Source organism: Phascolarctos cinereus, unplaced genomic scaffold (genome assembly GCF_003287225.1).
Source record: "Phascolarctos cinereus isolate Bilbo 61053 unplaced genomic scaffold, phaCin_HiC Scaffold_5;HRSCAF=322, whole genome shotgun sequence".
NCBI classification, from domain to species: Eukaryota; Metazoa; Chordata; class Mammalia; order Diprotodontia; family Phascolarctidae; genus Phascolarctos; species Phascolarctos cinereus.
The window spans coordinates 83,777,038-84,930,470 of record NW_027555958.1 but is presented as its reverse complement, the minus strand read 5'-3'; the positions used below and the strand labels follow the sequence as shown (position 1 = coordinate 84,930,470).

General features: G+C 37.9%; 8 protein-coding genes, 3 long non-coding RNA genes and 1 pseudogene across 32 annotated transcripts; 5 read left to right on the top strand and 7 right to left on the bottom strand.

The window, feature by feature from the left end:
- Positions 1-125,996: 125,996 nt before the first annotated feature.
- PRR18 (proline rich 18) lies at positions 125,997-128,893 on the bottom strand. Its single transcript, XM_020970443.2, has one exon. The coding sequence runs from the start codon at positions 128,428-128,430 to the stop codon at positions 127,381-127,383; it is 1,050 nt and encodes a 349-aa protein (XP_020826102.1). The 5' UTR covers positions 128,431-128,893; the 3' UTR covers positions 125,997-127,380.
- Positions 128,894-149,087: 20,194 nt separating this feature from the next.
- SFT2D1 (SFT2 domain containing 1) lies at positions 149,088-184,789 on the bottom strand. Its single transcript, XM_020970409.2, has 8 exons — positions 184,393-184,789; positions 164,980-165,066; positions 163,714-163,796; positions 162,270-162,351; positions 160,906-160,941; positions 158,761-158,819; positions 151,106-151,135; positions 149,088-149,608 (listed from the first exon to the last, which is right to left on the bottom strand). Exons 1-8 carry the CDS (start codon positions 184,453-184,455, stop codon positions 149,569-149,571), a joined length of 480 nt encoding a protein of 159 aa, XP_020826068.1. The 5' UTR covers positions 184,456-184,789; the 3' UTR covers positions 149,088-149,568.
- On the top strand, positions 176,873-187,134 carry LOC144457535 (uncharacterized). Its single transcript, XR_013486907.1, has 2 exons — positions 176,873-176,952; positions 186,547-187,134. It is a non-coding gene; the product is annotated as an uncharacterized LOC144457535 (long non-coding RNA).
- Positions 187,135-218,532: 31,398 nt separating this feature from the next.
- MPC1 (mitochondrial pyruvate carrier 1) lies at positions 218,533-239,088 on the bottom strand. 2 transcript variants are annotated; one of them, XM_078155051.1, is made up of 5 exons: positions 238,923-239,088; positions 233,455-233,458; positions 221,189-221,285; positions 219,433-219,565; positions 218,533-219,076 (listed from the first exon to the last, which is right to left on the bottom strand). In XM_078155051.1, exons 1-5 carry the CDS (start codon positions 238,991-238,993, stop codon positions 219,052-219,054), a joined length of 330 nt encoding a protein of 109 aa, XP_078011177.1. In that variant the 5' UTR covers positions 238,994-239,088; the 3' UTR covers positions 218,533-219,051. The 2 variants fall into 2 exon arrangements, with proteins under 2 accessions (XP_078011177.1, XP_020826076.1); XM_020970417.2 differs by lacking the exons at positions 233,455-233,458; positions 238,923-239,088 and adding an exon at positions 224,063-224,134.
- A 1,470-nt stretch (positions 239,089-240,558) lies between these two features.
- Positions 240,559-250,269, top strand: LOC110196928 (uncharacterized). The gene is made up of 3 exons (XR_002321356.2): positions 240,559-240,737; positions 242,877-243,006; positions 247,738-250,269. It is a non-coding gene; the product is annotated as an uncharacterized LOC110196928 (long non-coding RNA).
- Positions 250,270-286,343: 36,074 nt separating this feature from the next.
- Positions 286,344-833,818, bottom strand: RPS6KA2 (ribosomal protein S6 kinase A2). Of its 6 annotated transcripts, none has more exons than XM_078155047.1 (22): positions 833,339-833,818; positions 829,485-829,544; positions 447,041-447,157; positions 436,181-436,262; positions 411,810-411,890; positions 410,072-410,151; positions 405,423-405,529; positions 401,633-401,670; positions 400,430-400,572; positions 387,161-387,231; positions 381,585-381,673; positions 356,823-356,887; positions 341,737-341,839; positions 334,232-334,362; positions 330,801-330,926; positions 309,790-309,879; positions 305,472-305,630; positions 303,368-303,529; positions 300,527-300,603; positions 298,336-298,453; positions 294,676-294,813; positions 286,344-290,349 (listed from the first exon to the last, which is right to left on the bottom strand). In XM_078155047.1, the coding sequence occupies exons 1-22, from the start codon at positions 833,399-833,401 to the stop codon at positions 290,224-290,226; spliced, it is 2,226 nt and encodes a 741-aa protein (XP_078011173.1). In that variant the 5' UTR covers positions 833,402-833,818; the 3' UTR covers positions 286,344-290,223. The 6 variants fall into 6 exon arrangements, with proteins under 6 accessions (XP_078011173.1, XP_078011174.1, XP_078011175.1 ...); XM_078155048.1 differs by lacking the exons at positions 829,485-829,544; positions 833,339-833,818 and adding exons at positions 754,179-754,229; positions 754,327-754,416; XM_078155049.1 differs by lacking the exons at positions 829,485-829,544; positions 833,339-833,818 and adding an exon at positions 738,756-739,190.
- LOC110196927 (cytochrome b-c1 complex subunit 7 pseudogene) lies at positions 412,477-412,916 on the top strand (annotated as a pseudogene).
- Positions 833,819-886,298: 52,480 nt separating the features above from the next.
- RNASET2 (ribonuclease T2) lies at positions 886,299-931,810 on the bottom strand. Of its 3 annotated transcripts, none has more exons than XM_020970404.2 (10): positions 931,683-931,810; positions 929,733-929,832; positions 927,089-927,149; positions 920,833-920,888; positions 911,591-911,648; positions 909,368-909,438; positions 901,067-901,180; positions 895,626-895,671; positions 891,725-891,799; positions 886,299-887,626 (listed from the first exon to the last, which is right to left on the bottom strand). In XM_020970404.2, exons 2-10 carry the CDS (start codon positions 929,819-929,821, stop codon positions 887,426-887,428), a joined length of 771 nt encoding a protein of 256 aa, XP_020826063.1. In that variant the 5' UTR covers positions 929,822-929,832; positions 931,683-931,810; the 3' UTR covers positions 886,299-887,425. The 3 variants fall into 3 exon arrangements, with proteins under 3 accessions (XP_020826063.1, XP_020826062.1, XP_020826061.1); XM_020970403.2 differs by having other exon boundaries at positions 931,679-931,808; XM_020970402.2 differs by lacking the exon at positions 931,683-931,810 and adding an exon at positions 931,363-931,565.
- A 12,482-nt stretch (positions 931,811-944,292) lies between these two features.
- On the bottom strand, positions 944,293-958,855 carry LOC144457534 (uncharacterized). Its single transcript, XR_013486906.1, has 2 exons — positions 958,767-958,855; positions 944,293-944,693 (listed from the first exon to the last, which is right to left on the bottom strand). It is a non-coding gene; the product is annotated as an uncharacterized LOC144457534 (long non-coding RNA).
- A 39-nt stretch (positions 958,856-958,894) lies between these two features.
- On the top strand, positions 958,895-1,026,408 carry CEP43 (centrosomal protein 43). 12 transcript variants are annotated; one of them, XM_020970390.2, is made up of 14 exons: positions 958,927-959,159; positions 960,538-960,591; positions 962,171-962,225; positions 962,759-962,847; positions 971,546-971,683; positions 982,042-982,125; positions 984,879-984,938; positions 996,538-996,755; positions 998,163-998,246; positions 998,474-998,586; positions 1,000,672-1,000,740; positions 1,004,770-1,004,809; positions 1,006,444-1,006,543; positions 1,026,157-1,026,408. In XM_020970390.2, the coding sequence occupies exons 1-14, from the start codon at positions 959,037-959,039 to the stop codon at positions 1,026,397-1,026,399; spliced, it is 1,470 nt and encodes a 489-aa protein (XP_020826049.1). In that variant the 5' UTR covers positions 958,927-959,036; the 3' UTR covers positions 1,026,400-1,026,408. The 12 variants fall into 12 exon arrangements, 11 of the variants coding, with proteins under 11 accessions (XP_020826052.1, XP_020826049.1, XP_020826060.1 ...); XM_020970401.2 differs by having other exon boundaries at positions 996,535-996,755; XM_020970395.2 differs by lacking the exon at positions 1,026,157-1,026,408 and adding an exon at positions 1,014,510-1,014,598 and having other exon boundaries at positions 996,535-996,755.
- Positions 1,026,409-1,067,792: 41,384 nt separating this feature from the next.
- GPR31 (G protein-coupled receptor 31) lies at positions 1,067,793-1,153,222 on the bottom strand. The gene is given in 6 exon segments (XM_020970413.2): positions 1,067,793-1,067,977; positions 1,127,066-1,127,160; positions 1,128,684-1,128,763; positions 1,149,395-1,149,479; positions 1,149,988-1,152,152; positions 1,152,154-1,153,222. Coding segments are annotated over 2 exon segments (966 nt in total). The 5' UTR covers positions 1,152,988-1,153,222; the 3' UTR covers positions 1,067,793-1,067,977; positions 1,127,066-1,127,160; positions 1,128,684-1,128,763; positions 1,149,395-1,149,479; positions 1,149,988-1,152,020.
- Positions 1,081,487-1,113,191, top strand: CCR6 (C-C motif chemokine receptor 6). Of its 3 annotated transcripts, XM_020970412.2 has the most exons (4): positions 1,081,487-1,081,711; positions 1,100,993-1,101,070; positions 1,110,660-1,110,771; positions 1,110,868-1,113,191. In XM_020970412.2, the coding sequence occupies exons 3-4, from the start codon at positions 1,110,763-1,110,765 to the stop codon at positions 1,111,975-1,111,977; spliced, it is 1,119 nt and encodes a 372-aa protein (XP_020826071.1). In that variant the 5' UTR covers positions 1,081,487-1,081,711; positions 1,100,993-1,101,070; positions 1,110,660-1,110,762; the 3' UTR covers positions 1,111,978-1,113,191. The 3 variants fall into 3 exon arrangements, with proteins under 3 accessions (XP_020826071.1, XP_020826070.1, XP_078011169.1); XM_020970411.2 differs by lacking the exon at positions 1,081,487-1,081,711 and having other exon boundaries at positions 1,100,917-1,101,070; XM_078155043.1 differs by lacking the exons at positions 1,081,487-1,081,711; positions 1,100,993-1,101,070 and adding an exon at positions 1,107,109-1,107,527.
- Positions 1,153,223-1,153,433: the final 211 nt, after the last annotated feature.

Below are 1,153,433 nucleotides of genomic sequence, written 5' to 3'. Positions count from 1 at the left end.
TATTTTAATTGGACAATTCTTAGCAGGTGTTTCAGTGGGAAAGGGGCATATATAACAGCCAAAGTGAATTCCCTACAGTCTCTTGTTTTGTCTATTGCTGTCCTCAAGTCTGCCTTTTCAAATGTGGGAGGTAATTAAAATACATTGAATTCAAACTTTGTTTTATGTATATACCCTGAAAACTGGATTTCTTCACGGGATACTAGCCTTCCACGACTTGCAATTTATTAACTCAGCAACTCAATTCAATGAGCATTTAAGCATCTACTACATGCTAGATGCTAGGGATACAAAAAAAATTGAAATAATTCTTACTGTGCAAGAGCTTACATTTTACATTGGATTGAGCTAAAAATCATATTATTAATATTTGAATTTAGTACATTTTAATATAGATTTATATAAATTGATTTTTTAAAAAACTTCTGAACCCATTTTTAATAATCCTAGAGCTAACTTCCAACAACTATAAAAAGATATGCCATGCTAACACCAATCCTTCTTCGGATTCATGGAGAGTGGGGTAATTGTTTTACTATTTCCTCTTTTCTTTTTACTGTCAATGTTTGATATCTCTTTTAGGGAAGGAACTAAAACTATCCAGTTTGAATCCTTCCCCCACAACATGATCATTACTTCAATGTCCTCAGTGTGTCTACTATGTTTCTTTATCCTGATGCCTCAGGCCATACTTGTTTTCATAAATGCTTACACCATTTACCTCTATCTAAAACTGAGCTCCTATCTCTTCCACTTATTGAAGTCATTAAAGGTTTGGATTCATACAGTTAAGAGGTCTAAGAATTCCCCTAATCTTCTTCATCTCTATATAAATGAAATCACAGGGCTTTTTTGCTTTCGGTCCTTTGCTAATACCAAAAAATGTTTTTGTAAAGACTTTTATGCATATACTCTCCTTTCTATCTTTGACCTGCTTGGAGTATATGCCTAGCAGTGGAGTTTCTTGGTCATAGGTTCTGGTGAATCCACTGTTCTTTCCCCTACAAACTACCTCATGTGCTTAATGCAAGCAGCTACTATGGAGCTCTGGTATTGTTGCCTGGTGTAACACATAACAACACCTAGGTGGTGTGATGGATAAAACCTACAGAACTGGAGTCAAGAAGACCTGAGTTCAAATCTGGCCTCAAACACTTTCTATCTTATAACCCCAAGCAAGTCACTTAACCCTGTTTGCCTCAGTTTCTTCATCTGTAAAAATGAGCTGGAGAAAGAAATGGCAAGCCACTCCGGTATCTTTGCCAAGAAAACCTCAAATAGGGTCATGAACAGTCAGAAACAACTGAAAAATGACTGAACAACAACAAATCTATTATACATAAAAAGAAAAAAAATCCCAACACACACAGAAGGGAGTTTTTATTGTTCCTGTTGTTTAAGAAGGAAATTATCAGGCACAGGAGAAATTCCTGGGGCTTTATATGGGGATACTTTTTGTGGGAAGATATAAGTTGGATTCTAGTCTCAAGAAATGCTACAAAAGACTTTTTTGGTATGGATTTTCTCTCCAAGAAACCCTAAATGATGTTATATTGCAATGCTCAGCTTACTCCAGAACCACCAATTGATCAATATCTTTTTCAAATCTATACATTTCCCATTGGAACCTGAAAAAAAGTGTGTGCATTTATTTGTTTGTTTATACACACACTATAGTTAACAAGAGTTAACTTGTTAAGCAATTTAATCCAATAAATATTTATTAAGCACCTGTTACAAGACAGCCATGAGATACTCAATTGAGAGAGATCAATGCAATCTAGGTAAAGAGAGCAGAATAAGCATCAATAAGATGCTGCAATAAGAGTCAAAAGACCTGGGTTCATCTCCCCTGTTCTGCTACTGCGGAACCTCACCCAAGTCACTTCATCTGGGTGAGGGACCTCAGTTTTTCTATATGTAAAGTGAAAGGGTGGAACTAGTTGACCTGTAAGATCCCTTTTAGTTCTAAATTCATGATCCAATGAACCTATGACAGAATCTTTGCCTTCAGGGAGTTTAAAATCTAGGAAGGACTCAACTTGTGTTCTTTCATTCAATAAATATCCATTAAGAGCCTACTTTGCATAATTGACTGTGCCATATACTAAATTTGTTGATTTTGAAATATATAACCTACTTAAATGTGGGATTATTTTTCATGATGCAAAATTTCAATATGTATAGAAATAGATTCATGGCTTGTCAAGACCAAAGAATTTATTACCTACTATCTGTAGACTTTTCAGCTCAGTAGGATACATCAGAGCTTGTTCAACCACTGGCATAGCCTTGGAAGAACCAAGGTCCCTTCCATATCCCAGAGAAGTATCAGGGAAGGACTTTTATGGAGGCAACAATAAATAATGCACCAAAAAAGGTCTCTTCATAGTAATAACATAGTATTGAAATTTGTTCTTAAGTTCATGGCTGTCAAAGTGCTTTCACGTATACAATTTTGTCTGTTTAATAGAGAGCTATAGAAAAGGGGGGAAATATTAAGCATTCATATTTTTTTTTCTAAAAAATCTTTGGTAAACCTAAATGGAAAAAAATGAAACTGAAAGGGGAAAACCTAAGAATCAATATGACCTACTTCTCCCTTGAGCTATTGTGCAGACTTAAAGTTATTTTTACTTATGAACCTTAAAACTAAAACTTAATATATAGCAGCTGGTAGTTGGCTGAAGGAACAGTATTATTCTGTTTTACTTTTAAAAATAGAGAGAGTAGTGTGAATAAAGCATAGGATTTGTAGTCAGGAAGAATTAAGTTCAAATTCTGCCTTGGACATAAACTTAGTAGCTGCATGACTAGGGGCAAATCACCTAATTTCTGTCAAAATAATCTTTTGCTTGTTGCATAGAAATGGCTCGTGCCACCCACACTTAGTCTCTTCCCGCTGTGTATAGACCATTCTACTTAGTCAAATGAGATAATAGATTTCAATTATTTAAACAAACCCCAAATCCAACCACCCAGTTATCTGTAGTAGATCTTCACTTAGGCCTCAAATACTCTTCCCATCAGAAACATCTACTATATTTCAATTGATTATACACTTGGGGGAATTGGAGTGCCCCTAGACCAAGATCACACAAATTAACTGATAATAGAAATGAAAGATACTTCCATTAACATCAAAATGTGTCGAACACATTCACCACATAAATCTTCATTTGTCATCTCAGCTCCTATGAAACTATTCTATCCTTTGTATTAAGGGAGTCTTTCACTTGGGATATTTGGCAATTTTGTGATCATGCAAGTTTAAAATCTGTAGTCCACTAAACTGCATGAGCTGGAAGAATGAATTAAAATCATACCTATCCAACAGTTTCAAAGTTGTGCAAGATTAAATTTTACACTGTCCAAGTTTTACAAAAATAGGATTTTGAACCAGGGAAGGCACACTGGAAAATGCTAGAGAAAAGAAGAATGAGATCTGGTGACTTTTATTTCTAAATTAAAGCTCTGATCATGCCAGGTCCTGTGCAATATTACTCTAAAACTAGTTAAAGGCAAATGTGACATTGCATACCCTGTAGACCAGTTCCCCGGGAAGATGCCTCCCTGACTAGGCCTGAAACCAGCTCTTCCTAAAATAATAATGCTCTGCAACTTAACTAGCATCTTTCATCTCAGAGTCTTGATGCATTTCACAAACAAATCTTAGCGTCTTTCTTTTATGGATGAGAAAAAGCAAGTGGCCCAGATGTTAACAGCTGCTTAGAAAAGACGAAAAAAAGAAAAAGTGCATTGTCTTTGCATTTTTCTCTCCTAAGATACTGACGTGTGTGAAACATATTATCCGCCCTGATTTTGAATCATTTGCTAATCTGATTCACTCTAGGAAAGGTTAGGCAAGTGGGGATTAGGAGGGAGAATAGAATTTAAGATACTAGTCTCACTTTTTTGATTTTATGATCCTAGCAAAGCTCCTGTTCTTTCCATGTAATCAAGTATTTGAATTTACGTTTACATTTAACAATTAATTACATTTAACATCTTTACTGTGATATTCCCAAAGTTTATTTGCTATTTACATTGATTGCTGTAGATAGAATCTAAGTACTTTAAATGAATTAATGAGTAAAAGATATAAATATAACAAAATAGTTGGAGTGGTTTAAAAATCCAAAGTTACAATTTCAAAGTATACAAATATTTCCATACTTCCATAACCTCATTGAAGTGGACATTCCTTCCAACAGTGTAGATCACAATATATCCATACTTTTTCATCCTGGGTTACTCTTGTATATATCTTCCCATAAATCTTCTACAGGAACTCCACCTGCAATGTTGAGAACCTTCAGATCTTTTGATACCTTTGGACTATGTGAGTTATCTACAAGCTATCATTGCTCTGAGTTCCTGACCAGCCTGCTACCTTTTCTGTTCTTGTCTCTCTCTCCATGATGACATCCTTTTTGCATCCTCTTCTGAATGCAATCCCTAACTGCTCAAAAGAATTTGCCCAGTCATAATGGGGAGACAATGAGTTGGGTCCAGAACAGGAGGAAAAGAGTGGACTCTCCTCACAAGAAAAACTGAGTAGATGGAAAATACCTTTTGCTAGACAGGTTGGACTAATCATATGGTTGATCTATCAGTACATATATCATGAACAGACACAATGAATGGACCATTAAATTGGGCCCAAATATGAAGAAAAAGAGAACAATGAGATGGATTGCCTTTGAAAAATCAATTAGTGCCTTTATTGACCTCAAATTTCTCCCTGAGACAAATGCCCATATTTTTTAACATCAATATTATTCCAGTGAAGCTATATTGCTGTGAGTCATGGAAAACCAGTCTCCAAAGACTTAAAACTATGTGTACCCCAAAGGGACAATGGAGAGGTGTGTGGTGGGTATGAGTAGGCTGTGTTTTATTATCAACAAAGAATACAATCATATTTCTTGTTTTTAAAATAAATATAATTTGTTGAGTCCCAAATCACTAAATTTCTTTAATGGATATTCTGGAAGAATTCTCCTCTAATGCTTTACTCTAGAAACTTAAACAGTGGAGTATAGGTTCTGAGCAGTCCCTTACCTCTAAATAATGTGTTTTTCCTTGGGAAAGATTAAGCTTGTTTCCTGAGGACCCACCAACATCAGTATAGACAGGCTCACAAGTTAAAAGTTGACCAGTAAATGATACATGTTATAACCCAAATGCCCAATGAAACAGATAAGTTTTTAAATCTACTTTTAAAAACAGAATCCACAAATATTTACTGAATCCTAAATAAAATTTTTATTAATTTATTAATATTAATTAATAGTTGTTTTATTTAATTAATAATTGTTAATAAACATAATAATAAAATATTAATATAAAATATATTTGTAACTATATAATATAAATAAAATTAAAATGAATATTATAATAAAATGACTAATAATAAATTTATTAGTATAAATTTATCAAATTTTAGATCTGAACATACAAAATATAAAAAAAATTAATCCAAAAAATTCTCAGTGTTAGAAATATCCTATGTACAAATGAGAACCAGTATTCTCTAAAGACATAGCTACTAAATACTGCCATTTTAACTTTATAATTTTGTGTCTTATCTGAGGCAGCTTGATGTTGTACAGAGATGTCAAACATTCCACACCCATTTCTATTTGAGTTTGTCACCGCTGGTGTAGTGAATAGAGAGTTGGTTTTTACATCCAGGCCTTCCTCTGGTAACGTGACCCTCCAGCAAGCCACCTACCCTCTTGGTACTGCAGACAACTGTCTGAGAGTATAAATGATCAGGTGCTAAAGGGAGAAGTTTCTTCACTGGGAGTTCACAATGCCAACGAGATCACAGGTAGGATTTAAAAAAGGAGAAAATCTAATCTAATCACCAAATAAACTGGTCAACTCCTATGGAACAATTATCCTTTTTTAAAAAATATATATTTCTTATATCTCTATAAGACTCTGGCACAGGGCCTTGTATGATAAATAGATACTCAACAAATATTTGTTATTGTTGGTGGTTATGATGATCATAACAACTTCTGAGTTGATTCTTGCTATATTACCAACTTCGCCTCTTTGAGTTACAAGTACACTTATATAATTTCGTAGCTTCTAAAGCATTTTGCTTACATGCGTCCTCAAGAACCAGCCAACAAGTTTAAATCACTAGGCCCAGATGAACTATATCCCAGGGTACTGAAAGCATAGATAAATGTGACCTTTGAAAGATCCTAAAGAATGGTTAGTGTTGTAGGACCAGAGATGAGCAATTATTGTCCTAATTTTTAAAAACAGGAAAGAGAACTGAACAAAGTCAAAGCCAAGTCAATTACGCATTTTTAGAGGGGTGGTTTGTGAATATGTAAAAAGGGAAGCTCTGATCTCTAAGAGACAGAATAGCTCATGTCTGAATAACTTAAGGGACTTTTAATACATTTACTGGACTGGTAGATCCAGAGGGTACTGTTGGCATAGTTTATCTAGATTTCAGCAAAGCATTTGACAAAGTCTGTCATGCTACCCTTATGGACCTGAGAGAGATGTATACTAAGCAGTAGCACAATATGGTGGATTTAGATTTGGTTGAATGACCCAAAATTTATTGTTCATTATCCTCTTAAAAGGAAGTCCCTAGGAAAGAGCACCAGGGACTCAGTTCTTGGACCTGTTTTATTTAACATTTTAATTAATGATTTTGATGAAGGTATAGATGGCACATTTATCAAATTTACAAATGACAAAAATCTAGCAGGAATAACTAACATGTATGATGATAGAATCAGAGCCAAAAATAATCATGAAGGCTAAAATGACAGGTCAAATTTAATAAGATGAAATTTAATAGGGATAAATATAAAATCCTGTTTGTTTTTGTTGTTCAGTTGTGTCTAACTTTTTGCGGCCCCATTTGCATTTTCTTGGCAAAGATCCTGGAGTAGTTGACCTTTTCCTTCTTCAGCTTGTTTTATAGATGAGGAAACTGAGGCAAACAGAGTTAAATGATTTGCCCAGCATCACATAGCTAGAAAGTATCTGAGGCTGAATTTGAACTCAGTTCTTCCTGACTCCAGGCCAGGCACTCTATCCACTGCACCGCCTAGCTACCCTGTTTAGAGTCCTGTACTTAGGCTCAAAAAATCACCTTCACAAGTGGATGATGAGGAAGCATAGTTAGAGAACAATTTGTGAGGACTGTATCTGGGGGTTTTATAAACACTTAGTATGAATCAAAAGCATTATATGGCAGCAGCCAAAAAAAAAAACATCTTAGGCTGCATTAAGAAAAATCAACATTGGGGCAGCTAGGTGGTGCAGTGGATATAGAGCACCAGCCCTGAAGTCAGGAGCACCTGAGTTCGAATCCTGCCTCAGACCAAACACTTGACACTTACTAGCTGTGTGACACTGTGCAAGCCACTGAACCCCAATTGCCAAAAACAAAAAAACAACATTAAGAAACATAAAACCTAGCATTTGGCTTGGTGGTGGGTGGTGGTGGATGGCAGACCACCATACCCTTCCATGGATAGACCACATCTGGAGTTCTGAGTTCTGGCTGCTACATTTTAGGAAGCATACTGACAAACCGGAAAATGTCCAGAGAAAGGTGATCAGACAAAAGAGCCTCAAAACTATGTAATACAAAGACTTGTTGAAGAAACTATAGCTAACTGGACCAAATGACATGCATTGCTAGATCCACCTATACCCAAAAGAGCAAAGAACAAAGAAAAGGTCCTTCACGTAAAAACACATTTATAGCAGCCCATTTTGTGGTGGCCAAAAAAGACAGTAACTGGAGACTAAGAGGATGTTCAACGGCTGAGTAATGGATGAATAAGATGTGGTGTGTGAAGGTGACGGAGTGCCATTGTGCTGGAGGAAACAAGGAAACAAATGATGTCAAAACGTTCGGAGGCAATCCCATGAGCAGAACCAGAAGAATAATTAAACTCTGACATCAAAATTACAGAAATGAATAACTGAGGACTTTTATACAATGATGAGCACCTCCACTAGATTTTGACTTTTTTTGAGGTCAGGGATTATCTGTAGCCTTTCTTTGTATCCTTAGCACGGTGCCTGGTGCATAGTAGATCCTTAATAAATACTAATTGACAGACTGACAAATGAGGAATGAAATGAGCAGATTAAAAACAAGTTTTACAAGGACAGCAACACTGTTAGAAAAAAAAAACAAGTTTGATAGTTGTAAGAATGATGATCAACACAATGACCATTAATGATTCCAGAGGACTTCTCAATGAAACGTGTTGTCCATTTCAGAGATATGACAGATTTAGGGTACAGAATGAGATATACGTGTTTTTATATGAAGCCAGAATTTGTTTTGTTTGACTATGCATTTTTGTTATAAGAAATTTGTTTTATCTTTTTTTCTAATATGGTGGGGAGATGGGTGGAAGAGAAAATAAATTTTCTGTTAAATTTTTAAAAATATGGAGGAGGAGGTACTATAGATGTGAAATGTTGCATACACTTTTAAGATGAGATCACTATATTATTAGTTTTACTTAACAGTTTTACTTTGTTACAAGAGACCTCTCATGAAGTTGGTAATGTTTATAAACGTTTGTAATATTAAAAACAAAACACATCAATAAACCTTTTTTTAAGAAGCACCATTGTGACTTAAGAAGAAGATGGGGGCAGGTAGATGGCACAGTGGATAGGATGCCAGGTCTGGAGTCAGGAATATTTCTCTTCTTGAGTTCAAATCTGACCTCAGATACTTACTAGCTGTGTAAACCCAAGCATGTCACTTAATCCTGTTTGCCTCAGTTTCCTCATCTGTAAAATGAGCTGGAGAAGGAAATGGCAAACCACTCCAGTATTTTTACCAAATAAATTCCAAATAGGGTCATGAAGATTTGGACACAACTGGAAAGACTGAACAACAACAACAGCAAAGAGGGACATGATAGCTGTCTTCAAGTATGTGAAGGGTTATTGTGTGAAAGAGAGATGAGTCATTTGGCTGGCTCTACATGGAAAAACAGGGAGCCATAAATGGTTCCCTGACATTCTAGACAGGTAGATTTTGGCTTAAGGCAAGCAAAAAGGGTCCAATGACTAGAGCTATCCAAAAGTGGGATATGCTTGGTTTCCTCCTTAACGGGAGAAAAAGAAGAATAGGTGGACCACTACTCATTACTAATACTGTAGAGAATTCTCTAAAGGATTTATATGTATACATACACACACACACACACACACACACACACACACACATATAGTACTCAGCCTTTGAAGTTTCTTTCAGCACAGAGATTCTAAGAATCCACTATTTTGTGATCTATGAACCTTGTAAGATATTATAATATTATCTCTGCTTACATGTAAACTTCAATCACAAAGAGATTAAGTTATTTGTCCACAGTCAACATGGCTAGGGAGATGCTGACTCCATATCCCAAAGGTTTAGTGAACTTTTACAACAGAGATAAAAATATTTCCAGCAAATGCCACTCACAGGGAGTGTCCCTCTCACAGTAATACATGTAACTTGACAGTAACAACACAAGTATGCTTCACTATATACAATGATTTATTTCAGAAATGCTAGGTGGAAATCAAATGATATTTTAAAATCAGTAGGTGAGGAGGCTGTTTCAAGGAACCATGGTGGATCACTTCGCAAAGAGAATGATCAGCACCTTTCTAATTCTGGCCTTTGAAAGTAGAAATCTGAATACATTTGGTTTTCTTAAACTGAAGCATGGTTGAATGTAAAATATTCCAAATTTTTCCATCATAAGTGAAATAAATGCATTTTGAAAGGTTTACAGAAAAGCATAATTCTGTTTCTTATATTTTCTAACTAAAAAAATTTACATGCTCAACTCATGGTAAAATGTAGTTAAGAAATGAACACATGATCTGAATGCTAAAGGCCACAATGGAAACAAAATAGAAGACAACCAGCTCAGGTCCCTTTCACAGATATGGCTAGGAGAAGATATCTCAATCAAATTGGTTATAGAAGTGATTATGAAAGATAAAGTAAATAAATTTAACTACATAAAACTGAAGAGCTTTTCCACACACAAAAAAAATCTATTTTAATTAGGATGAGAAGAGAAACTATTGATTGGGAGAAAAAAATCTTTGCATTACATATTTCTGATAAAGGTCTCAAAAATAAGATATATAGGAAACAAATATAAATATATAAAATCAACAGCTATTTCCCAACTGATAAGTGGGTCCTAAGTACAGAATTCTCAAAAGAATTTTCAACTAGTAACAATCCTATGAAAGATTGCTACAAATCACTAATAATAAGATAAATGCAAATCAAAACACTGAGGTTTCACCCCATATCCAGAAAGTTGGCAAAACTGAGGTTTTCTCATATCCAGAAAGTTGGGAAAGATGAAAAAATAAGAAGAGTCAATAGTGGAAGGACGCAGGAAGATCATCACATGACGTGCATTATTGGAAGAGCTCTGAGTTTATTGATCCAACCCTCCTGGAAAGCAGTTTGCAATTATGATAACAATAGCTGACATTTCTGTAATGCTTTAAAGTTTGCAGAGAACTTTCTATATAGTGTCTCATTTGATCCTCATAATAACACAGGTAAGTCAGAAGGCGCAATTCAAACTCAGGTCTTCCTGACTCCAAGTCTAGCACTCTAACAACTATGCCACATGCAAAGGAAATGACTAAAATGCCCACATTCTTCGACCCAGAGATATCAGGCATATACACCTAATGAGTTAAAAAAAATAAGAAAACCTTGTATACGCTAAAACATTTATAGTAGTGCCTTTTGTACTATTAAGATCCACAAAAAAAAAATTAACATTGGAAATGGCTGTACAAATCATAGAATATGAAGGTAATGCAATGTCACAGCCCTGTAAGATACAATGTACAGGAAGAATAGAAAGAAGAAACCAAAAATATATATGCACTGACACAGAATAAATAAAAAAAAAAGCTGAAACTGAAAGCAATGTATATGCAACCCAGCTTCCACCCAAGGTGTGCTGTAGGGGCAAGGGTTATGTGCTAGTGTATATGCAGACATGGCTTCCAGCAAGAGTACTTCCCCTCAGTAAGATCATTTTCTTTCTCGTGGTTTGAGTCCAGAGTTCATCTTAATTGCAGCTGAAGAGTTCACTTACTCTTGTGTTTTTCCCGGTGTAGTCTAATCTATAGAAATTCTCTGTTTGCTATTTTTCTTGGATACATGGGTTTATTTATTATCTACTCTTTGTCATATACTATGATACCACTATTTGTGATTATACACTTTTACCTAACTAGTATTTGGTGGAGATAAGCTAACTACAGTAACCTAAAGACTGTCATCTTCAAAAGAATGATAAGGGAAATACTTTTCCTTTTGAAACTAGACTGATATCCCCAGACCACAGATGGATATAATTTTAGCCAGATACCCTGTTTGGAGGCTCAAAGAAAGATTGCCTAGCCACAGGAGTCATAGATTTTGCCTCTGTCTCCTCTCACTCTAGCAAGAGTACGGGATGAAGGCATAGCCCTTTTCCTACGCTCCAATGGTTGAATGAGACTTGAGATGATATCTACCTATACCATCTATACATTTAGGCAATTGACTTGCATCTTGCTTGTGGGAGCATCTTACATCTAACCGTGACAGCATCTTACACAGAGCATACTGACAACAATATAAATATAAAAGAATGACACCAACAATAAATCTTAATGCTGTGTAACTGTAATAACCAAGCTGGGCCCTAAAGAGAGGAGAAAATGGGCTTCTCTCCCTTTGCAGAGGTAAGGGACTATGGGTATGGATCACAGCAGATACTGTCACTCATTTGCTATGTTGCTTAGTTTTTTTGAACTTTTTTTTCTCCTTTTCTTATTTATTCTTTAATATGGGTTAAGGGAAGTGGAAAAGATATATTTGGAAATGGAATGGAATGGCAATGGAAAAACAAACTATCAATAATTTTTAAAAATTCTGTAAAGATCCTATAAATCGCCAAACATCCTGTTGTGAGAAGTCATCCTTAAATATAGCATAGGATTAAGAATTAGGAGGAACCACAAAGATTATCTAGACTCCTCACTTTACAGTTGAGGAAATAGGTTCAGAAGGGTTAAGTGGTTTACCTGAGATACCAAATACAGAGATATTGTGATAGCATGGATAAAGGTCTAGCCTTGGAGTCAAAAAGACCTAGATTCAAGGCCTACTTTTAACATAGTGTCTATGTGACCAAGGGCAAATCAGTTAACCAATTAATGCCCTGGACAACTCTTCAGGACTATAACTTGCAAAGAAATTGCTCATTTGCCATGGTGGCCTGAGGTTTCACACTTTACTAAGCCATATGTTCCCTATACTCATAAAATCACATGTCTAGACAAAAACAATAAAATCATGTGGCTAATAGCAGAACTGAAATCTGCTATTATGAAATCTCCTTTATGCCACACATGGGCACAAACTTTTGCAATTACAAATGATGGTTTGGCAATCAAGTACAATGATTTTCCCAGGGTGGCAGAAATTAGGCTTAGACCAATACTTCTACCACAATCCACAATACATTCTAAATGGATATATGACTTTAATATTAAAGATCAGATTTAAAAAAATTAGAAGGGAAGCAGATTATATACATCTCATATGTATGGGTTGGAGATATATTCTTAACCAAACAAGAGATAGGGGCAATTATTGTTCAGTTGATTCAGTTGTGTCTGACTTGTCATGACTCTATTTATGGTTTTCTTGGCAAAGATACTGGAGTGGTTTGCCATTTCCATCTCCAGCTCATTTTACAATGGAGGGAACTGAGGCGAACAGGGTGAAGTGACTTGCCTAGGGTCACACAGCTAGTAAATATTAGATTTGAACTGGAGTCTTCTTGACTCTAGACATTCTATCTGCTGTGCCACCTAGCTAGGTATAGAGGCAATTACAGAAAGTAAAATGGATTATTTTGTTTACATGAAACTGAAAAACTTCTGCACAAAATTAATGCAACTATGATAAGAAGAAAAGTGGTTGAAATAGAAAAAAAATCTTTGTATCAAATCTCTCTGAAAGATTCCATACCCAAGATATGTAAATGATAAATACTTTTATGACTATAGCCATCCCCCAATAGACAAATGGTCAAAGAATATGAACAAACAATTCACAAAAGAAAAATAGCAAAGTATTCACAGCCACATGAAAGAATGCTCCAAATCACCAATAGCAAGAGAAATGGATGTAAGAGCAACTCTGAGGTTTTACCTCACATCCTGCAAATCAGCCAATGATAAAAAAAAAAAAAGGCGATAGTGAATGTTGGAGGGTTTGTGGAATAACCGGCACACTCACATTGTTGGTGGAGCTGTGAAATGGTACAACCATTTTGGAAAGCAATTTGGAATTGTGCAAATAAGGTACATAAGATGTCCATATCCTTTGAATCAGTGACTCCATTGGTGGGTTTATACTCCAAGATAGCTATCAATAAGAAAGTTCCCATACACATCAAAGTATTTATAGCAGCACTTTCTGTGATAGCAAAGAATTGGAAACAAGGTGGATGCCTGTCAAATAGTGGTGGTGGTCCATGAGGTCATGAAAAGTCAGACACAGCTGAATGACTGAAAAACAACACATGAATATAATGGAATATTATTTTTCTGTAAGAAATGATGAATGTGATAAATACCAAGAAGCATGGAAAGATCTATATGAACTGATGCAGAATGAAATAAGCAGAGCTAAGAAAAAAATACACATGAAACTGCAACAGTGTAAATGAAAGGAAAAACCATACACCAAAAAATCAAGTAAATGTAACCAAATTATAAAGACCAAGCATGACTCAAATGAAGAGATATGAGAAGACATCCCTAACCCACTCATTCATGGAGGGTGGAGGTCCACAGGTGTTGCACATTGCACATGTTTTTGGACTTTTTCAATATATTATTCAGTTGAATTGATTTTTTTTCTTTAAAAAATACTATTTGTTATTTGGAATGGCTCTCTTGGAGGAAGACAGAGAAGAGAGAGAAGAATATTGGGGTTCATAATGGTATCAGAAACAAAAGGCATCAGTAAAAACTTATTTTAAAAAAGTATAATGGCTTTCCAAATGGAGCACTATTAACAGAATGTAATAATATCATGTTCCTACTGCTATACCATAGAAACTCATGTAAACCTCTATTGCCAATTCACTTTTATCCTATCAGTTAATCATGGTACAGGGAAGAGTACTGCTTGGCTCTGGAGTTCAAATCCTGTGCCTGGTGCTTCCTACCTATGTGATCTTGTTTGTCACTTAACCCCCTTTGGCCTTAACCACTTTGAAATGAGGAGATCAGACTAGCTGGCATATGAACCCCCTTACAGCTTTAGACCCATGACCCTTCAAACTAAAAGAACATGAACCACAAGTTTGCCAAAAAAGTCCACCTTTTCTGAATATCTATACTGCTTAGTTCCTACTTTGCTTATACAATACCACTTAATAGGTTCAACCGTTTTAATGATACGTTTCTGTTTGTTTGTCTTAGTTTTCCTATTATATTAAGTTTCCTAAGTCTAGGGACCATAACTTACTCATCTTTATATCTCCAACACCGCCTAGCACAATGTCTCACAACTAATAGGGCTCCGATAAACATTTGTTGGGTGGTTGGATGGATGGATGGATGAATGAATGAATACACAAAGATCTCAAAGATCTTTAGAGATTCAAATTTGTTATTTCTGTAGTACCTCCAGAAGGTACTTAATAAACAGCAGAAAGATCAATGCATTTCAAGTCAGAGTACTTAGGGTTTATTCTTGCTTTTGTCACTAACCAGCTGTATGCCATTGAACAAAACATATTATCTCACTTGGCCTCAGTTTCTTCATTTGTAAGATGAGAGGTTTGCACTTGATCATCTCTAAGAATTCCTCTAAAATTTTATGAAGCACCATATGATCAGAGTGTAAGATAGGACTCATTCAATTAAATCAACCCCAGGAAATAGGACGATTGCCATGCTGAAGATTGAGTTCCTACACATAAGTATTAAAAAAAAAAACTACCTGCCAATAACAATGGCTAAAAATTAACAGAAAAATAACATTGTCTAAAATATTTGTTTTGGAAGTTGATGGTTTTCCTATTTGTACTTTTGGTGTTGGTTTTCATGCTTTCTGGACTTTGTCAATGGCGTAACAATGCTTTGGGTGACAAATACAGTATTTAATGTCAGTTATCAGATCTATTTTTCACTAGGTCTCAAAACCAAGTAATTAAACTCAAACTTTAAGTCTCCTTAAATGAAATCATCCTGAACTCTAAGTGGTTCTAGCTAACCATTTCACTCTATTTCAACAGAGAAACATAGACAAATTTATATTAATTTCCTACAAATTTCTTTAAGCTGTTTTCAAGAGACTCAAGTAACAGCCGTATTAGAGCAGGCAAGAAAATCAACTATTGCCTCTAATTTTGGAGTAACTTTCAGGATTCAAGCAGGGAATAAGGGGCAATTGTCCTGCTAAGTATGGAGAGAAGTTTCTTTTAAAAGAGGAAATTCCTTAAGGAAGCTGTTTTAAGACAAATACACGTTCAGGATGAAACCAGCAAAAGGTGTGAAGGATTTCCCTTTGATTTCTCAGTTTGTGTATTTGGGCTCAGACACAGACAACATTTTATGCACATACGAATAGAATGCTAATAAGTCTCCTGAGACTACAGTGGTATTTGACACTAAGTATTGTAAACAGAAAGGTTTTTTTTGGTAGGGGGGTTTTCCTTTCCATCAAGTCGGGGTGGAAGTACCTGGGGAAAAAAGTCTTAGGATTAGCTTTTTACCTTTTAAAGAGCTCAACGTTAAATGCTGGAAGGGATTACATATTCATTTCTACATCAAAATTATTTTAATGTTTTTATGGCATAGTTATCTAATTTAAGGTCTTTTAAAGAATAAATTATTTTAGCTTCGTTACTAATAGAACTACATTATGGTATGGAAAATTGGCCAATGGCACTGAGGCACATTACCATAACTATTCTTGGGATAAGGGTCTCCAAGAAAATATACAACCATGAAAAGAAGATGGCATATCGACTTATCAAGTTGTTTTAGGGAGCATGTTAAAAAGGAAGTAATCTCCTGTAAGTTCTGAATGTCACACACTGGAAAGAATTATTTCCTTTTTAAGCCCTGAGGACATAAACATTTGATTGTTTTCTCATTTCTCATACAATGCTCCATTGTAGACAGGAAAAGAAATGATTTAATTAGCATGTTTGTAACTGGTTAATTTAGAGCTGCTTACAATAAGTTATAGCAGTTACAACTAATTTTCCCTACTTTTTATGATTCTCTTAATTTAGACAAGCATTTTTAGTTTTCAAGAGCAATCAACCTAAATAGATCCCCTTGAAATTGCAATTCTATCCATAGAATCAACTGTCAGATTCATAAGAGAAATTTACAACATATGATAAAGAGACCTGATCTTTCCCTGATGAATGAGGGAGCTGGTGATTAACCTTACCATGCAACTCTTTTCCCTTACCATGCAAATCTCAGAGGTTGCCACATCACTGGACTAAATAGTATCTCTTTTTTTCTTGCATAAGTTATAAACAACTTTTAAAATTCCTGCATTTGTTTAATACTATTGTAAACCTCAGGCTGCATCATTGCCTGGAGGGCAGGGGTCCTAATCTGAATTGCTTTGTACATGCTTAGCATCTTGTCACTGAAAAAAAGGCACTTTAAATTTTGGTTTTGTTGATTGAGAAAATAGCACAATTCTCTTGCAATATGATGCTTTTGCACGTTCTTCAGAAGGTGAAATCTAATGCCCTTTCATGTAAATATTAACATTTTTATAGAAACTTCAGGCACCAAATAATCCATCAAGTAAAAATTTAACATAGCTACCTTCTGGGAATAATTAAAGGAAATGAAATTGTGTAAAATACAGATTTATAAATTAGGGTACATTTTAAATGGTGGATTTTGTAACTCCACGAAGTCAAACACCTATAATGCAAAACTGTTGGAGTAATTTGGAATTGTAGACAGTCTTTCCCCCTCCCCCTTTTATCTCTATCTTTTCCATAACTCTTTTTTAAAAAAATCTAAAGGTCTTTTTAACTGAATATTTTAAAGAGGCCCTTCAGATTAAAGTACATTCAAACTCGGGAAGTTAGTTCCACCTATTTCTAAGCATACTCAAACAACGACAAAAGAATGACTCGGTTCAAATCCTAGATTGATCAACACTACCAGTTTAATTTTGTGTAAGTCATTCAACCTTTCTGAGCCTCAGTTTCCTCTTCTGTAAAATGAGAGGATTGGATTAGATGACTTGAAAGGTCCCTCCCAGCACTAAATCCAAGATCCTCTGAGCCCAAACAAAGACTCAGTAAGGTAATAGAGGCAGCTCTCCAATAAAAATGTAGAATAATTTTTTTTTACTTCAAAAGCATTTGTCCAGCCACCACCTGTCTCCAGCAGAGAGACAAAGACAGAGACAGAGACAGACAGAGAGACAGAGAGAGAGAGTGAGCCCTGTGTTCTCTGGGGGTCTTAGTCCTTAATGCCACACCAATAGCCAGCAATTGGTTCATTTGAAAACAATGCCCATGGAATTCCACATTCCTCGGGAGGGGACAGATGGCCAAGAGTAATTTATAGATGTAATCCTCACTGGACAGGTGGCTTGGCAGGAGGAGGAAACTCTCTATAAGACTGTGACCTTCCCCACCCTCTCAATTAGAAGACTCATTTGAGCAGTTGCTATCATCTTCAGCTCCCATCAGCTGCAGTGCCCATTTCTGCTATTGAAATTCAAATATCCCTGAGCAAATTTTGAAGTGGGAGTTGTGTGTATACTTTATAGTAAAGCTTCTCTCATCTCCTCTCCCTTCTAGATGACAGGTTACAATAGCGCTACATGCTTTGTATATGTTCTGTCAGTGCTTAGCAAGTTATGAGAGCATACACGATATGGTGACTGGTGAGCCAGAACCCATACAAGAAAGTTGGCTCAAATACCAATTCTTGCTACTGCTTATTTAAAGTTTCACATAATAGTCTGTAGCTTAGTTTACATCGTAAGTCCCTAGCCAAAACTCCGAGAGCACCCCTAAAACTGCAGTCCTCAACAATGTTCCTAACGTGCGACTTGAGGGATGAGGTGTGCTGGTTGGGGGAGAGGGAGTGCTGAGTGGCAAACACTACAGGGATTGTTTTGGCAATTGTAAATGCATAATGTTAGTGTCCAATGGACCAAAGTGGAGTTAGGGCTGACCTTACCTATAATGAAGTAGGAAACCACTTACTGTGCTGATTTTTAAAAACTGAAATATCCTCTTGCTCTTTTAAATACCTACCTCAGAAATCTTGCAATTTTTCACTTTCTCACACTGCCTGAAATTCTACCAATTAGACATTCATCTGAGTTAACAAACTCCTCTTTTAAAATTCAAATGCCCTTTGGGAGGTTTATGAGTCATTCACACCATGGAGTGAATTGGCTTAATTGGTACTGGGTACCTAGAGAACATGAAAGAGGGAAAAGGGAGGGCACAGAAAACAAGTATCAACTACTTCAAAAATTTTCCTAGAATGGGTCCACCTTAGGTCTATAGTCTCTCACATGGGATGAGAGGTAAGGATGACTTAGAATTGGGTTGGGGAGCCTGCGGCCTCGAGGCCACAAGTGGCCCTCTAGGTCCTCAAGTGCAGTCCTCTGATTGAATCCAGACTTCACAGAACAAATCCCCAAAAAGAAATCCCCAAAAGGATTTGTTCTGTGAAATTTGGATTCAGTCAAAGGTCAAGCACTTGAGGACCTAGAGGGCCACCTGTGGCCTTCCCCACTCCTGGTTCAGCTGATTCTGCTTATTCTGAGGAAGAACAGACAGTTAGTCGTAGGCTCTCAAGAGCCATAGTAAATCATAAACACAGTGTACACAAACAAGAACTGAGTGGTGATGGGGCCACAGTGACTGGACTAACATATCACTAAAGTCAGCTTACATTTCATATTTCATACAAATGTTATATGCTGCCAACCCCTATTCTTAATCATTACTGTATACTTTCCCAAACAGAGCAGTGATGTAGATATTGGGAATTATGACACTCTCTTAATTTCCAGTTCAACATGTTGTGTTGACATGGTCCAAAGTGTTTATTCAGTATAATAGGATTCTCAGTACTTTATATTCACTTTTTTTCTTTTTAATGAAAGACTAAAATGGAGAAATCACTTCTCTAAGATATGAAAAATACCAACCATTCCTTCTTTTTCCTGTGAAAATCCTTGAAATTAGACTTCTGTCAAAGATGAACAAAATTCTACCTATCATTTATTGAACTTTAGATAAGCCTATTTTCCAGAACTTGGGAAAATAGAAGGACCTTGGAGATGGACTCTAGCCCATGCTCTTAATTTTACAGATGAGTAAACTGAGACCCAAAGAGGTGAACTGACTTGCTCAATATGATTTATTATTACTATTGCTGTTACTATTACTAAATTTGAGACTGGCTCTCTCAAAGTTGCCCAGGCTAAAAGTGCAATGGAGTAAGCTTTTACCAGCTCCATTTCCAACCCAGGCTGGTTCATTCCTCCTTGTAGAACTTGCTTTCTTCTCCTCCTCTAACCATATTGATATTGGACTTAGTATAAGAAACCCCAATTGATTTTAGCCCTGATGTAGCTCCGAGCTCCCAGACTAAAGCAGTCCACCAATCTCAGTCTCCCCAGTAGCAGAGACTACAAATTGTATCACCACACTTGGCTCAAAATGATTAAAAAAAAAAGTAGACTCCATACAAAAAGTTAATTAAACTGAGGTGCTATCTGTTAAATGGCCATGAAGACATAAACAGCATTCTTATTAAATTTATAAATGATTTTAAGCTAGGAAGAACAGCTAGTATGTTGAATCAATCAATTAATCAATCAATAAATATTAAGTTCTTACTATGTGCCAAGCACTGTGGTAAGCCCTAGGGATACAAAAAGAGGCAAAAGCTCCTGAAGGAGCTTACAACCTAATAAGGAAACAACATTGCAAATTGCAAACAAATATATACAAACCAAAACCATATAAAGATAAAGGAAATAACTAACAGATGGAAGGCATTAGAATTAAGAGGGTTTGAGAAGGGCTTCTTGTAAAAGATGGGATTTAACTATAGAGCCAGGAACTCTAAAACATCTTGATAAGCTAAAATAATATAAAAAAAACCACTTCTAATAACTTGAAATTAGGGATAAATATAAATTTCCTATACCTGAATTCTAAAAATTATACAAAGGCAGGATGGGGGAGGCATAGCTAAACAACAATTTTTATTTTAAAAAGATCTGTAGATTTGGGGCAAAAATTAGTCAACTGTGTAGTATGGTACCTCAAAAAAGTTATTACAATATTGGGCAGAATTTAATAGGGGTATTCTCCAGAATGAAAGAGATGTAGTTCTTTTGTACAGTGCCCTGGCTTCCAGAATAATGTATTCCGTTTGGGGTACCACATTTTTGGAAAGGAATTGGTAAGCTGGAAGATGTCTGGAGGAAGGTGACTATGATGGAGAGTGAACCAAAAACCAAACTATGGATGATAGAATTGGAGATATTTAGCAGGGACAAGAAAAGACTAAGGGTGACCCGATAACTTGTCTTCAAGTATTAGAAGGGATATCATGTGGAAGAAGGATTAAGAGTCATTTGATTAGTCCCAGAGAACATCTAGAGCAATGGGTTGGAGTAGAGAAAGAGAAATGGCCACTCAATTTGTGGAAGAATTTTGTAACAATTAGAACAATCCAAATGTAGAATAGGATACCTTGGAGGTTACAAGTCATTCCCAAAGGTCTTCATGCATAAGCCAGATGGTCATGTGTTGGGAATACTATAGAGGAGATGCTTTTTCAGATATTTTTTGAACCAGATGGCCTCTAAGGTCCCTTACAACTGTGACATTTGGTGAAATATCAGACTTGTGAATCTTACATGAAGAATGCATGTTAAACTATGAAAAAAAAATAGATTAATAAGCCCTCCCAAGAAATAACAAAATGCCATTTTTTCCCTTTTAAAACAGTTCTTTAGGATGTTAAAATTTTCAGTTGTGCATTTGGATTTTCATTCACTTTTTTAAAGTAATATGTCTTAATCTGTACATATTTCAGTTGCTTTCAAAATGAGACTAAAAGAAAATATCCCATAAATTGTACATCTCCTTTGACCCAGCAATATTACTGCTAGGCCTATACCCAAGATCAAAGACCTCAGAGAAAGGGTCCTATATGTGCAAAAATATGTATAGCTGCTCTTATTTGTGGTGATGAAGATGTGTAAACTAATGGCAGAGTCAATCATAGAGGTTTATGAGGAATAATAATAAATCCTACAACTATATATTTTTAAAATGAAATTAAGTGGAAGTAAAGCAGGGATGAGATAGGGAGTAGTAACTGCTTTGTTACTCTTGGCTGGTTTGTTTATCTCAACTCTGCTATAACTGGAGCTATTATGCTAGATAAAAACATAGTCACACACCTCCCTCTTGGTCCACTTAGGTAAAGGTCTTAAGGAAGGGAACTAAGGCTATGGCAGACACTGGCTGCTGCCATGAGACAACCACCACTTCTCCTCCCTCTTTCCTCCTCCTTAAGAGCTCCTCAAACTCTGCCGTAGTTTATAAGTGAAAGCCTCTACCATCCTGAGAGCAGATCTCATGTTAGTTACCCTGCTCTTCCCCAAACTGTGAAGAATTTTGGCATTTTGGGGGTTGGCTTTTTTATTTTTCTTGGACAGTCAGTCCCTTGTCAGTGGCTTCCCACCACATATATCTTGTTTGCACATAGTTGTTTAGATGTTATTCCCCATGTTAGAATGTAAGCTTCTTGAAGGCAGGATCTGTTTGGTTTTCTGCCTTTCTTTGTGTTCTCTGAACTTACCACAGTGCCTGGCACATAGCAGTGGCTTAATAAATAAAGCTTTTGGCTGAATGCTAAATAATTTAAAAAATTAATTAAAAAAGAAAATATCCCATTAAAGAAGTATTTGTTATTAAACTTCTCAGTCACCTTGCCTTAGACTGAAAAGTCACATGGCATGATTATAAATATAATGAGACAGGTATGAAAGCTAGTTATTATTTTATAGTCATGTTATGACAACCAGAATAAATTAGTTTAGCACAAACTCAATTATGACTGAGAATTTAGAATAGCATTTTCCATTCTAAAGATAAATCTTTTAAATTCTGGGAAAGTAAGGGTGGAAGTGGGGTGGGAATGGGGGCGGAGAGGATAGATATGATCAGATCTTTGTTCTCAGGATATGAAAGTACGGTATGGTGAATAGAGCATGGGATTTGAAGTTAAAAAGAATTAGGTTCAAATATCACTTTTTTGAATCTCTATATCCTCATCTATAAAAATAAGGATTGACCTAGATGGCATCTAAGGTCCTTTTCAGCTCTAAATCTTTGTTTCTGTGACTTCTTCTATAATTGACACCTCACTAAGTGGGAAAAATAGATTTAAAGGTTGAAGAAACTTCCAGGTCCCAAAACTCAGCTCTTTTTATAGTGAATAAAATCAATTACCAGTGTTTATCCAAGAATTCTCTAGCCAATTTTAATTCATGTCTTGCTTTAGGTTATAAAAGCTTTTGATCAGTTTCAAGGCTGTGGAGTATGATTGCTTTTTAAATAATATTGAATAAGGGGTAAAACAGGGGAAAATATGTTACACCCTAAGCTTTAGATTCTTTTTGCTTTATTATTCATTTTGCTCTTCTTTCTTTCAGGATTAATTGTAATTAATGAGTACCCTTCCCTTAGACAAATGAGAATGACTTGGTGAAAGATTTGCATGTAAGTACTGTTCTTGTGAATCAGAGTAAGGATTCTCACTGTCTAGTTATCAGCAAGCTAAAATTAATGGAGTTTTATATAACTCATTGATATTGTTTTCTGAAACTTGAAGATTATTGCTAAAGAGTTGGGGTCATAGCTTCCTACTGATGAAGATTAAGGACAAATGTTATATTTAGCAGTACCTTGATACAGGATCAATAGCGAATTATTTTAATACTGAAACTTTAATAAGTTGAAATATCACCAGGTAAAGAAGTAGTGTCCCATAGTGGATAGAAAGCCAGCCTTGGCATTGGGAGGACCTGAGTTTTAGATCTACCTAAGACACACAATAACTATGTGACCTTCAGTAAGTTACTAAATCTTTCACTGCACCAGACAATTCTAAGAACATAAATACAGATCTTCATTGATAGAGAGAAGGGAAGAAGGAATTAAGAATTTATGTAGCATTTTCTAAGTCTCAGACACTGTGCTAAGGACTTTCGTGAATATTATTTCATACCTTGTGAAGTAGGAACTATTATCACAATTTTACAGTCAGGGAAACTGAGGAAAACAGCAAGTTCCCTATACCAATGAAATCATAACTTTGGACAAATCACCAAGTGATTTTATCTATTACTTAAATTACGCTTTTGAAATAAAGCCATCCTGATACCAAACTACCCACAAAGATGCGATGCCTCAGAATCCATGACTTTCTCTTGTCCTAGAGAGATCTTTAAAAATGTTTACAGCTGGCTCAGAATCACACAGAGTCCAATAGTTCCTTTTTTGCCAGATTAGCTGCATCAGAAAGAAAACAACCACAAAATGGGCTCTTCTCTCTCTTATAACTGTACAGCGAGGGAGATGATCAGAGATTCAAACATGTTTTTTGGGAGGAAAGCCCAGGAGAAAAAAAAATGTTCTCCATTTAACTTGAAAAGATAATAAAAATGACTTTAAATCCAATCAGGGAAAGAGCATAGTAAGTAATAAAAATGTATGAGATGGAAATGAAATTGCATTGGGATGCTCTTCCAATCCTACTTCTCAGACTTCATTTTTATAACAGGAGACTGAGGATGCCTGACACACCCATGTTTGGGGATTGCTTTTGGTAAGATGCTATAAGTAGATTTTGTGATATTGGTGGTGGTGATGGTGGTAGTGCTTTAAGATTTGACTCTGTGAATGGTTTCTAACACAGAGTTGAAAGACAGACAGACAGAGAGAGACAGAAAGAGAGAGAGAGACAGAGACAGAGAGAGACAGAGAGAGAGACAGAGAGAGACAGAGAGAGAAGTAGGGGGATAGAATTTTAGACCTGGGAATGACCTTGGAGATCACTTGGTCCAAACCCCATCATTTTAGAGATGAGAGTATGTTCCCACTCTCTAACAAGAAAAACCTTCTAGAGATTCTAGAGGCAAGGAAGCACATACAAAAGGCTCAAAAGGAAGGAGAAAATGTATAGAGCATGTATCATCTTTGCAACAGTATGAAGCAATATGACCATGAGAAAAGACTAGAACACTTTAACACTTGAAGAATTAGCCATGTCAATTGACACAATTATTTCTATAGATAATTTTTATAATTTTACTATAATTTCTCTTATCTGTACAAATGTATTTTAAATGCAAATAATTACAAGCAAATATTATCATTGTACTTTGAAACAAAAATTTTCATCCTGCTATCTCTAGTATGTGTGAAATATAACTCTGTCAATTGGGGCAAACTGGTCCTTTGAGATGTTCTTAAATTCAAAATTGAACTGGATACGATAACAGTGATGATAATGATTTGACATTTATATAGTGCTTTATGACAAAAGGTATACATCAGAAGAATGCTGGTCCCGTAACCCAGAGGTCTATTGAGCAAAATCATCTTCAGCTAAGTATTTAAGGCAGCTAGGTAGCATAGTGGATAGAGTGCTGGGCCTGAAGTCAGGAAGACCTATATTCAAATATACCTCCAACATTTACTAGTTGTATAACCTTGGGCACTTAACCTATATTTGTCTCAGTTTCTTCAACTGTAAAATAGTGATGATAATAGCATCTACCTCCTAGGGTTGTTGTGAGGATAAATAAGATAATATTTGTAAAATTCTTAACACAGTGCCTGGTACATATTTAGTGCTATTTAAATGCTACCTGTTATTATTGCTGGCTGTTGAATGTTATGAAATGTGGATAAAGAATCAAATTTCAAGAACCTAGAGGCTCCTTGTTCTCCATCACAAGATAGAAATATGATAAATTGTTTTGGTAATGGTTAGGAAGTTAAATGTTCTAGTAAATCAGATGTTCTGTTTAATAGAGAGTCATCATGTATGAAATGAGTATGTTAACACTTTTCAAAGGATCAGAACACAATCTAGCACTAAATTTATACAGAACCTGTTTTGATCGTCAGTGATTTAGAAGGACTATCCAGATCATCATTATATGCATGAGTTATCATTACAAAATAGCAGGTATTAGAAATAGGGAGGTGTGTACTAACCCTAGGAGAAATCCAGTTGAGTGTTTTTAAAAATATTGCTTTGTTTACTAATGACTTGTTTCTATTATGTAAAAGTCAAGGGCAGAAAGTACACCCAGAAAACTGACTTCTTGGATATTATGGTCCCTTCCATCCCTAAGTCCTGTGATGCTTCAGTGGATCCATGAGTTCATCTCTCTGGGCTTTCTTGTGCTAATGTCAATCACAACCCAACTACCATCTTTCATTCTAGCCAATTTCTGCCCATATCCTTCAATAAATCCTCCATGGAGGTTCTACTTAACATGTTAGCAGCCTTGTTTCAGGTACAACAAAATACAATAAACATTTATTAAGCTATGTGTCAAGTACTGTGTTAAGTGCTGCCAGTTCCTGGCCTCAAAGGACTTTCAATCTATTGGGGGAATGCAACATTTTAAAGGAAACTGAAAGTTGCATTTTTTTCTGATCATAATGCAATAAAAATTATATTCAATATAAGGCATTTGAAACATAAATCAAAAATTGATTGGAAAGTAAATGACCTAATCCTAAAGAATGGATGCGTTAAAGAACAAATTGCAGAAACAATGAATAACTTCATTAAAGATAATAACAGCAAAGAGACAACAGACAAAAATTTGTGGGATGCAGCCAAAGCAATACCCAGTTAACTGAGAAACTGGACAATTTCTATCTCTAAATGCCTACACCAATAAAAGTGATAAAGAACAGCTCAAAGAATTGGGCATGCAACTAAAAAAACGTAGAAAACCAACAAATTAAAAACCCTTAACTAAATACTGAAATTGCAATCCTGAAAACCAAAGGAGAGATTAAGAGAACTGAAAATTAAAAAGTCATTGAAATAATAGAAAATAGATGTCACTGGATATTTTTATTTTTAAAAAAGAAAGAAGAAAATCAAATTACCAGTACAAAAAATGAAAAAGGTGAATTCACAACCAAGGAAGAAGAAATAAAAGCCACTTTGTCAAACTATATACCAATAAAACTGATCATTTCGATGAAATGGATGAATATTTACTAAACTATAAACTGCCTGTTTATAAACAGAATAATTAAATAATGCTATAGGAAAAAAATTGAACAAGCTACAAATGAACTCCTGAAGGAAAAAAAAACCCAGGACCAAATGAAATTTACCAGTGAATTCCACTAAACATCTAAAACACAATTACAATGCTACATCTTTAAAAGCACGAAATGGCTATGCCATAAGTAAAAATTCATAAAATATGGAAGAAATTACCTGACATATCTGTGGATAGGGGTAGAGTCAGTAACCAAATAAGAGGTGGAGAGATTCATAGGAGATAAAGTGGATAATTTTAGTTACATAAAATTAAACAGTTTTTGCACAAAATCAATGCAGCTGAAATTAGAAGAAAAGCAAGAAACTGGGAAATAATCTTTGGAGCAAGTTTTCCTGACAAAGGTCTAATTTCTAAAATACATAAGGAGCTGAGTCAAATTTACAAGAATAAGAACCAGTCCCCAATTGATAAATGGTCAAATGATATGAAATTTTTTAGAGGAAGAAATCCAAGCTTTCAATAGTCACAATTTTTAAAGGTGCTCTAAATCATAAGCAATTAGATAAATACAAATTAGAAATATTCTAAAGTATCACTTTATACCCATCAAATTTGCTAACATGACAAAAAAAATTAAATTCTGGATGGGATGTGGGATGTGCTCTGCTGTTGATAGAGCCGTGAATTAGCCTGATCATCCTGGAAGCAATTTGGAACCATGTCCAAAAAGCTATTAAACTGTACCCTTTGTCCTACTACTAATAGATTTATATCCCAAAGTGATCAAAGAAAGAGAAAAAGGACCCACATGTACAAAAACATTTGCAGCATCTTTTTGTTGGTGGTAAAGAATTGAAAACTGAGAATATGTCCAACAACTGGAGAATGGCAGAACAAGTTTGGTATATGAATGTGATGGAATATCACTGTGTTGTAAGAAATGATGTAGGAGTTGGTTCCAGAAAAAAAAAATGGGAAGACTTAGATGAAGTTATGTAGGGTGAAATAAGCAGAACCAGGAGAACAATTTATAAAGTTAACAGCAATATTGTAAAGATAATCAGCTTCAAAAGACTAGTAACGCTGACAAAATAACTATAATTTCAAAGGACTCATGATGAAACATGGTATACACCTTCAGATAGACTGATGATGGACTCAGAATGTATATTAAAGTATATTTTCTTCTCTTGTTTTCTTCTTTTCCTTTTTTGGACATGGCTAATGAAGGAATGTTTCACATGACTATATATATACATATATATACATATATATATATATATATGTATGTATTGAGTTTTGTCTTTTTTGCTTTCTCAAATGATGGGGGTGGAAGGGAATTCAGAAACAAAAAAATTGAACTCAATGTTTAAAAAGAAATACAGTTCTCAATTTTTTGAAAAGTTTACATATTCCACACCTCATTTAGTAAATGCTAAATTTTAATTCTATCTTTGCTCTTCTTCCTTCCATTTGTCTCCTCTGTAACCTCTTCTTTTTAGTTATCTGATTTTCTTCATTACAATTAAATTTAACAAGCATTTATTAAAAGCCTGTTATACATAGGCATTAGGAATACAAAGACAAACAAAACAACGAAATTAGTCCCTGCCCTCAAAGAACTCACATTTTAAAGGGGCAGAAGGGAAGGTGGTAATTCGACATTTAAATAGATAAGTAAGAATGAGATAATTCCATGTGGGAGAGAAGCCTAGCACAGAGGGGAAGCAGGAAAGGTGTTCTATTTCTAGGAGCACCTGAATTGAGCCTTGACGGAAGTTAAGGTAAAGGTGAGGAGAATGCATTCTAGGAAATGGGCCAAACTGTGCAAAGACACAGGAATTGGGATGACCATTTGGAAGAACAAGTAGGTTTCTTCTCCTTAGTCTACCTCAGTTCCTCTCCTCTTTCTTTATCTTCCTTAAGCAACTAACTGGAACTGATCACACTAGCAAATCTGGAGCATGAATGGCAAGAGATTGGCCTGACCCCAGCAAGTATCCCATCTGATTCATCATTAGAACTTGGTTCTCCTCAACTCTTCTCAGTGTTGTGTGGGAGTGGCTCCAACCAATTGCCACATTGGAACCTTGTCTCTTTCCAGCCCCAGCTTCCCTCTCAAGCCTTCTGTGCTTCTCTGATTTCTTATCTGTCAAATGAAGATCAAATTTTTGTATATAGAAATGTTAGGTGCTGCTGCTGTTATTAGTGGGTGAAACCCATCAAGAAGGATTTTCAGTTGCTGTAACACAGGACACAAATCAGTTTTTACCATCCGAGCTATACTGCCAGAGATCATGGTGCCAGTAAAATTAAAATAGGTGACTTGTACATGTGAAATATTTAATGCACTGTGTGCTATGTGCTCGTTTCCTGGAGTCCTAGAGGATTACTGGAAGATACCCAGTGTGACTGGAGATGTAACATATGCAAATAAAAACCATGGGGGCATTGTAGTTGCTGGCCCCAAAGTGTCAGCATATGTTAGTTTTGTGAGCCAAAAACAACCTGCCAAAAATGAACCTACTAAAGAATGTGGTTGCACACTGAAATTCAACTTTTTTGCTTATTTTTACTCCTTTTTTCCTATTTTTTCAAGCCAGCACAGTATCTGATATCAAAATATATCTACTGGTGGCTCCTTAATGGTTGATTTTTTTTGTAATTAATTTCCTTTCTCAGTTAACCAGATTCCAATTTTCTGAACAACTTCCAGAAGCCCTTTAGAGATCACATACTACCTTCTGCTTAAATAAAAATATTCAGCTATTGCTACAAAATAAAGACAGCATCTCGGGTTTGCGGAGTTGTAAACCGCTTCACTGGATATTATCAGCAGTATCATCTCATGACCACCCAAAGATCTTCAAAATCATTAAGGAAATCTGTATGAACTGGTTTTTGATTGACTGCCAAATCCACCAAAGTCCCATGCTGCCTCCTATCTCATCTCAGTCCACATAGAGCCCCAGGACTTAGGGAGACCTCTCATCTGCAGCTGTATTCATGCCTCTATCAGTGCGGTTGTCAGTCTCATATGGGTCCTCAGGGCTCACCTTGGGAAGTTCCTGGGAATTTCCACCTCCTGGTTGGTTTGCTCTGTATTTTGAATTCAATTTCTTTTACATCCAAGCAGCTTTCCAGATACATAAACACAGGTGGATTGGATAGAGTACTGAACTTAGAGCCAGGAAGACCTAGATTTGTTTCCCACCTCAGATACTTACTAGTCATTTAACACCTCTCATCCTGTTTTTCCCTCTGTAAAATGGGGATAATAACAGCACCTGCTTTATAGGGCTGTTGTCAAGATCAAAGGAGATAAAGTATGCAAAGCTCTTTACCAACTTTAGCCTTTTATAAATAGGAGCTGGTGCTGCTGGTCGCTAAGTTAAGTATTTTACTGGGTCATTTTGAGGTAGAATATTTTTGTGGCTATGTCTTACAATTTTTATTTTGAGGATCTCAGGCACAAAGTTAGAAAACCTAAACCAAATGAAACCACCACTTAAGGATGTATGAAGTACACATGCAAAAAAAAAAAAAAGCAAGCTTTAGCCCCCAGGGATTACTGAATCAATCACATGCTGATTTGCCAGCAATCTGGCAGAAAGAACACTAGAGCAGTTGCAAAGATGATGCCAAGATAACATGATTAAGTCTCCTCCCACTGCAGTCAGTGGGCATCCTACTGCTACTGTTTTTATGTAGCAGGTACAAAGGAATTCTCTACAAACAAAGCCTGGTTGTGGCTTCTACCTAGGATTTCCCTCAAAGTGGGCAACGGGGTTCTCTCTCACAAAGATGCTCAATATTCATATGGATATCACATACAGGACAGCTTTTGATTTCCTTCACCACAGAAAGTACATAATCTGGAAAGGACTAAAATGCATGAATGAGCTAAGATAGGAAACAAGGTGCTCAAATATTCCATTTCATTTCTCTTTGTGGGACTGCTGAACAAATATTTCTCATTCACCTCAGACCCACACTCACAGTAATATCTTGCAGAGTTGGGGAAGGGAATGAGCAATGATATAGCACCTACTATGTGCCAGGCACTGTGCTAAGTGCTTTTTACAAATATCATCCCATTTGATCCTCACAACACATACTGAGGGATAAGTAGAATTATTATCCCCATTTTACAGTTGAGGAAACTGAGGCAGGCAGAGGTTAAGTGACTTGCCCAGGGTCACATAGCTAGGAAGTGCCTGAAGCCATATTTGAACTCAGCTCTTCCTGACAGCACTCTAGCCACTATGCCACCTAGTTGCCTCTGTTTGGTAATGTTCAGGTCTCCATTCATTGCATGACTAGTTCTCCAGTTTCAGGGTGACCCTGTTGCACTTCTCTTTTCCAAGAAGCATCCTGTGAATGAAATATTCTCACTCTCAGCGGCTAGGACCTGACTCAGGAACTCTCCAACTCACAATTACTGATGATGTTAACAACAGGCTGGAAATATCCATATTTCAAGATTGTTAGTCAATGACTTGTGATGTGGAAAGGAAAATGAAACCACCTGAAATTGGTGGCTCGTTTGAGAAGCTCGTCTCCTATCATATACATTTGCTGTAAGTCACCATTGCTATCTATTCACTCTCGGGAGCAATAAAATCTTATTCCCTCTAAGATCAAATATAGACTCCTCTATTTTTCAAAGTCCTTCATGACCTAGCTCCCATCTACCCTTCCAGTCTTATTAATCCCTTTCACACACCCTACCATCTAGTTAAACTGTTTCATTTTGGTTTTGTTTGCTTTATTGTTTCTTACATACAACATTCCATCTCCCATCTCGATGGCTTTACCCAGGCCTGGGATACATTTCCTCCTTACTTCTACCACTTAGAATCCCATTTCTTTCAAATCATACTCTGTGGGCCAGTTCCTACATCTCTCACAGCTGCTAATGTTTCTCTTCTAAAATTACCTTGAATTTACTTTGTATTTATTTTGTATATACTCACAACCACAAGCTAATTCCCAGTCATTATCTAAATGTCACGTGCACATATTCTACTTTTCTACATATGTTATTATTTACTAGGGATTCCCTTCCTTTGGTTCATGTAGCCTATTTCCAGAGACCTGTCATGCTCTTCCTGTCCTGTCCCAAGCTCCTCCTGGATTCCTACTTCCTTTGAGGTACCTTGCATGAGACCATTCTGGAAAATACAAGGAAGCCACTGCTAATATTTTTCCATCCAGCCTTACTTTGGGATATAAAACTTCCTCTGCCCCAAAAGACTCAGTCACTTAGGAAGGAAACACATTTTTACATGTCTATTATGTGCCAGGCACTGTGCTAAGCTCTTTACAAATATTATCTCCTTTGATCCTCATAATAACCCCAGGAGGTAGGTGCTATTATTACCCTTATTTTATAACTGAGGAGACTGAGGCAAACAGAGGTTATGACTGGCCCAGGGCCACACAGCTAGTAAGCATCTGAGGCTGCTCAATGATCTATCCATGATGCCACCTAACTACAGCAGTCAGTGTATGCATGGTGCATCCATCCTGACCATTATTCATGCATTTCCCAGTTGTTTTATTAGCAAAGCTCACCATGTCACCAATAATTGGAAATCTAAATCCCAGTGTATTGATTTTTGGCTAATTGGGAGCTTAGGGCCAATGTTTGAGACATATTATTTTAAGAAAAGAAATTATTATAGAGGAACATGAATTTTAAAGTGGTGCTTTGAAAACACCACCTTTGGGTAATTCTGTTTCCTCACTGCCTATTCTAATTCTAATTCCTTCAATTTCTTTTTCTTGATTCTTATTCTTATAGCTAGCATTATATATTATGTTTATAATATATTATACACTAGCAATAGTACACTATTGAATCCTTAATTCACCCCGATCTTGTTGGCAAGGCTTTTAGTTTACCCCCATTACAGATAATGCTTGCTAATGGTTTTACCTTTGGGTAATTCTGAAGGCAGAGAAAGGCTGGTGTTTAGGTCTCTCTATACCCCCATGTCTACAAAAAGGCCTAGTCCAAGCTATATAGGCTCAATATGGAAACCCCTCATACTCTGCTACTTTCCACTTGAACCATTCTGAGTTGGCTGCAATCTAAAGTAACAAAATCAAAATACCCTTTTATCCTGCTCCTTAACCTGAAAAGGTAAATAAGACCAGTATTATTTTGTTGCAAAGAAACATCAAAGATCAGAGAATCACAAAATCGTAGAGCTAGATGGGACCTCTAAGACCCCTAGGATTAAAGACCTGCGAAGGATTTCATAGGTCATCTAGGCAAACTCCTTCATTTTATAGATGAAGAAACTGTTCATGGTTAGACAGACAGCATATGGATTTAAAAATAAGTCCCCTGAATTAAGATGCTGTGCAGTATAAATGCAGTAGTACAAATGTTGAATCACTGTCCAAAGGTACAAAAGTGGCAAAAGTGGATTTGAACCAAAGCTGTCCAATCTTCTTTACTGAGACTTTCAAGAAAAGTGTAGATAGCTCTCTTCTCCCAAATGAGGCAGGATGGATGCGATCATTTCTCACTGCCCTAGTTTCTTGCTCTAAGAACTATTATCTGAGACTTTCTAAAGTATTGGCTAATCGTTTCACAGTGGACCAATTGTTCAGTAAAGAATAGCCAGTAATGATTTTTAGAGGGGATTCATGCTTCAGGTTGGTACTGAAGTACATAGTCTCCAAGGGCCCTATCAGCATTTTGATTCTATTTGCCTATGGGAAACAAGAAGAGAACAATTCTATTCAACCTTGTGTCCCTACACTCTGAGAGATGAGAGGCAGGGAAAAAGACATAGGGACTACTTATAGGAGTAGCCTAACAGAACTAGAGGTGGTTAGTATGGAAAAGAGAGGCCTTTTACGGTAGTGGTGGGGATTGACAGCTATATTCAAGTATTTGAAGGGCCATCATATAAAAGGATTAAATCTGTTGTGCCAGACCCAGGAGGCCACTGAGAGGCAGATTTTGGCTCAGTATAAGGGAAAACTTCCTAATAATACAACCTGTTCAGAAGTTAACAGGCTGCCTATATAGATATATATATATATAGATAGATATGTATAGATATAGATATAGATATCTATCTATCTATCTATATCTATATATATACATACACACACATATATATACATACACATATATACACACACACACACACACATATATATATACATATATATATATACACACACACACACACACATATATATACATATATATATACACACACACACACACACACACACATATATATATATATATATATATTGTAATGCAAAACATTATTTTACCATTTAGGTAGTAGGGCCCTTTAAGTCATGGAAAGCAGAAATTACTGCTTAATCTTGCCCCAGACCTCTTTTCTCCTAAATCTAAACAATAGTGAAATGTACTCTCGCATAGCTCAGCATAGCCCGTACCTCCAACGCAAATGGATAAGAAAGCTTGCAATATAATTGCATTAGATAATTATGTTTATAACAGAGACCAGGACACCTGGTCTAGTTTGTATGATCTCTGACCTGTAATGATGGGGTGCTCGGGTGCTTGTGCTTGTACTTGTGCCCCAATTTCTCCCTAGTCTCAGAAACACTGTCTCTGACAACCACTCCCCAGCCCAAGGACACTGTGCCTAGCAGTTATTCATACATGGGCCTCAGCATGACCCTTATCTCTCTCCCTGGTACAGCTACACAGAGCTGGCTGCTCAGGCCCCAGCCCTCAGATCATGTCTCTGGAAGCCTCCCAATTCCTTAGTAAGTTCCTGTGTTGTGAGAAAGCTTTCCCTTATTGCAGAGCATTCTCTCATCAAGACAGAGGGAGAGGGGTGTCCTTGGGCAGCCCAAGGACTGTTCCTCCTGCCGGACTCCAAAGATCCATCCTCCTCCCTGTCCGGTATACTCCCTGTACTTTCCCATCCATAGCCCCCAAAGATACCTGCATCTTTGGATTACCTCATCAGTGTTCCTTTCCCATGCTCTTTTCCATATAAACCCTAGCTCGACCCCTGATCGGGGCTGCTTGATTTGGATGTGCATACCCCTTTGCAGCTGCGCGCTAATAAATCCACATTTTAAATTACGTCTGGGTCTCGCTCGCTGATTTCTCAGTACAACAATATATACTTTATTTTTAATTTATGGGATAAAACAAGCATTTCCAAAACACAGTATAATTTTTTTAAAAAAAAAAAGGATTGCACATGAAACTGCAAATCTATTATGTACAACTTGCTATTTCTTTTAAATATATAACACTATCATGTAAATTTCTTTTTTTTCTTCCCTTCCCTTCTTCCTGCCCTAGAGATGCCTACCATTAGACATAAATATGTATCTGTGCATAAAACCATTGTATACATACTTCTATTTATCAGTCCTTTTTCTTGATGCAGATAGTGTCTTCTTTCACATGTCCTTTATAGCTTATGAACTACTTTGGGTGTTTATAAACACCCAAATATCCCCTTAATAAAAGGATTTGTTCTGAAAAACTTGGGCTCAGTCAAAAGACCACATCCAAGGCCCTAGAAGTCCACATGTGGCCTCGAGGCTGCATGTACCCCATTCCTGGACTAGATGAATCCTGAGGTCTCTGCTCTGGAAGACTGATTCTCTTTCTCTGATTCCCTTTTCATTTCTACACAGGACAGGATTCATTTGTCAGTCTCTATTTCCTCTAACCACCAAAAAACAGTACCATATACTAGCTCCGAGGAGATATCCCACACACTAAACCCTGGTTCATACATATTACTTTGTAGTCTTCAAATCCTAAAAACATCTTCAGGACTAATGTCATTTTTAAACTTAGAGAATGGTTCCCCATCTTTCTGCCATGTCCCTGGCAATGGTCCGTCAGGCAGTCACACAAATACGTGGTGTGACTGCAAAGAATGAGGCTGATTTTCATGCCTGGCTTATGCAAACGACTCTTACTCTGCACTGATATACCACTATCCTTGAGACTGAATGTTCAAAACAAAGTCCTGTTGAATAGGAACTTCATTTTAGTTATCCCCAAATGCCCTCTCTAGTAGAATGAATTAACAATGAATAGGGCCAATCTGCTTTTTACACAGTTAACTTTGCTGACCTTCCAATATTGATTAAAAATGCGGTGGTTGGTAGATGTGCATGCTGAGAACTTACCCAACAGATGGAGCTGTTGTCTGTTGTCCAACCTTATATGCAAAGTAGATGTATTCAAAGGACACATGCCCTTTTTATTGCAAAAGAGAGTCCAAATCCTCCTCTCTGGTATCCAAACTTACCCATGCTGAAGGTAATAAGGATGATTCCAAATCCACCTCAATACCCTCTAAAATTACCCAAAAAGTTAGAATTTCCCCTGAGGTTGTTAATCAGTCAGTCGATTAGAGTATTTATTAACTGCTTACCACATGTCAAGCTCTGTGCTAGAAGCTTGGGATACAAATACAATGATGGAAACAATTCTTGCTCTCAAGAATCTTACGTTCAATCAGGAGAGATAAGGGCATATATCAATATATGCAAAATAAATATAAAGAGAAATACAGAAAAAATAGAAGGTAGTTAAATACAAGGCAAATAGGAAAGATGGGCACTAGTAATGGGCAGGGGGAGGGGAGAACACCAAGAAAGACTTTGTGCAGAAGGTGGTGAGCTGCATCTTTCTATATAACAAATAAGTTTTGTCAGAAAAAATATTTTTAAAGTTATTTTTTCTCCTAAGATTTTTTTCTGCTTTCAGCTTTATTGATGTGTTTGGGTTTTATTTCACATTTATAGATTACTCCCACTTCATGAAGGGTCTCTTGTAACACAATGAAAGAGTTAAATAAAAATAATAATACAGTGACCTCATATGAAAATGCGTGTGACATTTTATATCTGTAGCACCACCAACTCTCTTTGGCCTCTCTATTAAAAAAAAAAAAATGAACAGAAATCTATTTTCTCTACTTTCCAATCCCACTACCCACTGCAAAAAGAAAAAAATATTATTTCTTTTAACAAATATGTTTAGTCAAGCAAAACAAATTCCCCCAATGATGGTACACACACAAACACATGCATATATATGTATGTATATGTATTTATACATACATGTATATATAAATACGTTTATTATATATTATGTAGGTACTATGTATTGTAAAGATAGATTTACATTATATATTGTATGTACTTTATATATAGATATCTATATCTATGCTTCATTCTACTCCCCAAAACAAGGCTCTAACAGGTAGCATGTTTCATTATCAGTCCTCTGGAATCAAGAATGCTCATTATATTGATCATAGTTCGTATAGCTTTTAAAGTTGTTTGTTTTTACAATGTTGTTTATATAAATAATTTTACTGGTTTTGCTCATTTCATTCTTCATAAGCTTATAAAAATTCTCAAATTGTTCATTTTTATAATATTGCTATTAAAGTATAAATTATTCTGGTTCTGCTCACTTCAGTCTACATCAGTTCATTTGTCTATTTGAAATCATCTACTTTGTTTCTTCATTTCTTATTGCACAATAATATTCCATCACATTCAAAATCACTTATTCAGCCATTCCTCAATTGCTGGACATCCTCTTAGTTCCTAGGTTTTTTGCCACAACACACAAAAAAGAGCTGTTATGAATATTTTTGTAGTTAAAAGACTTTTTCCTCTCTTTTTAATCTCTTTTGGGTAAAGGCCTAGCAGTGATATAGCTAGGTCAATGGACACACACTACTTGGTTATTTGTCTGTATAATTCCAAATGCTTTCTAGAATAGTTATGCTCATTTATAGGTCCATTAACAGTGTATCAATGTGCCTATTTCCATACATTCCTTCCAACATTTATCATTTTTCCTTTTTTGTTATCTTTCCCACTCTGATGGGTATGAGGTAGAATTGCAGTATTACTTTAATTTGAATTTCTCTAATTAGTAATGATTTCAAGCATTTTTTACTTGTTTATAGATAGCCTGGGTTTCTTCCTTCTAGAGCTATCTGTTCATATCTTTAGATTATATATAAAATGGAGAATGTCTCTTTTTTTTTATAAATTTGAATTAATTACATATATATCTTAAAAATGTGACCTTTATCAGAGAAATTTGCTGCAAAGTATTTTTCCCCAATTATTTATTTCTGTTTTATTCTTAGCCTTATTAGACTTGTTTGCACAAAACCATTTTAATTTTATATAATCAAAATTATCCATTTGTCTTCTATGATCTTATTTCTTGTTTGGTCATAAACTTTTCTCCTATACATAGAGCTGAGGTAGTTTTTGCATTGTTTCTGCAATTTATGATGTAACCTTCCATATCTAGCTCATGTATCCTTTTGGAGCTTATCTTTTTAGAAGGCAGTGTTGATCTAAATCTATTTTCTTCTATACCGTTCTTCAATTTTCCTACAGCTTTGTAAACTGTGAGTCCTTAGCCCTATAGCTAGGGTCTTTGTGTTGACTGACTCCTTGGTTATTAGATACATTTGCTTCTGTGTGATGTGTACCTAATCTGTTCCACTAATTGATCTCTCTGTTTCTTAAACAGTATCACATTGTTTTTAATAATTACTGATTTGAAAATGATCATATGAAAAAATGCTCTAAATCATTATTGATTAGAAAAATGCAAGTTAAAACAACTTTGAGATGTCTCACACTTATCAGATTGGCTAAAATGATAGAAAGGGAAAGTGACAAATGTTGGAGGGGATGTGACAAAACTGAGACACTAACACACTGTTGGTGGAACTACAAACTGATCCACCCATTTAGGAGGGCACTATGGAATTAAGCTCAAAGAGTTATAAGACTGTGTATACCCTTTGACCAAGCAGTACCACTGTTAGGTCTATTTCTCAAGGTGATCACGGAAAAAGGAAAGGAAACTATATGTTCTAAAATATTTATGGCAGCTCTCTTTGTGGTGGCAAAGAACTGGAAACTGAGGAGATGCCCATCAATTGGGGAATGGCTAAACAAGTTATGGTATATGATTGTGATAGAATACTACTATGCTATAAGAAATGATGAGCTGGTTGATTTTAGAAAAATATGGAAAGACTTGCATAAAATAATGAAGAATGAAATGAGCAAAACCAAGAAAATGATATATATATACTAATAGCAATATTGTTAGAAGAATAATTGTGAAAAATCAAGTTGTTTTGAGTATTACAAATACTCAAATCAACTACAAAGGATGAAGGAAGATGCTATTCACCTCCAGAGTAAGAACTAATATATAGAAGTATGCATAGTATGGTTTTACATATGTTTATGTCTGCATTCAGTGGTGGCCTTCTCTAGCGTCAGGTGGGAGGGAGGAGAGAGAGAAACAATTTAGAACTTAAAATGTAACAAAAAATAAATAAAATTAATTTTTTAAATTACTGATTTGTTTGTGATCTGACAGCTATAAACAACTGTATAGAGAAGTAAAACAGACCAAAAATTAATTGGAAAAATATTAATGGCTCACGGTCAGGACCAGTCAAAGTATTTAAAATGACAATACTATCTAAATTAATTTACTTTTTCAATTCCATATCAAACTTCCAAAGGATCATTTTATAGAACTAGAAAAAATAATGCCAAAATCTATATGGAAGGAAAAATGGTCCAGAAGACCTAGATTCAAGTCCTACCTCTCTCAGTGTTCCTAACAACTCTTTAAAATGATAAATTACAGGGGCAGCTAGGTGGTGCAGTGGATAGCGCACCGGCCCTGGATTAGGAAGAACTGAGTTCGAATCGGGCCGCAGACACATAACTCTTAGTACCTATGTGACCCTGGGCAAGTCACTTAACCCCACTGCCTAGCCAAAAAAAAAAAAAGTAAAATGATAAATTACAGATGAGCTACCAATTTGCATCATTTGGAAGGAGTTTGCACATTAGGAATCTCTAGCCAATGAAATCACAGATTGGGGTGTACAGGGTGTTGGGCAATGGAGCCAAGATGGAGCAGAAAAGTTAGGACTTTCCTGAACCCTCTTAAATTCCACTTCAAACAACTTTAAATAACACCTCAAAACAAATTCTGGAGAGGCAGAATCCACAAAATGATGAGGTGAAACAATTTTCCAGCCCAAGACAATTTAGAAGGTCCAGAAGAAAGGTTTGTCACACTGGGGTGAGAATAGGGTGTAGTCCAGCATAGGCCGTGCCAGCAGAGCAAGCCCATTCCCAGCAAACCAGCAGGAAGTCTTCGGGGCAATTGAATTAGCTATGGGAGCAGTTGCTTTCCAGAATTCTCAGTCCCCAGATGGCAAAGGGTCAGACAGCTGGTCAGAAGGAGATTACAGGGGTTTTTTTGCTGATGCTGGATGCAGGACTCTGTTGTACTGCCCATACCTGGATCCCAGTCACAGTCCTAGGTCTCAGTCTCAGGGTGAGGAGGAGAACTAGAACACCAGAGCTTGCAACCAGAGTAGAGTGAGGAACTTGGTAACATTCCAGGACAGAAAAGCACGCTTGTGGTCACTCACAGATCACAGCAGAGGCCAGGAAAATAGTAAACAGACCTTCCCTTAGATCATACCACCTTGAAAGAACTGAAAATTTACAAACCTCCAGAACTAGCTTTGAAAACACCTGCACAAAAATCATAAGGGATTAATAAGGTTAAATAAGGAAAGTGCCTCCTCCAACCTGAAAGCAGAGCCCAATTTAATATAAAGTTAGAAGTCAAGAAATGGACTAGGAAAATGAGCAAACAATAGCAACAACAACAACAACAACAAAAAAAGATCATGACCATAGAAAGTTACTATTGTGACAGGGAAGATCAGAGCACAAACTCAGAAGAAGACAACAAAATCAAAACTGTCCAAAGCCTCAAAGAAAAATATGACTTGCTCTCAGGCCCAAAATGAATTCTGGGAGAGCTCAAAAAGGATTTCAAAAAATCAAATAAGAAAGGTAGAGAGAAAATAAATGAGAGTGATGCAAGAAAAGCATGAAACAAGAGTCAATAGCTTGATAAAGGAGGCACAAAAGAAAAATACTGGAGAAACTGACACCTTAAAAGACAGAATAGGCCAAATGGTAAAAGAGGCATAAAAAATCCAATGAGGAGACGAACTCCTCAAAAAAAGGAGAATTGTTGTCCAAAACTGAAAAAGATGTACAAAAATTCACTGAAGAGAACTACCTCAAAAAGCAAAATTGGTCAAATGGGAAAAAAGGTAAAAAAAGCTCAATGAAGAAAAATAATTCCTTAAAAACTGGAATTGAGCAAGCGGAAGCTAATAACTCCATTAGACACCAAGAAGCAATAAAATAAAAATCAAAAGAATGAAAAAATAGAGTAAAATGTGAAATCTTTCTTTAGAAAAATAAGTGACCTGGAAATAGATTGAGGAGAGATAATTTAAGAATTATTAGACTACCTGAAAACCATGATTTTAAAAAAAGGAGCTTAAACATCATCTTTCAAGAAATTATGAAGGAAAACTGATCTGATATTCTAGAACCAGGTGGTAAAATAGAAATTGAAAGAATTCACCTATCATCTCCTAAAATAGTTCTCAAAATGAAAACTCCCAGGAATATTATAACCAAGTTCTAGAGCTCCTTGGTCAAGGGGAAAATACTGCAAGCAGCCGAAAAGAACCAATTCAGATATTGTGGAGCCATAGTCAGGATAACACAAGATTTAGTAGCTTCTACATTAAAGGATCAGAGGGCTTGGAATCTGGAGGGCAAAAGAGCTAGGATTACAACCAAGAATCACCTACTCAGCAAAACTGAGTATAATCCTTCAGGGGGAAACGGATATTCAATGAAATAGAGGACTTTAAAGCATTCCTGATGAAAGGACCAGAACTGAATAGAAAATTTGACTTTCAGATACAAGACTCAAGAAGAGCATAAACAAGTAAATAGGAAAAAGAAATCATAAGGGACTAATAAGCTTAAACTATTTTCATTACTACATGGGAATGATACTTGTAACTCATAAGAATTTTCTCATTATTAGGGAAGTTAGAAGGAACATACATAGATGGAGGTCACAGGTGTGAGTTGACTATGATGGGATGACATCTAAAAAAAATTAAGGATGGATGCATTGGGAGAAAGGGGAAGGCAGAAGTAGAATGGGGGAAATTATCTCACATAAAAGAGGTGTTAAAGGAAGAGCTTATACAGTGGAGGGAGAAATTGTTAGGGGGAGGCAATGCTTGAACCTCATAACTAAATTGGTTCAAAAAGTGAATAACATACACAATCAGTTGGGTATAAAAATCTATCTTACTCTATAGGAAAATAAGAGAGAAAGTGGATAAGAGAAGAGGTGTGTGCTGATAGAAGGGAAGATGGATTAGGAAAGGCAGTAGTAAGAAGCAAAACACTTTGGAGGATGGATAGGATGAAAGGAGAAAGAATAGGATAAACAGGGGGAAATAGGATGGAGGGAAATACAGTCAGTAATAATAACTGTGAACAAGATTTTACAGCAAGTTTCTCTGACAAAGGTCTCATTTCTCAAGCATATAGAGAACTGAGTCAAATAAGAGCTATTCCTCAATGATAAATGGTCAAAGGATATGAACAGGTAGTTTTTATATAAAGTAATCAAAACTATCTATAGTCATATGAAAAAGTGCTCTAATTCACTATTTATTAGAGAAATGTAGATTAAAACAGCTCTGAGGTACCACCCCACACCTATCAGATTGGCTAATATAATAGAAAAGGAAAATGATAAATGTTGGATGGGATGGCAGTAAATTGGGGCACTAACATACCGTTACTGGAATTGTGAACTGATCTAACCATTCTGGACAGCAAGTTGGAACTATGCCCGAAGGGCTATGAAACCATGCATACCTTTTGACCTAGCAATACTACTGCTAGGTCTGTATCCCAAAGAGATTAAAAAACAGAGATTAAAAAACAGAAGGCAAAGGACCTATATGTACAAAAATATTTATAGCAGCTCTTGTAGTGGTGGCAAAGAATTAGAAATTGGAAATTGGAGAAATGGCTGAACAAGTCGTGGTACGTGATTGTGAGGAATGCTATTGTGCTATAAAAAATGACAAGCAGAATGCTCTCAGAAAAACCTGGAAAGACTTAAATGAACCAAAGCAAAGTGAAATGAGCAGAACCAGGAGAACATTGTATACAGTAACAATAGTATGATGATCAACTGTGAATGACTTAACTATTCTCAGCAATACAATGATCCAAAACAATTCCAAAGGACTTATGATGAAAAATGCTATCCATCTCCAGAAAAAGAACTGATGGAGTCTGAATGCGGATCAAAGCATACTATTTTTTACTTTCTTTCTTTTTTTCTTTTTTTTTGGGGGGGTCCTGTTTTTTTATTCACAACATAACTAATACAGAAATGTTTTGTATGACTGCACATGTATAACATATCAAATTGCTTGCCTTCTCAATGAGGGAGGAGGGGAGGGAAAGAATTTGGAACTCAAAATTTTCAAAAAACAAGTGTTAAAAATGTTTTTACATGAAAAATGAAACATTTTTAAAATTTTAATTTTTTAAAACACAGATATTTACCATTTCCCCCTATAAAAATCTCAGAAACCCATAATAAAAAACCCCTCCTAATTACTTCACTTAAAACTCTCCCCAAAATTCCTGTAAAAAACTGCACAAGATAAAATGTATTCATATAAACAATGTCTTCCTTTTAAAAGTTTGTAATTATACACTTAGTAACTTTTGAAGAGGACTTTCTCCATCTTTCCAGAAAAGCAGGATTTTGGCAGAGAGGTTTACAACTACAATAAAGTACATTCACAGCAGAGAGGACCAGCTTATTTCTTTTGTTGTATAAACAACCCTGTGAGTAGACTATGCAATGAAAGCATCAGAAAGAGAAATACGAAAATGATACCTCAAGTTTAGGTTGTGAGCAATGATGCAAAGATTAAAATACCTACTCTAGTTGGGACCATGTGATTACCCATGGTCAGTGCTTCTTGATAACTGAAGTTTTGTTACTGATTTTTTTTGTAATCCATCCTGGCTATCATTTCTGAAACGTTATCCTGAATAGCCAAAAAAGGGGAGGGGGGAAGAAAAAAGAGAAAGACACTAAATGATGTGTCATCTTACTAATGGTGAAAATTATGTTTCCACTTTAGATACTGATATATTTTTCCTTTATTTGGTTTATCAAAATATATCTTCTAACTTTTAATCAAGAATCAATCATCAGAAGAGTTTTTATTGATATCTTTTCTTCCTCAGTAGTTCTCCCACCCCCTCTCCTCCCCTGACCACGCAGACACACAAACACTCTCCTTAATGGCAGGCAAATTAGAAAATTCATTATTCCAATAACTAGAACCAATAGATTATTCATATTCCCCAACATGTCATTTTCGGAAAATACTTAAGCTTTATCCTCTGGCAAGAGAAATGAAGTATTTTAATAGCACAGGTGGCACAGCAGATAGAGTACTGGCCTTGGAGTCAGGAAGATACGGGTTCTGCCTCTGACAAATACTGGCTGTGTGACCCTGGAAAAGTCACTTAACCTCCAAATAACCCAAAAATTCTCTCAGGTCATAAGTTGTGGGGGGAAATGTCAATCAGCTATGATAGTCAAGTAAATAAGCATTTATTAAGCACCTGTGCTGTGCCAGGCACTGTGCTAAGTGCTGGGGATACAAAGAAAGGCAAAAACAGTCCTTGTCCTCGAGGCATTCACAGTCTAACAGAGGATACAGCATGCAAACAACTACATACAAACAAAATATATGTAGACACAGACATAGATAGATATGGATATGGATATGGATATAGGTGTAGATATAGATATAGATATAGATATAGATATAGATATAGATATAGATATAGATATAGATATAGATATAGATATAGATATAGATACAGATACAGATACAGATACAGATATAGATATAGATATAGATATAGATATAGATATAGATATAGATGTAGATGTAGATGTAGATATAGATATAGACATAGATATAGACGTAGATGTAGATGTAGATAAAGATGTACATGTACATGTACATGTGGATGTGGATGTGGATGTGGATGTGGATGTGGATGTGGATGTGGATGTGGATGTGGATGTGGATGTGGATGTGGATGTGGATGTGGATGTGGATGTGAGATAATTAGAGAAGTAGAGAAAATTTCCTCATGAGGTGCTCCCTACCTGACTGTAAAGACAGGTCTGGACAAAAATAAAGGGAGGCATGGAAGCAGCATTTGTTGCTGTTGGTGGTGTTGGTGGTGTTGATCGATCATTCTCAGTTATGTCCAACTCTTCATGACCCCCTTTTCTGGAGGGAGTGGTTTGCCATTTCCTCCTCCAGCTCATTTTACAGATGAGTGAGGAAACTGAGGTAAACAGGGTTAAGTGACTTGCCCAAAGTCACACAGCTAGTATCTGAGGTCATATTTGAACTCAGGTCTTCCTGACTCCAGGCCTGGCACTCTAGCGTCCATGGAAGCAGCCTATTACAGTGGAAATAGGATTGGCTGGAGAGTCAGAGAACCTAGGTTCAAATCTCACTTCTGACATTCACTATTGTGTGACTTTAGACAAATTACTTAACTGAGTTGCAGTTTCCTTAACTGTACAAGCAGTTTAGAGTAGATAACTTCTGATGTCACTTCCAGCTCTTAATCTATGATTCTTAAACACAAAAACTAGCACAGGTAGACAGGGATTATTGTATTTGTACAGCCAGACTGAGCTTTGCATTAGAATGAGCAGAGGGAGAAAATGGGCAAGACCACACAAGGCCGTTGATGGGAATATATCATCCCCACAACAGCATGGCACCAGGACAACGAAATTCCTAACAAAATGGAGGGTTTAATCAAGCAGAAAATAGGCTGATGGTTCCTGGGCGACAGAAATTCTCCACATATTTTCCCTCCACCACCAGAGAAGTTGTTTCCAAGCCCAAGGAAAAACTACTCCACTCTGTATTCCCCCCACCCCCACCTCACCCCACTTCTTTCTTGGAACAGCTTTCCAGCTAGCAGTAACCTGGCAACTCATATTGGAGGGGCTGCATGTGGGGGAGGGCTAGAAGGAAATACGTCTTGCCATTCAGAGAGAGATAATTTCTCCAAATGCCCCGCATGAGTATAACTGAATGATGGAGGGCTATTCAGGAGTTCCACCCAGGGCAGCTCCCCCTAAAGGCTTTCTGGGGGCAGAGGAGACAGAAATTAGAATCCCACCTGGTGAAGCTCAGAGGAAAGTAGACTTTTTAAGGAGCTTCCCTCTTTGCCTCCGTGTCCTTTCTCTTACCGGCACTTCTATAAATGCCATCCAAGTTGGTGTTTCTGACAGCAACACACAATATTTGCTAGTCTTACGTCAGGAAAGTGAGTCCTTCCCCTGAGCACAATCACCCATATTTCTCACATTTCTCAGACGATTGGGAAGGAGTGGGCAGCGAGGTGGCACAGTGGGTAAGCGCACTGGACTTGGGGTCAAAAACACCTGTATTCAAACCTCACTCCAGACACTTACTAGCTGTGTGACCCTAAGCTAATCACCTCTCTTTGCCTCTGTTTCCTCAACTATTAATCAGGATAATAATAGCATCTACCTCACAGGGTTGTTGTAAGGGTCAAATAAGATTATATTTGTAAAGCTTGTCACATAATAAGCACTTGATAAATGCTTATTTCCTTCCCTAACCCTCTTTCAGACTAGTCTCTTCATCTGCAAAATGAGGATAATAATAGCATCTACCTCATAGGGTTGTTGTGAAGATCAAATGAGATGACATATTACAGTACTGTCCTTTGCAACCAAAGCTAGTTATTATCATCATTATCATTTTTATTATCTGGAATATTTTCATCCGTGTAGTTTTCAAACTTCTCCTGCATTATCTCATCATGAAGGAGAGTGGAGGTGACCTCTCCATTCTTCAAGGCTATGGAATATGAATTCTGACAGCTCTTAGAAGGTCTTCATCACAATTCTAGAAGTGGACTTTATGTCTGTCATCTCAAGACCAGCCGGCCTACATATGGAGATACCTATCACCAGAAGGATGGCCACCTTCTATAGGAAGCCTTCCCCAGTCTCCATAGGTGGCATAGTGGATGGAGCACTGAACCTGGAATCAGGAAGACCTGGGTTCAAATCCAACCTCAAACTCTCCCTAGTTGTATGACACTGAGAAGTCACTTAACTGCTCTTTGCCTCAGTTTCCTCAACTGTAAAATGGGGATAATAATAGCACCTTACCTCCCAGGGTTGTTATGAGAATCGAATGAGATAATAATGTAAAGTTCTTAGCACAATGCCTGACATATAGTAAGTGCTATATAAATGTTAGCTATCATTATTAGTAGTAGTAGTAATAGTACCTTCCCTCTGTTGAGTATTTCATATTTATCTTATTTCTCATTTGTACATAGTTGTTTGTATACCATCTCCCACATTAGACTGTGACCTCCTTGACAGCAAAGGATTGACTTTTGTCTTTTTTTTTTTATCCTAAGCACTTAGCACGTAGAAGACACTCAATAAATACTTATCAACTGACTGGGTAGCTAACACATATTTTTGGCTAAAGACAATAGTCTAGGAAGACAGAGGTAGAGAGGGAGGAAGCAAAATTGTGACCTCCCTCAGTGGAAAGATTAGTGACAGTTTTCACAGAGGTCTGAAAAAATTAATTTTCATCAATACTCATTATGTGTGAAATTTCTCTTGCCTCTATAAGTTTGCCAATTTTCTGTGTATGGATTCTTAAGACTTGTTCCATGTGTGTTTCATTCCTTTCCCAAGGAAGTGGGTTTAGTAAGATTATAAGTTCTTTGTGGGATATGACATTATCTACCATCTTCTTTGCATCTCACAGCACCTGGTAGGATTCCTTGCACACAGTTGGTGCTCAAGGCTTGCTTTGACCATGTCCCTGCCTCATCATCACTAGCGTTTAGCTCTGGATCAGGCATTTAACTCAGTATGACCCTCAAGGCCTCCCAGCCTAAAAGAAATTAGGCTAGGCCTATATGAAATCTGGAGAAAAATTAGAGGTTTTTTTTTATGAAAACTGCATGATTTTGAGGCTCACTGTCATCAGAAGTCACAAAGCTATTATCCTTAAAAGTATAAGAAAGAGTAGTGGAACATTTGTGAGCAGCCAAAAGTTATGATGATTCAAAGACAAACTTTAAGACTAGCTCCCTGAGGCCAGCCGCTGTTGACATTCTTGTCTTAATACCATGAAATACTTCACATACATTAAGTATAAGTACTTGATTAATCAATCAATAATCATTTTATGTGAGTAGCAGTGCTAAATGTTGAGAATGAAAAGAAAAAAATGAAATATGCCTTGCCCACAAAGAGCTTTTTGAATTGAATTACTTCAAAGCAGATATATGGCAGAAGGAATTCAATATTCATTAATTACCTATTAACCATATTAAGGAGTACTAAAATGAATAAGATGGCACTCTTATTTGAAAGAACATTACATTTTAGTAGTGATGTGAGTTTTAGGCACAAACGAGTATAATTCAAAATAGAATACTAGGGCATAAGAAAGGTACCCTAAAGGTGGGCATAAAAGGCCCACAAAAAATAATTTATTACTTTGGACTAAGGGGATCAACTTCATGGAGAATGTGACACTGGAGTGAGGCCTTGAAAAATGGGAGAGAGGGACAAAAGGTGTGGCCATTTAGACATTGGGTTTGGCATGAGGTAGGAAATATGGGGATGTATTCCAGAATGGTGAGTTATTTCTCTCTTTTCTAATTGTCATTAGGAGTTGTGTTTAGGGAAATTCTGTATAAAAATATTTTTGAGTTTCAAAAAGAAACAATAAAGATGATTCTCTAACATTTTAACTTTATTATCTATATGTTTTTAAGTTGGTCCTCCAGAATACTTAGGATCCCAGCAAATCTCTTCCTAACAACTCTTCAACTTTTCCATGGTAACAGAATCAGGGAGATTTTGAAAAAGAAAATTTGAGACCAAAAGCAGAAGGGAAATGTCACACTTGTTAAAAAGAAAATACACGAATACTCTATTTAAGGTACAATGATGCATAAAATGGAGTCACAGGCAGCTAAAAACTAATCATCACATTTAGCCAAAATGTTTCTTTCAAAACATGACATCAAAACACAATGGCGTAAAGGGCTAGTAAAAGCACACAGCACTGAATCATCATTTAAAGTCATTGTCCGGGGTCATCATAGCCCTCAGAAAGCCTACTGCTAACAAAGGTATTCATCTTCCAAACTGGAGCATAGCATTCATTCAAATGGAAAGTCACACTCGAATCACAGTTTCAGAAGCAGATTCTCTTTTCAGAGAGGATCACCCACTTCTGCACCCACATGTACAAGGGAACAATGGAGACTTTTTTTCAATTTTCATTTTTAGGACATTACTTTGAAAATATGAGCATAAATTGGGTCAAATTCTGCCTTCAGCAACTGTACACTCTAAATATTCCTTAACTAAAGGATGTGCTATGCAGAATGTTCAAATATAAGTATGGTTCTCAATCATGTCCTTCCAAACCAGAAGTTCAATTTGTTCAACCTGTTGAAAAATTCAGTTCAACTCATCATATCTAACTTTTTGCTGATCTGAAAATACAGATCCATATCTGAAATTCCCTTTGATAAGGAAACATAAATCAAAAGTTCTTAGCCTGGAGTATAGGTAAACTTTTAAAATATTTGTATAACTATATTTCAATATAATTAGTTTCCTTTGTAATCCTGTGTATTTTATTGTATACATTTAAAATCATTATTTTTAGCAGAGGTTCGTATAGTGCACTGGATTGCCAAAGAAGTCCATGACACACGCAAAAAGGTTAAAAAGATTTGCCATTGATAGTTTTTCTCTTTCTTTCCTTTTTTCTTTCTGTCTTTCTTCCTTTCTTCCTTCTTTCCTTTCTTTCCTTCTTTTTCTTCTCTCTGTCTCTGTGTGTCTCTCTATGTCTGTCTGTCTGTCTGCCTCTCTCCCTCTCTCTCTCTCTCTTAACTAGGTACCCCTATCTTGCACAGGCCATTCACAGGTCCAATCCCACTACTGATCAGCATGAAATCTTTGTCTTGCTCCATTTCCATCCTGTGACAGTTTGCCCCTACCTATATAGCCTCGTGGTCCCAAGGTCCTTGGAGCTCACTATATTGGTACTAATGTTAAGACATCTTTATCTCTACTGATCATCTTTACCTCTACTGAGGCTTAGTAGTTGAGCTCAAGGAATCTACTAGCTTTGAAGCTCTCCCAGTAGCAGGGATTACAGGCATACATCACTATCTTTATAGATTATTTTAAAGAGAGTGCTCAAGCAATTCAGCTCCATTTCTTTCCTGTAGTTCCTGAAAATCTAGGAAGAAACTTGAAAATCATCATGCTGGATCTATCCAACCCAGTATTCCATCTTTGACAATGGCAACAAAATGATAGCTTGTGGAAGAACATAGTTGTCCTTTACAATGTCAATCTCCAAATGAACACCTTCCAAAACCACACTACTGCTTTCCCCTGACTGCATTATGACTTATCATCCATAAAGTTATTGACTCTCCCCTCTCTTTAATGCTATTTATATTTTTCTTTCTGTACCACTGATTGGAGGAATTAGCAAAGTTCACTATCTGCAAAGTAAATTAGTACATCCCATTATTGGTCCTACCTACTTCTTCTTTAACGAGTGTCCACTTGCCCTTCTGCCTCCCACCCCTAGCTGTGGTATGTCAAGAGGTGGTGAATTTAGTCCAAGTTCACCCTATCCATTTACTTCATGGTAGGTCTGTCAGATAGATACACAGTTGGTTAACTAACCATATCCCAAAAGTGTTGATTAATGGCCTCATGTCAACCTGGTGAAGAGCTCACTCATAGAGCATGATAGTTTTGTCCTATCCTACTCTACATTTTTAATCAATGTCTTGAAGACAGAGATTACAACAGAAAATTACTAAGGTGTATTTTTCACAGAATTTTGCCAAAATAAGACCCAGAGTACTGAAGTGATTTGCCCAAGGTCTTAAATCATTAATAACAGGGATGGGATTAGAAGCCAGGTTTCTTAACTCCCAGAGCAATGTTCTTTCCACTCCACAGAAAAGGTCCACTTATCAAAATAGCACATGGCAAAGTCAGGGAGGAGAGACACCAGAAACCAAATATATAATGATCTGAATAGCTTGGAATTCTGAGCTAAGACCAGTGAGATAAAATGAAGGACAAATATAATACATTGAATTTAGATTAAAAAACTCAATTGTACAATTATACTATGGGTGAGAAAATAGATGTTGGTAGAAATTCACCTGAAAAAAACTTTGGGATGAGCACACACACATACACACAAAGGAAGGTAATATTGGATGCATTAACTCTCTAAGCTGCAAAATGCCTGCTAATCTGGTATAGGGCATTTCCTCACAAAGAATTCCCTACACAGAAAATCACAGGCCAGGTCTAAAAATCAAGAGAAGTATACTGCTCAACAATAATTATCCCACTGTACTCTGTACAGTTCAGATTTATCTGGGGTATTGTGTTCATTTGTGTTTCATATATTAAGAAGGGCACTGAAAAACTGGACTGATCCCAAAAGAAACTAACCATGAAGTTGAAGACTCTATAAACCATATCAAAAGAGTAAGAGTTGAAAATGGATAAATCTAAGGGTCTGAGTCAGAAGCAGAAAAGTCAGGGATGGGAGTTGAAAATTGTTAAGAGCTCCTTTAGCTGTCTATACAAATTGCTCAGGGAACCACATTAATGGCTTCAACAAATCCTACTCAGTCAGCATTAAGTCACTAGTTCTTCTGGCACTCAGAGGTCAGATTAATTCTTCACCTCCAGAAATGTATTCTTATTATTTAACCTAAAGGAAATAATATTAAGGGGAAGATGCAATATTCATATTCAGGTATTTAAAGAACTAGAAGGTAGAAGAGTTAATAGAGATTTGTTCCATGGCAGAACTACAATCAATAAGTGGAAGTTAAACAAATTTGGATTTCATCTCAACATAAGAAGAAACATTTAAACAAAGAGATGTCCAAAAATGGAACATGATGCCTCAATGAGTGAGTTTCCAATCACTGAAAATATTCCAGCAGAGGTTTGGGTGACCATCTTTTAGAGATGATCCATAAGAGATTTCTGAATTGGACGAAAGCTGAATTCTAAAGTCCTTTCCAACTCTAATATCTTGATTTCATTGACTTTCATTTCAGCCTCCATCATTTTACACTAAAGAGTCATAATCTTTTTAGTCTACTTTAGTCTTCTTTTCCCTTACACTTTAGCTGTCCTTCTCTGGACCTTTTTTGGTCCCATTATAGATTTCTTGATGTTGTGGTGACCATAAATACCCACATTAAGTATAAACACGTAATATGATAACAATTTCTGAGGTAAGATACAGGAAGATTCTGAGATATGCCCAAGAGTAACAAATTAGGCTCATCTTATTTCCCATTTTTTTAACCTTTGAAAAAAGCATTCCTATAATCACGGACCATTTTTTCTCCTTGTTCCACAGCTCCCAAATCCTAAATCCTAACAGTTTTCCTAATATCTTGCCTCTAATCTCATTTTGGAAGAAATTCCGTTGACTATAAAATACTCAATGAGCATCCCTTTCTGGCTCTTGTTCCAACACTACTAGCTACCCATATGCTTCAATATGTAAACAGTTGCTTCTATTTACCCTAATTTCTAAATACCTGGTAATGTTTGGTCATAAAGAAGTATATTACTACAGTAATCAATAAAAAGTAGTTAAAACAACTTCATGTGGCACCCTAAATGAGTGACTTAGATCCTGAGCATAATCTAGGTCAAAGTAGAATCACAAGATTGTAAAATATTAGAGCCAGAAGACACCTTAGTTATCAGGTAATCTAACAGAGTAAAGAAGGAGTAGAAACACTTGGGTATTGGGGTTGGACTAAATACAAGATAGTTACAAGTGCAGGATTAACTGGTTATTCCATTTTTCTGATGTGATGGCCCTGATATTAAGTGAATGTTTAGGAGAAGCATTGATCATTGATATGCTTCTCTCCCCAATCCTTAAATAACAAGTCAGTTCTAGAGGGCTGGGTCTTGATTGGAACAGCCCAGGGAAGGTCTAGTCCCAAGGAAGTCTTTCTTGAGATAACACAGTATTGCTGATTAGAAAATCATATTCAAGTGTTTTGTGCTTCTGTTCTATCATCCAGCTACTATAGTATTCAGAATTCTGGAGCAGTTGTATAACTTAGAGATTTTGAATATATTAATATGATGGTATAGTTAAAAGAGCAATAGGCTAGACATCAGGAGACCAGAGTTAATTATGCTACTTCAACAAAATCTCAAACTCTCTGGGCCTCAAAATGGGAAACTAGGTGACTCCTATGGTCCTTTCTAGCCTTTAGACTCTTTGACTTAATGATGCTACTGATTTACCATTAGTAGAAAAATAGAAAATAGAGTTACTTTCCAATTCATCAAATATAAATTATAAATCTGAGTTCCCTCAATTTGTAAATGGCAAGATTTTGTGTTATTCCTAAAATATGACTTGTTATTGCTCCTGGATAAATAGATAGCATTCTAAAGCCTAACTACCTAATTGAAAGACCAACCCATCCTCAATGGTAAGGGGAGTTGGAGGAGACAGCAAACTAAGAGAATGATAGGATGATGTACATCAAGGATTTTCTGTGCTACAGAATCTGTGAGGGCTGGGAAGGAACCTTGAAATGTAACTCAATTGGACTGTTGATGTCCATGATTGGGATAGCACCCTGGCCCATATAATATAATAGTGAAGAGGGGGAAAGAAGAAAAAGGAAGGGAATAACTATTTATATAAAACTCTCTTTGTACCAGGCGCTGTACTAAGCACTTTTATAAATATTATCTCATTTGATCCTCGTAACAACCCTGGGAGGCAGGTGTTACCATTATCTCCATTTTTTTAATAGTTCAAGAAATTGACGTAAACAGAGGTTAAATGATTTGCCCAGGATCACACAGCTAGTAAGTGTCTGAGGCTGGATTTGACTCAGGTCTTCCTGACTCCAGGTCCATCACCCTATCTACTTCACCACAAGCTGTAATTGTTCTTATGGTTCTAATAAGACACAAGGAGGGGGTAGATAGGGTATTGAAAGCTGACCCCACACAAAACAATCATGATAATCAGCTAGACAGAGAGTATAGCTGAAGGAGCAGCACTCCTTTGCATATCAGAACATATCAACCACACCAATACTCTACCTGCCAGAAATTCTTTGATGCCAGAAAGGCTGCTGTTAACAGTATCCTCAGCTCCAAGTTACACACCAATGTATTGTCAATAAAGGCAGGGTAATCGTAAGATAACTTCAATTCCTAAATTCAAAGTAGATGAAGTAAGACCAGAATTTGAGGAGCTACTTAAATCTTTAGAGGGGAAAGCTGAAAAACCTGAAGGCAGTGAAATGTACCCTTAAAACACTAGCTGCACTTTCATTCATTCAAGTGAAGGAGCTGGAATACTCCTTGCTCTCACTATTGTCAGTTCTCGGCTCTCCTATCACTATCACTCAGTAACCCCCTTCCTTTGAGGTTCACCCAACCCATACTGATCACTCAATCAGAATTCTTCTAAGATTAAAATATCCTTTTTGCTCCTTCCATGAGGTCAATGCTGGGCTCACAGTCTTTCTTTCCTTACCAATTCCTGCCATCATATTAGGAGAATTCAGCATATATATATATATATATACTCCTTCAAACATCCTCAACTTCCACTTCTGCAACTTACTCATTTCCCATGACTTACTTCTTAACCCACTCCCCCATCCAGAGATGGCCATACCCTTGATCTTTCCATCACCCACAAGAATATCACTTCCATGTTCTTGAACTCTAAAATTCCCTTATTAGATCACAATCTGTTATCATTCTACCTCTGCCTCTCTTTCAGAACCCCAAACTATATTTTTTGTCCTCCCCATGCCCTCCAAATCCTAAATCCCTCAGTTCTTTGCTAGACCATCACCCTTGCACTAGCAATACTGTCCTCCCTTGCCCATCTTGACCCCTTGCTGAAGCAGTTCCACACTATACTCTTCTTTCAAAATTCCTCGCCCCTCCTATCGCCAATCTTGCCAAGCCGTAGCCTTAGATTACTCCTATCATCTGCTGTTTTTGCCAAGGTGGCATTTTATACCTCTTGTTGGAAGTATCCCTATGTAGTTCTACCTTGCCACCTACTTGTGGCATTCTCCTATAATACTTGGCTACAATTAAAAAAATTCAGGAACTGCCCGGGCAAATATCGTTTACTATAGTTGTGACAGATAACAGCTTTATTGCAGACCTGTAGAAAGATACTGTAATATTATAATACCATACAAAGAGTTTTCCAGTAGAGAACCTGAACAACTTATCAATAATGATAAAAAAAAATCTGGAATGGAGCCTGGAAAACAAAGGGTGTCAAAAATTCTTGATAGCCTTCATCAACAATTAAAAATGAAAGCCAAAAATGTGAAGGCAATACAAAAAAATCAAAGTGGCACAGAGGAAAAAAAAATCCGCATTAATTCAAAACTATACCAAATAGACTTGAGAAACATCAGTGGGGAAAAAGAACACCCTAGAAGAAGGAGGTTGTGGGAAATGTTTTGGTTGCCTCTATAGTAGAAAGAAGTCTAACACAGCAAAAAGTTCAGGTTGAGTCATGTGTGAAACACAAAGCTTGTGTACCATTAATTATAACCTGAGCCCCAAAGCCCATTAGTATGGGACTCTCACCTTGTTTGTGGAAATCAATGTCCCACACCAGTATAAGGGTCGGGGTAAAAGTGTTGAGTGTAAGAGAGAGAAGAGTTATTTTTCCTTCCTGATTCTTCAAGCTTCCAGGAGTTCTGGCTTTGAGCTTTGAGAGAAAAGAACTTCTATGCCAGCCTCTTTTTGGGTTGCTGAAAGGAGAGAAAGACTCTGGGAAAAAGTCAACATGAGAGAAGCTGGCAGTCTCCATCAGGTCCCTATCCTCAGGCTGCTATACTAGAGACTTCAGAGAATTTTTCCCTTAAGTGAGATCTGAGACTCTCTTGGTTGGGATGATATCGCATTCCCACTGAGAGAAAACTCTTTCAATCTGTACTGTCTGGTATATATTCTTATATGTATACTTTCTTTGATTTGTTTTGCTTTTGACATAAATGGATTTCTTTTTTTTTTTTGACATAAACAGATTTCTTCGTTAATTTGCATTCACTGTGAAATATTTGGAGGGAAGTCAAGCCTTGAACATAAAGCATGGGGTCCTCCTTTCCCTATTAAGAAATAGTGATAAGGATTCTATTAGCTTCAACCTTAAATTTACTTCCCCTAGGCTAACAATATTTTTAAAAAATCAGATAGAATTCTAACCTAGTGTTTCCTCTCTCTGAGGGAAGCAGAGTGGCCAACCTCTGGCCCCAACCTCCTGCCTTCCTTCCTGATCTTAGGAAAGGAATGGTAGGGTGAGGAGATGCTAGAAGTGTCTATTCTTGCCGCCCTGTAAATCACATCTCAACAAACATCCTACATGATGAATGACAGAATGGTTATTTTAAGGGAAGTGACAATCTCTAGTTTCTCTACAAAAGTGGAAAACAGTAATTCCAGGTAAGATACATAATTATTGACTCAAATGCTTCACAGTAGCACATAAATTTCTAGAAAAATGCATCACTAGTCTGATTCCATTTTTCTTAACAGCAGGAGTTATTTATTATCAAAGAATGGGAATCCCAGTAACCCATCCAAATATAGGCCAATTACATGTTCTCTATTAATATATGCCACCAATTAAATAAAACAATTGGCAAAGATGACACAAGATGGCAACAGTCAATGTTAAGGGAAGATAGGCATACTAGTACATTGTTGGTGGAGCTATCAATCGGTATAACCATTTTGGGAAAAAATTGTAATTATGCACATAAAGTAACTAAAATGTCCATACCCTTTGACCCAAAGTTTCTATTACTAGGCTTATACCTCAAGGAGGTCATCGATAAGAAGAAAGTTCCCCTACATAGCAAAATATTTATAGAAACATTTCTTGTGATAGTAAATAATTAGAAACAATAGATGTTCATTGATTGGTGAATTGCTAAACAAATTGTGGTACATGAAGGCAATGGAATATTATTGTTCTGCAAGAAATGATATGTGGGAATACAAAAGTATAGAAAGATCTACATGAATTTATGTAGTGTGAAGTAAGCCAAGAAAACAATACAGACGACTGTGCTAATACAAAGGGAGAGAACACACACACACACACACACACACACACACACACATACACACAAAGTGATTATTGCAAAATTATTCTTTTTTAAATAAGATGTCTTGAAAGAAGAGATAGGAGAAGAAACTCCAATCCATCCCTTTACCAAGGTGGAAGATTCACAAGTGTTGCATATTGCAAGTATTTTCAGACTTTTTCAGTGTATTAATCAGTTATGCTGATTTTTCCTCTTCTTTTTCTTTTCTTTTTTTTGTCTTTAAAAACTACACTTTATTATTGCAGGATGGGACTCTAAGAGGGAAGGGGAGGAATATTTGGAAAAACCATGGTGATAACAAAGAAACCTAAAATACATCAAAAAAAAACTTGCTTTAAAAATCTAATACATGGCAATATTATTTTCAGGCTGCACTTTGAAGTGTTCAGCTATATATATTTTCAGTCTGTTTTGCTGTCAGCATTGAACTCTCCCCTTGTATGAGGACAGCAGCAATATGCAGCTGTAAATTCCCTAAAGGTTTCCATCATAGTCAAAGGCATTGGTTCCTAGAGCCAATTCTGTATCGGGGAGAAATCTTGCTCTCTACCATCGCTGGAAAAGAATGCCAGAGAACTTGGTATTTTATGAGTTACAAAAGCCATGCCTTTCTCACAGCAAAGGAAAGAGGAATACTATTTCCAGTGGGGAGAATCCCCAGGAGCTGAAGTCATTTCTAACAAGTAGCCGCCTTGCTACTAAGGGTAAGAAATCCTCCAAGAAACTGTGCACAAATACACTGTTGAAGTCTGGGGTTGGGGTTGAAGGGGAACTGACTGATTCTTGGAGGAGGCTAAGGTAGAGAGGGGAAGGACAGAGGGGGAGGGACAGCAAGACTATTAGAAAAAAGAAGAGGGGAAAACAGGAGAAGGAAGGGAAATGGAAAAGATGGGAAGGGAGGGAGGGAGGAAAGGAATGGGGGGAGGGGAAGAGTGCAAAAAAGGGTACAAGCCATTTACTTCCAAACAAATTTCTGCTTTAGCATTTCCTGTTGCTACAGGAATTTGTGTTTCGTTTTGTTTTGTTTTTCAATTTTCCATCTGTCCTTAACATTACAGGGGATACAAAATTTAAATTTGCAATTTGGCTGGTGATCATTCCTCAGAATTTCCTCTTGATTACCTTTTGGATAGATGCCATTGTGCTATTTTAATTTCCAAAACATGGCAGGGAGAGAATAGTAGTAGAAAACAAAAAAGTGCTGACTGGTTCTATGACCTTCATAAAGAAAGCTCTTTTTGCTTGCCTTATCTGTAAAATGGGGTCAATGATTACTCACATTTGTAGAGCTCTTTGTAGTTAACAAAGCATTTTTCCATAAACAACCCTGTGAGATAAGTGGGTTAATATTATCATCCTCACTTTACAGATTAGGAACCTGAAGCTCATTAAAGCTAAATGAATTGGCAAAGGTTAAAGAGCTAGGAACTGGCTGAAATCAGTACTTGAACCAGCATCTTCCAAATCTAAGGATGATAACCTTTAGATTTAACCACATTGCTTCCTTCATAATTAAGATAATGTTAGAATGAAAGATGACCTATATAAAGAAGAGGTAATCTTCAGAAAAACCTGGGAAGACTTGTATGGTCTGATGCTGAGTAAAGTGAGCAGAACCAGGAGAATGTTGTACACAATAACAGCCACGATGTGCGATGATTGATATTGATAAACTCAACCCTTCCCAGCAATACAAGGATCTAAGATATCTCCAGAGGCCTCGTGATGGAAAATGCTATCCACATCCAAAGAAAGAACTATGAAAGTTGAATTGCAATTTTTTTTTCTCTTCTGTTGAGTTTTGTTTCCTCTTACTGATGGTTCCCTTCTATTGGTTTTAATTTTTACTTATGACACCACTAACGTGACAATATGTTTAATAGGAATGTGAATGTATAGCCCATATCAGATTGTGCACCGTCTTGGGGAGGGTAGTGGGGAGGAAGAGGAGAGAAATTTTAAACTCAAAAGCGTATGGAAGTGATTATTGATAAATCAAAATAAATTAATAAAATTAAAAAATAAATAAATAATTGGAGAAATTTTTTTAAAAAGAAGAGGTAATCTTAATTGCTACTCCTGGAGAAGCCCAGTAACAGGAATAGGTAGAGAGTTGGCCTTGGCACCAGGAAGACCCAAGTTCAAGTCCCTACCTCTGACTTACTTGCCATGTGGCTCTGTCATTGCTCAGTTGTTTTTCAGTTGCATCCAACTCACCATTTAGGGTTTTGTTGGCAAAGATACTGGAACGGTTTGCCATTTCCTTCTTCAGCTCATTTTACAGATAAAGAAACTGAGGCAAACAGAGTTAAGTGACTTGCCCAGGGTCACACAGCTAGTAAGTGTCTGAGGCCAGATTTGAACTTAGGAAGATGAGTCTGCATCCACAGCTCTGTTGAAATTCACCAAAGATATCCTAATCACCAAATCCAATCACTGTTTTTAGCCTCCATCTTCTCTAACCATATGGCAGATTTTAGCACTGTAGACCAGCCTCTCCTCTTACATACTCTGCCTTTTTTTTTTTTGGCTAGGCAGTTGGGTTAAGTGACTTGCTCAGGGTCACACAGCTAGTAAGTGTTATGTGTCTGAGGTCCGATTTGAACTCAGGTCCTCCTGAATCCAGGGCCGGTGCTCTATCCACTGCATCACCTAGCTGCCCCTATACACTCTTCCACTGGGTAGTCTCACTCATTCTCATGACTTCAACTTCTACCCTAGGAGAATAACTCCCAAATCCATATCTCCTACCCTGATTCTCAACTGCTTTCCAGACCCACATCTCCAACTACCTATAGCACATCTCCTCCAGATGTATCCCCTCAAAACAAACGTGTACAAAAGTAATTTCTTGTTTTTTCCTTCCCTGATTTCCCTTATGCCTTCACCATTCACTATTTGATGTTACAATATCCCACCTTCAAATATTGGGGATTATTTTTGATTCTTCCCTCTCCTTTACTTCCCATATCCAATCAGTTCGGAAGTCCTGTTCATTCCTCATTACTACTATCTCTTGTATCAGCACTTTCTTTTCTCTTCCTTCTGTTACCGTTCTAATAAAGGACATCATTAAAACTAGCTTGGACTATTGCAATAGATTCCTAACAGAAAGTCACATGTGGTGGATTCTTTCCTTCCCTTAATCCATCCTTAACACCATTTCTAGAATATTTCCTTAGCATACATAGATTTGTCACTCTTTTGCTCAAAAATTTTCAGTAGCTCCCTAGTGCTTACCAAGTTAGAACTCCATTACCCAGTATTCCAGGCCCTCCCTAATCTAGTAAACTCTACTGTTCCACTCTTAAGTCATACTATTCCCCTCCACGTACTCTATGCTCTAGCGGCATAATAAAATCCTTTTATTAAGGTGATTTGTTCTGTGAACTTTGGATTCAGTCTAAGGGCCACAAGTGAAGACCTAGAGGGCCACATGTGACCTTGAAGCTGAAGGTTCCCCACCCCTGCTCCCAAACTGCACCATTCTATGAACATCCCAACATGCCTTTCAGTTTCTGACCTCTATACCTTCACTACAGCTGTTATCAATGCTTAGAACTGTCTCCTCCTTGCCCTCACTGCCTATCAAATTTCTGGCTATTCTCAAAAACCCTACTCAATTACCTATTCCATAAAGATTTACCTGGCCCCTTGAACCTCACACAGCTCTTAGTTTTACTCACTATTAATGCACTTATCTAATACTCATCTGTATTACAGTTATTTGTGCTTAGAAATTCACCATAATGACTATAAACTCCATGAGACAAGGGCCATTACAAATCTAAAATTTCCATTTCCTGCAGCACCTGTATATAGAATGAACCAAAATTAATTTTTTTGAAAGGATTTGTTTTCCAAAAGGCACTAAATAAAACATAAAAGGCATTACTCATAGTATAGTCATTTTCTATATCACTACCAATTCTATCATTCTCTTGATCTTGTCCCAAATTCATTTGCATTCTCATTTAACCACTGCTCCTTTGTAAATACTGTTATTTCTTTCTCTAAAATCTCTTCCAAATCAGTACTCTTCCTAGCTGCCAGGAAACCTGTCCAATTACCAGCTGTAACCTTCTGTTTACTAGCCTACTTCCAATCTAACCCAAATGTCAAAGTCAATATTACTTTCTCCTCCTACTACACTCCCAGAATCCCAATCCCTCTTCTTCTACACAAAACTGAAATACTGGGGAATCTTCATATAATGCCCAGGATCCAGAAAAAAGGCCTACCATATAGATAGACAAGATCACTGTATAACATAACAAAATAAAAAGCAATGCAATGTATCATAACATAGTATGACATGATATTATTAGGGAAGGGCAGTGTGGTGTGATGGGTAGACTTAAAAATATCAAAACTCAAGTCTTGCCTCTGATACATACTAGCTCATGACCAAGTCATACTAGCTCTGTGCCCCAGATAACTCTATAAGACTATAAAATACCTACAAATTACTGATTTGTATTCAGGAGAGAGTTTCAACACTGGCAGCTCCCTACACTGATGAAATCATAGGCCCAGAGTAATAGTATTAAAACAATATAATGAATCTCTTTTGGCATTTGTTTCTTTTTTTTTCTTCCCTCTCCACCCCACCCCCACCCTACAGACGGCTACCAAGTGGCACAAATAGGTGTGTGTGTGTGTGTGTGTGTGTGTGTGTGTGTGTGTGTGTATATATATATATATATATGTATATATATATATAATATGTAAAATTATTCTATACATCTATTTTTCAGTTCTTTCTCTGGATGCAAATAGTGTCTTCCTTCTTATGTCCTTTATTTTTAATTTGTATATTTATAATAGTCAAAATGACTTAGTCACTCAAAGTCATTCTTAAAATAATACTGCTATTACTGTATCTCGGTTCTGCTCACTTTGCTCCTCATCATTTTGTACAGGTGTTTCCATGCCTTTCTAAGACCATTGAGCTCATCATTTCTTATAGCACAGTAGTATTCTATCACAACCGTACACCATGACTTGTTCAGCTGTTCCCCAATTGATGGGGATCTCTGCTATTTCCAGTTCTTTGCCACCACAAGGAGAGCTGCTATAAACATCCCATTCACATTCAAAGTTATAATTGCTATTTGTGAATTTTCCTCCATCTTATTTTTACTCACTACTTTCTTTCTCAGCCTCTCTTTTTACCCTATCCCTGCTATGTTATCTTTTCCCTGCACCTCCATATGCCCCACTTAACTTACCCTTCCAAGAGTCCTGCATCCTTTCCCTCACTCTGCCAAATCCCAATCCACACACCCCTCTGAAAGTCTCTACCCCACTCTGCTTCCCACCCCTGTTTTCTCATCTTCCTACATGATCAGAAGACTTCTACACCCTTCCAGATAGACACATTTTTTCTTCTTCAACCCAGATGACAGTAAGTTTCCAACATTACCACCCCTCTGCTCCAACCTGCTTCCTCTGTATTAGTTTTTCTTTTCATATCCCCTCTTTATAATACAATTGCTCCCTTTTATCTTTTCCTACCCAATTTTGTTTTTTCAGAATCACCCTATCACATACAGCTCTGCTCCAACCTTTCTTTCATACTACCTTAGTAATGATGACAATTTTAAGAATACAGATAACATTTTCATATATATATATATATACATATATATACATATATAATAAGTAAACAGTTTAACTTTAATGAGTATCTTATAATTTGTTTTTAATGTTTTCCTTATATTTCTTCTGGATCTTTTATATTGAATTTTCCATTGAGTTCTGGTATTTTTGTTACATATACCCAAAAGTTTTTCAGTTCTTCAAATGACCTTTTTTTTTTTCATTCAGGATTATACTCAATTTTGCTGGGTAAGTTATTATTGGACACAACCCCAGCTCTTTTGTTCTTCAAAATACAATGTTCCATGACCTATGATCTTTTAGAATAGAAGCTGCTAGGTCTTGTGAAATCCTGACTGTATTTCCACAATATTTAAATTAATTTTTCCCTTGTTGCTTCCAATATTTTCTTATGTACTCCTGCCTCTAGCCATGGTCCAAGGTGGAGAACTGAATTTGATAAAAGGCAGCTTGAAGTGGAGGGACCTAAGTTATTACCATGGACTATGATATTTTGTGTAAGTTACTGATCTGAATTACTTTAAGAATGAAATAAATATTTCTGATACTGAGAAAAGGAAAACAGGGGAAAGGGGAAGGGAGAGGAGGAAAGGGTGGAAAAAAGAGGAGAGGAGAGGTGAAGAGAAGAAGGGAATGGCTGGGCACCAAATACAGTGAGTTGGTCACCTGCACTTCAATGATGATGAAAGTAAGCTCAAAGGAGAGGAAAAGGGAAGGGAAAGGAAAGTGAGGAAAAGAGGAGGGAAAGAAGCAGGTAGGAAGGACAGGGAAGGGCAGACAGGAGGCAAGAGCTTTACCACATTTAGGTTAGCTCTCTGAAGGTGTGATATAAAGTCCTGTGTTACTATACTGAATCAATAGGTTATGTCCAAACAATCCAAAACTCTGTTAAATATTTATCATTATGATACTTTATAATTCAACAGGGCTTTTAGGTGGACTGAATTTTTTTTTAAAAAGGTAGAACAGGCACAATGTTTCACCACTCTAGAAAAGATGAATAAAATAGAGCTAATTACCCTCTAATAATCAAAGATTTGCCATACTTTTGATTTACAGTGAGAGGCACAAAGGTGAAGTCTAACTACTTTTAATTACAGCAAAATCAGGCTCTCTGTGTGTGTGTGTGTGTGTGTGGTAACTCAGCATTCCATAATAAATATAGCCATTCACTGCTGGTTACCATGGCTGCACTGTTTGTCAGCGCTCTTGTCATCATACCTGCATTTAGAGGATCTCGTCATTTCCCTGTATCTTCACGACTTATTTGAGTACAGGCCATGCTGTGAATCATTCTGAACATCAGACAGGGGTCTGTTTCCTAATCTCCTGACAATCTTTGATAATGGGCAAATCTGCAGGGCTCTAGAGTACACAGCACACAGAAATGCCCCCAAGTCTGCAGCAGGAATTGGCGAATCAAATCCTTGTCCTAAATTACTTCTGAAGAAGGGAATTTGTCCTGATTAACATGCAAAACTCAGCCTTCATTTTCTTTTCATTATATGGGAGGGTTGTTTAGAAAGCTGAATTAGTCAAAAAGAGAGACAACTTCTTGGTTCCCTTGGTGACAACCTAAGCATTCATTTCAGAATGGCAGGCACCAAACACAGTGAATTGGTCTCCTGCACCTCAATGATGATGAAAGCAATAACACTGTAAGTCACAATAGAGGATTATCTCAAAATTGGGCAGGTGCAGGATAAAGGCAGAAAGCAGTGGGTGTTTTTGGCATGGAAAAGAACCCTCAATTACAACTAGAAGATATTTATACTACTATATTCTCTCTTTTATGAAAGATATGAAAATTGTTAATTTTTGACTTGTTGGTTTTTCATTATTTAATATACCCCAATAAATAAATCTGTCTTCTGCATCACTGATTCTCTCTGGAGAATCAAAATTGATTGGGGGAATGGGGAGAGAGGAGAAAGAAAAAGTGCCTAAGGGGGAAAAGTATCCTTGTCTCTAAAATAAATTAGACTAGATGATCTCTAAGGGATAACTAGCTTCCAACTTTAATATTCTGTGGTTCTAAGAAATTATTCAAGAGAACCACTTCCTTTGACTTTGTCAGTACCAGCCAAGAGCCTTCCAACTATATGTACATATGCATACATTTGTCCACATATTATTTATCTTCCTTTCATATGGCTTGTCAATATGGCGAACAAGGAAAGAAGGGAAAATCTGGGGTCAACTAATACAATGTGCAGTGTGTATATAACCCCAGCTTTAGATATGTTCAAATATTTTTATAATACACATTACATACGTTTATTATGTAATATGTAACATATTACATATGTTTACATGTGTATGAATCATTGCAATGAATCTACAACCTTAGCAGCATTCCCCTCTGACAAGAAGTGTCTTGAAAGGGCAGTCCCAGCCTCACCTACTTCAAGGCAATATGATAAAGTGGGGGTGTTCCAAATCAAAGCTTAGAATGGTATTCAAAATTGCTGCCAGATCTCAACAATGGCTCTCTAGGCCTGTAGCTTAGGTGCTGACCCCACAAATAAAGTAAGAGAATGAGAACTTGCAATGACATTCTGGTTCTCAGGAAAGGTGTCCCCAGATGGCCTAAAGTCTAATTCTCAGTCTCCTAGATACTAGCTTTAAAATACCCAGAAAGTAAACAAAGAAACTGCCTCTCCACCTGCCTTCCTGGCCTGGATTCAAGAGATCTCGTAGGGTGAGGATTCCGAGCCAACCACTAGCTTATGCAGGGAAGCCACGGAGCCCCTTTAAGACAGATATGCTATTTACGCGATAGCAAAAAAAAATGTACTTTAATAAAAACATACTTTAAATACAATAAAATACATTATGATGTGGCATTCTCTTAAGGAGAAAGTGGCATTCTCTTAAAGAAATACTGCAAAGGCCAGAATGATTTAATATTAAAAACATTTAATATAAAAACATGGTGGTGAAGGGTTGGCGTGGAGATCATGACCCGGACCTATTTCTAGGGTCCTGTGGAAGCTGACAGCAGGAAGGCCTCGGGGGCAGATATAAGAGGGTGGTCCCTGGTCTCCCGTGATCAGCGTCTGACCATTCAAGATACTCTTCTCGTATGGGCATTTCCAGCTTCTCTTCACTCCACTCCCCCTCGTGCATAGACTGGTCCATACTCCAAGCTCAGTGTTCCCTCTCTTACCTCCATGTATTTGCTCAAACTGTCCTGATAGATGGAAAGCAACTCTTTTTTTTTTTAATTCCTGCCTCTTAAAATCCTTGTCTTCTGTTAAGACTCAGTTTTCATTTACCCAATGCAAGGTGAAGGGAAAGTGATAAACATTTAGTAAGTACCTACTATGTTCCAGGTACCACACTAAGTCCCTTTACAAACATCTTATTTGCTCCTTACACCAACCCTGAGAGGTATTCCCACTTTATAGTTAAAAAAAAAAACTGAGGTGGTAGTAGTAATAATAGTAATAATAATAATAACAATAACATTTATATAGCATTTACTATGTGCCAGGCATTGTGCTAAGCTCTTTTCAATTATTAACTCATTTGATCCCCACCACAACCCTGAAAGGTAGGCCCTATTATTATCCCCATTTTATAGTAAAGGAAACTGAGGTAACAACAACAACAACAATAATAATAACATTTATATAGCATTTACTACTATGTGTCAGGAACTATGCTAAGCTCTTTTCAATCATTAACTCATTTGATCCCCACAACAACTCTGTGAGGTAGGTCCTATTATCATCCTTATTTCACAGATGAAGAAACTGAGGTAACAACAATAATAATAACAATAACATTTATAGAGCATTTACTGTGTGTCAGGAATTGTGCTAAGCTCTTTTCAAAATCATTTGATTCCCACAACAACCCTGGGAGGTGGGTACTATTATTATCCTCATAGATGAGGAAACTAAGGCAGACAAAAGTTAAGTGACTTGCCTATAAGTTACACAGCTAAGAGGTGTCTGAGGCCAGGTTTGAACTCAGGTCTTCCTGACTCCAGGTCCAGCACGCTATCTGTAATGGAGTCTATATTTAATATGTCACAGGAAGAACGATAACAAGCATCTTTGAAAGCTGTGTAATCATAAAGATCAAGCTTGGCTCTTATGGATAATATTATAAGAAAATGGACTTTCCTCTTTCTTTGCAGAGCTGGAGAACTCTAAGAAACTGAGCAAGGGAAAGTAACAAACATTTACAGAGAGTCTGCTAAATGTCAGGCACCACTCTAAGTACTTTACAAACACGATCTCATTTGATCCTCGTAACAGATCTTCAAGATAGGGACTGTTATCATCCCCATTGTACAGCTGAAGAAACTGAAATAAATGGAGGCTAAGTGACTTGCCCAGGGTCACACAGCTAATAAGTGTCTGAGGCTGGATTTGAACTCCTATCTTCCAGACTCCAAGACTAGAATTCTATCTACTGTGTCACCTAGCTGGCCCTCAGGGAGAACTGAGTTCAAATCCAGTCTTAAGATACTTAGTGTGTGTGAATCTGGACAAGTCACTAATAAACATGTCAGATAACAGCCTCTTATATTTAAATATCTGATATTTTTTTAATGCTCCCCAGAGCCAAGAACAGTACCTGGCACATAGCATAATGGCTAACTGATATTTCCAGACAATGGAAACATATTTAATACATTTGATCAGAAATAAACATGTGCCTAAGAATTTGTTATAGAACAGTGGTCTCAGATCAAATTCCAATGGAGTTCAAATATAGAACTTAGAAGTAATTGTTGTTGTTCGCTCTTTTCAGTCATGTCTGACTCTTCATGACGCCATCTGGGGTTTTCTTGGCAAAGACACTGGAATGGTTTGTCATTTCCTTTTCTAGCTCAGTTTACAGAGGAAGAAACTGAAGCAAACAGGATTAAGTGACTTGCCCAGGGCCACATAGCTAGTAAGTGTCGGAGGTCACGTTTGAACTCAGGTTTTCTTGACTCCAAACTTGGTGCTCTATCCACTAAATGACCTAGTTGCCCCAGAAGTAAGTAACAAAGTCATATAAAGCTTGGAGGTAGTGGTTAAAGCACGTAACATAAGATACAATTTTATTTATCATACACTGATTCTAAATAAAATTTAATTTCTTAAACCAAAGTATAGGCAAAACAAAAGCATATTTTGATATTTTAGACTGATTTGTTTAAAATGTTTGTATTTAGTTTAAAACATAAAAATAGTAAAATGAAAAGAATACAAGTCTAGATAAAAAATATGCATGGTTTGAAGATGAAAACTTAATTCCTTAGGTTGCCTAGAAATTTGACATTTTTATTGAGAGCCTTCTTATCCTCAGAAAGAAATCGCTGCTACCACCTTCAGTGCTGCTTTTAAGCAGTCTCCTTTGGGTCTCTTTCAATTTATTGTGCTTTATTTTCAAAAAGAATTGTTCACACATATAAGCAATGCCAAATGGAGTTATTATTCTCAATCCAAGAGGGAGAAAATGCTATCAGTACATAGATATATTTAGGTAGGACTGTATGGCATAGAATTCTGCCACGGAAAGCAGCCCCAGGAAGATGGAAAGTGCCAAGAAACACGTTCCAAAGGCACATTAATAGTGGGTTCCTAAAAGAAAGTCAAGAAACTGATAAGGATAGGCAAGGAATTCACTGACCAATTTCAATTTTTAAAAGATGTGTATATATATATATATATATATATATATATATATATATATATATATATATATATACACACACATGCACACATATATACACAAAATATGTACACACACATACATATATGTGGATATGTGTGTATATATGCATGTGTGTATACATGTGTATGTATATGTATACATATATATATACACACAGACAGACAGACACAGAGAGAGAGAGCGAGCAGGTAACTAGGACTGGATAGAAGAGAGGCATAGTCCAGTAATAATAACTGCCTAAGCATGTTACCTAATCTCATTTGATTCCTTGGTGATAATGCAATAACTCTAGTTTCAATACCCTCCCACAGAGATTACAGGTACTGTCCCTGTATCTTTAAAAGGGAAGAGAATATTAGAGAGTTTAACTATGATGTGGAAAGAGTTAAGTGTCATGTCTGGGCAAATCTGTGTCAGACACAGAAAAAGGACCAAGATAACTTCTTTTCAGAGAGACTTAAGTTAACTGTCAATGGAATGGTCTGAGTTAACTTGTCAGGAAGGAAGAATCTGAAAAAACATTTTGAGGGAACTGACTTTAACTCCATAAATTAACTCTGATCCCATGAAGAGGAGATGCTATGGAGAATCTATCCTGAAATGAATCCTTGAAAGAGTTTAAATAAACCTCTTGAAAGAACAGGGTTTGTAGAGGAGGCTACAGTCACAGGTGATGGTTATGATCCTCTGGCTGTGATCTTTCTTAGAGCTGATGTATAGACTGTTGATAATAAAATATGCTTTTGTTTGTTATGCTGTAATAAATTTTACAGACAGAAAAGATATTGCCTTTGAGAACAGGGGGTTTGAGAATGGCGTGATTGGGTGTTGAGGAATGAAATCTCATAGAAGAAGTTTCTCCAGTTTTTTTATAAACTGGGATAGGAATCTCAAAGTTAACTGATTAATGAGAGTGTGTGTGTTTCTATTTGGGTCTAAGGTTTCAAGTGAAAAGGAGTTCAGGTTTACCTGAGAGGGGTGAGGATGGGATGGGGGGAAAGGCAGGAATCCTGGAAGAATCATTCAGTTCCTAGTAAGAACTGATCAACAGAGCAGAGGCAGGAAAAAGGAAGGGAGGAAGGAAACATTTATTAAGCACCTACCATATGCCAGCATTGTGCTAAATGCTTTACAAATATTATCTCATTTCATAGGAAAGGCAAAGGGTTTGCTGAAGCCTGTTTCTATTTCACTCTCAGAAAGCCAGCTTGCAGCTGGGCAGCAGGTGGGATGGGGTGGAGAGAGGGGAAGGTTCCTGGCTCTCCACATCAGTCACAAGGGCGAGGCTTGGGGTGGTTATCGATTTCAAATTATAAGACCCAGAAGATCTACTTTCCCGAGTTACTAAAAGAACCATAAGATGTGGCTCTTAAGGCAGTCAATGAGTGATCTTTGAAGAATTATGGAGGCAGAGCCAAGATGGTGGAGTGAAAGCAGTGATTTGCTTGAGCTCTCCCCCAAACCCCTCCAAATACCTGCAAAAAAATGGCTCTAAACAAATTCTAAAGCAGCAGAACCCACAAAAAGACAGAGTAAAACAAATTTCCAGCCCAAGACAGCCTGCATGGTTGATCGGAAAGGCACATCTCTCTGGGCGGGGAGAGGAGCACAGTTTAGCATGGGTGCGCAGGCGGCAGTGAACCTGGAGCAGGCCTCAGAGGACTGAATCTTGGGCTGATGTGGTGGCTTCCAGACTCCCCAATCCATGAACGCCAAAGACAACTTAGAAGGTCAGTGGGAAAAGTCTGTTTTTTCAGTGAGAGAAGAGCTAGGTTAGAGCCAGTTCCAGAGCATAGAGTGCAGAGCGCAGGTGCCAGGGCAGTGGCCATGTCCTGAGCTTCCGTCCCACAGACTGAGGGGGAATCAAGTGGCTGATCAGAGGGGGATTGCAGGGATCTCTTTACTGGTGCTCAGGCAGGAATCTCTTGATTTGCCCGTGCTTGGATCTGGGTCACAGTTCTGGGTGGTGGTCCTGGGATGAGGAAGAGGGCTGGCATCGTGGAGCTTGTAGTGGCTGTGGACAGGAAACCCTCCTCACAGTTCCAAGAGAGAAAAGACTGCTTGTGGTCAAAGACCAGAGTACAGGCCAGGAAAAGAGTAAACACCTCGACCCTTATCATACCACCTTCCAAGAACTGAAAATTTACAGATCCCTAGAAGTATCTCTGAAAACAGCTACACAAACCCCTGAAGCTTGGGACAGTACATTCTCTACATTGGAAGCAGACTTTTACCTTAACAAAGAGTTTAAAACTCAAGTAGTTGGCTGGGATCATGAGCAAACCTCACAAAAAAGTCAGACTATATTATCTTACTTTGGTGACAAAGAAGATCAAAACATACAACCAGAAGAAGACAACAAAGACAAAGCTCCCACATCCAAAGCCTCCAAGAAAAATATGAATCCATTCCAGGCCTTGGAAGAGCTCAAAAGGGATTTTGAGAAGCAAGTAAGAGAAGTAGAGGAAAAACTGGGAAGAGAAATGAAAGTGATGCAAGAAAATCATGAAAAACAAGTCAACAGCTTGCTAAAGGAGGCCCAAAAAAACCTGAAGACAATAACACCTTAAAAAATAGCCTAACCCAAATGGCAAAAGAGTTCCAAAAAGCCAATGAGGAGAAGAATGCCCTAAAAAGCAAAATTGGCCAAATGGAAAAGGAAGTAATAATATTCCAGAGAGCAAAGGAGATAGGATTACAACCAAGAATCACCTACCCAGCAAAACTGAGTATAATTCTTCAGGGGAAAAAATGGTCATTCAGTGAAATAGAGGACTTTCAAGCATTCTTGATGAAAAGACCAGAGCTGAATAGAAAATTTGACTTTCAAATACAAGACTCAAGTGGAACATGAAGAGGTAAACAGGAAAGAAAAATCATAAGAGACTTATGAAGGCTGAACTGTTTACATTCCTGCATGGAAAGATGATATTTATAACTAATGAGACCTTTGTCAGTATTAGGGTAGTTGGAAGAAAAAAACTATATGTATGTATATAGATAGATAGATAGATAGATAGATAGATAGATAGATAGATAGATAGATAGATAGATAGATAGAGGGCACAGGGTGAGTTGAAGATTAAGGGGTCATATTTGGAGAATAAAATTAAGGGGTGAGAGAGGATTATACTAGGAGAAGGAGAAAGGGAGAGGTAGAATGGGGTACATTATTTCGCAGAAAACAGACAAGAAAAGGTTCTTACAGTGGAGGGGGAATGGGAAGGTGAGAGGAATTGAGAGAATCTTATTCTCATAGGATTTGGCTTAAGAAGGAAATAACATAGACACTCAATTGGGTATGGAAATCTGTCTTACCCTACAGGAAAATAGGGGAGGAAGGGGACAAGAGAGCAGAGGGATGATAGAGAGGGCAATCAGAAGGAAGTACTTCTGAGGAGGGACAGGGTCAAAAGAAAGAATAGAATAAATGGGGGGGGCAGGATAGGATGAAGGGAAATACAGTTAGTTTTTCACAACATGTCTACTATGGAAGTGTTTTGCATAACTGCACATGTATGGCCTGTATTGACTTGCCTGCCTTTTCAGTGAGGGTGGGTAGGGTGGGAGGAAGGGAGAAAATTTGGAACTCAAAGTTTTAAAAACACATGTTTAAAAAAAATGTTTCCACATGCAACTGGGAAATAAGAAATACAGGATGAGGTACAGAAATCTATCCTGCCCTACAGGAAAATAGAAGGGCAAGGGGATAAGAGAAGGGTGGGCAGAGAGATAGAAGGAGGGCAGACTTGAGGAAGGGGTATTCAGAATGCATGCCATCTTGGGATGGGGGGAGGGACAAGACGGGGTGAAAATTTGGAATTCAAAATCTTGTGGAAGTAAATCTTGAAAACTAAAAATAAATAAATTTATATAAAAAAAGAATTATGGAGAAGAGAAATATTTCAGGTTTAAAGCACTACCCATATGCGTATTTTCCTATTTTTATAAAATCTTTAGGAGAATAATCTACAAATGTATTGAAGGCATCCTTGATGAAGGTATGAGAAGGGAATTACCAGACTTTTACAAGCAATATTCTACATAAATCCACACCTTTAAAATCACACAATTAACTGTATAGAGAGAATAAAAGATCCCAATGTACTCATCACTTTTTGATATTTGTTTTAGTTTAGTCATAATATCATTGATGTAGGAAACTATAGGTATGAAAACTACCTACACTGAAGTATAGAAGCTTATTTATAATAGAGTCTTACAGAGCTTCCTGAAGCATGTTAAATGATATGCCCATGTTCACACAGTCACTATAACAACATTCTGTGCTTAAATTCATATCATTGGTAAAAATGTTAAAAAGCACAGAACCATGCACAAATCCCAAGGACACTCCAGTGGAGACTACCTTCCAAGTTGACATTGTGCATAAATGACTTCTCTCTAAGTCTTATCATTTAGCCAGTTCTGAAATCATTTGATTCTACTGTCATCTAGGCTACCTCTCTCCATCTTTTCCACAAGACCAGAACCGGATACTTTATCAAAAGCTCAGCTAAAACCTAGGTCAACTGTGACATTCCCCTGATCTAACAAATTCCTACCCCTGTCAAAAACAAAATGGGGGGAGGGGCAACTGGACAAGTCTGGATTGACCAGTTCTTGATGAAGTCACACCGGCTCTTTGTGAGCATCCCTTTCTTTTCTAGATATTCACTTACCATAAAGTTAATAATCCATTCTAGAATTTTATCAGGAATCAAATTCAAGTTTACTAGCCTGTAGCATGCATACCCTATTCTCTTACATTTTGGGAAATTTTTAAGAAAAATTTACCCTTTTCTTAGCCTAAAGTACAAATAGTGTAAGTCTATGGTTCTATGTACAATGTTTATTTTCCTTTTTTTTTTGCATATTTTAGTGTTTGTGTTGAGAGTTGCCAAATTTGTAATAAATCTTTTTATTTTTTTAAAAAGAAATAAAGTATTAGTACCTGAGTTAAACAAGGCACTAATATCTGATTGTTTCTTTCTCTTTCTCACGTCCTATGATTTCTATTTCTCCCTAATGTAACTTTGAGAGAATCCACATTAGATCCAAGTAAAATGCAGCAGTTGAGTATATGCCCTCCCCGTCTCTGATGAAGTACATCCCTGGGGAAAGTCAGAAAAAGAGAAAGTCAGATCAGAGATAAAATGAAATTAAATGATGGTGTGTTGTGTAGCTATGGGAATAACACTAACGAGTCTAAACTTGTTGTGTATGAGTACACTAGACCCACTAGTCATAATCCCAGAAAAAATGAAGCAGCCCCATTTAAATCAATATTGAACATGGACAATTTTTTAAAAGCCTAAGCAAAGTAGGAAAGTGTGTTGTAATCATGAAGATGAAGGAAAAATGTGAAGAGAAAGGCACAGGACAATGGATATTGTGCAAGCCTGAGTTAAGCTAATCCTTTACAAATGTCAGTGATTGCTATCAAGGAGAAATTGATTCAGAAGCTTCATACATAAAAACCCTCTAGAAACAAACAAGCTCATTTTCCTTATGCAAAATCATTTGGAACTCAGGAAGTGAAAGGTTATTAAAAGTGCATTCAGTTTTAGTGTTTGAGTTTAAAAACAATGAGCCAAAACTAATCAGATAAAAATTTTAAATTCCTACCTTTGAGTTTTAAAACATCAATTACAAAATAAGGGAAGTAGGGCTAGACATTAATGAAAAAGATGGCTTGGGGTTTTCATGGATTGGAAATTCCATAGGCATCAAGAACAAGACACAGCAGGTAAAAAAGCTAATGTGATATTAGGTAAAATTGAGATGGACATACTGTCCAGAACACAAGAAGTAAGAGTCCTATTCACTTCATCCAAATCAGTCTACATGTAGGTTATTGTGTTCAGCTCCAGCAGCCTTATTTTTTTTTAAGATATTGATGTAACCTAGGTTTCAAGCCTGAGGCATTTTGAAGATGCTGCTTAAGTGTAATTTTGGATTGGTGGGAAGAAAGATGATTCCATGCTGTGTGATTGAGTAAAAGACACAGTGCCAGAACTTTCAAGAGGAGGGACATCCTCCATTCCCACTTTAAGAGAGAGAGAGACTAAGTGCTAGAGTCTCTTCAAGAAAAGACCTGTGAAGACAGAGGAAAATGTGAAGTTCCAGAAATGCTGGCAGAAAAGCCATCTTCTTAATATTTTCCTGATTTTCAGCTTGGCAGCTTGTCTACCTAGAGATTTGGGGGAATTTACTCTTTGGTGAGATTGGGGCTACTTGGATGACCTGAGATAACCCTCTCCTAATGAGAGAGCTCATTTATTCACTGTATATTTTCTGATATGTTCTAATCTGTGTAGTTTCTCTGATTCTTGTTTGCTACCAGCTTGGATAAAGAGTTTACTCACTATTCATTATTTACCATTATTTACCAATTTGGTTGGGAGGGAGTCAAGCCTACAAGTATAAATTTGGGGTTATCTCTTCCCTTTAAAAGACTCAGGGAGTAGCTAGGTGGCACAATGGATAGAACACCACTGGATAGAACTCAGGGGGACCTGAGTTTGAATCCAGCTTCAGACACTTGACACTTAGCTAGCTGTGTGACCCTGGGCAAGTCACTTAACTTCATTGTCTAGCTAAAAAAAAAGAAAAGAAAAGAAAACACTCAAGGAATCAACATGAACCTTAAAAAAATCGTACCCCTAGACCAGCAATATTTAAGGAGACAGAGAGATATAATTCTAACCCTGTCCCTCCTATTTCAAAAGAGAAGAGAGTGGCCAGCCTTGTTGCCTCTTTTCTTGCTTCTTTCCAGTAAGGAATCAGTCTCTCTTGGAGAGGGATGGGATAGACTTCAGAAATATCTATCCATGTGTCTGTTCAAGTCCCATTTTGAAAATTAATGTGGACATACCCTTAATCAACATGTGAAGGGGAAAGAAGAAGGGAATAAGCTATATACCAAATGCTGCGCTAAGTACTTTTAAAATATCCCCATTCAGTCAACATCCATGTGAGTTAGGTTCTATTGCTCCCATTTTGTACATGAGAAAATTGAGTCAGACAGAAGTTAAGCAGCTTGCCCAGAATCACACAGTTAGTAAGTGTCTGACACGGGATTTGAACTCGAGTCTTCCTGACTCCAGATCTAGCACTCTAACCACTGATCCACCCACTAGTGGCCAAGGGAAGCACTCATTTTACAATGATAAGCTAGAGAGCATTCAGAGAAAGAAAGCCAGGATAGTGAAGGGACTGGAGACCATGATGTAGAAGAATTAGTTAAAGGAAGTAGAAAAGTTCCTTCTTGGAGAAGGAAAGACTAAATTATAATTATTTTCAAGTATTCAAAGGGCCTTCATGTGGAAAAGGCATTACACTTGTTCTGCTTGGCTCCAAGAGCATACATACTGTACAATCAATTGGTGAAAGTTGCAGTGAAACAGATTTAGATTTAGATATAAGGAAAAGCTTCCCAACAATTAGAATTATAACAAAGTGAAATGGGCTGCTTCAAAAGTTGAGTTCCCCTCATTCTCTCCACTCCATCCCTCCACCCCTGCCAAGTAATAAGTACATTTTTTTTATCCTTTTTTCCCTCTACTATCCCTTCCATTAGTAATTTTCTAATTGAAAAATAAATCCTTCAATATATATCTACAAAGACCAGAAAAACAAATTCCCACATTGGCCATGAATGAAAATGCATGTCTTTCCTGCATTTTAAGTTCACTTCTGTGGCCGGAGGTGACAAGGTTTGTTTCATCTTCAGTTTTTTGGACTCATGGTTTATCATTACATTGATCAGAGTGCTAAACTCTTTCAGAGTTGTTTTTCTCCAGTGTCTTCACTGTATGAATTGTTCTCCTAGTTCTGATCACTTTGCTCTTCATTTACTCATAAAAGCCTTCCCAGTTTCCTCTGAAATTGTTCATTTTATCATTTCTTACAGCACAGTACTATTCTATTATATTTGCATATAGCAATTTGTTTGAGTCATTTCCAGTTCTTAGTTATAATGAAAAGAGCTGCTATAATATTTTTGTGCATATAGATCCTTTTCCTCTGTCTCTGGCTTCTTTAGGGGTATAAGCATACTAATGGTATAGTTGTTTTTCTGGGAAGAGTTCCAAATTGCTTTCCAGAATGACTGAACCAATCCACAGCTCCATGAACAGTGCTCTAGCATGCCTGTTTTCCCACAGCAACTCCAACATTTCTCATTTTCTTCTTTTGTCATCTTTGCCAGTTAATAAATATGAGATGGTATTTCAAAGTTGCTTTAGTTTGCGTTTCTCTAATTATTAGTGATTTAGAGAATTTGATAGCTTTGATTTCTTCCTTTGAAAACTACCCTTTCACTTCCTTTTGACCATTTATCTATTAGGAAATGGCCCTTAGTCTTACAAATTTGAACAAGCTCTTTATATATCTTGGAAATTTTTTATCAAAGAAACCCATTACAGATATTTTCCCCATGTACTTCTTTCCCTTCTAATTTTCATTACATTAGATCTGTACAAAAACTCAATTTTATGTAATCAATATTGTCCATTTTATCTTCTAAGATCCTCTTTGTTTAGTCTCAAACTCTTCCCCTATCCATAGATCTGAGAGCTAATTCCTTCCTTGCTCCTCTAATTTTTTTTGTATGACCTTTTATATTTAGGTCATTTATCTATTAGAAGCTTAAATCTATGATGTGAGGTATTGGTCTAAACCTAATTTCTGCCAGACTGCAGTGCAGTTTTCCCAGCGGTTTTTGTCAAATAGTGAGTCCCACCCCCACTAATTTGAGTCTTTAGGTTTACCAAACGCTACACTATGTTGCGTATCTAAACTGTTCCACCGATCTATCTCTTTTTTTTTTAACTAGTATCAAACAATTTTAGTGACTACTGCTTTGTAGTACAGTTTGAGATCTGGTACTGGTAGAACCCCTTCCTTCCCACCCTTTTTTTCATTATGACATGTGAGATTCTAGTCATTCTGGCCATTTGTTCCTCCATATGAATATCATTATTTTTTCTAGCTCTATAAAATATTCTTTTGGGGTTTTGACAAGCACAGCATGGAATAAATAAATTCATTTAGGTAGTATTGTCATTTTTATTATATTGGCTTGACCTACCCATGAGCATATAATGTTTCTACAATTTCTTAAAGCTATCTTTATTTATGCAAAGAATGTTTTACTATTGCATTCGTATAGTTCTTGAGTCAATGTTAGTAGATATATTCCCAAATATTTTATAGCCCCTATAGTTATTTTGAATGGAATTTCACTTTCTAGTTCTTCTTACTGAGTTTCGTTGGTTTTATATATATGTGTATATATATACACACACACACACACACACACATATATACACCTACATATACATATATTCATACACATATATTATGTATGTATGTGTATATATACATAAATATGAATGCCAATAATTTATATAGAGTTATCTTACATCCTAGAACTTTGCTAAAGTTATTTCAACTAATTTTTAGTTGACTCTCTAGGGTTCTTTAAGTATCCCCTTCATTTCCAAGCAAAGAATAGATGATGATTTATTGAGGATTTTACAAAGGAGATTCCTCTATAGATGCAGATTTAATTAGAGGCCCGTCCAGTTCTGACATTCCATAATTTTGTCAAATACTCTCTAAGTATAGCATCCCTTTGGGATGTATGATAGAGCTGCTCTTCCCCTCCTCCAACTTCAGAGCATGTGCAACTATCCTTTGACTGCTTCCTGTCGGCCATGATTATACTTTGATTGGCTCATCAGCTAGAAGTCCCTGGATACACTAAAGGGGCAATCCCTGCCTCTCAGGCTTTTCTTCTAGGTGGACTTTAGGTCTCTCTGAGTTCCAAAGGGTTGGTACAGAGAGGACTTAACCCCACTAGACCCAACTCGGTGTGAACATGTAGCCCCCTAGGCAAACCTATCTCTTGGATGAGGCTGATGTATTTTTAAATATTTTTTATAATTATTCTTCAACCTAATTGGTTTCAACCTGTGCAACCCTAGGTATTTTATTTTATTCTTTTAAAATTCAGCATTCTGAGAAGGGTCTGTAGACTTCACCAGACTGCCAAAAAGACACACTCTACATCTTTTAGTCATGTCCGTCCTGATAGAGAATTCCAGTCCTGTACACCAAACCCTGAGACAGGTTAAAGAACAAAGAAATGTTACATGAAATCTCTGAAATGATCAGAAACAGGTTTAATGAAAAAAAGGGATGGGACAAATCTAGTGTCCACATTCAGAAATAAATGCCCACATCCCTATATACTAGTTAATTTGTTCCCCAAATAGATTTTTCAGTCATATCCAACTCTTTGTAACCTCATTTGGGGTTTTCTTGGCAAAGATACTGGAGTGATTTGCCATTTCCTTCTCCAGATCATTTTATAGGTGAGGAAACTGAGGCAAACAGGGTGAAGCGATTTGCCCAGGTAAATTTAGCTTATTTACACATATGTAAACCCTGGCATTAGAGGGTACAGCATTGCCTGCAAATGTTTCCTGCTTCCTAGAAGCAACCTTGTTTCCAATAGCCACAGGAAAAAAAAAAAAGAAAACTTTGGGTTGCTGCTAATGGAAAAGGAGAGGAGGTGAGGCTACTCCAGAAACAGGGTGAGCAATCAGTTATAACAATAATGATTCCTCATCCATTAATGACTGATGGTTTCACAGGAACTTAGATTTAGAGCTGGATGGGAACTTAAAAGTCATTTAATTCAACTACTTCATTCTTCAGATAAGGAAACTGAGGCTCAGGGAGTTTAAGTGGACTGGAATTAGAACCAGCAGTGAGATTTGAGCCAAGGCCCTCTGAATCCAAACGCAGAGTCCATCCCATTGGACGATGCTCCCTGGAAACTCACTCAATCAGTTTATATTCATCTGTGGTCTTAGATGCCTGAGGGCAAGGTTGAGGGACCTGTGCATGGTCACCCAGCTGGCAAGTGTCAGTGGTAGCATTTGAACCAACTCTTTCTGACTCCGAATCCAACACTACATTAACTATGCTTTTTCTCTGCTGCCTCTCAAATACTAAAGAGCCTTTAATTTAAATCACTAAGACTTTTGCAGTCGTGTCCAACTCTTCATGATCCCATTTGGGGTTTTCTTAGCAAAGACGTTGGAATGGCTTGCCATTTGCTTCTCCAGTTCATTTTGCAGATGAGGAAATGGAGGCAAACACGGTTAAGTGACTTGCCCAGGATCATACTGCTAGTAAGTGTCTGAGGCCAGATATGCACTCAGGGAGATGAGTCTTCCTGATTCTAGGGCCAGTCTGGCACCGTATGCGCTATGGTGCCACCTAGCCGACCCCACTAAGACTTAGTGCCCTAGACAAAAAGCAGGCCTCAGCATCAAGAAGATACAGGTATGATTTCTACCTGTGATACCTACAGGGCGTGCAGTCATTTCTCAGGGCACACAGTCATTTTCAAAGACATTAAGTCAGAATAGGCCATTTGCTGACCTGTGCTAATAAAAGTAGTTTCCTAACCAGGAATTTCCTTATGGGAATAAAATCACAGGTCCAGACATAAATTAAAAATAAAAATGATACTTTTCATTCCTTCCAAGAAAAATAATCCTTTCCTTTCCTGCCACTCAGAAAAATTAGAGCTACATGGAATTTGACAATCTGTTACTTTGAGACACCCAGGAGCCCTCAGACACCTCCCTAGTATTCCATAAATATCAATGAATCATTTGCAGGGTTTTTAGTGGTATAAAAAGAATTGGAATTATTCTTTTCCTCCCTGAAGCACATAACTCTCTCCCACCCCCAGCAAGTTCTACTAAACCAGAGCCTGAGCTTCATGCCATGTGCTGTGAGCAAAGTCTCCCAAAGTCTTTGGTGGTGGTTGAGAGCTGCTAAGAAAACTGGGCCAACGCAGGATGAACTTCTTGGGCCTCCTTTGGATATTACCACCATCTCAATACCCCACTCTCACCCTTACTCTGTCAACAAGACAGAGAGAAATAAGGGGATTTCTTAAAAGAGGCAGAAAGACAATATGCCATTCTGGATGAATTATTCTATTCCCTTCATTCCCATGCAGTAACACCTGGAGGGCACAATGAATCTCATATATATTCTGCAGCTCTCAGTTTAAATGGCTTACAACTATTTAACTTCATAGATTAAAAATGGAAAGGTTGGAATTTAAAACTGATAGGATAATAAAAATGTTAGCAAACAAGCCACCAGAAAAGAAAAAGGCATTTCCTGTTATGGTCGATCATTTCTAAGGAAGTGGTATTTGTTGAAATGAAATAAAATTAAAAAGGAACTTACTCAGGTCATACAAGGCCTAACAAATATTAGCTCCCTATAACATTCGTCTTAGCTAAAAACTTCATGTTCATTAAACAATGTAATTGTCAAACCCCCTCCAAAAGGTAAGCTAAGGCTCTAATTCATTTGCAAGAAGCAGTTCATTGGAGTGGGCACTTCTTCCACCAAGGCAAATCATTATCCATCTGTTCATTGACTACATGATACAATGGAAAATGAGGCAGAAGACCAAGGTTCAAATCTTCGCTCTTCCACTGACTAGCTCAGTGACCTTGGCAATAATCCTTCAATCCTCTCTGAGCCTCAATTTTCTCATCTGTAAAATGAGGGGTAATAACAACAACTAGCATCTGTATTTTGCTGTTGGTCAGTTGTTTCAGTCGTGTCTGATTCTTTGTGATACCATTTGGGCTTTTCTTGGCAAAGATACCGGAGTGGTTTGCCATTTCCTTCTCCAGCTAATTTTACAGATGAGGAAACTGAAGCAAATAGGCTTAAGTGACTTGCCCAAGGTCACACAGCTAGTAAGTGTCTGGCTTCAGTCATGTGTGATTCTTCATGACCCCATTTGGAGTTTTCTTGGCAAAGATATTGGAGTGGTTTGCCATTTCCTTCTCTAGCTCATTTTACAGGTAAGAAAACTGAGGCAAACAGAGTTAAGCGACTTGCCCAGGGTCACACAGCTAGTAAGTGTCTGAGGCCAGATTTAAACTCACAGCAACCCTGGGAGGTAGATACCATTATTATCTTCATTTTACAGATGAGGAAACTGCCAGGCCCAGGGTTCTAGTAGACTTGATAAGTTCCAAGGTCTTTTCCAGTTACAGATCTATGATCCTATGTCTTAGAAGATAATTTCAATCATTTTTGTGGCTGAAAAAAATTAATTGCTTATTGGCCAAATTGCAGTTGAAAAGACTCTTTAAACTTAACTAGCATAGTTCTCAAGCATCTGTCACTGAGAATCTGCTTGGCAGGAACTGCCAGTACTTGTGATGCACTGGCATAGTATTCAAGAATTCAAGCTCACCACACCAAGGGAAGTCAGTAGAGTAAGACTTTAGTGAAAGAAGGTTCAGATTTATCATTATCATTATTATATTCATTATTAATGATTAATTATACTGATTATAATTATTATTTTATAGTTAGTATATAATTAGTATAATTATAATTATATACAAATAATGATTATTAACAATAGGTCTGTAATAACATGGCTGACATTTGTAAAATGCACAAGGCACTTTCCTCACAAAAACCAGAGTTCAAATCATGCTTCTAACACTATCTGTGGGACCTTGGGCAAATTATTTAACCTCTTTGGGCTCAATTTTCTCATCTATAAAATGAGTAAGTTGGATTTGATGACCTCTAAGGTCCTTTATAACTCTAAATCTCCGATCCTTTGATTCTATGATTGCTGTTTTTTTTTTATTATCATTCCCATTCAAGAGATCAGAAAACTGAAGTTCTAAGGAGTCAAGTGATTTGCCCTAGATGAGCCTGATATTGAGCATCAAACCGATCTGATGGCCTCTTCTCTTGTCTTTTTTCCCTGAGTACAGGTAAGGAAACGATGATCGTTAAGAGGTGAGTTTTGGAGGGCAACGGCTAACTCAGGCATTTGAGAGTCAGAGGGTTCCTCAGTCAAAGCCGACCAGAGGCAAGACGAGTGCGTTTAGGGGAGTGTGGGTGGGTGGGTGGAAACTTTTTTGTTGCTGTTCTGTTTCATTTTTGGCAACTCCACCCTGTTTGGAGAAGAAAACCACCAACAGAAGGATGAGCCCAATCCAATCTCTGACTCGCCAGAAGATATGGACATAGACAATGCAGATCTTAAGTGAAGGCGAAATGACCATTCGGCAATGGCCCTGAGTGCTTCAAGTCTCAGTGTTTTATATGTCAGCCACTAGGAAGACCATACTAAGAGTTATAGATTATTGTTTCATGTTTTGTCTTTGTCAATGTATGTATACATGTCTTTTACACTTTTATGTTTTAAGCACTTTTTTGTGTAGAATAAATAGCTCTCCTCTGTATGTTTTGTATTATACACTGTGTACCTTTCTAATCCCTTTAAGGGAGACACTGGACGTAACCCAAATCTAAACCTTGTTTAAAAGACTGTCTTCTATGCTGTGAAGATATAATGAACTGGAACTTGACATATGGGAGAAAGGAGGGATTTTTTGGTGATCCTTTTCTTAGTATGCCATCTTAGTAAATGCCTTTTCCTTGAGCTGTGCCTTCTGACTGTTATGGATAAGCCTACTGATGGGAGTTCATAAGCTAGAGTTTTAGGAGAAAGGATCCAGGGAGCACAATGAATCCTAGAAGCAGATCTCTGAGGATCCAGCCAATATGCTGCAAATGCCGAGTGAGGAAGGTGGCCCAGGGGGCCATACGTAAATTTACATAAAAGATTTAACTTCTAGAATAATGTTTCAAAATTATATTCAATAAACAGGGCCAGCAGAAGCAGGTAGAACTAATGGTGTTCTGCAAGGCAGCAAACCAACTTATGGAAACCCAATGCAAACCAAGATCAAAATAGCAATGGCTCAAAATCCTAATTTAAGCATTATCTTTTTAATAGTATAAATAAAAGTATACATTATATAATTAAGGACACCAATATACCTAGAAGTTAACGTATTCACGTACAGCAATCACAGTAGAAACTCACTCAAGGATAAGATATTCAGTCAATTAATTAACAAATATTTACTAAGTGTCTACTATGTGTCCAGTACTGTGCTAGGTACTGGGTAGGCAGAAAAATGGAGAAGATACAGAACCATATGATGGAATCATATAGAGAGGTAGCTAGTAGCCCTATGGATAGAGTGCTGGGCCTGGAGTCAGGAAGACCTGAGTTCAAATATGGCCTCAGACACTTAGTAGCTGTGTGACTCTGAGCAAATCACTGAACCTTTATTTGCCTCAGTTTCCTCATCTGTAAAATGGGGATTATAACAGTACCCACCCTCTACTGCTGCTGTGAGGATCAAATGAGATAATATTTGTAAAGCACTTAGCACAGCAATGGCACATAATATGCAGTATATAAGTGTTTATTGCCTTCCTTTCCCTTCCCATAGTCCCTACCCTTAAGAACTTTACAATCTAGTTGGTAAGACTGATAAATACGAAGCAATTTCAACCCCCTGACTGAAAAATCTGTCTCTTTTCATTGATGTTTTCAGGTTATTATTTTTTTAATAAACTCATTTCCTTTGCTTTTAAGAATAACATATTCTAGTAATTTCTTTCATTTATTATGCTTGATGTTTGGGTTGTTTTAACCTGGTATGTGAATGGGGCTTCTCCTGGTTACTCAAAAGATGAATTGCTTAATGTCAAAGTTCTACAACTTGGACAGAAAATGTCTAGGTTAATTGAACCTGGGGTTTTTTCTCTGCCCATGTCTACTGATTCTACTATTCTATATTTTGCTCTCTAATTCTAATACTTCTGGGCAATTTTCTCTATATTTTAAAATATTCAATCTATTGGTCTCTTCTTACAAATGTTCACAGCTTTAAAGATATTTTCTACAATTTGTTTTAAATTATTTTAATTTCTTAATTGAAATTCATCTTTGAGAACTTTAATTTTGGTCCTAATTTCTGAACTTAATTTTTTAAATGATATTCTAAACTCTGGAGGTTTTAATTATTGCTTCATTATATTTGGGGGTGGAGAGATTTTTATGTTTTATTACAGTTTTGTCACTCTTTGAAGGTTTTGTATCACATTCTTTAGTACCATAACTAAATGTCAGCTGTACTGGGGCCTCTTTTGATTGCTTGTTCCTTTTTTCCCATCTTTCTGATTTTTCTGTGAGGTTTTTTTATGTTGGATTGCTTGTTCCTTTTTCCCCATCTTTCTGATTTTTTGTGATGGTTTTTTTTTTATGTTGAAGTCTATTATTTCCTTTCTGGGTTTTGTTTGTTTGTTTGTTTGTTTTGCTGACACTCTTTTCTTGCTTTGGGATAGAATAATATGAACTTGGCATTAATGATGTTCTAATTAGGGCAGGGGTGGAGGTTGACTCTTGGATTTCTTAGATTTCATTTTCCTTCTGCCACGTATGGCCTGACAACCACATTCAACACTGTGGCATTATCCCTGGTTATAAATCTTCCTTATCTTCCTCACCTCATTTTGAGGGTATCAAATGCTATCCTCATTTGGGTGGGTGGTTGGAGGTACTGCCCCAAATCTTTTCTTTGTTGCCACTGTCTTCTCCAATATGCTTCCACCATTGGGGGTTTCAAATTACGCCACCTCCCATTTCCTTGAATGACTTAAAACATACCAAGTATAGAACTGTTGCTTTCAGCATGGAAGTGCTGGTCTAATTCTTACACAAAGGCCCCAGTGTGTCACAGAACCATGGCATTGGACTGGGACCACTTCTAAGACCCCCTCCAGCGATGGCATTCATCAGTTCTACAATCAGAGAAGATTTTATGGAAAAGATAGGACATTAACAATCTATTGGTATAGTCAGAACCGGAACCCAAGATTATGAAATATGGCTAGGATATGGGCAAATGCAATGGTAATGAACCACATTCCAGTTTAGGCAAAAGAACCTGAACCAAAGAGCAAGGAGAAGAGAATAAACTCTCCAAAAAAAGTAGGAGGAAATCAAGCCTCACTGAAGTGAAGGGTATATTTCACAGAGTGACTAAAAATAAAATAGAACTAGATTATAGAGATTCTTAAAAGCTAAGTAGAGAAGTTTAGATTTAAATCAGTAGGAAATTGGGAGCCTCTAAAGGATTCTTTTTTTTAAGCAAAGTATAATAGTGCCTTACATACGTGTGTGTGTGTGTGTGTGTATGTGTGTGTAATGTTTTATGGTTTTCAAAGCCCTTTCACATAATCTAACAAAGTACTTTTAATTTTAACATCATATACTATTTCTAACAATTGATATTTCCTATTTAAGTGGGAGGAATAGTGTATCAAAAGAGGCTGATTGTATTTCACATAGGAACCAATTAGTCCTGAGCCATTTGGAATGCTTGACATAGAACTAACTCCTGGGGACCTCTACTGACAGTGACAAATGAAAAAGTGAGTAAGTTCTTACAGATTTCCACCTCCACCCTACCTCAATATATCTCAAATGTACAAATGCTCCCATCTGTGCTGGATATATACTAGGTTATTTCTTTTTAAAAAAAAATATTTTTAATTAATTAATTTATTTTTAGTTTTTAACAATCACTTCCAATGTGAGTTTTTAATTTTAAGTTTTACATTTTCTCCTCCTTCCTCCCCACTTCCCTCCCCAAGATGGTGTGCAATCTGATGTAAGTTCTACATATACATTCCTATTAAACATTTTCACATTAGTCATGTAATAAAGAATTAGAACCAATAGGAGGAACCACAAGAAAGAAGAAACAAAACAAAACAGAAGAAAAAAGAGCAAATAGTGTGCTTCAATCTGCATTCAAATTCCATAGTTCTTTCTCTGAATGTGAATAGCATTTTCCATCATAAGACTTTTTTGGAGATGTCTTAGATTCTTGCATTGCTGAGAAGAGCTAAGTCTGTCAAAGTTAGTAATCGTACAACATGGCTGTCACTGCTTACAACATTCTCCTAATTCTGCTCACTTCACTCAACATCAGTCCATACAAGTCTTTCCAGGTTTTTTCTGAAGCCTGATTGCTCATCATTTCTTATAGCACAATAGTATTCCATTACATTCATATACCACAACTTGTTCAGCCATTCCCCAATTGATGGGCATCCCCTCGATTTCCAATTCTGTGCCACCAGAGAAAGAGCTTCTGTAAATATTTTTGTACATGTGGGTCCTTTTTCCCATTTTTATGATCTCTTTGGGATACAGCCCTAGAAGTACTATTGCTGGGTCAAAGGGTTTGCACATTTTTATAGCCCTTTGGGCATATATACTAGAATATTTCAGAGATAGTTTGATAGGAGTATAGAGGTTTGTGTTTGGTTTGTATGGTTTGTGTCAATGAATTTTTTTGGAAGGTTTGGAGCTTTTAGAAGGCCTTCCCACAGCCTTCCCAAAGGTTTTGGCAGCCTAGAACTTGAATGTGGTTAGGAGAAATTTGAAAGAACTTGAGAAAAAACCGAAGGAGAACAACTCAAGCTGAAGGAGAAAAAAGACTTCATTCTGAAGGACACAATCTGAAGTCAAGTTATATGAAGGAGAAAAAAGACTGCAGAAGGATCTGAGAAGGGAGAAAAGAAATAGAAAAAGAAGATGGCAAGTAAGGCACAATAAGAAAAGGTAAGACCAGTTGGTAAGACAGGTTAATAAGAGAAAGGAAAGGAAGTTAGGTGTGGCTTAAAGTTGTTCAGAGGCAATAAAAAGGTGAGTGAAAAGGTATTAACGAGAGCTAATGAGCTGAGTCTCAATCATTCCTAGAAGTTTTCAATACTAGGATTGAGGATCTCACTATCAAAAAGAATGAAGAGCAAGAACTTTTGTAGTGATTTGCATTGAGTGTGTAGTGTTTGCATCTGCACTGTGGCCAAATGACTGCTCTATATTTTCATTGTGCCAACAGACTTCTCTCCCTCCGTGAAGAGAAAGCAGAAGGGACTTGAGGAAGGCCTCACAAAACTCAAGGTTAGTAGAAATGATGAAGTGTTCCTTAGTGGGGAAAAAAGAAACCAGGAGCTTCAGTGAGGAAAAATAAGTAGAAAGGGATATAAGTAGGCATAAGAGAAATCCACCAGAAGGCTGGAGAGCAAGAGAACACTATATAGAGGAAGAAGGTAAGATGTAGTACTGTGAGCTTGAAGAGGAAAAACAGCATTTGAGGCTCTTCTTGAAGAGGAGGAAGGGAGCAGAGCTAGATACTCTGAGGAAGAAGTTAACAGCTTGTCCTCTAAGAAATGAAAAAGTCTTGAGTATGAAATCAAATGCCAGACAGAGAAGGGAGAAGGAAAAGAAAGGGAAGGGAGGGAATAATAATATTTATATAGTACCTACCATGTGCCAGGAACTGTGTTATGCACAAATATCTCATTTGGTCCTCATAACAGCTCTGTCAGGTAGCATTTTTTTTGTAATAGTTGAGGAAAATGAGGCAGATAGAGTTTAAGTGATTTATCCAAAGTCACATAGCTAGTAACTGTCTGAGGCCAGATTTGAACTCATTTCTTCCTAACTCCAAGACCAAAACTCTATCCACTGGACCACCTAGCTGCTATCCAGTTGTTGTCCACTGAAGGTAAGAGAGACAAAAGAGAACTAAACATCTGATTAAGAAGAGAGTGTGCTTGAATGCATTTTGGATTTCTGGATCATGGCTTAAATAGAAAAATGACAGGCTTCTGACAGGGATGGAATGTACTTAACATAGGCTGGTAAGAATGTATTTTATTCAGTATCTTACAAATGTTATCAAAAGAGCTTTTTACACAGAGAAGGAAGAAAACTACCTATATTCAGCAAGCTACATGTCATTGAAAGTCATTACAATGTGGGAAGAAGGATGACAGTTGAAACATACAGAAACTCACAGGAGTTAAAATGTAAAAATAGATGATAGTATTAAAAGTCATGGCCTCAAATGTCTATCTATATGAATAAGGAAGAAGCCAAATAAACTAAAGATCCTAATACAAGCAGGTGAATTTTACCTCACAGCTATCACTGAGATTTAGTGGAATAGGACCTATAACTAGACTATAGCTTTGGATAGCTATGCTTTATTTAAAAAAAAAAACCAACAAGCTTGATTAAAAGAGAGTGGGGTAGCATTACCTATCAAGAAAATATACTCAAAGAAATCTCAGAATCAGAGCAGGGAAAACATGGTAGAGTGTATTTGGGTGAAGATCTATGAGGTAAGAGATCCAAAAGATTCTGTCATCAGAGTACATTACAGACCACCTAGACAGAAAGAGAACATAGGTGAGTTTGGCAGTTAGATCACAATCCCATTCGGGAGACTTCAGTTATCCAGATATCTGCTAGAGTTCTCTCTCTGCCAAAAACAAAGCAACTAAAAATGTCTTGACTTGTCTTAATGGTAACTTCATCCTTTAAATATTGAAGGACTGATATAAATTCTATTCTGGATCTGATTCTTATTATTAGGAAGGAACTGGTTGGTAGGGTAGGACTGTTTTTGTACTTTTTTTCTTCTTTATCAAGGATCAAAAGTGTTTTCCAGAACTAATGAACACTGAACAAGTCTAATGATTTAGGATGTATTGTCCAATAGTACAGTACTACAAAAGCTCTAGTCTTCATTTCTTTCTCACTCTGACCTCCAACTCAGGTCTGACTGAGTCCCATCATGGACAGCAATCCCAGGCTCCAACAAGTAAAAATCAGTAAAATTTGTGTTCCCCTTCCTCTTCTCCTCTATTCCCAAATTATCCACATTGCCTCTACTAAACAGATTCCAGCTACAGCAAATGAGATTGAGATTAAGTCTCAGTAATGGAAGCATGTGAAAATTATACAAAGGCACACAATGGGGAAAAGAAAGGGAAGGCTAGTCTAAGAATCATAAAGCATCAAAGACTTTTTGTTTTGGAGGGAACACGCTGTGCATTAAAAAAAAAAGAAGTGGAAGATTGACCCAACAATACAATTTTTGTATTGACATTTGTGTTCTAAATAATACATCAAATGCTTACTTTCCTTAGAACACTGCAACCAGGATTGAAGCAGGAATGAGGTCACACACTGCCAAAAATTTCCTATGGGAACCAGAAGTTGGTGATGAAAGAGATAGACATGTTGACTTCTTGATTTACAAGCAGTGAGTTTTTTCAAGGCAGAGGTGAAAAATGGATGGTGCTTTGGTAATTGTGGGGATGGGCAGGCAATTCCAGCTGAACTTCCAACCCACTAGAGGATTCCTAAGCTCCAGGACTGGATGAAAACTGATGATCTTGGTTCAGGTCTATAAGAATGCTCAGGCTGGGATTTTACATTGTTACGGCCTTGAAGGAGAGAAGTGACCACTACCTCCTAGAGTTTGTGACAGAGGAGAGCAAAGCTGTACATAATTTGGCATGTGCCCTAGATTTAGGGAAAGCATATTTCCAATGGTTCAGAGGCTCCCATAGACTAAAATTCTATAGAAGGAAACCCAATGTGGATCGTGGTGGGGGTGGGGTGCCAGAGGAAACAATCAACTCAAAAGAATGAAATTCTGAAGACAGAATGAAAAGCAATTCTGATGAAGAAGAAAAATGGGAGTTGTCTAAAAAAAACTATAGGAATAATAAAGGACTTATGCACTTAGATTTCTTAAAATTAAGTCCAAAAGTTAGAAGGACATGGAACAGAAGATAAATGCAAAAATACAGTGCAGTTCTTTAAGGGTTAGTATCAGGAGTTCTAAAGCTCAGAGTGGCAGGTTCATGTGGAAAGCTAAAAACAACAAAAGGACTTTTTAAAGCTATATTGGAGAAAGAGAAAGATTGAAGAAGGGCTCCAATTGCTGCTAGGTATGAGTGGGCATTGCTGACAGAGAGAAGGCATTGCTGCTTAATTTTTTGTTTGTTTCTATTGTCTAGACCAGGGAAGGGGAACCTTTGGCCTTGAGGCCACATGTGGCCTTCTAGGTCTTCGGGTGAGGCTTTTTGACTGAGTCCAAATTTCACAGAACAAATCCTTTTATTAAGTGAATTTGTTCTGCTTAATAAAAGGAGACGATAGAAACAAAACAAAAATTAAGCAGCAATGCCTTCTCTCTGTCATCAGTTCCCTTCCCACTCATACCCCCTGGGCTAGTCCAATGTGTCAGTGCTGTCATTCAAAACCTTAAAACTAAAGCAAGTGAAAAAAGATGAATCTAAACTTTCAAGGAGGTACGGATAGTAAAGCATTCAGAGGCATCTTAGTGCTTTTCTAAATAAATACATAATGCATATAAAATATTCTGCTGACTATGTGTTTTTAATCCAGGCTTTGTAGCTTTCACAGAATTGGAGCTGAGATAAGAGGTCATTTAGAACATCCTCCACACTATATAAATGAGAAAACTGTAAGTGATTCACCCAACAAGACCACATAGAACCCAGATCAAACTCGGGCATCAGCCTGGAGATGCAGCATTCTTTGCACCACCAGATTTGCTACCTCATTACCCTAGGACTGGACACTATCTCCCTAAGCCTCCGGGTTTTTCCTTCATCTGTATGTTGAGGCCACGGGGACGATGTACTAGAAAACCTCTCAGGTCCTGTCCAGCTCTAAATCATATTATCTTTCCTCCCTTTCCTCCTCCAAGTGTAGGAGCAGTGCGTCCCCTTTACAAGACAGACCCTCCCAACTTAAGCAGTATCTATTTCCCCAACGAAAGGAGTTTTCTTCACTTTGGCTAAACCACACACACACCCCTAGACATTTCCTGGGCCCCTTTTCCTGGGCAACCTCAGGTACTAAGGCTATCGCTGGTCCAAAGATATGGACAGGCTCCTCTGGAGAGACAACGTAGAGCTCCCCTGCGCTTCCAAGCTAGAGCCAAATTAGCAGCTGCGAGCTACTGAAGCCCCACGCCCCTTCCAGAGGCCCTGACCTTGCGAAGCAGCTGCAGCCGCCCCGGCCTTTCTGATTGCAGCTGCCTCCCATCGCAAAACGCTGGGACAAGAAGCGCCCAGACCTTTCTTAGTCAGGACGTTAAACAGACCGTTTTATTGATGAGCTATTAGAATAACATGCACCGAAGAGGAACAACTGTAGGTTATTTTTGTTGTTTGTTTTTTTTTTTTAATTCATGCACAATTCTTGGTAGGATTTTAAATGCTACGTAGTTTATTCCATGGGTTGCCTGCACTGGTAACCAAGAAATGTGAGAGAGGAAAAAAAAAAAAAAGGAAGACATGGGTAGCTCTAAGGACTACAGATATCTCTTCTATTGTGGGTGTAAGACACACGCAAGAACTATACAAGGAGGGGTCCCGGCTACAGCCACATCAGTCAGATCGGAAATGCAATTAAACGCTGAAGGACAATCATAAGTGTGTGGTTTGTCCCATGGTTCGGTTCCCTGCAAGAAACGGTAACAGGATAGGGCACAGGTCAGAGCCCGAAAGCTCAACTCTCTTTCAGGCACTCACTAGCTGTGGGAATCTAAGGAAAACATTTGACCTCTTCATGCCTCAGTTTTCTAGAACTTAAGTTGGAATTGATGGCTTCTAAGTGACTTCTGGCTCTAAATATGTGGTCCTATAACTGAATCCATTTATTAAGCATTTATTAAACAAATATAAGCATTTATTAAACCCCAAATGTAGGGAAGGAACTTGCTAGGTGCTGGGATTACAAAGCTGTACATAATAGATTTGCAGTTTCATGTACAATCATTTTTTATTATACTATTTGTGGAAATACATGTTTTCTCCCATAAGTTAACATAAATGAAAATTTTTTTAAATATATAATTTGATGATTCTACTTTGAAGGGGCTTCATAGTTCAAGTGGATGGGTGGGGCTGGGAAGAGAGGATGAGGTGCATGTATCCAACCCTAAATTTAGCCAATGTGCCAAATATAGCAGAACTCAGTTTACATCTTCTTGAAAATAGGGCAGAACTTAGTTCAATGATGATTTAGATCATTTATACACCAGATTGCATGCTGTTTTTAATCTGCTGCACATGAAATGAAACAATCCTAATCATTTCATGTGGAAAGAGACAATGGCTTTTGCAGAAACATTCCTGAAATGCCTTCATGTTTGTATCTGGAAAACTTCAGACACAAAAGGAAAAGAGGCAATAAAATCATAAGGACAGAAAAATAGGGTCCCAATAAAATGGCAGCTATTGAGTTCAATTAACAATTTGCACAGATTTAAGATAGACTTTTTTCTAGCTGAGTAACACAGACAGCTAGAAATATCACTTCTTACTAAACAGGGCATGAAAGGTATATCTGTACAGATTTATATCTAATTTATTAAAAAAAAAGTCTGTTCTACCCTTTCTTCCAACATACTCAGCCATTCATGCATCCTGAGAAGTTTCTTAGGGTCCTTAAGCCATCTCCATCGTTCTTCATGTTTCTTAAAATGTCTGTGTTTCTGTCCTCTATCCCTTAAACTCATGGGTCACACATTTTACTTAAGTGGGTATTTCCCTTTGTACAACCCTATGCAGAGGAGTCAAGTGACTTACCTAAGTCACGCAGATGTTGTTCATGATGTCTTGACTTGCTTGTGAACTGGATTTAAGTGAGGCAAGGTCACACAAAGTTGTCAGCCTCACTCTCTTTCAGAGTCATCAAAGTGTGGTGGCAGGACAAAAGTCAGGATTATTGCCTATGCCCCAGTATATAGTGATAACCTTGGCACGTCTGACCAGACTCTAAGTGCTTCACAGGCCCCACTTCAGCCACCTTTGTGGCCATTGGAACAAATTGTTGTCATCCAACCATTTCACCAGGGTAAGTTTTCATATAGTTGGGGTAGACATCCTTCTAAGTCACCGATGGGTTTGAGGCTTGTCAGTTATCCTCATTGCTTTTTCTACTACATCTCTTACATATATCCCCTACTGTCCACTTACACCTGAGTTTAAGCCCTCACCTCTGCTCATCTGAACTATTATAATAACCTTGTAATTGGTCTCCCTGACTCAAATCTATCCCTAATCCAATTCATCCTCCATTCATTTGCCAAAGTGATTTACTTAAAGTGTAGGTTTTCCCATGTCACTCCCTGCCAAATAAACTCCAATAACTCCCTATTTTCTCCAGAATCAACTACACAATCCTTTGGTACTTAAAGCTCCTCACAAACTATTCAGTTCCTACCTTTCTAAACAACATTCGACTCCTCTTCATACACTCTATAATCCAGTCACGCCTATTTGCTATCCCTCGCTTATTACTCTCCATTTCCAGTTCCCCTGCCTTGGCATTGGCTGTTTCTCATGCCTGGAATGCTCTTGCTCCCAGCCTCTGCCTTTTAACTTGCCTGGCTTCCTTTAAGACTCACCTCTAACACTACCTCCTCTATGGACCCTTTCCTGATCCCTTTAGCTTCTGCCATCCCTTCATGCTACCTTGTCTCTACTCTGAATCTATTTTGTATGTTTTGATCTCTATACATTTTCTCCCCCATTAGAATGTAAGATCCTTAGGGGCAGTGACTATTTTTGCCTTTTCTTTATATCAGGAGTGCCTGGCACATAGTAAGCATTTAATAAATATGTGTTGATTGATTGATTGAGACTGACTTGCTCTTGCTTATGGAGAGAAAAAGATCCATCTCTGACGTCACTTGTCAGCAAGACCCAGGTTATGATCAGCCTAGATGATTTAGGAGTAAGTTGGTTAGAGTATATGTGACTGAGCTTATGAACAGTCTTTTCCTAATTCATGATTGGTTTCTAAGACAATTGAGCCTTGGTGCCTCGGGTATAGGTGGCTATCTTCAGAGAAAACTATGATGGGCAGGTTCTCATAATTAGTCTAAAGGTAACACAACCCACTGTTTTTGGGAGATGACAGTTGATCTTCAGGTAGATACTCTGATGAATTCAAGTAATAATAATAATTATTATTATAATACCCAAACTAACTGTAAAAGACATATGAAAAAAGACACTATGTGCATCCAGAGAAAGAACTGATAAATAGATGTATAGAATAATTTTACATATGTATGTATATATACATATGTGTGTGTACATACACACACATATATACATATATATATCCCTCCACTTGTGTCTAATGGTAGCCATCTCTAGAGTGGGGGTGGTAGTAGAGGGGAATAAAGAAAAAAACGAAATTTATATGATAACTTCATTATATATTTAAAAGGAATAGCAAGTTGGACAGAACAGATTTGCGATTTCATGTGCAACCATCTTTTTTATTATACTGTGTTATGGAAATGCTTATTTTATTCCATAAATTAAAAATAAAATAAATTGCTTTTAAATAGTTATTATTATAATAAGTATTTCTAGTACTTGATGTTAGGAAGGATGTTAACTAATTTGAATGTTAGGATGATGTTAGTAAAAGCTACTGCCATTTTTAAGCCTACTCAGCTTCTTATAAAGGTTGCCAAGAAAGTTTTATAAAAAAGTGAATGCACACTACGAAGCTAGCAGCTGTGTTTCAAAAAAAAGATTATAATAAATCATATTACTTCTGCTTAGGAAAGAAATCTCCCAAAGTTTGGCTGGCTTTCCAGTACAATAAGCAATAAATGCAAGAACATAGTCCATCACTTACCTTCACCTCTACAGATAGAAATTCATAGCTCAGGAGAGCTTCTCTCTATGAGGTAGATTATGGTACCTCTAATTGTGAGGTGAATCACAGCATTCACACTGACCAAGAGAAAGGCCACTCAGAACAAATGGAAAAATTTCATAGAAATACCTTACCCTGAAAATAACAATTAACCTCAGGATATATAAAGAAGTCGTAAAAGATCCATGCCTGAAAGAGAAGCATATTGATTCTAGCATTCATAACTATCAGAATTTTAATGCTATAAAAAAAAGAGGAGAATTAAGAGTTCCCTGTCACTCTCTAGTCTATCCCATATGAATATTGAAACCTACAGCCCATTGAAAAGAGTGCTGAATCAGAGAACCTGGGTTTGAATCCCAACTCTGTCACTATCTACGTGACCTCGGGTAAGCCACTTGACCTATATAGGCCTCAGTTTTTCTATCTATAAAATGAACACAGCTGGGTAAGATGACCTCCAGAGTACCTTTCATTTCTCATTCTAAGATGGTAACAACCATGCTTATTGTAAGGCAGGGATTATAAGGTAAGGATGTTACCTTCTCTGAGGGCTGCTAGGTCATGCAGTGGATAGAGCATTGGGCCTGCAGTGAAAAAGACTTACCTTTGTGAGTTCAAATCTGGTCTCAGATACTTACTGGTTGTGTGACCCTGGGCAAGTCACTTAACCGTGTTTGCCTCAGTTTCCTCATCTATAAAATGAGCTGGAGAAGGAAATGGCAAACCATTCCAGTATCTCTGCCAAGAAAACCCCAAATGAAGTCACAAAGAGTTATTCACAACTGAACAACAATAAAGGAGTTGGAGAAGGAAATGGCAAACCAAACCCCAAGTAGGGTCACGAAGAGTCAAACACGACAGAAAACAACCTTGTCTGCCTTTGTTGGGTTGCTATTTGCATCTAGCCACAAAGTGGTCTCTGAGTTCCCACACCCTTCCTGTTGCCTTGGAAAAGGAATACCAACTCTCCAGTGATCTTCAGATCATTGTCTTCTTTGGCCAGGTAGCACTTTGAGTCAGTAAGATTGTATGCACATGGTAATGGAAAAGTAAACATAGCAGACTATATTGTGAATTATAATGCTGAGGTCTAACTATGGTCACTAAACCCATCCTATCAGGATTTAAAATTCTAACGGGACCAGCGGTGCAATTTGAACCAGTAAACAGAGCAGGACTGCCAGGAAACCAGCTCTGCTCATTCACATTATGTCTTTAGATTCGTCATTCTGCTAGCTTTAAACATCAATTTCCTTATTCTACAAACATGGAGAAGGTAAAATTGATGTGTACCAGTCTCTAGAGCAGGGACCTGAGGTCCACGTTCAAAAAAAATTTATAACTGTATTTCAATATGTATTTCATTTTATGCATTTTAAGACATTATTGTGAGGAGTTTATGGGACTCACTAAACTGTCCAAGAGGTGTGTGTGTGTGTGTGTGTGTGTGTGTGTGTGTGTGTGTGTGTATGTATATGTATAGGTGTGTGTAGATATGTAGATATATAATGTGTGTTTGTACACACATGTTTATGTATGTATGTATACATGTGTACATATATACATATGGGTTTTTTTATTAAGAATCCCTAATTTAGAGACTGAGGGAACTTGGAGATTATCCCAAATCTCTAATTTTACTGTAATAATGCAATAAGTGACTTGCACAAGATCACATAAAAAGAAAGTAAATGTCTAGGGTGGGCTCTGAATTCAGTTATTCCTGACTCTAGGCCCAGAATTCTATCCACTGTACCACCTAGCTGACCTTATGAGGAAACTGAAAAATAAAGTTGTTGTTTTTTTTCTCTAAGTACTATTAGATGAGTCAGAGCCAAGTTTTGGATTCAGGTCTTCTGCCACCAGATCTAGGGCTTTCCTGAATATCACTGTTGTGCAGGATCAATAAGAAGGGAATAGGTTCTTTACATTTTAGAAGTATGGTAACTCTTTAGGGTACTGGAAAGACTTATTTATTTTGGAGCAGTTAGGTGGCGCAATGGATAGAGCACCAGCCCTGGATTCAGAAGGACCTGAGTTCAAATCCAGCCTCAGACACATAACACTTACTAGCTGTGTGACCCTGGGCAAGTCACTTAACCCCTTGCCTAGCCAAAAAGCAAACAAAAAGGACTCATTTTTTTCACCAATCACTTGGCTCTTATATCTTCCCTTTTAATTCAGATGGTGAATAAGCATTTATTAAGTGCCTACTATGTGGCAGGCACTATGCTAAGTGCTGGAGATACAAAGAAAGGCAAGATAAGGTCCCTACTTTCAAGAAATCTAATGAAGGAGACAACATGAAAACAGCTGATGCTGGGTAGAGTGGGCTCAAACTTAAAACACAAAGGGAAGCAAGCACATTTGTAGAGAAACATGATACCCCATGACCTCCATAATCCTTTTCTCCCATCATAGAGCCCCAATTAGGAGGTTTCCCATCATCACAAAGTACTAACCCTGAGTCATCATGACTGAAGCTGGCTCTTAAAGTTCCACTCTTTGGATCCAGAGCATATAGATAAAATGCTTCAAGCACTGGGCCCTCACTGGCCATAAGCACTAGCCCACTTACTTACATAAGATATGTCAACTGATGATTCTTCATGAGAAAAATACAGGCCTGTAAATGAAGAGAAAGGTAGGTTATTCAACAAAAAATTCACCATGTAGCTAATTTTGTTAGAATACGTTTGCTTTGTTAAGTAAGAAATCTCTATAATAGATGAGCAAAATAATCAACGCATGTTTAGTGGAGACCTCATCGAAGGAATTTATTCAAGTGAAATCGGGACTCAGTTTATAGCACTGAAATAATTTTCTATCTCAACAATAAAAAATATGTATGTATATATGTACACACACACGTACATATATATATACATATACAAGATAAATTGGAGATGATCAATAAAGGAAAATCACGAGTATTAAGAAGGATCAGAAAAGACTTCTTGTGGAAGGGTAGAGTTTAGTTGGTACTTGAAGGCAGCCAGGGAGACCAGGAGGGAGAGATGATGAGGAAGAGAGTTCCCAGTACAGGAGATAGTGAAAATGCATGGAACTAGGAGATGTAATATCACATTCAAAGAATAGAAAGAGGCCAATGTCACTGCACAGAGTACATTGAAGGGAGGGAGAATAAAGTGTAAAAAGACTAGAAAAGGAGTAGGTTGTAAAGGACTTTGAATGTCAGAGGATTTTATACTTGATCCTAGAAGTGACAGGGAGCCACTGAAGTTTAATAAATTGGGGCATAACATGGTCAGACCTGTGCTTTGGGAAGATCAGTTTGACAGCTAAATGAAGATGGACTGGAGTGGAGAGAGAGGTAGGGAGGCCAACCAATAGGCTATTGCATAAGAGGTGATAAGGGCCTGCGTGAGGATCATAGCAGTATCAGAGGAGAGAAGCTGGCACATACCAGAGATATCATGAAGGTAAAAATGGCAGTCTTTGACACCATATTGAATATTAATACACTGGAGCTAATGAGATCATCAAGTGAAACAGTATAGGGGAAGAAGAAAAGAAGTCTCAAGACACAGTCTATTATTAGCAGGCATGACCTGGGAAAAGATCCAGCAATGGAAACTGAGGAGAAAGGTAGACGAGCCAGGATGGAATTGTGTCACAGAAACCTAGAGAGAAGAGATGATCAAGGAGAAGAAAGGGATCAGTAGGGTCAGAGGTTACAGAGAGCTCAAGAAGGATGAAGATTGAAAAAAAAGACTATTAGTTTGGGCAAATTAAGAGATCATTGGCAGCTTTTGAAAAAGTAGTTTTGGTTGAATGTTGAAATTGGAAGTCAGACTATAAAGAGTTAGAAAAGAAGTGAAGATTGTAGATGACCTTCTCAAGGAATTTAACCACAAAATGGAAGAGAGATGTGAGACGATAGCTAATGGGTTTTTGAGGATGGAGGGAAACATGGGTATATTAAGAAATAGCCAATAGATGGCAAGAGACCAAATGTGAGTGAAAGAGTAGAGATGATGGAAGGGGCAATCTCCTGGAGAAGATGGAACAGAATGAGATCACTTCTGCATGTAGAGGGATTAGCCTTGACAAGGAGAAGGGCCACCTTTTCATGTGACATGGAGTGAAGGAGGAGACAGTGAGAGAAGACATCTGGGTTATGTGAGATGAGAAGGGGAGAAGAGGGAGATTTCAGCGAATGTCCTCAATTTTTCAGCGCAATGTGGGGCAAGGCTCTCATCTGAGAGGTGGAGACAAGAGGAGTCCTGGGAGGCTTGAGGAAGAATGAAAAGTTTTGCAAAGGCTGCTGTGGTGATTTGGACAGTCAGTTAATTAAGGAGGAATAAAAGGATTGCCTTGTTACAATGAGGACTCAATTGAGATTATGTAACATAAATTTGTAGTAGAGCCTGTCAGCATAGTTCCATGATTTTCTCCAGCTTCATTCAACTGGAAGTGACTAGGAAAAAAGGCAAAAGATGGTAGGAATGATCTAAAGCTTAGGCTTGGCAGGGCAGGATGAGTTATAGGCCAAGGGGGCAAAGAACTCAAGAGAAGAAAACAGTATAGAGTTGATCTGGTTCATTAAGCAGTCAAAACAGGAAAGGGAGAAGAATACAGCCAGTGCAGGGGTGTTGGCCTGGGAAGAAAACTGTGGGGTTGAGAACTGGAGGTTCTAGTGAGGACAAAGAACAGCGTCTGGGGTTGTAATACAGAGGCAGAGGTTGAATGGCAACAGATTGTGATCAGATAGGGGAATCGCAGAGTTAATGAACATAAAAACAGTATGCTTATGGATAATGGCAAGATCAAAAGTGGGACCATCTTTATTTGTAGCTGAGATGGTGTGGAATAGAAGGTCATGTAAAATGAGTGAGTTGAGGAACTAGGAGGTTGGGGTGTTTGAGAATGAATACATAAGTTGAAGTCCCCTAGTATGAAGGCAGGAGTTAGAGAGGAGAGAAAGACTGTGAGCCAGGCACTACACTCATTGGGAAAAAAGGCAAGTATCCAGGAGTTCAGTAAACAGCTACCAGAATTTTGGTTGGGTGGGAGATATGAATTAAGTGAACCTCAAAGGCAGAGAAGTTACTAAATAACGGTGACAGAGGGAGAGCCTGGGATGGCAATGGAAAGGAAGGAATGTTCTAACTCCCCCACTTAAACCATTGATCAGGGGAGAATGAGTGAAATTGCAATCAGTGCTCGAAAAGGTGGACAGAGAGGCTGTGCCATTGAGAAGGAGCTAGGTCTTAGTGAGAGCCAAAGGCGGAAAGGAATGGGAAAGGAAAAGATTTAAGATGAAAGCAAGTCTATAATCTATAGAACAGGCATTCCAAAGAGCACAGTGGAAGGGGTGGGTAGAGGAGGGGAGGGGAAGGAGAATAGCAGTGAGTGACAAGACAGTGAAGAAGGAAGAAAGGAGCTTGAATGATGACAGCACAGGAATCAGAATCACTGGGTTAGTGAAGATATGATCTTGTGGGAGTTTGTTCATTATAAAGGAATGAGTTCAGGTAAGTCATCAATGCCTCTGGGAGTTTGGCCTCAGGGTGGAGTATTCTCAGAGTCTTAAGCAACTCAGATGAGAGGACCAGAGATGGAGAGCTGATGGAATGGCATTTCTCTTCTGCTAATGGCAGGAGATCTGGCATGATAGAATTGTGTTTCTTCTCTTGTCCAAAAGAAAGAGTCCGAGCAGGAGACCTGGCCCGATTGTGTCTTTCCTTCCCCAGAAGGCAGAAGACTGGTGTGCAATGGAATGTTTCTCCTTTTTCCCCAAAGGAGGAGATCTGGCACAACGGAATGGCTCTTCTTTCCTTATTCCAAAGACAGAATGTGTGCACAATGGAATCTCCTCTTCCTCTAAAAGGCAAGAAGCCAGGCAGAAGACCTTCACTCCTATTCACCTGCTACAAGTGTCTTCAACTAGATTATAAATGCCATTATGGCCACATGCCCCTTGAGGGAAGCAACAAATCTTGGCCTAGTTGCCTTGCATATAGCAACTAACTAATCAATATTTGTGGATTCTCACCTTTCTCTTTAAATTCCTTCACTACGGCAATACTTGAAACAAACAAAAATACAAAATAGACCCTGAGTTTATGTAGAAACCTTGCAGTTCTACCTTGATGGTGGCAGAATGTCAAAAAAGGGGAAAGCTGGTGTTAAGAATACCACAATTTTTAGATTATTTACAAAAGATGTGGTGGTGTTACTCTACAGGTGAAATTCTTGTTCAGTGATCAACATATGAACATAGCACTTGAGTGCCTGGATCATAACAGTCTTGGAAATCTTGCTATAAAAGGAACCAGCTGAAAGAAGGTGAGGATGGTGAGAGATGTATTAGAAAGCATGGGTTAAACATAAGGGAATAAGGTGGTGCAAAGATTTGTAGACTGCACAGAAGTCTCACACCTCTATGTTACTGGGTTTGAGACAGGAATGAGTATAAGATGGCTGCCTGAATGAGCAGCAGACTACCCAGAGGCTTCCACATACCTACTCCAGCAAAACCATAAAGTTTGCACCAGACCCAAGAAATCCAATGATAAGGGACTTTGTCCACCCCACAACTGCTTAAGAGGTGACTCAGAAGCCCAAAGGGAACAGGAAAGGGGGCCACTGGCACAGGGTGGTTTCTTAGTTCAATCTGAAATGTGCCAAGGACCCATGTAACCTTAAAATTCATATGGTTCAGGTCAGTTCTAAAAGAAACATGTAAAATACATTGTATACCTTTTTATAAAAAAATTTTAAAAAGCAGACATTACAAAATGGAGACTTATAGTTACCTAGAGCCCTCTTTTTGTGTTCTGCTGTGTGTACAGAAATGTCCTTTCTTGTGTTTAAGTTCAGAATTTTTTTAAAAAGCCATAGGAAAGAAAACAATGGACATAGTAGGTACTGAATACTGACAGTGATTATATTTAACAGAGAGGAAGTGATTCATTACTAATGTGGAGTCATTCATGAATCAAATACCTGTATAGTTAGCCTACCACCTTATTATGCAACCATTCAATAGTTTTTCAGTTGTGTTCAACTCTCCATTTGGGGTTTTGTTGGCAAAGATGCTGGAGTGGTTTGCCATTTCCTTCTCCAGCTCATTTTATAGATGAAGAACTGAGGCCAACAGGGTTAAGTGCCTTGCCCCAGGTCACATAGCTAACAAGTGTCTGAGGCCAGATTTGAACTCATGAAGATGCCTTCCTGGCTCCAGGCCTGGCATTCTATTCACTATGCCAGATTAAAATGAATACAAAGCTAGAAGAAAGGAGAAAAAAATACAACATGCAGTTGAAAGAACTCGATCCTGAGCTATTTTTAAAAATACTGATAATGAAAAATGAGTAATAGATGGAAGAAGCACATCAATGGTGATTATAATTTCATACACAAGTGTAACCAATGCAAATCAACTGCTGTAATGGGGAGATCATGGTAATCTAAAAAGCACTTGGGTCAGTAAACCCTTGGCTTACTAGGAAATCAATCATCAGTAAGCATTTATTAAGTGCACTTAGTGTCTTCAATTCTAAACTGGGAGAGCACTTTGTTGTATCCAGGCCTCACAAGGTATAATCAAATTGCCTCAACCACTTGGAACAGACCACCTGCTGCACCAAGTTGAAATGTCTTTGATTGATTCAAGGAGGTGCCCAGGCCTTGTTCACAACAAGCTCATTGAATGGTCGATTGAGTCAATACAGGAGTGTTCTCACTGAACAAAAGTAATTATTTTTAAGTAGGGTAGGGTAATCAATGGACCTTTTACATGGGCATACCCAAAACACAAAGTTGATACAAGGCAATCTTGTCAGAAAAGATGATGCTAATGGCTAGAGGACCAGACTCTTTAGGAGGTGGTACTTAAGCTAAGTCCTGAAGGAGACCATAGATTCCAAGTGGGAGAGCTAAGAAGTGAGGTCATTCCGAGGACAGAGAACAGCTAGTGCAAAGGCAGAGAAAGAAACAATGGAGTACTGTGTGGGGAGCAGCAGTAAAACAAGAACAGGGAGAGGAATAATGTAGAGGCCAGGTTGCGAAGAGCTTTAAATGCCAAGCCACCATTTATATTTGATGCTAGTATTAGGAAGACAGTATAGTTTATTGAGAAAGGGAGTGATATGATCAAACATAAAAATATGAATTGAATTGAAGATGAATTATCACATGGATGGTAACATAAAGGCACAGGGTAAATGTGAGCTGTCTATGATATCTAACAACCTAGGTGGCACAGTGGATAGAATGCCAGGCCTGGAGTCAGGAAAAAATCATCTTTGTGAGTTCAAATCCAGTCTTACATACTAGCTGTGTGAGTAAGTCACTTAATCCTGTTGGCCTCAGTTTCCTCATCTATAAAATAAACTGGAGAAGAAAATGCCAAACCATTCCATTATCTTTGCCAAGAAAACCCCAAATGGGGTCAAGAAGAGTCAGAAAAGACCGAAAAACAATTGAACAAAAAAACCCACCACTTCCAAGAACAGAAATAAAAATTGTCATCAGGGAAATGTGTGATGAAAAAAAAACAGACGGCCTAGTCACATGGCCTGAGTTCTCCAGTCATAATTTCGCAATATCCCAAGAAAGCAAGGAAGGCCTCCAGAATCTTATGTAGATCCTTTGTGACAAACTTGGATAAGAGTTACATAAGGCAACTATAGATGGGTCCCAATCAGTATCATCAGAGAGAACATTGAAATAGTTGAGATCACAGATTCATTTGAGCATGTTTTGAGGCATACTATAAACAATAAAAACTGAGTGACTTCATATCTTAAATGGAGGGGGCCGGGGAGACAAAGGGAAGAGAAAGCCATTAACTGAATCTTTCCACATTTTAAAAAAGCAGTGGAATTACATTTGATCCACAATATCTCATTCTTGGAATTAAATACCATTTAAATTTGATCATTAAACATCAGTTTTCAAGTTTGATTTGACGTGTCATCCCAAGCATGAAATACTCCCTATTTAGATATCATTACTCGCTTGAAGAAGTTAAAAAAAAAAAAGGGAAAAGTCATCCATAATTATGCCATGATAAATTGACCACTGATATAGGTATGAAGTCCTTTCCTATTTTTAAATAAATATTTTCATTTTAAAATTTGTTTTCAAAACCTTTAAAAAAAAACTTTGGGAGCCATTTTTGTATGTATTAGACACTGTTTAATAATAATAAATTATTCCTTTACAGACTTTGTCAAGACATAAAAACATTTAAGACAGCAAAATTTGCTAAATGACCAAAATATTGACTTTGAAGCCAAACTGCAAAGAAAATGGGTTTTTTAACGAAGTCAGAGAGATACTGTTGCATATATTTTGAGGAATACCATCTGTGATTTCTTTATTATACTTACAGTTTTCCTGTGAGGTTTTTTTTTTTTGGTGGTGAGTTAAAACAAGAAAATACATTTTGTACCCTGCTTCAGGTTGGTTTCTCCCAGTCATTTATTATTTTAAAATACTGAGAAGAAAAGGTAGATTCTGATCTTGGAATAATTTTTAATTAATTTAAAGAGAACATGTAAATTATCTGGCCAAAATATTTTTCCATTTGATTTTATTATGCTTTGATGGACACTTTATTCCTCTAAAACAAACAGCTTCATTCTCTCACCATATAAGGTTGAGGCAACCTATTATTAGGCATGTGAAGAAATTTTTTTAAGCCCTCACAGTGAGTGGGAGGAAGGGTGAAAAAGAAAAGTATGGCTAGGCAGAACAAAGATCTGAGGGTTTTAGTAGGTCCCAAGCTCATTGTGAGTCAACAATGTGTTTTAACAGCCAAAAAAACCCTACTGCTGTCTTGGGCTGCATTAACAGAGATATTTGTTGTTCAGTGGTTTCAGTCATGTCCAACTCTTCATGACCCCATTTGGCATTTTCTTGGCAAAGACACTGGAGTGGTTTGCCTTTTCCTTCTCCAGCTTATTTTACAAATAAAGAAACTGAGGCAGAGAGGGTTAAGTGACTTGCCCAGGGTCACACAGCCAGATTTGAACTCAAGAAGATGAGTCTTCCTGACTCTAGGGCCAGCACTCTATCCACCGTGCTTTCAGAATTAAGAAGGTAATAATCCTGTTGCACTCTGCCCTGGTAGATCACATCTGGAGCATTGTATTTATTTCTCAGTGACACATTTTAGGAGGCACATGGACAAACTGGAGAGTGTCTAGAATAGGGCAAACAAGGTAGTGCAAAGTCTCAAGTTCATGCCATTTCGGGATTGGTTGAAGGAACTGCATATGATAATCTAGGAAAGAAAAGGGGGGAAGGGGAGAAGGAACATGAGAGCCATCTTCAAGGAGAGATTAGACATGTAATGCAAAGAGATTAATTAAGTCTGAATCTTAAAGAAAACCTATTTTTAAACAATTATCAAAAAGTACCACGAGATGCCAGTAAGAAGGGGACAGGGCTCAGGGAGCAGCTGAATGTTACCACACTAAAGGACATCTCTGGCTGGAAGATCTCCTCATTTTTCAGACAAGGTAACTGAATGGGAAGGAAATAACTTACCCTGGATCACACAGAGAATAAATGGCAGAGCTACAAACTGGCAGATGGAAATAGGGTGCTGAACTGGGAGAAAACCTGCCTCCTCCAAGGTTTTCCAAAGGTTCTCCTGTTGTAGCAGCCTAAGCCTAGATTTTTGCTTCTCTCCTGGATGTCCGCCCTCCAGGCTGGCTTAGGCCTGGAAGCAGGGGAGAATCTGAGTCTCTGCAAGTGTATTTCCTCACCATCCCCATCTCTGACCTTCCTTTGTTCACTGAGGAAAAACTAACCCCATCCCACCCCTACAGGTGATTTAGCATGCTGAATGAATGAATGAAAGCCTCTCTGACCCTGGACATTCCTTCCCTAGCCTTACAAAAGTCAAGAATATCTTCTTGAGTGCTCCACTGGTCCTCACTGCAAGCCTTACTCTTTGCTCTCTAAAGAATAATTAACCACCTGGCCATGGGCCAACGGAACAAAGACTCATTTGTGACATCAGTTTGGATTATGGGTGCCTATTTAAATACTGACTTCTTTGATGCCATTGGCAAGTGTATTTTTCTAAAGAGAAAACAAATAAATCTTTTAACAAATTCAAAGCAGAAAGCTTCAAAGCAACAAACTGGGCCACTGAGTTTTATATATCAATTTATCTTGGATTTTAAAATTACTCAGGCATACCTTAGTAGCAAAGCAAGAGAATGGAAAATGAGTTTGACATTTGAAAAGCAGAGTGTTAAAGGGTAAAAATGTGATGGATGTGGAGTCACATGACCTGATTTAAATCTTGGCATGGGCAAGCAATTTTAACCTCTTGGTTCTCAGTTTCCTTATCTAGAAAATGAAGGGCTTGGTCAAGATCAGATATGTCAAACATATGCTAGCCTGACACTCAGCTCAACACACATGATGAGTGATATGAACCAGATTAATATGCAATTGGGAAATATTTAACAAAATAAATAAAAATACAATAAAACAATTGTTATTGTTGTTCAGTTGTGTCCAATTCTTTGTGATACCATTTAGTGTTTTCTTGGCAAAGATACTGGAGTGGTTTGCCATTTCCTTCTCCAGCTCATTTTACAGATGAGGAAACTGAGGCAAATAAAGTTAAGTGACTTGCTGGGGGTCACACAGCTAGTAAGTGTCTGAGGCCAGATTTGAACTCATGAAGGGGAGTCTTCTTTATTCCAAGCACCACCTAGCTGCACACAATAAAACACAGATAATGTTTTTATGTATTAATTTTTATAAATGTACCCAAACAGGTCAAGCTGGTCTCAGGATTCTTTCTTTCCTTTGGGTGAAAAGCAAGCCAGTAGCCACTGATATTTGATAAAGGGTAATGGACACTTTTGAGTCATATTGTCCTCCCAATTGTTTTCTCTCAAGCTCAGGCAGTGTACTTTCTCATGGGGCATATTGAGGACAATAACTAGGGAGCAGATCTGGCCCAGTGGGAGAAAAAAAAATGGAGTATCAGGGAAAGTGCAGCCTGCCCATATTTCAAGGGAGGGGCAGACCAAAAGAGAGTAGAATGTTTTACTTTCTTTCACTCTATATAGCCAACCGTGCAAGTCAGTACAAAGATTACTTATGGAAAGTACTTTGCAAACTTTAAAGCACTTTATAAAATCAGTGTCAGTTACCATCAGTATCATTGTCATTGCTACAGTCCAAAAATCATGTGGGATTAGGTTCTGGGACCCCTTAGGCACATCAACATATAAATCATTAAAAAAATATTCAAAAGAATGGATGAATGAGGGGCAGCTAGGTAGCACAATGGATAGAACATCAGCCCTAGAGTCAGGAGGACTTGAGTTCTTATCTAGCCCCTAACACTTACTAGCTGTGTCACCCTGGGCAAGTCACTTAACTGTGATTGCTTTGCCAAAAAAAAAAAAAAAGAATGGATGAATGAATATGATCAATTTTTTTTCAGGTAGATTCTACTTTCACATATTCCAGGACACAGGCAGCACTTCCTCATTTCATGCCACATTTCTACCCTCCAATGAATTGTAGAGATTTGGCAGTAACACAGAGTAATTCAGGTCATTTAAAAAGTCTCCTGAGAGTAGTCCACAAAACAAACCCTATTTAACAGTCATTATTTAGGTGCTGAAGAAAACTGGAAGGTTGATGTATGACTTGTCAGAGATACTAATCACTTTGCAATCTGGCTTAACTATTGAATTGCTTCACAATTAAAAAAATATTGACAACATATAATAGAGGACCTTAATGTTTTTAACACAATGAGAGGCACTTCAGTAATGCCTATTTCCTAACTGACAATCAGTCAATAAACATTTATTAAGTCCCTTTCCTGTAAGTGTCTGAGGCCGGATTGGAATTCAGGTCCTCCTGACTCCAGGCCCAGCGCTCTATGCCACTATGTTAATGAGTAACCAATACCTTAAAAGGCAACTTTTGGCACAATGTACAAGTCCACGTGGAAGACAGAGTGATAATCTTTAAGGCTCACAAATACTTTCCTCATAACACTATTATGTAGAGAATATAAACAAGATTACCCTTATTTTATAGCTGAAGAAACTGAAGCTTAAAGAGGCTTGTGGTGATTATAGCTAGCAGATGTCAGAACTGGGACTCCAACCTATGTCTCCTTATTCCAACTTCAATACTTTTTCCACTGTACTTAATTAATCTAATTATGGTAGGCATCTCAAGATAGTGGACCTCGAGCTGGACTTGGTATTAGGAATTTAGGTTTCAATCTTGCCTCAGACGCTTACTAGCTTTGTTATCCTGGGTAAGCCATTTAAACTGGGTCAGCCTCAGTTTCCTTACCTTTGAAATGGGAATAAAAAAAGTACCACCCTCAGAGTTATTGAGAGGATCAAATAATATAATATATGTAAAACACTTTAAAAAACATTAGAGACTTAAGTTAGCTATTAGTAATTACCCTTAGTAAATAATATTATTAATAATTACCCCATAATTAAGTTATAACAGTAGAAAAATTCATTTCACTCAATACTTATTGCTATCAATGTTAAACTGCAATGGGCAATATCTTACTTAGTTTTTTGCTTTAAGGATCTGTGATGTTATTTCAACAGAAGCATTGTGATTAGAAAGAATGCTGAATGGTCAATCATAAGGATTGGGTTCAAATGCCAGTTTAATGTGTTCCTTTCAGAGATTACTCACCCACTTTCTTCATTTCCAGAACAGGCTAGTGATACTCGTGTTAGGCATATGATAGGATTTCTGTGAGGAAAGAACGTTGTAATCTTACTACTACTAATAGTAACTTATTAAATGCATTCATACTCTCTTATCTGACACAGATTAAAACTCTATTCACACTTTGATAGTCTTAATTAGAGCCTGTGCTATGGCCGAGAAAAATTCTGGCAGCGAATGAATCTAAACTTAGTCAGGCTGGCCTTCCTATGGACATGAAGTCTTTTGTTAGGCCTGTAATAGAGCCTTTCCAGTTTTGTGAACCCTACCAGAGCTCGTGGAAGGAAACAATTCTTGGAACTACGGTTAGGGAGAGATCTGTGAACCAAGCAAGACATAGCAGTGATTATTAAAGCTAAACAATTTCTATCACATAAAATTAAAAAGCTTTTACTCAAAAGCAAGGAAGCTCAAATAAAAAGATAAATCATCTATTGGGGGAAAATAGCTGCATCAAATATATCTGCTAAAAGCAGTCTCTAACTTTTATAGAGAATTAACACAAACAAAGATCAGGTGTCATTCTCCAGTAGATAAGTGGTCAAAGGATGCTAACAGATTTCAAAAGAAGCATTTCAAACCATCAACAATTGTGTGAAAAAATGCTTTAAAAATCATCAATTATAATTAAACATACATTAAAATAACTCTGAAACCTTACCTCATTCCCATCAAATTGGAAAACAGTAAAAGATGGAGATAGTCAACGTTGGAGGGGCTCTGGGAAGACACGCATACTAATTCACCATTGATGGGATGATTAATTGGTACAACTGTTCTGGGAAAAAAAATTGAATTTTGTCAGAAAAATCACTAAATGGTTAATGCCCTTTGATCTAGCAATTCCTATGCTGGGCACATACCCCAAGGACAGATTGAAAGGCCCCCTGTGTGTAATAGAACCGTTTGTAGTAGCAAAAAATCTGGAAACAAAGTAGGTACTGTTAAATTGTGAGTGGCTAAACAAATTATGGTATGCCAACGTAATGTAATATTATGCCACCGTAAGAAATAATGGAGAGGCATCTTGATAGTGAATTGAGAGCCAGCCTTGGAGTCTGGAAGACCTGGGTTCAAGTTCCACTTCTGACACATGAGGAATTCAAAGATAAATGGAAAGGCTTGTATGAACTGATGAGTTCAAAAAAGAGCAGACCCAGAAGAACAATAGTCATGATGACTAAAGCAATGTACATAAAATGTACATGATGTCAGTTAATGTCAGTTAAACTCAGATTAATTTGATTGACCAATCTTTGTCCCAAAGAACACATCTCTCTTCTCTGTGGAGAACTAGGAGACAAGGGGCAGCTAGGTGGCGCAGTGGATAGAGCACCAGCCCTGAAGTCAGGAGTAACTGAGTTCAAATCCGGCCTCAGACCAAACGCTTGACACACTTACTAGCTGTGTGACCCTGGGCAAGTCACTTAATCCCAATTGCCTAAAAAAAAAAAGTTTAAAAAAAAAAAGAAGTAGGAGACAAGTGAAGAATGTTGTATACATTGTCAAATACCGTTGCTTGGTTTTGCTTAGCTGTTTGATTTGTTATTATTTAATAAGGGAGGGTTTGATTAGGGAAGGAAGCATGCTATATTGAGAAATGGTCATGATATAAAAACAAAAGGAGTCAACAAAACTTTTTTTAGTGTCATGCAAGAAGTGACATATTTGGAACACAAATCCCATTCTTCTGATGCCAAGTCCATCAGTCTTTCCTCTACACTGCATTAATCATTATTATTCTTCAACTTATCCTTTTCATTACTTTCCACATTCTTCTCCTTTTCCATTTCCCAGATTCCAGAAAAATATGGAATTAGGTTTTAATTGTTTCATTTTAACAGATAGATGAATAAATGTAATCAGTTATAGAAGTGATCCTCTCTTGTATGTAAGCTCAACTCTTTCTATGAATAACAATACTAAATGCAAATGAGTCAAGTCACAGAAAAGTGATTGTTTCTGAAATCTTTAACTCAATTGTTCAGCCCTTCACTATAATGCTATGATGTTCTCAATGTTCTCATTCAGCCGGCTGGATCATGTGATTAGGAACCTCATCTGTGTTTTTATAGGATGGCAAAGGAAGGCACCCATTTATGGTTATCAGCAGGGCACTGATTTCGAGCCAAAGGCCATTTAATCCAACCCATCTGTGCTATCTTAGTTTCCTTCTTCTTAGAAGTGTAGATGAAAGAGATCTCAGAGTTCCTCTTGTCCAACCATCTCATTTTATAGATGAGGAAAATGAGTGCCAGAGAGGGAACCTAACTTGCCAAAGGTCACACTCCATCTCCTTTAATGATTTATCTTCCTCTTCCTGAACCCTTCAGAGGGTGATCCCTGAGGTTCTGTCTTTGGTCCCCCTCTGTTTCTTTCTATATTCTTCCTTGGTCATATCATTCTGTCTTGTGATTTCACCAACTTTCTCAATACAGACACATCATAGATCGATCATTTCAACCTTGACCTCTTTTCTGAGTTCTGCACCCAAGGTCTATTGCCTCTAGGACGTGTTCTTCTGGATGAGCTACTGTCACCTTGAAGTCTACAAGTTCATTATCTTCAACTTCATTATTTCTTTCTGTGGCACCACTTTGACCCAATCTCTCATGTTTAAAAGTTCGATGCTATTACTGATTCTTTCCTCTCCATCACCTCTCATATCTAATCTGTCACCATTTTTTGTTGATCCTACCTTCATAAAACATCTTGTTGCTACCACCTTAATACAAATAGGTCCTAATTACCACCAGCCTGGAGTATTTCTATACTAATAACTAATAATAACAACAGCTAGCATTTATGTAGTGCCTACTATATGTCAGGCACTGTGCTAGGCATTTTACAAATATTCTCATTTGATTCTCACAACAACCCTGGGAGGTAGGTGCTATTATTATCCCCATTTTATAGTTGAGGAAACTGAGACAAACAGATGTTAAGTGACCATCTTTGAGGCTGTATTAGAACTCATGTCTTCTTGACTCCAGGTCCAGTGTTCCATCCACTGTGCCACCTGCTTGCCAATTAGACTACAATGCTCTATACTGCTGCCAGATATATGTGTTTCCTTATATATCCAGTCATATTTAGTGGTCTTCAGTAGGCTCCTAATGCCCACCCAGTAAGGTTCAAATTTATCTACCTGGGATTTAAGGTTTTTCCACAATCTAGCACCACCCACTCCGCCCTATCTCTTATTATTCTCTTCCATATAATTTCTGCTTCAGACAAATTGGACTATTCTTTGTCCCCTAAACATGTTCACTTTGCTGCCTCCGTACCTGAGTTCACCTGTTCCCTTTAATTAGAATATTATTTCTCCACCATCTCTACCGGCTGAATTTCTACTCTTCTTTAAAAAAATCTGCCTTATTTATCCCGTGTCTTAATGATTCGACTTGCATGCTATCTGATGTTTTAAATAATATAAGTGCTGGTAAGTTGGATCTAGGATAATAGATGTGTATATCTGCTTTCTGGACCTTGTATATTTCTCTGTAGGAATTTTTTAATGTGATAATTATTTGACAGACTGTACGATTTCTGGCAGAAGAAAATCCATTGAAACAAGATAAAAAAAAATAAAGTAAGCAGGTGCACATTATGAATAATAAAAAGCCTGCCTTATATGGCATCTCCTTCATGAAACCTTCTTATATCTCTGATTAGTAACCATTTTCCACCTTCAGACCTTCATCAAGTCACTTATAGCTGGATTGTCCACCACCACAATCTGTCCTTCCTTATTTCTTGTTCTTTCTGGGTGCTTCCCTGTCCTTTCAGGGTCTCAGTTTCCTTGCCTGCAAAATAAGAGGGTGAGACTAGATGGTCTTTGCACACTGACAGAACCGTTGATTTTAGAGCCATAGGATTTCAGTTCAAAACCTGCCTCTTCAGGTTCTGATCCTTAAGTCACAAAATATTGCCATAACTTCAAAATGTGTAAAAACCTGAGTCCAGTTGAGGTTGAGATATATGCCAATGGTGGCACATGATGATTTTAAGTTGAATGATCATGGCCTGTCCTAGGAAAGATATAAAAGCAATGAAATTTATCCTTAATCACACCACTTTCCTCCATTCTGGACCCCTGTTGCTCTTCTACCTACCCCTCTAACCCTGACCCTTCATGTCCATTCTGTCCCAACCTTGTTTTCAGTTAGGTATAAAAACAATCCTTGCTTCCCAAGAAAAGTCAAAGACAGAAAGGTCCCATATTCACCAAAATATCCATGGCAGCACCTTTTATGCTAGTAATGAGCTATACCCAAAGTAGATGTCCATTGACTGGGCAATGACTAAACTAATCATTTTACTGGGCTATAGGAAAAGTCTTATCACCAAAGCCCTTGTCACTTGTTCAGCATCAGAAACTGATATGATTTTTATCAGCGGACATGACATTAAAGCAGGGTATTAACACCTGCTTTGCTGCTGGATCTAAGAACTATAAGTGCTGTACCATCTGACTTGCAGCTGACACCTTCCAAGTGTGCTGTGTCCCCCATTAGAATGGGAGCTCCTTAAAAGCAGGGACAATCTTATTCCTCTATTTGTAACCCCTCGCACATAGTAAGTGCTTAATAAATGCTTCATTCATTCATAAGAAATAGCAAATATGAAGAAGCGCATTGTTGTTTAGTCTTTCTTCAATCTTATCTGACTCTTTGTGATCTTATTTGGGGTTTTCTTGGCAAAGATACTGAAGTGGTTTGTCATTTCCTTCTCCAGCTCATTTTACAGATGAGAAAACTGAGGCAAACAGGGGTAAGTGACTTGCCCAGGGTCATATAGCTAGTAAGTGTCTGAGTCCAAATTTGAACTTGGGAAAAGGAGTCTTTCTGAATCCAGGCACTGCACTCTATCTATTATGCTACCTAGCTACCCAAAGAAGCCTATAAATACTTAAATGAACTGATGTAAAGTAAGCAGAAACAAGAAAATATACACAATAGCAAGGTAAATAGAAAGAGAAAAACAACAAAAAAACCTGTGAACATTGTGCATTTATAATGACTAGAATTACTTCTTTAAAAAAAGATTTGAAAATGTACCTCCAGATCTTTGCCCAGATGAGAGACTACTTATGTGGAACATTGTATTCACTGTTTGACACAATTGGTACGGTTGATTTTGCTGAGCTGCTTTTTACTTCCTCTTCTTTTTCTGTTATAAGAGATGGCTCCTGGGTTTGGGGTTGGAGGGTGGACTATACCTTGCCACTTTTAACTAGATTCCAGTGCTATTAGTTCAAATTTAGGGCTCCCATGAACCCTTGTCCCTTCCCTTATTTTGAGGCCCCTTATTATCCAAAGGGGATAATAATGCTTCAGAGGTAGATGTATCTTTATTAAAAATAAATAAAAGGATAGAGCACCGGCCCTGGATTCAGGAAGACCTGAATTTAAATCAGACACTTGACACTAGCTGTGTGACCTTAGGCAAGTCACTTCACCTCATTGCTCACCAAATAAATAAATAAAAGATCTACAATATACTCAGAAGCAAACATGATTTAAAAATGAGATATCAACAAAATATTTTACATAACATTAATTCATCTTAAAGTATTACCTGATAACTGGCTTAATGATATTTGTAAAAGTCATAGCACAGTGCCTGGCACATAACAGGTTCTGTAGAAATGCTTATTCTCTTCTCTCTTCTCCCTTCCCTCTTCCCCATCAATCTCTAGACCCAAAGGAATAAGGCTAAAATGGTAGTCAAGGGTAAAAGGGTTGATAATTTGGAGATACAGAGCCACTATTTACTGTAGAGGCTGGCCCTAATTCTAGTGACAGGCTCTTGGAAGAGAGGTACAAATATGGGAGGGGTAAATGTTAGACCTCTGTCTTCCTCCTTCCTCTTACCTGTATATAGTTCTCCTACCCATGTCTCAAGACAGTACTCCCAAGGGTGCCTTCAAATGCTCTTCTGCTGATGGACTCAAACAGGTTGCTTCATTCCACAGTGTCTTATCTAGGTGACTTATGGCTGACTGTCCATGACAGCATCCTTCAAAACTGTTCCTCCTCGATTTGGAAGAGTGAAAAAATAAATAATGTATCATTCCACCATCAAAAAGCTAGCCAACCTTAATTTAGACCTTACTAATTTTATGTGTATTCCAGTGGTACAAATCCAAATTCTGGATTCCCATGACCCCATACCCCTCATTTTAAGGCTCTTAATTATCCTGGGAGGTAGTTATGTGAATACCTCAATATCATCCTGGGGAGATATTGGAGGGCTGACTATCTAAAGATGCTGAGGTCATCTATATCATCCCAGGTCCTTAGGGATCTAGACAGTTAAATTAGAAGCCTATATGGGTATTCTTTCATTGATAATGACAACTATTTGTTTAAAAACCTTGTACGTGCTAATCCCTACAGGGGACATATCTAAAACCATGCCTTATGATCATGTAATTTATACTTAACAGTGTTAGGCAAGGTTGCTGAACATATTTTCTACTGATCATTGCCTCTCTATCTAATTTTTTTGCCAAACTGAATTGTAGATTCCAACATATTCTTTCACACTGATGGAAAGCTTCCAGCTAACCAAAGTGATAAGTGCTAGCCAAAACAGCTTATGTGCCCAGACTCTCAGTCTTCACAATTGCCAGCGATAACTTCTTTCATCTTCCCCATTTCTGTCATCTGTCTGACATCCCCTCACATTGATCACCCTCGACAAGCTAGTGTGCCTAGCACAGTACTCTGAGACACAAAGAAAAAGGCTGAATAAATGGGGAGAGAAAGCTGAAGGCCTCAAAGGGTTTGCTGGCCACAAATATCTCTGAATTCTAAGAACATATCTAGACAAAGGAAAGAAAATAATTTAGCCTGCTGAGCAAAAATGTGTTAGAATTGAGAAATTTGGGGATTTGGGATCCTGAGAGATCTTGGCAGTTTGTTAGAAAATGTTGTGGAGATTTTTTTCAGTCATGTCTTACTCTTCTTAACTCCATTTCAGATTTTCTTGGCAAAGATACTGAAGTTGTCTGCCATTTCCTTTTTTGGTTCATTTCACAGATGAGGAAACTGAGGCAAACAGGGTTATGTGACTTGCCCAGGATCACACAGCTAGTAAGTGTCTGAGGCTGGATTTGAACTCAAGAAGATGAGTCTTCCCAAGTCCAGGCCTCGCACTCTATGTGCCACCTAGGCACAGATAACAGAAAAGAAAACAAGACCCAAATATACAAGGGAGCTAAGGGAATTGAAAACTAGGAAAGGAAGGAGAAAGTCGATAACAAACAGCATAAAAAAGACCAATGAATGCCAAAGGAATTCTAAATTATGGCAAATAGTAGAGAGTGGGAAAGAGAAACTTCACAGCTCTGAGATAAAAGCAAAGGAAGGATCAGAACAACACATTGGCCAAAAAAAAAAGACCCAAAACAATCACAAAGATGGTGAATGAAGCCAAATAAAAAGAATACCTGGGGGGGCGGGGGAAGGTAAATCAAGAGAATAATTGAGAAGAGAAAATAAAGCAGAAACGTAGGTATCATACAGCCTAAAAATGAAAGAAAGATGAAAAAAACTAGTACAAGGTCCCTCCCATTCACAGTAAGTCATAAGGCAACATAGATTCATAGGACAAGTACCATCTGGCCCAAGCCTTGTATCTTCTAGGTAAGAAAACTGTAGCCAGGAGAGGTGAACTTACTTGCTGGAAGTCACATGGCTAGTAAGCAGCACCCCAGATTTGATCCCAGATTCCAGAACCAGTACACTTTACTTTCAGACCATGGATGTTTTTTGTAAGTCACTGTCATGGTCTTCTCCCTTATATGTCCTTAATTAATGACTTTACTTTCCTCGAAGAGACCACATCTTGAGACCACTGGTCAGTTTTAGTATCTGAGGTTTACAACCTTCTAAAATTCAGGGCTTACATAGGGCACATCTGACCTTGGGGACTGATTCAAGAAGATAACTGTTTCTCTTTGGCTCATTGACCCCATGTCAAGTTTACCCTAGGGAAATTTCCAAAGATAGCTTTTGTCTAGGTTCTCCAAATTGTGAGTAACAAAGTCCCCAATTCCCATGTAAGCATTCAAGTTAGCAAGGTCCTTCTTCCCGGTACCTAAAATTCCCAACTCTGTTGTCTCATCCTGGAACTTCCTTAAGTGTCTGAGAACATCTAACTAATCCTGCAGCCTTTTCAACATGAAACATCCCTCTGTAAGGGCCCACCCTCTTCTCCCATTGGTGCATTCCATCTAGAGCCCCTATTTGGTAGAGAGAGGCCAGATTGTCTTCATTCTTTGATTCTCTTCTCTGCCTAGTTCCTAGTTTCTGGACTTCCAAACCATACCTCCTCATGTAAACTTCATCCCTTTCTTCCCACCCCCACCCCCACTTTTTCAACTCCTTTTCACGTATTGTTTGGTCTTTGAGGCAGGGGCCATTTTTCTTTTTGCTTGTATTTGTATCCCTAACACTTAACCCATAGAAAACATTTAATAAATGCTTGTTTCCTTCCTTCCTTCTTTCCAGATGATTTAATATCAAGAAACTAGCCCTTGTTTTACCCCACAGAAAATGCAGAAGATGAAAAGGATGAGAGTCCATAAAGATAGAAAACACATAAGGAATTCATAATTCCCCATAAGCTCCCCTTTGAAGGGAACTGAGATTGGGACTGCCATTGGACAATCCTTTGACATGAGTAGATCCCTAGTTTTCCAAGGTCCTACATAGTATACCTCCAAATTTACAGTATCCTCAGTGGTTTGGACTTCCTCTAGAAGGCAAATACATTGAGGCTGCTAGATAAGCAACCCTCTCTCCCATCAGACCTACACTGCCCACATCACTCATTGTAATACCAAAGGGCAAGGAGTCCATTTTGTTGTGGCTTTGCTTTCCAGACATATGAGCCACATGGCACAGTGGATAGAGCACTGTCCCTGAAGTCAGAAGGACCTGAGTTCAAATCCAGCCTCAGATCAAACACTTGACATTTACTAGTTGTGTGACCCTAGGCAAGTCACTTAACCCCAAAATAAAAATTAAAAAAACTTCATCACATGAATGAATTCCTCCTTTTTCCATGAGGCAATGCTGCTCAGGAACTCCCCTTCTCTCTCTAGAAGAGTCAATCCTTATGCTTTCAAACTTGGGAACTCTCAAACGTATGATTTACCCTTGAGATGACCCTCAAGGTTGGTGCTACCCATTAATGGTCCATTCTTTGGCTAGAAAACTAGATTCTCAGATCATAAAACAGGAAAATGAAATCTCCCTGCTCTGCATAGGACAAAAATATTCATTGACAGAACTATATTGATAATGTATGAAGAGTTAGACTTAGAACAATTATAAATGGAACAGAGTGAGAAAAATGAGAGCATGTTGATGATGTTGTAAGAAAAAAAAAGTTGGAGCTGGAGTTAGGAAAGCTGAGATCAAATCCTATCTCTGACACTCCCTAGCTATGTGAACAGGGGCAAAGCATAGCTTCCCCACGGCACAGTTTCCTCATCTGCAAAATGAGGATTATATCTACAATCCACAGGGTCATTGTAAGCATCAAATGAGATGATACATAAAGCATTTTAAAAACCTTAAAACACAGTATAAATGTCAAGTATCACTACTAGGTCTTTATCCCAAAGATATCATAAAAAAGGGGAAAGGATCCACATGTACAAAAATATTTATAGCAGCTCTTTTTGTGGTGGCAAAAGCCCATCAACTGGAGAATGGCTGAACAAGTTGTGGTATGTGATTGTGATGGAATACCATTCTGCCATAAGAAATGATGAGCAGGATGCTCTCAGAAAAACCTGGAGGGGCAGCTATGTGGCTCAGTGGATAGAGCACCAGCCCTGGATTCAGGAAGACCTGAGCTCAAATCTGGCCTCAGACACATAACACTTTCTAGCTATGTGACCTTGGGCAAGTCACTTAACCCCACTGCCTAGCAGAAAGAAAGAAGAAAGAAAGAAAGAAAGAAAGAAAGAAAGGAAGGAAGGAAGGAAGGAAGGAAGGAAGGAAGGAAGGAAGGAAGGAAGGAAGGAAGAAGGAAGGAAGGAAGGAAGGAAAAGAAAAACCTGGAAAGACTTATATGGACTGATGCGAAATGAAATGAACAGAACCAAGAGAACATTGTACACAATAACAGAAATACTGTACAATGATCAACTGTGAAAGACTTAACTACTCTCAGCAAACACAGTGATCCAAAACAATTACAAAGGACCCGTGATGGAAAATGCTATCCTTCTCTAGATAAAGAACTGATGATGGAGTCACACTATTTTCACTTCATTTTTTTTCAGCTTTTTTCTTTTGGTCTGTTTCTTCTTTCACAACTGTGACTAATATGGAAATATGTTTTACATAGTTGCACATATATAACCTGTATCAAATTACTTACCATTTTAGGAAGAGGAAAGGGAAAGGAGAGAGAAAAACCTGGAACTCAAAATTTTGTAAAAATGAATGCTAAAAATTGTCTTTGCATAAAAGTTAAATTTAATTTAAAAAATAAAAAAATCAATGTCAAGTATCATTAAAATATGAGATGAGAAATGTCAATGGCAAAACACCACACAGACAAACCAGTTGCTTTTGATAGTATCAAGGGCTAATATTTGGTGTTTTTAGTGATATTTCAATCACACACAGTGCTCTGTCAAGCTTAATGAAGGAATACCTGGTTAGGTCTAGGTTATGGCCAACACCTCACAAGTAGATCTGAGACTCATCCCTGGTGATCTACGGATCAGATTTCATTCCTTTTCACTGTTGTACACTGGGTTTGATTCTCAGTCAAAAAATACAGTTTCTAACCCTTTGAAAAACTCCATGTGGATCTACATTAATTTTTTTTCCTTTAATATTGCCAAACTTTTTAAATGAAAAGATTTTTTTCATTATTTTATTAAAAACTTTAAGCCATTTTAATTTGCATGTAAAAATTAAAATTATAAATGTCAATTCAATAAACATTTATTAAATACTTACTATGTGCAAGGTCTTGGTAACACAGAGACACAAACAAAAAAGTCCTTGCCTTCCAGCGACTAAAAAAGTCCCTCCTCCAAAGGCCTCATGATGGAAAATGCTATCCACATCCAAAGAAAGAGACATTGGGTTTGAATGCAGATCGAAGCATACTATTTGCTATTTTCTCTTCTGTTGTGTTTTGTTTCCTCTTTCTGGTGGTTCCTCCTATTGGTTCTAATTCTTACTTACAACATCACTAATGTGAAAATATGTTTAATAGGAATGTATATGTATAGTCTATATCAGATTGTCCACTGTCTTGGGGACGGAGGTGGGGAGGGAGGGGGAGAAAAATTTAAAACTCAAAAGCTTATGGAAGTGATTGTTGATAAATCAAAATAAATTAATAAAGATTAAAAGAAAAAGTCCCTGCCTTCCAGGTACTTACATTCTACTGGGATGACAGGACACATTCACAAATAAGTAGCAGAAGGAAAACTGAGGCAGGATGTAGAATTAATATTAGCATGCAGCGGGAGGAAGAATCAGGAGAAGGTGAGGACATCACACCTGACTTGAGCCTTAAAGGAAAATGAGGATTCTACGATAAAGATTATGAGATTCTGTCTTTCTCTTTGCAAGTGAATAGAGACAGGAGATGGAGTATGAATGAAGTTTGGAGAACAGCATAGTAATTCAGTTGAGTCTGTGAAGAATGATAAAAAATAAAGCTGGAAAAATAGATGGGAGCCAAGTTGTAGAGGGCTAAGGAGCTTGCATTTTATTCTACAAGCAATGGGGAAGTACATGGTCAGAGCTGTGTGCAAGATTTTTTTGGAAGCTCTATGGAGAAAGGATTATGCTGGCAGCTGTGTGAAGGACTGATTAGAGAGGGCAGACACCAAGAAGGGTCCTTTTCTTGTAGTCTGTAATGGTTTTTTTTTAAAATTCTAAGGATTCATACTAAACGTTTGTCCTAATCTTGCAAAACCTTTTCAAAATGCAAAAAGTTTCTCATTCTTTTATTTTTATTGATGTTAAATATGAAATATAATTAGTTATTTGATTTCTAGAACATATAAGATCTATAAAGATCCCCCCAGGCTTACTGGAATGAAGAAGGAAGAGCATGCTGAGTCAGTCCCATACTGAGGAAATCCAATTTTCCAACAAAATTGTAAGCAACTTGAGAGCAAGGACCACGTCTTATTCTGTGTTTTCCATACCTAGCACAGGTCTGAGCATTAGAGAGTTCGATAAATACTTGCTGATTGATTGGGGAACTTGGGGGGTACTTATTTCAACACTTTGATGAATCTATAGATCTATGATCTCACTGAAGGGAATCCTTATTAATGATGCAGAGTTTGCAACTTACCCATATCTTCTCATTTTGTGCAGTTCTTGTGAATGATTTTCCATAAATCTTTTGCAGAGGATTGAACCAATGTGCTCTCCATACTCTAAGATTTCCAGGTTACCTGTGTGGTCCTCAGGTTTCCCATATGGAATCCCTTGGTTTTGCTTTGCAGCTGACCCAATTCTTTTTCTGATCATACATTTCACTGATAATCTTTAGATTTTTTTTTATTTTTTTATTTTTTTTGCTGAGACATTCAGGGTTATGTGACTTGCTCAGGGTCACACAGCTAGTAAGTGATAATCTTTTATATGATTTTTTGTATACAAGTCATTATTGATTAATATGCTTCAGACTACTCTTTCCCAGCACACATCTCTTCACTCTTTTTGTCTCACTTACAACTCTGATTCTTTAGAGACTGTGGTGCTCTATGATTCACAAACTTATGATACTAACAGATTACTAAACTTGAGTATGGCTGGCCAGTTGCTGTTTTTGCCCTTTGAGTTTTGCTATATTTGTCCTTCATTAGATGAAAACATTCACAAGGGCAAGAACATATCTACTACTACTATGACACTGTCTCCAGTATCCACTGCAATGTTTATTCAGTAATGCAGATGCTAATTTTTTTGGAAGAGGGTTGGTAGCCTTAGGAAGAAAATGATGGAGAAATATACTCTTAAACGGCATTAAAAAGGGGGGGCTTTTATTTTTAACCATTATCTCCCTGGTTTATGCCTTAAAGTCATCTTTAGAAGACTATAAATTAAAGTTGTTGATCTGCACCAGTGGAGGATGTCTCCACACTAGGAGTTCTCTACTCTGACGAAATCACAAATATAGACCAAAACTCTCAACAATATCCTAGGGTACCTTTTAGCCCATTGAAAACAGATGGGAGTCTGAGCTCATCTTGAAATCTTAAAGGTCAAAGAAACTAACCTTCCTTTCTTTGAAATGGAAGCCAAAGAAATTCAGTCTTTTAAAGTCCTTCTGCTGGCTTCAGTTTGTGCTACAAAACGCCTAGGGCCAGACAAGAGGGTTGTATTTAAATTTTTGAGGCTGCAAAGTCATATATAACAATCATAAGAAATATACTTCTCATGAAAATTAGAGCATATTACATGTGTTCATTTTAATGGGAAAATAATCCCTGTTTACGATAAAAGCCAATATCATATTCAAAGACTTTGGAGGCAGAGCCATGGTTAGGCATTGAAGTAGTCAACGTGAGACACTAAAAGAATCCTATAACTGCCCTGACCACACAACATGGCTGAAACTGAATCTGCAATGTTAAGTGTAGCTTTGAGGGTAGGAAAGAGTGGCATAGCAGCCAATTTGCTAGCTTTTGCACATCTAGTTTTCTATTAATGACTTTACAGGGAAGAGAGATCCCATTATGATATACCTTGTCCCATCTTGGATTCAGTTATACTCTAGGTGAAACCATACTTCCCACGTATATGGTATACATGCACACATAGTAGGCATGTAATAAATGTTTATCGACTATGACTGTCACCTTTTTAAATTGTACTAATAACTGATTTTGCTATCCATTTTAAGGTTTACAAAACACTTTACATTACCCCATTTGATAATGATAATCACACCTGAGGTGGATACTACAAATATAATTTTCTCAATTTCATTTACCTTCCAGTAGCCAGTTAGGTGGCATAATGGGCAGCTGGGTGGTGAAGAGGATGGAGCACCGAGCCAGGAGTCAGGAAGACTCATCTTTGTGAGTTCAAATCCGGTCTCAGACACTTTAGTAGATGTGTGGCCCTGAGCAAGTTACTTGACCCTGTTTGCTCAGTTTCCTCGTCTGTAAAAATGACAAAACCACTCCAGTATCTTTGCCAAGAAAACCACAAATGGAGTCATAAAGAGTGAGACGTCACTGAAACAACTGAACAACAAGAAGTGGTATAATGTACAGAGTGCTGGATTTAGAGTCAGGAAGACCTATGTTTGAATCCTGCCTCATTTATTAGCTGTGTGACCCTGGACAAGTCACTTAACTTCTCTTGGGCTCAATTTCCTCATCTATAAAATGGGGATAATAGCACAGATCTCCCAGGGTTATAATATATGTAAAGTGCTTTGCAATACTTAAAGCAGTATATAAATGCTAACCGTCAGTAGCTTTCAGTAGTCAGTTAACCTGTGTGTATTAAGGGAAAGGGAATGGAATAAGTATTTAGGTGCCTACTATGTGCCAGGCATCACGCTAAGTGTTTTACAACTATTATCTCATTTGACCCTCACAACTACCCTGTGAGGTTCATGCTATTATTATTCCCATTTCACAGATGAGGAAACTGAGGCAGACCTAGGTAAGTGATTTGCTCAGCTTCACAGAGGTAGCAAGTGTCTAAGGCCAGATTTAAACTCAAGTGTTCCTGATTTTAAATCTAATGCTCTATTTATTTCACCACCTTAGTACCTCTAAGTGTCTTTATTAAGCACAAACTATATTCTAGGCACTGTAATAATAATAATAATAATACCGAACAAATAGATAAAGTTTACTAGGTGCCCTGTACTGTGCTAAGTGCTTTACAATCATTTCCTCAATTGATCCTCACAACAATCCTGGCAGGTGGGCAATATTATTGTCTACATTTTACAGTTGAGGAAACTGAGGTTAAATGATTTGCCCAGGGTCACACTGCTAATAAGTGTCTGAAGCAGGATTTGAACTCAGTTTTTCCTGACTCTGGGGCCAGCACTCTATCCACTGCACCACCTGGCTACTTCTAAGTTCTTTATTAAGTGCCTTCTCTATGCTAGGCTCTGTGCTATGTGCTGAGGATACAAAGAAAGGGGAAAAAAACAAACAAAAAAAACCTATCCCTTATTTTCAGGAACTCATTTAATGGGGGGAAAACAACATGCAAGCAACTCTGTACAAACAAGATATAGACATGATAAATTGAGGGCTGTATCCGTTTTACAGATGGTGAAACAGTGTGCTGCAGGGTAAATAACACTGAATTCGGCATCAAAGGACTTGGGTGAAAATCTCAGCTCTACCACCTGACCTTTGTCAAGTTCCTTCTCCAGACCTCAGTCTCCTCATCTGTAAAATGAAGAGCTTGGATAAAACAAGAGGTTCCTCTCTTCTCTGGATCTATATATGATCTTAGGCTTTCATGGTAAGTGCTTTATCCATGACAGCCAGGCATTATCGAAGGTAGGATTCAAACCTGGGTCTTCTTGGTTCCAAATACAACAAACACTCATCCCTACACTGTACTCTTTCTTTAATACAGAAAACAGGTAGTATAAATGTAGGTGCTATTCGCATCCTAGAAAAGAGGTCCTGTAAAATAACATTATCATTTTGGACATAGAAAATGTCCATCACAGAATAATTCAAAGCACCTTAGAAATATCCCTTCCCCGAATTTTTGACATTTTTTGGAAGGTAACCTAGAAATTTTTATTTACAAATGAACCTATGGTTCAGAAGGAGGGACCTAAAAGTATCTCAGGAGTCCAGGGATGTCTAGAAGTAGACTCTATTAGTGATACAGATCTTTGTTTTTGTTGTTGTTTTCTGTTGGGACCCACTGAACTACAAAGGGTAAAAATAGATACAAAAAGGTCTTCTGGTCTAGTCCAAATAACTCAGTTTGCCAATGAGGAGACTCTCCCAAAGTTACACATTCAGTTACAACACTAGGAGCCAAGTCTCCTGAATCCCAGAATGCCAAAAATTCTTTGTATACCACATTATTTCTAAAGGATCACTTAAGTAAAAAGTAATCTGATTTAGTTAGTTTGCTGTTGTCTTTTTCAAAAGAGAGAACTATAATATAAAACTTTCTAAATATCTGCTTCTAAAAACAAAAATGGGAAAAACCAAGATCATTGGATTGAAAAGCAGGAAACATAGGCTTGAGTCTCAGGTCCTCAACTTTTTAGCTGTATAACCATGGATAAAATTAATCTCCCTGATTCTCATTTTCCACAACTGTAAAATGGGAATGGTGTAAAATTTTCACTTTCTACCTCAGTAGGTTGTAAAGAATAAATGAGATAATGTAAACAAAGGCTTTGTAACTGTTTTGCTATACAGATGTATATTATTGTTATTATTCAATAAACAGAATATATGCACATATTTTAATATGATATCTTGAAGTGTTCAGGGAGTGAGAGAAAAGAAAAGGGGAAATTACGTATAGGGGGAAAACAGAAAGAGAAAGAAACAGAAAAAACACCAAGACAAGCAAAAATACATACGGAGGAAAATACAGAAACAAACTCAGAGAGACACAAGAGATAAAGAGACACAGGCTTTCACAGAAAATCAACCTCATTTTAAAGCAAGTCAGGATATTGCTGTTTGGATTTTTTACTATTACATTTTTACGACTACAAGGCATAAATGGAACGTTACCCATTGACACCTGCTAAACTATTTATATAAAATTAAGGTGATCCTGGATCTGACTCACAGTGTAGAGGTTTTGCATCCCCAAATTACATGATCAACTTTTTTTTTTTTTGCTTCTTGGCTAGGCAATGGGATTAAGTGACTTGCCCAGGGTCACACAGCTAGTATGTGTCAAGTGTTTGAGGTCACATCTGAACTCAAGTCCTCCTGACTCTAAGGCCTGAGCTCTATCCACTGTGCCACCTACCTGTCCAGTGATCAACTCATTCTTAATATGGCCCTTTGGTTCTAGACTGTTTTCCTCCACAAGCACAGTAGCTGTGAAAAGGTTTGTTTGTTTTGTCTACAGTCGCATTTAGGAGTTAAAGATCTTGATCTGAACGCTGAATTTGTCCCAGGGCTATTGAAACAGACATTTTAGGAAAGGAACTTTGTGTCTTCTCTTACCCAAACTAGATATACTTCACATTGTATTTGCAAAATAACCTGAAATTGTCCAGTTGAGAAAGGTTTTATTTTCAAGAGGCTTGGACCTCATTTTCACAGGCAATGGATCTATATAACTTAGCAGGTGGTTGATTCACTGTTCACTAATTCAGTGTTAATTCAATATTTCATGTCTCATGTCTAAAACTATTTTGAGCTGATCCTTTATCTTGAAAGACCAAAGCAAAGATTCCTACAGTAATTTTTTTAAGTTATAAAAAAAGGCTTACAACATTATTTTTAAAAGGATATGAAACTTGTTACTGTTAAAGTTTTGGAAACGAGTCAGATGTTGAAGAAAAACATTCTATTGGTCTTATATTATTCAGGCCTTATGTAAGTATCCACAGTTTATTGCCTATTTTAAAGTGAAGTGTATTAAAATGCTAAAAAAAATGTATATACATAGCTATATATTAGACATTAACCTCCAATTGGGAACTGAGAATGTATAGCCATTGAAACACAAAGCTATTTAACCATTTATTCAAATAATAAATAGAAATGTTCTTTTTGAATGTTATATACAAATGTACAAAGCCACTATGATATTTACACAGCGATTAAAAATACTAAAAACACATCCACAATGCTTCCTCCCCTCCCACCCCTAAGTCATTCTCCAAATAAATTCCTCCACCAGACCAGAACATTTTGTCCTGTGTCCTGGTACAGCTGAGTGCATTTTTTCCTTCCCCATTTGGTTACCCTTTCCCCCCTAGTACAAAAGATATTTTGTGAGCACTTCTAATAAAGACTATGGTCTTAACAAAAGCTGACCCCTCTTCCCCCTCCCTCCTGAGTCCAGTGCTTGAAAACAATTCCAGTAACTGTGTTTCAGGAAAGACATGTGTGTGTGCACAGCATACAAAAAGGACAGCTAAGAGGAGAGAACAAAGCAGATGATGAATCACCTGTTGTATATCAACAAAGTAACATATCCGTTAAAGCATTCATTTACCATAGTCTATTATTTCCGGGGGTGGAGGGTGGGGATGGGGGGTTATATCCCGGTTCTCATCAGAGGTGGATTTGCCTTTGAATTTCAAGGATCTCCAATGCCTCCCCACCCCCATCTTTCCAGTTTCTGGTGAAAAACGAAATCTAGATGGATCAGATGTAAAGAGATTCAGCACCAGCTAGCCTACTAACCCAAGCCCAGCAACAGGCTTCTCGGAAGAGGAAGAAATAAAAATGTCATTCAGAGCCAGCTTCCAGTTACCTAAGTATCTCTCAGATGCACACTGCTCCCGGATCTCTCCCAGAAACTAGACTCTTAAAATCTGGCTGCAACACAGGGCTTCAAATGCTCTACAAGAATGCTTCATCTACGGTGATACATAAAGTAGAATCACAAACCGAACTCCAAGGGTTAGTTAGAGAAGAGGTTGCCTGTTTCTTTTCAATCCTTCTAGTTTATGGTCACTAAGCAAGAAGCAGTGGGATGGATAAATGAACCTTTGTGGTGGGGTTTCAAGGCATTTTGGGGAACCTGCTGATTTTTAACCCCAGGAACAGCAAAAATAAACAGTGGGCTCCACAGGGCAGGAAGACTGGTGCAGAATGCTGACGCCAAGGGCAGATATTCAAAAGATGAAGGAAAGCAAATAAATCTGTCAGGAGAAATAAGCAGGCAGAGTATTGCTACCGCTGCCACCTTGGGCTGGGGAAAATGTGTGCGTGGTGTATGAATAGTAAGCAGTCTGGTAATGGGGAACATACTTAGGGACAACACTGAGATATAGAAGTTTCAGTCCTAGTGAGGCATACCTGTGGGCTTTAACCATCAAATCCCACACTTATTCAAAACAGGCAAATAAGGGTAGGGTGGAGCATCTATCTCCCGTTATTGCCTCAGAGGGTGCCCAGGTGGGGCAGGGTCTCCAACTTCTCAGCCCTGTCTCTGGTGGCTGCAGCATTCTCCACACCCCGTAACCATTCAGTACACTTTCTCACCAGGCCCTCATCCACTGCCTCAGCTTCCTCCTCATATTCTACATCATCATACTTATGATGCTCATTCAGGAGAGAGATCTTCAGCAAGGTTCGTAAGTCTCCACTCCCCAGGTGCCCTCCTCTGGAGGTGGTGGTTAGGGGTTGCACGGCACCAGAAAGAAGTTGGGGTTGGGACTGTGTGGGGCGGCGGCTAGTGCTCCCAAAGCCACCAACTGGGGAGCTACCAGCACCGCTAATGGCAATGCCCTTACGTTGACCGGAGGTGGTACCCACGGCTCCAGCTTTGCTCCGGGGGCAAGAGGATAAGAGGCGTTTGGTGTCTGCAGCTGGCGAAGGGAAGGGTCTGCGTTGCCGTGCTAGTAGCTGCTTCTCCAGGTTGCGCCTCTGGATCACCAAAATTGCCTCTGGGGTCAGGCTCAAAGAGAATCTCACAGCCTCCTCCTCCCCACTGCTAGTGCCAGTCCCTGGCCCTGGCACAGAGGACCCACCAGCTGCCAGGCTCTCACAGGAGTGGGCCAGCCCAGGCACAGCGCAGGTGGCAGGAAGCAGCGGGCGGGTTGGTGGGGAGGTGGTCGCAGTGGCAGGAGCTAAGGGTTGCTGAGTGGGGCGCAGTGGGGGCTGTGGCTGAGTCCTGCTGGCTGCTGGGCCTGGGGTTCTCCTAGCCAATTGTCTCTTCAGTGTTGCCGATGGCCAGGAGCTAGAGAGGAGCATCTCTGGCTTTTCAGAGGGCCGTTTCTTCTTCTCACCTCCAGCTGTTGGTGCCATGGAACCTGGGACCGGAGGGGCATGCACAGCGGTCTTCCTCTGGGTTGCAGGCTTCTTTGGCAGCTCCCGGGGAGCCGTAGCACTGACAGTGGGAGGTGTCGGAACCCCGGGGACCTGCTGTTGCTGCTGCTGTTGCTGTTGTTGCTGGTGCTGCTGCTGCGGCTGAATCGGTGGAAAAGGCATATTTGCTGATGGGGTACTGCAATATGAAAAGCAGGGGTCCCTTTCTTAGTCAGTAGTGCAAAAGAGGAAGAAAGGTCTCTCCAGCCGGATTCCTGTAGTGCTTTGCTGTCCTCTCCATCTGTTGCTGAGACTCTTCTTGGCTCTGTCCTTCCTTCCCCTCCCTCCCTCCCTGCACGCTCCCTCTCTGTCCAACAGCAGCAAGATCACAGCTCTTTAGATCCTCAGTTACCCAGGGGCGAGCCCAGGTACTGCAAGCAAGAGGTGGAGCAGCCCTCCTAGTCAAATCCGTTGTTCCGGAACCTCAGTAGGTGGCGGAGGCTTCAATTCCCGTGGGAAAGCTCAGCCAAGGCACCCGACAGGCAGTGAGAAAGTGTCGCCTCTCTGCCTCGCTCAGGCTGAATGAGCCGCGCTGGGATGGGCTGGGAAGAAGAGGAGAAGGGAGGAGGGAGGAGGGAGGAGGAAGAGGAAGGGAGAAGAGGAGGAGGGAGTAGGAAAGAGAGGGGAGGAGAGCGGGAGAGGAGGGAGGGGAAAAGGGGGGCGGGGAAGGAGAAGAGGAGGGGAGGGGAAGGGGAAGGAGGAGGAGCCCCGAATACGAGTGTTCGTGAAAGGACTAAGCACCCAGAAGTCCTGGTGTTGTATTTGGCCGCTCATATGAAGCGAACTGTTGAATGAATATCTGCTACCGGGGATGGTGGGAGAAGAGGTGGTTGAGTGGGATAAAATACAAGTCACAAACCCCAAGGGGAAAATACTGGCAGACGGGCAACCCAAGCTAATGACCGAAGCAATGATAAAGCAGGGTGGGAGGGGCCCTTAGGAAGGCCGGGCTCCGTTCCTGGGTTCCCTGATAAGTCCTTGCGTGTTTTGGAAAAAGTCCTCCTTAATTACCCAAGATCTTGAAAAAGGTGGGAGGAGAGGTACTGTCAGATAAGCTGTTATTGCATCAGGGTATGGTGTCATTGGGGAAAAAAATAAGTTTTTTTTAATGGTTTGCGATTTATTGGAGTAATAACGTGGGAGGAAATATTCAATCTGAGTAATTAACCTTTTGATTCCACTTTTATATTCAAATAATTTCATTACTTAAATGCATCAGCATCAATGCATGGCAAAAAAAAAGTCTAGTTCTGTTGCTGTGTGGTGTAGATAAAGATAAAGCATTTATTAATCACTGTGTCCCCAGGCTGAGGGGAAAGCACTGATAGGGGGTCAGAGAACCTAGGTTCAAATACGGGCTCTGCCACTTGCTATCTATGTCACCTCAGAGATTAGCACAGTGCTTGGCACACAGTAGGTCATTTATAAATGTTGACTCATTGATGGACCTTGTGGAAGTGGCTTATCCTGCCGGAGCTTGTTTCTTCATCTGTAAGATGAGGCGACTGGACTTGATGACCTCTAAGGTACCTTGCAGCCCTCAGCCTGAAATCCTACTATCACATACTCTTATCTATCTGATTGTTCAGTATCCTGGTTTTATTGAGTACCTATTTTGTGCAATGAAGTAGACTAAATAGTGAAGGCAATAGAGCCCACAAAATCACTCTATGGAAAGCAGTTTATGCAAATGAGTTGTTCACTCTTCCCTTCTCTCCGTACAGAGGTCAGAGATTATGGGTACAGAACGTTGCATATGTGGGCAACAGAATGTCCAATGGTTTGGTTTTATTATTTCTCTTTGTTACAAAGAAGAATTTAGTTCAATGTTGGGGGGGGGAGGGATGCACCTATAAGGAAATGACTGACAAAAGGGAAAAGGTATTACTGAGGCTTGGTTTTTCGTTTTTAAGTGACTTATTTTAGGTGGCCTGACTGTGATTTCACCAGTTCAGGTGGTTTCTCAATATGGAAATTCCCTCCACCAACACAGATGAACAACTCCTATGTGACTTAAAATCTTCAAGGGTTGGATTCAGTGTCTGGAGGGAGCACTGAGAGGTTAAGTGCTTTGCCCCGATCATGTGACTAATAAGAACTAGATGTAGAATTTTAACCTAGGCCTCCCCATTGCCAAAGCTATCTCTGTCTATCCTCTACAGTCTACACCATGCTACCTCTCATCATTATTATTTCATGAGATAAAATCTTGCTTGGAGTTTGCATTGAAGGTGTAGGGACACAATCTATGTGAGAAAACAGATGAACAATTACTCAGCAGTGCATTACCAACTTCCAAATGATAGACAAGGTGAAACCCATGTAATTAGGCTGTGGGTTAGAAGGCAACCATTGGAGAGAACTAGGAGACAGAAATCTATATATGAAGTGCAGCCGTGCCTTGTATTAAAGACGTGGAAGGTGTGGCTATAACTGGCCCAGTGCCTGGCACATAAGAAGGTCTCAATATTTGTTGAACAAATAGCATGTAGCTGATATTGGGTGAGGGGAGATATTATTGAGAGAAGCTGGCAATTTTTAGGAGTCAAAGACAAGTCATCCAGAAGCATGTTGAAGTCACACAGGATGGTATGGGAAAGAGGCACAATGTTTCATTCATGTATTTGTATCCCTCATTCTGTACCTAGAACAGCACCTGGCACATAGTAAGAGTTTAATAAATCATTTTTTTGATTGATGAACCAGATAGTTTAAAGCATTTCAGTATGCATAGCACCAAGCACTGTGCTAGGTGCTGGGAACAGAGAGACAAAAATGAGAGTCCCAGCTTTCAAGGGGTTTATAGAGGAGGAAATATATATGTGTGTGTATGTGTATGTATGTGTGTGTGTGTATGTATTGTGTATACATGTGTGCGTGTATATATACACATATACATGCATATACACATAGGTGTATATACACATCTGTTTTCATATGTATACATACACACACATACATACGAGATACATACAAAGTCAATACAAGGTTATCTGAGATGGTAAGGCACTAGGCAGCAGAGGAGGACCCGGACCTACTTTTTTGCATAAGCAGGAGCTTCAGGTGGATCTCGATGGAAACTAGGCAAGTAAGGCATGACAGAGAGCTAGAGCAAGCCCAGATGAAGCATTCTGTGTAACAGGAAATGAATCTCTGGGCAAGAATGTAATAACAATAGCTAACATTTATATAGTGCTATGTACCAGACACTGTGCTAAGCGCTTCACAATTATTATCTCATTTGATCCCCACAATAACCCTGTGAGGTAGGTGCTATTATCATCCCCATTTTACAGATGGGGAGACCCAGGGTCACACAGCTAGCAAGTGTCTGAGGCCAAGTTTGAACTTGGGTCTTCCTGACTCCAAGTGAGTGCTCTATCCACTGCACCACCTAGCTGCCCAATAACCCACAGTGAGAGTGATTAAGATAGAAGTAAATAAATGATCAAGACTTCAAATGAGAAGAAGCTGAGAATGGTGGCTTGATGGACTGAAAGTGACAGTGAAGAGAGAGAATCAGGGGCACCACCTCCACTGCCACCCCCTCCCTTCCCAAGTGGGGTGGCAGGAGTTACCTTCCGGATGGGGGGAAGGACAGCATGGTGGTGGTTTCTGTTGGAGCTAGCAGGCAGAGAGAAGAATTTAGAAATAAGTTTAGGACAAAGGAAAGTTTGCTCTTAATGAAATGGGGTAGGGGTCAATAGAGAGGAAGGGTGGGAAATCATTAAAGAGATAGTATAGAGGCAGAACAAGAGAGAACTGAGAAGTCTGAGAAGATCCAGCATCATACTGGCCACATTAACAGATGCACATGTGTGCATGAGCACACACATAATATATACTAAATATATATACACATAATACACTAAAAAAGTAAATTGCAAACTATGTAAGTACAGAAGTCATGTTCCCATACTTAGTATTCTTTTTTTCTGGGGGGGGGCTAGGCAGTGGGGGTAAGTGACTTGCCCAGGATCACACAGCTAGTAAGTGTTATGTGTCTGAGGCCGGATTTGAACTCAGGTCCTCTTGAATCCAGGGTCGGTGCTCTATCCACTGCGCCACCTAGCTGCCCCACTTACTATTCTTTCTGAATAAGAAAGGCCTGAAAAATTAGGGGCAGGGAAAGTCCTTACAATGGGAAATACATTCCCTCCCACCAGGATATTTTCTTCCTGCATTTTACATCTCTTTGTAGAGTTGGGCAACTATGAGGGTTCAGGTGGGGGCAGCAGTAGTGGGTTATAAAGAAGACTAAAACAGAGTAGGAGGCAGAAGGAAGTAAGAGTAGGGTCTCTGAGGAGCTATCATGGTCTGCTGAGATGTAAAGGAAAGTCAACTCAGTAACCCCCCACCCATCTCCTCATCCCCCAGCAGACACCAGAACCTGAAAGAATCCCTCCTTCCTCTTGCACTCAGAAAAGAGACAGCCACTACTGAAGCATTCTAGCATCTCTAGCTGTATCTCTAGGGTGTAGGAGCCCAAGCAGAGGTGACAATGGGTCTCCTCAGTGGCCTGTCTGTGCAAAAGGCTTCCTAGAGGTGGCAGTATAAGCCCCTGACCACTGGTGCTGATACTCAGAGCCCTTCATGCATAGGAAGCGCTGTTGGAAGAAAAGACAAAAAGACCAGGGTTGAAAGTTAGAAGCAAATCACTGGAGTTGAGTTTCTTCCTCGCTGTAACTGCATTTGAATGCAACATGGGATAGGCCCCATTACAGAGACTCACCAGAAGAATGTTCAGATAATAAAATTTACTTCTTGCACAGGCTAAGAGGAGAATATAAATGAACTGGAAACAAGAAAGATGGCTGAATTTGACTATTATTCTTACAGGATTGTGTAGCAGAGCCAATACTAAATCCAAGAAGCTAAATCCAGAGAAGTGGTAACCATTTCTTTCATTGAAAGGGAGGAAGTAAACAGCTGATACTAGATTACTTTATAATTCGCCTGAGTTTTAGAGCCACATTTCTGGTGGAACTGCTTAGGACAAGAACTGACTTAAAATATGCTATTTCTTTTCATCCTGAGATCACGAAATTAAGTATCTAAGTAAAGGATTTGGTTTTTGTCCAGACTTACCATTCTTTTCAGGAAAATCCCAATGTGGAAATTCCACCTAACGAATATACCTGAAATTCTTCTGTAATTTATAATCTTACAGAGTAGCCTAGGGGCACCAACAGGACTGTAAGCAATTTGCCCACAGTCAGACGACCAATAATTTCAGTGGCAGGACTTGAATTCACCTCTTCATAACTCCAAGTTCTACCCATCTATCCATTACACTACACTCCCTCTCATCCAAAAGGTATCACTTGAACAATAAATTTATTTTTCATTTTGCCCTCAAACGTTTCTTTGACATTCTACAGTTTTCAAATTTTTCCTCCTGTAATAGGAAAACTTTAAAAAATCACTACAAGTTATTCAGAGATAAGGTTGCATTCTATCACAAATTAAGTCAAGTTTATAATGATAATAGTTACTGATAATAGCTAACATTAGTATAGCACTTACTATGTGCCAGGCACTGTGCTAAGTGCTTTACAATTATTATCTCATTTGATCTTCCCAACAACCACGGGAGACAGAAGTGTGTCTATCTCCTGGGCCACCTCTGTGTACCCGTTGTTCATCCTTCATTTTTGAAGAAGGTCTTGACTTACTTCTGAATTGGATCTAAGTGAGGCAGAGTTGCATAAAGTCATCAGCCTCTCTCTTTCTTCCAGAGTCATCGATGTCCAATATGGCAAGACAAAAGTCAGGATGACTGGTGATGGCCTGGGATGCAGTGGATGACCTTGGTGTCTTTGATGTCTGACCAAACTCTAAGCACTCCACAGAGCCACGGGAACAAACTGTTCTCATCTGCCCATTCTTCTGGGGGCAGTCTTCACATACTTAGGGTAGACATCTCCTAACTCACCGACAGGTTTGAGACCTGTCAGTTGCCTTTAAGCTGGTTTAGCACGTCTGCCAAAATTGTTTACTGGGGTGTGTCTGCTGCACATACTACAGCTTGGAACAAATTACTCTCATCTGCCCATTCCACCAGGGATAGACTTCTCATGCTTGGGGTGGATATCCCCGTAACTCATTGATAGGTTTGAATTGCCGCTACAATAATGCTAAAGTAAGTTTATAAATAAAGGGTTTTTAAAAAGATTTTCCAGAAGAATTCTAATATAAAAAGATAATTACATATAGAAAGCATTTCACTCTCCAATAACAGAGCACACTAAAGATTTGGAATTCAGGTAAACTATCTCCCTATTCAACTGAAACCAAAGAAGAACACAGTGAGTATAAATGGTAATTGCTAGAATTACAAGCTATTCAAGCTTCTAGAACAATGATCCTATTTTTTTTTCTCAGAAAGGGCTGTGTTAAGGTGCCTGAATTTTTATTACCTATCACGCAAAATAAAACTGATGCTGAAGGAAACAATTTTGTTGTTCAATCTGTCATTACTGAAGTTCCATGGAGTCCTGGCCATAGCTTCTAGCAGCCACAAGGGTATGACAGGGGAGTTCCCAGCTTAAGTAAAGAAGATCAGAGACCAAGCTAAAGACAGAGCCAAGTAAGAAGGAAAAGAGACACAAATCTTCTACCCCTAGATCTGGGCTTGGTCCCCATTTTGTGTCATGGACTCCTCATCAGCAGCCTGGTGAAGTCTATGGACCCCTTCTCAGAATATTGATTTCTGAATGCACAAAATAAAGTATAGAGAAAGTACAAAAGAAACTAGTTACACAAACATTGTTATCATAATTTTTTAAAAAGTTCACGGACTCCCGGTTAAACTTCACCCTAGCCTAGACCTCTATAGGCCACCCAACTCATGGAGCTCATGAAGAGAAAGATTAGTTTGCTCCTGTACATTACAATCCTGTTCCTCATTAAAGGTCAAATCCAAGGAAGAAGTTCAGGGGTGAGCTTAAGGAGATATCATCACTGTAAGAAAAGAGCCCTCAGAAATGGCCTATTGGGGCTTTCTGAGTAGAGAATTTCACACTTGGGCCCACAGAAATAGCTCTGTGCAACCTCTTTATTACACAATTCCCATTTCATGATTTGGAACGATATAGCTAGGTGGCACAACAGAAAAGAGCACCGAGCCTGGAATCGGAAATATTCATCCTCATGAGTTCAAATCTGACCTCAGACATTTACTAGCTAAGTGACCCTAGGTGAGTCACTAAAGCCTGTTTGCCTCAGTTTCTCATCTATAAAATGAGCTGGAGAAGGACATGGCAAACTACTTTAGTATCTTTGCCAAGAAAACCACAAATGGGGTCATGGAAAGACAGGAATTACGGAAATGACTCAACAACAAGCTTACCTAAAAATATATGAAATTTATTATGGGAGGCAATGTAGTTTTATGGAAAGAATGCACTGCTATTTTTACCTGTGTGACTGAGTATGTCAAGTTATAAGGGCTCTTGGGTCTTGTTTTCTGTAAAACAAGAAATATGTGAGTAGGTGATCTCTAAGGCTCCTTCCAGGTCCATGGATCCCAAATTAAAATAAACAATTTTCTGGATGTCCTGGGTTAAACAATTTTATACGTTGTTTAGATCTGTGAAGCTCAGAATTTAATTAATTAATTAATTAAAAGGTCAAACTTTTCTCTGTGAACCATGAATTTGGACAGACTTGACCAAAAATCTTGACTTTATAGGTGAATCATCTTTAAAGTTGTCTAGAAAAAAAGAGAATTGGTTATGCAGTGTAGCAGAGAAAGAGTACATATTTTATTAAAAATAACTATGCCTACTATTTATTCTAAATTTTTATTAATACTTTTTGTTTTTACATGTTCCAATATAATCCTTTCTCTTATATATCCCAATATAATCCTTTTCCCTCCTCCTCCCTGAGTGACTATAATAATAAAAATAATTAACATTTACATAACACCTACAGTGTGCTAGGCACTGTGCTAAGCTCTTTAGAAATATCACAAAAATTACAAATATTATCTCATTTGGTCTTCACGACACCCCTGGCAGGTAGGTGCTGTTATGCCCATTTTATAGTTGAGGAAACAGAGGCAAACAGTGGTTAAATGACTTACAGCTAGTCAAGTGTCTAAAGCTGGATATGAAGTCAGGTCTAATCTGACTCCAAGGCCAGCATTCTGTCTAGCTGCCTAATGACGATCAGGTAAGGTCTCTCATTGGTTGTTTTCATCCACCTAGTCCTTGGAGAGGCAGTTAGGTAGTTCAGTGGATAGAGTTCTGGGCCAGGAGTCAGGAAGACCCAAGTTCAAATCTAGCCTCAGACACTATGTGATCCCGGGCAAATCACTTAACCACTGTTTACCTTAATCCACTGCAGGAGGAAATGGCAAACCGCTCCAGTTTCTTTGCCAAGAAAACCCCGTGGATAGTATGATCCGTGAAAACAGGAAGAGCTGGACACAACTGAATAACAACTCCATAAAGAATTAAATGATACCATAACATTTTATAGTTCCAAGGTACCTTGTTGTTGATCAGTCATTTTCAGTTATGTCTGACTCTTGCTGACCCCATTTAGGGTTTTCTTAGCAGAGACAGTGGAGTGCTTAGCCATCTCCTTCTCCAACTCATTTTACAGATGAGGAAACAGAGGCAAATAGGGTTAAGTAACTTGTCTAGGGCCACACAGCTAGTCAGTATCTGAGGCTGGATTTGAACTCAGGAAGATGAGTCTTCCTGACTCCAGGTCCAACTCCTTTACAGATGGGGAAACAGAGGCCTAGAGAAATTAAATGACTGTTTGCCCAAGTCACACAAGTATTAAGCAACAAAAACAATTACAGTCCAGGCCTTCCAACCCAATTCTAGAGTCACACTGTAGGGATTTAGCACTAATTCAATTTAGTAAATATTTATAACTTTTAATTCAACAAACACTTGGAGAATTTAGCAATAATAAGTAATTAATAATTGCTTGTGCTGTAATAACTGCTGTAAACAGTTGATTTTTCACTTTTTAAGCAGGACATATTTTAAATGTCTTTGCAAATGCTGCTTACCTTGCTTGCCTACACACACACACACACACACACACACTCACACACACCTTTGATTGATTAATGACAGCTGAAGAGCCTGACAACAGAGATTTTAAGCTTTAGAAAATAAGAGGGAGAACTCACATTTAGAGAGTGCTTTACGGTTTACAAAGCGCCTTCCTTACAAACCAGTGAGGCTCATGTTGAAAGATTATCGCCTTGTGCAGTTGAGGAAACAGGTTCAGAGAGTGGTGACTTGCCCCCAATCACAAGGCTAGTGGCAGAATCAGGGTATGAATACAGGTGTTTTCATCCAATGCTACCTCTTAAATTCTTATACTTAACGCTCATTATTCTGTTGTCATTGTTCAGTCGTGCTGGACTCTTTGTGACCCCATTTGGGATTTTCTTGGCAAAGATACTGGAGAGGTTTGCTATTTCCTTCTCTAGCTCCTTTTATGGGGCAGGAAATTGAGGCAAACAGGGTTAAATGACTCGCCCAGGGACACACAGCTAGTAAGTGTCTGAGGCCAGATTTGAGTTCAGCTCTTCCTGACTTCAGGCCCAGCACTTTATCCACTGCACCACCTAGATGTCCTTGTTATTTTTAGTTATCTGCATTTCTATGACTGTATTTCTGTGAGCAATGTGAAAAACTATCACCCAGGCATAATATTTTAGTTTCCTAAGAGTCCGGACTGTCACTTAGCACTCCTTTTGGGTTAATATTTGTTGGCATTCATAGGGTACTCATGTTCTTTGCAGGAATAAATGCTCTACTTTTACCTACTTGAAGAGAGCCCTAATTCCACTGGCACATGGATCTGTAACCATAAAAACTATTTTCATTATACTCTGGGAAAACAACAATGTCTCAGGGGAAAAGACTTCAATTGGTCAAACGCCTCATGGCTCTTCGGACTTCAGGCTATCTGAACTGATTTGATTTAGGCAGATTCCCAACCCTTCCTGAACCTCTGACTGGTGAACAAACCCTTCTGCCCAAATCCTCATAACCATCTACTTCAACCTTACCCTGACAGTATCCCACTTCATATCTGCCCAACCCTTCCACTATGCCTTCTGAAACTCCTATTCCATAATTAACAAGCTTCCTTTCATTTTAGACCTCTACCACCTGGCACTCACTGAGACATGGTTTTTTCCAGGGACACTGCATCCCTGTCTACTGTTTTAGGAACTGGTTGCACTTTTTCTCATACCCCACTACTCGCTGGTCCTAGTTGGGGAGCTATAATATTCCATACTCCCCATTGCAATTTCTAGACCCTTTCTCTACTATTATCACTTAGCAATCTTTCCTCCTTTGAAGTCCACTCTATCTAAACCAGATTCTGGTTGCAACTCTTTCTATTCCAATTCCTTCCCTCGTATTAGTGACAAATCAGTAACATGCTAAGTGGAATGAAAGGATTTACCTTTGTATATGCTAATAATAAGGACTTCGACATACATGTTGAGATTCCCTCAAATGCCTTAACTTCCCACTTCCTCAATCTATTCAATTCCCATGAGAGATTCCTTCATTCTACCTCAGTCAAACTTAGGAATGGCCACACCCTTGATCTTGACATTACCGACAGGGGTTCTCATCTCATGTTCAAGAACTTCAAAATTCTTGTTTTCCAATCATATTTTATCATTCCACCTTTCACTTCACTTTACTAACTCTATTCTTTGTCTTCACCATGATGCCAGTCTCTCTGCTTCTCAATACCTTCCTAGGATATCACCTCTGCTCTGGTTACACCCACTCCATCCTTGATTCTCAACTTCCACTCCTTGGTGAACCAAATCAAGTCTGCTTTACCCTCTATCTTAAATCACTTGTCCTTTTGTCCTCTCCAATCACGCCTTGACAAATTCCAACCCTGGCTTATTAACACTTTCTACCTCTTCTACCTCTACTCACATGCTGCCGTAGCAAGCTGGAGTAAGTCATGGAACTGTGTTTACTGGGTTTGCAACAAATGTATGTTAAATAATTGTAACTGGGCTGTCACTGCAGCAAAGCAATTCTCCATAAAGCACCTGCCCTGGATTCAGGAGGACCTGAGTTCAAATCTGGCCTCAGATATATAATTAATAGCTGTGTGACCCCGGGCAAGTCGCTTAACCCCATTGCCTAGACCAAAAAAAAAAAAAAAGGCAATTCTCTTACTCCTTATTCAGTTCTCTATCACACTCACCACAGAGGTTGTTACAAACCTCTTCTCTCAAGACTCCCATAGCAATCTCTAACCCTCATCTTCTTAGCTGAGGACTTCACCCCATATTTCATAAAAAAAAAAAACACCATTCTCTGAGATCTCCCTCTTCTCCTCTTTGCATCTCTGAATTATCCCCCACATAGTGTGCATTTAATAAATGCTCATTCATTCAATCATCTCTATCTACTGGTTCAGGCCCTACAAATACAAACATGCCTAAGTGTCCCCTTTCTTTTTCTTTCACTAGAACCAACCAATTCTTTTGTTTTATATCCCCCCCTTTCTCAACCAACTCTACAATTCATGCCTCCACTTCTAAACTGTCTGCAATCTGGCTTCTGACCTCATAATTCAACTTAAATTGTTTTCTCCAAAGTTACCCATGATTCCTTCATTGCCAAATTTAAGACCCTTTTTACAAATCCTCATTCTTCCTGACTTCTCTGGAGCATTTGACACTTTGAACCAACTTCTGAAATCTCTCTCTCTCTCTCTTTTGTGACACTGGGTTTTTGTATTTTGGGGTTTTTTTCCTTTTACTTAACTTTTGCTTCTCAGTGTCTTTTCCTGGGAGATGCTATGCCCACTAACTGTGAGTTTCACCTAAGGCTCTGTCCAAGACCCTTCTCTTTTTTTTTTTTCTCAACTCTCTCACTTGAGCTTGTCAGCTACCATGGGGTTCAATTATTGTCACTACACAGAGGAATTCCAGATTTATATAGCTATCCCTAGTTTCTCTCCTGAAATCCAGTAACAACTGTCTATTGGATATTTTGAACTGGATGTTTTGTAGGCATCCCAAAATCAACATGCGAAAAGCAGAAATCACTGTTTCCCCCAAAACTCACCCCTCTTTTGAACTTCACTATTATTATCAAGGTCACAGCCATATCCAGTCAACTGCCAAATACAGTATCTCTTCCATATCCCCTTCTCTGTTCCCATAGCCACCATCACAGGTCAGAACCTCATCACCTCTCACCTGGATTACTGAAATAACTCCTAGCCACAAGTCTCTCCTCACTCCAATCCATTTCCCACACACTCACTCAAGTCATTTTCCTAAATTAGTGCAGGTCTGACCATGTCATTCCCTACTCAATAAATTCCAGTGGCTCCCAACTAGCTCTAAAGTCAAATATAAACTCCAGCATAGAAAGCTTTTCACAACCTGGTTCTTTCCTACATTTTCAGTCTTCTTACACAAAACTCTCTTCCATGTACTCTATAGGCCAGCCATAGTGATTTACTTGCTGCTCTTCACACTCAACGCTCCATCTCCTAACTCCCTGACTTTGTACTGGCTGTCCTTCATGCTTTGAATGTTCTCCTTCATAAACATCTGTCTCAGCATTCCTGGCTTCTTTAAGAAGCAACCCAAATGCTACCATCACTAGGAGGCCTTTCCTGGTCTACAACACCACACATACCCCCACCAGCTGCTAATGCCTTCTCCTCTAAGGTCACCTTCCACATGCTGCATATATCATGTATATGCTTATTTTTTAACGTGTCATCTCTGCCATTAGAAAGTAAGGGATTGTTGTTTTTCTTTGTATCTCCAGAGCTTAGCACAATGCCTTGTACAAAATGTTTCATAAATGCATGTTAATTAATAGGCAAGGAGTTAAGAAGAGAGATCAAATTTCCAAATTATGGAACATACCTACAGTCATACTCATCTAGTTTTAAAGATGCCCATTCATTCTTCTTGTTTGGGAAACCTGCCATCACTGAATATCCTTCACTTTGTCTCCAAAATCGGTCTCCCCCCACTCCCTCATTCTCAGTCTCTGAAATACTTTTGTGGTCTACTTGGTTTTTCTAATTGCTTCAAGGAATAGGGATAGAGAAAGAACCTGTGACTTCATTGACACAGGGAACTTCTGGATGAGGAAACCCCCTCTATGATCAAGCTCACACCAGCTTTGATTGTTATATTTTCAGTGTAAGCATTTCCACCTCAGCAAAGCTACAAATCAGCATTTGTCTACTGTTTTATTGACAGTCTAGACCAGGGGTGGGTAACCTGTGGCCTTGAGGCCACATGTGGCCCTCTAGGTCCTCAAGTGCAGCCCTTTGAATCCAAACTTCATAGGTTCTCCACCCCTGGTCTAGACTTAAGAAAGTAATGGGGAAAATGTTAATGATATAGATTAAACTTTAAATGCTTCGTGATTTGGGGGAGCCATGTCTTAAACATTTACCAGCCTACCCCTGAAGACAATTCAGTATCTTCTCTGAAAATTATAGTCTTGGAGAGTTGCCTAAAGCAACTAGAGGTTAAGTGACTTGCCAAGGCACCACAGCCAGTATATGCCTGAGAGAGGACTAGAGCTCAGGGCTTCCTGCCTCTGAGGCTAGGCTAGCCCTATATCCACTACCCTGGTGGCTCCCATTTAGTGGTTCACAAATTCCTTAAGGGTTCATTATGATGGTCCAAAGGATTTGAGCTAAAAATTGTTAATGGTGTAGTAAATAAAAAAAAATTATGGAGAATATTATGAGTAGTATATTAGATTACCCTGGGGATTCACAATCCATTTTGTTATTGTTGAAAGGGGCTGGGGGAATACAACCATACTGGCAATGACCATACTATACCATGAAGCCTCTTTGCTTTGATGACAGCTCCAAATGGGACTCCACATCTGGCCTATGAATATAGAGAATCAGAAAGCTAGAAGGAAATTTGAGAGTACAAACTCTGTCCTTCTCATTCTAGGGACAAGGAAACTAAAGATTTATAGAAATGAAGCAACTTGGGGGCAGCTATGTGGTGCAGTAGATAAAGCACCGGCCCTGGAGTCAGGAGGACCTGAGTTCCAATCAGGTCTCAGACCAGACACTTGGCACTTATTAGCTGTGTGACCCTGGGCAAGTCACTTAACCCCCAATTGCCCGGCAAAAAAAAAAAGAAATGAAGTAACTTGCCCAAACTCATATAGCAAGTTAGCATCAGAACTAGGAGTAAAGCCCAGCTAACCCATGAGTATATGCAAAGGCAGATTCTTCTATTCCATCGTACAGGTTCTTGACCAATCAGCATAAAGAGAATGGAGTATTGCCTAGTCCAAAGGAGCGATTTTTTTCATTCTATCCTCAGGAATGAGCTCTACCCACCAGTAACATTTCCACAAATCCAGGGTCAAAGTGACTATGAGAGATAATAAGTACCTCTCAGTGGCTGCCAACTAGAGCACGAAACATGATGACTGACTACATTTAACCTTTTGCAGTACCTGTCTAGCCTTTTGGTTTTGGGAGCAGAAGGGGCCCAGAGGCTACTGAAAGTGGTGTAACATTTGCCTTACTTCCTTCAACATTTTAAAAACATTGTGTAAAATGGGCAGCCTGAATGGGGTGGTGGAATCTATGTCACAGATTGCTAGGTTTCCCCAATTTCCTCTGAAAAATGTTCTCAGAGGATCCTTCTAGAGAAGCATATTAATATGTTAACTATATATTATTGCTTATATACTATAATTATATAATACATGAACATATAATTATATGTAAATTACATTACAATTTATACTTGTACAGAGGTCTTTATAATTATGAAATTCTTTTAACAAGCATGAGTACTTATTAAACTTTTATTAGATACAAAGCCCTGTGCTGTAGGCTGGGGAAACAAATATGAAAAACAAAATAGCTCTTTGTCCTCCAGGAGCTACTCTGGTTCTTGACCTGAGATCAGTGAACTTTTAAAAATATACGTTTTAAATAGCTAGTATTTACATAGCACTTTAAGGTCTACAAATATTATTTCATTTGATCCTCACAAGCAGCAGGGGAGGGAGGTACTATTATTCACATTTTATACATGAGGAAACTGAATCAGAGGTTAAGTGACTTGCCCATAGTCACACAGCTAGTGTCCGAGGCCATATTTGACCTTGGGTTTTTTTGACTACAAGTTCAACATTCTAATGTTTCACTTAGTTGCCTACGATGTCGTTTGCTTTATGCATTCAAAAATATTTTTGTAAGACAGGGTCTATAAGCTTTCCTGGAATTGCCCAATACACATAGACACACACTCTATTAAGAATTCCTATTTGGTAGGAAAGATGAGACCATATTTATCCACTAGGGGGTGAGGCTAACCAAGGCCATAGCCCTATTTAATAAGAGGCCAAATGCTGTTAGCACCCACCCCAGAAGTTACTGAGCTTCAGCCAACAGCAGAGGGCCACTCTGAAGGACATGCCAACTGATCTCAGGTCTGGCTACCTTTTCCCCCTTGCTCTGCCCTTATGGCCCATTGGCAACATTGCTGATCTCATTAGTCTATCAGTCAGAAGTTTTCAAAATTTTTGATCTCGGGACCCCTTTGCACTTTTAAAAATTGAGAACGCCTAAGAGCTTGTGTTTGTAGGGGTTAATTTATCAATATTTACTATATTACAAATGGAAAATGTCTTAACGTTATTATGAAAATAATTTTAACTTTGCTGACCTCCTTAAAGGGGTCTCAGGAACCCATACCACATGTTGAGAACTGCTAATCTAAGAGTCAAGGTATTTGTGAATATATACAATTAGACTCTGGCCCAGCCCCCATCTACTAATGAAAAAACCCTCCTCTTTTTTCCTATTCCTGCTATGCCTCAATGGAGCTTAATCATATAAGAATTCTATCTATCTATATACATATACACCAGATATTGTGTGTGTGTGTGTGTGTGTGTGTGCGCGTGCGCATCAGAAAGACCGATCTTTATCACAATAGGAAAAGAAATAATATCACATACACTAAACACAGTGAGGACTGAGCGGCCACGGCTTCTTCTGAGACCAGGCAGTCTAAACTCTTTTTTGGGTCTGCAGGTAATTAAAACCAAAGCAAACAACAAAACAGCGACCACCAGGAATAAGTACCAGCAGCACAACTTGGGCGCTCAGATTCAAGCCTCCTGCAAGCCAAAATACAAGGATACAAATGCACAAAGCTCAGATGTTCACAAGATGTTCAGATTCAAACCTTCTTGAAGTAGCTCAGGTCCAGGCCCAGTGGTGATCTGAATCAGACAGTAATTCCTTCTCTGGGAGATCCTATCGGACAGCAGCCTGTCAAAGCTACTCTGCTGTGGCTTTGCCTCCAGTTTCCCACTGCTGCATACGTGCACTAGAGAACAGAGTCTCACTATCAAAGGCTTATCAAAGGCAAGCAGCTGCAGAGTTGGCTTGAAGAAGGCGTCCTACTGATGGGTCATTTTTGTCTCTTCCTAGCTTTCTTCTGACGCTGATACAAATTGGCTCAGCCACTCTGGAAAGCAATTTAGAACTATGCCCAAATCAAGAAAATCAACAAGTATTTATTAAGCACCTACTATGTGAAAGGCACTATGCTAAGCACTGGAGTTACAAAGTAGGCAAAACAAACAAAACACCAGACCCTGCTCTTAAGGAGCTCACTATTTAATGGAAGAGACCCCTTGTAAATAACTACATACAAACAAAATACATATAGGGTAATAAATTGGAGATAGTCATAGAGGGAAGGCACTAGCATTAACCAATATCAATCAATAAACATTTATTAAGTGGCTACTATGTGCCAGGCACTGTGCTAAGAGCTGGGGATACGAAACAGGCAAGACAGTCCCCTATCCTCAAGGAGCTTACAATCTAATGGGAGAGACAACATGCATACAAATACATAAGAAGCAGCTATATAAAGAATAAAGCTTCTTGCAAAAGGTGGGATTTTGGCTGAGACTTGAAAGAACACAGGCAAGTGAGAAAAACTGAATAAACTGCGCATGCCTTTTGACTCAGAGATAGGTCTATACCCTAAAGAGATCAAAGAAACAGGAGGACTGATATGTAAAAAAAAAAATATTTATAACAGTTCTTTCGGTGGTGACAAAGAACTGGAACCCATGAAGGTACTCATCAACTGGGGGAATGGCTGATCAGATCATGGCATATGAAAATACTGGAATACTACTGTGCTGTCAGAAAAAATAAAGAGCAGTTTCAGAAAATACCAGCAAGACTTATGAAATGAGAATGAAATCAGCAGAACCAGGGCAATTGATACTATAACATTGTAAAAACAACTTTGAAAGACATAAGAACGGCAATCGATGAAATGACTAACCACGATTCCAAGAAGATGAAGAATGCTACCCATCTCCAGCCAATCTTCATCCCAATAATTCTTTGGCTCTTTCTTAGAGGGTGGGGTTGTCAGGAAGAGATTTGTAAATTCACTTCTTCTTCCCATACTCCCATCCTCCCTGGTTCCCCCTCCTTGCTTTGCCTTAGGCCATAGAAGGGATGTCAGGAACTGTGATGTAAGTATGCAAATATGCTGTTCACTGACAAGAGAAAAATTTGTTCTACAAATCTTCCAGCTCTTTTCCCATTTTTCATCTGTTTATAGTCTTCCAGTTTCTTCCTTAAAAGCTCTGGGATGGTTTGGTTTAACTGGGAGTCATGCTAAGCTTTCTACAAACTCATTTTCCTCACCATTACTCCTCAATGTTTTGATAGTATAGACCATATTCTTTCCCTATATTCCCTCACTGGTGTTGCCCTCTGCTATTTTTCTACTTAGCAAGGGAGCCATTAGCTCAAGTAATTTCAAGGCCTTTTGGTCTTCTTGTTGTGGTGATTGCTTTATGTCAGCTAAGTTTCTGGTGACAGCCCAAGAGAGCTATTCTTTTATCCATTTTTCAACTGAGGGTTTCAATGACAAGTTTAAATAAAACAGATTGGAGATGTTTTTATTATACTCCATCTTTTCATTTTAATTCTTTCAATTAATTTGATATCTTTGATCTTTGCTTTAACAAGTTGATAGTGTACCCATACAGATAACCTGGAAAAGCTTCCCACATCGCTAACTAGTAATTTCTTGACTATTATAGTCATTTTCTCATCCTTGTGATATTCAGTGTTTGTCACACCTAGAAACCTCCAATTCTCTTCTTGAAAAGATCATTCATAAATAGATTTAAGGATTCTTTTGATGCAATCAAGTCTTTGGCTTTGTTTATTTCTTGATCTGGAGGCATACATTTTTAACACATTTTTTGTCTTTCTCTAGACTTGCCTTTGCATTGATGTCATCCACTATTAAATGTATGTTGATTTATTTAGAGGGTCTTATTGAGCTCAATGAATTTCTCTACCTACTCTTCCTCCAAAACAGATGTTGGCACACAAGCTGTATTTATATTCAGAATGGTCTTTTGGCTTATTTTCATTAGGAGTACTACAAGATAATCCCATGAAATTGTTTTTGTTGCATTTATATACATGACCAAATTAACTCCACTAACTTCTTTATTTGAATCTCTGGGCAAAATCTATGAGTTATTCTTTCACTTAACTGCAGCTTTTGTTTTCTGGTTTCATTTATAAGACTGTCAATACTGATAGATCCAGTTCCTCCAATCAACTCATTTGTTGGTGGACAAGTTTCAAATTTAGAATACCAATGTTTTTATATAGTCTTAAAACTGATTTTTAGTATCCTCTGGTCTTTCAGGATTAAAGGTTCATAGATACAAAACCAGTAGGGCCCTTAGAGGTCTGAGTCTAATCCCCTATTTTGTAGATGAGGAGACCGAGATTGTGACTTGACTACTCAAACAGCAAGAATTTGAGGCTAGTTTCAAACTTAGTTTTTTCCCCTCCCTCCAAGCCCAGAATTCTATCCACAACATTGTGCTGACTCTTAAGACAGTTGATCTTCATCATCATCACTGAAATCAATTGAGAAGCAGCTCTACAATAAGAGTGCCCCAGGGTTTTGCAATGTGCCTTTGCCAACATTTTTATCAGTAACTTGGATAAAGAATAGATGACATGCTCACTAAATCTGGAGACAACACAACGCTACATGGCATAGCTAACATACTGTATGACAAAGTCAGGATTCAAAAAGATCTTAACAGGCTACTATCTTGGGCCAAAACTAATAAAATGAAACTGAATAAGGATAAGTGTAAACTCTTACTTTGGTTTAAAAAAATTAAATTTTACAAGTGCATGCTAGAGGAGGAATAGATAGAGTTTGCCTAAGAAAAGATTTGGGGATTTTAGTGGAAGGCATACTCAATATGAATTGAAAGGATGTTGTGGTAGCCTAGACAGCTAAGGCTACATTAAGAGGGACATAACTTTGAGGAAAAAGGAAGTGATGGTCCTGCTGTATGTTGTTTTGGTCAAAAAAACCTCTGCAGTATTGTGTTCTGTTCTAAGCACCCCATTATAGGCAGAGGTCTGCAGGAAGAAAATCAGGTTAGTGAAGGGCCTCCAGTTCATGCCATTTGAAAGACCTGGGGCAGGGAAGAGACATGCTAACTTTCTTCAAGTATTGATTAGGGGTTGTTCTATGAAAAGGCTTGTTTTGCTTGGCGCTAGAAAACAGAAGGGGCAATGGGTGAGATTTGCAAATCTGGGCTTGAGGGAAGGAACAACTTCCTAACAAGTAGAGTAATCCCAAAATTGAATGGCCTGCCTTGCTGGTTTCCTTCTGGTTTCCTTCCCCTCACTAAGGCAAGGCTGAATGACCACTTGTCAGGTATGCAGATTAGATGCCATTATTTTTCACGTGTGGACTGGACTAGATGGACTGATACCCCCTGAAACTCTGAAATCTGGTGATTCATGAAATATAATAATGATTTTTAATCGTAATGAATGGTATCTTATTCAGATCCAAAGAAAGCCTGGGGGGTTTTAGTCAGCTACATCTCATTTTTAAATTAAAAGTTTTTATGTTGTTTCTGGCACATGGTAGGCACTTTGTAAGTGCTTACAGTTGTATTCCTGGTAGAACATAATCTCCTGGAAAACAGGGACTATTTCATCATTCTCTCTGTATCTCTAATACCTAGCATGGTGCCTGTCATCTAGTAGGAGCTTAATAAATGCTTGCTGATCAACTGGATCATGTAAACAAGATGTTCTTAACTGAGGTCTGTGAATTTGTTTTTAAAAACATTTTGATAACTATTTCAATATAATTGTTTTTCCTTTTTAAGTCTACGTATTTTATGCACTTAAAAACATTATCCCAAGAACGGGCCCAGAGGATTTACCAGACTGCCAAAGAGGTGCACGTACAAAAAAATGGTTAAGAGCTAACCTAATCTAGCGGCTGTTAGGAGTGAAATTAACACAGAGAGAAGAAAGAGCAAATAAAAGAAGTGCAATGTCTATTCAGAGAAATGTAATGTAATGTAATGTCATTTCCAGAGAAAGAAAAGTAAAGACCTAGGAGTGTTTAGGAGCAGGGGAGGCAGTCTCCAGAAAGTCATAGGCAGATGTGAAAAACACTTCACCCCGCTTCCTCTGATACTGCACTTTCTCAATAACCTCTTTTCAATTTCTTTTCTCAAATCAGTAGAAAAAATGAGATTACAGGGAAGGCAAAACTGCTCACACAACCAAAACACTTTTTTGGGGGGTTGGGGTGGAGCATAAATAGAGGAGTATAGGTGGGGAACTGGCTGGCTGTTAGTAGTGTCTACTACCAATCATCTCTCCTTCAATAAATTGTATACAGAAAATCTTTTTTCAAATTTTTGTTTTATTTCAAAATTATGATTTATATATTAATTTGTTTACTATACATAATATGCACTCAATCTAAAGAAAACTGCTTCACATTTCAAATAAAAACAATGATGTCTTAGAAAAATTATACAGGACTGTATATATCTTGCTGTAGATTTACAATAAGCTCTCTCCAAACAAGTACAAATCTCAAAGCAGTCTAAAAAAAGCTACATAAGTGATTTATAAAATAATCTAAGCTCTATGATTAAAATTTCCTGTTCTTTGGATAACCACAATAATGGCACGTTGTAAATTTAAGACAAAAATATTTAACAGTTTAATTAAACATAAAAAGTTTTTTACTCAGTATACAAAAAAAGTTAGATTATTGCAACATGTTTTTGGAGTGAAAATTAATTTTGAAGAAGTATGCTTCACCAAGAAAACTGGACATCAATATAAAAATTTCCTCTTCAAAAAAGTTTCTTAGTTTTAACTTATTAGAGAGGAACAGCATTTCTTCACTGCATCCCTAGGGAGAAGGAAGGAGGGTGAAAATGGTCAGAATGTAATAACCTTCCCACAAACACACCTGCTGAAAACTTTTTCTTACCAAGAAGTCTTGTACAGATGCTAAAGGTCAAATGCCATTAAAGTAATCTTAAATGTAATATCTTGACCTAATACAATTTGTGGGCTTGATAGTACCTGAAATATGTGTTATTACTAGATCTTGGGAATCTTTTTGAAATGGCACTTATTCCAATAAGATTTTAACTGCATATAAGCGATTTTACATATCAAAATAATTTAGCTACCAAAAAAAAAATGACACCAACAAGAGATAAGAGCTCCAATTACTTTTCAAATGCAAAATTTAGAGACAAGCTACAAATTTTTAAAAAATGAATGAAACCTATATTAACTTGTCACATTGAATACATTTTGGCAGATAATTATTCCTATTTTGGATTATCATTTCATATTAAAATTCAAACAAGTTAAAAATTTCTGGCATAGTGTTAGAATCAAGTCACTAATGATGCTTTATCATGGAGAAATCTTGAATGCTGCTCTGTATAGGTAAAAGTACCTGTTACTTCCAGGAAGCGTTAAGATCACTAGGGGTGAATGGGCAAAACGGTTGGGGCAAGAAATGTTTTAATAACAAAGTCCATAGGAGGCTACCACCAGTCCTCTTTCTCCACCAAGAACCTCATAAAAATTTGGAAGTTAAGGGTGGGGAGAGGGAGTGGAATGGAAATGGAAACAGAGATCTACTGAGGCTTCAAGATACACTAGTGGATCCCAATATACTGGTACAACACTTCCATTTGCATCTGTGGATGACTTGTAATTTTTTCTCTTTCAAATTTTGTATCCCATTTATGATGGAATAAAAGACTGAACTAATTTTCTGCATTATTAAAAAGCATGAGTTGTTTTTCCCTGGTTCCTTTCATATGTTACATCTCATAGGTTGGAAAAGAGGAATGGATCTCATTTTTCCTCTGAAGTTAAACTGCATAAATCTCTTTGCCATATGGAATAAAGATATTCCAGCAATACTGGCTTTAAACTAAAATGCCAACAGACTCCATTCTCTACATCCCCACTAACTTTCATTTTTAAGTAAGATATACGTTCCAGAAGCTTGCACTCTTGTTGCAAAGTGTTTCTCTTTTCCTCTTCTACTGGGTATGCCTTCTCTGACTTTTAGATCCAATAATGAAACCATAATTAACACAGAAAACAATTTTACTCAAAACTTTATAACTATAAAGACATATAGGTGAAATACATATAATTCATTTTCTCCACCCAATTCTGTAATGCCAAAATGTATAACAAAGGATACTTGTCACTTCTCTTTATTTTTTCAAGTAATTCACTTCTTATATTGGAGAGAACAATCTGAGAGTCACCTCCAAAAGCTATTTTCAAAAGATCTTGTCAAGTTTGGCATTCCACTTTGGTAGTATAGAACTAGCTATGCAGTAACAAGGGAAAGAGATTAAAATAAACTTACCTTGCATATGGGATATATGATAAACTGTACCTGTAAGAGACAGACAAAATGATTGAGATTTCCAACTATATAGATGTTTTTAAACAAACTAATTTTTATTATTCCAAAAAAGAAAAGCAACTGGTTATAATAAGTAAAATCACCCTCTTGTGTCACATACTCTTAAAAAATAAAAGAGCTCTGCAAGAACTAAATGTACTGCTAAGATATTCTGAATGTTTAAGGAATTAGTTACCTATTAACCACAAATACTGGCCAAGGAAAAATATAAAGATATGAGATACCAATTTCAATTCTCAAGGGAGCCAATTTAACTTCTTCACACATCACAAGTTCAAGCACTAATGCTGGTACAGTCCACTGAAGACCTCCTTCCAATGGGCGCTATAAATTACTAGTGGGAGTCTGGCCACTCAGAGAGTTCTGAATCTACCTAATTATGTTATCTCTTCTAGCTCACATCTTTCCAATTTTCCCACAAGAAAAATCATAAGATTCTGTGAAGGGCATGTTAAAACCTAGGTAAACTATAGCTAAATGGACTACAAATAACTGAGTATTTCCTGATGTCAGTCTAGTTACTTTCTCAAAGAAGAAAATAATTTACTTTGCCATGATGGGCCTGGAATCAGGAGGACCCAAATTCAAATCCAACCTCTGATACTTCCTAGCTGTGTGACCCTGGGCAAATCACTAACTTCCTGTTGTTGTGAGGATCAAACATGATAATATTTGTAAAAAGCTTACCACAGGGCCTAGAACTTAGCAGAAGCTATATAAAAATTTTTATCATGTACTCAAATTTTGCCAGGAAGGTCTAATTCATCAACCTATAGTTTGTAGGATGCAATTTCTTCCCTTTTTTGAAAATGGGGATATTTGTCCTTCAACAGCACAGTACTTCTCACGTTCACCATGCTCTTTTAAAGATTGCTTTGAAAGTGAAGCTTGAATGTGGAAGACAGCAGTTTAGCAATAACATGTCTACAAGTATCCTGAGGTGTAGTTCATTTGAGTTTGATGCCTTAAACGGCAGGCAGCTAGCTGTTCTCTTCTATGATCTTCTTCCCAAACTCTATTATTAGCCTCTTTTGCTGTGTCTTTTTTACTCTCAAAGCCACTCTCCTTAGCAAAGAGTTTCGCAGCTCAGCTTTACTCCCATCATCTGTTATCACAGTTATCCCTTCCACCTTCAGCGGTCATCCTATTCCTCCTCTGATCCTTTTCTGCTTCTCAATATAGCTACACCTCAGGGCAGAAGTTTTGTTTCTGTTTCCTTTCTTCAGTGTTGTCTTCTGAAAATTAACAAGCTTCTCTACTACTGTTCTCTTTATGCTGTCGTCATTTGTCTTTCCTTTGCAGATTAAATGCTTTTTCCTGAGAAACATTTTATCTATCCCTGTTAGGTGGACTCCATCCCTGGCAAAAAGCCGAAATTCAAATCCCATTCTTAAACAATTCTTCCTATCTAGCAATAAACTGGATTTTTTTCCTTAAAAAAAAAGGCAGCTCTTCATGTTTCTTGCTCACTAGGAGACTGAAGAGGCATTTCTCAAACTATTACCTTCTCTTCTAGGATAGAATTCAGACAACATTCTGAGCTAGGCTGCTTGTCCATGGCAGAAAGACAAACACTATGTACTTTATGTGGGATACTACAAAATTCTCCTTGTCCTTTGTACTTGTGAGAAGAAACAGTTTTAGGCCTTCTTTTTGGTGGCTATTGTGCCCACAGCCTCTGCATGGCCAACTGCCCATTATGCTTCCAGGGAGCTAGTGAGGAAAACTTAATTGTTTATGGCAGTCTTCCTAGCTTTTGTCTTGAGATAAGGCTAGCTTGTTCAACTGCCTTTGACTGGCCATCAGTGGTTTCCTGAGAAAGGCCCACAGTACCTTGAAAATGTTGGCATTCAATGTTTTGTTGACTTGAACTTAATCATGCTACTTTGAAATTGAGGAGAAGTCTCTCAAGGAAAAGACACTCAGAATTCCCACTCAGAGACACAACATAAATGAAATTTTTAAAGTACCAAATTCAGACAGTTCACTTTTAGCTTCCGTAATTAAATGGAAAACTTACAGTTTGCTACTTCTGACAAATTAAGTGCCTTTCAAATAGGGTTATACATAATCAAGCTGGATGGTGCAGTGCAAAGAACAGAGGCTTCAGAGTCTGGACACTTGGACTCTTGTCCCAGCTCTGCTACTAATTAGCTCTGCAACTTTAGGCAAGTTACTCAATTACTGTGGCGCTCAATTAACTATGAAACGAGGAGGCTCAACTATATCATCCCATGGATCTAGGACTGTCTTAGACGATGTAATCCCATCTAATTTTAGAAGATAACAAATTTATACATCTCTATTACTATATTCATTAAGGTTTTCTACCACCTTTACTGTAAAACAGCAATTACTAACGAGTGTTTTTGAACATAAAAGTGACAACTTTGGTATCTGTCATCTAAGGATTGAAAAAAAAATAACATATAGATTTAATCTATTAGAACTCCTACTATTAGTAAACCAAGAACTAGCTTTATCATTTTCCTGTAATTATACAGAAATTGTTGACACTGGTTCACATCAGAAATTTTGCAATTAAAAAATCATTATGAATGATTAGAGCCTTAGCTCTAAATTTCTAATTAATGGAGACATAATTACTTTAATTTGGAAAAAAATAATGCAACAGTTGGTCTTCTATTCACCACTTAGACTATTAAGTCACTTCCTTTTAGCAAATAATTATTAAAATAATAAAAAAGACTTGGTTGGATTTAACATTCATCAAGTCATAAGAACATTTTCCCCCTAAATTTCAAACAACAGGAATTCTTTTGTTCCTTCCCAGGTTAAAAATATAAATAGTATATAGCCCTTAAATTAAATCCTTTTAAAAAGCCAAGAGACTAATAGGAATAGAGAAAACAAGAACTATTACTATTAAGAATATCATAAAACTTGAAGAAAATAAAAAAGAATATTCTACTTGCTCACACAATTTTTTTCAGCTGAGGAATGTATCCAAAACATAACAGTGAAGATTCTCCCAAGACTTATCAGAATGGAAGACAACTATCCATTTCTGGTGATTCACATAGGCACAAATTATAGTGATAAAAGGAACCTAGGAGAAACACTGTCAAAGTTTACAAAGTCTTGGGCAAGAAATCAAAGGTCTTAGGTGAACAGGAATTCTTTCCATTATTCAGTCAAAGAAGGCAAGGGATCTGGATAAAAAGAAAAGCAGATTTGGGAAGTGAATAGCTGGTTAAGAAGATGGTACATAAGGGCAGGATTTGGGTTTCTAGACTACAGCTTATAATACAGGAATGGCAAGGCACGCACTACATCTAACAAGGACTAGGAAAAAAAAGTACTTTCAGGCAGATAAGTGGTGCAACGGATAGAATACAGGCCTGGAGTGAGGAAAACCTGAGTTCAAATTTGACTTCAGATACTTACTAGCTGTATGACCCTGGACAAGCCACAAATCTCCTTTCTGCCTCAGTCTCTTTAACTATAAAATGTGGACAGTAGTAGCACCTAACTCCCAAGATTGTTTTAAGGACCAAAGGAGGTAATATTGATAAAGCATTTAGCACAGGGCCTGGCACATAGCAGACAATTAATAAATGCTTGTTTCTTTCCTTCTTATTGGCCTGGAGTCTTGTAAGTCTAGTCCAAAGGGTTTTCAGAAGCATCCTGGAGGCAAAGAGGGCTATGTGATTCTAAGCAAGTCACTAAATTTCTGTTTCCTTCAGTCTCCTCATCTGTAAAATGGGGATGATGACAATAGGATCTACTTTCCATGGCTGTTATGAGGATCAAATGAGACAATATATATAAAGTGCTTAGCACAGTGCCTGACACAGGGAGTGCTTAATAAATGCTTGTTTCATTCCTTCCTTTAAACTAAAAAGAAAGAGGGAAAAACAGCCACCAACCTACATACCATACAGAATAAATATAAAGTAGGAAGAAAGATAATAGTTGATGTACAAAAGTGCTCACAAGACGAAAAATCCAAGACAAGGAGCAAGTAGTAAAATTCATAGCCTCTAATATCTATACACAAATGCAGAAAGAATGGTCAACAAACATGATGAATTAGAGAGCCTAACACAAGAATGCAAATATGAGATTCATAAGTATCATATAGCTTTAGACAGGTGTCTTCATTCAAAAGAAACAAGACAGGTAAAAGGGGGAAGAAGCTAGCATTATGTATTAAGAAGATACAGACATATAGGTGGGAGCCAGGAGAGGGAGGTGGGGGTGGGGCACATTTGAGTGAAGATCAATGCCAGCAGAAACAGAAGCAATTTTCTCATGAAAATACACTGCAGTACCTAGGACCTCTTCCCCCTCCCCCCCAAAAAAAGGGAAGATGAGAAGTCTGGGAAACAGATTGTAAGCCTAAAACAGAGGCATAATATAATGATGATGATATTCAGTCATTTCAGTCTGTCTGACTCTTTGTGAGCCTATTTATTTTTCTTGGCAAAGATAACGGAGTGGTTTGCCATTTCCTTCTCCAGCTCATTTCACAGATAAGGAAACTGAGGCAAACAGGGTTAAGTGATTTGCCCAGGGTAACACAGCTAGTGTCTGAGGCCAGATGTGAATTCACAAAGATGAGTCCTCCTGACTCCAGGGCCAGTACTCTATTCACTGGGCCAGAAATGGGCATAAGCTAGAGCTCTGTTCTGCCAAAAACAGCAGCTCATTATTTCTTAACTTACTTTAAAGGTAATTTTATCTTTGAAAGGGTGGAGGAACCAATTCATTTCCAGATCATATTCTAACCAACAAAACTGCTTACTGAGGAAATACTCACTTCCTCTCAGAGTCTATAAAAAGAGAAGAGGAAAACAAGCCAAGATCCCTCATGAACTCTAGATTTTGGAAGAATGGATTTCAAAGACCTCAAAGGCAGAATAGGTTGGATGTCATGAACTAAAATTCAAGAGGGGAGGTCAGCTCTTGTGATATGACAATAGCAAATAATTTTGATGAGGAAGAAAAAGGGAGAGAAAAGGCATATTTAGTTCCAGAGGTATGGTAGAAGCAGTGTCCTAAATCCTGTCCCCTACTCAGGTTAGGCTAGTTTTTCTTAAAGGTACTTTGAGATTTGATTAGCTCAGAGGATTAAAAGGCTTGAGTGGTTGATGTCACTTCCTCATTGTATGAGTACAAAACAGCCCTGAGGAGCTCCAACCCCTTTAATGACTGCCAGACCACAATGGGCAAACAAAGACAGGGAGAGCTTCACTCAATCAACTCATGGTGGGCTCAGAGACCAGCCTTCCTTCACTACGGCCAAATGCATCTGCTTTTGTTAACCACTGAATGTCCTACAGGTGTCTCCTTTCACTGTTTGGGAGTGAAAGCTGAAGCTGTCTCTTTTTAAACCTCTGAAACTGGTACAGCACCAACAGGCTTCAACAAATCAACTGGGGTGGTGACTGGCACATTGGTTCTCAGTTCCAAAAAAGTCTCTAGGCTCCTGGGGAAAATCATTACAATTTTTTCTTAAATGCCTCTCAACAAAGTCTATGTGGCATAGGTCCCAATGGCCTCTCACTTGCCCTATAAAAATGTCACAAGCAGTTCCTTCAGCAGTTTTTTAGACTGTCCCAAAATTACAGCTGAGCTGGGCTAGAGCTATGCCTACCAGCTGGTGGGCCTGAAGACCAATACCATCCCCAAGTACAAGAAGTTGTCCAAATTCAACCACCATTAGTTTGATATAGTTATCTTCAGGATATCATTCTTTTTCTTTTTTTTTCATATATTTTTATTAGTTTATTCTGAATTATCAACAATCACTTCCATAAGCTTTTGAGTTTTAAATTTTTTCTCCCCTTCCCTCCCCACCTCCCTCCCCTAGTACAATCTGATATAGGCTATACATAACACATTCCTATTAAACATATTTTCACATTAGTGATGTTGTAAGTAAGAATTAGAACCAATAGGGGGAACCACCAGAAAGAGGAAACAAAACACAACAGAAGGAAAAAAAAAACAGCAAATAGTATGCTTTGACCTGCATTCAAACTCCACAGTTCTTTCTTCTTTGCGGATACCATTTTCTATCACGAGGCCTTTGGAGATGTCTTAGATCCAGGATATCATTCTTAATGCACAGAGCATGTTCATGTCAGTATCTCCTTGCTGAATGATCAGAAAGTGAACTCTCTAATTTCTCAGGGTTGAGGGTAAGTCACAGTAAGGTGAAGCCATCACCATTTCTAGCAACCTCACAAAAACATGGAGGCCAATCTGGGCTCACCTTTCTTTGAACTGCCCATCCCCCAAGTCAGCTCTCTGTTTTGTTCTATTCCTACCTTCTACAATAACTGCTCTGGGCTAGATGTGGCTCAGGCCAGTTTTCTGGTCGGAAAAAAAAAAAAACGTACTCAGCCAGACCAGAGGAAGGACATCACCCAGGATACCCACCAAGGACACTACCAGTTGATCCACCTGACTAAAACTCCCCTGCCTTTGAATCATCATTTGTGATCTGCCAGTCAAACCTCGGAAAAAGGCTGAAGCTCCATGTGACTGTTTTATCCTCAAGCAATTAGGAAGTGATGTCAGCCATCCCAGATTGGTCCCCTAGGCCAATCAAATCTCACGGACAGATTCAATATCTAATTAAGTAAAAACTAGCTTACATGGAAACAAAAGATTAGGATACTGCTCTCAACACAAGAAGGAACTCAAAAACAAACTTCAATTTTGAAAAGTTGTGAAAAAGATAAAAGGGTCAGCAGTAAAGGAAAAATATAAAAGCGTGATTTAGTACTGCAAGAATGTGCTAGGATTGATAAGGAAAGATACAAACAACAAAGAGGGCTTTTTCTACAGTGGGTTTTTGGTAGCTCTACTGGAAAGAGTATCAAAGAAAGGATGGCTACAGATAAAAATTAATGAGAGAAGGTAAAGTAGTTCAATTTTTACTTTGCTTTTTTCTGCCAAGGATGACCATGGACCTAAAGGACTGAATGAATGGGGCTAACAGGTAGTGAGTATCTAAGGTAAAGAGATAATGAAAAAAAGCTAGCTGCCTTTGATGAATTTAATTCTCCAGGTCAAATAAACTGTATCTTCATATACTAAAAGAATTGGTGGATATGAATGCTGACCTATTGTGAATAATACCTCAAAATCATGATGAACAAGCCAGTTTTTAAGCAGCAAGGTAAATGACCCCTGGGCATCTTCGTTGAGGTCTGGGCTAAACTACATAGCCACTGTGAAATCCCTCTCAACTCTGAAATTTGACAAGGTGATAATTTAAATGTATTCAATAATAGCCTATAAGTACAATATCTAAACTATTTATTGTGAAAATATATTCCAATTGTTCAAAATGTCAGTGGCTTTAAAAAATATATCCAGTTACAACCTGCACTAGAGCTATTCACTGTGATGCTATGAGCTCAGAAATCCTCTCTTAAAGATGAGCTACACGGTTCTGCTTAAGACATGACAGTAGAAAGCCTGCTGTTTTAAAATCTACTTTGCTTTCCTCAGATCAGATGATGGGACGGTATCTTTTAAATATTTCTGAAATTCAAGAGGAAGTGATTAACAGCTCCTAGGTGATAAGATGCTTTAAAATGAGTAAAAGAAGAACTTACCAACTCATTGCCAAAAACTGCAATATGCAGAACAGCAGAGCCAATCCTTTTTTATGCCACTAATAGAAAAATGAAAAATACTAATCAGTAGGAACATTTTACAACGTATTTTCAACATAATGTCCAATTCATGACTGTGACCCACTTTTAAACACCTGGAGTAGTTGTCTTGCCTCCATATTAGATGTGGAATTTAATTGAACTGAAATTCTTTTAACTGTTTATAAAGTGTTTTCCACATCCTAGGCTTCACTTTACTCATTAACTATTTCTCTGCAATATTCAACAGTTTAAAACAAAAAAAGCTTCTAAAGTCATTGCTTTTAGAGCAAGAACACAAACTCTTCAATGTATTGAACTTTTCAGAATAATTGTATTTTTTCCCCATATCTGGCACTAAAATCTCAGCTGCCAAAACTCCACACTTTAGTAATTCAATCATTGCTGTGATCCCTCTCATTTTTAGCAGATAGTCTTCAACAGTTGCTTGAAGGGTCCCCAACGCTGTAAGTTTCACTTCCTTCCATTTGCAACTTTTGAGTTTTTCTGTGTTTGGTGGGTAGTCTTCATTTTATTTTGATCTTTTAAACATTATTTTAAATGATCAATTTTTACACTTTGGGTTCAATCTTTGAGATTTAAGCTATTTTTCCCCCTCAAACCAGAGGTATCACCTCATCCACAAATTAGCAAAAACCAGAAAATTTATTATCAGGAGGGCTGTAGGAATGGTCAATCAGTGAATTGGTTCAATTGTTCCGGAAAATAAGGATTATGCAAGAAAAATTTCTTAACTATTTACATCCTTTGACCTAACAATCCCGAAAATAGGATTACATCCCAAGGAGGCTATGGACATCAAGAAAAGACCTATATATGCAAAAATATTCATAGCAGCATTACTGGTTATAACAAAAAGCTATAAACTAAACACATGACCAAAACTGGAGAATGGTTGAACAAATTAAGGTATATGAGTGTCAGTGGAATAAATAATGATGAAAATGAAGAATTAAGAGGAATATGAGAAGACTAATATCAAGAGATGTAGAATCAAAATGCAAAGCCAAAATAATCCCTCACACACACATTGTAAATCATGAAAAGTCAGAGGTTAACAAAAGCCAAATCAAATTCAAAAGACAATGTTGGTGCCATAATATCAAAATTAAAGCACATATCCTATCACTCCTTTTTATTAATAACTCATAAACCACAAAAAGTGGAAAGTAACAAAGTTTCAATCACTGTCATGCTATTTTCCACTATTTTCCACAACAGTCTAATGTACTTTTTGGGGAAGGTTTGTTTGGGAATATGTTGTGGTACCATAACAATTTTTTAATTGTTTCTCAGCTACAAGACAGACAGACAGACATACAAACCCATTCTGAAATTACAAATATGTGCATTTAAAGACAATGGGATAGTAACCCCTAATTCTTATGCAATGAGCTATTACTCATAAGTAAATTTCCTTATGAAGGGAAACTTATGCCTTTTAGATAGCATTTTAAAAAATTTCACCAATTTCTGGGGAAGTCTTATCTGAAACTAAAATGCATTATGCAAGGTTTTGTTTTCTTAAGTATAATTAACCATTTTCTCAATTATTTTAATTCATTAGTGCATTTTATTAATATTAATTATGAACTGCTCTTCTCTAAATGATAGTGCTCTGTACTGAAATGTGTGCAGTCTTGACCTTGAGGATTTCGGGGCCTTTTTGTAGTTTTTTCTGCCTCCCATCAGGTTTTAGCTGCCATTTTTTGTTACTGTTCCCATGTTCTTCCTCTTACATCCTCTTTACTTGCTACAAAGTATGCCAGACTAATTAGAATTCTACGTCAAATAAAAAGTAAGAGGCTGGGAAATGAACTTTCCACAAAGCAGAAGGGTCTTTAATATTAAGCTAGTTAAGGTTATTTTCCTTCACTCATTTCCTAATTCTAGGCTGTGCCAGTGACATTATTACAATGAATTTTATAACTACCTTTTATTCTTTGATGAACTCAAGGGGAACTTGAAGCAAAGCTACTCTTCAGTTCCTTGAATTTTACCCCAAGCACTGCTCCAGTTTGCTGAGCTCAGTAGTAATATACTTAAAAGCATTTAACAGAAAACTAGACAGATGCTAACACTTACCCAAAGAGCAGCACACAGAGTTAACACCAAACAAAGCTAAGTAAAAAAAAAAAAGACAGCATTTTTTTCATGGATAGTAATGTGACATGAGTTAAACTGTTTAAAAATATGCACTTATTTACAAATAAGTCCCATTCAAGAGTTGGCAAATGCCCCTGAAAATATTTTCTTATTAACATACTAAAAATCATCTCTAAAAATAGATACCAATGTCTGCATGGGACCAAATATTCTACTGACATTTTGTTTCCTTAATTACCTTCTTAAAACATGTTTAATACCTTGCCCAAAGCCTTGTCTGCAATATTGCTTTGCACAAACATCTGTTGATTGACTAGAACTGATGATACTGAACCTACAAGTTTAAGACTGAAAAGATTCCGGAAAGACAATTAGCACCAATTTATGAAAATGTTAAAAAATTAAGTGTTTACAGAACATAATTTTATTTTATTCATGTATATGCTGAGCCTAAAGCAAGTTTCCTTATACATGGAAAAAATGATTGCCATCTTTGATAAACTAAGGATAAACGTGAATGATATGAGAATATGATGCTACCAGGTGACAATTTACTTTTGGATCACTTAAAAGGTCAGTGGCACAGGAAGAATTAAAAGGAACTGAAATTAAAAGACAGTGAGAGAGAGACACTATAATTAGTTTTAGTCTCAACTCTGCCTCTGCATATTTTAAGCAATCAGTGAAGACAATATAAAATTTTAAGTCTATAACTGGTGTCACTTTTTTGTCCAGTATATGACATTTCTGAAGCTTTTCAATAGTTTAAAACAAGTAGATGAAGGCACTAGAAAAGTTTGACAGAAAAACACCTTAAGTACAAAGATAACTACACTGAATTATTTTTGTTTGTTGAATTGAATTCTTAAATATAAACTTTTAGTAAGCAAGCATAGGCCTAGTTATCAGAGACCTAGATTAAGTAATCCCATAAAAGCTGAATTTAATTGAATTTGATATATCTAATAGGATGCACATTTTTTTCTTGCAAAAAGGCTTAATGGGGGGGCAAGTAGGTGGCGCAGTGGAATATAGAGAGCACTGGCCCTGGAATCAGGAGAACATGAGTTCAAATACAGCCTCAGACACATAACACATACTTGCTGTGTGACCCTGGGCAAGTCACTTAATCCCAACTGCCTCACCAAAAAAAACAAAAAAGGCTTAATGCAGGCACCATATATACTCTATGTTCTTCAAGAAAGATTTTATGGGTAAAACTGTTCAATAAAAACAGAGTACTAGCATATGCATAATACAAGTATTTTCGTTATAATACATACAATTTAAACACTGTGCAAAATATGCTTTAAAGTCTTCAAAAATAATAAAGTGTTATTTACCAACATGATAACTGTAGCAAACAACCTTGTTGATTCAAACATTTTTTTCAGTTGTTTCACAGGACCCATTAAGAAGCAAGTACTATTTGAAAAAAGTCAAAAGAAAAAAGAATTGAGAAATATTCAACCAAATCTTTGCTAATTAAAAAATGGAATAAATTGTTAATAAGAATCAGATAAGTACTAGTTTGAATAAAATTCATATCATGTTTAGATGCATGCATGCAATTTGTGTTTTTTGCATATATTGTTACAGCTACTGTTGTCTAAATGGAGATAATGTGTCTCTTAAATAAATTTCTCTCATCCCAAATCCTAAAAAGTAAATTTAAATATTTCAATTATCAGAGACACAATAGTCTGATTTACAAAATTACTGAAATTGCTAATTTATAGTGTTGACAATTTATCTTGCATTTCTAAGGTAATTTTTTTTCCATTTATGGAGTACCCAATTTGACTATTTACTTTTCCTTATGTTTACTGTATTTGATAATAATGAAAATTCTATGACTAAAAGACTAAAAATACAACTTAACTGAAGTGAACAAGTAATAAATTTATAAATACACTGCTTCTCTCTATTGTGAAGTTAAAATTAACCCTAAGCTTTAATTATGGGTCAATACACTGGATCATTGACTAAACATAGCTCCCTACTACAAAATCTTAAGGTGTAGGAAACACATAACACTCTGATAACAATTCAAACATAACAATGATTCATAGGCAAATGAAAGCTTCAGTGAGAGAAAAAGTCTCACTTAAAAACATGATTTCTATGAACAATAATGAAACTCTTAAGTTAATGAATTTGCTAATTTTTTTTGCCTTTATAGGCTTTAGGAACAGTCAGCAAATATTAGATTCCATTTATACTAGTAATTCAATATTAATTTAATTTTAAGCATTTGCTTAATGTCTACTTTGTGTAAGGCACTACAGAACATACACAGATAAATAAAGACAAGGTACTTCTCAGGTCCTCAGTGAATTATACCTTTTAGCATTTCATAAGTTTTGAATGTTTTGTATCAAGAAGCAATATTTGCCACATAGTTTTACCTGAACTTTTAATAACCTTTCAGTTTGAGTTTCTTCATCCATAAAATATGGCTAATGCTTTCACTACTTACATCACAGGGCTATTAAGAGGACTAAGATGGAAAAATTGTAAACACTGTTATAAAGAACTATAGATATATAAGGTGATATTAAAATTTGAAACTTTAGAAAACAGAAGTGTAATAAATGAAGTTTAAGAATTCACTAACTTATTTGCTTTGGATATTAGCAAAAACTGCGCAGTTACTATTTTTATGATGTAAGCCAATAAGATTAATATTTCTAGTAAAAGAAAAACCAAAATGTTCTAGCTAATATAATTTTAAAAGGTAAATATTTAACAGCAATATAAAAGGGAATATATTTAACATACACTTACCTGGCTAATGCAGAAATATTTCCCAAAGTGTAGAAAACTGCAAAAAGTTTCATCCCTCCTGGAAGCCATAGCAATGATGTTCCCTGTATAATATTTTAGAGTTAATCCAATATGCTTCTAAACCAAAAAAAACACTAATCACCTACTACTAAACATAATTTCAAAAAATAAGTCAATATTAAAGATGTTACATAGCTCATTTGTAGGGAAACATCTATAAATAAATTCACTATTTTTTTCAGGCCTAGTTCCAAGTAACAACTAGCACTAAATAGATTTCTTTGTGACATTTGCTGTTTAAATTGAGCTCAATGGACCAGGGGTTAAGAGACCCAAATTCTAGTCATTCCTTTACCACTAATGAGCTGCAAACCTTTAGCAAAAAGCTTTGCCCCTCTGAGCCTAGATGATAAAATGAAGCGGCTGAATTAAATAAACTCTAAACTCCCTTGCAACTCTTAACATTCTATGAAATACTCTTTTTCAATGACAGGCTCAAACAAACAAACAAACAATAAATCTAAATTACTCAAGCTTTCCCCATACACAAATTGCTTCCTCTGGATAAACTTGGTGATTGTTCTTCTTTTAAAAAACAAACAAAAGTTACTGTTTTTTAAACTTCTTTCATATGTAGTACTATTCTAATGTTACAAAAAAAAAAACACAGACCATATCTCAAAAATAAACTATTTGGGAAAAATACATATATAGGAAAATTACCACATTTTTATCTTAAATTAACTAAAGATATAATTTATTTTTTTCACTCTTCTTTGTTTTTGTTATTTGTTTGTTCTCTTCTCAACTGTTCCACAGAATGTTAGTTTCACTACCATCCACTGAATTTGGAAAGCAGAATTTTTGGAATCCAGAAAAGAGAGATGCAATAGATTCAGGAATTGTTTTAAAGAGTTAAAATCCAGCAGATTTGAATACGGCTGCATGGCAGATGCCAACATACCTACTGGCATGGTGGTATCTCCACTCACCAAAAGTCCATCATAGCATTGCCTAAAACTAAAAGCTTGGATCGTGGGCTGAATTCAGGCTTAATACAAGATAGATTTAAGGGGTTAAAAAAAAAACTATATCAAGGGAAAGTTATATTCCTGGGCTCAACACCATATTTCAAGGGATATCCTCAAACCTAAGAAAACTACGATACCTGTGGACTTTAAGCACTTATACTGATATGGTTGTAAATATTGGTGGCTATTAGTCTTATTTATATTAAATATTTTTAAAAATAAGGTTTTGACTTACAATAAGAGAACATAAAATGCCACATACGAAACATATGGCAAACCACTTCAATCTAGTATTCCAAGAAAGTGTTGAGGCATCCAGGACCTTAAAGAGGAGAGGAAAAAAAATGTTTGAAAACCACATTTAAATTGCCACTCCAATCCTTACATTTTTTCCACAAGAAATTAAGGCAATGGTCTGATTCTCTGAGAAATATTTTAATTTCACATATGATTATATGACTTAAGTACCGAAAGATTTTATTTTTAAAAAAGGCTCAAGGTCATCATGAACTTACAATAACCAAAATACATTAAACTAAAAATGTTTTCAATTGACAATTTATTGCATAAGCAAACCCCTACATATTAGGTAAACCCTTAACAAATTATGTGAATTAATATGACTTACACAGCACTGAGTAAGCCACCACATTCAAATACTAAGTACCACAATTAAATATGATTTACCACCAAAGTTGGAACAGATCTGTTAACAGCTAATTGAAGAAATTAAACATGTAAAATTAGGAATAATTTCCTCCTCAAAATGTGAATGTATAATGTATAAGTGCATTTCAAGGTAAGATAGCATGTTTTAAGAATAATATAATAAAATTAGAACTTTAAAAAAGTATTCCCCAGTTAAAAATCCTATGGTCATATTCCTTACCTGATCAAATCCATCTTGAATCCTTAGGCAGCATGAAAAGTAGATAAGAATAACTAAATAAAGACATTTGTCAATTAACCAGAGTCAATTTTAATTTTTAATGCTCACTTTGTTTTAATTTTTCACCTACCTTATTTCATATGAAAAGTTTTTTACATAGATGCAATAATAGTAATGACAGATTTGGGAAGAAAGTAACTAACCACTGCGAATCTCCTTGTTACTCCCAGAACAAATTCTCTTTGGCCATGGTCTCCCCAACCTCCTCACCAGGAGTCAATGCCGTGGGGGACCAATTCTCCAGATTAGCTGACTACCTCTCCAGGCACACCAATTCAGGAAAGTCTCAGCCATGCATTATTTCTCCCCTTGCTCTCTGACCATCTCCTCCATAACTTCCTCACTCCAACTCCAACCACTTCCTCTGATAATTCTCCTAACTTACTTGAAATGCTTTCCATAGCATACCCTTTCCTTTTCCCCTCCTCTCTCTGTTTTCTAGTTCTGAACTCATGAGCCAACATCAAATCAAACTGGCTATATAATTCTCTGATGAAAGGGTTTGTTAATCTATTCCCCAAAAGCCCAATTTACCATCCCAGGAATTTGCAGACCAACATGTCACTCCCTAGCTACCATTAGGAAGTAAACACCTTTAAACGCAGGGGCTATATTTCCGAACACCTGAAAATTTGAAATGGGAAATGGACAACAAAAATTACACTGATGCCGATTATACTTTTACCCGTAAGTTTAAGCAATGTAAATCAAAAGTTGTTTGTTCTTCGTTTAGAAGAGGACCAATGACTTCATGGGGTGATATCTTGAGTCATGTGTGAATTGGATTTAAGTAACGCAGAATTGCACAAAGTAATCAGCTTCATTCTCTCTTTCAGAGTCATCCAAGTCCAGTAGCAAGACAAAAGTCAGGGTGACTGGTGATGGCCTGGGATGCAATGGATGACCTTAGTGTCTTTGATGTATGACCAGTCTCTAAGCACTCCACTTTCATGGCAATTGGAACAAATTGTTTTTATCAGCCCGTTTTCACCAGAGAAAAGTCTTCACACAATTAAAAGGTTAGTTAAAAATGGATTCATGATGAAGAATCTTTCCAAAGAAGTAGAAAACAAAAAAATGAAAAAAAAGCTAATTTATTCATTACAATTATAGGCCACAAAAAGTGAGAATGCAAAGACCGAAGCACACAAGTATCTAGAAACAAGCAAAAGAAGAAGCACAAACCTTAAGCTGATCTGCTGAGGGGGGGAGGGGGTGATGATTAACAAATCATAAATGAAATGCCACAGGAAAAAGAGCTAATTCTAATGGATTTACCAGTGATTCCTAACATTTAAAGAAGTCATTCAACAAAATCACTCTTAAAAATATAGCATTCATTCTACCTAACTACTTCTAAGTTACAAATATCCTGATAACCCAAACCAGGGAAACAGCAAAATAACAATAAACCATATTTTCTAATGAATATAAATGCAAAAACAAAGGTACAATTCTTGCAATATAGCCAAAAACTGATTTACTAAAACCAAATTGGAGCTATACCAGGAACTAAGGATAGATCAATATGGAGAAAAAAATGATCATATTTAACAAGAAAAAAAAAACTGATTATTTCAATGAATACTGAGAAAGTTATACAGAGTACTCATTTATATTAAAAGCCCTAAAAATCATAGGCATGGAAGGGCCTTTCTTTAATATTATTAAAAACATATATATAAAACCAAAAGCTATCATGTGCAACGGGAAAAAATTATTAGAAACTTTCCCAATATGAACAGGGACAAAGCATGGTGGTCCCCTAACCAAGCTACTGTTGAGCATAATTCTAGAAACGCTAGCTATAGCAATAGATAAATGTAGACTAAAAAGAGATGTTGGAGAAGACTTAATCCTTTTTATAAAGTATCACTGATAAAAGTTTGATATCTAGGCCAGAGATGTGTGTGTGTGTGTGTGTGTGTGTGTGTGTGTGTGTGTGTGTGTGTGTGTGTAACTGGTAACACTTTTTAAGAGCAAGGCATTTCCCCAAAGTAGTCAAAGGCATATGAGGTTATCTATATAAGAATTACGCTCTATAAATGACCACATATGTTCTAGACCACTAAAAACAGAAATACAAATTTAAACAACTGAGGTTTTACCTTATACTCTGCAAAACAGCCAAAATTAGGAAAGAAGGGGAGGGGAGAGGAAAGGGGAAATGGGAACCAACCAAGAAAGTAAGTAGGCATTGTCAGGGGGCCTAACTAGGGAAATGACAGCAGCACGCAGAGGCAGAGTGCTGAATGCATTATTAAAAAGTTTACTGCATTTGGTATTTTTGCTTAACATTTTTTCTTTGTTACAAAAGATGTTTCAATTTTGAGGTGAGGGAAGACTTTAAAGTGGAGATATTTCCAGAAATGACTTTTTAACAGTTATGTCTTTTGCTCTGACATTAAGTTTTGGAAAAAAGAAAATGACCAAATAATTGGGAACTGGCATAGCTACGAATTTGTTCAACCACTCTAGAAAATAACTTTTGAATTATGCAAGAAAAGTTACAGAAAGTTGCAAAAAGTTTATATCCTTTGACCCATGAATGCAATTATACCTCCACTAAATTTAGTGCCAGTAAAAGATCCATAAGTACAAAAATATTCATAACAACACTTATTATGATAGCAGAACTGAAAACAAAATATAAGTCCATGGCTAAAAGAGACTAAGATATGAATGTAGCAAGATATTACTGAATTATAAGGAATGACAAATAGAATATTTTGTAAATGAAAACACTCATATGAAGTATACTGAGTGGAAAAAGCAGAACCAAAAGAACAAATACAATGACTATATAAAGTCAATCCTCAAAATTTACATGTTCGACTTTTGCAACTTTAAGCATTTGTGATTTTATTATTAACCTCATTTCTACTTCTGCATAGCCATGTGCAGTAAAAACAAAAGTGAGAGATGTCATATATCCACAAAAAGGAGGAAAGTATTCATAAAAGTGTTTAGAATCAGCTCTACCTCTCAAGTGTGTGATGAGGGAATGGTGAAGTTTGTGGGCAAATGAGATGGTGGTCACTTCAGCCCTCTCACCTCCAGTGACTGACCAACATCCTGCCTGTGCCTCTGGACTTCTGAGTAGTATGGACCAACGAGGACAACGGAATCTGCCCAGGAAGAAGTTCTGAGTTTTGACCATGCTGAGGACACACCCTGAGGCATATGTTTTTCATCACGGAATAGTTCAACAATGAAACCCAAAAGGAGATTAGAGATGGCAGGTTACCCTTTTCCCTTTTTTTACCTTGGACTTCTGACATCACCCCTCCCCATCCCTCCTCTCCCCTTCATTGTAAGGGTTATTTCGTGGTTACTGGGTTAGAAAAAGTGCATATTATCAGAATTACTGTTTTATTATGAATAATTATATATAGAAAAGTATATTTTCAGCAATCTCTATGGAAAGATTAGTTTGTAGTGGTCATAGGAACCTAACTCCTTATTTCCCATAGGTTCAACTGAAACTGCTCTTTCTAAAGTTATCAGTGATCTCTTAATTACTAAATCTAATGGTCTTTTCTCATCCTTCCTCCTTGTACACTTCTCTACAGCATTTGACACAATTGATCACCCTTTCCTCCTGGATACTCTCAAGGTTTTCAAAGCACTATTCTTTCCTGGTTCTTTTACCTGTCAGACCACACCTCAGTTTCTTTTGTGGATCCTCATTAGGTCACTCCCAGTAACCACAGGTGTTTCCCAAGGTTCTATCCTGGGCCTTTATTTCTTCTCCTTCTAAACTACAATGATCTCATCAACTCCAAAGGGTTCAATTTCATCTCTATGAAGATGATTCCCAGATTTGTATATCCAACCTAATTCTCCCTCCTGAACTACAGTCATGCATCTCCAAATGCCTCTTATAGATTTTGAATCAAATGTTCTACTGCTACTTTAAACTCAGCAGGTCAAAACAGAACTCATGTTTTCGCCCCAATCCTTCCCTCTTTTCAATTTTCCTAGTACTATTGGGAAACCACCATTTTCCCACCCACCCATGCTCACAGCCTGTGTTATCTTGGACTCCTCTCATACTCACTCCTCACATTCATATTGTAGCCAAGTGTTGTCATTTCCACCTTCATATCTCTTGTATATTTCCTTTGCTCCACTATAAAACCACCACCCTTATAAATGTCTTTTTTTATCACGTCTTACCTAGACTAGTAGAACATTCTAATTCATCTCATTAATAATACTAATAGCTAGCATTTATAGTCCAGTAACGTTTGCAAAATACATTACATATGTTAACTCTCTCTATCCCAATCTATCCTCCACTCAGATGCCAAAATGTAGGTCTGACCGTGTTATCTCAATGCTCAATAATTACCTTCAGGATCAAATTAGAAATCCTACTAGATATTAAAGCCCTTGATATCCTGGACCTTTCCTACCTTTACAATCTTCTTTTTTCTTCCTCCACTCATTTTATGATCCAACTACACTGGCTGTCTTGCTTTTTTTCCCATAGGACATTCCATCCAAAAGACTGTGTTTTTTCATTAGTCATCCTCCCATGCCTGGACACCACCACCTTCTCATCTCCCCATATCCAATCTGTTGGCAAGGCCTGTTAATTTCACTTCTGCAACATCTCTTTAACACATCTCCTTTTCTCCTCCGAGACTGCTACCACTCTAGTGCAGGTCCTTACTCCAGTCTATCCACCATTTGGCCACTACAGTGATTTTCCTAAAGCACAGTTCCGACCATGTCACCCCACTACTCAATAAATTCCAGTGAATCCCTACTGCCTCTAGAAACAAAAACAAAATCTTCTGTTTGACATTCAAAGCCCTTCAAAACCTCACCCTACCTATGACCTCTTGAGTGTACTTCCACTGTGTTCTAACACCTTATTCCCTGTCACATACTCTCTGATCCAAGAACAACGGCCTCCAGGCTGCTGAACCACCAAGATATTCTATCTCTTGACTCCAGGAATTTTCTCTGGATGTTCCCCTGCTTGTCCACTCTGACTACTGACCTCCCCAGCTTCCATTAAGTCTCAACCAAAACCCCATTTCAACAGGAAGCCTTCCCCAACCCCCCTTAATTCTAATGCCTTTCTTCTATTAATTATCTCCTATTTCTCCTGTATATAGCTTGCTTTGAATATATGTATGCATGTATATATGTTTGTATATATATAAACAAATATAATATATATAAACAAATACAAAACATATATAAACAAACACATACATACATATATATGTGTTTGCAAGTTGTCTCCCTGATTTGATTATAAGCTCCTTGAGCGCAGGGACTGTCTTTTTGCACCTCTAGTGGTTGGCACAGTGCCTGGCACACAGTAGGCCCTTAATGTTTGCTGACTGACTGCCTGCTCTCCTTCCTCACTTCTACCTCCTAGCTTCCCTGGCTTATTTTAAGACTCAGCTCAAACCCTATGTTCTACAGAAGACTTTACTGACTCTCTTCTGCTAGTCCCTTCTCTCTGAGATCACTTTCCATTTACACTGTGTGTGTGTGTGTGTGTGTGTGTGTGTGTGTGTGTATCTATACATATCTTGTATGTACATAATTATTTACATGTTATCTCCCCCATTAAAATGTGAGCTCCTTGAAGACAGGGACCCTATTTCTGCCTTTCTTTGTGTCTGGAACATAGTAAGTGCTTAATAAATGCCTGTTGATTGACTTGTTGACTGACTTATTATTTCTCTGGGCTAGTGGTTTCAATAGAACAATATAATAGCAAACTTTTTCATAAGGCTTTGAGGATACTGAATGAAGCATCACTGTGTTTGGAATTAGCGTAACTTCCTAGATGACAAGGAGTTTTACTACTCTGAATGCCCCTGTTGTGCCAGAATCTCTTCTGAAAGTTGAGACATTACTTCTGCAATAGGAACTTACTTTATATATGGCTTTATTATTTAATAATCACACAACATCCCCATCCAGGAGTAAACTATTCAACATGGAGTTCTACAGCAAGTCAAATTTGATTGGGACTTAACATAAGTAACAAAACAGCCAAATGACTCCCCTTACTCATCTCCTTAAATGAAAATAACTTCATACTCTGTCAAAAATAGTAATTCCCCATCTCAGATGGCAGTGAACCTTGAGTTAAGTTGAAAAACACTGAAACCAGTTGGTTTTTTTTTCATTCTTCATAAACACTGAGTGTGACTTCTGGGATGGAAGCATCTCAGTTAATGGTAGACAATCATCTCAATTAATACTTTACTATAAGAAAACCTCTACAGATTATCTTTTTAACTACCTAATTTGAGTTGTCCTAGGGTATCCTATCATGGGCAGTTTTCTCCATAGCTACTTGTGGTAACAATATAATTTATCATTACTACTATTAATATCTTATATTTGTAGAGAATATTTACAATTTTTAAAAAGTTTCCACATCATTATTTCATTTGATTCTCATGTAATAGGTTGAGGCAGAAAAGGGCTACATTTCCCAAGATAAGAAAATTCTATTTCTCATGAGGCCATGTGCATAAAGAACAGGGAATTTGTACAGAGAGACCTCTAAGAAGATGGAGGAATGAGGGAGATCACTGCCAGATTCATCACTACAAAAAGTAATGGGAACTTATGAGAATGAGAAACAGTAATAGCAGGTTTATGCTGTTGGATTCTACACTGTGAATATGGCCTGGTATAGAATCAAAGAAATGAGACACTCTGAATGGAGAAATACTAGAGAATGGGAACCTCAACCTGAAGCAACAAGTAGTACTTGAAGCAAGCCTAGGAAATGACTCAGTGCTTCATTAAATTCTTAAGCCACCGGACTCAACAAAAAGTATAAAGGTTTCTGACTTTGCTCATGCCTTCCCTAACAGATCCACAAGTTCTGGAAGAGGATCAAATTAAATGAAGTAACTTATCTAAGGTGATAACTTTTAGCTATAAGCTAGGATCAATACCCAATTCGACCTTTGACAGAGAAAAAAAAAGAGGGGCAAAGGTGGAGAGCAGGAGGGTAGCAGGCCTAACATTGGTATCTGGAAAATCTAAGTTCAAGTCCTCACTTCGCCACAAATTAGCTGTGAGACCTTGGCCAAGTCACTTATGTTTTTTTACCCTTAGTTTTCTTGGCAGTACCTCGGGTGCAAAAATGCCTACCTGTTTGCAAATACAAACAAAAATTGTAATATTGTATTTGCCTGGAGTTTTGCAAATATAATCAAAAGGACATTAAACTAAAAGGGGAGAGGGGAAGGAAGAGAAAAATGACTGTATATTCACCAAGCTAGATACTATGTAGAGTAGCCACAACACAGGAAGAATAATAGTAGAGACACCCAAACAGCAAAAAAGACAAAAATCTAAAAAAAGAATCATACTAAAACCCTTGGTCTCAGATGTCTATAAACAAATGTAAAAAATGTAGATGATGACCAAAATAAAATAGAGGTTCTGATGTAAAGAGTCAAATTTGACCTTCTAGGAATCACTGATACTTGGAGGGATGAATCCCAGGACTGAAATAAGGTATAACCATATCATGATCCCAATAAAGAGGACAGGTAAAAGGAAGGGGAGAAACAGCATTGCATATTAAAATATATTTGCATGAAGCCCAGGAATCGGAGAGAAGCAGCATAGGAGGAGAACATATGTTGGTGAATCTCAGTAGCCACAGAAGTGACTAAACCTAAAGAGGAAATGGCTGAGAAGTTCAGAAGTTATGGAGGATTTCAATTATATATCCATCTCCTGGAACTCTTTCCCTGACAACAAAAGAAAAACTAATAATCTTATGACTTGCCATAAGAATATCCTTCAGAAACTGGAGGAATTCTATTCTGAATCTAATATTCATCAATGAAGAGGAACAGATTGCTTGAGTAAAAGTAATAACTACTTGGGGGGTAAGGGCTCATGCCCTTTCATAGTCTGTGATAAAGTAAGTAGGCCCTCAAGATTTTGGGAAGGCATATTTAAAAAGGTTCATAAGAAAGATCCTATGGATAAAAATTCTACACAAAAAGTCATCCCTGCAGGTACAGGATGAGGAACGACTACACTGAGGGAAAAGGGGAACTTTCTTAAGAAAAGGATGTGGATGCACAGGGAACTCACCAACCACCTTCAATTTTAAAGTGACATGTACAGAAGATGCAAGAGCAAGTAACACAGGAGAAACACAAAAACATGACGTGGTATTGTAAGAACAGTGTTATGAGTGCTAAAAGAACATGTTGAAGTGAGACTGGTAAGGAAAGCTAAAGAAGGGAAGGGAATATGCATTTATTAAGCACCCACTATGTGCCAGACACTATGCAAAGTAGTTTGCAAATAATCATTTGATCCTTACAAAAATTCTAGAAGGTAGGTGCTTTCATCCCCGTTTTCAGGTTGAGGAAACTGAGGCAAACAGAGGCTAAGTGACTTGCTCATGTCCAGGGTTATATATGAACTTAGATGTTCCTGACTCTAGGCCCAGAATCTTATTTAGAGGCGGCCAGCTGGTAGGTGCCTCTTACAAAGAGAAGGTAGAATAGCTCAATGCTTGGTTTTTTTAATTTGTTTGTTTGTTCTCTGCAAAAAGGAAAATGATCATCTTCAGGCTAGAAAGGACAAAACAAAGATGAACAGAGAGCTGATGCCAAATAAACGGGGGAGATAGTAAGAGATCACCTAAATGCCTTTGATGACTTCAAGTGTCCCTGCACAGATGAACTATAACTTCAGATACTGAAAAAAACTAACAGATAAATGATGACTGAGCTACTACCATTTTCCAATTGGCAAATTTCCCAATTTTCAAAATGGGAAGGTAACGGATTGTACAGACTATATGCCTGAGAGCCTGACAAATTCCTGGTAAAATTTTCGATCACAGTAGATAATGCTAATGAACATCAAGAAAAAGAGGCCCTCCATACATATAAATATGTTCATAGCTACATTGTTCGTCATAACAAAAAGTTGGAAACTATATGCACAACAATTGGGGAGTACAAATAAATGAAGAAACAAAAATATAATGGATCACTATGACATAAAATCAGTAAGAAATAAGAAAAACTTTATAAGACTTGTATCAAGTAATTGATGAAGGAAAGCAGAATCAAAAGAACAAAACAAGACTGCAACAATGTAACAAGGATTGGTAATGCAAATCTAACTAATTATAAGACAATAAACAGTCAATAAGAGTTTATTATAATGGGGCAGCTAGGTGACACAGTGGATAGAACTCCAGCCTTGGAGTCAGGAGGACATGGGTTCAAATCTGGCCTGAGACACTCAACACTTACTAATTGTGTGACCCTGGGCAAGTCCCTTAACCTCGACTGCCTCACCAAAAAGAAAAAAAAGTTTACTATGTGCCAAGCACTGTGCCAAGCATAAAAGATACAAAGAAAGGCATAAAACAAGCACCTGCCCCCAAGGAACATACATTCTAAATGGGAGACTATGTCAATAACTAGGTACATACATACAAGACACACACACACACACACACACACACACACACACACACACACACACAGAGTAGATGGAATGTAACCTAAGAGAAGGAGGCATAAGCAGCTGGAGGGGCCAGGAAAAGCCTCCTGCAGAAGGTAGCCTTTAGGGTGATTCCAGATGTATGCCAGAGAAACTAAGAGGGGGAAATGAAGAGGCCAAGCACTTTAAGGACGGAGCGCATTGCTCCTGCAAAAGCACAGACAGGGGAGACAGAATGCTGTGTTCAAGGAACTGCAAGGAGACAATTTATTAAACACTAGCTGTGACTGGGCAAGTCACTTAACTCTGTTTGCCTCAGTTTCTTCATCTATATAATGAGCTGGAGAAAGAAATGACAAATCACTCCACTATCTTTGCCAAGAAAACCCCAAATGGGGTCATGAAGAATCAGACATGATGACATCATCATCATCATCATCAAAAACGAGTGGATGGAGGAAGAAAAGATGTAAGACTGGGAAGGTAGGAAAGGTCCAGATCATAAAGCCCTTCAAATGTCAAATAGAGGTCTTCAGATATGATCCTGGAGATGATGGGAATCCACTGAAGCCTACTGAGCACGGTGGGTCACATGGTCAGATCCACACTTTAGAAAAATCACTAACAACTGAATAGAGGATGTATCAAAGTAAAGACAGATTTGAGCAAGGGACAAGCTATTGCAATCATCTAGGAGTGAGGTAATGATGACCTGAACTTGGATTGTAGCTGTATGAGTAGAGAGAAAAGGATGTATACAAGAGATGTTGTAAAAGCAGAAACCTCAGCAAGGATATGTGGGGTGCATGAGTGAGGAGTCAAGTATGATAACAAAGATATAGACCTGGATGACAAGTAGAATGGTGGTACCCTTGAAAGTTGGGAAGAAAGGAAGGTTTTTGGGGAAAAGATAATGAGTTCTGTTGCCAAGTTTGAGATGTCTACAAATAGCCATTTCAAGATGTCCAGAACAGCTGGAGATGCATGAATGCAGCTCAACAGAGAGAATAGAACTGGATATGTAAACGTGACAATCCTCTGCATGGAGATGATAACTGAACACATAGGAGCTGACAAAATGAGATACTATAGAGGAAGAGGGGAAAAGGGACCTAGAACAGAATTTTGGAGAAACTCAAGTTCTCCAAGGCAGGGAGGAGAGAAAGGAGGATATGACGGGGGACTCACAACCTACTGAGAGTGACCTGGATAAAGATTCAACATAGGAAAATGAGAAGGAGCAGTCAGGTAGGAGGAGAGAACCAGGAGAAAGTAGTGCCATGAAGGTGATCAACAGAATCATATGCTGAAGAGCGGTCAACAAGGATCAAGAATTGAGCACAGGTCATTAGACTTCGCACTTAAGAGATCATTGGTAACTTTAGAAAGGGCAGTTTCAGTTAAATGATAAGGTTAGAAGCTAAACTGAATAGTACTTAAAAAAGAGTTAAGAAGAAAGGAAATGGAGGCAGGGATCGTGGACAGCTTTCTCAAAGAGATTAATCATAAAGAAGAGAAAAGATATAGCTATCAGGAATGTTAGGATCTTTTTTTGTTTGTTTTTAAGGATGGGAGAGACACAACCAGGTTAAGAGGCAGCAGGCAAAAAACCAACAGAAAGGACGTGATTGAAGATAAGAGAGAATGGGTATGAGAATGGATAGTTGGAATGATACACTATTATGATCAGATAAAGGAGTTTCGGAGTTCTTGAACAAGGAAATGGGGCATTTGTGGGTGATGACAAGGTCAAGAGGATGACCATCTTTCCGTGTAGGCAAGGTAAGAGTGGAAAAGTAAGTCATGGGAACTCAAAAGATTGACAAATTGGGAAGCTAGGATACTTGAATGGGTATCGATATGTGTGTATGGGACTAAGTCTCCCAGTATAAGGGTAGAAGATGGAGAAGGGAGAAAAACTTAATTAAGCCAGGGACTGGACTCATTGAGGAAGGAAGGAAAACGTCCCAGGAGTCTAAAAACAATAGCTAGCAAGATATATAGAAGGTGATAAATTTGCATAGCATGAACCTCAAAGAAAGAGGGGTTAGTCATTGATATACCAAAAATATAAAGTACACATCCATTTTTTTTGTCAATATTCAATATTCAAAGTTTTCTGAGGGAATGTTACTTTGTAAAAGGATTTGTATGATGTTCATGAGAAAAAAACTGTTGTATTAAAACAATGTATCAACAATCTATCCCCCCCTTTTTTAAAAGAAATGAAGCAGTTATCATAAAAAAAAAGTCATTTTTCATCAAGAATGTCTCATGACAGTAACCTTTTTTTTTTAACGAGATTACTAGACTGGTAGATAAAGGGAATGCTATAGTTTATAAACCTCAACCCAATTTTAACAAATATGACCTTATCTTTCATATTTTCTCCTAACCAAGATAGAGATCTTTTTCCTTTATTCAATTAGCATTTTTTAAATAGACATACAACTGTTACTTCCACATGATAATTCACCTAAGAACTAACTTTCTGAATAAATGAGTAGCAACAATAGATTATAGGTAACACAAATTTTAAATCCATAAAGATATATATTAAAATCAATATTTGTCTCTAATAAGAATAAAAATATAACAATCCTTTGCGAGGAAAACCATTGGTAACTTTTCAAATTAAGATAATAAAAATAATAAAAGGGACTCATCGTTTTTAATTTATATTCATCTGTACATTGTATCTTGAGAAGAGGTCATTAGTAATAAGCTAAAGGTATGGATCTACCCCACCTGATCAAGTTAACATTCTTTCATAAGATTTGTACACCTCACTCTAAATTTCCGCCTCGACAGTACAGTCTTTTGCCAGCCTCAACTCCCAATATCCAAACTATCACCATGTCACTATATGCTCCATAGCTTTCCTGGGCCAGAAGTCCGTACACTACTTGATAGTTCTCAATTTTGCCAGCTCTGGCTGATTAGAAAGCCAAGTATCTGGTCTCAAAACACACAGTAACATCAACTATAGTGGCAGTAAGGTTCTCATAATTGAGAATTACTAGCTTTGGTCAAAGCACCTCTTCCAACACTGAACAGTCAGATTCACCTCATCTTTGGTGGTTTCTGGCATTCTGGTGGCCTACACTAATCTACTTAGAATGGCATCATGATGTCTCTCCAGTGACAGCCCTGCTAAAATGAGGATTGTAATGGCAAAGGACCCCGGAAGCCGTTTCATTTAGTACCTATGACAGCACTTACCTTCAGGCCAAATCTCCTGGCCCCATTCAAGGGGGCCTCAGGTCTAACCTGGCTCTTCAGATCTAATATCACCAATTCTTAAGGTGAAAATGAAGAAATGACAATACAGTTATGTAGGTTTATATGTTGAAATTTTATTGCATTAGTACCTTGACCACTTCCCCATCCCTCTAGTTAGTATGGTAAGCTAGTTTACACACAGCTGGTATAAGTTAATAATAGCAGGAAATAATATTGCAAAGGTGGAACTAGAAGTCACTTACAAACTGTCCTATAAATTAAGTTAGCATAACAGTTACTTGCAAAGTGTCTCATAAATTAGGGGAGCATAAATAAGTAACCACCAGCAACTGCTTCAAAAATTAACTAAGGCCACATCCTGAAACTATGTAAATTAGGAGAAGTCAGCTAGGACTTAAGTTCTGGTAATTGCCCTTGGTCTGTAAACTTCAGATAAGCTCCAGACATGAGCAAAATACCAGCAAAAAATATTATGCTAATATTATGCCTAGGTATTGCTGATAACTTTGAGATGATGTGGATATGTTAATGAACTAGGCCTAAATTGGCAAGGATAAGTCCAATATCAAAGTCCTATCCCCTGTCCCTCAGCACTCCTCCACCTGCTACCTGTCCACACTGCCTAAGTGCTCCAAAACTCCAGGGTTCCATAAGTGACTCTCTGTGGACCTCCCCTTCCACCACACCATCCCTTGTCCCATAAATTAACATATCAATTCCGTTTGGAACTATTTGAATGGCTGGATTCAAAACGTATTCATTAGCAACTCAATCTGAAATTGAAACTAATTCCCTACTTTATCAGACCTGGAAAAAAGAACAGATGTAATATTTATCAAAACAGCAGAAGAGGGACGGCTAGGTGACTCAGTAGATAGAGAGAGCTTTGGCCTTGGAGTCAGGAGGATCTAAGTTCAAAGGCGGCCTCAGACACTTAACACTTACTAGCTGTGTGACCTTGAGCATTGCCTAGCAAAAAAAAAAAATACATGGGGACATAAAGTGAAGGAGAAAGGCAGAGTATAATGTAGAGCCTTGAAGGAATTGTGCAAGGAACTTTTTGGGGCAGCTAGGTGGCACAGTGGATAGAGCACCGACCCTGAAATCAAATCCCGCCTCAGACCAAACACTTGACACTAGGGGTGTGACCTTGGGTGAGTCACTTAACCTCAACTGCCTAAAAAAAAAAACAGCAGCAGCAGCAGCAGCGGATACAAAGCTGAGAGGGATAACTAGCACACTGATTATCAGTCAAGATTCAAAATTAAAAAAAAAAAAATCCTGACTGTCTACAACCTTAGCCTGAATTAAGTATGATGAAATTCAGTAGGGATAAATGGATTAAAATAATAATGCCTTCACATAAGTATAATATGAGAGAACCATGACTAGAAATTAGTTAATCTAAAAGGACCTGGAGGCTTTAGCAAACCTGCAAGCTTAACATACACAAGAGTAATATGGAAACAAAAAAAAAATTAACGTATTCTTAGGTTACAAGGAGAAGCACAATATCAAGGACTAAGAAGGGGATAGTACCATACTACTCTGCCTTGGTCAGATTACATTCGGGGTCTGGCATATTCAGTTCTACACATCATATTTTAAGGACATTTATTAGCTGGAGCATATAAAAAAGACTAAACAGGATAGCAAACGAACTTGTGATTTTGAAACATGATGACTAGTTGAGGAACCTAGGGATGTTTAACCTGAAAAAGAGAAAACTGTGGGTGTGGGGAAGGGAAGAATGCATCTAAAAGGTTATCACATGGAAAAGGGATTAAACTTCCTTTGGCTGATACCCAAGGACAGAACTTAGAGGAACAGATAGATACAAGTTGCAGAAAAGTGGTTTTAAGGTTCATGTAAAGAAAGACCTTCTACTGAATAAAGTAGAATGGGCTGTTATCTCAGGCAGGTTTTCTCTCAGGGCAGATCTTCAAACAAGTACTTGATGGCCATTTGTAAGGTATGTTACAGAGAGGATTCTTGTTTAGGAATGGGGTAAAATAAATAGCCTCTAAGATTCTTTCTAATCCTGAGATTTTGTGATCTTTTCTCTTGTTCCTGTCTATGCAAGTCATCTTATAAAGGAGCTACATGATTGTGCTAAAAATGAGTTACTGCAGGGTTTTTTTTTCTTTCAGTCATAAAGCAGTAGTAACCTCTCAACTTACTGATCGACCTCAAATATAACAAGTACCATTATCAGAAGGAATCTATTTGACAAAATTTTCAAATTAAAAATACATTTAGGAGTTAAGAGTGGGAAAGGATTGGGGGCATAGATATGTATACACATACCTCCTCTTTCCCCAGGTATCAGTTGAAACTCAGTGCACAGTCTTAATTTCTGCTCTAGTCCATGTAACTAGAAATGACATTTTAGCAGGGTACTCACAACAAATTTAAACTTAAAAAAGGGCACTGAACAACAACTATCACAGGTTCTAGTTTTCAGGATTTTTTTTGTTTTGTTTGCCACTTAGGAACTGTATGACTTTGGGCAAAACACAAATTTGCTGTCTCAGTTTCACCTGTACTGTTAATTTCATTCCTGTTCTATCACTGGGGTTGGGGTGGGGTAGGGTAGGGAGAACTTGCTCCATCCAAAATTCCCTCTATCTTTCATCTTTAAACTCAGGGTCTATAAATGCTCAAATCACCCTTATCCTGAAAGACAAAGGAACAAACAAAACCCTTTCTTTAAACTCCACTACCTTCTAAAGCTATCATATTTATATTCTCTCTCTCTGTCTTTCTCGATCTTGGCCTCCTTCCCTTCCTCCCTCTCCCTCCCCTAGTCACTCAGTTTGGAAACCTCAAAGTCATCCCCAACCTCTCACTTAACAAATCCATTTACTTTTCCACTTCTGTTGATTTATCCTGCACAAAAGCTTTTGCATCTCTCATTCCTCTTCCTTTCACTCTCATAGCTGCCATGCTGCTGCTACTTTAGGTCCTCACCACCTCTCTTCTAACCTATGGCAACAGCATCTCTAATTGTTCTCCCTACATCCAGCCTCTCCTTGCTCCAATATCTATTGCCACACAGCTGCCAAAGCGATACTCTTAAAGCATAGGTCTGACTTTGTTGTAAACCTGGTCAAAAGGCTACAGTGGTTCTTTATAAATAAAAACTCTTCTGGTTTGGCATTTAAAGTCCTTCACAATCTCGGTCCAGCCAACTTTTCCAAAAATTGGCCTACCTGCTGCTCTTCATGAAACCTCATCCCCTTTTATTTATTCCCGAAACACACTTCTCTCCTCACCTCAGCCTCACAGACTCCCTAGTTTCCTTCAAGGCCCAGCTCAAATGTCATCCCTCATAAGAGGTGTTTCCTAAATCCTCCCAGTTGCTAGTGTTTCCCCTGCCAATCACCTTATATATATCTTGAATTTATTAATATGTGTACATTGTTTCCCCAAAAGTGTGCAAGATTTTTGAGGGCAGACACTGTCTGGTCTTTGTCTCTGTGCGCCTGGCACACAGCACCAGATACAATTAATAAACTCTTGATTGATGATTTTGCATCACCTTACAAGGCCCTTCGTTCATTCCCACGATCAATCCAATTCTCCTCATCTGTTGGACCCCATTCTCTTCCCTTTCCAAACCACACAAGTTCACAATGATTTTTCTCTCTCTCCTCATACTGTTTACACCGCTCATTCAGCAATGAGCTATTCAATTTAAATAGTGATTGAGCATCTGTTGCATATGAGGCACTAGGCTAGGAGCATACAAAGATAAGAAAACCTAAGTCCTGGACTACAAGCAGCTTACAATCTTATCTACAACTTAAGACACCCACATAAAATATAACATGAAGCAAAACCTAAGTACTATGGGGCTGCAAAGGAAGAAACATTAGAGTCCTGGTCAGAGAATCCAGAAAGTAGGTCTAAGGGAATACTGAGAGAAAAGTTGGACTAGCAGGCTGGAGCAGAACTCTGGAGGAACATGAATACAGCCAGGCTTAAGAGCCTGGATCTTATTCAGCTGGCAATGCAAAGTCATCCAAAGGCTATTTTACTTTAAAAATAATTTTTTAAATCAGTTCCAGGGTGTAGAACAAAATACAAAATCTTAGAGAAGATAAAAAGTTTAAATAAAAATTGACCCCTTTCCGTGTTGCACTTGAGAACCTAAGGGATATCTTTTTCCTGCACTATACTCAGCTTGTCTCAGCTACTTAGTAAGTTCCTGGAAGACAGCAAGTGTCAGCTTTTGATTTCTCCAATGGATGTTCTTTAACACCACTTCGAGCTGCATTTAAAATATGATGTAATGTACTAAACCAAGAGGTATCAGCATTCAAAACACACAGTCTGTCACAACTTCCAACTTTAATTCTCTCACAAAAAGAAATGGGCTTTATCAGGTATCCTCCATCTTCCTACCTCTAATTTATCTTTTCCCCTCAAAATGCCCCAGTTTCCTAGATTAGCCACACTTACTCTCTTATAACAAAGGTTCTTAACCTTTTTTTATGTCATGGATTCCTTTGGAAGTCCAGTGAAGCTTATGGACTCCTTTTTAGAATAATGTTTTTAAATAATTGAAGGCAATGCTAGATTTCGGCTAGAAGTTGATGAAAATAAATATATATGCATATATAATAACAGTTAATCTTTATATAGTGCCTACTGTGTGTCAGGCACTGGGCTCAGTGCTTTACAATTATTGTGTCATCTGATCCTCACAACAATCCTGGGAGGTAGATGCTATTACGACCCCCATTTTACAGATGAAAAACTGAGGCAAACAGGGTTAAGTGTCATATTCGGAGTCACACAGGTAGTAAATGTTGAGGCCAGATTTGAACTCAGGCAGATGAGTTTTCCTGACTCCAGGCCCAGTGTTCTGTCCACTGGGCCACCTAGCTGCCCCATGTATATACATAAATAATATTCAACATATTGTAACATATAATGTAAATATATATTATATTGCATATATTAGTGTGTGTGTTCTAAATAGTATATGCATATATTATTGTCTATGTATACAGAATATGTGCGTTTTATATACTTATAAATGCACATATTTATAAATGTGGCATCTATATAACCTATATTAAAATTATATAAAGTATATGTAAATACATTGTATATATATATATATATATTTTCTTGCAGTTTGTGATCTTTATCAAAAGAGCTCAGAACTCCACGAAATGTTACATTTTCTTACTTTAGAGCATGAGTTCTTCATCTAGGGACCCTAACCCCTGAGGGCAGTATCTGTAAACTTGGATGGGAAAACACATATCTGTGGGAGTGGGCAAAGAGTTGGGGGCCCCAAATTAAGAATTCATGCTTTAAAGCAAGGAAATGTAACATTATGTAGAGTTCTGAGCTCTTCTGATACAGATCACAAGGTGCTAGAAAAAAATATCCTTGCTAGTCATAGCAGCACCCGTGCCAAAACAAACTTCCCAGACTAGTTCTATACCTCCTACAGACAATACTTTTTTGGGGGGTGGACGGGGTGGGGAGGACTAAAAGTCGGAAGAGGCTTCAGAGGCTAAGTCCACCCCACTCCCCTCATTTTATGAATGAAGAATAAGGGACCCAGAAGAGTTATGGCCCAGTGGGAGGATTTAAAAAGGGGGAAGGTAAGGGTCATTTCTCCCTCTACAGAGCTTAGTTCCCCCATCTGTAAAAGGAGGAGATTGTCCTAAATGGCCTCTACGGGCTCTTCTGGCTCGGAATCATGTGAAGGAGCAGGGAGAGACCGAAGCAGAAGCGCCGTAACGGGAACCACTGGACAGAACAGGGTGGGGGTGGGGTGGAGTGAACCGAAGGTCCCCGTGCCATAAGGCCGGCCCGGGACGGAGAGGCCGGAGGGCGGAGCTTCCATCTCGGCCAATCAGATGTGCTCCCAAATAACTCCTCGAAGACCGGGAGCCGAGGAGAACCGCGGCAGAAAGGGGTGTGTCTTACGCCAGGGTCGAGGCAGGTGCTTATTACCTGTGAAGTCAGCCCCTGTTCTTCGTCGTCCTGGCCGCTCAGGACCCGCCGCAGCTTTTCCATGACCCCTCGCAGCAGCGGCCGCAACGGCCCCACTGAGCACTCCTCGCGGCCACCGGGAAACGGAGCAAACCGCGACCTCACGGGAGCACCGGAAGCCGGGGACTCGCGCGCCGCGAGGGCTACAGATCCGGCACCTCGCCCTGGCTTCAGTCGCTCTGACCCGAGGCGCGGGCGCTATTAGGCATGCGCTTCGTTCCCCTCCGCCTCCTGCCGCCTCCCAAGTTCCTTCTTCGGATCGACCAGCCCCGCCCATTCCTGAAACTCGGCCAATCCGCGAGCCTCCGGAGACTGGAAGCCACGCCCCCTTCCCAGCTATGGGGATTTTTGCAAAAAGTAAGGAGCAGGGTTGTTCTCGTGGGGCTCCGCAGGAAGAGTGGGCCACCAGAAATTTATTTTTGTGGTTGTTAAAGCTAAGAAAAAGGGCAACAAGAACAGGTGCTTCCTTCTTTATTTCTCATAAGTTAGAGTAAAAAATCCCCTTTGAGCCTTTAATTTATAAACATACTTTTTTTTTAATCCTTCAGTGTTCACTACGTATACAGACACCAATTAATCCTTCAAGAACAGGGACAAAGTTTGGTATAAATAGCTCCAGGGGCAGCTAGGTGGCACAGTGGGTAGAGCTCCGGCCTTGGAGTCAGAAGGACCTGAGTTCAAATGTGCCTCAGACACTTGAGGCTTACTAGCTGCGTGACCCCGGGCAAGTCATAGCAAAAAAAAAAAAAAAAAAAAAAAGCTCCAGAGTTGAACTTGAAAAAAGGCAGCATGCGGTGCAATGGAGTCTATTTTGGACTCAGAATTTTAATACAAAATCATGACTTTGCTCCTGAGTACTTGTAAGTCACAGCTTCACTGTTCCTCAGTTTCCTCAAATGTGAAAGAGGGCCACACCAGCTGACTTCTGAAGTCCCTTCCAGCACCAGATTGATTCATGAAAAGAATTCATTGCCGTTCAATTTGGGGGCATTGATAGGAAGAACTGAGTTTATCTGAGCTCAACATTTCTCCACCAGGGTTTTTAACATGTTTTGGATGAAAGTTACCGCAACTTAAGTTTGGGTACTTTAAGCAGCATAATATATAAAATCAACAGAAATGCCACTGAGAAATAAAGAGGAAAGAAATGAAGGATAAGGAAGATGAATTATATTGAAGATAATGATAACTGACTTTTTTCTGGTCCAATGGCTCCTGGATCAAAGCCTTCACAACCTGGCTCCTTCCTACCACTCCAGTCTTCCTGCATTTAATCCCCTCCATATACTCAAATTATCCAACTATCATTGCTTTGCTTTGCTGTTCCTTAAGAACTGAACTCTTCATCTCCCTACTCTGTGCTTTTTCAAATTGTGTATCTTTTCCTCATGCCAGGAATGTTTTTCCTCCTTACCTCCAGGCATCTTTGTTTTCTTTCAGAACTCAGTTGAACAACTTTGATAGACTTAGCTCTTTTCAGCAATACAATGATCTAAGACAATTCCAAAAGATGGAAAATACTATATACATATCTACAGAAAGAACTATGAAGTCTGAATGCAAATCGGAGCATTTTCTTTTTTTTTTCTTGTGGTTTTCCCCTTTTGTTCTGATCTTCTTTTACAATATAACTAATGTGGAAATATGTTTAATATGATTGTACATATATGGCCTATATCAGATTACTTGGTATCTTGAGGGGGGGACTGGGAGGAAGGGAGAAAAAAAATTTTGGAACTCAAAATCTTATAAAACAATGTTGAAAACTATCTTTATATTTAATTGGAAAAAATAAAATACTATTAAGTTGGGGGGGAAATACTATACCTGACAAAAGAAAAAGAAAGTTTAAATTCCATTTCCTGCAAGAGGCCACACCTACCTCCCCACCCCCGCAGCTAGTGTCTCTTCTCCCCTGGGATTACCTCCTTTCTGTAGATATGTCTTGTATGTCTGTAGTTACTCACCTGTTGTCTCCCAGATAAGAATGAGTTGTTTGAGGACCAGTACTGTTTTTGCTTTTCAGTCCCCAGCATTTAGCATATAGTAAACTCTATATAGATGTTAGTTATTATTATTATTTAAATGCCAAAGCAGCCTTTTTTTTTTTTGTAGAGCCAACAGGGAGTCTCAAGAGCTTCCAAGCCAAGCTAGTTAAAGCAGCAAGGCAAGCAGGGAGAGGCAGGAGGTAGCATGTGCCACCAGACAAGTCAACCACCACCACCACCACCACCACTGTGGACACCATCTCCTTATAGACTCCAGTGGACACAGCCCAGGGCCCTGAACCCAAAATCCTTTGGAGCAGAACTACTTACAGCCCTGCATCTTCAGCTAGCATTCCGGGAAGCAGCCCCTATGGAGAAGCAGCCTGGCCATTGCTACAGCCATAGCTACTGAAGGCCCAGGAAAGAAAGTTCTTGCCACCAAAGTCTTAGGCGCTGACAGACATCAGAAACAAACTTATTTTATCTGTGGAGATGACGTTAAAGAAGAGGCTGTACCATCTGCTTTGCTTTTGCCCTAAGAACCATGAGATATTTCCCATTTTATTTGTAGCTGAACCCTTCCATATGTATTGTTTCCCCCATTACAATGTGAGCTCCTTGAGAGCAGAAGCTGTTTTATTTTTCTATTTGTATGCCCAGCACATAGCACAATGCTTTACATATATACTAAGTGCTCAATAAATGCTTTTCCTGATATCTTTGAATACATGAAATATATGTATGTATATGTGTATATATGGGTACATATACATATATGTGTATGTATCTATATACACACATATGCCTGGATAGGCTACATTTTCTTCCTCCCCTGGGAAAAGCTGAGACTATCCTGACCTCTGAGGGAAGAGAGGAATTCTCTCAAGCCATCAGTTTTTATTTGGGACTTTGACAGTAGCAGGAGAATTCGCTACAGCAGTGAGTGCTTCAACTACAATAGTAGTTGGGGAAGGAGATAGAAGCCCCTGAAAGTGGTTTGTCATGTGAGTTCAGAGACTAGAGTCTCGGCATTGCAGGCTTCATTCCAGTGGTCAGGCCTCCACTCACTGGAATAAAGAACACTGATGCATGGCTCTGGCTAGAATGGACTGAATTTATGATTTTATGATTAGAAGAGAAAAGCCAGTTGAATTCTTTATAATTTCTGCATGGTTCAGAGGTAGCTAGTGGATGGAGTGCCGGACCTGGAGTCAGGAAGCCCTAATTTCAAATCTTAACTCAGAAACTTAGTAGCAGTATGACCCTGAGCAAGTAAGTCACTTAACTTGTCTGTCTCAGTTTCCTCATCTGTTAAATGGGGATAATAACAACACTTAGCTCTCAGGGCTGTATGGGGATAAAGTGTTTTGCAAATCTTAAAGTGCTATATGAATGCTAGCTATATAATTATAATAATAATGTTATCATTATTGTGCAGTTTATCTGGCTATGGCTGATCATACCAGTACAAACTCAGAAGGCTCATGGTTACAGTTAAGGGAAAATTATAATAAAGCATCTTCATTGCAAATAATTTAATGAAGTTGACCTATGTAGGAATGAAATTATAAAATAATGCTTTCAGAAGAAATTTTAAACATTTGTCATACAGGTACTATAATCTAGTTCAAGGCTAGAGTTACTCAAAGAAAGATTGTTGGAGATGGGAAAAGACATTGCTTTGGACTTGATTTCTTTTGGCTGTCTTGTAATATTGTGCTTTTGTCCACTGCTACAGCGCAGTAATCTTTAACCTGGGATTTAAAAGATTAGCTCCATTTGAAAACCAGTGAAAAATGGTTAATCTAATCTACATAGAAGTGCAATATCTAACAAGTGGAAAGGAAACGTGGCTTTTTGGATAGAAACTGGCCTTTAGAATCCTGAAAACCTTGAGTTACGATAAATACTGCTTGTGTGACCATGGGAAAGTCACTTAACCTCCCCATGCTCTGAGGCAGGGGTGGGGAACTTGCTCTAAGGTAACTCTCTAAGACAGTGATCTCCAGAGTGAGGACTAGAGACCCTTGGGGAGGGCTGTAGTGTCATCCTCAGGGGACAATGACCTGACTCCAAGAATGCATTTCATTAACAAGAGTTGAAAAACAGTTTCTATCCCACCCTGGCTGCCAATTTCTAACACAAACATATCCACCCTTATTGCCCAACACTCTCTCACTCTGTTGTTGTTGTTCAGTCATTTCTGTCGTGTCTGATTCTTTGTAACCCCATCTGGGGTTTTCTTGAAAAAGACTGGAGTGGTTTGTCAGTTCCTTCTCCAGCTCATCTTACAGATGAGAAAACTGAGGCAAATAGGGTTAAATGACTTGCCCAGGTTCACACAGCTAGTGTCTGAGGCCAGATTTGAACTCAAGAAGATGAGTCTTCCTGACTCCAGGCCCAACACTCCATCTAGCTGTCCAAAGAAAGTAGCCCTTACTTTTCTGTACAAGCTCCCAATCTACCCCACTTCTGAACTGTTGTGGGCCCTTTGGGGGCACTTGTAATCCAAAATAATTGCTACTCTCAGCACTGGAAAATTCTGTCCTGAACCTCCTGCTCCTCAGAGCACTTCATCACTGAGGCAGGCACCCTTCAAATAAACTATGGTTATGCTCTTGGTAGCAGTGACTAATAACATGAATGAGTATTACATTTTTTCATTTTGGAGCAGTATAAAATGAGCTAGAATGGATGGATTGTGATCTAAGTGGAAGATATCATTACATTATCTCCCCCACCAATCTATCCATTGTCCACACCTTCCTGTGACTATCCAGGGTACCCTCCAAGATACCCAGGGTATCCCTCCAGTCACCTAAGTTTTCACAACCATGGTGTCTTCAATTGCTAACTCTCCTCAGCCCCATGTGTCCAATCAGTTACCAAATCTTGTTGACTTTGCCTCTCCATCTCTCTTTTATGTTCTTTCTACTGACACAATTACCATCCTAGTTCAAGCCCTTATCACCTCTGATTTAGACTATTGTAATAGCTTTTTAATTATTCCTGCCATTGTCCCTATCTATCCTCTCCAATTCATCCTCTCCACAGATGCCAAAATTATGTTCTTAAGGTTCAGATCTGATCCTATTACCCCTCTATTCAAAAAATGGCTCTCTGTTGCCTCTAGGATCAAATACTACTTAATCTTTAATCCTTTTTTAGTTTCTACTTTTTTGTGCAAATTTTGTAATATAAATAATCATGAATATATGTTAGCATACATAATTTACAAATGAGCAAATGTGTGTGTGTGAAGTGTTGTAGTTTGGAGAAGAACCAAGAAAGTAGTGTTATCAAAGCTATTAGAGAGTATTAAGAGGAAGGGGGTGGTCAACAGTGTCAAAAACCTCAGATGCATCAAATTTAAATGAGGACTGAGAAAAAGCTGTTAAATTTAGCAGTAAAGAAATCAAGGATGACCTTGAAGAAAGAAGTTTCAGTTGAGTGCTAGGAATGGAAACTAGCAAGAGATTTAGAAGTGAACAGAAGGTGAAGGAATGGAGCCAATGAGTAGAGACTGCCATTTCTGAGAAAGGGAGAAGAGGTTGACAAATTGAGAGGAATGGAAATGTCAAACGAAAGCATTTTTGGTTGTTTTTTTAGGATGGTGGACACCTGGGCATGTTTGTGGACGTTGGAATAGGTGCCAGGGGATAAGAAAATATTGAGATAAGAGAAATAAAGGCAAAGATCAAGAGGGCAAATTCTTGGAGGAGTGGGAAGAAGTGTGATCAAAAGCACAAGTGGAAAGTTTAGATTTGGCAAGTACAAGGTCCACAATTGCATCAGAGACTGAACAAAGGAGGAAGGAACTGGGGGTAGTGAAAAGGGGTTTTGAGGTCTGGGATATGGGAGAAGATAGAACTGCCAACGAATAGCCTCTGTTTTCTCAGTACAGTAGGAATCCAGGTCATCGGAAGGGGAGAGTTGGTGTTAGATATTAGAGAGATGAAAAGATTTTGTATAGTCATTGTGGAGAGTATGATAGTCAACAAGTTCTTACAATGTGCTAAACTCTTGGGATACACATACAAAAGTGTGTCAGTCCTTTTCCTCAAGGAGTTTATATTCTATTGGGGGAAAAGAATGCAATGTGTCCAAAGATAATAAACATAGTATAAGTAAATACATGCAAAATAAAAACACAGAGATTTGGGATGGGGACCACTAATAACTGTGGTAATCAGGAAATTTTTCTTGAAAGGAAGTGGCACAAATTGAGAATTGAAAGGAACTAGGGTTTCCAGAGGTAGAGGAGAAGAGAGACTATTCCTGGAATTCTAGACAGCTTGTGCCAAGGTACAGAGGCAGAATTGCTGCATAAAAAGAACAGTAATTAGATCACTCTGACAAGAGTCTACCGTGTGTGAGGAAAGTAAGATACAATTAGCTTGGGAAGATATAGGCCAGTTTTAAAAGGGCTTTAAATGCCAAACGGGAGTTCATACTTTTTCCTAAGGCCAAAAGGGAGACATGGGATCTTCTTGAGCAGGGGACCACCATGCTCAGAGCTGTGCTTTTGGAATATCAGTTTGGCAGCTGTGTGGAGGGTTGGAATGGAGAAGCCAGAAACTGGATACCAGAAGGCCAATTAGGAGGCTATCGTATCAGTGTAAGGAGGGAGATGTTTTGGCCTTTGGTGCTAGAGTAATTGTGATATGAATATGGTGGAAAGGAATGATTATGGGGGAAACTGAGCAAGAAAGTCAAACATGGAAGAATAAATTTCAGAGCAACAACGAGGGCATATTGAGATCAGATAATATAATTTGGCAGTGAACCCATTGCCACAGTTGCATGACTTTCTATGTGAATTCAGTAGCATGTGAGTAGGGAATGGAGAAGTTGAATGATGCAGGCCAGGGTTGGGGGATCTGTGTCCTCAAGGCCACATGTGGCCCTCTAGGTCCTCAAGTGCAGTCCTTTGACTGAATCCAAACTTCACAGAACAAATCCCCTTAATAAAAGGATTTATTCTTCGAAGTTTGGATTCAGTCAAAGGGCCTCACAAATCATAACAAATCATAAGTTTTTGTGGCAAATTGTTTCATCTCTAGACATTAGGTCTGACATAGCCATTAACTTGATAAACATAAAACTAATAACACAGAATAATGTAATAATTTATTTTGATTAACTTTAATACTTCTGACCTGCCCCAGTATAAAATCCAAAAATGCTTAATAAAAGGATTATTAAGATATTATTTTAAGCAAGTACTCCTATATCCTTTGCCCAGCCATTTACTGGACATCTGGTCATCCACACTGTCAGGATTTCTCTTTCTTCCTAGTCACACTTGGTCAGGTTACCTTATTTACCATCATTTTAAAATGAGTGAAGCATTCTCTCAGTCTTTGAGCTGGCAGCATTCTGATAATCCAGTTGTAACCTGTGGATTACAGAACTGTAAGGGCTCTCATGGACTTCATTTAGTCTTAAAGGCTTCTTAATTATAACTCTGTGGTTAGTTTTGCTTCTTTATAAATCTCCCTGGGAACACATGAATTTGTCCCATGTCAAACTCTCTTCTGTGTGGATTTCCTGCATGCATATCACTAGCAAAGAATGGAAATGGTATGGGTTTATTAAAACTTGTATTAAGAAGAGAAGAGGCTAGTATCAGAGACCTGGTTAGCATTGGAATAGGTACACCCACCTTGGAAGGGAGGTGACATTCCTTTCTACTCCCTCACTCCCAGGGGTTCAGCTGCATAGCCCCCACAAAACTCATGCATTGCCATCCAAGTCAAGGACCAGTCCAGAGCTAGTTACCCTCCTCTTCTCTGCAATCTCCTTGCTCCCTCCTCTGATGCCTTTTTCTCTGCTCCTGCCTACGATTTATCCATCAACAAGCATTTATTAAGTGCTTACTATGTGCCAGGCACTGTGCTAAGCTCTGAGAATACAAAAAGAAAAAGAGTTACTACCTTTAAGGACCTACCATTCTAATACAAGGCATAAAAGGAAGCTGAAAGGGGGTTGGAGTGGGAGGAAAGTACTCAGCATGATGGAGGAGTCCAGGTTGCAGCCTGGCGAGATATGAAGAGATGATTGGCCTGGGAACCTTCTTCAAATAAAAGTTCTGGGAGAAGTCATCTAATCAGAGGGAGGGGCCACTGGGTGCATTGGAGCTGAGAATTCCAGAAATAATCTTCTTGGGTGAAAAGCTTTCTGTGTATGATGGAGGAATCTAGATCTCAGTCTGGAAAGAATGAATTAACACTCTTTGCCATAGTTGCCATCCTTTATTTGGATTCTGTAACTTCCAGCTTGACTCAGGAACTTCTTACTGCTCATCTAGTAGCTGGCTCATCTATAGATACTGGTGAATTAACTTAATAGAATTTACATATAACTGCAATTTACAACCTGGGGGGGGTGTTTTTTTTTTATCCACTTTGTTTTCCTGTGTTAATAGTTAGTCACTTTTTGTGACTATAGATTACATAGAGAAACTTTGCAATGTTTTCATGCTCTAAGAAATTTGCACATCATTTGTGGGGAAAAGAGGGTATGAAGCAATTTTCCACTGAATGGAATTTGTCTTTCCCTTCAAAGATACCCCTCTCCTAAAATTCCCTTTTTTGTTAAATGTACCACCATTCTTCCAGTTACCTAAGTTTTCAACCTCAGAGCCATCCTTGACTCTTCATCGCTTTTGCCAGACCCATATCAGGGCAATTTCCTACTTTTGTCACACATCTATTCCTTTCTAATCTACTCACACAATCACCACTCTGATTCAGGTTCTTATCACCTCTTACCTAGACTGTTACAATTGCTTCCTTGGGGATCTTCTTTCTTCAAGTGTTTCTCTTTCCTAAGCTGCCTTCTACACGGCTGCCAAACTAATCTTCTTGAGGAATAGGTCTGACCATTTTACTTCCATTCGTTAATCTTCTCTCGATGGCCTCTTCAGGCCAGAATTTAAAGCCCTCAACTATATGGTTCTCACCTACATTATGAGACATTTCAAATTATTCCCCCATCATAGACTCTGTGTTCCATGAAAACTATCTAATAGCTATTCCCCAGACTGCTGCGATATTTTCCATCTCAGGGGCTTTGTACAAAATGGCTCCCATGCCTGAAATGTGCACCCTCCTTACCTCTACTTCTTAGAAACAATTCTCAGCCTCCTTCAAAGCACAGATCAAGTGCTGTCTCTTCAATGGAGTCTTTCCTGATTTTCTCCAATTGTTAGTATTCTCTTCCTCTGCTTCAGACCAAATCCTACCTTCTTCAAGGGGCCTCTCCCAGTTGCTCCCATTGCTAATGCCTTCCCTCTGAGGTTACCTTCCATTTACATGGCATATATGTGTGTGTGAGTTTGTGAATGTGTGTATATGTATATGTGTATATATGTATCTGCATATATATGCATACATGTATGTATTATGATATGTGTGTATATACATGCATATATATGTATATACTTAGTTGTTTGCATGTGGTCTCTGCCATTAGACATGTGAATTCCTTGAGGACTCTTTTGGCCTCTCCCTCCACCCAGATCTTAGCATAGTTCCTGACACATAGTAAGTCCTTAATAAATGCTTGTTAATGATAATAATGATGATCCTTACTGGAATCACTTTGTATTTGCTTCTTCATGTATGTCATGAATGTAGTAGAATGTCAGCCTTTGAGGTCGGGGACAGATATTTTTTTCCTTTTTTTATCCCTGGCAACTAGTATAGTATATTACATAGAGTAAGTCCCTAATACACGCTGAATTATTGAATCCCTATTATATTTGGTCTTTACAGGCCTTCTCCATGACATTTTAGATAAAGTATATATCTTTTTTTATGCTTTATTGTTGAACAAAGTTATCTCCATGGACTCCTCTGCCATAGAATTTCGTATGATATTAACATTTATATATGTGAGACATTTGTTTGATGTAAACTTTTAAAACTGCTTTTTGTTTTCTACTGAGCCAAATACTTTTTTTAAGTCAACAAGTAAACATGCCTATTTGCACCTCTCAATTGGTAGCCTTTTATAGATAATTGTTCTTAAAAGTGCCTTCCTCTCTTCTCATGTTCTCACTATGAATACCCTCTGCATACACAGACCATTCTTACAAAGATTTTATAAAGATCAGGAAATAGGCATATGAGTTGGTAAGTGCCAATAAATTCTTGGTCACCTTTTTTGGTAAAAATATTGTTTATGATCTTTTCCATTTTGTGGAATCTTCTCCTATTTCAGGTACCTTGCACACTAGATACTGAGTGATTTTTGAATGGTTTCAATTACAGCATGGATTTATGATCAAACAAAAAATACAACAAACATGTATTAAATGCCTCTTGTGTGCAAAGCATTTTGCTATGCATTGAATTTCTACTGTATTTATTTGGTCAGACCCAGGCAGTGTCCTGACTTCAATCTCCTTAAGTTCATAACCACTTCTTCACCTAGCATATCAGGGACAACAACGTAAGGATAAATATGTAGCAATTACACCATTTTCGTTAGTGAGACGTTATCACCATAGAAATGCTGGCAAATTTATTCCATTTTGTGGTTCTCTTAATTTCATCTGTAAATACTATAAGGATGAACTGGTTTAGATAGGTCTCATATTGATTCATATTATTTCCTAGATTTAGAAGTGGATGTCAAGTTCCTTGCAGGCTCGTTTTCTCTCCTCCTCTTTTTCTGTTTTAGCAGTTTATATGTCTCATAGTGATCAACCATTTTCTGTGGTTGTTTTGTAATTAGCCATGTTGTCCTTCACTGTTGAGTGTCTCTCTTTGTCAAGGAACTTACTGTCTTCTGGCTGGAGTAGTTTCTTAGCTCTTTTAGCCTCTTCATTATAGTGATTGCTTTGCATCAGTTAAACTTCTCCAGGTAATAGTGATAGGGTCAATATCTTTAGTTTTGTCCTTTTCCCGTTTTTTTTCTTTTTCTTTTTTTGGCTAGGCAATGGGGTTAAGTGACTTGCCCAGGGTCACACAGCTAGTAAGTGTTATGTGTCTGAGGTCACATTTGAACTCAGGTCCTCCTGAATCCAGGGCCCGTGCTCTCTCCACTACGCCACCTAGCTGCCCCCCCATTTTTTTTCAAAACTCAGACATTATTTAAATCAGCATTTAATCCTTACAACAGCTTTTGGAAGAACATTTTTAAAATTAAATCCTTTGCAAGAAGTTAATCAAACCTCCTCATTTTGTAAATGAGGAAATTGAGCCCCAGGTACATTACTTTTTGGTTACACACTTTCCATGGCAAAAGGAAGAGGAGGGAGGAGAAGGGATTAGGATTTAGTTAAATTTGCGAAAGGTTTATTAAGTTGCATTGTGAACACCCATTACATCCTTTACCATAGTCCTGCTCTGATGCTTCATCAAAGCAAGGAGTTGACTTTGAGTTATCAAAGACTACACCAGGGGAGTACGTACTCTGACACATGGTACCAGGTTTGTACTGGTCTGGCTATGGGCTAGTGAGACCTTGTGTTTTCAGGCTGAGACTATCCTAGCTAAATGAGGTTAGGAATTATCACCACAAGGTGCTCATTTATTTCAGCTTTAGTATATGAAAACTTGCTACTAAGGCTTAGAGCAGTTGTGATCTTTATCAAAACCAGAGGGAGTGAAGAGAGTACCTTGGCCAATAAAATCATGGCTATTCTGAAGCATTAAGGGTATTGCAGAGATCTGTGCTAAGCACTGGAGGAGGAAGAAGGCAAGGGAATACAAAAATAAGTAAAATCAATTATAGGTTATTAGGCAAGATAAGATAAAAAGACTTGGAATAAAGTAGCAGGGACTACACCTGCTATACCTATTCCCAGATTGTGGCGATTCTGGGAATGACTGACTTCCTCTGCGCATTCCCCTATTTTGAAGGTTTCTCCTTAGAGAAAGACTCAGGGAAATTTTCATAACCATGCCCAGTTGGGGGTGGAGGAAGAGCAAGGGATAACTGGGAGGAAATTGGGGTGTTTTGTCAGGCTTTTAGAAACCACGTGAAGTTCTGGGCTCAGCAGGAAACACCCCGTGCAGGAACTGGGGAAGAGGATATCAGATTGTGAATCACATTGACTCAACGGGATGTCAATGATAGAGATCTGTTCAAAGAGAAGAGAGTGTCTGTGATCCTGACTGCTGGACAAACATCTGTGTGAGGCCATGGGTCTGTGCAATCTGTGTAAGAAGCTTCTGAGGAGCAGATGCTTGGACAGTTCCATAATATTAGAGTATGAAATGTCCCTCTCAATGCCAGTGGGTCAGGCATGCAAAAGATGAGAGGCTTCTCTGGGGAAAGAGCTAGTGCTTCCACCTGTTGGAATTGTGGAGAACTGCAGATAGAACTACTTGAAAGGAATTATTCAGCTAAATTATCACCAGAAGTGACAACTTGTGGAAGGTGCTGAGCTAATCATCAGACCAAACAAATCTCCCAGCTCCAAGCATTTCCACTGACTATCCCTCATGCCTAGAATTGTCTTCCTCATCTCTGCCTCCTGGCTTCCTTGCCTCCCTTCCAATCTCATCTAAAAACCCTACCTTCTGCAAGAAATCTTTCCTGATCCTCCTTAATGCTAGTTCCTTCCCCCCTGAGATTATCTCCAATTTAGTTTTGTGTTGTAGATAGTTTTTACATGCTGTCTGCTCCATTAGACCATGAGCTTCTTGAGAGCAGGGACCGTTTTAGACTTTATTTTCCCAGTTCTTACTTAGCATGATGGCAGGCACATAGTAGGTGTTTAATAAAATGCTGCATGACTTGACTTCAGAGAATTACTGGAATTATGACCCATACCTGCTGTGAGGTGTGAAGACCTGCAGTAGGTGCCCACACACTGAGAATCTACAAAAGGTAAAACCAATTGAAAATTCTCCCTAGTACCTGAATATTAACTGATGGAAATCTCTGGGGAGGGTTTGCTCATAGTCAGTGTCCGGTATGTTTGTTTTGTAAATCTCTGAGCTCTGATAAAAGCTCTATTTCTTTTCTTTGACTGGCAAATAACCCATTTTTCTCCTTGGAGCTTTATGTACTCTGTACTTGGAAGGGTAGTTGGTGTCAATACATTGGCTGCTGTGATACATTAAAATTTCTGTATAGTCTGTGTGGTGGCAATGAGTCAAAGATGTGAGAAATTCCTTAAAGTGTACCTAAGCTTTTGGTGACATGAGAACCTCTGACACAAATATTTTAAATAAAAATAATGGCTAATGTTTATATAATACCTTAAGGTTTTAAAGTTTTTATATATATATATATGTATATATGTACGTATATACACACATATATGTATATATACATATATACATATATACATATATACACATATATACACATATACATAGACATGTATATGTGTATATACACATAAATATACATATATACGCATATATACGTATACATATGTTTTCCATTTGAGCTCACAAAATCTCTGTGGAGTGATATTGTTAACCCCATTTGCAGATGAGGAAAATGAGGCTGAGATTCCTTCACTTAACTAGGGTTACAAAACTAGAAAATGACTGAGGAGGGATTCAAAATCAAGTCTTCTTGACTTTGTCATACATTGCAAACCTGAACATAATAAAGGCCTTGTATACTAAGATTTTATGCTTCAGGTTGCCTCAGAAGAAGAAATTGTGTAAAACTCAGAGGAGTTTTGCAAAACCATCAAGGAAGTTACAAACAAACAGAAATAGTTCCTTTTTCTCTGAGTTTGCATTGTAAAAGGTATTTATTTACTCATTTTCTTTTAATTCAATGTAATTCAAAATACATTTAGTAAGCATAAAATTACATTCAAGTTAGTATGCTAGTAACTACAAAATGAAAAATAATAATATCTATGCATTTTAAGAACGGGGGACAAGATATATACGTAAATAAGTTAGAATAACAACAATTAATAACACATTTAGGTGTAACAGGAACCTAGGTGGAACAGTAGATAAGAGTACTGCTGGACCTGGAGTCTTTCTGACCCTGAGTTCAAATCCTGCCTGAGACACTTACTACTTGTGTGATTCTGGCAAATCACTTAATCCCTCAGCTTCAGTTTCCTCATCTGTAAAATAAGGATGATAATAGCACCTACCTCACAGGTTGTTGGGAAAATCAAACAAAATAACGTATGTAATCTAGACTGCTGTTATTCATAATGGAGGAAGCAATTCTAGGTAAAAGGATAGAGGAAGGCCTCATGGAGAAAACAGCTCCAGATATGAGCATTTAAGGAAAAGAAGGTTTTAACATATGGCTGAAGATATTTTAGGCAAGTGGGACAAGTGGAATTGTCAATCTACTTCTTTTTTTTCCTGAGTGAATTGTTTGAACAATGAGTTATTTTGAGTCTTCATAGATCTCATGAAAGACACTATGTTAGTCCAGGAGTACATACAGTTAATAAAATATCTTTTGCAAATAGGTACATCTGGAGAACCCCAACATCTTTAGGTAATCTCTCTTCTATTCAGACCCTGTACAAAGAAGGCTTCATGACAGTGGAGTTGCCCTTAGGTTCTCGAGGGCTATTCCAATAGAATACAAACTCTAGTACATTTTTCCAAGCTGGGAATATTTGGAGAATGGGGCCAATGAAGGATTGTGTGTGTGTTGTCTCAGAACCACCCATTTAACTTTAGAGAGACTCATTGCCAGAAGACTGGACACTAAGGAATGGATTTTTTTTTGGCTGTAGTAATTCTTAAGTGGTTTCCAATTGCAACAGTACTGGGAGTACCCCAACTCTCTCTCTCTCTCTCTCTCTCTCTCTCTCTCTCTCTCTCTCTCTCTCTCTCTCTCTCTCACACACACACACACACACACATACACACACACACACACACACACATACACACACACACACACACACACACACACTCTGTTAAAAATGATTTCTCTTGCTCATCTGTATCTTGGAGACTCAGAGTTTCCCCCCTGTCAGCCTTCTGACCAAAGTTCTTCAGAAGGATGTCTCTGATAATGAGATTGCATTGAATCTTCTTATTTTGGTCAAACTCCAGCCCAGGCCTGAACTGATTTTATCCTATCCAGTTTTGGGTGGAGACAGACTTCCCAGCCTGGGAGTGGTATTTCCTTTGATGGCAGGTGATATTCACCCCTGTGGACTGTGATCTAAAGCACTACTCAAGACCTCATTTTAATATGACCTACCTCCTAATATATTGACCAATCATGGTTGATTGGCACCCCTTGGGAACACATACTCTTCGAAGGGCATATAACACTGTACCCCAAGATCACAAACCAAGTCAGTTATGAACTGGCCCCCTTGGGGGGCCCAGTTTTGGGCTGAACTCTCATGCAATGCATGTCAAGCTGGGGGTGGCAATGAGTCAAAGATGTGAGAAATCCCCTAAAGTGTACCCAAGCTTTTGGTGACATGAGAACCTCTGACACAAATATTTTAAATAAAAATAATGGCTAATATTTATATAATACCTTAAGGTCTTAAAGTACTTTGAGAAATTAAACTGTGCACACATGTACACCAATTCCATTTATCTCTTTCTTAGAGCAGACTCTGTTTCAATGGGGTTCATGGGGTTCATGGGGTTCAGGGTTCACAACACTCACAAGTGAAATGACGGCTCTTTTACGTTGTTCAAAGTAAAAAAAAATCAGTAGACCTCTGATAGCAAGTGTTTTACATTTATTTTTCCAATCCCTATAATTTTATAGATACTTGTAGAGGGTGCGGGTTGAATAAGTTGAGCTCCCTTAAATGATATATTTAAAGATAAGCTAAAGGTAAGGAATTACACAAGAACTTGGCTGTCACCTTGTACAATATGCAATACAAAAATACAGAAGAATTGGTTTAGCATGAATTAGAGAATTTTCAACCCCTGTCCTGAACAGTTATTTCTAGGTGCAAGATTGTCCAAATTGCTTTGTTGGACATGATTATAAATCTTGATACAAGAGTAAACAACGATTACCCTGACTTCAGTCCTATCTGCCCCAGATAGGCTCCTGAGTGAACAAAGTCAGAGGGCCATTAGTGGGTCTGTTGCCATAGTTACCAGACAGCTACCTTGGGAATAAGAGAAATGGGCTGGGGAGAGGTGATAGAGACTGGTTAGTAAGGTGAGGAAGAAGAAATTATGGATGCCTGCTCTGATAAAATTGGAGACAAAGACCATTAATTTTGGAAACCCACAACCAGCCCCCTGATTGGAATCACTGCTATGCCAACATCATCAAAATCCACTCTACTTTTTTGCAGCATTTAAAAGGCTTCTTTTATGGAAGTTATTTTATGGATGGTTACCATAGGAACACAGTGAGGCACAATAGCAAGTCTTAGAGCAGTTTCCAAGGTGGTGTGGGATGGAAGTGCGGGAGGGTCCAGTGACAACAAGCATGAGCTATTATTATTATTATAGAAGCCTTTCATTTGAGAATTTCAGGGCACTGCACATTCTCTTATGCTCACCCCATTTCACTTACAGGGACCCTAAGATGTAGCTTTTCTCCATTTTCACATAGGGCCAATTGCAAAGGCGGGATTAAAATGAGGCCTTCTGAGGCCCGCTTCTTTTTTCATTACTACTTGACAGACCCACAGAATTTGTTAGCTAGGGTGAAGGGGAAACACGATTTTTAAATGAGCAAACAAGCACAATCTATTATTTCATAGCTTGAAGGGACCTGAAAAACCATCTATTCTAACTGTCTGATTTTAAAGATAAGGAAACTAAGACACCTAGTGAATGAGTGACTTGTCTGAGGTTGTGCAGATGGTTAGTAATAGAGTCAGGACTAGCCCCAGGGATTCTTGGGGCTCAATCCAGCCCTCTTGCCTACCATTACTTCCTCTGAAGGGAATACAGTACAGCAGTGTTAACTGAGGGTGGAAAGTAAGGCAAAGGTCATCAACTCTAGCAGCTCCACCTGGTCCTTTTCAGTTTTGCTGGAGAGTTTATATTCCTGGCAATCCGGGGCATTATTTAGGGTGGAGTGGTGTTGGAAGGGACCCCAGTTCCATGCAGCGTCTTAACAGTGTTGTTAAGTGGAATCCCTTGGGTGATTTCAAAGAAACCCGGGATAGGAGAGGAACTAAAAGGAACTTCAGACCGTAATTCAGATAATAGTTTTATCTAAGGGACCCCCAACAGCTGCAAAAGGAAAGGAGCTCAAAAGACAGGCTTTAAAACGTCTAAGGGTTTCTCTAGCTACCTGGAGAGGTGTAGCTGGCAAGAGTTTGTATCATGAATGGATCAAAAAAATGGCCATTGTGCCTATCACTGCAATGATGTTGTGGTTTCATGGGGTGTTATGGAGTCATCTCCAAATTCACAGACTTTGGCATGGAAGCCAAAGACTAGAAGATGTCAGTAGAAAGTACAAAAAAAAAAAAAAGGAAGTACCAGCAGCAGAAATTCCTAGGAATGTGACCAGGAAAACAGAGTAAAAGAGAAGTCCAGCCACCCAGAGAAAGCAGCTTCTCTGAGGACAGCACCAGAGGACACTGGACAGTTTTGCAGTGTCAGAAGCATGTGTAGCTGTACTGGGGATGGAGGGGAAATTGCAATAGACCTCTATGTGTTGTCTGACCAGACATGTCTGTAGACATGTGTGTCCTGCCATGTGTTTTTGCTGTCCTCACACATTCCCTAATTGCGTGTTTCTCCAAGCATATTCTTTAGCAATATATTTAACCATATCTAGCCATAGCTAGAATTTATTCGTCTCCTTTCCCCTCCTAGTGGTGTTAATCTGAAGGAGCATGTGCTTCTGGGTCTTTGAGCAGTAGAGGTGGGGATAGGTGTCTTACTGTTAATTATCTTAATAAGCTATTTAATTAATTTTGTCTTGAACTAATGTGTGCTACAGTTGGTTGGTAAAAGACATCCACCAGTAGGAACTCAGGGACTCTGGTTTTGAATTGACATTGACCCATACTCACAGCATACTTCAGACTTGGTGTAGCTATCAAGGGGACTCCTGTATGCAGGAGGTGGAAAAAAAGGAGCTACACCTCTGCATTTTTTTTTTCAGCCAAAGACAAGGTTTATTAAAGATGAACCATATAGTCCAGACTCTTGAGGAATCTGAACATTTGTGACACTCGTAAGGACGAGTGGGCATGAGGAAGTCTCAGCCCCTAAATGGTGTTCAGGATGGATGTTATATACAGAAAGACTATGGGAGGGATCTAGGAGTAGCCAAGTAGTTTGGGGTGACTGGAGGAGGAGTCTGGGAGAAGGGGTATGCCAGTAAGCTGGGGTGACTGGAGAAGGGTCTAGGGAAGTTCTGGATGGGAGTGACTAGGAGGTTGAATAGGATCTAGATAGGATCAAGGATAGGAAGTAGCCAGGAGCATCTGGCAGAAATAGACAATGGGGGGGCAGCTAGGTGGTACAGTGGATAGAACACCGGCCCTGGATTCAGGAGGACCTGAGTTCAAATCTGACCTCAGACATATAACACTTACTAGCTGTGTGACCCTGGGCAAGTCACATAACCCCCATTGCTGAAACAAAACAAAACAAAAAAACAAACCAAAAACAGAAATAGACAATGGAGGGTTAGGCTTAATTAGAGTAACAAAGAATTGGGAGATTGGGTGTAGGTGATAAGGAAAGGCCTACCTCTGTATTTTTATATGCTCTTTCAGAATCAGCACAGAAACCATCACATCTATTATCTGAATTTACCACTGGGAGGAGAGGAGAGAGGAGGAAGGGGAGAGAAGGTGTATTCTTTATGAGCTCTTTTAAAAATTTCTCTAGAGTAGAAACTCTACTTCCTAATTTCTTGATAAATCCCTCTTCCATAGCAAACTAGTCTGAAATACCCCTATCCTTTTTCTACAAGAGAAGAGATAACAATGAGTGGATTAAGGACCAAGCTATGTTATCAAATGATGGACCATGATTGCTCCTCTCATGTCAGCTTCTTCCCAGTGTCTTTTCTGCCAACCAACTGAAGTGGGATTGGCATCTTCCATCTTCTCTCTCAAAGCTGGAAGCACCTGAAGTCGAAGGAGACTCGGCAACTTGAAGAAAACTTGATGACAACTGAAAAGACTGGAAAGACTGGAGCTCTTCTGTTCTCATCAATTTCCTTGTGCCCCGCGCCACCCCCTCCCCCCCAGTCTGTGCAGCATTGATCTCCGTCAATAAGGAAAGGGTACCATACCAATGGATTTGGGACTATGGTTACACATATATGCTAGTACAAGGATAAGAAAAAAAATAATTAACCCTTTCACCTGATCACAGATTTAGAGCCAGAAAGGACCTTTACGATATCTAGTTCAACCCTAATTTTATAGATGAAGAAACTGAGCTCCACAGAGGGAAAGTGATTTTCTCAGGGTCACACAGACGGTAAGTGGCAGAGCTTGAGATTCAAACCCAGGTCGTATGACTCCAAAACCAGAGTTGTATCATACTGCCTCACAAAACGATGTTTTTAAGGATCACCATAGCAGGTACTAAGAAATTACAAATTATTGATTTTGCTTTGATGACTTTCCTCCCTTCTTGTCAGTCTTCTTGCAGGACACTCATATGTCCATGAGTAGCACTAGAGCAAATAATTACAATCCAAGGAGTCCATCCTTTTCTTTTGAAAAAGTGATAAAGTGTAGCAACTATAAAAAGAAGCACAACCTTTTAGGCTGTTTGGGAAGAATTTGACCCCTTCTCTATTCCTCTGAAGCAGTGCAGTGTGGTCTCTGAAAGCAAGCTCTAGAGAAACTTAGCATTCCTTCTACTGGGCATAGACAGTTGTCTTGTAGGATTTGATGGATGGATTCCTTGCCTTTGGCCCATGTTTTTGTCTGTATCTTCCTTCGTGAGCCAGCCCCTTGGGTTCTGCTCCAGACTGAGACTGATTTGGCTCGTCATGCCTCCAAGACAATGGGATTTATAGGTGGGGTTCTACTTGTTTGTTAAGTGTATTTGTGCAGGACTGCAGGAATTCCCCAAGGCAGGTCCGAAGGAAGTTGGCAGATGCTAAAATAGAGTGGCCCTTACCCCTGTCTGTAGGATAGTGTATGACACTGTGTTGGGGATTCATTTGTGTCCAGCACTAGAGGGAGAAGTGGTAGAAGATCAATCCACATACATTTATTAATTGCCCACTGTGTGCCTGGTATAGGATATAGTACTTTCACAATCTGATGTTTGGAAATTCAAGTTGGTTCATGAAAATCTGGCTTCATTTACATAAACTCTTTCCTTCCCTATCCCCACACTGGCTATTCTGTGCTAGGAAATTCTCCCCCTGATTCTCACAGCTCGTAGAGTCTGAAGGAGGGATAGGACTTGCAAAGTGTTCCTCAGGTGCAAAGGAAAATAAAGAAGCCAAGACACTCTCACTCTACCAGGGAATGAGGCAAGATTCATTATAGGTTGCAGCTTTGGCCTGGATAACACGGGGGATTGTACTGTTTTTTTCTCCTTTCAGCTCACTCCAAAACAGTCCTGCAGGCTCTCTTCCTCTTGCCCTATTGGTGTTGTCCCCAAAAGTGCTATAAATGACAACCGTCCTCCTTTTGTGGGTCCCAGAATCTGCTCCAACATGCTCCTCACTCTGAATTTCCTGGGCTCTTGGGAGATTCCAGAAAAGGCAAACTCCCCATGGGTTACACAAGAATCGAAAACAAATATTCACCTAGACTCCACTTGGAGAGATCTAGTGACAAAGAACGGAATATCTCCAATGATGGAGACCTCACTGATTCTGGAGGCAGCTCCATTCAATTTCTGAATAGTGCTAATTGTTAGCAGGATTTTTTAAAAAATCAAAATCTGCCTCTCTCTCACTTTCACTCATTGGTCCTAGTTCTGCCCTTTTAGGGTTGCTAATGATGATGATGATGACGTGGATGATGTTGATAATGATGATAGCAAACATTTACATAGTGCCTAGCATTTGCCAGGTGCTATCTCATTTGAGACTCATAGTAACCTATTCTTATCACTATTTTACCGATGGAAGAAATGGAGGCAGATGTTAAGTGACTTGTGCAAGGTCATATAGCTACTAAATTTCTGAGGCCTGATTTGAACGTAGGTCTTCCTGACTTCAAGTCTGTCACATCTACCTGCATACTTCCATATAGATATCCCTTTAGGTATTTGTTCTTCTTCTTCTTCTTCTTCTCTTTTTTTTTGTGATGAGGCAATTGAGGTTAAGTGACTTGCCCAGGGTCACACAGCTAGTGAGTGTCATGTGTCTGAGGCCAGATTTAAACTCAGGTCCTCCTGACTCCAGGGCTGGTGCTCTATCCCCTGCACCACCTCATTGCCCCTCCTTTAGGTATTTGAAAGCAGCCATTATATCCTCCCCTAACTCTTCTTCTTCAAGATAAACATCTCCAGCTCCTTCAGCAAATCCTAGCAGGAAATGGTTTTGATTGTCCTTACTATCCTAATCATCTTCCTCTGCAAGCATTCCACCTTGTGTTGAGACTGCCCTGAGGTACCATGGTATATTGTGAATGGGGCACTGTACTTGACCTGGGGAAGACGTGGGTCTCAATCCCAGCTCAGATTCTTACTAGATATGTGACCCTGGGCAAGTCACTTAATTCCACTGTCTCTGAGGTCCCATTCAGCTCTCATTTTGTCAATCCTGTGATCAAGACGCCTGTGCTACCTTTTGAAACATGAAACATACTTTTTTATGGATAGATTATTTTATGTACATATATGTTTATGTATGTGTGTGCATGTATGTATGTACATATGTATGTACATGTATGTACATATTCCCTGAAAGAATGGTGAAATCAGAAAGTACCCTAGTAAATCTTTAACACTAGCTCCCTGGAAAAACAAACACTTTAAAATTTAATCTGCATTATTAACATTTTCTCTATTATTTTCTTACATCTAGACAATCAGTGACACATTAAAACAAGTTCTGGCTTGTCATGTTTGCTGATTTCTGAGATGTAAATGGTCTAATTGAAAATTTATCAGTCAGGCTCTCTTGGACTGGTAGGAGCAGGTTCCAGCATACCTCTAGCTAAAATCCTAATTTATGGATTAGCTGTAGTTTTATAAGTTTTTTTTTTAACCAGAAAGGAGTTGGGTTATCTTGGCTGATCATGAATATCTAGCTGTAAATCAAGTTTGATATAAATCTGCACCCCTGCAGTCTCAATACTCTTTTACATTTTGCCACATAAATCACCTGCTGTCTCTTCTCCAGAACAATTTTAACATCAGTAAACACTCTAGCAGCAGCAGATACATTCTACATTCTAATGTAGGACACATTGAACACAAGTCACAATTATTAAGCCTTTTTTTTTTCATTTCCAGGGAAATGAGTGCTATTTTCAAAGTACTTGACAAGAACCTTTCCTATGTTCCGTTATATAGGATGAATTCTAGGCAAATACATTAAGAGAAATTGATGGGAATGAACATTTTTGAAGAGTCATTTAGTAAACTATCTTGGCTAAGTGAAGATGCACATTTTCTATTTACTTTAGCTCTACAAGAAATGGAATAATTTATTATTTTGCATCTTGTTACAGAAATGAGAGTTATCCAAGACTGGCTACAATTATTTTCTAAGTTTTTATTTTTTAAAAAATCCTATAACAATAATATAATAATGCAAGGAACACAAAGGACTTTGAATGAGATCAGCTTTTTTTTTGTTTTTTATTTCTGAACTTCACTAGTATTCTGTTGAGGATTTGCTTACAATGATTGAATGTACTTATTTATGCCTTCCGAAGAAAGACAAACAATACAACAAAGAATCCCTTTCTTCAAAAACAAACAAAAAACACTCCTAGAAAAAAGCACTGCAGTTGGCTCCATAACCAGCATCTAAATAAATTAAAGCTACATAGAAAAAAATGTCCTATAACAACTTAGCATATTGATTTTTAAAGAAAGTCTCATCTTTCTAAATTTCAGGGAATACTGTCCACATTTAAGTGAAAATAGTGAACACAGATCACAAAATATTAGAATCAGAAAGGCCTTTAGAGTTCAAAGAATCCAGATTCCCCACTTTACAAATGAGAAAACCAGGGCCAGGGGTAAGTGGGCCACAGTTTCCTCAACTATAAAATGAGAGGCTTAGACCAGATGATCTCTGACACCCGTTCCAGCTCTCAAGCTCTGACCTCACAACTTGTGCAAGATTCTTGTGTTTAATTCTTGGAGTGAGGACTTAAACTCAGGCACTCTGATTCTATGTCCTGGATTCTTTCTACTATTCCATGTTCAATTGGAAACGCAAAATAATAGAATCAGAGGAGCATAGATTCAGAGCTGGAAAGAATGTCAGAGGCCATCTGGTTCAACTCATTCATTTGTAGTTGAAGAGGATTATTACCTGGGGAAATTAAGTGACTTGCCAAAGGCCACATAGGCAGTAAGCATCAGCGGCAGGATTTGAACCCAGGTCCTCTGACCTCAGAACCAGTGCATATTCTCTTATACCATATTGTCTCTCCCATGAAACATCTGAGTTGGAAAAAACCCCCAAAACTTTAGAAATCTTATAAGGCAACCTCCTATCCAGTGCAGGAATCCCCTCTACAGCTTCCCTAACAGGTGGTCATCCAGTGTCTACTTAAACACTTTCAGTGACAAGGAACTCACTAGAAATTTTGGTGACTAGGGCAAGCTTCAGAAGTAGCCTATAATCTGTTAGGACAGCTCAAGTTGTTAGAAAGTTCTCCCTTGTGTTGAGCTAACATCTGCTTCCCTGTAACATCTACTAGTCCTAGTTTAGATACACATACACACACATACACACACACACACATGTCTAATTGACAGCCTGTTTAAAAATTTGCTATTGTGTTTTCTTCAAGTCTCCCTTTTTCCAAGTATAACATTCCAAGTTTCTTTAGCCTTCATATAACATGGTTTCTAGAGCCCTCATCATCTTTATCTTTGCGGTTCTATTTGTATTGGGGGAGTGGTTTGTTTTTTTTAACAGTGTCATCTTCTCTTCTCCCTCTTCTTCTCCAATCACCCTATGACATGGGAGATTTATTTTTACCTTTATGATTGTGGCTATTATCTTCTTGTTAAATCCTTGATAGTAAAAAGCCCTCAGAAAAACAACAAAAAGGTGGACAATCCCCAATTTGTCTATTTTTTTTTTACAGCCCGGTACTGGAAATTCAATATAATACCCCAGGTGTTACCTGTGCACTGAATAATACTGCAACACTATTACTCGTTTCAGTATGAATTGTACTTGCATTAGGCTTTGAGCCAACGCTAGCAATTTTGGGGCCCATCACAAAATATAACTTCTCAGGAACTTTTAAAAATAAATTCATTTGGGAGAGAGGCAAGAGACCCTGCGACAGAAGGCCCTGTGAGAGCAATAGACTTTGGGTCACCTAGAGACAGCTTGGTGAGAGGCCACTTAGGTGGGTGGAGCAGATGGACTGGACTAGGGTGAGCTCACCTAGAATGTGGTCATGAACGGTACAGGAAAGAAGTATCAGCTGGTAACTTCCTATTTTAACTAATTAATTGTTAATTCAGTACTAGGCTCATTTGCAGCAGAAGGAGCTAAGTGCTGTCAGAATATATCAATCAATCACTAAATAACAAGCATTTATTAAGTGCCTACTATATGCCAGGCACTGTTCTAGGAACTGGGAATACAAATACAATGAATGAAACAATCCCTGTTCAAAAGGAGTCTATGTTCTTTGAGGGAAAGGTCGCCTAAATTTTGGTGCCCTAGAACCAAAGTTCCCCTGCCCTACTCATATCTATTATTTCTCCTTAGCCACATCACATTTGACTCATTGAGTCTGTAGTCAGCTTGAAGTTCACAACAAATCCTACTGTGCACATGTAGGAAATTCTACTGTAGAAATTGTTAACAAATTCCAAAACATAAAAAAGGAAGGATTCTCTACTCACATGTGGGGACTCTATTAGATTTCATCTTAGTTTGTGGCCAGCATATCATTCAGCGCATTAGCCATCCCTCTGACTTTTGTCCTCCACTGATATAGTTTGAATCTAATACTGTAGACCATATTTTGACATTATAATAATGTTTAGTTATACTTGTCCTAGAACCTCAACTTAGACTTAATTGAACAACTACTGATTAATTACTACTATGTGCAAGGCAGTGTGCTTCATCTGAGGATACAAAGATGGAGATATGTGGACTACTCATGATTTCATAAACTCCAGTGGTTCCGTATTGCCTCTGGGATCAAATGCAAAATCCTCTGGTATTCAAAGATCTTTATAATCTAGCCCTACCCCAAGTTTCCAGTCTTCTTACACCTTACTTCCCACTATGGGCTCTTCCATCCATGATACTGGCCTCCTGGCTGTTCCATGAACAAGATACTCTATCTCTTAGCTCTGGGCATCATCTCTGGTTGCTCTGCCAGGGCTGGAATGTTTTCCCCTTTAATCTCTAGATTTTGGCTTCCTGTACAGCCCAACTAAAATTCTATGTTCTACAGGAAGCCTTTCCCAACCCGCCTCTTAATTATTTTCCTTCCCTCTCTTAATTATTTTCTATTTATCTTGTATATAGCTTATTTGTACTTGTTTGTTTGCTTTTTTCTCCCCCATTAGATCGTGAGCACCTTAAGGGCAGGGAGTCTTTTGATTCTTTTTGTAACCCCAGCTCTTAGCACAGTGCCTGGCACATAGTAGATGTTAAATATTTATTGACTGATGATTGATTGATAGATAATATGCTGAATGACAGAGTAAGGATTCAAAAATATTTTACCAATCTAGGATATTGGGATAAATCTAATTAGAGATGAATTTAAATAAGGGTAAATGTAAAGTTTTACACTTGAGATAAAAAAAAGTCAATTTTACAAGCACATGACGTGGTGAGGGAGCAGGCTGTGTACATGCAGTTCTTTTGAATAAAGATTTATGGGTTTTAGTGAACTTCAAGCTCAATGAGATTTAGCTGGCAAGCTCTGAATATGTGCTCCTAAATTTCATTAATCACAGCACAGCTGGGAATGATATATTTTCTACAACCAGCAGATGAGAGAATTGTCTTGGTTGACTGATCACGTAAGTCATAACTGCCTTCTTTCAATTGTTCCTTTCTGACGTAACTAATTGAGTAGAGAATCCTTCCTTTTTTATGTTTTGGAATTTGTTAAAAATTTCTACAGTAGAATTTCCCAAAATAAATGCTAGCAGAAAAAACTCAGTTGTACCCTGCTTTCTGTAACATTCCAATGTGTGCTATAGCATCCCCTGGATGAAAGGAAGGGAAATATACTAAGTGACATGAAAGACTGTGCTTTGGAAAGACTTTCAAGTTCTTCTGACTTCAATACATTATGATTTATAAATTGTGATTCTCCTCCTTGTAGGTCACAGCCTGCCCATAAATCCACAAGGTGGCATTATTTCCCCACAAACTAGGCCATAAGAGTTGTAGCAAGGAGTAAAATCCAAGCCTGCATTAAGTTCATAGCCAACAAACATGTGCTGATCTGCAGTAAAGATTAGAAAAGGAGTTGTGAGTCTCGGGGGATAAAACAAATATAAACAACACAAAGATGTTCAGATTCATAAATGAACTCCCATGTTCTTCACCCCTGGATTTTAACCAGGCTGGTTGGCCGATGGATAAATACCATCACTATTGCTTCATGTCACTGTTGCTGAATACTACTAAGGAAGTAGCTATGTGGCCTGGAGGCCCCATGTGGCCTTCTAGGTCCTTGGGTTCAGCCTTTTGACTGAGTCCAAGTTTTATAAAACAAATCCTTTTATTAAGGGGATTTGTTCTGTGAAGTTTGGATTTAGTCAAAAGGCTGCACTTGAGGACCTAGAGGGCCACATTTCATCTTGAGGCTGCAGGTTCCCCACCCCTGACCTACAGTGTAGTAGATAGAAAGTTGGTCTTAGATCTAGGAGGAGCTGGGTTCAAGTCTTGCCTCTGACATATACTGGTTGTGTCATCTTGGGCAACTCTTAAGTTATGAAAACTAATAGTTCTCCCCACGGGTGAAATCATGGGTCTGATTTTCCTCCCTTCACATCCTAACTCCCAGGAGTGTGTCCAAACTAGGTCAAACATCTCATTAAATTTTCAGTAGGAACATTTACACCTTTGAAATCAACATATGTTACAAATTAGGGCTTGATGTATTATTCTGTTGATTGTCTAGACTTAAAAAAGTAATAGAGAAAAAATAATGCAGATTAAACTTAAAAGTATACCCTATGAACAGATTTTTTCCTGAAGAGCTGGTGATTAAACATTTATTAGAACACCCTTGCTCTATCCTCTCCCCACCTACCCTGCCCCCCAAAAAAGTTAGCAGAGATACTTTTTTTTTTTTGCTGGGCAATGGGGTTAAGTGACTTGCCCAGAGTCACACAGCTAGTAAGTGTTATGTGTCTGAGGCCGCATTTGAACTCAGATCTTCCTGCCTCCAAGGCCAGTGCTCTGTCCACTGCTCCACCTAGCTGCCTAGGTTGGTTTGGTTTTTTTTTTTGCTTAGGCGACTGGGGTTAAGTGACTTGCCCAGGGTCACACAGCTAGTAAGTGTTGTGTTTGAGGCTGGATTTGAATTCAGGTCCTCTTGACTCCAAGGTCAGAGCTCTATTTACTGTGCCACCTAGCTACCCCTAGCAGAGATTCTTATATCCCATATATGTCAGAAGCAGAATGCCCCAAATATTACTGGGAAGAACCTGGAAGCAGTCATTGAACCACATTCATTGAGTGCTCTTGTTGTACTTTTTGGGGGTCTAGACCTATGATTTAATTAATGTAGAGATTTACCAATGCTGAAACTCCGTCTACCTCTACATCCCCCTATAACTTAAAGTCAAAGCTGGGGCTCTGAAAAGTTACATGACTTATAGTTTGGTTACATGGTCACACAGCTAGTATGTGTCAGAAAAGGGACCTGAACCTAGGTCTTCTTGACTCCAAGACAGGTCTTTCATCATCAGATTGGCTGCCTCTTATGTACATTAGCTATATGTTCAGAAAATTTCTTTCCAGAATCAAGGATCAAAATTCAAAAGTCCTAAAACATCATAATGCTTCTAGCCATACTCGGGCTTTGAGTCACTCTAAATTGCCATCATCTTCAAAAATCTTTTACTAAGGCTAAGCACTTATATGTATATGGCACAGAGTTAAACTAGCAGGTCTGGTTTTCCACAGGCTTATAATAATCTAAGACAGCAACAGCATTCACAAGAATACACATGCTAACTAACCCTTTTCCAGGTTTGCCTCATTCTACTCCTTAAGGCAAAGGAATTTAGTCAAACTCACTTAACATCTATTGATTAAGCACTTACTATGGCTAAGTCATTGTGCAGGGTGATGGAAACATCTGTTATATTAATCTAAATTATAAAATTTTTCCTTCTGTGTTGAAGTACTTTCTGGAATTCTTTAAAAAAATAGATTCTAAAAGTCAGTCCTGGTTTTTGTTTTTAAATTTCAGTCTTTTTATTTATGTGATCAGGTTTTAAACCTTGGCCTTGCTCCAGATATTGCTTAAGGGTCATTTTACTTAAGTTCATGGACCCTAAATTATTACTGAATTGATTTCTGCCCTACTGGCTTCAAATCAAAAATCACAATAAAGAGATTTAAGTGAAAAAAAAAAAACCTTGGAATCTTTTGTAACCCTGGATTAGAAGGCCTATCAGGAAGGAGAAAGTAAAAATTGGTTTTGTTCAAATCAAAGGAAATCTAGTGTGGACTGGCAGCTGAGGATAACATGATGTCTTCCATGATTCTATTTGTTTATTAAACAACAACCGTGCCAGACACAGTTAGGAAGGCACTCACTATGCCCAGGAGGAATGTTACCGGATGCTTTTTTTGTGTATTCTACCAAGTTTAGCGCAGCCATTGCTGCCTTCTGAGACAGGCCCCACAGTGGGGGCCCAATGCTGCACACTTCTGAATTCTAGTGTTATCTTTTTAACTTTCCTTTCTGGCCAGAATCAGGGATCAGTGATGCCTTAAGGAAGATGGTAGTCTGGGGTACTGACAAATTTGAATTTTCTCTTTTCTTCATAGCTATCATCTGCTTTTCCACCTGTTGCCTTTAGACTACTAAGTCCACCTAAAACTGGTCTTTTGAAAAGAATTACCACTCTCATTTTTTAAAAAACGAACACATTTCAATAACCATGTAAGTTGTCCAGGACCACAGAGATAATGGAGAAAACACACAGGATGTCTATTACTCTTGCATTATAGTGGATGCTTCAAGTCTCCATGAGAATTCTTTATTTTCAAAAAGGAAAAGTTATCACTGACTATCATACTACCAACTAGTTTCCTTTTTAAATTTTTTTCTCAATTACGTGTAAAAAAATTTAACATGTTTTTTAAAATTTTGAGTTCCAAATTCTTTCCCTCACTCCCCTCCCTCCTCCTTGAAAAGACAAACAATTTCATATAAATTATACATGTTCATTCACATAAAACATTTCCATATCAGCCATATAATTTAAAAAAAAAGATTAAAAGAAGGCAAATAAAGAGAGTAAAAAAATATGCTTCAATCTGCATTCAGACTCCATCAGTTCTTTCTCCAGAGGCAGATAGAAACTTTCATCATATATCCTTCAGAATTGTCTTGCTACCAACTAGTTTCTAAGAATTTTAATACAATCTTTAGAATGTCATGGCTTTGGGGCAGCTAGGTGGCACAGTGGATAGAGCACCAGCCCTGGATTCAGGAGGACCTGAGTTCAAATCCTGCCTCAGACACATAACACTTACTAGCTGTGTGACCCTGGGCAAGTCATTTAACCCCACTGCCTAGCCAAAAACAAAAAACAAAAACAAAACAAAACAAAAAAAAGAATGTCATGGCTTTTAGATTTTTCACCAATTCTCAGTTTACTTCCTATAAATTCTTCATATAAAATATTCAAGTCTAAGAAGTCCAGAGAAATCTGCAAGGTAGCACCTAGAACCTGTGCTTTGCACATACTAGGAATTAAAAAAAGAATTGTTTTATTGAATTAAAAAGCAAATAACATCACCAATTTGAAGATTAAGCAAGATAGATTGCCTTATTAGGGTCAGGTGGGAAATGTGCCAGAAGGAGGCAGTCTGTTACCATGGAAAGAACACTAACTCTGAAGCCAGAGGACCAGGGTTCAAATTCTGACTCTGATACTTACTACCTGTATAACCTTAGGCAATTAACTCAGGTCTCTCTGGGCTTCACTTTTCTCATTTGTTAAAAATGAAAAAGTTGGCTCAGCATGGTAGAGCACCACTGTAACCCCCTGCTACTGGAGAGCCTGAGGCTGGGTAATCATTTGAGCTAGAAAGTTTTGAGCTACAGGAGGGTTAAAGTTGATGGGGATGACCATACTAAGTTGGGCCTCAATATAGTGCACCTCAGGGAGCAGAGGGCCATGCATAAGGAGGGCTGAACTGGCTGGGATCGGAAATGGAGCAAGTTCAGAGCTTCTATGCCAATCAGTTGCTGCCTCTGCAGCCTGGGCCAGATAAGGAGACCCAATCTTAATCCCCTTCCCCCTAAACAAAACAAAAAACAAAACGTGAAGGTTGTAATAGATGACCTGTAAAGGTTTGTTTCCCTACACCAGCTCTAAAGTTAAGATTATCTGAACCTAATCCAATAAGATAAAAGGCTGGACAAAAGTCAACCAAAGCTGATCTAACCAGAGGAAGATGACAAAGAAGTTCATTCATTTCACAACTCTTTGCTCAATTCTGGCTATGCAGGAAGCCTGGGGCCTTGGAGCCAAAGCTCAGAGATCTAGGCAGGAGTGCTTTTTAGCTGTGTAGAAAGTTGTACACAATTGGCACCAATTTCACACAGAACTCTTTTATGGATATTGTTACATTACAGTGAAAGGAAGCTACCTGTATAGATGATATCAAACGCCAGTACTGAATGATTATCATACATCTTATTTTGGAAATCACTAAGAACTTGCCTTATTATTTTTTTTTCAGTTTTGTGGATTTTTTTTAAATGTGCAGGGTTTTTTTTTAATTGAAAGAAAAGTACTAAGGCAGCTTTTCTAAATTCAAGGGAAAATACTTAATTCTAGCTAGAGAAGATGTATATATGTAGTTAGTAATTAGCAAATTTGGACATACAGTAATGGCAGTATTTTAAAAGTATATTTAAAAATTAATTTTGCACCAATCTATTCTTACTCTGACGTCTTAGTAATGGGTTTGAAAGCATGCACTCTGGCTCACAGTACATATAATTGTTATTATCGGCGCTCTTTACTGGGCTTTATTGGGCACCAGAGCAGTTACAGTCTGAGAATATACTGGAAAAACTTGTTCAAGATACTGATCCATAGTTTAGGGTAGACTCAATCTCTGGCTTTTGAAGGAGCTCTAGAATTGGAAGGGACCTCAGAAGTTGTCTTGTTCAATCTACTTATTTTACAGGGCCACCCAACTAGGAAGTGCCAGAAGAGGGGTCTGATCCTAGACATTGACCTGCAAAGTACTTCTGAGACCACCATTTTACAGATTAGGAAACTGAGGCCCAAAAAAGTTTAAGGGAGTTGCCCTAGGTTATACAAGCAGTAAGTGTTGGAGGGAGGATTAGTACTCTCCTGTGTTCTCTCATGCTTCTTGGCTTATGATATACATGGAAATGTCTCCACTGATTGAAGTATAATGTTCTTGGGTAGCTATACAAAGCCTTGACACATGGATGGATGTAAGGTTTCTTTTACAATGTAATGTGTTGGAATCATAAGTCCAATAACGTGCGAGATGTCATTTGTAGGATCCTCTGGCTGATTTTGAGCTCCACATACCTGGCTAAGAGTGGCAAAGCCCCTGAGCTGAAAATATGAATAATCTTTGATGTTTCTGGTTATCTCCAACATAGGACAGCGATATCTTTAGTTAGAGTTAAAGGCTCTAGTAGGAGAAAAAGGGAGTAAGCATTTATATGGCATTTAATATTCGCCAGGCATTGTGCTAAGCACTTTTTCCAAATTATCTCATTTGTTCCTTACAACAATCCTAGAAGGTAGGTCTATTATTACCCCTATTTTACATTGAGGAAACTGAGGGAAACAGAGGTTAAGTGACTTGCCCGGGGTCACACTGCTAGCAAGTGTCTAAGGCTGGATTTGAACTCACAAAGATGAGTCTTCCTGACTCATGACCTGGCACTGGAGCCATCAGCTGCCCTATTGACTGCCTAATTCTTGTCAATGAACAAGAACAGGAGAATTCTCCCAATTACTTCAGTTTTTTGTCTCTTAGCATTTCTTTCGTGTAGAAAAAATAAATTCCTGTTTCATACCAGATACATACTATCCACTGTCTTCTACTCACCTTTTGGGAGAAGACATGAGCCAAAACTTAAACTTTAAAACATTTTCCAGCATAGTGGAACCAATGGATGTGAGTTGGGCTCCATCAGGTCCATGGATCCCCCTGAGCAGAGGGGCCTTTTAGTGAAGAAAGGAGAGGGCCAGTACTTCATTCATCAGGGCCAGGCAGCAGCTCTTTGTTACATAAAATTGAACATCTTTTCCACAGGAAAACATTTTAGCCAAAGCCAAGTCAAAAGCGTGTTGTTAAAAAGGACCAGGTTTGGTATCGGAGGAGCTGGGTTCCAATTCTACTTCTGCCTGGCCATTTCTTTGTTAAGTGATGAGGTTGAACAAGATCATCTCTCAGGTCCTTTTTGGTTGTAAATCACAGCCCACAGAGCTGGCTGAGAACTCAGATTACCCGACTGCTAGGCTAGATAGAGCCTCTCTCCATTACGGTAACTCATTACTTGGCTCTAGAGGAATAAGCTTCTACAACTGTATCTTCTCAAACTTTGTCTCCGAAAGACTTTTGACGCATAAAAATATTATGAGGGCAGCTTTCACTGATCACAAATCTTAGCGCTAACTTAGATCTATTTCTAGAAAGGATGTGATTTGTTCTTGAATAACCCTTTTCCCAAAGTCTCTACTCCATGGCTTGTTCTCGTCAAATTCTACCATTGGAGAATCACTTCTTTGTGCTAACACTTTCTCTATAAGTAGCCTGTGGAAGTTTCTCTTTATGCACACATTCAATTAAAAAACCCCACTACATTTATTAAGTACAAGATGCTAGGGCCACGTAAAATGTAGGGTGAAAGGTGGAGAATGATATGAATACAGGTAATTATAAGGTAGGGTGTGTAGGAGATGAGAGACAAAAGACAGAGATACACGAATAGCGCTCTAGGAAAATTTGAGAGATTATTTTTAACCATAAGGGGATGGGACAGGAGGCAGCAATACTGAGCTGAGCCTTGATGAAAAAGAATTTTGAAAGGATGAAGTAGTACATTTCAGGAATGGGGGACAGTTTGTGACATGCACAAGGGTAGAAGAGAATAGATTGAAATTGGAGGAATAGCTAGTAGTCCAGTTTTCTGGAACATAAGTGCATGTAAAAGACAATGAAGTGAAATAAAGCTGGAAAGGTAGGTTGGAATCTGATTTTGGACAGTCTTAAGTGCCAGACTGAAGAATTTACATTTTATTCTAACAGCAATAGGGAGCCCCTGAAGATTTCAGAGCAGGAGAGGGATATGATCAAATGTGAGCTTTGTGAAAGGTTTTTTTGACAGCTGTGTGATGGATTGAAAATGGGTGAGAGGCAGGAGAGACCAATCTGGAAGCAATCCCATTAGTATAGGTTGGAGGTAAGGAGGGCCTGAACATAAGTGGTGGCACCATGACTGGAGAGAAAGACAGAAGTTACAGAAGCAGAGGTAATGGGACTGTGCAGGCCAGATCAAATGTGGCTTCCTCCTCAAGGAGGCCTCCTGACTAGGACTACCTTCCATTTCCTCAGTTCTATATTTTGTTAGGTTTGTGTGTACTCCTTAAGGGGAAGGGCTGTTTTTGCTTTTTGTTCACACATCTTCTGTTCTAGCAAAAATGGAGCCCATTCTCCCCATCTTCCTGGGCCTTCCTTCTCCCACTTCTGTGCATGCACATGGACTGTCTCCCATTTCTGGAATGAACTACATTATACCTACCTTTCTGAATATTTTCTCCCAAGACTTAGCTCCAGTACTATACCATTCAATGGTGCTGAATGTTCCAAAAAACTCAAGGAGAATGAGAACAGAGAAATTAATAAGGAAGTTTAACATTTCAGTGATTTATTGCAATTAAGTTGCAGCATTTTGATCGTACACACTGCATGGAAGTACACAGATAACTGGTTCAAATAATTACTTCATTGGAAATAAATTTTGTGTCAACTACCACTAGTTGACTTGTTACTATTACAGAACAAACCAAATATTCTGCGTACCAAAGTGCTCGAAGTTACAGGCTTTGTTCTCTTCAGTTTTTCATTAAGATAAATTCCATGACCAAGAGCTAATATACATATTATTTCAGATTAAAACCATCATTAAGACCATTAAATTAGTTCCATAATTTGAACTACTCTTTAAAAAGAGAAAATATGTTAAGTATTTGTAAGGCAGCAAAGAGTTATTTTAGGTACTCTCAGCTCTTTCTAAAGAAATAAGTCTGGCTAATGAAAAGATGCTGTTGTCTTCCTTAGCAAGACCATGTGTGATGGAATCTATGTCTCAGCAGCTGTGCTGGAAATGCTGTCCCTGCAGCAGGTACAACCCCTCCTCCCACTACTAAGCAGAAGCTTTTTTACTCATCCTGTAAAGAAAAAGAAAAAGAAAATCAGTGAGTATCAAGATCACATGGCATTCATCTAAACTTCAGACCCAAACAAGAATGATACTTCTAAACCAATATTCATTAAAATTTCCAATTTTATAAAAATATAGGATGGCCGGGGTGTTTGAAAAAACGACTTTACAAAGTTAATGCATCATAAAAAAACTGGCTGCATCGTTTGCCAAACTTTAAATGAAACTCTCTCAGCACTTGGGTAGGCCCTGTCTTCTGCCTGTGCTAAGGGCCCTATTGCATCTGGCAAATATCTAACCATGCCTGCCGCAGGAGGTTCAGGGTTCAGATTCTTTCTTCTCCCTCCTAAACCAATGACTTACTCGTGTTTGATGAGGCGTCCTCCCTGGATGAGCTGGGCTACTTCATTTGTGGCATGGCATGCAAAGAGGAGCCAGTTCCGAGGCTGCACCTTGTAGGCAAATCTCATGAACGTCAAAGAATAACAACAAAGGGCTGTGCAAAAAAAAACAGCACAAGAGAACCTGTGAGTTGGGCAGATGGCAGAGAACAACCCACTGAGCACCTCCCAAAGAGGGTCATTAGCTCTCAGCTTACATACCTCCAGTGATGGGCAGGTAACTACCTATAGAAGCAAGCAGACCACTGCTTCCAACAGACTAGTTTACTTCTCAATAATACTTAGAAAAATGTGGTGGTGAGCACAATTAGTCCTATTAGTGATCACTATAAATGCATGGAGAACAAAGTTTTCTTAGATAGTATGTATGTATGTATGTACACACACACACACACACACACACACACACACATACGCACACTCTCTCTCTCTCTCTCTCTCTCTCATATCTGGAAGCTTATGCTGACATTCTGTATTTACCAGCTACGTGGTCTTGGGCAAGTCACTCAACCCCTCTGGGTTTCAGTTTCTTCAACAATAAAATAAGTTAGAGTAGAGGACACTTATGGCCCCTCCACATTCAAAGCAGTAGTTCTTCATGTGGTAAAGAAGACAGAGTGCCAGGACTGGAGTCAGGAAGACTCATCTTCCTGAGTTCAAATCTGGCCTCAGATAGCTATGTGACCCTGGGCAAGTCACTTAAGCTTGTCTGTCTCAGTTTCTTCATCTGTAAAATAAGCTGGACAAGGAAATGGCAAACCATTCCAGTATCTTTGCCAAGAAAAACCCAAATGAAAGTCTGAAACAACTACACAATAAACTCCCTTCCTACCCTGATAGTCTACGGAAGCTCATGGACCCCTTCTCGGAATGATATTTTTAGAAATATAAAATATACAAAATTACAAAGGAAATCAATTATACTGAAATAAGGCCATCAAACTATTTCAAAAAACCAAGTTCACAGACCCCAGGTTTAGAACTTCTGTTCTAATGTTATTATTCTATGAAAATGGGGTTAACGGTTAGTGTGTTACAGTGGAAAGAACACTGAAGTTGTCTTCAGAACCAAAAACTTCCACTTAATGGTTGTGTGACTGTGGGTAAGTCACTTAACCTTTGAGTCTCAGACTGTGTTGGACTCCGTGGCCTTTAAAATCTCTTCCAACTCAAGATCAGATCCGTGACCAGGGTCTGAAATAATTTTAAATTAATTGTAATATTTTCAAGTTTTATGGCAAAGATGAAGCCTATAACATATGATAAAAGGCAGTAGGAGTATAATAAAGACCCCTTCATCATTTCAATATATTGGATGTTCAAGCCACTTTAGTTCTTAAAAGCACATCATGGGAGGAAAATATAATTAAAATGTTTCAAATAGGAGTAAAATGTTTTCCCTGTGTCAAGTACTATCGCTGTGCCATTTTCTACTCTAATAATGACTTCAATGTTAGACTTTACAAAATACTACAAAGTAAACTAAATAGCAACATACACTGTTTGAAAGATGTTAAAATAAATTTTAAAAGACTGATAAATTTTTAGTTAATATTCTTTTTTTCTTCTTTTTACACACCACAATCTCCTTCTTCCTGAACAGAAAAGAAACATACAACAAATTGCATTTCTAACTTGATACACTATAGCATAAAACAGGCTGGAAACCCTTAATAAAGCATGTCAATTTTCTAATTATTCAAACGTCACATTCTTACCAAATGTCATTCTTCCACTAATGATCTCTGGAGATTTCTTCATATCATTGATGGCTGCAATGGGGAGCCCCCAGTTGGCTACTGGTCCCCAAAAGTGCTATAAAACAATGAAGAAAACAAAAAGAATCAAGTTAAAACTATGACATGTTAAATTATTTCCTACTTTCAAAAGTAACATTAGTATTAAAATGTCTCTTTACATCTGTCTTCCTTCATTACTAGCATCACTTCAATTACGTTAAAAATTTAGACATTTAGTTGCTAAAGTACATAAATATGGGCTTTAAGTTTTTATATTCTTAATCTACAGCTAGAAGAAGCTTTGTGAACTCATATCCAATCTTTAGACAGACCATCACTAAACCAACCTTAAACATCCCATTTAAAAATTGGGAAGGAATGAAGATTTGTCAACCTCTTAACTAACACATTCAATCTCATCTGTTGGAAAAATTTAACATAACCCTTTAACCTAGCCTTATGGGGTTTCACTCACATATATATCCTGATAACTACTTAAATGTAGAGACCAAAGTGAACATATTTTCTTAAGTAGTAGCCTGAACAAGAAAAGAAATTATTTTCTAGCCCTGATGTGATATTCCTATGAGATTCCAAGAACTTAAAGTATTACCTCCAATACCTCCAGTTGTGAACTATGCAAAAAAAAAATTTAATTATGTTTAAAATAACAAAAATAATTTGTTTAAATTATTACTATTTAGACCAATGATTTTTTTTTTCAACTTGAAGCTACAAAGTTCTTTAGGAGCTTTTCAGAGATTTGGTCAAAGTAATGGCGTATATTTTACTTTCAGTTAGCATAATTTTTGATCCTATTTTACCAATACTTGCAAATTTAAGGGAAAAAAGCAACCTTAAAAGACCCAAACATCTAAAAACCTAATTTTAAGACCACTACTTATGATGGTGAAAAGAATCCGTGAAAAGACACATTTGGTTTAAAAATAACCATTTGTCATAAAACCTGTGATGGAAGGGAGCCTGACAGGTCACCTGGTCACACTCTTTGTGTGGCAGGATGTTACTGTCTTGTGAGACTTACTGCTAAAATTTTTTATATTTGCATGAGCATCTTCTGATCATCTTTTCTTTTCTCCTCCTTCCACCCTCCTCCCCACCTCCCAACCAATCTGCCCAGGTTTTCTCCCTTTCCAACTCATTTTCCCCCTACTTTTTTTGGTCTTTCTTTTTTCCCACTCTCTCATTTTGTCTTCCTTTTTTGTCATCATACCTTCCTAAACCTGGGTTATTTTATTTCCTCTTTTTTCTGCTGCATCTCTCTTCCTCTGCTACATTCTTTACTGACTCTCCAAGTGGCCACTTTGTTGAGGAATTCAGGGATACTGGAAGACCTAGTGAGCCTGCCTAGGGGGGATGCTGCCAGCATTGCTGGCCTTCCCTGGGGTGTGGTGCTGATTCGCTTCTTGCTGAGACAGAAAAGGCCTGTGGCATGTGGCTCTACACCTTGGTCTCCCTTGAGATAGCTGAAGTCAGGGGCTGTTGAAGGCTTTGGAAATAGCTGCATTACATTGTGCTGGAGGTTCTGGTGGCATGGGGCAGAGATGGCCCAAGATTTTTTTTTTAAGCTAATGTTTCCAAGATTTATGGTTGATAAAATAGCTACAATGGAGGAGAAAAAAAGTCTGTAAAATTTACTGTTAATTTGAACTTCTCTGCCTATTCTTACTATATAAAACAATTACTGTTCCAAATTACACAAATGTAGATAAATAACAGCTGGCATTATCTTCTACCTACAGATGAGCATGGGGGAAAAACTACACGGGATTTCTACAATTCATTTTATTTATATTTACAATTCATTTTACAAAATTGCTCAGTGTATAAGTTTTCTTGGGGCTAAGGCTGATCATCTGAAGTTTAATTTCTGGAAACCTACTTTGCAAATACTTTTTATATTTATGCACATATGCATAAACATATTCACATACATACACACATATATAATTTAATGGGGGGAGAAGGCAGCAAAAGAATTTAATTTCTATATGTTAAAAATAAAAGGCACTTAGCCTCAAAATTGCTCTATTTGTGACTTATGTCACAAAGTGACTTTATTTTGTAACTTATTTCAGTTTAATATCTAGTCCAAATCACTCTCTAGATGTTTCCATTCTGAGGAATAGCAGTAGATAACAGCTACACTTTACCTAAATCAGTGAAAACTAGATAGATGCATGGAGATTTTATTTATATGTTGTGTGTGTGTGTGTGTGTGTGTGTGTGTGTGTGTGTATAGATCGATATAGACACATATTTTTTTTACCAGTAAACTAAATTAAAGGTAAAAGCAATCTCATTTCTGGACCCCTAAATCATCTAACCTTTTAGTTTTACTATGCATGGTTTTTTCCTAGCAAAATACTGTATCTGAATTCTTTTCTTATGATATGTAAGATCTATGCTCAGTCAGAAAAACATTCAGTTACCAGATTTTCTGGAAAAATAAGGAATTTTATGATTAGCATTTCAGAACAGAAACAGATATTTTAAGATCAAAAAACCTTATGTAATCATAGCTCTGGAACAGTTATCTGTGTTAAAAGTGTTGATGCTGTAATATATGACATAATGTTTTGGATAATGGTTCTCAAGTATAGTCATGGCAACACCTCTGTGGAGAAAGAAGTACCTTCTACTTTTGCCTGACCTTACTGGTTGGGGAGTTCAATTAACTGGTAAAAATGTAAACTACTGTAAGCTCTCTGTACATAAACAGGAATGGGGGGAAAGCTACTCCATGGAAATCACTTCTCCTTAGAAGTCAGGACAGAATGGACTAAAAAAGAAAAGAGGTAAAACTGGGGGCACATTTAATCCATAACTCACCAGTCAAGGTGGTTAGATATGCTATCTCAGGCAAAGAGAGTCAGGTCAGGTGTCCATAACTTTGAACATGAAGTAAATCTGTAAGTCCCTGAAATGAAGTACAAACAGGTTTCTTACCGTACTATTTGATGAGTGGCCATTGAGGTTCAAACAGGGAAACATGGAAAAAAAGGAAACCAAAACCAAGATCAGTTGCTTTCACGAAAAATACTGGAGCTATGAGTTAATTCTAACCTCATACATGTATCAGTACCATTGTTCTAAGTCATTTGGCTTTAAATATGTCAGGCATCCTTTTACTTTTTTGGAAGGTGCTTTAAAAAGATCTCACTGATATTCTCCAGAGGTGGCAACTGTTAAAATATTACTATTTTATATATGCAGAATGCTTACTATGAAAAGCTATCCCAAAAAAGAGATTCTGATAGTCTTATAATCATATTAATTGCATTTCAGAGTTCTATAGCAACAAATCAACCTAATGCCAGCTAATTTAGTAACAAGATGATGGAAACACCTGAAGCTCAACATTTAGAACAAATTTTAAATTTTACACTAAACTGATTTCTATTTTTGTAGTAACTGCTTGTTGCAAATCTGTATCTTCCCCCCCTCCACAGACATTTCTGTGGTTACAGCAAAGACATAAAAACAAATAAAATGAAATTGATACTTAGAGAATATTCTCAGTAATGCATTCCCAACCCATTCAATTTTAACTTTGGTTTATCAGAAGTATTAGATATCAACAGTTATAAATTCTCACACAAAACATGTTCATTGACTGCACTGGTAGCATTTAAAAGCACATTTCAAACAAGGTTCACATTTTCAGAAGACCATAGAGCTAGAAGGGAAAGGTCATCCAGGAAAGCTCCTTTATTTTGCACATGAAAGAACTGAGGCCCAGAAAAGTAAAGAAATGACTTGTCCAAAGTCATCCAGCAAAAGACAGAACTAGGATTTGAATTCTCATCCAGTAACTCCATGGCTGGGATCTTTCCACTAAGCCATTCTGATGCTGGTGCACCAGAACAGTAGGTGAGCCACACAATTTGGGGAGACAGAATGAATTGAAATTACAAACATTCTGTTTCCCAACAAATTCAAAGGTAACAAACATGCTGTCCTGCAGGTGAGACAGAGCCAGTCAGAGTCTAAGATCCCATAAGGTGATCTAATCAGAGCTCCTTCTTGTTGTTTAGTCATTCCTCAGTGACGTCTGATTGTTGGTGACTCCATTTGGGGTTTTCTTGGCAAAGACACTGGAGTGATTTGGCATTTCCTTCTCCAGACTATTTTACAGATGAGGAAACTGAGGGAAACAGGGTTAAGTAACTTGCCCAGGGTCACACAGCTAGTTAAGTGCCTAAGGCTGGACTTGAACTCACAAAGATGAGTCTAGGCCTGGAACTGTCCACTGTACCACCTAGCTGCCTGTCTAGCCAGAAGAGTTAACCATTATAACACAACAATCCAAATATCCTTGTTCAGGATCTAAAATCATGCTTTCCTTCCACATAGCTATATAATATGGGGCAGGGGGGAAGGTGTTGGGGATGGGGGAAGGACAAGCTGTGTATTTCACCGCTACATGGAAAGCACACTTTTATACATAGAAACTGAAAAAGTGTATTACAGTGGTGGACCATCCTGGCTCAACTCCCTCGTTGGGGCTACTGTAATCAATCCCTTCTGAGCTGCAGGATAACATGCTAATAAATTTGCGCTTGCTCTGAAGCAGAATTTTTGTAACTTCAAATTTGCAACCTTTAAGAACTTTGGTAACCGCAACTTCAAGAAGCACAGTAAAGACGCCCACGGTTCCCTGGACTCAGCATCTGAAGACTTGGGCGCCAGTCTCTATTTTGCCACCAATAGGCTGTTTGACTTTGAACTAGAGACTTTAATTTTAATTTTAAGCTATGAAGAGACTAATATTTGTCCTACCAATCTTAGAGGGTTGTTGCAAATATCAAGTTAATATGAATCATACATACATGCATATTTTTACACATACACGAGCTTTGAAAATTGCAAGTTTTCAAAGAGCTATATAAATCCAAAAAAACAAGTACTTGCTAAGCATTTGGCACATACAAAACGCTGTCTAGTCTTCAGAATTATATCCCAGGAACAGCGGACTTTAAAACAAGAACGAAACAGTCTCTGACCTCGATTAGCTTATATTCTATTTTTGGGGTGGTGGTAGTAGAATACAGCATGTATATAAATAAGCAAATTTTGAGGAGGGGGAGAATATACTGACTGATGCATATAAGTATATGTATGAAAATTACTATACAAATACATGTGACCCTGAGTCATTTAAATAGAAACAACAAAACAAAAATGTTTGCAAGTAGATAGGAATCTGGAAAATTTGAATATATTCCTTTTGTACCACTACTATTCTGCTAATCCTTAATAATCAACTGGGGAAGAGAAAGCGACTCACAGCAAAGATCAGAATCACTGCATGAAAAATGGTAAGTGGTATTTTATAGGGTCAGTATGAAGAATTAAAATCGTGTTTATTTGTCATGATCATTTAATATCTGCATATGAATCATCTTAGAGAAGTGCCTCCAATTTTTTTCTCTTGGGCTCTAATTTCTCTCTCTCAAAGAGAACTAAAATAAATACTATTAGTTTTTAGAAAACAGTGTAATCTGTATATTGTGATGATTAAAACAGTACAAAAACATCCTTTTAACTCTTATGATTGTATATCATCTCAGTACGGGGAGTTCCAGGCCACTTACTCAACTCAGAGGACAGTACACTGCCCACTTATTCTACCCTGAGATCCCAGGAAGGATGTAAACATCTTTTTTTTTGGACCTAGCAAGTGACTATGTTCATCTTCTAGGTATTGTTACCACTAGAAGCTACTAATACTTGCTGCTGTGTCAGGGACCTATTTCTAGAGAAAGGCAATGTGATATAGTGGAAAGAACATTACACTAGGGTTCTACTAATTGCTATCCTTGCTACTAATTAGCAGTGTGACTTTTGGCTGAAACCACTTTTGGGGTCTTCAGACTCCATTTTCCTCCCCTCTGTAAAATTAGGGGTATAGGAGGGAGTGAGTGAGTGTGTGTGTGTGTGTGTGTGTGTGTAAACTAAGGTGTTTTTTTTCCAGCTTAGATATCCTGATTCCTTCTGACCACACCCACACAGAGTCACATAAGTACACACATGCACACACATGCCTACTCTCCTGTGTTTGAACAGAAAATTAGGTAACATGAATTTTTCTAAAAATCAAAATCTGTAGGTCTTTAGTAACTGTATTTTGGACAGCAAGATGAAGCTGAGGATGTGTTAGAACTTTAGGAATGTGGAGTAAGTTCAGAATATTCTAAGAACTTGGGAGTTTGGGGTTTCAAAAAAGATTCTTGAACAGTAAATGATAACAGTGGTTTAATATTTAGCTTCTTTCCTAGAAATAGTTTTTATATTTTACCAAAGAAGCAATTTATAAAATGACTATTCTATGTACAAGATTAGGCTAGAAACTAGGATAAATAGTTTAGATGACATATAGACCTCGTCCTTAACAAATTTACAGTCTAGGATGGAAATATACTACATACACAAGTTAAGTACGAAACTCAATCCTCAACTTCCACAGGGGTTATGCTCCCAGAAAATAGTGTAAAAGTAAAATACAATGTTGATATATTGAACTTATAGGAAACAGAGGGTTAGGTTCCCACAACCACCCAAAAATGTAATCCTTTGCCAATGATTGCTGAAAATACACTTTTCTGAATGATTCTTTATAATAAAACATTAATTCTGGTAATATGAAATTTTCCTAACACAGTAAACATGAAATAACCTATAAAATGCAGGGGAGAGAAGAGGCAATACTAGGGTCCAGAGGGGGTAGGAGGAGGAGCTACAGTGTCAGAAGAACCCTGAAGTAAAAAAGGTAAAGGGGGAACCAGCCATCTCTAATCTCCCTTTCACCTCTATGCTTGAACTATGTGTCATCCAATGAAAAGCACATCTCTTGGGGTAAGTCCCAGGTCCTCACTTGGGCAGGGGCAGTGGGGAGGAGGCATGATGTTTGGCAATGAAAAAATGAAAACAAGGTTAATGATAAAATCACACCAATGGTTGAAGTTGCTAAAGTTAAATGCAGGAATGTTGCAGATTGACTGTATATACAGACAACCAAAACATAAAATTGTACACAAGGGCATAAAAAGTACTAAGCTCTATGGGAGGGGGGGAGGGTGAAGGTTATCACTGACGGGGAAAAAAAAAATCACAGAAAGCTCCATGGAAGAGACAGATTTCAAATTGGTCTTTAAAGGATGGTAGGGGGCAGCTAGGTGGCCCAGTGGATAAAACACTGGCCCTGAAGTCAGGAAGATCTGAGTTCAAATCCTGTCTCAGATCAGACACTTGACACTTACTAGCTGTATGACCCTGGGCAAGTCACTTAACCCCAATTGCCTAAAAACAAAAAACAAACAAAAAAAGGATGGCAGGAATTCAATATGCAAAAAAAGCAGGGCAGGGGAAGAAGAAAAAGAGTGAGAAGAAAACAACATGAGTAAATGGGAAAGTGCATATACAAGAGAATGGTGAGTAGAACAATTTGGCTGGAGCATACAGTACATGGTAGGAGAAGTATGAAACAGCCAGGAAAAGTAGTGGCAGAGACAGACTGTAGAGGTCATTAAGCAGTAGGTTAAGGAGTGAAGACAATTCTACTTGTAAGCAACAAGGATCACTGAAAGGTTTTAAGAAAAGGCATGCCATGACCAATCTGTGCATAAAAAAAGACTAGTTTGGCTGTGGCATGAAGATTGGACTGGAGTCAGGAAGAAGGGAAGAACAAGAAAAATTGTTAAGATGCTTTTTCAATATTCTGACAGGTGCAGAGAGGCCTGGCCTGGGGTGGTAGTAGAGAGGCTTAAGAGAAAGAAACGGATCCAAGAGATACTGCAATAGTAAAATCAACAAAAAGTTGATAACTTATTAGATATTAGAAGGGAGGGGGTATATTTCACTCTGGTTAGGCTTCAGCTCTCCAACAGTGAATTTTATCTGTGGTCCCAGCAATCCGAAAGTTCCCACAATGAGCCAGATTGTAATCTATCAACCTCTCATGACCAGCCCACCTTTTCTTCCAATTCCAAGGGAATCTGAATTTCTGTACCTGCTTCAAAAGACAAGTTTCAAATTCTCAGCTCTTCATGGTAAAACGTAAAGCATGAGAATGCAAGAGACAGGATCTGTATAAGGGAAGGGACAGAAGAAATGATGAGGGAAAGGTGAAGGAAGTATATGGTATTTGGATTTTTGTTCCTTTAGGCAAATAGGTAGCTTAGTTACAGGATGTTTTATGGTTTGCAAATAGTTTTCCTCACAGGATTCCAACTAAGGCTCAGAGAGAAATTACTTGTCTATATTCATTTAGCTCGAGGCAGCTGGGTGGCAAAGTTGATAGAATGCCAGACCTGGAGTCACGAAGACCATCTTCCTGAGTTAAAAAATTTGGCCTCAGACACTTCTAGCTGTGTGACTCTGGGCAAGTCACTTAACTCTGTCTCAGTTTCCTCATTGGTAAAATGAGTTCGAGAAGGAAATGGCAAACCATTCCAATAGCTTTGTCAAGAAAATCCCAAATAGGGTCATGAAGAGTCAGACACAACTGAACAATAAAAATTCACATAACTAGTAAGTTTTGAAGCCAGGACTCAAACCTGGACCTTCTGACTACAAGTTGATTATTTCTTTTCACTATCTGCCTCTTTCATGTTACTTCTTTTGTACATTGTATATCCTTTGAATCCTTAATGGCCTTGCTGATACTAGAAAGGTCTCAGAACCTCCCTTAGCTCTCATTATCATTCTATCCTGACCTCCAGTATAGAGCACAGAAATATGTTCTTGAGGATACTGTGGAAACTTGGCAGCTAAAATTAGCACCGCTCATTAACTTGAAATCATCAACTACATTCACTTCAGATTTATTCATAGGTATATGACACAAAGGATTAATTGAGCTATAAGTACATATCATATGATTTGGGCCCCACCAGAAAAAGCCTGTCTCTAGAACCTCACTGCATATTTAGGGTTGAAATTTTCATTTTGGAATTCCAAAGTACCAAAACCAGGGTACTTACAATAAGTGAGTAAACAAATCTAGAATCACTAACCTCACAGAACGTGAGCAATTTAAGCATGGAAATAACTACCTCAATTTCTCTTCATCCTTATTCTCATTTCTTAATCAAAAACAGAATAGGAAAAGGGAATGACTGTTCTTTTCTCTTCTCTTAATAGGTATAGGCAGTGTGTGAAAAGGAATGTTCAAAGGTGGGAAAAAAAAGACAAACAGATCAGCAACCCAGAATGAATCTACTTAATTTAGGTTCTTCAAAATTATGGGCTAGAAGAAAGTGGGGGGAAAGGAGAGAGTCAGAAAATATAAAGGATAGAACCCTAAGAAACCCAAGAAAATAAAAATGCTGTGTTCTAAAAGCCCTGTCCATCATGTGCCATTGTTGTTCAGTCATGTCCCACTCTTGGTGACCCTGTGGACCATAGCATGCCAATACTGTTCATGAGGTTTTCTTGGCAAATATACTGCAGTAGTTTGCCATTTCCTTTGCCAGTAGATTAAGGGGAACAGAGGTTAAGTGACTTACCCAGGGTCACACAGCTATTAAGTGTCTAAGGTTGGATTTGAACTCAGGTCTTCCAGACTCCAAGCCCAGCACTCTATTCACTGAGCCATCTAGCTACCTCTTAATCTCTCATACATTCAGAAAATTAACAGCAGCTGGCCTTTCCTTAGATCTTTACCCAAAACAATTCTATATGGAAGACAGTACCAGTACTATCATTTCCAAGAAACCAAAAGATCAAGTGATTTGCCCTTATTCACAGTTAACAGATGTCAAAGTTAGAATTCCAAACCAGTTCTTTCCCTTTTTCTTCTATACTATGCTGAATCTTGCAATGTAAACTTCAGTTTCTTTACTAATACACATCAACTCCAAGGATTTTAGCATTCAATTCAACAAACATGTATTCAACTCCTACTACGTGCAAGACACTGTGGGAAAATGACTTGGTACACAGAAGCCCTGGGTTCAAATACTACCTCTGAGACTTACTAGCTATCCATGTCTGCACATGTTACTTAATTTCTCAATTTCAGTTTCCTCATCTGTAAAATGACAAAAACAGTAGCATTTACTTTATAGGGTTGTGAATATAAAATAATGTACTTAAAGTCTTTGCAAATCCCAAAGAACTATATTCCATCTGTTATTAATGGCTGCTAGTATCTGCTCTGAAGGAGTTCCATTCTACTGGGGAAATGCAACCAGTGCATAAAGTAAAAGTACAAAGTAACTTCAAGAGGTAGTAGTTCTCAAATAAGGGAGATCAAGAAAGGCCCCATGTTGGAAGTAGCCCCTGAGCTGTTTTGAAAGAAGCTAGGGACTAGAAGGGGCTGTGATGAGGTCAAAGTACATCCTGGGGGGAAGGGGAAGCAGGAATTGTACAATGGCATGGAAATGAGAGATGCTAGTGCACCCTTCCCCATTATGTCCCACCTGTATTACGCTAATAGTTTGCTTATAAGCTTTTTGAGGGCAGGGGCCATTTAATTTCTTTCTTTGTATCCATAGTGCCTAGCACATAAAAGGAACTAAATATTCATTTGATATGGCATCTTGAATTCAAGAACTGGTAGTAACCCAATTCTGGGCTGGAATGTAGAACACATGAAACAAAGAATTATGAACTATATCTTGAAAGTTAGGTGGGAACCATAACAAGGAAAGCTTCACACATCAGAACGTCCGTATTTCATCAGAGACAACAGAAACCACTAAAGATTCTTTACTGGGGGAGTGCCATGGTTAGACCTGTTTTAGGAAAATTATTTTGGCAGCTAGTGGAAGACAGATTATAGAGGGCAAGACAAGAGGTATGGAAACCAGATAGTAAGTTTAGTTTTTATTTTTCATTTTTCTTTTTTGGTAAGGCAATTGGGGTTAAGTGACCTGCCCAGAGTCACACAGCTACTGAGTGTTATGGGTCTGAGATCACATTTGAACTCAGGGCCTCCTGACTCCAGGGCCAGTGCTCTGTCCACTGCACCACCTAGCTACCCCCAAATAGTATGGTTAGCAACAATCCAGGTGAGAGGTGATGAGGGCCAGAACTTCATTCTTCCATCTAGCCACCCCATCGGGACACAAGGCCTAGCAGTGTGGACATCTTGCCAACTGCCATGCTGCTGCATGCATTTCCCTCTCTCGACTTCCACCCAGAACTAGGCCCAATCTCCCTTTCTTGGCTACCATCTCCCACGCCCTCACACCTATTTATGTCAACCTTACCCAGCTCTAATCTCCCTTTCCAGGGAGCAGGCCTGTCTTTTTTGGCTGGTTGCATAAGATTCCCTCTTTTATGCACTCTATGCTTCAGCCAAACAAGCCTCCTTACTGTTCCACATCTTGCTTCTTCACAGGCTATGTCCCACGGCAGGAAAGGTGTCCATCACCAGCTCCCCTCTTCAATCCTTAGTTTCTTCCTGCTTCCTCCAGGTATTAGTGCTCCCTTACCCCACCCCTACCCCTCTAAGCACATTACATTTGTCTTGGTTTGGTTTAGAGAGAGGGAGGATGCACACCTCTTGTTTATTTATTAGTAAATATGTTGAGTCCCCCTAGTAGAACATAAGCTTCTTGAGGGCAGAAACTGTCTCAGTTTTATATTTATATCCCCAGTGTCTACCACACATTAGGCACTAAGAATGAGGTAGGGGCAAAGGGAATGTTAACTTGAGTAACCAGAAGGATAATAATGTTGTCAAAATAGGGACATTTGGAGGAAAGAGGGGAAAACAATAAATTCCACTGGGATATCTAGAGTTTGTGATACCAGTGGGGTCACTGAGATGCCAAGATGTCCAACAGGTAGATGATATTGCAGAACCAGAGTTGAGGAAAGAAATCAGAGCTGGACATATAGACTTAGGAGTCCTTTTCACAAAAGTAACTGAACCCAAGAGAGTGGCATAAAAAGAAGACTGGGAATAGACGCTCTTGTGGGGCCAAAGAGATATCCATTTAACAAACATCATGTTATTTTTAAAATATACACTTTTTAAAATTTCTCTGGCGTAGGCTGGGATATTAGTTATGTAAATTCCTGTAGAACACTAAAAATTATAGGAGAACCTAGCTGAGCCTCAGTTTCTTAATCTGCAAATGGAAGACGAAAACATTTATGGTACCTAACCTGACACAACTGTTGATAAGACTCAATTGAGAATATCCATAAAGCACTGATATTATTGTCTGATATTACTCAAGTCAAACATTTATTATCTATGTCCAAGATACTGTGCTTATGTTGTGATCTTTTCCTCAGCTGACCAAATCTAAAGGAAACCTGATTCTTCTTACTATGAGATCAGCCCAGGCACAATAACCTACCTGGAAGAAATTCATCATCTTTATAGGAATAGCAGCTGGAAGGAGTCTTAGAAACCCAAATGAATAATACAGCGAAGTCACAGCATAGAGAGCAACAGAGGTTTCAATTAAAGTACTGTTTCTCAAAGTATGGGCCACCAAAAAAAGTTGACAGTAGAAGCACCTGATGCTATATGCCCCGAAGCAGTCTGGGACAGAGACTAGGGTACTGCTACCCGTGGTATGAAGGCCCCAGGCTTATCCTATCATTTCTCCCAGGAGGAAAGTTTTACTTGCAAGAGTTCGGCAGAAGCTATGGGAGTCAACAGAGCAATGAATCCTCAGGGCTGTGATCTAAGGGAGCCACAAAGCTGAAACTTCCTCTGCTTTGAATTTTCATAGCCTGGAGGAACTCTCCAAGGACCTTCTTTTACAAGGCCAACTTAATTTTGTAGAGCTTCCAGAGGGAGTATGCTCTTTGTCCCTTTTTAGGTAGAACACCAGGTCTTGTAAAGATAAAGTGCTGCTAGAAGATGAGAATCTGCAAGGGAGGGTAATGAGTGGCACAGTGGATATAGTGCTGGGCTTGGCATCAGGAAGACCTGAGTTTAAATTCAGCTGCAGAAACTTTCTAGCTGTGTGACCTTTGGCAAGTCACTTAACCTCTGTTTGCCACTGGAAAAGGAAATGGCAAACCATTCCAGTATCTTTGCCAAGAAAACCTCATAAACAGAGTTCCATAAAGTCACAAAGGAAATGCTCTTCAAAACTATCTAGAGTTATAGCTATTGGGTCTGGATAGTCCTGTTGAGATTGGTGAGACAAGAGAAGTCTTTTCAGGAGTGAGTTTCTATTAGAAAAAAAAAATAGATCTAGGAAAAGAAGAGGGGAAACACCAATCAGCTAAGTCTTTTCTAGTCATCCTGAAGCGCCCTGATGGCACACAAGCATAGGCTGGGCCAAAAATGAAGTCATACTCTGTCAAGATATGAAGAAAATTGATGACTTTTCTTTTGCTACTTTGTGGTGATAAATAAGCTATACATCCTGATAAATTCATCTTATATGCCTTGTGAATGAAAAATAGACATACGGCAACTGTTCCTTTTGCAAATTCTAAGATTGAGACTCCTATCTCTGTGGATAGCCCTAAACTGTTCTCCAGAACTGTAGATCTGGTTGCCCCAGTATGGGAAGGCCTCCAGATACTTTCAGGGAATTCTTTTTCAGGTATGGGTTGGATCAGATAGCTATTGAGGTTCTTTTCAATTCTTAAACTATTACTCTGTGAAAACATCTCCATTCTTGACATCACCACATCATCTGTATGTTTCTACAACACACATTTGACACTTTAAACCAATTGATTTTATATTTCAGACTCAGATTTCTCATTCTTCTTCCTAAAAATTATAAAACTAGAAATCTTCCTCTCTTCACAACAATCTTCACAATAACATGATTATTTTCAACAGTAACTCTCTTCCTGAAAATCTGTTAGGAAAAAAGTGGGGAAAATGTTACAAAAGGTGAATTATTTGAAAAAAATTCATCTAAGAATAAGATATATTTCTTATGATGTCTGGATGACATTGGGCAAGTCACTTACCCCCTCTAGGTATCAATTTCCTCATATGAAAAATGAGAGGAAAATAGACTAAATGACCTCCAAGATATCTTCCAGCTCTAAAGTTATTAGTTTTAGTTAAAGCATTCAATAGAATGCTAGTAGTAGAAACAGGCAGATACTAACAACAGCTAGGTGGTATAGCAGATAGTACTGGGCATGGAGTCAGGAAGACTCATACTACTGAGTTAAAATAAAGCCTCAAGACACTTACTAGCTGTGTGACCCTGAGCAACTCACCTAACCCTGTTTGCCTCAGTTTCCTCATCTGTAAAATGACTGGGAGACCACTCCAGTATCTTTGCTAAGAAAATCCCAAATAGGGTCACAAAGTGGTAGATGTGTCTGAACAAAGGAATGGAAAATATTTTCATTTAAATGATATCTAACAAACTTCTTTCAATATTTTAAAAAAAACTTGTTAGGTCACCTTTTCAATATACTTCATAAGTGCCTATCAAATTATAAAGTAGGCCTCATTTTACTAGCAGAAAAAACTATGGCAGTAAACAGCTAAAGTAGCACTCAAGGCTGTAAGTTATTTCAATAGCAGACATCTGTCTGTTTTACTGCTTCCTTCCTTCCTTCCTTCCATTACTTTAGGCTGCTTCTTCCAAAAGGACTACTGATTTTTTTGAAATTTAAAACAAAATAAAACCTCCCACCACCCAAACCATTTTTGGATAATTTTTTTGTTACTTCTCATCTGAGGATATGGAAGTATTGACAGTCAATAGCTTTTGTTCCCTAGCTCACTGCTCCACAAGAGAGGATGCATTAAGTTTCTTAGAGAGCTGCTAGTATTTCACATTGATATTATAGTATTTTCCAATGAAATACAGAATTACAAAGTTAACGTTTACTGAATTGTACAAATACATCACATCTGTAAAATGCCCTTGAAACTGAGATCAATGGCAAAGCAGAGTCCTCTAAAGTTCTCTCACCAATTAGCATGATTTTGTATTAAAAATCAGCTAACTAAAGAGAGCCTGCTCTTACTTAGTTTTTCAGCCAAATTTCTATATATTTGTTATGCTCCTAAATGACATATCTTTTAAAGCACTAATTTCAAAATTAGTTGTGCTAGATATGCTAAAAGGAAAAGCCTACAAATGAAAATTAAATGGGTGCTGAAAATAGACCAGGTCAAATGGAGCTTTTCCCCTTGAGTGTCCTTTCACTGTGACTTAAAAGAAAACATGTAAAAGAAGGATAAAAAGAGTTAAAGAGCTATGTGTAGAGCTCTTTTAAATCACACCATAGACAAATGCTCAGTCTGTAGTATAAAAACCATTTGGCTATTTAACATAAAATAAAGCCCCACCATTTTAATGTAAAGTTCTTCTATTAAATAAAGAGTACACTTGTAAAACAATCACCATGTTTAGTCTTATTTTACTATAAGGGACTAGTTGGTGTATTTGCCTGCAGCTCTCAAATCCCTAATCAGCTGGTACCTGATAGCAGAAGGAAGAGGAGGCTGAGGTCAAAAACAAGGTCAAAAAATGGTGACTTTTCTTGTGACATTTTAGAGTACTAAAAAGACCAGCCATATGTCTTGATGTAGTCACCTGTATGCCAGGTGAATGAAGAATGTATAACTGGCAGCTGGCCAGTGCTGTAAACTCTGAGATAAAGTTCCTTCCATCTCCATGGACAGCCTCCAACCACCTCCCTAGAGCTGTAGGCCTGGTTGTTCCAGAATGGGAAACCTAACCTCCCAAAATACAAAAGGACCCAGTATCCGAAGAACATGCAATTCAATCCAATAAGTATTCCATAAGCATCTATGGTGTGTGAGCTTCAGGTATAAAAAGACCTCTCCCTTCACCCCCAACAACAACAACAACAACAACAAGAAGCAGGACTTTTACTGAGGAGATACAACTTGTACACCAAAAAGTAAATGCAAAGTATATACAAAATGAATACAAAGTAAGATGACAAGGGAAATACCACCCACTCCCGGAAAAGAGATGAAAGTCCTCAAATAGGAGCCCACCACAACCCTAAAAGTATTGGGCTTCCAATCCTGGTTCATAACAAGCCAGCAACCTAGTATTAAGTTAATTTACATTTCAGGACCTCAGTTGTAAAATGGACAGAGAATTTCACAGGGCTGTTGTAAGGCCAACATGACATAACATACAAAATATAACCTCTTGTTACAAGTAAATTGCAAATCAGTTAACAAGCACTCATAAATGTAAATATACATCTTAATTTTTTCCCTCAGTAAGTGCTTTTCTTAGCAAAAATAAAGCTTAGGACAACATGGCCTTAAGTCCAGGACACACAAGTTTTCCTTCCCAACTTCTAAAAGACAAACAGGTTCAAAAGCCATTTTAGTTAGGAGGCATGGTGGTAGGCTGGGCAGACCTCCAGCAGGCCATGCAATACCTCACTAATAGGGACCTACTAGACATCAATCACCCTTGCCCCAGGCCCCTGAACTGCCTGAAAAGTTGTTCAGTCAAAGGCCTAAAGCTAACCAGCCACAACTAAACACCATGACCTGATCTGCCCCAGCCTGAATCCTTTCAGTCTGGGCAGGCAGAGGCAAGGAAGAGGAGGATTGATTGAGCAACTTTAAAATGAACAATCAGCACCCAGATCTTCACCCTTCTCCTTCCCCAAACTGGGAGAGTCACTCCTGACATTCATCGTATATTAGAGGAAGAGTGCACTGCGACTTGGGTCAGGAAGAACTGGGTTCAAATCCTGCCTCAGATGCTAGCTGCTGTGGGTCGGTGCAAGTCACTTAACCCTATCCATACCTCAGTTTCCTTTTGTGTAAAATGAGCAGGTTGTACTCATGCCCTCTAAAGTACTTTCCAGGATCAAATCTCGCCTCAAACACGCAGTAGTGATGTGACTAAGGACACGTCACTTAACCTCTCTGTGCCTCAGTTTCCTTTTCTGTAAAATGAGCCGGTTGGACTCAAGGGTTCTAAAGTACTTTCTATACCACATCCTAGTCTATCCAGGTTCAAATCACACTCGGACACTTAACCTCTTGATGCCTCAGTTTCCTTTTCTGTAAAAGGATCATGTTGGACTCATGGGTTCTGAAGTACTTCCCAAGTCAATATCCAGGATCAAATCCCTCCTCTGGCTCTTACTAGTGGTGTTTCCCTGTGAGCGCGGGTAAGTTACTTAAGCCCTCAGTGTCTCAGTTTCCTCATCTGTAAAACAAGAGGGTTGGACTCATACCCTCTGGAGTCCATTCCAACTCTAAAAACATGACCCTAGTATTCAAGCCGCAGCCGCTTCAACAGCTGGAAAAGGGGATCCGAGCCAGGCCCCGGGGCTCGCCCCGAGGCACAGCCCAGAAATACCCCCCGCAGGGAAAGGCACCCCACCCCCTCCGCCAGCACAGGGAGGGTGCGTGGCTCCGCCCCCGCGTCCCCCCACCCGCCCGCCGGGGAAGCCGCGCTGGAGCTCCAGTCCTGGCTCTGACTGACTCTTCCTAGCGTAGGCGGTCCAGGGCGGCTGGAGCCTTTGGGCCTCAGTTTCCTCATCTATAAAATTAGCGAGAGCGAGGATACTGGACCCCAGCCGCAAACCTCACGGCGCCGGGCTGGGACCAGAGGAAAACGCTCGAGTAACCCTGGCGGGAGAGGCCACTCGCCTCCCGACAGTCAGCCCTAGCGGAACCCAGCACGGGCAGGTGCAGCCGCCGCGCAGGTGTCCCGCCCAGGACGGACCACGGCTAGGAGGGGACAGGTGGTTTCCTCTCCCCCTCCCGCGGACCCTCCGTCGTCACCTCATCAAATAGTCCCGGAAATCCTTGCTCCGGACATAGTCGGCCGCTTTCCGCACCAGCGCCCCTGCCATGGCTGCTGCTGCCGCCGCTACCGCCGCTGCCGCCTCGGCTCTACCCCAATGACAACCCAGCCGACCCAGCCCGGACGGGCAGGAAACTCCACTCCGCTGCCCCCCCCCAACAGTAGCAGCCTCACCACAGCACCGCCCGCATTTTACGGCATCCTCCCCTCTCTCCCTCCCTCTCCGTCTGAGGGGCGATTAGCTCCAGGGGACAGGAGCGGGCCACTGATTGGTTTCTCGCATGCTACACACCCCTTTCCCACCCCTCCGTTGGTGGGTGAGGGGAGGGGGCCGTAAAGCACCGCCGAACCCATTTGCTAAGGAATGGCAGTTCCCCCACCCGGAGGAGAGGAGGAAGGGGGCGGGGCGAGAGCCTCTGAGGGCTCCTCGGGATTGGCTGAACGAGTGGGTCCCCACCCATTGGCCGACCGCGGCGTGGTCTGCTCCCCAATTAGCGGCCTGCTAGGTGGCTCGCTGTCCCGCCCCGCTATCGTTCCGTTTGTCTTCCCTCAAGGGCGCCCTTGGGGAGGTGCTGTATCTGAGCAGGCTCCTCGCGCTTGTGCTGCTCCCCTTCCTCCTTCCCGCCCCCATCTGAGTCTCCCGACGTCGGGTGTCCAAGTGGGCTGCTCCTCTCACGCGGGGTCCCCTGAGAACCCTCCACCCTCCGCTCCTAAAAGCCGAATACACTGGCTGCTAGTCACCCCCGCTTGGCCCGCGGCTGAGCAGAGGTCAATAGTTCCCGGAAAAATGCTTGGGAGGGTGGGGGAGTGGGAGAAGGGGGGAGTTCTAAGCTTCAACATTAATTGCGAACAAGTGATTTGGCTTTCAGACATTTTAAAAGCGGGTTTATGACAAACTACAAAAGCTACCCTGAAGTATGATTATTGAGATATAAAAGGACAGCTTATCAAACATAATAATAACTAACGTTTATATAAAACGCTTACTTTATGCCAGGCACTGTGCATATTTATTTCATTTGATCCTCAGAACGACCCTGTTTGGGAGGTGCTACTATTACCCCCATTTTACAGATGGGGAAACTGAGGCAAACAGGTTAAGTAACTTGCCCTGGGTCAGGGCCCACAGCTAGGAATCTTATGTATCTAATCTAAGTGTTTCAGGCCTTATTTGAAGTCTTCCTGACTCCAGGCCTAGCGCTTTAATCCACAGATATTGGTGCCAAAGGTTTTCACTACTACCACTCCAATGGAAAAATTCCAGAAAGCATATTCAAACCCAGCATGTAACCTACTGAACTACTTTAACCCCGAAGTTATTAATTCACTTAACAAACATTTGGTAAACAACAATTACATGCAATGTCCTTTGAGGCCCTGGGGGAGATAGAAAATATTAGTACATCTTGGTCAATACTCAAGCTATTCCTTACTGGCTAATACTGTAGCTGATCCAGCCACCTTGAAATATAAGGATGTCATTCTATCAGGATGGAAATATCAATAAACAAGCCGAATTGTTTTGGGTGAAACAAAACACAGTAAGTAATGGATTTGGTTAAGTTTTTTTTTTTAAATCTCTGTTGGCCTTTAATTTTTGATTATTAGGTGAAAGTGTCTTAATCTCCTGAGACAAGATTGTATAAGTGCCTAGTTGTGGTTCATCTATGAGTCCTGGTTGTACAACGCTCACCTCAATATCTTCTGTGAGTGGATATTCAGCCTTTATGTGATGATGTTTAGTGAAGAGAAATGCAATGCCACCAGGGTCACCCCATTCTACATCTGGATTGGTAAGTTTTTCATAACCTCAAGCTAAAGCTTTGCAAAGCAAATAGCCTGGCACATAGTAGGCATTTAATAAATACTTGTTGACTTATCTTGAAATTTTTCACTCATTGCCCCTAGTTCTTTTTTCTGGGGTCAAGCACAGCAAGTATAAGCTTCTTCCACTAATAGCCCTTCACTTACTTAAAGACAAATATTAAGCACTCCACCACCTCCTGAGTTCAAAGCCAGCCTCAGACCCTTTACTAGCCATATGACCCTGAGTAAGTCACTTAACCTCTGCCTCAATTACCTCAACTGTAAAATGGGGTTCATAACAGCACCTGCCTGCCCAGAAACCTAGCTAATCCATTGGCCTGAATGGGAGCTTGCTGTTTGTCCCACAGAGAAGACTCACCATCATAGGAAAAACAGAGTTGTCGTGAAGATCAAATTAGATAATATTTGTAAAGCATTTAGTAAAGTGCCTGGCACAAAGTGGGCACTTAGCAAATGGTTGTTTCCTTCCTTTAGGTATGAAATCTTTGCAAGGCTATAATTTCTCAGCTCTAAGAAAAAAGTGGCCATATCACTTATTATGGTTGCCCTCTTGTAAAGGTTTTTCATTATATGAATATTAAATCAGAAAAAGCAAACAAATATATAGATGTTTCTCTTTAAAAACTGATTATGGTTAATTTTTCAATCTTGATATTAGCAATGTTGGCACAGACCCAGTAATCTCAGGGCTTGCCATCTGATGAATATTTTCAGCCCCAGCAACTCCAAAAGATGTTCTATTAAAGTTTGAAGGGCTTGTGGTCTTCACTGATGGAGAAAATGCTCTCATGTCTGAAATCATAGATTTTCAAAGCATTTATCTTTAGTCTAATTCATTTTAAATTATGTTTTTTTGCCATCGTAATAATGACCGACATTTATATAGCATTTTAAGGTTTGTAAAGCATTTTATTCACAATAGATCTGGAAGTATACTGTACATATTTCATTATCTTGTTTCATTAACTCTCTTTGTGAAAACTCTCAAGGACTTGAGATGGGTCAGCTATGCCAGCATCAGATCAAACTCCTTAGGGCTTTTTGCTGGTAACCTCCCCCCCTCCAAAAAAAACCCTCAAAAAACAGTCCTCTACCTGGAATCTTAACAGCAATGGCTTATAATACTTAGCCCAACATACTTTGAGCTAACATAATAACAATTACGAAACTAAATTGATAAAGCTGTGTATGTATTTCCTAGTACTGTTCATGAAAAATTAAGTGCATGCTTGTATTGTGAAACTTGGTAAAAGGAAGCAAGTTCCACCTAAATTTATTCTATTATATTAAAGCCATGTGCAGTTTTCTATGTAAGGTAACTTAGAAATGCATTCAACTGAATTGAGGTTGCCTTACTGGTAATGGATTTTGTTTCAAGTTTCAAATTCATAATATTATTTATGATATTATACAGATATGCTGTCAGGAATGCAATTCTCTTCCAATTCGTATGTTGCTAGGTTATGAATGAACTGTTAAAAGAAAGGCAAATGTTTGAAAATTGTTAACATTCTGAAGTACTGTAATTTAAGAAGCTGGAAACTTCCAAGTTTGCCTAGAATAAAGAAGAAGTTTTGTCTGAAATTAGTTATCACTCATAAAAGTTTTGCAGCTCTGTGAAAGAATTTCTGTGTTGTTCAACTAAGAAAACTGAATTCCTCTCCCCTATTGCAAATATTTCGGGGGGGGTGGTAAGTAGGAATTTGTTTATAATATAGGATATTATGAATTATGAAGTTATATCTGGAATAGTCTGTACTAACATAACATCTTTAACCAATCTAAATGGACTACAGTCTTAGGAATATATTTTTGCTTTAAAGGCTTAGTAGCTTTATTAAATTCTAATAGCTGCCTTATTGCATCAGATTGAATTTTAAGCTGTATTTGGGAAAGGGAGATATTAGAAGAAAAGAATATTACACAAAATCTTTTATATGATTTTTTTTTCAGAAGGCCTGCTAACTTTTTATTTGCTGGCTAATTTATTGCAAGTTTGCTGGTGTTGATAACAATTGTATCCAACCCCACTGTGATTAGTGAGATTACTGTCTGAGGTGAAAGCTTTTGGGGCTGTGAATTTTCTTTTTGAACTTCATTTTCAGAGTTTTTTTGGTGTCCTTGAGCCAAATGTTTCACTGCTTCAGGGGAAATGCTAGCAGCTGAATGGGAGTTAAGTCAGTGGGATATCTGTCCCTGTGAAAAAAGTTGGAAGGGTGATCTTGGGAAGCTAAGGTAAGACCCTTTTGACTCAGATTCCCATACAAAAAATCTTCTCACCTGGTTAATTCTGAGCCTGGCTTTGGTATCCTATCATACACTTGGCTGCTTATGCCATTCTCAACTGAAATCAGTTGGAATTAAGGAAGCTTCAGTTGTTTTGTGCCCTTGGGCTTCGGTCTGAAGGCTGCTATTTTGGTCCTAATCTGTTTCTTCCTCTCATAGCAAAATCTCTACAACCAGGGCAAGTCCTTCCTCATATAATTGCTGTTGTAATACTTTAGTACCTCCTGCTGTTTTCAATTTGAGATTCCATACTCTGAACAATTAAGTAAGTATTTGGCCTTGTCATCTGCCTGTTTATAGTTATATATTCATGTATGGTATAAGGTCCTTACATTTTTCAAAATGCTATGGGAATGATTGGACAGTAGTGTAAGAATTTGTGGGATCAGAATATGTGCGTGTGTGTGTATACACATATATTTATATAAATTAAATGCAAAATATCTTCAGTTTTGTTTTAAAGAAAAGTATTAACCTTAAAGGAGAATAACTTATGGAATATCCTGTGCTACCTCAAAGGGAAATCCAATTTTTTACTTAAATTTATTATTTAACGTGGGATTAACGCTTGTGTTTTGAGCATGCTCTGAAATGCAAGCAAATTGCACAAGGATTTCAAGAGGATTTGAGAGCAGTGATCTACATGGGTGTAATATCCAGTTCATTTGAGCTTAGTAACTGAACATGTTTTACTATAGACAACTCATTTGATATGATCTGGAATTTTTTACTTACTCTATTCAGATGCTCAACCACAGCCCTTTGTTAAAAAAAAAAGGCATCTTTTGAGTGGATTCATTTGTGTGACCATTAAACTTAGGCAGAGAAGTCACCTACTTAAAAAAGATGTTGTTGTTAGAGCCTTAGCAGTATCTTTTCCTCCTGAGGGAGTCAATGAGTTATCCTATTTTTTCCTGTAAGCTTTACAGGCATTTTGAGTTTTCATGCTCTTGGAATCAAAATATTTTGATGGCTCCCTGTGTTTATTTGATAGTCTTTCATCCATATGTGCTTGAGCAAGCACTTTGGTAAAAAAAAATGTCTTTTATCAAAACAAAAATTTAAAGTAATAAGTGCAGAGGAGAATTACAAATTAAATATCTTGGGTTCTGTTTAGAATGGCAGAAAAGCGTGTGTAGGGAGATTGTTTTATTTCATAATAGGATATTCAACTAGAATTTGTTTCATTACTATCTAGTGTTTTCATTTTAAAGCATATTTATACTATTCTAACCTTTTTCCTTCCATTAATGATTTCTGTTTCATTGCCTAGTTTACAAACTTTGGTTACCTGTGTTCTGTTTTTAGCTTTTGTATGTGTATGTCTATATAGCTTAATATCTCTCTGCTTTTTAATGTTATCTTAACTATGTCACTATTATGGTATTTTTAGACAAACTGCCTTTTCGTACCAAGTATAACTTATGTCAGATCCAATTTTAATGAGCTACTTTCTATCTTTATTTTTTCTTTCCTCTCTGAAAGGTAATTAAGTGCCTCTAAGTCTACTCCAATACTGAAATACTTATAAGCAGCCCTGGTAGTATATATACCTGCTCAAGAAATTTCTGATGATTACTTTTACAATTAATTTCTAATGAAAATGTAAAAAGATGCTGCTAAAAGCATATTGTATATTTAATTAAATCAAGATTGTTAATCAGATTAACTTTCACCACTATTCTATGTAGCGATTTGAAATGATTTTTGCTGTTGTTGTTCGGTTGTGTCCAAGTCTTCCTGACCCCATTTGGGGTTTTCTTGGCAAAGAGTGGTTTGCCATTTCCTTCTTTGGTTCATTTCATAGATGAGGAGCTGAGGCAAACAGGGTTAAGTGACTTGCCTAGGGTCACACAGCTAATAAATGTCTGAGGCCAGATTTGGACTCAGGAAGAAAAGTCTTCCAGACTCCAGGCCTGATAGTCTATCCACTGTGCTATCTACCTACCCAATGATTTAAATGCCATCAAAACATTTCAATGGGTATTAAAACTTTAATTAAGCCAGTAATGCTACTGCCTATTGATATTGAAGAACAGTAAGTTCTTCACTGAGTGCCTTGCAATAATTTAAAATCAAGCAAATTAAGGTACTGTTAGACAGTGGAGTTCAATTTTTCATACATATATAAGAGCAAAAACCTAGTCATCTTCCTTTTGAGAATTTGGTTGTAGATTTACCACCCTGAGAAATTATTTGTACATTTTGCTGCTATTCATTGTCACATAAATGAGACAAGATGCTTTTTAATTAAGTTTATATGACAGTAACAGTGTTGCCAAATCATTCAGATATTTTCGTGGAAAAATAAAATGCCAAATGCCAGACAGAGCCCACATATTCTTATTCTTTCCAAGATACTGTGACCATGTACAGTAGAATTTTAATTTCCTAAAAGAGAGATCTCCCAGATATCACCTAATCTCCCTGTGGCTTGTACAGGAAGGGAGCTCGGCTAGTGGGAAGAACAAGGAAATTCGTGACTTGAGGTTTATATCTCTAGGTTATATCTCCACCACCCTGGAGCTAGTGGCTGCAGATCCCTGAGTCTCTGGCCTTCTAACCTTCTAACCTCTAACCTTCTCCTTATGTTACCCTCTGCCTTTGGGACAAAGGTTCATCAGTACTAACTCCTCAAAGTTTCCCCTGGTTATGGAGGAATTCCATCAGGACCAAAACTGGGTAATGTTGAATGCAGGTGATATCAGAGCAATGAATTACCTGAGGGCAACTGAAACCAGTAGAAAAAGGATTATCAAAACCAGTTAAAAAAAAAGAAAAGACAGGGGGCAGCTAGGTGGTGCAGTGAGTAGAGCCCTGGCCCTGAAGTCAGGAGTTCCTCAGACCAAACACTTGACACTTACTAGCTGTGTGACCCTGGGCAACTCACTTAACCCGGATTGCCTTAAAAAAAATAAAGACAGGTTAAGAAGGAAGCCTGCCATTACCACTCCTGAGCCTTCCTGGCCTTCTCCCTTTCAGTTCCTATGCAAAACAACTTACATTATGGCTTCCTGAGGCTGTGTCTCCCTTGAAACTCCCTCCCTTTTGAAAAGTATTTAATCCTGCCTCTTTCTGCCACTCTTCAGCACTCCAGGACTTGTGTACTGCATGGTGTCCTGAATTGCAATTCCCTTGCCTGAATTAAAGATCCTAGTTTTTGCTACTTTGATAGTCTTCTTTATTTCAGGTTGAAAACAGCTAGTATTTGTTAAAGCCCAGATTCAAACCGAGACTTCTGACTCTATAACATATTGCATTTATTCTAGTGTTTATATGAGTCCATCCTTGAACATCTAGTGTAATTTGTCCAAAAAAAGCATGTTCATCATGAACCAATTAATTTAAATTCATATGCTTTAAGATGAGAAGACATTTTTCACAGTTCATTCATTCAATGAATACTTATTCAGTCCCTGCTGTGTACGAGGTAAAGAGCTGTACTTATTTACAGCAGCCTTGCATGTAAACACACATCTCATCTCTTACTGATGGGTTTAGGGGTTCAGGGGTCCTGGGACCCCAAAATCACAACACACAGGCCCTATCTGAAAAAATTCAACCCAAGCCTTCTTTCAGCCAAAGACAAGGTTTATTAGAACATCCATCATATTGGGCAGACTCTTAAGGAGTCTGAATATTAGTAAGTTATTAGCTTATTGGCTAAATTATAAGAATCTAAGCAGTGGCTAAATTTTAGGAATCTGAGCATTGGCTAGATTATAAGAATCCTGGCATCTTAATGGAGACAAGATGGACCTTATATACAGAAAAACTGTGGGAGGGATCTAGGGGTGGTCAAGTAGTCTGTGAGGTAATAGAATTCCAGAGAAAATGGAGCCTTAGATAGGACCAAGGGTGGGAAGTAGCCTGGGGCCATAGGGAGGCAAGACAATGGAGGGCCAGGCTAGGTCAAGGATAATAGAATTGGGGGATTGGGTACAGCCAAAAAGAAGGGCCAGTTGACTGAGTTATGGCCTCAGGGGAATGACAGAGATCTCCTTGATCAAGCGGGAGAATTCAAGGACAGTCCAAGGGTTTTCTAGGGCCCATAGACAAATGGGACCCAAATTGGGACAAAGGTCTCACTTTGGGCCCATACCCCATCATTACCAAGATTGTATTAGCTCAGATAATGATGAAGATTTCAACCCATCCATGCCTGCCTATCCTGTGCAACTTTTCCAGAGTCTCATAAATTCACCATAGGATGTCCACCCCAACTCCTGGAATCCCTTTTTGATTACTGCCGACTGTGTGAGGACATCAAGAGGGCACCAGTTATCTCCTCCTATCCCCATGTGACCAAACAGTTTTATTTTTCACTCTATAAATGTCTTTGATTACATTCTTTATGCTAATTATTCTTCACAGATCCTTATCAATTATGTTTTGTAACCTATTCACACCTGACAAGGTATGAGCCCAAGCTAAGACCTTTGCGCCTTACCCCAAAAAGAATTCTTGAATTCTCCCACTTGATCAAGGAAGTCTGTGGCATTTGCCTGAGGCTATAATCCTATCAACTGGCCTTTCATTATCTCATTATTGTTTTGCCCAGTCTCCCAATTCTCGGTTATCCTTAACCTAACCTAGCCTTCCATTGTCTTACCTCCCTAAGGCACTGCCCCCCCCCCTTTAATCCTATGTTGACTGCATTCTCCATTCTCCCTCACCCAGGTGGTCCAGGTCCTGGTTTGGTTCACCTCAGCCTACTGGCCACTCCCATGAAGATCCTCCCTAGATCCCTGCCACAGTCTTTCTGTATGTAAAGTCCATTCTTATCTCCATTAAGGTGCTCAGATTCCTTAAGAAACTAGCCAATGCTCAGATTCATGAAGAGTCTAGCCAAGGGCTTGGATTCTTAAAATCTGGCCCCCTTGCATTAGCATACAAATGCTTAGAGTCTGGCTTTAATAAACCTTGTCTTTGGTTGAAAGAAGAGCTGGGTCAGAATCATTTGGGCAGGATCCGCATGTCATGATTTTGGGGTCCCAGAACCCCTAAACTTCAACACACTCACCAAATGCCTCTCCATTGCCCTCTGCATGATGCTGATTTTTAATTCTTTGGGGATTACGTGGTGTTCTATGACTCAGCCTGGCTCCGGTTGCTAGGGCCGTCCTGTTCTTGTATGGTGAATTCTGTCTGTGGGACCAAACGGCTCCAGGCAATCATTGAAGCAGATGAATTTAGCTAAGCAGGTGCTGGAGCCGGCTTCTGGGGAGTGTAAAGAAAGGACAAGGCCGACATTTCCTGGATGTTGTTGATTGTGCTGCAGAAGGTGGATTGCCAACATAGTCGGACTGAGAGTAAACTGGGCTATGGAACTCAGCATGTAAGAGATGAACTCTCAGAAGTGAAGCCTCCTCAAAGGTCAATAATTCTTGATTATTGCTTTCAAAATCCTCCCTCGCTCAGACCCTTTTTTAAGCATGTAACAGAAAGAATAAGTCCTGCCCCCAACTGTTTGCCTTTAGCTTCCTGCCTTTCTCTTGTCTCTGGGATAAGGGAGAAGGGGGTTGGGGAGAGGAGATTGCAGTGGATTTCAGTTTCCTAGGAATTACCTAACTCATGGGAATTCGGCCTTAAACCCCTACTGATCATCACACCACTGCTAGTCAGCATTAAGTTTACTAAATAAGGACATGTGTGTTTGGATTGGCTATACCCTGTTTCCTTGGCTTTGAATTTTCACACCTAGAATGTAAGCCCGCTTCCCCAGCCAATGGGAGTAAGGGATAGTGGTGGGTGAAGGTTTTTGCTTTAGGGTATGTAATCTCATTTTGCTTTCTGTGCCTCTCCTCTCTCCTCCTGGAAGTATGGGGGGGAGGGAGCAGATGCCCCTTCTCCCGAGATAGTAATGAAAGTAACTTTTGCTTTCCACCTTGAGAAGTCTCTAGGTTTAATTTGGGTTAGGGTTGCTGTCCCACACAAGCAGCTAGAGACAGAGCTCTTGGGCTTTTAGGAATTGTGCAGTGAAAGCAGAGGGAGTCTTAATAGTAGTTGTGACAGTGAAGAAATCCCTCCTGTTAGGAATAGATACTGAGGGGCCCCGGTCAGGAGCCCACTCAGAATGGTGGTCATGGTTCTCTGACCTAGAAGTCCTGTTTCCTCCAGAGAGAGAAGCCAGGAAATTGAAGGAGAGAAGCCTTAGACAGAGACTAGGAAACTCCTAGTAGTGGTATGAAGGCTGCAGGCTTATCCTGTCACTTCTCCCTGGAGGAAGGTTTTACTTGTGAGAAAGTTCCACAGAAACTTGAGGAGTCATCAGAGCAATGAATCCTCAGGGCTGTGGTCTAATGGAGCCACAAACCTGGAACATTCTCTGCTTTGAATTTCCATAGCCTGGAGGAACTGTCTTCTTTTACCAGGCCAACTAATTTGGTAGAGCTTCCAGAGGGAGTATGTTCTTTGTCCCTTTTTAGGTGGCTTAGATGAGAGCTATCAGTACCTGGTCTTGTAAAGATGAAGTCCAGCTTGAAGATGGGAATCTACAAGGGAGGGCACTGGGTAGCACAGTGGATAGAGTGCTGGACTTGGCATCAGGAGGACCTGAGTTTTGAATGGGATGTCCCAGTGAAGACTTCTCAGTGTAATTAAGGTAATGAGTTCAGAAGGTAGTGTGAGAAATGAACTCTCAGAAGTGAAGGTTCCTCAAAGGGTCAAATAATTCTTGATTACTACTTTCAAAATCCTCCCCCACTCAGACCCTGTTTTTAAGCACTTAACAGAAAGAATAAGCCCTGCCCCACCCCCAACCTGAGCCTTTTGTCCTTGGCTTTGAATTTCGAGCCTGGAATGTAAGCCCCACCTCCCGGTTAAGGGGATAGGAAGGAAACTTTCAAGCTTAGAATGTAAGCCCACCCCCAGTTAAGGGGGTAAGGGATAGTGGTGGGTGGAGACTTGTTTTCATGGTGGGCAGAGATTTGCTTTTATAAGGTGGCCCCTGTTAGGTGGTCTCTCTCTCTCTCCACATGTATCTGAGGAGCAGACAGCCATCTCCCGAGATTGTAATAAAGGTAACCTTTGCTTTCCACTTTGAGAAGTCTCTGAGTTTAATTTGGGTTGGGGTCACTATCCCACACAGTTTAAATCCAGCCTCAGAAACTTTCTAGCTGTGTGACTTTTGGCAAGTCACTTAACCTCTGTTTGCCACTGGAAAAGGAAATGGCAAACCAATCCAGTATCTTTGCCAAGAAAACCCCATAGACAGAGTACCACACAGTTGTGACTGAACAACAACAATTTTTTTTGTTTGTTTTTGTTTTTTTGGTTTTGCTAGGCAATGGGGTTAAGTGACTTGCCCAGGGTCATTCAGCTAGTAAGTGTCAAGTGGATTTGAACTCAGGTCCTCCTGACTTCAGGGCCAGTGCACTATCCAATGCGCCACCTAGCTGCTCCCCAACAACAAAATTTTTGAAGGAAATGGGTTTGACAAATTGAATTTCTATCCGTATACCCCTCCTGGCTAGCCAGTCTCAGGGGCAATTAGATCATTCATGCCTTCTGCATGGAGCTGCACTTGAATGGCTTTAGAGTTTAGATATTGGTTGCCCACACAATACAATGCAATACAATTTGGTAAATGTTTATTAAACACCAGGGATACAAATAATAAGAAAGATAGTCCCTGTTCTGAAGGGGCTTACAGTCTAATGGAGGAAGACAACGCACAAAAGGAAGTTGGAAGGTGGTGATAGTAGCGCTGGCTGCATGGTGGGGTGGGTATGACGTTCTGGAGTCCACACCAAGCCGAGCTGCTACTGGAAAATGGAAAGGTGTGTGCTGATCGTTTGTTGGAATCTGAGCAGGAGGCTGGGACACATTCTGTTATACCAACAGGGACTCCAGAGCCTATGACAGCCTGCTAAGAGTGGTCAGAGAGGGAGACGCTATTGCTCATCCTTCATTCTTGAAGAGGACCAATCAGGAGGGTGTTGTCTGAATTTGCAAGTAAATTGGATTTAAGTGAGGCAGGGTTTTGCAAAGTCACAGCGATTGTCTATGGCCTTGGATGCAGGGGGAGACCTTGGCATTTCTAAGCAAAGGTCTTTCCTAGGTCTGTTTGTTGGAAGCAACACCCATTCAGTGATGAAAGGCTAGGTAAGAATTGAGGCAAAAGATGACCTGGTTTTGCCTTCTCAAAATAATGAATCTGGAAGGGGAAGACCCTTAGAGTTTCTGGCCGGAACAGAAATAATTGCTATTTCCACTCTGAGCCACCAAAACCCAAAGAATGAGCAAGTGAGGCGTGGGCTGGGACCTATTATTGGCCGATCCGGGAGAGCTAAAGTAATGTAGGCATGGTCAAGTAGTGCCATTTGAATCCCAATGGGCTTTATCAAAGCCTGGTTTTTCTGAGCTATATTTCAAGAAATCATGACTGAAAACTGCATGAAACAAAAGAGTTAATTGTCCCAGTTTAAAAAAATGATAGAGTAAATAAATAGGGAAGGAAAAGAAATCTAGCCCCCAAACCTCAAGATATTTTGCAAAAATAGTGATCAAAATTTATATACCTTTAGATAGAGTACCCACATGTAAGGGTATGACTTGGGCATGAGAACTGAGACTGAGGAGTACAAAGGCAGAGAAAAGAGACTGGGGTCCTGGGAGGCTTCAGGCCTAGAGAGGCCTGAGGGATCAGGATGGTGGTGGGGGGGGGCCCTGATGCGAGGGTCTAGGAGGTTTGGGGGACTGGGAGGGGAGTGGAGAGGAGACACTGAATGAAGGGGGGTGGCCTTGGGGGACTGGGAGGCACAGGAGAGAGCAGACACTGAAGCCCAGGATGGGGGGCCCCCTCGTGAGTTCCCTGCCACTGATTATGATGAGGTAGATCTTGTCCAGGCTGAAATAAGTGATGATGGAGACCAGCTCCTTCTCTGCCAGGAACTTCACCTCAACTGAGTTGATGGGCCCAACCCAGGGTCATTGTGGTGGCCCCTTGTTCTAGGAGAGGGAGATACTATCTTTAGAAAGGAGTTTTGAGTGAGGCCCCTGAAAGTAGGCTCCAGTGACCCTTCAGCTCCACCCAAGCTGGAGGCTTTCCCCAAGTCCCAAACCCCATTAGATCGCTCAGGGAAGGTTACAGAGGGCAGCCTCTGAAAGAAGGGATGCTATGGGCTTAGTTTTTGCACATCCTTTCAGCAATCTCTAGGCATGTTCCAAATGGAAACCCTCGAGGCCACATGTGCCCCTCTAGGTCCTCAAGCGTGGCCCTTTGAATCCAAACTTTACAGAATAAATCCCCTTAATAAAAAGATTTGTTCTGTAAAACGTGGACTCAGTCAAAAGGCTGCACCCAAGGACCACCCTAGACTACTTAATATTCCTTTCATTATTGTACCTGGCCCATCCCAGGCTACTTACCACTCCTTAATCCCATCCAGATCCTTCAATTGTCCTTTTTGTATATAAGCATCAGTCTCACCTCCATTAAGTGGCAGATTCCCTAAGAATCTCAGCACTATTGATGTTACAATAAATCTTGTCATTTGACTGGAAGAAGGTTTGAGTGCATGCATTCTTTCCAGGTGGATACCACCCCGTACCCTGACATTTCAGGGTTCCCAGCAACCCTAAACCACATCAGACAGTAAGTGTCTTGCTCAATTTTACAGTAGTACCAAAGGCCATGACTCAGGTCTTCTCACTCTGAATATAATGGAAGCTAGTCTTTGAGAGAAATTAATATTATATTAGCAACTAATTGTTAATTTGTAATCCACCATTTCCCACCTATTTCTGTTAAGGCTCAGCTCCTGAAAAGGTCAGTTGATCTCTGAAGGGCCTGGCTGAGTGATAGACTACTTCTAGCCCCCAAGGCACATGCTCCTTAACTAGGTTGGGGAAGGCCTCACTGACTGGGAACCCTAATTTTTGTTTAGAGTATAAACAGAATCCATTCTGGGCGAGACTCTTGCCTGGAGAAGGAACCTCTGTTCTTGATCCCAACCATTAGGGTTTAGGGTGACCAGGAGCAGCCAGGTGGCACAGTAGATAGAGCACCAGCCCTAGAGTCAAGAGGATCTGAGGTCAAATCTGGCCTCAGATATGTTCTAGCTGTGTGACCCTGGGTAAGTAACTTAACCCTGATTGCTCTTCCCCCCCAAAGAAAAAGAGTTTAGAGTGACCCAGCTTATGAAAGAGGAAAACTAGCCAGAGAATCCAGATGGAAATGGCTGAAGACTTTTAGCTCCCCTGCTTATTAAATATCTGCTGATCAGAGTTGTTGAGTTTCACTTGTCAGGGGAGTTCTCTGTCAGAAGGTACACATCTGATTTAAGGTATTTCTGAGTCTTCCTTGGCATCTTTGATTAATGAGAGTAACCACTGACCGTCAATTTATTGATTAGTAGCTAGCCTAATTAATAAATTGATTATTGATTATCTGGAAATTCTGTCTCTTGGGGGTTTTCATGAGTAACATCTTATAGGTAGTTAGACTATCCACATGCTGCCCACAGGGCAAAAACATTTCTCTCATTTGCTTTCCACGTTGATTGAAATTCTACCATTAGAGATTCATTTCTTTTTTCTCCCCTTTTTAAAAAAAATTTTATTAATTTATTTTGATTTATCAACAATCACTTCCATATGCTTTTGAGTTTAAAATTTTTCTCCCCCTTCCTCCCCACCACCTTTCCCAAGATGGCGCACAATCTGATATAGGCTATACATTTACATTCCTATTAAACATATTTTCACATTAGTGATGTTGTAAGGAAGAATTAGAACCAATAGGAGGAACCATCAGAAAGAGAAAACAAAACTCAACAGAAGAGAAAAAAAAATGATAGTGATTCAACTTCCATAGTTCTTTCTTTGGATGTGGGTAGTGTTTTCCATCATGAGGCCTCTGGGGATGTCTTAGATCCTTGTATTGCTGAGAAGGGTTCAGTTTATCATTATTAGTCATCACACAACGTGGCTGTTATTGTGTACAACGTTTTCTTGGTTCTGCTCACTTCACTCAGCATCAGACCATACAAGTCTTTCCAGGTAGAGATTCATTTCTTTAGGTTACTGTAGATTCTTTCCCTGCATCATTTTGGGCCTGTGACTGTGATTTCCTCTGTGTAAGGAGATGTGCAGTGAGAAAATTCATTCTGACAATGCAGACTAGCAACTGTTGAGTAAAACAGAATGCATGAAAAGCATTTATTAAGCACTTATTATGTGCCAAAGAAATCCTAGAGAGTGGCTTAGACGCTAAATGATTTACTCAGTCAGTATGATGAGTTGGCAGTGGTACTTTGTCTTAGTATAATTTGAGGGAGGTTGGAGGTTCCAGGGTACAGTACAAAGAAGGGCATAGCACCATAACACAGAACAATACAAGAGGGTAATCATGGGAGAGTAAAGCAAGGCAGCTTCACTAAGGTGGTATGCTTATAGTCAGAGGGGCAGTCATGGAAGATGGAAACAAGTCAGATCCTACCAGGGTCCCAGGTGGAAGGCACCCCCCCCAAACTGATAAATCTCAGTGGGTTTTATAGGGTTCTTATCTAGGTCAAGACAAGCATTTGGGGGAAGAAGCAGGGAGCTTTGACTTGGGATGCAAGATTGATTCATGCTGGGGGAAGGGGCATGAGAAATACCTGAAGAACTGCAGGCTAATTAATACTCAGATTCCTCAGTGATGGAAAACCTTATGCTCTTATAGGCCTTACTTTGGCAGGGTAACTTAGGGGGTTTGAGCTTCATTTAGCAGGGTATTTAGCAGGATAGGGAGGCTTATCAGGTCCTTATGTACTTGAATCTGGGTTATCTTGACCCTGAGATCAGCTCTCTATTCATTAAGTCACAATGCTTCTGTATGTATGTATATTGATAGTCATTTAAGATCAATTGAGTCCCAATAAGGGCCAAAAACCTGAATTAATCTTTTCTGAGTGAACTAAAAATGCCCCTTCCTGTGTCAGCAACTCCAGGACCAGATGGAACTGACCAGCATTTTTCTTGTTTGTGATCACTAAGGACAGGATACCTGGGACCAGACACTCTCTTGAATAGTGGGACTTTTCTTATCTTTGTATCCTATGGACATATGTTATGTAGAGGAAACACAGATATCCTGGATCTATAATTTTGATTGATCCTTTGACGTTCTTCTATTGTATTTACAATCTATTCAATTAAGAAACTTCCTTTTTTTATGCTGTATGCTAAGAAACATATGGAGGCTATACCTTTATTTTTTTTTGGAACACACATCCTGAGTCTGATCATTCTAAACTGTATAAGACCTTTCTCATTTTACTTAATCTCTGGAGTCAGAATCACGTTCTGGCTTCCATGTATACATGATTTGCTAGCTAAAAGGGAATAAACTATATAATCATGTATCACCTAACTTGTTTGCCTTCTTTAACCAAACTTTCAGGTTGACAATATGTACCCATAAATAGACTCTCTCTCTCTCTCCCTCTCCCTCTCCCTCTCCCTCTCCCTCTCCCTCTCCCTCTCCCTCTCCACAGAGAAAGAGAATAATGCAGAGATTTAAAGAACAACAGCTCCAGGAAGTAGTACATTGTAGGTGGGCTCGGGCTTAGCCAATAAAAAGTAAGTTGATGGTTCCAAAAAGACCCCAAAATCAAGATAAGGGTCAAGACAGCTCAGACCAGTTAGGGTCAACCTGAGGACACCTGAAAAATGTTAGTTCGCCCCCTTAATGAACTTCATTACTATTATCTGACACACCCTGCATAAAATTAGAGCCTCATTAATGAGTCATGGGACATATGACCAAGGAAGGGGGATCATACTTGAGCATATCAAGGGGAAACATGGAAGGAAAAGGTGTAACCTGGGAAGGGATGGACCAATCCAGGCCTGGGAAGTTTCTCTCTGAATTTAACTGTCCAAAAGTATTTGCACCTTAACACTCAGGGCCCACCCCTCCTGAAGAGGGGTGGAGCCCGCTTCTGGCCAGAAATGTCTACATCCTCTGGACTTTCTCTGTAATAAATTTTCTTGATACTAAGTTTTTGGTGTCAAGTGTATTTGTAACACACACACACACACACACACACCTCACGTATATCACACACACACAACTGTCCCATACCCATACTCACCAAATGCTATGGGGCTTCATTCTCTAAAAGTAAAACATTCTCTAAAGCTCAAGCACTCACTAGTATATTTATCTTGTATCTAGTTATTCAGAGGGCACAATTAGCTCAAAACAAAGGCATTTGCTGAAATGTCATGGTAAGAACAACAGCAATATAACATCTCCCCATAAACCTCGGGTTCACCCACCCACAAACATAGGCAGTATCAGTGGGAAGAATGGACACAGATGGAGTGCAAAAATAGAATGGCCTGCATACATGTTGGGAGCATATGTGGCCATGGTATATGTGAGGAAGCAGGAATGCCAAACAGCTGAGGTCTTCGCATTGCTCATATTAACTTTGGTCTCAGTTTGCATCGGAAGCTGCTTCATTGCTTGGTTATAGTCTCTATCATCTCCAGCTTCTAGCTCTGCTGAAATTCTGGTCTTGTCTACTATTTTGCCCTTACTCAAAAAGAACAGAACCTTACTCTACGATGTGTAGAAGCCTGCTGGTTTTGCCCCCTCAAAATCTCAGCTTTAAGGTCTGCTATCTCCTAAGCAGCAGGGTCCCAACCCTCAGAACCAAGCTTTTTCTCTCACAGTTAACCCAACTTGTCAACACCACTAAACTGCCCCACTGGATACTGCCGTGATCATAGGGGAGAAAGAGAAGATAAAAATCCTGTCCCTTGTTGCCAACATTCTGCCAGAAGCACTCCTCAGAGCTGGCTGTCTCAATTCTTTCTGCAATTCGATTGGTCATCTGTTCTGCTTTTAAGCTGTTCTAATTCACCCAAGTGAGGAAATGGGCAGAAAAAAAAGGTGCTAGATCAGGTCCATTTTCTGTGCTAATCCTCAAATGGGCCACTCAAGGTCTGGTGCCCTTTACAACGTATGAATGGGCCACTTGAAAGTCTAAAGCCCTGAAACCATGCAAAAGAGCCACTTAACATTTGAAAGGGACATGCACTCTTGCAAAATTAAAGAATTCTGAGTGTGCTCTCATTGTCTTTGTTGCCAGCCTCTTACATACTGTAATTTCAACAAGTTGATTGGTGACGGGGGAATGTGATTGTTCAAGAGTCTACTAGTCAATGCCTTGCTATACAAATATGTCCATCCATAATTCATGTCCGTATATCTATACACATACATAATGTATTGTCAAGCTTAACCAGAGGTTTGGTCTGAAGAAACAAACGGAATCAGATTGTACACAGAGAATCATGCATGCAGGCATGGGAGGTCAGACTAGTTCTGAGCTCTAGGAAATCCAGTTGAAGGAGACTTTATTCTCTTCGAGCAATCCCCACTCCCTTACTGGCTCAGGATGCCTGTGCCAGCCAGAATCATAGTCTCCATATATGTTAACCATAAAATGGGAAAGGCATTTTTTTTTAATAATTTTCTTTTATTTTTTTTTTTTTAGTGAGGCAGTTGGGGTTAAGTGACTTGCCCAGAGTCACACAGCTAGGAAGTATTATGTGTCTGAGGCTGGATTTGAACTCAGGTCCTCCTGACTCCAGGGCCAGTGCTGTATCCACTGTGCCACCTAGCTGCCCCTAGAAAGGCATTTCTTAATAGGATAGGTTCATAAAACAATAAGAAAGCAGAAGTTCCAAAGTGCCAACTGAAATTATAGTTCCAGGATGTCTGTGTTTCTTCTATCATTAACATAACATAACAACATAACAGTACTCATAAACACAGGAAAGAGGGGTGCCATTACTCAAAATAGTGACTAACAAGGGAGAGTAATAAAACAATAAGATAAGGGAAATGTCCTGTGGGCCAGGTCCTTGGCAGAAGAATGTTCTAGTCAGTAAAATCCAGCAGAAGAGTTTGGGTTCACTCAGAGAGCAAAACATGTGTTATGCCAACCAGGGTGCCTTTTCTGATTGGTTAGTCCAGGGTTGGGGCTTTTTCAGGTAATGGGACTCAAGCTGGTCTACAGTATATACCAATAATTATATATTTTGTATACATACATATATATATATATATATATATATAAATCTATATCTATGTCACTTTAAAATAAAAAATAATCACCACTTGGCATTAGATACTGCACATATTATTAGCCTTCTTTTAGAGATGAGGAAATTCAGATTCAGAGAAGTTGTGTCTCATCTAGTTCACATGTTTTTTAAGTGGTAGTGTCAAAATTTGAACGAAAGTCTTTTGACCCCAAGTTCTGGGGTCTTTGCAATACATCACAGCTGCTTTTCATTATCAGTCATTGATCACAGAATCATATATTTAGATCTGGAAGGGATTCTAGATGTCATCCAGCCTAACACCCTCTTTTTGCAGATAAGGAAACTATATCCCAGAGAAGTAAAATGAGCTTCCCTGGGTCATCACATACCTGGTGAATGTCTGAGATGGGATTTGAATATAGTTCTTTTTGAGTCTAGTGGTGTTACAGTGCAAATTCATCAGATCACATTTCTCTGTGATAACTAGTTTGGAACTGAGGATGGAGAAGGCAAAATTTTGATTTGGGCTAAGAAGGGAGGGGTAATAATCTTAAGGAAATGGCACTAGAGGTCAAGTCTTTGGATAGGGAGTGCGGGGCATAAGAGCTCTAGGCACCTGAAGGAGGATTATTAGGAGGAGGAAGAGGATACAGAAAGGATTTTAAGACAAAATATGGGGGCAGCTAGGTGGTGCAGTGGATAGAGCACTGGCCCTGAAGTCAGGAGGACCTGAGTTCAAATCTAGCCTTAGACCAAACACTTGACACTAGCTGCGTGACCCTGGGCAAGTCACTTTACCCCAGTTGCCTTAAATAAATAAATAACAAAATATACCTAAATTTTGCTGAGGACCATCCAAGACCATCATGGAATGGGCCAAACTTTTTGCCTTGACTCAGGCATTGATAATCATTTAAGATCAATTGAGCCCCAATAAGGGCCAAAAACCTGAATTAATCTTTTTCTCTCTGAGTAAACTAAAAACACCCCTTCCTGTGTCAGCAAATTCCAGGACCAGATGGAACTGACCAGCATTCTTCCTGTTCATTATCACTAAGCCCAGGATGTCTGGGACCAGACGCTTTCTTGAATAATGGGACTCTTCTTATCTTGGTCTATAATTTCAATTGACACTTTTATATTCTATTTTATTGTATTTACAACCTATTCAATTAAGAAAATTCCTTTCCCATGCTATATGTTAAAAAAAAACATAGGGAGGCTGCATTTTTTGTAACACAGACATCCTGAGTCTGATCACTCTAAACTGTATAAAACCTCTCTCATTTTGCTTAATCTTGGAGTCAGAGTCACATTTCACATTCTGGCTTCCGTGTACATGACTCACTAGCTAAAAGGGAATAAACTATGTAATCATGTATCACCTAACTTGTTTTCCTTCTTTAACCAAACTTTCAGGCCAACAGCATCCTACAAATTTGTATATGTTAACTAGAATTCTAAAAGATAACTTGAAGATTTATTCAACTGATGAAGGGTACTTCATTTCATCAGGCTTTTCTGAACTAAGTATCTTAGATCTAATTTCCCTCCTGGTAATGTTTAGCTGTCTGGTAAATGTTTAACTGGCTCTGGGGGAAAATGTTAATATGACACGCTTCAAAGTTTCATATCCATTAGTGATATTTTCTATCATTTTCTTAAGTTTAGACCGTCAACAAAACAGTAAGTCAAGCCCTGATATAATATGTAGCATTCACCTTTCTGAGGTATAAACGTTCACAGAAAACTCTTCAGTTCTTTTGGGCTGACTCCAACCTACCCATCCTGACTAGGTTATCCCAATTGTATTATAGTTCACAAGTCGCTTCAAACCCTGCTTAGATACATTTTAGACCCACTCATTTAATATAATGGAAGTTTTAAGGAGTAGAAAATGTATGATCTGGATATGTGATGCTGGTACAGTACATTTTCTATAAATATAAAGGTTTTATTTTCCTGTAAATAAATATCACACTTAAAAGCTCTTCTTTTTTTCTTCTGTTTGCATAAGAAACAGGCACAGCCAGTTTTTAGCTTCCTTAAGGTGCATTATTTTCCCCAATGAGTCATCAAAGGTTCCTACTTGGCTGTGGGAGATGTTAATATTTTGCCCTTGCTCAGTCTTAACAATCATCAATGTCAAACTCAAATAGCAATGGGGGCTACTATCCATACATGAAGATCCTTGCAGGATGCATATTCACTTAGTTTTAAAATGCAATATTATCTATGTTTTGTTGTATTTTTTATTTATTTTGTTAAATATTTTCCAATTACATTTTAATCTGATTTGTGCCCACTGTGGGCGTGTTATAGGCCACATGTAACCCACAGGCCATGTGATTGATATTTCTGGCCTAAATAACAATTAGAATTTGCTTCTAATCTTTTATAATTTTCTCTATTTACATGAAAGAGATATAGAAGTTGGGAATTTCAAATTTATAGGGACTCTACCTATTCATATATTAAAGGCTGAGGTTAGACTACTGAGGCAGATTTTTTTTTAAAATAAACCTTCAGTGAATCATAGGTTGTATACTGCTTGCCAGTATACAGCCCAAAACTCAGTAGGAGACTGACAGATTTCTTAGCCTTGAGTTTTCAGAATCTTGTTTACCTAAGAAATGTAAATGAGTTAAAAATAGTTTACTTGACCTCAGAAAAAAGTGTCATAGTTCTATGGCTGAGAGATAAATCGTGATTCTAATCCCCAAGGAACATCTGACTTAAGTTAATATTTGAGTGACCCACAGCCAGAACCTTTGTCCTCCTTCTGACACACACAGAAAAGAGAATGTGCACATTTCCAAAATACTAAAATGATAAACTTTAGTGTCCTTGTATGATTAACCTGGAATTACCTTTGATGATAATTCCAGAAAAAGTTACCCAAATTAGACATTAGGCTTTGCCTGACTTTTGGTGTAGTGATTGAGCTTTTTTTGTAAAATGAACCATGTCAGGTTGTTGTCCTTCCCTTTTTAAAAAAAAATAATCATTCATCTGTTTAATGGTTTAATTTTTTTTTTTTTTGATGAGACAACTGGGGTTAAGTGATGTTGTCCTTCCTTTTGAAGAAGACCAATGGTGTAACTGAATGATGTCTTGACTTGCTCATGAATTGGATTAAAGTGAGGAAGAGCTGCACAAAGTAACCAGCCTCACTCTCTCTTCCAGAGTCATGCAAGTTCAGTGGCAGGACAAAAGTCAAGGTGACTAATCTATTATCAATTTACCATGCCTGCTTCATCCACCTTCATGGCCATTGGAACAAATTGCTCTCATCCACCCATTCCACTGAAGGAAGTCTTCACATTCTTGGGGGTAGACATCCCCCAACTCACTGACAGGTTTGAGGCCGGTAGGTTATCCTCAATCTAGTTTAGCCCATCTGTTGAGAAGGCTTATCTGGTGTGGCTGTGAGTGTCACAGCTTTTTGGAGCCACAGGTGACAATTTGGTGACAGGTGGACACCAAAGGGAGATAAGCACCCTGAAAAGGGGTTGGCAAGCCCTCTCACCAGAGGTGCTAGTCTTCCCTGAACACCCCATATGCCCTATGTCAGGTAAATACAGATATAAAGAAGACATAGTGTATGCCTCAAAAACTTCAGATTCTATTGGGGACATTAAGATGTGTTCACAGATAAATTCTTTTGGAGCTAGAAGAACATGGAATCAGCAGAATTTTAGAGTTGGGAAGGACCTCAGAGGCCATCTAGCATAACATCTATAAGTAAATAGGAATCCTTATACAACATGTTCAATGAGGACCTCTGGCTAGGGAGAACACACTATCTTCCCAGCCAGTCCATTTCACTTTTGGATACCTTTATTTTAATTTAAAAATAGTTTTAATTGTCAAAAATTTATTTTTATTTTTTCTCTCTATTCCCTCCCTCTACCCACAAAAGAAGAAAAAAGGAAAGAAGGAAGAAAGAAAGAACTCTTTTATTGTATAAGCATGGTTAAGCAAAACAAATTCCTATTTTGGCCACATCCGAATGTGTTTTTTTATTCTGCATATTAATCCATCATCTCTGTCGTGAAGTGGTTAGCATTTTTTTTTGTTAGAGCTCTGTGTGGAAGCATATATGAAAACTCATTTATAATAAACCTGAACATATTAAGAAATAATATATTTTTTCTCTATTTTCTAGATTCCTGGGAAAAGCCATTTGAAGATTTGATATATCAAAAGGAAAAGGAAAGGCTGTTGGTGGTGGTGGTTGTTCAGTCATATCTGACTCTTTGTGACCCCATATGTAGTTTTCTTGGCAAAATATACTGGAGTGGTTTTCCATTTCCTTCTCCAGTAGATTAAGAGAGGTTAAGTGACTTGTCCACAGTCACATAGCTAGAGTACCAGGCCTGGCATTAGGAAGACTCATCCTCCTGAGTTCAAATCTGACCTCAGATACTTATTAGCTGTAAGTCACTTAACTCTGTTTGCCTCAGTTTCCTTATCTGTAAAATGAGCTGGAGAAGGAAATGATGGCAAGCCATCCCAGTATCTTTGCCAAGAAAACCTCAAATGGGGTCATGAAGAATTGGACATGACTGAAAAATTACTGAACTAAAACAACATTGTCTAGATAAGAACATTGTTTTTCTCTGCCCCAGTACATTGACTAGAATATCTATTTATTTAAGAGCACTCATCTAAGGGCATCTACTCCCTCCATTCACAGAAGGACTTAGTCTAGGGTCCACCCCATAAGAAATTCCGTTGTCTGGAGGAACTCAAACCACCTCCTATTCAATTTTGATTTTCTAGATAGATCTTTGTGAGGGACCTCATTGCTTTCTTGGAGTTGTCTAGGAGGAAGGAGATAGAGATATGATTGTTGAATTTTGCAATGTTAACTCAGGCTGCATTTTAAGATATTTATTCCTTGTTCAAGATTCCTATAAATGTTAGCTGAAATCTCCTGGGGGCAAAGAATTATATAAGTGGGTGTGGGGTGGTTGTTGTTCCGTTTGCCATCTACCTGTCCTGGTCACTATGCCAGTTTGGGTATCTCACCAAGCTAAAAATGGTTTGGATATATATTTATGTTAAATTAGATAAAACTGTTTCTGATAGACTGTTATCTAAGCACAGAGTGCTGTAGTAGTATTATTATTTTTTCTTTGACGTCTGGAATCATGATTATTTAGTTAATCAGAGTTCTCAAGTTTCTGAGAATTGCTGATTTTTACAATTGATATTAATGTATAAATTGTTCTGGTTCTATTCACTTTACTCTATCAGTTTATACAAATCTTTCTAGTCTCTTTGAAACCTTTTTTTTTCATTTCTTACAACACAGCGGTATTGTATAATACTCATATGCCATAATGTGTTCATCCTGAAAGAAATGATTATTTCTCTCTTATATTAATAACTGCTATTGAGGAGATCCCAGATTTTAACCTTCTTATTTCCTCATTCAGAAATCAGCCCTATTATTCAGCCAGCATCTGAAGGACATTGCTGATAATGAGATTGGAATTAATTTTTTTTCTTTTTTCTTTTCTTTTTTTTGGTGAGGCATTCAGGGTTAAGTGACTCATCCAGGGTCACACAGCTAGTAATTGTCAAGTGTCTGAGGCTGGATTTGAACTCAGGTCCTATTGGCTCCAAGTTTGGAGCTCTAGCCACTGTGGCACCTAGCTGCCCCGGAATTAATTTTCTCATCAATCTTGTTCAGGCTTTTCCAAGTGGGGAAGTCCATTGTGTTCTATTCAGGTGGGGTGGAGGATAGATCTTTTGTCTCAATTGCTGGGGGCTAAGGGAGATCTGGCAGTAAAAGAGATATAATCAAAGTCATTGTCAGACCCTCATTAGAACAGGCCCACCTCTCACTATAATAGTCATTATTCTCATTAATTGTTAAGCAATCAGAGTTGATTGCCACCTGTTGGGAACAACCTCTCTTTCAAGAGCACATAAGAGTCAAGAAGCCTCCATGATCTGTCATTGGTTTACAAGCTGGCCAAATGACCTTTTTATTAATTATTTGCCATAATTAATACAATCATTACTTACCCAGAAATCATATCTCTTGAACTTTTTTTTATCTGTCATAAACCATTCCCTAGCTGATGGGAACCCTGTTTCAGTTTCTAGTTCTTTGATACCACAAAAAATACTACAATTTTTTTTTATACATATAGAACCCATTTCAAAAATCTTTCTTTTCCTTCCTTCCTTCCTTCCTTCCTTCCTTCCTTCCTTCCTTCCTTCCTTCCTTCCTTCCTTCCTTCCTTCCTTCCTTTCTTTCTTTCTTTCTTTCTTTCTTTCTTTCTTTCTTTCTTTCTTTCTTTCTAGTATAGGTCTAATTGTAGTATTACTGGGTCAAAAGACATGTTAACTTTCAGGGTACAATTCCAAATTGTTTTCCAGAATGAGAGGACCAATTCACACCTTTAGCAACTGTGCATAAATAAATATGCCTGTTTTCTCACAGCCTCCCCACCCCCTACATTTTTCTTTTTATTTTCATCTTTGCCAATCTGATAGATATGAAGTAGAACTTCAGAACTGCTGCAACTTAAAAATTTTTTTAGTTATTAAACACTTCTGGAGCATTTTTTCTTATGGATGTAGAGGGTGAGGGTTTCTTTAAGAACTGCTTGCTCGTATACTTAGACTACATAACAATTGGGGAATGGCTCTTACTGTTATAAATTTGAATCAGTTTCTTACAGATCTTGGAAGTGAGATCTTTATCAACTAGCTATCAAGATTTTCCCCTGTTGACTGTTTCCTTCTTTAATTTTAGATATATTGGATTTGCTTGTGCAGAAGCCTTTCAATTTTGTAGAATCAAAATTGTCCATTTTATTTTCTTTGATCCTCTCTATCTTTTGTCTGATCATGAACTCTTTACCTATCCATAGCTGTGAAAGGTAATTTCTTCTTTGTTCCTCTAATTTATTTATGAAGTATTTATTTATATCAGGGTCACATATCTATTTGGAACTTGTCTTGGTATAAAATATGAAGTACAGGTCTAAACGATAATTTCTGCCATCTTGTTGCTCAGTTTTCCCAGCAATTTTTATCAAATAGTGAGTTCTTACTCCAGTAGTGAGGTTTTTGGATTCATCAAACACTAGGCTTCTAGTTGTGTTTGCTTCTGTATATGGTGCTCCTTACCTGTTTCACTGCTTGAGCTCTTCATTTTTTTTTAACCAGCACCAAATTATTTTTGAGAATTACTGGCTTATAGTATAGTTTGAGATTAGGTTTTGCTTGACCATCTTTCCCATTGTTTTTTATTATTTCCCTTGATATTCTTGAATGTGATGCCATCTCAGGAGGGTCAACCTTGGACTTAGATGTGGGTTAAAGAAAAAGTCTCCCCACTTCCATACCTTAAGAGAGGGCCTCAACTAAGTCTAACCCCAGAGAAGGGATGGCCTTGTGCTCAGACATAAAATAAACAATGTCTCCTCTACCTCTCTTTTCTTCTTCAAGCCTCAGCTAAGGACTGTCCCCATAGGAAGGGAGAACTTTGGTGTCTGGGTGAAGGAAAGGTCCTAGCTGGAGAAAAAGGTCTCAACTTAGTCTGATCCTGGGAGGAAGGGAGAATCCAAACAAATGTGAAGGAAATAGCCCTGGGATGAAGGGAAGAATCTCAAGTTAGTCTGTTCTACCCTAAACTTTGATTTAGTCCCTAAAGCAAAGGAAAGGCTCCCAGGTAAAGGAAAAGGCCTCAGAGAGATTGATCAGCCCCTAGGAGATGAGGGTGACCAGATATAGAACCAGAAATAAGTACATTTTTTAAAAAAATAAACTTTTATGATAAGGTTGTCCAAAACACAAACAGAAAAGGAGATAACTCAAAAACACCTACAAGTAAAACTTCAGAGAAAAACAGTTTGCCCAAATGATCAAGAAGAAATGATACAAAAGTTTAGAAGAGTTAAAAATGATATTGTAAGTGAAATGGTAGCAATGGAAAAGAGACCTGGAAAGAAAATAAACAGTTTAACACAAGAAATACAAAATCTTCCCTGAGTAACAGACTCTCTAAAATTAGAATGAACCAAATATAAATTATTGACTCTAGGATATAACCAGGAATATTAAAACAAAGTAAAAAGAAAACAACAAAATGATGACAACAAAACACAGGACTCACTGGATTCAGAAATGAATTCTATCAAACATTCAAAACATAATTCATTTGAACATTTCCCAAACTGCAAATGTAGTAAAAGAATGGATTCTACCACATTCCTTCAATGACACAAATACAGTCTTCATGCCTGAATAAAGAGGAGTCCAAAGTGAGAAAGAAAACCAGAGACCAACACCTATATCCCTAATGCATATGTATTGGTAAAATGTTAGAATGGTGGTAGAAACACACCCATGTTATACCACTTTAGGCATCCTTTAATCTTTTACACTGTCTTGTTGAAGACCTTGTTGACAATTGACACTCAACACAATAACAACCATTTGAGTTCTCACAATACAATAAGAATAATCCCTACTTTCTCACTAAAATTTGTTTTGGGAAACCTCATTGAAAGCAAAATCAGGCCAGATATATTAGTTTATCTATTTTTCTAGAGCAACCAATCAATCAATTAGCAAGTATTTTTTAAGTACCTACTGTTCAAGGCTCTGGGGACAAAAGAACAAAGAATGTCAATCCTGAAATACAAGGAATTTATATTCTAACAGGGAAGTCAAATGGGGTGTGTGATATACATGTACATGTCACATGTATATATATGTAAGCATGGACTAGTACATATATGACTATATACTGAACAAATAAGTGAACAGATAGAAATATATACAAAGTTAAATACAAGGTATTTGGCAGGAAGGGTAATTACAATTGGAATGATCATATCAGGAAAAACTCCATGCAGAAGATGCTGTTTGAATGAAGGAGTATATATTTTATCCTAGATACAATAGGAAGCCACTGGTCATTGAATAGGGCAGTTGTATGGTCAGATGGGTACTTAGGGAAAATTACTTTGATAGAAGTATATAAGATAGGCATGAGAGACGAGTCCGGGAACGGATCTACACACATTCATGTATATATGTGTATATACATAAATGTATATCTATAGATATGTAGTATGCACATTTGTACGTAGATACACACACACACACACACACACACACACATCGAATATATACAAATACAAGATAATTTTTTGGGGGAAGGCCTTTTTAGTTGGGGCAGAGGTAGTCAGAAAGATTTCATGTAGAAGGTAGACCTTGAGCTGAATTTGGAAGGAAACAAGGTTTTCAAAGAGGTAAAGGTATGAGGGAGTATAGTCCAGTCCTAGGGGACAGCAATTGCAAAAGCACAGGAAGGGGAGATGGCATGGCACATGGGAGAAATAGCAAGAGAGCCAATTTAGGTGGAACATAAAGTGTAAGAAGGTGAATAATACATAAGCTGGAAAGGTAGTTTGGGCCAGATTGTCAGGGCCTTTAATGCCAAAGGAGTTTTTTTTAATCCTAAAGGCAGTATACCAGTAAAATGGTATTGACTGGAGAACAATAAGGTAAGACCATTCATTCATTCAAAATCACTTTGGCTGCTGTGTCAAAATGGATTGGAAAGGGAAGCTATTTAAGGCAAAGGAAACCAATAAGGAAGATACTGTAAAAGCGCAGGTGAGAGATGATGAGAGACTGAACTAATGTAGTGGTAGCACAAGAGGAGAAAATGTATATGTGAGAGAGAAATGATGTGATCTGGCAGCTGATTGAATATGTAAGGTGGGGGAGAGTGAAGAACCAAGGTTGACTCTGAAGTTGAAAATCTGGGTGACTGGAAGGACAGAGGAACCCTTGACTTTGGTTTGTTTTATTCCTTTTTTAAAAAAAATTATTTATTTATTTTTAGTTTTCAACATTCACTTCCACAAGATTTTGAGTTCCAGATTTTCTCCCCATCTCATCCCTCCCTCCACCCCAAGATAGTGTGCATTCTGAAGACCCCTTCCCCTAATCTGCCCTCACTTCTATCTCCCCCACCTTCTCTTATCCCCTTCCCCTTCTGTATTCCTGTAGGGCAGGATAGATTTCTATATCCCATTGCCTGTATATCTTATTTCCTAGGTGCATGTGAAAACAATTTTTAACATTTGTTTTTAAAATTTTGAGTTCCAAATTTTCTCCCTTCCTCCCACCCTACTCACCCTCATTGAGAAGGCAAGCAACTTGATACAGGTTATACATGTGTAGTCATGCAAAATGCTTCCATAGTAGTCATGTTGTGAAAAACTAACTGTATTTCCCTTCATCCTATCACAACCCCCCAACCCTGTTTATTCTATTCTCTCTTTTGACCCTGTCCCTCCTCAGAAGTGTTTGCTTCTGATTACCCCTCCCCAATCTGCTCCCCTATCATCTCCTGCTCTCTGTCCCTTCCCCCTATTTTCCTGTAGGGTAAGATAGATTTCCATACCCAATTGAGTGTGTACGTTATTCCCTCTGTAAGCCAAATCCAATGAGTGCAAGATTCACTCATTCCCTCTCACCTTCCCGTTTCACCTCCACTGTAAAACCCTTTTCTTGTCTATTTTACGTGAGATGATTTACCTCATTCTACCTCTCCCTTTCTCCTTCTTCCAGTATAATCCTCTCTCACCCCTTAATTTTATTCTCCACATATCACCCCTTCATCTTCAACTCACCCTGTACCATCTATCTATCTACTATCTATCATCATATAATTTTTTTCCCTCCAACTACCTAATACTGACAAAGGTCTCATGAGTTACAAATATCATCTTTCCATGCAGGAATGTAAACAGTTCAACCTTAATAAAGTCCTTATGATTTCTCTTTCCTGTTTACCTCTTCATGCTTCTCTTGAGTCTTGTATTTGCAAGTCAAATTTTCTATTCAGCTCTGGTCTTTTCATCAAGAATGCTTGAAAGTCCTCTATTTCACTGAATGTCCATTTTTCCCCTGAAGGATTATACTCAGTTTTGCTGGATAGGTGATTCTTGGTTGTAATCCTATCTCCTTTGACCTCCGGAATATTATATTCCAAGCCCTGCAGTCCCTTAATGTAGAAGCTGCTAAATCTTGTGTTATCCTGATTGCATTTCCATCATACTTGAATTGTTTCTTTCTGACTGCTTGCAATATTTTCTCCTTCACCTGGAAACTCTGGAATTTGGCTACAATATTCCTAGGAGTTTTCCTTTGGGATCTCTTTCAGGAGGTGATCAGTGTATTCTTTCCATTTCTATTTTACCCTCTGGTTCTAGAATATCAGGGCAGTTTTCCTTGATAATTTCTTGAAAGATGATGTCTAGGCTCTTTTTTTTGATCATGGCTTTCAGATAGTCCAATAATTTTTAAATTATCTCTCCTGGATCTATTTTCCAGGTCAGTTGTTTTTCCAATGAGATATTTCACATTGTCTTTTTTTTTTTCATTCTTTTGGTTTTGTTTTACAATGTCTTGATTTCTCATAAAGTCACTAGCTTCCATTTGCTCCATTCTAATTTTTAAGGAAGTATTTTCTTCAGTGAGCTTTTGGACTTCCTTTTCCATTTGGCCAATTCTGCTTTTTAAGGCATTCTTCTCCTCATTGGCTTTTTGGACCTCTTTTGCCATTTGGGTTAGGCTATTTTTTAAGGTGTTATTTTCTTCAGTATTTTTTTTGGTCTCCTTTAGCAAGCTGTTGACTTGTTTTTCATGATTTTCTTGTACCACTCTCATTTCTCTTCCCAGTTTTTCTTCTACTTCTCTTACTTGCTTCTCAAAATCCTTTTTGAGGTCTTCCATGGTCTGGGACCAATTCATATTTTTTTGGAGGCTTTGGATGTAGGAGCTTTGACTGTGTTGTATTCTTCTGGTTGTATGTTTTGATCTTCTTTGTTACCAAAGAAAGATTCTATGGTCTGATTCTTTTTGTGTAGTTTGCTCATGATCCCAGCCAATTACTGAGTTACAAACTCGTTGTTAAGGTAGGAGTCTGATTCCAGTGTGGAGAATGTACTGTCCCAAGCTTTGGGGGTTTTGTGCAGCTGTTTTCAGAGATACTTCTAGGGATCTGTAAATTTTCAGTTTTTCCAAGGTGGTATGATTAAAGGCGAGGTGTTTACTCCTTTCCTGGCTTGTGCTCTGGTCTGTGAGTGACCACAAGTGCTCTCTTCTGCCTTGGAACTGTGAGGAGGATTCTCTCTTCACTATCACTACAAGCTCCACCACACCAGCTCTCCTTTTCGCCCAGGACTGCCACCCAGAACTGTGATCCAGATCCAAGCACAGGCAAAGCAAGAGAATCTTGCCTCAGCACCAGCAAAGAAATCCCTGCAATCCCCCTCAGATCAGCCTGTGGGCCAGAGCTCTGGAAGCAGCCGCTGCCCCAGGGCAGCACTGGGACCGGGGCTGCCTGGTACTGAGCTTCTCTCTGACTGAGGTCACAGACTTTTCTTACTGACCTTCTAAGTTGCCTTTGGCATTTGTGGGTTGAGTAGTCTGGAAACTTCCACAGTGGCCTATGATTCAGTCCTGTGAGGCCTGCTCCAGATTTGTTGAGGCCTGGTCTTTGCTTGTGTGCCCACGATGAAGTGCATTCTTCTCCCACCCTGGTGCCATAGACCTTTCCAATCAACCGTCCAGGTTGTCTTGGGCTGGAAATTTGTTTCACTCTGTCTTTTTGTGGGTTCTGCTGCTCTAGAATTTGTTTAGAACCATTTTTACAGGTATTTGGAGGGGTTTGGGGGAGAGCTCAAGCAAGTCACTGCTTTTACTCTGCCCTCCCAAAATAGGGAGGTTTGAAAGAGGGGTTGGGGAAAAGATAATGAGTTTTGTGTTGGACATGCTTGTTTTAGACGCCTATTTCACATATCCTGTTCCAAAAGTCTAGTAGGCAGTTTGTGACGTGGGTCCAGAGCTGAGGTGAGAGACTAGATCTGGAAATTTCTACATAGAAATGATAATTAAACTCATATGAGCTAATGAGGTCACCACTTGAAAATAGAGAGAAAAGAGAAGAGGATCTAAGACAGAGCATAGGGAGGGGCAGGAGAAACTTACAGTTACGTATCAAGATCTAACAAAAGACACTGAGGAGTAATCAGATAGGAATGAGGAAAACCAAGAGAAGAAGTATTATTAAAAACCAGAAAAAGAACATACAGGAGAAGGTGGTAAACAAACCGTGTCATATGCTGCTTGAGGTCAAGATTTTCATGTCTCGTAAGGGTCTTTCCAAGTTTTAAAAATTGGTATGCATTTGATAAAGAATCATTTATCTCATCTTTTATCTTTAAATGTTAATACAGAAACTGTTTCTCCTTCCCTCTCCCCCCCCCTCTTTTAGGACACCAGATAATAAACTAAATGGATAATAAACATAATAATAAAAATAATAAAAATGAATAGAATAATACAATAACTAAATAATAACTAACATAATAAATTAGTACAATAATAAAATCTGAAATGGAATTAGACTACTTTTCTGAATTTCCTTACAAATACTTGTAGTTTTTATTATTTCAGTTTACTTAAGAACTGATACAGCTGAAAATAACCAAAAAACCTTCATTAACTTTACTAGCCAGGTCCAGAGAAAATAGCAGACCTACTATTAAATAAACAAATCCCAAAGAAGCTTTGAGAATCAGTGAGCTTTCAATCTGACAGGAAGTCTCCACTTAGAGGAGTCTAGGAAAATCATTAGTTGTTTCTATCAGGTAAAGATTTGTACTTCTACTATCAGCATCAATAAGATTGGAGAGTTGAAGAGCCGTTGAGGTAGGAGAGATTTACATAAATCCCACTCATTTTTACAGAAATGTGTAACTTAGACATTTTGAAAGGTTATCTGAAGAATTCTCTATCTTCTCTGTTGGGACAGCAAATACTAAAAACATGAAGGCAAACATTTAAAGTTCAGCAGTTCTTAGTGACTTAGCTGGGAACTTTTGAGAACTGAGACATTTAGATGAGCATTTTCATGAAGTTGAATACTGGTGTGTTCCTTCTCACTGGATGTATTCAAGTAAAGCCTGGATGTCCATTTATTGGGCACATTGTTTAGGAAATTAATTTTTTTTTAATTAATTTCCAATTATAGGTCGCACTAGATGATCTCAGACTCTTTTCACCTCTGAGAATCTCTGGTTGTGTAGGTTCTTTGAGTATAACCTCTTAACAAACCTTACCAGTAATTTGGGAGAGAGGGTTTACTTTTGGTGCTGTCCTAGAAATTTTGGCATAAAGTTTATGTTTTTGAAAACTATAAAGGATCATGGATTTCTAAGCTGGAAAGAGAGCATTTCTTTCTCCCTCTTTCCTTTTTTTTTTTTGTCAAACACTTATTTGTTGACAGCTTATTCATGTATATGTGGTCCACATAAAACCTTTTTATTTCACTATTTTATAGTGGAATACATACATACATATATATGTGTATATGTATGTGTGTGTGTGTATATATATATTAATAAAATATATAGTCAGTTGTTTTATGGACTCTACCCAGAGATAAGCCACCTTTAGTTACATTAGTTTTTAAATTTAAATTTTTTCCAGTGAACAAAAACCACATTTTATCTCCCTCCCAACTCTTCCTTCCTTTACAAAAAGAAAATTCTTGAGATGCTTTTGCATAATCAAGTAAAACAGATTACCACAATGATCATCTTCAAAATTATATATGTCTCAATCTGTGCCACAAGTTCATTACCTCTAGGTCAAAGGGTAGGTAGCATTTTTAATCATGGGCTCTCTGGAATCATGGTTGTTTATTGGGTTGATCAGAGTTCTGAAGTCTTTTAAATTTGTTTGTTTTTACAATGGTGTTGTTGTTGTATATTTTTCCCCTTGTTCTGTTAATTTTCCTCTGTGTAAGTTAATACAAGTTTTTCTAGGTTTCTTTGTCACCACAAAGAGAGGTTTTTTTGGTACATGTAGGCCCTTTTCCTCTTTTTTGATCTGTTTAAGGAATAGGTCTATATGGTGTATTCTTAAGTCAAAGGACATGCATAACTTAGTAACTCTTTGTTCATAGTTCCAAGTTATTTTCTGGAATAGATGGAACAATTCGTAGGTCGAATAGTTCATCAATATACGTGTTTTCTCACATCAACTCTAACATTTGTAATTCTTTAAAAAATTAGCTTTGCCAGTCTTATGAATATGAGGTAGAACCTCAGGGTTGTTATAATTTTCATGTCTCTAATTGTTGGTGGCCAAACATTCTTTTAAATGTGGCTATTGATTACTTGGGTTTCTTCCTTTGAAAGCTGCCTATTCATATCCTATGATCACTTGCCATTTGGGGAATGGTTCTTATTCTTATGAATTTGAATCAATTCCTGATACATCTTGAACATAAGACCATCATCAGAGAAATTTGCTGCAAACTTCTCCCCAGTTAACTTCATCTTTTCTAATTTAAGCTGTATTGGATTTGTTCGTGCAAAAACTTTTAAATTTTATGAAATGAAAATTGGGCATTTTAATTTTTATGATATCTATTCATTCTTTAGTCATGAATTATTCCCTATCCATAGATTTGAAGTGTAATTTCTTCCTTTTTCCTCTAATTTGTTTATGATGTTATCCTTTATGACTAAGTCACATGCCTATTTGGATGGAGCTCATTCATAACTTGTATCCCCCACCCCCCAACAAAACACAAAACCAAAATAAAACAAAAAATAAAAATGCCAGGAAACAGTGTATCTACTGAGGAGCAAAAAGAGTATGCCAAAAAGTTCCAGGAGGTATAAAGGGAAACATTAACAATTTTGACAATTATTAAACAAGTTGCCTAAAAAGTACGAGAACATTATCGATTATCAAAAAGACTTTGTTTCAATTCTGTATTCATTGCTTACTTAGTTGCTACATCATATACATATATGTATATACACATATATGTAAAATAGGCCCAAGTATAATAAGAACACTAGAGTAGTTGATGTCCACGTGGAAAACTGTTCTCTAAAGCACATGCACCAGTATAATAATGTTAGGAACAATTGCTATAAAACATTTCATCTTCCAGGGTGATAGTTTAAGCTGCTTATGGTTCTGCCTAGCCTTCAAATTGACATCATTTCCCTTAAAAGGACCTGAGTGTCGCTTCCAAATTAAAGAAAGAGTTGCATGTAAACATTTTACTATTCCCTTGGCATACAGGGATGACCTCAAGTTGTATGTCAAGATGCTATTAGGAGATACCCTGTTTTCCAGAGCTAAGGCCCAGGAAGCAAGCACAACAATAACTTCACTTGTAACTGTCAAGTGAACTGAACCAGGTGCCCTGCTGCTGCTCCTGGCCATACTAACCCTGATTCTGTGCGCTCTGAACAATCACAAGGCTTGACGACCCTAACGACTTGGAAACTGTTTGTTGTGGTCCAGCCATGGACTGTTTACTCAAGCCCCAGGAATGCCTGTGTTGTGGTTCAGCTGTTTGTGATTTTCACACTTAAAAACCCCACTCCTGCCATAAGCAGTCCTTCTTAGGAAGGAGGACTTCGCTTGCAAGCCGTTTCCCTTACTTTGAAATAAAACTTATGTTGGGTTCCTGACTTTCCTGTCTCTACCCTGCTTTGTTTGGCTCCCTTCATCCACAGGTTCTAATAGAGGCCAGTTTGGTCCAGTTGACATGTGTTTAATGTGAAAAACACATTAAACAACATTTTTGTCTTGTGAAATCTTTCTCCAATGATATCAGATGTCATTTGGACTTGATAAGTGTAAATTCTTAAAGTATATCAAGGAAAGATAGAGACTGAAGGCTTCAGGTTTGAATCTGGAGGTCACATTGAGCTAGAGAAGGACATAGTTACAAATACATTGGTATTCTCCTTGGCAAGACACACCAAGCATAAAGCCATCAAGGAGAAAACTGTGGTAGTGTATATCAATTTACTTTGGGACATCCAGAAACTAAAGCTTTCCTAAGTTTCCCTCAGATAAATGCATATTTAAAGCAAGCAATTGGCAATTATACAATACCATTATTAACATTTACTTTAGATACTGTAAAATAGATCTTAACAAATTTTGAAGTTATTCTAACCCCCTATAATAAGGAAATGTAGGGCCCAATACCCTAAGGCGCTTTTGAAAAGATTAACACTTCCTTTTTGAAAAGAGAAAGAGGATTGATAAATGTTTTGAAAGCATGTGATAATAAGGTTAAAAACTTACACAATCTTTATACTTTCGGACATCTTTTCATTGGGCAGAAGTAAAGGCTAACAATATATGCTATTAGATTTGTTGAATATAAACCAGAAGTAGCTTACCTAAAGATGGATGGAGCCTGTGAAACTGCTAAGGTCTAAGAGCAGAGTCACAAGGTCCTCAAAAAGTGACACTCACATGATGTAAACCAACAATAGCTTGACAAAGTGTCCAAGAAGTAGCTGATTCATGTATATTTGTTTATGGAAATGTATGGCAATCCAAGAGTAGGTCATCACCCCCCAGAAATTAGCAGCACTTTTTCTCAAAGGAGATCATACTTACTGATGAAAGCAGATTGATTGTATAAGGAAATGGTAAAACCTGTGCAGTGCATCAGTGATGGTTACAAAAATTTAATGCCTGCCAAATAACTAGCATGAAATCCAAGTGACCTGGCAGTTAGGACTGCCTATGAGAAGCTTGCTATTAATAGTTCATAAACTAATAGTTGACAGACAACCATACTATAATAAAGTCTTGAAAATAGCCTTGTGAATTCAACAAACACACTGCACTGGAACCAGATCATTGTGACAAACAGAACTGTTGTTCAGAATCATTTAGACTAAATGTTGATTAATTGAAAAATTAAAAATGCTTTTAATAAAAATTATAAATGCTTTTAATAGATGTCATTAAAGCGAATACAGTATTCACCATCTCCAAGTTAAAAGGAAAGAAAAGCTTTCAAAATATACTCCTATAAGAAAAAAATCAAAATCATATGGAAGTGAGATAAGGTACATATCACCCCCATTATTCTGTTTTCTATTGGATTATTCCAAAGATGTCCTGAAGACGTTTTCAGCAAGTGTACAGAAGATAAACTTACATTCTAACGCTTTTATTCAAACACAATTTTATCAACCTATGTAACAGTCTTTAGGACATTAAACATAAAAGACCAATGGTTGGATATTAACTTATCTGGAGATTACTATATGAATTCTATCAAATAAGATAAGAAGGGAGACATAGCAACAACAGTGATAGTAACTTGATTATGGTGACTTGGGAATTAAGGTTTACATAGCACAATGCTGGAAGTAGGTAGTTCAAGTGTAATTATCCCGTTTGCTGAAGGTGAGGCTCAGAAAGATTAAGTGAATTGCTCATGGTCACAACTAATAAGTATCAGAGCTGGGACCTGAAGCCATCTTCAGACTGCATGTCCAATGGAATAGAGTCTAAGTAGCCTGTTATTAAATCATTTAATAAGAAAGTTTGAAGGAGAAGTGGACTGGCCAGTGGGTAGATGAGAGCTTGTGATGGAATTATGTGTATATGTATGTTATGGGGATTTATTATGTGGTTAGATGGTCAACATTCATCAATGACATGCAACTGGCTAAACTTCTCATTCAAGAATTATTGATAACCCTACTCTTCCTCCACTTACTCATACAGGGATCATGAGATGGCATCTGGTGCCCAGGTAATGAGACCTTCATGGCCAATTGTTCTCTGCTGCTGTCAATGGCAGCTGCTTGTTGGATGCTGTCCTTTGAGTATAGAACCAGTTCTTTTGATGGTTGACGCTGCCCTAGAGTCTTTCTCTTTAATCAACGCCTAAACTCACTGATGTTTGGATGGCTTATAAAAGGGATTCTCTGTGTGTGTGTGTGTGTGTGTGTGTGTGTGTGTGTGTGTGTAACACACAGAGAGAGAGACAGAGAGAGAGAGAGAGATCTTCTGATAATCTGGTGAAGCCTCATGAACACCTTCTCAGAATAAGAATGTTTTTAAATGTATTAAATAAAACACATGGGAACGTATAGGAAACTAAAGATTAGTGTAAATAAAGATATAATTTTGTTCTCCTCCATGTTCATAGACTCCTAAAAGTCTATCCATGGATGCCAGGCAAAGAAGGCCTGGATTCTTACTCTTTCTGCAGAACCTGTGGAGAGCTAGCGGTTCAGGTCTACAGTTCTTGATGAGCCCTGTAGTGGCAGACACAACGTCTCAAAATTCTTTCAGTACATTTATTCAAAATCCTCTAGAATTTGCTGAAAGGAAGCAAGCTTGTGGAATAAGGCATATTTCAATGATATTTTTTCCACAACAACTCTGTGATGTTTGTAGTACAAGCATTATTGCCCCCATTTTATAGATGAGGGAATTGAGGCTGAGAAGACTTAAGTAATTTGACCACAGTCACATGGAGGGGGGCGGGATGGGCAGCTAGATGGCACAGTGGGTAGAGCACTGGGCCTAGAGTCAGGAAGACTCATCTTCCTGAGTACAAATCCAGCCTCAGACACTTATGTAGCTGTGTGACCCTGGGCAAGTCGCTTGACTCCTGTTTATCTCAGTTTCCTCACCTGCAAAATGAGCTGGAGAAGGAAATGGCAAACCACTCCAGTATCTTTTGCAAGAAAACCCCAAGGGAAGTCATGAAGAGTTGGACATGACTGAACAACAACAAATAGGGAGAAGGGGAATTCAAGAAGCATTTATTAAGTACCTACTATGTGCCAGGTGTTGTGCTAAGTGTTTCACACAAAGTATTTCCTTATTGATCTCAGAGAAATCCTGGGAGGTGGGTACTATTTTATTCACATTTCACAATTGGGGAAATTGAGACAGGCAGAAGCTAAGTGACTTAATTTCACATGGCTGGTAAGTGTCTGAAGCCAAGTTTGAACTCAGGTCTTCCTGACTGCAGGCCTTGTACTCTATCTGCTATGCCACCCAGCTGCTGCACAGCTGGTAAGCATGAGAGTTAGGATTAGAACCATCAACTAGACCACACCGGCCTCTAACCTGTGGATGGCCAAAGCAGAACAGAGCAGGCGAGAGACAGGAGAATCAGGACTCAAACAGAAGTTTAATCTGAAAGTGAGGGAAACGGCTTGCAAGCAAGGAGAGGATCTAGACACGTGTGCTGGGGCCTCCCCCCCCCTTTAGTGTGGACAGACCTCAATACTTAACAGCAATGGCTGTGCAGTGACTTGTAGCCCTGCCAGTGAGGAATAACAGCAGCAATGAGATTCACAGCAGGATTTCATGCCCAGAACATGGGCGCTGTGGGTGCTTGGCCAAGCTCCCAAAACTCCTGGGGCTGGTCAAAGCAAAGACAATAATAATGTAATTTTGCCAGAGGGTAAGATCATCCAGAGGGTGAGGGCAAAGGATTGTTGTTATGCCAAGCTCAGGGCACAGCTTGCTTGCTGGGCCTTAGCTCTGGAAAACAGGGTGTCCCCTAATATTCTGGGAGAACTCAGGTTTCCTCACTTCCAGTCCAGCACTCTCTTCACTGCATTATACCACATACACAGCATCAGTCTTCTAAATTCCCCTCCTGTTGTTCCTGGATAGAGGCTGTTGTTCGGTCATTTGGGTCATGTCTAACACTTTGTGACCCCATTTGCGGTTTTTGCAACAAAGATGCTGGAGTGGTTTGCCATTTCCTTCTCTAATTTATTTGACAGATGAGGAAACTGAGGCAAAGAGGATTAAATGACCACTAGGGGAGAAGAGCGGGAAGGGGGGAGTCACACAGCTGGTAAGTGTCTAAAGTCAAATTTGAACTCAAGTCTTCCCGACCAGAGGCCCTGTGTTCTATCCACCACCTAGCTTCCCATATGGGTAGGGTAGCAGAGCACTATTATGCTCCTAAAAGGAATACAGTCAATGCTGAACATAGGCTTTCTCTGAATATAGAAAGGACCTTAAAATAAGGTATCTTTGAAAGGCTAACACACACACACACACACACACACACACACACACACACACATCTGTGTGTGCAAAATGCAGAATAAGATATACATATTTTAATGTAGCCGATGTAAGAATTTGCTTTTCATAACTATCCATAGTTAATATGAAGGCTTAGTTTTTCTTTTCCCCAGTGGTGGATGTGGACAAGAGGGGATGTGGTAGCTTAAAAAAGGAAGGAAGAAGGAAGGAAGAAAAGAAGAAAGGAAGGAAGAAAAAAAGAAAGAAAAGAGGGTGATCAAAGCATCTTTTTAAAAAAAACATAGAGAAAACACAAGGGAAAACCACAAAGAAACACAGACAAGTTGGACAGGCTTGAAAGCTACAGATTGAATTTATTATGTATTTAAAGAGACAAGCAAACTCTATATTATATAGATTTTTAGTTTCATGTACAATTCTCTTTTTCTCTTTTACTATGTATATGGAAACACCCATTTTATTTGATGTTTGCTAAGTTTATAATAGAAAGAAAAATAAATGAGTTAAATTTGATCAATAAGACTCCAATTTATTTGGAACTGTTAACTCCCTATATGGCCATTAATAATCTTGAGTAGCCATATAAATATGTGTATGTGAAATGAAATAGTTTCATAATTTAAATCTCTGAAATGTTTTTTTCCAGTTTTTTAAAAAAGCATTTCAGCCTCCATTAACCTCCATTTCCAATGCCACAAATAGCTTGTCATTGAGCAGGAAGACAATATAAGATTATGCTGTTGTTAGACAAAGCTTACAGAAACAAAGTGGATGGGGATGTTCAGTTCAGTGGGAGATGTGGGGTTTTTTTGGCTACTGATTAAATTTTGGACTAGATTAAATCTATTCTTTCATTATGCTTCTCAGCATCCTTCATTTATTCCTTCATAAAGCAACCTCAAATTAAAATGAAAAAAATCAATGAAAATAATTTATGGTTATTTCACAAGTCTAGATTAAGATTCCTACAACTAACTCTCTCACTCATGTTTTCTTTTTATAGGGTGCTTATACTATAAACATAGACTAATGAGCAATGTCACTTTGGGAAGCAATGCAATACTCCTATAATTTAGTATTACAAAAGAAATTATTTTTCAGTAATCATAGACATAAAACAACCATTCTTAGAGAACTAAATATACTCCTACCATTTCTGTACTCATCGTGATTAGACCTCACTTCTATTCATTTTAGAAAGAGGGTGTATTTATCCATGTGTGGGGATTTTGAGAAAGAATGCAAATTGAAAAATGTCAGAATGAATCATAGCAACCAGTAAGGAGTAAACAAGGTAACTGATACATGTTAAGCCTTTGACTCTTTCAAACTTCATTTCTTAAGGCTTAGCTGAGGGTTCTGAATGTAACAGAGGCTTAATAAATGTTTGTTAAATTTAATTAGGATCTTAGGGATTTGATATATAATATGATGTTATTTTGTTACAGTGACAAGCCTTTTTTTTTCCCCAAACAGAAAATGGTTCTATTTTGATACCTGTCTTGGAGTTATCCATCAAGAACCTCTTAGGATTTTTACATGTCTAGTGATGAGCTTAAAAAAAAAGTCATTTACACATGTATTCCAACTGATATTAACCAAAATTGATCATTGACGTTAGTGGACATGAAAATCATAGAATCATAGAATTTTAAAGTTGGTAGGAACCTTTGATGTCATCTTCTCAAAATCCTGTTTCCAGATGCCAAATCCCTGCTAGAATTTGTCTACTCTCAGCTGTCACAAACAGCTTCTTGCCAGGGATGGGAAACCTGCAGCCTCGAGGCCACATTTGGCCTAGGTCCTTGGGTATAGCCTTTTGACTGAATCCAAGTTTTACAGAACAAATCTTTTTATTAAGGGGATTTGTTCTGTGAAGTTTGGATTAAGTCAAAGGGCCGCACTTGAGGACCGAGAGGGCCACATGCAGCCTTGAGGCTGCACATTCCCCACCCCTGTGAGACAGTGTCATTCTTCCCTATTCAATCAATTGAATCAACCAATAAGCATTTAAGTGCCCAGTATGGGCCAGACATTGTATTAGCTGTTGAAGGTACAAAGGGGGGAAAAATGGAAACCCATGCTCCCAAGCTTCTGCTGTATTTCACTCTTTGAAGTTTTTGAGGAGGAAAGGTAAACTCCTCCAAGGCAGGAATTTTTTTTATGCCTTCATATCCCTAGAACCTAGTACAATGCCTTGTGTATTATAACTTTAATATTTTTGAGTTGACTTGGATTTTTGCTGAGACTTGGGACAAAAGTAGAAGCTGAGCTGATCTTGGGCAAAATTATAAGGTAGGAAGTTTGTCTTCATGGTGTGGCATTTAAAAAGTTTGAGAGACATAATTTCTGGGTAATTTGTCATTTTATTGGTAATGTCAGCATTTTCAATAAAAGGTCAGTGGCACTCTTGAATGCCAAAGACCCTCATGGCAGCAGACTCAAGATTTATATGCCCTTGGAAAAGCAGGTATTCCTGAGGGTGGCAATAAACTCTGATTGGTTAACAATTAGTGAGAGGATGAATATTATAATGAGGGGCTGGATGCAGGCCACAAGAATCCTTTTGTATGGATTAGTAACCTTGGTTTTTGTTTAAGTTTGATGCCACTGTTTTAGATTCTCACATAACTTTTTTCTTTTCCCTATTCTTTGTGTGTGTGTGTGTGTGTGTGTGTGTGTGTGTGTGTGTGTGTGTGAGAGAGAGAGAGAGAGAGAGAGAGAGAGAGAGAGAGAGAGAGAAAGAGAGAGAGAGAGAGAGGCAATTGGGGTTAAGTGACTTGCCTAGGGTCACACAGCTAGTATGTGTTAAGGGTCTGAGGCAGATTTGAACTTAGGTATCCTGACTTCAGGGCCGGTGCACTATCCACTGTGCCACTTAGCTGCCCCCACTCCCATGATGGCTATTATCAAGTATTTGAAGTATATTCTATGGAATGGGTTTAAACTTGCCTTTCTTGACCCCCCAGATAGCAGAAATACGGAAAACTGGTGGAAATGGTAGAGAAATAGATTTTAACTCAACCAAGAAAAAACCTAAAAGTTGAAGCTGCACAAAAGAAGAATTATTTAGCTTGCTAGGTAATGAATTTTTCATCACTGAAGCTCTTCAGGTAGGATATCCCTCTACAACAACCCTGACATGTGGTCACCCAATCTCCACTTGAGGAACTCCAGTATGCAAAATTCATCATCTATCAAGGTTAATCATGTTTTTCCTAAGTTTTCTCTTCTTCAGTCCCTCCCAACTTACCATCCCATAACACTTACATGCTTTCTGTAAGTGGGCCATTACCTCAAGGTCCTGCTGTTCATCTAGGAGGAAACTAATTTAAGCTGTTGTTAATGCTCGGTAATGACAATGTTATTTTCCTCAATCATATTTCTGTTTGAAATCACTTTCAGTTTCCCTAGCTAGAAGTGGTTTCCCTCTCTTGAATTTTCATAGTAATTTATTATGTTTTCTCGTTTTACCTTATATAATAGTTACTTGTATATGTGTCCCATCTTTCCTTCTAGATTGTAAAGTTATGATAGCAGAAATCTTGTCTTATTTCTGTTTGTATCTCACATAATGCCTTGAATATAGTGGACACAGTTCATGCTGTTGAATTAAATGTTAGAGAAGTAAGTTGTGTAAATTTCATGGGGCATGTAATTGCCAATAGGGGGAAGATGTTTTGGGCAAGGAGAAGTTAGTGCTTTTCTAATTATACCTTATTAGAGGACAACTCTGAATGTAGACTGATATGGTGACATATGAAATAGAGTACAATAGCTTAACGTACACTTGACATGCCAACTGAAAGGGTAATAAGGAATGGGTTTCTCACATCCCGTAGATCATTTGTGGTCTTTAGTATCAGAACCTTTTGGAAGGTAATGGTCAGCTTGAATTACATGCTGCTATTTGGAATGAGAGGGAAGACCCCAGGGAATGGGAGCAGCAGGCAGGGAGGTGTGCATGCAGTGTAGGACTATTGCAGGGCTTTGGGCAATGCAGGAATTCTTGTAAGGGAAATTCAGAGATTTCATGAAAATGGTCAAGACTAGGAAACGGGCAAATTAACACTGTGGGGATCCCAATAACATGGAAGTTATCTTTGTGAAATGCTGTATCAAAAAGCTTCCCTACTGACTGACTGGTTTCCAGGAGAATTTATGCTGTTCTTTTAAGGGATCTGAGTATAATAGCCACTCCAATAATGTCTCCTATAGACACTAGAGAAATGGTTACTGTCACTTTAAGAAGCGTTGAAATCTTGAAGAGTGGCTGTTTACCTTACATTTCCCAAAGAATCAATGGGGAAGAGGGAAAATTTTAGCTTTGTTCCATGAAGAATCTGTGAGGAAATGGAGAGTATTAACTGCTATTTGCAAAACGATTGGGTTTTAACTGTCATCTATGAGGAGACTGTTTTCCTGTTATGTCTAGAGAGACTGTGAGAGGACAGAAAAAAGAGATCACTTAATGGAAGGATTGAATTCAGTCTTTTTGTTGTGAACAAAGAAAATAGTTGAGTGACTTTGGATGTTATTCAGTGGAATTTCATAGTAGGACTGTGTTTCAGAAGTGATTCTTCTCAAAGTCAAAATACTGTAAATAATTTTTATGCTTGTGGTATTTACTACTTTGTTAATAAATTGTATATCCAATAATGTTGGTGTTTCCTTAAGCCTAGGAGGTTAGGGGATTTTGATGTGTGTGTGTGTGTATCTGTACATATATATATATATATATATATATATATATATATATATATATATATATATATATTATATATGTGCACACATACACACATACAACTGCTTATGGGAAAAATGGTTTCTCTAGTTTTTTAATAGATTAGGAGGAAGGTTCAGATCTGATTAATTAGAAAAAGATTGCAATTTTAGGAATTAAAAAATTGCCAAATATGCCTTAGAACTAAGGATGATGAGAATGAACATGGTAACAAGTCAAGTAGCAGACCACCCCATAGCATATGTGTGTGTGTGAGTATGTAGTTGATTACTGTCATATGAGTACATGATAGAGAATACCTGCTTGGAAAGTCTACCTCTATGTTACTGCATTCCTCAGTTTTCCCTCACATTCTTGTTTCCTAGGGCATTTCAAAGCTTCCTGGGACATTGATGAGTAAGGATGGTATTGCTGTTTTTTTCTTCTTTACTGCCTTCACATCATCCTACAGATCCTAGGACAAAGTATGTGCAGGGGAGCTTTGGATCACATGCCACAGAACATGCCTGAGGATTTGCCTATGGGGCTATAATAGAGTTGAACTTACACTCTGGTCACTTCTGGTGGACTTTCTGGAGTACTTCTTATGGAGTACTGAGCTTCTACCCTGGCCACTTGAGTATAATGGAAAGAACACTGAATTTGGAGAGGAGTCTGGGTTCAAATCCCAGTTCTACCATTTACTATGTGACCTTGAGCAAATAATTTCCCCTCTCTGGGCCTCACTTTTCCTGTCTTTAAAATGAAGAGATCTTTGAGCCCCCTTTTTAACACTAAATTCCATGACATCTATTAAGACAATATAATCAGGTTTTTAATAGCCTGGGAGGTTCTAGTCATAGTGATCCCAAGATCCTCAGGGCTTGCCTGATTCAGAACCAATCTTCTGGGAATAATTTTCTGGACTTGGATCACTGGTTGACAGTCTTTTAAATATTGTACCAACCTTTTCCTGGGTACTTGATTTGGACATCTTAATGAAATAACTTTTTAGATACTAGAGAAAACTATATTTTGTTCTAAGCTCCATAACTAGAGTGGGATATGGAGCTCCTGAAAATAACTTAGAAAAGAATGTAAAAGATTTTGGAAAAAAAAATATCTGGAATGAATTGATTTGAAGCAGGAAAGACTAAACTGTGAAATCATGGTTTTCAACTATATGGAGAATGTCATACGGAATAAATTTCCCCATTTTCACTTTGGAAAGGTCAGAAGGATCTAGAAAGCATTTTTTAGGGATCTTAATATGAAAATTTTGTTGATATGGCTGAAAATACTAGAACAAATTCTGTAAAGGAGTAGTATCTCTTTCTATAGACATCTTTTAAAGTAAGGTCCCTCTTTAAATTTACCTGTTTGAGGACAGCTTAGTTTCCTTGTAGCCTTAAGATTTCATTTATCACGTTGGATTCAAGGCAGTTTGCTCTTCATTTGAACCTCAAAGTGAAGATCTCCACAAGCCCTTGTTGTTTTATGCCATTGTGTAAATGACTATCAGTGACAAGTAACTAAAGTGGGAAGAGAAGAAAGAATTCTTTTCTAATCTGAAGGGAGGGTACATGTATATATATGTCCAACTCTTCATGACCCCATTTGGGTTTTTTTTTTTTTTGGCAAAGATACTACAATGGTTTGCTATTTCCTTTTCCAGATCATTTTACAGATGAGGAACAGAGGCAAAAAGAGTTAGGTGACTTGAACAGGGTCATACAGCTAGTAAGTGCCTGAAGCCAGTTTTGAACTCAGGAAGATGAGTCTTCCTGACTATAGTCCTGGCCCTCTATCCACTAGGCCTAGTTGCCCCATAAAGGGTAAATATGTATATGATATAACATAGTTAGAATTACATGAAGAGTTAGACATATCTTAAAACAACTGAACAATATACCCTTTGAGTATGCATATCATAAAAACATCAGCCTTGAGATACATATATATTGCACATATATATACATTGTTTGAATATGTATATGTGTATATATATTACATATATTCACATAAACACACACACATATATGGGTGTATAGGCCTGTGTATGGAGATCTTGATTACATATTTAAACAATTAAGATCACAGTATTTCTTCCTTTCTGGACTTCAAAGAGACTTGTCTTGAGTCAAAATCAACTTCAGCTTATGAGATAAGTATTAATATAAGTTAATATCTACAGAATATCCCTTGGGTATCTCTATTAGACACTGTTTCTTTTATGTTTTATGGGCTCCCTAAAGGACCCTACACCTGGGTCCTGAGAGATCTGAGGATAGAGCTCAGAGGACTTGTGAACATGGATAGGAAAAAAATGCATCTTTATTTTCCCTAACTTCTAAATAAAATTGATCATTTCCTTCAATGATTTAAAAACCTTCTCCTGAGAAGATATGCACAGGTTTCACCAGATTCCTATAAGAAATAAGATCCTTTGCTCTAGAAGCTCTCCCTGGTAATGCCCAACTCTTACTCTGCTACAGAGTGGGCAAAACCCAAGGTGGCGTGTGTTTTAAGCAAGTTTGTTAACACAAATTGGTTACACATTTGCCAAGTGAAAAATGAATGCAGATAGCCCAAAACAAACAGCATAGAATTTTGTTTTATTTCTTTATAAAGAAGGGATGTGCATGCCAAGCCAAAATGGCAGAGTACAGAAGAAGGATACAATGAGGATTCTCCCCAGCAGCCTGCCCCTGTGAGCTCTTGCCCCACTGTACAGTCAGACTGTTCATCTTATTCTACCAGTGTCCTTCATCATGCAACCCGCATACACACATACACACAGAGAGTTCTTAGTTCAGACGGTTTCACAATACAGTACCATCTACCCCTTGAGGATGCTACATCACAGCAGCTGACACCAGCAGCAGCACTGAAAACAGTGCGAGGAGAAAAGGTGGCAAGAAGCTTATCCACAGACCATTGTTGGGAGCAATATAGAAAGTCCAAAGGTTGTTATGCTATAAAAATATTACACTTCATAAAACCCATGTTTATTCAAAAAAAATCTATTCAGAAAACTCTGGAAAGCGTAATAAATATCTGTACAGTGACTGCTCATTTCAAACAAAATAGAAAGCGTGAACATAAAAATGATTTGTAAACATAGATACTGAACCTGTAAACAAAGTGCTGGGTCATGATATCTAAGTAGAAAAGCTGTTAAATACTAATTAACACACACATACATGTCCAGAGATTTCATTGTTCAACCTACTAGTTAGAAGTGAGCCTAAAAGCATTGATTGCCATCTGATTCCTGGCCTTCTGAAATGTTACATTTTGTCACCTTCTTGTTCTTTCTGAGACTTTTTATTACACTGAGAGGTGAGAGGCAGGGAGAACATAGAACCATCTCAGAAATAGAGTGGCGTGCAAATGAAGTCCTTATGATGTGCAACAAGAATCAACAAAACAGAAGGCAAAATCCCTTTGTGTAATTTTAAGGATAATACCATTTAATTAACAATACTGGCTTAACCTTAAGTACTATCATTCACGTAAAATCAACACATGCATAAAGGTAGGAAAAAAACATGTTAAGCATCAGACTTAAGGATAAGAAAATTTCTGTTTTTGTTTGTTTTTGGGCTATCTTGATTTGGAGCTGATACTGTCTGCATGGGCTAGTTTTGCTGGAATTAAATGAAATAGTTGTTTGGATATTTAAAAAAATGGGCATACTAAGGGTGAAAGAAAACACTACTCTAGTACAAGAAGGGCAGTACTGCATCTGTGCTTGTAAATGAACTTAGTTATTCACCCTTTTCTGCCTTTAAAGCATTCACTGTGCAAATGTAGCACATCTTAGCTGAGTTGTGGGATGCCCATTGCTAAGGGGAAAAGAAAATCTTTTCTGACTTTCTGTCAAATGAGCTTAAGTACTCATTTATTTTGGATAAGAGTTTCAAAAACTGGGTGTGCTTTCTAGCCATCCAACTGGATTTGGTTATAACAGAATCAAACACCTACTTAGCAGCTGGTGTAATAGGGTGTTTCCTTCTGTTAATACACATTATGCAATGTGGTGTATGCTAATTCATGAAGTAGTATTAAGCAGGTTCTTCTATGCTATAGCAGTAGCAGACAATATCAATGCCTCTGGGATCATTTCAGTTCAGTGTATAAAGACACACGAATCTGTATGAATTAAAAAAAAACACCCAAAGTTTTTAGCTGGTAAAGTTATATGGAACATGCTTTCACCACATGTGAATGGTACTATATCATTCATTTCTTCCTGCCTCAACTTTTTGAAACCCCCAAAAGAAGTGACAAAAATCACTTGGTTTAACAGCCAAGGAATCTTAAAAATCCTCAATAACAAAAGAAACAGACATCAATTTTAAGACCAACACAGAGAAAGACATTGGAGGCTGAGGTCTACTACCTTCATTTTTTTTTTTTGAAGCAGGGGGAAAATCATCAAGCAATACCCAAGCTTCTCTGTCTAGTAGCCCATTGAAGAAACAATGAAAAACACCTTATGAGAATAATAGAAGACATGGGAACAATAAGAAAGACTTGAATGTTTTTGTTTGTGATCTACAAACAATGAAATCTAACATAATAATCAAAGGTTATTTATTAAGTAAGTTTATTTTTCAAGTTCAGAAAGTAACTGGCAGGAGTTAGCATTTTTCTGAACTTGGCACATACCTTAATCATGGAGTTAGATGGGCGTGGATGTAAGTGGGGGTGGTGGTAAGAAATGAAACAAATGGTGTCATTTAGATGAAATTACATTGACATCGACAATTAAGCTCAGAAGAAAGGTTGCATTCACTACCAACTTGGATCTTCTCATAGTTACCATCAAACAAGTTGTCTGGCTTCAGTAAATGTACAGAAAATAAAAAGGCAAGATGAAGAAACAGGTAAAGTACTTTTTTTTTTCTCTTGCAACTCTGCTGAACTGAGTTACTGGACTGAGAACACACTGGACTAAGTGGGGCCCACAGGGATCCTTAGGGACAGGAAATAACACTTAGGTCTACTTTCCCAACAACTGCCTGTTTGTGCTGGGTCTTTTGCCTGGTGACTTTCATTTCACAGCATTGTTTGATTTGGCAAAGGTCAGCACATCGAAGCTCTTATTCCAACCCTTCCCCCCACCCTTAGCTGCCACCCCCCCCATGTGCACAGCACATTAAGTCAAACATTTAAATAGCATTTAAATTATTAAAATGTCAAACAGTGATTTAAAAATAGACCTACCCAACAGAAACATAACATTCAACACAAAAACACAATTCCTAAAAAGTGCATCACTACTGTTAATGCATCCTCTTGTTCTGTCTCCCTTTTCCTCCCCCCCTGCTTCTTTAGGGCAAGGGAGTGGAAGGCCTTAATGGTATACCTCCTGATTCCAGTTGGACTTAAGAGAGGCATTGACTCAGCCAACAGAATCTGGGGCAGGGATATCAGAGCTCAATTTTCTCAATAGTCACAGTTTTTTTCTTAGAGCTGAAAATGAAAGCAAACAGCAAATAGACTGCTTTTTTTTTTAAAGCACAGGGAGCGGAAAATTATCTCATAGGGAAACAAAAACCCAAAGCTCTCTCTAAATCCTTAATTGGCCTTTTTGTCTACCAAGAGCTAAGGGTTGTAGAAATAAGAAAATTGAGAGGGAACATAGGTTTTTTCCTACGCCTCTTTCTAAGGAGTTTATTTTCTTCATTTTAGTGAAATTGGTACATGAAGGCCAAATATTATCTTCTTGGTGGCCTCATTTATGCCTTAGGTAGGCTTTTTTCTCCCCTTTTAATTTGGAAAGAGAAAGAGGGACATTATAAACCACCTCAATCAAAATGGGAGGAGAGCAGACAGAAAAGTAATACCTTGGGTTTCTATGAATGCAAATAGGTATCTATCCCTAGATGCCAAAATGCACATGGCATTATCCAGCCAATTGGAAATCTGAAAGGGATACTTTAGTAGCCTTTTCCCTTTTGGAAATGAACATCAGTGGATTATTGATTAATGTATTTGGACAATGTTTTTTTTTTTTAATTCTATGCATATTAGCTGGTAAGGCAGTAAATTGTGGGCTCAGATCATTGGCCTTTCAATCAAAAAGTGTCTCTTTAAAACACTTTTAAAAATTATTTTGATGAAAAGAATAAGACTAATATAGGCATTTACAGGTTCTCATAGAATCCTGAAGAGCTCTAGAATGATTCTGAGGAAATGAATTCATTTGGTTTTACTTGGGAATAAGGAAGCAGAGCAGTTGGTAATGTTGGCACAGCACAGCTTTGAGAAGTCAGTAAGTCAGAGTCCTGTTCAGGGCTGGAAAAGGAAATGAAAGGAGGCAAGGGAGAGTGCTGCCTTATGTTGGACTTCTGGTCATTCCAGCAATGCTCACGTGCGCTACCCAAGAGTCCAGGAGCTGAGTGACAAAGACGGACCTCTCTGGGGAGGAGCTGTCGGGTTTGTGAGTAGGTGCTCTTGATCGCCTGCTACAACCTTGTTGATGTAAGTCTCTTCATGCCCCTGTGCTGAGCCAGGTTGGAGGATAATACAGGCTCCAATCTTGGTGCCTGAGGGGTTCGGTTTAAAGCCAAGTACGTGGCAGCCATCGCACCCTGTAAGACAATATAGAAAGAGAAGGGATGAAGGACCTAGGAAAAACTCACCAACATTCCTCTATCATTCCATTTCTCCTTCGCTTGGTTGTCATGAGGGACAGGGAGGGCAATGCTATAGACCCATGCATCATGCACCAACAAACGTGCATACTGATTGATGATTATCTGGGCTTTGAATTTCGGAAGGCTGACCAGTTCTGTACTAGTGGGTGAGTTTGGGGTGAAGTTCTGTTTGTTGAACTGACTTAAACTGAGCTAGCTTTTGAGTAATCACTAGCTCAGAGAAAGTAGTTATCAGAAACCACTGTATTTTGCTGACTTTGTAAGTTGTTGCTTTGAGTGGTTCTGTGCTATTTTAGAGATCTGACCAGTCCTTGGTATGGCTTTGGAACTGGCTTTTCCATTGGATGGCTAGAGGGTGCTGGATTTTCTAGGAAAATACTTAAAAAAACCCCACATTCCTGAGGCTATGACAGGAGACAGCTGTTCGGGTCAGTGTGTAAGGCAAACCATCATTTTTCTTGTTGAGTTATTCTTAGATAATTACGGGTTTTGTAGAAAGAACACTAGACTTATATTCAGAAAAATTTTGAAATTCTGGGTCTATTTATTAGTTATGTGATTAGCAAGTAAAGTACCAAATCTCACTTATAATTCTATAATGGAGATGTCACAGAACCTCACAGTAGGCAAAAGTCATGAAGTTTGAAGTCATTATATTTGATTTAGAAACCTCTTTGCAACATCCTTGACAAGAAGTCACTCACCTTCTATTTGAAGATCTCCAGGGAGGAGAATCCTCTATGTACTGAGGCACCCTAATCTACTCTTAGAGTTCTGACTATTAGTTAGGTGGCTCAGTTGATAGATAGAATGTTGGACCTAGAGACAGAGAGTCCTGAGTTAAAATTTGATCTCAGACTCTTTCTAGCTTTGGGTGCCTGAGCAAGTCACATAACCATTAACTACCTCAGTTTCTTTATCTGTAAAATGGAGATAAATAATAGGACCTATCTCACAGGGTTGTTGTGAGGATCAAATGAGATAATATTTGTAAAGAACCTTAAAACTCTATATGAATATTAGCTATTACTAGCTAGGATTAGTTTTTCCTTATACCAAGCCAATATCTGTTTACACATTTCTGCTGGTTGTGCCGTGTTGGGGCAAAGAGAACAAGTCATTCTTCTTCTACATGGTACCCCTTCAAATGCTTTAAACCAGACATTGTGTCTTTACCTACCTCACAGGGTTGTTGTTAGGAAAGTGTTCTGTAAATTTTGAAACACTAACTAAATGTGAGTTATTAGTACCAAGGCGATAATTTAGACTAGAATAACATAAACTTTTTGTGTATATGTGAGAAGATGCCACTTTGCATTGTCAAAGAAGTCTTGGGATTGCTGAAAATGAGGTGAGAATGTGGATGCTAACAGTGAGGTCCCTGTGAGTACAAAAGGGAGTCAGGGTTTTCTCCTTCAATCCCCTCAGTCTTACAATGGAAAGGGCATTGAATCTGGCATCAGAAGACTCAGCTTTGAATACTAGTTATATTACTTATTACCTAGATGACCACTGGAAAGCTATGATCTCTCTGGATCTCAGTTTTCTCTATAAGGAGACAGGGTTGGAATAAATGATCTTTAATTGTCTACTCTAGCTACATGTTCCATGATCTTTTATGTTATAGTCAGGCTCTTTTCAAATGAAGCTTTCCAAATGTGGCCTTGCTTTACAAGGTATACTAATCTCAGAATACATGGCCTTTGTCAGTATATTTTGTAAGGGAAGGTAACACAAAGAATCATGTAAAGAAAACTTGTACAGTGTTTTATGTTTTCCCTACCTAAAAGGAAATAGCTGTCGGATTATAATGTCTTACTATATACCAGTCACTGAGCTAAGCGCTGGGTATACAAGAAAGGCAACACAGTGTGCTCTCAAGGAGAGCACATTAATGGAGGAGGCAAGATGCAAATAAATAAGTCTATTGTTCAGTTATTTTGTCAGTCATGTCCAACTCTTTGTGACCCCATTTGGGGGTTTCTTGGCAGAAATACTGGAATGGCTTGCCATTTCCTTCTACAGTTCATTTTACAGATGAAGAACTGAGGCAAACAGGGTTAAGTGACTTGCCCAGGGTCACACAGCTAGTGTCTGAGGCCATATTTGAACTCAGGAAGATGAGTCTTCCTGATTTCAGGTCCTGCACTCTATCCACTTCACCACTTAGCTGCCCAAATAGGTACATACAAGATCCACACAGAGTAGATGGCAGTAATCTTAGAAGGGAAGGACCAGGAAAGACCTCCTGAAGAAGGTAACCTTTGTGGTGTATCCACAAGGAAACCAGGAATACTGAGAAGTGCAAGTGTGGAGGGACAGCATTCCAGGGATGGGAGGCAGGGAATGTAAAAGCATGAGACAGATAGGATTGAATAGTAGGGAAATATAAAACTACAGTTATATTGATAAGACCATAAATGGAATCACATGGGAAAATCTACTAGGAGAGAAATTTTCAAGAGGTTTAAAAAATTTGTTTATTTTTTTTTTACTCTGTTCCTCATTACACTGCTCATTATTACTGCTTCAAAGCAGCAGGGCTGTTACTAGCAATATAAAACTCTGACATTCACTTGCTCACTAGATATTAGCTGAGCAGCACATTTTTAATGGCACTCTCAGGAGCAAATATTCTCTAACCAAAGAGTCCCTCTCAAGAGGGTTTTTTTTTGTTCCTATTAGTTTCATCATTAGTGGGCAAAATTAATAGGCTGAAGGCAATGCCTGGGTCCTCCATTTTCACTCTCTGGGAAGATGACATTGTTGCTGAGAAAAGGCATGGTAGATTTGTCAGTGTGGATTCTAGCTCTTTTTCTTTTTTTTATATTCACATATATACATCTTTAAAATGCCTTGGGTTTTTTCAGCATTTATACTAGTATCCATAATATCTTGCTTAAAAAGGAAAGGTAGGGGGAAGTGGAATAATCCTATTAAAGAGGAAGGTTACTTCTCAATAGCCTGCACTACCTTCATGTGACACTAATTTTGATAGGGATGTTGAGTGCCTAGATAATGGCCTAGAACTGTAGGGTTTGGGACTCTGAATGGTACCCTACTATAAAATGTTAATAGATGCCAGAACTGATTCATATGCAGTGCCTTCTGTTTCTGTTTTTATGATATATGTGTCTACATTTCATTTTAATTTTTATTGTCTTGATTATTTGAAGAGCAGGAGTTACCAGGACAATATTTCTCTGTGCTTCCCAAGACCACTCCTATTTCTGCCCCTCTTCCAACCTTACTTTCCAGACTTATTTCTCCTATGCCCCTTCACACAGTCTATATTCTAGACAAAGCAGACTACCTTATTCTAGAACTTGGTTGTCTATTTCTTGTGCTTTGTATGAGCTATTCCTCATACCTGGAATGCACTCTATCCTTACCCCTACTCATACTCTTTATTTTCCTTCAAGACACAGTTGAGATATTGAAGCTTGTCTTGATCCCTTCCAGTTATTAATGCTTTCCCATTTCTCAAAACACATCGTATTTACTAATCATTGTGCATATTGCATCTCATTCTCTGTAGCATATAAGCTACTTGAGAGTAGGGACTGTCTTCTTCCCTCCCTCCTTCCTCCTTCCTTCTTTCCCTCCTTCCCTCCCTCCCTCCATTCCTTCTTCCTTTCCTTTCTTCCTCCCTCTCTTCTCTCCTTCCTTTCTTTCTCTTCCTTCCTTCCCCTTCCTCCTTTCCTTCCTTCCTTTCTCCCTTCTTCCCTTCCTTCCCTGTTCCTTAATACCTAGCACAGTTTCTTGTATAGTATTTTTTTTTTGGTGGGGGAAGAAGGGAACCTGGGTCTGGGAACTACTGGTATGGAAGCTTCCTCCACCTAGCCAATCAATATCTCTTCTTTAGTTTTAAAGAGTTGCCTGGTGGCACTGAGAGGTTAATTGATTCACCCATGGCTACCCAGCTAACATTTTAAAGTCAGGTCCCAGGTTTTCCTGACTCTAAGGCCAGCTACTACATCACATTGACTTTTGCCTCATGTACAGCAGATAATAAATACTCATAGAATTGAACTGAACATCCTATACCCTGAGAGAAGTTTAGTTAACAAAGCACTGGACTTGGAATCAGCTGACTTGCCCTATATTACCAGCTTTGCTACTAAATAGCTATGACCCTGGATGAGTAATTTCATTTCCTTGGGGTCAGTCTCCTTTTTTGTAAAATGAGAAGAGGTTGGACTGGAAGACATTCCTAAGGTCTTTGACCAGCTCTGATATTCTTTGATTCTAAAACTCTACCTTCACCAAGTGGACGTCCTGTCGGCTGAGCTGGTTTTGAGATAAGTAGTCCCTGTTTACGATCCATGGATGTCTCAGTACTTGGGCTGCAGTTAGGCGCTGATGGGGGTCCACATGAAGCATCTTGGATACAACATCCTGTGATGAAAAAAGAAAAGGAAACAATGAGAAAAGAAAAGGAGTTGGGTTCAAGAAGCTGTACTAATTGCCTTTCTCTCTTGTGGGTCATCTCACCACGTATATGAGTTTGATACAAACTCTTTAGTATTCAGAAATGTATGTATGATAAAAAAAAATCTTCAGTCGACTCAACCACTATGCTGATATTTTATAAAGCAATTAAGACCATAAAGCTGATACATAAAACAATTCTTGTAAATTGCTCAAATATTATAGAAATACAAACCTGTTTGGTCCACAGATCCAAGCCTGAAATAGTAAATATCAGCACGGATACAAATCAGCACCTTCCACAGTTAAAGAAATATGTAACAATTCATGTAAACCAAGTATATTCATGCTTTTAAAGCACCATGATTCATCAATGATTATAATGATTGCCAACAAATATCAAGTATGCTAATGATAGCAGATCTATGTTGCAGATCCAATATGTCTAAATTCAATGCTTTTTCTTCTTTTAGTTCTTAAATAACAAACAACGAATCCTCAATACTTATTTAAACAGAGATCTGCCTTTAATAACTAATCAAGGAGATTTGCAAGAATTCCCACCAAATGGGAATTGTGAATGACAAACTTAAAAGTTAAATAAAATGTATAAGGCCACTTTAATAATATCCTTAAATAATTTGTAAATGAATATACTTTGTACAGTGAACTAGTACATAATGAACAATATAACAACACTTCTCATTTCCACATCTTTCTTCCAAAGAATTCAAAATTCTTTTTTGTTTCTTAGAGTCTAAATTTCTGACAATATCTTGAAGAAGATAGCTAAAAGGAACATTCTTATTCCCATTTTACTGATGGGGAAATTGCTAACATGGAACGCAGATGTCTTGTTCAAGATCGCAGAAGTTGGGGAGCATTAGAAATCCCTTGACTCCTAAGTCTAGTGTTTCTACCATGAGATACAGTAACAGAGCCTCAGAATTGGAAAGGGCTTCAGAGACTTGTCATCTAAAGACCCGTGGTTGAGTCTCAGCAACCTTGGGCAAGTCACTTAGCTTCTTGTCTTACTTATCTCAAAGGGTGATTATGAGGATCAAATGAGGTAACACTTGAAAGCTTTCCCCCTGTAAAATGTTAGGGCAACTCGGTGGCACAATGGATAGAGTGCTGGGCCTGGAATCAAGCAGACCTGAATTCTAATCAGGTCTCAGAAACTTCTAGCTGTGGGACCCTATTCAAGTCACCTAAACTTGTGTGCCTCAGTTTCCTCATCTGTAAAATGAGCTGGAGAAGGAAATGGCAAACCATTCTAGTATCTTTGCCAAGAAAACCCCAAATGGGGTCACAAAGAGTTGGACACAACAGAAAACAACTGAACAACAAAAATATTATACAAATGCTCTACATTCAAACAGTGAAACCACACAAATTATCTTCATCCAGCCAAACTTACTCATCCCTTTAAAGCCCAACCCAGGTTCTACTTCTTACATTATAAGTCCCTCTAATGGCAGAGATAGCTTACATCATCATCATCATCATCATCATAGCTAACATTCATAAAGCAGTATAAAGTTTGCAAAGATTTATGTATATATATATATATATATATATATATATATATATATATATATCTCATCATTTATCTCATTTATGTAAATTACCTCATTTGATCCTGTTGACATCCCTGTCAGGTAGGTACTATTATTATCCTCATTTTGTGGATAAGGAAATTGAGACCTTTAGAATTTGATTATGGTCACACGGCTAGTAAGATCTGAGGTAGGATTCAAATTCAGGTGTTCCTGACCCCACATCCAATGCTCTACCCACCCTTCCACATAACTGCAATATACTGTATCAGGGACTTTTTGATTGGATATGAACTGACTGAAATCAATTAACATAGCCCTCAATTCTGAAGTCTGGAAAAAATGAGACTGGGCCCAAAAGAAATTAGGCAGGTAACAGTCAAGAAAGGATTTATTGCCATTTAAAAATACTGTATCTGAACAAAGTAAAAAGTGTACAGCAGAGAACAAAAGAAAACCTACAAGGAAGCAAAGAAAAGATGGACAGTTTTCAACATAATGCACAGCATTTAATATACAGGCTTTCTTTAAATGAAAAGTTATTGCTATATATTTTGAATCCTCTCCTATGTTTCATTATGCATGTGACATTTTTTTTTACTTTCTTATTTTATATTTAAGTTTATAATGTTTCTTTATCTTTTCTTATTACGTGTTTAAGTTTTAGCACTTGTCTAAAATGAAAAAATTTAAAAAGATACTCTATCACATCCTAATGCCCTGAGTAATTAGGCACTTATTCTATTCATGTGCATAATATGCATATGTATGTATGTATGTACATATCTATATATCTATATAGCCTTGCACACTTACTAGCTGGGTGACCCTGGGCAAGTCATTTAACTTCTGTCTGCCTCAATTTCCTCATCAGTAAAATGGGGATAATAATAGCACCTACCGTCCAGTAAATGAGATAATAATTGTAAAGCCCTTAGCACTGTACCTGACAAACAGTGAATGCTATATAAATGTTAGCTATTATTATTATTATTATTATTATTATTATTATCATCATCATCATCATAAAGGAACTTGTTATTGAAGCATGTGCGGGTAGGTTTGCAAATGAAGTTTTTACTTACTTTTTAAAAAATTTATATTATCAATTTATTTTGATTTATCAACAATCACTTCCATATGCTTTTGAGTTTAAAATTTTTCTCCCCCTTCCTCCCCACCACCCTTCCCAAGATGGCACACAATCTGATATAGGCTATACATTTACATTCCTATTAAGCATATTATCACATTAGTGAAGTTGTAAGTAAAAATTAAAACCAATAGGAGGAACCATCAGAAAGAGGAAACAAAACTCAATAGAAGAGAAAAAAGAAAGATAGTGATTCAACTTCCATAGTTCTTTCTTTGGATGTGGATAGCATTTTCCATCACTAGGCTTCTGCAGCTGTCTTAGATTCTTGTATTGCTGAGAAGGGTTAAGTTTATCAATATTAGTCATCGCACAACATGGCTGTTATTGTGTACAACATTCTCTTGGTTCTGCTCACTTCATTCAGCATCAGATCATACAAGTCTTTCCAAGTTTTTCTGAAGTCAGCCTGTTCATCATTTCTTATAGCACAATAATATTCCATTACATTCATATACCACAACTTGCTCAGCCATTCCCCAATGGATGGGCATCCTTTCAATTTCCAATTCTTTGCCACCACAAAAAGAGCTGCTGTGAATATTTTTGTACATGTGGGTCCTTTTCCCATTTGTATGATCTCTTTGGGATATAGCCCTAGCAGTGCTATTGCTGGGTCAAAGGGTATGCACATTTTTATAGCTCTTTGGGTATAGTTCCAAATTATTCTCCAAAATGGTTGGATCATTTCACAACTCCACCAACAATGCATTAGTGCTCCAATTTTCCCACATCTTCTCCAACATTTATCATTTTCCTGTTTTAATTTTTACTTACTTTTGCAGCATCAGATACAGAATCCCAATTTCCTCCTGAAAGTGCATATTTCCCACTACCGATCCTTGCCAAGATTTCTTCAGGAGTGTCATCTGGTCCATTTGCAAAAGGAGTGAACCTGTGACGTGAATGAAACTTAGGGTAACAAAGTTCCTTTCCAGAGTTTAAGATGTTTATTCTTGAAGAACAGTACCCTGTGTTACAAGAATAATCATTTTTAAAGGACCTCAGGTACAGGCCTTTCTTGAGTTATTTCTCCAGCTTCCTTTCTGGCAGATCAGGTTACTACTTGCATCCATATAAAGTCATCCTGATTTTCCTTGATGTACCTTATTTCAGTGTGATGTTGAATATTTCCGTTTTATAAAAAAAACAGTGAAGATGAGAGAAGAGGTTATGTTATATGCTGAGGATCCTTTTGGTAAGAAGTCAGGCAGAAAACCCACATTTTCTGCCATTCAATGCACTAGTCTAATCTAGGGATTTTAAAAGTATGACTCTAGGATCCATGCTTTGGTTTATATGATTTATTCAATTAATGGTTTATTAGGCGGCTACTTTGTGAGAGGTTCTTCACTAGGTGCTGGGGCTTGTTGTTCAGTCCTTTTTTAGTTGTGTATGATTTTTCATGACTTCATTTGGGGTTTTCTTGGCAAAGATATTAGAGTGGTTTGCTATTTCCTTCTCCAACTCATTTTACAGATGAGGAAACTGAGGCAAATAGGGCTAAGTGACTTGCCCAGGGTCACACAGCTTTTAGTAAGTATCTGAAGCCAGATTTGAACTCAGGAAGATGAGTCTTCCTGACTCTAGTTCTGGCGCTCTGCCCACTGTGCCACCTATATAGGCTTTATAGACAGTTCCTGTCTCCAAAGAACTTATATTCCACTGTGTGCCTACTTCATTAATTAGACACAAACAAGCAAGGTACAAGGAAAATTTAGATGAAAGAGACCACTAGAAGACAAAGCTTGTACTTTTATTTGGAGGATGAATTCATTTCTTTCTTCTGCCCTGTTGAGATATTTTTGCACATTTGTGACATAGGAGTGGGTAGTCCAAATGCTTTGTTCATTGGATGTTTTGTTTGATTCACGTACTCCACAGATTGAAAAAAAAGTAAGAGAAAAAGTGACAGGTCATGGAACTTTAAAGCTGGAAAGGGAAATCAAGGATTATTTAACTGAACCCTCAAAGGAGAAAAATGATGCTCTAAAGTGAGCTGACAGCAAAGTTAGATTGGTGTCCTGATACCCAGACTGACATTAAAAGGCTTTCAGGAGAGACTACAGTTGCTCCTTGGGCACTAGGTGGCGCCATAGTGCATAGGGTACTGTGCCTGGAGTCAGGAGGACTTACCTTTATAAGTTTGAATCTGACCTCAGACACTAACTAGCTGTGTGACCCCCAAGGAAATCACTTAACCCTGTTTGCCTCAGTTTTCCCATCTGTAAAAATGAGTTGGAGAAGGAAACGGCAAACCACTCTAGTATCTTTGTCAAGAAAACCCCAAATGGGGTCACGGAGAGTCAGACATGCCTGATAAACAACTGAACAACAACAATAATTGTTACTCTACTTGTGTGACCTTGGGCAAGTCACTGTACATTTTTGGTTCTCAGTTTCCTCATATGTATACTGACTGGGTTGAACTAGATCAGAAATTTTTAACTTTTTTGTCTATGTCATGGAGTCCTTTGGCAATCTGGCAGACCTCTTCTCAGAATAATGTTTTCAAATGCACAAAAAATACAAACATTTATATTAAAATGTAGTTATGAAAAACATTACAGAAAATTCATGGACCTCAGGTGAAGAACCCCTGGCTAGGTGATCTCTAAGTTTCCTCTCAGGTCTAAATCCTATAATCTCTCTTATTGGCACAAAATAAGACAGGAAAGCTTCCAAAGGTAAGAGCCCAATGTTTTTTATCCTTCTATTGTGGTAGTGGTGGGTTGGCTAGGGTACAGGAGGGAAGAACGAAAGGGGGTGGGATTCCATCTAAAAAGGCCTTGAGCGTTTATGGGCATGTGTTGTCTCTGAGGAGAGGAGAGAGGTAAGAGATGGAAAGGGGTGTGTAGATGTTGGTTTTGCAGTAGTTTCAAGCACATGAGCTAAAAATCAGCCCACACACCCTCCTGCCAGGCATATCCCAACTTGCTACTTCTTGCCAAAGAAGGTGTCTACTTACCCTGCAAGCATTGTATATAAAAGGATCCCTAAGCTCCAGATATCGCAAGCTGCATCATAGCCCTGCCGTTTCAAGACCTACGTGGAGGAAAACAAAGGATAATTAATTAATATTCAAGTCTTTTACTGGAAAAATCTAATTTGTAGCATTTTTCTTGAATGAGGTCAATAAGCAGAATGCGATGAGGAGGCACGGTGTAGGGAGAGGCTTTGAAATCTCTATGTCATTTTACAAAACCATTCACATGGTAGAAGGATATTGATGATTCACAATACTGAACAATTTATAGTGCTACAGTCCCCTTTTATATTCTTATAGCTACACAAACAAGAAGAAAAGGCTATGAGTTGACCGAAGCTTCATATCCATGTGAGAGTCTTGTAGTCAAGTTCATTTGAGTAAGATTGCAGAAAATGTCACTAAAGTAGGCTCCTTGGATAACCTCATTCTTAGCTCTAGCCAGTCTATTAGCCTTCTCATTTCCCTACCTACTTAACTCTGATGCTGGGAAACAGCTCAATTTCCCCATTAGGTGGCAGGCATGCTATTTTTTCCTGATAGCCATTTGCCATCTCTTCTACTGGTGCCATAGTAACGAGTGTTTCAAAAATGAATAGCTGGACTTAACAAAGAAACCACGTGAAAACGAATATATGAGAGGAAGAGCAAATAACCAAGAGGAATGTTTGCTTTTCATTGGCATTAATCACCTAAAACACAAGCATTTCAAAATATCCTCGTTATTGCCTAAATAGGCAGTATTTGTGGTTTCTATTGTATGGTTGATAACATTTTGTTCACACTTCTGAGTGTTTTGACTTGTTTTAATTTGACTATTATTGATGTCCCCTCCACATCTCCAGCCCACCCCCTCCTTTTTGTATTTTCGTTCAAGGCAGCTAGGTGCCATAGGGTTAGCAGTCTGGAACTTAAATTCAGGGAGACTCGAGTTCAAATTCTGTCACAGACACTTGGCAGCTAGGTAACTCTGAGCAAGTAGTTTAACCTCCCTCAGCCTGTTTCCTCATCTATAAAATGGGAATATTAATAGCACCTACTTCATAGGATTATTGTGAGGATCAAATGAGATAATACACTTGCAAATCTTGAACCATTATATACATGCTAGCTGACATTTTTAGTTATTAGCTTTCATTCATTTATTTGTGACTTAAGCCTCTACCTAACCATTTTGTCTCTCTCTGATTCTCTCATGCTTGGCTGTATAGCTGTAACTAGGGTGAGGCCATCTATGTCTTACCTCATGGTGAAAAATTTTGAGGGGCTCCATAGCATTGTTTTGGAGTGTGTTTTTCTTCCCTGACTCTTCCCTACCATACCTTCTCTTTCACATACTCAACATGTTGATAATTTTGACCTGAGGAATGCTTTCTCCCTTTTCAGAAGCAACCTTGAGATATACCAGGGCATATTCATTCTTCCCATTCCCAGTCCTATCTCTATCCCAATTCCTCTTAATTGTTCAGGCACAATAATAGCTAGTTATGACTCTGCTTAGCTGCATTCCTAAAGACACTGATTAATCTACATGGGCCACATTACTAACATTACAAAGTAGTTGAAAGGGTTGAAAGAGAGCTTGAAAAGGAAGGAAAAAACATAAAGTTCTTACTGAAGCCTATAACCTGAAGGTATGGAAAACTCTTAGAAAATAGCCCTCAGGATTCATTTTCAGGTTTTACTGGCAACCCAGCCATTCTGAGGTTTTCATGAATCTTTAATGTTATTAATTTTAGTGTCTGTTCTCTGCCTTTCCTATGATAGTCAGCAATCTCAAGTAGGAATTAGGATACAAATTATGTCCAATAAATATCTAACACTCAGTAAATATCGATATTATGCTGTCATAGCTATGTTACTAACTGCTTTCTCATCTTTCTCTCCCCCACCCTGAATTCTCCTATTCTGTCTCCTTCTCTCTTATCACATTTCAACCTTGTGTCATATTTATTCACGTATATATGATATTTTCCATTAAACTAAATGCTACAAGGGCAAGAATTATATAGTTTTTCATCTTTGTAGTCTCATTGCTTAAGGCATTGCATTTAAGAAATATTTATTAAATTGATCTCTAGACAAGACACTACATTCCATTGTAAGGAAAAGGAGGATATTATATGTGTATATAAACATACACATATACGTGCATATACATACATATATGTATGTACACATACACATACAGATTTATGTATGTACATATACACATACATACATATATGTAGTCCAAATTAGTTGCTTATAGTTAATCCTAAATCAAGTCAATCACCATCCAAACTCTCTGCCAGCATCATGCTAACCAGAAACAAGCAAGAGATCATTTTCATATTTCACAAATAGGAAAATAAAATGTGAAGTGCTGGGTGTAAGGTCATTGAGAGATTCGTAGGGATTGAATTAGGAGAAAAATCCCTGATCACTGATCCCAATTCCACTGTGGCATAGGTAAAAGAGCATAGGGTTTCACAACAAAGGATTAGGGTTCCAATCTCAACTCCACTAATTACTACCTTACATGACCCTGGGCAAGTTACTTGTCCTCTCCAGGTCTCAGCTTCTTCATCTATAAAATGAGAGGCTTGGACTAACCAATATCTAAGGTCCCTCCTGGGCTTAGGTCTTTTGATTCAAACTGCCACTGACATGAAAGGGAAAAATGATTTTATCATTTTTGTTTATAAATGTATTTTGGGTGAATCTTTATTAATAAAAAAAAATAAACTGAAGGCTTTTTTTTTTTTGAGAAGGTGTGAAAAAGTTGGTGGCTTTCTTAAGGATGACTGGGGTATATTTTTCTAATGGTTTGTGAGCTCTGACCTCAGGGGCCACGAAATTAGCGGTGTAGCATGGCGTCATGAGCAGTCCATTCTCTGCCCTCAGTTGCTTGGCAAATCCAAAATCACAGATCCTGATGGAATCTGGATTTCCAGACTCATCCATGTATAGGATATTACTGGGCTTCAGATCTCGGTGAACAACCTGGAGAGACATAAAACACTCTTAACCATTCAGGGGCTGGCACAAGGCAAACAGGAGAAAAGATTGAATAAAGCCAGAAGGGATGGATTTATGTAGAACATGTATATTCTGAACTGATATCTCGACAGGAAGCAGAGCAATTATAACCAATAGGCCATTGTCTTATTTGAAGAGTTTATCTATCATCTTTCTTCTCACTCTCTTTCTTTTTCTCATCCTCCTCTCCCATTCTGATCTGTCACTCAGATTCAGAAATCTAGCATCAGGAGCCCTGACTAATAGTGAATTTGAATTTTGAATTTGAAATTTTAATTTGAAATTTGAATAGTGAATTTGAGAGATAAGTAAATACATTCCTACCAGAAAGAGAAGGTAGGACATCATGAGTTATTTTGTTAAAAGGAAGTATGTGGGCTGGGTTAACCTAAATAATATCATCTACCTTTTAAAAATCATATATGGATATGTCAAAGCAAGGCAGGTATTTAGGTGGAAAAGTCATTTCTCTTGAAGGGGAGCAAAGAGGATTACTATAATAATGTGCTGTGATCCCTACGTAGGCTAGGGCTGTGAACATCTCAAATCTCCTATTAAAAAAATCAAGGGAGAGAATCCAAGCAGTAAAGAGGAATAGAAGGGACTTAGGAATCAGACTCAGTACAGCTAGGCCCCAAGAGAAAGATGATGAAATGGTTTTTTTTTTTAACTTCCACTATCTCTTTTTATTAATCATAAGAAAACCTGAAAACCAAACCAAACCAAGCCATTATTACAAGTGCTAGCTCTGGAGTTGGGCCATACTGGGGGAAAACAAGTGTTTTCTTCTTCTATCCTCCCAGATAGTTATACAGCTAAAAAGCATTGTGTGGTCTTGAAGTCATCAACTTGTTTTAGTGAATAAATAAGAAGGACACATAGCCTAACTACACAGCATTAGAGGTTTCACAGGAATGACGGGAAAATAGGTAATTACCACTGTCAATGATGTAATCATCATTCCCATGGCTAAGTAGTGCCATTCCCTAGAATATCCCCCATCTTCCCTTATTTAGTTAGGTATAAAAGTATCAAGTTAAGGAAAATACTAATACAGTTCCATTGGGGGATCATCTCACTGTACAGTATGAATTTGCCAGGACATATCCCCAAATCTTCAGCTTTAATTCAATTCATTTACTTTTCTTTCTTTCCACTAGAGTTGTCCTTCTGTCACGGAAGTGACCCTTAGTTTTTGAAAATGATGACAGTGGGGCACAAGCTATGGTAAATCTTACCAAGTTGCAAAGGCTTCAAGTAAAGTTTGGATCTTCAAAGATCCATCAATGAAATCATGGATTCATTCAACATTTGACATACCTTTATTAAGCACCTAGTATGTGAGAGGGAGGGTGGTGTAGTAGATTGAGAGTTGGCCTTAGAGTCAGGAAGACATGGGTTTAGGTATCTTCTCTGACACATATTGATTGCCTTTATGACCCTGGGCAAGTCACTTAACTACTTAGTAACCTAGGAAACTTTTTAAGACTGTATATTGCAGAGAAAATACTGAATTGCATGCATAGAGGAAGTTTTCTCATAGTGAACTAATTTTTACTAATGAAAATCATGGATCCGGTTCCCCTCCACTCAAAACAAACAAATAAACAAACCCCAAAAACGTTAGGCCCTACCTTCAACTAGCTTACTTTCCACTGGATCCCTGAAGCACTGAAACTACTTTCTCCCTAAACTACCTACGTGTGAATGCTTTGGCATTTGTACACAGGCGTATTTAATGGAAGAATAATTTAATTTCTATAAAGTTTTGATTCAACAGGAATTAAAGCAATATTTTAATTCCAACTTCATAAATTCATAACTCATTTTATTGTTCCTATTTTTATTATTAAAATGATGATATTCATGATCATAACTATCATGCAGGAGAAAGCTAGAAACTTACTCCTTGGGAATGGAGGTAGTCCATAGTCTTAGTAATGGTACAGAGCACAGCACTGGCCTCCCTTTCTGAGAAATATTTCTGTCGGAGGATGCGGTCTAAAAGCTCCCCGCCTCTCATCAGCTCCATCACAAGGTAAACATACTTTCCATCATCGTAGACCTAGGGGATCAGAGAAAGGTAGAAGTTAAAGGACTTCATAATCCTGCTGAATTAGGAAATGCCTGTGGTTCTATAATAATCCAGGATCATTACTGTGAAGCATTGTAGCACCTCTTAGAGAAAATCAAATGGTGCTTGAAGAAACCATAGAAGAAACAGAACAGAATATTAGTTGATAGTGTCTGGAGTGTTGACGGGGGAGCCAAAAAAAAAAAATCCTTCCTGGGAAACAAGTGAACAGTTATTCTAATCTACATCAGAAGTAGCTCTCTCTCTCTGCTGTCATCACCTCCATGAAAATTCAGTTTTAAGAATAAACTACAAAATTCAATGTTAATAAGCTATATCATTAGGGCTGCCAAAACTTTATACCTATGTGTACCTCAAGCAAATTTTCTTCATAATTTCACTTAACCTGTGAGGTTACTAGGTGTGGTGGATAGAGTGCCAGACCTGGAATCAGGAAGACCATCTTCCTGAATTCAAATGAGACCTCAAACATGTACTAGCTGTGTGACCTTGGGCAAGTCACTTAATCCGGTTTGCCTCAGTTTCCTCAACTGTAAAATGAGCTGGAGAAGGAAATGGCAAACCACTTCAGTGTGTTTGCCAAGAAAACCCCAAATGGGGTCATGAAGAGTCAGACATGGCTGAAAATGACTGAACAACAACAAAATCATTCACTCCTTTATATAATCTCTATTTTTCACTCTTTTGTGATCAAAATTGCCAACAAATGTGTTACTTAAGATTAGGTCAGGTAAGTTTCTCTGGGGGAATTCATCTATCAGAATATGAAGGCAGAAGCAAATATGACCAGTTTGCTATATAGTCAGAAAAATGTGGAAGTAGCATTTTATAGAGGTAGGAGAAATGGTCAAAGTATAGTCTTTGTTCAGGTTGCATTATGACATCAGTCTCATAGTCTTAGTGATACTCTGGTCCATCTGTCATGTTATTAATGTGTTAAGTCCCAGTGTAATTTAATCAGAACACTGAATTAGGAGTCAAAAGAACTGAGTATGCCTGCTTTCTAGCTCTGTGGTTTAAATTAAGTTAATGTGTGATTTCAATTAATTAATTAGATTAATTTAATCTAACTCAGCCTTGTTTTTCTCATTTGATAAAAGAGAACTACCTACCTCATAAGACTGTGAGGCTTAAATGAGGAAAAGACATGTAAAGAACATTGTCATATATATATGAATTTGTAAATTAAACTATTACTAGTATTATGAAGGTCTATTTGGGAAACTAAAACATGTTGAGAAGTCGATCTTCAAACTGGTAGAGGATCTTCCAGAATATAGAATAAAACTTCAAGTAGAGTTAAATCAACTTGATAAAGAGAATTTTTCCCAAGGGTCATCCTTAGCAGGAAACATCACTCAAGTGGTCTCCTCTTACTGGAAAAGCAACTTCAGATTTGCTGATTTCCATGTAGATAGTGTATTGAAGTGGAAAAAGCACTGTATTTTTAGGTTTGGAGTCCTGACTTTGCTCCTGTGTGGCCTTGGGCAAGTCCACAAGCTTTTCTTCGTCTCCTTTTCTTCAACTGTAAAATGATGAAGTTGGACTATATGATCTCTTAGGTTCTTTCCAGCTCTAAATCCTATTAATATCTTTGTTATGACCTGTGTCAAAACATTGTATTGCCTTGAAGCTAACCAGACCAACAGAGGTGCAGTTCTGAAAGCCTTTATTAGTGCAGAGGATTCCCCATCTACTCTAGCCCCAAGATTTATGCTGCTCAGTAGAACATTCTATACCAGCTCTCCAAGATCACACATATAAAATATCCTATGCCTCCCTCCCTGTCTGTTGTGGCTTTCCCTGGGCTCTTTCCTTTTTCTCTCCTCCCCTGTTGTAAGTTCTTGCAGTTGCTCTAGGCTCTTAATTCTCTCCCCCAGAACTACCTCCCTTGCAGAATGAGCTTAAAACATGTGCAAAGTGGAAGGATGAGAAAGAGGTATTCTGGGGCAAGAGCCTCAAGGGCCAAAATAACTTAAGGGCAAAGGTATTTCTTTAAAGGAAAAAGTTCTGACAATTGGCCTAGTGTCTTCCTCTGATAGCACCCTCTGAAGCAACAAGCTTTCCTAAGGGTGTGGTTTCTCCAAGAAGGCCTCCTTAGACCTAAGACAATTCTCATTTACACTTATACCCTATCCACTTACAGTTATTTCTTCACAGCCAGTTTAATCCATTGTTCGTAATTTCAAGTCAGTTAAAATGCAATGGACTTTCAAATAACTGTTACTAAAGTAATGTTCTAAAAATTAACTTAATTGCTTTTATCTCACTGTCAATTCAACCCATAGCTAAAATAAAATAAAATACAAAAATTGTAATTTCTCTGTTTCTGAAATTATCCTAGAACTTTATAGAAGTAATGTGGAATACCTGGAAGCTTGTAGGATTGGTTTCTGTATTTGGTCAGCAACACATGAATAAGGGACAGTGGGCTGGTGGATAAAGACCTCACCGAGAATTCAGTCTCAAACGCATGTGTTATGTGACCCAAGGCGAACCACTCTGAGCCTCAGTTTCCTCATCTGTAAAATGGGGTTAATACCACCTATCTCATAGAGTTGTTGTGAGGTACAAATGAAAATAGATATAAAGTACTTTTCAAACCTTAAGTATCTCTATAAATTTGAGATATTAATAAGAATAACAATAATTACAATAAATTAGATAATGAGAAGATTATGAAATTGAGGCATTACTTTAATCTAAAGCTACATTTAATTTAATAGTTTATTGCTGTGGAATACTGTGAGAGATGATCTCTCAGAAGTGAAGCTGCCTCAAAGGGTCAGTAGCTCTTGTTAATAGCTCTTGATTGTTGCTCTCAACACTCCCCACCCCCCACCCCAGCTCAGACCCTGTTTTTAAGCACTTAGCAGAAAGAATAGCCCTGCCCCCAGCCTGAACTGCTCGCCCTTGCAAAACTTCCCGCCTTTTCTTGTCTCTGGGAAAACTTGTGTAACTCTCTGTTGCTGGGGAAGATCTGTGAATAGATTGTGCCTCTTGAAAGCCCAGCCAGCGGGATAAGGGGAAGGGGGTTAGGAAGGAGGAACTCTCGTTAGGGAATAAATAAGAATTCGTACTCTCCTACCCAGCAATGGTGACTAGGGGTGGTTGGTACCTTTTCTCATGAGAAAGCAATAAACTCCTTTCTGCTTTCAAAGTATCTAGTGGTCTCTGTCCCACACAATACTACCATGGAAGTCTTTCCATGCCAGGAGCTATACAGGAATAGAGTGGAACTTTGCAGGAAACAACTCATTTCATAAACACACAGATGGACTGCCTCAGGAGGTGGTGAGGGTCCCTTCCCTGGAAGTCTTCAGGCAAAAGCTATTTATTCCCTTGCAAGGTATCTTGTGTTAAGGATGCTTTTTTGGATACAGATTCTACTTGATGGATTCTGGATCCACTCCAACTCTGAAATTCTATGACACTTTTAAACTCTAGATTTAAGGATTCCTAAAGGCACTCTGGAGTTCAAGAGGAGGTATACTGTCCCTCTTGCCTCTCAGATTTCTTTTACCATAGGAACATGACAATCCTGTGGGAGTGCTGAGTGGACCAATCAGTGACTGCTCCCTGGGCCACATGCAGCAAAGAAAAATAGCCACTGAGCACCTTGAGAGAAATACCAACGATTTCTAGGAAGTAACCAAGTATGAACCTCTTTTACAGATAAAGAAATAGAAATAGAACCGGGCTTAATAGTGAAAGAATTAAGAAATAAAACCCAGATATCTTGTTTTTTGATACAGTTCCTAGTCAATTACTTCTACGTTTTCAAGCCACAATTATAAATTAGGAGGATAAGAAAATTACATCTGATTGACAATTCACAAAAGAGATAGTTTTATCCTTTATATACAAATTACAGGATGGGAAGAGGGATAGTGATCAAAATAGCGATGTAAGCATATGGTCCAGCTACTCTATGGAGTTCAGTTAATTGGGTATACATGATATTGTAGGGTAGATGATGCGGAAGGTGAAGCTTAGCCTATTAGGGGGAGCTGTGCATTATAACTCCTTTAAGTTATGCAGAAACACAAAACGACTTCCTTTCCACTGATGAAACAGAGAATAGCAGTAGAAAGAATAGCAACATCTTGTTTGTGGTGAGGCTACTTACATCCTTCAGGGTGATGATATTTGGATGCTGTCCATATCGTAAGAGAATCTCAATTTCTTCTGAGGGATCTCTTTTACTCTTGTCAATTATCTGGAACAAATGGAGCAAAGAGACAATAAGCAATCTGTTTATACAAATCAATTTAAAAAAAGATATCTTCTTGTTTCAACTCCTCTATCACTAACTATCGTCTGCTAGGAATAATTCCTTAAATTGACTTGAAATCTTTCCTTTCCCCAAACCCATATAAGCTAGTGTTCCTATTAATCAAATAACACTTCAAATTGCCTCCAAATTTTCCTCTCATTTCCTTTGTCCCAATTTCTCACAAAATGAATGAAAAAATTAGGACCTAATTTTGAGATAATACCAAAGAAACGAGTGGTCACAGAAGGCTTGAGGAAGCTGATCTGGGGATGTCTGCTCCAAATGATGGGTTAATGCGTGTCAAAACCATTAAGTAACAGTATCTACATTTTATATACTACAAAAAGAATACTTTTTTGAGTTCTAACAGCCTTTTTACCAACTTATTGAGTTCATAAAAAAAAAGATAGCCCTAAACCAAAGACATCCTAAGAGCTTTTCAAGGGAAGCAAAATTTGAAATCTATTATTGTAGGGATCACAAATTAAGATACAAGAAAGCAGACTATGGCTGTATATTTCTGTTAGGTCACTGAAGCACCTGAACTTTGGGTTGCCTTGGTACTTAGAACAAACTATCACATGTGCAGCAGGTTTTATTTCACATAGTGAGTTGCATACATTTGCAAGATTCTCTTTAAGAGATGGCAGGTATAAAGAAAACACTACCTGCTGCTGTTTCTCAGATACCTTTTAGAGATTGTTTTGCACCAATGTTTATACCTGACATTTTTCACATAATAAGGAAGATGCTGTGGTACCAGATCCTGCCTTTATTAGGAGGAATGATTATTCTGAAATTATTTACTATGGGTTCTAATACTTTTCCTAACTATAGATCTAGATTCTAGAATAAATCCTTCCTAAGGGATGGTGGTAAGGTAGAATAAAGACTTAGCACGCTGAATACAGTGAGATGGAAAGAAGCAGCAGAAGGGCCAGGAGAAGGTATGTGTTGGTTAGCAGCACCAGGCTGTTCTATTTTAAGAGAGCCAGCAAATTGTAGGATAGCGAACAATGAAATTGGAGTCAAAGGAACTTTTACCATTAAGAGGAGGATTAACTCCCAGCTATCAAATTTGTTTCAGGTTGAATATCGGAACAGAGAAGGTAGAAAAGAGCAAGCTTCAAAGCTAGGGTCTTTGGAATCTCCAAGAGGTTTCAGCATATAACCATCACCATCAAAACAAGGTCAAAGTCTAGAGCGGGTTTTCTTGGCAAGCATACTGGAATGGTTTGCTATCTCCTTCTGCAGCTTATTTTATTTTATTTTATTTTATTTTTGGTTAGGCAATGGAGTTAAGTGACTTGCCCAGAGTCACACAGCTGTTATGTGTCTGAGGTCGGATTTGAACTAAGGTCCTCCTGAATCCAGGGCCGCTGCTCTATCCACTGTGCCATCTAGCTGCCCTTCCAGCTCATTTTACAGATGAGGAACTGAGGTAAACAAGGTTAAATGACTTGCCCAGGATCACACAGCTAGTAAGTATCTGAGGTTAGATTTGAACTCAGGTCTTCCTGAGCCAGGCAGGGTACTCTATCCACTGCACGATCTAGCTGCCCCTTAAAAATAGACAACACAGAATAATGACTAGTAAAATGGCCTCAGAATCAGGAAGGCCTGGCTGTTATGACCCCAGCAAATCATTTAACCTGCCCATGCTCTAAACATGCTCTCCAAGGCTATAAAATGGAGAGCAGGTGCTCACTTGAATTTTCTTCCTAGGGAGTTCCTATACCAATGAAATCCCAAATCTAGTACCCCCTAAATCCAAAATGAAAGACCCATGGAAAACGGTAAAAGGTTGGATTCTGTTTTCAGGGAGTAGGAAATGGCCTGCATCGTTCTCAGCAGAGAACAACAAGGATAATGAGGATTTTAAGTTCAAGGGTATGATTGTGGAGAGGGGCAGACGGTGCTTCTTTAGTGCCTCAGATGGCTTGTTCCACAGCCTAACAAGAAACAGAAGATTTCTAATACAAAGGGAAGCACGACTAAAGTCCTCCAAGGCTTACTCTGATTTCAGAATTGCAATTTAGGGCCAGCCACCCCACAGCTGCCAACTCGCAATGGGCCATCTGCTGGCACAAGTCGACTATTGTGCCTAATGTTTGAGTATGGAAGTGTGCGCAAAAAGGCACTGGTGGAGGCATCTTAACTATGGCCCTGCTTTTGTGGGGCGGGACATATGTGTGTAATCCAAAGATCACAACCTGATGCCGGCATTCAAAAGTGAGGAGGCAGAGCAGTTCAACTCTAAATACTACCTCAATGAAGCCACCTACCATACCATTCCCTATGAGCTCTATTTAACTAGAAAGTCCACGCAGCACTCTTAAAATGAAAATTTGTTTAGTGTTAATAATATGACATTTGTCATTGAGTTTCTCAAATCACCTTAAACACTGGAAACTGCAGTGAATAGCATTTAATCTGGATTCTTGAACGAAAGGTTCAGCTGGCATTTGAACCCGTAGCCCAGGAAGGTGTTTAAGGCCTAATTCTTAGTTGGTACAGTTGTGTTGGCTTTAAGGTCCCTTAAACAATCCTCTCCCCCACCCCTTCTCCACCCCCGACTCCACAAGGTTTAAGAGATGAAGAGCTTAATCCCTATTTAAATACCTGGAGTTTACTGTCAAACTCTGACAGCTTATGCATGCTGTGATTGAATGAGTCCACAACGACATATAAACCTCCAAACAATGAAAATGAGCCTCTGTTTTACTAACACAAGATGTGTGTGTGTGTGTGTGTGTGTGCGAGCGCCAATTTCCACTTCATGTGGTTGCCTGCTGAATGGAAGGAGGGAGTCAGGAGATACAAGTTCAAATCTTGGCCCTCACACCAGTGAATGACCAGGGACAAATCACTTAAGTTTTCTGAGCCTTTGCTTCCTCATCTTGTGAAATGAGGATAATGATACACATGTGATAGTTACATGTTATAGATGTTTGCTCTGTATTATTGTTATAGACTAACAATCTGTAGGCCAAAAAATTCTACATAAATGTAAGTTATTGTTATTTTAGTGAAGACGCTGAGTCTTTTCATAATAATTCAATAACTTCTAAGACAATGTGTTACTCTAAAAAAGAGAAAGGATTGAAAGCTTACTTTTTCATTATCTCATGAGGTTAGATTGTTAGACAGCCTGTTCCTAGGCACTATTGTGTGATAAATTAACTTCATTCATATTTATTGTGCCAGTAAAAAAACTAAAATTGAAAACTAATGAAAAGACTATCTGATTACAACATACAAATGATAGTTTCTCTATTTTTTTTTTTGTACTAGGGTTAGGGTTAGTACATTGGGATAGGGAATTTTCTAAGAGGAAATTCCTTCTGGAAGTGCTGTTTAGTATCTGTTCTGCAACTAGAGAGTTGCTTAGGGGCACCACGAGATTAAATGACTTGCCCACAGTCCCACAGCCAATATGTGTCAGAAAGAGGATTTGAAGCTAGATCTTCCTGCGAGGATGGCTCTTTATCCACATGCTGCCTCTCATGGTCCCCTATGGACCTGAGTTCAAATCCAGCCTCAGAGACTTATTACCTGTGTAAGACCCTGGGCAAGTCACTTAACCTTTGTTTGCCTCAGTTTCTTCAGCTGTACAGTGGGGATACCACCAACTCCTAGGGTTGTTGTGAGCATCAAATGAAATAATGATTGTAAAGTGCTTAGTATAGTGCATGGCACAGAGTAAGCACTATAGAAATGCTAGCTATTGTTTTTATTGTTGTTATTGTTACCCAGGTCTTCCTGACTCTGAGGCTGGCTCTTTATCCACTAATGATCTGCTGGCGAAAATGGAAGTTAGCAATTTTGGTATTATCTTCTACCCTATACTATTTAGTACAGAGAACAACCCAGCCAAGCCTTCTCAATGATTCTCCTTCACAGAGAGGGATTTCCCAATGTGCTAATGACCTTCCTGTAGGTCTCCTGAAATTATGTTGCTAAGAATGTAGCAAAAAGGCACTTTATCTCTGAGTTCTCTGGTATTCTATTGCAGAAGTTCTGAAAATATGACCTGGAGACCCCTGGGGATCTCTGGTTCACTGTTAGGTAAGCTCGTGAGGTCAGAACTATTTTTATAACAATACTAAGATGTTTTCATTTCTAATATAGTAAATAATGATAGCTATAGCCCACATAAACACTTTGGGGAGTCCTAAAAACTTTGGGGAGTTCTCAATAATTTTTAAGGGTGTAAAGAGCAAAACATTTGAGAACCACTGGTCTAGTGGTTAGGATTCACTGCTCTTACCACCATGGCCTTGATTTAGTTTCTAGCCAGGGAAGGTATTTGAGAGGTAACTTGGTGTAGGGGCAAAGAAAGATAGCCTTGCAGCCAAGAAGAACTGGTTTCAAACCCACTTATGTCCCACACTGGCTATGTAACTCTAGGCAGTCATTTCTTTGTGACCTGGGCACTTCTCTAATGTGATGAAGGCCATGACCTCCTCAACTGGGAATGGCCTATACAAATAAAATCCCAGTAGACCTGAATCCTGAGATACAAACATTCCTCATCGACCTCACTGGTTAAGGTCAAAAGCAACACAAAGCTATATTTTTGAGTATCAGGCAGAGGAGAGGGACTGAAACTGGGATTTCAATGGTAGGGTGAACTCTCAAGTCAAGAATTCTCCCAACCAATGCAGGTTAGCACTTCCACTGCAATTTATAGTCTTGGAGAGCTGACCAGAACACTTGGTCGGGGTCACATGGCCAGTATGTATCTGAGGCAAGACACAAGCCCAGGTATTTCTGGCTTCCAGGCCAGTTTTTATGCCTAATGTCACAATGCTTTTCATTTTCAACATTATTATTAAATATTGCCAACAAAAAGGCATGAAATCTAAATAACAAAGATTAATTGGGGGAAAAAAGAACATGATTAAAAAGTGCTATGGGGGTGATCTGAAATACATTTCAACCCAGTAGAAACTCAGTTGCTATATATACTGTGATCTATATGCCCCAAGGGCAGCTAGGTGGTACAGTGGTTAGAGCGCTGGACCTAGAGTCAGGAAGATTCATCTTCCCCAGTCCAAATCTGGCCTCAGACACTAGCTGTGTGATCCTGGGCAAGTCACTTAACCCTATTTGCCTCAGTTTGTTCATCTGTCAAATGAGCTGGAGAAGGAAATGGCAGGCCACTCCAGTATCTTTGCCAAGAAAATCCCAAATGGGGTCACAAAGACATGGACACAACTGAAACAACTAAATATATGTCCCAAGTCGTTTAGAGATTAAATTGTCTTCATGGTTCTTTCCCTAAACATCTGCCTTTAGTTATAATTGGAAGGCAACAGATGTCCAAGAGGGAATATGACTTGCCCAAGGTCACACAGCCAGTGAAGAGCAGAGCCTGAATTAGAACTCAAGTGGTATGTTTGGCCATATTATTTCCTCTCTGAAAGTAGAATGCTCATCTCCATCAGTGCAAGACCTGAAAAGAAAGTGTTAACAGGAATCTTAAAACTGCATTTTGCCTCTCTAGGCTTAGTTTTCAAAGTCTGCCTGACTCCTCACAGAGGGGAAATACAGGCTCTTTTTAGTGACTAGAGAACTAAGCTATAAGATAGGACCTGGCTTTGGCCTTTGAACAAATCCCTTCATTTCATGGGGATTTAGTTTCTCTGTGGTTGTAGCTTGCATCAGAGAGCAGGGATCAAGCAAGCTTCTTGCTTGCCACTGTTTGAAGGCCCTGGAATCCCAGACTCAATATACGCTATTGGAGGTGGAAGGAATCTTAGAGGTTCTCTAGTCCACTGAAATTCATAGAAATTAAATGACTGGTTGGCAGAAGATCGAAGACTGGAGCCAAGCACTGCTGGCTTCCAGGACAGTGCTCTTCTTTCTACACCACGCTGCCTCCTCAGAGTACCAAATGACATTCACGTACCCCCACATTTCACCTTCGGAATTTGTGCCAGGATTACCATGATCTTTGGATTGATGCTGGGGCAGGTTGTGGCAGGCTAGAGGCAGAGAGGAGGAAGTCTGTCCCCAAACCATCCCGCCTTCCTTGCATCAGACTCTGATTACATTGAAAATAAAAGTGATCTGGGTAAGATTATAATGAAAATCTTATAATCCACAGGTTCCTAATCCAGGAAGGACTTCAGAGATCATCATGTCCAAATACTTCATTATTGTATAGATTATTAAAGTGAGGCCTAGATAAAAGAAGCAATTTGCCCAAGGTCCCAAAGTCACACTTAACTTCAATACAGACACACATACTGACAGCGCCTAATATAGATTTTTTCTAATTTTTGTCCCTAATGTGTATACTTGAATTGTGTCAGGAAGTGCCAGTTGTGTCTTCAGGGCTATTTTCTTTCAGATACTATTTTTTTTAAAAGATACCCTATCAAGAAAGTCAAGGTGGAAGAGAGAGTTGGTAAAGAGGGATGAATACCTTTCCTGGTTACTGAATGAAGATTTCTGCAGTTACTGAATGAAGATTTCTGCAGTGTTAGTGTGCTGCTAAGCCCATAAGCAGGGTCTTAACCTATGTTATTTTGGGAAAGCAAGGAAGGGAGCCACAAGATTCATTATAAAAAGATTTGTTCTCTCTGGGCTCAATTTCCTGGAACTGCTGCTGTATTCCATTCAAGGTGAAGTAAGCTGTAAGGAAGGTGGGTTTCTGATTCTCTGAGTATTGCAGGTTTCATATGCTTTATTGAATAACAAACTCCAAGGAGGCATTTTCAGAGGAGACAGCATGGATATTCCATGATTAAGCTCTCCTTTTCCCTCCATTAATATAAACAATAGACATTGCCAATCAATAAGGTGATCGATTACCTGCCTTTCCTTTTTGGGGCTATTATTGGCTTTGTAGAAACAGGGCTCAGAAGGGGCATCACCCATCAATCGCTCGCTCCCTAAGACAGCTGATATATGTGTGTGTGTGTGTGTGTGTGTGTGTGTGTGTGTGTGTGTTTAATGTCTGTCCTGAGTGTAGTTTCTATTTATAGTTGGCATTTATTCTCTTTCTTGTAAGATATTAATGAATGATATTGGAACATGGGTACAATAGTATCATCCCTTAAGAGTTACAAGTAGCAACTGTTTTGCACAAATAGGCTAAAACTCAGAGCTGTGTGCTCAAAATTTCTTAGAATTTTAAGTGGACACCTTGATGAGCACAGAAGAGAGCCACTTATAATAAGATTTCCCTTTTTCTGGTTACTATGGGGAATGAATGACTGATTGAATGAATACAAAACATTTATTAAATGTTTCCTATCTTCAAAGCACACTCATAAGCATTGGTGTAGAAATGTAAAAGCAAAGCAATCTTTGCTTCCAAGGAACTCTCATTCTAATAGGGGAAGTCAACCTGTATAGAACATTTCACCTTCAAGTCAGATGGAAAGTGCAGTGGTCCTTAGGTTGCAGTGGCAAATCAGATCATAATGCATCTTCATTAATTTTATTTATACTGATAAGCCATATCTGTTTCTGATTTGAACTATTTGGTAATTTCAAGGACTTTGGTGGCAAGAGCTTTCTTTGCTAGGTCTTCAGTAGCTGTGGCTGGTAGAGGCAAGAGCTGCAGAAGCAGCAGAAGCAATAGGTAGGTTGACATTTCCACAGGAAGTTTCCTCTAATGGTGAATGTGGGGGCCAGACTGGAAGCAAGGCTTGGAGTCTGGGGGACATTGTTGTTCTTGGAACTATGAACCCAGTGTCCGGGGCTGTCTCCATTGAGGTCTGAGGAGAGGTGGTGGCCAAGATGATGATAGCAGTGGTTTGAATCACCACCTACATGATGTTTCCTGTCTCTCTCAGGGAACACTCATTGCTTTAGCTAGGCTGGGTGGGGTGGAAGTCTACTGGTATTTGGTAGGGATAAAAGGCCCCTTCTCCATGGGGGTTACCCTCTGGGATGATGGTGATAAGAACTGGGTTGGAAGCAAGGCTAGATTCTTGGAGGTGGCTATTCCAAGAGCTCTTGGGCTTATCTCCCCATTGATGGATGTTTGTCAATGGTCTTTTGTTGATAGTGAGAATGGCAGATCACAGGGGTTGCTTCCTCCAGTGATGGCTACTGAGGGCAGGCAGAATACTGAGGGTCAGTATTCTGCGGGATACTGCAAGTGCCAGGGCTCTTGAGTTCAGAGTCCTGGGCTATCTCCATTATGACTTGATCATAAGTAGTGGTTGATGTGCTGCCAGTGGTTTGACTCACTTGGCCCATATCACCTTTTAGAAATGATCTCTTAATAAGAATATCTGATTTCGTTGTATCATCTCAAGAAGCTGATTGATTTCTGTGAAGTTCTTTTGGGATGTTATGTTAGTTTACTGTGCCATTGAATTGTCTAATGTACTTTGTGGTTAGCTAGTAAGGCTCAACTATCTGCCCTCATAGGTCATTACAATCACTTTCTCATTCACTGTCTGCACGACTTGAATTGGTCTTACATTTTAAAAAACTTACATACAAAATAAGAAAGGAAAAAAAACAAGCTTAAATATTAAAATTTAAATACAAAATAAGGAAAGAAAAAAATGGTCTTACACTTAAATGTAGTAGGCAGCCACTTTTAGAAGTTCCAGGGAGGCCCACTGAATCACAAATACCTTCCTTACCCATTCATTGTATACCGCCTGAAATTTCCATCATCAGAGATTTACCCTCATTAGTTGAAGACTTTGACCCCTAATGAAACGCAAATTTTCCTGGGAGGATTAATGCTTTTAGCTGTTATCAGTTAATTGCCCCTTAGAACTCTAAATCCTTTCTGATACCAGGTCCTGATGAGGGTAGGAGAAGAAATGGGGAGAAATCCTAAGAAAGACAGCTATCTGACAGGAAGGGGAAAGTTTTGTTACTAAGGATAGGAAAGGGACTAAGAGAGGGAAGCCTGCAGATACCTTTGGTATGGCTGCACCTTCCTACCCTTCCTGCATTGTTCTATTTATGGGGTTTGAGGGGCTTAAAAACGGAGAGATAGAATCAATTCCATGATGCATTCATAATCATTCATAATTTTTAAGTACTTACTCACATCAGGTCTAAGCAAGATGCTGCTTCTTACTTGACAAAAGGAATAATACCATATTTGAAAAAAGAAGTATAGCAATGATTTAAAAAAATTGAACAAACACCTTCGGTGAAATTAATTTAAACAAATGACACAGAGAAAGAACTTCAGAGCTCTGCCCTGCTGGAAAAAGTTAGGTTTCCATTCCAGTTGTTTTTCCTTCTAAAAATAAGTCCTATTCATGTGAAGCATCTCCCTTAATTTCATTCCTTTTTGGGGGAGGAGATTGGCAAAACAGCATGAAAATGAATGTAGAGATGGCAACATTATTTAAAATGATATTGTATGAATGTAAATTTGAGCTCCTTCTAGGGAAAGCTCATTTCAGATTAAATCATAGGAATGCACTGGACAAATTTATCACTATAATTAAGAATTGTGTGAAAAATCCTGCTCTTATTTAACACTTATAACCTCCTTTTATTTACTTGCGAACCTAGAATTGAAACTAGATTAAAACATTTCCAATCACCCCATGAAAATATGCTATTGAAAAGGAAGTCCAGAAGTAGGCTGAGGGATTCTGGAAGTGGACTTCCTTATAGAAAGAGCGTATCTTCACATTTGATTTATCCCTTGAAAACTTATACCTTTTTTTTTATATAAAAACAAGAGGAACAAAAAAAATTGTAATGATTAATACAAAGTCCAGTGGGAAAATAGGATCAATTGTGTCAGCAGAAGAGCCTGGGAAAATTATAAATTTTTCTCAATGTAGGTCATCTCTTGGGTTCATGGTCAGTGAACTAACAATTACTGAGTGCTTACTTTTTACAGGGTGTTATGCTAAATGTTGAGAGAAATACAAAGAAATATGAGCCATGGTCTGTTCCCCTAAGGAGCTTATTGTCTATTCATTTATCGAACACAGATTTATTAAGTGTCTGCTCTGTGCAAGGCCCTATGCTACATGCTGGGGATACAAAAATAAAAGGAAAATAGTTCTCACTGTCAAGAAACTTATATTCTATTGGTAAGAACAAATAATTCCAGATTAATTTAGTTTCCTTCTTTTTTGGATATTACTTGATAGAAAGAATTTGTAGCCATGATATTTCATTATAGGAATTAAGAAAGTTTCTGAGGATACCTTTGTGGATAGGATAGAAAAATGTGGATTGGGTAATAGTATAATTAGTTGGATTTGGAATCAAATTAATGACCTGAACCAAAGCGTGTGAAACCACAAATCAATACCAATGTGGATGAACATCTCTAGTACCACAGGGCTCTGTCCTTGATCTTATTTTGTTTCACTCATAAGATTAGATGAGATGATGACAGAACTGGAATTCGAAAAGATTTTGCCAGGATGGAAAAACCTATGTGAATTTAATAAAATGTAATTTGAAAGGACAAATGAATAGTCCCACACTTGGGTTCAGAAAATCAGCTTTATAGTTATAGGATGGTAGGAAACACATTTTGTAAAAAAAAAAAAAAGGACATGGAGATTTTATGGAAGCTACCTCAGTAGGAGTCACCATAAATGGAGGCTACACCAATGGGAACAGAATCCTGCTGTAGTCTGTGCTGAACAAGCAATCAAAATGCCTACTAAGTGTTAGGCATTGCTTGGTCAAACCACTCTGGAGTACTATGTTAAGTTCTGAGTGTTATATTTTAGGAAAGACATTGAAAAACTGGAGAGTGTCTAGTGGAGGATGACCATGATGGTGAAGTCAAAGGAACTAGAGAGGGGAAGACATTAAGTGGCGGGGAATGCTATCTTTAATTATTGGAAATGTTATGATGTAGAAGAGAGATTTGACTTGCAAGACAGAACTAGTACCAATGAAAGAAGTTATAAGGGGAAAGTATTGGCTGGATGTAAAGAATAACTTTTTAATAATTAGAGCAATTAAAAAGAGGAATGAACTTTTTTGGGAGGTAGTAGGTTCCTCTTTATTGAAGGTCTTCAAGGAAAAGATGGATAAATACTAGTCAGATATTGTAGATAGGATTCCTGCTTCTGGGATGGGTTAGACTTGACCTGTGAGTTCCCTTTCTTTTTATTTTTTAAACTTCTTTTTAAATTAAATTTCTTTTTAATTTATGAAATAAATTAATTTATGAGACAAAACAAACATTTCCATATGAAATAAATTAATTTATGACACAAAACAAACATTTCCATAATATAGTAGAATAAAAAAACATAATTGCACATGAAACTACAAAGCTATTATGTACAACTTGCTATTCCTTTTAAGATTCCACATACTTATATACATGTTTGAGTGTGAGCGTATAAAAATATGGGCATTAGCTCTCATATACTGTAATAATAATAATAATAATAACAGGGAGTACATTTGTCAAATGAGAGGTACACACAATAAACACTTCGTTTATAAATTACATATAGATATAACACATAAAAAGAACAGAGCGTAAGTGAAGACACAGAAATATTTCTGGTTTGAAAGAACAAGTTCCCCTAACCTTGCTTTAAATTACTTTTCTTAGCTCCTCAATATACTTACATACATGAAGGTAAGAAGTTATCCTCATTGATTTTTTTCAGACAAATAACTTTCAATTTTTTAATGCTGAGCGTCTGCCCCAAGGAAAAAATTAGCTATGACATTTTTTCTCCCACAAAATTTATAACCAAGGCTAAATTAATTTGTAGTTGTAGGTCACCAAAAAGGAAATTGCCTAGGATAAAGTATCAGCGGGCTCACTATCTGATAATGAGTCAAAAGGAAGTTAACTTCCTTACTGGCTTCTTTAAGAACTTTAAATACCCACTAAACTTGCGTGCCTTCCTAAGAGCAGGTATTTGGCAATGCAACTTAACAATTAATGTTTCAGGAGAATCATCCATGTTCTAATTCATTTCATTCAATGCTCTTTTATTTTGTAGAACTTGGAAGTATTCAGATGAACAAGATTCACTGCTTTGTCACAAGGGATTAATAACTATACTTTTCCTGTCTTCTCTGACTTTTCTTTCACTATATGTAGAAAAGTTTGCTTCCATACCCCTTTCCTGAGGAGTCTGCACCACATTCAAAATCCCTGCCAGAATACTTCCATGCATTTTAGCTTACATTTGCTCCTTTTTGTAAAAAAAAAAAATCTTGAAGCCATTGCTCCTTGTCCTGTCTTCAGAGGCTGTGAATAATTCCCTGTATTTGTACTGAGAGTGTGAAGGTATTTTTAGTCTGTGATCATGTCTCCGGCTGATTCTGTTACTCTCCAGATTGTTAATTTAGCTTCCTCTACATATCTACCTCCCAATCTTCACATCCTTTTTTCTCTTTGCTTAGCATTTTCCCTGTGCTTAAAAATATCTTATTTTTCGATTCTTAAAACACTGATAGCAGAACAGCACATGATGTCAGACCTGGCCACTGCTGAATCTAATCAAGTAGTAGTACAAGGCTGCCTCTCGAATTTGAATTACACTAGCCCGGTTAAAAACACATGTGATGCTAAAGTCTCATGTTGGGAAGATCACATCTCTAGCTCAGTGGCTTAAATCCAGCTTTCAGGGTAAAGTAATTGGAGTCTCCCTGAATTCAATTTCATAGAAGTCTCCATCAATCTAATGGAGCTCATTTGACTTGGGCATTTGTTCCAATGGAATTTTCAGGAGGCTACTTCTAAAATGTAACCTCTAGCCTTGCTTTTGGATTTGCTTTTTTTTTTTTTAAGTTGGGTTTTGCTCTGATAACCTTGAAACAAATAACTATGAAAATAGTTTTACTTTTACCTTTGAAAGTAAAACATACATTTTAATATATTTTATTAAAATATCTATTTTTACATAGTAAAACAAAACAGAGTCTCAAATTTTATTCCTTTGAGTTTAGGCTAACAAATGGTTTATGCTTCTTCTTAATGGCCACATGATATTATGCTCTAGAAGTCTGGATTTAGAGCTTTGCCTTGATTTTCTCTCTTTTTTTTTTTAAGGCAGTTGGGGTTAAGTGACTTGCCCAGGGTCACACAGTTAGTAAGTTTTGCCTTGATTTTCTGTCTGCTCTGTGTGACCCTATGATTGCTGTAAAATCTAATCAGCAGATGAGGCATTAAAAGTTTAATTATACTTAATTATACTTAAAGTGGGATGCTTGTTCTCATCTCCACAGGTTGCTAGGTACATTACTTGTTTTGCCTTTGCTACTTCAAGTGTATTGAGATAGTGAGATGGCACAATGGGTAGAGCACTGGGTCTGGACCCTGGAAGACTTGAGTTCAAATATGGTCTCAGAGACCTGCTAGCTTTGTGACCCTAGGCAAGTCACTTAACCTCTGTTCACCTTAGTTTCTTGAATTATAAAATGGAAATAATAGCTTCACTTACCTCACAGGGTTGTTCTGAGGATTGAATGAGTTAATATTTGTTTTTTGTTTTTTGGCTAGGCAATGGGGTTAAGTGACTTGCCCAGGGTCACACAGCTAGTAAGTGTTATGTGTCTGAGGCCGGATTTGAACTCAGATGCTCCTGAATTCAGGGCCGGTGCTCTATCCGCTGTGCCACCTAGCTGCCCCTTGAGTTAATATTTGTAAAAAGTGCTTCGCACAACTCCTAGCACATAGTAGGTGCCAGATAAATGCTTATTCTCTTTCCCCTTCCATACTGTTGTATAGGGACAGTGGGTTATAAGTGAGTTCCTTTGATAAATTAACTAGAAGTATTAGCATGGCATTAAATAATAATTTTGCAGATTTTTGTCAAAGACTCTCTTCCCCCTAGTTTCCAATTAGAGACTATTTGAGAGAAGCTGGAAAGCCCACACTGAACTTTGGCTATAGTAGATCAGCTACCACTCACCAAGGAACTGTGTTTTTCCATTTAGTGCCAAGAGCCCATTCATATAAAATGGAACTGCCTAAAAAATGCAGTTGGCCGGTTAGTCCCAGATACTTCAGAGAATCCCCCAACAGTAAAATACTGTACAAGAGAGCTTGCTATACCTTCAAGGAGGTAACAACTTTACCCTTTGGTTTTCTGCAATTTGGTCTCCTCCCCCTTTTTCATCAAAATCAATTCTTGTCATTTTCAGATCTCAAGAATTAACTTCATTCTAGCCTTATTTTACATGACTGACATTATTGCTTATTATTTTTAGTCTATAGAGTAATGTGCCATGCTATTTTTTTGTATTAGACTAATGCGCTGTTCTATCTCAATGAAACTGCTCCTGGCCCTAGAGTAGGATTGTTGTGGTTGAGTTATTTCAGTCACACCAAACTCTGTGTGACCCTATTTGGGGTTTTCTTGGCAAAGATGATGGGAGTGGTTTGCCACTTCCTTCTCCAGCTCCTTTTACAGATGAGGAAACCGAGGCAAACAAGGTTAAGTGATTTCCCCGGGGTCGCACAGCTAGTGTCTCAGCACAGATCTGAACTCAGGAAGATGACTCTTCCTGACTCCAGGCCTGCCACTTTATTCACTACACCACCTAGCTGCCCCTAGAGTAGGATGCATCTGTTCAAATAATATATATCTGACAATGGATAACAGCAGATTTTAAAAGAAAATAAGATTTCTTTCACTTATTCTTTACATTTTTTTAGGCTATATGGAAGAGATTAATCATTTAGCGCCAAACTTGGAATTAGGACAGGGAAGGCAATGAGGATTGGGTGAAGGGCAATTTCACTGTGACCCTCTTAAGTCCAATCTGATTTTCAAAGAGCAGTTTGGGGGGGATTCATTGTGGTTTGGGGGCCATCCTAAGGGACATTGGCTAAGCAGGGGTGGGGAACCCTGTGGCCTCTAGATCCTCAAGTGCAGCCCTTTGACTGAATCCAAACTTCACAGAACAAATCCCCTTAATAAAAGGATTTGTTCTGTAAAACTTGGAGTCAGTCAAAAGGCCGCACCCAAGGACCCAGAAGGCTGAGGCTGCAGGTTCCCCACCTCTGCTTGGCATTACCATTCCAAAGTTGGTCTCATTTATTTTAGGACCTCTGTATGATAATATAATACACAACCTATTTAAAACCAGTTAACTACATCATTTGGGAATGTGTTTTTGATGTGTTAAAAATGTTACCATAAGTATCTAGGGGATCTAGCCAGTATAGCTGAAAAGCTCTGTGCTGTTTTTGATAGAATGTTCCTGTTTTTCACCTTTGAATTATGTGCCAAGACTTATCTAGAAATGTCCATTTTTCCATAACTCATGTGTCACAGTATTTGATTCTCCTCTCATGATTGTTTGATTTCTACTGATCAATTTCCTCACCTTCCAAATGGATTGGTTTCTTTCAGCTGACTTCTGTTGCTTATTATATATGAAGACTGTGCTCACATCTTGTGCTACCTAGCTGAGGGTCATTTTTCCCAAGTGGACTTATGCGTCTCAGGGTTGGTGAAAGTATTGACAACATACTTAACCACTACATATTCCATGATATAGGAGACCTGGAGCCCAGGAGAGACTTAATGGTTAAATAGAACATGCTTCTGTATGAATCCTATGCTTAAACAAATAGCCTGGTATAATCTGTTAGCAGTTAGTGTACTGGTATATTTCTTGGCTCACCTCTAATACCTGAAGGACATACTGATCAGACTGGCATGGCAGCCCTTAGTATATGGGGTATGCCACAAATTCATACTGGTCCTCTTTGACAAGGCATTTGATACTCCATCAAATTTCCCATGTTCTAAACCTTTTCTAATCATAATCATAATCAATACTACTTCTACTACCATGCTTTTTAAAAAATGTTGTCTAGATTTATAATATCTTTCACCTCTCATTTGTTGTTGAGTTGTTTTAGTTGTGTCTGACTCTCTGCAACCCTATTTGGGATTTTTTTGGCAAAAATACTAGAGCAGTTTGCCATTTCCTTCTCCAGTTCATTTTACAGATGAGAAAACTGAGGCAACCAGGGATAAATGACTTGCCCAGGCTCACACAGCTTGTAAGTATGTGAGGCCAGATTTGAACTCAGGAAGAGGAGTCTTCCTGACTCCAGGCCTGGTGCTTTATGCACTATGGCACCACCTATTTGCCTTTCACCTCTCATTTTCCCCAGATAACTCTTTAAGTGTCTAAATTCAAGAACAATTGTAGATTTTCCTTTGGTAGAGGTACCATTTTAGGTGGAGATGTTTAGCAGGAATTGGAAGGAGAAGTTTAAAGCTATTTCTTCAGTGAAAGAACCCTACCCCAGTGCATGTATATTTTATACATATAAAATATGTGTATTATGTATTATACTTAAAATATTTGTATTTGCTTCATGTAATTTCTAGCACTTAGCACAGTGCTAGGCACATAGTAAGTACTTAACACATTTTTATTTGGTTGATTATGTCATCTTGGAAAGCAATTTAACTCTATTCTTCTACTTACCATCCATCAAAAAAGCAAAAATATTGGCTATTCACCAAGTTGGCTCCCGCAGATGTTGCAAGGGTTAATCACCCAATAATCACAAATATTCATTGCTTTAGAAATATTAGATGCTAAAAAGAATCATGGTCTTTAGTCTACTGATTCAATTTACATAACTAAGAAACTCATCCTGAATAATGAGCACTTGGCCATAGCACTCCTGGCAGCTATTGCATCTTTAAGAGAAGCCCAAACAAAATGCATCAACCCTCAGATAAATGAGGCACCAAATTCAGTGTCATTCATTCCAATATCCTCAGCTTTCTGCTTGCTTTGTAAGGTGCCTCTGAAATAGCTTTAGGTTAGAAAGGGAATGTTGTGCAATGACCTGTATCTTCCTGAACAATCTCTGGTCTTTGAACATAGGTCTACTTCATTAATTCAAGAATCGTGCAGATGGTGACTTATGATCCATTGTGATTTCTGAAAGGCAGTGGCTAGTCACTGCCCAGCCCCGCTAACTCATTTTTGCCTAGTAATCTACAAGGCTTTGAATAAAGAAATGGAAGTGGGATGGGGAGGTGAAGGGACTAGATGTTCTTTTACCACTGCTAACTGAAGTAAAATTAATTACCAAGTTTCTAGATCTCAATTTAGAAATCCTTTCTAAATCCTGTCTCTTTCATACCCAGAAATCAGAATTATGGAAGTTGATCCCAGCTAGGTCTTTGGGAACCTATGAAATCAAAACTCTACTGGATTCAGGTGGTATCTTCATTTGGTAGTGACCCATAAGTACACGTGTGAAAAACAGAGGGCATAATACCTTCACCAGTAGGGACTTTGTTTTGGAAACAAGCAGCATTAGTTGATCAGCCTAATAGTAGTAGTATTAGTCAGTAAATCAATCAACATTTATTAAGCTACTATATGCAGGTTACTATGTTAGGCACTAAAGATACAAGGACAAAAGGGAAAGTTCTTTTGCCCTCAAGGAGCTTATATTCCAATAGGTGAGATTTGCAAAAATGCAATATAGACAGAGACTATATACCCTGTAGTAACAAATCTCTATATCCTATAAGTATATACTGTTCATATGCAAAATGAATAAAAAATGAGTTTTGGGAGGAAAGATATTAATACCTGGGGCAGGGGGAAATTGGGAAACACCTCATGGTGAAGATGTCTAGGGTTCTGTTTTAAATGCCAGACATCTGTTTTGGGATGTAAAACCTGGTTAAAAAAAAGGTAATTTCTGCTTAAGTAACAAGAACACCCTCAGAGGACTCAGGGAAAATAGGGAGCCTCAGCTTTAGGTATCTCCTGCACATTCCAGAGGAGCCGGGTGCCAAACTGCTGCATTCTATTTTCTAACTCCTTATTCTAATCACCCCAGACTTGTCACACTCACTCCCTTACCTGCCTTATGTTAATGCTGAATAGGCAGTTATTTAATAACTTGACCTGCTTTTCCTTTGCTGGGAACCCTCCTGGTGAATGTCCTGACACTGCAGTAACACTTACAGTCACTGTAAAGAAACCAATTTGCTCCGGTCCCTTAAATCACTGTACATCTCCCTCCTTTAACCTTTCCTAATATGTTCAAGATTTCAGACAGGCATTACTTATAAATCCAGCAGCTGAACTCACAAATTTATATTTTCCTCCATTTAAACACATTCTTTATTGATTGAGCAAATCAAGATAAATGGGGCAAGAAGCCATAAATTCCTGGTCCAAATTAAATCAACAGGGTTTATGTCTCTGGCTTGTGTCTTTCCTGACATAGCTGCGTGTTTCAATAGTGTGAGGAATGCAGGGTGGGTGTCTCAAATGATCTTGCTTACTGCTTTAGAATTTGCCTTCTTAACGAAGGTATTATACATCTTTCTCTTCAATAAATGACTATGAGATTTAGTTCTGAGGTCCCTGAACTGGGAACGATTTTTCAGCAGTTATCATTTGCATGGTTTTTTTTTAAAAGACATAATCAATGATAGAAAGAATATACTCTTCTTCTGTTATTGCTACTATTACTATTTATTGGAAAGGTAGCACTTTCTCCCAAAAAATTATTTGCAGAAACCAACACAGTGTCAAGTGATATACAAATGTATAGCAAAGCTTCAGAAGACTTACATGACAGATGTGGTCTTGCCTTTCATTACCCAAGCATTTTAAATTACTGTCTAATGAATTAGAGATTAATGATAAAGAATTGGTTTTAAGCTACTCACCAAGACTACTGCATCTCACAACTAGCCAGGATATACTTTTATATATTTAACTTATATTGAGAGCTGAAAAACACCTTTTCTTTTTTTTGGGGGGGAAGGAGGGGAAAGGGAGATTTAAACTTCAATATATATAAACAATAATCCATCTGTATACGGCAAAACAAGTATTATCTTGGATTTTGCCAAAGAATAAAATCTGAAATGAGTATCTCAGACATCCAAACAACATTTCTTCAATTTAGTAACTTTTACTAAGGCTAATACCAAGTAGCATGAATCCATTGCCAACACAATTGAATTTATCAGTGAGGGTTTAAAAAAAAATCCTTGGTTTTTTGGAGTATGAGGAGGTGTAGTCAGCTTCTGGATTGTCTGGGCTTTTGTAGACAATGTTGATGTAGAATGTCATGTATCTACTAGTCTTAGGAGGGCGATTAGAGAGGATTTTTAGGGAAGGACATTAATTAGGCAGCATTAATTAGAGTTTGGGGTTAGTAAATATGATTTGTTTCCTCCAAAATCCTGTATCACAAAGTTTTTGCTCTCTGTGTAGATGGGATTATATATTTTGGCCCAGATCTATGATCTCATTGGCTTAAGGAATTTCTGGTGAGGAGATTTCTTATACCAATGCGAAAATGGCTTCATCTCTGCAACTTACTGTCATAGAGAACTGCATGGTTGCCCTGAGAGATTAAGTGACTGACCTTGGGTCACAGATGAAGTATGTGTCAAAGGCAGGGTTCAAACTCAGGTCTCCCTGGCTCCTCAGCTGTCTATAGGTATGTGCGTATGTATTCAATGTGTGTGGGTTTTTTTTTTTTTTGGTCCATACCTGTGATTTCATTGGTGTGGAGAGTTCTATCAACCAAAAGATAGTGGTAACTTTTAAAAAAATAATTAATTAATTTTTAGTTTTCAACATTCACTTCCATAAGATTTTGAGTTGCAAATTTTCTCCCCATCTCACCCCTCCCCCCACCCCGAGATGGCGTGCAATTTGATACAGGCTCTGTTACGAAACTTTTAGTCTTAAAAAGTTACTTGAGGCACTGAGTGATTAATTGATTTGTACATGGCAATATACAACAGGTATGTCTTAGAATTAGGATTTGAACCCAGGTCTTCCTGACTTTAAGGCTTTAATCTACAATGCCATGTCATCTTTCATCCTTGTGCATATATCAATTATATATACATATACGTATGTAAAACACCTTATGTACTTTAAATTTTATTTATCTTTGTACACATTGATTCCTCTCCATAGAAAGATGTAGAGTTTCATAGGTTCAGACCTGGAATGGAGCTCAGATTATTTTGTCAATCCCCATTTTGCAGATAAGGAAACTGAGACCAGTGAAATGAAATAATTTGCCTAAAGGGAGAAAGTGGAAGAGCTAAGACTTAAATCCGGCCTTCTGGATCCAAATGCCAAACCTAGCTAGATGGCATAGAGTATAAGAGAATTAGACCTGGAGTAAGGAAGACCTGAATTCAAATCCAGCCTCAGATACTTACTAGCCATGTGACCCTTAGCAAGACATTTAATCTCCCTTCCTCAGCTATTAAAAGAAGATGATAATAATAAAGTCTATCTCACAGGGCGATTGTGAGAATCAAATGAGATTATGTTTGTAAAATGCTTAGCACAGTGCCCAGCAAAATGTAGGTGTTTGATAAATGGTTATCTCCTTTCCTTCCCCTTCCACCCTCCCCTTCCCACTGTACCAGCTCCATCAATATACAGTTCAACAACCATATATTAATATAAAATGTTTGAGTTCCAAATTCTCTCCTTCCCTCCCTCCCCTGCCCCTCTCATTGAGAAAGCAAGCAATTTAACATATGTTTGCACATTGATATATATGAGGCCACTGATGGTGAGCACTGCTTGTATGTGTGAGTATGACTAAAAAGTCTAATAAATGGCTAACAAACAGCAGGAGCAGTAGACCACACATTTCACAATAACCTAAATTGGAGTGAGTTGATCTGTATAAAAATGGGGTTTGGCATTTCTGGGTATAACAAAAATAATAGATCACATTACATCCGCACAGCATGTTATAGGTTCCAAAATGCTCTCCTGACAACAACCCTGTGAGGCTGGTAGGGTAAGAGTAAATGCAAACAAATCTAAGTTCATTTTTCAAATGTGTCAGTAGGAGATGCTGATACACAGAAGAGTAGTTGACATGTGCATTTTTGCTCAATCCCAACATCGCAGGTGGGAGAGTTTCTTACCTTCACAGCATACTCGGTATCAGTAGCTTTATGCACACACCTCTTGCACACCGAATATGAGCCTACTCCTATGTCCTCCTTGATCTCATAGCCATCTGTAAAGTGAATATTGTTCCCGTGTAACTGCTGTGGAACAAGAACAATAAAAGAGAGAAGTGTTAGGATTCACTTTAATGAAACTAAAGTGGAAATTCTAGATTCACTGAATAAGAAAGGACTTAAGTTTTACAATGATGTTTCTTCATGGAAATGGATTATTTAAAGGTCTGGCAATGGAGCATAAGCTATGGTAGGTCTTTTTGTACTAGAAAAGCAATGATTATAGGCCTGGGATAGAATATGGGTCTGTTGTCTGAGGACCAGCCAAAGTTATATAAAGGTAATCACAACATTGGCTATTAGCCATCTCTTCACACCCCACAGCAATCCATTAAATGACCCAAAACAGAAAATGGTCTGCGTGGGTCCCATTCTGACACTATACTGAAAATGACAGAATCCCAGAAAAGGGATCAGAGAATCGCACAAGTTAACTACCAAGTGATGATTTTTTTTTTTTTTTGTCCATAACAACTTAAGACTGTTACCGGTGTTCATCTTTCTTTCTTGAAGGGCACTAATGACATCATAAGGGTGATGTCTTGATTTGCCCATGAATTGGATTTAAGTGAGGCAGAGCTGTACAAAGTCATCAGCCTCACTCTCTCCTCTAGAGTTAAGTCCAGTGGCAAGACAAGAGTCAAGATGACTGGTGAAGGCCCAGGATGCAGTGGGTGACCTTGGCCTTTTAAAATTAAGTTCTTTAACTTAAAAAAAAAACCAACCTATGTATAAAGGAGAAGAAAGCTTGCTGACTGAGTTTGTGGGCAAAATAGTCAACAATTCAAGGATTAGTGGCAAAGACTCAGGCCTCTTGACTCCCAGCTTAATGTCCTTTCTATTATGCCACGGTTCCTCTAGTGGTCACATTCCCCTCAAAAGGCTGAGATAATAAGAACACGAAAAAGGAACATATATATATGTATATATATATATATATATATATATATGTATACATACCCTTAGGTGGTTCAATGGATAGAGCAATGAAACTGGAGTTTGGAAGAGCTGAATTCAAATCCAGCTTCAAACACTAGCTATATGACTCCAGGCAAGTCACTTAACCTCTGTTTGGCTTAATTTCCTCATCTATAAAATGAGGATAATAATAGCACTTACTTTCTCAGAGTTGCTGTAAAGGTGAAATGAAATATTTGTAAAGTTCTTTGCAAACTTTAAGATACTATATAAATGTTAGCTATCATCATCACTGTTGCTGTCATTATCATCATCACCATTATTAGACAGTGGGGAATCTATGATACTGATGCTTAAAGTTAGCATTTGATTAAAAATACCTGAATGGAAACCAGACTCCACTTCCAAGTCACATTTTATTGTGCCATTGTATAAAATAAAGTGTGTAAAGTCAAATATTCAAATATATCAACTGGACGTTTTACATAAATAGAATATGATTTCAAGGGACTCTGAGCTCTTGATACAGAGCTCTCTTCTCTAGTGCAAACACTCTTTGAAGACATCTTTAATTTGGTTTCTAACTATTCATAACTTTATTTTGTTATGATATGGTTACACCTATGATGTGGAAAACTACTTATAAAAATTGAATCTTAATTTCCAGAAAAGCATATTCAAGGCCATCTCTGCACTATATGATAGAACAGTTGGCCCATAGGGTGCTTTCCTGGGTTGCAAAGACTGCCTCCCAGGTTGGGGTCCTGGTAAAGCAGAAATATGGTTAGGCTGGGCTATCACCTCACAGCATAGCCCGAATCTCAGGACTAGTGACCCTTAGACTTGGAGCAGTTCATAGGAAAAAGAGAACTTTTTATCTTCTCCCCTCCCCTCCCCCTGTAAACTAACATGGCCCACTCTGGACCCAGATCTAGTTATCTGAGCCTTGGGGGACTGGTCGCCATAGTGTTCTCCACAATGAGGAATGATTCCAACAACAGTTTGCTTTTCTGTGAGGCCTCTTGTTTCTCACTACTTTTGGGGAAAGCCAACTCTGCCTGGGTTGATTTAGACAGGTATCAGAACTGCCTCAACAGGGTGAGCTCTTTTGAATTTTGTAGTCCCTTTCCTGGGCTTATCTGACTGTGTCTTTAGAAAGCCAAGAGCTGTGATGTATATACATACATACATACATACATATATATACATATATATATATATACATATATATATATATATGTGTGTGTGTGTGTGTGTGTGTGTATATATATATATATATACATATATATATACATATATATATACATATATATATACATATATATATATACACACATAAATTATATATTTTAAAGAAATCTATCAGTTAGTTTCAGTGACTGTCAAACAGACTATTCTGCAGTATGATTTCAAGTTGATGAAAAAAAACAAATCAAAACCCTGAAGCCCTCCTGTTCTTTGTCTTACCCAGTGGTACATATGCTGTGTGGTTCCCTTCCCCTCATCTCCTGCTGAGTATTTAGCCTCTAAGCCCCTCAAGGATGGGTACCATCATGTCTGACTCATGCCTGAGTGGGCTCTGTGGCTGCAGAAGTGAGGCTGTCAAAATGCTGGGCCTTGCGGATTCTCACATCCCTGCAATCTGTCTGTCCCCTGTTCTCCCTTGAGAGACCTTTCCTAGTGAAGAGGAAAAGTGAAACTTGGGATGTTTCCTTCAATGGAAAGCAATGCTCTTATGACATGGAAGAATTTGATCTATTTGTGGACCCTAGACTTTTGCTAAGAATGAATCTCTTTTTATTTATTAGTGTTTTTTAGGGGTTAGGGAAGGCTGGGGAAAAGGGTATATCCCATTTAAAATGGAAAGGGAAGCCACTGTATCTATTTTCCTGAGGAATTTTATTTCCTGGAGTCAGTAGGCAAAAATTTTCTTGTGTGATGCTAGCTAAGAAGTGTGATCCTGAGGTTTGGTGCTACTAAGACTGTAAACAGGGTATTTTTGCTTCTTTGCTGTGTTTGAAAGGCCATTAATTCTACCTCATAAACTGAATCCTCCCAAAATGAGTTTAACTCCTCACATAGCCCAGGGAACTTCAAGGCAACATAGACCCTTTGTTAAATTGATTTGAACTGAATTCTCCTTTCTTCATGTAAATGATGGAAATCTAGGTAAAATGGTGCTACTTTGGGAGGTCCAAATGTCTTATTCTAGCTGGTCTTGAATATTTGCCTATTCATCCACACTTAACGTGAACACCATTGAGGACCTCGTTCACTGGGTCTCATTGAACACAAATAGAGACAGTCATAATGGATACTACCTTCACAAATAGATAATGTGAACTGGATCACTGAGGGCCTCATTCACTGAGATTCATTGAACACAAACGAAGCATAGTCATGAGGGATGTTACCTGCACAATTGGGTGGACTGTGACTTTGTGTAGATCTTGTTGAGCTGGTTCTTGGACCAGGCTGGATGCCACAAAACTAAATCCTCTAAAAAGATGGTGAGCATTGGCACTTGGAGGAACACCAGGGGAATCTGCAAGTGAACCAACTTATGATAAATGAGATTAGATAAGAGAAAAATTTTTATGATAATCATGGTATAAAGACAGGGGCAGGAAGTGAAGTGGGAGAGAGGTGGGGTTTATAAAATGCAACCCCTTGCCCCCAAATCCAATAACTTCAAATGTGCTTAGCAGCCACATGCCTTGGATTGATTGGATCTTTTAAATCTTAGATGAGAGGGGCAGCTAGGAGGTGCAGTGGATAGAGCACTAGCCCTGGAGTCAGGAGGACCTGAGTTCAAATCCGGCCTCAGACACATAACACTCACTAGCTGTGTGACTCTGGGCAAAGTCACTTAACCTCAATTGCCTCACCAAAAAAAAAAAACAACCCATGAGGTGAGTGATGTATGTAAATTAGGAAAATGGAGGACAAATCTTGCATAATGTACTTCAGTCTGTTGTCTTTCTATTCATTTTATTTATTTATTTATTTTTAGTTTTCAACATTCACTTCCATAAGATTTTAAGTTCCAAATTTTCTGCCCATCTCTCCCCTCCCCCCCAAGACGGCGTGCAATTTGATATAGGCTCTACATATACATTCATATTAAATCTATTTTCATATTAGTCATGTTGTAAAGAAGAATTAGAACCAATGGGAGGAACCACGAGAAAGAAGGAACAAATAAGCAAACAAAAGAAGAGAGAGCCAATAATACGCTTTGATCTGCATTCAGACTCCATAGTTCTTTTTCTGCATGTGGGCAGCATTTTCCATTGTGAGTCTTTTGGAGTTGTCTTAGATCCTTGCATTGCTAAGAAGAGATAAGTCTATCAAAGGTAGTCATCACACAATGTGGCTGTTACTGTGTACAATGTTCTGGTTCTGCTCACTTCACTCAGCATCAGTTCATATAAGTTCTTCCAGGTTTTTCTGAAGTCTGCCTGCTTGTCATTTCTTATAGTACGATAGTATTCCATTACATTCATATATCACAATTTGTTTAGCCATTCCCCAACTGATGGGCATACCCTTAACTTCCAATTATTTGCCACCACATAAAGGGCTGCTATAAATATTTTTGTATGGGTGGGTCTTGTCTATTTCTAAGCTCAAATGTGGTTAATGCTGCATCTCCACAGTTCCTTTCAAGTAGAAAAATTTAAAGCTTCAACGTAAGCTGTTTTATCTGTTTCAGAGAAGGCTAGCACGTCCAGTAAGGATTTCTTTCCTTGTTTCCTCTTCACCCTTCTATGCTTCACTTACCGTGGTGCTCAAGAAGCTAAGAATTACCTCCTGACATTGTTTTCAACCCCAAACAATCTCAATTCAAGGACTATGTTTCCCCATAGGCCTCTCTGGTACAGACTGCTTTTCTCTCTTTGTCTCAAAATGTATCATTTGAAGGATGAAAATGTGATTTCCACTGTGGGTTCATTATTCTTACTTCATTAAAAAGAGGAATGTGGACACTGGGGAGTGTTTGCACATCCTGAAGCCATCAGCCTTCAATTTGTGTGTCACTCGATAATCTCCCCTGATGAAGATATGGATATCACCAGAAATTATGCATGTAAAAAGAGGATCTGGTGCCACATGATGGCTAAGACGTAGGACAAATGATTAAACAACCCCGTTCTTTTTATCAGTTGAATGTCATGTACAATTTGTGTTGAAGAATGCACGAAAGCAGTGGTATGCTGGAGCTGGCTCCAATTGCTGACTGTTAAATTTTCATTGTGAGCATTTCCAACAGAGAAACAGGCAAATGCTATTAATCAGAGTTCAATTTATCACTTTATTGATTGTCTAGACCTAATGAAGTGATGGAGAAAATGGTAATAATGCAGATTAAACTTAAAAGTGTGTCATGTGAACATTTTCCCACCCCCTGGAGAGCTAGTTGTTAAACATTTATCAGCACCTTCCTTTATGGAAGCTATTCACACTGTCAATGTGATAAAATCGAGTGAGATAACATATGTAAGTGGGCAGCTAAGTGGCAGTGGATGATAGAGCGCTGAGCCTGGAGTCGGAAAGGCTCGTCAAATCCAGCCTCAGACACTTACCAGTTGTGTGACCCTGGGCAAGTCACTGAACTCTGCCTCAGTTTCCTCATCTATAAAATGAACTGGAGGAGGAAATGGCAAACCACTCTAGTATCTTTGCCAAGAAAACCCCCAGTGGGGTCACGAAGAGTCAGACATGACTGAAAAATAACTAAACAACAAAAACACATATAAAGCATTTTGCAAATTCTGAAGTGCTATATAAATACTATCATTATTATTAATATAAAGATCATTAGATGATTTTATATACTAGATGATTATATCTAGCTATTTTTGTTGTTCAACCATTTTAGTTATGCCTAACTCTTTACAACGTCATTTGGGGCTTTTCTTGGCAAAGATACTAGAGTGATTTGCCATTTCCTTCTCTAGCTTATTTTACAGATGAGGAAACTGAGGCAAACAGGTTTAAATGACTTGTCCAGGATCACACAGCTAGTAAGTGTCTGAAGCCAGATTTGGATTTTGGAGGATGAGTCTTTCTGACTCCAGACATGGCACTCTATCCATTGCATCAACTAGCTACCCTATATCTAGCTCTGCATTATCATTATTGCATTTGTTATTATTGTGTATCATTTAAAGAAAATTTCACAATAAGCATTTTAAAGCATTTTTCCTGCCTATTATTGTTTAATTTGCATAAAGTAATTTGAAGTTTAACAGTCTTATGCTCTCTACAATATTTTAGGAATTATAATTTTAGTTAGAATATATAGTGTTTTAATTTTTGCAAAGTTCTTTGTATATTTTATGCTATTTGATCCTCACAACATCCCTCTGAAGTACTACAAATAGTGTTATGCCCAATTTGTAGGTGAGGGAAGGCTTAGAGCAATTAAGTGATATTAGCATTAATAACACTATTAATAAAGATAATAAAATATGTGGATTCAGCAATGAACTTTCTATTTATATATATAAAGAATTAATCTTGGGGGTTGTTAAAGAATGCTTACAGACTGCAATGTGGCAAAACCTACTATTCTTTTTTTAGAGTTTATTTTTTCTAGTTTCTCTCCCTTTGCCTGGATACCTTCCTTAATTAGTATAAGGAACTCTAGCAATTGTTATATATTTATGTAATGCTTTTATGAGAGGCAGCCTGGTACAGAACATAACACAATGACCACGGAGTCAGAAAGATATGAATTCAGGTCATCCCTTCAATGTATGTTGGTTAAATGAATTTAGGAAAGTAACTTAATCTCTCTGAGCTCCTAGGCTGAGGAGGATTTTATTTTGAATCTATTTCTGTATAGGAGGGTGGAGAGAATGGGCTGTAGGAATCATCTTTTAAGTTCTTACTTTTACTTAAATTAAAATAATTTTAAAAATCTGTTGCAAGAGATTTCTCCTGAAAGAAAACCAACTGATTTATGAACAATAATGAGTTGCTAATGTCACAAAAATATTTTCAGGAAGAAATATTTTCTGGAAAAAAATGATGATGATGAATGTTGTCTTGCACCTTTCATTTGCTTAGATATAGAAACATGAATGTTGTAGTATAATGTGATCAATTCTTTCAGAGCATGAGTGATCATATCACACAGAAAGAATAACTACATTTCTCTTGGAAGATTCTGTATATTTTTGTTCATCTTCAATGTCTTGTGCCAATGAAGAGATTTTTAAATTCTAACATCACAAAGGCAATGTGTGCCAAAGGGAAGTCTTAATTCTTTCCCAATTATTACAAAGTTACCATCATCACTTAGTCCTTGTTTTCGTGAATGTCCAGTTGTTGACACCAATGTGATGGCTGAATTAATATAATCAGAGTTGACAGTGTTTGGGAATAAACTCCCAAACTGCCAGACTATGGAAGCTTAATTAAAAAACAGAAGGCATGGCTGAGTAGTTTTTGGAATCTGAAAATTATTCAGTGCAAGACACATGAGACAACAAACACGTTTTTTTGAAACATTGCTCTGCTTTTCCTGCTTGCATACGAGCTTCTCTGGATGGATGGGTTTCCATTTCATTTAGTCTGTTTGTATCCATCTTTCTTTTCAGTTCACCCTATTACTTGCTGCCTCTTCAAAATTCCCCAAGCTGTCTTGTACTTCATTGAAAAGTGCACCCACTGGAAAAAAAAGTACAAGTGGATACATCATTGCTTTCAGCTACTTCAAATGACAGGCATTAATTTCCTCCCTGAGGTTTCTAGATTTAAGAGCCTGATTCTATTGAAGGGAATACTATTATGGATTTCACAGGTCATAGAAATGTTAAGGTCTGAGTACATACCTGGGTGGTCAGTGGTTCCTTTTATAATATTACGAGAAAGGAAAGAATTGCTATAAAGTTGTATACTTTCATTAACACTAAGAGAATGGAAATATAAGAGGAGCAATTTCTTCCTCCATACACATGAACTACTATACTAGGACTTTTAGTTCACTATGTTTACATCAGGGGAAATTGTTGAAGGAATGATGGCACAGAGAAACTTTTAGGAAAGGTTGCAAGAATTAAAATGTGAATAGTCTTTAAATGATGACTACACAGTGGGTGATGTGATTAGATTTGATAAAGATCCGTGGGAGAATAATTCTTTAGCATGACACTTAAGGTGGAACACAAGAGGAAAAAATATAAAATGAATACATGAAAAATTAACACTGAATACAGTCAAACCTTGATTATCCACTTGACTATAATCTGTTTTATAGATGAACCTGATGAAATTTTAATCTTGAGTTGGCTTCCCTTTGCCACTCAACATGATCTAGAGTCACCTCTCCTCCTAGTAATAGATATGTCTCAGGGAATATAAAATAACTGCAGCATTAGCTTAAGCCAAATAAAAACAAGATAACTTATTACAAGAAAATCACATTATACATCCTAAAGTCAAATACAACTGATTCCGTGTATTATATGCTTTTTAAAAAGAACAGTGCTGCTGCTACCTTTAACCTACTCCCTCCCTCCTGCCCAAGTCTAGCCCTGGACCATCCAAACACAAACTTATAAAAATATCCCAATTTCTAAAAGCAGAGATATTTGTGTCCCTAGTATCGCAAAATCCCATCTCCCTCATAGGTAAATTCTATGATGTAATAAATAATCCATGAAGGATCTTTGAGAGCCTCTAGGGAAAAAAAAGACGACATCATATAAGATAGGTAAGTCAACAATTAATCAATGATACTGGAAAATCAATCACAGTTTAAAAAAATTAAAATACTAGAGAGTCAATCAATTCACCCAGAAGCATTTATTTAGTACTACTATATAAAGCATTGTGCTAAGTGCTAGGGATACAAAGAAACTGTTGAAACAAACAATCCCTGCCTTCAGTATTCTAATGGCGGAAACAACACATACCTACTGTATTAGAGGCAGAATATGTACAGAGAATATGTACATGGTGGTTCGGGGAACATAGGTCTTGGTAGCTGGTTAGGGGGGTGGGTGCGTAGGAGACCAGGAAAGACTTTATGAAGGACGTTATACTTGAGAGCTTAGTCATGAAGGAAACCAGAGCTTCCAAGAGGCAGAGTTAAGGAGAGAGTACGTTCTTGGTGTGGGGGACAGTCAGCCTAAAGCCATGGAGATTGGACTGGGAATACAGTGTGTGGACTGGAGAGTAGGTCACTGCCAAAATTTTTTTTGTGAAGTAACAGATTCCCTTTTAATTTTCCCCCTATAAGTATACTAATACTAATATTCCTACAGTATACTAATATTTAATAATCTACTATTAAAATAAGTTTGAACTCCCGGATAATATTAAAAGGTCTATGGGGTGAGGCAGTAGTACTCAGTAGGTAGGTAGATTACAGAGACAGGCCAATATTAGCATTAAGAAAACAGCAACCAGAAATGCTTAGCTACTGACTTTTAATATTTCAAATACAGGTTGAAGGTCTGATATTTATGCAGATTAATAGTTAATGTCCCTCTATTTTAAGAACTGCCATTATATTCATTTGACAGATGGATAAATCAGAATGGAAGTAAAATTACTTACTAAAGCCCAATGATTGAGTCAAGATGAAACCTCTAAACCTCATCTTCTTTCATCTTCTTCCACAATGACTAGATCTTGTGCTAATCTCATATATGCATTAGGACAGAATCTTACACACAGATAAATATCTTTCAAACCAGTAAAGCATCCTGCTGTTAACTCTTCCCCACCCCTCATTTGAAGTGGGTTTCCTTGTCATTGGAAGCTTCCAATGATCACCATACTGAAGGCAGTCATTACTATATAGACCTCTTAGATCCTAATACCAATGACAGGCTGGATTTTATCTGGGGTCTCCTGTAAGACCCCCAATGAATTAGTTAACAATAAACTGAATCAAATGAACTTAGGTTTCTTCTATATAGCTTTTGGTGCTAAGCCAGAGCAGTGTTCCTTTGCTTAAAGCATCTTGCCTGAGAGCACAGTAAGACAAAGCTGTAACCATTCTACATCCCTGTCAAGCCTTACATTAAATTCATTTCTCATCATCCATGGTAATGGGAATCTGGGACAGTGCAAGGAGTTGAAACTCACAGATAGTCCCTCAACATCACTGATAGGACTAGGGAAGCCTCTGCTTCAGGTTAACTACATGCCCTGTGTATCTGTCTGCTCATTTCACAACTTTCTTCAAATTTTTTTAAAAATAAATTTTTATTGATATATTTTGTTTTTACATTGCCTAAAATTTCCCTCTGTATCCCAAGGCCCATTCTTCCCTTCCAGAGAGCCATCCCATATCACAGAGAATATTTTTTATTCTTATTCTGTAACTTTCCAAGGAGTTGACAGGTATCTATATACACACGGTTTGATTTTCGTGTGCTTAATAAAAGCTTGTTGACTTGACTTTTTGGACTAGTCTGCAATCTTTAAATAAAATGGTGCTAACAGTGTTTTCAAATGAGAATATTATTTGTTTTCAGACTGGATGAGTTCACAGACCTTTAGTCTTGCCAACAGTTTCAGCTTTCTCCTAACTAAACTTTGGTGCAACATTACTGAGAGGTAGCAAAATTGATTTAAGTTTCTATTACTTTCCCCCTGTGTGGAGGAGAGAGTGCCAAAGAGTAAAACAGGCAAAACACAAGAAATAGGAAGGAGAAAAATCCATGCAACCTGGACAATATCCAAAATGCATAACCAGCTGTATCACTTACATCAATAGCTTTAAATCTAGCTAAGAAGGAAAGACAACAAACAATGATGACAGTTTTCTATTAAACATAGTTTATTCATGTGGTTCTCTGGCTCCTAGATGTCTGCCCCCTAGCTGCTCGGCAATATTGGAAAAATATGTCATTGGCGGTAACGGCTGATTCTTCCCTTTTGTGCTGCCCACACTAACCTGTAGGGGTCCTGGATGTGAACTCAGGATCAAAATGAAATGTATCTTCAGGTCTGCCCACTGCTGGTTTAAAAGGTGGCTTGATCTCTTTTCTGTACAGCTTCTAGAAGGAGAGCAATACAACACACTGAAAAAATCCAGACCCAGAAGGGAGGCAAGTTTACACTGGCTTTCTGAAAAATCAAAGTTGCTTCTCTTTTCAGGCCATCTGAACTTCCAAAAGAATCACTAAAGTGCTGGAAATAAAATAGGTTCAGTATGGTGGGTAAGGACTGAGTACAGTCCTAGTAAGGCTGAATTTTCTTGACTAAAGAATGCAGGGACTGAACTAGATCACATGAATAACATATGCAAAATCATTTTGTAAACCATAGAACGCTTCACAAGCATCAGCTATTATTGTTAGTATGGTGACATTTTATGTGGGCTCTCCCTTGGGTGCATACCCCTGGGTACTACTTGGGTATATCCATACCTTTGTCATCAATCAGTCAGTGAGCATTTATTAATCATGAGGCATTACAGTGGGCACAGGGGATAGAAAAATGAAACCATCTCTGCCCTTAAGAGGCTTAACATTCTAATGTGGAGACAACACGTACATTAATGCTTACATATGAAATATGTTCAGGATAATTATGAGGTAAATTTGTTGGGGGAGATCCCTAGAAGTTAGGAACCTCAGGAAAGGCTTCAAGTAAATGGTTGTGTGTGGGGGTTTTGAGAATAGCTTTCTTTTATGGTTTCTAAGTTGGTTCTGAAAGCAATTCCAAAAGAGGAGTTTCTAAAATGGAACAATAGTAGCATTTTGAAATCATTCTTTTTAACCTCCCACAGTGCCACTTAGGAGTAAATGACACTCATTTGGAGGTAAAAAGTCACATTAGGGTTTTTTAAAAATAGTGTTTTACATTATAATGACACAGATAGAAATGGGATAGCATTTTCTATCCATGACTCTGCCCATGGGACCTGGCTCATCTTGTGTTTTGTATATTGCTTGTGGGTTAGCAGAAATAACTGGCTAGGCTTGATATCTTGAAAGAGCTTCATGAGCTAAGAGCTCATTGTTTTAACCTCAGATATCCTCGTTTATGCATGTGTTGTTACATTAAAATAGAATTAGTGACTCCATTTTGCCCTTATCTACCATTTTGTGAAGTTAAGTTTCAACTTCTTGGAAGTCACCTGATTCAGGAAAGTCACAAGACTGCTCTGCCCCCTTCCCCTTATCTCAATGTCTCCTGATCTCCTCTACCAATAAGAAACCATGTGTCTCAATTCCTACAATCCTGTTTTTCTACTTCCTTCAATTATATGATAACTGTAGAAACCAATGGTCAGGGTCCTTGTGTGGACCAAGAGCCTTGGACCTGATCTGTTTCTGCAATTGCACGCGTTGCTAAATAAATCATTGTCTGAATGTAACTGCTTAGTTTCTTTATTCCACCCTAACAGTGTGAATATGTGTTAGGTGCCCATGGTGTTGCAGTAACAGGTATCTGGGACATGATAGAGACTGTCCAGAGACTTATCAATCCTAGCTACCACTGTCCACTTTTGATACAAAATTTTTGGGTACAAAATTATACCATGGAAACCATCATTAAGCAATATGAAATATTCATTAAAACTAGAGGTAGGGGTTTAGAAGAGAAAATACCTTTGGAAAGTGAATAGTTGCTAAGAAGATGGTGTATGGGAATGGAATTTATGTATCTGAGCCACAACTTAAAACATTAAAACAATGGGCTGCTGGCCAGTGATGGAGTGTACATAACAAGAGTCAATTAAAAATACATTTCTCAGGAGACTTATGAACCTGAGAGGACTTTAAGCTGTAAAGGAGGGAGAGGGAGAAACCTAATAGCACAGATCTACCAGCACCATAAGGAGTAGACAAATAACAGAGGCAAGGACCCAGGAAAGCAGAAAAACAAAAACAAGCCATGGCCTGATAGGTATATATACAAATACAATGTACAAGTGAAAAACAGGGTAAACTAGAGATTCCAATACTAGGGGCAATTTTGACCTCAAAGACTTGGTAGGATGAAATTCATGACTCCAAATGGCTCTGGCACAGTATACCTTATTCAAAAAGAATGGAAGAGTAGTGCTGTCTATTGTGTAGACTGAGATATGTAGAAATTCAGGAACCTAAGTGTGGAAAACATAGTGGAGGACATCTGAATGTGGATCAATGAAGGGAAAGCCATGAATGACATTGACATGGGGTAGAGGATGTGACAAAGGGAAATAATATTCTGGTCCTAAGTTTGACAAATAAGGAGAGCCCAGCTACTGAAATAGAAACCCTAGGATTAAGTGATCACTTCATCATAGAGTTTGTGCTAGAGGAGAAGAAAGTTAGGCATAGGGTGACATCTGCCTAATATTCTGGGAGATTTCAAAGGGGAGTAAAGGGTAGGCTGGATCTTGTGGACTAATATTTTACTGAGGATATTAGGCTAAAAAGAATACAAAGATCTTTGAAATTTGATATCCTGTTTATGATGATCATAACTGCCTCCACATATGTTTGTTTGCATGCTGTCTCCCTCGTTACACTGTAAGTTTCTCGAGTTAGGAACACCTCTTGCTTCTTTTTGTATACTTAGCACTTAGCACAAGCTCCCACTGTTGTTCAGTTGTTTTAGTTGTGTCTGGCTCTTCATAACCCCATCTGAGGTTTTGGTGGCAAAGATGCTGGAGTAGTTTGCCATTTCCTTCTCCAGTTCATTTTACAGATGAGGAAACTGAGGCAGACAGGGTTAAGTGACTTGTCCAGGGTCACACAGCTAGTTAGTGTCTGAGGCCAGATTTGAATTCATGAAGATAAGTCTTCCTGATTCCAAGCCCAGTGCTCTGGTCCAATGTGCCACCTAGCACACAGTAGACACTCAATATATGTTTATTGATTGATTGATATAAGCAGAAATAATTGAGCAAAAGAAAAGTGAGCCTTGGAGAGACCTGTTTGGCTAAAGAGGGAACTCATGGGGTGGAGCCAAGATGGTGGAGAAGAGAAAGCACTGCAGCTGAGCTCATGCAACATTCCCCTTTAAACAACTTTAAAATAAAGCATCAAATTGAGTTCTGGAGTGGCAGAGCCAATGAAAGATCAAAGGGAGGCACTTTCTAGCCCCCAAGAACTCATGAGGGGAAGGTCTGAACCAGTTGTGGTGTATGATTGTGATGGAATACTATTGTGCTATAAAAATGGTGAGGGGATCATTTCAGAAAAAACCTGGGAAGACTTCTATGAACTGAAGCAAAGTGAGGTGAGCAGAGTCGTGAGAACATTGTACATGGTAACAGAAATATTGTAACACTGATCAACAGCAAACAACTACTCAGATCAAGATGATGATCCAAGACAATTCCAAAGGACACGTGATGAAAAATGCTATCCACTTCCAGAGAGAGAAAACTGATGAACTCTGAGTGCAGATTGAAACATATATTTTCATTTTTTTTGCCTTTTCTTTTTTTCACATGGCTAGTATGGAAATATGTTTTATGTGACTTCATATGTATGACTGATATGTTGCTTGCTTTCTCAATGCATTGGGAAGGAAGGAGAGGGAGGGAGAGAATTTGGAACTCAAAATGTTAAAAAAAAAGAATGTTAAAATAAATAAAGAAGGAAAGAGGGAATGTGTGATCTAACTCAGATATTTAAAAAAATTATGGAAGATGGCTGTACAGGGACAAAAAAGAAGGGCAGGACTTTGCAAAACTAAGCAAACTAAGGCACTCAGAATAAAAACACTCTTACTACCACTGAGTCCACTACATTTAAGAAAACAAGTCAGGAATCAAGGCTGCAAATGTAAGGCTAGGAGAAATAGTGGTGGGATGCAGAACAACAGTTATTTATAGGGAGCTATATCTTAGGAGGGTCATATATTGAATGTTGCTGTGTTAGTTTAGTGACCAGAAGGTGTTCCAGAATGCATAGATAATAGCTTTACATATTCATTTGGGAATATCAAAAGGGGAATAATTATTCGACTCATGTAAGATCTGGTCATTTCCTGCCATTAGTGAGTTTCTAGAATTGAGTTAGCACTTAAACTCTTTCCAGAAATAGAAATATACTGCTCTCTTTAGTGACGCACTTGTATAAACTTCCCTGATACATACACTTGTTGGAAAAAAATCTAATAAGCAGAAGAAAGCTCTGGGCCATCATTGAAATGTTGGCCCTTAAAGGCAAGACTGATAACAAAATAATACTGTTAGACATAGAATGTTTGTGCCTGTTTTGAAAACCTCTATAAGTCACCTTCTGTGATACGTGAATTGAATTATTAAATAAATATTTGTCCTTAAGTAAAACTCACATCCTTTTCTTTCTCCAAATGTCTGCTTCCTCATGCTGCTATCCTACAGAGAGGGCTTGTTTTTATGGTCAGGACTTCTTCCTTCTAATATGGAAAAATAAACTATCATAGGAATCATAGGATTTAGAACTGGGAAGGATGTTCTCATTCACTTCCCTTCTTTATAAATAAGGAAGCTGAGCCTAAGAGCCCAATGTGTGAAGAAGCCTAAATGGCTTGGTTAAGGTCATGCTGGTAATAAGTAGCAGAGCCAGAATTTGAACTTGGGTCCACTGATTGCAACTCTACTGTTTTTTCTACCCTACCACACACAGGTAACTTCAGAATACTTTCTTTCTCCTTCTGTGTCACTGTGTCTCTCTCTCTGTGGTTCTGTGTGTGGAGCTCTGTCTTTGTCTTTGTGACTTGTCTGTGTCTATTTTGTTTCTAATACAAACTGTGTCTGGCAGGCAAAATCAAAGTCTAAGTACCTTTAATTCAGTGCCCTCTTATGTCAACTTCTCATTGTGTGTGTGCATACATGTACATATACATATGGATACATTTCATCTGTATAGGAAGGAAGCTCCTTCTGCCAATATAGATTGGCACCTGTTTTAAAACTTGGAGTCTAAGAAAGTTGCTTGGGGCCCTGGGAGCTTATGCACTTGCTCAAATTCATATAGGTAATAAGTATCAGAAGCAGGTTTGAGCTCAGGTCCTCCAGACTCTAAGGCTAGCTCTTTATTCATTAAACAATACCATTTCTCACAAGATAAACTGCCATACGTAGATATTTGTATATGTTTACATACATATACTACTCCCAGAAACAAAAGACCATCTTTTTTTTTTTTTGTAAACACCATTACAGCAGCGTTATATGGCAGCACAGCTTGGAACACAAGAATCTCTACAGAATTAAACATGAGTACTAGTATACTTTATTAACAAGGAATTATGATGAAGAACCAAAGTAAAGGATGCTATTACATATCTATTATAAAAAAATAAAATAGATTATTCATATGGCAAGAGTAAAGGATAGCTGGTGGATCTCCTATGTGCTATAATGATATCCTCAAATTGTTAGGAGCAAGCACGCAACATGTTGAACGCCTCCCCGCCCCCATGCTTAGCTTAAGGGAGGATATGGATAAGAACTTCACAAGATGGGCAAATGCAGATGGCTTGCAACCTGCATTGTGGGAAAGAATATCCAACTCAATCCATGGTTCTGTTTGACTATATGTGCTCACTCTTATTTCCTCTTAAGGGACAAAGAGAAGCAAATAATTTCATGACTATTGGATGTAAAGATTATATGAAATTGATAGAGAAATATAATACAGTGGAGATAGAAACAGGGTCTCAAAATACATTTATGAGAAAAAATGAGGAGTCTAAGAAGATGAAATTCATGAGAACTGAAATCCTATAATCAGGCTAAAAAAGAATTAACTGCCTATGTATAGGACAGCAGAAATAACTGAACAGCCATTTGTGTGAAAAGGATTTGGGCATTTCAAGTGGCCTGCAACTCAATACAAATCAACAGTGTGACATGGTAGACAATAAAAGCGTACATAATCTTGGGTTATATTAATAGATTGTGTCTATCGTGAAAGAAGTGATAGTCCCTTTAGGTAAGATCATATTAAGGGCATGACATTCACTTGTGGGAATTACGTTTTAGGATATGCTCCAATATATTAATGTGCTTCCTAACTATGTTTCCTAACACTGGACACCATGCCATTTGAGGTTTGGCTGAAGTTACTAGCAATGTTTAGCTTGGAGAAGAGAAGGCTTAGGGGGGTGTGACAACTGACCTCAAGTAGTTGACTGGATGCCACAATGAAGTGGAATTAGACTTATTCTATTAGGCTTTCCAACCCAAACCCAGCCTCAGACACTTATTAGCTCTGTGACCCTGGGCAAGTCATTTAATTCTGATTGCCTCAGTTCCCTCATCTATAAAATGAGCTGGAGAAAGAAATGGCACACCACTGCAGTATCTTGCCAAAAAAAAAAATCCAAATGGGGTCACAAAGAGTTGGGTATGACTGAAAATGATTCAACAATAACAACAACAGGAATTGAATGGATGCCATACTGAAGTAGAATTAGACTGATTCTATTGGGCCTTCCTACCCAAATTACCTTTGATCTATTTTTATATCCTTATGTATATGCATGATGTTTCCTTTAGCTAAGTTGTAAACTGAGGGTAACTCAACCTGAGGGTAAATACTTTATTTTTATATTTGAGTGCCTAGCATAGTTCCTGGCACACAGTAGGTATTGAATACTGGCCTACTGATTGATACAAGAGGGCAGAACCAGGAACCAGGAGGAAGCTGCTAAATTGGATTACAGTTTTATAGAAGCAAAAACTTCTAAATGATTAGAGCTGTCCCAAACGAGGATGGACTGTCTTGGAAGGCAGCAGGTTTCTTGTCACAAGAAGCTTTCAAGTAATGTTGTAGATAGGATTCTGTTTAGATTTGGGTTGGATTAGATTATCTTAAATCCCTTATATTTCTGACAGTCTATAACCTCTTTTATTACATGAGTAGATGGAGGGACGAATACTCATAGTAAGGAACTGTGAACATATTAAAAGATGAAGCTGAAGCAGGAGGCTCCCACTTTCTACAGAAGTCTAACTTGCTCAAGGAGAAACCAATTATCTTTAGGTACAAGGTGGTGAAAATTAGCCCCTTCCAAAGAAAATTTCAATGCTTAATCCTCAGTTTTACTGGACAGGAAAGGCAGACCCTTCTCAATGTGAAATATTACATCTTTTCTTTGTATTACTAAGATTAAATGATTTACCAAAATCATAGTAGAAGTCAAACATTTTTTCCCTGAATTCTTAGCTCTATAATCTGAATTATTGCCAAAAAAAAACCCAACTGGTCTACTTGATGTTCCTTGTACATAGCGTTCTATCTCCCCAATCTGTGTGCCTTTGTACTAGCTAGCTTCCATGCCTATAAGGTTTTCTGTCTTCTGGAATCTGGAGCTCCTTCTAAGACTCAGCTGTGGGCATGGTTCCTAAACCAGGCCTTTCCTGATCTTTCCCAATTGTTTGTGCTATCTTTACTGCATCCTTGCTCTAGAATCGCTTTGTATACATTTTGCATTTATTTATATATTTACATGTTCTCCCCACTCCCAACCCAGTAGACTTTAAGTGCCTTGAGGGCAGGGTCTGTTTCATTTTTTTTTTTTTGTATATTCAGCATCTAGGACAGAGCCTAGGTAAATAATACATTCTTGCTAGCTGAGCTGAATATGAAGGACAAATTAAATTACTTTGTCCAAAAGTCTGTAACATGAATTATTGCACTTCAAAATTAAGCTGACATGAAAACGGAGGTTGCATTTCATTTAAGATTTTTAACTTTGCAAGATGCACATTAACAATTCTGACCTACATTTTCAGTCTAGGACACTGCAGAATGATTCACACATGAATGAAAATGGGATTTATTTGATAGAATGTCCTGGGCACTATTTTAAAATCACCTCATTTTAAAAAAAGGTCTCATGACACAGGTCTCACAACATTGAAAGAATGAGATTCACATGATAGAAGCAATAGGATAGAAAACTCTGAATAGCTATAGTAGTGATTTTTTTATACCTAAAAAAATCAGTCTCAAATGAGAGAGGGAACAAAAAGCTACAGGTGGGGTGTCATGAATGTGCACCAGAGCCTGCCTTAATGGAATCAGAAACAAATTCTAGGGTGGAGTTATAATGTCTGCCTCCCACAATCAATCTCAGTTCCAAACTAATAAGTCTAATAAGTCTCAGCAGAGTAAAGGGCATTCTTACAGGCTGAACAGGAAATGAGACTGCATGAATATGCAGGTGTAGAAGAATGACAGCGTGCACAGGAAAGACTAATGGAGAAGTTGAATATATGCTCTCATGTGTTCTGTTGTCTTTAGTCTTTAGTATGGATAGCCACTTTTCCTTGGTTTGCCTCATTTTAAGGAAACCTCATATAAAAATCTGAATTTACAAAACTGATAAATCATGGGGCTAATAATAATTTTTAATTGCTTTAAGAAGGATTCACTGCTAGCTTCCTTGAAAAAGAAAAGCTTCTCTGGTGTACTAGGAATATTAGTCATAGAAAACATAATAAGAAAAGAATTCATGAATTGATTTTTTTTAACATGTCTTTTAACGTGTGGCAAATGCAAGTACTAGCCTCTGTTCTAATGAATAGCTCCTCCATAGTCAGGAGAGCCAAGATTCTTAATGCGAGGAAGGCCAAGGATGGATTGGAAACCTTCCAAGCACTTGATTATGTAGGTTGAAATGCCTGACTTTCCTTAAATCTTTGGAAGGTACTCTTCTTCTGTATATATGCTAATTTGGTGTTCATGGCATGAGCTTCAAAATGAAAAAAAAAAGACAACAACAATAAAGGTTGTATTGGCCACTATCACATAACTCACAGAGGTGCTTCATCTATAATTAACTTGTTAGTTTTTCACTTTGCTAGTCAGATGGAGAAAGCTCTAAAAGAGAAGTTCTCCAGAACTGAAAACTCATTTGTGGGTCTTTGAAACCAATTGAAAAGGCAGCTAGGATCAATCTGGAACACCTGTCAGCATTTCTATTTATGGCTGGTTGAGTCAGTTCTTGCTAGGGATGCTCGTGACCCAAAGATTCCACGGGACAGCTGCTTTGTGACAGATGTTTGCCTCAAAGAAACAAGGGCACCTTTTGCTGGCAGCTTTGGGCCACAGGATAAAGCAGAGCAGAGACTGATTTATCCTTGTGTTCTTTGATTTGAATTCCCCAGGTAAGTACTTGGATTCATCACCCAGGCAGGAGGCCAACTGTCAGCAAAGGGTCTGAAAAGAAAGGATTTCAGGATTCCTGAACAGTGATGACAGCCTTCTTGCAAAGCAGACTTGATATAATTTAAATGTCTTATTCCATTATGTTTTCATTTGTCCATATAGCTAAGAAACAGAATAAATGCATTCTGGCCAAATACATCTTTCTCTAAATTTGCTCATTAGATTCCTCTAAACTTTTTCCTGTTACCACTGCAAGGTGCATTTGAAGACCAGGAAGCATACTTGTCTGACTCATCTGGTATTTGCACTTGGAGGGCTAGGGTAAGTGAGACAGATGCAAGTTAGAGTAAGCCAACTTGGGGTGGCAGAAGGGAAAAGTGAGCTGAGGTGGATAAGGATACTCATACAGAGAAAACAGACCTTGGATTAAGACTGGACAATGAGAAGCAACACAGGGGAGGGAGAAGGGCATCAATGAGATATATAATATTCTTCTTATGCAGCAGATTCTTATTGCCAGAAGATTCTGCTCTTTTTGGAATGAGGGTATCTCTAACCTTTGGGAGGCAACAATACATAAGACCACAATTTTAAAAGCTTGCCTGAAGCACATGAGTGCCTGGTTACAACTCTGGGAAAGCAATTATGTCAGCCAGTCTAAAGGTTTGCTGCTTTTCTTCATGGGGGTATATTAGATAAAAACTGTAATAGTTTCAAATAACACTATATTCTCTTCTTGTCCAACCTTTTATCAATTCATTTAGATTTAATACAGATGTGATACTTCATGGTTCTTTAGCTACTTTTTAGGCCTTCATCTTTCAGAAAATGAATGACAAAAAAACCCCATTTATTTAGCACTCATGTCAAATGGGGCAGCTAGGTAGTGCAATGGATAGAGCACTGGGCCTGGAGTCAGGAAGATGTGAGTTCAAATCTGGGCTCATCCAATTATGAGCAGTGTGACCCAGGGCAAATTACTTAAACCCTATTTGTCTAAATCCCTCATCTGTAAGACAGGGACATACTGGAGAAGGAAAGAGCAAACCACTGCAGTATCTTTGCCAAGAAAACTCCATGGACAAAGTCTGTGGGGTCACATGGAGCTGGGAACAAGAAAACCACCACCACCAACCACTACCCAGCACCACCAATGACAATTTACTTTTCCAAGGACACAAATACAAAAATGTGATAGCGTCTGCCTTTGAGGAGCCTGCATTCTAATAGGGAAATGGGAGGGATGTTTTGGTTTGAAAATCAGAGAGATGGTGAATAGGGTCATAAGAGAATTCATTGATATACTCTTTCTAGTAGCAATGGAGTTATCAGTTTCCTTGTGGTTCCTGGTGGAAAGGGTGAAGGGAGATAAAGGTAATATACACATAAGGTCAAGAAGATGGTTGGGGTGGAATGTAGATTTTGGATAGCTCTGGCCAGGTATAGAGGCCTTTCAACTATGTGATTTTGTATTCACGCTGGTCAATCATGACAGTGCCAGCCCCAGGGTGGGCATTCCAGTAAGCTGTTCTACTGGTCATGGTGTCTGGAAGTCCAGTGGTCTAGAGACTAGGATTGCAGGGTAGAAGGAAATAAGATGGCAAGGGTGAAATGTGGGGTGTTTCTGGAGCTTGCTAACTATAGAAGGCCATCTGACCATGTGCATAGAAATCCACGTAAGATATGTTTTCCCTCTAGATTTTGCCCTTTTTTCCTTTGACAGATTAATGATGATAAATAAGTTAAAAATGATTAGGCCCTCCTTAAAATGCACAAATGAATCTGAGACAGTCCTGTACCGCAAAGATCTGTCTATATTCTACTTTCTGCATCCATAAAAAACCCTCAAATCCTGAAACAACCCCTCTTCCTCAAATCGGTGTTAATTATCTAGCACATTAGTATTGATGCTGGCTGATTGCATGCAAACTAATGCAAAATACCATGTACTTGCTGCAGGAACACAATTACCATCTTTGCAATAACAGGGACCTTTCCCCTTAACAATAAAAAGATCAATGCTAAACATTTGCACGAGACCAATGCTTATTTTCCTATCCAAATCTACTTCCACCCTTGAGGGGTCTGCTGACAGCTTGGCTGTTATCATAAAGGCATGGTAGAAAGAAGTCAGCCTTAGCACAAAGCACACACTGACTTGGAAGTTCTGGAATGCATACTAACCCAGCTTTTCCTATAGCTTTCAAAAGTTTAGGCTGGAAAAAATAGTCTAATTGTTTTTGCAAAGTTTGCCTTCCTTAATTCCACCCACACTTGCTCATTCTGTCTTGGGCCCCATCTTTGTCCTCTCTCCTTTCTTCTGTTGCTCCCCACTTCAACGGGAAAAGAAAGCAGAAGCTCCAGTCTGCAATAATATTATATTTGAGAGCTCCCCAAAAGCACATAGTGCCTGGAAATTCAAGTGATAGGATATTTTAAAGAGGTAGAACATATTTATTCAATGTCTTTCAGGAATTTCATCTGGTTTCTTTTGAGCCTGTACTAATTATGGGGTTTGAGTTTTAGCTTCTTTGCTACTCACTATCTACTGTATGTGACACTGGAGAAGTTATTTGTTTGCTTATCTGCTAAATGGGAATAATGCTCCTCGTATTACCAACTGCACAGGGTTGTGTTGTTTTGAGGGTCAAATAAGATATTTGCAGTCACTATTTGTTTCCTTTACGGTGTTGTAAGAAGTCTTTCCTGGTCCATCTTTCTCCTTCCCCCACCCACCTCCAGCTTGCTAGTGCCTTTCCTCTGAGATTCCTCCCATCTCCTCTCTCTATATCTTGTTGGCACATTATTGTTTTCATGTTGTCTCCTCCATTAGAGTGTAAACTCCTTTATTCCCAGTTATTACCACAGTGCCTGGCATAATATGAGTGCTTAAATATTTCTTGACTAACTGACTGATGTATTTCTCATCTCTTATTACCTCTCCCTTTTCTGAGTCAAATTATATTTTTAATAATATTTTATTTTCCACCAATTACACATTAAAACAATTTTTAAGCATTTTTTTTAAGTTTTGAGTTTCAAATTCTATCCTTTCCTCCTCTCTCCCATTCCTGAGATGGTAAACAATTGGATATAGGTTATACATGTAGAATCATGTAAAACATTTCCATATTTGTTTGAGACAAATTTTAAATTGATAGAGCATGAGTTTAGGGTTTTTTGTAAGGTTTTAGTTTTAAGAAGTATTTATAGGTTCCTTAACTAAGGAGATATATTTCAAACATAATTTTATGGCAAACATCAAAATTGATATAACTGATCCAGGAAAATAATAACTCACATTTATTCAGATTGTCCCAAATGCCTTACTGCAGTTTTAAACCTTAATAGCTTAAAACTGTACTGAGACTTTTGGGACACCCTGTATTTCTTCTTCTTTTTTTCCCCTTGTCTAGGCAATGGGATTAAATGACTTGCCCAGGGTCACGCAGCTAGTAAGTGTTATGTGTCTGGGGCCGGATTTGACCTCAGGTCCTCTTGAATCCAGGGCCAGTGCTCTATCCACTGCACCACCTAACTGCCCCTAGGGATACCCTGTATTATACTTTAAGGAAATGTGTTCGTTCTCTCATTCTCTCTCTCTCTCTCTCTCTCTCTCTCTCTCTCTCTCTCTCTCTCTCTCTCTCTCTCTCTCTCTCTCTCTCTCTCACACACACACACACACACACACACACACACACACACACACACACACACACACACACAGTCTGAAGGACACAGAATGAATATGCTCTTCCCATTTAAAAATTTCATGTCACTGTTGTCTTCCATAGAAATTATGTATGTGGCTTATCATACTGCTCTCCAAAAAAATATTTTTTCAAATTCATCTTCTTGAGAAAATGGATTGTAAACTGCACTTAAAACTAAGGCTTTACAAAGAACCTCTCATACTCTTTCAATTTAAGTCCTACTATTTAGCTCAGAAAAGGGAAAAGTAAGGTGAAAAACAAATTGTAAATAAAAAAGATGGTGGCTGCAGTCATAGATGTTAATTTCAGGGCTAGCATTTTCCTGAAATGTTGAAAAATCTTACAATATTAGAGCTTGAAGGTAACTTACAGATTATTTAGTACATCCCCTTCATTTTCCAGATGAGGAAGATAACCTCAGAAAGATGAAATGATTCGCTCCAGACCACATGGCTAGTAGTGGAGTTGAAATGAGAACCTAGATTTCTTAGATCTATCAGTCCATCAGCAAGCATTTGTCAACTGTCTCTGTGTGCCAGGCACAGTTCTAAGTACCAGGTATACAAATACAAAAGTGAAACTGGACCTTGCTTTTGAGGAGCTAAGGAGTCAAACTTGGAGACACAGTATGTGGCCATATGGGTATACGCTCAATAGAAACAAGGTAACTTTAGAAGGAAATGACTGGAAATTGGGAGAATCAGAAAAGTTTCATGTAGAAAGTGGCACGTGAGTTGAGCCTTACAGGAAGCTAGGAATTCTGAGAGCCAGAAGTAAGGAAAAAGTGCATTTCAGGTAAAGGAAAGAGGCCATGTAAATGGCATGGAGGTAGGACATGTATATAAGAATTGCTTCCTCTAGCAAAGCTGCCACCTTTTAAGGATGAAGATTGACTTCTTTCAGGTCCTGAATCGGATGCTAATCTAGACCATACTATTTTTCATGGTTAAAGAACAACAACAAATCCTCTGTTTGCTCCTGCTGCTTCCTTTCCCCTTTTCATCCATCACTGCCTATTCACATCCTGCCTGTCTTTCAAGGCTCAGTTCATCGAGATAAACTTCCCCTAATCCCTCCAGCCAGAGGTCATCACTAGTTGAAGAGGCAACAAGTGGGGAGCTACCGCTACTTTGCTACATAGAGTATGTGAAATGATAGGATTTTTACTTTTACAGCGGTTCTACTTCATTCTGGTCAAACACAGCTTTCTATACTCATTTCTGTCACTTACAGAAGAGAATTCAAATACTATTGAAATGAACCTCATTATACCAAATGAAAACACACTGTAAAATCTGAGAATGTTATGACTCATATTACCAAAAAAAAGGTTACTATGCAGTCTCTTTTATTTGGTTCCCACTAAAGAATTCTGAGGTTTTGGAATCATTTGGCTGTACAAGCTTTATCTGTACACAAGGAAATCTCTCTACTTGCCTTCATCAGGACAGAGTATCTTCCTTCATGTATAGACTCATAAAATCTCAGAGCCGGAAGGACCTTAGAGGATGTCTCAGAGGACAACACATGGGATGGTCTTGGGTAAAATTGTGAAATAGACAATTGTCAATAGGTTTTCATGTCTGTCCTTCATTCTCATCTTTTAGGTACCAAAAATTGCCGTGGTCTTATCCCCGAGATACAATCAAAGTCTTCTCTCAAGAAAAGACATATTGGCCATCTATGCTTTAGCACAAATGAGTATGTGTCAATGTGTCCCCTTTTCCCAGTGTTATGTTCATTTTGGAGCTCTACTGTAACTGTAGAATGCCCTTCCATTAAAGGAATTTCTCTTTCCTGAGCAAGTGCACAAAATAGAGGGTGCACCCAATAAAGGGTGCACAAAAGGCCATTCCCAGTACTTCTGAAATAATTTCTACTCCATTTTCCTGTATGTCTGCCACATCCAAGCAGAAAGTAAGTCCCGAAACATGTTCCAGGATTATCTGACTTTTTGACAGGCCCATCCTCACTTAATGTCATTAATTGGATCCACAAAACTTCATAACAGAATGTCAGAGATTTCCAGTGGGGGTTTGCCTATAAGGTTATTTGCATGTTGGAATTGGTTGGGGTAACCTTATGTGTAATACACATGTGCTGGCACTGTGTCTGGTCCCAGTTAGTCTGAATATAGTAATCTTTTAGTTTCCATTTGCCTGTCATATTCATCTAATATTAGTGTAGTCTCAGGAATGTTCAATAATACAACTTACGTTCCAATCGATGGTAACAAAGAAGGGATGGCGCTTAATTTCTTCTACTCCGTCAAGGCCAGCACCTGCCAACAATAAAGCAAAAATTGAGTGCTGCAGTAAAAACAGAATGGTGCTTCCTTTCTGATAGCTGGTAATGTAGCAATCACACTGTTGGTAAAAGTATGTGTTGTACATAAGATGTTCGTTCTCATATAATTAGGTTCTTGCTCCCGCTGCACATCTTTATCAATTCTGTGTTTTGCGTCTGAGAAAATATGAACAGATGGGTGAAAAGAGCTGGGCTTGGATGCCCAGTCATTCTGAAGAGTTTTGCGTTTTTAATTTTTGCAAGAGAATCTCAAAATGAGGGAAAAAACTGCTAATGAAAATATAACAAAAGCTGAGGAAATGTTACATTGAAAACTGTATCATCATGTGCATCACTATATGTTGTACCGTGGAAAGGGATATTTTGTTGTTGTCGTCATTCAGTCATGTCCAACTCTTTGTGACCTCATTTGGGGTTATCTTAGTAAAGACACTGGAGTGGTTTGCCATTTCCTTCTCCAGCTCATTTTATCAATGAGGAACTGAGGGAAAGAAGGTTAAGTGACTTATCCAGGGTCACACAGCTAGTAAGTGTCTGAGGCCAGATTTGAGCTCAGGAAGATGAGTCTTCCTGACTCCAAGTCCAACACTCTATTTATTGTATCAACTAGCCACTCCATAATGGGATATAAAATGGCCAAGTCCTCACTTTCAAAAAACCCTCATTCTATGCCAGAAACCAGCAACATGGAGCAGACAATGCTGATATAGTGAAGGAGAAGTCCTCTGCAGAGGTAAATGTGTGAGATTCTGACTCTGGCCCTTCCTATATGTCTAACTTTCAACAAGACACAACCTCTCTGGACTTCAGGCTTTCTCATAATAAAATGAGGGTTCTAGGTTAGGTGACTTTTAAACAATCGGTATAATACGAGCCCTTTGAGGGCAAATACTTTATGTTCTACAGGGTTCTGGCCTGGGCCTCTTCTCTTCTCTCTCTTGATCATGTGATGATCTAATAAACTCTCACGGATTTAATTACCATCTCTATATTGATGATTCGCAAACGTATCTATACTGCCCCCAAATCTCTGCTGACCTCTAATCTTGCGTCTCTAAACTGCCTTTCAGACATATCTCAAACTTGACATCCAGCAGACATTTTGAACTCAACAGGTTCCAGGATTATCTGACTTTTTGACAGGCCCATCCTCACTTAATGTCATTAATTGGATCCATGAAACTTTATAACAGAATGTCAGAGATTTCCAGTGGGGTTTGCCTATAAGGTTATTTGCAAACTTGTTATCTTTTTCCCTAAACCTTCTCTCTTCCCCCTCCTACCTTGTCTATTACTGTAAAGGGCAGGATCATCTTCCCAGACCTTCAGGCTTATAACCTTGGTGTCATCCTTGACTCCTCACTATCTCTCACCACCTGCCCCCATCCAATCTGTTGTGAAAGTCTGTCAACTAATGAGTTTTTGCTCCAAAAGCTTGGATTCTTTGGGTGTATCATATACTAAATTATTATGGTCATTTACTATAATATAATTTGTACCTAATTTATTCCACTGATCCACCACTCTATTTCTTAGCCAGTACCAGATTTTTACCTCTTCAGTCTTCTTATATCTTACTCCCTGCCATATACTTTTTGATTCAATGACTCTGCCTTCTTGCAGTTCCCCCCCACAAAAAATAAAAACCTCTTCATCTCTCACTTTTGAGCATTTTCTCTGACTGTCCCCTATGCTGGTTTCTCCTCATCTCTACCTACTGGCTTCCTTGGCTGCCTTTAAGTCTCAACTAAAATCTCATCTTTTACAGAAAGCCTTTTCCAAACCCTTCTAAATCTACTGCCTTCCCTCTTTTATTTACTTCCTATTTATCTTCTATATAGTTTGTATATATTTGCTTATTTGTTTCCCTATTAGATTATAAGCTCCTTGAGGGCAGGTACTAACTTTTGACTCTTTTTGTATACTTGGTACTTAACATAATACTTGGTACATAGTAGGCTCTCTTAATAAATGTTTATTGACTGACAGGGACTGTGTTTTTACCTTTATTGTATTCCCCAGCCCTTAGAACAGTTTCTTATAGATAGCAAGTGCTTAATAAATGTTTATTGACTGACCAAACCTGCAATTCTGTTACTCTATCTTGTAAATTAAGGTTTATGAAAAACACTTTTTTCCACATGTCACATATGTAGTAAAAGTTTTATTATTCCCATTTTACAAATTAAGAAATATAGGATGACAGTTTAAGTGGCTTGACAATGATCACAAGCTAGTGTTAGAGTTAGGATTTGAACCCAGTACTTTTGATTCCAAGTCTGGTGATCTTTATACTATAGTGGCATAATTTAAGAGAGGCAACCATAGTGTATTACTGTGGTGAGAGAGGTGACCCTGTGAGTCAGGAAGAACTGAGTTCAAGTTCTATTTCTAACATATACTAACTGTGTAACTTTGGGCAGTGATTTAATTTTTATTTTATTTTGGCTGGGCAATGAGGTTAAGTGACTTGCCCAGGATCACACGGCTAGTAAGTGTTATGTGTCTGAGGCCGCATTTGAACTCAGGTCCTCCTGAATCCAGGGCCGGTGCTCTATCCATTGCACACCTAGCTGCCCCTAGTGATTTCATTTTTTAAAGCTTCAGGTAACTAAGATTATAAGTTGTAAAGCAGGTCATGATTTCTTTGCATAAGGCATTTACTTACCAGAATTTCCCTCTATTTTTACCAATAAAATCACAAATTTAATTCTCCCCTCCTGGCAAATAAAAGGCTTCCTTTTTCCTAATGATGTGCCAATAGTGCCTGAAAAGCTAGCACTGGAAATACAGTCCCTCAGATTAATTATCGTCCTTCCCTTATTGTCAGTCAACAGCTCAAAAAGAATTTATTAAGTGATTACTATATGACAAGCACTCTGATGAGTGCTGAGGAGACAAAGAAAAATTAAACACAAACACACACACACACACACACACACATCCCCAGCCTCAACACTGTTATATATGAATAGAGGGAACAACATGAACATAAATATGTGTGTATATACATACATACACATATATAAAACATACATACTTCAACACATGCATGTATGACATATACAGAATAGATGGAAAGTAATCTTAAAGATGAAATCACTAGAAGCAGGGGGCCAGGAAAACTCTCCTGCAGCAAGTGGAGTTTGAGCCATGTTTTGAAATAAGGCAGAGAGTTTAAAAGGTAGATGTGAGGAAGGAAAACATAAGAGATAGCCAGTGCACATATCAAGTGATAAGCTATTGCTTATAATACTATATTTTATTGCTTCAAAATCCTCCTAGTTGAACATAAACATATCAGAAAAGAGCTGAGGCAGCTAGGTGGTACAGAGAATAAATCAATGGGCCTGGAGTTAGGAAGACCTGAGTTCAGACACTGACCTCAGACACTTAGTAGCTATGTGACCTGGGGCAAGTCACTGGGCAAAACAAAACAAAAACCAACCTCTGTTTACCTCAGTTTCCTCAACTGTAAAATGAGGAAAATAGTTATACCATCCTCGCCAGGGTTGTTGTGAGGATCAAAGAGATGGCATTTGTAAAATATTTAGGACAGTGCTTGGCACATAGCAGGTGCTTAATAAATGCTCGTTCCCTTTCTTCCTCAATCCAGTGACACTGGACTTCCTTTCTGTGTCTTTGAACAAGACATCTCACATCTTGGCTGTGAACATTTTTTTCTAGCTGTTCTCCCTGCCTAGAATGTTCTTTTTCTTCATCTCTACCTCCTGGCTTCTTTTATTTTAAGTTCCAGCTAAAATCCCACCTACTACAAGATGTCTTTCCCAATCCCTCATACTTCAAGTGTCTTTCTAATTGTTTGCATATTGTCTCCTCTGTTGCATTGTGAGCAAATGTAGGGCAAGAACTACCTGTCTTTGTATCCCACTGTGCTTAGCACAGTGCCTGGCACACAGTAGGTCCATAATAAATGCTTACGAATTGTCAGAACAGAGTCAGAGACCTCAAAAATGAGTTGAAATAGCTCAACTCATGCTTACTAACTCTATGACATCCCTGAAAAGTAGTCATTGAGCCTCTGACTGAAGGTCTCCAGTGAGAACAAACTCTCATCGGTAGCCCATTCTATTCTGAAATAGCTCAATTGTTAGTTTTTCTCCCATTATAGAGAGCCAACATCTTCTTCTCTAAAACTACTACCCATTGTTCCAAGTTCTATCCACTAGGATAAAGCAGAACAAGATCAGTGCCACATTTCAAATGCCCTTTAAATGCTTGGAGACACAAAGTCTTTTCATTAGGCTAAATATTCCTAGTACCTTCGACTAAATCCTATATGACATTTCCTAAATATTTTCTAAAATATGACTCCCAGAACTAAACATAATATTCTATATGTGGCATAACCAGGGCAGATTATAATGATACTTTCACCTTCCTAGTACTAGACATGATGCAGCCAAAGACTGATTGCATTAACTTTTCTGGCACCATATAATACTGTTGATTCATATTAAGTTTTAAGTGCCGTGAAAAGCCAGATTTTTCTTAAAGAGATGAGTTACTGATTGATCCTGCCTCCACTATCTTGTATTTGTACAGCTATTTTTTTGAATCCCTAAGTATTAGTGCTTTCCCTTCTAAGACTATATTCCATCTAATATGTATGCATCTTCTATTTACCCATGTGAGCACATGTTGTCTTCTCCATTATAACGTGAGCTCCTTCGACAGTTCCCAGGCATCGTTCTTTGTATTTCTAGTGCTTGGCATGGTGCCTGGCACATAGTAAATGCTTAGTACATTTTTTCAATTTATTGATTGAACCATTCATTTTTTAAAATCTTATCTATTAGATATGGCTTACTATTTTACACTTGTTGAGATTTCTTTGGATCCTGACTAATATGTCAGTTATGCCTCCCCACTTCATGTCTATAGCAAATTTAATACTGTGTACATCTTCATATAAGTCATCAATAAAAACATTCAAAGAACAGGACCACGGACAGATCCCAGGAACATCACTAGAAATCTGCTTTGAAGTTGACACCAAGCCATTAATCACCACTGCTTGGGTCTAATTAACCAACCAGTTCTAAACCCAGCTAACTACACTATCACTGTGTACCCACATCCCTCCATCCTTTCCATGAGGTTATCATGAAACAATTGATCAAATGCTTTGCCAAAATCCTGGTATACTATATCTATGACATGCTGCTGGTCTTCCAGTTTAATAACTTTGCCAGGAAAGGAAATGAGGATAATCTGGCATACTCTGTTCTCGATTAATCCTCTTAGAGATCATTGGTTTTCTTTCCAAAAACTCACAACTTATCCTTTTGATAATTTTTTAAAAATAATTTTGTCAGGATAGAAGTCCAGTTCACCAGTTTATGGTCTGAAGAATTTGCTCTTTAATTTTTAAAAAATTGGAATATTTGCCCATTTCTGGTCTTATAGAACCTCTAATTTTCACCATGAGTTTTCAGTGATCATCAATATGGATTCATATATAACTTGCACCATTTTTTTCAGTACCTTAGAATATTTTTCACACAGGACTAGTGCTTTGAACTCATTGCTTCTAAGTGCTTTCACCCTTTCCTCACTTATCCTAAGTGTGGACTCCCTGTTAACCAATTGTGGTCTGCTACTACTAATGAGCTAAATAGTCCACTGTCTGTTAGCATGTTCCACCTATCTTGAGTGACAGCCATATCTGTTTATTAATTTCTCCCTTCACTTTCTGTTAAAAGCTCTGGATTTGCAAGTTTCCAAATAAAGTTATCAGACTTCGTTCAATCTGGTTTGAGAAATCTAGGGAGGTTCTTTGTCATATCCTGGATTAATGCCTTTGGAAAATATCTTATATACAGAACTGATGGACTAAGAGTGCAAACTAAAACATTTTTTCCTCTTTTTCTTTTTTTTTCAGAACATGGCTAATATAGAAATTTGTTTTGCATGACTTTCTATTTGTAATGGGTTTTCTATCTCTTGCCTTCTCAATGTCTAGGGGAGGGGATAGGGAGGGAGAGAATTTAGAACTAAAAATAAAATAAAACTGAACTTAAAAATAACCTTATATTTCTATTTTTGTCAAGTCAAGAAAGCACCACCTTGATACATGTGAATAGCAAGTAGCCAGTAGCTATGACTCATTTCTTCTTCTTTCGACCTCTAAGAGATGACCTGTCTTCTGGCTCCTTCCTCATTACCATTCCTTAGACTATGAGAAGGTTCTTCTCCTACACAGTCCAGCTCTATGTGCTATGGGTAGAGCCTCAGACCATTTCCCCTTTTGATTTTTCAAAGATTACCAATACTGGCTTGGCAATTATAGCTGTCAGTTCTTTTAGTACCTTGGGATTCAAACCTAGAAACCTGAACTTATTGATAGAACTGTCATTGTGAATCTCATTTTATTACACATTTGCTTCACTGAACTAATTTATGTTGTGATCTCATTAGGCAGCAATTATTAATAATTTTATACTCATTTCTTGATAAAAGATTATACTCTCAAGATGGATATTCTCTCAAGATGGATATTCTATCCTAAGGTATAGATGGAAACCCATCAATGCGTGACTCTTATCCATGTCCTCCTACAAGTTCACTGGGAGCCCTTCCAATGTGCTGAAGGAATACATTGCTTTCTCTCAACATCAGGAGGATGCCAGTGGAGCACATGGGTTGTATATCGGTTATCCCCTGCTACTGCCACATGACTGGCCTATTCTCTTTTTCAGTAACATATTTCTTGGGTGAAATTCTTTACCCTAGTTGTCTTTCATAGTTCCTTGCACCCTGCTTACACCTATCTGTGCTTCCACATTGCTCTTTTAATGATACTCATTTTTAGTTCTTCAGAGACTATAGTCAAGCTATTCCTTAAAGACATATAGAACTGTAGAATACTGGCATTAAAAGATTGATCTCTGTTTCAGGGATAAATTTGAGGTCATTAAATGAACTTCACAGTTTCCCAAAGCCAATTCAATTGAGAGCCTGTTGCACTCCTTTTTAGTTCTGGGCCCAATTCATTATCTGCAGTGTCTGTGCCTTTCAAAGTTCACAAGTTCATTACCTAGTCCTTGGTCTGGAAGAGGTTTCAGAAGCCATCTGGTTCAACTCCTTCATTTTATAGCAAAGGAAACCAAGGCTCAGGGAGATAAAGAATCCCTTTTCAATTTGGACTATGTGTTAGATCTCCTCCATGATATTAGTGAATATTTTTGATGTATATGCATTTCCTTGTTTTATGGCTTGCCTAAATTAATAATCAAGGTATTGTCAAGCAAAGTTATCACTGTTATATCTTTTAAAGTATCATGTATAATTACATACACTTGCATCCATCTGTCTATCCATCCATCCATCCATCCATCCATCCATGCATTTATCTATCTGAAAGGTAGTGTGGCACAATGTATAGAAAGCTGATTTTGGGTTCAGGAAGACTTAAGTTCTATTTTGACTTCTGAAATATACTGGTAGTATGACTCAGGGTAAGGTACTTAATCTCTTAGTTCCCCCAGCCAAATTTCTAAGATTTTAAGTTGTAGAGCAGGTACTGGTCATCATTCATAGAGGGAGTTTACTCACTGAGAATTCCTAATGCCAATGAAATAACTGATCTAGCACCTCACCCCCACAAAAGGAGCCATCTTAGTGGACATATGTCTTTAAGATGTTAATAATAATGATATCCAACATTATATAGCACTTACTATGTGCCAGGCACCGTGCTAAGTGCTTTACAATTATTATTTCATTTGATCCTCACAACAACCCTGGGGGGTGGTAGGTGGCATTTATTTGCTTTTTATGGATGAAGAAAATGAAGAAAATGGAGGTTAAGTGACTTGCCCAAGGTCACACAGCTAGTCTGTGCCTGAGGCTGGATTTGAACTCCAGTCTTCTTGATTCTGGGGCTGGCATTCTATCCATTGCACCATTTAGCTTTACTTCACCAAATCAATTTTTTATAATCAACAAGCAATAAACACAATGAGATCTTCCAGTCAATTGTGTGATCATAAAGATATGTGGTTTATGATGGAATATCACTTGTTAAGTATACCTGTTCTTTACTAATTTCCTAATCAAAGGTGTCCTCAATCCATGTATATATAATATATAATACATTATAAAGAAGAAAAACACAAAATGACCTTTAGGACTATGGATTTCTTCACTTACAGTGTTAGAGTATTGGAAAAGGGGTTAGAAGTTACTAAGAATCACTGTTTTTAGACCATTTCTAATTTTTAACTGAGCTATTGTTACTATAAATGTGAGATCCTTGTCTAACAATGAGTGGACATACTACCGAAAGAATAGAAGTAAATGAATCTTCATATTCTCATTATATACCAAAAGTTGAAAAAAGCTGTGGTTTGATGGAAATGTGGCACACAGGTTCTCTTAGGAGGGGCAAATAAAGAAATTGAGAGAATTGTTTTTATTTGGTCATCTCACTTTAAAAGGTCCATGTTAAGTACTTGAAAAAAACCAACATGAAAATGATGGCAGATTATGATCCATCATGGGTTACAGAAGAGAAAAAGGTAGATTTCAAAGGTGGAAATAATGAAAATGTATTGGAAAATATGGATAATGAATAAGTAATCAGAGAGGAAAAGACTTAAAGACAGCACAGAAGCCCCACATCTATATACCATGAATGCTTTCTCCAAAAATGGAATAAAAAGGCATTAGATCTACTTAGTACTTGGAAATGAAACTCAAATTTTAGCATACATAAAACAACTCGTTATTGATGTGGGAGTTATTTCTGCATTGGCTATCTTTGTACAGTTAGTCCATTGATTTGTAAGAAAAACATATAGCATGGAATTAAAAGAGCTTTGTGTACTCGTTAAATTCCCATTTATCCAGAATTACAACTAGACATTCAGATAATCAAGACTGCTTTGTAATATTCTGGGATGACTATTAATGCACATGACTGGTAGCCTGGGGGTACTGCAAAATTCTGAAATGCCTTCTGAATTATCATAGGTTAAATTAGGTTCAGTATTATTTTAATGCTAAGCTTATTTTAATTCCTAGAAAATTAATAATCTCAACTTTGCAGCTCCCAACCAACCAAAATAAGCTTGCTGTACTGTTGTTCAACACATACCATAATAGTAACTGTTGGAATCAATGTTTTCTGTTTTCAGTTGTAAACTTGTAAAGTTCAGAGAACTTAACTTGCAGTGTATAGGATCCTAAAATAGTGCAATCTTCAATAATGATAATGATATGTTTTCAAATGTAAAATGAGTATCATATTGTTTACCTTCCCAAAGGGTGGGGAAGGGGCTGGAAGGAGAGAAAGGGAAGAAGGAGAGGAGAGAGGGGGGAGGGAGAGAGAAGGGGGAGAAAGAGAAAGAAAGAGAGAACTTAGAACTCAAAATTTAAAAAAAAGAATGCTAAAAATAAACAAATAAAAAGGAAAACGAATAATGATTGATAATTTTGGTTTTAAAAATCTTTACTAATATAATTAACCCTCTTTTAAATTTAATATATTTTTATATAATTATAATGTTATATATATGTATATATGTATATATATACATATATATGTGTATATATGTATATATACACATATATATGTGTATATATATATACATACATATATATATAATATTTAAAAGCCCTCTTTTAGCTTTGCTGTAGTTCTCTGCCTTTGCAAACTTTGTATTTGAAGCTTCTGATTATGACTCAGTTGGCATACTATCAAATCTGCTCCAGCTCAGGACACGAAGCACTCAAATTTTACCAACGGCAGCACTCAGTAAATGAATAATATAATACATCTCAATACCAAAGATTATAGGCATAGGATAAAAGTTGGTATGCAAAGGACAACATTCTTCTATATTCTCTTCTCCTTCCATTCTTACTAGTTTTTGGACTGTTTTTTTTTCCTTTTCTTTTTTTGTTGAGGCCCCAGGAAACACTGAATTAACAATGCAGTAACATCTATTTAGCAGATCTGTAGGTGCCAAAGAAATAAGTGGAAAAAAAATGAAAACTATTTTACATAATACAAATCAGCCATTGTGGGAAAGCCCAGTTGTTTTTTTTTTGGGGGGGGAAGGGTCACAATTATGTAGTTTTTTAATAACACTTTGTGGCATTCTATTTTACTTTGTTTTTTAATTAGTTTTATTGATGACTTCTGTTTTTACAGAACAGGCACTTCTGAATACTTCTCTTCCCCTACCCTCAGGAATTGAACACTTCCTTATAAAGAAAGAAAGAAAAATAATTAAGGAAAAACACCTGATAAATGTCTGACAATGTGTACAACGTTTTGCCTTCCTATCCCTGCCTTTATACCAAGAGGAGGGAAAGATGTTACATTAAATTATCTGGAACCATTATTGATTTTTCAATTAGTTGCCTTCCTTTTAGTGATCTCATTTACATAATTGTAGTAATTTTGTATATAGCTTTTCCAATTTTGCTGATTTTTTTGCATCTGATTATATATACCTTCCATTTCTCTGAATTCCTCACATTTACCATTTCTATTATATTAATATATCATGCTATTATGGTATTGTATTACTGTATCATAGCTTTTTTAGCCATTCTCCAGTTGATGGGCACCCCCTTATTTCTAGTTCTTTGCTACAACAAAAGATGCCACTATGAATATTTTGGTATATGTTGGACCTTTCTTTTTGTTTTTGATCTCCTGGGGTATAGCCTAGCAGTGAGATTACTGCATCAAAGGTTATTGTGAGTACTAATACATACTGCCAAGACCAAAGAGGCTGACTAAGCCACAAAGGATTAGTGACTCAAGACATACGTGTAGTCCTTAGTCATGGAAACCCAGATTAATAATAATAGTATTTATAAAGCACTTTAATGTTTACAAAGCACTTTGCATATGTTAAGTCATTTGATCTTTACAACAGCCTTGTGAGGTAGGCTCTATTTTTATCCCCGTTTTATAGATGAGGAAACTGTGCCACTGAGAGGTCAAGTGATTTGTTAGTAAGTGTCTAAGGTAGGATTCTAGCTCAGATCTTCCAGCCTCCAGGTCCTGGGTTCTATTCACTGAATTAACTAGTTCCCGCCAGAACAAGGAAGTAGGTAGCACTATAATAGGGGATTATTCTTTAGTTGATTGGCTAAATATACTAAGGCTTCCTTTCCCCAGTAATTTTTTTTTCTCTTCAATTCTTTCTTAGAGATTCTAGCTCTGCTTATCTTCGAACAAAACAATTTGTGATAATGGTCTTTTTTACATAGCTATATTTAACAAGTCAGCTTAACATGTCTAATCAGTGGCAATGAACAGAGTTCTAGGCTAAAAGAGGACATCAAATAATGGGCATGCTTGTCTCAGGACCGATATTGATTTGCTATATGATCATAATCAGATATTATTACATCATTGAGGCAATCGATCTTGGTTAACCCAAAGTGGATATTATTTCTTTTGGGGGCTATCTCCAGTCATCCTGATCTATATCTTGCCACTGGACCCAAATGGCTACAGAGGAGAAAGTGAAGCTGGTAACTTGGCAGAGCCTTCCCTCACTTAAAACTAATTCATTTACAAGTCATGGCATCACCTTCCTAATGTCATGATTGTTTTCATGAGCAAAAGACAAAAATAAAACCAGTATTACCTGCAATCGACCTATATTACACAGAAGCTACAGGAATAACAGCTGAGATCGAAGGAAAAAATTGGCACACAAAACAATGCTTTCACCTTATCATTTGCCACCTGCATCTACAGATATTTAATTTGGGGGGGGGAACTGGGATAATGTGCTAATTTAGAGACTCTAAGGGCAGGAAGTAGATTTGTGATTTAATTGCTATAGGGGCTCCCTGGATTAGGAAAACTCTCTTTTCAAATGTAGGTTGATACCTTCTTTCCAATTTATGACTTTAAAGAGTTGCCTAGAGCACCGATAAGTTAAATGATTTGCCCAGGGTCACACAATTAGCATTCATTAGAAAAAGGACTTGAATTCAGGCTCCAAGGCCAGCTCGCCATCCATTACACCATTGTGTCCTTCAAAAAAGTCTAAAGAGCCTCACAGGTAGGTGTGGATTCTTATTTCAGTTTATCATCATTAAAGTTTTATCACTTTCACTTCAATCCCTTGTGCTATATTCATTCTTTCCTTTAAAGTCACATTTTAAAGTCACAACATAAAAATTATGACATAACTGAACATAAATTAGCCAGAACTCTACTTTTGTTTCACTTTTTATCTTTTATTAAATGCCATGATGGTTCTTTGGGGAAATCTTCAAATAAATTATTTCAGCAAGCATGTCATAAAGTTTTAATTTCTATTGCCCTGATGATGCATATATGGGATTAAAAATATGGTACTATTACTCTATCCCCACGTACTGAGTAAGTTGTTTCCCAAAGTCTCTTGATAGCATCCTATGATAAAATATTCATTGTCTCTTCTTCATGTCTGTGCCTGGCTTTGAGAGGTGTTTTGTCCATGTCTTTGGAAGCTTCTAATGAGGATATTTTTATTTTTAAAACCAGACTTCTTTTCTAATTACATTAATGTCATGTTTGGTTGTTTTTTATTATGAACACTCAATATTTCTAAATTTAGTTTCCTATTATGATAACAAATTTCACTTGGTAGGGATAATTTTCAGGTGGTTGTTCACATGTAATGTGGGAAATGAGTTTATTTTATAATTGCATCTAGTAACTGTATAAATGATTTAAAAAATTTTAGAGCCCCCTTTGCTCTCTATTCTTTCTTTCATGTGTATTCTATATATATTGCATCTGTTTAAGAGTCAAGACTTTATAGTATTCAGGTGCCAAGTATAATTCTACATTCATCCATTTGCTCAGTGTGTATGAAATACTTACTATATGCAATATACTGTGTTAGGCATTGAGTCTCTGACTTTACAGTTTACAGAAACATGGTCTCTGACTTTACAGAGTTTACACTGTAGATAAATCATGCAGAGGACAAATATAAACCCTTATTTCTGTACAGGGTAGATCCAAGTACTCTGGACTTTATTAGATCCTCGTGTTTACTTTGGGGTGAGATGGCCTTTTTGTGAGTCATATCTCATGAAGTAAACCCTCTGAACCATTTTTGCTTTAAAACACTATTTCCAGGCCTGATCTGGTATCATGGGCAGCGTGGCTGTTCTTTACCTATTAGCCCAAAGCTGTCTCCTACTTAAGTACATGACTAGTGTTAATTTATACCAGGTCAAGATATTTTGGGATCATTCTATTTTAATCCCTTAACTAAAATGAAGGTTGAAAAGGTCGACTTTGGAAAGGAAAATACATGTACATGCATACGTATACACATATACATACATACATACACCCCCTCTGCTAATGGTGGGGGCTGCACTCACACAGGTGCTTTCTAAATGACAATTTGATTCAGTTATTTAAAGGGAGCTTGTTTAACTGCAGTATTTTTTGTGTCCATCAGCACATCTAACCTTTGCCTCAAATTCTCCAGGGACACTTTCAATCCCCCAGGAGTATCTGCTTCCATGATTCTAAAAAAAGCAACAGAGGCTCATTAGCAATTAACAAAAGTTGCTAGATTTTAATAAAAGCTTAATAAAAGAGGGTGGGTTTCTTATTTTTTAATTGCACTCCTTTTTTGTGGGAAACAAAAGGCAAAAAAAAGATGGATTTGTTACCAATTGTTATAAATATTGCTGCTTAAGTCCATATAAGGCACAATTTGTAATATTTTTTTTCTTTTTAAAACTAACAGACATTTTGTAGAAAGGGCACAGACTTGTGCTATTTCATGTAATCTCTTAGATTTGCCAGGCACAGACTACTCTTTGCAATAAATTTGTTGTTTGTTTTCATCTGATTATTTTGTTCAATTAGCAATCTCTCAGTCCTGTCTAGTATGACTGAGTCATAGTATATTTTTAGACCCAACTATTCCTTCATGAAAAAAATGTAGCTGTGATACTTTATGGGGAATATTTGCTGTTGGAATAAAAGGAGAAAGGAAGGAAATAAGCATTAATAAGTGTCTGCTATGTGCCAGGCCCTGTGCTATGTTTTACAAACATTTCATTTGATCCTCACAACAATTTTGGGAGGTAGGTGCTGTTACTATCCCCATTTTTCAGTTGAGGAAACAGACAGAGAGGTTGTGACCTGCCTAGAACTGCACAGCTAGTAAGTCTGTGAAACTGGATTTGAACTCGGGTTTTTCTGACTGTAGGCCCAGCACTACATCTATTGCCACCTAGCTGCTTCTACTAGGCCCTTTGGTCCTTTGATTTCACCCTGGTACAAACAAGGAGACAACCTCTGCAAAGAACAAGTAGACTGTTACCTATGGGGCTGTGAGATCCACCAACAGTTAGGCAGCAAGCATTTGTGAAGTACTTGCTGTTCCAGGAACTTCGTTACGTGCAAGTTATACAAAGAAAGGTAAAACCCAGTCCCTGCTCTAAAGGTGCATTATAAATGGAAGGCAACCTCTGAGGAAAGGCAAAAGCAGTCACGGGTAGTATGTAGAGGGGCAGGGAAAGGCTTCTTGTAAAAGATGAGATTTATGCTGAGTTTTGAAGGAGGCCAGGAAGGGTGGGAAGCACAAGTAGGGAGAGAGATTTTATGTATGACAGCCAGTGAAAAGCCATGGAACCAGGAAATAGAGCTGTTATATTTGAGGGAGAGAAAGTAGACAAGTATAGCTGGATTACTGGTAGAATATGTGGAGGGGACAGTAAGGATTGGAAGGGTAGGAAGGGATCATGTTGTAAAATCTATCTAAATGCCAGATAGAGCATTTTATAGTATTTGAAACTGTAGGTTGTAACTCAATGGTTCATTGAGTGGTGGAGGTGGGGTGACATGGTCAGACCTATGCATTCGGAAAATCACTTTGGAAGCTGAATGGAGGATTGATTGAAGTGAGGAAAGCCTTTAGGCAGAGACAAATAAGAAAGCTATTAAAATAGTCTAAGTGGGAGGAGACAAAGGCCTGTACAAGGGTGGTATCTCTGTGGATGGATGAAACTTGGCAGCAGATTGGGTAAATGTAGTTGGTGTGAGAGAGGAGTCTGGGATGATACTGAGGTTGTGAGCCTGGGTGATGGGGAGGATGGTGGTTTCTCAACAGTAATAGGGAATTTGAGAAGAGGGGATAGTTTTGGAGGAAAAATAATAAATTTGGTTTTAGACATGTTGAGTTTGAGATACCTCCAGGATATCCAATTGAAGATGTGCAGATGGCATTTAGTAATGAGGACTAGAGCTCAGGGGAGAGATCAGGGCTGGATATGTCAATCTGAGAATCATCCACATAGAAGTGACAAATGAACCCATGGGAGCCAATGAAATCATGAAAATAGTATGGAGGGAGAAGAGATGAAAGCCCAGGACAGAGCCATTCAGGATACTCATGCTTAATGGGCATGTCATGGATGGACATCCAGCAAAGGAGACTATGAATGAGTGGTCCAACAGGTAGGAGGAGAATCAGGAGAGATCCAGAGAGGAGAGAGGATCTAGGAAGAGGAGAGAGGATGATCAACAGTGTTGAATGCTATAGAAAACAGGTCAAGAAGGATGAGAATTTAGAAAAGGACATTTAATTTCGCAATTAAGAGATCATCAGTAACTTTGGAGAGAGCAATTTCAATTGAAAGATGAGGTTAGAAGCCAGATTTCAGTTGCTATAGAGGGAATTAGAAATGGTCTTCTGCCAAAAAACATCTCAACTGGCTTTCTGTAGCTCTTTAAATTCCACTATTAGAGGTTCATTCCTTTGGGTTATGACTCTGCAACTCTTGGAGAGAATAGTGGAAAGAACACAAGATTAGGAATTTTGGAGAGAGAATTCCAATTCAATTCTGCCACTGCTAAAGATAGCGCATACACGTATAAGAAATTGTGTTTTACAAAGCTACTTACAATTCAATTCTGCCACTGCTAAAGATAGCGCATACACATATAAGAAATTGTGTTTTACAAAGCTACTTAAGTACATTTGATCCTCACAACAATTACCTCTGGGGTAATTCAGATATAATTATTTTACAGATGAAGAAACTGAGAAGTAGAGAGGCCAAGTGATTTGTGCAAAGTCACATAGCTAATAAACAAGGCTTTGAATTCAAGTTCCATCATTCCAAATCCAATGTGATTTTTCACCGTATTATAGCAACCTCTTGCCCTGTTCCCTCCCCAATCATCACAGCCACCAAGTTAATTTAAGAAGGATTTTTTTTTTGGGGGGGCAATATCTACATGAGCCATCCTTATAGTTCAGCCACAGGGCTGTGAGATTCCTAAGTGAACAAATAATCAACTGAGAATAGGTAACAACCTATACTTTTCCCAGGAGTAGCCACTGACTGATGAGCTAACCAGTACATCAAAGTAGCAAAGAAGAGCAAATATTGGTTTCAAATATATTCAGTGTAGGATTTTGGAAACACCAATCAACATATAATTGATTCACTACTTATATTGAATTTTGTATGCAAATCTCTTAACATCCTTTGCTAAGTAATAGTTTATTAGTCAGATTCTATCTACTTTAGGTATTTGAACGTGAGAAAATTTCATTTCTTTAAAAAAAGGTTTATAATTTTGCCAGCTGCCCCCAGTTTATTTAAATTAGTGAGATTTATTGTATTTCAATCTCCTGGATTCTCAGTGGAATAATCTGGTCAATTGCAGAAATTTGTTTCTGCTCATTTATCTTATTTCCTTTGGGAATTTGTTAACCTCCAAAGCATGCGGATATACATGTATCATGAAGAAAAGATGAATAAACAAGAAACTGTACAGATTTCCTCCCCCTTACACATTGTCCACTGAATTGCTTCCTTTGCATTTATCATTTATATATAATCCAATTTGTACTTCATACAGTCTCTTGAGATAGTGAACAATAATTTCAACGTTTGAATATCAGCAACTTTTCAGTCTTGCTAAGTATCTGGTTCAGGAAGTCATTGTCCCTATTAAGCAATGATGGGGAAAACTACCTTCAGAAGGGAAAGGATGTCAGAACCAAGGCTGATGAGTGAGCCATAAGATTCCCAAGCTACTCTACACAAAAGGTCAAGAGTGTGACTAAGTGCAGAAGAATCACAGAAAGAAAAGATAGCTTTCTTGTCTGTTCCTTTTCTTCTGGTTCACTCATTTCTTTAGAGGAGAGGGTTTTCTCTTAAACCAAAGAGGGACAATGAAGAGATCAGAGCACATTGATTTTTCTTAATAAAAAATATGAACTGAAATTTTTTCTTCAACCATTAGCTAGTTTGAAAAGCAAAGCTGAATTCTGGGTAGCTTGCATAAGGGGCTCCCTGAGGAAGGCTGAATCAGGATGGTTTGTCTTCTCTAGCAGATTAGAGTAAGGATTCATTTCTTTCTTTTCTTCTTTCCTTCCTTCCTTTTTGTCAAGGCTATATAGCTTTGTCTCTTATCATCATCAGATTTCCAGCACAATCTTCAGTGTTCTGGTAGTCTGCCCTTATAGACTTCTGTCAGGGATGAGGATATTTATGATGCTAAGGTAAACAGGACCTTTTCCATTATTCCTCCTCCTCATAATTATCTCAGTAGAGGGGATACAAAGGTTTAAGAATGCCTGTTTAATATCCCTCAAAACGGTGAGGCTTTCATTACAGGAATAAGGGCTTGCTAGTAACTATGTCCATTGTCATCTTCCTCTGCTTCCTATTTTACTACCAAACAGCAGAAAAAGTGATGTGTATCCACTTTCAGAAAACATAGAGGCTGAACTGGAGAGCAAGGAAGAAATTTCTATTATTATAATCCTAGGAATGTTCACATAGAGAACTACTCTCTTATATTTCCCAGTGAAGAGATTTCCATATATCTAAGTGAGAGTGGAAGGGAACGGAACTGGGAGGATTAGGAGACATACAGATAATAAAGGCAAATACCATTTTAATTTTGCATTTATCCGCACTGCTTAGCAGAGTGTCTGGCACATCACAGGTTCTTAATAAATATTCACTGATTGACAATTACTACTTAGATTTTTCATTCTCTTAAGATTCTTCCCCTCTTTTTCACCCTATAGCTAATCAGCATGTCTGGTGAAAAAGGGTCGGTAACACAACGTGAATAGTAGGCTGAACAGCAAATCTTTTCTTAAAGAAAAAGCATGCCATAAAGTAAGTTGCTACAGTGGATAGAGTGCTGGGCCTGGAGTCAGAAGACTCGTCTTCCTGAGTTCAAATCTGACCTGGGATACTTTCTAGCTGTGTTACCCTGGGCAGATCACTTCACCCTGTTTGCCTCTGTTTCCTCATCTATAAAATGAATTGGAAAAGGAAAGGGCAAACCACTCCAGTATCTTTGCTAAGAAAACCTCAAATGGGGTCACAAAGAGTCAGACACAACTGAATAACAACAGTGACAATAGCAAGTTTCACAGAGAAATTTAGAAGTATAGTCTCATTTTGTGAAAATGCAGATTAGTTTTTCATGGGAATCAAATTAAATAATGATTCTGTCTACCACCTCTACCAGAGAGAAAAAGAAATCTTTAAATAATAATTCAATCTCATGGTTTTTAGCTCATAGGATCACAGATATAATGCTAGAAGGGACCTAGTGGTCATCTAATCCAATCTACTAATTTTATACGTGAGGAAACTGAGGCTCAGCTGTCATGTAGAGTGTAAGCTGCAAAGCTGGCATTTGAACCCACAATTTAGTTTGTTTTCACCCAGCTGAGAATAATATTATATAGCTTAAAGACTAAGATTACATATATTTCATCTTCTTTCTTGAGGTATTTAAAATCCTAACACTCTCCATTTTTATTACAATATGAAAGATTTGCTGACATCTCTAAAGAGTAGTGAGACCATGATAGCAGAAAGATAGCAGAAGCCAGCTAGTTAAAAGATCTATAGAGTAAAAGTCTGGTACAATCTCTGTAGGTTGGAGGAAGATTTGTATTATAAACTTCACACTAAAGATTAAAAAATCAAGCTTCAACTTCATGACATTTCATTTTTCAAGCTCCCCAACTTAAATAAGGGCAAATAAAAGTGCTTTAGTCATCAAAAACACAAAAATAGCTTCTGGGAAATTTCACAGGCAGGATGAAGCAGTTGTTAGAGAAGCCCTTGAAGCATCATATTTCAATTCCTGACTGAATCTGAGAAAAGCTGAATGTTGGGGTTTATGGGTTCAAAGACTGGAATAAAACTAAGCGTGTAGCTTTAATATATGCCTTTGAATCAAGGTTCTTATGCCTGACATCTTACCCTAAAGATGAAGATTAATGTCCCTTTTGAAACCACAGTGACAGGTTTAAAAAAATTTTGTAAGACTATGAGCATTTGGCTTGAATTCTTTTAATAGAGTTATCAAAAGAAATTACATATACACTTGTCTCTATTTAAAATGTGTATGTGTCTGCGCATGTGAACACTAGTTTTAAATCTCTAGTGCTTTCCTTTTTAATCTGTTTTTAGAAACTACCATCAGCAGTTTCAAGTAGAAAATTCTACATTATTGAGTCTTTCCCAGTCCAGAGGCAAAGATGCTCCAACCAGTTAAGAGAGAAGATCTTGAAATCCAGTCTTATGGTAGCTTCTAGGGTTAAGTCCTATAGCTACAATCCAGAGGCCTCAGAGCTCACAACATTAGAGACAGTATGGAGCCATTGGCTGAATTTTAGGATAGGCTTGCCAGATAGTTTAGAAGGCTTCTATTGTTAGTGGAAAGATGGGGAGGGAAGATAGACTCCAATTCTTTTGGCTCAAGCCATGGAAAAGGCTTCTGTTATTGGAGCTGAAAGGAAAATCAAAAGAAGATAAACTGGAAAGTGTTTTCCTGAATCCTTGGAAATGGACTGATCAATTGACAGTGACATAACCAATAATCTACGATGGAGCTATTCCTAAATACAGTCTTTTTTCTTTGGGATTCTGATCCCTCACTGGGTCATTCTGCCTATATGTATAGTTGGAAATTTCTCTTCCCTGAGAAACATAAATCTTCATTCTTTTCACTGACAAAAGTGAAGATGGTACTCTATAATGATAATAATAATAATAATAATAATAATAAAAATGTAATAAAAATATTTATATAACACTTACTATGTGCCAGGTACTATACTAAGCATTTTACAATGATTATCTCCTTAGATCCTCACAACAACCCTGGGAGGTAGGTGTTATTATTATCCCCATTTTACAGATAAGAAAACTGAGGCAAACAGAAGTTGACAGACTTATCCAGGGTCACACAGGGCTATTAGATACCCGAGGCCATTTTTTCCCCTTCCCCCCACTTAATAGTATTTTATTTTTTCCAAGTACATGTAAAGATAGTTTTCAACATTCACTTTCATAAGATTTTGAGTTCCAAATTTTCTTCTCCTTCCCCTCCTCCCCAAAATGGCAAGCAATCTGATATAGGCTATACATATAAAATCGTATTAAACATACTTCCACATTAGTCATGTTATGAAAGAAGAATCAGAACAAAAGGGAAAAACCATGAGAAAGAAAAAAAAAGAGAAAATAGTATGCTTTGATCTGCATTCAGGCTCTATAATTCTTTCTTTGGATACGGACAACGTTTTCCATCATGAGTCTTTTGGAATTGCTGAGACCATATTTGAACTCAGGTCTTCCTGATTCCAGGTCCAGAGTTCTATCCATCGTGCCCTATTTTAAATTTAACTTTAATTTTTTATCATTTCATACTCAAAGAAGATGGAGCCGTTAATGTCAGTTTCCCAAATCTGCCAGGTTAATCTGATCACAAAGTCTCTAATGCTCTTTATTTTTAAACTAATATTGCTCTGTGTTTATATCAGCTTCATTTCCAAATATTTCACTCCCCCCTCTCCATACAAGCCTTATAACAAATATTTTAAAAAACAATTCAGTGAAACTCACCAAGCCACCAACTGAGTCAAAGTATATACAATTTTCCACACCATAGTCCTCCATCACCATATAGTCAACTTTCATTGTTTTTTTTGGCCACACTAGGTAGCAGAGCTGATATTCAAATCCATATCCTCTGACTCCATTGGCAGTACCCTATGCATTGAATCACTTTTTTTGGGGGGTAGGCAATTGGGGTTAAGTGATTTGCCCAGGGTCACAGAGCTAGTAAATGTTTGAGGCTGGATTTGAACTCAGATCCTCCTGACTTCAGAGCTGGCACTCTATCCACTGTGCCACCTAGCTGCCCCTGAATCACTACTTCTAATAGTCATAGTAAATGACTATTACAATAGATGGTTAACATGGCAGGTACACTGTGGTGACTAGTAGATAGAAAGACTTTTAATCTAACAGATTTGTATTTAAACCTCAACTCTAACACTTCATCAAATCCCATGGTTCTTAGGTATAAAGATGGAAAGACACTCAGAAGCAATCTTGTACAATTCCATTTTAGAGATGAAGAAACTGAGGACCAGAGAGGTTGGATGATTAAATTCAAGGCCCTATAAGAGGTGAGATTTAAACCTAGTCTGACTCCAGTCAATGCTCTGGACTACATAACCGTACAATCATTGGCAAGGCACTTAACCCCTATATGGCTCCATTTCCTCAATCCCCTTAAATGGGGATACTTTTTTTGTGCTGTCATAAGGTTGTTATGAGGATTAAATTAAATAATGTACACAAAGAATTTTGGCAACCATATGTTGCTAAATAAATGTCAGCTGTTGATATTAGAAGAGAGTGTACCATAGTGAACTCCAAGTTAGGAAAGCCTGGGGTTTGAATTCTGCATCTGTTACTTATTAGCTATGTGATCACAGGCAAATCACTTAACCTCTCTGATTTTAGGTTTTCTCATTTGTAAACTGGGGAAAACAATATGTAAGTATACCTACCTAAATCAGTAGGTATAGGGGCTGGTCCTGGATATCATTAATATAGGCAACTTCCAGGTTAGGAATTGCCCTCTACCAATGCGTGTTGGCACTGTCTTTGCAACTTAGAGTCTTAGGGAATTACCTAGAGCTCTGGAGGTGGGGTGAAGGGTGGTTAAATGATTAGCTTGGGTCATAAGCCCATTTGCATCAGGACTGGAACCCAGGTCTTTGAGGCCAGCTCTCCATCCACTAAGCTAGGTTACCCCTCTGTTTAAAGAACTTTATAATCTTTAAGCATAAAACAAATACCAGCTGTTATTACTTTTCACTGCCTTTGTTTTTTTTGCCTTCCCATGTCCTGCCAACCCTTAATGATAGGACACTGGAAAATCCATATATTTTTGGAAATACATGGGAAAAGAAAAGAAGACTTAGCTGATCTCTAACTGAAAGGATTCAATGTTTTCTTCTGGACTTCGAAGGAAGGAGAGGCCCCCAGTTTTTAAAAGAACCAAGCACCTGAAGTGCTAAATTTTAATGTTTACAAGATCCTAGGTTTTGTGGCTATTTTTTCCAAAGCAAAATAGTAGAAAAATAAAAAAATTGAGTTTCCTCAAAGCAGCATGGAATGACCAGTATGATGCTTCTCATTCTATGAATAGATAATTCACAATTTGGGAAGCTTGGACATGATTGTATCTTGAGAAAGGGAAAACGTGTAAGAATTGAAGTCAGGATATCCCACACATAGACAATCAAATTATTGTTCTTCTCTTTAAAATCCAGTTACTTAAGGAACGGAGGGAAATGAAAGTTAATCCTTAAATACGTAGGGTATCAGCCTAAATCCTGACATCCCTGAAAAATCCAATGTGCAAATAGAAAATAATGAACAAAACCATCACAGGGATGCCATGAGGATCAAATATGAAAGTCCTTTGAAAAGTACAAAGTACTCCACAAATGCAAAGTATTAATATGAAATATTAATACTTTCTGGTTTTGCAAATACTAGGTGTGTTGCAATGATTATAGGTAGCCTTTTTATTCATTAGTGCCTTATGTGACTGTGGTGACCCATCTCATGATGCAAGTTGCTACTGATGTATGAATTTTTATGTGTATAAATAAGTTTAAGTAAAAGACTCAGTCCCTGGGTAGGATTAGATCCATTTATCACTTAAAGTATATTGAAGTTGTGAAACATAGATGGAACTTGGGGGTCTGATAATCTTTACGCCCTGTTTCTCTTGTTTTCTGCCTTTTTTAAGCAGAAAAAAATGAATTTTGAAGAGGATCACTGAAGAGGCTTAATTTTATTTTACAGCATTTAGAAATACATAGAAAAATAGAACTTAGAGGTAGAAGGATTCTCAGTGATCCTCTAGGGCCATAGAAATCAGTATTTTAGAGATGATGAAACAGACCTTGAAAGATTAAATGACTTGCCAAGGTCAGAGAATGGTTATATATCTGTGGGGGTAATAAATAAGTGGTGTTACCTATAACTATATACGAGCACAGCCATCTCAGCTGAAGGGGAGTGGAGGGCTTTCCATAAAATACCTGACCTTGTTCAGTTTCTCTGATTTAAGCACAGTGAATATAAGGATTGTATGAATCTCAAGGCAGAGGGTAGGAACACTCCTTTAAGGGCAACGTGCCCATATTATATTCATTACCAGGACCTCTTACCCAAGGGCCACTGGACATTTACTATTACTTTGGAGGTTGCTGCTGTGCCATGCCATGAAAGTTCCTCTCTGATGTTGTCCACTTAGGTCAATTGCTTAGCATATTAATGATTAATAAAGGAAAAGAAGACTAGGCAGGATTATTGGTGATCTACATTAGGAGAGGGTGTTTTCACTTTGGGAGTTTCTTGTACCAATGAAGTCACACCAGACCCAACACAAAATCTTTTAAGTATGTTAGAAAAGTTTGCTATTTTAAGAAATCCTTAGTAAATTATTTGTGCGGAGATTTGTAAGGAAAAAAAATCACCCCATAATTGACTTTTCTTTTCTTTCTTTTTGGTAAACCAAGTTCTTCATAATGCTGGGTTTGCATCAAGTGGGGGAAAACCCACATTTAAAGGAACTTGCAATTAAAAATCCTATTTTCAGTTTTACAATAGATTTTTTAAGCAGAAATATTGGTTTATGGAATGTCTACCAATCTGTACTGTTTGTACAGTTTATGGTCCTTGAGAGTTCCCTGGGCACTGAGAAGATGAATCACTTTCCCAACATCACACAGCTAGTATCTAACGAAGTCAAACCTTGAACCCATAACTTCCTGACTGAGGCTAGTTCTCTATCAATAACCACATGATACCACAACCCATAATGCCTTTTTTTGAGGTTGGAAACTAGTTAGAAACTTGCTCTAAAAGTAATGAAAATAAGTTGTGTGGATTTTTTTTTTTATTAATTCTTACCATAATTTTACAGAACCCCCCCCCCCAAATACATTGCATCCTGGAAATTAGATCCAGCTGCCTCTCCAGAAACTAGATGCTTTATCTTTTTGCATTTTTCCCACATGAAGGAATGGCTTATGTATATGATTGTAACAGAGATTTGCCACTTGCAGTTCTCAGAGAAACTGATCATGGGTGCAGCTTATGCTCTGGGGGGCCAATGCTGTATGCATCAGCTTTTCTGCTCTTCCTTGGGAACTCTTCTGTTACTACTGAGTTCTCAATCTCAGTAGGAATAGCCCTAGATAATGTTTAGGGGGAGGGAAGAACAAATGGTCACATCTACATTATCAGTCAGAATTGCATGGGGACGCACAGGAATGACACACGTTCACTCATACCTAGTCTGTTGGAAGGGTTCCTTTTGAAGAGTGCTCGCAGCAAACTCTGGGCTTCAATGCTTAGGAACTGAGGCATCCCGAGCTTGGCTCTGAAAAATATAAGAGAGTTTTGTCATATATGTAAATATGTAAAACAGAGGAAGGGAGCCCCTTCTGAAGACTGTCTGAAACACTGACTAGTCAGTGCCGGCATCTGAAGTCCAGGGACCCAGATCCTCCTCTGTGTCAGCCAGGAGCACACCTGTCTCATTGAAGCATTAGCAGTCTTTCTGTGATTCTGCCACTCAGATTCATCGATGTTCTTGGCTAAAAGCAAGATCTGAATGTATCCAAGGTGCCCCCAAAGTCTTAGTTCAGTCTTGAGCTTTAATATTCAAAACTGCACTAAGACTTCTGGGGACACCCTGCATTTCTAGCAAGTGACAGGACTTCTCATTTGCTTCAGAGATTTCACTAACTTCAGAAATGGATAGATATACTTTATATCCACTTACCCTTTGAATGAAGTTCATTACCTAATTCAGCCTTAGCATCTATATAATAACTTCAACTAAAGCTTCAAGGGCATAATAATAATAGCTTATATTTCTATAGCATTCTAATGTCTGCAAAGTGCTCTATATGTTTGGGGGTTGTTGTTATCCCTATTTTACAGATGAGGAAACTGAGGCTAAGAGAGTTCAGTGATTTGCTCAGGGTCATACAGCTAGTAAATGTCTGAGGTAGGATTCAAAGTCAGGTTGTCCCAAGTCCCAGTCTAGCACTGTAAGCACTGTGCCAGCTGTGAAAGGAAACCAGGTCACAAAGTTGAATTTTCCATGTTGCCAAGTTAGGTGAGTCATATTAGAGGGATAACTTGAGCTTCCTTATTCTATTGCTAGAATACCAGTCTGCTGGAACACCAGTTCTCAAAATATGGAGCAATGCATTTAGAGAAGAAGGTGACAGAGGAAGGGGAGGAGAGGAATAAGAAGGAGAAGAAGTGGGGAGGGAAAAAGGGGGAGAGAAGTAGTAGAGGAAGAAGTGGAGAAGAGGAAAAGGAGGAGGAGAAGCAGAAAGAGAAGGAGGAGAAGAAAGAAGGGGAGGAAAAAGGAGAGGAAGAACAAGAAGGAGAAGGAGGAGGAAGAGAAGGAAGGGGAGAGGTGAGGGAGGAGGGGAGGAGGAGAAGGAGGAGAAGAAGACATCTTGTATTTTTGGCAAGATGGGCATAATCTTTCTATTACATCAAAAGAATCACTTTTAGGCTTTTCTTTCATAGAGAACTATTTCTATTCCTTCTGTTCCAATGAAATTTTGAGTATGGCTCATCTCATAAAGAAGCAAATAATTCACCAAAAAGCATTGAAAATGCCTACATTGTTCCAGGCACTGTGCTAGGGTTTAGGGATAGGAAGACAGAGAAAGAAACAATCTCTATTCTCTAGGAGCTGATGAAGTCACAGCTCCAAATAAATTAGGGAATGGTATGCTCTATTTTAAAGTACAAATATATAAATATTCAGATTTTTTTTTAAAGTAGAAAATTAGGATGGGATGCTGGTAGGTGGCAGCAGCAGGATTATTTGTTTTCCAAAAGGATTCACAATAGGGTTCCTTTAAATTGCTTCCCTCTTTCATTTAAAATAAGATTTAATTTACAAAAATTTTAGCTTATGTTCCACTTTTCAGGAAGCTCTCTGTTGTACAAAATGGCAAGTGTATGCACCGTCAGCAGGGCTGGGGGTGGAGGGTGGCTAAGCAGACTAGCTCTTGGATTCTTCTGCTGGCTGTAATTTTATTCTCTTAATTGTGAGTTTGTAGATGCCTTTCCAGAATGCACTGTCTCCTCCCTCCCTCCTCTCATTCGTTTTCCCATGCCTATCTTCCCTCTTTCTTTTTTGACTTTTGCATTTCCTGAAACTATGAGGGAGATAAGGATATGCTTAAATGGTAGATACACTGCCATGTTCAGGTTTCTTTATCCCCCAAACCAAGTCTAAGTGTAAAAAAAAATTCTTGACAGTAATTAGGATAATGAGCTAAACTAAGTTATTATAATTATTATTTTTTGCCAAGAACAATTTGCAAATAAAGGATAAAAAATGTAATCAGGGACTTCCAATGAATGAACTAGGGAATGGTAAGGAGACTCAGCCAGCAAATGGATGCCTTTAGATTTGATTTTAATGCTTAGAAAAGGTGGCACATTAATTATAAAGGTAGACAGGTTCCTCTAACAGCTATTAATTAGGATCGTCCAGGTAGAAATAGTTTAAGTTTTCCACAATCACCCCATCATATTCCAGGAAAGTTGTCTAAGAAGAGGGAATCTGTCCTTTGCCTTGCTTAATGCTTGATTTCTCAATGGAGGCTGTATTCTCACATTAGAGTGAATGCTAGGGCCAGGACTGGTTTTATCAAGACTGTTAAGAAGGCAAAGTGGTTTTGGGGAACCCCCTCAAATGCTGCCCTTTTCAAAAATCTCACTCTTCCAAGGACCCGGTATCAGAGTCTTTGGCTCTGTCTTAGAGGGAAGGAAGTTATCTGGTTAAAGTGTTAGTACAGGTAATACTTGTGTTGAAAGGTAGTGTGGGTACTGGATAAGGAGTTGGGTTTGGAGGCAGGAAGACCATTTTTCAAGTCTTACCCTTGGCACATTCTAGCTGTGTGACCATGGGCAAGTTGCTTGGTTCCAGGGAACTCTCTAAAAACTATTACTAGCTGATCTGCCTCACTGGAAGGAATTTTCATTAGTGTGGGGAATTCCCTAAGTGGATGAAAGTATAGATCAAGATCAAAATCTGAGCTTATTTACATTTTCAAAGACTATAAGGGCAATGACTTAAAGGAATGAATATTTAATTTTGGTAATTTATTTTTGTACTAAAGCAACTGAATAAGAATATATTTGGGGACGAGGACACCTGTCTAGTGCCCCTGAAATCACCTTGAATTTATTGGGAGTTCTACTAAGGACATCTAGAACTTTAAGTAGAAAGCACAATAATGACTCAGAGCAGGGGTTCTTAATTTGGGGTTTGTAAACTTTTTTTTTTGATAACTGCATTTCACTACAATTGATTTCCTTCATTTGTATTTTATTTTATGCATTTCTGTTTTTTACTTTAGGATGAGTTTGCAGGTTTCATCAGACTGACAAAGGGACCTAATCAACCACAATAACAAACAAACAAACAAAACTAAGAATCCTTGATGTGGAGGTTAGGCTAGATCTAGAGAAGTCTGGGAATGTGAACCTAGACTAGAGAGTGCCTGGTTGGCAAAAAGCTGTCAAGGATATATGTTTATTCCTGAGATAGCTTAGGATTGTATCTGTGTTGAACCTGGGTAATACTATAAATATAGTCCCTCAGAGGCAACTTAAGCTATGCACCCCGCCTCCTTCTTATGGATCACCAGATGAAATCAATTTCCGATGCAGAGCAGGTTTTTGCAATGATGAGCAAGGCATGTGTTGTGAAATTGATAGGACAGAACATCTCTATCTACAGAGCTAGTATGAGGGATAAAGAGAAAAAATTAAACTTGATTTCAGGCATGGATTCAGGAGTCTTGACCAATCATTATTGATTGCCTACAGTCTGCTATTGAGAAGTTTCTGGATTACCTAGAGCAAGGAGGAAGATGGCTGTATTTCTTTCTATTCCAGCAATTGCAAAATGATGCTAATCACCATCAGCATCTGGCAGAGAGACAGTGACCCACCCAAGGTCAATCAGAGCAAGCCAGATGCAGAGAGGAATGAGAAGAGAATCTTTTTCCCAATCAGTTGGTCAACACTCTTCTCTTGCTTTCCTGAATCCACTAAATCACACTGGCTCTTGGCTTTTGTGGTGGCCAAAGCAAATGACTCAGTTCAGAACCCTTGCTGTTAACATAATTAACTTTTACTTGGGGTTTTTACTAACAAGTCACTAAGGTTAGAGTAACTGATCTTTCAGGGGTCCCCCTTCACTTTCTAGGTGGCAAGGTGGATAGAGTGATGGCCTTGGAGTCAGGAGGACCCAAGTTCAAATCCAGCCTCAGACACTTACTAGCTGTATGACCCTGGGCAAGTCACTTAACCTTATTTGCCTCAGTTTCCTCACATGTAAAATGAGCTGAAGAAGGAAAGGGCAAACCGCTCCAGTGTCTTTGTCAAGAAAATACCCAAAATGACTAAAGCAACTCAACAACAATAACAACCAACTCTAGGATAATAATAGTTATAATAATAACAACTATTATCATGTGATATAGCATTTTATGATTTGTGTTGTTGTTGGGGGTTTAGTCATTTAGTCATATCTGATGCTTCATGACCCTGTGGCTCATAATGTCCATGGGGCATTCTTGGCAAAGATGTTGGGGTGGCTAGCCAAAGGTTGGCAAAACTCCTTACAAATATGCCATTTTATCCTCATAACAATTTTGGCAGGTAAGTGTTGTGGGATTCTGATGGCAAACATCAATTCTTGGTTAGAGAGTTCACCAGAATCTTTCAGTATGATTTCCCACACCCAGACATTTATTTCATGCATAGATGGAAGTTAAGTTGATATTCTGCAACTAAATATATTGCTAATAGTCTATTGTTATTTCCAACCACCTACTTAAGATTTGTACTCTTAGAAGCAAATGTAGAGCTTGACATCATACAGTACTATTAAGAACTGCACCGGACTAACATTTCTCTAATCACACAGGCTGTTTCTGCCCCAGCCAAGCTCCTACCTTCTTCCTGGTAACCCCTCCCTTCTGTCCTCTCTCTTTTTTGAAATCCATTTTTGTAATCCTCTGTTGGTTTGCAAACTTCCAAATTAGGAATTTCCAGCTTCCTAGATAATTGGCAACTCTCTGTTTGTGAATTAGGAAAACAGACCATAGCCATCTGAGCAGAAGGGGTGTGTGGGGTGGGGGAGCTTCTGTAAAATACCTGGTCTTGTTTAGTTTCTGAGTTGCCATGATGGAACCAGGAACATTGCCTTTTGAGGGTTCAGGGTAAATATGCAAAGGGTTTTGGGGGTATGTTGTGGCAATACCATAATAAAGTATGACTTTGTACAATGTTATCAGGTCCGTCATGCCCAAGGCTCCTGGGTGATATCATTGATTATATTCCTTCATGTTCTGCCTTAGTGGTGTTCGCCCTAGTTCCAGGGTACGGAGCGAGTAGGTTAGTCAAGTTTGGAGATGGCAGCTACAGTCTCTGTTTGGGTGATGAATCCTGATGTCTTAGCACCTTTGCCCTGTGGGTCCTGCTTCCCCCACAGTGCTCCCTTGGTTGTCTCCAGTTAAGCCTTTAAAGCAGAGGTTATTACCAATTTGTTTCATGGACCTCTTTGGCACTCTGGTGAAGCCTATGGACCCTTTCTCAATTAGATATTTTTAAATGCATAAAAACAAATAACATTACCAAAAAATTACACTTAATTATGAAAAAAAATTAAAAGTTCTCAGATCTCATATTAACCCCTGCTAAATCAATAACCTTTTGCATTGTCTGAATCATCTGATTCTCCTGAGAAACTCTCCTTACTCCTAGCAATCAGCCATAATAATGAGAATGTGCTCAAATGATGAGTTTTATTACTTACTTGAGGATGAGGGCCATGGTCTCCTTTCTGTCCTTTCCTTGGAATGGTAGTGACCCTGTCAGCATCTCAAACTGCAGAATAACAAATAAAATGATGAATCCCATGGCCATATACTCACAAACTATAGCTATATAAACTTAGTGACTTGGTGACCCAGGCAGCAGAAAACACAAATCAGTCTTGTATAGGTTAGAAAATCAACTCCTTTAAAAGCAAATGCTTTGGAAAGTAGACAGTGACATCAACTATATTTGCTATATTTATATAGTTATAAAATAATTTTCTCATTTGACCTTTACTATAAAGTATATAAGTATTATCCTTATTTCCATTTTACATATGGGGAAACAGTCTCAGAGAAGTTAACTAATTTGCTTTAGTAAGTAGAAAATGGCAGAACTGGGGTTCAAGCCCAGATCTTTTGATTGTAAATGCAAGACTCTTCCTAACACACCATGGATATAAGAGATGCCAAATACGCTGGATGGAGTTTTATGCTGTCGGGTGATAGACCTGAAATGGAAATAGAAAATCACAATACATGTGCCCTTACCACTCCAGGTAGAGAAGAGTACTAAATGGATAGCTGCTAGGCTGGAATCTCTAATGAAAAGCAAGTTTTGAGGCTTGCCTTTTTCCAAACAATAAATTTCTTTCAAGTGCTCATTTCCCGTAGCCCACAAAGCTTTAAATTAGATGTAAGCTGGCAGTAGTGGAGCATTTACATGGTCTTATCACAGTAGTACTAACATCTGGCTAGTTCTGATTTATAAGCTACAGCTCCTACTCCCCCTCCTCCCTCCCCAAAAGACCAGCCCTTGATAAGATCCCTATTCTAATTGAAGGGAGCCAAGTATCATTCTCTCCATGGTTCTTTGGCAGTCTAAGTTACAAGGGAGGGCAGTCACGGAGCAGATGTTTATGTGATCTTGTTAAATTTGTACCATGCTTAATTGCTTAGGCTAACGTGGTGGCATATTTCTCCATCTCATTTTTATTGCCACCCCCTTGAAATTCAGGCCCCACTTCTGAAAAGCTATTTTCAGATCTCTGCCTGTTTGGGTGGTTGGAGACAGCTCGACAATAATCAAATGTGCTGTCCTTTGCATACGAGGATGGCGATCACAAGAGCGTGACATTCACACAGGGGTTTAAAATTTGCCAAGTATTTTGCGTACAGTCTCATGTGGACCTCACCACAACTCTCCGAAGTAGGGCACTACAGATGGTTTCCTTCCAAACTCAGGTCAACAACCATCTATTTCATGAGACCTTTCCCGATTGCACCCGGCTGCTAGTGCCTCTCCCTCCCCCACTGCCTAGTATTGATTCTGTATGTGGAAGGATAGGGAGGGGGGAGGGGGAGAGAGGAAGAAAGAGAAGGAGGAGAAGGGAGAACATAATGAATTTATAGCTTCAAAATTAGGGAGACCTGGATTTAAATCTTGCCTTTGACACACACATGCTGTGTGACCCTGAACAAGTTACTTAAATTATAGTGCTCCAGAGGCTACTCTCCAAGAGAAATCTGCTTCGGTAAAGGGAGTTTCCCCAATACTAATCACAGATCCAATCTCGCTCTCACTTCTCCTCCCCTGCCGGCTACAAATCACGGCTTGATTTCTTTTATTTTTGATTTCTTGATTGTTTAGATTTAAGAAAGGAATGGAGAAAACGCTGATAATGCAGATTAAATCTAAAAGTGTGTCTCACATGTATATCTCCCCTTCCTCTCCAGAGCTGGTTATTAAACATTTACCATCACAACCTCGCTTTTATGTGTTGTCTTCCTCTATTAGAATAGAAGCTCGTTGAGGATAGGAAAGATAGTTTTGCTTATTATTTGCATTTTTTTTTTGCTTATTTTTGCTTATATTTGCATTCCTAGTACTTAGCACAGAGCTTGGCATGCAGTAAGTGCTTAAAAATGCTTTATCTATTAGGATAAGGAGGTACAAAATTAGCTAGTTGTGATGGTCTAAAAAAAAGTTATGATGCACAGTAAAAAAGGGGAGGGGAGGGGAGTATCATCTTAGGCACAAGGCCCCAAATAAGAAAGGTTTATTCTCTGCTGTGATCTGACATATATAGACTACATCTGTGGGGCCTTCTACATTTTGAAAGGCATTAGCAAGCTTGAAGCTCATTTACAGTAGATCAAACAGGATTGTGAAAAGCCTGAAGCCTGTGGCACATGAGGACATATTGAAGCACTGGGAAGGTTTCCCAGAGAGGAAAGACCCAGGATGGGCAAGATGGTGTTGATCAATTACTTGAAGGGTGGGCCATATGGAAGAGGAATCAAACTTTATTTTTAGTTTGGACCTAGAAAGCAGAACTAGAAACAATGGGTAGAAGTTGTAGGGAGACTGATTTGGCTTGATAAAATAAGGGGGAAAAAATCTTTAACAATTCATAGGGCATCTAAGCAGTCTGGTGGATTGAGTGCTGAGCCTGGAGACAAAAAGACAGGCATTCAAATGTGGCTTCTGACACTTAACCAGCTGTGTGACCCTAGGCAAGTCATTTAACCCTGTTTGTCTCAGTCTCTCATCTGTAAATGAGTAATTATCTTTTCTTTTTTTCTATTTTACTATGTTATGGAAATGCTTGTTTTATTAAGTTCAGAATAAAATAAATAAAAAAGTATTTGCATATTGAAAAAAATAAGCTGGAGAAGGAAATGGCAAATCACTCCAGCATCTCTGCCAAGAAAACCCCAAATGGGGTCACGGAGAGTCAGCTATGACTAAAAAATGACATAACAATTCAAAAATGTCCAACAGTGGAGTAGATGTCTCAAGTTAAATCATAAGCTTTCCTTTATCTAAGTTAAAATGTGCTGAATAAAACACATTGCTATTAATAAAATATTTATACTACTGATATTCAATAGCCTATTTTTTTCTTTGAAGACTTCTAAGTCCCACAATAGGCTGGGACAGCAACAAGATGCTAGCCATACAATAGGCACTCAATGATACTTGTGGGCCCGATTTATATAGCACTCAGTGCTATCTCTGGGTCCATGCTGCTGCTTAACATGTGCTTCTTAGTGAGGATCGTGGTCATACTTGGTATATTTTTTTTTTAAGCTGTCATCAATCTACTGACATTTCATCTCTATTTCCTCAACAGCCCCTCACAAATCCAGAGAAGGAGATCATTTCATTATGACTGCCAAGAATAGAGTCACTCAGGAGTTGTTTGAAGGCATTTTATCATTCCATTTAATCAGGAACTGATTTATATGAATCCCTGGAACATTATGCATATTAAGCCTTTTGGCTCGGGTAGACCACATTGCCGTACTGACCAAGTTATCCAACGCACATTGAAAAAAGACAGCTCACCTTTGAGACCCAGGCTATAGCAGAATGTGCTTAACAAGAGCTCCTGGAGAATCATTTACAAATTACCACCTGTTAAGGCCAGACCCTGATGTTCTGCTGAGTGGGTTTTACATGGAGCCCTGCCCCCATTTGGGCCATAGATTCAGTATCTACCCAGTCATCAGGATGGGCTTCACAGCTGCTGCTGTCTTCTGTTGTGCCTCTGACTAGAAAGCAAGAAATAGGACAGTAGCAGAGAGATCCCTAAGTGGACACTTCCTTTACTACCAAAAGACTGAATCCTGGATATAACTATGGCTCAAGCAGCCCTGTAGGGGAAAGTCTTCAGGGCCCAGCGAAGGTGGGACCCTTCATGGTTCATGAAGTGGGTCTTTCTGGGGAGTGAGGGGCTAAAAGTCAGACATTTTACTTGGTGGCCCAGACTTTAAATTTATGTCACTGATGGAAATCCTCAAAGTAAATTAAAGGTGCTATTTTAATCCTAAAGGTTATACAATATATATTCACAGTTCATTTGAACAAATATTGATATATACATGGTAGGTGTTAGATGAAATGCAAAGTGGGACATTCATGTCTGTGTATATGTACATACAGTAGAATGGTCATGCAAATTACCTGTTTATTCTTCTATAGCTGTCTTGTATTGGGGACTGACTACATATCTTTTTTTTTTTTTGGCTAGGCAATAGGGTTAAGTGACTTGCTCAGGGTCACACAGTTAGTAAGTATCAAGTGTCTGATTCTGGATTTGAACTCAGGTCTTCCTGATTCCAGGGCTGGTGCTCTGTCATATCTTTTATTTAGATATCTTTGTATGTATAAATACCTGTCATACCATAAGGAATTCTTTGAGAAAAACCAGCCTAAATAATGTGAAAGTAACCCTTTGTCAGTAAAAATGCTTCTACCTACAAAATTCTGCAAGGAAGGGACACAAAAAGACCAATGTAAGATGATCCTATAAATAAGATGTTTTCTGGAGGCTGTGTGATACTAATACCATTGACCTGGAGACTTGGACCCTAGTTCTGGTTCTGCCACTAATTAGTGGTATGAGTTTGGGAAAGTTTGGATTTCTTTTTCCTCATCTGTAATCTGAAGGGACTAGAATATTGTTGCTGCTAAATCATTTTTCAGTCACGTCTGAGTCTTTGTGATCCCATTTGGGTTTTCTTGGCAAAGATATTAAAATGGTTACAATTTCCTTCTCCAGCTCATTTTACAGATGAGAAAACTGAAGCAAATAGGGTTAAGTGACCTGCCCAGGCTCACACAGCTAATAAGTGCCTGAGGCCAGATTTGAACTCAGGAAGACGTCTTTCTGACTCCTGTCCCAGAACGCTATGCACTATGGCGCCACCTAGCTGCCCTGATGGGACAGAACTAGATAATTACTAAAATCCTTTCCAGTTCTTGGATTTTGAGTTTATGAAATAAAAAAAAATCTCTCAATGCCTAGGAAACTCTCTAAGACTATAACGAACAGGAATTGCCGGTCAGCATGAGTGGAGGGTATTTCCACACTAGGAGTTCCCCATATCAAGTAAATAATAGGTTGGGACAGAAAAAGAAAAAAGAAAAAAAGTCCACAAGAATTAATCAAAACATCTACGTGGAAAGCAATTTCCAGCCTGATGTAGCAGTATGCTAATAATTTCCTAAGGACGTAAATATGAATACTATTTTAAAAAATGTTTTTATCAAGTCACAAGTTTCCAACAGAGGAAACTCAGTCCTTCTCAAGGAGATTCACGTAGAGTAGCAATACAGTCTTTTTACAGTTCTGTGAAAGGAAGGATGGAAGGAAGGAAGGGAAGAAAGGAAGGAAGGAAGGAAAAAAGAAGGAAAGGAAGAAAGGAAGGAAGGAAGGAAGAAAGGAAGGAAGGAAGGAAGAAAGGAAGGAAGGAAGGGAAGGAAGAAATGCAACTATAGTTTTTTTACAGGCTTCCATCTTCGGTGAAGTGAACCAGTGACTATGTGGGAGACCAAACAATCTCCTTGGTGTATGAATTTAATGGCTTTTAACTTTCCTTAGCAAAGCAAACAGAAGGTGCCTCATGAACCAAGTGAATTTTATGAGCTGGTCTCTTCATGAGCTAAGGCTATTATTCACACACTACATTTCCCCCTATTCCCTCCCAATGGACCGTTGTATGGAGAATGTACCAGACACAGCCAGAAGACCTGGAGGTAAATCTCAGCTCTTGTTGTTTGGCCATAGGCAAATCATTTCACCTCTGTGCACCTTGGCATACCCTTCTGTACAGTGGGGATATGAATATTTGAATTAATTAATAGGATTGTTGTCAAGAATTTTGTAAAATGTAGTGCTATATCAATCTGGGTTGTTATTATTTTTATTACTGGAGGAAAAGAGAATTCACATTAGGGAGGCAGCATGATACAGAAAAGAGTACTAGTTCTGGAGTCAGAGGTCCTGAGTTCAAATCATACCTCTTTCATTTACTACTAGTGAGACATTAGGTAAATCATTTGATCTGTCTGGTTAAATTTTCCTTCTTCTTCCTCATCTCTAAAATTAGGGGACTGGACTGGATGACGTCTGTGGGTCCCTTTCAGTTCTAATGAAGCAGTGTGGTGGCATAGTAGATAAAAAGGCCAATGGAATCGGGAAGACCTGAGTTTGAATTATCCTCAGATAATTACATACATAACATTAATAGTTATGTGACCCTGTCACTTAATCTCTGCCTATCTTAGTTTCTTCATCTGTGGAATGGAGATAATAAAATAACATCTAACTAACAAGGTTGTTATAAAGCTCAAATAAGAGAATGCATGTATGACGCTTTACAACCTTAAAATGCTATATAAATGCAAGTATTATTATTATTATTATCATTATCATTATCATTATGACCCCATGACCTTCTTGGCCTTCACAATCCTTTAACCATGCTGAGTATGTGCTTTCAACAAAACAGATTGTTTGGTGATTTACCAATGGGAAGCTGGATAGTGGTAAGAGAGACCTTTTCTCTCTGCTGCTCATTACAATAAGGAATTCCATCAGGATCTCTACAATTAGCAAATAAAATGAACAGAGGCATGGTTTCAAATCCTGTCTGTTACTTATTACTCATGTAACCTCTGAGAGATCGCTTAAGCCTTTCCAGGCTTCTAGTTTCCTCATCTATAACATGAAGCAGCTGGACCCAAGAACTTCTAAGGCCCCTTCCAGATTGAAACTGATGATACTATGATCCCACAAACTGTCACTGAGGCATGTTTTGGGTGAGGACTAGGCGCAGTGCTGGCCAATGCTGGGAGGCTGATGACAGCGGCTTTTCTGCAGAACCAGACTTGTTATTTAAGTGGCATGCCTCTGCACATCCCAATGGAAAGCCAAAAGATGTGATACAAAGCAACATATAGTATAACATGGAAGAAGAGGTGAATGGATTGACATCCATAACATCTTAATATTTTGGAGGATTTGTGTGCTGCAGAGAAAGATTAATACGAAGAATTCAAGGCAGTGTTGAAAGACCCCTATGAAGTGATGTAAAATAAGTCAGCAGAGCCCCAAATATATATCAGCTGACCATTTAGAAATCTATAACACAGTTTTAAAAAAATTAACAATAAAGATGTTTTAGGGAGTTTTGTGGCACTGATATATACACATATCTATAACATATATGTATGTAGATAATCATGCACAAATGTATATACTTCTCCATATGCACACATTTCTTCTGTTTATCCATCTATCTATCTAATTATCTATCATATTTTTCTTTAGACTGGATTCTTAATTCACTGTATTGTTAATGATTGTATGTGGAATTTCCTGGTGAGGCTCTACTACTGTTATTACAAATTGGTACCTGCTCTGGTACCTAAATTGGTACCTAGAATCTGAAATAGTTATCTGGGACACTAAGTGGTCACACAGTATGTGTCAGAGGCAACCTGAGTACAGCTCTCCCTATCTTTATTCATCTGTGGGTCTCTGTCTTTCTCTGCTTATCCTCTCTGTCTCTGTCTCTCTCCTTTTCTCTGTCTCTCTGTCTGTGTGTGTGTGTCTCTCTCTCCCCTCTTTACTCCTGCCCATGTGTCCTCAAAGTCTTAGTAGTGTTTTAAGCTTTAACAGCTATATATATATGTATGTATGTATGTGTATATCCAGATAAAGAATTGTATTGGTGTATGGAATTTCTTTGTGAATAAAATTTCCCAACCAATGAAGTTATTGAGCAGTTTACACGCATAGAGAGTTGACTAGGGACGATGTTCTAGGCCATATATCTAGGAGCAATTAGAGTTCGGACTTGAACTGGGTCTTCCTGATTCTGGGGTCAGCTTTTCTCACACAACCTGCCTTAGTTTTTATTTTCTCTCTTCCCTAACTCCTTCTCTCCCCTTTTCCTTTTCCTTGTCCCTGCCAACAAAAATATAGAAAATACTTTTCGGTGGGGTTGTTGTCTATTAATTAGGCTAATTCTACCATGGGCTGCTAGGTGATGCAGTAGATAGAGCTTGGAATCTGGAATCTGGAAGACTCCTCTTTCATGAGGTCAAATCCAGCCTCAGACATTTATTAGCAGACCCTGGGCTAGTCACTTAACCCTATTTGCTTCAGTTTCCTCATCTGTAAAAATCCTGGGGAAGGAAATGGCAAACTATTCCAGTATCTTGGCCAAGAAAACCCCAAATGGGGTCACAAAAAGTTGAAGATGACTGAAATAACTCTGTTAAATGCTGAGAATTTACATTTTATGTTAGACCTTATTCCTTATTATATGTGTTTAGTTGGCTTGTTAGTCTTTATTAATGGTTATTTGAGTTTATGATAATTAAAAAAAAAACCAAGAACTGCAAGAGGAGGGCTTAGAATTGTGCTTTTTTGGGTATTAAGCACATCATATCAAGCACATCAGAGACTCAAATGGAGGTGAAAACAAAGAGACAATCACTACTCTCCTCTGATTTTCCATTCTCTGACAAAGTAGTAGCACACAGAAGGACTTGGTACTAAACCTTACCTATGACACTGAGGCAGCCATACATCAGAGAGAAGGCTCACAACGTATTTACACTTTATAGGGGAAAAGCGGTGTACTAGAAAGTGACAAAATCTGGTCTCAGTTGCTGTGAGACAATTGCTTCCTAAACCTTAAAAGCTGCATATAAAGATGAATCATTTCTTGAATTGAATTAAAAATTTAAAACATTTAATAAAATTTTATTAAAAATTTCTTGAATTGAATGAATTAATAATTTCTTATTTATAAAGAGTGTGGCATGGTGGATAGAGAACTTGCCCTGAATCCAGAAAGACTTGGGATCAAGTCACATAACCTTTCATTGCTCTAAACAATTCTGTAAGACTCTAAGTCACAGAGAAGGGCCTGTCTGCCCTGGTAGAAGGAGTTTCCTAACCCAAGAATTCCTTACATTGATGAAATCACAGGTCCAGTCCCTACATTTATTCTTCATTACCATAAATAGCTATTTCCTAGCCATCTAGGAAAGGCTGCAGATGACCAGTCATACCTGGAATGGGCCATGGGTCATTAGGCTGACATATACTGGACTATCATACGAAGAGCATCTATGGAAGGAACACAGAGCTAGCAGTCAGGAGAGAGGGTCCAGTAAATGGCTTGGCTACAAACTACTTGAGTTACTTTGAACAAATGGTCTAACTCTCTGGGCTTGTTTTCTTTTTTTGCCACCAAGGTGGATTTTTTTTTAATCAAATGACTCTGTGTAAAGCACACTCAGAAAATATTGAGCAGTATACAAGGCAAAGTATCATGACAATGGTATCATGCCCTCTTTTATGCTTTGGATGAAATGATAAAGCCCTTTCTAGTCTAGCTCTACTTTCCTGTTCCAGCTTTATTCCACATTACTTCCCTTCCTGTATACTATGTTCCAGTCAAACTTGACTAGTAGCCTTACATGGCTACATGAAGAATTCCATTCAAGAGTCCATCTACTACCTCTATGTCTACAATATGTGGTCCTCATGCCTGAAATGCATATCTGCTCCACTTTTGCCTCATGGAATTCCTAGCTTCCTTCAAGGATTGGCATAAGCATTACCTCCAAATGATCTCCCAAGTTGTAATGCTCTCTTCCTCCCCAAATTACTTTTTTTTTCCTTTCTAAAATTACATTCAGCTGAATGTAAGCTCCTTGAAGGTAGGCACTGTTTCACTGTTTCTTTTGTTTTTATTCTGTCTAATGATTAGATGCTTTTTTTCTTTAGATAGTATTTTATTTTTCTCCCAATTATATATTAAGAAAAATATTTAGAATTCATTTTTACAAGATTTTGAGTTTCAATTTTTCTCCCTCCCTTCTTCCCTCTCTCCATTCTCCTCTTCTGAAAGTGGTAGGCAGTTTGATATGGTTTATACATGTGCTATTGTATTTCACAGTTTTCTATCTCCAGCACAGTGCCTTACACAAATAAGCTTAATCAATGTTAGTTGAATTGAATTTGTGGCATACCCCAAATGTGATGAGAACCCTGGTGTGGGGAACGGCTTTGTCTGGATGGCTTACTAGTTACTTACCACTTTGGTACTTTTCAAACAGCTGACTAGTCAATGCAATGAAACAGCTAGTCACTGTAGTGAAAGTTATTCAGTCCCAGTATAAGAATTGTTGACAGTTACTGGTATGGGAGCCAGTGCTAAACTGGAACCATGGTTAGGCCCCTGGAATGGCACAACTGGCAGGAAGAATTAGGCAGGTGCCAAGTTAGATGTCAGTAACATGTGGGGCAGGTAAAATTAAGTGACCTCAGGGAGTTCCTAAGGTGAGCTTAGAGCAGGTGTGGGGAATATTATCCCCACTGGACATCTGAGACTAAGAGAGATTAAGTGATTTTCCCATAGTTACACAGTGCCTAATGCAGGATTTTAATGTGGGTTTTCCTGTCTCCAAGTCCAGTGCTCTACCCACTATGCCACCTAACTGCCCCAAGTTATTGGGGGGGTTATGACATATTAACTTATAGGACATTAATGAGTTATAACTCTGTTTGTGCCTATGGTTCTGAACATTCCGTAAGTGGCACTATCTTAAAAGTCATAAGTGGTATTATCTTAAAAACGACTCTCCTTGGCATGAGTAGTTTTTGTGAGATGAGATTTTCTGTGAACGTCTCTCTAAGGAATTCTTTTTCTCTAGGCTAAGGAGTTTGGCCTTTATTGGTAAGCAAGGGGGAACCAGTAAAGGCATAGGAGTAGTGAAGTACTAGAATTAGGAATGTTTGAAGATTAATTAATTAACAAAGATTAATCTGGCAGTGTGAAGGATGTAAGATTAGAGGGGGAAGAGGCTGAAGGGGGATGAGGTAGACAACTGCTGTAATAATCCAAATGATTAATGAATGAGAATCTGAATAGTGGGGAGTGGAAAGGGGGGACCGGATATGAGAATGATGGTGAACATATAATTAGTCAACATGACTTTTGATTAACTGGGTTGGTGGTGGGAGATAGAGAAAGAAGTAAGAATTAAATCTGATTCTGAGGATTTAAGCCTGAGTGACTAGAAGGATGGCAATGGCATTAAAACAAATGGGGAATTCAAAAAGAAGGAAAGGTTTTTTGAGGAAAGATAATTAGGTCAGTTTTGTAAAAACACTGAATTTGAGATGCCAATGGCTCATCCAGGTAGAAATGTTCTACAGACAGCAGGAAATGCTGGTCTGTTTCTCTGCCTTAATTTGCCTTAATTTTCACTTGTCATATTGATTAAATAGATTTCCTCATCTCTGTTTTTCATTTATAAAGCTGATGTGTCAATTGTTTTCTATTTCTCTTTCCCTCCTAACTCCTTCTCCTTCAAACTAAATTCTGTTTATTTTAACTTATTTGGTCCATTCCACTTACTACATATATGACCTTGGGGAAGTAACTTTACCACTCTGGGCCTCAGTTCCTCATCTTAAAAATGAGGGGGTTGGAGTAGGTAACCTCTAAAGTCCCTTCGGCTCCGAATCTATGATTCAGTGATCCTATGATTGCTAGGTGATAGAACTTTGTTGCTGCAGTTCATAAGAAATGGTTATAGAAATCATTTAAGAGCTTGGTTTCTTTTTCTTCTCTGTCATCTTTTCAGGATTTTAGGGCTTGCTTTAATGGGAAAGGGTAACAGAGACAAATATCATCACAACAGAATGCTACTGAACATCATACAAGGAAGAGAAAGAGGGAGAAAAAAAAAGATAAATTTTAAAGTAAAGAGCCACTGATTGTAATATGCTCTCTCTGGAATCTTGGAAGGTCAGACATTTCCTATCACTATAGTATCTCAGAGGAATTTGGAATCCCCAGGAGTCCAGGGGCCTAAAAACCAAATTATCAACTTGGTCCCAGAGCTAGTTACTGGTTTTTCTTAAAGCTGGCACATTTAGCTCATTTTTATGGAAGGCAAGATGATACCTTCTGGTCAAAAATTGTAGCAGAAGTTACAGAGATAGAAGACAACTGGTGAGATCAGTCTGAACACTCTACTCAGGCTCTGGAGAACTGGGTTATCTTTGTGGCTTTGCTACTAGATAATCTGTGTGATTCTGGGAAGTCATTGAGCCTCCCTTGGGTATGTTAGGTGAGGAGATAGGACTAGATTATTTTTAAAAGTTTTTTCCAATTCTAAAATTCTGCGATTCTATGAGTGTCCAAATGTCATTTTCCATGCCTACGATGAAGAAAAAGGAACACACCTAATGCTTATTTATTGCTATTTATTTTAGTATTTATCTTAGTACTTTTTAAATATAGGATTCCTCCCTTTTTTATTTGTTTTGTTTTTGCTAGGCAAGAGAGTTAAGTGACTTGCCCAACGTCACACAGCTGGTGAGTGTTATGTGTCTGAGGCCAGATTTGAGCTCAGGTCCTCCTGACTCCAGGGCCGGTGCTCTATCCACTGTGCTACCTAGCTGTCCCTGTTCCTCCCATTTTTAGACAATGTTTGGAAAACATGCTCCTTGTTCAGCACAGTATAATTGGAAAAGCACTGAACTCAAAGTCAAAAGGCCCAGGTTTAAGTCCTGGATGCTACTCTCTAGCTGTTTATTTGATACACAAGATACACAAACACTCACAGATAGATTGTTGTTGTTCAGTTGTTTTTCAGTCATATCCAACTCTCTGTGACCCCATTTGGGATTTTCTTGGCAAAGATATTGGAGTGGTTTGTCATTTCTTTCTCTAGCTCATTTTACAGATGAGGAAACTGAGGCAAATAGGATTTAGTGACTTGCCCACAGTCACATAAATGTCTGAGGCTAGATTTGAGCTCAGGGAGATAGATAGATAGATAGATACATATGGTTTTTGCTCTTCATTGTTAAATTAGTATACTTAATCTTTGCATTTCATTTACTTATTATAAACAAAGGCACCAATGAAATGTATTTTTAAAGAAAGAATGAAGTATTTCAATGTTTTCAGCTTAGATGTGTAGAAATTGAAAAGAAACAGATTTAGCTTTGTGGAATAAAAAAAATCCCAACAATTAAACTTATTAAAAATTATATGTGTTGTGCCATGACACAGTGGGTTCCCTCTGACTACAAGTCTTTAAGCAAAGGATTGGTGATCACTTGTTATTTATGTTGTGGAGATTTTGTTTTCCACTGCAGTTGGACTAGATGGGCTCTGAGGTTTTCTTTAGCTCTGAGATTCTATGACTCATATCTTGGAGGAAGGGAAGGGACCCAGCAGACTAAGACAGGCACAGGCTTATAGGATGAGAGACCACTGACTAGTTCTTTCTGATGTGTTAAATTACTGAGTACATTTCTTCTCTGAGGAAGTCCAGGAGCAATGAAAAAAAAGGGGATTGGGAAGGGGCAATGCACATTTTTTTCCTGAATGATTAAAAGATCACTACAACAAGCAGGATGACCAGAATGGGGCATTACCATGAGCACACCAAAGGACCACCAGTCTGCACTCTGCGTGTGTCCTCGTCGATTCACCACCTCCGGAGCCATATATTCTATTGTCCCACAGAAAGAATAAGCTCGCTTATCATGGTCGATAGCCTCCTTGCTCAGGCCAAAATCTAAACATGGAAAAAAAATACATCTTAAATATAACAGTGGTTATCATAACCCCTTCCCATGTGTCTCATCAAAGCCAGTATCTCAAAAGAGTGAGGTCATGTTCAATCACATTTTCCAGACACATTGGTTCTGATTGGCTAAGTCTCGTGGTGACCCACTTTTTCCAAATGCATTTCTAAATGCATTCTTATAGCCTTTTCAAAATGCATGTTTGTCTATGGACAAATACCCTTGAATAGCTCCGAGCTCCCAAATGATGAATCCCAGAAAGTACTGCCATTTGGTAGCAGTGATAATTCTGTACTTTTTGGGTAATTTAAACTACAACTTCAGGCAGAGCATCATCACAGACGCCTAAGGCTCCACAAAATATCACATTTACCTTTAATTGCCACCTCAGTCAAACTTTTGGAAGGTGTCTATTACAGTTCAATTACTCAGCTTGTTAAGTGTTAACTCCTCCCATGGCCTTGGTCTGAGGGCAGCAGACAAAGCTGAAGCCAGAGAAGGCAGAGAGCCCTCACTGGCTAACTTTGTGCCCATTTGACAGGTACAATAGCTGTCCAATCCTGTAAGCAGGGTGAAGTTCTATCAACAAGTATTAGGGAAATTTCGTTTGGGTTCCTCAAATTCGTTGCCACACCCCACTGCTTTTAAGCTTATGAGAAAAGTAGACAAATACCCAAGTGCAAGAAGGCTTCTAAAATATGATCTAAATATAGAGGTTCTTGACCAAAGCATCATTCTACTGCTGAGAGCAGTTTAATGGCATTAAGAAGTATAAATGGGCCTCAACTGGAGGATGTAAGATGACAGAACAGGAAAGAAAAGGGAGATAAAAAAAAATGGAGGGACTTAAAAAAATCACAATTTAATAGAGTTTAAAGTATAGCAGAGAATGGATCATAACCTACCAGATCACCAAAAATATTTATGAAAATCAATTGAAAAGGTACTTGCAAACAAATGGAAGTTGTACTAGTGCATCTTTTCATTTTCAAATAACATATAAGTTTACAAAGGCTGAGATGAAGTCTTAGTAAGAGCTGTCTTACAAACCTGTAATCTTAATGTGACCCTCTTCATCTAGCAGGATGCTAAAATTAAAGGAAAGAAAATAGGACTTTAGAAAAAGACCCAGCATATTAAACCACAAGAGACAGTGGAAAGAACGATTTTCATTAGCATGGGAGAAAAAAAAAATGAGCCAACGGAATGGACCATGGGCCAATGGGATGTTTGTCTATGTAGTTTTGGGTTTGGAGACGATATACTTTCTACTCAAACTGTTTCCTCTTGGTGGTTAGAGGAATGGTTATTAATAACCAATGATTTGGGGAGATCCAGAGTTTTCTTTTTTTTTGTAGTATTCATTTCAAGGTTCAATCTCTTGAAGGATATTACTGATAATGAGATTGAATTAACTCTCCTCAATCTTAGTCTGATCCCACCTAATTTTAGAGGAATTTAATCTCATTAAAACTCAGGTTTGGGTGGGGATAAATTCTTTGATTAGTTTGCTCAAGGTGGGGGTGGGGGGGTGGAACGGTGGGGGGAGTAGTAATTTAGAAGTAATGATACAATCTAAGTTCATTAGAATAAGTCTAGCCCTTCATTGTAATATTCATTATCTCTCATTACTCATTAACCAATCAGAGTTGATTGCCACCACCCTCTGGAACACCCACTTTTCCAAGGCCACGTAAGCCTTGAGCCTGCTGCCAGGAGAGTCTTTGGCATTTGAGAGTGCCATTGACTTCTTTTTATTAATAACACACTAGGGCTTATTAATAAAATGGTTAAGTTACCCAGAAACTATGTCTCTCAAACTTTTTAAACATCACAGTGGAGTCAAATATAAGATATATAATTGAATTAGGGAAGGCACCTTTGGCCCTCTGGTGTATGTTCAATCTGCCAAAAATCAACAAGTGTCTTTCAATCATATCTCAGGATTCAGACACTTCTGGACTGCTCTGCCAAGTTGTTTTGGCAATTTCCCAAAATCTATCTTTTCTTGAGGAAAAAGACAGAATTTAGGAAAGTTCAGAAACTACTCTGGCTGATGGCTACTCCACTTCAGAAGCACTTAAAAGTACTTTCTTTGAAACCAGGATGGTCTCAGAAATCCTAGGGTGAGTGGGTGGTAGGAACGGATGCTTCCCAGGGGTTCAGGTCAGCTCTCCAGGAATGACTGGAATGTGTTTCTAGTATGCCTGAATTTTGCAGCAATTAAGAAGGGATGCATGTGTATAGAAAACATTGCCACGTGCCCACAGTATGAAGGATCTGGGCCAGGAGGAAAAAAAACGGATGAGTGTAAAGATGAATAAATGATATCTTTTGATTTCCCTATTCCTTTTAACACATGATTTTGGTGGTAATTTTTGTTTGAGGTGAAAATATGTTCCTTTTGGCTACATTTTCCAAATTAATTTACCCACAGTATACTTTAAGATTTAAAGTATATTGAAAACAATCTATAAATACTGATCTGGGAATCTTAAGGCGATAGAATACTCATGGGCTAAGGAGAAATTGAGGAAATTTTGGCAGAAAATAAAGGAATTTAAACTTATTTTTATGACCAAGCTGGTTGAACATGAATGCTTTATGCATAATTTAATATTTAGTATTTTAGAAGAAAAATGTCTGTTAGCATCGCAATGTTTCTCACAAAAGTGTTATTCATGTCATACAGAACATGAATTTTCTTTGGAACCAAATTGGAAAACATTTTATTCTGTTATTTTTTCTTTTCTCACCAATACATACACATACAAACACACAGAGTTAGACAAATGAGTTTGGGAAGGTAGAAATACTTTACACATTATCTCATTTTATCATCTGTTATCATACATAAATGCATTCTGTATCGAAAATCCATTAGAAAAATATTTATACAGTTTTTGTGAATGTGTTAAAAAAAAAACTAAAAGAAAAAAGTATGTTCCAAAGAATTATAAGGCCCTTTTTTAGCTGATGAAGCAAATTTGTTTGTCTTACTCACAATTCATACCTAGAAATGAACAGCTCTCAAGAATGGTAATCTAATAACTTTGAGATAAACAACACATTTTTTTTAAAGTGATGCAATTAAATGTTACTGTTTTTAAACTCTAAAAGATCACTTTAACATTTAAAGGAGAATGGAATCAGCTGCCATTGTCTCAATATGTATGCATATATTCCTTCTCTCACACATGAATGTCTGTTTACCCTCTACATCTATGGGAGGTAAAGCAGGTATAAAGTCATATATTTTTATAATACAACATCCAAGAAATGAAAGATAAGCTTGTTTTAGAGCTTATTTTCAGTGATACCTTTTGTAACTACCAAAGATGACAGAAAAGACTCAAGTATTATCTTATACTTAAAACTAACCAAAAGGTCAGTAGCTGAAAGATTAAAGCATTTATCTAAGAATCAGAGACAGAAATTAAAAATATTTCCTTTTTGCATCAGCTTTTCAATAAGACAGTCTATTTAATAAAATATTCTACTTTTCTATGTCAAGATTCAAGCTAGAGCTTTCAAAAATAGTTCAAATGCAATTTAATAAGACATGCCAAAAAAAAAGTCCTTGTTTATGTGGGCTGTCATGCCCACAATCTCACATAAACAATGAATTCCTTCCCTCACAATGATGAAGTTTAGCATGCAAACTTTGTTTATGAATATGCAGATATTTCAAACAAAAAAAGCTGAAACACATTTAGTGAAGCTTGCCTCAGAGAAGAATTTTTACTTTATACTGGCCAATTAGAACTGAAAAAAAATATCATGCATTAAATCTAGTTGTCTCTGAGTGGCTATCTTGTCTATATTAGCACTATAGATGAAAGAGAAAGAGAAAAGGTATTTTGAAAAAGCTGCTTTCATTCTTAGTATGGATTAAACACAGAGTGCTTAGCATAGTGCCTTTTACATAGTAAGTGCTTAATAAATGTTAGTTGACTGATATTGTAGCAATAAAATCACTGGCTGATTATAAGGAGTATTAAGGGAAAACTGACCTTCTACTATATGAGAAGGTGTCTTTGAAAGCCAATTGGCTCAAAAGTATACTGGTGCAGCTAGGAGGTACGGTGGTTAGAGTGCTGACCTTGAAGTCAGGAAGACCTGAATTCAAATCTGGACTCAGATACTAGGTGCCTGACCCTAGGCAAGTCAATTAAGCCTCTTTGCCTCAGTTTCATCATCTGTAAAATGAGCTGGAGAAGGAAATGGCAAACCACTTCAGGATCTTTGCCAAGAAAACTCCAAATGGGGTCATGAAGAGTTGGACACAACTAAACAACAACTATATATATATATATATAAACAAATATATGTAGAAATATATATACATATACATATATACATATGTGTGTGTGTGTGTATGTGTGTATATATATGTTGAGTGGCTTATATTGAGAAAAGCTTGAAGTTCATTTTCCTTGAGTCTGATCAAACATCTGAAAGAACTATGTATAGTCGAGAGGAGGAAAGAAGGATAAAACTCAGTGCTAGTTGAAAAATGATGGAGCTAGCACCTTACTTTAGGAAATATTTCTCCCAGTATTCAGGAGGGTCTGAATATGTCTCAAAAGGCAGCAGGTTGGTGGCTTTTCCAGGGACAGGGAGAGAAGAGCATTCATTAGCCTGTAATCTGTCTAGGAACTTGACAGCATGAAGATTTTCCCAGTCTGCTTTGCAGAGATTTTCTAACCCTGGTCTGCAACACCAAGACTTTTAGGGAAGGAAGAGTGGATATGGGTGAAGGCTTCAGTGTTACTAACACTTGTCACAAATGTGTATTCCAGGAATTCTCATTTCTCTTTGCATTTTTCCCCTTACTTACTTCTCAGGCTTTAGATCCCTGTAAATGATTCCTAGACCATGGAGGTGGTCTAAAGCCAAGGCTAGCTCAGCTAAGTAGAACTTCACATCCTCTTCAGTAAACATTACCTAGTAAGAGAGAAAAGAAGAAATCCGTTTACTTTCTTGTATGGCTGATTTGTTCTAGAGAGCTCTGCCAGCAAGAGTGACTCATTTCTCCTAAAAAGTATACAATTTAGTTCAATTTGTTCTGTGAGAAAACCATGGGCTCCCACTACCTAGTCATTTTTGGCTCTTCTGATGGAAAAAAAAGTTCGTAGTTTCAAGATAAGGAAAGTAAAAGCAAAAATGAAATGTGGAGACATCTTTCAACCATTGAGGTGACTATGTTGGAGCAGAGTAGCTGATAATTCTCCCAATCCCTGGTTACTTTACCTTAGGCTGTAATTTTGTACTTATACATAAGTATAGGTATTTCTTTTCTGGATAATCATAACATTTCAATAAAAAATGGAGCCATATTGAAAACCCAACAAGAAAAATTAGCAAGTATATCCAGATTTTCTACCCTGTTCAACTCCTTCTTTAACTCAGAATAAGGAAAAGAAGGCTTTATTCCTAGATCTTCTGCAAAATTACTGAATCTAGAGGTTTGCACTCCTTCTTTGGGGAGAGAAAGAAAGAAGAGAGAGCAGAAAGAAGTAGTGTCAGTTTCAAAAGGCTTCCCTAATGGGCTTGAGTAAGGCTTTGTGGACAGTCTCCATGTTCAAGGTAGGATCATTGATCTTGGGCTGGAAGGTACTTTGAAGGTGCTCTAATCAAGCCCCTTCATATTACAGATGATGAAATTGAAGCCCAGAAAAGTGAAGTGATTTGCTCAAGGTCATATTGGTAATAAATGGTAGAGTCAAGATTGAAATTAGTCCTTTGACTCTAAATCCACCACTCTTCCACCGTTAGCTGATTTGGGGAATTTTGAAAAAAGATTTATTATTGGAATAGCTGGTGTTGGGGTAACTGGCCCACGAATAATGAAAAGTTAGCTATATATTCATGATACCAAATCTTTAATGCATAGTACTGTAATTGTAATGGATAAGATCTGGCTTTAGAGCCAGGAAGACCTAGATTCAAATCCCACATCTCACATGGACTAGCAGTGTGATCTGGGCAAGTCACTTAACTTTAGCTACATAGCATAGTGGATACAGTGCTGGGCCAGGAGTCATGAAGACCTGAGTTCAACTCCAACCTCAGACGCTTACTAGCTGTGTGACTCTAGGCAAGTTGCTTAACCTTCGTTGGTCTCAGTTTCTTCAACCTTAAAATGAGGATGATAATAGCACCCACCTTCCAGGATTGTTGTGAAGATCAAGTGAAATATTTGTAAAGCACTTAGCACAGGGCCTGGTACATACTAGACACTTAATTAAACACTTGTTTCCTCCTTCCCTTCCTTTCCTTCTCTTTCTTCCTACTTTTCTTCCTTCATTTTTTCTTCCTTCCTCCCTCCCTCCCTCCCTCTTTCTTTCTCCCTACTTTTCTTCCTTCCTTCCTTTCTTCCTTCTTTCCTCCCTTCATTCCTCCCTCCTTTCTTCCTTCCCTCTCTCCTTCCTTTACAATGTTCTAAGCAACTTTCTAAGAGTATAAGTTGTAGAGAAGGTGTGGAACTGTACTGATAGAGGAAGTTCCTCTCTGGGAGCTGCTTTGCACCAAAGAGCCAATCCTCTCTTATCCCTCACCAGAAATCTTTATGGTCTGTCCACCTTTGATGTACCAACACAACATAGCAAGTCATACTTTCCTGGAACTTTATGCATGATTTGAGGAAAAGAATAATGTAAAAATTCTGCTAAGTTAAATCAAGAACATGACTGTGGAACAAACACTGGGTTCTAGAGTGAGAATACCTGGGTGAAACTCCTACTTTTGGTTGTTTACTTCCTGTATGGCCTTGGGCAAATCACATAACTATGCTCAAACTCAGTTTACTCATCTGAAAAATGATGAGGTAGGACAAAAGGCCTCTAAGGTCCGTTTTATCTCTCTGTATATGATTGTATAACTGTTGCTTACTACTTTCCCCATCACTGTTGTACATGTAATTTCACCAACACAGGCAGTTTCCTTATTCACTTTGCTATTTTATCAGTCAGGTACTTAGCTATTATTCAAGAGCCTGTGGACATATGGCATCACAGAAAGGGATCATACAAAAAAAAAATAACTCAAGATTGGCCACCCACAGTAATATTCAGTGATCCATGGATAGAAATAGACACAAAACAGGTCAAATGATACCTTGTTAACAGCTGGCATGTACAAAGGACAAAGTTTCATTTAGTGGAACACAGATTGAACATAAAATACTTGGGTAGATCCAGTCATTTGATGTACAATGTGGAAGTACTTGGATGGAAAATAAAGATCTCATACCTATAGTCCAGTAAGTAGAATTATGGTTAGACAACATCAGAAACCCAAACTGTACTCAATGTATTTTGTTAAAATGTTGATTCTTGACCAGTGTCTTCTTTAATGGGGATACTACACATTTATGTATTTTAACCTCAATTGGGCCCCTACTGATGTAAGACAGTCCTATTACTTCTCCCTAATTGATTCCTTATCCCACTCCCCTTAGAATATATTCCAAACTTTTCTCTTCAAGCCGTCCTTCAAAGCCTCTGCCTTTTCCCATGGATAAGCTGAGGACCTTTTCTCTTATTTATAGAGGAAATCAGGGCCTCTTGACATGACCTCCTTTTTCCTCTTCTTTTCTTCAACTCAAAACCCCATTCCAACATTCCCCACTCTCTACTTTCTTCTAATCTTTGCTGATAAGGTGACTCTTCTTGCCAAAGCCAATCCTTCAGTCATTTTCTTTGGCTTATAATGCATATCATGCCTCAACTTCGAATGTACCCTGAAGCTCTAACTTGTGTCCTCTTCATCTCTATACTTTCTCTTGGTGTTAATATCAGCTTCTATGGATTTAATTATCATCTTTATGCATGTGACTCACAGACATATATTCAGCCTCTGTTTGTCCCCTGAACAACAGCTCTGTGTTAATCAACTGCCTATTGGGCATTTCCAACTGGATATTTCAGACACATCTCAAATTAATAGGTCCAAAACTGAACTCATTATCTTACCCCTCTTGAATTTCCCAATTTCTGTCACTTTAACCTCAACTTCCTTCATACTGCACATGGAATTGGTTGCCTCAGTAAGCTCCTTGAGAATAAAGGTTGTTTAACTGTTTGTCTTGTATGTGTCTTGCACAATGCATAGCAAATACTTATTACTGTTCAGTCATTTTTCAGTAGTGTCCAACTCTTTGTGACCCCATTTGGGGTTTTCTTGGCAAAGATACTGTAGTGGTTTGCCATTTCCTTCTCCAAGTCATTTTACAGATGAGAAAACTAAGGCAAACAGGGTTAAGTGACTTGCCCAGGGTTACACAGCTAGTAAGTCTCTGAGGCTAGATTTGAACTCAGGAAGATGAATCTTTCTGACTCTAGGTCAAGTGCTCTATCTATGTGTCAACTAGCTGCCCCATATAGAGAACAGTAGGTATTTAATAAATGCTGGTTGACGAATGTATGCATTAGTGTTGTCATTATTGCCGGTAGAATTCTGTGATTTTTCTGAACTTTAATATGCAGCATGTCTTTCAAGAAGCTAGATTAATTAGGGAAGAGAAGGATCATATAGCCATAGATTTATATCTGCAAGAGTATAATAAGGTCATCTACTCCAACCCTTTGTTTAATAGATGAGAAATTAATTCCTAGATCGATTAAATGACTTGTCCAGGGTCACACAGGTAGTGAGTGACAGTGCTGGGATTCAAATGCAGGTCCTCTGACTACAAATCCAGTGTTCATCCCACTGTAGCAAAATATTCCATTTAAGGTGACTGAAGGTTGGACATTATCTGAGCCTGGAGTCAGGAAGACCTGAGTTCAAATCCAGCCTCAAACACGTACTAGCTGTGTGACCCTAGGAAAGTCACTTGACCTCCGTCTGCCTCAGTTTCTTCCACTGTAAAATGGAGATAATAATATCACCTATCTCTCAGGGTTGTTGTGAGGATCAAATGAGATAATAATTATAAAGTGCTTAGCACAGCACCAGGCACATAGTAAGTTAGCTATGGTAAGTGAGCAATCTATAGAAATGTTAGTTACTGTTATTCTTATCATTGTTATTGTATTGAGGATTACTAATGAACACAAAAGCCATCCATCTCCACTGTGGAGCACTTGAATAGATGTCCCTGAAAATAAACTGTGATTAAAGACTTTCACCCAGTGTGGGTAGTAAAGCTTTGTTCCCAAAGCATCCTTCCAATAAGGACTACAAAGCAATCTGGAAACTCCTTCAGATTGCAATCAGAATAACAAGCTCATATTTCTCTATAAAGGGAAGTACAGGAAGTCTAATTATCGTCACTCTCACCATACAGAGCCATACAAGAGTTATTTGCCTTATGGTCTCTCAGCAATGCCTTATGGTCTCATGGCTCTTTTGCATTGCCCCATGACATTCTCCTTATAAAACAAATTCACGTCATCAAATCTCTCTTGCATCCTTAATAGCTCTAACCTGAATTCAAGAAGGAAAGCTATAGCAACTCACATGTCTTTCAGCTTACAAGCTTACCTCTTTGGAGAGTCTGGTGAAAAGATCTCCTCCTCGTAGGAAATCTAATATTAGATACAGTTTTCCTTCTGTCTGAAAAGCTATATTGGGAAAGAAGGTAGGATAGGTCATCAGTGATGAAGGTTCTCCTTGGATTGGACATTACTCATTCATTCTGATTCGTCTCTTTGTACTTAAAAGTTTCTCTTTGGTCAACATAATAACATCCATTTATAAAACTGAGTCATTCCAGAAAAGATACAGGAACTCAGGTGGGAGAACAGATACCTGGATAGAGAAAATAAATAAAATGGCCTAAAATTAATAGCTCTACTGTCTTTTTTTTTTTTAAATCTAGGGTTTTGGTATTTCCTACTCCTTTTTTCTTTTTGTCACAAAGGAATCTGTCTTACTATTGAAGTTGAGTAGGGTACGGGCAGGAATAAAGGGAATATGGAATATAACTAGTTGATTCAAGTTTAATAATAAACCTTTATTTCAATATTATTGATAAATATGTAATATATTCTGATACATTAGATAAGTACAATAAATGGCAAAGGCTTTGAAGATTATAGGACTGCAACAGCTTAAAGCTGAGGCACCATAAATAACATCATAAGTCTGAGCGAGTTAGAGAATACTATGTTTTCCCCTATAGCTTCAATAAGACTGTATTCTTTATAATTGATGTCACTGTGTTACTTCTTTTATGGAAGCATCTGGGACTGGTTAGCAAAGCTGGTTATGGCAACATGCTAATGAAACTAAGTGTATGTGTTAGAATGCTTTGTGTAGTGAGTTATTTTTGCTGTGTTCCAGGTAGCAGACAGTACAACCAGCTGTGGTCAACTGTCTTGCAAATGCATTCCTTTGGTGACCCAGGGACTAGGTGAGAGTCTGTGGAGGGATCAGCCTCCCTGGTAGCTATGATTACAGGCAGGCACCACTGTTCTTGGATTTATAAGAATTTCTAAATAAATGCATTCAGCTTCTTTTTATTCTGATCAATTTAAGAATAAATTATTAGGCAGTATTGTGAGCTGAAAGATAACTCCATTTTTTCTCCCTAAAGTCATTTGTTTCTGTTTTACATTTATATTTTAGTTTCACTAATAATCTCCCAATATTTTTATTCCCTTACAAGTTTTTGTCTTTCTGTTCTATCTTGTAGCATTGCAGGCCCTAAATCACTGCCAAGCTCTTAAAATAAAGGAGAATCCTTAAGGCTCAAGTAAAAACGTAACCAGAATTTCATCACTTGTGTCTCTTGGCAGATCAGTTTTTTTTTTTTTGCAACTTCTCTCTGCAACCGTAAAAATCTCCCACTCAAGAGAAGATAAAATGGCAAAGAAAAATGCAAAAATTCTTTTATGAGATTATTGGGTCTTGGTTCATCTGCCCATTATGATTTTCTCTCTGGCATTTTATTTGTTTATGAAAACAGGAACAAATGTTGAAATCACCCAATCTGGGACACATAAGAACTTTACAGTCAGACTAGTTAAGAATTGATTTACTAATTCTGAGTTGTTCCCATTTAAAGAAATATCTTTTAATAGGTGCTGTAATAAATAGGTCATTGTGTTTTTAAAGGGGAAGCAACTAGATGCAGAGAGCTAGGCAGAAGGACCAATCTATCAGACAGAGCTTAACTAATTAGAACGTTCTTCTTTCTACCTTTTGATGGCTCTTTTATCTGGAATAACTTGCCCCAAGTCCTTACAACCATTTGTCAATTTTTAAAAATTGTATTTACCGTAATGAAGCTTGACGATGAAAGGGTGATTCACTTCCGCCAAAATATCTCTCTCCATTTTTGATCTTACCCGATCTCTAACTGTAAAGCACAATAACAAAGACTTTCAGAAGGCAAGAAGTAGATTTTTCATGTAAAGGAAAGGTATAAACTTAGATGCAACCAGTTTTAAAAGCATAAATATCCCTACCAGCCCCACTTCCCCAAATAAGGACAATTTAGAGGTTTACATAAATCCACAGTCAAGGGTATAATCAAACCACATATTCAAATGTTCTCTTAGACTTTGATATAGTAGAATCATTCCCTTATGCATGGCATATGTGATCATCATTGGGCCATATGCAAAGTACCCAATCCCTCTTACCTCTTAAATAAAGTCTAACTACTTTAATTTAGCATTCAAGACCTTCCATAATCCATAATGACCCTACTTCCCAAGTCTGAGAGCTCATTCTTCTAATCTCTCTAGTTGAAATAACAGAATTATACTTTTCAAAACTGATTGTGCAGTTGAATTCACTTATTTTGCTGATGAGAAAATTAAGACCAAAGAGCCTGTATGACTTGACCAAAGTAACACAGTTAATTATTGAGAAGTCCTGGGACTAGAACTCAGGTGTCCTGTTTCCTTCCTATAATATTCTATTCAGCTCTGCAGATCAAGATGGCGACACGAGTGTCTACTGTAGCATCAAGACGGTGGCTCCAGAGTCTTTGGAAGTGGTATTACAATGCTGCAGGACTCAACAAACTTGGGTTAATGCGTGATGACACACTTTATGAAGATGAAGATGTTAAAGAGGCCATAAGGAGGCTTCCAGAGAATCTGTATAATGATCGGATGTTTCGTATCAAGAGAGCTCTGGATCTGACCATGAGGCAGCAGATACTGCCTAAAAACCAGTGGACAAAATATGAAGAGGACAAATTACACCTTCAACCATATCTGAAGGAGGTTATATGTGAAAGAAAAGAGAGAGAAGAATGGGATAAGAAGTAATCACGTCAAAAGAATCTATCAAGACATTAATTTTCAAAACATTTTTAATAAGCATGTTTGTGCAAAAGATGAGGTTAGCTAACCATCTGTAACTGCTGCACATTTATTTAATTTAAATAAATAACTATTATAGGAAAAAAATTCTATTCATAATATCCTGGATGTAAGGACAATGCATCATTTACACTAAGGTACTGTAACAGCTAGGGGAGAGGTAGTCTGTAGAGCCTGAATCCGCAGATGACAAATGCTTTGAGGGAGATAAAAGAAAAACAAAGGCAATTTAGGTTGGGAAGAATTTAATGAAGCAAGGGTTATGAATGGAAACTATTACCCAAAATAATTACAGACTGAGCCCTGGGTTTGGAAGTGAAAATGCTTGCTGAGCATTGTATTTACAATACAACTTCAAATCACTGGCAGTGTTTTTGTCTCTAGAGTAATGATCCTTGAGTTTAGAGATCATTTTTCTCTTCATTATCATAGTAACCGTGTTTCAAAATCTACTCAATAGGCTAGAGAATAGAGTCTGGTCTTACAATCTTTTCTTACTTATTGGTTGTATTGAAAAATCCACATACATCTCGAAACCCTCTTTGAGTTAACTACTGAATTATGATCAATGTTCATTCACTTTTAGAAGCATCTTAATTGCTGAATAAGCAATAAGATGTTGAGATTGATGGGAATGTAGGTAGAAGGGCAAGAGGCTGCTGATAGGGTAGGAGGCTGGGGGAGGACAAACTCCAGGGACAGGGGATGGACCAAGATCCTGCCCCTCCCAAAGTACTCTTTTCTAAAATGGATCATAGAGCTTATAAGTTAATGGAATGTTAATGGTTGGGAGGAACATTGGAGATCATCTAGTCCAACTCCTTTATTTCATAGTGGTTAAAAAGTGAGCTAAAAGCATGGAACCCAGACATTTTGGGTTCACTTTGTCATTCCCACAATTGTTTAGGTTTCCCTTGCAAAAATAGAATAATACTTACTTGTATATGCATTATATTCCCAACTAGACTGTAAGTGGCAGTGCATTGACCGCCATGACTACATGACTATGTCTTATCTAAATTTTGTATCTCACCTACCTTCAAGTAGTGTTCTCAATGTAGTAGATGCTAAATGAAATGTTTGTTTACTGTAATGGTTGTTATAAAATAATAACAAGAGCAATAATAGCAGCTAACATTTACATAGCGCTTAAACATTTGTAAAGTACTTTAGTACATTATTTCTTTTAAAGTGATCTATATCATTAAGCTATATCATACTGTATAAAGTGAAAGAAAAAAGCAAGATAGGGCTGAGGTTTGCTATAATCAGAAAAGAGGTGTATCCCTATAGAAAAATTGCCTAACTCACAGTACTACGAGAAAAGTGTCATTATCCTCGTCCTCATCCTCATCCTCATTGAGAAATGCAGCTTGGCACAGTGGATAGAAAGTTGGTTTCAGACCCAGGATATCCTGGGTTCAACTAAGATGATAAATTGTAGGGTGTCAACCTGTATTGTTCCATCGTATACTCAATATCTATAAAAATTTTCCTATGCTACTGGTCTGTCTGACCATGTTACTCTCCTGCTCAAAAGTAATCAGCAGCTGTCTATTATACATCACATAAAATATACTGTGATCCCAAAGCTTGGTATTTAAAACTCTTGATGATCTGACTCAAACCTACCTTTCCTCCTTGCTTCATGTTAATGCCTTTTATGTATGTTTACAGCTAAATTAGATTAATAGCTGATCTTCAAACACACTCTGCCTTTCCCTCTTACTGTCATTCATAAAAGACAGTCCATATTCCTATAATGCATTTTTACTTATCTCCATCTGCTGAAATCTTTCTTTTCCTTCAGGATACATTTCAGCTGCCACTCCTGAATGAGTCTTTCCCTTATCCACCTAGTTGAAAATAATCTCTCTTCTCTTAAAAATTGCTAGAATATTTTGTATGGATCCCCTTTTTACATTCTATGTTGTCTTTTGCTGACTTTCATAGACAGTGCAGTGGAGATCTACATGGTGAGTAGGGCTACAACACATTGCTAATAAGGAGTTTTGTAGGAGAAACAGTATAAATAATGTCATCATGCTGGGGCTGGTGGTGCCTGCTTGTAATCCCCACTACTGGGGAGTCACTTGAACTCAGGACTTCTGAGAAACAGTGGACTAAGTTGATTGGGTGTCTGCATTAAGTTTGGTACCAGTATGCTGATTCACTGGAAGTAGGGGCCCCCCAGGATACCTAAGGAGGGGCAAACTGGCCCAGGATGGAAATGGGACATGTGAAGGGTCCTCTTCTTATCAGTAGTGTGATTGGGACCATGAGTAGCCCTTATACTTTCAGCCTGTGTAAAATATGGAGACTCAGACTCCAAGGAAAAAAATTCATCAAAGAAGTATATTGCAGAAAAAAGATGAGCTAGTCACTTAGCAAAAGTGAGGGACGATAAATGATGGGAAGGCCATAGGATCCACTGGCAGCCATACAATATCAAGAGAATTTGAGGAAGGTCCTTCACATATTGGGTGGACCTTTTGTGGTGAGCTTATGGGACGACAGGAATGCAAGTTGCATACGATAGTAGGCATGGATGGTGGTGATTTTTATCATTGAGGGAATAGCCCCACCAGTGAGACTACAGATCTTTAGGAGGTTGTCTTTATCATATCTGCCCACTAGACACAAGCTACTTGACATCAAGGACTGTATCATTATTCATCTCATGACATATTGAAGAATAAATTAGAGTTATGAAGACTGGATTTAAATCCTGTCTCTCCCACTTACTAAGTGTAACCTCATTTTCCTCATTTGCAAAATCATGAGATTGGATTCAATGATTTCCAAGGTCCCTTCCAGCTCTAAATCTTTGATCCTACAATTTTTATATCCTTCACACTTAGTACAGTACCTTGCAAATTTTTTATCTGGACCTGTGATATCATTGGCATACGGAATTACTTCCATCAATTCAGATGGGCAACTGTTCTACAACTTACATGGTCCTAAAATTGCCTGGGTAAACTGAGAGATTAAATGACTTCCCCAAGGTCATACAACCAATGCAAATGAGGGGCAGGGCTTGATCCCAGGTCTTGCTGACTTTGAGCCTGGCTATCTATTCATTGCAATGCACCGCCATTCCTATACATACTAGACTTTAATGTTAGATTGAATGGTTAATCTATGGATATATGACTTCTAAATGCTCAAAGTTTATTATTAACTTTACATTTATATTAAAATGCAAATGTGCTTTTTGATTTAGAAAATATTTTTACCATTTCATCTTCTAAGTAAAATTAATGCAGCTCATTAACAGGAATAAGCAAGTATGTTTATCCAAGAACAAAGCCTCATATCAATATCCTAGTTTGTCCATTAGACTAGATTTCTCCATCAAGCTACCTCCCCATATGAGTTGAAATATTATAAATACCCAAACTCAGCATCATAGGATCATGGTTCTAAAACTGGAAGGAATCTCAGAAGCCACTTAGTCTATGTGCTTTGTATTTGATTGTATGGCTCTGTAACCTAGAAGAACAGGCAAAGATACTACCATACTCCTCCACTCCCCACAATCCACACACCTACCACATGGCAGAAGCAATCACAAAGTACCTATACATTATACCTACTATGATGGATTATAGATGGTAATAGCAACAGTTAACGTGAACAACTACGAAGACATCTTCAGAAGCAGAGACTGACAATCATGATGTAGCCTGTTCATTTCACAAAAGAGAAAAAAGGTCTCATCTAGATAAAGCCCTTGATAAAAACAGTGGCATCAGGAAGGATCTCTCCACATAAAAACTAATGAAAAATTGGAGACAAATAGATAAGAAATATGGATAAGCTTTATACTAGGAAGGGGAAAATTTATATCATCCCTGTGATCAAGTATCTCTTCCTTCTTAGTATAGCTCAGGCTTGATGTAGATCCCCATCCTTTCTTTCTGAGCTGACTCCATCACCTAACCTATACTCATCAACATGTCTGTGGTTCCCCAAATGCTGCATTAATATAACTGCAAGTCTCTTAGGGTCCTGGAGGAACCCTGGTGTGGGAGTATATATTTTTATCACTTGCTACTGTAGCTCCTGAGATCCATAACCATGTGAGCCCCAAACCAGTCACTATGATACTATTAACTCTTAAATATTAAAAAAAAACCTCAATGGTAAGACAAAAGTAATAATGATTATAACATTTACACAATAGAAAAGAAAAGCAAGAATAATCAGATAACATATTTACATAAGAAAAGACAAAATCAGGAATAATCAGAACATCACAGTCTGTGGATAAACCTGAGTGAAACTCTTCTACCAATGAACACAGTGTCTGTAAGGAAGAGTGAGCATAGACTGAAAGAAACCTATTAGGAAGGGACAAATAGAGAATTCCATGTTCACATGGCAACTCAAAATTCTGGATTGTAGAACTTCAAGGACCTTGGTCCCTTTAGGCACATTCTGCACCATAAGAAGCTACTTCTCTACCAGGTGATCCCCTTCTAGATCTCACTGCTCTCCTGTTGGGCAAAGATTTTTCTCTTCTGCTCTCCAGGTGATGAATCATGGCAAGCTCTTTTAGTTCACAGACACTCTTAACAGGATGATGAGAAAGGATTACACTCTTTAAGCAAAAAACAAAATATCACCATAACAGTTGCTCAGTGACAAGTAGTTCCCTTAAGTTGCAGAACTATATAGCTCATCAAGTTAGCTGTCTACATGATGGAGATAATCCCAGCTAGCTTTTTATTCAACAGGATTCTAATTTCTCCAATCAACATCTAATGAAATAGAGCCTCTTCTCCAATAAGTATAGCTCTGAACAAAAGCAATGTTGAGCCTCTTTCCTCCTCTCAAACTGTAGAGGGGAGTAGAGAACAAACAGGAGCCCCTGAGAAGTTCCTCCTCTATCAAACTGTAAATGACATTAGAAGGTAATTAGCTAGACAGCTTTGTACCCAGCAGCGGGACTTCAGCTCTCCTCCAATTAGCACAATAGCTAAACCCCACTCTTTTTTCCAGCTGATGAGTAAATCAATGCCTCTCTTCCAATCAGCAGGCTCCCAGCAAAACATTTGAAGTGTCAGCTGTCTCAGCAGGGAAGCAGCTTCTCTCATCACTATGTCTTCTGTCCCTGGCTTCTTGTGATTACTTCTGTGTCCTGCTTACTTGCCTACTTCTTTTGCCTTTCTCTTCCTCTAGCTTCTTTTCTCCTGCTGGCCTATAGTTTCTTCTCTGGTTTCTCATATCTTTTTTTTTCTTCTAGCTTCTTATATTTCCAGTGCTTCAAATCAGAATCTCCTTGTGGATAGTAACTCAATGCTACCTTAGGAGGTAAAACTCCAGAAATCCAACTTGCTGTCAGACATGAGCTCCATAATCCTAATCTAATTGTTCCGTAGTTCCTAGTTACTTTATTTATAATTCCTCAGTTATAAACCTAAAAGTTCTTAAAACAGTCACATGAAGATGAGCTAGTAGACTACAATGCCTTCCAGCCTTTGTTACTTCAATCTTTGCTCTTCCTTTAAACAGGTCCTCTCATTACATTCGTTTGAGGGGCAGTTCTCTATGTGGTCTTGAAGATAGTCTATGTTTCTCCTCAATATTTTATTTGGAAGTTTATGGTTCTTTTTGTTGACTTTATCAGGTTTTCTTTTGCAAATGTGCTTTCCTTGCCCCTTCCAGTAACCAAGATATCTACATGCAAAAAACCCTAGTATCTTATATAAGAATATTCAATAAAAAGTCACTCTGGGCAACTTGCTGACATAGAATCCAGTTAAAATTAAATAAAGAATATTATTCCCTTTCAGACAACTAGACATCTGAGTAGCTGTCCTGAATAAATAGTTCTTTAGTGATTCAGGCAGCTTTTCCTTATGGTGGAAATCATGTCAGAAATACCTATTTGTCAGGAAGTCTGTCTCTTCTTCAACAGTTTTGTTTCTTTTTTCTAATTACAGCAAATTGATACTATGAAGATATTATATGCATGCCCTGCAGTGAAGTCTCTTTCCACCTCTAACTTAAGAGGCTAGAATGGGCCAAATGAAAGGTAACTTTCTAGGATAACTGCAACCCTTGTAAGTAGATGTTGACATTTTAACCTCATTTAAATGACACCTGAAAACTTTGTTTTTGTGTCACATTTTCAGCTCTTAATATTAGGATGATTCAAGTACATTCTAAAAATAATGGTGATCACATAGACTGAGTTTAGTTTGGGTTCAGGAATGATGAAAACCAGGTCAAAATATTACTGTTGATAGTTCTAGTATATGAATATGTCAAGGATCTATGATTTTCTTCTTTGGGGAAAATTAGCTAAGACATCCCTACTAATCCAGTGTGTATGCATAGATATGTAAGTTCTAGGGTTGTAGTTACGAAAAAAAATTATAGTCCTCACAATCAAGGAGCCTACAATCTAATGGGAGGGGGAATATGGCATGTATATATTCCAATCCACTAATGAATCTATGACTCCACTAATATTCATACATTTTATGTTATTGACATACACACATGGTGAAGTGGATGGAGTTGGATGGTAGTTAGAGTTAAGAAGACTTAGGTTTGAATTTTCTCTCAGACTCTCAGAAGCTGTGTGGCTCTGAGCAAGTCAATTAGCCTCTTTTAGTCTCATTTTCCTCATTTATAAAGTGGGGATAAGAGTACTTATCTAACAGGGTTGTTGTGAGATTCAACTGAGATAATATTTATAAAATTCTTTGAGAAATTTAAAAGGCTATTATTATTATTGTTATTATTATTAGTGCTAGAAGTTAAGTAAGGCATGCAGAGATTAAGTGATGTTCAGGATTTGAACCTAAATCTTCTGGACTTTACTTGTATACCCACTGCCTGGAACACTAGCACTTAGTGGATGCTTAAAAAAATAATGGCTTTATTGATTGGTTCAAGTCCACCCCAGAATATATCTACTATGTCCTCCCCCCAATTATGATACTGATGATAAAAACAAATAGACATGATAAGGATATAGTTTAAAATGAAAAAAATACACCTTGGGTTCAGGTATCCAAAGGCAGATGCTACATTTACGAACAGCAAAAAAAAAAAAATCAAATAAATGAGTCTTGTCATTTGAATGGAACATTGATAAAGACATCACACCAAAGGGGAATCTTTTATGAAATGATACTCTCAGATCCATAAGGGTAGCTACATATATGCACACTAGTTGTAGCAAATACATCCATGACATGTATGGCTCAGATGAGAAGCTAGCTCTTCTGAAATTGCTCATCAAAAAGACCCGCATGTCGCCTATTACAGCTTTGTTGGGGGAAGAGCTGCAAAACTTATATTCTCAATATGCAGATTTTGTGTTATGCTTGACTTCCAGTGAAACATCCAGGTACAGAATAAGATGGCTAAGACCTGCCATTTGAATTATAATGTCATGTAGACACAATTCCATTCAGAATGAAGTATAGAAAGTGTATATTTTATTTTCTATTATGTAGGAAGAGAATAATTGATGCTTAATTTGTATAAACAACTCACCTCGACAGCTGAGTTCCATTGTATTTTTCCTTGATTCTAAGCACACAAACCAAGGTATTATTAGGCAACTTGAGAACCAATTTCCTACCCCAAAGTCTTTCCTGATCCCCTCCATTGTACTACTAATTCCTCAAATTATCTTGTATACACATAATATGTGTCCATATAATGGAATATGAGCTTCATGAGGGCAGGAGATATGTAATTTTTGTACTCTCAGACCTTGACATAGAACTGTGTACACAGTAGGTGCTTTTTGAATATTTATTACAATGAAGTTAATGAAGATATTTTCCTTCTTTTCCCATTATAATTGAATCAGAGTGAATGATGAAATATAGGAATTATGATATTCCATTTTTTATTTCTTGAGATCTGTGGATAGCTGAGGTAGAGATTTATCAAAACAGACCTAAATGGAAATTTTGGCAATGTGTATTCTGTTGAAAGGTTTTAAAAGGAAAGCACTGGGCTCAGTGAACCCTAAAGCTCCATCCAGTTCTAAAATTCTAGGAATCTAAGAAATTCTTCAATCCCTGGCCTTCATCCAGTATGTTTCTTTTCTGTTATTTGACAAGTTAAGGTTACAATATAATGGGGTGTTCTGTTAGAAAAGTGAAAAGAGAAAAATTCCAGTCAATTTTGAGCTTCTCTTCTAATAGCAGACCTTAAATATGTGGATGAAAGAGCTTAATTTGAGCTAACACTATACCAGTCTCCAGCCCAAGATGTACAGGATTAGGGTGATATGATTTTCACGGTTTACTTTGTGCAATAAGGCAAGCTGCTACCTTCTGCACCAGCTGTAACTTTCATCTAACCTTCAGCACAGGTCCCAGATATAATGCGCATTGCAGTGGTCCTCAGTGGATGTGACAAATATAGAGGTAACTATGAGCTTCATTCCAGTGTGAAGGGCACAATTTTTTTTTGCTAGCGAAACATGGAGGCATGTTGGCAACTCATTTTAGTAAGTATGATGAATCATGTAAATTTAGCTACTAATCACTTTTTTTCTTTTGAAAAGAGAATGTTCCCTCACTACTAAGACTTCAAGTGTTGTGGGCCACTTTCCTGAATACCTCTCATTGCACCTGTCATCATTATCCCAGTATTTTTAGGTCTAGTCTGATTTTCAGTCATTAAATTTTTTTTCCCTGCAGCCAATATCCATTAATCATTAGGAAGGCTGCTAAGTTGCTGATTCACATTCAGCTTATTATTCACTCTGACCCCTTGATTTTTTCTTTTCTATGAAACCAGACATATCAAACAGAATGTGAATCACCAACATAGTTGTCTGATTAAAAAAAAAAAAGCAAGTATAATATTGCTTGAAACTGGTTACTGGCCACAAATTCTGTAAATCAGCAAGACAGATCTGGCAATGTAGTGTGTGGGTCACTACTGTCATGTAAACTTTGTTCTACAGCTGGCACATAGTAGGTATTTAATAAATGCTTGTTGTTTGAGGAGGTTGTGACCCTACATCATTTTTACATTGAGAATAGCTTGAAGGTCATATAGTTAAATGATGGACTCCTGCTCATTGCCAATAAGGCTTTAGAGTTTCTGGAAAGGTTGTGTGGCTATGTACTTCATCTAGGACCTCTTTAAATAATGTCATGGCAAAATCACAGTTCTGATGAAGCATTTATTTTTCAAGACTTCCTTTCAAAGCACAGAAAAAGGTACTAGAGGTAAAATTGCATCCTATTCAAGATTAACTTTTAGGTTTTTGAATGAAAATTCATCTTTAAAATTATTTTTCAGCTTTGAGAAATTTAAGTCTCAACAAAAGAATGGATGAATGGTGCTATTGTTCAACATCCGAGAACCAAGGCTATATTTAGTTGCTATTCAGTATTCAAAGTAAACAAAAAGAAGTAAAGCAACATTTAATCAACAAAATATTAATCTCATTTACCATCCTAGCAGAAATAACCATTAGGAAATTTCTCTTTTCTTTCTCTACAATAAATAATATTAAAAAGTCTGAATGTTATTTAGTTGAAACACTTTAAACTTTAGTAGAATGTAAATTCTCCGAGGGTAAGTAATCAATCAGACACTTACTAAGTACCTACTATTTGCCAAGCACTGTGAGAGGCACTTGGGATACTAGAGATAAAAATCAAATAGTTCTGCTCTTAAAGAGCCTACATACTATTCATAGGCAAAAAAGGAAACAGTGTCTGCCTTCAAGAAACTTACATTCAATCAGGGACATAACTATACACATAGTTAAGAATATGTGTTAAATAAATTCAAGGTAATTTGAGGAAGAGGACATTTGGAGCTGAGGGGATCAAGAGCTGCTTCATGTAGAAAGTGATATTTGAGCTGAGTCTTGAAAGAAATAGATTCTAAAATATAGAGATGAGAAAAGAATACATTCTAAGCATAATGGACAGCTTGGTCAAAAGCAGAGAGAGAGGGGATGACATGTTTGAGAGAAAAGCAAAAGGCCAGTTTGGCTGAATTGCAGAGTGCGGTAAGAGTGGTAATGTATAATAAGATTGGAAAAATAAGTTGGGACTAGGTTAGGAAGGAATTTATATTCCAAATACAGGAGTTTATATTTTGTCCTAGTGGCAATGAAGAGCCTCTAGAATGTCTTCTACAGTGGGGGGAAATGACACGGGCAGATTTAGCAAAGTTAGTTTGTCAGTGATGAGAAAGATAATTTAGAGAGGGGGATAGATTTGAGGCAGAAAGACCAATTAAGAGACTATTGCAATTATGGGCAAGAGGAGATGAGGATCTGAACTAGGGTGTTGGCTGTGTTGAATGGAGAGAAGAGGACTGGTGTGAGATGGTGTGGAGTTTGCAAATCTGGGTGATTGGAAGGATGATGGAATCCTTGAAAGAAACAGGGAAGTTCTATAGAGGGGTAGGTTTTGGGGAAAAAATAATGAGTTCAGTATGAGATGTCTATGGGACATCCAATTAGAAATATCCACTAGGGAGTTGGTGATAGGTGACTGGATCTCAGGAACACAACTAGGGTTTGAATAGATTAGATCTGTGAATTATCTGCAAAGAGATAATTAAGAGTATCTGAACTGATGAGGTCACTGAGAAAGAAGTACAGTTAGACGAGATAAAACCATAGGACAGAGCCTTGTGGTACACCCACAAAGACAGTGACATGGTATAGATGATGATCCAGCAAAGGAGACTGAAATGGAGCAGTTAGAATGGTAGGAAGAGAGCCAAGTGTAAGCAACGTGAAAAAAAAGAACCCACCACAACCCAAAGCAAACAGAGAGGAGAGAGTATTCAGCAGGAAAGGATGATCAGCAACGTCATGAACTTCAAGGTCAAGAAGGAGGAGGATTGAACAAAGGCCATTAGATTTAGCAAGTAAGAGATCACTTTAGGAGGAACAGCTTCAGCTGAGTTACGGAACTGGAAGCCAGACTGTGTGAAAGGGATTGAGATGAAGGCAATAAATGCAGACAGCTTTTTCACGTAGTTTGGCTAAGAAAGAAAGGATGGAGACAACAATCGCTTGTGGGGATGGAAGGATCTAATGAGGATTTCTAAGTAAGGAGGAGCTGGGCATGTTTGAAGGCAGCAGGAAAAGAACATTAGGTAGGGAGATATTGATGATTATTGCAAAGGGGAGATGAGAGTAGGGCAATCTTCTGGAGAAGGTGAGAGGGGATGAGATTGAAGCTACATGGCTGCCCTTGGCAAGGAAAAGGTCCACCTATTTATCAGAGTTTGGGGTAAAAGAAGAGAAAATAGGGGATGATGTCAAGGAGTCTTGAAAAGAGGAAGGAAGAAGAGGGAACTCAGAGTGAATGGCCCCTATTTATTTAGTAAATTATGAGATGAGGTCTTTAGCTAACTCATTATTCCCAAACTTATCTTTCTTTTAAACCTACTTAAAATTTTATACATACTATGTCTTAGCATGAAAGTTTTACAAATTCACTGTCTATAGTGGCCAACTACTTTCCTTAAGCTTACAGATGAGGACAAGTAGTACAAAATCTTTATTGAGAACCATACATACATATATACATAAATACACACACACACACACACACACTATATAAACAGGCATAATTAGTGCTTCTAGCTTACACAAAAAGGTACAAATAACTGGTACTTATAGATGGATCTTATTCTTATTTCTAAGAGCTTGAGACTTATCCAAATATGAACTTATGCCACAGATAGGTTAGATTAGAGGGTCTTTGAAGTTTCATACAATTCTGAGATTCTATATGAGATGAAAGGGCTAACAAAATACATAGTTAAGATGGCTTGCCACAAACTAATGGAATAATTTAATATTGGTTTTTAAGTGAATTGTCTTTCATAAGCAATCTTAGTATAAAAGGTAGATAGAGACAAATATAGTAATACGTGATATGATAAACTGAGGCTTGAGACCAAATGGGCCTGTGTAAACATTGTGCTATTCTGGCATGACTATGTAATCGATATACGCACACTACTTACATTCCTATAATATCACCATATAAGCTTTGACATTCTCAAGTGGATTTGCTGACGGAGAATAGGAGCTGAGCTTTACTTAGCAAAAGGGTATAGTTTTCTGGGGAAAAGAGTTTCTATTGATTTAGTAAGGACTTCATGTTTACCTAATGCACTTCCACAGTTTCTCCCCAGCTACAATAATCAATAAACATTTGTGACTTGACTTTTAACTGTCCAGTAGTAACTCAGACTGAAGAGGAGGCAGAAGTTTTGCCAGAGCAATTTCCATCCCCTGCCATTTTGCTCAGCACAAACTAGCTGTCATATTGCAGCTGTAAAGTTGTCAGCATGGTACAGTGGAAAATTAGCTGGAGTTGGAGTTAGAGGACTGGCGTTCAAAATCATCACTGCCATTTAGTTCCTGTGTGACTTCAGGCAAGTCAATTTACCTCAGTGGGCCTTGTTAAATGACACCCAGGTCCTTTTGAGCTCTAAGAAATTTGTGACTCCGAGAAAAAAAATGTTAGAATTAAAGATAATTGAGAATGAAAATAATATAAATAAAACCCTATTATAATGAATACTAATACAAATGATATAGCATTTTCCTGTCGAAATGGATGTCCCATAGAAATAAATCTTCACTGATTTGATTATAGGAAACTTCATACATGTAGTAATCCTGTAAAATAAATATTTTCTCTAAGCCCTCTCCATGAAGGAGTATACTTCTTTTATCTTGCTTTGCTTCAATTCAATTTAGGATTTATTGAGTATCTAATATGTGCCTGGTACTATGTAAAGTGAGGCAACCAGGTGGCTCAGTAGATAGAGCACTGGTTCCAGAGTCAGGAAGACCGAGTTCAAACCCAGCTTCAGATACTTATTAGCTATGTAACTCTGGGCAAGTTACTTAACCTCTGTTTGCTTTAATCCACTGGAGAAGGAAATGGCAAACCACTCCAGCATCTTTGCCAAGACAACCTTATATATGAGGTTCTGTGGGATCATGAAGAGTCATACGTGATCAAAACAATAACAACATACGAAGTACATACACAGGTGAGAAATGATGATTTCTGCCTTCAAGAAGGTGTAATCTACCCAGAGAGGGAAAAAATGAGATGTAAACAGAAAAAGTCAGGGAGAATGTGAAGGGCGGTGGAGTGTCAGGAAATCTGGTTGGAAGAAGTCACTTTCACCTGGAGGTGAGGTTGAGAAAAGCCTGAATGGCATCTGAGCTGTGCTTTGAAAGAAGGGACTTCAACAGATGGAGAGGGCATACAAACCAGAAAGGGAAGGATGAGAATGGAGGGCCATGAATAACCCAGTTTACCTCAAATTTAGAACACATGAAGGAAAGTAGGCAGAGAGGTGAGGCTGGAGCCAGATTGTGTAGGGCCTTGACTATGGGTAGCAGCAGCAAGCCACAAAGACTTGTGGAATAGAGGAATGACATGATGAAGATGATACATTAAGAAGATCACTTGGACAACAGCACAGTATATAGAATGAAAAGAGAGAGTATGGATTCAGGAAGACCAGCATTAGTAGGCTGTCTATGGAAGTGCTTGTGAGACACTGATGGAAGAAATACTAATGGCTCTGGGTGGATATATTAGAGCAGTGGGAAAGACTGTACAAGAGGCATAACACAGGGGGTAGCAGGTGTTTTCTTTCCTTGAAGGGGTAGCCTTCATTTGTTTGACCATAGACTTGACTACTGTATCCCTCAAATACAACAACGCTTATGCATGAGCACATACGGCATGAATCCACAATTCTGGAACCAAACTTTACCTAGAAAGAATAGGATTAAAACAAACTAAGCACAGAAACACTAGGCAAAGTCAACCTGTAATCATGTGACTGAAAACTTGGAAGAGTGAATCCACAGGTGTTCACTTTCTCCCTCTCCTCACCCCCCCATGCCTCATTTACATAGTAAGTTAAGCTGATGATTTAAAAAGGTACCTAAGTGTTCTACAATGCTCTTTTGTGTGACCATCTATTATATCGACAGGCAGAAGAAATAAATGATTACAATGACAGGCAGATTAAAAGAGAAAGGCTAGAACATATATCTTAACAATGGAGAATGAAGTCATGATAGTGATATCTACATTTTCTTCAGTTTGAAAGATGTGTTTATACTGAAGAGTACAGTTATCCCTTCCATATCATGGGGGTTAGGGGCACAGCACCCCTGTGATCTGGAAAATCCATGTAAAATTTTTTGGCCCTCCTTTTCTACCAGAGAAGAAGTCTGAATTATTATGGTATTAAAAGATAAAATATGTTGATATTATACAACACTGTGCATATGTTTTATGTATTTCTAAGTTTGTAAACTTTTTTCTGTGTCATCAGTGGCTTCTGCAAAACTCCCTCAAAATTCCCATTTAATTTCTTATGCTGACCCACTATATATCCAAACCACAATGGGGAAAGTCAAGATGTGGAAAGGATAATTGTAGATTTCTCTGCCTCCCCCCACTTTCTTTTCTCTTGCTTTCTCTTCCTGAAGCCTTACACTGTGGAAAGGGCCATTTTTGTTTGTTTTTCTCTACCATGGAGAGGGCCTCAGAGGACCTATGACCTACCTCCCTTCTGAGGGCAAAGAGGCTCAAAAGCTCTTTAGCTTTTTTTTTTTTTTGCCTAAATAGGTGCTCCAAAGCACCCCAGAAAACCACTCCATTTCTTTGCCATACCTTAGGATCATATTTGTAATTAAAAGGATGAAAAGAAAAGTGATATCAGTATGCTGAGAATCATAATTAGAGAGTTAAAAGGTACCTTGGACTATCTTGTCCAAGCTCTTCATTTTACAAACGAGAAAACTGAAGCCCAATGACATTAAGCTGCTTGCCCAAAGTCACATGTGTACTTAGCTTCTGAGGTGGAATTAGAACCCAGGATTGCTGAATCCACAGGTCTTTTTATTGCAAGCTGCATCCTCTACTGCTCACCTCAATAAGTAGTGCATGTCTTCTCCCAATGATAAATTCTAGCCCTTCATTTCATTTCCCTTCTGGGTATCCATCTTCTCTGTCTGATTGTGATGTACGTGTGTGATTGTCTGTGTGTGATTCAACATTAGAAACTGTTACAGCTGACTAACGCAGTGTAGCTATCTGATTGGGCTAGTTCTCACTTGGATGAATAATGATTTGCAGATTTGTCTTGTAATAAAGATTTCTTCAATATGAATATTTTAAAATTATGCATGCTTATTAAATTTACAATCCTGTTTTCAAAGAAAGACCTGTGAGATTGTAAATTACTAGGTAAAATCTGTCAAGATACATTACAGAGACAGGAGATTCCAAGTTCATGATACTTACTCAGTATATGTAAAAGAAGCATATTTCTGGGAGGGGAGTCTTTCTTACACTAGTTGGAAGCTATTATGAGTCTAGACAAGAGGTGAAGAACTAGGGTAGTGGAAATGGGAGCGGATGGATAGGAGAGATGTGAGACATTTTTAGAGGCAGAATCAATAGGACTTGTCAGTTGACAATATGACAGGTGTGAGAGAAAAAAATTAAAGATGACTGTGGTTTCCAGCTTGGGTGGTTGAAAGTTTTGTGGTACCATTGTTGAAAAAAGGAAAGTTTGAAGGAGTGGCAGTTTGAAGGAGTGGCAGGTTGGGGAGTGGAGCTGATGAGTTTCGTTTTGGGTGTTTATCTGGAAGCAATGGCAGAACTATCAGATAAGAGATGTCCAAGAGGTAGAGATGTCACATGGGGGCTTAGCTGAGATAAGGAGGAGCAGTGTTTCAGAGCAGAAAGGTTTCTGAATCTGAAGTCAAGGGATGTGGGTTTGAATCATGGTCCCATTACTTAATGAGTGAATTTGGACAAGTCACTTCTCTGGGCCTCAGTTTCCTATCTGTAAAATGAGGGGGTTAGATGGTCTCCAAGGTAAGTTCCTAGCTCAAAAACTATGATCTTAGAACATATATTAAGACTGGATCAGTAGATTTGGCAGTCATCTGCAGAGAGGTGATACATGAGCCATGGGAGTAGATGAAATTGCTTGAAAAAGAGTAGAGAGGGAGGAAAAATGGCTGAAGGTTAAAGGTAAAGCATTAGGGTCACTTAGAGAATAGTGAATCAGTGGAGCTGAAAAAGTATAGTCAGAAAATAGGAGAAGCAGGAAAGAGAAGTGTCAAACAAATGGAGAGATGAGAGTGTCAAGAAAAATGAAAGAGGCAACAGAATTAGAGCTGTAGAAAAGTCAAAGGAAATCAGTGAATTGTTTTTTTTTTAAAAGAGATAGATCATTATTGACCTGGAAAGAGGAATTTCAGCATAGTAATGCTTCCAATGACAATACACCACCAGGAACTTCGGACTGAATGTGGGTAAGAAATTAAGGTGGAGACCATATGTATAATTTCTAGAAGTTCTGTAGTAAAGGAAGGGTAGAGAAATGACTATAACTTGAGGGAAAAGGTTTTGTTTTGTTTTGAGGCCAGAAAAACCTAAGCATCTTTGTATCAACAAGAAAAAAAAGGAAGATATTGATGTCGGTGTTTCCGCATAAAGATGAACCTATCTCCCAGGTGGTGACTTTTGCTTATATGATTATAGGAGGAGAGAGGAGGCTAAGATTTTGTCACTTACTCCATGTCTTATCTTGGGCAAATCACTCATTTTCTTTGGGCCTCAGTTTCCTCATCTGTAAAATGGGGCAACTGGGCTAGACTGCCTTCATCTTCATTTCTATCATCCTCTGAACTTATATGGTGGCCCGGAGAATGAGGGTGAAGAAGTCCCTACCAATTTATTCTTTCCCAGAGTGTTCTCATTCAGATAATTTTTTAAGGTAGTGATTATCCTATCAATTCCCTCTCCCTTACTATCTAAAAATCCACTTAAACTCACAAATTTTCCACAAAAGCTAGATAAGCTTTGAGAGATAAGGGTTTAGAGGTGAAGTGTGTTTATGACATCTCCATCGTTCTCCTGTTGCATTCAAAGTTCTTTCTCCTTGCTAATTAACTACAGAGAGGCTAGATCTTAGTTCATATCATCTGGCTCCTATTACAGGAGAATAGGTTTTCTGGCAACTTATTCATCCTAATGAAATTACAACATAACAATCATATTCCATCATAACATAGCAATTATATTCTATTACAATATAACAATCTGGGTCCTGTGGAATCCATTACAAAGTCATTTTTACCTCTTATAATTCAATACTGAGTAATGAAAACATGGACTTTACAATCTCAGGGAAGTTGGACAATTTAAAAAAATTCCTCAAGGAACTGAGTAATAGGCAAAGTCACTTTATTGGCAAGTGGGAGAATGTTAGGGGAAAGAGAGGAGGGGGGGCGCTATCCACGAGTGCCCCACTTGCAGCTGTCCTCAAGCATTTGACATTTCCTTTAGGAATGATTTGCCATCCATTTGAAAAGGAGGGGACAGGAAAGTAACAATTCTAAACTCATTTAAAGATAAAATAGAGCTGTCACAAACTATGATCCTTTGTGCCAGAAGTTCTATGGAGTCCCACTGACAACAATTTTCACTTCGGCACACATGATAATCATCAATGTTTTTAGAGAAACAATCTGGAGTTTTAAAATTAAGTCTTTAAGAAGCTGCTTTTTTATTTGACTTTCCAAAAATAACCTTTCTGTTTAAATTCCCCATATTTCCTCTTTTGATGTCTTTATTTCTAGTTTTTCAAACTGTTTTAAAGCAGAATAGCAGCACATGATCTTCAATCTTTTTCCAAGTCCTCATATGACAGAGAAACAGCATGGTATGGAAAAAGACGAATTGGAGTCACTGGACTTAAGTTCAGAATCTGTCTCCGCTATGTACTAACTGTGTTACCCTGAGCAAGTGACTTGCCTCTTCGGCCTTTGTTACTTCATCACCTCTTAATAATAATAGTTAACATTTATATAGTGCTTTGAAATTTGTAAAGCATTTAATCTTTTTAACCTCACAACAACTCTGGGAGGGTGATGCTATTATCACTCCCACTTTACAGATGAGGAAACTGAGGCAAACAGAGGTTAAGTGACTTGCCCAGGGTCACACAGCTAGTGTCTGAGGCTGGATTTGAACTCAGGTCTTCCTAATTCCAGGATCAGTGTTCTATCCAATATGCCACCTAATTGTCTTTGAATTTTTTTAAACATTTACTTATTTAGTTTTAGTTTTCAACATTCACTTTTATAAGATTTTATATTATATAGTATACATGATATATATATTATAGGATTTTAAGTTTTAAATTTCGCCAACCTTCCTTCCCTGCCCTCCTCCCCAAGATAGCACGCAATCTGATATAGGCTATACATGTACAATCATATTGAACATATGTCTACGTTAGTCACATTGTAAAGAAGAATTAGAACCAAAGGGAAAAAACATGAGGAACAAAAAAAAGAAATAAGAGAGAGAAAAGAGTATGCTTCGATCTGCCTTCAGACTCCCTAGTTCTTTCTCTGGATGTAGATAGCATCTTCCTATCATGAGTCTTTTGGAATTATCTTAGTGCATTGCGTTGCTGAGAAAAACCAAGTCTATCAAAGTTGATCATTGTACAATGCTGCTGTTACTGTGTACGATGTTTTCCTGGTTCTGCTCACCTCATTCAGCATCAGTTCATGCAAGTCTTTCCAGGTTTTTCTGAAGTCTGCCTACTCATCATTTCTTACGGAACGATAGTATTCCATTACATTCATATACTACAACTCGTTCAGCCATTCAGGCATCCCCTCAATTTCCAATTCTTGGCTACCACCTAATTGTCTGTTAAATGTGATCTAGTGTTCACGATATCATGATGATTATGAAGGGCAACACAGTCACTTCCTACCATCCAGACAGATTGACTGGCTTAGACTATTTAAATAATTTAGTTTCAAAGAATTTTAAATTAGGTGTTATCTGTTTCAACCACCTAATGCTATAGAGATTAAAATGAGGCTTTGAGACAAGTCCACATAACTATTTGGTAACTGAGCCCAAAGTTGAAGCCAAGTGTGTTGACTCCTAATGCATTTCTACTCAACTCTGTGTTGTAATTGGAATTAGATCAGACTAAATTAGAGTTAATATTCTTTGTATTCAGTCATCAGTAAATACATATCTTTAAATATTATTAATAAAATACCACCATGCCCACTAATATTATAACTCCAAACTTTTCTCTCAAACCCATTAAAATGTACCACTGAAGAGCCACTTATATTTTCTTCTTCCATTTATATGGAGACACCAATCCTAATCTACAATTAAAACAGAGGACGTTGCCTGTGCTTCTTAAACTTGAGTGAACTTTCACCTGCCATTACTTTTAGTCTTTTAGGAGCAATAGAGTTTCAAGATTTGGGGAAAGATGGCTAACGGAGATGAATAGAGTTAGCTCCCAAAGTTTGATGGAGTGTATATAAATATCAAAACTCACATAAAATTGTCTTAAGAGAAACACGTTGTGCAGCCACTTTGACGTGTTTTGAATAATTCATTCCTACATCCAAGCTTCACCGAAAACACCCATACCTTACCTTGTTAAAGTTTCCATAAATATTTCATCTTAATATAGGGTTAACTCAATATTCTAAATTCAAATTAGATGTAAAAACAAACAAAAAAAACTTCTCACTCTTCCTTCACAGCAAGCCAATTAAAAAAAACAAACCACAAGATGAAAATAAAATGCAAATATGTAATTTACTTCTGAGCTTAACTTTTAAAGAAGCATAATTCAATTAACCTGGGAATTGAAATTTTATTTCTATTCTTTGTCAGACAGTTCCTGTAGAGTTATAATAACTAATTCATAAAGTCTGAGCACATTGTTCACAGAATTATGTGATAAGACCAAGTCCTAAGTAAAGAATTGTCATGGACTACTAGAGTATGAGGAATCTAAGGCTGAATTCTCAGCATACATGATAAAGTCAGAACTTTTGGTCCTCAAAAGTATTATCCTTGGTGGAATAAAAGGCTTGGGAAGAGATGAGAGCAAGGTGAAATAACTTTCCAATTACTTTGGGGAGGGCTTTGCTTTTATGCCACTTTTCTGGAGCATGTGAAAACAATTTCAGAATTAGAATCACAGATTTCTTCTGAAATAAGGCCCTCTTTATTAAGAAGAATCAGATCTAGAGGAGCCACTTCCTTCATTTCCTTCATCATTTAATGAATGAAATTATTGCCAAGGAAAAGCAATAGTTCTTAAGGTAGGTTTTTTTTTTTTTAGCAGAAACAACTTCAGAAGTTTAGATAGCTAAAATTTCCTATTACTGCCATATATCATTCATGAATGTCAGATTTATGATCTGAATTCATCATCCATTTTCTCCTTCTGGATTGGTACTCTGTAACTACTATCATAATACAGAGTGTCTCAAAAGTCTTCATGCAGTTTTAAGCTTTAATTTTACTAAATGTAATTTTATTAAAACTTTTAAGTTTAATAGCTTAAAACTACACGAAGATTTTTGGGACACCTTGTATATCTCCTGTTTCTCCATCCACTAATCTTCACTCAAAGGTTCTTTGCCATGTTTCCCATTCTGATTTGTTGTTCTACTCACAGCAGCTTTATCTATTATATAAGATATTACTCAGGATCACTTTTAAAAAATCTAATCTGTTCCTTTTGAAAAAAAATAGAATGACTTATCTTTCATATTATGGTCAAGAATCTCATTTCGCCAAAACTCAGTAATAGTTATGAGGTTGAATTTACCTCTTTGTAACATGGTGAGATTTCTAATTCACTTTATGAATTAATTGCACATTTGCATAAAGCCAAGTGAGGTCACAAATATTAGTACTGTCTTTCTCTTTTTGGTTAGCATGTTCTGTGAATTACTGCACCTCTCTTCTGATTTCTTCCTATGTTGTCATTATTATCACATAACTTTTGTTCCTCAATGGATAAATGGTCAAAGGTTGTGAACAGGCAGTTTTTTGATGGAGAAATAAAAAACTATATATAGTCACATGAAAAAATGTTCTAAATCATTATTGATTAGAGAAATACAAATTAAAACAACATTGAAATATCATCATACCTATCAGATTGGCTAAAATGACAGAAGAGAAAATGATGAATGTTGGAAGGGATGTGGAAAAATTGGGACAATAATACACTGTTGATGGAACTGTGAACTGATCTAACAATTTTGGAGGTCACTCTCAAATTACGCCCAAAGAGTTCTGAAACTGTGTATACTCTTTCACCTAGCAATACCACTATTAGGTCGGGTTTCCCAAGGTGAACAAGGAAAAAGGAAAAGAACCTATCTACATGTTCTAAATATTTATAGCGGTTCGCTTTGTGATGGCAAAGAACTGGAAACTGAAGGGATGCCCCTCAACTGGGGCATGGTTAAACAAGTTGTGGTATATGATTGTGATAGAATACAACTGTGCTGTAAGAAATGAAGAGCTGGTTGATTTCAGAAAAACATGGAAAGATTTGCATGAAATAATAAAAAAAACAAAATGAGAGCCAAGAAAATGTTGTTTATGGTAACATCAATATTGCTGTGAATGACCAAGTTATTCTGAGTATTACCAATACTTAACTACAAAGGACCTATGAAGGAAGATGCTATTCACTTCTAGAGAAAGAAATGATAAATAGAAGTATGCACTATATGGTTTTACATATATTTATATATCTGTGTCTAATGGTAGCCTTCTGTAGTGTGGGGAGGGAGGAAAGGGGATAGTTTAGAACTTGAAATGTAACAAGAAATTAAATTAAATTAAAAAATAACATTTGGTTTAGTGCATATATGTGGGAAGTTTATTCTCTCTTCATTTTCATTTAAAAACCTCTTGATTTGGTCTATAAATCTTTAGGCAAATATTTTTTTTTTTTGGCGAGGCAATGGGGTTAAGTGACTTGCCCAGGGTCACACAGAAAATATTTTCTTATTAGATGTAATCTATTCCTGGACAAGAGCCTCTTATTCCTATATATTAAGCCAAGGTACAGAAATCCAAGTGCAATTCTTTGACAAAATCTTCTTAGCAAGGTATTCACCTGATGGTTAACACGGTAAATTGGATAAAGCGTTAGACTTACATCTAGAGAACCTGGTTCTCATCCTGCCTCAGATATCGACTAGCCCTGTGTTTGTGGACACAATAGTAAACCTCTGAGAGCCTGGAAGGACCATTTTCCAGGATATATTTGATTTGCAATCAGTAGATTCCTGTCAATGCCTTAATGTAAAAAGTGTCATCTGATAAAAATCTTCAGAAAAACAATTTCCTCTAGAGGCAATATTGAAACATGCCATCCTTCATTAGGCAGAAGACTAAAAACTACAAATGTTGAATGTCGCATTTTCCCTGAGATGTGAATACCTCGGTAGCTGGTTTTCCTCAATTGTTTTTCTTCATTACAAGAGAGTTCTATGGAGTTCTAGGGTATACTGGGAAATGACCATTGTATAAAAGACAAAAGGAATAAAATAACCTGGAGGAATAAAAAGAAATACAACTTTCAGAAACTTCTTTCCTTTTCCCTCTTCTCCTCTCTTCTTACTACGTCTCTGAAATTAGAGGTTGTCTACTTGCATCTTGCTTCTTCCCTGTGGAACCATTCCCTGTTCTGCTCCACTGACTAAGGCATGTTTTTATGGTGGACTTTCTCTATTGGGGAAGTGTCCTCAATTTGGGGGCACAGAACAAATTGTATTCTGCTTTGGACATCTCACAGGCCTAACAGTGTCTTGAACATTGCAGATGTTTAGTGAATGTCTGGGGATAGGTAAACAGCAAGATTTTAGCTAATAAAATATTTTTGTTTTTTTTTCCTCCTGAATGCTCATACATTCACAGAAAGAGGGAATAAATCTGAATTAAAAGTTGTTAAGTTACATTTCCAGAACACAGAAACAGGCATTAGAAAGGAGAATAAGAGAACCGATGAAACCTATTTCGTTGTACAACGAGTAAGCCACTGATGTGTGATGGTTAGGTTGATTTATGGTACCTCATATAATCACAACTTGCCTTTCCCCCACCCCCGCTGAGTTTTGCTCATTTCTAAAGATGCTACTTTACAGCTGAACATAAAGGGACAAGATGGGGATGCTCCATACAAAATGTTTTCTGAAAATGGCTGAAATGACTAGAAAATCTTCTCAATACCCAACAACTTGTTTTTAATACTATTTACTCCCAGTCAGGGGCAGCATGCCAGAAGTGTATATATTGCTTTAGTAATTGTGGCTGGAAGTTTCCAAGACTTAATACACTGTATACTTCCCACAGACAACAAGCAAAGTAGAATTCACAGCAGTAAACAATTGAATATATCATTTTATTTTCAGAATTGTTACCTTTTAATGTAGCTTTCTTAAGAACCTTCATGGCATAAAGCTGTCCAGCATCTGAACCCTTGATCTTCCTTACAAGAAACACCTAAGGAAAGAAAACATCTGTAGTCATTGGACAGACAATTCAATAAACAAGGTCTATATCTGCTGGAAAGGATAGGCTGAAAAACAAGCATCTCCAGTCTAACAAGAAAGAAAGGATTGAATTTATTAGAAAATTACTAAGGATTAATGAGAAAAATAATGAATCACAGATTTCCTTAAATCTTACTCTAATTTATATCATTGTTTTAAATACAGTTACTCATAATGCCACTTACTGCTTATACTTTGTGGTTTTAACAAAGAATTTAATTTCTTTCGATTTTTTAATTTAAAAATGGATATTGGGTCAGTCAGTCAACAGGCACTTATTAAGTGTCCACAGTGTGTTAAACACTGTGTTGAGCACTAAAAATAAAAGGAAAGCAAAAAAAAAAAACCATCCCCCAAAATAACAATAGTTCCTGCTCTCACAGAGTCCACAGTCTAACAGAAGACAGCATGCAAACAACCATGTACAGACAAGATGGATATGGGTTAAATTGGAGATAAGAAGCAATGAGAAGGCATTAGGATTAAGAGGGATTGAGAAAGACTTCCTAGAAAAGGAGGAATTTTAGCTGGGAATTGAAATAATCCAGGGACAGAGATAAGGAAGGAGAGAATTCCAGGCATGGGAGACATCCAATGAAAATGCCCAGAGTCTGAAGATGGAATGTCTTATGCATAGTGGAAAACGAATGCTTCTGGTATGACAAAAATCACCTGGAGCCGGAATCTGAGGGTTAGAAGGGACCTTAATGGCCAATTAGTCCCTAGAAAGAATCCCTACCACAACATTCTCAACAAGTGGTCATCCAACCCTTTCTTGAAGACTTCTCATGAAAGGGAGCCCACCACGAGGCAGCCCATTCCACTTTGGGGCAGCTGTTATTGGTAGGAAGTTTTTTCCTATCATTAACTCTGAATTTGTCTCTTTGGAACTTTTGCTCCTTGTTCTGCTCTGTGGGACCCAGTAGCACAAATCTAATCTCTTTTCTATTTTAGCACCCTTCAAATACTTGAAGACAGCTATCATGTCATCCCTGAGTTTTCTCTTCACTACAGTCAAGATCTCCAGGTCCTTCAATAGATAATTATATGATGTGGATTCAAGGCCCTTCTCCATATAGGTTGTTCTTCTTTGAATATTTTCTAATTTATAAATGTCCTTCTTAAATTTTGGTGCCCATCATTGGATTCAGTGCTCTTTATGTGGTCTAAGGATCACTTCCATTTGTATTGTCTTAGGAAGAGTCTGAAGATTAGATGCCAAGATAAGGTACTGGACACTGAAGTCCTCTCACCAGCTGAACTGCCAAGCGTTCAAACTCTCTTGCGGAGAGATTATCATCTGTTTATTCCTCGATGCAATGCTTTTGTTATTGTTACCCAAGATCACATTAACTTTTGTGGGCTATCATACTCCTGACACCTATTTGAGCTTAGAGTCCACCAAAACCCCAAGATATTTTTCGTACAAACTATATTTTAGATTAAAACCTGTACTTTGTCATTCACACCATGTAGCATCAAGGCACAACCACTTATCTTGGTGCTCTTTACCCTAATTACATGATTACAGGGGACTGATGAAGAATGGTATCCACCTCTTGAGAGAGATGATATGCAGAAAGACTTTGGACATAGATAATGTGGGAATTTGTCTTTCTTAACTATACATATGTTACAAGGCCTTTCTTTTTCTTTTCTTTTGTTTTAGTGGGTGGGAGAGAAAATAAAAGGTCATTAATGAAAAAACCATGAGAGTGATGGTGAGACAATAAATAAAGAAAGAAAATCATATCAATGAATGTTGGAGAAAACATAGAGAAGAGGGCATAAAAAAGTTCAGAAAGAGACACTGACAGTCAGGTCAGTGTTGGTGCTATCATGTTAAATTTATTATGTCATTAAACTGTGCAATCTCCTTTTTTCTCTTATACAGTATCCTTTTTATCTCTACCTTGTGTACGAAAACGTTCAGATTTGTTTATGTTTTTATAGTTAATAATAAAAAACAGACATTCTTATTAAAACAAGTGGGGCCTTCCTTGAAAAACTCAAAAAGCATGAAAGGGCAATAAAAACCACAATCCCACAAATGGAGTTGAAAGTGATAATATTCTTCCACATTATCAGACCTATGGCATATCACCACCCATTTGTGTTACATATTGGATTTCTATCTCCTCTTGCCTCCTCTCTCCTATTTGTATAATTTTGAAATAAAACCATGGGTAGTGAAAACTGTTTTGAAATAACACTGGGCAATTTTAGTAAAAAGAGCCATTCAATCCTTAGCACCTAATAAAGGCAACTTTTGATAGGCTTCCACATTTCATTATTAGAACTGTCATTTCAGTAACTCAGAATGGCACACTGCAGGGGAATTAGGCAATTAATGCAATGTACAATATTAAGCAGTGTAGGCTGTATGCCATATTATCTTTAAGTGCACCATACACTAATATGTACAATTAAAATAAGCAAAATTACCAACCACAATATTACCCAACTCTAGCTACTCTTCAGCTATTTCTCAGTAATGGAAGATTGCTGTTGATCTGCTGTCTCCTCCAAAGCCAGTAAGTCTACTGGGCATTCTGTGTTGTTTCAGAGGATACTAACTAATTACCATCTCCTCTAAAAAAGATTAGCTTAAAGAAAGTGAACCTTCATATTGCACTAATTAAGCAGAATAAGGAAACTGTGATCTGCGTTCTGCCCCCCCCCCCACTGAACAGAAAATATTTCCTACACATATGTGTTATTTGAAGGGCACTAAAAGATTACCCGGCCCCCAAATATTCCTCAACTGAAATGCTACCATTAAAAGTCATTCTCATAGGAATACAATTTAATTTCCCAATTGGTTGACATTTAAAGGATATGAAAAGGCAATATTTAGATAAAGAAATCAAAACCATTTTTAGTCATATGAAAAAATGTTCTAAATCATTATTGATTAGAGAAATGCAAATTAAAACAACCCTGAGATACCATTTTATACCTATCGGATTGGTTAAAATCATTGAAGGGGAAAGTGACAAATGTTGAAGGGGATGTAGAAAAATTGGGACACTAATTCATTGTTGGTGGAATTGTGAGCTGATTCAACCATTTTAGAGAGCAATCTGGAATTATACCCAAAGAGTTATTAAATTGATTATACCCTTTGACTCAGCAATACCACTAGGTTTTTTCCAAAGATGACTATGGAAAAAGGAAAAGAACCTATATATTCTAAAATAGTTATAGCAGCTCTCTTTGTGGTGGCAAGGAACTGGAAATTGAGGGGATGCCCATCAATTGGGGAATGGCTGAACAAGCTGGGGTATATGAGTGTGATGGAATATTGCAGTGGTACAAGAAATGATGAGCTGGTTGATTTTAGAAAAACATGGATAGACTTGCATGAAATAATGAAGAGTGAAATGAGCAGAACCAAAAGAATACCGTATACAGTAACAGTAATATTGTTTTAAGAATAACTTTGAGTGGATAAGTAATTTTGATTATTATAAATACCCAAATTAACTACAAAGGGCATATGAAGGAAAACACTATCTGCATCTAGAGAAAGAACTGATAAATAGATGTATAGAATTATTTTACATATATATGTATGTATACACACATATTTGTGTCTAATGATAACCATCTCTAGCGTGGGAGGAGAAGGGAAGAAAAAAAGGAAAAGAAAAAAAAGAAATTTACATGATAATCTTATTTTATGTTTTAAAGGAATAGCAAGTTGTACATAATAGATTTTCAGTTTCATGTGCAATCATATTTTTAAAAATTATACTATGCTATGGAAATACTTGTTTTACCCCATAAACTAAAAATAAAATAAATGACAATTTAAAAAAGTTATCCTCTTTATTAAAATATGAGTTGTTCCCTGCATCCTTGTTTAAGAACAAATATGTAGGGGGAAAGGACAATGGAGATGGGAGAGGGACATCTTCATGGATTATTCTAGATCACCTGATCCCTCTGTCCTCTAAACTCCCACAAAACTTATTCTTTGGACTATTCATTTTGATATTAAATCACATAATGCCTTATATACTAGGGTGCAATAGGACCAATGGATTTGACATTGATCCCCCCAGAACTCCTAGATTCAAACATCAACTTTACCTCTTGCTATCTGTGTAGCTTAACATAAATGGCCTAACTTTTTGAGCCCTAGTTCTATTTTCTATAAAATGGGGTTATTAAAGGTTACACTATCTGCTCAATACAGGTACTGTCAAAAAAGTGATTTGTAAATTTTAAACTACCCTAGAAATCACTTTATCATTATTGCTTTTTAAAAGTTTCATTTATGTATGTTTTGTTGTTTTAACTAGGTTAGTTCTTTGAGGACAGAGACTTCTCTTTTAATCCCCAGAGTGTCTACCATGGTTCTGAGCACATAATAGACCCTTTCTATAAATGTCTGTTGAATTAACTATGTTTAGTTCCTTATCTGACCATGCATAGCTATGAATGTTCTACCTCCTTAAGTCTTCATCAACTCATTTCCTATTTCTTTCTAACTTGGACTCCAGAGATTAGCAAGAGAGTGTAAATGCTGAAGACAAAAAGAAAGTCATTGATTTGGGCCAAAGTAGTTAAAAAATACAGCTTTCAGAGAATTGAGACATAGAGTGATAAAAATAAAATAGGAAAAATCCAGAAAGGATACAACTGTAACCCAAAGAATGCAGTAGTAACAAAAATAACAGCTCTTGTCTGCATAGGGCAACTGGGTGGCACAGTGGGTAGGGTGCTGGACTTGGAGGCAAGAAAACCTGACTGCAAATCTGGCTTCAGGTGCTTACTAGCTGTGTGACCCTAGACAAGTCACTTAACCCTGTTTGCCTCAGTTTCCACATCTGTCAAATGAGCTGGAGAAGGAAATGGCAAATCACTCCAGTATCTTTGACAAGAAAACCCCAAATGGGGTCACGAAGAGTTGGACATGACTGAAAAGATTACAGCACTTATGTAGTACTTTACGGTTTGCAAAGCATTTTACATGCCTTATTTCATCTAACCTCATAACAACCCTGGGAGCTAGGTGCTATTATTTTCCCTATTTTACAGATAACTTACTTAGGATTCTGTATCTGAAACAGGATTTGAACTCAGGTCTTTGTGTATCACACAGGATTAAAATTGCAAGTGTGTATCAGCTTACACAAGAGTTATATTTAGTCATATACAATACATATATTTAGAATTGAAACTACTATCATTATCATTATTATTATGGTTCAGACCTGTGATTTCATCAATGTAGGGAGCTTCTTGCCTATAAATGCCCCCAAATGTTACAGATAAGCAGCTTGGGGTTTTTTTTTGGGGGGGGGGCAAGTCAATTGGGGTTAAATGACTTGACCAGAGTCACATAGTTAAGTGTTATGTGTCCAAGGCTGGATTTCAACTCAAGTCCTCCTGACTGCAGGGCCGATGCTCTATCTACCATCCCTCTTAGCTGAGCCTAAGTAGCTCTTTTGCGATGTGTAACCTAGACTAGAGAATTGCTTCAGGCACAGAAATGTACAGTGATTTGCCATGGTTACATAGCTAGAGTATATCAGAGGTAAGACTTGAACTCAAGTTTTCCTGACTCCAGGCAGTTTATTTGTGGACTAGCTATGTTGCTTCTCAAAATGAACTATCTCTTTCCGTAATCTCTATTTGCTTTAATCCACTGGAGAAGGAAATGGCAAACCATTCCAGTATCTTTGCCAAGAAAACCCCATGGACAGTATAGTCCACAGGGCCATGAAGAGTCGGACATGATTGAATGACAAGAGGTTCCAAAAGGAGAACGTGAGGAGAAAGAGAATAAGAGAAAGTGGGACAGATTATGCAAAGACATGGAAGCAAGAGTTGGAATGTTATGTAGAGAACAAAAAATATGTCAGTTTGGCTGGAGCCTGCGCATTGTGAAAGGAGGAATGTGTAGGTAGAAACCACATTGTGAAGGGTTTTAAATGCCAACAGACATGTGTTTATATTTGATCCTAGATTCTTGAGCAGAAGAATTTACTGGTGAGACCTGTGCTTTATGGATATGTTTTTGACAGCTTTGTGGAGCATGGATTGAAAGGGAGAGAGGCTAGAGGGCAGGCAAGTGGTGACCAGAGCCTGAATTAAGTTGATGGCCACGTGATCAAAGAGAAAGGAATAGATGTTAGTGATGTTGTGGAAGTAGGAGAACTCACTTAAGACAACCTGAATTTGGTTTTTGGAAAATAATTTTTTTCTTGATATAACAATCATCAATAATTTAATACATTTTGGATTTTTATATGTTGATTTTCTTAAAATAATAAGCATATACTTAAGAACATATACTGTTCTTCAGTTTAGTGCTATCAACTTGTGTGCTACTCTACTTAACCATAGACCTCCACTAGAACATGTTATCATTCCACTAGGGTTTAATGAAATATCATTACTATACTTTCCTTATATAGTCTGTTTAAAAAAACCTACAAAGATATATACATATGTGTATATGTATAATATGTGATACTGTTATAATTTAAATATATGTGTATGCATATGTATGTATGTCTGTGTGTATACATACATGTAAATTATCAAGCATTTAGTGTCCCTCCATTTCTCACCCTGGGGGAAAAAATCAAAGCCCTCATAACAAAACATGCACAGTCAAACAAAACAAATTCTTGCATTGGCCATGTTCAAAAATAGATGTCTCTTTCTGCCTCTTGAGTCTAACATGTTTCTGTTGGGTGGTGGGTAGTCTTCTTCACTACTGGTCCCCTGGAATCCTGGTTACTTATCATGTTGACCGGGGTTTTAAGTCTTTTATAAGCCTTCAATTTTTTTTTTACAATGTTGCAGCCATTGCTATTAAAAAAACAACAACAAAAGAATTACCTTTAAGAGTGAAACTGCACTTTATGCTGAGGAATAGGTAGGAAGAGAATGGGAGTATCCTTTTCTCTCCCTCATTCTTACTGTCCTAGCTACCTAGGCAGCAATAGTTTCAAGGGCATTTTTTATTCAATCAAGTGGAAATTATCCTCTGGAGACTTAGTCCTATATTTACTCTTTGCACAGAAAGCATCTCTGCAATCTCTTCTTACGTCAGACACTAAATAGGATTCAACCTTGAGATAAAGGCAACATCTCAAATAGTACAAGGATCATTCAGTTACTAGGCTAATAGAACCAAACCTATCAAAACATTTCATTGTCCTTATTCATAAGATATTCTGTAGACATTTAGACCATTGAGTGCTGATTGATCAATTGATAAAATGCCTGAGCATATTTAGTGGGTTGAGTTTTCAATTTTTTCTTTTCAACCATTTCAAAGTGTCATTTTCCTTTCAACCACTAGGCCAAGGGAGGTACCATGGTAAGGTGTAACATAATGTACACTGAAGGGCAAAGTACAAGCTCTTACTCACCCCAACAACTCCATACTATTTAATTTATCGTTCTTAGAAAAAAAAGCATTTTTCCTGTTTCACGGCATCATTTGGGAATGGCAGTGTAAGCTGTAGTCAGTTTGTGGTACTGCCTCAACTGTGGTAAGCCTTCTATTCTCCTAGAAAGGGCTGTTTGCCGGAGTGCAGGATCATTTTAAAAGACTATTTTCATTTCCTCATTTCCATAAATACAGCTCTACATAAATAAACATCCCACACTCCACCAGAAAAAAAGATTTCTCCTTCACTCCTTTTGACCCTGTTGATGAGTTATTCCTTACACTTCCCAGATTAGCCATTTTTTATTCTCCAGACTTTGCCACCATGCACCCATGAATGTACTTTTGACCCCCTTTTGATCTGCCTTTTATGTGTTATCTTTCCCCATTAAAATGTAAGCTCCTAGAGGGTAAGGAATGTCTTTCTTTTTGCTTGTATTTGTATCCTTGGCATTTATTTAGCACACAGTACCTGGAATATAGTAAGTATTTAACAGATGTTTGTTGTTGTCATGGGTAATGAAAAACACATGCCACTGAGTAAAAGTGCCAGAAAATATAACTATGTTGCTGAAAAGAGATTAGACATAATATTAACATAACCCCCATCCTACACTCAAACAACAGGGGCCAGCTCTGGTTTTATCACATCAAAGTTCAATGAACACACATGTTTAAGAATAGCAACTTTGCAAAGTCAATAGCCTCACTATACTTGAGATAGTTAGCCCTAAGATATATAGTTTATTTAAGGTCCATATGTCCCAGAAATCCATTCATTGCCAGCTGTCAGTCTGACAGAAGGCTACAAAGGGTATGTACCCAGGATATGCACAGAGCAACATGACACATAAATAGATCTCTAGGGACATTTTAGATGTTTCATGGTGCCACCTGTCACATAATTGAAAAGCATTTACTAAGAGTCTACTGAGTATGGACATGGCACTATTCTAGACACCTGTTGTTGTTGTTGTTTTTTTCTCAGTTCCTGACAGGAAATAACCTTCACAGCTGCAGAGTATAAGGCTGCCTCAACTCTAGAATGCTGCTTCATCAAGAAAGTCCTGTAAACACTTGAGGCCCCACTGGCTCTCCCAAGGAAACTGGTTCATCTCACCAATATGTATTTCTAATAAGACAGAACCCTGGGAGCAAGTGCCAGAGGACAAAAACCCTAGCATATATGTACCCTACACCAATAATGAGTGATGAAGAAAAAGGAATGCTTTTAGACCATCCATCTAGAGTTTAGTACTTAGAAATAGAAGTGATTCTACCTCTAACTCCAAAGGATTCCCTAGGCTATAATTTCAGGAAAATAATTTAAGGATATCTCAATCAAGATAAATCACAATGGTAATTCTGTCTGTTGTATTCTGGAGAATGGCTGATAACACAACTGAGGAACACACAGTATTACTGACTTCAGAGTAGTTCAGAATCATATGGTTCCAATATTTAAATCTCACCATCAAATGGCACTTTTTCTCTAGTATTGGTCACTTTAGATGTACATTTGAAAAGGTTTTACATTAAGTCCATTTTTAATAAATGGCTAAAGAATCCCCCTTCCCTCACAAAAATCAACACCCACTGACGTACATTTTTCTTGTCTTTGTAAATGATAAAATGGCTGGAGGTGATGCCATATCTGTACAAATACCCTCTCCTCTCCCTTGTTATCAACTACATTACTGGTCACTCTATAAATAAACTAGTCACCGTAATAGGTATTCTTGGTGTATAGCTTCGGGACCCTGGCCAACTCACAGGCTTATCCTGGGGATCTAGTTGGTTATCACAGTGGACCAAAGAAAATGGTATGGCCTTTGTTCCACCCAGGTCATCTATTTGGGGAAGTTTTATAGGAGGGGATGATATCCAGATAGATAGGGAAGGTCTAAAGGCTTGCTAGGGGTTCTGATTAGTCACAAGCAATTTCTAGGTAAGTTAGGTTGAACCAGTAATCAGATATGGCCAGTTTATAACAGACAGAAAATTCTCTTGATTCCAGGGGATTCAAGAAAGTTTACAGGAGTTGTGGGCCACTGCTTGTTTTTCCTCTCCTGTTCTTCCAAAGTATAGAAGATGAGAGCAGGGATAAGGGACATAGAATAAGCAAGTGAAGGAAGGTAACCACTATGGCAAAGGACCTCAAGTTCATGCCAGCTGAGAATTGTTTAAATGAACTGCGTATGTTTAACTTGAGAAGTGAAAACTTCAGGAAATCATGATAACTATCTCTAAACATTTGAAGAGCTATCGCGTTGAAATGAGATTACACAGTTCTGCTTGATTCTGAAGGCAAATGTAGGTGCAATGAGAACAACGAATCTGGAGTCAGAGGACATAGGTTCTGGTGCTTACCTGTGTGACTTAGGGCACATTACTTAACTTTCCTAGGCCTTAGTTTTTTCATTTATAAAAAGGATAAAATTGGACTAGATAGTCTCAGACATTCCTTGAAACTCTAACCTAAAGAGGTAAATTTAGGCTTGAGTCAAGTCTAAATTCCTAAGGAATTGCTTCCTAACAATTAGAGCTATACAAATTTGGAATGGGCTTACTCTGGGAATGATGGATACATTCTTGCTGGCAGTCTTCCAGCAAAGGCTGGATGATCATTTGTGTATGTTTTATTTGGGATTCTTTTTCAGGTATGGACCGGATTGGAAAGCCACTGATGTTCCTTTCACATAAAAAATCCTATGATTCTATAGGAAAAAAAAATTATATCCTTGACTCAACTTCTTGTTTTTATAACTCAGTTTGAAAACTTTGGGAACAAATTGAAACCTCTGACCAGAAATAGAGAAGAAAAAGAAAAAAAGCATCTCTGTAAGACAGTGGATGTCTACTAAAGGTGTCATCAGCACAGGTAATGGAAAAGAGAAATCATGAGTTTTTCAGGAATAAAAATGGTCTAAGGAAAAGCAATGATTTTGTGAATTCCTCCCTGTTTTTTTCATCATCTTATCCTGAATTTAAGAATCCCAACAAATCCTGAAATGAAACATGTGTTACATGGAACAAGATTCTCTTTCAAAAGTTTCTTTCTCATTAATATCAGTTAGAAGAACACAATAATAAGGAACCCTTTTGAGGGGATTATAAAACCCTTAGACAAATCAAAACAAAACAACAACCCTTAACCATCACTTTATGTGTGTAGACTCCCAATAATATCAATTTAACATGTGTTTACTAACAGTAGCAACAATAAGAACCACATGACATTTCCATTATGTCCCTGTGGAACCTTGTCAGCTTTATAGAAAATCTCTCCAACATCTAAGACTTTTTTAACTTACCTTTCCATAGGAACCTTGCCCTAAAACTTTCAGAAGCTCAAATTGGGAGGGGTCTGCCTTTTCAAATCCTTCTTTTACATGATGACTGATGTCGATTTCCTTTACAATGCCTTCTTCCTACGAGAGAGGGAGGGACACATATTATAAATAAAACAAACTAGTTTTATTATCATTTTAGTGCAACATGTTACATTCAAGAGGAAGTAAGGAAAAACAATTTCTTTCTTATCTAAGAAACAGAATTTGCTGGTAGGAAAAGACAATGAATTTTAACCTTAAAACACAGAAGCAAATTATTACTGATATGAATTGATCACCTCAGTTTTTATCAGACACACTGTCTCTTAAATTTCTTATATGCATATATCCATGCCACCCCCACCTGTATATTTTCCCCCCACATTATGGCTGCTAATATATTCTAAAACTTTCTTCTTTGTCACTTTAAAAACTTCCATCATCAATGCTCTGCTTGATAGAGAAAACACCCAATCACTTCATGAACTATACACCTTTCAAACTTTCCTTCCTAAAAATCCTTTTATTAAAAAAAAAAAACATTTATTGAGCCTCTTCTGTGTGGGCAGCACCCACTGGTAGGCATCGAAAGTAACAAGAACAGCAACACTCTTAAGTGATACCTAAAATGCTTTGGAAAATACAATATTTTTACTTACTTCATTCATTTCCTTTTTTAAAGAAAATACAAGCATACACACCTGTCTATCTCTCCATCTATCTATCTATCTAAACAGAATGGCCCCTTTATATAGATGGGGACCACCAGATGCCTTCCTTTTTCATAGTAACAGTGGTACAGTAAGTAGTAGAAAAGAGACAGATGGTACTAAGAACCACCCAGTTTTTAAATTGTCTATAAGCATTAATTTAACTTTTTATGCTCTAAAAATGACCACTGCTGAATAACTATTGAATTTATATACTATTGAAGTTACTGAGTCGCATCAGTACCAACATTCTTATGAAAAATTAAACAAAAATATAAAGAAATTGGAGTTAAATGGGAGGATGATGGCTCGCAAGTTCTGCTCTGAAAGGAGTTAGTATAATTTGTTCCACTATGCTCTCAGTCACAATAAAGCACAGATTCACGGGCCAGTTGGTCATTTCACTTTGTAGTACTCCTGATGAATGCAAGTAAAAAGACCACCATGGAGATAATTGCAGCTTATGTGGCAACATCTGTCACAGACTGAAGTGAGAAACAATGAAAAATTTGATAATATTCTCCAAATTAAATTAACATAGCTCTTGATATTCTTTGCCTTTAATTTTAGCACAGTGCCTGATACATAGTAAATGCTTAATAAATACTGGTTTCTTTCCTCATTCCTTTAGTGGTAAGGTGGGAAGAAAGGAGAATAGCAAAAAAAAAGTGTATATTTGAAAATATCATTTAGGAATAAGAGATGAAAGGGTCCAAAGGTCTGCAAATTAACCATCACAAAAGCATATTATGTATCCAGTATACCATACATGTTTTTCAAGAAGAACATTTCTCAGAATTTCTTAAGAGCAATGGAGAGATCCACGGTGAGAACAGGAGACTGCAACATATTGTTATTGTTTGGTCATTTCAGTAATGCCTGACTCTTCATGATCTCATTTGGGATTTTCCTGGCTTAGATACTAGAGTGGTTTGCCATTTCCTTCTCCAACTCATTTTATGGATGAGGCAAACAGAGTTAAGTGACTTGTCCAGGGTCACAAAGTAAGTGTCTGAAGGTAGATTTGAACTCTGGTCTCCCTGCCTCCAGGCCCAGCACTCTGTCCACTGCATCATCTACCTGTCCTTGCCACACATTACCAATGGTAGTTTGCACACAAGAAATAATGTAAAGCATCAAGGAAATAGGTGATTGGAAAAAGAGGTTGCCCAGCCAAGAAATGAAAGTGAGGGGATAAGGGATGACTACTCAGGTTGTTATTCACAAAATATAAAGAGACCTAGAAGAAGGCCTCCAGAATGTTGAATAGATCCTCTGTGGAGAATGTATGGCAGATCACAGACAGGGATTACACAAAAAGACAAAGTATATATGAGTTGCAAGTCACATTAGTAAAAGAGAACTATGCACATTGATGAAGTCAGACACAGAATCTAGGGATCATAAAGGACTTTGAAGAACAAAATCCTGAGGTGTCAACTATGTAGCCAACCTGCAACACTTCCCAGTAAACCCCTTGTAGATTAAAATGTTATAGAGAAATATTTAATAAAATACATAAAATAATAAAAATTATTTTACATTAAATTATTTAATGATTAAATAATTAAATTTATTAAATTTTAATAAATAAAATAGAACATAAACAATATTAATATGTAATTTTCTAAGTCAATATGTGGCCTGCAGGGGACCTTATGTATGGTAGTCTTCATTTCTATTTCATTTTGACACTATGGATCTAGTCTACCTGAGCAAAAATCCTCCGTGGCAGCAGCTGACTTTAATCTACTTCTTGACAATTTCCAAAGTACATTGCTTACATCTCATTTGATGCTTTATACAACATTCCTAACAAGTAGTTAAAAGTTTCTACTTGAAGACCTCTAGTGAAAAGAAACCTTCTCAAGAGAGACCATTACAGGTTTGGACAGCTCTCACTATTAGGAAGCATTTTCCTTACACAGAACTGAAATCTGCCTCTCTTTAGTGTCTACACATGGATCCTTCTTTCTTCTGGGGCTAAACAAAAAGTCTAATCTTACTTTACCAAGAAAGTTTTCTCCAAGTATCTGAAGACAATTATTATGTCTCCTTTTAACCTCTGCTCCTCCAAGGCTCCTCCTTTAACCAATCCCTGTTATCATTTTTTTTCTAGTTTATGCACCATGCTGGTGGACTTTTTTTTGGCATACTCATGTTTGTTAATTGTTTTTTAAAAATATGTTACCCAGAATTGCACATAGTGCTCCAGATGTGTTCCTAACAGAGCAGAGTACAGTGGGATCATTACCTCCGTAGTTCTAAATACTTTGTTATTTCAACCAAAGTATATTAACTCTCCCAAATGGGGAATGAGGCAGGTTTTGTGTGTATGCTATCTATAATGCGGTCACAAAGGAAACTCAATTAAATCAGAAAAAGATGCTTGCACTCTGAAACTTTGCTTTCCTAATCGAAAAGCTTTTACCACTGTTAAAGATGAAAAAAAATCAATATCATGATGGGATGAATCCCCAATTCAGTAACTTCTGAGAATTCATTTTTCTTTTCCACTCATCCTTACTTCTTAACTACTAGAATAAAATTTCTGCTATCTAAAGCAATAAAAATAATAACTCTGCCAAAGCACACTATAGACTCATAATGAGATGATAGCCAACTAAAACTCCCAGGTCTTTTTCACAGTAACCGAAGTCTAGTCATGCCTCTTTCATCCTATAAATTAGTAGTTTATTTCTTACAGCACAGGTACTGTAGGACTTGAGAGTTATCCCTATTATTTGTATTTTCTTTGATTGCCTGTTGAGGGTTTAACATTTTTTTATACTTATTAGATAATAAAAAAATATTCTTGGAGCCGCCTGAGGCAAATTCCAAATAACATACGTGTTCTGGTTTGGGACTATCTCCTACAAATAATAGCATAGCTAGAAGTATGAGGCCCCCCTCCCCCCCAAAAGGATTCAAAAATATTTTTTTTTTCAGTATCAATGAAATATAGCCAGGGGGCTATTTTGATGAAGTTTGTGACTAATTTTGAGTGAGATTGTGGGGGGTGGAAGAAGCTAGTTGCCTAAAATTTCTCCTTTTCCCTAACTCTTACTTGCTCTACATTGATATTCATAGAAAAGTTCCAAAAACAATCTCATGAATAATCTTTCCTCAACAAGCTGTGGTTGATTGTTGGTGGGGAAAAAAAAGATACTTCAAAAAAGGTTAAGAAGTTTTGCTAAAGAAGCACTATGAAGAAGGGTATTTGATTTGTATAGAATGTTTAAATTTGTAAATAACATTTTTTGGGGGGTAATAAAATAAGCAAGGCTAAATGAAAGACAACTTGCAGTCATTCACCAACTTCAGCTAAGTAGCTTGACTGAAATCTACTGAAAGTTCTGACATCGCTCCCACAGACATATTGATTGGCATAACAAATACAAGCTTCGCTTGAGTCAGTGAGGGAAGCAATGCCTAGAATACAGCAAGACTTACTGAGCAAGGGACCTAACCTCCTATGAAAGCTAAGAAGGGTTGTTCTAGGCAAAAGTCCAGTAGAGAGGCTAACCTTTATATCCATGAAATATCAGAGAAATGATAGAAAAACAGGACAAAAACCTCCTTGTTGGTCTCCCTTCCTGCCTCTCATTTCCTCTCTCTCTGGTCCATCCTCCACACACCTGCCAAACTGATACTGCCAAAGCATAGATCTGACCATATATGCCTTTATTACACTTAAGAAACTTCAGTAGGTCCCAGTTCTATCTAGATTAAATAACAAACTCCTCTATTTGTCAGTTAGAGCCATTTACAATCTGGCTCCCACCTACCTTTCCAGACTGACTTTACATTATGCCTCTCCACACACTACAGTTAACCCTTCCATGTCACAGGGGATAGGGGTGCAAGTGCCCCTGCAATCTGGAAAATCTTATAAAATTTTTTGGCCCTCCCTTCATACCAGAAAAGAAGTCTGAATTTTTTCTTTTTCTTTTATGGGGTGTTTACAGTACCTTATTGTAAAATTTGGATTAAGTATTTGGTCATAGTTAAACTTTAAAATAGAAATTGTGCATATATCCTTGGTATTAAAAGATAAAATATGTTATTATACAATACTGTCCATATATTTTATGCATTTCTGAATTTCTAAACTTTTCTGTGTCATCTGTGGCTTCAGCCAAACTCCTCCAAAAGTCCCATTTAATTTCTTATGCCAACCTACAATATATCAAACCTGCCATGGGGAAAGTCATGATATGGAAGGGATAACTTTATGTTCCAACCAGACTATCTTATTTGCTGTTCCCCATGAATGCTGCCCTTCCTCCTCACTTTTACTTCTTGGAATCCACAGCTCTAACCAAAGTTTAGCCCAAGTATCGCCTCCTGCCAGAGACCTTAGTGATTCCCTTCCTTAGCTCTTGGCTCCCCCCCACCAATCACTTGATATTTACTTATCTGTATATCCATTGTTTTGCCTTCAGTAGGATATCTGCATCTTGAGGTTAGGGATTAGTTCCTTTTTTTTGCCTATATTGTCCAGTGCCTACAAGTGTTAACTACATAGTAGTTCCTTCAGAAAGTAATTATTTAATTGATCATAAGGTATAGCAGTGGCTTATAATAAGGAATGAAATGTAAGTTTCTTTTCAGTTTTAAAAGTCACAAGTTATATTTTCCTGCCTCAAAGTACATAACAGAACCATAGAATTGATGGGGTATGGGCCCAAAGTGAGACCTTTGTCCCAATTTGGGCTCCACTTGTCCATGGGCCCTAGAAAAGGTTTGAATTCACCCACTTGATCAAGGAGATCTCTGGTGAGGCCACGATTCAGTCGTTTTGGCTACACCCAATCCTCCAATTCTGTTATCCTTGACCTAGCCTGACTCTCCATTGTCTAGCCTCCCTATGGCCCCAGGCCACTTCCCACCCTTGGTCCTATCTAGGCTCTATTTCTCTGGAATTCTATTACCTCATAGACTACTTGACCACTCCTAGATCCCTCCCACAGTCTTTCCGTATATAAGGTCCATCTTGTCTCCATTAAGATGCGCAGATTTTCACATCTAGCCAATAACCCACAGATGCTCAGATTCCTTAAGAGTCTAGCTAATATGGCAAATCTTCAAAAAACCTTGTCTTTGGCTGAAAGAAGGCGTGGGTCGAATTCTTTTGGGCAGGATCCACCTGTCGTGATTTTGGGATTCTAGGACCCTTAACCTCTAGACCTCATCAGAACCACCATAATAATGAAACTTGTTGCTTTTATGTTTGGAAAAGGAAATAAATGACTAGATAGAAGTTTTGCTATTTTGTTTCTTTTTTTCATGAAAATTATTGGAATTTAGAAAAGTCTAAGAAGTAAATGTGAAGACAATTAATAGATAAAAATTTCTTATGCATCACATAGATTTTTGTAATACATATTTTACCATGCTTATGATAGAATGATACATTCCCACATTTTTAAGGCTTTCTTCTCCTCAGGCTTTCTGAATTTACTTGAACATTCATTTCTTACCCCTAGGGGTATTTACATCTGATTGTCAGTCTTAGTTTCCCAATGGGGTGTGAGGCCATCAAACAGACTCTCTAAAGTGTGGCCTACAAAGGAAACTTGACTAAATCAGTCTCCAAGTTGTTTAGAAGCAGAAGATGCTGCTTGAAGAACCTAGCTTTCCTACTGGAAAAGCTTATTCCAGTGCTAAAGCTAAAAAAAAAAATCAGTATCATAATGGGATAAATCTTCAATTTAACAAATTGTGCTATATCATTTTTTTTCTTTCCACTCATCCTTGCTTCTTCATATTGGAGCCTCTGTTATTTAAATCTCTGCTATTAGAAAAGAAAACAAAACAATAATACAAAATGCCTTTTCTTTGCTAATGCAATAACATACTTCAATAGACTCATTAACATACTCTATTCATGGTATTTCATGCAGAATGTAGAGTTTCTTCCATGAAAAAGCTTCAGGGATGCAGTTGTATAGAAAATGGAATTGTTCATCAAAATGACAATAATTTGAATTTATTCACATATTGCTGAAAACGTCCAAGTTTGATGAATTCATTACACCTGAATCAATTCCTGGTAGCAATACTGGGAGTAATTTGGGGAGGGGAGGTGGCATGGGAGGGAAGAATCAAAGGTCCCCTTTAAGGGGAACTTCTCCCCACTAAGGTCCCTTCCAACTCTAAAGTTCCATGATTTCATGATTCTGCAACAATCACAGAAGCACCAAGAGAAGTACAAGTTAGCAGGGGAAGCAGCTAGATGGAACAACGAACAGACTGCCCCGGCTGGAATGAGGAAAACCTGATTTCAGATATGGCCTCATATACTTCCTGGGCAAGTCACTTAACTTCAGGTTCCCCATCTGTAAAGTGGAGATAACATTGCTCACTCCTTCCTTCCTTCCTTCCTTCCTTCCTTCCTTCCTTCCTTCCTTCCTTCCTTCCTTCCTTCCTTCCTTCCTTCCTTCCCACAGTTGTGGCATGAGTGCATTTTGCTTTACAGAACCACAGAAGAGTATCAGAAAATGACAACACACTATTTAGTCCCTGGGCCTCTGTTTAAATGTAGGACTCAGCTCTTGATTATTGAGACCTCCACAAATGTTTCACATGTTACTTTGCTGCTCCAAAAAGCACAAATTTTAGCTTGACCTCACCCTCTTCTATGGGAAAGAATGTAGGCATCCATGTTAGTATTCCACTGACAGGGATCTCCCTCTACCCTCAAATTCTTAGGTGTATTCAAAGACACTCAAGCTGTGCCCTTACAAATTTTAATTATAGGTTAGGCACAAAGCTTTCATCACTGTTCACATTCTAAGTCTGGTGCATATTCTTGCCTTTAAGGTACTCAGTTTAAGGAATGTAACCTGTGTCCCAAGGCCCATTGGGAGCAGATTCTGTCCTTATTGGCAGCCAATGAATGTCTTGCCCTGCTTGAGGGACAGGGCTGAGTTGGTGAGGGCAGGAGAGTTCCAGCTTTCTTCAGGCTTTTTCAAGCTTTGTTGCTTTGGGTGCTTCTGGCTTCTAGCTTCGAGAGGGAAGATGGAAGAGGCCAAACCCTCCTCAAATTGCTGAAGAAAAAGACTTTGAAAAGACAGGAGAGGAGCTGGAAATGTCTATTATGTCCCCGTCCCTAGCTTGCTACACTAGAGACTTGGAGTGTCTCACCTTGGATGGGATCAAGGACACTTTCTCTTGGTTGAGCTAACTTATCTCACTCCAAATGGTAATGAAATAACTTCATCTTCTGGTATATTTGATATATTCTCCTATGTATACCTTCTCTGATTTCTATTTTGCTACCGATTCGGATAAATGGGTTTTCTTTGCTATTTGCTATGTGTGTTCATTGTGGAATTGGTATATGGTGGGAAAGAGGTCAAACGATGGATATAAAACTTGGGGACCCCTTTCCTCCTATAATGACAAAGCAACCAGAAGTTAGATTGAACCTGACCATATCACCTAGATAAACAATACTTGGCACCCTCTCTCTCTGAGGGAAGCAGAGTGACTTCTGACTCCAACTTTCTACTTCTCCTCCTGACAGTAATGAAAGCCTCCCTCGGACAAGCATCAGGGGAGAAGAGGCTAGAGATGTCTATTCTGCTTCCCTTCAATCCATACAAAAATACCCTCCTGCTCCTGGCATGAAGGGCAGCCCTCACCACACACAGGCCCTTTGCAACACATGTGCCCACTATTATTACAAAAATATATCAAAATCTCACTGCTAATATAATTTCTTAAAATATCATAAAAATCTGTTACCCCTTTGGCATAGCAGAATACTATTAACTTCTCTTTTATAATAAAGGAAACATTTAATTTCAAAGAGTTTTAGTTAGCAATACAACAAAAGAACATGAATGGGAACCATTCAAAGTACAATGTTCAGTGTAACAGTTTCATTTTAGCTTAAATCAGCTTTTGGGTAGTTGTACAGTCCTTCTTTGAAATTGACCCTTGTTGTTTGTCCTTGATTTTCAAAGGACCAATGTCACATCATGATGGGTCAGGGTACGGTGTGTTCGGCTGTGACTGATCAGTTCAGTATGAGTTCAGAAGGTTCTACCGCAGGTCAGGTACTTTATAGGACCAGTGAAAAGCACTGGCCTACAAGTCAGGATTTTAGTCTCAGTTCTGCAACCTGCCTGACCCTGGTGCTTTCTTCTTCTGGGCCTTACTTTCCCCAGCTGTAAAAAGAGGTGGCTGGATTGGGTGATTTCTGAAGTCCCTTCTAGCTCTAAAATAGGCTTTATATCTACTTTGGGAAATACTCAGAATTGGTAAAGCTAGAGATTCCACTATGTACTCACTCAGATGAGAAGAATAAACAACCAAAAAAGGAAAGAGGTCCTGCCCAGGTATTTTCTTTCTTACCAAAGGATTCCCCATTCTTTAGCATGATTGGTGGATTTCTATCTATAAGGAGTAATTAACATTCAAATATCCTTACAAAGCCTTGTTCTAGACTAGAGCAACCTTCTTGGGAAGGTTTATTCTACTTCCTATTGATGATGAGACCTTGAACAAGTTATTCAAACATGCTTCACCTCATTTCCCTCATCTCTTAAATAAGCGATTGGATGAAACAAACTGGAAAATCCTCGCCCCATCTCCCATCTATGCTTAGTTCTACTCTAGCATAGCAAATTGAGCCCTATCTCAAAGTCAGAATGGCCTAGGCCCACCTCTGACACCCACAGGCTATGTGAGCCTGTTTTTTAACCCCTTGGTGTCCCAGGACACTCTCTAAGACTACAAATCTCTCTTTTCGGAGTTCTAGCCTAATCACCACCTGCCTGTTAGATATTTCCAAATGGTTTTTACGAATACATGAGAAAGAGGAGTAGCTCTGGGAGTCAGAAAATTTGGATTAAAAATCCTGCTTCTGATGTAGACTTCCTCAGCCTTGGAAAAGTCACTCATGCTCTCGAGGCCTCATTTTCCTTGTCTATAAAATCAAGCATCTAGATTACATGGCCTATGAGGTCCTTTCTAGGTCTACATCTATAATCCTATATCTATAAACTTATCTTTACCCCAAACCCAAATCTTTTCTTAAGTTTTCTGTTTTTGTCATGAGCACCACCATCCATCTAGTCACCTAGGTTTACAACCTTACAATATCCCTTAACATTTGTCTCCTGTTCATTCCTATGACCACCTCCTAATTCATACCTTCAGCACCTTTTGCTTGTACTATTACAGTCTCTTCCTGATTGGTCTCTTTGTTTCTAGTGTCTTCACTTTCCAATCCACACTCCCCAGTGGCCAAATAATATCTCCAAAGTAGGTGCATGACCCTATCCCTCACTTACTTGAGAAGCTGCCTAATGCTAACAACAGCCCTGGGAGGTATCATCCCCATTTTATCATTGAGGAAACTGAGGTTAAGTGACTTGCCCAGGGTCACACAGCCTCCTAGGATAAAATACAAATTTCTCTGTTTGTAATTGAAAGCCATTACATACTATATTCCATCTTTTACTGTGCCCTTGTATAGGCTGTCCCCCTATGTCTGGAAAGCACTTCTTCCTCATCTCTTCCTCTTAGACTTCTTAGGTTCCTCTAAAACTCAGCCTAAATGCCACTTCCTACAGGAAGCCTCTTCTGATTTCCCCTTCTGAAAATGGATGACATTAGAATTGACTACCACATGATTTTTCTAGGACAAGTCAATAAAGTAAGTATATATCCCTAGGTGAACATCCACTCTGAATATTACTTAAGACAGAGTTTTCAAAATTTTTTAAATGTATAAATCTACCATTGTATAAGTAAGTATAATATATTCCAAAATAATTATTTGAACATTTACTTTAAAATTTCCTACTGACTTATTCTGAGTACTTCAGAAATGCTGCGCACCTGTAACACTTTGCTTTACTAATTTTTCAGTTACTGCAATTGGAAAACCCTGGATCAAACATTCCTGAGATTATTGGATAAAAGATCTGAGTAGTAGTCTACTTTCTCACTCTTCTTCTCATTCCATAATGAACTCAGGTTGTGGAAGACTTACTATCTTATTAAATTATTACAACATTCCACTTCATTAGCAGTATGATCTTTTTGGTAATTGAGTGTCCCCTTAAGTTTGTGGAATCTATCTATCTATCTATCTATCTATCTATCTATCTATCTATCTATCTATCTATCTACCTACCTATGTATCTATCTATGTATCTATCTATGTATGTATGTATCTATCTATTTTCCTTGTGATAGCCTATACGGGACATACGTCTAATTTTCCCTGGTTGAACCATCATGTACTATATAGAAGTCATCTCTCTTGCCTCCACTTCTTTTACTTTTGTGAAATAGAGAGGTGCACATTCAGCAACTTTTTGTCTGCAACCTCCAGAGATAGGAAAACAGACTCACTATCTGACCTTTAGACATGAACCCACTGGGGAAAAATATATACATACAACAACCCAAAACATTTCCTAGAGATTACAGGAACCATCTGTTAGCACCAAATACTTATTGCTTGCAGTCTAGTGCACCACATTAGTACTAAGATAGCATAAAGTGAATTCAACTCTTCTCCCCATGGTATTTCAGTGCTTAAATAAAGAGTAGGACAGGATATCTGAAGGTGTGCCTCCTGTATGAGTTCTGGAATTAAATACTTTTGAGCTTTGGGGAGAGACTTGGGTCCAAAAGATTTTAGCATCTTCCCTGTTTCCTGGGCTGCCCCTTAGAGATATTTGGGGAAAATTCTGCTTCAGTCACTGTGGGTGAATGGGAAATAAAATGAAAGGACCAGCTGCACTTGTTAGGATCAGTTTCTTGAGGATAGCATTTCTGAAAGCATTGTCCTATCCATGTCTCAAGGGCTAACAGAAACAAGGCTGTTTAATATTGCAGATGGAAGCAATCAAGTTGACTACAACGATGCTTGATGGATTAGCCTGGAGAAGAAAACAGCATACTAAACTTGAGAGTTGGAGATAGAGGGAGAGGGAGGAGAAATATTGAGGGTGAAGGAAAGGACTATTTGGACACAGCTTGGATAAGAGGTCAAGCTAACAATATTTGGAAATCTCAGAAGTGTAATTCGATATATTTGTGATGGGGGGGAGTACCTACTCAGCTATTTAAGATGTCTGCCATGCCTGGTAATTTTCAATTCTTGAGCCAAGGAGCATCTGTTTGACATGCTATTCAACTGAACACAGTAGTAATTACTAGAGAAATTGAAACGTAACACACAACTACCAGGCACACTCATCTTGAAACATTTTTTCTTCTGGGAAAAATGCCTTAGAAATACAATTAGCAGCCACTGGAGTAGCATTTTGTACTATTGTAATAGTACTAGGTGGTGGTTATATAGTTTTCGAGGGTATCAAGGAGAATAGGGAACTTCTTTGTTCTCTCTACAGAAACTCTACTTCAGTCACCTCCTGAAGCCCCTGTTAGATTTTAAGTTGTCCTATATTTAAGATTTTTTTGTAACAAGCACAATGGCTTGATGAGGACAGCAAAGAGAATGAGGGAAGAAAAGATAGAAAGAGCTATAGTAAAAGAGTTAAAAATAGACATGCTTATTTTTCCTCTTTCTCCTTTGTCCATTCCTCCAACCCTTCTCCAAATCCCTCAGCATCTTCTTTTTCCCTATTTAAGTCTCCACATTAAGGCAAGATTGATCCCCCTATTAATTTCCCAACCTCTTTTACCCAATGCATTTATTTTAGGGCTCTTTTCATTGTCTCACTTTTTTTTCTCTCCCTCCCATTCCCCTCCAATTCCTTTCTCTGCCATCATTCTGAAAGCTTCTTAGTCTCCTGGTATTTTTACAAAGCATGGCCTATGCAAATTGGACCCTCTAGAAACTGTGATTACAAACCGTGACTGACAGATGGAACTACTTTCTGCAAGTGCCTACTTCACACATGGAGGAGCTGCAAAGAACTGAGAGTTAGAACAGAGGAAGGAAACAGAGAATCCCAGTCCCAAAGTGTTGAAAAGCTAGCTTTCTCTTGAAGAAGGGGACAGGAAATAGAGGGGACTAATTTTCAAAAGTCCCTTCAGTCCTGATGAACCCTTAGCATATTATAATATGAAACAGTAAAATCACAATGAAAGAAAGGTCCAGTGAATTGGTTACCCTACTATTATGCCTATAAATAAGAGGGGTAGGTGGGGTAGATAAAGAGTTGGCCTCAAAGCCTATGAAGTCCTACTGACACATACAGGATGTGTAACCCTAAGCAAATCATTTACTCTTTCAGGGCTCTGGGGAACTTTCTAAAACTATGAGTTGCAGACAAAGTGCCATTTGATTGAGCGAATTTTCTCAACTGAGAGCTTTCTGTGTCAATGAAATCACAGGTTCAGTCTCTAGCCCTAGATATACAAATTAGACACCTAAACTTTCATTTTTATTTAATGGAAAGATTGCCAACTTGTCTTTTGAAATACTTTAGGTCAGAGCAGTTGCACCAAATGGTGGTAAAAGCATAGGGAGTTCAATAGCTAACTGTTAAAACATATCAATAAGTGTCCAAGACTTGATCCCACCTATAGTAAAATTCTGACATTAATCTTGAATGAAATTATCCAACTCCTTTCTAAAACACATAAACAATGATTACAAATAGCCACTGTATATCCATAAGAAGGAGTCCACAGGAGTCTCAGATTACAGCCACAGGGGAGCAGATTGGTAAGATTTACTTCCATACCTAACAAATTGGTAAAAATATGATAAAGGGCAGATCACCAGACACTTAGACAAAGACAACTAATGTGGTCAAAGGCAAAGTGGTTCAAGCAAAGAAAAATATTGCCTGACTAATTTACTAGAGTTCTGTGTGGGACTGAGTATGCAGACACAGGAGAATTAGGGCATTCATGCATTAAAGATTTTTTTTTAAAGGCCTGTGACTGGGTTTCACAATAAAGGTTACTTAAAACACTGATTAACTTGAAATTGGAGAGAATGCCTTGTCATGAATAGCAACTTGTTTAATGATAGGATAAGAAAGGACTCTGGAAACTAAGCAGAAGACCCTCTTTAACCATCATCTTCACCTAGAACGTTGCATGCAATTTAGGGTGCTCGTGCTGAAGATTAACTCATAGAGATGAAGAAAATCTAGTGAGGAGTAACTAAAACGATCAAGAGGATTGGAAGGGTTCTGTGTGAGAGTAGAATAAAAAAAATAGGAATCCAGCCTATAAAGTAAATTGTAATTGTCTTGAAAATAATACAGAATAAACTTGGACTTGATCACTCAATCTTAAGATGCTAGAACCAGAGATCATAAAGTAAGCTTGGAAGAGGTACTATGGTTCAAATGAAAAGACTACTAGTTTCAACAGAAAACAAATATAATCTCTACCAAAGTCCTCAGAGCTGCAATGCATAATTTTAGTCCCTGGGAAAAGCAGCATGAGACAGTATCCAGGTCAAGGTAGCACTTAACATGTCATCAAATCAAGCATGGGGGAAAGACCTTTGATATTGGCCTGTGGGCAAGACCCCAGGATACCCCCTTATTGTGGGAAGACAGAAATCTTGGTATGTCATAAAGCTGATGCTTTGAAAGGAGCTCTCCTGTTGTGTAGTCACGGTGGTAAGAAAAGAAGACAAGCATGCTATTTATCTTTATCGTTGACTAATTATTCTTTCTAATTAGTTTCCATTCTTCTGAAGGGATAAAAGTACTATCAAAATGAAACTAACAAATTTGAAAGGTGTTCAATCTTTTAAACTATAAATTTCTATGCTCTAGTTAAAAGCCTTGCACTTAATTCACTCTACTTACGGCTCTGAATATTACTTTGATGCTTTACTTACTATGGAGAAGTGAAAGCTCTGGTAGGCTCTATCAAGTTAGAAAGCTTTGAATATGGACGCAGTAGTAGATGATATATCTGTTGTCTGAAAACTAGCCTCAGTTCAAAGGGCTTGTCACCAAATGCGTGATGGGGTGATAGATTTTCTTTAGCAACCATTCATTTCAAAAGGATTACAATCTGCATTGATATATAAAATCCTGGTGAAATCAGAGATCCTGGAATTGTTGACACATAAGTAAAAATAAATTAAAAATAACGAAACCACCCTTGGAGATGGTTTAGGCTGGAAATATAAATAGGTTCAAGAAGGGTTTAAAATAGATAAAATCATAAATTATAGTTGTATGACACAGATTAATAGGTATAAGATCTTGGGTGATCTGAGATGCATGCTAAAAATCCAAGGTATTAGTGAGGATGTATCTATATGTTTTAGCCAAGCGCCATTATTAAGGTAAAAATTCTGGGTGGACCACTGATCTGACCCAGTATAAGATTAATATTCAAAAAATAAAACTAAGAAGGAATTTTTCAACAAGTGTGAGGAGGTCATTTAGCTTTTTAAAAAGAGGCCAGGTATGAGCTTATAGCATCTAAATATATTCAGGAAAAATATCAAGATGATGTCTAGAATATATGAAAATTTGATTAGTTCTCAACTCTCATGCTCCTGTAATGTCTAGCTGTACTGAGCTGTAAGAGTGCTCAGTGAAAATTTACTAAAGTTTCTGGAATATGAACCAAAGAGAATAATTAGTTTTAAGGAAAAAAAGCCATGAGAAAAAGGTCTGAATATAATCTTTGGAAGTTAAGAACAAGGCTTCCATTTGTTGAAAAAAATAAGAAAGGAATTTCGATTTTTGAAGTATTAGAATTTTTACTTTTTGATGTGCAAAATCCATCTTGCAGATTAACACAGAATTCCTAATTAGGGTACAGATGGCAAACATGAAGATGTTCAGTGAGTGAGAAACACTCAAACTTTCCATCACATTGATTGCCAGTAAGTTAATATCAGTGAAGGAAAGCACATTTAAGTGGGAACTGTCTAGTAACTGCAGAAGCAAACAACATTAAAAAATGAAATTGGGTGCCACTGTCTGCTAGCTAATACATCTAATGAGCTAGATGTGACAACACATCACACCCCTTTAAAGTGTACCTTTAACTGCAGAAACAATAGGTTTAAAAATGAAATTAATTACCATTATTTGCTAATAAACTCAATGAGTTAGGTATGATTACATGTCACGCCCTTTTTAAAATTAAACACAGATAAGTAAATGGCGTTTTGTTTTGGTCTAACTTAATAGTAGTAAGTGGTGAATCTTTTGCCCAAGTTATACTCTGATGGCTCACCCAGGCAATTTAGTCTAGCTAACACTTTCAAGTCTTTTCACAAGCGAAAGTCTCTAAGTGTAGTTATGGTGATTGTGTGTTTGTCACTTGAGGACTAGCCTAAATACCCAGATTCTCACTACCGAAAGGATCCACTAAGTGATTTTTTTTTTTTTGCCACAGCAGCTATAAAGACCATTTATAAGGTATGAAAGGGTTGGTGGCAGTTTGTCATAGCGGAAGGAGTACCGAGACCAATGAAATTGTTACAAATTTAACTGATCAATAGAAGAGTTGAGCCTCACTCAACTGAAGGCTAACATGTAGAGTACACACATTTATGTCCCACCTGTTCACTTTAAAATGCTACCTCTTACTCACTGTTTTTGATTTCTTCCTCTCAAAGAGTGTTTCATCCTCCCTATTACCCCCAGAAACAAAATATCAAGATGGTAAATCAGCCTCAGGAGCATGCTCAGTATTTAGTTAACCCACTATATACAGTCTTATATCTTATTCCTTTCTTATACAATAAAAATATAATCCAGGCAAATAATTTTGCTTTTTTGCTACAAATTCTAAGTTCATCTGAAATGATTTCTTAAATACAACAACTTTAACATATCCTCAAGTTGACCTTCCTTCAGGTTGGTAAATGATTGCATGAAAACAAAATTTTGCTTCATCTTACTCAAAGATCATCTTTCACCCAACTCATTTCCTTTAAAATTTTAGAGATCTTTGAAATCTGTTAGAAGCAAAAATGAAAATCAGGACAAGTTCTAGGTTTTTAAAGGAATTTTCCCCTCCTTCTTAGTCATACTATGCTTAACTGTATTCCAGAGCCAGCAGCTTTGTGTACATGATGCAGGCAATTGCGTGAATGAGATCTGTAGCACAGTAGGAAAACTTAGTCTAAATTGAATAACTCAAGTTAATTAAACAATGCTAAAAATAATGCTATCAGCCATTAAAAAAATAAGCCCATGCTCTTTTACTCTAGGAAAAAAGGCTTGTCATTTAGTTGCCCAGCCTTCCAACAGGATTTAACTTGAACCCATTGCTAGGTGACTGATAGAGAAACAGCCTCTATGGTCTACTGTCCTTTCAGATGGACTCTCACTACACAGCTCATTTCCATCAGTGTTTCTATTGTTGCTAGCAAACACCACAGGATTCAAAATCGAAAGATTCACTCTATTGACCACGAAAGCGAGTGGCTTCCAAGCAAAAGCTCACTCCAGAGCAGATGGGTTTCATCTATCTATAAAGTGATGAAATATAGACTGTTTTCTTTTGTTCCTTTCTCTGTGCCACGGAAATTTAGCGATGTTTGCTTTTGCCTTCCCCAGGGAATGTATGAACTAGATTTTCCATTGAATTTCTTCACAGTTCCTTATTACTCAATGGCCTGCAATGTTGACCAAGTGACAAACCATTCAGAAGAAATCAGATAATATGTATATCTTTTATAAACTGTTAGACATATTCAGGTTCAGCAAATTGCTTAATTTATTACAAACCATATATAAATTACAAGGCCATTCTTTATAGAACTGCTAGAACTTGACTCTTTATCTTCTGTTTCTTTGGATAACATGCACAGATTCATTCTAATTTATTTTCAGGGTTCTAAAACCTTCAAAATGTCTCTTATTGAAAACTTTTTTTTTACTAAAGCAAATTACAAGAGAATTTTAGAAAACATATAAGTCATGTAAATAAAAGATTTTTCTAAACCATTATGTATCATCTTCTAATTGGAAGAAAAAAAAACAAAGCTCAATGCCCATTCCAAAATCCCTAATGCCTAATGAGGTGAAATATATTTAAATCAACTATCTCAACTTAATAAAGCTTCTTTACACTAAGTGTTCACTAACTTTACTATTATTTCATTTTCTTAGTTCTTCAGATAATTCTGAGTGCCAAAGAGAAACGATTTTCTTCCTTGGCATGTAAAAGTAATTTTTTTTTTCCAGAGAAAAGCACTTCAGAACAAAGCTCCCCTCTACAACTTCATTATAACATAGAACTGACAATGGATTCTCAGAGACTATGTTTAGTGCAATACAAACTCTGACAGACTTTGTCAACTAAAAGACTTCTGACATTTAAGATAAGGGAGAAGAAGATCATCACCAAAAGGTTGCCTAGAGGTGGTGAATGTTTTGGGTACTAAAACTCATGAAATCAGCTAATAAGGCATGGGAGGGTTATCATCTGCATCAGAAAATGATCTGTTCATAATGAGAAACTCACAGATCTTTTGATATAACTGAAGTAATAACTTTAGCATACTCAAGAAACTTAATTTATACTTTATGTAACCCTAAAGTTCATAGTTCCTACCACCCAATGGGTGCAATTTTGACCAAGTAATGATCACTTAAAGTGCCAAACCCACTCAGGAGAAATTAGAAATTTACACACACACACACACACACACACACACACACACACACACACACACACAGAGTAAACTAATGGATATCTTTCTGGTTTGTTTACAATTTTACTTGACTTATTTATTTAGAATAGCTTATGAATTACAATATCATCCTTTCAAGACAGATTAGGATCAGAACTCTTAGGGTCATTCACTTTGTTAATACCATGGGTACTCAAAATTAGGAGATTGTCCCTTAATGGCTCTGGGGCAGAGTAAGACTCTAAGAATGTAGTGAAGGAATCACTGTTTTGGGACAGCACAAAGAAGTAGGGAACTGAATCTAAGGATAGTGACAAAGGTGACAATACAGAGGTGTGATCATGTGGGTATAGCAAAGGATAGCACAGATGCTACAAGAGGAGGGAGCAGCAAGATGCTACATCATCACAGAGATTAAGTTGCTCTCATGGGAGTGACCTAGCAGTTCGTAAGGATTCAAATATGAGAAAATTTTCTATGTTGGAAGTGTAAGTGACATTGGGAAAAACTCAGTGTGAGTCTTCATGACACTTGGAACTATAGCTTACTAGTGGAGTATATATGGGTTGATTTTTTTTCTAAAAATTTTTAGTAATAATTTCTTTTGACATTTTACGGCCATCATTTTTTCAAATGTTTGGTGTTGGCTTGCTAGGCTTTATGGTAGAATAATTAGCTTTAATTTCTGCGTAGGGTTTCAAACAAAAAAAACCCAATACAATACTCCCAAAACTAACTTGAGCTCTTTGTGTCCTGCCCAAAGGGATATACCTTGTTTTCTTCATATTTATGTGAATATTTATGCATTGACACATGGATATAATCCATATTTCATAATCTCCCCAAGCAAATCAATGTTATAGTTGTTCATTACCAGCAGGATCAAGGTGGTGGTGGTTGCCCCCAATCAGGGAAAGAAGAGAGGGCAAGTAAGAAGACAACAGACCACCACAGCATCACTCATCAGCGGCAGAAGCCACAAAGGGGGCCACTATGTTGTCTACCAAGAAAGTCTTCTTTCTCTGAGAGGCAATACTATCAGTATTTCTTTATGGAAGATAACTCCTCAAACTCTCAAATTTGGTATTACTCATGAGACAAAGCCCAAGGGTAGAGGTGGAGGTAATCTTCCTTTTTTGTCTAGTAGGTGAGGTTATAAAATAGAACCTAAGAATGGAAATTGCCATTCCACTGCTCTGGAGATTAAATTTTAGGAACATTGCTAATTGAATGAAAGAACAGCAGCTAAGAGAATTAATTACATCTGAAGAGAAAAACCATACCCGAGACTCATAAGCTGCAGTGATAAACTTATATTATTGAAGGTTGTCAACTCATTCTAGGTGTTGAATTGTGAGTAGTTTCAGTTAGCATATGGCATGTTGTGGAATGAGGATGTGACTGAGATTTAAGCGGAGTACATCTGTTGCTGCCCCAGCTCTTATGCTAGATGTAACCAGCTTCCAGGTCAAGGGAATCCTTAGGAAGATGACCAACCTGGAATTGAATTATATAGAATGAAGCAGGCAGATACCTGATTATGCTATACCATACCCTAACCTCCCAATACCTGATAAACAGAAATTTGGTGAAGCAGTAGCCTAGTGTAAGGCTGGCATATGCCATTTCTCAGCAGCCAAACAGTTTAATAGGGAAGACAACAAGTACATCTGTAAGTATACACAGAATTAATATAAAGAGAATAAATACAAAGATACGGGTATAGTTATAAATAGTTTAAATGTTAACATGAAATCTGCAGAAATAATATCTGTAGAAGATGTTGCTTGAGCTTCGTCTTGAAAGAAGAGAGGGAGTGGATGAGGCAAAAGTGAGAAAGGATCTCATTCCAGGCATGGGGAATGGCCAATGTGAAGACACTAAGCCAGGAGGTGGGAGGATATGAGAAATTGAGAAAAAGCCAGCTTGACTGAATCACAGAGTGTAGGAGAGGGAATAATGTAGGCAATACAGGCAATGAGCTAGTGAGAAGAAGAATCTAAGCTATGTTCCTTGACTTCATGGAGTTTATAATATAATAGGGAAGATAAGATTTGTACATGAATAACTATATTACAGAATATAATAAGAGAGTTCAATAAAGGAAGCATACAAAGTTTTAAGTTAGCTGACCTGTTGGTTTCAAGGGTAATCCCTTAAAAAAGATAAGACTATCTGCTCCTTCAGTTTTGCAGTCAACAGCACTATAAACCAGTGTCCATTGCAGCTTCCAAGATTTCACTGAAGCTCCTAAGAAAGGTTAGATGGCCAGCGTGGCCTGGTATGTAGTTTTGGACCTGAAGTCAAGAAGACTTGTATTCAAAATTCCACCTCTTACACTTGTTAGCTTCATGGCCACAAGCAGGTCATCTCACCTATTTGAGCCTCAATATCCTTATCTGTAAAATGGGAATAAAAATCCCCAGGGTTATTCTCTCATAAGGGAAGCTAGATGGGACAGTGGATAGAGCGCATGGAGACAGGAAGACTCATCTTCCTGAGTTCAGTACCTAGTGTGTAACCCTGGGCAAATCGCCTAACCCTGTTTGCCTCTGTTTCCTCATCTGTCAAATGAGCTGAAGAAGGAAATGGCAAAACCACTCCAGTATCTTTGCCAAGAAAACCCCAAACAGGGTCAGGAAGAGTCAGACATGACTGAAAAATGACTGAACATCATTCTCTCATAGAGTGAGGTTCAAATGTATAGTGTTTAAAGTGCTATATAAACATCAACCATTATTCTTAGGTTGGAAGAAGAAGAGATTACCTTTTCTTTGGGATATTCAGTGAAGCCTAAATAAAGAATTGAGAGAAACTTGATAGGCATAATTGAGTAGAGAACATCATAAAAACACACCAATCTTGGTTCCTTGAGACCTAAACTCTTATTGACTTTCATCTCAGTAGCCTATTCTCCCTTCTTGTGACCGGCTTATGCAAGGAGCACCAAACATAGGGATGCTGCCACTTTTTTGGAGATTCTTGCCAGTGAGGACTGATGACCACCGACCATATGGAAGAAAATGAATAGGTCCAGATAGAAAATACTTCAGAGCTAAAGATCCATCAGAGTAGTAAATATGACAATGTTAGGAGTATTGTTGATAAAACAAACAAAGAAAAAACAAAATAGACGATCTAGTAGAAATGGTTTTGTTTCTGATAGGGAAAACAAAAATATTGATATGTTATTTGCTGAGATGATGTTTTAACTGCTATGATCCAAATAATAGTAGGGTTTCATAACATTGTATTTATAGAATTGGAAGAGTCCTCGGAGGTCATGGAAACTGAGGCCCTGGGGAGGTTGTGACTTGCCCAAGGTCATACAAGGTAGTAAGCAGAAGATGAAACTCGGATAAAATGCTGAACAAGGGAGCCAATTCTTATCAAATGCCAATTTTTAAAATATTTTAACTTTTTTTCTCTGAAATACACCAACCATACTCAATTTTAAAATTTCTGAGCATTTTAAATAAAGCTGCTTGTGAGTTCCACTATAAGGTATGAATCCTCAGCAGTTGCCAAAAATTGGTATGTAAATAGATTTTCACACCTCCTGGACTCTGCGGGAGTGATAGGCCTGCCTTGTGCTCACAAAGTAATATTTTGGGTAGCATGTTGGGTTTGTTTGTTTTATCTCATACCTCTAAGATGGTAAAGATTCCCCCTTGCCCCCAAGAAACCAAGAAAATAAATTCTACACTGGGATACGAAAGTTTAACAACAAGTAATGCCAGCATGTCTGAATCTGCTTTTCACAACCAAATTCTTTTTGTTTTATCATGAAGTCTCTTGTTGCTCGTCCTGCCCTCACCCCCAAACACAGGATGCATATCCTGCACAAAATTAACAGAAATTCCTATGGGATTTTTATTCATTGAGCATTCCTTAATTCAGTGGCTAATTCTTGTTTGTAGCTAGTTTTCACAAGCCAAAGGAGCAAGGTTAGGTCTTGTAATAAGGCTTAATAAAACTGGATTGGAAATTTAGGGGTGTATTAGTCATTAAGAGCTCAAAAAGACTAGAGTGCACTTGCTGATTCTATTAGGAAATGGGCGTTTCACATTTGTGTGTCCATACATAATAATTCTCTATTGACCTTACAAAAATTCTGGTGCTTCACCCTTTATTGTAGCATCATAGCTCTCTTGTTACTTCAGGGCATGGTGATGTTTAGCAGAATCATGAATTTGAAAACTAGAAACACAACAATAAGATGTCACGATGAGAAGGCATTGCTGAATTTATGAACTTTGCTGCTTCTGGGGATGGCATCTTAAGCACTTGTATTAAATAACTTTCCTAGAGATAGCTAGTGGATAAAGTGCTGGACCTGGAATCAGGAAGACCTAGGTTCAAATGTCAGATATTTACTATCAATGAGACTCTGGGCAAGTCACTTAACCCTGTTGCTTCAGTTTCCTCATCTGTAAAATGCAGCTTGTAATAGCACCTACCTCATAGGATTGTTTTCAGGATAAACAAGATACGGCTTGTTAAGTGCTTTGTAAACCTTGAAGTACGACATAAGTATTAGCTCTTATTGTTATTTCTGGGGCTCAGAAATATAACAGTTTTCAGAAATGCTGAATATGACTACAGTAAGGGTAATAGTCTGCTGTCAATCCAGAACCTATTCATGGCTCATTTATAATTAACAAAGAGAGGAGTTTGGATAACTAATAGGAGAAAAGAGGGAAAGAAGGACCTCAAGAATTTGGATCTTTAGTTTCTTTGGATTTTCAACAATATTTTAAAGTAGTTGGTCATTCTTGGAAAGTGAAGAAAGGATCTAGAGGTGAGGTAACAATTTAAAATTGCCTAAAGAAAAAAAAAAGAAAATTGCCTAAAGAAGAACCAAGTGCTTTCCCCCATCTTTTCCCTAACCCTCCACCCTAGTCCCCACTGGATGCGCGTGTGCACACACACGCACACACGCACACGCACACACGCACACGCACACACACACACACACACACACACACTTCAAGCAATGACTATAAAACACTTATCCATAGCTTAACACTGTACTAGAAGAAATGTGTTAATATCACTGTTTACTCATTTCAGTCATATCCAACTCTTTGTGAACCTATTCAGGGTTTCCTTGGCAAAGATACTGGAATGGTTTGCCATTTCCTTCTCTACCTCGTTTTACAGATGAGGAAACTTGAGGCAAACAGGGTTAAGTGACTTGCCCAGGGTCACAAGGCTAGTAAGTGTCTGAGACCAGATTTAAACTCAGGAAGATGAGTCTTAATGACTTCAGGCCTGGCTCTCCATCCACTGAGCCACCTAGCTCCCTATATTTGTTAATACGCTCAACTAAATATCCCTGATGTCTGTGAACAAAGGCACAGACGTTACCCTGCCATAATAACTTTTAAACCTGCTTGTATATGAAGTTCAGTGATAGTATATGATGGTATATAACCCATAGCAGTTATATGATCCAAAGGGCAGTAGTGTTCCTATTAATTAATGATCTGAGGGAGAAGAGCTGGACTCTACAGAGCTACAAATAAATTCATACTCAATATGCTCAGCAATATTGGCATTTTCAAAACCAACTCTTAAAACAAAACATTTTTTTCCAATGCAGATAGTTAAAATGTTCTCATGCAATAAGAATAGCTGAAGGCATTTCCTCTTTATTATATATTTGTCACAGGCAAACTTGGGTGTTGTATGGAATTCTTGGGAATTATATTCAGTGCTGTGAAAGGTCTGGCAAAGTGCTAGCCTTGGACAGTGAAGCTTATATTACATGCTTTAACTGATAGATAAAATGAAGATTCACATAGCTGGAAGAGAGCTCAGAGGTCAATTAGTCTAGACCCTATCCAAATGATGACATTCCTTGCAAATGATTATTCTGCTTCCTCATCAGCTCCTTAACAACCTCCATCAATTTCCTTAGAAAAGACAATACCAAACAAGGCAGTTCATTCTATTTGGGGATTAAATTATATTTAACTGTTAGGAAGTTTTTCTTATGTTGTACATAGAATTATGGAACCACAGAAAATAAGGAAGTTCCTTATTTTATGGAAATTGTAAAAAAGCTAAAGTGGCTCACCTCTGGTCACAAACTTGTTAGTAGAAAGTTTGAGACTAGAATCCAGGTCTTCTGACTGCCCCTCTTTCTCACAATTTCTACTACTCAGGAGAAATTCTGTAAAGTGCTAATGATGGCTTAGGCAGGAAGAAAGCTCAATCTTATCTTATATGTTACAAATATTGTAATTAGTTGTCCACTATACTTCCATGACCAAACTAGATCTACCTGCATATTGGTCCTCAGTCTCATGATTTCTATGAATCTACCATGATTCTGTATTGGCTTTTTTTGAATAGCCAAATTTCAAAATACTGATTTCTAAAATCTCCTAAAATGATTAAGCAGTCTCAAATAGTCTATTCAATAAAAAAATTTAAATTATTCTACTAATAACATATAAATAAATATCTGGATAAGTATAGATTAAGAGGCAAAATGGTATAGGATTAGAGAGCCAGCCTTGGGATCAGGAAGACACATGGAAAAACCCATGGAGCTATGTAACACATCTCTAAACCATGGGCCTTGATATCATTGGTGGATTCAGGCACAGGTATACCATACCAAGCTTCTCTCATAACTGGTCTTCTAGTGGTTATCACTTTCCTGCTGTGCAAATCCTCTTCTACTCTTGTTTTGATGAAGCAATAACAAGTCCCTTTAACTCATAATCACCATTTCTAAAAAGTGTTAAGAGTGTTATGCTATTATGTCAGCAAGAAATTTCTTTAAGCCAGAGCTTTGCAACATTCATCAGGTTATCTCTCTCTCTCTCTGGACAACACAGACAAGCCCAGATAACTCACCTCCACTCCCTGAGATTTTGCATCTTGTAATTAGCTGTCATCCAGTTGGTGATGCATGATAGAAGGTCAAGAAAGGGACTGGAGCTAAGAGTCATTGGCATAGAGATGATGATTGAACCCATGTGAGTTGATGATATCACTAAAAGAGACAATGTGGCTAGGGAAGAAAAGAGGAAACAGGATAGACCCTTTGGATCCACTCATAGTTAAGGAATATTATCTGAATGATGATCTAGCAAAGAAGATTGAGAATGGTCAGTGAGACAGGTAGGAGAATCAAGAGATAGCAATATACGAAAATCCAGAGAGGAGGGAGTATTCAAAAGGAGAGAGTGATCAATAGGGTTTTATATGCTGCAGAGAAGTCAGGAAAGAAGGAAAATTAAGAAAAGGTGTTAGATTTGGTGATTAAGAGGTCATTGTCAACTTCAGAGAGAACAGTTTCAGTTAATAAAGTTCCTGCAGAATAGATATATGCTTATTCAGCTGTCCCTATTCATTCAATTGATTATATTCATATGCACTATCCTTTTGAGTAAAAGAAATGACTTTACAAAAAATGAAGGTCCAGATGTGACTATGCTTGTCAAGAGGCACTTATAAGTAGAAATGTGGTGACAACAGAGTATTCCAATAACAACTGATGAAAAAAGAATGGAGACAGTGAAAATCATCTTTGGGATATGAAGCTTTACAGCAAATGTTGTTGTTCATCCTTGGTTTTTGAAGACAACCAATGACATTATAAAGTGATGTCAACTTGTGTATGAATATAAGTGTATGGATTTAAATGAAGCAGAATTGTGTAAAGTTGTCATGAGGCTCTCTCTTCCAGAGTCATTGAAGTCCAGTGGCAAGATAGAAGTCAGGATGATTGGAGCTAGTCTGGGGTGCAGTGGGTAGCCTTGGCATCTTCAATGTCTGATGGAGTATTAAGCACTCCACAGTGCCTGCTTCATCCACCTTCATGGTCATTGGAACAAATTGTTCTCATCTGCCCATTCTTCACCTTCTTCCCTCTAACTCATAGGTGGGTTTGAGACCTGCAGGTTCCCCTCAACCTGGTTTAGCTCATCTGCTGATTAGGTTTACTGGAGTGCGGCCACTGAACATGCTACAGCTTCTTGGAGCCATAGGTGAGAATATATGACACTCTACAACTAATAAAGAATGGAGAGGGAACAACTTGAAAAGTCTAGGGAATCAGAGACAGATGCCCTTTTTTCCATAAAAACCACAACTAAAGTGTTAAACAGCATCTAATGACCGACACTATTATTCCTTGCAAGTTATAGCATGGTACCATGCAGTTTCTCCATCATTTCCTTTTTAACATTAGAATTCTTTTCCAGATTGATCCTTGGGAAGTAATGACAAATTAAACAAAAGTCCATGGAGAGGAATGCTGTACTTTCTTCCATATGCTCTAAATAGTGCTTCTTAGGAAATCCCATCTATGGAATAGGTTTGGTATTTCCAATGCAACTGCAAATGATCACTGGCTTGGTCACATTTCTAAGCCTCCTGAAGAGTTTTTCAACTGCTTTAATTTAGTATGTATACTGTGCTAGGTACACTTTCCATAGTCTTTTAAGAAGTTCTGTGGCGGAAAAATAGTCTGGGATACTCTTCAAGATAAGTAATTTTTTCTAATAAGCTATTTTATTTATTTATTATTCTATTTTATCAACTGATAATTTCCCACCTCATTTGGAGCCTTGGAATGATATACATGGTCTTAGGCATGGAAGTAGTGAAATCAGAAAGTCATTAAATTTGGTGTCAGAGAATGGATTTGAATATCAGCTCTTAATGACTTGTGTAATAATGGTCAAGTCATTTAAAATCTCTCTCCTTAGTTTGTGCGTCTGTAAAGTGATTTCTGTGTGTCTGTTGAGCTCTAAATCTTGTGAAATTAACCTGGGACTAATTTGGGCTATCTCATATCCACTTCCAGGTTATTCAATTAAGCAAACACCATGAATGAGTCCTTGTGGTATAGTGGATAGGGCTGGGTTCAAGATCAACCATAGACACATACTGGTCGGGTGACCTTGGGAAAATCACTTAACTTCTCAGTATTCTGGGCAGCTATTTAAGACTCTAAGCTACAGAGAAGGTGTCCTTCTGCAATGGTAGTATTTGAAAAGCTAACACACGGAAGAAGGATGAGACCTTCTGCTTGACTTTAAGCATAGAACTAGAATAATAATCACAAAGAGGCAAATTTGGACTCCAGGTAAGGCAAAGAAGCAGCTGGATAATCACTTGTCAGGGACTTTGTTGAGAATATGTTTTTCCAGGGTCATGTTGGACTGGATGAGCTTAGAAATCTCTTTCCATTCTGACTCCTTGATGGACCCAAATGTCCACTTTCCAGCTTACTAATAAAAAGCAGAACAATTACAAATATGGGCTGCACAAGTTCTAAAGAATAAACTCTTAAGAAGGTCAGATAATTATAATAAGAGGCAGTTGTCACTTCAGAGAACTTTCTTCCAACTGAAATAGAAAGGGGTCGTGTGGAGTGTTCCAAGAGGACTAGTACCTCTGATGCGAGGGCTTGCTGAGCCCTTTTAAGGGCTGCTCATCCACTTTTCACCCAGTTCTCACTTGTGACTCCAAGAAGCTATAGCATGTGCAATGGCCACACCCTGGTAAAAACCATTTTGACAGATGGGCTAAACCAGGTTGAGGGTAACTGACGGGCCTCAAACCCATTGGTTAATGAGTTAGGGGAATATCTACCCCAAGCATGTGAAGACTTCCCCAGCAGAATGTGCCGATAAAAGCAGTTTGCTCCAATTTGTTGCAAAAGCCATGAAGGCAGCTGAAGCAGGCACCGTGGAGTGCTTAGAACTTGGTCAGACATTGAAGATACCAATGCCACCCAGTGCATCTCTGGCCATTGCCAGTTGTCCTGAGTTTTGTCTTCCCACTGGACTCTGATGACTCTGGAAGAGAGGGTGAGGCTGATTTTGCACAGCTCTGCCTCACTTAAATGCAGTTCATGCAAAATCAAGACATCACCCCATGATGTCATTGGTCTTCTCTAAAAACAAAGGATGAATAACAGCACCAGCGTGTCATGAAGTTCTTAGTGAAGTCTGGATCTTTAACACTTAAAGCTATGCTAAGACTTTCATGAAACTTTGAATAAATTTTTTGCTGGAAGTATGTTAAATAAATATAGGCTTGTGAACTACGTATCTATGTGCCCTTTTGATGCAATATCTTCAGGCAGCCCTTTTGATTTCATAAATGCATTGTTCTCAAGAGAAATAAGCATGCAGGGCTGTAGCCCATTGACTTCAAGATTTGCTGGTGAATAACCAGGAAAAAAAAGTGATTGAAGTTTTCATAGTGCCTTCTTTATACTGGGTCACAATGAGATAAGCCCTTATCTATTTGAACTGCATAAGAAAGAAGGAGCCTGTATATGTGTGTGTGTGTGTGTGTGTGTATGTGTGTGTGTGTGTGTGTGTGTGAGAAAGAGAGAGAGAGAGAGAGAGAGAGAGAGAGAGAGAGAAGAGAGAGAGAGAGAGAGAGAGAGAGAATGCCATTGTAGAAGATAACTAATAATGAAGATGAAGTTTGAAGGACTACTGAAAGGAGAAAGTACACCCCAGATGCTGGCTACCTTTACCATTCACACCTTGAGGTAAAGTCCCTTGTACTGCTCTTATTGTGGTTCTGAATGGAAGTAAGAACAACATAGAAAAACTAGCCTTTTCTTTCTTTAAAGTAATCATACACATAAAGTACAAATAATTTCCTTTCGATGTCTGTTTTCCTTAAACCAGCCTAAGAAACTAAGAGGCAAGGCACACATGCACACACACACACACAAATCCAGTGCATGATTGTCATGATTTGAAATTGAGTTATAAAAACTGGCAGAACAATGCCTCTCTATGCCAACTATTGTAAAAATGCATCACCATTGTTTATGCTAGAAAATATAACTCTTCCTCAAAAGAATGAGAACAGACAATGACTCCACTACCTCCCAAGATATGACTAAGAGGTTAATATTATCAGAGTTTCTTGTAGAAAGTTTATACACACACACACACACACGTACATATATATATATTTCAACTACAGTGTTTTAAAGCTGTTGCTTTTTTACAACAGTAGTCTGCTGAGTGGGAGTATTATAAAGAAACAAGAATCTTGAATTTCTTCTCCAAAAATGGGGTAAGAGGTCACTTGTAAGAAGAAAGCAGGACATTTCTGAGATGAAGGAAGCTTGGGAATAAAAATGCCATATGACATATGCTGACATTTCACCTAAAAACGTTTTTCCAAACAGCAGCAACACAAGTACACTACCACCACATGTTAAAACTATCAAAAATTTTGGTTTAGAACACTGTGGTCAGTAAATTACATATGTGACATATCTATATGCAATAAGGAATAGTTGGTATAATGAAAATAGAAAACTGTTTCAAAAGTTACAAGTTAATGGTTATATTAACTTTCCCAAACAACCCACCCCATGCCATTTCTACTTGGATCATCACCCCATTCCCTTCCTCCTGCTCCTCATTAATAACTCACATTCTTCCCCTGAACCCTTTGGTTCAGATGGGTGGCTCAGCTTTCCCCCCTATCTTGTTGGAGCCTAGGGTTCCATTTCCTGGTCCTTTCAACACTATGTAGCGATGAAGTTATATTTCTCTACTTTTTCTATTTCCCCTATATGTGTTGCCTTTCCTTTCTAGAATGTAAGATCCTCAAGGGCAAGGAAGGTCTTGCTTGCTTGTATTTGTATATCTCAGGCGTAGCACTATTCATATAGATGATTTGTGCCTGACTTGTGGTAGAACCTCCTGAGCTCCTTTTGATCTGATCAGCCACAGTTAGACACACTGTACCTTGACTCCACTATAGTGATGTCATTTTGGTCCTCTTCAAGCACCTGTCATATAGGAAGCACTTAACTGCTTTCTCTCTGTCTGTCTATCCAACCATCTATCTCTTCTCTGAATTATATTTGTGTAAAGGATATTTAGATTTGTTCTTCCTTGTCCAAACTATTCTTCAGTACTAGTAGACTGAAACAGAGAGACTCATGTTATTTAATCTACTTTTTCAACTCCTGAGAATGTAGTATGAAAATGAATACTAGAATATGTTTCAAGTCCTCTGGGAATCTTTCATTTTTTTAAACTATGAAAATAATCAAAAGTCCTCCAGATAGTCAGTCATCCATGGAGCTGAGGACTGTTGAATAAAGGCAAGGAACTTCTTTTCAGGGGAAATTCTGGATTAGAGATTGATACTACAAGTAAAGTCCAAGGTCATTTCCATACAAACCCTTACAAATAGCCCAAAGGTAATTACTGTTGATGCAGAATGTAAATTTTAGTACTCATTTAACATTTTCCAAAAATGTAGGGTGTATAGGATTTAGACCTGTAAAAGATCTGGTCCCTATCCCTCTAATTTAAGACTTAGCAAGGTTAAGTGACTTGTCCAAGTTCACACCCATAAGTATTAGAGCTAGGATTCTAATACAGATGTGATCATTCTAAATATGGTCTTTTCTCCCATATCATGTTTCCTCCAAATCTAAAAACCAAGCTGGTAAAAGAGGCTGGTGTGAATCTTGAACAAGACAGTATGGTGTCAATACCTGAAACTAACTGTGTTCCTACTGACCAATAGTGTTATCAAGTCTCCTCTTGCCCCCGAAATGGTTCTCCCTATTTCATCCAGCATAGAAGTACAATGGTCATTCATGGCCTGAATTGACCTGCTCCAATTCTAATCTGTGCCAGTTTGCCCCTTGTTAGATAACTTGGTCCCTCTCCCCTCCACTCCTAGCTCCTGGGGGCTCACTACATTGTTCAGATACCTGACGGCTTTAGCTCTGCTAAAGCTCAGAATTCCTGAACTCAAGAGGTCCACTAGCTTAAGCCTCCCCACTAGCATGGATTACAGGTGTGTGCCACAGTACCTAGTACTATCTAGTCTCCTATATGATTGTAAGATTAGTAGCTTTTATAGCCATCAGTCACATGGAGCACTCAGGATGTTCAAGATTTCATCAGTAAGCCATATCTAGCATCCAATGATGAGCATCATAAGAGGTGGAGAGTAGGGAAGAACTAGTGAATCATAACTAAAGGGATTCTTAATGTTTTCTTTTTTCAGTTTCTCTGGTTCAAAGATATTGACGTTGGTTTATTTTCTTAAGAGGGCTAGAAGATCTAAACATCTTTATTATCAGCCATTTTCCATTTCATTTTAGAAATAGTTACCTGACTTTTCTGAAATGGTGCTATAAAAATGTTTTCTTATGAGACTACATTATTCATTTTTCATGACATCAATGTTCAACTTTTACCACTCATAATACTTTTACCACAAGCAATAACTTTGTAGTGCTTGCCCCCAAAAGAAAATCTACATTGATCACAGGACCATATATAGCTGGAAGAGACTTTAAAGGATATATACTCCAATCTCCTTTCATACAATAGATGAGGATACAGCCCTGAAGATATTAACTGACTTGCCCAAGGTCACAGATAGCACACATCAGATAGCAAGTGGCAGAGTCAGTATTTGAACTAAGGTCTTCTGACCTTCAATCCAGTGCTCTTTTCACTAGACCATATGGTCTCCAATATACTAGCAGTATGTGCCACCGTATTTCAAAGGAACTAAAAAAATCCTCCCATGGAGAACCATAACAATTCCCATGGAAACTTAAAAAAGCTTTGAGACTCCTATGTGTGTTTCCCCCAAAAAATCCCATCCCCTGATCAGGCCAGGTTTATATGAAACAGCCATGAGACAGAAAGAGAAGGTGATATCCCATCTTTTCCATCTTCAGTGGCACATAATTTTCACCTACAAAATCCATCAAACATTACCATAGTGTCCATGGATTCATGGGAAAGTTCAGCATGTCCTTGAATACTGTTCATGACAAAACATTCTTCAAAGAAAAATGTCTCAACAATTTCTTTTTAGTTCCTTATAAATACTTTACAATACAATAAATAATAGGCAAACATACAAAAGGAAACAAGATTATAAATTATCATTCCAATGAGAAAACTTAGTATTGCTTTCCTTAAAGTAATGCCTACCCTAAGACATCATGCCTTCTGGCAGCACAGGGAACAATAATGCCTTTGATAAATATCTGTTGAATTATGTCATCAAAATTCAACTGGTAAATCACAGTCCTTACTGACTTGGGGAGTATTGGTGTAAGGAAAAACACAAAATGAATTTCTATTGTGATAGGGAAAAGAGTAGCAAATGAAAAAAGAAATGAAGCATTCACCAAAAATCACATTCCCATTTTGAAAAGTAAGTATGTGGGTCAGAGTCCCAGGTGGTCCTGCCTTGGTATCAGGTACTGTATGTGAAGATGTGCTTTCTTTAACAAAGACCTTGTAGAATGAGGCAAGGACTAGTCTCCCAGCAAGGTCTACTCCATTCTGCTTGGATTATCTTCTTTTATTTCCCTTCTTTCTTAACTGAGTCAAGTCTTTCTCATTCACCCAGTGAATGCAAAAGAGATTACAAGGGCAAATCACACACTTTCTTGATCTCAGTTTTCTTATCTGAAAAATTAACATGTTTGATTAAATACCCTCTACCTTTTGACAAAATTTAGACTTCTGGCTCTTAATCTATAGTCCTACTCTCCTACATGAACTTGAGTACTTAGAATTTTAGAAAAAACTGGAATATTCTGTGTTTCTACATTCTTATCTTGCCATCTTTGGTTTCTTTTCTCATACCCCTTTCCTACCCTCCTTTATTTGGAAGAGTTCCCTCCCCTCATTTCCATCTGTCTCTGCCTTCTGAGAAAGGCAGTGCAGTATAGCGGAAAGAGGCTCAGGCTTGGATAGACCTGGGTTTAAACATCACCTTTGATTCTTACCAGTTTTACTACTATAAGCTATCCAGTTAACTTCCTTGAGTCTTGGTTTCCTCACCTGTGGCTTGAAGATAATGATACACATAGTACCTATCTCATAGGTTGACTATGAGAATTTTTTTTTTACAAAACTCTGCTATTTAAATATCTATCATAATCATCATCATTACCATTATTCTTTCAAGGCTCATCTCAAGTGCCACTTCCTCCAGTTTGTCCCTGACCTTATGAAGGGAAAGCAATCTCTACTTAAATTTTTCACAAGTTCTGTCTGTATCTCTCCTTTTAGCCTATTCCTCCTATCTTGGCTATTTGTGAACCTTTACCTGCTCAGGTTAGATTATGAACTCCTTGAGAGGAAGGTCTAGATCCTATCTTTCTATCCCCAATGCTTCACACAGACTTATGCAAAGGAGATGCCTAATAAATATTTGCTGAATGGAATTAAACAAATCACTTGCGATGAGCTTATTTACCATCTGAACCTAAACATTAAGGCTATAGTGAGTTTGAAAGGAGTTACAATCCTACACTCTAAATAAATTAAATATTTACTATGTTTGAACCACTAATCTGCTTTGCAAATCCTTCCTGGAAAAAAATAGCTAGTGCAAAAGTAAACCTCTTTTTAGTATGTTCGAATTATAAAAGGTTCCAAGTTAGTACAAGAGAAGGACAGTCCAATGTAAAAAGTGAGCTCTGGACTGGGAATGAATTCTGGCCCAGTTTTGTCACTCAGATTATGAATTTAGATGAACATGCAGGAACATACCATCCTCATGTACATATGATGTTCTAGTCACCACACATTGCAAGAAAGGGGAATTATGGAGGCAAAGGTTATTTGAGAAGTCCTGGTGAGGAAAAAGATAGGGAATTCAAATAATTTAAGATATACTGGAAAACAGAAAGAAAAACCACTTTCCCTTTTCCTAATAAGAACAATATAATTTATTTTATCCATACAAACCCTTAGATACAAAGTATCTTTCCTTGATGGAATGAGACCAATGTTTACTAAAGCAGGATACTTGCTGAGAATAACTAAGTGTGCTTTAACTCCACATTAGGCCTTGATTCCTAAATGAACTAGTCTACTTAACAGCATGTCTTTGAAATTATTCAGTCATTTTGCATTGCCCCTTTCATTCTCCTGGCAATCCAAATCATTCTACCAGGTTTTAAAACCAAAGATTAGATCCAATTAGAATTTATTACATAGCCTTGTATTTGCCTAATTATAATCATAGCCCACTATCACCACCACATGTTTTTTATGTAATACCTCTGATCAACAGGAAAATGGAATACATGAAATCAAAGAATCTCAGTGTTGGAAGGAAGTTCAGAGGTTATCTAATAAAAAACCTGTGTCTGAACAGAATTTCATTTCGAATAACATTTAGTCTTTGATTGAAGACTGTAGTGATGGATAACTTCTTATCTTCCTAACCTAGCCCATTGCACTTTTTTCCCTCACAATGGTTGAGGAGTTTTTTTTTTTATGTTAAGCTAAACTCTTACTCTCTGAAACTCTAGTTCGTTGTTCCTAGTTCTTCTCACTGGAGACAATTAGAAAAACTGATGCCACTTTTCTTAGGACAGGATTTTTGAGGATAGGTATTCTGTTTTTGTGCCCCATCCCTTCCAAGTTTTCTTTTCTTCAGGTGAAATATTTTCAGTTCCTTTGACCTATTTGTCCATGTCAGTTTCTAGGCACCTCACCATCCTGGTTGCCACTCTGTTCCCAAGCTTCAAGGGTCTATTTTTTTTTTTATAGACTGAAACCCCTTAGTATGTAGATATTCATGGTTAGTGATGGCCAAATACTTCACATGTTGGTGATAAGCCTTCCCCCACTTAGGCTGGTTTTCAGATGAAAGATTCCAAACCCATTACTGGGTCCATACCCTGAAACTTTCCAGTTTTGCAAAGAACTTGTGCTCTTTGAGGATCCAAGGCTGCCTCCATACCTATGAGGAATCATCTCGCACCTTAACAGAGGTTCAATATTGCAAAGATCTGTGTTTTTTTTTAATGTAATAGAGGTTTAAATGTTATTTTTAACCATAAAAGGTAGCATTTATATAGTACTTTAAAGTTTATGAAGTACTTTACATATGTTAACTCATTTGATCCTCACAACAATCCTGTGAGAAGGGTGCTATTCTTATCTCCATTTTACAGATAAAGAAACTGAGGCCCAGAGAGATTTAAGTCAACCAGCTGGGTCACCCAGCTAGGGAATGAGTAAGGCAGGATTTGAAATCAGGCCTTCCTGACTCTAAGTCCTGCTCTACATCTACTACACCACTTACTTGCCTATGTACTATCCCTACCCCCAAATCGGTAACATTTAACTCCACATTTAATGATATGTCCTAAATACAAATTAGGTAGGGCCAAATAGAAACTTTGAGATTAGTTCCACATGTGTTCCTCTTTTTCCTTTCTCCCACCACCAATTTTAAGATTTCTCAGGAAAAACAAGTGTTTAAAAGATCAACAGGTATCTAAATACATTTTCTCTTCTGATAGCTTCACATGATTTCTTATGCCTTTCTCTTATATGTTGGGTAATATGAAGTGTTAGGATATGGCACTCTATTAAGGGAATTTTATTGTAATCATGCAAAAGTAATCACAGTTGAGGTAGGGTGGCTTCTTTGGAGCAAAGGGCTCTATAGATTTTTGCAAAGAGACAGTAAGTTGGAAATAATTATCAAAGCTACAAATAAAAGGACAAGTATCACACACTTGTAATGTGAAGAGAGAACTTTGGGGCCACCCACGAGTATTTTCAGTCCTACTGATATACACAAAAATGCCTCTATTGGTAACATCATATTGGAGTATGAAACATGACAACCCAAAGATACAATGCCTGAACTGAAGAACTTGAAATACACACACATTATATATTCAGTGGTAGAAGTTTGAAATAAACTAACAAATAACTGTTTGGAGAAGGGAAATAGCCTTGAATTATTTACACATTTACTCATGTTTGGTACTCTGTTGCTGTCATGATTGCCACCTTTCTCTTTATTCTCACTGCCACTAGGACTATAGCATTAGACTACTAATATGTTTTGAGTTTTCACATGATACCTATGACTCCTGCTCCAGTTCCTTACCTCAGCCAGAAAGATCTGCATTTTGGTCACACCTCTCTTTTTGCTCAAAAATCTTCAGTGGCTACCAAATATAATTCAACCTCCTTTACCTAGCATTCAAGGCTCTCTACAATCTGGCATTGTATTTAGCCTATTTAAAGTATTCTTTGTCCCTAGAGGCAGCTCCCACTTTCCTACTGCCATGCCTTTGCTCCTGCCTTTATTTATACTAAAATGTCCTTCCAAGTCCTCTTTCCTTGTGTATTCTAATTGTCTTTGTACCTTATTCTATTATACATTTTTGAAAGTAGCAATTGTATGTAATCTATCTTCTCACCTATATCACCTAGCATAAGATTCTACATACAGTGGATACTTAATGATATTTAATTGAATTGAATTAACTTCATCATAAAAGAATGAATCTTGCTCAATGTCAATAATTTTTCTAATGTCAAGACATGGGTAATTCCAAATCTACTACATTTTCACCATCTAAACTTGCCAATTGTTTAAGGTTTTACAAAAGCCTGTACTTGGCCTTTTTAACTTGAGTTGATTAGATTTCTTTCAGTGTTAGGATAAATTAGTTCCTTTGTAAACCTGCCTTTGTTGTTTTAAGCAGTTTTGTACTGTAGAATTTATAATCCAGATTTTCAGTAAGACAGGGTGGAGGGCAGCTTTTCTCACTGTACTCTTAATGGTAATGATTTACTTAAGGAACCTCAGAAAGGAAATAAAAACATTTCCATTGTTGTGTAAGAGGCAGTTTCTATTCATTAAAGTCACATAATGCTAGAAATAATGAAAAATGAAGGAAGTGATAGTCACCTCAAATGAACTGTAGACTCTAGTAGATGAAAATGATGAAATATTGAAAAAATTTAGCTGTCTCTGAGTTTCTCTGCTCTGACTTCCATTCCCTTACTCTGCCCCCTCAATAAGCAACTAAATGAGTCAAAGCATTCATAGAACTGGAGAACTAGATCACTCAGTCCAACCCCCTCATTCTGCAGAGGAGGAAACTTGGCAAGTAACATAACTTGCTTGAGGTCAAATAAGCAATAAATGGAAGAGCTTGAACTAGAAAGAACTCAGCGCTTTCCCTACCAACTAAATGGTGTTTCTATTTTGCATTCAATTTATGCTGTATATATCTCTCTTTGTACATAGTTATTTGCATGTTGCCTCCCTCTGCCTCTCATTAGATTGTGAATTTCTTGAGAGCAGAGATAGTTGTTTGGGTTTTTTTGCCTTTCTTTGTATCCTCAGAACTTAGCATAGGGCCTGACACACAGTAGGTCCTTAATAAATACTTTTTTAACTTGATTTTTATTATATTCATTAGCCACAATGAAAACCTTCTCATTCCACCCCCACTTTAGACCAAGCCTTGCTCTGGGAACAGTAATCAAATCAATAGGAGCATTGATGCTGGAAAGAAAATGCCATTTGACTATCCTATGTCTCCACATGATTCCTCAACTAAAAGTCCCTTTGGGGTTCCCTATTCTCCTGTATGTATTGTCTTACCCTATTACAATATTGGCTCTTTGAAGGCAAGGCTTACTTCACTTTGAATTTCTATCTGCCTCACTTAACCCAGTGTCTAGCATATAATAACAGCTTAACAAATACTTTTTTCAGTCATTCATTCATGACTTTTAAGAAATGCAGACAGATGAAGAGAGTTATCACAGAATCTGGAGTTTTTCATATGAGTTATGCAGGGCATTCCAAAAGTCTGAGTTCAGTTTTAGGCTTTAATAGCTTAAAACTGTACTAAGACTTTTGAGCTGCCCTATACTTTGTTAAACCCCAGTGCTGGGCATTCAAGACCCTAAGGTCAAAATGTAAGGGAAGGGGACTTTATAGAATTAGTGGGAGTTTATAACATTCCTGGATGAACATTATTATTCAGAATTAATTATAATGGGTCTTCTGAAACCTGTGGCAAGGAGTTCACCTGCCCTTGACATAATCAATATTCTGTCTTTAAATGACAGTAAGTCCCTGAAACTTGGTTGTACACCAATGTTTATTGAGCTCCCATTTTGTACAAATTGCTACAGAAGGACAGAAAAAATAGCAGACATGCTTTCTGAGGACATAAAATATTCACCTAGATAACGAATTGAGAACTAAAGCAACATAAAAGTGCAAAAAACCACACAAATTCAGAAGATGGACAATATGCAGTCACTGGAATGAAACAATATGCTGCCATTTAGGGATAAGTTCCTCACTAAATCTGTAAATAGATTCTATCTGTATATCATCTGCCACATTGATCCCCTTTTTTTCTACTCTGAATGACCACCTAGTTCTGGCCTTCATCAAACCATCTGGGCTCCTATAATAGTCTATCTATCGTTTCAAAAATGTTTTCCTCTCCAATCAATGAACACACACTTATTAAGGATTTAAGATGTGCCAGGCACCATGTTAGGCCTATCAGTTATTCCTAATTCTTTTCATATGACCAACCCAAATACAAAACTATATTCTGCCCCCATATGAAATCATGGTATGTCTGTCCCAGGAGGGGCACTGTGTAATTCTGGTCAGTGTGACATAAGAGAACTAGAGAAGATTTGGAGAAAGGTCAAGGAAGAACTTTCAAATGGGGATAGATTTTAAAAATAGGAAATTACCCTAGATAAAATCTAGAAAGATTATATTTGAGGTTTTAATTTTTTTAAGTGAGCATTCTTCAAATCCTATAATACAAGATTCATCAAATTTTAGAACTACTAGAATCTTTAGAGACCACAGAGTTTAAATTCTTCCTATTATAGATGAAGAAGCTGAGGCCTGGAGAGGCTTGGAGATCCATTCAAGTTTATATAATTAGTAGTAGAGACGAGAATAAACCTATGTTTCCTCATTCCCAGCATTGTGTATATTCAACTACACCAAGCTGCCTACAACTAGTAGGAGGAGGGAGAAAGTATGTGAAATTTGAAAGAAAATGATAAAGAATAATAATGATATAATAACAATTAATAATAATAATAATGGGGCAGGAAGGTGGCACAGTAGATAGAGTGCTGAGCCTTGAGTCAGGAAGACTCATCATCCTGAAGACTCAATCTGACCTCAGATACTTACTAGCTGTGTAACCCTGGGCAAATTACTTAACCCTGTTTTCCTCAGTTTCCTCATCTGTAAAATGAGCTGGAGAAATGGCAAACTACTCCAGTATCTTTGCCAAGAAAACCCCAAATAGGGTCACAAAGAGTCAGACAAGATTGAAAAATGACTCAGTAACAACAATAATAAATAATAATAATGATGATGATAGAGGAAAAAAAAACTTGGTGTACTTACAGATTTTTTTAATCCCACAGGGAGATAAAACTGGAAACAAAAGTGGGTACTTGAAAGTTTAGATAAATTCATGGATAATTAATGCACAGTATGCTTTTAAATGAATTTAGAGATTAGGGGGGTATATCTCAAATAAAATAGAAATCATCAATCATAGTCTCTCAAAGCACAGCAAGTCACTACCATCCTTAGAGACAGAACACTAGGTTTAGTGGACCAGTGATATCACTTAGTGTGACAAATCTAATGACTTTAAGATGTGTTTTTCAAAATAGAATTCCTTGAAACTGGCCTACATATATACCTATTGAATGAAAGGAATAGGTTGGATTGCATTTGAGAAGTTATGTAGCATTTTCAACAATTCCAAGTTACACTGATAGAAAAACTCATCATTTCATCACTAAGTTTCTCCTGGTGTGACTCAGCATCTCCTGTCTTTCTTTGTCACTATGGAAGCGAAAGAGTGCCCCATAACACAGAAGTGCATTTTGTATTTTCCTTTGATCAAGGGTTGCCATGGCCAAAAATTCAACCTATAGAGCTACTCTGTCCATACTTACATCTTGGACAAACCTTGTAGATTGACAGTGAGCTGGGCCCATATTTGAATCGGATGAGGAGAGTGGGTGGTATCACATTTGGGAAATCCCCGATGTCTACACTGATAACAAATTTCTCCCTGAAACAAAGGCACATCTTTTTAACATTATTAACATTCTTCTGGTGATGTTCATGGCTGCAGGTTAAGGAATATCACCACTGTAGGTTCCAAAAGAGAGCCACATGGTGGATATTGTCATTGAGAAATTCATAAGAGAAGTACCATAAAAGATGTCATTAGGGGTGTGTGACTATGCATCCACTAACATCTTCAGGGCCTGCTGCTACTGTTTATTATCTCTGGAAGCACAATGGCTAGACAGCCTCTTCCTAATTGGGAGAGCTACAGTTCTTTTAATGTACAAAGGCTTTAAGCACCACAGTGTAGCCAATAAAAGCCAGTGGAATACCTTGTTGTTCTTAAATGCCCACATCTGGTGCTAATTTTAAGTCTATGGGCCCAGACAACTCTCTGACTTACAGTAGGGTGAGGAAATTCTTTTGAAAGTCCTGTTATATTCCTAACTGGGATCCTGCATCATCAAAGCCCATTTTATGTACTCTGCTTAAAAACATTCATAGAGGGGCAGTTAGGTGGCTCAGTGGATAGAGCTCTGGCCTTGGAATCAGGAGAAGCTGAGTTCAAATCCAGTCTCGGACACATGACACTTACTAGCTGTGTGACCCTGGGCAAGTCACTTAAACCCGATTGCCTCACAAAACAAACAAACAAACAAAACTAAACAAACAAAAAAAAATTCACAGGATCTATGTGGAAACTGGGGTACTGAGGTCAGCCTTTCTCCCAAGATTCTATTCATTGTTAAAAGAAATAATATGAGGGGCCAGAAGAAAAAGTAGGTGAAGCACCCATATCTGCATTCCTGCCTTGCTTTTTCATGTTTTAGTAACATAATTTTACTATGTTTTTTTTTGTTTGCCTCAGCACCAAAGGTATTCTTTATTTGCATACATTCTTCCCTCTACCCATTCTCCTTGTGCTCTCTCTCTCCCTTGGCTTGAGTATACTCTGATTAAACATCTTGCACACAGTACACTTGTCCTCAGAGGTCTGACAGTAAGACAAACAAACAAATTTCCAGAAGGTTCATACCTCCTATTAAGAGAATAAAATGGAAAATCTTCAAGCTACAGTTAGAAATGAAGAAGAGCCCTAAGTGGAGAAGGGGAAAGTATTTCTGTAAGTCTTTGCCCATTTCACAGGGCTGGCATATTTAATAGAAGATGAACAGACCAATCATTTGACACCTCTGGCTCTCTAAGAAAAGAGTCAGCTTTTAGGAAGCTCTCTCAAAACAAAGAGCAGTGGCTAGGCAGTTTATTTTAGCTTGTAATCTTCTGGGCAATGTATTTTGCCACTGAGACAAGCCTGGGTTAAAAATATAGTTACAAAAGAGCCATCACACAGTACAAGCTCACCACCCACTCGGAAATGGAACATCTATTTAGGGTAAACCCACAGTGCTTCAATGGATTATGGATAGTTTCTCTTCTAGCAGCAGTATACAAGAGGCTCCATTTCTCTCAAGAAACACGGTAAACTTAAACTTCCCATGGGCCTCTTACAAGCAAGAATAGTATGCAGAGAAAATCACTTTTTTATTTCTAATTTGGGATCAATTCATTTAGGCGAAGAGTCCCCTTCAGAGATTGTCCCTATATAAGCACACCACCTGGGCAACACTAGTTCAGTGAACATTAATTAAGTCCCTGCTATATACAAAGCACGGCAGCAGGTTCTTAAGGACACGCAAAGTTCAGATAATATGCAGTGCATAAAAGAAGTGCTATGTGACCTCTAAGGGAGAAGGTCATCAACCATGAAGAAAACCTACATCCATCATTTTCAGACTGGCCACCTGAACAATGCTTATAATAGCATTCTGTACACACAGTAGGCACTCAATAGATACTTAACTAATTTAAGAGAGGTAAAGTGTTCAGTTAATAGTAGCTCAGTCACCTGCTTGGAAGATACTTATTTCTTCCTGCTGAGTCCTGACTGGGGATGCCATTTTGTGAAGGGTCCCAACAATACTGACTTTGCTTCCAAGACTATTCACTCTCTGAACTGCTTTACTTCCTGACTGGAAGCTTTAACTTACTGCTGGTACCTTCCTCCCAGCCTCCACCCAGCTCCTTTTTATGTTTTGTCTTCTCCTTTTAGACTGTAAAGTCCCTGAGAGAAAATACTATCTTGTTTCCTTGCATTTGTTTTACCATTATTTAGTATGTTATCTGGAGCATAATAAGTGCTTAATAAATGCCTTTGAATTGAAAATAAAATCAATTTAAATAAATGCTTTTATCTTTTTTTTTCTATACATCCATTCACAATCAAATTCCCTAAAAGGACAATGAATTTCCTTAGAGGTTAACAGAGTTTATATCAGTAAATAAGAGAGTCACTTACAATAACGTCATACTCTCAGTAACTTTGGATGTATTCAAACTGTATTTTTAAATGATTATTTTAATATACCTAAAAGTTTTCCTAATAGTAACACTTCAATGATCAATGATCTCATCAGTTTGTACGTCTCCCTCATGATTCAAATCATGGTATCTCTGTGAATCTCATGAGTTGTGCTAATCAAAAAATCTCACCATTTGGTGGTCAATACTGTGGAAGTGAGCCTCCCTTAACTTGACTAGGCATGAAATTCCTTGAAGGGAGAAGACTACCATATTACTATTAAATTCTGGGTCCAAATCTGTTCATTGGTACTGTCTTCAAGATTCTGTCTTTCTCTGTCTCTGACTCTGTATCTCTCTGTCTCCCTCTCTTTTTTTCCCACCCTCCTGATGGCTGAGCTCTATAGATCACCCCTTTCACTACATGACATAATCTAAATGATAGACATTCTTTCTCCTTTGAGGTTATCCTGTGTGGGTAATTAGGCCAAATTATTTTGAGTGGTTGTGGCTGTCTTCCAGGAATCTGCAATATCACACTATCATCTGCAAGAGGAGCATCTGGAAGTCTTCACCTTCCATAGGGAATCCCTCTTCAGCTTGGATTCTGAGCTAGATCTCCTCTTAGACAACAAAGAATAGCCCAGGTGAGCATATATCTTCCAAATTTATGCCCTTTCCTATTTATGATCTTGTCAAATGAGTTCCTATTTGTTTTGACATCTTTTGAGGCCTTGCAAATAATTCTGATATATGGATGGGAGTCACTTTATTGGAAGAGAGCCTTTAAAGGTAACGTTTGGCTCCACTGAATCAAATGTTTCAAAAAATAATTAACTAACAATTACCACAGTGGGATCTCATATTCTTATTCCTAAAGTTACTAGATGTCTTGGAAATACCAAGTCATTATATCCACCCAATTCTTAGCAGTGTCTAAATACAGGCAGAGAGTATTTCACCCAAATATACAAAGGCGTCAATCAAAGTGGTATCTTTTTTCTTTCCTCTTTGCAAGATGAGAAGTAGTTATTTTTGACAGCTGGTGAGCAGTTCCAGTTTTTTTTAAATAAACCTAACAGTTGAAAACTCTTCTTAATTTTTGTTTTACTGGTTTTGTAATAAATTGTGCTAGAAAAACTATAGGTTTAGCCAGTCAAGCTTTTCCAAACTGGGAAACAAAGAATGTGTATGCTAGGTTTTTTTTTTTTTTTATCTATTTGCTTTTATTTCTAAAATCATCCAGACTGAACCTTAGGCAAGGGTCACTTACCTTAAGGTCACCTAGAGGACATAGGTCATTCATGTCAAGTAACCTTTCCCTTAGCCCTAACTGGACAAATGTAAGCATCACAAAACTCCAAAAGTACTACTTTAAAGAATTCCTAAAATAATCTCTAAATAACATTTTATATGAAAACATAATCTACATAAAACAATAAAAAGAGTAGATTATTTTCTACCTCATCTACTCATAACAGTTTACATTTATATATGTCACTTTACAGTTTGTAAAATACTTATAATACCCAGGTATTATACACATTTTTTGGTTTGTAGAATAACCCTGTGAGGTTGTTAGTGCTACATTATTATCCACATTTTCTATAGGAGGAAACTGAAGCCGGGAGAAGTTAAGCAATTTGCTTAAGGCCACACAGTGATGAGTGAAGGTCTTTCTCATAATTGGTGAAATGTGGTTGATTAACTTCCTTGCATAAGTGACTCCTGTACATTTTTCATGGTAAATTCCCCTTGCAACCTCCATTTTGACGAAAGGCCCAGGTCAGCCATTGTGCTTTACTCTCCTAGCTCTCCTGGATCTCCAGGATTCACCACCATTGCTCAGATGCCTTCCCACTCTAGAAATTCCTTCATCCCTTGTGGCCTTTTGGAAAATCCCTTGAGCCCTGAAGCCCCCTTCTCCTACTGCTGAGTTCTTTCCAAACCCCCCTTTTGAGGAAGGGCCCAAGTCTGCCATCCCACATTTCTCTTCTGTCTCTGCTTCTGATTCATCACCCTCCCACATCCTCTTTATGGGTTGTCTTCCTTCATTAGAATATAAGCTACCCTAGAAGAGAGGAACCATCTTTCTTTTTGCTTTACTTGTATCTCCTATGGTTAGCACAGTGCCTGGCACATAATAAGAACTGAAAGAATGCTCCTTGGCTGGACATAGCATGACTCTTTTGTGGTCTACCTCTCTAATGCACTTATTTATTATTGCATTAGGTGGATTATCCTCTACCACATTTTAAGTGCCATGGCATTTTAAACTTTGGGTCCTCCTAATTTCCTGGTAGAGTCAGTTAGGTGCTGCAGTAGCTAGAGCACTGGGCCTGGAGTCAGAAAGACCTGAGTTCAAATCTGCCTTCAGACACTAACTCGCTGTATGATCCTAGACAAGTCACCTCGCCTCTGTTTGCCTTAATCCACTGGAGAAGGAAATGGCAAACTACTCCCGTATCTTTGCCAAGAAAGCCCCAAATGGGGTCCTGAAGAGTTGGCCATGACTGAACAACTCAACGCAAACAATTTCCTGGTATAACAGGTGGCAAAACCAATATTAGAACTCAGGTATGTAACTGGCACAGTAGATAGAGGGCTGAATCTTAGATCCAAAAAACCTGAATTTGAATCCTACCTCAAACATTTACTGGGTGTGTCTCCATTCCCTCCCCCACCCCCACCCCCAAGTCCTTTAACACCTTTAATCCCCAGTTAGGTCCCCATCTACTAAATCTAGTAATGACATCATGTACTTCACAGGATTGTTTTAGGATCAGATGAGAAGTCAGATGTAAAGTGCTTCACAAAGTACTACATAAATGTAAGTTATCAAAGTGCTTATTTCCCCATAACACCCAGGGGTGTGTTTATAGCACAAGCCACATCTTAAGTCGTCTGTGTGAGCATTTGCTTCAGAAATTGTCAACTGCTACAAATCAGGGCTTGATTTATTATTTTGTTGTTTGCCTAAACTTAAGAAACTAAAGGAGTAAATATTAGTTATACCCGTTAAACAACAAAAAAAGTGTTACACCTTTTTTTTGAGAGTCAACTGTTAAACATTTCCTAGCACACTCCTGACTAAGCCATAGTATCTCTAGGATTCATGGCAGCAGAGAACCTTAAGAATTAGAAGGCTTTAAAGTGCTCTGACCATCCTGGTCATCTTCCTTTGGACTTGCTCCAATTTGTCACTGCCTTTGCCAAAATGAAACACCCAGATCCCACTTCTGACATTTACTTCCTTCGTGACTTTGAAAAAGTCATTTAACCTCTTTAAGCCTCAGTTTCCTCAGCTGTAAAACAAAAAGATTGAAGTAGATGACTTTCAGGGACCTATCTAGTTCTGCATCTATGATCTTATGATTCTGTGAACTCCATACAATATTCCTGATGGGGTCTGAACTGCAGAAAATAGAGTATCCAGTCATTAGGCAGTGAGTACATCTTCCATGAAGGATTTCTATGATCTAGCATTTCTATGGTCACATTTTTGTGATGTAGGATTCCTAAGGATTGTGTATGATCTTATGATTCTATGAACTCAATATAATAACCCATATATGGTCTGAACAACAGAAAATAGAATTCCTGGTCTTCTGGCATTAGGTAAATCTTCTATGAAAGATTTTTGGAAACAATGAGGATCACACAAGCTAAGAAGGCATGGATGAGTTGTGATTTGCACCATTGGAGGAAATTATCCACACTGATGAGAAAAACCATTGAAAAACTGACACTGAAGAATAATAATAAAATTGACCAACTCCCAGAAATAATTAATGACTAACTTCAAATGTGAAGTAAAACATTTTTATTTTCCTTAATAAATGGAAATAATAATAGGGTAGCTCAAAATCCAAAGCTTGGGTAAGTGTTCTCTAATAGTAGAACAAAAGTAAGTAACATATCAAAGAAGCTTTTGTAATATGTTCCTTAGGCTGCACTATCCAGACTGGGAATGAACATTTCTTTGATAATATCAGACACTGTACAATTTCAGTTAGTCACTTGAGTTTATAGGAAGTACACCCCTTACTAAATGAATTATCAGTGTTATTCTGTGTCTAGTTTATTTTGGAAATGATTCACTGTGAACTCCATGTTACATATAGAATTAAAGTGTGGTACTTTGCAGCTCTCAGGGAAGGTAGATGATTCCTAATTTAATAGAGTCTCAAGGTTTACAGGGTCCAGTCTTCTGGATCCTTAGATTCCTTGAGAGCAGGGGCTGTCTTTTGCTTCTCTTTGTATAGCTAGCACTTAGCACAATCCTTGTAACATAGTAGGTGCTTAGTAAATATTTAAAGACTGATTCTTTTTCATATGGCAGAGTCTGCATACCCTAAGTATAAATGATGCTCTTTCTTTAAAAGAACTGAATGATGTTGCAACCAAGAATAGAATTCAGTGATGAGGTGATCTTAGGTTCATTTCTATAGAAGGTACTATACCTTTAATTTTAAATTTAGCATTGCTGGAGTACTATGTATTTATAAACAGTCCTGGGCATCTTAAAGGACCATATGGAATTTATCATCTTAGAGTTGTGTGACTGCTGACTGTTTTCCAGTGTAACTGTTTGCTATTGAAATCACAACTGTCACTGTAAATATTAGAACCTTCCTTTGGAGAGCTCTATTGGTGAGAATCTGTCCAATAACGTTTAACTGGGACAGCTGGATTGGGCTAGAATGTAGCTTTAGGAAGACAGCCAAAGAAAAAGACAAATGAAAATTTCAGAAACATAATTTTAATACAGAATGTTTTCTCTGTAACAACAACATAATTTTTTAAATCTGTTTATAAAAGAACTACTCTAGATTTTACAAATACAATGCCAAATGGGATTTTTACTGCATGCAAAAATGAGTGGTGAATATAATTTCCATTTTAGTCTTTTCACCAGTTCTGTTATAGTGAATGAAATCCACATACAAATGTTTTAAATGTAATTCCAGTATGTGCATAATGGTAATAAGATCTGCAGTTCATTATAATAACAGTTCATCTATTCAGGATAATTGCAGGGAATGGCCTTTTAAAAATTAGTAATAATATGAATTTTTACAAGGAACAATAAGGTTATTTTAAAATTCTAATCAGGTTAACAAAAGGCTTATTAGATTTAAAAGAGATACCTAGATAATGTGCTAGGACAGGAAATAAGAATTGCATCTATCAATTCCAACTCCTATATGAAGCAAGAATTCCATCTTCTAATAAAACATCTTCAGTGATTAAATGGTGACTAATAGATGTGGAAACAGAGACTCTGAGATGTTAAGTGACCTTCTGAGGTCAGGCAAGTAGGTGGAATTTTGTACGTAGTGCTCAAGCATCCTTTGAGGAAGGGTATTGACAAACTGGAGCCTATCCTGAGAAGGTGGGGGGAAAGAAAACCATGGCATACCATAGCATGGGCATTAGGTAAAAGAAGAGAAGATTTAGAAAGGACATGGTAGTGGTTTTCAAATATTTAAAGGGTTGTTACATGGAAAAGATAATCTATTTGGCCCCAAGGGCCAGAACTAGAATCAAGGGATGGATGTTACAGGGAGGCATATTTCATATCAGTGCAAGGTTATCAAAAATGGAATGGGTATTTCAAGACGTTTCCCATCCCTGATGATGATCTAGGTATTTCTGTGCTTTTTAACAGCACTTTGTTAATCTGATTGGAATCTTAAAATAATATCCAATAATAATAGCTAACATTTATATAGCATTTACTATGTGCCATATGCTGAGAGCTTTATGATTATTATCTCATCTGATCTTCACAACTCTGGAAGGCAGGTGCAATCACCCCCACTTTATAGAAGAGGAAACTGAGGCAAACAGGGTCAAGTGACTTGCCCAGGGTCACACAACTAGTAAGTGTCTGAGGCCATATTTGAACTCTTGTATTCCTGATTCCAAGCCTGGTGCTCTATCCTCTGAGCCCCTTTTTAAAAATTCATATTATTATTATTATTAGTTAAGGGACAAGTTAAAAATTGTAGTGTGATCATAAGAAAGTAGAAAGCAGTCTTTTTGCCAACAAGCCATGATCGTTACAAAAGTTCTTGACACCCCACTCCTTCCTTAAGGGCTCCCTTTCAGCACATTAGAGCATATTTACGTACTGTATATACAAATGTAAACATTTTATCCCCTGGAATGTAAGTTCCTTGAAGCTAGAGGATAGAAGATAATGGACAGAGTGCTGGCCCTGGAGTCAGGAAGACCTGAGTTCAAATGTCACCTCAGACACCTATTAGTTGTGTGACTCTGGACAAGTCATTTAACCTCTGTTTGCCTCAGTTTCCTCAACTATAAAATGAGGATAATAACAGCACCTGTGCCTACCTACTTCACAAAGTAGTTCTGAGGATCAAAGGAAATAACATTTGTAAAGCACTTAGGACAGAGTCTGACACACAGTATTTGCCATATAAAAGGTTATTTCCTCCTCTCCCTCCCTCTCTTAAAGAAAAAAAAATTCCCCCAGGATTTAGCACACAAAGTAGGAACATGATAAATGTTTGTTGAGATGAATTGAAAGGAAGTATCTCTTAGCTGGAGATGTCCAGGCTACTGTCTTTTTCTCTTTGTTTCCTTTCAAGCTGTGGCTGTAGCTAGGGAAGTCCTGTTTGCCTTGTGTATGGGCAGCTGCAGAGATAGCCAGCACAAGTATTCAGGCCAGACTTTGGTGAAGTTCAATAATGACAACATGCATGTCTGCAGTCTCTGTGACCTATTTCTCTTTTGTAAGAAATTTACTGAGGCCCCCTCTCCTTTCTTCAAGGTCACCCTGTCTGCTTTAGAGGCCTTATCCCTTAACCCTATAAAGAAGAAAAGGCTTTGGGATTATAAGGCTTCATAAGCCATGTTTCCTTCTGGAAAGGGCGTGTTGGTTCTTTCCTGGCTCTATAACTATAAAGAATACGATTAAGAATTTAATGACTCATTCGCTGAACAAACATTTATTAAAGCACCTCTTATGGGCAATGTAAGAGGCAGCCTGAGCATAGTGAATAGAGCTGAAAATGAGTCAGGAAAAACAGAGTTTAAGCCCTGTCTCTGACACAAACTGACCAGGGTGACCTTGCATGATGCCCTTAGCATCTCAGCTCTTTAAAAACAAAGTAAGTTGCAGAACATTTGCTGATCAGGGAGACTGGAGTTCAAATCCTGATTCAAACTAGCTGTGTGACTCTGGGCAAGTCACTTAATTTTTCTGTGCCTCAGTTTCCTCATCTGTAAAATAGGAATAAGAAGAGTATTTATCTCACAGGACTGTTGTAAGAGTAAAATGAGGTAATACATATCTCCTTGAAAACCTTGATGTGCTATATAAATGCCAGCTATTATTATTAGCACATATCATTGATTGACATTGGTTTCTCCATAAGGAGTTTCATCATAAGGAGCTCTCTAGAAAAATGAAGCCATGGGGCCCAATTGGCTTGCTTTCTCCTCCAATAAAAATAAAAGAAAAAGGAGAAGAATTACAATGGGGAAGATAGAGCTAAATAAGATAGAGTCATTTCCATCAGACTGCTATAGAATGAGAAGTAGGTAGGACAAATTACTTGACTTTTTTCCTAATCTCTTCAGATCCTTCATTTACTCCTTTAACTTTTTAGAAAATCAGAACAACATTGATCCTTCTCCAGTCCTGTGGTACTTCTGCCATTATCCACAAGTTTTCAAAGATCAGTGATTTGGATCAATAATCCCATCTATCTTTTCTGGACATACTTTAGTATGTAGGCTCAAGGGAAGGGAATAAATACTTACATAGCACTTAATATAAGCCGTGCACTGTGCTAATTGTTTTTACAAATATTATCTCATTTGAGATTCATGAAACTCTGCATGGTAAGTGCTATTATTATCCCCATTTTAAAATTGAGAAAACTGAGGCAAATAGAGGTTAAGTGACTTGCTCAGAACCACACAAGTGTCTAAGGCTGGATTTGAACTCAGATCTTCCTGACTCCAAGCCCAGAGCCACTATGTAGTTCATCTAAGTCTAATGCCTTGAACTTATCAAGGACAGTTAGGCACTCTCTTCTATTTCTCTATGTATCTTGTGCCAGTGAACCCAATTCCACTTCATAAAAATCACCACCTAAATTATGAGATTTAGAACTGGAAGAAATAAAGATATCAGCTAGTTAATCCTTTCATTTTACAATTAGAATTAGAATAAGGTGACATATGGCAGATCACTGATAGTAGTTCATTTGGAGTATCCTGTTGAAATGTTAGAGCCCAAGGTACAGCTTTTATCTGAACCATAGAAATGAGAGATCATAGGTACCTTAGGGGTCACCTAGTTAAATCACCATATTTTACAGATCAGTAAAGAAAATGAAGCCTGGAAAATTTAAGTGACTTGTACAAGGTTTCACAGTAATCAATAACACAGCCTGGCTTCAAATCCATGTTTTCTGCCTCTATGTCCACTCTATGTACACTACTCACCTGAGCTTATACACCATTAAAGAATAGCTTTCATAGCCCTCTTTTTACCTCAAAGTTTCTTGTGTTGCAAGGCCACAATCATTTCTAAGTGCTTACAAACTCTCTTTAGGGGCAGTGAGGTGGCACAGTGGATAGAGCTCCGGACTTGGAATCAGGAGGACTGGAGTTCAAATACGGCCTCAGACATTTGACATTTACTAGCTGTGTGACCCCTGGGCAAGTTGTTTAATCCCGACTGACTCACCAAAAAAAAAAAAAATTCCAAATCAAACTCTTTTTAATGACCTATTCTAAAATTCTCCTAGAGTCAATACGAAGCTCTTGGGACTATGGTTGGAAGGAGCTCGTTGAGGGAAGCAAATGTCATGCTTTTGACTTTTATTCCCAGTACTTAACACTGACTTGTATCTAGTAGTTGCTTAATAAATGTTGGTTGAATTAAATTTTCCATAAATGATATATAGCCCATGCTCTAAAGCTACTATTCTGATCTCCATTCTCTTGGATGAGTCTGGTCTCCAGATGATATTTACCCTGTCCCCTCGGGACTTTAGGGATAGCCCTGAGGGCATGGGGATCATTTTTCTAGTGCTCACAAGCATGCTTCTTGCCATGGCTACTGGTTGGTATCAATTCATCATCCTGAGGCTTTTCTCTCCAGATAAATGATTCTTTTTCAGAGGCTTAGCTAGAAGGCTCACTTCTCCCCATTCTCAAAAATATCCTGGGTTCTGAACTCGGTCCCTGGTTATATATAAGTCCCACAAGCTATTGCCTTGTTCATCATCCAATCAGAGCAGACTTCCAGTGCAACATCACTACAATTCATCCAATGACTCTTTAGACTTTTTGTACTTAATCTAAAGTCTCTGATTGAGACATGTTCTCATTAGACAAATGTATCAGGCATAAATTGAGTAGTGTAATTTTTAACTAATCCTTTAAAAATAACATTTATTTACCTGTTCCAACCATCCCTGGACCTAGCCTTTTGCAAAGAATAGTCCAATGCATGCAAATATTCTTTCTATACACAGACTCTATCATTCAGTGGGACACAGTCCCCAAACTAAAGTCTTACTTTGCTTATTCTGCTTTGGTAAAGGTAACTCCAGATCTCAAAGATTACAAGAGCAGAACACAACTTTTGGCATGTCTTACCAAGCTGAAAAGTTTTCAGGATAAGCCCAAGATGACAATAATCAAAGGATCAGCCTACTAACTTCAGATAGGTTTATCATCAAGTTGGTTGCAGGGTAAGGAATTTGGGAGATACAACAGCTCTGGGAGACTGTCTACTATGTCATAAAGGGATTGAGAGCCACAGTGAAAGAGTGAGTTTCCATTCTGACTGCCAACACGTCTTAAAGTACTAAAGTATATAGACAGGACCAGTGCAGAAAGTAATTTAGATTTTAGATGGATGCCTATTTGCAAATGGGTTGAAGATAAAAATCCAAGCTGGAAGTGACCCCTAGAGGTCAGAGAATCACAAGATCACAGATAGAGAGCTGAAATCTCTCAGAATCTTCCAGCTCTCTATCTATGATCTTGTGATTGATTCTCTCACCTCTGGGATCACTCGGATTTTATCATCAACCCATTGAGAGCAAGTCCTTCATTTTCCAGATGAGGAAACTGAAGCCTATAAAGAAGTGATATGACTTGCCCAGAGCTATACAATTAATGAATAGCAGAGGCAAGATTCAAACCCAGGTCTCTGATTTCAAATCTAGTGGTCTTTCCACCGCTTCATGCTGGTTTTTTGCAGATGAGAAACAGATCTATAGATAAAGTGACCATTTAAAACCTCACAGCAAATGACTGGCAGACTTTGTCCTAGAGCTCACATCTCCTGGCTCCTAGTTCAGTGCTTTTCACTTTTTTTTCATGATAGACTAATAGAATTAGGGAAAATGTTTCTTTCTGTACTCAGAGCCATGTTTAGCACCATTTAAAGCCATTAGAATTGTTGGCTCTGCCTAAGAATGGGAAGGATAAATGAATTCCTGAACAAATGGGAAAGAGTCTGCCCTCTCATTGTTTTTATAACCTATTAAAGTCAAGTTCTCAAAACTCAGGAATGTTTCACAAGTACCATCTTATGGGTTCCATTGGCACATGCTTATCATAAGTGCTGATCACCTTACATTTCTATTAGTCATAACCTTCTTTTAAAAGAATGTTGATACTTCATTTTTTAAAATATAGTATTTAATGTTAATCGTATTTGAAAGGGACAATCACATTGGTTGGGAAGGCATGCATGCTATTGATTTATATATGTGTATGAGTATGTATGTTTTCTAGCATTATATACAGTCCTCTGATTTATTGGAAAAAAGGAAGAAATACTGTTTGTTTTGAGTTGTAGGAGTGAATAATACATACTTCCAGAGGCTTTAGTAATAGGAATACTTTAATTATTTACAAATATGCACTATAAATGCTCTAAGGAATCACTCTTGAGTAATAGCCCAATTAAAAAAAAATGAAAGCACAAAGATTCTTGACCACCAGCCTTTTAATAGATGAGATTAACAACCTGTGTCACTGTGACATTGGCTTATTCTGCATCCTTTCATTAGAGAGTTATATAAAATTGTAGAAAGTGAACCAAGCTGAAACTAGGGTTTGAGTAGTTCAACTGTCATGCTGGAATTTGAAAACATTAATTGCACTGATAATACTGCCAAATTCAAAGATTTGATATACTCTTCATTTTCTCCATCATTCAGTATCACAGAATGTAATTTCCATACCTTTGAGAAGGCTACAGAGGCGGTCTGTATTTATAGAAATATGTGTTGGTTGCTGTTTTTGAAGAATTTAATACAAGCACTTAAAAATTGATAGGTGTTTCTTTAATATTGTGACAAGGAGAATGGTTTGATATATTATACATAACAGGAATACCTCCTTCAAGTCAGAGATTGTTTCATTTTTGTCTGTATCCCCAAGGATTCATGGTTACCATGCATATAGGATGCATTCACATATATTTGTTGAATTAAAACCGAGATTCATAATCATCAAATAACATCATCATGCTCCTTTTTATTTTTATCTTTTCTATATCATATTCATTTCCAAACACATCCCTCCCTTATCACCTACCAGAGTCATTTCCTGTGACAGAGTAAGAGAGCTTAAAAAAAAGCAATTCAATGAAACTAACCAATACATCAACCATGTCTGACAGTATATGCAATGTTCCACACCCACTGTCTCCCACCTTTGCAAAGAAGAAGGTGAGACTGATTTCCTTATATAGTTTCCAAGACCAAGTCAGGCATTCAAATTACACAGTGACCAGGTTTTGTTACTGTTTGTTGCTCTTTCCCTTTACATTGTTGTACTTAATTGTGTACTTATTGTTTTCTTGGTTCTCCTTGATTCATATTGTATCAGTTTATATGTCTTCCCATTCTTCTCTGTATTAGTCATTCATTTTTCCTTATAGCAAAGTAACATTACATTAAATTTACTTACGATAGTTTTTTAGCCATTCTTTAATCAATATGTTTTATATTGTTTTCAGTTTTTTGCTACCACAAAAAGCCTGTTAAGAATATTTGAACGTATATGGGTTCTTTCTTTGTATTACTGACTTCCTTTGGGTATGACTAAGCTATGGGCAGTTTGGCTACTTCTCCTACTTCTAACTTATTTTTCAGATGTATTGGATCATTTCACAGCTCGCCAACAGCCTTTCTGTCCACAACTCCTCCAACATTGACTATTCCCATATTTTCTCATCTGCTCATTTGCTGGCTGTGAGATAAAACCTCAGAATTGCTTTGATTTGTCTTTCTCAATATTAGTTATTTGGAATAATCTTTCATATGGTTGTTGGTACTCTGAAATTGTAAGCACCTACTACATGCTATACTATGCTAAGTTCTAGAAATATAAAGAAAGACAAAAAACAGTCTCTGCTGTCATGGAGGTCCAAGTCTACTGGGGGAGACAAAACACAAACAACTACGTACAAACAAGCTGTATACAGGATAAATTAGAAACACAATATCATATATTCTTTGAGTGTTTTTTTTTCTAGTACTGGTCATGGGTTGTGATGAATTCTCTATAAACTCTCTCAGCTCCATTCCTGCCTGTGGCCAATGGCCTTCATTTAGAAGACTAGCATACTTCCTGGCAAAGAGATCAAAATATAAATGGAGTAATGACATTTCCTTTCAAACTAAGGATATCACATCTAACAGGTACTCATTGAAAATTAAAGCTATAAGTGACCTGAGAAATTACCATTTTACTGCTAAGAAAACTCAGGATCAGAAATGTTAAATGCCAATAGCCACATACCACTTAGGGTATGGTTCAGATTAGAAACCCAGTTTCTTAATTCCTGGGCCTATGTTTCTTTAAAAAAAAAAAACAACCAGTCTTCTTGGAATGGTAAAATATCAGTCATTTAATATTGTTGTGATGTTAAATACAAATAGCTGTTTGTGGCCTGACCTTATTAGTTATCATAGAAAATAAATTCATTAAAAATAGATTATGGTTAATGACACATACAATGTAGAACTATAGAACAAGATATTTTTAAAGGCTTCTCAGGCCTTTTTGAAGAAGATATAGGAATATATTTTATTCTGGAAAACTGAACAGATATTTTTCCTTTCAAAGAAAAACTATCAAAGAAATATAAGGTATTTTAAAAGTTTCACTATTAGGAATATTGAGCCAGATTTTTATTATAATTGAAAATTCCATTAAATTCTGGTTGAGTTTTTCCTGCTCCTGGATACTATATAAGATTTATTTGAAAATTTTTTAGGGGGGATCATTAAATCTTTGATGAAAAGAACAAACTAGAACCCAGTACTATAATAAAGTATTTTATAATTTTTTATTTTAAATGAACAAATGTAGATAATGGATTTAGGTGTCACACAAAAACTATCTGCCATATTTATGTGTATATGTTTATGCACTTACATGTGCATATATACATATGTCTACAATTATCATTCACTCCCTGAGCAACCTTGGGCTGGTCACTTAACTTTACTAAGCCTTAACTTCCTTATCTATACAATGAGGGAGTTGGGCAAAATAATTTTTAATGTGCCTTACAGCTTTATAGTTGTGATTTTATTCTATTATCTATTGCTATAATTGATAGAGGTCAGTTATAACTTCACCTTTTAAAAATATTTAGTATTAAAAATTTTGTGGAAAAAAATTACTGGAATAAAGAGTTTGGAATCAAAGCATATGCAAAATTTTTATGAAAATCTGGAAATGAACAGTAAAAAAAGCTATTTCTAATTAAGTAAGGCTTAATGGGCTCTTGATTTATTCTAATTCAGCTTGGGTTTTTTTTAAGTATTACTTGGAATGTTATTAGTTCACAGAAATGACCTAAATGTTTCTAAGCGAGCTAAAAAAGAACACTTAAATTGCATTAATTTAGTAAGTACACATATTTTATGCATATAGTAGTGTTTGGGTCTCACATTTATGTGAGGGGCAGCTAGGCCTAATGAATAGAAAGGTTGGCCTTGGAGTTAAGAAAACCTGGGTTCAGTTCCTGTCCCTGAAACATACCATTACACCATGCATGTGGCCATGGATAAGTCACTTAATTGCCCCATAAACCAGGAAACTCTTAAGGCTGAAAATTACAGATAAATTGACAATTTCCTTGGAGGTGGGCCATAAATAACAAAATGGCACTCGTGCCAAAATAATTCACACATATATACACACATATATCACATTGAGAAAAAAAAACTTGTTTTAATTCATCAATAGTTACTTAATAGTAGGTGTGACTAGAGATTTTTCATGAAGACTGTATCTCTGATGATCTAGGTTTCAAATATCAAATTTGGAGAATCCAGATAATTCAAAAGGCCCAATGAAATCATTCATAGATATAGACCTCTGAAATACCTCTCATAAATAGGACTCAGGTTTTATTTTGTGTTTGTTGGGCTTTACTTTGGTATTTCCTGGCCTGTTTGAGTTTAGATAGTTGTATATTCATCATTGAAGTTCAAAATTGGCCTATGGTAGCCATAGAAATTATGATGATCATATAATCAGTAATAATAATGAGTTTGATTTTAGTGCCCTCAAAAGAGAAAGAAGCTAATGCTAGTATGTTGTTAAATAACCATTTTTTTAATGGCATTGGGGCAGTTAGGTGGCACAGTAGAGAGAATGCCAGGCCTGAAGGCAAGAAGACTCATCTCTGAGTTCAAATCTGGTCTCAAATATTTACTAACTATGTGTTGCCAAAACAACCCTAAATGGGATCACAAAGAGCTGGACACAACTGAAAAACAAATGGACAACAATATATTACTACTGAATTTTTCAGAATGCTTTTTCACAATAAACCTGTGAAGTACTAGGGCTGCTGTTGTTATTCTCACTTTGTTCATTCTTTCAGCTAACAAACGTTAATTGAACACCTACAGTAGAACATCGTAGGACATATGCAGAGATGAATGAGACATTGGCCCTCAAAAAGCTTATAGTTCAATAGAAGAGAAAAGATATGGACACTAATAACTGAAATGCAGATTAGACTGTGAAAGAGACAATGGTCTGTGAGAGTACAGAGGAAAAGGAAATCATTCTCAGTTGTGTGAGTGGTTCTTCATGGAGATGGTGACATTTGCTCTGAGCCCTGAAGGATAAGAATTTTATAGGAAGAGTATTCCATATAGATGAAATAACATAAACAAAGAAAGACAGGAGATGGGAAAGACAGGGGCCTGGTTAGGAAATGATAACTAGTTCTGTTTTTCAGGAGAAGAAGCTGAGAAACAGGGTGGTTTCATGACTTTCTCTCCACTAGACAACTAGGCAATAATAGATATGACATTAGAACCTCAGCCTCCCTCTTTTTAGCCAAATGCTCTTTCTGAAAGACTATACTTCTTAGAAAACATGCTCAGTGGGCCTCTTGTTTTTATTTACAAATTTTCAGAACAAGCCTGTGGACTTTACGTTAAAGAGAAAAATTATGGGATTTTTCAATAGTTAATCAGTCTTCCCTGAATTGTGGTGGCAAGCACTTTGCTGAAACAATCACAGAGCTAAACATCTGGCTACACATTTCTCAGAATCATTTGTTCTGACCACAAGGTCATTTTGTCTACCTCATTGCCCAAAACTATAGATAGCACCTGGAATAAGCACACGCAGTAAGCTGAGGGAAGAAGGAAAGTCAGTTTAAACCGTTCCATCTCAAATACATTTAGGTTAGTTTAGTTTGGATGAGAATAAACGGAAAAACCAAGATTTCACGTAGCCAATGCCCAACATTAGAAATTCAGGGAAGTTAGAGTCAATATATCTGAAGACTAGTGCATCCCAAGAACTAGCAGAACGGATGAGTGCAGTGAAGAAAGAGCTTCCAAGAGAACCAGTAGGAAGCCAGTTCTCCTATTTGTGTGCATATATTTAGGGACAGAACTGAGATTACATGATGTGTTTTTAAAAAGCTTGAGCTAAAAGTACTTCAGACCCTAAAGTTAAAATTAAATTAAAATGAAATATTGATGTACTAGTCTGATAAATTCTATTATGGTCATTAAAAATGTTCCCCATTTCTTGCACTCTCTTTAACTTTGTACCACTCTTATCTTTATATCTTATTTTATGATCATTGTGGTTCGACCCTGGTTTCGTAATCTTACAAATGCCTTTTCCAAAAAGCAGTAAAACTCTGACTGAACAACAGAATAGACATCTCTGGGTGGAGAAAGTTAGTTGATGGAGCCTTTATTTAAGGTCTATAACTTCCTACATGGAACTATGTCAGTCTGGAAATTCTGAGACTGAAGCTATTTTGAGATTTAGAGGCAACATTACACCCTGTTGCCATAATAATGTTGTTGTTGTTCAGTAATTTCAATCATGTCTGACTCTTCATGACCCCCCTGCCCCATTTGGGGATTTCTTGGCAAAGATACTGGAGTAGTTTGCCATTTCCTTCTCCAGCTCATTTTACAGATGAGAAAACTGAGGCAAACAGGGTTAAGTGACTTGTCCAGGGTCACACAGTTAGTAAATATCTGAAGCCAGATTTGAACTCAGTAAAATGAGTCTTTCTGACATCAGGCCTGGATCTCTATCCACTGTGCCACCTACTTCTCTGCCATGATACTACTACTACTTCTTCTTCTTCTTCAGCAATTGGGGTTAAATGACTTGCCCAAGGTCACACAGCTAGTAAGTATCAAGCGTTTGGTCTGAGGCTGGATTTGAACTCAGGTCCTTCTGACTTCAGGGCCAGTGCTCTATCCACTATACCACCTAGCTGCCCCCATGATAGTTCTTATGAATTTATCAGATTAGACTGGTGTCAGTGACAGATAGAAATATAGACATTGGCTGAATGTGTTATCATCTATGAGTGAGATTAAACTATCTTTGTTTTTTAAAAAAACTTTTATTTAGTAAATACTTTAGTATTAAAAAGTCAAATGAGTAGTGAAGTAATCAAATTATTTATTTATTTATTTTTAACATTCTTTTCTTTTTAAATTTTATGTTCCAGATTCTCTCCTTCCCTCCTGCTGCTCCCAAACCCACTGAAAAGGCAAACAATATCATATGAATTGTACATATGAAATCATGCAAAACATATTTCCATATTAGCCATATTGCGAAACAAGGCAAAAAAAGTGAGAAAATTATACTTCAATTTGCACTGAGTTCATCAGTTTTCTCTTTCTCTCTCTGGAGGTGAACAGCAATTTTTTCATCATGAGTCCTTTGCAGTTGTCTTAGATCACTGAATTAAACCAGAATTGCCAAGTCTTTCACAGTTGATCATCATTACAGCATGGCTGTTGCTATGCACAACGATCTGGTTTTTCTCACTTCACCTTATGTCAGTTTATATAAATCTTGCCATGTTTTTCTGACTCCACCTCCCTCATCATTTCTTATAGCACAATAGTTCTCTATCATAATCATATGCCTCACCTTGTTCAGCCATGCCCTGATTGATGAGCACCCCCTCAATTTCCAGTTCTTTGCTAGCATAAAAAGAACAATTACAAATATTTTTGTTCATATGTGTCCATTTCCTTTTCTCTGATCTCTTTTGGGGTACAGACCTAGTAGTGGTATTGCTGGATAAAAAGGTATACAAAGTTTTATAGACTTTTGGGTATGGTTCCAGATTGTTTTCCAGAATAGTTGGACTAGTTCACGTTACTCCACCAACAGTTCATCAACATACTTATTTTCCCACATCCCCTCCAATATTTATCATTTTTGATAAGTGTGAGGTGGTACCTAAAAGTTGTTTGTTTTAATTTGTTTAATTTAATTGTTTAATTTAATTTAAACTACAGACAGCTGTGATTTGCTCTTCTGAAAATTGTCTGTTCATATCCTTTGTTGTTCAGTCATTTTTCAGTCATGTCTGATTCTCTGTGACCCCATTTTTGGGTTTTCTTGCCAAAGTGGATTCTTCCAATTTCTATTTTATCCTCTGCATCTAAGATATTGAGATAGTTTTTTCCTTTAAAATTTCTTGAAATATGATGTATAGGCTCTTTTACAGATCATGGCTTTCAGGTAGTCCAATAGTATTAAAATTGTCTCTCCTTGATCTATTTTCCAGGTCATTTTTTCCAATGAGATATCTCACATTTTCTTTTTTTCCATTCTTTTGACTTTGTTTTATTGTCTTTCTTTGTTTATTGTTTTATGAAGTCGTTAGCTTCCAGTTGTCCAATTCTAATTTTTAAAGAATTATTTTCTTCATTGAGCTTTGTACCTCTTTTTTCATTCGGCCGATTCTGCTTTTAAAAAAGTTCTACTCTTCAGTGAATTTTTGTGCCTCTTTTTTTTTTTTTAACCATTAGGCCATTTTTAAAATAGTGTTATTTTCTTTAGCACTTTTTGTGCCTCTTTTTACCAAGCTGTTAATTCTCTTTTCATAATTTTCTTGCATTGCTCTTATTTCTTTCCCCAATTTTTCCTCTACCATTCTTATCTCTTTCTTTAACTCTTCCAGGAATTCTTGCTGACCTGGGGTCCAATTAACATTTCTCTTTGAGGCTTTACTTGTAGCTGTTTTCACATTGTTGTCTTCTTCTAAGTTTATATCTTGGTCTTTTCTGCCACCTTAGTAGCTTTTTATGGTCAAGTTCTTTTTTTAAATGTTTGCTCATTTTCCCAGCCTATTTCTTCACTTTAAGCTTTATGTTAAAGTTGGGCCCTGCTCACCTGGGGGTGGGGAAACACTATACCAAGCTTCAGGATATTTTGTGCTGCTGTTTTCAAAGTTAGTTGTGGAAGTCTGCTAGTTCTCAGTGCTTTCAAGGTGTAGTCACTGTTCTCCGATCTGTGCTCTGGTCTTTACACAGGAACAACCACTGTTCTCCTGCAGCAACAAGTACTAGTGCTCTTCTTGGCCGTGGAACCAAGCCCCCTGGCTCCCTTGTGACCAATCGAAAATGCTCCTCTCTGCCCCAGAACTGCTTGTGGGCAGTAGGGCTGCCAATCAGTGCCAGCAAAGGGTCCCCTGTAAACTCTTTCTGACCAGTTGTCTGACCCCTTTATCATCACTAGGCCAAGAGTTCCTGAAGCTGCTGCCGTTGCTGCTGCTGCTGCTGTCACAGTAGCCTCCAAGTCCCACCCCTGGTGCTCCTGAGCTCAGGGCCTGTGCCCACCCCAATGTCACAGGCCTCCTAAATTGTCTTAGGCTGGATAAATGTCTCCCTCTGACCTTTTGTTTGCTCTGCTGCTCCAAAATTTGATGTGAGGTGTTATTCCAAAGTTGTTTAGAGGGCAATGTTGGCAGAATTCAGCTGGGTCCTGGCCCATACTCTGCCATCTTGACTCTGCCTCCCTCAAAAGTCAATTTTTTTTTTCCACAAGCACCAAAGCATAATGAATGCTCAATTCCTATATATGTTTCCTTTTGCAAAACTGGAAAATTGCGCTTGTTTTTTATGAACCCAAGAATATTATTAGACACAAAACTCCATCTTCTTTAACAACAAAAACAACATTTTTCCCAGGGATGCCATATGGTTAGAAATCTTAGAAAACAACAATCTCTGAAGAATCAGACTTGTGAATGATAGCACCATCATATTCCAAGTCACCCATGTTCCTACTGCAATCTCTACTCCCTCCAATCAATTCTCCAAATGTTCACAAAATAGTCTTCTTAAGGTACAAATCTAACCAGATCCCTCTTGATTTCATAAACTTTCACAGGTTCCTTCTTTCCTCTAGGATTAAACAAAACTCTTTTGCACAGCATTTAAAGACCTCCACCATCTGTCTCCAACTCAGCTCTTAACTTTCTAGCCTTATTTCATATTATTCTCTTTCATGTATTTTACATTTCATTTAAACTGGATTTATAACTATTTTCCTGATTCAATGTTCCATCTCCTGCCTCTGGGAATTTGAACAAGTTATCTTTCATACCTGGAAAGAATTTCCTCCTCAACTCTATATTTTAGAAGATTCATCCTTCAAGGCTCAGCTTAAATACAACTTCTGCTGATCCCTACCCTACTTCCAGGTGGTCGTGCTCTCTTGAATCTAGGATCACCTACTCCTACATACATTTACCTGTGTATTTCCTCTTCCCCACCCCACTCCCACCCCCAGTAGTTAAAAGTTCTTTGAGAACAAGGGCTGTTTCCTACTTTTCTGCTCATCCCCAAAAGCTAGCATGACACCTTTGCCTTTCTCACAACAGGTACTAAATAGGGATCACTTAGCCCAACCCATTCATTTTAAAGATAAGGAAACAGAACCTCAGACAGGTCAAGTGCCCTTCTCCAAGGTCACAAAGCTTCTTAGCAGCAGATTTTCACCATACCATGTTAACTCCCATTACGCTCTTTGAAGCTTATATAAGTGAACAATACTTTATTTACTACACATCTTACTAAATTCTACTTTATTCAATTCTTATTAAATTCTACTTTAAATCTAGACAGATTAGTAGATGGGTTATGTACACAATGATTTTTTCCCTTTGGCTCAGAACAGGAGAAAGGTCCGCTCTGGTTTAACTGCTATTTATTTGCACACTAGACTTTTTTTTTTTTTGCTCCAGAGACTTCACAAAAAGAGACATTCCTGAGAAACATTTTCTTATAATATTGTCTCATTATTACAAATAAAACCTATAAGTTAAACTTACCTAATTCTGTTGATGATGCTTATTACAACCACATTAGCCAAAAGAGATGACAAAGTTTGAAAATCCCATGACTCCTTCCTCTAAGCTGACAATAGAAGTTTTCTCACAGCTTATTTCCATTCTAGCTGTACTATGCTGCCAAAGAATTAAGCCATTATAAAAGACCCTCAGTTAGCTCTTTCTGAGATACTCTAGAGCTTTCCTCCTTTCTTATATGTCCTAGGGGCTTTATTATTTAATGGCAACATAGCTCTCAGCAGAATCCAGGCAGTAAATATTTTATTTACAGTAATTTTATGAATTTACCCAGTGGTGACAGTGAAAATCTCATTAAGAGCCAGAGAAAAAAATACATCTTGAAATATATTTTACAGCTTCAGTGGGATAATGTTACCAAGTGAAAAAATGCCAAGATGAAATATACATCTTTATTTTAAAGACTGTCATTATTTAAATGGCCTGAAATGTGTATCTGAACAAGATGGCTTATGCTTGGGCCCATGGTTCCAGGACTCTTCACTTCCCTGCTCTATTTTCCTGACCAAGTAGCCCAGTTAAAAACATCAAAATCATTATCTTGTCATAACCCCTGTACCATAATATAATAGGCATTCACATATATATCATTACAATACAATTATTCCTTCATTAGTTTTAATTTCAGTTGAGCTAGCCAAAATATAGTAAATGAAACCCTAGTAAGAAGATAATCAAAAAGGGTAATTGAAAGAACATTGTATTTGGATTGAAATAGATTTTTTTTCACTTTCTTTTGCTTGCCTTTTTTTCCCCCCAACATAGCTAATATGGAAATATGTTTTGCAAGACTTTGTATGCATAATAGGTATCATATTGCTTGCCTTTTCAATGGGTAGGGGAGGGCTGGATAGAGGGAGAACTCAAACATTTTTAAATGAAGGTTAAAAAAACCAAACCAAACCCTGCATTGTATTTAGAGGCAGCCAAGTGGCACACTGGATAGCATGCTGGACCTGGAATTAAGGACTGAACTGAATTCAAATCCACCCTCAGATATTTACTAGCTATGTGACCCTGAGCAAATCTCTTAACCTCTCTCTTCTCCAGTTTCTTTATCTGTATAATTTAGGATTGTTCCCTCCCGGGGCTATTGTGAAGATAAAATGAAGTAGTATTTATTTTTAAAAAATGGTTAGCACAGTGCCTGGTTTATAGTAGGTGCTATATGAATGCTTATTTCCTTTCTCTGCCTCCAGCTCTGCAACTTAATATTACCTGTGTGACTTTGGTCAAGTCAATTAAACATTCTGGGCCTCAGTTTCTTCAACTACAAAAAGAAGGAGTTGGATTAGGTAATCTCTATGGACTCTTCCATCTCTAAATAATATAACCCCATGAGCTCAAGGTTCAGAATGACTTGGTCTGGACATTGAAATCTGAGCAACTTCATTATCATTGTAGGTAGTAACATACTAAAATACTATCCATGGAGGTCACAAATCCAGCACAGTGACTGATGTAAGAAAAAGTTATGAAATTGTACTGTTGCCATCTGTTAGTCTATGATTCCTAGAACAAATACATGCACATAAAACAGGTGCACAGGAACCATGAAATAAGCAGGTACCCTGTATACAGTTACAAAGAAAGAACAGAGATACAACTCCTAACATTTTCTAGTAACTAGACGAGGGCTTTGAGAAACTCATCATTTCTCCAGTCCTCTACTTTCCTTATCTTTAAAATGAGAAAGGTGGTTAGATTATTAAGGATTTTTGGGCAAGAGAAATAGACAAGGAATCTATAATTTCTTTAAGTTATAAAAACATATATTATAAATGTATCATACAATAGCGAGTTTAATACACGGCAAGGGAACAGTGGGGTGAAATGTTGAGTCTATGATCCATATTGTATAAAACATCTCTACATTATAGAAAGAGGTAAAAATAATAGCTATGTGTGGAAAAAGCTGAATGTAGCACTGGCTTGTCATAATTAGGACATCTGAAGATTAGGGCTAGATCTTGAGTCTCACAACTTCCAGCCTCAATACTTTCCTTTGCCTAATTATAGATTTTATTCTAGAGAATGGGGGGCCAGGAGGGATAGTCAGGATTGTTTATATGTCTGTATTGATTAATGACAATGTTCCATCCAGTACAGTAGTCAGTTTAATTATAGAATCTAATTTTGTGGTTTATTTATATCCCTACAAATGTCCATGCAATTGCTTCTCCATGAAAGCTTTTCAATGTTAAAGAGTAAGGACAAACCAAAATGATATAGCCTGATCTCATTCATGAGGTCTAACAAAATGCTATCTATTTTAAAAATTAAAAAGTTACAAATTTATTATATGGCTTCCTGTTATTTAAATAAGTAAATATAAAGCCAATTATCATGATTTCCCACTCAGCAAAGTCAAAAGACCCTGGGAAATTATATAGGATTAGAGCATTATATGATACTCATAGAGTTTTTATTCTTTTAAAAACTTACAAAATGTGTATGGATATAACTAAAACCAGAATACCATGAAAGAGCAGAGAATTGCACCTAAAGAATGAATAAGAGAAAATCTGGGGGTGAGTAGAAGAGGAGGGATTTTTTAAAGCACATTGAAGGGACAATCATCACTTGGTATAAGCCAATGTGCTAGGAACTGGGGATATGAAGAAGAAATAAACATGGTTCTTGCCCTCAAAGAACTGGTAGTCTAATACTCAAATATTGGTTGATTTGATAGCTAATCTAGGCTCTTATTTTGCAAGAGTTCTGAGGACCTCCATTGTTCTACTTTTACACACCCCTTGTGATGAAACGAAAATGCTGTAAAGATGATCTCACCCTAAGTTGTGTCTTCTCTGTCTGTGACCCTTCCTTCCTTCCTTCCCTCCCTCCCTTCCTTCCTTCCCTCCCTCCCTCCCTCCTTCCTCCTTCTTTCCCTCTTCCTTCCTTCCCCTCTTCTCACTCTCCTTCCTCTTTCATCAAAAGTGTGTGAGGAATCTTATCAGAATGAATAAAAATAAGATTCTAGATTGGGCACTAGATTTTACATTTACATCCTAGGCTAAGGATAAAATTACTTTAAGAACTTTAAAATATCAAGTAGAAAGTTAAAATAAGCAAATAATTTTTCCTAAGATGGAAAACTGGAAGTAGAGTACTTCCCAGCGCCACTAGCCTTAATCTGATCATTTAGGGATACTAACAGATTAGAGATACTAATTCGATCCCTCACTTCAGGGATACTAACAATAAGTGAGGGGGGCACTCCAGAGGTTTACCCTCACTTTGATGTAAGGAAGTAGAATTAAAGTAACCAACCGAGGAAATCAGAGCACAGCTTTTCCTTATGTATATTCTTCCCCCCTCCCCCCAATTCGGTTAAACACACCTCAACCTTGAAATCAAACAATATTTATGGATAATAGAGTTATAGATTTCAAGCTGGAAAGGGACCTCAGACACCATCTAGTCTATTTCCATCATTTTACAGATGAGGAAACTGACCCCCTAAAATGTGCCTAGGCTTTGGAAAACAAAGAATGATTTTGTACAGTTGAGGCTCTCTGAAGCCTCAATGCTGCTGGCCTTGTCATACGTGAAAAAATTGCTTTAAAGATGCATTCCAGCGCAAATCTTAGGACACTGTGAGGAAAGTGCTTTATAAATATTTAAATGCCATAGAAATCATAGTTATCATCACCATTATTATGAAACATTCCTCCCGTGACTTCCCTACACTACCCTGGTTGGTAGACCTTGGATACATGACAAAAGGCACAGCTCCATCAAGGGGACCCTTGTACTCTATATAAACACTATGGCATGTGGCAGAGGAGGGAGAGTTTAGGTCAGTAAGATGCTTCCTAACTCTCTCCCTCCTACCAAGATCAACAACATTGAGCAGTTAAGTGTTTTTTCATCTGGTTGATTTAAAAATAAAGCAGTCTTTTGGTTACTGTGTATATATAATACATACAGTTACAGAAAAACGACTCAACTTGGAAGGCAATGTTGCTGCTCTAGGCCTTAATTTCCAGCACTTGTCTCTGTTTGCTCCAGGGAGCTGGAAATGCCTCTCCTCGACGCAGAATTTTCTTCAATGTTGCCTTGAGGACTGGATAACAAGATCTTTCCAAGAAACAGACTATAAAATAGAACTGGTCAGCCAACAATCCCAGGAACAAAGCTAAGCGTGCAGAGTTAAGAGACAGTATTTTTGTCCATTATCAACACAGTGACTCTTTCTGAGTCGGCTATAGGTGGTACATATAGATGTTGGTGACATGAGGCTAAACAGTTGTTTAATTCTCATTGACATGGCACTTTCACGGTTAACCAAATGTTTCAGCTAGAAGAGTTTATAATGACTTCTTTGCTGTCTTTATCTATGCCACTTTCGTATTTGAAGGTGTAGAATATAGGGGGAGGAATATGAGATAGAAGTAGGGAAGTCATTTGCCTAAAGGTAGAAGAAAAAAGATTTGAGCTTTTTAAGAATAAAGACAATATTTTCTAAGGACATATAGATCTTCGAAAATGAACGCCACAAAATAATATTTATATGGATCTTAAAGTTTGCAGATTTCTTTACATACATTATCTCATACATACAAAACCCCTGTGAGGTAAGTACCCATTTTACAGATGAAGAAGTTGAGGCTCAAAGAGGTAAGTGACTTGTACATTTTCACACATAGTGAGTGTCAGGGATGGGATTTGAACCCAAATCTTTCTGACTCCAAATCTGACAATCAGTGCCCGGTGCATAGTAGGAGCTGTAAAAAATGTTTATTCCCCCACTCCACACTGCTACAAAGCATCATATATCTTATGAAGGACAAAGATAGGGATTAGATGTGATTTCATTGGTATAGGGAAATCCCAATGGAGAAACTCTCATGCAAGTTGGCACCTTCTGTGCAACTTATAGTCTTAAGAGAATAGCCTAGAGCATGGACAGGTTAAGTGACATGTTCAGGGTCTTATTGCCAGTATATGTCAGAGGCAAGACTTGAACCCAAGGCTTCTTGGCTTCAAGGCTGACTCTCTTCTCACCATACCATGCTGACTTATATTCTCTGAAAGCATCACTATTAGGCCAATCTCCTCCCATCACAAAGGAAAAAAGCAAAAATGAATTTATACTCAAATTTCTTAGAAATAGAGGAAAAGTCACTTAATACTATTAAGAAATATTACCCTATTACAGGGTTTTTGTCCTCAATTTATGTCTTCTCTTTAGAGGAAGTAGAAAGGAAAGGCCTTAGACTGCTGAACCACTTGGTTAATAAATTCTAGTCAATTGACTACATTCTCAAATATCTCACTGGTTAATAGTTCCTGAAATTAAAAAAAAAATCATCTAGCTCAATTCATTTCTATAGCAATCTCAACATTAGTTATGTAAGATATTCCCTAGAATAAAGATTTTAAAATTTAGGGCACAAATAATTTATAACTCCCACTATTTTTCCTGATGTTTAATATATAGTTGCCTTAATAATGTTACCATAGATCTAAATGTTTTTTTTCCTGTATCATTATTATTTAATTGCAAAAGATCATTACCTACAGAAGAACAGGAGAATGGGGTCTCTCGATTTCTAAACCTTTAAAAGAGAATCTGACTTTTAGTAGGAACAGGTTCAAGTCAAAAAGTCTCCAGACCTTTAGGAACTCTACCTAAAAATAAAGACTTCATTAGGGAAATTACACTGTCATTTTTTTTGTTTTGTTTTGGACCAGATGTTGATTTCATTAGTGTAGACAAGTCTCAGGGAGGTAAATCTCTCTGACGGGGCAGATTTGTACTTGAACTGCAATTTATAGTCTGAGGTGCCTGGGACACTCTAGGGTTAAAGGACTTGTCCAAGGGCACACAGTCTATTTGTGTCAGAGGCAGGACTTCCTAGTTCTGAGGCCAGCTCGTTATCTAGCACACTATACTGTCAATCATCAGTCTTACTGATAGTTACTATATGACTTTTTTGCTTTTAACTATGAACTACACCTCAAAGGTTTGCCAGCTACCTGGTATGTAAGTTCTGAAAGTTTTCCTAGGGGACCAGGTGTAGGACCTTCAAGGTGAAGGTTGGAGGTTCAAAAACTCCTTTTGGCTAGAAAAGGTTTTTTTGGTTTTGTTTTTTGGTGAGGTAATTGGGGTTAAGTGACTTGCCCAGAGTCACACAGCTAGTGAGTGTTATGTGTCTGAGGCCGAATTTGAACTCAGGTCCTGCTAACTCCAGGGCCAGTGCTCTAACCACTGAGCAACCTAGCTGCCCCTGAAAAGTTTTGACTAGCCAGTGACCACATAACTTTCTTCATGGATTTATTCACTCAATATATATTGAATACCTATTAAGTATTAAGAAACTGTAGGGGTTATGATGAAGCATAATACAAATCTCTGCCTCAAGATGCTTATTGGCTTATGGCAAAACAAAACAAAATAAAAAAAAACCCTATGCATATACAACAGAAGCAAGTTATCATTCAGTATGATTATATACTAACTGTATTGTCCTGAAAATTAATGTCATAGGAGGATCAGGGAGGGCTGGTGTGATCAGGAGGGCTTCATGGAGGAGGCAAATTTAATTGGAACCTTGAAGCATGGTTAAAATCTTCACAGGCAGACAGAACCTAGGAGGCAAGAGGTAGGGGACAGGGGAGACAGTTTGGACTTGGGGGAGGGATAGGAATGATGTGGCACAGGCATTAAGGAATGCACAATAAATTTGGGGATGTACTGAGTTAGTTCATCTGATTGGAGTAAAGGTTTTTCATTAGGAAATAATGGCCAATAATGCTGTAAAAGTAGGGTATTGTTCTCCATAATAATAGAGAATAAAAATATCAACCAATAATGGAGTCAGAATCAGGATTTAGCAGATGTAACATTCACAATACTACAACCCCAAGCTTAGTTGTAAAGTAACATAGCTTACCCTTGTTGTCACATACACCCCCTGCCTCCGCCTCCTTTGTAAGTAAAGGCTGGGCATCTTTGCTGACATAGGATTCAGTACATAAGGTATGGCTTACAACGGGGCAGGTGTAGCAGGAAAGTCTATCATTAGAGTAAGAGAGGATCATTTTGTTCCATATACAGGAAAAGATTTATTGACTCTTAGAAGTTAAAGGAACCTCTGTGGTCATCTAGTTCAATCACCACCAAGTGCAATACTTCTATTCTATCCTACTTCTATTTCTATTCTTAAAAATAATCTCGAAATGTCATGTACTTACCTTTTCTAGGATAGAAATAGGACCTTGTTTTGAGAATGCTTTAATCAATTCTACTTGTTCTTTTCCAAGACAAAAAGGGATGAAAAGGGGGTTCCAGAAACAACATGGAATAAGAGTGTTCAAAACCAGGATTCAGGACACTTGGGTTCTCAGTCCTGCCTATTCCACATATTAAATGTATCTCTTTGCACAAGCTACTCAACCTCTCTGGGTTTCAGTGTCTCCATTTGTAAAATGAAGGGACTGAAACTGAAGGTCCTTTCTATTTTAATTCTAACATTCTATCATTTTGTATCTCAGAACAAAACATCTTAGGAAAATTTGGGGCAACTGAAACTACTCTCAGCTAAAGTATTCCTTTGAGAAGCATCTTATAGGAGGAGGGCATCAATCAACACTTCCATCATCAGGTCTAAACTGAATTATTCGTTCAAAACTCCTGGGTAGTTCTTGTAAAAGTGCTTAGGTAGGGTAATGTGTCATGTTAATAGCACCATCTATTCTGCTGTTGTTCTGCAGCTATTACACAGCATTAACCTCTGAAAAAAGTTCTTCTATACAGAAACTTACTGACCTAATCATGCACGTAAGACTATCTCTCCAAGAAGAGGCGTTATTTTTAGAAAAACAAACAAATTGAACAGAACTTTTAAATACTGCTTTTGTTTGGAGGAATCTGTTACCATGTGACCAAATACCTGATGGAGATAGAAGGGAAGGGTATGACAAAGGTTGTCAGAGAAACTATGTAAGATTGGAGCTCTCTGGAGGGAAAGTACCTGTTGTCTAGTAGCATCAAAATAAATGGATGAGTATCCATCATCTATATGATTGACAAAGCTAAGTATTACAATATTTCTTAACGTGCTTGACATCTTTGCAGCCTTTGAAACTGTCAGTCATGTCCTCTTCTTGATACCTTCCTTTGTCTAGGATTCCATGACACTTACCTACCCATTGAACTCCATTTCCTTTACTCCAGGTCATGCCTTCTAAAGATGGGGGTCCCCAAGGGGCCTCATCTCTTCTCCCTTCGTACCATTTCACTTGGTGATCTCATGAGCTCCCCTGTATTCAATTATCATGTCTATCCTGATGATTCTCAGATTGACTTTTCTACGTATAACCTCTCTCCTAATTCCCAGACTGACATCTCCAGCTGCGTACAAAATATCTCAAACTAGATGTCCTGTAAAGATCTTAAACTCAAAATGCCCCCAACTGAACTCATTACCTTCTACCCCCTCCCCAAATCCTTCCCCTTTCCAAACTTCATTATTACTATTGAGGGCACCATCATCCTCCCAATTACCCACGTTTGCAACCCAGGTATCATCCTCTATCTACTGTCTTTGGCTTCCTCCTCCCCACCCCATCCAATCTGTTGACAACTCTTGTCTCTTTGTCACATCTCCAGGATACGCCCTCTCTTCTCCTCTGAAGCTGCCACTATTCTGCTACAGACTCTTATGACCTCATGTCTGGACTATTTCAATAAGCTGATAGCTATTCTCTCTGTCTTAAGTCTATTCCCACTCCAACCTATCTTCCACTGAGCTGTCAAATTAAACTTCCTAAAAAAGCAGATCCAATCATATCAGCCCCGCCCATCTACTAAATTCAATCGGTTCCCTATCATCTCCAGGATTAAATATAACATCTTTGGCTGATATTCAAAGCTCTTCATAATCCCTCCCCTCTCCAAATTTCTGGTTTTCTTATACCTTACACCTCCCAACATATTCTTCAGTTCAGCAGGACAAGCCTCTTTCCTTTTTATGTGCACAAAACACTCTATCTCCGGACTCTGGGCATTTTCACTGACTATCCTCTATGCCTGGAATGTTCTCCCTTTTCCTTGCTGTCTCCTGGCTTCATTCAAGTCCTATTTAAAATCTCACCTTCTATGACGAGGTGTTCTGCTTCCCCTTAATGCTAGCGCGTTTGCTCTTTTGATTAGCTCCAATTTATCTTGTATATATCTTGTTTGTGAACTTATGTCTTAGGACTGGATAGAGTGTCAGAAAAGCAAAAAAAAAAAAATAGGACAATAAAAGAGTCATGGAATTTGCAATTCAAGATTAATGCTGTAAAAAGACCAAGGAGAATTGGGAATAAGGAAAGGATATTGAATTCAGTGATAAGGAAGTCACTGGTGAGTTCTGAGAGTACAATTTCAGTACAAAAGGAGAAAAGATATTAGATTTCATAGGGCTAGGGATGTAATGTGTGGTTGGTAAGTGGCAGATCACTTGACAAAGAAAAGAGAAAGAAAAAAGACAGTATAGCTCATGGAATCATTAGTGCTAAATGAACACTTCCCCCCTCCCCAAGATGGAAAAATGGGCACATCTAAAGGCAGAAGAGAAATAACCAATAAAATGGAGGACTTAACTGTCTGTGAGAGAGATGGCCTACAATGGAGACAGAACCAGAGGGAAGGACCTGTTTGGAAAAGAGGAAGAATAGATCTTTCTTTTACATAAAAGGCATATATAGGATGCATATAAAGACAGAAATCAACCTTAGAGACAAAACTAAAATATTCGTTCTGGTTGATTAGTTGAAAAGCAGGAAAATAAATTATCAAATTCACCCAACTTTCTTTAGGGCTTACGAAAAAAATCTGAATGGCCCTTTCCAAATGAGGAAATACAAAATGAGAAATCCAAGTATGTATGACATCATAGGATCAGATGAGAAGCAGATTTCCACAGCAGGTTAGTTTAAAATGTGCTATGGATTTAAATATTCTCTTCTCTACAATTTGCCAGCGCTGACTGTGCAGGGGTGTGTGTGTGTGTGTGTGTGTGTGTGTGTGTGTGTGTGTGTGTGTATGTGACCCAGCTCCTCCTGGTTTATTACGAGTACTTGTCCTGCCAAATAGAGTACTCTAATCATGTAAGTGACAGGGCTTTTGTGTAAATGGTATTCTTCTTTCTCTATTAAAAAAGGTTCCACTCTCTTCCCATCTAAATGAGTTCTGAAGAACTCCTAGAGACATTTCCAATAGCAGTGGGGCAGAGTTTGCTGTTATATGGGCTGTAACAACTATAATTGTTGCTATTATTTGCACCTCACTGTTCACCTTTTAGCAGAAAGTAAACAAAATGCTTCAGAGAAAGGATGGAAGCAAAAAGGGTAGCTGTAGAGCCAAGCTGGACCAGACAAACCTTATTTGTTGAACCACTGTAGTTTTCACTGATGTTTTACCTTCCTGGTGTTGGGGGTAATGTTCTGCCCCCTCTCCCACTAGATATTTAAAGAGCCTCCTCTATGGGTTGACTTGAATAAAAATAGGTTTCCTTTCTTTTTTTAAATAGGTCTTTATTTTCTTCTAGAAAAAATTATCAAACTTCAAGATGGATGAATAAGTACACTGAAATAGGATTGGATTTTCCTCAGTGTTCACTTTCATAAGCAGAAAAGAAAAATACCGCAATGTCCAAGGAAACTGGATTCCAACCCAATTTTTTAAGCCAGGTTTATACTAAGTAAATTGGAATAAACTGACCCTTTGAACTTCAAGATATTTATTTAAACAACCTGGAACTGAGCTTTTGAGGTTTGCTCATCACAAACTAAAGCATGGGTGGTTCATGTGGGTAAAATCTTTAAACATTTTGGTTCTAAATTTCTCTGTTTATAAAACATTCTTTCCAACTGCGTCAGAAAAGGAAGCAACAGCTTGTTTTCTTTGGGAGAATGGAAGTGGGGAGAGAAAAGTGATTGTGTCACGTTTCTGTTGGAATAGTAGTCTAGAAGTTAAAGTTGCCTCAGTATCTCAGCATCCACCTTCTTTCATAGCATTCAGAGCTGGAAGAGTGGCTAGAGATGACTTAGTATGTACAATCTTCCTATTAGAGAGATTAGAAAACTGAGTTCCAGGGAAGTCAGGATTCAAACTCAGGTCCTCTGAATCCAGAGCTGATGCTATTTCTACCCTACCACGATGTGTTGTTCAACAGCTTTAGCCAACTCCTGTCTCATTTGTTTACCAAATCTAGCCTCTTCAACTGTGAGTAGCATCCAGTTGTGTTCTATGACAGATGTTTTCTCTGGTTCTTTGCAATGGTTGTATGTGATAAATCCAAAATAATTAAGTGTTCTAGGTTTCACTACCAAGCATTGCCTCCTTCCTTTATACAATCCCCTCTTAGATAATTTACTTGCCATTTTGCTACTTAAGGCTCATTCTCATCAGAAATGGGTCTTCTGCCAGGTCTCAAATTAGGGGCTTACCAAATAAACAATTCAGAATCATTTATGACTGACCATTCATTCATTTAATCAGCTGAGGAGGGGAGGTTGGTTGGAGCAGTGGATATTTAGAGAGAAAAACAAAGCGTTGCAATTACCTACTGCAAATTGGAATCTATAGCAACAATGTCCGTCCAACACCTTGATATTCCACTGGGAGCAGCTCAAAGTCAAAAATGTTAAAAGTTTGTAAGTCTCTTTCTGAGGTGATGAATCTGCATTACTTAAATGCTTAGCACTATTGGAATCCACCAATTAACTTGGAGGTATTTCTTAAGTATTTGCTAAGATATGATCCTTGTCCCTAAGAACTGTCCCTAAGGAAGAAGAAATTTAATTCAACAAGTATTTGTTACATGCTCATTGCAGACGGAATCCTGCAGTAGGAATTGGGTGGGAGTTTAGATGATTAGTTCCTGGGTTCATGGAATTTACCATATGTTAGGAGACTTGACACATAATTGTAAAAAATAAATGAAATACAAAATAATGCATTAAAATGCATAAAAGGTCAGCCTCAGCGTCCTGATTCTTTTTGACCTCTCTGCAGCCTCTGACATTGTTAATAACTGTCCTCCTTGACAATCTCATCTCTCTAGGTTTTCAGAGCACCACTCTCTCCTGGTTTTCCTCCTAACTATCTGATCATTTCTACTAGGGTCTCCTTTTTCTGTATCCTTCTCCAGATCACATCCTCTAACTGTAGGTATCCTCCCAGGGTTCTGTCCTGGGTCATCTTCTTTTCTTTCTGGATTTACTTACCAGTTTTATGCTGATGATTCTCAAATCTACGTTTCCTGACCCAATCTCTCAGCAAACCTCCAATCTTGGATATCATACTGCCTTTCAGACTTCTCAAACTGGGTATATCCAGGAGACTCTTAAATAATATGTCCAAAACAGAACTCATTAAATTTCTCCCTAAAACTCGCACCCTACCTTCCCTATTTCTGTAGAGGGCAACACCATCCTCCAGTCCCTCAGGCTTATGACTTAGGATTCCTATTGCACTGCTCAGTATCTCTTATCTTCCAAGCTATCCAAGCCATTGCCAAAGCCTGTCAATTTTACCTTTGCAAAATCTCCTGAACAGGTGCATTTTCTCTCCTCTAACACTGTCATCACTGTGGTGCGGGCTCTCATCACCTCATGCCTGGTTTATTGCAATAGTCTACAGGTGTGTCTGCCTCCTCAAGTCTCTCCCCACTCCAATTCATCCTTCATTTAACCACTAAAGTGATTTTCCTAAAACACAGATCTGACCACACCACCCTTTCCTACTCAATAAACTCCAGTGACTCCCTATCACCTCCAGGATCAGATACAAAATTCTCTGTTTGGCATTCAAAGCCCTTCACAATCTAGCCCCCTCCTACCTCTCCAGTCCTCTTACACCTTCCTCCCTAACACTTACACTTCAATCCAGTGACACTGGCCTCTTGGCTGTTCCACAAATAAAATATTCCTTCTCTCAGCTCCTGGCATTCTCTCTGGCTGTCTCCCATGTTGGCTTAGGGAAGCCATGGTGCCCCAGTTACGGCAGTGGCCAGGATAAACCAGGGAGCTGCAGGAATAAGAGCCATCAGGAAAGGTAAGAGTAGCAGAGGACTTCCTGGACGAGAGGGAGCCAGAGCTGAAGAGCAGCAAGAGATACAGCCTTTACGTAGAGGAGCAAACATAAGACCTTGCTTTCTACTAGGGCTAGTGAGTTACATGAATTGTGCGTATCAAGGGGGTCGGGGATCAACTCTAGCAATCCTTAGTGCTTTTCCTTTTTGAAAGATCACCAATCAGGATAGTACTATATGTCTGAGGACTGTATGGGATCATGGGGCTCAGGACTGGAAATTAATATCTAGTCCAACAGCCATCATTTTGAAAAGGAGAAAAGATGGGATTAGAAAAAAGGAAGTGAAAGACCACATAGGTAATAAGTAGCAGAAGTAGGGTCTGAATACAGCTCGTCCAACTCCAGGTCCAGCACACTGTCCACTATACTATCCTGCCTTACAGAGTTGGGACTGGCCATGGGGAAGGATTCTTTGACTCTCTAGCACCTATGAGCAGGTTTTTTTTTTTACCATGTGGTAGGGCAATTCTCAAGTAGGATAGTATGGCCAAGTGTGGACGTGACTATCTAGGACCCTGGAAAGGTAGGATTCAAAGCAGGCAGAAAAGATGGCTCTCTGGTGAGTCCAACTTCATTCCCATTGCATAGAGGCCCTCAACTCTACCATAATCCCTGAGAAGGTGAAGGTCCATTGAAGAAAAAAAGAGAATTTTCTGTTTATGGGCTTAGGTGAAAATCTCTTGTATTTTGCATTTTCTATAGGTGAAACAAAGCCTGTCTCTTATACAAAATATCAGCCTGGAGTGTTTGCCTAGGATCTGGGAACTTTTAATTTACAGAGACCAGACATGCAAATTCTGAATTTGTGAATTAAGCTGATTGGGTTAGCTTAAAAAGTCAGACCAATGCTTCTTTACACCAAATGCAGAAGCAATCACAATATATGGATTTTAATTTAGACTACGAGAGGGATGGAAATACAGGAATCCAGGCTAGAGAGAATGGCATGACTGAATATGGTCCTCTACCTAGAAAGGATGACATGACTGAAGGGTAAGACATATCATATAGAAGTGAATAAAGATGACAGGCTAACAGGTCCTAGTAATTAGCTACATTACTGGGCTGTTGTAAGGACTAAATATAAAAATATGTGTAAAGCATTTAAGAAATTCTAAGATGCTATATAAATGACAGCTAACAACAACATGAGTAATAATAATTACAGCAAGGAAGCAGAAATGAGCTTGGCATTTTCATGAATGAAAGTACATGCTGGGATAGTGGAAGCAATATGTTTGGATATTATAGACGCCCCAGGGGGGTGATGTTTAGACTTAATACAGAAGAAAATATAGAACCACTTAAGGTGTAAGGGCAGAGGACATGATATAATAAACAGCATAGCAGCTGAAAGTAGGATGGATCAAGAAGAGCAGATAATGGTATCAAAGAACCAGCTAAGAAGGCTTTGTGATAACCCAGGCACGGAATTTTGAAAACCAGTGATATTCTAAAACATGGAATGGGCTTGGCAGAAGGCAAATGGAAAAAAAGGGATGAATAAACTTTTTCTGAAAGAAGTGACAAGGCTCAGTTAGAGAAACTAAAGGAGAGGAATGATTCAATGATAATCCTGAGATGTGAAGTCTAGGTAACTCAGAGAATAGACAGCTACTAACATTTTTTGTAGGATAGGTGACTCAGGGGAGATGAGCTCTGTCTTGGACATGTTGAGTTAGAGGTAGTAAAATGAAATTGAAACATTATGAAATCATTGGAAAATTCAAGAAAACTCATTTATTCTTCAATTTGAATAGAGACAAGCTAGTAGAATACTCATAAAGCCTAAAATGTCCAACAAAATAACTGTAAATTTAACTTTGAACTCAGTCATTTTTATTATGCTAATCATATTGAAGCCAATTTTGCCTTCAGCTAGTGGACACCATGCAATTATTAAACTACCTTTGAGATTCAGCTTTGTTTTCTTTTGTTTTCCGTAAAAATGAAAAGTCTCTTGATTATAACTCAAAATATCGGGGAAGTATAAAAAAGAGGATTAATCCACCTCAGAAACTGACCAATGGTTTGATTTAATTAATATTTATTGCTTACCTCCTCCTGCCCAGGATGGCATTATTAGGTGCTATGTGGAGGTAATGAAATACCAGGCTATATCACCCTTGCCTTGTTCTTATTTAGTTATTACAGTCATGTCTGACTCTTTGTGACCCCTTTGGGATTTTCTTGGCAAAGATACTGGAATGGTTTGCCATTTCCTTCTCTAACTCATTTGACAGATCAGGAAACAGGCAAACAGGGTTAAGCAACTTGCCTAGGGTCACACAGTTAGTGTCTGAGGCTGGATTTGAACTCAGGTCTTCCTGACTCCAAACCCAATGTTCTATCCACTGTGCCACCTAGTTGCCTCTAGGTAGATATACAGAGTATTAAAAACAGATATTTAGTTATCTTTAAGTCCATATCATATGTAGATCATAATCAATTATACAGGATAAGAAATGAATTAAGCTGATTGGATTAGGTTAAAAAGCCAGACCAACGTTTCTTTTCACCAAATGTGGATACGATCACACAATACAGAGAGAATGACAATGACTGAGAGTGGTCATCTATCCAGAAAGAAGAACATGACTTAAAGGCAAGACAAATAATAAAGAAACAAATAAAGATAATAGACTAGCAGTTCCTGGAAAGAAGCTATACTGGCTGAAATGATGGGATTATGGAAGATAAGGGATTCATTCACTAAGGCTATAGTTAGCTCTACCAACAGAGCCAGAGCTGAACACTATGAAAACTTTCCAACTCCAACTGTAAAGACTTATTAGAAGTCTCTTCAGGAAAACAGCATCAGCCTCCAAAACCCTGGCCCACAATGCCCATCGGGACTTTGTATAATGTATGTCCTATTCAGCACGGAGCACATTGTTGGCACTTCATGTTTAATATAAACACAATTATCTTGCATTAGCGAACATTAGTGTGCTTTCCAGAACATGACAGCATGACTAAATGAGTTTTCTCCAACACCAATTCCTATCTTCCTCTCGACTTTTATGGAACTCTTTCATATACTCAAAGCCTGGCTATTAAATACAGTGTCAGTTACATTGGTCTCAGACAAAGGGCAGTACTGAAAAAAAAATGCTATATGGAAGATGAGAATCCAGTTTAATAACTAAAGTGATGAGAAAAGGCACAAAAGTAACTCTCCAATGGTTCTTACTCTGTACAATAGACGTGTTTTTGAAAAGTTGTACAAAAATCAAATTGTGGTATGTAAAATTATAGTTAAAGGTACTAAGAAGCTTACTATTTAGAGGAATGTTGGAGGAAATTATTTTGTAAAAGGAAAATCCTTTGGCAAATTGAATAACAAATCATAATATATGTTTTATAAACTGAAATGTCAATAAAAGCAAGATTCACCTGTAGAGCACCACAGTCGTGACTTATCTCTTGTCCCTCCAATCCATCCTTCACACAACCACCAAACTGGTATTCCTCAAGCACAATTCTGATATGTCACTCAACAACTCAAATCCCTTTCTGAATGATAAGGCTTCAAGTACTTGAAGACAGCTATCCTCTAAAATGTTCTGGTGAAGGAATCGAAAGCCCTGGCCGGGCTTCAAATCTGACTTCTGCTCTATGCAGGCTGGTGACTTTGCACAGCTCTGCCTCACTTAAATCCAATTCACTTGCAAGTCAAGGCACCACCCTCCTGAAGTCATTGGTCCTCTTTGAGAATGAAGGACTCACCACAACAACAATAATGGAATCCTGGGCAAGCCAGTTAATCTCTACAGAATTCCATTTCCTCATGGGTGAAATGAGGGTTGGACCAGATGACCACAGTGGTTTCTTTCAGCTCTAAACCTCTACTCCTATGTTCCCCTCTACCCCCACACACAACCTTCTCTTCTTCAAATGAAACATTCCCAGTTCCTTCAAATGATCATTTTTGGGGTGGGCCATGGATTTGAATCCTCTCTCTATTCTGGTCTTTAGTCATGCCCCACTTTGTCACTGTGCCTTCTAAACATGCAGTCAAGCTATGGAGCGGTATGATCAGTGTGGAGCACAGCAGGACTATCACCTTGTTTTGACTCTATGCTTCTCTCAGAGCAGTCTAAGATCACATTGGCTTTCTTTTGGTGGGGAAGGGTTTGAAGGTGGAAGGAGGCTGCTAAAAATTTTTATTGACTCTTACTGAGCTGAAAACCTCACATCATTTTTATGCCAATTTCTTTCTAAAGTCCTATGGAGGATTAGCACATATTCCTATTGTAATTATTTTGTTCCTGATCTTTTATTTCATTGGGGTAGGGATCTCCTGGTGTGGTCATTTCTTCTAGCAATACAGGTGGACAATTTCCTGTGGAAGTGAGAGGTTAAGTGTCCTGACCACAGTTAAATGGCCTTGGCATGAATCTAGTATGGGCCAGATACTTTACTTGGTCCCAAGTCTTCCTGCCTCTGAGGCCATCTCTCTATTAACTACGCTATACTACCTAATAAAATACTTTTATTAGATTCAGCCCATCATTCCAGCCTGTTGAAATTTTGGGTCCTGACTCTCTCATCAACATGTTACCTCACTCTCCTTGCTTAGAATGTTCTCCCTGCCCCTTATTAAACCACTTTCAAGAATCAGCCCTAATAACATTATAGCTCTCACAGATCTACTTTGATTAATTCAAAAAGCCTAGATGCATATTTTTTCGTAGTTGCAGTGGCTGGAGACATTGAGAACAAAAGCTTACCAATTCCAGAAATGACCATTTTGTTCTCACTATTTCTATTTCTGTCCCCCCAACTAGATGTCTCATTCCATTAATTTTCATCGTTCTTAAAGATTTATTTACATGTTACATGTGGTCCTTTATTCCATAATTATTTATCTTTCTAATTAGAATGCAAGTTTCACAAGGTTAAAAATTATATCATATACTTCTTTTGTATTTTCTTATAGAACCACAATACACAGAGTAGGTGCACAATAATTACTTGCTAGCTGTTTTACAGGTGGTGTTAAGTAAGTGACAATTTAAGAAGAAAGACTAATTTGCTGATCAAAAACTTTGACTCTATTGCTTAGTTTTCTAGGCTATGGCAATTAATTAGAATATCAGACTAATAGTGAGTAGTTATTTAGAAGATATACATAGTTAAAGTTAAAAATAAAATTCCTTCTCTCTAAGAGCTCAAAATTTTACGTTAAAAACAAGTTAGAAAATCTAAGTGGCACAGTGAATGACACATCAGGCCTGGAGTCAGGAAGACCTGAGTTCAAATCTGGCCTCAGACATTTGCTAACTGTTATAATCCTGGGCAAATCACTTAACCCTGTTTGCCTCAGTTTCCTCATCTTCTCCACATCTGGAGAAGGAAATGGAAAACCACTCTTGTATCTTTGCCAAGAAAACCCCAAATGGGGTCGTGAAGAGTCAGACATGCCTGAAATGACTGAATAACAAAAAGTCAGAAAAGAAAGACATACTCATGCCAAAATGTGACGGGATTGAAAATAGGGCTTTAGATATATACAAACACATTCATGTGATTTACACATTTAACTTCAGAGATATGACCAAAATAATGTTTAAAAAAAGTCACGATTCAAGTATTTTCTCCTTATTATAAATCAGAAAGCCACTGTTATAACAGTGCTGTGATAAGTTGTTTCTGGAAATACAATAAGGATGCCTATGTGAGATAACAGAAAAGAAAGTCTTTTACCTTTCAGTCTTTGACAGGAATTCAGCACAGGGCAGTAAATCACCACGTGTTAACAGCTCATTGGCTCCTATGTAATGATTTCATAGTATCATGGGATTTAGAGGTAGAAGGATTCTTAGAGGCCATCTGGACAAAGCCCTCATTTTACAGCTGAGGAACCTGGAGCCTAGAGAAGCCAAATGTTTTGTTCAAGGTCATGAAACTATTCAATGTCAGGGTCAGGTTCAAAACCAGGTCCTCTAATTCAAATCCAAGGCTCTTTCTCTGCTAGACCACACTGGTGCTAGTTCAGATGTGTGCATGAGAGCCTATATGAAGTCACTTCCTGAGGATGCATGTAATGAAGAGCTGACCTACATAAAGTCCATTAAGACCTTTTAATAGGCACAGCTTGTGGTTGTGTTTCCAATAATGTTAACAGTAAAACTGTTAACATTTATGAAGCATCTGTTCCCCAGAAGGTGCTGGAGAAAACTAGTCAGGCCTAAGCACTCAACTTTAAAGTAATAAAGTGGAGAATAAAAGAGAATCATTTGGCACATTCTCACAAAAACATAATGGTATTTCCAGCACGAGGATATCTGAACAACTTACATTCTAGCCACCTGAATATGATTTATTTTGATTCTGTTGGACTTGAGTATTTGCTGGAGTACAAATCTTAGCTTCATTTGAACAGGTTTACCAGAACATGAGGGAGCAAGAGGAATGGGAGACCCCAAACTTACACTCCCTTGTTTGCTCTCTCTGTGCATAGCAAATATATAAACACATACATGTGTGTTATAGACATGTATATATTTATAGGTGTACACACAATATAGACATATACATGTATTTATCATGCATATACAATACACACATATAATAGGTTGCAATAAATATAATAATATTTTAAACACAGACCTGGTGCTACATGTCTATATTCATCTGTGTATGGACACAAATTTATGTGTATATACACACATGTGTGCATTAAATATATATTTACATACATAATTTAAGCCTATAGATAATGTATATGTATATATACATATCTGCACATAAAATAATATACACATTTAATGCATAATGTATATACTGTATGTTAGGTATGCACACAATGTAATCTATATATGCACATATACTTATAGCTTATGTACACATACATACAGATGTATATAGACAAATGGCATCCAGTTTGTCTTCCAACTATGATACTAAGAAATTGATCCAGAATTCTTCGTCACACTAAAAAATTGGAAGCCCCAAATCACACGTCATTTAATGTCCTTCCTAGCTCTTTAATCTAAGAAACATACTGTTAGTCAGCATTAACTGGATTCTTCTTTTAGGTTCAACATAGGAAGACACACAAAGAGCTTTAAGAAGATTTGTACCTGGTTGGCAACATGGGGAAAAAAAGAGTAAGCACATTTATAAAGCACCATACAAGTAAGTGCTTATCAGATTACAATAGTATGGTGAAAACAGAATACATCCACCTTGAAGTCATAACAGATGTCTTTGCTGTATATATTATATTGTACAATTAAGAGAAATTAATAGTTTTTTCTCACATCTGTGCTATTGATGATGGGCCAAGACACAAGGTTAAATTTGGAATATTTCACAAAGACTCTTAAAACACATCAGTTCAGTGTAGTTGATACCAACATTCCATGGGACATCTGTTTAATGACAATGTGTGAGAAAAAAAAGAACATGAAAGGATGTAGTCCCATATGGCACCATGATTCTCAGCTGAAGTCTTTATGTAAAAAGTTAGCTTACAGTTTAGGAATTGGATAACTTTATATGTGAGGTGTGTGACAATGGGTATCTCTTTATCTGTGCTGATGACACTAGGCAAAGTGTTTATGGTTTCTAGGGGAAAGGAGAAGTATTTTCAAAAATATCAGTGCTCCTTTATATAGAACATTAAGGTTAACAAAGAACTTTCCTCAACAATCCTGTGAGTTGAATATTATAAGTATTATTTCTGCTTATAAATGAAGAAACTGAAGCTCAAGAAATGACTTGCCCAAGGCCATACAGCATAAATTAAATGTCACAGTTGAGGTTTGAACCTAGGTTTTCCCTGTCAAGTCACCAAGTTATAAGCAGCTGATCTTCCACCTAACAACTCAATAACTAACAATCTTCCATTTAACAACACTTTTTTCCCATTAGAGAAGTTTCCTACCCCTTCCCCTCTACTTTCTAAATGATTCTGAAAAATTTGAGATTCAAGATTATTTCATTATTTAAGAAAAATTATAAATAAACTGTGAGCTCTCAGGAAAAAAAAATAGGTCTCTGAATAGTTAAGTCCATCTACACAATAGTTATTAAAACAAAAAAGCTCTAGATTCCACATATATAGAGAATAAATGAACAATTAGTGAAAATTTATGCAAGCTTCTTTCCTAAGACATTCATAAATTCTAGACGATTTTCACTCTAATTTTATGTTGCTGTTTGAATTCCTAAAGAGTAGATCAGAATTTCTCACTAAACTAGAGGTTGGCTTCTCAACATCTGTGTACCACAGACTCATTACTGTTTTTCTTAGACCTTTTTTTTTTTATTGTTGATAGTACAGTGAATTCCTGTTTATCCAAAATCCAAACAGCCAGAAAACTTAGGGGGGGAAAAGTGTTTTGTTTTGTTTTTTGGTCTCTGTACTTTTAAGAGAAAGACAGAAATGATAAGAAAGCAAGCTGAAATAAGAGATTAAAAAAAAACCTTCCAAAATAAGCCATGTGGTTAGTAAAAAATCTTCTTCACTCCTACCAACATTCTAGTCTGATAATTTGTAAGAGGGAAAAATACAGAAAACAAAATGAGAACCAACGGACAGAATTTACAAGGTCTATGGAAGATTCTAGTCCATAGACTTGATCATAGCTGTCCAATGATAGAATTGGACCATGAGAGACATTCACTTCTTCATCCTGGAGGGAATTAAGCAAGGGCTGACTGACCATAAATCAGGAGGGCTGAAGAAGGACTCCAAGGTCACTTCCAACTCTTAATACTACAAATCTATTGTCTTATACCTAAGTCTCCAGTACTGTATAGTGGTAATAATTATTCATAATGATGACCAGGAGGTACTGTAATAATGGTAGTAATAAATGCTTACAAGTGCTTTATGTTTATAAAGCATTAAGTGAGCTTATTTCATCCTCACAACAACCTTGTGAGGTAGGTAGCACAAGCATTACTACTCCCGTTTCATCGATGTGGAAATTGATGTTCAGACTAGTTACGCCATTTGTCCCAAGTCGCAAAGCTAGAAATAACACAGCTGGGACTAGACCTCAGGTCTTCTAAGTTTAGCACTCATTCTGCTATACCATACTGCAAGACAAAGTATTTTCCAAAATAATATAAAAGAAAAAAATCTACTGTATACAATTTAACAAGATGGATTGTAATTCTTTGAAGGTTAGTTAATTCATGAATAATTCATAGGATAGACTCTCAGTTAACCAGAACATTAAACTAATCCGAATCATCTATTACCCAATTGTTCTGGCAAAACCACATTGGTTCATTCTCCCTTTTTGTCCTTACAATCCTCATTAGAACAATCCTCATTGATCTTATTTGTAATTTCTTTTACTTCTTTCAGCGCCCTCCCAATTCTCTTCTATTTTTCTTTGTATTCATTCTTTTCCTAAGCCACAGCTAGTTATTATCAACAATATTTCCATGAGGATATTTTAGGAAGGTTTGTTCTAAAATGTTTGTGGAAGGACAGACTGTATGTTATACACTACATCCTTGAGCATTAAGGAATTATCATGGAGAGCAGTGGAAAACAGGTTTGGTTGCTCCATTGATAATAAAAAGGTTACATTGCCAGCATAGAAAGTGGCAGGCAAAAAACCAGGAAATTAACATGATACACCAGATGCTGAAAGAATTAGCTTCCCACCGTTAGGGATACACATCAAGGCAGCAATTCAAAATAAGGGATGGGGGACAAGAAAATGATGGCTAAAAGAGATAAAATTCTATGAAATTCTGTAAGATGATTCATGACCCCAAGCAGATAAATAAGCATATAATTTAAAATCTGATTCTGTAGGGGTTAGAAATACCTTCAGAATATATAAGGACATTGGTAGCTAGCATCCCCAAGGGATTTTTGTATTTTATATTAGGCGGATTTCAGCACATCAATTTCCTCTCCCATTAATTTATCAAGGTCTAAGCATTACTGTTTTCCTAAAAATCTGTGCTGTCAGAAATTTGTCACGTGGGACAGGTGCTGATAATAAGGTTATTTTATTTGTTTATTTTTAATTTGAAGTAAGACTGATCATTTAAAGATGAAGATTTTTTTAAAAAGCCTGATGCTCTGAAAGCATTTTTGATCATACAGTAATTTTACAAGAGCAATTATCAGAAAAATGGCAATTCAAAGCACATTTAAGAGCTAGGTAACTAAAAGCCTTCTAAAATGAATTTCTATTTACAGTCTACTATGCTCAGCAGATGACCATTTAAATCTGGATTTTTGAGAGAAAAGAGAATGTGAATAGGAAAACATAGAAAAACTTACTAAATTCTTTGTGTGAGACTAGAAGTAACATTATAGTAGAAAAGAGTGCTAGATTTATGTCTTGCACTCCAATAAAGCAATGGGTCTTTTGTTATGATACAACAAAGTAGCGCAGGGGGGAAATGTCAAGGGAAACTTAGTGAATTAGATAGTCCTCAGGCAATGGCAGGAAAAAGAAGGGGATCAGCAATGTTCCCACTCACCCCCAGACAGAAACACAGATTAAATCCTGACCTGTGACCCTGGGGCAGTTGCTCTATCTCTCTGAGACTTTTCCTTAATTGTAGAAAATTGATAATATTTATTGATAGCACAATAGATAGAGCATCAGAGTTGGGGTTAGGAAGACCTGAGTAAAAATCTTGCCACAAACACTAACTAGCAGTGTGATCCTGGAAAAGTCACTTAACCAATACCAGCCTCAGTTTCATCACCTATAAAATACCTACATAATAACAGCACTTACCTCATAGGGGTATTCTGAGGATCAGATGAGAAAACAGATATAAAGTACTTTGCAAATTTTAAAGCACTATATAAATGATATTATTTTTATTACTATTGTTGTTATTAGCACAACAAATCTCATAAGGCTGTAGTGAGGAAAGAACTTCCCAAATTGTAAATACTTGCTTCAACACTTGAAGTACCTGTCATTCCAAAGATGTGCACATTCTTTCAACTATCACAGCCTGCACCCCCTCTAAAACTGAGTAGATTATCTATCTTCCCAAGTGACTCTGGGTAGAAAATCTTAGTACCCTACTTATCTAGACTAGATTCTAAAAGACACATACGTCCTATCTCCACATTAAAAAAAATGTAAAAATACCCAATATGTGAATATTTAATATTTAAATATCTATATCGACTATATAGATATCTAAATATCTGACACATTGAGCAGCTAGTGCAGAATGCTGGGCCTGGAGTCAAGAAGACCTGAGTTCAAATCCACTCATTAGTTGTGTGATCCTGGGGATGTCACTTAACCCTGTTTGCCTCAATTTCCTCATCTGTAAAATGAGCTGGAGAAGAAAATGGCAAACTACTCCAGTATCTTTGCCAAGGGAATACCAAATGGGGTCAGGAAGAGTTGGACATGACTGAAAAACAACCAAACAACAACAAAATATATTTACAGCCTACAAAAAATATTTCCAGCACAGTAGAACCTGCCAGAACTTATATTCTTCAGGCATAGCCTTGGAAAGCCCAGGTATGAAGAGGCATCTTCAGTCTATAAAGTAATATTATAATAACTAACATTTATATAGTGTTTTCAGGTTTGCAGATTGTTTTGTATATGTTATCTAATTTATAGTTGTAAATGCACAAAACATCACATTTTATTTTTAAAAGTGCCAAGAACAAATGTTTAATGTGAATCTTCTTACTTGCTACCTCTTTTGGCAAAAATAATAAGAAAACTTCTACATTTTGTGTCTAGGAAAACAAATATGGGAAGAGCCTAACATTTCACAGTTATTTTGTCTCATATGCATGCATTATTAATTTTACCTGTATTCTTTATATACACATTTAATGATTCTTTTGACATTTCTAACATATATTATCACATCAGTTTATTTTAATGCACAAAAAAACTAAATGAAATGCATAATGTGGATCCTTCTCCTTTTTAGTGAAAACCGAAAGCAAGACTACCAAATCAAAGTGCCTGTGGCAACATGTCCAGTGTTACATATTGGAGCACTAATCAATCATCATGCTTTTCTAGATAAGTAGTCCTTGTCTTTGACATTGTAACAGAATGTAAGCAAAAGAACAGACTGAAACAGTTTCTAATAAAATGTCCCTTCTGAATCTGAAGTTTTGCTTTTTTCTAATGACTTTATATAATCAGTTTTTTTTAAAGAAAGCTATTACTTTCGTTCACCACTGGGAAAGGCAATTATGAGATTGAAGTTTTGTTTTAAAATTAATTTATAACTAATGATCATGTCCCTTATGGAAACCCATAAATTTCAGAGCTGGAAGAGACCACAGAGATCATCATTTAACAAATGAAGTCACTGAGGATCAGAATGTTTAAATGCCTAGGGTCCTTCAGTGCAATAAACATTTATCTAGGCTCATAAAGCTTGCCAGTGTTTATACTATCACATCACAGTATAGGCTTTAGCTTCTTCTACCATCTTGATTCTACATTATTTCTAAAACTACCACCAAGCTAGGTGGTACGGTGGATAGAGGACTGAGCTGGGAGTAAGGAAGACTTATCTTTGTGAGTTCAAATTTGGCCACAGGCACTTACTAGCCCTGTGACTCTGGGCAAGTCATTTAACCCTGTTTGCCTCAGTTTCCTCATCTGTAAAATGCTCTGAAGAAGGAGATGGCAAACTACTTCAGTATATTTGCCAAGAAAACCCCAAATAGGGTTGCAAAGAGTCAGACATGACTGAAAATGACTGAACAACAACAATCATCTTGATGTTACATTATTTCTAGAACCATCACCAAATCCTCTTAAAATGCACTTTTATTCTCTTTTGATGTCTTTCTCTATTGGTTGGTGTTTCCTCCTGACCTTTGGCCTTCCTTTGTCTTTCTTTTGTTTCCCTTCCCCTCTACCACCACGATTCTTTCCTTCATCTCCAAGATGTCTCCTTGACTCTCCATCCCTTATTTACTGTGTTGAATAGCTACAGGCCTAAACATAAAGCTGAGACTAGCAGCCAGCTCTTCTGACTTCCACTTTCAATCTCTTTCTAATATACCATGCATGTTGCTTTGACCTGCCTTGTCAATTTGTATGCTAATCATATGGGAATTGGTGACATTTGATGCAAGCAACAACAGCCTTTTGTACTGTTATCATTTCTTCCTTTGTTCCTGAGAGAAAGGCTCCTAATTTCTGGATCAATTCAATGAACTTTATAAACATTTATTAATAGTGACCTAATAAGTGGTAGGTATGTCGTGTTAGAGGATGAGGGAGACATGTGGTTAAATAAGAAAGTAATCTCCACCCTTAGGAATACCACAATCTCATTTGGCCCAAGGCTTTGTACCCTTATACTTCCCAGGCTAGGCACACTCTTGCATGAGGTTGCCCAGGGCTAAGAAATGTTTCTTAAATCTGCTACTGGCTACCTGCTGTAACTTCTCCACCTACCTTCCTCCACCTGCCCAAGTGCAGATTTCAGTATCATTCCAGAATGTGTCGCTCTAATGTAGGCTTTCTATCTTCTGTTCATATCAAATCTTTCTTAAAACCACTTTTTGGATTTACTATCCTTTGCTAGATTCTATTATAATAAGCACCAAAATAGCCAATATTTTCCTTTCTTTCTGAAAATATGTATTTTTTTCTCTACTGGATCTACTCATGTGTATTCATGAAAGAAAATCACCTGATTCCAAAAGAAAGAGGAAATACCCTGTTCCCCAATATATTGAAATCTGTTTATAGAACTGAAGATCCCTAATAGCTTCGCATGATATATGCCCACTTTCTGTATACCAGGCAGTTAGAGCCTGCTACAAAGCAGTGAGTTTATTGAAATAATGTAAAAAAAAATTAGCAAAAAAAAAAAAAAGCAAAAGCCACTTAATATGGTTCCAGGCTGAAGGCAATGAGGCTCCAGAGCTAGAGCATTTTCTGTGATTAATAACTCATTAAACTTCTTTTTGGACGTTAGATATTCTAACATGTGCTTTTTCACTGGACACCATGGGTTGAAATCTTACATAGAGTACTGGATAGTCCATAGAAATGGTAGGTTTAGTTTTATATAGCTAAAGTCTATTTGCGTGGGCCTGCAGCACTGATCAGCCATTCAACAGAGTAATTAAGGGACAGGAAGTCAAGAAGACAGATTGGAGGGGGAGGGAAATGAGAGACAGGAAGGAGAGAGGTGAGAAGGAAGATGGGGGAAAAAGAAATACAGATCATTGGAGAGAGACACCAAAACAGACCAAATGAGGTCTATAGGGGGAAAAAAAGAAGTGTACACAGAGAAGATTTGGTGTTAGGTCTAGATATAAAGCAATATCAAGATGGTAAAAGAGCTCAAAACTTTTATTTTCATGTGATAATTTAAACATTTGCAAGCTCAATGCATATAATAAAGGAATGAACTGAGTAATAATAATAATAATAATAATAATAATGATAATGTACCATATACTATAGAGACTACAGAGTTATACCTAGGCCCTGCTCAAAGGGTTGCTAACTTAAATTAGACAAACAAGACTAGATCCACAGAGAGAAAAACAGGAACATGTATTCAGGGAAGAAATGGAAGGGAAAAAGATGCAGAGAGCTGATGTTCAGCATATTCAGTTCTTTCTGTATGATTTGTGGGCTGATAATGAAAGAAAGAGAGAATGGGTTATGGGAGTGAGAACAAGGGAGAATTCAGTATTTCTACAGTAGCAGAGATGTAACATTATTGTCCCTACAAGACTTAAGGGGAGAATTCATTTTTCCCCTCAAAAGATGTCACTATGGATTCAGAATTACAACTAGTTTGTTTACTAGGAAGATGAAATGAGTGCTAGTAGTTAACCAAGATGCCAGATGGAGCACATATACTGTCTGGATACTGCCTGAGGTCACTGTGAGATTCACCACACTTTTCAGATTACGTGGAGCATAAAAATGGGCATGACCCAAGCAGCAGAGGAGCCAACCCTTGAAGTGTAGAGGGAGCTATGTCCTCCAGATTTGACCAAGCTTTTCCAAGGAATGATACTCCTTTACATTTAAGTAACACTTACAGGTTTAAAATCCTTTTAGCTAAGTAGTAGAAATAGCATTATTCCCCTTTAGCAAATGAGAAAACTAAGGCTCAGAGAGGTTCAATTATTTTTTCCAGGTTTTCATAGTTAGTATGAGAACCAAGATTCAAACTCAGGCTTTTTGACTTCAAGACCAATGAGTTCACTGCATAGCATCAATATGAGTATCTCTGTGACCTGAACGAAGTCATTTATTTTGTTCCTATTCTGATTTCCCCACCTGAAATTCTTGAAGTGGGTGTCTAGAGCAGTGGTGTTCAAAGTGATGGGGCATGGAATAACTCCAAAGGAGCAGTGTGTTGACTCCAAAGGGTATGTGATCAGCCAGAGAGCAGAAAGTTGGATCAGAATCCCTCTCTTCACAAACTGCACTTCTCAGCCAGTCCTGGGGGGCTTCTTTCTAACACATTACTCCTACTCTCTTCAATATTCTCCCTACTCTCAACTCTGTCAGGTTGTCCCAGCCATGGAGCCCTCAAGAAAGGTATAACCTAATCCACCCCAGGCACCCATAACAGCTGGGCAGGCAAAAATTTGTTGTCTTTTCTCTATTTTCCCAGAATCCCATGCCCTCTCTCCTAATCACCACTGTGGATGGCTCTGTGCTACAGGGCAGCAGGTGTTCAATAAGATACGAAACCCCTCTTCTCATTTATAGTTGGACATAGTAGTAGTATAGCATGAGTAGACACAAATAAGTTTTAATTATTAATTTCCTCCCAAATCCACCCTTATTCTGAATTTCTCTATTTTCGTTGAGAACATCCCTTCTGTCTCCAGGTTCTCCTCATTGTGCTTGACTCCTCATTCAACTGAAATTGCTCTCGTCAAGGTTACCAGTGATCTCTTAATTACTAGATCTGAAGACTTTCTCAGTCTATATTCCTTTTGACCTCTTTACCACATGTGCAACACTGCCAAATACCCTCTCCTCCTGAATACTTAGTAACTCTTCTTTGGGTAGTTCATTCTCATTCTCTGTCTCTCTGTCTGTCTGTCTGTCTGTCTGTCTCTCCTCCTACCTTTTTGACTATTCCATCTCAGTCTCTTTTGCTGGATCATCATCCTTACCATGACCCCTTACTGTTTGTTGTACCTTAAGGCTTCTGTCCAGGGCCCTCTCCTCTTCACTCTTCATAGAAGACTCATAGATCACATACCTAATCTTTCTCCTAGGCTCTAGTCCTTCATCACCAATTGCCTAATGAACAACATTTCAAACTCAATTTTCTTGAGGCATCTCAAATTGAACATGTTCCAAATAGGATTCATTACTCTTTACTCCAATTCCTACTCTCTTCTAAACTTCTGTCTTTCTATCAAGGGCACTTATCATCATTCTAACTACCCAGGTTTGCAAACTTATTGCTATCTTTGATGACCCAATTTCTTTAATCCCACATATATAATCAATTATTTGATGTTTTAGTTTTTATCTCCATAATCTCTCTCATATCCATCCCCTTATCTCTACTCACTTAACCACCATACTATTTTTGGTCTTCATCATCTTTACTCCAGACTATTGCAATATCTTCCTAATTGGTCTTCTTTCCTCTAGTCTCTCCCCTATGCAAGCTTCCACTTAGCTGCCAAAATCATTTTTCTATAGCACAGGGCTGACCAGGTCACTCTTCTACTAAGCATAATGTATGTATATGGGTATATGTTCAAATTTATTTTTACTGAAAAGGATGTATAATCAAAAAAAGTTGGAGACTATTGGTTAGAATATTAATAATAAGTTAAATCAAAAGACATTGTAAAAGATATTCACAAGAAATAATAAATTTGTATACCCTAGATTAACTTTCTTTTTTTTAGCTCTAATTACGGAAATCTGGAAGTACAGAGAAAAATGAATAGAGATGGTTTATTCAAACAATTCACTATTAACTTGGGAAATACTTGATGACTTTATACCACATTATCATAATAGTTTATTAAGTAAATGGATGCATGACCTCAGGCAAATTACGTAATTGCTCTCTGCCCAGTTCCAGGAGGGCTAAGGTGGTTTGCTGGAGAGCCTGTGATGCTGTATGCTATGTACTCAGAAGGAAACATGATTCCTGATTCACTGAGGGACCTCTAAGCCCATGTGTGGTAAGACTTTGGAGAGACAATGAAAGAAAAGCAAAAAAAAAAATAGTTTTTTGCTCACCATCTGTTATTGTCTTAAGCTATCCAAGAGCAAGCTAACTGTTGCCCTCACATTTGGAATGACCAGGGAAAGTATTTTGTTTTGTTTTGCCTAATTCTCCTCCCTCCTACAAAAAGCATCATACCCCTAGCCTGAAAATATCTGATACATAGTCAGTAGATATCATTCTAGTCCACTACCTTTCCTGGAGATAGGGGAATGAAGTAGTAAATGCCCAGCTATGGCTCTCCTTCTGTGCCACAAAAAAGTAGAAATTGAAGTCTCCCCAGAGACAAGTGGGACAGATGCCAGATCCTATCTATCTAAATATGTTACTGCAACACAAGCCACCCCAGATCCCAATGGTCTAAGACTTCTATGTTAAATGATGTTCTGTTAGACGATGGTTTTAATCTGTTTCATACAAGTCCCCTATCTTTGATTGCCAATGGGTACTTGATTACTTGGTTTTCCACGGCCTTCCTATGCTGCTTGGTCTATATGATATGTTGATATTGTTAATATACTACATATGGGTAAACTGTTCTCTGTGACATGAACCAATCTATGTCAGACATATCACATGGGTTAGAGAAAATAGTTTTGAAAAGTTAAAGTATAGAAAAGTCACTACCAAAATACAGAATAAATCTCTCAGGAACATTACTGTATCTGGATTATCTGAGAATCCACGACGAATGCTGTCACTAAACAGCATGTTAGATTCTCAAATTACAGTTGCTGAGATTTTATTTTTTCATAGAACTCTTAACAATAGATAACATTCTAAAAACCCTTTGGAATATAGTGTCACTAGTGGCAGCTCAGTCTTGTACTTGAAAAGGTGTAGCTGAGTATAATTACTATTCAAGTGCATTTTATGTCTCCAGTTACTGAAACAATTATAAATATGTCACACTGACAGAACTACATTCGCTGTACAAAGTATGGAAGAACAACTAAGAAATGTTTCAGTACAATAATTTTTCCAGCCAACTATTCTTGTGTATCTTATGGCTATGAAAATAAAGGAACGAAGCCACAAGTAATAATAATAGAGAGGGTTTATATAATGCTTTAAGGTTTACAAAGTGCTTAACAAATATTATTTCATTTTATCCTCATGACAACCCCTCATTTCCCTCATTTTCTTCCAATGGAACTTGCTTTCCTTCAAGATCCTGGATTCAAAATAATTAAATAAAACCATTATTCAATTTTTAAATTTCATTTTATGTTCATTACTACTTACCATAGTATGTTAGGAAACTCAATCTGACTGAAATGTGTTTTGTTTTATATGGTTAATAAGATGAACACCAAAGATGATTCTATAGTAGTGTTTCCTCCTTTCTTTTCCCCAGTTGAAAATATTGTATATGGCATTTCAGTTACACAAAAGGTTAAATGGCTTTGAGTGAACTAGCCTAGAAATATAAGAATGATTTATAATGTTTGCTTTTAGAGGAAAATGAATTGAGTCCTAAATAATCCACTCACTACCTTAGAACACAATCCTTCTCTAATCCGATGATTATCTCATTTTCTTATGACAATAACAATTACTCCCATTGGTATAACATTCTTCTCCTAGTCATCCTATCTGTAAGCATTATCTTCATTGTGACATATGAAGGGGGAAATTAATGCAGAAAGATATTAACATAACTTTCCTGAAGTCACACACCTCTTAAGGGCAGAATGAGGATTTGAACCCAGGTCTCCTGATTTCAATTTCAGCTACCCCACAGCATCTTCTCTTATTGATATCCTGCTTTGTAATGACATCCTTGTTATTTCCCTTCTGCTTTTTCCCTATTAAATTTGACTATTGGAAAGGAGGAGCCTATCATTTCCTTTTGTACCCTTGTAAGTGCCCAATTCTGGTGCCATGTTGACAGAACACAATCAAGAAGTGCTCATTGAATGGATATGTCTCAAGGTATCAAAATATTTAGAAAATACTATACTGAAGGCATCAACATGGAGAAGAAAGGTTATAATTAACTCTCCCTTGGAGGGGAATGGGTACTACATTTGGAGTCTGAAGACTTGGGTTCAAATTCTAGCCCAGCCACTTGGGCAAATTCTTTTATTTCTCTAAGCCTCATTTTTCCCATTTATAAAATGGGATTTAGGGAGACTAGATGATTTCTAAGATCCTAAATAAATCTATGATCCTAAAACCCACATTTGTTCATGGACACAAAACTAGAGAGCAAATGTAATGGAATACTGTTGTGCTCCAAGAAATGAGGAAATAGATAATTTCAAAGACGTGGAAAGGCTTGTTTCAATGGATGCAGAGTGAAGTGAGCAGAAACAATAGAACAATTTTATATTAGAATGTCAAGATTATAAAACAAAGGGGATAATTTGAAGACATACAAACTGATGAAGAGTGAAATGAGCAGAACCAGAACAATATGTACAATGAAACTATGAAAATAAATTTGGAAAGCTATAAAACTCAAATTAATGTGAAGACCACTCATGATGCCAGAGGACTGATGATGAAGCATGCTACCCACCTCCTGACAGAGAAGAGAAGGATTCAGGAAGGTGGATGAGAAATATTTTTTGAAAGTGTTCAATGAGGGAATTTTTTTTCCCTTGACCCTTCATGTTTGTTACAAGGAGTTTGTTGGTTTTATTCCCCTAGTAAGGTAGAGGATTGGAGGGAGAGAAAATGAGGTGGAAGAGGAATCCTCATCTAGAAAACAAGGAAAATCAAGGAAGACAAGGAAATCAATGCTGACGCATCTTTAGTAATCCTTTCAGTATCATGTTAGACTAAAAGTCTATGTATAGTTTTGATTATTTCATTTTTAAGAGATTGAGATTAAGGTAGAGTGGATTCAAAGAAAAATGAGAGAGATATAGGGACCAAAATAAATTATCCAAGGAAAGGCCAAAGAAGTAGTGGTTAGTCCAGATAAAACAATCATAATAAATAACAACAATAATGATACTTTATATAGCACTTAATATCTGCCAGGCACTGTGCTAAGAGCTTTACAATTATTATTTCATTCAAAGGATATCTTAAATGGCCTTTCTCCAATGTGTAGATTCAATAAACAATTTAAAAATTGGCAAGTTTTCTGAAAACCTAGTGAGACATAAATAGATGCTTGTTAGGAAGGTAGTATCAGAAAATACTATTGATTTATTGTGGGGAGGGGCTTAAGTTTGCAAAAGCAAATGTGAAATTCTAGCATTTAGAAGCTTTGAGTGCTAGAGTTATAAGGGACTTTAGAGATGACTTAGTCTAACCTTAATTTTGGAGAGCTTACGATGCGCCAAGCTAGCTAGGGTCAGGGTAGACATAACCCACCTGGGTGTCACCTAGGTGTCCTGAGTTCTTCTTCCTACTACTTTCTCTTCCTACATTCCCTATCACTGTTGAAGGTATGACCATCCTCCCAGTCACTCAAGTTGGTAACCTATGTGTTATCCTCTACTGCTAACTGTCTGGCACCCTTCCAGCCCCACATCTAATAGGTCATCAAACCTTGTCATTGCTATCTTAGTAACATGTCTTCTATGTACTTCACAGAACATATTGCCTTGTCTTTCAGAATGTTAACTTTGGAAGAGACTTTAGAAACCATTTAATCCAATCCATGTTTGGGTTTTTGTTTATTTTTTGTTTTTTTTCTTGTTCCAGATGAAGAAACTGATATCCCTCCAGCATGGGTTAATTCCATGATTGCTTCATTCCTAGTCCAGTATCCTCTGATCTAAAACCTATTGCCTCCTTCTGAGCATTAGCCTTCTTATAAGGCCCATCTCAAATGGAATTCCTTGATGAAGTCTTCTGTGACCACTCTAGTCCATTCTGACCTTTCTTCTTTTACTATTCACCAGAGCACTCATGCCCTGTACTGTACAAGTTAGTGCTGAATGGTTCTGTTTCATTTCGCTTAGTTTGGTCTTCATAAGTACTCTGTAAGTTCTTTGAGACCATTTCTAACTACCTATTAGATATCTGGAATATATATATGTGCACATTCGCATGTATGCATGTATGTACATATGCGCGCACACATAAGTACATGCAATACATATACATGCATGTGGATGTGTGTATTTGTGTATATACATACGTATGTGTGTGTATGTATGTATGTATGTATGTATATATGTATGTATGTATGTATATATGAAAAGTAATCTTTCTCCCAAATCCTTCCCTCCTTCTTCCTTTGTCAGGGATACCACCATCTACCCAGGACTGCAAATTAGGCATTATCCTCAACTCCTCACTCTTTCTCACTCCCCCTTATCTCTAATCAGCTGTCAAAGCCTGTCATTTTTTTTTATCTTCAACACATCTCTCATATATGCCCTCTTCTGTTCCTCTGCCACCATCTTGATGCAAGAACTCATCACCCCACACCTGGACTATTTCAGTAACCTGCTGGTTGGTCTCCTTGTTATAAATCTCTCTCTACTCCAAGCCATCCCCTGCTCAGTTGTCAAAGTCATCTTCCTACAACACAGATCTGACAATGTCAACCCTCTTTTCAATAAATTCCAGAGGCCCTCAGTTGCCTCTAGCATCAAATAGAAAATTCTTTGGCATTCAAAGTCTCTTATAATCTGCCCCCCTACTACTGTTCCAGGCTTCTGCATTCCAGTTACACTGGGCTCCTTGCCGATCCTTGCACATGAAACTCCATCTCCTCACATCTTAATTCCAAGCATTTTCTGACTGTCCCCAATTCTTGGAAGGCTCTCTCTCCTCATCTTCATTTCCTAGCTTCCCTGGTTTCCTTCAAGTCTCAATTAAACACTCACTTTCTATAAGAAGACCTTTCCAGTCCTTTTATTCTTAGCCCCTTCCCTCTCAGATTACCCCCCAATTTATCCTGTATAAATCTTGTTTGTACACAGTTATTTGCACGTTGTCTCCCCCAACAGAGTGTTATCACCTTGTGCATAGCTGGTGCTTAATAAATGCTAATTGACTGACTGAGAAGAACATTCAATTAATTATACCTATTCCCCATCCTTTATAAATGTGAAAATGTCATTCAGAGAATCTCTGTAATTCAACCTTCTTTTGTTCATTTCTATATTTATCTGCCATGTCATGTCCCTATGGAGACATAGCATGTCCAAAAGGCAAGGCTGTGAGGTGTGGGAGGGGAGGAAGGAGACAGTAAAACAGAAGCTAAAGTGAATGGGAAGAGCAAGCCCTATGCATTCATCATCCAGTGTGTGAACTTTAGATCAATTTGACACAAGCTCCAACATGCTTTATCAGGTGGACACTTCTTATTCACTCTTTTGCTGAGCCTGATCCTATATAGCAATGCTCAAATCACACAGCACAACACCTGTGTGCCCTTTGGCTAAAATATAAAAGCAACACTCAACATACTATTTCTCCATGCTCACACCTGTTCCTTTCTATGAACTGATTACAAACTGAGTAGAATTCAAGAAGTTTAAGGATATCAGCTCCACTCTGCATATCACATTTCACATGCGAATGTTCTATAATGACCGATCATCATTGGTACCTTTTGTGATTGTTTTTCCTACCTCTTCTTTGTTCTCAATGTTGAACAAACAGGGCTACTTTAGCAATATCACAAGGCACTCTCTTTTTAGCAAATCACATGGTAACCATCTTAAGCACAGTAACATGTCTAAAATATGATCTGGCTCTTCCTGTGTACATGTATGCATTTCTATCCTACTTTGCAGAAGAATTCTTCCCATTTCTGCATTCAGAAACCAACAGAACTCCATTCTGCTTCTAACTTCATAACTTATCTGGAAGATTGCATTGTAACAGATCTTTGCCTTAGAATGGGAATTTCAGAAGCAGCAGAAATGGCTAGTAATCATAGGTTATAAAATAGGATTAATTAGACAAAAGTTTTGTGTGGTCACTGTTTTTGAAACTTTTTTTTTCTCCTTAAGCTCTTTTTCTGAAAATGAACATTTTATTGTGTCTCTGGAAGCTATAAAGAAGAATAGAGGAGAAGGAATGGACATATGGTATCACAGGTGTAGGCATCTTACAGGTGAACAATTTCCCTCTATTATTCAGGTCAACACCTCTGCAAGGTATAGGCTTAGAGAGTCAGAACACTGTAAACTTATTTGTAGAGAGTAAATAAATGTTGGAAGCAAGATCTGAATCCAAGTCTTCCTGGCTAAGAGGCCAGCTCTCTATTCACACTATACCATGTTAGTTCTCAAAGAGAATAATAAGTCTAGAAAATACAGCATTATAGAATGTTATTTCTTATATCTACATATTAGAAAATAGTATTGTTTTGCTGTAATGTTGACCATTACACCTGATCTCAAGCTATTTGCATAAACTATTAAGAATATGCTTTCCACTCCAAGTTTAGCAGCTAGTAACTCCAAGCTAAAACTTAAAAAAACCCCAATAATCCAAGAAAGATTAAATCTGGAATTAAAAAAAAAACAACATGAATTCTAAAATCTTTCAAGTAGTTTATTTGTATGCATGTGCAAGTATGTGATAAAAAACAATGATCTCTCACCACTTTTTAACAGCTTGAAAATTTCTGGCTATTTCATAGATTTATTTCTAAAAAGTCTCCTAGCCAGTTTTCTAGTCACTTAAGTACTTTTGCAATGATAATGGCCATGGGATGATGGATTTCTCATATGTAATGGGGGCCTGGCCAATGGCATTCCATTCCCAGTGCACAGGCAGCATGCTCTGCCTGCTGTCAGTCCGTACTGAAAAGGCTGAGAAGCCTGTTTCCAGAAAACTATAATGATGTGTAATGGAAAGGTCTCAATTTAGAGCATGCACAGAGCTGGTTCTGGTTTGCTAGACATCGGTGGTGAGAGTCATACTGTTTGTTGGTTGGATGCTGAAATGGGATGCATTCAAAAGGACAAAGGGAGCCTCTTGCTCTTTTTCTTTTTTCCTGCCCAATCAACATTCAAGTTTGTGAAGGCAAGCAATGCTCTATGGGAGAGAAAGCCCTCAGACTTCTATCTCCCCATCCTGGCGGCCTCTATGTGGCCCATGAATACACGGCCCGGCCATTGCTTCTGTCTCTGTTGTGTTTCCTCTTCCTAATTTTTTTTAGGTGAAGGAATATTGAAATGGCTACATGAGCTTTGAAAAGTTGGATTAGCTAGTACCAGAAGTCTGAGAGTTGGAATCCATGTGAGAGAAATGATTATTAATAACCAATGACTGGGGAGATTCAGATTTCCCCTTTTTCCTTTCATCCTCATTTCCAGATCTCAGCCTCTGAAGGTTGAGCTCACCTTCTCTATCCAGATCCCACCCAGGTGGAGAAGCCATTGTGTTCTACTCAGGTTTGGGTGGGGATAATTTTTTTTAATATTGTCCAAGGCTAAGGGTACTTTAGAAGTAAATGACAATCAAAGTTCAGGTCTAACCCCTCATAATAATATTCATTCTCTCATTAATTGTTAACCAATCAGAGTTGATTGCCACCATTGGGAACACCCCTCTTCCAGTGGATATATAAGCCATTAACCTGCTGCAGCCATGATTGTCTTCGGTCTAAGAAACAGCTGGCCAAATGGCCATCCTTTTATTAAAATGTTGGCATTATTAACAAAATGATTAAATTACCCAGAAATTATTTCTCTTGAACCTTTTTAAATGTCACACATGCCAAGATTTGTATTCACCCAGTGACTACCACATTTAGAAGTGAGGTGAATACATTGCAGAAATTTAAGGTTAGGCTCATACTCCCTAGAGACACCAAAGTGGTATAGGTGAAAGTATGTCCACAGATTTTTTTTGGGGGGGGATGGATATTTATAACTTTGTTCTTTTTGTTTATTTACAGTAAATATCCCTTTGTAAAAAGCTAAATTTGTTAAGAAACTGCAATAATAATCAGTGGTGATTAACACTGAGTAAAACCTAATAGCAGTACAGAAGAATCACCCAAACCCCTCAGCCATATCCTTAGAATCCTGAAGCGGAGATGCAGCCAACCTCACTCTGAGTGAGTCTGGTTACACATACAAACACAGTGTCCTTAGGCTGGAGTCCTTCCCTTATATTTCTCCTGAATCATTCATCTCCATTTTCTATACACCTCCTATCAGTCATATAAACTGAATTGAACTGAACTAATCAAATTGAATTTGAAGGTTTGCAATAGTCTGACTAAAAGCATCAAAGTTCTGGGCAGTGAAAGCATTTCCAACATTAACATCTATATAAGCAAAAAAATTTTTTTCCTCCAAATACAGTCCCACCAACTTCTTCTTTTATACCCTAGTAAATAACAATAATAATAGCCAACATTTTTGAAACACTTAAAGGTGTGCAAATCAATTTACATATATCATCTTTTGAATAGCTCTGGGGGATAGATGCTATTTCACCATTTGGCCTTATGGGAAAGAAAAGAAGTGACTGTGATAGTATTCTGCAAACACAGTATTACAGCCTATGGTTTAGGCAGTCCAGAAGAAAATATAACTTTCTTGGTATTCTGCCTTGCTGCTGTTTTTCCTGAGGATGTCCTAGTGCCTATAGTTTCTACATACTCTTACCTCTGATCTCTCCACATCTAACTTTCAATCCACATTACAAATGAGATCTGGCACTGAGATAGAAGTAAACATACTTTTATGTTGTGAGTATTTTTTTCAGCTAGCCCATGAATTATGATGAAAAGCACATAAGTGCATTGAAAGCAAGATAAACCTAGGAGTCTGAGAAATCTTAAGGGCAATTAAACCTAGGATTCTCTGTCTTTATTATGATAACATGCAAACAAATATGGAAGCACAAAGGGAAGTGAAAAGGGTAGGGGGAAGAGAAAGGGAAGATAATCTATCATGTATATGTATGTGCATATGTGTGTATGTATGTCTACACATGCCATTTTTCCAACAGCATGTGCTCACATCATGTCTCCGTGTCACATTTTTGATAACTCTCCCAATATTTTAAAGTTCTTCTTTAGTATATATCTGTTATGGTAATCTGTGACCAGTGATCTTTGATGTTACTATTGTAATTGTTTTGGGGAGCCATGAACCATGCCCATATAAGACAGCAAACTTAATAAATATCGTGTGTGTTCTGACTGCTCCACCAACTGTCCATTTCTCCATCTTTTTCCTTCTCCTTGGACCTCCCTATTCCCTGAGACACAACAATACTCAAGAATATTACATAAACTTAGGTGATAAAGCAGTGGTAGGATTTGAGACAATTGACTCAAATTTTGAAAGAAATTCTACTGTGGGTGAAAAGCCATCAAACAGTATCACATGCTACAGAGAAATCTTTTGTGAAAGGAAGTCAGGTGATGTGGCAAACTTCATTGTTGTCTTATTTTAATAAATTGCCATTAAAGAATGTTTTTACACGTAATTGGGGGAAAATAAATATTAAATATATTAATTTTTTTAAAATTGCCACAGCCACCCCAACCTTCATCAGCCACCACCTTGATCAGTCAGCAGCCACCAACATTGAGATAGGACCCTCCACCAGCTTGCTGAAAGTTCAGATGATAGTTAGCACTTTCTTTTTTTAGCAATAAAGTATTTTTTTTAGGCAATTGGGGTTAAGTGACTTGCCCAGGGTCGCACAGCTAGTAAGTGTCAAGCGTTTGGTCTGACGCTAAATCTGAACTCAGGTCCTCCTCACTTCAGGGCCAGTGCTCTATCCACTGTGCCACCTAGCTGCCTGCAATAAAGTATTTTTAAATTAAGGTGTATACATTACTTTTTTAGACATACTACCATTATAAACTTAATAGACTACAGTATAGTATAAACATAACTTTCATATGTACTGGGAAACCAAAAATATCACGTGACTTACATTATCACAATATTTGCTTTATTATGGTTGTCTGGAACCAAATTCATAATAGCTCCAAGTTGTGTGTCTTTTAAGTGAGCGTCTTCCCATGGATACTTTGATGGTCACTTAGCACACTATTCTTTTGGTTCTGTTTATTTTGCACAGCGTCTGTGCCCTCACCACCTCTCAGAGGCAAGAGGAAGAATTTGAAGATCATGAAGTCTCTGGAAAGAGCTGGGTTCCACTGAGGGCTGTGGTGAGGGAGAAGAAGCAAAGCACTCTTGGTGACTGGGACTCCATTTGTATTGGGGAAATTGGTTGTGACAAGAACCCTATGCTAGGTACAAAAGGCTGCAGAAGAAAGATCCTACCTAGCAGCAAATGTATTACAATCTTGGGTGCCGAGAGAATTTTTACCTTTTAGGAGGTTTCTATTAGAACTCAGCGAGGAATATGGTTCTCAAGAGTAGACACGGAAAGAGAACTCAAGGAAGGCAGTCTCCCCATCTGCTCCTCCCTAGAAGGATCTTAAGAGTGATGTCAGAAGCTTCAACAGAAGCAAATTATCATGTAACAATAGGTACACACCTAGGGTGGTTAAAAACACTGGCTCTTGCCTTGAGTAATAACAAATCACAGGTATGTGGTTATGGCACATTTACCTCACACACCCTAGTGTGGGGGATTTTTTTTTATGTTTAATTATAGCACTGCCACAATTATATCTCCTTAGCTAGCTAGTCAGCATGAAAGACTTCCCACACAGCTGCAAAGCAGATATGATTAACAGTATTTTACATGAAATCCCCCCTATTTGCGCTGGACCCATTTGCTTGATTAAATCACACGAAGGCTTAACAGTCTGTTGGTATTTCCACCACTGGGCTGTTTACTGATCATTTTAGTTTCATTTAAAAAAAACATCTTTTCTTGTTAAAATAAATAACAAGTTTAGAGAATTAGGAAATTGAGGGGGAGGGAGGTTGAGACCCAAACCACTTAAATCAGGAATGAAATATATTGCTTTATGGAAATGTGTCATAAATAAGGAGAATCTTACTAGCTTATTTCCTTTGTGACTGATCATAAAGCTTAGTATAGTGGTGTTTTGGATCGAGCAACACAGAGTATTTCTAGCTATGCTACTGCCTGCCTCCTTCAATTTTGCCAAATTGCAGTCTCTGTGTCTGGCTTCCCCCACCTAGAAAATAGAGGCAAAAACCACTAGAAAATGTTCAGTGTAGTAAAAGGCCAGTATTATAAAGCTATTAGGACAATTACAAAATTGCATCATATGAGTAAGGGTTGAAGGGATAGGGGAAGAAAAGACTTTAGGGGCTCTGCTGGTGGCCTACAAGTATGTGAAGGGTAATCATGTGTCATGTGTAGTTCTGGAGGACAAAAAAGATGGCGATTACAGGAACACAGATGTAAGTGCAATATAAAGACCTTTCTATCAGTAAGAGCTAACCAGTGACAGAAAGGGCTGCCTCAGGGTAATGGGTGAGTGATATGCATATAAAGAGGGGAAAAACAATTTCTGGCTTCTTTTTATACCACAAATCTTGTATGTATGTGACTGAGCATTATTATTTTAGAGTTTTTGACTGACTATGAAGGCATATTACTCCAATAAGTGCTACAACATTAAAAACTACTACCACCACCACCAAAATAATTATAATTCTAATAATAACATTGTTACTGTATAGTATATATTGTATTATTGCTATTATTGCAGTTATTGCATAGCACTTGACCATTTGCTTTATAAATATTATCTCATTTTATTCTCATAAAAACCCTGGAGGTAGGTACCATTATTTTCATTTTACAGGTGAGGAAATGAAGGGCGACCCAACACTCCATCATCCACTGCACCACCTAGCTGCCTTAAAAATAAAATTTGGAGTCTTACAAAAAACCTTAGAGAAACAAAACAGTCCTAACATATAAAAGTATTGCCCCCAAACCACGCAATAACTAAATAAACCAAAAACCACAAACCAAAAACCTGCACTTGCTGTCATGCATTCTTCACTGTGGTCTTATTTGACTGGAAGTTGTCAGCTCAATAAGATTGGGATTATCCTGCTGGAATTTCTTTAGGTGATTTTATCAGCAGTACCTGAAAACCACTTTAATTAGAAATGGTTTTCCTGGAAGCTGCCCAATATTTGGAAGAAGAACTTACCTATCAAGAACTGAGGATAAGCCTTATGTTTAACTTTCCAGGAAGTTTTTTTTTTCCATTACTGAAGCCAAAATACCTCATGATATTTACTGAAAGTTCTTCATTGTTTGCTTTAATAGACCAATTTTCACCTTAAACACACACACACACACACATACTAATGGGCTCATGTACACTGACAACTAACTCTCAATATCTATGATCACAGGCAACAAGGGCAGATGGATAACTGAAATCCTCAAACAATCTAAAATCAGATTCTTTTTTAGATGTTTCAATTTTCTTTGCTCAACCTTTCTGAGCCAAAAACAAACAGCATTGTTGAGTTGTTTCCATTGCATCTTCCTTATATTATCTATTTTCTGGTGAAGTACTAGTGACATGGCCAAAGGGCAAAGCTTTCTGGGAGAACTCTATGGCCCTGGGCATCCACCAACTGGACAGTCATTCTCTAGTAAATCAAGTTGACTTAATGAATAGCAAACAGATACCAGACCATTTGCTGAGAACACCATGGTCATATTGAACAGCCTATATCTCCACTCCAGTGGGGAATGTATTAAACTGTGAAGAGAAAATTAGCTCATAGATTTTTCTTTTACATAATAATAATAAGATGCATTCTCCAGCACTGCAATAAAGCAGAGGAAATTAGCACTTCTCATTATTGCTGGATTTGGTGTCTCAAGCACCGCAGTTTAGACTCCAGCTCTGCAATTTGCTTTTTTTTCTATATGACCTTAGGTGACTCACTTTGTTTCTCTGGATCTCAGTTTCCTCATCTGTAAAATGAGGAACTACAATGACCTCTAAGATTCCTTCTAGCTCTGAGCCTAGGGTCCTATTCACAAAGCACTTCAGATACATTATCTCATTTGAGCCTCACAAAAATCTGTGAATTGTTATCATTCCATTTCATAGATGAGGAAAATGAGGCTCTGGGAAGTTAACTGGTCCATGGTCACACAGTCAGTAAATGTTGAAGGCAGGATCAAATGTTGGTTTTCCTAATGCCAAGTCTAGCACTCTTTCCACTACCCTCATTGTGCTTCTCTACTTTGTTTAGGGCAGAAAAGATACTGAATTTCAAGTTAGAGAACCTGGATTCAAGCTCTATCTTTTACTAGTTGTATGACATTGAGCAAATCACTGAGTCCTTCTGCCCTTTAGGTCTTCACCTACAAAATAGTGGGAATAATATTTACCCTAATCTGTCTTACAGGGTTTGGTGAGGAAAAGTGCTTTGTAAGCCTTAAAACTCTAATGTGATAGATTATTCTAAATAATGATTAATATTAATAAGGCATACACATGCCAACTTATATGCACATAAATTAGTATAGCTGTTTTGGGTATTAATTAAGCTAAGCAGTAGAAAAAAAAACAGATAATCTCTCATTTCTCTTCATTACAGTGAGTTGGAATATGAATTTGGGTGCTGTAGAGGTGTGTAGCAGCTAACATTCCCTACAGCTGCACTGAACTAGGATTATCAAGTAAACCCCTAGGGTGTTGGGGTGAGAGATTCATCTCCCTCTCACCTAGTAGTTCTTCAGTCTGTCTGGGTTGGAGATGTGGTAAAGGGAAACCCAAGTGGTAGTCAATCAATCAAAAAGCATAGAAGTACCCAACATGCACCATTCACACTGCCTTATGTACTAGAGATACAAAGACAAAAGTGTCCTGGAGGAGATTACAATCTATTGAGGGAAACAGCACTTACAAAATAAAAAGGAGCATGAAAAAGCCAAAGAGGACCAAGAAAGGACTTGAGCTGAGCCTTGAAAGGTGTGAGTTAGTACAGTACAGACATAAAGCACAGGCTATGCAAAGTTAGAGGAGAGGGATGAAATGCCAGGTGCTGAGGAACAGTACTGAGGCCAGTTTGACTGGAGCCTATGTGTGTGAGGGGTAGTATCGTGTAATCAATTACAAAGGTAAGCTGGAGTCAGACTATGAAGAACCTTAAATGCCGCGTGGAGGAATCTGAATACCTAAAGCTTCTCAAGAAGAGGAGTGACACAGCCTTTTTTGTACGTAGTTGTTTGCCTGTTTTCTCCTCCATTATATTATGAATCCTTCAAGATCAGAAATCACCTTTTGCTTTTCTTTTTATCACCAATGCTTAGCACACACAGTGTCTGGCACATAATAAATGCTTATTGATTGATTGGAGAGGGGAGAAAGAAGGCAAAGAGAATAATTAGGATGTGGTTTCAAATAGTCTAGGATAGCCCCAACTAGGATATTAGCTATGTAGGTGGACAGAAGGGGATAGATGTGAGAGATGCTGTGCAGATAAACACTGATTGATATGCGGGGTCAAGTAGACTGAAGAGTAGAAGATACCAAAATACCAGCAGTATTCTTGACAGAAATAGGGAAGTTAGAAAAAGAGTGGGTTTGGGGCAGTGGGAATAAAGGGTTCTATTTCAGGCATGTTAATTTGAGCTGCATAAGGGACATCATATGGGAAATGTTCAATGGACAAGGATATGGAAGCTCAGGAGAGAGACTAGGGCTAGAATCACAGTTTTGAGAGTCATCTTCAAAGGGATAGTAAATGAATCCACAGGAGCTGACAACAGAGATAAAAGGGAGAAAGAAGGACTCAGGGCAAAGTCTTAGAGGGCAGGACATGATGATGATCCAACAGGAAGCCTTTTAAATAGGAGTATAAGAGAAGAACCAAGAGACGACAATGGCATGAAAACACAGAGAAGAGAAACATCCAGGAGAAGAGAGCAGTCAACACAGTTAAATGCTACAGACATCAATGAAGATGAGCACTAGGAAGAGGCCATTGGATTAGGCAATTGAGAGACAGACCATAAGTAACTTTGAAGAGAGAAGTGGAGGTGAAATCATAATGTGTGATGCCAGGTTTTAAGGGGACATTTCCTTCAAGATTTCAAGACAGCAGTTCCTTTTAGCCAGTATCCCCTTCAGTTAAATGGATGAAAGCCACAATAAGAAGAAACTATTCAAGGAATGATGGATGGAAAACTAATGAAGCAGATAATACACACACACACATACACACACACACACACACATATGCAGAGTTTAGTTAGACAGTCTTGTCTGGAGCACATAAGGTGATAGTTGGTCACTGTCCTATTTTTCCCATTGCCTCTGAATTTAAGGGTAAAATGGATTCATGTAGCTCATTACCATACTCGCAATTAACAATTTGACTATATGAACACACCCTCATGTCTCCAGGTTACTAAAGAGATGTCAACATCTGAAGGTAGTAGGGGCCACACAAGGTAAAACTTAATAATTTATTGCATGCTTTCCAGAAATCCATCTTGAGAAAAATACTATAGTGAAAATAAGCAAAACACAAGCATAATGAGGGGATATAGATCAGGGCAAGAACACAAAATATGACCTGATCGGATTTAGAAGTAGAAGAGTCTTGAGTGATCTTTCTTCTAAGTCCAATTCCCAGCTAAGCAGAGAACTTGCTTGCTCAAGGTCACAATGGAGGCAAGGAAAAGGATTCAAAGCCTAAGTCTAGTGTTTTTTCCTCTATAAAACAAACTCTAGCTCCCAGAGATTCTTACAAGCCCCTATAAACTCTAACTTCCACAGAATTTTCCAGAATCCCATTAAAGTTGAAGAGTCCATTTCATTATGTGCCATATAGATGCCTGCCTATGGCTTAATTGATAAACCCAATGGAGCCACAAAGAGCTTAGGTGATTTGTTGGTGGTCTGGCAAAAATAAGTGTCAGGAGATACTAGGTCTTCCTGATTTTAAGCCCAATATGCTATCCATGTCTCTACATGTACCATATACCATTTTTCACAGGAAATAAAAAATCTTGTAACATAGTATAAGTGGTATAATTTGGTATTATCATATGAAGTTTAAGTTTCCAGGTTGAGGTTATATTACAATTTTTTTAGAGTCATGGGATTACTTTACTTTAAATGAATTGTGGTTTTCCCCCTCCCAACATAATTCACAGACAATTGGACAGTTAGCTGAAAAATATTCTGTGACAGAAAAGCATGTTACCATTTTGCTGTCAAAACTTCTTAGAAGTTAGCCTAAGGTGTGTACTTATAAGGAAATGTGGTAAATTCAAAGAGTATCATACCTGGAAGTTGGTTTGTGGGCTTGAATAGAAGCTCTGACATTTAGTAAGTTATGAGACCATGAGAAAATTTCTTAAATTCTCTGAATTATAGTTTCCTTGTCTATAAAATAGGGACTGTGGTTTGTCCTTTATTCTCAAAGAGGACCATGACATCAGAAAGATGATGTGATAATTTGTAAGTGAATTGGATTTAAGTAAGGAGGGCTGTGCAAAGTCATCAGCCTCACTTTCTCTTCCGGAGTCATCTGGGTCCAGTGGTCAGATCTACATCAGGACAACTGGAGATAGCCCAGCAAAACAGGAATTATAATATATATTCACCTACCTATTTCACAGTGCTATAGTGAGAAAATGCATCAAGGATCTCTATCTCATTGCTATAACTACTCTCTTCAATGGTATGAGTTGCAATCCATCTATAGAGTCTCGTCCAAGGCAATGCTTATCTCTACCCTCCTTAAGTTCTCCATAGGGTGTTTGCCCTCCTCTTGGGGGCAATTCCTCCAAATTTTTTAATGTCATATGAGTAATATAGTATGTGGGCTGTCCTTGCTACATGACCAGAACACTTTATTAACCTTGTATTATATAGAGATAAGTTATTTTATTATTGAAGAATGGCAGCAAGTATAGAGAGGGTTGGAGCTGATGGGAATTATGAGATTGTTAGAAGGTAATCTTAAAACACTGTCATATATGGTGCCAGAAATTTGCTATTCTCCTTTGACTCTAGATTAGTTTACTTTTCTGATACATTGTGAGCCCTAATCAATATATGTAGCTAAGAAAGGCTTAAATCTGGAATAAGGATTCAATTGATTCTACTTGGTCCCAGAGGACAGAACTAAAGACAATGGCTCTAAGGTGCAGAGAGGTATATTTAAGCTAATTCAGCTTTGATATGAAGAAAACTTTTTTTTTTTTTGGCAACTGGGGTTACGTGATTTGCCCAGGGTCATACAGGTAGTAAATGTCAAGTGTTTGGTCTGAGGCCGGATTTGAACTCAGGTCCTCCTGACTTCAGGGCCAGTCCTCTACTCACTGCTCTACCTAGCTGCCCAAAAAACTTCTTTAAAATTAGAGCTATCCACAGCTAGAATTGGATTTCTTGGCAAGTAATTGGACTCCCCTTAGTGGCTGTCTTTAAGCAAAAACTTGATAACCACTAAATGAGTGGGCTGTGAAGGAGATTCTCAGACTAAATAGCCTGAGTGGACCCATCCATCCCTTACCTTCTGTGATTATAGAATTACGTTAGTCAGGTGCCTTCTTTGGTGCCTTCAGGGCCTAGAGAATATTTTTTCCCCAATAGCATAGTAGGAAAAGTTGGTTCAAGGCACTTATGTGCCCTACTCAGGCTTTGTACTACCCTCCTTCAGAATGTTTCCACGTGTGAAAATTTGTCCTCCTGGGAACTGGAAGTCTTTATTGTAATACATATGACACCTTCTAACAAAATAAATACTGATGTGCCATGGGGAGTAGAATTAAAAAAATGTGTTTTTATACTGTAGAAAGGTAATAAGAAAATACCTCTCTCATAATGTATCTTTTTTTGTGGTGTACTTTCAGACAGTTGACTATCTCTCTGAGCCCCCTCTGTTCAAGCAAAGGCAAGCCTCTGGCTGCCAAATGCTCTGCTAGCAGAGCTTTTGTCAGGAAGGGGTCAAACAAGATCTGAACTCTAACTTTTAGAAAGAAGCAAGGATCCTAAGATCCCACAAGTTAGATATAAACCCATAAAAATGAGAAGGGACCTAAAGCTAAGGCACCCACAGGAATCAGGAAAAATAATTCTTTTCCTCTTTTGTTTACCATCCCCTCCTCCCTAAATTGTGTCCTGGAGAATCTGAGAAAAGCAACCCAGGTATTACAGAAGTGTTTACATTTTTTTTATAAGTTAAAATTTATAAAATCACATCTGCCCTCAAATCTGAGAGTTGAGGCAGTAGAAATCAAAGGAAGCTATATTTAAAGTCATGGTATTGGCAAACCAGGACAGGAAGGTAGATGAATAGTTTGGGTTTTTTCTTCCTTTCTTTTATTCCTGCTAGCAATGGTATTTCATCCTATTCTATGGTACTCAAATATTATAAGACACCAGACTTTGGGGTTAATTCAAACTACCATATTTTGGAACAAATTTAACAACTAAAAATGGTTGTTTTATGTTTCTAAGCCAAATTACCTTTGGTTTACTTCTTGGTCACTGGGGACTTTTTCTCATTTGGTATACTGAACCAACCCAGGGCAAACACCCATCTGTTTGAGATAATTACTGGATGTTTTGACTTCTAAATTCCAAGCTACTGGCAGGGGGCTCCTGCCTTTTACATTTTGTTGATTAGCACTCCTTGGGCTGCAATCAGTTGTGAATGTGTAGATGTAAAAATGGTGAGGCTTCTCTCAGAAAATACTGTGGTTTTCCTCAATCAGTTTGGACATTTATAGGTACTAAAATATTTTATGATTTCACTTTTCAATAATGGAACAGGTTTTTATTGGTCATGAGTTCTAAAAGAAAAAAGTCTTCCTTACACATTATTTGAAAATAGGTCTAGAAATAATATTAGATATAATAAAGGCTGGAGTGGGGTAGGGATGAGGACTGCAAAGTTGTGATATGAGCCCTCAACTCTGACAAATTTCAAAAAGGGCTCCTGGCACTGTCTTTTCCGCACTAGGGCTGGTGCTTTGGGAGAAAAAAAATTAGTAACATAATCCTCTCCACATTGAAAAAGACAATGGATTTAAAAGGAGAAGATGTAAATAATTAAAAACACTTAAAACATTGCTCTAGAATTCTGTTATCCACTCTATAATTTTTTAAAAATCCTTGTATTCTTCCAAAATTTCAACTGCAATTTTAAATGTATATATTTTTTTCTGGTCATCAATAGGCCTTCCCAACTGGGAGACCTCCCAGTACCCCTCAATCAATGGTTCTTGTAAATATATGCTTTTCTCTCCCAGAAAACAGGCACAGTAAGGTTCAGCCTAGCAATTTCAACTCTTGATGCAGCAATAACACAAGATAAACTTTGTAATTAAATAATTCCAAGCTTCCTTTAAATCCAAAGCTGATCAGATCAGCGACTTAAGCCATCTGTAATAGGGTACAATACAGAGCCATCAGTGACAAAGGAAACAAGATTGAAACCAAAAAAAGGCAACTGATTCAAATGAGGTAACATAAAGAATAAACACAAAAATCCTACTGCACTCACTGCGTGAGGGCCAAGGACAACACCAAAAGAAATCTGTAGAAATCTCTCCTTATATCTCTTTCCAGGAGGTCTCCACTTCACTGAAAATGTGCCTTACCTTTCTATTATGTTGGAAATTAAACTGATTTGGATTTTGGGGGCGGTGTTCAAAAGTTCTCACCTACTGCTATAAGCCTACTTTAAAATTGTTTGGAAAGCAACTCTACAAACATTCAAAGCCATAGAGTGAATGAAGTGGGGGGGGGGAGGCATCATTTTCAGGATCTTCCAGGTTTTCAGGACCATTCTAAATTGACCCCAAAGCTGCAAGAGCCTAATATATCAGTGCTCTATTAAAGGAAAGCTGCCTTTATAGAATGCCCTAGCCAGCTAAGTAGATGGTACTGTGGGTGGGGTGGGGAACTAATTCTGTGCCCATTTAAAATATTCTAATCTTCTAAATAAGAAAATAACATTTATGTTCCTTTAAGTTAAATACCTTAGTGCACACCTGAAAAATCAATAATCAACAAGAGCAGAATCATGGGAGATGATGGGAATTTGGATGAAACTACTGAAGGCACACCCTCTACTTCTCTACCACCTTTTGGGATGCCTCTAAATATCATGTGGCATTTCTGGATGCAATCCAGAACTGCATTCAGATACACATTAACACCAAGAACTAGCTAGGTAAATAAGGAAAATGTTTATTGTTGACAAATTCTTAGCAGCAGCTGCATCTTATTTTTAAATTAAGGAAACTTCAACAGGACAAAGCTGAGTGTTGACTGACAGTCACAGGGGCAGTCTAGTTCAATAAGTCACATCAATAATATTTTGAGCGTTGCTGGTTTAGACTTAGGTGAATCAGCCATGGTCTAAAAGAAGTTTCCCTAACTCCCAAGCATGGGTCTTTACGCATCAGGGCTACACTAGTTAAATTCATCGGACGGGTTAAAATGTGCCCAGCAGAAGACAAACTGCTCAGCTATTGCCCAAAGAGAGAGGAGGAGGCGGCGGCGGCGGCGGCGGCGGCGGCGCAGCGGCAGCATCAGGGCACGAGCGAACGGACATCCCCAACCTCTAGAACACAGCCTTTCCCAACTCATCATTCATTCAGCAACTGCAGATACTCCCCGATTCATACGTTTTCCCCTGGATGCCACCCCAGTCATTTGGGCCATGCGATTTACCTCAAATCTACTTAAACTCGAACTCTTCGAACGGGATTTCTTGCGGAGATACACCGAGAAGAATCTACGCACTGTGAACTTCCTCATGCTCGTTTCCATTGCCCCGTTTGAACTAGCATGCAGGGCTGGGAGCTGCAGGCTGGGGGGAGCTAGTGCATCCCCACCGTCCCTATTGTTAAAATCCATGGAAGAGACATGAACAGCCTTCACAGCACGGGCTTTCCATCCACGCCACCGAGGCTGCCGGAGCTAGGTGAACAAAAGGCTGGCTACACGAGCCATTGCAGATTTCCGGGGGCTGCTCAATCGAGAGAGCACCCCAAGCTTTTACTCTCGATCCCTTTCTTTCCACTGTTTACATTTGAGTGCTGCAAGACTCTCTTTCCCCTCCTCTCCCCTCCCTTCCTTTGCCTTCAGTGCTACTACAGCCAATCGCCTTGAGTTTCTGCTGCATGTATAATTAACCCAAGCAAATGACAGCTTCCCACTCCCAGGCACAGAGGATTTCAGATAAATATTACATGCGGCTATTGTGTGTACCCCTAGTTGGTTCCTTTTTTTCTTCTCTAGTGATTTTTGTTTTTCTTTCCTTTTTCTTTTTTTGCTTTGGAAGCTCATTTCTTGACATACGTACACACACATACACACACACACACACACACACACACACACACACACACACACACACACACACACACACACCCTGAAATACAAAACCAGAGGACCTGATTTTATTCTGCAGAGGATAAAACTTTCATTTTAAATTGTCAGTTGTTTGTTTTTTTTTTTAAAGAACACGGTGCTCTGAATAGACCTAACTTTCCAGGTCTGCATTTTCCTTCCTCTTTCACTGGGTATGTGCAGAATGCTAGTTATCACCATATCCAGGCAATAGCCTGTAAAGTGGTCAGAAAAGTTGTCTTTGGAAACAATTCCCCACAGTTTTCTTCTGCAAAGGGGGTACTTTCTTTACTGCTAGGGATGTAACAGATTTTGTAAGCCACTCAAGGAGCACTGGCTTCTAGCCTTGGGATACCCTCCCTCCTTTTTCAGCATGTGAAGAACAAAGATGTGCATCTTGCTTCATGACCCTCACTCCATATAGTGAAAATTACTCAAACAGATGACTTATTGATGCCTGAATTGAGCATACCCTGAGAGAGGAGTGACCCAGGTCCCTGGGGAAGGCTTCTCAAAGGCTGCCTGGCAGCATGACTATACATGATCTGCCTTAAAGGGAAACACATGGCTTTTCTAGTAGGCTTCATCCTAACCACTGTCAGAAATCAGTAATCTCATTAATCTTCATAGCTTCTCTATTAACTTGCCCCTGTTCTCTATCCATGTGCTAACTTTATGCACACAGATATAAAAAGAGCTTCATTTTTTAAAAATGACTCACAAGAATTGTGAGGATTTCTGAGCTTTTGGTAGATTGATCTGATTCCTTTTCATGGAAAATGAATAATCTATTAAACTCAACAAGAAATGTATATATATATATATATATACACATATATACACATATATACATATATACATATATACATATATGTGTACATATATATACATATATACACATATATACATATATATGCATTTATAGTAAATATAGATAGAAATAGATATAGATGATATAGATATATTGATAGAGATATAGAAAATACATAGTAATTTCAGATGGAGAACATTAACAACTGAGAAGATTGGGAAAAGCTTCTAGGAGGAAGTGGCATTTGAAATGATTGTGGAGGAGAACTGGGGATTCCATCTATGTATAACTTGATCTCTTTCTCTCTTATGTATTTGGGATCAAACATTGTAAGACTGCTCACCTTGGATTACAGTTGCTGTGAGATGCAAAGTGTATGTAAACTTATGCCATATTTGGGAAATTCTGGGTTTGCATATGCCCCTGTATTGAGGGATATCCATGATTTTTAATAGAATCTTATATCATAAAAGAAAGAGGAACATAGGTGATCAAAGGGAAACTGTGCATTTCTAGTCTTCATTTCAGAAGTTAAATCAACAAGCATTTATTAAATACCTACTGTGCACCAAGCAATGTGCTAAGCCCTGGAAGTGCCAAAAAAGGGAGGGGGAACAGTCCCTGTTTTCAAGGAGCCCATAGTCTAATGGAGGAGACAACATGCAAACAATTATGTACAAGCAAAAGGCAGGTTTTTAGCTGTGACTTGAAGGAAGCCAGGAGGTGAAGATAAGGAGGGAAAGAATTCTAGGCACTGTGAATATCCATTGAAAATGAACAGATTGGGAAGATGGAGTGTATTCTAGACTTGTTTTCTAAGAACATTCTGGCTTGATAAAACAGAATTGGAAAACGAAAGTCAAAGGATTATCCTCAATTCTGTCTCATCTTGAGTTCAAGGGAACAAGTTTATTTTAGAATATGGTAACCTCAAATACACACAAAGTTCTATTTTGTTTAGGGAGTTAATACTAGAATGACAACAGTATGTTTAATTTTTGAACTTCCCAAATAAAACAAGTAATTTAAAGTACATAGGCATTGTTTCAGATAATTCACACCTACTACCACAAAAGAAAAAGAAATAATTAAGCTCCATACATTAGTCTTAAGAAGGGAAGGATGAATACAGACAATGACTCTGAAGGCCTTGGTCCAATCTTCCTGCACTACAGTCCAAAATGCAGACTCAAATCTGTTTAGCTCTACCACCATGATTTCCCCATTACCCTAAAAAAGAGTATATGTCTGTTACTTCGCCTATGAGATCATCTCTTATGGCCAATGGGATTATCATATCCTCTAGGACAAGGGCTTTATTGTCTGAGTTGTCACTTCAGGGGTAGATGAGAGTGCCCCTGCACTGTGTGGGCAGAGCATGCTAAAAAGTTACTGTGAGGCATTGAGGGAACAGGCAGCCCCATGACCATTGCAATGTAGGCTAAACTGCCATGGAATTCCCATTCCAACCCACTGATAACTCACTCCTCTATGTCTACTGAATTTTAGGGTGGCTATTTTGGCAATGATTGTTGTCTACTGCCTCTCAGCAACCTTACAGCATAGCTTACATCCTAGTGACTTCAGTTAGACCCCCACCTTGGCAAGAGGTCAATTATTAAAACCATTTCCCTTGCTCTCCCTGGCTTCAGATATCACTGTCAGAACACATCCTGGCCCACTACATATGTCTTCTCTGTGCCTCATAAGTATCCACAGTTCTTGGGAAAATGCCACATACCCGAGAATAATTCAGTAGTAGTTGATGATTATGAATAAGGAAGGAGATATGATTTCTAATTAGCCAACTGCACTCAAACACCTGGTGCTGTCCAAATATTTCTGACCTGTATTGCAGCTTGTGAAAACCTTGTATCACAAAGGAGGATTAGCAAGTTAATTGAACCCATGATAGGCTAATTTACAGCTCAAATAAAATTAGCAATAGTAAACCTCTATGTACCATAAAGGGAGAAAACTGATTTTATCTTGGGATTTAAGTTTGGAACAGATGAGTGAGGACTGAAATCACAGAGAAATACACTTAAGTAATCAGGCTGGGCAGAGGACAGCGTGAGTAATCTTATCATTCCTCATCTGGTGAGACAGAGCAACCATACTAGCAAGTCCAGCAATAATTTTCCCAATGAACAAAAGAGGAAGTGGTTTCACCAGGAGGACTGTGTACACACATGTACACAAACTTGAAACCACCAGTTTCCTTGTTCTTTGAAGTTCTTTAAATAGATTTAAATTGTTCTTTACAGATGGTGAGGGCTGTCCTTGAGCAAAGGTAGTGTGGGTGGTGTCCTATGTAGTATGATTTGAGGGGTACCCAAAGCTTGTCTGGTCATAATTCTCTCTCCAACTTGCCTGCCCTGTCACTCTAGTGGGAGCCTTCTGGAGACAGGTACATTTTAATGCATCTTAGCATTAACCTATGCAGGGTGTATTTGAAATAACATTTGATTGGGAATTGAGATAATTGATTACATGACTTCTCTGGGTTTTTAGTTCATCACTTACCATTTTTAAGTAACTGCAAAGTGCTTTTTCTACTCTCCAATCCATCCTTCATGAAACTGCTAAAATATTTTTTCTAATGTTCATATCTATGAAATAACATGGTAGAATACATATCCATAATGCAAAGAATACATGATAAATGTGTGAGAAGGTACAAATCAAGAGCTATTCGAGCATTACTTCCAGCTATGACATTTCATGATTCTCTCTTTTGAACTGGTTGTCTGGTAAGCTTTATTAGGTAAAACCTTAAGTCAGCAGATCCTACAAGCATATGTATTTTTATAGGGGATTAAAAGACAAATCTTCAGGACCCTAAAGAAAGAATCTATATTGATAAAAATCTATATTGGTAAAATTGAAAAATAAAAGGAAGTGAGAGTTGATGCTTTGGAATAAGGGACCCTTTCACATTCCCATACATTTTTATAGGTGGACTCCTTCTAAGGCCAACTCTGTCCAAGGATAAAAAGGCAAAGTACTGTGGACCGTAGGATGGTGGTAGAGACCATAGGGTACTAGATTTAGAATAGGAAAGGACTTTAGAAGTTGTCCAATCCAATCCACTTATATTTCATATGAAGAAGATGAAGCCCAGAAAGGTAAGGTAACTTACAGGGGTAGAAAATGGTACAGCCAGGATTTGAATTCATGTTCTCTGGCTTCAAATCTGGTCATCTTTCCACTATATTACCACATTTTACTCCTTAAACTTTACCCTCTGTTGGTATTGTAAATCAGTCAGATTAACTGATTTTAGATTCACGCTGTCCAGGAAATTACAAGACATTAGATCTATTCTTAGGCATGATGCAAAGTTAATACACTTCTTAGGACTAGTTTACCAGTCTTTTTTGTCTGATTTGGTCCATGGATGATAATAATAATAACTGGCATTTACGTAGTATTTTTATAGTATTTTATTACCAAGTATTTTGCATATCCAGAATGATCCTCACAACCAAGTTTGTGGGATAGATACCATTTTATAGATGAAAAGAAAAAACCAAAGAGGTTGAACAACCTGTCCATCATCCCACAGATAGCAGGTGCTTGAGACAATGTTTGAACACCCCTCTCTGGTCTAAATCCATTGTCCTTTCCATCATATTCTTAATACGGTAGGATTTAGAGTTGGAAGTGACCTCTTAGGCAATCTAGTCCAATTGCTTCATTTTAACTGATGAAGAACTGAGGTTTAGAGAGGCTAAGTTACATGCCCAAGGTCTCCCAGATAGTAACTAGTAGAACTGTGATTCAAATCCAGGTCTTTTGATTCCAAATCCAATGTCCTTGTACAACATAACCTCTTGGCTGAAGACAATTACAAAATGACATTTTCAAATTAGAAGAGATATCAGTGGCCATCTAATCTAACACATATCAGAAAAGTCATCCACATTACTCCAAACCCAGCAAGGAGGAATCCAATCTCTGCTTAAGGTGTCCAAGAAGGGGACAATAAATTACCTCCTGAGGTGGCTCATTCCACTTTCAGACAATGCTAATTGCTCAGTAAGTTCTTCCTGACACCAAGCTTAAGTTTGCCTCTCTATGGCTTCCACCCATTGGTTGGTCTTCTGGGGCCAAATGGAGAAAGTTAATCCCTCTTCTACATGAAAGCTTTTCAAATAGTTGAATAGTCCCCTCCAGGACTCTCTTCTCCAGGTTAAACATTCCTAGTTCTTTCAACCTATCCTCATATGGCATAAACTCAAAGCTCTTGCCCTTTCTCCTTGCCTTCTTCTGGAAACTCTCCAGCTTTATCAGTATCCTTCCCAAACTGTGGCATATGGAATTGAACATAATACTCCAGATGTGATATGATGAAGGCAGAGGACAGAGGAACTAGCATCATCTTAATTCTGGTACCCATGCCCTTCTTCATGTAGTCCAAGGTCATATCCACTTTTTTTTTTTGGCAGCTATATCACACTATTGGCTCATACTTAGCTCAGAGTATATACAATCCCCAGATCTCTTTTAGGTAAATTGCTGTTTATTAATGCTTTTGCCATATTACACTTAAAAGTTCATTTTTTGATGTGTAAGATTTTAAATTTGTCATTAGAAAAAAAATTTTTTTTAGATTTAAGTCACTGTTCTCATCTGTCAGGATCTTCTGGGAACCTGATGCTATCATCTAATATCTTAGCTGACCCTCCCAGCTTTGAGTCATCCACAAATTTGTTAAGGTTGCCTTCTCCAGAAAGGCTTGCAGTACCAATTTTTGATAGCTCTTTTTTGTTGCTTGACACCTAAACACCCAAGTGGTTACAGACTTTATTGCTTATTGGAAAGATTTTCTGTCCCAGAAATTGAAAGACATAGAGAAAATGGTGGAATTATAATGTGAAAGGAAAAGTAGAGCAAGATACGGCAGAGAAAAACAATATGGTCAACAAACACTGTCTGGACCTCTGTTTCTCTGAATTACAGGAGCATTCCCTCACCTTCACCATCATTTAAGTACAAATATACTCATCCTCTTCAAGTACAGATTCTTGAAAAGGAGCAAAATAAGCCTGGAGATTTACTGAGCTTGGGAAGAAAGGCATATAGGAATAAATAGTTATGCTGAAAGGGAAAGGCTTCCGGAAGGAGACAAATTAAAAGAGCAAAGACAGAAGATAAAGAGGGTGAATTAATGAAGAGTGTCAGTTAGATCCAGAGGTACAGGACAGAGAAAGCTGCAGATGGACAGAAAGGTACTAAGAAGGAGATGAATACAAAGAAATAGAGTGATAAGAATGGAGAGCTTGTGTCCAAGTAATGGATGCAAAGAAAAAGAAAAGGGACAGAGACTGTTACAGACACAAAGAGAAAGAACTCAAGGAACCAGGAGCCGACGGATGGTAAAAGAGTTAAGTACACAGAGAGGCATGAGATGTGTGTGCCTCTGACATTCTTCTGAGAAGGACAGAAATTGAAGAGGATTGTACCTACCATGAGGACACTAAGGATATATTAGCACTATGAAAGCTGAACACAAGAAAGATTTGTGCCTCAAGAGGGTACAGAGAAAGGGACTTAAGGAAGCTTTTATACTTTCCGTGTTTATAGGCATAGAAAAAGGCTAAGAAATGTGACCTTGGCTGACATATGGTTTTTAAAAAATGGTCTGGGAGGAAAGGGGAAGCAAAGAGAGCAGTAATCAGATACATTTCCTTCTCCCAAGAAAGTCCGAGCCATATCTCATAGCAACAGTTCAGTCTTTCACTACTATAGGAATATCAGATAAATGTGGTTCATGGTGGGGTTTAGGGTACAAAAATACTCTGGGAGCTTTCAAAGAGCTACATGATCCCTTGTGAGAATCTCTTTTTATAAGGATTTAAGAATGAATAGCAACTTAAAAAAAGCCCAAAACAAAGAAATGCCACACTCAAGGATGCAAGATGATAGCTTGTCTCATGGCATGAGTTATTCAGCAACTCTTTCTTAGTAGACTCATCAATAAAATGGAGATAAGTCCAACTTTTCTTTCAAGTTATTTTAATAACCCAGTGGTGGACTTTATAGTCAGAAAGCACAATGTAATTATAATTGTAGAGTTTATACAATTTCTTTTAGAGTAAGATCATAAAAGAAGTTAGCAAATGCTAAGAAATTGGATGATATCTTTGAACTCAAAGGTCAAGTAGAATTGAAGTTAGCTTTCCTGTGAATTTTAACAGGTGACTCAACTTCCAAATTTCTCACAGGGTCCTTCCTGGTTGCCACACCACTGCTGGTCATTTCCCAGTGCTCAACATATGGAGGAGCTACAGACAAAGAGAACCACAGTATCTGAGAGTTTCACAGGGTCTCAGTGGCCATCCAGTGAAACCCATACACATAAGGAGTCCCACTATAACATACTCAACACATGATCATCTACTTAAAGACCTATTACTCTCTTCTTTTCTACAGTATTTCTTCAAATATGTTATGAACTTGGAAATGAAATTGCCAAGAGAAATACAATTATCCATCCTAAACCCTATTTAAGGCATGTAGATGAGATGGCTCAGTGGATAAAGCTCTGGGCCTGGAGTCAGGAAGACCTGACAAACACTTACTGTGTGACCCTGGGCAAGTCACTTAATCTCTGTCTTGGAGTCAGCTAGGTGGCTCAATGGATAGAGAGCTGGACTTGGAGTCAGGAAGACCTGAGTTCAAATATGGCCTCAGACACTCACTAGCTGTGTGACCTTAGGCAAATCACTTAATCTCCATTTACCTTAATCTATTAGAGAAGGAAACAGCAAACCCCTCCAGTATCTTTACCAAGAAAACCCCATATGGGGTCATGAAGGATTGGATATAATTAAACAACAACAAACCCAAAGCCCTATTTACTAGCAGCCTCAACCCTAAAATAAGCAGCTGCAAAAGGCCCTAAGGATTCATCCCATAGGCCAGCTTCTCTGAAGAAGATCACATTAAGAAGGCCCTCTAGTGTTTATGGACTTAATATAATCAGCACAATGTCATCCACGAGCAGAAACATCTGGATACTTTTGCTGTGAACACAGACTCTCTTTTCTAATTGACTGTGTGCAGAATACCCACCATGACAATAGCCAACACATGTTTCATCTACATATATTGTAAGGATGATCTGCTTTAGCTAAGACTCACGCCAAGCTCTCTGAGGATCTGGGATTTTTCCTCCGCTGCTTTTCAACTGTTTGTGAGATGATTTTGTTCATATCCTTCAGTTATCTGCTCTTTGGCCATCTTCTTATAATGCCATGGTCCTCCAGCCTCCAGCCCTCACTGTCTTGATTAGTGAGAATTCATTATGTCTAGCTAGCCTGGACCCAGCATGCTATTGTCCAATCATTTTCATGCTTAACACTGGCCCAGGTGCCTTCACTCTTCTTCTTTCCTATCTGAAGCTCTGGGGAATTGTGATCAAATCAACATTAGCATTCCTGGAAAGGCCCTGCTCAACAATTGTTCTGTGACTTCCCTCGCCATTCCTGTGATTTTCCATATCAAAACACCCTTCTCTGGTCGCCCTCCCCACCCCCATCATCTTTCCCTATTAGAATATATACTCCTTAAAGGCAGAGAATGTCTTGTTTCGTATTCACATCTACAACACTTAGCACAGTTCTGGAACCTAATAAGTGCTTAATAAAATGCTTTTTCATCCATTCATTCATCATATATACATTATTAGGATTATTGGACACATATGCCCAATGCATTATGATCAGAGCAGTATGCTTATTAATGCTATTAAAGAACTCACATTCCATGAATTAAAAAACCATTATTAGTCAATGTCAATGAGAAAACAAACAGGAAACAAAGGAAAAAAGATTCTATTTAAGTTTACGATTGAAGTCAGGGTAGCTGACTTCAGGGTGGATTAAAGTTATTAGCCTTGGAATCAGGAAGAATTGTGTACAGGCTCAATCTCTGAGCTGACACATACTAGCAGTGTGGCCACGGACAATTCTGTGTTCTATGCAACTGTCTTGGATTATAAGGTAGAGGGGTTTCTCATTCATATTGGTAGAAGTTATTTCTACAGTAAGGTTCATATAAAAATCCCCTCAAACCCCTCCCCACAAAATGCATCAATTCAACAAGTATCTGTGATTTTGTTGGGGTGGGAATTTTACCCGTCAATGCAAATTCCAAATCTTTTATAACTTAGTAGACAAAGTGTAGAATATTCCAGAGACTCAGAGAAATTAGGTGAGAGAGAGTAATAATAATAATAATAATGATAATGATAATAGCTAGCATTTTATATAGGAATTTACAAAAATTTTATCTTAATTCCAAGAGGCAGGTGATCTCATTTCCATTTTACAGATGGAGAAACTGAGGCAGGTGGAAGCTAAATGACTTGTCCAGATCTTCCTGACACCAGGCCCAGCATTCTCTCTGCTGTGCCATCTAGATAACTCTTCAGAGGTAGAAATCAAGTATGTAGGATTAGAAAATAAAACCCACTTTTAGGCAAAGGTCCTTAACCTAGGGTTCATGAAATTGTTTTGGTTTTTTTTTAAACATTTTGTCAGCTACATTTCAATATAGGGCAGCTAGGTAACTCAGTGGATAGAGTGTAAGGCTTGAAATCAGGCAGACCTGAGTTCAAATGTGCCCTTAGAAACTTACTAGCTGTGTCACCTTGGGCACATCACTTAACCCTGTTTGTTTTAGTTTCCTCATCTATAAAATGAATTGGAGAAAGAAATGGTAAGCCATTCCAGTATCTCTGCCAAGAAAACCCCAAATGAAGTCATGAAGAAGACACAGCTAAAACAACTGAAAAACAACAAAAAAATTTCAACATAGCTGGTTGACGACTGAAAAACAACAAAATTTCAATATGGCTGGTTTCTGCAGTAATTCTATGCACTTTATCTTGTACATTTAAAAATATTATTTTGAGAAAGGATCCATAAGCTTCACCAAACAGCTAAAGAGATCCATATCACAGCAAAGGTTAAGAATGTCAGCTTTAGGGAATGTATTTTGTATTTGTGAATTTATATATATTATCAGCTTGTAAAACAGAGATGCTCCAACCACAATGACCCAGAAACTGCTAATATTTCTGAAATGACTAATAGAAGTAAACAATACAGAAAAGTGTCATTAAAAATCCCAACAGAATAAGAGAAATCTGTCATAAACCTGTGTCAATTATATTTCTACAGACTAATGTATTGCAATGTGAAAATTTAATTGTTTAGAAATTCATGACAGTGATTTACTATTTTTCCATCTGCTGTCTGAAGCTTCCCCCTCCCATTTATTTTGGATATAAGAATTAAGAGAACTGATACCCCTGAGCAGTCTCCCTTCTCCCTCCCACTCCTCTATTTCCCCCAAAAGACTAGAATGTGAAAGGTTAGATCTATGAACTATCATAGAAATCAGCTGCTGTCAACAAAAGTAGATCTAATCACAACCAAAAATAATGGCTCCTTCCATGCTGAGGAATAGAAATGTACATTAGTAAATATGCACTGGATATTGAGACAATATTATCCATCAAAAAAGACTTTATAGTGTCTCATGGCAATGTGATGAGAATATTTCAGCTTTCAAAGCAATAAGACATAGATGGGAATAAACACATCCTGGAAGCTCACATTAACAAATTAATGATAGAGCTGGGACTATAGCCTCTGTCTAAAGCCTGCATCTGGATGCCCTATTTCATTAAACTGCCCAGATTTAAGGAAATAAAGCATTTTAAAAGCAGTGATGACAGGAGGGGATTCAAACAAGATGTGCATGCCAATCCATCAACAAATATTTATTGAACACTCATTGTGTAACCAGCATTGTAGCAGGTGCTCTGAGAATCAAAGGAAAAGATGCTGGTTCCTGTTAAGCCCGTTAAGAGCTTACAAACTAGTAAGTGAGACAGGCCCGGCATACATGAAACAAATAGAGAACGATAAAAATTCTATCACTGGTGTCACATAGAAAACTGTGCGCTTGCATGCTATTTGTTCAGGGGGGGGAGAGAGAGAGAGAGAGAGAGTGAGAGAGAGAAGAGAGAGAGAAAGAGAGAGAGAGAGAGAGAGAGAGAGCGTTCTTTGAAATGTGGGCAGGATTGTCTTATCAGAGAAGGGTGTGTGTGTGGTCTATAGGGGGACAGCTTTCTAGGGAGGGGGAAAACAATAATCAAAGGCATAGAGGCAGGAACAAGCATGGATGTGGAAAGGCAAGGGAAGTGTTTGGCTTGATTGGAGTGACAGATTCATATTATAAAAGAAGAATGGAAAAAAAATGGACAGGCAGGGTAGACCCAGGTGCCCTTGAAAGTGAGGCAGAAGAAATAAATAATTTAGCAATTACTATAGGCTCTTCAGGATGCAGCCAAATGGGTTAGCGGATAGAATGCTGGCCTTGGGTCAGGAAGACCTGAGTTTAAAATCTGGTCTCAGACAGTATCTGTGCAACCCTGGGCAAGTCACTTAACCTCTGTTTGCCTTGAGCCACAGGAGAAGGAAATGGTGAACCACTCAAGTCTTTGCCAAGAAAACTCCATGGACAGTATGGTCCATGGTGTCATGAAGAGTCAGACATGACCAAATAAGTTCTTGAGCAGAAAAATAAAACAATAAAAGTGCTATTTTCAAAGATTAATCTCATGGTTATATTCAGACTAGATCAGAGGCTGGAGATAAGTCAAGGGGATTGGCTAGGAGGCTGTTACAGTGATCCAGGTATGAGGTGATAAGAGTCTACATTAGGGTAGGACAGCAGAAATTGAAAGGGGGATATATTTCACAGGAAGAACCTACAGAGGATAAAGGAGAAGAAAGGAAGAGACTGAGATGGATGACTACAAGATTTCTAATGTGGACAGGAAGAATGGTGATACCACTGGCAGAGACAGGGAAGTTAGACAGTGGGGCAATATGTATGTATTAGTTTTTGTACATGCTAAGTTGGAGAAGTCAAGTCATGATATCTTGTAGGTAGATAGAAATATAAAACAAGAGAAGAAGTGAGAGGTTAGGGCTAGGAAGTATGGAGGAGTAGCAGAAGGAGAACAGAGCCTTAGAAGATACCCAAGGTTACAGAGTCGGTGCCAAAAAGAAGTAGGAAAAAAAGGATATGTAGGAGTGGAGAAGACAATACTATTGATTCACAAGGGCCATCTCAAATGCCACCGCCATCTCTATGAAGCCTTCCTTGACCACTTCAACACAAAATGATCTCTCCCAACTCGAAATTCCTACTACTTATCTATACCTTTATTCATCACTTCATTTAATTCAATACATCAAACTTGCAAGGGCAATACTATACTTATGTTTAAGCTTCTATTCTGTGTTAATCATTAAAGATAGAAGGATGAAAAATTATACTGATTGTTCTTAAGAAGCTTATAAACTCATAAGGGGGTGCAACACATACTCAGGAACTACAAATGCACCAGTAGAATGTGACAAAGGCAAATGGGTGAATCAGAATGCTCTAAGAAAAACTGAGGCAGGTCAGATCACCTTCAGCTAGGCAAGGAAAGCCTTCATGAAAGAAGTGGTACCTGATGGGTTTTGAAGGAGGAAAGAGGATTTAAAAAAAATTTTTTTAGGCAGTTGGGGTTAAGTGACTTGCCCAGGGTTACCCAGCTAGAAAGTGTTTGGTCTGAGGCCAGATTTGAACTCAGGTCTGAGTTCAGGTCCACTGCGCCACCTAGCTGCTCCAGAAAGAGGATTTTAATAAGCAGAGATTAGAGAAAATGAATTCTAGGCATGGGGTACAGCCTGAGTAAACACATATAAATATAAAGGAAATCAGGAACAGTCATTCAATTTATCTAGAAAAGCAGATTGTGAATAGCAGTATGAAATGACTAGAAAGAAAGCTTAGAGTCAGATCGGCCTTAAATGCCGGCAAAAGTAGTTAGCATTTTATACTATATACAATAAGAAGCCATTGAACAGTTGTTTGTTGGTTGGTTTTTAATCAGGGGAAAGGAATTGCAGCATCTCTTCCATTGTTCTGTGTTACCGTTAAATTTTTCACTTTCAACTTGTCTATATTTATATTGTGCACTTTTTAAAGGCTAGGATAATGTATCACGCTTCTTTGTTTCTCCTACCATACCAGCACAACATTAGAATTTAAAACATATTTGTGGAGTGAATTAATAACTGAGGAGTTGCAGTTAGGGGAAAAACCTGGATAGTTTAGAATCATAAAAATCAAGGGAGTTTTAAGGAGAGGGACCTCAATTGTATAGAGGTTATAACAAGGAGGATGGAGAAAAGTCCAGCAGATTTGGCAACAAGAAGGAAGTTATTGGTGACAAAAGACAGGCACAATGATACACACACACACACACACACACACACACACACACACACACACACGCATGCACGCACACACACACACACACACACTGATTTGAGTAGAGCAAAGTGAACAAAAACCAGATTGCAAGGGGTTAAGAAAGGAATGCCTGAATAGGAAGAGGAAGCAGCTGGTATAGACCACATGGACATGGAATTTGGCAATGGGAGGAAAAGAGGAGATGAAAGAGCAGCCAGCCAGGGTAACACTCAGCTGATTTTTTTTAAAGATAGGATAAATCTGTGAATGTTTGAAGGCAGAAAGGAAGGAGTTCATGGATGAGAAGAGACTGAAGAACTGAAGACAGAAATTGTAGAAATCAGTGCTCCAGAGAGGAAATGATGAGATTCAGAAGGACAAATGGAGGATCTGGCTTTAAAGAAACACTTCATCCTCTTGTGACATAAAAGGGAAGGATGATAATTATCTATAACCCAACTGTAGGGTAACATCAGGCTGTCTGAACTTTCTCAAACACAATTCAAGATTAGCTTTTCCTTCAGAAAAGATGTTAGATACTTTGCAAACCTTAAAGTGCTATACAAGTGTTAGCTATTATTACCATCAATGTAAAATAAAGATCACTACCCTTTGTTTTAGAAAACGTTACTTTGATAGAGGTATCAGAGTCTATTTAAAAATGCCCATGAAAGATACTGACCAGTTGGAAGTTTCTTAAGTAAATAAAAAAAATTAAGCACTCATTACGTGCCAGTTATTATAGACATGAAGAATAAAATGAAATGATCTGTCCTCTCAGGAGACTAATACTCTATAAGAGAGAATATATGAGTAGTTTATGCATGAAGTTTCCTGGGTAAACCCTGAGTAAGGAAATCCCTACATCCTTGGTTAAATTTTTACCAAAGAGAAAGGAATCTCTTAGTGAGGCAATAAATCAATATTTGTGGTGGGATGGGGAGCATTCCAATCACATAAGCCAAAGATCTTGGGAAGTGAGTTAGAATTTTCACATGGAGAGCTAAATTGAGCTCCAGACACATTAACAATTTGGCCAGATCTATAGCCTAACTAGCAGAGACAGAAATTGTAGCTGGAACTTAGGAAGGAAGGAAAGAAGGAATTTAACAGGAAAGAGGAAACAGGCTTAGACTATAACAGGAAGGCTATAGATACTATTAAAGGAAAAATATTCTGACAATGATAAAATACAAGGTTCTTCATATTCATTAATTCATTGGATACTTATGACAACTGTGAGATAGGTTCCATAACAATGGTTCCCTCCCACTTTATAGACAATGAAAATGAGGCTCAGAAAAGTTACACATACATGCACATAGACAGTAAATGAGAGAACTGGGCTTATAGCCCAGTTCTCTTGATAATAAATTCGGTGTACTTTCTACTTATTTCATGTCACCTCTCTGTTAGAACAGGTTATTTAGGCCCTGGAAGGGGTACCAAAGTGAATGTGGAATCTTTTCTTTGGATTGCAAGAAGAAATGTGTAAAATTTAATAAGCATTGATTAATCATTTCACATAGAATAGGCCCTGGGGCTGAGGGTTATGACATCACAGTCTCTGATTTAAAAGGGCCTATAATATAATTTGGCACCAGACAATCACTGAAATTAGTACCTGGAAAATGCAAGCATTTAAAGACAACATAGTACAAATTATTTTAACTGGGATGCCATCTTCCTCAATAAGAGCCAATAAACTGGCAATTTCTCTGGTTCTGTGATTTAAAAAAAATCTGTTTCATGCATCTGGCAGACATATGTCTCTGTGTGTGTTGCCCAGATACCTGAAGTAGAGGCCTTTCTGCTTCAAATTAATCTTTCTACACATTTTCTTGTCGCCTCCTGACCATTTCAATTCTCAACATTATGACCTATGGCTCTACAAAGGTTTATAGTAATATTACCTTGATTCCCAAATCTTGCGTGTGCACACACACACACACACACACACACACACACACAGAGCAAAAGAATCAGATTACATTTGCTTCTGTACCCTTGACTTATTCTTCTTGGTTGTTAAGCAGATATTAATTAATTATGCCTTTAGGAATGCCACCTAAATGCAGGAAAAATATAATGAAGACATTATGCTTTTTTATGAAGTATTTATAACTTAATTACAATGTAACACAAAATTATAATTTGTAAATTATAACAACATAAAACTTGCCTTTCTGTATGAGAAAAGCAGTGTGGTATAATGGAAAGGTGTCAGTCAGAAGACTTTGATTCCTGCCTAGTGATAATTAACTACTTCAGTGACCTTCAGAGCAAATCACTTTAGTGCTCTGAATCTCAGTACCATAAATGCAAAATGTAGTACAGTTATCCCTTCCACATCTTGGAGGTTAGGGGCATGGTGCTTCCCACCTCCACCCCTTCCCTGCGATCTGGAAAATCTGTGTAAAATTTTTTGGCTCTCTCTTCATACCAGAGAAATCTGAATTACTATTATGTATTAAAAGATACAATATGTTGATATTATACAATACTATACATATATGTTATGCTTTTCTGAGTTTTTTAAATATTTTCTGTGTTGTCTGCTCCCCCTCATGTGTCGTCGGTGGCTTCTACGAAACTGCTCCCAAATTCTCACTTAATTTCTTATGCCCATCCAGGACATATTGAAACCACAAGGGGGAAAGTTGCAATGTGGAAGGGATAACTGTGTATTTGTATTATTTTTCTTTTCCAATTATTTATCTGATTCCACTGAAAAGAAACATTGGGCAGAGAGTGCTAGATTTGATGCTAGGAAAACCTGAGTTCAAATCCTGCCTTAAAAACTTCCTAGTATGACTACAGACAAATTGCTTAGCTCGTCTATGAATTGGGTAATTCCCTAATACTGGAAATTATAAGATGATTAGCAACCTATGTCGATGGAAAGAGCTCCCATACAGAGGAAATAGAGGTGTTTGACCACACTACTATCATTTCACTGCAAGCTTCTTAAAGTTAGCAGTACTGTCACTGCTAAAAAAAGATCTCTAAGGGCTAAGGGTAGACAAACCACCTAGGTACCTGCTGCTGTTTTGTTGCAACACAATGCACTTAGTGACCTGAGACAGAAGTATACAATGAGACTAAACTCCAGAAGATCAGCTCGACTTATTTTTCTAAAGTCAACTGTGGCTCAGTGCTGGGGCACCTGGGGTAATTAAGGGGATTTGCCTGTAACCTGACATTGTATGTCTAGGTTCATGAAGGGCATTTAATCAGCTACTGTAAAAGCCACCTGAATCCCCAGGAGGGAACAGATGTTGTATTCACAATGGTGTATCCTGAGTTTTTCCTATCATTTCAGAAAGCTTACATCAGTGAGCCAATATGCAACCAATTAAGTGTGACCATTTCTCTCAGGCTGTTACATCACTGTTTCCAGTTATTAATGTGTTTGGACTTCCTTCCCTTGCTGACTAGCTGGGGATTTTGATGACTTCCCAATGAGCAATAGAGACTCAGATCCTGTGTCACTTCATTATGTAGTAACTGCTACAATGCCCCCCATGCTGTCAATGAAAAATTAGACTTTTCTGAAAACAGGAAAGTAAATTCGAGCACTTTCAAGTTCACTGGTCATTTTGACTTATGAAATGAAAATCTGGGGAAATGAAACAGGATAATCCTTAAGAACACAAACCCTGAAAATTGATAATTTACTTGAAGATGTCACGTTATGCTTAGAGGCAGTGTGGGGTAACAGAAATAGTGCTGGAGTCAAGAAAACAGGGGTGGAATCCCAAATTTGGCACTTAACTATGTCAAGTCATTTTTTCTTCTCAGACATAGTTTCCTCATTTGTTAAAAAGGGATAATAGTACTTATAATACCTACCTCAATGGTTCATTATATGAACTCTAGAAATCTTACAGTGGTATGTGAGTTGTTATTATTATCATTATAGAATATACCTACATATCCATTATATTAAACCATAATTGTATTTACAATTTTATAAAATGGTATTTTATAAGGAAATGAATGTCAAATGAGTCTACTTAATACCTTACAAGATAGACTGTTGTTGTTCACTTGTCTTCAGTAGTGTTTGACTCTTTGTGACCCCCATTTGGGATTTTCTTGGCAAAGATATTGGAGTGGTTTACCATTTCCTTCTCCAGCGGTTTATAGAGAAAGAAACTGAGGCAAACATGGATTAAATGACTTGTCCAGGGTGACACAGCTAGTAAGTGTCTGAGGCCACATTTGAACTCAGGTCTTCCTGACTCCAGGCCCAGAGCTCTATCCACTGTGCCATTTGGATGCCCTTATATGATAGATAGCCAGTTTAATTTTGCAGATTGGCCAAGTGATAGCTGACAAACCCAAGTCAACAAAACAAAATCCTAAATAGGGCTGGGGTTAAAACTTCAAATATGCTAGGTCTATAGATGAGAGTTTAAAAAATCTGTAGAATATTCAAGGCCCTATGGAGTGAAAAGTGGGGTTGGCAACTGTTTAAACTATTCCTTTTTTAAACAGTATTCCTTCTACAAGTCAATGTTTATTAGACACCTTAGCTACCTTCCTCAAAGGCACTGTAAGACATATGTAGAAGAACTATGTGCATCATGGTCTCTGCTTTCAAAGAATTCATGATTTAGTTCAGAAAATGTACACACATGAAGACAAATAGCTGAAGCTTGCTTAAGACAAATGTAGTTAATTTTGTCTGTCCCTTGGACATCACAATAAATCAATCCACAATCATTTAAGTGCCTTCCTATCTGCAGGGAACCACATTATGCTAATTCCTAAAGACATAATACAAAAGCAGAACAACTTGCTCTCAAGAAGATTACATTCTACTTCACAAGCACTCCCAGCTGCTCACTTGTTTACTCTGTCTCTTCTTCATGTGGACACATCCATATTTCATATAGGAATATTCAACTTTCACTATGCGATCTTTGTGAGATAGTAACTGTGCATAAGACATCTTGCAAATTGTTGTTCATCCATAATTACATCCGTTCAGAACTAAAAGAGACTTTAAGAGGTCAGTTAATTTGAGTCCCTTACCCCCAAATATCTCAATATCCGTAGTGCCTTTGATTTTAGTCCACAGATCCAAATGTTTGACAGAATCCCACAATCCTCTACCTACCCCCTCAAAAAACAATTCTAGATTCAATAAATATTCTCAGTAACCCACATTCTGCATCAGGTTCACACATTCAAGCAACATCCTGTTTATTAAAACTGGTTCTCTCTTAATATTCAGTTGGAGGCAACATGCTAAAGTATAAAGCATAATGAGTATGGAGTCATGTCTCTGACACTTACTATGTGTAAATCACTGTCTCTGAATGCCAGTTCCCTCATCTTTAAAACAGGGATTATGGTGCCTACTTTATGGGATATTTTGAGGCTCAAAAGAGAGATAAGATTTTGCAGCTCTTTAGTGGTTCAACTCCAGACACTTCATGTCTCTGCCATGCCCCCAGCCCCTCCAGAAACTTCATCCTGGAAGTTTACTTTGGCCTTGAAATTCACACATTGGAAGTACCCTCCACCCCTCTCCTTTTGACTAGATAGCTCCTCCCAGAACTCTCATTTCAGGAGGGTGTCCAGGCAAACCATGTCTTTGTTCCTTTCTAGACTTCACTCTGGACTTTCCCAACCATTTCCTGCCCCCTTTCAGCTTTTTAAAAAAATATGTTATCTTCCTCCATTAGAATGTAAGTTCCTTGGATGGAAGGGATTTTCTTTCTTTCTCCTCATAGTTGCACTCCCAAAGCTTAGCACAACATCTGGCATATAGTAAGCACTATATACCCACAAGCATCCTTGCTTGTTGATTGTCTAGCCCAGTCTTGGCAACTTCCATGAAAGTTCCCTGAATTTCTTCCAGTAGAATTAAACACTAAGCATCATATCTTAGTTAATATTCTAGATTGTAAACCTCCTTGAACTAGATTGTAAATTCTTAAAGGGAAGGAACTGTGTCCTTCACTTGACTTTGAACATCTAAATATATCATCATTAGTTAACATATCCATTTGATTAGATGTTTCCCCCAATTGTGGCTGTCACAAGAAATATTAATGCTACATTATGTGGAAATTTTCTATTCTGTAGTCTGTATTTTGAATATCCGGTGATTTACCAGGACTCACTGATTTTGAGACTATAACCTGTCATCAAATATGTGTACCACTAAACCAGTGCTAGGGAGTAGTAGTAGGTATATTTAATCTAAATTGCCATACAAAGAATGATTTACAACAATGGTTCTCTAAGTGTGGTCTGGAGACCCTGGGGCCCTCAGGACCTTTTAGGGGCTCAAACTATCAAACTAAGGTCAAAACCATTTTCCTAGTAATATTAAGATACTTTAATTTCTAGTACAGGAAATACCGATATAGATATATATGTGTGCATATTTTTCCTCTGAACAAAAGCTCTTTGGGGAGTCCTCAATAATTTTTCAAATATAAAGGGGTCCTGACACCAAAAAGTTTGAGAACCTCTGATTTACATAGTTTTGCAGGGGATTTTTCTCTCAGGTTGAGAAGCATAGTCACTGGAACTTTGAACACTCAAATGTTCACAGGAAATATCAACACAGGAAACACCAATTGGATGAGGAATACCTTTACTGAGATTATTATGTGATGATGGCTGGACATCCCATAAAGCTGGTCCATCAGTACATATATCTAAGATAGATACTGTATTTGGGCAGTGAACTAGGAGGACATAGAGGAGAGCAGGCTGGATGGTCATTGGGAAAAGGTGCATTTCCTTTAGTGATCTACAGCTCCATGAAACAAAGACCAATCTTATTCATCCCAATAGTCTTCCAGAGATGATACATAGCCACAAGTCATGGAAAACCAGAGTTTTCAGAGAAATGGTGTGTAGGACAACCAGAAAGATAATGAGGGATTCCATGTTGGGTATCCAAACATGAAATAGCAGAGAAATAGTCTAGGATATCATTAGAGTGATATATGATTAGAAAAAAAAATGATGGGTTGATCACATAGTGAGAACAAGGGATAACTGGCAAATGGCCTATATATTCCTTTAGTATCAATGTAATATTCATTCCTTGTGTTTAATTGGTTAAAATATATAGATGGATGGGCATGGAAGTGTTGCAGTTTGCATCTTTAGAGGGACTGCTCTCAATGACGAGAACACAGATCCATTGGAGAATGTTTCCTCAATCTTGAGAACTAAGTATTGAATAAAAGCATGTTCCAAACATGTATTTGCTAGGTAGCTGGCTGAAAGAAATACAACTGAGTCAAAAAATCTTAGAACTAAGACAGATTTTAGAGCTCATCTAATCCAATGCCCTCATTTTACAGTAAGAAAATTTGAGAGCCAGAAAGGTATAATGAGTTGAAGGTTAGCAACTGGCAAATCCGGGACGAGCACCCAAATTTCCCAACTGACAATACAGTATTCTTTCTACTACACCAAATAGCTTCTCTTATGTTTAAAAATAATTCACATGTTGATAATCCAGAGTTAATTGGATATTTTACTTTCATTATCCCTTCTAGATATCTCTTTCCCTGCATTATTTGTCTCTGCAAATAATTATCTTGTATTCCAATTAAAATTAAAGAGCACTGAGATTATCAGCATAAAAATATCTTTTAATAACTGTAACCACTGACATTTACAAGTCAAAGCACTTTACATACATTATCTCATTTGAGCTTCACAACAACCCTATGTGCTACAGGCAGGGCTGTTCTGGATTCAACTTGAGAGTCTACTGTTAAATTTTCAGTGTGAATATTTATGCCTCAGAAATGAGGATTTGATTCTTTTGTTGATTGTCTAGACTTAAGAAAGAGTTAATAATACAGATTAAATTTAAAATTGTGTGGGTGCATACATTTCCTCCCAATCCTCTACATCATTGTTGTTAAACATTTCCTGGCACAATCCTGGGTACATGTATTATTATCCCTCTTTGACAGATGGGACACTGACACCGAGTTTAAGTGACTTGCCTATGGTAACTCTACTAATTGTCTAAGTTGAGATCTGAACCATAGTCTTCCTGATTCCAGGTCTAGCACTCTGTCCTTTATGCTATACTATTTCTCTCCTTTAAAAAATCAAGCCCTTGTGTGGAAGTGTATATGACTAATATATTTCTGAAAGCTTTAAAAACTATACTTAAAATATTTAACATTACTTATAGCAATAAATCAACAAGCATTTATGCTTTGCTTGTTATGTCTCAGACACTGTGCTAAGAGCTGAAGATACAAAGGCAAAGATAGTTCTTGCCCTCAAGGAATTTACAATCCAGAGAAGGAGATGGGATACATATGAAAAGGAACACACAAGCTACACTGGATTAGCAGAGGGCAACCTTAGAGTAGAAGGTTCTAGGAGAACCAGCAAGGTTAGAAGGTGAAAAGGTTAGAAGGTGGCATTTTAGCTATTTCTTGAAGGGAGCCAGGGATTCTAACAAATACTATGACAGTATTCTAGGCAGGAGGGACACCTAAAGTGAGGGCATAGAGACTGGAGATGGATTGTCTTGTGTGAGAAGCTGCAAGTAGGTCAATATGGCTGGATCCTAGAGCATGCAGATAAGAACAAAGTGAAAGAAAAGACTGGAAAGGCAAGAAGGGGAAAGGATCTAAAGGTGATAGGGAGCCGCTAGAATTTATTGCATAATGGAATGATGTGGTCACACCTACACTTAGGAAAATCACATGAATTGGAGTGGGAAGAGACTTGAGGCAGAGGTATCAATTTGAAAGCTATTTCAAGGTTCATTTTAGGGTTGAGGTAGGCCTGAATTAGGGTAGTGGCTTTTTGAGTGGAGAGAAGGGAACATACATAAGTAATCTTGTGTAGGTAGAAGCAACAATGGTAACAGGATGGATATGTGGGGTAAGTGAATATGACACTGATGTTGCTAACCTTAGTGATTGGGGGATGGGTTGTAATGGTACCACCAATAGTATTTTTTTTTGACATGTTCATTTTAAAATGCCTATAGTACACCCAGTTGGAAAAGTCAAAAAAAGTAATTGGTGACAGAGGACTAGGGCTCAGAAGAGAAACTAGAGCTAGATATATAGATCTGTGAAGTCATCTGCATAGAGATGATAATTAAACCCATGGGAGGAGATAAAGTCACCAAGTGAGAAAATTCACAGAGAGAAGAGGTTGCTAGGCAGAGCATTTGGGGGCATAATAAGGATGGTGATCCAGGAAAGAAACCTAAGAAGAAAGAGTCAAACAGGAAGGAGAGCCAAGAAAGACTGGCACCCTGAAAATTCAGAGAGGGCAGAGGATTCAGAAAGAGAAGATGATCAGCAGTGTCAAATGCTGAGGGTGGCAAAAGAAGGACTTATTAAGAAAAGACTATTAGACTTTGGCAAATAAGAGAGCATTGGTAACACTGAAGAGAGCTATTTTAGTTGAATAATAAGGTAGGAAGCTAATTTACAGGGAGTTTAGAAGAGAATGAAAAGAGAGGGTAGGAAAGGAAAAAAAACTTTTCAGAGGGTCTAGCTGAGAAAGGGAGGAGAAATACAGGATCATGGGAATAAAGTAGGGTAGGACCAAGTAGGAGTTTTTACGAAGGGGGGACAAATAAGTGTGTCTATAGGCAGCAGAGAAGTCAATAGACCCATATATTGAAGATCAGAGACAGAATGAGGGTTTATAGTACAGACAATATGCTGGAGGAGAGGGGAGGATATGGGATCAAGGATACCTGTGGCGGAGGAGATGGCTTTAGCAAAGAGAAGGGCCAGCTTTTCACCAGAGACTGGAGTGAAGAAGAACAAAGTTGAGGATGACAACAGAGAAAAGTGAGATGAAAAGAAAAGTGAATGTCCACAATTTTTTTTTTAATGAAGTGAGGTTGTCACTTGAGAAGGTGCCATGGGAGGTTTGAGGAGGAACAAAAAGCTTTGGTGTAGCTGGTAAGTGGGATATAGAATTATTTAGGGAGGATTAGAAGGACTGCCTTGCTACAGTGAGAGCCCAGTTAAGATTAGATTAACCTAATTTGGTGGTGGGGCCAATGAGTATAGTTCAGGACTTCCTCCAGTTTTCCTCAGCAGCAGGTGAGGGGTAAGGGATCAGGCAGATGACAGGAGTAATCCAGTTTACCCAAATGAAATTTGCCCAACTATGATCATTGATGGGAAAAGGGGGAAAGGGATTTGAGAGGCCAATATCAAGCTGAACTTGTTCCCTAAGGGGTCAAGACTGGGAAAGGAGAAGAGTAGCGGTAATGGCTGAGGAAACTATTTAGAACTTTCATCACAGTATCTGACAATCTCAAATCACCTTAGAATTTAATTCAATAAATTCTGGTCAACAAATACCTACTTAATATCTACATAGGCAAATCACTGTGCTAGGGGCTGAGAAAGATAAGGAAGTCAACAAAACATATCCTTGTTCTCATGGATCTTACACTTTAGTAGAAGAAATAAGACATTAAATGTCTATAATACAAAGCCAGTGCATTAGAGAGAAAGAGGAGGTCATAAAGTATCTTACAAAGTTGAGTCAAGTCAATAAACAATACATGTCTATTATGTGTTAGGCACTGTACTAGTGCTAGTATTGTAAATTATTGGCCAGGCACTCATTTTTCACAGTGTATTTGCTGCCTTTCCCAATACTGGGTCTGGAATTATCTTAATTTCATCCATGAAGCCTATTGGCCTGCTCCTCCTCCCTACAGAACCTATCCAACATAGAGAAAATATACTTGTCCACCATTCAGTTCATTTAACAAAATGAAGAGTATTTTCCAGACATGGTAGCACTAGGCTTGAGATATATTCATGAATTTCCTTTCAAACACATTTAGAAAATAGTGTCTGTAAAGATAAAAACTGGATGGTCTCATGATATTATCAGCAGGATTTTACTTCTTCGCTATTCATGCAAGTAAGGAATCTATACCCAATTCAAATTCCAAAACCTGGATGTATCAAGGCCAGCTAGACTTTAAAGTTTCCTTAAAAGAAGTGAAAAAAAATCCCCTTTTAATAGAAAAGTAGTTACAGGGATCAAGAAATCACAATCAATTATATATATTTATATAATGTATATATGTGTATGTATATATATATATATACATATATATATATATATATGTATGTATGTATGTATTTTTTTTGCTAGATAGCACCAGCTACTACATGGATTCAGTCCCAGGTCAAGGAAAAGAAAATTTTAAAGGTAGAGATTGTGGACTTGATTGCAGCAACTTTATACAGTGTTACCTCATCTGTGTTAAAGTAAGAGATTGCTGCCAGGACCCCCTCTGGCCAAAATCACTGGCTCTGTCTCAGGGGCCCTTCTTTCTTCTTTCTTGGATGTCCTTTGTCCTAGTTACCTCATCTTCCCACTTCCAACATCCTTAGCCCTCTTTTTTTTTTTTCAGTGTTTGAGGGTTTACCTAACCCTAATAGTACTATGTGCTCTGATGTATTCTTATTTTCTAGTCTACGCTGCTCAAAACTTGCTTCTGCAGTGTCTCAGTCCCACAGGGCCATGCATGACAATTCAGCATAAGGTAAAGGTATACTTATATTTAGGTCACATATTTGCATTTTAACAGTGTCTTTCTTTATGAAGCCAATGCCTTAACTTAACAGAGAGATTCCCATAGTGGGCATTCCAGATGTCATGGTAGGATGTTAGGGAAAGAAATTTATGGCTTAGGGAGCCTTTCAATACAACATATAGGCAGCTGCCCATATGTCTGTGCACAGGACAGAAAGAAAATGAGCAGAATGTAGAGTGATTATGTGTGCTAAAAATCGTCAGTAGCCTCCTTTTAACTTTTATTTCTTGGAGGGGTTGAGGGGGTGGCAGTTAATCCCATCTGTGTTTCCTCAGGGGGAAAGTGTAAGCTTGGAACCTCATGTCAGACAATTGCTTAACTGGAATTGGATCAACTTGGAAAAAGAAGAGGAGAAAATCTTTAATGTTTTGAAAAGAGATGACTTTGAAGATGTCCCAGTGAACCAGCCCTTACACTCATCTTGTTTCTTCTTATTTTTCTTTTTTTCCTCTCTACTTTACCATAATAAAGGACTTCAGATAGGGTAGCAGAGAAGAGAGGCCTGGGGCTCAGTGAGTTACTCCATGCTCTACTTCTTTAAAAACCTGGAAATCTATTTTTATGAGAAAGATTCTCTTAAGCAGCAGGCTCCTTTTTCTCCCCCCAGGAATTCCTAAGACGGCACAATTAACTCATACCACATGCTGTAGAACAAGATTCCCATTCTACTTCTGTGGCAATGAGATGAGACAGAGAAAACAGCCTGGATTTGGCATCCAATCAATTCCTACTGGGGTCCTATTCTAAGAACCTCTTCAGGGAATTCTTGTTCAGTTATTTACATTTGATGAAAATGTGATAGCATTCAATATTGCAGACTTTCCCCTATATTGGCTTTATACTACCAAGGGAAAGGGAGAATTCCCAGGACAGGTACATCTCATTCATGATCACTCTCTTTGAACAAGAAAATAACATTCCTCCCCAAAAGACTATGGCCCAGCTGCACAATGATACCTGACCCTAGATGTAGGGGTATGGTAGTGATACAAATCCTTTTACAGTACCAAACCATTGAGAAACGAGGCCAATTGTGAGTGTAACTGGCACCTCTGGGTCCAGAGAAATCACCTTGGCCATCTCAGACTTAAGAACTCCAAAATATTTAAATGAATAAATTGTTTTTGCTAAAAATGTGAAAGAACTTTGGCTTCCAGAACTCCGTACAAAGAGTTTAAGGAATTTTCCTCCTAGGTGTGCATTAAGGATGCAAATAAGTCTTCAGGGACATTTTTTTAAAGCTCTGTGTACACTCTCATATGTAATATAGATATGATTTAAACAGACTAATGAATATTTTTATTTAAGCCTACCAGATTCTTCTAACACCCATTGGGGCAAGGTAGCTCAGTTGTTAAGAGCACAATGCTAATGAGGCCTAATGTTAAGGTTTGAGACATAGCTTGGAAGTGAGCAAAGCTCTTTTCTCTGCCACTGCCTTAGACAGCTGTCACCTAAATCTATGCCCTTATTTACCAGGGGTGACTGGGTGAGAGGGCAAGGATGGTTCAATGTAAATCTATTCCCATTTTTGGAAAAAAATAAGTCAAATTTGAAGGATATATTCTTCACAGAGAGAGGTAATATGGTATAATGAACAGCCACCTTTGAAGTCAGGAAGACCTGTGTAATAGTCCTTTCCATGACACATCCTACTGGTATGACTCATGGTCAAGTCCCATAACCTATTAATGGATCAGGTAACTTTCCAAAACACTAAGTTATTAGTGAGTTACCAATCTGCATCAGTGGAGAGTTTCCACACACCTAAAGTTCCCCGAACCAGTGAAATCACAAGCTTGAACCCCCCAAAAGAAATAAGAGAAACATAAGATGTTATAGCTAACAAGATGCTATTTGTCAAAGCTCTTCATTTTACAAACGAGGAACTGAAATCAGAAAAGTAGGAGACTTGTTCAAGGTCATTCAGTTAGTTAGTGACAATGTTAAGACTAAAAATGAGGTCACCTCTCCACTTCTCTGGGCAGTGAATTATCTTGATGATAAGAGTAGCAAGTACCCTAGGTTTCCAACAAACCATCTACACCCATGTGTATAATTCAGGAAGTTTGGGATGTGCTCTATAATGTGGGCAGCATTTCAATGATTCTTTTTCTAGACTATGTAATTGTTTAGATCAGGCCTGCACAAACATCCTCTACATTTTTTGCGGGCAACTCGAAATCCTTTGGCAGGTTGTACAGACCTGGTCTAGATGAACAATGTTTTGTAACTGTACCTGAAAAAAGGAATAAAATTAGAATTTCTATTCAAGTTACTTCTAATACAGGCCTCAAAATTATAGTGGACTGGTGAGTTAAACTAGGTTAATGACCGCCTAACTGATTACTGCATGCATAAAGAAACAATTAATATTGGAAAAGACTTGAGGTAAATAAACACACAGCTCAATGTTCAATAAACAGAAGAACACAAGAACACCAACTACTAGGAGAAGCAATCCCCATGTGATGAGAACTCCTGAGGCAAATGAAAAGCAATATGGCAAAAAGAAATTTAGATCAATATTTATAACACACTTCATAACGATCTTTGAATGAGCTTTACATCTCATTCAGTTCCCTTCAAGACTAAGGGGAAGAATTCATATCCAAAATAAAGGAGAGAGAAAATTGCAAAAGGCAAAACAAACTATTTGAATGTATAAAATTTTAAAACATCTTTATGAACAAAATCAGTATAATTAAAATAAGAAAAGATGCTGAGTAGGGGAAAATGTTAATATTAAACACCTCTGACATAATTCTGATATCCAAGATACATAGAGAATTGACAAAATCATGTAAGATAAAGAGCCATTCCTCAATAGCTGACTAAAATATATAAATAGTTTTCAAAAGAAGAAATGTAAACTGGCAATATTCTTATGAAAAATGTTCCAAATTATGAATTATAAGAAATGCAGATTAAAATGATTCTGAGGTCCTACCTGCTATATTGGGCAGCTAGGTGGCACAGTATAGGCTTGGAGTCAGGAAAACCTGAGTTCAAATCTGTCCTCAGACACTTACTAGCTGTGTGACCAAGGGAAAGTCACTTAACCTTGTTTGCCTCAGTTTATGCATATGTAAAATGATCTGGAGAAGGAAATTTAGTATCTTTGCCAAGAAAGCCCCAAATAGGGTCGTGAAGAATCAGACCCAATTGAAACAGCTGAACAATAATCTGCTAAATTGGCAAAGATGGAAAAAGAAATAGCCAATGCAGGAGGTATGAGGAAACAGAGACATAGTAGTTCTGTGGAAAATTTTGGAATTATGCAAAAAATACTACTAAAATCTTTATGTTCTTTGATCTAGTGATTCTGTTCCTGAGCATATATCCCAAGAAAGGCAAAGTCATAAAGAAAAGTTGATAGATATAGATATAGATGTATGTATATATGTATATATGCATATATATATATATATATATATATATGTGTGTGTGTGTGTGTGTGTGTGTGTGTGTGTGTGTGTGTGTATGTGTGTATGTATATACCAAAACATTCATAGCAACACTTTTTATGGTACCAGAAAACTATATACATCCATTGGAAAATGATTGAAAAGTTTGTGGTGTATAAAAATACAGGTATATTATGACATGGTTCATGTTATTATTCCATAAAAATTACAAATATCAGGAATTCAGAAACATGGAAGCAATGAAAAGAAACCAGAATGTACATGCTATCTATAGTAAGGTAGTAAAAAGTAAATCATACCAAAAGGCCCCTGAATTTCAGTTAAATGCAATAGCCAATTTTGGACAGATGAAGATAAAAAACAAAAAAAGCCCTTCCACATCACAAGCATTCCCAGGCCTCCATTTTTTATGGGGAGGGGCCAAAGCTGGCCAAACTTCCTGTCCTCACTATGCTTTTGGCTTCCCAGATTTTGCTACTATGCTTCAGCTGCCAATTACCATCTCACCTGGGAACTGCCCTCCTTTGCGTTGGCCCCCTTCTCCCATTTCTTAGTTCCTCCCATGTCCTCCATTTTGGGGAGGGTCCCAAGCCCACCACTTTCATTCTCCACCCGACTCTGCTTCTGACTTTGCCGACATCATGCATGTATATAGGCTATCCTCCCCACCCCCAATTTACAGCTTCCTTGTGTGTGTGATCTTTCCCCAACAGAATTCAAGTTCCTTGAGAGTGTCTTTTTCTTGCTTGTATTTCTATTCCCACTGCTAAGCATAGTGCCTAGCATATTATTTAATAAATTCTTGTTGCCTTGCCTTATATTGGTAAAAAAAACCACAAAATGGTATACCTAATGAAATACTATAGGCATTATGTATTTTATTAATAAGAAAAGAAAAGAAAAGATGAAATTTAAAAAAAAACATGCCTATTGGTATTTATATCTTACCCAATAAAAATAATTATGCTTTTAACTGTGTACAACTATTAGACCTATAGACCTTTTTTTTTTTTATCAAGATAAAATAAGCGGCCTCATATTTCATTTCTGATTCTTGAACTTGGAATGATACAAAAGTACTAGAAGTAACTGCCTCCTTTCTCAATTATGCCCCAGAATTTTTCTCTTTCTACAAGACCAAACTCGGATTCAGATCCTGTCTCTTCCTTGAAGCCCATCCTGCCCTCCTCACCTTTCCTCCTCATTTGTCAGTAATCTATCCTGTCTCAAATCATCTTCTGTTTACTTAATATTTACACACTATATATCAACCCTCTTTCCTCCTCCCAGAAGATTGTAAGCTTCTTGAGAGCAGGAACTGGGTTTTTTCTTTTCTTTTCTTTTTCTGGGGAGAGGTTGGCTTTTGTATACTAAAGTTTGAGTGCAATATCTTTTACATAATACGCACTTAGCAAATTTGTTGAATCATTCATAGAGCAATTCTTGGTTTTGCTTTCAAAGGCAACTTTCCTATGTTCATTAGCTTAGTGACAGTTACCACAGTCCCAAGGTGGAATAGATATTTCCCTATGGAACAACTGAAGCAGTCTGAAGAGAACTCAGCAAGTTAACCCAGTATGTGCAGGCTTGAATATGAATGAATGGTTATTCCACACCTACTCTTGTCCAGTTCTCAAAACCATTTTCTCATTGTTCAGAGCACAGTAACATCTCATTTACAGCTTTTTCCAATTAAACAATTGTTTGCCTCAGAACTGTTGAAGAAAAAAAGTGTTAGAGCTTAATTAAGCACAAGAATGCAACCACTGATGACATTAAAGTATTCTGGAAATCAACTATCTCTCTGCAAGTACTTTTATTTATATTGGCATTGCTTTATGTTAAGAACATTCGAAAGATTTTCAGGTTGAATATTGCTTATAAAACAAATAACACACAGTCTTTACAGTTAAAATAAAATAACATCACATCTATGCATTCATTTTACTCATTATTGCAAACCTAATTTCTTCAGGAAGAAATACAAGTAATGCAAAGAAGTTTGAGTGTTCAAATTATTTCTGATCGCAAGGGAAGAGGTAGATTGGGTGTGTTGAAAAAAAAAAGACCTTTCCTCATCTACTTTTAGGATCTAGCTCCTCTATCTGCAGTGTGATATCAATCTCTCTATAAATGTGCCATGTTTTCTTTTTTTCTGAGTAGCTGGTTCCGAACAGGTTTTTGAAGTATCTCAAGCTTGAGAGAGAGAGAGAGAGAGAGAGGAAGAGAAAGAGAGAGTCTCCTTTTGTTCTCATTATTCTGTGATTTTCTGATCCCAACCAAGCTGAAGAACACAAAGAAATAGAACCACTCAGTGCGTGTTTATGAAGGGTGAGTGAAGCTTTGGAATAGAAAGACAACAAATCAAAGAATTTCCCAGAATCTCTGGAAGGTTTTTTTAAAAAGTCTTTCCTTTCCTTCTTTTCCCTTTCTTCTTCCCCTTCCTTAATCTTCCTTTTCCCCTCCCTTCCTTCTTTCCTCCTTTCTTTCCTTCCTTCTTTTCTCCCTCCCTTCCTCTCTCCTCTTTCTCTTTCTTCCTTCTTTCCTTCTCTCCTTTCCTTGCTTCCTTCCTCCTTCCCTTCCTTCTTTCCTTTTCTTCCCCCTCAACCTCTCTCCCCCTTCTTTTTTCACTTTCTCCCTTTCTTCCTTCTTTCCTTCTCTTCCTTCCTTTCTTCCCTTCCTTCCTCTTCCTTCCTCCTTCCTTCCTTCCTTCCTTCCTTCCTTCCTTCCTTCCTTCCTTCCTTCCTTCCTTCCTTCCTTCCTTCTTCCTTCTTTTTTACCTTTCTCCTTCCTTTTCAATGGAAAAATACTGGCAAAGCAAAAATATCTGAGGTCTATGCTTTCTATAAGTGTTCATGCCAAAAGTCCAATTTAGACACAAAGACATGCTCTCAGTACATAGGGCAAGTTATGCCCATTAGCAGATATTGCTTCATCATTGTGTAGCACTGGCAGCAACTACTGAGTCACCACCAGCAGGAAGCATTTTTAGTTTCTTTTTCAGCAGAGATGAGATTTGCTGAACCATCCACACTTTCATTTCAGGCCCTTCCTATTACCCTCCTTGGCAAATGTCTATCAATCAAAGAACATGGAAATAGATATATCTTAGTTCCATTCTAGCTCTATGAAGCTAACTTCATTATAGCTCTATAAGGATAAAATATGTTCCTTGGCCTCATTAATACCAAGGTCAAACAAATTAATTTCATATGCCTGCTCTGCCTTGGATTCTAGTTCAATATAGACTGACTATCCTCAGTTTATTCTTTAAGCAAGCATGTATTAAGTACCTATCTTGGGTATGGCAATACATTAAGCCTTGGTGGATTTCAATGATAAAAAATTACACAGACACTTTCCTCAAGGGGCTTAAAGCCTAAGAAAACTTTTATAATCCAGACAAATAAGTATTATACAAAATAGATAGTAATAGGTGCAGAGAGATGGAGAGAGAGGGAGGGAGGGAGAGAGAGAGAGAGAGAGAGAGAGAGAGAGAGAGAGAGAGAGAGAGAGAGAGAGAGAGAGAGAGAGAGAGAGAAGGAAAGAGAGACAAAGTACTCAAAAAATTTTCAAAGTAAAAAATGGCTTTCAGATTTGGCATTATGGAAGAGGTGCTATCTGATCTGGATCTTAAAGAAAGAGAAGGATTTCAACAAATGGAGATGAGAAAGGAGTATATTCAAGGCACAAGGTAGTCTGTGAGAATACACAGATGGAGTAGAACCATGGATTGGAGATGGCAGAGACTGAAAACACAGAGACCAGTTAAAATGCTATAGCAATATTCAAAGTAACCTTATAAGGCCCTGAACTAGGGTGGTAGGAAAAATGGGACAAAAGTAAAAGTAAAATCACTAAGACTTGGCAACTGATTGAATAGGGTGAGGGGTAGAGAGGAAGAGTTGGGACCATGAGAGAGGAAAGAATTAGTTGGGAAAGGTTTCGATCCTGGGTGACTAAGATGATGCTGGTCTTATCAACAGAAATGAGAAAATTGGTAGGAGGGGTAAGTTTAGAGGGAAGATGAGGAGTTGTTTTGAACATGGATAAAACCACGAGATCACAGGTTTAGAAAGGAAGCACCCTTTGAGGTCATCTGGTCCAACATCTCATTTTACAAATCAGGAAATTGAGACCCAAAGAAAATAAGTGACTTACCCAAGATCATACAGGCATTAAGTTGCAGAGCTAGGACTTAAAACCAAGTCTTCTGACTACAAAGTTGGCTCTCTTTCCACCAGACCACATCACCTCTAAGGGTGACTTACAGGCACAGGAAGAGCACCGAAGTATAGATGTCTGGAAGGTACCTGTTGTAGGACTGTAATTCTGGAGAAAAATACTGGCTCAATGAATCAGGGTCCTATATGTATAGAGTGATAATAGAAGTTACCAAGATAGAAGAGATTGCTAAGGGAGAGAACACATGGAGAGAAGAGCAAATAGCTGAGGACATAACATTGGAGGATACTCACACTTAGGGAGAAGAGTAGGGTGATGAACTTGTCTAAGAGACTTAGAAGGAGTAACAGAACAGATACTACCAGGGTTTTGCAATGTCTTAATGTAGGGGAGAGTATTCATAAGTGTGGTTAAAAATGCCAGAAGTTGCAGAAATGTAGGTGCCCTTCTGGCTCTAGAATTCTGATACTATTTATCCCAAAAAAAAGAATTTACCAAGTGCTTGTACAATGCCTCCTCCTGTATTAGGTACTGGGGAGGAATATGAGAGAACTATATGATGGAGTCCCTGCCATCAAATTCTATATGTTCTATTCTATTCTGTTCTGTTCTGTTCTGTTCTGTTCTGTTCTGTCCTGTCCTGTCCTGTCCTGTCCTGTCCTGTCCTGTCCTGTCCTGTCCTATTCTATTCTATTCTATTCTATTCTATTCTATTCTATTCTATTCTATTCTATTCTATTCTATTCTATTCTATTCTATTCTATTCTATTCTATTCTATTCTATACATCTTCTTGAGTTCAAATCTGGCCTCAGATACCTACTAGCTGTGTGACCCTGGGCAAGTCACTTAACCCTGTTTGCCTCAGTTCCTCATCTGCAGAATGAGCTGGAGAAGGAAATGGCAAACCATTCTGGTGTCTTTGCCAAGAAAACACTGGACAGGGTCATGAAGAGTCAGACACATCCAAAAAAATGACTCAATAACAAAATAAGACAGAATATAATTAAGTACTGAAATATGTGCTACAAATATATTTCCTTCTCTGCCCCTTCTGAGTCTTCCTACTAATGAATATCTAGTTTAGGTCTCTGCAAGATCCTGCTTTATGTAAAACCTATATTCACAGAAGCAATCTGATGATCACTATGATAATGTTGCTTAGAGATATGTGAAACACTAAGCCCCAGGATGATGGTATAATTTCTAGATTCAAAATAGGTTGTATTTGGTTATAGGTGAGGTTGGAAAACAATTAGATTAAGTGCCTGGGTACTACAAACTTCCCAAATATCTGATAACTGCTGCTGCTACTACTGCTACTGGTGGTGGTAGTGATTTTCTGAAAACATTTAGAAAGGCTTACAAACAATGATTTCTACAGAAAATGGCTTCTTAGCAATAAAGAAAATATATTAAACTCACCAACAGATGGCATGAATGGGATTGAAATATGCATGACAATAATACACCACAGTTTTGGAAAAGAAAAGCCGACCTTTTGTTACCTGCATCTAATAGCATAAAACTGTTTATTAAACTATACAAAGGATTAATTAAGGAAAGCTGTTTGTTTCTTTTCTTTTTTGTTTTTTAGCTTAGGGTGTTGCTAGGAGGCTTCGCCTACCATTTAGCAAATAGACAAAAGGTCAAGGGCTGAAAACATAGCTGTATGGTGAAGTTTCACACAGAAGGAAATTGTGTAAATGATGGCAGAAAGGGGGTGGAGAAGAGATTAAAATGAAAGAACAGCTGTTGGTACAACTACCTCATAAGTAAACTCAATTCTCTGTTTTTGAAGTTTGTTAGTCTCCCAAGTGGTGCAGTGGATAAAGTGCTGTGCCTGGAGTCAGGAGGACCTGAGTTCAAATTCGGCCTCAGACACTAGCTATGTGACCGTGGGCAAGTCACTTAACCCTGTTGGCTTCAGTTTCCTCATCTGTAAAATGAGCTGGAGAAAGTAGTGGTAAATTGCTCCAGTATCTTTGCCAAGAAAACCTCAAATGGGGTCATGAAGAGTTGGACATGACTGAATGACTTAAACAACAACAAAAAGTCTCCCAAGAGGACAGCAGCCTGTTGTTTATCAGATTAGCGCTATTTGACAGTTATGTGGCATGCACAAAGATAACAATAACAACAACAACTGAATATATCACTTAAGTTTCAAAATGTTTCATGTACGTTATTTCATTTGAGCATGAATAACTGGGCGAGTCTACCTTTTTGGCTGTATTGTTTAGCTACAACTTATTGATTGAACCTAAAAAACTGGACCCTTCCAATTCTAGGATTCTAGGCATTTTCCATCTCTGGCCTTTAGTTTTCTCATCTGTAAAATAAAGAGGATGTAGTGGCTTCCTCTTCCAGATTCTAAGACCCTGAGGCTTTGCCCATATCTACGTGCTATAGAAATTTCTGGGAAAACTGGTATATACTCAAACGAATATAAGCCCGGCAATAGGCAAGAAAGACAAGCTCAATCATATTATTCAATGAAATATCTGGGTAGACTGCTGTTTCAAGTAAACACCAAGTGCTAGAGTTAAAAGAGGTCTGAAAAATCAACTAGTCTAATCCCTTTGTTGTATGGATGAAGAAACTGAAACCAAGGGAGGTAAAGTGTTTGGCCTAAGGTCCTACAGTGGATATTTGGCACAGCAGGATCTAAAACCAGGTCTTTGGAAAGGTCCAATGGTAAGAATCCTAGATTTGGACTCAGAGGATCAAGAGAAAAGGAGAAGGGCCTACATTACATTGAGTGAATACTCTGTGGTAAACTTATGGCATAGAAAGACATGAAAAAAGAGTCACATAGGATGGAGAGGCATGGATCAAGATCTACATCACTGGAAGGAACACCGACATTAATGATATCACAGATATGAATATTTCCTCCCAAAGCAGAGCACACTGCTCTTTCTGTATATCCTGGGCATCTAACAAATGCTTGCTGTCTCTGGTTGTTTCTTTTGTTTTTAGTCTAGCTTTTAAAAAAAAAGACTTTTTACAAGGCTTAACTTGTCAAACTATTCTAACAGGTCCGTGGTATTCTTCTGTTCTCCCTCTGGTCTTGTATTGGTTCTATCTTTATTCCCATTTTTAGCACATATCTTTTTTTTTTTTAATCATCTACAAGTCTCCTATGCTGCCTCCTCCTCCTCTACTTTTATTTTGTCCATGTGCTCAGTTTCAATGCTCTATGGGGGAAAGTAAGAAAAAAATATATAAATTTTGTGCTAAGACCTATTACAAAGAAAAAGGCAGGGAAGAAGAAGGGATCAGTAGGAATAATATCAATAGTAACACCAGACTTGTCTGAATTCTATATCTATTTTCTTCATTTACTCCTTTCCTTTCTGCTCCTATTTTATATCATTTATTTTTTTTTATCTTATATTCTTGCCGGTTCCCTGCCACTTTCTGCCCTCCCCCTACTTTCAGAAAGTTCAAGTATTTAACTTGAAAACTACTGGAAAAGCTGATTGGTACTAGACACTTATTTCTTTAACCTCTTGAAACCATCTGTTCTCCGGGGTTCTTGAGGCATGCAACCTGTCCATTCCTGTCATTCAAAATCATTCCAGAAGAACCTCGACTAAATTTTCCACTTGGAGATCATTACTGAGGGGCATCCAAATGGATAAAACACTGGGAAGGCTACAGCCTAGGAGATGCACTGATGCTATAGATTCTGGGAAGAAAAGATGGCTAGGACCAGAGGATGCAAATCAATCACAAAGCTCACTCATGCAAGCCGGCTGTTTGTCTCTCATTCTATATCATTATTTGACATTTATAAAATTGTAAAAGTCTAAGTGAGTTACAAAAACACTTCTGATCCAAGAGTGCAATCCCCTTGGAAACACATTTGCTTTGTGTAGGCATGCCCTTACAATTCAGACGTTTGGTTTGGTTCATTGGTTGGAACACTGATTCATTGAAGATGTCTGCATTTTTTTTCTTAACTAGAATGTGTGTATCCTAGAAAAAAGGTGGGTGTTTTAATCACAGTAGACATGGTCTTCCAGCAAATAATTTCTACCCTTGGTGAGCCTTTCACTATGGGGAGTGCCATGACACTCATTTATCTTTCCTCTTCCTTTCCAAACGCAAGAAATACAAAATTTCATTTATCAAAGTCTTTCCTATGCAACTTCAGAGGAGGCTGAAAAGTCATGGGCTGAGTAAATAAACAGGACAGATGTCCAACCTCGAACGTAAATGAGGTAGGAGGAAAAACAAGCTAAGTGTACTGAAGATATTAAGACAAAAGGTGCCATTTCCCAATTCCAGGCTTATTAATTAAAACTAAAATTAAAATTATGTAGGATCACTCATTAAGCCTTTAATTTAAGCACAGACTGACAAAACTAATTGTACTAAAAATCTCCCACAGCTGTTCCCTGCTGGCCTCTGCAATATGCTGGAATAAGTCCCAATGGATCTGCCAAATGAGTGTATGTTGTCTACAGTAGTGACAACTTATCTCCATTCTATGGTTTCCTTCTGAAAGATTGGTTTGAAGTGATGAGAGGCACGCATTCTTTTCTTTACTCCTCTAGAGAGTAATGACTAGTTCCTGGGTTTTATGGTAGAGTGCATACAGTGACTGGAATAAGGAACACCAGACTTCAAATCTGGCTTTAGATATGTATCAGAAACCTTAGATTAAATCACCAAATCTCTGCCTACCTCAGTTTCCTCAGCTGCAAAATGGGGATAATAATAAGCACCTATCTCCTAGGATTATTACAAGGATCAAATCAGATAATATTTTGTACAATGTCTAAAATATAGTAGACACCATATAAGTACTGAATAAATAAACAGGGCAGATACTCAAGTTGTAACATTAATGAGGAAAACTTTCCTTCTTTTCAAATGTGTTTTGCAATTGTTACATGATAAGATTTAAACATGGAAGAGATCTTATAGATTAGATAGTCTAATCCATAGACTAATTTTACAGATGAGTAAGCTAAGGCACAGAGAAACTGAGTTTCCTAATGTCACACAAGAAATAGGATAACTTGGAGTGAAACTAAGTTCTTTGACTCTCTTGACAGTCAGTGTGGTACAGGAGGAAGAACAGTGGATCTGGAGTCAGAAGTTGTGTCTGACCTCATTTGTCTACGGGGTTTTATTGGCAAACATACTGGAATGGTTTGCCATTTTCTTCTCCAGTACGTCCACATTTTACAGATGAGGAACTGAGGCAAATAGGGCTTCAGTGATTTTTCCCAGCATCACACAGCTAAGTAAGTATCTGAGGCTAGATTTGAATTCAGATCTTCCTGACTCCAGACTGAGTGCTCTATGTACTAAAACACCTTGCTCTCCCTTTCCCATCCCCCTCCCCAAATATTTGTTACTTGGCAGCCATGCTCAATGGTTCAAATTTCACTTGGGCCACTTAAATCCTATGTTATCCAGGACAAATCACTTCACCTATCTAGCCTTCAATTTCACCATTTGTAAAATGAAAGGATTAGATTAGATGTCATCCCTTTAAACTCTTTGTCTATGATCTATGGTCCAACATTTTATTTTCTATCTGCCCACATTTCTTAATATAGGATATTACCTCTGGTATTCAACTAATAAGATTTTGTAGGATGAATGATAGTAATTCATCACTGAGATTTAATTGAGTGTTTACTATGTACAGAACACTGCATATTATAAATATTTTTTAGGAGGAGGAGAACTTCTGGCTTAAGGGATTTTCCTTTCCATAGACCTTCTAGAGAAACAGCATTCTGGAGTCAAGTACTTACATCCAGGTATTACCAATGAGGAAATCTGAAATTTCTGTCATAGTCACTAATTTGCTGAGAAATTTGAGCTTATAATTCAATATTTTGCCTTTGTTTCTATTTTTTTCGAGTTGACAGATACTTTTCTGTATCTCACTAGATACAACTGGTTTTTCTTCCCACAAAAAGTGGGATGATCCTTTACACAAAAATGTCTTGAAAGTTTTTAGCTATAGGAATAATCTTAGTGTGCTGGGTTTTTCCCCTTTACCTTTTCTGGTCTGATAGAATTTGAGGGCAAGAGAGGAAATGCCAGTATTTTACTAGATACTGAGAACTGTGTGCTATGTGTTAAATATTCTTTTCTAGTCTGCTTCACTGTTCCTTTTAAAAAAAATGTTAGGCTTTAAAAAATACTTTAAGAATTGATAGAGAAACTATTGTTATTGATAAAATCTTAATGCCAATGTACATATGTGTTTATTTTCTATGGAAGTGGTTTTGGTCATTAGATATTCTGCAGACTGATGAGACTCAGAATACTTAGGGCTCGATGCATTGAATATGCATTATTAATTTTTTGATTAATAGGTATCACTTGCAAGATACCAAACACAGACTTAAGTGGCCTCTGAGAATATGACTGACTATCCATTTGTTTATAATGTTTTCATGGGAAGAAAGAAGGAAAAATGAACTTATGCATTCCTATGGTTTCAGCTATTAAGATAACTTTGACATCTACCCTTCTGTCATTTTCATTTCTAACTACCTACATAGTATGTCAAGGGCAGCTAGTGGATAGAGCACTGAGCTTGGAATTGAAAAGACATCTTCCTGAATTCAAATTTGGCCTAAGCACTTACTAGCTGTATGATCTTGGGCAAGTCACTTAACCGAATTGCCTCAGTTTCCTCATCTGTAAAACAAGCTGGAGAAGGAAATGGCAAAACCACTCCAGCATCTTTGCCAAGAAAACTGCAAATGGGGTTACAAAGAGTCAGACAACTGAAATGACTGAACAACAAATATAGAATGTCGCCATTTGGACTTCTGTCTGCCATCATTTCAGACTCAATATGTGTAAAACTGAAATCACCATCATGAACAAATCTACTTCCCCTTCCAAAATCAGAAATAGTTAAGTCATATTTGACACTTCTCATTCTCTTCCTCTTTCTTCCTCTATATGTTACTAGGACCTCTCTCTGATAATCATTGCTTGTTCACAGCTAATAAACAGCAGATATGGAGCTCAAACTAAAGTTTTCTAAATCTAACATTCTTTCTATTGTAGCCTGCTGAAGTAAGTGCCCAAGTACAAGGAAAGGCAGGGGTGAAGCTAGGATTCTCCAGTCCTGAGGAAGTCCCATCCATATCTATGGAGATCAGAACCATAGCAAGACTAGGGCCAGAGAAAAAAGTGCTGAAAGCCTTTCCCAAAACCAAGGGTTGGGGCTAGAACATTCTTAGATCAATCAATTAGTAACTATTTATTATCAGTTGCCCACTATAGTGTAATGGATAGACAGTTGCCTTTGGGGCCAGGAAAACCTGAACTCAATTCCTGGCTCTTATACATACTCACTGTATGACTTTGCACAAATCACCTGCCCTCTCAGTGCTACAAGTTGCAGAGAAGGTGTCTATCTACCTTTATGGTAGAATGAATTCTACCTGAGTGAATTCACAAGTCCAGTACTTCTCCCTTTAGGAGTAGGTAGTCCAGAGGGAAAATGAAATGTGGATTTTGATATTAAAGTAGCTATCTATGGAAGTAAAGGCAGGCCTAAATAATTTGAAAAATATCAATTGCTCATGGATAGGATGAGTCAATATAATAAAAATAACAATACTGTACTACTTTAATTATATTACCTTTTTCAATTATAAGAGTGAAGGGTACTACTCTGGCCTATTTTCAAATTTCCCTACTTTAAAGAGCCCTAGATTTATATTGTTACATATTCAGGGATTTGTTAATACACCAGGCTCTTGACTCATAGCTGTATTACTAATGGCTGGCTCTTCCTGACTCTTGTCCACCCACCAATCTACTGCTGCCAAATTAATCTCCCTACAACAACTGTTTTCATCATGTCTCTCCAGTGTTAAAGAGTCTACAGAGATTCTCTACTTCCTTCATGTCAATTTCAAATAGAAATCTCTCTTTCTCATTTGTAGTCATGTATATATTCTTTTGTTATGCTGATTGATCAACATCATAGGCAGAGAGGTGGCTCAGTGGACAGAGTGTAGGATTTGGAGTTAGGAATATGAGTTTGAATTTTCTCCCAGATGCTAGCTGCAAGACTTTGGACAAGTCACTTAACATATGTCTGCCTCAGTTTCTTCATGTATAAAATGCAGATAACAATAGCCCTTATCTGCCAGGGTTGTTGTGTAAATAAAATGATATTTGAAAAGCCCTTTGCAAACTTTAAAGAGCTATGTAAATGCTCACCACTACTACTATTATTATTGTTATTACCAATAAATTGGGAAGCAGTATCTTAGAAATGAAATGGCCAACCACTAACCTTACCCAAGAAAACAGCATGAATATTGTTGGGAGGCTGTGATCCATGGGGTCACAAAGAGTCAAAACAACTGAACAACTGAAAAATAACAACAACAACATCTTGGAATTTAAAAAAAAACCTGGCTGAGAAACCTAGCTCTGCTATTAATTACCTGTGTGACCTTGGGCAAATCACTTAAATTCTCTGGGACAATGGTTCCCATCTGTAAAAAGGAGGAGACTCCATATGGGGTCGAGACCCACAGATTAGGAAGTGCTGAAGCACGTGGAAAAAGTTTGAGAAGCCCTGGACTAGACAACCTCTAAGGTCTTTTCCCAGCTTCAAATCTATTACCCTATGATCCTCCAATCTTCCAATATAGACTCAATACAACATAAGCTAGTATCAGTTCTATGTATAAAGATAAGCTATAGAAATTTTGATCCCCTGAATGAAAGTGGAAAGATAAGGTTGACTTCTTAAACATACAACAGGTAAGTTAACAGTTTCAATAGAATCAGCAGCTTTTAAAAAGAGAATCACCCTCATATTCCTAGCTCACTGTGCTCCATGGATGTGGAAACCACCTAAAAAAAACCAGCCTAAAGTAATATATCAGTGCTCAAAAACCTGTGATTTTGTCATTGTAGGGACTCTCTCCATTTATGTAGATCATAAATCATCTATAAATCAGTCTTGGAGACATTCCCAAAGCTTAGAGAGAATAAATTACTTGCCCATGGGCACAAAGCAGGGAACTGTCAGTGGTAAGGTTTGAACCCAGGTCTTCCTGAATCTAAATTCCGAATTCCATCTATTTTTGTGACACTGTATCCATGATGCCATGATATAGTAATATTGGATATAATTATACAAAGGGATGAAACGAGAAGAGAAGTAAATACATTTGCCTCATATGGGTACCACCGGGAATGTAAATTGGCTAGCACATCCCCTAGACAACATAGACTACTGACCCTAGCCCTGGAATGATGCAGACAATAAATTCTCACTCATCTATTCATTTTTATTCTGATAGACAGCAAACTACATGGGCTACTTTTCTTTCTCTCTTTTGCAGAATTACACATCCACTTTGATTTAATTTTCCTTATTTTGTTCAATTTCCCAGACCATGATGAACCTCCTGATGTGATTTCTATTTTCAATTCCATTTTCCCTGGCCTTGATGTGTCTTGGCAACAAAAATGCTATTGCCTCTTTCTCCATTAAGCTAGATGAACCCATCACTTCAACCTAGATTCTAATCAACTGAACAGGACCAAACAAAAACAATTGGTATTTCGTATAAAAGCAAAACAAGAATCAGTGGTGACAAATGCTTGAACTATCCATTCGAGAATCAAGTATTGCTAAAAAATAAAAAGTACCTACTGGGCACAACACGGTCAATCAACAAACATTTGTTAAGCACTTACTATGTGCTAGACATTGTGCTAAGCACTGGCAATACAAATATTGCCCTCACGTATCTTACATTCCAAGGGGTAACATAATATATAAAAGGAAGCTGGAAAGGGGAGTGGAAAAACAAAGCGTGCATAGCCTGGAGAGAAGTGAGCCATGGCTGGTCTAGCTGCCTCCCTTAAATGGAGGTTCTGAGGTTCCTTAAATGGGAAAAGCCAATCCAATCAGAGGGACAGGCTACAGGGGAGGAGAGTACTTTCAAAGTGTGAATTCCAGGGCTGGAGTGAGACTTCAGAAGGAAAAACTAGGTCATCGAACAGGAAGTCAGGAAGGCATCCTGGAGAAGAGAGTTCAAATCCTGACTTTGCCAATTAAAACTTGTCTTACTTTAGCAGGATTTTGTGACTCATTAGATTTAGAGTGCGAAGCAGGAAGAGTCAAAGGAGATTCCAAAATTGGGAACTGGATGGTCTGAGATAGAGGAGGGTATGATTTTTCACAATTCCCAATGTACGTACACCTTCAGATAAAGGCTAAATGACCACTTGTGTGGAATTTGGGAGAGAAAATTCTTCCACACGTATAAATCAGACTGGCTGACATCTGAGGTCATTTCCACTGGGAGAAAGGTTTTGAATGTCTTCTTCGTGGGGTGGGAGTGGAGGGACAGGGGAAGAGGAGAGGGGCAGATGAGTCCCCTGAGTTACCTAAATAAGGTCAGAAATCAAATATTTTCTCACTCTTTATTCCATGTTAGTTTCTAGATTGGACAAAACTTAAGGACCACTAGATAGCTGAGTTGCATCCATGGGAAAAGATGGCTAGATAAAAAAAAGATTATTCTAGTTTTCAGGATAATGCAATGCAGTCCCAGAGAAATAAATGTAACTTACTAACCATGTGCCCTTAAGGTTCTGTGGTTTATGAAGTGTCAAGGTGAGACTCAGATTTCAAAATGCTAGGGCAGTGGTTTCTGCTATACTGTATTGAGAGAAAGGAAGAAAAAGACAGTGATAAGAAAAGAGAAGAGGTTGAGTTGGAGGGGTCAGGAGCCAAGGTTTAGGAGTAAAGATGCTAACAAAGAGCAGTGAAAAAGAAAACAAGTAAAGCTGTTGGAATTACTATATAATGTTAACTCCAACAAGTGGGCATTGATAAGATGAAAACTATCCTGCTTGGCAGTGGTTTAAAAGAAGTCACATCTACACACATAGTTATACACAGGGGATGTATCATTGCAGTTTTAAGTTTTATATACATGTATAGACACACAGGTAACATCTCAACTTTGGGAGGTAAGGAGTACAGGTACCATTTAACCTATTTTTACATATGAGTATAGTGAGTATCTGAATGTGAGTCAGAAGACCTGAGTTCAAATCTTATCTTTATCGCTTCATACCCATGTGATCTTGGGCAAGTCACTAAACCATTCTGGGTCTAAGTTTGTCATCTGTAAAACAAAGGGGTTGGCGTCAGTGCCCTCTCAGGTCACCTGTAGCTCTAAATCTATTATCTTACAGTTTTACAACCTGTCAATAGCCACATATTTAATAAGGGTGGGGCAGCATATAAACTCAGGCCTTCCAGACTTCAGATCTAGTGCTCATCACATCACATCCCGAAAGTTTCAACAGGTTACAATGATCAATCAAATCTGATAAGATGAAATTCAACAGCCCTGCCCTTGAGTTAAAATTCAACTGCATGAGTGTAAGATAGAGATAGCCATTCATGTGTTGAAGAACTGAGGGTTTTATTGGATTGTAAATTCAATGAATCAACATTACAAGAGAAGCAACAAATGTGACTGGACTGGAACAAAGAAGGCCATAAGCTTCTGCAATAGTAAGGACACATATAGAATAAATATTGTGTTAAATTCTGGGCATCACATTTTAGGAAAGCTGTTGAAAAACTAGCGTGGATGCAGAGAAAGGTGACCAGGATGTTGAAAAGACTTAGATACATGTTATTAGGAGATGGCACTGGATAGAATGATGAGTCTGGAGTCAGGAAGACCTGAGTTCAAATCCAGCCTCATATACTTACTAACTGTGTGGTCATGGACAAGTCATTTAATCTCTGACTCAGTTTTTCCAGCTATAAAAAAACTCATTTTCAAAATAGCTCTTTAAATGTTCATTTCTGATTTTTAATTAAATCATGATAATAAAATCACAAAGTCACATAATTTTAGAGCATGGAGGAAAATTGGGCATCACCTAGTTCATCCTAATACTGTAATTGGTAGATAAAAAAATAGAGATACTAAAAGGTTAAATGATTTGACCAAGGTCACACAATTAGGGAGAAGCATGATCAGGCCTAGAAGCCAGGTTTCTTGTTCTTTAATTTGATTCAACAAACTTTTATTATGCACCTACTATTTACAAAGCACCGAGATAAGCAAGATGAAATAAAACATAGGTTCTGTGGAGCTTACAAAAAAATAGGAGGAATAAAATATAGATATACATATTTAGGATCTAAGGCAGAATGGAATGCAATACAAAATATGAGGAATTTGAGGAGGTATATGTCATTTAATGCAGGGGATCAAAGAAGGTTTCATAGAAAATGTAGCACTTGAGGACCTGGGATTTCACCAACATAGGAACTCATTCCACCAATGGACATTGTCCAGACAGTGGATGAGATCATCAAGGGGGTCATTCTCTTTTCATGTCTCTATTTTGGAATCTCTGGTTTCTTTTAAGATGCAGTCCAAGTGTATTTCTAGGTCCCCCTGAATTCATTCTAGTAAATGCAGAAAGGAGCTAGCAATAAACAGTGACCAGTATCATATGCTTTCTGTTTTCTAAGTTCAGGGTCAGGGGAAATAGACGGAATTCAAAATTATTGCTGCCAAAGTGCCAGAATGGAATTCACCTTCACTACCTCTTGATAACTCCGAGCCCAGGCTCCAAGTAAATTATTCAGTCAACAATCTTTTATTAAGCTCTATGTACATTGTGCTGAACGCCAAAAATACAAAGAAAGGAAAAACACAGCCCCTGTCCTGAAAAAGCTTACAGTCAAGTAGGACAGACAACGTGGAAACAATTATATATTCATAATTTATTCTTGGAGAGTTGTCTGAAGTTGAGAGAACCTAGGTGGCTTGCTCATAGCTACACAGTGGGGAATGAAAAAAAGAGAAGGGATTTTTATAACTAGAGAAATAGAGAGGAATCTTTGCAGACATGGAAAATGAAGATGGAGGTGGCAGGATAAGAACAATAAATAATGAGTAGCCCATTTTAGCTGGAACACAGAATGCATGAGGAAGAGATATGTGAGTTTAAGGCTGGAAAAGTAGATCTGAGCTAGGCTATGGGAAAGTCTTGAGTACCAGGATTAATTTACTTTTTTTTTTTTTTTGGTATACAACAGAGAGGCATGGAAAATTTCAGTGTAGAGAAGTAATATTATTTGAGTGGTATGCTAGAAGTATTATATATCTAGCAGTGTAAAGGACAGATTAGAGAGGGGGAAAGAAAAGGAATAAAAACTAATTAGGAAATTGCTACAAAAATCTATATAACCAATGATGAACACCTGAACTAAGGTGGTTGTAGTTAAAGTGTAAAGTATCTCTTCATAACACTGTGAATCTCCATTACTATACAGATTTTTTGAAATGCATTTGCTGAATTTTATTAGGTAGTGTCTACCTATGTCCTTTTCTGAATTTCCTATTTCTGTTTTTAAAAATGTTTTATTGATGCTCTTTTCTTTTTTTGGAGGGGGATATCACTCTCCCTAACTCCATAATTCCCCTCCATCCTTCCCACCTTCAAAAATAAATGAAGCCTTCCCTTGTGACAAGGGAAACAAATACACGCTAGTCCACATCTGTAAACCTGTGATTCATTCTCTACTTCTTACTCAGCACTTCTCTGCCAAGAGGTGGGAAGCATGCTTCATCCTCAGTCTTCTGGATTGGTCATTGCATTGATCATAGATTTTAAGTCTTTCACAGTTATTTTCCTTCACAATGTTGTAGTCATTGCACAAACAGTTCTCCTGGTTCTGCTCACTTGGTTCTTCATCAATTCATACAAGTACTCCAAGCTTTTCCTGAATTCTTCTCTTTTGCCATTTCTTATGGCACAATAATATTCCATTATATTCATACGCTATAATGTGTTCAGCTGGTCAACCAACTGATAGACAATCATTTGAAAAAAAATGCTGCTCTAAGTATTTTTTGTACTGGAAAATTGACTGCAGTCAATTGTTGATGGTAGTCCTGGTAACAAATTTTTCTATTTTTCAAGGACTGATTTAGTCCTTGAATGGAGAAGCTCATCGCCAGTAGATGAGAGACATTTGTAATGAATACCTTGGCTACAACAACTCAAAAAGCTTACCTCACAGTGTTGTTGTGAGGAAAGCATTTTGCAAAATTTAAATTGCAATGTGAACTAGTTGCTGTTTTTATTATTGTAATTATGGGTAGAATCAGAATGACTTGGCAATTGATACATTGAATGAGGAAGAAGGAAGAGTGGAAGATGATGCTGGGATTTCAAGTCTAAGTAAGCAGGTAGATGGTGGCCACATCAAAATAAATAGAGAAGTTACAGGAAAATACAACTTTTCAGGAGCTGTGGGGGAAATCGTGAGGCCAGTTTTGGACGCTGACTTAGAGGTGATGGCAAACTATCCAGATGGAAATAGCCAGCAGATTACAGGGTCGGGTTGACATAGGATGAAGAGACAGAGTTATCAACTGCATAGAAGGACTTGCTGAAGCCCAGAAAGGAGATGAAACCATCAAAGGAGGAAATATAGAAAGGGAAGATAAGAGGGCCATTCTCTTTTCACATCTCCATTTTGGAATCTCTGGTTTCTTTTAAAATGCTGTCCAAGTGTTACCTATGTGAAGCATTTCTAGGTCATCCACGCTGGTAGTACACTCTCTCCCAAAACCACTTTGTAGCCACTTTGTATAGTTAAGTATGTACATGTTGTTTCCCCCATTAGAATATTAGCTCCTTGAGGACAGGTAACTAATTCTCTTTTGTCTTTGCATCTTTAGTGGTTAGCACAGTTCCTAGAATACAGTTAGAACTAAATAAATACCTGTTGATAGATTGTGCCCTTGGGGGTACTTGAATTTAAAGGAAGAAGGGAGGATATGGAGTCACTCCATATGCAATCTGAGCACCTGAATTCATTCAAGTAGATGCAGAAAGAAGCTAGCAATAAACAGTGACCAGTATCATGTGTTTTCTGTTTTCTAAGTTTGGGTCAAGGGAAATAGAATTCAAAATTGCTGCTGCCAAAGTGCCAGAATGGGATTCACCTTCACTATCTCTTGATAAATCTCTTGATAAGCCCAGGTCTCTCGGCTCCAAGTAAGTTATTCAGTCAACAATTAAGCTCTATGTGCATTGTGCTAAATGTTGGAAATACAAAGAAAGGAAAAAACATGGCCCCTGTCCTGAAAAGGCTTGCAGTGAACTAGGATAGACAACACGGAAACACTTATATATACAATCTTTCCACTATATCACACAGACTGCAAAAATGTACTTGAAGAATCACTGATTTATTGGAATCCATCATGGCTCATCTATTCTGCTTCACATTGAACTAATGACAACAAGGTGAAAGTTTGCCATTAAATTGGGATTACTGGCTCTAGCTACTGTTTCATTAATTCTGTGAAATCATTATTTCAAATTCATTCTTTTCTCTGCTCCCACTGCATAAGGTTACAAGAGGAAAGATGCAAAAGAAAGGAGGTTGCCAGCTATCTGCTAGAGGGAACCATCTCCAATCTTCCTAATCTGTATCTTGCCACTGAACCCAGATGGCTCCAGAGGAGAAAGTAAGGCTAATCACTTTGCAAAGCCCTCCCTCAATTAAATCCAATTCACTTGAAAGTCATGGCATCACCTTCCTGATGTCATAGTCCTCTTCAAGAACAAAGGACAAATAACAACCCTTTGTGGAAACCAAGATCTGGAGAGATTTCACGATATTCCAGAAAAGCCAAGGCATGTATGGTAATTGGATTTCCCAATTTGTACAGCTTCCTAGGATAGAAGTGATGCCTGCCAGAATGTCACATGGCAGCCAAGATGTTGGAGTAAGAAGTAAGTCACTCTCACCATCCCTGAAAGCTCAGAAAATATTGCCCAAGGAAAAACCCTGGAACAGCTGAACCAGCAGAAAAACAGGGTGCAGCAGTCCAGTAGCCCAGAGCTTGAGGGATTAATGGGAAAGGTCCCTCTTGCCCTGGGGGAGGGGGAGCAAGCTAGTAGAAAGCCCCACCTCAGCATATCAGTGGGAGATCCTGAACCCCAAGTGGTGGAGCAGGCAAGTACCAACACCAGGACCCCCGAATGCCTCAGTACAGGCAGAAGAACCAGTGGAAACTGGCTGAGAAAACTACCACATGCCATGGCATTCTATGGAAGCCAAGTCTCTCGGTACCTCAGCAAAACTCTGGGAAGCATAACTCCAAGAGGGAATGCCCCAGGCAGAGAAACATCCTGCAACAGCAAAAGATCCATCTGCAAGGAGCTGAAGAAATTGAAAGGTGGAGGGATGAGCAGGCAACCTCCAGGGGCCAGACTACCCATCCCTACCCCTAGAGCTCTAGTGTTGCTGATTCCAGCCCAACAGCAGGCAAGCTGCTAGAACCCTACAGGCTCCAACTGCCAGCATCTGAGGCCCCAACACACAAAGCCAGTGACCAGGCTCCAGGCTCCCAGCACAAGAAGCTTGGGTCAGTGCCCCCTGCTCTTCAGCAGGAGAGCTCAAATGTTTTTTTAAAGGTCAGGAAATAAGCAAACACCATGTGCAAAAAGAAACATACCATAGATTCTCATTATGGGGAAAGTGAAGACCAAGGTAGAAATTCTGAAGAGGACAACATTGTCAACAAATCCACGTCTGAAACCTCAAAAGGGAATATGAACTGGTCTGAAGCCCCAAAAGCCTTCTTGGAATAGTTCAAGAAAGATTTAAAAAGTCAAATAAGAGAGGTAGAAGAAAAATTGGGAAAAGAAATGAGAGGAATGCAAGAGAGAGTCAATAGCTTAGAAAAGGAAGGACAAAAATTAACTGTAGGAAACAAGTCCTTAAAAAATACAATTTGGGGAAGCTAGGTGGCGCAGTGGATAGAATACTGGACCTGAAGTCAGGAGGACCTGAGTTCAAATCTGAACTCAGACCAAACACTTGATACTTACTAGCTGTGTGACCCTGGACAAGTCACTTAACCCCAATTGCCTTAAAAAAATACAATTGGCCAACTGGAAAAAAAGTACACTGAAGAAAACAACTCCTTAAAAGGCAGAATTGACCAAACAGAAAAGGAGGCACAAAAACTCACTAAGGAAAACTCCTTAAAAATGGGCCAATGGAGAAGGAGGTACAAAAATCTAATGGAAGAAAACAATTTGTTAAAAATTAGAATTGGGCATGTGGAAGCTAATGACTCTGTGAGAGAGTGAGAATCAGCCAAACAGAAACAAAAGAATGAAAAAATAGATGAAAACATAAAATGCCTCATTGATAAAACAACTGACTGGAAAATAGATCCAGGAGAGACATTTTAAAAATTATTGGTCTACCTGAAAACCATGATGAAAAAAAGAGCCTGGATAGCATCTTTCAGGAAATCATCAAGGAAAACTGCCCTGAGGTCCTAGAACCAGAGGGTAAAATAGCCATAGAAAGAATCCACCAATCACCTGCTGAAAGAGATCCCAAATTGAAAATGCCAAGGAATATAGTAGCCAAATTCTAAAATTACAAGGTCAAAGGAAAAATATTGCAAGCAGCCAGAAAGAAATAATTTAAATATCATGGATTACACAGGACCTTGCAGCTTCTACATTAAAAGATTGTAGGGCATGGAATACAATATTCCATAAGGCAAAGGAGCTTGGATTACAAACAAGGATCAACTACCCCATGAAAATGAGCATAATCTAGTCATTAACAATAGAATCTAGCTGGCTAATCTGTCTTGGGCAAACCACATGAGGCAGAGAAACCAGAGAAGGGTTGTAAGACTGTAGTCACTGAAATATGTTGAGGGCCAGAGCTGAGGAGTTTAATATGGGATAAGGAATTTAGGTCAGAGCTTGGCTCTTTCCTTTTCCTACCCTTAAGGGCTCACTTACTCAGAATGTTTGGCTCACCAATCTCCCGAGCCTGGGAGGTGTTAAAACACTCTGACCGATCCTTGAACCTTGATAACAAGCAGGTGTGTATAATTAAAATAGTGCATTAGGGCTGGGGTTAGTCAGGTAAGACTTGTGGGAATGCCTTGGAGGTGATTGTTAGCTTTTAGTGTTTAAACTGGACCCTCAGATTAATAAATGGCTCAGTCTTCACTGACCCACCTGGCCCACTTCTCTTCATTTTGCGCTCCCCCATGAGGTGCCTCACTTAGTTGCAGGCAACAGAAATATAGGATAGGTACTCTGGAAATAGGGTACAGTGGGTTACTGCTGTAGATCAATGCAGCAAACGGAGTATATCTTTGGAGCACGGTTCATGGGTCAGAAAATCTTCGTTGAATCCTTGGCACTAATACATATTAGTTGTGAGATCTTGGTTGTCATTTCAATTCATTAGTATAATACTTGTGTTACATCACTATGTATCTATGTGTATGTACATATGTACAATATACATATATATGTACATACATACATATGTATATACACACAAGCTAATGGACTAATTCAAAGGTTTACCCATTCACTTTCCTTTCCTGCCAGGAAGATTTGGGTTCACATCTTATCTGCAACACGTACTACCTGTGTGACCCTTGGCAAATTGTTTAGCCTCCTCATCTGTAAAATGGGAATAATAGCACCTACTTCACAGGTTTGTTGTGAGGTCCAAATGAGATAACATATTGCTTTAAGGTTTGCAAAGCAAATTGCATAAACACTAATTATTGTTATCATCATCATTACCAATCAATAAAAACTTATTAAGTGCCTACTATACACTATGCTCACCATCAGTCACCTATTTTATTTAACATATTGTGTTAAGAGCTAGGGTTATACAAAGTTTAGCTAAAGCATTATGCTTGCCTTCATAGAGCTTCCAGCTTAATAGGGATACAAGGCCCCATGCACATTAACCTATGAAGTCAGGTCCTGGGGCTTGGTAGTAGAAGAAAGAAATGGCATCAAGAGGAGGTGGAGAGTGGCCACTTGGCCTTGCCTGGGGTCATCATGGCACTTTTTGTATCATGGAAATAAAAATTTACCAAAAGGAAACCTCAATACAAGAAAAAGTCAGCCCTTGTCTAAAATATATTAATTTACTTTCTCCTTGCTGATGGGCTAGGTTTGTATTCATTAATAGTGCTGTCAGTCTGGTCACTGATGTGATTTGGTGCTGCTTTGTTAAAGCAACAGAAAATCAGAATAAGGAAAGCACAGAGAAATAAATAAGCATTCATACAAGGGAAGCAGTACATAGCTTGAATGCACATGCTGTTAATATGCAAAATCTCCCTAGAGTTCAAACACTAAATAATAGCATACATGTCCCTAAATTAGTAATAATCAAAGTGAGAGGAAAATATTTAAATAGAATTAATTAGAATAATTTCTCCCTCGATTGTATTTTAATAGAAACTTTTAACCAAAACATGTAATCACTATTTGCTTATTTCCATTTGACCCGGTAACCTAAATCTGGATCCTGATATTCTGCTGTCCTTGCTGGATACAGGATGTATTTAGCTTTCCTGTACCTCTTACACTGGCCTTTCCTCAATGCCTGGAATATCTTCCTTCTCTTTATCCCTGCCTCAAAGAGTTCTCTTCATTTAAGTTGCAATCCAAGCACCATCTTCTTCTGCATGAAGTCTTTCCTGATTTTCTCCTAGTACCCTCCTTCCCATAATATATTATATTTAATAGTTTGTGGGTATATTTACCACCTTTCTACTTATGCCCTGTATAATTTATTTTTACTCATTTTCTCCTCCATTACAACAAAAGCTCATTGCAAGTAGAGATTATTTAAATTCCTTATACTTGTATCTCTAGCACTTAACACAGTGCCTGGCACATAGGAGGAGCTTAATACTTTATGACTGACTGATGAAAAGGTGGGTTCCCTTTGTTTATACTCACCTCCTCCCAGAGAAGCCAAGTGCATAACACAACTCTGCATGTGCATGCTGCTTTCCCTTCCCACATACCCCTTCCAAACTGAAACTAGGTTACAAAGAATAAGGCTTAGGGATGAGATGGACAGAGTGAAAAGTTAGAACCAATCTGCTTGTAGGAGCACTTGGATGGATACATTCTTCCCCTCCCTACTCTTCACATCACAGTTAGAATAGGAGTTTGCAAATACAGGGTTGTAGCTCTACTTTACGTCATATTTATTTGTGCAAGTTTTATCCTTTTAGACAGTAAGTTTCTTGAGGGCAGCAATTATGTTCTCTTTCATCTTTGTATCCCTAGTACTTTGCTGATGGAAGTTACTTAAGTGTTTTTTAATAGAATTTCTTGTTATTTCAAATTAAAAACTCCTCCTTCTTACGTACCATTTGCTTTGAACTTCATATTAGTTATTATGCAATGTAGTCTCGGGAGGCAGATTGGTTGTTTTATCACCATTTTTTGGAAAAGAAAAAACTGGAATAGGAATTTGAAGTGATGTTCTGGGGAATGGCAAGCTGATGAAAGAGCCTGGAATGGAATAGAGCTATTGACATTACTTAGTTACTGCAGGACAACCTGTCTTTTGCATGAGAAATTTAAATAGCATCATTATAGCCTCTGAGTATCCCTGAGATACTTAGAGACCTGCTTTTCCATCATAATGAATCCAATTAAGCATTTATGACTGAAATTATGCTGGAAAAACTCATGATGGCTCATCCTCTGCTTACCCTCTTATGGGCATATAATCTGAAGAAGCAATGATTAGGGAGTATCAAAGACAGGAAAATTATTGAAAGGCAATTTTCTCCCAGTTGATTGGTTACAAAATGTGAAGAAGGAATAGGAATATCAAAATTCTAGCAAGCAGTTCATTTCCACTATGTCTAAAATTAGAGACTTTCTCTAGAGCATACATACATCAGTACTATCACACTCATACTCATGTACCCTCTCAAAAAAGATGCAAAAGGTCAAAAAGAAGTGAAGAAGCATCTCTCCAAAGGTATAAGAAAGCCATTTTCAAAATGGCTTACAATTCCATTACCAATGCCTTTTCTTCCTTCCTTCTTTCTTTCTCTTCTTTTTCTTTTCTTCTTTCCTCTCTCCATCTCTCTCTTTCCTTCCTCCCTTTCTTCCCTTCTGTCTTTTCTTTTGTCTTTTCTTTTTTTCTTTCTTCCTTAAATACTTTTATTTCAACCAACATATTTAGGGGCAAACTAAGGATATTGCTTTCTTTATGCTCTTGCCATTATAATTGGCAAGAAAATTACACTGAATTAATTATTTTGCTACATGCTGGTGGGGAGTTTCTGTAGCCTGTTCTTAGTATAAATTTGTTTTCTTAAATCTTTTCCCTCTTTTGAGTATTCCATTTTACATTCTTCATAACAAGCTGGGTTTTCATAGTAGGCAGAGGCATTCTTTTAACGATGAATCTTCCACCCAACATTTTACCACCTTAAAAAAGTCCTTTGAAGCATTTGATGAGATCTTGCACTTGATCAGAATTCTTCTCCTCTTGTCTTGTCTCTTATAAACGTGGGAATCAAAAGATATCCTCTTCTTCCTCTTCCTTCTCTCTTTCCTTTTCTCTCTCGTTCTCTCTCTCTCTCTCTCTCTCTCTCTCTCTCTCTCTCTCTCTTCTCTCTCTCTCTCCTCTCTCTCTCTCTCTCTCTCTCTCTGTCTCTCTCTCTCTCTGTCTCTCTCTCTCTCTGTCTGTCTCTGTCTCTCTGTCTCTCTCTGTCTCTCTCTCTCTCTCTCTCTCTCTCTCTCTCTTCTCTCTCTCTCTGTCTCTCTCTGTCTCTCTCTCTCTGTCTCTGTCTCTCTCTGTCTCTCTCTCTCTCTCTCTGTCTCTTTCTCTCTCTCTCTCTGTCTCTCGTTCTCTCTCTGTCTCTCTGTCTCTCGTTCTCTCTCTCTCTCTCTCTCTCTCTCTCTCTCTCTCTCTCTCTCTCCCTCTCCCTCTCCCTCTCTCTCTCTTTCTCTAAGATAAAGATCTTCATCTTGGCCCAGCTCCATCTGTTTAGGGGGCAGTACTAGTCTAGCAATCATTTTTCCTGGTAACATTAATACTAATCTCCCTTTTTAGTCCAGTGGATTAGTCAGAGGTCTGACTATTGATGCCTATTCTATACAAATGTCAGAAAGCTTAAGGTTGTAAAAATCCCTTTGACATAAATTATAAAAATGAAAAGACCATAATAGGGTGTTTTGTTTTCAGTTCTGTGTCCCCTGAGGCTATCACAGTGATTTGCACATAGTAGGTGCTTAATCCATACTTATTAAAGACAAAGTCATGACTCAAAATATAAGACTAAATGAATCAGTGGTTCTGCTAGCTATGGACCTTGTTCAACACATTTCCAGAAGGTAGGGCCATTTAAAATGATTCTTTGGCCACTATCTTGTTTTAAGGTTGAACATTGCACTGAGCTAGATATCTTTTTGTCATGTGTCAAACTTGATCAAAATCAACACCCCTTAAATGTTCTTATGGAACAGACATAAGAAATGCCAAGTAGTCAATAAGCAACAAAACATCACTTTGTTCAGTCAATAAAAGTAGAAACCATAGAAACCATCAGTTCTTAATTAGAGGTTTAAGACAAGTGGCTCTTAAACTTTCTCCAACTGTGGCCCATAAAAACAAAAACCCAGTTACTACCTTCCCCTACAATCCATACTTGTCATTGTGAAATAAGCTTACCAAAATCAATGAGAAGACTGGTGCTAATTTTAAAGAGACATCAATATAAGTTGTCAGATTGAGAGACTAGGAACAAGAATGAGAGAGTAAAAGGAGATATTAAATGTTTACTGTGTACCATGCACAGTTATAAGAGCTGGGGATACAAAAACAAATGAGCAAAATAGTCTCTGCCCTCGGGGAGCTAACATTCTAAGCTGGAAAGAGAGTTATTAGGGAGAGGAACCAGGAAGCGTGGCATGGAGATGGCTGGGAAATGGCATGGAGTCCTGGTTTTGGACAAGATAAGGTAAAAACTTATCTATCACAGCTCAAGGAGATCCTAGGGGTGGAATCCAAGGTCCTCGTAGGGAGGAGTGGGGTTGATGGCTGGACTGGAAACAGTGTAGTATGGAGATGCTATAATGTAGAGATGGTAATATTAATATAATAACAACAATGATAACTATATTAGGCACATTTATGTGGAATTTTAAAGTTTATAAATATTTGGTTTCTATATTATTTCATTTGATATTTACAACTGTTATCCCCATTTTACAGATGAAGAAGCTGAGGCTGACACGGTTTAAGGAACTTACTCAGGGTCACACAGCTAGTGTGCACCATGCTACTTACATTAATACTATAAGAAATCCACTTGTGGAACACAGAGAACCTATAAGGATCACACTTTGAGATGAACTGAAATGAATCTTATGCTTTAAACTTGGATGACTGGCAATGGTATTAATGGATAAAACATATCCAAGAGGCAAATAAGGGATGGGCAGTCTGAGATCAAACATGTTTAGATTAAGATGATTAGATATCCTCATAGTAATGTTCAACAGGTTGTTAAAGACAGGGGACCAGAGTGTGGGAGAGAGGCATAAAGATAGAAAGTCAGCCACAAAAGGTTACAGCCAAGACCCCAAGAAGGGATGAGTTTACCGGGACAGAATGTATAAAGAGGGGAGGGAGAAAGTAAGTATGGAAGCTTGGGGGGATGCCCATGCTTATGGGGTAAAGAGAGGAAGACAAGCCAAGAAAGAGAGGTTAGAGGAGTAGGAGAAAAACGAGCTACTTAGGTATTGTGGAAAACAAAAGAAGAGAAAATGTTAACAAATTGAATTGTCAGTAATATTAAAAGCTACAGAAAGGTCAGAGTCTAAGGACTAAGTAGAAGTATAGATTTGGAGATTCAGAAGTCACTACTAATTTTGAAGGAAGCAGCTTTGGTAGTGGGAGGGCTGAAGAGAAGGCAAACCAAAAAGCATGTTTCCATGATCCAAATCTCTACGTGAATTAATTCCTTAAGTAGCTGAGTGCCATTTAGCATATTTGACTTGGGTTTCCATTTCCAAGGCTTCTCCCTCGTTCCGTGAATTTATATTCAACCAGTCAATCAATCAATAAACATTTATTAAGCATCTACTATGTGCCAGGCACTGTCCTAAGCACTGGAGATGCAAAAAGGGGCAAAAGATAGCACCTGCCCTCAAGGAACTTACAATCTATGCAAACAAATATATACAAAGAAAGCCACGTACAAGATAGGAAATAATTAACAGAGGGAAAGCATTAGAATTAAGAAGGGTTGGGGAGGGGTTCCAATGAAAGATGTATTTTTTTTTTAGGTGAGCAGCTAGCTTTATTGTGGGCATAGCACTGCGTTCTCGCTTCTGCCTCGGGGCTGCCTGCCCCGCTGCTCCCTAGTCATGCTTCAGGCTCAGCCTGTCAAACAGGTACTGGCCCAGCCCGGACTGGGGATCCATCTGCACTTGGCGCAGGGTGGTCAGGTGGTCACCCAGGCGCTTCAGCAGCTTCACCTCCTCGCCCAGGTAGTGGCTGTCCCAGAAGTCGCAGAGGTGTGGATCCCCTTGGCTCCAGCCCAGGGCGTGCAGCTCCAGGAGGGCTTGATTCAGGCCCTTCTCCAGGTTCAGGGCAGCCTGCATGGCATCCAAGCTTCGGCCCCACTCGTCTTGGGCAGGTTTCTGCACAGCCTGGAGGAGGACGCGGCCCCCATGCTGGTTCTGGAGCTGTATAAGGCACTCGGCGCCCTCGCGTTTGTCCTTCGCCAGCTCAAGGAAAAAAACCTCAACACCCCAGGCAGGGCGATGTCGTCTCGGTTGAAGTAAAAACCCAGGGACAGGTAGGAGTAGGAGGCCTTCAGGTACAGGTTGGCCACACGGTTGACAGCGGCCTCGGCCTCAGAAGAGAAGTTTTGGCGGATCTGGGAGGTGGAGGTCATGGTACCCGATGGCGAAGGTGGAGGAGGCTGCTGGTCCCAGAGGTGGGGGGGGAGGGGGCGGCTGGTCTCAGAGGCGGGGTAGGATGGTCCCAGGAGCTAGCGAACTGCAGAAAAGTGAAGGTCAAAAAGCGAGGGGAGCTGGGGGACCCCAGATCTGTTCCGTCCAAACACTGTGGAAGGAAGAACCAGAGCCGGCGGGGTGTGTGTGGGGGAGGGGTACTCGGTGTGAAAGATGGAATTTTAAGTGGTACTTAAACGAAGCCAGGGAAGTCAGCAGGCACAGCAGAGGAGGGACAGCATTTCATCCAGAGAAAATGCCCAGAGCTGAAATATGGAGTGTCTTGTTCGTGGAACAACAAAGTCATTCCACTTTCTAAAGTGATCAAAACATTGATTTGCTTATTCATTCATTCTTTCATTCATTTAGCAAACATTATCGAAGTTTCATTTAATATGAAGTGAATATTACAGGGGATTGGGTTAGTTTCTAGAAGAGAGAGACAAAGTTTTTTTAAAGAGTCTTTTCCATTATAGGGCTTGCACTCTATTAGGGTAAATAAAACAAATATGTAGATAAATGTCATACAAATTGTTATGTGATGAATATTAACTTAAGGAGTGAGCCTAAGGACAAATATGTATTGCAAAGGATGATGTAGCAATCTAAATGGAAATTATTTTTGAAGTATTAAAGAAAAAAAATCAAAGATCTAAGTAAAACTTTTAGCAGGCATAGAAAGTACTGAAAGCATTTTTCATTTTAATTTTAACAAGATGGGACACTCTGTCATTCATTCATGGCAGTTTCTTGATGACACTTACTGAGACCAGTGTATCAGTAGAGGACATCCTCTTGGTTGACCACTTTGATCACCCCATCAATCTCCATTAGACTCTTTCTTGGAGGGTCACATCAAAACTGTCATTTGTGCAACAAAATTTCATTCTTTGGATGATCTCCAGGCTAGGATTAGAAGTGGAATCCTTTAAATGGCTGAGAGAGAAAAGGGCTAGATATATGGACCTGGGAGTCATCTGCATAATTATAGAGACTTAATAGAGTCAGGAAGGAAGAGAAGAGGCCCCAAGACGGGGCCTTGGGTGACACCTGAGTTCAGGGTGAAAGATAGATGCTAATTCAGCAAAAGAGACTGAGAAGAAATAGTTAGACAAATTGGAGGGAAAACTAAGAGAGAAATGTGTCATAAGAGCCAAAAGAGGGATTGATTATTCAGGAGGAGGAAAAGGTAGTAAGCTGTCAAAAATTATAGAGAAGTCTATTAGAATGAGAGCTGGAATAAGACTACTGGGTATAGAATTTGTCTGTGAAAGGGGAAAAGGATGTGAGTCCATAGCTTGAGGAGATGGGTAGGGTATATATAAGTACAATTTAAGGATGGGGGAGATGTGTGCATGTAGAGATGGCATGGACAAGGAGAGATTAAATATAGGAATGAGAGAAAGAGAGAGATTGAAACCAAGAGTGAGGAGTCATGATCTAAATTATTAAATGACTATACCTGAGGGATATGGGAAGGGTAGGACCAAGCACACAATTAGAAGAGTTGAGCTTAGCAAGAAGGGCCACTTCTTTCCTTAGGGTCTGGAGCAAAGAAGGGCAGAATCAGACATTATAGAGAGAGATTTGGAGGGTCCAGAGTCAGGGAGAAGGGGGCCTTAAGGCAGATGTCCTTTATCTTTTCAGTAAAGTAGAAAGCAAGATCTGCTGATTTAAAAAAAAGAAAAGAAGATTGGAATCAGTTACTTCAGAAAGTATGATTTAGGGTCAGTTAGAGAAAGATAAAAGTAGTGAGGGTTCTTTTTAAAAAATAAGTTTCTACCAGATCCATTTGGATAGTTGCATTCAAGTTAAGAGAAGAGATAGCACATGGTAGGGGTAATACAGGATATGAATGGTAACATGTAAATTGGGCAAAGCATTCAAGAGTAGAGGACAATGTATAGTTGAACTGGTTAACTATCAGGTCAAGACCATGAAAGCAGGAAAGTGGGTCCAAACAGGGATGATGGATTGGAAGGGGGCATAATAAGACTAGAGATCTTGATGAGAGTGAAGACTATGATTAGGAGGAATGAGGCAGAGGGAAAGATGGAAGAATAGGAAATTGTGATCAGTGAGAGGAGTTTTATAACTCAAAATCACATAGGCAGCATAGCTATGGGTAATGGTAAGATCTAAAATGCAACCATCCTTATGGGTGGTGGAAATGGAGTGAAGATGTAGGTCATGGAAGATGAAGTTCATGAAGTGGAAGGGAGTCGGTCAATAAACATTCATTAAACACACTCTATTTTAGGCACTATACTAAATTGTGGGAACACAGAGAAAGTCAAAAGCATGGTCTCAGTCTCTGAGGAGATGATATTCTAATGGGAGACAACATGTAAACAATTATGTACATACTAGATAGATGTGGTATAAATGAAAGATAAGCTCAGAGGAAAAGCACTAGCAGTGGTGGTGGAGAGTGATGATGGTGGTGGGACCAGGAGAAGTGTCTTGCAGAAGACAGCATTTGAGCTGAGTAAGGATGATGATATAACAACAACTAGCTTTAACAACCCTGCTTTCCAGGGTTGTTGTGAGGTTAAAATGAGATAATATTTGTGAATCACTTTGCAAACGGGTGCCTCCCCCTTTTGGTCAACCTGCATACTGGCTGCTGCTTGATCACTCATGCAGATCAGTTAGGAGAAGGGGTTAGGGTTCAGTTGCTAGGCTCAAATCTAAAGTGTAAAATTCAGGATCTGGGGGAAAATAGCCACGACAAATACAAGTCAAATGAAAAAAATAAACACAAGGAATCAATAACAAATTGTCTAGGCAAGGCCTGGAATGTAAGAGCGCACAGGCTTATATTCTGGAGAGAAGGCAAAGTCAGAGTAGATGATCCATAGTAAAAACTGGAAACTCAGTTACCTGACTGTACCTGGTAGAATCTCCTCTATATGACCTTGATTTACAGGTAATCCTTATGTTACATACAGACAGTTAGGTAATACAGTGAATAGGGTACTGGGCCTTGAGTCAGGAAGACTCATCTTTCTGAGTTCGAATCTGGCCTCAGAAACTTACTAGCTGTGTAACCCTAGACAAGTCACTTAACCTTGTTTGCCTCAATTTCTTTATCTGTAAAATGAGCCGGAGAAGGAAATGGCAAACCACTCCAGTATCTTTACCACGAAAATCACAATGGGATTATAAGGAGTCAGACATGACTAGAAAAAACTCGACCACAAAAATGTTACAGATGTACCTGTTTCTCAGTATATCTTGAAAGGATTCTTATAGATCAGGATTTAACATTTCTTGTGTCATGGATTGCTTTGGCATCCTGATGAAACCCCTTCTGAGAATAATTTTAAAAACATAACAGGAGGAAATGCTAAATTTCAGGGGACAGCAAAAGGTTATTTGGGGTTTTTTTGTTTTTTTATTTTATTTCATTTTATTTTGCCTACAAATGGCAACTCTCAATCATCAGAGTTAGGGAAGGAGAAGGTAGGGATTTTCTTAAAGCTGTAAGATGTCATTCCCGACCTCCCCCACATACCAAGTTTATGGGTCCCCTAAAATCTATCTACAAACCCTCTTGGAGGTCTATGGACCTCAGGTAAAGCATACCTCTGTTATGGGCAATGGGTCCTGAGAGTTCACTTAAAGCTTCTTTGAGAACATGTCAGAGTGAAAACACTGCTTTAAAACATATCAGCAAAGGTTCACATGAAAGACAGAAATCAAACCCCAAAGAAATTAAGAGGGGGAAAAAAGAGGCAGTGCTATGAAGATATATGAAAAGGGAGTCTATTTCATTTTTTTCTAATTAAGATTTCTATTAAACCATAATTAAGGGAACATTCACTCTAAAACACTCAGAATTGTACTACCCCTCCTTTCCAAATAAAGGACTGACAAGAATCACCAACTAATAATGTCACCCTGGTAGTTACACAAAGCATGACTACCATTAAGCCTGGAGCTAAGAAATGCTTCTACTCTCTGTTACATACAGCCTGGAGCTGGAGGAGTACTTGAGACTTCCAGAGCTGTTTTCCTCAGTGAATCCCAAGTATCATTACAGCTGGTAACAGTTTTCTCAAGTTCTCTTTTGTGCCAAAGATAAAATGGAGCAGGGCCAACCAGTGTCCAGAAAACCATTCCAATTCAATAATTCAATTACTTTTTCCAGTTTCTTTTTCCAGAACTGGCTTGTTTTATAGTTTAGGATAATGTGAAAATGAGAATATGTTACTCTAAAGCATATTCTACTATGATATATTATAAATGATACCTTTTATTAGAAGAGTACTTGAGCATTTAGCATGATGATTTTTAGTATGTATCAATCAATTAACAAGTGTTTGTCAACAAGCATCTAACACAGCCCTGGGAATAGAAATATAATAATAACACAATTGTATAATTAATTATATTTATTATATTATTCATTATACTTAATTATTATATTATTTATTATACTTAATAAATAATTAAAATGTATAATACTGTCATATTATTATGATTATATATTATATAAAAATATATAATTATATTATGATTATATGTTATATAACAATATATTATTGTGATTATGTATTACATAATATATAATTATATTGCTATGATTATATGTTATATAATAATATAACGAAAATATATGGCCCTGCCCTCAAGGAGCTTTCGTTCTACTAAGCAGAATCAAAATAATATTCAGAGATAAAGCATATCTGTGCAAACTTGTTTGAAATTATGCACACTACCTATCTCCTAAACAAATTCCAAATCACTTGTAGTAAAATGGCACCTAGAGGTATCATAAAACCAGATACACATGGGATCATTTCTTCCTTTCACACCAAAAATGCATAGTCTCTGAGTATGGACATAGGGTAGCTTCTTCTGCCTTCTTCCCACATTTACTCCTTCATTTACTTTGGTTAAATGATTTTTCAGCAGCTCATAAAGCCCTACATCACTGTAGGCTTCAATTTTTTTTTTCCATAGTGAAAGCAATAGCAACCACTACACTTAACACCAGCTCCCTTGACTGAACCTATCAATTATAGCCCTAAACCATGGATTTTTTAACTTTTTTGTGACATAGACCCCTTTGGCAATATGGTGAGGCCTACAGACCTGATTTCCTGATTTTTCAATGCATGGAAGATATAGGATTACAAAGGAAATTAATTATATTGAAATGCATCTATCTATATATGTATATGTCCACACATATATACACATGTATGTATATATATACAAACACAGTTACATGCATACATACATACATACATACACACAAATATATCCTAGATGCTGAGTTATGAATCTCTGCCTTACACAAGGCTAATTGCTGGGAGGGCCAGTGGTTGTAACATTACTTCATAATGGTATGGCACAGAGAAGACATGGGTACAAAGTTTAGAAGAGAATAAAGAAGGAGAGAAAAGATATTTTTAGCCTTCACTCCTTGGCAATAGAGGGCCTCCTTGGGCTTGTGTGAACTGGAGGCTGGGAAACTGGGGAATCCTAGGTGACACGAGAGTAACTTGATATGGAGAGACCACATCTGATTCTATGTAGGATCCAAGTGTATACAGGAACAGTCCTCATGATATTTATTCTAGTTAAGACAGTTAAAGAAAATACATGACATGCTTATCAGTGTAGGCTGAGAGTATTCCTGCCATTATGGTCAGTGCTCTTTAGTTGGACAGGCCCATGGATGATAAATGAGTTAGACCTCACTGGCTCAAAGACTTGCATTCTTACATTTCAGGAAGTACACATGCTGGAGCTTGGCAATATCACCACTGAGTTGATGGTGATAGACAGAAATCATTCCTTCCCTGCCTCTTCCTACTCAGACAGGGGTCAGTGCTAATCCTCAGAAGGCACACACTACATTTATAATCTGTTTGCAACAGAGTAATGCAGTTACATGTATTTTATAGCACTTTAACGCTTGCACAGTTTTTTTTATAAGCATTCTATAACAGAGACAGTAAGAGTGTTATTGTCCAATTTTAGAGATGAAGAAACTGAAGAAGTTAAGTGATTTGCCCATAAAGCCACTATAAGTATATGAGACAGGATTCAAACCCAAATCTGGTCCCAAGCCCTATGATGCTACACATCCTGGCTTTCAATCTGAGCTTCACCGCTCCTATCATTTCTTGTTAAAAGCCATTTCAATTTTTTTTTCATAATTGAATGTTTGTTCCAAAAGCAACCATCAAAAGGCCATAACATTTTTTTTCCTCCTCAATAAAAATGTTCCTTAAAGCTAACTTCCATCTTTTCCAAAGTATTTAAATGGACACTTAGGAGAGTTATAACCTTGGAAAAAATTCTGGGTAAAGATAATAAAATCTCAATCTCTCTCTGTCTCTCTGTTTCTCTCCTGCCTCCACCCCTACCATCTCTCCCTCCTACACCCCCTCTATGATCTTCTCCTTTCTTACCAACCTACCTATCTCCTATTCTCTTCCACTCTCCTCTCCCACTCTTCTTTAGGATTTCCCCCTCTTTTCCCATTCTCCTCTGTGATCTTTCTCACCACCATTCTCCTCTGTGATCTCATCTCTCCCCCATCTTCCACCCCTCTTCTCCTATCCACTTTTGTCTTTCTCTATCTCTCATCCTTCTGTCTCCCTCTCTCCCACCCTTATTTCTCATTCTCCCTCTGCTCCCTTTCCTCTCCTTTTTCTCTCACTCATTCTCAGACTTGTACCATTAGATTTTTCAAAGTCTGAAAACAAAATTGCTTAGAATTACACACTGTGATAACTCATCATAGTCTCTCTTTTCACTAAACACATTTATTTTAAAAACCAATATAATTCATTCAGGAAACTATATGTGGGAAGCAGGAAGAATGCTGTTTGAAGAGCCATTCACTTTGATTAGAGACAATGGTGCTTTGAACCCAGCAGGTGGGCTTGCAATGGTGACCACTGCCGTCCTGGGACAGAGTGAGTAAATCTCTTGTATAAAGGGTGCAGGTAATTTAGTTTCCAGTTTCCTGATGAAGGCTTCATTGCCCAGTCTGCTTGCAAGAAGATGGCAGGACAGAGTGTTAAAGGTAGGAGATTTTGTAAGGATAAAAGAACCAGGAACCAGCATCCTAACCTCAAAGACAAGTAGGTCTGTAAACACATCCAAAGTGGTATCTGTATGATTTTGAAATTAGTCCATTAGTACAAGGCTTTCTGGCTTTTGGACAATTAGGTAAAAGGTCCAACACAGGAGATGGACAACACACAGAGTCCTGGGTGTGTATTTATTTGTTACATTGTCTTAATAGTTTGGCTAACCAGCCAATGTAGGAACTGAGCCACTGAAGATTTCATCGCAATTATCTGGCACACAGGAAACTCGCCTTTGGGTGTGATTACACAGAAGCGAGAACACTGAACAAATTGAACCTGACTCCTTTTCAGCTCTGTGAATCTTTGGATGGATCACAAAATAACTTCTTATGCTGGAGACACAGCACTTTTCATCAATCCCATTTATTGTTACAATGAATACTATATGTGACATTGATATTATTAATATAGCAGGGAGATAGTCATGACATATTTTATTGAGACCTAGAAGATGTGAGGAAGGCTCCCAGGATGTTGGGTTGACACCTTTCTGGTAGAGGCTTTACATGGACTGGAAAGAACCCTTACTTCACTTTCTGGCTGTGAGACTCTGGGCAGGTCATGGATAGGCTTGCCAACAACAACAACAAACAACAACAACAACAACAACAAACCCTTACTTTGCAGGCAGAGGATCTGAGTTCAAAACAGTGCCTCTATCACTTGCTACCTGTGTGACCTTGGGTAAATCACTTAAATTCTCTGATCCTCAGATTCCCTAACTATAAATTGAAGGGGTTAGGTTAGATGGCTTCTAAGATCCCTTTCTGTTTTAGATGGATGAGCCTATGTATTCACAGGTAGACATGGACAAATGCCACACAGGATGGGCAGATGGATGTAGGTTGTGACTGGTCACTGGACTACATACGACCATGAGAGCAAGGATACACTGGAGCATAACAAATATTAGTTTGGAAAAATAATGAACTTTCTGGTGACTAATTGCATGGCCTTTGCAAGGACCATGCATTTTCCTTTTGTTGTTCGATCATTTTTTCAGTCATGTCTGACTTCATGACTCCATTTGGAGTTTTCTTGGCAAAGATACAGGAGTGGTTTGGCATTTCCTTTTCCAGCCCATTTTACAGATGTGGAAACTGAGGCAAAAGGGGTTAAATGACTTGCCCAGGGTCATACAACTAGTAAGTGTCTAAGGCTGGATTTGAACACAAGAAGATAAGTGTTCCTGACTCCAGGCCCAGCATTCTATCCATGTACCACCTATCTGCCCAATGCATTTTCCTATACATCATCTCATTTGAGTTTAATAATAACATTTGAGGTAGGTAAGGTAAGTATTTTGTGTCTACACAGGTTAATTTTCAAGAGGTTCCAATCAATGATCCCATCAGATTTCACTAATTTTTTTGTGAGTGTGAGAACATCTGGCTTTTAATCAAAGACTTAAAAAGAGTAAGGAAAACAGGACATATCTTCAGAAGCCTCTGTCCTGATGACAGCAAAGTGATTGCAATCATCAGGCATTCAATGAGGGCCCGTAACAATTACCCATTTTATTCTGACTCAGACAATGTGGCCTGTTCTCCAACGTAGCTATTGCCAGGGCAAGATGCATTGTGGTTAAATTTATTAGGATTTTTAAAATTTTGAAATAAAAGGATGACTAGTAACTGTATAGGCTGTTGGGGCTAGTTACTAACACAGGGTTTGATGACCATATGTTATCCATCTCTTGTGAGGATAGAGCTAAAGGAAATGGGTTTAAACTGAAGCAAACCTCACTTAAAGGTTAAGGACAAACTTCCAGGCAGGGAAGATTGGAATACCCAGAAGTGAGATGCCTAAGGAAAATGGTGTAATCTCATCTACCTAACTTTAAAAATAAAAGGCTCATTTTCCCATTATTTTCAGCCAATCTTAAGAGTGTTCTGTTTGGCTTCCCTTCCTAAGGATAGGGACGTATGGCACCTCAAGTAGATATTGCTCTAATAGTCATGCTCCTGTCTTGGAATGGTTATGTATTAAAAAATTCAGAGTACAACTTTAAACACTCTTTGCACTAGGTGCCTCTGAAGAAATGCTTTTTAATAGAAGAACATTGCCAGGAAGACACTTTCAGGATCTGGTGAGAAGGGTACCGTTAGTCATGCAAAACATTATGTACTGCAAGCAGCAGATCTCATGGGCAAGCAAATCATGTTTCAAGAGAAGTAGCAAAGAAAAGGAAGATATATATGGACAACACTGGGTAATTTATAGTGGAGTGACTATATGGACATGTATCTGCATCAGTATTAATAAAACCTAAGACTGAAAAGCAGCTAATATAACTTATAATGATTGCCATTTTCTAGTGCATCAAGTTTAAACTCATCCTAGCTTTTAAGGCCCTCTTGACCCAACCCTGCATATCCAAACTTCCTTTCTTAGATATGTATATGTATATATATATATATATATATATATATATATATATATATATGTCCTTTGATCCAGGCAATCCAATGTCTTCATTATCTCCTAGAGCAGCCATCTAGTTTTTGACTCATGACTTTCCTTATGATGTCACCCGGCTCCCATCTCCCAGCCTGAGGGTATCTTATTCATTTCTCTCTGCCTCTCCAAATACTACCTATATTTTAAATTCAAATATTATGAAGCCTTCCCCCACAAATCTGGTTCCTTACTGATTCTTCCTTGGCCTAACCTCCCAAAACATTTATAATTAAAGGATCACCCAACTTAGCATTAGATGGCTTATCAGAGATGATCTAATCTAGTAGGCACTTGATAAATTATTTTTAATTTAATCTAGCACAAAGCTCTTGTTTTACAATTAAGGAAATTGAAGCTCAGAGATTTCAAGTAATTTGTCCAAGGTCATACAGGTAAGAAATAGCAAAACTACTTGGGATCTGAACCTAGGTCCTCTGTCTAGCATGTTTTGACCCTTCATTATATTCTGTCTTTTACTGTCTTCTAATCACTAGGCTTGGAATCAGGAAGACTCATCTTCATGAGTTCAAATCCGGCCTCAGTTTCTCATCTGTAGAATAGGCTGGAGAAGTAAATGGCAAATCACTCCTGTATCTTTGCCAAGAAAACCCCGAATGGGGTCGCAAAGAGTCAGGCATGACTGAAACAACTCTACAACAACAAACTCTCTCATATAAGTAAGTTTGGTCTTTTCAGTTAGAATATGAGGTCCTCAAAAAACAGGGACTGCTTTATATTTCTTTTATGTGTTGTACAATGTCTATCAAAATGCTGAGCACTTAGTAGGTGCTTAGCAAACACTCATTGAATTGAATTTTTGAAACTGTCCAGAACAACTAGCAAATTTAGAGGCAATAGGGCAGAGAGGATGGAGAGCTCCTTGAGTCAGAAAGACTTGGGTTCAAATTTTGGTTCTGTTACATAATGGTTTTGTGACTTTTGACAAGTCGCTGAACTTCTGTGTCTCCGGCAGTTCTCTAAGATGATAAGTTGTGGAGAAAGCACCTTCTTGCTATCATAATGACATGCTTCCTTGATCACACAAAAGATATCCCAAGTTCTGATGCCTTTTGGTTCCTTTTGGTTTGTGGCAATGAGACACGCATAACATTGAGTAAGCTGTGAACATTTGTATGTTGATGTATTTGGAATTTGAAAGGTTGATAAATTACAGGAGTATGGGACGCTTCACTAGATAAACACCCATGTATTTAAAAAACATCTTTACTTACTACTTTACAATAGGAGCAGACAATACTTTAATACTTGAAGAACTTATGATTCCATTGCTGTTGGTAGTTCCTCAAGGCAAATCCCAACCCCTTTATAACTCAATATATGATCTTTGGGATCAGCTGAGACCACGGAATTTATGGACAATCTAGTGTTGAACCTTATTCATTTCAGTGAGGCTGGTCTAACAATCAGACTCAGCTAGGTCTGCTACAGCTTGTCTTAGAAAGCTGGCTTTCAACTATTCCTACTGCTTCTGAGAACTCAAGGTCATCTTCACACCAACAATAAGACATAGGAGGTGAGCATTAGTGGGTATAGGAGGATTGCAGAGACTAAAAACAGCAAACATAGTGTAAGAGTATGATATTTTAGATAATAACAATTCACGTTTACGTAGCATTTCACCACTTACAAAATACTTTTCTTACAACACTCTAGAGAGGTAGGCAGTATTATTACCCTCATTTTACAGAAGGGGAATCTGAGGATCAGAGAGGTCAACTAATGTGCCCAACCTCACACAGTAAGCGATCAGATCATGAGTTGAACCCATGTTTTCTGACTCCAAGTCCGGTGTTCTTTCCATCATACTACGCTGCAAAATAAAACCGAGAAGAGAATGGAAAAGTAAGGTACATTGTCCACCATGTTGGTGTCCAGGCATTGGCCCAGTTTGAGGTGCAGCTAGAGGTGGAATAAGAAATTGTTGCACTGCTAGTTTATTGCTTTACTTTTCTCATTGTATAATTATAGAAAGATCTCCAGGGATTCAAGTCTTAAGGAAAGAAATACATTCCTTTACGTCACTCCCTCTTCACAAACATTCCTCCTCTCCATTTTTATTATAAGAAGTTTTTGTTCTGCAGCAAAAAGATCAAGATTAGTCACACCTCAAAAAACAAAAAAATGAAATGTAATCCATGACCAAGCAGCCCACAACATCCAGTCTAGTGGGAAAGCACCCTGCTTGAAGTCCAAGCGCCGTAATTTACTAGGTGCGCGAGATTTGGTGTCTTCGTTGACCTGTCCAGACTTCAGTTTGCTCATTAAATAACTAAGGATTATAATGCCTGTTCTGACTATGTCATAGTGTCGTGATATGATGGACAAGCTTTGAAAACCAGAAAATAATGTTATATATAATATTTATAATATAATAATTATTTTTGTTATTATTATTAATAGGTATAGTAGATAGAGCATTAGACATGGAGTTAGGAAGACCTGAGTTCAAATCCTGTCTGAGACACTTATTAGTTGTGACCTGGGCCAAACACTAACTCTCTTGGCCTCAGTTTCCCCATCTGTAAAATGGGGATAATAATAGCACCTACCTCATAGGGTTGTTGTGAGGATCAAAAAAGATAATATTTGCAGAATGCTTTACAAACCTTAAAGTAATATACGTATTCACTATTATTATTACTATTTAATACATAGTATAGTATTTACAGTACAACACCATACTATTATATTAAAGGTATTATGCTAGGTGCCGTGGGAAATATTAAATACAGTCTGTGTCCTCAAGGAACTCACAATCTTTTAAGGCATATAGTGCATATGACAAAAATAAATAAGAATGCAAATCGAATTAAAGGGAAAAAACAACAAAGCAAATGTCATAAGTAAACTCATGATTGAGCACCAAAGGAATGGCATGCATCATGAATGCAAGTAGGTCACTAGAAAGAAAGATCACTGGAATCATGAGAAAGGCTTCTTGGGAGGAGGAATGAATTATATCAGGCCTCATAGAATAGGCAGAACTTGTCTAAGTAGAGGAAGAAGGAGGGCATTACAAGTGAGAAGAATGAAGTAAGCATTAGATGCAGTAAGTCTGTGTCTATCTCTGCCTAAGAGGGGTAGTTTCCACCCCTAACTCAATATAATCAAAGAGGGCCCAGGAAGCTGTATTGAAATCAGTCTAAAGGTATAAATTAAGTGTGAACCAGTCCTTAATCAATTTCAGAGAAGTGAATTGTTTTCATTCTTGAAGACGTGATGTCACACAGGAAATATCTTGTCAGATAAGCTGAACCAGAAACACCTCTGGGCCTTTCGGTTCCATAGAAATGGAACATTCCTGAAAGTAGGCCAGTTGGGTAATGGCCAAATCAGTGGCCCAGGACTCCCGAGAGGGAATCACTCTTGGAGGGAGGTGGGAGAGATTCGGTTTCTCCTTTCTCCACCCTGCCACTTCATCCCCACAATGAAGACACAAACTAGAAACTGAGGACAAACTAGAAACTCAAGGAGAGGACTTGACTCAGAGCCTAGGAAGAAGAGGATTTCCAGAAATCAGGAGCACCGAGTTCCCCTTGGGCTACATGAGCTTTTTAAATCTGTACCTGCTCTCCCCTGGGACCTGTTATATGCACAAAGGGATAGTGCCCTCTCAGTCATTACAGTTGTTGTTTTGTTGTTCAGTTTTTTTTTTCCAGTCATGTCAGATTCATCCTGACTCCATTTGGGTTTTTCTCAACAAAGATACTGGAGTGGTTTGTTATTTCCTTCTGCAGCTCATTTTATAGATGAGGAAACTGAGGTAAACAGGGTTAAGTGACTTGCCCAGGGTCACAAGTGTCTTTGGCCAGATTTGAACTCATGACGATGAATCTTCCTGAATCCAGGCCCCGTACTCCATCCACTGTACCACTTAGCTGTCCTGACTTTACCATGCTTCCTTAGTAAATACCCTTTCTAAAGCCTCTAGCCCCCCAGTATTACAACTAGAACCCTGTGAGGAATAGTCAGTAGTCAGCCAGTCTCTGAGGACGTGACCTGTTGATTTGAATGGAGGTTGGAGTATTAGCCCTGGTCGGGGTGAAACATCTAAATTTTTTTTTAAATCAGTGGATTGTATGCTTGAACTAATATTTCATAAATAAACATCAAAAGCCAAGACCTGTGGAGTAAGCCCACCTTAAGTAGGAAAACTACTGCAGTAAGAAACTTCCCATGAGCAACAGATAACAGATTCTGAAGTCTCCCACTCTATACCAACTCAAGATTTCTTGCTAGTTGTGTTCACAATCCAAGAGATGCTGCAAAACCACAGAAAACTTATGTAGATGAAAGAGAACCCAGGGCTTAAGGACCTTTGAAGCCAACTTGATTTGTTTGCGTTAAAAATCTCTTATATTTTACAAATCTCATATTTTCATCGCACTTCACTCTGCCTTTGCAGAAAGAAACTGACCAGTCCAGTAGCACCAGAAGACTTAACACCACCAAAGTCTGTTTTTCATTGCCATCTCTACAGACATGGAACCTAAAAGAACTGCTCCAGGAGTCAGCACCTACACCTATCTTACTCATAGGATCACAGGGTCATTCATTTAAAATTAAAACGGACCTCAGATCCACATAGTCCAAGTCTTTCATTTACAAATCAAGAAAATTAGGCTCAGCCAGGTTTAGTGACTTGCCCAGGGTCACACGAGTAGTTCTCCTTAGAGGAAGCATTTGAACCCAAGTTCTATGACTCCAGAGTCTCTCCTAACCTCCTGGCAACAGGATCCCATGTGTTTCCTCCTGTATGTAGCTGACATCAACTCCGTTTGCTAGTTTACAAAATAAATACTACAAAATCCCTTTTTCTGAATATAAACGAAGTCATTTTAAATTGAGTATAAAAAACAATTGGCAATTGACTTGACAATTTTTTTAATCCTATGTGAATAATCATGGGAGATAAAAGAGAAGTCTTTCTCCCTTTTCTCCTTTATTGATGATCTGAGAACAATAAATACTTTAAAATTACTATTAAAGAACTTACAAACACACTTCACTTTCTAATGATCCTGTTACTGTTGCCTCACTAATGCCCTTCAAATATTTTTGTGCTTTGGTAATTCAACAAGCATTTATTACGGGCATACTATGGTGTGAGGCGGAAGGGACATGGCTTAAAAAATAAAACACATTCCTATATAACTTTAGGATTAGAGAGTTTTTTATATTTTCAGTATTTTATTTGATCTTCAAAACAACTTTCTGAATTACATAGGGCAATTATTATTATCTCAATTTTATGTATGATGAAACTGAAGACTAGAGAGGCTGTAACTTAACTAAGAACATCCAAATGGTAAGTAGAATAGTCGGGCTATAAACCCAGGTCTATTGAATTAGAAATCCAATATTTTATCCTCTGTGTCATGCTTTTATTTCATATGATGGATACTATTGATGCCAGAATATAAAGATAAATTACTCCAACTGGTATTTCAAGATGCTCTGAGACAAGCCATATCACCCAAACAAATGTGAAGGGAAAATATGTACCCCAATTTGTGATGGACTATGGTTTCTTTTTATGGCTTTCTATGGCTTCTTTCCATAGTCTTTGCTAAGGATGAGTACTTAAAACCAATTTCCACTCAGACAACTTAGAGGTATTTATGACTGAGCATAAAAGCTCAAAGTGGTTTTTTTTTTTTAATAATCAAAGTTGAATCACAGACTGGTAGAGACCCTGATTACTGATCTATTCTAATTGCCCTACCTTCAAATAAACCCACTTCTAAGTTGCCCCAAGTGCAAAGTAGCTTATGTTGGTCTCAAATTTAATCATCTAGCCTAGTTTCATTAGCACCCTCAAGAAAATGTACCAAAGAAAAATGTTTCTATTACTACTAGAAGCTTGCAAGAAAATGTTTATAATTGAAGGCATAAACAATTCAAACTGTAATTAAAACCTCGGAATTTCTCTCCCTCCATGCAATATGTATAAGCATACACATTTGAAACATAAAAGCTTCAGATCTATAAAATGTTACATGCATGCATGTACATTTCTTCTTAATTAGAGTAGAGAAAATTGAAAACCAAAGAATGATCATATTAATGGCCATAAATTACATGAGTCAATGGGAAACAGTTTTTGTTTCCCAAGGTTCCTAACTATAATCATCAGACCCAATTTTCTCAATATTAAAATGTGAAATATGTCCTAAAATTTCCTCATTACTCCCTTGTGTCAATCTCAAAACTAATCAAGCTGTTCCCTCAACTGTGACAAGTCAGACTTACTTTGGTATAAGTCAATAGCTCATTCAAGGACAACTATTTCTTTCCATTAATCTTATTGATAAGCTTCCCTTTTTACTAATACTGCTTCTCTCTCAGGGAAATCAGTGTCCCCCAAACTCATTAAACTACCATAAACACCACTGGAGCATGTTGCATTCAGAGCCATGAAAATGGGGAACAATAATTTTAGGAGTTATAAAACATCAATAGACTTAAGTCATAATTTAGAATGAGGTAGCTTATACCATTGCTTGGTAGTGTGGGTGGCAGACTGAGAAGTTGGGTGTGGGGGGAGAACAACAGGAAGGAAAGTCACTTTGCTCTCTCTAATCCTTAGGGCTGATTCACATATGTTGTTGTCACATACCTGGTCCCCTATTTCTGGTTGAGGTGACAAGGTGTTATACTCACTTTTACTTCTTCTGAAATCCTATTATGCTTATAGTCAGGTAACACAAATTTGCAAATAACTGTTGGCTAAATGCTTGAAATTATAGCATTCTCTTCTCAATTCAATTCAACAAATTGATCTATGTTGTTATCTCAGAGGAAGCCAAGGTCTATGAAGATTAAGTGACTTGCCAAGGTCATGTAGTCAATAAATGACACAGCCAAGATTTGAATCCAAATTCTTTTTGAATTTCCCACTTCCCACATAAATGTTCTCTGAATGCCCATTGCTAAGTAGATTGGTTACTAACACATTCCTTTTGATCCTGTAGGAACCTCATATCCAGGGTGAAAAGGATGCTGATAAAACAAAGGATCACAATGAGCAGAGTGAGAAAATATTGTGTGCACTGTCTAGGTAGCCTAACTTTCCTGTACTTAAATGAGGTATGATTTTGGAGCATGGGCACTACCTACTATTTCAGAAGGATGTGGGATGAGTAGAAACAGAAGAAGGGGGATAGTGAACATCAAAAAGGAAGCAGAGGAGGACTAAGTTCAAGGGAAGATGAAAAATTAGAGAGTGAGACTGTCCTACATACTAGTATCTATCCATGGAGAATTGTTTCACTGACCCTTAATTATGTCTCTGTTAGCAGGAAGAACCAAGTCTTTGGAGATGGTAGCATTGATGATGTTAGCTTTTAAAAGCATCTTTTCCTAACACTATATTGGACAAAAGTGAGCAAACAATTAGGGAATGTGGCATGATAGTCACCAAAATTCATTGCCATATTCTTGAATTTAGAGATGGTCTATATGAATATTGAAAAACTTGTTACTTTTAGCCTGTTCTAAATTTCCCTAGAAAGGTGACAACATTAGCTTTGAATTAAATCTTCTCTGTAGTATACTTCATTAATTCAATGAACATTTATTGAACATCTGCTCTGTGTAACAGACACTGTGCTAGGCTCTGGGGGAAGATATATAGATGAATTACATATGTAAGTATTTACGAAAGAGATAGCCTATAATTTTGAGGAGAAGGCATTACTATCTGGAAGGATCAAGGAAGTTGGTGTTTGAATTGAGTCTTAGAGGAAACTAGACATTCTAAGAGATGAACATGAATACTGAGGGCATCCCAGACATAGGGATAGCTGTTGCAAAAGAAATGGAATCTCTCCCACCATGGGAGCATAAAGGGAGAGAGGTATTAAGAGAGGAATGACTTAGGACAGAGCCAAGGGGAATAACCATACTCAGGGATAAAGGGTGGGTGATGATAGAGCAAACAAGAATGAGATAGCTCAGACAAATTGGTAGGAGAAGTACAGGAGAACGTCATCATAAAAGCAATGAAAAAATTAAGCATTCTTGTGGCAGATGTGCTTAGCAATGTCAAAAGGTCAAGAGAAACCAAGAACAGTGCAGTTATCAATTCAAAGATCACTATACAAATTGCTAGGGTAAGAGGCCATACTTCAAAGGCTTGAGAAAGAAACGGCAGCAATGACTGTAGATGATTCTTTCTAAGAGTTTAGCAGTGAAGGGGAAGGGAGATATAGAATGGGAGCTTGGAGGAACGACAGGATCAAATGGAGTTTTTATGAAAGATAGGTTAGACCTGATCATTTCTGTAGACAGTGAGGATCACCGTAGGATATAGAGACAGACTGAAGAACAGATGAAGAGAATGATCAATGGGGCGAACTCCCAGAGGAAATGGGGTTCAGAGGGAGGATTTTGCAAGAAGAAGGACCATATTTTCTTCACAAATTGGAGTAAAAAAGGAGAGGAAGAGGTAGAGATGGAGAATAATGGTAAATGATGGAGTAGATTAAATTCAATTTATCCAATAAACATTAAGAACCTACCATGGTAAAGTGCATTAAGAGAGGGCATGGCATAATAGAGAGCTGGAATCAGTAGCAGGAAGTCCTGCCTGCCTCTGGCTATATTTGCTATGGGACCGTGTGCAAATCACTTAATCTTTCAGTACCCTAGGCAGCTCTCAAAGACTATAAGCTGAAGAGAAGGTGCCAGCTTGCATCAGTAGAGGCCATTCCTTGCCAGGAGCTCCACAAACCAATAAAATCCTAGGTCTAGTCTCTATCTTGTGTGTAAAGTTATGTGAGGTGCTCGGATTACAAAGTAGACAGAACAGTTCCTGGCCTCGAGGAACTTCTTTGCTACCAAAGGAAAAGAATGTGCAAACAGATAAAAAAAATAGTCATTTGGGCAGGAAAAAAGTACTGACCAATACATATGGGGTATTAAACTGTACCTGAGCTACCTTGAAAGAAACTAATGATTCTAAAAGGTAGAAGAAAAGAGGGAGTGCATTCTAGGCTACTTGTGCAAAGCAAAGACATGGAGATGAGAGATGGACCAGGCCATTGTGGGAAGGGATATGATATTGAATAGTTGGGATCAGGATGAAGGATTTAAAATACTAGGATAGAAAGCTCATGTTTTAGTCTAGAGCCAACAAGAAGAAGCTGCAGAGAGACAAATTTAGATTTGATTTAAGGAAAAACTCCCCAATTATTAGAGCTAGTCAAAAGTAGAATGGGTGGATTCCCTCTTACTGGATATCTTTAAGCAAACTTGTATGTTGTCATTGGATTCTTAAACAGAAATGGGCTGGATTATATGCCCTCTTAGGTCCCTTTCAACCCTGAGATTCTCTAAATTCCACTGGAATGTACTTCTAGTTCAATTGTCACAATTCTAGGAATCAAAAACTCACAGAATTTTAGGGTTGAAAGGGACCTCATACCAGTCATCTGGTCCAACTAATATCCAAGGAGAATGACCGCTTTAATCTCAAGCAGCCTCTGTTAGAAGGCCACCAATAAAAGGGAAAAGTCAAGGATTGCTGAGGTTTCAAACTTGTGAGTTCATCTTGATTTTTTTCTTAGTAGAGCAGGGTCATCTACTGAGAGGTGTGGAGACCATCTGGGTTTTATGACAGGAGAAAGTTTGGATCAGCTGATGAAAGGGGAAGAAACCAGTCAATCAGGGAAGAACAGTGAGATTGAGCTGGAACAGGAAGGGTCTCATTGAGATATTATGTGTATAGTGGCTCCATTTGACATGGTCCTGTTACTTCTAATTTTCAGAAGCAAGAGAAGAGAAAAGGAACATGGTCGGGGTGATCCAGGATTGAGCATTAGCAGGACATAAATGACAGGAGGATAAAAGGCAAGGGAGAAAGCATTCAGTGGGAAGAGCACTGACTTGAAATCTAGGAACCTGGGTTCAATTCCCAGCTCTGCCATTTACTACCTACAACCTTCAACAAGTTAGTTCATCTTTCTGGGTCTTGGTTTTCTTCTCTATAAAATGAGGGGATTGGTCTAGATGGTTTTTACAGACCCTTCCAGTTTTATATCTAGGATCTCATGATCCTATGAGGCAAGGGGATAAGATATATCTAATTGAATTGGTTAGCTTCCAAGAACATTGACAAGAATGTTGTAGAGATGGTGAACTAGGAGAACAGAGAGAGATGAAGAGACTCGAAGTTGTAGTAAGGACAAACAATTGTTAAAGAGAGGAATCAGGTAGAGGAATAAGTGAAAGGGCAGGAAATTAATATCCCATGGGCAATGGTAAGATCTAAGATATGACCATCCCTATGCAAGGCTGATGTGGAGTGAAGATGTAGGTCATGTGACTTTAAAAGGATGATAAATTGGGAGGGAGAGCAGTCTGGACAGCAATAGGTATATACATCTTCCTAATTATGATACTAATACCAATTATGATACACACTAATCTCTTTGAGACAGAAATGAGAGTGAACTGAAAATATGTAAATTACAGTAACATACAGTGTCCCAAAAGTCTTCATGCAATTTTAGTAGCTTAACCTTTAATCATCCTGTTTGGGGATATCAGTGGATTGAGTAAAACTCAAAGGAGGAGAAATGACTGAGTAATGGAAACAGAAGAAAGACATGAAAGATGTACCATGGGAGAAGAACATAGTCTGACTTCTACAGGGCTAATGAGTTAGAGACAGGAAATGACAACACTGAAACCACAAATGTGGTATCTTCTGGAGACAGCCAGAGTGTAAAAAGAAGGGATTTGGGATAAAGGAGAGATCAGGATTCTTTTGTTATAATCAACCACTTGACTTGAGAATGATACACACAAAACTATTGTTGTAGTTATTTGTGATATATAACACATCATTTTCAAACTTTACTTTTATTTTAAAGCCAAGTAAATGAGTATGGATCCCATCTGCTCAGGGCCTAAGAGAATTTAGGATTATTCTAAAAGAATTTTGGCTCCAGGCATGAAAAATTGGGGGAAAGAATGAAAAGATGACCCGAAGCAAAGTTAATGTATATCTTCAGGCTAGCAATGCTCATTTCTAGCAGATGAATCATCACAATGACATTAATAAAGGGAGAAACTGCTGGGGAGTGTTTTGTGAGGTAGTAAAAACTGTTGCAAGCTGATACACTTTAAAACGTACATTTTTGTTGTTGTTCGTGACTCTTCTTTTAAAGAACTGTCCCTTTAAAATATCAACATTGTAAAAAGAAAATGCTATAAGCAGACTGAGAGATAATCTGTGTTAAATAATTGCTGTAGCATAGGTGTGTAGTCTCACTAAATTAACTTATGGATAGTGTGTTCCTGACCACAATAAGAAAATCCTAAGAACAGTTTTGGGTGGGTTTTCAAAATGTTACTTCCCCTCCTAATGGTGCAGGGAGAAAAGTTCCTCCAAGCTCGGAAAACATTCTTTCCTTTTCTCTGTATTTTAGAATCTCTGGCTTCCTTCAAAGCACAACTCAGGTACCACCTTCTACAAGGGGCCTTCCCAGATTCTTACCACCCTTCTCTGTCAACTCTCCCCTCTCCCCCACCAGTTATTAGCACACTCTTCCTCTTGAAATCACTTCTCATATATTTTGTATTTTCTTATTTGTGTACATGTCGCATCCCTTTAGCCCAGTAAATTCTTCAGCCTGGGGTTTTTTTTTCCACTGTTGTTGTTGGGTTGTTCTGTTTTTTTTTTGTCTTTGTATCTCTAGCACCTAACACTGTGCCCCACACAAAACAAATGTTTGTTGAATTCCAATCAATCAGCAGGTGAATTCAGCTACAAAACAAATAAGCATAAGCCTAATTCAGCTACAAAATAAAAATGGCCTGCATTTGTACAGCACTTTAATTTCAAAACATTCCTTAATAAGGGGAGGAGCTGGGATTTGAACTCTAATCCTCTGACTCCAAGCCCAATATAGCTAATTAAAACCATGGAAGCTGAAACATGTGACTTGACTTGTACTAAGAAAGAAAATGAAATTTAGAATTTTCCAGTGAAAGAGTTCATACCAAATTGAGCAAAATACGATATGGTAGGATCACAGAGGAGAGACATTTTCTTCAAGAGATTTCAAAGTTAGTCTCTTTAAAACCAGTTTCAGTTGTAAACCTGCCTTAATTAAATGCCAACATCTATTGAAATACAGAGTTTCTGTCAAAGACCCTGCAGAATGTTGCAAGTCTGGGAACTAGAAAGGTAAAATGTTTTTTTTTTGAAAAAATTGTTTGAACTTGGTCAAGTTAATGCCTCAGTTAGGTCATCTGTCAAATGGAGATAATTCTTGTCTTACTTACTTCACAGGGTTGCCAAAGGATCACAGAACCACAGAATATCAGAGACATAAGGAATCTCAGAAGCAACTAAGCATAACCCCTTCCTAACTAAGATTCCTCTCTGTGATATCTCCCACAAATATCATCTAGCCTTGGTCTAGTAAAATGGAACTCAGACAGACTCTTCCAAGATATCTCATACTTTCAGATAGCTCTAAATTTTAGGAAGAATTTTTTTTTTTAAATCTGCCTTGACATCTGGGGACAAGGAAAGCAAATCATTTCCTCCATCCATATGACTGACCTCCATTCAAATATTTTAAAACAGCCTGGTATAGTGGAAAGAGTGTTGGACTTGGAGCTGTAGAAACCTGAGTTTGAATCCTGGCTATGTAGTTTACTATCCATGTGACTTTGAGCCAATCAGTATCAGTCTCTGGGACTGAATTTCCTTCTCTATAAAAAGAGGAGCTGTGCTTAGATGATTTCTGAGGGGCCATCTAGCTCAAAAGCTAGAATCCTCTATTTCTCTGTTCCTTTCAATCTCATAACCCCAGGCTACACATTTTCATCTTTTCAGCTAATCTTCATATGACATGATCTTGAAGTCCTTCATTATGTTATGTACTCCCTTTGGATGTTCTTAAATTTACCTATGTTCTTCCTATAACAAAATGTCCAGAACTGAACACAATTATCTTGATGCAATTTGACTAGGGAAAAATCACAGGAGGACTATCTCTTTTCTTGTCCTTGTTTGATTGGTATGGCACTGAATAAGGAAATTAATTTAGGTAGAATTGTCATTTTTATTAAATTAGCTTGGCCTACCCATGAGATTTTATATCACTCAAAATAGCCTAACATAGCATTAGTATTTTTAACTATTGTATGAAAATGTTGACTCATCTGAACTTGTAGTTTATTAGAATGTCTATAGCTTTTTTTTCAGAGGATCTGCTATCTAGTCACATTTCCCACATCTTGCACTTCTGAAATTTATTTTTTGAACCTCTGTATAAAACTTCATATTCATTCTAATTGATATTTATCTTATTAAATGGGGTGCAATGGATTAACTTATGGAGATCTTTTTGGAGCAGGACTCTCTCTACCAACATATTGGCCAATGCTTCAAGTTTTGTGTTTTCTGCAAATCTCAAATATATGCATTTTTCTGAGTCAATGACAAAAATGTTAGCCAGCACAGGTCAAAGACAAATTCCCTAGTTAATCCCTGTGAACACTGAACCACTAATGGTCTGGTCATTCAACCAGTTCTAAATCTATCTAAAAGCAGTGTTACCTAGTTTATACTTCTCCAACTAGTCTACAAGAACAGCATGAAAGGCTTTGTCAAATGTTTTGCTAAAACGTAGGTAAATTATGCTGTGTCATTCTCTTGGATCTATTAACTTAGTGAGCCCATTAAAAATGAGGTTAATCTGGCATGACACATACTTGATGAAGCCATGCTGACTGGTTCTTTGTGATTACTATTCACTTTTGTATACATTTGCTAACAATTCCTTTAATAACGCATTCTAGAATTTTACCAGGAACCAAGGCTAAGATTACTAGTTCTAATTTGCAGGCCCCACTTGCCCTTCTCTAGTGCTGTAGACTTCTCCTTTTCTCTACACTCTTTTAAGAATCACGGACATTTGGGTGCAGCTAGGTGGCGCAGTGGATAGAGCACCGGCCCTGAAGTCAGGAGGACCTGAGTTGAAATCTGGCCTCAGACCAAACACTTGACACTTACTTACTAGCTATGTGACCCTAGGCAAGTCACTTAACCCCAATTGCCAAAAAAAAAAAAAGAATCACTGACATTTGCTATGCAGTCACATGTATGAAATGGGGTAATGAACATGAAAGTATATGCTAAGAAGCAATTTGGTATAATAGCAAAAGTGTGCAATTGACATTAGAAGACTTAAGTCTGAATCCTAGCCCCATGATTTACTACTCCAAGCTTTTAATGATCCTAAAAATCTCTTGTAACTATATGATCCTATGATCTCTGTGTCTTACTAGTATAAAGATTTATATAAATGTACAGTGACATCATCATCATTGTTATTTAAAATCACCCTGGATATTACTTTTAGCATTTTAAGGAGAATGGCAGACTTGTTGCTCAATGTAAATGGTGGAGGTTAGGGGAAAGATAGTAGATAAGGTCCATGGAACAGGTAAGAGGGGGCTACGGAAAAGAATAAGATGTCAGAGAAATAATTATACAAGTGGAAGAACACATCAGCATTTACCGAGTTCACTTTTTCATTGAGTTGGTTTACTGGAGTATTTGGATAGTACAAATCTAATAATTTTTATTTGCTTAGTGTTACATGACTTACTGAGTTTTCTTTTACCATGTTGAATGTCAAACTGGTAGAATTTTTAAATTAAACTATAGCAATGTTGAAGGAATGTCTACCAGTACCATCAATAGTATTTTTGACAACTCATATACACATCATTGCATACTAAGCTCTTTAAATACTGACTAAATGCATGGGTGTCTCTCTATAGTGTTTCTGCTACCCCTCTACTTTTCTCAAAACTCCCTTCCCATTTCCCTTACATTGTCGTGGTCTGTCCCAGTGCTTAAATTACCAATTGTTCCAAGGCCACAACTTTGAATCAAGGGATTATATTAAAAAGAGCTCTGGTAAAAATAGTAGCTCTGGTAAAAAACAGTCCATTAACCCATCAATACTGAGTGCTTGATCATATATATCATTTAGCTGTTACCTAAGAAAGAGTTTCCCTGATAGTAACAAAGGCTCAGTAAGCATTGATTGTGAGACAGGGTATTAAAAAAGTGGAAAAAAGTTTGGAATATGGATATAAAGGACTGCTGCTAATTACCTGGTAGGATTAGGTGCGGGAACAAGGCTAGGTATGCATTGACACTGGGGAAGAGTCTATCTAAAGGAATTTGGACGTGACTCAAGACAAACTTGCATGCAACACATTTTAACTTATACTTTGGTCACTGTACAAAATTCCTTTATCAGAAACATGGCTCTGAGGAGCTTGTTTATGACGTAAAATATACACCAGTTAACGGGGATCTTTGAAAAAGAAGTACCAACAAACTCAAATGCATTCTTTATTTACATCAATAAAGACCAGAGCCATAACTAGCAAATTTTGTATTCAGACCAAGTTGCTAAGTGGAAGAAGCATGATACTAGCTGGTAGCTTCCTATTTTAATTACTCTTGACAACTAGGTGCTAAGCTCAGTTTTTTCTATATTGTCAAAAGACTGTATTTTCTGAAAGTGCTCTGATCACAGACCCTATTGCCCCATCCTAGTTGTGACTCCGGTTTGGATTACATTAGTGATTCTTAACCTTTTTTAAGTGGATTATTCTGTTAAATTGGTTTGTCACATTTAGTAGTTCACATGGCTAGAATATAACAGAACTGGGACTAGAACCTAGGTCTCCTGATTCCATTCTAGTGATCCTTCTACTTAAACAAAAATGTAATAAAAATTTATAAATGAGAAGCCCTAAAGCTGCTGGTTGAAATTATACCAAGTATCATGCCCAGGCTTGAGGAGCCATATATCACAATCCTAAGAGGATTTCCAGGAGACCTTGAAGCATTTAGCACTTTTGGTTCTGGAAGGAAGTCAGGGATAAAAGGGTGGAAGAGATATGTTCAGTGCAGGAATTAGGCAATACAAGGAGCCTGGGTCACAGTTTCTAACTGCACACAATATTTAACAGAGATAGTCTAGACATCCTTTCCCCAATCTTCCCCTAGCACCTGAGAAACACAGATTTAACATAGAATGAAAAGTAAAATGTCTAAGCTGAATGTTCCAAAAGGAATATTCTTAGGATAGATTAAAAAAAGACAGAGGACACACTACAACATATAGGTTCTTAAGAAAGCCTATTCTCTTAAGACAGAATATAAGACAACTTTGTGACAGGAAAAAAATATGTGAGAAAATGAATGGGGACCCAATTCTAGCTTATCTGGTCCCATTAATTTTTTTAAAATCACTAACCATGAAGCATAAATTAAAAGTTAATCCAAAACTAAATAATCTAATCCTAAAGAATGAGTGTGTCAAAGAACAAATCATAGAAAAAATTAACAATTTCATTAAAGAGAATGACAATAATGAGATAGCATTCCAAAATTTGTGAGATGCAGCCACAGCAGTACTCAGGGGAAAACTTCTATCTCTAAATGTATACATCAATAAAAGAAAGAAAGAACAGATCACTGAATTGGGCATGTAACTAAAAAAAAAACTAGAAAAAGAAGAAATTAAAAATCCTCGATCAAACACCAAAATGGAAATCCTGAAAAATCAAAGGAGAGATCAATAAAATTGAAAGTTAAAAAAAAACCCTAATAAATAAAACTAAGAACTGGTTGGGGGGGTGAACCAATAAAGTAGATAAATAATTTATTAATTTGAGTTAAAAAAGAAAGAAAATAAAATTATTGATATCAAAAATGAAATGGGTGAATTACAACCAATGAAATGAAATGAAAGCAATAATTAAGAGTTATTTTGCCCAATTACATGCCAGTTAACACTGACAATCTAAGTGAAATAGATGAATATTCACAAAATTTAAATTGCCTAGATTAATAGAAGAAATAGAATACTTAAATATCTTCATTTTAGAAAAATTAATTGAACAAGTCACCAATGAGATTCCTAAGAAAAAATACCCAAGACTGGATGAACTTACAAGTGAATTTTACCAAACATTTAAGGAACAATTAATCCAAATATTAAATCACCTATTTGAAAAAATAAGTAAAGGAGTCATTTCAAATTTATATACTTAAACTAGGGAGAGCAAAAACAGAGAAAGAAAACTGCAGACCAATTTCTTTAATAAATATTAATGCAAACATTTTAAATAAAATACTAGCAAGGAGATTACAGTAATATATAACAAAGATCACCCACTATGACCAAGTGGGATTTATCAGGAATCAGAGATGGTTCAATATTAGGAAAACTATCAGCATAATTGTCCATAACAATAAAAATAATGTATCAATAGATGTAGAAAAAACTTTTGACAAAACACAATGCCCATTCCTATTCAAAAACACTAGACAGCATAGAAATCAATGGAGCCATTGTTAAAATAATAAATAGTATCTAAGACCATCAGCAAGTATTCTGTAAAAGGGATACACTTCAAGCCTTCCCAATAAGATCAGGAGTGAAAAAAGGATGCCCATTGTCATCGCTATTATTCAATATTGCACTAGAAATGATAGCTTTAGCAATGAGACAAGAAAAAGAATTGAAGGAATAAAAATAGGCAATGAAAAAGCAAAACTATTACTCTTTGCAGATGACATGATGGTATACTTAGAGAAGCCTAGAGAATCAACTAAAAAACTAGTTGAAACAATTAACAACTTTAGCAAAGTTGCAGGATATAAAATAAACCCACATAAATCACTAGCATTTTTATATACTACCAACAAAACTCAGCAGCAAGAGTAGAAAAACAAATTCCATTTAAAGTAATTTCAGACAACTTAAAATACTTGGGAATCTATCTGCCAAGACAAGCCCAAGGATTATGTGAAAACAATTAAAAAACATTTTTTTCACACAAAAAAGACATATCTAAACAACTGGAGAAATATTAATTGCTCATGGATTGGCCAAGCCAATATAATAAAAATGACGATCCTACTTCAGTTAATTTATTTGGTGCCATACCAATCAAACTACTAAAGAATTATTTTACATAACTAGAAAAAATAGTAACAAAATTCATCTGAAAGAACAAAAGTTCAAGAGCATCCAGGGAATCAATGAAAAAAAAATGTTAAGGAAGGCAGCCTAGATTTCAAACTCTATTACAAACTGGTGACCATCAAAACAATCTGGTACTGGCTGAAAAATAGAGTGGTGGACTAGATTAGGTACTCTGGATGAGGACAGTGGACTAGATTAGGTACACAATACACAGCAATAAATAACCATAGTAATATACGTTTGATAGACCCAAAGATCTAAGCTTTTGATCAACATCTGACAAAAATTGCTGGGAAAACTGGAAAGCAGTTTGGCAAAAACTAGGCATAGATCTACGTCTTGCAATGTATACCAAGATAATGTAAAAATGAATAAACGATTTATATGTTAAGAGTGCTACCATAAAAACGTTAGGAGAGCAAGGAATAGTTTACCTGTCAGATCTATGAATAAAGGAAGAGATTATGACCGAACAAGGGATAGAGAGGATTGTGGGAAGGAAAATAGATAATTTTGGTTATATGAAACTAAAAAGCTTTTGCACAAATAAAACTAATGAAGCCAAAATTAGAAGGAAAATGGGAAAGTGGGAAACATTTTTACAGAAAATTTCCTTGATAAAGGCCTCATTTCTCAAATATATAGGGAACTGAGCCAAATTTATAAAAATAAGAACCATTCTGCAGTTGACAAATGGTCAAAGGATATGAACAGATAGTTTTCAGAAGATTAAATCAAAGTTATCAATACTCACATAAAATGCTTAAAATAACTATTGATTAGAGAAATGCAAATTCAAGCAATTTTGAGATACACTTCACACCCATCAGATTGGCTAACATGATACAAAAGGAAAATGAGAAATTCTGGAGGAGATGTGGAAAGACCGGATACTACTGCACTTTTGGTGGAGTTGTAAACTAGTCCAACCATTCTATTTGGAGCAATGCCCAAAAGGCTATAAAACTATGCATATCCTTTGACTCAGCAAAACCAAGGGAAAAGAACCTATTTGTACAAAAATATTCACAGTAACTCTGTGGTGGCAAAGAACTGGAATTCGAGGGGATGCCCATCAATTGGGGAATGGCTGAACAACTTGTGGCATGTGATTGTGATGGAATATTATTGTCCTATAAGAAATGACAAGCAAGATGGTTTCAGAAAAACCTGAGAAGACTTATAGGAACCGATGCAAAGTGAAGTGAGCAGAACCAGGAAAACATTGTACACAAATTGTAACATTGTAACAACAATATTATAAGGATGATCAATTGTAAAAGCCTTAACTACTCTAATCAAGATGATCCAAGACAGTTCCAAAGGACCCACAATGAAAAATGCTGTCCACCTCCAGAGAGAGAACTGATGAACTCTGAATGCAGATTAAAGCATACTTTAAAAAAATCCCATTTTTTATTATTTTATTTTGTTTATGTTTTCTTTCACAACATGCCTAATATGAAAATGTTTTACATAACTTCACATATATAACTTATATCAAATTGCTTACCTCCTCAAGGACAAAGGAGAAAAGGAGGGAGGGAGAGAATTTGGAACTCAATTTTTTTTTCTTGGTGAGGCAATCGGGATCAAGTGACTTGCCTGGGGTCACACAGCCAATAAGTTTCAAGTGTGTGAGGTCAAATTTGAACTCTGGTCCTCCTGACTCCAAGGCCAGAGCTCTATCTACTGTGCCATCTAGCTGCCCCTGGGACTCAAATTTTAAAAGAAAAATTACAGGTAATTGGGAAATGCTTAACACAAAAAATAAAAATAATTTTAAAAGTCATTGAGCAGAATAGAGGTACTTTAAGGACATAGTACCTTGTTGTAGTAGTAGTACTACTAGTAGTTATAGTAGTAGTAATAGTAGTAGTAGTAGTAGTAGTAGTAGCCAAGAATCTCTTCCTGTGATTCATAGAAACATGAAGTAAAGCAGGGGTTCTTAACCTTTTCTGCATCATGTATCCCTTTGGCAGTCTGGTGATGTCCATGGATCCCTTCTCTGAATAATGTTTTTAAATGCATAAAATAAAAGCCATAGGATTACAGAGAAAACCAATTATATTGAAAAATGGTTATAAAAATATTTTTTAAAACTCCAGTTCATGGACTCCAGGTTAAGAACCCCTGTAAAATCAAAACTGGCAGCTAGGTGATAGAGTGGATAGAGCACTGGATGCAGTCAAGAAGATTTGTGTTCAAATGTGGGCTCAGAAACTTACTAGCTATGAGACCCGGGGCAAGCCACTTAACCCCTATTTGCTTCAGTTCCTCATCTGCAAAATGGGGACACACTGGAGAAGGAAATGGCATACCACCCCAGTATCTTTGCCAAGAAAAAACCCATGCAACTGAAAGACCAAACAAATAAAAAAGAAAAACTCTAAAATGACAACCAAGTTGTTATGAAAAATCTTCTGAATGTTCAACCTGACCTGTCTTCAGTCACCAGCATCCTCCTTTCATTCTTATTTCTATAGCTCTCCTTTCCATTTATCTACTCACCCCCACACCTGCATCCCTGCCCTGCTCCCACCCTATTTATATAAAAAAATACAGGCTATGCCAACTGCTCCTGTGATATCCAAGAGTTAGTGACTAGCAGCAGAATCTAGTGTCCAACTATGATGGAAAAGAAAGGGCTTCTCTCCATGTGGGACAAAACAATATGCCTGTCAGTTCCCATCATAATCTCATATTAAGCTGCCAAATCTGCCTGACATACATGTGATGTTCCAACTCCTATCTCCCGGATAATTCCTCTTTTCAAGAAAAGGGTTATTATGCTTCCTGATCATAAACAGTCCTCTGCTTTGCAGACATTACTACATAATTAGGGCTCGCTTCATTGGCTGACATTTCACCTCAAGCTGTTTTTTTTTAAATGACCTACATTTTCAACAAAAGGTGCCCCCTTTAGGCTTTGCTTTTGTGGCCATTGTCATCAAAATATCATAGTGATATTCCTCCTCTCTTCCTGCCTTTTCTGCAAGGATGTCTTTAAGTAACACTGTACAAAAGTCTAAGGCTTCTTGACTGTTAAAGTACAATCAAAGAATCTCTATGCTAGAGGTATTTAGAACCTAGAACAAAGGAAAAGACCTAAGTCTCACATGTCTTAATATATAGGTAATCTTGCATGTATCTTTAAGTTTAAAGTTCTTTACAAACACATATGCACAATCATCTTTTCTTAACAGGTAAACTGAAGCATGGGCTCTCAGGGAACAATCCCCCAAATCATTCCTCATGCTAAGATAGAATCAAGAAAAAAGTTTGGCCAATATAGTTGAGCCAATGTTCTTTTTATTAATTCACACTCTCCCTTTCCTGTTCAAGGTCTTATAAATGACTAAGTAAAAATGGAGACAGAATAAGAAATTTGAACAGTTTTTAAAATGTGTACATGCCCACACATTCAAAGGAATGTTTGGGTGGAACTCTGGACTCTGAGAGGTGGGTTTCTGCCATATCTTGATGGAACCAGCCCCACCCCCACCCCCACCATTCCATCTTAGCTTCAGTATACAGGTTTTTTTTTCCATTAAAAGGAAAGGTCCTTTAGGGCAGGGACTGTCTTGCTTTTTCTTTTTTATCCACAGCAATATGCACAGTATGTCATATCATAGTAAGCATTTAATAAATACTTTTTTCATTTATTCATTTAATAAATATATTTAATGAACGAATGCTTTGAATCTAAAAGAAATGAGTGTATTCCATTTCTCCTTCCATTTTCCCCTTTTTGTTTTCTATGAGAGTCTTTGGTAAAAGAACTTTAAACGAGTCTTTCATAGGCAAATGCTGAGGGTCTTCTGGTTCAGGAAGTGAGAAACAACAGAAGAAGATAGTATTGGCAAATATCAAACCAGGTCAATTCCCAAACCCAAAAAAACTATGTTAAATGCACACATAATGATATGATCCAAAGAAGAGGGAGAGATGCTTTAGAGACTAAACAAAATCATGACCCATATAGGCAATCAGCTGGGAAGGATGAACTATGTGTCTAGTTAATTGATTTTAAAAAAAAAGGAAGGATGCAAAGAAGAAAAAAACAAGAGAGAAAGAAAGAAAAAAAGGAAGGAAAGAAGGAAGGAAGAAAGAATGGAGCACATGTGAAACACTTTGCAAAACTCAAAGTGTTATATAAATGTTATTTTCTTCATTATTATTTTGTATTCTTTCAGTAGACTGTAAGCTCCCTGAGAACAGGTTCAGTGTTATTTGTATCTTTGCACAGCCTAACACACTGACCAGTACATACAATTTTGAAGAGATGATGGTTGAGTTGAAAAAAGTCTTCTGCTAAGTAACTATGTCATTTTGAGCAAATTTCCCATTTTCTCTGGTTCACTGGTTTCATCATGTGCAAAATGAGGGTGTTGTACTACATGGTTTCTGGGATCTTTTTTTATATCTAAAATTTTTTATAAAATGAATCAAAGAAAAATCTATAATGTCATAGTATATCGATTATGACCTGAATAGTATTAAATAATCTTAAATGCTGATATATGGGCTTTGAAATATAACTAGTCAAATGTGGCTTATAGGAAGTCAACTAATTAGATGATTGATTTTTTTTTTTGGTCTCTTCTGTATTAGCTGTGGGAAAAAAATTCTGTCATTTGGGCGTGACTTGTGATTTGTAAAATGTTTCCCTGTAGGACTGACAGTGGAAATAACTGAAATATCTGGTATATTAAGTGACAACAGTGAGATGACTGGATTTTTAAATACCAAAGGGCATTAAGGTCAAAATTTATCAGTGGTAAGATTTCATTTGTTAATGCTCTCTCTTTCTTTCACAGAGAGGCATTTCCTGAAATGCCTCTGTGCCTTTGCTCAGTTCTGTATACATAGAAGGGCCTCTGCCCTCTCTCTCCCTCTCTTCTGGAATTCCTGCACATCCTTTGAACTCTCACTCAAATTCCACCTCCTTCAAAAAGACCTACGTGATCCTTCTCTCCAGTCATTAAAGACTCATATAATACTTTGTACCTCCTGTATTTATTCATCTTGTATCATTTGGTGTTACAGTTGATTGTATATGCATCACTAGACACAAGTATCATGTTTTTTTTATCTCACTTGCTGTGCATAGATTGGACCCAAAAGTAAAATGATTCCATCTCACTACATGTCTTCAAGCAGACATTAGATGACTTCTCAGAGATATAAAGAAAATTTTGTTTACATATGGATTAACCAGAAGACCTCCCTTCCGACTCTGAGATTCAGTGATCCTTCGCATCCAAAAATTAAATGGACTAGTCATTAGCACCAGGGAAAGTTCCAGAAATTAACTGTACTGTGTATTAGGAGAGAAATCATTTAAGGGAATCTATGTCACATTTCATTCTAACAGGGGCTTTTGTTGTATACCATCATTTGTATCAGGGGTAGGTAACCAAAGCTTTTTTCCTGAGGCTTGATATAATTTAATGTACACATATTAAATCTCCACCATGTATCAGGCGCTGTGCTAGATACTAGACATCCAAAGACCAAAACAAAGTCCTTGGTGTGGGTTAAAATAAAAAAGGAACTGGAATTATTTGTCTCTGACCATTCTCCCTCCCTTATCTGTTCTTTCAGCTGGGAGGAAGAAGAGAAGCCTAGTATCTAGAGAAAAGGGAAAGATAAGAGGAAGAAAAAAGATAAGGAGTAAAGGCCTGACGTTTGTTGCAGAACGGAATTAGAGCTACAAAATAACAGGCCTACCTGTTCCCTGTCTCCCCAACACTCCATATCCTTCTGTCCTACTCCACCTCAAAAACATATCTGGAGCACTATCTGTATTAGAACTGCTAATAAAGTGTGGCTAGACAAATGGGTAGCCCAGGGAAAATATGCCAGGTTATGAATGCACACTCCCCCAATGAATAGTTTACTATTAGAACAAGGGCATTAGCACTACATACTTTGTACAAGATAGCACCCTGATCTCAGTCCTCTCAAGAACAAGATCAAATAATATTTTGACAGAACAGATACTATGCAGAGCATGAAAATTTCACAGGTCTCCATTTAAAAGAAAACACAATCAAATAAAGAGCAAGTTTGTTCCTAAACAAAGACATGGAAAAACAAGACAGAAGGAAATGTTCCAGAGTGAAAGAGTTACATTCCAGATTTTAGTAGGCTTCTTACATTAAGAAAATTAAGACCATAAAATGTGGAAAGAGAAGGTCGTGTGCCTTTAAAGATCACTTATTATCATAAAGAAAAGCAATTTAAATATCAGTTGCGTTTGGTTTTAAAACACAGATTTTAGACCCTCTTAAGCATTAACAAACCCACTTTTTTTTTCTTTTGTGAGGTCAAATAGACATTCTTGAGTGCTTTGCAAAATACAGAAACACACAGTACTTACTAACAGTGCCCCAAAGAGTTTAGTGAAGACTTGGCTGAAGAAGGAAAACATGTCATTTAAGTTGGAAGTGACAGTTTTGGCCAAGGAAAAAGAGAATCTCACTCTTTTAGCATTACAAGTGTTACTCCTTCATCAGGAATTTCATTCCTTCATTCCATCCATCTTTCAAGTGAATTTCTGCAAACACTCATTCAAATTCTCCTCTTTGATCCTGCTGAGAGCGGAGGGAATTTCCTCAGCAAGTATGTTGTGTCGCGGTGCTGATATCACTTTCAGAGAATGATTTAATCAAACACCTCAAGGTCATTCACCTAATATAGGAACTGCTATTTCTGTTGGATGGCAGGTTCAATGAGATTTGCCACCTGTTATGTTACCATTCTAACTCTCTCAAGAGGAATTAGGCTCAGGGTCAGTGCTACTACTCAAACAAACAACGGTGAAGGGGAAAGGAAACCCGTCAGGAAGGTATGAAGCAGGGGAGGTAATACCTCTTTGAAACCTTCCCGATTGGCAGGAATTTCTGACCCTTTCTTTTTATGTTTCTGGTGGGCTCAAAATGATGCTCCTGAATAAGCTAACGGTGAACATTATTATTTCACATTTATAAAAATAATTCCCCAACATTGCTTGCTTGCTTTGGAGAGCACTTAGATTTGATTCCTGTCACTGTTAGTTTGGGGTTCTATGGGAACTATGTGGTTCTATGTGGTTTTCTTGGGCAAAACAATCCATCAACCTTTCTAGACAACAGTTTCCTCATCTGTAAAATGAGTGGGGGATGGGAGTGGGGAATCAGATGAGATGACCTTTAACATTCTTTTCTGCATTAAGTTTGTGATCTAAATCCTCAGTAAAGACATATGAAACAAAATTCAAGTTATTTACCCAAGGTCATGCAGACAATTAGTCAGAAAAACCACAAATATAATTTCTCATTCCTTATTTCCAGGTTGTGGGCAGCTAGGTGTTACAGTGGATAGAGTGCCAAGTCTGGAATCAGGAAGACTTGAGTTCTAATCCAGCCTCAGACACTTACTAGCTGTGTGACCCTGGGCAAGTCACTTAATCCTGTTTACCTCAGTTTCCTCATCTGTAAAATGAGCTGGAGAAGAAAATGGCAAACCGCTTTGGTATCTTTGCCAAGAAAACCCCAAATGGGGTAACAAAGGGTCAGATACAACTGAACAACATTTCAAGTTTGTTCCTTTAACACCGATGGAACAAGGCTCCTTTACATGAGGTCTGGCTGTTTAAAAATGTAATCCACTCATAATATTCCTTATAAAATTTTGTAGTGACACTAGACAAAAACTTTACTAGCTATATATTTTTTTCATTAATCTTCAAAGAGAATTAGCTTTCCAATTAAATAACCCTTTATTCTAGTGATGTTCACACATTTAATGCAGCGCTGTCACCAATTTAAGATTTAAGCCGTATCTGTTGAGGCTTTCTTCACAATCTTTCCAAATAACTGTAAATTGATCTCTGTGAATCTAGGGAGAAAGAGCATTAAAAATGATAGCAATGTAGTTAAGAGGAGACCCACTCACCATGCTCAGACATACTTCTGGGATCCAGTAATTTACCTGTCTGGTTTACTGAGTAATGGGGTTAAAAGCTTATTCAACATGTTCTCAATGTAGTGAACATCTCTGTCCCTGCCTTTTAAAATTCTCTCTCTCTCTCTCTCTCTCTCTCTCTCTCTCTGTCTCTTCACTACCCTCCCCCAATTATTATTCCCACCATTTTACCAAGTGAAAAAAGTAATAAATGTATCTACCTTGCATTGTCTGAGATGCTGTTGTTAAGGAATTTGAGTCATTAAACAATAAAAGCAACAAAAGGATAAGAGAAATCTTTATAGCCAATGCTTTCCAACAAATTTCTGCAGAAAGTTAGCTGGTCCAAACCTCCTACACATTGATTTTAGTTGCTGTTTGGAAATCTCCAAAGCTTGAATTGACTTATTCCTACCCTTCCCCTCTCCAACTCCACTTGTCCTAAGGCTAAGGTGTTCCTTGGGTCCCTGAGACTGTTCTCATTCTTCAAGAATTCATCTGTTTCCCTCTGTGTTAGGGGCTTTTGAACAACTGTTCCTCCTTGCTTCTCACTCCCTATTCCTCTTATCTTTGTCACAAAATGATTGGCTCAGATCAAAAGCATTCAGAGTTCACTTTTACAGTGCCTTCCCCCTCCTTCTTCTATGTTACCACAACCATTATCTATCTCTAATGTTACTGACACCTACAACAAGGGGAGTTGGAGGTGGGAAAGGTAGGAAAAAGGGAATTCAAGCTTTGAGGATTTGGTGGGGTTTTATGAGTAGGAATGTCAGAGTGTATTTTTTTTTCATTTTTAATTTAACAAACATCTATCAAGGACCTAATATATTCAGGGTTATATAATCAGGGAGACAAATGTGCTGTGAATAAGACAAACTTGAAACAGAAAGACACACACAGAGTTAAAATAAAGGGCTAGAGCAAAATCTAAAATACATTTTGCTAAAAGTTACCATAAACAATGAAGTGATATCGAAAAGATTTTACAGCAAGTTTCTTTATCAAGGCCTCATTTTTCAAATATATAAGGAACTGAGTCAAATTTATAAAAATAAGAGCCATTCTGCAATTGATAAATGGCCAAAGAATATGAACAGTTTTCAGAAGAAGAAATCAAAGCTACCTATAGTTATAAAATGCTCTTAATAATTATTGATTAAAGAAAGACAAATTAAACAACTCTGAGGTATCACCTCACATGTATCAGAAATGACAAATGCTGGAGGGGAAGAGGGAAAATAGGTACATTAATCAACTTTTGGTGGAGTAGGACACTGGTCCAACCATTCTGGAAAATTAAATGGAACTATGCCCAAAGGGCTATAACACCATGCATATCTTTTGATTCAACAATAATACAACAACTGTATCCTAAAGAGACCAAAGAAAAAGAGAAAGGACCTATCTGTACAAAAATATTAATAGAAGCTCTTTTTTGTGGTGGGAAAGAATTGGAAATTGAGGGGATGCTCATCAATTGCGAAATGGCTGAAGAAGGTGTGGCATATGATCGTGATGGAGTACTATGATGTTATAAGCAATAATGCAGGGGGGAAGGGGCAATTCAGAAAAAAATAGCAAGAACCTGGAGATCATTGTGCATAGTAACAGCAATGTTGTAATGGTGATCAACTGTGAAAGACTTGGCTACTGTGATCAATAAAATGATCCAAGACAATTCCAAAGGACTCATGTTGGAAAAATATCATCACCTCCAGAGAGAGAACTGATGAACTCTGTGTGGAAAATGAAGTATAACTTTCTCATCTTGGGTTGGGTTTTTTTTTTGATATGGCTAATATGGAAATATGTTTTGCATGATTTCACATGTATAACTGATATAGTTAGTCTTCTCAGTGTGTGGAGGAGGGGTGGGAGAGAAGAAAAGAATCTGGAACTCAAAATGTAAAAAGAAAAGAGTGATAAAATCAAACAAATAAAAAAAAAGAAAAGAGAAGGAGAAAAAAAAATCATACCTAAACAGGATTTAAAAAAACTCACAGACAGTAATTCAGCCTTCCTATCCACCAGCTCTTTCAGTATCCTCAGAGGTAATTATTATAGGATTAGTGACAACTTAAACTCACCTAGATGTTTTCTTACCACGTCTCCTAATCTTCAGTTTCAACTGATAATCATGTTTTTGCCCTTTATATGAACCACTTACCATTTGTGCTTCATTATTATGGTACAAAATAACATGCATTTCACTAAATCAATCAGATTAATTTATTTTGTAAGTAGTATTTAATGGCAATAGTAAATTCCAGACACATTTGTTCACTCTTACCAGTTCATTGCTCCTGCCTCATAGTCATTTGCTCAAAAACAAAAAAAGAAAAAAAAATTGAGGAGACCTTGTTTGTAATCTGTTACTGCCTGAATAGCTTTTCGGAATCCATTAGACGAAAGAAGCTAGAAGCGCAAGACTGACTGACAATGTGGATAGGGTCAAAATGAAGGAGGGCAGTGAGGCAATTATTTCTTTTTTCTCAACATAGCTGTCTGGAACTGGGTCAAGGGTGAATTGATCAAGACATAAACAAAGACCCCTTTCTCAACTACATGTGTACTATTAGTATAATATTCAAGGATAAGAATGATGTGGCATGGGAGCTTGACCTTCAAAAGACAAGACAAATGGTACAAAGGACCATAGCTCATTTTGTAAATTATCAATAATAACCTAGCCTCACAGTTGAGCATAAGATACTTCCTACACTAAGCCTTTCCTGATTCCCCTCTTGCTACAATCCCCCCCCCAATTACTTTGTGTGTATTTTGTATTTATTTATATATGTACATGTTGGGATGTATGGAGTTTTCGGAGAGAACTCAACACTTATGGTAAGAGGGCTTGCTGAGCCATTTTCAGGGCTGTTTGTCCACCTTTGGTCTTCACCTGGCTCAACTCTCACCTGTGGCTCTAAGAAGGTATAGCATGCACAGTGGCACACCCTGATAAAATTCCCTCTGTAAATGGGTTAAACTAGGTTGAGGGTAACTAACAGGCGTCAAACTCATAGATGAGTTAGGGGTATATCTGCTCCAAGTATGTGAAGATTTCTCCCACTGGAATGGATGGATGAGGACAATGTCCCAATGCCAGCTGAAGCAGGCACTGAGGAATATTTAGAGCTTGGTCAGACATCAAAGATGCCAAGGTCATCCACTGCATCCCAGGCCATTACCAAGTCGTCTTGACTTCTGTCTTGCCATTGGACTTCAATGACTCTGGAAGAAAGAGTGAGGCTGATGAATTTTTGCGACTCTGCCTCTCTTAAATCCAATTCACATGCAAGTCAAGACATGATCCATGATGTCACTGGTCCTCTTCAAGAATGAAGGATGAACAACAACAATATGTTCTATTCCCAAATAGACAAATTTCTTCAGGGCAGAATTGTAGGGACTGCTTAATTTTTGTCACCACATCCCCCAGTTCTACTAATTAATCAACCAATGGACAAACATTTATTGAGCATCTACTATGTGCTTTTAGCACTATGTGTTTTAGGCACCTGGAGTACAAAGAAAAAAATGAATCGTCTTTCCTCTGAAGGAGCTTACATTTAACAGGGAGACAATACATACATATATAGGTACAGGATCTGCAGGAAATACATACAAGGTGATGCGGTAAGAAAAGGAACTAGAAGCTGGGGAGATTAGGCAAGGATTTATATAGAAAGTGATTTTTGATCTGAAAATTCTAAACTAGGGATCCTAAGAGGCACAGGTAAGGATGGAGTACATTCCAGGCAAGGGTGACAGCCTATCTAAAGGGACAAAGAACAGAGATGTACTATCTTGTCTAAGGTACAATAAGGTCAGTTTTACTAGACCAAAGAGAACATGAAGGGGGATAAGGTTCAATGAATCTTGAGAAAATAAGCTAGGGTAAGGTTGGGGAGGGCTATACTCCTCGAAGTAATAGCAACCTGCTATAGTTTGTTGAGTGAGGGAATGATATGGTCAGATCTACATTTTAAGAAATTCTTTGGCAACAATGTGGAGGATGGATTAGAGAGAAGAGAGATTTCAGGTAGAGAGACCAACTAGGAGGTTTTTGAATCAGTCTAGAGCTCAGGGGTGGGAAGCCTGCTGCCTTGAGGCCATACATGGCCCTTTAGATCCTTGAGTGTGGCCTTTTGACTGAGTCCAAGTGTCACAGAACAAATCCTTCTATTAAGCGAATCTGTTCTGTGAAATTTGGATTAAGGGATGCATGCGAGGACCTAAAGGGCCACGTGTGGCCTCAAGGTGGCAGGTTCCCACTCCTGGTCCAGGCAAAAGGTGAAGAAAGTCCAAAATGGTGTACTGATTGTTTAGGTGAAGAGAAGGGAAAGTACCTTAATACAAAGATGGAGGAAACTCCTAGAGAGTGGCTTCAGAAGCTACACAAGCCCCCAGGTCCATCCAGACTCACCCTACCCTTAAAAGAGGCTAAACCAAAAACCATCATCCCAAGCCTACCCAAACCATGACTAGGTGAATCCCCTCCCTCACCACCACCAGAGTTTTTTTGGTCAATGGAATTAGTATTCATCTAGGTCCATAAACCTTACTCACGGGTCTAGTATAGAGAGAACTCTCTAGAATACTGTGGAATGCTTCACAGAGCCCAGACCAGCTGACTCCTTTGAAAAGCGATTTCCCTCCTCCTCCAGAAATCCCACCCTCTGCCTTCCATCTCCTCAGTACCTCTGACCTACGTCCCACCCCCCTCCCCCATTCACCACATCTGCTTGTGCTTTTGTCCTTATGACTTCTCCAGCTCCCCTCCACTGAACTGTACTCAATAAAGAGCTGAGATGGCTAAAGGGTTGTGCCAGTCTGATGCTTCTTTCAGGTCTGGAACATGTCTTAAGCTAAAGACAGGAAGGATGTGCAATATTACATAAAGGTAAAAGGGACAGTGTTTGGCAAATGCTTAGAAATGTTGGGCAAGAGATCATGAAGCATTGAGGATGACAGTGAGGTTTTGAACTCCAGTGCCTTGGAAGGATGGTGGCGCCTTTGAAAGAAGTACATTAAATTTGGAAGGAGGGTGGTCTTGGATGGGAAGGGAGCATGGCTTTTGTTTTGAGCATGATGAGTTTGAGTTACCTACGGAAAATCCAGCTTGAAATGTGCAATAGACAGTTTACACTAAGGCAGATCATATAGATCTGTGATCATCTGCAGAAACAAATATTGAATAAATTAAAGTGATGAAAGCACCAGTTAAGAAAATACGAAGAGGGACAAGAAAAGGGCCTAGAAAAGAGTTTTAGGGCAAATCCACAATCGGCATTCCGTGGACAATAACCCAGAAAAGGTCCATTATGGCTACAATAATTCCATAAATACTTAAACATCTTTTATGTACGCTATTTGTTTCTTATTGAGCAAAATCCTTTACGGACTGGAGATTAGTTCCTAGGAAGATCAGTTCAAAGAGCTTGGTATGGTTGTACAGATTTGACTTGTTTTGTTTGGTCCCAGAGGGCAGAACCAAGTACTAGTAGAAGTTGAAGAGAAGTCAATGGAAGCTTGATGTAAAGAAAAAACTTTCTAATAATTTTCATTGTCATTCAGTCATTAATTTGTGACTGACTCTTAATGACCCCTTTTGGTGTTTTCTTGGCAAAGTTACCACAGTGTTTTGCCATTTCCTTCTTCTGTTCATTTTACAAATGAGAAAACTAAGGCAAACAGGGTTAAGTGATTTGCCCAGGGTCACACAGTTGATAAGGGTCTGAGGCTGGATTTGAACTCAGTTCTTCTTGACTCCAGGCCCAGCACTCTATCCACTGTACCAATTGCCTGCCATTTCTAATTTTTAGGGCTGTCTCAAAGTAGAATAAACTGCCTCAGGAGGTATCAGACTCTCTCTCAGTTGAAGTCTTCAAATAGAGGCCAGATGGCTACTTGCCAAATGTCTTATAGTAGAGGTCACTATTCAGTCATGGCTTGAAGTCCCTTCCAACTGAGATTCTGTGACTCTATAACCAGGTGTTTCTACTAAATTACTATGTAGTTGTAAGTAAGTCATTTTCCTTTCCTGGAACTTTTTTTTAACTAAGGGATTATACTTATGTAACTAAATATACATATATGTATATATGCTATATAACATATATATATATATATATATATATATATGTAAAACTTATATAACTAAATGTATAAATACTTATATAACTAAATAATCTCTAAGGTCCTTATCAGGTGATACATGCAATAATTTAATGTCACTGACATTACTTTTAAAATAACAACATGCATTTTGGGAGGTGATTGTGGGGGTGAAAGTTGGACTGTATATATTACTTCATTGGCATAGTGAATTCTCTCCGAAGAGATTCCCTCTACCAATACACGTATTTTAAAATGGATAATCTTGAAGACTTGCCCAGGGTACTGAGAAATTAAATGAGTTATCCAGAGTGACATAGCAAGTAGGGGGTCAGTGGCAGGATTTGAATCGATTTCTTCCTGACTCCTAAACCCACTCTTCATCCGCTATACCAAACCACCTCTAGTTTATGTTGAGAGACTTAAGTGCACAAACATAAAGTGGAGACCTGTGTAGATCACACAAGGGACAATGGAGTGATAAGCACACCTCCCTCAGTGAATTTTTGTTCAATGTCTTTGTCTTTTCCTCCACTCACACTTCCTGAGGAATCTCTACAAAATCAGGTCACAAGCTTTTTGAGGATAAGAACAGACCTACAGTCCTATCCTTTTACAGACAGTAAAGTAGAAGCCTACAGAGGTTAATGATTTTGACAACCGAGTTAGGATTCAATTCCAGGTTTACTCCCTCCAGATCCAATTAGGCTTTCTAGTAGGGTCCTTTACAAATCTTTGGAAACCACCATTACTAGTATTGGTCACATCATCATTTGCCCAAGGTGAGTGTATTATGTAATGGGGATCTGGCGCATGTGTAGAACCCTATCAGCTTACTAAGGTGATATTGTCCATTTGGATGACATTAGCAAGCTGCTTCTAGGAAAAATGTTGGGACTGGAGCACATATGGACATTCTGCCTTGGCCCACCATGCAGCTGTAAGAAGCCTTTTTCCACTGGTTACACAGCTAGAAATGCTGGTGTCTTCAAAATACCCTAAGTCAGCGCAAGCCATGGCTTGGATTTTGCCGCATTTGTATCTAGGGGAGTGAAATGACTCCAATCACTGTTGATGAGACCAGGTAAGCGGGCAAGACCTTGGGTCCTCCTGACTCCCTGAGGCTCAGGCCCTTGGCCTTTCTGTTCATCCATTTCTGTTCTAGAAGGAGAGTCTAACCTTAGCCAAGAACTTTAGTTCACAGAGATCTAGCCTAAATTAGACAGGCTGGGCATTGAAACCAGCTCAGCTGTGTTCATTCTGAGGAGCCAGTCCAGGTCCCAGACTCTAGCTCAACAGAAGCTAATGGTCATGCCAGCTTTAGACATCAGTGTGATATAAATTGTGAGCCTCACTTCCAGGCTGAAGTACTGAAGTACTGCAGGGGGGATTATACTCCCAAGATATTGAGGAAAATATTTGTACTTTGATCTGTCTGTATGGATAGTTCCTGTTGCCTGGCAAGACCATCATGTTCAAAAAATTCTGTCTAGGCCATAGGAGGAGAAATTGCTGGGCTTTTTTAAGCATAGGTATAATAAGAATTTCTCCCTGTCTTAAGACAAACAAGTTTCCAGCTCTACCCCTGTGGCAGTCACCATCATCCTGTTCTTTCCCTAAGTGCTACTAAAGTTTGTGGGTTTGGTCCACTTAGTTATATTCTGTGAGTAGGTTCAACTACCAACAGGTGGTTCACTTCATCCCTGGAAGATCTGCTGTATTCCATAACCCTTCTCTGGCACAGAGTTAGTGACCTATGTTTCTGAAATTGAACTTGAAATGGATACAATTTTACAGAATCTCAAAAGATGAGTTTATTTTCAATGTATCATGGTAGAGAATTATGTGCTTTCCTTTCATCCTACTTCTGATATAATTTTATTTCTTGTACCATAAAAAGTGCTGAAGAAAGTACACCATGGTTTTAGTTCCATTACACTTCATAGATAAGTTAACCACTTGCTGAAAATACCCTAACCCTCTTTCTTGTTACTTGCAATCAAAAGTCCTTCAGCAAACAGCCTTGGCAAACACCCATGATACTGAATCAAAAGGTATACCTTCCAGATATGACACTTCTGAGAAGAAATGTCTTACATAAGAATCACCAGGAAATTGGGTAAGTATCATGACAGGTCAGGTGATGATCACCACCCACTCAAAATGTCTAGAAAAAGAGCCAGGCTCTTTTCTTGTGTAATCCTGGACACTTGGCTCTGAATGTGATGAAAAAAAAAAACCTTACAATTTATTAATGAGCACCTAGTTAGTATCTAGCACATGGCATGTGCTATGGGTTTAAAAGAAGTGAAATAGACTCTTCTATTTGAGTTAGGGAAGAAGACTTGTATAGATGAAGCAACTGGAGAACAATATCAGACAACATAATCCATAATAGTGCCCGAGAGATGCCCAAAGTGTCATACAGACTATTTATGCAAGAACAGGCCAGAAAAGGGAGAAATCAATGTGACTGCATTCTTTTTCAGTGTGAAACCTGAAGGTGTCATGATCAAGATAGAATGGCATACATCATTATTGATTAGTCTTCAAGTATGCTTCTTATGTTGATTTCTTCCTTCCCCCACCCCCAACCCCAGTAGTATGGAATATATGGAATATAAAGAACAGTGAAGTATCTTAGATAGTGGGAGGAGAGCAATTACAATCCTTTGAACACCTGTTCCACCTATCAACTATACATTGCTAAATACGACCTTGACTGACTGATTGATATACTGCCGTCTTTTTGAGAGGCAGTGTGGCTTTGACTATATCTCTTGCAGTGGAAAGATCATCATACTCAGAGTCAGATGATCTGTTTCTGTCACTTTCTACATGACCTTGAGTAACTTGTTTAGTTGGAGAGTCTCAATTTCCTCATTTCTAAAATGAGTATAATGATGATTTCCCAAAGTTTTTTGGGGGGAGAACAAATGAAAAAGTGGGTGTAAAATTACTTATCTTAATAAAGCAACATGTGTGAATTGCTACCACTGCTACTGTTATTGTATTTTCCCTGTTTACCTGGAAAAGGGGGTCGATTCAGTCTTTGTATCTCTAGCTCAAAACACAGTGTCTTTTCACATAGTAAGTCCTCCGCAGATGTTATTGATGATTCCCTTATTTCGTTCTCTTCCATATATTTAGTTGTTCTAGTCCTAGCTAACCTTTCAGGGTTTTAAGTCTTGCCTGCCCAATAAGGCTGTAAAATCCTGAAGTTCAGAGAGTATAAGAACATTCCTCATTGCAAAGTGCTTTGTAAACTTTGTTTTATTATTGTCATTCTCCCTGTGGTACTAGCACAGTACCTTGCACACAGCTGGATTTTAATTAACATTTGTTTGATTGCCTTTAAAAAAAATCACTTGATGTGTTCATTCAATTGTGGTTCCCTTTAATATTGTCTTAAAAATCACACAGCATGGCATATGGTATCACCACGTTACTAGGTTCAAGCAATACAAATTCAGGCTTGAATAAGATTTATTTTAAAATCAAAGCCAAAGTATTTCAATTGTATGCTATATAAAATTGGCTGAAATATAGGACTGGTGAGTCATGTCTTTTATGCCCCCACATCATTAAAAATACATTTTTTGTGCTTAAATGTTGCTCTGTGCTGCCTGCTCAAAAAAAATCATGGAAAAAATGAACAGAGCGAAAAATGAAGTGAAATACAACATTTAAAATTAAGAGACCAGAATTGTTTTGTTTACTGAACGCAAACCTGTGTTTGCTGTAATTACAACCGAGAAAAGTTGACAATTTTCAATTTTCTTTCTGCAAATCAATTAACCTCATGTGCACCTTTCTACTTTTTCAACTAAGATGTTAAAAATTTCATCCCCTCCCTACCTCCCAATGAAAGAAAAAGGGGAGTGAAGGGAACAATGAAAATTCAACTGATGATGCAAATCAGTTTTTGATATCACCTTTCAAAAATGACATTTATAGTATAAACTGAACTTCTTAAACTTCTAGAGGATCTGAAAGAGTTTGGAGTAACACAGATTTGGAGCTGGAAAGGCTACTAGGTGGTACAGTGGATAGAGTGCCAGGACTGGAGTCAGGAAGACCCCTCTTCCCAAGTTCAAATCTGGCCTCAGACACTTACTAACCCTGGGCAAGTCACTTAACCCTGTTTGCCTCAGTTTTCTCATCTGTAAAATGAGCTGGAGAAGGAGGTGGCAAACCACTTTGTTATCTGCCAAGAAAACCACAAATAGGGTAACAAAAAGTTGGACATGACTGAAAAATAACTGAACAACCATAAAAGAACTGGAAAAAAATAAAAAATTGAATCTTGGCCATCTAACTCAACCCCCTCATTTTACAGACAAAGCAATGAAAGCATGAGAAGTTGAGTCACTTACCCAAGGTTACACAAGTACTAAGTAACGGAGTTAGGGTTGAATATAAGTTCTTTGACTCCAGTCCATAGATCCTACCTGTTTTCTCTCCAGTGGTCTTTGAACACTCCTGTGATTCTAATCCTATCTCTTATCTTAACTGCCACAGAGTCATATAATAATTTGTCTATAGTTCCACAGCTTATTAATGGCAAATCAGAAATTTAGAAATTTATAGAAATCAGAGTTAGAAGAGACCCCAAAGATCACCTGGTCTCACCCTCTCATCTTACAAGCAAGGAGAACTGAAGGCAGAGAGGTTGAATGGCTGGCTTGCCTAAGGCACACAAATAGTAACATGGCCAGAATTCAAATCTAGCTCCTCCAGCTTTCAAAACCAGTACTTATCATGCTGAAGCTTGTCTAGTCTAGTAGACTTGAATGGTTACTTTTCTAATAATCTTTATATTAGACACATCTACTTCACATTCCTTCCCCTAAACACACACACACACACACAACACACACACACACACACACACACACACACACACACACAGCCCTGACAAATACTTATTTTCTACTATGGGATACTTATGAACTTGTTTTAATAACATTTAATGAAACCATCAAAATAATGCAAATGAATGCAATTTTTAGTTCACACACAAGAAAGAACAGTCAAGTGGAATATAAAACAGGGGGAAATAATTTATCATATGCATGCATGCATGAATGCCAAAAATGTTATAAGAATCAATTACTACTGCTGCTTTTACCATGATCACCCTTTGGTTTCTTTCCAGAGTTCACATATAGTCAACTCCCCAAATCCCTGAACTCAGCACACCATAGAAACCAGAGAAAATTGTGAACTTCATACATGTATATGTGCACGTGTGTGAATATGAGTGTGTGTGTATACCATGCTTAGTTATTCTCAGTTTGAGTTAGCAGCAGTAATATTACATAATGTTAATGGAGTTCTTGTGCAGAGATTAATTCAGACTCTAGTTGTGAGGCCCATAAATGCCTCAGGGACCCCCAGAGAAGCCTCAGACATGAGTAGGGTAGGAGGAAAGAAGAAGAGAATAAAAGTGAAAAACAGAGAGGAGGGGGGAAAGCAGAAAAGAGGGAGACAAAGCAGAGAGGATAGTGTTGTATATGGTGGGGGAGAGATGGAAAAGAAAGGGGGATGCTAGAATACTACAGTCAGATGCTACTTGGTGTTTACCCTAGTTCCAAACAAATTTGAACGAGCTCTCAGTCCAGCAGGCTCACGTTGTACATCTCCTGGACTATGCCCAAATTAAGCAGATTAACCATCAACTAATGCCAACTCATTCTTTATGAATATCATGTATCACTGCAGCTGGTTCACCAACCAGTGAGCAGTAAGCTCTTGCAAAATACTTTAGTAGGCGCTGCAGGGACTGAGAAAGGACAGAGAAAACCTTGACTAGTTTAATGATCTTATTATCCATAGTTGAAGCATATATCACCAAACTAAACCTGCACCCAGAAAGATAGATAACTCAGTAATCTAAGCAGTCTTAATTTTGGATTTCATTTTATTTTCTCAATTAAAAAGCCTTTATTATCATTTTTTTTCTTGTCCCATCTCCCACCTACCTCTGATTCCACAATGGGGAAAAGAAAAAGGAAAAACAAAACCTTAGCAATTGGTTTCCACAGCTGAGTGAAAACAAATTCCCATATTGGCAGGGGAAGCCAAATAATATGTTGGAATATACTGGATGTGGGGATGTACCCAGTCAGACAGACCTGAGTTTGAGTTCTAGCTCTGGCTTGACCTGTGTGACCATTGGCAAATCAATTCTCTATGTGACAGTTTCGTTGTCTGTAAAATTAGTTTGAAAATGCTTATAAAACAGACTTGTTGTGAGAAAAGTGCTTTTTGAGACTTAAAGTTTTATATAAATAAAAGGCACTATTGCTGATCAAGGAGCTGTCTTTCATCCCTGTCAAAGACAGCAGGAACAAGGCAGGGGCACGAATACCATGGCCTCCTAAGGGGCAACAGGGATCAGCCTTGTATAACCTGGCCCCTGGCTCTGCTAACTCAGTGCTAAAAAGCGTCAATCTCAGGCTTTTCCTCTCACTACCACAGAGATCGTCAAATGAATGAGGCCACCCCTGACGCACAGAATGACATCAAGCAGCACCGTTCATCGCTGGGGACTGCTGGGTAAAAGCAACAAAGAGAGGGATGCGATCCTTTTGAGCCCAGTCATGCCACGCCACTCGTGACGCCAAGAAAGCTGAAGCCTCAAATAATAACAACACAACTTGTGGGCTACTGCGGAAAAGCAAAAACCAGTTTTAACACGGAAAGAACTGGTGGTGAAAATTTGACCATTTCCAGCAAAGCTGCGGAGGAGAGAGGGAGGGAATAAACATTTATTAACCACCAGGTTAAACACTAGTCACCCCGCTAAGCACTTTAGAAATATTATATTATTTGATCCTCACCACAACCCCGGGAGGTAGGTTCTAAGATCACTATTTTACAATTGTGGAAACTGAGGCACAGAGAAGACATGAAGCAATGTTCACAAAGAGTCAGTCAGCATAGATTCAGCAAGTACCGCTGGTCGTACCAGAACTTTAGTCCTCTTTTTTTGACTGAGTTTCTAAACCATTAGATTAGGGCAATGTTGTAGATATAATTAACATAAAATGCTAAAACAAAATTCATACAGTTTCTCATTCTATTTGTATGGAAACTGAAGGCTGAAAATGGTAAAATTAGATAGTTTCAAAACTAGCTGAATTCTCAAAGAGCATTGATGGCTCAACATTAACTATGAATGAAGTGCCCCACATATTTGTGCTTGGCTTGGGCTGTAAAGGTATATGTATGTGTATATGTATATGTATACACACATATATACATACATATATGTGTATATGTGTATTATATATATGCACATATACTATATATGTGTATATGTATCTATAGATATTATATATTTTTTATCAATGACTTTGATAAAAATAGAGGAAGGCAATAAAAATGTATTAAGTGTCTACTACGTGCTAGACTTTATGTTAAGCACTTTACAAATATCTCATTTTATGCTCACAGCGGCCTTATGATATTACTATCCTCATTTTTCCAATTGAGGAAACTGAGGGAGACATTTATTAAGCGAATTGCCTAGGGCCACACACTTAGAATCTGAAGCTGGATTTGAACTCAAGTTTTGTTGACCCCAGGTTCAGCACTCTATCCAGCCACCTAGCTGTGCCAGAAACAAACTATCAAATTTACTAATGACACAAAGCTGGAAGGGACAGTTAACATGCCATAAAGTAGAATCAGAATCATAACAGGCTGTGGCATTGGACTAAATGTATGCACCAAGATGTATTTTAATGGGGATATAAAGTCTTATACTTGGCTTGAAAACATGGACAAGCTAGAGAAGGCATAGTTATATAGGTTATCTGGGAAAACAAAAAAAACCATTTGAGCATTTTGATCAGTGGACTGAAAACTCCATGAGTCAATAATGTGATCTGGCAGCCATGAAAGGTAATTTGATGAGGAGTCTATAGCTTCCAGGAATAAGGAGATAATTGTTCTGCTAGTGCTCTTCTCTGCCTTCATCAGACTCCATCTGTAGTATTGTGTTCATTTCTGAGAAATTTGTGTTTTGAGGACATTGAAAGCTATAGCGTCAACAAGAAAAGTACAAGATTCATGCTGTGCGAATATCCATTGAAGAGACTCACGATATTTAGCTGAGATGAGAAGCTATTTTCAAGTATTTGAAGAGCTATCACCCGAAGGAGGAATTAGACTTACTGCACTTGGCTATAAAGGGTAGAACCAGGTTCAATGGGTGCACACAAAAATGTAGGTTTGATGTTCAGGAAAGACTTCTAACAATTTGAGTCGACCAACTGGCACCCATAGAGCAGGCAAGCCAGCCTAACTGAAGTATCAAAGGAACCCTAAGGGAGATATAGGAGGCAACACGTGCTAGTCAAATCAAACCACTATCTCCACCTTGACCACCATCTTCCATCAGACCCTGATGGAGACAGCCCAGGTCTCTGAATCCAAAAGTCTTGGGAATAGCAATGCTTCCACCTTACAGTATACAGTCATCATCTTAGGGAGTACTCTCTATAGAGATGCAGTCTGGCAACTGCTCCTACAGGTGCTACAGTCTCAGCTACAGAGGACCCAGAAAAGAAGGTTCTTGCCACCAAGGTCCTCAGAACCATTAAATGTTACAACATCAGAAACGAATATGATTTTATCAGTGGAAAAGACATTAAAGAGGAGGCATTATTGTATGTCTTGCCACAGGACCACGAGATCTTTCCATCTGACTTGTAGCTAAAACCCTTCATAAATGTTGTCTCCCTCACTCAAATGTGAGCTTCTTGAGATAAGGCACTGTCTTACTTTTTTATTTGTATCCCAGGACAACCATCTCTTTATTTATCACCAGGCTGCAATTGTATTCTTCCATTATGCCTTATAAAACTCTTCATCCTAGAAGATCCTTTCAGCCCTGGAATTTACAGGTCAGAGATACCTTCAAGCCCTTACAGCCCTTCCTTCTCATTAACAGTTCCTCCTAGAATCTCTATTTAAAGGGCAATCATCTCTTCACTTCTCACCAAGCTGCAATCCAGACTCTTCCATCATGCCCTACAGTGGGTATCTTCCCTTCTCCCTACTTCAGTCTCCTTTTATGTATTGTCTTCTCCCATTAGAATGTGAGCTCCTAAGAGCAGGGACTGCTACTTTTTTTGCTTGTATTTGCAATGTTTTGCACAGTGCCTGGCACATAATAAGCATTTAATAAATGTTTGTTGGATGACTGATTGACCCCAGTGTTTAATATGGTGCTTTGCACATACCAAGTGCTTAACAAATGTACTTTACTAATAATAAATTCATTTGTTCATAAATAGGATGTGCTACCTTAGGAGGCAATAGGCTCCCACTATACATCTTTAGGTAAAGTCTGGATGACCACTAGTTGGCTATGGCATAGAGAAGGTTCTTTTTCTTTTATTGATTATCAAGACTCTGAGGTCTCTTCTAAATCTGAAATGGATGTAGGTGAATTAAAGTATAATTAAGGGTAAATGGTGGCAATTTACACACACACACACACACACACACACACACAGAGCACACTTAAGGGTTTACATGTGATATTTTCTAAGTAGAATACAAGGTCCTTTATGGCAGGGATTGGTTTTGTCTTTTTGTCCCAGGAGTTAGTACAATTTCTTGGACAGAGCATCCCATTGAATTAGATTGGAATGGAAATGAGAATCCCATTTTTCTTCCTCATTTTTTTCCACACTGGAGACCTAGAGACCTGGTTACATTTGTGCTATTAACTAGCTATGTGACTTTAGACAATTCAACCTCTCTGGGCTATGCATTCTTCATCTGAAAAACAGATGAGATTAAATTAGATAATCGTCATGGTCTTTTTCAATTTCAGGATTATATGGGAAGGTCTATATGGTTCTATGAAAAAACAAGAATGTTTATTTTGGAAATCAGGAGGAAAGGATGGAGTAAGCATTTGAAGGAAGGGGTATAAAAAAGAGGATGTTCGAGTCATTCTGTTTTATATTAAATTTGATAATTGTTTTACTATCATTATGAGAGGAATTATGATAGGCAAGTCAGTCAATAAACATTTAGTAAGTGCCCACTATGTGCCCGGTACCAAGCTAAGTGGTGGGAATGCAAATACAAAAATAAGTTCTGGTCTTAGAGTAAGACCTTGCTTGAGTCATTCCTCTGATACAAATGAGCTTTCTGACCTTAGACAAGTTGCTTGACCACTTAATACTCAAAGTACCTCTATAAATTAAATGATAAAAGAGTTGTTGATCTGAATTGGTGAGAACACTTCCCCACACCAAGGAAATCACAGTTCTAAGCATATTGTTTTCTGTGTTAGATATTGCTAGGTTGCTTTCTGTCACTTGTTCACTGTGTGACCTCTCATCTGTAAAATGGGGAGATTAGAGTAGATTACCTCTAAAATCCCTTCAGTAATATTATTGAAGGATCTATGTCACTTTGGACAGGTCAATTCTCAAAGGCTAAATATCCTTATCTTTAAAAAAAGAATGATAATACTAATACTAGCTACCTAATAAAGGTGTTGTGAGGTAACTACTTTTGTACATTGTCAAATATTATATAAATGTGAACTATCATCATCATCATTATAGCTCTATCAGTCTACCAATAACTTTTTTTTATCAGGCAAGTCAGTAGCTATACTGAATGCCATTAAGAATTATACATAGAGAAGACTGACATGTCATAAACCTAATGTTTAGAAGGGCCTACATTTAAATGCTGGAAAGCTCTTGAATGAACTTTAGTTGGTTATTCTAGTTGCATTAATTGTATTGATTGATACATTCATAAACATTTCTACATCATCCCCAGAATGGGTTTAATCATCATCACAGAAACATCCATCCAGCAGAATTCAAGAATATATTAATAGATAGATGGAAAGTAAATATCTGAAAAATGAAATCTGGATCACAAAAAAGAGCCAGCTGGCATTGACTCTCCACGAAGAAGTCATGTTATATAACTTCATTTCCTTTTTGAGTAGGGTTTCTAAGTGGATGGACCAGGGCAACACTGCAACAGAAACTTCTGTCTCCTCCCTGGTCTAATCACAGATAAAAGAAGACCAGAGGTAGGGGAAAGGTACACATTATATACAAAAGAACTAATTGTCTATAAGTTATTTTTATGAAATGGAGAAAATGTCAAATTCACATAGACTATAACACCTTTATTTTTCAGTACCTATATATTTTTAAATCATTATTTTTAGATCATCATGAAAAATAAATCTAGTCTATGTGGTATAATTTTAATAACAGTCATAAGTATAAACTTTATTTCTCAAATCTTCATACAGTATTTCAATTTCTCCCCTCCTGAGGTTCTTGATTCCTTCCTGGAGTTGTAAAAATTCTTCCCAACTTACTGTGGGGATGTCAATTAAAGCATTCACAACTTGCTAGTTCAAACACGTGAAGGGACTAGTTCAATTTAGATCCTGGTGGTAAACCTGTCACCTTATTCTAAATCAAAGCAGTTTACAATGTATTTCAGGTGTAATCTCTTTAGTGTGCTATTACTTAAATCAGTTATTTCTGGCAGGATACTTTCAATTTTTCCTCTCAGCACCTTACATAGTACACAGTAAATTTCTATAACCTCTTCAATAGATTGTTATGAAGAAGGAAAATGTCAAGTGCTGAGAATAATTTTGAGAATGTTCTGACAAATAATAATTGATTCAAAGCAATCCTTCCCCCTCTAATCACATATTGGCATTTTATCATGAACCTTTGAGAGATAATGTCCTAAACCAGTGAGAATTCAAGGTGAAAAAATTGGAGGAAGGTCAGTTTTGTTTTTTTACACTGTGCCAATTATAGCTGATTGAAGCATATAAAGAATCTAAGATCTGGGTGTGTGTGTGTGTGTGTGTGTGTAGCACTTGATTTGGTAGAGCAAAATGGCACCATGAGGGTTCTGTTCCAACAATGCATCTTTCACCTATACATAAAAACCAAGAGTCATTGAAAGATACAAAAATAATGATAACCTTGTTTAGCACCTATGCTCTGATCATAAACATCAAAACATGAAAAGAAGACATGTTTGTTAAATGTCTTTCAACAGAAAGAAAGAGGAAATCTTTTGTAGAGTCCAAATGGAACAGGGATTTCTTTGAAATGCTGACGTAGATGTCCACCAACATGTTCCTATTTGTAGGTGACATTATGCTGGTTGCAAACACTGGAACATAAAAGCCTCCCAGGAAAGAGCTGTAAGCACTCAAAAGAATTTGTCTTAACCAACTGCTCAGGAAAAATCAAGTGGATTGAGAATCTATTGCCCAAATTTTGACATTCAGTTGGAGCAAAAATCGTCCATCAATATGACTATCTGAGAATAGGAAGTACTTTTGGACAATGAATTTGGATCAGAATCAAGCAGGAAGAGGAGAGTGGGTTCAACTGCCTTTACTAAGTTGCAAGGGTTCTTTTAATGATCCCAGATTTCTCTCAGAAACTAAGATATATGCTAATAATACCAATATTCTACACTTATTTTTATATGGTTTAAATCCCACCTCTGACAATTCCTAGCCTTGTGACCTTTAACTTAAATTTTCTGGGCTTCTGTTTCTTCATCTGTAAAATGGAGTTAATGATACATGTAGCACCTTCCTTATGGTTTATTGTGAGGATCAAATGAATTAATATATCTAAAGCACTTTACAAACCTTAAAGCAGTATATATATCATAGTTATATCAAAATACAGTTATCAAAATATATTTTTTAAAAATATTTCAGATCTTGGGCTAAAAACTCCAACTTTATGACAGCATTTTGCTCTATCAAATTTAATTTTTTATAGTAAACAAATTAAAAAACAGAGCAGGAGACTATATTCTTTGAGCTTTCCAATCAAAGAAGTGACTATAAAGACATGATCTGCTATAGAATCCAATTTGCAAAAACTTTCTTGCTTTGTACTCTTCCACTTTCATGAAGGGCATTTGATCTCCATCAAGGGAGATGTCTATTTCCCATTTTTCAGCTTTAATAGCACCTTTAAATACTCCAGTTTCAAGTTGTTTTAATTGCACATCATAGCTTCTCATATTTATTATTTTTTTTTTCTAATTTGGTATTGAATTTGATCTTTGCTCTAACAAGTTGATAGTCTGACTATTCACAGACATCTAATGAGGACATGACTCCCATATCTGTAACTAGTTGTTTCCTGTCTATTAAGATTAAATCAATTTCATTTTTTGATGCTTTTCAGTGTTCAGTGTTCATATACAATGCCTCCAAAATCTCTTCTTGAAGAAAATGATATATAGGCATGACACTTCTATATAGCCTGCAAGACTTTTGTCCTTTGGAAGCAGCTAAGTGGCACAGTGAATTGAATGCTGGGCCTAAATCCAGGAAGAAATGAGTTCAGATCTAACCTCAGACATATACTAGCTGTATATAACCCTAGACAAGCCACTTAACCTCTCTCAAGGTTAGATTTGAACTCAGGCCTTCTTGACTGTCTCAGTTTCCTTAGCTGTAAAATGGGGACAATAATAGCACTGTCTCCCAGGATGGTTGTGAGTGTCAAATGAGATAATATTTTTAAACCCCTTGGTACACAGTAGGTACTTAATGAATGCTCATTTGCTTCCTTTTTGGTTTCTTATCATCAAGTCACATTTTCCAACATTTTTCTGTAGTCTTTCCCAGGGTTCAAAAATTGCAGTGAAGTCATTCATCAAGTATTAAAGAATATGCTGACTTAATAAGAAAAACAGGATGGATATAATTCAAGTTCTTCATTGTTATGAATACTCAATGGTCACTGGACAAGGATTTCATGTTTAGAGTACCAATTGTGAAGTTAATGCTTATAGAAAATCTATAGACTGTGAGCTCTTAAATCTCATCTGCTCCCATTTCGGCCACCCCTGCACCTTCACCACAGAAGTAGAAGGATACCATGTACCTTTTTTTATGCCACATAGTCATAGGATCACAGATAAAATTGAAAGGGAATATGGATATTATGTAGTGCAACTCCCTTGTTTTACACATGAGAAACTGAGGCAAAGTAACTGGAGCAGAAGGGAGAATAAGAGAAAGTTTCTTAAATGATAGGGCTTTTGATTTGGGTTTTAAAAGATAGTAAAGACAGTTCTTGACACCAGAGCTGGTGGCAAATGTCTCTAATCATTGCTGCCAGGGAGGCTGAGGCTGGCGGGTCTGTTGAGTGCAAGGGTTCTGAGCTGCAGTGGGCTAACTAGATCAGATGTCTTCACTAAATTAAGCATTCAATTAATGACCCCTTGAGAGAGGAGAAAGAAGATGGAAGGGGCCATCCAGGTGGTCTAAAGAGGGACGAATTGAATCAAGGTAGAAAGAGTTGCTTGGAGCTCCCAGGGTGACCAGAGTGGGATTATCTTATTTGTAGCCCCAGAACTTTGAGTCTGGGTAAGTTAGAGATATCTAGTCAATCAATCAATAAACACATTAACAAAACAAACAAAAGTGCTACACAGAATCACAGAATTTTACATTTGGAAAAGTCATCCAGTCCAAGCTGAATCTGAACAGTAATCCCCTTTGCAGCATCCCCAATATCTAGTGTTTGCTGGAAGATCTTCAGTGGGTGGAGAAACCACCAAACCTCCCTGAGACACATCGTTCTACTTCAGACTTGGGTCTAATTGCTAGGACAACTTAAGCTTGAGGTGCCAGTAGGATGTCCGAGATCTATAATTAGTTAGAGATGTGTTCTGGAGTGTAAGAGAGAGATAAAGGCTGAGATGAGATTCGGAAAATCATCTCCATTGTAGTAATATGGTGAAAGTCAAGGGAATGAATAAGATTGACAAGAGAGAAATTGTAGAGAGCAAAAAGAAGAGGATCAAAAATTGAACTTAAGAGTACACTCTGAAGAGATCCAAGAGAATGTGATGTTTCAGAAGCCAATGAAAAAGAAAATATCAAGAAGGTCATTGACAATTCCAAATGCTGCAAAGAGGTCAGGGAGGATGAGGGCTAAGTAAAAGGTAATGGGATTGGGTGATTGGAGGTCGTTGGTGACTTTCAACAGAAGAGTTTACATAAGGTGGTGAGGATGAAAACTAGATTTTCAAAGGACTGAGGAGAAAGGATGGTGAGGAAGTAGAGGCATTGGCTTCTGATTACTTTTTCACATGCTGTGAAGGAGTTGCAGGAAATTGCACATTAAGTAGATGGGGAAGAAGGCTCAAGGAAGGTTTGTTTCCTTATGGATTGGGAGATTCCTGCATATTTATTGGCAGAAAGAAAATAACCAATGGTGAAAGAGAAATAAAGATGCCTGCTAGAAAGAAACTTGGAAAAGGAGAGAGGGGACCCAGTCAAAGGCACAGAAAATTCTCCATCTGCAAGAAGGAAAGAGGTTTTTCATCTACTACAGGAAGTATGGTAGAGAGGACGAGCAATAGTACTGAAAAGTTTTAAGGAGTGAAGGAGGGTAGTTGTGCTATATCTAAGACATATTATAAAGGCATTTCCCTGTGGTTAACCGTCCATATTTGATTATGATCACCTGGAAAAGCTGATAGTCTGTCATCTCCTTTCCTTGTTGGAAACCTCATTGTTCCTAACAGAGGCAACATGGCACAATGGAAAGAATGCTGCATGTGGAATGAGAAGCCCTGAGTTCAGATGCCATCCCTGTCCCTTACTCCTCCATGTGTCCCCATACACGGTGCTTCAGTGCTCTCATCTTTGGTTTCCCATTTGCAAAATAAGGAGGTGTATTTGTTCACCTCTGGGGTTCCTCCCAGGTCTTAGTCTAAGATCCTTTGACATTGTTACGCCCCCTGAACACATTGTTTTACTTGAACTAAAATCAAGTAAAAAGGAAAGAAACATGAAGCCTATACTAAATCATCTCAATGAGAGAGGCTAAACTGCCTTTCAGGAATAATGAATTAACTAGAACATAATTTTACATATTTGAGAATTAATCAGCTGAGTGTTTCAAACTGGCAGATCTATCTTTAACAGCTTTTTGTTTTTAATTACTTGTTTCTTGCCTCTCAGGTGGGTGTCAAGGTCTTTCCCATAACAGAGAGAGTTTTGAATTCCAGATGGCTGATTTAGGAATTAAACCACATACTACATACCATCATACCATTCCTCCCACTCTTCCCTACCCTAAACCCCCCAATGAAAAACATGGTCACTCAAATTATTTAGTCACTCAGTCACCAGTGACAAGTTACTAATCCATCCCTCCACCAATGCTATATCAAGAAGGCAGTGTGAAGCATTGGAAAGACTATTTAACTGGTTCTGAACATACTGGTTCAGCCACTAGCCAGATGTGTGGATTTGCCAGAATATTTAACATCTCCAAATTTCAATTTCTTTATTTATAAAATGAAGGGGTTGAATTCAATCATCTCTAAAGTCTTTTCCAGCTGTAAAATCCTGTACCTCTCATTAATGCTATATTCTCCCAAAACTTTTTCCATTCTTATTTTCTGACAAGTTTGCATCATTTCCCTGGTATTCACAGCCTAGCAACTCTCCCTGGTCGAATATTTTTGATGGCATGTTGCCTGGATATCTCACCAGTGAATTTTGCCCATCGACTATGCCAGAAATTCCTCTCAACACACTCTCTCACTTCTATACTTTAAAAAAAAATGGATGCATGGGTCAACCCTGTGGTCATATGGGATCCTTGTCAATAAAGATGGCAGAACTGAAATTCTAGTTAGCGGGTTTATCGAGAAACCATGGTTTGGTGGAATAGTACAAGATCAAATGAAATGTGAAGAGGAAGAAATCTGAGGGATAGAAAGAAAAATACCATCATGAGAGATCAAAGAATCTCATGTAAAAATAATTCAAGAACAAAGGTAAAGAAATGGCTACAAGAATCTTTCTGTCTCTTTAAAAAGGCCATTGTTTAAACAGTTGGGTCATAGGACTGGGGAGAAATGTCATGTTATTCTACAGGAATAAATGATGATAAAGGGGGAAAACTAATTTTTGCAGCTAGCCAAAAGCCAAAAACAGTGCGTAATGCCCTGAGAAAATATACAATCTAGATTCAGCTACATCTCTCATCAAGACAGCCACAAATATACAAAATTCCATGAGGTTACAAGTAGAAAGTGCTCACAAATAGGAGCCATGTAAAATATTCATAGCAGAACCTTACATAAGGTTATGTAACAACTCTGCCCCTGAACACTTTACAATTCTGACTGCAAAGCTAGGTTCAATGTGGCTGTTTTAAGTAACCAACTATGCAAATCATGTCCCAGGTCCCCATCCAATATAACACTCCATTACCACACCACGTAAGAGTCACCAATAAAGTAGCAAATGCTTTTAATTAAGATAGAAAAAACAATGCAAATAACAAGAGGCAATAAAGTAATAGAATCATTTTCTATCCTAATACACAAGTGAATACTATCTCCTAAGCCTCCAGATGGTGAATAGTTGGACTAGAAACCTGAAAAAAAAAATTTATGAGGGAGCAGAGAAAATGTCTCTCTTCAGTGAACCAGGTGAGGAAACAGTCAAGTGTTCCACTTTCTCCTCTCAGGTTGCTCTCCCTGGAGAGCGTAGATTCATTTCAACTGGATTCATTTCAACTCCTGTTCTGAAACCATCACTTCCTGCCAGGACTCCTGAATTCAGTAACACTACTGGCAATGCCACTTTACAATGCTCTTCTTGACTTTTTACTCCAAATTACTCTAAAGCTCACCTCTCCTCCTGTGCTTCTTCCAATGGGACCCTGCTCCACTGTATTTCTCAGGACCATGTAAATACCTTCCTTTCCATGCATCTGCCAAAAATAGGGTTCCATTCTGAATTTTTTGTTCCAAGCTCCTATCACTGAACCACACTGTCTGTTTTCACTGTCAAATTAAAATGAAAGCTGTAAAGGTTAATGATCTTGGTTTCCTCCTTTTTGAGTGGGTTGAAGGGGGAGATAAATACATTTAAAGAAAACCAATGATTCACATGACCAAGTAGATGGGCAACCAAGCAGATAGAGTTGGGAAAAAAGGATGGGAGGTGCACTAGAAAAGGTAGTAGGAGGGACTTTGCATTTTTATCTTCATCTTTTAGCAGCGAATACAAAATTCACAGATCCTAATCATATCAATACAGACAGCAAATAGAGCAATCTGAGCCCATTGCTCTTATGCTGCTCAGCTCAGGCTTTTGTGTCAGGCAAATGATAGGAGTACCATTCTCCTTAAAGCACTGATTTCATGCTTTGCTCCTGATCACCCAATTTCTTAGTTATTTTAAAAGAAAAATGATGAGCTTAGAGATTGAAGAAAAAAAAACAGGTCCCTTTCCTCTTCCATAATTAAAATGTAAGCTCCTTGAAGGCAGGAACAGTGCCATTTTAAACACATATAGATACATAAGGTATCTGTGTGTATATATGGACATACACACATGCATACATACATACATATATATATATGTATATATATATGTGTATATATATATATATATATATATATATATGTGTATATATATATATATATATATATATATATATAATCTCCATTTCCATGTACATAGTAGGTTTTTATTATGGGTTCTCTTTTCTCTATACTGTATTATCTCATGAGCTCCTATGGTTCAACTATCTGCTCTATGTTAATGACACCAATATCTGTATCTATCTCCTTAGCTTCTTTTTAACTCCAGTACTACACCAAAACCTGGATATATATATGACTAGATATTCTGTAGACCTCTTCAACTCAACATGACCAAAGCAGACTTCCTCCCAACCCAATCCTCTCCTTTTTCTGCCTTCCATATTTCTATTGGGGGCACCACCATTTTTCCATTCACCTAGGCTGGAAACTTGTAAGTTATCCTTAACTCTCCCCTCTCTCATACCTAATATTTGTCCTAATTGGTCACTTTGCTTCTAGCCTCTACAATACATCTTCCATAAAGCTTTCAAATTGATATTCTCTACATGCTGCATTCCCAACTTTCTTCCCAGACTTTCTCTATTAATGCCCCAGAATCCTCTCATGCTGGAAGGTCACTACAGCCCTGGACTTTCCATATTAGAAGTACTTGCTCCCTCTGGCCCCTCCCTTTCATTGGTTGGTTCCTCCTGGAATTTCAATTTTAAAGAAGACAGCCATACATGTCTTCTTTCTTCCTTGGGCTACACTGCTAATTTTCCACCAGGATTTTCTTCCCCATGACAGCTCACTTTTATGTGTTGTCTTTCTCCAATAGAATGTAAGCCCCTTGAGGGCAGGGGATGTCTTTATTTCAGCTTGTATTTGTAGTCCTTGAGTCACCCTGATGAATATCTGGTCACTGGACCCAGATGGCTCTAGAAGAGAAAGGGAGGCTGGTGATCTTGCACAGCCCTTCCTCACTTAAATTAAAGCCAATTGTAAGTCATGTCATCATCTCCCTGATGTCATGGTCCTCTTCGACAACAAAGAACAAACACAACAACAATAACAACACTTTGTATTGCCAGAACAGCACAGTGCCTGGCCTCTGGTAAGTGCTTAATAAGCACTTGTTGACTTGACCTAACATACCTAATATCTGTGTCTTTCAGCCATAACCATTTTACTGACAGTGAAACCATTTTACCTTTGTTAAATCTCATGAACTTGACAAACAACATCCTCTAAGAAATCCTACTAACTTCAGTGCTGAGACAGTAAAGTTTTGCAACAAAAGCAACTATAATGCCCTCTCAAAGATACATTTATGACATTTAAGTTGGTAAATAATTACCTGTGGTGCTGCTGAAAAGGTACTTTCAACAATTCCAGAAATTCATCAAATGTTCTAGTTTTAGGTGCCCTGTTTGCCTTAGTTTTAATCAGGAATAGGGAGAAAACCTATGAAGATGGGGACAAAGCTTTCTTTGGCATCACATGAAAAGGGAAATGGAAAGGTACTCCAGTTGATGGAGGCAGCTAAGTGGCTCGGTGGATGGAGTGCTGGGCCCGGAGTCAATATCTGAGTTCAAATCTGGCCTCAGACACTGATTAGGTGTGTGCCCCTGGGCAAGTCTGTTAACCTATTTGCCTTAATCCACAGGAGAAAGAAATGGCAAACTATTCCAGTATCTTTGCCATAGTATTGGCATATTATGATCCATAGGGTCATGAAGAGTTGGACACAGCTAACAACAAAAACCTCAGTTGATAGACATTCCCTTTTTTTAGTTTTTGCTACTACAAAAATTACAGCTATAACTATTTTCATGTGTGGTTCCTCTCTGACTCCAACACGTTTGTAGTATTTGACTATTAAAATTTGATTCATCTTTCACATGACTCTTCCAAATGCTTGAAGAGAGAGTGCATCAATTAAGTCTTCTCTCACACAGGCTCAATAACCAAAATTCTTTCAGCCAATTCTTGTATAGTATGACATTGAGGTCCTTCATTATCCTCTTTACCCTCTTCTGGACACTCTCCAGTTACCAAATTCCTTCCTAAAATGTGAAATTCAGAACAGAACAAGATACTCTTCCTTTCTTAAGGCAAACTAAAATTGAATTTGCTTTTTTAACCATTTCATGCCACTACTTGACCTCTTTAGTCCACCAGTCTCCCCAGACACACTTTCAGACAAAATGCTTACACTTAGGCCACTCCCCAGGTTGTGAGACTGATTTTTAAAATAAACATCGCTCCAAACTCAAAAGCTTATGGAAGTGCTTGTTGATAATTCAAAATAAATATCAGTCCAGTTCTGCATCTCAAAGAATAGAAGCATAGTTAGGCATACCTTAAAGCTAATTCTACCAAGATTTTTGATAACATGCAAACCACCAGTAGTACATGCTAAAAGATGACGTGTACCAATCAGTCCTACTGGCTACTCAATTTTTCAGCCATTTATCTTTTTTCCTAAGTAACAAAGAGGCACATCTGATAGTGACCTAACCCTACCAAAGTCTTACCCATGGCAGTTTTACACAGCAAGAGTTAACCTTTTTTAGTGTGCCATGCATTCACTTTGGAGGTTTGGCAAAGTCTATGGATCCCTTCTCAGAATAGTGTTTTTAAATGTATAAAAATAAAATGCATAGGATTACAAAGAAATTATTTTGTAATACAGTTCTTTTTAAAAAAAAAAAACTAGTTTATAGATCCTAGGTTAAGAACCATTGTTATAGAGGGAAAAAATGATATAACTTTTTTCTGCTCATGCAGACTCCGTGAACATTTTTTATGGACCCATCACAAATAAATTAGATGAGATATAGGAAGAAAGTGGGGAATATGGGTGGAAAAGTTGGTAATCATGGATTGGTAATTCAGCTATTTCTATCTACCTCCTCCTCTTTGAACCTTTTTTGTTGGGCCAGACATAGAGTCTACCCAAACAGAATTAATACTCATATGTAAGATGTAATGCTTGTCCCTATTAAATGTCATCTTACCAGATTTGGCCCAAGTTTCCAGTCTACCAACCAAAGCACTAGTTATCTCTTCTAAACTTTGTGGCATCTGCAAATTCAATAAATATTTTATCTAAATCTTTACCCAAACATTGATTAAAAAGGTTTAAAAGCATAGAGTTAACCCAAGATCTCTGAGGCTATTAGAGACTTTCTTCTAACACAGCAGCAAACCAACAAAGATTCCTTTTTGAGTATGGCCATTCCATCAGTTCTGAATCCTCCATATTAGTCCAAATCTCACCATCTTTTCCCCCACAAGAATGGCATTAGGGACTCTCAAGTAAAACTGAAACCAACAGCATTTTAGAGATGTAGAAAGAGTTTGTGATAATCACTCAAAGTCACATACGTATTAAAGCAGAGGAACCAGGACTAAAACTCAGGATTTTTCCTGAATCTGACCAGAGTGCTCTTTCCATTAGACCATATGATCTCAACTGCCCCTCCAATGCAAGCAAGTAAAGCTCATGTAAATACATTCTGTCTTCCCTCATGTGCACAGATATACTATTTGGTAGCTCTAGCTTACAGTTGGGCAGTGAGATGGCACAATGGATAGAATGCCAGGCCTGGAATTAGGAAGACTCATATTCATGAGTCCAAATCTGGCCTCAGACACTTACCAGCTGTGTGATTCTGGGAAAGTCATTTAATTCCCTTTGCCTCAGTCTCCTCATTTGCAAACTTGAGCTGAAGAAAGAAATGACAAACCATTCTAGTATCTCTGCCAATAAAACCCCAAATGGAGTCACGAAGAGTCAAACATGACTGAAAAACTACTCAACAACAACAACAAAAACTTGGTCAGCTATAATGCCAACACTTTTGCACGTATAGCTAAATACATAGTTATTTATCGCTGTACAGTTACACATTGACATCTGAATACTTACCAAAGTTAATGGTGCAGATTATGCTAGATACCAGATATTTATTATCTTTCACATGCATTCTATTTTATTAATCTTTCACGTAGCCAAAGTATGGTACTGACCCCATCACCTCCATTCGGGATCTTCCTGGGCTGGAGTTGGCTCACTCACTCCATCTATGTCTACTTTGGCAGGTCAGAATATTTCCCCACAGGGGTGTGAACACTTGTTCTCAGAGTTCTAGTTATAACCTTGGGTTTTTAGGGGGAAGGAAGAAAACATTCCTACTACTTGCCACTTTATCTTCTAAGCCCCCAAAGATATGCTTCTTATTTATGCAAAATTAGTCTCAAAAACTTTTTTACTTTCATTTTTTTTCTTTAATATAAATCATTTATTAAACAAGAAGGCAAAAAACAGGGATCATCATAGCACAGTATTTTTGGGAAAATCAAGAATAATCAAAACATAACAGTCTGCCCATAAACCTCCCAACTAAAGCACACAGTGTCCATGGGGGAGATGAATGAGTAGTGCACACAGAAACCTAGCAGTGAAAATGCGGATAATAATATCATCTATCACCCAGGATTGTTATGAAGATCAAATGAGATAATATTTATAAAGCACTTAGCACAGTGCTTGGCACATAATATGCACTGTATAAATGACAGCTAATATAATTTTTGTTGTTGTTTAATATTTAATACTATTAATTTTAATAATTTTATTATTTATAATTATTGCTATATTTTCCAACCTCTCTCACTTTACAGATGAGGAAACTGAGGACTAAAGAGGCCACATGACTTGCTCAGGATCATCCAAGTACTAAAGAAGATAGCAGGGATTTGAAATTAGATACTCTATCTCTCAATCTTTCCACTTTGCTGCATTGGCTCTCTTTTCCATGACCTTAAATGGTTTACTAAGTTCTCATCTTGATCTATTGGGACTCAAAAAAAGCAGGTCTCATAGATGATGCTTTAGCCAGTACCATCAGAGAGACTGTTGTCTCCCAGGTCCCTTGCTGTCTCTTTGGTACCCCTTGGTCCTGTGTAACCTTTCACAAGTTGACCACAAATGAAAGAACTACATTATCTCAAAGGATGTGCAGTAAAAACCATAGGAAGCATGGAACTGCTATCTTGAAGAGACATAACACTGTCATCATCAACCATAAGAACATAAGGAGGACCTTCAGCCCCTTCCTGCTTTGTGGCATGATGGAAAAGGCTCTCAATTTGGAATCTGAAGATTTGGGTTCATATCTCGGTACTTACTATGCAACCTTGATCAAGGGGCAGTAGGTAACACAGTGGATAGAGTGCCAGTCTTGGAGTCAGGAAGATTCATCTTCCTAAGTTCAAATCTGGCCTCAGACACTTTCAAGGTATATGACCCTGGACAAGTCACTTAACCCTGTTGCCTCAATTTCCTCATCTATAAAATGAACTAGAGAAGAAAATGGCAAACTGCTCCAGTACCTCCTCCAAGAAAAGCCAAAGTAGGGTCATGAAGCATCAAACATGACTGAAATGACAGAACAATCACAACAACCTTGTTCCAATCACTTAACTTCTCTAGGTCTCAGTTTCCTCAACTATAGAATGAGGGGATTTAACTAGATTATCTCTAAGATCCTTTCCAGTTCTAAATTTATGATCCTGAAAACTAGATGACTGCTAAGATCCTTTACAGCTTTGAATCTTATTTAGTATCTGAAGGAATCTGAAATCAGTTTTCAGGGAAATAATTTTAACAAATTCAACTTCACCATTAACTATATTTTAAGATACCTCTATCTGTGGGCAAAATATACTTTTAGAAAGTCAGAAATGGGATACCTGCTAGGTTACCATCCTTTTAAAGGTCACAGGCTTTAAAGCCCTCCCACCTCAACCAAACGATGAAGTCTGATTTTTTTTGGCAGCAGGTACAATATGTCTGTAACCAGGTTCAGTTGACCATCCTCCAAAATATCATGATTCAAATGTCATCTTAGAATTTCATGTTGAATGAAGCCAGGTAATCACCAAATTGGCTCAAAACTGTATTACTGTTGTCTAATTTAAATTTGAGGGTTTGCTTTTTTATTAGGGTATTGACGGTAGATTTTCATTCATTCAACATTTATTAAGCACCTACTGTCTACACAGCATTGGGCTAGATACTCGGAAAATGTATAACATTTAGATACAACACAATCTTTTTTCCAACTCCACTGAATTGCAAATCTAGGAGAGGGAAAACCATTTGTTTTTTCTAACTTATATGGTCTTTGTCCCCCCCCCCCCGACTATATAATTATCTTATCCAAAAATTTTCAAAAATAGGCATTGGCTCAATCTGTAAAAACAGGAAAATAAAGTCACATGTTACCTATTCTGCGGACCATCACCTCACTGTTTATGTCATTTGTTATTAGGCAAAATCAAACAATTGTTCTTAAAGGCATATCAGAGTTAATAAAACTATATTTAAAAATCTTGCTTTAGGCAAACAACGTCATTACTGAATCTCTTCATATTGAGCTTATAATTCTCACTTAATTAATCGTAAGTTTGATGAATTGATTTTTTAAATTGGCTCATTCCATTTCTCAGAAAAGCAAAAAGCTAGATAGTATGGAGATTTAAAATTTTCTTAGAAAATCAATCACTGATATATTGTGATATCTGTGAAACGCATTGTTTTACAAGTACATTTGGAAACAATAATTAAGCTTGACCTGAAGAAGAGAGAAGAAAATGTGGCTCCCTCCCTCCTTTAAAGAGGTTGAGGACTACAGGTACAGAACATTTAATATATTGCCAGATTAAGCTGATGTGTTTGCTAGTGTTACTGACCTGCTTCTCTCTCTTTCTTTCCTATTTAATTCTTTATTACAAAGGATGGTAGAGAGATGTATTTGGAAATGAAGACAATAAAAGAACAAAAGACATATATACATATATATATATGTATATATGTATATTTATGTGTGTGTGTGTATATATATATATAATAAAAGAGAGAAATTGGAAAAATACATTATTTCAGATAGCACATCCTTTGTTTTTTTAACTCTTTTGTTTATGGACAGTGGCAATAAAATTAAACAATTCCCTAGGTAGTTGGAAAACATTAGTGCAAATTATCTGGTATACATGGGAAATTCTGATAACAGCTTTAAAATTTTGTACATAAAAAATTAAACTTACACTCAAAAGGGAATCAGGCCATTTATTGACTAGATTCAACTCACCATTACTCAGTGACCTTCCCCCCACCCCAGTTCCTTGAGACTCAGATTTCGTTAGCTGTTAATTGCTTCTCCTGTCTGGCTCTGTTAATGAGAGTAGAAGAATGCAGAACCATATAAAACAACATTATGGCAATTAATCTAATGTCGTTTGGTAGAGTAGTGGTTGCAGAAGAAAATACAGAAAGGATTTATTACCAAGTCCTTGCAAACAAGAACTATGTTCTGAAGTCATACTCAGTAGAGACATCTTGTTCAGAATTAGTTCTCTCCTTCTCCTCTCCTCTCCCCCACCCCTTCTTCCTCTCTCTGATGTACCTACCTTTAAGTGTTTAAGTGGGTGTGTTTTTATTTGCAAATACACAGGTGTACTCTATGCTCAAGGTCACAGAACAGCTTTGCTTTCCTGCCAAAAACCCATTAATCCCCCCTTTTTTCTACCAACAGTTTAAACTGGGAAAGAAGTGCCAGAGATAAATCGCAACATTTTTGTAAAGCAGAACAGAATCTTAGTACTCATGTCATCCAACCAAATCACATTCTAGATGGAGAAACTGAAGCCCACATGTGGGGAAATAGTAATAGCTGACACTTAAATGATATATTACATATAGTATCTCATGTGACCTCACAACAACCTCACAATGTAAGCATAGCCATATCATCCCAATTTTACACTTGAGGAAAGTAAGCTTCAATGATTTGCTTACAGAGTCACATAACTAGTAATTACTGGAGACAGGATTTGAATCCAGTGCTCGCCTGACTCCAAGTCTTCCAATTCTTTACTACATCATGAAATTAAGTGGCAAGTTCAAACTCACACATAAGCTTAGTGTCAGAGTTGAAACTTAAAGCCAGCTCTTCTGATTCCAAGTCTAATGCCTCTTTCATTACTCCACAAAGATGTCTGATTGTTGGCTAAGTAAGGATAGTGATTAGCAAGGGAATGAAGGGTTACTCTTGATGGTAATACAGGAATGAGGGCCAGAAATATCTTTTCCAAGCCATTACTAATACCTGTGCCAAATTAATCACTATTCAGAGATCAGATTATGTTTCTCTTCTTTTCAAAATCCTTCTGTAGTTCCCAACTGCCTTCTGAATGAAATCCAAGCTCTTTAGCCTGGTATTCCAGGCCCTCCACAGCCTGGTGCCTCCCTACCTTTTCACCCTTACCTCATACTTCTTCCCTTCAATGTGGTAAGCTCTAGTCTTACTGAAGTGTTTACTGTTCCTTGTACATAAAATCGCAAAATAGGGAAGGTTGGAAGGAATGTCATTGGTCATCAAGTGAACCCAATACATAAAAAGACTCTCTACTATAACATACCCAACAAGTCATGGTCCAGGCTTTGCCTGAAGAACTCCAAGAAGAGGAAACCCAGCATGTCACTAAATAGCCCAGTCCATTTGTGGACAGCTCTAATTGGTGGGAAGGTTTTCCTGACATCAAGCCTCAATTTTCATCTTTGTAACTTCCACTTATTGCTCCAAGTTTTGTCGTCTGGGCCCAAAGAGAATGAATCTAATCCTTTCTCTATATGACAACCCTTCAAATACTTGAAGATGGCTACCATGTTCCCCCTGAGTTTTCTCTTCTCCAGGCTAAATATGCCTGATTCCTTCAACAAGTCTTCATAAAAAAATAAAAAATAAAGAAAAGACTCAAGACCCTTCACCATCCTGGTTGTTAAGTACACAAGGATCTCTGTTTCTGACAATGATCACAAGACGCTGACAAATTATGTAAATCATAAAGTGACTAGGACAGAACTATTAGCAGTGTCTTTGAGAAAACCTCTTAAAGGTAAAAATTTTATCAGTAATATTTGCTTCCCACATGCAATTAGTGACTTTCTTAAAATATGGGGAAGAAAATGTATTTACAAGTACTTTACAGATAAGGATTAGGAATTCAAATAAAAGACATTTGTGAGTCATGGTACAAGATGTCATGGCTAAAGTAATAAATCACTCTCACAACCAAAGTTAACAAACTATGAAGATCTTGATCTTGCATGGGGAAAAGCACACAGTGGGCCTCAATAAATATTTGTTGACTGGTTGAAAAGGAGGAATTAAGCTAAAATATAATCTCTTTTTTATTTTAATGCCACTAACCTTATAATGCCGAAGGGAATTTTTATGGTGTTTACAGTTGGCAGTTTGTATTCTAATAGCTCCAATTATTTAAATAATTATTTTCCAATATTTCAGAGACCGTTGATTTCCACTGACCCAGCATTGAACCCACCTATGACTTTGAAAACAGGCTTCAAGAGTTGCTTGGACCAATTATCATTCTGTTGCCAGCCTGCTTACAAGCTTTTCTAAACTTAGGTAGGTTTGTATTAGAGGCAAAAATCTATCCCTGTGTGAATACCCAAAGCCTGCCCAGTAGAGTAAAACCTGTCAGATCTACATAGCTAGGTGGTTTACTATAGTGGATAGAGTATTGAAGCTGGCATTACGGAAGACCATAGTTCAAATCCTAGGTAAGTCACCTAAACCCTTCAGTCTCCACATCTGTAAAATGGGGATAAAATATTTTCTACCTCACAGTGTTCTTGTGCTGATGAAGTGAGATGACATATGTAATGCAATTTGAAAACCGTATTGGTTTTCAGTCATGTCCAACTCTTTGTGACCCCATTTGGGGTTTTCCTGGCAAAGATACAGGAATGGTTTGTGATTTCCTTCTCCAGCTCATTTTATAGATGAGGAAACTAAGGTAGATAGGTTTAAGTGACTTTCCCAGGGTCACACAGGTAACAAATATCCGAGGCTGGATTTAAGCCCAGGTCAGGGGAAAAATGGAGGGGGGGAGGCCTCTATCTACTGTGCCACTTAGCTGCCCTTGAAAACCTTAAAGTACCATTTGATGTTAATTGTTTGTTATTATTTTGTTCACCTGAGATAGCTCTCATAAACCCAGGACCACTTGAATTCTGTGATGAGCCATGCAATGGGACTTTAGTGTAAGTCTTTTTAAGCAAAAATGATAAAGCTTTTCACCTCTATATAATTATATTTTATTTGGTAAAAGAAATTCAAATAACTTTACAGATTAATTTATTATTTCTCATAATACATTCACTGAGTATATAGATGGGATCACTGGCTCCTTTCTACTGTACAAAAGGAGAACCCTAAGGAGTAATGCACTTTGTAATGATTTCATAAGTAACTTGAAAGACTTAGATATCTCAACTAGTGAAAATGAATCTGAAGTGCTTGACCAAGAGAACTCACTGAAACAATCTTCTTTGTCATTGAAGCAAGAGCAGGAAGCCATTTTTGGTTCTACACTATGTACAAGGCAAGCACCTTCTCTGTGTGTGTGTGTGTGTGTGTGTGTGTGTGTGTGTGTGTACGTGCATCTATTTGTCTGTCTCTTTCTTGAGGGAGGTTTCAGACTTGCTTACTCTGTCTGAGGATCCAACAATCCTTAATTTCATTCAGTAATCCTTTATTAAGTATCTCCTATATGGAGAGCACTGGGAGAGATAAATAATTAAGAAAAGGTCCTTTGTAATTCAGTAGAGAACACAACACACAGACACATGGTTGCAAATACAAGTGATATTAAGTGCATAAAAGAAGAAGGTATGAGTAAAGTTCTATATGAGGTTCCAGGGACCCAGAGGTCCAGAGGTCATTCAGGTTAAAGAAATTAAGTTGGTGGGGTAACTAAAAGGTTTCCATTAATTCCTAAAACTAGCTAGGTTGTAGTTATCCTGAATTCTTCCATCAAGATATCCAGAATCATCTGTCTTTTTTAATGAATTATTCCATAATACGCCCTAAGTCTTATTTTAAAAGATTAAGACAGATAAACATCTCTCACCTAATTAGTTTCACACACAATATTTTGCTCAATGTTTTAATAAATTATTGGCAGCTCACATCGGTTTATAAACATTTTTCCTAGAGTAATGTCCTACTTTATAGATAACATGCAGAACAGGCGGCTCCTAGCACAGCATCATATACATTAGTGACAAAGATTTTTTGAAGATGATAAGGAAAGAAAATATTTCAAGAGTGGAGGGAAGGACCCTTGTAGATTAAGTATGCCTTGTGAACAGGTGCCACATTGGTTGCATACTCAGAAAATTAGCCTATTGCCTAATAGAGTCACCACATTTCTCATTATATATATATATGTTAAGCATACTATACCAAAGACTCATGGTATAGAGATGGCCCTGTATCAGCATAGCCTTTGATGATGCAGAGCCATAGCAGGGGACAGTCTCAAAGACAGTTCTGGCATCTACCTAGCTAAATCACCAGCAGGTCGCACACTTGGTGATTAATTCATCAAGCAAAGAAAAATACAAGATGGCGTTCAGTCCTATGAAGCTTCAGCTTTCATATTGCTAACAGAAGAGTGGTAGAAAAAGAAGAGATTATTAAGAATCACACCAATTTTAGGATATCCATAAACATTCATTTATGTGTGAAAGCCTTTTCTAATGACCTATGAGTGGACATCCTACTGGAGGAACTGAATCCAATTTATCTTGACAATTTTCTCACTATAAATGGAACTAGAAGAGAAATACGTGATAATATGCTATTGAGTAGATAGCCTACAGGATGGATGCAGTTAAACAGAAAGCATGGCTAGCTGCTTCTCCTTGGAGAAACAAATAAAGGAGTTGGTTTTACTGGGTGTTCAAAGGCAATAAAAATAACCCTATTGGACCTTGCTCATCTCCTTTTTCAGTGGTCACAATTTTAGCTTGTGTATCAACATTTGTTACAGAGAATAAGGAAGGGAGGGATGGGTAAGGGCAATAAGCATTTATATAGCACCTACATTTATATAGCACAACTACTATGTGTTAGGTAGGGCAGTTAAGTGGCATAGTGGATGAAGCACTGAATTTAGAATCAGGAAAGCTCATCTTCCTGAGTTCAAATCTGACCTCAGACATTTACTAGCTGTGTGACCCTGGAAAAGTCACTTAACCCTGTTTGCCTCAGTTCCCTCATCTGTATTTAAAGCTGAAGAAGGAAATGGCAAACCACTCCATTATCTCTGCCAAGAAAACCCCCAAATGGGGTCACAAAGAGTCAGAAACAACTGAACAGCAAAAATAATTATTATGCAAAATGTGACATCTGCCTCCTCTTTTAAATGAACTCCAATTCAATCTATATTCCCTTTTATACCCCTATAATTCCTCACAGTTGTTAGCACATTAAATTTTACAGGAAAAGTCACTTAACCCTGTTTGCCTCAGTTTCTTCACCTGCAAAATGAGCTGGAAAAGGACATGGCAAACCTTTCCAGTATCTTTGTCAATAAAGCCCAGATGGGGTCACAAGGAGTCAGATTTGACTGAAACAATTGAACAACATTACATTGTATTTTTATTTATTTTGTTAAATATTTCCCAATTGCATTTTAATCTTGTTCTTGGCCATAGATCTTGGCTCTCTGTTGGGTGTTTGATACCTCTACATTAGATCATAAATCTCTAAGTTTCAGAAATTAATAATTAATTGATCAGAGATAGGAAAAAGTTGGGAAATAGGATTTTTTCAAATAAATAGGTGCTTGGCAAATAAGCGAATCCCACATACATATCCCTACAAAGTATAATCTTTATTTTTATTTCCATAGCAATACTGGTCTTAAAATTCTTTATAAGTATACTTTTTAAAAAATCTATAATTCTCCAATTATATATTTGTAGAATTTTAGAGCTAGAAGGAAACTTACAAATCATTTTACAGATGAGAAAACTGATTTACCTGAGGACATACAGCTAGTTAGGATGAAACTAAGTACCCTGACTTCAAGGCCAGTGGTCTATCATACCACACTCTCTCCCTTCTCCCAAATACACACATGCCAAACTCTCAAAACACAACATTCAGGAAGGAAAGTTAGGAGAATTGTACAAAAGGAAAAACCATTGCATCTCAAATCATTTAAATAAGGAATACTGAATGTCCCCAATTGAATAAAAGCTCCCACAATTTCCATAGAACTTCCAACACATACTCACTCTTGTTTTATAATACCATGAACTCTAAGGGAAACAACTAAAATGGACCTATCAATTGACCTCAGCTCAAGCAATCTCTCCTGAACTGACTCATATAATTGAGTTCTGACGCAGGCAAAAATAATGAACGCTTATTCTCAACTTAGAGGAAGAAACAGTTCTCTTTCTTGTGTTACCTCATAAACTAGACTTTATACTAAAGAATTTTGGAAACTACCTCTATTAACAATTAGAATATAATCATAATTAAAATATTACTATTAAGAATTTTAGGGCTACCTAAAACCCTACATTTGACACTTCATAGAGTCTTCAAAATAGCATGCATAACATTGACAAATCAGTGCTAAAATGAACAAGGTAAAATGCTACATTCTGTATTTTTGTGGATGTGGAAGTGGTTATACTTGTAATGTTATTGATTTCAGATGGAGTTGACTGCGCTAAACAAATATAACATGGCCAAGTAAGATAACATTTCAATAACAAAAAGTCCACCAAATGTTGAGTAATGGAAATATATTTAGGCTCTTTTAGAATTCAGGGAGTCAGAAAATACTGATCCTTGTCCTAGATCTGCGAGCTTTGTAACTTTGGTCAAAGCATAGGGTCATAGATTTAGAGCTAAGATCAGAGGTCACCTAGTCCAATCTCTTCATTTTATACTCTAGAGTGACTTTCCCCAAGGTTAGAGACGTATCAAGTAGAAGAAGTGAATTTGTTCTCAGGTCTTCTGATTCCAGATTCAGTCCTTTTTGCATTCACTATATCATACTAGCTCTCTTACAAGTCCCTTGTTTCAAACCTTTCTCATCTGTTAAAGAAAAGGACTGTTCTGGGTAAGTGCCAAATTTCCTTAAAAGCTTAATATTCTGTCATTAAGTGAATGATTCTTCCCCACTGAAAATTGAATTAAGTGGGTAAAATCATTCAAATGACAGAAAAGGAAAAGTACCCCTTGCCCCCATAGGCTGGTAGTCACTCCTGTAAGTATATGGTAGAGTGCCAAATCATGGTGAAAGTTAGCAAAATTAACTTTAGTAAAATCATTTGATACCACTAGCATGTCATAAAAGGAAAGGGAAAAAAATAACCTAGTATGCTATAAGACTTAAAAATGTATTCAATTGAATCAAATAAAAACTTTATTTTCTTCTTTTTGCCCAACTTTCTCAATTTACTGAGACCAATTTTTCTCCCTCATGCCCCAACTATGAAGACTATTAGATCCAGAAAATGAATGAGAGTGCATAAATATAGTAAATTGTATTTCTGAGGAAAAAGAGAAATAAGTACTAGGAGATAGATGGTATAATCCTTCAATGTACAATTTTTGCAATATTATGATTGCTATTTGGAATTTTCTAAGTCATTGTTTGAAGTCACAAAGATTAGTATATAGATAAGAAGATTTGAGGGACTTGGTATGCACAGCATCTCCTCTCTTTTATTAAATTTGATCTACCTATAAGCTCCAATCTGTGCTCATCTCTGGTAATCCTCTAGATTGGAGGTTTATCATTTCATAGAAATCCTACATCTTCTTCATGGAAATGAACAAAAAGATCAACCTAATCCCTGTCTGTTTTACTACTTTTCATTTGCAGCATATCTCTAAAGGTTGAGGCAGAGGGAACTGATGGTAACTGTGATGAACAGATTAAAAATACACCTAAAAAAAAGGGCACCTGAATTTACCTGGTTTCTAGTTGAATAGTAAGTCATTATTTTCCTTTGTCCACCCTCAATTGTTACCTCTTCAATAAAAAGGGGATTTTTCAGAGCTTGACCACTCTAGTCCAGATGTTAAAATGTAGCGTTAAAATGAAGGTTATGATAATTATTATTACTAATCTAATAACTTGCATTATACTTACCTCTTTGGCATCTTACAACTCTACTAGACCTTAAAGCCCTTAGGTGAATTTCTGTGTGTTTTGAATTTTGTAACTCCCCAAGATCCTAGAATTGTAATCTGTTCCCAGTAGGTGTTAAGTAAGTATTTATTTAACTGAATTATGAGAAGTGAAGAGGAAGCCACATGTATGATTTTGCCTGTAGTTTGGAGAATTGGGTTTATGGAGTACGAAGTATGGCTCTCCCAACATCTTGAATAATCTGTTCAGGATATATCAGTTAATCTTACAAGACAGCAGAATTATCATAGCCATTGGTACTAGGCTGTGGAGGTAGAAAAGCAGCATGGTGGCATATTGTGTATTGTATATATTGAGGCAATCAAGTGGTACAGTGGTTAGAGCTCTAGGCTTGGAGTCAGGAAGACCTGTATTCAAATCCAGCTTCAGGCATTCATTAGCTGTGTGACAAGACATTTACTCTGCCTCAATTTCCTCAATGGTAAAATGGAGATCATAACAGTACATACTTCACAGGATTTTGAGGACAAAATGAAGTGATATTTGTAAAGTGCTTAGCACAGTGCCTGGCCTATAGTAGCACTTAATAAATACTTAGCCTACACACACCCCCCACCCCACCTCCACCTCCATCCCCAGTAGCTAGCTCAGTACACGTTGAGTAAATACCTCCAGATCTAGTTCAAAGAGGCAATCTTTGAAATTATGCAAATTTGAGGATTGATTTAGACTATGGTATCCTCACTGCTAATGCTGAGCATGATAAGGTCACCCCAAAATTGGATTTTAATGCAATTCCTTACTTCATTTGACAAATACTATTTAACACCTACTGGGAACAGATTACAATGCTAGGATCTTGGGGAGTTACAAAATTCAGGACTCACAGAAGTTCACTTAAGTACTTTAAGGTCTAGTAGAGTTATAAGATGCCAGAGAGGTAAGTATAATGCAACTTATTAGATTAGTAATAATAACTATCATAACCTTCATATAGCATTTTAAGGTTTGCAAAAAATCTTTGTATATACTTTCTCATTTAAGACATACAACAAACAACCCTGTGGAGCAGATTATCTCCATTTTATAGTTGACAAAACTGAGGGTCAGAGAGCCTAAGTGATTTGCACAGGGTCAGAGAAGTATCACAAGGCAATATTCAAGTCAAGATCTTCTAGATTTAGGTCAAGTGAACTGTCCACTATTCTACCCAATTGCCTCAAGCACAAGGATAAATGAGATAAATGCATACTATCTTTAGTCTTTAATAGAAAAGTAAGTCAGTTATGAGAATGAAACGTTATGCCTGAGAGTGGGTGAGATATAAGGGATGAGGTAGATGGTCACTTGCGTTGTACTTAATGAACACAAAATCCCCCAATCCTTCCAACTCAACATTATTCTAACATGGCTGATGCCTGAAGATAATTCAAATATGTCACATTATAATGGATAATAAGAAGAAATGTTCTTTTTCAACATCATTTCATAGTATTGTCAGTATAGTAATTGTCAGAAACTGAAAAAAAAATTGGTTAAAGTAACCATGGGGAAAATCTTGTGTCATTAAAATGTCTTCCCAGAGCCTGTAAAAACTAGTAAGCACAAAAAATCTAATGCCAAATTTTAATACTATATTCATATTTAGCACTTACCTTTTGCTTTCCTCTATTTGCCTAAGGTCAGCTCCTCTAAAATCTCCTCTATCATGGCATAGACATTACCCTGGAGTCTGGAAGCCTACACCATTAGGTCATAAGTTCTGTCAGGTCCCACCAAGTTGTAAAGGCTTTAGGGATAGGCCTGGTGATAAACCAAATGTCTGAGGGCAAGCCTGGATAAATGCCAAAGGGCTCAGTCATCAGCTGTCCACAGCCTAATTTTTCAGTCAGATTTTTTTTTTAAGTAGATAGAAAAACAATCAAGAGTTCTTGACCTGGCATCCACAGACCTTTCAGATAGATCAGAGGGTCCATAAGTTTGGTTTTAAAAAACATATTTTGATAAATGCATTTCAATATAATTGGGTTCCTTTTGTTCTGTTTTATTTTCTGCTTTATTTCTCTGTTTTTAAATAAAAACATTATTTTGAAAAGGGGTCCATGGGCTTTACCAGACTGCCTAAGGGTCTGGGATACAAAGAAAGGTTAAGAACCCCTGAACTAAAGCACAGTCTGTATTCAGTGAAGAAAGGACAAATTGATGACATCATGGATCCTTCAAGTACTAAATTACTACAGATGTGCTCTTCTATAACCTGAAGATCATTGTTTGAACTGAAACAGATTAGGAAGATTATGGCCTTCTCTAGAAAGACCACCTGCTCATCACAGACAATAAATATATTTGACTTTCCTTATTAAGACAAGGGGAAATAAAAGTGATTACTTCATTTATTTAGCAGTCACACACACACACACACACACACACACACACACACACACACGAGGTTTTACAGATCAGTAATATATAATTACTCTGTGCTCACTACCAGCATTTGGTAATTGCAAAGTAATTAGCAGAGTCCATGTCGCCATTAGATAAGCAAGCAATTATTTGCCATGCCAATTAAAACTCCCTGCCATTATTCATTAATAGCGTTAAGAAAAACGAATGGATTTAAGTACAGGTACATTAAATAGCTGACAGAGCTGCAATTGTATTGGATGCAGCCTTTTCCCTAGAACACTGTATCTCATCCAAACTGAAGAAGAAACAGTACTGCTGGGAACCAGCATGACTGGAACTATTGATGCTGAACCCATGCTAAGCAATTTCATGTTTTATTTATAAAGCAATTTCTCCTTCAGGAGTTATTTAAATATTTCATAAATTTGTCTTGATAAAATATTAAAGACAAAAAAACCTCAGAACTGCCTCACCTTTCCTATCACAGATTTTTCACAAGCTGGATGAGAGAGAGAACAATTTCAAGAGTTCCTAGAGGACCGTGAAAGCAATTGGCGCAACTATATTCAGCGAAGAAAGGTGTCTCCGTTCAGAAGATCGAATGCCTTATTTGTCACTGCAGTCCTATCTCAGCGTCACCACTCCCTTGGGACCCTTGCCCTTTTCTATACTGTTGCATATCACATTAACAACACCAAGGATTTGACTGGTATCAAATCATGGCACTGAAAGAAACCTTGAGAGGTCATTTGGATCAGGATCTCAAACATACCAGTCCATCAGAATATATCAGGCACCCCTTTCCCTCCTTGTTTAGCTCAGTATGCAATTGGCTAATAGCTCTTACTGAAGAGAAATAAGAATGTACATAGAATTATTATAAATAGAAGAATACTATATATTTAAAGCAAACGGTGACTTGAATTTAAGAGTCTATCCTCTCACCATTCAGACAAACTCACTCTTAAACTATCTCGTAGGGATAACAATGTATACTATTTTTAAAACCAATAGAGGAGATACTGTTATCTTGTGTAACATATTCCAAAATATATCAAAGTTCTCTGCCTTTTGGAATGCTAATGTGTATTTAAACTCATGCTGAAGTGTCTTTTTGCAGAGCAGTTTTCCTTATCTGTGAATGATAAGATGACCATTGCCCAAGGACAGAGAATAATTCTATGCCATTCAAGATGAAACCATTCATGTAAATGTTGTAACCTCTTAGAAAGCAGGAAAAATAAGGAACCCATCATAAGAAAAGAATGAGAATATTTTCTGGTGTTCATGCTTCTGCCAGTGTACAATGTTTACAAGATAAATGATAGCCCCTCAACAGTGCCATTAGACCAGATATTTCTTTTTATTTCTATTTACTACGTTGTCCCCTAGTTAACTGCAACACCTGTTATCACCATAGCTGAACAAATAGGTCCAAGAGGCAGAAAGTTCCTAACACATGTGTAATGTGGTACAAAAACAATTTTAATTTTAAAAGATTGCAGTTCAATCCATCAATGCTATTACCTCCCCCCCCCAAAAAAAACCCTACCTTTTTGTAGGGAAGGGGAAAGAGCAGACGAGTAGAGAATTTGTTATTTTGGTTAGCTTAGCAAAGTGGTTCTCAATGTTGCTCCCATTTAAATGCATGAGCTCAGCATCTTTCCATGCTATAATCTAGAAATAATGGCTAAAGTATGATAAAATATGACCAGATTAATAATAGAAGGAGGCTATTTAATATCTGAAGAAGTTCTTGAGTTAGAAGCTTGGGGTAGAAGAATATTCCTTAACCAATTGACTGTTTATACCACTTCATTTGGCATTGAAGACACTAATGATACTGATTTTATTCCAAAGCCAATTGGATTGTGAAGTCAGGAATACTTTCTGAGTGCTATAAAGTTACTTGACAATGTGACCGCGCACTTCTTTCTATGTAGTATGACAGACACGTAGTTCCTTCTCACTCATCACTTATTCAGAGAAAACCACATTAATATCTTTGTGGCTTAGAATGAGTGCATTAGCCTCTTACATCATTCCCCTTCCTCTTTTATAGTTTTCTCCTTTTATGTATGGGTGTGTGGCTTGTGTAGACTATGAATCCAATGAGGCTACAAATTGGTACCTTACAGTGCTAAGGTTTAAAACAACATTCATAGGAACATGGCTTTTTGAGCTAAAAGAGACTTTAGAGGTAATCCAGTCTAATACCCTCATTTTACAGATGAGAAAAATGAGGTCAAGAGAGGTTAAGTAATTTGTCCAAAGTCACATAGGTAGTGAGTAACAGAGTCAGGATCAGAGCTAAGTTCCTTCCCCCAGCATTCCACCCCATGTAAGTATCCTGCCTATTGATTTCATTCCCATTCAACAAACATTTAGGAAGCCATCTCTACATGCAAGGCACTATGGTAGGTAATGAGGATTCAAAGGCAATAAACAAAAGTTCTTATTCTCAAGGAATATACATAAATATAATGCATATAAGCTCTGGACAACTCATTCAACCCCCACTTACCCAGGAAAGTAGGGTACCCACAATGAAGCTCTTATGTGTGTAGAGATGTAAGAGTGTCATTGTAATGGCATTGCTCACAAGCTCCCACCACTTTGCCTCTCCCATTGTTTATTAGTTGATGTCAATCATCCAGTTTTTAGAACCAGTTTTTAGAAATGGGAATTTACCACAGTGGGGTATACATTCCCCCCAAATGTTTGCGATACTCTCCAACAAGTTAGAGCACATGTGATGAAGCTCTTGGTTATTGTGCGTATCAGAGTAAGGAATCAGAGTAGTAATACTTTGATACTTATACTGAGGTGGGGGTAATGAATTGATTGACTCAATCTACCCCCACTCTTACATAAAAGATAGAACTAAACAGAAAATTTGAGAAAGAAATAAGTACTAATTAAAGACACTGGGAAAGGCTTCCCTTGTGAATTAGCACCTCAACTAAGCCTTGAAGGAAGCTAATGATTCTAAGAGAAGGAAAAGAGGGAGCATATTCCAGATCATAGGATTGAGAAGCAGAAGTAATCTTAGAGCATTCTAGTCAATTTTTTCATTTGATAGATAATGAAACTGAGGTCCAGAGAGTTTTACTGGCTTGCCCAAAGTCTCAGAGATAGAAAGCAATAGAAGTAGGATTTGAACCCAAGTTATTACTCCGAATCATTCTCTTGTCCTCTACAATCAACATCAAACCTCATACCACAATTGCAAGGCAGGTGGTACAGGTATTATTGTTACCTCCAGTTTTCAGATGAGGAAACAGAAGCCGAAGTATGTTAAATGATGTGCCCATGATCACATAACAAGCTGAATAAACTTTGGAGCTAGCACTTGAAACTGTGTCTCTTCTAAGACCAAGTTAACAAGTCTCTCCTCTTTCCCCTATGCCATGCTGCCTCTCCATTAGTGAACAGAATGGTAAAGTTGAAAAGAACTTTCTGGGTAACTAGTTCAACTTGTTTCTTTTACATACAAGAAAGCTAAGGCCCAGTGGATTTTTGTGACTATGCAAGGTCATATAAGCAGTTGCAGAGCTGAGAATCAAATCAGGTCAGCTTATTATCATTATTATTATTATTATTATTATTATTATTATTATATTATTATTATTATTATTGTTATTATTATTATTATTATTGGCTAGGCAATGGGGTTAAGTGACTTGCCCAGGGTCACACAGCTAGTAAGTGTTGCATCTCTGAGGCCGGATTTGAACTCAGGTCCTCCTTAATCCAGGGTCAGTGCTCTATCCACTGCGCCACCTACCTGCCCCAGGTCAGCTTATTTTTTAGAAGTAAAGAAGGAAAACTGGATTTGGGGTCAAGTACCACTGTTCAAATAGATCCCTACTTCAAATGCTAACTCTACTCATACCTAAATTTGTGACCCTGGGAAAGTCACAAACTCTCTGAGTTTTAGTTTCCTCATCTATAAAAAGGGGATGAAAAAATAATTTTAATATATCACAGTTTTTTTAAGGTAAGTACTTCTCAAAGTGCTACACAAATTTAAATTGGTATCACTATTACCTCTGTCATTACTATTGTTACCTCCAACAGTGGTAAAGTGATTCTCAAGGTGCCTCACAAATGTAAATTATTATTATTACCTTTGTTATTATTATTGGTATCTCAGATGATTATTGTGACAGAAGAGTTTCTCAAAGTGCTATACAAATATGAATTGCTATTATTATTATTATTTTGTTTTTATTACCTCTGTGATGTTGGGTGGGCAATCTGATCTTTCCGAGGCTCAGTACCCTAGTTTGTAAAAGGAGGTAATAAAAGAAAACGAACTCTAAGGTTAGTTTGTGTTCCATAGCCAGATGTGGTGTTCCACCCTCCAACATTGTACAACTATACATTCTTCCTTGCTCTCTGACTCTATCTTTCCTTGAGTGACCACAATTTCAAATATATGTGTGTGTATACATCCACATCCAAGTATGTATCCATATATAGCTATATAGAGATACATACACACTCTCTCATAAAGGTAGTTAGGTAGAGCAGTGATAGAGCACTGGACCTGGAGTCAGGAAGACCTGAGTTCAAACGCAACCTCAGACGCTTAGTAGCTGTGTGACCCTGGGGCTTAACCCTGTTTGGTTCAGTTTCTGCATCTATAAAATGACCTGGAGAAGGGAATGGCGAACCACTCCAGTATCTTTGCCAAGAAAACCCCAAATGGGGGTCACAAAGAGTCAGACACTTCTGAAACAATTGAACAACAAAAAATATTCTCATAGAATCACAGATCTAACTACCCTATCTTACTTTCTGTTGCCTTTATTTATATGTAGTAAAAACAAAGGATGTATTATAAAAGATGCCCTCAGGTGGTAAGAGAATGAAAAGATTTGTTTAACATCTATAAGTCAGGTTTCCCTGAAGTTTTGAATATCTGCTTAAATGCACATGACAATGACAATTAAATGCTTTAAAAGTTCTTTCAGCCTCATGCTGTTCGGTAGATTTTTTTTTTTACTATCTCTCTAACAGAAAGCAGAAAATATAAAATTGGTATATACCTTGTTACACTTTTTTCCTTTTCCCATCCCCAAAATATTATAGACCAGGTTCAATCAGACCAAACATCAGGGTTCATTACAAATTCCACAGATCTGCAGCTGTCTCCCAGTTCTGATTTAGGGAGATATTATCTTAAACTACAAAAGTGAAAAAAAAATTCTCCTGTACCAACCCACCTAGATTAAAGGGAGAGTTGTAAATTCTAAAGCTTAAAAAGGTCAGTGCAAAGGTTATCTATAGAATAATTTCCACCTGACAGATCAAAATTCATGAGTCTTAGAAAGGCCAACTAGGAAAAGGATGTCTCCAAATAGAATTCAGCTGTTGCAAATTGAACCCAGTTGAGTAATATACTGAATTTCATTAGAAGCATTTTCTACAGGTTAATGCATTAAGCACAGGATAAAAACACCTTTAAAATGAAGGAAAATGTTGTGGTTGTGAAACAATAAATCCATAATACTTCCATCTTAAAGAAAGATAGAGAAGCTATACAACCGTTTGGGAAATAAAATCAACTTATATAGTCACACTCTTGCTGTTTGGTGATTAGAAATATTAAGGCCCAGAGAGGTGAAAAAAAAACATTGACTAAAAACCTGTTCATATAGGTGTTGGTTTTTGAATCAGGACTCTATAATCTTTGGTTCTTATTTTTTGGTCTGGTATCATTCCACTGAGGAGTAATTTATTGTAAACATGATTTCAAAGCAGTCTTCTCCACAGGAATTTTCCTTAAGGGTTGCAATAAGTTATATCAATTATTTAGAAGAGATATGTTACATGTTATTTCTGTAGAGATAGGGATTGGATTTGTGATTTCATTGGTATAGGGAACTCTCAGATAAGGAAATTACTTGCATACAATTCAGATTATTTTCAATGTAAAAAGTTATTCCTACTATCTTTATTGATGTTATTTGTTGGTATTCTTACCTACCCCTTAGAAGTGGCCAGGTTTTCCCTACCCATAAATAGGGAAGAAAGAACAGTAATATCCTGTCCCTAATTTTAATGGGTGAGAGAGAGGGATTGGTTAGGAATAAGGAGGAACAGGAATGAAAATCACTGGAAAATTTTTGTCAAGACTCAAAGATTTCATGCCCCAAGTTTATAAAACACTGCCCTAAAATTACCTTGTAGCCTCTGCATTAATGCTATTTCTTTGAAGTAAAAACATGTCCACCCTTCCGTCTTATTTTTGGCTTGGGGGGGGGGTTAGGTTCGGCAATGGGGTTAAGTGACTTGCCCAGGGTCACACAGCTAGTAAGTGTCATGTGTCTGAGGCCAAATTTGAACTCAGGTCCTCCTGACTTCAGGGCCGGTGCTCTATCCTTTGCACCACCTAGCTGCCCCCCCCACCCACATCACTAACTCTTAAAGCAAGGAGGACATACTGAAGAATGAGTGAAGCCTGAAAGCTATCTGGAAAATGCCTGTCTACCTCATTTCTGAAGTTCATGAACCACAAAATAATTAAGGGATATGTAATTGCAATGAAAAATATTTCTTGATTAAGGTTGATGTGAGCCACCCTCTAAGACCCTGACCCAATCTAACTGTGTCTAATTGACACAATAAAAATGTAACTGGGGCATCAATCAGTGCAAAAATGGGAGATGAGATCACAGCCAAGCCCAGAGGGTCTAGATATCTGAAGAGGAAGGAGAAATAAATAGATACAAAGGACTGAAGATACTTTTGTCATCCAACACCAAGGGATCCTAGACCCAAGGTCCTGTGAAATCCTGCTGAAAATACACTCTTTTTAAAATTTTCTTTTCAGGTGCTTTCAACTGTTGCCATGCTGAGCATCAGAAAAAACTCAACCCCAAGAGACTGAGTGAGAGGCAGGCTGTGATTAATCTATAAAAAGAGAACAACATATTAAGAGATTATTTGAGGAAACAGAACAAGACGACAGTCAATTTCTCATGAGCCATGCTGTTTTCAGAATCTATTGTCCTTATTTCAGTCTGCCTTAGTAACTGGTGAGCACACGCATTCCTCTTTTTACTGCTAAAGTTGTTTAATTATCTCCCTTAGATTCTTAGAGGTGCAGAGCTGTGCCACCTTTGTGAAATGAATCATACCTCTAGGCATGTGTCTTATTTCTCATCAACAGAATGTGGATCATGAAAATCTATGAAATACAGAAAGCCTTTGCTTCAGAAGTGTGCAAAGAACTTCTAACTCTCCTCTTTGCAAATTGTTACATAAGAGAAACAATGGCATTGCTTACTCAGAGAAGACTATTTGCTCCTTACCAACGTCAAAGTTCAGCATACAAAATAAACAAAGGATACCTCTCATTTTTTCCAGATTGCCTAATCTCCATCAGCAAGGCGACCATTCATTCAATGAAAATGTAAGTAGCTAGGTGGTATAGTGGATAAAGTACTGGAGCTTGAGTCATGTTGACTACAGTTCATATCTGGCCCATTACATATACTAGGCATGTGACCAAGGGCAAGTCACAACCTCTGTCTCAGTTTTCTCATATGTAAAATGGTGACAATAATAGTACCTACCTCCCAGGGCTGTTGTGAGAATAAAATAATATAACATTTGGAAAGCATGATGTAAACCATAAAGTACTATATAAATGCTGGCTATCATTATCATTAATTATATTACTAGGATGTATTTCCATGCATTGAACAAGCTGAAGTTTGGAAATAATCCCACTGACAAATGTTGTAGTTGGACTAAAAGACTGTGATATAGCTCAAGCTCTTTGGCGACAGAGAGGAATTCACTCAACTGAATAAGCATCTACCATGTGTAAAGTGCTATGCTATATGCTAGAGATACAAAAGACACAGATCCTGTCTTCCAGGAGCTTAAAACTGAATAGAAAGGAGAATACGTGTATATGTAAGGGGAGAGGGAAGAAGTATTTGTATAGCACTTTTTATCTATTTTCCAGGCACTGTGCTAAGCACTTTTAACCAATATTATCTCTGATCCTCACAACAATCCTGTGAGGTTGATACTATTAGTACCCCCATTTTACAATCAAGAAAACTGAAGTAAACAGAGGTTAAGTGACAGAGGTTGTGACAATTTATTGGGATAACATGAAAAAATGTGTCAGGTGCTAAGGAGAAATCCAGGCAAACTGCAATGATAAGTCTAAAGAAAAAGAGATCAGTTAAAAGCTTCCATAAGAAATGAGAAGAACTTGTGGGGAGAGGAAGGAGGAAAGCTCAGGAAAGACTTCAAGGTGAATGTAGCCCCAAAGTTGGACTGAAAGGGAAGGAAAGAAGAAAGAAAAGAAGGAAGGACTAAAAGAAAAGGAGGGAGGGAACAAAGGAAGGAATGAAAAAAGAACAAAGGAAGGACAAATAAAAGAAGGAAGGAAGGAATGGATTTCAATAGAGTGGAAGTAGACAGAAAAGTTCATTCCAGGTTTGAGGAATAACAACAGGATCAAAGGATAGCATATGGACTGACAATAATGATGATAATAATAGGATTTATGTAGCACTTACAAATGTTATCTCACATCCTCACAATAACCACATGAGACAGGTACTATTATTATCTCCACTTTGCAGATGAGAAAACCATGGCAGAAAAGTCAAGTAACTTGCCCAGGATCACATAGCTGGTAAGTGTGAGGCCAGATTTGAACTCAGGTCTTCCTGACTCCAGATCTAGCATTCTATCCACTGCACATGAGATTAGAAATAGTCCGATAGGACTGGAATAGTGGGAATGGTGTGAGGTAAGGCAAGAAAGCAGGTTGGAGACAGACGGTAGAGTCCTTAAATACCAAGATAAGCAGATATAATTTTATTCCATAAGCAATAGTAAAAGACTGAAAGATTTTGAGTTAACAAGTGACATCGTAGCAGTGCACCATCCAGATTCTGTGCACGGCATTGTTAAAGATGGAATAGAGAGGGACTCAAGTCAGAAAAAAACAACTAAGAGGTTATTAAAATATTCATTTGGGAAAGAGGTCTCATTTAAAAGGTTCTAAATGCCTAATGGTTGGTTGGTGTCCATCATTCTCGAAGAGGAGCAAAATGACATCACTATGTTGGGGTCAAGGTACAGTGTGTCCGACCAATGTGAGCTTGGAACACTCTACCAGAGGTCAGGCACAAATCGTCCTTATGGACACTTGGAGTGGAGATGGCTCTAAATTTGTGCATCTCACGTTTCTTTTGAGCTACTGCAATTCTGCTTCACCAATAGTGCACAGTGCCTTCTTTGATGCAGGCAAGCCATACTATAATAGTTAAAATTGCATGGAAGAGAAAATAAGCTTGCTCTTGGCCCTACAGAGCAAGACTAGGCATAAGGTTGGAAGTTTCAAAGAAGCAAATTTGGGTTTGGTGGTGGTGGTCTCGATAATTAGAGTTACATAAAATTATTGAATTGCCTTTGGAGGTAGTAGGGCCTTAATCACTAGAGGTCTTACAGCAAAATCTGGATCATAACTTGTTGAGTATGTTATATGAGGGGACTCACGGGAAACTGCATGCTAGACTAGATTGCCTTTGAGTCTATGAATTCCACAGGAACTAAAAAAAAACCACCTGGAATTATTCACCTTTAAAATTTCAGAAATTAATGGTATCCTATAGAAAAATTGAAGAAATTTTATATTACTAGCAGTTGTTGACAAGACCAACAAAATCTTTCTACTTCTAGCTTCTCTGTGAGAAGGAGCAATAGAAGAAAGATTAATGGTGAATAAAGAGAAGGAAATTGTATAGAAGACTTGAAGGGGTTTGAACTAGTGAAATAGGTTAGAGGTTGAATTTGGGGAGAAGAAATTCAGGAAAATTTGGGAGAAACTGAGGAATATTTGAGGGAAAACAATGTACAGGATGGCATACTGGTCCACATTCTGTTCTAGGTTGAGAGAGGAACAAGATCATGGATAATTGAGGAGAATACAAAAGGCTAAAAGAGAATGAGAGAGTGGAATGTGAAAAGGCAAGCTCAAAAAGGAAAAGAAGACAGAAAAGGCAAGTATGAAAAGCCAAGTAGGTCACTCAGAGGAAAAAGCTGAACCATGGCTTAAAAGTGAAGGAATGACAGATTACTGGCCAGAGATGAAGGCACATCTAACAAAGACTGGTAAGAATGTATTATCTAGGTGTCTTGAAAACATAATCGAAAGGGCTTTAAACTAAAAAGAATGAGAGATGGAAAAAAATAACATATATAAATCCTCCAAGTCAAATACCATAAAAAGTAACTAATAGAACGTAGCAGCTGAGACACACAGAAATTCTCAGGAGACAAAAATCCAAGAAAGTAGCCAGTAGTAAAACCCTTGGTCTTAAACGTCAATACACAAATGCCCAAACAACAAAACAGAAAATAAGCAACAAAGAAAAAATTAGAGGTCTTAATGTATAGAAGTAAATTTTACCTCATGGGTATCACTGAAACTTGGTGGTAAGAAACTCAAAACTAAACCATGGATGAGTTTAGATGGGTATGCCTTCGTGTAAGTAAGGTGAATTTTAGTGTAAGTGTTATTCTTTCTTAGAGTCTTCTTTCCCGGGATCCCTAGCCATAACAATCTCTACTTTCCAGGTGGTAGATATGAGTTCTCACGATCACGGTTGAAAACAGTTTCTACTGCACAGTCGCAATAGATATAGGGATGAAGTAATATAAAATTGTGAGGATTCTTCCGGCAATATGCCTTTTTTGTCTGTTGCCCTACAAAGCAAGTGGGCACTGGTCAGTGAATAGGAACCCCTTTATGGGTGAGTGCATATGCTGGAAAGCTGTGCTAGCCTTGATTGGCCCCCATCAAGGTTTGGGAGGAGGAATCTGTGTGTTTGCCTCAGCCAGCGCCCCCTTGAGGCTTGAGGGGATTTAAGGGAATACACCAGTTGTGCCTGTCTCGATTGACCCCATCAAGACAGAGGGGTAATTGCCCCCCTTTCGTGCTGGCCCCTGACAGAAGGGTTGTTAAGGAATGCTATAGGAGTTGGTGTTCCCATTATCAGCAAATTCCCTTGGAGAAGACTAGACAAGAATAAAGTAAGCTTATTTAACCCCTTATGATGACTCCATTCCTGTCTTCTTGTCTGACCAGATCAAAAGCGAACCTGCTAGTGAGAGAGGTGCTAGAAGCCCTCTTGTGTCTCCTACCTAAGAAATGGGGTAGCGGGTGTGTTTACCTGCCTAAAGAAGGAGAGGTAACATTGTTTATTAAGAAGGAATACTCACTGAAGAAATTCAGAAACCAAGAGGAAAGCATGGTTTTGGATTAAAAGGATTAGATTAAAATTAAAATTGGATTAAAAATGCATTAAAAGGATGGAGACACAGTGATTTTGTCATTGTAATATTATACAAACCACCTGGATAGAAAGCATAAATAGATGAGGAGTTTTGGAAATAGATTATAAACCTGGAACAGAAGCATGGTATGCAATAATAATTAGGCAGACTCTTTGGGAACACTTCTTTTCTTTCTTTCTCTCCCTTGTTCTTGCTCTCATTCATACATACACACATACTTGCTCCATCTCTGTCTGCCTCTACCTGTGTTTCTCTCTGAACAGCTAATAACTTCTTGACTTTAGTGATAATTTCATCCTTCAAAGGTGAAGAAACCAATAAGAAGGCATTCATTTTTTATCTGATTCTCTCTAACAGCGGGGAACTGGTAACTAGGGCCGAAATGATAGAAATCCCAAGTGGACGTGACCACTCCCTCCTAGCATTTATGATAGAGGAGAGGAAATATCACCCTAAACTGGCACGCACCATGAATTTTAGGAAAGTTGATGTGAAAAGGTTCAGAGGAAAGGTAAGTAGTTTCCTGAGGGCTGAAATGCTTCAGGGGAAGTCAGCACAGTGGGTATCGAAGACACTCAAGAATGAAATTCTGAAGGCATAAGGGAATCCATTCTAATGAGGAGGGAAAAAATGTGATTTGTCTGAAGAGATTGATGTGGATGTGCTAGAAATTCAGGGTTTCTAGTACTCACTTAGATTCTAAGATGAAATATCCAAGAGAAAGATTCCAGGCCTGGTAATAGAGGATGGATATGAGCATGACAGAGTTCCGTAAAAATGATGAGAAGAATACTAAAGCTCAGAAGGAGCTGAGGCTAACTAGGGAAGCAAAGGACAAGTAACACGTAGGGCTTACCCATCTTGGAGGAAAAAGAGAGGCTCAAGAAGAAATAGGCAGGCCTTTGCTTAGGGTAGGTGAGACGATCATAACTGATAACATAGAGAAGGCAGAGCTGCTCAACTCATGTGGCTTCTGTTTTCTCTGCCAAGAACAAGCTTTGCATTGGAAATTTTATAACAAAAATGACTAACAGGGGGTCAATAGCCAAGATACATAAGGAGATGGTAAAAGAGTTATCTAATTTCGCTGACTGAATTCAAGTCACCAGGTGAACAATATTCTCAGGTCCTGAAAAAACTGGCAAATGTGATTTCAGAATCAGTATCTGGGATACTTGAAAGATCATACAAAATGGGAAAGACACAGTGAGAAGGAGAACGGAAATGTTGGGCTGATTTTCAAAAGTGGGAAGTGAACTGAGATTACAAACTATAGGCATTGACTTATAAGCTTGACTTCATTTCTAGGAAAATTCTAGAACAAATCCTTAAAAAGTGAGGGTGAACATCTGGAAAGGCAAGGAGTGATTGCAAAGAGCCAGCCACCATGGCTCCATCCAGAATAGCCTGTATCCAACTAATGTCATTTCCTTTTTTTTCTGGTCAGGATTACTAAACTAGACAATGAGGGAAATAGAAATGATAGACTTTACTGAGATTCTAACAAAGTTTTTGATAAAATATGATTACTGTGGTGAAAATGAAGAGATATGGATTGAATGACAATAAAAATAGATGAAATCAGAACTAGTTGGAAGGTTGGTATCAAAGAGTAGGTAGTAATGGTTCATTGTCGATGTGATATGAAGTATATAGTGGAGGAACCCAGGCATCTGTGTTTGGCTGTGCTATTTAACATTTTCAATCAGTGACTTGGATAAAGCACAAAGCTAGGAAGGATAGCAGATACACTGGATGACAGATTCAGGGTTTAAAAAGATCTTTACAGTCTCAAGAATTGTGCTGAATCTAATTTAAAATCTTACATTTAGGTATGAAAAATAAGCTTCACATCTACAAGATAGGGGACTCATGGTTATATATGTTAAAAAGGAGGTATTAGTGGTCTACAAGCTTAATATGAGATAGCAATGTGATGTGGTAATCAATAAAGGTAATTAATATATCTTGTACTTCATTAAGAGCGGAATGATATCTAGGAATAAGGAGGTGTAGTCACACTAAGATCTATCATTACCAGACTTCATCCGGAGTACTGTGTTTAGTTCAAAGCACTTAACACAGCGCTGGCATATGTCAGGCTCTATATAAATGCTTATTCCCTTTTCCTTCCCAACCCCAACCCCTTCTGGGTGTCACAGTTTCAAATGGACATTGCTAAGATGGAGTGGGTGTCCAGAGGAAGGCAACCAGAATGGTGAAGGATCTTGAGTCCTTGTCATATTATGACTGATTAAAGGAACTAAATATGTTTACCCTAGAGAAAAGAAGATGGGAGGATGAGGGGAGATGGAGCATGATATCTGTGTTCAAGTATTTAAAGGGTTGTCTGGCAAAGATTTGTTCTATTGCGCTCCAAGGGACAGAACCAGAAGTGATGGGTGGAAGCTGGAAATCAAAAAATCTAGGCTGATAGCAAAAAAACTCCACAACAATTAGAGACTTTCAGAAGCAGAATGGAGTCTGTCTGTCTCTGTCCTGCCTTAAGGTTTTCTTTGTATCCCCAGGACTGAGCACACAGTAGGTATTTAATAAATACTTGTTGACTGACTGCCTGGGAATATAAGATACTTTAGAGAAAGGATTGTTTCACTTTTGTAGCAGTGCCCATCACAATCTATTGTATAGTAGGCACTTAAAAACAAAATAAATCTGTTTATTGGTCAAATGAAGTCTGAGGAGAAAAAAACACAAATCAGTCCTGTAGTTAAATGATAATAGCATTAATGTTTGTATATGCTGTCTTACTGGAAACTCTGTAATCAGAATAATATCGAAGAGATTAGATTTTAAGAACTTTAATCTTAGCTAATGAAGCCTCATTAGCTTAATGTAATTTTCAGATAGAATACTTTTAAACTACTATAAACATTTAAAAGAGCATGGCCAAAACAGCAGGATGAATTTAATACATAACAAATCAATCAAAACAAGATATCAGCTTCTAATTCTGTCCTACCACGTAGTTCATCCAACAGGAAATACCAATGTATAAATAGATCCTCATGGACAGGACCATTTTGTTTTTGTATCCTCGGTGCTTTATGGTGCTCCAGTACCACAGTATTTTACCAGCAGCTAGGTGGTACAGTAGATAGTGTGCTGGACTTGGAGTCTTCCTGACTCATCTTCCTGCAAAATGTGACATCTCCTTCCCCTCTACCCCCTCATTTAAATAAGTTTAATTTAACCTATATTTCCTTTTATACCTTTATACTACCTCACATTAAATTTTACAAGGCACTTTTCTCACAATGCCCCTGTACAAATATTGCATAAATATTTTATAGCGCAGGTACAGCATAGCATAGTATCACAGTATTTATAGTATAAATTTTATTTCCCCATTTTACAGGTGGAAGGAGGCTTAACTGATCTCCCAGTGTCATGTAGCTAATAAGTATCAGAGTCATTATCCAAGTCCATATCATACTGCCACATCGTACTGTGGTTACTTGTTTCTTCACTTTTTTGGGGGGGGCAATTGCTTACAAATTCCTTATTCTTCCCAACCAGCCTGTGTCAAAGGGCTTTAGTTTGCTAATCTGTAAAATGGGATTTGACATTTCAATGATTGCTTAGGTTCCTTCTATCTCTAAATCATACCCCTCCTCTTATAAGCATACCATTATGAGTGCCAGACAGAACAGTAGATGTGATAGGTTGACGTGACTACCAAAATAAAGGAAAATACTTTCTCTGTGTAAAAGCAAAGACAAGACAAACAAACAGAAAAGATACAACATATATGCCTTTGACTTAAAAAGCAGTGACTTTGTGCACATTGAATATTGATCTTGGGAAGTTGCCTCTTTTCTCCAGTGTTAAATGGAGACAGAAGAAAGGAAGAGGACTGCACGGTAGCTGCAATAGAAGCAAAGAATAATAGGACCACTGAGGAAGTAATGGTAGCTGCAGAAATGACCAGAGGCAGAGCTCAGCAGGAGAACAAAAAGAAACACTCATAGAACATGTCAATGTTTCTGCCAGCTACAGCCTTGTTTTCAGAGTCCACCTTTTCTTGCTGTGGGCATGATGCTTTTAAAATTCAAAAATGGTGCTGCCTTGGTGCAGTTTCTAATGGCAAAGTTCTGTCATGGGGGGACCAGTTGTGACTGAAAAGAGCCACAGAATGAGACTGCCATATGTCCAGATATAGGATAAAAGGAGTGGTGGTGGAATTTAGGGTTATGGGGAGGAGAGAGGAGTACTGCGCTGTGATAAAGGATGTAAGGTAAAATTGGAGAAAAATTAGGGCTATGAGAGTGGGGGGAGGGTGCATCAAGCTGTGAGATTTATCAGATACCTTAATAAGAAAATCAAAAAGAATGACACAAAACTCAAAAACCCAGAGCAAACAGAAACATCAGGTGTTTGCTTTCTCTATAAAAAAAGACAGACTTTTAGGGAGTTGTTATGCTTTCAAGTTTTTATGGCTTTAGAACGTAGTCTCCCAAAACAGAGATCCACAAAACCTTACTCATTTATCTAATGTGTGGGAAATCTATGTATGACTGGATTTAGGAATATACTGAGGTTTCTTCCTTCTGAGTGAATGGATGAGCTATAAATTATAATCTCTGTTATTATAATCTACAAATCTTCCTGCCTTTCCCTCCTATCCCTATGCCATTTTAATTTGGTTGGTTTCAACACTAAAATCCTAGGATCTTGAATTGGAAAGGAGCATAGGAGATCATCTTATTAAACCTCCCTCCCAATCAACAGATAGACATCCATTTTCTACAGCAAGGTTCTGATTAGTGTGACTAATGAAGTGGTCTTATGTATTCTAATTCATACCATTCTAAGTTATAATTATGTAAAATATGGTCATTGGTTCCAGTTCAGTGGAAATACAAAGCACTAATTCAAATAATGCGACCACTTCAGGGGAATTCCTTGTTCACATAATCAGGATCTAGATGTACTTAAATGTCTTAATGTACTTAAATGGTGAACTTCTTTTGTTCTACTGATTGACGCCTTTAATGGCACAAAATTGTGATTAGGAAAAAAACAGACCAAGAACCAGAGTGAGCTGATGACTTTGTCCTACGTTCTGCTAAGTTCACAGGCTCTAGAGCTGGAAGAGAATCTAATTCAACTTTTTTTAATTTTAAAGTTAAAGAAATTCATGCCTAGACATGGCTTGTCCAAGGTCAGAGTAGTGGGTCTAGAATTCGAATGCAAGTACTTTGAACTATAAATCCAGTTCTTTTCCTGCTACTGCTTCTCACAAAAATTAGCACTGATTATGGACAAGCTATTTATCTTTCTCCATGCTTTACTGAAACAGATAGGATAGCAATAGAGTGTCCCTTTCCAGTAAGATAGTGATCATTAAGCTTCATTGATGGAATAATAAAGCATTTAAAGCTCTTAAGTTGTAGGTTGTCCCTACATTAAATCGAAGCAAGCAAAGTAAAAAGGTGATCATAAGAAGTGTTCAGTCTTTTCATTAAGTCCTTTAGCTGCTGTTACACCCCTTCAGGGAAGATTTAAGGCCCAGTAGATACTTATGGTCTTATTGAGTAGGCTGTCCATATCACTTCTGCCTTCTCGACTTCCACAGACCCAGCTCAACATTTCTATGCAGGCTCAACTTCCAGGCAAGTAAATCAGGTAGAATATTTTCCTTATAATATAGACATATTATACATAAGCCAGTTTAAATCCAAATGGCTATGATTTCTAAAGCTAAGAAAGACAAGACTTAGTGATTATGTAGCTAGAAAAGATACTCATCTTTTCATTAATGATGTTCATTATATTTCAAATTAAATTGATATTTTCCCCTTTAAATGGATAGCTACAAATTATAAGCAGTGTTATCAATGAATATGATCGTAAACCTCCTTCCCCACTATCCTTTTAATTGGATTGCTTTGTACCCTGGTTGTGATTTTGGATAACAGACAATGGATTTATATTCTGTTGAGGACCTCAACATAAATTTCATAAAATGCTATAACAATTTTTAAGTTAACAGCTTTTAAATTAATATATCTATAATTCATTGGTATTATTTGTATTTAAGTATGTTCTATTTTTTGTGTACATATATATATTTTTCAGTTATTAGAAATCCTGAAGTATTCCACATAGTTATACTTTGATATTTTATAAATTACATTATAAATTAATTTTTGTTGTTTCTAACAATGGTGTGGGTGTCTCCAATAGATTTGTCCTGGGCATTCTTCTCTTCCCTACATTTTCTCCTCTGGTGATCTCATCATATGTGGGTTTGATTATAATTGTTATAGACTTAATGCCAAAATGTATATTCCAGCCCTATTCTCTCCTGAACTGCAATGCTGTATTTCTAATTACCTAATAGGCATCTCCACTTAATAACTTGTATGTCAAACTCAACATGTCTGATACAGAACCCATAATTCTTTCTACATTTATCTCCTCCTCCAAACCTCTCCATTTCAATGAATGGTACCTGTACCCTCCCCATTAACCAGTGTTGCAGGAGAGTCATCTTAAACTTTTCTTTCTCTCTCAGCTCCCATATTAAATCAACTGACACATTTTGTTAAGTCTACTTATTATCTATTCCCTTCTTTACACCCACATAGCCTTTACCCTTTTATAACCTCTTACCTGGACCATTTCCATTTGTCCCCCTGTATCTAGTCTCTCTTCTCTCCAATCCAACCTCCACAAATATAGCAAATCAATATTCCTGAAGCAACTCTGACTTGTTCACTCCTACTCAAAATCTTTAATGGTCCTTTATTGCCTCCATGATAAAATACAAAATCTTCAGCTTGGTATTTACAGCTCTTCATGATGTGACTCCCACCAAGCTTTTCAGTCTTAATTCATATTACTTCCTTCATTCATTCTCAGATACAGTCAAAGTCACCTACCAGCTGTTCACTGTATACGCAAATTATGTGTTCCATGTGTGGGAGGCACTGCGCCCTTATCCCTGCCTCACAGAATCCCTAGCTTCCTTCAAAAGCATGTCTCAGTTGCCACCTCCTTCCTGATTCGCCTCTCCCCCTCAATCATTTGCAAAATCTCACTCTTAACATCACTTTCAATGATTCTGTACCTACTTTGCTTAGGTCATATTTAAGTCATTGGGGGCAGTATTATTTTACTTTTTTTCTTTGCATAACCACTAGGTGTCACTGTAGAGCATGAGGGTGAATGGCTCCTCACTCTTCCCTTCTGGAGAAAAGAGTGTATTTGACATACTTAAAGATCTGTCTCTCTGCCTACTGGGCCAACTTAGAGGTGGGATTTTCTCCTCCAGTCCTTCTTCTATCCTACTCCAACCAGCACCTCCTCCTGCTTTTCTTGTTGCTCGTCCTTCATTTTTGAAGAAGACCAATGATATCACAATATTGGATGAGTAATGCCTTGAATTTGATTTAATCTTAAGTCAAAGACAGAAGAAGAGACATAACTGTAATTTCAAGCAAACACTTTTCTAGTAAGCTCCACCTAGGATTACAGTGATAGTGGAAGTTGATGTTACTTTATTCACTGGGGAAATAAATGGCCCAGAACCATATGGAATCCTATCTCTTTTCTTAGGGAGTTTCAACATCACAAAATCATAATAAAAATTAGATCCTGATGTCCTCAGGTGGTTACTTTGGCCAAAAAGCCAGGAGTCTTTCCTTATGTATTTTATAAATTATGAAATCCATTTATATAGTTGCCCTCTCTTATTCTGCACACTCCACTCATAGTTAAAGATACATTTTCACAATAGTGAGTAAAAACTCTTTAGCTAAGAGAATCACATATGCAACAGAAAATTAGCCACTTTAGGGAAGTAACTCAACTTAGAAACAGAAAATTGGATTGAAGGCTCCATCTGAAGGGATGAGGAGAGAGAGCCAGGTGGAGAAAGCAGAAAGCCTGCATTTCATTGCCAAGGAACATTCGCTAATGCATGTAGCTTTCCTCCGAGTCCTGTTGCTGCTACCTCCAGTCCTGCTACAGCTACACATTGGACATTATCAGTTTGCTCCTCTGTTGCAAATCCCTCTCAATTGCTTCTCCATTACCTTCTCATAATGCTGCTGCCCTGGGCAAGAGAGGACAACCCCCTCCAATGCTCTCTCCTTTCTCTAGTCCCAAACTTCTCTGGGCTTCTAGATCTCATCCCATCCAGTACATTCTCCCAAAGCAGTACATTCTCCCAAAGCATGCCTCCCTATGTAATTAGTCCTGTAAGCTTGTCCTGGAAAGCTATATCTGAAGCCCTGCCCCTAGAAGAATGCTTCCACATAGTAGGGGCTTCAGAGATGCCTACTGAATTGAAAGCTGTCAGTGGAAAATGGCCATCTTTTTGCTGTATTTCTGTATAACATCAAGCTCATTGTCAAATACACTGGGAAATGTGTGCCAACTGACAACAATACTGGATAATGTTGTTCAGTCACATCCAACTCTCTGTGACTCCATTTGGGTTTCTTGGCAAAAATACTGGAGTGATTTGCCATTTCCTTCTCCAGTTCGTTTTACAGATATCTATTAGCCAGTATAGGGGCAGCCAGGTGGCACAGTAGACTACCAGGCCTGGAGTCGGGAAAGCTCATCTTCATGAGTTCAAATGCGGCCTCAGACACTTACTAGCTATGTGACCCTGGGCAAGACACTTAACTCTGTTTGCTTTGGTTTCCTCATCTGACAACACAGATTTTTTTTTTTTAAAAAGTCAGCAATATACCACATGGAAAATCTTCTAAATTCAATGCTAAGAAAAGAGAGGATGAACACGTGCCCCAATAAAAAGCAACCTGATAAACAGAACAAGAGTAATAAAGAAGAATGTACAAAGACAGACATAACACACACTATTGGTAGAGATGTGAATTGCTCCAACTGCTCTGGAAAACAGTTTGGAATTCTGGTAATGATGAGATGAAAATACATTTATCCTTTGACCCACAGATCTCCTTGCTAGGTGTATACCCAAGGAAATTAGAGACCTGGCTCCTTATAGACCGAAATATTCATAGCATAATTTTTGTGGTAGCAAAGAATTGTAAACAAAGTACACACGTCCATTGATTTGGAGATGACTAAAGCAACTGTGATGCATGCATGTATGAAAATGGGATATTATTGAGCTACAAGAAATAATGAGTGAGGAATTCAGAGAAATTGAGGAAGGCATATGAATTGCTTTAGAATGATATAATGACCAGGAAAACAATAAGCATGACGATGAGAAAAAAATAAATGAAACTGAATCCTTTATAGTTACAATGATGCTTAGAAAATGCATCTTCTTCATTTCTTTGGAGAGGTAGGGGATTATAGGTGTGGAATATTGCATCTGTGCCCAGATGTAGGCTAATATGTAGGCTGGTTTTATTGATTTTTTAAAAAAAATTGTTGAAAGAGAAGAATTACCAGGTAGGGTGGGAAGATGTACGTATTCAGAAATGAGTATGACATAAAAACAAAAATATATCAATAAACTTTTTTTTTAAAAGAGGATATGTCATCCCCTTGTCCAGATGCAGGACTAAAGTGTGTGCAAATCATCTGAGGCAGAGAAGTTTCTATCCTATTTTTAACTTCAAGAGGAAATTCTATAATCTCCCCTTGTCACTCATCCTGGTGAAGAAATCAGTTATCATTCCCTCTTATAAGACATGCTCCAATGAGCTATCAAGCTCTTTTACACATGGCTGTCAGCGTGGTAGGGAGAACAGTGCACCATTGGGCATGGGAGTAGATAAGACTGAAGCTGGCCCTTGGGATGCATATGGGTGACTCTCCAAGGATGCTCCCGAAGTTCCAGGAACTGTGGGAAACAGCTGAAGCAAATATTTGTGTGGTTGCACTGCTAACTAAGTGCAGTGGTTCTGACTACTGCTCACATTTAAGGGAGAGTAGTTGATGAGAGGACTGGTGGTGTATCTCTTTAATGAAACGGACATATGCTTGGTGGTGAGAATTTCTGAAAGTGAGGGAAGTGCTTTGTGGTGAGAATAAGTGGACTGCGTGCTGGTAAGAGCCAGGTAATAACTGGGAGGTGGTTGCAGCTGTGGTACCTGTGGTGTTTGGTTCTAGGTTTCATTCCCCCATGCTGTGAGAGGGAGTGAAGAGGAGCAGTTTTCACAGGTCGCATGATGTGGTGTCTGGCTCAGCTTCTCCTTGCTCCAGAGGCCATGTGACATCACATACCTCTCCTAGATCCAGCCTCAGGTAATTCCTACCTGAATTATTATAGCTGGGTTTACTACTGATTGTCCATCTTTAAAGGAAGAGACTTTGCTTTGGGCACATGTAACTACAGTCCAGAAACCTTCAAGATTATAGAACATTAAAAAAAAAAACAGTCACTGATGCAGAGGCAGCCTGGTGTAGGGAATAGAGAGCTGGTCTAAAAGTCAGGAATAGCTAGGTTCCAGCTCTGCCTCTGACTTACACAGGCTGTGTCACCTCCAGCAAGTCACCTAACCTCTCAGTCTTCTAGGCAGCTTTCCAAGACTCTCCATCTCAGAGGTATCACCATCATTAGTAGAAGGAATTTCCTAATAACAGCTAGCATTTATACGCATAGCACTTTACAAAGTATTTTAATATGTTAACTCATTTAATCCTCACAACTGTGAGAGGTGGGTGCTATTATATCCCCATTTTTAGATGAGGAAATTGAAACACAGAGAGGTTAAATGACTTGCCCAAGGTCTCACAGCTAGTAAGTGTCAGAAGCTGGATTCAAACTCAAGTCTTCCCGACTCCAAGATCTGTGCCACCTAGTTGCCACATACATTCATGGATTTAGTCCCTAATGATGAAGAATATGATGGTACAACCATAGAATGAGAAATAAGAGAATCCTTTGATAGTAGAGCTTTTTAATAATCACTCATTTCCATGTAAAAAAAAAATGATTGCTGCACAACAGAGCTATTGTAGGAGCCCAGATCTAGCTGGGAATGTGAACAAACTGACATAAATATTAGGATATGACTTCTGAGGAACTTTCTCAAATTTTCCCTATCTTGATTAAAGAAGAGGGGTGTTTATTTTCCCCTTCCTAAGAAACAAAACTATCAACAATTTAAGTTTTAAAACAACCCAGGACTAGTAGATATTTATACAACTTATGACAAGCTTAGTGCTTTCTGCTGGTGAGTCATTCAGATTTAACTTGTCTAAACCATTGTTCTTACTGTTTTTAACATTTCCTCTTCTGCTTGACATTCTCTGTTGCAGCACTGCACATTTAAATAACCCAACTGACAAATCACATCAAACTATAATGCAAACAAAAGTGAAGTAGGTGAAGAAACAATCAAAATGTAAACCCAACCATATCTACCAGGCACATGGGTCCTCAAAATAAATTACTTGAATTTGAATGTTAAAACAGGCACAGTCCTAAACATTTACAGGCCGACAGGCAGGCAAACGAGAGAGAGAAGAATAGGGGTGGGGAGAGGTGGGGAGGCGAAGAAAGGAGGCAGAGAGGGAAAAAGTTAAGGCAAGGAAAAAAAGAAAAATAGAAAAGAAAAAAAGAAAAGGCAGTAAGGAAGAGAGGGAAGGAAGGAGGGGAGAGAGGAAGGAAGTAAAGAAGGAAGGGAAGGGGAGAGAGAAAGAGAGAGAGAGAGAGAGAGAGAGAGAGAGAGAGAGAGAGAGAGAGAGAGAGAGAGAGAGAGAGAGAGAGAGAGAGAGAGAGAAGTGCTGCCTTATAAAGGGATCTGTTTGAATCTGTTTGATTTATCTTCTCAACATCAGGGTCAGGTGTTTAGGGTACAAAGGAAGCCAGTTTGTCACTTAGACTCTGTCTAATATTAAAGGTAGTTCTTCAGTTATTAGGAGAAACTCTCCACATACTACATTTTTCTTAGAGCGATCGTGCTATTTAAACTCTCCAAAAAAAAAATGCAGGATTTTTAGTGCGACCCAGGCTTCCAGGCAAGCATGGAGCATTCCATATGACACTCTCCCAATTTTTTAAATTAAATTTATTTATTTGTTTTTAGTTTTCAACATTCACTTCTATAAGATTTTCAGTTCTAAATTTTCTCCTCCTCCCTCTGCACACCCACCCCAAAAAGGCTATACATGTACATACAATCATATTTAAACATATTGCCACATTAGTCATCTTGTAAAAAAGAATTAGAACCAAAGGGGAAAAACCATGAGAAAGAAGAAAGAACAGAGGGAGAGGGAGGGAGAGGGAGGGAGAGGGAGGGAGAGGGAGGGAGAGGGAGGGAGAGGGAGGGAGAGGGAGGGAGAGGGAGGGAGAGGGAGGGAGAGGGAGGGAGAGGGAGGGAGAGGAGGAGAGGGAGAGACGGAGAGATAGGGAAAGAGAGATACAGAGAGACAGAGAAAGAGACAGGCAAACAGAGAGAAAGACAGAAAAAGAGAGAGACAGAAAGAGAGAGACAGAGAGAGAGAGAGAGAGTACTGACTTATAAAGGGATCTATTTATATCTGTTTGATTGCTTTATCTTCTCAATACCAAAGCCAGGTGTTTGGGGTAGAAAGCCAGCCAGTTTGTTACTTAGGCTATGTCTAATATTAAAGTTAGTTCTTAGCCCAAAGTGTAAAAGTCTAGTGGAGACAGGGCAGGTTAAGACTAAATCAGATTCTAGAAATCAACAAAGCAAGCGGCAGCAGTCATAGGAACTGAACTTTAGAGCTAGAAGACCTTAAAAAGCAAGAAGCCCAGCCCTCTCATTCTGTAGATGAGGAAATCTGAAGCCCAGAGAGTTTAACTGCCTTGCCCAAGATTACCAAGGTAACAATGCACAGAACTGACTGAACATAAACCCTCTAACACCCAATTCAATCACTCTTTCTACTATGGCATGCTGGCTCAATGAGAGACAGCAAAGTTAGTAGGATACCAGACCTAGGAGCTAGGAAAGAGAGCATGATTTATATGCAGGGGCAGTAGCAGGTAAAGGGACAAGGGGGATCTATGCAGGCACAAAGTCAGAGGACCAGCATTAGAAGGAAAAAGAACATTGTACTTTGAATACTTTCCTTTTGCACAAAGCAGCATTCCAAAACACTTATTTTATAGCAGGCAATCTTAACTTTTCCTTTGCCAAGGACCCCCTTTGGCAGCCTGGTGACACCTATGGACCCTTCTCACAATAATCTGTTTTTTCACATAAAATACATAGGATCACGAGGAAAACCAATTGTATCTTACTTTAGTTATCAAAATGTTTTTTCTTTTTAAGGTAACAGACCCCAGGGTAAGAGCTCATTTTTATAGCTATGAAGAGTAGCCAGTCACTATCTCTACCCCTTCATTTCTCCCTAACCTCCCCTACACACTGAAGGAGATATATAAATATAGATGTGGGATTGGGCATATAGGGATTAACACACAGCAATTAAACCAAACTTAAAATGTATCTCCATGATTTCTATGGCATAGTTAAGTGGCTGAAGCATCACAGTATAGCAGAACAAGAAATGGATTTGGAGCCAGACTATGTGGAGTTTAAATCCTTGCTCAGCTATTTTCTATCTTTGTGACCTTGAATAATTTACTTCAGTTACCTGGGCTTGTGTCCTCATGTATAAAATGAAGAACTGGATATACCTCAGTTAAATTCCATTGAATTTCCACAGATTATGTGTCTGACACCGTGACTTTCAACACTGCGACTAGCTTGGGGATAGAGAAAAAACCTGGGTTCAAATGCCTTTGAGATTCACTAGCTATATGACAATGAAGCAACTTACTTGAATGCTCTGAGCCTCAATTTCTTCATGTGCAAAATTAAGATAATACCTGAATCATTCACCTCAATAGCAGTTGTATGAGTCAAATGAGAAAAGCACTTCATGAAATGCAAAGAGCTATTATTTTTTCATGTAATAAACTAACAGATGTTCTTAATTGTTTTATTCCCATCAAAAATGAGTTAAAATCCAACAGTTAAGATATCAAAATGGTATTTGTTGGAAATAACAGAATGAAAATTTATTTTTACTTTCTGTTTCCAAATCCTCCAGCCCCTAACGAGGACATTCATCAGTCAAACAAAAACAGCGTGGCCAATGAAGTGAGAAATGGGGTACAATCTACTAGTCATTAACAGAATGTGATTAGAATAGATAGCATCTAAATGTCTAAGAAGAAGCTTATCAAAACCCACTTTTATGCCAGTTACACCAAGGTGTCGTTTCTCTTTTTCTACTCCTGTTGGCCAGTTCTCAGTCATGGGGAAAGTTGTTGGAATTACAACAACACGGTTCTCAGCTCTCCCCAGTTGGCTTCTATATTCCTATCTTCCCAACGTTTCTCTGATCCCACCAATATCTCATTCCTGTCCAGAGGCCCCTGAAAGGATGAGTAGTTCTGGGACAGATCATTTTAAACCATCTTCTCTTAAAATCTCATTAGAATAGGTCCTTTAGATTTCTCTTCTTTCTTTCTTATGAGAGTAACCAAACAATAATAGTCAAGAAGGCCCTCGGCCACATTTTAGAGAAATTTATTCTATAAAGGAAAGCTTATTCTCTTCATGAGTTCAATCAGTACAGAATTATCAGAAATAATTAATGCCCTGGGTCTGGAGTTAATGAGGAAGAATAGATAGAATTGAGGGGCAAAATGCAAAAAGATAACACAAGCAGAAAACGAACAGAAGACCAGCTCTTTCCTCACTTTCACGAGTGAGGTAAGTTAAAGCAATATTTATATTTAATAAAATTTTGACTTACATTAGAGATGTGAAAGCCAAAAAATTTCCATTGGGAGGGGAGGATTAGAGATATGGATGTAGGAGCTCCCTGGGGGGAAATTCCTTTCGCCGGTACAGACTGTCAATGGTTCTACCATTTAAAATCTTAGTGAGTTACCCAAGACACAAAGGTTAAAAGCCTTACCCACCGTGGCAAGAATTATTGGCTCGTGTTACCCATACATGTTATGTATGCATAAAGGTGCTAATTTCATACCCACTGGATACCCAGAACTCACTAAGCAAATATTCGTGGAGTTAGATCAATGCAGCAAGAGGAAATTGGAGCAGAAACTCTAATACATCGAAGAGTGTAGTAACACAAAATAGGGCAAGAAAGGTCAGTTGTAACAGCTGTATAAACCTTGAGCACCCTACAATTTCTTTACTTTGCTATGGTACAATTCTGCAGATCCTGAGGTCCACAGTGCTGGATGCAAACAACATAGCTCCAGACCATTGGGCTACTGACTGCATAGCTGTCAGATTTTTGAGACAACCTTCAAAAACCCCTGACTGTGAAAACTCAAATGTCTCCTTTCTGCTTTGAAATCCAGAAGGGTGCCATGTCTCTTTGCTGCCAATGCAACACACTAGAGCTATTTTTTTAAACTAACTGTAGAGATTCGAGGTCACAGTAAGCAGCGCACGAGTTTCCAGAGGTATTTGCTAACCAACAGCAATGTTGGGTGGGCCCAAGTAGAAAGAGGAATTCCCCGATGGAAAGAACACATTTAAAGGGCACTATCCCCAGTAAAGTGACGGCAGATTAGTAATGCAGCACTCTGAGTCCTGCTTCCTGTAGTCTATTTCCAATTTCAATTGAGCTTTGCAAATGCAACCTCACAAAGAATCTAACAGAAAAAATAAATAAATAACTGGCCAGGCTAGCAAAGCCACACATTTTTTGGAACATTCAGCAGAAGGCTCTGGCCTTTAGTTGCCATAACAACACAGATGCTTAATCTACAAAGAGCTTATTACTAGTATCTTTTCCCCCCAGAGAGGTTATTACTGTTCCTGTATAAATAACTCTTCTAGATACTGAAACATATATATACCAGTGGTTCAAACTACCTTCATGCAGGAGGTCAGAATCTGTAGCATGGAAGCTATAAGGATGAATGCCTTCCTTCCCCTTCTCTTCCCCCTTCACTATTAACACCTGAACAACCAACCTAGGGCTACATAGACTATTCATTGAGTCCATAGGTCAGTTTATAGAATGCATTCCCTTCAGTAGCTCAAATGTAGGTCCCAGATGTCTAGCCTTAACATGCAAGCTCAGGATTAATTTCTAAACCTTTTACCACCCAAACAATGAAGTGCAGGATCAGGGGAACATTTGGCCAACTGCGTTTCAAATTAATCTGCCGTTCAATAAGATTGCTGTTATGTTTTAAGGTGGAGGGAATGGTACAACTGGTAATAACTTCAAGCTCTTACTAGCTGTTCTAGCATTTTATATTCAAGAAGCTCTATTAAATGAACAAGATATTTTCTTAAAAAGCATTTCACGTGCACCCACCCCTGAAGATGAAGCAGTTTCCAGAAGCAAGTCAAGGGGTCCTTCATCCTCTGCCAGGGAGACAAATGCACTGTCTACTGAGAGCACATCCATGTCGACGCACAGCCTCGTCCAGCTCCCCAGTGACTCCCTGTCACTCAGAGCCACATATCGGTGGTGGGTCATGATGGGTCTAGAAGAGCTGAACCAGACACTTCCCAACACAGGGAAGCCTGGCAACTATGGCCGATGTTACCACCCCAACTTGGAGGACTAGACAGAAAAAACACACGCAGTTGCAGAAGGCTGAGAACACAATCCTCTTGGTAGCACTTGTAATCCCTGGGGCAATTTTCTCCTTCCAAAACAGGAGTCTATACTAATTGACTAAAAAAATACAGGGGTGGTATTTTTAATACTTAAAAAATGTTCTAGTTCAATCTGTCACAAAGGCCAAAAATCAAGTTAAACATCAGCAACTGAAATAATCATTTTAAAAGGTCAGCGAGGTGTGACAGAGAGGCAAGCTATTGTCACCAGCTGCATAAACACAGACATAAATACTCTCTGCTCTTGCTTAACTCTTTTGCATGTTCACAATCACTTTTATATTCTAAAAAAGGGGATTAAGAAAAACAGGGAAGAAGATGAAACTCATGGGCTAGCGTAAATTGGCTGAAATCTGCCATCTCTTTTTGGACTGAATACCGTTAGTTGGTCATATTTCTTCATAATTTACAGAAAAAAGCCAGAGAATAGTCGCAGCCAATATCAATGAGCTAGGGAACTGCTGCCACTTCGTTGCTAGGTAGAGAGAAAAGGAAAAATGGGAAAGGGATGGGAGGAAGCCCCTAAATAACACCTGCCCTCATTTCCGTACCGCTGCAGTCAGCCCAGGTGTAGGAACTACATTGTTTTCCTGGCACAGTGACTGATTTCTGCTGTGTGGTCTGCTTAATCATCATCGTGGTTCCTGTTTGGTTGCCAGAAAGTGGGTTTTCTGCCCCACATTCATCCAGAGAACAAAAGAAGATAACACAACTGTTCTTTTAAAGGTTTAGGGAGAACAAAATGCCAAAGTTTCATTCTGATTTTCAAATAATTGGGGGTCCTGTCACAGATAACAAATTCTTAACCTTTTTGTGCCAATGACCTCTTGTCACAATAATGTTTTTAAGTGCGTAAAAATATATCAGATTACAAAGGAAACTAATTATATTGAAATACAGTTATCAAAATATTTTTTTTAAAGTTCACGGTCCCTAGGCTAAAAATAATCCATGTTTATAGCTATGGATATTAGCCAGTCACCATCTCTATCCCTAGACCTCACCCTGCCTTCTAACACACCAAAGGGAATCCAATTCTGAGATCAGTCATACAGGAACCCAGGCAAAGGAAACCCAACTCAAAATGAATAGCTGTTGGTATACACGCATTGCAATATTTTTTTAAAAGCAAATTCACAAACCCCAGATTAAGAACCCTTGTTTTAGACCTTAATACTGTTTCTGTAGCCTGGCTAGAAATCTATGTCAAGTCACTGTTTTAAATGATCTATTAGAGAAGGAATTGGTTGTTCCAAGGGTAGGGAACCTGTAGCCTTGAGGCCAATGTGGCCTTTCCACATCCTTGAGTGCAGCCTTTTGACTGAGTCCAAGTTTTACAGAACAAATCCTTAGATTTGTTCTGTAAAACTTGGACTCAGTCAAAGGGCTGCACTTGAGGACATAGAAGGCCACATGTGGCCTCGAGGCTGCAAGTTCCCCAGTCCTGCTATAACAACTGTCAATAAAGGAACCCTGGCATAATGGAAAGAGCTGCCCTAGACTTGGAGCGACAAGGTATGGGATCGAATCCTGGTCCTAACACTTACTAGCTATATGAACTTGGGTAAATCACTTCTTTTCTTTTCCTTATTTTTTAAACAAACTTATTTATTCATTTAAATTTTTTTAATTTATTTTATTTTTAATTTGTGGAATAAAACAAACATCTCCATAACATAGTACAAAAAGAAGATGATTGCACATGAAACCATAAGTCCACTATGCACAACTTGCTTTTTCTTTTAAATATATAATAAAGTTACAGCGCACATTTATTTTTTTCCCTTTCTTTTCTTTCCTCTCCTTCCTGTCCTAAAGATGGCTACCATAAGACACAAAACATACACACACACACACACACAACACACACGTATATGTATACATATATATGTAATTATTCTATACATACTTCTATTTATTGGTTATTTCGCTGGATGCTATATGAACTTGGGTAAATCACTTCTTTTCTCCACCTGTAAAATGACTAAGATGGTGGGGCAGCTAGGTCACGCAATGGATAGAGCATTGGCTCTGGAGTCAGGAAGACCTGAGTTCAAATCAGACCTCAGACACTTGATCACTTTATACCTACTAGCTGTGTGACTCTAGGCAAGTCACTTAACCCAACTGCCCTCACAAAAAAAAAAAAACCTAAGATGGTTAGTTAGACCAGGTGACCATTCTAAGCTCCAAATCTATAATCCTATTAGAAAATTCTCAGGGCCTCAGCTTCCTCATATGTAGAATAGGGATGATAATAATATTCACATTACCTGCTTCGAAGGATTGTTGTGAGGAAAGTACTTTGTAAACTATAAAGTGAACAGCAGGTGCCCAATAAATGACAATGCAATCAAAAAAGGCGACAAGGTTGTCAGCTGAGTGTGCTATGCTGTTTCTGATACTTGGTAAGGATTCAATAAAACCAAACACTAAATGTAGATCACATGGTAGGGAATGGGTAGAAAGAGAAAAGAAAAAAAAAACCTGGACTGAAAAATAGTGATGTCCTATACTTGTTTCAGTCAATCAATAAGATTTATTTAGCTCTTTCCTACTCCTGGCTTCTCTAATGACTCACTCCATTGCAACCTTTTATGAAAGGAAGGAAAAAGACAGAGGAAAATGACTGTTGTTAAGTTCATTTGAAAATCAGTCAGTTGGTATCTTTCCTGTACAAGGAGGGAAAAGGTATAATTAAAGTAGAAGATAAAATCTTAAGTTTACTCCCATCTTTGGCATTTCCTGGCTATTTGACCATGGGCAAATCATTTTTCCTCACCCATAAAATGAGTGAACTGGAACAGATGATCTCTAAGCTCTGATACTATGTCACTCTGAGACTCCTCTTTTCCTTTAATGGAAAACTATGATGGTATTTTCCAGACTTTTCTCTCTTTACCCACTGAAACTAAGAATCCTGTGAAACTCCCTTGTGACTTCAGTCCATCTTTATCAGCAAGCACCTTTTCAAGAAGCGTGATAAGGTGAGGTTTTAAACTCCTAGATAGTAGGTATTGCGTCTTTCCCTTAATTTGTAGGTTAGCCCAATGCACGGAGGAAGCACTCAGGATTTGTAGCCATGAAGAAGTAAATGAGAAGTAATTCATTCATGCAGAAAGTGGAGAAGAGTACATTGAATGGAAGTTCTAAGAGCCCCACAACACTGGGAAACTACGTTAGTTCTGAAATTTACGAAAATCTTTCCCAACACTACGTTGGGGATTAGCATAGATCTCCCCCCTCCAAAGTCCATTCCTCTAAATACATTGACAAATAAGTACCTGAATTGTAAAATGCTACAATGTCATTGACTAAAGAAGATCAAAAATGGAGGTTTGGAAGGTCATAGAAATGGCACACCTCTACCGGGCTCCCACAGACAGGTATACATCAACATTTCAAACATAGTGGCTGGTAAAGAGTTTGCAAAATGCTTTAAGTACATTATGTCATTTGTTCCTCACAATGATCCTAGGAGGTAAGCACTACAGATGTTATTATCCCCATTTTACAAATGAGGAAATTAACCATCAGAGAGGTTAAGTGAGTTTCTCATTTTCTTACAGCTATAAGTAAGTGTCCCAGACAGAATTCAAACCCAGGTCTCTCCTGACTCCAAACCCAGCACAGATGCCTACAGGTCCCACTCTACTGATATTTTAAGCTGTTAGATTTCCAGTTACAATAATATGTTTTGTGGGGGTTTTCCCCATCCTCCTCCCTTAATTTATTGCTCATTTGTATTTTTGTTGAATGGAAACTTACATCAGTAGAGTAGGAAAAAGAAGGATCCAGCCAACAGATGCTTCCTGAGTCATAAATCCTGCCCATCTTATACTTACTCTCAATCATTCTGTGTGAATAAAGCTCAGATTTCTAGTAGACGGCAAAAAGTTACAAGAAAAAATAATGAAAATTGGCACTTAAGTGTCCATATTAGCCTCACTGCTAAAAATATTCTAACTCAATATATATAAGTATGTATATATAAATATGTCAAAACAATACAATTCCATCCCCCCTCTCCTTAATACTAAACAAGTTAAAACTTACTTGGCTGGGATTTTCTCAGCAAACCTAATTAAATTGATGACCATACTTTATACCTCAAAATAACTATACATACAACTCTTGACTTTTAACCCAGCAAGGGAAAATAAATTTCTTTTTATTGCCCTACCTTTAAATATGAAAGTTTTTCTGCAAAACTTTTCATTTGTGCTTTCCTACAGTTACTGTATTAAATATCCTTCTACCATTATCTTTCATCAATTTTGTTCTAACCTTACATAATATTCTTTTTTTAAGGGATGAAATTATGGGATCACCTATTTTTAAAAATCCTTCAGAGAAAAATTCACAAAAAGATAAATTTAACTATGATAATATAATGATAAAAGTTTTTCACATTGTTAACAGTTCATTAAAACTGTTACTTAATAAGCTTTGCTTAATATATTATGCATGAGGGCAAAGATGAAATACGTAACTATGCTATTAATAGGCACAGTGGATAAAGTGCCAGGCCTGGAGTCAGGGAGACTCATCTTGGTGAGTTCAAATGTCCTCAGACATTAGCTATGTGACCCTGGGCAAGTCACTTTCCCATCTTTTCCCCAGTTTTCTCATCTGTAAAATGAACTGGAAGGAAATGGCAAACCATTCCAGTATCTTTGCCAAGAAAACCTCAAATGGGATCACAAAGAGTCGGACTCAACAAAAACAAATAAACAACAAAAAATTCAATTAATATTGTAACAAAACTAATTTCTGCAAAACTGGGAAAATAATGCTTGCCATTTCATTCTCTTCTCCCTAAAATATACTGAGAATTAATGAAAACTCAGCAAAAGCTTTGAATTCTTAAATTATGACTGACTAAAAAGCACATCTTCTATTTCTCTGAAGCCAAAGATAATGACCTTGGCATGGGAAAAGGAATCAACAAATTTTCCTTTAAATTTCCTATAAATCAAACAAAATATGGATACTAGCAGCAATTTTTTCAAACATTGCTTGCCTTTTCTCACTTCTGTATCTTTTTCTACATAGAAAAAGTCCGTGCTCATGTTCTTTTTCTATCACCCACAATCTCTGCCTACAGAAATTCTCTCCACTGTCTGAAACCCAGCATAAAAAGTTATTTCTTTCATGACTGTTTCCTTCAACCCCTAGCCAGAAGTGTTCTATCCTTGCTCTGAAGAACAGGAGTCCTTCATAGTCACAACTCATTAAACACTTCACATAGTGTCTCCTAACATGGTTGCTTTTCCATTTGGCCTTCTCTAACAAACTCTATTTTCCTCCAATGGCTCATTGTGGTGGAAAAGTAAGTCTGGTTTCTCAGGGGTGACGCTGATGCATTATAAACTCTGGTTGGTCCTACCTTCTTTGAGATGGGCCATGCCTGTGTCATCTGAACCAAGCTTGGGGAGGCTCACTACTAGGTGGAATGCAGGTTGATGAGTTTTTTAGTAGCAAAAACCATCTGAACCATCTAGGTGATACCATTTATGCACTGATGCAGGGAGCACCCACACTGACAAAATTATAAATCTCTATAGTACATAAATGTGCATGTTTTACCTTTCCAAATGGATTACAATGTCTCTGTGACACATCTTTGTACCTGCCACGGCATCCAAGCAGTTAGCATGTGTTTAACAATATTTACCAAATGAATAAGCATGGCCACTTAGCCTAAATTTTGGATCCAAGTTTATAACCAACTCTGTTGTTTGAATGCTCCACTGGCCACTTTTAATATCCTACAGGGGACTCTCAAAGCTGAATGTTTAAGATCATTTCAGCAAGCCCCTTCCATTAAATAAGAGATCATTTTTTAAAAAATAAGATAACTTGTTTAGAAGGAGATTTTAGGGAAATAGGGAATTTTCTTCATCATTACAATACTATCAGTGCCCAAATGGTCATAAGATCATAGATTTAAGCCAGAATATACCTCAGAGGTCGTCTAGTCCAATTCCTTCATTTTGGAGATGAAGAAAGTGAAGACTAGGGAAGAAAAGTAACTTGTCATCAGAGGCAGGATTTGAACCCAGGTCCTCCAATTCCAGAGACTTTTCACTGGACCACATTGCCTCCTTGTAATATTCAACCACTTAATGTATACTCCTACTTTAAATAATAATATTTTACTTTTGTACATAACTTTACAGCCTATCCTTGGCAGCTAGGTGGTTCAGTGGATAGAGCATTGGTCTTGGAGTCAGGCAGACCTGAGTTTAAATATAGCCTCAGAAACTTACTAGCTGTGTGACCTTGGGCAAGTAACTTAACCTCTCGGTGCCTCAGTTTCCTCATCTATAAAATGGGGATAATAATAGCATTCACTTACAGAATTGTTGAGATAAAATGAAATAGCCTATAACATATTTTGCAAACCTTTAAAAGTACTTTATTATTGTTATACTGTCATATAAAATTTATATCTTAAGGCTACTAACCAGTAATATTTGCGTTTTACTATACTACCTGTTAATACAGCATATAACTTTCTCCTTTTCTTTCTCCCACTTGCTGAGGATCAATGAAATCTAAAATCTTAAAACAGCTAACAAGAGAAGTCATGCTTTCTCTGAGCAGAAAGAAAACAAATAGCAAACATCAGGATTTGCCAAAAGGAGTATAACATTCACAGGTCAATTCAATTCAATAGGCAGCTATTTATGTAAACAGTACTACTGGGGTTGCAAAGAAAGAAATCAAACAGTTTTTTGCCCTTTTGGAGTTTACATTCTACTGGGTTGGGGGTGGGGGTGGGAGGTGAGGGAATAGAACATGCACATTAGTAAATATAAAGCATGTACAAGATACCACTGATTAGCATACAGGATCTCCTTTTGGTCACTATACTTTTAAAGTCTGAAGAAACCAGAGAAAGTGCAAAGAAAAATACTAAGCACCCCAAAAAACCTAGAAAATAGAACCTTCAAGAAATGGATAAAGAATTAAGCCTGCTTTCTTTTTCCTAAATGAAAGACAAACATGTGACTTAACTCTTACCTTAAGAGTTTATGAGGGGGCAGCTAGGTGGCACAGTAGATACAGCACCGGTCCTGAAGTCAGGAAGACCTGAGCAAATCCGGCCTCAGACACATAACACTCACTGTTTGTGTGACTCTGGGCGAGTCACTTAACCCCAATTGCCTCACCAAAAAAAAAAAAAGTTTATGAGACAGGTGCTAAGCCATTGTTGCTATCCCTGGAACACTGCATAAGAGGAAATGATACAAATCAAGGCAGGGGAGATTTTCACAAAAAATAACTTCTCGACTATCTTGATAATAAATACTGGAATGGAACTTTGTGAAATCAATCTCTAGGTATCTTTAAGAAGAGAATAAAAGGAATAGGATCACTGTAAGGTGTGGATGGGACAGTAACTAGCAACAGAGAGAAGGTGGAACTGCTGAATTATTATTTTGTATCTTTTTTCTGTGCCAAGGTGACCTGTAGATTGGAAAGGATAGAAAAAAAAGTGGTTAATAGGGTTAATAACCAACATTGGTTACTATAGTGGTTATTAATGTTATATTAATTATAATATATTATTTGAATTATAATATTATAGTGGTTATTTGTAACCACTATAAATAAGAGCTCACCTATCTGTTCTTGTTGAATTCAAATCACCTGGCCCGGGTGACTTGGATCCTTGAATTTTGAAAGAAGTGATGGATATGACAGCTGATATTCGAAAGATTGTAGAGGGAAAAAAAGACCATAGGAATGGAGAAGGGCAAATACTGTCTTCATTTTCAATGGATAAAGAATAGAGTTGGCAAGCTGTACACCAGTGATTTTGACTCTGATTACTGGCAAAATTCTAGAAAGCTTAGGTAAAAGATGGTTAGCAAATATTTAGATAAAAATACGTTCACAAAGAACTAACATCGCTCCATCAAAGATAAATCACACCAGGTTAACTTTATTTGCTTATTACACTGGTAGATTCAGGAATGTTACAAATAAAGTTCACCTAGATTTTGTTAAAGCATCCAGTAAGAACTCTCCTATTCTGCTTTCGGAAAAGACAGAGAAGTGAGGCTGCTTGGTAGTACAACCAGATAGATTCAGAATTAGTTGAACGGCTAATAATAATAGCTAGCAGTAATTACATAGTGCTTTAAGATTTGCAAAGTGGTTTATTTAGACTATTTAATTTGATCTTCACAATAATCCCTTGAGGTAAATACTGTTATTATTCCCATTCTGCATATGAGAAATTTTCTCTACGTTCCAATGACAGTGTCCTCTCTGTTGTTCCAATTATTAGACTTGCCATCTCTAGACTTAGAACATTTTTACTGGCTGACCTCTCATCATTTCCACTTCCCAACTTTCCTGCCTTCCTCCAAGTACCAGCTAAAATCCCACCTCCTACAGGAAGTCTTTCCCAAACTCCCTTAATACTAGTGTCTTCCCCCTGTTGATTATTTCTTATTTATCCCATGTATTACTTCTTTGTAGATTGTTGTTCGTGTGTTGTCTCTTCCATTAGACGGTCAACTCCTTGAGAACAGGTACTGACTTTTACCTTTCTTTGTATCCCCAGTGCTTACAGAGTGCCTAGCATATAGTAGGTGTTCAATAAATGTTTATTGAAGATGCAGAAAAAGCTTTTGACAAAACACAACAACCATTCCTATTTAAAAAACCACTAAAGAGGACAGGAATAAATGGAGCTTTCCTTAAAATGGTAAGTAGTATCTATCTAAAGCCATCAGCAAGCATTATCTGCAATGGGAATAAGCTAGAAGCCTTCTCAATAAAACAAATTTTTGTTGATTGAATGAGTAGTACCTGGCACATAGTGGATACTTAACAATGCTTGTTGATCGAATAGTCACTGATGATTCAGAGTCAATTCAGAGTCTATAATGTGCCTCAGGAATCCATGCTTGCTCCTGTGATGTTCAACATTTTTCTTAATGACTTTGATTAAGGCACAGATGGTAAACTTATCAAATTTGCAGATTGCATAAATCCCGGCAGGGTAGGGGTTGAGGGAGAGGATAGATAATGCACTGGATGACAAAGGTAGATCCAAAAAGATATTTGATAGACTAGAATGCTGGACTACTTCTACTGAGATGCTATTTCACTGGGATAACTAAAGAGTCTCGCTTTTGGTTCCAAAAAATGAACTTCGCAAGTTCAAGACAAGTGACATTTTATTAAACAGCAATTTGTTTTACAACATACCTGGGAGTATCTTAGCAAACTATAAGCTCAATATAAGTCAACATTGATATAAGCCAAAAAAAAAAAGTTGTTAATGTGATATTAGGCTGCATTAAGAAAGGCATAGCCTGCAGGTATAAAGAATTGATAATCCTGCTATACTGTGCCCTGGTCTTGCCACACCTGGAATAATGTGATAAATTCTGGCCATGACATTTAGGAAGGGGAACACTGAGAATCTGAAGAGTGTCCAGAAGAGGGCAATCAGAATGGTGAAGGGCTTTGAGCACATACCCAACAACGACTGGGTTGAGGAAGATGTTTAGTCCAGAAGAAGAGAATACTAAGGGAGAGCATCATAGCTGTTTTCAAATATGTCAGGGTCTATCAGGTGGAAGATGCACTAGACTGTTTGTCCCCTGATGGCAGAAGTAGAAGTAATAATCAGAAGTTGCAAGGAGGCAAATATAGGCTAAATATCAGGGGCCAGGGTGAGGGGAATCTTTGTAGCAATTAGGATTACCCCAAAATGTAAATGATTGCTTCTGAAGACAGTGAGTTCCTCACCCGTCTCATTGAAGGTCCTTAAGCAGAAGGTGAATGATCCTTTATTGAGTATGTTGTGGTAGGGATCTTTTTTTAAGTATGGGTTGGAATAACAGAAATCTATTTTATCTCACCCCTAACCCACTGGGAAGGGGGAGAAAAACAAAATCTTCATAGCAAATATCTGTAGTCAAGAAAAACAAAATTCCTCATTGCTGTGTCCAGAATCTATATGTCTCATTCTGCTCTTGAGTTCATAACCTCTCATTCAGAAGATAGACAATGTTTCATCATTGGTCCTCTGGAATCATGGATAGTTATTGAATTGATTAGAATTCTTATGGCTTTCCAAGTTGTTTCTTTTTAGTCTTGCTGTTATCATGTAAATTGTTCCCCTGACTCTGTTCATTTCATTCATTAGTTCATATAAATCTTCAAAAATCATTGGTTTAAATAATATTGACGTTATAGAATAAAATTTTCTGGTACTGTTCACTTCACTCTGCATCAATTCAGACAAGTTTTTCCATATCTCTTTGAAACGATGTTTTTTCATGATTTCTTACAGTATGTACAAATGTATTCGATTACATCCATATACCACAGTTAGTTTAACTATTCCCCAATTTATAGGAATCCCCTTGGTTTCCAGTTTTTTACTACCAAAAAAAGAGCTGTTATAAATATTTTTGTGCATATAGGACCTTTTCCTCTTCCTTTGATTTCTTTGTGGTACAAGCCTAGCATTGGTATAACTAAAGCAAAGGACATGCATTATTGAGTAAACTTTGTGAATAACTTGAAGTTGTTTTGGGGGAATGGTGGGACCCACTCACAGCTCCAACAGTGCATCAGGATGCCTGTTTACCCATAGCTCCTCCAACATTTGTCATTTTCTCTTTTAGTCATCTTTGCCAATTTAATGGATGTGAGATAGGACATCTGAATTGCTTGGTTTCTCTAATTATAGTTATTTGTAACATTTTTTCATATAGCTAGAGATAGCCTGAGTTTCTTCCTTTGGGGACTGACTGTTCATATACTTAGATCATTTAACAATTGGGAATGGCTCTTATTCTTATAAATTTGAATCAGTAACTCATATGTGTATCTTGGAAATGAGACTTTTATCAGAAAAACTTGCTGCAAAGATTTTTTTTCCTAGTCAATTGTTCCCCCTTTAATCTTAGATGCATTGGATTTATTTACAGGAAAATATTTTTAATTTTACATAATTGAATTATCTATTTTATTTCAGTGATCATGGAATTTTTCTCCTATGGGTGATAGGTAATTTTCCCTTCTCTTTCATGTATCCATTTGGAGCTTATCTTGGAATAAGGTATGATGTTATGGTCTAAATCTCATTTCTTCCATATAGCTGTCCAATTTTCCCAGAATTTTTTTAATCAAATAGTAAGCCCTTAGATGTGAGAACCTAACACTAGGCTACTAGGTTTGTTCGCTTCTGTATGTTATGTACCTACTGTAGGTTCCATTAATTAATTTCTCTATTCTTTTTAAATAGCACTATGTGCTTTGTAAATTACTGCTGTATGGTATTAATCCTCAATTGGTATTTTTAGGCCTGCTTTGCTCCCACTTTTTGCCTTATTTCCACTAAGATTTTTGACCTTTTGTCCCTCCATATGAATTTCATCATTATTTTTCTAATTCTGTAATCATTTGGTGGTTTGTTTGGTATGACATTGAATAAGTAAATTAATTTAGATAGTACTGTCATTTTTTATTATGTTGACTCATCTACCCATGAACAATTTTTCTCCAATTATTTATTTGGCTCTATCTTTATTTCTGTAAATAGTGGCTTGTAAACTACATGGCCATTCAGTTCCCTTCCAACTTTGTGATTCTGTAAGATAAAATAATAATAATCACTATCATAACATCCTCAGTTCCTTCAATCAATCCCTGTGGGCCATGGACTCAAGCCCTTCATCATGCCTTCTTCTGGGCACTCTCCAGCTTATCAATGTCCTTCCTAAATATGTTGTCCAGAATTCACAACATTATTCCAGGTGTGGCCTGACCAGGGCAGAGTATAGGACTGTCAACTCCTTATTCCTGGGAGCTATGCCTCTCTAAATATAGCCCAATATCAAACTACTATTGTTGTTTTCCTGGAATATCTAAAAATACAGAATGGAGTAGATGTTCTATCAAGGTCTTTCTTGACTATTTGAATTTTACCTGAGTCCAGTCTGATGCTACCTTTTCATCAAAGAATGAAATCATCACAAAGAGAAAATTCATTAGAGAAAAGGATCTGTGTAGTTATGTATGATAGTGGTGTTTGTTTATTGGAACAGTTAACTCCTTGCACTCGTTATCTGTGATGTGTTTGGTATTTGTTGACTATATTAAAATTCTCCTTGGAATGATAGTATCAAATACCTTATTGTTCTTGGGTATCCACAGCTACAGGATAAGAAAATTACATTACACCCCATCTGTCCTGCCAAAAATTCTCTCCAAAAAAAAAAAATCCAAAGAATTGACATTAAGTTAAAATATATCATTTCCACGTAGGAGCAAACTAGGCAAATAAATTCATCCTGAGTCATAAGCACATGGTGTACCTAAACAAACAAAAATACCCAAAATAAACTGCATAGAGAGAAGCTAACCTAAAAGAAAGTGTGCTATGTGCAAGTAATGTTTAAATACAAAATTCAACCATTGTACTTATACTGTGTATTTTTAGGTACTGATATGCACACAGATCAAATACGGCAACTTCACAGGAAAGGGATACCAGGCATTTTAAAAAGATTTTCTGAATCTATTTCCAAGGATGATTTAAGGAATAAAAAGGAAATTCAAGGAGTCTCAGCTCTGCTCCTACTTTGTTTCCTAAAGTTGAACATGTTACTTGGTAGTTGTGTGCCTCAGTTGCCCCAGATAGCCAATACAGACACTTCACAGGATGATTAAAAAGATCAGATTTTAGGGATGGCTTAAAATACATGCTGGCCTTAGAATTTTACTACCACATTAAACAAGAACATTTTATAAGCACACATCAATTCAAACTCTGTATAAACATGAACAATACATTCTTTTTTTATGTGTACTGTATTTATTTTTTTTCTTTGCCAAGAAAACCCCAGGAGTTTTTAATTAACTAATTTTTAGTTTCCAACATTCACTTTTATAAGGTTTTGAGTTCTAAATTATCCCCCTACCTCCCATCTTTCCTCCCCAAGACAACATACAATCTGATATAGGCTATACATATACAATCATATTAAACATATTTCCATATTAGTCACCGAACAATACACTCATGAATTGAACATTTTCTCTCTAAGAAGATGAACATAGGTGAAAGCACAGATATGAAATTTCAATGCAAACTAAGTCTCCCAAGCAAGAACAACTTATACAATGACAACAACATTATAAAGAAAAATAACTTTGAAAGATGTTAGAACTTTAATCAGTGCAATGATAAACCAGAAATCCAGAGGACCGAAGACGAAACATGCCGCCTATCTCCTGCCAGAAAGGTGATGTAGAGGGTAGAATGAGACACATATTTTTGGACATGGTCAACGTAGGGATTTGTTTTACTAGACTATACATCTTCTTATGAGAGTTTTCTTTTTTTTTTAATTGTTCATTGGGGTGTATGATCAGTGGAAGGGAGAGATAATAAATGCTTATACAAATAAAATAAATTTATGTTTTAAAAAGACTTCTACATTAGATAATCTGAAGACTAGAATATTTAAGTCTATTTTTTTAAAAAAAGTAATGTCTCACTATTTCCCTTAATTTTTTGGAAAGTCATGATTTTTAAAATAAAAGGGCAGTTATATAAGATATTATAGTTTTAGGTCAATTTCTTCATCAGTCCAACAAACAGATTGTGGAAGACAGATAGTGTGCATCAGCTGTCTAGGAATTTCATGTATTTTCATTATGTTTGGCTAAGGATAAGGGTTTGAGTTATTTGGCAAATGAATGAGCAAACTGCTAAATCCTCATCAATTAGTTTTTGAGCATGTTTTGATCTTTTTAACAAAATCATCAAAATTAAATTTTTAAACATAATAATCTACAACAGGGAGAAGTTTATCCCATTTTCTTTCCTATCACCTTAAAATTGGGTACACTGATAAATGAGGGGCTCTCTTTCACCACCTCACTGTGGCCAGCAGCACCTGAGAACATTAAAAATGAAGCTCATCTTGCCTAGAACATATAGCACTTTTCACTTAAGAAAGAGGAGGGAAATGGCACCAATCCCAAGAGGGGCTGAACTTCCCTGTGCATGAATCACTTCACAAATGTATCATTTTTCAGGTCAAGGGTATTTTTTTTTAATTTTTAGGACTCAGAAAAGGTCATACCATCCCACCAAATAACTTTTGATTGAACCTCACCTTTACAAAACCCACAACTTTCGTGATATCAAAAACAGTCCAAACTTCCCCAAACTGCCCCACACCCCTCCAATGTAGCTGGAGATTCAGCCTCTTACCTTTTTTAGAAACAGTTTCTGCAGTTTCTTGTGTGGTAGCCTGATCATCTTTCACTCCAATGATCAGAGACAATCAAATTCCAAAAAAATCCATCATCTTCCTTGTCATTGTCTCGTTACAGTTAGCTTCATCTAAAAGATTTGGGCAATCACCAGTACTATGTGTCTCAGTGTCTCTCTCTTCCTCTCCCACTCCAAAGTCTCCCTTTCTCCAGCCCCCTTCCAGCCACAGATAAAAAAATAAATCAAATAGCTAAACTGGCTTTATCTCATCATTGCCTTGAAATCAGTTCTCAGAGGCAAAGAGGCTCTGGCTTCATTCAGCAAAAACCTGGTTCTGTTTGTCAGCTCACAGAAAGAAGGGAGAGGAGGGAGAGAGAGAGAGAGAGAGAGAAAGAAGAGGGGGAGAAACCCAACAACAACAATAACAACAATGACCTGGCCAGCTTTCAAGGCTGTACCTCTCCTCCTACAGAACAGCCAAGTTACTCAGGTTCTAACGAGCTACAGAAGCCACAATCAGAGAAGCTGGCAGTATACGTTTGAATCTTTCCAGGCTGGACTTCAGAAGAAACTAGTTCAGCCTCTAGAACTGTCACAGATACTCAGTTTAGCTGATTGAGTGAGCAGCTCACCATAGCACACCTGTCAACTGTTTATATGTTATGTGTCTCAGCTGAAAATAAGAGACGGATTTCTCATCTATACACTTTACTTGATGTGGTTTAAATAAAGAAGTAGATCTCTTCTTTATGAGAAATAGGGCAGAAAAAGGTAGGAGGAAAACCAAAAGGTATTTGTCTTTGAGAAACTACAGGGTCATCTGGTACACATTAATTTAATAATGAATTTAACCCACCCAACCACCCACCCCCGACTGTCTTAAAGCTCAGGGTTGTTTTTTTTTTTAATCTGCTTGCCTTACTTATAAAAGAATCAGTTCATATATTTATTCCAGAAAAATAAACTCCTTTATTCCCATCACTTGCACCATATGCTGCCTCTGTCCAGCCTAAGAGCACATCAAGCTTGCCAAAATACAGACACATCTGGTCCATCACTTCCTATCTCCACTATATAAAGAGGGGAGACACACACCCTGACTTTTTCCAATTAACTAAAAAGGTGGAAGGACAATTCCCCTTTGCAAAGAACTTCCTATGCTTGGAAAATCACTGTTTACAAACAACTTTTCATGCTTTCATCTCTATTCAACTGCTCCTGAACTGGGTGCATTCTATGTTCTTTTACTGAGTGACAAGGTTAGTTAAAACTCATCTGTCCATATAAAATATGTGCATATATGATATCACTCGGAGGTGAACACGCCTGATGGTACTTTAGGGAATAATGAAAAGTAGGTCGCTCCACAAATAAATCTCACCGGTACAATTTATATTAATTACAATTCCTGCTTCAGAAAAATTAAGTTGGGAACCTGTCACTGCATTTTAAAAAGAGCACAGATGAAATATGCCACTCATCTTCACATTAGGTAAGGGCAGTGAGCCCTCTTCTGAGCCTATTGACAGTTCTCTAATTATGAACATAAAAGGCCATATACTGAACCCAATTACATCTAAAGCATAGAATGGCTGTACATCTTTTATAGCCTAGCAGATGACAAAATAAACCAAACATCTGCTCATTGATGAAGGTTTTATGAAATCTCTCATTAATTTTTGCAGCTTCTTAAATGGCACCACCTAATACCAACTGGGGAAAAAGGGGAAATTGAAGCTATAATACTGCTTGAAATTAAGGAAAGTCACTTGGTTGTTTCTTACAAATTTACAATGATGCACTTTTTAAATGCATAAGAAAAACAACTAAAAGGGATAATGTGCATCATGCTCCCAAAATCTCAAGCATCATCTCATGACAAAAAATATTGCCTCCCTTTTACATAGAAGAAAATTATAATTCCTGGAGATGAAATTATTTAAGGTCATACAAGGGATAGTAGCACAAAAAGTATTAGCTCTCCCTTTAGCCACACATACCACTGAAAGGAATAGTTATATAAAAATTAACTTTACTGGGCTTTAGCCACAACACTTAAAAATTTACATCTCAATTCTCTGTCTATTCCCTTAACCCACACTTGAATCCCAAAACCACAGGACCAAAAAAATTCATCTACACCCTGCTCTACTACAATGACCATTGAGCTACTTGGAATATAGCTGCCCTTAATTTTCATGCAAAGATTTGCTTAAAAGCCAGAATTTCTTCAGAGAGTACTGGCAAACCTTAGCCTCCTTTCCATTTCATAGAATCTCCACAGTCTCTCATTCTCACTATAGATTTCTTCCCTTTTTATAGCAGATGCTGCATCCAACGAGGCCACTACAGAGAAAGAAACTTCTTCCAATTCTATCCCCATTACATTTCTAAGAGAATAGTGAAGGTAGCCAAGTGAATGGATCACAACTGATATTTCCAAAATACTTCTGTCATGACCTAAGCCTGCTTGATCCTTCAAGACTCTGGATCTGTAAGCTCATCAGTTGTGTATAGTTCACAATTTTTCTTCACCTTTTCATCCCGTGTGATTCTTGCCCATATTTTTCCAAATAAACTATCAGCAATGATCTACCAAGATCTCTGGTTTTCCCTTTCTGCCTTTACTATTTCAGGAGTACCAATGTGACATTCAAGCTGTTCATCTGTCATTTCTTACTCTAGCTACGAGATCCACCTATCTCCTTCTGTTCTAGTTAGAAACAAAGTTTGACTGTTGAAAAATTTCCCCCTTATTTGTTTTCTGAATTCCAGTAAACTACTAATATGTACAGATAAAGAAAATATATTTGGATTTTCTAATTGTTCCAATCAAATTCCAATTAAAACAAAATAATGAAAGGGGGGGAGTGATTCCTTAATTAAGTATTGATAACAGCTAAAATTCATATGATGTAATGGACAATGGCTACCTTAGTGTGTGAGGAGAAGAGGGGGCAGTTTTTCAATCATGTGTATGATAGAAATAGCTTCAGGATGCGAATATTTGGGAGCTATTTTGCATGCTGGATGGAAATTCCAGCTCAACATAAATTGAAAAGTATCAGTTATAGTAATTTTTTTTAAAAGGAGGATATGTCAGCAGTGACATTAACCTATTTCAGTAATTAAAAGATAACCTCTTTAAAGTGACTTTTCTGAATGGAAGTATACTGGGATGTTTGCTCAATGGAAAGTCCTTATTAATCAGATTGATTTTCACTATAAGGAGAGAATAGTTAGCTCTCAACTATTCAAGGAAACAGGAACCGGCCTGCCAACCTTGGGTGAATGTAACTCAGTGGCAGACCAGTAACTCAAAAATTTCAACTTTATCTCTTATCAAGCAGTGTTCAAAAATAAAATAGATAAGTTCTGAATTTCTTTCCCAGCTTCTAATCTCATATATGTGTACTGATATTGCCAAACAGAAGACAACAGTAACAAGAAAGCACAATAGAAAAAAAAAGCCTTTAAAGGCCACGCACTGCATCATGGTATACAGTCCAAAGTATGTTGATTCTGGAGTCAAAGGGCCTAGCTACATTCTAGGTCTGCTAAATTACCACCAGTCTGACATCAGATAAACCACAACCTCCAGGAACCTCAGTTTCTCATCTCAGTGAGTCAATTGACATTTATTAAGTGCCTTATTAAAGTATTTTATTATTGTCATATTTATTAAGTGGCACTTATGAAGTGCCAGGCATTGTGCTAAGTGCATGGGATGCAGAGAAAGGCAAAATATAGTCCCTGCTCTCAACGAGCTCACAATCTAATGGGAGAAACATCTGTAAAATTATCTATAAAAATTGGAGTGCCAGGGAGAAGTCGACTAGATAATCTCTGGGTTCCATTCCAGATCTAAATCATATAAGAATTATCATCTATGAATTCCTGACTAGTATAGCATTCATAGAATTCTTGGTTGTTCAAAATTCAAGTCAAATTGAACTATCTGAAAATGCACATATTAGAATGAGAAGTTAATTATCCAGGACTTAGAGCGCTTCAAAATGTAATGGCTAAACAGACTAGGGCCCTTACAAAGGAATTATGTGAGCTCCCTTGGCTTTTTGTCAGCAATTTATATCCTTCACTTTTAATGGACTGTAGCTTTAGAACTGTGGAAGAACGTTGACTAAATTTTGCCATGGTTAGTTAGGATAGCCTTTTATTGAATGCCGTGGTAAACAGCTATAACATAGTCTGTCTACTTACCTTTCCTCTATATTATTCTCTTAAAAATTCATCTATTTTGCATAATAGCTAACCTTTCTTATGTTCAACAGCATCCTCTTAAGGATTTATTGTTATCATGGCATGAGGCATTCATCTTCCAGCTACAGGAATAAAAGACTTGAACAAATGGATCTAAAAAACTTAAAGTTCTTTTATAATTTCATAGTACTTTAATTATCTCAAGCTGGAAGAATTTGTCTGCATCTTGCTCTCTCTATATGTCTAAATTCCCAAACTAGAGTCACTTCATATTCAACATCAAATTCTTCCTCAAATCTGTTTTGAACTACCTTGCAATCCTAAATTACCTTGGTAGTCCAAATTCCTGGCCTCTGCACCACATTGGCACTGTCCTTTAAATCTTTTGCATGAAAAATGGTTCCTTTTAAAAATAATATTTTATTTTTCCCCATTACATGTAAAAACCATTTTAACATTAGTTTTTTTTTTAATTTTGAGTTCCAAATTCTATCCAACCCTTCCTCCCCTCATCCCTTCCTGAGAGGGTAAGCAATCTGACATAGGTTATATGTGTGCAATCATATAAAACATTTCCATATTAGTGAAAAAATAGTGCTATTTTTACATGTCCCCTTTTACTACAATGCACTCTCTTCCTTTTGTCGGTGATTTTTTTTGTTGGATCTACTTTGTAAAACTTATTAAGTATGAACATATGAATCAGAAGCATTCCAAACACATTAAACTGCATCTCAACCAGACAATGGCTCCTATCAGGAACCATTGAAACCATATGGTATCTGGTAGCTGTTAATACTCAACGTCAAGACCATCCTCCCTGGAGCAAAGGAAAATCATATTTTTTGAGGTTTCAAACAACCCAAAATTTCCAAAACAGAAGACTTTGTGAGGAAAAAACATGGGCAGCATGTTGAGTCAGAGGACCTAGGTTCAAATTCTGGCCCAGCTACTTCCTGCATGTGAGACCTTTGCAAATCACTTTGTCTTGCTAAGCCATGATTTCCTCATCAGTTATATGGGAGAGTTGAAATAGATGAGTAAGGATCTTTCCATCTTGCAAACTATGATCTTTTCATCAATGATCATTTGCTGTCCTTGTATGGGTATATAGGGGACAGCTAGGTGGCACAATGGATAGAGTGCCAGGCCTGGAGTCAGGAAGACTCATCTTTCTGAGTTCAAATCTGGCCTTGGACACTAATTGCATGACCTTAAACACATCACTTAAACCCTGTTTGCCTCAGTTTCCTCACCTAGAAAATGAATTGGAGAAGGAAATGGCAAACCACTCCATTATCTCTGCCAAGAAAACTCCAAATGGGGTGCCATGGAAAGTCAGACATGACTGAAAAACAACTGGACAACAACAATGGATATATGGTTTCCACGTTGAGCTGTAGTGTGGTAAGGTAGATAAAGGGCTGGTCTTCAGAAACCCAAGTTCTAGTCTCACATCTGACATAGACTAACCACTAACTGTGCAACCATCAGCAAGCTCTTAATTCCTCAGGCAACTCAATTCCATTGAGTTGCTGCTCTATATCAGTGGAAGTATCAACACTAGGAGTCTCCCACAAAGAAGAAATCACAGGTTTGGACCAAAAACAAGCAAACAAAAACAAAGATTATATTCACATTTTTTCAAGATGGGGAATAAGATGGTTAAAAATAAGGATTAAAGGCAGTCAATTTGGCTTGCCTAATTTAATTTAAAGTAAGTGCCCCCTGGAAAGTGATATACTTTAACCCTTAGAAATGACTATTGTCAAGGAAAATCATCAAGGCAATATCAGAAGCTATACAGATGAGATTAATTTTTAGGAAACCAAAGGACAGGTCTAGTCACATATGGTGAACATACTCCCAGAACACTGACTGTAGCAAATTGACAAATTTGCTAATTGACAATTGACAAATTTTTTGTCAAGCTTAAACTCTGTCTACCACAGTATCAAACCCCTATATCTTGCCACTGTATAGACCTTACTTTTCACTAGCCCCTGCAGACTCAAATCAAGTTGATCACATGGGTTTTGACCTTACTGTCACTCATGACACTACATTCCAATTCTAGTACTTTAGCTGTGTGGCCCATATTCTGGTTTCTAACCTTAGAATTATCATGTGATCTTTCTATCCTCTACTTGCAAAGTAATTTTCAAGTTTTGGCATTCTCTCCTCCAAAATGGGAAGACTTCAACCAAGGGTTGGGTCAGGCACAGATTATGACGAATATTGGTTCAAACTCCTGGGGGGGGGGGCCCATGGGTTCAGGGCAGACAATATATCAAGGAGGGATAAAGCTAGCCACTATTACCCTAATTGAGAGCCTGGAGAGCTCTAGAGACCTTGAATAATGGTCAAGTGATGCCTTGGGGTGACTGGCCCCTGTGTTCTTAACCTTTTTTGTATCATAGACCCCTTTGGCATTCTGGTAAAGACTATGCACCCCTCCTCAGAATGAGTTAGTGAAATAAAAGTATAATTATTCCCGCTTTAGTTAATGGGCTCTTAGGAGGGTGGAAAGGTGTGTGTGGGGGGGAAATGTTCAAAGACTCAAGGACCTCTGCCCTCAGGGAAGCATTAAGAGAAATAGCATGAGATTAGGGATTGAGTCTAGTTTTTAAATAAGGGGAAAGGATAGCTTACTGAGCTTTAAGAGAAAATATTCCAGGCATAAGGGTGAAATTATGTAAGAAAAGATCATATAAGTATATTGAAAAGTTAGGAAAAATTATTTGATCCGGGTATTTGCCCTTGTTTGTAAACAGTAGGGGGACCTCGATGTAGATATGAAATAACAAATTCTTTTTCAATCTTTCAAGGTTATCAGTGGCTGGAAATACCATGTGATTTGAGAAAGTCTACAAATAAATCACAAATTTAAAGAAATGTTCCCTTGGTCATTGGAAATAATTATGAGGCTGTCATCATTCTATTTACCTTCCTTACTAAATTATTATTAACTCATTTACTAATTGAAGATTACTTAAGTGAAAACTAGAGCCTATGCTATCAGGGATTCGGACCCTTATCATTGAGGAAATAGTTCACGAGGAAGCAGTGATCTCTTTAGTATTAATTAGGTCAGAACAGAAGGGTTAATTAGGGCATCTAAGCAGCTCAAAGTGAAACACAACAACAAAAACAAAAAAAAAACTGACTCTAAACTTTTCCTTATTTACATTTCAATTCAGTCACCCACCGTGGGTCTACATAAACTGCAATATAACACTAGCCTTCTTGCTCTTCCTTGCACAAGATACTCCATTTGCTGCTGTGTCTGTCTTCCATGGATGGAATGCTCTCCTCTAAAGCTAACCCCAATTCATCCTGTCTATATCTTGTTTGAACATAGTTGTTTAAATGTTGTCTTCCCATTAGACAATAAGGTCCTTGAGACCAGTTTTTTGCTTTCTCTGTATTCCCACTGTACCTGGGATATAATAGGCATTTAATAAATTATAGTTGACTGATTAACATAATTGCATTGAATAATTAAGAAAAAGCTAAGGAAAAAGAAACCTTTCTCCAACCTCCTTAATCTTAGTGCCTTGCCTCTCACTGATTTATCTTGTATCTATCTAGTTTGAACTTAATTGTTTGCATGTTGTCTCCCCCAATAGACTTTGAGCTCCTTGCAGGTGGGGAACTTTCTTTTCATCCCCAAGTACTTAGCACAGTGTTTAATAAATGATTATTACTTCATTTGACCAGCCCTAATCTATTATTCTTTCTACTATGACAATGTAGTCTTGCTTTTTAAATTTATTTTCAGAAATATCAACTATGGTGGAAATCAAGCCATTTTTCTTGTTAATTCATGGATCCACGAAAGAAAAGCTAATACTTTCACAAAGGAAAATGAACCGAAAGACAAACAAATAAACTCTATAGTGCTCAATTATCATACCCTTTCCACCACTACACAGCTTGTGTTAACACAAAGTATATTCATTCATTCATCATCCATTCAATAGATTCTTCTCTCTTTATAACAACAGAAAGAATGTGGTTCTAAGATTTAGCCTAATTCAGGCCTGAATTATCTTCATACAAACTAAACAATATTCTTCAGTAAGAATATTGCATGCTCTCATGGTCAGGACACGACCATTGAAGCTCTATTCTTTATGCTTTGTCAAAGACTGTAACTCTACTTTTCCACCTGTAAAATAGCACATTGGGAGATCTCTATAAGACTATTCACTCAAAGGGAAATTTACTATACATTAAGCTCACCTTGGACCCTAAGCAATAAGGGCTCATTACTAAGGATCTAAAAAAATCTCATAAGTTATAAAGTATTACCCGAGTGTACCACAAGACCAGTTTTTCTCCAAAAATCTAATATGTAGATTAATACCTTTCACTTACTAAGCGGATGTTCGAGGAGAACTTGTGAAACAAAGGTACAGAAAGCATGATGAGGACACCTGTAGACACCCACATCACCAGTTTTCTAACTAGGACTAGGAATTATAGTAACTGAACTAGACCATAGAGTTAGAGTGAAGGAGAGGCAATGAAAAGCTTAAGACTTCACTATGTAAATTGCTCATGAAACTAGACATAGGGGATGGGAATTGAGGACAACCAGTTAACATTTATTTGAATTCCCACTGTATACAGTGCTGAACCAGGATGGTATCAACTAAATGACACCCATGTGAGTAGGCGTCATATCAGTTCTTTCAGAATTGACATAAAATTGCTTTGCAATATTCAAATGCAAAATTCTTTAGAGAAAGCATTAAAATTATAATTTTAAAGATTTTCAAAAGTCTCCGTGCTTTAGAATGGAACATGCACAAAATCACATTATGAACCCCCATCAAATGACACGTGTATGTCATCGAAAAATGATAAGAGTTTTCATTCAATTTAATTCAATAAATACCTCTTAAGTACCTTCTGTGAGCTAGGTGGAGGGAATACAAAAATAAAAAGTGATATAGTCCCTGTCCTCAGAGAACTTACATTCTATACAGAGTGGATGCAATAGGTACATAGATAAATAGAATACAAGGTAGGGAGGGATACAAGCGAAAGAGAGATCCAGAAAAAGTTTTCTGAGATCATTGGAGGAGGCATAAACACTTTCTGCTAAGAATCAGGGAAAGATTCATAGAGATAGCTGTATCTGAGGTGAGGATCATATGAAAGGCTTTTATAGGGACCACATGATTTAGGGTTTGATGACACCATAGAGGTCTAGGAATATTTGATTACTCATCATAGATGAGAAAATTGAAAACCAGAGAGGTTAATGTGATTTGCCCCAGTTTACCATTGTAGTAAATAATAGAGCTAAAATTTATAGTCTTTGACCCTAAGTCTGCGTTCAAATGTTACTAATGTTACTAGCTTCTTCTCACATCTAAACCGCAAGCGTACTCCAAGGGATGTAAGGTGTGGGGTGCAGAGGAACTAGGGAAAAACAGGAGAAAGTCCAAGTTTCACAGACTGGTAGTAACTATTTCTTCTTTTTTCCTATGCTGGTTAATGATGAATCCCTAGAAAGACAGACATGCACATACACATACACACACCCATACACGGAGTTATATAGGTAGGTGACATAGTGGATAGACACCTGGGTTTGAGGTTAAGAAAACATGAATTTGAATCCTGCTTCAGACGCTTGCTATATGACCCTGGACTAGTCACTTAATCGCTGCCTGCCTCAGTTTCCTCATCTGTAAAATGGGCATAATAATAGCCCCTACTCCCCAGTGCTGTTGTGAGGATCAGATTATATGAAAATCGTATTATACATATGGCATATGTAAAACATTACATATATATATATATATATATAAAATATATGGAATATTATTATATGTGAAGCATATTATACATATGAATCATATGTAAAGCACTTCAAAAAGTATATACTACTACATAAATACTAGATATATATATATGCATATGTAAGGGCAGTTAGGTGACACAGTGGATAGAGTACTGGGCCTGGAGTCAAGAAGACTCATCTTCATGAGTTCAAATCTGACCTGAGACATTTACTAGCCATGTGACCCTGGGCAAGCCACTTAACCCTGTTTGCCTCAGTTTCCTCATCTGTAAAATGAGCTAGAGAAGGAAATGGCAAACCAATCCAGTATCTTTGCCAAGAAAACCCCAGATGGGGTCACAAAAAGTCAGACACAACCAAAACAACTGAACAACAAATGTGTATATGTATACATATGTATACACACACACACACAGAGTCTATATATATATTCTTCATGTGGGAAGGTTTATTTCCTCTGTCTCCCTTTTCTTTTGTTTCTTAGTACAGTACCCAATAAATAAAAGAGGAACTAGTCCTGGGGAAATAGGAAATCCAGTTAGCTATTAAATATACTTACAGGTTTTATTAGGTGATGTGAAAGAAAGTCAGCTAATGGCTATATCAGCAATTTCATGACATTTCCAGTAAAATATCATAAATCCTTTAACCCAAGGTTAATGGAGTAGCACCTGCTTATGCCTCCATTGCAAAACCTGTCAGGATATTTAATTGAAAGCCCTGTAATTCCCTTACTTGCTTGTAAAACATTTGCCCTAGGCTTAAGATAAAGGAGCTTAATCTGTGTACTTGTAAGTTTCAATGAAGGGGAAAAAAAAAAGTAGAAACAGAAACCAAAAAAAATTTTAAAACCTTCTCTTTGTCATTGTGATCAAGTGAATAGTGGGAAACTAAAAAAAAAAAAGATTCCATATGAACTCATTCATATTTTTACCTTTTGCTCTTGTATTCTGGATTCAATTTAATTCAGTTCAAGAACATTAAGTACCTACTGTCCTATGCTATGTTCTGAGGACACAAAGAGAAAACTAAGAATTCCCAGCTGGGCATCCAGGTGTTGGCCTTACTACCAAAATTTATAGGAAGGCTAGTAGCCTTCTCCATCCAGAAGCAATGTATCAGCAAATGATCTCAGCACCTTCTTAGCAAGAATAATTAGTTTCAATAGGAAGATATCAGAGGGTGTCCTTCCAGTGATCGCATCCTAATCCCTCAGCACCCAGTAATAGCCTTCCAGTGTCCTGGGAACCTGCCCACAGAGAACGGGGGCCCAATAGTTCTTTCTCTTCCCTTCTACCGCCCCTCTCCCCACCTCCTCGCCAAAGCTGTGTATTTTAGCGTCTCCTCATACTCAAATAAATTTGTTATTCAAAGAAAAAAAGTTTTAGGCCATGCTTCATGCTACTTTCCCAAGGTCCAGCTGCCAAAATAGCTAGCTACAGTTCTGCCTGCTTTGAGTAGTTTGCATCCTCCAGAGAAACATAACATGTGCAGAAGTACACACAAAGTATACACAAATGAACATGATGTAATTTCACTAGAGAAAGTAAACTAATCATGAAGGAAACCAGGAAAGGCTTCATATATGAGGTAACACCTGAGCTATGCTTTGAAGGAAGAAGAGGAATTTGGGGATTACTTAAAAAAAAGTCACCAAAAAACAAAAATTGAAAAAACAAAACAAAATAAAATAAAATAAAGATCATATTAAAAGGGGGCAACTAGGTGGCACAGTGGATTGAGCACCAGCCTTGGAGTCAGAAGGTTCTGAGTTCAAATCCGGCCTCAGACACGTAACACTTATTAGCTGTGTGACCCTGGGCAAGTCACTTAACCCTGATCGCCTCACCCAAAAAACAAAAACAAAAACATCAAGATCACATTAAAAAAAAACAACACAGAATGACTTAGGCAGAGATGCAGAAGTGAGAGATGGACTGTCATGTATGGGGAGTAATAATTATGGCTAGCATTTACATAGCAGCTACTATGTGCCAGGCACTGTGCTAAGTGCTAGGGATACAAAGAAAGGCAAAAACAAACAAACAAAACCTATTCTCACGTGGCTGTTTCTATAAAAACTGTTTGTACTCATTCAAAATTAGAAGATTATGTTCTCTTGAGTATAGAATGGTAATAAAACACGTTTCAGTATGTATCTAACAACAAGAGTTACAAAAAAGCCACACACAACATTTTTTATTTTGGAAATTGGGGTGAAGTGACTTGCCCAGAGTCACACAGCTAGTAAGTGTCAAGTGTTTAGTCTGAGGCCAGATTTGAACTCAGGTCCTCCTGACTTCAGGGCTGGTGTTCTATCTACTGTGCCATCTAGCTGCCCCCACACACAACTTTCTGCTCATACTTGATAGTGAAGCTGAGGATTTTATCTACATAGTTAGATACAAATTGGAATATAAAAAGATATCTGATAATAAAAAGCAATACAGAACTGTAACTCATACAAGATAATGAGGAGAATTTGAATAAATCAAAGAAGAGACTATTATTTAGGATTTAATTTCTAGTGTGGACTTAATGCCTAAGGCCATAGTACTGTAATAAAATATTTTTAAAATTAAAGAATAACACGAGGTGATAAACATCAGTCACACCAGTGTGACTTCCTGACTGATGTCAGCATTGACTGACATCGATGATGTCAGTGTAGTGATCTGCGGCCTCCATGCCACATGCAACTTTAACGAGACAGTGAACATGGCAACTATTATTTGCTTCCCCTCCTATACATACACACACACACACACACACACACACACACACACACACACACACACGCATGTGCCAGAGACCTCACGTTAGCTAGTGACCTAGAAAGAACTGACTAGGGCACTGAAATTGGCTAAGTAGTTTATCCCTCATCTCTGATTTTCTGAGGCCCATTTTTTCCCCTACTACTTCCACAGGGCTATTATTATGTAAAAAGATATTTTTTCCTTTTAATATCTTTTCTGATCTTTTGAGAGCTAGTAGGACATTGCCAAATAGTCCAAAAGTTCATCTTCTTTTGTCTGATAATCGAATTAGGCTATCATCAAAAAGCAGAAGCAGAGGAAAAAGCCTGATTACAGGCCCAAAGTTGGGTAATGCTATGCATAAAACGACAAAACTCTGCATCGAAGGTTCCATTTTTTTAAAGTTCAGATCCCTCATGTGATTCTTGTGGACACAGCCCTATTTAATCTATGTAATAACCACAGTGGAGAATCAGATACTAATGATTTCAAGACTTTGAGCACCACTCTATTGTACTACACAATCATTACCACATAGAATTCTACTGTGTTAGGAGCTATTTTTTTCTGAGGAAGGAAAAATGAATTAAAAAGGTCTGCTCTACAGATGTCTTCTTTGAAAGAGGAGAAATATAATATAGAAAAAAGAAAGCTGGCTTTGGTGTCAAAGATCCTAGACCTTGGTTTGAAGCCCAGCTCGGGCACTAATTATGTCTATTTGGCTTTGGGAAGTCACTCCACTGTTCTGGGCCTCAGTTTCCTTATCCGTAAAAGGAAAGGATTGGGCTATAAGACTTTTAAGGACTCTTCTAGCTCTAAATCTATGACAGTATGTGGTTCTTCAAAAACAAAACAAAACAAAACAAAACAAAACCCAGCCAGCCACATGTGGTGTATAAAGTGCTGGACTTGCAATCAGGATGATGTGAGTTAAAAAACCCGATTCAGACACTTACTAGCTATGTGCCTGAACAAGTCACTTTACTTTTGCCTACCTCACTTTCCTCAACTGTAAATTGGGGATAATAATAACATCTACCTCCCAGGGTTATTGTCAGGATTAAATGAAATATAAACTTATAGCACTATCTAAGTATTAGCTATTATTTTTAGGAAATCTCTTTCTGAATTAAAATAACCGATATTATAGCTATTTCTCAGAGGAAGTCAGCAGAGTCCAAATTTTAGCATTCTTACTTAACATCGTTTAAAATTTATCTACAAAAAGTCCTTTCCCATTCCCCTTAATTTTAGTGCCTTCCCTCTGAGATTACTCCAAAATTAGCCTGTATATATTCTTGGGCAGGTGGTTGGCACAGTGGATAGAGTACCAGGCTTGGCGTCAGGAAGACTCCTCCCTGAGTGCATATCTGGTCTCAGAGATTTACTAGCTGTGTAACCCTGGGCAGGTCACTTAGCCTTTTTCGCCTTAGTTTTCTGTAAAATGAGCTGGAGAAGGAAATGGCAAACCACTTCAGCATCTTTGCCAAGAAAACCCCAAATGGGCTCATGAGCTGGACACAACTGAACAACAATATATTCCTGTTGGTACATTATCGTTTACATGTTGGCCCTCCCTTGAGAGTAGGTACTTTCTCTGTACCCCCATCATTTAGTACAGTGCCTAGAACCTAGACAAGGGTGGGAACCTGTGGCCTCAAGGCCACATGTGGCCCTCCAGGTCCTCAAGTGTGGCCCTTTGACTAAATCCAAACTTCACAGAATAAATAAATCCTTAATAAAAGGATTTCTTTTGTAAAACTCAGACTCAGCTGAAAGGCTGCACCCAAGGACCCAGAAGGCCACATGTGGCCTTGAGGTTGCAGGTTCGTCACCCCTGCCAGATATTTAATAAATGCTTGTCAATTTGACTATCAATAATGAAGACCCTTGGTTTTACATTTATCTATCAATCAAACAATGAAGAATGTCTTATAGCCAGAAATGCCAGTGGGATCATTGTAACACAGCCTGGATTCCTGTTTGCTGTTGTTTTGTCTCTGTGCTGTGTTAAGTTTCTAATTATTTTAAGCAAAACACAACAGGGCGATAAAGGATATTGCAACAGAAGGGGCTTATCTCTTAACCTTCTATGACAAAGAAAGATTCTGAAAGATGAAACTTAGAACCTCAAAGCTTACCAGAAGGGAAAATTTCTGTTTTGCAAACAAGGCAGACCTCTACCGTACAAAGACGTTATTACACAACTTGTGGTATTAAGGGACTGAAAAGAAAGTCAATTAATTTAGCTTTTATTGCATGGGGTCTAGGGGTGGGGAACCTGCAGCCTCAAGGCCACATGTGGCCTTCTAGGTCCTTGGGTGTGTCCTTCTGACTGAGTCCAAGTTTTACAGAACAAATCCTTTTGTTAAGGGGCTTTGTTCTGTGAAGTTTGGATTCAGTCAAAGGGCCACACTTGAGGACCTAGAGGGCCACATGTGGCCTTGAGGCTGCAGGTTCCTTACCCCTGCATCAAGGGAATTCAAAAGCTTGCCCTGCTGTTTACGTTTGGACCAGTAAGTGACAAGATCAAAGAAGAAATCACCCTTACATGCAGCCCATCCAAAGAACACATGAACTCATACCAGCATGGAAAAAAAAGCAGCCCCCTCTGTTTTTTCTTACCTCCACTGGTGTAGCTAATTTTGTCTCAGGAAAGGTCAATCCATGTCTGCCCTGTTAAAGTTGAAAGTTATAGGTAAATACCTTTAAACTATAGATCATGATATAATGTCATGGACCGCTTACTGAAAAAATGGAAGAGAGTACTTACCAGGCCACTACGTCTGGTGTTTCTAAACAAAAAAAATCTCCACATGTTTTCAAATAATGTGGAGAGTTTCTCTCAACTGTTCACACGAACCCTTCAGTTCAAATGAAATGAAAGGAACTTGCCGACTTTGATGCAACTTTTAAGATCAACCAAAGGAAGTGATGAATGCTTGTAGCACCGGCCTCAAAACTCAACCGAAAAACAAGGTGCCTTATTTAACTTTCAATCAGCAAAATGTGTTAATGATCACCTCGTTTTATCAATTATAGGTCTGAATTAATGTTTCCCTATGAAGAAGGGAAATGTCTTAGCCTACTATTAATTATATGGATATTAGGAGATATAGTTACAACAGAAAGGAAAGCATTTCAAATTATCTGTAAGTATTCTAACGGTCTACTAATGACATTCTATTCATTCCACTCACTCAAACTTAGAAACCAATAAAATGCGACTTGAAATTGTACAGGTCCAGAAGTAGATTGTTCATTCTCCTCTTCCCTTCCCATGCCTCTTTTGGTAATTCCATTCTACACTAGCATCTCCACCAAAGGAGAAATGAAACTTGGATAGGTAATTTTTTTTTTGATGTTCTAATTGGACTATATGATTTCTAAGCCTCCTACCAGCTTTAAAATCCTATCATTCTATGAATTCACAAGGTTGAGGCTATAATATGGTTTTTGATTTATCTTTTAGTTTATGTATCCATGCAATAAAAAATAAGTTCTCTGAGTATAAAAATAATCTAACCTAAGTCCTAGGTGGCACAGTGGGTAGAGAGCTGGGCCTGGAGTCATGAAGAATTATCTTCCTGAGTTCAAATCTTGCCTCAGACACTTACTATGTGATTCTAGGCAAATCACTTAATTCTGTTTGCCTCAGTTTCCTCCTCTATAAAATGAGCAGGAGAAGGAAACAACAAGCCACTCCAGTATCTTTGCCAAGAAAATCCCAAATGGGATCACAAAGAGTCTGACGCAACTGAAAAAATGACTGAACAAAAGTCCTAAAAGCCCTCCAAATCCATTTATTTAGGGATTAAACTTGTCGTTTCTGTTATTACCTACGGCCTTTACTTCTCCAACATCTCCCTCCTGCTTCCTGTATTTTGTTTATTTCCTGTTATACCTCCATGCTCTCTCCTGCTATCACAGATAGCAGGAATCAATTGTGTTACCTGGCTTTGGACCCCGCTCACCACCTGATATGATTATGGGAGAAAAAGAGTCCAGGGCTTTTGCGTCTGAGACATGATCTCAGATGAATGAGTGAATTAATGAAAGGAAGGAAGGAAGGAAGAAAAGGACAGAGGGAGACAGAGAAACAGGGAGGGACCAGAGGAAGAAAAAGCATCAAGTATTTATTATTTCCCAGGCGCTGAACTAAGTCCAGCTGGTATAAACACAAAAAGATAAATAGTTCTAGACCTCAAGGAGATTACAGTCGGATGTGGAAGGGAGGGAACAGGCGTTTATTAAACACCTACTATGCGCTAGGCACTATGCTAGGTGCTTTTTACAAACATCTCATTTGTCTTTGTACCAAGGGAAGTAGTTGCTATTATTATCCCCATTTTACAGATAAGGAAACTGAGGCAGACATAAGTGAAGTGACTTTCCGAGGAACGCACAGCTAGTAAGTATCTAAGGCCATAGTTGAGCTCATCTCCTGACTCCAGGCCCAGAACTTAATCCACTGCGCCACCTAGCTGCCTCCTAGCCTCCTCTTTAGGATGGAAGGAAATAACACACAAACAAAGGAGTGGTTGCCAGGGAAGAGGGAACTGGTTTGTATAGGGTAATCATTTGACACTCCCCTTTGAAAAGCAAGGTGCTACCAATGTTCTTGAGGATTATTTTTTTCATGATTTTTATGAAGCTATTTGTGACCTAATATAAGCTCGCTTCCGAGATGCCTTCCCCTGTTTAACACTGATAATTTCCTTGCTTTGTGGCCCTTCACAAGCGGCGTACAGTTTGTCCACAGGGATTGTGTGTGGATTTTTTTCTAAGCTGATGCTATATGTTGACTGTTATGACCCAGTTCACGGTTTTAGGCGCTACTGAAGTATGAATTGCTAACTACAGAAGTAAAGCTAAGCAATGGATCAAGCTAGTACTATTATCATTGTTGTTGCTGCTATAGCTGTTGGTTTTTTTTTTTCCTATTGAAACTGCAAATACACCCCCTACTCCATTTTGGAAAACTCTTTCCTAAATGAAAGAAATGTCCGAATTAAGTATGGCTTATTTAATATTTTCTTGCTTGCATGTTAATAGTTACTTCTGAAGTATAACCACTTGTTGCCTCATAAGTTTGCATGCCAAAAGTTCAAAAGTTTTCTTTTTTTCTTCCCTTTTAACTTCTGCAAAAGGCTATCCCCACCCCCAAGATAACAGTAGCTTCTGTCAAGGTCACCCTCTAGATATTTTTTGGTAGCCCAATTGAGCAGACATCTTCAGATAGCACTACTTTTTTAGTGTAATTTATTATATATCATCTTTAGATTAATTATGAGAATCCATACATTATAGGTTTCCTACCAGACAATAGATACCCTACCTATATCTGGGGCCACAGAAGGTCTTAAGTATTTTCCAAGGCTGTGTTGACTCAACGACTAATCATGACTAAGAAAAAAGATTGTCGCATAAAAAAAAAATTGTCTACAAACTCAGCCACATGCTCCCTCTTGAATTTCCAAGAACACTTGAAGATCAGGTGCTTTACTAATAAGGAATGACGTCAGAGGTAAAGTTTTTTCTATGTATAAGAGCCATCCCTCCTCAAATCACATTCCACATATATACATATATATGCATATGTAAATATATATGTTTGTATAGGACATCAAAAAAGCCTTAGCACATTTTTAAGCATTTGCATGTGTGCATATATCAAACATTCAATAATTTATATCCTTTAATAAACCTTGTGAGTAGTAGATATGAGGTTTTTTTTCACCTTTTAGTAGTACAAAGATAATATTTATCACATGACTACACATTTAGAGGGAATTTTGCTGCTAAATGTTAGAGAATAGGAGAAACAGTCTGATACCTTTTCCATTTCTTAGAACCCTATGAACCTAGTACATAGAATATCTTTGAACTTCTCTTGTTTTCCCAATGGGATTTTAAGCTCCTTAACTATAGGGACTCCATTTTCTATGTTTTGGGACAACCATTAAACATGCAGTAAGCAAATGAGAACTTCAAAGATGCTACACAGATGGGTTGTTTTCCTTCATTCTCGAAGAGGACCAAAGTGACATCACTATGTTGGAGTCAAGGTACAGTGTGCCCAACTATGGCTGATCAGACTAATATGAGCTCAGAATGCAGGTCAGGCACAAATAGTCTATGTGCACATTTGGAGTAGAGATGTCTCTAAATCTGTGCATCTCATGTTTCTTTTGAGCTACTGCAATTCTGCTTCCACATAAAGCACAATGCCTTCTTTGATGTGGGGCAGTCCTTTGCCAGCATCTCCCATGTCATACAATGAGTAAGGGTATATTGGTACTTCGTTTTCCTCTAGAAGCTTGCCTCTTATCGGGTCCTTAGGAGAGGGTGATGGGATGAATCATGAATCCCATGTAATCAATCAACAAACATTTATTATGTGCCTTCTATGTTCCAGGCACTGTGTTAGGTATTGAAAATATAAAGACAAAAATGAAACTGTCCCTGCTCTCAAAGAGCATTCCATTTGGGGTGACAACTTATCAGAAAATACAAAATATGTGTGTGATGCCCTTCCCTCTAACCCCCAGAATGCACAGATATTCTCTACCTTTCCAAGACGGGAAATCTCTCCACTCTGGAAGTTCATTCCATCCCTGCACTTCTCACATTGCAAGTATTATCCACCCCAGCAGCCTCTTTCCTCTGGTATTTTACAGATCAAGAAAATGAAGCTGAGAGTTTAAGTGATTCCCCCATAGTGGTATAGGCATACAAGGAGAGCTACATAAGTGACACAGCCCAGAGTCCTGTTTTCTCCCTTTCTTCTCTGATTCTTCTCAGGGCAAATCCCAACCCAGAGCTGGTGGATGTGGAGATGGATGGAAGCATTGATTTCTCTTCTTCTAATTCCTCACACCACCTTCCTTCTCTTCCTTTGTCAATATGACAGAAAGAAGTTAGATCTTTAGGGCTGCTTATTATTCAGAGTCAATTCTTCAAACCAAGGCTTCTTGGGAAAAGGGAGAGGGAGCAGCAGTCTAGCAGCTTAAGGAAGACAGAGAAGGGTATTTGTGGGGATTTTGGATTGGGGGTGAGAAAAGTACCTGTAGAAAGGGGAGCAGAAACAGCCCACTATAAGGGAGAAAAATCAACATCTATAAATGATTTCTTTGTGTATTGCTATGAAAGACACAGAGGGGATCTAGCAGGATTATTCATGTTTATTCTAGAGAAAAATGAGTAAAATATAAATGACAGTTAAAGAATCAGTTATATGACAATGGAGAAAGTAAGAGCCATCCAGTTGTGAATTTTAAGCCTGACTGATCAGACTTTCTTTAGTCAATTCTTTGTATTAATCATTATTTTGATTTTTTAATACTGCAAAAGTTCCAGTTCAATTATGCTACAAAACAAAACAATTTTGCCACAATTAATAGGTCACTATTCACTCTCTCTACAAAAAGCTCGAAATTCTTGGGAAAATTTTTTTTTTAATTCACAAAAGATGACTAGCTACTGATGTAGGGCACTAGTTCAAATTAAGTATTTTGAGCTCATAGACCTTGCTATAGAAATGTGACCTACCATCTCTCTCAGCTTGATAGGGAGATATCAACTATCACATTTCTTATGGAAGTTTAATTGAAATAAATGTCTCCTCATTGGGCTGATTAATTTATTTCAATTAAACTTCCATAAGAAATGTGATAGTTGATATTTTGTGCTATATAGCTTTGAATTATGGAATATTACAATCCTTGAGGAATCAGTGTTATGCTGCTATTATTTGTCCTTCTTTTTCTAAGAGGACCTGTGACATTACAGGTGATGTCTTGACTCATATATGAATTGGATTTAAGCGAGACAGAGTTGCACAGAATCGTCAGCCTTGCTCTCTCTTCCAGGGTCATCGAAGTCCAGTGGCAGAATAAAAGTCAACACAACTGGTGGTGAGCCAAGATGCAGTGGGTGACCTTGGCATATCTGATGTCTGACCAAGCTCTAAACATGCCACAGCACCTGCTTCAGCTGCATTCATGGGGGTAGGAACATATTGTTCTCATCTGCTCATTCTGCCAGGGGAAGTCTTCACATGCTTGGGGTAGACATCCCCCTAACTCATTGACCTGTTCGAAGCCTGTTGGTTACCCTCAACCTGGTTGTTTACCTCTCCTTCTGAGAAGGTTTTACCAGAACATGGGCACTGTTTGTGCTACAGCTTCTGGGAGCCACAGGTAAGAGTGAGCCACTGAACCACCTACCCGTTCATAGATTAACCTTTACTTATCTTGAAAAGAACACCACCAATTTAGAAACTATGTATGAAGGGAAACTTTAATAAGCACTCAAATAAATATGTAAAACAGACTAATGGTAAGATAGGGATGTCTTTCTCCCTTAATACTCAGAATCTGGGTGGTGAGGCAATGTTGTACAGCAGAAAGATTAGTGGGTTTGAAATCAGATAAAGTAGGTATGAATTCCAATGTTGCTATTTTCTTTATTGTGTGATCTTAGAGAAGTCATTTTGATCTAGACCTCAGTTTCCTCATTTTTGAAGTAAGATGGACTAGTTCGATTTACACAGACCATTCACACTAAAATCCTCCAGTTTTCTGACTATTTTAATTCTGTTATTATTCTCCAGCCCGAACTGTTACTGTAAGCCACTAGATGTCACTAGAGTACCAACAAAATAAAAAAAATTTCATCTCATTTCTCTGTATTACTTTCTCATTTAGCTATTTGCTGAATTTAATTTTTCTTGAACTTAACTGAAATTAAATGGGTTTCTGCCATTATTTGTGGAGAGCTTGCCTTCCCACTGCACCCACAGTGATCATGTTTTCATTTCCAAGTTTAGTTAAGACTTCCCATCTTAATTACCACAATTTGTATATACTCTAAGACTCCTTTTCACTGTCCCTTTCTTTTCCCCATTGATGACAGAGTGGAAGGTCAGACTCATAAGAGTCTTTCATAGATCAACAGGTGGCTATATCCCTGTGATGACACAACAGTGTAAGACCAGGGGTGCCTTCCAAAACACCCTCCAGTAAGAGTCGAACCAAATAAAAAAATAATTGGGAAATATTCAACGAAATAAATAAAAATATAATAAAACACAGATAACATTACATTTTAAATTAAGTCAATGTATGTACATAAGAGATCCTTGTGTACAGTTTGGCAATTCCCATTTTTATCTTAATTTGATATTACTGGTGTAGAGAATAGTTCCAGTGGAAGTCAGTCTGAGGGTCTGCCAGAAACTCAGCCTATTTCTGGAGGGACAGCTGTTTCAAATTCCTTTAGAGTACCAGAGAAAGCAGGCCAGACAACACTATGCCATTTCCTTCTCTAGCTCATTTTACAGATGAGGCACATAGCCAAAGAAGGTTAAATGACTTGCCCAGGGTCACACAACTTGTAAGTGTCTGAGGAAGAGCAATCTTCCTGACTCCAGGCCCAGCACTCTACCCACTGTGCCACCTAGAAGTTCTTGTTTTAGCTATTATTATTTCAAAAATACTTTTAAAGTGATGAGTCAGTCTGAGAATCATTTTTATATCAGAGATAGAACCTTGGTTATATCTAAATAGCCTTATCATAGACTTAACTCTTCCTGGAAGTTAAACCTCCTTCATAAAGGGGGGTACCAAGAATGACCACAATTTATCAAATTCTCAGGGGAGGAAAACACAGATACAATATGCTGTTCCTCCAGATACTTTTTCCTTTGTTAGCACACTGGGGAAGACACGTAGAGGCATGTCCACTTAAAAAAAACAACAAAAAACACAACTTCCCAGGGAAACCTAAACATTGAAACAATGCCTTTTCCTAGTCCCAGAGATTCATCTATGTTTAATTTTCACCCCTAAAACAACCCAATTTACCTAAAAGCAATAAGGAGAATATAGCTGGCTACAACTTAAAGGTAGCAAAGCTGCAGCCAGCCAGAGTATCCAAAATAAAGTAATAATGGCTTTTACTTCTTCCTTAAACTTCCTACTGGAGTGACAGCAAAATTGCTCACAATTTCAACTGGTCCCTCTATCTCTCTGAAATTTCTATCACTACAATACTAACAAATGGCGCCAGGATTGCAATACGCAACAGAAAACAATAGGACTGCAAGCAAAAGGAGAAAACTCTGCCCAACCATCCTAGAAGGGACCAGTGGCTAGAAATACTGCAGCGACAGATGGCGCATACCCTCCCCAGGTGATGTTTGTAAGGATACACAGATCCAACTAAACATGGCAACAGCACCAAGGCTGGGCAAAGGAAGGCTGATAATTAGATCTGAAACTTGGATATTTTCACCGATCAATTAATCAACAAATATTTTAGTGTCTACAAAATGCAAGGCACTGTGCTAGGTGTTTGTTCAATGCCAAATTTTTCCAAAAAGGACTTTGAAAAGTATAATCAAATTATTGATTATATACATATACTTTATTCATAAGAAATGTATAATTCCTTAGTGGCTTCCCCCATGTTGCCCAACATATTTCCAAATCACTTCCTGAATTCAATTAGTGTGTGCTCAGGTGATACAAAGTATTTATCTAAACAAGTATGATGATGAAGGTTAACTTCCGATACTAAAAAAAAAAAACCCTCAAATAACGTGTATGCCAAAGGCAACTACGAATGAATTAGGAGTTATCCAAGCATTCTTTCTTTGTATTAGTGTAGCTATTTGAATGTTGATTATATCTATATTTTAAAAATTACATTCTATACATGGGTGTTACCAAAAAAAAAAAAAAAGAAAGAAAAATAATGATATTTGTTAGGGTGTGCTCAAGACCCAACCTTGCAAGGTACATGGATGGGATATCTTCAGTGGTAAATGTGTGTGTGTATCTGTGCAAGCAAAACTAGACAAATAGTATGTACTAGTTGACTGATAACTCCAGATCCTCAAGGAAACAATCTTAAGGACATATAAGAGAGACTTGAAACATTATATAGAAAAGTGGTATTAAATTGGTCGGCCTGAAAGTACATGGTATACAGAAATTTGACCCCAAAGCTATTAAAAAGAATTTAATATGTCCAGAAGCTGTTTCTACCAGGGGAACAATACAGAGAAAAAGGGGTAGAGACTACAAAATCACACTTGTAGAAGAATGGGTGGGGTGGGGAGGGGAAGAACAAGCAAGTATTATATTAGTGGACTTCCTTGCACGAAGAAATGGTGGGGGTTGGGGCTGGGGAGGGTGACTATGTAACTGAGAAAGGGCAGGTCATGGGGAGAGGACTAGATGAGGAAGTAACCCATATCTGTTTAATGATAGCTAGCATTTACATAGCACTTTGCATTTTGTGAAGCATTTTACATATGTCATTTCATTTAATCCTCATAACAACCCTGTTAGGAAGATACCATTACTATCTCCGTTTTACAAATGAGGAAACTGAGGTTGAGAAAGATTAAGAAATTTGCCCAGAATCCCATTGTAAGTGTCTGGGGCAGAATTCAATCCAGCTCTTCCTGAGTGCTCTATCCACTGCTTATGTCTAATCCACAATATGACATTCCAAAAGAATTAAGAAAGTTGGGCTGGGCAAAAGATAAAAATAGTTGATATTGAAGCATTGTGGAAAAAGAGATATACTCATACATTGTTGGTAGAGCTGTGAGTTATTACATCATTCTGGAAAGCACCTTGAAATTATGCAAATAAAGTGACTAAAATGCTATACTCTTTGAGTCAGAGATTCTACTGCTGGAAATATATTTCGAGGAGCTAATTTACCAAAAAAAAGAAAGTCTCCAGATATACAATAGATATAGATTAGATATAGAAGAAGATAGAGGTAGAGCTAGACAGAGATAAAGAAATATTAGTACTTTTTATGACAGCAAAAGCGTGATAACAAAGTTTGGTGGTTGTCTTTTGTTTTCAAAGAGGACCATAATGACTTCACTATGTTAGAGTCAAGGTACAGTGTGTCCAATTGCGGCTGCTCAGACCAATAGGAGCTCAGAATGCTCTACCACAAGTTAGGCACAAACAGTCCATATGAACATTTGGGGTGGATTCTCTAAATTTGGGCATCTTGTATTTCTCACAGAGCTCACAGACCACAATACCTTCTATGGTGAGGGCATGCCATACAGGGTGGTCCTGTGCCAGTGTTTCCCATGTCATGCAATCAATTCCAAAGTTCTTCAGAGAGACCTTGAGAGTGTCCTTGCATCACTTTTTCTGACCACTATGTGAGCACTTGCCCTCTGTGAGTTCTCCATAAAACAGTCTTTTAGACGAGGGTACATTTGATCAACGTGGCCAGCCTATCGGAGTTGCATTCTCTGCAGTAGAGTTTGAACATTTACCAGTCTAGTTTGACAAAGGACCTCAGTGTCCAGTACCTTATCTTGCCAGGCGATCTTCAGAATCCTGGTATGGCACTGGTACACTGTCCAGGTTTCACAGGCATGCAACAATGAGGTCAGCACAATGGCTCTATAGACCTTCAGTTTGGGTGGGCAGTCTAATACCTTTTCTCTCCCACACTTTCCTTCAGATCCTCCCAAACACTGAGCTAGTTCTAGCAGACAAAGCAACAAAGTAGATGCTCATTGATTGGAGAATGGCTAAACGAACTGTGATACATGAATGTAATAGAATATTTCTCTGCAGTAAGAAACAAGCATGGGGCAGCCAGTTGGCACAGTGGATAGAGCAACTGGTCCTGGAGTCAGGAGGATCTGAGTTCAAATCCAGCCTCAAACACTTACTAGCTATGTAACCCTGTCAGACACTTACTAGCCATGTGACCCTGGGCAAGTCACTTAACTCTGATTGCTTAAGGAAGGAAAGAAGAAAGAAAGGAAAAGAAAGAATATGATGAATACAGAGAAGCATGAATTTACATGAACTGATGCAAAATGATGTAAGCAGAACCAGAAAAACAATGTACACAATGACTATGACAATATAAATAGAAAGAACAATAACAACAAAAGTATAAAAACTAAATATTTTGAAATTATAAAAACCAAGCCTCACTACAAAGAGACATGAGAAAATACCTCTCCTTCCCCATTTGCAGATAGGGTCCTTGGATGTGGAACATTTTATTAAATATCAGATTTTTTCAGTTTGTTAATTTGTTTTGTTGATTTTTTTCTCTTCCTCTTAACTTTCTTTTTTTGTCATAAAAATTATGCTCTAGGTGGGGCAAGGTTGAGGAAAAAATAGGTGATACTAAAAAAGTATCAATAAAGGATGTATTTTTAAAAAAAGAAAGCTGAGGTGAGTTAGGAACATGTGCTGGACCGTTCTCCTAATGGGCTTTTATACCAACTGAATCCTTTAGTGATACAGCATTCAACTTATTCTGCGTCCCTAGAGCCATTACTCCTCTAGGGGGCAGCAGTTACCAGTACTTTTGTAAATACAATTTTATTCTAATCATTTATGTTTACTGAGATTTTGGCTTCAGATAATTTTAAGTATCACTTTCTCTGGGCCATTAAATGTCTCCTCTGAAAGAGAAGGTGTTGATGAACTCTTTTTATCAATAAAAGGTCCATCTATAGAATGAGAAATTTCCTAATTCTTGACTACATTTCAAAATGCCATATGCTGTATGGTGGGAAAATCTAAGTCTTAAATAGATCAGAATATTCATAACGTTTGGTCTAATTAATTACTTGGCTATCCTGCTGCAAAAAAAAGAAAAAGAAAAAGAAAAAGAAAAAAAAGAAATCAGGGGAACCTGGAAGGCAGGGCTGGTCTTGTGTAGGTGGGCAGAAAGGCAAGTTCATGCCTGTAAAAATAAATAAATAAATAAATGAACACAGAAAACTATGAGACTTTTTCATGGAAACTGGCATCACTCTATTAACCTAACATTAAACCCACCTGACAAATCTCTGTTCACTCTGTAAGTCCTTTTGGATTGGAGTACCTGCCCCTGCTTTAGACAGTCACTGCCTTCTGCCTCTCAGCTTGGTACCTTAGATCCCATGTTTTGAATGAACAACCTGGTGTAGCTGGATGCTTCTTGAATGGGGAAGGTTATTGCTAAGATTGTGGCCTTTCCCCACCTCAACCTCAGCGCTGTGAACTTTTAGTCTTTATCACACTAGATTCACAAAATTAGCCATGGCAGAGCTGATTCCCACACCTGCCCCCTGGTACAACAAAGTACAGAGGATTTTTTTTTTAAACCTGATTACGTTTTCAGTAAGAATGTTAAATGCAGATGCTATGAGATGAAGAATCTAACTATTGTACCACTGTGAAACCCGAAGACCAAGTCTAAAACCTGATAGATAATAATAACCGAGAAATAATTTCAATGAAGGCATCTAGTTGGCACAATGGATAAAATGCTGGGCTTGGAGTCAGGAAGATCCATCTTCCTGAGTTCAAAACCAGCCTCAAACACTTACTACCTGTGTGATCCTGGGCAAGTCACTTAACTCTGTGTGTCTCATCTGTAAAATAAACTGGAGAAGGAAATGGCAAACCACTTCAGTAAGGAAATCCCAAATGAGGTCACAGAAACTCAAACACAACTGATAAGACTGAACAACAGCAACAAATGTTAGCTAAGATTCATTTTTTCCAGCCATCATTGCTGTACTCTTCAAAACATTTCACGATCATTTTCTACATTCATGGGAAGTGGATGGTCTACTCCAAACCCTACTTACTAATGAAAAAAATTAGCCTTCAGGCTGTTTGTCAAGAGCATCAGAGTATATTTCATTTTTGTCACTAGACATACATAGCACTTTAATATATGAATTATCCTTTTTTTTTTTTACTGGACCTGTGATCTTATCATTATAGAGAATACCTAATGAGTAACTTCTATAATGAGATCAGCCCTGCTCTGCAGCTTGTAGTCTTGGAAAATTGCCATACTGGTTGAAAAACCTAGTCTATCCAACATGTTATCCTAGCTTTGGGAGTGGTCCCAACCCAGATTTAAAGAATAATCAGCCTCCACCAAGAATGTCATCTGTGAATTTAAACACACACACACACGCACACACACACACACACACACATCTGTATCTGTTTCTAGTCTTTGAATAATATATCTCTTGGTATCAAGTCCCTTAATCTGAAGAAAAGTAAGGAAAAATACCAGTTGAAAAGCTTGAAACTTTCTTCCTTCTCTGATTCTGCAATCCAAACTAAAATTAAACTGCAGACCTGAAGAAATGGGTCAGCAAAGCTTATCGCTTCACCACATCCCAAGCCTTTATCTATTACGCTTCCCGTGAAGCTTGTTATATTTCTCAAAAGCCTACTGCAGCACACAATGATAGCAATGATAGAGGTACAATTATTCGATTCAGGCACTTGGATTTCAAAGCCATGTAACAATGACAAGGAAAGAAGTTGATATATAAACATAATTTTTTAAAAAATAGGTTAGCGGGGCGGAGCCAAGATGGCGGAGTGAAAGCAGTGACTTGCTTGAGCTCTCCCCCAAACCCCTCCAAATACTCATAAAAAATGGCTCTAAACAAATTCTGAAGCAGCAGAACCCACAAAAAGACAGAGAGAAACAAATTTCCAGCCCAAGACAACCTGGATGACTGATCAGAAATGTGTATCGCACCGGGCTGGGAGCACAGCACGGGCACGCAGGCCGCAGCAAACCTGGAGCAGGCCTCAGAGGACTGAATCGCAGGCAGCTGTGGAGGTTTCCAGACTCCTCAATCCACGAATGCCAAAGACAACTGAGAAGGTCAGTGGGAAAAGTCTCTTTCTGTCGGTGGTCAGAAAGGAAGGCGGGGTTTCAACTCCATTCCCCAAGAGTGTGGGCCGGGGGGGGCAGCTGCTTCCCAAGCTTGCAGCCCACAGACTGAGGGGGAATCAAGTGGCTGATCAGAGGGGGATTGCAGGGCTCTCTTTGCCAGTGCTGAGGCAGGAATCTCTTGCTTTGCCCGTGTTTGGATCTGGGTCACAGTTCTGGGCGGCGGTGCTGGGGTGAGGAGGAGCGCTGGCATGGTGGAGCTTGGAGTGGCTGTGGAGAGGAACCCCTCCTCACAGTTACAGGACAGAAAGGAATACTTGTGGTCACAGGCCAGGAAAGGAGTAAACACCTCACCCCTTATCATACCACCTTGGAAGAACTGAAAATTTACAGGTCCCTACAAGTATCTCTGAAAACAGCTACACAAACCCTGAAGCTTGGACAGTACATTCTCACATTGGAAGCAGACTCTTACCTTAACAAGAGTTTAAAACTCAAGTAATTGGCTGGGATCATGAGCAAGCAGCAAAAGAGTCAGACTATATTATCTTACTTTGGTGACAAAGAAGATCAAAATATACAACCAGAAGAAGACAACAAAATCAAAGCTCCTACATCCAAAGCCTCCAAGAAAAATATGAATCAGTCCCAGGCCTTGGAAGAGCTCAAAAGGGATTTTGAGAAGCAAGTAAGGAAGTAGAGGAAAAACTGGGAAGAGAAATGAGTGATGCAAGAAAATCATGAAAAACAAGTCAACAGCTTGCTAAAGGAGACCCAAAAAATACTGAAGAAATAACACCTTAAAAAATAGCCTAACCCAAATGGCAAAAGAGGTCCAAAAAGCCAATGAGGAGAAAAATGCCCTAAAAAGAAAAATTGGCCAAATGGAAAAGGAAGTCCAAAAGTCTACTGAAGAAAATACTTCCTTAAAAATTAGAATAGAGCAATTGGAAGACAGTGACTTTATGAGAAATCAAGACACTGTAAAACAAATCCAAAAGAATGAAAAATTAGAAAACAATGTGAAATATCTCATTGGAAAAACAACTGACCTGGAAAATAGATCCAGGAGAGACAATTGAAAAATTATTGGACTATCTGAAAGCCATGATCAAAAAAAGAGCCTAGACATCATCTTTCAAGAAATTATCAAGGAAAACTGCCCTGATATTTTAGAACCAGAGGGCAAAATAGAAATTGAAAGAATCCACAGATCTCCTCCTGAAAGAGATCCCCAAAGGAAAACTCCTAGGAATATTGTAGCCAAATTCCAGAGTTCCCAGGTCAAGGAGAAAATATTACAAGCTGCCAGAAGGAAACAATTCAAGTACTGTGGAAACACAATCAGGATAACACAAGATTTAGCAGCTTCTACATTAAAGGACCGCAGGGCATGGAATATAATATTCCGGAGGGCAAAGGAGATAGGATTACAACCAAGAATCACCTACCCAGCAAAACTGAGTATAATCCTTCAGGGGAAAAAATGGTCATTCAGTGAAATAGAGGACTTTCAAGCATTCTTGATGAAAAGACCAGAGCTAAACAGAAAATTTGACTTTCAAATACAGGACTCCAGTGGAACATGAAGAGGTAAACAGGAAAGAGAAATCATAAGAGACTTATTAAGATTGAACTGTTTACATTCCTGCATGGAAAGATGATATTTGTAACTCATGAGAACTTTGTCAGTATTAGGGTAGTTGAAGGAAAAAAAATTGTATGTATATATATATAGATAGATAGAGGGCACAGGGTGAGTTGAAGATTAAGGGGTCATATCTGGAGAATAAAATTAAGGGATGAGAGAGGATGATACTCGGAGAAGAAAGGGAGAGGTAGAAGGGGTAAATTATCTCACAAAAAAAACCAGAAAAGAAAAGTCTCTCACAGTGGAGGGGAAACAGGGGAAGGTGAGAGGGAATGAGGGAATCTTATTCTCATAGGATTTGGCTTAAGGAGAGAATAACATACACATTCAATTGGGTATGGAAATCTGTCTTACCCTACAGGAAAATAGGGGGAGAAGGGACAAGAGAGCAGGGGGTGATAGAGGAGGGCAGATTGGGAAAGAGGGTAATCAGAAGCAAATACTTCTGAGGAGGGACAGGGTCAAAAGAAAGAATAGAATAAATGGGAGGGCAGGATAGGATTAAGGGAAATAGAGTTAGTTTTTCACAACATGTCTACTAAGGAAGTGTTTTGCATAACTGCACATGTACAACCTATATTGAGTTGCTTGCCTTTTCAATGAGGGTTGGTGGGGAGGGAGGAAGGGAGAAAATTTGGAACTCAAAGTTTTAAAAACACATATTTTTAAAAAAATGTTTTCACATGCAACTGGTAAATAAGAAATACAGGAAATGGGGTACAGAAGTCTATCCTGCTCTACAGGAAAATAGAAGGGGAAGGGGATAAGAGAAGGGAGGGGGAGAGATAGAAGAGAAGGCAGACCAGGGGAAGGGGTATTCAGAATGCATGCCATCTTGGGGTGGGGGGGGGGTGAGAAATTTGGAACTCAAAAACTTGTGGACATGAATATTGAAAACTAAAAATAAATAAATTTATATTATGAAAAAATTAAAAAAAAATAGGTTAGCCCTCTATTCTCAATTTGTCACAATGGATGAGAACTGGTGAAGGTTAGAGGTAACCTGACCTTTTAGGGTAGAGTTGGGTTTAACTCAAGAGTTACAGTGAGCTGGTATCAGTTATTATTTTTAAAGTAAGTACATATGCTTATATTGCCAGCTGTGACCAAAAGAAAATGTAACTAAGACAAACATTTTGAAAGAAAAATTATTTTTAGCATGAGAAAAAGATTAAGGGTTTGCTATTCAGTCAAAAACATAAAATGAATCTTAAGCCTTTCCATGGTAACTTGTTGATTTGACTTGAGAAAACAATGTTTCTGAAAAGTAAAATGTACATGTTAACAGAGTAATGGATATGAAATACTGACCTAATCTAATCCAATACAATAAACATTTTTAAGTGTCTACTGTTTACCTTCAAATTTCCCTAATCAATGTATTCTGTAATGGAAAGTATACAGGATTTGGTGTCTAAAGTTTCAATACATGAAAATCTACTTAATTCAATTTAGCAGACATTTATCCAGTACCTATCTTCCCTAACTCAGATACTCTTCTAAGAGGTAATGATTCCACCCCACCACCCCAGTAAAGCATTTTATTTTGTAATTATCTCATGTACTTATCACGTAATAAGTATCAAAGCCAACTGTGTTTTTGTCCTGGTCCTCTTAAGGTTGGCTAGAGCCAAAGTTCCAAGAGAGAAGGGACCCTTCCTTGTTCGAACTGTGTATTTCCCCCAGTACCTATCAAAGTGTTTTGTACATATTGTATGCTTAATAAGCATTTATTAAATGGTGCAGTAGGTGGCACATAAAGCAGCTAGGTGGTACAGTAGACAAAACACTGGCTTTGCAGTGAGGAAGACTCAACTTAATGAATTAAAATCTGGTCTCAGACACTTACTAGCTGTATATCCCTAAGCAAGTCACTTGAATCCATTTGCCTCAGTCTTTAAATGCCAGAGAGGAGTGTAATCAGCCATATCTGAAAGCCAGCTTACTTGTCCTACCTTCACATTAATCCTATTGCCTGAGGACTAGTTCTGCCTCCCTTACCCCAACGATGAAGTAATTAGGGAGCAGCTGAAAATGTCCACCAATTGGTATTACCTTATCTTTACCAGAGGAGGCCCAAATGAGAAGCCACACGTAGGTTTTAAAAGTCCTATCAGCCCTAACTCTGGGTTTCGGGATACAAATAAAGGCAGACCAGAGACCTCTTTATTAATAGATTTGGCAGCCTATTAATAAATGATATCTTGCTCAAAGAATTGCCTCAGTTTACCTATTTGTTAAATTTCACTCACAACACAGCTAAGACTTTTTATTGACATTGGCACTCTGTTCTCCCTTTATCTTTCAAAATATTGTTCTGCCCTTCCTCCTTTTCTATTTTCACTTATATTTATTTCAGGAACATTTTAACTAAAAACATTTTTTTTTAAATCTGGGAATAGCAGTTCATTTGATGCTTTACTTTGAAGACAAAGAATGCTTAACATTGGTCCTAGAAACATATTTGTAGACAAAGCTGGAGATGTACTGCTGAGAGAACATAAACAACGAGTTAACATTTTAAAATATTCTGCACTGCAAAAATGTTTTTTGGCATGAATACTCTGACTTTTTTGGGGGGGTGAGGCAATTGGGGTTAAGTGACTTGCCCCGGGTCACACAGGTAGCAAGTGTTATGTGTGTGTGTCTTAGGCCGCATTTGAACTCAGGTCCTCCTGACTCCAGGCCCCATGCTCTATCTACTGCACCAGCTAACTGCCCCTTCTGATTTTTTTCCTATGGTAGGACTTGCATTATATCACCCTCATGCAAAATACAGCTAGTCCAGTGCTTTATCCACTATGTTACCTAACGTATAACTTCTAGTTGTAGGGAATTGTCTGGTGCAATGAGAATAAGTGATTAAGCGACTTACCTCTGTTCACACAGCTATATCTGCCAGAGGCAGAATTTGAACCAATATCTTCCTGACTCCAATAATAGCCCTGTATCCACTGTAATATGCTACCTCCACATGCCCCAGATAATTATTACAGAACTGTGGAAACTGCTCACCTAACATCTCAGAAAGCACACTAGCTTTTTTCCGATATGGTATACTCTGTCATTTTAGATGGTCAAGAAAATGAACATTCTGGTTAAATGAATATTCTAGTACATAGCCTTAACATACAATAAGATAACTTTAATAATAAAATTATACTGAACCCAGTGGAGTACAGTGTTTTCTAAGGATCCATCATCACAGTATGCATCTAGACAGATCCATTTAAAAGAACTCTGGTTGACAGAGTGGTAGATTATTAGAGAGTCCTGGTGTGCCTTCAGTGACCCCCTACTCAATAATTTTCAACGGTTTCCTATTCTTTCAATGATCAAATTAAAAACTCCTCTTGAGTGGCACTTAAATACACCTTCCCATCCTGGCTTCAACCTACCTTTCCAACTTTATTACATATAACACTTTTCTATTCTCACTAAAATAAATTACAATTTAAAAAACCAAATTAAAGTAAAAATACACCAAGTTCTTGAAAGGAAGCATTTTATAGAGGGGAAAAAAATGCTAACTTGGAGTTATAGAACCAAGTTTGAATCCTGACTTTGTCATTTATTCTCTAGGTGATCCAGGTCAAGTCATGATTTCTCTGGGCATCAATTTCTGAATCTGTAAAATGAAGGGACTCCACTACATAATTTCCAAGTTCCTTCCACATGGGGGGGGGGGGTAGAGAGAGGAGAGGGTATGTTTCACAATCTTATGAAGATGCCCAGATCTTACCAGCTTACCTGGACTTGTTCTAATAATAGTTTTAGAATAACTATGAGTGGTATAGCAAATTTTATCAGTTAAAAATTACCTTTTCATAATCTTCAGTATTCTGGTGTTTATATTGTCTTGCGAGTAGTACTTTTTGTTCATAGCAATGCTTTGCAGCCTTTTTTTTTTACAGGTCTTCTTGCTACTGTACTACATCACACTATAGATGAATTAATTACTAATTAATATTAATTAGAGTATTAACTCTAATCACCAGTCCTTCTGAATATCTCCTTGTTTTCTAAGTATCAAGCATTCAGTTTGTCTGTTCTTGGCACTGTTTTCCATTTTTAAAACTGTACTCTCCCTTGTGCATCAGCAGGACTGATCCTATTTCGCTGTGGGCTTGAATAAGCCTCGAAATCCTTGGCTTTCCCACAGCAACAGCTGCTGCAATATCTCTAACAGTCACCAATGTGTGCTTTTTTAAGAACTACAACTCTTGCATGTTTCCTTGGAGTATTATCTATTCTTAAAGAACCCAGAATTAGAGACACAGCAAAAAAGAGTGTGTAGTCATTTTAAACTGAATCATCTTGTAAATGCTCAAAATTTCACTAATGCTTAGTGCTGTGCTGCCATATGACCTCTTCCTGGAAGAGGAATGGAAATAGAAGATTCTATCTGACCCACAATAACTATCAGTAGCTGCTCTTTTTGATGTTACTTCGTTTCTATGCCAACCAATTAATTACCCAGATGACTAATGACTTCTACTGCACTCCCACCATGATTGTTTCCCCTTATTTTCCCATTTCCCATCTCCTAGGTTCCTCTAGTAGAACCCATACTATCTACAGTAGAAACACTAGGATTTCCTCTATACTCAACAAGGAAGGTGGGATACAGTGGAAAGAGCAGGGATTTGGAGTCAGAAGACCTAACTCTGTAATTGTTAGCTGATTGTCTTTGGGAAAATCACTCAGCTTCTCTAAATTTCAGTTTACTTATCTGTAAAATTGGAATAATGCTATCTGCCCTAACTACCTCATAGGTTCAATATGAAAATAAAATGAAATATTGTTTTAATGATTTCCAGAACTATGTCTCAATGAACGTCACAGTTTATGAACCCCCCTTGCCAGTACAAAACAGTTGGAAATGCACCAAGTAAACTAAAATAATAACAAATAAAAGATGGAGAAAAATGAAATTCCTATGAGGAGATTCCCTGAAAACTAGTGAAGTCTAAAGAAATGAGTAGCAAGAAGAGCTCTTAATACAATGAAATATTGTGAGGTAAGAGAATGTTAAGAGAAATTTCCAGATTAAAAAAATAAGCCTGCATTAAGCACCATTGGTTTTTTTGTTCAGTCATTTCAGTCATTTCTGGCTCTTTATGACCCCATTTGGCATTTTCTTGGCAAAAAATGCTGAAGTGATTTGCCATTTCTTTCTCTAGCTCATTTTACAGATGAGGAAACTAAGACAAGCTAAGTTATGTGACTTGCCCAGAGTCACACCACTAGTAATTGTCTGAGGCTGAATTTGAATTCAGGTCCTCTTAGGTATGTAGGTGGCTGGACCTGGAGTAAAGAAGACTCCTTTTCTCGAGTTCAAATCTGGCCTCACATAGTTACTAGCTGAGTGACCCTGGGCAAGTCACTTAACCCTGTTGGCCTCAACTTCCTAATCTATAAAATGAGCGGGAGAAGAAAATGGTAAATTATTCCAGTATCTCTGACAAGAAAACCCCAAATGGGGTAAAATGCGGCTGAAAAATGACTGAACAACAACCCTCTGACTCCAGGGCTGGCACTTTATCCACTGTACCACCTATCTGCTCCCCAAAATAGTAGGAGGCCTAATAAAAAAAAATTAAGGAAGGGTTAAGGAATGAACTCAAAGCCCCTAATGAAAAAAAAAATTATAAGAACAGAGGTTTAGAATACAACTGGAAAAACTCAGCAAAGCAGTTTACAACATGAAAAAAAATGGATGAGATGAGATTCAGAAGTTCAGTGACACAGCAGGAATTATCAAAAACAAAGTCAAACACTAGCAAATTAAAAAGAACATAGTACCCAAAATTCCGACCTGGAATTAAAAAAAAAATGGAAAGAGAATCTAAGGATCACTGACCTCCCAGAAAAACCCAAGGAAACAAACAAACAAAAATTATACATTTCAGGAAATCATAAAAGAAAACTGCCTGGAAGTATTGGGACCTGAGACCAAAGTATTAATCAATAGAAGTAATAGGATACCATCAGAGAGAAATCCTAAGTTTACCTAACCTAGAAATGTGGTAGCCAACTCCAACCCTACAAGATCAAAAAGTAAATACTATAAGCAGTCATAATAATATGTATCATGTGTCAAGAAATTCAAATGAAAATCATACAGTGCAATTCATTATCAATGAAAGAATATGACTAAAAAGGAAAATGGCTTATAACCAATAATAAATTATACTTAAAATTGAGCACAATATTAAAAAGAAAAAATAGATTTTAATGGAATTGATGAGTCCTAAGCATTCTACTTTTTTTAAAAAGAGGGTTGTACAAAATGTAAACCATGTACAAAGGAAACTTGAGAAAGGTAAACAAATAGGAGGAGGAAGCAAGATGGCTCAGTGGATGAAGTGCTGAGCCTAGTGTCAGGAAGATCTGAGTTCAAATCTAGCCTCAGACACTGTGTGACCCTGGACAAGTCATTTAACCTCTGTTCACCTTAATCCACTGGAAAAGGACATGACAAACCACTCCAGTATCTTTGCCAAGAAAACATCATGGATGTATGGTCCAAAAGGCCACAAAGAATCAAACATGATGAAAAGAATGAACAACAACAACAAAAACCAAATAGGAGGAGCTCAAAAGGCACAGATGACCCAGTAGTTGCATATGAAAATGGAATAAAAGCTCCTTGGAGGTCAAAGTCCTATATTATATAGTTTTTCTATCATTGTATTGAGAGCCCTAAACTCTTTCTTTTAAAAAAAAATCTTTCTGTTAGCTTTATCTAAGTCTGAAAGAGGCATGTTGGAGTAATTTATAAGTATTGTCTTACAATTTAGGTCTTCTTATAATTTAATTACTTTTTCCTTAAGTTAGTTTCCTTTGCTTTTAATGATGCTTTCCCATTTGGTTCAAATTTATTTAATATCAATATTATTTTATTATTCATATAATAAATGTTTAAGTTTAATTGATTTTAATTAAAAAATGTTTAAATATAAAGTTTTCCCTGCTCTTTTCCCTTGACCACATATATTTTTATTCTTACCTTTTTTAGATCATTGCTATGCTTCTTTTAAACTTTCAACTGAGCTGAGATACAGCAGATTTTGCTCTAATCTCATCATTTTAATTCTGTAAGGATCTTAAGATGTTTTAAATGCATGTATTATGAAAAACAAAATAACTTTTTTCACTTTCTAATCCATTCTGCAACTTTCCTCCATTTTATAAATGAATCCATCTCATTCATATTCATGGTTCATGATTCTTAAAGGTTTTGCTATTTGTTTGGGGTTTTTTGTCTCAATCAAAATTTGTTATAATCTGTTCCATCTCCAACAACCTTGAGAACAAAGAAAAAAAAATCAGCACAAGATATCTGCAATTTGTATTGCTTGAAGTAATCCGTTTTCCATCTTTTGCCCCAACTCATTTAAATCATTGTATCTTCTCCTCACTTCATAGCCCATTTTCTTCTGTAACCAGCCCTAGCTGGATGTACCTCTGACCCCACTACTGGCTCAGGCACTCTTCCTTCTCCTTTCTATTCTAGCCTAGTACCCTGTTCACAATTCTCTATCCCTACTATTTCTACATTTATTAACTCCTCACTTTCCAGTTCAGATAAAGATATAATTCACATTTCCTCTCCTCTATCCACCTGCATGTTTGAATGATCTTTAATTGTCCCAATTTCAAGAGATACTAAATTCCTTCCTTGCCTTCTCTCCTTTATTAGGCTTTATCACTTGCCTCCTTTCTGTCTCAATGACCTTCATATAAGGTGAGATTCCTAAGAGACAATAATCTTTCGTCCTTTAAATTTGTGAGCTCTGGATCATCACCTAGCACTTTTGAACTTTGAATGTTTTGGAATGATTCACTCTTGATCGTGAAGCTCAGTTCTTCCACCTATGTCCTAACAAAGTCTTTCATTACAACATATTAGGTTATCACATGCCCTCTTGAGAAAACTCTTCCTGAAAAGAAAGCAGGAAGAACCTATGATCAAGACGAATTACACAGGAAACAACATGACATTATAGCTTATCATTAGAGCTCTTTCTGGTATATGCTATGTAAAATTGAGGCATTAGCCAAAGAAGAAGAAGAAGAAGAAGAAGAAGAAGAAGAAGAAGAAGAAGAAGAAGAAGAAGAAGAAGAAGAAGAAGAAGTTAATCATAGCTATTAGGCATACATACTTTCCTATACACAGTCTTTCTCATGTTGTTTCAACAAGCAGTTAGAAGTCCCAACCACCCTCACAGAAGATTCACTCCTAAAACACATTACTCCTCTACTCTCTAATATACTCTTGTCTTACTGCAACACAGAGCCAAAACATATTCCTATCACAACTGCTAACTGTTTTTCTGTAGTCTTCAATTACTGCTCCAAGCATAGTCTCTCAATCTCCACGAATCTAATTATGCCATTCCTGAGAAACTATTTCCTCATGCTCCCAAATGCCTCAGAATCATTACTGGCTTATATTTCTTTGACGCCTTCAAAGAACAAGTATGTCTACCTTTTCTCCCCTCAGTCCTAAAATGTACCAAGCTATTGACACCCATACCTTGACTCTGACTGCTCCACTGCCTTTCATTTCGAAGGATGTGTTACTAAGGTGAAATCTATAGCAGTGATGGCCCATTCCAGACATAAGATGGATAAAGCTAATACTTATACCCTGGATTTAAAACATGGCATTCCTAGTTCAATAAGCTTAGTAGACTGTGGTAAACTCTGCCAAAACTCAACCACACCTCCTCCTTTAACTTGTCTTGCTACAAGTTTTTTCTCTTTTTCTTTGACTTTAGACTTGGTTCTATCTTTGTCTTCAGATTTATTGCTTTTGCATAACTGATGACCTCTTGACTTGCATATGGAAACTTCCTTTGCTTCTCACCATTCTTAGACTCTGTATTGGAAATCTAATGTCGTATCCCCCCCCTCTACATTTCATGGAAAAAAGTATGGTGCAATGGAAAAATCTAAATCAGTTCATAAACATTATTAAGTACTACTATGTGCCAGGTATTGTGCTAAGCACTGGGGATACAAATAAAATGGAAAAGATAGTCCCTGCCCTCACGGGGCTCACGATCTAATGAATTCTGAGGGAGCTTAATTTGGAGTCATGGGATATAAGTTTGAACCCATCTCTAACCCCTTACCTATATAACATTTGTTTAGTAACTTATCCTCTCTGGATCTCAGTTTCCTCATCTGTAAAATAAGAGAATTGGACTAAATGACCTCTAGAGGCTCTTCCAGATATAGGTAGACAGTCTTTTGACTCTGAGACCCTCCTCACTCTAATTATGATCTTATGATCTTTTATGGATTCTGGTTCACAATTCCTCTCTTAATTCTTGGCCTAGAGTATCAAGACCTCAGCCAGTATAACATGGAAGATTTCTGGTCCTTCATACCTTGAATCCCATTTTGGCTTTTCCTCTCCTTCAGACCAGAAAGCAGTATGACAGTAGGAGCTGAGCAAGGGCCAAAAGCAAAACCTTTAAGGGGAAGGTTGCTAACTCATGAGGAAAATAAAAGAATTCATGGCTGCTGGGTCAGCAGGAAATGCCCATGATGGCATCCAGGAGTTTTATAATTATCACTGAGAAATTTGCTAGTGAAGCTTACAGTTCTCCTGAAGTTCATTGCACAGATAAAGCTATTCATAGACATTTGCCTACAAGAGTCCTTTACCAACCAAACCAAGGTAGTGTTCTCCCAACTGACTGATCAGGGTACCTGCTAGGCCATGTCATATTCCATGGATAGCAGCCTACTGGTCAACATCTTCAAAGAAATCCTCTAAAACACCCCACATGTAGAGGCAATCAACCATCAGATGATCCAGCAGGTGAGGAGTTAAGTAATAGAGAAAGCAAGTATGATCAGGGTTCTGCAGTCAGTCATCATTGATGGATCAATTTTTAGAAGGGCCGAACATTCACCTGAGCCAGCGGTAATCATCCCATTCTAGTAATTTTAGATCATATTTAGCACTACAAGGGGAAAATATTGATTACACAGCAACTACAGGACTATGCCATTAAGTTCCTCCTCAATATCCCCCCCAACCCATCCAGCTACTTATATTCCCTGACTAGATCCAAAAAGGAGGCACTGTAAGACATCCAGGAAGATAATCTATGTACCCCTCCACTTCTTCTGCTGGGACACAGTTTCACTCATAAAGTAGAGAGAGGACAAGGTTCAGCCACAACTACAGATCCTTCAGTATATCACCATGAAATAGCTATACACTGTACCCCTGGTCCCCGAACTACTGGACCAAGTATATAGAGCCATTATTTTCATCAAAATGGATAGGAAGCAAGCAGAGATGTGGTCATGTCACCACCCTGCTCTAAAAAATTCAGTGGTTCCTTCTCTTCTCTAGAATAAAATACAAACTTGTCTGGCTCCAAACTACCTATGAAGGCTTATTATACATTCTCCCTCCCCAACCCCTTCCCATTCCGTTTTCCAACCAAACTGATAACACTTGATGTTTCATGTTCTAGCTCCCACTTCCTTATTTTTGCACAGGCTGTCCTCTGTCATACTTTTCTAAGCAGGGTAATTAGAATAAATTCTAATCATTTGGAGAGTTCCCCCCACTCCAATCAACTTCATGAGATTACCAGCTATGGACTTTGCTGCAAGAATCTGAAGGGGATTTCCTATTGAGGTAGACGTACCTAGACACCTTCCTGATTGGGCTTCAGATACTGAGGCTGCCTCTTTATCACTGGTTGACAGAGACTCAGAAGGACAAGATTTTGTCAGAGGAGTTTTCCTATCTGTGGTCTATAAGAATAGTCAGATAGGAAGGAAGAGATCTGGGAGAGAAATAGGTCACTAAGGTTAAAGAAAGAGAGACAGTCTAGAAGGAAACATACCTCCAAACTATACCAACATTAAATGAGATGAACTCTTTTCTTCAGCTACTTTAATTTCTCTGTTATTATATCCTAGAAACCATAACAGTGAGCCAACATTTTGCCTAAGAAGTTAGAGATGCCCTGATTCCTCCTCACTCCTACCTACCAGTAAAGATACCATTCCAAGAATTTCATGGTACCCCCTCCCAGCTTGGCCTCATAGAGCCAGTCCACCAATAGCAAGGTCAGATCATGTTGCTCTAGACCTGAGTGACTACTACATAGGCAAGAGAAGTCAAATCTCCAGGAGAAAAAAAAATGGCATCAGCTATCATAAGATGGGATGCTTTACCTTTATTGTAGGCTACATGAAAGGAAATATGGCACAGTGGGCTGGACAGAAGGCTATTCTTGGAGTCTGGAAGATATATGTTCAAGTCCTATCTCTGACATGTACTAGCTGTATTACCATGAACAAGTCATTTAGTCTCTCTTGATCCTAGGTATCTCTCTAAAACTCAGTCACAAAGGAGTTGCCAATATAAATTAGTAGAAGGAACTTCCACCCAGAAATTTCATGGCATAGGTGAAATCATAGGTATAATAGACCAAAATGTTCCCCATCCTCCACAGAAGTATAGCCCTCCTATGACTATGCCACAACAAATAAGTGGTAGGTAAATGGAAGACATTTAAATATGTTTTCTGCAGTGTAATTCTAGTAGACTGATCTGAAACATGATGTCAATCAGTATGTCTAGCTCTCTGACTTATGCACTCAAAGGACTGTCCAAGACACACCTCCAGGACACTTCTAACCTCTAAGGTTCCCTGGAGGTCATAATACTTACTTAACTACAATTGTCCCAAACGCCTAACTCCATCTAAGTAGTCATGGATGTTCTCATCAAGGAAACCACCACTCCCCATAACATCATAACCTTTGCCTAAGTTAAAATTTCCATTTACATAACCTCTCTTTATGTACTGTTTTAGAATTGAGTGTTCAATTTGTTTGCTTTATTCACTGCCCCTCCAGGTAAAAGTTATTTCTTAATCACTTTTCACTCTCAATCTGATGGCCAGTGGACAAGGGCTAAACAGAATCTTGTACAATATGTCCTACTGCCAGGATAATTGATTCTCTGTCACAACCCTATATATTATTCCACACCAAACACAACATATTATGGCTTCCACTCCCTTTTCCCCCCCAGCATTAACCAACAATATGCTGCTGTATCAGTGGTAGACTAACAAGGAGAATTCAAAGTGATCCAGGCTGAACTAGAGAAAACATTGAAAGTCACAAATCCAGAAATCAATGAAAGGATGAGTGTCACAGAATCCCAGAAACTTTACACATGTCATAGCAAGTATGAATAGGCATAGTTTGCAAATGGAACCTCTACTTGGATAGGTACTCCAGGCTGATTGAGCTATATAGCTCTATAGTCCTATAATGATGTCTTTCCCAAAGAAAACTTTATGAACTATTGGTTCTTATTATAATTACAGAGCAAAATGAGACTACAATGTGTCAAAAATATGTCCTTGTTATCATCTATCATCAGGCAGCACCATTTAACCACAGTTGTTAAGTGAAGGAGTAAGTAGTGTTATCATTAAAATCCCCCCAAAATATTAACAGTACTAAGTTTTCAAAATTCAAATCCAAGTTTTGCATTCTAGAGAAAAAAAGAATAAAGTGAAATACCTTGAAGACAGGTCTGTGCTTTTGAGATTAGTCATGGACATTTGCTAAAGCTGAAGAAAAATTAACTTAAAGATTCTTGCTTACAATTTCTTATGACTAATGAAAAGTTAGACATCTGTTGCTTTAATTTCAAGAGGTTTTTTTTTTAGCATTCTTTGACATATTATAAAGAGAAGGTAAACTCTTTGGGAATAGCTGCTTTCTGAGCATGAATTATTGAAGAAACAATTATGAGCAATTGCCCTTCATGAATCTGAAAATCTGTATTTAACAACAGTTAGGCTATAATCTTCCAAAACACTACAAAACGTTGTTCTGGACTCCAAGCAGAGAACTATCTGTGAATAGACTATCTGAAATCCAGAACTACTAATCAATCATTAAATCCAAGTATTGAATTAGCAGTTACTTTATGCTCAGCATTACTTTGCAGGAGGTGAGGGGAGGGAGGGGAAAGAGTGGGAGGAGAGTGGAGGGAAGTGATACAGAAGCAGTGTAAAATACAGCCCCTGTTCACAAGGAGTTTAAGATGATCCCTGCTTGAAAGACAAGAGTAGCTCATATGAAATAATGAGTTAACAACATGAGGGAAAACAGAATACAATACTAAATTATGTTCAGAGACAATAAGTGTTACAGGAGTTCACAGAAAGCAGCTAAGTGGCACAGCGGATAGAGTGCTAGACCTAGAGTCAAGAAGACCTGAGTTCAAATCCAGGTTCAGACACATACTAGCTGCATGACCCTGGACAAGTCACATGATCTGTGTCTCAGTTTCTTCATCTGAAAAAAAATCTCAGGATTGCTGTGAGGATCAAATGAGACAGATATGGGGTAATGTTGGGACAAGCGAGAAATTAGGTTGGCTAAGAAAGATAGTGTCTTATGGATGACTTTGGGAACCCAGCAAAAGAAATTTAAACCTGGTTCAAATTGAAATGGGAACTTTTAAAGATTCCCAAGGAGGAGAAAGATATGGTGAATGTGGTGTCTACAGTGCCTAAGATGAATTGGAAGTGGGTGAGATTGGAATCAGTTAGAATGCCATACCTCTAACACTATAAAAGTGAGCCACACCTTGTCTTAGTCTGGGGGACTCTTGCTGTAATCCTGGCTTGTGGAGCTATGACAGCCGAAATGGAAAGGAAATATCAGACATAAGAGAAAATATGCAGGAAAAAATGGTGGGACCTAATAACTGCCTGGATGTTGAAAAGTGGAGTCAAAAACAACTCCAAAGTTTTAAGCCTGAACTTTTGCCAGCCCTACTTTACGTTTCTGGCTCAGATTGATTCCACCTATGAGTGAAAAGAATAAGGTCAAGCCACATGGTAGACTCTTAAAGGACGAGGGCAAAGATCACACTTATGTTGTCCTGTACTGCACCTCTCTGTTGCTGTTCAGTCTTTTTCAATCCCGTCCAACTCTTTGTGACACCATTTGGGGTTTTCCTGGCAAAGACACTAGAATGGTTTGCCATTTCCTTTGCCAGCTCATTTTACATATGAGGAAACAGGCAAACAAGGTTAAATGAGTGTGTCTAAGGCCATATTTGAACCCAGGTCTTCCTGACTCGAGGCATGGCAACGCTGCACATCTAGCTGTCCTAGTCAAGTGCAAATAGGCACTTGATTATTCAACTTTTACAAATACACTGACATTTATGTAATACTTTAAAGTTTACAAAGTACTTTAAATATATTATTTCATTGAATTTTCCCAATTCTATGAGGTTCATACTGCAGGTATTATTGTGTGCATTTTACAGATGACACATTCATGGATATGAAATGATTTGCCATGATCTCGTAGCCAATAAGTGTCAGAGGCAGGATTCAAATAATAATTGATATTCAGATAACATTTTAAAGTTTGCCAAGCCCTTTACATATATTATCTCACTTGATCTTTATTACAGCTTTCTGAGGCACATGCTCTGATGAGCTCATTTTGCAAGTGAGGAAACTGAGGCCAAGTAAGGCAAATTAAGTGACTGGCTCAGGGTCATATAGCTAGTAAATATCTGAGGCAGGACTTAAACTCAGGTCTTCTTGACTTGAGGTCCAGCATTCTTTCCACTATTCTATGCTGACTCTCAAAACTGATGGTGATACAGCAGCTCTTTCTGTGGTGGCAAAGAACTGGAAATTGAGAGGATACCCATCAACTGGGGAATGGCTGAGCAAGTTGTGGTATATGATTGTGATGGAATACTATTGTGCTGTAAGAAATGATGAGCAGGCAGACTTCAGAAAAACCTGGAAAGACTTATATGGTCTGATGCTGAGTGAAGTGAGCAGAACCAGGAGAACGTTGCACACAGTAACAGCCGTGTTATGTGATGACTGATATTGATAAACTTAACCCTTCCCAGCAATACAAGGATCTAAGACATCTCCAGAGGCCTCGTGATGGAAAATGCTATCCACATCCAAAGAAAGAACTATGGAAGTTGAATTGCTATTTTTTTTCTCTTCTGTTGAGTTTTGTTTCCTCTTTCTGATGGTTCCTCCTATTGGTTTTAATTTTTACTTACAACACCACTAATGTGAAAATATGTTTAATAGGAATGTAAATGTATAGCCTATATCAGATTGTGTGCTGTCTTGGGGAGGGTGGTGGGGAGGAAGGGGGAGAAAAATTTTAAACTCAAAAGCATATGGAAGTGATTATTGATAAATCAAAATAAATTAATAAAATTTTAAAAAAAGAAAAAAAACCTGATGATGATAAAGAACTGCAATGCCCCTAATTCAATCTTTTTTTTTTGGGGGGGGGGAGCAATCAGGGTTAAGTGACTTGCCCAGCATTTAGCACAGCTAGTAAGTGTCTGAGTCCAAATTTGAACTCAGGTCCTCCTGACTCCAGAACCAGTGCTCTATCTACTATGCAACTTAGCTGCCCCCACCCCTACCTCTTGCAACTCAATCTTAAAAGCTTGGACGTAATAATTAGGATCTGAAAAATACTATACCTATGTTCAGATAAGAATTGAAGGGATCAGCCAGTGGTTACGCTGCTCAGAAGTGTCAATAGGACTTTTGAATGAAGGTGATTATTCTTAGTGTCTGATTATACTAGAATCGCATGAATATTTTGAAAAATTGATTAATAGCAACTCTTCCTATTTCCACATCCATTGGTCTTTGGTGTTTGTGTGGGGACAGCAGAGAGGAAAGGATAGAATGGGTGTAGAGGAGGAACTATGAAATTATACAAATTCAGCACGAAGTATTTTGAAAGGATTTGCATCTCAATGGTCAGAGTGAAAACACTCCCCCCTTTACATTCCACAGTGACTTATCTTCTTTCTCATAGGAAGACATTTGGATAGAAGAAACGCTAAAGCAACACATTGCTTAGGAAGATTCAGCAACAGACCCATAGGCAGTCAATGAAATAGAAGCCCCCATGTATAGAACCTTCTCCAAGAACGGTATGCACAGTAACAGCAATATTGCACGATGATCAAATGTGATTGACCTTGCTATTTTCAGCAATACAATGATCCAAGGCGATTCCACAGGACTTAGGATGAAAAATGCTATCCATCTCCAGAGGAAAAAATTGATGGAGTCTGAATGCAGATCAAAGCATTTTTTAACTTTTTCTTTTCATTTTTTCACAACATGAATAATACAGAAATATGTTTTTCATGACTGCACAGGTATAAACCATATCAAATTGCTTGTCCTCTCAATGAGGGAGGAGGAGAGGGAAAAAGGGAGGAAGAGAATTTGGAACTCACAATTTTAGAAAACAAATGTTAAAAAGTGTTTTTATAACTAATTGGTTGGAAAAAATAAAATTTTAAATAAACAACTTTTTAAAAACAGAAACTTCTCCAAGTCCCTCACTTATCCTGCCTGCCTACCACTGATTGTCAGTCCCCACCTCCCCACACACTACCGATTTCACCCACACTTCCTCCTACTCCTGAAGTGACATAAAACAATGATTCAAGCAGAGGACTGTGGTTTGAAGAGAATCTCCATATTGATTTGAATTTCTATAGCACAAGAAAAGAACTGACGAATTCTAAAAGAGTAAATTAATGGAAAGGAGAAAAGAAAATGTATTTTTCATTTTAAATAAACTCTGATGAGAGTCACGAAACAGATTCAAGTGCTAAAAGCTATCATCTCTCTTTTTTTTCCCTTCCCACCCCACTCTTAACCTTCCCAACTAGGTTAAGGCACAGAATCCATGGCTTCTGTGCTCTGCCTGAAAACATTAGAGGGACCCAGAATGTTTCTTTACAAAAAAAAAAAAAGCACTTTTCAGTTCAATACAAAAATATTAAGTGTCCACTGAGTTCAAAGCACTGTACTAGGTGCTGGAAATACAATGATGAAACCAATATCAGCCCTTTTCTGGAAGGATTTCTTCTATTCTGCTTATAAAACAAAGTACAAGAAGGCTCACAGCTCCTTACTGGGAAAGAGTTGCCGGGTAGGTATCTGCTGAAAGGAACAGAAGAAGGAAACTGAAAATAATTAATAATCTGATAAGGAAGAATAGACAAGTATAAATATACTCAAATGCAGCAGGACAAGGATGGCATAATGCCTTAGAAAGGACTCTAGATTTGCAATCAGAGGAGCTTGGTTCAAGCCCCAACCCTACAACTGGCTACTTGTGTGATTTGGGGCATGTCACAACCTCTCTGGACCTTGGTTTCCTCATTTAAAAAATGAGGGGTTTAGCCTAGGTGTCCTTTGACATGTCTTCCATCTCTAAAGATATGAGCCTATGATCCTAGTTATGTTTATGGAGGTGCCTTGGGAAGAGGATTACAGCCATTAAACTGAAAGGTACGGATCTCAAAGCCTTACCGACTAGATCTCCAAGCCACTACCTTCCATCATGCTCCATTCTCCAAGGTTTGCTAGGATTGCCAGCAGGGAGGTTGGCTTTGCCAGAAACAGAGCTCCGTTCTCCTTTCTACTTCCTTCGAGGAACTTGGCTGACCTCACTGATCTGAAGACTTTAAAGTAAAGAACACCAGTATTCCCTGAAAATAATGGCTAAAGACCTTTCTAAGGGTAATCATTCTTTCTCATATTATTTCTCTTCTCAAATTTTATGCTCCAGCCCAACTGAACTTTCATCCTTTCAATTTGTTCTATGCTCCTCCTATACCATTTCTCTTGCTGCTCCTATTGTCAATTCAACCTATTAAAATAAGTCTCTTCCAACTCCAACTTTTCCAGTAGCTTTATGAAGCCTTTCCCCATTTTCCCCTCCCCCAACTTAAAGTGATCTCTCTCCCTCCTTAAATTTTTCATAGCATTGTGTCTTAACCACTCATTTGGACATACTGCATACATCTTACTTTGTATTTTACTTATATCCATCCTTATCTTATCCTTCTATTTAACTGTAAGTTGCTTTGGGGCAGGGGCTATAGCTTATTTTATCTTTGTATTTCCAGTGCCCTTTATAGTGCCTTGAATATGGTAGGCACTTAATGAATATTTGTTGAATTGGATTGAGAAGTCAGGAGACAAGAGTGAAGATCTCTGCACTCCATATACTAATGTTTGAGTAGAGATTTAATCATGCGTATACAATCTTATTTCTCTCCATAAAATACATCCTTTGTACATATTCTGAATTTCTTTCTCTCTTACTGAACAATAATTTCTTTCTAGTCTATCCTAGGCTTGCTTGTTCTTAATAGTCAAGGAGTCAGTGTTATATTCTCAGTGTCTCTTATATTTGGATCATTACACTATGAAGTGGTACAAAAACAAAGAGAACAAAAGCTCAAGGGATTTACAAGCTAAAAAATAGAAGAAACCTAGGTTTTCTAAAGCCATATGAAAAAAATGCTCCAAATGATCATTAATTAGATAAATGCAAATTAAAATAATTCTGAGGTTCTACTTCATACCCATTGGCCTGGCAATGGCAAAATAATAATAATAATAATACAAATATTGGAGGGACTGTGGGAAAACAGGCACACTGATGCAATATTTCTAGACCTATGATCGGATACCACCATTCTGGAAAGCAATTTGGAATCATATATAAAAAATTACTAAATAGTGACTACCCTATGACGCAGCTGTATTATTGCTAGGCCCATAATCAAAAGAGATCAAAGAAAGAGGAAAAAGCCATATGTGAACAACAATGTTCATGGCAGCTCCTTTTGTGGTGGCAAAAAACTGGAATCTAAGGAGGTACTCATCTAAGGGGATTGGCTGAACAAATTATAGTATATGAATGTGGCAGGATACTATTGTGCTATAAGAAATTAAGAAATAGATGCTTTTAAAGAGATATGGAAAGACTCATATGAACTGATATAAAGCATAGCAAGCAAAATCAGAAAAAAAACAACTTTTACTATGGTATTATAAAAATGAACAATTCTGAAGACTTTTATAAATTGATAAAGAATGAAATGAGCAGAACTAGAACAATTTATATAACAACAATGCTGTAAAGATAAAAATCTTGAAACATGTAAGAACTATGATCAAAACAATGACCATCTATGATTATACAAGACCACTGAGGAAGCATACCATCTACCTCCTAACAAAGAGTTGATAGATTTAGGGAGCAGCATGAGGCATGCATACATACATACATACATACATACATACATACATACATACATACATACATACACATGTGTTTATGTAACTACCAATGAAGGGATTTGTTTTGCTTGACACTGCATGTTTGTTAGAGGGAGTTTGATTTTCTTTTTTCTTCCCAATGGTACAGAGGATGAGGGATAAAAGAAGCTGATTTCTGTCAATCAAAAACTAAAACTTTAATTAAAAAATAATTTCATGTAAAAAAAAGAACTTACAAGCTAGTAGTGACAAAAACACACATAGAGGCATGGTAGACAATATATTATATGTGTATGTTTATGTGTATAAGTACGAACTTGTATACTACATCAACTAAAGACTAAAGCTTGATAAATGTCTATTGCAAGGAAAAATAATAAGTAAATGTATTGATTGTGTTTCCATTTGCTCTCATTCCAAAAGGTAATTAATTACTCAAGCAAGAAACTTAGTCTTGATTAGTGGTTATTAATAAATAAAAATTATTTTGCATTTCCCATGTGGAGTGGCAAGACTACATTCTAGCTTATAAAAGCATGTTAAATCAAGAAACTCTACAGTCTTTCAGAGAAAAGAAAGTAAACTAAGGAAAAAAATGCTTAACAGTTTTAAAACTAGGAACCCAACTTAACTGACTTGTCATATTTGCATAAGGTCAATGGGATCTATTCACCCTATTATAATGAGAATCATTCATACTCTCAAACTCCGTATCACTCCTTCTCTACAAAAATTTTTGGATAACGTTCAGGGAGGGAGGTCTAACTGGAAGTTTTAATGTCAGTAATTTATAAATGATAGCAGCAATTTCAAATGCTTTTTTTTTTCAGAAGCAGCCCAGGGTATATTTGTGTATATTGAGCACATGTGTGTATGTGTGTATATGTGTACACACAGGGTTGTTCAGTTGCTTTAATTCTTTGTGACTCCTTTTGGGTTTTCTTGGGAAAGGTATTGGAGTGTTTGCTATTTCCTTCTTCAGCTCACTTTACAGATGAGGAAACTGAGGCAAACAGGGTTAATTGACTTGCCCAGGGTAATTCAGCTAGTAAGTGTCTGAGACCAGATATGCCTTCAGGGAGAAGAGTCTTCCTGACCCCAGACCTGGCACTCTATCTACTGCATCACCTAGCTGCCCCACAGGGTACGTACTCTACATATCAGTGTTTGAGCAGAGATTTAATCATGAGTACACAATCATACTTCTCTCAGTAAAGCACATCTTTTTGTATATTATTATAGTCCTTTCATCACTCTGAATTCTGCCCTAATTTCTGACTGTAATTCCTTTTTTACCACATTCTTTTATTCTTTACTAAATATTTCTATCTACTATGTACTCATTTCAGCAACTCTGGAGAGATTTCAGTATTGGGAATATATTCAAAAGAGGTTATTAACAAAAAGAAAGATTCCATAACACTACATACTTACAGCAGCATCTTTTGTGATAGCAAAAAACTAGAGATAAAGTAGGTTGTATAGTGGTTAGAGAATGGCTAAATAAATTATGATACATGAATATAATATTATTCTGTCAAAAGAAATGATGAATATGAAGAGCAGAGAAGCATAGGAAGAAATACCAACTGAGGAAGAGTGAAGCCAGGAATGAAGAAAACAACACAGCCAAGACTATATATTGTCAAAGGAAAGAATGGCAAACAAAAAGAAAGAGCGAAATGTACAATTATGATGACCAGGCTTGGTCTTAGAAAAGAGGTAAGAAAACAAACCTCCTTCACTTCTTTGCAGAAGTGGGAGATTGTGCAGCATCGCAAAAGCTCTTGGTCACAGTTGACACAATGGTTGGTGCTGCTGTATTGCTGTTTTTTTCTTGCTTAATTCTTTCTCACAAGTTGGGGTAGAGAAAGGGAAATGTTTGAAAATAAGAAACAAAAATATCAATGTAAAAACAAAATCAAAATATATCAATAAAGAATGTTCAAAGAAAAGACTCTGGAGAGGGTAGAATCATAGCTGTCTTAAAATAGTTGAAGCTCCTCCATATAGAATAGAGGTATCCAAAACTAAGATGGGTTGCTTTGCGATGTAATGAGTTCTTCCTTACTGGAAGTCTTGTAGCCAAGTCTGGATAACCACTTGTTAGGGATGTATGAGAGGGGATTTCTGCTCAGTTATGAGTTGGATTAGATGACCTCGAAAGCCTCTTCCAACTCTGACATCCCATGATTTTATGGAAAAGGGATTAGACCTATTCTGCTCAGTCCCAGAGAACAGAACTAAAGTCACTGAGGATAAATTACAAGAAGACAAATTTTAGTACAATATGGGTAAAACATACCTAAAAAGAGCACTTCCTGAGTTCAAATCTGGCCTGAGCTGCATGAGCCTGGGCAAGCCACTTAACCCTGTTTGCCTCAGTTTCCTCATCTGTAAAATGAACTGGAGAAGGAAACAGTCCAATACCTTTCCCAAGAAAACCCAAAAGGAGTCACAAAGAATCAAAGCAACTGAACAACCCTGTGTGTACACATATACACGCATACACACATGCTCAATATACACAAATATGGGCTTCTGGGGTGAGTAATAAATGTTGTCATAATTGGAGGCATTCAAGAAAAGAACAGATGACTACTTATAGGAAATAATTTGGACAGGAAGGCATGCTGAGGGCAGGGAGATGACCTCTGAGAACTTTTCCAATTTTGCCATTCTACACATAGGTTTTTAAACTCCAAATGTCTGCCAAGTACTTTTCAATAGTGGTTTCATTGTTTTACTTATTGAGCATATCACTCAGATGTAGTTAATTTTAAATTTCCAGTGCTTCAGATCTCTTTCTGACTTTTCAGTTGGTTTTGAAGAGCCATGAATGCCATTTGGGCAAGGCTCAACAGCCTATTCACAAATTTGTAGTTATTGATCAGCCTTCTCAGTTGTGTCTGACTCTTCATGACCTCATTTGGGGTTTTCTTGGCAAAGATCCTGGAATGAAATTTCCTTCTCCAGTTCATTTTACAGATGAGGAAACTGAGGCAAATAGGGTTAAGTGGCTTGCCTAGGCTCATGCAGCTCAGGCCAGATTTGAACTCAGGAAGTTGAGTCTTCTTGATTCCAGGCCCAGGACTCTATCCACTGTGCTACCTAGCAGTCTGCTATTCAGAAATAGGCCAGTTTTAACCTAACCTGCTTTAAACCACTTCCTTATTAGACTCTCTAGGATCTGTAGACATAGGGAATTTAAAATGTAGATGCTTCATTCCTAATTTTTAGTTTTCCTGTTGAACTCTCTTTCACCTTGCAATCTCATTCCAAATTCTTATCTTTCTCTGAGATAACATTTGGCTTTCCTCCCAAAATAACTCTGACAATTGCTGCACAAAAGCTGAATCAACAGTAGAGAAACCTGATTTCTGACTGGGTGAATGAAGATATTAGACATACAAGAAATAAATATTCCAGCTAGGTTTTCTACATTCTAGGTTTTCAGTTTTCTCCTAACTCCTTAACCTAACCTCTTTCCTTTTTAGTTAAGTTTGCAATACAGTGATATAATGGGAGAGAACTGCTAAAATCCTGGACTCTTTAATGATCTGTCTTCTCAGCTAACATGGCTTCCCCTAGCCCCATCCCAAGATAATCAGATACCCCTAACTGAAGGTATTCCTCAGAGTTCTAGCCTAGACCCTATTCTCTGTTGGTAAGCTTAGCTCCCACTGGATTTAACTATCCATAGATACATATGTGTTAGTACATATGTATACATGTGTGTGCACATAGGTGTGTATATAATAGGAAATTTGCCAGTTGGAAGCCCAGTCCTCAGAGCACACACAGTGCTTTGCCTATCACCAGCCCTCAAGATAGGAACAAGGTGGGAGAAAAGAGAAGATAAGGTAGGTCTGTTTCTGGAAGCATATAATAGAAGGGCCCTGCTCCCCAACTATAAGTATGCACAGGTACTCAATTACTATTACATATCTGCTTGCAATGTGGTGAAGGAAGTCTGTTCGACAGGATACTGAACCAGAAGTTGTTGCATTTACAAAAGACTCCTATCGGGGCCACTCAACTTCCCTCTCTCCTTGGCTAAGTGAGAGTAACAATAAACTGCTGTGGGCCTGCAGTATGGGGGTACCCCTCAGGCCATCTCTGACCCAGGGCTATTAGGAAGCCTCGAGCAAGTCACTTTAACTTGTCTACTTCAGTTTCCTCAGCTTGGAAGGGAGGATAAATGGTAGCAGGCATCTCCCAGAGTTGCTGTGAAAATCAAATGATGTAATAGTTGTAAAGCCCTTGGCACCTAGTAGGTGTCTAATAAATACTCATTCCTTCTCCTCCCTTTTCAAACTTTGAGACATCCCTATTTCTGTCAAATACACAACCATGCTTCTAGTCTTCCAGCTTTATAACCTTGCATTATTCTCGATTCCTCATACATCAATTCATTTGCTAAATAATGCCATTGCCATGCCTATAACATTTCTCGCATCTATTTCCCTTCATTCAGTCACCTCTCATCTATATTATTGCTCTAGCCTCCTTGTTGGTCTCCCTGCTTCAAGTCTCTTATCACTCAGAGTCACCTTACACCCTTCTACCAGAATGGCTTTCCATAAGCACAAATCTGATCCTGTAATTCTCCTACTCAACTCCAGTGGCTTCCTGTTGCCTCTAGGATAAAATATAAATTCCTCTGATTGGCTTTTTAAGCCCTTCACAATCTAGCCCCAATCTATCTTTCCAACCTAATCATACATTATTCCCCCTCCTACACTGTGATCCAGAATGACTGATGCTTCCCTTTATTTCTCACCATCTCCCGCCTCTGTGACTTTGCATTGGCCATTCTGTATGCCTGCAATATCCTCCCTCCTTATTTCCACCTCCCGGAGTCCCTTTTTCCTTTTGAGTTGCAACTCAAGGACTACCTTCTACATTAGAGGCTCTTAACCTCTTTGGTGTCATTGATGCTTTCGGTAATCTGTTGAAGCCTATGGACCCCTTCTCAGTATATTTGCTGTCAACATTCATAATTGAAAGAAATGTCAAATTTCAGTTAAAAGTTAATGAAAATTAAAAATTGTAATATTTTTTCCTATCCAAGTTCACAGACCATGAAATCTGTCCATGGACCCCAGGCTATGAACCCCTTTTCTGATCCCCCATCTGCTAATGCCATTCCCCCCAAACTACCATGTATTTACTTATATATACTTGTATTTTTTCACTTTATATTTATGCTATATGTATATATATTTGTGCATATGTGTGTATGCATGTATAAATATGTGTGCACATATATGTATGTGTGTATATGCCTGCTATCTCCTTCCTTAGAATGTAAACTCCTTGGGAGTAGGAATTGTTTCATTCTTTGTACTTTACCCCAATTACCAAGCATAGTGCTTGACACCTAACAGGTGCTTAAGAAAACTTGGTTGGTTGATTGATTGATTGATTGATCAAAGCAGAACTCAGGCAAAGCACTCAGATCTATGAATGAGATTCCTTTTCAATGTTTCTTTACCTCTGACCTCTAAAGGGTGAGCAGAAACCTTTCAGTGATAGAGCACCTTCCAGAAACAAACAAACAAAAAAGACAGTCATTTGAATGGAAGGGGCCACTTTTGAGACACCCACAGGTGATTAGAGGATAGGCTATAAAGAGCTTAGATCATAAAATCACAAATTTAGAGTTGATAGAAAAATTAGAGGTCATCTGATCCAACCTCTTATCTTACGGATGAAGAAACTGAGGCTCAGAGAAGTTATGCCATTTGCCCCAAGTTCAGATAGGTAGCAGATGGTTGTGGTGGGACTTGGCAAGTCCTCTGACACAGTAGTTTTTAAAAGGAAGAGGTATGCCCTTTAATACTAATGTGAGTAAGCTGCAGCGGTTTTTTTAGAGGCAATTGGGGTTAAGTGAATTGCCCAGGGTCACACAGTTAGTAAGTGTCTGAAGCCATATTTAAACTCAAGTCCTGCTGATTCCATGGTGCTCTATCCGCTGTACCACCTCACTGCCCCGGTTACTGGTTTTTCTTTCTTTGCAGCATCAGTCCTTAAAATAGTGCTTAAGAAATGCTTTTTGACTGATCAATGAAGAATTGCACAGGAGAAATAGTTCAAAGGGTAGGATCAGAAAGATAAGGGGATGGGCTGGTCCTGTGGGCAGAGCAAAGGATAACTAACTGCTGAGCTTTAATGAGGAAATGGAAGACAAAAGGCCTGAGGGAGCCCAGGTGAGACAGACAGAAAGCTATCCAGAGGGAGCTAGAAACAGACAGACAGATGAGCGTGGAGAGCCAAGCCTTATTTATGGGAGAACTAGCATCACGCAGCATTTCCCCTCAGTTGCATACAGCCAAAGCTGTAGGAGGCATTTTTTCTTCATAAGCATTTGGCTCAGAGAATTCTGAGAAGCAGCAGAAGGAAATGTTGTCTCCTCTAGGTTCCAAGAGGACATAGTGGCCAAGGGGAATATCCCCTCAGCTGTATCGACCTTACAGTGTTCCAGAACTCTAATGTCAGGATCTATCTATCCAGCCTGCCTCTCCTCAGTTCCAATCATTTATTAACTGCCTGCTAAACATCTACCCGGACATCTCCACAAATTTAACATGTCTAAAATGGACTTCATTGTTTTCCTGCTGAACCCACCCCTCTCATTAACTTCTCTCCTTCTGTCACCACTATTCTTCCAGTCACCCACTCTCTAATCAATTGCCAAAATGTTGATTCTACCTCTATAACATCTCTCATATCTGTCCCTTTCTATCCATTCACATGGTTACCACCATAGGTATAATCTTATCAGTCACCTCTCACCTAGAAGATTATGATAGCTTCCTAATTAGATCCCCTCCCTGTACTCACTCCTCTGTCTAGTCCATACTCTGACACACCTCCCAAATTGCTATTGATACATACACAGGTCTGCCCATGTTACTTCTCTTGCTCAACCAACTTCGCTATTTATCCCTATTATTCCTCTCTAGTATTTAAAGCCCCTCACGTTCTATTCCAACCTATATTTCCAGACTGATTTCATATCATTGTCCCATATGTAATCTATATTCCAACAAATTAGACTACTTCCAGTTTCCCCTATACAACATTGCATTGCCTCCATGGTTTTGCTCGGCCTGTCTGTCTACCATCCCTGAAATGTTCTCTCTTTCCTTATAGCCACCTCTTGGAAATCCTTGTTCATTTCAAGACTCAAGTGAGGTGCCGTATTTTATACAAGACCTTTTCTAATCAATACAGGTGTTAATATTCATTTTCCCATGCATCTCCAAATTATTTATATATATATACTATTTTGCATATATCAGGTGCCCACCTATGTAAATGTATAGGGACTTCCCGCAATATAATATCAGCTCCTTGAGAAAAGAAATTATTTTGGTTTTGTTTTAATAAATCCTTATTGAAATATAGTACCTTTTAAACATTAAAGTTTCAGCTTTCATCTTATGAACAAATATGTAAAAAAATTGGGGGGGGCAATTTCCTAGATTATAGTGCATGGCTGGTTGTTGTCCTTCATTCTCAAAGAGGACCCAAATGATGTCACTATGTTGGGGTCAAGGTAGAATGTATCTGACTGTGGCTGAGATCAGAAGGCTCTGCCAATGGTCAGGCACAAATAGTCCATGTGAACATGTGCAGTGGAGATGGGTGCTTGGCAAATAAACCAGTGTAGGAGACTGGGAATGAGTTCATTTGTATACCCTTCTTTCTTGAAGCTTTAGAAGGTGATAGTTATGGAAAGGTATGGAGAAAGTGTTTTCTGTTGATTTAACAGCTTGTCATTTACCTTGTAGGCTACTTTAAATAAATGTCTTATACTGCAATATAATGTCATGTGTTTAATTTTACTTTGAGATGGAAGAAGTTCAGAGGAATGGGAGCTCAGAGTTACAAATCTGAAAAGCTGGTTGATCCAAATGATTTCCAGGAACCTACTGAATATGGCAGTAAGTGCTACATGAGGAGCAAAAAACACTTAGAATCCGTAGTCTGACATTTCCTGAATGAGTTATAATGAATAAAACCTAGATGGAGCTACCAGCAACACAGATGGGAATGGGTAAAAGAGAAAAAAACACCTAAAGAAAGGGAAAAGAGAGAAAGAAAAACCCACTCCATACATGCTACTTTCCTGTAGAGCCCATGACAGCAATTCAGGACCTGACTTTTAGATGACTGGAGTTTATCCCAGGAAGGTAGTTACTTAGAAAAGAAAATTGCTTTCAGCTTTACATAGTGATTTATACCATAAATAGCAGAACACTAAGGGTCAGGGCTGGGATTACCTTCAGATGAACATGGTCATGAGAGATGGTGTTCTAGATATCAACTAATGGAATTTTTCCAGATAGAAAATTAAAAAGTCCCTCAGTACATCATGGCTGGCAGCCAGGTGGTGCAGTGGATAGACTGCAAGGCCTGGAGTCAGGAAGACTCCTCTTCCTGAGTTCAAATCGGGCCTCAGATGCTTACTAGCTGTATGACCTTGGGTAAGTCACTTAAACCTGTTTGCCTCAGCTTCCTCATCTGTAAAATGAGCTGAAGAGGAAAATGACAAACCCTCCAGTATCTTTGCCAAGAAAACCCCAGATGAAGTCACAAAGAATCAGACACTTCTAAAAAAATGACTGAACAACAACAGTCTATCACATCCAATCTGTGGATATAGATAGTGTCGAAATGACGCTATCACCCAAGAGTCTCAGTCTTTCACACCAACAATATCGGGTACAAGGTAAAGAAAATCAGCCTAGATTAGTCTGGAAACATGAAGTTATACACAACAATGAATCATAAAAGCAGGCTGTTTACATAAATAGGCTTCCTCTTTGCTTTGCAGCAATAGTTGTTGGAGGTTTTAAAAAAAATTTTTTTAATTCTCCTTGTGGTAAAGACATGTAAATTACATTTGGTTACTAGAACAACTAAAGCTTCCCACACTTCACTTCCTCCCTCATTCCTACTTCCCCTCCTCCCATCTCCTTTTGAATAGATAGAACTATTTGTACAAGTTTTTTAAAAGCTTAAATAACACTGTGAATTGAAAAGGAGGAGAGCTGGCTGGATTCCATTTGGGAAATTGCTTCAGTGCTTTTAATGACCTCTTTTTCTCCCTGAAAAAGGACCATCTTTTTAAGATTAGTATTCTTCCAAGGATGCTATATGGCTTTGGGTTGTATAATAACACAGGCTCTGAGAATTAATATTGCAGGGCAGCTAGGGTAGTGCAGTGGATAGAATGCCGGACCTCAAGTCAGGAGGACCTGAGTTCAAATCTGGCCTCAGACCAAACACTTGACACTTACTAGCTGTGTGACCCTGGACAAGTCACTTAACCCCAATTGCCTAACCAAAAAAAAAGAAAAAGAAAAAAGAAAAAAAAAGAATTAATGTCACAAGTCATCCCAAAGCCAATGGAAAGCCAATGTGAGCAGGCCGTAGTGTTTTTGTCTTTCTTTGTAGCCTAGGTGCTTAGAACAGTGCCTGATACAGAGTAAGTATTTAATAAATGCTTTTTGACTGACTGACTAATGAAGAACTTCACAGGAGAAATAGAAAAAGGAGTAGGATCATAAAGATAAGGGTATGGGCTGGTCATGTGGGCAGAGCAAAGGGTAACTGGTGAACAAACACCATGTCCATTAATACCTATGCAATTCCAAGAGTTCTAAAAGGAGACAGGCCCCCAACACAGAAGGGAAGGAGCAATTGCAGGGGATGAGAAGGTACATGAGGATTGCAATCTGCAACAAAGTTTCCAACAAAATATTTCTATACATTTCTCTAAAGTGTTTTGCGTTAGTAGTGGAGGGATGGAAAAGAAGCAAGAAATGAATGGCCAATCAGTATGAAAATGTGAATTCTATTCCTGACAACCCATCAAATATTCATGACTAGCACTATGCCAGACACTAGGGATGTGGGGCTGTGTGGGCGATACAAAGTGTAAGACAGGGTGGGAGCCCACAGGGAAAAAATAGAGCGCTGCTTTCTACACTGTTCCAGGCTAGTAGTTAGATGTCCAGCTACTGATAGGCACATCATTTATGGAGACACTACTTACCTATGGCTTCTATAAGAGAAGAAAGAAAAAATCCCTGCTAATCTAACAGAATGTAACACAGCAAACCAAGGAAACATACTATAGGCAAAACAATAAATATTAATATCCACGTATACAGAAACACAATACTAAATACCAGCACCTCGACATCAACGATTAAGACTTGCCCACTCTATAGACTGAAGCAAGAACTTTATAATGCCACCCCCTTCGAAGTTATATTTGTGGAAACAATATCCACGCTTTCCAAGATTGAAAGGATAAGCTGAATTGATCAAGGAAAAGAAGGAAATCATAGAATCAGATTTAGACATGAAGTAAACCCCATCATTTTATTGGTGAGGAAACCAAGGGTCCAGAGACATTGTCTGATTTGCCCAAAATCACATAGGTGGTAAGTGTTAGAAGTATCCTATGTCCATCTCCATATTCCTCCTTTCAGTGTGCAGGGTCTTGCAGAAACTCAGCCTCCAGTTGGATGCCACCAAACACAAGAGCTCTGGTTTCTTACTTGTCCTCTCTAGTTAGTTCCATAGCATTGGTGTAGATGATTAAAAGCAATAATTCTATTCACCATTTGTAAGGAAAAAGTCTGGAATCTTGCCTCTGCTACTACCTGTGTGACACTGGGCAAGTCACCTGTACTCCCTAAGCCTTGGTTTCCTCATCTGGGTTAAATAACTTCTGAAACCCATTGAGGCTCCCAATCTATTGTTCTACAATTCTATGATCCCTGGAGGGAAAATGGTACAAGCTAAGCCAAGTATTATTCTAATCAGATACCTAAATACCACTGGATAGCAAGTTCTCAAACAGTGACTTTTCCCAAAGTGACTAAATTATTTCTACAATCCAGGTAGCTCACATCACTCCAGATCATGGCAGTGACAGTAAAGTGTTTGTGCCTCTTTTCTGTCTATAGGCTGTAGTCATTGGCCCCAGAAAGGTCTGAATCTGCTGAAAGACTAGAGGAAGGCATGCGTGATAGTGGTAAGAGGTTATTTTCCCTGGTACAAAAAGCAGACAGAAATCCAATATGTCAGGAGATTGGAAATGGACAAAAGATTTCATCTTAAAGTAAAAATAGGTGTACTTGTGTCAATATGTGCTCTGCGCAGTCCAAAGACCCCAGTGAATTCAGTATAACTTTACTCAAGGCTGCAGTCTCATTGCAAAGAAGCACCAAACATTTCAATAATCTGTAATATATAACTGGAGCCTATAGAGCATGGAATAATAATAATAGCTAACATTTATATAGTATTTACTCTGCACCAGGCACCGTGTTAAGCACTTTATGATTGTTATCTCATTTGATTTGATTCTCACAACAACCGTGGGATCCGGTAGGAGTTATTATTACCCCCATTTTACAAATGAGGAAACTGAGGCAAACAGAGGTCCCAGGATCACAGAGCTAGTAAGAGTCTGGGGCCATTTTTTTTAAATAACAATAACTGTTCACATTCACATAGCACTTTGAGGTTTTCAAAGTCCTTTGCATATGTTATCTCATTTGATCCTCATAGCTCTCTGAAATAGGTGCTACCCATTTAACAGCTGAGGAAACAGAAGCTCAAAAAGGCTAAATGACTTGTCCAGGGTCACACTGCTAGCTAAGAACTCAGGTTTTTCCTAAATTAAAGTCCAACACTCTATCCATTTACCTACCTTTTTTTTTTAATCCAACTTTAATGGCTGGAGGTTTATGTAGGGTGCTCCCTTGCATTAATAGGTAAGTTAATATGGTTACAATTCACCCATCTAGGACTTACCTATATGGCAATATTATCACTCCACAATGTAGCTCAGAAGGAGGAACTAAGTAAAGAGGGCCATAGAGCATCAACAACAGATGCCATGAATTTCCAGCACCAAGGCTGATGAAGTCCTAGGATCAGCCCTCAGTCCTCACTCAGGATCTATTTGCACACAGTTCTTTAAGTGATCTGGTTTCCAAGTCAGCAATAGATTAGAAGCAGCAAATCGGAAGGGAGAGATGATATGAAATTCCATGAAGATTTTTTGCCAACAGAAGCTCACATGTATATAATACTTTAAGGTTTATAAAGTACTTATTTCCCAATAATGCTGTGAAATAGGTATTATTTTACACAGGAGTAAACTGAGGCTCAGAGAGGTTATGACTTAAACACCAAATAACTACCAGTGCTGGGATTTGAATACAGGTCTTTCCTAACTCTAAGTCTTGTATTAATTTGCTAAGTCATACTATCTACATGTAGGTTTTCAAAATTAGTACTAAGTATGATTTGACAGAAACTAATACCAAGTGTCACTGGAGAAGTATAGCTGAAGCTGTCTCTGGAAAGTTTCTCATCACAAACACAGCTTTTGTCAAAACATTAAACCTTCGCCATGTCAGTCAATCAGGAGGCAACTGTGCTAAGAGCACTGTGGATACAGAGACAGGTAAAAGACATCCGTGTTCTCAGGGAGCTCACAGTCTAGAAGGTGAGACAACATGCAAAGAGCTGCGTATATAGGAGAAAATGACCATCATCAACAGAGGGAAGGCACCAGCATGAAGGGGGGATCAGGAAAGACTTCTTGTAGAAGATGGTGTTTTAGCTAGACTTGAAGAGAACCAGGGAATGCAGCATGTGGAGATGAGCTAGGTGAGCATTCCAGGCATGGGAGACAGCCAGTGAAAATTGCACAGAGGGGGACAGAGCCAAGATGGCAGAGAAAAAGCAGTGATTTGCTTGAGCTTTCCCCCAAACCCCTCCACATACCTATTAAAAAAAAAAAGCTCTAAACAAATTCTGGAGCAGCAGAACCCACAAAAAGACAGAGTGAAATTTCCAGCCCAACACAACCTAGATGGTTGATTGGAAAGGTCTATCATGCTGGGCTGGAGGAGGAACGCAGTTCAGCGTGGACACACAACCAGAGACTATGCCTCAGCAAACCTGAAGCAGGCCTCAGAGGACTGAATCACAGGTAGCTGTGGCAGTTTCCAGACTTCTCAACCCACAAATGCCACAGACAGCTTAGAAGGTCAGTGGAAAAAGTCTGTGATTTCAGTAAGAGAGAAGCTTGGTCTCAGCCCCAGTCCCAGTGCAGCCCTGGGGTGGTGGCTCCTACCTAAGATCGGCCCACAGACTGAGTGGGAATCAAGTGGCTGATCAGAGAGGGATTGCAGGGATCTCTTTGCTGGTGCTCAGGCAGGATTCTCTTGCTTGGATCTAGGTCACAGTTCTGGGTGGCGGTACTGGGGTAAGGAGGAGCGCTGGTGTGGTAGAGCTTGTAGTGGCAGTAAGGAGAGAATCTTCCTCACAGTTCCAAGGCAGAAAAGAGTGCTTGTCATTACTCATAGACCAGAGTACAGGCCAGGAAAGAAGTAAACACCTTGCCCCTTATCATACCACCTTGGAAGAAAATAACACCTTAAAAAATAGCCTAACCCAAATGGCAAAAGAGGTCTAAAACGCCAGTGAGGAGAAGAATGCCTTGAAAAGCAGAATTGGCCAAAAGGAAAAGGAAGTCCAAAAGCTCACTGAAGAAAATACTTCCTTAAAAATTAGAATGGAGCAATTGGAAACTAGTCACTTCATGAGAAATCAAGACATTGTAAAACAAAAATTAAAGAATGAAAAAATAGAAAACAATGTGAAATATCTCATTGGAAAAACAACTAACCTGGAAAATAGATCCAGGAGAGATAATTGAAAAATTATTGGACTATCTGAAAGCCATGATCAAAAAAAAGAGCCTAGACATCATCTTTCAAGAAATTATCAAGGAAAACTGCCCTGATATTCTAGAACCAGAGGGCAAAATAGAAATTGAAAGAATCCACAGATCTCCTCCTGAAAGAGATCCCCAAAGGAAAACTCCTAGGAATGTGGTAGCCAAATTCCAGAGTTCCCAGGTCAAGGAGAAAATATTGTAAGCAGCCAGAAATAAACAATTCAAGTATTGTGGAAACACAATCAGGATAACACAAGATTGGGCAGCTTCTACATTAAGGGACTGAAGGGCTTGGAATATAATATTCTGGAGGGCAAAGGAGATAGGATTACAACCAAGAATCACCTACCCAGCAAAACTGAGTATAATCCTTCAAGGGAAACATAGAAGGGAAATAGAGGACTTTCAAGAGCTGAATAGAAAATCTGACTTTCAAATACAAAACTCAAGAGAAGCATGAAGAGGTAAACAGGAAAGAGAAATCATAAGGGACTTTATTAATGCTGAAAAGTTTACATTCCTACATGGAAAGATGATATTTGCAACTCATGAGACCTTTGTCAGTATTAGGGTAGTTGGAGGGAAAAAATTATGTGTATGTATGTATGTGTGTATGTATGTATGTAGATAGATAGACAGACAGATAGGTAGGTAGATAGATGGCACAGGGTGAGTGAAGATGAAGGGTTCATATCTGGAGAAGAAAATTAAGGGGTAACAGAGGATTATACTGGGAGAAGGAGAAAGGGAGAGGTAGAATGGGTAAATTATCTCATACAAAACAGTCAAAAGGCTTCTACAGTGGAGGGGAAAGAGGGGAAGGTGAGAGGGAATGAATGAATCTTATTCTCATCGGATTTGGCTTAAGGAGGAAATAATATGCAAACTCAATTGGGGAAATCTATTTTACCCTACAATAAAATAGGGGGGAAGGGGATAAGAGAGCAGGGGGATGATAGAGGGGAGGGCAGATTGGGGGAGGGGGTAATCAGAAGCAAACACTTCTAGGGAGAGACAGGGTCAAGAGAGAGAATAGAATAAATGGGGGGTGGAATAGGATGAAGGGAAATAGAGCTAGTTTTTCACAACATGACTACTATGGAAGTGTTTTCCATGACTACACATGTATAACCTGCATCAAGTTGCTGGCCTTCTCAATTAGGGTGGGTGGGGAGGGAGGAAGGGAGAAAATTTGGAACCCAAAGTTTTAAAAACAAATGTTGAAAATTGTTTTCACCTGCAACTGGGAAATAAGATATACAGGCAATGGGGTATAGAAATCTATCTTGCCCTACAGGAAAATAGAAGGGGAAGGGGAAAAAGCAAAAAGGGGGAGGGAGATAGAAGGGAGGGCAGATTAGGGGAAGGGTTATTCAGAATACATGCCATCTTGGGGTGGGGGTAGGGACAAGATGGGGAGAAAATTTGGAATTCAAAATCTTGTGGAAGTGAATGTTGAAAACTAAAAATAAATTTATAAGAAAAAAATCAAAAAATAAAGAAAATTGCACAGAGACAAAAGATGGAGTGCCTTGTTTGAGGAACAGAAAGGGGACCAGTGACACTAGATTACAGAATATATGGAGAGTGAGTAAAATGTAAGAACACTAGAAATGATATCCATGTTATGAAGGACTTTGAACACCAAATAGAGAATTTTATATTTGATCCTGAGAGATAGCACCTCAGTTCTATTTAACAAATGAATGCCAATGACCTTTTACAAAGGGGTATTTATTTCAAAAATATAGTAAGAACAAGAGTACAAACATTCTTCCAATTGAGGAAAACACTCTAAGGAGAGTAGACTCATGTTAGCACAGTTTCAACATAGCATTTAGTCCCACCAAGTTCGCATCCAAATGTGGCATTGCTGTCTGATTAATCTTTGTCTTAGATACCAATTGACTGGAATGTGTTTTGAACACATCATCCATTTTCTCAATCCAAAAAACTCCTCTGGGGTCTTGGGGAACCATTAACATTGGCCTTTCATTTGCTTCCCACTCGCCATGAAGAAAGAGTCAGAACAGCCAGTGTGATAAAATATTAATACAATCCAACATATGCAGGGGGGAAATGTAGATTAAATGCAGAACAGGGGCAAACAGGAGGAAAAAGTGGAGAATACAAGTGCTGTTTTGGACAGTTTGAGTCTGTGAGATATTTAATTGAAATGTACAATAGGCAGTTGGTGATAAAGGAATGTAGTTCAAGAGAGAAGCTGGGACTTGATACATATATATGTATATACACGCACACACACACACACACACACACACACACACACACACATATATATTTGGACATAATCTTCATAGGGGTGATAATTAAGCCCATAGGATATGATGAAGTCACCAAGTGAGATATAAAGAGAGAAGAGAGGTTAGGACAGATCCACAGTGTAAATCCACAGTCAGGGGAGCATTAGACAGGTTAGATTGGAGGGAGAGAGGAGACTTACGAGAGTAACTATAAGGTTTGAGAACACGTGTAAGAGTTTGGCAAGATGAAGAGTTATCTCAACAGATTCTGGGTGAAGTAGGAGTTGATGTCAGAGTGATGCAAGATGAGGGAAGAGGTGGAAACTCCTAGCAAATAACTTTAATATTTTCAGTAAGTTATAAGGCAATATCTTTATCTCTCAAGTATGGGTTGGGATGGAGCATGGGAGGCTTGAAGAGAAAAGGAAGTTTAGATCAGCCACTGTAGTGAGTAAGATAGGAAACTGATTAGGAAGGAATACTAGAATTATCTTGCTGCAGTGAGAAACCAGTTAAGATTAAATGGCATAAATTTGTACTGCATGCATTCAAAATTATTTCCTGATTTTCTCTAGTTCTGATCAGTAGCACATAAGTAGGAATGAAGGAAGTGAATGATGAGAATAATCAAAGTCTTATGTATTTATTAAATTACTCACCATATTGAAAATTATTTACATGCATTTATCTATTCTTGTTATCACTGAACTAAAATAAAAATCTATACTTGAAATTATTTAAACATAGGGATAACATAAGACCTCTGATCTCATTGGTATAAAGAACTTGCAAGTGTGGAAGCTGTTTTTAACAATATGAATCAGAAATGTCTTTGAAATTTGTCTTCTTAGAGAGCTATCTAGAGATGTGGTGTCAAAACTTAGATAGAAATGGGGGCCACTAAAAGGTACATAAGGATTCCTACAGACCACATATTGACATAGAAAACCACTTATTAACATTTTTGTTGTTCAGTTGTTTTCAGGCGTGTCTGACTCTTTGTGAACCCATGTAGGGTTTTCTTGGCAAGGATGCTGAAGTGGTTTGCCATATCCTTCTCCAGCTAATTTTACAGATGAGGAAATCGAGGCAAACTGAGTTAAGTGACTTGCCCAAGGTCACACAGCTAGTAAGTGTCTGAGGCCAAACTTGAACTCAGGAAGAGGAGTCTTCCTGACTCCAGGCCAGGCACTCTATCCACTGCACCACCTAGCTTCCCTCATAGTAATATTATCTATGTTTTATTGTGTTTTTATATATTTTGCCATATAGTTTCCAATGACATTTAGTTTGATTTAGGCTGTACTGAAGAGTGTCGTGGGCTGCATGTGGTCATGTGTTTGCCAACTCTGATCTAGAGTAGTGAGAAGTTTAATGACTTACCCTGGGTCCCCCAGCCAGTATGTGTCAGATGATGGACTTTAACCCAGATCTTCCTCATTCTGAGTCTAGCTGTCCATCCATAACATCACACTGCCTCACATACCATGAGAAAGGTATGCAATAGTAAAAAAAAAAGTTGTAGAAATTATAAATAATTACTGTAATTACCATTAGTCTTTCTCACTCACTAGTTTTTCTCTCCTGAGAATTAAAAATAGAAGGACAAGACACAGTTCTCCAACTATGGTTTTATTATAGTCCAAGCTGAAAAAGTTGCTCCACATAAATACAAAGCTGGAAAAGGCAATACAATTTCCACTGCCTTTTCACAGAGAGCTGAATATTCCATTTCCACTTTTATTCCAAATGGAGATCTGTTCATCCCTTTACATATTGATTGTAATTCCATATCTGAAAATAATCCTCTAACATTTTCTTCTTCACTGTCCATGTGGTTATTGTTTGGAAGATTCACAGCTGGATTAGTAATCCACAGACTTCCCAAATGAACTCTTTGGGGGGTCAGACATCAACCACTGAAGAGAAAGCTTCCAAACGGGCAGGATTCTTCTCCCATTCAAGGCTGATGAGTCCACGAATTTGGAAAATCACAGGACTGTGCTGCAGTGCTTCTCTTAAAAGTGCTTCAACAACATTTAATGTTTTTCTTAAAAGCAGCACTTAAATTACAAAGAAAAATCCACAGTACCTTAGAGATCCAAATTTAATTGCTTTACAAAGTGAAAGAAATGTCAAATTAAAAAGCGAGCCTCTCCACTTTTTCTTCATCATAGAAATATTAAATAGTTTCTGTTTAAAAATATTCCAGCTTCATATCATAACTCAAAGAATGTTTCAAAATTCTCCCTCTAGATAGCCAACATACTTTAGCGTGAGATAATAAATTGTTCAAAGTCAGACTCCATCTCTTCCTTCACACAGAATTGTAAATATGCCTGAATTCACTGTCAAGGCTTCACTGCCATGCCCTACTGTAATCCTCTATGCTGAAGACTTTTCAACAATATGCTGGTAAATGTTGACAACTGGTTCTACCAAAAAAATAAAGTTTGCACAACACACACTGAAGTTTAATGTGCATTATTAACATTTTCTCTATCACTTAGTCTATCTAATAAACAAAACAATCAAATCCTCATTTGAAGTCAGTTTTTGAGGTACAAACGCTCACACTGAAAATTTAACAGTTGGCTCTCACAAGCTGCTTTGAGGTGGCTCCAGCACTCTTGCTTCTCCTCATACTTCACTGAAAAAAATTGAAGCCATTCACCAAGAGCTCCTTCCCTTCACCTCATCTCACATCGCTCTAATATCATCCCCCACTATCTGTTCCGTCACTCCAGTCTCTGATAATGAGGTAGCCATTCTTCTTTCTAATGCTTACTACTACATATACACCTTTGATTCCTCCTAGCTTCTCAAAATATATTGCCCCCACCATTTTTCCTTCCACTTATCTTCAATTTCTCTGTATGTATCAGCTGTTTCCCTGCTGCTTACAAACATTCTCATCTTCCTTATACTTAAAAAAATTTCCCTACATTCTACAAAGCCCTCCATCTCCCAACCTACATATTTCCTCCCCTTCTCAGCTAAACTCCTGAGGGGAAAAATGCTATCAGGGCTTCCACTTCTCTCACTTTTCTAAACTCTCTGCAATCTTGCTTCTGACCTCACCCTTCAACTACCATCGCTCTCCAAATTACTGGTTATGTCTTAATTGACATATCTATGGTCCTCTTTTCAATTCTCACCTCTCTGCAGCATTTGACACTAATGACCACCTTCTCTTCCTGAATGCTCTTGTCCTCTGGTTTTCATCACTGTGCTCGTCCTTCATTTTCCTCCTGACTGTCTAACTGCTCCTTTTTAGGTTCTTTTGCTGAATTTTCATTCTTGTCATGCCCAATAATTATGAGTGTCTCTGAAAGCTCTGTCCTTGGCCCTCTTCTCTTTTCTGTCTACACCCTTTCATTTGGTAACTGTATCAACTCCCATGCTTGAATTATCATCCATGTAGATGACTCCCAGATCTACTTATCCAGCCCTGGTCCTTCTCCTGAGCTCCAGTCCCACATCTGCCATACCCAAGTGGATAATCTAAAATGGATGTCTCATAAGTATCTCAAACTGAACATGTCCAAAAAAGAACTCAACTCTTCCCCTGAGTTCTCTGTTATTCTGCTCTTCCTGATGACTGTCAAAATCACAACCATCCTTTCATTCACACAACTTCTCAGCCTGTTTCATCCTTAACTACTCCTCTCTCTCTCTCTTTCTCTCTCCTCTCTCTCTCTCTCTCTCTCTCTCTCTGTGTGTGTGTGTGTAGTGTGAGTACTTTTCTCTGTCTGTGTCTGTCTCTTTCTCCATGTGGGCAAATCAGAGGCCAAATATATTCATTTCTTTCTCCACCATATTTCTCATACACATATACCTTTCTCTCTACTTACAGAACTACTGACAACTGTTGGTTGTTCTTCATTTTTTAAAAGGAAATTCAATAAACTCCTGTGGCCTCTTCCTCCAATTTACTGTTTCCTCTCAGAACCTGCAATTTGAGTAAAACAACCAGCCCAGCCATGTCTTTATTCCTCTTCAGGCTACATTCCTGACTCTGCAGACTTTTACTACCATTTCCCCACTTGGGTAGCTTCTCTCCTCTTAATTTTCTTGTATGTGTTGTCTTCCTCCATTAGAATTTAAGCTCTTTAAAGTGAGAGGCTGTCTTTTTCTGCTTATTTTTGTGTCTTTAACTCTTAGCACAGTGCCTAGAAAACAGTAAGAGATTAATAAATGGGGGCAGCTAGGTGGTGCAGTGGATAGAGTACTGGCCCTGGAGTCAGGAGGCCCTGAGTTCAAATCTGGCCTCAGACACTTGACACTTACTAGCTGTGTGACCTTGGGCAAGTCACTTAACCCCATTGCCTACAAAACAAACAGACAAAAGAAATTAATAAATGCCTGTTGACTTTTGTAATTTTAACTCTTTTGAACCATAGCTGTCTAGAATTTGGAGCCAATTTTTGTATAGTCCCACAAGAATTTCTAAAGGCCTTGCTTATTATTCACTTGTAGCACATGTCTGAGATATATGTATTGATGAATTAATTTGGTGGGTTGCGCATCGAGCTCTAAGCCGTCATCTGAGTAATATTCATTTTTCATTTACTTTGTTTTCCCACTAGAAACAGTGAGATAAATCTCTGTCATATCACTATGAATTTCTTTAAAGAAGCTTTGCAGTGTTCTGAAGTTATATGTAATTACGACACTGTAATCCATGAATAGGAATATTTAGCAAACCTCACCACAATTTTAACTGGGTCCTTACATGAGAAGTATTCCATAACATGGGCAAATACATATATCAAGCACATAGCAGCTCCCTGTTTAATCCTTTAGTTGACATCAATACTCAGCCAATCAACGAGCAAGCGTGTCTGTGGCTACAGTTGTAATGAACTCTTATATAATTCTGACATATTCCGAGATACCTTTTCTAAAAGAAAGACTTCAAAGGCAGCATTTTTGCTATGCATTCAAGTTCTTAAAATAAACAAAATCAACATTGAGCAATCTTATCTCTAGATAGTGCATTTAGCAATGTTACCAGTGTCTAAAATCAATGGTGAAAGCCTGGCATTTCCTATGTTTGCATTTAAGATGAAACGTGTATATAGACTACTCAGAAAGAGTTTAGGGAGATGAAAAAGTAGAGGATTATGAGGAAAATGATTTTGTAGACCTTTATTTAATTTCTACCTTTAAGCTCCTACTGTATGCAGAGAATATGGTGTTTGATGTTTTTTTTACTTTTTTGTCTTTTTATTTTTTAATTTTTTTAAAAATTTATTTATTTTTAGTTTTCAACATTTACTTCCACAAGTTAGTAATTTTCATCTCGCCCCTTCCCCCACCCCAAGATGGCATGCATTCTGAATATCCCTTCCCCTAGTCTACCCTCCCTTCTATCTCTCCCCCTTCTCTTATCCCCTTCCCCTTCTATTTTCCTGTAGAGCAGGATAGACTTCTGTACCCCATTTCCTGTATTTCTTATTTACCAGTTGCATGTGAAAACATTTTTTTAAACATGTGTTTTTAAAACTTTGGGTTCCAAATTTTCTCCCTCCCTCCCTCCCCACCCACCCTCATTGAAAAGGCAAGCAACTCAATATAGGTTATACATGTACCGTTATGCAAAACACTTCCATAGTAGTCATGTTGTGAAAAACTAACTCTACTTCCCTTAATCCTATTCTGCTCTCCCCCATTTATTCTATTCTTTCTTTTGACCCTGTCCCTCCTCAGAAGTGTTTGCTTCTGATAACCCCCTTTCCCAATCTGCCCTCCTCTCTATCATTCCCTTGCTGTCTTGTCCCCTTCTCCTATTTTCCTGTAGGGTAAGACAGATTTCCATACCCAATTGAGTGTGTATGTTATTCCCTCCTTAAGCCAAATCCATGAGAATAAGATTCACTCATTCCCTCTCACCTTCCCCTCTTTCCCCTCCACTCTAAGAGCCTTTTCTTCTCTGTTTTTTTTTGTGAGATAATTTACCCCATTCTACATCTCCCTTTCTCCTTCTCCCAGTATAATCTTCTCTCAACCCTTAATTTATTCTCCAGATATGATCCCTTCATCTTCAACTCACCCTGTGGCCTCTATCTATCTATCTATCTATCTATCTATCTATCTATCTATCTATCTATCTATCTATCTATATTTATATATATATATATACATACAATTTTTTCCCTCCAACTACCCTAATACTGACAAAGGTCTCATGAGTTATAAATATCATCTTTCCATGCAGGAATGTAAACAGGTCAATTAATAAGTCTCTTATGATTTCTTTTCCTGTTTACCTCTTCATGTTCCACTTGAGTCCTGTATTTGAAAGTCAGATTTTCTATTCAGCTCTGGTCTTTTCATCAAGAATGCTTGAAAGTCCTCTATTTCACTGAATGACCATTTTTTCCCCTGAAGGATTATACTCAGTGTTGCTGGGTAGGTGATTCTTGGTTGTAATCCTATCTCCTTTGCCCTCCGGAATATTATATTCCATGCCCTGCGGTCCTTTAATGTAGAAGCTGCTAAATCTTGTGTTATCCTGATTGTGTTTCCACAGTACTTGAATTGTTTCCTTCTGGCAGCTTGCAATATTTTCTCCTTGACCTGGGAACTCTGGAATTTGGCTACCAAATTCCTAGGAGTTTTCCTTTGGGGATCTCTTTCAGGAGGAGATCTGTGGATTCTTTCAATTTCTATTTTGCCCTCTGGTTCTAGAATATCAGGGCAGTTTTCCTTGATAATTTCTTGAAAGATGATGTCTAGGCTCTTTTTTTGATCATGGCTTTCAGATAGTCCAATAATTTTTCAATTATCTCTCCTGGATCTATTTTCCAGGTTAGTTGTTTTTCCAATGAGATATTTCACATTGTTTTCTAATTTTTCATTCTTTTGGATGTGTTTTACAGTGTCTTGATTTCTCATGAAGTCACTAGCTTCCAATTGCTCTATTCTAATTTTTAAGGAAGTATTTTCTTCAGTAAGCTTTTGGGCTTCCTTTTCCATTTGGCCAATTTTGCTTTTTAGGGCACTCTTCTCTTCTTTGGCTTTTTGGACCTCTTTTGCCATTTGGGTTAGGCTATTTTTTTTAAGGTGTTATTTTCTTCAGTATTTTTTTGAGTGTCCTTTAGCAAACTGTTGACTTGTTTTTCATGATTTTCTTGCATCACTCTCATTTCTCTTCCCAGTTTTTCCTCTACTTCTCTTACTTGCTTCTCAAAATCCTTTTTAAGCTCTTCTAAATTCTGGGACTGATTCATATTTTTTTTTAGAGGCTTTGGATGTAGGAGCTTTGACTTTGTTGTCTTCTGGTTGCATGTTTTGATCTTCTTTGTTACCAAAAAAAGATTCTATGGTCTGACACTTCTTTAGAGGTTTGCTCATGATCCCAGCAAATTATTTAAGTTATAAACTCTTTTTTAAGGTAGAGGTCTGCTTCCAGTGTGGAGAATGTACTGTCCCAAGCTTCAGGGGTTTGTACAGCTGTTTTCAGAGATAATTCTATGGACCTGTAAATTTTCAGTTCTTCCAAGGTGGTATGATAAGGGTCGAGGTGTTTACAACCTTCCTGGCCTGTGCTCTGGTCTATGAGTGACCACAAGCACTCTTTTCTATGTAATTTTTTTCAAGAAAGTAAATATTCTTTAAAAGTAAACATTCTTTAAGTAAATTTTTTAAATGACTTAAACTTTTCACGAACTTATACTAGTTGGTCTATATATATTTTAAGTTGCAACTTTTATCATTTTCAAATATTTATAGCTACTTTAATTTTCTAGTAGAGTTGTCAAGCCGATGTTTTGCCCAGATTATTTTAATAAATATATATGACTAATGAAAGTATATATCTAAGACAAAAGCTTAGCATTATTTGTATTAGAGAAGCGCTAGAAACCTTCTAAGTAAAGACAGTGGAAAAGTAAGGTCCATACTTCCTCACTTTTATTTGATGTAGTTCTAGAAAACCTAGTGAGAGCAATAAGACTAGTGAAAGAAATTAAAGGCACAAATGAAAGCAAAAAAGAAATGGAATGATCCCTATTTATAGATAATAGGATAGTTACATTAGAAGGCTCCAGAGAATTAACAAGGTTACTAATTAAGATAAATAATTACTTAAGTGAACTAACAATAAAAAAATGAAGCCACAAAAATTGTCAATGTTTCTATATAGTAATAAGAAAGAAGAAATTACAGAAAGAGGAATCATATTTTAAAAACTTTTAAGATGTGTATGTTATCTTGAAGTCAATCAACCAAGACACACTAAAACTACACCAGGGGTAAGGAACATTTAACATTGTTGCTAAAAATAAATCAATGCAGAGAAAAACTCATTATGTACATAGGGGAGGGATAATTTAGGTATTACTGTGATATAAAAACAAAAGATATCAACAAAACTTTAAAAACATAAAAATGAGGAATAATGTAAGAGTATTATAAAATAATATGAGGAAAATATACAAAAGGAATATATAATTCTTACATCAAAATACACCTTAATAAATAGACAGTGCTCAGGTATTTAGTTTTGTCTCTTGTGTAAGGTTAAAATTTCCATAGCAATCTTTTTTTTTTTTCAGATTTGAGATTTCATCAGTGTGGTGAATTTCCAAGGTGGACACTCCTTCCAAAGAGGTAGATATCACCTGCTTTGCAACTTATTATGGTAGAGATTTGCCTAGGGCACTGAAAGATTAAGTGACTTCCCCATGGGGATACAGCTTGGTTGTTAGAGAAAGGACTGGCATGTAGGTCTTCAGGTTTCCAACACCAGATCACTATCCACTAACTAAAAGTTGTTTTGCCCCTGAAAAACTGTATTTTCATAATTAAAAGGCTCAGCAGATCCTCTCTACACTGACAGCACAAAGCAAAATTTTAATTTAGCCTATCAATTATCCTCAATTTTAAATTAACGAGGTTTTACTGCATGTAAAGTATGCATATGTTATAGACTAATTAGAACTAGCCTCCTTTTTTATACTTTTGCAAATAATCTCATTTTGGAGCTCTTTTCAGAAATCAAAGCAAAGTCAAATCACAGCAGACAATCACATGCACAGCTCTCCAACTAAGGATGGGCTTGATGCCAGTTCTACTTTCAATTCATACTCAAATGAAATTGACTTTCATTTGGTGTAGCAAAGGAAATAGCTATAAGAGGCCCTCAGGCATCAACTCTAATACCCCCATATCAGGAACAAAAAGGTGTGAGTCACTGATTAGACGACTGATACAGTGATCAGTCTTTCAAAACTTTGTATTGGGAATGAACACTTGCTCAATGTTATTTTTTAAAAAGTAATCCCTAGAGGTTTGCTTAACCATTCTGGAAAACAGTGCTTTGGGGGACAAGGGATTTGGGTGTTTTGAGGAAAGTATCTGCTGTGTCAAAACAAAATTTACCAACTAAAATTAGAATTATGTGTGTGTGTGTGTGTGTGTGTGTGCATACATATACACATGTATAACAAACAATTGATGTCTTGTCCAGGAGAAGAACAATTTGATTATAAATGATGAATATGATTAAAGTTGCCATACCAAAATCCAAACAAAAACCCCAAACTTACATGCTTTCTCATTTTATATCTTGCTACTAAATATTATAATGTCCATCTAATAATATCTTCCACAGATGCAGTTTGCCATCTTAAATAAAGCCGTAAGTATCTAGTATTGGAATTTACAAATATCTTGTACTCTAAAAAGTTCATTTATAAGTTTGGGGTTTGAGTTTGGAGTTTTTTTTTTGGTTTGTGTTTTGTTTTGTTTTAGCTCTGAATGCATTTCCCTAAAAACAGTTTTATACCAGGTGGTTTGCTCCTAGGCCCAAAACTACAAACTCCTCCCATGAGACTATGAGCGTTTGCCTTTTATTGTACCCCTAGACTTTAGCACAATGCTTGGCATACAGCAGTAGGTTTTTAAAAAAATCTTCTTTCCTCCTTCCTTCCCTCCATTCCTCTCCTTTTCTTATTCTTTCCTTTCCTTTCCTTTCCCTTCCTTTCTTTTCCTTTCTCTTTCCCTTTCTCCTCTCCTTTCCATTCCTTTCCTTCTTCCTTCTCTCCACTAGATGCCACAGCCAATCTGATCTCTTCACTCTTCCTCATACAGTGTAACCCATCCCCTGCTCCTGCTCCTTTTGCCTGGGCTCTCCCAAAATGCCCTCTCTCCTCACTTGTTTCTCCTTCAAAGTTCTGCTTCAGCATTACCTCTTACATGAGACCTTCTCTGACCTCCCTCCTTCAGCTGCTAATGCCTGTTTCCCCAAATTACTCCTATTTATTTTGTATATATTTTATATTCAATTTATGTGTATATTGTTTTCCCCAATGAATGTAAGCTCCTCGAGCCTAGGGACTATTTCCTTTTTGCTTAGCTTAGACACCTCCCCAACATAGTTCACACTTGATAAATGCTCACTGAGATTGACTGATAGTTTAGGTAGAGGACCAAAATGAATTTTCTCCTATGCTTTGTTTTCTGATATGTCAGCAGAGGTGTGACTAGAGGACAACTTCACATGTTAACAAGAAAACAGGTGAACTCCTTTTCCATTATAAAAAAAAAAACTTACTCCAATGAAATTAAAATCACACGAATTAGAAATAGTTTTGGTAATAAAGGTAAACATGTAAAGTCTTTCATTTTATTGCACCAATAGTCTGTTTTAAGGGAAAAAAATACTTTTGCCAACAGATTTTAAATCTGGTTCAATGAATTGATTGCCCAAAGGCTTAAAATCTTAGAACCAAAAAGAAATCTAGAGATCATGTAGAACATTTTATAAATTAGGCCCACTGAGGCCCAAGGAGACTAAATGACTAAACGTGGCTATTCAGTTTTTTCTAGCAGTAGAGTTGGGACTGTTATCCTGAGTCCTTTCTTCTTAGGTCTTTCCAGGACCTTGGAAAATGCCTAAGATATTTCCTAGTCCCTCCTCTCATTTCTTCAAAGAAAAGGAAAACAAAAATGAGAACAAACAGGGAGAGATAATCTAAAATACTTTTTTTTATCACCACTTTATAAAAAAAAAAGTGGCTTTATTTCTTGACCTGTGGAGACCTCTGTCTTGTCTAAACACCTATAAACTGGGAGGTCTTGCAAATCACTTTCACCTCTCTAATAAAAAGTTTAGGAGCCAATAACAGTTATTGTTCTCAAAGGCTGCCCCTGGCTACCTCCTCCTTATGATAATGGCTAGACTGAATTTCTATCCTGAATTCAGAGAGCTGTGCTCTAAGGCAGCTATTTTTCTTTCTCCTCTGTTTTTTGCTTTCAATTAAACTAACCTCAAAGGAGGTTGTTTTGTTTGGTTTTTTTTTTTTAAGATCAAATTTTTGAAATTTGCTCAGCAACTCCAAGAAACACTATCTTTGCCAGAAAATAAGTTGACAAAGGTCAGGCATCTTCCCCATAGCTAAACAAGGCACATAATTTGGAGCAGAGGTTTAAATAATGCAAAATGATGCATAAGTCTCTGCAATATTATTACATAAAGTATTTATTTCAGTCCAGAGCTGTGATGATTTGTAAGACAGAAAGCATTGTGGCATCCATAACGTATGGCTAATCTTTAGCTGTTTCTCAAAGCTTAGAATGTTAGCACGGGAATGGACCTGGCCTAGACCATTTATTTTACAAGTAAGGAAATGACAGAACAAGGCCTAGAACTCACCATGTCTTTGTACTCCAAATCCAATGCCCTTCACTTTTCCATCTCATGCTACAGATGCTTCCATCTCTTAGCTAATGTCACAGATGTGTTGCCTTAGAGATCTATCCATGGTCCTGTACTATTGACTATTTTTATCAGCATCTTTGATAAGGCATATACAGTAAGGCTATCAGATTTTTAAGTATCAAAAAGCTGAAAGGATGGCTAATACACTGAATGATAGTGTCAGGATCCAAAAAGAACTTGAAAAGCTAGATTATTGGGCCAAATCTAACAAGATGAAATTTTGTAAGAATAAATTTGAATCATGTTTGGTTTCAAAAAGTGTTTCATAAATACAAGATGGTGAAGGTATTGCTAGATAGCAATTCATCTGAGAAAAAAATCTGAGAGTTTTAGTAGACTCTAGGCTCAAAATGTGTCAACAATATGATTTAGTAGCCAAAGAAAAAATTAATTTTACTTTACATTAAGAAAGAAGTAGTGTCCAGGAATAGGCAAGTGACGGTATCACTGTGCTCTGCCCTAATGAGCCACATCTGGAAAAATACATTCATTTCTGAGCACCACATTTTATGACAAATTGGAGATGCTCTAGAGGAATACAACCAGGATAATGAAGAACCTTGAGTACCCATCATAAAAGGATTACTTGAAGAGACTAGGGATTTTATGACTGGTAAAGAGGATTGAGGGTAATATGATCAGTGTCTTCAAATATTTGAAGGATTGTCTATGGTAAACAAGAGATTGGACTTATTCTGCTAGGCCCCAGAGTCTGTCAGTCAACTGGCATTTACTACTAGCAACTACTATTTGTCACGCACTGTTCTAAGCAATAGGAATACAAAGCAAGGCAGAAAAAACCCAATAAACAAAAACTAGTCTCTGCTCTCAAGGTGTGTTATTCATCCTTCATTTTCAAAGAGGACCAATGCCATCAATCATGGTGTGATGTCATGACTTTCGGGTGAATTGGATTTAAGTGAGGCAGAGTTGTACAAAGTTGTCAGCCTCACTCTCTTCCAGAGTCATCCACGTCTACTGCCAAGACAAAAGTTAGGATGGCTGGTAATAACCCAGGATGCATCCTCAATATCTGACCAAGTTTTAAGCTCTCCACAGCTTCATCCACCCTCATGGCTGTTCGAACAAAACTATTCTCATCTGCCCATTCTGCCAGGGGAAGTCTTTATATGCTTGGGGTAGATATCCCCCTAACTCACTGATGGGTTTGAAGCCAGTCAGTTATCCTCAGCTTGGCTTAGCCCATCTGCTGAAGTTTTACTGGGTGTGGCTGCTGCACATGCTACAACTTCTTGGAGCCACAAGTGAGAGTTTGGTACCAGGTGGACACCAAAGGTGGATGAGCAGCCCTGAAAAGAGCTCAGCAAGCCCTCACACCAGAGGTGCTAGTCCCCCCTGAACAACCCACAGAGTGTAGACAACATTCAAACAACTAGGTGTAAATAAGATATATGCAAAATAAATAAGGCATAGTCTTAGAACCAAAAACATTGAGATTAAGGAGGTCTTGGAAAGGCTTCTTGCAGAAGGTGAGACTTTAGCTGAGACCTTAGAAAAGACCCCCAAGTCACACAGCATCCTTACAAGGGCCATGGGAGACAATAGGGGAAAATTTGTGGAATGTAATCTGGGACTAGGAAAGTCAGATGTCAGCCAGGATTATAGGCTTACAATCTAGAGTTCTGTTTGTTTTTCGATCTAGACCTATTCATTTCCAAAGTGTATGGGACTCCATGGATGGTCCTCCTATTAAAAAGATTCCCTGGGCCATTGAGAGCTTAATTTGCCTGTGTTCACATAGCTTAGTATGTTTTAGGGGCAGCACTTGATTCCAAGACCTTTCTGCTCCAAAAGGCTGGTCCTCCATCCACTACTTCTCAATCTAGAGGTTAAGTAGGGCTGATTACCAGAAGTCAGGAACAAAACAGAAGGCTCAGAATATAGGCACTCATAATTCCTAGAAGGAATAGGTAGATCATATAGGACTATATGTTGTTAGTTAAAAGGGACCCCAGAGTTCATCTGGTTCAACTCCCCTCATTTTACAGATAAGGTAACTGAGACTCAGAGAGGTAAAGTGCATTGCTCTTAGCCATACAGTTAGTAGAACCTAGGACCGAGCAGCATTGCAGCCAGAGTCTAAACCCAAGTTTTCTGATTCTAAATTTTATAAGGCTTTTGCTATACTCTACTGGCTCACTCCATTCTGAGTTCAGGACCATGACAGAGTCTCAAGAAGAATCCAGCTAATACAGACCAGTTAGCTTAAGGTAGCCTCAATGTAAATACTCAAATGTGAACCTGATTCTAAACATAATTGAGGGATCCCTTATATTCCCTACATGAAAAAAAAAAAGAGTTTGGAACAGGCCTGGCCACATAAACATGGGCAATGAAATCATGGCCACTGGTTAAGGAACCTAAACAATTGTGATTACTGATAAGTTCTGATAAAAAAACAAACAAAGGATGAGATAAGTGCATTCAGGCAGACTCCAAAAGCCACTTTAATAAAAAATCCTTTTTAAAAAATAGAAAAATCTATATTCTTTTTTTATCTCCAGACTTTAAATTATCATTTTTTGTATCTGCCCCCTCAAAAATTTTCTAGGACAGTACAGGTTTCTCTAGCACTGTGAAAAAGTGTACTGTTTCAAAGAAACTCATCTCTTCCCAGGGCTAACCCAAGAGCTTGGGAATCTCCTACATAAATGTTTAACACCTCCAGACAAAGAATGAGGTTCCAGCACAGAGATCAAAAGGGAGCTGACGCTAGCTGGTTAGATCAGGCCCTTTTAATTAAAGAGGATATAAGCAGACCGAGAGAGCTAGAGCAGCTTTTGGTACTGTGCGAATTTCAGCCCTGACTCCAAAAGAACTCAACCGACATGTTTAGGTTTATTTGGCCTATTTGTGGTAGACATATTCAAAGGTGGCTGGGGTACACTCACTCTAGGTTAGAGCATGCCATTTTTGTCTTTTCCGCTATGAAACCTCATAGCTTGCTAACATCCAGGTGGCTAACTAGATGCTTCCTGGATCAAGCTGGTTGCCTCTAGCTTAACCACAAATGCTTATATCTTCATTTGGCTGAAACAGGGCAGAGATAAAGACACACACACATCTTGTAGATAGCTTCTTTGACTGATTATGCTTCTTAAATCAGTTTTATATTCTATCAATAAGCCTGAGAATGAAGCTTTGCCAATGTTCCCTGAATTCCCTTAACTTATGATAAGGGTATTCCACATATCTCACAAAAATTTCAGGGCATGGAAATAAAAGTAGAAGTTTCCCAAAAAGTCCAGTTAGGACATAATCCAGGGGTTTCAATTTGCACCCTCATCCTAATTTCCCAGCAGAGGTCTGGAATACTGAAACCACAGTGACTCTCTCAGAAAACCCTAGACCCTTCCCTGTTGTTGTTTTTTGTCCTTCCTTCTTGAAAAGGATCGATGACATCAGGAGGGTGTCATATTGACTTGTAAGTGAATTGGATTTAAGTGAGGCAGAGCTGTGCAAAGTTATCAGCCTCACTCTCTCCTCCAGAGCCATTGAAGTCCAGTGGCAAATGTCTAGGTCAAGACACTGACAAGGGCCCCAGAAGCAGTGGGAGACACGGGAAGGGACAACATAGTGAAGGGCTTTAAAAGCCAAAGAGAGGATTCCACATTTGCTCCTGGAGTCAATAGGGAGCCACTGAAATTTATTGAACAGGATGGGTAATGAGTAGTCACCCTCTATGTGTCTAGAGGTAGGCTTTCATTCACCAACTTGAACCAATCATACAAGGTGTTCCCAAAGTCTTAGTATAGTTTTAAGCTTTAACAGCTTTCTTTAAAACAGCTTTTTAAAAAGCTATAAAAACTTAAAACTACACTAAGATTTTGGGAACGCTGTATATCCTTTGGTAGGCCATTGACACGATCACCATCTTACAATGACCTCACCTTAGACTAATGGTTTTCAAATTATGGTCCAGGGACACCTGGAGGTTCCCCAAGATATTTTCAGGGGGTGTGCAAGGTAAAAACTATGTTTATAATAATACCTGTGCAAGGTAAAAACTATATTCATGATAATACTAAGATGTTTTAATTTCTAATGTAGATATAACCCACATACACAAAAGCTCTTTGGGCATTACTCAATAATTCTTAAGAGTGTAAAGGGGTCCTGAGACCAAAAAGTTTGAGAACCACTGCCTTAGGCACTGTCCTCTCCACACTATCAAAGAAAGTAATGCTTAAGAAAATACCGTTCTCTTAAAATGGCCCAAAATATCCATAGATTTGTTTGATTTTTTGCTAGTTCTTTTCATTTTACAAAATTTAAGAGTGGTGAAGGACTTCAGAAGTCATCTAGTCTAACCTGTAACTGAATAAGAATCCTCATTACATTATATCATGCAAATGGTCATCCAGCCTTTACCTGAAGATCTCCAGTAAAAGGGAGGAGTAGAGTATAATCCATTTTACTTTTGGGTGGCTCTAATTGTTAGGAAAATTTTGCAGGTTTTTTTCCTGAATTAAAGCCTAAATTTGCTTCTTTATAACTTCTACCAATAATATAGGAGCTCAAAGGAAATTATACCCATTATTCTTTAGCTCTGACTGAAGTCTTTGAATATATTGACAGTATTTCTGTCACAGTACTTAAACAGTACCAGGTCACACAACATGAATTTTATAGCATGGAGAGATTTGGTGCTACTATTTAGGAGGAACACATCTTGATGTTTCCTTGGGGGATGTATTTATTATCTGGACAATCACAAAGTCTTTATACCCAACCCAGTCCTCAGATATATCTACATTCAAGGTATTATTACTTGATTTTGCATTAGCCCAAGAAATCTGAAGTAAAAGAGAAAGTTTTCCTCTCAAACCAAAGAAGACTTTCTAACGCAGTGGACAGAGCCTGAGACTTGGATTCAGGAAGACCTAAGTTCCAATCCAGTCTCAGACATTTACTAGCTGTGTGACCCTAGGTGAGCTATCTAACTTCTCTCAGAATCTACCTGTCAGGGTTATTATGAGATTCAAAAAAGGACATGTATGTAAAGTGTTTTTTGAACTTTAAAGTATTATATGAATTTTAGTTATTATTATTACCTAGACATATGTTGCATTATTTAAGGGGGGGAAACAAACTCGGTCAATTTTGTTAATTTTCATAATAGATTGAATTGAAATTCTCTTTAATGTTGTTCAGTTACCATTTGGAGTTAAGTATAATAAAAGTGTTAATTCTTGAAATTATCCCATCTATGACAGAAATATTAACTGAGAAGAATAGCCTAAATATTGTTAAACTTAACCCTTCCCAGAAATACAAGGATCTAAGACACCTCCAAAGGCCTTGTGATGGAAAATGCTATCCACATCCAAAGAAAGAACTACAGAATTTGAATGCAGATCAAAACATATAATTTGCTATTTTTTTTCTCTTCTGTTGAGTTTTGTTTCCTCTTTCTGGTGGTTCCTCCTATGGGTTCTAATTCTTACTTACAACATCACCAATGTGACAATATGTTTACTGGGAATGTATATGTATAGCCTATATCAGATTGTGCACCATCTTCGGGAAGGTAGTGGGGAGGAAGGGGGAGAAAAATTTTAAACTCAAAAGCATATGGAAGTGATTGTCGATAAGTCAAAATAAATTAATTTAAAAAAAAGAAGACTAGTACAGGTCTCAAAGACAACTATCATGAACGCTACCTAGGAATCTATAAACAAGCAATCATCACATATTTATTAAGAACTTACTATTTGCCAGGCATTGTGCTAACCACTGAGGATGCAAAGGCAAAAATGAAACTATTCCCTGTCCTCCATTTTGGAGAGAAGTCAAGGAGGGAAAACTTCATTCCCCTCCTGGCTCTGCTTCTAATTTTCTAGATTTTGACACCATGTCCCTACTTGAATACTGTCTACCCTGACTTTGTAACTACAGAAAGGCCTGACAAAAATGGTGATACTTAAGCTGAGTTTCCAAGAAAACCAATGATTCCAAAGGTGGAGGTAAGGACATTCCAGACTATGGGGGATAAAGAGTCCAAAGGCACAGAGATGAGATAGGAGATGGAGGGTCTTGTGTGAGCAATAGCAAATAGGCCAATATGGACGAACTATAGAATTCATCAAGCAAAAAAATGTGAAAGAAGTCTGAAAAGGGAAGAAAGGGCCAGGTCGGAAAGTGTTTTAAATGTCAAGGGAACTACCCATCCTAACAAGTAGAGCTATACAAAAGAGGAATAGACTTCCCTAGAACGTCATGGGTTTACTCTCAGATGATGTCCTCAAGCAAATGCTAAATGTTCAAGTTGGAAACTGAGGCTCTGAAAAGCAGTCTACAGTAGTGGGGAGTATAAAGGACTTGGAATCAGGAGATCCGAGTTTGAATTCTGCTTCAGAGTCATTTAAACAAGCATTCATTAAGTGCCTACTGTGTATTTAATTACTCAAATCCTCAGTTTCCCTACTTGTAAAATGTGGACTATAATATTTATACTGCCTACCTCAGAAGGCTGTTGTGAGAAATGTGCTTTGTAAACTACAAATCACTATGTAAACATGAATTATTATTATAATCATTTGGTGGGGATATTATAGAAGGGATTCTAGGTTGGATATGGGTTGGCTAGATGCCCCCTGAGGATCCTTTTCTATAATCCACTTTTAAGAGTTATTGGGGGGAGGGGGTTAAATTTGTACAAAGTTCATGCTTGTTATCAGGGAGCATGCTAATGACTGAACTCTCCACTTAACTAAATGACAAAAACTCTGGATGTTAAAATCCCACAGAATATTTTCAATGTTTTCGTCCCACTTTAGTAGATTTCCTTTCCACCTGTTTTGTGAACACTAGGAGACACAGAACTTCCCAGGTGAACCCCCTGGAACATTTTTTTTAGTTACAAAGGTAAGAAGAGGAAATCTCAGAAATTAAAAATTGCAATAAATAAGTTTCATGTAGTCAACAAGACTGAATATCTAACACTTAAGAATCAAGGGAACAAGCCAGAGGATACAGGAGTGCAATAGGATAAATCAAACTAATTTGTAATGGTTTATCTTTTATTGATTTGGAAGAGTTATTATTAACATACAAATCAAATAATATTCAGTGTCCACTTTATTTAGAAAGTCTTATTTGTTTTAATTATTCATCTTTTCCTCAATAAATGAAAATATTTCATGAAGCTACTTTCAAAGTCATCAGTTTCATGATGCTTTTAAACATAAATGTTGGAGGGGAAGGATATGATTTATTTACTTTCTTACCACATTACCCAATTTTATAAACGAATTATAATTAAATTATCTTACATTAAGGGCCATATCTGGAAACAAGGAAAACAGACAGAGGGTAGAGGACAAAATTGGGTGGGGCAGGATCCAGAGTTCATTTGGAGTGTTCCTGCAGTAGGGAAAGAACCTGTCATTTGGAAGTTTTCATTTTTAACCAATTATTCTTGTGAACCAGGTGATAAACCTAATTATATTTACCATATAGAACAGGAGTTGTGAACTTGTGATTTTAAAAAAATTGATAATTGTATTTTAATACAATTGGTTCTTTGTACATATTTAATTTATTGCATTTAAGCACATTATTTTGAGGAGTACATAGACTTCACCAGATTGCCAAAGGGGTCCATGACACATAAAATGTTAAGAACTTTTGCTACAGAAGGAATGAAAGTGCTTTCAGTGCCATCCCAATTTTATTTTATTTTATTTTTTTAGGAGGCAAATAATCAATAAAGATTTAATAAGCACCTATTTTGTACCAAGCACTGTGTTAAGCACAAAATACACAAATATGAAAATGAGAAACAAAAAGGATATAGAAAGGGGTACAAAAAGATCTTCCAGAAGTTAGCAGTCTAATGGATTACATTCACATGGGGAATACCACAGAAAACAATGAAAAATAAAGGACACTCATTTTTTAAGAAAATCTATGTGGCATTAACAGTTAATTGAAAATGTCTGGGCAATTTATTTCTTCTCAAATGAATAAACACATGTAACTTTTCTCTCCAATCTGCTATTTTGGTTGGAATATGCTATTAGGCCAATCCATGATCTGTGGAAGACCATTTTGGTGCCATCCCAATTTTAGCACCCTGGATCAAAACTCCAGCTGCCCCTCCCTAGTTACGTTATGACAGTGAACCACGTACTTCCCTGGAGAGAAAAAAAAATAAGATATGGGACAAATGGATTTGACATATTCATTAGGATTTATAAAACTCCAGTCTTTTATTTTAAGAATGATAGATATTTATATCTTAAAAGTCAGCAAGGCATCAGAATCAGAGTATAAAACATAATACTCTAATGAGTGAGAAAATATATCACTCTAACAATCACAAGAATATGAACTGTTTGCTTTAAACTTGGAACTGCTTTCACCCTTAATTGTTTTATTGGTCCCTAGGTCTTGTCTTATATCTATTAGTTAGGTTTTTTTAAATTTTTTTGGAATGGAACAATAAATTCTCCTGCCTACCTGCTCAGAGAAATGAAGAGTTGATGAGCTCAGTCCTACTGGGTGACTCACTCAGGTTCTCCCTAGGTAACACTGGCTAGTACAATGCCATGTATAATGGTGGATATTAAAGAACCAGTAAGTTCAATTTCCCCTTTCACTTGAGCTGGAAGCCCCCACAGGAAGGATGGCATCCATCTAATGCTTCTGTCCAAGGTTTTCTCTTTTGGGTGGAAGATACTGGCCGCTACGTGATTTCAGGTGGCCTACGAATCTATCATGCTTTACAGGTGCACTGGGGTTAGAAGAGAGGAAATGGAGGCTAAAGAGTACATCTCTGGGATGTCTGGTGCATTCAACAGCTCCTCCACATCTCAGTATTTCAATGATTAACATCAAAAATGTAACGATGATGCCCCAGATTTTAAATACATGATAGGATTTGAGAACAGCATCTTGACTTAAAGAGAGGGTACCATGTATATTCCAACATTCTCAAATGACTTTCAGGCAATTCTGCTTTCACAGATAAAACACCCTCTCTGTTCAACCTAGTTCCCCTTACATTATCCACTTCTTTGCTCTCTCCTGCCACTCCCTCATTTGGTACACAATCAGCAGATAATATATTTAAAGTCGGAAGGGGCCATTAGAGGCACAGACTCCTCATTCTATAGGTGAGGGAACTGAGACCCAGAAAAGTTATCTGATTTGCCCAAGGTCACATGGATAGTAAGTGACACATTCAGGAATTAAACTCTCTGATATAAATCTAGCACATTTTAAAAGTTGCACCAGAAAGTTACCAAGCATTACCAAGTTAAATTTAATATCTAAAAATAAAAAACCAAGCTTTATGTAATAGAGTCTCAGTTTTATATATAATTCTCATTTTCTGGCCTTCTTTGCATATGTTCGTGTTTGTTGAAAGATTTCTGGTTCATGATAAAAAAATGTTTTAAAGAAAATTACCAAACTCACACTACATTTTCCCTAGCATTTTCCTCTGCTGCATCTGGGTTACACTGTTCCTAAATTTTCAAAGAGGAACAGGACCTAACATTTTGAAAAAGTTATGACTCACTAGTCACAAGGAGATAAAGCAAAAATGTGATGCTATTCGCAATAGCTCCCTCGATCTCCTTTTTCTAGAGAACATCTAATCAGCTAAATCATTTCTCACGTCGTTAACAAGAATAGCTGACAATTATGTAGTGCTTTTGAGTTTGCAAAGTGCTTTACAGACATAATTTCATTCGATCCTCACAACAATACTGTAAGGGAGAGGCTACTATTATCCCTATTCTATAGATGAGGAATCTGAAACCCAGAGATCTAGTAAGGAGGGAAGGCAGGATTTGAAAACAGGTCTTTCCTGACTACCTGTCCAATGCTTTTACCCTTCCTAAACATTGCCTCTCATCAACAGCAATAATGTCCAACACATATGAACAACTCTAAAAATACATAGGCAACATATTCTAATATTTATTGGCTACTTTGCACATCAGAAAGTTCAAGTTTTTTTTGCTATTGTTACCCAATGAGAGTTATCCGAATTTTGGCCATCGATGCCTTAATCCCTAAATATCCCTAAACAGGATAAACATTCCAAAAGATGGTAATGGAACTAGAGGGGCTTATTGTTAACTGTTACTGAACAACTTTAAAATTCATTACTTTAGGGGTGCCTCAATTGTTTCAAGATACATACGAATCTCCCCTTAACTAAGTAGTCACAATCTATTAACCCTTAGTAAATAAGCAGTAGAGTATATCCTTACTGGTTGGTAGCTTTATCTGATTTAATGCATTTGGCCTACAGAAAGTTAAGAGGATGGCAACAAAGACCTCAACCTTTTGTTCTTTTAGTGATTATAAGTTATCTTTACATAGAAGTATTCAAAATAATTCCTTAAAAGTCATAACTTGAGAAATGTTTTCTAGAAGAAATCACCAGTGTTTTTTTTTTTAATAGGAAATGCTGGTATTAGGAAACACTAGTCTTATTAGTATATAAAATGACACTTAAGACCATAAGATAATGCAACCCTAACATGATAGTAATAATGGTACCTTTGAAGACACCAAGTCCTCTTCTCAGCAGAAGATGAGGAAAGGATATGCTGCTAAGAGAAAACCTAAATCTAAGTAACTAAAAAACTATTAATAGTCCCAGAGAACATATAATGGGTCCACAGAGGGGTAGGTTACTACTAGAAGAAAACATTATATAAATTGTCCAATACGCGTATGGGGCTTTTTTGCTTGAATGTTTTTCTTTGTTATACAAGGGAAGGTTCAATTTCAAGAAGAGGAAAAAAGGTGTATTTTCCAAAAATAAATGCATTTAAAAATGTATTTTAGAGGCATTAATAAAACACTAAAAAAGACACTCTACATTAAATCTCATACAAAAAAGCTCATTTTTATATTTTTGATTCTTCCCAAGCTAAACTTTTCCCAAAAATTTAACGTCTACAACAGGTAGGCCAAGCCATGGAAAAGTATAATTGAACACATAAACTTAGTTGTATCCAAACAAAACATTTTTCCAAATTATTTCTGCTTATCAAATGGGAAAATAATATTCGTCAAAAAGGACACCTGCAACATGGATATTCCACAAACACATTTCCAAATGAGTGACATTCACTTCTGTTATTCTTTAAGAAGAAAAGAGGACTGACTGATCACTACTACACAAGCTCAGAAGGGCCGATGTAACTAATTTGTAACTATATCCAATCTAACCACAATTTCATTGTATGACCTTGCACTATCTACTTCTCTACGGTGAACTTTAATGTCTCCAACAATAAAAGAAGAACAATCATTTATCATTCGTACAAACATTCAGAATCCTAACAAGGAATTAATGGAGGAAATAATTTATTTTAACATAGACATTAGGTAACTGCAAATTGTTTTAGGTGGAGAATATGTGCTATACTAAAAAAAACCTGGCATTGGAATTTGAGCATGAGCCCCAAGGGATTTACCAAAACCCTTTTCTTTGCTCTTCCCAAACAGACAACTGCATCGATATTACGTACATTGCGCAGAGAAAACTAATCTTGGAATCTCTCCCTTCATTCAGAACCACGAGCAACCGACACAACATTGCTGACCCCTCAGGAGGGGTAAATGTCAAGAAATAGTCATCACTTCCACTGTCTCACGGCCTGGTTGTCAGAAACAACATCTAAAAAGATGAATGGGTATAGCTGCGCTTAAGAGAGATCCAAGTAGCAGCATTCCTTCTCAGTCTGCATCAAAAATGTCAAGACTCAGAAGAGGTAAGGTCGGCAGACCTGCAGAAAGCAGGCATTCAGGGAGGGAAGTGTGCATTGAGCTATTCCTGCAATTCAGACTCATGAGGTTCTATAACCTTATCAACAAATTCAGCCTCTAGACCCACTAAAACGAAAGTCCCCAAACACCTACTTGTTTACCACTTCTCGGATCGCTAAGCTGAAAGAACACAACTAACTCTCTGTCAACAACTGATGCACAGAGTTCCCCTGAAATCAACTTCTCGAGAAAGTCCACGGAGGGGTGATACCCTTCTAGAACGAAAATTTTATAGTTCTACGAACTGGTAGAAGAAAAGATAGCGATTGCTTATTAAATTATAGGGCTATAATTTGATTTGTATTAAATCTTGACATTTGGCTTCTGCTAAATTCTCATGATCTATATTTGGTGCATTTAACCTACATGCCACTTGAAGGATATTCTTCCTTCCCAGAAAGTCACTGACTTTCCAGTATATCCAGCCTAGGCACCCCTTCTGGGACTGATCAAGGTAGTTATATCTATTTTTCAAAAGGGTAAGTGAATTTACTGGGAGAGATAAAGGCATTCCTCCAAAGTTAGCAAGTCAGTTGCTGAACTGAGAATAGAATCAAAACTACAGATTGGCAGGTCAGCAGACCATGACATCATTCTAAATTCATATATTTTAAGAGTTAATCAAATATTACTCTGCTTAAACTACTACTTTAAAAAAAAACTTCCCTACCAACTCATATCTTTCTCCTTGTTTGTATTTGTATTCGCAGCATTTACCCACAGTGCCTGGCACATAGGAAATACTTAATATATGCTTGTCTTTGTTGGGTGGCATCAAATGCCTAATGGGTAATCTTTCCTACCCTGGCCATCTTTGTTCATTTTCCAAAGTTCTACCTCTTTTGGAAAAGCATTTTTTCTTGGTAAGTTATACAAAGCTCACCTACTTCAATATAATTATTTCCCTAAAACTTATTTTTAACCTGTGACTCCAATTTAAGTTTAAACTGAAATTTGAAAGTTGGCTCTTTAATATCCAATGTCTTCCTCACAGATAATTTTATGTTCATAATTATTAGCATAGATCAAATGCTACCTTACTTTCTGGTACTTTTATCAAGAACATTTATCCCTACCAGGAAGAAAACCAAAGAATACCAATACCTTCAAACAACAACTAATATTCTCTCTACTTGCCCCATTTTACTCCTGATCCCCATCCATTTTTTTCTTAGGATATTATCCTTTTCTATAGCATTGATTCTCTATGTTTCTTCTCTTTTATCTAAATTTATCTCCCCTCCTTCCTTTCTATACTTATCTTTCTTATTCCTCTAGTCCTCTTTTTTTTTGTCAAAGATAACATTCTGCTATCTTTCCTATTTCTAAAAAAGACTCCTTCATACAAATTGTGTCACTGTTGCTTCTCTACCTTTCTTATTTCACAAGTTAGTTCTCCTTTATGTATCTTTTAATACTTCATAGTCACTTCAAATGGAAGATAACAAGTAGAGTCGCAGTCAGTACCTCAAGAAATTAATTATTTAATTTCCAAGTCTGTGTAATTATTTATCACTTGTCTCATTTATGTACTAGTCTGTTCCATACCTCATACTCTTCATCTTATCCTTAATTTGTTTTAATAATTTATCATTTCTACCTTCAAGACATTTCTGAGTTACAGGCTAAATTTTGTTTCAGTTCATTTCTCCTTTCTAAAACTGTCAGTATTTCCTCAGAGGCATTATAGTAAAATGCCACTTGTTACTGTAAATGTTTCTTTAGAATGGCCCCATGCAGGCTAGCAAAATCCAACCTCCTACTCTCGGGTTACCAGAATGTTAGAAAGCAAATATAGTTACTTCTTTGGTGGCCTCTTCTGTTGCAGATTCTGCATCGAGGTTGACCTCCTCCTCAGTGGTCTAGAAATAAAAGGGGGGGAAAAGGTCAATGCATTAACATTGCAAGTCCTTGTCAACAGCATAGTACAGTAAAAGAAGTCTATATAGTTACAGACAGGGACTGGGACTGGGATTTCATTGATGTGGGGGTTAGCACTTTCCCTGCTGCTTAAAAGAGAAAGCACATCGTTTATGGGCTGGCAGGGTAGCAGCAATTTTGTCTCAGGTGCATGTTTCTTCTTTAATTCACTTCATATATAATAAATTGACATGTCTGGAGAATTAAAATCTTTATAAAGAGTTGAGAAAATATATTTAAATTAGCCACAGGATCATAGAGAGAGCTCAAAGGGATCTTTGAGGCCATCCAGTTGAATACCTTCATTGTACACAAAAGGAATCCAAGGCCCAAAGAGGTTAAAGTGATAGATAGATAGATAGATAGATAGATAGATAGATAGATAGATAGATAGATAGATAGATAGATAGATAGACAGTGATAACCCAGGTCCTCTGACAACAAAATTAGTACTTTTTTTTTTTAAGCAATTGGGGTTAAGTGACTTGCCCAGGGTCACATAGCTAGTAAGTGTCAAGTGTTTGGTTTGAGGCCAGATTTGAACTCAGGTCCTCCTGATTTCAGGGCCAGTGGTCTATCCACTGCACCACCTAGCTGCCCCAAAATCAGTACTTTTAAAACTGTACTACAGCATGCCATTCTTCTGTTGAAGATTTTAAATTAGTGACCAAAAAAATTTATTGCAATTAACAACACAATTGAAAAGTAAACAAAGGGTACCCATAACGACTTAAATAATAAAGTCATAGGGGAGGCAAGAGGGTGAGGGAAGGAAGTCTTAAGCAAGATAAAATACTTAAGGCAGGGACAAAGAAAAGATCATCAGAAAGCATTTGTAGCCATTTCCATTTTTCTTTATTTGCTCTATGTAATGAAGCAAAAACCCACGTTATGCCCTGTGTTGTTGTTGTTCAGTCATTTCAGTCGTGTCTGACTTTTCACGACCCCATCTGATATTTTCTTGGCAAAGATGCTGCAGCAGTTTGCCATTTCCTTCTCCAGTTCATTTGACTGGATGAGGAAACTGAAGGCAATTGGGATTGAGTGACTTGCCCAGGGTCACACAGCTGGTGTCTGAGGCCAGATTTGAACTCACAAACATGAGTTTCCACATCTAGCACTCTCTCCACTGCACCACCTACTTAGAGCTACTAGAAAATTTGATTCATGTACAATTAGTGTTGACATTAAAATGGTTTCAAATGTCATTGGAGCAGAGTGAAGACTAAAAAAAGGTCCATTTCCTTTCCTGTCACCTCGAATTTACTGGACTGCTTGGGAGAAGAAATGAATCAGGTCATACACATTAACAGAACAGAGCCTCAGGCCCATATACAAAGGACTTGTGTTGTGTTGTTTTCCCCCTGTACCATTTAAAACCTAAGGATTTCCCATTTTAGAGTATCTGTTATAACTGTGTGTCACATGGTCTCCTAGAGAAGAAAAAGGTTCAAACTCTTTCAAAAGTACACAAATGAAATGGGTCAGCCGAGAAGGGAAGTGATTTAAATGAGGACATGTACCATATATCATCTACTGCCCATCTACCCCAAAGCATGATCTTTGGTCATCCCAACTCAACACAAGATAAAGATTGACAAGCCTGGCACTGGAGAATTTATAACTTGGTGAAGTATAATGTAGCAGGTGCTGGAAGGTTTTGTGTTTTGTTTTGGTTTTTTTCATGGTAAATGCAGGGAGCAGGGATGGGAGTGGGGGTGTGGAAAGCAATCCATTTTTAAAAGATATTTTGCGAAGGTGCCAATTTTAAAGCAAACCAGTAAGAGACATCTTGTTGGAAACTATTTCTCTAGTCTTTTGCTATATTGTTTGTACACACTGCTCATATTTAAATTTTGCCTATTCAGTGAAGGAACATTATTTTGTCTTAGGAGCTCAGTAATCCTCCAAAGAGGATTATATTACACTGTTATTGTTAAAATGCCTTAAAAGACTTAGCCTTCCTTTTGCAACTAATTCAAACCACAACTAAAACATGGGTGTTTCAGCATCCCTATTGTGAAATTATGCATTCCGTGTGACTTCATTAGTAGCATACGTTTCAATTCTAGACCCTCTGCTTAAAAGCTAAACTTGGGAAAACCAAACACTGCTCTTATCCCTTGCCTTCTAGGGTCCACCTAGGAAGCCCAAGAATACTCACCAGATACCTTAATACCACCAGGTACTTCTGCTTTTTAACTAGTTACCAAGCACTATGGGATCTGCACTTAAACCTTATAGGAGACATCTGCAGTGACGAATTATTTAAGAGACTCCAGGGGGATCTTCAAAAAACAAAACCCCAAACACCTAGCCTGATAAAAATCCTTTCTTGGAATGATGCTATTAAATAGATAAAGGCCTGATTTAATAAAACCAAAGACTGGAGTTTTAAGCTCTTTTAGGGCAGGGGTCATTCTTAAACAATTCTAAGTAATGTTCCAATGCCACATACAAATAAGTAATGAATACAATGACAACCTTAGTCTTATCTGTTTCCTGTTTATTGATTTAAATAGTTGTGATAAAGCAATAATAACTCAATGTCTCTCTCAATTCCATCTATAAAATGGTTTTAATGTTTAATGTTTTCAAGATTTGGGGAGGACCTTGATAAATAATACTATTTAGAGAATTATTAGGATCAATCATATAATGGGCCACTTTCTTTAAAAAAAAATCAGAAACTCTACTGCCAAGAAAAACAAGATAAAGGATCAAGCTAAATTCCTCTTTAAAATTACACTTTTTTCAGATTGCAATCGATACAGTAAGTATGCAGCATGAGCTCAAAAGTAAAAATGAGCAAAGTAAAAACTCACTAAAGCTGCAAATATTCTATGAAAGAACGAAAGAAAAAACATGCTGGGATTTAGTGGAGATATGCCTGACGGAGACTGTTTTAGCATTTTGAAGAGTCATTTCAAGAAAGAACAATTTGAGGCCATGGCTATTTAGTAAGCCCAAAATTTTTGGTTTAGCTATTTAACTAATGTAAGATTCCGGCCCCCCCCCTCTTTGGAAAACACTCTTAAACAGCAAAATTTTACAGCAATGCAATTAGAGTTCAAGACAAAGGATTAGATGACATGATTTCTGATTTCATTTCTAAGCTGAGACCTATGAAATCAAATTAATTTTTTTTCAGAAATTTCAAGTAGCTAGCTAAGTTCACAGTTAATAATAACAACAATAATAATAACAGGACTATATTTCTAGAGTTCATTAAGGTTTCCAAAGAGCTTTCCCCACCACAGCTCTGTGCGGTTGGTGGTTAAACAAGATCAACTTTTAATATATCATATTTGGCAACCCCAGGGATGAAGTAAATAAGTCCTTCCTTTAATTCTATTACCACAGGCAAATAAAGATTTCATGCCACTTTCTAAAAGCTCTTCTATATCCAAACACATCACTGCTCACCCATCCCCACAACAAGCAAAGATCTTTTGGAAACCCACTTGTTGACTGGCAATTAAAGCAGGAGCAGGTTAGTTGTGAAACATGCAAATGTCACGAAAATCAAGACATACTTATTAAAGGAGGATACTTAAGTTTAACTTAAGAGAACAGCCAATTTTCTTTTTCTTCTGTGGATCATGTGCCTTTTTATTCCTGATAGTGCAATATCAGGCTACATTCATCTGCAAAATCATCTATTTACTGCAAAGGTCATATTTTTCAGGGAATCTATTTTTTTAAAAGAGTATATTAATGTCCATTCTTTGCTCACCTCTATTTCCATGGGCTCCACCTCGATCTTTTTCCATAGTTCCAATAACTGGGCAATTGGCATTTTTTACTATTTTTCTTCTCTGGTGAATGAGAGATAGAAATAGAGGGAGGGAAGAGATGTAAGAGGAGAAAAGAGTCAGATGAACTGAAAGACAGGGAAAAATGAAATGGGAGAGAGAGACAGAGAAAGAGAAAGAGAGAAGGAGGGGGAGGGGGGAGAGAGAGAGAGAGAGAGAGAGAGAGAGAGAGAGAGAGAGAGAGAGAGAGAGAGAGTGAGTCAGAAGAGATGTAGTCAATTGCTGAAGTCTTGAAGGGTCTTCTGGGATGTTGGGGTTTCCCCCCCAAGGGGTCTTCAATATGGCTGCTTCTGTGATGTGTCCTTTACCCACCAATACCACAGCTGAGAGAAGAGTTGTTGCTTCCCGCTCAGGCTTGGAAAGAGAAAAAGAGGAGCTATAATTGCAGCTTTAGAATCTGTAATGCGACTTTGGCAGAGTAAACGCTTCACTTGCAGCATTAAATTGGATTCTCCTCCCTCTTCCCCCCTACAACACTCCCCCTTATCTTCCCGTCCTCCTCTTCCCCCTCCCCTTCACTATTTTACCTTAATTGGCTCTAAATGATGGGTGAAAGTTGAGTCTGAGGATGCTGCTGCCATAGAAACTGCATAGCAACCCAGGGAGGTGGGGGCGGAAAAGAGTGTAGGAAATGAGGGGAGAAAGCAGTGCAGCAAGTTTGCCCCTTCTCTTTTGGCTCTCCTCTCATCCCTGCACTCACCTATCATGCCACCCTGCTCTGAAGAATCCCCAGAGATCTAAGGATGTCCACTGGCTGTCCAGACACTGTGAAACAGGGAAAAAGGCTGGTTGCAGCTGAGTTACTATTCTGCATTAATATTTAAAAGGCTCCCTATATTGTGAAATTACTGATAACCTAATATCAGAAGCAGGTGCCTTCTCTTCCCCCTCCCCTGCCTAATCCTCCACCCCATGCAGTTGAGAAGTACACAAAGAGAAACAGGAAAGAGAGAGGGGAAATCTCAGCTGCAAATAAACTCAGTCTCTCTGGAGCCGAGAGAGAGTGGCATGAATGTGTGAGTTGTGCCAAGGGCATCCTCTTCCTGCCCCTTATTGCAGACTGCTATAGCATGAGCATAGCCCTTGCATCGTACAGTACACAGCACACCTTGAGAAACAAGGGGCCCTCAGCTCGTTGTTGGGGAGGAGCTGTCTAGTTCTCGAACAAAGACTCTATTCAACAAGCATTTATTTGACGCCAATTATGTGCAAAGCACTGTGCTAAACTGTGACGATACAAAGACAAAATATAGAACAGTCTCTGACCACAAGGAGCTTGGAGCAGAAACCAGGATAAAGAAAAATGCACTATTTAAAAAGTTTTGAATCCTAATATCTATTATAGCCAGATCAGAAACTTGAAACAATGTATATTTAGGCACCCACATGAAAAATAATCAGTTCAGGTATTTGATGGGATACCTATGAAGGCTATTTGTAGAATAACTCATTTCTCCCTCCATGTGTTTTAATTCCTGTCTAGAAATGATAGACTTGATTGCATCTGGAAATGTGCCCTTCTCTCCTAACTTTTAACTAGGAATTTTTCTAAATCAGACTTAAATGAATAATCAAAAGATTTTATCTTTCTCTTTCCAAGATAAACCACAAATGACTTTCTCAATATCTTCTTTCCATAAAAATAAAAGAAAAGAAAATTAGCCAATATAAAATCCCTGTACAATTTGTGTTGCTCCTGGAACAAGTACTTTTCCTTATTCTGAAGCAAGTTACTAAAGAATAATATACATCTCAGGAAATGACAGTGCTTTTAAAACTTAACTTTATCAAACTTTGAATAATGTCTTTTTCACCTTTATATGACTACTAATAAATCTATCAAAATAATAAATTAGGTGAAGAGACAAAGGCCCAACCACTTCAAATGTCACAGCAGGACATGTAGTAGAATAAGCAGGAATCTAGATCAGATGAGAATATAAGGAGAGCAAATAGCTGCGATTGGTTTACACACACACACACACACACACACACACACACACATATATGTATGTCTATACATACACATATATGTACATATAAAACTATACAAATATAATTCTCATAAAACGCAGATATTTGAAAAATTAAGATAGATAAAGAAACGGAAGCGTAGAAACAAAAGATTTTGTTAAGACACTATAGCAATATTTTCTATTAAAAATTGAGAGCTACTAATTTTCAATTCTTTTTTTTTCCTTTTTAGTGAGGTAATTGGGGTTAAGTGACTTGCCCAGGGTCCCACAGCTAGTAAGTGTCATATGTCTGAGGTCAGATTTGAACTCAGGTCCTCCTGACTCCAAGGTCAGAGATCTATCTACTGCACTACCTAGCTGCCCCTTTTCAATTCTTTCAAATGATCTTCCAAATAATTATGAACTTGGTATTTATACAGCTCACCTAAAAGAAACAAGCTTTCTTTTCTTCAGAATTCTTGATGTATAGAAATTTCATGGAAATTAGCTGTCAAGATGCAGCGATATGTGCACTCCTTGGAAAAAGTACATGAGTAGCAGAATAGCTAGGAAACAAAACAAAAAAAGTTTTCAAAATGAAAAAACAGATCCAAGAAAACATCTATCATTTTCTAAAGCTTGCATTGAAAAATATCAACAAAGTGGGGAAAACAAAAAGTATGATAATTTATCAGTTAAATAAATAAATGTGATAAAGTGATAAAGATTCAATCAAACAGAGACCTAGAGAAATTATATGCTTTGGAATAAGAACATTCAAATGAATCCCAAGAAGACTGGCTCAATTTTCTCAGTAGTGATGACATCTGAAAAAAAAATGTTTCCCAAGAAATCCACCCAACAAACATGTATTGCCAATAAGAAACCTAATTTTTTTTTATTGTTGTATTGTGCAATTGCTGAAAGGCAGAGTTTGAAATGACCCAAAACTCTACAGACCAAGTGCAATAGGAAGCAGTTCAGATCTTCTAAATCAAAAAATCATTGAGAAATTAGATGTGTGAATTGGCCTCAAACACACAGCAAGCCTGCTCCTGTTAAAAATTATTAGAGTGCTTTGCCACTGCATGTAAGTTGCTCATTATTTGGCCATTTTCCCTTTAATGAACCTCACAGTTTAAAGAACCCCGTGGAACCTCTGGCATCCCAATAAGTCCATTGAAGAGAGGACTGATCAGAGGATTAAAAGACCTAGATTCAAGTGCATCCCTGGCATTAGTACCTGACTTCTCTATGGTTCAGCTTTTCTAACTATTTAATGAAGATGAAGGGAACACGGAAGGAGAAGAATATTGGGAAATTCAAACAATACAGTAAGATCTATTATAATCCTATCTCAGAACTGATATGAAGATCGAAGGTAGTTTGCACACCATTGTTTTGAATTCTAGAGAAGAAATGGCATTAATTAAATCCTAGGTATTTATCTTAATTGAGATTAAATTTATTTAATTGAGAAACTCACGTTCTTTTTTCAGTTGATTTTGATATTTCAGAACCCAAGCATTCTAACCTTTGGCTATTCCATTTTGCTGCAGCTGAAATCTGCAATTAGAGACTTGAAGTTATATATTCACAACCACCTAGTAGTTCTCATCCATGGTTTTGTTATATCTAAAAGTGTCACAGCATTCTCCTCCAAATCTTAAGTGCAAATGAATTTTATTTCACTATGACTTTTAAAAATAAATATGGTACTTTAATTGGGGAGTGGACAAGAAGGGAGAGAAGTACTTCAAAAATCAAACAACAGAGTAAGGATTTCCACTGAAATCCTGCTACTGTAGCAAACCTCAAAGTCACAAGAACCCTCACTATCCTCTTGTTGGCCCTATATCACGGACTACTATGTTTCCAACCAAACCTGGAGTTGGCAAGCTGCATTTACTCCAGTTCTGGCAGTATATGAAACGTAACTAGAATTCAGTAAGAAACCTTCTTTTGAGGACAAACCCAATGCACCTTCCCTAGCACAATAGAGTTGTGCTACAATACAGCCATAATAGCAACATCTTCTCAGAAGGAATTATTCACAAGAAAAATAAGCTGAATGCAGGGTAGGATAAATAGCATTTTTTTATTATGAAGAGTAAATTATAAGCTAGCAGAAAAAAACAAAGGGTATATGCATTGCAATACTACAAATACTTTCTTCATCTCTTACAATGAAAGAGGTTGGGATGTATGGGATGTTGAGGGAGGATTAACACTGCTGAGCTCTTTTCAGGGTTGCTCATCTGCCTTTGGTGTCCACCTAGCACTCAACTCTCCCCTATGACTCCAAGAAGCTGTAGCATACTCAGTGGCCATACCCTGGTAATTGTCCTGGCAGATGGGCTAAACCAGGTTGAGGATAACTGACAGGCCTCAAACTCATCAATGAGTCCCCATGCATGCGAAGACTTCCCATGGCCAAATGGACAGGTGAGAATAACTCATCCCAACATCCAGGATCATAGATAAAATAGGCATGGTGGAGCACATAGAGGTTGGTCAGACATCAGACGCCAAGGTCTACCAGTGCTTCCCAAGCCACCCATCACCAGTCATTCTGACTTTTGTCTTGCCATTGGGCTTGGTTGTCCCTGGAAGAGACAGTGAGAGTGACAACTTTATGCAACTCTGCCTCATTTAAATCCAATTTACACAGGAGTCAAGACTTCACCCCATGGTATCATTAGTCCTCTGAAAATGAGGACAAACAACAAGAAAAGTTACTCTGACATAGTCAACTCAGAGTCCCAGAAAGCCTCTGAAGGACTGTGTGCTTTCCTCTGAGCCTTTGACAGCCCTGCCCTGTGGTAAATGCACAGTGCCTATCACAGTGTTGAGCAAAGTCTAGAATGCCACAGAACAGTCTCACTGAACTTGACCTGCTCAAATCACATCTGGATCATTGTATTAAGTCCTGGGCACCACATTTTGGGGAAAGGCATTGATAAACTTGAGAGTTTCCAGAAGGGTGGAAGGGTCACCAGCCCAGATTGAGATCATGGCATTCATCCAAAATTGATCTGGATATTTAGCTTGAAAAAAGAGATGATTTACAGGGTAAGCATCTTCTTCAAGTATGTGAAGTGCTGTCCTGTTAAACAGGGATTAGTCTTGTTCTGCTTAATTCAGGGGACATAACTAGAAGTAATGAGTGGAAGTTATAGCAAAGAAGATTTTGGTTCAAGGAGGGAATAATTTTTTTTTCTCTAGCAATTCCAAAGTGCTTCTGCAGGAGGCTGGGTTCCTCATCACTAGAAGTCTTCAAGAAAAAACTTAACAACCACCTGTTGAGATGTCAGAAATAGAATTATTAGTCATATATATGGGTTGGATTAAATGGTCTCTGAAATCTCTTCCAACCCTGTGATAATTTGTGAATTGAGTAAAACATACTTTTAAAAACTTTGCCTTGACTTTTAATTTGCCATTGTAAAGCTACACTTTATTGCCAAATCTCTGTATCCCACAGTAGATCATCGGGGACCTTGTCCCATCTGAGGAGGCCCAGGTTCCTCAGCTGATCCAGTAGTTTTGAGATCTAGAAGAAGTTTCCCAAAAAAGGTTATATTGGTCAGAAATATATTCTATCCACAACGTGGGGCACCATAGCAAATTCTCAGGAGAGAATTTTTAATTTTTTGAATATTTTGAATTTTCAAGGCAAACAGTGATACTCAAAGTCTGTTGAGCACTGTGCAGATTACTGATTCAAGGTAGTTCACAGTTTCAGTTTTAATGTCAGATTGTGCTACATTCCTTTTCAATCTGAGATATGTTTTTATTTACTTATGCTTAAGGTTATGCCAGTAACTTCTTAAACTTTCTCATTTGTGGTATCACATCTTTGTGAAGCTGAGTTTTTGTAGTTACTGTGATAAAAAGCAAGCAGTATGCAGAAATCAATGTGTAACAGGAAATGAGGCGGGAGCGTCCAATTTGATTCCAAAGCTGGAAAAGTTGTACAAAGCCCAATGAGCACAGAGATCTGATTATTAAGTAACTGTGGTTATTTAAGAATTAAATAAAATATTATTTTTTCTTCCAATTTATCTGTTATTTTTTTCAAATGGCTATTAAGTTTTTAAGATATAACTGTGATTATTTAAGAATTAAATAAAAATATTATTTCTATTTTTCTTCCAATTTGCATGTATTATTTTTAAATGGCTATTAAGTTTTAAGGATATAAATGCTTTTTAAGCTGTTATGATCTAACTATTTAAAAAGAGAATTGCCAAGCATTTATTTTGACCTAGAGGTACCATGAAAAAATTACCGAGATACTAAGGCTATGGTGAACTGAGAAAGCTAAGGAACCTCTGTGTTATGCAATCGACCTTGTACTAAGGAAAGGCCCCACATGAGACAGAGTTGGAGATAAGGATACGGAAAATGAAAAAAGGATAACAATCAGTAGAATTTTTTTAAAAACGTGAGTATTATGATTTTCATAGGAAAAGGAAGGGGCTTCATCAATGATCCATCAGATAGGTTATTGTTGGACTTGGAATACTAAGTTTCACAAGCTTTCTGTCACTTCTCCTAGTTAATGGAAGGGGATGAGATGAAGGATAGCTGAAGTGCTATCTCCTTCATATGGGAGCCTCTTACCTAGGTAGACGAGGGCCATGGCTTTTATAGAAAGGAACAGGTTCTTGCTCAGGTAAATCTGATTGGTTTCTCATATCTGATGCCATAGGCATAGACCTTTGGTCATAAGTGTCTCTACATATATACCCTTCTCCACTGGTATGGTAATCGGTGAGCATGAGAGTATACATATTACTGTCACTTTTTTGCAAAGCAGTTTGATTGAATGTCTTTATTTTAAACTTAATGTTTCCTCTGACTGGCTGTTAAAAGTAAACATACTATTCGGGGCTTATTAGTTAAGGTTTTGAATGAATGTTAACCCACAAAGTGATTCTAGTGTCCACTGTATCCTTTACAGGCTGCCTGATCTGTCAATCAATATTGCATCAGTCAACAACAGAGAGAAAAAAGAATTAAAATTATCTTTGGCTAACCTGATGTTGATTAACTGCTTACCCAGTCAGAAATGTGGTCTTCTCTCTCTCTGCTACGAATTAGCATAGTCTAATTCATAGTCATTTCTATGTTTCATGACTATTTCTGTCCCAATCAATACAAAATTCATATATTTGGTCTTATTTGGAAGGTATGGCACTTTTTCCTAACCTACATCTTTTTTGAAAGGTGTTTAAATCATATACTAAAACCAGTTCTTATGAAATCTAGAGGACTCTGAGCCTTAAAAATTATTTTAAAAAATAATACTCTAGAAAGGAAAAAAATAACATTTTTCCAATTAAACAAATCCAATTTCCTTTGAAAGAAGAATGATGTGTTTATGTCTATCACCCAAATATATATATATATACATATAATATATATATGCATATATACACACATATATATAAATATATAATATATATATATATATGAAAAATGAATTCTTAACTATATGAAGAAGTAAAAAGCAACAGAAATGAAGCAATCTTCTCCTTTAGTTGAGGGACCAAGGATTTTGTTGCTGGCAGGTATTCCTCATAGAGGCGGGAACAGAGAACCAAGATACTAGCTCTTCCAGCTTCATATAGGTCTTTTGTTCATACCCCACACCCGTATTTACTTTCATGCCATCCTGTATTTTGAGAGTTGAGAGGAAATATATTGCCCATGCTCCATAGAGTTCTGTTTAGGAAGCCTAGGTGTCACATTGCTCCCAAATGTGGTATTTCAGATAAGAGATAAAGCATGTGATAAGACATACACATAAATTATGGCTTGTGAAAAATTAATAATTTAATGCCAATTACTTTTTCTTCCTCTATAGAAGTATGGAACTATATCTCAAAAATTTTGAATTTCTTTCCAAATGGAGAACCAATCATTATTCATCTGATTGACATTATTGATCACAAATTACTTGGTTTTCCAACTCTCTTATGCATTTATCATGAAATACTATGCATCCATGTTTGTGTTTTATTCCCTTCTTAGACCCTAAGTTCCATGAGAATAAAGATCATGTTTTAGCTAAACTTTGTAGTTCCCTCAGGGGCCTATAATAATGCTTTGCAGACAATATATAATAAATGTTTTCAGAATGAATGAAGAAAAAAGAGTAAGAGTGAGAAAATATCCTCTGAATCCATTCTTCCAACCAAAATCCATCATTTCCTTTAAGCTCTGCCTCGTAAATCACCTAATCCAGGAAGCTTTCCTTGACCAACACAATCAGCATTGATTCCTTGCCCTATTTTTCATTTCCTCAGCACTTTGTATATACTTTAAAGTTAATTATCAAGAATTTCCTTTGGCTATTCATAATAGTATGTACTCTACACAAATGTTCCTTAAGTGAAGACAGCAGGTCTTCCAGTCCTTTTGCATGTCTCATAATACTAATCCAGTACAAGGCAGGCACTTAGTAAGTACACAGTAAGTACTCAGCTTGCTTAAGAATACACAAAGGATTTTAACGAACATATGCAGGCATGAAGACTGTGTCCCAAGAAAACTGCCAAATACTCTGCTCACCACCGCTCTCATTGCTACTATTATTTATTTAGCTGTGTGACTTTGGGCAAATTATTAAACCATTTTGAGCCTCAATTTTCTTTCACCTATAACACAGGGATGATAACATTTTTACTACATCCCAGAGTCATGAGTTAATATAAATGAAAGAACTTTGTAACTCTTGAATACTAATAATGATAATAATAGTTAACATTTATATAATACCTACTACATGTCAAGCACTGTGCTAAGCTCTTTACAAATATTATCTCATTTGATTCTCACAACAACCCCGGAAGGTAGTTGTTATTATTATCCCCATTTTATAGATAAGGAAACAGAGATGAGGGTTAAGTGACTTGCAAAGGGTCACACAGCTAGTAAGTGTTTGAGACCTTATTTGAACTCAGGTCTTCCTCATTCTGGGTCAGACACTCTATCCACTGTGCCATCTAGTTGTCTATATAAATATCAACTACTATTATTGCTATTGTTATTAATACTACCTTACCACATCATGCTAAAACATAGGACAGTAGAATTCTATTTTATTTCTTGCTAGCTTTTTGTGGGAGGGAAGTAAATGTGTTTAATAATTTCCATCACCACCATTGGTTGGCTGGCTGGTCTTCACCCTCCCCCCAAATATCTACTCATGGCCTCAGGGATACAAAAAAGTTCATCAAAACCTAGGAACACAAACACAAACAAAAAGACAGCCTCTCCCCAAGAAGCTTACATTCTAATGGTAGAAGACAATACACAAAAGGGAGCTGAAAAGCATGGGGAGTAGGAAAGATGGAGGATGGAAAAAGTACCCATTTGGGGCACAATGGAGAATTCCAGAGAATCAGGAGCATGGAGATGAGTGAAGGAGCGAGCATGGATGACCTGTGTATTTCCTCAAAATGGAGGTTCCAAGAGGAACTTATTATTGGAAGGAGGAGGCAAAAGGCATAGAAGGGTCTTTGAGAGTGAGAAGGCAACTGAAGCATGGTGGAGAAATCCAAACAGTCAGGAGTGCAGCTATGAAAGGAGAGGTTCCAAAAACCAATAATGGCTTAATGTTCCATTTGTATTTTCATTTTAATAAAAGAATGATTTTTTATACTAGCATGCCAAGTCAATAAGAGATATTGTGGCAGGCTTTATATCATTCTAATCACACCACTTAGTCACTTCTCTATTCTGATTATTCCTAAGGCTGATAAAGCATAAAGAAAGAAGGTTTCCACCTATTATTTGTCCAGCCTGATTCTCACTGCACCAGGATGGTTAACAGTCCTATGGATAAGAAAGGTTGGAGAATAGTTGTACACTGGAAATATTCGTTATGGTGCTGGCTTTTATGCAGGTGCTGCAGGAATCAAACATTTAGTACGAGTTTATACTATGCAGCTCCTTTTATGGGGAACAAGGGTGTCACGTATGCTTGAATACTGTTTGATGGGTATTCTGCCTTACCAATGGGAAATCAGAAGTAATCTCAGCTTCTGCAAATCAGAAAAGTGAAACTAGGTTGGATCTGACCGCAGCTTTCATTGCTTACTTACAGCACTAGCATGAGCCAGGACCTACACACATATACACCCCAGAGAACAGGCCCGTGCAACACAAGGATGACAAAAGAGGAGGCCCAGAATCAAACAAGGCTCCCAGGCCATATCCCAGCTTCAGTTTGTCCCTCCTCAATACATACTAAACTCGTTCTCCCCACAGCTACACTATCAACACCATGTTCATTGCTTATCACCAAATGTTCTCCTAGCAGGTACAGGTTGATTTGATCCAAGAGAATACAAGTAGCTGTCTCATTATCTGACTCCCTGAAAAGCTTTGGGACTCAGTGAGCTTCCTGTTCCCCACGGCCCTGGCTCACATGAAGCACTGCTGGAAAATTTTCCACATATAGTTTAGTTGCTGTCTCTCTTCCTCTGCTGAGCTCTGCATTCCCCTAATCTCCCTCCAATACTGATATGAAAGATACTAAAATCCTCATCTCTGACATACCTTTTTGACTAGCTGTTCACTTCCAGTATTTTTCTTTCTACTATAAAATCCCTACTGAAAAAAAGTACTCATGAAAACCTACCTGGGCCTTTCAAATCTTTCACTTTCCTGCTCAGAAATTTTACTAGTCTGCTTCACCACCATACCTGTTTTTTCCTACCCACCCCCAACAGGTACCCACCTTAGTCCAGCTCCCTTTCATGGATTGTCTTCCCCCCTTAGAATGTATGCTCCTTGAGAATAGAGTCTAGCTTATTAATAGGTGCTTAATAATGTTCTATCTCTTTGTCTGTCTTTCTGTCTACAAGTATCCCTAGAGAGCTTTCTCATGCGTGTCATGACAAACAGGTAGTAGTCATGATTAGTCTCTTACCTCCATATCACCATTCCAGGAAGTCTAAATGCCCATCCTAGGAAAACTGACTAATCTAATTAGGGTGATGCGTGACTCCCTCTACCATTCTGCAAGGAATCACCAACCATTACAGTATTGCTTTTCCTTTAACCAGCACAACAGTCATCTTTCACCTTTGTTTTCCTCTTGGAAAATTTATTCTATTCTATCAGAAAGGACTTCATATTCCCTGATAAACTGAAGACTGGAGCGTTTTTCCTCCAGCTGTCTTTTTATCCCTTCCTCTTAAGAAAGGAAATAAGAAAAAAGAGGAAGAAAGGAAGGAAGGGGAGGAGAGGGGGAAGAGAGAGGAGAAGAGAGAAGATGAGGAGGGGAGAGAAGAGGAGAGAGGAGAGAGGAAATCAATTTGTATTCATTCTGTAATAAAAAATCACCTATAAACTACCTACTTCAAGGATACATAGTTAATTCCTACAGGGTCTCCATCAACCAATGAAGATTACAATTCCTTCATGCTTTGGTAAACACACTTTGTGTGGGACTGTGGTTTGTGGTATATTAATACAATGGAACATTACCGTGCCAAAAAAACTGTCAAAGAGAAACATTTGGAAAACTGGAGCAATATGAAAGGACTTGTATGAACAGAAGTAAAGCAAAGAGTTTGAAGCACCTTGAAAACAGTACCCACAATGGTAAAAACAGTATAAATGAAAGCAAAGCTAATTGCAATGACCCATCTTATTCCTGGAGAGGAGATGATAAACCACAATTCCTTCCTCTGTGTAGTGAGCTAGCAGACAATGAGGGCAGAATGTTGCATATACAGTCAGATACCATCACTTCATCAGTTTTTCCCAACTTTTTTTCTTTGGGACAAAAGATGGTGCAAGGGAAGGGGTATCTATCAAGAAATTGTCATGTAAAAAAGCAAAAACCTTTAATAAAACATTTTTAACACATGGTCAAAGTATAAGCTGGTGTCAAACCTTCTGGTGATGAACCTGCCTGTACTTGGCTATCTAGTTTCTTCTTCAGACAACAGATATACCATCTATAAAAAAGCCTTTTGACCTGGTGCCATCAAGAAGCCAGGGTCACCTCCACGTCATTATGAAACATTGGAGTAAGATTTAAGGGTAGCTGAATCATTGAAGGAAAAGTCTCTATAATAAAATATTTGGAAAATAGGTTCAGATGCATCTCACTTATTCAATATCTCCCCACCCCTAGCCCTATAAATGAATGTCACCTTGGTCTATGGTCTTGAACAGATTGATCTTTTTTCTTCCCTTAACTTTGATTTACCACAAGTTCCCTTTGAAGAGATTCAAGAGGTATTTTCATTTGTTCCTGTGAAAGCTCAGTGGCTGCTAGTAACTATATGAAATGTTTTCCCCTTGGTACCAATTAGGAAGTGGCTGTTTTTGCTGAAAAAAGGGTCTTCCAGGCTGCCTGAGATGTTGTCTACAAGCCTGCTGAAGTCATCTGTCAGGATGAAGTATTCACAACACTACAGAAAGGCCAGTTGGTAAAGAGAGTCAATCCAGAGAAAAGACTGGATCAAATAAACATACTGTGGTGATAATTTGACTTAATTTTTAATACCCAAGTTTTCAGTATTTTTATTTTAAAGAAATACAGATCCATGAGAAAACATTAATGAAATCATGTAGCTGGTCCAGAATAGGAAGATTCACGTGAGGTTAGTTTCAAAAGGCAGACACCATTGAATGATGAGAGCTTGGAAAGAACACTGTCATTTCTAACAACAATCTGGCTAAGACCAAATACTATAATGGTTTGGTGCAACAAAAAGTTATTTTCTTCAATGACTGAGGTTCAACTCTACCCCGGCATTTTAAAATTGCATCGTTATGAAGTCATTTTTCAGTTGTGTCTGAGTCTCTATTCCCCCATTTGGGGTTTTCTTGGCAGACATATCAGAGTGCTTTGCCATTCCTTTCTCCAGCTCATTTTATAGATGAGGAAACTGAGGCAAACACGGTTAAATGACTTGCCCAGTGTCACACAGCTAGCAAGTGTTGGAAGCTAGATTTGAACTCGTGAAGATAAGTCTTCCTGATCCCAAGCCAGTTGCTCTCTACACTGCACCAGCCCTTCCTGGGCCATCTCCAGTTGTCCTGCTCCATATCTGGCCACTGGACCCAGACGGCTCCAGAGGACAAAGTGAAGCTGGTAACTTTGCACAGCCCTCCCCCACTTAAATCCAATTCATTTGTAAGTCATGGCATCACCTTCCTGATGTCATGGTCCTCTTCGAGAACGAAGGACAAACAGCGGGTAAGCATCAGCAAGAACCTAGCTGCCCTCTACTTGTATTAGCTAAGAATATTAAAAACTAATTACTCTAAAACGAAGTTCAGGAAAAGGCTGCCTTACCCCATGGCGTAACATGAGCCTAACTCATTAGTGATGTTACAGGATATCAGGATCCACCCTCACCAGCTAATTTTTCACAGGAGCTAATTGATGGAAAGCACTCTGGACACTCCTAACCTTAATGGTTACAGTCAGTCTCGGGGGAGAGTAGAAGATTGAAACCATCCCTTTCGAGTTCCTTCATTCCCTTCCACCCCATTCACTTCAAAAACTGTCTTCATCTGTCGTCTCTTCTTTTCATCTATTCTCAGAAAAGGAGCCGGTCCTTATTGCTGACATGGACGCCTTCCTTCGGGTCTTTTGATCCTATCTCATTCTAGGACTTTGTTCTACTTGCCATTTCCTTTCTCAATTTTATTCTCTTCCTCTATTTTGTATCCTTTTCTATGCTGATAAAAATGCTCAGGTTTCCACTGCTCCAAAAGAAACAACACCAACAAGAGGGTAGCTAGGTGGCACAGTGGATAAAGCACTGGCTCTAGAGTCAGAAGGACCTGAGATCAAATCTGTGCCCAGACACTTACTAGCTGTGTGACCTTAGGCAAGTCACTTAACTCTGATTGCCTTCCTCAAAAAAAAAAAAAGGAAAAGAAACAACAATAAACTCAGCTTTAATTGCCTTGCTAAACTTTTAGAAAGTATAGTCTTTACTATACTTTCACTGCCCATTGCCCACTCATTCCACCTCTTGCAATCTTGCCTTCAGACCCCACAACTATAAAGAAACTATACTTCCCAAGGGTACCGATGATCTCTTTAAAGAATAATTGGGAATTTTTCTTTGTACATTACTGTCTTTTCTGACAGTTTTTAAGGCAGTTAGGTGGCACAATGGATAGAGCACTGGGCCTAGAGTCAGAAAGACTCACCTTCAGATACGTCCTAGATGTATGACCCTGGGCAAGTCACTTTGACCTGTTTGCCTCAGTTTCCTCGTCTGGTAAGTGAGCTAGAGAAGGAAACAGCAGATCACTCCAGTATCTCTGCAAAGAAAACCCCAAATAGGGTCACAAAGAGGCAAACATGACTGAAAAACCACTTAACAACAATACTACCCTTTTTTCTGAATACATCCCTCCCCACAGCCCTAATAAATGTGTTATCCTTTACTTTTCATGAGCCAGGGTCTCAGAAAGCCACCTAAGTAAGTTACTGAGCACGTATTCTATATGAGGCTGTGTTGGCTCCCAAATGACTTAGCTATATTATTTTAAAATCACTATGACCCTTAATTTTAAAGTACAAGCCAAGAGGAAAGGAAACTTGGCTAAGAGTTAGTGGATGGTTTGTTTGACCAGCATGTACCCATGATGTCTAGACCGTAGGTAACCCAAGGCGACAGCTGCAGACTACGCTTATTTTTGAACTCAACAAGTTTCTATTTGGAGTTTACTTTTTTTGTAACTGCACTAACAGTTTCCAATTTTACTGGCAAGTCATTTTTTTATTTGAAAATTTGAATTTGAAAACCACAGTTTGAGTCCAGGTTTGAGATTCTAAAAGCATTTGGAATTTGGAGAAAGAGCTGCAACAAATGTTGGATGTAACTTTGAGTAAATAAAGCCAGGATCAGTGCCTCGTGTAACAAAAAAAAAAAAAAAAAAAACTATAAATGCGTTATCCACTTTGACAACAAATTAAAAAAGGATGACAATAACCTCTTCTCAGATAGAATTCCCTTTTCTAATCTTTACCTTTCTTGACCTTTCCGCAGCACTCTTCTTCACACGCTCACTTCTCCTTCAGGACATTCTCTCCTCTCTGGGATTTTTGGGACATTGCTCTCTTCTGGTTCTCCTCTGGTGTGTCTCACTGCCATCTGGTTCATTCAAGTCGTGTCCTCTAGCCATGGGCATTCCTATCATCGCACTACCCCGGCCCTGGGCTCTAACCTGGGCTCTCTTCTCTTTTCACTCTAGACTATCTCACTTGGTGATCTTATCAGTTCCCCTGAGTTCAATTCCCATCTTTCTCTATGTGGATGATTCCCAGATCTATATATCCAGTCCTAGTCTTTCTTCTGAACTACAATCACACATTACCAGCTTCCTCTTTTCCCTCTAGAACTAGATGTCCTACAGGCATCTCAAACTCAACCTGTCTAAAACATAACTCATTATCTTTCCCCCCAAACTCTCCTTTCTTCACAACTTTGCTACGACTTTCAAGGATGCCACCATTCCATCTGGGCCTGCTACTTTGATCTCGCTCTTTCTCCTCATTTGCACTGCTCTACATATCCAACTCGTTGCCAGATCTTGTCATTTCTGCTTTTGCAACATGCCCTTCTCTCTACATACAATATAAGTCCAGTTAAAGCCTTCAGCACCTTGTGCCTGGATTACTGTGACAGCCTTCCAAATGGGCTTCCTGCCCCAAGTCTGTCCCCATCCTCCACTCAGCTGACACAGATCTGACCATGTCCTCCTAGGTATGATCTTCTGTTCATTCCTCCTTCTTTCCTTAGATTCTCAGAATCTTTTCTTTCCTTCAAGGCTCAGCACAGTGGCCACCTACTCTTGGTGTTGTTTGTCCTTTATTCTCAAAGAGGACCATTGACAGCATGAAGGTAATGTCTTGACTTGCACGTGGATTGGACACGAGTGGGGCAGAGCTGGGCAAAGTCATCAACCTCACACTTCCCTCCAGAGTCATCAAAGTCCAGTAGCAACACCATGGAGACACAATGAGTTAATGTGCTTTTCCTCTTCAGATTACTTTTATTTTACCATCTGTACATGTTGTATCTTCTAAGAGAAGGCAAGCACTTTGAGAACAGGCCTTATGCCCCTCTGCATCTGCAGCAGCTAGTAGAGTGGCTAATATACTGTAGCAGTTTAATAAATTTCTTGTTGGGTTATAATGGATTATCAATATCTTCCTAAAATGTCATGCCTACAATTGAACACAACACTTCAAATATGACCTGACCAAGACAATGTACAGTAGGACTATAGCTCCATAGATACAGAAGTAGCCTTATTTCTTTCTCATATGCTCTAAGTATAAAGATCTCCAAATTCTCTGTCCTAAGACCTCTTCTCTCCCCTCCATACACTCTCCTTTGGTGAGCTCACATATATTATAGTTGTTATCATTAACAAGTATTTATTAAGGACCTACTATGTGCTAGACATTGTGCCAAGTGTTTTACAAATATTCTCTCATTTGATCCTAACAACAACCTTGAGTTGTTGTTCAATCATTTTTCATTCATGGCTGACTCTTCATGAGCCCATTTGGGGTTTTCTTGCTGGAGGTACTGGAACAGTTTGCCATTTCCTTCTCTAGTTCAGTTTACAGGTGAGGAAATTGAGGCAAACAAGGTTAAGTGACTTGCCCAGGGTCACACGGCCAACAAGTGTCTCAGGCCAGATTTGAACTCTGGAAGAGGAGTCTTCCTGACTCCAAGCCAGGCATTCTTCACTGCACCACCTAGCTGCCCTTGAGAGGTCGGCGCTATTATTAGTCCCATTTTTACAATAGAGGAACTGGACTCAGATGACTCTGGAGGACAGAGTAAGGCTGACAACTTTGCATCTCACTTCCATCCAATTAACAGGCAAGTCAAGACATCCTCATGATATCGTTAGTCCTTTCCAAGAATGAAGGAAGAAAAACAACAATGGCGGCAACGACAGCAACAGAAGGAATGGAGGCAGGCAGAGGTTGCATGACTGACCCAGTGTCACACAGCTGGTGCACATCTCAGGGAAGATTTGAACTTGGGTCTTTCTGACTCCAGGCCCAATGGACTGCGTCACCTAGCTGTGAACTCCCATGGTTTCAATCATTACTTATAAACAAGTAGCTCCATATCCAACCGTGATATTGCCTCTGAATTCCCACCCTGCACATCCAACTTGGTGATATGCATCTCCAGCAGTGAATGGCCCAAGAGTAATTCAGACTCAACACCTCCAGAACTTATCATTTTCTCCCAAACTTTTTTTTGTTTTTCTTTAATGACACCAGACACAATGAAAAGAAAACCAGATTTGGTGTCAACATTTGAATTTGAGTCCTGCTACCTATGCTCTTTGGACAAGTCATTTAATCTCCCTTGCCCTCAATCTCTACATATGCATGTAGGCTAGCCATTAGTAAGACCCTTTCTAGACCCAAATCCAATCATATTTATGGTCATGCAATCAATCAGTCAACAACCATGGTGGTAGGACTGGCCAAAGAGGAACAAAATTTTGAAATTTGTGCAATCATGGGGGGACTGTCACTGCAAAGAAACAGACACTAGAGAGATCCAGTGTCTGGGAGGAGTAACTCATAAAGAAATTGAGAAGTTAGATTGAGACCAAATTGTGAAGGGTTTTAAAAGACAAGTAAAGGAATTTAATTCTTTCCTAGAAGCAATAGGGAGCCACTGGAGTTTGTCTGAGTAGAAGAGTGGCATGGTCAGATCTGTACTTACAGATAGCAACTTTGGCAGCACTGTCTAGGATGGATTGGAGTGGGAAGAGAGTAGAGGCAGAGAGAGCAAATAAGATACACCACCACAATGCCCTAGGCAAGAGGTAATGAAGGTTTAATTGATCTCACCTTCTTCAAATTTCCTATAATATTTTGTCTAGCTCTCTCCTTTGTACTTATCACATTATTCTTCATTTCATCTTTACTTGCTTATATATCTTGTCCCACCCCCTCTGTCATTAGACTGTAAGCTCCCTGAAAGAACCATGCCATTTCTCATCTTTATCTATTTGTACCTAGAGTAACACTTTGCATCTAGTAGGCACTAAATAAATTAAACCAAACCATGAAACATATATTACTATGACTGGAATTGACTGGAAGACTACTGTTTTCTCTCTTGTGTTTATTTGTTTGTTTTTGTGAGAAAATTGGGGTTAAGTGACTTGCCCATGGTCACACAGCTAATATCATGTGTCTGAGGCCACATTTGGACTCAGGTCCTCCTGACTCCAGGGCTGGTGCTCTATCCACTGCACCATCTAGCTGCCCCTCTACTGTCTTCTCTCTTAAGGAAAGTTTTTATGATATAGAGATCTCTAAATTCTGTATAATGTATAGGCTTTTCTTGTTCTCTCTTGGCTTTTCTCTTCTAAACTAGAAGAATTATACATGTCACAAAAATATATTCATTCAAAGTACATTATGTCTTTCCCTATAATTTTTATCAGAATTATTTCTCTTTTCAGCTAATAATGTACTTCAAAAATAACATTTTTCCTCTCCAAAGAAGATTAGGAACATTAACTAATTCATTTTATTCTCACATCTTTCTAGAAAGATTATCAAACACCATTAATCACACTTTTAGAGATGCAGAAATGAAAATCAATAGTTCAAGTGACTTACCCAAAGTTACACAGTCATTAGAAGAAAAATATAATTTAGTGGCACTTACAAACACCATAGGATACTATTGGACCATAGAATACTATTCTCTACCTTCTTCTGTTCCTTCTCTCAAGAGAGCATTTATTAGACACCTACTATGTACTAGGTAATGAAGGATACAAAGACAAAATCCAAAGAGTCAGTAGCTGAAAGGCTAAGGATAGATGACTCACTTTTCTTCACAAAGTACTGAAGACAGTATTTTCACTATCAATATTTCTATCGCCAGGAAAACACAGGAATGTGTGTTGTGTTTATACTCTATGAAAGGCTCCACTGTGACTTAAAAATTTGTTAACTCTGATCTATGTATGTATTTAATTTTTTAGTGCAAACACAAGGTACAGTTGTACTGTTTCACATTTTGGGTCATTATGATTCACTCGTAGGCACTTAAAAAGACTGTTGAATTGAAATGTCTACTGACTGTAGAAAGCAACCTTTACAATGATGTTTTCATTTTAACAAGGGAGGTTAGCAACAATCCTTTTTTAAAATCTGCTTATATAACTCAATCTGAAAATTAAGAGCTGATCACAACCCTGGGAACCAGACTGTATTTATGAAGTCCCTTTTCTGTTAATAAAGAGCAAGTACCTGCATGTTTTCACCTGCTTTAGAACATATCTTGGCATGGAGTTTTGTTTTAAAAAACAAAATTAAACAAATGGTTTCTAATTATTCCCTATACATTTCATATGTAGTTGCAGCACTATTAATGAACCATCTGTCCAAAAAGTTATTTTGAAAAATTGAGAAGTTAGTGATTGGGGAAATTATAGACTTGTTTATTCTTGTATCATGAAATGTTGTCTAAATGATTCCATCTGAGCTAAATTCTCTAGGAAAAAATTATTTATATTTGAAATTGTATTATCAGTCTCCAGGTCTGAAAAGAAAGCCTCTATTCAGACCAGACTGTAATGATAATAACAACAACAATAGCATTTATATAACACTTTAAGCTTTGCAAAAGTGCTTTACAAATACTGTGGTTGAAGCTGCATAACAATTTTGGGAGATAGGTACTATTATTATCCCCATTTTACAGATGATGAAACTGAGGCTGAAAGTTAAGTGACTTGCCCAGGGTCACACAGCTAGTAAGTATCTGATGCTGAATTGTGAACTCAAGTCTTTCTAATTCCAGGTCCAGCACTCTACCCAATAGTAATAGCAACAGAATGACAGCACATAAACCTGTAAGAGATTTCTTTCTAAGTACACCCAAGAAGAGAGGGGTGATGTCAGGTGGAGGTAAAGGTTGAGAGCTGGACTTAGGGCATTATGGCAAGAACCTTGCAACACTTTTCCTACAGGTGAATCAATGGTTTTTTGAGGGGGTACATTACAAAATGGGAGGGTATATGAAAGGGAGAAGAGCAAGGTGATAGAGGGGAGAATGGAATGTGGAATGCGTCCTAGTCTAACTGAGGGCTAGCAATGAGGGGAAAGTGACCCCTGCAGTTTCTCAGGAAGAGAAGAGCCTACAGGGGAGTGGGTGAGGAGTATAGGGAAGGATTGAAAAAGAGGGGGGAGAGAAAGGCCTTGCTTTGGTATTATAAGGGGGTTCCATCGATGAATGCTCCTATAGGTGAAGAGATGTTCTGTTATAGGGAGAGAGGGACCTTGTGCTGGGAGTTGTCTAGGGAATTTGTGATTGAAAAGAACATTCAACTTATCTCATGAGGAAGGGAGTTGGAACTCCTGGGGGTGACTGAGTAGGTCTAGCTGAGTGGAGAGTAGGAGAGCACGGACTCAGGGAGGAGATTTTGAGGCAAATGGGAAAAGAAGATAACCAGGGGGAAGGTATAGATCGATGGTGGGCTGCATAAGCAGGGACATGGGGGAGGAGGAGTTCCACCATTTCTGTCATGTGCAGCGATTGGCATGGTTCTGGGAGTACGGTACAGTGGAAAGGGGGAAATCTGTGAGAAAAGCTCGACAAGGCAGCTGTAGAAGCTGCCTAAAGGGGAGAGGCCAAAATAGATGCCTCAGAAGTTTTTATTCCAATCCAATCCAAGCAATCCAGTCAAAAATTATTTATTAAACATAGCAGGCACTGTGCTGAACTGGGATACAGTTAGTAAAGACAGTCTCTGCCCTCAAGGAGCTTAAAATCTAAAAGGCTAGACAACAAAAGGAGGAAGGAATGCAGGAGTGAGGGGGAGGTAGGATGGCATACTAGGTGGTACCTGGTACAGGGACATCTTGTTCTGTGAAGTTAAAGCCAGGCAGAGCAGCAGCTGCAAAGTGGAGAAACACAGAAAATAGAGAAGGAATAGATAATTATAAGATAAGGGTCATGAACCAGAGAATGAGGGTCGAGAGGATAGATGAGAGAGAGAGAGAGAGAGAGAGAGAGAGAGAGAGAGAGAGAGAGAGAGAGAGAGAGAGAGAGAGACCATCGTCTCTGGAAAGGGGCACAAAAAATTGAAATTTAAAAAACAAAGAACAGGACTAGTTGAAGGGAAGGTGAGGAATGGGTAATCTACTTGACTAAGAGGAAAAAGAGAGGGGAAGAATTAACTAAATAAAAGCAGGAAAGAAAAAGGAACTGATGAGCAAAACCCAAAAGGGATTCATTCCTTCATCCTGTCTCCACGACTCAGAATTCTAGTTTAACTATATACACTAAATTCACTTAGTGTTTGTAGACTTGTTTACAGAACAGTGGAATCCTGGTACCTCTGTTTAGGTGTGGAGGGAAAGAAAGTAGGGAAGAGATTGGAGTCAATATCCCCTTCCTCCACTCCACTCCCTCTTACACTTTTCTCCTTACTGACAGAGTTCTGACAATGTGGGAATGGAGGGCAGTTCTGAAAGATGACACGAAAATATGACTGTTAAAATGTAACATCCTTTCATAATCATTACAGTTAAGTTACTTCTATATCTGTCACCTCTGATTTAAATAGCAAGGGAAACAGAGCCCAAGAGGGATGAGAAAGGTTTGGGGATTTTTGTAGGGCAGATGGGGGAGGTGGTTGCATTTTTAAAGCCTTCAAAAAGCTGGCAATCTCAAAATGTGATTAGGAGAAAAGACAACATGGCAAAATAACCCAAGGATTATCAATTACTGGCGATAAACATTACCCTCTTATTCCAGATGTCTTACTTGTTTCAAAACATTAACTGAAGAATAATTTCTAGCCAGAATATGCAATTAAAGGCAAAAGAACTACAATATAAATGAGTGCTTCTGAGGCACCTTTCATCTCAATAGCTCAGTGTTCTTTACAAACATCTTCTTATACATTCGCACAAAACCCTGGTGACAAAGCTAGAAGCTTAGTCATAAAGAACAGTGAAGAACCAATCTGATATTTCATCAGTGATTCACCCCGTTGAGAAGAGGCTGGTCATATTGTTTCTTCCTAAGGGGAGGAGTGACAGATGGGAAGATGGAAAAGGTATTTTTTTCTAGAAGGATCCCAAAGACCCTTCCTTAATTAAGGCCAATTCACCAGATCTCTAACCCAGGAGACTACAATAAAACAAATGATCAGCATCTGTTTCTCCTCAACAATTCCAGGTTATGTTCAGCATACACCACTAAGGGCAAGTAAGCATTATTCTGATTTAGACCATTTCTAGCCTATGACAACTCAAAGCTAAATTCACCCCACCATGTCTGGGGAAAATTGCTAGACACTATTCATTGGCTTTTGCTTTTGATATATTCATTCATAGATGTGAACAAGCCTAAAAACTGAATTGCTCATGCTGGGCTTTTAAGTGGATATATCAGGCTATAACATACTAGTTAAGGATAAGGATTTATGAACAACAAAGAACAGTCTTTTCAACTAAGACACAGAGAGAACAAAGAGTCAAAGCAAAGGAAATAGATTGAGATTAGCTTCATTTGTCAAATTTTTTAAAAATTGCAGCCCTTCCACTTGGGGACTTTGAGGCAGATAGATAGAAAAATGAACAGATATTTCAAGACCAGAGTTATTCTTGAAATATTCTATGGTAGTTGGAGAGCTATGTTAATAGAAAAATAATACTGATATATCCCACTTGATTCTGATCTCCTCATGCTAAGCCTGACAAGTCACTGAATCTCCAAAGCGATAATCTGTTCTCCCAATGGTTTATTATTATTTCATATATTTACATTTTCAGGCATAGTTTGAGGGAAAGCATTTGTGCCATTTCCATCAATTACTGCTGAAAACTAACCCATCTCGCTGAAGTCCCTCCCTGACACATCCTGCTTTGTGAAAGGGATATGGTTATTCTGAGTGCATGGAGACGGGAGGAGAAAGGAGTAGGGGATGGGAAGAGGAAGGAGCAGATAGTGAAAAAAGGGAAGGCAGAATGATAAGAGAAGGGGAAAAGGAAGGAAAAGGGAAAGGGAGGAGATAACATTGACTACAAACCTCCATAACTAGACCAGTGCTACTGGGCCTTTGCTTCTGGGAACCAAATTTGAAGGGTGCTAAACACCCAAGCAGTAAAGCACTAGAGAAACAGAAAAGAGGGACTGGGATTAGATGGTCTCTATGGTCCCTTCTAGCTCCAAATCATTGATGCTATGATCTAGGTAGCAAGGAGAATTAGTTACCAGATGGCCCACATTTCCTCAGGCTATGCCCTAATCTTCCACCCACCAAGAAGACCTGACCAGCAGAACTGATTTGGCAGAGGCAAGAGACGTATCTCTTGCCTTGAGCATAGTTTGTTCTGTTCCTAACCCCCAAACTCCTTGCTACATCTCTGCCAGACAAAATTTGTGAGTAAAAGTGAGTTCTTGAAGTTATACTTCAATGACTCTTCAGAAGAGGGCCATGTTCCATTGGTTCCTTCCCTACAAATAGTTGGCTTTTCATCAGTATGCTTTAGTTCCAGTGGCAAAGACTTTTCTACAAGACCCTAGGAAAAACTATGTCTAAATCTTTGATAGCAACTTGGGTAGATTCTTTTAAAAAAAAGAATCAATCAGCATTTATTAAGCTCTCACGATTTGCTAAATGGGGGGGGGGTCCCAAAACGGTAAAAACTGGCCCTGCCCTCAAGGAGGTTACATTCTAATGGGACAGATGCTATGCAAATAAGTGGATACATGTAAGACATCTACAGATCAGACCGGCTATCATAGAGGTAAAGGCACTAGTAGCTGAGGGCTTAGGAAAGGCCTCCTGAGGAAAGTAGCATTTGAATTGTGGCTGTGTCCTTTGAGCCCCCAGAGGCCAAGTTCAAAGCAAAAGAGAATCAGGAGTTACGGCTGGGGGAGTTTGGGTGCCTAGGTGGGGCAGGAGGCAGGAGGTAGCAAAGGGAGGAAGACCCATACACCGCCCACCTAAAGAATGATCCAGGTCACTAATAATAAGAAAAATGCAAATCAAAACAACATTAAGATTTGTCCACACTCCTAGGAAACTGGCAAAGACGACAAAAAAAGGGAAGAGCTGGTGCTAGAGGAGTTATGGAAAAACAAACACCAATACATGGTTGGAGCTTTGAATTGGTCCATTCATTCTGGAAAACAATTTGGAAATGCAGTATGCTAAGAAAGTGACTAAAATGTCCGTACCTTTTTACCCAGATGTCTCATTGTTAACCCATCAATGAGCTTAAATGCTTACTACTGTATGCCCGGCACTGTTAGGCATATGCCCCAAGGAGACCAAGGTTAAAAGATACCTGTAAGTAAGGTGAATTTTAGTGTGTGTAAAGTGGATTTTTTGTTATTCTTTCTTAGAGTTTTCTTCCCAGGATCCATAGCCATAACAATTTCTGCTTCCCAGGTGTTAGATATGAGTTCTCATAATCATGGTTCAAACAGTTCCTACCATGCTTGCAAAAGCAGATACAGGGATGAAGTGGTGTAAAATTGTAAGACTATTGCTGGCAATATGCCTTCTTTGTCTGTTGCCCTATAAAGCAAATAGGCACTGGTCACCCCCACAGAGGTGAATGTGCAGGCTGAATGCTGTGCATGCCTTGATCGACCCCCATCGAGGCTTGGGAGGGGGAATCTGTGTGTTTCCCTCAACCGGCCCCCATTGAGACTTGAGGGGATTTGGGAGAAAGCACAAGTTGTGCTGTCTGACTGATCCCATCCAGATGAGGGGTAGTTGCCCCCCCACTTTAAGCCACCCCTGCAAGAAGGGTTGTTAGGGAGTTGGTACTCCCATTATCAGCGAACTCCCTTTGAAAAGACTAGACTAGAATAAAGTAATCTTATTTAATCCCTTATTATGACTCCATTCCTGTCTTCCCGTCTGACCAGATCAAAGTCGAACCTGCTACTGAGAGAGGTGCTAGAAGCCCTCCTGTGTCTCCTTCCTTAGAAATGGCAGTTGGTATGTTTATTTGTCCAACAATGCCATATGCACCAAAATACTTATATTAGCACCTTTCGTAATGGCAAAGAATTGTAAATGAAATAGATGCCCACAAATTGTGGGATAGCTAAATAAATTGTGCTAAATGAATATGGTGGGATAATAAAATGTGATAAGAAATGAATATAGAGAAGCAGAGTAAGATTTATATGAGCAAAGTGAAGCTAAACCAAAAAAAAAACAACATACACAAAAAATATGGCTCTATAAATGGAAACAATAACAAATCAAGCAAAATGGAACTCTGTGAAATTACAATGACTGAGCCTGGTAGCAAAGAAGATACATAACAGAGAACATTCCTTACCTTTCTTTGCAGAGATGGGGGACTATGGATGTGAAATACAATATATTGGCTAATTTAGCCAAAATGCTTTTTATCTTCTGTAACAAGCTCTATGATTCAGACCATTTCCCCTGCCCTAGGTGGGAAGGGGTTGGTGGACCCTTATCTAAACTGTAGGAGACTTGAAGTTTTTTGATGAGTTTCTTAGCCAAGACCATAAATGTGTAGGAGGAATTCTCAATCTGGTATGGGAGAGAAGGAGAAAGAACCAGGGACCAGGTAGGTAGTGAAATACTCAGAAGATGCCGGTATTTGGTACTATAAAATAAGACTAGAGACTGCCCTGCCAACCTCAGGCTTCCATTATGTAACAAAGGAATACTGATTGTGTTTGCTCTTCCCCTGGAGAAGCTCAATGCAGGTTAGTTTTTTCAGTTACCATCCCCTTTTTACCTATTTGTTGTGTCAAGCAAACCTTTATGATCTATTTGTTGGTGGTGTTTTATCTGGCGTTTTAAAAATTCTGATTGTCGCTTCACATAAACATGTGTGATAGATAGCAGACAAGTGCATGTAGTTATATATAATTTCAAATGCACTGGGGAGGGGGTGGGGAATCATCCTTAGGGAGAAAATGCTAGAATCCTTGGTGTTGTAAGAATTCCCTTGGGGGGGGGGAGATTGAGCCAACATTGATTTTATTTTACTTTGACTAAAAATATATCTTATTTTTTTAAAGGCAGAGAATCTTTAAAAGGAGTCTAAAAAGAACTCATGTTCCTCCTAGACAGACCCTGTATATTCCTCCTGAGTACTTCCCTTCTCTCTAGTCTCAGGAAAGAGAGATGGCGAGAAAAAGGGAAGGAAGAGTGAGGAAAGGGAACTAGAGAAAAAAAAACCCTACCTTAAGCCAGCCAGAGAGACGGTAACTGAGAAGTCTGTGAAGTATTCAACTCTGCCCTTTCCTGGTTGGGAGCCTTTGAAGTAAGCAGAAGCATGTTGAAAAAGGGGTTTTTTGGTTCTTTTTTATTTTGCCAGTCAATAAGTATTAAGCACCTACTATGTGCTAAGCACTGGGGATACAAATAAAGATTAAAAAGTCTTTAAAGGAGCTCACAGTGTAATGGGGAAACCAGTACACAAACTATATACAACCAAAATGTATAGAGGAAGAATTTGAAATAATGGAGAGAAAGAACTAAAGTTATTTTTTGTTATAGGAGGTGGCTCTTTGGGAGAAGGAGGGAGACATTTGGAAAAGCTGGCATCAGAGCAGAGAGAACACTAGACTTGCTGTCAGGATGAATTGGAATCCTTCCCCAGACACTTCTTCTCCACACGATGTTGGACGAGTTACTTAACCTCTCTCAGGGATAAGAATAGGACCTACTTTATTGGGTTGTTATGAAGAACACATGAGATAACATATTTAAATCATTTTGTAAATCTTAAAGCACTGGATGTTAGGTATTATATAAAAACAAAAGTGGTCAACAGATTTGTTTTATTTTTTTTTTAAATTAGAAAACAAACTAAGGTTTTTACCACACACCTGGAAAATGGGTAGGGATGACACAAGATGGGAAGTCAATTTTGGAGGGACTGTAGGAAGACAACAAGTAAGCAAGCATCTACTAAGTGACCGACACAAATACAAAGAATGAAACAATCCCTACTTTCGATAATCTTGGTTGGTTGCTGTCCATTGTATTCAAAAAGGACCAAAATGATATCACTATGTTCGGCCAAGGTACAGTGTATCCAGCTAGGGCTGAACAGACTAATACAACCTCAGAAGGCTCTACCACAGGTCAGGCACAAATAGCCACGTGAACTTTCGGGATGGAGATGTCTCTAAATTTATGCATCTCACATTTCTTTTGAGCTATTGTAATTCTGCTTTACTATGATTTGCTATGCTTTGAGATGATCTTAATGTCTAATGGGAGAGACAAGTATATACAGACTAAACTATATAAAGAAACTAAATGCAAAGTAGTTCAGGAGGGAAAAAACTAGCACGTAAGGGGGTCAGGAAAGGCTGGCTTCACATAGAAGACAGGATGTCTGTGAGGCAGAGGTGAGGAAGCAGGACATTCTAGGCATAGGGGGAAAGGGAGGAGACAGTAAAATACACACACACACACACACACACACACACACACACACACACACACATATATTGGCAGCACTGTCACTTGGTCTAACCTTTCCAGAAAGAAACTTGTTATTAGGCTTAAAATGTGACAAAAACATCCTGTGAGGTTCCAGTAAGCCCACCTCACAGCAAGCAGGAACAGGAAAAATTGTAGGAACCCAGTCAAGAGCCAAGGTTCTTTGTCTTCCTTCTTTCTGAAGCTGGACTGGGAGCAATCCCCTAACAGTGATGCTAGAGATAGCCCTGGAGCATATAGAAGCCCCACACTTGTGGAGACTAGATCTGTAATTTCATTGGAATAGGGAACTCCAGGGTAATGAAACTCCCTCTATCAATTCAGGATCACAGATCCAGGATGAGTCGAAGTCAAAATCTGGACTCAGGTATTCTTGGTTCAAAGGCCAGCTCTATTCACTGTATCATGCTGCCTCCAAAATTCCCCCCATGTGTGTATTTATATATTATATACATGTGCTTCTGTATTTAACATATCACTTTTTAAAATGCAAAAGATACATATATGAAAATATTAATTTAAAAGGATGAGGTAGGGATGAAAGAAACATTTTAAAATGTATTTATTAGCAGTACAAAACTTTTTCACTCTTATTAAAAAAATACTAATATTTCAATGAAAGCTTCATTACTGAATGAAATTTATAAGAATACGAGACATTCTCCAATTGACAAATGGTCAAAGAATATGAACAGCAGTTTTCAGATGAGTAAATCAAAGCTATCTTTAGGCATATAAAGAAGTGTTCTAAATTACTTTTACTTAGAGAAATGTAAACTAAAACAACTCTGAGTTGCCACCTCACACCTATCAGATTGGCTAATATGACCAAAAAGGAAAATGATAAATGTTGGAAAGGATGTGGGAAAATTAGGACACTGATGCACTATTGGTGGAGTTGTGAACTGATTGAACCATTCTGGAAAGCAATTTGGAACTATGCCCAAAGGGCAACCAAACTGTGCATACTCTTTGATCCAGCAATGTCATTATTAAGTCTGTATCCCAAAGAAATCATAAAAAAGGGAAAAAGATTCACATGTGCAAAAAATATTTATAGCAACCCTTTTAGTGGTACAAAGGACTCTTGAAGGAAAATGCTATCTACATCCAGATAAAGAATTGATGGACTCTGAATGCAGATCTAAGCATATTTTTTCACTTACTTTATTCTTTTTTCATGTTTTCTTTTCCTTTTGTACTGTTTCTTCTTTTACAACTGTGGAAATATGTTTACAACATATGGAAATATGTTTTACGTGATAGCACATGTATAACCTATATCAAATTCTCTACCATTTTCAGAAGAGAGGAGGGGAGGAAGAAAGGGAGAAAAATCTGGAACTCAAAATCTTTAAAAATGAATGCTAAAAATGTTCTTGGCATGTAACTGGGGAAAAAATAAAATACTATTTTTTAAAATTATGCTTCTTTTTTTTTTGAATCTTGGCTTAACATTTTTGTGATACAACAATTTGAAAGTCTAACTCTAAGTCCAGTTTATTTTGGTATTTGGTTTTAATGATTATCATATTTTTGCAAGGATATGTAGATCCAAATGGAAGGAGTAAATCACTGGCTACATTACTAAATCAATATACTTACTTTTCAATCTCATCCACCAATATGCAGAGCTTTTTGTTGAAATTTGTCTAGTAAGTTTCTATCTTCCCTGACATATGTATTTTTACAAAATAAATGGAAGGTCTTGCATTTTTATATTTCAATTATATATGTGTATATGTGTGTGTATGTGTATATAATATATATTTATAATTTTATATTTATTTTAATCAATGTCAAATTTGAAAAAATTTTTAACCAGGTCAGAAAATTCTGTTTCTAATTTTTCAATATGCAGACAAGATAGTTTTAACAAATGACAGAATTTTCATCAACAAACTTTAGGAGCTTACTGTCTGCTGATTTCCTATTTCTTTATCATTGGTCTTTCGGGGGCCATTTTGAATTATTTTCTGGCGTTTGTGTTAGTTTAGCTTCTCTATAACTTTTTAAAATGTCTTCTTAACCTGAAGTCCTTAGGCTCTTTGAAAGCTCACCTATGCAAGTCAGAGCTTTAAGAGGAACTCCTAATGGACTGCCTGAGGTCCGTGGTGTCTAGGCTATGAGAGTATCTGGAAAGGAACCAAGGAGAATGACTCCATCCATAAAGGTAGCATAGGAGATGAGTTGGATCTCAATCCTGGTGCACTGATGAACACTCAAAGGGATTATAAACTAATTTATCTCAAATATATCAGCCAATCCCTCTAGTTAGTAAATAAGAACTTTTAAGTGAAAGGAAGATCATTCCAAGGGAGATCCTGGGCTACCCTATGGAAGAAACTAGATAATCCTGCACTGATCCCCTTACTTCTGACCACCAACAAATTTAAAGGTTAATGTTTTCTACCTGTAACTTAAAAAAAAACCTGCTATAGCTCTTGCACACATTTATTCCAGCAGATATCCATCAGGAAGGAAACTGCTCAGCAGTCAAAGGACCTTACTAGTCAAGAAGCCATGACGGTCACTCTGTGCAGCATGAATATGGAGACAGAGGTTAATTTAAATCAGAGAATGAAGAAATTTAGTCAGCTGGCTGGACAGGTTTTTCGGTTTTGCTTTTGTTTGGTTTTTTTTTTCCCAGCAGACTTTATGCTGTGTGTATGAAACAGTTCTGCTCCACATGGCCCCTGTGCCAGTTGTACTTTGATTTCAGAGAGATGATCATGCCCTAAGGCATAGCATTCTCAGTTGCCAGCCAGGCATTCTTACTCACGAGCTGAGCCAGCTGCTGCTGGAGGGCAGTCATCTGGGCTTTCTGGGCAGCCAGGCCTTGCTTCTGGGATAGTGTGATAGTTCAGTCTCCCTTTCTCTTCCTCAGAACTGCCTGGACAGAGGAACCAGCAGAGAGGGGGCAGAGGGAGTCAATCTCTGAGATCAGGGCTAAGAAGCCCAGCACGGTCCAGTCAGTGAATGGAAGCGATTTATCTTCAGGCCAGAGTTGGAGCAGGTAAGCAATCAACCCAGACAAATTAACCATTGGGTAGCTCCAAAGACAGGATTCTAACAACCATCAGCCATCAGAGTTTTCAAGGGAGAGCTAATAGCTGGAGAGCGTGCAGGAGAGCAGCAGCAGACACTCGGATTGATTCAATCCCCAGGCAACAGAAATGCCTGTTTATGCTGGGAAAGGTGAACAGTCTCTTAACGCCCATCATCTGCACTGTGGATTCTTTAATCCATCAATCAACAGACAGTCATTAAGTACCTACTACTACCAAGCAAGCTAACAAATACTCTGGCTAGATCTATCTGACAGTCATGAACTTATATGAAGCCTTTCTGAGCCTGTTTCTGCTTGGGAGCTTACATAACCTCTTCTGGGAAATGTCACCCATATTCATTACCTTCAGGGTACAGATACATTGCCTTTTTTTCCCCTCCTAAAACTACAGTGTAAAAATCGTATCAGGAAGTCTTTCCTTTGCTCTAACCCAAATTTCTCTTATTGCAATTTAAAATCACTTCCTTCAGTTCCATTCTCTGGGGAAATGGAGAACTGCTCATCAGTGCCTCCCTTATAATAATCTTTCAAATACTTAAAAACATATTAAGTTACTCATCAGCTTCCTTCTTTCAAAGATACATAACTTTTCCTCCTAGGGCCTATTTCCTTTCCCTTTAATCATTTCCACTGTTCTTTTCTGGCCTCCCTTCAATTTTTCCAAATCCCTTGTCAAATGTTGAGACCAAAAGGCCATTAGTCAGGCTTTCATTAGAGTTTTGTGTCCAGTTTGTATCTCCTTATTTTATAAAGGGTGCAGAAAAACCAGGATGTCTAGAGAAGAACTTTTTTAAGTTAAAGAGGAATGAAACATAGGTCCTATGAGGAAATTTTAGGTTCTATCAAGAAAGAACACTACCAGAAGGAACCTCAGAACTCACCTAGTCTAACCTCTCGTATTAGAGATAAAGAAACTGAGGCTCAGACATGCTAAGTGACTTACCTAAGGACAAACCACTAAGAACAGAGAGCTGGGATTTATTCTGATTTCGGTGATTTGGCTTCTATATCATGACTTGTAAAGTACAGAAGAGCTGGGAAAGAAGGCTGGAGGGCGACATAAACTGCGTTGTAGCACCAAAACAAATATTCACTTTAGTAAATACTCAGGCGTTCAGTGCAATGATCACCACAGCAAAACGGCCTCAAGCCAGTTGTGAGACTGAATTGATCATTACTTTAATCAAAACAGTCAGTGCATCCTTAACATTAATTCTAGATCTTAGCTGAGGTTTAAGTGAGAGAAGAGACACTTATCTGCAAACCTCTTCAACCCCAACCCCAGATAAAATAAAAAGGAATTATATACTAGATATTACAGGTGATTCACAAAATCAAAAGATTGATCTTATTCCTGCTTTCTCCCACCTTCACCCACTTCCATATATCAATCCATATTCCTGAAACATACTTCCTCACATGTCTGCCAGTTCAAGTCCTTTCTTCAAGGCTTAACTAAAGTGTCATGTCCTCCATGAAGCCTTCCTTAATCCCTCCAACTAAAAGTGATCCCTGGAATACAATGACCTTTCTGGTGCATTTAATCATATTCTAATTCTTAGTATAATTTTTGTGCATATGTCTCATTCAACTCCTCCTCTTCACCCCCCCCAACTGGATTATAAACTCCTTGGCAGCACAATCTGAGTCCTAAATTTCTTTGTACCCCCATCACATGGCATAGTACTTTGCACATACTAGCCACTTAATAAATATTTATTGAATTGAGGCCTGAATTCAAAAGGTTATTTTGTTGATTAGGCAATCCTTATTGTTACAAAGAACATAGATATTGGATGTCAGCTTGAATTTAAGGAAAAGAGCTTCAGGAGAGACAGAAAGGGAAAAATTCTTTTTTTTCTTTCTCTTTTTTTTTAATTAATTAATTTTTACATTTCAACAATACTTCCATAAGCTTTTGAGTTTTAAATTTTCTCCCCCTCCCTCTCCAACTTCTTCCCCAAGACAGTGTGCAATCTGATATAGGCTCTACATATGCATTGCTATTAAACATATTTTCACATTAGTCACTTTGTAAAGAAGAATTAGAACCAATAGGAGGAACCACAAGAAAAAGAAACAAAACAAAACAGAAGGAAAAAAAGAGCAAATAGTATGCTTTGATCTTCATTCAAATTCCATAGCTCTTTGCCTGGATGTGGATAGCATTTTCCATCATGAGACTTCTGGAGATGTCGTAGATCCTTGCATTGCTGAGAAGAGCTAAGTTTATTAACGTTAGTCATCACACAACGTGGCCGTTACTGTGTACAACGTTCTCTTGGTTCTGCTCACTTCATTCAGCATCAGTTCATACAAATCTATCCAGGTTTTTCTGAAATCCACCTGCTCATCACTTCTTATAGCACATTAGTATTCCTTTACATTCATATACCACAACTTGTTCAGCCATTCCCCAATGGATGGGCACCCTCTCAATTTCCAATTCTTTGCCACCACAGAAAGAGCTGCTAAAATATTTTTGTACATGTGGGTCCTTTTCCCATTTTTATGATCTGTTTGGAATACAGCCCTAGAAGTGCTATTGCTGGGTCAAAGGGGATGCACATTTTTATAGCCCTTTGGGCATGGTTCCAAATTGCTCTCCAAAATGGTTGTATCATTTCGCAACTCCACAACAATGCATGAGTGTTCCAATTTTCCCACATCTGATATTTATCATTTACTTGTTTTGTCATGTTGACCAATCTGATAGGTGTAATGTGGTACCTCAGATGTTTTGATTTGCATTTCTCTAATCAATAATGATTTAGAACATTTTTTCACATGATTATAGATAGCTTTAATTTTGTCATCTGAAAACTGCCTGTTCATATCCTTTGACCATTTATCAATTGGGGAATGACTTGTATTCTTATAAATCTGACTTAATTCTCTATATTTTAGAAATGAGGCCCTTATCAGAGGTCCTGGTTGTAAAAATTCTTTCCCAGTTTTCTGCTTAACAGAAAAAATTCTTAAAGAAAGACTGATGACCAGGAAATTGATTTCTCTCCATTGAAATCTGGAAGACATGGAAGGGAGGGGCTATTCAGTACAACCCTCCCTTTTTCCAGGTGAGGAAACTTGGGTCCATGAAAATTGGATGACTTGTCTAAGCTTACAAAGGTAGTACACATCAGGGGCAAGATTTGAATCCAAGACCTCTGACTCCAAAGCCATTGCTCTTTTCACTCTACCGTGTTGCTTCCTCTATATAAAACTATTCCTTTTTTCTAGGTAACCACCTAGTGAGGGATGAGTGGAGCCAAAAGTCTCTCTTGTCCCAAAACACTGTCTCCACTGATCTAATACTGGAAATCACCATCATATGTCATTTCTTTGGTTTAAGGCTCTATTAAATAAAATTCAGACACATACCTTGGGAAAAACATACATTGTCTTTTTTTTTTTGAGGGGAACAGGAGGAGAGACTCAGTCTACCTATCTCACCTAGGCTGGAAATTCAGGAGACACTGATGGTGCTGATGCCACTATTGATCAGGATGGGGGCCTTAATCTGTTTCGTTTCTAACCTGGGATGTTTCCAACCACTTACTAGGCAGCCTGGTGCTCCCAAGGGCTCATCATACTAGACTCAGACTTAGTACAGAACCTTATTGGCTTAACTCACTACAGCTCAGAACTCCAGGGCTCAAGCAATTCACCAGCAACGGCCTTCCTGGTAGCAAGGATGTGCCACCATCACCAGCCTGTCATCTTCAAAGCCTTACTCAAGTTCCTTCACATGAAACAGGGCCCTAAGGGTCACTGGACAGGTAAATTGTGACGGGATAAAAAGGTTGGAAAGGACAAGAGCACGGGGCACTCATTCCCTAACAAGGTGATACATGTCCTCTTGGTTAGCAGCATACATATCAAGCCTTCTCATTATCATACAAAATTGGTGGCTCTGATTAAGCTCTTTATTATTCCAGTTTGAACCTCATTCCCCTGCTAACATCCTTTCTCATCCACCCCTCTTGGGTTTCTGCCAGTGTTGTTCCAATGTCATCCTTCTGACCTTTAATGTTAGGCAGAGAAATGAATCTGTTTACCCAACACACTGTCTCTGCAACTGTTGGAACTGGTTGTAGAGTGAAGCTTTTTCATTCAGAAGGATCCCTGAATGCCGCTTAACAAACAATTCCCTTCCCACCACAGCCGAAATTCAGCTAAATCAGTGGTGGAATGCAGCCACTTACCAGGAATATTGTATCCAGGGGAAGCACTGAGTGGGAGAACATGAGAGGGAGAAAGAAAGCAGGAACTGGAGGGAAGCCAGCCTGCACCCATGGGCTGCCTCCCAGACCTGTTGTTACAAGATGCAGCACACCTGCAGAAATGGCGGCTTCTGTGAATACTTCAATAGAACCGTGAACTTATTGTTGGGGATGCTTCCCCCCCATGAAGACTGCAGCCCATCCCTGCCTCCACAGCCTGTTCATGACCTGCCATAATTTTCTGGGCTGGGGCGGTCCTCTACATCAGAGATTCTTAACCATTTTAATTTTTTTTTTTTTTTACGAAAGTTGACTGACCCTTTTAAATCTATCTAAGAATGTCTTGGGATGGGGGGGCATGTGGAATCTAAATTAAGGATCAATAACTAGATCTTTTGACAACACATGAGTAGCAATGGAGTTTGTGGGTTGTCTACAGGTTATCCCTCATTCTCACTACCTGTTTGGCCACTCATTTATTCTGGGCAAACATCTCTCTGATGACATCTTTTCTGCTACTTCTTATGTAATTCTTTATTTGTACCACGGTACAGTGATCGTGCACACCACATGCATCTCCTTTGCCCTTTCCCTGTTCCTCAATTATATTTCTTCAATGGCTGTGGTATTCCATAAACTTCAATCATGTAGAATCCAGAGAAGAATACTTTTGTTAAAAAAAAAAAGTGAGGCTTTGTTTCATGGCTTATAAAAAGGCTGCAATTCTCTAATATGATTATACTCCTGGTAACACTCACTGTCCTCTCCCATAGTCCTATTCTGATGTCTCATCAGAGCATGGAGAATACTCTACAAAGATTATATCACTGAAACACAAATATTACCAGGTCTTACTCAAACATGCCTGTGTAGCTTTCATCCCAAGATCAGCCTAGCTAAATGATGAGAGATTTATCACTGGAAAGATGGTTATCCAGTGATGCTTTTATTTTTAGCCCACAATTCATGAAGAACATCTAAGGCATGCCTATAATAACTACAAAATCACAGACTTTTAAATAGTCTTTTAAAGTATTCAAGAAACACCTCTCTCTGTCTCTCTGTCTCTGTCTCTGTCTCTTCCCCTCCTGAGGGAAGGAGGGGCACTGCTATTCCCAAGTCTTTTGAGCTCAAGCTCCTACACTGCCTCTATTGGAGTCTGAAGGGAGGTGGTGGTCAACAATATTGCAGTGGCTGGACTCATCTGGCAATGCCACCTCTCGTACCTCCCTCAAGGTGCCTTGCTTTTGGTGTTGTTTACTCCTGTCTGACTCTTCGTGACCCCATTTGGGGTTTTCTTGGCAAAGATACTGGAGTAACCACTCCATTTCCTTCTCCAATCCATTTTACAGATGAGGAAACTGAGGCAAAGTTAAGTGACTTGGCCAAGGTCTCACAGCTAGTAAATGTTTGAGGCCAGACTTGATCTCAGGAAGGCAGTCTTCCTGACTTCAGATACATCACTCTCTCTGCTCCACCACCTAGCCGCCCTAATTAAGCTAATCCAGCAAGACTGCTGCTTTCGTGGCAGTTGTTGGGAATCCACAGGGATTCCCAAATAGTTGCTGGAAGCAAGGCCAATGTTGGGGGGCGGGTAGGGGGTGTGGCGCTGTATTAAGGAAAGGTTTAGGACTTCATTGCTTCCACTTCAGGTCTTCTCCTACTAAAGTTGCTGTGTTCGTCTTCATTCATAAACTGGGGACTGAAAGGTACTTTTATGGCCACGTGGACCAACCCCCTTATTTTACAGATAAGGAACGGAGGCCCAAAAGAAGTTAAGTGAATAACCCTCTCGGTCCTAGGATGATAACCGTAATAGTTTCATATCTTATTTTTTACAACCTTTAACACGTTTAAACTTTCAACAAAATTCAAGCTTTTTACACTCAAAATCACACAGGTATCAAGGAAGAGAAACAGGATTCAAACCAGGTCCTCCCCCAGCAAAGCTAAAACTCTTGCCGCTGGGCCCTTTGAGACAGATGAGGCCATGTCTCCATGATCTTCCACATAGACACACAGAGGCATAGTGGGGCTTCCAGAAAAGCACCAAGCTCTAAATGCCAAGCCTGTGATGCCAGTTGCCAACTTCCCTAATCAGCATATGCACATTCTTTGAAACATCCTAGGCTCAGATAACAGTAACGGACACTGCCCCGAGGTCTTTGGGATCCATATTTCCAAGTCCTGTGTAAGCAGATAAAAGTATGCTAGGAGCAGAGGGGCACAGGCATGGAGAAAAAGAAAGACAGCCAAGTCAGAGAGAGACAAACATGCAAAAACATGAACATCTTTGTCTGACAGTTCCTTTACATCGTTCTGGAGCAGAGATGAAATTGTCTCAGAATGACACATTCTGTTATGGTATGTGGGAGTGGAAAAAAGGCTGGGTAAATTCAAAGCAAGGATCTGTGCCAGGAGGAACCGAAAAGGGGAGCAGAGACTAAAGCGTGCCTTGGTTGTCTTCTCCCAGCTATTGGAGGGATGGCTACTTAATGGACATGAGCTGACGGGTTCCCAGGTAGGGATGCCCAAGAATCCCACACGCTCGTCAATGCGTCTTGTTCAGGGTGAGCCATCTGCATGGCAGGCAGAGTTCTAGATGGAGAGTCAGGAAGGTCATATCAGAGTATTGATGGAATAATCAAAATATGGAGGCAGAGTGTATATATTCTTACTACAGTCTAATACATTCTGATGCATGTTGTAGAACAGCAGGACAGTGTAAGAGATAGAAGGCTGGCCTTGGAGTCTGGAGGGCACGGGCTGAAATGTTGCTTCTGATATAGACTCACCATGTGACTCTCAGAAAGTCAATTAGCCCTTTGGTGCCCCTGGAAACTCCCCAAGATTTTGAGACAGGGCTTCTTTAAGGTTATCAGATCTCTTTGGAAGCCTATGTAGCCCTTCTCAGAATGATGTTTATAAAGGCATAAAATATATTTTTCTCCCTTAATTCTACTGTCCTCTCTTCCATTGATTATTTCCAAAGTATCCTGTATACAGCTTGATTATATGTAACTGTTTACATGTTGTCTCTCCCATATTTGGGAGCTCCTTGAGAGCAGGGACTGTCTTACCCTTCTTTGTATCTCCAGCACTTAGCACAGTGCCTGGAACATAGTAGGTCCTTAATAAATGTTCATTGACTGTCTGACTGACTAACTTTATGAAGTTACAACTGAAATGCAGTTATCACAATATTTTTTCACATTTATTTATTTTATTCTTAATTTATGGAATAACAATAATAAACAATAATAATAACTAGCAAGCCTTTCCATGGCATAGTAGAATAGAAAAAAGGTGATTGCACATGAAACTGCAAATCTATTACATACAACTTGTTGTTCCTTTTAATATATAATAACGTTCTCATGTAAATGTCTTTCTTTCCTTTTTTTCCCTCCCCCTCTCACAGATGGCTACCATTAGACACAAATAGGTGTGTGTGTGTATGTAAAAATATTCTGTACATACTTCTATTTATCAGTTCTTTCTTTAAAAAATGTGTGGCTCATAGGTTAAAAACTCCTATTCTAAGTTATTGAAGACTTGTTAAGTCCATTGTAGAGAGTTTCCAAATTGAGAGTTCCCTACATTTATGAAATCTTAGGTCCAGATTTTTTTTTTAATCTTCTGGCATGATTGATTAACTTCTGTATCATAGTCATCTAGTCACCCAGATGGTCATAATTAAAATGTCTTACTTTTGTATACTCCTTTATAATTTTCAAAATCCTTTCACAAACTCTATCTCCTTTGCTTCTCACTACAAGCACTGTGAGGTCAGCATTATCATCCGTTTTACAAATTAGAAAACAGGGTCAAAGAGGTTGTGAGTGGCCAAAGGTCACACAGCTATTAAGGGGTCAATTGAGGACGAGACTCATGTTTTCTGATCCCCTAAGTAAGTCCTCATTTCACTGTTCCTCTCTGTTTTCATATACAAAAAGAAATAACAGTAAACTCCACTTTGCTGCTATTCATCAATCTACTGTCTCCTGAAGTGAGGAGGGAAAGTGAGGCAGGTAGGGAAATTGCGCCTTGGCCTTGCAGCTGGCCTGAGTTTTTATGGGGAAGGGATAGGGAAAAAAGGTAATGGGAGACGCACCCTACCCCACTACTGTGGAATCCTCCAGTGCATAATATACAAGACAAAACGGGGGGGGGGGGATGGAAAGGCGGGGAAGGCAGTACAGGGTCGGAAAGAAGCCAGAGGGTATGTTCTTATGGAATTTTCAGAGGCTTTTATATAAACACAAGGGAAGTTCCCTTCTAAAGCTCACATAGTCTGCTAGCAATAGATAAAGAGCAGATTTTCCCTTTGGCCAAAGGCTGAAGGAGAGACCGAAAGCAGGTAGAAAGAGACATGTTTTGTTTGTTTGATTTTTCCCAGAAGGAAAGAAATGAATGTTAAATGTAATGTGTGATACCAACGGGAGGACAAGTAAGCTGGCTACAGACCAGTGTGTGCGTAGCACTGTTGTTATGGGGACTGGGCTCTCTTGGTGTTCACTGAAAAATCTTAAGTGCTCATTGAAAATAATAACAGCATTTCAGGTTCTGTACAGAAAGAAATTCAATCTCATATTATAAAAGCACAAATCCATAGTAATTTCATCTTTTTTTCTCTCTCCAAGACTTTTTTATTTTTATTCTTTTAAGATTTATAGCACCCCCCCCAAAAAAAAATCTGTTTGGGAAAGTTGGTTACTCTGACCTCTCTCTCTCCCTGTTGGGCTTCAGTTCTGTATATCCAACTGGGTAGGGGACATTGTAAGCTAGATGTGACCTTATTCAACATTTATAAATCCAAATTTTTCTTTAACTTCATTCCAAATGCTCTTCCTCATTTTTCTGTTATAGCAGGGGTTCTTGACTTCAGTCCATGATTCCAGAGGTCTGATGAAACATGCTACATACATCTTGACAGAGAAGTGATGGGCCCAGGATTCAGATTGAGACATAGAATTTTTTTGGACATAACCCATGAGGGAAAATGTTTTCCTTGACTATGTCCATAGTTTTATTTATTTTATTTATTACAAGGGCTTTAGTTTTCTTTCTTTCTCAGAGGGGGAGAGCAGATGTAGAATGGAGGAAAAAACAGATTTTTGTTCACTGAAAAAAATTAATTTAAAAACCTGGGGATTACAGTCCAACCCCAGCAGATCCATGGATAGATTTAAAGGGCTCTATGAAATTGGATGGAAAAAAATATATATCTTTATTTTCACTGATCTTTGGCATTCTTTGTAATCCTATGTATTTTATTTTATACATTTAAAGGCTTCTTCAGCTTGTCAAAGGAGTCCATCACACACACAAAAAACTTAAGAAACAATGTATTAAAGGTATCATCAGTTACCCAGGCTCCTCTCTGTTTCTGGCTTCCTATATTCAAAGTCCTCTCAATTTGTCCTTCACCAGCTACTTCTTTTGGACTTCTTTGGTCCTCTCCATCATATCTTCCTTCCCCAGGAAATGCATCATTGGGAAATCTCATTGTCCTGCAAGACTGAAGCTGTCCTCAGTACCCTCTGTCCCTCAGATTAGACCCTCAGATTGGAGGGCATGGCCATGGGCTCCAGGGCCTCTGTTTAAGAAGGGGGCTCAACACAGTTTTTCTCCACATTTCCCACCAGCTACACTTGCTTTTGGACTTCTTTGGAACTCTCCATCATGTCCCATATCAGCTATCTTCTTCCTTACCACCCCCTTTTCAGCCTCCTTTTGTGTGTTGTGTTCCTCATTTAGATTGCAAGCTCCTTGAGGGCAGGGACCATCTTTGCTTTTATTTCTATTTGTATCTCTAGCATTTAGCACAATGCCTGGAACATATTAGGTGGTTAATAAATGTTTATTGACATACAGATAGGGTCTCACATCGGTCCCTTCCTTTCTGCTTTAGTGTTACTACCCTAGCTGAAACCCCTGTTATCTCAAGCCTGGATTATTATAATACATCCCAAATAAATGGTGATCCTTCTTCCAGTTTCTCCCTTTTCCCATGCATCTTACACAATGCCACCAGCTTAATTTTCCTAAAACATTGCTTTCATATCACTCTACTGCTCAAAGGCACTTTGATTGCCAAATCCAAACCTCTTAAAAGAGCATTTAAGAAGTTGGCCCCAGTTCATCCTTCTATCCTGATTTCTCACTGGTCCCCTAGACAAAGACATTGTTAGCTTGACTGCTTAGATATGAGCTTTTAACTCATATCTGTAGAGACCTAGATATGATCTCTCCATTCTGATGTCTGATGTTACCAGGGAACATGTTGGCTGAGGACCCGAGGCAAAGAGGAATTGGCAATAAGCCCTTCTAAGACAGCAGCTAATACATGTCAAAGCAGAGCTGGGGTTCTCCATAATAATGTTTGCAAAAACAACTTCATTTAGGTCGGGAATATGCACATATATTTATGAGCCTCTCCGTCCTCCAAGTATTTTATAAACTCTGATGTAACTACCCTAATTTGACTTTTTTTTTTGGCCTAGTGGCCCAAGGGTATTTTTCACGCCTGACTCTTCAAAAGAGAACACCATTCTTCATTCACCTTTCCCTGGAAACAAATTTTGCTCCCTTTCATCTGCGTGACTTGCTCCTCGCTCTGCTCAGCTGAATCTCCAGCTTCCCACAGAGCTCTGCAACGCCAAGGCTGCTAGAGGACGTTTTCCCTCCTGTGAGAAGCAGACACAGTTAATGAAAATGCCCTGCTCCCCCTCGCACCAGTGAGGCATGAAAAGCAGGGTATGTGGGAAAATGAAAGTATTTTTAACAAGTGTTATCACAGCATCAAGAAATTACAGGAAAAAGGCAAACAGAGCTGTTATTCTAAAGCAGCAAAGGAAAGAGGAGAGTGGAACTCAGTGAAAATGCAGCCTTTACCAGCTACCCCATTACAGACACTAGAAAGTATTCATTGATGCTAGACAGCCTAAAGGCAGTTTGGGTTTTACAGAAAGAAAAGGGAAGCCTGTCTGAGTGTCTCTGTGCCAGCGTATACCACCATGTCTCTGCCTGTTTTTCTGTCTCTCTTTGACCCATGCACATAAACCTTTGCAATCGTTGTCTTAAATCTGTGCTATCAAAAGATACCCTTGCCACTTACCTAGCATCTCTTCACTGCAGTATCAGATATGATCAGTTAACATCAAGGAAGAACCTCTTAGACTGCAAAACACCCTTCTCACAAAACATATTCTTCCTCCATTTCGTTTTAATGCCATCAACTTTACACCTTCCATGAACCATTTTAGTAATAATAGCTTACATTTACATAATACTTGAAGCTTTACAAAGTACTTTGCTGATAACTCCAGATAGGCCTGAAACCTAAAGTGCAAAGCATTTTAATAATACCTTACATTTACATAATACTTTAAGGTTTACAAAGTACTCTACTTATAACAGCTTTGTTGAGGTAAGTAATATACATATGATCGTCATTTTACAGATGAAGAAACTGAGGCTCATACATTTATTCCACAAGAATTTTTAAAGTACCTTTCATATGCCAAACACTATTAGAGGTCTAAGGGTTATACTCCTGCCCTCAAGGAGCTTATGTCCTATTAAGAGAAAAAACAGATGTGCCATACAAAGTAACTTCAGGTTGGGGTGAGGGGAGATGGGCACTAGCAACTAAGCGGATCAAGATAGGTTTCCTGTAGGAAGTGAGTGACATGAGCTGAGCTTTAAAAAAGGCTAAGGATTCTGTTGATCTTCACCAATCAATGCTGTCCTTTATCTGTCTTCAGAGCTTCTCTGGGATTGCCTATCACCTCACTAGGGGAACCAGGCTCCCAGTTTTTCAATTCCAACCCCATCTCTGATTCCTGAGGAATGGTTTTAATTTTGGCTTTAGTCTAAGGGGTCCTTTCTAGCAGGGAGTAGGAAGGAAAAGTAAAAGGGCTACCCAAAGTGCAAGCAAAAATCAGGTATGGAAGAGGTAGCTTACACATACAAGTAAAGGGAATGCTAAGCGATAAATAATCATAGAATGATTATAATTGGGAGACTGGCATCCCAGCTTTGTAGCAGGACTGCTTATTGGGTATTTTCCATTTTGTTCTGCTGAGAACAACCCAACAAATACCCAACAGTCTCTTTAGTTCCAGTGGCTTCTCTCCCAGTGGGCAACTCTTTCCCTCTCAGCCAGTTTCTCAACAGCCCACTTAACAGTGCCCAGGAAGAGGGGAAGATGCCAGCTACTTTTTAAGATTCCACAAGGCCTCGTGTCAAAATACAGAAGACACAAACAAGAGGCAGTCCCATCGAAGATATGGGCTTGCCAAGGAGGCATGAGCTACAACCTGGAGATTAGGTTGACATTCTGTAATTGGTTTCTGTCTCCTAACCAGGAAGAACCTCTTTGGCTGGGTGCCTGTTCAAAATACACTAACTGAGCAGAGTGTTGGCTTTTTCTCTCTTAGTTTGACCTCTTTTCTTCTTGTGACTTCTTCCTGGATGACACTGTGGAGAGAATGATGGTCTCAAGATACATAGAGGTATTTGGACCTCTCCCTCTGAGACAGACATGTGACTTGTGAAAATGCCCATCATGGGGCAGCTAGGTGGCACAGTGGAGAAAGCACCAGCTCTGGAGTCAAGAGGACCTGAGTTCAAATCTGACCTCAGACACATAACACTCACTAGCTGTGTGACTCTGAGCAAGTCACTTAACCCCAACTGCCTCAAAAAAAAAATGCCCATCAGGTTTTTGCCTCATCATTTGCTCTTTCTGAAGGTTAAGATCTTGTGAGTTTTGAAAGATCAGGACATGAAGACACTCAAGGACTAGTAATCTGAGAGTTAAATCGGGGCTAGGTTTTGCAGGCTGCCCAATATCAATGCCTCTCGGAGCAAGGAGCAACCGTCAGGACTGAGAGCAGTTAATCATAGAGAAGAGGACTCAACGATGATGGCAACTTTGGATAGGAATTTTGTGGGACCAATGCTATGCAGAAATCATGTTAATTCTGAGTTCATTCTCCCAAGAAACCGAGAATGTACGGTGAAGGGTTTTGAGAGCAAGTGTGTATCTGTTCTTGCTTTAACTTCAAAGTAAATATCACTTTACCAAAGCTAATGGATGTTAAATGGAACTGGGATGCTAGTCGCCGGAGGGTGACAGTATCTGTGCATGGGGGACGAGGGACCAGACCCAGGATGGGGCCTGGAGATGATGGCATTAGAGAGAGACTCCCCCAGCCCCTCAGGGTTACTTCTGAGGGAGTTCTCCTTTGAGGAGAGAGATTAGCCAGCCTCTCTCAGGGAAAATGAGGCCAGAGAGTGCGCACTACTGTGGTAACAATTCATGGGTGCGGAGGCAGGACGGCACAGTGAATAGAGACCTGACCTCAGAGGAAGGAGGTTCTGAGTTTGAATCCTGTCCCTGACATGTTAATTGCACGGTCCTGGGCAAATCACTTCAACTCTTAGTGCCCCAAGTAACTTCTTTGGTCGTCTAGTCATTTTAGTCATCCTGTCTGACTCTTCACGACCCTGTTTGGGGGTTTCTTGGCAAAGATACTGGAATGGTTTGCCATTTTCTTCTCTAGCTTATTTTTACAGATGAAGAAACTGAGGCAAATGGGGTTAAATGACTTGCCCAGGGTCACACAACTAGTATCTGAGGCCAGATTTTAACTCAGAAAGATGCGTCTCTCTCTTGACTACAGGTCTAGCGCGCCTTCCACTGTGCTGTCTTTAATTGACTATAAATTGCAGAACAACTGTTTATCTCCATTGGTATAAAAGGTTCTTCACCCAGAATTCCCTATACCAATGAAATCACAGGTTTGGACATAACATGCACATATCCATACATGTGTATCCACTCTTTTTACATGGGAGTGAAAGTAGGCATGCATTGAAGGAAGAGAGGAAACAAACATTTACTAAGCATTAACAAAGTGCCAGGAACTGTGCAAATATTATCCCATTGGATCTTCACAAGAACCTTAAAGGGTGGGTATTATTATCAACCCCATTTTATATTTGAGGGAACTGAGGCAGACAGAGGTTAAGTGACTTGCCCAGAGTCACACAGTCTGAGGTTGGATTTGAACTCTGATCTTCCTGAATTCTATCTACTGTGCCACTAAGCTTGTCTTTGAAGACAGTCAAACAATGAATTCTCCTACTGTGCTACCTCCAATACATTGGTTCCACCCAGTCAACCACTTCCATCAAGAAGACAACATAACTTTTGTCTACGAATTCCCAAAAAGCTTGTGTTTATGAGAGAGATGTTAGGACCTGGCTGGTGGGTAGCTTACTGGCATGTCAGACAAGAGGCTCTTTGTCTATCTGTGCCTATGTGATGCTAAAAAATCTAGATGAAAACTAAAAGTCAGATAGCCTAGGTAATTAGTTTACATGATGCCAAGCTTCTGAATACTTAGAAACAGTAATGTGGTTGACTGAATTTTCCAATTTGTTATGTACATATGTGGTATCAGTTAGACATTGACTTGCTCGACAACTAGCATTTACGTAGAGTAACTGGACCATCCCTGAATGTCTTTCCTAAATTTGTTGGAGGCCTTCCACTCTTTCCTCCCTCAGCATCTGAGGATGAATGGACAAAAGTTAGGCTGTGAAGCGCGATCCTTGAACAAAAGGTGTCAAAGAGTATTATTAATACTTCACAAGTCTTTGAGCATTAAAGACATTTCAGCTTAAAGTCAAGGCATTTAACAGCTCTTTCCTTCATACATCTTAACGTGCTAATAACCTAACATCTTTTGAGTATGATATAGTAATTTTTACTTTGTCTATAAGATAAATGGGAGACTTATTACAGTCATTCAGAGAAAATGACTGTCAAAAAATCACATGAAATTACAGTATTTATCATTGCTAGTCAAAGAATAATTTGCTTATATTAAAAAAAATCCTAGATGCATGCCCTTCTATGGAAAGTGTAGTTTATTCCACTAGCATTGCCAATTAATTTATTATATTACCAGAATATAAGTGAAACCCTATTTTGATACCCCTTTATGTCACTTATGGTGACCCTGGGCTCTAGAAAGTTATATTTGAGGATCACAAGATCTGAGAGGTTCCAACTAGCTGGAAAATCTTCCAATATAGTTCCAGAGAAATCTCCCAAATGAGGACCAGTCTCACCAGCTTTCAAGAGGCCCATCCCCAGAAGGTTGTCTATGAGCTTATAATTTTTGGACCACATCAACTTATTATCTATTAAGGCATAAAAAGGAATCACAGTTCTTTTGAAGTACTGACTGGGTATAATATTTCATTCAATTTACTCATGAAGAAAGTGGCTTCGTTGCTTTCATGTTAGTGTTTTTCATCATGTTTCAATAAGGAATAAAACTATCATAATTTAATTTCAAGCATTTATTTACAGTGCAATGCTCAAATACTCATGAGGCCCTGGATTAAATCCTTTTCCCAACTAAGCTACTATTTCACAAAATGGAAGCAAATATTAGAGATATTTCTCTTTTCTATGGAATTACACTCAGCACAGTGGATTTGCAGTCTTAACTGTTTTTTGATAATCCACATTAGGCAATGTAACAACAAAAAGTGATGATCACTTCCTTTGCGTGATGAAAGAGTATAAAAGTGGAAAGGTTGAAGAACTGCTTTCCAGTTTTTACCAGAATATGTAGTATGGCCCTGGGAACAGATGAAGTCACTTTCCCAAGTACCAACCTAGCTAAGTATTTAGATGTAAATCATCAATAGCCTGGACACTTGACTTAGTAGTGATGTTTTTTGGCCATGGCAACATATCAAACAAAAAATGCAAAATGCAAAAACTACTTATTCCCAAGAGCCTTCTCTGCTCTAGCCAAGTTGGTTTATAGGCTTGGGTTTCTATGTCCCAATATCTGTTGTTCTCTTTGCTTTAATCATAGAGTCACAGAACTAGAACTAGAAGGTTCCTCAGAGGTCAACCAGTTCAAACACTTCTTTTTTTAACAGACAAAAAATCCGAGCCCTAAAAAGGTGAAGTGATTTGCTCAAGGTTACACAGGTAGTAAACGGCAGAATGAGAATATGAATCCAGCTCCCTTGGAATATTTCTCCTTATTACATAAAATCCCACCTCTTTAATTACCATAGGAGGAGATGGAGAAGAGGTTTTAATAAGGAACATCTTAGGAGTAGTGGATAGTGTTGGTTTTAGATCCATGTTCTATTGCATAATGGCCATGTAACTTTAGTAGACTATTAGCCACTAAAAAAAAAATTTTGACCAAAATGACTCATAAGTTCTTTGAACTCTTAGAGATTGTTACTAGTTTTTGCATTTCTTAAACCATCATTTGGTTATTAATCATGTGCTCCCTTTGAATGATCATTCCTAGTTTTGCTCTGGATTATTAAATATTATATTGCTATCAGTATCATCTTTTTCCTATACCAGGAGTCCTTAAACTAGGGTCTGTGAACTTGGCGGATAGATAACAGATAGACATACGTATGTAGATAGATACAGAGAGATACAGTAGATAGATAACCATATTTTAATATAATTGGTTTCCTTTGTAACCTTGTGTATTTTATTGCATGCTTTTAAAAACGTTATTTTGAGAGGAGGTCCATACAGTTCTTCAAACTGCCAAAGGGGCCCATGACACAAAAAAGGTTAAGAAACCCCTCCCCTAAACTCATCCCTCTTCCTAATCTTAATAATCCTTCCAGTTACCTAGCTTTACAATCTTGGAGTCATTCTCAACTCTTCTCTCTCCCTCATTCCCTCCTGCTCTTCCCCATCAGATGCCAAGTCCTAGCATTTCTACCTCCACAACACATCCAGCACTCCATATTCCAGTCAAAGCAACTCACTTAGTATTTCAGCTCTTGTCTTCCTTCCTTTGCATGTCAGGGCTGCGATGCTCTCCCTGGTCACCTCACCAGTTAGAAATCTCCAGCTTTTCTGTTTTTGTGGTGGCAAAACGGAAGTGATGTCCATCAATTAGGGAATGGCTGAACAAGTTTGGTATATTAATATAATGGAACACTATAAGAATGCTATAAGATGAGCAGGTGGATTTCAGAAAAACCTGGAAAGACTTACATAAACTGATGTTGAGTGAACAGAACCAGGAGAACATTGTACACAATAACAGTAACATTGTGCAATAATCAACTGTGATTGACTTAGCTCTTAGCAATAACAACGATCTAACAGGACTCTAAAAGACTCATGACAGAAAATGTTATCCATATCCAGAGAAAGAAATGATGGAATGCAAATCAAAGCATATTATTTTTACTTTTTTGGGTTTTTTTTCCTGTGTTTTTCCCCCTTGTTCTGTTTCACAACATGACTAATGTGGAAATACGTCTTACATGATTGCTCATGTATAATCTATATCAGATTGCTTGCAGTCTTGGGGAGGGGGAAGAGGGAGAAAAATTTGGAACTCAAAAATCTTTCCAAAATATGAATGTTGAAAATTGTCTTTACATGTAATTGGAAAAAAATAAAATGCTATTACATTTTTAAAGAAAAAGAAAAAATCTCCAGCTTTTTGCAAGACTGAGCCCAAGTACAACCTCTGAAAAAAAAGGTCTATCCTGCTCTTCCACAATTATAAATCCTCTTCGCACCCCATAATTTTGTATTTATATTGGACATATTTTGCACTTATTTACCTGCATCCACATTGATTTCCCTCAGAAAAACATAAGCTTTTTGAGGATAGGAACTTTGATTTTTGTCTTTATAGTCCCCATACTTCAATGCTACGCCTAGACCTTTTTAAATTTCTTTTGAGCAAACTTGTGATTTCATTTCTTTAGAGAATTTCTGATGGCCAAACTCCCTCTTATCAATGCAGACGGGGTCGTGCTCTGAAGTTAACAGTCTTAGGCTAAGACTTTCTCGGGACATTGAAAAGTGAAGTGACTTGCCCAGCATCACACAATCAATATGCGTCTGAAGCAAGATTTTGTGATGGAACTCTTTATCCACTACGCATGTAATACTACCTGTTGCATACAGTTCTGCCTGAAATGCAGCAAATGTTTAATAAATGCTTGTTGAATTAAATTGATTTATCTTCTGAACTAGGTTTGTGGTTCACTGAGGGTAGAAGCCAAGTCCTGTACTTTAAAAAAAATTCTTCCAAGAAGCCCAAGACAATGCTTTGCAGCTAGTGATAGCTCTATAAGCATCTGATGCTTTAAAAAAAACACTTTTGTTTAAAGTTTTGAGTTCCAAATTCTATCCCTCCTTCATTTCACCTCTCCCCTCTCCCCAAGATGGTAAGCAATTAGATATAGGTTATACATGTGCAATTATGCAAAATATTTCCATATTAGTCATTTTGTATAAGACTCAAATAAAAGGGAAAAAAATGAAAGAAAGTAAAAAATAGCACACTTCAGTCTGTATTCAAACAATATCAGTTCTTTCTCTGGAGGAGGATAGTATGCTTCATCATTAGTTCTTTGGGATTGTCTTGGATCATTGTATTGCTGAGAATAGCTAAGTCATTCACAATTCTTCATCGAACAATGTTGCTGTTACTGTGTACAACGTTCTCCTGGTTCTGGTTACTTCACTATGCATTATGATGTTTATGTAAGTCTTTCCAGGTTTTTCTGAAATCATCCTGCTTGTCATTTCCTATAGTACAAAACATTCCATTACAATCATATACCGCGGCTTGTTTAGCCCTTCTCCAATTGATGGGCATCCCTTCGATTTCCAATTCTTAGCCACCATATAAAGAGCTGTTATAAATGTTTTTTGTACAAATAGGTCCTTTTCCTTTTTTTTTTAATGTCTTTAGGATATAGACCTAGCAGTAGTATTGCTGGATCAAAACGTATGCACCATCTGATGCTTTTTTGAAGATTATGTAAGCAAAGTTATTCTAATTATTTATCCTTAGTTAGACCACTAGTGTTTATACAAAGATGCCAGATGAGATTCTAATGTTTCCTTAACTACCTAGGTATCTTAGCTATAGGATAAATAGGAATCTAGTTTCTGTAGACTGACTCTTCCTAAAATAATGGAGATAAGATTCTAGCCCAGGGCATTGTTTATTTGTAAAACAATTACAATGAAATGATAATCATCTCCACTTTTAAATAGTTCCAGGAGATATCAGTCTGTTACTGAGAAAGGCTCTACTCTGGGGACACTGAGTTCTGCCTACAGCTCTGCAGAAACAATTACTGAGATCCATAAAGCCAGCCTCTTGAAAAAGAAAACTGATCTGGGTTTTCAACCTTCCCCAAAACATAAATATAAATCATCTGTGCTCCAGAATGAACCAATACACTGAGATGGCAGACAATGGGAGAATACCATGAAACAAACAGGCAGGGTAATAGCTGAGGAAAGAAGGAAGGGCAGAAGGGAGGAAAAGAAGAAGGGAGGAACTAACATAAGTAAGATTAATAAAGAATAAAGATGATGGGAATGAGATTCATCATGTGGAACTTGGAGCTAAGGCTCTACTAACATTTTAGTTAGTGAACTATAGTTCCCTTTCCACTCTTTTATGAGGCAGCTCGGTGGTATAATGGATAATTGCTAGATTTGAGAGTCAGGAAGACCCAAGTTCAAATACTAGCTGTGACACTGGGTAAGTCTCTTAACTTCTCTCAGTTTTGTCATCTGTAAAATGGGGATAATTATACTTCCTAGGGTTATGGAAATAAAACAAGATTGTATGTATAAAACATTTTGCAAACCTTAAAGCACTGCATAAAGGAGTACATCTTATTATTTAGAACAGCCAATAAATCTCTAAACATGTGTATGGCTAAGGAAATAGAGACAGTAAACTCAAAGAGCCTGAATGAAGAAGTCAATTTTACTGGGTAATGGCTTTCTGTATCTTTGAAAAACTGCTATAATAACAATATTAGCTAACATGCATATACTATTGGAATACTATTGTGCTGTAAGAAATGATGAGCAGGTGGACTTCAGAAAAACCTGGAAAGACTTACATGAACTGATGCTGAATGAAATGAGCAGAACCAGAACATTATACACAGTAACAGCCACACTGTGTGATGACTAACTTTGATAGACTTAGGTCCTCAGCAATACAAGAATCTAAGACAACTCCAAAAGATTCATGATGGAAAATGCTACCCACGTCCAGAGAAAGAACTATGGCATCTGAATGAAGAAGGAAGAGTACTATTTGCTCTCCTTTTCTTTTGTTGTTTTGTTTTGTTCCTTCATTCTTATGGTTCCTCCCATTAGTTCTAATTCTTCTTTACATCATGACTAATGTGAAAATATGCTTAATATGAATGTATAAGTAGAGCTTATATCACATTGCATGCTGTCTTGGGGAGGGAGGATGAGAGGAAGGGGGAGAAAATTTAAAACTCAAAATCTTATGGAAGTGAATGTTGAAAATGAAAAACAAATAAATAAATTACTAAAAGAAAAAAAAAAACAACCGTGCATATACTATGTACCAGGCACTGTGCTAAGTGCTTTACAATTATCTCATTGGTCCTCACAACAACCCTGCAAGGTAGGTACATTATTATCCCCGTTTTGCAGATGAGGAAACTGAGGCAAACAGGGGCTAAGTGACTTACCCAGAGTCATGAAGCTAGTGTCTGAGGGTGGATTTGAATTCAGGTCTTCCTGACTCCAGGCTTGGCACTCTAGCCACTCCCCACTTGGCTGCCCCATATTAGCCAAAAGCACAGAATGTCAAAGTTAGAAGGGAATTTTGTCAGGGAAAATACATTAGATTTGAACTCAGAGAGCCTGGGTTTAAATTCGAACTCCTTACTCTATCGTGGGTCCTTATTTTCCTCATATATAAAATAAAAAGGCCAGACTCGATCTCTAAGGTCCTTTCTAGCTCCAAATCTATGATCCTAAAATTCAGCTCAACCTCTTATTTTGCAGATCAGAAAACGAAGGCCCAGGAAGGGTGTCTTTCCCCAGCTCATACATCTAGGCCTAGAATTTACAGTACTAATGGTTAACTTGGTGGTCATTTTGCTATATGCCAGTGCAATGTGAAATTCTGAAGAACTGAAATAACAGAGGGGCTTTCTTTCATTCATTCGTTCATTACCATAAGGTAAGGCAAAAAGTATTTTACTGGGATTTTAGAACCTGGGTTCAAATCCTAGTTTGGCTACTATCTATGTGACCTTGGGTAAGCCACCTAAGTCTCAGTTTCCTCACTTGATAAATGAGTTGGCCTGGATGGCCTTTAAGGAAGGTCTCTTTTAACTCTCAATGATACCCAATAAACAGTTACTGATCCTTTACTGTATGTGTGTAAAAGCAAGGTGTTAATCATCTTTAAACCTGTTTTCAAAAACTGCCAAATTGACACTAATTATGAACAATAATCCTTCCCTTACTTGAAAATGAGTGTGAAGCAGTTACAGAGAAAGCTTACACCCAGAAATGCTCTCTTCTGTCGTTTAGAAAGGAACAAAAATTCTCCTGTTCCAGGATAAAACTATGTTCAAAATGAAAACTCTCTCTTGTTTAGCGTCCCCTTGACTGAGACTTCTCGGAAGGATGCTGGAATTTGTGAGTTTGGAGATAACCAAGCTAGACAACACTCTCAATATAGAAATAAGAAATAAAAAGAGGATGAGCTCAAACAAATCACATCTGGTCAATGAATTTAAACAAACAGAGCAACAAGACACTAGACAGTCTAAACCTTCAACCAACAGAATGAAGGTAGGGAACTGTCATCCCTTCACTTTTTGACTTTATATCGCCTGCTCTCTGACACTCCCTTGTTAAAATGAGCCAGGACAAAGCCTAAACTTGAATTTATTGTGATCCATTCTAGGGGAAAACCAGTAGAAGTAAAATATACTCTGATGAAGTACAGACTGCTAAGTTTTAAAGGCTACAGAATCAATAACACCTACCAATTCACAGGCAACATAAATAAAACCCTAAAAAACGGAACTCAAGACTACCCCAATTAGAATGCTGAAACTTAATAAGCTTTAAAAAAAAATACAAAACAAAATCTAATTTAGTCCTTTGCATGATTAGTTCAAATTGGTGATTCACATCACAAAACCTCTCTAAATGTAGAAGGATTAATAAGGGCAGAGAAATGAGGAAGGACACACCAGAGTAAAAAGATCGTTTTAATAAAGCATGGAAAGCAGCTGATTTCACAGATCATTAGAAATCCCCATTTAAAAAAAAATAAAATCAGCACAGAGTAGGTACAGGTTCTCACACTGCAGTTATCTATTTGTAGCCTGGAGTGTTTGGGGTCATTAACAAGAACATTATGTTACTGTGAAACCAAATAAAGATGATGTATAACAATTCCTGCTGGGATACAGGATCCAAAATAATAGAAGCACCACATTTTGGAACTGTATTTTTGTCACCATATTTTACCCTACTTGTCAATGTGCCCAAGTTCTCCATGGTGCCCTAATTACCTTTAGAGAGGGAAAATGTCATCTTAATTAATAACCAACCTGAATTATTTAATTTTCCAGCAACACAACCTTGAAAAAAAAACACAAATGAAAATTATATGAAGTGTTCTATTCTCTTCTGGCAAAAAAGGCTTGTTTGTTTGTTTGTTTTTTGGCACCTATATAGTGGAGAAGGAAGAAGAAATGCTGCTACCTCATATTCCCTTCTCCAGCAAGGAGAACTGGTGAGAATACTGTATGTGTTATACAGGTTGCAAGACCTGTTATACAAGAGAAATAGGTAAAGTGAACAGACTCTGGAATATTTATTCCTTGGCATAAGTCATGTAGAACAACAGGAGAATAGCTTGGTAACCCAATATTTTATCTCAGAAGCCAGCCTGCAACACCTACATTGTGGTCCTTCTACCATGCACAGGCAGCAAGAGACTCCAGGCATCCAAAGACATTCTCCATCATGGCAGGTACACACAATCCCTATGAACTGTACAAGTCATCACATACCAAATGTTAAAACGATTTACTAAGACATATAAAACCTTTTTTTGTTTCTTTAGCCATTCTTCTTGTTTAGAAAACAAACACAAACTTTGTGCACTTTATTTAAAAACAAAACCAAAAAAACCCCCTAGGTTTTCAGATTTGTGATGTACCCTTTCTTCTCTACTTCCTTTGTAAAACATTGGGAATGGCTACTAAAATTAATTTTAAAAAGTAAACATGCATTTGGTTGAACCTTTCTGTGAAACTTTCTTGCTTCCCCAAACAGAGGCCATCTGACATGACATATTTCCAATCATCCAAATGTCAACGGTATGTCTTTTCTGGAGGGGGATAGAAAACGGGGCCATCTTCACAGACAGAGAGCCCAAAAGTCATGGAAGTCTCATCAGTCAACAAAGCATCTTGAAGGAAGGGGAAGTATACCCCTGGCTCAGTACAATTTCTCAAATGTAGGTCTTTGGTGAAACAAAATTCAATTTGACCAAGCGTTTGTATTTCTTCTTCCTAGAAATTAAAAAAAAATTTCAGAAAACATGTCCTTGTTTTTGTTCCCCCCCCCCCCGCTAAAATCATATGGAATCATGAGAAGCAGCATGATGTAGTGAAGAGGTCACTGGTCTTGGAATCAGGAAGATCTAGCTTTAATACTTAATAGCTGTATGATCTTTCATGGTTGTATAACCTCCCTTCCAATTCTAAATCTGTGATCCCATGAGATTTTCAAGTTGAGGAAACAGAAGCCAAGTGGCTAAGTGATTTCCACAGTTACTGATGACCTCTTCATCGCCAAATCCAAAGGCTTTTTCTCAATCCTCATTCTTCTTGACCTCTCTGCAGCCTAATATCTACTGTTAATCATCCTCTTTTCTCTAGGTTTTTGGGACATCACTCTCCCCTGGTTCTTCTATCGGATTGCTCCCGCTCAGTCTCCTTTGCTGGATCCTCATCCAGATGTTAGAGCATTACATCCTGGGCCCTCTTTTGTCCTCCCTCTATACAACTTCACTTGGTGATCTCATCAGCTCCCATGGATTTAATTACTATCTGTAGGCTGATGATCCTCAAATCTACCTATTCTGCTCCAAATTTTGCTGACTTCTACTCTCCCATCTCCACCTGCCTTTCTGACATCCTCAAATTGGATGCACAGTAGACATCTTATAAACTCCATATGTCCAAAACAGAACTTGCTATTTTTCCCCTACACCTTCCCTCTGTCCTACCTTCCCAATTCTAGTAGAGGACAACGTCATTCTCCCAGTCCCTCAGGTTCACAAGGTAGGTGTCATCCCAAATTCCTCTTATCTTCCCATATCCAATATGTTGCTAAGACTTATTTATTTCAACTTTGCCATATCTCCAGTGCATGCCTTCATCACCTCAAGCTTAGGTTATTACAAAAGAGTGCTGGCTCAAGTCTCTCCCTACTCCAATTCATTCTCCATTTAGCCACCAAAGTGATCTTCCTAAAGCTCACACCACCTCCCTACTCAATAAACTCCAGTAGCTCCCTATCACCTCCAGGATCAAATGCAAAACCCTGTATTTGGCATTCAATGCCCTTCATAAACCAGCCCCCCCCCCAAACCTTTCTAGTCTTCTTATACTTTACCCTCTTTGATTCAGCAACACTGGCCTCCTTACTGTTCCATGAACAAGACACTCTATCTCTTCATCTCTGGGCCTTTTCCCTAACTACTCCCATGCCTGGAATTCTCTCTCTCTTCTCATCTCTGCCTATCCCTGGCTACCTTCTAAATAAAATCCCATCTTCTACAGGAAGCCTTCCCCAACCCCTATTATTTCTAGTGCCTTCCCTCTTTTAATTATTTCTCATTTGTCCTGTACACAGTTTATTTGTACATATTTATTTGCTTGTTGTCTCTCTCATTAGACTGTGGACACCTTAAGGGCAGGAGCTGTCCTTTGCCTCTTCTTGTCTCTCCAGAGCTTGGCAGAGTTTGGCATGTAGTAAGCATAGTAAATGTGTACTGACTGACATTCCTAAAGTATTCAGTTACCCATTGGCAGAACCAGAAGTAGAACCTACATCTCGCTAATGACGAATCTTCTTTTTTTACTACTGCTACTTGGTTATAAAATGCATAGAGGTCATACACCACCCGGATGCCTCCAAGATTATACCTACAAAGACCGGTCCTAAATCAAGCTGGAAGATCATCTGTCAATACAGTGCCTGCCCCTCAAGGACTACCCTGGGTAAGTGGAGAGAGGGTTACACCAGAAGGTTGACCACCAGTCATTGGTTAGGGGGTGAGGTTGGAGTACAGATGTTGCTGTCTATATCAGTGGCCTTTTTTGAATAAATACTAAAGTTGAAGCACCCAAGCCATATTTTGAATTGTACAGGGAGGAATTTTTATTTTTCTGGTTCATTAAAACCCTATCACAAAAAAAATAAAGTGTGTACACATATAAATACATTCAGCTAGGCACACATACACATACATACATACATATACATGCACACACACATCACATGTGCAATTTTTTTCCTTGGATGTATGATGTGCAGGACCATCTGGCCAAATAAGCCCTTTGTGAAATATTTACTACTCAAACTACTTGGGAAATTAGGATTTCAGTTTAATGCCATGGAATAATTATGGGGAGGAAAAGGTATTAAAGCCACTATCAAACCACTCCCTTCTAAAATAAAAGCTTTTAGAAATCAAATGCAAAAGTACTTGTTATTTGACTTATTTCATACATTAGAAGGAAATGTTTAGCAAATCATATCCACTAAGGACCTTCTCTTTATCTGATCATAAATGGTGTTTTTGACTTACGAGAATTCTTCTTTTGTCCTACTAAAGGCCTTTGTCTAAGAAGCAAAGTCATTTTAGGCTCTAAAATTATATCTAAGGTAATGCACAGAATCATACCTAGGAAGGGGAACCTCAAAGATTCTGATTCTATTTTCATTCTGACTTATCAGTGAGACCTTGGACAATGGATTTAATTTCTGTCAAATTTACAGAAACGTCCCTGGAAAGAGAAACAACAGAACTTAGTGCCTAGCTGGGGGTGGGGGAAGGGAAGAAAGACAAAATTGTAAGCTCCTTCCCAGAGGTCGGGGGGGGGCTCCTTCTCCACCCTGCCCTTTCCCTTTTTATACCCTGAGCAGGAGCAGCTCTGTGCTGATATGCTGGAATCTTTCTCTGTCCAGATTCATCAGTTAAGAAAGCCTTTTGGGGCACACTGGCCTTAGGTACAGTTTGTAGTTCAAGTCTCAAAGTATAAAAAGTCCCAGTTATAGCTCTATATACTATACAGTACATCTATCAGCATATATAAATATATATCAGTATATACCTATACATATAAGTATATACAAATATATCAGTATATGTATGTATATTAATATATCCATATATAGCACATACAGACAGTATCTCTATAGATATAGATATATAGATATAGATATAGATATAGATATAGATATAGATATAGATATAGATATAGATATAGATATAGATATATGTGTGTGTGTGTGTGTATGTGTGTGTGTGTGTATATATATTACTAGGAAAAATAATGCTGGAATTGGAATTGGAAAAGATTCTAATTCTTTCGTCTCTCTAACTTATCAGTGAGACCGTGGACCATGGACTTAATTTCTGCAAGTCTATTTCATCATCAATAAAATTGAGACAATCATATTTTCCTTCCTTCCAAGAAGCTAAAAAGTAACAACAGACGTGAAATTACTTTTAAAAGTATAAAACTACAGAACTGCATGGCAACTGTGTGTTTTAAACAATTACTGCCATTAAAAAGGGGAGCCTTGTTTCCTCAAGCCATTATTTATTGTCTTAATACAGAAAGTAGGAGGTTTTTGTAAAACATTTTTGCGCTTTAAAACTTTAGTAACTTAAATTGAAATAGAATAGAAACAATCTATTAGATATTTAAAGGAGAGAGATACAGGGGGAAATTAAGGCAATATAAAGCCAAAAGATCTCAATAAAATCAGTTTTTAAAGCATTTAAAAACAAATTTATTATGGTCTAGTGAAACTACCTAGTATTATTGTACATAACATCTTCTCTTAGTTCAGTTCCTGTAAGAAACCAAAACTTACTACCACAGATGAGAGGGTACATATGTCTCATAAACATAGCAAAACTGAAAGCCACACAACTATGGGAAGAAAGTACTATTTGCCCCTTATCAACTGTCTCTTTCAAACTTCTAATTTAAGAATTAAAGGTTAAAATTAAAAGTTAAGCAGCTTAAAAACTGCAGGTGCCTTCCAATGACTGGTCTTGATCCCTGAGCAGTACTGGTGTATGGGTCTCCCATTCCAGCCCTTCTTTAATGAGTTCTCCTTCCTTCTGAGTGGGAGAAGAGACTAATGAAACTTTTCACCAGCATGGTAGGGGAAGAGAAATTATTTATTTAAAAACACACCCCCTTGCCCACCCCCACCCCCACTTCTCTCTGTTCCTGAGAATTTTATGGGAACGACTAAGCTGAAGAAAATATAAGTTAATATTCTTTAGTCTCTGAAAGAGTGTTATCAAACTCAATGAAAGAGTCCATTGTAGATATGAAAAAGAAAAAAAGAAAACATTCTACCTGTTCTGGTGGAAGGCACTGAATTTTTGGTATTACTCCATACATGCTTGTGAGGGCATTCCTAATGTCTGCAATCTGAAATTAAACAAATCAATTAATGTCAACTATTTAGAGTTAATGTAATATTTACATGCTTTGGATTCAGACCCATTTGATTCTGAAATTCCTTATTATACTGTAGTATAATACTGTATGTCCATGAGATACACATATAATTATCAATGGCAGGATAGATGGTTATACTACTAACAGAGCTCCATCTCAAATCAATTACTATTTATTAAAGTATCTATCATGTGCATAGGACTGTGTTTGGTGCCTAGCTTACAAAGAAGAAAATAAACCACAGTTTCTGTGATCAAAGAACAACATAGACAAATACCATCTTCAACAGACTCCCTCACAACATAAATGCTATTACTGTGTCTTTAAGAGGATTTAATAAATCGAGGCTAAATGGCTCGGTTACTTGATTGATTAATAAGAGATTTTGCCATTTTAGCAATTAATGTGGAAATATCAGAACACATTCCTTCTTTCCTTAGAATCTAACATGAGAGTAAATAAGGAAAATATACTACTAGCAAGTGGAGGGAGGGAGGGGGGGAAGGTAGAGGGGGAGAAAAAGAGAGGGAGAGGAGGAGAGAGAGAGGGAGAGGGAGAAAGACAGAGAGAGAGATACAGAGAAAGAAAGAGAGAGGGAGAGAAGAGAAAGAGAGAAGGAAAGAAGAGAAAGAGAAAAGAGAGAGAGAGAGAAGATCTTGTAAATGTGGTCAACCTCAAACCTTTGTTACAAGTATAATATGAAACAGAATGTGAGTGAGGTGAAGGAGAGATCTCGTACTTTAGGAAAAACAGAAGGATAGAAAAAAGCACTAAGTGAGAAGTATTAGGGAAACTCTCACAGAGCAGAGAGTATTTCAGTTGACCTTTGAAGGAACACTTTTTGACAAGTAGCAATGAAGGAATTTATGCCAGACAAATGCAAGAGGTAGAAGATAACAGGCCAAGGAGAGAGAACAATTATACTTGACTATAAACTTCTAACAAGAGCAAAAACTAGGATTTATATAGTGGGCACTATGCGAAACATTCAATTCAAATGTTATTTCAATCGATCCTCACAACTATTCTGGGAGGTTGGTGCTGTTAATATGCCTGTTTTATAGATGATGAAACTGAGGCAGAGGTTAAGCGACTTGCCCAAGGTCACACAGCTAGTAAGTGTCTGCAGCTAGTTTTGACCTCAGGTCTTCCTGAGACCAAGTACTCTATCTACTGTGCCACCAAGCTGCCCGGTTAGGATCAGGGAAGAGGAAGGCAAAGAAATTAAAGGGATTCTAGAAGCAGAAGTATTTCCATCCTCAACCATAACTGATCCAGGATGAATTTATTAGGGACCTATCTTCACATATAAGTCTCACAAGTTGAGAGCTTCCCACTCTCTTTTCTCAAGCCTATCTTGCTGCTTTGACACAAATTGTTGCTGCTAATTCTGTTTTCATCACTTCCTTTTCCCCTCTCCCTACAACTGTGAAGCCTCTCTCATTCCCACAAGCTGACTTTCCTTCCTCTCATCTTTTTTGCATCCTAACCTCCTCGCTCCAGAGTTAAAGCATCTCAAAGACGGCAACGACGTCAGAGTCCAGCTAGTCCAGTACACACATGAACAAGCATCCCCTCTGCAACATTATCATCACAATAACTATAACCAATATAAGTGCTCATCCAGCCTCTGAGGGACAACTCAGAGTGAATGAGAAGCTACTATACTTGATGCAGCCCATTAAATCTAGCTACTAGGGAGTTTTTCCTCATATCAAGCCAGAATCAACCTATCAGCAGATTTGGTTCTAGTTTTATCCTCAAGGACCAAACAATAAATCTAATCCCTTTTCAGTATGATAAGTTTTTTCAAATATTTGAATATTTGAAGTGGTCCCGAAATCTTCTCCTGGCTAAACACCCCTAGTTCTCCCAACCAATCCTAAATTCGGGTGCTCAAATCTTAACATAGTACTCTACATGTGGCCTGACCAGAGCAGAGTAAAACAGCATCATTACTTCCTTCATTTCAGATACCATGCCTCTCTCTTAATGCAGCCTAAAATAATTTTTTTGGGCTGCCACATCCCTCTGTTAACTTGTGTTGTTTTCAGTTTGCTATCATACACACACATACATACTTCTTAGATCTTCAAATCCCCTCTTTGCTACTTACTCCCTATACCACCTTGATCAAATCACTTAAAATTCCTGGGCCCTGTTTCCTCATCTATAAAATATGAGGGCTGGACTAAATGACTTTTAGGTTCTTTTCTACCTCTACAGCTACGGTCCTATGATGCCTGATCCCACATATCCAATCAATCCTCAAGTCTTGTCAATTCAACCCCTTCTCTCTACTCAAACAACCCCCACACTAGGTCAGGCCCACATCACCTCTCTCCTAGACTACTGCCCTGGCCTCCTAATTGGGTTCCCTGATTGAACTATCTCTTCTTTCTAACTGATCTTCCACCTATCTGCCAATGTGATCATACTATAGCACACATCTGATCATGTCGCTATCTTGGTCAGGAAGCTACCTGGCTGCCTATTACCTTTAGGATCTAGTACAAACTGCTCTGTCTGAATTGTAAAGTCCTTCACCACTCAGCTCCATCTTACTTTTCCAGCCTTAGTATGTACATATCATTCCCCTTCATTCACTTGCCTATTCAGATAAAATGGCCTTCTGGCTGTTCCAAACCCATGCCCCCACATACTCACCCCCCAATTGATCTCTTGCCTCTAGTTTTTTGTACATGTTACCTCTCTTCCTTGAAATGTACTCCTACCTTACTTCTGCCTCTTAGAATGAAGTTATCTTCAAAGCTCAGCTCAAATAACATTTCCTCTACGAGGCCTTTCCTGGTTTTCTTCTCTCCCACCTCTAGCTCTTACTGTCTCTCTCAAAACTGCCTTGCGCTTATTTTACATATACTTATTTTTACATATGTAAATTATTTGATGGAATGGATTTCCATTTTTGTCTTTCTATTCCCACCATCTCTCTCAGTGCCTAGTACATAGGTGTTTAAAAAATGCTTATCAATTAACTGCTTGGTATTAACTCTTTCAAGATTTGTTACTTATTTCCACATCTGTAAAATGGGAATAATAATAGGATCTACCTTCCGGGGTTGTTATGAGGATCAAGTGAGATTATCATTCTAAGGTGCTTTGCACAGTGCCAAGCACATAATAAGCCTTATAGAAATGTTAGCTGCTATGATGATGACAATGATATCTCCAGGTCACAGGTTCTGGACACAAGTACAGATCAACATGGAAAGCCTTGTAAAGATCACAATCAGCTATACCCAGAGAGAATTATTTAAAGGACTACTGCACTTCTTTTGTTTTCCACTGGCACTGAGAATGTCAACTGGAATCACTCCAGTAGAAAGTAAGAAGGACAGTTTTCCATTCTGCATCCCCAGCACCTAGCACGATGTCTTGCACATGGAAGGCACTTGCTAATTACTTGCTGGATTGTACTGGAGTGGAATGTAGTTATAAATTGGAAGGCAACCACTAGAAACAAAGCCAAAAGAGCTGACTCATTTCACAAGGCTAAGTAACTGTCAGAGTCTTTCCATTTAAGCCAGTGAAACCCTAGGAGTTAAATGTTTGTAATCACTGAATCATTTAAACAGTCTTGATTTTGTATTCAGCATCCACTGGAAAAGAAACACTAAAAATGAAAATTTGCATGTAAACATAAGAGGAGATCAAAGATGGTTTGAGTAGAACAGCTCAGAAAACACAATTCTTACTTGGTTAAGGCTGAGATGGTTTTCAGGGCTGTTGGTCTTCTTACTCGGCATTATATGAGGCTTAAAAGTAAGAAACTCACCTGGTAGTATGAGACAGATGGCTCTATCCCCAACTTCAGGAGCATACTAAAATTAAAAACAAAAACAAAAAAGCAATGGCACGACACATCTTTAGAATTCAGATATATTTTCTTTTCTTTTATTTACTCAAAATATTATCGGCAAGACGTACAAATAAGAAAGTCTAAAACAGATCTCAAGAATTAGGGCTAGAAAATATAATAGATAGATATAGTAGAGATAATCTAATCCAAGACATTTTACAACTAAGGAAACTGAGGCCCAGAGACATAAAATGGGTTTTCCCTGGTCACCAAAGTAGCAAGTCGTTGAGCTCTGATACACGTCTACAGCCTGACTCCAGATCTAGTACTCAGCTAGACAGCAAGCTCTTCAAGGGCAGGGACTTTTTTTTTCCTTTCTTTGCATCCCTAGTGCTTAGCACAGTGTTTGGCATGCAGTAGGCCCTTAATAAATGTTTGTTGACTCAGTACTACACAAATAAATGCTCTTAATGGGATTGTTGCTGGTAAGTCGTTTCAGTAGTATCTGATTCTTCATGACCCCATTTGAGGTTTTCTTGGCAAAGAAACCGGAGTGGTTTGCCATTTCCTTCTCTAGCTAATTTGACAGATGAGGAAACTGAGGCTAACAGGCTAAGTGACTTACCCAGGGTCGGTCAGCTACCATCTAATGCCAGATTTGAACCAGGCCTGGAGTTCTATCCACTGCACCGCCCAGTGGTGCATGGGATTACTTTTTTTTTTAAATCACTTTACGAAACAAGAAATTTAAAAGTATAGAAGAAATTATTTAGGTCTTAAGATTTAAGACAACTTTATTTGGTCAATGGTTGAAGTACCTTCCGTCTTCAAATATCTTCCAAAGCAGCAGGTTTTAACTCATTCTAAGAAATCTTATTAAAATACCATATAATTAATTTCTTCTCTGGACCATGGAGGTAGTCAGCCATAGACTATTTCATTGATTCTCATCATCCCAAAGAAAGTAATTTGCACATTTTCCATGAAGCCCTTCCCTGACTATTCCAGCCTAGAGGGATCCCTCTACAACCTCCCCCCGTGAATTCTTACTATCTGTGCCACTCATTTGACACTGTCTGTGATGCTTTTCCCACTTAGTTCACCCTGTATGTATGTCTGACTCCCTTAGTGTAAAAGATACTTAAGGAAATAGTCCCCCAACAATCAATAAAGGTTATCAAATATTGGGACAGCTAGATGGTGCAACAGACAAAACACCAACCCTGAGGTGAGCAAGACCTGAGTTCAAATCCGGTCTTAGACACTTACTAGCTGCGTGACTCTGGGCAAGTCATTTAACCCTGAATGCCTTTAAAAAAAAGTTTATCGAAAGAAAACTACACAAGAATATATATATATGTGTGTGTGTGTGTATATATATATATACACACACACACACACATATATATATATATACACATATATACACACACACATATATTTGTAGTCATATGAAGTTTTTTACAAAAAGGCAAATATGAATACCTATGTTTTCTTTTCCTTCCTCCTTCTATCGCCCCTCCCTTCTTTCTTTCCTTCCTTCCTTTCTTCCTTCCCTCCTTCCTCCTTCCACCATCCTCCCTCCCTTCCCACTGCAGCTCAGAATTCCTAACCTCAAGTGTTCCAGTAGCTGAGATTATAAATAGGTATGCCCATCTCCTCCTACCCAGACAGCTTTATTTTCCACAGTATCTCCATTCTTTCTGGTAGTAAATCATTCTGAAACAAGCAGGATAGTATGGGAGTAGAAAGAATACTGAAGGTAGAGTCTAAAGACCTGGGTTTGAACCTTGGCTCTGCAGCTCACTTAGCTGTGTTCCCTTTGACCAATCCCTTCCCTTCTCTGGGCCTGATTTTCTTTTCCCATCGGTAAAAGAGGCTATAATTGAATGGTATAATGGTTAGAGATCTGCATTTGGAATTGGGAAAAGCTGGGTTCAAATCCTGCCTCTGATTTTCATTAGTTGTGTGATCAGGGGATGGTCACTTAATCTCCCTTACCTTTGGTTTCCTCATTTGTGAAATGGGGAGATAGGCCTATATAGCCAATTGAATATATCCTTCCCAGATCTAAATCTATAATACTATTATCCAATGGACTCAAAATTAGGGTGCTTCTCTGATCACCTAACCCATATATAATCGAGTCTGTAAAACATGAAGACTATAGCCAGGTTTTTACATCTCTTGTACTTATACTTATACTCTCAGATATGTAATTTCATAACAGGGTCACTTCCCTAAGAGCTAAAAACACAGTTCTGCTTGGCTACCCTAATGGCCCTGTATTAAAACTAGGACAGTGGGAGAACGCACTGTTCTTTCTGTCAGCACTGAATGTTGCCTCATCTAGGGTAAACTGAGGCTCCCTCAGACACTCCCTCAAACACTTGCTCTGTTCTCTGCCTGTCTTTACCTCAGTTTTGGATGCAGGAGGGCACGTAAATGGTGGAGAAGATGGTCTCTCCTCTTGATTCCAATGAAATCGAGTAAAAATAAATAATCTCTCCTCGACCTTGGTTCAACTGACCAGGTCAGTCCTTAGCTGTTCAGATTTGCAAGGGACACAGTGCATGCAAGTGACTTTTTAGCCCCTGCTCCTTCTGTTTTGGCCTCATTTCTAGGCCAGACAAGCATGCAGGGTTCTTAGTTCCTTTCATTATAAATGCTTTCATTATAGTGAAATGGTTTTAAAAATATTTGAGAGAAGACTGTGGTTTACTAGCCATTGTTAGGCTATTTGTAATTCAAACAGCTTGTGTTAGTCACAGCAATTCCCTGACAAATGAGAATAATATGAAGTAATCTTTTGCTAATCAACCATATTTAACTTATGTGGCTCAAATCTGTTTAAATGATGAATAAACTTACATCAGATCCCTAAGCATGTGTTCCAATCCCTTGCCAGATAAAAGCATCCATAAATGAATATTTCATCCAATTTCATACAGATGGATATTCTATTTAAACTTAATCAAAAGCCATGTAACAGCTGGGATTCATACTGATAGAGGTGACTATACTTGCTAGAATATAAAAGGGGCAGGGTGCCTTTTACAGTAGATGAGTGGTTCCATAAAAGACAACCTGGGATAAAAGCTTTTAAAAAAACTCTTTAATCCACAATGATGTTTTTAGGCTTCCCCTTCCCTCCAAAAAATACACAGGAGAATAAAAATAAATAAAATTATAATTTGCATTCCATACCAAACATAAGTTGCCATCCATACTATATAAATGGTAATTTATAAGGCTGACATCATAGGACTCCAATTATTTTACAAGGTTACTGAGAGCAGGAAACTATTCTCTATTTTATTTTTATTTTCTCATACCATCTGATACAGGATAACAGATTAAGGCACTGGTCATCTACTCCAACCTCTTTCATTTAAAAAAAATGAAGATACTGAGGCCTAGAGAGGTTAAGTAATTTCCCCAAGATTATACACATAATAAATAGCAAAGCTAGGATGCCAACCTCAATCCTTTGACTTCAAATCCAGAGCTCTTTCTACTTTACCTTGAAGGAAGAAAGGAAGGAAGGAAGAAAGGAAGGAAGGAAGGAAGGAAGAAGGAAGGGAGAGATGGAAAGATGAAAGAAAGGAGGGAGGGAGAGAAAAAGGAATGAAACACTCATTTATTAAGCTCCTATTATGTGCCAGGCAATCTTGACAAATATTATTTCATTTGATCCTTCCAACAACCCTGGGAGGTAGGTGCCATTATCCCATTTTACAGTTGAGGAAACTGAGGCATAAAAAATTTAAGGGACTTGCCCAGGGTCACACGAAAGTTGGAGGGCACATCTGAACCCAGTTTACCTGTGCCATCTTGCTGCTGATACTGCCCACAGTAGCTACTCAATAAATACTGACTGGACTGACAGGCAGGTTGGCATTATTTAACTAAATATCCACAGAAAAGTGTAGAGATGTTTTTCAAATAAGTATATTACATACTAAAGTAATTATAACTAGATTTGGGAGGTTAGGAGATGCAGCATTTTGGCAGAATTTATAATAAAATGTAGCACTGTCTTTATTACCACAACTCCCCAAATATGAATATCCAGACGTAAACACTGAGGCAGAATACCTTCCTTCTCCTGAAAGAAGGGAGGGTGGGGAGAAAAGAGGGAGAGATTGGGTGAGCAGGATCTATGCCTTCTTGTTCTTGGGGCTGCAACAAAGGGAGGTGAGGCAACAAAGCAGATGTGTTATTAGCATTCCAAGTTGGAATGTGGGACACATTTTCCCAGAGAAACAAGGTTATAAATGATGCTTAGGTTTCACAGTACATAAATACTAGAATTCAGCTACACTTGGAAGTTCTTCTGGACTTAGACCTTAAGTACTACCAATAACATTATTTCCTTCGGAAAATGGAAATAATGGAAAATGGAAAATGGAGTTCCAAATGCCCAATTTATAAAGACTTTTAGAAGGCAACCATTTCATCGGATGAGGGCAGTTTGTATTGGGTCTTTATTCTGGGAAGCTAAAGTCACTTTGCATACATTACTTCTTATTCTTATCATACAAAGTAGGGTTTCAAATACGGCGGTGCCAGTTTTTAAAGGAGGCAACTAAAGTACTGGGAAGTAGCATCGCAAGTTAGATACAAGGATCAAGAGAAGCACTATGGATCTTATATTTTATTCATGATCCTCTGATTCCTGCTTTGAAATGTGTGTCCTTCAAAGGACTGACTAATATAGCTTGGTTGCTTTCGAGATGAAAAGATGGAAGATGACTTGACTCCTAGTAAACCTGTAGCACGTAAACAAGGAGAAATGTCGTGCTGCTGAGCCCCTACATAGGATGTGTTTCTTAATACTCCACAGGACGACAACGTGCTTTTTTCACTATTTCCCCAAGGGCAAAATGTACCTCAACATCACAAATTTTTTGTGTGTTTTTATTGTAGATTCTTTATCTTTCTTTTTCTTACAAATCATGACTGTGGGATTTGTCTCAGAAGTTTTTGTTTAGATGTCAAAAGCCCATAAACAGTATCTATTCTGTGTCACTCACGGCATAGCCAAAAAAAAAAATGATAACGCTTTAAACCAAAACTTCCCAGAAATGCAAAATAGACAGACCAAAAGATGAATGCCTAAAGAGATTCTGACAACCTGGTTGAAAATATACTTGTTGAATGGAGGAGAGGAGAGGCACTCAAACCCCTCTTTGTATGGCTTGATTTCTTGGCATCATTTGATTAAGAGGCCTTCCAAATCAAACCCAATACAGCTAGAGAGAGTCATACACAACAAGAACAGGAAATGCCATCTTGTTTTGGATCTACAGAGTACATGAAAAGGGACAATACAATTACAGAGAGTTAGGCCTCAGGGAGAGCCATCGTGGTTATTAAAGGCAACGACACAAGTATAAAGTGAAGAGAGGACATACCTGTTGAGGTCAAGATTCTTATAAAATTCCAGACATTTACCGAAGTATTTTTTTTGAGAATTTAGAGCATCCAGCTGAGCTGCACACGTTCCATGCTTCTCCCACTCATGCTTCCTGTAAGAAACAAAGAAAAATTAAGAGTATTAAAAAGTCTCTGTGTGAAAAGAAAATTGGAAAAGATACATGATGAAAACACCTCTATTTGTTTCCACAAAATAAACCCATTTCATCCTACTGCTCTTTAGACAGGTTATTTCTCCTGCAAAGCAAGAGAGATGAGAGTACTCACAACATGTACGATTCTGCAGTCTCCTCAAACACAGGCATAGGCTACCTGGGATAACATTCGACACCTCCCATAGAATGCTCTCCATTTCCTTCCCTCCTTTAATTGCTAATCAGTTCTAATTCATTTCTACGATTACAGCCTGCTCAATTTGCAATAGACTAAGGGTGAGAAACATGAAAATGCCATTGTTCAAACACCCACACATTCACTAGGAGATGTGAGTCGTGTGTTCTCATGCAGATAGCTAGTATTTTACAGTCAGAGCATTTTACAGAGACAGTAAGGATAGACGTGTCATTTCTCAGCAATGAGGCATGAATAGATAAGATAACTAATTCCTAAGAAAAATGCCTTGGAATTATTTAGTCTCAGCCTCTCTTCCTCATAGATAGCTTTTATTGCTCAGAAACACAATAATAGTAATTCAAAAGAAGAGAGAGAAAATCTACCCACCTATCCCCTAAACTGTCTTCAAACTTACAGTAAAATTTTTCTTCAAGAAAACTCATTTAAACAATGTAAATCATAAGCTTTGATCTGCCACATAAGGTATAGGGTATTAAGTTTATCTAGTTCCATAAGGAGGGGAGAGAAAAAAGTTTATCAGATCATCCAAGAATTAAGTTAAAATTAACAAGCATTTATTAAGCACCTACTATTTACCAGGCATTGTGCTTAGGGTTTTGTTTTTGTTTTTACAATATCACCTCATTTGATTTTCACAAAAAACTCAGGAGAAAGGCACTGATTTTACAGATGAGGAAACTGAGGCAAGATAGAGGTTAAGTGATTGGTCCAGAGTCACACAGCTACTGAATATCTGAGTCTGGATTTGATCTGAGGTCTTCCTGAATTCAAGTCTAGGACTTTATATACTGCACCACCCAGCTGCCTCTATATATTCATGCCCGGGAAGGATAAATGAATGCAAATGAATAAGGAAATCAGTTGATTGAAAATTACTTGGCTACATACAGTAATAAGGAGGATTCTGCGCTTGTTAATGCTACCTCTTATACCACCCACTCATTTCTCAACCTCTTGCAAAATGACTTTCCTCCCTATCACTCTTCTGAAACTACTTCCTCCATGGTTACCAATGACCTCATTGCAAATCTGATTATCCTTTCTTAGACCTTACTCTTCTAGAGCTTGCAGTAGCCTCTGTCACTGCTGACTGTCTCTTCCTTCTTGATTATTTCTCTCTTTGGTTCCAAGATGCTGCTCACTCCTGCTTCTCCTTCCTGCCTATCTGACTTTCCTTCTTCCCTTTCCCACCCCCTAAATGTAGGTGCTTTCCCAAATTTGCCTTGGTCTTCGTTTTCTAAACCCTTTCTCTTGATCATCAACATAGTGGGTGTAGGAATTTCTTGGGACAATGTAAAATAATTCAGTTTATTGACATACAATTAATCTGGCAACTTTTTACATTTTTAAAAACTTTTACTGTTTCCTCCTATTGCTACAATCACTTGTTTTATATGATTTGGTGTTAAGTTCACAAGATTTTGACATATTCCAGCAAAAAGGGCTTAAAAAAGGATAGAAGAATGACTCATATTCTTATAGATTAGGGCATGGGGGGAAGAAATGTACATGATTATTTTATTATGTATTTAAAAGGAACAGCAAATTGTACATAATAGATTTGCAGTTTCATGTGTGCCATCACTTTTTTTTATTCTACTATGTTATAAAAATGCTTGTTTTATTTCACAAGTTAAAAATAAAATAAATTTTTTAAAAAGGATAGAGGAAGTAAAGAGTATATATATATGTGCGTACATATAAAATATACATATGCATATGTATATACATGTCTATATACGTGTATATCTATATACTTGTGAACAGCCATACTTCCATATCCCAAGTTATACAGCACAGACAACAGCCGCAGAAAAGGAATAAAGAGGATATTAAAAGGGAGGACAATATTGGGAAAGAGATAATCATAATCAAAACAAACTTTCTGAACCTGAAGGGGGGGATTAAAAGAAAAAAGAAAAGAACTAGAAACCAAGTGAGTGCCAATCAATTGGGGAATGACTGTACTAATTGTGGTATATGAATATGATGGAATAAAACTGACAAAAGAGAAAACTTGAAAGACTATAACAACAAAGATGAAACAGTCCCTGACATCAAGGAGATGCCATTCCATAGGGAGAGACTACATTGTCTCCACCAATGGAGGTGGGAGAAACACAATATTATATATAGGAACAAAACCAGTTTTATATAATCAGTTCAACAATCAAAATGTGTCTGGCTCTGTGCAAGCTTCAAGTCAGCACAAATTCTCACTTGAAATAAACAGAACACACACCAGATACTGTCACCTCGGGTTTATTCAACTTCACATCATGAAGTAACTATAATAAAAGTCTAAAATAAAAATGAATTCAAGGTTGGAACTAATCCAAAGGCACCCAACTTGTTATGGTTGCCACTGGTTTTTAAAATTTCTTTAACCTTAAAGAGAAAATGTCACTTTGAAGGACAGGTAAAAGAAAAGATGCATGACTAGATTGCATAACATAAAACAGTTTCCATAGCAGCTTACAGAATCAAAAGATGTTGGCGATAGATAAGACCTTAGCATCCAATCCACCCCTTTCCTTTTCACAAGAATTGTAAACAAATCTTTTTCACAAGGATCTTCAGTCACTGAAGTCATCAAGGACATGTTTGAAAGCCCACCTCATAACAGTGTGGCCAAAAGGCCAGTCACTTGAGCCTCAGTTTCTTAATCTGTAAAATAGGGATAATAATAGATAAAATGTCACAGAAATAGTGAATGGAGTCACCAGGGAGTAGATTAACACTCTTTCCAGCAGCAATGGCAATATTTATTTGAAGGTTATTCTCAGCAGCAGTCAAGAACACAGTCCAGGTAAAAAGAAGGGACAGGACAGCTGCACCTGGTTAGCTAGATAGTGGGTAAATACTACAATATTTACTTCCCAGGGTTGCTGTGAGCCTCAAAGGAGACAGTACAAGTAAGGCACCCATATAAATGTCTGCTATTACTAGTCAAGGAACCTGGAAGCCAAAGAACTAAACGTACTTACCCAAGGTCATAGAGCTAGTTCACAGACTTAGAGCTCGAAGAGACTTAAGGATCATTTAATTTAATCCTCTCACATTACTGATGAGGAAGCTGAAGTTGGTGGACTTAGCCGAAGTCACAAGAGTACCACCTGGCAGAGCCCAGGTTCAAACCCAGGTGTGCTGAATATCTCCCACGATTCCCTCTATTTTTAGCTACACTTGACTATAGCCTTGACTGCTGCTGTAGGTAACCTTCCCTATTTTCCTTTTTTCTGCTTTCCAGCTCTGAAACTATAATCCAGAAAATAGTGTCATTGCTGCTGGGAAGTGTACTTCCTGGTGACTCCACTCACCGTTCCTGTGACTTTTCAAACCAAAACATCCCTTACTAGACACCACTCCCCTGTAAGAGTTATGTCCCTTATTAGAATGGAAGCTTCTTAAGAGCAGAGACTGGTTCACTTTTCATTTGCATCCTCAGACCCAGTGGTTGGCACATCATAAGTATTTAATAAATACTTTTTCACTCATCTGTTTACATGGTTATGTCCCTTCCCCTTACCAGTAATCTTGGAGACACAATGAAGGAAGGTAGCCATTGTTCCAGCCATCTTGGCAATCAATCAACCAATAAGCATTTATTATGGACCTGAGCGCTAGGCACTAGAGATACAGATACCAAAGTCTCTGCCCTTGTGGCCCTTATGTTCTACTGGTGAGATACAACTTATTTACAGATATGTAAATAGATGTGTACACAAAATACAAACATTGTGCTGGGCACTGTGGGAGAACAGAGGCAAGTAGGGGGAGGGTGGACACACTAATTGTTGTAGTTCAGGACCTAGCACACAGCAAGTACCTAATAAATGCTTACTATTAGCATTGGCTCAATGTTCTAGTCCGTCAAGGTCTTTTTGGAACTGACCTTTATCATCCAGGTTTATTACCTTATCTTCCTAACAAGTGCTATACAAAACATTGATAAGAATGCCACCAATGCCTTTATCTAAGTCATTGATAAGAATGTTAAACCATACAGGTCCAAGCACAGACCGCTGAGGCACTCCACTAGAGACCTAATGCCAAGCTGAAATTGAGCCATTAAAGATTAATCTTTGGGCCCAATCATTCTGCCTGTTTTGAATGTCACTGTATTATTATTATATTCTACATAATCTTATTTTTATTTTATAAACATTGTCACTTGAGGTGGAAAATGAAAAAAAAAACCAAACAAAATCTTTCCAAACAGAAACATTAATTTCCTGATTAGCTGTCCCTGTGCTAAAGAACTGCCACTCTTTAATACATTTCTAAAGAGCCTTAAAAATAAAGACATAATTTGAACAAAAGATATCTTTCTTTCTCAATAAAATCAAATGAAATTAAGTAGGAAAATATTTCATAGTAGAATAAAATTTTGCAAGTTAGCTTCCACAAAATTATGCCCCTTGCCAGTAACACTAAGAAATCCAAATAATAAGACTTGGGAGACAGAATTACTAATTTTCAGATTCACTTTTTTCACTCAATACAAAAAACAACATACAAGAAAACTATAACTTACTACTGAATCCTAGAAGATTAAAAGTCATTTTGATCTTGTTAGAAATCTTTACACTGAATCATTACATATTTTTCATTAAACATAACAAGGCCTACCATGGTATTTGGAACACAGTAGGCATTCCATATATGTTTATTGATAGGTTGATTGCTAATTTATCATCAGTTAATATCTCACTGGCCTCTGAACTGAAAAGTATAATCATTACAGCGTTCATATTTTTAACAGTGAACTGGTTACCATAGTTTCTTTGTTCTTTAATATAGTTTGAAATATAATATGAAATGCTTTTTCCTGGTGCTATCTCATGTCAATTGGGGGCTTTTTTTGGCTTTATTTTGGTTTTCAGACAAGGTTTATTAAAGATCCACCACATTGTCTAGCCTCTTAAGGAATCTGAACATCTGTGAGGTATTGGCTAGATTTTAAGAATCTGAGTTCTTGGCTAAATTCTTAAGAATCTGAGCACTGGCTAGATTTTAAGAATCTGAATTGCATAATACTTGTTATCTCTTGTCATTCCATATTCTAAGACAGATGCTGTGCTAAACAAAAGAACTAGCCTAGCTGTGTTCTATAACCTAGATTAGCTATTTCTAAACTGTTATTAAAACTGATTTTTAAAAAAAATTCATCCTACATAAAGGAAAATTTCAAACTACAGTCGTGGTCATCTCATTGTAAAGCCATTTCAGTGGATCATATATAGTTGGGGGGAAAATTTTCCCCCTGAACCTTACAACATCATTGAAGTAAAAGTGACTTCCACACCACTTCTTTCCAACACAAAGCTTTTCCTGACAACCCTCCAAAGAAATACTTTCAGGTTAAACTCATCTCTGAGAAAGATCAGAGACTTCATCTTGGGAAAAAAAAAAACAACCTGGTTTCATTGTTGTCTGCATTATGAAAAACAGAACTTAGAATGGGGAAATAAAGAGGCATCTTGCCTTAAGCCAATCTAATTTAACAAAGGGAATATTAGGCTTAACATCTAATGGATATTAAAGATTTGCCATGATTTTATTAAAGCAATTATTTTTAAAGTTATCTTCAAATTAACAGATATCAAAGGCATGGAACAAAGATGTAGCACTAGAAAGGAACTTAAAGGCAAACTAGTTCAACCACCTTCATTTTTCATATGAGGAAACTGAGGCCCAGAGAAGTGATGTGATTTGTCGAAAGTAACACAAGAAGCAAATGGAATAGTCCAGTTTCAAACCCACTCATCTCTGACTCCAAAACAAAACACTCATTTAACTGTAACATAGGGCCTCTCTCACTTTCAGCAAAACTCAGCCTTTTCTGAACATTAAGGGGTTTAATTGAAACAAGCTGAATATTTTTTTCATTTTAAATACTAAGCTCAGCCACCATTTTTTCAGTTATTCAAATATGAGAGCCTTTATTTTTCATGAACCTGTTTTACCTTTTTCCCAAGAGAAGCTCAAGAAAGCAACATCCTCTTTCAGAATAAGCTTTTCCCTATCTAATAGGAAGTCAAATTTTTGTTGCCATTCAAATATTTTGTACTATTAAACCATGACTTTACAAAACCAAAATCTAAGTGAAAGAAATAAAAATAATGTAATTAATGTATGATGCTAATATGCAGTAGTGAGAGACAGCGTGGTACAGTGGATAAAAGCTAGGCTGCCCCCAGAGCCAGAAAGACCCAGTTTTGAGTCCCACCATTAACCCCTATTTGACCATGGGCGAGTCCTTCAATCACTGAGAACTTCGGCCAACTCTGTCATTGTCAGTTACCCCATCTATCAAAATCAGTTTTCAGGTATTATCAATTCTACCTCCACAACATCCCTGGCATTCATCTCTTTCTCTCCACTATCACCTACCACCTGACTGTCTCAATAACTTCCTAATTGTTATAGCCATAGTCAAGGTGATAGGTGATAAAGACCTCTAAATTGGCTTTCCATTTCTTTCTCCTCTCCAACCAATCCTTCATCTAGCTACCAACAATATTCTTAAAGCATAGAAACCAAGTCACTCTATGATAAACTTCAGAGCTTCCATAATATATATAGGATCAAATATAAACTCCTCTGTCATTAAAAACTCTTCACTGCTTGTCTCCAACCTATCTTTTCAACCCTATTTTACATAATTCCCTTGATGCACTTTTAGGTCCGGACCAACTGGACTTCTTGCTCTTCCTCACACACAACATCTTGTTCCCATCTCTGGGCCTTTGCCCACAGATCGTCTCCCTCCTCATGAGAGAAATGATTAATAAGTAATGATTCGGGGAGATTGAGAGTTCTCCCTTTCTTTTCTATTTCCAAAACCTCAGTCTCTGATGGTAGAGTTAAAACTTCTCCTCTATCTGACCCAACCATACAAGGAATCTCTAGTCTCAGGTGAATTCCATTCAATCAAGCTTGGATGGAGACAGATCCTTTTGCCTGGATAGCCCAACGCTGGGGGTGGTCTGAGGATAGAGACAGTTTTCTATCTCTTTAATTCTGTCTCTTAAGGGTGACATGGTCACTCTCAGCCCCTCATTTTAATATAACTCACGTCCCATTATGTTAGCCCATCAGAGTTAGTTGCCACTCTTCTTCCAAAAGCACATATAAGCTCTGAGTCCACTGCCATGATTGTCTTTGGTCTAAGAGAGATGGCCAAATGACCATCCTTTTATTAATAACGTGATGGCCTCATTAATAAAATGACTAAATTTCCCAGAAACTACATCTCTTGAAATTATTTTAATCGCCATACTCGCCTCTGATGCTCACCTTAAAAACTACCTCCTATCTGAGTCCCTTCCTAATTAATTATTCTAGTTTCTAATATCTAACCACCCAAATTGCCTCCCATTTATAGAGTCTATATTTTGGATACACTTCTCTGTTTACAACTTGTCTTCTATAAGATGCAAGTTCCATGAGGGCAGGGGACTGTCACATTTATGTCTTTGTATTCTTAGTACACAGAAGACACTTAATAAATATTTCCTGATTGATCAAGATGAGGTGGCAACCTGCATTGGGAGGAGGGAGTTTCCACATTAGCTCCTTACCCAGGTGTAATCATAGGTCCAGACCATATGCACACACACAAACCACATTATATATGTTACCTCCATATTCATATCCTATATCAGAAAGTCAAACAAAAAGATTACAAAAAGGAAATTCCATTTCTCTATTTTTTTTTAACATGGGAGAAAGTCACAAAGAGTTACGTGACAGAATAATTTCTATACAGTGTGTTTTTCAAAGTTTTCAGCTTTGGAAGTAGATGGAATCTTCTATTTATGCTTCTCACAAAAAAAAATTATTTAACACCTTACTTATAACATTAGTACTAACTTGTTTTCTAAAAAGCAAGAAGAGTTCTTAACAGTACTTGGACTCACCAGAATTGGCTTCGATTAGGAGATGGATGGATTACATCAGGCCAGAAATGCCTCATGTCAGGCAAAAGATCCTGTTCAATTAAAGGAGAGAGAAATCCACGCATATTTGAGTGACATAAAATCAAGAAGGGAAATTTGGTAAATGGGTACCTTAATATATCTAAGCTACTTCCATTAAGGAATACAAAAGGTTTTGTGATTAGTATCTAGGAAGAGTTCTCTGAATGCTAAATTGAAGTAGTAACCAAAAGCTGGATTTCAAAATGCTACTTCCCAATTTAGTTCTGTTAATATCCACAACCAGTAACCACAGCTGCAAGAAGAAATGATGACCAACTTCTGGGCATCAAATGAAAAACAAAAGTTCAAGCTAGTGCTTTTAGATTTCATACCAAGGAAACATGAGTAAAGAACTAAGGTTTGGGTTGGTATGTGAGGATGGAAGAGTTGTCCTTTTCTACACCCCAAACTTCATAGTAATAATGGAAGACAAAGTCTGGCTACACATGACTCAAAGTCCACCATTTTTTCTACAACACATAATCCATTTAGCATAAATAGGGGCACAGATTTCGAGACGGAAAGGCCATCAAAAGCCATCCAGTTCAACCTCTTCCTTTTAAAGAAAAGGAAGTCGAGGCCTGGGGAGTTGGAGTGACTTGCCCAGCATCATATAAGTAGTAAACAGCAGAGGTGAAATCTGAACCCAGTTCTTCTGACTGGACAGCCAGGATTCTTTCTACTTTATCATTCCAGAATATAGACTTCAGGGAAGGGACTGTCTTTATATTCACATTTCCCAGTGCGGTGCAAATAATAGGTACCTAACAAATGCTTGTGGATTTACTGACTGGAGTAGACTTTAAGATACACTGCTCTCAGATTTTGTCTAAATGTTAAAACTATTTAATTGAGAGAAAGATATCAATACTAGCATCATGTCAAGAGAAAGCAATCCCCAAACTTAAGCACGTTCAATATTTCAGCATGAGATTAACTGAGCCAAGCCAACGTTCTTCAGGGCTCATCGGCACATTTTCAGCTTGTCTTGTTAGGTCTATGCACAGAAGAGCAGCTGTCCAGATCTTGTTTGCTTAGCCCCTCCCAGAAAGGACCACCATCCTAGGACAGATGAATTCCTTCCACATCTTCCCTATCCCAGGTTGTATGCTATGTGTGCCCTCTCCCACCATAGTCCACAGTTCCCACTGAGTGTCTCTGAAGATGGAGATAAACACGGACACCTTATTGCTTTTTCATCTCCTATCTCCCCAAACAGCTAACACTTAGGGTCATACAAGTCACCTTGATGCTTCAATGAGATTCAAGAATGCACAATGGTGGAGATGGTGACTTTAATCTTGCATTCTTGCCACCCCAACAAAGGTCCTCTTTCTCCTTATAATTATTATTTTTGTATGAAATTTATTAAGGATTTACTTCTAATATTTCTCATTTATCATGAAAAGTAAGGACATTCTTCCCATGAATGTTAATTATCTTTACATGGCAAACAGGAAAATTTTGATAAGATGGTTTATGGCGCTTCCCCTCACTGAAAGAGCTTTGGAAATAAAGTGATTAAGAACGACTGCATTAGATTAGCTCTTCAGAGAAGCGTACTCCCCCAGCGTCAATGGCAGGAATGAATGAGTATAGGTATGTTGAGAAGAGGATAAAAAAAAAAATAGAAGCTATCCCTTCTAACCTGAAGGGATATACAAGCTAGTTACAGAAATAAAATACATTAACAAGAAGCAATCAATAAATATGTACAGGCATGTATCAGTCAAATCTAATGTACTTAAAATGAACACATTTAACAATAAAGAAACTCAAGAAAGGAGTGATTATCTTCGTAGTGTTATAATGCCACAGATAAAGTTAGAAGGGCATTAGGCCATTACCCTCATTTGACAGATGGGGAAACTGGGGCCCAAAAATGTTGAGTGATTTCTATAGGTCAATAGCTAGCAGTAAGAAAGGCTTTTCTCCCCCTACATATTTACTTTGGAATTAATCAATACAAGTATTCCATAAAATCTTTAAGGTTAATTATGGCAAGCATATCATGATACTAAAACTCAGAAAATTTAATTCCAAGAACACTACTAATAAGACAGACAAGACTATTCTAGTCAGACCACAATTTAGCACTGACTTTCATTAGATAAATTAAAAAGCAATACCTTGGGAAAAAATAAAACCAAAAAAAAACAATACCTTGATCTCATCTAAATTAAAGTGCCATGATCGGTTACACTCTCCAGCTTTGTCAGGCCTAGAAACAAGAAAAAATAAAAATAAAAAATAGAAAGGAACGTTCCTCAGAACCTATGGCTAATAGTTTGCCCTTTTTTTCTACATTATATTAGAAAAGTTACAATCAACTCTTCTTTCATTAGGTAGCCTCATGCAGAGGGCGCTCTTAACATTAAAGTTTCCAATGAACAACGGTCAAATAGCATCTATTTGTAATTATTAATGCTGCACACAGAAGCAATCTAACACCAAACACTCAAATTCAATTTAGCAAGAAAACCACTAACACAATCATAATTGGAGTTTCTTTTTTAAATTGCAAAAGTTTTATTAAAACATTGGAGAGTCTTATCCTGCAAGAGGATTAATGAAAAAAGGTTCTAGTGAAGTGAGCCAGGCAATCACACTGTGCCCTCCCTCATTCACTACCCAGCTATACCAAAAAATCCTTTTCCTACAATATTCAACCCTTTCCAGTCTTCCAGTTCTGTGACAGTTCCTGATTATACCAATTCCCATTCCTTCTCTACTTATGTACTTAGTTTACTGCTGACATTTTTTCAGGAACTACAACATTTCAAGAAGGCCCGCATAAGCTGAAAAAGGTCAGCTTGGTCAAAAAGTGTTTTGATGACAAAGAAAAAGATTACAGTTCCCTTTGCTGTCAACAAGAGGTTTGACACTGCAAGGAGATGATGCATGTAAAATGCTTTGCCAACCTTCAACTGCTAAATAAATAAAGGATGTTGCAGTTATAATTACTTTTAACCAGATTTACACTTTCATTGGTGTAGAGGTCACCTGGTAAATAATTTCCTACATAAAACCAATGCTGATCAGTATCTGCTCTGCAACTAATGTAAGGTGTTGAGTCATCTGGAGCCCAGAAAATCTAAATAACTTGTCCAGGGTCACCCAGCTAGTATGTATCAGAGGCACATTTGAACCTAAGTGTTCCTGAATCTAAGACAAGTTCTCTATTCACTAGGTCACCCTGCCTCCTTAATTATTGTTGTTATTATTATTGCTGCCACTACTACTACTACTACTACTACTACTACTACTACTACTACTACTACTACTACTACTACTACTACTACTACTACTACTACTACTACTACTATTTTTTGTGACATTTTAGGGGCAGCTAGGTGCCATAGTGGATAGAGTGCTGGGACTTGAGTTAGGAAGACTCATCTTCCTGAGTTCAAATCTAGCCTCAGACACTTACTAGCTGTGTAACCTGAGCAAGTCACTTAATCCTGTTTGCCTCAGTTTCCACATCTGTAAACTGAGCTGAAGAAGGAAATGGCAAACCACTCCAGTATTTTTGCCAAGAAAACCCCAAACAGGGTTACGAAGAGTCAGACAAGACTGAAAATGACTGAACAACACAAAAATGGGATCGTTTATCACTTGCTCATTCACCAGCCGAAGTACTACTTTTGCCCTAGTAGGTAAAATTCTAATAAGGTGTATGTTTTATTGCAACTTTATAGTTAAAGCTATAATTATTAGTAGAGTTATAATCACAGAGTACTGCATGTAGAAAATTAGAAGTTATGCTATGCATACCCTTTGATCCAGCAATACCACTACTAGGTCTATATCCCAAAGAAATTTTAAAAAAAAGTAAAAGGACTTGTTTGTACAAAAATATTTATAGAAGCTCATTTTGTGGTGGCAAAGAATTGGAAATTGAGGGGATGCCTATCAACTGGGAAATGGCTGAGCAAGTTGTGTTGATTCTAATGGAATACTATTGGGCTATAAGAAATGACGAGTAAGGTGATTTCAGAAAAACTTGTAAAGACTTACATGAACTGATGCAAAGTGAAATTAGCAAAACCAGGAGAACACTGTACAGAGTTAACAACAATACTGTACGATGATCAACTGTAAATGATTTAGCTATTCTCAGTAATACAATGGTTCAAGACAATTCCAAATGACTCATGATGAAAAATGTTATCTACCTCCAAAGAAAGAACTTATGGAGTCTGAATACAAATCAAAGCACATTATTTTTTACTTTTTTGTGTGTGTTTTTTTCCCCCTTTAGGTCTGTGTCATCTTTCACAACATGACTAATGTGAAAATGTTTTGCATGACTGCACATATATAACCTATATCAGATTGCTTACTGTTTCAGGGAGGGGGCAGGTAGGAAGGGAGAAAATTTGGCAGTCAAAATTATTTTTAAATCATGTTAAAATGATGTTTATACGTAATTGGGTAAAAACAAAATAGAAGTCTTAAAATATTTAAATAAAATAAATACAAAAGAACCATTTAAAAAAAATTTTAAAAACCAAAATTTTAAAAAAAGCTGAAGTTATGGAAACTAGCCTCCCTATTTAATAGATGGGGAAATTGAAGCCCAAAATGGTTAAACAACTTGTCTAAAGTCACAAATCCAGCCAGGAGCACAATTCAGTTTTCCTGAGTCTCACAAGTTTTCCCTACAACAAAATGCCTTATTAATTAGATCAGGGCTTCTTAACCTGGGGGTATGTGGACCCCTAGAGTCCATGGATTGATTTGAGGTTCCATGAACTTAGGGGAAAAACAATACTATCATTATATATTAATAATTATATTTCTATAATTATATAATTATATATTAATAATAATATAGTATATTAATTTATAATAATATGATAACTTTATCTGTAATATCCTTTGGTTTCCTTTGTTAACATAGGTATATTATTTTCTACATTTAAAAACATTACTCTGAGAAGGCATCCTTGGCTTCCTCTGTCTGCCACGATACAAAATAATGTCCGTGACACACACAAAAAAAATCCAGGTCCAGATTCCATGATCTTACCTCTAGAGTCCCTCTCAATTACATGACTGAGCTGCATGGATAGCAGTGTGTGATGGTATGAGTAACAAATAATACGAATTTTGGCACTTGAAGGCAAGGAGAGAAATCCTACTATCACATCATAGGGATAGAGTTCACATCTCTAACAGGACAATGATAGCCTTTATTCAAAAGAAATATTATATTAAAAGGGTGATAAAAGAACACAGAAAAGAAGATATATCAAGATGATATAACCCTGTGTAGAATCCATTGATCCTAAGAAAGGAAACAAGGGAAAGAACATGTAGGGAAAGACAAAAGATAGGAGAAACAAGTGAAATATTTGTAAGAGTATACTAGAAATCACCCTGCCAGATGGAGGAAAAGGGTGATGTCTCTGATGCAGATTACAAAACTGAGAGTCAAACTGCAGTAGAGATTGAAGATAACAACTTAGACATCTGGTGGAATTCTCATTTCACCAAAAACAGGGTATCTGATAAATTCCTGACTTGGCATGCTTACATTTTCACTTCTCAGAAGGCAAAGGAAATAAAAAAGAGATCTGCTCCTTCAGAAATAATTGTGAATGAAATGAAGGAACTAGTTGATAAAGGGGAAGTGAAAGGGTAACTTGAGAAAAACTGATTGTCATCTTACTGTTTATGATAAACAGAGGAGGGTGAGGCTGGTCAGATATGTACCCTAGAATACAGAAAAATAAGTTGCAACAAATCCATAAAAGAAAATTGCTATAAACTCAGGGCCTGAGCAGACAAAAGGAGGTGATATTACAGTAGAAAAATAACTGAACTTGAGTTCAGTTTGAAGATTTGGTTGCAAGTTCCACTTCCTCAACTTACCAGGCTTGACCTCTAGTAACTTCTGTTTCCTCTTCTGTAAAATGTGAGTTATAACATTAACAGTTCCTACTTCAAAGAGTTTCTATAAAGATCATGTGAGACCATGGGTACAAAGCACTTTACAACTACAATGTGCTCCATAATGTAGGCTACCATTATTACCAAGAGGAAACATGATTCAAGATAGATAGAAGGTTCTCAAGAATGAAATTCCACTAACAAAATTATAAATGGTACCAATAAGCAAGAAAAGATGGAACTATCTAAAAATAATACACCCATAAAACTGGAGAATGGCTGACAAGTTGAGACATATGATTTTGATGGAATACTATTGTGCTATAAGAAATGATGAGTATGGGATGCTTTCAGAAAAACCTGGAAAGACTTACATGAACTCATGAGAAGGGAAGTGAGTAGAACCAGGAAAACATTGCACACAGTAACAGAAATATTGTACAATGATCCACTATGAATAACTTAGCTATTCCTGGCAATATTAAGATCTAAGACAATTCTGAAGGACCTATAATGAAAAATGCTAACCAACTTCAGGGAAAGAACTGATGGAATCCAAATAAAGATTGACACACACTGGATTTTTTTTTTTACTTTATTTTTCTTGGGTTTTTTTTTCTTTCACATAACTAATGTGGAAATATGTTTTGCATGAATGTCCATGTTAAAACCTTTATCAAATTGCTTGCCTTCTCAATGATAGAAGAAGGAAGGTAGGATGGGAGAGAATTTGGAACTCAAAATTGTAAAAAAAAAAAAAAAAAGATCAAAAGGGCAGTGAGGTGGCATAGCGGATACAGCACTGGCCCTGGAGGCAGAAGAACCTGAGTTCAAATGGAGCTTTAGACACTTACTAGCTGTGTGACCCTGGACAAGTCACCTAACCCCAAATGCCTCCCCCACCTTCCCCCCTTTCCCCTAGAAAAGGTAAAGATTTTTTACATGTAATTGGGAAAAATAAAATGTTAAAATTTTAAAAAATAAAGAGAATCCAACAAACTCAGATTAAAGCACACACATGTGCACACACACATAAAAAACGGAGCACCAATGTCTAAGAAACAAAAAGAATGGTATATAACTTTAAAAATGATGTCAGAAAGGTTTAAAGCTTAGAAGGGATTAAATCTTACAAAAAATACAATATCCTCGAAGGACATTATAAGAAAGAAAAAAGCATATTTTTCATGTTTAAAGACAGCAGCATTATTTATCGCTGAAAAACTCCCAAATGTTCATGAATCACTCCGAGGTTCCTTTCAACTCTAAACCTAACATCCTAAGAAAATGTGAGCCTCTTCTTTAGCACTGTTTAGAGTAAGAAGCACACGGAAGGGACAGACCCAATAAGGTGGGGTCTTGTGATACAATAATTAATTATGGAAGGAAAGCATAACTACTCAAGCTATTTTGCTACCACATTCTCTGAAAAGGAAACTAATCTTCAGACTAAAACAAGCAGAACTAAAAGACGGTTTAGGCAGAATTTTAGTCTAAGGTAGGTGAGTAATAGCTCTTTCAAATGAGGTTCACACCTACTGGCATGAATGAATTCTATTCCCTAAAAGAACTTGCAGACATGACCACTAACCCATTGTGGCACAATGAATATGGCAGGCCCGGGATCTGGAGTCAGAAGCCATGTCTTTAAAAACTTTCTCTGTCATTTAACCTGTATGACTCTGGGCAAATCAATTAACCTCTCTGAGACTCAAGTTTCTTCAACTGTAAAACGAATGGGTTTGATTAGATGGCCTTTAAGGTCCCTTCCAGCTTTAAATGTACAACTATCATCTCTGAGGATTCAAGAAGAACGTAAGTGACAGAAGATGGGGTATCCACTCATTCATGATTCATTGATTCTTTCACAAGTGTTTATCAAGCACCTAAATTGCAGAGAAGGTGCTCACTTGCATTGGTAAAGGGAGATGTCCTCATCTAGGTCTTCCCTATTTCAGTGAAATCACAGGTGTAGTCCCTATCCTATCCCTGTTTACAAGGATCTCTGCCAGGCACTGGAGATGCCTCTGCAAAGGCATGACCACAGGGGATGCAATGTAATGTAGAGGGAACAACAAGCTGGACAACTTGATTGGAATGTAGGGTGCCGGAAGGAGAATAATGCACAGTAAGCCCACAAGGGTAGGCTGGGGCCAGATTGGTGATGGTTTTAAAAGTTTAGTACATGAACTTGTAACCTGTCTTGGTTGCAGCAGAGAGTCTTGGTCAGAACTATGCTTTAAGAAAACCACTTTGGGAACCATGTAGAGGATGGACTGGAAAGGAAATCAGAACTTGGACACCAATCAGAAAGCTGCTGTAATAGTTCAGGAAAGAGAGGGGAAGGGGGAAGGGAATAAGCATTTATATAGTACCTACTATGTGTCAGGGACTGTGCTAAGCACTTTATAAATATTAAAATGTCATTTGATCCTCAAAACAACCTTGTGAAGTAGATAATGTTATTATTCTAATATTACAGTTAAGGAAATTAAGGCAAACAGAGATTAAGAGACTTGTCCAGAGTCACACAGCTAGTGTCTGAGGCTAGAGTTTCAGTTCTTCTTGACTCCAGACCCAGGACTCTATGGATTGCTCCATTTAGTTGCCTCTAGCTGAAAGAGGGAATGAGGGTCTGAGATAGAATAGCTGTTGGATAGAAAAGGGATAGCTATAGAACCAATAAGAGCTGAGATACTTCCCAAAGATGGCCATCTGAATGGACATAGATCACGTAGTTCCCCCATACCTACTCCAATAAAAACTTGAAATTTGTACTAGATGGAATAACGATCAAGAAATCCAATGAGAAACTATAGCAAGTAATCTCTTCTACCCCAAAACCACACAAAGAGACAGCCAGAAGACCGGGGGGTGGGGGTGGGGGTGGAAAGGCAGTAGGAAAAGGAAATGCCAGCAAAGACATTAGCCTCCCAATGTGACCAGCAATAGGCCACAGATATACGAAACCTGCAAGGCTGTGTCAAGAGGTAGCAAGAGTGGGACACCCCCTTGAGAAAGACTGAAGAAGGTCAGAGAGCCCCAGGAACGGTACTTTGGAAGCCCTGGGGAACAGCAGAGACCAGAACACCCTAGCTAAGATAGCCCATGTGTCTAGGGACTCCAGGGTCCCTAACACTATGTACTGAAATGGCAGCAAAGACCCTAAAGATACAATGCTTTGAACTTTGAAAATCCATGGGGTAGGAGGGCTGGCTAAGTAACCCTCAGAGGTGGAGTTAAACACAGGAAGCCAGAGGACCCAGGGCAAGACAATGAAGAATCAACCCCACCTACTCAATAGCTCAGCCAGGGGGGTGAAGGCTATTCAAAATAGAAAGTTCAGGAATTTAAGCTGGGGAAATGAATAAATCAAAGAAAATACCAATCAGTATGAAAAATTAGCTTGCCCAGGGTCACACAGCTAGTAAATGTCTGAGGCCAGGTGTGAACTCATTTGCCATTTCTTTCTCCAGCTTATTTTACAGATGAAGAAACTGAAGGAAACAGGGTTAAGTGACTTGCCCAGGGTCACACAGCTAGGCCAGTTTTGAACTCACAAAAGTGAGTCTTCCTGACTTTAGGCCCAGCACCTAGCTGCCCACAGAAATTTTAGGCTACGTTATATCAAGTACAGTGTTAAGATTGAAGGAAATAAGAATTCAATTATGTATTTCTCTGGTCAGAACACAGCTAGAGTGTTATCAGTTCTGAATGCCACATATTAGCTTAAATCAACATTTTTTTAAAGGCAATTGGGGTTAAGTGACTTGCCCGGGGTCACACAGCTAGTAAGTGTCAAGTGTTTGGTATGAGGCCAGATTTGAACTCAGGTCCTCCTGACCTCAGGGCCAGTGCTCTATCCACTGCACCACCTAGCTGCCCCATGAATGCCATATATTAGGAAAAATACTACAGGCAAGAACATGTCCAGAGGAGATTAGGAACCAAAATCTTTGCCATACAATGATCATTTGAAATAAGAGCTTTTTAACCTAGAGAAAAGATAACTTTGAGGGGTCTATAATCTTTGTTTCCAGTTTTTTAAAAGGGACGTCTTGTTGTTTGTCCTTCATTCTTGAAGAGTACCATGACATCAGGAAGGTGTCATTTTGACTTCCAAGTGAAATGGATTTGAGTAAGGCAGAGCTGTGCAAAGTCACCAGCTTCAACAGCAATTTGGAACTATGCCCAAAGGGCTATGAAACTGTGCACATCCTTTGATACAGCGATACCACTAATAGGTGGTCTGAAAGAGATCATGAAAAAGGGGGAAAAACTCACATGTACAAAAAATATTTTTTGTGGTGGCAAAGAACTGGAAATAGAGGAGATGCCTATCAATTGGGGAATGGCTGAACAAGCTGTGGTATACGAATGTAATGGAATACTATTGTGCTATAAGAAATGATGAACAGGCTGACTTCAGAAAAACCTGGAAAGACTTGTATGGTCTGATGCTGAGTGAAGTGAGCAGAACCAGGAGAACGTTGTACGTAGTAACAGCAATATTGTACAATGACCAACTCTGATTAGACTTAACTCTTCTCAGCAATGCAATGATCTAAGACAATTCCAAAAAACTCATGATGGAAAATGCTATCCACATCCAGAGGAAGAACTATGGAATCTGAATGCAGATCGAAGCATGTTATTTGCTCTTTTTTGTTGTGGTGGTTTTCCCCTTTTGTTCTGATTCTTCTTTCATAACATGACTAATGTGTAAATACGTTTAATATAATATAATAAAGTATGTGTAGCCTATATCAGATTGCATACCATCTTGGGGAGAGGGGAAAATTTGGAACTCAAAATCTTATATAAATGAATGTTGAAAACAAATAAAAAAATAACTATTAAAAAAATGAAAAAAAAAACCCCAAAACAAAACCAAAGTCACCAGCTTCACTCTCTTTTCCAGAGCCATCTAGGTCCAGTGGCAAGATATAGATCAGGATGACTAGAAATGGCCCCCAAAGGGACGTTTTATAAAAAAGTAAAAGAACTTGTTCTGCTCAACCACAGAGGTCAGAGGGTTCAGTAGAATGTTTTCAATAATGAAAAAAAAGCAATGGATTTAATCTACACAGAGACAAACTTCTGTTCAATATATACAACTTCCTAACAATAAGAACTATCCAAAAATGCAACAGGCTGCCTTAGAAAGTATGCCCTTACTCTATCACGTGTTAGGGATATTATAGAAAGGGGTCATGCTTCATGTAAGGGGTTGTACCTGGTCACCCCTGAGATACATTACAGTTCTGAGATTCAGAGCCTAAGTGACTTGTCAGGGATGCGTAACTGATTTACTCACGGGTCACGGGGTGGACTAGATGTCCAAACTCACATTTCAAATGTCTGTATTTACTTCATCAAATCTAACTCTGAACTGAATATATTCACCCTAACCAAGAGTAACAAAAATAAATATTGGGACTGTAGTTTCAACATGGTCATACTAAGCTTATTTGTAAATCTAAATGTTAGTTGATTAAAATTCTTACCACAGTCCATGTATTGTCCAGTAATTAGGGGGATCTCTGCAGTCATTTTCAATTTCCTAAGGGGGGGAAAAACAAAAACAAAAATGACTTCATTATTTATTTAAATACATTCTGCAGTCTTATGCAAGACTGCATACATATACATACATATGTAATGTAGAATAAATCATATATAGAGAATAAATTATATATGCATATATGTAATATAGAATAAATTATGCATATATTATTACATGCTTATAACTAATGTGTGCAAATATATATGCACATGGATATTTTAAATATTTAATCTCATTGTCGTGTTACAATTAATTTGATCTAGCAACATTCCTAGGGGTAAGGAAATAACATTTCAACATACTGAGCCTGAAAAATAAGACTACAAATTAGAATTGTAACAATTTAGAAAACAGTGTGTTTATACTGTCTGTCAGTGTAATAGTGAACTCAAGATAGTAGAGGAAGTGCTTATACTTCTTATAGGTAATTATACTGCCATACTATGAAAAATAAATGCATAAGGAAAAAAAAAGATTGAATCTAAATCAGTTTAGTTATCAGGCAGATCCAAATGATATAGCTAACAAGAGCCATGTCAGACTGATAGAGAATGGTATAGTATTGTATTAATAATAAAGGTTAAAAATAATTATTGCCTCTACATCTAGAGACAACAACTCTGTAGCTGTTGTGTCTTCATGGAACTTTATTAGATTATAGGATTTGCTCAATAGAGGAAAATGCCATTTCAATTTAAAAGCATCTGATGAAATTTAGCATGCCCATGTTAAAAAGCATAGGAGATTCCTTGAAAGGTAACTTTGTTCAGTCACCCTCTGATTATTAAAATCAAATGGGGCATAAAACAGGAAAGCAGATGCTTGCCCAAAGTGTACGCTCCTGGCGTACAGGATGTCCAGTGTAGAGTTATGTTGAAGAGGATTCCCCTCTAGATGGTGAGGTCCTTTAGGTGCTCCTATTTGAGAATGACACCACTGACTGCATTGTGCCCCGGAATACTACAAAAATTCCTGAATGAGATCCAGAATCAATTACTCCAAAGAGTTCTGTTCAACCATCCACACAAAGAAAATGCAGTGGATGAAGACGGTCTGTGGAGTAGACCACAGCATACAGCCAAAAGGATGATCCAGATAAAGATATGGCTACAGAAAGAGACACATAATAAATATGCACATATATGTATACATATATCTCCAATTAATTGATCAATTACAAATACTTATTGATATTTGTTATATTAATGCCTACTCTGTCCCAGGCATTCCACTAGGCCCTGGACAGACAAGTACTTAAAGAATGAAACAATCTCTACATGAAAGAAGCTTAAATTTTAATGGGGGAGACAAGCATACACAATATAAACAGCATAAAGTTAACCAACAAATATACAAAGTAGTTGGAGAGATCAGGAAAGACTTCGGGCAGAAGATTCCTGAGTTGTATTTAAAAGAGAGGAGCTCGATGAAATGAAGGTTATTATTTTTAGCGGCTATTTCATTTTTAAGCCTTAAAGCCTGGGCTTTTTCCATACACACACACATACATATGTATGTATGTATGTATGTATGTATGTATGTACATGTGTGTATATATGTACATGCATATGCGCGTATATATGTGTGTATGCATTTAAATAACCATTTGCATAGCCTCAGAACAGTCATTTTTCTTCTCCGCCCCAATTTCCTTTTCCTATGCAATTCTGGGCCCAATTCACTGTAAGCCAAGACAGCTTCCTAACATCCTTATTTCTGTGAAGGACACATCGTCCTCCCAGTCTCCCAAATTCCCCACCTAGGAAATATCTTTGACGCATTTCCTGTAACACCCCATACCCTTTTTTTACTTCTCTGGACCCACATCCACTTAATGGCCAGTTCTAGTCAGTTCTGCCTCCACAACACCCCTCACATCGCCCCTATCTCACACTGCCACCACCCTAGTGCAGGCCCTCATTACCTGTCATCTGGATTACCACAATAACCTCCTAATTAGTCTCCCTGCATTTAGTCTCTTCCAATCCATTCTCCACATCATCACCAAATGACCTTCCATATGTATTTTCTCACTTTATTAGAATGTAAGCTCCTTGAGACCAGACACTGTCTTGCTTTTCTACTTTTATGCACAGTTTAAAGACTTAATAAATGTTTTTCTCATTTATTCACTTATTTCTAAAGCACAAATCTGATCATTTTACCCTCTCTTCTCTTCCTTCCCCCACAATAATCTTCAGCGGCTCCCAATTATTTCCAGGATCAAATGTAAACTTCTACATTTGATATTTAAATCTCTTCTCAAGCCAGCTCTAGCATGCCTTTTTAGACATATGACACATTACTCCCCTTCATTCATTGTAGAGTACCACCAAACTGGCCTTTGCATAGGATAGCTAGCCTCCTTACTGGGAATGCATTCCCACCTCACCTCTCTGTCTTAGAATCGCTAGCTCAGCTTAAGCACTGCCTCCTACTTGTGGCTTTCCTGATTCCCCACTGCTAGTGCTTATCCTCCCCTATTTATTTTGTATTTACTTAGTATATAGCCTGTATTTACTTACATGTGTATACATTGATTCCCCTCATAGAATGTAAGCTCCTTGAGGGCAGGCACTCTTTTGTTTTTAGCTTTATACAATAGAAGGTATTAGGCGCTTAATAAATATTTGTTGATTAAGTTGTCCAACTACCTGTAGTGAAATAAGGGGAAAGGTAGAGCTATGATCTCATTAGGGAAAGAAGAGGGCCTTCACGACCCCTCCCTTTTTCTCCTGAGCTCCATGTTCTCTTTTTTTAATGCAATGGTTTGTAATTTCCTTTTGGTGGCCTTTATTAGATTTAGGATGATGGAAATTGAGGGTAATTGCTACTGGATGGCGGGACCAAAGTCTAATCAGAAATTTAGCTGTAGCTCAGCTCTGTCCCACCTTCCCAGCTACAATACAAATACCATAAAATTAAAGGTTTTTTCCTGGAGACTGAAAATCACAGAAAGCACTTGTTACCACAGGGCTTGAAGCTGGAGGGGAACATGGAAATCGTTTTGTTCAAAGCTTTTATTTTACAGCAGGGGAAACCAAGGTCCAGAGAAGTTAAATTACTTGCCCAAGTTCATGTATTATCTATAGACAATAAACAGTTCTGCACAGAATGTTAATAATAAGCTGTGGATGGGGCACAGATTAGCCTTGTTATACAGAATGCTTCCCTTGTAATTGTATTCCTGCAGTAAGATTTTACCTGTAACTGGTTTTTAAAATGCATATATTTCTAAAGCTTTAATGCACAACCCAGGTGCACAATAAATAAGCTATTACTCACTAGCAGTTCAATTAATTATCTTTACACTTAGCCCACAAAACTCCCACATCCCCTTAGACAAATGTCTCACTGAACATATGGCCTTACACTGAACATAAAGCCAGACTTGGCATAACCAAGCACACAGTAAATTCCCCAAGGCTTTACTTCTAATAACTGAAAACTCACAAACATTTATGAATCTTTTACCAAGTGGATGGCACTGTGCTAGGCACCAGGAATGCAACCGTGAGAAAGGACCATCTTTTAAGTAACTGAGCTTACAGTCTATTGGGGAAATTCAACATGCATATTTATTGCTGTTCAGTCATTTCAGTCATGTGAAAGTCTTCATGATCCCATTTGGGTTTTTTGTTTGTTTTGTTTTGGTTTGGTTTTGGGTTTTTTTTTTGGCAAAGATCCTGGAATGGTTTGCCATTTCCTTCTCCAGCTCATTTTATAGATGAGGAAACTAAGGCAAACAGGGTTAAGTGACTTGCCCAGGTTCACAGCTAGTAAGTCAGAGGCCAGATTTGAACTCATGAAGATAAGTCTTCCTGACCCTAGGCCCAGCACTCTATCCACTCTGCCTCCTAGCTGCCCCAACACGCATATAGATAAACATAAAACAAGGTGAGAAGCAATAAGGCTCGGTGGATAGAGAGCTGGCCTTGGTGGTGGGAAGATCTAGGTTAAGGCCTGACTCTAGTACATGCCAACTGTGTGATTAGACAATTCCCTAAAACAGCTACAGAGCAGTTACTGATCTGCACTCGCAGAGGATGTTTTCTATATCAGGTGTTCCTTTCTATCAATCAATGAACATTTAAGTGCCTATTATGGGCCAAGTACAATGAAATCACTTTGGATCAAAAACAACGTGTAATGTTGTTGAGAGAGAGAATACTTCATTTGCAGTTTTCAACACTATTGTTCTTCTGTCCTCCCAAGAACTCAGGTCTTAACTTAGAAAGGCCAAGGCTATCCACTGTGTGCTGGGTCATCACAAGTTATCTTGACTTTTGTCTTGCCCCTGGACTTCGATGACTCTGGAAGAGACAGTGAGGCTAACAACTATGCTTAGCTCTGCCTCACTTAAATCCAATTCACAAGCAAGTCAAAACATCACCCTTGTGATGTTATTGGTCCTCTTCAAGAATGAAGGATGAACAACAACAACAGAGAAGGCTATACAGAGTACTTACACCTGAAAGAAGCCCTGGTACACTTAATAAATGCTTACTGCCTGCCTACCTCCTAATGCCAATGTTAATATCACATAATTATCTACTGCCTTTCTGGCACTTACAGTGGGTTGGGGGCCAAAAAGCACAAACCAATGACCTAAACAACTTTATCACTGGAATTGTTTGGATCCTCAATGCCCAACACAAAACCTGCTTCAACAAATGACTGCTTGGCTTGGATTGTATCAAAAGTCCTATTGATCCTATCTCTGGAATATATCTAGGCTATTCCTCCTGCTTTTTTTCCCCTAATATCCCCATCTTTCAGGCTCAAACTATCTCTCACATGGACTACTATAACAACTTCCTAAACCATCTCTCCTTACACTCCAACCTCATCAGCACTGCTAGGTCAGTCTTCCTAGGACTCATATTTTTATCATGTCACTGCACTACTCAAAAATCTTCAGTGAAGGTAGCATCAGCTAGCTGGTGGAGTGTCTGACCTATAGTCAGGAAAAATTGGGTTCATATCCTGTCTCTAAGACTTACTAGCTGTACAACCATGGGCAAGCCATTTAAACTCTTTAATCTTCAGTTCCCTCATCTATAAAACGGGGGCAATGTCTTCAGTACTTATCTCAAAGAGTGTAAGGCTCAAAAGAGCTTTTTTTTGAAAATCTGCAAGCTCCATATAAATGTCAGTTGTAATCAAAATGGCTCCTTACTGCTTAATTACATAAATTTTGGGCCTTCCTATCTAGGATTTTAGTATTAGAATAGACTTTAGAGATCACTTAGTCCAATGACCTCCTTTGATAGAGGAGAAATGACTTGTTTGAGGTTTTACAGTACTTACGTAAGTCTTAGAGGAAGGATCTGAACCTCATATTTTAACTCCACATCCAATACTCTTTCCACTACACCATGCTGTTCCCTCAACTTGGCAATCAAAGAATCTACTCAATCTTGCTCTGACTTCACATATGTGCTAGGATTCAGCCAAACTGAACTATTTATCCTCTCCCAAGCACCAGCTGCTTTCCATTTCTGTTTTTCCTCACATTGCTGCCTAGGTATGGGATGCATAACCCTCTTCCAATTTCCACTATTGAAAATCAAACCATCCTTCGAAGACTTGGTTCAAATTTCACCTCCAGGAAATCTTTCCTAATTCCTTCATTTCTATGCCACCTATGAACTCTCATAGTCTTTTGGATGTACTTCTCTTATAACATTTGTCACATTCTATTTTGAATTAATTTGGTGTACGTCTTGACTTCCCTACTAGATTGAAAGTTCCATGAAGGCAAGACTCATACCTAATATATCTATACATCACCTCAAATAACTAGCACAATACCTTACACACAGTCAGTTCATAATAAATGTTCACTGAATGAATGAAAGATGGATGAGCAAGAACAAGAATGGGGGATAGGGAAAGGTCATCTTCTCACTTTCATTCACAGAGAGTGCTTCATGGAAAAGGTAGTAGGTACTAAGAGTGAGCCACAAAGAACGTGGAAGGAGGAAGTATGGATATATAGATTGGTTCCTTTGGGATGACAGGTGAAGGGAGAACAAAGCTTTCCTGGGGAAATTCCACATCAAGACAATAGTTCCATGTGACAAAGAAGTAACACAGTACATCAGCCATGATTCCAATTGTACAAACATTTCAACATTTTATTACATGATTGGGGGGGGGAGGGTGCAGTGCTCACCTGGTCAAAAAAAACTCACCTTACACACAGTTGTAGGCCAGTGCTGAACCATAAACAGCTTGGTCCACTCGTGGTTGCCACTACAGAAAGATAAGGAATTTATTTATCAATAATTTTTTTAAAAAGCTGCCATGAAGCCAAATGATGGCTTTCATCCAAAACCCAAAACAAATCAAAAAAAAGCTTATTTGTGACTAAGGCAGGCTGGGAATGAAATATGAAAAACACATTAAAAAATAGCTCATATTTATACAACACCTTTTTCTTGAATCCTTTTAGGTGCTTAACAAACATTGTATTCATGTTCAAGGTTTCCCTGAAGGATACCTTTAACCCTGTTTTACAGACAATGGAGACTACAGTAGATAACACAGTAAAAATCAGTATCCCAGGGAAAAATCATAATATTCTAGCTTTTTTTTTAAGCTAAAGTATAGAGTATACCAGCAGAACTAAGATTAAAACTCAAATTGAGATAGTTCAGGGTAAATTGGGAAATGTAGAGCCCTCTACACAGTTTTCATTAAAATGTTGGGTTTCATCCTCATTTCAAGTTTCTCCATAAATAAATAGCCTGTTTAAGTAATTAGATGATGAGTAAGTGTAGGATTCACAATTAAAGTGTTATGAGAAAATTAATTATAGGTTGGAACCGATGGTGATATCCAACCATGTACAAGAATAAACTAGTTGAGTTAAGAAGTTTAAAATAAATAGAAGGGAAATGCTTCTGCCCTGGTCTTACAGGGTCAAGAAGGCTGAGTGCAGATTTGTTTCTGGCATATACTAGTTTGAAATCCTAGATATATCACTTCATATCTCTAAGGTGGGAAGCTGGGTGGTACAGTGGATAGTGAGCTGTGCCTGGAGTTAGGAAGACCTGAGTTCAAATCCAGCCTCAGACACTTACTGGCTGTGTGCTCCTAGGCAAATCACCTAAACCTCTGTTTGCCTCAGTTTCCTCATTTGTAAAATGGGAATCATAGTAGTACCTACCTCCCAGTGCAGTTGTGAGGATCAAAGGAGATAATAATTGCAAAGTGCTTAGCATAGCCCAGCACATAGTAAATGACATATAAAAATTAGTCATTATTATCATTATGAAAACGAGTATAATAATGCCTGTACTACTTATCTCACAGTGTTGTTAGAAGGAAAGCATTCTGTATATACTAAATGAAGGGGGAGGAAATAATCATTTCTATGGCGCCTACTATACGCCAAGCATTGTGGTAAGCATTTTACAAGTTTATTTCATTTGATCCCCACAACAGCCCTGAGAGGTAAGTGCTATTATACCTCCATTTTACAGTGAAGGGAAATGAGGCAGGCAGAGGTTGAGTGCCTTGCCCAGGATCACCCAGCTAGTAAGTTTCTGAGACTGGATTTGAGCTCAGGTCTTCTGTGATACCAGCTGCTGTAACTATGCAAAGCTTTAATAGCTTAAAACTGCACTGAGACTTTAGGGCTATCCTCTGCGTGTGTATGTGTGTGTGTATATACACATATATATACCCTCTGTTTATATGAACACCTGTGTGTATATGTAGATACACATATACATGTGTGTAGATATATATATATGAACTGTTACTGTCTTCAAATATTAATTGGGAAGAAAAAAGGAAATTGCTCTGAGAGGAAGCACCCCCTCCCACTTCCCCCTCTGCCCCCCCACTAAAGAAGCAGTACAAGGTTATGACAATAATGAAGAAGTTGAGTGGTGATATTCAAGAGGAAGTCTAGCCAAGGGGGAGAGAGAAAAAACAAAACAAAAACACCATAAATTCTAAAGTGCCTGAACTCTAATCATTGATAAGAAAATAAGAAAAGTCATCCTGAAAACACCTGGAACCACATTTTTTAACAACTTGGAAAGAAAAAGGACATCATAGGAATCTTTATAATGTGGAATTATTAGGAAGTGACAACCTACTTGCAGAAAAACTCAAATTCAAAAGTTAAATATCAAGTCATACATAATGAAACAACTACTTTAAACAGGAGGCAAATTCTACCTTCCAATTTCTTTGCAAATATTATTTTAGAATAAAATTATACCCCATGGGTCCCAATCTTTAGTTATTCAAATAAAATTTGGATTTTGAAAGTTAGCATTCTTTTTTGTAACAAGTACATAAATGAATTCACTTAGTGTTGGGGGTTTTTTTTTAGGCTTTGAGAGGGGATAAAATGTGGAGAGGAGACAACAATTTTGAAGAAGATTAAGAATTTCCAACAAACTATCTGATGAAACAGCTATTTGTGTTGTCAGTGAAAAGAATCTAGAAATGAGTAAGGCTCCCACCAATAATGTATATCTTCTAAATTTGTGCTTTTCACTTGGGACAAAAACCCTTTTTGTCACTTAACTATCTGCATAGAAGCATAGATTTAGAGCTGAAAAGGACCTTGTAGGTCATCTATTCCAACCCATTACCAAGTTCACCACCATTCCCCCCCATTTTTCAGATGATGGCAGTGAGGCCCAGAAAGTTAAAAGTGACTTGCCCAAGGTCACAATGGTAGGATGTAGAAAAGCCAGGATTTGAAACCAGCCCCTCTGACTCCAAATCCGGACTCTTTCCATGCATCAATGCTAGTTATACAATTAAATTATTTTGGAAAGTTGATTCAAAATTTTATTTCCACAAACAACTTACCGATTGTAGAATTTGTCAGCAGCACACAAACAATAAAAAGCTAAACAAAGGGAACCCAGAATGAACACATGAGTTGTTTTTGGCTGCATTGTATTGAATCCTAAAATGAGAAAAAGACATGTAAGAAGGTTAGTCATGTTAAAAGTTAAGGGTTTCAAAACCTATGAGAAATGCTTAGAAAAATACAAGATATGGTACAAACATAAGGCATTGATATTATTTTCAAGTCTCTTCTTAGAACATGCTGGCATAACAACTGGGATTAGTATATCTAGGTAACAGCATAGAAAAAAATAAATGAAAATACTGCTTTTTCAATTTAAAAAATATGGAGAAGCAACTTAATGGGGTCCTATTTCAAATGTCCATTTAGCAACTTCCTCCTGACATATCTAGAGTTCTCTTTCAGGCTTACTTCATAGAGCCTTAAATACAGAACTGGAAGGAACCTCAGAGGTCTTAGAGAAATCCCTTCATTTTAGGGATGAGGAAAGTAAGGCCCCAAAAGATGAAGAAGTTGGGTGTGATGATACAGGGCTGGATTCCCAAAGGCCAGGGAGGCTGAAGCAGGCATCTCTCTTTGGGAGATTGGGAGTACCAGGTTAAAATGGGCTAAACCCATCACATACTCTTGAACATTAATATAGGAGGGCTCTGGGAGGGGAAGGAGAGATTGCCTAAGGAGGGATAAAGTGGCCCAGATAAGAAATGGAACAGATCAAGGTGCCCAACCGGATCAGCAGTGGAATCTGCCAGTGAGCAGCCCGTGTACTTCCAGCCAGAGTGAGAGAGGCCCTGTTTTCTAATAAATAAATGAATGAAGAGACTGCATAAGGCAGCTAGGATATGAATCTGGGCATTTAGAGCTGGGATATAAACTCTCACTCCAAAGGCAGAGCTTCTTCCATTCAATTATTCCAAAAATTCAGTTAAGAGTTATAGATAACTTCTACATAGAAGCATCACAATTAGCCTTTTCTACTCCAAGTACAGACTATGCCTCTGGAAAGGATATCAGAAATCACACATTTCATTTCAGTGATGAGAATACTGGAGGCTAAAGAGATTAAGTTAACTTGTCCAAGGTTACATAGCTAGTAAGTAGTAAGTGAAGGATTTAATCTTATTTCTTCTGACTAAAATCCATTGCTCTTTCCAGGTTAGGCCACTAACCTTACCAGAGTGGGCACTTTCTGCTTTTTTTTTTTCCTGAAATAGTGAAATACACCTTTTATTTTTGACTGAGTGCTAAAGGCAACCTAGGAATGTGGATACCTTAAAACTAGCAAGACCGGGATTGAAGTTCCACCTACCTACCCCAACATAAACTGTGTGACAATTCCCTTAAACTCTCGGCGCTTCTAACACCATAAATTACAGATTTATAGATTTGCCAATCTTCGTTGCTGTAGAGAGTTTCCACACCTGGAATTACCCCAGGAATTTGATGAAATTACTAGTCCGGTGCTGCCTCCCCCTTATCCCACTCCTCAAAAGCAACAACGAACTTGCCATTAAGAACCCAAAACTCCCTAACTATATATGAGCTAGAAATCCCCTGTCCTCCCCAAAATCACCGTGTTTTAATGTTCCTGATAAGCAAATACAAGTTTAAAAAGTACAAACTCACTGTCCCCCAACTCCACCCCATCCATGTCCTTCACAAGCACAGCAGGTCTGTGAGCAGTTGCTTTGAACACATTCCCCCGACTTTAGCCTTTTGGAGAAGAGGGGCTGAGAAGGGTCTGCAGCAGCCAGCGCCCGGCTCTGTCTCTTCCCCAGGGTTTGGCTGGAACATGGGATCCTACGCCAGCTACCACGGGAAGATTCACGTGCCCGGCTTGGCGTCCTGCGTCCATCTGGACTGCAGACCTCCAGCAGCTCCGAAGCATCTACAGTACCGGGGACAAGCCAGAGCCCCGGACTCCGCCCCACGCCCTGCATACCTGCCTTAGGGGGACGCGCACTGAAACCTGGAGCAGCAGCGCCCGACCCCAGCTGCACAGGTTTCCGTCAGCAGTCCGGAGTGTCCGGACTCCAGCCCCGCCCCTTGAGCCATTTCGGACACGTGATTCTGACGAACTATGGCCGCTGGGGTTTCGGCTCCGCCTTCTTCCTCCTCTGTTCTATTTTGCCCAGGGGCAAAAAAAAAATCCTTCTTCATTTGCTTTACTTTTAATTTGCTGAATATACCTCTTTCTTCCCCACCTACTTCCCCAAGACTGTGGTTGAATTTGGGTGGTTAAGATATAATGTTTGGTTAAGAAAAAACGCCTTCGGCAGCCGAGACAAAGTTTTCCAGAAGTTGCAAGATCTTGTCTTAATTACGCAATGCTGGTTAATAATGGCTCGTGGTTCCTCAGGGTTTGACTTGTTGATTTGGATCTTAATGCACTGAACTTCAAATCCTGTATGTGTGTTATGGTTCTAGGGAGTGGGTGTGGGAAAGGTTCAGTGGTGATCGTTCTGACACCCGGACTTGGGAAGTGTGAGAGTGAGAGGGAGAGGGAGAGGGAGGGAGAGGGACAGGGACAGGGACAGGGACAGGGACAGGGAGAGGGAGGGAGAGAGTGTGTGTCTCTGTCTGTGTCTGTGTGTGTATTATCATTTGAATAGAACTATCCCAAAACAAAATAGGCTGCCTTCAGTGATGAGTTCCCTGTTATTAGAAATATTCCAGCAGAGAATGGGATGACTTCTTGTGTGGAATATCGTAGGGAAAATTCATGCTTTGTGTAAGGGATGAATTAGAGAATTTTTTTCTAGTTCCTTTCAACTTTAGGATTCTGTGATTCTAGAAGTTAAGATCATGAAATCATAGGCTTAAAGGTAGAAGGGACCTTAGAGGTCATCCTTTCAATTATGTCATTTTACAGTTGGGGAAATTGAGGCTCAGAGATGTTAAATGACTTGACCTCAGTCTCACAGCTGGTTAAGTGTTAGAAATGAGATATGAAGCAACAGTTCTACTCTAAGTCAACACTATATCCATTCCACTCCACACTGCCCCTCAATTAGCTAGCTAATTGAAGAAGCATGTAAGTATTCATTTAATGTAGTACTGTATACACTTGCTATAATATTCACAATTTAACAATTCAAATACTATAAAATTTAATAGAAAAAAATTCCTTTATAAGGAATGGAATGAAAATTCTAATGGAAAAATGGGTATATACATATATATGTATGTATATATACATATATAGACAATGAGTAGATAGCTGTATAATGAAAAAATGGAGAAAGTGGCACATTTTAAGTATGCTTATGTAATTTCCTGGATTTTTAATCACTGCTTTTTTTTTTAGGTAGTTGGGGTTAAGTGACTTGCCCAGGGTCACACAGTTAGTACGTGTCAAGTGCTTGGTCTGAGGCTACATTTGAACTCAGGTCTTTCTGACTTCAGAGCCAGTGTTCTATCCACTGCGCCACCTAGCTGCCCATAATCACTGCTTTTCTGACTGGCACGTATGAGCTTTACCACAATCTGAAATGCTGTTATGAAAACTGCACCTGTGCTTCAGAGAATGTTTTTATTTGAATTATGACTTTGCCTAAACTGGGCCAGGAAAGGAGCTGAAAAGAACAGTCAAATGTTTTCTTGAAAAGTGATTGTTTTTCGGGAAGATGTCACATCTCATATTTGGAATCACAAGGAAGAATATTTTTTGGAACAGAACAAAAATAAAACAAACAGCAGAAAAATCCAAAATGTTCAATAAAATACCAGATTCACTTTACTCTTTGGTGAGATATCACATAATGTGGGACTTATAAATCATCTTGCTTTAGCTTCATAGTTAGAAGGCTTTGTTTTAAAGCCTGAAAGAACATCTTATTAAATAAAATCTAGAACATACATCCCAGTTAGGACCAGCTGTGTACACAGACAGTGAGAAGCCACCTATGTCATATGGTTTCAGAAGTGGCAGAAAAGACTTCATTATCTAAAAAGGTTTTTCTACATGGCCTGTCTTGGTGTCTGAAATGTTATACTGTAAAAAAATCTTCAACATAGAATTCTATTATTCTACTTGTGGAGAAAAAGTTGACTTCTTCAAACTCTTAATTATCATTTCCTTCTTTTTTTTAGAAGAGGTTGAAAGCATTTATGTTTTTGAAATAAAAAGCAAATCTACCAAGAGTTAATATTTACCAAAGGTGTGTGTAGCCTTTCTTCAGGCCATAGTTTCTATGATATAGCTGATAATTTACAATTCCTAGCACAGTGGGCACTCAATCAATCAACATGCATTTATTAATTCCTTATTATGTGCTAAACACTGTTCCAGATGTTGCCAATACAAAGACAAAAATGAAGCAGAACCTACTGCATTTTTTCATAGAGAGAAGGCTGACTACCACATATAGAAAACTGATAAGTAAGCCAGAAAGACTGAATGGCTCAGAAACGATGTTACTATTTTTCAGTATTTCAATGGATTATATCTCATTGAAGTAATACTGCTCTACCAGTTTTCTAAATCCCTCTACACTTTCTTAAGCTGAGCCATTATTAATAACAGCTAGCAATTTCATGGCATTTTAAGGTTTGCAAAGAACTTTTACAAATATCTTGTTTGATCCTCACAACTACCCCCCATATAGTGTTATTATTATCCCCCATTTTACAAATGAAGAAACTGAGGCAGACTAAATGACTTGCCCAGGGTCATGCAGCTAATAAGTTGTCTGAGTCTGGATTTGAACTCTGATCTTCCTGACTTCCAATCTAGAGCCCTATCCATGGTGCCACCTCTAAAGGGTCCACTCAGCACACTGGAGGTCCTCTTCCAGTTCTTTTAGTCAGTCACAGGTACCAGTGGAGCCCTTGGCCTCCATCTTTCATTCCTCATTCAAACAGAAAAACAGATCACTTCATTTTCTAGTTTTCCTTGATGGTATCTTGGATACCTCTTCTCAAATGCAAATCATCAGTGAAAGTGTGCCACAGGGTTACAAAACTACAAAAAATAGCCTAACCAAGTGAAACGATGAGTGACTGGCTCTAGTTTTGAGGCTGCATCACAGAGAAAGGGAGGCTTTCTGGTACAGGAAGCATGTGGTGCTGTCAAACTAGGTGGCTGGCTGCCTGTGGGCTGATTGGAGAGGCAGTGTAGAAGAAAACTGACTCTCTTTTGTGGGGGCTTGGTATTTTTTCAGCTCTGCTCCTTCAGGGGAATGACTTTCTGTTTGAACCCAACCCACCACAATAGTGGCCAGTGGTTTAAAAATGAAAGTAAGATACTGGTGCTCTTTATGTATACTGACATTTCATTGGCTTTTGATTTATTTCTAAAAGTAGGTGAAAGGTAGCAGGTAGAAGTAAAACAGGAATGAGGTGGGGTAGGCTAAATAGGTAGAGAAGGATGGTGAGGAAAAATAGGAAGGAGGAAAACACACAGCAAATAATTGTAGCTTAGAATGTGAATGGGACAAATTTACACATAAAAAAGGAAACGGATATCAGCTTAAAAATTTGAATTCAACAATATGTTGTTTTCAGGAAACATAAAAATGAGAAATACACACAAAGATAAAATAAAGGGCAGGAGCAGAATTTAGTATGTAAAAAAGGCAGGGATAGTAATCATGGTCTTAGACAATGTTAAAGCTAAAATGCATTTAATCAAAAGTGAAAAATAGAGAAACTATGCTGTATGTCAGTAACATTATTCAATAGACCATTTGAAATACCTAGACTGAGCATATACCTGCCAGATACAGGAACTATATGAACATAAACATAAAGCACTTTTTATACAAATAAACTCAGGTGTAAATAACTGAAATAATATTTATTGTTCATGGGTAGATAAGCCAATATAATTTTTAAAATGACAATTTAACCTAACTAATCTATTTATTCAATATTATCCCAATTAAATTACTAAAATATTATTTTACCGAGTTGGAAAAAAATAATAACAAAGTTCATTTGGAAGAACAAAAGGTCAGGAACTTCAAAGAAACCAGGGGAAAAAGATGTAAAGGAAGTAGATGCAGCAGCACCAGATCTTAAACTATATTATAAGGCGAGAGCATTGTTGAAGTGTAAAATGGATAATTTAAATTATTTTAAATAAAAATGTTCTTGTGTAAATAAAACCTATGTAGCCAAGAACAGAAGGAATGCAGAAAATTGGGGGAAAAAACTTTCATAGGCAATCTCTTAGATAGGACGTGATTGATTGGAATATTGCTGTGGTGTAGGAAATGATGAGCTGGTTGATTTAGAAAAATATGGAAAAACTTGGACTTATGAAGGAAGATGCTATTCACCTTCAAAGAAACAGATGATAGAAGGAAATAAGCATAGTACAATCTTCATATATGTATATGAGTATATATATGTATATATGTGTGTGTATGTTTATAGATATCTATGTATATGTGTGTATACACACATACACACACACACACACACACACACATATATATATATATATATATATCTCCGCATTTAATTGTAGCCTTCGGGGGAGGGGGGAGAGGAAAAAAAAATAAAGTAAAAATTGCACAACAGAGAACAAAGGAAAACCAACAAGGAAGTAAAAAGAAAAACAAAACTGGACAGCTTTGAAAACAATGTGTAGTATTTATTACATAGGTTTCCTCGAAATGGAAATTTATTGTTTTATATTGCATCCTCTGTTATGCTCTGCTGCGTACATGGCAATGTTTTTTTTTCTATTCTCATTTTGTATTTAAGTTTAAAAGAAAAAAAATTACTAAAAAATGCAAAATATAAAAAAAATAAAAGTAGGTGAATCTGCAATTCATAAGCCAGAATTGTACATCTAATACTGTTCTCCCATTTTGTCCTAGCAGCTCAGAGCCCCCAAAGTAGGTCCTGCTGACCAAATCTCTAGTTTCTCTAGAATAAGGAATAGGTTTTCCCCTATCCCCTCTGCTGGTAAACCTTAAATAAAATACCCACATAAATGAGCATTGGTCTGCAGGGTTCTCTAGTAGGTAAATTGAATATAAACCAACAGATAAAGAACCAATATGTTTGACTACCCAGCTAATTGGAAGAGTGAGGAGGGAAGCAATTTTGCTAAGGGAAAGGAGTACCCATATGCATTCCATCCCCTGGGCTGTGCGGTATGTATAATATCTCCAAGAATCCTGCCATGGAGCTGAACTAGTTTTTCCTAGGGCCCCATCTCTTGCAGGTACAGTGAATTTTTCCTTGAAAAATATTGAAACCATCATTGAATCTTAACTGGCCCAGGGGACTAAGGCTGTAAACCACTGATATGACTTCCCAATGGCCTCCCACACAAAATCTGGGGCATAAAGGGTCAGGAGCTGCTCTCTCAGGCTCAACCAGATCATTAGAATGGCTAACACAGAGAAGCAGGAAAACTGTACTCAATCAACACTGTATCCTTGCTGAATATCCTCTCCACCCTAAGATTAATTAAGACTCTTTTTGTTAATTGCCAGATGGTTTGTTTCTCATTTCATTCCAATACTGAGCCTGAGTCACGGTTGGCCTACTGTAGTCCAACCCTTACCATCCAGAAGTTGTTGATCCCTGGTGGGCCTGCTCCCACTATACTGGAATACCAGATTAGCCTCTGTTAATTTCTCATGGCTTATCTCTTGGCTGCAGGGATTCCTTCTACTGATAACTCTATTTATCTATCCATCTTTATCCATCTATGCATTCATTTATGCATCTATCTATCCATTTATTCATTCATTTGTTCATCTAGCTATACATATTTTTATTCATCTATTTATGTCTATCCATCTATTCATTCATCCATTTGTTCATCTATCTATACATTCATTTGTTCATTTGTCTATCTATCTATCTGGCTGCCTATCCATCTATCTATCTATCTATCTATCTATCTATCTATCTATCTATCTATCTAGTAGATAGACTCAAGGTCTGTCCCTTCTACAAGCTTTTTTATCCCAAAGGCAGGCTACCCTAAGAAAAGAAGGATTACATTTCCTAAGGTCACCCTTTTTATTTGACATAAATCATGGAGGGATATTAAATTCTGACCAGATAAATGAGAGGCAGCATCACAAAGCTGGCCTTGAAGCCAGGAAGAACAGGGTTCATCTACATCCTCCTCCTTCTTCTCCTCCTCCTCCACACTGGATGTGTGACCCTGGACAAGTTACTAGATGTCTCAGATGTCTAGGCCTAAAAGTTGCCAGGAAGGTGCCAATCTATATTGACTTGGGAGGTTCCCTATGCCCATAAAATCACAAGCCAGTCCTTATTCTCTTTGTTAAGACGAAAGATGACAAAATCATTGCTAGTTTTATTTCAGAATACCTGAGATTATTTAGTTTTTAAATGACTTGTACCCAGATCCCCAGAATTCTCCCTCATGAATTTTGGACTTCTTGTTATCTCAGTTAGGGAGATAGGGTAATTGAGCTATAGAGAGAAGAAGCCAACAGAAGCTATTACTATTAACTTTAACGAGAACAACAACTTCTTTTTCTAAGGTTGATTGCCTGAAGTCAGTATATAAAAGTCAAGGATAATCATTTCTTCTGGACTGGTGTAGGCTAGGAATAGGTAATTATACTCCTCCTGGATCACTGCCTTGTCGTGGTAGAGAAGCTTGTGTACCTCAATGAAACTGAGCTGTGTATGCCATGTAGGGTTACCCAAAATGGACAGGTCATACCATTCATGGACGGTAACATGAGCTTGGACAAACTTAAGGAAATAGTGAAGAACAGAAGGGCCTAGCTTGCTATGGTCCATAGCATCACAAAGAATTGGACGTTATTGAACAACAACCAGGTAATTATAATGTATTTGAAAAAATAGAGAAGGGGGCTGCTAGGTGGCTCAGTGGATAAAACACTAGTGCTGGGGTCAGGAGGACCCGAGTTTAAATCCAGCCTTACACACTTACTAGCTGTGTGACCCTGTGCAAGTCAGTTAACTCTACCTCTAAGGAAAAGGAGAGAGAGAGAGAGAGAGAGAGAGAGAGAGAGAGAGAGAGAGAGAGAGAGAGAGAGAGAACTATATAAGACTATTAGACTATATTGTGGTGGCTATATTTAGATGGCTAGAATTCTTGGTTGGTTTTCCTTTGTTTTTGTCTGTTCCTCTCCACTGTTCAAATCTGCCCATCAGTACTGCGCTTTGAGTTATTTAAGGTTTGGGGCACAGAAGCCAATAAGGAAATGACTGTCCCAAGGTCAGCAGGAGTTAACCCCTGAGCACTTTCCTGTATAGTTTCAGTTCCATGACATTTGTGGCCCTACCCTCATAAGCCAAATGCTTCTTTTAAAAGGATTATTATTCCTGGAGAAAGGAATCTTGCTGGTTTTATGCAAACCATCTTACCATCTAAGGAATCTCAACAAAAGACTCTAAATCCAGATGAAGAAGTGACACTCCTCCTCGCATCCAGCACAAATTGCAAACTGGGACTGAGGATGTTTGGTTAGACCTAGTCTATGGCTATAGACTGTAAGACTTGAAGGTACCTTAGAAAAAATCTAATCCCCACCCCCTTCCTGCTCAGCTCTATTTTATAAATAAAGAAACGGAAGCACAGAGAAGGTAAATGCCTCCCTCTCAGTTGTCAGGTAGGCACTAAGTAACAAAGGTAACAAAACCAGAAGTGGCTGCGGTGTGCTGGAGCCAGCTTGAACTTCCCATTGCTAAATTTTCAGCGGCAGCATTTACGCTTAAGAAATCCGTGATAAATCAGAGCTTGGTTGATTGTTTTATTGATTGTCTAGAATTTAAAAAGTGATGAAGAAAATGTTAATGATGCAGATTAAACTAAATAGTGTGTTCTGGCTACATTTTTTTCTTTTTTCAGAGACCTGGTTGTTAAACATTTACCAGCCTATCCAGGTGCTAGTGATGGGGTGCTTGGGTGCTTTAAAAGCCTCATGAGCCGCTGAAGAGGCATGAATGACATCTTTGGTTGAAAATAAACTGATTAATCACAGCTCTTCACCTGTTTTTCCCCACACCTTCGCAATTTCTACAGGGGCAGGGGGAGGGGGCGGGAGAAGGAGGAATAGGCTTCCCAGAAAGAAGGAGTTTCTGCTATGTGACCCTGGGCAAGTCACTTAACCCCATTGCCTAGCCAAAAAAAGAAAAAAAAAAAAGAGAGTTTCTGCAAGGGTGCTGGCTGTCATTTTTGGAATGTATCTGGAACAGGATGCATCATGGGTTGCATTTGATTTGTGGATGGGCCCTTAGATCTGTAGCAGGCAGATTGGCTGTTCTTTCTAAGTTATATTTAAAAATACAAATATTATAAATATATATATATATATATATATATATATATATATATACATATATATATATATATATCAGAAAATCCAATATAACTTACTTGTATTTATCAGCATTATCACCTAAATGCACAGAATGATCTTGAATGACAGGTCAAAGGATCATCGATTTAGATACAGAAGGGACTGAAAAGATTATTTAGAATAACCTTCTCATTTTGGGAGAGGATTCCCAAGGTGAATGACTAGCCTGAGGTCACACATCAGAGGGGCAATACTTGAATCCAGGTCCATTTCTAGAGCTCACAGTGCTCTTTCTACTACATGACACAGTTTCTTTTTGTCTTGACATTTCTGGTCATACAGTCGTCTCTCAATATTTTCAGGGGTTAGGGGCTCAGGACTCCCAAGAAAGTAAAAAACTGCAAATAACTCTAGTCCCCACCACAAGCCCTTAGTTTTAAAAATTCTGACCATATTTATTTCACACACTAAACAAGTAAAACAATACACTGCACCCATAAAACAGATTGCAGTTTCTATGCAACAGAGATTAGTATCTTACACTATGAAGCATCTTCCTGGCTCCTGGTGCGGCTGCAGCACCTGCTTCATGGAAGTGAGGCTGGTGACTTGGCACAGCTCTCACTTAAATCCAATTCATTTGCATATCATGGCATCACCTTCCAGATGTCATGGTCCTCTTCGAGAAAAAAGAACAAACAACAACAAGAATCCGGGAAAAGTGGAAGACACAAGGGAGAAAACCACATGACTGAGCCTGGATGGCAGAGAGACAAAGAGGAGGTGTACCCAGAGAGAATGAGGAGCCTGGAATTCTTAGGCTCACTGAAACTTTTAAACACAATTTGACTGTTTGTAACAAATTTATGTGTGTATGCTTATGGTTTGTCGTTCTGTAGTGTCTGACTGTGATCCCATTTGGGGTTTTCTTGGAAAAGATACTGGAATGGTTTGCCATTTCCTTCTCCAGCTCATTTGACAGGTGAGGAAACTGAGGCAAACAGGGTTAAGTGACTTGCCCAGGGTCACATAGCTAGCTTCTGAGGCTAGTTTTAAACTCAGGTCTTCTTGATTCCAGGTTCTGCTCTCTAGCTGCCCTGCATACTTATAGTAATAAATTACAAAATGGACAAATAATTACAGTATGCATTTCTAACTTACTAATTTTTTTGGGTTTTCTTTACATGTGCTTGTCCTATCTGATGTTCCCACAGTACACTGCAAATCTCCAAAAATTCCCACTGTTGAAGGCCAACCCCAACCTATGACTAACCAAAACGGCAACATGAAACTCACAAATGGCAAGGGACGCTTGTATCGTCAGGAGAGTGAAATGGAATTCCTGGATCGGAAGATGTTTCTTTAACTGTAATACCAGTCTGAAATGCCTAAAACAAAAGGCTATGATTTAAAGTTACTGATAACTTTAATTATTAATAATTATGTGTGATGAAAAGTTTTTTCTAGGTTTATCTCAGAAAAGAGGTGATTTGATTATGGTTTTCAATTAATATGAAACTCAGGACAAAGAATTTGTGTAAAGGTTAGCGTTAGCTTTATCTATAAGAGGATATAGCAGAATCACCAAATCCAGATAGCTGTAGTAAGGTGACTTAATGGATGTAGGTAGTATTCCCTAACTAAAACTATTTCCTCATCTGGACTGCCCTAGAGCCTGAAGTCTTCACATAAACACAACTATTAAAAAGAACATTTCAACTAAGGTAGGATGCTACAGTTAGCTTCCTTATCAGCAGAAAGTCACGTATTTGTTCACTTCTTCCCTAACCGATGTCACCTGGAAGAGCATAACCTGAAGTAATGGGACATAGTTTGGACAGAGAAAGGGATGGCCGAAAAATGGAGCCCATGAGAAGGATGCCAAGAGCAAATTTTACTTTTTTTTTTTTGCTACTTTTTTCTATGTCCTGTTCTTTCTTTCTAGGAATGAGAAAATTAAATTGACATAAGAAAGCAAGGCAACATCAAAAACAGTAATGGCTAGCATTTATAGGCTTTAAGGTACAAGAAGTGCTTTATATGTAGGTAGTATCTATCTCATTTCAGTTTTATTATGCTTTTACTATATATAAAGCACAGTGCCAAGTAAGGAGGAATCAAATACAAGCAAATAGGTAGTTCTATGCTCAAGGAGCTTACGTATTCCAATGGGGAAAAACAACACACAAACAGGAATTAAAGCAGGTTGGGAAAGTACCTGCAGCAGCCTGGTGTCAAAATCTGGAAAATCAGAAAAGAGAACCAAGAGAGGAATGAAGGTTGGCTGGCTTGGGCCACTCCCTTCAGGGGAGGCCCTGGAAGGAACTTACCATTGGGAAAAGAGGAATAGCAGAGAGAATGTTCCAGGATGGGATGGGGCAGATAGATGTTCCAGGGTGAGGAGGCCCTAGGCACTGACAGAAGTTGTAGGGTAAGACAGCAACTGAGGCAAGGTGGAGAAGTCCAGAAAGGCAGAAGAAAAGCCAAGAGATTGGATATAAAGAAAAATGCCTTGATAGTAAAGGTTATCAGATACTAAAACTAAGAAAAGTTGTAGCATTGACATTCATAGAGATCTCCAAGAAGAGAATAAGCAACTATATTAATGAATGGTAATATAGTCTGACTAGACTCTAGCCCTGTCACCTAAGAGGGAAGTTGGGAGGATGTAGACAGGCACACGCGGAATTACTGAAAAGTCAACCTTGCCAGAAGCCATCAAGGAAAGACAAGAATTGAATTTAGGTCCCTCGAGCCAATCCAGTCTTGGGAGCAGTTTCTTTGCCTTCTAGGGAAAGAAGCAGCTTAGATATACATGGGGAGTGGGGAGGTTTGGGGGAACAAGTTTTTAGGGAGAGGAGAAAGGATTGTGTAAGTAAATGCAGTATATAGTTGTCAATCTGAGTCAATGTTTAGTTATATTCAGAGAGCATGTGTACTGCTACATAAAATGTTTAAAACGAATGTTGAGGGTTTGATAAGACTTTGTCAGTCTAATTATTCTTGACAAATTGAACAAAATTTGGTGTAATTAATAAGCAATTCAAGGGGTGTCTGTGTGGACATTTCAGCAGTTCTCATGTATATTTTTACCTGCCCACTCAGCAGGGTGGGTTTTTTTTTTTTAATATGGGATGATTTATGGCAATTTTGTGTAATTTGAATGACCGCTTCCCACACTTGTAATTAGAGATTCGAAGCCTGCATAAGGCCACTATTTCAAATAGAATTGCTTCACAGACTTTGTAGGGCAGTACAGTCAGTGGTCCTTGGATGCCGATTCTATCAAAAGCTATTGCTGCTTCTTAACCACAGTGCTTCTCATCAGGACTGGCAGAAGTCCCACACTAAATTATAGTATAACTGTAGCTTCCTGAAATCATATCAGAAATAATGCAAGGAAAACAAGAAGGCTATATCTTCTTGGATACCTACTGCCCTCCAAATGACTGATATTTTGAAGCAGGTTAGTGTATCATGTAGCAGTATTATCTTACTGAATCATGTGAGCCAAACATCGGAAAATATATGTATTTTAAATATATAAATATGTATTTACTATATTAACATATTTAATTTAAAAAAATTAAAATATTTCACACAAATATCAATTAATAACAAATAATTATATAACAATTAATTGTATTAGATAATATAATATTAATGTAATGATAATATTAAATACTAATATATTAAAATATATTTAATATTTAATAAATATGTTTTAAAAGAATATATACTACACAATAAAAATAGTATATTGGAAATATTATATATTTTGGAAAAAATAAAGCTTTTGCCCTTTCAGAATTTATGTCTTTTGCTTCCTTTCATAGCCAAAGTCTTTTCACTTCTAGATTCAGTATTACTTTACCAGGACAGTACTATGCGTGTGGTAGGAGCTCAAGAAATGTTGGTGATTGCATCAAATATGTTGTGTAGATGAAATGCTGCTGTGGAAAGAGCCCTGAATTTGGAGTCAGGAAACCTGTCTTTGCATACTGGTTCTCTTACTAACTGTATGATCTTGGGATGCTCATTTTGTCTCAATGGATCTTTTTTTTTCTTCTGTAAAATAAGTGGAAGTCATGGATAGAGTCCTGGACATGGAACAAAGATGGCTAGCAGGGGAGTTTGTACCCAAGATAAATAGTAAGAAAGAACTTTGATGAATTCAAGACAACTGGCCTAGATGAACTAGATCCTGTACGTTGAAAGAACTGGCAGGTGTGATTGCTGAGTGACTGAAAGATCATGGAGAATGAAGAGGTATTGAAGCCCTGGGAAAGGACAAGTGTCCTGATTTTCTTTTTTATTTCTTTTGGTAACTTTAAAATTAAATTTTATTATTATTTTTTAAATTAACAAGCATTTCTTCTCTTTCCTTCTTTCCTTTCATTTTTTTTTCAGGGATGGGTGAACCCTAGAACAAATGTCCATAGTTGAGCGAAATAAACTCCTACACTGGTCATGCTAAAAGATGTATGCCTCATTCTATATATTTAGTCCATCAGTTCTCTAGCAGGAGGTTGGTGGAATGCTTCATAGGTCTTCTGGAACCATGGTTGTTCATTACATTAAAGAGATATCCATCTTTACAAAGTTGTGGTTGTAGTAGTAATTGTTCTCTTCCTTAAGTTCACTTCAATGTACATCTCAGCAATGAATACTTTTTGATCCTGGCTTCTGAATAAGGGAAAAAGAAGAGAGTCTGTAAATCATCTGCCAGTGAATTTGACTTTGATGCTTAGGAACAGATCATTAAAGAGAGATTAAGTGAACATCTACAAAGGAAGCAGTGAACACAAAGGGCTAGCATGGTTTTATCAAGAACAGGTTATGTGCAAGATCTCAAACTAAACGATAAGGCAGTACTGATGAAAACCATTTGATTCTCATGAACAAATAGAAAAGTTAGGTAAGCATGGCCCATGATGAAATATGCTACCTGCTTCCTGATGGAGAAGGATGGATTCAGGGTGCAGAATGAGAAATATATTTTTTGCACATGTCCAATGTGAGGATTTGTTTTGCTTGATTATGCATACCAGTGGCAAGAGTTTTGTTTTTCTCTCCCCCACCCCACCCCATGCCCCCCACCAGTGTCTGCTGGTAACGTTGGGGAGTGGAAGGGAGAGATAATAATGCTTGTTAATTCAAAACCGTCTTTCTTTTAACTGGTATTTGAATCTCCAGTGCTTAGCACAGTGCCTTCCAACCAAAAAATGTGGGGTAGCTCAGATGAAGGGGTGGGGGAAGGGAAGATTTCAGTAGCAGAAGCTGCATCCAGGAGCCTTATTTTCTGAAACTACAGCAGCTATTACAACAAGGGAAGGCACTACTCTGCCTTACTAGCATAACAAATCCCAAAGCTGCAGCAGATGATTGCTAGCCCCACAGGGTTCTTAATGGACTTTACAATCTTTACTTTTTGATTGGCCTTGTGGGGATAGAGGAGCATGAAGCAAGATGAAAGATGTGCTTCAGCAGAGAAATTAAAGGACCTCGTTTGCTTTGTGATGATCAATACTGTGCTGTCACCATCAGAATTCAATCTGTGAAGTTATATAATTATGAAGACCACTAAAATAACTTTTAAAATCCTGATTGCTTAAAATTTCTCAAAATCAAATATGGTTTGGAGAAAAAAAATCATTGTTTTCATTTATTCACTCATTGAACAATCACTTAGGACCTATGTCTTTATTCTTTTAATTTTTAAATTAACAAGCATTTACTTTTCCCCCTGCCATTTCATCCCGTCACTGGGAAAAAAGAAAACCAAAATCCTTGTAACAAATATGCATAGTTAAGCAAAACAATTTCCTATATTGGCCATGTCTAAAAATGTCTCTCATTCTGCATATTTAGTTCACTTCTTTTTCGAGAGATAAGTATCCAGCTTCATCATTGGTCCTCTGGAATTGTTGTTGGTCATCTCACTGATTAGAGTTCTCAACATCTTTCAAAATTGTTTGTCTTTAAAACACTGTTGTTATTATATGAATTGTTTCCCTGGTTCTCCTTCATTTTTCATCAGTTAATACAAGTCTTCCAGTTTTTTCTGAAACCATATCTTTTGTCATTTCTTATAGCACAATAGTATTCTATTATATTCACCTACCATAATTTGTTCAGTTATTCCCCAACTGATGGGCATCCCCTGACTTTCCAGTTCTTTGTCCTCACAAAAAGAATTGCTAAAATGCGTTTGTACATTTCTCGCATCTTTCTCCTCTTTCTTTGGCCTTTTTGGGCATACAGGCATAGTAGTGGTATTGATGGGATTGAAGAGTTTAGTAGCTTGGGGCACAGTTCCAAATTGCTTTCTAAAATGTTTTGTAGTTCTATCAAGTCACTAATGTGCCTGTTTTTCTAAAACCCCTCTAATATGTCATTTTTTTGGGTCATCTTTGTCAATTTGATGGGTGTGAGTAGAACCTTAGAGTTGTTTTAATTTGCATTTCTCTTATTAGTGATTAGGAAAATTTTCCAAAAATTTTTTTTCACATAGCTGTTCATGGCTTGGATTTCTTCCTTTTAAAGGGGAATAAACATTTACATAGTGCCTATACTATACCTGGCACTGTGCTAAACAATTCACAAATATTATTTCATTCAATCCTCAAAACAACCCTGTGGGATAGGTGCTATTGTTATCTCCATTCTACAAATAAAGAAACTGAGGCAAACAGATTAAGGGACTTGCTCAGGGTCATACAGCTAGTGGATTTGAATTCAGGTCTTCTTGACTCCAGGCCCAGTGCTGTAAACCACTGTGCCACTAGCTGCCTGTTCATATCATTTGATCACATTAATTAGGAAATGGCTCTTTATAGTTTTGAATTAATTCCTTATGTTTTGGAAAGAGACCTTTATCATAGAAACTTACTACAAAGATTTTATCCCAGTTAACCATGTGATGTTCTATGTCTCAAAATACTTGGACTAAAGTTTTTTGGGGAAAAAAGCAAGGTTTGGTATTAACTGCTAAAAAAGGGCAACTAAGGTTCTTTCTCAGCAAAAAGATAGGTAGTCTGAAGAGCTACAGAAAGCTGAGAGTAATAAATCCTCAGGATACTAGGACCTAGAAAATATTCCAGTGTTAGGCAATATCTGACCTGGTATTGTCTGTGGTCTACCGTTGTCCCTTCCCCCAAATACAGACTGATCTATCCATTGTAGGGAACGCACTCACTAATAGGGTGCGATCTCTGCACATCTCAGACTCTAGGTATGATCTCTGGCATCTCTATCCGTCTTATGGGAGGAAGCCTGGTTTAAATGAAACCTGTGGGATTTCAAGTCTGAGGACCTGGGTTTGAATTCTGGCTCTAACACTTACTTGTTTAACCTTCAGCAAGTTATTTAACCTGAGTATCATTTTCTTCATCCATAAAATGAAGGTCCTCTAAAATTTCTTCCAGCTCTAAAGTGATTATCCTATGAATAACTACTGACACATAAACCTACTTTGAATCTCTATAACATCTTTACAAGAATACTCTATATTCATCAAAGCCATCCTTGAAGAAGGTGTGAGGTTGGTACTATTCAAAATCAGACATCTTCACCATCACACAACAGACTGAAAGGTAAAAGAATAAAAAATTAAAAAAAAAACAGGAAGGAAAGAAGACAGGGCAAGAAGCAAATCTTTTCAAGCACAGTGAACAAGATGGACCACTTGTCCAGGGTGTGTGTGTGTGTGTGTGTGTGTGTGTGTGTGTGTGTGTGTGTAGTTGAAGCACAGAGTATGTGGGAAGGAACAGTATGAGATAAGGCTAGGAAGATATGGTGGTGTTAAAGCCCATTAGAGCCATAGTAGGCTTTTGAGTAAAGGATTGGTATCACTAGATACATGAACAAAAAGACTAGTCTGATAGAAGTGTGAAGGATAAACTTGGTGAGGGGAAGTAAAAGAAAGGAAGAGTTGTAAGGAAGCCACTCTAAATCAATGCGATCTTGGGTTTTACTAAGAAAGGCAGAACCTTTAGGAATAAAGATATAATAGTCTTGTACTTCGTCCTGGTCAGATCACAAATGGAAGTATTATATTCAGTTTGGAACACCACAATCTAAGAAGGAAATTGTCCACAGAAAATTAACCAGGACAGTGAAGAGCTTTGAGTTAATGCCATGTGAAGGCTGGTTAAAGGAGGTGGGCCTATTTATCCCAGAGAAGAGATACTCAGGGGATAGCGATAGTGTCTTCAGTTGTTTGAAAGGCTGTTATCTGGAAGGAGGTAATTAGACTTGTTCTGGTTGGCCCCAGAGGCTACAGCTGGGAGCAATAAGTGGAAGAAGCTGCAGAGGCATATTTAGGCTTGATTTAAAGAAAAACATCCTTACAATTGGACCAATCCAAAAGCTGAATGGTCTTCCTTGGGAGATAATGGGCTCCTCCTCATTTGAGATCTTTTAAGCAGAAGCTGTATTGCCATTTGTTGCCTATGCTACAGTGAAGAATTCCTTTTAGGTATGAATTACGCCAGGCAGCCACAGAAGTCTCTTCCAACTCTGAAATTCTGTGATGCTGTGATAACAGTAGATGTGGCCAGTGGCAGTGGGAATAAAGGATAGGATGGATGTGAGATATTTTGTAGGTAAAACTGACAAAACTGTGTATCTGACTGGATAGGAGAGGAAAGGGACAAGGAACAGTCAAGGAAAACTCCAAGGTTTCAGACATGGTAGAACGAATGGTGATGCCACTGACTTCTTCTCTTTGTATATCCTCAATGCTCAGCACATACCTGGCACCCAGTAGGTGCTTAATAAATGCTTATTGATTTGACAAATACAGAAAATATAATAAATTCAGTTTTGGAAATGTCGCCTTTGAGGTGCTGGTAGGACATACAGGTGGAGACGCCTGGTAAGACATCTGGAGACGCAGCTCTGTGGTTCTGAAGATAGGTAGACTGGAAATGTAGACCTGGAGATCATCTGCAGAGAATGACTGACATGGCTGAGGGAAAGGGTGTGGAGAGAGAGATAGAAGAGGACTAAGGATGAGAACAAAGAGCATTAAGGAGAACAAGGAACACTGCAGGGAAGGAGATAAAGGATGAACGGCTTGAGATGTCAGAGGAAAACTAGGGCGGAGAGAATGGTGTCTTTGAAGCCAAAGGAGGATGTGCTGAATGCTATAGAGTACCAGATGCTAGAGAGAGGCCATGGGGATTGGGGGCTGAAAAACACCCCTGCAGTGTAATTTGGAAATTGAGGGTAACCTCTGAGAAAGCAGTTTCAGTAGTTTTGGTAGAGAAGGCAGATTGTAAGAGGTTGAGGAAAGTGGGTGGTTAGGAAATAGAAACATTTGGTGCATCACTTACGGTTTTATTTTGTGAATTTTTGTGTTTCACGTCTTCAAAATAATTATCGTCACATGTATTTCATTGGTTTTTAGAATATGCATGTCTTGGTTTAATAATTCTCCTTTAGATTTCTGACGCTGAAAACAACATACACTCTTACCTTTAAATCCCCAAAGTATTTAACAGGACAAGATTAAAACTAAACCAATATATAGATGTAAATATATATGTATGTATGTATGTATGTATATATATATATATATCTACATATAAACATATAGATGTAAATACATATTTGTACACATACACACATTTAAATTACATGTATATATATATGTACACACACACACACACACACACCCACCCCTATCATTCTAAGCTTACAATAAAACAAAAGGTAGTATAAACATGTAGTATTGAAAAGATCCTTTTCACAAAGCACTGTAAGGTAGCTACTCCCTTATTTGGGATGACGGTATCTCTCTCTCAGATTGTCCTTAAATGGAAGGGTTTTTTTCCTTTTTTTTTATGTGACCATCCTGGGCTTTTTCTTACCTGTCCCAGGAAGTGCTGCTGGCTTTGCTTCAGCTCGGCTTCAAGTCAAAGTATCTCATATTCCAGTGATCACTGGCATCCTATTAACTGCTACAGGGCTCAATTTTATTTTTATATATATATATGTGTGTGTGTGTGTGTGTGTGTATGTATGTATATATTTTTAGTGAGGCAATCGAGATTAAGTGCCTTGCCCAGGGTCACACAGCTAGTTAAATGTCAAATGTCTGAGGCCACATTTGAACTCAGGTCCTCCTGACTCCAAGGCTGGAGCTCTATCCACTGCGCCACCTAGCTGCCCCATATAGTTTTCTTTTTTCAAAGAGACAATGGCAAGCCCCAGTTGGTCTTTCCAATTCTAAAGTACACTGACTGGCTGACATATTTCAGTCTTGTAGAATATCTTTATTTGGACAACTGGTCAGTCAAGTGAATGAAGTCTCAGGTGGTAGACCCTTGCCGGTTAACTGGGAGGAAAGAAGGCAAATGCCTTGGTGGAATTTTCCCATTGGTCAAAAACAACATTGGAAAGTAATACGTGCTGTAGCTATAGAATGTACATGGCAGACCCATTTACTTGACCTGCCCAATATAAGGCACTACTGATTCCTGTTCCCTTCTAGGTCTTAGATTTCAAAGCCTCATTATAGTCCTTTGTAGGATTGAAACAAAAAGGTTGGAAGAAATTAGGCAAGGTGAGGATGGGGGCAGGTGACCCGGAAGAACGTGCTGAGGTAAGGCTGGCCTAAAATGAAAATTTCCGTGTAGCTAGTAACCACAATACACAACTTGTACCTACACAAACAAGATTTCACACACTTACTAGATAGATGCATGACCCTAAGTACTAATCTACTGTTCAGCACATCATTCTTTGGCTTCAATATGCTCTTTTACATAGTAAAAGGCTGCTCCCCCTTCTATGAAAGGCATCTCTCCTAGGAGCAGCTGGCCAGTCACTCTGCCCCTTCCTATCTTTTCTTCTAGGGCAGCCAGTGCTAGGCCATTCTGCATGGCCTGGCCCAGCCATCTGGGAGGAATAGGAGAAGCAAGAATCCAAGTGAGGTGCAGGAGCAGAAAAGCCCCTTTGAACCCTTAGACTCAGTAATAGGTGTGCACCCTGCTTAGTAAGCAAGAGGATCTCCAGGAATTGGAGAGAAAGAGAGCATGTGGGATTGACTCATCTCAACTCAGAGAAGCAGAAAATGGAAACTCAGTAGCTGAGCAGGAGAAGTGAAAGAGGGGTTCCCACAATACTTGAAGAGCTTCTTTGTAGAGGGTGACGACCATAGGACTCTGGGTAAAAGGACAGAAGGAGTCCACAGCCGGGAGTCAATTGGGCCCTTGCCATGAAATAGCTGTGAAGGGTCTGTGTATTACTACGAGCATCAGGCATCTTGATGCTTGACAGCTGGCACCATCTCCTGGGGAGAAGGAGCAATTGTCAGAGAGCAACCGTGGCAAGAGCGTCACAGGCTGAAGCAGAATTGGACAGTGGCTATAGGGGGCAGTAAAGGGCCACCAGGGGTTAAGAGTTTACTGTGCCCTGGCTTACACAATGTTAGACTTTGAGTTAGGAAGTTCTAGGTTCAAATCCAGTTTCATACACTTACTAGACGCATGACCCTAAGCAAGTCATTGAAAATGTCTGATCTTCAGTTTCCTTATCTACAAAATGGATATAATACTATTATCTACTTCATTTTAGTACGTGAGCTTCTTGAGGGCAAGGACTATTTTTGCCTTCCTTTCTATCTAGATATCTGGCACATAATAAGAGCTCAATAAATACTTAAGTGGTTGATTATAAAGATCGAGAACATTCTGTAAAATTCATCAGTCAAAAGGCCGCACTTAAGGATTCGGAAGGCCACGTGTAGCCTTACAGCCCAGGTGTCCCGCCCCTGATCTAATTCAATTCATCCTGAGCAAGACAGCTTCTACAATGTCCTTGACAAACAGTCATTTGTCCTCTGATTAAAGATCTCCAAAGAGGGGAGATACATTACTTCCTTGAATTCTGGACAGTTCTAATTGTTGCTTCTTTTTGAAACCCCAGTGTTTAGCACAGTGCCTGGCACACAGCTGTTGTTGTTGTTGGCCTTCGTTCTCGAGGAGGGCCAGAATGACATCACTATGCTAGAGTCAAGTTACGGTGTGCCCGACTATGGCTCATCAGACCAGCACGAGCTCGGAGTGTTCTACCACAGGTTGGGCACAAATAGTCCCTGTGAACCTGTGGGGTGGATTCTCTAAGTCTGTGCATCTTGTATTTCTCTCGAGCTATTTCAATTCTGCTTTGCTCAAAGAACACAGCATCTGTTCTGATGTGGGCATGCCATGCTGAGAGGTCCTGTGCCAAGGTTTCCCATGTCACACAAACAATTCCAAAGTTCTTAAGATAGATCTTGAGAGTGTCCTTCTGACCACCATTGAATACTTGCCCTGTGCGAGTTCTCCATAAAACAGTCTTTTTGGCAAGCATACCTTTTGCATTCAAACAACGTGGCCAGCCCATCGCAGTTGTGCTCTCTTAAACAGAGTATGAATGCTTGGCAGGTTAGTTTGAGAAAGGACCTCGGTGTCTGGTATCTTATCCTGCCAGGCGATCTTCAGAATTTTCCTAAGACAATTCAAATGGAAGCAATTCATGTCATGGTGCTGGTATATCGTCCGGGTTTCATAGGCACGTGACAATGAGGTCAGCACAAGGGCTCTGTAGAGCCTCAGTTTGGTAGTCAGTCTAATACCTACAATACTGTATTGTAAACAAGTCATTACACACACACATTACTGCCAATGTGTGCTGGACTTCCTGACAATGGGAGACATGCTTGCCTGCTAACACTTGCTTGTTAAGACCTGTTGACAGATTTGACCACTGATTGGTTATAACTTGCATTTTGTGTATTTGGAAAATAATGTAATCACTACGACTGTAACTCTGTTACACAACAGATGAAACATGTACAAAGTTTTTCAAATTTTCTTCTCTTTCCTTATACTTCCATTGCCCCCTTAATTCTATTCAATGCCCCCCAATTGCACCTGAGGCTGCTATGCCCCCCCCGTGGTAACGCCCACTTTGGGAACCTCAATCGCCCAACTTGATCATTGTCACTTCTTTATCCTATGAGGCAAAGGTAAAAAGAGTTTATGTTGGCTCGTCTTGGTGCACACTGCTCTCTGTCGGTGCCACACACAATGCTGCAGCAACCTGCCTGATCTTGTTTTGAGACCCCACTTTTCCATACTTGTACCTTCCTTCATTCTTAACTATTAGTAGGATGGACCATAGACTTCTCTGCCCTAACTCTCCTTCCCTCAAACTCTTGCTGAGATAGGGAAAGTAGGGGAGCTTGGAAGAATCCTCTTCAAAGAAATGTGAAGGATTCTTTTATATGTTCCAAATGATAATGGGACGGAGCAAGGGCCCCAAAGACTCCTATTTGAAGAAATGTGAGGGACTAAAGGATGCTTTTATATATTCCAAATGCTAAGGGGATGGAGCAAGGGTGAAATATACACACACATGCATATATATATATATATACACACATATACATACACATATATATATACACATATATAAAATCATTAAAGGTTTACTATTTATTCAGTATAATAAACAACTGAGCTCCCAAGTAAAGGATTTCTTGCCCTATTTTCATTGCAAAATATATCTCAATTAAACAAAAATTCAACAAATGCTTAACAAGGGCCAACTATGTACAATGAACTGTGCTGGGTAATGGGAACACAAAGATGACAGTGACACAATCCTTGCTCCCAAAGAGCTTCTACTTAACTGGACAGACATGCCATTTACAGTTAAGTAAGCAGGCATTAACAACTGTGAGATCACCAAAGGGCCTATGTGGTAATAGTACCTGAGCTGGGCTTTGAAGAAAGCCAGAAATTGTAAAAGAGAGGAGGGAATACATTCCAGACAAAGGGCACAGGCTGGGCACAGGCTTCTTGTTGGGAGATGCAAAGTCGGATATGTCAGTTTGAGTTAAATAGAAAATGTGTGAGAGGTAGTAATATGAAATATGACTGGAAAGGTAGCTGTTCTTCCTAGTCTTGTCCAGCTCTAACAGCTTGAGTTTGTTAGGTTGATATGAGAATCCTGGGGAGACCAGGTTTGAGACTGGAGGGTTTCTAGGATCTGGATTCTCTTTTTTTGGGGGGGGAGGGGGATGGCAATCAGAGTTAAGTGACTTGCCCAGGGTCATACAGCTAGTAAATATCTGAAGCTGGATTTGAACTCAGGTCCTCCTGACTCCAGGGCCAGTGCTCCATCTCTGGCACCACCTAGCTGACCCTGGATTCTTAAAATCAATGGGAATTCACATTTATATTTTCAGGACCATGATGGTCAAGCATCACTTTTGCCATTACTGGCACTCAGAAAGGTTGAGTGACTTGCTCAACATCACCTAGCTCCTATGAGGTAGAATTGGGATGAATACTGATCTTCTAAGTACATAGCCAGGCAGTTTACCTCCCTACCTTGGAATGAAGTTCAGTCCAGAACCCACCAAAAACTGGTCTGACCCTGCCAGGGTAAAGGACAGGGTGATAGAACTGAGAATTCAATTGAACAGTCCCTGACCTTCTCTTCCGACCTGCCTTCAGACTGCCATATGCACATCACTGGAGGAGCTAAACCCAACGGGCAACAGTTCGAATGAGTCAGATTCTCAAGAAACAAATCAGTTGGCACTTTATTAAGCCCTTTCTATGTGCCAGACACTGTAGTAAGCACTGGGAATACAAAGAAAAAGCAATGGGAGAGAAAGATGTATAGGAAGTGGCACATACAAGATTAATAACAATAATGACATTTATATAATGCTTACAATGTGCTAGATAGATGCTTTACAATTACTATCTCATTTGATTTTTTTTAATTCAACATGCAAAAACAAGCGCTAAACACAAGCCTCCACAATAGTGTTTTGTTTGAGTTACAACGCTTGATTGGCTGGTTCGGAGAAGGCATTAGCAGTTGTTGAAGCCGAACTATTCTATTCCGTGCAATGAATCACTTCCATAGTGGTTTTGCTGCAGCGGAATTGAGGCCTTTAGACCTTTTGCGAATTCATTTGCGCACAGAGGGTGCTCCCAAACACTGCGTGTTTGCCCTCTATAGCGAAGATGCAGGTTCTCTCCATTTCTTCTCGGTCGGTTAAGTCCAGGCAGTGAGAGTCACTCTGGGTGAATCGGGGCTAACTTCCTCCTCAATTTTGTCTTCTTCTGTAAGGCATTCTTGTCCTTCACGAGCTCAATGAGTGAGTTTGAGGTGTTGTTGCCGGGTATTTTCAAACCCCTGGTTTGTTTGTTTTTCCTCCCGCGTTCCTCGGTCACCGCACAACGGTCACAGAACCCCGCTTCTGACCACCTTCCAAACCTTGAAAGGTGTCACGAGGGGCTTCCCGTGGCTCTCCCAGGGGCTGACTTTTGGTAAGCAATTCTTCCAGTCTGGGCGCATCTAAAGTCCGTTCCTTTTTCAGCCCGGTTCCTTCCCTCTGTACGGCTCGGGCTGCTCTGTCCCGACCCGCCTTCGGCTTTGCCCGGAGATCTCTGAGGCCCCTGCTTCTGCAGACCTCGCAGGACGCCCCTCGGGCGTTCTCGGGTCCCAGGCTCGGCCTGGTGACGTTCTTTCCCCACCGGACTGACCGTCCCATTACGCGGTTAGGAAGTTGTCTCGGTGGACAGTTGGGACGCCCGGGCGCGCGCTCATGGGGGGAGGGAGGGGTGGCCTCTCCCCGCCCGACCGGAAGTGGGGGGAACTCCGGGCAAAGGGGACCGAAAGGCCCCGGGAAACGCGGGGCAGCCGGACTCCACGTAAGGGTCTCTGGGCGCCTGCAGGAGCCAGGAGAGGCGGCGGTGACGCAGGAGAACCCCACCCTCGGCGCTGGAGGGAGGCGTTCGCTCTCTACGCCCCTCTCACTCGGCGTCGGAGCCCAGCCCGCGGAAACTGATAACAATAGTACGGGGGGGTGGAGAAGAGGCGGAGGGAATGACGAGCTGCCTCTCAATTGATTCTTAAAACGACCCTTAAAGCGCCATTATTATACCCATTTGACAGACGAGGAAACTGGGGCAAACAAATTAAGTGACTTGCCCAGGGGTCACACAGCTAGTAAATGTCTGAGGCCCACTTTAAACTCAAATCTTCCAGAGGCAGCTAGGTGGCGCAGTGGATAGAGCACCAGCCCTGGATTCAGGAGGACCTGAGTTCAAATTCGAACTCATTCACCTAACACTAGCTGTGTGACCCTGGGCAAGTCACTTAACCCCACTGCCTAGCCAAAAAACAAAAAACCAAAAACAAGGGGAACACACTAGCATCTGGGGGGAAGAGGAGGAGAGGTGGGCTGGCTAAGACCTGGAGGTGGTGGCATTAAAGGAAACTTAGGGGTTTTCTCTGAGGTTGAGGTTAGAAGGGAAGACATTCCTGTCTCAGGGGACAGCCAGGCCAAAGAAATGGAAGTTGGATCTAGCACTTCATGTGTGAAAAGCAGCAAGCAGAGTAGTATGATTGGACCTTGGAGTGGTGACGTGTTCAAACCAAAACAAAGCAAAATGAAACCAGAAAGACAGAAAGGGGTCAGGTTAAGAGCTTTATAGTTGATCCTGAAGGTAATGGGGAGCCATGGTAGTTTACTGAGGGGGAGGGATAACATAGGAAGACCTATGCTTTAGGGAGATCACTTGGAATGACTCGAGGTGGGGTCCAATTAGAAGGCTATTTATTCCTATCTCTCTTCCCCCCACCTCCTTTAATCTACGAATTGAGGATAACCACACTTTAACTCTCTACTTCACAAGGCACTGGTGAGGAAAGCTTTATAACAATGTTTAGGTGTTATAGAAACCTGGGTTCTTAAGATTATTATAACTGAAATCTGAAACCACTATTTTCTATACTCCTTAGTCTGTAGACAAAGCTCTCTGTCTCCACAACCCATCAGTTCTATTATGGTTAGACAGGCCTGAGTTTCCTTATCTGTTGAATGGGGTGGGTTAGAGCTGGACAAGATGATACCTAAGCTGACTAAAGTTCTAACATGCAAAGACAGTGTTTTGGAAGACTTTATAATAATATAATTTATAATAAGCAACACTATTATAAATTATGTATTGCATTATAAAATAATAATTTATAATATAATAAATCTAAACCATAGCCTGGTATAGTCGAAAGAACACTGGATTTGGAAGCTGAGGATCTGGTCAAGTCCTGGCTCTCCCATATACTATGTGCCTGGCCTTGGGCAGTTCAGTTACACTGTTCTATTTTCCTCATTTGTTAAATGAGGAGAAAGGGTTAGAGTAGATTGGAGATTCCCAAATCATGATCCAGGGATCCCCAGGCCCTTTTCAGAAGGTCTGTGAAGTCAAAACTATTTTGATAATGATATGAAGATATTTATTTTTACTCTGATAGATACAGAGATTTTCCTTTTCAGTCGTGTCCGACTCTTGGTGACCCCATTTGGGGTTCTCTTGGTAGAGATAATGAGGTAGTTTGCATTTTCTTCTTCAGCTCATTTTTACAGATGAGGAAACTAAGGCAAACTGGTTTAAGTGACTTGTCCAGGGTCACACAGCTAGTATGTGTATGAGGCTGGATTTGAACTCACAAAAGAGAGTCTTCTACTTGGACACCTAGCTGCCTCCACCAATAAGAGAGAATCCAGGTAAGTAAAACTATGATTTATAGAATTATCCTTTATACAATTACATATAATTACACATATAATCTTATTGTATATGTAATATACAGTGTCTACTATATTTACACATTTTACATAAACATACACATTTCACACACAATTTATAATTTTGATTGTATATTAAAATATATAACTATATAGACACCTTTAATAATTTATATATAATTGTTATATATGATTCATTTTATATAATTTTGTTATCTATAAATCATGCATATTTATATAAATTTTTGTTTTATCTATTGTACACAGATAACTTATGTAAATTATATCTAATATAGTACGTTACTTATCTATATTTTATATGTAATTCGAACATTTATTGTACTTAATTTACATGTAATTAAAATTATATAATTATAATGAATACAATTTAATAGTTTTTAATAGTGCAAAGGGGTCCTGAGACCAAAAAGTTTGAAACTGTTTCTAAGATTCTTTATAGCTCTAAATCCTAAGGTGGCTAAAATGAGAAGTTTCGACTGGACAATTGATAAAGTCCGTTCTAACTCTACAATCCTAAAATCCTATTAGCATTTGGTAGCTAAGCCGCAACTTGTGTTTTTGTGGGAGATTTAGCAAACTATATTCTTTCTATTCTTCCAAAGCCTCACCTGAAAAATAGAGATCACCAGACTTTAAGAAAACATTTTAAAGGAAAAAAAATCCAAGTGAAATAATAAGTATTCCTTTACAAATACATGAACAAAAAAATAAAGATTTGGTCTAACTTCTCCAGAATTCATTTATGAAATAGCTTAAAGAAAGTGGTATGACATTTAAGGCGCCTTGTTAATTACTAAACTAAAGGGAAAAAAACAAAAACAAAAGCAAACGAAAAATGAAAGCTTGAAAGCGAACGTAGAATCTTCTTGAGGAGACAGGAAGTGCTGTCTGCTTGAAACGGAACACCTGCAAGTCAAAATAACGCATGCGCACTGCAAGGAGCGGGTGAGCACAGGTGAAGAGCAGGGCTGGGCTGACTTCGCGGCTCCCTGCAGGTGTTCTTTCCCTCGTGCCAGCGGGTCCCGGGACTATTCAGTGCCTCCTGCCTTGCGCCTGCGCGATGCGCTGCGAGCGCTTTGCCGCCTTCTCGGGCCCCTCCCTCCACCTTCTTCAAACCTCCCGCCTCCACTTACTAGGGGTGACGGGGGTCGGTCTAATTCCGGTCCGCACATTCCGCACCGACCCCTAGCCTGGAGGCCGGCTGCCTCCGGAAACACGGAACCCCGCCCCGCCCCACCCCGAGTCACCGGGCGACGTGAGCGACTGCGAGAGAGGCGCGTCGCGGCACCTCGGGGGCGGGGCCGAAGTCCGTCCAGCGTCTCCCCCACCCGCCGCCCCCTGTCGAATCTGCGGCGGCCGTTGGGCCGTTAGCGCAGTTTGGGCGGTTGTCTTGGAGAAGCAAAATGGCTGCTGCGACGGCGGCCGCAGCCGCTGCGGTGGTGGCGGCGGCGGCGGAGGAGGACACGGAGCTGAGAGACCTGCTGGTGCAGACGCTGGAGAACAGCGGAGTCCTCAATAGGATTAAGGTAAGGCGGCCGAGGCGACGCTGGCCCCGCGCGGCCTCGCTGGGGCCTCAGCGCCCGAGTTAGCGCGGCCCCCCCGAGCCGGAGCTCAGCTCCCGGGATCCCTGGGCGGCTGGGGCCCAGTGGAGGAGGGAACCACGGGCCGGGGCCGCCATCGAGCCGGGAGGGAGCCGTGGGCGGCGAGTGGGGCTGCGGTCACCGGGTGTCGGGGCCTGAGCTCATAATGGAGGCTCTTCCACCCTCCCCCTTGGTCTTTAGTCCTCGCTCGCTGCCGCTGCGGACTCTCCCCCTTTCCCGCCCCTTTCCTCGCTTTAGGGAGAAGTTGGGGCCGGGGGTCATCCTTAGTTAGAAGGCCGGATTCAGCCTCGCTTCCTCCACTCCCCGTGGGGCGCCTGGGGGGGAGGGGCGGCTTGGGAAGGTTGGGTTCAGCAGGTGATTCCACTCTCCCGGATGGGAGATCTGTGAGTCTTAGAAGCTCTAGGGCCCACGCCTCCTAGAGCTTTCTTTTTTCCAGTCGTTTTAAACCTGATCATTTTGAGCTCCAGTAGACTGGGAGGTAGTGGGGGAATGGCACACTCACCCTCCTCCAAAGGAAGATAACTTTGACCCAATCGTTGTAAAGTTTATAGGAAATGCTTAATAAATACAGGTGATAATAGCATCCTGGAGTTTGTAATTGGAAGGAACCTGAGAAGTCATCTGTGTAGTTTAAAAAAAAGAAAAGAACGGAAACAGCTTTTCATTTGTTGTCCAGTTGGATGGGCTCACCATTAGATCAGTGGGTACCGCGTGAATATCACCTGCAATAGCAACAGTTGATACCTAAATGCCTGAACTTGGCTGTGGCTATAGTCGGTTCAGAAAGCATTGGTGGTCATCCAGCGTTTGTGTCCCTTTACGGTTGTCAAAAACAAACTTGTGACGGAGCTGGCTCTACTAATAATAGCAAAACAGCATTTACTCCACCCTTTCTGTATATATAGTGAAGGTTTCACTATAGAGTGTTACATCTGGAACAGATCTTATAGTCCAGCCCCATTTTTCAATTTGTAGTTGGGTCCTAAACTGGTTAATGTGACTTGAACAAGCTTATGCAGCTACTTTAGTGGCAGAGCTGGGACAAGGTCCCAGGTTGTTTTATTAATTTTTGCCGTGGTGTTGTGAAGACAAATTTCCATCTTGTTATTTGCACTTCCCCCTTGAACATTCATGCTTTCAAATTTTGGGAGAACAGTTCCCAGTAAATTGGTACCTATAGCATAGATATTTTAAAAAACCTGGTATTTTTAAAAAATTCTGATTGAGCAGTATGTCAACATCTTAAATTGTCAGTAAAAAATTTTTTTGAATGCTTCCTTCCCTTTTTTAAAAAATATTCTAGGCTGAACTACGGGCAGCTGTATTTTTAGCACTTGAAGAACAAGAAAAAATAGAGGTATGCAAATAGAGTTATTTAATCTTAAAGATTAAATATTTTTAATATTCAACTCACATTGTTTAGGGAAAACGCATGTGTTTTGCTTTTTGTTTTTAATTTTTTCTCTTGTTTATCCTGGGATGTAGCCAAAGTAGTTTTTGAAGACTTAATCAGTAAATGTATATTATAGGGGGAAAAAACTAACATTCTTTTTGAGGGGTATTTCAGTACTTTGGGGTCAACAAGGTAAAAGCATTTAGGTTCGATAACACTGGTTCTAGAGTCAGAAAGATCCGAATTCAAATTCTTCAGATCAAAGACACTGTAAAATGGGGATGACAGCACCTAGCTCTCAGTATGCACTTATTGCAGTGCCAGCAGAAAGAGACAGGGAGAAATGAGAAGTAAAGATTTTCATTTAATCTTATATTTGATTTAAGTGTAAGTTGATCTCTGTATAAAGAATCTGAAAGCATGTCTGAGCCCTGATGTCCCTATGCCTTTGCACAAGCTATTCCCCCTGCCCGGCATGTAGTTACTCCTTACCTCCACCTAAAACGGTTTTGCCAAATAGTAGGCAATTTAATTAATGGCCTGTTGGTGGTTTAAGTGAAGCCACATGGTCACAGTAATATTTCTTGAACTTTTCTGTCAAATATAAATAATGATATTGCCTAGAATCAATTTTTTAAAAAAATGGATTCCAAATCTATTCCTAAAGCAAAAGTTACTTCTGCAGAAAATATATGGTAATGTGTGTTTTTTCCTGTTCTGCTACCTTCATGCAATCATTCAGTATTTGTTGTATTCTTTAGGACCAATGACTATTTAAAAAAAATATTGCTTTAAATCATGGGGTCTTAATCTTTTTTTTCTGTCATGAAACCCTTTGGTAGTCTGGTGAAGCCTGTGAACCCCTTTGGATCCCTTCTTAGAATAATTTTTTAATGCACAAAATAAAATACATGGAATTACAAAGGAAATCAGTTTTATTGAGATACAGCTATCAAAATATTTTTTAAAAGGTCACAGACTCCAGGTTGAGTGCTGCTTTAAATGATATAATTGTTAAAGCTAAAACTTTTTTTTAATAGACTAGAATTTAGAATAGAAAATAATATGTTCTATTAAGTCTTCTCAGAATAGTGAACTTTAAGGTTGGATAACTAGCTCAGAAGTCTTAAGTTTCTGAGAGAGTATTTGAAAAACAGGATTGTACGAAGACTACATTTATAATAAAGTAAATTTGCTAATTTAGTTTCAAGTAAAATCATGAAACATCCCCACATCCTTACTTTCAAACACCTAATTGTTTTATATGAATTTATAATTAATTTTTGCTTTAAAAAACAAAACATAGCTTTATGAAAGTCTGTAAATTAATGATTCAGAGAGACTTTTGATGGATAGGATGCAGTTTTGAGGGCTAATAATAGAATTCTTCTGTTGATAAAGTTTAAAGTATAATGTTAAAAATATCAGTGTGCTACTTTGTGACCATAACATGGAAGTAAAATTTTACAGGTTTTGAAATAGAAAAGTTTTTGGGACTGATATACTAATTTTAAATTTTTACAGTTGTTTTCTTTTTTAATAGAACAAAACACCTTTAGTGAATGAAAGCCTGAAAAAGTTTTTAAATACTAAAGATGGTAAGCATCTTTTTATCTACTTAGTTTGCTTAAACTAAATCTTCAGAACGAAACTTGAGAGAAATCAAGAATTTCATTTGATATTGTAGCATAAAATTATTTTCTTTCCTTCTTTTCTTTAAAGATAAAGTAAGAACTCCATTATATAATCAAACCTCTACTAATAATGGAGTATTGTAGACAGTATCATCTAGATTGGCTCTAGCCATACTTCCTGGGCCAAGGAAACTTGCCAGAGAAATAGTTCTTCCAACATCAGGATGGAAAATCCTGTGTGGGTAATTAATTAAGAGTTAATTGTAGTTTCTTAGTGACTCAATGACTTGTTCTTGAAGAGAGTATCTTCTGTTTTTCCCATTTTACTTTTAAGTATATTAGAGGGAAATCTTTTCAGAATTTTTCCTATAAACTTTGATTTAAAAAATTTAGAAACTTTACTTTTCTTTAGTATGGTACCATTTCACAAAATACACAAAGTTTTGCAAAATACTAAACATTTGAGTTAACAAGTCTTTTTCCACTTACTTTTGCAGGTCGTTTAGTGGCAAGTCTTGTTGCAGAATTCCTTCAGTTTTTCAATCTTGACTTCACCTTGGCCGTCTTTCAGCCTGAAACTAGCACAGTAAGAATGTGAACTTGACCATCTCATCTTGTGTCTTTTTTGTGATTTAGAATATGAAGTTAACTAAATATAGTTAAATGCTGCTTATATGTGTATTTATCCTCATCTTAAATTATTTATGCAACTGAAGACGCAATCTGAATGGCCTTGTTTCCAAGATGATTGTGTCACTGCTTCCCGGAAGTCAGCAACTGGCCAGATCATCTAGGAGCCAACAGAGTGGACTGCCAAGAAAAAATGGCCCTATTCCTTCCTATTGTGGCTACAAGAAATAAACTGATGCCCTAAGCTGGATGCCCTCAACTTTTTTTGTGAAGAGAAACTGTTTTGTTTTATTGTGGTCATTATATGAGGGTCTCCTTTTGTAGATGAGTGCTTCATTTTTACGTATTTAAAGACTTTTGGACTTTGGATCTGCTGTTTGATTTTTGGCTGTATTTTAATCTCACCAGATTATAGACACAAACATTTATCTTTATATTGCCTTTGAATATTTGAGTACCCCATAATTAAAATATAGATTTCTTAAGGGAACTTTTAGCTCCAAGAAAATTCAGCTTGTCTTGGAAGTTAGGGTAGTTAGTTTAACAATTTAATTGCCTGGCACAGGGAATAATAAATCTTAAAGCTAATTTCCGTAGTGCAGTCTCAAAGAGAAGGCACATAATGTGCTCTACCTTGCCCCTCAACTCCCTGAGAATGTAAGTTTCATGAGAGCACCGATCATTTCTTTATTACTTTGCACATATTAGGCAATAAATGGTACATAAGGCAAGCAAGATAGCTTGGGGCTAGATTGCAGAGGTCATGAAGTCCTTCGTGAAAGACATTTTAGTTGAGTAGTATGCAAAGAATGAATTAAAAAACACTTATTAAGCATCTACTATATGTTGGTACTGTGCTAAGTGAGACAGTCCCTATCCTTATATTCTAATAGGGAGAGACAATGCCTGTGGGGGAATGATAGCCAAGGAGGAGAGATTTTATCTGAGACAGTCACAGAAGTGGTGAGTTGATCTACAAGATAGTCAGTTAACATCCTTTCCAGAAGTAGTAGTATTGAGTTGATAACTGATAAAATTGATAGTTGATAAAACGAGAGGTAGAAAGTGATCAGGGTAGCGGCACATATGCCAGTATGGTTTGTGAAGATTTTGAGGGAAAGCCAAGTCAGTAGTATAGTAAATGACAAGATGCCTGGGTATGTGGTCAAGGGATATGAAACATGGTCTCAGATGGGGCTAGCTAGATTTGGTGGAGTAGGTAGGTTTGCGCTTACCAATCACAGGAACTCTTCATAGACAGTATGGAAAGAAATCGGTGTCAAGCATTGAGCAGGTATGGAGAGGAAATGGAAGCACTGAATAGAAAATATCTTTTTAGAAGCTACACAGTAAGCTAGGGTTGGCAAGTGGAGAGGATGGTAGAATGAGGCGGAAAAAGGGCTTGGGAAGAAGTCTGAGTGGAAGAATGGAAGGCAATCACCAGAGGTTTCAGAGCATCTGGATCTTGTGTAGGGGTCAAAATGGAGGCATTGGAGATAAAGACTTTACTTTCAAGCAAGACAAGCTGTCAACTGCTTTCCAGAGTATTCTTCAATGTTAGTTAATAAAATAGTTGATCGTGATTTTTTTTAAGTGGGAGTAAGCTTTCACAAGTAAGAAAAGCAAAGGTAGGATAAAATTAAAAGGGAAGGGGGCAAGCATTTATTGGGTGCTTGCTATGCCCTAGGTACTGTGCTCAGTTATTGTTTAATTTGGTCCTCACAACAATTCTGTGAGGTAGGTGCTATTAGAACCCCCATTTTACTGTTGAGAAAACTGAGGCAGGCAAAGAAAGTGGCTTGCCCAGGATCACACAGCTTACCAAGTATCTGTGGCTGGATTTGAATTCTTGTCTTTCAGACTCCAGGGCTAGTGGTCTATCTGCTGTGCCATCTAACTGCCTCTATATAGTAATAAAGTATCTTCTCAGAGTCCTGCTGGAATGCCCAGAGGGGGAAAAATAATTTGGAGTACATTGAAATTCCAGGTCAGGCAAACACAAGAGGGGGCAGCTTGTGGCAGAGAAGAGAGAACCCTGAGAAGAACTTCCAGAGAGGAGGATGGAAAGCTTTGGGTTAAGCATCAAAGGAAGAGTTTGCAGAAGATTAGGATGACCAGGCCAGCTGTATTTGGATCCTGTACCTTTCACTGAGTGCTTTTACAGCACATAAAGTGATACTGAAATTTATGTTGTTTTTGGTTTGTGTGTGCATTTATTGTTTTGGTTAGAAGTAGGAGGGCTTGTTGATTTTGTGTGTCATAAACAAAATTTCCTTTAACTCCAATTTTATTAGCTGTCAGCCATCATGAAATCATTAATAGAAAACTAGTGTATAGGCATGTGACGTTACCAAATGCATGAAAACTTGTAGCTGTTGGCTTTTATGTAATAACCGAAGGCAGAAAAAGAAGTTGAATTTTTCTTGCTTTGTTTGCTTTTGTGTTTTCTCTAAATTGTGTTTTTACTGGGGCTAGTTCTGCTGCCGCAAATAGAGCGTAGAGCAGGGTAGATGTCCACAGGTCTATTTCCAGCCTAATTTCAGCAAGTACTAAGAGTTGAGACATTACATGCAGTTACAGAAACATAGCATATTAAGCAATAGGTTTTGTTATTTAAATTAGGACCTGTTGAAACTAAAATACATATAATTACAAAGGCCAGTTAATGGTAGCATATGACCTAAAATACCAAAAGAAATTTACTTCCTGGTGGCTTTCAGATTTTAGACTAGACTGGAGCAATTGAGGGGTTTTTTGTTTGTTTTTAAGGGAGAATAATAAAAATAGGAAAAATATGTTTCATTATTTTCCTAATTGTCACTTGGTTGATTTTTTTTTTTTCTCGTGGTCCTCAGTACTCTTAACTTTAAAGATCTTTTATTTCACTGGTGTGGGTTGTCAGTCGGCTGAAGGGAGATGTCAACTTCTCTATGCCTTAGTAGACTTAGGTCTTTATGATTCTATTAGGAAAAAGTATCATCTGACTGTTAAATTTTTGGTGATCAGTATCTTTAAACTTCTCTAGACTAGTCTTATTATTATTAATATAGACTGTTTCTGGATCTTTATTTGAAACCTTTTCACCTTGATAGGATATATCAGAGCTTGTATTCTGTTGGCATTGCCTTCAAGAATCCAGGTTTGCCTACTTGCCATTGCTGTGTTATTAGAAGAAGTAGCCATCCATGTTATAGGATTCCTCTCTATTTGGTAATAGATTAATTTGTTAATAATAAAGCCATAGGGCTGAAAGACTTTGAAGTGACTGTCTTCAAAAAGATTCACTCAGTAAATTGTTATATTCTGTTTGATCATTTTTATATACTCCTGTTTCAGTTAACAATATCGGCTCTTTAACTGGTTCCTTTAGTTTTTATTTTATTTTAGTTTTTGATCTTAGGTTCTAACCTTTGTCTTCATTTCCTTGAACCCTTTCCAAATTAGCTATGTCTCCATAAGTTAAAAATCAAGACTAGTTAACATTTATTAGATTTGCTGTGAGATGGTGTGGTGCCACTGCATGTGACTTGGAGTTAGTTATCTTACTTCATTAGGCTTTTAATTCTTCATTTGTAAAATGAAAAGGTTCATCTTCATCTAGCTTGGAAGTTCTTAACTTTTCTGGGGTCATGGATCCTTTTGGCAGTCTGGAAAGCCTATGGACCCTTTCTTAGAATAATGTTTGCTGTCTACATTCATAATTGAAGGAAATGCTAAGTTTCAGAGGTTAGTGAAAATAATTTTTTTCCCATCTAGCTTCACAAATCCTTTGAAATTAGGGATTTGTGAACTCCAGGTTAAGAATACCATATGCTCTTAAAATTTGCTTTCAATTCGTACCATTCTTTTTTACAGGATGGCTTCATGGTTCCTGCATTGTATGCTATATTGATACTAAATCATATTATAACACTTGATTGCAAAATGTTATTTGATATAAGCTGGTTCTTGAGCCAACTTGCCCATACCTAGGGATTTATCTACTAGAATAGCAAAAAAAATTCCTTCTGGTGAGATACTGTTATAAGATAGGCCTCATCAATGAATAGCGTGTAAGAAACTCTTTTTTATGTAGCCTTTGTGCACTTTTATGCATCATTTCTTTCATTTCCTCAGAGAGGCATTGTGGCATGGTGAATATTTAGAGCTAGCCTTACACTTGGGAAGAACTAGGTTCGCATTTGGTCTCTGTCACATACCAACTGATTGACAGGAGGGCTCACTTAACATTTCAGTGCCTAAGTGAGATTAAGTTTATAGATAAGTTGCTGATTTTCATTGATGAAGGATATTTTTATAGTGGGAGTTGCCCATACCAGTGGCAAAACAGATTTGGAATAAAAAACAGAAAACAGTGGGTATTACGAATAAACTGAAATAATTGGAAAGTTGTTATTATAAAAGTGAAATTAATCATCTACAAACTTAATACTAACTGCTGAAATATCAAGAGTTGCCTGTCAACTGTGGCAGGTAAAAGATAAAATGGCTGAAGAAACAGGTTCAGTATTCCAAGCATATGGATTTATTAGCAATGCATGCCAATTGCCTAACAAATTGGGACCAAGCACCTTCCTCAATTTAGAGCTGGATCCTGAATACAGGGGGAGCAGACCTTTATATATTAAAAACAATTTATCAAATAAGGCCAGTCAATTAAAAGGAAATGATGCAACTTTAGGTAATCTGATTTCTAATTGGAGGAAAGATTAGGGACTTTCCAGGTCAGAAGAGGGAGAGTTATAGGTGCAATTCCCTGAATTCAGAAAAGGTGTCCTACTCCTGTCAAGTATATAAACGAAGAAACACTGAAACAATAATTGATCAGTATGAGGGTCAGTTTTCAGATAAGACATATGGATTGCTTGAGATGTATGATTGTAAGAAAACTCCTTGCATCAATCTTAGGGTCTGACTGGGTTTTTTTTGGTCAGTATGACCTAGGTCCTTAGTTAAAGGTCTCTAAAGTATCAGGGAGAGATGGTCCAGCTTCCCAGCCATGCAGGGCTAGGTTCAAACAGTACAATAAAGTTTTCTCCCAATTCTCACAGTTGAATAAAGTTTCCTTATAGGACAGAAATCGGACTAGAATAATTGAATAGAAACCATAATTGAATAGAAACTAAGCTAGCTCCAGAATTGAGTCACAAGATGGAGTCAGTGTGGTTCACTCAATCCGCACGGTTAACCATTTGCTGTCCTAATCCCTTCAGTTACCTCAAAACCCACAGGCTAGGTTAGGTTAAGGCACTTATTTTGTTTTTTTACCATATATACTGAAAGGACATTTAAAAAAATTATTAGCAGTTCATTAGTATTTACATTTATGTAAAATGTGCCAAACTAAACCATTAGAGACTTTTTTGGTAACATTTTAAATCTAAGTGAAATTTCTGTTATTAACTAGGCTGTAGTACAAGAGTCTGAAAGTAGGTGATTTAAGTCTTCTTTTTAAGTAGTGATATCATATATTTGCATTATTTACAAATCACTTTGACATATAGGAGCTGATCTAATTTTTTTTTCTCAGTGCCGTGCAATTTAGAGTAGGTGATAATATAAATGAGCAAATTGAGCTTAAGAGAGTAAATGCTTTCTTCAAGATTGTGTAACTAGTAATTGGCAAAGCTAGATTACGTGATACATTGCTTTTAGTAAACTAGACTTTTTGTCAAAACAATAAATTCATAATCTGAATATCATTGTCTTCTGTACAAAGAAGAGAAGCTGAATAGGTGTTGAATGGTTCTGTTTCTTCCAGCTAACTAGTTTGATTTTCTCTTGGTGGTGTCACTGGGAATTTCACCAAGCTGAGCCTTGTTCTTGGGCTTCAATATTCCTGATACAGTTATTACAGAACCATGCAATTCTTTTGTATTTGTCATCTGTACTTACTGCCAAGTTCTGCGTGTATTATTTTAAAAGTAAATTTATTTTTATATACATTTTTAATATGCTCCTCCATCTCTTCTTCCTCCCTTCTCCCTTTTACTTCCTCCCAACCTCATTTTAAAAAAACAAAATAAAACAGACCCTTCATCCTAAAAATGCGTAGTCTAGGAAAACAAATTCCCACATTGGCCTGCATCTCTCTCTGCATTTTAAGTTGACCTTCTATCTCTCTGGTAGGAAGTTAGAAGTATGATTCATCTTCAGTCTTCTGGTCTCATGATTTGTTTGTTTGTTTTTTTGTGAGGCAGTTGGAGTTCAGTGACTTGCCCAGAGTCAGACAGCTAGTGAGTGTTATATATCTGAGGCCAGATTTGAACTAAGGTTCTCCTGACTCCAGGGCCGGTGCTTTATCCACTGCACCACCTAGCTGCCTCATCTGATCTTACGGTTAACCATTATGTCAATCGGAGTTCTAAGTTATTTTTCTCGATAATGTTGTTATTATATAAATCGTTCTCCTACTTCTGCTCACTTCTTTCTGTATCAATTCATAGAGGTCTTCCCAGTTTCCTATGATACTCCATTTTGTCATTTCTTATGGTACAATAATATTCCATTATATTCAAATATCATAATTTGTTTAGCCATTCCTAAAAAAGAGGATAGCCCCTTAGTTCTAATTTTTGACTATTATTAAAAGAGCTGCTATGAATATTTTTGTACATATAGATCCTTTTAAAAAAAATCACTTTGGCATATTGGCTAGATGGTACAGTTGGGTCAAAAGATATGTACAGTTTGGTAACTTTTGAGGCAGAATTCCAAATTGCTTTCTAGAATGGCTGGACCAAATCACAGCTTTGATGAAGTTTTTCAAAAGAATAATGGTGAGTAGTTCTCATAGCTTCACCATTCTTTAGATACCTTCCCCATTTCTTTTCTTTTTTTCCCGTGTGTGTGTGTGCGTGTGTGTGTGTGTGTGTGTGTGTGTGTGTGTGTGTGTGTGTGTGTATGTATGTATGTATGTATGTGTAATCTCGGTTAAGTGACTTGCCCAGGGTCACACAGCTAGTATGTGTCTGAAGTCATATTTGAACTTGGATCCTCTTGACTCCAGGGCTGGAGCTCTGTGCTGCATCACTTAGCTGCACACCCTTCCCCATTTCTTACTGAAATCATTTGTGATTACATCAAAATTTTTTTTGCTTTAGAGCTTACTAGTTCAAGTTAAGGAGAATGTAATTTATTCTCATTTTTAATCTTTCTATCTATGGTACGTTGCCCATAGTAGGTGCTTTGTATTTATATTTTATGGAATTGATTTTTATGGAGTATATTTGTGAAATTGATCCCTCTTTTAGGGTCAGAGAATCCTACCTTTCTCATCTTTCCTAATATTTGTGGTAATTGTCATATTATGTGTGGCATTCTTTTACCTTATCTCTTTAATTCTTAATATCACATGGATACTTTTTTTCCAGTTTTTCTCCATTTTAGCTTCTCTAGAGAGATGACCCTGGCTATCCTCCATGCATGAATTCTCTTACCTCTGCTTCCTAACTTCTTTGGCTTCCTTCAAATTATAAATCCCAACTTCTATAGGAAGTTTTTATTGATTGCCGTTTAATTCTAGTACCTTCCTTCTGTTGATTATCTCCAGTTTACCCTGTATGTAGCTTATTATAGATAGTTGTCTGCCTGTTGTCTCCCCCATTAAATTGTGAGCTCCTTGAGAGCAAGGTCTGTCTTTGCCTTTGTGTCTCCTGTGCTTAGCACAGTGCCTGGCGCATATTGGGTGCTTAACAAATACTTACTAATTGTAGCATAGAATGTTCAGCACTTAAAGGGACTTTAAAGTTTGTCTAGTTCTCTCTTTTCACAGATACAAAACAGAAGCCCCACAGTTGAAGTGACTTGTGTCCATAGTTACATAGCAAGTGGCGGGACCATAATACGAACCTATAATTTTTAACTCAAATTCCAGAGTTCTCTCTGCTATGTCACATTACCTACCTCATACCAATGTTTACAGTATCACAATAGTCTTTATGTGATTTTGAGATATTTTTTAAGTTATAGCATGGAGACTTTTGGGACACTTTGTATTTAGCATGTACATGCACATGCCATGTATGTGTATCTTTGTCATGTGTGAGTCATGATAAAAACTCATGTTACTTCAAGGTTTACAAAAATGCTTTTCTGAACAGTTCTGAGAAGAAAGTAGTATATTATCCTTTTTTTTATGTGGATAAGAAAATTGAGGCTCGGAGATTTTTAAGAACAGTTTTGAAATTGTCACCTCTTAAGATATACATGGTACATTTATGGGGCAAATCCTTAATGGTTAACTAGACTTTCTGTTACCCAGTTGTCAGTATTCTAATTTAGAGAAAAAGCCACTTTCAAAAAAACACCTTCTGAAAACTGTCAAGAAAAATTGAGTCGAAAGTCTTAATCTGGATAAATTGTTGTGAATTATCCTTCTTTCCAATTTAGGTTGTCTGGTGGATAACTGGCAGTTGAATAGGTTGCTGTCAAATGAGTTCTATGTACTATTTAGTTTTTGTCTTGCTTGATGATTTAAACGACAGTTTGTTAAATAACATGTATAACATTTTAAGTATACACAACATTATATGCCAGAAAGAGAATTTCATTTTATTGTTAAGCCAAACTGTTCTTTTTTGTTTCTTTTTCCTTTATGGTACAAGTATTATTTTTACTACATTTTAGTGCATTTTAATATTTTTTTCCCCCAGGTTCATGGGCTTGAAGCTCGAGAGAATTTAGCCCGAGATTTAGGAATTATTGAAGCAGAAGGCACTGTTGGTGGACCATTACTGTTAGAGGTAATCAGACGATGTCAACAGAAAGAAAAAGGTTCACTTAGTGGGGAGGTAAGTATGCTTTTTATTTTTGGCATTTTTTTTTGTGGCAGAAATGTGCTATTGAATTTCTCAGCTTCTACCTTAATTATAAGTTAAGTCAAGCATGTGAGTTAACATAGGCTCCTAGGACCAGAGTTTGAAAGAATTAGAAAATATATTGACAGTACCCATGGCTCTGAGAAGATAAAGGAGTGAGATGTTCCTAGGAATCCATCTCTTCATTATTCCCTCGAAAACAGCAATAAAGATATAAAAAAGAAGCAAACACTATCAGAAATTCTCAAAAGAAATTTAAAAAAAAATAAAAATCATGAAGAAAAAAAGAATAGATTCAACACAGTGAAAAGGTGTTCTGTCCTAAAAGAAGCTGAGGTGCAAAAACACCTCTCAAAATGGATGGCGATGATAACCAATGGTAACATCGAAAAAAAGCTATAATTTTTTAAAACCAGAATTCAAGAAACACAGTTCAGTGAATTAAAGGAAGTTATGAAATTGATATTAGTTGAAGAAAATAGGTTTGTTTTGCTTGTATTTGTGCAAGTATTTGAAAGGCTTTGATGTCGAGGAGGGGTTATTCTGTTTGGCCTTAGAAGGTAGGACCAGGAATGATGCACAGAAATTGCCAAGAGACCAATTTAGGCTTGATGTCAAGGGAGTATCTTTGTGTGATAGTTAGAGTTGTTCAGAAGTGGAAAGTCATTTCTCCCATAGGTGGAAGATTCTCTCTCCTTAGAGGTATTTTACACAGATGCTGGATGACAACTTGTTGGATATGTTGTAATGGGAATTCCTTCTTGTATGGGTTAGACTAGATGGCCACTGAGGGTCCTTTCCACCTGTCAGATTCTGTGATTCTGTAACAGAAATATTATGTGAAAAATTAAAGAAGGAACTGATTGTGACTTAAAGAATTTTAGGACAAGATGATAGTGAAATACAGCCATTTGGAAATCTGTGGAAAGTGTAAACAAAATATATTTGATGGAGACAACTATTTTATTTGGACACAGAATATAGCAAACAACATAAGCTAAAAAACTCCACCTTCCCGCTTCCCACCCTTACCCCCCTGCCAAAAAAAGTAATCAGTGTGTACAGTAGTGATAAATAGGACAGACTGAGCAAGGAGAGGAAAAAATTTCAAAATTATTAATTTCCCTTAAAACTCAAAACCATTACATTTCAGTAAGTCACACATAAAAATTTTTCTAGAAAGCTTGAAAATAAGAAATATGGTATCCTTATCTCTCAAAGTTGTTGTGAGGCTTAAATGAGAACGTTGTATCAACAAGCATTTTTATTAAGCACTCTCTCAATACTAGTGATGTATAATAAGTCTAGAAAGGTGTAAATTGGAACCAGATCATGAAGGCCTTTAAATGTATGTAAAAATGTTTCTTAAGAGCTTTATAAACTTCAGAATACTATATAAATATGAAGTATTGTCTTGGTCATCATCATCATCATTATCATATTCTTTAATAATTGGTAGAATTTTGGGGGAATGACAGAGGTAGACTCTAACAATTCCTCAGACATCTTTTGCCAGGCGTCATAAGTTCATATCTTCCTGTCTTTCTACTCATATAGCTACCATCTTGGTGCAGGCTTTCATCAGGTTGTACTTAGCATATAATAGACTTTTAATTGGTCTCCCTGCATTAAGTCTGAGAGAGGTTATAAAGGAAGAAATGACAAGATTTGTCAACAATTGGCTATATGGAATATATCAGAGTGAAAAATTGAGGATGATACTGATGTTATGAGCCCTAGTAATTAGGAGGATGATAATGTCTTCAACAGTGATAGGGATTCTGTTCTAAACAGGGGAGGATATTAGGGGAAAGATAATGAGTTTATTAAACTTAAGATGTTTATGGGTTTTCCAATTTGGGATGCCCAGGAAGAAGTTGGTGACTCAAGCCTAGAACTCCATCTCAGAAGAGATCACCAAACAAGACAATATAGAAGAAAAGAGGTTCCAGGACACAACCTTGGGGAAATATTATTATCATGTTTTTTTCTTTCTCATTTTCTTTATCAGTGATGCCCCAAATCAATTTATTCTTCCATAGTCCTTCAAGTCTCTCATTCAGCATTTAACCAAAATAATATTCCTGTTATTGTTAATGCCACAGTAGTATCTGTCTCGTCTCTGCTGTTTCATTGGCAGTCCCCTGTTCCTGGGATGCCCTTTATCTTCACCTCTGCTTCCTGGCTTTCTTCAAGATACAACTCAGATCCCACCTCCTGCAAGAAGTCTTGCAATCTGCTAATACCTTCCCTTCTTTGAATTTACTGTGTGTGTGTGTGTGTGTGTGTGTGTACGTACACACACTAATGCAAATAGATACCTCTATAGTAATGCTTGATAGGGTGGTTGTAAGGAACAAATGAAATGATATTTGCGTTATAGTGCCTGGCGCAGATTAGATGCTTAATAAATGCTTGTTCCCTTTCCCATCTATATATGTTATATGTAAATTTTTTTCCATATTGTCTCCCCCATTTGAATGTAACCTCTTTGGGGGCACGGAATGCATTTATTTGCTATATACTAAGTGTTTAATAAAAGCTTGTTTTACTGACTTACTGATGATAGAGAGTCAAAGGGAGCAATTGCAGAGTAAAACTCAGGAAAAAATGAGGGAAGTTTTGTTTTGTTTTTGGTTTAAAAAAATTCAAGATTTAGTATGTAAAATATAAAAACTTTGTTGAGAGCAGGGGTTCTTAACCTGGAGTACCCAGATTCCAATGTGAGGTATGGTCTGTGGTTCAATGACCTATTGACAATGAGAGATTATCAGTATTAAACATCTTTCATTTAGTGATGTCAGTGTGAAAATAACTGTCTGTTATGAATCAGATCTATTTGGGTCACATTTTATTAGATTTTATGTAATTTTAAGGAGAATTATCAGATTGGCATGGTATCTTTATACCTTTTTTTCACCCTTTTTAAAAAAAAATTAATTTATTTACTTTTAGTTTTCAGCGTTCACTTCCATAAGATTTTGAGTGTTAAATTTTCTCCCTCTCCCACCTCTTCCCGCCCCGCCCAAGATGACATGCAAACTAGTATAGGCTTTACATACACGTTCATGTTAAGCATATTTTCCCATTAGTCGTGATGTAAAAAAAAATTCGAACTAATGGGAGGAACCACAAGAAGCAATAAAACAAAACAACAAATGAAAAGGAGAGCAAATAGCATGCTTTCATCTGTGTTCAGACTCCGTATTTCTTTCTCTGGGTGTGGATAGCAATTTCCATTATGAGTCTTTTGGAGTTGTCTTAGATTGTTGAATTACTGTGAAGAACCAAGTCTATCAAAATCAGTCATCCCATAATGTGACTGTTACTGTGTATAGTGTTCTCCTGGTTCTGCTCATTTCACTCTGTATCAGTTCATGTAAGTCTTTCCAAGTTTTTTTGAAGTCTGCCTGCTTATCATTTCTTATAGTTATAGCACAATAGTACTCCATTACATTCATATACTACAACTTGTTTAGCCATTCCCCACTTGATGGGCATCCCCTCAATTGCCAATTCTTTGTCACCACTGAAAGAGCTGCTATAAATATTTTTGTACATGTGGGTCCTTTTCATGTTTTTATGATCTTTTTGGGATACAGACCTAGAAGTGGTATTGCTGGGTCAAAGGATCTTTATACATTTCTAAGAACTCTGAATAACAGACTTGATCAAGTAGCATTTATACATTGTACATTCTCAAGTAACTTTAATAGGTATTTCTGGTTTTACTTCTACATGTAAAATGTTACAAATCAGCATCGAATCATTTATCTCAGTGAAGCCAAATCAAAGACCATTTTTGTAGGTTATGAAGACAGGACATAGGATATAAATTCAAGTACCCTGTACTTATATGTGAGAGTTTAAGAGTTAAAAATTTGTGTCTTTAGTTTCTTTTTATGTTTTCAGAGGAAACATCTTTTGGTTTCTGTTTAATCGTCTTTGCCTCCCCCTTTACTAGCACAAACTTTAATGGAAATTGTCTTCAACTTCTGGTCCTAATTTCTTAGCTTCTACAATGGCATAACAATTTATAAAGTAAAGTTTAAGAGTTGCAAAAATAATTAGATCGGTCCATAATAATTAAGTTTCAGTATCCCAATAATGAAATGCTGTAACTCAGGCAAAAATATAAGTAAGTTGCATACTCGAATAGCATGCTGATTGAATTATTATTTGATAGCTTATATACAGGGAAATAAATGGATACGGTAGGGAATTTACTCCCCCCCCCAATATAGTGCTGGAAAGTAGGTTCTGTTATGATATGGTTTTATAGATGAGGAAACTTCTTAGAAGCAGATAGATTAAGTGATGTACTTAAGATCATAGAGACAGTAAGTACGTTAGGTTGAATTTTGAGCTCAGAACTTCCTCATTCCTTTTGCCACTTAGCTGTCCATATACATAATTATATTTTTATTGCATTATGACTCACACACATGTAAACAAGCATATATACATGAATTATATGCATGAACCATTCACCAAAATTCATTATGTTCTAGCACATGAAGAAATAGATAAATTTAGAGGTGGAAATTTCAGTACATTTAGGAATCATAATTTAATAAAATTATGATAAAAAGAGATGTGAATGATTGTGCAAACATTTGAAATAAAATATCTGGCAAAGAGGATATAACAATGTTTTCCCCAAATTATTCCTTATAACCAGTAGGATTTATATAAGAAATGTTAAGTTAGTTCAGCTTTGGGAAACAGCATAATATATCTTATAGATAAGAAAAATGGGATAGGGCTCACATGGACATTCCCAATAAATTCCAAATAGATGGATGATATATATATTTTAAAATAATTTTTTTAAATGGAAGAAAATGGAGTAATTATAACACAGGGAAGAAAACTTTCATCCAAGAATTATGATTATAAGAAGCAAGATATATTGATTTAATTTTCTAAAAATAACTTCTGTAGCAAAGAGCAATGCACACCAATTGCAGAAAAGTTGACCAAATCAAGATATGTGAATATACCGAATGACAAACATGAAGATCTTGAAGCCTTATATACAGTTTTATTCAGAGTAAAGAAATCAGAAAAATACGTAAGTTCAAAAAGGGATGTAGAAGCAAACAGAACTGTTTTTAGGCAGCTTAAACCACTAGAAGATCTGAGTTCAAATCCAATATCAGACACTTACTAATTGTGTGACCTGTGGCAAGTCAGTTACTCTCAATTTCCTCTTCTATAAAAAAGGGATAATAATGGTACCTGCTTCCTAGAGTTGTAGTGAGGATCAAATGAGATAATAATTATAAAACACTTAGCACTTTACTATTGCTATAAAACTGTTCGCCATTATTATTTTAAAGTTTAAATATATGTGTATATATGTGTATTTAACTTGTTTTAGTATCATGTGTTTTATATTTTTGATGATGGTTACAAGTTTTAAACATATAAAACTATGAAAAAAACCTTACAACATATAATTACAAATATACTTATTCACGTCCCTGGCATTCACTTCCATAACATGTAAAAACATTTTATTTTTAGTTAACGTAGAGGGAAAGGCAACATAGCTTGGGGGGTCAGAAGCCAGTCTTGTTGTTGGCTCTGTCTCTAACACATCTTGGGTGGAGGCATTTAGTCCCTTGGTATCTCGGACATACCCCTAGACTATTAATTACTGATGTGATGCCAGTTTCTGTTGTTGCAAGGAGTTTCTACAGTAGGTATTCTACAATAACATGCTCATTGTTCTGACTCCTTCTAATTCCTCCTTTGAAAAAGGAATATAGGTGATACCATTAGCAAATTAGGAGAATGTGGAATAATTTACCTGTCAGATCTGTGGATAAGTAAAGAATTTATGACCACATGAAATAACATTACAAGATATAAAATGGATAGTTCTGATGACGTTAAATTAAAAGGGTTTTGCATAAACAAAACCAATGCAGCTAAGATTAGATGGAAAACAGAAAACTGGGAAAAAATCTTTGTAGCAAGTTTTTCATATAAAGACCTTGTTTCTCAAATACATAGAGAAATAGAATCAAATTTATAAGAATACAAGTCATTCCCTAGTTGATAAATGGTCAAAGTATATGAACAGGTAGTTTTCAGAAGAAGAAATCAAAGCTATCTATAGTCATGAAAAAATACCTAAATCACTATTGATTAGAGAAATGCAAATTAAAACAACTTTGAGGTACCACCTCACACCTATAAGAGTGGCTAGTATGACAGAAAAGGAAAATGATAAATGTTGGAGGGGATGTGGGAAAACTGGGACACTAATGCGCTGTTGGAGTTGTGAACTGATCGAACCATTCTAGAGAGCAATTTGGAACTATGCCCAAAGGGTCATAAATCTGTTGCATACTCTTTGACCCAGCAATACCGCTACTAGCTCTGTATCCCAAAGAGATTTTTTTTTTAAATGAAAAGGACCTAAATGTACAAAAACAATTATAGCAGCTCTTTTTGTGGGTGCAAAGAATTAGAAATTGAGGGAATGCCCATCAGTTGTGGAATGACTGAACAAGTTGTGGTATGTGATTGTGATGGAATACTATTGTGCTATAAGAAAAGCAGAATGCTTTCAGAAAAACATGGAAAGATTTATGAATGGATGCAAAGTGAAGTACACAGAACCAGAGGAACATTGTACACAGTTACAGTAATATTGTATGATGATCAGCTGGGAATGACTTAAGCTTTTCTCAGCAATACCAATTCCATGACAATCCAAAAGGACTCATGATGAAAAATATTATCCGCCTCCAGAGAAAGAATGGGTAAGGTCTGAATGAAGATTGAAGCATACTCTTTTCCACTGTCTTTTTTTTTACTGGAGTTTTTTTGGGATTTTTTGCTCTATATTTTTTCCACAATATGTAACTAATATGGAAATATGTTTTGCAAGGTTGCACATGCATAAGCTATATCAAATTATTTGCCATCTCAGGAGGGAACAGGGAGGAAAGGAGAATTTGGAACTCAGTTTGGGGGGAAAAAAGTAAAATAACTATTTTCAAAAAAGGAATATAAAAGGACCAATACATTTTGAAGGTTGGAAAGTATACTTGTGAACTTGAGTGGTGTTTTTAAGTTTCCTCAAGGTTTTAAATTGCAAGGGTTATTGGTCCTGCTGATCTCACTTGCTCTATGTTTTTAGAGTCAAATATTTACCAAACCAACCCACCAAAATCATTCTTTCTTGTCTAATCTCTTAGTTCATTTGGTTGGAGATGTTACTAATGATGCCAGGTTTCCGTATTGGATTACCACATAGACCATTTAGTTTTATGTAAAGAAAATCTATCTCATAACCAAAGATAGTATCCTTAATCCTGACCAGATGGCTTGCAAATGTGTGGTTAATTACAACTGTTATTAGATAAGATTGTGTGTCTCACAAAACCATTCATTAGCACTTTTGGAAATATCTTAGTGTGCATTTTCTGCTGGTGGTATGTTGGTAGCTTTGTAAGTGAGGTTGTTAAATATTGATTACTTATTACTATAGTGCAAAGTGTTTTGGAGGTAAAAAGATGACTAATACAAGAAGACTCTGCTCCCACAGAGCTCAGTAATTTAGCCAGAGGTAAGTGGCACACAGGAATGCCCAAATTCAGACTCTGCTATTTGACCCAGGCTACTACTTAACCTCTTGGCCTCACTTTTCTCATCTATAAAATGGGCATACTAATGACATCTACCTCATAGGTGAGAAGCAAATGAGCTAATGTATGTTAAGCACTTTATAAATCTTAAAGTGCTTTATAAATGTAGTTAATGATATTTTTAATAAAAATTCAAGAGAATGGAAAACTTAATAATGAACCTGAGTTGAATTTTTGAATATTGGCTAGGATTTTGATGATTGGAGATAATGTGTAGGGTGAAGAGTGAAAGAGCAAAGCCTAGAAAGTGTGAGGTATATTTCGAGATTCGCCCATATACCTATTGGCTTTTCATATTTAATTGTTTCCTTTGGTTTCTGGAAAACCAGATTAAGCTAGTTTGATTGGAATGAAGAGTTTAGGAACATGAGTAAATTGTGATGAATCAGGAAAGATACCGTGGGATCAGATGATGGAGAATGCCTTGAGTTATCACTCCAAAGAGTCTGTGTGGAGTGTCCAGTGCAAGCACCCTCTCAGGTTTGTGTTTCAGAATCTGACTGGGAGAGTCCCTGACAATTAATTCCACCCATGGCATGTAGATGGTATACCAAAGGATTTGGAACCAGTAAGACCCACTGTCTAATGCTGCCCCAGATGCTTATTAGCTGTGTGTTTTTGGACAAGTCACTTAAACTCTCTGCCTCAATTTCCTTATCTGTAAGATAGGGATAATAAAACCGTGACTTAGGGAAGAGAGGAATAGAAACACAGCTAATGTCAGTCCTTTCCCCATGCGGTACCATGGAAAGCACTAGCTCTAGAGTCTTAGGTGTTCAAATTCAGCTTCTAATGCTTCCTACCTATTTGACTTTGGGCAAATCGCTTAACCTCCCAAGGTTTTAGTTTTCTCATCTATAAAATTAAGAGGGTTAAACTTGGATGGCATCTGATGTTCCATTCTTCAAATCAGTTGTCCTATGATCATAGAAACATAGCATGGATATAATAGTAGTGATAAGAGAACTGGCTTTAAAATCGGGAAGACCTAGGTTTTAATTGGCCTTTGATGTGTGTGTGGTTGAGGGGTGGATGTTGGAGAGCAATGCCTGAGTCACTTAATTTTAACCTTTTCAGTGCTTCAGGCAACTTTTTAAGTTGCCACTCTTCCTTGATAGAGAAAAAGTTTCTCATCCAGTACAATTATAGGTCTGGTTACCAAAAGAGGTGATGATCCTATTCTGTGAGGGACCCACCTAGGCCCCAGACTGTCCAACTTAAAGAAGCTAAGAATGCATGGCATTGAGTATGTGTGGCAATTCAAGAGGTACTTGCCAAAGAGTAAGGAGGGAAGATAGAGACAAGGTACTAGGAATACAAAAGAAAAGGCTGAAAAAACAAAGAACCCAAGAGAAGGGAGTCTGTGACTATCAACTGGCCTTGCTTCCAAGCCAAATATTGAGACTCAAAGACAGAAGAAAAGAAAATGAATAAAATGTTTTTAAGAAGACAATAATACATTGAACAAGGGTTTACTGTGAAAGAAAAAGAATCGAAAATCCTCTCTCCAGAGATTATAGAATGGTGAGAAACTCCTGAATGTTTCCAAAAAGAGTACAACTTTTAAAAGAATTCAGACAACATGCTGAAAATGCTATTGCCACTAATAAAAATAGAGAAGTTAATGAGTGTCATAGACAGATGGTGCATATTCATTTTGTTTTCCTGAATGAAAAGTCACTGAAGCATTTTTCTGACAAGTAACTAGTGAATTGTGTTTTATGATATTCAACTTTCTGAGTTCTGCCAATGTGATATCCCTAAAAGACGGATGTGACTTTTTTGTTGCTATGCTGCTCAAAAACTTCCAGTATTTTCCTATTGTCTATTAAAAGAATTCTTCTTTGTGGCATTTAAAGCCCTTTTTAATCATTTCCAGCCTACCATTCTGAGCTACTTATGCATTACTCCCATCTGAACACACTGTATTCCAGCCAGATTGGCCTGCTTGCTGTTCTTGTCTACAGGTTTTTTGTTTTTTTTTTTGGTGAGGCAGTTGGGGTTAAGTGACTTGCCCAGAGTCACACGGCTAGTGAGTGGTATGTATCTGAGCATGGATTTGTACATAAATCCTTCTGACTCCAAGTCCAGTGCTCTATCCACTGCGCCATCTAGCTGCCCCCTTTGCAGTTCTATGTTATATTTCTGTGCCTTTGTACAGATTATATCCTGTTCTTGAAATGTAGTCCTTTATCATCTCTGACTCTAAGTTTTGAAAGCCCAGCTCAGGTGCTGCTTCTATAGAAGGCCTTTCCTGATTTCCCCACTCATATTTTAGTTACATCCCTCATCTCCCCAGTCTTTTCTCGGTTATTTTTGTATCTTTTTCACATACATTTATCTGTGTGCATATTACTTCCCCATACCAAATGTAAGTTCCTTAAGGGCAAGGACTGTTTCATTTTTGTCTTTGTATCTTTAGGGCCTACCACAAAATAGATATTCAATAAATACTTGATTCATTTATAAAAGATGATTAACAATATTAAAGTCTTTTTGTTATTATTAGAGATGAAATGAATATAAGAAGAATATTTGCATCAAAATTCAATTATCAAGATTGCCTCTTTAGTTTTAAATATACTAAAACTATTCAAAGTACAACTTTTAAGTATGCTTTTATTTTCATAAAACATGAAATGTTTTAAATGGCATATTTATATTTAGGGAGTACTGGATCTGTCTGATATACATTCTCCACCAAAATCCCCGGAAGGAAAGATGACAAACTCTCATACAGCACCCAGTAAGGTAAGTTGCCAAAATGAAAAGCATTTCTGGGATTAAGAAATTGCACAGAAACTGCTTTTGATTTTTCATTTTTATTGAAATGATAGTGTCAGATATAGCTGTGTTCTGTAGTTGGCTGAAAACGTCTATTTTTCCTTTATCAAATATGAAGACATCTTGTTTCTGTGGTTTGTCAATAGTACTTAAATACTGTGTCATGGATGTGAATTTGTTTTGATAGCTATAACTAGATTTGTTAAGTATTTGTATGTTTTCACCTGCTGTGGTTTATGGTGCTATTTTTTTCCTTCAAGTTTAAAAAAAATTTATACAGTTTTTATCTTAAAGATTTTGTCTGGGAATAATAGTCTGACTTTAGAATTCAGTGTTATATTAAATACTGTTAGCTTGGGTTTCTTTCAGCTTTTGTTAGATGCTCAGATTTGGAGTGAGGAACAAAATTTGATTTGTTGTCTTGTTGAGACTTGCTTTGAATTTTCCTTTTAAAATCTTTGGTTGCATTAGTTGTCTGTGTTTTCTGGTTATATTCTCCTGTATTTTTTATGTTGTACTTAAAAAGACAAACTCAGGGAGGCTAAGTGATTTGCTCAGGGTCTCACAGTGTCAGCATCTGAATTTTAACACGGAACCTAGAGGCAGTGTTTTTCCTACTGCACCCTGTGGGGAGAGGACAGGTTAAAATGGTTTTTGCTGATAGAAGGAAAAATTCAGATGAACACTGTAGCTTAAATTCCGGGCAGCATATTGTGTGACTTGATTCTTCATAGTACTTCGGTTTCAGCTACAGTAAGGAAAGTAGTATCACAACCTATCCATGATAATTTGTGTTCTACTATCTACTTTCTGTTTTGTGTGTGTTTCACTATTTTCTTTTCAGTTATTTTTTTGTAAAAAGTCACTAAACCAGGTAGCTTATCAATCAGGTGAAAGTAGTCATTGCTTGACTATTCCATGCATTGAAATTGGGAGGAAAAAAAACATTACTTTGAGGTGAGTTGTTAGTGTAGTGGGTTTTAAAAAAAATTTTGAGGTGGGGAGAATGGAAATCTTGAAATATCTTATTTCTAAATAGGCAAAAACCCCACTCTATTTTATTTGTAGTTCTCTATACCAGTGAGGCAGGAAATAGGATGAGACATTCTCTTTGCTAGATTTCTTACCTATTAGACCTTTCTTTAAATTTAATTTTTTATATTAATCAAAATATTTGTAGTACATTATAGTGGAAGTAAAGTGAAATACATAGATTCAGTTGAATAAATCTTAAAATGAACCTGTTTTAAAAATTTAAAATCAAGTGTCTTCTATATAAAAGGTCTTCTATATAAAATGAACCTGTTTTAAAAATTTAAAATCAAGTGTCTTCTATATAAAAGGTCAGTTTCCTTCCATATAGAAATAATATTTTAGTTTAGAGATGATAGAGATAAGATCACAGAGCTGTTGGAGTAGCTCTGTTTTTAAATTTATATGGGTACTTATAGTATAACTTTTTAATAGCTATTTTTTTTTTAGAGAACCAGAATCCCAAGTATAGATCTCCTTTTTACTTAAGTACTTCAAGGGTCTGGTGATGTCATCTGTAAGGGCTATCCTTCCTCAAATGCAGATTGCAACCCTTCTGCCACTTATGTGGCCACAAAAGCCATCGTCTTGTAGCAGCCAGTGAGCCTCTTCCAACTTAGGCCGGTCCTTGAATGATAGACATATGGTCTATCACTGGGCCAACTTTTTTGGAAGCCTGTTCAGCTTGGGTAAGACTTGCCAAAGCTCATGCTTCATAGGCATAGCCTTTGAGACTGAAGGTCATCTCCATATTGCAGATGAGGCATCTGAGTACTTTGTAGAATATAGTCTTTCGACCTTCCAAATTTATTATACCATTAAAATGAAATTTATTTTTCTTTATTTTTGTTTCTTGAACCTTAAGGAATTAAGGAAGTTATAATTTGGATTTTTATTTTAGTCACCTAGGAAATATGTCTGAAAAATAATAGAAATAATGTCTCATCTCAGTTACAGATAAACCTGTAAGCTGTATTCTGAGGAGCGTTATGTTTTCCCTTCCCCTATTTTGTTTTCCAAAAGGAGATTATACTTCTGATTTACCCTTTATCTCTGGGACATAGGGGCTTCTAAATACATATTGCAAATCTAGTAGTCCTGTAGTAAGCCTGGAAATTCCCTGATGGCTAAGGGATTTACTCTAAGCTCAAGCCCACCCTCATTCCAATTAGTTCTAGCCTGGTCTTTGAGAATGTTGTTTTACCACCTTCCCTTTTTAAACTTTTTTTTTGTCTATTTCCCCAACCTTAAGGCTATACAAATAACCAGATAGCTCTGAAACTGTGTGGGTAGAGTGGTCTCCCTGTAGGCAGAAGTGGGCCCCAAATCAGACTCCTTGAACCAAATAATTTACCATCTTAAAAGCACTTCCTGAAATTAAAAGGATAATAGCTATCCAGCTTATTGTTTGGATTGCCCAGGACAAGTATGGCTATTTCTGAGTCATCACAAATTTAAGTTATATATTGTCCACATCTGACTAAGCAATTGTTGGAAAACAATTTATACCAGAGTGTGAACAGAAAGGGAGACAAAAAATTATTCTTTAAGTAGAGATTTTCCATTTATTTAGAAATTTCCATTAGTTTTCATAAGAGTGGTTTATGAGCAATCCATTATTTCTTGATATTATACATAGAAGGATATATATTTTGTGGTAAAAGATGTCATTTTATTCTCATGCTCAGATACCAAGGTATAAAGGACAAGGTAAAAAGAAGAAAAGCGGGGAGAAGTCTGGTGAAAAGGTAAAATGCATGAGAGCAAAAAGGCCGGCAAGTGCTTTTAGATTCTTTAGGGAAAAGCAGCCTATGCTGAGAAGTCCTCATAGTGGGTTTGCATTGGCATCATGCTGTGCTTATGATTGAGTTTAAAGAACAAACTTCTTGGTTGTTTTGTTTTGTTTTGTTTTTGAAATGTCAGTCATTCATTTTTGATTAGAGAACCTAAGAACTTAGATGTTAGTTTGTATAAGACAAAATGAGTTCCAGTTGGCATAACCATTTTAAAGTTCAGCTTTTACTGAAAGAAAAATCACAAGGGTACAGGTTAAACATAAGCTACAAATGTTGTTTTTAGGTTTTTATTAGCAGGTAAATATAGATTTAAAATTTTTCCTTTTTTTAAATGAATGTAAAGCCTTGTGAATATATACCATTTAGCTTCTGTTATACAGATATTTAAATTTTAAAAATTAAAATTTTCTTAATCTTTTGTCATCTTAAATCTCACTATATCCTTTCTTCTCTCCAAAGAGCCATTCCATATAACAGAAGATATATACATATGCATATATTTACATACACATAAATATACATATATGTATATATAAATATACACAAATGTACATATATGTATATGTAAGCATTTAATTTTTTCTCTTTAAGAAGTTACTGTTTGGTTGCAGTAATTTAAAACTTAATTTTATATAGTTTCTCTATCACATACCATTTTTGTACCTCATGTTATTTACTTATAAAACCCCTGATTTAGTAATCTAGGGAGTAGCCTGTGATTGGAGATGAGATGATAAGATGAGTAACTTAATTGCTGTTTTAATCCCCTTAGATCACAGATAGTTATTAGACTTTAGATTAGCTACCTGTTTTTTTTTTTAATTTAAAAATTGGGAGTCTGAAAGAAACATTGTAAATAGATTTTTGAAGTGATTTATTTAAAATGTATACATTTATTTCATTTTGCAAAACTCATCTCTATACAGTGCTCTTATTAACTTTGAATATTTTTGTACTGTTTAAAACTCTTTTTCAAGATAAGCTAATACTTTCCAGGATCAAAAGTCTCTTAGTCAAATTGGTTTTACAAGTATAACGAAAAGGAAGTAACTTTGAATCAGTTGACAATTATGACCTACTACAAAGAGGTGAATTTCGTGTCCCTACATTAAAAACAACAAAAAACTCCTGAAAACCTTTTTTGGGGGGTGTATTTTATAAACATGTCCTTAGGAAGCATATTAAGGTTATCACTGTGCTTCTGGATAAGATGGGTAAGACACCTAAACAGACACTCAGACTTGATTTTTGTCAAATTAACCAGCATAGTGTTGAGCACGGTAACTAATACGTAGTAGTTTGGGGCTCTGGTTTGTCATTTAATTTCTAGCATTTTTGAACATGAACTTTATCTGCCACCAGCTTTTGAATTCCATTTTTGTAGACATGTTACCTCTGCCATAGCCACAGTTAGTACTCAGTTGTTGTCTGTCTTTAGAACCACAGGTGATTTCATTGTTTAGACCTATATCTGTTACCCCTTACCTTACTGCTGTTTTCTGAGTATATAGCTCTATGTCCCGAGTTTCCTGTAAGATGTAAGAAATGCAATAGGAAAAGTTGAGAGAGTAGGATCCATTTCAGAATCAAATAGTCTGTTTTGTTAAGCGTTTAAAACTTTTCACAACCTTGTTCTGACCTAACTTTACAGGCTTATATTGTAGATTATAAATTTATCACCTAACTGGAACTACTCTCTCCAGAGTTACCTTGTCTATCCCCCTAGCCTCTCCTAGAAAATCATGCCTTATAATAATGAATTTTTTAAAAGGATAGGGAAAAAAAGTTTTATCAAAATTAACCAATGCGTTGAAAAAGTAGTTATGAACGTAACTGAACAGTTTTCCACATCCACACCTCTCCAGAAATGTAGAGGGAGATGTCCTCTCATCTCTTGTCCAGCCTTACTCATTATAACTCTTACAAACTATTGCCTTCTGCTTTTCTGTCAACTTTTTCCACTTAAGTATTTTGTATTATGTATCTGTTAATTACGCTTTCCTTTCTTTGTTAAAATCATCCACCATTGAGTCATTTTTTTCCTAACCTGCCAATTGTTTTGTGATATTTAAGAGGTCTTTATAATCTCTTTGCAGTTTTTATACTAATTCTTCTAGTTTTGAGATCTCTTAATTTATTTGCTTGTACTCTGGATTCTTATTGAATTTTCTTTTTGAGATCTTTGGTGTTTCAGTCCTTTCTGTCATTCTATTTCTAACTCCTCACTTGGTGAATAACCTTCATCACAGCTAGGCTGCAAAGTGACCTCAGCTTTGGAGATTTGTCATTCATTGGTATAGTCGTTGCAAGTAACATTGGGGAGGGGATGAGACTGGCTCCAGGTAGACTTCAGCCTCCTTTCCTTCAGGCCTGGTGCAATAATACATACTCTTCCCCTGCCCTACCCTGGTTTTCCTTTTCTTTTCTACTTGGTTTGGATCATCACTGGCTGTATTGCATGAGTGTGAGAGAGACCAGAAAGGGTGTTTTGAATAGTCTCTGCAGTCTTTGGGGAAGGGCGGATCCTGTAATCTAGGGGCTTCTCCAGACAGAGAACAGCGTATTAATCTCTCATGCAATCACTGTCTGCTTGTTAGAGTTAGAGGGGAGAAGAGAAGAAGGAGACCAGGTATGCTAACAAAGTCTTTGTTGCAGAAGAGGATTCAAATATGGCAAGAGGGGATTCCAATAGGCTCTAGGCCTTAGGTGCTGCTGAAAGTGTGAAGCCTGGGTGGCAGGGGTACTGAGTGATTTTTTTTTTTTTTGAGGATTAGTATTCTCTAATGTTAATTCCTAAAGATTTTACCTTGTCATTATTCTTTCTTTTTATATGTATGGATTCTGCAGTAGCTGCTCTGCTTCTGGTGCTTAATTCCTCTTTGGGGGTGGGTTTTTTTTTTTCGAGATTTAGCTTTGACCCCAGCAACCAGTGATTTCTTAATGGCCTTTTCTTAATCATTGTCTGTCTCAACAGCTTTTGGGTACTTCTTCCTCTCTGGATTTTTGTAATGCTGTTCTCCCCGATTCACTTTCTGACCTTATGTTCTCATTCTCCTTTTTTGATGAATCGTCTTCATATGTCCTGCTTTCTAACTGTGGGTTTACTCCAAGGCTCTGTCCTGGGCCTCTTCACTCTTTCTGTTTGCTCTCTTGGTGACCTTCTAATTTCCCATGGGTTCAGTTATCTTCATACAGATGATACTCAGATCTATATATCCTACTTTTAGTTTCTCTTGAGCTCTTTTTTTTTTTTTAAATCTCCCTGGGTAGGGGAGTAAGTTCCTTGAGGGCAGAGACTTCCTATTTTTGTCTTTGTATCCCCAGACCTTCGCACAGTACCAGGAATATTGTAGGTATTTAATACATATTTATTGATTGCAAGAATTGCCAGGAATGATTGTAAAGGACAAATTGAAGAGAGTAATGAATGTGAATGAAGGAAAGGTAAAAGCTGGAAAGCTAGCACAGATATCTGGGGAAATATGTTTTGTTCACTTTGGAAACACTTCATTTCAAATTAAAATTGTATGTATACTGATTGTATGTATTGATCATTAATGATAACACATGGCACTTTGCAAAACCCTTCATTGTAGATTCTTTGATGTAACAAACAAGGATACATTCTTTTGTTTTTGCTAGGGGAACCTTTTGGAGCATTATGTATATAACTTCTTGATCTATACAACTTCTTGATCGTTCCAACCAAAAATAGTCAGAACCTAATTTTTGAAGTGTTTAAGCCATTAGAAAGATGATTATCCAATGAGAAATTGACAATTTGTTGATTTTTGAGCTTATTGAATACCTTTAACTTTTGATTAAGTTAAACACTTTTGAAAGGCACATTACTACCTCTTAAAGACCATAGAAGTTTCTTTTGGAGTAAATTGTCCTATGGCACCCTGACATTCTAAAGAAGTAATTGCACATAGCCGAACTATTGATTTGTATCAGATTCCCCCCACCTTCACTTTAAGAAAAAAATTTGAGTGGGTTTCTTTAATCGTCGTAGTTGTTGCTTATCTTTTGTATTTAGAGCAAGCTGTTTCCAGAGAGTATTGGTCTCTTTTTTCCCCCTCTTTTGTAGTGGATTTTCACATTAAAAAAATTTTTTTCACAGGTACTGTTCTTTTTTGGTACTTTTGGCTATTACTCTCAGAGAATTGAATCTTAAACCAAGAAATAGTTTACCTTTTGAAGATTAAGAATAAGGTATTTTTGCATATGATGGGCAAGTTGATTTTTTTTTTTGCTGTTTGAGAAAATCTAAAAAGATATCATAAATAGTGTATGATTTTCAGTAACAATAGTATTGTTTCTTTAATCTGAAACTCCTGTGTCTTAGTGCAGATTAAGAAATTAAGTTAGAGGGACAGCTAGGTGGCGTAGTGAATAGAGCCACAAGTCCTGGATTCGGGAAGACCTGAGTTCAAATGTGGCCTCAGACACATAACACTTACTAGCTGTGTGACCCTGGGTAAGTCACTTGACCCCATTGCCTGATCAAAAAAAAAAGTTAGAAAACAAAACTTGGTTTACCTGATTTTAAGCTAATGCTAATTCTAGCTATACAGTTCCCTACTGGAAAATGAGATGCACATCAGTGCTAAAGGCATTTAAGATAATGCCAGTCAAAATTCACTAATAGAATTGTTAGTTAAATAAGTAATTATATTATTATTTGTATAAATGTCTGTATCTCTTGGAGTACTGATGATGAAGTACCATTTACTGTGGGTGGATAATCAGATAAGGTTATTTTGGGTCTCATCTGAGGGAGTTTATTTACTGACGTATGTACCTAAATTATGTTATTTTGCTGAAGGTTTAGTGTTAGGGCATAAGTTCTAAAGTGTTATAGTAAAACCTAATGTGCATAATAACCAATTATTGGTTAAAACCCATGAGTGTAATGAAATAATATATCCTGAAATGTCACTCTGACTCTTATTCCCAAATAATCCCTTCTTTCCCTGCTCTCCAAAAGGGAAGTTTTTCCTTTCTCACTGCTTTGATGATAATAAATGACAAATAAGCAAACCTCCATTTATTTTAAAAAGCACTTTCCAGGGAATATCATGAAGTCAATATGGATGTAGCCTAATTACTTTACACTTTATGTCAGTGCTATTATTTTCTTCCAGTATTTCAAGAATGTACTTTTTTTTTTCAGTGTAGATATTCTCTCTCCTGGTAATTCCTTCCGCAACTTAATGGATAATGGTCATAAATCTTTCCTTTGGCAGGCCTGTGGTTGAAACCTTTTCAGATTACGTTGGTTTTGTCTGAGCTTGTGCTCTGTTGCCATAACCTTCAACAACCTAGGGTCATCGCCACATCATGATGTTACGTTACTTTTAGGATTGTAAGGGAGAGATTGGTATTACTGTGAATGGATAAAATCAGAATGATGACCCTCATGCACTACAGAATTCTAAAATATGTCAAGTGTCAGCATCATTAAAGAAATATTAAAGTATATTTAGTATATTTTTGTTTTTGTGTATTGCATTTGGATTCTTTAAAAGATTAGTGATCTTTGATATATGAGGAGTGGGACTAAAGTAGATTCATAAATTGTTAAAGGTGGAAGAGATTGGGAAATCATTCAGGTACTGTAATTGAATTAAAAAAATACCATAAGTTATTTATTCAAATGAGTGGTAATCATTTCAAATTAAAGCCGTTATCTTGGTAAGAATACATTTATTCCAATGGGATGACATACTTCTAAATACTTTCAGAACTCTACTAATGGAATTGCCTTTTCAGCCCCATGGCATAATCTTTTGATTATGTTATCATTAGGAACAAATCTTCATTCTTTGAGGATGGATTAAATTTTTTGGAAATAACCTAAAATTATTGGTAGCTAAGGTTGGTGAGTGATTGAGGTGGATAGTTCCATCTTTGCTTAAAAACTAGGTGTCACTTTAAGGCATCTAGAGTGTTTTGTTCATGTAGCCTTTAAATTTGTCTTCAAGGCAGTTCCAGAAACATTTTTAACAACTTAAACTTCATTGGAATAAGTATAGTCTTTATTAACATGATAGTGTTTTATGCTGAATCATATAGTACCGCAGTCTCTTAAGAATTAAAGTTCAGGAGCACCCAAAGGACAGTGATGGGTGTGAGCATGCTGCAACATATTGCCAATGAAGAATTACATGGGAGAAACTGTAAAGAATGAACTGGCCTTTTAGGAAGAGTAAGAGCTAACCCTTAAACAGCCTTTGTTCTCTCTTGGTGTCCATGTGAAGTAAGGAGATCTCAGGGAAAGCTTCTTAGCACATTAAGTGGACCTTTTTTGGAGGATTTAGCAGTGCTTCTTAAACTGTGGGTTGCAGCCCCATGTGGGGTCACAGTCCACAATTTAAGAAGCACTGAAGGGGTCATGAGTGGAAAAAATTTGAGGCCCTGATTTAGAGGAGGGTATGGACAAGAGTCAAAAAGATTGAGCAGGCATGGATGGGTTGCAGTTATCATCATTGGGAGAGAGTATCTACCTCCTATAACCTGCATCTTTACCTTGGTGAGCACCATATGGCCATATCATTGTTCTTATTATTACCCACATATTCTACCTCTGCCACCCAAAATTTTGAAATTTCTCTGTGTCCATAACCTCCTTTTCTTGTGTCATTATTGTTCTTGCCTCACATTCTTCCCTTTAAAATCATGCTATAGTTAATTAAGATGTGGGTCTTCTCCTTGCTGATGCCAGCCCTCTTCCTTGTGTCTTTGATCTCATCTCCTCCCATCTCCTTTGGGAGCTTTCATCTTTGTTCATTATTGCCATCTTTCTAATCTTGATACACACTTTTTATTCACTGACTCCTTCCCATTTACCTGCAAACTTGCTCAGTTGTCCTTCAGCCTTTCAGACAAAATTATACTTGACTCTGCTGTCCCCTTAAAGCAATTACTTTATACATCTTGTCCATTTCACAAAAAAAAAGTTTAATTGATATCCAGCTTAGAAACAAATGGAACAAAAATGCATTTAAAAATTTTTTTAATTGAAATGCATTGTAGGACTCCTCCATCTTAATTACATGGGCTAAATGTTTTTATGAACTTGGTCAAGTCTAACAAATATATATATATGTGTGTATATATATATATATGTGTATATATATATATATGTGTATATATATATGTGTATATATATATGTGTATATATATATATATATATATATATATATATATATGTATATATATATATATATATATATATATATATATATATGTGTATCACCAAAAGCTAACAATCAACTCCTAGAAAAAGCTTTTTGTATATCTTTATAACCCACTCACTTTTACAGTCTTTACTGCTGATATTACTAGTGAGCCTAAACTGTTTTCTCTGAGGTTACTGGAAATCTTTTAATCACTAAACCCTGTGCCCCCTTCTTGGTCTTCTCATCCTTCGTTACCTCTCTGCTTTGTATGATGCTCTTCTCCTTTTGGATACTCTCTCCTCTCTGGGTTTTCTTAACATTACTCTCAATCAACAAACATTATATTAAGCACTTATTATGTGTTGGGTACTATGTGAGGAGCTGGAGATAGGGGTATAAAGAATAAAACAATTCCTACTAGCAAGGAGCTTATATTAATGGGAAAGACAGCACGTTCATCTGTAAATTCATACAGCACATATGTAAAATTAATAAATCCAAGCATGTACAAAATAGTTAAATGCAGGGTAGTTTGGAGGGGGAGGGCAGTATCATATTTGGGGGAATCTAGAAAGGCATCTAAATGCAGAAGATAATGCTTCTTAAATAGGAGATAGACTGAAGAGAGAACTTAAAAAAGGACTTTTCAGGAGTGTTGGACCTTTTTCACTTTTAATGGTCTTACTTCATTGATTTTATCAGTTTCCATTAGTCCATTTATCAAGTCTGCTCAAATGATTCCCCAGATCTATATATCCAGCCCTCATTTTCCTCCTTAAGCTCCAGTCTCATTTTTGTTTTGTGTTCTCATAAGGATCTTAAACTCAGTATGTTCATAATGGAGCTCATTACCTTCTCTCCAAAACCCACCTCTCATTTTAACTTAACATATATCTATGGTGGGTACCACAACCATCCTGTTAATTCTGGTTTGCTACAGTGGAGTGATCCCATTCCACTTGCTCTTAACCTCTTTTGTATCATAGACTCTTTTGGCAGTCTGATGAAGCTTATGGATCGTTTCTCAGAGTATTTTTAAATGCACAAAATAAATCGGGAATAAGCATTTATATAGTGCCTACTCTATGCAGTCACTGTGTTTAAGCACTTTTACCAGTATCCCATTTGATCCTCATAACAGCCCTCCTATATTAATATCCTCATTTTACAGTTGAGGAAACTGAGGCAAACAGAAGTTGAGTAACTTTCCCAGGGTTACACGTCTAGTAAGTGTCTGAGGCTACATTTGAACTCAGGTCTTCCTGACTTCAGGTCTAGTGCTCTATCTATTGAGCCACCAGCTGCCTAGTATTACAGAGAAAATTAATTATATTAAATATAGATGGGTTTTTCCCCTACCTCAGGCCAGGGACCCCTTGAAATCTATATGTAGATCCCAGATTGAGAGTTTCCTGCCCTATGTTATTTACTCTTAACCTCCACATCTAATCACTTTCCACGTTTTAAAGTTCTACCTCCATAACACGTTTACTTCTCTACAGTCACTAATCTAGTTCAGAATTTCCCCACCTCTGTGTTGGACTATTGCTCCTAATTGGTTTCCCTTGTCTCTCCAGTCTATCCTCTTTCCATACAACTAACAAACTGATATTCATACTAACACAAAGTTTTGACAGTGCCACTCCCTCATTTGCCACTAGGATCTCATACAAATTCTTTTTGTTCTTTAGGACCTTTCATAATCCATCTCTAGCCTACCTTTTAAGACATTTAACATTATTCCTATTCACATACCATGTTTCAGCAAGAGCAGCCAGTTTTCTCTTTCTCAGAGGCAACATTCTTTTGTCTATTTCTCTTTTACACAGGCTGTCCTCCATGATTAGAATGCATTTCATTCTTTCCTTCACCTTTTAGAATCTCTACCTTCAAAGCTCATTTCATAGACCTCCTTAAACATGAAGCCTTTCCTGATCCCCCTAGCTTTTAGTGCCTTTCCCACTTTCATAATACTTTATATTTGCTTTGCACTTTATATATATATTTTATATACACTTCTCTGTGTATATGTTCCAGTGTTCTTTTTACTCTACTAATATACTAATTAAATTAAATGAATGAATTGCATGTGATCACAGATCCATCAAAAGTATTGACATATCAACACGGCTCCTTTGAAATGTACTGTACACATTTTGGTATATTGAGTTCTGTATGCATGTTTTTAACTTCTGTTTTCATTGTTGAATTTTGTGTATCTTTATCTGGAATATTCACATAAGTCTGATAAATATTTATTATGTTAATGGTAAATAAAGCAGTTTTGGAGGAATTACTTTTTTTTCAGCCCAAGAAAATGTGTTCAGTAAAATATTATTCCAGTACAATAAATCATATGCTTATAATCTGAGTTTATGTACCACAGAATGGGAAATAATTGTTTTCTTCTCATGTGGACAAGATTGAGAATCTTGAAAGATTAAAGTTGATTGAATGATAGAATGCCATTAAAAACATTTCATGTGTATTTTAATGCAAAAGAAGTTTTTTCACGCTAGCTCTTTACCACATCCTCTTGTCTCTGAAACAAAACATTTCTGGCTATTTGCTAAGTATTCACTTCATCGTTTATTCTCTCTTTGGCATAGATTTTAATGAAAGGAGTTTGAAGAGAGAGATTAGATTTTAGTTACTTAAATGATTTATTATTGCTTTTACATTTCTGTACACCAATAACTTTGCTCTTTTCCTTTTATTTTTTTTTTTATCCTATTGCTTTGGGATCTGCTATTTCCAATAGTCTGTCACCTCATTAACTATACAGTTGCATTGTTTTATAAAACTAAAGTCTTACATATCTGACTCTTAAGAGGTTAAGGAATTATCCACTCTTCTAGTATTAAAAGTAGCAACTTGACATGAATTTTTCTTCAGAAGTATGGAAATGCTACTTTTTCAGTGCCATCTGTGTGTCATAAAGAAAGATGTTATGAAATAAGCTTTAATTTTTTTGAAAACGTTGTGATGGAAAAACAATAACTCTTCATTGGGTTTTATCCATTGTATCTTTTATCATATCTGATTTTTTAAAAATACATATCAGTAATTCACTGAGTTTTTGCTGTACGAAGTCCTGACATTTCAGAGTATAAATTCTGTTAGCTGAAGTAATTTATGATCTACTGGAGAAGACACAGTCAATACAAAGATATATATGTATCCTTTTCATTTTGTTGCCTTAAAGGGATTGTATGATGTGTTGAAATCCAAGTATGTCCAAATTGACATAAATTTTACAATGTTTTTATAGACTCTTGAAGGTTATATAGTCCAGCTCCTTCTTTTTGTAGATGATGAAGTTAATGACATAAGAATTTAAGTATTGTTGAAGGTCAAAAATGGTGAGTGGCAGAATGGGAATTAGAACCCAGGTTTCCTGAACTGCCAGGTCAGCGTTTTTATCACTACCGGATACTGCTTTTTCCAGACTAAAAAAGGGAAAGGACATAAAGGAATATTGTCTATGACTAGGAAAGTTAAGGTTGTCTATAATTAGGGCTTTAAATAATAATTGAAAATATACTCCATAGCATTAGTACTGTACTTTATTAGTCTACTGATACTTTGTGCCAGCCATGAAATTATCCTAGCTATAACATTGGTAAGTATGGGAGAGAATGTTCAAATAAATGGGAAGGGAGAAACCTACTTAAAAGGCTTCATTTATTTTATTTTTTTTTCCAGTTTTAATCATTTGTTTTAATAGTGAGGTGGTAGGACAAATGGTATGTTATATAGTATATCCCAAAAGTCTTAGTGCAATTTCAGCCTTTTCAAGTTTCAAAGCTTGAAACTTCACAAAAGACTTGTGGGACTCTCTGTATTGTGGTATTTAGATATTGGATGAAAACCACTATTTATGCTTATGAAGAGTTCTTTTGTTGTTATTATTAAGTGGAGAAGCTTGCTTTTTCTATGTTTATTATTGATTACATTTAATGTTTTATAAGTAGAACTAAAAAATCTATTTAGGAAGTTTTAAGATGAAATCACAAAATACAACTCTGTGTGTGTGTGTATTTGTGTGTATATGTTGTGTTATTTATATGTGTTAAAAAAAAAAGTTAAGATGAACTTCTTTCCCTGTAAATCTTGCAGGTGTTTGAGAAAAGTCTTTTTGTCCTGTATTATGAGTAGTCCTATCTAGAAGCAAGGAGAGATAGATTAAATATTTTCAAATCCTGTTTAGTGCTTTGCTTGCTATTGGTTCAAATAAATATTTTTTAAGCATCTATTAACATATACTGGCTAAATAGAATATTAAAATCCTTGATTTCATTCAAGAGGAAGATATATGTGTATGGTGTTTGTTGTTGTTGTTGTTTTTTCCTTTTTTTTTTTAGAAGACCACTGAAGCAAATCAGAGTGATACAAGTATCTCCTCATCAGAAATAAAAACCAAAAGTCTTCATCTCGTAGCCAGTGAAACAAAACTTGGTTCTCCCTTAAATAATAGAGCTTTGGATGGCAAAGACACAACTAGTCGATGTTCCCATGAAGATGACATGGATGGCGATTCCTTCTTTGATGATCCCATTCCTAAGCCAGAAAAAAGTTATGGTTGGTGAGTGAATCTTGCCTTGTGTATAAATTACCACATTTCTTGATAATCTCAAAGTATGCCTTTAATATTTAGCTTCATAGTTTAAGGAAATTCCTTAACTATTTTCAGGTTTGTAGACTAATTTATAACATGAATCTTAGGCATTTAGAAAAGAACTTTAATAGATGGAAAATGTCTACATAAAGAAATTAAATTTTTACATTAATATCAGACCAGAATATAATTTGCTTTTTAGCATAATTTCTCCTTTTTCATATATTCCATAATTCTCCTTTATCCTTTCACTCTTACTAGTTATAGGCCAAGAGCTTTTGTATGCTGTGGCCACAGAACAGACTGGTGTATAAATATTAATCCTATAAGAGTATATTGACAGAACACACCTCCCACGTCTATTTTGGTACCAAAATTTTAACCATTACTATCTCATGCCTTTTTGTACATTTCAAATCAGTACTGAGGGACAATGCCAAAATTTTCAGGCCTTAGCCCCAGGAGTTGGCAACCCAGTGTGTGTGTGGTCACAGGTTAGTTAGTACTTTCACACACACTAAGAGGAGTAGGTACAGTATTTACTCCTTGCCTGAGGAGAATGGGTAAAAAGGATGCTACCCTTTCCCATTCTCCATACGAGTACTACCAAAAATTTTGTTTGTAAAAAGAGTGACTTATATTGTCTCCTTTGTTACGTTAAAAGTAAGCAATAAAATGACTTCCTAATAGGCCATGAGAGATGGGAGCACTCTAACCTGGCATGTGACTTTTTTCCCCCAGATTGCTTACTTCTTTGTGTAATATTTTTCATACCTTGTATTGGCGTGGTGCGTTTTTGTTTTGAAAGAATAATTTTTTTTTTAGGATTTCATTAGAAATTGGTAAAAATTGAAGTTGAAAAAATGGGCACTTATTCACTTCTTTATAAGTATTATAGCATATGAGGAATAATAGATTATATATATGTAGATATATAGATATAGATATATATCTCTTGAGTTATTTTCTTTGTCAACCACTTGAGCTTTCTATCAGTGTAAAGAAATATTTTTCTTTTTTTAACTCAATGTTTGACTTTTAGGTAGATATGAAGATTATAATGCAGCCAGAGGGCAAGAAACTTGTTTTTTTTACTGACCTTTATATTTAGTACAGTACCACAGGAAAAAGATATATAGGCTTTTAGGGCCAGCTGTGACACTGAGAAGCGAAAGAGTTCTAAGAAAACAAAATTCTAATTAATTAGAGAAAAATATATTTCCCTTTTTAATTCATTCTTCAATATCTCTTGTTTGTTAGTTTTTCAGACAGTACTACTCAACTTTATTCTGTTAGCTATTTGCCAGTAGGAATACTTATTCTTGTGTAAATCTTTTTCTCCTGCCTGCGATTTCCTAATGTGGGGTCAAAAAGGGCTTCTGATAAAAACAGTGACACAGAAGATGACATAGAAGATTTGTTTGATATAACAGATGTCAAACAAAACTCTAAAAAGAGGTGAGGAGGTAATTTCTTATTAAATATCTTGGTGCATGAATTTGTTATTGTTGTTTTCTTCTTCCTGTTTTTCTAGTTGCCATACCAAAAGCTTTTGAGTCTATGATTTGCATAGTAAAGTTTCTACATTTTCTGTGTATAAACATGATTTGAGTAGCTTAGGTTACATATGGTGAAAGAAAGAATATATTATAAACTGTAAGTTACATATTTGTTTTCCTAATTAGGAAAAGTGAATCAAGCAAACAGGTGGGAAGCCTTGCATCACTTTCTGATGCACCACCGTTAAAAAGTGGACTTAGCTCCCTTACTGGAACACGTTTACTAAAAGAATCTGAAAGTAAGTACCTCAGAAGTCACCAAAACCCACAAGTTCCTATAATGTGACTTTTGTTTGTTTTGACAGTGGAAGGAGTGGTAGATTTAGTGTCAGAAGATCTGGGTTTGCATCCTACCTCTGATATTGTGGCCATGAGCAAGTGAACTAAACTCTGAATGTCAGTTTCCTAATTTGTAATACAAAAATGAAAACATTCTCCTTGCTTGTCTTACTGAGATGTTGTGAAGATCAAATGCGGTAATGTTTGTAAGGTTGATTGAAGAACTTTAAAAATAGATTATTGTTATTATTTGGAACTACTCTTATTTTTTATATTTTTTTTCTATTGTTTTTGAGTCTTTTTTAGGTTTAGATTTCAATGCTGTTTCAGGGTTTTTGTGAAGTACATATAATCCTAGCTAGTAATCAGTACAGGAAGATTATTAATAGCTGTGTTTATATAGTGCTTTAAGGTTCGCAAAGCATTTTGCAAATATTACCTCATTTGACCTTCGCAGCCACCCTGGGAGGTCCTGTTATCATTCTCCATTTTACAGATGAGGACACTGAGACAGACAAAAATTAATTGTATTATCCATGATTATACAGCTACTACTTGTGTCCTCCGTGAACTTATATTTGAGGACAGAACACTCTACAGAGAATGCATTAATATATTCTTCATGTAAAGAAAAGACCTGCGTATATTGAGAATGCATGATATACTTTATTAATATTCTCGGTATGTAAGAAAGAATAGGGTTAAAGAAAGAACCTGTGATTTCATTGGTATAAGGAACTCATGCATGTGGAAACATCCCTCTGCTAATGCTGTTTGGTACCTCCTCTGCAACTTTGAGTCTTAGAGAGTTGCCTGGAAATGTCAAACTCAGGTCTGGCAGGCAAAAGTCCATAGTGCACAGAACTAGATTAAAATGTAATTGGGAAATGTTTAACTGAATAAAAATACAGTATAACACTGATAATGTTCATTTGTGTTTTTCTAAGTCAATACATATCCCTGAGGGATCTATTTCCATTTGAGTTTGACACTGCTGGCCTACTACACTACTGAGGAGTTGTGACTTACCTGGGTTACATAGCTAGTTGGTGTCAGAGGTGAGAATTGAATCCTGTTCTTTCTAGCTTACAGGGTTAGCTTTCTCTCCACTGCACCATATTTCCTCAAGAGTGAGAGAGAATAATATATCATTCAACTTGAAGTATAAATTACAAGTAATCTAGTACAGTGTTTCCTCACTTCCAGTTTATTACTCAACTGTGAACTTAGTATGCACACTATTAGGGTTCTATGGTATGCTCAGTCATGCACAGATCAAGCCATCTACAGATGTTCTCACATAACATTCAGCCCCAATCACACCCTATACAAGTGTCAGCCTCCTATACCTTTCTTGTTCTGATTATCCTCATAGCTTACTGATTTGGAATTAATGATCTCTAGTACACTAAGTGTAGATTGGGGTGGGAGGCAATGGGTCGTTGAAGGCAAATACTTAAGAAATAAAGAATGTGTATAATAGTGAACAAGTATGGAACAGGAGAGCCAGATTATAGAAAGAAATGAGGACAGAGGGAAGAAAATAGTAAACTTTTGAAATGTTAGCTTGTGAGTTTTGCATCCAGTAAAAAGCTATAGTGTTTTATAGATGAGGATAATGTAGTTGGAATAGTGAGGACAAAGCATTTCATAGATATCGTTTTAGTTGATTAGGAATGTCATATAATATAATCAGACAGTGTTTTGTAGATAATCAGACTATTGACCAGACCTTATTGATCATCAGCCAGTCTTTTTTATATCGTTATGCTTATATCACGAATGCAATTTTTGTTTTGTTTTGTTTTGCTAGGCAGTGAGGTTAAGTGACTTGCCCAGGGTCACACAGCTTGTAACTATCTGAGGCCAGATTTGAACTCCTGGATTTGGAGTCCTCCTAACTCCAGGGCTGGTACTCTATCCACTGCACCACCTAGCTGCCCCTCCATGCAGTTTTTAAAAGAGAAATTTTAAAGATTACATCCTAGCAATTAATAATATTCCAAACGGATAGTTATGTTTGCTAATTGTTTTTTTTTTCTCAGATACAAGGGGAAGCTCAGTATTGAGAGATCTGAAAATAGTCAGTGATAAAATTGGATCACTTGGATTAGGTAACTAAATTCTCCGTTTTGACATGGTGTTAAATTAGGTTATTTTTGGCATGGTATCTTTTAAAATAGAATTGAAACTTATAATCATCAGCTTGCCACTAGTTAAATTACACTGGTAATTTGCATTTAGGGATAGATTAATGTAGGTGTAAGAGTCAGTAACCTTTAAAAGGCTATTTGCCAAATTTGAATATATTTTCTCTGGTATCTGAGTGGAGAGAATATTCGCTATTTATTAAGTTACTATTTTGTGCAGAGCACTTATGCTATGTAGTAGGGAAACACTCATACTTCAAGAATCTGTTATTCATTGGTCTGGTTACCCTTTTGTTGTTGTTTTTGTAAATTTTTTATTCATTTTAAACTTAAAATACAAAACAAGAAAAGAAAAAAAGAACGTTTTCATGTACACAGCAGAACATAGGAGAGGATTCATTAGAAAACAAATTCCCATTTCAAGAAAATGTATATAATAAATACTACACATTGTTTTCAAAGCTACCCAGCTTTTTCTTTGTTTCCATCTAGATTTTCATTTGTTCCCTGCTATGCACTTTTTACTTTTCTCTTCCCTCCCTACCCTACAGAAGGCTACACTTAAATGCGAGCATATGTACATATACATAGATATCTATATACATATACATATATATGTTCATATACATATATGTAAAACCATACTATGCATATTTCCATTTGTCATTTCTTTCTCTGGAGATGGATAGCATCTTCCTTCATTGGTCCAAATCTTTCCATATTTTTCTAAATCAACCAGCTCATTATTTCCTACACAACAATATTTGAACACAATCATATCCTATCTGAGGGATTGTCTGTGAAAGTTTCTTTCCAGTTTTCTGCATTCCTTCTATTCTTGGTTACATCGGTTTTATTTGTGCAAGAAAATTTTAATTTAATATAATTGAAATCCATTTTACATTTCAATTATGCTCTCACCTTATAATATAGTTTAAGATCTGATATTGCTGAATCTCCTTCCTTTACATCTTTTTTCCTGGTTTCTTTGAAATTCCTTACCTTTAATTCTTCCAAATGAACTTTGCTATTATTTTTTCTAATGCAAGATAATTTTTTATTAAGGTTACCCTTTTTTATCCCCTTCATCCATTCTAACTACAATTCCTCTGTGACTTAGCAAATGGTCTTTGAGAATTGCTCTGCCTACCCCCCCCCAAAAAAAAAATCAGCACCTTGCAGTCAAGTCAGGAGATGAGCCTCTCTGAAATTAGCAAGGCATGGTCTTCAAACAGCATATATATGGTCCATCACTGGGCCCATTCTTGATGCCTTTTCAGTTTAATAGGACCTGTTGGAGTTTGCATGCTACTGAGATGGCCTTCAGGAAGCCAAGATGATATCCATATCATAACGAGGCCTTAGAGTGGGCCTTTTAGGTGAGGTTGAGGGAAATAAAAATGCCAAATAATACAAATCACTGTTTTCATGCTGCTCATAATTTAGAGGAGAATCAAACGTATCCACAAATAACTAACATAGTGTAATATATGATGAACAATTTATAGAAGTGAAAATAAAGTGCAGTGTGAAAGAGGAATCAAGGGAATCTCCTGGAAATAGGCCAAAGATATGAGTTCCTTGACAGCAAAGCTTTTATTTTTGCTTTTCTTTGTATACCCAGCATTTAGTATTGTACCTGGCATATATCAAGCACTTAATAAATGCTTATTGATACTGACTGACTGAAGGAGAGCTACTTTTTATTTCTCAAAACCTCTACTGATATGAAAATTCATTTAAAGGCACTGAATCAAAGATGAGGACATTGCTGTTCTTAATGGAAATCCTAAAAAGTTTGAGAAGCATGAGAGTGAATAGGTAATTTTTCACAGTCTAGCAATTGACATTAATTTAGTGGTTGAGAACCCAGTTCCAAGGTAAATGGAGCTAATAACTCAGTAAACTCTCTGGTAGATGTCTACTGCCTCAATAAATAAATAAAAGGTCATTTTTTTTCTCATTTTATTTCATTTTTACTAAATTGTCATTATTTTTCATTGCAAATACATATTATTAAAGAACCTTTTGTGGACTGGGAACCCTGATATTATTTATAATATTGTTTCTGTGAGAAAATGTCTTTGGAGAGCCAAAAGACTGACACTGGCTTTCTTGCTTTTCTTCAAACAAGATACCATATTTCCTGACACTCTCCATGTATTTTCACTGGCTGTCTCCTATAGCTGGAATGTTCTCACTCCTCATTTCTGCCTCCTGGTTTCCTTGAAGACCTAGATAAAATTCCGTCTTCTACAAGAAACCTTTCCTAAACCTCCTTAATGCTAGTAACTTCATTCTATTGCTTTCCAGTTTATCCTGCATATATCTTGTTTGTGCACAGTTGTTTTCATGTTGTCTTCCCCATTAGACTGAGCTCTTTGAGGATAAGGACTATCATTTGCCTTTCTTTGTACTCTCAGTGCTTAACATAGTGCCTGACACATAGTAGGTGCTTAATAAATGTTTGTTTATTGACCTTAGGAATACTTTTGTGATTTGTTAATTGACCTGTCTATATAAAAAAAATTCTTTGTTAATAAATCCCAGATCTAATGGTTAGTTAAAACCAGTTACTTCACTCATTTAAATGGCTATGTTACCATATTGGCTCAACTATAGTAGCTATTCGCATCTGTTCCCTATTCCCCAAAACACAACACATACACACACACACACACACACACACACACACAACACACACACACACACACACACACACACACACTCTACCTTTAACCAGAAAAAAAATGTGTAAATATACACCAAAAAATCATATTGATTAATCCATGTTTAGGCAGACTTCAAGCCAGAATTTGTCAGGAATCGAAGAGGGAGAAAGATTGCTTACATTGCAGCCAATACAGTACATGCAATGTAAATACTTTTCCACTAGTATGATTACTTTGAGTTCTTCATTCACAGTAAATTTACCTCTTTTAACCAGGAAGTTGGAATGGAATTTCTTGTCACTTAGGACTTTGTTTAATTATATGTTTAATGAGTCATACTGAATAAGGTTAGTTTCTTATAGCAGAAAAATGTACCTCTTTGTGCCGCAAATGACCCCATATCTCTTAGCCAAAAGTTTCCAAAACTAAGTGCTAAAGAGGACAGCATGGTGGGATAGGGAGGGGACAATTGTGACTGTGAGACCTTTCCAATCTAACTGCACTTTCAGTAGTTGTCAAGATGGTCATCACTTGTCTGTAAGAGGGCAAAATACGGCTAGCTACCTCTCGCTGTTTCTTGCTATCTACATCACCATACAGTTGAAGACTGCTAACCCTTACTCAGTTATCCATGTTATGGCTGTGACAGTTATTGCTTCTTTCCTATGTCTGTATAATACCTACGCAATACCTGTTTGAAGTTCTGGTAACAAGGTTAGATCTTCCACTTTGTGAAGAAGGCAAGGCCTGTATTTGACTATGATGATAGTAATTGCTGCAAAATGAGATGTGGCCCTGTCTTGTAGCAACAGCTGATGCTTTATTGGACAACCATTGAATATAGTCCCTGAGAGTCTTGATCCTGGGCTCTTGAGGCAGCAAGAATTTTGGTTGTGGTTATAACATGAAATCAGATACAGAACTTGCCTTCTCTATTCCACTAATTGTATTTTTTAATTGAAATTTTTCAAAAATTCATATTCTCCCCAATTAATCTTTATTAGGAGCTTTATTATAATTTTTGGCAGATTGTATTTGTGACATAGTTCTTCTCTGATATGGGAATGTGTTTAAGGTTGTTAAGGAAATTACTTATTTTGGATGTGTTTCTGAGATTAATAGATTAAAGTTTTTTCTAGTGTGAAGTGTTAGATAACAATTTTTTCTTTTCATGGTATAAACATTTCTGTTATTGGAATGACTTACTTTTATTAAATGATTCTGCAAAATCTGCAACTCTAAATAAAGAACTGTATGTATGTGAATATATGGATATGTATACATATGTATATTATACTAAGTATATATTTTTTAAATTCAGGAACTGGAGATGAAGAGGAGTACATGGATGATTTTAATAGGTAAGAAAGACATTTTCCAAGCAGGCAAATATATTTAAGTAAAAACATACATGTAAATAATTTCTGAAGGTATTTTCAAAAATGGAAAATAAATCCTATTTAGAATTTATAATTATAGTCGACTCCTGTTTATTTTTCCACCAATGGAGTTGCCAGTAGAGGAATAGCTAATCCAAAACCTGTTTATATTTAACTTCATAGAATGTTCTTAGATTTACCCCAATCTAGATTTATAGGCGTAGTGTAGAAATTCACTAAAATATAATAACTAAAGCAAGACTGTAGTTGCTGTGAAGACCTTACATATGAACAAACTTAAAACTGTTAAGCAGCTTCTCTTTGATTTCTATTTTATTTGTCCTTCCAGTTTAGTAGTCTACTGTCTTAACACCAACCCAGGCATAGACACCTGCTCTATTATAACAAACATCCTATGGATCTCTGGGCCATACCATCTACCCTGTAGCTGAACTTTTTTATCTGGGTTTCCTCTCCCAACTGGAATTTGAGCTCTTTGACAGCAATGACTGTGTCTTTTTTGTTCTTATATTCCCAGGATTTAGCACAATGCTTTAACACATAGTAAGTGCTTTAGAAATGCTTTTCCATTCCTTTCCAATATAACAACAGATCTCTCTCAAACCTTCCTTGACAAGAGAGTATAGGGGCAGCTAGGTGTCACAGTGGATAGAGCACCAGCCCTGGAGTCAGAAGGACCTGAGTTCAAATCCGGCCTCAGACCAAACACTTGACACTTACTTAGCTGTGTGACCCTGGACAAGTCACTTAACCCCAATTGCCTTAAAAAAAAAAAAGAGAGAGAGAGAGAGGGTATAGTCAGTTTTGGGGTTTTTAAAAGGCTTTTGTCACAGGCAAAGTAAATGTGAATAATATAACATTAATACGGTTGACATGATAAAGAAGCATGTAAGCAGGTGCTTGTGTTGAGTTGCCAAACTTGAAAAAAAGATTTGTTACAAATAAATTTGAATATAATTGTATTTCTTAACCTTACATATTTATCATGTAAGCATGTAATTCACATATTTTAATTAAAACAAATGTAGATGAGTTATAGAAATTTAGATAAAAATTATATTTTTCTTATGAGAAAGTACATTTTAAAGAAAATAAATCAAAAATTTAGACTGTTGATCCATCTTCAATATATAGTCATGTATACACATACATGTACATCCCCCCCCATATATATAGAGAGAGTGTATAATGGATAATTTTTTTGGTCTAATTTCTTTGGTGTAGGGCACTGCGTGGTAAGGAAATTCCCACTACTAATGTAAATAAGCAGCTCTTGCAGTTTATAGTTTTAGAGGGGTGTGTGGTACATACATCCCTGAGAGGTTAAGTGACTTATCCAGTGTCTCATATCCTGTGCATCACAGGTGAGACTTGAACTCAGTTCATCCATACTTTCCCACCAACCTTCTATTACGCCACTTTACTTGTCAAAGGATATTTAATATCATTAATGAAACATTGCTCAATATATGTTACTCTGACTTTTTTGTTTAAATGGTTAACTTTTTTTTGTAATGAAAATTTTTATAGGGTAATTATTATGAATGGCTTATCATCCTCACAATCCTTTTTTTTCCTTCTCTGTCTGGAAATAGTACCATAAGTCATCGCTCAGAGAAAAGTGAAATAAGTATTGGAGAAGAGATAGAAGAAGATATTTCTGTGGAACTAGATGACATCAATATCAATGATAAAGTATGCTTTTATATATGCATGTTTTTATTGACTGATCTGCTTTTTCAAGAAATGGATTTAGTGGATTTGTAGGCTAGAGAAGCTTTATATATAGCTGGTTTTGTACTTCATTTGTACAGTTTGTGGTCTTGGGGTACTTTTATTGTGAAGGAACAGAAAAAGAAGGAAAAATAACTGAGTTAGTTTGACATGCACCCTAAATTTTGAGAAAGCAGATTTTACTGGATTATGAACACTAGAGGTAGGATCCAGTGACTTCAAATGCTTCAGAGGAAGTCAGCCTAAGGTAAATTAGAGGTGCCCTAGGATAAAATTCCAATACATGAAAACAATTTCAGGAAGGAGGAAAAAATATGATTTGTCTGGGGAGATTTATGTGATTATACAAACACCATCCAACTTACAATTTAAAAAAACTGTACAGAAGATGAAAGCAAGGCTGGAGAACAATAGGTTTAAGAGTGTCACACAATCCTCTAAATATAGTGTTGGGAATGCTAAAGCTTATAATGAGCTGAAGCCAGCAAGGGAAGATAAGAACAATCTAAAAAAGGCTTTTTCACTTATAATAAGAAAGAAAGAAGGATCAAAGAAGGGATCACATGCTTGCTTGATGTAGATGAGATGATAACTGACAATAGAAGGTAAAGCTGCTGAATTTTTATTTTATTTCTGTTTTCTCTGCAAAGGAGAATGACTGGAAATGACAGAATAAAAATGACTAACAGAGTTGATGCCCAAGATAAATAAAGGGAGAGTATGAGAGTATAGCTGCCCTTAATCGAAGTCACCTTTCCTACAAGAACTATATCTACAGGTCTGGAAGAACTAGCATATGTGATTACTTAGCCACTGTCCGTGATAATGGAAAGATCATCAAAAATAGGAGACATATCACAAGATTGGAAAAAGTCTAAAGTACCAGTTTTTCAAAGAAGGGAAGAGGATTGAGTTTTTAAAGTATAGATTAGTGAGCTTGACTTTTGAGTTTTAGAAAATTCTGGAAGGGCTTATTAAAAAGATGGTTGGCAGATATCTAGAAAGAGAAGTAGTGATTATAAAGAGCCAGCATGGCTTCATCAAGAACAAGTTATTCCCAGTTAACCTTGCTTTCCTTTTTTGACAGGATTACTATAATAGATAAGGGGGAATGCTGTGGATATAGTTACCTAGAATTTAACAAAGCTTTTAGTAAAATATCTCATGCTTTTTTTGTGGAGAGATGGAAGGATAAGAATCAGACAATAATATAGTCAGATGGATTCAGAAATGGTTGGATAGCTAGACTCAAAGAGTACTTAATAGTTCAGTGTTAATGTGGCAGGAGGTCTGTAGTGGAATAACCTAAGGATTTGTCTTGACCCTGTACTGTTTAATGATGTTTTTGTAAATTACTTGGATAAAGGTAGAGAATGATATGCCCATCCAGTTTTCTGATGACAGTGCAAATGATAGTAAATACATTGAATGACTGAGTCAGGATCCAAAAAGATCTTGAGGGACTAGAGGATTGGGCTGAATCTAATAAGATGAAATTCATTAGGGATAAGGGTAGAGTCTTACACTGGAGTACAAAAAAAAAATTCCACAGCTATACAGTAAAAAAGGAATGAGGAGGCAGCTGTTCTGTTTTATTGGATTCAAGCTCAATTTTATTAGCAAAAAAAAAAAACAACTCTCTTGGATTGCATTAAGAGGGATCATAGCTTCCATGGATTGGAAAATGATAGTCCCACTCCACTTTGCCTTTGTCAGAATACACCTGAAGTATGGTATTTACTTCTGGACACAGTGATTTAGGAGTGATATTGAGTGTCTGTAGTGACTGTAAGAGGGCAGCTATGATGAATCTTGAGCCCATGTCATATTAAGACCATCTGAAGGAATTGTGTATAAATTTAGCCTGTAGAAAAGAAAAATTAGAGGGCACACAATAGCTGTGTTCAAGCATGTAAAGGGCTGTCTTGTAGAGGAAGAGATTAGTGTCATTTGGCCCCAGAGGATAGAACTAAGAACAGTGCATAAAAGTTGCCGGGTGAACAATTTAAGCCTGATAGCAGGAAAAACTTACTGAAAATTAGAGCTGTTGAAAAATAGAATGGACTGCCTTAAGAGGAAATGGCTTCTCTCTTCTTAGAGGTCTTTAGGTAGAAGCAAGAAATTATTTTAAGGTATGAGTTGTCCTAGATGGCCACTGAAATCTCTTCCTACTCTCTGATTCTGTGTTTATGTCTATTGTCGAATAATAGAGAAGTAAAATTTTGCTTCAAGTAATTTACATTTCAGCCATTCAAGTACCATTTTAAGAGTATCTGATTGAGTAAATAGGAAAATTTAGCATATCAAAGTTTCTTCCTTTTTCCTCCCCTAATAAGTGCTACCTGAAGGTTTTCCCTTTTACCGGCCTTTTCCCAGTCCTCATCCTGCTTCACGTCTTTTCAACATTTTGACAGTGTAGACCTGTAACATCAGACTCAAATAGAAATGGGGGCCACTAATCCAAACGTAAGGATCAATCCTTGTGGAATCATATTGACTTACTTGTAAAATATAATACATTTTTTTATTGTATTTTTATTTTATTATTTTATTAGATGTTTCCAAATTACATTTTAATTTGGTTTGGGCCACACTCAAGAGTATTGTGGGCTGTGTGGCATGTTTAACATGTTTTATGTAGACCGTCATCTTCTCCTGGATGTTCTTTCCTCTGGATTTTTATGGCACTGCTGTGTCACGATTCTCTTTTGCCATATAAACCAATCCTTTTGGTTGTCTTTGTAGGTTTATCTGGCATATCACACATTGCCCTTAGCCCCATCTTTTGTTTGTGTATTCTCTCTTGGTGATCACATTACTATGGGTTTGTCATCTCTATCCAGATGTATATCTGTATATCCAACTTTCATCTGTCTCTTAGGCTCCTGTCCTGCATCTCCAGTTATTGATAGAATAAGTCTTTTTTTGTTTTTAAATAAGCATTTATTTATTTATTTTTTTGGGCATTTGGGGTTAAGTGACTTACCCAGGGTCACACAGCTAGTAAGTGTCAAGTGTTTGGTCTGAAGCGAGATTTGAACTCAGGTCCTCCTGACTTCAGTTCAGTGCGCTATCCATTGCGCCACCTAGCTACCCAAAGATAATTCTTCATGGATATTTCAAAAGCATCTCAAACTTGACATATATCCTGAGCCCACCACTCCTTCTAACATCCCTATTTCTACTGAGGGCACCACCTTTTTTCCAGGTGCCCATATTCACAGGCTAAGAGTTACTCTTGATTTTTCCCTCTCATTCTTAATATACAATCCATTGCCAAGTTTCAATTAGAACGGCTAAGATAACACTTTAAAGTCTGCAAAGTGCTTTACATACGTTATCTCATTTGATCCTCAAAACAACTGTGTAAGGTAGGTACTGTTATTATCCTTATTTTGTAGGTGAGAAAACTGAGGTTGAGAAAGGTTAAGTGACTTGCCTAGATTCATACATCTAGGAAGTATTGGAAACTGGTTTTGAACTCAGGTCTTTCTAAAGATTCCAGATCCTGACATTTTCCATTGCACCATCTGGCTGCCTAGTTTTGTCAGTTGTGCTTCCTTAGTATCTCCTACATTCATTCCATTTTCTTTGTTCACACCACACCTATCCCAGTCCAGACTTTCTACTCCCCCCTCACATACTTTGTGTTCCAGCCAACTGATTTATTATCTGTGTAATTTGTTCATGACATTTGTTCTTTCTGTGCCTTTAATAGGCTTTCCTCCGTTCTTGGCATACTCTTCATTTCCACCTTTTTGAAACTATTCAGTGCTCAGCTTAAATGCCACTTCCTTCAGTAACCCTTTTGCAATTCCCATAATTATTAGTGTACCCCTCCACCCTTCACTGTGAATTTATTTTTTATACATATATGTGTGTGTGTGTGTGTGTGTGTGTGTGTGTGTGTATATTTTTGTATGTTTCTTATACTTATTAGAACATGTCCTGTCTCTCTGGTAGAATTAGGATTATTGGGAACAGTAATTTTCTCACTTCTATCTTTTTTTATATATCCCCAGGGCCTGGTACATAATAGAAGCTTATTGAATGCTTATTGATTGATATATTGAGGTCATGGATGACAGTTCTAATAACTGCCACTCCTGTTACACTTTAAAGTTTAAAAAGCACACTCCCACAACAGTGCTGTGAGGTAAATAATACCAGTATTAATAACATTTTACAGCTGTTTATACTTCAGCTCAAGGTAATTACTCAGTTGCTCATGAGCACAGCTAGGAAGCACTAAAAATTGGATTTGAAACCAATCTAATAGTCTTTCCAGGGTATCCTGCTGCTTCTGTAGTTGCTTAGGGTAGACCAGCAAGGATTAGGGCCAGAGTCATGCTATTTTCTTATACACATAGTACAAAATGTAGGAGAATGTCACAGTTGGGTTGAGTTAGGAATGATAGCATAATGGAGTGGATAGAGAGCTGGCCTTTAAGCCTGGAAGACCTAGGTTTAAATCCTGCCTCTGACACATACTGTCTTTGTGACCCTAGGTAAATCATTTATCTCACAGTAATGCTCGAGACAACACTCTTAAGACTAAAGTTACAGAGAATGTATTGGACTGCATTGCTAAGGGGTTTCCTTATCTAGAGAGCTCCTTATAACAATAAAATCACAAGTCCAGTCCCTTTCTCTATTCCTTCCAGCCCTCTAGGATAGAAAAGTATGTAGTATAGTGGTACTTTGTAGAGTGATGGTAGAGTATCAAGCCACATCCAGGAAGCACATGAGGTGTGAAATCCAAGTAGGCAGTTTGACGTCAATGTACAGAGATCCAGGAAAGCGCAGTAGGAGTAACTATATACATAATGATTAGTATTCAGAGATTTACAACAGGCAGAAAATAGAGTCTAGACAGAGAAACCAAGAACCATGACTCAAAATCTGGTGGAGACTGATTACCTCTTAAGAATTGCAGAAGAATATCAGAATAGATTTTAACAAGAGTACTCTACAATAAAATTATGGAGAAAATGATTACTTAAAGGAAATAGATTATTTCCTTAGCAAATTCATTCTTCATAAATGGTACAAAGGTCATCTTTAGTCTGTCCTTAATCCAGGTTACCACAGATTTCAGGTATTAGAGAGTATGTGTGTATACACACATGCATGCATGCATACATTGCAGAATACATTCTTGTGGTTGTCAAAAACACATTTTATTTTAAAATATGTCACAGCTAAGTGTTGTTCTTTCTAAAACTTATCCATGATGCTAAAAATTAGTTTGGAACCCAGTATTTGAAATTTGTGGTATAATATATGTGTATGGGATACACCCACCCACACATACACACAAAAAAGCTTCTCAGTGCATTGTCCTTCCACAATAGTAAAGTACTCTGCAGTCCAGGTGATTCCATTTCATAGAATCCTGGACTTTTCTTTGGCTGTCTTAAATTGAATCAGTCCTCTCCCATTCATTCAATCATTAAATGAAAAGTGTGTGTGTGTGTTGTGTGTGTGTGCGTGTGTGTGCGTGCGTGCGTGCGCGCGCATGTGCATGTACTGTGTTCAAGGCCCTGAAAATAGCAATTACTAGTTGAGGGGTTGGGAGTGAAAGAAAGAATAAAATATGGTCCGTGTTCTATAGAAACTTATGATCTAGCATGCACACGAATTACCATGTCATGTAAAAGCACAATTTGAGGAATACAAGGTGCTACACTAATTCAGATGACTTTGGGCTAAGGAAATCCTGGAAGGCTTAATAGGAAAGATGACATTTGAACTGGGCCTTGACAGATAGACTTCTGTTCTTCTCTCTATGTTTGTTTTTTGATATGTTTGAGAACCATGGTTACCATTTCACATTACAGTCCTATCAGAATAGGACTTTAATGGAGGAGGAAATGCCACATAAATACTTTAATCCAACATGTTTGTCCTGTATTACTATCAGTCATTTACTTAGAAGGTCTTTAGAGGGTCATATAATCTGGCAACATGTTTTCAGGGTGAGCTTTGGAAAGTCTACATTAGTTATTGAGGACAATATAAACAAAATAGATGAATTCCTCTGTCATGGAGATTATATAATATAGTTGAGAAGATTGGATTTACAGAGGTTAAACAGTTATGGAGTATTTTAAAAATGATGCTAGTTAACTTTAGCAGTATAATACAAAACAGCTATATGTGTTATCCGTATTATTCTGAACTTCTTATGTATTCAGTATGTAAACATACTCATTCTCTATTTTTTTCTGATGCTATTGACCCATTTTATGTTGTATTTATACAATCTACCCTAAAAACTATGTGCTTCTGACTAATTTCATTTTAAAGAATATATTTTGAATTCTAATTCAAAAAGTGTTCCCTTAAGCAACCTCAACAAATGTTCATTTATTATTAACATTTGTTGAACCTTTCATTTTTCTAAACTTATTATCACCTAGTATTCCTTGACATCAACAAATCATTTGTTATGAACTACTGCCTCTGTTCTCTTTCCCTAAATGTTTTTGATTGTTGCCTTTTTCTTCCTTTGGATGGCTGTTTTCTGCCTTTATAAAAACACAGTCCTTTATTCTTGTAGATCACACAAAATTATCTTTTAAACAAATTTCTCGTATTGTCTTCATTGATTTGATTCTGTGGCTTATGTACCATTCCTCACAGATATAAGACTTAAGTAAATTATTCTACCTTATTTGATAAAGTATAATTATATTAATATTAGCATATTCTCAAATGATGTTTGAGGAAAAAAGTCATTCATGATAATGAAATCTGAAAGGTATGTTGACAAATCTTAAATGAATGAATTAGCATTGCTATATGCCAGGCACTGTGTTAAGTGCCGGGGATACAAATATAAGCAAACAAGTCAATCTCTCCCCTCTAGGAACTTAAATTCTAACAGAGAAAGATATCATACAAAGGGGAGCTATAAAGTGGGGGCAGGGGAAGGTAGAAAGGGCAGAGTTTAGGTTTTGAAAGGTGGGAGATATGAAAAATGGCCAAATTCCAGGTTGACTTGGTTTGAAAATGACCAAGAAGCGGCATAGTGTCATGGTTCCAGAAGAGATAAGGTGAAAATTTACTTATCAGAGCCCTGGGTCCCAGAGGCAGGTTTCAAGTTCCTTTAGGAAGATGTTGAGAATGGCCAGAATACAGACAGCAATGATTTGGAAATGGGAGGAAAAAGAGGGTTCTGTTTCAACTATACATGTGTTTCTCTTCCATGACACTGATTTAACTTGATTTTAATTGTATTTGATAACCACTCACGAGTTTTAAGTTATTATCTTAAGTTCAATTTTTACTTTGGTCTTTTCCTTACTGGAGGTTTTTCTCACAAAGTCTATATGCCTGCTGACTGGGTATCATAGAGGGGATTCCTTACTGTTAAGGTATAGATTGGACCATTTCACAAAGTAGACACCTAATTTTTATTGACTGAATTGCCAGATAACTGCTTAGATCCCCTAATTCTAACATTGTTTGATCTTAAAAAATCATTGGTAGAGGTTTTAAAATGTCGATTTTCCTCAATTTTAATGAATTTCAGTAAAATTTAGAATATAGGAAGAAGTTCAGAGAGATATGCTTGTACTGAATGAAGTCTACAATAGATACAAATAAGGCCAATTAGCAATGATATTTTTTGGACCATTTTCTCATTTTGTTGGTCTTACTAAAATAACTCTTGGCCAAATTTTCTTAAAACTTTTCATTTGTAACTTATTTGAGATTCTGATCATTGTTTTAATCTCAGCTCGGCCTTAACCATGTAAACCTAATCCAAGTCTTCTAAGTCTCAAATTTTCTCATCTATCATATGGCTAATAGATTTGATGAGCTTTGTTAAATAAGTACTTTGTAAATGATAATTTTAGAATTTATTATCATAATAGTTATTTTAGAGAACTAATTGTTTTCTCTTTCTTTTTACAAAAAGCTTGAAGACCTCACACAAGACATTACTGTTTCTCAACTTAGTGATGTTGCAGATTACCTAGAAGACGTTGCATAGACATGAAAGAAGGAGGTATTCTAATAAAATGGACTAAGGACTCAAAACAGTTACATTTCTTTCAGACAATCACTTTGGAATGTCTGCTTCCTGTTTGTGCCTTGTGTTTCAAAAAGACTGGAGATAAAAAAAAAACTTATAATTTCACAGCATATACTAAATGAAATAGTACCAATTGGAACCTGTGTGGAGGATTTACTATTCTTCATTTAGTTAAAATATGCCTTTCACTGTGGAAGTTGGATTTGCTCAGCACTTGTCCATTGCAGGCAGTGGACACATGGAATTACCAGTGTTATGGAGAGTATAATAGAAGAAATCAACAAAACTATACCTTCACACAAAATTGTGTATGAATGAGTGTGTGTGGCATTATGATACTTTTCAAATATGGTTTTAGGCCTCAAAAGCAAGGACATCTGGAGTTAAGGCTTATCCACTCAATTATACTTTGTCATTGGTAAAGTCATTCTGAGATTAGTTAAGAGTTATGTGATAAATCTTTATTACTGAGATACATCAGTATAAGTTAGGTTTGGGATATCAGCTTTAACTTTATATTTCCTTCCTTTTGGAAGGTTCGTTAGACCATTAAGGTTATCTTAAATTACTCTTCTGTCTGCTAATTAATTTTATTTTATAGACATCTAATAAGTGGTTGAAGCTTTGAGTTCCTAGAGATGGACAGTATCACAGTCAAGTTACTGTTGATGAGCCATTGTCAGTGTGAGAATTTTTGATTTACAAACAGAAAAATGTTCACTACAGTTGCATTTTTTTAAAAAAAATTTGCCTTCTAAGATACCCAAACAAGCCTGAAACCACTAAACAGCTCTTCCTTTTTGCTTCAGACCTGTAAGTTGACATCTAAGTTTAAATCCAAATTGGAAAACAAAATTAGTGATGGCCTAAGACCACATGAATATTCAGTTTCAGACAGAAGCTTATACTGTGCATGTTTTCATTATAACTGTATAAAAACAGGGTCAATAATGGAAATGCTGACAGTTTTGTTTATACTGTCATGCATAAATGCTGCTATTTATAGGTCATTGACATTTGTAATACTAAAGTCTTTTAAATTGCACTTGAGCATTGTTAAAAATAATTGGGAATGATAAATACAGGTGAATGTAAGCAGCTATACATTTATGTTAAATTTTTATACTTTTTTATTTCAATTAAATTACAATTATTTTTTGTCACCTTAATAGAAGCAGCATGCTAAACCAAATACATTAATGTAATGACGAGAGGAGATAATACATAGTTTACATAAAGCCAACTGGTACTCTCACATTGGCTCAAATATTTTAAAGTAATAATTTGTTGAGTTTTTGGTATAAAAGGTGATAAATACGTACAGACTTTTCACTTGATGGTAATTATGATATTAAAATCTGGAATTGATTCTTTTTTGTTTACTGAAAATAAACCAAACAAGAATATGGCAGAATTAAAAGGGGAAAAAACCAAGGACCATTGATGATGTTCAGGTCTGCCCTAGATTTATAAAGCAGTATCTCAAGATAGTTAAGGCCGTTATATTTTTGTGTATTTGAATCATATCAAGAGGACCTTTAAATGGTAAACATCTTGTATGAAGAAACACTCTACTGCAAAAAACTGTCCAAATTACTTATTATAAAATACCTTTCATGCTTTGTGTAACATCCAGCAAACAATGTGAAATTTAAATGGCTGTTGTAAAGTGTAATGTTTTTGTTCTGCCCACTTGTGAATTGTATCAAATGTATTTTTTTAAATCCTGATTTAAGATAATGAGATTTCAATGAAATGTTTAAAACTTTGTTGCAAGATGTGACCTTTATAAAAATTATAAAACCAATTATAAATTGTTGAATTACTTAGTAGCATCTGAAATGTGGCATTTTCCTGCCTGTTAGAGAATCTGAATTTCAGATGGTATTTGGGAGAAAAATACCAAATATGAGATCATTTTAAGATGCTAGTACTATATGCATTTTTGAGTAACTTTTAGCAACTTAAAATTCAACTATAAGATAAGGCTATGGTGCTAGATGGAGTCATTCACCCCGTTCGAAATAGATTTACCTATCTAAATAAGGAGTAAGCTTTAAGGTTTAGAATGGTAGGCCAGAAGATTTTGAGTGTGAAGGGGTTTTTTTTAGACGCATGTATATGGAAATATCCCAGGTAGCATACTTTTTGGAATATATTTTTATGGAGTGAAACTAGTATTCTACAGTGGAAGTTTTCATATTTCAGGTCCTTCATTAACTGACAAAAAATAAAAGTGCTTTTTTCTTCTTTCCTTCATGTTCTCTCATCTTTATTCATTGCTGTTATGTCACTAATTGGGTATTTATAAGCATATCAAAAAGCTCGTTAGGCAGAAGTAGATAATGTATACAGTACATCTATCCTTTATATTAAACAATTTTGAAATAACTGCGTGAATTAAAGAATATATTTCACATATTTCTCCCATTTCCTGAACACTTACCACCTCAAAATTTCCAGATCCATTAGGCCTATCCTCATTCCTGATCAGATTCATGTAAAGCCAAACTAAAAACTAACTGTATTAGACAGAGTACGTCTCCATGCGTTCGTGGTAGCTGTTTATGTATGTGAGATTGTCCTACCATGCTGCCACACGTCATTTTACTTTAGGAAGAAAGAAAAAGAAATATTCTATCTCTTTTTTCTTTCTTGCATCTTTTGTGTAAAGCATTCTGCTGGGCCCTGGGTAGGATTGATGGAAATAGCAGTGTTGTGCTTATTTTGTATGTTCGTATGCTTTCATCATGTGATCCTAGATTGAAAGCTAGAAAGGGACCATAGAAGTCCCATTTTACATTTGAGGAAACTGGGTCAAAAAAAAAGTGACTTGAGTTTCTAGCTCAGATCCTCTGTCCCCAGCATGTTTTCCTCTATACCCTGTTGTCTGCCATACCGATACACCTTCCCTTCATCTTCTCACTCCATTCTGTTTTTCTTTCTTCTAGTACTGTAGTTTTCATGTGGAAGGATTTTAAGCATTGTCCTTACCACTTCCCGGTCATGGCTTCCATCTTACCTTTGGTAAAGCTATTAACTGGATTTGTTACTCCTGAGACAAGTCCTAGGGCAAGCTGATGTTAGTCATTCATCATCAAGCTGTGTGCCCCATGTTGTCTTTGGATGTCTGAGGATCTAATAAAGGCTAATGCCAGCAAGAATGGCAGAGAGAACATTGCTATTGCCTGGGAAAGAGCAAGGAGGCTCAAAGGCCTTGATTGCCAATAGTCAAGAGTCAGATATTACTAGTACCTTTATCCTTTCCAGGGAGTGGCAACATGTCATTGTTAGCCGTGACAGTGTTCTTAGATGCTCTGTTTCTTTTTCTTTGCCACCACCATCAGCAATAAGAGCACTACACTGGGACTGTGATAAGATCTCCCCCCGCTCCGTGTTTTGGTTTTCTTAGGAGCAAAAAGGAATCCGCATGAGAGACATTGGTGATGGGCTGGGAGATGATGAGAAGAAGAATTTCTTTGAAGCCACAACCTCAGGGGCTGGAGCATTTGGGAGAAAAGAAGACAGACTGAATAAGGTGCCCATGTGCACAAAGATAACCTATACAAAAGATGTAACTCTGGTAGGTACCCCGCCTGGCTGCAGCTAAAACGGCCTTTGCCAGTTGGTAAGCTTTTCTTATCCTACTTGGGCTTTGGCACATGTCCAGCCTTTCTTTCTGCCATCTATATGTTGTGCTTGACCTATACTATTTTCATTTGCAGATGCTAGTGTTTTAAGGTATTTTTCATATGTAAATGACCAAATATTTGCATTATATGAGACAATTTTACCTGCAAATGATAGTTTTTAAATGTCCTTTGTATTCTCTAGTAATTTACTTTTCCAGATACATTGCCATTTCATAGGATTTAAATCTGTAAGAGAACTTAAGAGGTCATCTGCTCTGATAGAAGAGGCAACTGGTGGTGTAGTGTGTAGGGCACTGTACCAGGAGTCAGCAAGACTTGAGTTCAAATCTGGCCTCAGACACTTTAGTAGGACCCTGGGCAAGTAACTCAATCTCTGTGTGCCTCAGTTTCCTCATCTCTAAAATGGAGATAATAGCGCTTACACCCACCTCCCACCAGGGTTGTGAAGATCAAATGAGGTAACATTTGTAAAAAGCACTTAGCACAATGCCTGGAACATAGTAAGCGCCTTATGCTTATTTCCTTTATTTTACGGATGAGGAAACAGGCCCACAAAGGTCACAGAATTTGAGAGGTAGAAAGGGCTTCGCTGGCTAGAGATGTATTTGTCCTATATACAAAGGAATCCCCACCATGACATACCTGACAAGGGGTCATCCAGCCTCTTTCCTTTTTTTTTAAAATATTTTATTTTTTTCCCCCAATTACATGTAAAAAACAATTTTCAACACTTGTTTTTTGAAATTTTGAGTTCCAAATTCACTCCCTCCCTCATCTCCCCCATCCCAGAGATAGGTAAGCAATCTGATATGGGTTATACATGTGCAATCAGGTAAAATATATTTCCACATTACTCATTGTGTGGAAGAAACCTCAGACAAAAAAAGAGTGAAAAGTAGTATGCTTTGGTCTGCATTTAGACTCATTTTCTTTGGAGATAGATAGCATTTTTCCTTATGAGTCCTTTAGAATTCTCTTGGATCATTGTATTGCTGAGAATAGCTAAGTCATTCACAGTTGATCATTGTACAATATTGCTGTTACTGTGTACAACGTTCTATTTCTACTTATTTCACTTTGCATCAGTTCATATAAGTCTTTGCAGGTTTTTCTGAAGCATCCTGCTTGTCATTTCTTATAGCATAATAGTATTCTATTACAATCATGTATCACAACCTGTTCAGCCATTCCCCACTTTGATGGGCATCTCCTCAATTTCCAATTCTCTGCCACCACAAAAAGAATTGCTATAAATATTTTTGTATAAATAGACCCTTTCCCCCCCTTTTTTTTATTCCTTTGGGATGCAGACCTAGTAGTGGTACAGCTGGGTCAAAGGGTATACCCAGTTTTATAGCCCTTTGGGCATAGTTCCAAATTGCTCTCTATAGAGCAGACCTGTGTGCCAAAGGATTTCGGGTGGCCCACGAAAAATGTAGAGGATATTTCCTCTACATTTTTTGCGGTGCTGCCCAAAATCTATTGACAGGCTTCAGGTTGTGCAGGCCTGCTCTATGAAATGGTTGGATCCGTTCACAACTCCACCGACAGTGTAGTAGTATCCTGATTTTCCCACATCTTCTCTAGCATTTATCATTTTTTTTCTGTCATGTTAGCCAATCTGGTAGGAGTTGTGAAGTTTTAATTTGCATTTCTCTAATCGATATGGTTTAAAGCATTTTTTCATATGACTATTGATAGCTTTGATTTCTTTTTCTAACAGCTGCTGTTTATGTCCTTTGACCATTTATCAATTGGGGAATGACTTGTATTGTTAAATTTGGCTCAGTTCCCTATGTATTTGAGAAATGAGGCCTTTGTCAGAGAAACTTTCTGTAAATTTTGTTTTTCTATTTCCTGTTTTCCTTTTAATCTTGCTTGCATTGGTTTTGTTTGTGCAAAACCTTTTAAATTTCATGTAATCAAAATTATTCTTTTTACTTTCCATGATCCTCTCTATTTCTTGTTTGGTCATAAACTCTTATCTATAGGTCTGACAGGTAAATTTTTCATTGCTCCCCTGATTTACCTATGGTATCACCCTTTAAGTCTAAATCAGGTACCCATTTTGACCATATTTTGGTATACAGTGTGGGATGTTTCTACCAAACTGCTTTCCAGTTTTCACAGCAATTTTTGTCATATGGTGAGTTCTTGTCCCAACAGCTTGGATCTTTGGGTTTCTTGCACACTAAATTCCTATGGTCATTTACTACTGTGTATTGTGTACCTAATCTATTGGCATTGATCCACCTCTCCATTTCTTAGCTAGTACCAGCTTGTTTCAGTGATTATCACTTTATGATGTAGTTTGAAATGTGGTACTGCAAGGCCATCTTCCTTTACATTTTTTTCCGTTGATTTCCTTGATCTTTTGTTCTTCCAGATGAATTTTATTATTTTTTTTTTATCTTCTATAAAACAAGTCTTTAGTAGTTTGGTATAGCATTGAATAAGTAAATTAATTTAGGCAGAATTATTTTTATTGTATTGGCTTGGTCTACCCATGAGCTGTGAATATTTCTCCATTTCTGTTTAGATCTGTCTTTATTTGTGTGAAAAGTGTTTTGTAATTGTGTTCGTATAGTTCCTGGGTTTGTCTAGGCAGGAAGACTTTCAGGTATTTAATACTGTCTGCCATTATTTTAAATGGAATTCTATTTCTGTCTCTTCCTGCTGGGTTTTGTTGGTAATTTATAGAAATGCTGGTGATTTATGTAGGTTTATTTTGTATCCTGAAAGTTTGCTAAAGTTATTAATCATTTCAACTAGTTTTTGGTTGATTCTTTAAGGTACTCTAAGTATATATCATCATATCACTTGCAAACAGTAATAATTTTGTTTCTTTACCTATTTTTATTCCTTTAATTTCTTTTTTGTGTCTTATTGCTATAGGTAGCCTTTATAATACAATATTGAATAATATTGGTAATAATAGTTATCATTGCTTCACCTCTCATTGTGTTGGAAAGGTTTCTGTCTAGTTCATCCCCTTCACATATAATGCTTCTGTAGGTTTTAGATAGATATTGCTTACCTTTTAAGAAAAGCTCCATTCCTGTTCTAAGATTTTAAAATTGGAAATGGGTATTCTATTTTGTCAAAAGCTTTTTCTGTATCTATTGATGTAATCATAATTTTTGTTATTTTTGCATTTATATGGCCAGTTGTATTTAAGTTTTCCTGATTTTGAACCAGTTCTGCATTCCACCTCTTCACTGTGTATGACAATCATGATGTAGTCTCCTTAATAGTTTACTTACTGTATTAAAAAATCTTGCATTAATATTTATTAGGAAAATTGGCCTGTAGTTTTCTTTCTCTGTTTTTGCTCTGGTGGGCTTAAGTATCAAAATCATATTTGTGTTCTTTATAATTTCTCAAAATATGACATGTAAGACCCCCCCCCCCTTTTTGGTAATGACTTTCAGGTAGTCTAGTAATTCTTAAATTATCTTTTCTCAATTTGTTTTCCAAGTTAGTTTTTCTTTTTGAGCTTTTTTGCATTTTTCCTCTTATTTTTTCATTCTTTTGACTCTGTTTTATTGTTTCTTGATGTCTTATGGACTCATTAGGTTCTACTTAGCCAGTTATAATTTTTAAGGAATTATTTTCGTAAGTGAGCTTTTGTACCTAGTTTTCATTTGGCCAATTCTGATTTTTAAGAAATTTTTCCTTCAGTGGATTTTTGTGCCTCTTTTACCATTTGGTCTATTATTCTATTTTTTAAGGTGTTATTTTCTTCAGTGTTATGTGTGTGTGTGAGCCTTCTTTACCTGCTTTATTTTTGTGCCTCTGTTTTTATAATATTTTGCATTGTTCTTATTTCTTTTCCCAATTTTTCCTCTACTACTCTGATTTAAAATAATATTTTATAGTTGCTCTTTTTTAAAATCACTTTCTTTAGCTTTTCCAGGAATTCTTGTTGGGCTTATGTCCAATCTTTTTTTTTCTTTGAGGCTTTGCTTTCAAATATTTTCCACATTGTTATCATCTTCCGGGTTTGTCCCTTGATCTTCCCTGTGAACATAGTGGCTTTGTTATGGGCAGGTTCTTTTTTGTTGTTTCCTCATTTTCCAGCCTATTTCTTCACTTTGAACTTTATGTTAGAATTGGGCTCTGCTCACCTTGGAAGGAGGCTATGGGGTGCTGTCCAAAGCTTCAAGTTTATCCTGCTGCTATTTTCATAGCTGATTCTGGGGGATCTTTTAAGTTTTCACTGCTTCCAGCGGGGTGTGAACCAGGAAAAGTAGTCACTATTCTCCTAGTTTGCACTCTGGACCCAGGAAAGGCCCTTTCCCTTGCTATTGCAAAATACTCCTCTCTGCCCTGGGAATTGCAACCTGTAACTGGGTAATTGGGAGCTCAGTTGCCAGTGTCCAGTCCAGCTCATGGTGCTAGCACAGGGATCCCCTGTAATTTCTTTCTGACTAATTGTTCAGTTCCTTTACTGTCTTTAGACTCAAAGCTCCTAAAACTGGTGATTCTATTGCTACAATGGCCTTCAGGGCCCACAGCTGGTGTTGCCCCTGCACTGTGCTCTGGGATAGCCCTCACCTCAGTGTGACAGACCTCTCCTTCTGACTTCCTCAGTTGTCTTGGCCTGGAAAAATGTCTCCTTCCCACCTTTTGTTTGCTGTGCTGCTCCAGAATTTGATTTGACAGGTTATTTTAAAGTTGTTTGGAGGGGAATACTGAGAGAGTACAACTGTAATATTACTCACTGTACTACTTCTTGGCTTTGTCTCCCATTTCATATGTCTTCATTCAAGTCATGTTTAGTATTTATAATTGTTACCTTCACTTTTGATTTTTGATATGAGGTTGTTCTTATCATTTATGTTAAAGTTATTGGCTTTGTTTTTTGGCTCTGCTTATCCAGCTCTGCATCAGTTCCTTTAGCTCTTACCATACTTTTCCATATTCATCATATACATAATTTCTTACACCACTATTCCATTACATTAACGTACCACAGTTTGTTTAGTCATTCCCTAGCTGATGGGTATCTACTTTGTTTTCAGTTATTTGCTATCACAAAGTAGTGCTGCTATAAATATTTTAGTGTATATGAAGACTTTCTTCTCATTAATAGTTTCATTGGAGTTCAGTCCACTGTGCTAGAAATTGGTTCCTCTTTAACTCCCCCTCCCTCCCACCCAAAAAAGCCCCCTAAGTCCTCTGGGTAATGAAGCCAGTCTCTACTTTTTCAGCAACAAAGCTTAGTAAGGACTCTGGCAGCTCTGTTGTTGCCATTAGTATCATGTGATCAGTCTCATGCTTGACTTGTGCTGTTGGATTGGACTGTGCCTTCTTAGCATTTCGGGAACATAAAGTTTTAACAGATCTTTTCCCTGTGTAGGTCCTCAATCAGGACCCATGTATGACTGCCCATTAGAGAAATTTCAGACATTCTAGGTCAGTGTGTCCAGAGTTATTCAGAGGGCTATGGGCTGGCTTTGTGTTTGGGTAGACCATAAAATTATTTTATGTATTCTAGGCCTAGAGGGTATCATTGGTCTAGAGAGAAACTGAGTTTTTAGGAATGTGGAAAGCACATCTGGTATTAGAGATGCTATAGGTCTTAGGAGAGAAGAGAGACTTAGATATTGTTGTTCAGCATAGGATTTCTCTGTCTCTTGCCAAACATGTTTGTAATTGTGAGGAGCAATGCTTGCAGTTCCTTGAAAGGGCATTTAGGGGCATTGGGAAATAGTAAAGACCTGGTATATTTTGCTTTAAAGAGGCTCGTTAATAGCATAGTTACTATGAACATGGCAGTGGTTATGATTCTGTATTTCAGGTGTGCACTGGACATGAGAACAACAAAATGAGTAGAAGAGGTTATTGTGGAGTGTGAGCCATGATAGTATGTTTGAGAATGATCTGCAGGTAAAAGACCAAGTCAATATAAAGCCTGGACTCCACAGCTTGATGTAAAGCATCTTCTCCTGTATGAATAGCATGGTGTGTGGGTGGGTGGGTGTGTGTGTGGGGTGTGTGTGTGTGTGTGTGTGTGTGTGTATATATATATATATATATGAAGTAGGGCTTGTGGCTCAGTGGCTAGTGTCCCCCATACAATGTAAACCACTATGGAACAAGCAGTGATAAAAGCTGAAAGATCACTATCTAGTATACCTTATTTGAATCGCAGGCCTCTGAACTTTCTTTCTAGTTTTTGTTTTAGAAGGAGAAATTTCAGGAGGCATCCTAGCAACAAAACGTCAGTGTAGATAAGAGACAACTTGGTCCACTTCAGGCCCATTATTCTTATCAGTAGGCTTCAGAGTTACACCCTTCCTGTGGCTACTTCCCACACTTTGCTAAAGACAAAATATCAGATAAAGCAGTATCACTGAAGCCATTTGTGGTCACATGGATGTTGAGTTCCATGTTCTCCCACTGTCAAAACCAAGTCAAATCAACAAGCATTTTAAAGCATCTGTGTGCCAGGCTCTGCAAAGCACTGAGATTACAAAGAAAAACAAAAATTACAAAGAAATCACAAAGAAAAAAAGGTCTCTGCTGTCAAGGAGCTCACAGTCTATGGGGAAGACAACATGTACACAATTAAGTACAGACAAGACAGAATAAATTGGAGATAATCTTAGAGGAAAGGCACCAACATTCAAAGGGATCAAGAAAGGCATCTTGCAGAAGGTAGGATTTTTGCTGAGACTTGAAGGAAGTCAGGAAAACCAGTAGAAAGAAAATAAGGAAGCAAAGCTTTCCAGGCTTGAGGGACAGCCAGTGAAAAATGCTTGGATTTGGGAAATGGAGTATCTTTTATGTGGAGTAGCAAAGATCCTGGTGTTCCTGGGTGTAACAGTATGTAGAGGGGAAAAAGGTATAAGAAAACTGGAAAGACAGAGTCCAGGATTTGAAGAACTTTAAAAGCTAAATGAGATTTTGTATTTGATCCTAGAAGTAAATTGGAGCCAGCAGAGGGGAGGGTAGTAACATGTTGAGACCTGTGCTTTAGGAAAATCACTATGCTATATGATTAGAGGATGGATTGGACTAGAGAGACCCCCACTTAAGGCAGGGTGACCAGACTAAAGGCTGTGCAATTGTTCAGGCATGAGGTGATGATGGCATCCTGCACCAAGGAAGTGCCAATATCAGGGTAGAGAAGTGGCTATCATGTGAGTTGTATTAAGAAGGTAGAAACCACAGGACTTGGCAACTGATTGGGTATAGGTATGTGAGCTTGGCTTTAGGTCTTTGTAGGCCACTAAGTAATTTTGTGTGTGTTCCAGACCTGTCATGATCACTGACAATGAAAATTTTTCATTCTCTATGAATTTCTGGAGCAAACTCCTGTAACATCTAGCAAATCTTTGGTATGTCACTGAAACAGATAAGGAGGTAATGGCTTCTGCATGAGATATATTTTGTACATACTTCACATACTCTGAGAATGGGTCAGAAGAGACCAACAGCACCTTTATAACATCAGATGTAAAGATCTCCCTTTTCTTCATTCTTCTGGCTTAGTGGAAAAACTTCCTCATAGGATTCCCCCTGGGGCTTTTTGGAGTTGAATCTAATTCACCGAAGATTTAAAAAGTTTTTTATCATAGTTTTTTAAAAGTTTATGTTACTAGTTTTAAATTTTTTATTTCAAATATAGGAGGGATGAGGTTTTTTAAGTTTTCCTCTATAAAAGTTCAGCTGTTTTATTTTTTTGGAGCTGTTGTTATGTCACATATGTTGGTTTCTTAATCTAGAGCCAATAGCAAATTGTAGCTTTGAGACTTCACTAAAGAACCAGTTAGACCATGTTTAGAGAGCTTGATTTTTAAGGCCAGAAATTGATAATTATAATTTTACTCTCAAATACTCAAGTGGATTTTTTTATCTCATTGATTCAGGAATTCCTTCCAGTGATGCAGATTACAACCCAACTATGCCTGGCCAACCTGTGTGACTCTCTTCTGTGCCCTCCCAAAAGTTCACCACAAGGGGTTGACCCAACATGCTGCTGGAAGCCTTTCTCACTTTTTCCCAACATTAAGGTAGTACCAGTTGGAGAACTCTGGCTGTCCATGGATCAACCCTTATTCCCACCATGTGCCTTACCCATCTTCTCTTTTGGTCATAAAATACCTTGTTGACATCCTTTACTTCTTCTTGTTCTTCTTTAGAATTCTTCATTGGTTGTATGTTGCAGCCTGTTCACTCACTATACATGTTACCCTTACCCTCTTTATCATCAGTCATCAAACATTTATTAAACACTTAGTATGTGCCACTAGGAACTGTACTAAGTACTAGGGATAAAAAGGGAAAAACATCCCTGACCGTGAGAGTTTCTAATAGGGGACAGAATATGCAAAAAAACTTTATACATACCCGATAGATGCAGTGTAAATGGGAGATAATCTCAGAAGCAAGGCAGTACTGGGTAGAGAGGTAGAAAGGCCTCTTATGGAATGTAGGATTTGAACTCATTTTTGACAGAAGCCAGGAGGCAAAGATGAGGGTGGAAAACATTCCAGGCATGGAGCATAGCCAGTAAAAATTTAAGTAGTCAGGAGGTAGAGTCTTGAGGAACAGGAAGAGGGCACTAGGGAGGGAGAGATTGAGGATGGTGAACTGTGAATTGTCCAGCATGGGAAGGAAACCACACTCAAAGGGAAAAGAGAAGTTGAGTGACAGAGGATTAAGAGAAGAAAAAAAAAGACTGAAAAAATTTTACTTAAAGGCTTTGAGCATAAGGAGAAAAACCATATAAATCATCAGCATTTTTATATACTATCAAAAAAAAAACCAACAGAGAGAAATTCCGTTTAAAATAACTGTAAACAAAATACTTGGGAGTCTACCTGCCAAGATAAACCCAGGATTTACATGAACACAATTACAAAACACTTTTCACACAAAGATGTAAACAATTTGAGAAATACTGTTTGTGGGTGTGTGGAGCCGATGTAATAAAAATGGTAGTGCTACCTAAATTAATTTTGTTATTCATTGCCATCCATACCAATCAAACTTGGGGAGGGAAATGGCAAACCACTCCAGTATCTTTGCCAAGAAAACCCCCCAGATTCACCAAGAATCAGACACAACTGAAGTGACTTAACAATCAGTCAAACTTCCATAGAATTATTTTGGGGAGCTAGATAAAATGGTAACAGAATTCATCTGGAAAGAATAAAAGGTCAAGAATGTCAAGGGAATAGACTGAAGGAAAAAGCAAAAGGAGGCTGCCAGATTCCAAGCTATTAAGAAGTGATAATTGTAAAAACAGTCTGGTACTGCAAAGGAATAGAATGGTAGATGACTGGAATAGATTAGGTGCGCAATACACAGTAGTACAAGACCATAGCAACTGAGTGTTTGATAAACCCAAAGATCAAAGCTTTCAGGGTAAGAACTCAACATTTGACAAAAATTGTTGGGAAAACTGGAAAGCAATTTAGCAGAAACTAGACATAGATCAATGTCCCATGCCACATACTGATAGGTCAAAATGGATAAAATGTTTAGACATAAAGGATGATATAAGTAAATCAGGGGAGCATGGAAAAGTGTACCTGTCAGATCTATAGACAAAGTTTATGACCGAATGAGATGGGGATTATGAGTAAAATAATTTTGATGACATGAAATGTAAAGACTTTTTCACAAACAAAACTAATGCAGCCAAATGAGAAAGAAAATGGGAAACTGGCCAAGATTTTTGCAGCAAGTTTCATAAAAGCCTCATTTCTCAAAATATATAGGGAACTGAGCCAAATTTATAAAAATAAGGGCCATTTTCCAGTGGATAATTGGATAAAAGAATGTGAACAGGCAGTTTTCAGAAGACATCAAAGCTATAATCACATGTAAAAATACTCAATCACTATTGATTAGAGAAATGCAAATTAAAACAACTCTGAGGTACTGCCTCACAACCTATCAGATTGGCTAACATGACAGAAAAGGAAAATTACAAATGCTAGAGGGAATCTGTAGTCCAGTCATTCTGGAGAACAATTTGAAATTGTGCCTGATGGACTCTAAAACTGCATACCCTTTGATCCAGCAATACTGCTAATAAATCTGTGTTCCAAAGAGATCAAAGGAAAGGGGAAAGGATTTATTTATACAAAAATATTTGTAGCAGCTACAAATTGTAGTGACAAAAAAATTGGAAAATGAGGAGATGCCTTTCAGTTGGGGAATAGCTGAAGTAATATGATTGTGGTGGAATGCTAATGTGCTATAAGAAATGAAGAGCAGAGTGATTTCAGAAAAACCTGGAAAGACATACAAACTATGCAAAGTGAAGTGAGCAGAACCAGGAAAACATTTATTTGTTGGTTCTACCACTCCAGAATTCATTTTGAGGCATTATTTTAAAATGGTTTGGAGGGGAGTTTGGGAGAGTCAGGTGAGATCTTGCCTTTGCTTTGCCATCTTGGCCTCACCCCTTCTTTTACTTTGTACGTTGAAATGATTGTGCTTGTTGACAATTCATAATAAAAATGGAAATAAAGAGAACAAGAAAGGGTGAAGAGAGTAAACATAATAATCCATAGTAAAATATAATGGAGATAAAAAAGAAGCATAATCTTAATTGTGAATGCAGAATTGAACTCACCTGTAAAACAGAGGGTAGCAGAATGGATCAGAAAGCAAAACCCAGCAATATGTTCTCTACAAGAAACACACTTAAAACATGAGGTTCACATAATTTATTTTTTCTTTAAATAGTATTACAACTACATATCAAGAAAATTTTTAGTGTTCATTTTTATGAGTTCCAAATTTTTCTCCCTCCCCTGTTCTGAAAATGGTAGGCAGTTTGATGTAGTTTATACATAGCTATCATGTATTTTCATGCATATTCATCACAGTTGTGGAAAAAGAAATGGATTCATAGAATTTGAAATGGGATAGAGTCTATAATAGTTCATTTGTATTTAAAAAGAAAAGTGACATTCATGATTTCAGACAAAGCAATAATGACAATATGCACGGTTAATGGATAAACAAGAATGCTACAAGATTAGATAGCACCCTGAGGCGTAACATCTGAGTACTTAAAGAAGTTCATTTAAAAAAGGGGAACTATCTAGTAAAACAATCTTTGTTTTGGATATCAACATGCCTCTTTCAAACATTGACAAAACCAATGGAAAGAATTCTGTTAAGACCTAAATGTCTTTTTTTTTTTTTTAAAGAGACTAAGTCTCCTCATCTCTTCCAGGCTCAAATGACAGGGGCTAGTCACTGGCCTGATTCCACCACCCATCAGCATGTAAACTTTTCCTGTCTAGGCCAATTTGCCCTTTCTTAGGCAACTTAGTAGCCCCCTGCTTCCAGGAACTTATGGCATTGATGCCAGACTGCTTACCCTACTGCAGCTGAGAACTCCTGAGCTCAAGAGATCTTCCAGCCTCAGCCTTCCCAATAGCAAGGATTGAAGGTGTATGCCATACTATATGTCTATTCATCAAATAAGCTTTTAGAAAAAATAAATACAATAGCCCTGGGGATGTGAATTAAACTTGTGAACCTGTTTCTTAGCTCTTCATCCTAAAAAATTGTACAAAATAAGGTGGGGGAGACCATTTGGAATTATTTAATACAGTGATAAATAGCTTTACATATTGCAGCAACCTCTGGGAGTATAATTGTTTTACATCAGAGTATAAAACTGATGTTTATATTGATAATTTTAAGTCTAATATTAAGGCAGGGAATTATGTAATACATTTTCAGAAGATTGATATGAAAAATTGGCAGACATTTTGTTTTAATAAAGGTAACTTCATAAGGCTGGAATTTTTGGTTATATTATCTTATTACCTAATGATGTATGTTCCTTCATGTGTGTTAAATACTGAGGGATCTGAGTAATAGAGTTGGTTGAGATTAATCAGGGAAGGCTTGATGGATTAGACAATCTTTATAGGGACATGGGTGGGCATATAAGAGGAGAGTGATAAGTAGGGCATCAGGCAAGAGCAATAAAGTCATTTAGTGGAGTGAAGGTCAGGAAGCAGATTTGTACAAGGCAGGATTGTTGTTAGAAAATAGGGAAGGTACACAGGCAGTGAAGGACATTGAAACAGGTTTAGAATTTGGTGTAATGAGTAGTAGGGAGTAACTGAGGACAGATGTGCGATGTGTTCAATACTGGAAAAAGTTTAAAGTTAATGTGTACTGTTCCCTGAGGTTAACCTCAACCAATAGGAATTTTTCTCCAAGAGCAATATTAGATAAACTTCACCTACTACAACCAAACTGCCACCAGATTTAACATTTGAAATATATTCACAAATCAAAAGAAAACGTGATCCCTAGGTATTTTAGTGTGTTTAAAAATAGAACATTTTTTGGGAACATCAACCTCATCCTTAACTCAATAGCTCCCATTTTATAAAATGCAAGTTGAAAATTAGAGTTCCACGTGGTAAATTTTAACGACCAAGCTTGGTCCCTAAGAAGAGATATGAAAATGTACCCTCTCTTTTTTGCGGAGGTTGGTACACATCTTTAGGAGAATAACATGGTATCCTGTCATTGATCAAACCAGACCAAACTAAAGGTCTATATAAAGGACAACAACCTTTCAGAAGTTGTATGTCAAGGCTCCAATCTATGTGTTCTTAATCTATGAAAGTTCCTGCTGGTGCAGATGAAACGTTGCACCCTGGAGACTTACTTGAAGTAACATAGTGACATCATTGGTATGATGTCAAATATGATGTCAAACTTGGTTGATAGTTTTGCTAGAGTAGTTTTTTTTACCCTCTTATTTGTATAAGGGTTGATTCTGTGGTTGAGGGAGAAGGGAAGGATACTTTGAAAGATGAAGGTAATATAAAACCAAAAATCAGTAATATGTGTTTCTATATGTGCATGCACACAGATATGCTATATACATGTATGTCTGTAGATCTATAGATATAGATCTATTGATCTGTCCATAAAATACCATGACAAATTAGATGGCTGTTGATTGGGAAATGGTTAAACAAATTGTGGTATATGAATGCACTGGAATATTATAGCTCTGTGCTGTTAGAAATAAATAGGATGAATACGGAGAAGCATGGAAAGATTTATGTGAACTGATGCAGAACAAAGAGAAAATGATATATACAATAATTACAACAATGTAAAAGGAAATCAGTTATCACCAGACAAAAGTGAATATTACAAAATGAAATTACAAAGAATAATCATGTCCCCCAAAGAAAAGATATGAAAAGACACCTCTCATTTGCAAAAGTGGGAGGCCTATAGGTATATATTATATATATATTTTCAGACTTATTAAATATATTGATCAGTTTTATTGATTTTTAAAATCTTCTTTTTCTTGCTTATTTTTTCCTTTAAAAATATTCTTTGTTTTATAGGATGGCTTTCTTAGAGGAGGGAGGTGGGATTAAAGAAGAAATTTAGGCAAAGTAAAATTAAATATATCAAAATTTTAAAATTAAATTTAAATTATAAATTAGTACAAATGTTTTTATTTTAAAAAGAATACCATGATTTAGTATAAAATTGCATATCACTAAAAGGTTTTAAAAGAGGCATTAAAATGTCAACATAATCAAATATTATTTTCCTATACTATTCTCATTAACTCTGAGCACTTTCATTACCAAAACAACATTGATCAAAACATTCATAATATATTTCACTTGTTTTCTCTGCCTTACAAAATCTTACTTTCAGAATAAAAGGTAGCCAAGGGGAATACTGGATATCTTGGAGTCAGGAAGATTTAAGTTCAAATCCAGCCTAAGACATTTACTAGTTGTGTGTCCCTAGGGGAGTCATTTAACCTCAGTTTGCCTTAGTTTCTTTATTTGTAAAATGGGGGTAATAATAGCATCTACTTCAAAGGATCGTTGTGAAAATCAAATAAAATAATAATTGTAAAATACTTAGCACAATGCCTAACACATAGTAAGCTCTATATAAGCATTAGCTATTGTTATTAGCTAGCTAAAAGGTAAATTTTATTTACCTCCAGGCTTACTACGTTAGGCCAATTCATAGACAAATATCTAATCCTTATGGTTATCCAGTCCAGATTCTCTAAATTATAGCAAAGGACATTAAGTAATAAAATCACATCTTTAGGAGAATAACATGGTATCCTGTCATCCATCAAACCAGGCCAAACTAAAGGTCTATCTTAAGGACAACAACCTTTCAGAAGTTGTATGTCAAGGTTCCAATCTATGTGTTCTTAATGTAGGTGCAGGTGAAACATTGCACCCTGGAGACTTCCTTGAAGTTTGCTGACACTATCCAAGTATGGCCAGGGGATATTTCCAGACCATGGAGAAGAAAGCATTCAGAAGACCACTCAGGAAGGACAATGTTGCTAAAGAGGAGGCAGCTTAATGTTTCCATATTAACTGGAGTGGGTTGGGGCTGATGAAATTTCAGTCAAATTGAACTTACATTTTAAAGGATAAAAGGAAGGAAGGGAAGCAGGAAGGAAGACAGGAAGCAAGCAAGCACTGAAGCACAGTTTTATTTAATAAATATGGACAACAACAGGCAAACCAACCTGTTCTGTAAATGATAGCTATTTTGGAGAACATGATGGAGAAAACGCTGTTGGTTACACATTGATCCCAGAGACTAGCATGGGCACATAATTAGCAATCACTGCTAGTACCAAAGCTTTAAATCCTGTAAAACTTTAGTTGTTCAGAGACCAGACTTCCTTAAAATACAGAATGACACCAAACCCAAATATCAGGAAAAAACATCTTCGGCATTGAAAAAAAAATCTTTGAACATGGAGCAGCAATGAAAACAACCAAGAACCCAGTCTGATCCATTATGACAAACATTAAGTGGCTATAAGTAAAAGAGTCTGCAAGGCAATGTTCTAGGCTTTCTATGTGGTATGTATTTTTTCTTAATGTTTTAGGGGATATGTTGATGAAAAGCACCACAATCCCTGCCTAAAAGGACCTCTCAACAAAATATATACAAATCACTTATTTTGTTCTATCAGTCAATAAACATTTATTAAGTATCTACTATGTGCCAGGCACTGTGCTAAGTGCTGAGGAAACAAAAAGTCAGTCCCTGCCCTCAAGGATCTCATAATCTAATGGGGAAGAAAATAAGCAAACAAATATGTACAAACAAGCCATATACAGGATAAAACAGAAATAACAGAAGGAAGGCACCAGAATTACGAAGGGGTTAAGAGGGCCAGTATCACTGGACTGAAGAATACTGGGTGGGGAGTAAGGTTTAAAAAGACTGGGAAGGTGGGAGGCCATGTTATAAATGACTTTGAATTAGAAATGGAAGATTTTGTATTTAAGCCTGAAAATTATAGGGAACCACTGGAATTTATTGAGTAGGAGGATAACGTGGTCAGCAGACCTGTGCTTCAGGAAAATCATTTTGGTGGCTGAATGGAGGATGGATTAGAGTGAGTAGAAATTTGAGGGAGATAGGCTCACCAGCAGACTATTAAAATAGTCTAGGCGTGAGGTGATAAGGGCCTGCACTAGCACTCTGGCAGTGTCAGAGGAGAGAGGGGGCCGTACGTGAGAGATGTTACAAAGATAAAATCGACAATCCTTGACAACAGGTTGGATGTGGGGTGAGAGGTGACAGAGTGCGAAGGGTCAAGGATGATATCTAGGTTGCAAGCCCAAGTGACTTGGAGAATTGTGATATCTTTCATAGTAAGAAGGAAGTTAGGTGGAAAGGATGGTTTTGGGGAAAAGATAATGAGTTCAGTTTTGGATATCATGATTTTGAGTTGTCTATAGGACATCCGGTTGGGGATGTCTAGGAGGCAGTTAGAAATGTGACTGAAAGTCAGCCAGGAGGTTAGGACTAGATAAGTGTATTTGAGAATCATTGGTATAGAGATGGTCATTGAATCCTTGGGAGCTGGTGAGATCACCAAGTGAAGCAGTACACAGTAAGGGTTGGCGAACTGGCCCTTGGTCATATCTGGTCTGCTGCTGGTCTTTGTACCGTGCGCTACATGAGTGAAGTCTCTCTGCAGCCCTTGACACTACCATTCACTTTTCTACTCATTGATACTCTCTTCTCTCTAGGTTTTCATGACATCGTTCCTTCCCGGGTCACTTCCCACCTAACTTACTGCTCCTTTTCAGTCTCCTTTGTTGGATCTTCATCCAGGTCATGCCCATTAACTGTGAGTGTCTCATAGGGCTCTCTCCTGGGCCCCAGTCTCTTCTGCCTGCATACCAGAGGGCAGCAAACTATATCCAATGGGCCAAATCCAGCCTGCCACCTGTTTTTGTATGGCCCATGAGCTAAAAAAAACCATTTGTTATGTGTGTGTTTGTGTGTGCCTTTAATCTGGTTCAGATGAAAGTGAGTTCATGTGACATCCACTTCCTTCACCCTTTTTCAATATTTATATTTTTTTCATGCACCCTGATTATGGGAAATATAAAGTGCCACCCTCTTCCTCCCCTTTTATTGAATTTTTTTCTTCTCTTTTCCTTTTAATCTTTTAATATCATCAAAATAGAAAAAAAAATCACCCCCAGGTCTCTTTTTGCCTTATTTAACTCCCTCTACAACCCTTGAAGACATTAAGGTTCTGAAGCAATAGCATTTCTTTCTCCTCACCCTATTAAGATACAAATATATCATTATTGTACAGCCTTAGAATTACCTTTCTAGGTTTCTCTTTACTGCTGTACTTTTATTTCAAAGATCCTATTCAGCTGTGTTTTTTTTTTATCAGGCCTGCAGATCTCTCATTAAAAGTACATTTTCCCAATTTTATGATTATATTGTCTTTTCCTAGATAAATTACTTTTGGTTGTAAGCACTGATCGTTTGGATATTGTAATATCATACCCCAAATTCTCCTTTCCTTTTTCATGGTAGTTGTCATGTTTTGAGTGATCCTGACTTTAACTCCTTGATAGCTGAACTCTTTTGTTCTGAGTACCTGCAACACTTTTCCCCGCTTTGGAAACTCTGGATTTTGGTTATGACACTCTTTTTTGTTTTGGAGTTTACTTCAGGAGGTCCCTCAGTTTTCACTTACTGTTCTTGTTCAGTCATTTTCAGTTATGTCTGACTCCTAATAAATCTGTTTAGGGTTTTCTTGACAGAGATGTTGGAGTGGTTTGCCATTTTCTTTTCCAGTTCATTTTACATATGAGGAAATTGAGGTATACAGGGTCGCACAGCTAATAAGTGTCTGAGGCTAGATTTGAACGCAGGAAAATGAGCCTGACTCCAGTTCCAGCATTCTATTCACTGTACCACCTAGCTGCCCTATAAAAAAATTGACCAACGTCCTATTCGGGTGTCTACTTTGTTGTTGTTATTCATTTACTTCTGACTTTTTGGGGCCCCATGGACCATATTGTCCATGGCGTTTTCTTGGCAAAGATACTGAAAGTTTCCTTCTCTAATGGATTAAGGCAAACAGAGGTTAAGTGACTTGCCCAGGGTCATGTAGGTAGTAAGTGTCTGATGCTGGATTTGAACTCAGGTCTTCCTGACTCTAGGCCCAGTGCTCTATCCACTGAGCAATCTAGCTGCCTCCTAGTTTTATTTATCACTTCTTGAAGTATGGTATCTGAGGGGTTTTTTTTTGGTCGTGGTTTTCAGGTAGTCCTAGGATTCTTATATTCACACTCTGTTTCATACTTTACTGACTGCATTATAAACTGGGTGGAGACTTAATAACCCAGGCCGTGATTCATCACCAGCAATCAATAAACATTTTAAAAATGTATCCTCCAGACCAATAACTGGGGACAGAGAGACACGGCGCCTTCCCTAGTGCAGCTGTGACTACTGCTCTCCCACTAACTGTGATGGAGGGCTCTCAAAGCCCTTCTTTCCCCACTTTCCCTCCCCCATGCCCCACCCTCGGCTTGCCCCAATCACTATGACTTTCACCACAGTTGGTGTGGGAATGATATCTTGCCTGAATTCTCAGTAGGAATTTGGAATACATTTCCCCAAACAAACAGTTATAAAGGGCGGGTTGGTATGCTTTAAATAGTTCTAGTAGTTCAGTATTTTTATACTTCATGGATTAAGTTTGTTTTTGTGACTTGGCCTGATAAGTGATTATCATTTACAGCATTATGTTCTACAGGATTCCAACATCCATACTAACCCATAAGTTAATGTATCAAATGATATAGTATTTATAAATTACTTAGCATGGCACCTGACACATAAAAAATATAAGCAAATCCTTGCTTCCTTCCTTTCCTTCTCACTTCTCTGCCCCTTGCCTCTACCCCATATCAACCAAGAATAGGGAAATAGCTAGTTTGTGTGGCTATCTTAGGTTTTCTTGGAGATGCTTGAAGGTCACCTACGTGTCGAATGTGTTCTGCTGCACAGAACCTTCTTTAGATGGATAAAGCCAGTATATTTTATTAGTTGGAAATGCAAACGAAGCTGTGTAAGGCAGGGGAAATTAATCAACCAAGTTGACCACTGAAATGCCCCCAAGAAAGTACTGGTTCCTGAACTTATATGGCAAAGGATCTAGGGAAACAGCAAGGCATACAAATAGTGGTTGCCCAGGGTGCAAACAGTCACTTTTCAAGAAGCTACTATTCAGAGCTATGATTCTTTCAAGCTTTAGAAAGCAGCAAAATGCTTAAAACTGATTTCTGATTAAAAAAAAAACCAGTGGTGTCTTCTTTGCTTTTCGCAAAAAAAAAAATTGCATTTAGTGATTTGAATAACAACATTTCCTAACAAAGAATATGGTAGAGAGATAGCAAGAGATGAAATTAGGTCATTTACTCATTTCAGCTTTTCAAAAGATGTACCACATAAGTAATTGGGACAGTTTATCTGCTTCTGTTGCTGCTTTAAAAAAAATAGGTTTATAAAACATTTGATAATGTATCTCTGGAGACAAGGGTAGGAATTTTTTTTTTTTTTAACAAAAGTCATTGTGATACATACACACACAAATGTCAGTTGTGGGTTATGGTCAAGTAAAGACATGAGTTTTTAAAGAGGAAAAAATGTTCAACTTACTTTAAAAAAACAAATTTATTTAAGAAATATTACAGCAATAAAAATACATCAATATATCATTTGAGGCAGAAAAACAAAGGGCAAGGGAAAGGAAGAGAGAAATGGAGGAAAGTGAAAGAGAAAAAGGGAAAGGGAAAGTGAGACAATAGAAAAGAGGAAGAGAGATAGAAGAAAGAGAAAAGGGAAGAAACAGGAAGATGGGGTCTGAGATGAGTGTGTACAGGAAGTTAAACTGTTTTTCATTCAATAAACAGTGCGATGGTCTGATAAATATCACTGTTTTTTTGAGGGGGCAGAGTAGGGAGAGGGTTAAGGGTGGGAGAGGCTGGAATGGTTACAGTTTCCCTAGTTGTACTCTAAGAAATAATATACTTGATTGTTTTACATAAACTTTTGATAGATTATTTTGCAGGTGATTTTCCGTACTCTTGAGTAGTTCTCAGAAATGGTACATACTTCAGTATTCTTAGCAAATATTCACAAATTGAAAAATATAATAAAATCAGGCTTGTTAGACTCTTAGAATGTCTCAGGACTATTTTCTTTCCACAACTGAAGTCCTACAGCATTGTCACATCATGGTGCAGTAGTGGTGAACCATAAGTTTTCACAAGGCTTACTGATGGGGCAAGCTGATGGTAGGTCCTATCAAGTTGGAGAGGCTTGAAGTATGGGCCTATCATCAGAGAACCAGTCTAGCCAAGTTCTAGGAGGTACATCACTTGTAAAATTGCTATCATCATCAAGGAAACTGAAGAAAGAATGAAATATACAATTTTTATTCGACAAGATCAAAAAGCTCCTTGTATGGTCAAAAATAATGTATACAGTGGTCTCTACATAAGAGGTCCAAGGTCTTAAGCAGATAGTAACAGATCCAGGATTCAAATTTAGATCCTTATTCCAGATGTCAACATTTCCCACTATACATTATCGCAAATATTCTTTACTGCCCCATTTGTTCCTCCCTTTTCTCCTTAGCACATGATGTTAGCACACTTTTGCCTGAAGAATGAGCTTCTCTTTCATAACTTTAGACCTTAAAAAAAAAAGGCATTATGAATATAGGCCACTTGAGCGTGCATAACAGAATAGGAAACCTTGCAGAATATTATCTTACCAATTCTCTCCCAGGTAGCTGAATTTTCCACTGTGGTTTGTTAATTGTGGTTTTAGAAATAATGTGTGTCCTGACAGAGTGTGCAGTTATGTAACTGTGAGTACTACTCTCCACATACGTTTGTCTTGTCTTGTCACTCCTCCTTCAGGCCAAACTCTAGAGGAAAATTTCACTTAACCAAAATGCTTGAGCAGCAGGATTTTTTGAGGAATTTGCTTTTCTTTTTAAATGATGGTCCTGGAAACCCCTTTTTTGGCTTCAATCCCTTGTTTCTTTAAGGGCTTATGATCTTATGGTTCTTCAGCACTACAGAGCTATAGAATTTTTCATTATTCTTAGAATTAATTATTGTACAGTATTGTAGATGCAGAAGACATAGGAAAATGGGCTGAAGATGCATGAGCTCCAGAGAAATGTTGGAAGTCGCTTTTTAAAAATTTCAATTTCTTTTCTTTAAATTTTTTTTTTAGGCAGTTGGGGTTAAGTGACTTGTTCAGGGTCACACAGCTAGTACATGTGAAGTGTTTGGTCTGAGGCCGGATTTGAACTCAGGTCCTCCTGACTTCAGGGCCAGCGCTCTATCCACTGCACCACCTAGCTGTCCCAAAAATTTCAATTTCTAATAGTTATTTTCTTGTTGTTTGTTACTTGTCACTCTCAGGTGACATGCAGACAAAAAAGAAATACAGTGAGTTGATCTAGGTTCTAGTTATCCAGTTTCAAGTTTCAAGTAAATCGTGGTTTTCTTGTAGCAATTTAAGAGATAAAAACTGTACAGTGTAGGGGAAGCTGTGACCTCGAGGCCACATATGGCCTTCTAGGTCCTTGGGTGCAGCTTTTTGACTGAGTCCAAGTTTTACAGAACAAATCCTTTTATTAAGGGGATTTGTTTTGTGAAGTTTGGATTCAGTCAAAGGGCCACATGTGCCCTAGAGGCCAAAGATTCCCCACCCCTGGTGTCAGAGAAGGATAAGAATAGATAGGTCTTTGTGGGATGGGAAAATGAAATGAAAAAACTCAGCAATCTCCTAGCAATAATGCTATTATCCCAACATTATTCTTGTAGCAATTAAAAATAACATTTCCTTACCAAAAATAGTGCTGAGAACCTACGGGCTTCCATTTTGAAATAAAGAGAGCCCATTACAGCTCTGTGTGGAAGGAAGTATAGGTCTTAGCAGCCAAATCGGGACAAGCCAATTCAAGCCACAACAAATCTTACACTGGGAACAACTTCCGTTACCTCATTCATTGTGTCTGGAAGTATTAGTTGACATCACTGGTTCTCCAGTTTTTTATTAGTTTTATCTCACCAAGGGCTCAGGGAGTGAGGAGTCCTGTGTGTTACCTGTATATGTTGTAAAAACCTCCAAACAAGTTGTGAACTGATCCAACCATTCTGGAGAGCAATTTGGAACTATTCCCAAAAGGCTATAAAAATGTACATACCTTTTGATTCAGCAATACCCCTACTAGGTCTGTATCCCAAAGAGATTATAAAAAAGGGAAAAGGACCTACAGGTACAAAAATATTTATAGCAGCTCTTTTTGTGGTGGCAAAGAATTGGAAATTGAGAGGATGCCCATCAAGTAAGGAATGGCTGAACAAGTTGTAGTAAATGAATGTAATAGGATACTAATGTTCTATAAGAAATATTGAGCAGGTGGGTTTCAGAAAAACCTGGAAAGACCTACATGAACTGATGCTGAGTGAAGTGAGCAGAACCAGGAGAACATTGTACACAGTAACAGTAACACTGTGCAATGATCAGCTTTGATAAACTTAGGTCTTCTCAGCAATGTGGGGATTTAAGACAATTCCAAGAGACTCATGATGGAAAATGCTGTCCATATCCAGAGAAAGAACCATGGTGTCTGAATACAAATTGAAGCAGACTGCTTTTTCTTTTTTTGTTTCTTGTTTTTTCTTCCTCATGGTTTTTCCCCTTTGTTCTGATTCTTCTTTCATAACATGACTAATGTGGAAATATGTTTAATATGGTTGTACATGTATAGCCTCTATCACATGGCATGCTGTCTTGGGGAGGGGAAGGGGAAAGAGGGACAAAAAAATTTGGAACTCAAAATCTCATAAAAGTGACTGTTGAAAACCTATCTCTGCATGTAATTGGAAAAATAAAATACTATTAGTTGGAAAAACAAAAACAAAAAAGCTCCAAACAGAAAAGAAGAGGAAATCAGATTGAACTGTGACAAAACATAAAGCAAGCATTCCTTGATTATATGAATAATTGAACACTTAAAAATAGATTACCGAGAGAGTCTTTGTCTGTGGGGATCAGAGGATCTTAGATTTAGCACGTGAAGAAACAGCGTAGATAATTTAATCCAACCCTCTCCTCTCAGATGAGGAAACTGAACCCCTAAGGGGTTCAAGGAGTTACATAGATAGTAACAGATTCAAGATTCTAATCTAGCTCCTGACTCAAGATCTGGCTTTCTCTCTGTGACACTGTACTGTCTCATCAAGCATTGGTGGAAAATTAGTCCTATGTGGAGTCAGAGGACTGGATATGTTGATCAGTTGAGGCCTCTCTTGTTTTCTATGCAATCTTTTAAAACAACTGTGAATTGCAGAATTCTTTAGGAACTATGCTACAGAATTCTAAAGCAATATTTGGTGGCAGTCATGATAAACTGGGCTATAAACCCAATCTGAGTTTGCAGATTGCTGTGAAGCTGTGGAATCAGTCCTTAGCCTTTCTTTTGTAAAACAAGCCCAACTCCTAGAGCTCCCCAAAAGTAGAAGAGATTCCATCAGGAGACGGTGGTTCCCCTCTCACTTAGAGGGCTTCAAACTACGGCTGGATGACCACTTGTTAAGCATGTCTTAAAATTGTTTCTTGCTTAGATATGGGCTAGATTAGATAATCTTCGAGGTCACTTCCACCTCTGAGACTGCATAATTCCATGATTTCTTATTTGACCTTTTTCTATAGGACTTACTAGAACTTCTTCCACTGTAGATTCTTCATGTCCTTTAAAAATATGAATAATAAAATTGCCATAGAGTATTGGTTCAATAAATAATAAAATGGGATATATCATTCAAAAAAATTCTAAAAATTACTCTTTAAAGGGATTTTGAATTGATAGACTCAGAATTTGGATATATCATGTCTTTCTTGAAGAACTCCAAGATAAAATTGTTGCTAATAGGAATTGAGTTTTAAACACTTGTTTTGAGATGATGATGATGATGATGATGATGATAATGATAAGTCCTCCAAGCAAAGAACAGTGAATTTATATTGTTCATTTTTACATCTGAAGTGTTCAATGAACTTTTTTTTTCCTTTTGTTAGTTTCTACGTTTAGAGGTCTGCATTTATTACCAATGTTTGCTACGTTAGATTGTTGGCCTTCTGTGCTGCACTTCCCTCATCCCTAAATATGTATTAGATGCTTGCGTAATGGTCTAGGGGTAACTCCTAACAGGTTTGAGCAAAGATTGGAGGAAGTAACAAAGGGAAATTACTGTTCTAGACCTGATTCTGACCAATGAGAAGAAACCAGATGCCAAAGTAGGAATTTTTGGGGAAAGTGATAGCTCATTTTAAAATTCATGCCAAAGGAGACAAGAATGAGGCTTAGTTTAACATACCTTTTGAGATTTTAAGAAAGCATTCCAATGGGTGTAGAAAAAGGATAGGTAAGATCCCATGGCTTAAAATTGTAGATGGGAAGTCGGCTCAAGAGGTATGCAAAGCTCTCAAGAATGAAATTCTGAAGACCCAGATAAACGCAATTTATCAGAGAGAGGAGTTGAACCCACATCCTCTGACTCCAGAATGATAATGCTTTCCATGTATACTGTGTTGCCTCTCCCTCAACTGCCTTGTTGAGTTCAGGTCATTGGAGCACATTAATCACTCATTTGATCAACAAATATTTATTAAGTGCCTACTATGTGCCAGGCATTGTGTTAGGTTTTAGAGTTGTAAATACAAAATTGAGAAAACCTCCATCCTGAAAAAGCTTAGAGCCCATTAGGAAGAGAGAACAAATTCTATTCATGAATAAGGAAATACAAGATACAAAATAAATACACAAGTGATTTTTTTTTTGTGGTGGGAGGAGTATAATGACACATGGAGAATCAGGAATGGCTTTTTGGAGAAGGTTGTACTTGAGCTAACCTTTGATAGAAGCCAAAAGTTTTAAGAAACAGGTGAAGAGTGAGAACTGCAGGTATGGAATAGTTTGTGCAAAGGGACAGAGGTGGGAGATGAAATTTTATGTGTAAGAAATGGCACATTTTGTTGGAAAAACAGTTTGGCTGGAAGCAAGGGCATTGTGACAAAATTGCGTCTCCTTCCTGCAGCTGTGGGACAGCAAATGCTAAAACTCAGAGTAAGGATTTACTCCTATAAATGCTAAGGACAAGAGAAAGTGTTGCCAGCAATCAAATAGTGCACCTAACGGGAGGGCGAGAAATAATGAAAGATGTGGGACAGGCGGATCAGTAAAGACTGACTCAGTTTATTCATCTGAGGGTACAGGATATATAGAAAAAATCTAGCCTAACTTCAAAGAGTCCGCTCCCTGAGACACTCCCCAAAACATCTGCTGAGGACGTGACAACATACATTTACTCGTTATCAGGGTTCCTAGATTGGGTTGTATTTTCCAAGCCTTCCCCTTGGTGCCACCTGCATAGAGGAGTGGTATGTAATTCTAAGGTTCAAAGGGTGAGAAGGAATGTCTCAGAAAACCTCCCTTGCAGGGGGAGATTTGGAGAGCCCTGCTTTCTAAATGATTGAGCCCTGTGGGTTAAGACTGGGCAAGAGTCAAACTCTGTCCTGGATCTTAAACCCAGATCGGACTCTTTGCAGCCGGCCCTCGACAAGAAAGTACTTTGTTTTCTTATTTAAAAATTTTATTTATTTATTTTAAGTTTTCTACATTCACTTCTGTAAGCTTTTGAGTTTTAAATTTTCTCCCCTTTTCTCCCCTTCCCATTCCCCAAGACGGCATGCAATCTGATATAGGCTCTACATATACATTCATATTAAACATATTTTCATATTAGTCATGTTGTAAAGAAGAATTAGGACCAATGGGAAGAACCATGAGAAAGAAGTAACAAAACAAAACAACAGCAAAAAAGAGAGCAAATAGTATGCTTCAATCTGCATTCAGACTGCATAGTTCTTTCTCTGGGTGTGGATGGCATTTTCTATCTTGAGTCTTTTGGAATTGTCTTAGATCCTTGCATTGCTGAGAAGAGCCAAGTCTGTGAAAGTTAGTCATCACACAATGTGGCTGTTGTTGTGTACAATGTGAGAAAGTACTTTTAAAGCTATGTTGGGAACAAGACGAGACTTAAGGAAGGTACAGGTCACAGCACAGAGTGGTTGGAATTAGAATAATTCACAACAGCGAGAAGGAGCAACTACTTAATTCTTTCCCTGTCCCCCACTTAAGAGTATTTTATTTTTTCCAATTGTATTCAGAGATAGTTTTCAACCTTCACTTTTATAAGATTTTGAGTTCCAAATTTTTTTCTCCCTCCCCAAGCTGGTATGCAATCTGATATAGATTATACACGTAAAATCGTGTTAAACATATTTCCACATTAGTCATATTGTAAAAGAAGAATTAGAACAAAAGGGGAAAAAAAACGTGAGAAAGAAAAAAAGAGAAAACAGTATGCTTCTATCTGCATTCAGACTCCACAGTTCTTTCTCTGGATGTGGACAGCGTTTTCCATCATGAGTCTCTTGGAATTGTCTTAGATCATTGAATTGCTGGGAAGAGCTAACTCTATCAAAGTTGGTCATTGCACAATGTTGCTGTTACTGTGTACAATGCTCTCCTGGTTCTGCTCACTTCACTCAGTATCAGTTCATATAAGTCTTTCCAGGTTTTTCTGAAGTCCACCTGCTCATAATTCCCTATAGCACAATAGTGTTCCATTACATTCATCTACCACAACTTGTTCAGCCATTCCCCACTTGATAGGTATCCGCTCAATTTTCTATTCTTTATTACCACAAAAAGAGCTGCTATAAATATTTTTGTACATGTAGATCCTTTTCCCTTTTTTATGATCTCTTTGGGATACAGACCTAGTAGTGGTATTGCTGGATCAAAGGGTATGCACATTTTTATAGCCCTTTGGGTATAGTTCCAAATTGCTCTCCAGAATGGTTGGATCAGCTCACAATTCACCAGCAATGATCTTGTCTTCTCTGTCAAAGAGAACAATCCCTTTAATTTCAACAAATAATTTTATTTTTTCTGTCAAGAGGAACAATCCCCTTAATTTCAATAAATAATTTCATGTCTTTATCAAGGAGAACAATCCCTTTAATTTCAATAAGTAATTTTATTTTCTCTGTCAAGGAATAATCCCTTTAATTTTAATACTGCCAGTATAATACTAGGAAGAACTGAACAAAAGTGGTCAATAGGAAGTTGAAGAAGAGACATAAGATCATAGAAGTAGAGTTGGCAGGGACCTCAGAGGTCACCTAATCCAATCTCCTTATTTTATAGAGGAGGCAATTGAAGCTTAAGAAAAAGTAAAATGTTGTTCCCAAGAGCCTTGACTGAAAATCAGGCTCTCTGATGCCATCTCTAGGATTTTTCCACTCTATTACATTTCTCCTTGTCTCCCTCTAGCCCTCCACCTTGCTTCCTTTGATGAATTTAAGTCCCTAAGCCATATCAAAGGCTTCTAGAAACAAATTTACAGATGCAATTGCTGAGACTATCTGTGATCTTTGAAAGGTTGTCAAGAAAAGGGAAGGCTGCAAGTGAAGGGCAGAAGTAGTAGTGTTCTAAAAAGAGAAGAGAGTGGAGTCTGCCAACTATAAGCTGGGGAGCTTAATTTAGATTCCTTACAAATTTCAAGAATGTGGAGTGTGTCATATTCCTTTTGCTCAGGCCTTTGGAAGATTAGATTGCATTATATTAATGATTTTAAACATATATGTAGCCCTTGATCATGGACATCCTGAATGGGATGGGCTAAGTGCACTGTCTTACTTTTTTTGGAACCTCATACAAAGATGTAGAGCTGCATTTTATATAAGTCAGTATCAAGAAGAGTTGCAGGTCTTCATATTGGGCAAACTTTATTTCCCTTATGGCTGTTGTTATTAATGACCTGGGTCAATTGATCCTGGGTGGGTCCCCATGGACAGGGGCCTGAAGAACTGCACCTGTATGTACTTGGCAAATGCTTGCTTACGTCTTTGCTATGTGCTTGTTTATATTTATTTTTATATTTATATTTTGTAAAAGGGGTTTTTAAGAATTATTATTAGTTACTTCATGGATTCAGTCTTTCCAGATTGTAAACTTGTATTTGAGGTCAGCATGTTCCTGACCTAAGACATTAGGCTACAACATATTACCTCCACAGACTTGTGTGCAAGGGTTGGCATAATAGATATTAAAAAGAAATAATGGATTGGAAAAGGAGGTGGGCCTACCATGTAGAGATATTGAGGAATGTCAGGACAGCCTGAATGATGCAGTGGTACCCATGACATGTTTAGACCTAGAACAGGAATTCTAAGCCTGGGGTAGATGAACTTGTTTTTTAAGAAATATTTTGATCACTGTATTTCAATAAAATTGGTTTTCCTTAGTAGCTCTATGTATTTTATTTTATGCATTTAAAAACCTCATTCTGAGAAGGGATCCATAGGCTTCACCAGATTGCCAAAAGGTCCATGACACAAAACAGGTTAAGAACCCTTGACCTAGAGGCAGACTTCTAACAAATAATTAATTAGTTTATTGAAGATTAATGGAGGTGGGGGGAAACATAGATAAAAATAGCACCAGTAAGTCAATAATCCTTTATTAAGCACCAGGTGCTGTGCTTAAGTGCTGGAGATTCAAAGAAAGGCACAAAATAGTTCCTGCTCTTGGAGAATTAACATCATCAGATGACAATGTATGGATGGGATGCAATCTGTACCAGTGGAGGGAGTTACATGCATTACCAATGTCACAGACTCAGTAAGTATGCCATGCTGTTGATTCCCATTGAGTTCATAGTTCACTAAAACCTCAAGATCTTTTTCACATGAACTATTGGGTAGGACTTTGCTCTCACACCTATTAAATTTTATGTTATTAGATTTGGCCAGTCTTCTACCTTGGTGAGATGATTTTAGATATTTATTGTCCAATGTATTAGCTACACCTCCCAATTTTGTGTCAACCCCATTTATGTTGTTGTTCAAGTCCTTGATTAGAATGTTGAACAGAACTAGGCCTTTATTAGGTGTTGCTCTCCAGTTTGACATTAATATCTAGACTTTGGGCCTGACCACTCAGTTAATTCCAAATCCACCTACTAATATTATTATTCATTCTACATCTCTTCTCTTATCTGCAGTGATATCATGGGGCACTTTATCAACTACTTTGCTAGAATTCAAAGTCCTTGTCATCCCTAGCTCTATCTGTCTAATGCATTATCACATAAGGGATTTCCATTCACTAGTATGGATCACAGTGTCTATACATTTGCAGATCATTGTGAAGAGCTGAATGAAGCTCAGAGTGACCTTCCCATAGTCACACAGCTGCTAAGTGCCAGAGGCAGATCTTTTAACCCACACCTTCCTGATTCCCAAGTCCGTCTCTAGCCATTACACTCATCGCATCTCATTATCAGTCTAATTATTCTGTCAGAAGAGAAAATGAACACTCTTGCCGTTTCCTTTCTTTATTATTCTCTCATTGCTTATTTGTTTCAGTTATGTCCAACTCTTCATTATCCCATTTGGGTTTTCTTGGCAAAGATACTGGAGTAGTTTGCCATTTCCTTTTCAAGCTCATTTTACAGATGAGGAAACTGAGGCAAACAGAGTTGAGTGACTTTTGCAGAGTCACACAGCTAGGAAGTGTCTGAGGCTGGATTTGAACTCAGGAAGATGAATCTTACCGACTATAGGACAGGCGCTCTATCTAGTGTGCCACCTAGCTGCGCAATCCTCTTACTAATGGTCAGATAGTTGGACTCTCGGCTCTTTATGGTGCTGTTGCCTTCTATATATTGTCATAGAGGGTTTGGAGAAACCTGTAAAAAGAATAGCAGGTGGTGGGAAGAATGTGGAAAAATTCTGTTGTCTATTAGATTATTTTAAGGGGATAGAAACAAGCAATAGAACTATGGAATAAGAAAAATAAAGTTATAATAGTTATGTAGTATAAATATGACTAATCACCAAAGTTGGAAATGGGGCCCAGAACCGATGGTAAATGCACACACAAATCCATGAAAGCAGACATCCAGCAGAGTTATTTCCATTTTGATTTTGTATAAAGTTGTTACACTTACTTTTTTACATTTTTGTATGTCTGGAAACATGGGGAAATCCCAGTCTTCATCTATGCAGTGAGATCTAAAGGTCAGAGTTTCACGTCCTCTTTGGGTTGTAGCATATTTTTAGTCAGCTCACAAAGTTTCCAATTGTGGGCTCTCATTTCTGTGGGTGTTGCCTTGCATAAAGGATGTTTCCTGGAGAGACATCTACCCCACACATGCTGGGACACCAACACACCTCCAGGCACCCAGGTTCACAGTCTGGATATTCTCAACTCCTGATTCTCCCTCACTCCCTATAACTAACCTCTTGTAAGCTCCTTTGTTTCTATTTTGGCCACATCTCTCATACACTCCCCTTTGTGTCCCCTGACACTGCTGCTACTCTGGAGCATGTCCTTAATGCCTCACACTTGGACAATTACCAAAGTCTTTTAATTGGTCTTTGTATTTCTTCCCATGCCAGTCCGCCCTCTACCCAGCTGTCAATTTGATCTTCCTAAAGCACAGATCCGAACATGTCTGTACCCCTCCACCCCCAATTGATAAACTCCAGGGGCTCTCTGTTACCTCCAGGATTAAATATAGAATCCTCTATTTGGAATTTTAAAATCTTCATAATCTGACCCTTTCCTACCTTTTCATCCTTCTTACACCTTACTCCCCTCTTCCACATATTCTTGTCATCCAGTGACACTGGTCTCCTCGTGATTCCTCACATAAAATGCTGCGTCTCAAGACTCCATGCATTTTCGCTGGCTGTCCCCCTCTGCCTAAAATTCTCGCCCTCCTCCTCTCCTTCTCCTGGATTCCCTGGCTTCTTCCAAGTCTCAGCTCACTTTGTCTTGGAAGCCTTTCCATATCCTCCTTAATTCCGGTCCCTTCCCTCTGAGATCACCTCCAAAAAATTTGGATGTATCTTGTTCATGCAAAGTTTTTGCATGTTGTCTCCTCCTTTAGACTGAGCTCCTTGACAGCAGGAACTGGGTTTTTTTGGCCTTTCTTTGTATCCCTAGCACTTATCATAAGGCCTGGCAAATTCTCATTGACTTGTAGACTTGAGGGAACTGTTTGGTCACTTGTTTCTTTATATGAATAATATGAGTAGCTAGCAATTATATTGCAATGCACTTTATGAATACAACTCATTTCATACGCACAACAATCCTGGGAGGTAGGTGCTACTTTTAGGTCACACTTTACAGATAAGGAAGCTTAGGCTTGAGAGACGTTAAGCGACTAGTCCAAGATCACACAGCTAGTAAGTTTCTGTGGCAGGATTTGAACGCAGTTCTTTCTCACTCCATGAAGAACACTGGATGCAGCTCTTTCATTTTGTTCCAAAAGGTATTATCTTACAGTATCTCTTCCAAGACACAAGAATGCTGCTTGACTTTGGAAACTGTCGAAGAACGAGGATTTAACATGTGCCAGTGAAGAGTGATTTACAGGAATGAAACTAAAAATGTCTATTTGAGGGACCTCGTTTGCCTTTTTCTTTCAAGCTTTGTGGTCCCAGTGTATTCATCTGCCCATGGAGCTACTGCCACACACAGAAAAAAGGAAGTAAAAACCCCACTGTATAAAGTAGTCTGCTTTCTTTTAGTATATTTAACCAGTTTAATATTAAAAATAAAGATCATAAAATATTAACAAAAATAAAAACTAAAAGCAGCCCTGTAACTTAAAAAAATTCCTTTTTATTATAAATTTAGTCATCAACTCACAATGGAAGACAGAGTTAGGATTCAATAGATCTTAACAGGCTAGCCTTGGACTGAATCTAATGTCATGAAATTCAATAGGGATGAATGAAACGTTATACTTGGGAATCAGCCTCACAGAATAAGATGGAGAAAGCCTTGTTAGACATCAGTTGAAGGACCTGGGGGTCTTAGTGAACTGAAGGTTTAATATATGAGCAGAAGGATGTGGCCATGAAGAAAGGTAATGTTATCTTGGTTTGCAGGAATGGGGAGGTGATAAGCCCACTGTATGCTGCCCTAGTTGGGCCTTCTCTGGAGGATAGTCTTCAGTTCTGGGGATCACAGCTTAAGAATACTGATAAATGGGAGAAGGTTGAGAGAAAGGCTAAGGGTGAATGGTCTTGAGTCAATGTCAGATGAAGATTGTCTGAAGGAGATGGAAGAAAGAAGCCTGGGGGTGGAGGTGGGGAAAGATGGTCCATCCATGTATTTGAAAGGCTGTTGTCAGATAAGAGGCAAGATTAGACTTGTTCAGTTTAGCTCCAGAGGGCAAAACCTAGCACAATGGATGAAAGTTGCAAAGAACCAGATTTAAACTCAACTTTGGGAAAACTTTCTAACAATTGGAGCTATCCAAGAAGGGGGTGAGGGGAAGGAAATAATCATTTATATAAAATTGACTATGTGCCAGGCACTATGCTAAGTACTTTCCCAACAACTCTGTGAGGTAGGTGCTATTATTATCCTCATTTTAAAGTTGGGGAAAACGAGGCAAACAGAGGTCACACAGCTAGTATCTGAGGCCAGATTTGAACTCAGGTCTTCTTGACTCCAGGCTCAGTTCTCTACCTACTGAATCACTAGCTACCAAGAGTCAAATGGACTGTCTCCTAAGGTGGTGGGTTCCCTGCTCCTTAGAGGTTACAAAGCGGAGGTTGGTCAGGCACGTAGTAATCGGCCTGGATGGTTGATGAGGTCTCTTCTATCTCTCAGATTCTGTGATGCATTAAACAGGAACATTTCAATATATCAGAGAAAAGAGGATTATGTGTTAATCTATGAAGTTTTGTAACCTAGTACCTTGGTCCTGAATCTTATGATCATACAAACATGATTTTCACATAGTGACAACCAACATACGTTTCAAATTCAAACGTAGTCACTTTTCACTAATTTGGACCTACCTTTCCACACTTTTGCATAGCTATTCCATTTGGTATTTTTTTGGTTTGGTTTTTGGGTTTTTTTTGTTTTGTTTTTTGGTGAGGCAGTGGGGTGAAGTGACTTGCCCCAGGGTCACACAACTAGTAAGTGTCAAGTGTCTGAGGCAGGATTTGAACTCAGGTTTTCCACCATCTAGCTGCTATGCAGGACCCCCCTCCCCCTCATTGGTTATTCTTAATGGCAACACGATAACTGCCATAAGAATTTGTGAGATGTACTCACAAACATTTTCTGATACTCCGACTCTGGGTCTCCTTCTATCTCTTTTTCCTTAGGACCACCTATCACCTTCCCATATGGAGACTAGTTAGAAGAACTCCGCCATTCAGAACGTCTCCCTTCTGCCAAGATTTTCTCACCCTTGTCCCAAGGTTTAGTTTGCAAGCGGAAGCACTAGAATCCACCATATACTCAACTGCAATGGCCAGACACAGAGAGGATAATTACCTCCACAAGCTGCTTTAATCTTCCGTGCTCTCCAACGCCCTTGCTGATGAAGATTCTCTTTAATGGTGAATCCAATGTTACAGGGATCTGCAAGTATATTGCAAAGCACTTTATAAACAGTAACTCATTTGATGGTCACAACAGCCCTCATTTTATAGATAAAGAAGCGTAGTCTTGGGAGACATTAAATGACTTGCCCAAGATCACACAGCTAGTAAGTTCTGAGGCAGGATTTGAACTCAGGTCTTTCTCACTCCATGAAGAACACTGGATGCAGCTCATTGGAGGGTCAACCCTAAAACTACTGAAGATTTGCATCCAACATCCTATGAACTACCTAGCAACCTGTATTTGAAATATATATATATATATATATATATATATATATATATATATATATATATATACGTATATATATATATATATATATATATATATATATATATATATATATATATATATAAATTCCCTCTAGAGTTTTAACAGCACCCAGTTTGTTCTTTGCACACTACTCATTACGCTTTCTGAAGAGCCAGTTTAGGTACACTTATGTCACCAATTATCGATGTGACCGTGGTGCAGTTTACACGTACCTGCGGTCAGAGCTTCCCAGATGACACTTGAAGATCTTCAGGGCTAGTGATAACTCACTCCTCTTGTGTCCTGCTTGCCTCAAGCTCACAAGAAGACAGGATAACCCTTTTTGATGAATCCACTGGAGAGGAAGTGTAATATATCATTTTGCCACCAGATGGGGATGTATTCAAGCCACTCGCCCATCAGTACCATCTTTTGTCACGTTAGCAAAAGAACCTGTGTACACATACACCTCTGTGTATGTATAAACCATCTGCTACACCTAGCTGCATCATTTGAAAAGGGCTGGACTTGAAAGAAACCCCCACAGACTGGGTTCGGAGTCTCTGCCTGTGGGTTAATATTAAATATTGTTCACAGTCACAGCAAGAGAAACGCCTGCGGCTTCAGGGCCTTCACCCTTCACGTCGAGGGAATCTCGATTCAGTCTTGGCCCTATGTGTATTACAAGGCAATTTACTTTGTGTAGCCATTTAAGCCATGTAGCTTATTTGTTGTTGTTCGGTCACGTCTGATGCTTTGTGACCCCATTTGAGGTTTTCTTGGCAAAGAGACTGAGATGGTTTGCCATGTGCTTCTTCAGCTCATTTTAGAGATGAAGAAACGGAGGCAAACGGGGTTCAGTGACTTGCCCAGAGTCATACAGTTAATAAGTGTCTGAGGCCAGATTTGAACTGAGGAAGATAAGTCTTCCTGCTTCTAAGCCCTGCACTCTATCCACTGCACCACCTAGCTGCCCACATAGCTTATGAAAGCTAGCTAAAGTGCGAAGAAAACCTCTAATTAATCCCCTTGCTGAGCAGTGTTTACTCATCAGCAACTCAAACCTCTTGCCAAGGCCTCCTCGCAGCATTCTCTCCCAGGGTGTTTCAGGGACAATTCTTAATCCGGTCCCCTTTTTATTTCCTGTCCTCTCTCATCCCTCAGAACATGGGAAAGATGTAGGGATGGGATTGTGGTCTGGGACCTGTGTGGCTCTCACACTTGGGCTTGGCTCTACAAGGAAGAGAGGAACTAATAATATAGTAAAGAGTAATTGAGGATGAGCTGGGGGAGGTAGTCTGGTCTATCGGTCTCAGCTTCATAAGCTGCTGATTTCAGAAGCTGCTCTGGCTTTCCGCTCAGTCTGACTTACCTTTCTGCATGTGAGCCCCTAAGTGTCCGCTGTGGCTCTCTCTTCAGCCCTACCTAAATCAGAAAGGCCTACCAGAAGTATCTCCCAAGGGCACAGGAAGGGGAACACAGGAACTCTAGGAACCTGTATGCATGCTTCCAGTTTATCCAGTTACCTGGTATCTCACTAATTTGTATCTTCCTGTGGGGAACTTCCAGTTTTTTACATCCATGTTGTCTTTCCCCCTCCTTTAAGAGCATCAACTCCATGAGGGTAGGGAGTGAGTCATTTTTGTCTTTTTATTTCCAGATTGTAACCTGATGTATGGCACAGAAGAGTAGGTACTTGAGCAAATTCTTGTTTCATGAATGAAGGGGAAAAAAATACGAGCCGCTCACATGGCAAGAATAAAGATTAGCAGGTAGGTAGTCCAAGTGTTCCACTGGTATCCGCAAGATGTCAAGATAAAATGTGGAAGGATGTAAGTGTATATCTCGTGTGGTGAACTCATGAGAGGATGAGAGGACAATCTTCTGAATGTGCATTGCCACTCATTCTCTTTGCAAATCGTCATTATCACCCCAGAACCCAAGGATATAGCACAACAGTAATTCAAGTGATAAGAGAGCAATGTATGTGTTCTGGTTATACCAGAGATAGGAGATGTCCTAATAATCCTTTATAGATAAACAATCACTCTCCCCAGGCAGCTGCCAGCTCTCTTCAAATTAAACATACAGCTGTTGTCTCTTCAGAGTCTAATTGTTGCTGGCTGAAGGTAGGGGATTCAGTAGAGAAAGGTGGTTTGGGAAGTGAGCAGTTGTAAAGAAGACAGAATGGGTTTGAATTTGTGGGCCATGGCTATGGATTACACCTAATGAGGGCAAGTAAAAATATGTTTTCTTGGAATCTTGCAAATCTAATGAAAATGTCTTTAAGTGGAAAAGTGAGAAGCAGGCAGAAAACGACCTAAATATATCTGCCAAATAAAACCTGCCTCCCCTCGCCTCCCCTCCTTTGCATAGGTAATTAAAAGACTGAGTTTCCTGCACATGGATACAATTTGATTTTATAAATAGGTGAGTTGAAGCTTGGTGTTTAGGGGTGCTGGACTGGAATATGGCATAATGGAATAATGCTTATAAGCCCTGCTGTTCTGGAGCCAGCTTGTACCATCTCAAGAGGTGATAAATTTTCAGCATGAGCATTTTCACCTCATAAATCAGCAAACTTCATACATCAGTGCTAGATTTATTGTTTTATTGATTATCTAGGCTTGAGAAAGTGATGGAGAAAATGTTAATAATCCAGATTAAATTTTAAAATGTGTACCATTCCCACCCCCACCCCACCCTCAAAGCCGGTTATTAGATGTTTACCAGACTACCCCTGATTATACAAGTGTATCGTATCCAAAAGGTTTGGGGGTGGGATGGGAAAGAAAGTCATTGCATATTTAGAACATATTCTCAGGTAGTAAATAATAAAAAAAAATAGAAAAGGGAACATGATAGAAAGCCTTTGAGTGAAAAACAGCTGAGAAATATCAAAAACAACAAAAGGAGGACCAAAAAAAAAAAGGCATTTTGGGGAGGTGAAAGAGGGATTGTCAGAGAAGCTACATGAGTACTTCTTGGAGTGGAGGCAATGATAATGATATATGACAGTGAGAAGGTAGAAACTACTCAACTCCCATTTTATTTCTCTTTCTATCCCAAGGAGAATTATCTTTGGCTGGGACCAATCAGGATAAAACAAAAATGAAGTGTTGAAATTCATAAGTGCAGAGATAGCACCAAACTGCCTTCAATAGATTCAAATAATCTGGACATCCTAGAGGACTGCAAGAACTAATAGGTGTGATTGTTCAGCTACTGTTAGTGATCTCTGAAAGGTCTTGGAAAAAAGAGAAGGAAATATAATTGTCCTTCCCTTCACATGCACATTTTTTTAAAGAAAGGATTGTAGTTTGGAAACTATGGGCTAGGGAGCTGGATTTTGATTTCTGACACATTTCTAGAATAAATTGTTGAAAGGGTGGTTTCCTTTCCTCTCCTCAAACCTTTGCAATCTGGCCTGCAACCTCATTACTTAAGTGAAACCTCTCTCCAAGGTTATCAGTGTTCTGCTAGCTGCTGACCCCAATAGACTTTTTTTTTTAAGGCTTCAGCCTTCTTGATACCCCTTAGAAACATTTATTGAATTGTAAGTTAGTCCAACCTATTCCCGAATGGAGATGTCCTCTAGAGCACCCCTGAAAAGCAGTCATCCAGCTTTTGCTTAAAGACTCCACTAATTCTGGAGGCAGTCCATTCTACTTTGAGAGAGATCTAATTCCTTTTCTTACAAGGAGCCTGGAAAAGGTGACCTGTAGTCTCCTACCCACATCACATATATTCTTGAATACTTCTTTTGCTGTAAATAGGATATCTTCTGAATATATTATACCTCAGTTACCAGAATGAATTGAAAGGTATGCTAACCAAATATAAGACGATCTACGTGGTACAGTGGAAAGAGCATTAGGTCTTGAGTCAGAGAACATGGGGTCAAATCCTGCCTCTGGCAGTCTGAGCTGATCTTGGGGGAGACACTTTCTTTGCATTTCAGTTTCCTCATCTATAAAATGATTAGATTAAATGACCTCGAAGATCTCTTCCAATTTTAAAATTCCATGATTCTATTATATAGTGAAATAATTGGATAGTTTGTTCCATTCTTCAAAGGATCTGTGATCCCTCTGATGGTGTAGAGCACAACCCGTTGAGTCCTGTTCAGTCTGTGCTACTCTTCTCTCATGAGTTCACCACACGAGATATACACTTGCATCCTTCCACATTTTACCTTGACATCTTGCGGATACCAGTGGAACACTTGGACTACCTACCTGCTAATCTTTATTCTTGCCATGTGAGCGGCTCATATTTTTTCCCCTTCATTCATGAAACAAGAATTTGCTCAAGTACCTACTCTTCTGTGCCATACATTAGGTTACAATCTGGAAATAAAAAGACAAAAATGACCCACTCCCTACCCTCATGGAGTTGATGCTCTTAAAGGAGGGGGAAAGACAACATGGATGTAAAAAACTGAACACAAACCGTGTTTCTAGTGGGGAGCTTCTCTTTAGTATGAGGTAGTATTTGGACTGAGCTTTGAAGAAATCTCTGGATAGAGAGGTGCTAGGAGACAGAGGTTAGTAAGGAAGGCATTTTAGACATGGGGGACAGACTTTGGATAGGCATGAAGTTGGAAGATGGAACTAGAGGCAGACTGGTTTGGCTAGAAGGCAGAACAATAATAATAGCTAGCATTTGTATAGAGTTTTATGTCTTGCAAAGCTCTTTTAAATTTTTTAAAAAATTAATTTCTTTTTAGTTTTCAATATTCACTTTTATGAGATTTTGAGTTCTAAATTTTCCCCCCTTCCTCCCCTCCCCAAGATGGCATGCAATCTGATATAGGCTATACATGTATAACCATATTAATCATATTTCCACATTAGTCATCTTGTAAAGAAGAATGAGAACAAAAGGGAAAAACCATGAGAAAGGAAAAAGAAAAAGAGAAAATACAATGCTTCCATCTGCATTCAGATTCCATAGTTCTTTCTCTTTATATGGATAGCATTTTCCATCATGAGTTTTTTGGAATTGTCTTAGATCATTGCATTTCTGTTAAGAGCTAAGTCTATCAAAGTTAGTCATCACACAATGTTTGCAAAGCTCTTTACATGTTAACTCCTACCCCCAAACCCCAGAGTGATAGATTTGTTTTATAGTTAGAGAAGAAGGTCATCTCACCGATTATAAAGAGATGGGTTTGGGTGCAGTACCACTGAAGTTTCGGGGAAAAAAATTGAGACATGACACTTAGAAATTGTCTGCCTGTGTTATTATTAACCCTTTCCTGGGTCACGAAAAAGAGAAAAGGTTTGTGAATTGGGAAATAACGAGAAGGTAGTTGAGTTTGACTGAAACATCTAATTAGATACCAAGGGAGTCTTACAAACTAAAGTTAAGTACTGATCAATTAAAAATAACTTTTTAAAATTGGTGTGTTTTGAAATTGGAAATTTTAGCTATAAATTATATGAGACTCCTACCCATTATGTGATAGGTTGAATTTTAAGAACTGTCTTGATTTCTCCCTATGCTAAAAAAGACTTATTTAAGGGAACAGGAGGAATAAGCCCCAGGCCCTCCTGAGAACTTCCAGATAGACAAGCTGCAATAGCTTGGGAAAAATCCTGCCAGTTAGGTCCATTACTGAGTTATGAGACTTTGTAAGGACTGGAAAAATTATGGGAAAAAGGGAAAAATTGGTAATTATGTGTGGTAAGAGGTACAAAGAAAAGACTACATAGAATCCACTTTATCTGTAAACTTTTCAGGTGTTTTGAAAGCATCTGTTTGGGCAAGGTCATCAGCCCTGGGAAAAGAGCTTATCGTGGGTTATAGAGCTCCTAAACAATGAAATAGACTTACTGAGAATTTACAAGTTTGTGTATAATATAGAAGTGATTTCTAATTATTGATTTTTACACGAGGATGCATCTAAGCTCAAGGAAAAGAAGAAAAGAAAAACAAGTGAAGAATGTTAAGTGAAATCTCTCATGTATGTGTGAGTCCTGGTAAACTTTTATTGTTATTGTAACTAATAACTCTACTCCTAAGCTGTGATTAGTGATACTTGCCATTTGAGATAAAATCTCTTGGGACTGTAGCTGATTTTTATTTTGAGTTTTAAATTCAGGTATAGCTGTCTGATGGGTCATTAAGTCAATAATCCACCATTCAAGAGAAATGCCACAAGTCACTCAGAGGAAATGTGATCCTAATCTCTTATAGGTAGAGGTCTGTATCTGGGAAAAAGCCAGAAGGACAACCCTGGCCTAGCCAAAGGTAGTATTCTTTTGGCTCAGTTCCCCCATTGTGTAATTTTCTTTTGAACAGGAATGTTTCCCACCTGGTTATTCCTGAGTCTGGCTATGAGGTGGAATTGTTACAGCATGATTAGTTGTTAACTGTGACTCTTACCTGGTCAAACAGAGCTAAGGATGCCTTATCTTGGCATACGTAATCATATCTATGCTTTTTTCCTTTTATAGCAAATTTCTATAATCAGAAACAGTGGTCAATAGAGAACATGAGTACAATGCAAGTATGTAAGATCTTACTGTTTTCAATCTGAATGTGTTAGTCATTCCATATCCCAAACAACTAAGTCAATTACTACTTGGGCTTATCATCTGCCTGCTAATACTTACATAGTCTAATGTAAGATTAAATCTCTGAAATAGCTCATTCTTTCAGAATGTTATGGGAATAATTGGACAAAGGTAAAGAAGCTTGTGAAACAAAGACATGGATCTATTAATTTATGAGGTTAAAGTCAGAAATCTCTTCTGTTTCATTTTAAGGAAAAGAATTTCAGTGCCATCTGTCATCTTAATGGAGAGAAATGTTTATTTGATATTGATTCCATTTGAATAATGGTTAATAGCTGAACATGTTCTACTACAAGCAACTCAGTTGATATACACTGTTTTCTGTATGTAATTGGGAATTAATTGCTTAAGTACATCTACACGTCTCATCCCAAGTCTGTTGTTACAATTGGAGTAAAGTCAACCTCTTATAAATAAATTCATTTGTGTAACCATTGAACCTAGGGATGGAAAGCCTGTATCTACCAAGAGTGTTGTTGCCTGTAATTTCATATACAGGATTAGATCCTCAATAGCATCTGATCCTCCTGAAGGAATTGGAATTAACTAGAATGGAAAATTTTGAGAAAGCAATAAGATGATATAATCCTGTTTGTCAAATGTAATTCTATTGGGACATACAAAGACTTAAATTCTCTGAAGTTTGAAGTGAATTATGGGTCCCTATTTTGATTCTCTATTATTAATAAGGTCAGAACTATAAGGTTTGATTGAACTGGTTTTCACCACATGAACTAGTTACTGAAAAAATAAAATTTGAGAGGCTCTTCCTATTTGTCTGGAGATCTGTTTTGTAAAATATTTTAGCTGTAATATTCAAGGATTCACTACAAGTAACCTGGAACAAGAGAAGCAAATATACTGAAGAGGTACCTCTGAGGACAACATTTTTCAGAATGTCCAAGAAAAGATGTTCCAGAGACCAGCCAGCTACATAGGATATCTGAGATCCAAGATGAATTTGTTGACTAAAAGGACATTGCAAGGGAGTTGATGGTCATTATTGTACTGCTTTGGCTTTTTGTTTCTGTATCTGTATATTGAGCTCTCAGTTATCTTGGTGTTTGGGTAAACTTCACCCCTAAAATGAGTCCATGGTTTTAGACATTCTAACTATGGCTTGTACTGTGATTGAGTCACCTTATTGTTGTTGTATTAATTTGTCAGGAAAAACTATGACAAGTCTTCCATTGACAAAAAAAGGAGAAATTGAGAAAATCAAATAATTCTGATACTATTCTGTATAACCCCCTAGTATGTTGTAAAATTGTCCAAGCCATGTTTCTTGTCTCTGAACTTAGTTGGGAAATTTAGCTGGCCTGTACTGAGTTAAGTTCAGAAATTCAGTTTTCCCCCTAATCACCAAATGCCATTGACTCTTCCTAGGGGTGGGATGAAAGAAAATGGTAACAATTGTGGTAATTTTCTTATTGGTGATGTTGTTTCCCGACTTGTGCTTGTATTGCGGCTGTGGATTGTGGCTCTGATGTGTCTCGTTGGTAGGCTTCTCTGCTTCCTCCATGTTAACCAAACCAATCATGCACCACTTAGGGAACTTTGTGGAAAATAATTTTTGGAAAGATTGTACGAGCAGGTCATGTGAGGTAGAGTGTATGGGATAGACCAGAGAGTAAGAATGTGACTGCAAATCCTACAGAGAATGTGAACTACCTTGAGTAAATATAAGCAGCAAAAGAAACTCCAGCTATCTCATGGGAAAACTTGCATGTGACTCTGGGCCATCCTGGTACTATGCCTTCTTTATTCTGTTTTTATATAGTATTTGACCTGGCCCGGAGTTGGTGAGAAGATCCACCATGTTACTTTTTTCTGCTGCCACCCAGGATGACTGGCTTCTTATGAGTATATTCTCTTAAACAATCCAATTAACCTAATTAACCCTAATAAGAACCTATTAATAACCAAGCTGGTATGAGCCTCTCTTTCTTTGTGATATGATATCTCAGTATTCTCTCAGAGGGTATACTGCCTTACAATTGGCCTAACTAAGGCACAATAATCTGCCCCCTTATATTTAGCACAGTGGGCAGGAGGGTGTGCCCCCTTACAATATGCCCTATGTTGACTCTCTCCCCAAGCTTTATTTAAACATGTCTCTATGTTTCACTGCTTCTTGTTATTTTATGAGATTCTGCTCCTAATCTTCTATCCCCTTTCTCTATAAAATTTTACAAATGAGTTTATATCTTAACCTCTGTTACCTCTGGTTGCAATTTTTCTCTGATTGACTGTTGTCTCATGTTTCCTGATAGATTTTTCTTTTTGGGGAGACTCTCATGTTCTCCTTGTTATAGCAGTTGATTTATGTCAGTCAAACCTGTATATGGAATTATCATAGTTTCTGTCTATGCTTTTTTTTCTTTTATCTATTTTTCATGGATAAAAACCAGTTTCAAAAACTTGTTTCAATAGGTCAGGATTGAATTGTTTCAATTGCCTGAAATATATTTTTCTAATTTTTATTCTTCCTTCCTCCTCAGAAGAGACATGAGGAAGCCTGTATAAATGCTGTTGATATCACCATTATCCGGCACATTTTGGAGAATGATAAGTTGTACCCTGATATGTGGTTTGAATATATATTAAATAATAGAATATTGAAACCTCGTCACTTAGCCAATATTTCCTCCTACAGGTGATGTGAAGATGAGAAGCCACATCTCTTTTTGTGGTTAATGGGTTTTTTTTTCATCTTTAATTTCTTGTTGCCCAGAGCCCACATTCTACATTCTGAGATTCCTCAGTGTGTGAGATAAATATGAACACGTATTTACATACATCTCTATATGCATACATATGAGGACAAATATGGACATTTTGTTGTTTAATCATTTCAGTTGTGCATGACTGTTCCTGACCCCATTTGGGGTTTTCTTGGCAAAGATGTTGGAGTGACTTGTCATTTCCTTCTCCAGCTCATTTTACAGATGAGAAAACTGAGGCAGAGTTGAGTGACTTGCCCGGGGTCACACAGCTAGTAAGTATTTGAGGCCAAATTTGAACTCATGTCTTTCTGATTCCAGGCCCGGGGCTGTCTCCATTGCACCACCCAGCAGCCTCTGTATGGACATGCATACATTCATATAGATCTATACAGGTGTGATTGAGACAAATGTTACATATTTGTATATACTTGGATAGCCTGATGAATTGTTTTCTAAATAGTTGCCTTCTGCCCCTTTCTTAAGAACCGATTCCTGGTCAGTTATCTCCTTGAGAACATTCAGAATGATTAGCCCTGGAATTGTCATTGAAATGGAGGTAAGGCAGTCATATTAGGAAAGTATCTAGAAGTAGCCTGTAAAAGAGGATTCCATCAGTCTAAACCTTTTACACTTTCAAAGTTAGTTCTGTAGGCAAGACAATTTACTAGTATTCAGGTAGCCACTGAATCTGTTTGCAAGGGGAACTTAGTAGAGAGTGACTTTAGTGTTTGAAAGGCACTCTGAGTTCACTGCTTTTAAGACATACTACAGAGGGTTCTTTTGTGAAATTGAGAAAAGCAGTTAGGGTGGAAGAAGCATCAGACTCGAGAGTCAGGAAACACGGATTCAAGTCGCGGTCACTAGCTGTGTGATCTTGGGCAAGTCACATCACCCCAAGAAGCGGAAAAAGAAATTGTGCCTCAGTTTTTCCATCTATGAAACGAGAAAATTGGACCAGATGTTTTCTAAGGTCCCTTCCAAATCTAAAGTACTTTTCTGACTATACCTTCCCCTCCTACTTTAGTTAGCCTTATTTTTGTTTTGTTTTGTTTTGTTTTTGGTTAGGCAATGGGGTTAAGTGACTTACCCAGGGTCACACAGTTAGTAAGTGTTATGTGTCTGAGGCCGGATTTGAACTCAGGTCCTCCTGAAAACATGGCCGGTGATCTAGTTAGCCTTGGTTTTTTTTTCCCCCCTGTATTTTTGCCTAACATCTATCATTGCACTCTTTGTCTTCATACATCCTTAAGAGCCTTACTTTTCAATATCTTATTATTGGTCAGGCTTTTACTTTTGAATAATGTGAACTTGATCTTTCCTAAATATGAACTTTTGCTCATCAGGGGGCCCCTGATTTTTGCCAATCAAATTAAGAAGCTATTTTTCTTAAATAAGAAATTTAGGTAGTCACCGAAGGTTGTAGCTAGATTTCAAATATACTCAAATGTGGTTTAGAATAAGGAGAAGTTTGAAGGGAAGTCGCCCAGCTGTTAATAAAACTTCACCTAAGTGTTCCACATAAAGAACCATCTTGTTTTTTATTTTGTTCTTTCAAGTCAAAAACCTCTTCCCCTTTTCAAGCTTTCAGATGATAAGTTCCACAGTTGGTTTGCCCCAGATAGCTAGCTGATTTGCTGGTAACTAGTTACATGTATTCATCGCCTAAAAGCTGATATCTGAGATCAGTTCTGTGGTTACATAACAAAAATCAAACAGCATTTTCACTACCTCCTCACCCCATCATATTTCATTTTCCCTGTTAATTTCTTTCATTAATAGCTGCGACTGCTCAAAATTTGTAATCTTTAACTCTGGGCCTTCTTTGCTCTGAGTTTTTAAAGGGGAATGCAATAAATCCTCAAAGGAGGATTGGAGAGAGAGTTTCAGAGGCATGCATGTTATGCTAATTGACATTCTTTCTTGGATTTTCTTCATAAGAAGTTGTGGGAAATCCAAGGCCCCATTGTCTAAATTTCTCAGCTCTGTACCACAGTGACCTTAATAGATTTACTCTTGGGATCTGTGTAATTCCTCTCCATGCATTCTGTAACAACAAGGGTGATTCTTCATTGAATTTCTGGAGTTTGACTTGGTTTCTTTGTATTTATGAGGCAAACTAATAATTTGTCTTGGGAGCAAGGCCTTTGGAATTGGTATGCCTTGAGCACCACTTGAAAATTGTGCCTTCTGGCTACATTCATGGAGAGTTCAATCTTCTTTGCACATAATTGTTTGTACTTTTGTCTCCCTCATTAAACCGTGAGTTCCTTGAGAGTAGGGATGTCTTTTGCCTTTCTTTGTATCCCCAGCACTTAACCTGGTGCCTGGTATATAATAGGCACTTGATAAATATTTATTGACTGACACTTGTCATTCAGTCATTTTTCAGTCATATACTGACTCTTTGGACTCCGTTTGGGGCTTTCTTGGCAAAGGTGCTGGAGTGGTTTGCCATTTCCTTCTCTAGCTCATTTTACAGATGAGGAACTGAGGCAAACAGAGTTAAGTAACTCACCCAGGGTCACACAGCTAGTAAGCGTCTGAGGCCGGATTTGAATTCAGGAAGAGAAGTCTTCCTGACTTCTTGCCCAACTCTCTATCCACTGGGCCACTTTAACACAGAGATCCATTAATAAGTATTGATTTTGTGCAGTTGTTTAACCGGTTGTAAATCTACCCAATAATATTATTACCAGTCAACTTTTAACATTTTATTTATTTAATAGGAACCTCATTTTCCCATTTGGCTATACTTCCCATGATGTCGGATTGTAGTTCCCAGAACTTAAATCCTTTAAGACACGTTTCTGGATTCAAGGAAGTGGTGCCGTATGGAGTGAGTCCCCAATGGACCTCAGCTGTCCTATGGAGAAAGGTCAGTTTGAACCTGGTAGCTAAAAGGAAAGGTGAATGATCGGGAACTTACTTTAGTAAAGGGTTCTTTTTGTTGTCTCCACATTAAGTTGAGCTTCTGGGTTCTCTTTTTTCCCCAGTTTCTGGAACCCCAATGTGAGTAGGGAATTTCAAAATTTAAAAACGTATGAAAAAATTGCATATAAAATGATTTTACTCGGCCCGAATGCTTGTAGCTTGTAATGCTAGCCTCTCTAAATTTCCCCTGGTCTAGCCTGTGTCCAGCTTCCCCATGGTCTAACCTATGCCTTTCCTGGTTAGGAGACCGCACTGTTATGACTAATTCCTTTATGGACCAACAATGAAAAAGTCAACTTGTACACCAGGCAGTGTGGGAAGGCAATGTTAATGAAAGGGAGCAATCCCAACCTTAGATTTGGGCAAATAGGACCCTTCCCCTGGGTCCTAATCCTTGAGGAATCCTAGACTTTAGAAGACAATATTTATTATAGGCAAAAAATTTATTAATATAAAAACAACATATGCAGAATAAAAAAGTTATGAATGACCTGGAGAACCAAGCAAATGTTACCTAATTTATATGGGATGTATTGTATAGAATGTAGAAATGATAGTACACTTAAGCTAGTCAATTGTCCTGGATTAGAAGGGAGAGATAACTATTATGTTAGTCCTGGATCCTGGTCTGTTGAAGAGTCCCAGAAAATGTACTGCATTTGCCCAAACTGATCCCCAGTGGAAATTCTTTTGCCCCACATTTCCACTGAATTGTTCAAGGGCTTGTAAATTGAACACTTATTGTTAACTGTTGTGAGTCACTCAAAAGTACAACTTAGAGTATTGACTGCATGCATTGTTTTGGATGATCAATTTAATAATAACATAACTGCACATTAGCATGCACAACAATAATGTGTGGGAAAGAACCTCAGCCACTGTTAAACAATGCTACATTATAAGAGAAATGCAGTGTGATCACTGATGCTATGCTGGCAATCAGTCACAGTGGAAATTTGTAGTGTGAACCATATTCACAGTAATGTTCTGGTTTTCTGGCCTGAAGTAAGCTTCAAAACATCATTGCTGAATTTAATGATTTTCTCTTGACATCTCTTGTACATTTCAGGCTTTTGGACAAAATATATTACTTTACAATTTGAAACATTAATTTAAAAAAATATTGATGTTAGTAGGATACTGTCTATGTAGTTAATTGCTTTTGATGTCTTAAATTTGCTTATTAGAATTTCTAATATGTGCCACACTGGCTGCTTAAAAATCTTGGCTGCTTTACCTAAATTCTTAATAATTCACAAAATAAGTTACTATTTCTTTGTTTTTAAAAATACTGTAATAATATAGGCAGCTAGGTAGTACAGTGGATAAAGGGCTGGACCTGAAGTCAGAAAGACCTGAGTTCAAATTTGTCCTTAGACACTTGCTAGCTATGTGACCTTAAGGAACTTACTCTCTGTTTCCCTCAGTTTCTTCAACTGTAAATTGGGGATAATAATAATACTTCCCTCCCAGGGCTGATGTGAGGATCAAATGGGTTAATAATTGTAAAGCACTTAGTACAGTGTCTGGAACATAGTAAGCACCATGTAAATGTTAGCTATTATTATTATTGATCCTATTACTGTAACTATAATATACTTAAATTTTAAAATCCTCCCATCTAAAAGAGGAGTGAATTGATGGTTGCCACCAAAGGATTCGTGTATGCTAGCTCATCATATTGTGTAGGACAATACCCTCTGTATTCTATAAAATATTATATTAGAAGCTGAAAAGTTTGTGTATAGAGCAGAATATTTTAATTTGGTACTTTTAGTGTTTTGCATGTGATTAACCTTATTGTAAAAATAGTGCAAAAAAAGTGTAGTGCAATCTTTAGTATGAAAATACTGTTTTAAGTTTGTGTCAATAATCAAAACTTAAGTTCTAATTGAGATCACTTTCTTAAATTATAATTTTAATATATTTTGCATATTTAAAACAAAGTATTGCATTTTATATTTTAATGTTTATATTTTAATTTTGAGAGTTATTGTATCTGAGGCTTCAAAAACCAGGACTTTATGAAATGTAAAGACAGTATCAATATTCCATTCTTTATTTGTGCTGTCAACACAACAAATTGCTACTAAAAAAATAACAACTTAAACTTTAGTGTAAAGCACAACATAAATTCTCTTTAAAATTATCAATTTTATGAGATTACCAATTTTATCAATTTTATTTATTTCATCTGTTAAGCTCACCTATTTTATTTCTTTTTAAATTACCTATTTTATTTTTATTATTATCAGGAACTTCTATGAAGGGCCTTTTCTTGCATGAAACACACAGAAACAGAGTTTTGATTGAAGATAAAGTTTTTATTCAGCATGTTTTATTCTTTGACACATGCTGTTGTAAAAAGGCAAACATTTTTATTTTCTTATGGAATGTATGTTACTGTGGTGTGATAGCAGGCTGCCTGAAATATTCTAACTTCAGAGATGTGCTATAGAACGGTGTTAAAACCCTTTTTGAAAATGAAGTTGTGGAGGTTTGTGGCATGTTCAGTGACTATGAGTAGTGTAGGGGTAAGGTGAGCCTTCTTGGTATAAATCTTTTTCCCGAAACATCTGATGACTAGTGTTCCTAGTACTATTGTTGAGGGAAGATTCACTCTTTGAACTCATTGATTCACTCACTGTACAGAATGGTAATACAAGTTGTTGAATGGACTGCAATAATAATCTAAATTTAGACAGTCATTTCAGCTCTGCCCAGTTCAATATTCTAAATCAGAATACCTCTTATGAAAAGAATTGTGAGCAATAATAGTGTTGCTGCCTTTTTATTATGATAAGAGATATGAAATTAGCTAGGAATTGCACATATGACAGTAAAGAAGATGAAGAGAGTATGCCTGGACTATCTGAAGAATCTCTACATACCCTGATTAGACAATCAACAAATACAGAAGTACCTCTTCTCTACCCATTCTTCCTCAATAAATCAGTATGCCTCACATGGGTCCATGAATACTATAATATATATATATATATATATATATATATATTTTTTTTTTGTAATGTATTTTAAAATCAAGTTGTTTGTGTAGACAGAGGCTCCTCAGTTAAAAAAAAAATTGGGGTTGGGCCTAGGGTCAGCCCTGGAGGGGACTAATGCCAAAAATAGCTTTATGTTATAGAGGACCTTACTACCAGAATCATTCACTGAAACATTTCTGATCAGTGGTAATTGATTGTGTTAAAAATTTGAATATGGGGACATCTTATTACCAAAACTTAAAGTGAAACACCTTTATCAACCTAACCTACATATTCAGACCTGGAAATTTTGCTTTTACCTATATTAGACTCTAAAGTAAACAAGATAATGTGAAGCTTTATTTTTCTAGTAATTTTTAGTTATTAGTACAAGTTTTCCAAGTCTTTTCTTTTCTCACTCTACACTCTTTCCCTCTCGGAGAACTCATCTGCTACTCTAGGGTCATAAGATTACAGACCCAGAGCTAGCCAGCGTTAGATACCAACAAATCCAACCTTTTAATTTTCAGATGAGCAAGCTGTGGCCTATAGGGACTACAGTGATGTATCCAAGGTCAAAAACAGTATCGGGGCAGCTCAGCAGTGCAGTGGATAGAACACTGGCTCTGGAGTCAGGAGGACTGAGTTCAAATCCGGCCTCAGACACATAAAAACTCAGTAGCTGTGCAACTCCGGGCAAGTCACTTAATCCCAATTGCCTCACTAAGAAAAAAAAATTAGATAAAAAGAATCAAAAATAGGATTTGAACCTATATCTTCTGACTCTAAAGACATCGTTCTTTTATTACATTACATTGCCAATAACAAGCCTATGAAATTGAATCCTAAATCTTCCCCTCTGCATACGTTACCAGTGCCTGTTGGACATTTGTTCTTCATGACTGAGAGGGGGAAATTAAGGAAGAATGTTTTTATAACTATGTCTGGTTATGTCCTCTGTCTGGTTACAATCAGAGTATTCAGTTCCTATTTTCTGGTTAATTGTCCCAACAAGAAATGCTAGAATGACGTGAAAAAAAAAAAGGAAAAAAACCCCTCAATATAAAAACAAAATGACCACGTACATGGTTTTATAGATCAACAAAAGAAGACTTCTGAATGGTTTGTTTTTTTATTTTTTAATGGCTTTTTAAAAATTTTCTCTTTAAAACTTTAAAAATATATTTTGTTCTTACATCTTCTTCTTTTCCAAATATTTCCTGCCTTCTTTTCTCTGCTCCACACTCCAGGCCACAAGAGGACATTTTCTTCACACCATCTCTAACAATTAGCCATCTCTTTTAACAAATAAAAAGAAAGACAAAAAAGCATTATTATTTTTCAGTGGGGAACAGTAGCCAATATGAACATTTTTGTCCCCATTTTTATAGATAAGGAAATTGAGTCTCTGAGACGTTAAGTAATTTGCCTATGTCCTGCCAACAATAAGCCTAAGATAAGATTAAATCTACAAATGCTTACTCTTGATCTATCACTCTAGTTGCTATGAAACATTGCCTCTGAAGTGTGGTAGAGGGCATTTTGGTGTGGCTTGGGGGGAGGATGAGGCAGAAGTAATATTGTTTGGGGTTATCTGGCAGACTACCTAAACAGAAGAAAGAATTGAATAATTCAGGAAACAGATTCAAAATCTGATATAGCAATCAATCAGTTAACAAGTGCCAATCAATTTGGTGCCTGCTATGTGGCAGGCACATTGCCAGGTACTGGGGATAAAGCACCAAGAATGAAAAAATTCCTATTCACAATGAGCTTATATCCTGATGTTTGTTATTCAGTCATTTCAATTGTGCCCAACTCTTCATGACCCTATTTGGGGTTTTCTTGGCAAAGATCCTGGAATGGTTTGCCGTTTCCTTCTCCAGCTCATTTTACAGATGAGAAAACTGAGGCAAACAGGGTTAAGAGATTTGCCCAGGACCACACAGCTATTTAATAAGTATCTGAGGCTGGATTTGAACTCAGGAAGATGAGTCTTCCTGACTCCAGGCTCACCATGCCACTGTGCCACCTACCTGCATATTCTAATGGGGGAGATAAATATATACAAAATACTGCAATATACCCCATAAATGCGAAGCGAATAAATATACATACCAAGTGTCCAAAACGTCAGCGCAATTAAGCTTTGCTAGCTCAAAACTGCACTAAGACCTTTGGACACACTGTACATACAAAGTTAAATACAAGGTTGTTGTTGTTTGCCCGCTGTTCTCAGAGGACCATGACATCAGGGAGGTGATGCCATGACATGCAAGTGAATTGGGTTTAAGTGAGGCAGGGCTGGGCAAAGTCACCAGCCTCACTTTCTCCTCAGGAACCCACAGAATTTCTCTTTCTGCTGTGCTCCTCTGGACTTTATCATCATATCCCTTCATCATCCTGTACTCTTCACCTTTCACAGTTTTATGTGTTCTTTCCCCCCATTAGATTGTGAGCAACTTGAGGGTGGGGCTTATCTTTTGCCTTGCTTTGTATCCCTAGAACTTAGTACAATACCTAGCACATAGTAGATCTCAATAAATGCTTATGGACTGACTGATCAGTAAGATGACAAACCACAATTCTAGAGAAACGGAGATGGAACTTGCTACCTACCTCCTGACAGAGCTATAGGACTTGAGATGCAGAACGAAACATACTTTTGTGTACAAGGCCAGTGAGCGAGTTTTCTTTGCTTGACTATGAGGATTTGTTATAAAAGTTATGTTTTGCTTTCTTTTTTTTTTTCATTCAATTAAGGGGTTGGAAGTGGGAGAGAGGAAATAACTGCTTGTTAATTGAAAAAAAATTAATTAAAAAAGAATTTATAGTAATGAAATAGATGAAAGGTAGGCATAGTCTGACATGCATACAAGATCTTGTCAGGGAAATTGTATGGCAGAGGTTGTGGTTTGTCCTACATTCTTGAAGAGGACCATGACATTAGGGAGATGATGACATGACTTGCAACTGTCTTTGATTTGAGTGAGGGAGGGCTGTGCAAAATCACCAGCCTCACTTTCTCCTCCAGAACCATCTGATTCCAGTGGCCAGATATCCATGAGGACGACTGAAGATGGCCCGGGATGTAATGGGAGACCTTAGAGGTCAATGTAAATGATCTCAAAAGTTGTTTTTGATTCTGGTTTTCTATAACTCGTTATCATCATATGTGTAGGGATTTAACCTTCCTTCTATGGTCATATTTTCATGGTCCATTAATCTAAATATATTCATGCTGCCAAGAATTTAAGTCCATAATTCAGTGTATCACTCATTCTAGTGCTCAAAAATCTTGGATGATTTCTTTTTACCTATTGAAAGAAATCCAATCTTCTCTACTTGGCATTAAAGACCTTTAGCAATTGGACCTATGCTTGTCTTTCCAGACTCTTCATCCATTATTTCCCTTTATGTAGCAAATGCTGCAAACAAATGAAAATGCTTGGTGTTTCCAGAACATGCCCCAATATATCCAACTTCCATACTGTTGTTCACGTTCTTTCCAAAGAGAATTTAATTTAATTTAACTAAATTAACTTTCAGGAAAACTTTTCCAACCCTGCAGTTTTTGGGAGGCCTTCCTTGGCTCAATAAATATTTGCTGAATGAGTGCACAAATACAGCACTTTTAAATAAGTCAATTGTAGTAACAACTATGTAGGTGGCTTGAAGTAATATTTTCCACAAATTAAAATGTTAAGTAGAACATTATGCTTAGGTTGGAATAGCAAATTCCCCATTATTGGCTATTTCAAAGCTTACCTAATCATTGCATGTCAGGAACATCCATTAAGTAAATTCAAGGAAAAAGATTAAGAGGGAGTAAGATTCTAACTTCACGTTCTAACTTTGGAATGTTAGTTCTTTTTAGAAATTCTGACATTTCAATGTAAATTCAGTGTAAATTACCAGCATAGGAATAGTTCAAAGACATTAGGCTTATCGTACATGATAAAGGAATTGTCAAGACTAGTCCTGATTATTAAAAGCAAGTAGAACAGATGTTTATTAAAAAAAAATAGTCAACTCGGTGGTGAATTCAGATGCAACTAGCGATTGAGGGCTCCTCTAAGAACATTTAAAAAAATGAAAAGTAAGAATATCATAGCTCTCTTTTTCATTTTGGATCTAGTAATTAACACTTGACCTCATGCTATTTTTTTACTCATATCTCAAATTCTGCAAGCAAGACTGGGCTACCCATCCCATATCAAAAGTCATTATTCCCAAAGGGACATTTTTTTAAACCTGAGTCAGATTTGTGGATACAAAAATGTTCCATCTATAGGAATATATTTTCCTGGTAAGTAACTCTGCATTTCTCAATCAATAAATATGCATTAAGTGCCTACTATGTGCCAGGCATTGTGGTGAGCACTGAGGATACAAAGGCAAAAGGCAGCCCCTGTTCTCCAGGAGCTCACCATCTAATGAGAGAGAAAACAAGCAAACAACTATGTACAAACCAGCCATGTACAGGAAAAACTGTAAATAATCAACGGCGGGAGGGCACCTGAATTAAGAAGAGTTAAGAATGGCTTCCAATAGAAGATAAGATTTTAGCTGGGACTTGAAGGAAGCCAGGAAAGCAAGAAGGTGGAAAAAAGGAGAAAGAGAATTCTGAAAATGAGGGACGGCCAGTGAAAATGTCTCAAGTCAGCAGATGAAGTTTGAGGAGCAGAATAAAGGTCAGCGTCACTTGATTGGACATTATGTAGTGGGATAAGGGGGAGGTGAAGTGAGGTGAGGTATGGGAAGACTGGAAAGGTCAGTCTATAAAGAGTTTTGAATGCCGAGTGGAAGATTTTGTATTTGATATTGGAGTTAATAGGAAGCCACTGGAGGGGATTTAGTAGGGCAGTGAAATGGTCAGATCTCTGCTTTAGGCAGATCACTTTGACAGCTGAGTGGAGTTTGGAATGAAATGGGGCAAGAATTGTAGCAGGGAGTCCAACCAGCAAGCTATTTTAATAATTTAGGCATCAGGTGAAGAGGGCTGACACCAGGATAGTGGCAATGTCAAAGGAGAGAAGGGGGAATATGAGAGATGTTATGAAGGTAACATCAAATAGATTGGATGGGGGGGGTGGGAAAGTGAGAGTACAAAGTTGAGGATAACACATAGGAAAATAGCCTGGGAGGATGGTGGTACCCTCAGTAGTAATAAGGAAATTAGGAAGAGGTGAGGGTGGGAGGGGAAATAGAAAAGGTTCAATTTTGGACACGTTGAGTTGAAGATGTCTGGAAGGCAGCTGTAGATGTGAGACTGGAGGTCAGTAGAGATGTTAGGGTTGGATAAATAGATTTGAGAATCATCACAGAGCTGATAATTAAATCCAAGGGTGTCGATGAGATCAGCAAGTGAAATGGTATAGAGGGGAAAGGGAAGAAATCCCAGCACAGAGACTTATGAGACACCCATGGCTAGCAGAAGCGTCCTGCATGAAGATCTAGCAAAGGAGATTGAGAAGGAATGGACAGATAGGTGGGAGGAGAACCAAGAGAGAGCAGTGTCAGGAAAAGCTAGAGAAGAGAGGGTATCAGGGAAGGTGATCACCAGTGTCAAATACTTTAGAGACAACAAGAAGAATGAGAATTCACATGTTCTCATTTTAAAAAAGCACATTCCTTTTTTATGAAAGGATGTGTATATGTATGTATGTATGTATGTATATTTATATCTGTATGTATGTATATACATATACACATACACACACACACACACAGACTGTAATTATCAGAATCCCAAAATTAAGCATGTAATCTAACAAAGGATCATTAGGTCATAGGATTTAGAACTGAGAAAGATCTTTTAAATCATCTAGTCTAATCTCTTCATTTTACAGATGAAAAACTTGAAAAACAGTGAAGATGGATGTTCCTTTTGTAAACACTCATATTATTAATGCTTATTATCAATTATTAATTGAATTGATACTGTCCCAGAAAATGCTAGATATGTGGCTCCACATTTCTACAGAAAAAAAAAGGAATCAGATATTTATCCCTGCAAAATTTCACAGGAATCTTCAGACTATTGATGGTCAGTCTTTATTTTAGTGGATTCCCTCCCTGGCATGGAGAGTTTCAGGTACAGGCTGGATGGTCACTTGTCACATTATAGTAAGGATTCCTTTTCAGAAATGGGATGGTTACTAAGGTTATTTGAAGCTTTGACACGCTTGTATATGTGGATGGAAAGTGAAAGAATGAGTTGGATGAATTTTTTGAAAAATTCTTATTTCTTCATCTAGCACATCAATCATTCATTCTCTCCCAGTTATTGCACTTTCCATAGCCATGCCTTGTTATGAATTTGTAGTTTCCCGTCACAGTCCCTGAGAGGCACACATGAATGATTTTAGAAAGACAACCCACTTAGCACTTTGGTTGACTTTCATTCTTAGTTGTCTTGTTCGGCTATTGCTAATTTTTCAGCAATGACAAACCAACACTCACAGAAGCCATTAAAACCGGTGGTCTGTTCACAAAGTTTATAGTAAACTGAGCACATGCAGTGCCTTCTGAGAAAGAACATGTCCACACTTATTTTTCATCCTATAATATGTACATGTGTATCTGTGTATTTGTGGTTAGTCAACACATGAGATCTCTGGAAATTTTTTTTTCTCTTAAATGCAGAATAGCTGGTAAATTCTTGACTTTCTTTAATAATAAATTCATTCTTCAAAAGGTGAAGGGAGTTCATGGGGGGATTTCTATTCTACTTTCTGATTCTGACCAATAAAGAGGAACTGGTTCCTGAAGAAGAAATGATGGGAACCCTGGGAGGAAGTGACTACTTTATCTTAGAATTTATGATAGTAGAAAGGAAATCTGGGTATAGTTTGACAAGCACTCTAGATTTAGGGAAACGGCAGATTTCAAAGTTTTCACAGAAAGGACAGATAGAATCCCATGGTCTAACATTCTTCAGTATGTATAAGAGGTGATTTGTTCTCAAGAATGAATTCCTTTAAAATTTTTATCTTATGTTTATAGAAGTATTTTAATTTAATATCATTTTAAGAATGAACTTATGACACATATAATTCTAAGGAGTAATAATAATGTCTTGTATACACACATATGCATATCAGTTTGCAAAGTTTACAAACTTTATCTCATTTGAGCTTCATAAACACACACAAAGTGGGTACCATAGACATCTTTATCTCCATTTTGTAGATGAAGAAACTGAGGCTTTAAAGGCAACTTGAGACAGATAGATGGCAAAACAGACAGAGCACTGGACCTTGTATCAGAAGGACCTGACATCAGATTTAGCTTCAGACACCAGCTGTGTGCCCTGGGCCAGTCACTTTACCTCTTCCTACCTCAGTTTCCTCATCTCTAAAATGGGAATAATAACAGTACTTACTATCCCAGGGTTGTTGTGAGGATCAAATGAGATAATATTTGTAAAGTTCTTTGCAAACCTTAAAGTGCTATATAAATGCTAGCTATTATTATTGTTGTTGTTGTTATTGTTATGATTATTGTTCATCACAAAGCTAGTAAGTGTCAAAATAAGCAAAGGTGGAAGTTTCAAGATGTTGACCTAGATGCACAGGAAAAATATTTCACTAGCAGAATTTTAAAAATCATTTGAAGATGATAACATAAGCAAGTATAAAACAGCATGATCCTGTGCAAATAGGTGTAGGAGTAACAAAACTCAGAATCCAGGCAATGAATGCTAAGAATCATGAAAAATATGTATATTTTTTAAACACTTATTTTTGGGGTCAAGAGAAAGAACCAACTATAGATAGCACAGATTTCAGGGTAGATGAAAGAGTGATAAGATGGCAGAGAGAAGGCAGAACAATTTAACCCTTGTTTTGCTTCTCTCTACCAAGGAGAATCATCTTCATAATGGAAAGACTAGAGCAGAAATGGTAAGGGAGGGAAAACCAAGGAAAACCAAGGAAAATCAAAGAAAATTGTCCTCATTGAGTTCAAGTTGCCACGCCTGAATGATCCTAGGGCAATAATAATAACAAGAAGAAGATAAACTCCTGTTTATAGAATGCTTTCCAGTTTACAAAATACTTACTTCCCAATCACCCCGGAAGGTGGGTAGCACAGGGATCATTATGCTCATTTCACAGCTGAGGAAAGTGAGGCTTACTGAGGGGAGTGACTTATCCAGGGCCACACAGATGGGAAATGTTGAAGCCAGGATTTGAAGCTAAGGTGTTTTGATCACAAGTCCAGGTCTCTTACAAATAAAATAGTAGATGTGATTGCTAAGAGGGAAAATAATTATTCTTAGGAAAGCACTTGCTGTGAAATGTGATATGAATTTTTCAAAGATAAAAAAAAACACCACCAAAACATAAAAACAAAAAAGGAAGGGGTAGAGGAGAATAAGAAAAATGTGGCCCACTAAACTATAGGTCACATAATGACTTAATTTTAAAATGGAATGTTATCTATGTTTATTGAATTTTTATTTATTTTGTTAAATATTTCCCAATTATATTTCAATGTGATTCAGATCACACTTGGGACTGTAGTGGGATGTGTGTTTGACACTTCTGCTTTAGGCTATTAGGCAATGAACTTGACTTTGATTCCTGGTAAAATTCTAAAACCTATTGTTCACATGATGGTTTATGAATGTTTAGAAAAGGAAGTGGTAATCACTAAGACCCAGTTAGCAGGGCTTCATCAAGAACAGGTTGTGCCAGACTAACCTCATTTCCTCATTTGTTTTTTTTTTTCTTTCTTTTTTTTTTTTTTGGCAAGGTTACTAGACTGGTGGATCATGGGAATATGGTAGATATCATATTTCTGGGTTTTAACAAGGCATTTAACAATGTCTCTCCTGCTATCCTCATAGACAAGATGGAAAGATATGACCTAGATAATCATGCTAGTGGGAAAATTTATTAGGACCACAGATTCAGAAGGAGAAGGGACCTTACAAGGCCATGCTGTCAAACCTCCTTTTGTAAAATCTGTCATTTTACAGATTAGGAAATGAGACAAAGAAAGGTTTGTTCTGGTTGAATGACTATATTCAAAGAACAGTGATTAACAGATTGATGCTAACCTGGAAGAGGAGTCTCTAGCAAAATGCCTTTATGTTCAACATTCTTTTATCAGTGACTTATATGAAAGTATAGGTGGCATGTATCAAATTTGAAGGTAACGTAAAGTTGGGGGAAAGCTAATATGTTGAATAGTAGACTTGGAATTCACAGAGATCTTGAAAGGCTAGAAATATGAGTTGAATCTCATAAGATTAAACATAACAGTGAAAAATGTAATGTCCTAAACTTAGGTTTGACACATCAACTACATAAGTGATTCCAAAATTCTTATTGCAGCTTTACCCATTACAGCTTTTTTAATAGCTATTTGAGTTATTAAAGGGCAGGTAGGTGGTACAGTGAGTAGAGTATAGGGCCTGGAGTTAGGAAGACTCATTTTCCTGAGTTCAAATCTGGTCTTAGACATTTACTAGCTGTGTAACTCTGGGCAAGTCATTTAACTCTGTCTGCCTCAGTTTCCTCATCTGTAAAATGAGATGAAGAAGGAAATGGCAAACCACTCCAGTATCTCTGCCAAGACAACCCCAAATGGGGTCACAGAGAGACAGACATAGCTGAAAAATAACTGAAGAACAAAATGGTTGGCTCTATTGATGGTGTGGATTTGACTTGGTCACCTCTCAAGTCCCTTCTAACTGAGATTTTATCACTCTCCTGATTTTGATTCTAGTGTGCTGATTCCCTAGATAGCACTGTTCTCTTTATGTACTTGATAAGGCCCCAATACATGTCAGTCACCATCATCATCACTATCATTCTCATCCTTATCCCCCAACTCCCATCATAGCCATCTGAAAGTGTACTCATGCCTATAATGTTCTTTGTTCTCATCTTTGCATCTCAAAATCCCTTACTTCTTTCAAGAATCAATTCAAAGGGGCAGAGCCAAGATGGTAGAGAAAAGACAGAGACTTGCCTCAGTCTTCCTAAATTCCCCTCCAAACAACTTTAAATAATGCCTCAAAATGAATTCTGGAGCAGAATCTACAAAAGGATGGAGTGAAACAATTTTCCAACCTAAGACAACTCAGAAAGTTGGTAGGAAAGGTCTGTCTTATTGGGCCAGAATAGAGTGCAGTCCAGCATAGGCTGGGCCACAGAAAACCATTGTGGGGTGACTGAATCAGCTATGGCAGCTGTCAGAGCTCTCAGACAATAGATGGTAAGGGGAACTCATCAGAAGGAGATTACAGGGGTTCCTTTGCTGTCACTGGGCACAAGACTCCATGATGTCGCTCCTATGGAGATGTGGGTCATAGTCTGGGTCATAGTTTCATGGCCAGAAGGAGCACCAGCACACCAGAGCTTGCAGCCACAGGGGATCAGGATCCTTGTCACAGCTCCAGGGCAGAAAAGAATACTTGTGGTCACTCACAGGCCAGGAGAGTGTTAAACACATCTCTCCTTATATCATACCACCTTGAAAGAACTAAAACTCCCAGAACTAGCTCTAAAAACAGCTACATAAAAATATTGAAGCTAGGAACTATGCCCCCTCTACCCCAGGAGGAGAGCCCAACTTTAACATCAAGTTAAAAATTAAGAAAATAGGCTAGAAAAATGAGTAAAAAATAACAAAAAGACCCTGACTATAGAAAGTCACTGTGGTGACAGGGAACATGAAAACATAAAATCAGAAGACAACAAAACAGCTACATCCAAAGCCTTGAAGGAAAATGCAAATTGGTCTTAGGCCCAAAAAGAATTTTTGGAATAGTTTAGAAAGGATTTTAAAAATCAAATAAGTGAAGTAGAGGAAAAATTGGGAAAAGAAATGAGAATGATGCAAGAAAATCATGAAAAAAAAAAGAGCCAACAGCTTGGTAAAGGAGGCACAGAAAATACTGGAAAAAATAATACCTTAAAAAACAAAGGTCAAATGGTAAAAGAGGCATAAAAATCCAGAGAAGAACTCCTTAAAAAGCAGAATTTGCCAAATGAGAAAGGAGGTACAAAAGCTCACTGAAAAAGATATTCCTTAAAAATTAGAATCGGGGGAGGGGGGGACACAGTGGATAGAGCACCGGCCCTGAAGTCAGGAGGACTTGAGTTCAAATCTGGCCTCAGACCAAACACTTGACACTTACTAGCTGTGTGACCCTGGGCAAGTCACTTAACCCCAATCTAAAAACAAACAAACAAACAAACAAAAAATAATTAGAATTGAGCAAGTGGAAGCTTATGACTCCATGAAACAGGAAATAATAAAACAAAATCAAAAGAATGAAAAAATAGAAGACAATGCTAAATATCTCATTGAAAAAATTACTGACCTGGAAAACAGATCCAGGAGAGATAATTTAAGAATTATTGGACTACTTGAAAGCCATGGTAAAAAAAAAAAAAAGCCTGGACATCATCTTTCAAGAAATTATCAAGGAAAACTGACCTAATATCCTCAAATCAGAGGATAAAATAGATAGTAAAAGAATCCACTGATTACCTCCTGAGCGAGATCCCCAAATGAAAACTCCCAGGAATATTCTAGCCAAATTCCAGAGCTTCCATGTCAAGTAGAAAATATTTCGAACAGCCAGAAAGAAACAATCCAAATATTGTGGATTCACGGTCATTATGACACAAGGTTTAGCAGCTTCTACATTAAAGTATCAGAGGGATTGGAATGTGATATTCTGGAGGGCAAAGGAGCTAGGATTACAACCAAAAGTCACCTAGTAACAAAATTGAGTATAATCTTTAAGGAAAAAAAATAGATATTTAATGAAATATAAGACTTCTAAGCATTCCTGATGAAAAGACCAGAGCTGAATGGAAAATCTGACTTTCAAATACAAAACTCAAGAGAAGCATAAAAAAGTAAAAAGGAAAGAGAACTCTAAAGAGATTCAGTAAAGTTAAACTGTTTACATTCCCATACAGGAAGATGATACTTATAACTCCTAAGAACTTTCTCATTATTAGGGCAATTAGAATGTAGACATAGACAGAGGGCACAGGTACAAATTCAATATGATGGGATGATGGCTACATAAATAAAATTAAGGAATAAGAAAGATAAATGCACTGGGAGAGGGAAAAGTAGAGGTAGAATGAAGTAAATGAGGTCATATTAAAGAGGTTCAAAAGAGCTTTTACAGTGGAGGGGAAGATGGGGGATGTGAGAGGGAGCACTTGAACCTTACTCTTACTGGAATTGGCTCAAAGTGGGAATAACATACACACTCAGTTGGGTATAGAAATCTATCTTACCCTACAGAAAAGTAGGAGAGGAAGTGGATAAGAGAAGGGAGAGTGGATTGGGGGAGGAGGCAGTCAGAAGCAAAACACTTTTAAGGATGGACAGGGTGAAAGGAGGGGAAGGGAGAGAGAAGAGAAAGGGGGGGGAGGGAGAGAGAGAGAGGAGATGGGGGAGGGGAAATAGGATGGAGGGAAATACACAGTGATCAGAACTTTGAAAAAAAATTTTACGGCAAATTTCTCTGATAAAGGTCTCAATTCTCAAATACATAGAGAATCAAGTCAAATTATAAAAATAAGAGCCATTCCCCAATTGATAAATGGCCAAAGGATATGAATAGACAGTTTTCAGATAACCTGATCAAAGCTATCTACAGTCATAAGAAAAAATGCTCTAAATCACTATTGATTTGAGAAATGCAAATTAAAACAACTCTGAGGTTCCACCTTACAACCTATCAGATTGGGGCAGCTAGGTGGCACAGTGGATAGAGCACTGGCCCTGGATTCAGGAGGACCTGAGTTCAAATCTGGTCTCAGACACATAACACTTACTAGCTGTGTGACCCTGGGCAAGTCACTTAACCCCATTGCCTAACTAAAAAACAAAACCAAAAACAACCTATCAGATTGGCTAACATGACAGAAAACGAAAATGACAAATATTGGAAGGGGTGTGGGAAAATTGGGACACTAGTGCACTGTTGGAGTTATGAACTTATCCAACTATTCTGGAGAGTGATTTGGAACAATGCCCAAAGGGCGTTTATCCTTTAACCCAGCAATACCACTACTAGGTCTGTATCCCAAAGAGATTAAAAAAAAAAAGGAAAAGGACCTATATGTACAAAAATATTTGTAGCAGCTATTATGGTGTTGGCAAAGAATTGGAAATTGAGGGGATGCTTATTAAGTAGGTAATGAATGAACAAGTTGTGGTATATGATTGTGATGGAATAATATCGTACTATAAGAAATGACAAACAGGATACTCTCAGAAAAACCTAGAAAGACTTACTTGAACTGATACAAAGTGAAATGAGCAGAACATGGAAAATATTGTACACAATAAGAGCAATATTGTATGATGATCAATTGTAAATAACTTAGCTATTCTTAGCAACATAATGATCCAAGACAATTCTGAAGGACATGTGATGAAAAATGCTGTCTGTCTCCAGAGAAAGAACTGATGGAGTCTGAATGGATTCTCCGCCAATAGAATACATGGACTTTGAGAGAAGGAATGATTTCACTTTTTTCTTTGTATCCCCAGACCCTATCATGGTGCCCGACAAATAGTAAGTGGTTAATACATGTTTGTTGACTGACTGGTGGAGGACAGATCAGTGGGGATACCCATTTTTACAATTTACCAGCCAGAAATTCCTCACATCTCCCATGAAATGCCATCTGAGGATGTTCTAGGAGTGTAACCTCCTGGTTCCAACCTGCCTGTCATAAAACTTGGGAGAATTCTGGCTTCAGATTTATGAGCGTAATAATGAAGAACAGGAAAAAGAACAACAAAAATGTTTACATAGCACTTAGTGTTTGTCCCTTGTTCTCGAAGAGGACCATGACATCAGGGAGGTGATGCCATGGCAGGCGTATAACTATCAAGAACTTTGACATGATTTTGTTGTTGTTGAGTTGTGTCAGTCATGGCTGACCCTTAATAACTCCATCTGGGGTTTTCTTGGCAAAGATAATAGAGCTATTTTCCATTTCCTTCTTCAGTTCATTTTACAGGTGAGGAAACTGAGGAAATTAAAACGTGGCTAAAAGACTTGTCTGCAACCATAAAGGTAGTAAGTGATAGAGGCGAGATTTGAACCTAGATCTTCTGAAACCAAAGCCAGTGCTCATTTGGCTATACTCCAATGCCTTATTCTCTGCCTTGCTTTAGGGTAAGTAACTTATTCCTTTATTCCCTACTCTGCTTATTTTTTGGGGGGTGGCAATGGGTGTTAAGTGACTTGCCTAGGGTCACACAGCTAGTGTTATGTGTCTGAGGCTGGATTTGAGCTCAGGTCCTCCTGAGTCCAGGGCTGGTGCTCTATCCACTGTGCCACCTTGCTCTCTCCCCCCCCCCCGCTTATTAATCACTCATTCGTGTTTGTAGCTCCCTTGATGGCCAGTACTGTTTATTCTCAATAAATAGTTGTTGAATTGAATTGAATGGATCTTCTATTTTAAGAATATTTGCACACAGAAAAGTTAAGTTATTTGTGGTACCCAGGTTTTTATTCCCCAACACTAAGAAGACGGGTAGGTGGTAATAATCATTGTCATCAGGTAACATACAGAGCTTTTCAAAGAATTTTAGAATCATTGTATTTAACATGTAGCTTCCAAGAAGAATCAAGACTTGTCCCACAAACTGAAATGAAGTATTAACATGAAAAATATTTGCATCTGAAATCGAAATTGTGAAGTTGACCTAGTTACACATCTATCTTTCCCTCCCCCACCTTATTTGTTACCTTTTTATAATCAGAGGTATGAGACTTGAAGGGGTAAAACTTGTGGTGAGGTAGTTCACCACACTATCTTGTTTGCTGATGTGAAAATGAGAGAAAAATCATATGAGGCTTTAGATGAGAAAGGAGCCCCAAGATGTCCCAAGTAAAGCTGTCATTTTCATAGCATAAATTCAAAAGTTTGGCAACTGAGAAAACATTCATTTATGTGTTAACACTGGTTGAGAAAAGTCTGAAGTTCTGTGAAAGCGAGTCAGAGTTCTAAAGACAGCATTCTTTGTTGGTAAGTGGTGCTTTTTACTTCTCTTTCCTCATGGAATTTTTTTTGGTACTGTATTATTTTAAAATCTTCATTTTTTGGCCAAGAATATCATGTATACCAGTATACCAGTCAGCCAATGATATTTATTGACTATCTAGTCTGTTATTAGGTAATATTGGAGAGGGGGATGTGTATGTATATGTGTATATATATATATGTGTGTGTGTGTGTGTGTATGTGTATATATATACATATACATACCCACAAACACATACTTGCATACATATACATCAACACGTATACCATACATATATACATACATCCATACATACATACATAACCAAAGGGCCAGCATGTTGTGGATAGAATGCTGAATTGGGAAGCAGAAGACTCTAGTTGTGGCTTTCCTGCTCACAAACCGGTAAGTCACTTGACCTTTTCCACCTCATAAAATGAGGTTGGAATAGCTTTTCACTAAGTTTATTATTCAAAAGTGCAATGGACTCCCTTGAGAGGTGGTGGGTTTCCCCATCACTTCAAGCAATAGCTGGTTAACTGCTTGTCAGGCATACTGGTAGGAGGGTTTTTGTTTTCAAGGATGGTTAAAATAGGTGGGCATTGAAGTTTGTTCTCACTCTTAGATCCAGTGATTCTGTAATTATATGCTTTAGTTAAGACTCTTTGCTGGCTCCACATTCTGGAATCTATAATTCCAAGTGTCCCCTGTCCTCAAGATTCTAACTTAGATAGATAGGGCTAGAATGTGTGATGGAGATTTAAGAATATCTATAAAGAAATGTACAAGCTCGTGCAAATTAACATGGGAGCAATTTTGTATGTATGCATATATATGGGATGTGATGAGAAATTAATAATACTGGTTCCATGTGGCACACATACACAGTCTCATTGCTTTATAATTTCATCTTTTGGTAGAATAAAGATGCTGAGGGATATGGGATAAAGTAATGATCATGGCGAAGTGGAGCTAATCATGGAAAGAGTCATAGATGTGGAGACTTTTGGGCTGAGTTTTCAAAGAGGGGAGAGATGGGAACTGGCAGCAAGTAGACAGAAGGACACTGTAGGTAAATAGAACAAGATACTGGGTCTCACAGAGGTAGTGGCAAGTCGGGTGGAGGATGAAAAATGTGTTAGACCAGCAGAAACTAAGAAGGAGTGTGTGGAAAATAGTAAAAAGCAGTGAAGATATTGACATGTAGAGCATAAAAGAACACAGTGCAGAGAACAGATAAACATAATAGCGACAATGGACATTTTCATTGGGCTTTGAGGTTTGCAGGACTGGACATATATCATCTTATTTGAATCTCATAACAATCCTCTGTGGTAGAGAATTAATATCCCCACTTTACAGATGATGAAGCTGAGACTCATAGAGTATAAACAACTTGTTCAGTTTAATGAAACCAGTGAATTTAGAGAGTGGGATTGAGACCCAAGTCTTTTCTGGCTTTAAGAGCAGAATTCTTTTCACTTCCCACACCCTATGGAGCTATGCCCATAAGTAATAATAAATCAGCCTAAATGGCTAACATTCCTACTGAAGAGAACTCATACTGCTTTAATTCAACAAGGCCTGGAAAAAGAAATGTTTAAGATGGCAGACTCCATCTCCCCCACTGAAGTGGAAGAAACCACGATCCATCAACTGAAGGGTCTGCAGGTGTCTGAAACAAGCCACAAAAATGGGCAGCAGTTAATTTGGTCATTTCAGTAAATGGGATTAGAGAGACATTAGTGGCCATTGTGTTACTTTGGCTACTTATTTAATTTATTTAGAAATATTACGGTATGGCCTCAGAGGTGATCTGCTCCAGCCATAACTCGAGAATTATTTTAGAATTGAGACCTTGCTCCTGAGGGATCTTATATTCCAACACTCAAGTCTGACATCTGGGTTGATCTTATTTTTTAGAACTAAATATTATAGTGCACCATTCTGTTGCCGTAGTCACTATTTTTTAAAAAAAATAGAAGAGAATATTACCAAACTGAATAGATAGGAGTACATTTTTTTTCACTAAGGTATTCAGGGGGCGGTTAAGTGCCTTAGCCTCTCTGCAATATACAGCTACGTACTCAATTGAGTGTTTGTGTTTGCTTCCAAAGCTAGCATACGTTTATATATCATTTATTTACTTCCTTTAATGAACTTTTAGTGACAATAATGTGGGCTAAATCTTGCATACAGTGTATCCGTCACCCCTCCAGGACAGTATAAGCTTCTTGAAAGTGGAAATTGTTTTCTCTTGTGTTAGAATCTCTTGTGCTAGCACAATGCTTGGAATGTGGAAGACAATAAGTGCCTGGAGAATTGGAGTGAATTGAGAGATAGAAAGAACTAGATAGAGTATCTAACATCATAAAATCATGTGTTTTTACTTTATCTTTCCAAGATCCAGAATACAAACACCTCATTTATCACGAGGATACTTTAACCTTCAACTCCCTGAGAAAGAGCCAAAAAAGATAGCAGGAAAAAGGGAGGGGAAGCACATTTTAAAAAATGTGTTATCTGCATAGTAAAAATAGATGGCACATTGTCTGTGCGCTGAGACTCATGCTTTACTCGTGGTAAAAAACTTCAGACTCTGACTTAGAATCTCTTGACTCTTACTTGGGAAATAGTTCTAACAAGCGTGGTTTCTTTGGTGTCCTGACCAATAACAGATTATAGGCAGCAAATGAAATGGAATATGGGGACAAGACATATTGCTCAGAGCCAGAATTAACAGCTGACAATCTGATCATGAGGGAGGAAAGATGCAAAAACTAAAAAAGCTGGCACAAGGACTCAGAACTCACAGGTTGGGGAAATTGATTGTGAAACTACTATATATGTATGTGTATAGGGCACTCTGTACACCTTGATATAGCCTTTCTCACTAAAAAAAATGGCTTAAAAAGCATTAATTTCAGCTCTTAAAAAGGGGGACTTCAGTTATTTGAAAAATTTACGTATAGATTAGATAATTTTCTGACCGTCAGGAAAGAATGCATAATTACAAAGGAGACAGTAAGTTACGGATCTTTGTCAGTGGAGGGAGTCCCTACACTGGGAGTTCCTTCTCACTGATAAAATCATGAGTCCAGGCTACACCATCTTTCCCTGCCAAAGTATTAGTGGTACCTTAAGTTCAAAAAGGACCACCATCAAAATTCTAAGTCAGAGCTATTGGGATAGCTTTTTTTTTAAAAGTATAGTCTTGCTTTACTTTTTTTCCCCCTTTATTATTTATTTTCAGATAAAGTAGAGAATGGTGGTAGGGTAGAGTACTTGAAGAGGAGAAGGTATTAACCAAAAGAAAGAAAACACATATAATGAGAAAAAAAAGGATGGAGGGGCATGTAGAAGTAGGTCAGCATGTAGAGGTGAGTCTTAGCATAATGGAATAGAGCAAATAAAATAGAGGAAGTCAATTAGTCAGTTCACAACTATTTATTAAGCACTTATATGCTTGGCACTGTGCTGAGCATAGGTAATTCAAAGATAGGCAAAAGAAGCATGCATTCTAATGGGGGAGATATGCAAATAAATATATTCAAGATATATACAAATCGGAAAGAGGAAGGCATTAACAGCTGGGGAAACAGAAGACGCAAGTGGGAGGGTAGCCATGGAAAGTGATCAAGTGGGCAGGACAAACCAAAAAGGTGGCAATAGTTCAGATGACATCTCATTAGAACAAGAGCAGTAGGAAAGACTAGAACCTAGAACATACGAATCAATTTTAACTTGTCAGCACTAGCCAAAAAGGTAAAGGGTAATTTGTGGCAATGCCCTCCAAACTTCTCCTCCAATACCTTTCTTTTCCCTGTTGGTGACATCCTTCCCAGGTACTCAGCGTTCAGAGTCCCCACCTAGTGTTTCTCCTAAAAAACAGTAATTTGGTAAATGAATAATACCCGGTGGTGATGCTGGTAGTGTCTTAATGTGATTAGTCTAGATGTGTCTGGAAGAAGCACCATATTATTGTGGAAGGACCACAGGACTGAGAGTTAGATTTTAGTCTTTTTATTCCCATTTACCTCCTGTTTGACCCTGGACAACCCCCTTCATGTCTCTGGGCGTCCATCAATGTCCGCATTGGTCAAGTGAAGGAATTGGACTAGGTGGTCCTTAAGATGATTCCTTCTAGCTCTGGTATTCTATATAAAATGAAAGACTTATTAATACAGAGCCATAAAAAGAGTGAGGAAAGTGCCTGCCTTGGAGGTGAGGTGCAAACACACACACACACACACACACACACACACACACACACATACATATACATGTCATATACATGTATATTCATACATATATATACACACATATATTATATATATTATATATGATGTGTTTTTGTATGCTAGACATAACACACACATAAAAACCCCTTCACAACCTGGCCCCAACCTATCTTTCTAGCCTTATCATACAATAGTGTCTTCATTCACTCTATAGTCCAGCTAAACTGGCTTCCTCCCTATTCCTCACACATCTCTAAATTTACCTCTGAATTCCATGCCGGGCAGATCTCCTCTCCTCACTGCTGACTCATAGAATCCCTGATGTTCAAGATTAAACTTTAGCACCATCTTCCGCATAAAGCCATTGCTGACCCCTCAGCCCCAGCCGGAGTAAATTCTTATGTTTTCCTTTCTTCACTACCTGGTATTTATTTTGTATGTAAGTATATGGGGAATGTGTATATATACATACATATGTAATATATGTATGTGCATGTATATATTCCATCGAGGGAGATAGTAATTATATATATGTATAATTTATATATATGTATAATTTTATACATACATACACATATATGTATATGTGTATGTGTATATATGTGTATGTGTGTATGTATATCTATATATCTATATATAATTACTATCTCCCTCAATGGAATGTAAGCTCCTTGACAGCAGTGATTGTTTCATTTTTTTGTTTTTGTATTCCCAATGCCTGGGGCAGTGCCTGGCATATAGTAGGTGCTGTTAATAAATTCTTGTTGATTAATTGACCATTTAATCGACTATTTACTATTTCCCCTAGACCAACCCCATAGCTGTGGCCTGAAGTCATTCATTAGTAAATGACCATTCTATATCATGTAGGTAGCATCTCAAATGATTTTGTCATTTATACAGAATGAAAATGGAAACCCTGAAAGTTTATGCAATTTGGGTCACCAAGGAGTGCAATGAGTCAGTGGAAGGTCTGGGAATAAAATCACTCACTCACTCAACCTATGACTTTAACCTCACACTATTAGTAACTGAGGTTACCAGCTTTTTGCAGCTGCAAATCAAGAGACTTTTTCACACATCTTCATCTGTGGGTTTTGCAAATATCAAAGCCTAACAAATATCTATGATTGAGGGTTTCAGAAAGAAAAGAGAGTTGTGTGGATATCCCATTTCTGTAGATACATAGATGCTTGTCTATAGCTAAAAATCACTGTCTTCGTCTATACAGTTTCCCTGACATAGCTTAATACTTGATTGTAAACTCAGCCTTCTTTGGGCTTATCATCAGTTGGAGCACACTGCAGGTTCAGTAAAGAAGCCTCCATTCGTCCACATGACTCCTCACGTAGGCACTTCTGTCACGGGTGGATGCTTTTTTTATTACTGTCTTAAGAACTCTTAAGGATATTTGCCTACTGAGGTTGAAGGACCAGAAGCCTCTTCTGACAAAATTCATAGTTGTTCTATTGCATTCTCAAATAAGAAAGATATATAATATGTATCACATAATGTATAATATGTAATCACATAAGACATTTTATATAAATTGGGTCTGGTGCCTCTAAGGGTAATATGGTACTGATGAAATAGCTATTATCATTTTTGTTGTTCATTTGCTTTGGTTGTATCTGACTTTTTGTGACTCCATTTGATGTTTTCTTGGCAACAATACTGGAGTGGTCTGCTATTTCCTTCTCCAGCTCATTTTGCAGATGAGGAAACTGAGGCAAACAGGGTTAAGTGACTTCCTCAGGATCACACACCTAGTAAGTGTCTGAAGCCAGACTTGAACTCAGAAAGATGAGTCTTCCTGACTCCAGGCCCAGCACTCTATTGTGTCACCTAATATGTCCAAGACATAGTGCTGTATATAGAAGATATAAAAATGAAAAATTATACAATCCTCATCCTCTTGGATGATAGAGTATTTCTGAATAGGAAAGTGACCATCAGGGCCCATCAGCTTAATTATCATCTCTAAGTAGATGATCCTCAGATCTCTATGACTAAATTTATTTTGTCTCCTGAGCTCCAATTTTCCACCATCACATGCTTATTGGATATTTTCAACCAGATGTTCTGTAGGGATCTCAACCACATTATATCCAAAACATAGCTTACTGTATTTCCACTAGGATCCACATCCCTCTTCCAAACTTCCCTGTTTCAATCAAGGGCACCACCATTTTCCAGTGACCCAGGCTTGCACCTTTGGGGTCATACTGAGCTCCTCATTCTCCCACATGTCCAAGTGATTGCGAAATTTTGTGATTTCCACCTCCACAATATCTCTTTAAATATATCTTTCTTTCCATTCACGTAAAGTGTGAGCATCCAGCTTTAGGCCTTTATGTTGTGTCTAGATTATTTCAAGAACCTGCTAATTACCCTCTCTATCTCAAGAATCTCCCTACTCCATCATCCACACCATTGCCAAAGATCTATTCCTAAAGCACAGATCTGATAATGCTATTTCTCTGCTTATTAAAATCCAGTGGTTCCTTATTACCTCTAGGACTGAATACAAACTTCTCTGTTTGGTCATTGAAAGCCCTTTACTGCTAGGTTGCAGCCTAACTTTCTAGGTTTCTTTCACGTTACTCCCTTTTATGCATTCTGTGGTTTAGCCAAACTGACCTTGCTATTCCTCACCTATGAGATTCTATGTTCCAGAGTTATGCCTTTACAGAGACTGTTACACACACCTGCAATGCACACCCTTCTCCCTTTGGGGAGCACTTGCTCTTGTTCAGTCATTAGGTTGTGTCTGACTCTTTGTTACTGCATATGGGTTTTTCTTGGCAAAGAGGCTGCCATCCATAATTTTATATATATATATATATATGTGTGTGTGTGTGTGTGTGTGTGTGTGTGTGTGTGTCTCCTGAATAGATGCTATTGCTAGACAATGAAGTAGGCCCAGAACTGAACAGAAGAAAGGGAGTGGGTAGGATTACCACTGGAAATTGCTTAATACATTTGGTTATACTGAGTTTCTCCCTGAAAAAAGGCTCATCGATGCTATATGGTTGTGAATCATAGTATATCAGTCACTGAGGAATCAGAGTTGTAGGTCCTACAAAAGGCAGTGGAAGAGTACAGGATGAACGTGTGTTGTTGGTGTTGTCATTTAGTTGTGTCTGACTCTTCATGACCCCATTTATTGTTTTCTTGGCAAAGATACTGTAGTGGTTTGTCATTTTCTTCTCCAGCTCACTTTACAGATAAGGAACAGAGGCAAACAGGGTTAAGTGACTTGCCCAGAGTTATGTAGATGAGAAGTGTCTGAGGCCACATTTGAACTCAGGAAGGTGAGTCTTCTTGACTCCTGGTGTAGCGCTCTATCCACTGTGCCACTAGTACACTGCAACATATTACCAGTAAAGGACCGCATAGAAGAAAGGAAAGACACCATCCAGAGATATATGACTAGGTTTAGGAGGTGTGTTGATCATGTGATGAGAGAGAGAGAGAGAGAGAGAGAGAGAGAGAGAGAGAGAGAGAGAGAGAGAGAGAGAGAGAGACAGAGAAAGAGAGAGAGAGAGAGAGGAGAGAGAGAGAGAGAGAGAGAGAGAGAGATAACTAGTAGATAGTCCATATGTCCCATTACCAGCCATGCAAAGTCAAAAGATCTAAAGGAATATTCCCAACACTTTGAATGGCCCCCAAATGGAAAATTTCAGGAATGACATGACAAAGTGTTACATAGGATAAGACATTGTGAATGGGTTTCTATCTGTACCACTGAAAGGAATGCCCATGTTAGTGAGATCACAGATTCATTGAAACATTAAAAAAAAATTGTGAGTCAAGCTTCTTATCAAAATGCAACAGAAAAATCTGACACCCAACCCAAGGTTTTCACCAACAGCAGAAACCTAAAAGATACCACCACATTTTGCCACCTGAGTGATACAATGCTGAGTGAGAAATGAATTAAGACTGACATGTCCTCTGGGAGGCAGGCAGATAGAATGTGGGCCAGTGTGGCATTAAGGTACAGATCAAATCAAATCCTTGTTATAAACTAGATCAAACTGAGACATACACATAAGAAAAAACATTTTTTAATGTGGCTTTCTCGAGCAAGTAAATCAAATGTTTTTTGCAGTCCTCTTAGATGTTGGTCTAAGTCAGTAGCCTATAAACTTTTTTGATTTGCATACCCTATCCATTAAAAATTTTGAGTATGCCTTGCCAAAATATGTACATTTATTTATCTGTAAGTTATATGCATGTACTGCTGTATTCATATTTCATGTATTATAAACCAAATGCAAAAATAGGAAGTAAAAAGGATGAGACAAAGATGAAATAATATTTTCAAGATATTTTAAAATTTTGTCTATTGAAAGTATAAAACTTTTTGTGCTTGCTAAAATATTATTAATAATAAATCCTAAGGTTAAGACAGAAGTAAATAATAATAATTATGTTAGTAATTATTTATTCAGTGAATTTGATCAGTGTAGCTAGCCAAGTAGCTGAATCTTGAAAGATACCTAACAACAATAAAATAATAGTTTATGACAGTAAAGATAACAAGTCTTCATTAGGAGTAATGTGGCTATTCACATGAAATTCAAAAACATGCAAAAGTAAATTCGTTCTGATTTCAATTCAGCAGAAGGTTTTCAGTGTAAATCAATTCTTCTTTATGTGATTCTGCTTAATGGATGGTTATTGTATCTGAATTTCCTATTGATGTATAGATATTTTAGTTGTGTTTTTGAGCAAGCATGCGGAATAACAAAAAGAGTGGCTTTGGCTAGATTGTAGAGGTGCAGGGTGGGGATGGGGAGTAATTAGGCAGCAAATGTAGATTGAGGCTGGGTGGTAAAGGGTTTTAGATGCCCCAAAGAAGAGTTCATATTTGACACCTAGAATCCATAGGGAGTCACTAAGATTTGTTGAGTAGGAAGATGACCTGGTCAGTCTTTGGCTTTTGAAAAATTACTGTGGCAAGGATATGGAAAGTGAATTGGAGTGGGGAAAGACTAGAGGCTGAGAGGCTTATTAAGAGGCCATTGCCATAGTCCAGGTGAGAAGTAAAGAAGGCCTAAACTACATGGTTTGGGTAGTTCCTGGATGAGTGGAGAAATGGAATAGATACAAGAGATGTGGAGGTTGAAATGACAAGCTTTGGTAGATGATTGGATACGTGGAATGAGAGAAAGCAAGTTGTTGAGGACACCAAGGTTGCAAGTTTGGGTGTCTGGAAGAATGGTGGTCGCTCTTAACAGAAAGAGGGAAATTTGAAAGTGGGATGTACTGGGTATAGGGGATAAGTTCATGAGCTCTGTGATGCCTCGTCATCCTATATTAATCACTCTGGCCTCTCCTACATTAAAAGCAGCAAGATATTCACAAGTCAGTGCCCTGGAGCACAGAACTAACTCAACAATGGGCATATTTTGAGACTAAAAGTATTCTAGAAGGCTAGAGGTAGATGTGTCAGAGTTGGGACATTTTCCTATTGATACCTGAGTAGCCACTGCTATGGGCACCTGGGTTGCACTTAGGTCACAACTTCCACTTCCCTCAGGGGCTGAGACCTGATGCAGAAGAGGGGAAGTTAGAAGCATGCACAATATTAGAAGGGGTCAGAGTGGAGGGAGGTTGGATGATAAGATATAAAGGATATATGTGGTTGCATTGCAGGTAAGTCCCATGAGTGGGCATTGATAGGACGGTGGGATGGGAGCCATCTTCCCATCCACTGATTGGTTGATCGCATACCCTTTGAGGTCACCTAGTCCCAACTTTGGATACTACTTGCTAAGGCACACATTTGGAATAAATCATACACTATCTCATGGCATCTCTTGTATTGTTTTGTTATTGTTCAACTTCTTGTGTTATTCAGGTAAGTTTGGGGTTTCAAGAAACAGTGATGTGGCCTCCTTGAGCCAACCACAGCATTTACTGAAAAATGTACAAAATACATGGGCATACTCATTCATACTCAAAAGGACACAAGAAGACGTGCACAACTGCTTCCCTGACAGCTACTTGGTTCCTATTACTGTCAGGCCCTGGGAAAACAGAGATGCACGTATGAGTGCACCTGGGAAATCAGCTAGGAAGGCAGAGAGAGACAGAGACAGAGACATAGAGAGAGAGAGATGTATATTGAGAGAGATACAGAAGCAGAGGAGGAGAGACAGAGACAGAGAAGGGGGGATAGAGAGAGATGGGGAGAGAGAAAAACAGAGGAGAAGAAACCTAAACATAAAAAGATTAAAAGAGAGGCAGAGAGAAAGACAGAGAGGGAGAGAGAAGGAGAAGGAGGAGGAGGAGAGACAGAGAAGGTGAAAGGGGGAGAGAGAGGTTGAGTACAGAGAGAGAGATTGAGACAGAGAAGGAAAGACAAAAACAGAAAGATTGAGAGAGGAGAGACAGAGAAGCAAAGAAAGTGAGACAGAGAGAGGGAAAAAGACAGAGAGGCAGACAGACAGAGAGACAGAGAAAGAGAGAGAGAGAGAGAATAGTCCTACCACTGACTGAACCACAAAGTTAGAAGAAGGTTGTGAGGTTTCATATTGAGATGGACAAAGATAGCCCAATACTCAAGTAAAGGGTATGCAAACACAGCTATTTTTGAATATTATGTTCATGAATAGGTCTGATGAGAATAGGCATAGAGATTAGCAGAAGACCTTTGGAGCCAAGCGCTCCAGTGCTGATAGTCCTCAATTATTCCACCCTCGATTAAGGGGCCTTATCTCACTGGCCTGTATGATTCTTCATATGATGATGCCATTTCCCCAAGTTGTTTGCAAGCTCCTCCGAGGTCCAAACAACCGTACATATTTTTGTGGCCCTTCTGCTATATCTCTTGGCACAATGCCTTCTTCACAATAAGCAGTCCGTGAATATGTGCTACTTTAATTTGATTTTTATTTGAAACAATAGTTGTAGACAGAGAAATCTGGCATCTAGCAAGGAGAAATGGAATAACTCTTTGGGAGTAAAGTTTTCAGGCCAAATAAAAGCCTTAAGAGGCAGAGTCTGGTGTTAGATACCTTTCCAAAGGTTCATTTTCATATGGAAAGCATGTTGCAAGATGGAGAATATGCTAGTTTTGGAGTCAAGAGACTTAGGTTCCTATTCATTGCCAGATACTTACTAGCAGTGTAAACCTTGGAAATGTTGCTTAACGAATGAATGAAAAAGCATTCAGAAGCAGTGGATAGAGTGCTTGGCCTGGAGTCAGGAAGACTTGAGTTCAAATATGATCTTAGACACGTATGAGCTGTGTGACTTTGGGTAAATCACTTAATCTCTGTTTGCCTCAGTTTCTTCAACTATTAAAAAAAGGATAATAATAGTGCTCACTTCCTAGATTTGTTGTGAGGATCAAATGACATTTGTAAAAAGAGCACAGGACAGTTCCTGGCACATAGTAGGCACTAACTACATAAATGGTTATTCCCTTCCCCCTTCCCTCTTCCCCTTATTTATTAAGTGTATGCCAAGCCCTGTGATAAACAATGGGGATACAAATAGGAAACTGAGATAATTTCTGCTCTTAAGAAGCTCACACCTCTTGGAGGAGGGAAGTCCAGAAGTCCTAAATAAAGATTCTGCAACATGGCGGGTGACAAGACTTTGGGTCCTTAGGTTACCTAAGCAGGTTAGATGGCAGTGCCAGCAAACTGCAGGGCATGGAGCCAAAGCAGATGGTTAGGGTCTAGAGATGACCCTAGAGAAGCAGTGGTGGGGCAGGGCAGCTGCTGCTTGTTTGTATAGAATTATTTGCTTATTGTCTCATCATCTGTTTCCAAACTCGTGATCTCACACTGTTTGATGGATCTGTAGTGTACTCCCACCCCCATGCTACTTCTGACTTTTTTTAATCAACCAATTAATCAATCAGTAAGAATTTATTTTTAGTATGTGCTAGGCAGGCATTGTGCTTGGTACTGGGAATTTAAAAAAGTCAAAAAATGAAACAATTTCTGCTTCCAAGCAACTTCATTCTATGGGGGGGGGGGGATAGAAATGTATATAAAATAAATGTATATATAATAAATGTACATACAAATATAAAATAAATAAATAAATGTATATACAAAATAAATACAAGGTAATTTTTGGGATAGTGGGGAGAGAACACTAGCAACTGGAGTAGATCAAGGAAGGCTTCATGTAGGAGGTATTGCTTGGGTAGATTTTTAAAGGAAACAAGGGATTCTAAAAGACAGAGGCAAGGTGGGAGGGCATTCCCAACATGGGAGCAGGATGGAGTGCTGTGGGTAAGGATGGATCTTTTCTCTACTGATCTTTGATCATAATTCCTTCTCCAGTTCTCAGATTTCCTTAGATGAGTTTATCTTCTTAATAGCCAATCCCATTCCACTGCCCCCATTAACTATTATACCCCTTCAATAGTCATGTTGTTCTCATGTGTCCCTTCCCACCAAGTTGCAGTGAGACCTATAAGATTGAATTTACTTCCTTGGGTTAAGATCTCTTGTGTGTCTTGGCTACTGGTAATTCTTGTCATATTTAATGATTGATAATAATAATAATAATAAAAATAAAATAGCTAACATTTATATAGTGCCACTTGTATGCCAGGCCCTGTGATAAGTTCTTTACAATTATAATCTCATTTCATCCTTACAACAACCCTGAAAGGTAGGTGTTATTCTTCTTCTTATTTTACAGATGAGGAAACTGAGGCAAACAGAAATTTATATGACTTGCCCCAAAACACACCGCTACTGTGTTTTTGAGGCTAAATTTGAACTCAGATCTTCCTCATTGTAAGCCCAGCACTCTATCTACTGTGCCAGTTAGCTAGCATTTGTGTAGCACATTATGGTTATTGAAGAATTTTACAAATATTGTCTCATTATATCCTAAAAACCCCAGGAGGTAAGTGCTATTACCATCCCCATTTAGTAGTTGAGGAAACTGAAGCAGATAAATGTCAAGGAACTTGTCCGCAGTCACATAACTGGTATCTGAGGCTGGCTTTGAATTTAGGCTTTGCTAACTCCAGATCCAGCAGTTGATCCAGAGTCGCCTAGCTTCAGGGGTGTTCTGAAGACAAATGGATTAGGTTACAGAGACAAATATTAAATTTTCATCATGGGCATTTATGCCTCAGAAATCGACATAGGTGACAAGTCAGAGTTTGATTTATTGTTTTGCTGATAGTCTAAAGAAAGTGACAAAGGAAATGTTAATAATGCAAATTTATTTTCTTTTTTCCCACTTAATAATATTTTATTTTTTCAAATTCCATGTAAAGATAGTTTTCCACATTCACTTCTGTGAGATTTTAAGTTCCAATTTTTTTCTCCTTCCCTCCTTCCCTTTTCCCCTTCCCAAGATGGCAAGCAATCTGATATAGGCTATACATGTGCAATCATATTAAACATATTTCCACATTAGTCATGTTGTGAAAGAAGAATCAGAACAAAAGGGGAAAACCACAAGAAAAAAAAAACCAAAAAACAAAACAGGAGAAAGTAGCGTGCTTCGATCTGCATTCAAACTCCTTAGTTCTTCCTTTGGATGGGGATAGCATTTTCCATCATGAGTCTTTTGGAACTGTCTCAGATAATTGTATTGCTGAGAAGAGCTAGGTCTATCAAAGCTGATCACTGCACAATGTTGCTGTTATTGTGTACAATGTTCTCCTAGTCCTGCTCACTTCATTCAGCATCATTTCATGTAAGTCTTTCCAGGTTTTTTTGGAATCTGCCTGCTTAACATTTCTTACAGGCAAATTAATGTTCAAAGTGTGTTGTGCATACTTTTTTTGAGCACTGGTTAAACATGGAACACCACACCCCTAACATCCTTAGCCAAAGCTCATTGTTCCTGTTTCTGAAGTCATCTCCCCAAATTTCAAATCCTTTTCTCAAACACCATTACTTTAACCAGCTGTTAACATCTTAAATCTGCATTTCTTTTCTGAAGCTCCCACATTCAATCAGCATCAGTGAATAAAAAACAAAAAACCAAAACCAAAAGCGTGACTACAGCTGTCTTCAGTTTCTTTCCCAGGGCTTCATACTCCCCAGTATTGCTTTCTAGGCTTCTTTTTGTGGTGTAATTGGTCCTCACATGAATCACTGGAAGTGAATAGTGGTCTCTAAGTCTGACAAGTCTCGGGAAGCTACCTGTCATATTCCAGATACATCCCCCAAGAAGAACATACACCTCTTTACGCTCATGCAACACTGACATGTGGCTGATCCGTGGTCTTTTGAGTGTACTGGCAGAGAGTCGCCTACCCATCTCTTCTTTCTTTTATGAGTATTGGGTAAACTCTTTATCATCCCTTAAAGAACCAGAAGCTACTTTATCCTTAGAGAGTCCATATCCACTCTCTTTTGGAAGGAACTTACACTTAGTCTATAACTACAAAGGTTTAATGATCCTTCTTTCCTTCTTCCCCCACTAAATGCTTTTCGAATGAAGGAACAAATGCAAATAATGTGAGATAATGCTGAGAGAGTAAGTTGGTGCCATGATTTTCCATCTTTCAATCTCCTGATATAGGTGAGGATCCCCTTTTGAATCTTCAATCTTTCTTCTTTTTTTGTTTCCTTTTTAAAGCATTTCTTCCATATTTTCAAGTGACATTTAATTCTTCTTGATAACTAGAAGAACAGAGTGGCTTTTTTTTCCCTAGTTATAGCATCATGTGATCACAGATTTGGTCCTGGGAGGAATTTTAGAAGGCATTTGGTCTAAACCCTTTATTATTCAGATGAGGAAACTGAGTCCCAGAAAAGATAAGTGACTTGTCCAAAGTCACAAGGTAGTCTAGACTTGATTGTCTATGACAGAGACAGGATTCTAACCCAAGTCCCTTCTCCAAATACATGTTTTTTCCTCTGTACAAGCCCCACATTCTCTCATTATAGGGAGCCAAACTATGTTCTGGAGATATGTAACTGTTCCTTGGTACATTTAACCTGAGTTCAAGTTAAAGCTTTATTCCTTACTGTGTGACTAAGCTCAGGTCCCTTAACCTCCCTAAACAGGAGTTTCATCATCTGTAAAATGCAAGGGTCGGACTAAATCATCTCCAAAATTCCTTCCAGCTATAGCATTACATGATTTCGTGATTCTTGGGTGAATCCTTTTAAAATGAAAATACTTCCAATTGAATTGAAGCTGTTATCAAGTTTGTCACCTTAATTTTCAGAAAATACATTAGTAGGGATTAGTTCATAGCCAGCTGAAAGGAACAAATAAATGATGGATGTCTCTGTGTGTGTGTGTGTGTGTGTGTGTGTGTGTATGTGTGTTGGGGGTAGAAGAAACTCCAGGAAGAAGGACCTGTACTTAAAGGGAAATGGGAGGACCCTCATAATAAACCTCACATTTTGCCTGTGTTTAGCTATCATTCTAGACCTTAAAATTGTCAAGTGCAGTGCCTTGAACATACATCAGTATGTCAGGGATCTATGACTTTTTTGGTATAGGAACTCCTTCCATCCATGGAGATCAATGTATCCTCTCTATACCTTACATATATATTTTGTTGTTGTTCAATCATTTCAGTCATGTCTGGCTCTTTGTGACCCAATTTGGGATTTTCTTGGCAAAGATACTTAAATTGTTTGCCACTTCCTTCTCCATCCGATTTTACAGGTGAGGAAACTGAGGCAAACAGGGTTTAGTGACTTGCCCAGGGTCATATGGCTAGAAAGTGTCAGAAGACTTGACTTATTTACTACTTTGTCCTCTATGCCATTCTGCTTGTCACAGCAGTATGAACAGTGTATAGCATAGATAGTATAATACTATAATTAAAATAAATGATAGTCAAATTGAATCTTGTGTGGCATATTTGGTACCAATGCCATGGATTGCTGTCCTGTACCTTAAACTATCTCTCTCTAGGTATTATTGAAGCAAAATCTTGTGTCCCTCAATGTTTGTTATTCACTTGTGGATTGTAGCTTATCTGCCTCTCCTTTTCCTATTTCCCACTAGCGGAATGATGGCCCATCAGGTTTGAGTCGTATACATTGGCCATCCTGGCTCATGTGGGCTGAGGAGGTGGGGAGGGGAGGGGAGAGTAGGGAAGAGAGACCCACAGGCCACACCTGAACTCTGATGCTTCTCATAGGCAAATATGTTGTATAGTCCATGGTGAGCATAACCCACAAGGATTGCATTTGGAATTAGGATGGAGAATACATATAGTCTTGTATTCTCCATATTACACACTCAGTTTCTCCTCCTTCGGGTCCCCACTATGAAGTCAAGATTAATAAGTAGAAACACTTCTTTGGCTTCACATTCTCCCCTCCATTGAGGCCCGACAGGGATAAGGAAGATTGTGAAGGCTATGTAGTTTGGAAGAGACTCTTCTATCCTACACACCTAGGAATCCTAGGAGCATTAAATTCTGTAAGTAAAAATGTATGTAATAGCTATCGTTAAATCTGAAATTTTGACAGGATAGCCGCATCTCATTTTTGAATCTGACTTTCATTTTCTTCCCCTTGGTTACACGCCGTTGGGTATCTTGAGGGACGTTGGCCCACAGGTTTTATTTCTATTGTGGCTAACACCTCTACAATTCTGGTACCTAGTTACACAAGTGGTTAGAGCATGGTGCACCAAGGTTTGTCAGATGATCCTCACATGGGCCGGCTAGCTAGCTTTACATATTGAAAAAACTCTGCCGAGAGGTCCCAGATGACATCTCTAACCCTGACCAATCAGCTTTCAGAAGCATGACATTCTTTCCTCAGGACTCAAAAAAAGAGTGTGGTTGGTTAAGTGGAAACTCAGCATCTCAGCTAGGTAAATGATTTGAACCACATGTTCCATAGTTGGAAGGTCAGTAATATTGTCGCTAGCCAAGTGGCTCAGTGGATATGGAATCAGGAAGACATGAGTTCAAATTCTGTGACCCCGGACAAGTCATTTAACCTCTGTCTGACTCAGTTTCCACTTATCTAAAAGGGGGAATGATAAAAGTGCTTATGACACAGGATTGTTGTGAGACTAAAATAAACTAAAATGTACAAAATGCTTTGCAAACCTTAAAGTGATATATATATATATATATATATATATAGTGTATATATATATATATGATATATATATTATGTATATATTATATATATATAATATATATACACACATTATATATGTACATATGTAAATGCTAGCTATTATTATTCTACTCTTCTAATAATAATAAAACTATGGTGCATGACTATAGTTTCAAAAATTAAAAAAAAAGGTAATCAACTACTAGGGTCAATTGACCCACTCTTATTTTATCCTATGTGTGGGTGTGTGTGTGTGTGTGTGTGTGTGTGTGTGTGTGTGTGTGTATGTGTTGGGACTGAAAGAGGCAGTAGGCAATAATGATAGCTCATACTGATTCAGCACTTTTCAGTTTGCAAAGCACTTTCCTTACAACCATACTGTAAGGTGAATGTTCTTAACCTGAGGCTCTGTGAACTTGTTTTTCAAAAAGGCATTTTGATAACTGTATTTCAATATAATTGATTTTCCTTATAATCTTGTGTATTTTATACATTAAAAAACATTCATCTAGGAAGGGATCCATAGGCTTCGCTAGATTGCCAAAGGGGTCCATCTCTCTCTCACATACACACACATACACACACACACACACACACACACACACACACACACACACAAAGTTAAGAAGGACTATAAACAGTACAAGTATTATTTTACAGATTCAAAAACTGATACTCAAAGAGACTGATTTACCAAATTCACATAGTTAAGAAGTCCTGGAATTAGAATTTGAATCCAAGTCTTTTTTTAAAAATGTTTATTTAATTTTTAATTTATGGAATTAAGCAAGCATTTCCCTAGAGTAATATAATGAAAAAGGCGATTCCACATGAAATTTCAAATCTATTATATACAATTTGCTATTCCTTTTAAGTATAATTCACATGTAATTTTTTCCTTTTTTTCTTCCCTTCTCCTCTCCTCTGCCCTACAGATTGCTACCATTAGACACAAATATGTATACATATATAGATATGTAAAACTATTCTATACATCTGTTCATCAATTCCTTCTCCTTCTTGCAGATAGTGTCTTCCTTCATATGTCCTTTGTAGTTAATTTGAGTATTTATAATAGTCAAAATGACTCATTCACTCAAAGTGTTTTTTTTTTTTAAGGCAATTAGAGTTAAGTAACTTGCCTAGGGTCACACAGCTAGTAAGTGCTTGGTCTGAATCCAGATTTGAACTCAGGTCCTCCTGACTTCAGGGCCAGTGCTCTATCCACTGTACCACCTAGCTGCCCCAATAAAACAATATTGCTATCACTAGACAATGGTCTCTTGAATTGAAATCTTTTGACCTCAATTGTAGTGCTCTTCCTACTACAACGCAAGTAGCTTATGTGTATGTACCTGGAGTGCTTTAAGGTGGCAGAGTTTTACACCCATTATCTCATTTAATCCTTATGACAACCCTGTGAGGCAGGTAGTAAAAGCATTATCATCTCCATTTTGTAGATAAAGAAGTCAAAACTCAGCAAAATATATTGACTTGTCTAGGGCCAGCCAGCTAGGAAATAGTAGCCTGGAACTGGAATTTGGGTTTTCTGACTGCAAATCTGGCAGTCATTCCATTAGAAAAGAAAGGCCAAAAGAATTTCTTTCTTTCCAATCCAGAGATTCTACAACCTTGAGGGGGAAATGGCCATTGTTAAGTTTTAAAATGGGCATATTTTCCCTAATTTTAATGGATTCCAGTGAATTTTAGTATACAGGGAAAGATGTTCTTGGCCTGAGTGAAATGTCTAGTTCATATCATCTTTCCACCCATCTCACTCACTACAAACATTTTTCCCTAAATGTTCATGAAGACCAAGAACTGCACAGTTTATGTGTAATTTTGCAAGCTACAGGACACGCATGGTTAAACATTCACCCTGGGTCTAGAAAGGCGTCACTTCCAAATAGGAAGTGGTAATTCAGCGATTTACTTTTAGACAATTTTAGTGTTTCGGTTGTCTTTTTCTGTGACCCTATTTTAATTCACATCTTGTTGACAGGATGAAATTGATGATGAGTTTGCTTGGACTATCCCAAAGAGGAATATAACCAGAGGATCATTTTAGAATTCTAGACAGGTGAGTGATTGGAAGATCAATGAAAAAGCAGAATGCAAGAGTATGAAATTTTTAAAAAATTAAAATTTTTTTCATTATGCTTGCAAAAGAATGGGGTGTCAGAAGTGGGATGCTTTTCAGCAAAATACCAAGTTATTGGGATATTGATGAAATGAAATGTTTTCAGTTATATAATGTGTCCTTGATTTCTATAAAAGCATATTTAATAGATAATTTGCAAAAAAGCACTAGATTTTATAGAAGAGGCTCAGTTTCATTAAAAATGCTTAGATGTTGATTTTATTTTAGTTGCTTTTAATAGAGCTTGTAAGGGGTTATGTATGTTTTACAGTAAAGATATTGTATGGTACCTTCCTTGGGAAAAATTGTATGTTTTGGCCAACCTCTCTACCTCCAAACAGCAATAACTACAATGTCTAGAGGTCAATTCTTCAAACTTCATTAAACTATGATTTTAGGCATAGCAAACCAATGAATATGTAGTCTAGAATATGGAGTTCTATTTTTTTCCCTTAGAAACTGGAGATCAAGCTAATATAAATCTCTGAATAGACTTATTCAAGGGACTATGGGCTGGAAGAAATAGCATATCACTGCTAAGTGATGGAACATAGCACATGAAAGTCTTTTAGGGTTAATAACTCTGTGATTAAGCAAGAAAATTAAACTAAAGTAAAATTACTCGTCTAGCCTACGGAGATTTTCTTTAGCGCTAAGTAGAAAACAACTCCTGTCCAAATCAGCACTATTTAGAAACATGGAAAAAGAGGGCCCTAAGGAATTATTTCTAAAATACTTGAAATATATAATTTACACAAATAATAAAAGATCTGAAGAAGTATAAACCTTCCTGGCAAGAGGAACAAAGAGGAGAAAAAAATCACTGGGAAAAACCTTTTGGTTGATTTCTCAACCACTACTTTTGAAAAGGAGAAGGAAGGCAGACTAGCACTTCGACTCCAGGAGGCTTTCTCTCTTTTTTATGCCCCTAATCAGTAAAATGAAGCAATTTCACTGAAATGTTCTCTCTGAGGCTCTATCTAGCCATAATGGTCTTTGCCTGTGACTCTAAATATATCAAAGGGCCTAAACAGTAACAAGTGGCTACTTGGATGCTGAACTTATAAACCTAAAGACTTTTTCTTTTCCCTGTGAACATATGTTGGCATGTAAGCTGCAGTTGTCTTCATGATGGGATATTTGCTTATGCTCATTGTGAACACTGCAAGGCCTAATGACTGATCACTGAATAGATCATGAAATTTGCAGCAGAAAAGTCAGGGAATTTGGAAAATGAAGTCCGGATTCAAATCCCAACTCTGCCATTAAAGCCTGTTGGACCTTGAGTAGACACAAGCTTAGTTTCCACAACTGTAAAATGAAGAAACTATCTTAAAAAAAAGAAAAAAATGAAGGAACTATGTAAGTTCTAATATTCTTTTCAACTATAAAATTGTATGACTTGTAAAGGGATGACAGTAACCTATCACAAACATTTCCTGGTTTTAGTTTTATTTTGTTTCCAGCTAAGGGAAGCTGGAGTCCACTGGGGGTTGGGGGAAGTTCTTACTCAGTTATAGTCTTAACTTTCCTTCTCATTGGAAAAAGGGCTTGGGACTCAGGTAAGTGATGGAGGAAGAGGAGTCTAATAAATGTTGAAGTGAGTTTTATTTGTCTTGTTTGAGTCCCAGAAATTGACCTATTGTGACTGATTTTTATCTGTATATTAAAAGTGTTGCGGGTGGGTCTTGGTACATTGAAACAAACCTTTATTATCCTTATTCATTTTTCTTCTTTGTTGATAGATCTTATTTTGACATAATAGACATCACCCAACAAACTCTCCCAACAGCTCTCCCATGATCCTACCCACCACCCCAACACCTGGCCTGAAGTAAATTCCCAGAGAAGAATTTAGCAAGACAACCTAGCAGAATAATTGTGATTGACAGGAGAGGTTTCCACTAAGTTAGTTTCACAAAACTCCCATCTGAAATCAACAAAGATTTCTTGAGTGCAGGTCATACTGCTGATCCTACCATCATTCAGAAATTCAAAATTTAGAGAATATTCATTTTCCTTGGGGATTTCACAGCATCCGAATTTTATCAGTGGAAGAAAAGGAAATTAGAAAGGAAATTACAGTAATATAGAGTGTCTTGTTATGTACAGTTCTAATTCCCGCCCTTTGTTCTTTCATCTTACAAAACCAACATAGTTTTGGAAAATTGACGTGGAATTGCAACCTTCTTTTTAATTTTGCACGTTCTAGTCATGTAGAAATAATTCTTTTGATACATGATCTTAATATTTACCTCACCACAAATATTATCAGACAAGACCAGCCCTGGGCAAAAGCAGGCAAACAAGAACAAGAGGAATATATTAAATGTAATATAGTTTAAAAAGTATTGTTTTTACTGATGCTTGTGTCTGGCTTGAGTAGTACCTCACTTAGGTGTTTATTTTTTAAAATTCTTCAGTCAATCAATCGATAAACATTTATTGAGTGCCTACTGTGTGCAGCACACTGTGCTAAGTGCTGAGGATACAGAAAGAGGCAAAAGACAGTCCCTGCCCTCAAGGAACTTACAATCTAATTGAGGAGACAATATGCAAACAAACATATAGGAGCAAGCTAAATGTAGGATGAAACATTTACTGAATAGATCACAAAGCCAGAGTAATGGCAGCATCGTAATCCACTCATGTCTCTGAATCAACGCATATGGTATTGTGGAGAAGAGTGAGTACAAATTTGCAGAATGTAAATTTAGGAGGAATGGACTTGAATGGAGAAACTTATGGGTCCCTGGGAAAACTCACAACTGTGGATCGCACGTTTTGATGTCTCTAGCCTTCTCAGGCAACCACCTGCACCACAAGTCAGCTGCTAGGTCAGAATGGCCTGGTAGGTCAAGAGCCCCTTTTCTAAATGTGCTTGACTGAGCTGTAAGGCTCATGTTGGTGGTTAGCCAAGAATTTCCTCTCTCTCCAAGTCTCAAGGCAAGTTGTCTGCCTCTTTATTTATTTATCTATTTATTTATTTGTTTGTTTGATTAAAAGATTAACACTGAACATCAAATACAGCCAACCAAACTTCCTTTAGTAACCATTTATGCTTCAATTAGTTAATCTCATGAATAAAGAATCTTCAGTTTTCCAGGCATACCCTAGAGTTCTCAGGAGTCTTGGCCATGCATTCTCATTCATCTCTGTTAGCCAGTTTACACTTCCTTTTTTTGATTCTGCTCATCTTCCTTCCGCCACACATACCTTGCACTGTAAGTCCCTTTAGTCCTCATGTTTTTAGTTTTCTCATTCACATAAAGTAGGGGAACTGCAAAAGATGGCTTCCCTTTGACTTTCTGAGTCTATGAATCCATAAAACCTACAGGGTACCACATATGTGCAGCCGTGTGCCCCTAAAATACCAGGGTATATGCATTTCTGACTGGTCTGGCCTTATGCCTACCCATTCCTTAAAACAAGGTTATACATTGAGCCTGAAGTACTAGTGTTATGATTTTGTGCAGTAATTACATAGATAAGTGTAGTGCCTGCAGAAGGCAGATTTAGCAATAGCAGGTGGGAGGCTTGATATCAAGAAAGACATTGTAACAGCTAAAATTATCTTGTACAATGGGATAGATGCTTTGAAGGAGTTAGGGAGTTTCCCTTCATTGGAAGCTTTTAAAACAAAGTCTGGATGGCCCCTCCCTTATCCAGAATGTTGGAAACCAGGTGGACTCAGTCCCTGCCCACTCTGAAATTCTGTGATTCTGTAAAACGCAGAACACAATTTCTCCTTGTCTCTTGCCCTCTAAATAATTCCTTCCAGAGGCTTACACTATAGTGATATCCAAGGTGTGAGAGAAGGGGCTTGTTATTTGGACCTGCATACTGAATAGCTTGTTTTGATGCCTTGGTACAGTAAACCAGAGTTATGCCTTCAGATGGCAAAGGAGGGAAGGAAGATGCGGCTCAGTAACATCACACTGCTGTGATTAAAATAGAGCTCTCTTGAAATCCTTAACCAGTGTAGGTGGGGGACAGCTCATCCGTGTCGCAGACATAGGAAGCCAAGCGCAGCAAGTCAGACAGTGGTTTGACGCACATCTCTGTGGCTAGGTCTGTTTAGCCAGCATGCCGGCTGTTGCTTAAAATCAAGTTGATATAGGGAGTATGGCCAGAAGAAGACAAATGCAACTATTCAAATCGCCGTCAGCTCTGTGTTCTTAATGATAATAATGTTAATGATGATGATCATTTATGTAGCACTTTAAAATCTGCAAAGTGCTATATCTATTTCATTTGTTCTTCACAACGACCCTGTGAAATAGGAGCTATTCTTATTCCCCTTTTATAGATGAGAAAACTGAGGCTGAGACAGGTTAGGTGATTTGCCCAAGATCTGTCTGAAGCAGGATTAAAACTTTTGGTAGTCAGTGAAGCCCTTGGGGAGGTATACAATTTGAGGCCAGGCAATTAACAAGCCTAATAATGTTGTGCCTGTTGCACATTTGTTAATGTTCCCTAGCATAAGGATATGGTTGGGATGGAAAAAGAGACTGCAAACCAGGTATTGAACTGTTAAAATTATCTATGGGGATGTCATTTGAACCAATGCTGCTTCTTGTACTTACAGGAATGGTAATGATCTCCTAGGGGCAGCAGCCAGGTGGCCCAGTGGATAGAGTGCTGGGCCTGGAGTCAGGAAGACTCATCTTCCTGAGTTCAAATCTGGACTCAGACACTTACTAGCTGTGTGACCCCTGAGCAAGTCACTTTACACTATTTGCCTCAGTTTATCCTCTGTAAAATGAACTGGAAAAGGAAATGGCAAACCATTCCGGCGTCTCTGCCAAGCAAACTTCAAATGGGGTCACAAGGAATCAGACACAACTGAAATTACTGAACAACAAAAAAATTGGGCTAATAGAGCTAATGAGCCTTGAGTGACTGACTCAGATGCAGGGAGTGACTTAGTCCCTAGAATATTAATGAACTGCTGAGCATCACCAGTTTTATCCAACACAACTGAATGCTAGAAAAGAGAAAGAAAGAGTTAGGACAAAAATGAACTGGCTTAGAAAAAAATTTTCTGAAACTTGTTATCTTCCAAAAGGCTTTTCTAGATTCTCTGCTGAAAGAAAATTTTAAAAAAACACATCAAATTAATATTCTGCCCTCCTCCCCATTGTCATTGCAAAACAGCTATTGAAAATGTGGTAGTTTGCGATTCTCTGTCAATAACAAAACCAACCCCCATTTACACAGCGGTAGTTCACACATTCATTATTTCATTTGCTCCTGAAGTGGGTTCTATTGTTAGCCTTCTTTTACCATCAGGGAACAATTCCTAGTTTGAGGGTCGCAGGCTTAGAACCATCCTTTAAGGGAGCTAGATTTCAAAGACAGGTGAATGGCATTATAAGTAAATTGCTTACTGAAAAATACTTTGTATGTGATTTAGGAGTTAATATGATGATTTTATATCAGGTTTATTATTATTATTATTATTATTATTATTATTATCTTTTGGTTGAGGTCTATGGTGTCATCAGTGTGGGGAAGCTCCAGTGAGAAATCTTCCTCCAGTGACACAGAATGGCAACTCATTTGTATAATTGCCTGGTTATTTAGACACTAAGAGGTTAAGTGACTTGCCCAGGATCATCCAGCTAGCGTGTATAGGAAACAGGATTTGAACTCACTTCTTGACATAATTTCAGCCATTTATCCACTACCCCACTGCCTTTCATGCCAGTAATAACCTCTGGCAAATTATTAACAGTAGTGATGAAGACTTTGGAGAGATAAAGGTAGGGAAATACCTTGGTGCAGCATAAAGAATGTTGGATTTGGAGACAGAGGTCCTGGATTCAAATCCTGATTTTGCCATTTGCTATTACTGTATGTCCTTATGCAAGTTACTTTTCTGTGCCTTAGTTTCTCAGCTAGGTGGCACAATGATTAGAGCCCTAGGCCTGAACTACAGAAGACCTGAGTTCATATCCAGTCACAAACTAGCTGTGTGACCATGGATGAGTCACTTAACCTCTATTTGTCTCAGTTTCCTCATCTGTGCACAGAAGGGGTTGGATTCATGGACTCTCCAGTTCTAACTCTGAACCTATGATCATGCCCCTTCTCTAACCAAAACCTTTTATTGACTCTGCTTTGTTTACATGATAAAGTATAAACTCCTGGTCCTGGGGTTCAAGGCCTTCCACCATTTGGCTCTATCATCCCTTTAAAGCCTTAAGTTCATGTGTCTCACCTTTTTATAGAATCTAAATTTCATCCAATAGAATGACATTGCATCATTAATTCTCATCTTATCCACCATCTTGGTACCTTTGTTCACAACATCTCATCCTTCGAATGACTCTCCTTTTTGCTTCTCCAGGTGTTGAGGTTCTCCCCTTTTTTCAAGGCCTAGCTCCATAAGAAAGTAAGTTTCTTGAGGGTGATGACAACATCAGTTTTTTGTCTGAATATCCCCCACACATAGCACAGGTCTAGTGTTTAATACGTGACTTGTCAATAGTTACTGAATTCATTTGAGTTCAGCTGCCACCTCCTTAGTGCAGCCCCTCTGTCCTGGGCCTGTCCTGTGTGCTGGTCTCATTCTCCCTTGTATTCTAAGTAATCTGTGTATGTTTTACCTGCTCCTTTTCTCCTGGTTAGATTGGAAACAAACACTTTGAAAGTAGGACCTTTTTCCTATCTCTGTGAAGCCTAGTCTCTCAAACAGCACATGGCACATAGCAGGTACTTTTGAATTGTAGAAAGATTTTTTGAGAATTTTTCCATTTAAAATTCAGTGTTTTTCACTTGTGGAGTCAAAGAAAAATTAATTAGTATGACATCTAGAAAAACTAGCTGTTGCTCCCTAAACTTCACTGCCCTCCCTGACCTGTAAAACTTTGAAACAGAGTACAAAGTGTGTTTCTGTTAGATATAAGTGACAGTTTTTCAGGCTTATTCAGCGGAGCTAAATGGGTATATGCTTCTTGTAGTTGCTGTGGGTGACATGGATGCCAGTATATCGTCAACATTATTTCCTTAAATATGACGTACATGACTTTTGTGGGGGAAATAGTGGTTTTGGAGTAGCTTCTATGAATCATTTGCAATCACTGAGTCATTGGCATCAAGATAAAAAAAAAGCTGATAGCGTGTTCTTCCTTCTTGTGCTTGGAATTGTGGATCTCACCATCAATTTATAATCACTTTACAGTAACAACAGATTTACCTTTCTTTGCACATATATATTTCATGGACATAGTTACATACTGTTGTCCAAGGAGACAGGGAGCTTAGAGAATTTTGGTTTAATGTGGACTCTTCTCTCCTTGAGAAGTTTATAATTTAAAGAAGAAATTTAAAAAAGAGGAAGGTGGAAAGGACAGGTAGGTGAAAAGGACTAATTAAACAATGTCTACTAGCAATGTTGCAGTGGGAAAAAGTCTAGGCAATCAGGAGAAACCTGGGTTCAAATCTGACACCTACTAGCTTTTAACTATTTGTAAGTCCCTTAACCGTTCTACTTTCTGTTTTCTCATCTATAAAATGGAGATAATAATGCCTTTACTAATAACCTACAGTTCTCCCCCACTCTGTCAAAATGAATAGATGAATAAATAAACAAGTGAAAAGCATTTACTATGCCATTACTAGATGCCAAGTACTATGCAAAGTATTAGGGAGAGACTTTCCTTACTTTCAAGGAACTGATATTCTTTAAAGAAAAATTGTTGATTTTACTGATATCTTTTGCTTTTATGTTGCCTACATTTGCCATTATATCACTTCTCCCATTCCCTCGAAGAGAAAGATAATGAATTTTGGTAGCTGGTGGAGTAGTGGAGGGAATGATACACGTGGAAACAGAAAGATCTGAGTCTAAACCCGATCTCAGACACTTATTAGCTGTGTAACCCCAGGCAAGTCATTTAACTTCTGTTTGTCTCAGTTTTTCCATCTGTAAAATGGGAATAATAATAATATCACCTACCTCCTAGGGTTGTTATGAGGATAAAATGAGATAATATTTGCAAACCTTAAAGTGTTATGTAAATACTAGCTATTCTTATATTTATCATCATTATTGAAAAGAAAGAAAAAAAGTAAATTAAACTTCTCAATATATGGAGAAATGAGCTTCCATTCTAACAGAGGGAGATTGCATATATGGGGAGTGGTAGATAGGAAAGGCTGTTTTGATCTGGAAAGTCAGAGATGGTGAATGGAGTCATAAGTGTGTTGATTAACATAGTTTCCAGAAGTAATGGTAATGTTGAATTGTTTATGGTTCCCAGGAACTAGAACTGGAAAGGGGGTAGTGATGAAGGGAAAATAGAAAGGGCAATAAACTTAACTTCATTGACTCTATCACTTGTGTGACATTGGGCAAGTTATTTCACCTCTTGGGGACTCAGTTTCCTCATTTGTAAAAAAAAAAAAAGAAAAGCAAATGAGAGGGAGCTTTTACAGTAGATGATACGTCAAAAACTCAGAGTTAGAAGGGTCCTCTAGTTCAATCTGACCAGGAATCAGCCTTTTCTTGATGATCTTTAAGTTCCCATTCCAGTTCTAAAACCCTAAGATCCTCTGATTATATGTTCTCTTCATATGAAATGTCCTTTCCAGTGGTCTCCGCCTATCAGTTCAATCAGATACAACTTTATTAAGCACCTACTACATGCAAAGCACTGTGATAGGCATGGAGGATACATAAAAATAAAGTAGTCCCTGCCCTCAAGGAGCTTGCATTCTGTTTTCATCCTACCTGTTCTTCCAGTTCTTTTTGAAATCTCTCTTATTCCATGAAACCTTGCTCTGGGTCCTGTGGAAGCTTTCACTTCTATTAATGAATGAGAACTAAGCTCTGGGGATACGAACTCTTTGAATTCTAAATTTTAATTGTGAAGTCAGTCTACCCAACCAGATTATAATCATCTTGAAAAAAAGAATGACACTTTTAAAAAGCATGCTCACCGTATTTAACTGAAGGCTTATCACATAGTATTTGCTCAATAAAGATTTATTGAAATGGCTTTTCCATGATTATTCATACTTATTTGAAGATCATTCATTGAATGTTGATTTGACTAATAACAATGGGACTGAAATATTACCTTCCTAATCCTATAGGCATTCTCATAAAGGTCCAAATCATTCAATAATTCCTCCATTATTATCCCACTCAAGTGCCCTGGTGAACCTGAGTTCTTGAAAACTATGCCAGCGGGACACTAACTCTGGCAAGTCCTAACAAGATGAAGTACATTCCTGGCAATAGACTTTCATCCAAGGTCAAATCTAGCTAAACTTGGAGAGAGTTGGTCACTAGGGACTGAATTTTTTTTTTTTTAACGTAGCAGACCTTGAAACCATTTATTAAGGCATTACAGAATTGAATTCTGCACCAATGGAGGGAATATCCACAATGGTAAAACCTCTTGAGTGTTAAAGTATGTATACTAATTCTGATTGAATGAGATGTCATTGCATTTTGAAGGATTTCCTCCAATCACTGCTTGTTTTCATTATGTTGTCTTTTTCTTTGTTTTCTCCTTAGCGTCTCCTCACCTTCTTTGTCTCTTTTTTTGGAGATAGAAAGATATCATATCTGATTTGTCCTTGCCCATTTCCATATACATTTAATCAGCCCAGTTACCACCATGAATGAGGTAAGTCTGCTTTATGACTTAGAGTAAAATTCTTGGTTTCCTCTGATACCACCTTGCTATGCTCCAACTAATTGTCTTTCTTTTTTTACTTTCTAGGAACCAATGAATTCAAGCAACTTTGAATACTTAAACGATTATAGTGCAGTCACTCCCAGTACAGATTATTTCATTGATGAGGGATTGTTTTGTTTTATGAAGGATGTCAGAGACTTCACCATGTTATTTGTACCAATTGCCTACTCCTTTATCTGTGTCTTTGGCCTCCTGGGGAACATTTTAGTGGTGATTACCTTTGCTTTCTACAAGAAAGCCAAATCCATGACTGATGTCTATCTCTTTAATATGGCCATAGCAGACATATTATTCATCCTTACTCTCCCATTCTGGGCTGTAAATCATGCTACAGGCTCATGGAAGTTTAGCAACATTATGTGCAAACTGACTACAAGTATATATGCCATCAACTTTAATTGTGGAATGCTTCTCTTGACCTGTATCAGCCTGGACCGATACATTGCTATAGTACAGGCGACCAAATCTTTCAGGCTTCGAACCCGGACATTGGCATACAAGAAGATGATATGTTTGGTGGTGTGGCTGTTCTCAATCATAATCTCTAGTTCAACTTTTATGTTCAACCAAAAATATACAACACAGGGGAGGGAGGTCTGTGAAGCCAAATACCACACGACCTCGGAGGCAGTCAAATGGAAAATACTCATCTTAGCTCTCCAGCTTCTCTTTGGTTTCTTTATCCCTTTGGTGTTCATGATATTTTGCTACATGTTCATTGTCAAAACTTTAGTGCAGGCTCACAATTCTAAGCGGCATAAAGCCATCCGGGTGATTATTGTGGTGGTTCTTGTTTTCTTGGTCTGCCAAGTGCCCCATAATATGGTTCTTCTCGTGGTGGCCAACAATACAGGTCGGCTCCGATCCTGCAGTAGTGAGAAGCTCATAGCTTATACAAGAAGTGTCACAGAAGTGCTGGCTTTTCTGCATTGCTGCCTCAACCCTGTGCTTTATGCATTCATTGGGCAGAAATTTAGGAATTACTTTCTGAAGATCATGAAGGACCTGTGGTGTGTGGGCAGGAAGCATAAGCCATCAGGCTTCTCTTGCTCTAAGATCTATTCAGAAAACTACATTTCGAGACAGACTAGCGAAACCTGTGAGAACGAGAATGCATCGTCTTTTACCATGTAGTGTACTATGGATAGAAATAACCATGACAGGCTTTAGAAAATGATATCAAAGAATTTCCTTATCATCCGTTGGATGGCCAATTCTCGATTGTCTCGAAGTAGTGGAAGGATAGCATGGATCCCTGCAGACCACAGGGGAAAAAAAAAGAGAAACCAAAAGACCCAATTCTGTTTCCTACCTAAACAAACCTTTTTCAAGTCAACCAATGGCCACATTTACTTGCTTTAGCTTCCATCTCTTTAATTCTTCCACCCACTCTCAAGCATTATTGTGAAGTTAGATGGTCAAAAGACCAGCAGTAGGAAGAAGGAAGCAAGCAGCTTAGAATATCTGAGCTAGAATAATGTCTCCTGCTGGAATAAGAAGTGGTTATGTTAACAGTAGTTCATTGAATCTTAGATGGAGAGCTAGGAAGGAACTTTAGGGGTCATCTGGCCCAACCCAGTAATATAAAAGTATGGAAATCAAGAAACAGAGAGATTAAGATGCTTGCCTAGGAGCACACAGGTAATACGTGTTAGAACTGCTATTTGAACCTAGCCCTCTTTCCAAAGCAGTTCATGAGCTTCTGTGGATAAGACAGTCAACATTGTAATGGACTGAAAAAAACTAAAACTAAAACAAAAAAAACCTGGTATAGAAAGAACTCTATTTTCTGTGGTTGGTACCTGTTTTATAAGCAATGAGAAAAAAAAAAACCTTCAAAAACCTTATGTTCTAATAGGTTTTTTTAAAAAAAAATTTACAATTTTTTAGTTTTACAGTTAATGAATTTTTCTGAAGCAGGTTAGAAATGACTTTTATTTCCTCTTATATCACATAGTAGAAAGACTGGGTAATTCTGCTTATTTACTCCCCCCAAGTTAGTCATTATATATGTAACATTTGACTTTCTAGTGATTCTTTAAATGATCTTACTCTCAAAGAGAAGTTTGCTCTGGTTTATCTTCAATTACTCTTTCCACTATGTCTGAGAAATTATATGATCCAAATGTTTTCTTGAAGTAGTATGCAGATACAGAATAATAATTGGGAAATTAAAAAAATACCAATGCTCTATAAGAAAAGATGTTGGAATGTATATCAATGAAGAATGCTTCATGCCATGCTGGACTGCTTTTGTAACCCTTTCCTAAGATGATGTCTAAAGGTTCAAGAGATGTATTTTTAGACAAGAGTTTTACAAAATAAAATCTTATTACACATTTGGAAAAGGTAGTTTTTACTAGACTAAGGTCTGTTGCTGAATGTGTAAATTGATGGCTACATTGACATACAAGAGTTTGGGAATTTTCATTACCCTAAATCACTAGGTACGTGGAAAGTTGCCAGCAGATGACTCCAGTCAAAGAGAAACAGTAGTTTATTCAGACAGTCTTTGATCTATGACTAAGAGTATGAATGTGATCTATAAAAAGAAACATGTTATTTTACTTGAAAACTAGGTCAGTGACACTTTCTTCATAGACATGGCCAAGGAATGGGCCATTTTATATCCGTTAATTTTCCTGGTAATTGAAATGGCAGGTTTTTTTAAGAGTGGGAGGTATTTTAATCACTTTTGATGGAAATTCAACTGTATTCTAAATGTAATTCAACATTAGCTTTGTGACACACAGTCATCTTTCGGACTAAGTTCTTATGCCTTGCTGCAGTGTTGTGCCTCAGGGCCTATCAAAATGTGCAAGGCTATTTGCACCCATAATAAGTGGTTCCAGACCTTTAAGTTTCTATAGTTCCAGTGTCTGCTTTTTATAGCTTTTCTGTTTCCTCATTTGCTATTATCTGTCATATCTTGTTATGTTTAAGGTACCTACTTCTGGATGGGCTCTCTTTTTAATTTGTTAGTTTTACTCTTCTCTGATCTAATAAAGCATGTTAAAGTTGAAGGAATCACAAGAGTAAACAGGCCCTGAGTAAAGGCCTAAGGCCTTTACTAAGGGACTCTCTGTTGACCAAAGCTTTAGTGGACTGACTTTGTTATATCTCTTTTTAGTCTTTAGGAGCCTTTTGTTTTCTGGATAAATACTAACAATGTGTATTTATTTATCACCTCCATGAAATTCCTAATCTAAAGCCTCATTATGGTGTGAAGATGACCCAAGGGTTTTGAAGGGTTTATCAGTGAAGTGATAAGTTCTGGTAGTTTCCGCCATGCTGAAAAGACTTTGAGTAGGGTCCCTATGACATACCATATCTCCCTTCTGAGGACCAGTGTGCCTCAGTGTGTCATGGCTCATCATCAATAATTTGGAACCTTTGAGGATTAATTCTTTGGCTATGTTACCCCATGAAACAGGCAACAATAAAACTTTCAGTTTACAAAATGCTTTTACACAATAATCTTTTGAAGTAGTTATTACATATTTTTATTATTCTCTTATTACAGATGAAGAAACTGAAATTCAGAGAGCTTAGAAGATTTGTCCACAAAGGGAAAAGGACCCACAAGTACAAAAATATTTATAGCTCTTTTTATGGTGGCAAAGAATTAGAAATTATGATGGTGCCCCTCAATTGGGCAATAGCTGAACAAGTTATGGTGTATGAATGTAATGGAATACTATTGTTCTATAAGAAATTATAAGCAGGTAGATTTCAGAAAAACCTGGACTTACATGAACTGATGCTGAATGAAATGAGCAGAACCAGGAGAACATTGTACACAGTAACAGCGACATTGTGCAATGATCAGCTTTGATAGACTTAGGTCTTCTCAGCAATACAATGATCCAAGACAATTCCAAAAGATTCGTGATGGAAAATGCTATTCCACATCCAGAGAAAGAACTATGAAGTTTGAATGCAGACTGAAGCATACTCTTTTCACTTTTTTATTTTTTGTTTTTTCTTTCTCGTGGTTTTTCCCTTTTGTTCTAATTCTTCTTTCACAGCATGACTAATGTGGAAATAGTTTAACATGACTGTAGATGTATAACCTATATCAGATTGCTTGCTGTCTTGGGGAGGAGAAGGGAAGGGAGGATGAGTGAAAAAGTTGGAACTCAAAATCTTACAAAAATGAATGTTGAAAATTATGTTTACATATAATTGGAAAAAAAATACTATTAAGTGCCCCCCCCAAAAAAAAAGATTTGTCCAGTGTGGTGGGCCTTTGAACCCAAGGCATCTGACTCTAGGACCAGAGCATTTTTCATTATACCGAACTACCATTATACCTTGAAGGACAGAATAAAGAGAGAAAGAGAGAGAGAGAGAGAGAGAGAGAGAGAGAGAGAGAGAGAGAGAGAGAGAGAGAGAGAGAGAGAGAGAGAGAGAGAGAGAGAGAGAGAGAGAGGGAGAAGAAATATAAGAAAATGGGATGGAGGGAAATATACATTTAGTAATCATAATTGTGAATGTGAATGAGATGAGCTCATTCATGAAATAGAAGCAGATAGCAGAATGGATAAGAAACCAGAATCCAACAATATATTATCTATAAGAGACACACTTGAAACAGAAACACACAGAGAGTTAAAATAAAGGACTGGAACAGCATCTAATAAGTTTCAGCTGAAGTAAAAAAGGCAGAGGTAGCAATCATGATCTCAGACAAAGCAAAAGCAAAAATAGACCATATTAAAAATATAATCAGGGAAACTACATTTTGCTAAAAGCTACCATAGACAATGAAGTAATATCACAATTTTTACAACAAGTTTCTTTCATGAAGGTCTCATTTCTCAAATATGTGGAAAACTGAGCTGAATTTATAAATATAAGAGCCATTTTCCAATTGGTATATGGTCAAAGGATATGAACAGGCAGTTTTCAGAAGAAATAAAAACAATCTATAGCCGTATGAAAAAATTATCTATATTACTATTGATTAGAGAAATGCAAATTAAAACAATTCTGAGGTACCATCTCATACATATCAACAATAACAAATACTGGAAAGGAGGAGGCAAAATTAGGTACGTTAATGTACTGTTAGTACAATTGTGAACTAGTCCAACTCTTCTGGAGAACAATTTGGAACTATGCTTAAAGGGCTATAAAACTATCATACCCTTGGACCTAGCAATACCACCACTAGGTCCAGGCCTCAAAGAAATCAAAGAAAAAGAAAAAGAACCTATATATACAAATTGATTAATAATAGCTCTTTTTGAGGTGGCAAAGAATTCAAAACTGATGGGTTGCTTATCAATTGGGGAAATGGATGAACTAGTTGTGGCATATAATTGTAATGAAGTGCTGTTGTGCTATAAGAAATGATCAGGCAGTGGTTTCAGACAAAAAGCATGACAAGACCTATATGAACTGATACAAAGTGAAATGAGAAGTACTAGAAGATTATTGTGGATAGTAACAGCAAACTTTGTAATGATGATCAGCTGTGAAAGATCTCACTACTCTGGCAATACGACCATCAATATGATTCAAGACAATTCCAAAGGACTCATGATGAAAAAATGCTATCCACCTCCAGAGAGAGAAAGATAAATGATGAAATTTAAATGCAAATTTAAGTATAATTTTCTCTATTTTTATTACCTTTTTTGTAATATGGTTAATGATTTCATATGTATAGTTGATATGTTGCTTGCCTTCTGGGCAAGGGAGGGGTGGAAGGGAGGTAGAGAATTTGGAACTCAAAATTTAAAATGACAACAAGGTTACAAATAAATAATTTTTCAAAGTAAAAGAAAAAAAGAAACTGGGACTATTTAGGATAGATCAAACAAGGAGTTGGGATGGAGGGAGGAGGAGTAATGGAATATATGCCTTCAAGTATTTGAAGTATTGTCATATGGAAGAGGAATTAGATTTATTCTGCTTGACCCCAAAGGACAGAGCTAGAGACTGTGCTAGAAAGTAAAAGAAGCTAGATCTTAGTTCACTATTAGGAACAATTTCTGATAAATAAGACTTGTCCAAAAGTGGAGTGGATTTGCTCCATAGGAAGTAAGTTTCTCATCACTAGATGCCTTCTAACAGAGACTTCCTTTCTAGAGATGCTGTAGGTGGATTAGTTGACCTATAAAGTCTCTTTCAACACTGAGATTCTGTCATTCTATTCTATAATTACATGCATACACCTCAGGATGGAAGACAGGTAAGCTAGGTGAGTATATATTGATTGCATTTTCAAATACACTTCTGGATTCCACATACTATATTGGACCACTGTTTGTGCCCTAAATGAGTTATTGCATCTCTTCAAATGTCTTAGCACTCAAAAAAAGTGTATGCACACAATTTGGTTCAAGTGAATTCCAGTTATATGTGCTTAATAATGGTAGTTGAATAGTTACTGATGATTGATATATTTTTATATTAGTGTAACACTGGTTAGCCAGAGGCCTTTTTTCCTCCTGGATTGGTAATAATAATAATTCATTGGAAATTGAGGGGATGCCCATCAATTGGAGAATGGCTGAACACGTTGTGGTATATAAATGTAATGCAATGCCATTGTTCCATAAGAAATGATGAGCAGGCAGATTTCAGAAAAACCTGGAAAGACTTACATGAACCGATGCTAAGTGAAGTGAGCAGAACCAGGAGAACATTGTAAATAGCAACAGAAACATTGCATGATGACTAACTTTGATAGACTTAGATCTTCTCAGCAATGCAATGATCTAAGACAATTCCAAAAGACTCATGATGGAAAATGCTATCCACATCCAGAGAAACAACTATGGAGTCCAAATGCATATCAAAGCATGCTATTTTTTTCTTTTTTTCTCATGGTTTTCCCCTTTTGTTCTGACTCTTCTTTCACAACATGACTAATGTGGAAATATGTTTAATATGAATGTACACGTATAACCTACATCAGATTACATGCTGCCCTGGGCAGGGTGGGGGGAAGGAGAAGGAGAAGGGAAAATTTAGAACTCAAAATCTTATAAAAGTGAATGTTGAAAACTAAAATAAATAAAAAACATTTAAAAATAATAATAATTTAAATTTATATAGTTAATAATTAGCTCATATGTAGCCCCCAATTTATAAATTAGCTTCTTTTTTTTTAATACGGAGACTTAAAAATTTTCAGTTCCAAATTCTCTCCCTCCATAGCCCCTTCGCCCCCAAAACCAAACCTATTACAAACATGTATAGTCATGCAAAACAGATTTTGGCATCAGCCATGTTAGTAGATTGTTTTCTAAAAGTTAAGCTGTGTCAGTTGTATGGTTTCTGGGATGAATTCTTCCCTTACAGTATTATACCTGGTGGTTAGGTTCTTAGGGCTAGCCCTAAAGAAATAAAGCTTTAGAACTGGGAGAGCTTTCAGACAGCATCCAATCCCAATCCCCCAGAGCCCCCGACGACCTTGCAGTCAGGCCTCCTGACTTCCAGTCCCGACTTTCGCTACTAAAGCATATTGAATCCAGTGTCACTAAACAATGCAATGCAATTCAGCAAATGCTTATACGCACAGAGCATTGTGCTATTCTAAGGGAGACAGTTCACGAAAGGACAGAAGTCTCTGCCTTCAAGAACAATCTTCTGTGGGATGATGCACAAATAATGGGGAACTATAATTCATATTAGCACCTAAGGATATTAAAGTGTTGTGAAGCAATGTGCTACATAAAGTCTAAGGACAAGTCCACATTAATGAGATCATAGATTTGTCAAAGTATTGGCCAGGGTGGAATAGAGGAAAGCACATTGGTTCTGGGTTCGGTGGGCCTGTCTCTGATGCCTACCCTCTGCTTGACCTTGGGACAAGTATTTAGCTTCCTTGTGCTTTAGTCACTCCATCTATAAAGTGAAGCGATTAGACTAGATAGTACTAGCCTTATTGCTTTAAGGTTTGCAAAGCGCTTTACAAATATTACCTCTTTTGATCCTCACAACAACGCTGGGAGACAGGTGCCATTATTCTTCCCACCTTACTGATGAGCAAACTGAGTTAGGCAGAGGCTAAGTGACCTGTTCAGAATCACACAGTTAGTAAATTTCTGAGGCAAGATTTGAACTCAGAGTGGTACAGAGGATAGAGAACCACCCTGGAGTCAGGAAGACTCATCTTCCAAGTTCAAATCTGGCCTCGGACACTTAACTAGTTATGTGACCCTGGGCAAGTCACTTTACCTTGTTTGCCTCAGTTTCCTCATCTGTAAAATGAGTTGGAGAAGGAAATGGCAAACCATTTCTTTGTCAGGACAACCCCAAATGGGGTCATGAAGAGTTGGGCAGGTCTGAAGAACAACTAAACAACAGCAACCTCTAACTCCAGGTCTAGTGTTCTTTCTGCTTCTCCACTTAGAGGCCTAGATCAGTGCTTCTTAAACTGTGGGTCGCCACCCCTTATGGGGTCCCCTAAAAATTTTGGCAACAGTAAAAGGTTTCTGAATGCACAACGACCAAAAATTAATTGAAAATCAAACGCTTAATGAATCTGAGGAGTTTCTGGCAGCATTTGCCCACATTGCATCGCGCAGCTTCACTACAGCCTTGGTTCTGAACACAAAGCATGCACGCTTTGTGCTGAGTGTGCCCTCAGGCCTCACAGTGCCAACCAATGCTGCCGAAACTGAAAAAGGGGTCGCGATTGGAAAAAGCTTCAGAAGCCCTGGCCTAGATAACCTCTGGAGTGGTGTTGTCGCGGGGATTCTTGTTTGGGTATGGATTGAATTAAACAGCCTCTGATGTCACTTCCAGCTGCAAGAGCTTGTGATTCCGACAAGACTGGGTAACTGTGATACTGATTGTACTCTAGACTCTAATCACCATTTACTTCTCTGGGAAAATCTACTTTTAGTTCAAACCCGGGAAACCAGGAACACATCTCCCACCCTTGCCATTGCCTTAATTTCTGCAGCCTTTCCTTGTCCAGATGGTAGAAACAAGGATTTCGTTCATGCCACACCTCTTCCCACCCTGACCAAGGCAGTAGCTGGGAGGACTCTCCTGAACTTCTGGTGTTTTAGTAGCTGAGCAGGGATTTGAATCCATCTCACTGTAATTTCAGGAATAAAAATATCTCTTTTTCCCAGAGAGTGGGAATTGGGACTTCTCTGGGGAAACAAACCAGATCTCCGTTGCTGGATCTGAGAATTTCTCTTGTAGTATCTCCAGCGATGGGTGGGTGGGGAGGTGGAGGTTGAGGTGTCAGGGGGAGGGGTGGTGGTGGGGTGTATGATGATCGCTCTTTTTTATTTTTATTTTTATTTTTAGGCAATTGGGGTTAAGTGATTTGCCCAGGGTCACACAGCTACTAAGCAGTCAAGTGTTTGGGTCTGAGGCTGAACTTGAACTCAGGTCCTCCTGACTTCAGGACCAGTGCTCTATCCATTGCACCACCTACCTGCCCCATGGGCTGCTACACTTCCAGCCCATGTAGCTTGGAGGTTTTCCTATCAGACAAAATGAAGTTTAATTTAAAGCTCAAGATCTCAGAATGCAGATGTAATGCTAACTTGGCCATGGCTTCTGCAGGAGATCATTGCCTATAGGGCAGGGCAGAGATTTCCCAACATCCTCCTCCTCAACCCTGTAGAGAATTTTGTCTTGATCTAGAGGCTGAAAAAAGAAGTAAGAACACAGGGAGAACAAGAGTGAGGAAAGACAGGTCACCATTTCAAGAAAAGAGGAAATGGAGATCTTTGACAACCCACAAGGTTATAATTGCCCTAAATGACAGCTGGGATTAGTTTCCCTGCTGAGGAACAGACAAGGTCTTGTGCTGATCTTTGGACAGCCCAGAGAACAATAGCGCTGATTAGATCTGAGAGTATTTGGTGCCTGTTGGCGAGACAAACATTGGAAATTTTCTCTTACGCTTTCTAGGAGACAGAACCCCCCCCCCCCCCACCTACTTGCTCTAATTTACTCTCTGTTTTAACCTGGCCTTACACAGTGTGGTAGTAGTGACATCTATCCTTCACAGGCTAGGCTGGTTTTTCTGTAAAAGGTAATGAAATCTTACTAAAAATTTAATTAGTTTAGGAGACTAAGGTTCAAACTGTTTTTATAACTTTCTTCACTTGAACATAAAAACACAGCAGAGAAGGAGCTGGGGCCCCCTCAGGTTTGAAACATCTTTCAAACTGGGTGTACCATCTCAGCAAAAAAAAAAAGAGTCAGGGAGCTGTAACCCACTGAATCAATGCTATACCCTTGATGAATATAATTTCTATGCTATTGAAGTAAATTTGTTTTTGTTAAAGCTAATAGCTTGTGACTCATTCATTCTAATCCTAATATGAAATACCAGAATGTCATGAATCAGACCTGACCCAGAAGATATGGAGAATGAAATGGAAGAAGCTGGCTAACCGTGGCCTCTTCTTCCTTTTTCTCTTCTACCTGTAGTCTAAGTAGTTGTTACTTGGAACTATTACCAGTATTAAAATAGAGCTTGGTGGAGATAGGCTATTGTGTTTTTGAGGTTTTCACTAAAAAGACAGGTATCTTGTCTGTTGGTTTTAATTGTCTTACTGCATATGGGAGATTAGGTATGGAAAGAGAAAACTAGAAGGGTTTTCTAAACTATGGGAGTTTATTTCCATAAAAAATTCAATTTAGTGCTGCTAGTGCAATATTTCTGGCTGGGAGTTCAAGAAATCAAACATGATTGTTTACTTAAGGGAAAAAATAAACAGTTTTCAGAACCAGATCATTCTGATACACAAGGATTAATACAGATGAGTAAATAAATGAAACAACAGCCATTTTTTCTATTTTTGCCCTGAAAGTCCATGGTGTGCTTGAAGGGGAAAGCCTTGCCTCTGAAGAGGGGTAGCTGCTGGGGAAGCTCCATCCACAGAGGGTGGGGGTGGGGATGAGGATTCTTGGTAGAGATGGAGAAAATGGGCTCTATCAATTATGCTCAGTGGGGCCTCTAGTCCAAGGGATGGCTGAGATGCTTGCCTTTCTCACCAGCACCACCTGGTGGTTATATAGGTCATTCTCTTTGTACAGTTCTGGTAGCACTACATGAAAATCATTCTTTTACATCCTTATGATGATTGCTAGCATCATCGATAGCTTCAAGGCATGGATCAATCACTCCATTTTTTTAGATGTTATAGGGTGAGAAATGGACTATCTCTGGCCTAGAATCACAGATGTATAGAGCTGGAAGGTGTGTTTGGGGTTCAACTCCTACTCAATTATGATTCCCCTCTGCAATGACTTGATGTTACTAATTAGGATAGGAAAAAGCATTGTAGGTGCAGATCCAGACATTTATAGCAGATATTAATGATCTATTAAAGAAATACACAAAGTTACATATGTATATGAAGGTAAACCTTATTTTATGCATATTAGATAAGCACAAATTAATTTTAGTGCACAAATATCTAAAAGATCTATTGCCAATGGTCATACTGTTTGGTTTCATAGGATTCAGAGCTTTAAGGAATCTAACAGATTTTCTGGTAGAACTGCATCATTTTACATATGAAGAAGATTTATGGGCAGCAATGAGCAGGCCCAGAATTCTAACCCGAGTCTCCCATCTCCAAATTCGACACTCTTTCCACCACACGACAGTTCTGAAGTAAAAATTGCCCTCTTAATCTAGGCTAATTTTGATTTCTTTGCCTTTTTCATTAGGCCTACTTTCTACCATCCTAATTTTTCCTTCTATACTCTAATACCAGTAAGAGGTGAAGCCCAGCTCAGTTTAGCAGAAGAGACAAAAAAAGGGGTTTGAATCTTATTGAGACAGCAGACCTTTATTTTACATGGCAAGGAACGTTGTTAAATTTCCACTGCAGGTTTACTGTACTAAAGACTTCTGGCATGAGGCTACTACGAGAAATTGCTGAATACTATGTAGGGAAAACCTATTGCTCAAACCTGGTACCTTTGAAAGAATGCTTTTTAAAGCCTTCAACATTCATCCAGCGGGATGAATCTTCTCTCATTTTGCATCTCACTGAATATTGTAATATCATACAATATTTGACTTTCAGTATAATTCCCATTGGGCAGCTAGAGTGCTGGGCCTGGAGTCAGGAAATGCAAAGCTGGCCTCAGACACTTACTAGCTGCGTGACCCTGGGCAAGTCACTTAACTCCTTTTGCCTCAGTTTCCTCATCTGTAAAATGAGCTGGAGAAGGAAATGGTAAATCACTCCAGTGTCTTTGCCAAGAAAACCCCAAATGGGGTGAGGAAGAGTCGGACACTGGTGAAACGACACAACGACATCATAATTCTTATTACAATATTTGACCTATTGAATCCTACTGTTGATGCTGAATCAGAAAATTAATATTTTATGTTTAAAAGCTATTATAAAATATTTGCTTCATAGGTAAGCGGGGCCAAAAATAAATTGTGTGTTATTTGATTCAACTCAAGTTAAAATAAGGAGATTCAATGATGAGTCCTCTTAAATCTCTTTCAGTTTAAGACTCTGTTCTTTTATCCTACGTACAAAAATTAATTCTATATATAACCTTTCAGGTTATATATTTATCAGCTCATAGAAACTAGAATTTGAAAGAGACCTTAGAGAGCATCTAGTCCAGCCAATTTTCTTCATAAATAAGGAAAATGAAGCTGGGAGAAATGAAATGACTTGTCAAAGGTCACATGATTGGTAATTAATAGAGCCAGGATTTGAACCTTTCACTCCAAATCCAGCACTCTTTTCACTTCTCCAGGAGATTCAGATTCTTTGGCATCATGATTAACCTGAAGTAGAATAAAAAGGAGATGTATCATGGTGTAGTTGCTAGGAAGCTGACCTCCAAGTTAGGAAGACCTGGGTTCAAGTACTGCCCCTGACATATATTGGTTGTGTGGCTCTAGGTAAGCTACTTCACCTTTTCAGTCTACCAGACAACTCTCTAAGATTATAATTTGCCAGGCAGGTTCCTATCTTTACTGGTGGAGTTTACTACTGGGAGCATCTTTATACAATGAAATCACAGGTATCCATACTTCCTACCTGAATGCATAGTTAGATATACAGCTTCAAATACACGCCAAAAGTAAATGCATTTAGGAGAAGGGACCAAGGGTAATTGACTAGTTGGGGGAGATATAGTAGGAAAACCTACTATGTGAAGATGATTCTGTGTCCTTGGAGGTTGAACAGATGGAGTACAAGCTCCTGTTGAGATGAACAGCCTTCATAGGTGAGTTTGGAAACAATTTCTGTTTCTGTTGGAAGAGGGCTTGCCTAGCTAAGTTCAGAGAGATTCTTCACCTAAAGATTGGCCCTGGGGTGATACCTTTTCTTAAGAGAGCAACTCATTAAGACTGTCTGTGAAGGCAGAGTGTGGTTGTAAATTATGTTGGTAGGGGAACTGCCAGTGCTGATCACACTTCTGGTTTCTTGAAATATTCAAGTAAGGGAGAATATATCTGTGGGAGGACTGTGTCCAGATGAGTTTGCAAAAAGCACTCAGAAAATGTCTGATCTTTCCAGAAAGCTTCACAGAGAATGTGAGGTTTCAGAAGCTGTTTAAATATTAGGAAAGGTCATTGCTAATAGGGCTAGTGAAAGGAAGAAAGGCAATTATTGGTTTAAAGAGATTATTTTGGGAAGAACTCAACAAACATTCGTTAGGTGCCTATTATAGGTAAGATACTGTGCTTAGCACTGAGGAGCCAAAATTCAGAACAAAGTAGTCCCTGCCCCCCAAGAAGCTTGTATTCTACTGAGAAGGCTATGAGATGAAAGTATGACTACCATACAAAAGGATAATTTTAAGAGATGTGCCTAAAAATAGTGAAGAGATCTAGGTAGGCTGGGATGAATAAGACAAGGGAAGGGAAGGGATAATCCAAGATACCATGATGTATGAGTTTTGAAGTGCAGGTGAAGACATACGCATCTCACCTGTTTTAAATGGGAGGCCATCATTGAACTTTAAAGAGTCAAGGATAGGGCCAGAGAAAACTCTAGGCACATAGAGGAAAAATAAACTAATGGTCAAAATCTAAAAGATAAAGAATGTAGTGGAGACAAAGCTGCACCATTTCAGGTGAAAGACTCAAGAGTCTGTATCAGAATGAAGATGGTATGGATTGGCAGTAAGGAAAACTTGCATAAGAAGTGACAAAAATTGGCAGACGATTGGATGTTCATAATGATGGCAAACCTAGTGGGACAACATGGTCCACAGGATCAATCATTTGCTTTGTAGGAAGGAAGACCTGTGTTTGAACTCCACCTTCGACACTTTGCAGCTGTGTGACCCTGGGCAAGTCATTTAATTCTGTTGCCTCAGTTTCCGCATCTGTAAAACGAGCTAGAGAAGGAAATGACAAACCGTTCCAGTATCTTTGCCAAGAAAACCTCAAATGGGGTCATCAAGAGTCAGACAGGATGTGACTTAAATTACTCAACTACGTACAACGTTTAAAAAACTTACAATGTTATGTAAATGCTGATTGCACACGTGCAAACTATATCAGATTACTTTTAGTCTCTGGGAAGGGAGAAGGGAGAGATAGAATTTGAAATCATAAACTTTAAAAAATGCTTTAAAAATGTTTTAACATGTAATTGGGGAAAAATAAAATATTACATAAAATGTTATATAAATGCAGGTTATTATTATAAATCAGAGTTTATGAAAGTGCCTTTGCTTGACTTGTTGGAGAGAGATGACATTTCCTGCCATGCTGCAAGTTAAACATAGGGAAAAGACTTGATGAAATGTTTCTGGATTTGTACGTATTTTTTAGACTTTTGTACTTTTTATTTACAAAAAGCCGCTTAGTAAATCCTCTACTACTATTACTTGCTTATTTGGCAAGAGGGGCAGTATGATGTAATAGATAGAAAGCTGGCCTGGAAATCTGGAAGACCTGGTTTAAACATATCTCTGACACATCCAGGCTCCATGGCTCTGGGAAAGTGACATAATCTCTCAGTGAGTGTACTATATACAACTCTCAAAGACTATAAGGTGCTAACCTGTTCTTAAAGAGGGCATTTCCCCACAGGAGCCCCCTAATACCAATGAAATTACAGGACTAGGCTCACTTATTCTATAAGGGGAAGCCATCATTCTCAGAAATTTAGTTTTTGGACACCCAGCTAAGACAGGGAACTCACCCATCATGCAGCTGGGAGGCAGTTTCAAAGTTAACATCAGGCTGAGTGTACACATTTATGAGAAATGTTAAGACACACACACACACACACACACACACACACACACACACACAGAAAAACCCCCAAACAAACCCTAGTTCACAAGTTGCATCTTCCACTGGACCTCTTTGTGTGCTGAAATGGAGTGATTGCCATATGTTTAACTCCCCAGTGAGAATATAATATTTTTTTTCTTACACAAACGTAATAAATAACACTTGCTAAGACTGATGCACAGCTGCCCTCTGGTGAATATAAACTGTATTGACATTTGAAAGTTTCTAGAAGGATAAAGTTGAAATCCATCTCAAATCTACCTATAGTTATACAAGTAGGTAACCTAAAATTGGGACAGCCAGGTGGCTCAGTGGATAGAGTACTGTACTCGGAATCAGAAAGACTTATTTTTCTAAGTTCAAATCCAGCCTCAGATACTTACTAGCTGCTTGGCCCTAGGCAAATCACTTAACCCTGTTTGCCTCAGTTTCCTCATCTGTAAAATGAGCTGGAGAAGGAAATGGAAAACCACTCTAGTATTTTTGCCAAGAAAACCTCAGATGGGGTCATGAAGAGTCAGACATGATTGAAATGATTGAACAGCAACAATCTAAAATTGCTGACCTTGACATGTATGTCTCAGCACTAAATATTTGTCAGTGTCACTAAGTTTGAAGAGAAACATCTCAAGTCAGCAGAGTACTTGAAACTGTGGAACTGAGGCCAAAGAGCACCGGACTTGGAGTCGGAGGATCTGGGTTATTAGAACCTCAGGTTTGCCCCTGATGACCTTTGTGACAATAATGAATTTAGATTAGAAGGACTCTGAGGGCTCTTCCAGCTGTATCTAAATCTATAAGCCACAGCACTATGATTGAAATGAAATTTACTGAATCTTAAACTGAAATTAAACTTATTAAACTGAAATCTCTTGATGACAATTTAGAAAAGGCCTGGAAGTACTAATATTTAAAATCTGGTTGAGAAACACTGGTAGATTTCAAATCGTGCTTCTCCCCCCACCTCCCTTAGCATTCATATTACAAATGACAACTTACCTCCAATGAAGTCCTATTCCGATGTCTTATGGTGGTGTGGCTGTTACCCTGGGTTCTTGATATGTATACCAGCAGAAAGTAAGCTCTGGCAGGTTCTGTCAAGCGAGAGAATCTTTGGATAAATTCCCAGAAATGGACTATGTCTGCTGTCCTAGGATCAGCCTAGCTAAGAGTGGAGACATTCAACACCAGGGGGATGGTATCATAGAAACACTCTTGACATGAATGCATTTTGGACCCAGACCTGAAAATTGACTAATAGATGATGAATTCTTTGACTGTGGCAACCCACAACACCAAAAAAATTGAAAATTTCCCATAGTCCCTTGTGGTCCTCTTCACCTTCTGCAGTGGTGATAGAAGAATTTTGAGGAAGAAGAAAGGGCATTATGAATCACAGAGGTTTTAAGCCAGCCATACACGTCAGCTTGGTAATTAGCATTTTAAATACAAGGTATTTGTCCAAGGAATGGACATCAATTTTGATATTCTTTCATAAATTAAATTAAAAGGGACAAAAAAGTTGCCCCTAAATGGAAAGATGACTCAGCGGTTCTCCTTGGGGATGTATATAAAGAAATATGTAGAGTTGGTTTTATCATGCCTCCAAAGACAGCAAGAAAAATAATTTCATGGGACATTTGTTGATATTGACTGGTAGTACTTATAATGAGCACTAGGAGAAAAGATAACCACGAAGATAAATTGTAGTTCATGAACCAATATCCACTGAAGAGGATAAAGAAGTAGAGATATCCTATGAAGAACTAGATAAAACCTTCAAATTAAATGGACATCTAGTTTAATACTTGGTGATTTCAAAGCAAAGGGGGAGGGGTATAAAGGAGAATGACAAAATATATTTTGAAAAATACAGTTCAGAATCAAGAAACAAAAAAGGACAAAAGATCATAGGCTACACAGAAGCCTCACACATATTTCATCAATCAACCAACAATCAGTAAGTATTTATTAAGTCCTCACTATATGCCTGAGTTCAAATCCGGCCTCAGACACTTACTGGCTGTGTGATCCTGAGCAAGTCACTTGACTCTGTTTGCCTTAGTTTCCTCATCTATAAAATAAGCTGGAGGAGTATCTTTGCCAAGGAAACCTCAAATAGGGTAAGGAAGAGTTGGACACAACTGAAAAATGATTAAAAATGATGAAAACATATGCAATCACAACATATGCCAAACATAAGCCAAAGACTGTGCTATGCTCTGGGGATACAAAGAAAAAGCAAAAACGGTGCCTGACCTCAAGAAGCTTGCATTCAAATGAGAGAGACACCTGTAATAAGCCATAGAATGAAAAATTTATACAGAGTAAATGGGAGTTAGCTTAGCAGGAGAAGGCACTAGTAGCTGAGGGAATTGGTAAAGGCCTCCTGGAGGAAGTGACATAAAATGCTTTAAAGGAAGCCAGGAGTTCTAAGACTCAACAGTTAGGAGGGAAAGTAAATAGATTTTTCCTTAAGAGAGGACAAGCATGTGTGAAGTGCAGCCATTTCTATGACTCCTCTCTTTTTGAAGTCCCATAATAGCTTCACATTGTACTAAGGTTAAGGTTTACTATATGTTTTAAGGTATGCTTCAAAGTCCATGCATTGTAGTACCTTCGGTTCTGTCTCTCTTTCCTTGTCTTCTGCATCCCAGTCTACCTTAATTTGCCAGAACTCCCAGACACCATGAAAACCTATGGAAAAGAGTCAGAATAAAATCAATCATCATCATCATCATCATCATCAGTATTTCTATGGAGGGCTTTATGGTTAGTAAAGTGCTTTATGTATGTTATCTCATTTTATCATAAGGTTCTGATCATGGTGACCACTGAATAATAGCACAAGAAATGAAATTGATGTCTTAACAGACAGGAAATGGCTGGCTACCAACGTAGGAGTCATTTCTGAACCAGCCATCTACATATAGTGAGACTACGTATTAGAACAAAGATAAAAATCAGCACCAAATTAGAAGAATAAAGACAAAATGTCATATGAAAATAAAATAACCCTAATTTAGCCTATTTAATTAAGTTATTGAAACACATCATATACAATTACGGGAATAATGTACACATGAATTTAGAGCATCATTGATGAGACTATTAGAAAGAAGTATTAGGATTTTGCAAGTGATATTCTACAATGTACCATATATTTACAATTTTAAAGTTGATTAAAAGATGTAGAGAAAGAAAGATGTTACTGTACTTTGTTGTCATAAAAAAGTTTTACTTGGTACAAAGCATCACCTTAATGTTTTTCTCCACATGAGGTGTCTCTCACGCTTTTGTCAAAATCTTAGATTCCTTGAAAGATAAACCAGTATATCTATACTATTTCATGTGATGGTCTCATTAGCTCCCATGGATTCAATTATCATCTCGGTGTCAATGAGTCTCAAATCTACTTATCCAGCCCTAATGTCTCTCCTAACTTGCAGTCTCCCACCTCCAAGTGTCTATTCTACATATGAAACTAGATATCCTATGGACATATAAACATGATCAAAACTGAATTTATCTTCACTCCCAAATCCTTCCTTATTTCTAACTTCTCTGTTACTGTTGAGGAGCCACCATCTTTCCCAGTGACCCAGGTATACAATATAGGTGACACTGTCAATTCCTCACTCTCTGTCACCCCCCATATCCAATCAGTTGCCAAGGCTTGTCAATTTTTCCTTCTTAACATATGTCATATATGCCCCTTTCTCTCCTCTGACACTGCCACCACCCTGGAGTAGCTTTTTGGGGGTGACAGAGAGTGAGGAGTTGACAAGCTACCCCTCATCACCTCACCCCCGGACTATTGCAATAGCTTATTGGTTGGTCCCCTGACATCTCCCCATTCCAGTCTATCCTCCACTTACCTGTCCATGTGATCTTCCTAAAGCAAAGGTCTGATCATGCCATAAAAATCCTCCACTCAATAAAGTGCAGTGACTCCTCTTTGCCTCCAGGATTAAATATAAAATCTTATTTGGTGTTCAAAGTCTTTCATAATCTTTTGCCCCTTTCTCCCCCAGCACCTTTCCAGACTTCCTACACCTTACCTTTCTCCTCTCCTCCATACGCTGTGATCCAGTGGTACTGGCCTCCTTGCTGTTCCTCCCACAAGGCACTCCATCTCTCAACTCCCATCATTTACATTGATTATCTTCTGTGCCTGGAATTCTCTTCCTCATCATCTCCACTTCCTGGCTTTCTTCAAGTTCTAGCTAAAACTTTATCTTCTACAAGGAATCTTTCTTGATTCTCCTTAATTCTCGTGACTTCTCTTTGTTGATTATAATTTATCCTATATCTCTATCTGCCTGTCTATCTATCTAAGGTCCATCCTTTAATCCAATTTTAGTACCAATATTCTTCCAGCTTTATGTGTCATAAAATGCTGAACACTTTGAAAAAATTGAAATTGGGGATTATTGAAAAAGCAACAAAGAGGTGCCTGATGGATATGGTGTGAGCTACCTGTACTACATTATCAATGAGGAATTATATAGGAGAAGTTTCATATGCACATAAATATAGATGTCTATATTTATTTCTATCTAGAGACAGATAAGGAGAATCATCAAAGAAATGTGTAAGAAATAAAAAAGTTGGGCTGCTCATATATGAGCATGAGAGATAAACCCTTGTGTTTCAGTGGTGTCCTAGCAATGTAAAGAGAAAGTGACGGCCCTTGGCACACTAGGTGGCAAGCTTATAGGGACAAGATTTAATTTTCTCAGTGTAGAACTTTAGGCTTTAGAGTAATGAAATTATTTGTCCAAGGATTTAAACTCAGGTTTTCTGTTTTAAGACCCAGTTTTCAATTCAACAGGACAGAAAGTATGGATTAGGTGGGGGACCCCGGAAAGGGGCAATCAACTAGTAGCCCCTGTACAAAGACCCCTCTTCCTCAAGCCCCAACTTTACCCAGTACCACTGCTGCAAGTCTATCTTAGCCTATGTTGTGTGGAGCATCATATTAGCCAAGGCAGGAAAGAGATAATATCTTTCAAGGCCATTAGGAAAGAGTTGCTATGTTTTGGGGCCCCATATGATTGTCTTGATCATTTATACTTCAAGTTGGGAGGCAAAGGGGATAAGGGAAGGAAAAAAGATTTGAATTTTCCCACAGAAGCTCAAAATACTTTTTACAGGGGTTATCTATTAATCTAGAATGGATTATCATCAATTTTGACATTTTTGAGAAGTAGCCACTAGAGAACAGATACATTCACCTGTAATAGGCAGGAAAAGAAAGGAGATACTGAACGACACAGAGCTTTGGCCAGGTTTATAAAGCAAATTCAGCAGGTGGTCGTCAAAATCAGTTCTCTCAATTCCTTTTGAGATTCCCAGGTGCTTCCTTCGTTTTTTGATCCCATAGTCCTGAGTGGGATTGAGACCACCTACCCAAATAAAAATTCAGAGGTTTCTCCAGGTAGAAAACAGAAGTTCTATTCTAGCAAGTCTCGCTCGAGAATTGGGCATCACCCACCCAGGGCGGACTGGAGTAGGGAGGCAAGATACAACAGCAAGCAACCAGTTATATACCCTTAGACAAACCACTTCAAGAAACCCCCTCCCTACTTGTTTACCCAATCTCTTTATCCTCATTGGTTGAGGCAAGAGACCCTACAATCTATATTTAGAACCCAAGAAATACATTTTACCCAAACCAAGCTTGGAAGCTAGAAGATTGCCTTATTTGGTAAGGATAAGGCTGGGGTGATGGTTACAAAACAAGGGAGGGGGTGGGCAGCTGGTGTATGACCCTATTATATGATTTACAGGAAAACGAAACTTAGGCCCAGCTAACGCTAAAGCCTTAACTAAATTTTTGGAGCATAGCTTCCGTTTCATATGAGAAACTTTCACTTGTCCCACAACAGTCCCAAATCACCACTGGCCTAATCCTGAATTGCACCAGAACGGCTGCTAGTGGTGGTGGGACTTGAGGGTGCAATTCCAAGCAGTTATGTGGATTAACTTGAACACTTGCACCTGCTGGGATGGAGGCAGGCTTTTGGCTGCTTGAATCGCCAGGACTAGAGGTTTAAGCCTGAGTGGCCTCCCTGGATTTGGGCCAATCCGTTAGGACCCCAGGGGTAGGCTAGCTTCTCTGAGCGTTCTTCCTGTTAGAAGATTCTGCCCAACCTCCCAGAATTCTGTAGCTTCAAAATCCTGTAGCTCCATCTAGGTGAATTCCACATCGCAGTTCCTAGCGCTCCTGCCCCAGACGCACTGTGCTAAAGCTTTGCAAATATTCTCATTTGGTTGATGAGTTAGTCATTATGCAGAACTAGAGGTTTATATTTGGCTTTATATTTGTCTATTGAGTGAGGGCTTTAGTCAGCAAAAGTGGGGAAGGGAGAAAGAATATGCAAACTGAGGATATTTTCATTTCCCTCCATGCCAGCCCAGGAATATATTTTGCTGGAGTTTGCTGGAGTTGTAGATTTGAGATCCTCTCTGAGGCTAACTCTAGCTTTAAGGAATCATTTCCCTAATATGCATTTATTTATCTAAACATTGCTGTTTTCTTCCTACTCCCAAACCCCAGGCCAGTTTCAGATAACTTTTTTCCCCCTTACCTGAGGATTTAAAAAAAATTATTGAAAAATATTGTTCATCATGTAGATAGATAAAAATCTGGGCCCAAAAATTTAATTGGAGGAAGAAAGTGAGTTAGAGTATGTTTTGGAAACTGTACTTTAGTTGCAAGGATCCCAAATTGTTTCCTGTTGCCAAAATCCATCTAAAATGCTAATATTTTGGGGCAGCTAGATGGTGCAGTGGCTAGAGCACCGGCCCTGGATTCAGGAGGACCTGAGTTCAAATCCGACCTCAGACACATAATACTTACCAGGTGGGTGACCCTGGGTAACTGCATTGCCTAAACAAAAAAACCCAACCAACCAAACAAAAAAAACTAATGTTTTCCCAGTGCTACTATCTGCCTGTGAATCATGGAACACCATGATCTTCAAAGAACCAAAATTACGAGTGACTCATGATGAAATGGAAATCATGGTGGTTCAAAGCAGACTGCAGCACCTTACTAACAGTGACTGATACATAAGAAGTGATGAAAAAGGTATCACTGGCAATATGTGTGACCAGAAAAGGAGGTGGGCTGGTCATTTGTCAAGTAAGGGGAAACAGACGGACAATTGTTGTGTTGAATTTCTATCCATAATATATTGAAAGACCTGCAGGAAGACCTCTGGTCCTGTAAAAGGATGATATCATCAAAGAGATGTTGGGTGCAACTTCTGTGGAGGATTTATGGAAATCTCAGAAGATGGGAGGGTTGAATAGGTTGCAATTCATAGCAGTGATGGGAATACCCGCCCTATATCCATAATATCATGGCTCCACTGAATCACAGAAGTATATAAATTGTGTGATTAAATAGACCCATGTTATGTAGTACCAACAATATTAACTAAAAATGTATAGGAAAATTTTGCTATTAGAACTGAGTAATAAAAATAATAATAATAACTAGCATTTTAAAACACCTTAAGGTTTGCAATGCACTATACATATGTTATCTCATTGGATTCTCACAGCAGCCAAGTGAGATGGGTGCTATTATTATCCTCATTTTATAGATGAAGAAACTGAGGCTGAGAGAAGTTAAGAAACTTGACCATTATTGTTATTATTATGGGAACTGGGTAAGTGGTCAGAGAACAGGGTTGGAATGATACCGGAAAAAAAAGATTGAAATTTATCTTGGATAATTAGATTGATGGTAGCAAGAATGAAAGTTTCAAAAAGCTATTTTGTCACTTGAAAAGTGATAGAAAATGAAGTCATTTCAGAAATTTTCATAGAGTAGTTACCTAGAAAGTCTTCTGGGTAATAGAAAACACAATTAGTGTAGTGTTTTGATGATTGCAAAGCACTGGAGTCATAGACAACATAGAGATAGACAATAATATCCCAACATTAATGATGTCGCAGCTTATTCTATAGAGTTACGATAGGACCAATAGGATTTTAGAACAGGAAAGATCTTAGAGATTATTTATTCCAATCTTCCTCATTTTATAACTGAGGAAAATGAGCCTAAATGAGATTGAGGCTTGTCCAAGATCACATAGCTAGTAACAATGAACCCAGATATTGAATGAAGACATTGAACCCAAGTGTTCTGACCCCGAAGTCTAATGCTCTTTAACATACTATACTTTGAAGATCTGTCACTTTGTTAGTGTGAGGAGTCCTTTTACCAGTGCAGAGCTCAGCATTCCGTACTCTTCTTCTCTATCTTTTTCTTCCATTGGTGAACTCTGATTTTGAATACTGCAGCCCAGTTATGTTGTCTTTATGTTTATTGTGTGGTAGAAATAAAATGAGCACAATTTGGTGCTTAAAAATGCTTGTGGACTTACTGACACTATTAGAAATCAAATATTCGAAGAGTTAGAAACCCGTAGATGAGGCTCTTAAAGAAAATTGATGAAGAAAAGTTTTGAGAAAGGTAAATAAGAATTTATGTTGGGAGTGACAAAGTCAGAGGAAGAAAGAAAGGAGACAAGAAAGCTCGATGTGGGAAGAAGTCAAAGATCAAAGTGAAGGAGTGAAATTGTGAGACATGGAGATGAGAGGGACAGAAAGGAGAGAATGAAATATGGGGAGGAGACTGGGGAAACCTCCTCCTGCGCCCTTCTTCAGATTGGGCTGCACTTAAGTTTCAGTCCCTTTGTGAGAGGTGATAAAAGGTAGATACCATAATGGCAGCGTGGACACATAGTGGATGGAGCAGAGGATTTGAACTCCAGGGGGCCAAATTCCGATTCTCCTTCAGATGCTTCTTAGCTGTGCGACTCTGGGCAAGTCATTTCACCTCTCTTTGTCGCAGTTTTCTCATTGTAAAATGGGGATAATCAGAGCACCTTCCTCCCGGGGATGTTGTGAGGATCAAATAAGATAAGATGTGTATAGCATTTTGCAAACCTTAAAGTGCTATAGAAATGCTGTTATCATTATAATATCTTTTCTAAGCTCCCTAAATAATATCACAGAATCAAAGAATTATAGAACAGGATGGGACCTGAGCTGTCAGTTGCATCCAACCTCTTCCCCAGTGCAAAAATTCCCTCCACAGCACCAGTGACAAAATTGTGAGTAGAAAAAGTCTTGGAGAAACAACCCAGCAGATGGCTGTACTGTCCCTGTAATAACAAGTAAATCTAAAAAGCAGCCAAGGATAGGAAATAACTGTAATTCTCTAACAGCACAGAGGAGCATTTAAAATGGGACTTGAAAGAGAGTAGGATGTAACACCTTCCTGGACACCAAACAATGGACAATATTTTAAACATTTACATATCATTCTGTCTCTCTCCACCCCCAATGGATGATTAGAGTCAAATCTGTTTGGATTGTTAAAATGACTAATGTCGGCACGAGAACTTGGCCATTTTGCTCGTAGAGATTTGTTCTGACATTTTTTTCTTTTCTGTTTTTCTTTGCTTTTTATCTGAATGTCAATCTGAATGTCATGCCAGAAGAAAGCTCTTGATTTTAAAAATATTGGAGGCAGCCTGTTGAGGCCACCCCAGACGGTAATCCTGTTGCTGTTGTTTTTTTAATCAGAAATTGGGCAGATGCAGCTCTGATTGTGGAAACTGAAACCCTCTTCAGCATCAGTGATGTCTAAGGACCTTGTACCCAAGTTGGCTGGCACATTCCCCAAAAGCAAACTACCCCTTCCTAATAAGAATTCAGGAAAAGTTATGTCCCCTTTGTCCTCAAGTGTGAATGACAGTGTGACCAACACCTTCACTGAGCAGCCGGCACTCTTATGTTACTCAACACATGGTGACTTGGTAGTAAGCAGCATGGCTCCAGAGGAGGAAGCAAGCCCAAGTTAAAATTCTGATGATGCTCAGCATTTAAACATTTTGGACAACTCAGTCTTGTTCTCTCCTTCAATGACATCCAGCAGAAATCCAACTGGGTACCTTCAGGCCACAAAAGTAAGTGGCCCTTCAGAAATGCTGCCTTCTGCTCGCCAAGTAAGTAGTCAACAGCAGCCTCTATATTCAGATCAATGAAATGACTATATGATTATAAATGAAAAAGGACCTTAGAAATCTGAGAGTGTTGAACTATGGGACATCCAGAGACTGCTGTAGCACTGAGTGCAAGCAGCCATCTAGCTTCCTTTTCCAGCCTTTTCTGTGCCAGACAGAATTGACTTAGCTGGGGGGAAAATTACTGCTTGGTCTTTTTCTTCATACATCCCACATAAAAAAAAAAAAACCATAGACCCAGGGTTAACTTTACCCTTCTTGAATAAGTCAGAGCAAAATAAAATTTGATGGCATCTGGACCCCTTTTCTCTTCCCACTAATAATTTTTTGTTGAGAAAAAAAGATTTTGAAATAGCTTTTTATCTGCCATGTCCTCCAGTATGAGTTGAGGCCTCTTGTCTTCTGGTGGGTTGTGGAGCTATTTTATGTTTTCTTGTTCATATGAAGTCTGGTCCTTGTTTATCCTCTGACCACTCAGTGTATAACTTCAAAGCATCCCTCAGGGATTCTCAGGACCCTCTTCTAGGTAACTGGCTTCGACCAGCTCTTTGGCAGCTTTTTCAGAAGCTTTCATTGCAGGATGTTTTCAGAAGCTACGTCAAGGTGCAAGCTCTGTTATCGAGGTGACAACAAAGTGGTGCTGACAGGGGGCTAAATGTTGGCATGGGATCATAGCCTTCCTACATCTTCTTGTGTCCAGCCTTTTCTAAGGCTCCTTTCCTTATGCTTTTTTGAAACTTCCCGGCTGGGGAAATCTTGTCGTGAAAATTCTTATCTGTGCTGACATTTCTAGCATAGCCTCCCTGTCAACAGAGGTTCCCTGGAGTGTGAGAGTAGAAGAAACATCATACTCAATAACTGCTATGGGAGATGTGGGGCAAAAGAGGAAGATGAGATGTGAGGAAGACAAAAAAAAATAAACAAAAACCTCCCCACAAAACCAAAAAACGGCAGGCAAAGCCAGAAGGGAGAAAGGTGCTAATGCAATAGGGACACTGGAAATGTGGGGCTAGAGCTTCAGTACCATGTATTTAAGTAATCACATTAAGTAATTGCTACTTTTTGGACTTGGGTGAGTTGAGGCTGGAAGGCAGTTTGGTGGTGGGATGATGGAGAAAGAAGATTGATGGTGGTTGGGGAATTTATTTTATTTTTTAATAAAAAAAACCCTTTTGTTGATGATTTTGATTTTGGATATGTTCTATATCTGTCCCTCAACAAAGATTCTTCTCTTGCAACAAAGAGAAACGGCTAAGCAACATCAACCAACTCAGTGACTACATTTAATGGTGTATCTGCCATTCTATACCCATAGTCCCCTGCCTCTCTTTCCTAAAAGGAAGGGAGATAAATTTCCTCAATTCTTCTCCAGAGCCAGACTTGGTTATTACTATCACTCAGTGTTCAGTTTCATTTCATTTCAACAAACGTTTTTTAAGCACCTGCTATATACAAGATACTGTGCCAGGTGCTGAAAAATGATGTTTTTTTTTAAAAAAGCATTTTAATTTTTGTTGATATGTCTTTAAATCATCTTCATTTATGAATACATACTTCCCCCTTTATACAATGAGCCTTCCTTTGGTACAAGAATTTTAAAAAAAGTAAAAAATGGCAATTTAGAAAGTCTGAGAGGGTTGGCAAATTTCAAGCCCTTCTTTCACTAGGGAGAAAGTAGTTAAATGAAATTGGATCATGCTGATTCAGAGGAATGAGGGAGTTAATTAAACAATACAGGTGGCTTAAAATACAGCCAAGGAGGGAGAGTGAATACTTTGAGGGAGGAAAAAGATAGGCATCTGTGACAAAATGGTAGAGAGAGATATTCCTTAAGCAATTAAAAAAGAAACAGAAATGACCTTTTTCAATTTTCACACACCCTTTTATATTTTTCTCATACAACTGCTACGTCCCAAATTATTTCCCCTCAAATTTAATTATTTTTTTCCAATTAATAAGCATTCATTTTCTCTCCATCCCACTTCCCTCCCCCATTGAATAATAAAAAAGGAAAAGAAAACCATCTCAACAAATATGTATAATAAAATAAAACAAATTCCTATATTGTCCATACCCAAAAATGTGTGTGTCATTCTTCATTTTAAGCCCATCACCTCTCTGGTAGGAGGTGGGTAGCATACTTCTTTGACTCATGATTTATCACCATATTGATCAGAGTTCTAGAGTTTCCCAAGGTTGTTTTTCTTTAAAATGTTATTATCATTGCATAAATTGTTCTCCTATTTCTGATTACTTCACCATCTCTATCAATCCATAGAGATCTTCCCAGCTTCTTCTGAAACTTTCCATTTTGGCATTTCTCATGATGTAATAATATTCCATTACAATCATATACCATGCTGTGTTGAGCCACAAACAAATTGTGGTTTAATTTAGCTTAACTACTTCACCTTTATGTTGAAAAATATGGCAATAGAACCCTTTTCACAATGCTGTTGTTAGAAGACAGATGTAACACTAATAAGACTGGAGTGGAAAGACCATTAAACCAGGAGCTGGCTAACCAGAGTCCTCGCTCTGACTTTAGGTAACGTGACTTTGGGTAAGTCATTGCACTTCTCTGAATCACAGTTTCCTAAACTGTAAAATGACAATCAAAATAAATAATTGTAAAATTAATTAGTTAACAATCAGTAAGTATTGATCAAGTGCTCACTATAAACTAGGCCAAGCAGATTCAAAGACAAAAAAACCCCCCTGGTTTTCCTTAACTAGTGTACATTCTATTGGGACAGAAAACATGTACTTATATAATTATATTCAGGATATATATATATATGTAAAATCCAAAATAAATACAAGATAGACACATATAGGTAATTAGAGAATGAGGGCATCAGCAATTGAGATCAAGAAAGGGATTATAGGGGCAGCTAGGTGGAAGAGTGGATAAAGCACTTGTCTTGGAGTCAGGAGGACTTGAGTTCAAATGTGGCCTCAGACACTTAAAACTTCCTACCTGTGTGGCCCTGGGCAAGTCACTTAACCTCAATTGTCTTACCAAAAAAAAAAAAAGAAAAAAAAGGAAAAAAAAGACACTAGCTATGTGACCTGGGCAAGTCATCTAACCTTGTTTGCCTCAGTTTCCTCCTCTACAAAGTGAGCTAGAGAAGAAAATGGCGAACCACTCAGTTATCACTTTCAAGAAAATCCCAAATGGGGTTTCAAAGAATCGGACCAAACTGAAAACAATTGAACAATAAATGTAGCCACATTCTGAACCAGACTTTTTCTCTGGCTAGCCTTTTGTGTTAGATTTAGGGGGAGTCACCGATCTTTAATAGCTATGTCAAAGAGAGTCCTCATAGGTGTTTGACGTCTTATGATTTTGTTTAGCTAATGATACCTTATTAGGCATGAGCTATAAAGGGTCTTAAAAGGCAGTCATATTAACACTGAGAAGTTCTTCAGTGTTTCACAGTAGGGGTCTGTGCTCGTTCCTCTGCTAGCTAATATTATTAATCAAAGTCTTATATAGTGGTATCACTGTCAGATTTGCATATGACACAAAACTGGGGCATATAGCTAACAAATTGTATGACAGAGCTGGGAATCTCCCCCACCCCCTCAAGACTTCACAGGCTTAGAACATTGGGTCAAATTTAATAAGAGGAAATTATTTAATAGGGATGAACATAAAGTCTTACATTGGGTTAAAAAAATTAACTTCTTGTATAACATATGTATGTGAGGGGAAAGTCCAGCATGTCTAGACAACTCTTAATTTTACAAAGATCTTCAAGCTCAATACGAGTCAAAAATGTGTGATATGGCAGCTAAGAAAGGTAATGTGATCTCGTACTGAATTAAAGGAAGGACATTAATGAAACAACTTTCAGGAATAAGGAGCTGATGATTCTTCTGTAATCTGCTCTAATCAAGACCACATCAGGCATATAATGTCCGGTTCTGGTATTCAGTTCAGAAAAGGCATTGATAAGTTGGAGAGCCTCTGGAGGAAGGAAAGAGGATAGTCAAGTTCCTTGAATTAATTGGTAAGATCAGCTGAAGGAAGTAGGGATTAGCCTTGAGAAGCTTCAGGAGGATGATGCTGGTCTTCAGGTATTTGAATGGATGTTAGGAAAGAGGGGATAAACTTATTTTGCTTGGTCCCAGAAGGCAGAACAATGGGTAGGAGCTGCAGAAGAGACAGATTGATGAAATATAAAGAACAACTTCCTATTACAGTTATCAAAAAGTAGTTTGGGCTTCCTGGGGAAGTTGTAAGTTCCTCCTCATTGGAAGACTTCAAGTAAAGCCTGGAAAACCATTTGTGTGGTGTGATATGGAGAGAATTCTTTTTTTAGGTAAACTTTGGACTATGCTATCACTGAGCTAGCTGCAGATGCTTGTGAGTAACTCCTTGTAACAGTGTTTCTAGTTCTTCAAACTGTTTAACCCTCAAGCAAAAGATGAACTTGGTTGGGTTGGCTGGGATACAGAGATTAAAAACAATGAGACTGAAGAATGTAACAAGCATGGATAAGTCATCCATGTGTATATTGATGTGAGCTCAGGACAACGTGTATGTGGAATGGCCCTCAATTGCTACGCCATTGCATAGAAAACGGATTGCTGGTAAAATGATTACAGCTGCTCATGCACGTTTTCTCTTCACCGATTCTGCCCAGCAACACAACTATCGGTTCCCTTTCAACGATGAAAGAGGATTGAGTTTCTCTTTGCTTGAATACATAGATACTTAGAGACGTTGAGGTCTCTTCAAACTCTGAGCTGATTCTGTGAGTTCTGGGTTCCATCTTTTAGGAAAGAAGGGGACAAAGTGAAGCAAGTTAAGAGAAAAGCCTTGAGGGTAAGGGCAACTTGAAATCATGTCACATGATGGTGGTTTGAAAAAACTGAGGAGTGTGACTTAGGAGTTGGGAGGGATATGACTGTCGTTTGCAAATGTTGGAAGGATTGTGACAGATGGATTAGACTTACTGTTTTGGCTTCAGAGGGGACAACTAGAACCAGGAGACAGAAGTTATGGACAGACAGGTTTCAGCCCAACATATCAGATAATTTCCTCACAATTAGAGGTGCCCCTAAAGAGAATGGACTATATCATAAAGTAGTGAGTTCTCCATCATTGAAAGTGTGAAAGCCAAGGCAGGAAGACTATTTGTTGTGGACGGTATAGAGAGGATTTATTTGATGGGCAGGACTACATGTTTGCTAAATCCCATCCAACTTTAGGGTTCTGTGATGGTGCAGAACATTGAAAATTCTTGGACACATTCCTAGAGACCTACATGGTATACATTGATCACTCTGATCTTTAAATTAATTTTTCAACAATCCTTTTGCTGTTTTGAATAATTAGAATACATTATGGTAATGATAGGGGGAAAGGAAAACTTGAAAAGACAGGGAACATACTTCATGAAGGAATTTATTTTCAGCCTCCTATGTGGTAACTTCTTCAAGGCATAGTTCAATTCAGTTCGTAAGAACCAATGATTGAGGGCACTGGGGGACCCTGGAGAGAATTCAGTCCAACCTGCTAATCTTACAGATGAGAGAACTGAGGCTTACGGAGGTCAAATGGCTTGTTCAGGTCACACAAATAGGAAATAGCTTTGCACATCATGGGCACTTAGTTGATGTTTGTTGACTTGAATAGAACTGAAGAGGTTACTATCTCCTAGGGAGAATGTAACATATGTAAAATAAGTTTCATATAGCGTAGAATATCGGATGTGATAAGGGCCAAAGGAGGATCCAGACAAAGCATTGTAGGAAAATCTGAGCAGTAAGAGACCCCCGTATGACTTTCTGCTTTAGTTTCTATATCTAGACAATATAAAAGGAAGGAGTCATTCTAAATTATTTCAAAGTTACCTTCAAGTTATAAACCTATAAGGCTTTGAAGTTTCAGCTGGGAGAATCAGGAAAGGCAGCTTATCTGGTTTCTTAGGAAGTGAAGGTTCTCAGCAGCAAGCAGGGATGAGGAGGGAGTGCATTTTGAGGTACTGGGTGTGGCCTGTGCAAGTTACACAAAGATGGCAGAGGAAAAAGAATGACAAAGAAACATCTAGTAGTCCAGTAGGACTACAAGAGAAAAAGCGAAGGAGAATACAGTGAGAAATAAGATAGGAAAACTAGGGAGGCAGTGTAGTACAGTGGAAAGAGTATTGAAATGGGAGTCATGGGACCCAAGTTCAAATCTTGGTTCTTTTTGGCACGGGTCTAACTGTGGTAGAATTGGGCATGTGCTATTTAGTAATTTTTTCCTTATAATTCTAAATTGCTTTCCAAAATGGTTGTATCCTTTCATAGTGCACCATGTGCCTGCTTTTCCACAGCTCCTCCAATATTTGTCACTTCCCCCCTTTTTTGTCATCTTTTTGACTCTAATGAGTGTGAGATGGAATCTCAGAATTGCTTTAATTTGCATTTCTCTAGTAGTGATTTGGAACATTTTTTTCATATTACTATAGATAGCTTGTATTTCTTTTTTTAAGAACTATCTGTTCATATCTTTAGACCATTAATCAAGTGAGGAATGGATTTTTATCTTATAAATTTGAATCAGTTCCTTATATATCTTGGAAATGAGACTTTTATTAGAGAAACTTGATGCAAAGTTTTTTCCCCCTAGTTAATTTTCCTTTTTAATCTTCATTAATTTTGTTTATTCAAAACATTTTTAATTTATGTAATCAAAATTATTTTATCTTCTGTATTCCTTGTTTAGTCATATACTTTTTTCCTATCCATAGATCTGGTAGTTATGACCTATGATGAAAAATGCTATTATGTCCCATCAGGGACATGACAGATTTAGGGTGCAGATTGAGACAGACATATTTTTTTTACATAGCCATTGAGGAAATTTATTTTGCTTGATTATACATATTTGTTACAAGGAATGTATTTTCCTTTTTCTTTTTTTATAATGGTGTGGAGAATATAGATTTCTATTAATTTTTTAAAAATAGAGCAGTGGGATGCTGCAGATGTGAAATGTTGCTTTGCACTTTCAGAAGAAGTCACTATATTATTAGCTTTGCTTAAATGTTTTACTTTGTTATAAGACCTGTCATGAAATGGGAGTAATCTGTGGATATTGGTAATGAAAAAATAAAGTACATTGAGAAAATGTAAAAAAAAATATGCCAGTCCTGCTACTTAGCTACTTGTGTGACTTGGACAAATCATTGAACTTCCTGGGGCTTCAGGTTCTTCATCTGCATATTCAAAGGGGTTGAATGGAATGATCTCTCAGGTTCTTTCCAATTCTAGCTCTATGATCCAAGAGACCCAAGAGTTTGGAGGCAATATGTCATTCATTCGTGTTTGACTCTTCATGACCCCATTTGGGGTTTTCTTGGCAGAGATGCTAAAGTGGTTTGCCATTTCCTTCTTCAGCTCATTTTACAGATGAGGAAACTGAGGCAAACAGAATTAAGTGACTTGCCCAGGATCACACAGCTAGTAAGCACAGCTGGATTCGAACTCAGGTCTTCCTGACTCCAGGCCCGGCACTCTATGCACTATGGTGCCACCTAGCTGCCAATTTGGAGTCAAAATGTGGGGAACTTTAAATACCAGGCTAAGGATTTTTTTAAACAAATTAAATTAAATTTAAAAAAACCCCTTTTATTTTATCTTTGGATTCTGAGCTAGTAATACTGGAAAGAAATATATTTATCTCCACACCTGGAAGATGTTTGAATGTAGAAAGGGAACATAATTGGCCTTTATGCTTTGAAAGTTAAATGACAGGATTGGTAGTTTTAAATGCGGGCTGGAGAGATTACTTGATGCAGGGAAACACAAACTGGACTGGAAATTTAGGCCTGTTTATTGACATTATTATTCACTCCCAGAATTAGAAAACAAATCCTTGGAAGATACCAGATGTATGCATTGCTTTGTTGCATAGGCCTTATTTTTCAGAGGTAGAACCAATCCTTGAGAAAATAAGGTTATAGCTAAAACTTCACTGTGATAGTCAGGGCTCTTACCTGCCACACAGCATCCACAATTTGTATATACTTTCTATATGAGTCATTTCCTTCTTCAGGGAAAATCATTTGAAGAAGAATAAAGACCTACTTGTCCATGCTACTTGAGAGTAGGAAAAAAAAAACTGATTGCATTGTATGGAAATCTTACTCAGTTAGAAGAGCCTGAACTATATACCAGCAGTTCTCAGAAATGTGATCACATTCATTCACGTTTTTTGGATAGGCAATGATCCCATCTCATTTCTCAAATATGTAATAAAACAAGTTAGAAGGAATCTTTTATAACATTTGTAAGTGGGCACTGAGTCTCTTCTCAGAGGATCTCCACTACACCCAGAATCTAAGTAGGGGCTACTTACATATCTAAGGAAGAGTTAATCAAAGCAAAGTCAAAGGTAGATTTAGTTCCATATTAGGTAGACTATATTATATATAGTGTCAAACAGTTCTAATATTTGGACTATTTTTCAATTAACTATTATTTGAAGTAATTAATTATGCTATTATGTGCATATCATTGTGCTGGGTTCTGTGGGCTAGCAAGCAGAACTGGACCTTGCACATGTAGCTCACACTCTAGTTAGGAAGGGAGCATATACATATTGGAAACAATGAATTATCAGGACAAAACTATTTTATCTCACTTGGGACTAACTACTATTTATATACATCTCCGGAAAGTTTGCTTGTCTTGTTTCCAAAGTCAACACAAATTAGAAGCGATATAAGCCCTGAGAGGGGGCTGGTCCCATGAAGCAAAAGAAAAGTTCTGGAGACAGTATGGAAAACCCATCAAGCAAAGGTTTATTGCTAGCACCTATTATCTCTAGCTAAAGTGCTCCCCAGTGGGTCTTTCTCCAGGAGAGCAAATCAAAGTCCAAGACATAAAAGTCCAGTGCTTGCTCATCTCCGTGCTCTAGATAGAGATATACAGAGCCAGAGAGAGATAGAAATAGGGACATAGATCTACAGGAGAACCAATGAGATATGTTGATAGTTATCCTTGGAGTCAGGAAGATCTGGCTTGCCTCTAAAATATATGGGCCGTGTGATCCTGAGCAAGTCACTTAATCTTGAGTGCTTTCACTCTTAAAGACTATAGAGCTGCCAATCTGAGTTGGTAAGAGGGAGTTTCCTTGCTTGGGAGCTGGACAAGGGTAGGAAAACAGGAAGGGAAAATCTTCAGTCTTATTTTGATAAGTAAGCATCTCTCATTTCCAGCAACCAGTTTAACCCAATGATCCACTGCATGAATTTGGAGATTTACAGATATCTTTGTCTGTATCTCAAAGACTTGTTCACTATATAACATTAGAAGCTCAGCAGTAGTGCAAGGATTGAAACATGTAAGAATTTAAATTACAGAAATAATTCCTGAGATTGCATTGGTGAAGGATGTCATCAATGAAAGGCATTTAAGTCAGAGGCTAACCTCCCTCCTCCCCATGCAAAAAAGGGCACTTAGTAGGAAAGGGAGAGAAGGGTTGTTGCAGGTTGGCACAATTATAATAGCAAGAAGTGACATATGGAAGTCTAACTATAAAGTCAGACAAAGACATTAAAAATACTAGCCTAAGAACCAAAAAAGCAAAGTAGTATGGGCTCATTTATTATAGGGGAAAGAGCCTCTATGTCCCTCAGCAGTCTCTGAGATCATCTTTTTTTCTTCAACATACATGTTGATGGTCCCTCAAATACCTTAACTCCCTAGCTCTTCTATCAACTTGACATTCTTCCATTTTATTTCAGCTACATAGGTATGGTCAGACCCTTGATCTTTCTATTACTCACCAGTATTCCATTTCCATGTTGATGAACTCTAAAATTTCTTTATTTTGATCAGAATCTTTTATTATTCCATCTTTTCCCTTGCTTTCTGATCCCTCTCTGTTTTTCATCCTTACTGTGACCTCTATTCCCTCCTTCCACCAACCCCTTGTTTTTTCCCAGGTTATTACACAGGGCATACTCTCTTCCCTTTGCCATATTGACCACTTGGTGAAATAGCTCAACTTTCCTTTACTCTTAAATCCATCAGCCCCTTGTTTTTATCTCCAGTCACAGCTTTCCAAAACCTCAACTCAAAAGCTCCCCTCTTTCAAACTTCTGTGTTACTATCAAGGACACCACTATCCTTCCAGTCACCCAAGCTTGCAACCTTGATATCATCCCAATCCCTCACTCTCATTCACCATATCTATATATCTGTATCTATCTATATCTATATCTATATCTATATCTATATCTATATCTATATCTATATCTATATCTATATCTATATCTATATCTATATCTATATCTATATCTATATCTATATCTATATCTATCTCTATCTCTATCTCTATCTCTATCTCTATCTCTATCTCTATCTCTATCTCTATCTCTATCTCATATCTATATCTATATCTATATCTATATCTATATCTATATCTATATCTATATCTATATCTATATCTATGTCTATATCTATACCATTGCGAAGTCTTGTTACATGTACCTTTATAACTTTACTTATATATGCCATCTCTCCATTTACACAATCATCACCTTGGTTATAGCTCTTTCATCACCTGAATCTGGACTATTGTAGTAATAGCCTTCCAACTGGTCTCCCTGCCTCAAGCGTCTTCCCTCTCCAGTCATCTTTGGCAGCTACATGTCACAGTTGACCTTAGAGAGTCAGGTGCATTTGAGTTTAAATCCTTCCTCAGACACTTAGACCCTGGGCAGGTCACTTAACTTGTCTGCCTCAGTTTCCTCATGTATAAAATAGAAAGACCAAGGTCACCCACTGCATCCTGGGCTATCACCAGTCATCTTAACTCTCGTCTTGCCACTGAATTCCAATGACTTTGGAGGAGAGGATGAGACTGATGACTTTGCACATTTCTGCCTCACAATTCCAATTCATAAATAAGTCAAGACATCACCCTTGTGATGTCATTGGTCCTCTTCAGTAATGGAAGATGAACATCAACAACAAAATAGGGACAGTAATAGTACCTACCTTACAGGGTTGTTGTGAGGATAAACTAAGATAACAAGTGTGAAGAGCTTTGCCAACCTTAAAGTGGTATGTAAATGAAGCTGTAATTACTATTATTGTTTCCTACAGTATAGGTCTGATCGGAGGTAGCTAGGTAACACAGTGAATAAGCTACAGGGTCTGGATTCATATTCCTTAGTTCAAATCTGGCCTCAGACATTTACTAGCTGTGTGGCCCTAGGCAAGTCATGTAACCCTATTTGCCTCGGTTTCCTCATCTGTAAAATGAACTAGGGAAGAAAATGGCAAACTACTTCAGTATCTTTGCCAAAAAAACCCCAAATGGGCTCATGAGGAATCAGACATGATTGAAAAATGACTAAACAGTAATGTGGCCTCTTCCTCCCTTTCCAGTTTTTTTTACACTTTACTCCCTGCCACATACTCTTTTCATCCTGTGACTCAGTCACAGTGTTCTACTTGTTCCTGGAGCTGAACTGTTGACCTCTGATTTCAGTCCCTTTGCATAGCCTCTCTGTCCCTCCTCACCTCAGCCTCCTGCTTTCCCTGGCTTCCTTTCAAGACTCAGCTCACATCCAGCCTTCTTCAAGAGGCTCTTCCTAGTCCTCTGGACTGATAATGCCTTTCTTTCTGATTTCACCTTCCATCTACTCTGTATAAAATTTGCATGTACTTAAGTATTTTCCTGTTTGTCTCCTCCTCTGGAATGTAAGCTTCTTGGGCACGGGGACTATTTTTGTCTTTCTTTGTATCTTCAGCCCTTAGCACAGTGCTTAATAAATGCTCATCGACTTTATGACTTGAAATAAAAACATTAAGAAAAATTTAAATTTTGCTGAATTGGTTATGCTTAAGATGGTAGAGGAGGGTGTATTTTAGAAGATTTTTGTGCACTTAAAAGAAGTGTTAGAGTTCAACTTTCCTCATCCTGGAACATGCAAAGCCACCATTGTGGGACTGTGGGAGCCAGAGTTGGGACAAGTATGACTCAGCCACCGATTGTCTCTTAATTGGCTGTCGAGCTGGAAAAACTGATGATGTTGGGTGACAGATATGGTAGAAGAGGAGGTGGTTTCCAGCTGCCAACTTGTGACCTACCACCTGCCTTGGATGCAGTCTTCCAGATGATGAGATGTGATAGCAAAAAGGGGAAGTTACTATGTATAACAAATTATTAATTATATGGTATAAAAATCTAAGTATTATAGGAGTCAGAGGGGAGAGAGGAATGAATGTAGATTAGAAACCTCAGGAAAAACCTCAAAGAATAGAGAAGCCTTGGCCTGGGTCTTGAAGGATGTAACTAGGCAGAGACAAAGGAAGATGAAAGAATCACAGCATGAATATATGAATAAGTTAGTCCTGGTAACTTCTTTCAGAAACATGGATTGGTTCCAAGTTCCAAGTAGTTTTTCAGGTTACACACACACACACACACACACACACACACACAGAGAAACTCACTCACACACACACACATATATGATATATGATGACTTTATTTTATGAAGCAAAAATGGAGACCTCTGGTTGAGGAAGGATATTTCTTTTGCAATGCCTAATTTAAAGAACACTTTCTTGAAATCAGTATTGTCTAGAAATTCTGAGATGTATGTTTTTTTGTACTTCTATGTGGTGAAAACTAATTCTTGAGTGCCAAACTTGGATTTCTTAGGGGAAAAAAGATGATTTTTTAAAATCCTTGGAAAATAGTAGTAATAATAATAATACTAGTAACTAACATTTATATAGCATTTACTATGTGCCAGGTACTGTCTTAAGTACTTTAAAATTATTATCTCATTTGATCTTCAAAACAGCCCTGGGAAGTAGGTGCTATTATTATCTACTGACTTGCCCAGTGTCACCCAGCTGGTAAATGTCTGGACTTATTTGAACTCATCTTCCTGACTTCAGTCCCAGTGCTTTATCCACTTTAACCACTGAGCAACCTAGCTTTACAAAGCAAAAAGAAGAGGAAACAGAAATTTGACATTATACAAAGTAAATAGAGAAAAAGAGGGACAAGAAAATAAGATAATTTATTATTCTCTTTAGAGGAAGAAGAGAAGAAGAGAAATATATATACATATTTAAACATAGTAAAGAGATTTTTGTACCAATCAGGTCAAGAATTTTTTTTTCGGTGAAATAAATGGAACTAAGAGAGAAAATCTAGCACCTGGCACTTAAACATCTTGCTGGGTGTGCATTGCTTACAAGAGGCTCAGAACTGTTTCTATGGCATAATAGATTTGTATATATCTTGCCTTACCTGCCTGCCTTCCTTCACACTCTTCTGCCCCACCATGGGAATCAGAAGTTGTAGCTGCTCAGTGATTCAGGAGGACAGAGTTAGACTAAGGGAAAGAGAAGCAATGATAGTACCCAGAATATTAGTAGCAAGTACATTGTCATCACCAAATAACACACTACTCTTTTTTTTTTCATTGTCATCAAGGCAAAGAAGACTACTTTCTTCTATCTTTCATAATTGCAGCAACAATCACCATCTTGTTCTTGCAAATATCCTTAGTGTTCATTTCATTCATATTTCATATGTTTAAAAATACAAAGGGGGAAAGTTACTCATGTATGATTTGCTCTTCATCTTGAACTCTCTCTGGGATACTTCTACAGAATAATATAGTTTAAAATTTTTAATGTAATTTTATTATTTGTTTCAGTTAACAAGAATTTATTTTTCTCTCCCTCCCATACCTCCCTCCTAATTGAACAAAAAGGAACAATAAAACCCTTACAGTAAATATGTACCACTGGCCAAGTATAATACACACACACACACACACACACACACACACACACACATACACACACACACATATTTCATTCTGCATTTTGAGTTACCTCTCTGTCAGGAGGTAGGTAGCATGTTTCATCTTAATTCTTCTGGAATTATGGTTTGTCATTGCATTACTAAGAGTTCTGAAGTTTTTCAAAGTTGTTTTTCTTGGTAATGTTACTATTACTGTATAAATTGTTCTCCATTTCTACTGAATTCACTTTGCACCAGTTTTTACAAGTTTTTCCAATTTCTTTGAAAACATTCATGTTGTTTCTTATTACGCAATACTCCTACATTATATACACATGCCATCATTTATTCATTCATTGCCCAAGAGGTGAACATTCCCTTTGTTTCCATTTTTGGTACTCTGAAAAGAGTTGCTCTAAATTTTTCTTTTTGCATGTAGGTCCTTTTATAGGAGTAATATGGTTGGAACAAAGGATATATATGGTTTAGCCAGATGGTACTTTCTCCTGGGCACTGTTAGATACAGAAGTAGCATTTGACATATCTCAGCAGCAAAAGATGAAGAACATAGCTGATTTCCAAATTGGGTTTTGAGAAGACTGCTTTTCTGAGTATGCAGCTAGGGATCATGTTGTGGTGTTCTGTTCATAAAATTTCACATATTTCCTCTCTTTTGAATCCTGCCATCTGCTCAGGGCAGCACAGTATATGCAACACATAGATCTGACCCAGGAAGGGCTTTTGAAGTAAAAATCCTCTTTGATGGATTTGAAAGCTACATGCCTCCCTCCCTCAAACTTTTGTTTAACATCGTTCTGGTTCTGACCATTCCTGTAATTTGGACCGGAGTGTAAGGTAAGAGACAATTAGTAAAGGGGTTTCTGAATCCCTTTAAAGTTATTATCAGCTACAGGGTTGGGGTAGGTGTTGGGAAATGAGATCAGAACATATTAGAGCTATCTCTGATATGGCAATTATAGGAGAAATAACAATGTAAAAGACACAATCAGCTTTAAACATATGTAGAGACCCTGTTGGAATATCTGGCATGCCCAATTATCCTCATAACTGTTGTGTGAAAAAAGATAGAAATAACCATTTAAAAAGTTGTTCAGTTCATTCTTTGTGTAATTTAGTTCATTCTTCTTAGTCATTCATTTTCAGTAATTTAGTTCATATTTAATTTAGCTCATTCTTTGTTGATACCTCACAACAGTTCTAAAGTATTTTCCTTCTTCTTATTAGACCAGGGGAAGCCCAATAAAATTCATAGGCATTAAAACAAGCCTAATTTTCTATCCTGAGGGTACATTTCTGGTACTTGAAAAGGAAGAGTTTCTCATAAGACATTAGGAAGCCAAATTGGATTTAGTTCCATAAGAATATGATTCCTATAGGTAGTGCAAAGTGGTTATAACATTTTTTAAAATTTTTAATCATCCAAAGATTAGATAAAGCTGAATTTTGAAAATATTCTTAGAACCTCCTTTCAAAAACCATATAGGTTTTTACCTTGTTACTTCTTACTATGTCCCCTCTATGTGGATAAAGCAATAGGGTTCTCCCCTCTGCATTGTTTTTCATTTTAGAGATAGGGAAATTGAAAATTAAAATTACTTGCTTGTGATCAAATAGAAAACCCATTATTTTCTCAGGAATCAAGAGCTTCTGCTTTTAGGTTTGCCAGATCGAACAAACCACTTTGTTGCAACTTAACTACAGTTTTCTTAACAGGAAGGTTTATTTTGTTGATTCTGATTACTTTCCAGTAGATTGTAAAACAGCAGGGGTTAAAATCTGGTAAAAATTGAAGTAGAGAAAGAAAAATGCTGCTCACATTCAATAGGTGTTCTCTGTCTTCACATGGACAGGGCCAGGTGTAGGTCTTTGTTCTGATTTGTGCAGAGACCTCCAATTATCTTCATTAATAATCATAGCTCACATTTATGTAAAGCTTTAAAGTTCACAAAAGGCTTGAAGTACCTCATACCTTCACAATCAGTCTGGGAGGTGGAGCTCTTATCCCATTTTAATAAATGAGGAAACTGAGGCACAGAAGTCACTCAGTCAATATGTGAGGTAGAATTCAAACCCAAGTCCTCCTGACTTGAGGTCCAGTGCTCTATTATTCACTATAACAGGAATCTTTGAGATCAAAACCTTGAGGCTGTAATTCCTTCCTTTCCCCCCTTATTGTAGTAAAGACTTTCCTGTATGAATATCTGAACACTGGATTTGAAAAACAGTATACCACTGGGGTTGAGGACACTGTTGAGATAGGTGAAGCTGTTGGTGACATCACATGTATGAACCATCACCTGAAGAGTCCGGCAGCTTTTTGACCTTTGGAGGGTGGTCATGAATATCCTGGCCAGAAAGCTGGGCAGAAAGCAAATCCCAAAGAGCACCACCACTATGGTGACTAACACCATAGACTTCTGAAGCTTGGGCTGTTTGTCTTGATCCCGGAGCCTCTGCTGGAGTATCTTAATGATGCCAATGTTGCAGAACAGGATGAGACTGAAGGGAAGAAGGAATTGAAGATAGAACATCACCTCCTGCCAAGTACTGCCAAAAGTCACGTCTTCCATGGGGTAGAAACTGTGGCACTCCGTGGCATTCTTCTCAATCATGGAAGCCACCAGGCTTGGGTGAACCAGTCCCACCACCAGAAGCCAGACTAAAGCAGAGATGACCTTGGCCGCGTGAGTCGAGAAACTGTTGATCTTGAAACGAGGGTGGGCTACCCTGAGGTAGCGATCCAAAGCCACCGCAGTGAGGAAAGCAATGCTACTTGTCCTGCTGAGGGACAGCAGGAAGGTCAGGATGCAGCAAGCCGTCCGTCCCAGGTCCCATTTCTTGTGCATGAGATAGAAAGTGATTTGGAATGGCAGGCACACAGATAACAAAAGGTCCGCGATGACCAGGTTGAGCAAGTAGACCGCATGTGGTTTCCACACCTTTAAGTTAAAAGTAAAAGACCACAGGGCGATAGCATTGCCCAGTAGTCCGAGTGCAAATTCCAGAATCAGCAAGGTGGCTATAGAGATCTCAACCAAGCTGTTATGAAGAGAGCAGTTCATGGGTGTCATTTCTCTTCTCCTCCTGCTGCTGTCTGGAACTCAGAAGTGACCAAATAGAGGGAAATTAACCTCTGGGCTGTATCGATTCCCACAGCATGAAGGCGATAGGTGGGAAGAAGGGGGGGGGGGGCAAGATGTGTGTAGGGGGAGGGGGAAACTGCTCTATTCTATTCTGCCATGGACAAATTTTGCATTTCTTAGGCAAGGAAAGGTCCTGAATGAAGTGGAGGACAAATTCAAAAGTAAACTAAGATTCTTGTATGAAAAAAAAAATCAGGAAATAAGCCTGCTGTAATGGCTTTTTTCCTTTTTAAAAAAGGGAAATTGTGTTTCATTTTATATCATGCTGCACAAAAACAACAACAAAAAAACTTAAGGCTATAAAGAATTCTGTGAATGTTGCAGCTGTTGAATAAGCAAAGTGGAAAATTTCAGCTTCATGAAAATCGTGTCCT

What these genes read in the sequence shown, in the direction of transcription:
- PRR18 (XM_020970443.2), bottom strand. Translation starts at nt 128,430, where the DNA reads ATGCCTTTTCCACCGATTCAGCCGCAGCAGCAGCACCAGCAACAACAG.
- SFT2D1 (XM_020970409.2), bottom strand. Translation starts at nt 184,455, where the DNA reads ATGGAAAAGCTGCGGCGGGTCCTGAGCGGCCAGGACGACGAAGAACAG. An exon ending in GCATTTTATGTTCTCTTATT is followed by an intron (nt 163,797 to 164,979) that starts GTAAGTCAAAAC and finishes AATATTATACAG; the next exon opens with GGAACATCATTGCTATGGCT. An exon ending in CAGTTTTTGGCAATGAGTTG is followed by an intron (nt 151,136 to 158,760) that starts GTAAGTTCTTCT and finishes TGTCTCTTACAG; the next exon opens with GTACAGTTTATCATATATCC.
- MPC1 (XM_078155051.1), bottom strand. Translation starts at nt 238,993, where the DNA reads ATGGCAGGGGCGCTGGTGCGGAAAGCGGCCGACTATGTCCGGAGCAAG. An exon ending in TAGTGGAAGAATGACATTTG is followed by an intron (nt 219,566 to 221,188) that starts GTAAGAATGTGA and finishes TTTTTTGCACAG; the next exon opens with CCCTTTGTTGTTATTCTTTG. An exon ending in GGACGCCTCATCAAACACGA is followed by an intron (nt 219,077 to 219,432) that starts GTAAGTCATTGG and finishes TTTTCTTTACAG; the next exon opens with GATGAGTAAAAAAGCTTCTG.
- RPS6KA2 (XM_020970407.2), bottom strand. Translation starts at nt 561,283, where the DNA reads ATGGATTTTAACAATAGGGACGGTGGGGATGCACTAGCTCCCCCCAGC. An exon ending in TAAGAAAGCTACATTAAAAG is followed by an intron (nt 411,891 to 436,180) that starts GTAACAATTCTG and finishes TGTGCTTTACAG; the next exon opens with TTAGAGATCGGGTAAGATCA. An exon ending in GAACCCTTCCAACAGACTAG is followed by an intron (nt 356,888 to 381,584) that starts GTATGAGTGAAC and finishes TATTGTTGGCAG; the next exon opens with GTGCTGGCCTTGACGGAGTA.
- RNASET2 (XM_020970402.2), bottom strand. Translation starts at nt 931,387, where the DNA reads ATGGATGGGGTGGAGTTGGGGGACA. An exon ending in TTAATTTAGATGAGATCAAG is followed by an intron (nt 909,439 to 911,590) that starts GTATTGTTTTTT and finishes TTAATTGAACAG; the next exon opens with GATCTTTTGCCTGACATGAG. An exon ending in CCTAATCGAAGCCAATTCTG is followed by an intron (nt 901,181 to 909,367) that starts GTGAGTCCAAGT and finishes TGTTTCTTACAG; the next exon opens with GAAGCATGAGTGGGAGAAGC.
- CEP43 (XM_020970401.2), top strand. Translation starts at nt 959,037, where the DNA reads ATGGCTGCTGCGACGGCGGCCGCAGCCGCTGCGGTGGTGGCGGCGGCG. An exon ending in GAGTCCTCAATAGGATTAAG is followed by an intron (nt 959,160 to 960,537) that starts GTAAGGCGGCCG and finishes AAAATATTCTAG; the next exon opens with GCTGAACTACGGGCAGCTGT. An exon ending in AAACAAAACTCTAAAAAGAG is followed by an intron (nt 998,247 to 998,473) that starts GTGAGGAGGTAA and finishes TTTCCTAATTAG; the next exon opens with GAAAAGTGAATCAAGCAAAC.